A 998,974-nucleotide genomic window follows, 5' to 3' on the forward strand; every position below is an offset into this window, starting at 1 on the left:
CTTTTTATCTCGACAGAACTCTCAACATTCACCTATTGTGCATAATCTGTACTTCAGTAGACACACACAGCAGTGTATATTCATGAGATATGTGCATTTTGGACTATGGATGCCAGTTTAACAAATTGGTTAATACAGTTGAAAAGTCTCGAAAAAAAGAGTGTTACTCAAGAAACCGACAGTAGCTAGTACTTTGTTCTGTCGCTTGAGGTGTTCTAGAGTAGTAATTTCATGGAAAACTTCTGCTCCTTTCCAAGTGCAGGTTCCATTTAGTGTACGCAACCAACATAAAATGCATAGCATCTCGCTCATGTTATGCATTCGAAGTAGCAAAGCACATTTGTTTCTAAACGTTGCCTTTTTAGGAAGAAAGAGTTTGTTCAAGCTGCACCCAAAAACTGTTCAGGTTATCGTTTTTTAATTTTTCCTAAAAATTTCCAGAACTGCAAGATTGTTGGAAAATCACTTTTCCCTGATAGTAGACACCATGTGCAGAAGGAAGTGCTGCCACTGTAAATCAGAAGGCAGGTCAGCTGAAGAAGTTCGTCCCTCGGCGAAGGGTGCCAATGCTTGATTTCAGAGCACCACATGTAAATGTTAGAAGCGCCAAAGCAGCACTGTTACGAAACTTTTCATTTATTTATTGCTCTCACAGACTTTTCAGGTCAGTAACGATCATCATCATGAGGCTTCATCTGCCCTACCAAGCAAAGCACCCCTATAAATACAAAATTTGCACCTCCTCCACCGTGGTTTATTGCTTCAAGTGACACCAAATTAACTGGTGATAGGCTTTCATCAAAAACCAGCAATTCAGTTGAGATAGTAAGCAGACATCATAGAGTGAGTGTGCATGGAACCTGGAACGATCAGGCCAGTGCGTGCCCCATCTCAAACAGTATTCATCATTTCTAACGCTGGTTGGTTCTATGGTAAATCTCCCTCTCGCAATCCGTACCCACGTGGAATTCAAGGATTGAGGTTAGGGCGAGGGTCTGTGATTGTAGGCAATGCAAGGGTTGCCATGGAGGCAGACAGAGTAGTGACAACACATCATGACTTGTTCAGCACGTTTGACTTTGCGCTAGATGCTATTTTTGAAAGATGTTGCATCCTACCTCCACACTAGAAAACAGGAAGTAGAAGCACAAATTGTTTTGGCAGGACCTTGGGATATCTCGTGGCTTTCAAGGAAGAAGCATTGTTGTCAAATCAGAATGAGAATTATGTCGGCACAAAGTGGCATGTGCACTTGACAGGCAACAAGGGTTGGTTTCGATGAAACACTAAACACTGGGAAACAGCACCAAGAAAGCACTAACAAGACGAATGATGCGTTGCTCAACTGCCTTACGACTGGTACTATCTGTTCCCCCCGAGCAAACTATATTTTTTCTACACCGCGCAGCACTCGGTATGTCCTCATCCTTTTAGGCGTCCATGTTTTACCGGAGCTTTACCTGAGTAAAGATGTCCAAGCAGGATAATGGAATACTTAAGGGGCACTAAAGGCAAATAACAATTAACAATATGTTTCAGGAATTCGATAAGCCTATTCAATTTGGAGGACTGGGAGGCACATACAATTTGTTTGGAGTGAAAATCACAACTAGTTGAGCACTGCCAGACACCGAAGCATTGAATCGGAAGTGTGATTATTTGAAACATCCCCAAAAGACAGTGTATAGCGGTATGACCCACAAATGCTATTATCATTTTCTGGTAACGCTTAGTTAATTCCGTGAGCCGTACTATTCACGAAATGCGACTCAGTATTCTTAAACAAAATTACAAAGCAAGTTACAGTGCAATTTTTAAAATGAAATAAGCTGTTGCATGACTAACTCTTTTTGGTATGGCTACAGTACAGCAAAAGTAGAGTTTGTGTGACCTCCGCAGGCCCTGGGTGCTGCCATTTTCTTATAACATTGCCACCTGTTCAAGCATTCATAAATGCCGCCTGCCCTGGTGCTCAGAGTCCAATGCCATGGGACTTAGCATGAGGCGCACCACTCTTCACGCTTAAGTGCAGGGCACGTGAACGCTTGGTCTCTTTATACACTTGATATTTGATGGGGTGACCCTCTCGCACTCTGCCTGAGCCTCTGCCCACACCCGGCCGATGTCTAGCTGTTCCAGTCGGTTGAACTTTGATGGAGCAGCCACGCCTCCTGGCACTTGCAAAAGCAGCCCTCTGGGCAAGATAAGAGGCAATCATTTGAGGTTCCTTGTGCACTTTCTTCATTTCTGCCAGCACCTGTTACAGTGAGGTAATAGGCGTTGTCAGCAGCCAATTAGTAGTAAGTCCATTCCTGCTCGTGGATTTGTTGAGCACCTCGGCAACGTCCTGTACAAAAATAAAATAAACTAACCAAAACTAAATACGGTATCCCTCTGTTCGCTAAAATATAATACGCTCTCCAGCTTCATTTATGCCACGTAAGCCTCTCCCATGTGGAATCTTTCCTATACTTGATGTTCAATTAATGTTTGGTCAGCACATATTTTGAGTAAGCTGTGAGCACAAGTTTAAAACTTCTACACGCTCTCACACTGCGAGCTCAACCTTGATCAATGAGCACATCATGACCTGCTAGTAGGAAGAATTAGAGCGTTCTACCACAGGACAAGCAACTCATACTCATTATGACACATCTGTTATAATTATAACGAACTTGTCATGAAAATCACGCAGAACAGTTCCTTTCAAAAATATTTTCTCGCTATTTCAGTTCTTGCTACACTAGTATATGCTGACACCAACTTTAGCAGGCATTTTTAAAATGAAACAACTCATGCTGCATTGCATGCAACGCGATGGAGCCAACTAAAACAGATGCAGTTCACCAGCGTTGGGGGACAAAGAAAGTAAAGCAAATGTGCTTGGCTTTGCAGAAAGATAATGCACTGCAGCTCATCAACAATGCTGAAGTTATTTTGGCACTGACAGAATACTGTCACAATTTGCCTGGGCTCGAGGCACCCTCCGTAGCACCCTCCTAGATGCTCCGCTGCGTGGTGGTGGCGAACAATGACTGACCGTCGAGCAGCTGTGCGCGTCGGTGTTTATTGGTGCGGTGACCAATGTTACCTACCGAGCCTGGCAGGCCACAGAGCCTCACGGGCCAACGAAGATTATGCTCGAGGGGCGTCACATGCTTGTACAACCCCTCACCCGCAGTTTGTTAAATAACAGAAACAAACGTCCATGATCAGAGTATAAGGCTCTGCCTCCGTCCTAGCCAAGTCGACGGTGCCTGCTACCCAGGCGAGTAACGGTCCGGTAGCCTCCGCCATCGAGTACTCCACCTGGGCACCGGTGTTGACGGGCTGAGTGTGGCAACGCCGGGTGTTGCCTGCACTAGCCTCGCTCCATCCGAAAGGTCCGCTGTGGTTGGCCTTGTGAGTGGTGCCGGGCTCGACACCGGCCCAACAGGCGCCGTGCCAACGGCAACGCTTGCCGCCTCCGAGATGAGCGGTGCTCCACTGGAAGCGACCTGCGGGCTGGAACTCTGAAGTGGCAGTCGATGGTGCTGGCGAGGTCCAGAAACGAGGCCTAACATGGTCGGCGTGTCTGTGCCACGTAGCCCTATCTGGCATGCGGGCGAGCAGCGATGCGGCGCTGGCAGGAGACACCACCTGTCAGGCGGACCAGGGTGAGCCAAGGCGGAAGTTCCTGGCGAAAACTGGAGCTCCCGACTCCGGCAAAGGCCCGGGACGGCATCTTAGGTCAACAGCCAGCTTCAGCTGCTTCAGGAGCATTGTGGATTGGAGGTCCGCGTGCAAGACGTCCAAGGGTGACTTTATCATCTGACCCAGCAGGAGCTCACCGGGAGCACGGCCAGTGACATCGTGGGGCGTGGTCTGGTACTGAAACAGTATCCGGGAAATCTGCCACCGGCAATCCCCAGTCTGGCTCTTCTTGAGCTTGTCCTTGACGGTTTGAACGACCCGCTCAGCTGCACCGTTTGAAGCAGGGTGGTACAGCCTAACCATCATCTGGCGGATGTTGTTCTTCGTCAGCCAGACCAAGTACTCTTTGTTGGCGAAAGCAGGACCACTGTCGGACATGATGCCGTCTGGGAATCCCTGGGCGGCGAACACCTGTCTCAGCGCCGCAATGGTCGCGCCTGCTGATGGAGTGGTGACCAGCTAGAACCTCCACCCACTTCGAAAAGGCGTCCACCAGTACCAGCAAGAAATGGCCCGTGAAGGGTCCCACAAAATCTACATGTAGGTGGGACCAGGGTCTCTGGGAACGGACAGGGGGTGATTTCCACATGACGTGAGGCCCGGTGATCCTCCTGGCAGATTTGGCAGCTCTGCACCATGTGAGCGATGTCCTGGCCCAGGACAGGCCACCAAACATGGGACCGGGCCACCGTCATGGTCTTTTTATTTTTTTATTTATTTTTTATTTAGAACATACTGCAGGCCTACAGTAGGCCCAAGCAGGAGGGGCGAATACATAATATATGCAAAAAGAACAGGATTAGCAAAATTGAAAAATGTTAAATAAAAGTTGTAACACAAAATACAGCAATAAATACAAGGCTCAGATGCAAAATACAAAATGTAAACGTAGAAATAAATGGCTCTCAAATTAAATGCTGTGAAGAAAACATTGAGTCAAAAAAATCAGCTCTGGTTAAAAGATCTGGCGGACACCTGTTCCACTCCTCAACGGTGCGTGGAAAAAATGAGTATTTAAAGGCGTTAATCCTAGCACTGTAAGGGGTTAATGATTGTGCATGATGATTTCGTGTTTGGCGCGTAGTGTTAGGTTTAAGGAAGGGGTCTGCATTCATAGACAGTTTATGGTTTTTTAGTAAGAAAAGTAGTTTCAGTCTTTGAATTTTCCGGCGCAGCTGTAATGTTTCAATACCGTGAGTTCGCATGAGGGTCGTTGGTGAGTCAGTAACACGATACTTAGAAAAAATAAAACGGACGGCTTTGCGTTGAATCATTTCAAGGGCCTCGATGTTACGTTTAGTGTAGGGATCCCAGACGGTGCACGCATATTCTAGTGATGGCCTTATTATTGAAAAGTAGGTTAATTTTTTAAGTTCAGGTGGGGCAAGTTTTAGTTTATGTCTAAGAAAGCAGAGTTTACGAAAGGCTGAGGAGCATACGTTTGATACATGTTCATTCCAGCTAAGGTTTTTCGTTATTGTAACTCCTAGATACTTGTACTCGCTGACTTCGGTCAGAAGGTGAGATGAAATATTGTAAGGAAATGAGAAGGAAGCCTTTTTGTTAGTTATCGTCATGTATACTGTTTTCTCTAAATTTAGCTTCATGTCCCATTTATTACACCATGTATGTATGGTGTAAAATTTCCAGAACTTATGTGGTGAGTCACGAAGAAAATTTGGCAGGTTATACTGAAAGTAATTTTGTTTAGCCTGGCGCAAAGCGCTTGTGAAGTTAGCCTGATGTATTTTAACTATATTTCGACAGGCACCCCCACGCTTCAGTCGTTTGATTTTTCTTTTCAAATGTATTATTTCTCGCGTGATCCAAGGAGTTTTCTTACACGTTTTCTTTGTTCTATTAGGAATGTAGTTATCAATGCAGTACGTACAGATTTCTTTAAATTTATTCCAGAGTTCATCAACATTAGTTCCTCGAAACATGTCAAGGTGTAAGCTGAAGTAGTCTAACACACTTTCATCATTAGCTCTGGAGAAGTTTTTCACGGAAATAATTTTTGCTGGTTCACTGTCGACATTTTGTTGAATGGGACAAGTAAAAACCACCATGCAGTGATCAGATAACCCAGTTTCAACTGAAACAGTAAAAGGTTCTGTTTCTTGGCTGAGAAAGACGAGGTCGAGAATAGATGCAGCTTCACCGTGTATGCGCGTTGGGTGCTTAACTCCTTGTTGCAAATTATGAATCAGCATAATATCACACATGTATGAAGCATTTATGTCATTGTTAGTACTAGGGAAGGGATTATTCCAGTCAATATTTGGGAGATTAAAATCACCGACAAGGTATATTTTATCACGGCGAAATTTAGACATGTGATCGGCCAGATCACATAAATATTGAGGTGGTGAATCAGGTGGTCTGTATACAGCAAAAAGCACAAACGATCTAGCCCCGTACGACAGTTTTAAAGTCATACTTTCATGGTTAGCTATTTGCTGCAACGTGTGTGCCTCTGTGTTTTGATTCACCAGGACCGCAACTCCCCCTCCACGTGTTGCTCTATCACGGCGAAAAACTTGATAAGAGCGGGGGAAAACAGTTTCATCATCAATATCATCTCTCAACCAAGTCTCGGTTATAACTACGGCGTGTGGATTGTGAATCAACAAGATAGCCTCCAAAGCCTCCGATTTATTTACAACACTACGTGCATTTATATTAAGTAAGCGAAATTCCTTAACACGAGGTTGTGAAAGTCAGTCTTTGCTTTGATAACTGTTTTTATCACCGAGTTGAACTCTGCTGTTATCGCTGTCATCCCAGGTGTAAAGCATTTTTTCGATTCGCAGCTTGTCATTTATCAAGGTAACTTTTTTCCCTTCATCCCTTTCTGTTTTTGCGCTGTCCCACAGTAATTTACGCTCCCTAAGTGTGTTTCGTGAATAATCGTTCTGTATTGAAATATTACTGCCTTTTAGTTTCTTGCAGTTTTTAAAGAGTTCTTGCTTTTCGTTATAGTCCAGGAAGAACACAATTACAGGGCGGTTTGTTGCCTTTTTGCCCAGCCTGTGTATTCTGCCCACAGAACTGCAAGATACATTAAGCTTTTCTGCAAAAACTTCAGTTAGAACCTCCTTTTTCAAGTCAGCCTCAGATTCCCCGGGTTCCTCTTTTACTCCAAAAACAATAAGGTTTGAGCGGCGGCTCCTGTCTTCTAAATCAGTTATTTTCGCCTGGAGTTCATATATTGTTTGTTCTAGAGTGTCAATCCTGTTTGTCTGCTTCTCCAAGGCTGAAAACCTCAGTCTCATATCATTCATGAGTTTTTCCATATTGCTCTGTTGCTCTCTCAAAGCAGTCACTTCAGTGGCTAGGCCTTTTTGCCCTTTAAGTAATTCTTTCAGCATTTCACTAGCATCCGGACCGGGATTAGTTTCAACGTCTCCACATAGGAGCAGTTTGCACATACAAAAAGCATTGTAGGCAATTTCAACGAACTGCTGTGGGCACGGCAGGACCAGAAGACAGCGGCAATCACTTTTAACAGAACAGTAATCGGTACTAACCTGCACAAGGCAGAGGAGAAGCTTGCGAGACCACATGCCTACGCTGGTCCCGCTGCGCCCACTGAAGACAAATTGCTGTTGACGTTCTTTTAAAGGCGATTCGGACAAGGTCACGTGGTGGCTAGGTGGCGCTCCAGGCTTGATGTCACGCGGGAATGGACAATCAAAAAGAAGAGGCTCCAAAGGTGACGGTGCAGCCAGAGAACACGTGTCGATTGCTGATCCATTTACTGCAGTCGTTGATTCGGCAGAACTGGGTAAGAAAACCTGCACAAGGCAGAAGAGAAGCTTGTGAGACCACATGCCTACGCTGGTCCCGCCGCGCCCACTGAAGACAAATTCCTGTTGACGTTCTTTTAAAGGCGATTCGGACAAGGTCACGTAGTGGATAGGTGGCGTTCCAGGCTTGATGTCACGCGGGAATGGACAATCAAAAAGAAGAGGCTCCAAAGGTGACGGTGCAGCCAGAGAACACGTGTCGATTGCTGATCCATTTACTGCAGTCGTTGATGCGGCAGAACTGGGTAAGAAAACCTGCATAAGGCAGAAGAGAAGCTTGTGAGACCACATGCCTACGCTGGTCCCGCCGCGCCCACAGGATGACGCCAGGATGACCCGCGTGCGGCAACTGCAGGACCCTGGACCGGAGACATTGTGGGATCACCACTCTGGAACCCCACAGTAGGCTCCACACAGTAGGCCACACAGAACCCCACAGTAGGCAGCCCTGCTGCAAGCTGAACTCGGCGGCCTTGTGGCTATAGGCCTGCTGGACCAATTCCTCCCCACGGGACACCGCCTTGACCACCTGAGACAGGACTGGGTCCCGGCTTGTCGCTTGCGATACCACGGATCTGGAGAGCACCTCGGGGTACGCGTGCTCCAGCATGAACACTTTAGCAGCTTCTGGAACAGCATCAGGCACCTCTAGCTGGGGCAGGCGGCTCAGGGCATCAGCAGGCCCCAGGTCCTTTCCCGGATGATAAACCAGCTGGTAACTAAGCTGCCAGCCTCAAGGCCCAGCGTACCACTCGAGGAGATGCCTGCACGGGAAGTGCCTTGTCAGACCCCAGCAGCCCCAACAGCGGCTTGTGGTCCGTGACCGCCTCGAACTTCCGGCCCCACAGATACTGGCAGAAGCGTTCGATACCGAACATGAGGGCCATGCCTTCCTTGTCCAGCTGGCTTTAGCATTGCTCTGCAGTGTGAAGCCGACGAGAAGCAAACGGCATAGGGTGTTCCTGGCCATCCTTGTCCCGGTGCGCCAGGACGGCTCCCACACCGCACGGCGATGCATCTATGGTAAGGACAAGCTTGGCAGGATCGAAGTGCACCAGCCTTGGTGATTAGCTCCTTGCTGCGCTGGAAGGCCCGGTCCTGCTATTTCTTCCAGACCCATTACTGACCATCTCGAAGCAGAAGATGGAGCGGCTGTAGATGCTCCGACAGGTTCGGCAGGAAACTCCTGCAGAAGTAGATGAGGCCGAGGTAGCTCTGAAGCTCCTTCTTGTTCTGGGGCTTAGGCGCCTTGAGCACAGCATCAACTTTGCGGAGAGCGGGGGCTGCGCTAGCCTGTGAAATTACATGTCCCAAGTACTCAACACTGGTGGCCAGGAAAATGCACTTTTCCAGCTTGAGCTTCAGGCTGGCGTTCTGCAGTCGTGCCAGGATGTTGTGCAAGTTCTCATGCCTCATGCCCCTGAAGAGGTTGTCCATCTGCCTCTGAAATATGGCCGAGGCTGAGGCCACGCGAAACGGTAAGCGCGTGTACTGGAAGAGCCCCAAAGTTGTCGATATTGTGACATAGTACTGGGAGGCATCCTGGAGCACCAGCTGCTGGTAAGCATTTCTGAGGTCGAACTTGGTAAACTGTCCACCGGACAACGCTGACCACAGATCTTCAATCTGGGGCAACGGGTACTTCTCGACGTTGTCAACGGGGTTGATGGTAACCTTGAAATCCCCGCAGATCCTGACACTGCCGTCTCGCTTGAGGACTAGTACGATGGGAGCCGCCCATTCAGAAGTCTTGACGGGCAACAGGATGCCCTCTCGCTGTAACCGTTGCAGTTCCTGGGTGACCCCGTCCTTCAGGGCGAACGGCAGTGGGTGAGGCTTGTAAAAACGTGGCTGGGTTCCCTCAGGTACACAGATGCCAGCCGTCGTGCCGGCGAATGTGCCCACCCCTGGCTGGAACAGGGACTTGAACTCGGTCAGCTGGGATGTCTGGGGACGTCTTTCACCACATGCAGGCTGGCTTCCTGGTACTGTGGCAGACTAACGCCCAGTGCATGAATCCAGTTGCAGCCCAGCAGCGTCGGCGACGATCCCTTGGTTAAGGAAAGGGGATGGGTTGCCTCCCTGTCGTGAATGCGAACGCTGACCTGTGTCTGACCCTAGACCTGGGAGAGCTGCCCGGAGTAACTGCGCAGCATCACGCCCGAAGCCTCGTCGGGCACGCCGGGGAAAGTACGCTTGAAGAGTTTCGCGGCCATTACTGACAAGCTGGCCACTGTGTCCAGCTCCATGGAAATGGGGTGCTCGCAGATTTCGACGGTCAGCATGTACGGCGGCACAGACGACGGTACAAGGCCTGTGTGCCACATGTCGAAATTCGGCGGGTCCTCGACCACGAGGTGTAGCCTGGCCGCGGAAGAATTTGAGCCTGCTGCCGCACGCCGCTGCCGCATACCCTTGCGACGGCTACCCTGGCCGCGGGCTTGTGTGGTACCTGGGCTTAAACCAGGCTGCTGCTTGCTGTTCGTCATCCCCCTTTGGCATACCCGTGCCAGATGCCCAGTTTCCCTGTACGTGAAGCATTGTGCTTGATAGAACTGGCACTTTTAGGGGGAGTGGGCGCCACCACAGCTACCGCAGCTACTGCCCTTTGTCGCCAACGTGTTGACCGCCGCTTCCGCCGACGGTGAGCCAGTCGCACGGGCAATCTCGCCGGCCTCCTTGGCGGCCGCTTGGCGGCGTCCAGCGAGGGGTCGGGAAGCTCCAGGACTCGCTTCTGCATGGCGGTGTTGTTGATGCCGCAGACGAAACGGTCCCGGAGCAGCGAGTCCAGCTGGTCCCCGAAGGCGCAGGCGCTCGCTAACCCTCGCAGCACAGCAACGAACTGCCCGAGGATCTCTCCTTCCCGGCGGCTAATGTTGTTGAAGTGGAAACGCTTCATTAGTGTGGACGGTGCTGGGTTGAAATGCCAGCGCAGTATGGCGAGCAGCTCACCCAGCGTCTTAACATGCGGCGTGGCTGGGTTGAGAAGGTTGAGCAGGAGACTGACGACGCGGGTCCAGCAGCTGGCCAAGAAAATATACGGCTGTTTGGCCTCGGGTGTGTAGTTTGCCCGGAAGAGCACGTGGACTTGTTGCTCGTAAATTGGCCAGGCGCACCCATCTCCCTCGAACGGTTGGGCCTTCCGTACAGAGGCATGGCGGCAGCAACGCGGGGCGGTGTTTCGCGGCTCGCGGCGGCGTGGGACGATCCGTGGGCACTCGTCGCCAGTGTAACGATCCGCCCGGGTTTGTGAATGAGGGAGGGCTCGAGGCACCCTCCATTAGGCACACGCTCCGCAGCGTGGTGGTGACGAACGATGACTGAACGCCGAGCAGATGTGCGCGTCGTTGTTTATTGGTGCGGTGACCAATGTTGCTTAACGAGCCTGGCAGGCCACCGAGCCTAGTGGGCCAACGAAGATTATGCCCGAGGGGGCCTTTCAAAAAGCATGGCATAAAGGCATGGTAAATCGGTGTTAAAGCAACGGAACTTACGCTTCATAATGAGAAGTTGAACCAGGTTCACTGTTGCCTAGAAATATGCTAGTTTCAGCTATAGGTATGCAGAAGCGGCCAAACAATATAAATTGCAGGTAACACACCATTCAGTTTTCCTGCACTAACCAAAGCTGTGCAATCTTACCAGTTAGCAGATAGCCACATATCAGTTGTTTATGTCACATAACTAGACAGTGCAGTGAGAAGAAGCAGACTTCGAGCATTTTTAAAGTTCACATCTTAATACCAATTACTAAAACATTTTTGTTTCATTATTAATTAAAATTGATTGAAATTTTTGTTTAGAGCATTTCCTGTATGTAACACAGAGTTCAGGCCTCTGCAGTGTACCATAAATTAGAGTGAGTGTGCATGTAACCAGTCATGCCAAATTAAAAGAAATTAGGAAGAAGAGTGCATTCTGAACAACAACTGCTATTGAATTTATATTTTTGTGAAGAGTGTGGCACTTTATATTGTTGCAAGAGTGATGCAGGTTCAAATGTAGTCACAACAGAATGGTAGAGACGATAGACGAACGACAGAGCAGCAACTTCGTCATTCTTAGCGTCAGGCTCTACTGCCTCCATCGCGACAATACTTTTGGGCATTCATTGATAGTCAAGAACATGAGCATGGAATTTATTATGCCTTAATGGTGTAGAACGGTGGAAGCAGTGGATACCACAACTGGCGATTTACATCAGCAAGGTCAAAATGTTTTTTCTAGTAGTGTCTCAAGCTCTCATATTACAGAGGTGATCAGGAAATGAAAGCAGCAAGAAGACACTTGTGCAGCAGGTGGGACTCTACAACGCTTAACACGGCATGCTCGTGATAATTCATAGATTAATTTTATGTTCCCTGCTTCTTTAGGCTCAAAACTGATCCCGCATGGCACTCATGGCAAATATGCTGACAGTGAACTCGCCAGATGAATGCTTCTGCGCAATGCACTTCATTACATTTCGTATCAGGCAGTATTGATGGCATCTGTGAGCCTTGAAGCTTGGAGGTGTTTGACCAAGAAAAGCTGCAGCAATCGAGGCTGATGAATAATGAAACTAAACACATTGGTCACGTTCCTTTCATCGCGATAAGGCTATTTCGATGACACTGTTAAAAGCGCAATTAATTGTTAGCATTCGTAAACAAGAACTATACTTGTATTTTGCCGTTTGAGCACATAAATGCATGTGATGTACAAGCTTTCCGAACCCTTTTGTGACCTTACCACTCCAAAAAGTAGATCAAATTGGAGGCTCACTTATTACATGAAAGATGAAGAACTAGGGTGACCGCGGTTTGGGACTCGCTGCGTTCGAAGCCTGTCATTGCTAAACGAAGCGTAAGAGCGCGCAAATTGACCATCGAAAGTACAAACTTTGCACAGCAGTGTGCCAGGGAGGTGATCGCTTGACCGGCGCATTGCTTTGCCGCGTGATACGGCGACGATGTACGAAAAGTTCTGTGTTCTGCCAATCCTCACGCTGCTGGCCGAGCCAGCTACACGGCAGTGCCACAAATAGCAGAAGTTGCGGATAATATAATCTTCTGCGGTACGCAATGTTCTATGGGCACGGCTACTTCAGCGTATACTTTCCAAATATGAAAAATAATCGACAATATCACGAGAAATTTACTTTGAACACAGGGATCTTGATTTCAGTTAAAAACAACGCTCAAGTACGCTATTTGTACCACTTTGTGAATGCACTTCAGTAGCACCATTCCCACGCCGCAGCTACGGTTGTAGTGCATGGTCACGGCAGCATTAAATCACAAGCATAGCGTCGCGTCTTTTGATATGAGCGAGCATGCAGCGTGTTAGTCCCCCTAGCGAAATACACCTTGTAGCAAAAATAAGCCGACGTGCATGAAAAGTACGAAGATAGTTACCGCAGTAGCCCTTTATTTCTTTAGCTACCTCCTGCTGCCCGATTCTCGGCCCATCCCCGAGGTTCTTCGTCATCATCATAGATAGGGGAACTGAGGCAATGACGTCGAGCCTGTGTGCTGTAGAGTGTACTACATAATGGTAGAGTGCAGTGATCATAGGTTGGTGAGGTCTAAGATTCACCTCGATTTGAAGAGAGAAAGAGTAAAAGTGGTCAGGAAGAAACAGACGAATCTAGACGCAGTAAGGGTAAAATCAGACCGATTGAGGTTGGCACTTGCAAACAAATATGCAGCCTTAGAACAGGGAGATGAAGGTGACAGAGAGGCAATGAATGAAACTGCATCTAGGCTAGCTTCAGAAGCAGCAATTGAAGTGGGAGGTAAGGCTCCAAGGCAACCAGTAGTTAATCTCTCCCAAGTGCCAAACGAGACTAATAAAGAAACGACCAAGAATGAAAGTGTCCAACTCAAGAAATAAGATAGAATTTGCGGAGCTGTCAAAACTAAAGAAGAAGAAAATCAGGGCTATTAAGGGATACTCGAAATTATAACGTGAGAAAGACTGAGGAAGCAGTAAAAAAATGAACGCAGCTTGAAATCAGCGAGAAGGAAACTTGGCATTGGACAAATTAAGATGTATGCACGGAGAAATAAACAAGGTACTATCATCAGCATTGTCGAAGGTATAGTAAAAGATGTGGAAGAATTTTATACTGACCTGTAGAATACCCAAAGCAGCCACGATACCTCCATTAGAAACAGTAATAAACAGGATACAAAAACTCCTGCTATCACTAGCCATGAGGTCAGAAGGGCCTTGCAAGACATGAAACGAGGAAGAGTGACAGGAGAAGATGGAATAACAGCAGATTTAATCAAAGATGGAGGAGACATAATGCTTGAAAAACTGGCGGCTCTTTATACGAATGTCTATCGACTGCAAGAGCCCCAGAAAATAAAAAGGGAGATGTTAAAGAATTGAAAATTATAAGGCAATTAGCTTACTCCCAGTACAATATAAAACATTTACCAAAACAATCTCCAGTAGAATAACGGCAACACTGGACTTTAGTCAATCAAGGAAACAGGTAGATTTCAGGTAGGGATACTCTACAATGGATCATATTGTCACGTGGTCGTGACGTATAAAGAACACAGTCGCAATACTGTGATTAACGAAACTAGCGTTTTATTGGGCGAACTTGTGCCCTCAAAACAGGCTACACTTATAGCACAAGGATAGCGGCGAACACGGTCGGAGATCGTCGAAAATCTGATCAGCGGGTCAAGCGCGTCGGCTTTTATATATGCGTCGTCGAATGTTCCAGAGTAATCGCTGGGACCTGCATGCCTTCCACAAATTTCTAGGCGATTTGCGTCGGCAATACATGCAATCAGATTACACAAGGTTCGGCGACATCAGACAGCGGATACAAGTATCGATAAGATTCTAGAAACTTCCGATACATTTAGACGCGTCCTGCGCTGAGCGATAACATTTCGTGGACGGTAAAAGCGCTCACCCGTAAAAGATAAACGAGTTCACGTGTCAATATCCATGTCATCATCAATCCGGCAATCGAGAAATCTGCAGAGTACAGCCAGCCTCTCTATATGGCTTTCATAGATTATGGAATAACATTTGATTCAGTAGAGATACCAGCAGTCATACAGACATTGCGTAATCGAAGAATACAGAACGCAGAATGCACAAGTACCGGCGGCGACGGCATGCGTCATTTTAGCTCTTGAAATGCATGAACTTGCTGCGTTTCCCGCTTGAACGCGACATCACATTTGGTTAGATGTGTTGGCGGCTCCGCGATGCGTGACAAGTCCTTGACAAAGAGCTTGTAGTAGGCACACATGCCAAGGAATCTATGCAATGCCTTCTTGTCGATGGGCTGCGGGAACTTTGCGATGGCAGCTGTCTTCTGTGGGTCGGGGCGGACTCAAGGTTTGCTGATGACGTGGCCTAGAAACAAAAGCTTGTCGTAAGCGAAGTGGCACTTTTCCGGCTTCAGAGTAGGCCCTGATGACCTGATGGCCTCTAGTACTGTTGCAAGCCGCCTAAGGTGATTTTCGAAATTTTCAGCGAAGACGACGACCTCATCCAAGTATACGAGACAGGTCTGCCACTTCAATCCTGCTAAAACCCTGTCCATCACGCGCTGGAACGTTGCAGGCGCTGAGCACAGTCCGAATGGTATAACCTTGAAATCGTAGAGGCCGTCGGGGGTGATGAAGGCGGTCTTTTCGCGATCTCTTTCGTCGACTTCTATTTGCCAATAGCCAGACTTGAGGTCCATCGACGAGAAGTATTAAGTGTTGCAGAGCCGATCCAATGCGTCGTCTATTCGTGGGAGAGGGTATAGGTCCTTCTACGTGATCTTGAAACGGAGGAAGCCTAAAAACAGTCAAGAAGAAACTAGGAATTGGCAAGAATCAGATGTATGCGTTAAGAGACAAAACCGGCAATATCATTACTAATATGGATGAGATAGTTCAAGTGGCTGAGGAGTTCTATAGAGATTTATACAGTACCAGTGGCACCAACGACGATAATGGAAGAGAAAATAGTCTAGAGGAACTCGAAATCCCACAGGTAACGCCGGTAGAAGTAAAGAAAGCCTTGGGAGATATGCAAAGGGGGAAGGCAGCTGGGGAGGATCAGGTAACAGCAGATTTGTTGAAGGATGGTGGGCAGATTGTTCTAGAGAAACTGGCCACCCTGTATACGCAATGCCTCATGACGTCGAGCGTACCGCAATCTTGGAAAAACGCTAACATAATCCTAATCCATAAGAAAGGCGATGCCAAAGACTTGAAAAATTATAGACCGATCAGCTTACTGACCGTTGCCTACAAACTATTTACTAAGGTAATCGCAAATAGAATCAGGAACACCTTAGACTTCTGCCAAGCAAAAGACCAGGCAGGATTCCGTAAAGGCTACTCAACAATAGAACATATTCACACTATCAATCAGGTGATAGATAAATGTGCGGAATATAACCAACCCTTATATATAGCTTTCATTGATTACGAGAAAGCATTTGATTCTGTCGAAACCTCAGCAGTCATGGAGGCATTACGGAATCAGGGTGTAGACGAGCCGTATGTAAAAATACTAAAAGATATCTATAGCGGCTCCACAGCCACCATAGTCCTCCATAAAGAAAGCAACAAAATCCCAATAAAGAAAGGCGTCAGGCAGGGAGATACGATCTCTCCAATGGTATTCACAGCATGTTTACAGGAGGTATTCAGAGACCTGGATTGGGAAGAAATGGGGATAAAAGTTAATGGAGAATACCTTAGTAACTTGCGATTCGCTGATGATATTGCCTTACTTAGTAACTCAGGGGACCAACTGCAATGCATGCTCACTGACCTGGAGAGGCAAAGCAGAAGAGTGGGTCTAAAAATTAATCTGCAGAAAACTAAAGTAATGTTTAACAGTCTCGGAAGAGAACAGCAATTTACAATAGGCAGCGAGGCACTGGAAGTCGTAAGGGAATACATCTACTTAGGGCAGGTAGTGACTGCGGATCCGGATCATGAGACGGAAATAATCAGAAGAATAAGAATGGGCTGGGCTGCGTTTGGCAGGCATTCTCAGATCATGAACAGCAGGTTGCCATTATCCCTCAAGAGAAAAGTGTATAATAGCTGTGTCTTACCAGTACTCACCTACGGGGCAGAAACATGGAGGCTTACGAAAAGGGTTCTACTCAAATTGAGGACGACGCAACGAGCTATGGAAAGAAGAATGATAGGTGTAACGTTAAGGGATAAGAAAAGAGCAGATTGGGTGAGGGAACAAACGCGAGTTAATGACATCTTAGTTGAAATCAAGAAAAAGAAATAAGCATGGGCAGGACATGTAATGAGGAGGGAAGATAACCGATGGTCATTAAGGGTTACGGACTGGATTCCAAGGGAAGGGAAGCGTAGCAGGGGGCGGCAGAAAGTTAGGTGGGCGGATGAGATTAAGAAGTGTGCAGGGACGGCATGGCCACAATTAGTACATGACCGGGGCTGTTGGAGAAATATGGGAGAGGCCTTTGCCCTGCAGTGGGCGTAACCAGGCTGATGATGATGATAATGATGATGATGATGATGGCGTGATCTTGTTCAGACGACGATAATCGACGCGGAAACGTAGCGTTCCCTCCTTTTTCTTCATCAAGACTACAGGAGATGCCCACGGGCTTTTCGACGGCTGGATGATGTCGTCGCGCAGCATTTCGTCGACTTGGTGCCTTATAACCTCACGTTCTCGCGTAAAAACTCGATAAGGGCTCTGGCGGAGTGGTCGATCACACTCTTGGGTTATTATGCGATGCTTTGCGCCTGGCGTTTGTCGAATCCTTGATGACGTCGAAAAGCACTCTTTGTATCGTCGAAGTAAACTTCTGAGCTGTTGTTGCTTAATCATAGGGAGACTTGGATTTATGTCGAAGTCTGGCTCGGGAACTACGGTCGTCGGGGTAGATGTGGCAGAATCCGAGAGGACAAACGCATTGCTGGTTTCCAGAATTCCCTCGATGTATGCGATCGTCGTGCCCTTGTTGATGTGCTTGAACTTCTGGCTAAAGTTTTTCAGCAACACTTTCGCGTTTCCTCCGTGCAATCGAGCGATTCCTCTTGCGACGCAAATTTCGCGATCGCGCAGTAGACGTTGGTCGCCTTCGTCGACGCCTTCTACGTCAGCAGGTGTTTCGGTGCCGACCGAAATAACAATGCTGGTGCTAGGCGGGATGCTCACTTGATCTTCGAGCACACTCAAGGCGTGGTGATTAGGAAGGCTCTCCGGTGGTATCGCTTGATCTTCCGACAGCGTTATTGACCTCGACTTCAGCTCGATGATTGCGCCGTGCTGGTTCAGGAAGTCCACGCCGAGAATGACGTCTCGTGAACACTGTTGGAGGATAACGAAGGTGGCAGCGTAAGTCCGGTCGTGAATTGTAATTCTTGCCGCGCACCTTCCAGTCGGTGTTATGAGGTGACCTCCAGCGGTCCGAATTTGAGGGCCTTCCCATGCAGTTTTAACTTTCTTCAACTGGACGGCGATGTGTTCACTCATGACGGAGTAATCAGCCCCTGTGTGGGCTAAGGCGGTGGCTGCGTGGCCGTCGAGAAGCACGTCGAGGTCGGTGGTTCTTTGTCTTGCATTACAGTTCGGTCTTGGCGTCGGATCACGGCTGCGTCGCGTTGACCTGTGGCTGGTATGTGACGTTGTCAGGTCGTCTTTCGTTGTATTCTTTGCTTCCACACTTCGTCGGGACGGCGGCGTGTCGTTAAATCGTCGAGGTAGTTTCTTCGGCGTCTTCGCCGGCGGCGGAGGATCTTCGTCAGTTCGACGAACAGCAACCGCACCTCCATCGGTTGCTGCTTTTAGTTTTCCGGGTATGGGCTCACTGACCTGCCCGGGGTTGGGCCAGTGTATAGTCGGCGCTGCGGCGACAGGTAGCGGCCTGGTGATGGCGAACGGGACGGTCGTCGAGAGCTCCACTGAGTGGCGGCGAGGTATAGTCGGCGATATCGCGAGGTCGTTCGCCATTCTGTGGTCGCTGCTCTCGAAGTCCCATCTCCCGGTATAGGCATCGGCGGTAGATGTGCCCGGCTTCTCCGTAGTGATAGCAAAGCGGACGGTGGTCGGGGGCGCGGCAAGCGTCAGTCTTCCTTGGAACGCCGCGTGAGGTGACGGGTTGGCGTGCTGGCGGGGGTTGTGGTGGTGGACGACGGAACTGTGTCGTCACTGGGCTCTGCCGCGGGCCCGGAGGGGGAACGTGACGGCAGGCTACAGTGGCGTATGTCATCGCTTGCGGCTGAGGCTGCGGTGATTCAAGGGCTACTCCGAGTTGTTGGAGCTCCTGACGTACGGCGCCGAAGCCACTTGAGGCTGTGATGATGGGAACAGCTTCGGTAGCTCCTCCCGCATGACCGCTCGGATAGTCTCGCGCAAGTCGTCGGTGGCCAGTGACTGAACACCGGCGTAGTTTGTCGAGTTCGTGCGGCGGTCGAATTGCCGGTTTTGCATGTCGAGTGTCTTCTCGATGCTGGTGGCCTCGCGAAGAAACTCATCGACGGTCTTCGGTGGGTTTCGTACCATTCGTGCAAAAAGTTCCTCCTTCACACCACGCATGAGTAGGCGGACTTTCTTCTGCTCGGGCATTTCAGGGTCGGCCTGGCGGAATAGACGGCTCATTTCCTCCGTGAAGACCGCAGTTGTCTCATTAGGTACCTGCACCCGGGTTTCTAATAGCGTTTGGGCTCGCTCTCGGCGTACGACGCTTGCGAATGTCTGCAGGAAGCAGCTTCGGAAGAGGTCCCAGGTCGTTAAGGCGGATTCTCGGTTCTCGAACCACGTCCTGGCAGCGTCTTTCAATGCGAAGAAGACATGTCGCAGTTTGTCGTTGCTGTTCCAGTTGTTAAATGTAGCGACTCTCTCATACGTGTCAACCCAGCTTTCCGGGTTCTCGAACGTTGAACCGCGGAACGTCGGAGGCTCCCTGGGCTGCTGCAGCACGATGGGGGACGCTGGGGCTGCCATTGGGGTGAACTTGGTGGCGATCCTCCTGGTCGTCTAAGGCAAAAGTGCGTGCTCTGGGGGCAGTCCTTGCAGCCTGCGGCTACCTCGCTGGTTCTTGGCGACGTGTGCGTTGTCTTCCGCGTGCGGGCTTGGGTCCCGGCTTTGTGGGGGCGTCCGGTACATGAACGCAAAGCACCTCCACCAGATGTCACATGGTATTGACACACCATGTCACTGTGAAATGCAATACTGTGAAATACAAAACTAGGTTTTAATGGGCGAACGTGTGCCCAGAAAACAGGCTACACTTAAAGCACAACGAGATCGGCGAACACAGCCGGCGATCGTCGAAAATCTGATCAGCGGGTCAAGTGCGTCGGCTTTTATGGATCAGTCGTCGAATGTTCTAGAGTAATCGCTGGGACCCGCATGCCTTCCACAAAGTTCTACGCCATTCGCGTCGCGTATACATGCAATCAGATTACACAAGGTTCGGCGACAACAGACAGCGCATAGAAGCATCCATAACATTCGAGAAACTTCCGATACATTTAGACTCGTCCTGCGCTGAGCGATAACGTTCCGTGGAGGGTAAAAGCGCTCACCCGTAAAAGATAAACGAGTTCACGTGTCAATATCCATGTCATCATCAATCCGGCAATCGAGAAATCCGCCGAGTACAGCCAGCCTCTCTATATGGCTTTCATAGATTACGGAATAACATTTGATTCAGTAGAGATACCAGCAGTCATGGAGGCATTACGTACTCAAAGAATACAGAACGCTTACGTAAATACCTTGAAAATTATCTGCAGAGGTTCTACAGCTACCTCACTTCTACACAACAAAAGCAGGAAGATACCGATAAAGAAAGGGTTCACACAGAGAAAAAGAATCTCTCCAATGCTATTCTCTGCGTGCTTGGAAGAAGTATTCAAGCCATTAAACTGGGAAGGCTTAGGAGTAAGGATCGACGGCGAATATCTCAGGAACCTTCGGTTTTCCAGGACATTGTTCCATTCAGTAACAGTGCAGACGAGTTACAACAAATGATTGAGGACCTTAAAAGAGCGCGTGTAAGACTGGGGCTGAAGATTAATATGCAGAAGATAAAGATAATGATCAATAGCCGGGCAAGGAAACATGAGTTCAGGATCGCCAGTCAGCCTCTAGAGTCTGTGAAGGAGCACGTTTGCGTAAGTCAATTACGCACTGGGACCCCTGATCGACCCCTGATCATGAGAAGGAAATTTACAGAAGAATAAAAATGGGTTGGAGTGCATTGAGCAGATATTGTCAGATCCTGATTGGAAGCTTACCATTACCATTAAAAAGGAAGGTGAGCAATCAGTGCATGTTACTGGTGCTGATGTATGGGGCATAAACTTGGAGACTGACAAAGAAGCTTGAGAACAAGTTCAGGACCGCGCAAAGTGCGATAACGAAGATTGCTAGGCATAACGTTAAGAGACAAAAAGAGAGCGGTTTGGATTAGAGAGCAAACGGGAATAGACGATATTCTAATGACATTTACAGAAAAAGATGGAGCTGGCAGGTAATTCAATGCGTAAGTTAGATAACCGGTGGACGATTAGGGTTGCAGAATGTGTACCAAGAGAAGGGAAGCGCAGTCGAGGATGGCAGATGGGGCGATGAAATTCGGAAATGCGCGGGCGCTAGTTGGAATTGGTTGGCGCAATACAGGGGTAATTGGAGATCGCAGGGAGGCGTTCGTCCTGCAGTGCACATAAAACTGGTTTTTAATGATGATGAGGCAGGCACGTACACAGGATCTTTTTTCGGGGGGGGGGCAACCCAAGGTAACTTTTCTATGCAAATGAGGTGGAGGGTACCTTTACTAGCACAAATGTGAAGGATACCCACCATTTGCCATAAAGACGCATAAAGCCTCAAAAGAGATTTGAAATAACGTGTACCTCACAGGTACGCCTGTGAGATACACGTCTTCTTTACTTGGCAAACAAAGAACCACATCAAATGAACTCGTGCATGAAAGATGTGCAGGAACAACCTTGCCAAGAACAAGTAAACAAGCGAAAGTGCAAAATAAAGATTTCTAGTAACGTTTTTTGAATTAGCTCTGGAAGAATTTTAGAGAAATGTATATTTGCGGAACGGTCACAGTTCTTTTGCATCCCTCGTTTACTGCTCTACCAAGTAGCAAAACTGACTCGTGTTGTTACTTGGGAAGTTGCGTAACGATGCGCTGTCACTAGTCCCGCACAACTGCGTAGTGCGCAGGACGCTGCAGTTCTAGACGTACTGCGCACACCACGGGAGGTTAGAACTCCGCCCCTCCCCCCACATTAGCATAGCAGGGAAGTGGCTACGTCAGGCGGCTGGATTGATTCCTGTAGAAGCGTCATTCAAAACACAGGGAATTATTCTAGAGTTCCGGCGGCGTTTTATTTACTTCCTTTTTACATAAAAAGATGTTGATCCATAAATATTGTGGTGGTGACGTTGAAGAACACAGTAGCAATATTGTGAAAGACAAAACTTTTTATTGGGCGAACCTGTGCCCACGAAAAGAGGCTACACTTATAGCACAACGATAGCGGCGAATACGGTCGGCGATCGTCGAAAATCTGATCAGCGGGTCAAGCGCGTCGGCTTTTATACAGCAGTCGTCGAATGTTCCAGACTAATCGTTGGGACCCGCGTGCCATCCACAAAGTTCTACACCATTCGCGTCAGGCGATGAAATCAGATAACATAAGGTTCGGCGACAACAGACAGCGGATAGAAGCATCGATAACTTTCCAGAAACTTCGGATACATGCAGGCGCGTTACGCGCTGTGCGATAACATTTGATAGGCGGCGAAACGTGGTCGCCCGATAAAGATAAGTAGACATGTCATTACCCCCCTCTTAAAAAGCATCGACCCGATGCTGCAAACAAACGAAAGTAATAAAGAAAAGCACTCGTAGCGAAGAAAACAACAAAATAAGGAAGTTCGTCAACGTCCGTAAAAGGGTTTATATAAGGCGCACCACGTGAACCACTTCACATCGTGCGCGGTTCCGCTGTGAATGCGAAATGCCGTCTGGCAAGACCTCATAGTCCAACGCGCCAATACGTCGGATGACCTTGTAGGGTCCGAAATAGCGCCGCAATATCTTCTCACTCAGTCCTCGTCGGCGTATCGGGGTCCATACCCAAACGCGGTCGCCGGGCTGGTACTCGACGAAGCGTCGTCGCAGGTTGTAGTGTCGGCTGTCGGTACGCTGCTGGTTCTTGATCCGTAGGCGGGCGAGCTGTCGAGCTTCTTCGGCGCGCTGGAGATAGGTAGCGACGTCAAGATTATCTTCCTCGGTTACGTGCGGCGGCATGGCGTAGAGAGTCGTCGTCGGGTTCCTGCCGTAAACCAGCTTAAATGGCGTGATCTGTGTTCTTGCTTGCACCGCCATGTTGTAAGCAGATGTTACGTACGGCAGACCGCATCCCACGTCTTGTGCTCGACGTCGACGTACTACATTGCTAGCATGTCGGCGAGGGTCTTGTTCAGTCGCTCCGTGAGACCATTTGTCTGCGGATGGTAGGCAGTTGTCCTCCTGTGATTTGTATGCCTGTATTGCAGAATGGCTTGCGTGAGCTCTGCTGTAAAAGGTGTTCCTCTGTCGATGATGAGGACTTCTGGAACACCATGTCGCAGCAGGATGTTCTCGACGAAAAATTTCGCCACTTCGGCAGCGCTGCCTTTCGGTAGCGCTTTAGTTTCAGCGAAGCGGGTGAAGTAGTCCGTCTCTACGATGATCCACTTATTTCCGGAAGTTGATGTCGGAAACGGTCCCAACAAGTCCATGCCGATCTGCTGAAAAGGTCGGTAAGGAGGCTTGATCGGCTGTAGTAATCCCGCTGCCTTGTCGGTGGCGTCTTGCGTCGCTGACAGTCTCGACATGTCTTGACGTAACGGGCGACATAGGGGGTTAGGTGCGGCCAGTAATACCTTTCTTGTATCCTCGATAGCGTCCTGGAGAAACCGAGGTGCCCAGCAGTCGGATCGTCATGTAGGGCGTGCAGTACTTCTGGACGCAGCGTCGACGGAACAACAAGAAGGTAGTTGGCGCGGACTGGTGAGAAGTTCTTCACGAGTAGGCTGTTTTGAAGCGTGAACGAAGACAATCCACGCTTAAATCAACGTCGGTGTGCCCTTCCAAATACTCGTCTAGGGCTTTTAGCTCCGGGTCTCCTCGTTGCTGTTCGGCGAAGTCTTCCGCGCCTATTATTCCAAGGAAAGCGTCGTCATCCTCGTCATCTTGCGGCGGCGGGTCAATGGGGGCGCGTGATAGGCAATCGGCACCTGAGTGTTTTCGTCCGGACTTTTCTGTTACAGTGACTTCGTGTTCTTGTAGTCGGAGGCTCCACCGTGCCAGCCGTCCTGAAGGGTCCTTTAAGTTAGCTAGCCAACACAACGCGTGATGGTCGCTGACCACATTGAATGGCCTGCCATATAGGTAAGGGCGAAATTTCGCTGTAGCCCAAACGATGGCGAGGCATTCCTTTTCGGTTGTAGAATAATTGCCTTCCGCTTGACAACGACCGGCTAGCGTAAGTTATCACGTGTTCATGTCTGTCTTTTCTTTGGACTAGGACGGCATCGAGGCCTAGGCTGCTGGCGTCAGTGTGAATTTCGGTATCGGCGTGCTCGTCGAAGTGCGCAAGTATGGGCGGAGGCTGCTACTGCATGCGTCGTTTGAGTTCTTGAAATGCGTCGGCTTGCGGCGTTTCCCACTTGAACTCGACGTCACATTTAGTTAGGTGCGTCAGCGGCTCAGCGATGCGTGAAAAGTCCTTGACAAATCGCTTGTAGTAGGCACACATTCCAAGATATCTACCAACTGCATTCTTGTCGATAGGCTGCGGAAACTTTGCGATGGCAGCTGTCTTCTGCGGGTCGGGGCGGACTCCCGACTTGCTGATGACGTGGCCTAGGAACAGAAGCTCATCGTAGGCGAAGCGGCACTTTTCTGGCTTCAGAGTGAGCCCTGATGACTTGATAGCCTCCAGTACTGTTGCAAGCCGCCTAAGGTGATCGTCGAAATTTCCGGCGAAGACAACGACGTCATCCAAGTAAACGAGACAGGTCTGCCACTTCAATCCTGCTAAAACCGTGTCCATCACGCGCTGGAACGTTGCAGGCGCCGAGCACAGTCCAAATGGCATAACCTTGAACTTGTAGAGGCCGTCTGTGGTGATGAAGGCGGTCTTTTCGCGATCTCTTTAGTCGACTTCTATTTGCCGATAGCCAGACTTGAGGTCCATCGAAGAGAAGTATTTAGCGTTGCAGAGCGGATCCAATGCGTCGTCTATCCGTGGGAGAGGGTATACGTCCTTCTTCGCGATCTTGTTCAGACGACGATAATCGACGCAGAAACGTAGGGTTCCGTGCTTTTTCTTCACCAGGACAACAGGGGATGTCCACGGGCTTTTCGACGGCTGGATGATGTCGTCACGCAGCATGTCGTCGACTTGCTCTCTTATAGCTTCACGTTCTAGCGGCGAAACTCGGTAAGGGCTCTGGCGGAGTGGGTGAGCGCACTCCTCGATGATTATGCGATGCTTGGCAACTGGTGCTTGTCGAATCCTCGATGACGTCGAGAAGCAGCCTTTGCATCGTCGGAGCAGACTTCTGAACTGTTGTTGCTTAATCACGGGGAGACTGGGATTAATGTCGTAGTCTGGTTCGAGAACCATGGTCGTCAGGGTAGATGCGGCAGAATCCGAGAGGAGAAACGCATTACTGATTTCCAGAATTTCCTCGATGTACGCAATCGTCGTGCCCTTGTTGATGTGCTTGAACTCCTGGTTGAAGTTTGTCAGCAACACTTCAGTTTTCCCTCCATACAGTCGAGCGATTCCTCTTGCGACGCAAATTTCACGGTTTAGCAGTAGACGTTGGTCGCCTTCGATGACGCCTTCTACGTGAGCGGGTGTTTCGGTTCCGACCGAAATAACAATGCTGGAGCGAGGGGGGATGCTAACTTGATCTTCGAGCACACTCAAGGCTTGGTGACTACGAGGGCTCTCCGGCGGTATCGCTTTATCTTCCGACAGCGTTATTTATTTCGACTTCAGGTCGATGATGGCGCCGTGTTGGTTCAGGAAGTCAATACCGAAAATGACGTCTCGTGAACACTGTTGGAGGATAACGAAGGTGGCAGGGTAAGTCCGGTCATAAATGGTTATTCTTGCCGTGCACATTCCAGTCGGCGTGATGAGGTGTCCTCTAGCGGTCCGAATTTGAGGGCATTCCCATGCGGTCTTAACTTTCTTCTACTGGGTGGCGATTTGTCCACTCATTACGGAGTAATCAGCCTCTGTGTCCGCTGAGGCGGTAACTGCGTGGCCGTCGAGAAGCACGTCGAGTTCGGTGGTTCGTTGTCTGGCGTAGCAGTTAGGTCTTGGCGTCGGATCACGGCTGCGTCGTGTTGAACTGAAGTTGGAACGTCGCGTCAAGTCGTCTTTCGTCGGTGTAGTCTTGGTTTCCTGACTTCGTCGGGACGGCGGCGTGTCGTTATTATGTCGTCTTCGTCGGCGGCGGTGGATCTTTGTCAGTTCGAGGAACAGCAACCGCACCTCCATCCGTTGCTGCTTTTAATTTTCCCGATATGGGCTTGCAGAGCGGCCCCCTGCTGGGCCAGTGTATGGACGGCGTTGCGGCGACAGGTAGCGGCGTGGTGACGGCGACCAGGACGGCCGTCGAGGGCTCTACTGAGTAGCAGCGAGGTAGTCGGCGATGTCACGAGGGTGTTCACCTTCCCTAGGGTGCGGTGCGTTGACGGCGAACCCTCGCAATCCCATGTCGCGGTATAGGCATCGATGGTACACATGGCCGGCTTCCCCGCAGTGGTAGCAGAGCGGGCGGTGGTCAGGAGCGCGCCAAACGTCTGTCTTCCTCGGGTAGCTGCGCTAGGCGACGGGTGGGCGTGCTGGCGGCGGCGGCGGTGGTCGACGGAATTGCGACGTTACAGGGCCCTGGCGCGGTCGTGGAGGGGGACCTTGACGGCGGGCGACGGCGGAGTAGGTCATCGCTTCTGGCTGGGGCTGCGATGTATGTGGTTGTACCTACGGTACTCCGAGTGATCGCTGGACTTCTTGTTTGACAATTTCGGTGATTGAGGCCAATTGAGGTTGCGATGAAGGGAATATTCTTTGAAGCTCCTCTCGTAAGACTGCCCGGATGATCTCGCGCAAGTCGTCGGTAGCCATTGATTGAACTCCGGCGTAGCTTGTTGGCTTGGTGCGTCGGTCGAATTGTCGGTTCCGCAATTCCAGTGTCTTCTCGATGCTCGTCGCCTCACGATGAAACTCGCCGACGGTCTTCGGTGGGCTTCTTACCATTCCGGCGAAAAGTTCCTCCTTTACACCACACGTCAGTAGGCGTACTTTCTTCTCCTCGGACATTTCCGGGTCGGCGTGGCGGAACAGACGGCTCATTTCCTCAGTGAAGATCGCGATCGTCTCATTCGGCAGCTGCGCTCTGGTCTCCAGTAGAGCTTGAGCTAGCTCTTTTCGCACGACGCTTGTAAATGTTTGCTGGAAGCCGCTTCGGAACAGGTCCCACGTCGTCGAGGTGGCTTCTCGATTCTCGAATCACGTCCTGGCGGCTTCCTCCAATGCGAAATAGACATGTCGCAGCTTGTCGTCGCTTGCCGAGCTGTTAAACATAGCGACCCTCTCATACGTTTCCAGCCAGCTTTCCGGGTCCTCAAATGTGGAACCTCGGAACATCGGTGGTTCCCTGGGCTGCTGCAGCACGATGGGGGACGCTGGGGCTGCCATTGGGGTTGCCTTGGCCACAATCTTCTTGGTCTTCTCAGGTAGAAGTCCGTGCTCCGGGGGCAGCTGTTGAAGACGGCGGCTTGCTCGATGGTCCGGGATTACGTTGGTGTTCTCTTTGCGGTCAGGGCTTGGATCACGGCTTGTCGGGGGCGTCCGGTACATGAACTACCCAGCACCTCCACCAGATGTCACGTGGTGGTGACGTTGAAGAACACAGTAGAAATACTGTGAAAGACAAAGCTAACGTTTTATTGGGCGAACCTGTGCCCACAAAAAGAGGCTACACTTATAGCGCAACGATAGCGGCGAACATGGTCGGCGATCGTCAAAAATCTCATCAGCGGGTCAAGCGCGTCGGCTTTTATAGAGGAGTCGTCGAATGTTCCAGACTAATCGTTGGGCCCCGCGTGCCTTCCACAACGTTCTACACCATGCGCGTCAGGCGATGAAATCAGATAACATAAGGTTCGGCGACAACAGACAGAGGATATATAGAAGCATCGATAACTTTCCAGAAACTTCGTATACATGCAGGCGCGTCCCGCGCTGTGCGTTAACATTTGTTAGGCGGCGAAAAGTGGTCGCCCGATAAAGATAAGTACATGTATCAATATCTTCACAAACAATTTTCGCTTTTCCTTTTTGTTTGGCTGTTGCCTTGGCTTTCTCGCTTAATAGATCGCTTAATTTCTCATCTCCTTGCGACTCTTGTTTCCAGTTCCCAATTTTGCACGAAAAGTGCTGTACAATAAGGGAAAAATCAGACGAGGTGACGGGTGACAGTCATATTGCTTATGGGTTTAGGGGTTATTGGAGGGTTTGATGATCGACGCTGTTTTGCAATATTTTATTTTCCGCCTTATCTAACCCATATCGCGGATATATGGTTCCGAGGATCTGCCAGCGTCGTGGCGAGCTGTCACTTGAGGAAATAATGAAGCAAAAGGAAAAGTTAAACGCAACTGGCGTTTTCTCCGGCCACAACTCGTTCCACGAGCATACAGACCAGCCGACCATGAACCGAATCCCTTCCCTGGCGCTGGATCAGTGTAAACAAAGAAGGTTCAACTAACGAAGCAAGAGGGATGCGCGTCATCGTTGAATAGATGGTGACATAAAAATTGTGTTGGGCATTATAAATAAAATAAAATATTATAATTAAAACAATCAACTACGCCCTGCCTGCTACAATAGATGGTGACAACTGAATGCATTTTGAGTTAATCGCGCGGGCACCGAATCTTTGACAAAACTGGCCTCCACACCCCAGGAGATGCCGATAACTATCGACATCCAAAAGGAGCGAAAAAATTGACAACTATTCCACTCCGTGAAGATGGAATGGCAGCGAAAGGCGACGACAGTGAAAGCTCTGAAATGAAAAGCAAAGTGTTTTACATCCGCTGCGGGTCGGCCTGAAGATAGTGCAATATCGGGCCGAGCCGCGGCGGAGGTGAAGCAGGCGTTAAGAACACCGAATACGTGGGCCAATCCCGAAAGTGGTGCAATGTCGGGCCGATCCGCGGTGGAAGTGAAGGAGGCATTAACATGTCATACTTCGGCCGATCCTGAAGATATTGAAATACCGGGCCCACCCGCGACGGGGGTGAAGCAGGCGTTAAGCGCTCCCCACACCTGGGTCCAAGGTAGTGCAATGCCGGGCCGACCCGCGGTGGACATGAAGCCGGCATTAAGAACTCCAAAAAGCGTAGGTTAGGGCGTGCTGGTATTCCATAATTGAGGTTTTTTAGCGCACGAAAAGGGACGAAGACAGTGGCAAGACGTGGACACAGCGCTTGCCACGACGCAAAACTCGACGCAAAACTCTGGCCAGAAACGTGCTTCACCACAGCCAGGGCTCAATACTACCCAAGCTGGTACTACCCAGATAACGTTTCGCGCGCCGCCACCATACCTCAAACTCCAGCGCAAGACGCCCATTGCCCTGTGGGCTCTGAGACAGATTGCGCGCGTCCATTCTTATAATAGTGCTTCATTTCAAATGCGGATTTATATTGGCACATTTTTGCTGCCCATACTTATTGAGGCGTGGGTTATACAACATGTCGCCTTCAATTTTGCTATCGTTGTCAAGTGTGTCGCCTGGTAGGGAGCGCGAGTTCGTTGCGCGGGCGCTGGCCGACGCCCAGTTTTGTAGCTAAAGCTACACTTCGCGGGTTAAAGCCGAGCTTCGTGTGCTTCTGCGCCTGCCATACTGCGCATGCGCGAGAGCCGCGTGACGTCACGAGAGGCGCTGGTCCGTCGCCCTTGCCGCCGCCGCGGCAGCAGCCAGCGCGCGCTCCTCGGCGCCGCTAAAAGCCCTTAAACTTCGTAAAGTAGTGACACTCCACTCCTCCGCCTTCCCTCCTCCTCGTTTCTCCTCTTTTTCACGCTCCCTTCTCAAACGTGGCGCCTCCTACACTGCTCGAGCGTAGCAACGGCGCCAACATGCACTCCTCACCACTCTGTAGACGCTTCTCGAGCAATAATGGGGTTAATGCACGGCGCGAGGGCTCACGTGATGCTATTAGGCCAATAGCGACGCGGCGTCGGCCTAGGTCAGAGCTTGCGAGAAGGAGGCGGCATTCTTCAAAGCGTGTCACTACTTTACGAAGTTTAAGGGGTTTTAGGCGCCGCCGAATGCGGCGCATTCGAGAGGTGTGACGTCGCAGTCTCCGCAGACGCGCCGGCGCCGTCTGCGCGCGCTGCTGCATTTACGATTGCGGCGCCGCGTGGCACTGCGCATGCGCGAGGAGGGCGCACCGTGCTTATAAATGCGCGGGAGACGGCTGATGCAGCGTGCTCAACAGGGAGGTTAAGTAGAGTCAAGCCGCTGCCAGTCGGCCCAAAAGACTGGAAAACCTAAATTCTTCAGACCCCGAGGTTGTCGCTTGGCACTTGGCCGTCGAGCGTCGAAGGAACGAGCGTGCCAAGGCAAAACGTGTGGTCGAGACACCAGGGCAACGCGAAGAACGCTTAGCGAAAAGACGTCGCCAAGAAGCTGAGCGCCGTGATATGGCCTCCCAACAACAGCGGCAGGATGAAAAGAGTGTCACAGACGATCCCAAGACTCGTCGGTTCACTGAACATGCTATGAAACTCGGTGAAAGTGCGAGTGCGTCTACACTCTTCCTCTCGGACTTTGTGAACAATCCGTTTGGACACATTTGTGAACAAGGCCATAGCCGGATAAGCTAAGGTTAGCAAGCAAGGCAAGAGAGTAACCAAGCATAACCGTACCTTTACGCTACGTATATCCTGGCATAGCTGAGCTAAGCCACTGCCAGAAAGTCCGTGCAGTAATATTTTTATGGTTTTACTTGCTTTGGTGCGCCCGCGACTCTGGTTGGCCGGTACCAAATCTAGTTCTAGCGAGGTGAACTGCTGTTTTTAGCTCTGTTTTCTAAAAATAACACGCAATTTTAGCCACCGAAACCACCTGCCTGCAACATGAAGCTAAGTAAAAGAATTACGCGCACATTTTAGCCCACATCTCCGTAGCTTGTTTGGCGACCTACTTCAACGGGCCAGCAGGCGAAATGAAGTAGAAACATGTAATCTCATCGAATGGTATTTGCTATTCAGATCGTATTGGACTTTAAAATTCACAGTAAAAAACTATCGAATTGCTGTTTTCGTTCTAATGTCACGTATAACAGTACTCTTGAAGTCTCGAAGGTGAAGGGCCGAGGAAAGTGAGGACTTTTATTCCGAATGATTGTGCTACTTAAGAGCCGTGGCTGTTGCACAGAGGCGCACCAATTCCTGAGAGAATTAACGCACAGGTGCTAGTCGGTTCTGCTTAAGAAGTTCCTAGCTGTCATTAAATTAGGGCAGCCTGTAAATCTGCTGATTCAGTCAAGGAAAACATTTTTTTGTCAGTCTCACCCTGTCTGCAAGCCATTAAAACTGGGTGCTGAATGTGGTACCACACTCATCTTCTTCAACGGACACAGCGGATCTACAAATATCTCTACGTGTATGTGAGGCATGCCATTCCTTTTATTTCATTATTGTCCTTATGATAGTGGACCGGATAACTGAAATCAGCTGTTTATAAAACACAAGCTGCTTAGTTGAGCAGACGTACAGTTGGGAACGACATCGCATTTAGGTATGGAATATAAGATAAGCGTGACATCTTTTTCTCCGAAATCTGACTCGAGAATACCTTCTTTTGTTTACACCCCTATAAAGAGGCGAAGGACGCAGCTACCTTCTTTATTCTTAAATTAAATTCTGGTGTTTTACGTCTAGCGATAGGATTATGATGCATCCTGTTCATTTCTCACTACCTGGGGTTCCGTAACGTTCACCTAAACAGAAGTACCGGAGTGTTATTTCCATTTCGTTCTCATCGAATTCCGCGACCTGGTTTGAGACCGTGAACTCGAGTTTAGCAGCGCAACGCCATGACCACTGTGGGTGTGTTGCAATTCTGGCCAGCATCGGAGACGGTCTACGTAGACAGCTAAGGAGAGAGCCGAGACAGCTTTGAGGCCATGTATATGGAACGCGTTTCTAGCCGTTTGGAAGACGCAGGGTGGACGGGTGGATGGATGGATGGATGTTATGAGCGTTCTCTTTGGAATGGGGCGGTACATAATGGAATAGTGCTGTACATACAGATAGCGAGTCGGTCACAATAACAGCTAATGGGTGGTTTTGGGGTAGTGTTCGTAACGCTAATATAATCGCTAATAATTCTGCTTGAAATATAGGTGTGAAATCGGGAACGCGAAGGGAGTAAGACCATTGTAGAGATTCAGAGAAGGTCCCCGCTCCTGCCTTCTTATTGCACACAGAAGCGTCAGTAGCTGTTACATTTTCAGTGGTTAGTTAGTGTAGGTGGTCGTGTAAGATAATTAAATCTCGCCTTGGTAACAGTTTAACATGATTTGGAAATATGTCCTCGAACTCAATTTCGAGGTCTGTTAAGGCATCATTGGAATGACAAACTTGGCGTATGGACACATCCTTGTCGTTGTAACTGTGCTTGCACAAATAATATCTGAGGACTGTGGAACCTTGACCACGATACCTGAAAAAACTCAGATGGTTCAGTGATAAATACATATTGCGTACTTCTTTTTAAAAAGTCATAAATTTTTAAAAATGTCTGAACCATAAGCAAGCGGAATCTGCAATCTAGGGTGGGTATATGAGCTTCCTGATATAAAGCAGCGTTGGCAACAAATCTAGGTAGCCCGAGGCATGACCGTAGAGCTTCTCTTTCTAAAAGTATGAGAGGTTTAATTTTGAAGACGGGGCCACCGGAAAATATTACGCAGCCAAATTCTAATATGGGCCGAACATACATTTCATAAATAATCAGTAAGGTAGTGCAGAGCGGCGGTGGCTGAGCCGGCGAACCATAGCCACGGCTCGTTCTGCCTTTGTTTTAATGTGTTCAATGTGACTGCGCCAGGTGAGTTTGCCATCGTAAATAGCACGAAGGTACCTGACTTCGTCAACTTGAGGAATGATTTCCTCTCGGTATTGCAAAGATATCTGTACCTGTGCAGTTAATGGGAATACTAAGACCGCACTTTTGCTAATATTTAATGACATACTTAATCTCTCTAGCCATGTCTCCAGCATTCCTAAGCAATTTTGCAACGACTGTGGTAGAGCATGTATATTGCTTGCGGAGGAAAAAAATGCGATATCGTCCGCATAAACACAAACATGTACTTCTGGAGACAAAGGAATGGTGCTTAGCAAAATGTTAAATAATATAGGGGAAAGAACGGAACCCTGTGGTACACCTTTTGCCTGCTTGTGTTTAGACGTCGAAATACCGTGTTGGTAACAATAAAACTCTCTATCCCTTATAAATTCATAGATCCAAGCGGTTATATATTTTGGGAAATTCGTAGAGTATAGCTTATGGGGTAGAATACAATGTTCTACAGAGTCGTATGCTTTCTATACATCTAGCGTCACCAAAGCTACGTACTCTCGTTTGCGGCGAGCAAGTTTAATGCGGCTCTTTAAATCTACATGGGCGCACCATATGGAGTGGACCGGACAAAATCCAATCTGACAAGGACTGAGAAGGGTATCACCCTGCATAAAATTTGTTATACGACCGCGAAGAACCCTTTCTATTAATTTGACGACATTTGAGGTAAGAGAAACTGGTCTTATGTTTTCTAAGTTAAGTCCAGGTGACATTTTCTTTAATAGTGGGATAATTTTAGCCACTCTCCACTCTCTTGGAACCCATGAATTCTTGAGAGAGAAATTAATTATGTTTAGTAGGTCCTGAGGCGCATAATCAAATAAAACTTTTGTCATTCCTGTTGTAATTTCATCTGGACCGGGGGCTGACGCCGGCAACGAATTAATAATGCCTTCAAGCTCTGTCGCTGTTACTGCTACAAAGTCGTCTACCAAGGGAGGTTTCTTTAGTCCTATAGGTAATTTATGTGTGGAACGTCGCTCAATTCCGTGAGCAATTTTCTCAAGTGATTCTGATAATTATTTTGTTGATAGAACGACAGCTTCGACGTTCACGGCGCCGGTATACACCAGAACACCGTGAATTCAAGGAGCGCCGCCATATTGATGAGCGCTCGTCGCGCCATCTATCCCAAGCGCCGCGAAGTAGCAGGTCTGGGCTGCCACGCCGGGAGATGCGACCCGGCGCATAAGCGAAACTTGGGCTTTTCAGCTGGGCGGAAGGCGTGTGTCGCGTTTTTTATAACCTGTAATTTTCGCTGTCTCGATCCAATCAAACTTCAAGACCTCATGCAAGTCCGCAATGGCCACACTGAGTGATGTGCAGGCTGCAGAAGCGAATACAGGCAAGTACGCTATTACGTTTGTACAAACCGCGCGCTATATGCTAGAACACGTGTGAGCTGTAATATCTCCGCATTTTTGGCACGTAACCTGTGAAGAAATATACAGCACTGTGTTGGTGCCATATATTAATAAAGCACGCAGAACATTGTCCTCTGCACTTTCAGTTTGGTCTTGTTTGTCATGGTCACTACAGGGTTGGCCGCGTTTGGCAACCAACTGGCGAGGTCGTATGACTGGGCTTATAGACTGCCTGATTAGCAGACGCCTGCCCTTCACCACCTGCACATTGAAAACAAAATATATGTTATAGTAAGAACGGCTGTAGTTCTTTCCCATGCCATCACTGTTGCGAAGATATAAAGCCCTCTCAAAATGAAAAATACACCAGGCCAATTGTATCGAGCAACCACTTAAGAGTACAACATTCAGAACACAAGCCTACAGCACTCGAACAAGCAGCATACGAAGCTAAACCTGCACTCAATGGAAAATGAGGAACTACAGTAGTTATAATGCTCAACTACATGTGCAGTCAAAGCCCGTATAACAGGGTGAGCATGACAGATGCAGGTGTTGTACAGCTGCTGCAAAAACCATGACAGGGCACATAAAATTACCATCCCTACTTTAAGCTGCATCATCAGGGACCCCTTTGTACAATACAACAACCGCACCTGCATTAAATAAGCCCCACCAACTGCAGCTACCTGGTATCAGACCTGTTTCGCCTGTGCGAGGCCATATCGGATTGTTGGCGCTCCCTTAGAAAACAGTAAAATAAAAAAACTGGCGAGAACGAGCAAAATTTTGTTACAAAATACAACAATAACTAACCACGTTATTTTCCTCGCTATATGAACGGAAAAATCTTGCACTTTACCCCGCATAAAAGCCCGCGCGCAGTTTAGAGCTCAGGAAGCTCAAATGAATTCGTCACGAATGACACCTGCAACACCAGCTCGTAAAGACAGGCGCGCTGCACGAGCACCTTCGGCGACGAGCAGTCGTCTACGTTTTTGTGGACGCGTGCTACGTGACGAGCAGACTTCGGTTTACTTTCATAGCAATAACGCTCACGCAGGGCAACATTCTATGGCCTACAACTTGTCGTTCACGCTTAATGGTCATGCCGTGCACCAGCTGCAAGTATCGCTAACCGCAAACTCAACTGTTCCGCTTAACCGTCGGGAGCTCTGCATGACTAAAAACACGAAGAGGCTTGTCTTTTTGTTATAGCCAAGGCGAAGCACCGGCACGGGATTCTGCTCTGTAGGCTTGTTGCCCAGAAAGTGCTCGGAGCAAACCTGCGTGTTACACATATTACGTCCGTAAGGCGCAAAGTTGGGTCATACATTACTCCCCCCCCCCCAGCTCTAGCTTCTGGATTGGATTGGCGCGGCTCGCTACGTGCTTGCGCGCGCAAATTGCTGTGCGCCTGGTTGCTGCACTAGGCTCTTATACAGTTGCTTTTTCGAGCGCAGATCGGTGTGCGTCTGGTTTTTGCACTAGGCTTTTATACGATCGCTTGTCGCTGCTTTCCATTCGTCGCGGCTTGGTGCAGGCGCACAGACTTGGTGCGCGCCTGCTTTTTGCACTGGTCTTTGAACACATCGCTCGCTGCTCGCACTTGAGCAAAGTGAGCTTCGCTTAGCGCGGAAGCGCTGCGCCGCGGGCGTACCGTGTATGTAAGCGCGCAGCAATGCCGGGAAACATTCCCCCATGCAAAAGCAAAGGATCAGAAAACTGCGCTTTGTTTTCCATTACTTTGTCATGTACCTTCACACTGGGTAGCGCCGAGCGATCGCTTCTAACAAACGCAGAAATGAGTCTTTGCAGCGCGTGTGGCCATTAATTGACTCCCACCCCACAGCGATGTGAGGTGCCACTCCAGCAGCGGTGCAGTTACTCTGCAGCCGGCGGAGAGGAGGTGGCGCTTCACTTGCTGCCAATAACTTTCTATTTTTTTTTTTTTTTGCGTGTGAACGCCCGTGATAGCTCGTGAGGTTGTGCGGGATGAGCTGCTGGCGCGACCCCCACTCGGTGGCTCCGGTAGGATTGTGCAAACTGATGAATGCCTCCTTCGCGGCGAGCGAAAATACAATCGATGCCGCCTGATGACGGGCGACAACGTTCCGCCGAGCCGCCAAAATCACGGCGGCATTGCAGATCGTGGACCATGGGTATTCGCCATGATCTGCGTGATCACCGGGCAGCTCCGACTATTCAAGGTCGACAGACGAGACGCGGCGACGCTAGGCCCCATTATTGCAGCCTACGTTGAACCGTGGACCACCATCCACAGTGATGAATATGCCGCATACAACTGCATGCCGAACTTGGTGGATGCTAACGGAGCGAGCCTCAATCTGCAATGGGAAACTAAACCACAGCGTGAACTTTGTGGACCCAATCACGGGCGTTGACACGCTAAAAAATGGAATGTTATTGGCATGCAGAAACTGAAGCGCCACCTCCTCACAACCGGCTGCAGGGTAACTGCACCGCTGCTGGAGTCGCACCTCGCATGGCTGTGGGGTGGGAGTCAACTAATGGCCACACGCGCTGCAAAGACTTATTTCTGCGTTTGTTGCGATCACTCGGCGCTACGCAGTGTGAAGGTACATGACAAAGTAATGGAAAACAAAGCGCAGTTTCCTGACCCTTTGCTTTCGCATGAATATTTCCCGGCATTGCTGCGCGCTTACATACACGGTACGCCCGCGGCGCAGCACTTCCGCGCTAAGCGACGCTCACTTTGCTCACTTCGTAATTATATATAACTGCGAGCAGCGAGCGATTTGTTCAAAGACCAGTGCAAAAAGCAGGCGCGCACCAAGTCTGTGCGCCTGCACCAAGCAGCCCCGAATGGAAAGCAGCGACAAGCGATCGTATAAAAGCCTAGTGCAAAAACCAGACGCACACCGATCTGCGCTCGAAAAAGCAACTGTACAAAAGCCTAGTGCAGAAACCAGGCGCACAGCAATCTGCGCTCGGAAAAGCGCGCGCAAGCACGTAGCGAGCCGCGCCAATCCAATCCAGAAGCAAAAGGAGGGGGGGGGAGTAATGTGTGACACTAAGTTCAGTGTTACCCAAAGTTGAACGTGGCACCAAAATATACAGAGATCGAATACTCACTTGTGCATTTTCACTGGATTGGTAGTTCTTCCTATTCACTGCAGCTATTCACCGGTGGCGCGGCTTGGCATTCTTCGTGGCAGATGGAAATCGGTGCAGGCTGAAAACACCGCATCGGCACGATTCCCTACGTGTGTTGTGCTCTTCGCAAACAGCGCTAAGCAACCTGCTCCTTTTGCGCTGGTTGTTTTGGCATCCAAACACGACGCAATGATGCCCAGATGACTTCCTGTACTTTGGATCCGCGTGAACGGGCACATTTCCGCACTTTGCAGTCCTAGAGCTGACGCTAGCCATGTGTGCCGGTCGCCGGCGAACACACTTTGGCAGCCCAGTACAAAATGGCGCCGGTCGATCGGGCAACCCGGGTGCGAGAGTATGCGTTCGGTTATCTGGGTGCGAGGCTGTTGTGTTCTGGTCTATAGCTTTGCGAGATCGAAGAAATTTAAACAGGGCTTTTTTATTGCTAGACTTCGGAAGGTATGTGTAGTGCCTGGAATCGTAATCCTCCTTAGCTTTTGAGACTGTTCGTTTAAATGTGGTAGCTATATATGTACAATCAGCCCAATTAACAGGACATTGGTTGTATAAAAGCTTTTTCCATGCAGCTTTCCTACGTGTAAAATCTCGCCCTCACTAAGAATTTCACAAGTGACAATATGATCCACCCTTATAAGATTGCACAGCAAATTGAGCTTTTTTTTTATGACTGTTTTAGTATTGAACATAGGCTCGTTGCTTTAATATCCCTCTCCACGCCCCCCTGGGCTTGTAAAGCTGATTTCAAAGCATTTTTTTAATTTTTCGTAGTTAACAAAAGTGCGCATATTATTATCTAAACTAGTTAACGGAGTAAGCAGTTCAAAAATTATAGGAAGGTGATCACTCTTAGTTACGGAATCTACAGTCTTCCAGGAGGTGACAGTCATGCTCGGGGTAGCAAACGTAAGATCTAGGGCAGATCGCGACTGACCACGAACAAAAGTATGTGCTCTCGAATTTAAGTGAGACCCAATCCCACAAGCGTGTGCCACAAGTGTCCGTACGGAAACCCCACGATACATGATGAGAATTAATATCTCCCACTAGTATGATGTTCTTCTGACTGCGAGCAATAGAGGTATCTAGATAACGGATATCTTGCACTCCAGCGGGAAAATTCGTGTTAATTATAGAAAAAGGTGGGCAACCAGGTAGTATTATATCCAGTGCTAAGATTTCACAGTCTGGGAACATTATCTGGTATGCTATAGTAGCTCTATGGCAGATTTTTGATGACACAAACAACACTAAACTACCGCCTCGGGATAGGCGATCCAATCGAAGATATCGGAAATTTTTTAGGTGAGAAGATTGACCAGCAGCAAGCTAAGTTTCCTGTAAAATAATAATATCTGGAGAGTATGTATAAATAAGATATAATAAATCTGTTGCGGCCGAATGAATAGAACGACAGTTCCACTGAATTACTGTTAAAGTTCCTCACCATCATCATCAGCCTGGTCACGCCCACTGCAGGGCAAAGGCCTCTCCAATACTTCTCCAACAACCCCGGTAATGTAATAATTGTGGCCATGTCGTCCCTGCAAACTTCTTAATTTCATTCGCCCACCTAACTTTCTGCCGCCCTCTGCTACGCTTCCCTTCCCTTGGAATCCATTCCGTAATTCTTAATGACCATCGGTTATCTTCCCTCCTCATTACATGTCCTGCCCATGCACATTTCGTTTTCTTGATATCAACTAACATATCATTAACTCGTGTTTGTTCCCTCACCCAATCTGCTCTTTTCTTATCCCTTAACGTTACACCTATAATTCTTCTTTCCATAGCTTGTTGCGTCGTCCTCAATTTAAGTAGAACCCTTTTCGTAAGCCTCCAGGTTTCTGCCTCGTACGTGAGTACTGGTAAGACACAGCTGTTATAAACTTTTCTCTTGAGGGATAATGGCAACCTGCTGTTCATGATCTGAGAATGCCTGCAAAATGCAGCCCAGCCCATTCTTATTCTTCTGATTATTTCAGTCTCATGATCCGGATCCGCAGTCACTACCTGTCCTAAGTAGATGGACAGGTAGTTCCTATGGTGAATAAATTCGAGCAGCAGAGACTGCTTGGTCTAAAACGTCCTCTTTTAAGAAGTCCTTCTTAGTCGGAATCTCTCTAACGTACTTTTTTGCCTCGGTTGTTGATAGGAGAGCTAGATTTTTTCTCTGTCGGTGACCTTGTTCGTTTAAGAGATCGGGGGTCCATATCTACATCTTGATTTTCCACCCCATCTGTGTCGCAGAGAGAGATTTGGTCGACTTTCTCATGAGTTTATGGCTTTGGTGAATCGTTATTTGTGAATGGATGCGCGGTCGATATTTCAATAGGTGGACTCCGCGGTAGACCCGACACCAAATCCTCAATATTTGCTTTATTAGTTAGTTGAAGCCACGGAGTTAGTTGTGAGGACAGCACCTGAACAAGGGAGTCGGTGAGATTTGTCATGATGCACTCCATTGCTTTCTCCAACGCCTTTTCTTCGGAAGCTGCCACAGCCTCAGAGATTGAGTTCCCCATAGACAATGTTTGATAAACACAAGCGTTTGATAAAGTGCCGCATCAACGATTACATTTAAAACTAAACCAGTCAAACCTGGATCACAACATTCTGATTTGGATCAAGGAATTCTTGTCTAACCGGTCCCAGCACGTCCTTCTTCATAATCATACCTCTGACCCTGTTCCTGTAACATCTGGTGTACCCCAGGGATCTGTTCTCGGTCCTCTCCTATTTCTAATATATATTAACGACTTGCGTCAACACTTATCTTGCCAAATCCGAATGTTCGCTGACGACTGTGTAATTTAGCGATCAGTTTCTAATCATTGCGACGCAGCAAAACTTCAGCATGATCTAGACCGCGTCCACTAATGGTGCGACCGCTGGCTAATGACCCTTAATCCGACTAAATGTAAACTTCTTTCCATTACTCGCCAAAAGCACCCCGTCACATTCCCGTACATAATTGCTAACGAACCTTTACAAGTAGTAACATCGTTTAAATACTTAGGCGTTACTTTGTCCAATGATCTCTCATGGCATGCACATACTACGAACATCATATCATCGGCAAATAGAACTCTCGGTTTTCTGAAACGTCATCTTCGTAACGCTCCCCAACACGTTAAATTACTAGCCTATAAGTCACTTATCCGTTCAAAACTAGAGTATGCGTCACCCATATGGTCCCCATATCAATCATGCGTCGTAGATGACCTTGAAGCGGTACAAAATCGTGCCACCAGATTCATTCACTCATCTTATTCTCACGAAATCAGTGTTACCGCCCTCAAAGCGGAATCTGGGCGGCAAGCTTTATTCCTCCGCCGACGCATAGCAACACTTTGTCTATTCTATAAGCTTTACCATTCATCACTTAACAGTGCCTCTTACATAACACCGCCCGCATACATATCTCCTCGCACTGGTCACCAACTGCAAGTTTCCCGTACACGTATGAGAACTGCTAATTTTTCAGCATCATTTTTTCCTTGTGCAGCCAAAGACTGGAACAGCTTTCCTCGCAATATCGTCGTTCTCACCTGTCCATCATCTTTTTCTGCCAATGTGACTGAGTACCTGTTGTCACAAATTTGAGTGTTTTATTTTTTCTGTACACCCACCCCTTATGTAATACCCCCTAGTGGGGTCTTTAAGGTAAATAGATGAAATGAATGAAATGTTTGACGTGCCGTTATACCAGCATACCCTTGAGTCCTGCTCTGAATTTCTCCAATGACCTCACGACGAGAGCATTGGCGTCGGTCAATTATTTCGAGGATTTGTACTTCTTTTGACCTTGCAGGGCAGTTAGGTTCATCTGTGGAGTGGGGACCACTGCAAAGGCAGCAGAACTCATTTCGGGAAGAACAGCCATTTGAATGATGGCCTTCTCCACAAATTCGGCATCGTGTTTTAGACCTTCAGCCTTTTATGGAGTGGCCAAAGCGCCAGCACTTAAGACATTGAAGGACACGAGGTGATAGGGGCTCAACTCGGTATATAAGTGGCCATTCCTTGATTTCCGATGGGCGGTTCATTCCAGCGAAAGTAGCTATGACTGTTTCAGCGGGCATGCGCTTATTATTAACGACACGGCTGCAACGATACACAGAAATCACGCCTGCCACTGAAAACATTTCCAAAATTTCTGCCGGACATAGACTTATGTCGACACCTCGGACTAGGCCTTTGGTACATGCAAGGTGATGAGGAATGAAACTGCTCACCGGATGTGTCGCAAGAACATCGCACTTCAGTAAATCTTGAACACAAGCCTGGTCTGACGAGCAGCAAAGAATGCCCCCTCGGCCAAACTGTCGAACCTCGGTGATTTGTTAAAAATTGGCCGAGGCGATCCGGAGTTCGGTTTGAATTGCTTTGGGATTCTTCATGCGAATCACCCCGCCATCATTCGGAACCAAAGCCACAGCTAGGTACGCTGCTCGTCCCCCTGCGTAAGAAAAGCTCCACGGGCAAATCAGAGTTAGCAACAGAAGCCGACGAGGAGGAAGCATCCTGGCCTGGCGATGAGAAAAACATTGCAAAGAAATAGGAAATTACTCTGGAAGGTTAACAGATATTGAAACAACAGGTCAAAAACAATTACGTAAAAGACACAGATTAAAAGAAAACCGCCAGCTACTTGACCAGAACCAGTGTTCGGGAGCTCAGCACCAGGCCACGTCAGGCCACGTCAGGCAACGTCAGGGCGATTCCGTTCTCCTTTTCAACACGCAACCGTTCGATGCCACGAGCACTTTACCGCAGCAAGCACATGCTTCTTCTTCCTTCTTAGATATCGTTTTATAGGTGCGTATTCTAAGGCTACCTGATTTCGCTTACAAAAGTAATGAGCTTCCCTTTGAGTTATCATAAATTCTTTCTTTCCTGATTTCGTTTTTTCCTGTTAAGTAGTTACTCATGGCAGGTTTCTTTTCCATTGCCGCCACCCATGAGATTATTTCAGCCTCTCTGACTTTCTGATTGACGTTCTTTGTATCTGTGTTGCCCACCCTACAGGCCGCATACTTGCTGGTAAGCTTCCTATGGTTCTTTTCCTCCACTGTGAATCAATGTTGTCGCTGTACCTCAACACTCTCCCAACCCATTTACTTTCTTCCATATTCCTCAGACGCTACCGCGACGTGCCGCCCCCTCGTGGCGACAAAAAAGTTGAGAAAAGCACAGAATATTTCCGTATTTTAAGTATTTCCGTATTTTAAAAGTGGACACGGGAACAGTGCTTGTGGCACCACGCCTAACCGCCTTGTTTTCACTATGCAGGTCTTGCTTGTTATCATGTTCGGATGGTTGTCCTGCTTATCCCGTGAACCCGCACCGTCCCGTTTACTTGTGCCAGCCTCAGGCATGACCGAGGCCTATTTCAGCGATACGCCAGCCGCGATACCGGCTTTTTCGCTCGACGCTTCCTTCGGTCTCCCAGCCACATCGACATAGCCATCACCAGGAGAGGCTGATTTAAGCTGCCGACCCATCGACCGACACTTCAGTGGACACGGGAACAGCGCTTCTGGCACCACGCCTAATCGCCTTGTTTTCACTATGCAGGTGCGTACATTGCCTCTTTTCATGCTAAAAAATCTGATAACCGCTACCTGGTACTGTTCCCGTGTCCACAGGTGTTATTTGACACAGTGTACGACTGTTTTTCTGTTATCCTGCTGTTATTACGTTCGGCGCATGTCGAGACTAACCCTGGACCTAACACACGTTCCGAATCTCTGCTTGATATTGAATCACTTCCTTCGGATCCTTCTTCAGAACAAATGAACGTTTTATTCAAACTGCTTAAGGATCTTTACACTCGATCGCTTCAAAATTCCAAAACACAATCCGAACTAGCTGCTGACGTAAAGTCAATCAAAAATGGCCAGAAAAACATTGAAACAAAAATTACTGCTCTCCAAAATCGCTTAGATTTACTTGAAGAAAAATTTAAAAACGTCGACCACGTAACAAAAGAAACCTTAGAAGTAAATGACAAGGTAAACAGTACGACCTGTCGCTTGGAAGCGCTTGTCTTACGCCTCGTTGACTTTGAAGACAGATCGCGCCGTGATAACCTAATATTTCGCGGTATCCCTGACACAAAAGAATCATGGCAAGAAACCGAGACCAGGTTAATATCAACGATTAAATCATTCTGCGATACATTTTCAGATGACGCCCTCCATCGCGCACATCGCCTCGGCCCTTTCGATCCCAACAAGTGTCGCCCCATACTTGCAAAGTTTTCACATTCGAAAACCCGGGAGAAAGTGTTCGCGCTGCGCAATCAATTCAAACGAAATAACCTCACAATTAGCGAAGACTTCTCGGTTCCCACCCTCGTTGCTCGCAAAAAGTTAATCGAGTTCGGTACCAGTCACCCCGGTTCCCCCAACTTTAAACTCCGGTCCAATAAATTGTTTCTGATGTTATATTTCGACGCGTCTACCGATAGCGTCCGTGAAAGAGCGCAGAGTGCATCTGGCACCATTACAGAATCCTTCGGTTCCACTACGTGCGTTACAATAGGGAAGCGTAAGGGGTAGTGGCCTAACATCACAAAAAGCTTTACCTTACTTGCCTATTCTTTTTACAAATATAAGAAGTCTTGTGAATAAATTTCATTCTTTATCTTCGACAATCGACACGTGCGATGCAAAAATTATTGCCTTGACAGAAACTTGGCTTCCTGCACATGTGCGTGATTATGATACTTTATGTGGCGCCGGCAATCTCGCTGTGTACCGCTGTGACCGATCTGCACGTCGAGGAGGAGGTGTCCTTCTCGCAATTTCTAAAGATGTTCCATCATTTCATACAGATATTAACACTGAACTTGAACCCACGTGGGCTTGCCTAACTCTCGGTCACACGAAGATAATCCTCGGCGTTTGCTACCGCTCACCCTCGTCATCAGCCACTTTCACTGAACAGCTACACGATGCTATTAATCTAATTTTTTCCCGTTTTCCTACAACACCGTTATTCTTACTCGGCGGTTTTAATTTTCCAAATTTAATATCGAATACTCATCCAGCCACCATAAAGCCTTTTTCCGTTCAGGCTAAAGATTTCTGTGAACTGTGTTCCCTGTTTTCATTTTCCCAACTTGTGACTCAGCCTACCAGACCATCAATTAGAACCACTAACACGCTCGATTTAAGCCTAACTAATCGACAAGAACTTGCTTCCTCTATAACATACCTACCTGGTATTAGCGACCATACTTTACTGACATTCGGGTTAAAAGTCTGTTATCCCAGAAGGACAGAAGTTAAGAAAGTAATACGCGATTACAGGAAAGCCAACTTTGAAGCCATTAACAATGAACTATCGTCATTTATCAAACATTTTTTGTTGATTTTGAGAACCGTACGGTCCAGTCAAATTGGCATATATTTGTAGACCAAGTACGCCTGTTAACTAAAAAGTTCATTCCTAATCGCATCATCACTTCTAATCTTCAATCCCCTTGGTACAACTCTTATATAAAGCGCCTATCTAACAGAAAAAAAACGTCTCTAAAGCTTAGCTAAATCATCTGCAAGTAAAACAACTTGGAAAACCTATAACGTTGCCAATCATCTGTACTTAACTGCACTAAAATGCTAAAGACAATTACTTATCCCATACAATACCTGACAGGCTTACGACAGATATCCGAAAGTTTTGGCGCGTCATTAACCCGTCTTCTGATAGCTCGATCACCTTGAAAGATGAGTCAGGTGAAGTTATTCCAAGTGAAGCTTGCGCAAACATTCTCAGTGAATCATTTGCAAATAATTTTTCCACTTCATCGAACATTGATCTACCACACACAGAACACTACAACTATCTCATTATGCAACCCATAGCTCTTGACTTCGCAGGTATTGCTAGGCTGATTGATGATTTGCCTTTAAACTCAGCTCCCGGTTATGATACCATTAATAGTAAAATTTTGAAAAACACTAACACATACTGTTTTGTAATACTTGCTAATATTTTCCAGCAATCAATAAAACTTGTACTCTGCCTGCTCAATGGAAAATAGGGATGGTGGTTCCGTTGCATAAGTCTGGTAACAAAAGCTCACCCCTGAATCACCGCCCGATTTCGCTTACCAGCACCTGTTGCAAACTTCTTGAACATGTTATATTTACTAATATCGTTAACTTTCTTGACTCGAACTCATTTTTAACCTCTGCTCAACACGGTTTTCACAAAACATTCTCATGTGAAACCCAACTAATATCTTTCACTCATAGATTACACTGTATCTTAGACCGCGCCTCTTGTGCCGACTGTGTATTTTTAGACTTTAGCAAAGCATTCGACAAGGTTTGCCACAAACTGCTGCTATTCAAGCTGAGTGTTTTAAACCTTGACAGTAACCTGCTGAAATGGATTGAGTGTTTTCTTACTAACCGTCATCAATTTGTTACTGCGAATAATTATGATTCGTCATTGACTGAGGTTCGTTCTGGTGTGCCTCAGGGATCAGTACTAGGGCCCCTACTTTTCCTGATTTATATTAATGACCTACCTTCTTCTTTGACATCTCACATTCACTTGTTTGCTGATGATTGCGTGACATATCGTGAAATAATTACTAACGACGACGCTAATGCTCTTCAGTCTGACTTGGACTATGTAATTGATTGGTGTAACACTTGGCTTATGGAACTTAATATTAATAAATGTAAAGTTATGCGCGTGCAGAGGAACACCAGTGCTCTTCCTACTTACTATCTAAATAAAATTCCTCTAGAACCCGTTGACTCATACAAATACTTAGGAGTTCATATAACAGCAAAACTAACCTGGAACATTCACACTGAGTACATAATAAGTAAAGCTAATAGCATGCTCGGTTACTTACGCCACAAGTTTTCCAAAGCACCACCACTTTAGCAGGGAAGAAGTTTGGGCGTGTTGGTGGGATACATTCAGACTGGGATACATAGCGCAAAAATTTTGACACAGGGCCAAGCAGAACACAGGACGAGCGCCATTAAAATTACTACTTTACCAGTCATTAGTGCGTCCTAAATTAGAATACGCTGTAGCTGTGTCGGACCCCATACCATGAAAACCTTATTTCTTCACTCGAGCTTGTCCAAAATAACTCAGTCCGATTCATATTTTCAAATTATAACCGTACCGCTAGCGTAACATCTATGAAGGACAATCCATTTCTTCCATCACTTGCATCTCGTAGAACAATAGCACGTTTGACACTGTTTCACAAGTTTTATTACCATTCCTCCCTTCACAGTAACTTGATTTCTCAGCCTCATTACCTATCGAGCCGCATCGATCATCGCCATAAGGTCGGACTTCAAACAGGCAACACTAACACTTTCAGTCAATGTTTTCTTCCCAGATCATCACGGCAGTGGAACCACCTTCCCTGTGAAACTGTATCTATTGTCGACAACAAACTGTTTGGTAAGGCATTACCTAACATTGTATAATTAGGAATTATTAACATGTTATTTCATTTGCTTGCCGTACTTACAAGCGACTAAGGACGACACTGGTTAACATTGTACGAACAGGAATGATCAAGATGCTACTTTGTTTACATTGTCTGTCGTACTTACACATATTGGGCAAGATATTACGTAGTATTCTATAATTAGTAATTACTAATACGCTGCATTGTTTATTTTCCGTACTTTATTGTCATACATCCCGATTTCCCACTCCCTTCTGTAATGCCTTCGGGCCTTGAGGGTACTGTAAATAAATAAAATAAATAAATAAATATTTGCGCCTGCAAAGCTATGAAAAACACGATGTAGCGTACACTAAGGACGTAGGATAGCGTGTTTATGCTTTCTTGTGCGCAGACAAGTTTGCTGTCACCTTTCCAAGCGTCCTGCTGAGCCGCCATCTTGTTTGAGACAGGAAAGTAGCCTTCATCGTTTTTGACTTCGATGCTGCCTTCACGAAGCTGTCTACTTTGACGTCTTCGTGAGAAATGGAACGAGATGACCGCTGTCCGCTTAGCCATCCACTTAGCCGTGTACGGCGAGTATATGACTAAAGCTTATGTAGTCACTAATTAGGCTACCGCGCCGCTTTTCTTTCTCTAAAGAATGGACTGGACAAAAAATTGCACATGGCTTACGGGAGAAAGATTAGCATATATAATAGCCACCTAAAACTGTTTCCACCCGTCGTGGTTGCTCAGTGGCTATGGTGTTGGGCTGCTGAGCACGAGGTCGCGGGATCGAATCCCGGCCACGGCGGCCGCATTTCGATGGGGGCGAAGTGCGAAAACACCCGTGTGCTTAGATTTAGGTGCACGTTAAAGAACCCCAGGTGATCAAAATTTCCGGAGTCCTCCACTACGGCGTGCCTCATAATCAGAAAGTGGTTTTGGCACGTAAAACCCCAAATGTTATTAAAACTGTTTCAGGCGTCCGAGGTCCGACTGTAATCAATGATCACGTGTCAATTACTCCGCACTCTGTTACGTGAGGAAGACGGAAACATGAATGGAAAGTTGAACTGCAGTTTTTTTTCTTTCTGTATAAGAATGCTTCCTGTAAATCTCGGTACAGAGCACTGGATGGGGCAAACGTTTTATTTGTTTGAAGCGGGAAGCACGAAGTCGGCATACGTTTCTCCGTCTGCGTTTCGCAAGACCAACTGATGGAAAGCTACAGGCGCAAAAATACACACGAGAGATACGCGCCGCTTCAAGTACAGGAAAAGCATTTGTTCTGCAAACGGAACCGTTCAATAACACGGTAGAATGAAAGCCAACACTGCGGCCGCAATGCACGCGCAAACACCGAGCGGGATTACAATTAGAATATAATTGTTGTATCCTTCTTTATTGTTTCAGTCTCGTTTGTTTCAATGTACCTATCGTCATCATCATTCAATATGTTTTGCTATATAAGTGGCTTTACTGTGACGAGTAATGGGAATGTACATACTGCACTTGCGTGGTCCAGTGTCATGCGTGTGGTCTGAGTCGGACACGACATATTGGCGAGGAGGGTCAGTATCGGAGCCGCGTCGCTCGGGTGTTTTGCAGCACCGCCCTTTCTTGCCTGCACCAGGTGACCCGGCTGTGCCTTGGCAGCAATGCAAACGCGTATTCCTGAATTTCCTGCAGGCTATTGGCGGCAGTGAAATTGCCCAAGCGTTGCAGGGCAATTCTGCTAAGCTCGCTCGGTGTTGGAGGCCAGCAAATATTCTACAGCATCTTTGTAGCAGAGGTGACCACGGACGCCACGGCCGAGGACAAGGTGGACCAGTTCAAAGACACGCTTGCTGCACTGGACACGCATTTCGCGAGCGCTACGAATGATTTGGTGGAGCGGCGCCGGTTTCGCCAAAGACAACTGCCTGGCGAGACCTTTCAAGCACTTACAAACAGTCTTCGGGACCTTGCGTCTAATTGCAAATTTGGCAGTGCTACCGATGGCATGATTCGAGATCAATTATATGAAGGCACTTCGTCACGAACAATGCGTGAACGCATGCTTGATATAGGGTCTTCTCTTACGCTGCGGCGTGCTGTTGACATCGAGAAGCAAATTGAGCAAACGCAACACGAGCTCGAGGAATTCGCGCATAGCTCCGTGAACAACATTCAAGACATGCGGGAAAGGTCATACTCTTAGCAAGGAAGCTGCTACATGTCTGGCTCGTCATCGCATATGGCTAACGCGACTGGATGTCCGGCGAGGAACAAGCGTTGCCAGTGTTGTGGAAAAATTGGTCGCTTTTCAGGCATGTGCAAATTGAAGAAAAAGAAATATGTCGTTCGAAAGCCTGAGAAGGCCAACACCGTCACAGTCTTTCAAATCGATGACAGTAATGCCTCGGCGAAAGATATTCGAGCCAACATTTCTATCGGGAAGATAAGACTGTCGTTGATCGTCGACACGGGCTCTACGGTTTCTTTACTTAGTGAAGAGCACTACCACAAATATCTAGCCACCAGCTACTCGTTGAGACCGCCCACCACCGATTTGTGTAATTATTCCGGAGAACAGATCAAGTTAAGCGGTTGCGTTCCTGCTGACGTATCTTACAAGAAAAACAGAGCCTGTGTGCTATTTCGTGTCACAACCAAGGGCACATCGCTGCTGGGGCTTGATGCAGTTCGGAGTCTGGGAATCACTATCAACTGCTCAACCTTGAATTGCTGCCAGGTGACATGCCCTGACTCACTGCCTTCAGAATTCACGCACCAGTTTGCGCACTTGTTCACGGAACAGTTAGGGCATGTGAAAGCCTTTGTCCATCATGTTAAATGACATTTATCTGTAAAAGCAGTCATCGCGAAGCTCCGACGCCTGTCACTCACGCTACGGCAACATGTATCGGTGGACATACGTCTGCTGGCCGGACATACGTCTGCTGGCCGAACCCGTCAACGCATCGGAGTAGATTTCACCGATCGTCGTCGTGAGGAAGCAGGATTGTTCAATTAGGTTGTGTGTGGACCTACGTGAAGTGAACAAGGCAGTAATTTCCGGTGCTTTTCCTCTCCCACATACAGAGGAACTACTTCATGAACTAGCCGGAGGAGCGTGCTTCTCTAAGCTTGACTCAACGTCGGCATACCATCTGCTAGAACTGACTCCGGAAACTCGGGGACTAACCATCAGGGTTGTTTCTTTTTAAGAGAGTGTGTTTTGGCCTTGCATATGCCCCTTCAGCCTTTCAGAGAATGATGCAGCACATTTCGAAGGATTGTAAAGGTGTACTTTGTTACATTTATGATGTGATTGTGTGGGGCAAGACACGTGAGGAACACCACAAAAATCTACACCAGGTGCTAAAACACATCAGTGATTCAAGTCTGAAGCTCAACCAGAAATGCACATTTGCTGTTTCAGAACTATCCTTTTTAGGGCATACGTTGAGCTCAAAAGGGCTGCCCCCGTTGCAGTCTAAGATTGACGCTATTGTCAAAGTGCCTGTTCCTCACGATGTTGCCACTTTGCGGTCATTCTTGGGTCTCGCTGGTTACTATGCTCGGTTTGTGCCGCGATTTGCTGATCTGGTCGAGCCGCTTAGAAGGCTCCTGTGGTCGGCTCAACAGTTCACGTGGGATGATGAAGCTGAGCGTAGCTTCTAGCTTGTTGAGACAGCTTTGTCTTCAAGCCCAGTCATCATCATCATCAGCCTGGTTACGCCCACTGCAGGGCAAAGGCCTCTCCCATACTTCTCCAACTACCCCGGTCATGTACTATTTGTGGCCATGTTGTCTCTGCAAACGTCTTAATGTCATCCGCCCACCTAACTTTCTGCCGCCCCCTGCTACGCTTCCCTTCCCTTGGGATCCAGTCCGTAACCCTTAATGACCATCGGTTACCTTCCCTCCTCATTACATGTCCTGCCCATGCCCATTTCTTTTTCTTGATTTCAACTAAGATGTCATTAATTCGCGTTTGTTCCCTCACCCAATCTGCTCTTTTCTTATCCCTTAACGTTACACCTATCATTCTTCTTTCCATAGCTCGTTGTGTCGTCCTCAATTTGAGTAGAACCCTTTTCGTAAGCCTCCAGGTTTCTGCCCCGTAGGTGAGTACTGGTAAGACACAGCTATTATATACTTTTCTCTTGAGGGATAACGGCAACCTGCTGTTCATGATTTGGGAATGCCTGCCAAACGCACTCCAGCCCATTCTTATTCTTCTGATTATTTCCGTCTCATGATCCGGATCCGCCGTCACTACCTGCCCTAAGTAGATGTATTCCCTTACGACTTCCAGTGCCTCGCTGCCTATTGTAAATTGCTGTTCTCTCCCGAGACTGTTAAGCATTACTTTAGTTTTCTGCATATTAATTTTTAGACCCACTCTTCTGCTTTGCCTCTCCAGGTCAGTGAGCATGCATTGCAATTGGTCCCCTGAGTTACTAAGCAAGGCAATATCATCAGCGAATCGCAAGTTACTAAGGTATTCTCCATTAACTTTTATCCCCAATTCTTCCCAATCCAGGTCTCTGAATACCTCCTGTAAACACGCTGTGAATAGCATTGGAGATATCGTATCTCCCTGCCTGACGCCTTTCTTTATTGAGATTTTGTTGCTTGCTTTATGGAGGACTACGGTGGCTGTGGAGCCGCTATAGATATCTTCCAGTATTTTTACATATGGCTCATCTACACCCTGATTCCGTAATGCCTCCATGACTGCTGAGGTTTCGACTGAATCAAACGCTTTCTCGTAATCAGTCATACATATGTTCAACCCAGACCTTGATGTAATTGTTACGACAGATGCTTCTGATAAGGTACTGGGAGCCGTTCTTCAGCGACGCGATGGTGACAGCGTACGCACGGTGGCCTTCGCATCGCGTGCCATGACTCCTGCTGAGCGGAAGTACTCCGCTGGGGAACGCGAGGCCCTTTGCTTGTCTCTTCGCGTGTGAGCGCTGGCACGTGTACTTGTGCGGTAGAAAATTTTTGTTGCGTATCGACCATTAGGCACTGGTGACGTTACTTTCAGCTGCCGTTACAGGGCACCGACCTTTGCGTATCTCCAGATGGTCAGCTCGGCTTTTGTATTATAACTACGACATAGAGTACCAAAAGGGATCGCAGAATGTCATGGCCGATGTCAGAACCTTTCACGCCTACCTCTTGACGGCGATTCGCAGCAGACGATGAAGGAAGAAATTGTGTCCGTTATATCAGAGTGCCTAACAAAGGAACGGCTGCAGGTGGCCACTGCTGCAGATAACACGCTGCAACAGGTTGTTGTACACGTAGTACATGCTTGGGGCCTAGGGAAGCTTTGCCAGTAGAAGTAATGCCGTATTTTAACGTGCGGGAAGAGCTTTCTTTTGTTGATATCCTTCTGATGCGCGGCAAGCAGGTAGTTGTTCCGAGAGAATTAACCTCGCTCCTTGTTGGTTTTGCGCACAAAGGTCACCCAGGAATTGTGAGAACGAAGCAGATTTGATGTCTTCAATTCATATCTTTACATATCTTTACTGATGGCCACGTTTGAATAAGCAGGTAGAAGAAGCAATCCACTTTTGTCATATCTGACAAACCGCGGACAAGTCCGATAAACCGTAGTTTGCACCACTGCAGCCGGTGACGTTTACAGAGCTACCATGGCAGAAGTTAGCGATGGATATAGTGGGACCGATCGACTGGGCGCCTTCAAACGGTAGGTACATGATATCACTGATAGATTATCATTCCAAGTGGCCTGAGCTTGTTTTTTCATCTACAGTGACGTCACAGAGTGTGGTTGATTTTTCGCAGACTGTGTTCAGCCGAGAAGGCTATCCGGAGGAAGTTGTCACAGATAATGTACCTTAGTTTTTGAAGCATTAGTGAGAGAAAGGGGGATTGCGCATCGCTGTTCTTCTCTGTACTATCCATAAGGAAACGGTGCGATTGAACGCTCTAATCGCGTGCTGAAAGATTTCATGCAGGTTGCCCGATTGGAACAACAGCCCCTCCCGGCTGCTGTGGTTGATTATCTCGGCATGTATAGGTCGACGCCGCACGCAACAACAGGTTTGTCGCCAGCCAAGTTGCTTCACGGGCGCCAGCCAAGGGCAAGACTGAATGCAATGGGTTTGCCGACAAGAAAGAGTGTCCATGCCGGTTCCAATAAAAATGTCCCTGCAAAGGTTAAGGAGAAGCATATGTTTGCAAAACAGTATACGGACAGGCTGCGAGGTGCGAAAAGACCGGCCTTTTGTGTGGGGGAATTCGTTCGTGTACGCAAGCAAGCAGGTGATGGGACAGCGTCGGTAAACCACATGGGACCTTTCGAGATTGTCGGCAGAAAAGGCTAAACGAGCTTTTTGATGAGCGATGGTCGTTGCTGGAATGCGTCTAGACTAGTTCGGGTTCCGTGCAACCAATCGCTGACAACAGAACACTGGGCACTGGAATTGCCTCGTCGTGACTACTCGGGTACCGCTGGGGCTAAAAGCCGCACAGAGGGCGCAGACGCTGAACAGCGTGAAATGTTGCGATTGCCGGAAATAAGGGCTCAAGTTAATGAAGAATTGGCGGCTCCTTTGGAAGATTTGGTGGAGCAACCTTTGCGTCGCAGCACTAGGGTACTAGGGTAATCAGCACTAGGGTAATCTGCAGAAAACCAATGTTTAAGTCTCGGAAGAGAACAATTCACAATAGGTAGCGAGGCACTGGAAGTGGTAAGGGAATACATCTACTTAGCGCAGGTAGTGACGGCGGATCCGGATCATGAGACGGAAATAATCAGAAGAATAAGAATGGGCTGGAGTGCGTTTGGCAGGCATTCCCAAATCATGAACAGCAGGTTGCCGTTATCCCTCAAGAGAAAAGTATATAATAGCTGTGTCTTACCAGTACTCACCTACGGGGCAGAAACCTGGAGGCTTACGAAAAGGGTTCTACTTAAATTGAGGACGACGCAACGGGCTATGGAAAGAAGAATGATGGGTGTAACGTTAAGGGATAAGAAAAGAGCAGATTGGGTGAGGGAACAAACGCGAGTTAATGACATCTTAGTTGAAATCAAGAAAAAGAAATGGGGGGGGGGCACGGGCAGGACATGTAATGAGGAGGTAAGATAACCGATGGTCATTAAGGGTTACGGACTGGATTCCAAGGGAAGGCAAGCGTAGCAGGGGGCGGCAGAAAGTTAGGTGGGCGGATGAGAGAAGTTTGCAGGGACGACATGGCCACAGTTAGTACATGAACGGGGTTTTTGAAGAAGTATGGGAGAGGCCTTTGCCCTGCAGTGGGCGTAACCAGGCTGATGATGATGATTCATCCAGAGGAAGAACATGCTGCAACACATGATGAACGTTCACAAAATGGCCGTGGATGTCAAGAAATGGATGAAATGCGACGTATGTGGCACTTCCCTGCCTACAATGGAGAAGTATTCGGGGCACCAGATGGCTGCGCACTACTACGAGGCTCTATACGTGCACCTGGTGTTCCGGAACAATAAGGGTGAGGAACAGTTTCATTAAATTTGTTCTCATTCATCGTGAGCAAATGGCGTTTAAACGCAATGTTATATCTCGAACTTTTTTTTAATTTCGTGTTGTGCAGTGTGCCTCCAAAAAGGCAGTTGTTTATGCCTTGCGGGCCTTTGTTTTCTCTTTCTCCATCTGTTTCACGAAGAGCAGCTTTTGCACAGGTGCCTAATTTATTTCCTTGGGGTATTTTGAAGTTTGTATCCTGGTTAAATATAATTTGTTTGTTTATCCATCTATAGTGTAGTCGTGTGTGCACGCTCTCCACGATGCGTTACATGACATACGTTTGGCATGGTCTGCTTTCCTGCACAGCAAGTGGAGTGAAATTTGACGTTTGTACATATTTTTTTAAGCGACAGGAGTAAGCTGTTCTGCGTTCCGACGTTGCTCTGTGCGACGTGCGTGCGTGGCCTAGTCTTGGCCTCAATGCACGTTGCAATGCGGCAGAGACGCAGAACCGGGACCATACGTGAATTTGTGGATGTCGCCGGGATGGTCTCCCAGCGTATTGTGGGAAAACTCTTTAGAAGTACATTTTATAATATAGAGCGAAATTTGACGCTCGCGCAACCCCCGCTCCCTTTTCTTTTTCTTAAACGAGGAGGGATTTGCTCTGCGTTCTGACGTTGCTCTGCGCTACTTGCGTGCGTGGCGTAGTCTTCGCCTCAGTGCAGGCCGCAATAGGTCTGAATGCAGGCCGACGTAGGTCCAGGACCACACTTGAAATTGCGGCTTTCAGCGGCTTGATCTCCCGGCGTACTTTGGGAAAATTCTTTAGTAGTACCACAGTCCTTCAATTGAAGGGCTCTGGTTGTAGATTTCATAAAGTAGAGCAAAATTTGGCGCACGCACAATCCTTTTTTCTTTAAGAAGGGTGTGTTAGGAGGCTACTTGGTAAGACATCTTTTTGTGAACTTAAACTGCGCTTGGGACGAGACACCAAGGTAGAAGAAGACAGGATGAACGCAGACTAGCAACTGGTTTATTGAAATGACACATAATGCTGCCTCTTCGAACCAGGCGCATGCCCAAGCCAGATCATAACCGCGTGATCATGTAGCACTCCCTCGCCAAGCCCCTATACACAGTCAAAAATCAATCTCGTCTTGAAAAGAAAGAGCTTTTCTTATTGAAGAGATTTCTTCTTGATAAGAAAGAGCTTTTCAAGAAGAAACGGAGAAAAGGGATTCACACTGTTCTGGGGCGTAGCTTGCACCACGTGCTGTCAGTTCGTCTTTGTCTTATCGTAACAGCATTGCGGTAAACGTACAGTCTGATTCAATATTGAGGAAGGAGTGAGGATAGGTCATGCTTAAGCTTCAGATTTGTTTCTTATTAAAACAAAACTAATATGGTAAATTTCTTGAAGTTACGGTGCATCGCATTTGACATTCAATTTTAACAGAAATTTGAGCAATGTCAAGGGTGACCTCATGACACGGTCGAGTTGAAGGTGAGGGAGTAAAATAAATGCTATATTATCCCGTGTCCAAGGCCTTCAATGTGATTATTTTTGTTTGCATCGCTCTCTTCAAAGTACTTGTAACTATCTAATGCTATTTCGTGCTTTTATTACAGAATTTCATGAATGGAAAGCAGAAGAGGGTAGCCAAAATTGCTGGTTAATTTTGCCCACGGACCCCAAAAAGCTGGCCAGTGGAGAGACAAGGATCCACTATTACTGTCATAGATCAGGCGAGGCAAGGAAAAAGGGAGGTCATAGTGGCCGTCGGGAGAAAAGTCAGGGGAGCTGTAGGTCTGGTAAGATATCTGTTTCATTTATTACTGTCACTAAGGACATCCGGAGAAACGACGGGGAATGCGGGAGATGGAAATTCAAGACGATGAGCAAAATGTGAACAAGGTGAATGCAGGAGCCAACGTTTCGAGAAGTGGACTTGTGTTCTTCAAGGCGACGTATGCTTTCCTCGCCACAGTATATATAGGTGGGTTTCTTCTAAAGGGGAGAGGGTGTGAGGCGGGAGGATGCGGAAACGAGGGAAAATGTGTTAGCGTGTCGAATTGAGCGTAAAGGAACGCTGTGTACAAGGTCAAAGCCAGAGCACAGCGCCCCCCCACCCCTGGTCTGTCAACGCACGCGCGTCATGGTACGTCCACACTAGCGACAAAACGCGCGCGACACACCGCGCGCGGCGAGCGGTGCTGTCGCGCGCGGCAAGATTCACGAAAAGCGGCAGCAACGCGCGACAAACGCGCGAATGGGTGCGAGACCCATTTTTCGCGGCAGACGCGAAACGACCACTAATCAGAAGCGAGCCGCTTTACGAGCCGCGCTCTTGTGGCGCCACCTGTCGCACAAGCAAAGAATCATAATCTATGGGCTCTGAGACTGAACAGTGACACGCGCGCCGTAAAATCTCAGAGGCCATTTCCAGTCAAGCGGGCTGTTTTTGTTAAGCCTTACCACACCGCCACTGAGGCGTCGACGAAGAATTCGCCTCGCAATGGAGGCATTTTTGGAAACCGTTCGCGGATATGCGTGCCTCTATTATAAATCGAGCGTCGGAAAAGCAGCTGCGCGCCAACCGCTGGCACATTACGGACAGCAGTTTGGCATGGCAGGAGAGTAATTGGTGAAGGCGGGGAAGCAGTGTGTGCGCCTGGCCCTCAGTGTCCCTGTACCGCACCCAAAACTTTCTCGTCCGCTTTCTGGCACGTCGGCGTCACACAAGTAAAGAACAAACAAGTATTATAGTGTTCACAGTCACCAGTAGCTCCTCGTCCGTATCCGACATGCCTGAGCGTGGCTGGCAGTGGCGCAAAAAAACACAGACACTTCCGATGGAAGACGAAATGGGCAGAACGGAGAGCGCGTTGTCACGAGAAGTATCGAATGGAACGAGACAACGCGGGACTCCACGGGCCGCTGCCGCGAGCCGCAAAACGCGACTGTGGACTTGCCCGCACGCGTCTGCCGCGCGGGCGCTTGCCGCGTGCGGCGTGTCGCGCGCGTTTTTGTCGCTAGTGTGGGCGTACCATAATTAGACGGCGTGTCAAGGGCGTCTGACACGCCGGCTGACAAAAAACAGAAAGGAAAGGAAAGGAAAAAAAGAAAGGGGGCATACGCCAGGAAATCAAACTAAGTGTTGTTGCCTATAGCTTGATGTTTAGCATAGAGAATAGATTCTAAAGCTCCCTTTGAAACGTTTATGCCTATTGGTTGCAAAGTCTTGAACTTATGGATAAGGTGTGATTCTCTGTATTTTCTTTCTCGTTCAGAACAGAAATTTGACTGTAAGATGTAGAGTTTAAGTTCATCAAAGTTATGACCTGGTTGGTTGAAATGCTCGGCGACGGCTTTGGGAAGCTCTTTAGCTGTGTCCGCGCGATGTCCGTTTAATCTGACGTTCATTTATTGTCCTGTTTCACCGATATATTGTTTCTTACAGAAGGAAAATTCAAGCATATAAATCAAATCATGCTCACATCACATCAATCGATGTGATTGATGTGATGTCACATCAATCACTAAGGACAACACTCAGAGTCCGACACCTGAAAGCACCACCTAAAAGTCAGCCTAAACGGCAGAATCAGCCACAGCGCGCTCTGCATCCTCCGCTGAAGTGGAAAAACCGTCAACAACCAGGCCAAACACACGATAGTTTGGGTGCCGGGACATACCGACGTTACGGGAAATCAGGAGGCGGATAGGATAGCTCGAGGGCACGCAACAAACCGAGCATTCAACAATCCCGACCCCGCTGAGGAAACCGAGCCTGTAGCCCAAAGCTATTCAGAGATACTAAACTACTACAGAGGCATCAGACGAAAATAGCCGCCCCCTCACAAACAACAAAATAGATAAGACGCCGTAGCATGGCGACAGCTACAAACGGGAACATTCCCGTGCCTAAACACGCTAAGCAAAATCTACCCCACGCAGTACGAGAGCAAGTGCCCATGGTGTGGAGACAAACCAACCCTATACCATACCACATGGGTTTGCCAGAAAACAGATGGGCTAGCCATAATAAAAAACCCGAGTGTGGAACAGTGGGAGAGGAGGCTATCCAGCGACATCCTGAAAGTCCAACAAGGACTAGTAAGGCGTGCACGCAGGGCAGCTACCCTCAGCGGAGCCCTGGACTAGGGGAACCGACCCTGGAGAGAGAATGGAACACTCGATCTCAAGCCGCAAAAATCACTGCAAAATAGAGCAAATAAACGTTTTTCATCATCATCATCATCAGGTATGAAAGAAACCATTATGGTCATAAACCTGAAATTCAGCACTTAAGAATAAGTGACAAGGAAAAGGCCAGCATAGCAGAGAACCTAGAAAGGGCTGTGCCCATGAAGACCATCCTAAAACGAATAAGAACATCTGTGGTATCGAAGCTGAGCCCAGTGCACTTGGCAAAGTGCTCAACCCTGCATAACATCTAACGGCAGTTTAACATTGCTGCTCCTGAACATTGTCACACTAATGACGCTGTCAGTGTAGAAACGCGGGTGCTTGTGATTAAAGAAAAAGGTGAAACACTTGTCCGCCTGTACAAGGCACAAGGTGCAGTGGACCCAAGTGGTACATTTTCTTCAGCAGACTTTGCTCTTGTTCTGATTACAGAGCCTCAGAAGGAGCTACTAGAAAAATTGGACCCTGGTACTATGCATGGCACGCATGGTACTACAGAGTACCAGTTTGAGCTGACCACTCTTCTGGTGCTAGATAAAGTAGGGTCAGGTGTAGCGATAGCTTATTTCATCTGCAACCGGATGAACGAGCAAACTGACAGCATTATTCAAATATTTGGAGTCGGCCATGGCCAATAAAGTGGCCGCTAAGACATTTATATCTGATGATGCCTCGCAATTCTACAAAGCATGGTCCACGGTCATGGGTGCCCCAAAACAGAAACTTCTCTGTGCCTGGCCTGTAGATAAGAATTGGCGCAAGAAGATACTCGAGTTTGTAGAGAAACAGCTAAGGCCACATGTCTACCATAGTGTGCGGCTAATCTCAGAGTTCCTTGAGGAAAAGGCATTTGAAGATTATCTTAAACAATTGCTTTCTAGTGAGGAAGAAAACTGAGGGTCTTCCCTAAGTACTTCAAAGACCACTATGCAGTTAGGCCGCAAGAGTGGGCCTATTGCTTTAGGACTAGAGCAGCTGTCAACACTAACATGCACCTTGAGAGCAAGCACAGGACGTTACAGCATACTATGCTCGAGGGAAAACAGAATAAGCATGGTGACAAACGAATTCCTGCCCTCATGGACTTGACATATCATTTTTTAATGAAGAGCGCTATCCAGATGATGAAAGGAGCAAAGGGTAAGAAGCTGAGCATAATTCAGAAGAACCACAGATCTGGCAGTCAAATGGCAGCTTGTGCCAAATTAAATGAATATGACACATGGACTGTGCAATCTCAGTCTATTAAGGCGCTCTCATATTATCAAGTGGTAGTGATGTATAAAGAACACAGTCGCAATACTGTGATTAACGGAACTAGCGCTTCATTGGGCGAACATGTGCCCTCAATACAGGCTACACTTATAGCACAACGATAGCGGCGAACACGGTCGGTGATCGTCGAAAATCTGATCAGCGGGTCAAGCGCGTCGGCTTTTATAGATCAGTCGTCGAATGTTCCAGAGTAATCGCTTGGGACCCGCATGCCTTACACAAAGTTCTGCGCCATTCGCGTCGTGCATACATGCAATCAGATTACACAAGGTTTGCTCACAGACAGCGGATGGAAGCATCGATAACATTCCAGAAACTTCCGATACATGTAGGCGCGTCCTGCGCTGTGTGTGTGTTAAGCGGTGAAGCGTGTCGCCCTCTAAAGAGAAGTACACGTGTCAATACCCCCTCTTAAAAAGCATCGACGCGATGCTGCAAATGAAAGTAATAATGAAAAACACCCATAGCAAAGAGAACGACAAAATAAGGATGTTCGTCAGCGTCCGTAAAACTGTTTAAGACGCACCACGTGCACCACTTCAGATCGTGCGCGGCGCTGCTGTGAATGGGAAATGCCGTCTGGCACGACCTCATATCCAGTGCGCCAATACGTCGAATGACCTTGTGGGGTCCGAAGTAGCGTCGCAATAGTTTCTCACTCAGTCCTGGTCGGCGGATCGGGGTCCAAACCCACACACGGTCGCCGGGCTGGTACTCGACGAAGCGTTGTCGGAGGTTGTAGTATCGGTACGCTGCTGGTTCTTGATCCGTAGGTGGGCGAGCTGTCGGGCTTCTTCGGTGCGCTGGAGATAGGAAGCGACGTCAAGATTCTCTTCGTTAGTGACGTGCAGCAGCATGGCGTCGAGCGTCGTCGTCGGGTTCCTGCCGTAAACCAGCTTAAATGGCGTGATCTGTGTTCTTTCTTGCACCGCCATGTTTTAAGCAAATGTTACGTACGGCAGACCGCATCCCACGTCTTGGGCTCGACGTCGACGTACTACATTGCTAGCATGTCGGCGAGGGCCTTGCTCAGTCGCTCCGTGAGACCATTTGTCTTCGGATGGTAGGCAGTTGTCCTCCTGTGATTTGTATGCCTGTATTGCAGAATGGCTGGGGTGAGCTCTGCTGTAAAAGCCGTTCCTGTGTCGGTGATGACGTCTTCTGGGGCATCATGTCGCAGCAGGATGTTCTCGACGAAAAATTTCGCCACTTAGGCTGCGCTGCCCTTTAGTAGAGCTTTAGTTTCAGCGTAGCGGGTGAGATAGCCCGTCGCTATGACGGTCCAATTATTCCCGGATGTTGACGTCGGAAACGGCCCCAACAAATCCATCCTAATCTGCTGGAATGGTCGGCGAGGCGGTTCGATCGGCTGTAGTAATCCTGCTGGCCTCATCGGTGGTGTCTTGCGTCGCTGACAGTCTCGGCATGTCTTGACGTAACGGGCGACGTCGGCGGTCAGACGCGGCCAGTAATGCTTTTCCTGTAACCTCGACAGCGTCCGGGAGAATCCGAGGTGCCCTGCGGTTGCATCGTCGCGTAGGGCGTGCAGTACTTCTGGACGCAGCGCCGACGGTACAACAAGAAGGTAGTTGGTGCGTACTGGTGAGAAGTTCTTCACGAGCAGGTTGTTTTGTAGCATGAATGAAGACAACCCGCGCTTAAATGCCCTAGGGACAACGTCGGTGTTCTCTACCAAATACTGGACGAGGCCTTTCAGCTTAGGCCTAGGCTGCTGGCGTCAGTGTGAATTTCGGTATCGGCGTACTCTTCGAAATGCGCATGTACCGGCGGCGACTGCATGCGCCGTTTGAGTCCTTAAAATGCGTCGATCTGCGGCGTTTCCCGCTTGAACTCGACATCACATTGGCTTAGATGTGTTAGCGGCTCCGCAATGCGCGAAAAGTCCTTGAAAAAGCGCCTATAGTAGGCACACATGCCAAGGAATCTGCGCACTGCCTTCATGTCGATTGGCTGCGGGAATTTTGCGGTGGCAGCTGTCTTCTGCGGGTCGGGGTGTTCTCCAGATTTGCTGATGACGTGGCCTAGGAACAGAAGCTCATCGTAAGCGAAGCGGCACCTTTCCGGCTTCAGAGTGCGCCCTGATGACTTGATGGCCTCTAATACGGTCGCAAGCCGCCTAAGGTGGTCGTCAAAATTTCCGGCGAAGACAACGACGTCATCCAAGTAAAGAAGACACGTCTGCCACTTCAATCCTGCTAACACCGTGTCCATGACGCGCTGAAACGTTGCAAGCGCCGAGCACAGTCCGAATGGCATGACCTTGAACTCGTAGAGGCCATCTGTCGTGATGAAGGCGGTCTTTTCGCGATCTCTCTAGTCGACTTCTATTTGCCAATAGCCAGACTTGAGGTCCATGGACGAGAAGTATTTAGCGTTGCAGAGCTGATCCAATGCGTCGTCTGTCCGTGGAAGGAGGTATACGTCCTTCTTCGTGATCTTGTTCAGTCGACGATAATCGACGCAGAAACGTGGGGTTCCGTCTTCTTTCTTCACCAGGACAACAGGAGAGGCCCACGGGCTTTTCAACGGCTGGATGATGTCGTCGCGGAACATTTCGTCGACTTGTTGCCTAATAGCTTCACGTTCTCTCGTCAAAACTCGGTAAGGGCTCTGGCGGAGTGGTTAAGCGCACTCCTCGGTTATTATGCGATGCTTTGCAACTGGTGTTTGTCGAATCCTCGATGACGTCAAAAAGCAGTCTTTTTATCGTCGGAGAAGAATTTTGATCTGTTGCTGCTTACTCATAGGAAGACTTGGATTTACGTCAAAGTCTGGTTCGGGGACTATGCTCAACGGGGTAGATGCGGCAGAATCCGAGAGGACAAAGGCATTGCTGGTTTCCTCAATTTCCTCGATGTATGCCATTTTCGTACCCTTGTTGACGCGCTTTAACTCTGGGCTGAAGTTGGTTAGCATAACTTCTGCTTTCCCTCCGTGGAGTGAAGCGATCCCTGTTGCGACGCAAATTTCACGGTCGAGCAGTAGATCCTGAACTTAACGTTACAGCGCAAACACCTAAGACGAACTGAAGGATAACAGCGAGTCGGCCTAGTTGGAACAGATTCGTCTTGAAACTTTTTGTGCGGAATCAAACCGGGACGAAACCGGGAAGAAAGAAGAAGACGAATCGAGCCCTGTTTGAGAACGCGACTGCCGCGGATTTCTTCACGACCGCAGTGACTTTTGCTTGTGGGCAGAAGTTCGTCCTTAATAAATGTCGTTTTTTTATTAACATCGTTACAATATCTTCATTACTTTACACCACAGCGCCCATATCTGTCGTGCGTTGATTTTTGATGTCGCTGCATTTGCTATAGCAAAGATTTTTAAACATCAGCCACAAAAGAAAGAAGATCAATGGTCAAAGAACCAAGAAATGGTGTGTAACAGTTCCCTTCTTTTTTTTAATCGGTTACAAGTTTTGCACTGGTGTGTTAGCAACACTTTTTCGCCATTTGTGTACTTCAAAAGAAGTGTTACCTTTCTGATTTTGAACTTTGTAGTTTTGTTCTGCCAGCTGCTTGACCAAAACAAGCGAAATGTACTTTGGATATTCCGCAAATTCATTCTGTATGCATTTGGTACAATAAAATTTGTTTCAAGAATTGACATATGCAGTTTGATGGTTGTATTGAAAATTGCAACATGCCAATTTTAGTTTCAGGTTCATTCATTTTCTTAGAGCCCCAAAGAAAGCATGCGAGGTTTGAAATTGTATCGTGCGACTAAGTGCTGGCCTGCCGTGACATTAGTGCACTCGGTCTAGAGAGCCGATTAATGCTGCACATACAATGAACATGGTGAATGTGAGGCAATGTCCATGACCATCCCTCATGGATTGGCTTTCCCTTCCTAAACCACCTCACCAACACAGTCTCTTAACAGCAAGAAAGCTGACAGGGCTTCCAAGAATTTCTATGCACTATTTATCAGTATCGCCCTACTGCGTTGCTGACAATTGTATTGACAAAATTGGAAGCCGAATCAGGGGTGTTCAATCAGTTTTATTTATATACAACCTATTATAAAGTGAACCTTTCTTCGCCTCTTCAACTGTTCCACTGTTGCTGGTGCCATCTTGCACGCCAACTCGAGGAGGAGGGGCAACGTATATGGCACGTGCATGGGAGTATTTTCCAAGGAACTCTGGAGGCTTTGCAACAATGCCCTCTGGAAAGCTGTAATTAGATTGTGGGGAAAGTTTAAAAAGGGTGAAGAGTATCGTAACCTTGTACATCTTGATCACACCATATGTTTCAGCTGCAGCTGTAAGTGTCTGTCTCATCAACCAAGCTACAGTTCTTGCAATGTTTAACTTTGCAATATTCAGTATGAATTGACAAGACTAGCTGCTACTCCACTGACTGTGGTTTGAACACTAGTTGTGCAGGCCACAAGGGAACAGTGCCTGGCCTTTGTGCTTGTATGCATCAATTTCTCTATTTCTGTCTCGCCCAAGCCACACCGAAATGTTATCCACGATTGCCGTACCAAAAAGGCCTGGCAACATTTCGTATTAAGCCATTTGACCCATTTATTGCACTGATGCTTAACTGATGCATACAGTGCTACCAAATGAAGGAAATGACATCGCCTAGGGGATTAGTAAATTACCCTTCTAAAATACCACAAGAGCAACTTTAACTGTCGCAAGAGCCATAGCAAAAACATAAGAGACGCAAAAGTGAAGGAAAAGCGACACCTTCAAGTTTCCGCACCAATTCACCGTGACAAGCACGGATTTTGACAGTGTCTGCTTGAGCTTAGTTATTTGGAGATACATGGAGTTGAATGCATTTACGAGCATTGAGATGCCCCACTATGCTAGCTTGCCTTTTATGGCTATAGAAAGTCGTATACTGCCACAAATCTATGTCTACTGTTCCAATAGGAATATATATTTAGGCCGCTTTGAGCAACGGGCGGTGTTCTATTTCAGCCCTAATGATACATTGAGAGTTGTGTGCCTGGAAGAAATAGACAAAATCATTGCAGAAGCTGCAGCTCTTATCTTTGTGCTCGCTGAATGATCACAGGAGAAGGTAAAAATGCCGTCGGAAAGCATCTTTCATATAGAGTCTCTTTAAACGAAAAACGTTACAGCTAGACATGGTGACAGTTGTGGACAAACTAAAAATATTTGAATGCTAATTTAAGGTATGGTACAGCATGTTTATACTATTTCTGCAAAGTAAATACGCCAAGTGTGTCCATGCTAACAAAATTGACATAGGATGCGCAAATGCAAAGCTGCAATACAGCACCACGGCGTCAAAACGACAATACGCAAGTGGTGGTCCAGCATCAAAACTTCAACCGATGTCTCTACATGTAACACTGGGAGGCCAATGCTGCGTGACAGAAGCCTGTGTGGCCAGCAGGCGCTGGTCCGTCGGATACAGGACGTCGCAGCAGCTATTTCTCCCAAGGATGCAATAAAAGGATTTCTTTACCTCACCCACCATGCGATGCGCGTGTGAGGGAATGACCGTGCCACCATTCTCGCAGGATATGGATGGTGCACAACACCACCTCGAGCGTCGGAGCGCACGTCTCCCTGTGAGCTCTGTGTACTACAGAAAAACACAAGTGGTGCACGCAAGGTAACATTTAACACATCACTGTCAAATGCAATCAGTGAACACAAACAGCGAAGAAAGCTGAGCTTAATTAATTTTCACAGTGTGTTGGTTCTGCATATTTCTTGCATCCTGTCTGCATGCCGCATTGTTCATTTGTTTAAAGCATGTACGAGAGCACTCGCATCACTGCTCTAAAGTGCAGAGTTGCATGGCACTTTTTTCAATTTTGTGCACTTTCTTTTGTCCTGAAAAAATATCCACAGCAGCTATCTTCATAAAAATAAACCGTAAGTATTAAACCGTAAGTATTAAAGTTGCTCAAAAGGGTAGTCTACTGAATTGATTGCATTTGAGTTCTGCAGGCCTAGTTTCTTTCGTTCTTTCTCTTTTAAAGCCTCGACACAAGTTAGCTGAAACCCCCTGTATAGTATACTTCATATTGTACAAACGCCCTCACTAAGACATTGCCATTGCCATCTCGGCCCATTGTCTTGGGCCGAGATAATGTAACATTTATACTACAATTCTTATCCCTTTTGCACTGCATGGTCTGAGCAGTGCTCTGCATATGGTATTGCAGAAACTGTAAGTATAGAATTGGAAAGAAAAATCCTAGCATTATGCCAGATGTGCATCCTTACCTTCCCGACATATTTTGCTAAGTAAAGCGATTCCTAGCTAAAGAGGAAAATTGAGAGGGCAATGGTCAAGAGCATCTCAAACCTGCCGGACAACATATGGGTGGCCCTGAAAAGGGCCATTTGATGGCAGGCAACATTCAGTGTTGTGTTGACATCTGCCGAGAAGCTGGCTTACAAAACTTGATGCTTTCATTCGATTTGTGGCCCTTGGTGTTGCAGAAGCAGCACTTGACTGCCTTGTAGACAGCACCTGGTTCAGCATGTGCAGGTGACTTGACACCATGGCCAACCTACTGAGCAAGAGCATTAACAATGATCTTTGCCAACTGGTCAATTATTCGGCCCCTGTGCACATGGTACCCATCTGCAAACATGAGGCGCCTCGGCTTCTTGGACGCATTGTGAAATCGATGCTGGAGGGAGAAAAAAGCAGTGCAATTGGAACAAATTTTTGTAAAGTATTCAGGACACTGCGATATGTACAGTTTGGAGCATAAACCTGGACATTGCAGGTGATGCAAGAAGGTAACAAGGATTCACATGGGCAGATGTTTGCCGCACTTTGCTATATATACATTTGTGCTTTCTAAATACTGATATTTTAGTTCCTGGCCAGGCTGTAAAATGTTGGCTCATAATGCAAAATAATAATTCTCATTGCATATTCATTCTTCTCCCTGTGTTTGCTTAAAGGCACATTCACACCGAAAGCGGAACGTCTAATCAGCCAAGCGTATTTTCAACGCGGTGAGCGCGCAGACCTGTTCAGACCGGACGGCTTGCCTGACTGCCCGCGCCGCCAAGGAGGCGGAGCGTCTAACGTTTTTGTGGTGCACGTGTCGCCATCTCGTGGCACCATCGTCTGGTGTTCTGATTGGCTGCGGCAAAGCGGAGAGCTCCGGCGGGCGGAAGAAAATTAGTCCGCGAGTGATCGGGCCTTGTTTTCCGCCCGCTGTTACCCGCCTGGCGAGGAGGTTTGCCCGCTTTAGCCGCTCCGTCATCGGTGTGAACGTGCCTTTAGAGTCAAAATCAACAGCTTACACTTGCACATTTTTTTGCTTGGTAGCTGCATTCAATTTGCTTGCTCCTTGTCTTTTAGGTGTCTAGGCTCCTCACATTTTAACATGGCTGAACAAACAGTGCACAAACCAGAAACGCGAGTTTCTGCGGCCTAGCTTTCTCACACTTGCTCGTGTCACCTGATGAACTTTCAGCACTTGCAAGGATACCATCCAAAATTCACCTTGTCTATTTTCCTTATTGCGTGCCCGCTGATTATGAGCATGCTGACATCGAAAGATCTCAAGTGGTTCTCAAGCATTTTGGTGACAAACGGAATACAGTATGCTGAGCTACAACTGACTTGATATCTGTCAGTACCGGTGAATGCAGTAGTTAGAATTCTCACTAAATAGAGATTCCAGTCTAACAGCAGAAGGACACCCGTGCTCTGAATCTCCGTGTTGGCAAATTCAACCGGCTGAAATCTAGCATTTAAAAGACATTCGCTTGGTTCCGTCCCTTCAATCTGTGAGCGCAATGAAGATCAAAGGTCAGGTTATGTGGCTGCAGCGCCTTCTGTTCATGCAGCATACCTTTTTTTTACCCAGAAATTTAGCGTGCATATGCCTTGTGTGCAAGCCACATCTATTTACAACAGAAACAGCGCTTTCCACTCGTGAGCAAAAGTTTCGAGGCAAAATATGGTAGAATTTTTTTATCCAGCCTACGCATTCACTCTGAAATCCAAGTGGTTCAACCAATGAATATATTGAGACACTTCTGACAGCGCACAGCTGTACCAGAAAAGGTTTCAATTTTTTCGCTAATGCCATGGACATATGAACTTTTATGAATGAACCTTCAGCTTTCGCAGGCTTTCGAGCAGCTCGAACGTAAAGTGGCCTGTGTGTTATTGCTATCCAGTCGGAATGCAATACGAGCCAGTCAAATTAGTGAAACATATGAAGTCAACGTGCACACAAAGACTATATGTACCCTTGCATGACTTCGTGCCACAGGTAATTAACAGCTTCCTATTCTCATTTCTTGTAATATGCTTGTGGCAGCCATCTACAGTGATCTATTTCATTTAACGGGGAAGTGTGTGTTGGCTGAAAAAAAATATGCTAAAAAATGTATTAACAGAGATGGATGCAATATAGCTTTTCCGGTAGAGTTTTGCACAGAAAAGTTAACAGACTCCATGCATATGTGAAAATCGGTTATAGGTGAAGCCTTTGTAAGGTTCAATAAAATGTAATCACTCGTTCACTTCTATAGCTCTACACTCAATGCATGTCCTGGTCTCGTTTAGTTCATTTAGTGCACACTCGGCTGCTTTTGATGCTGGCTTTCCGACTTCTCTGTGGCTGAATTCTTAAATTTCCTGTTGCATACTTAATTTCTTGCCTTTTGTTCTACTTACCTACCTAGTGGTACATGTTGAGCTGCACTTAACCGGTAATCCAAGTTGCTATTTGGAGACATGCCAAGCAGCACATATCCAGTGCCAGAAACACAGCAACTAATATTTGGCAGGACTGCAGCAGCCACGACCCACTGAACAAGGAAGAGGCAAAGAGGGTTTCGTTTTAGAAACTATGTGCATGGTTTTATCTTTGAATATTGCGTGCATCTTAACCCTTTCATGGAAGCAAGCAGAGAACAGGTCGCTTTGTGTCCGAGACATTACAAGTGCTTTTTTTGATGAAGTATTTTTCACATAACTTAATATGTCAAAGCTGACAATGATTCTGTAATAGCAAAAAGTGGGAATATTACGTCCCATTATACAGGCCCATTATACCTACTCGTGGTCACCTGTAATGTCAGAATACCCAGTACATTATACATGAAGTTTGTGCACGTTTTCATTGTACTTATTGAGCATGCTTGTATATGACCAGCCTCATTCAGGGCTTTCCAATATCACAAGGATTCTTAGAAAAAAGATGCTTCTTGAAAAATCCTTGAAGGCTATGCAGTTCTCATATGTAGCAATGAAATTTGTTCGTGATGCTAGTTATTTGATCACCTGTTTTGGTAGCTGTGGGCACAAAAAATTTAAACGCCTAACCGCATCAAAATTCAGCTATTATGAAAACACGGCATTTTGGTCAAAAGAGTCTATTTGCCGCTGTGAGGGTTTGAAGGAAGGCGATAGAATAAACTAAACATAGTAGAAAGGGAAGCAAACAATCGGCGCAATCGCTCTATTGCATTGTTTGACAAAAGAAATGAACGAAAAAAATACGCTTACAGTGATTCAGAGACATATATCCACACAGGAATGTTCAACTATAGAAATTACACTTCACCGCTACAGAGTAGCGAAGTTGCCCTGAAAAGTGGGACCAATATTTCCGACCGTCCAACAAAGGGTGAAGTCCTTACATATGCGGACAGTATGTACCGCAACACTTGCTTTGTTCACCGCAGTATTTATTTATTTATTTATTTATTTTTATTTATTTATGGTACCCTCAAGGCCCGAAGGCATTACAGAGGGGAGTGGGAAAACGGGAGGTATAACAATAAAGTACGGAAAATAAACAATACAGTGTGTTAGTAATTACTAATTATACAATACTATGTAATATCTTGCCCAAAATGCGATTCTGTAATGGAGACACCACTACCGCAAACTGTCTTCATCTCTAACGCTGCGAGCAGCGACAAAAATGAAACATCTTCAACCGAGTCAAAAATAAGCCGAGCATGTTCCGGACGGTATGCACCGGCATGCCGCAGGAAAAAGGGGGTCCATACCGCGGGGTTCAAAATTCGCAGACACGGCATGCGCTTCAGCGTAGCCATCAATTTGCGGTTAAGCAAGCGACGCTTTTGCATTATCTGCTCCGCATCATCATCTTCCAGGCAACGAGGGAGCACCTTAAAAACCAGCACGGCTTGGGATACGTCTCGTTGATCAATCAAGGCCTAAAATTTAAAAGGAAACACAACCATCTGCGCTTAATGTTTAGAATTTTGTGATTTCAGTAGGCTTGCCTTGATGTTGTCGCATATTTCTTGTGGATCCATGTTGCTTTCAACGTCGTTTCCACCAACATGAATAAAGAACGGCGAAATCGACACGCTGGAAGCGCATCGTGGAGACCGCTCTTGCCAGCCGCACTGCATTGTAGCCAGCAAAACTGAATGTGCAGGTTTTAATTGACTCAGTTAGGCGCAGGCGCGACCTATTTAAGAATTTAACCTGACTGTCGCTGACAATGACAACGCGCAAAGACGGCATGACTGAACATAATCAAGCGAGGGGTAACAAGACCACGTGAATGTCGACCTAGGTGAGCCGGCAGAAACCACAGGGATTTAGCAGCAGCACCTAGCAGCGTCTTTCCCTAGGCGTACAAGTACCTATCTGAGGGCAGGGAGTATACCCCTGACCCACGTCATACCCGGTTTGGCTCCAAACCGGGTACAGCCGGCCTGCGGGGAGACGATTCTCGCCGACCTGTCGAAAGATTTGGGTTTTCTTGACCTGAACAATAAGTGTTTAGTTCAACTTATTTTGTTGATACAAATTACTATGTTGTATATTCAAGCGAGAGGCGATGTTGTATCCTTTATTGTTTCAGTCTCGTTTGTTTCAGTGTACATATCGTCATCGTCATACAAGATGTTTTGCTATATAAGTGGCTTTACTGTGACCAATAAAGGGAATGTACATACTGCTCTTGCGTGGTCCAGTGTCATGGGTCACACCACAATAATGAAATAAAAAGATAAAGAAGGCCATCTATTACTAAGGCATAAATACATGCCATGTGCAATTATGACCACACTTTGAGCGGTCCGAACGCATATATCAGCGCGCAAAATAGCACCAATAACCCTCCCGAGAAGTATCAGTTTCCAACGGCGCGACCTGGATGGCGTGCGTCTATTTGTCGTGCAAAAATCCCTCACGTGACCTGATCCTAGGTGCCTAGGGACAGCATCGTTTAAGGATTTTTGAGAAGGCGCGATGCTGGCGCCGAGCGACGCCGTGGCGTGTTCGTCCTCGGCGTGATCGCTCTCTGCACAGCGCGTTGTTCAACATTGCTCATGTGATTGTGCGTGCGTTGCTTGTGTGTTGGTTGTAGGTTCCGTGTTACTTGGCGGAAAGCCGTGAGTAGTGGCGGTGCGGCAGCGCGGCTTTGGCCTCGGTGAGCGCTGGCAGTACACAATCTGCGTTGTGTGACCCGTGCTTTCTTGAGAACCCGGCGGTGGTGACAATTGAATTATCGAAGTGGCCTAGCGCCTCGGCAGCGAAGTTCTGCGAACCGCGATGTGGCGTCGCCGTGTCCGACTTTGCTTAACGGATATCGAGAGATGTGCTGCTCGCTGCAAGTCATGTAAATGCGACTGCGTCGATCGCCCACTGTTCAGCGCTGAATGTGTGTTTGGTGTGCGGTGCTTGAAACGAGTGGTGCAGCCGTGCAGCTGGGGGGGCGGAGGAGCAGAGTGGCTTAGGGGCTCCGTTTGCGCGTTCACAGATATGTGCTCCCGTCTTGGTCTCATTCGCGGCTGTCGCGGGATTGTGGTGTGCTAGCTCCTTACCTAGTATGAAGTTTACGACGCTAACACACAGCATGTTCACTTTTTTTTTATTTGCGATAAAGACTTGCCCTTAAGGCATAATTCTTGATGCGTATATGTGTATTATATGTGTGCTGTGAGGCCTGTGTTGTGTATGAATTGAAGCAGTGTTTTGTGGAATCTGTTGTCATGTATCCAGCGCTCATAGCTGGTTGTCACACTGTAGCGGAGGCCGGCTTGCAGTAGGAGACGCAAGCGTTCCGATTTTAAACCAGTACATGTCCATATTAGGTGGTATGTATCTGCTTCCATCACAGGAACAGAGCAGTATGGACACGTAGCACCCAGTGGTAAATGCGACCAGCTCCACCTTGAGATAACGGCCGGTGTAAAGGCCACCCCGGCCCGAAGCCTCCTAAGCACAACTTCCTCCGCCCTAGTAAGGTGAAGGGGGAGGGAGCAGACACACGATGGGATAAGAGCGCGTGTGTCCTGCCGGAGAAAATTTTCACGGGCTCGGAGCGAGTTAAGGGGTTGAGCTGGGAGCAGAATAGGCGGAAGATCAGGATTAGGAGGGCAGTGTGCCTGCTGGTCAGCAGCAATGTTGTGAAGGTTCTCTGAATGGCCTTGAATCCAGTGTACCTTGACGCAAGTAGCTGTTTTACTATTCATAATGTGTATTGTCTCGCAGATTTCCATCACCTTATCAACCTTCTTGAGTTCCTGAATAGCCGCTAAAGATCAGTGAAGATATCTAGTTGCTTGATGGTAGGCAGCTTAGATGTCGCATGTTGCACAGCGTCGTGGATGGCTTGAAGTTCCATTACTAGAGCGCTGGCTTCCGTGAATAAATAGCGCTGGTGGCCTCTGATGAAATTATGCGTAGTACTCGGGAATGATGTCCTTCCGCCGTCTGGGAGAATGGCAGCATCCGTATAGACTTTGCAGGTGTTAGCGCATGATGCATCGAGGATATTGTGTTCGTCAGTAACACCTGTTGTATCGCTGCGTCGTAACCTCGTTGGCTTATTAGTTGTGATGCTGGTGAATTCCCAGGGAGGCATTGGATAGGGCTGATTGTAAATCCGAGAGCCGCATTGAAAATGAGCATGCAACGCGGCGACAGCCGGAATGAGTTGCTTTTTTATTTCACGTTGCAAAATTAGCTCTGTAGTTGTGTTGAGCTGGCCATGTTCCTGTAACGTTGGTATTGGAGTCATGCGGGGCAGTGCTGTGATTGTGCGCATAGCATCGCGATTAATCGTCTCCAACTGTGCCAGCTGTGCCAAAGTCAGCCGTTGAAATTGTGCCTGATGTAAAATTCGTGGCTGCAAGACTGCACGCACCAACCGTCGAGCTACGTCAGTACGAGCTCCAGCTGCTTTTGCTGCAATGCGACGAATAAGGTGAAGTGTTTTTGTCGAACTCTGTCTGGTTTTACGGAGCCAGTGTGCACTACTGCTGGAGTGGTGAATATCGAGACCCAGTATGCAGACCTCAGAAGCCTCAGGGATAGTCACTGCGCCCAGTCTAAATGTAAAGGGGTGCTGCGTGATTCTTGTGCGTCCTTTCTTGTTGGCCACCCAACATAGCTTGATTTTTGGGCGGAAATGTACAACCCTGCTTTGCGAGCGTAGTTGTTCAGAACATCAAGGGCTTCTTGAAGCTGTTGAGTTTGTCTAGATATATCTTCACGCACGGACCACAAAGTGACGGCATCCGCATAGATTAAGAACCTCCTGTTTGGAATCCGATGTAGTTGCCAGGCTTGACGTATTAGAGCAAGGTTGAAGAGAAGAGGAGCCAAAACCGAACCTTGTGGGACTCCTTTGCTCGACGTGAAGTATCTTTCTTGCCTTCCATCTACTCTAATCGCAAATGTGCGATTCTGAAGGAATGAGTAGATGAATCACCCGCGGTGGAAGTTCCAGGTCGATGAGATTGGCTATAATGATTGCATGGTCTATATTGTCATAAGCTTTCGTTATGTCTGTTGCTACTACCGTGCGCACAGCGTGACTGTGTGGTGAAACCTGTAAAACATCGTCTGATAAGATAGAAAGTCCGTCTTCAGTTCCCAAGTAAGAACGGAATCCAATTTGAGCAGGATGATATTTATCGTGGCGTTCAAGCCACCAGGAAACACGTGTGGCCAGCATCTTTTCAGCGAGCTTGCAGACAGTTGAGGTCAGCAAAATTGGGCGTAAACACTGCAGGCTATTTGGAGACTTTCCTGGTTTCGGAATCACGACAACAATTGAATGCTTCCAATCAGGTGGAATGTTTCCAGTCTTCCATACTTTATTAATAGCCTGAAGTGCGTTGAGAGCTGCTCCTTCCCTGTTCTTGAAAACCTCATAAGGAATACCATCGGGCCCAGGTGTTTTTCGTTGCTTTGAAGTTTCAATCGCCGCTATTAGTTCAGCCATGCTGAATGTTTCGGATTTGGAAGTTGTCAGACTTTTTTTTTCTTCCAGGCACCAGGGGGTGGGCTGCAGCAATACTAAGTGTTAAATGGTGCTTTAGCCTTTCCCTTGAGTTTTCTGTTTTTGTGCTTTTTATGGATCCTCCGCAGTAACCACGCAAGTGCTGAACTTGAGCTTGTTGGTTTAAACTCTCATGGTTGTTACTAACAGAACAGTGTGATAAACGAACACGGACTTGGAGGCATCCGTTCACCTTGCTTGCCTCATGGTGCTGCTTCATAAGCACCGTGAGCATCCAGGCCAACTAGGATGGGAGGTTTGTTGCAATCACTTCTGAACTGTATTGCCACCAAACCAACAGTGCTCTCAATGACAGCTTTTGGACAGCAGAATGCTTGCACCCAGCAAAGTCGTAGGAAGGAAGCATTCAGGATGTGCAAAGTGGGCTTTTGAAGCTGGCAGCATTACTGAAGGGGCTTTGCCCATCTGCCCTCTTTATGGATTCACAAAGATGATTTCCTCCTTAAGAGGGATTGTTTCAGAGGTCGTTACATGGCAACAATGTTGGGTGTTTAGTAGCTTGTCTTTGCCCACTGTTAATAACTTGTTCCTTCTCCAGTGCCCCTGTGAAGTGCCTACTTTTCGGACACAATGTGCTCTCCATGCATACATGCATTTTAGCTTATAAAGATGTCTATTACCCCTTGCCTCAAGCTGGTCCTTGCTGATGTCACCCAAGAAGGCATTGGGGAGCATGGCAATGTACACTTACAAAACATTGTTGATACCAGTGAAACCAAATTAATGGAGCTGCTGTTCGTTTTTTGTCCACTCCATCCTGGTTAGTTACAATGAGCAATGTCCAAACAGAAGGCATATGTAGTTGGTCGTGCATAGCCTGCGCACTAAGACTTGTTGGTATGTTATGACCTTAGCACAGTCTTTATATTGTAAGCACTATTAACGTACTTCGTCGTTTTCATTTGTACATAGCCATCATCATCGTCCCTGTTCTTCGACTTCTTCGCGCGTGAGCTGGGGGCGTTGCCTTTTGTGGAATAAACAGCGCTGGACAACTCGATCGGTCTCGGTATTATAAAGATAACTTCCCCCCGTCATGGAAGCGGCCAGCCTGGCCGCAGATTAGAGATTATCTAAACGGGGAGTGAAGGGCTTCATCCGCGAGACATGAACAATTTCGGCATTTCGGCGGCGCCGGTCAGTGACGGAGTGTACTGGGCGGACGAGATAGTTCACTGCAGATGTTTGCTGCACAACGGTGTATGGGCCAATGTAGCGTGGAAGGAACTTCTCACAGAGGCCTGGGGTGCGGACTGGAGTCCAAAGCAGGACTTGGTCTCCAGGGTGGAAACGTAGGTCACGGCGTTTGTTGTCGCAGTAACGCTTGCGCTCAGCTTGGATAGCTTCTGTGCTTTGCCGGGCGATTTGACGGCAATGTGCAACTCGGGCAGCAAAATCTTCTGGAAGCGACGCGTTGGGCGAAGAAGGTGCGAAAAATAGTTCTCTGTCGAATATGGTGGAAGGAGATCGTCCATGCACAAGGAAGAAAGGGCTGTAGCCGGTAGTCCGTTGAATAGCAGTATTATATGCGAATGTCACAAAAGGAAGAATTTTATCCCAGTCAGTGTGGTCAGGACGGATGTACATGGAAATCATGTCAGACAGCGTACGGTGGAAGCGCTCAGTAAGGCCATTGGTTTGCGGATGATAAGTAGAAGTAGATTTGTGGACGGTATTAGTGGCTCGAAGAACTTCCTCGAGAACTTGTGAAATGAACGCCTTGCCACGGTCACTGAGAAGAACGCGAGGAGCCCCATGGCGCAAGACGATGGCGCGCAAGAAAAAGTCGGCGACCTCAGAAGCGGTGCCGGATCGCAGAGGGGCAGTCTCGGCATATCTTGTTAAATGGTCGACCGAAGTGACAATCCAACGGTGACCGGAGGGTGTCAACGGCAAGGGACTATATAAATCAATGCCAACAAATTCAAAAGGTGCCTCCGGGCAAGGGAGAGGTTGTAGTAAACCGGCAGGAGGGGATGTCGAGCGTTTGCGGTGCTGACATGACGCACAAGAGGCAATGTATTTGGCCACCGTTGAGGATAGGCCAGGCCAGAAGCAGCGGGTCTTTATGCGGTCGTAAGTCTTGTGGAAGCCTAAGTGGCCAGCCGATACATCGTCGTGAAGTGCCTCTAATACCTGCAAACGAAGGCAGCGAGGTAGAACTGGGACCCACCGGTGACCTGTTGGGTGGTAAACGTAGCGGTGTAGCACGCCACCTTGAAGGCGGAATTGTCGAAGTTGGCGTCGCAAGCGGCTGTTGGGTGGTTCGGCGAACCCACTAAGGCGATCCATGAGAGCTCGACAGTAGGAGTCGGCCCGCTGAAGCGAGACGAAATCAGAGCGTGATGAAAGCGTTACTTGGTCCAGGGGCGTTATCGAGAGTTGGTGAGAGGCAGGCGTAGCATCGGAACGACGTGGTTGGGAAGACGACTGCGCGTTACCTGGAGAGAGTGAGAGTGGGCAGCGAGACAATGCGTCTGCATCATGATGGTGTTTTCCAGACTTGTATGTTATAGTGAAGTCATATTCCTGCAAGCGGAGTATCCAGCGTCCTAAGCGTCCTAACGTGTTTTTCATTGATGACAGCCAACACAGAGCATGATGGTCGGTGACGATGGTGAAGTGGCGGCCGTAAAGGTATGGGCGAAATTTCTGAATCGACCAAACGATAGCCAGGCATTCTTGCTCTGTTATGGTGTAGTTCCCCTCAGCTGGAGAAAGTGTTCGGCTGGCATATGCTATGACATGCTCTTTAGATGCTGTATTACGTTGCAGAAGTACTGCGCCAATACCTTGTGCGCTTGCGTCAGTATGGAGTATGGTGGGGGCACGATTATCGAAGTGGCGAAGCACTGGTCCGGAAGTAAGATGCCGCTTAAGAGCTTGAAAAGCCGACTCGCAGTCGCTAGTCCACGTGAAAGAGGCACCGGTAACCAGTAGCTTGTGTAGAGGAGCTGCTATTGCTGCGAAGTTGCGTATAAACCTACGGAAATATGACGCCAAGCCGAGGAAACTACGTAGATCTTTCTGTTGCTGGGGGCGAGGAAACTGAAGAACGGCACTAATCTTTTCGGGGTCAGGCTGGATGCCATCTTTTGAGATGACGTGACCCAATACTTTTATTGTTTTGCTTGCAAATTTACATTTTTTTGTATTGATCTGGAGACCAGCATTCGCAAGGCACTTGAGAACTTCGTCTAATCGATGAAGATGTTGGCTGAAGTCAGACGAAAAGATGACAATATCGTCCAGATAACACAAGCATGTCTTCCATTTTAGACCACGAAGTACGTTGTCTATCATGCGCTCAAATGTGGCAGGAGCATTACAAAGGCCAAAAGGCATCACGTTAAATTCATAAAGGCCATCCGGTGTAGCGAATGCGGTCTTTTCTTTGTCAGTCTCGTTCATCGGAATTTGCCAGTATCCTGATCGAAGATCAAGGCTGGAGAAATACTCCGCCCCTTATAGCGTGTCCAAAGCGTCGTAAATTCGAGGTATTGGATATACGTCCTTGCGTGTGATCTTATTGAGCGCTCGATAATCCACGCAAAAGCGAACTGAGCCATCTTTTTTTCTTTACCAGGACCACGGGAGACGCCCATGGGCTAGATGAAGGTTGTATTATCTTCCGCGCAAGCATGTCAGCGACCTGTTGCTCAATGACCTTTCGTTCGGACGGCGATACACGATAGGGGCGTCGTCGTATTATAGCGGAACCATCGGTTTCGATGCGGTGTGTAGCCGCAGGAGTTTGGCTCAACACAGGGGAACAGCTATCGAAACAGGCTTTGTGTTTTTCCTAGACCACCATTAAGGCTTCGGATTGCGCGGCTGTTAGGTCAGAACCAAGAACGGCTGGAGGAGGGAAAGAATCATCCAAACCTGAGGTTGGTGCTGGCGATGAAGGGCAAAGCGTGACTAGAGAGATAGGTTGAGTGTCGGCGAGGGTTGCCACAGTCATCCCTTTGGGCAGCATCACAGGATCTGGGGTCGTGTTGCAAGCAGACAGAAGGGCGCGGCCGCGTGAAAACCGGACGAGACAGGTGGCAATGAGAATTCCGCGAGAAGTACAGCGGGAAGAAGGGGCGACTAGGGCGTCTCCGTCGGCGATCTGACTGGATGTCACGGCTACAACGTCTTCGTGACCAGGACGCAGGACGTAGTCTGCAGCGATGGCCAAGTTCACGCATGAAAGTGAAGAGTCCGCAACAGGTTCAAGCTCTGTATCCGTGATGTGGACAACTTCCTCTCTACATGAAATGACGGCTGAAGCAGAATGTAGGAAGTCCCAACCAAGGATAAGGTCATGGATACACGTTGGAAGGATGATAAACTCGATGTGGTGGCGTATGCCGTCGATGAGAACACGAGCAGTACACTGTCCGTCAGGGTGAATGAATGCATTATTAGCACCACGCAAAATAGGTCCAAGATAAGGCGTTTTTACTTTACGGAGCCGGGAACACAGATCACTCCGAAGAACAGAAACGGCGGCATCGGTATCGATGAGAGCTGACGCGGGAACACCTTCGACAGTCACAGAAAGCATGTTGGCCGGGCGAACAGGAGGAATTTTTGAAGACCGATAAGAAGCAGTTTCCCCTCCAAAAACTGCAACAGTTAGTTTTCCGAGTGCTGGTCGACAAAATGGGAAGTGGGACGAAGCGGCGAGGTAGAGCGCCGGTAAGGGGATGGAGAACGACGTCTGGCCGAACGGGAACTATGAGGCAGATTGGGAGCAGCTGGTGGAGACGGAGAACGCTGTTGAGGGAACGAGTGCGGTCCGGGATAGTAGTCGTCTGATCGGCGAGTGCGGTCTCGTTCGTGCTCAGCATAGCCTCGCCTTTCATCCTGCTGGCGCCGGCGGCAGAAGCGAGATATATGGCCGCGTATGCCACAGTAAAAACAAACCGGACGAGGTGGACGCCACTGAGGGTACGATGGCGCAGCAAGTGCTCTGGTTCCCATCGAAGCTAAATGGTCATAGGAAACGCCAGTAGGCACGGAAGTCACGGTAGGGGTGGGTATCGAAACAACATCCGCGTAGGTAGGTGTGGAGCGCGCTACCGGAGCAAGATGCGTCGTGGGTGTAGTCATCGCTGTCAACTCCTGCTTTACGACCTCGCGCAAGTCGAAGGTGGCGGTTGTTGCGCAGGCAGCAGGGGGACGCTTTAGGTCTTGTAGTTGAAGCTCCTCGCGGATGATGGGGCGGATAAGAGCACGTAAATCTGGAGAATGAGGAACCTGAGGATCGCTGCTCTCATGTGGAAGACGAATAGACTGCAGCTCGTCGAGGCGTTGACACGTTGAAGTGATGTCGTGGACAGAAGCCGGATTTTGAACGATTAAGGCGTTGAACGCGACAGGCCCAATGCCTTTTAAGATGTGGCGAACGCGTTCGGCTTCCGTCATGCTAGGATTCGCACGGCGGCACAGAGCCAAGACATCCTCTATGTATGAGGTGTAAGACTCTTGGGGAAGTTGGCGGCGCGTTCCCAGCTTCTGTTTGGCGACTTCTGCACGGCCAGACGAGGAAGCGAAGATTTGCCGCAGCTTCGAGGTAAACGTGGACCAATCCGCGATGTCGGATTCGTGGTTGAAATACCACGTCTTTGCAACACCGGTCAGGTAGAAGGCGACGTGCCGCAATTTCTGGGTGTCGTTCCACTTGTTGCAAGAACTCACGCGGTCGTAGTGGTCGATCCAATCGTCTACGTCATCACCGCGGAGTCCCGCAAAGACAGGGGGATCGCGCTGAGGGCTCGTCACAGTCCAAGAGGGCGCCGCATGTGGGGTCGTCTGTGTGGTAGGGTTGGAGGCGCCGGAAGGGCCGGGGTTGGAAGTGTCCATTGTTGTAGGGGTAGCTGGGTGCAGGCGGCGACCGGAACGGAGCTCCAGGGAGGACGGGAACGCGAGAGGACGTCGGGATCTTGACGTACCTCCACCACTTTATAATACCGAGACCGATCGAGTTGTCCAGCGCTGTTTATTCCACAAAAGGCAACGCCCCCAGCTCACGCGCGAAGAAGTCGAAGAACAGGGAAGATGATGATGGCTATGTACAAATGAAAACGACGAAGTACGTTAATAGTGCTTACAATATGTAAAAACCTTCTGATATGTTGATGACTTCCTTCTCTTTATCATACTTTGCCTGATGGAGCAAGCAAGTGGGTCAACCAGATGTTCAACAGGCTTCCCACTAGATTTCCGAGGGTCTCCTTTACCAGGGTTCTGCTCATAGATGTTTTCTTGACCTTGCACTGCACTTCAACCACGGCCACACCTGCTAAACCTGAATAAAGAGAAAATCAGACATCCACCCGTTCGTAGCAATGGCTACAAATGAAACCGATACGGTTCCTCCACATTGCGGGATTCCGTAGAACTACTACGTCAAACACTTGACTTTGTTTCGTGTTGTCGACAAATTCGACTTCGCCCTGCCATCTGCTAGCCGCCTGGTTAGCTCAGATAGTAGAGCGGCGGCCCCGGAAAGGCGGTGGTCCCGGGTTCGAGTCCCGGACCAGGACGAATTTTTATTCAACTATGAGGCCTTTCTTTCGAGGAACCCATATGGGTTTCCTTTGTAGCAATTGCTACGAACAGGTGGATGTCTGATTTTCTCTTTATTCAATACTTCTCTCCACCTTGCGGGATTCCGCAAAACTACTACGTCACCTACTAAACCTATAGCATGCGATCAAAAAAGTACTATACATCATGTTGCTGCAAACTCGTGACATGTGCTACAAGGCCTTGAGGAACACCCTCATTTATTTACGCCCTCATCATACTGTACGAAGCTTCGCATGATAAGTGCGACAATTAACATCTGCTGGTTTTTCAGTGTTATTCCTGTCCAGCTTGCTGAAAGCTACCCTGAGTGTTTAAAAAGCAAACGACCACTGCTGGACAAGAAGTGCTTAAAACAAGGGTCGCTATAACCACATATGTCACACGAAATGAAGAAGGCCACTGAGTATACAGGCGGCTTACTTCATATCCAACAAGCTTGGTTCTCCCTTTGCTAGTGAGTAAACTCAACTTGCCCCGAATACATGGCCTGTGACAAACTATGTGCCAGATGCTGTGTCCCCTGCAAAGCTGAAGATGTGTATGAGATCCTGACACCCTGCAGCGGCTTCTACACTGGGCAAACAGCCTACTATAAAAACGACTGCCTTTACTAATATGCTAATAACATGAAAACAGGCAGTAATTTGGCTATTCAGTGGACCCAACTGCAGGTACAAGCCACTCTACCACCAGGTGTGTGTTGTTCACAGAAACTGGAGCTGTACAAATACATATAAAAACAATGAAGTTTGAAAATGGCAGAGTTGAACTATATTCTGCACAAGCAGTGCTACCTGCAGCGCTGGTACCTTATAGCCACAATTCATGGCTGCACCACCATGCAAATGCACTATTCTTGAATTATTAACTTCTATTTATTTATGGTGGCCATATATTGCAATTACATATCATCCACATTGTGTGCAGTATGGTTAAATGTCAATTATGATAGCCATTCCTAATCTGAAATGCAACAAAAGAGCAAATATAGGTAACAAATTGCAATTCAAAGAGACAAAAGACAACCAGTGCACAGGATAAGTTGCAAACTTCCTTCTATTGAAAAAGAAATGTCACATGTGTCATGCCACCAGCAGTGGGCAGCAATCTTTCAAGCTTGGGTGGCAGAGGCAAAACTTGGCAAAATGCTACAATCACGCTGTATAACGGCCTTGGACACAAACAACCGACATCATATTGTACAGAATGAAAGGGCAAGACTCCATCTAAGAACAGTCTGTGGCACCACATACTTGAAATGGTGTAAAAAATGTTGACATGCCCTACCCATAAAGAAAAAGCAACCAACACAGAAAACACGTCTTGAAATGCAATGTGCAGAGTCTGAAACGAAGAAAAAAGAACCCGAAAAAGGTTTCGCTAAGTCTTTCAACGATTAAAATTGTCTCATCACTTCTCCTGCACAGCTGAAAAGGAAGGAAGGAAAGCCCAATAGCAGGGCTGCAGAAAATGTCACCGAATAAATGCACTTTGCTTACCAACGATACCCGTGGTAAACTTGTATGTGTATAAACTTTTCTTGTTTAGAATGGTTTAGCGGATAGGGAAAAATGACCATAAGAACACCAGGTGTATGCATAGTCTACGCACAAAAAGCCACTGCTTTCTTACTATTATTTTTTTCTCTCTACTATTCATTAGTATTTAAGCCCCTTAATAGCACTGCTAACATACTGAACACAAAATTGCCCAAGTTGTGGCATAAAGAAAATTGCAGTTTCACTCATAATGTGAAACAATGATGCAGTAGCTGGTGAAATACGCGCAGGAAGCTTACTTCATGCAGTGTTTGTTGAAGTGAACACTTGCCGATGCAAGTCGGTAATCTCCTTAAAAAAGTCAAATAAGTAAGAGTCGTATTTATTTGTGGGAGTTGTGCCTGCCAGTGTTGAAGTGGAAAGACTCGGCTTTTCTTCCTCCTCTTTCATATCCGAACTTGGCCACTGGTCTACACCAAAACAACCCTTTAGCTTATTACTGCTGAATTCGTTTTGGTTTTCTCAAATCTATATTTGGTCTACCCGTTGCTAGGTCTCTTGCTTAATCAAAGAATGAATTAATGAAATGAATCAATTCTCAAAGAGCGTGTGCAGTCCAGCCAATAGCCGGGGCAAGAATCCGCATTGTGCTCCTGCATTGAAGGTGAATAACACGTACCATAATGGCGAATGTGCTTTAGTAAGCTTCCCCGCAATATGAATTTATAGTTTACAAAGAATTGTCAATTAAGCTTACCACGAGCACAGATGCACTTGCAAAGTATGTCACAATTGAAAATAATGAGCACAGTGTAAACCTATGTGCCCTTTCCACTCTTAGTACGCTTTACTGCACGATGCTTATTTACATTCCTGTATTGCGGTGTAGCAAGCTACAAAAGAAACGCTGCATATTTTGGATTTTTAAGGTTACCTTTCTCGCAATACACTCATATATCGCGGTGAAACCTAAGCAATGTACTGCGGTGAAGCATACTAAAAGTGAAAAGGGGCCACTGTCACTGGACATAATAAGAGTTCTTTAATTAGACACTCGCGCACCCGCCGCCTCTCAGGTCGCCTAAGTGGTCATACTATTATGAGAACAAAGACAACCTGCGCAAAAAAGAACAAGACAGAGAAAGAACCACACGACACAGGCGCAGGGTCATACATGGTGGCTGATAGCGGCCCCCCTCGCACTTTTAGTATGCTTCACCGCGTAACTACAATGTACTGCGGCGAAGAAGCCGTACATTTGTATTGAGTGAATAAACAAACGGTTTTTACAACCGTACAGAAATAAACGCGCACCATGCATCAGTCTACCACACGGAAGAGCGTCGCAACATACGGTAGCTGATTCACGCAGGACGTGTAGCCCACTTATCAGTCGTAAAGGGCATTATGGGTAATTCCAAATTTCAGATACACGTGTTTATGTTTACGTTCGCACTCCTTGCGTAATATGACTCCCAGAACTTCCACAACAGAAAGTAATTTACAACACACAAACGCAAAGAACACAGACATATGTCTCGTTTTCAACTCGGCCGCAGGCACGTACCCAGGGGGGGGCCCGGGCCCCCCTCGAAATCAAGTGGCATACCCCCCCCCCCTCCTCACCCACGCCACCACTCCTCACACATTCCTGAAGCGCCGCCAGATCAATGTTGAGACTTGGCAGCTGTTCATCGGTCAGCATTATGCTGCCTTTTTCACTCCTTTTAGATGTCGGCATCTCTTTTAATGTGAAGGACAGTTTTCTCATATATTCCGCACCCGCGCGATTAACTCGAGATGCGTTCAGTTGTCACCATCTATTCAACCGTCACGCGCATAGCTGTTGCTTTTTTTAGTTCAACCTTCTTTGTTTAGGCGGATCCTGGGACCAGGAGAGGGATGCGGCTGTTACTCAGCTGGTCTGTACTCTCATGGAACGAGTTGCGGCCACGGAGAAAACGCCACTTGCGTTTAGCTTTTCGCTTTGCTTCATTATTTCCTTGAGTTACGGCTCGCCGCGACGCTGGCAGATTCCCGGAACCATATACACGTGATATGGGTTAGATAAGGTGGGAAATAAAATAATGTGAAAGAACGTCCATCATGAAACCCTGCAATAACCCTTAAGCCCATAAGCATGATGACTGTCGCCCGTTACCTCGTCTGTTTTTCCCTAATTCTATAGCACTTTTCGTGCCAAATTGGAAACTGGAAACAAAAATCGCAAGGAGTTGAGAAATTAAGCGATCTACTAAGGGAGAGAGCCAAGGCAACAACCAAACTGCAAGCAAAAGGGAATAATAAAAAAGTTAACCGTTATATAATAATAATAATATTTAGGGTTTTACGTGCCAAAACCACTTCCTGATTATGAGGCACGCCGTAGTGGAGGACTCCGGAAATTTTGACCACCTGGGGTTCTTTAACGTGCACCTAAATCTAAGCACACGGGTGTTTTCGCATTTCGCCCCCATCGAAATGCGGCCGCCGGGGCCGGGATTCGATCCCGCGACCTCGTGCTCAGCAGCCCAACACCTAACCGTTATTTATGAGAATATTTATGGATCAACATCTTTTTATTTAGAAAGGAAGTAGAGAAAACGCCGCCGGAAGTGGAGAAAGTTACTTGTTTTCAATGACACTTCTACAGTTATCGGTCGAACCGCCTCACGTAGCCACTTCTCTGCTGCGCTTATGTGGGTGTTTTTTAACCTTTCGCGGTGAGCGTAGTGCGTCTAGAATCGTAGAGTCCTACGCTCTACGCGGTTGTATGAGACTGGCGGCCGCACAGCATTACGCAATTCGCGGAACTGTCAAAACTGATCAACAAGGCGAAAATAACTGATATTCGAAACTATAACATGAGAAAGACTGAAGAAGCCGTAGAAGATGAACGCAGCTTAAAATCAGTAAAAAAGAAACCAGGCATAGGACAAACCATGATGTATGCACTAAAAGATAAGAAGGATAATATCATCAGCAATCTCGAAGATATAGTAAAAGCAGCGGAAAAATTCTAAGTTGACCTGTATATAGTACCCAGAGGAGCCACGATACCTCACTTAGAAACAGTAATGAAAAGGATACAGAAACTTTCCTATAACTAGCGATGAGGTCCGAAGGGCCCTGCAAGACATGAAACGATGAAGAGCGGGAGGAGAAGGTGGAATAACTATCGATTTAATCAAAGATGGAGGCGACATAATGTTCGGAAAACTGGCGGCTCTTTATACGAAGTGTCTATCGACTGCAAGGGTCCCAGAAAACTGGAAGAATGCAGACATTATACTAATCCACAAAAAAGGAAACGTTAAAGAATTGAAAAATTATAGGACCCTTAGCTTGCTCCCAGTATTATATAAAATATTTACCAAAATTATCTCCAATAGAATAAGGGCAACACTCGATTTTGTCAACCAAGGGAACAGGCTGGCTTCCGGAAGAGATACCTTACAATGGATCACATCCATGTCTTCAATCAGATTATCGCGAAATTTGCAGAGTACAATAAGCCTCTCTATGTGGCTTATATAGATTACGAAAATGCATTTGATTCAGTAGAGATACCAGCAGTCATAGAGGCACTATGTAATCAAGGAGTACAGAACGCTTACTTAAAAAGCTTGGAAAATATTGCTACATGCGTGTGGTATTTGTTTGTTTGAACGAGGCGCGTGGGCGCCATCACTCCAGAAAAGAGGAGGAAGAAGGAACTGGGCTCGCGCTGTGAATTTGACCGGTCTTCGCTGCAACCGTTGTTGTAAATATAATATGTAAATAGTTTCTCGTCTTACTGACTCGTCCTTCGCGTAAGGATATCTACAGAGGTTCTACAGCTACCTTAATTCTACACAAGAAAAGCAGAGAGATACCTATAGAGAAAGGGGTCATACAGGGAGACACAATTTCTCCAAAGCTATTCACTGCATGCTTAGAAGAATTCAAGCCAATAAACTGGGAAGGCACAGGAGTAAATATCGACGGCAAAACTCTCAGCAACCTTCGGTTTGTTGATGACAATGTTCTATTCAAGAACAATGCAGACGAGTTACAACAAATGATTGGAGACCTTAACGGAGAGAGTGTAAGAGTGGGGTTGAATATTAATATGCAGAAGATGAAGATAATGATAAATAGCGTGGCAAAGGAACAAGAGATCAGGATCGCCAGTCGGCCACTAGAGTCTGTAAAGGAGTACGTTTACCTAGGTCAATTAATCACAGGGAACGCTGATCATGAGAAGGAAATTCACAGAAGAATAAAAATAAGTTGGATCGCATACGGCAGGCATTGCCAGCTCCTGACTGGAAGCGTACCATTATTATTAAAAAAACTAAGGTGTGCATGCAGTCAGCGCATTTTGCCAGAGCTGACATATGGGGCAGAGACTTGAGAGCAAGTTAAGGACCGCGCAAAGAGCGATCGAAGGAACATTGCTAGGCATAACGTTAAGAGAAAGAAAGCGAGCGGTTTGGATCAGAGAGCGAACGGGTATAGACGATATTCTAATTGACATGAAGAGGAAAAAAATGTAGCTGGGCAGGTCATGTAATGCGCCGGTTAGATAACCGTTGGACCATTAGGATTACAGAATGGGTACCAAGAGAAGGAAAACGCAATCGAGGACGACAAAACACTAGGTGGAGCGATGAAATTAGGAAATTCGCGGGCGCTAGTTGGAATCGGTTGGCGCAGGACAGGGGTAATTGGAGATCGCAGGGAGAGGCCTTCGTCCTGCAGTGGACATAAAACGTGATGATGATGATGATGGAGGTGGTGGCCCCCCCCCCCCCGAAAAAAAAATCCTGGGTACATGCCTGCTCGGCCGTCATGCAAATGACATATAGCGCGGAAACATGCTGTGTGTTAGCGTCGTAGAGACAGAGAGAGAAGAATACAGGAAGGCAGGGATGTTAACCAGTCTAGTCTGGTTGGCTACCCTACACTGGGGGAAGGGAGAAGGGGGAAGAGAAAGAAGGGAGAGAGAAGGTGTAGAGACGTGTACGGACAGCACTTCAGTTAAAGTCGCTCGAGCAAACCAGAAGTTCTGAGAAAAAACACAAAAGTGCCTTCACTGCCTTCTGAGCCGATGATCGGTCGGGACGGTGCTCTAATATTGTCTGTTCACTCAGAGGACGATCGTCTAGTTTCCTCAATGTGTCGGACAAATACTGTCTTTGTGCTTGAAATTGAGGACAATGGCACAATATGTGATCAATGCTCTCCTCGCATGCGCAAACATCACATGCTGGACTATCAGCCATTCCAATTAGTGCTGAGTAGGAATTCGTGAAGGCCACTCCAAGCCATAACCGACACAGAAGAGACGCTTCACGCCGGTGCACACCGGCTGGAGGTCTGAGTTGAAGTGATGGGTTTAGTCGGTGCAGTCTTGTGCGCCTTGTATGTACGGTATTCCACTCTGCTAAGGAGATCGTGCGTGCCAGAATGCCAAGTTGTCTCGCGGCGTCGGTCCTTGAGAGCGGAATGGGGACGCAGAGGTCTTCTTGGTTTGACGTCCGAGCTGCCTTATCGGCGTCATCATTACCTATGATACCGCAATGACATGGTATCCACTGAAAGGAGATATCATGGCCTTTTTCTCTTAAGTGATGGACAAGTTCCGCGATTTCGCACGTGAGCTGATCGTGAGTTCCATGTCGGAGAAATGAATGCACACATTGCAAGGCCGGCCTTGAATCGCAGAAGACTGCCCATTTTCTAGGACTTTCAGTATTTATCACTTGAAGCGCGTCGCGGAGAGCCGCGAGCTCTGCAGCTGTAGACGTAGTGACATGGGAAGTCTTGAACCGCTTGGTTATTCTCATTGCTGGTATAACTACAGCGCCGCCGGAACTGGTTGATGTAGTTGATCCATCAGTGTAGACGTGTGTGCAGTCGCTGTATTTCTCGTACAAGGGAAGTAAAGTTAGTTGCTTGAGCGCTGATGATGGCAAGTCCGACTTTTTCTGAAGTCCTGGGACTGTAAGGTTCACTTGAGTACGGCGCATACACCATGGAGGAATAGAAGGCCTTGCCGCAGGTGTGTAACCTGACCTAAAAGAGGCACGGTGCGCGAAGACAGTCGCACTGAATGTCGTGTGGGGCCTATCTACTGGGAGACTTGCTAGGTGGTGGGTAGGGGTCCGGGCGGAGTGTCGTATGTGCACACGCATTGTTTCAATGCTAATGTGCGTTCTAATAGTGAAATCTTGAGCCACTGCAATAACTTCAGTCGTTGACGCACTCCGCGGTAAACCGAGACATATCTTGAGTGCTTGGGCTTGGATGCTTTGGATTATGTTCAGGTTAGTTCTGCAGGTGTTGGACATGACAGGTAGGCTGTACCGCAGGAATCCAATATAGAGGATCCTGTACAGTTGCAGCATAGAGTGTACTGGCACTCCCCAGGTCTTTACTGCAAGGAACCTAAACATATGGCAAATTCCTGTCAGGCGTTTTTTCACATAATTCACATGATGGGTCCAGGAGAGATTTTTGTCAAGGACCACCCCTAAAAATCTGTGACTCGTGCTGTACGAGATCATGTGTCTGTCGACGGATATCACGTATGGAGAGATTGATTTCCTGGTAAATGCCACCGCTGCGCACTTCTCGTATGATATATGAAGTCCTTGTTCTCGAAGGTAGGATGATGTTAAAGTAGCTGACTTTTGAAGCCGCGCGCGAAGCTGCAGTCGCGTCACAGCCGACGTCCAAATGCAAATGTCGTCGGCAGAGATGGAGAGCCTAACGGTGCCTGGCAGGATGTCGGTGAGTCCAATGAGTGTTAACTATGCTCATGTTTTGGCTCATGTTACCTATGAACCAAAACTTTCTTGACGTTGACGGGTATCCTGTGTTAGGTTTGACCAGCGGGGGCTGGCGATCTTCGAGGAAGGGACCGACGGAAAGGCGCCACCAGGTCTGCTGTGACGACTCGCTTTGAAAGGACGACCAGACATCAGTCCCCAGCCCATCGGCGCCACCACGGCTGTGGCGGCGACTGGTTTTGTTAGGAGGACAATGCGCCGCGTCCCCAATGGAAGGGCGCCGAGATGGCTAGACACAGTGGGCGGAGCAAGTATTGTTAGCGTGTACACCGTCAAGGTCTGCTTGGAGCAGGGGAGCTCCTGGAAGATATTTTGCGGTGCCGTCTCATGCAGCTTAAAACCCGTCTCACGCGTCAGTCAATAGACAGATGCGGCGGCCACTGACTGCAGGGTCAACTCTGGGATAAAGAGGCACCTGCTCGGGTCAAGCACAGTGTCTGCGAAAACCCTCTCACCTTGGTGTGGTCAGTGCAACCTGTGCAGAAGTGAGTGCGTAAACCTTCCCCCTCAAAGGCGGGTTGGTTACGATGACTTTGGACGCTCCGAATTGGTCGGCGAACTGTCGTTTTCCCTCACCTAGGAATTTCGGGAGGACAGTGTATTTAAGGAGCCGTTGGCGGCTCCTCAGGGTGCATTCCTTTTTCAGTCATGTTAGACTGATGAACTGTAACATTCTCATGCAGATACTGTAAATAAATCCCAGATTCCTCGTTCTTGATGAGAACAAGTCTCTCCCTTCAACAACGTCCTCAGTGTGGATAAGTTCCATGACCGCATGGGCCAGCTACCATCTATTTCATGCCCGACTCCAACCATTACACCTGTCACTGCACTCATCGATGCAGGAGCACATCTTTCTATTATGAGTGCTGCCTTCCGACGACGACTGAAAAAGCACTTCACCCCAGCGTCGGCACGCGTTGGTCGCGTTGCGGATGGCGGTACTGTGCCTATCATCAGCATATGTACGGCATGTGTGAGCATCGCCGGCTGCCACACTCCTGTCCTCTTCACCGTGATTGCTCATTGCCCCACGACCTAATTCTCGGACTCGATTTTCTCTCTGCGCATTCTGCTCTTATTGACTGCTCTGCCAGTACCCTTTGCCTTGAGTTGCCTATTTTCGTAGAACCTTCTAACGCACCCCAGTGCCGCTTACGCCCCACCTGCTTTATTTGCCTGCCGCCGAAGTCAATAGCCTGTATTGAACTGTTGTGTTGCCCACCTGTTCCTGATGGCGAGTACCTCATCACTCCGCTGCCCAACATTCCACCACAGTATGACAGCACCGTGCCTCACAGCATTCTGACTGTTACTGCTAACCGTACTCGCATGCCTATCTTTAACTTTGGATTGGGAAAGCAAATCCTACTGCAAGGTATTTGCCTTGTCAACGTTGATTGTCTCGGCAACCATCACGTAGCAGCTTTATCAACCGATGGTTCTTCTGAGCTTAGCAGGCCCCTCGCACCAGCCTCGGGCACCGATGCCAACATAAAGAAAATGGTTGCGGTGGACCTATTCTCTGCGCAGGCTGACAACCTTTGCCAAGTATTATCGTCGTACCGAGATAATTTTTACTTCAAACGATCGCCCTTTAGGCCAGACGCTCGCGGTCCAGCATCGGATTTCTACTGGCGATGCTACGCCTATTCACCGATGACCGTATCAGTTTCTGCATCGGAACACCGAGTAATTCTAAGTGAAGTGGACAAAATGCTAGATAAAAACATCATTAAGCTTTCTTCGAGTCCCTGGCCGTCGCCTGTGGTTTTGGTTAAGAAGGACGGCACGTGGAGCTTCTGTGTGGACTACCGTCATCTGAACAAAATTACTAAGAAGGACGTCTACCCGCTCCCAAATATAGACAATGCCCTTCACTGCCTCCACGGTTCCAGCTATTTCTCTTCTGTTGATCTTCGTTCTGGATACTGGCAGATTGCTGTTGGCGATATGGACAGAAAAAATATGCTCATTCAGCTTAGTAAGTTTAAAAAAGTAGGGTACGCTGTTCACTCCATAGAGAAATGTTTCGCGTTCCTGGTTCATTGGCCTTGACACGAAATTGCCCTCGCTGTACAGAACTATGACATGGTTGAACTTCAAAAGTTCCTCCCATGAGAATGCAAAGAAGCTCTCCAGTAGGACGGGTGCACTTGTTCAATGTGGCTATCACTAATATTACCCACAGTCAAGATTCTATGGCACATATGTTTCTTTGATTAACAAGGCCAACGTAAAAGCAAGATGTGTGTTTTTACACCATAGATCAGCAGCACATAAGCTCCACCTTAAATGTGATTGTTCACCTAAATCTGCCTGCATTTGGAAAGTTAGTGCAAACCTTAAAATTAAATTAGATTGTGGGGTTTTACGTGCCAAAACCACTTTCTGATTATGAGGCATGCCGTAGTGGAGGACTTTCGAAATTTCGACCACCTGTGGTTCTTTAACGTGCACCTAAATCTGAGTACACGGATGTTTTCGCCCCCATCGAAATGCGGCCGCCGTGGCCGGGATTCGATCCCACAACCTCGTGCTCAGCAGCTTAACACTATAGCCACTGAGCAACCACGGCGGGTAGTGCGAACCTTCTGTGCTGTTGGCACCCAATTTCAAAGTGTTTGCCCAGCCCTGTGCACTGTAACTTGATGGTTCCAAATTGCTGGTTTTTAGGCCCCTGCCCAACTGGTTTGTTGAAATAGATGTTAAAACGAATGACAGCTACAATTGCCTGGACACTTATGAGATTCCACTGTAATTTCAGTGGTGTTCACGGCAACAACAGATTTGGTGAAGTGAGGGACAGGCAGAGTGTTAAAGAGGACTGTGAAATCCATCAAACAGTTATGTTGAGCTAACAATGTGGACTGATTGTATAAGGCGAGCAAGCTGCCAAGAATTGCTAAGCTTGATGTGCAGACCTCATTTCTTAGGCAAATAAACTGTGCAATGTCTTGTTTTATTATTGATGACTGCCCTGCCAGTCTGCCTGAGTTGTCATTTTTTTGTATTTATCATAAAGCAGGCACTTTCATGTTTTTGTAGTTGTGTGACACAGAGTCATTTGTTTCTTACAGCTGTCATCTTCTCGGAAGCAGGCGCTCATGCTTGGAGACCTGGAGAGCACAAGCTGCAGCATGTATGCCGAAATAAACAGCTATTGCCTATTTAAAATAGAACCAATGTAAGGCAAGGCCCCTTTTTTGCTGTACTGTGCCTGCGAATTGCAAAGCAATGATAAGACACAATGTAGAAAGAATCATTTTCTTTTATTTGGCGGACATTAGAGTGGCATCAAAAAAAAAAGACTATTGAGCAGCCCCAAGTCAGTCACTACACTAAGTAGCTCCACTGCAATTCACATGACCTAGGAATCCCAGCCATACAACCAAATGATTATTCGTATAAGTGACGATCAAGATCATTCTTCACTTGAATGCCACGGAGCGCTGTTCAGTAACAGCAGTCAGTTTGTGTCCCTGCAAGCAGGAATATTAATTCGTGTTTTGGTTATTGGTGACATAACGAAATTTATAGTTTTCTGGCCCATCAGATGTTTGAATCAGAAATAACTTCTCCAAAGATGTACACCTTGTCACCGGTACATGCAGGATGATTTGCGGTGGCCAGAGACTTTTGAGTGGGACTTCGGTATCAATGGAGGTATAATGTGTGTGCATGCTTCAGTACAAGGGAGATTGGAGGCAGCATCAAGGCAACCTATAGGCACTGTATGAAAAATCTTGAAAGCTATGCTATTTGCTAATGCTCTTCTGCCCTCTGCACTTGATAGAAGACTTTCCAGGTTTAATTTCAATCAGAAAAGAAATTTAGTATTTTCTGATGCTACCTTGACATGCAAACAAGTTTTTGTCATGTAGGAGGAGGAGGGGAGGGTTAGGTTAAACTACAACACAATTTATCTATAAGTTTTTCAGCGTCCTATTTCATGTGTGGTACACTTTCTTTAATTTGGCTTGCTGACCTGGCAGTCGCATAGTCTTGGGCCAGGGATGACTGGATGGGAGAAGACAATGAGGGATACTGTTCATTGTTTAATATGCGCTTGTGTACTATAATATGTAAAAATAAAGAAACGGGTGATATTTTTATGCTTCAAGCATTTTGCAGAGTGAAGTAAAGTTATAACGAATTTTTTTTCTCTCTAAGAGATGAGAGAAGATGGTGTTGCTTGCTCATGATGTTGCTGGGATACCCTAGTACCTAGCTCATAACTCTTTAGTGCAGTGAAGATCACCAGGTAGAAACCACATCAATTTGTAAGAGTTATGAATCTTCAGCATGAAAGTAAATTAGTGCTTTATTTTATTGGATACGTTCCCCTTTTGGAAAGTTCTGTGAACAAAATGAAAATTTGCAAAAGGAACAAATAAGAATTTGGAACAAGCATGCTATCAACACAACTAATGCAGAAGCAGAATTTAGTCACACTACATACCAATAAGGACAGTGTAGGTGTGAGAACGTTGCTGATACTTTCCTTTTCCACCTATGACAAAGGAAAAAGTATACTTCAGTAATTCAGATGAGAACACAATTCTTGTTACACCAGGTGTGGCGAGCCCGGGAGACAGCAAGAGCCACAGGAGTCCTGGACTAAGGGCGCCTCCCACACAAGCAGAAAGACACCCGCTTTTCCTTTCTTTTCTTTAATAAATGTTTTTCCTTCTCCTTCTTATAATGTTCTTTAATACAATGGTTTACCTGACTTGGAGGCAGTTTTATCTCTGGAGCTCCTATCTGAATACATGGGAAAAAAAATAGTTTTTCTCTGAAGCCAGCAACGGAATTCGATGAGGTTGGTTACATGTAAAAAAAAAAGCTGAAATGTAGCGACTGTTCTAGGGGGCAATTTTTTGTGGCAGGAAATTTTGAAAATTGTGAAATTAAAGACTTCCGTATGAAGTTTACAACTTGATACAAAAGCTATGAAATTGTAAACTTCGTGCTTATATTTTTTAAGCTTACTGACTCTCAGCAATTTTTCCTAAATATTCAAGGTCCTAAATCAAAATTATGCAGCCTAGAATGACTAAATTTTATCTTTTTCTCTGAAATACAACAAATTTCATTGCAATTATTCCAGTAGTTGTCTCAAAAGCATTTCTGCATTTTACATGTATTTGAATAAAGAGATTAGAGTTGGCACTGAACTAAAGCATCCTCCTCAAGGTATGCACATCATTTCTGGCCGTAAGGCCAGTTATCAGTCGACACCTCTACACTATAAAAGAGAATTGCCTTTTTTTACACTTTTCCAGCAATTCCAACTTAGTAGCATGCTTAACTGAATGCAGCTAGGAAGAAGGAAATTTGACAATTTTTAGTATATGTGCAGAATTAATGCATTTGTATGTCACTGAATTTTGGCCTTCATGAGCATTCACATCCTTGAATTTTCTTTCAATGTTGAATCGAACATTTTGTACAATACCTGAAGCAGCCATCAGGTCACTAAGCAACGTAAGGGCAAATAAGAACTTCATGTGGAAGCACTTAAAAGGGCTGTTCAATTCACCTGCACAACTGTGAACCAGTTAACGGAGGTTCACGAGAAGTTCAGAAATTGTGCAGCTTGTTTCTGCGGTGCAGGCACAGCGCAACACTCGAAACGAATGCCAAGGTGCAGATGCGGTGCAGGCGTTGTGTTATGCCTGATTAATGTGCACAGAGTGCGTACATTTGAAAGATCGTGAACTACAAGTATTATCAGCTTGTGGGCCTTACAACAAACCACACCTGTACACACATCAGACGTGCGTAAGCAGGTTTTTAATGGCGCTTGCACCCATGTGCTGGACTGTCTGCTGCACTGCTGCGTCGCACCTGTACGCCTGCACCAAGTCGGCACCGACAGCGGAGTACGTGCATCAAAATGAACCAGCCCTGCACCTTTTGAAATGAACGGAGTGGTTCAGCAGGCGCCATTGCTGCACCACTGGAACGAATGGCAGGGTGCAACACCTCGTGAACTGGTTCAGGCGGTGCAGGCGAATCGAACGCACCAAAAGTAAAGCACATTCAGGGGCGCTATAACATAAAATGATTTCAAAGTGTTTTGATTTCAGTCTCCTGACATCAAATTAACGTAACCACCGGCGCAAGCATCGGGCAGTGACCTGCAGCGTGGTCTGAACAACCCAATCAAACACTCTCCTCATTTATAGGAGGTCACCTTTGTTCACTTTCAAAACCAATAACATTGCCTACACTCAGTGGTTTTTCTTATCTAATTGGCTGACAAGAGGCGAGGAGTACGGTCTAGTGGAGGGGGTTTCGATGGGGCCGAGCCAGCACAGTGAAAACAGATAACCGCATGAAGAGGGTGGTGCTGGCTTCTCCGATTGGTCTGCTTCACCTTATTTAGCTTGCGGTGGCTGGTTGAAAATCGCGGCGGCTTGCAACAGAAGGATAAGAATGCCGCTAAAATGGATCCTCAGCAAGAAAGAGTCGGCAGAGTGATGCTGTATACATGCCGCAAGGGCTCGATAACGTTTTACTGCCATGCAAAAAGGTTTATCATGTGCAAATAAATACATGCTGACCAGCAGGTGCGAGTAGCGAGGGCCTGAGCGATCGCCGGGCAGCCATCTTCTATTCCTTTCAGAACGGGGCAGTCTCTGGCTATGCAGAAAAATTTTCAGTTTTGTTCGGCATGTTAATGCTTTTTTTTTCGCGTACGTCACTTTGATGCAGTGAGTTTTTGCGATTTTGTGAGGTCGCGTGACAGCCAGGCGAGGTGGGTATTGCCCAAAAACATTGAACCAATAGCAGAGGGCTAATGGTGAAAAGGCGTTGAATCAGGAATAATTATTTTTCTTTTGTGCGGTTTAATCATTCATAATCATTGTGTACATGTATATCAGATGGAGAGCCATCACGGTTTTCGTGACGTCGCGTGACAGATTGGTGAAGTTTGGAGTGGCCTGAAAGAGTTTAGACCAATCGTGGTGGGCTGATTGCAGAATTGGAATAGAAAAGTTTGGAATCATTTTATGTCATAGCACCCCAGGATTCTACAGGGGGCCATAGAATGTATACTTCCATGCAAAGATGGCCAACTTCACAAGGTTCACACGGATGACGTAATGAAGTCAACCTAATCTGATCTCAACCTCCCAAAGTGATGCGACATTGGTTGGCTGTTAAAATTTTTTAGCTATGACAATGGCAACCTCATGGAGAAATTTGAGGTTGAGTGAGGTCGAATGCTCGGTGAGGTTATATTTCACAGCAGCTGATGTGCACATTTCCACCTCATGAATAAATATGTGGAAAGGTTTATGATTTTACTGATATGAAGGGGTAATTATTTAATACAATAGCCCCAGGCAGGAATCTGGAAGTGGGCTTCACCCCAAGCCACCTGAGGCTTTGTTTTCAATTTGCATAGACAGCTCTCATCACATATGAACCATAGGTGTACATTTCTTTTGCTGTACTTCAGATGTGTGACACCACCGCAGTTGGATATCTTGCATCGGCCTGTATCCTCTGACCTTACTTTTAAAAAACAGTGAGTCACATGCCAAACTTCTTCCTCGTCAAGTATTCCTGCTCTAAACTAACAAATGACAGTTGCTGCCTCTCATTCAGTGTTGGCCAAAGACACCTAGCCAGAATCTTGGTACTGAATAATGAAACTACGCAAGACAAACATTCTTTTTCTGGTATGGTGCCTGTAGGCAACAATTGTCAATAAAGGGTTAATGAGAAACAAATTAAAAGCTGAAATACAGTAGAACCTCGTTGATACGATCTTCACAGGAACTGGAAAATAATGTGTACCATAGGAAATTCGTATTATCCAACATATCCAACCAAATCGGATTTTCGGGAAAAGAAAAAAAAAACTTAACATTTCGAAAAACGTATTAAGCAGAATCGTATCGAGGTTCCACTGTATAAAAAGAAACGACACTGAAGCTTGTCACAATTTTTTCTAGAGTTTAGAAGTCTAGGACCTTGATTTAACGCAAGAATTGAATAGTAAAAAATATCATGTAAGTACCGCTTTAAAGTTCAACATCTTGATACGTATTTCTGCACATTGAGACGTAATATTTACCGAAGGCATAAGACTCTTAACAAAGCATGTTTCACAGTCTTGCAGGCAAACCAAACATTTACAGTGGTGCACCTTCAAATGGTGCAGTCAATTCTATGGACCTAATGCTTGCATCTTGCACACCTGCTCAAGCCAGAGGCAGGAAACTAGGACAACCTCCAAAACACTTCAATTATCTCTTTCTGAAAGAGAGAAGTGTGTTTTATCCAGCAATTTTTGACATAGCCAGACTGGTCTAAAGGTAAATTGACAACTATGTTCCTCACGAAGGCCTGATTCACACAGGTGTTATCGGCCCCATCATGGTACACGCGTCTGTCAGGACAGAGCATTTCCTTGCCGATTTCTCCGCAGAAACAAGACGCTATCGACATTTGCTGATGCTCTAAACATCATCAGTATCCTATATTAGAGGAGAAAATGGTGTGAAAACCCTCTATTTTCACAGATACAGGTTCCGTAACATTTGGTGCCGAGACATGACAGGATGGTTCAAATGTGTGAACCAGAATTAACTTACAATGGCACTTGAACATAAGATAAGTTAGAGAAACATTGCTGTAAACAGATGGCAACACAGGTGAAAAGTTTTAGATAATGACGCCAAAGTACAGACACCATTGCTTGTAATGCTTCAGTAGAAGCACAGGGTGAGATTTTCAAGATCATAAGCTGGAATCTAAACCACGCAAGGCAAGCAAAGCCCACCTGCCAACTGTGTTCACAGCAGCCTACACATATTGTCAACCCACGTGACGTTTCTGTGGCCAACATACCATGGCAGTTGTGCCAGGATGACTGTGGACGCAGATGGCAACGTGCCCAAAGCATTCTCGCCTTTAGCTAGCATTGCAGATGCAGCCAAGGAGCGCCTGCTGCATAAATCAGTCTTGTGTCTGGAAGCGTCCACAACCTCCATGAAAGTGTTACAGAGGAAAAGAGATGCACCAAATATGTTTACTGAATATTTACAAAAGCTGTAGCAGCTGACAAGACAGTAGTTAGCACGCAAAATCCAAAAGTGTTCCCTTTTTCATCAGCCTTTTAAAATATGCTCTCTAGATCACTAGACTATCTAAAGCAGAAACAATCGATCGATCCTCTTCAAAAAAAGACAATACAGCACTGACATGGATACTCACATGAATGAGCCCACTTCATGTGTCGACCACTCGAATCTGTTTTAAACACAGGCCTATTTCCAAAGCTTCAACTGCAGTGCACTTGCTTTTATGAGATATGTAAATTAATTTGGGCTAGTTGATGGGTCTTAAACGAATGCACAGTGCAAAACAAAATATATATGGAAGTGACAATGTGGACAGAACAGTCTTCCAAATGTTTCTATTAGATCATAACCTCCCTATATCGAAGCAACATATAGGGAACTGACAGTTAAAGTGAAAAAAGTGCCAATCCAGATTACACTCCCTTAGGCATTCACATATTTTTCAATGATATCCCATTCATGCACTGCGTGCACAAGAGACAATTTAAATATGACAAGCCTTTGGTGTAACTTAGAATGATCAGGGGTTCCCTGCAGTGCGATTAGGTGACAAGTTTGGTTCAGTACATATTGATTGGTTTCATTGCATGGTATTTATATAATTGGTATTTTTACAAAATATTTCGCCTACTGCCTAATGTGAAATTTGAGTGCAGCTCTATACATGTTTCCATTTCGCAATATATTGGCTAGCATGGACAATCTGTCTCGTGTGGCACTTTCGCAAACACAGCGAAGTGTGGCACGACTGCGTTGCTAATTGGAAGACCACGAGAGCAGCACATGGGTGATGCGTGGGCGCAATTCACAGCAGCTGCCGCAGACAGACCTCTGCTCATGGAGCGCTTTGTTTCCATACAGATGATGCGCACTAGTGTGGTATAAAGGCATCCAAGATTTTCCTTCCTAGGAAACGTCAAATTAATCAATAGCTCCTAAGAAGGCCACTATCCAAAATAATCAAGAAAGTAATAGAGAAACATGTCACAGAAAATCACATCAAACTAGGTCCGAGCATCAAAAATTGACCAACATTCTAGGCCTTGCCCTTGGAAAAAGTCTTGCAGCAAGGTTAATTGAGCACAAATGATATGCAGGTATTCTATGGAGTGATATCAAGGCTCAAACACTGAGCTCTGCTCTTCTGCAGGACCTTGGTGATGCACATTTTAACGCCATTCTTCTGGCTACTATGGTTTCCAGGAAAATTGGTCATCCTTAAGAGGACAGGACACCACCATAGTACTTTTTCAGGCATACTACTTGCGCTAGCAGACAAAACAATTAAGGTCTACTGACAATGAACATTTGCGGCAGGACACAATAGCAATGACAGTATTTGGCAGGATGTTTAGACAACAGACTAAAAAGAGTGGACTGGAGGTGAAAGCAGTTCTTTTGGTGAAGTATTTAGCTCGGCTTTAAACAGTGCATTGCTTGCATACAGGGTAACGTACTTGTCATGTTCAAGTTTGTAACAGTGTACTTATGAAGGAAAATTCTGATCAAAACCACACAGTGGCATGGTGAGGCAAGTGGACAACACAGTGGTTTTAAAGCATTGTTTCGGGCTGAGTACTAAGTAGCAAGTTCGGTATTCCCGCACAGCAGCCAGGTTAATGAGATCAAAAATGGGAATAAAATGTCAAACCAAGTGACAAAGCATGAAGCAAGACCTATAAAGTTTCAAAATTCTTTGAGTCATGTGTGCACCTTGTTGGCAAATGTGTGAACTTTCGACACACAAAAAATGTTGTCATTGGAAACAACTTGTCAAAGATAATCACTTGTTTATCAACAAAGCGAGATTTTATCACACAAGAGTTCAAAAAAGTCTGCTTAAAAAATGAGAAACACCAGTAATTTTGACCTTCTCTTACATTGAACACCCTGTGATTAAACTGTCTATGGCATCTCTAGCATGTCATGCGCACCAACACCTAGGCAAGAGACAATACCAGCAACTGCTGCAGAATAGGCGAAAGCAGAGACAACAGTAATGGAAGAAAGTGGCTGTAGCATTACAAAAAGAAAATGCAGAAGTTTGATGACAAATGATCAAAAAAATACAATTCAGAGCCCTTCCATTATGTGAAGATGGAAGACCAGCTGAAGCTGTACTTGTTGACAAATATATTGAGTTATATATGGTTAATTGCTATATTGATTAAATAAAGAAACATACACACAACTTCGTTATCTTTGATTTTCTATTTACTTTGTCACCATGGTAACCATTGCTTTGTGGTCACTGTGATATACTGCAATTGGTCGCCGATGCTTTCGTGCCCACTCCCGCTTCTGTTTGCAAAGGTGATTCTCACGGGCACACTGTTCTTCATCGGTCACAGAGCAGCTATCCGACATTACGGATCTGCAGACAAGACGGGTCTGGCTATAGCAGCTGCCCATTGTCTTCACGCTGTTGCTCACACCGGTGCTCTTAACATGCACATTGTTCTTCTTCAGTACAGACTAGACGCGTCCTGGCCATAGCAGGACCAAAGTAAAACTGCTGATAACGTCACTAGAGCGATGTCGACTTCACAAGAAAACGAGGCACAGACATTGGTGGGTACACAATGACATTTTATTATTCTGCCATCCACTCCGGAGCCACTGAGCATTGCTGGCGCACAGCAGGCTACTGTGGATTCAATTTTGTAGACGCAACTTTTTTCTACACACCCTGTCGATGTATGCACTATTAGTCATAGTCAGAACCTAGCCATATACAGCTTCGCTGTAAAAATAGCAGGGGAAACGGAAGCAGACACGTTCAATGCATCACAAAGGAATGCAGCAAGCAAAAAGATGTGGTTTCTGCAGCACAAGCAGATAGCTAAATCACTTCGCAGTTGTTCTAGCCTTGTGAACTGGAACAACTGGCTTTCCTGTCCAGGAAGCATGGGCAACGACACTGCACACATGTTGCTAATATCAAGCTTTGATGCAGACATAGTAACATGTGGTGAGGAATTAAGTGTAATCTTTGTTTCCACTTCTGCATGAATGTTGTGGAAGTGCTGGAGGGTCAAGGTTTTATACAGCTATTAATTTATGTATGTGGTCTAATAAACCATTGCAAAGTGAATGTGTGGCATCAGCAACAGATAGCCAGGCACTATCACAAAAAGGAGCAAAATAATGCTAGGTTGTCGAAAGTTGCAAGTTCTGGAGGAGAAAGAGAAAAGGACAAGACTGCATCGATCAATTGGACATGACTGAAGGCATGCACGGTATGTCGAGCAAGAAGCGGACAGAAAGAGTACAAGGAAACGCATGAAGGAGAACAGTCTGACAGTATGTGAAGGCAGGAGCATCACATAAAAAAATTGAAGAAAGTAGCAAATGAATGGGGAGATCAGATGCCAAGGAGCAAGCATTTTCTGCTAGAAATGTTATTGCTGTTGTGCTTTAGCCCTGGTGCTGCAAATGGAAGGTGGAAGAAACAAGTACAAGTTCAGAAAGCATTGTGGCAAGAGTGAGCGGCATTAGATCGGTGCCTCATCAAAATGATAGAATTTGCAGTGCTCATCTGCACTCAACAAAGTGTGGTAACCTGTGCTGCTGGAAGTGTGTGAACTATCTCGAGATTAAATGTACAATCAGCCAGCTTTTCCAGATTCAGAAAAGACTTAAGACCAGAGGAAAATTTCAAAAATTACAAGACGGCAACCTGATTTGATAAATCATATTTTGGATGTTTCCAGTAGAAGCACTTGCACCAACGGAAACTAAGCTGCATTAAAGGTTAGACTTCAGAAAGTGAATCAACACTACACCAACGATAAATGCAATTCCACTACATGGATGACTTGCCTTGTATGAAAACATTCTTTCACCTTTTGCTCTCCTGTTCGCCACGTAAGCATTGCGGATTAAGACGAAGTCCCACTCTTTGGTGCAATGTGTTTGTCACTGGCTGACCACAAATTAATCGGTGTCAATGTCGTGTAATGAGCATTAAAAAGTTCTCTTCAGCTCCTACTTTCTGACTAATGAGCCGGCTGTGCTTACATAGAAGCGGATCCACCTCCAGAGGGTCACCACTGAATTGCATCTTTTTTTTTTATTACAGGAGCGTGGAGGCCTGCATTAATAGTGTTTTTTCACTGACTGCACATATGTTACCAGGCTTTTTATTAATCTTTTAAGTCACCCACACAGGCGTACGTTATCCTCTTCATTTAGTAAAGAGGGGTAAACATCGACAAAATGATGCAGCTCAAATAGCTTGAACGTGTATGCGTTTTCTATCCGCAGTGACGGACAAGATGGCTCGAGCGTTGCATAATGCCGTTTACCTAAAGCCAGCTTCGCCGCAAGGCACCAGTGTCGCGCAATCAGTGTATTGCGGCGAAGTGAACCAAGAGTGGAAAGCGGCCAGTCAGAGGATACGTGCGCACCTTCCGCCACGTCTCCTGTCGCAGTACAAGTACGGAGACGCCGAACAAGTGTACTGGCAGGCCTTCAGAGCTATTTCGCACGCGGTTGTAGCGATCTGAGCCCTTGTTTCGCCCACATAGAGCGCCCCGTATATGAGCTAGACATCGTAACAGCCGGGATTATTAATTACCCTTGCGCTCAAGCACCTCAGAAACGCTACGAATCTGCACCACGTAACGAATATCAGTGTTACTGTACAGCTTTCACAACGGTCTACTGCTATGAAATTGCATGACGGCCACTTTTCTTTAGCATAAATTTGTTGCGTATTCATCCGCAGGGCGTGGTGTTTTGCCAGTGTGGCTGTACAGCTCTCACAACGATCTGCGGCTAAGACTGCATACCGACGGAAGTTTTAGTACTTACACATACAGAGTACAAAATTTCCATTCCCGCGAAACTCCTGATGTGTTGTATGCTCAGTTACATTAAGAACTAATGCATCGGCACGGCAGTTGAATTCGTAAACTGTTTCCGTTCCCGCGATTCCCCTGAAGTGTGTGGTATGCTGACCTTGATCAACGACACTAATGAACAATGCATCGGCACGACGTAATACTTTGCCACTAAAGTCATCCGAGAAGACACCTCACTTCCAAACGTATCCCCTGCGACTACAAAATTTAATATGCTACCGTCGCAACAAAATAGCAACAAACTCACCTCGGACGCGGCTTTTTCGTCTTGCCAACCACGCATCCTGTCGATTCTGTGCTGCAAGCTCGGCCAGGGAGAAACGGAGCTAACAGCTTTCTTCCCCGTAGTACCTAGGCGAAGGGAAATTTTGAGCACTAAAAGTCCCCACATTTCTCTCTCGCAACTGCTGCTCCTCGCGCGTGCGCAGAAAGAGCGGTGAAATCCAATTTCGATGTGCTCGTTGAGTACGGTGGCTAGTGGAAGGAGAAACGCGCGACCATGGGACTCCTGCATTGCCCAGGGGGCGCTGCGAGAAAGGTGCTAAAAAGCGCCCTCTGTCCTAAAATGGGTCGTACCAAGCTCGGTCGTCTGCTTCGGAAAGCACGTTTACAATATGGACCCGCCACTTTCGGTTGTGTTGTAGCACGGCCTGCTGCGTATATCGGGTGCCGAAGATTTTTTCAGGGGTGGCACGCTGCGTAAAGGCAAGAAATTATGCAGTGCCGAATACGTGTACGCCGTTCAAGAAATAGGCGGCGAAGTTTTAGCACGGTGTCAATCGCAAGTGAAGCGAGTCGCGTACGAAGTGGAACTACAGGTAAGGTTTGCACGCTAGCTGCTAGATTCAGGCGCGCAAACGCGAGGAAATGCGTGCTATAAATGAATCCACAGCAGCGATAAGCAGACATCATGTGTACGGAACTACTTGAGCACACGACGGTACGCGCCGCGATGTACGAACTGCCCGAGCGCACGATCGTACGCGCCGCGACGGCAGCGGTCTTTCGACATGCCGCCAAACGGCAGGCCTCCTGCAATCTTTGTTGACTGCATGCCGCTAAACTGATGCAATGCATGTGACCTCGCACGTACGTGCGAATCGCGCTGCAGCGCGAGCTCGTGCGCTGCTTGCTTGATGTAGCTTTTAATGACAGCGCTCGAACATCGATGTGCTGCAATCAATATTGCCTTGCTGCGCTGCCTCAACGTGCTGGCTTGAGATCAAGGATGAGCGCATTTAACTCTCTTAACCTGTGCTGCTCGTAGAGTAGTAGTGAATTGTCATCGAATGAGCCCGACCATTTCTGCTCATTTGCACACACTTCACCACATCGCATCGGTCGATTTGTTAATTGTCGTTGTGGCCGGGTCTCGAATCATGAATTACCAGCCATGCCTGCTGCTATGTCGGCCTGCTGTCGGTACTGTAGGTGCAAAAGACCGAAATTTCGAACGCAGAAAATCAAGCAAGCTTCAAGACAGGCGATGCAGTCAGCATGGCACGAAGTTTCGCTTACTCAGCGCGATGAACTGCAGCTATGCAGCGCGCCCGACGCTCCACTTCGTGAGGCCTTGAAAAAAACGGTAGAATCTGATGTTGGGATTCAGGCCTTCTTGTTCATGGCAGCCCACGACGCAGAAGTAATGACGGTGACGCCTTTTCGAGGCTGGGCTAGGTCTCTCCGGATCGGCATCACCGATTCCTTCTGCTCCCAGCATTACGTCCCACGGCACACGGAGAGTCCGTTTTCGTTAAACTATAGGCTGCGGCGAGCTCGCAGCGTGGTCGGCGTAGTCTGTGAGAAGTGACGAGCCTTTTCGCACTCGCAACAGGGCATAAAAAACTGCGAATCGACGCAGAACTCGGCCTAGCAACGTGCTTCGCCACAGCCAGGGCTCAATACGACCCAAGCTGGCACGACCCAGATGTCGTTTGCCCCACCGCCACCAGGCGCCGCTACTATACCTCAAACTCCAGCGCAAGACGCCCATAAGCTGGTACTTCATTCTATGACGCAAACTTCGACGCTCGTCACAATGGACCCTGACACCGACAGATTGGCTCGCGATGGTGGGCTCAACTTCAGCAATTTGAGCACCGACGAGCGCGACCTGCTGCTGAGGGCTCGCACTGCCGGCGTCGTTGCGTACTACGACGGCGGCCTCGACACCGGCTCTCCGGAGCGGGAAAGCAACGAGTGCTTCCCATGACATCACATGGACGTGGCATTCTCGCTGCTTGTTCCAAATGAAAGCTTCGCGAGCCAGCAGAACCCTCACAGCACGACGCGATAACGAAACTACTGAAACTCCAAAGCGTGCGCGGCGCAGAGTCGAGCGCGCAGAGTCGAGCGAAAACGAAACCTTTCGAACACCCATATTACTGAAGGGTAACGTCAATATGTTATTTTTTCTTAGAATCGAATAGACGTAGACAAGTAGCATTTTTTTCCGTCTTATAATCGAATGAAATGATATTTTTAATACGAGTAGTTGAGTATTAGTAACACAAATTATCAGGAGTCCTTTCGTCATCGGACTAGTACCGGCATGTCGCTGGGGGGTCTCAAATCGTGTCATGCATTTACCTCAATTTCTCGGTTACTAAAGCTCTGTTCGCGATTATATTGACGCCTTAGACGTTCTAGAACATTGCTCTACCACTTTAACTTGAGTTTCTGGTAACCTTTAGTGTCCCTTTAAAGAAGGATACGACTGCGCACCTGTCAGCGCATTGTAGGTCTTGTACCGACTCTGAACCACTGTGTCTTAATGTCAGGATCCTTAATGTCAGAAGCAAAAACAAAACCGCGTGTGAACTGTTAGAGGCCTTCCGTATCCAAGCTACTGATTTAGCTTCGAAGGGTTTGGGTGCGATCTAGTTCATACGGATCATTCATATTTAAAACAGCGCAAATAACATGGACAAGGGAGGACACAGGACGAGCGCTGACTGCCAACAACACCTTTATTGGAGCCTGCGCAAATATATACAATTTGCAACAGGCATAGTCATCAATAGAAATCAAGGACCTATATTATTCCCTACCTCAAGATGACCTCTTCGCCGTCGTGCAGGAAGGCATAGAAATGATAGGTGAAGTCCGGTTCCAGAATGCGGTTGGCACCAGAGTCGCCAATTTCCTGGACCTGCTGCAGGTTTACCTAAGATCTACTGTCATCCAGCATAATGAAGAGTTCTATGTGCAAAAGAACGGGATTTGCATAGGCTCTCGTATTGCGCCCATAATGAGTGATCTCAGCACAATTACTGTTAAGAAGGTGTTTCGCTACGTCGACGATTTTCTGGTGATCCTATCTGCCCACCCTAATGAAGCCACAACCCTGGTCGACCAAGTGTTTGAAAAATTGAAGTGCATCTATCGAGGTTTGACGTTCACAAGAGAACTGCTGGAAAAAGGCCAAATCTGCTTCCTAGACCTTGCACTACACCTCCAGGAAGGGCACACGTGTTGGATGTATGCCCCGCGTTCCAAAAAACACCTTCTCCCCTACACATCCAACCATTCTAAAGTGGTGAAGCGCTCCATCGCCCTAGGGGCCCTTAGAAATGCGGTCGTTCGCTCTTGCCACCACTCGATGTCCAGCAGCCTCTCCAATCAAGCCCAGCGGCTTAAAACAAGTGGCTATCCTGCACAACTGCTGTCATCTTTGGCGGAAGTTTTATTGCAAGAGGCTCGTTCCCCCAAGAAAGAGCGTGAAGCGGGTGATGTCTTAACCAAGACTGTTGCGATACCGTATATGCATGGTGTGTCCCATCGCATCAAGAAAGCCGCAGGCCGGGCTGGTATAAAGGTCGTGTTCACTGCGCCTAACAAGTTGGGAAGGATGTGCAAAAAAATAAACGAAAGCCGGAGAACACCTGGACCGTGCAATAAGCAACATGTCGCTAAGCCTGTACATTGCAGTACCAATGTAGTGTATTCCATTCCCACCACTTGCGGCTGCACTTACATAGGGCAAACAGGACGCTGTATTAATGAACGTTTGCGCGAGCATGCTCACTGTGTCAATATTAAGAGTGGCAGTAATCTGGCTGTTCATTGTGCCAAGTGTGGCTGTACTCCACTCCTTGACCACACACGTGTGTTGAAAAGGTACAGCAATCAGATGGCCAGAGAAATCTTTGAGGCATTTTCAATGTGTCAGTTAGGAGCCACCTGTGTTGGTTTCCCTTCTATTGCACTTTGTGATAAAGAAATTAAGTTCCTTAGAAGTTAAGCGGTTTGGCCTGTGACCACCATGTTATGGTTTCTTTTATATTGTTTAATGTCATTGACGCATGCGCAGCAGTAGTTGACCGACGATGACTCGCCTTCCCGTCCCTTTCTTTCACTCTCTTTATGCCTGTTGCAAATTGTATATATTTGCGCAGGCTCCAATAAAAGTGTTGTTGGCAGTCAGCGCTCGTCCTGTGTCCTCCCTTGTCCATGTTATTTGCGCTGCTATAGATATGAATGATTTAGCTTACGCGAGTCAGATTACGCCTCATGATGCCGAATTGTGATTCCAATCGAGTAACGCGGGAACTCGTCCATTCGAGCGGATGGTTCTAGCAGACATTCGTAGCAGACAACGTCCGCTGCCAGTTTTAAATGTCTCGCGTGGTTTTCACCGAGCTGTTCATCACTAAAGTTGTGCAGTGTCCATTTGTTTGTGATGCTAAGGTGAAGGCTTTTCGCAACAAGGATAAGAGGAGGATTCCTTGGGAAGAAATTACCGACTGAAGCTGAAGGTATTCGTTGTCGCAAGCGACGCATACTTCCGAAAAGTAAATGTCGGCGTCATTCGAATCGGCCATGTCCGTTGGTGCCGTAGAATTGCCGCTTGTTCCCATCTGTCGTTTTCGAGTTCCGTTCTTGGGAGCCAAATTGTTCGCACGTGCTATTTTCTTCTTCTTGCCTCTTTTTTCCCGCGATGGTGATCTCATATGGGTGCGGACAGACAGGACGAAATGGCAGCCTATATGTATTGTTCGCAGCACATGTAGGTGTCTTTTTCGTTTACAACGCCAAGCTAGTGTTTTCGTAATTTTGTTTGGGATCTGACCGAGACGGCAGGCGAAGCCGAATTTATCGACAACTCAGAAGCAAAGGCAGGAGTTTGAGGTAATAGTTCTGCGGAAAGCCGCAACGTGGAGAGACACCGTCGGCTAGCCGCCTGGTTAGCTCATGTTGAATTCCAATGACGGAGTCGAAGCAACTTTTTCTGCTTGTTTTGGAGCAAGTTTGTACCAATGACGGAGTGAGAGCGGGAGTAAGGTGTTCCAATGAGAGAGTCGGAGTGGATTCAGAGCGGGAGTCACTCCGTGGAGCAGAAAAAGATGCTCCGCCAAAATCGGCGTAGTGGACCGGAACTCTGCGCGACGTATTTCCTTTACCACGTTTGTCTGCTGGGAGGCGCCACCGCTCACGACTCGCGAGGAAGCAAAAGCTGCTGCACGCTTGGCGAAATATCCATTCCGCACATTTAAAAAAACGGCAGGTGAACGGCGCTGAAGAGACAAGTGACCGGGGCGGCGGTGCTGGGAGCAAACAGCGGAAGGAAGTGACAGCACGCTAGGTATCCTGGGTAACTCGGCGATACAAGTACCGCTTCCGCCTTGCTCTAGCGGCGCAGGTTGTGTTCCACTCGCGGATTTGGAGGCGTTGCTCTGCGCGAAAGTCGAGTGCTCGCTCGCGGAGTCCGTGGGCTGCTCCGACTCCGCCATTGGAATTCAACATCAGATGGTAGAGCGGCTGCCCCGGAAAGGTGGTGGTCCCGGGTTCGAGTCCCGAACCAGGAAGAATTTTTCTTCAACTACGAGGCTTTTCATTCGAGGAAGCCGTATGGGTTTCCTTTGTAGCGCTTAGCTACGTTTGGGTGGATGTCTAATTTTCCCTTTATTATTTACTTCTCTCCACCTTGCGGCTTCCCGCAGAACTATTACGTTAAATGAAGGTATCTGTAGTCATGTTAGAGTACCGTACGCACGAATACCGCCCCGAAAGCGGTAACAAAGCGCCCAAAACCAACGAGCGAGCAGCGCGACGAGCCCCACCAGCCGCTACCATAGCGGCCATATTGCTCACTACGTAATAATAGAGAGTTTTAGAATAGGGGCCCCAAACCTTTTGGGGCCCCAAAGAAATAGCGTCGAAGCCACTGCGCATGCGCAAGACGCAAACTGCGTTTGGGTTTTGCGTTGGGAACGCTATTTCACCGATTTAGCGGGAGCCCAAATAGCGGCCCCAAAAGTTTTGCGTCGGCAAACATGGCGGCACCCATCGAAGCGACGGCTCACCCTAGCACAAAACTGGGTTCGATTCGCGGTAACGCGTGAAGTTCGCAAGCTAGGAGAAGTGACTGCGGTTATCGCTTTCTCTCAACTAGCGTGTGTTATGAAGATTAACTCATTAGACGCCGCTGATATTGAATTCGATTGTGAATTTTATCATAGAGTTTCCTACAAAAATTACTAGAGGGAACTCTGGCGCTGCAGTCGTTGTCCTACCATGGGAATGATGGGAAGTACATGGATTTGTCTGATCTTCGTGCTTGTGGATTCTGACGTTCTTGTGGCTTTGTATATTACGCTGTATAAATCTTATTGTCGTATATTTCAGCGCAATCTATATTCTTCGAAGTGCAGAAGACGCCGGGAACGCGTACAATTGCTATTAATTGCAACGATTGAGCTTGTCCAGGTGGCCAAATCTAAACGCGCCAAGCGTCTTAAGGCACTGGCATGCCTGTGATAAAATTCATAAGGGCGTTTCATTCGCTTGTTGATACATGCGTCCGTGGCTTGATGGTTTCAATGTCAGTCTTCTGTGCTATAGTCCCTATGTTCCAATCCTGCCGTCGGGCAATTTCAATGATGTTTATTTAATTATTTATTACGCAATACACTGTTGAAAATGACGAGTTTACGAAGTCACAAAGCCGCGTTTTAAGCCAAAAGGACGAAGTTTAGGCAAATCCATGTACTTCCCATAATTCCCATGCTGGGACAACCGCTTCCATTGCAGCTCCCGTAGACACTAGCGCCAGAGTTCCCTCTAGTAATTCTTGTAGGAAACTCTATGGATTTTATGGCTCGTAGGCCGAACACGGCTAAGCTTGGCTGGTGAAGGCTAGTAAAGTTGCTTTGCTCAAAACTAAGCGCAACTAACTGTTTGCTGCTTACAGAATAACCTCTAAATTGTAATTAAACGCGAATACACGCAAGTCAAAATTATTATTCCTATCATAAAATGGTATATTTTATTTATTTATTTCTAATAGCTTTTCTTTGACGCCGTAGTGGCGCTGTCAGCGCAAGACGCTATCCGCAAACGTAAAACCCTATTCTAAAACTCTTCACTCCTACGTGTCCCAACGCTAACACCCGCAAAGCTCTTTGGGGCCCCAAAGTATTGGGGCCCCTATTCTAAGACTCCCTAATATTGATATTACTTTTGATTTTTGCTAGCGGCATCTCTCGGTCGCATACTTTTGTTCACAACGCGACAGCTACTCTCATTTTCATTGCACTGTGGAAGGTATAATTTCCATCTCTAAGCTTATATAGATGTTCTGTGGTCAAGCTCGCACTGACTAGGCGAGCGCGATGCTCCGAGTCACGCGCGCGTCGAGTCACGTGGTCAGGCGGCGACCCAGTTGCAGAGAGCGCATGCGCCAAGCTGGTGATGGGGGGCGGATATCGGCGCGGCGAGTCACGTGATGCGTTGCCAAGGCTACGGTGCAGCTGCGGTCAAATGAAAGTCCAATTCGCGGCGACGGCGGAACTGTGCTTGACGAGGTCAGCAAAAGCTAACGCTTTAAAAAGCGAAATGCCGAAAGGCAAGCTGTGCGGTGACAATGGCTGCGATATGGCGCCTATGTAGAGGACGTCGTGTGTATGGAAACAAACTCTGCATGAGTGGGGGTCTGTTTGCGGCTACTGTGGTGGATCGCGCCCACGCGTCATCCGCGCGCTGCCTCTCGCGATCTCCCAATTAGCCAGGCGGTCGCGCCACACTTTGTTTCTTTTGTAATATGCCGCACGAACCAGCTTGTCCGGGCCAGATACGCTACTCACAGCGTTCTCTTCGTAATATAAGCCATGTACCTATATAATAATGATACAAAATACTGACACGCGAAATGAAAACACACATAGAGCTGTGCTCAAATTTCGCATTAGGAAGTATCGCAATCGTCGGTGAATGTATTTTTTTTGCTTTTTGACCTCTATTTCTGGGACGACATTGCGGCACTACGAATAAGTTATATGATCCTTCGAGATCGGGATAAGTGGCCAAGGGAGTTGGTCAAATGAAGCTCAGCGTGCAATGATTGGGCTTTTCATTGCGCGGCTTCACATTTTTGTAATCTGGTTGGAAAAATTGCTACATTTACTATTTCGTTCCATATTTTCAGAAATCTGTACCTCTATAACGTACGAGAACTACTATGAAAATATTGTAGTACATCTCGTAAAACAAACTAAGTTGATGGTTTGAAGTGCAGTACCTAGCGTAGGCGGAAAATAATAAATTTCCCAGGAGGGGGGGGGTGGTTGGTATATATATATATATATATATATATATATATATATATATATATATATATATATATATATATATATATATATATATATATTGTTGCAGGAAGAAAGCAGGCCAACGAGTGTAAAATAATATACAACTGGTGTATATGGCGTTCAGGCAACGGCCAGTCTTCGTCTTCCTCTATTTCATGTCACATTCTTCTTTCCCTTCACCGTAACATCACCCTCCCGACGGGGTTAGCTCCGTCCCGGTGCAAGTTATAGAGCCTCGCTTAATGGGAGGACATAGGGCTTGACCCTGGCGACATGAACATCGCTGGTGACGTTGGGAGGCACTGAATGCTGACCGACTGGGGCGATCTCGTATGTCACGTCGGACAGTTGATGTAAGAGCTGGTATGGACCAGCATAACGGGAAAATAGTTTTTCCGACAAGTACGTGCGACGTGAAGGCATCCAACCAGGTGAAAAATGGTGGTCTCAGTGCCGAAGGGCGTAGCGTCGCTTTTGCGAAGCTTGCGAGACTGTGAGGCGATGACGAGCGACCTCTCGGGCCTGGGCGGCTAAGGCAATAGCATGGCGAGCGTGCTAGGTGATTGTACTGCGGAAGGTAGCAACTTGTCCATGGGCAAGGTTGGGTCACGGCCATACAAAAGGTAAAAGGGTGGAAATCTGGCAGTGTCGTGACGCGACGATTTCTATGCGAAAGTGATGTATGGTAAAGCGACGTCCCAGTCGCGGTGATCGTCGGAAACGTACATGGCCAGCATTTCAGTTAGTGTGCGATTGAGCCGTTCGGCGAGGCCATTCGTTTGAGGGTAGAACGCGGTAGCAAGCTGGTGTTCTGTTGAACAGGATCGGAGCAGATCATCGACGACCTTTGATAGAAAGTAACGGCCGCGATCCATGAGTAACTGGCGAGGGGCGCCGTGGTGCAGGATGACGTCGTATAGTAAGAAGTCGGCGACATCTGTAGCGCAGCTGGTTGTCATCGCTCGTGCGATGGCATATCTCGTGGCATAATCTGCTGCTACAGCAATCCATTTGTTTCCGTTAATGGAAATTGGAAAGGGGCCAAGGAGGTCGAGGCGTACACGAAAGACGGGCTCAATGGCGATATCAATTGGTTGAAGCAAACCAGCAGGAGGCATAGCAGGCGTCTTGTGGCACTTACACTGGTCGCAAGACGCGACATGGCCGCTCACGGAGCGACGAATGCCGGGCCAGAAGAAGCGGCGCCGCAGGCGGTCATAAGTACGAGTGATGCCCAGATGTCCAGCAGTAGGAGCGTCATGAAGTTGCTGCAGCACTGCCAGTCGAAGGTGCTTGGGAACGACTAGAAGGAGCTCCAAGCCATCAGGACGAGAGCTACGACGATTTAAAGTTCCATCGCGCAAGGTAAACATCTGGAGGGACGGGTCATTGGGCGAGGAGCTTAGGCGTTCCATAAGGATTCGAAGAACAGGATCTTGGCGTTGCTCGTTGCCAATATTGTCACGTAGTAGTGACGGTGAAGAAGGTAGCAAAACTGTGATTAACTAAACTAGCGTTTTATTGGGAGAACTCGTGCCCTCAGAAGCAAGCTACAGTCAAAGAACGGCGACAGCGGCGAACAGAGTTGGCGATCGTCGAAAATCTGGTCAGCGGGTCAAGCGCGTCGGATTTTACATCAGTCGTCGAATGTTCCTGAGTAATCGCTGGGAACCACGTGCCTTCCACCAAGTTCTACATTATTCGCGTCGTGCACACATGCAATCAGATTACACAAGATTCGTTCACACATAGCGGATGGAACCATCGACAACATTCCAGAAAGTTTCGATACATGCAGGCTCGTCCGCGCTGTGCGATAACATTTGTTAGGCAGTGAAAGGTGTCGCCCGATAAAGACAAACAAATACAGGTGTCAATACCCCCCTCTTAAAAAGCATTGACTTGATGCTGCAAACAAACGAACGCAATAAAGAAAACACCCGTAGCAGAGAAAGCAACAAATTGAAGAAGTTCGTCAGCGTGCGTAAAAGGGTTTAAGACGCACCACGTGGACCACTTCAGATCGTGCGTGGCGCCACTGTGAATGCGAAATGCCGTCTTGCACGACCTCATTGTCCAGTGCGCCAATACGTCGGATGACATTGTAGGGTCCGAAATAGCATCGCAATAGTTTCTTACTGAGTCCTCGTCGGTGTATCGGGGTCCAGACCCAAGCACGGTCGCCGGGCTGGTACTCAACGTAGCGCCGTCGGAGATTGTAGTATCGGCTGTCGGTACGCTGCTGGTTCTTGATCCGTAGGCGAGCGAGCTGTCGCGCTTCTTCGGCGCGCTGGAGATAGGTAGCGACGTCAAGATTCTCTTCGTAGGTGAAGTGCGGCAGCATGGCGTCGAAAGTCGACGTCGGGTTCCTGCCGTAAACCAGCTTGAAGGGCGTGATCTGTGTTGTTTCTTGCACCACCGTGTTGTAAGCAAAGGTTACGTACGACAGGACCACGTGCCAAGTCTTGTGCTCAGCGTCGACGTACATTGCTAGCATGCCGGCGAGGGTCTTGTTCAGGCGCTCCGTGAGACCATTCGTCTGCACGTGGCAGGCAGTTGTCCTCCTGTGGCTTCTCTGGCTGTATTGCAGAATGGCTTGGGTGAGCTCGGCTGTAAAGGCCGTTCCTCAGTTCGTAATGAGGACTTTTGGCGGCGGCGGCGGCAAGCCTGCGGCCACGGTAGCCGTGGCAAGGGTACCGGCAGGGGCGTGCGGCAGCAGGCTCAAGTTCTTCCGCGGCCAGGCTCCACGTCGTTACCGAGGACACGCCGATTTTTGACATGTGGCACACAGGCTTGTTCCGTCCTCTATGCCAACGCACGTGCTGACCGTCGAAGTCTGCGGGCACCCCATTTTCATGGAGCTGGACACAGGGGCCAGCGTGCGAGTAATCACCGGGAAACTCTTCAAGCGTACTTTCCCCGGCGTGTCCGTCGAGGCTACGGGCGTGATGCTGCGCAGCTACTCCGGGCAGCTCTCCCATGTCAATGGTGAGGCCCAGGTCAGCGTTCGCTTTGGCGACAGGGAGGCAACCTTTTCTCTTTACTTTACCAAGGGGTCGTCGCCGTCGCTCCTGGGCCGAAACTGGATTCATGCAGTGGGCGTTCGTCTGCCAGAGTACCAGGAAGCCAGCCTACATGCGGTGAAAGGTGTCCCCAGCCTCCTGACCGAGTTCAAGCCCCTGTTCCAGCTAGGGGTGGGCATATTCGCCGGCATGACGGCTGACATCTATGTACCTGAGGGAGCCTGGCCACGTTTTTTCAAGCCTCGCCCACTGCCGTTTGCCCTGAAGGACGGGGCCACCCAGGAGCTGCAACGGTTACAGCGAGAGGGCATCCTGGTGCCCGTCAAGACGCATGAATGGGCCGCTTTCGTCATACTAGCGCTCAAGCGAGACGGCAGTGGCAGGATCTGTGGGGATTTCAAGGTTACCACAACCCCGTCGCTACCGTTGAGAAGTACTCGTTGCCCCGATAGAAGATATCTGGTCAGCGTTGTCCGGTGGACAGATGTTTACGACGCTTGACATCAGAGATGCTTACCAGCAGCTGGTGCTCCACGATGCCTCCCGGAAGTATGTCATATTATCGCCAATTTTGGGCCTCTTCCACTACACGCGCTTACCGTTTGGCGTTGCCTCAGCCCCAGCCATATTTCAGAGGGAGATGGACAACCTCTGCAGGGGCATGAGGCACATGACGGTGTACTTGGATGACACTCTTGTTACTGGCAGCGACGACGGGGACCACCTGCAGAACCTGCACAACGTCGTGGCGCGACTGGAGGACGCCGGTCTCAAGTTTAAGCTGGAAAAGTGCATTTTCCTGGCCCCCAGTGTTGAGTACTTGGGACATGTAATTTCACAGGCTGGCACAGCCCCGGCTCTCCGCAAAGTTCATGCTGTGCTCAAGGCGCCTAAACCCCAGAACTAGAAGGAGCTTCAGAGCTACGTCGGCCTCATCAACTTCTACAGGAGTTTCCTGCCGAACCTGTCGGAGCATCTACAGCCGTTCCATCTTCTGCTTCGAGATGGTCAGCAATGGGTCTCTAAGAAGGAGCAGGACGGGGCCTTCCAGCACAGTAAGGAGTTAATCACCAAGGCTGCATTGCTAGTGCAGTTCGATCTTGCCAAGCCTGTCGTCCTGGACGTAGATGCCTCGCCGTGCGGTGTGGGAGCCGTCGTGGCGCACCGGGACAAAGATGACCAGGAATGCCCTGTGTCGTTTGCTTCTCGTCGGCTTCATGCTGCAGAGCAACGCTACTGCCAGCTGGACAAAGAAGGTATGGCGCTCATGTTCCCGGTGTCGAACGCTTCCGCCAGTATATGCGGGGCCGGAAGTTCGAGGTGGTCACGGACCACAAGCCGCTTTTGGGGCTGCTAGGGCCTGACAAGGCAGAGCCCCATGCAGCCTAGAGTGGTACGCTGGGCCTTGAGGCTGGCAGCTTACAGATACCGGCTTGTTTACCGCCCTGGAAAGGACCTGGACCTGCTCATGCCCTGAGCCGCCTGCCCCTGCGAGAGGTGCCTGATGCTGTTCCGGAACCTGCTGAAGTGTTCATGCTGGAGCACGCGTACCTGGAGGTACTCTCCAGATCTGCGGTATCGCAAGCGACCAGACGGGACCCAGTCCTGTCTAAGGTGGTCAAGGCGGTGCCCCGTGAGGAGGAATTGGTCCAGCAGGCCTATAGCCACAAGGCCGCCGAGTTCAGCTGGCAGCAGGGTTGCCTACTGTGGGGTTCCAGGGTGGTGATCCCACAAAGTCTCCGGTCCAGGGTCCTGCAGTTGCTGCACGCGGGTCATCCTGGCGTGGAAAAGACAAAGATGGTGGCCCGGTCCCATGTTTGGTGGCCTGGCCAGGACGAGGACATCGCTCACATGGTGCAGAGCTGCCAAATCTGCGAGGAGCATCAGCGGGCCTCACGTCATTTGGAAATTACCCCTGGCCGTTCCCACAGAGACCCTGGTCCCGCCTGCATGTGAATTTTGGGGGTCAGTCATCGTTCATCACCACCACGCTGTGGAACGTCTGTCTAAAGGAGGGTGCCTCGAGCCCTCCCTCGTCCATGAACCCGGGTGGATTGTCAGAAGTGTCTTCTTCATTCGCTTTTGCTGAGACTCGTCTGATAATGGCAAGCTTCCCTGCTGCGTCTAGTCTCGGGGGAAACGCAAATTTTGGTCTGAGTTCCAATACTTCTTTAGAAAGTTGTGAGAGCTGCACCTGTCCTACTGTGACCATTCGGTTCTAACTTATCTTCTGGTACTCTTTTTAAGTTTGTATTGTTGACTTCGAAATCGGCAGAGCCCTTTATGCTACATGTGTTCAGTGCTAAAACTGGTGCTGGCCAAGTGAAGACGATAGGATTTTTTGTCAGAGGATCTCACCTAAAGGAAATCGGTGGCTAGGCGAATCTGTTTCCACATTTCAGCCCGCAGTATCTTCACAATTTCTCTTGCATGTCTTTGGGATGGCGACAACATCGAGTAGCAACCTAACGTCTTCCGCCAAAACGTTCTTGTTGATGCAACGTGAGAATAAGCGGGCCCGGCAAGTGAAGAAGGCAATGTGAAGACATATTTTTCTTGTGTCAAGCTGATGCGGGAAACAAGTGGAAACGCTCAGTGTGCTGGAAATGAATGTCGAAAGTGTGTTTAAGCGGGCTGGTTGGTTCATCCTTCGAGGATTGTAGCAGCAGGACTTAAGGAAGATGGACAAAGAAGGAATGGCTAGACGAGGACGCAGCTGCTTCTCTGTTGCTTCCGTTTCCGTGTTGCTTAAGTCCTGCTGCTACAACCCTCGAAGAATGAACCAACTAGCCAAGTTAAAGACCCTTTTGCCATTTTCTTCTCGTTTTCTCTGGGAGCAGAGTAGCATGTACGCGAGTACTTCAACGCTGACTCTCTCTGGTGCTCTCTCTCTGTCTTTGTGACAGCGTACACTAATTTTGTCCACACACTTCCTTATATTCAGCATTATATTGTTACGTGTAGCTGATGTACAAGTCTATTTACAATATATTTACACGTAGACCAACGGTGGCAAAGATGGCGGCGCTATATCAAGCGGGGCCACGTCGTCTTCTTTCTCCTCAGTGCAGCCACACTGTGGCTGCTGTTTCGTAGCATTACCCCTGGCAGTAGAACCACCGTCCCGGTGCTTAATCTACACATCCGCGGTGAAAGGTGTGTGTGGTATGGCTTTAGTCTCGTCACGTGAACGATGTCATTTGCAGCCGACGATGACGCTGAGAGGTTGGCGGGGATGACTTCATACGGGACATCGGTCACTTGTCGCACCACACGGTATGGGCCAGTGTAGCGCGACAGGAGATTTTCGGAAAGGCCTATTATACGCGAACGTCACATATGGTAAGTGAAGATCCCAGTCGTGGTGGTCGGTCGCAACGTACTTGGATAGCATTTTGGTGATGGTCCGGTTGAGGCGCTCCGTGAGGCCGTTGGTCTGTGGGTGGTAGGACGTGCTGAACTTGTGCTTAGTAGAGCAGGAGCGGAGGATGTCCTCGACGACTGCCGACAGCAAGCTGCGGCCACGGTCAGTGAGTAATTGGCGCGGAACACCGTGCACTAAAATGACGTCATAGAGCAGAAAGTCAGCAACGTCAGTAGCATAACTTGTCGGGAGGGCTCCGGTGATTGCGTACCGCGTAGCATAATCGGTAGCGACGGCGACCTATTTATTTCCGGAGCCCGAGAGAGGAAACGGTCCAAGAAGGTCTGGACCAACACGGAAAAAGGGTAGCGGTGGGATGTCGATCGGCTGGAGACATCCAGCTGGAGGTGTGGAGGGCTTCTTCCGGCGCTGACGGCTCACAAGCGGCAACGTAGCGCCGCACGGAGCGGGCGAGACTCGGCCAAAAGAATCGACGGCGTACACGGTCGTATCTGCGCGAGACGCCCAAGTGTCCAGCCGAGGAAGCATCATGAAGTTGTTGGAGGACAGTCGAACGCAGGTGTGATGGAATTACGAGCAGAAGGTCAGGGCCGTGTGGATCGAGATAGCGGTGTTATAGTGTCCCCTCCTTAAGGAGAAACATCCGGAGAGAGGCGTCGCCAGGCGTTGACTCCAGATGGTCGATGAGGGCTCGTAATGAAGGATCGCGGCGTTGCTCGTTGCCGATTTCAAGCAACTGGGACATAGAGAAAACGCAAGCGATGGTGTCCGCATCAGCCGGGTCGTCGACGGGGTAGCGGGACAAACAATCGGCATCCTTGTGAAAGCGTTCCGTCTTATATACCACGGAGAAGGTATTTTCTAGCAGGCGTAACGCCCAGCGATCGAGTCATCCCGTGGGGTCCTTGAGCGAGGATAGCCAGCAGAGTGCGTGGTGATCAGTGATGACCCAGAAGGGGCGTCCATACAAGTATGAACGAAACTTGGCAACAGCCCACACAAGAGCGAGGCACTCGAGCTCTGTGATTGAATAATTGCGCTCGGCGGGTGATAGAAGTCGGCTGGCATAGGCTATAGCGCGATCATGTCCATGCTGGCGTTGTGCTAACAGTGCTCCTATGCCGTGACCACTGGCATCAGTTCAATCTTCCGTTGAGGCAGATGGGTCAAAATGCGCCAAAATTGGAGGCGTGGTAAGGAGAGTAGTGAGCTGCGAAAAAGATGCGGCATGGTTAGGTCCCCAAGAAAATAGGGTGTCTTTTTTCAAGAGGTCGGTAAGGGGACGTGCGATGGTCGCAAATTCCTTCGCATAGCGTCGGAAATACGAGCACAGCCTTACGAAACTATGAACGTCCTTGGTAGACTTCGGGACAGGAAAGTTCGTAACGGCGCGAATTTTGTCCGGATCAGGTCGCACGCCTCTGGCGTCCACGAGGTGTCCAAGGACGGTGATTTGGCGGCGAACGAAGTGATATTTTGACGAGTTCAACTGGAGACCGGCGCGGCGGAACACATCAATAATCGCTGAAAGACGTTCTAGATACGTGTCAAATGTGGGCGGGTAAACGATGACGTCGTCCAGATAGCACAAACAGGTGGACCACTTGAACCCCTGAAACAAAGAGTCCATCATTCGTTCGAAGGTGGCGGGCGCGTTACAGAGACCGAAAGGCATCACCTTGAACTGATAAAGGCCGTCAGGGGTAATAAATGCCGTCTTCTCTCGGTCCATGTTGTCGACGGATATCTGCTAGTAGCCGACCGTAAGTCGATAGAAGAAAAATAGGTGGCACCGTACACGCAGTCTAGTGCGTCAGCAATACGTGGCAGAGGGCACACGTCCTTTCTTTGTGATTTTATTCAGGTGGCGATAATCTACACAATAATGCCACGTGCCATCCTTCTTTTTGACAAGTACGACGGGAGAAGCCCAGGGACTACAAGAAGGCTCGATAATGGCCTTTGCAAACGTCTTTTTGACTTCCTGTTGGATAACAGCTCGTTCGGACGCAGAAACACGATATGGACGCCGGTGAATAGGGTTCGCATCGCCAGTGTTTATGCGATGAGTCACGACGGACGTTTGGTCGATTGTCAAAGTCAAAAATGTCGCGATAGCCTTCAAGAACGCGGCAAACAGCTGCAGCTTGAACAGGTGTAAGGTCAGAGGAAACGATCTTCTCAATGTCGACGTCAGTACCGTGCGATGACATCACGGTATGGACTGAGCTGTGACGATCTTCCACTGTGAATGGCTCGATCTCACCATCCTGCAAAGCGCTAATTACAGCCAATGAAATCCCCTGAGGCAGAACTTGCGCGGTTAGCGCGACATTGACAAGGGGAAGGCAGGTGCGGTTGCCAGTAGTCAGCACAGTGTGTGGAACGGTAACACCATGTGTAAGTATAACTGCCGGAAGTGTTGCGACCACGTAATTGCCGTCAGGTACAGCTGGTGAGGACGAGTCGACGTGTGTCACAGATTGAGGCGGTAGGCGAATAATATCCATGCAGCTCAAACGGCTTGGAGGCGGGTCCACATGGTCGGCAAGAAGAGGCAAGTCAAGGCGAAGTGAGCCGGCCGAACAGTCAATGAGGGAAGAATGATTGGCAAGGAAATCCAGACCGAGAATGAGTTCGTGAGGGCAATGCTCGATGACGGTGAAGAGAACGACGGTTTGTCTCTCAGCGATGGTGAGGCGGGCAGCGCACATGCCAACAATAGCGACAGTCCCTCCGTCGGCGACTTGTACAACTCGGTCCGGGGCGGGTGTCAGAACTTTCTTGAGCCGACGGCGAAGAGCAGCACTCATAATGGACACATGCGCCCCGGTGTCAATCAACGCGCACACAGGAACATTGTCGACGAGAACGCCCGAAAGATTCTTGTTCGTGGGTAAAGTGAAGCGAACGTGCCAATTTCGTCATTGCAGCTTCACCTCCAGAAGCTGCACTGCTAGTTTTCCGGTCGAGGGTGCGGCGAGTAGGTCGGAGAAGGAGCACGGCGTGACGGGGGCGAACGAGATTTTCGACGGGAGGGAGAAGGCGAGCGGGAGTAGCGAGGTCGTGTCGAAGGTGTCGCAGGGTCAGATGATGGAGCGGGCATAGAAGGGGCGAAGGAAAAGGACGCATTAGAGGGGCGAGGGTGGTAATCAGGAGAATAGCGCACCGGAGAAGTCCAGCGGCTGCGGCAGTGGCGAGCGGCATGTCCTATGCGTCGGCAGTTAAAACAGATCGGCTTGTCGTCCACGGTTCGCCATTCGGAGGGGTTGCGCTGTCCATAACAGGAGTAAGTAGGGCGCGGTGGGGACGTGCGTGGAGAAAGAGCTTCCGAGCCTAAGGAACGAATGGATTGCAGGCCGACATTGGACAACTCTTGACGGACAACGGCCTGGATCAAGGAGATTGTTACCGGAGAATGATCAGGTGACAGGAATGAAGGAGCCGCCGGTAGTGCCGCTTCGACCTCACGACGAATGATGCAGGTCAAGTTGTCACATCGCGACGGATGGTGGAAGAGGTCATCACAGGATGACGTAGCAGCCGTGTTGGAAAGTCGCGTGATGTGCTGGGATACCCGGCGGCTTTTAGCATGCTCAAGACGGCGGCACACCTTGAGGATCGTATCGATGCTGGTGACGTTCGTAAGCACCAGCAAATTGAAGGTGTCGTCAGCAATGCCTTTGAGGACGTGATTAACCTTATCGTCCTCAGACATGGTCGGGTCAGCCTTGGCACAAAGGGCCAAGACGTCGAGAATGTAGGACACGTAGGACTCGGTCGACGTCTGTACACCTGTGGTAAGGGCTTTCTTGGCATTGACTTGACGACCGCAGGGATTGCCAAAAAGATCGCGGAGCTTCTCTTTGAAGAGATCCCAGCTCCAGATCTCCTCTTCGTAAGTCTGGAGCCAAGCAAGTGGAGCTCCGTCGAGGTAGAAAAGAACGTTCCCAAGCACAATAGTCGGATTCCACCTGTGACTGGTGCTGACTCATTCGTATAAGCGGAGCCAGTCGTCAACATCAGGACTGCCGACTCCGTTGAAAACACCAGGATCCCGAGTGGGGGGGGGGGGGAAACGGCGACGTAGGTCGCGGCTGCAGGCGGAGACGGTTGCGTAGATGAAGTGCCGCCAGCAGGAGCCGAAGTTGCACTGTCGCCATTGCGACCGCTGCGAAGTTCCATGACGGGTACGGAGAACGCCCACCTCCACCAAATTAATGTTACGTGTAGCTGATGTACAAGTCTATTTACAATATATTTACACGTAGACCAACGGTGGCAAAGATGGCGGCGCTATATCAAGCGGGGCCACGTCGTCTTCTTTCTCCTCAGTGCAGCCACACTGTGGCGGCTGTTCCGTAGCAATATCACACATACACGGAATAACTTAGAGACCTATTCTCAATGCGTGCACTACAATTTATTTTTTAACATCTTTTTTTAGATCATAAAGTTGTGGTACCGTTAGTTCAACCTCAGACAGGCCTGTTGAACTACGAGCATCCGCCGCAGCTGTGGGAGGCAAATGCTGCGGCCGGGTATACCTACCGGTAAAATTGATGCAAGCGCATTCCTGTTGCACGGCCATTATAGGACCTCATGGCTTGGAAAGCGGTGTTTGTGAGAAATGCGAAGGCGTTCCCCCCTCAACAGATGCGTTCGGGGCGCCACATTAAATTAATTAATTAAATTATGGGGTTTTGCGTGCCAAAACCACTTTCTGATTATGAGGCACGCCGTAGTGGAGGACTCCGGAAATTTCGACCACCTGGGGTTCTTTAACGTGCACCTAAATCTAAGTACACGGATGTTTTCGCATTTCGCCCCCATCGGAGTGCGGCCGCCGTGGCCGGGATTCGATCCCGCGACCTCGTGCTCAGCAGCCTAACACCATAGCCACTGAGCAACCGCGGCGGGTGGGCGCCACATCAGCAATTGCCGCCATGGGTGTGTCTCAAACCTCCGTTTGCTTGCGTTCACGAAGGTTTTGATGGGAATATAGGGTTAGCAGGTTTCTCTTCCAAGCGTATCACCTCTGTAGAAACAGAATTCCAGGCCAGGGTATGCGCTTGTGCGAACTTGAACCGGTCTGTGCCCGGCGGCGGTGGGTGCAGTACCAAATGGCGGCGAAAAAGACATCTGGAAATCAGAAATGAATATTATTTTTTTGACTGGGCGTCGAAGTGTGCGAGTACTAGCGGTGATTGGAGGCGTCGTTTGAGTTCTTGAAATGCTTCTGCTTGTGGCTTTTCCCACTTGAACTGGACGGGAAAAGCCCTTGACAAGATGCCTGTAATAGGCCACAGGCCAAGGAATGTGCGCACTGCTTCTTGTCGACGGGCTGCTGGAACTTGGCGATGACAGCTGTCTTGCGTGGATCCGGAAGGACTCCAAACTTGCTGATGACGGGGCTGAGGAAAAGCAGCTTTTCGTACGGAACTTTTCTAGTTTCAGGATGAGTCTGGATTACTCGATTGTGTCTAGTATAGTTCTGAGGTGAAATGCTTCGTCGAAACTGGCGGAGGCAATGACGACGTCAGAGCAGCATACAAGACAGATCTGCCGTTTAAAGCCAGGCAACCCTGTGCCCATGACGCGTTTAAACGTTGAACTTGCTGAACGAAACCCGAACGGCACCCGAAGAGACCATCTGGCGGAACAAACGCGGCCTTCTCTCAACCCCTGCTATTGAATTCAATTTGCCAGTAACCAGATCTATCGACTTAAAATAATTTTCATTAGAGAATTCGTCCATGGGGTCGTCTATCCGTGGAAGAGTCTTTACGTTCATGTTCGTGATTTTGTACAGGCGACGGTAAACAACGTGGATGCGCAAGTTTCATTCTTTTCTTCACCATGGCTACATGAGATGCCCACAGGATTTTCGACAGCTGGGTGGTTCTGTGGGGCAGCATTTTAGCGACTGGTTGGTTTATAGCTTCAGGTTTTCGCGTGTAACTTTGGTACGAGGTCTGAAGGAGTGGTCAAGCACGTTCTTGGCTTATTATGCGATGCTTAGCGACTCGAGTTTGCCGAATCCTTGGAGACGATGAAAACGAGTCCTTGCATTGGTGGAGGAGACTTTGATCTTTGTTTGTTTCTGCCCAGGAAGACTTGGCTTAATACAGTGGCGGATCCAGGAGTAGCGGGGGGGGGGGAGGTTGGGCGATCGCCCCACCCAAGGCTACTAACTAATCCACGCACCCCTTCCACCTCCCTCGACAGCAATTTTTCGGCACGTGGAATTTTTTAGGCCGCTGCGGCGACTATCGCTGTCCGCCACGAGCAAAGCACCCCTGAATTCTGTCTTTTCGTTAGGCGCGAGACAGGGCATTGCGACCGCCGCCTTTGTGGAAGTGAACTAATCGCTTCTTCTCCACTTCCAATTTTGCCCCTTCAAAGAGTAGAAGGTAGTTGAAATAAGCGGGGCCATCAGCGCGGCAGCAACGAGGGAGCCTTCCCTTCTCCTTTAGTCACTCAGAGACACGTGCTCCCTTGCTCTGCACTGCTATGGGCAGAGCAAATAAGTACCAGGAGGGACCCCTAAGTCCGTCTTGGTACCAGTCACCTTTCAGTGCCAATAGATGGCTGTCACAGAGTGCGTGCCCATGTCCATCTCGACATCCCAAGCAAAACTGGCCGAGGGCCGACCATCGGGCGGTGCTTGGCGGTCCGCTGGTAGTCTATCACGCCGGCATGAAGAGCTTGGAGCATAAAAGGCCTAATGATCTTGCCGACCCCGTCGGTGCTGGCTCATCCGCGTATGCTGGCACGGATGTTTAGGGCTGCATAATGCCGAGCACAAGAGTCTTGGTTGGCCAGAGACGTCGGCTTCAAGCCGGCGCGACGCTGCTATCCGATCATATAGGATGCCGCCACCGCCTAGTCAGCGCCTGAAAAGATGAAGCCTGTCGGCGCCAACTGCTTGTGCGCCGGGAGCGCGAAATGGGGGGGGGGGGAATTGGGGAACGAAAGAATGGAGTCTGTCGCCTAAACCGTCTGTGGCAGTCGGGTCAGACAGCATTCACTGGGAAGGAATCGGCTAGAGGCGGGCGTGTAGGCGATGACTCTTTGGGAGGTTTTCTCGGAAAGAAGCGTTCAGTGGCTGCTTGATCGGCACAGCCTCGCATGGTTTCCATGGTGCTGTGCTTCCTGTTCGCGAGAAATGGATATTTTCAGCCTGAGGATTTTCATATCCTACGGACGTCCACATTTACACGCAAGTCCTACATATTATTTACGCTATTAGAGCCTATCTATCTTTTGTAGTGTTGTGGAGGGAGAGCGTGTAAGGCAGCGTTTCTTTGTTTCGAGAGCTCGTCTGCAGTTTTCGACATGTTGAAGTCGACATCTTAATAGCAGAGGCTAAATTCGATGCCATGTGGTCTTTGTAGCAGGATTTAATGTGCATGAGTTCCCATGCCGAAGCTTGTCGTGCAAGCGAATTAAGAGACTGTGGGTCCATCGCGATATGCATGGCGCACCGACTTGTTGCATGCAGTGACCGTAGCGTACTATACAGGGTTCCCAGTTAATTTTAGCTACAGTTTAAAAAGTGCAAATGTCACATAGCTGGACACAACAAACTTAATGTTGCTTGCCATCACTTTGAGACTTTTTTTTTCATTCCGCCTAATTAGATAGTGTTAATTATTATTCAACTTATCGGATATTATAATTCGATGAAATGTGTCAATGAGAAACTTATAGAGTGACATGAAAAGCACCCGCAGCAGTCACAAAAAAGTCCCGCGCAGCAGTCACATGTTTTCACGAATTGATATTTTACCACACAGAAGATTTTTGATTGCTTAATTAAAGAAAACAAGTTCATGACTGGAAGAGTAAATACAAAACGCACGAAAGGCGCTGCTGTAAATCTACATAATGACAGCAAAGTAAACCGTGGTAAATGGATCTCAATTGTGCGTGAGCACAAAAATGTGTGTCTGATCAAATGGAAAGAAAACAAAGGCGTACGTCTTTTCCATTGCTGTCGGAATAGACCCTACGTCTTCATGCAAATGCTGGTCGAATGATGAAGGGAAAGAAATTGTTACCGCAGCTGCGAAGTGTGTCAGAATATAACCAATTGACGAGGGGAGTAGACCTCGTCGACAGGTGCATTTCACATGCTAGGACGAATGTAAAATAAGGAAGTGGGCCTGAGGATTCTCACATTTTCTCGACACTGCTGTCTGCAATGCGTGGGTCGAATACTCTCGCGACGCAACAGCTTTGCATCTACAGCAAAAGCAGGGGTGGTCTCTCCTGTCTTTCAAGCAGGATGTAGCTGAAACATTAACCAGGTCTAACCCTAATCGAAATGGTACCAGGGAATAAAGGTACAAAAGTAGCCCAGCAGCTCTAGAGTCCAGACTAAATTATCTGCCTGACAGCGACACGAGAAAGTGGTTTTTACCACTTCCCAGGATTTGGTAAAATTGAAAGTGCAATGCGATGCAGGAAAAACAATGCAAAGTCGAGAGTTTCGTGCACGATATGCAACATTTTCATGTGCCTGCAAGGGTGAAATTACTTCTATTTTCCCCATGCACACAACTAATGTCCACGTCCAGGTTGTCTCCTAGGTGTTCATGAAAAAGGCACTCAGGAAGGAAGGAAGGAAAAAAAGTGGAGAAGGAAAGGCAGGGAGGTTAACCAGTTTAGCTTACCCGGTTTGCTACCCTACACATGGGAGCGGGAAGGGGGGATGAAAGATGGGAAGGGAAAAAGAGAGAGAGAGCACATAGCAAAGCACACACACAGGGATGCAACGAAGAACTAATCCGGACCATTTGGTTACAGTCGTGTTAGTGCCGCAATCTCCGCCTCCCCTCCCAACGAAGGCGCCTGTATCGGCCCCTGGGTTACTATTCTCAGGTGTCAGGAAGGCAGCAAAACTGAATGACGAAACTAGCGTTTTATTGGGCGAACCTGCGCCCTCAAAAACGAGTTGCACTCAAAGAACAACAATAGCGGTGAACACAGTCGGCGATCGTCGAAAATCTGATCAGCGGGTCAAGCGCCTCGGCTTTTATACATCAGTCATCGAAGGTTCCAGAGTAATTTCTGGTGCCCGTGTGTCTTACAGGAAGTTCTACACCATTCGCGTCGCGCATAAATAAAATCAGATCACAAGGTTTGGTGGCAACAGACAGTGGACAGAACCATCGATAACATTCCAGAAACTTCCGATACATTCAGGCGCGGCCTGCGCTGTGCGGGAACATTAGTTAGGCAGGGAAAAGTGGTCACCCGAAAAAGATAAAGAAGTACACGTGGGAATGCCATTCTCTCAAAAAGCATCGTCCCGATCCTACAAACATGAGGTGAACAAAAAACAAAAGGGACACTTATTAATCAAAAGTAACAAATAAGAAAGAAGGAAAGTCCAAGCCAACGCAGTCCAAAAAAAGAAAGTTCAGCTATGCAAAGTCCCGAAGTTCGTTAGCGCTGGTAGTACAGCTTAAGCCGCACAACATGGACTACATCAGGTCTTGAGCGGCGCCGCAGTGACAGGGAATTGCCGTGTGGCACGACCTCATAGTCGAGTACACCAATGCGCCGGATGATCTTGTAGGGTCCGAAATAGCGGTGTAATAGTTTATCACTGAGTCCTCGTCGGCGTATGGGAGTCCAAACCCTAACACGTTTTCTGGGCGAGTATTCCACATAGCGTCGTCGAAGATTGTAGTGTCGGTTGTCGGTCCTATGCTGGTGCTTGATGCGCAGGCGGACAAGGTGTAGGGCTTCTTCGGTGCGCTGGAGATAGTTGGCGACGTCGATATTTTCTTTGTCGGTGACGTGCGGCAGCATGGCATCGAGAATCGCCGCGAGTTCGAACGGCGTGATGTTTCTTGCACTGCCCTGTTGTAAGCGAAGGTTACGTCCGGCAGACGGCATTACACGTCTTGTGTGTGACGTCGACATACTGTCGGCAAAAAAAAAGTAAACGGACCACGGCTTAGGTGAGCGGAGCGGGGCCACACCGTGGTACTACTTTCTCGCTCCGCACACTGACGGCAACAATGCCACGAGTGACGCCAGACTTGGGCCTCACTCTCACGCGGGCCCTTGTAACGCTGGATAAATGGCCCGCTGGCCTTCCGCTACTGAGCGTCAGCGCCCTGCGCTCAACAACAGGTGATGCACAGCTCCCCTTCATTGCTACCGTCAGCGATAGAACATCCGAACGGTTCACTAGAAATTTATCAAGCGTGATCAGGCACTTCAAAAGAGTGAGAGCGCAGTCTGGCGTCACTCTGGCGTCACTCTGGCGTCAGCGTGCGTAGCGAGATAGCAGCGCCCTGCTGCGGCCCCGTAGCCGCTCCAGCCACCTCAGCCGTGGTTCGTTTACGTTTTTGGCCGATAGTACAATGCTAGCATGTCAGCGAGAGTCTTGTGCAGCCTTACCGTAAGACAATTCGTGTGCGGGTGGCAGACAGTTGTCCTCCTGTAACTTGTCTGGCTCTATTGCAGAATGGCTTGGGTGAATTCTACTGTAAACGCCGTTCCTCTGTAGGTGATGAGGACTTCTGTGGCACCATGTCGCAGCAGAATGCTCTCGATAAAGAATTTCGCAACTTCTGCTGCACTACCTTTCGGCAAAGCTTGCGTTTCGGCAAAGTGTGTGATGTAGTCTGTCGCCACGACTATCCACTTGTTTCCAGATGTTGACATCGGAAAGGGTCCCAACAAATCCATCCCGATCAGCTGAAACGGTCGGCAGGTGGCTAGATCGGCTGTAGTAATCCCACTCGACTCGATGGTTGTGTCTCCTGTCGTTGGCACTACCGGCAAGTCTTGACGTCGTCATACCTTGCTGGTGAAGCAGCGCACTGACATGGACACAGTGAAGACACACAGGAAAAGATGACACTCGCTGCACTCGCAACTATTTTATTTCAGAACGCATACTTCATATTTATATACCTGCGCACCCTCAGGCGTCAAAGAAAATCAAGGCAAGATTAAAGGCATTTTTTAAAAATCATTTGCCCGCGCATACTCGGGCGTCAAAGATATGGCACCTATCTATCATGGCGTGCAATACTATCGTAATTTGTTTATTCCACAATTTTTTTGCTTCTTTTTAGTGTACTTCCAAAAAGGCAACCTCACCATGGCTTAGATGTACAGATGGCTGACTGATACAACCCTCTCCCCTCTTGTGAATAAGAAAGGCTTCGATTATTTCCCTGGTTAGCTGATCCTTATGGTGCTCTAAAACTGTGGTATCATTGTAAAGCGGCCAGCACCCATGTTGTGAGCAGTGCCCCTAAATGGTGGGAATGAATGTTTCCCCCCAGTGGACCTTTTGTGCTCCAAAAGTCTTGTGTTTACACACCGACCCGTTTGGCCGATGTAGACTTTTCCACACGATATGGGCAAACAGTAGACTACGGATGACCTGCACTCGACAAGTTTTTCTTTATGCTTGACCGTGCACTTACGACCATTTACTTTTACTTTTGTTGAAACTCTACGATCCAATCCGGCACATATTTTTCCGAGTTTGTTCGGCGCTGAAAAAAACTACTCGTAGACCATACCTGCCACCTACGTTTTTCAAGTTATGCGCAATTTTGTGTGCATATGGTAGTGACACAATTTTTTTGCTGTCAATCTCTTTTCTGTTGCGCTCTTTCTGATAGCCATTGCGCACATAACGAATCAACTTATAAGCTGATGTAGAGAGTACATGTTTTTCATATCCTGCATTCTTTAGTCTGATAACCTGTTGGCTGAAAGTCTCTTATTTTTTCCGGGCAAGACTTAGTTAAGGCCGCCCTCAGGCACGAGAACGCTATGCCACCTTTTACAATTTTAGAGTGTCCCGAATTATAGCTAAGCAAGGGTTTTTCTGATCGTGGATTGTATGACCAGCAAACGTGCTCCGGTGTGGAAGTTAACGCCAAATCTAAAAACTGTAGCTTGCCATTCTTCGGCAAGTCAACAGTGGAAGCCAGTCCTTGGCTGGTGTCCTTGAACACTTTTAAGACTTCATTCACTCTTACGTCCAAAACTCCATGTTCGACTATAACCAAAAAACGTCCACAAAACGGAACACTTTTACCGCTAGGCCTTTAAGGTTTGCATCTATCGCTTTGTCTATGCTACCTAAAGCAATTGTGGTAAATACAGGAGCTATTTTTGAGCCTATAAGTATACCGGACTTTTGTCTGTACATAACATTATTCCACATTACAAAGGTGGACTCAAGGTAAAAGGTTAATAGTTCAAGAAATGTATTAACTGATACGCCACATTTGCTGACAAATTCCATCTCGTCGTTGTCTTCCGTTATACAATGCCTGAAACACGATAATAAAGGACCATGCGGAATATTGTAATACAGATCCTGTATATCTCTGCTGAAGAATTCGCATCTTCCAGGGCTAGACGTGCTTAAGTACGTTACTAACGTTTCAGAGTTTGGTAAAACGAACGGATCGGTAACTATCAAGCCATTAAGGTGGTTTTGAAGAAATGAAGAGACAACCAACTGCCACGAGTCCCTTTCTGATACCATGGCTCTGAACAGAACGCCAACCTTATGTTTTTTTGCCACGAAAAACAATTCGAGGTGTAGGTTGCACGAGCGCTTAACTGCTGAAGCAAGTTGCTCGAAATTGTTGCTTGCCCGTAATGTGACTGCTTTATCCCTCACCTTTTTAGCTTTGGCGTTAACTTCCACACCGGACCACGTCTGCTGCTGGTCATACAATCCACGATCAGAAAAACCCTTGCTTAGCTATAATTCGGTACACTCTAGAATTGTAAAAAGTGGCATAGCTTTCTCGTGCCTGAGGGCGGCCTTAACTAAGTCTTGCCCGGAAAAAATAAAAGAGACTTTCAGCCAACAGGTTATCAGACTAAAGAATGCAGGATATGAAAAACATGCACTCTGTACATAAGCTTATAAGTTGATTCGTTATGTGCGCAATGGCTATCAAAAAGATCGCAACAGAAAAGAGATTGACAGCAAAAAATTGGGTCACTACCATATGCGCACAAAATTGCGCATAACTTAGAAACATAGGTGGCAGATATGGTCTACGAGTAGTTTTTTCAGCGCCGAACAAACTCGGAAAAATATGTGCCGGGCTGGATCGTAGAGTTTCAACAAAAGTAAAAGAAAAGGATCGTAAGTGCACGGTCAAGCATAAAGAAAAACTTGTCGAGTGCAGGTCATCCGTAGTCTACTGTTTGCCCATATCGTGTGGAAAAGTCTACATCGGCGAAACGGGTCGGCGTGTAAACACAAGACTTTTGGAGCACAAAAGGTCCACTGGGGGGAAACATTCATTCCCACATTAAGGGGCACTGCTCACAACATTGGTGCTGGCCGCTTTACAATGATACCACAGTTTTATCGCAATATAAGGATCAGCTAAACAGGGAAATAATCAAAGCCTTTCAAATTCACAAGAGGGGAGAGGGTTGTATCAGTCAGCCATCTGTACATCTAAGCCATGGTGAGGTCGCCTTTTTGGAAGTACACTAAAAAGAAGGAAAAAAAATTGTGGATTAAAAATGGTTGTTAGGGTTGCAACAAATTACGATAGGATTGCACACCATGATAGATACGTGCCATATCTTTGACGCCCGAGTATGCGCTGGCAAATGATTTTTAAAAAATGCTTTTAGTCTTGCCTTGATTTTCTTTGACGCCTGAGGGTGCGCAGGTATATAAATATGAAGTATGTGTTCTGAAATAAAATTGTTGCGATTGCAGCGAGTGTCGTCTTTTCCTGTGTGTCTTCACTGTGTCCGTGTCAGTGCGCTGCTTCACCAGCAAGGTATGATGATTACTCACCAACTAGCCCAACTTTACACTTTACCAAGTCTTGACGTATTGGACGACATCGGCGGTCAGGCACGGCCAGTAGCACTTCTTTTGTGTTCTCGCAAGTGTACGGCAAAACCTGAAGCACTCGACTGTCTGATAGTCGTGCAGAGCGTGCAGGACTTCTATCTGAGCGCTGCAGGAACGACTAGGAGGCAGTTTGCACGGGCTGGGGGAAAGTTCTTCACTAGGACATCATTTCACAAAAAGGATGAAGACAATCTGCGCTTAAATTTTCTCGGGACAAAGTCGGTCTTACCTTCCAAGTACTGAGCAAAGCTCCTTAGCTTGGGGTCCGCTCGCTGCTGCTCGGCAAAGTCGTCGGACCTTATTTTTGCTAAAATGGCGTCGTCATTGGGCGGCGGGTCCACGGGAGCGCGAGACAGGCAGTCGGCATCAGATAGTTTTCGTACGGACTTGTAAATTACAGTGATGCCATATATTTGTAATCTGAGGCTCCACCGTGCCAGGCGTCCTGAAGGGTTCTTTAAGGTCGCAAGCTAACACAAGGGAGTGATGGTCGCTTACGAATTTAAATGGTCTGCCAGATAGGTAAGGGCGAAATGTTGGTGTAGCCCATTGATGCCAAGCTATTTCTTTTCGGTTGTAGAATAACTGCTTTCCGCTTTCGGCAGCGACCGGCTAGCATAAGCTATCACCCGTTCAAGTCCATCTTTCCTCTGGACCAGGACGGCGCCGAGGCCAAGGCTACTGGCGTCAGCATGCATTTCCGTATCGGCGTCTTTTTCGTCGACGTGCGCAAGTACCGGTGGTGGCTGCATGCGTCGTTTGAATTCTTGAACTGCGTCGGCCCGCAGCGTTTCTCACCTGAACTGGAGATCACCTTTAGTTAGATGTGTCAGCGGTGCGTGAAAATTCCTTGACAAAGCGCCGGCAGTAGAAGGAATCTACACACTGCATTTTTGTCGACGGGCTGCTGGAACTTTGTGATGGCAGCTGTTTTCTGCGGGTCGGGGCGTACTACAGACTTGCCGATGGCGTTTCCCAGGAACAGCAGCTCTTCGTACGCAAAGTGACACTTCACTGGTTTGAAAGTGAGTCCAGAAGACTTGATTGTCCTAAGTACTGTTTCAAGGCATCTAAGTGTTCATCGAATCTTGAAGGAAAAACGACGACGTCATCCGGGTAGGCGAGGCAGGTCTGCCACTTCAGCTCTGCTTACACTGTGTCCATCATGAGCTGGAGCGCCGAGCACAGTCCGAATAGCATGACCTTGAGCTCACAGAGGCCGTCTGGCGTGATGAAGGCAGTCTTTCCGAGATCCATTTCGTCGACTTCTATTTGCCAGTAGGCAGTCTTGAGGTCCATTAACGAGAAGCATTGAGCGTTGCAGAGCCGATCCAATGTGTCGTCTATCCGTGGAAGGGGGTACACGTCTTTCTTCGCAATCTTGTTCAATCGACAATAATCGACGCATAAATGTAGTGTTCCGTCCTTTTTCTTTACCAAGACAACAAAAGGTGCCCACGGGCTTTTCGATGGCTGAATGATATCGTGGCGCCGCACTTCGTCCACTTGTTGCCTTACAGCTTCACGTTCTCGCGTTGAAACACTGTATGTGATTTGGAGCAGTGGTGGAGCAAAGTCACCGGTTATTATTCGATGCTTCGCAATTGGTGCTTGTAGAATGCTCGATGACGTCGAAAAGCAGTCTTTGTGTCATCGGCGCAGATCTTCGAGCTGTTGCTACTTGCTGATGGGGAGACTTGGATTTATGTCGAAGTCTGATTCGGGAACTAGGGTCGTTGAAATAAGAGCCGCTAAATCGGAGAGGCCAAATGCATTGCTTGTTTCTTTAATTTCCTCGATGTATGCGATCGTCGAGCCCTTGTTAACATGCTTGAGCAGCTCGCTGAAGTTGGTCAGCGTCACTTTCACTTTTCCTCCATGCAGTTGAGCGATCCCTTTCGTGACGCAAATTTCACGATCGAGAAGTAGACGTTGATCGCCCTCGATAAAGCATTCTGCGTCTGCAGGGGTTTCGAGCCCAACGGAAATAATGATGCTGGAGCGTGGCGGGATGCTCACTTGATCTTCGAGCACATTCAAGGCGTGGTGACTACGAGAGCGCTCCGGCGGTATCGCTTGATCTACCGACAGTGTTCTCGACTTCGATTTCTGGTCGATGATAGCGGCGTGTTGATTCAGGAAGCCCGTGCCGAGAACGACGTCTCATGAACACTGTTGTATGATAAGGAAGGTGGCAGGGTAGGTTCGGTCATGAACCATAATTCTTGTCTGAAGATTCGCGTCGGCGTTATTAGGTGTCCTTCAGCTGTCCGCAGCTGTTCGATTGTCTTCAGTGGGTATCGCATCATTTCGTCGAAAAGTTCCTCCTTCACACCACGCATAAGTCAGTGAACATTTTTCTCCTCAGACACGTCCGGGTCGGCGTGTCTGAGGAGACGGCTCATTTCTTCGGTAAAGATGGCAACGTTCTCGTTTGGAAGCTGCACTCGGGCTTCCAATAGAACTTCGTCCCTTTCTTTCCGGACAGCCCTTGTGAAGGTCCTCAGGAAGCTACTGCTGAACAAGTCCCACGTTGTATCGATGGACTCCCGGTTCTCCAACCTTGTCCTTGCAGCATCTTCCAAGGAGAAGTATACATGGCGCAGCTTATGCTCAGAGGTCCTCTTGTTGAAGGCTGAAATCCTTTCGAAAGTATCGAGCCAGGTTTCTGGATTTTCCGCCGAAGCTCCACGGAAGGCTCCCTGGGTTGTTGAAGCGCGACGGGGGACGCTGATGCTGCCATTGCTGTTGACTTGGCGGCAATCTTTCTGCTCGGTTCTGTTAGAAGACTGTGCTCCGGGGCCGGGTCTTGTAGTCTGCGGCTTGCTGGTGGTCCGGGGCAACGCTGGTGCTGTATTCCAGGTTCGGACTTTGATCACGGCTTTGCGAAGCGTTCGGTACATGAACGCCTTAGCGCCTCCACTAGGTGTCACGTGGTAGTGACGGTGAAAAAGGTAGAAAAACTGTGAATCACGAAACCAGACTTTTCATTAACCCAACTTATTAGTCAACCAACACGATCCACTGAAACTTCTGCCAATATACTAGACTTAATCTTAACTAATAATCCGGATATATTATCTGACATAACTCATGAAGCAGGCATCGCTGACCATGATGTCATAACTGGATGCATTAACTTTTGCGTGAGCAAAAGAATAATTACCAAAAAGAAAATAAGGTGTTACGGTAAAGCCAATTTCGACGCAATTAACAATGAATTAACCACATTTTCAGGTCAATTTCTGCATGATTTTCATTCCCGTTCCATTGAACAGAACTGGGTCCTGTTTAAGGCCACCCTCAGTTCACTCATTGACACCTACATTCCTGTGTTATCCATTTCCTACAAAAGCAGTTCTCCATGGTTTACTAACAAGCTTCGGCGGCTTAATAACAAAAAGAAAAGACTTTACAGGCAGGCTAAGCTGACTGGTGTAGCGAGTGCTCATGATAAACACAAAGCATGTGAAAAGGCTTATAAGGCATTACTAAAATCCACTCGCAAAAACTTTTTTTCTCATGATTTACCATCCATGCTAAAAACTAATACTCGTCACTTTTGGCGTGTGGTGAACCCTGCAATTCGCACTGACATCATTCTTACTGATTCTTTTGGTGTTTCCATCAGCGATTCAGATTGCGCTCAACTTCTTAATGATACGTTTGTAACAATTTTCACTCATGAAAACATTAACTCATTGCCAACTTTAAAGACATTAGTGGGAATCACAATGCATGAGGTAGACATCAGTGAGGCTGGTGTTTTATCTCTACTAACCAATCTTAAAATGTCATCTAGTGCCGACCATCTAGGTTTCAACAATAAAATTTTAAAGAATACATCGCATAGTATTTGTCCTCTGTTAACAGCTCTATTTTCCCAGTCACTATCAACTGGTGGTATTCCTAATGACTGGCGCATTGCTAAAATAATACCCATTTTCAAATCAGGTGATCGCGCTTCTCCCCTTAATTATCGTCCCATCTCCTTAACCAGCACTATTTGTAAATTACTCGAACATATCATACACAGTCAAGTAATCAACTTCCTTGAAGACCATAACATTATTTTTAAGCATCAGCACGGTTTTCGCAAGGGCTACTCATGTGACACACAACTTGCCGGATTTATTAACGACATACACGCACTAATAGACGCCGGGTTCCAAGTTGACGCAATATTTTTAGATTTTTCTAAGGCATTTGACCGTGTTCCACACCATAGGTTGGTACTTAAACTTTCACAGCTTAACATTCACCCTACTATAATTGCATGGATCACCGATTTTCTCTCATCTAGAATTCAGTTTACATCAGTTAACAATTCTAACTCATGTTATGCTGATGTTACGTCTGGAGTTCCACAAGGCAGCGTACTTGGTCCTTTACTCTTTCTAATTTATATTAATGATTTACCCAGTTGCGTTTCATCTAAAATCAGACTATTTGCAGACGATTGTGTAGTTTACCGATGTGTAACAAGTAACACCGATAGCCACTTACTACAAACTGACCTGGACGCAATAAGTGCATGGTGTTCTAATTGGTTAATGCCATTAAATATTTCCAAAACTAAACTCATGTCTTTCACCAATAGGCCACGAATTCTAACCACCTACTCCCTTGATAACAACCCTGTGGAACTCGCAACTACTTACAAGTACCTTGGCATCAATCTTCAATCAAACTTATCATGGAATAATCATATTAACCTTACCCTTGCCTCTTCAAATCGTACTCTCGGACTTATTAAACATAACTTAAAAGAAGCCCCAATGCATGTTAAAAAACTAGCATACACAACATTAATCCGTCCTAAACTAGAATACGCGTCTGCCATCTGGGATCCCGAACAAACGTATATCATAAGTAACATCGAAGCCTTGCAGAACCGTGCTGCGCGATTTATATTTTCAGATTATTCACGTTACACCAGCGTCACCGCGTTAAAGAATAAAGCTGACTTGGACAACTTAGCACTTCGCCGTAAAATTTCTCGCCTAACACTTTTCCATAAGCTTTATCACCATCCATCACTTCACGATGATTTCATTCAGTCACCAACAGTTATTTTTCCACGCCGTGACCATCCATACAAAGTCAAACGCATTAACTGCCAGTCATCCCATTATGCATCTTCGTTCTTACCACGCACAATAACTGAATGGAACGCCTTACCATCAGTCATTGCCACGGAACCAGACTTGACTAAGTTTCAACATTTAATTCGCTCACGACTTGTCGACTAATCGTATTATTATTCTTTTTTGGGACTTTTACAGTGTTTTTCGATATTTGTTGGTGTTTTTAGTGCAGTTGCCTTATGTTCTCCTAATATGTACTAATGTTTTCTCTGTAATAATTGTGACCTAATTATCTTGTATGTTAACTATGTTTCACTGTATTATTACTTCTGTTAACCTCTCTTGTTTTTAGTATGTACAAACTACAACCAGTGCTTGTGATTGACCCCCCCCCCCCCATGTAATACCCTCGTAATGAGGGCCTTTGGGGGTATTTTGAATAAAATAAAATAAAACCTGTGCCGTGAAAAGCAAGTTACACTCAAATAACAACGATAGCGGCAAACGCCGTCGGCGGTCAACGAAAATCTGATCAGCGGGTCAACCGTGTCCGCTTTCATACATCAGTCATGAAATATTCCAGAGTAATCGCTGGTGCCCGCGTGTCTTCCAGAAAGCTCTATACCATTCGCGGCACGCATACATGAAATCAGATCACACGAGGTTCGATGACAACAGACAGTGGACAGAAGCATCTATAGCATCCGAGAAACTTCCAATATATGCAGGCCGTCCCGCGCTGTGCGATAACCTTTGTTAAGGCTGTTTCACATGCTGTGACTGGAACGACAAAAATCAGTGCAGTCGCACGCATGACAATGCGATTTTTAGAGGGCACATTTCACATGATTTCGATTTCAACAGTTGCGTACTGCCAGGTTTCGTGGCACAGGCTGCATAATTCTTTTATTGTAATGAGTAAAACATTTACATTACAATATTGTTGACTTTTCTTGATTACGAAGCAAATAGTATGCACGTTTAGTAATTTAAAAACGTGTTAGTTAAGATTTGTTTTGGAGTGCGCAACGGCGGTTTCTGAAGTTCAGTGTGACGTGACACTCGTAAACTGCTGTTCGCAGGTGGTTGAGCGCTATGTGTTGTCCCATCTGCCTTCTATGACCGTTTCGTTCTGCCTGCGCTACAACAATCTACAAGATGACCTGTCGACAAGTTCATATAGCTACCCTCACCGCATATGCAGTATTCCCAATTCGGCTGCCACGAAGTCGCCGTGTCAGCCCAACAAGATCCTCGCGCTACCCGTGCTCGGCGTCAGCTCCTGGAGAAATGATCTGTGTATATTGCTCGTGATTGTGCATGCGCGGTGACTGCTCCTAGCCATATTCTTGCGCCAAATGCAACAAGAAGCACCAACTAGAAAGCACGTGTGTGCCCCTGAACGAAGCCACAAATTATCTGTGTGATGACTGAACGTGGAATGAAAATTGTGCTGTGAAAGTCAACCTGAGCGCTAGCCTGGTTCTGCCATCACCGTGCGTGTGCTGTGAATAATATATATATATATATATATATATATATATATATATATATATATATATATGTATATAATATGCATATGCCAGTCCTCGCTAAATATTTCTAAAGGCGCAAAAGCCAATGCTTCAAATGTTTTGAGCAGTTACCGCCACTTCTTAGAAACCTGTACGTTGCAACATAGCACTATAAAACACACTCTTCTGGTCCGCTTTGTTGTCCTGTGTCTCGTGCTGGTACTATACTCTGAACTTCTAACAAGATGACCATATCAATACGCGCTATCCATAATGCAGGATCGCAGGCCCACGGCAGGCGCACTTGCCGTGGGCATTTTCAGCTTTCTGCTCAGCCTACCACGCCGCTCAGGGTTAGCCTCTTTTATGGAAATAAATATTATTATAATATTAATGTTATTTGATATTGCCACCTGGTGTTTTGAGCCCGCAAACCGTGAGCATTGCGCGCCCCGCAACAAGGGCGAAGACGACGATGCAGTCAAAGATCGTGCTCCAGCTGGAGAACCGTCCCTTCGTGTCTGGCATTTTTCATGTCTGGCTGCTTTTACTGTTGCTTACTCTTGCCTTAGCGCGTGATGAACTGGTGGAGGTGCTGGGTAATCTGATCTCTGCACAAAACTACTCCGAGCAGCAGGATTTCCAGCCCCGTACCGGTGGTTACGTCTGTACACCGAGCTAGCAGAAGGATCCGTGGACAAGCCCCAGAGTTTGGACTCCCCCCAGAGACAATGGCAACTCCGACCACCCTAACCGGCATGGAAGACAAAACGCCGATTCATTGTACGCTACTCAATCCGCGAACATCGAATCCTTTCCGCTGCGCCATACATGAGGATGTTGAAGATTGGCTGGTGCCCTATGAACGTGTTGCTACGTTCAACAAGTGGGGTGACGCGGACAAACTGAAAAACGTATATTTCAGCCTTAACGATAGCGCACGTGTTTGGTATGAGAACCGTGCGGATGCCCTAACTTCATGGACAGAATTCAAACGCCGGATTCTTGAGATGTATGCGAGCCCTGACCGCCGAGAGCGAGCTGAGCGTGATCCCCAGTCCTGTATACAAATGCCGAATGAAGGTGTCGTACTGTATGTCGAGGACATGACACGTCTCTTTCGACGTGCCGACCCCAGCATGTCGGAAGAAAAGAAGGTGCGGTACCTGATGCGCGGAGTGAAAGAGCAGCTGTTCGGCGGTCTCGTGCGCAGTGTTCCCAAGACTGTGTCAGAATTTCTTTCCGAGGCCGTCACCATGAAACAGACTCTTGGGCAGCGGGCAGCATCATACGAACGCCAAATTAACTCTGCCTCACCTACGGGCTACTTCGGAGCTCTCGCGGGCCATGTCAATTTCTTTCGAGAGCTCATTCGTTCCGTAATTCGCGAAGAACTCCAGAAACTGTCGGTACCGTCACAGCCGACGCTCAGCTCTTTGTCCAGCGTTCTCCGTAACGAAGTACAGAATGCGCTAAGGGAACCACCCTTCAACACAGAAGCTCGGCCGCTAAGAACTGACAGCCGTATGTCATATTCGCAAGCTTTAAGGCAGCCTGCCCCGCCTTCCTCCCCGCTTGGCACCGCGTGCCCGGTCATCCGGCAAACGCGACCCTTGATCGCAAGGTTTGGGTCTATGAAAGAAAAACATTTGATTTTAGGAAAGGCCAAGAATTTGAAAGATACAGGTATCAGTATGTCGGAAGACTTTTCCGAGCCAGTGCGCAAGAGAAGCCGAAACCTGTGGCGGTTTGCTCAGGAACACAAAAGTAAGGACGCACGTGTACAATTAAGGCGTGACATACTTTACATAGACGGCATCAAGTACACCTATGATGACCTTTCAGACAAGGTTGTCCCGTGCAAATGACCCAATAAGTCCCTTATCGACTTCACTTTCCTATTTGGTAGTCAACTGTAGGAGCATTAAAAACAAAGTTGATGCTTTCAGCAATTTAGTGCGCATGGTCAAACCTAGTGTAGTTATTGGCACCGAATCATGGCTCGATGAAGACGTAGCGAGCTCTGAAGTATTTCCTGATAACTTTACAGTTTATAGAAAGGACAGAAATTATCACTGAGGTGGTGTATTTATCTTGGTAGACCAGCGCATTCCTTCTACACGCGTAAATATTATAGAGGATAGGAGTGAAGCTGTTTGGTGTCAGCTGAAACTCTCGAACGGCAAATCACTGTCAGTCTGCTCCTTTTACCGGCCACCAATTGGTTCAGCGAGAGAATTGTGTCATTTCACCGCCACAGCTACAAAAATCGCATCCGATTACGTCATTGTGGGTGGGGACTTTAATCTACCTAATCTCGACTGGAATGAACAGCCCAGAGCCTCTAGAAGCTCCCCTAGCTTCAAATCTGAAATTGCCGAGTTAATGCACCTCCTTTCATTAAGACAAACTGTGCTGAAGCCTACGCGAGGAAATCACATCCTAGATCTTTTTTTCACAAATATGCCAGAAATGGTCCAGAACACTGAAATATTGCCAGAGATAAGTGATCATGATGTCGTGCTAAGCGAAATAAATATGAAACACGTAAGCGTTTACAATGAGAAGAGTCGGGTCATGTACAGTTACGCCAAGGCTGATATCCAACCAATCAATACTTCACTGGAAGCGTATTTTGTTGTGTTCGAGACACTTGGGGATTAGTATTCTGTGGAAAGCCTATGTGTTCTGTTTAAAGAAAAAAATCTTTGAACTGCGCAACCGGTTTGTTTCGTCGTGGGTATTGACTAGAAGACGTAATCGAAGTAAGCCATGGTACATTAAAGAGCTGGATGTTTTAGAGAAGCGTAGGCAAAGTATTTACCGTTCATTCAAACGATACCCTTCTAAAGAGAAACTATGTAAACTAAAACTGGCAACGCGGGAAGTGAACAACACTACAATCCAAACAAAATCAGCCTACTTTAAAACAATAGAGAGTAAGATGAAGCAAAGGCCCAAGGAACTTTTGAAGCATATAAAACGAAACAAAAAAGACAACATTTCTATCCCCGCTTTGACCGATGGCGATGTTATTATTTGCGACGCCACAGAAAACGCCAAGTTGTTCAATATTTATTTTACATCAGTGTTCTCTGCCCCAACAGATTCTCTGAAAGATCTGAAATTGTTGAAACACGAATCCACACCCATGCCTAAAATAGTGATCGAAGCTTGGGACATTGAATTACTGCTTCGTGATTTACATTGTGCAAAAGCTGTGTACCCTTACTGTTTACCCAATTTTATGTTAAAATCTTGCTCTCACATAGTGTCAATGTACTTGAAAATTATTTTTGAGAAGTCCTTGGAACATAGTTCAGTTCCGGCTGATTAGAAAGTGCCATCTGTTGCTCCTATACATAAAAGGGGGCCGCGCAACGTTATTAATAACTACCGTCCCATTTCACTAACTTCCGTGTGCAGTAAAGCTGTAATATTTAATTATAGGGTTTTACGGGCCAAAACCACTTTCTGATTATGAGGCACGCCGTAGCGGGGGACTCCGGAAATTTTGACCACCTGGGGTGCTTTAACGTGCGCCTAAATCTAAGTACACGGTGTTTTCGCGTTTCGCCCCCATCGAAATGCGGCCGCCGTGGCCGGGAAGTAAAGTTCTAGAGCATGTTTTATATACTGCAGTAGTCAAACATATAGATAGTAATTCTTTATTTATCCCAAATCAGCTTGGACTTAGACGAGGATTATCTTGCGTCACACAACTAGGCGAGTTCACACATGCCTTAGCGGCAGCCCTGGACGGCAACTCATAGGTCGACTTTGTTTTTCTTGACTTTCAAAAAGCGTTCGACACCGTTTCACATTACCTGTTACTGCAAAAACTAACCAGTTTTAGTATTAATCCCCAAGTTATTGCGTGGATCGCCGAATATTTACGCGAGAGGCGACAATATGTAGTCGTAAACGGCGAAGAATCTGCAATAACCAATGTTACGTCAGGGGTACCTCAGGGATCAGTTCTGGGGCCGCTTCTCTTCCTGCTTTATATCAATGACATTAATGAAAATGTACAGTCCCATATTAGGTTATTTGCAGATGACTGTATAATTTACCGTAAAGTTACATCTGAAAGTGACTGCTTCGTAATTCAAAACGACTTATATGTCATACACGGGTGGTGTGAGCGATGGGAAATGAAACTGAATCTCGAGAAAACGGTGTGTATGAGGTTCTACAGAAAAAAGAAATCCTGGAAAATTTGAATATACGATAAACCACTGTCCAGTAAAAATGGTGTGTGAATATAAATACCTAGGCGTTTACTTCTGCCCCTCTTTATCATGGAATCGGCACGTGGATTATACCGTAGGCAAGGCTTGTCGGAGCTTGTAATTTTTACGACGAAATACACGTGCGTTTCCACAACAAACCCGGGAGTTAGTATATAAATCATATGTAAGATCTGCGCTCGAATACGCATGCTCTGTGTGGGACCCTTCATCAATAACTAACAAAGAAATAATAGAAAAAGTTCTGTCCATGGCACCAAGGTATGTACTAGATATATCAATGTATGACAGGAAGTTTAGGGCAACTAAATCAAAGGCGATGCTACACTGGCAATCTCTCCAGCACCGAAGAGCGTAGTTTTGACTGAAGCTTTTACACAGCATACAGCACTCTCATACTCGAATTCCGCGTGACGTGTACATAAACGAGCCTCACTACACATCAGCACGCAAAGATCTTGAACAGAAGATAAGAGAATACAAATGTAATACATCGGCCTTTAGCAGCTCGTTTTTCCCAAGGACCATCAGTCAGTGGAACCGACTTCCTTCCTCAGTTGTAGGAATTTCTTGTCCTAACAAGTTCTTTTCTGCATTAAAAGCAATAGAATCTTTTGATCCCTAACGCTTGGTCAATATCCCGTGTACGTCTAGCAATCATCATGACCTATAAACAATCCCAGCTGCAAATGACATTTTCTTTTAGTGCCTTTTTTTCTTACCTTGTCGCACGGTATCTTAATCACTGCATTGTTTCTTTTTTCCAACTTATTATTCAATTTGTTTTTTTTTGCCTTTTCATTGTGAGTCTCTGTAATCATTGTGCTTTATGTACTCTCTTTTTTTTTCCCAATGTGACATGTGACATCTGCAACGTGCCTGTTTCCGATATGGCTGTGTTCAACTTAGATGTGTGCTTTTTTGTCGGCGTATAATAATGTGTTTTTGGCTTACACAAATTTATGCAAACCTGCAATTTTTATGCTTGTTTTTTTTTATCTGCAGACCCCCCCCTCTAATGCCTGAATGGGTGCTGTGGGTACTAAATAAATAAAAAAATAAATAAATAAACGCATACATCTGATTCGTGCCAATTCCTAGTTTCTTCACTGCTTTTAGGCTTCCTCCGTTCCTGAGAGCATGTTCAATTCTATCCTTATTATACTTCCTTATGTCAGCGCGCGAAGTATTTCTCCTCTATTGATCTGAAAAGTGGCTACTGGCAAATTGAAGTAGATGAGCGGGACCGCGAGAAAACTGCTTTTGTGATTCCGAACGGCCGTTACCAATTTAGAGCACTCCCTTTCGGCCTCTTTTTCGCTCCAGCCACATTCCAGCGAATAATGGATATTGCTCTCGCTGACCTCAAATGGCAAAGCTGCCTCGTTTATCTCGATGATGTCGTCGTCTTTTCGGAAATTTTTGACGAGCACTTTCGACGCCTTCGAAATGTACTCGATGCCATTCGATCGGCTGACCTTACACTCAAGCCAGAGAAATGCCATTTCGGTTACGAGGAACCGAAGTTCCTTGGTCACGTCGTGAGCGCGGCAGGTGTTCGGCCCGATCCCGAGACGACTGCTGCCGTAGCTGATTTCCCCGCTCCAACCGACAAGAAAAGTGTCCGACGATTTTTGGGCTTGTGTGCATATTATCAACGCTTCATTGAAAATTTTTCGAAGATTGCAGAGCCGCTATTTCGCCTTACGCATGACGGCGCACCATTCCTCTGTACTGATGAAGAACGGATCGCCTTTGCTGAGCTACAACGCCGGTTGGCTATTCCCGGGCTCGGTAATTTTGATGAGGATGCTGACACAGAAGTGCACACTGACGCCAGCAATATCTGTCTCGGAGTTATCCTGGTGTTATCCTGGAGTTATCGGAGTTATCCGGCGAATGTTCACCGCCGCAATTATGGCAGTAGGGGAAGCACTCATGGGGACGTATGCTTTGCGCACTGGGAAATGTTCTACTGTATTGATGGCACATGCAATACGTCGAACGATTTGGGCATACGCCAGTGGCGTGACCGAGCGTGAAGCAGTGCGAGCACAGCGAACTTCTGTGTCGAAATGGGTAGAGGCGCAGGACAACGCGATTAATAAAGGCAAATCTGGGTAAACGTGGGCCTTCTACCGTCACCATCATGGCGTTGGACGTGCCTATTCGGCGGATTGTCAGGAGTTTCGCTTGTTCTACTTCCACAATACTCTGCAGCTCTCCGTCGGAGACCGAGGTGGGTATTCAATGTATGACGCCGCGTGCGTTCATAGGATCAGCGGCCACGTAGGTGTTTGTCTCGTAAGCTGCATCGTTGATAGTGATGCTCTTTAGTTCCACGAGCTTGTCGGCAGCAGATCGACGATAGGTGTCAACGGCCACCAGGTTTTATGTGGTGCGGATATTGAAGTATGTGTCGCTGCGTTCCACTGTGTTGAGTCCTGCCGCCGAGCGGATAGCGTTGCCGAGGGTACCGACGTCGATTGCAGCAAGGTTCAGGCATGCCGTGAATTTAACAATCACAGTGGTGGCTTGTTGCTGGCGCGGCGTTGTCCCTACGGTGCGCCAGTGGCCGAGTGTCGAAGCGGACGCCGCTGCTTGCTCGATTTCCATGCTTCAGAAGCCCACGAACGCGCGTGGTGGTGTCGAGGTGGCGTCCAGCCAAGGACTAGGCTTAGTGGCCGGCGGCTGGCTAAGCCGGCCAAGTTCTTCCATTAATTGCGGAGAAACGATGAAAAGTTCGTCTCACCGGAAGGTGGGTACCTTGAGACGCCTTCCTAGCGCAAGTTTGGAGTCCTATCGAAGAAGGTTCCGTTGATGGGGTGAAAACTTCGAGGAGCGGATCCGTGCCGACTCGGCGAGCGCACCTCGGCGTCCCGTGCGCAGTGCGAGCTGCTTCGATGTGCTTGTTTGATCGTGTGTCATTAGGCTTGCTGTAATGAAATGAGACGTAGTTCGCGAACACAAAAGTTCCAGATGATGGCTTGCGTCTCGCTATAAACACGCCGTATGCGTGGCGCGCCAGCTAAATGTAGACCAGCGATTTCCTTGCCGTGGAGTGCGTTCCCTTTGTCTACGCTGGTTGTCGTGGAAAGTTTGGTGGACGTCGCAAAGAAGTAATGCGTATTATTAGAGTGCCTCAGCTCGTCCACTATGCAGCGGCTTGTATGCTGCAAGTAACATCGTAGACGCAGCGCCGTAAACTTAAAGAGCGCCTTTCGACCTCGTCGTACTGTTAAAACGTAAGCAATCGTGCTCGCCAACTACACGTGCGTTCATGCGTGCTGTGTGTGCTTCCCGTGTGTGTATAGAGTGCCTTGCGAACGTAGGAAGCGCAACACCCACGACAACATTGAAACCTCTGCTGATACTTACTGCACGCTGGTTGTCAGAATTGTGTACGCAACTACATTGCCACAGTGCGGAATTGATAATCCTGATAAGCGTTTCCTTCCACTGAGAAAGGTTTCGGAAATCGTGTTCACCTTGTGCACCTGTGTGTGAGCTCCTGCGTGTCTGCTAAAGTTGCATATTAACGACCCGTCTACCTCTTCACCGATTCTTTCTTCAATGACGTTTCCTCGCTTATAAATGCTTCGACGTTGCGCACAATCTCTGATTACGAGGTTTTCGGTTAACGAACAGTTCTAGGGACAAAAATGTAAGCCAATCACGGCTTGCCACTAGTGCAGCTTTATTTTCAAAACAAGGTGTGTTGACATAACTTTGACATAACTAAACTGACAGGGGAAAGTTGCTTAAACTAAGTAATGGAAAAAAGAACAAGATTACATTGTAATCTGCTGCTGCGGGGTGCCCAAAATTTTATTTGATCAAGAAGTTCCTATAATCAAGACACTCGATGATTTCAAGCATTTGCTCTCTTTCCACATCAGTGCAGACATCGTTTTCATGGCTCTTTTAGGTGCTGACTGCATGTTTTCACGATATCAAAGCTTTATTGTGCCATTGCTATAAGCTAACCTAGAACTCATTTTGTAGTAGTGAGGCCGTGATCCACAACATAAACCACAAGATCGAGGAGCCCTCAGAAATGCAGGCCCCGTGGATATATGGCTGCAGCAGCATAGCGTGTGATCTGGATGGTCACGTCAAGCATGTATTAAATATACGTGATCCAAAAAGTGGACTTGGTATCATTCATGGGGAAGTTTCATCATCATCAGCCTGGCTACGCCCACTGCAGGGCAAAGGCCTCTCCCATACTTCTCCAACTATCCCGGTCATGTGCTAATTGTGGCCACGTTGTCCCTGAAAACATCTTACTCTCATCCCTCTACTTAACTTTCTGCCGCCCCCTGCTACGCTTCCCTTCTCTTGGAATCCAGCCCGTAACCCTTAATGACCATCGGTTATCTTCCCTCCTCGTTACATGTCCTGCCCATGCCCATTTCTTTTTCTTGATTTCGAATAAGATGTCATTAGCTCGCGTTTGTTCCCTTACCCAATCTGCTCTTTTCATATCCCTTAACTTTACACCCATCATTCTTCTTTCCATAGCTCGTTGCGTCGTCCTGAATTTAAGTAGAACCCGTTTCGTAAGCCTCCAGAATTCTGCCCCGTAGGTTAGTACTGGTAAGACACAGCTATTATACACTTTTCTCTTGAGGGATAATGGCAACCTGCTGTTCATGATCTGAGAATGCCTGCCAAACGCACCCGAGCCCACTCTTATTCTTCTGATTATTTCCGTCTCATGATCCGGATCCGCCGTCACTACCTGCCCTAAGTAGATGTATTCCCTTATATTCCAGTGCCTCGCTACCTATCGTATACTGCTGTTCTCTTCCGAGACTGTTAACCATTACTTTAGTTTTCTGCAGATTAATGTTTAGACCCACCCTTCTGCTTTGCCTCTCCAGGTCAGTGAGCATGCATTGCAATTGGTCCCCTGAGTTACTAAGCAAGGCAATATCATCAGTCAATTGCAAGTTACTGAGGTGTTCTCCATTAACTCTTATCCCCAATTCTTCCCAATCCATGGCTCTGAATAGTTCCCGTAAGCACGCTGTGAATAGCATTAGAGAGATCGTATATCCCTGCCTGACGCCCTTCTTTATTGGGATTTTGTTGCTTCCTTTTGGAGGACTACGGTGGATGTGAAGCCGCTACAGATATCTTGCAGTATTTTTAAATACGGCTCGTCTACAACCTGATTCCGTAATGCCTGCATGACTGCTTAGGTTTTGACTGAATCCAACGTTCTCTCGTAATCAATGAATCCTACATATAAGTGTTGGCTATATTCCGCATATTTCTTCATCACCTGATTGATAGCGTGAATAAGGTCTATTGTTTAGTAGCCTTTATGAAATCCTGACTGGTTCTTTGGTTAACAGAAGCCTAAGGTGTTCCTGATTCTATTTGCGATTTCCTTAGTAAATACTTTGTAGGCAACGGACAGTAAGCTGATCGGTCTATAATTTTTCAAGCCTTTGGCGTCCCCTTTCTTATGGATTAAGATTATGTTGGCGTTCTTTCAAGATTCCGGTACGCTCGATGTCATGAGGCATTGCTTATGCAGGGTGTCCAGTTTTCTAGAACAATCTGCTCACCATCCTTCAACAAATCTGCTGTTACCTGATCCTCAGCGCCTGCCTTCCCCATCTGCATTGCTCCCAACACTTTCTCTACATCTTTCGTTGTTACTTTCGGGATGTCAAATTCCTCTAGACTGTTCCCTCTTGCATTATCTTCGTGGGTGCCACTGGTACTGTATAAATCTCTATAGAACTCCTCGGCAACTTGAACTACCTCATCCATATTAGTAATGAGATTGCCGGCTTTGTCTCTAAATGCATGCACCTGATTCTTGTGTATTCCTTGTTTCTTTTTCACTGCTTTTAGGCTTCCTCCGTTCATGAGAGCATGTTTATTTCTAACCATATTATACTTCCTTATGTCAGCTGTCTTACGCTTGTTGATTAACTTGGAAAGTTCTGCCAGTTCTGATCTAGCTGTAGGGTTAGAGGCTTTCATACATTGGCGTTTCCTAATCAGATCTTTCGTCTCCTGCGACAGCTTACTGGTATCCTGTCTAATGAAGTTACCACCGACTTCTATTGCACACTCCTTAATGATACCCATAAGATTGTCGTTCATTGCGTCAACACTAAGGTCCTTTTCCTGAGGTGAAGCCGAAGTTTATCTACACATTACTTAACGCAGCTTACTAAAGAGACTAAATATTTATGAAACTTTATTGAACTTGCTGCTCACTTGTGTGCATAGCCATTATACCCACACTGTCGTGTTCTGTATAAAACTATACCTAACCTTTCCTGATGTTTGGTATTTCTTTTGCATAAGTTGCTTACCTGGAAGGTAATTTTATTTTTGCTTTTTACGTAGTATATTTATCGCGTTTTATTGTTGTTTTATTCTTTGAAAACTACTTCCTATGATCTACCCCTTATTTGCCTATTTTTTTCTGTTTGTGCTACAGTCTGTTGCAATTTTGTGTGCATGTAGGAATTCGAAGTGTAGTGGACTAAATAGGTCACAGGTCTAAGCACGTAGTGTGCACTCCATTGTTTATCATTGATATCTTTACAGTAACTTCTGTGGGCTCATAGTAACAGCCGCTTGGAAATACACATTCGATGAGCTTGAATTTCTTGAAAATTAATATGAAGGTCAGTATTTTCTATGCTGCATTTACTTCAGTAGTAAACAGGTGCAGGCTGATTTGCATCCCTTGTGACCTACACAGGATGCCTTTTTTTGTTGCATTAAGAAAGGGGGCTCGCCCGCATGTCTTGCTATATATGTGGTATACCTCATTGATTTCACGTGTCAATTGTTACGGTGGATGAAAACAGATGAACGATTGTAATCCTACATGAAGCCCCGTTGTGGAAATGTACGGCCAAGGTGGACGACCATACTGGTCTTTTGAATGAAATATGGTGATCTCTTATACACATGATAAGATACCGGCCAGTTCGCCCTATGTACACTTGACCAAATGTGAAAGGGATACAGTACACTGCCTGTGACACACACGACAAATTTGGTGGTATCTGTCACCGAGCAAGCCTCCCTTGCTTGCTTGCCTTTCTCAATTCACTTGCACACTGCTGTGCATATGCTGCATACTTTCTTTTTCACTGGATATATAGGCACCCTGAAAAGAAAGGCTTGCTTGAAGATACCACTAAATTTGTCAGTGGTAGTGTAGTCTATTCCTGTGATCATGTGTATATTTGGTCAAATGTGCATGCAGGAGACTGGCCATTGCCTCAACATGTGCCTAAGAGAGCGCCATAATTCACTCACCAGACCAGTATGCTCGTCCCACTTGACCGTGCACCAATGTGACTGGGGCTTTATAGACTGCTCATCTGTTTTGTTCACCTACGGCAACCAATTGACCAAAAAATCGCTGAGGAATGCCACGTAAGAAGACTGGGTCACATTCTGTTTGCTGAATTGCCCGCAACCTCTGCAGTAACACATTTGTTTGCTGCAACCAGTTTCAGGCACCTCATTTCATGTGAAATCTGCTTGACCTATAGAGAAGTAATGCAATCAATTTTCAAAGTTATGTAATTCCTGAGTATAATTGTTGTTTATGCTATGTTGCAAGAAGGACCCTTTTTAATTGAAACTGAATTAGCTTTTCGATTACCCTATCATTGCGTTTAGGATACACATCATTGTGCATACCCATACTAAGTTAGAAACTGATTGTTTCGATAACTCAAAAAGCACAAATATACTGGGCCCATTGTATCTGACAGTGACACTGCGACTATGTTCCGAATACCACAAATTGGCAGTTATCCAACATAATTTGCGAAAAGAAACTAAAACATTATTGGTCCCCATGCAATGGATACTTACATTCATCATCATGATTGCTCGATCTCAAACTCCATGTGAGAAATTTATTATTGGCATATTAGGCATAGTACATACCAACTATGGCTAACAGTGGATGGAATATTAATTTTGTCTACCGCTCAACAAGAGAAGCCACTAGGTTCCATTCTTTCTCTTCTTTTCAAAAAATTTGTTTGCTATGCATAGTGTGACGTTTGTATAGAACTCTTAGTTCACGGGTGTTCCTGCTTGCTTATGTTATAAATGGGAATGTGTTGCCATTGCAAGATTAGATTAATGTGTGACTGGGCTGTTGTCGTTTAGAGATACTTCTTGTCATTAACAATAATATTCTAGTGCCAGGCACATTGGCCCAGTGGTAATGTCACAGAATCTTAGGAAAGTAAAAATATTCTCAAAAGTGATTCTGAAAAGAACTGCCCGTTTGGCAGAGTAGTGAGGGAGGGGGGGGGCGTTTTTACACTGTTTTGTTATTTTTTCTGAAATACTGAAATGAAACTTAGCATAGTGCTACAACTATATAGATATTTGTTGCATGTTTGTGCCGGCTAATACATTATGGCTGAATGTTCATTACACCTTTTGAAAATTAATTTCATTTGTATTTTCCAGGCTCCATAGTCGCCGATTACTAGACGGACCAAATGTGGCCAGAAACTAGCCTTTCCTTGATCCTTTCCTGGGAAGTGAAATAGCAGGTGATCATGTAAGAATGGACTTTCAACATGTGAGCAGTAGCCAAAGCTCCATACAGGTCATGCTGATGGTGGAATGCTAAGACAAACCACAATATTTATTTGTTTACTAATTCACTTAATATTTATTTATTCATATCTAATTCAATGATTTACAGGTTTCAAGCAAGGAATCAGGTAAAATAAAGAAATATCGTTGCATCAAAGTAAACATATTAGAAAAAGCATAATTCACGTAGCACAGTACCATGATGAAACATTTTTAGACAACTAGTCTGCTTTTGATACGAATTCATAAAAACTGCAAATTTTGAAGAAACAAAGCTGTAAGGTTAGCAAATCTTACTCATAAGTTAAAAATGAGATCACATTTCTATTGGGCCTAATATCATAATTTCATCTGGAAAATTGGAGATACCATATGCTGCTCTAATATACAATCACTAATTTGTGAATAGATGCGCAAAACTCTCAAACATTACAACAATCTCACGTAAGCTGTAAATTAATATATCAAATTTGTTGACTTTAGACATGGCAGGTGGAGTCTGCAGGACTGCGATATCTCTTTCTGGCACAGAGACGTGAATTATTAAGCTTCGTGGTGGTATTTTCTTTAAACCTGCCGAATAGTTCTTCCTGCCACGAGTAGAACTTAGCTTTATCAATTGCCACAAACTTAATTCAAATTAGTTCTGCGGTTGTCTCAAAAGTATTGGTGTATTTTGGATGTATTTAGTAGGAAAATTTACAGAATTAACGGAATTGTGCTAGTTCTTTGTTTTTATTTTACATTTTCAAACTGAGTAAGTTCCTTTCTTTCAAGTTTTGCTATTTTCAGCAATTTGTAATATACACTCATGGCGTTGATATAAATACTGTGACTTAAAATTTTTTTAATGTATCAAACCTAATCAAATTTGGTCCCATAGTTGCCGAGAAAAACAATTTTACTGTTAATGTGCATTACATAGGAGCTCCCGAGCTAAATCTTTTTTAGGCATTGCGTGTGTCGGTCTGGTTTGTATTTCTCACCCTAAATTTAGAATATTGGCTCTGATCTCAAAATTGCTTCCTTTACAACGAAATTCAAGCTTTTAAACTTTGTACGATATATGGTGTACTCTATGAAGACCACTGTTTGCCACATTTTCGCAAGGGCTGCCAGTGTTAGTTTTACACATAAACATAGACTAATATGCTGTGCGGTTTCAGTATATGGTGTACTCATCTATGAAGGCCACTATTTGCTACATTTTTACAGGGACTGCCAGTGTTATTTTTGCACTGTGTGGTTTCGTCTGGCTGACACAACATTGCAGTGCACATTCATATCAGTCTATTTTCAGGCTGTAGTATCCAACCATTTAATGTGCCCTGCTGGAACAGGCCGTCCTTTTACAGTTTTAATGGTAAGGTTTCTTGTCCTAGTGAAGCCAGTTATTGCCAGTTGTCAACTGTAATCAAGTCTTACACTGATTTTCTTACCTCACGTTTCGTGCGTTTGCACCACCAGCTTGACTCGAGAAGCATGTTGGCAGCTAGAGTTTGTATGTTGCAAGTTCGGATCTGAAACACATATTTGAAGCATGTATCTAGTCTGAAGGCCAATTAACATTTCAAACTGAATAATTTGTGATTATAGCATCAATTTTTGCCATAGCATTTACTGTAGTCCTTATTGCCTACAGTACAGTTCTCTAGAACTTTGGTAAATTACAAGCACTTTACACACATTGGCCTAGCTTCTATAGGTATTTGCTTGTAGGGACTCGAAAGCAATTGCATAGAAATATTCTATAGAAATTTGTCTTCAGCATCTCTAAAGCAACTCTATAGAAATGTTCCATAGAGATTTGTCTTTAGCATCTCTAAACCAACTCGATAGAATATTCTATACAAATTTGTCTAGCATCTCTAAGGCAACTCGATATAAATGTTCTATAGAAATCTGTCTTCCGAGTTCCTATAAGAATGCGGTGGCCAAACAACTTTTGAAACTCTATAGGAAAAAAGGAATACGACAGCGCCTTCCCGGGAGACCTCAGCGGGCCGGATGTGATCGCTAAACAGTGATGGGACGCTGAGTTAAGGCCCATCATCGATCACTTAGAAGGCGGCATCGCGTTCATCCCTCGCCTTATTTCGCGATGGTTGTCGTCATTTTGCCTACTAGAGGGCATCTTATACAAAAGAAACACAGGTGCCGGCGACAAACCACATCTTCTAAGAGTGGCTCAAGCCCTTCGCGACGACATCCTATTAGCCTGCCACGACGAGCCGACATCTGGTCACTTGAGCTACTCAACGACTCTGGACAGGGTACGACAACGGTACTACTGGCCTAGACTGACTGCTTGCGTCAAACGCGACGTGAAAGGGCGCCGTGAATGCCAGCGCCGAAAGTCACCACCCTTCAAGCCTGCAGGCCTTCAACAACCCAACGACCCTCCGCGTACGCCGTTTGATCAATTTGGAATGGACTTTCTTTAACCATTTCCTTGTCTTCCTCCGGCAATAAGTGGATAATTGTCGCAACTGATTACTTGACGCGTTACGCTGAGACGAAGGCACTACCACGCGGGAGAGCATCTGAAGTTGCCCAGTTTTTATGCATCACATTGTGCTTTGGCATGGTGCACCGTCATTCATCATCACTGACCAAGGGAAGGCATTTACGGCGAAGCTTCTGGACGCCATCTTCAAGTTGAGTTACACGAGTCATCGAAAGGCCACTGCATACCACCCTCAGACTAACGGCTTGACAGAAAGACTAAACACAACACTGGCAGACATGATGTCTACCTACGTGGATGTGCAGCATAACACGTGGGACGAAATCCTGTCGTACGTAACGTATGCGTACAACACTGCCACGCAGGAAACTACACGATTCACGCCGTTTCGCCTGGTTTATGGTCGAGATGTTCAAACTATGCCAGACGCCATGATTCCATATGAAGACATCGATCAGCTCGACAAGTTAGCTCCTGACGTCGAGGAGTACATTTAGCGCGCTGAGGAAGCACGTCAACTCGCACGTGTGCACATAAGACAGCAGCAGTGTACAGATGAAATAAGGTACAATCTGCACCATCGACAAGCTCCCTATAAGCCCGGTGACCAAGTTTATGTTCGGGCACCCATTAGACGGCGAGGTCTCAGCGAGAAACTCACGAGGAAGTGCTTCGGACCATACACAGTACTAAGGCGTGTAAGCGACGTGAACTATGAAGTGATTCCAGACGGAGACCTGCCATCGCCCAAGCGCCGTTTACCACGCGCAGAGATTGTACATGTCGTCCGCCTCAAGCCGTACTTTACACAGTAATGTCAAGTGTACTGGTGCAACAAACATTTTTTTTTGCTGTTGTCGCGTCGTCCTCCAAATAACCTTTTAAGCGTCTTTTTTAATTCTTGACCACAGAACACATTTTTTGCCTCGTGTATATGTCCGTATGTGTGCTAGCGCGTTTCCTTTTTTTCTGTCTTACCTAACTTTCCGTGTACTTTCCGTGCACGTCTTGTGTTTGAGCATCGAGTCGACGCTTCATTGGGAGGGGAAATAATGCCACCCGGCGTTTTGAGCCAGCAAACCGTCAGCATTGCGTGTCCAGCAAAAACGGCGAAGACGACGACGAAGTCAAAGAACCCGCGCCAGCTGGAAAACCGTCCCTTCGTGTCTGGCATTTTTCGTGTCTGGCGGCTGGTACTGTTGCTTACTCTTGCCTTAGCGCGTGACAGTATTATAGTTTCTTCAGTGTTTTTATAGCAATCATCTAGATTTCTTAAGCTAGTCATGCATTTAACCTGTATTAGATCAACATTGTTACGACATGCTTATGGGAGTCATTTCAAACTAGATTGCTCAGCCAGAGAAAGTACAATTGAGAGTCTCAATGTTTATTTCAATTTGGTATTCCTAAACAGATTATATTGGCAGAGTTTTATGCCTGCTTGCATATCCTGCAATTCAATGTTCAGAGCTGCAAAAACTGATTTCTTTTCTAGCTGTCGAAAGGTTGCTCCAATGTCGATAGCAAGCTATAATTAGTCATTTCGGAAGTGTTAAGCAATGACTATATCTCTAAGCTTACCAATGCGTTTTTGTTCCACGAACACTATTAAGTTTTCTTTCTCCCTCTCATCGACAGCCATGGAATGAAACTGCACACTTTCGTAAGTATCAGGATGCAAACATTCTGGAGTATGTCCTGAGAATTTGTCTGCATCCCATAGTGTGCATGTTTGTATAAAGTTCTGGCGTTGCAGTCGCAGTCATCTACGCTTTTTTTTATATTGAAACAAGCGAGTGAATTGAACGTTGTTTTCAAATCTATAATGTGGCCGTGCACTAACGACCACATTATTAAGCAAAAAAAACTGTAGATTCAGTGTACGTGTTGGAATCTATGCGAAGTGAAGTTTTTGTCAAGTGGTCAATGAAATGACGGTAAGGTAACTGCGATATATATAATTTGTCTTATTTTCCACCATCCAACATGTCACCTTTTCCAAGGTTTGCTTATGCAGTGCATAGGTCACAGCCCTAAATCATGTGATCTTTATGCACTACACTGTTCCCAAACTATACCGAAATGCAAACGGCAGTTAATGTAGATGCACACTGCGAGACATCAACACAGACACATTTGCTGAGCAAGGAATGGTGCGATGTGTACGCAGATAATGAATGAAGTGTGCTTATGCACTTATTTATTTATGTACTTCGCAGGCTGCAAGGTCGGAGTATTGGGTGAGGGGGAATAAAAAAGTAGTTACAAAAGGAAGAAGGGCACAACGTTAAGAAAAAACCGGCAAAAAAGCAGCGCCAATACAATGCACCAACTAGCCCAACGTGCTTTACTGGCACAACATTATACAATATTTAACAATCAATAACAGAAAAAATTACTGCCCATGCACCCTTTACAGATGGTAAACCAGCGAAGCTGAAATGTGTGGCCCCGGTGTTTATCAATGGGTTAAATCCGACGCTTTATTCGTCTTTCCATGTTATTTGTTATGTCTGTGTTTCTTAATGAGGTTACGCACAAGTTTACCTTGGGTTTATCACATTATTTGGTATACCACACATCCCGCTTCGCAAAATCACCATCATGGAAAGTGAAATGAGTGGTTCATTGTGTTACTCCAGCGCGTCCATCAAAGTATTTCTGAATTATGTTACGCATTCGTGTTTTGTAGTGCATTAATCATAGTATTTATGACTCGAATATGCACTGTAATTACCAAGTTACACACCGGGGCTGCACATTTCATTGATTTAATAAAGGGACACATTTTTGAACCCAAGGGAAATCGGAGAGAGACCGCTGCACGCGCGCTTTGCTGCGAGATAGTGGTGACATGATGATCTTGTCTTAACCACGCCCCACTCTATGTCCGTTCCTTCAAATAATGCATAGATAAATGTATATGTTTTAAATGCATAATCATTTATATGTCAAACCAACAAGAAATTTCTCCGTCCATCATGTCAGAAAAAAATGGCTCACACTTCCCTTAACAATGGCTCAAGCCCCTACAATAGGGTTTTTTTTATCAGACCACGAGTGTTTCGCCTAGATATAGACAGCTTCACTGTAAAAAGAATGAACACCTTTCTGCTAGAGACCAAGACGATCATGAGGCGTACTAACAAATGAAAGTTTATTGAACATGCTGAATAAATGCTGGTTGACAAGCAATAAATCGAAGATACACAAAAATCAAAACGAAGAACTGATGGGTGTCCATACAGATCCGAACAAGAAACGCGTCCATCTCTGAAAGTGTAACAGAGGCCATGCTGACACAAGATTCTCCCAGTGTTTTTGCATCTACAGCTTCCATAATTTCTCTAGGCAGTTGATCTCTACAGAATGCTAGCTTCTTTCTCTAGAATGAACTCTCGAAATCTGAGCGTGCATTGTAGAGGAAGAAGCTAGCATTCTGTGCAGATCGGCGTCCTAGAGAAATTATGTAAGCTGTATATCTAAAAATGCTGGGAGAATCTTGTCAGCATGACTCCGTTAGAAATGGATGCATTTCCTGTCAGGAAACACATTAATTTTTGCTTTTCCTTCTTGTGTATGTTCGGTTCATTGCTTGTTGGCCAGCATTTACTCTGTGTGTGCTTTAAACTTTTGGTTATTAGATCATCTCGGTTTTCTTGGTCGTCCTATGGTTTCGCTGGTGCCGTTTGCAACAAGGCAATTTTTCATCGTTTTCGACTGCAATAAGTCACTTTAATGGCCCTTATGATGCTTCTGTGTACCTTATAAAATATTTTATTTGGCCAATGTAGCAAGAATGCATAGCGTGAATGAGTAAGAACAGGGTGCGCTAACTTCTAAGTAAAAGGTTTATTGTGAAAGTGCAGTGATTGTTATAAAGGTTAGCAGAAAGTAGTACAGCAATAAAACCTGATAAAACTAGCGCTTGATGAAACGAAACATAAGAACGGGAAAGGGAGAAAATACATATAAACGTACAAGTTCAGGCAAAAGTAACATTGTCATCACCCAGTGCACATGTGGCTCCCTTCCAAGAAACTAGTTTTTTTCCAATGGCATGGAAGAGGAAAAGTGCGCTTGCAGATGCAAGCAGCCAATCTGGCTATTGGAATAAGAACAGTGTTTCTTGAAAGGTGCTGGCATGCAGGATTGACAATTGGAATGATTTTTTTTCCTGAACATGGAATTTTTCTGTATTTTGTTTCTGTAGCATTTGTATTTATGTTTAGCTGCATCAAGCACGAATTTTTATCTTGCCTTCAAAGATGTCTTTCTTTTTTGGTAATTTGTGTGACTCGCTACGTTTTTACAATGAACCTTAGTTGAAAGTTATTCCTCATCCATCTCTAGTGTGATCCTGTTGATAGTGCTTCATGATCTGCACTCTTGCAACATTTGTGTGCGTGCGTGCGTGCGTGCGTGCGTGCGTGCGCACCCAAGGATTTGGATGTGAAATGGGGCCTTTGGGTGGAGGTATCCTTCTTCTGTGTAGCCTCATGAATTCATGAAATATAGGGCAACAGAAATACGATGAACAAGAACTAAGTGAACACACAGAGCGCTTCGTTCTTGTCCGTTGTGTATCTGTTGCGCTTTAGTTAATAATGAATACACACCAACTCTTCCAGCTTTCAGTTCTCATGTCGGGCTTATAATGTCGCTTGTGTCCTGGAATATCGGCATGACTATTATCCTTTCTTTCATTCTTGGCCATGTGCTTGCAAGTCGCGTGTCAATCTTCTGATTTTCCTGACAATCTCTTGTGATGTGCAGGCCCAGACAGTTTCTGGTGAATTCATGCAGGTGCGCAAGGTATTGTGCAGGGTGTAATTTGCACTACAAGTGCTCCTTTGATTGCTTTCACTTCAGCTTTTCTAGGTGTAGGATGACCTGGAATGGTACTCACTTATATGGGTTTTAACTTTGTGTAGTGTCATACTGCTGTTACCTTGCTATTGCCACATCAGTGTACCATATGTACCTGGTGTTTGCTTGCATCTTCATGATTAGCAACCTCCTCTGCGTGTTTGGCAGTTGCATGTATTCTCCTGGCCTAATTGTTTGCCTCCGTATTGCATGGTATGGGCCTGTTCGGTTTCAAGTTCAGGTGCTTCTGAGGTTGTTTCTGAAGGGAGGGGTAATCGTCTTTCCATCTCATATGCTAGCAGGCATAGTGTCTTGGAACCAGATTCTGAGCTCTTGAGAGAATGAATTTGCGCTGCAGGCTGCTACGATACTCTGTCTACGCGCTTGTTACTTTGCTCTTTCTCATAGAGGTCTTCAAGCATGGTACAGTCGGAACGACCTGTTATTAGTCGATGCCTGTGTACGATGAGTTGTCTGTTTTCTGCGCTGCTTCTAATTCATACCGTACAATACCTTGGATACAAGCACAGCATCTGCGGTTTTCCATAGTATCCACTCGTCCACCCCTCATGATTTCAAGGTTATTCTTTTCACCAGGTGTATAATTTGAGTCCAGACGTGGCATAATTGTTTCACCGACATGCTGGCTCTGCCGTCATGGTCTTACACTAGTTGAGGATTTGTGGATGTTGATTTGCAGGTATATTTGGCCAGCTATATTGAGCACAATGGGCAATCTGGGGGAGTTTTTGATTCTAGTTTATTTCCCACGTCGATGTAAGCTGATTTATCAGAAAGCGAGAGGCAAGACGGGCCGAGAAAGTCGGCAGTGCTGTCGAGAGCTTGTTGCATCATTCTTGATTTCTGTATGCGATAGCGTTCCCATAGACTTTAGTACACCATAGGCTACAGTACTTCTTCTAGTATGCCTGTGTTGTTGGTGTGGGTGGGCCAAATGTACCTCAACCTCTCACCTGGAATTTTCGGTCTTTCAAAAAGTTGCTGTTTAACTTAATACTCTACCAGAAAGATTTTGCTCATCGTTGCTCTTATTAGAGGAGCGTGAGGTACTGCTGTCAAAAGCCTCTTCACTCTCTTCATTCTTTCATAAACGGTATTACACAATGCCCTGCAATAATGTTTCTGCTGCTTGTGGCCCACTCATACCTGCCAGAAGGGACAACTCTTGAAAAAGTTTTCTTTGTGCTGTGTGCGACGTAGTATGAGCATTCATGTCCTGACATTTATGCATCTGTAGAACCAGCTTCCTGACAGAGTATTTGCTATACCTGATTATGTTTATTTGAACAGTGCTGTTGAACTATACATATTGATGCAATGAATGTTTACACACTTCAACTATCACGAAAGATGGTTGCTTTACAGTTGTGCCCTTTACTTTCGATTGGTGTTAGATTTTGCAGAAGCATGCCCCCCTATGCAATAGTATTTGGAAGTTTAAGGGTTCAATAAAAGGTGATGAAATAAATGTAAGTGCAGGAGCTTTTTTTGCATATGACTGCCATCGAAATGCGACTTCCACGGCTGGCAATTCAAGCCCTCGCCTAGTGGTAGCAGCAGAATGCTATAGCCAGAGTGGTAGGTGAAGATATTGAAGAACAATATTTTTGTCTACCGATTTATTTTCTTGCCTATATGTAAAATTTGGAATAAGTTTGTCATTGCAAAAAAGCAGCTTGTGGTCCTTTATTGAATAAGACAAATATTGTGAATAGTTTAAATCCAGGAATTTGTTCTAAAACCCTCGGGTGATATGTTCTTGCAAGTAGCATGGTATTTTATTACTTATATTGTAATTACAGCGCATATCGTTATATGGGTTTACACACTAATAAATGTGATCACAAACTTATTAGAAACTTATTAGAAACATGTAGGCATGAATGTTCCTCCAGACTATATCAGCTGTGAACGTGCATGAACTGCTTTTACTTAAAAGATTCAAAGTTTCGCAGGAAGGGCTGGCTCACTTCACTTCGTAGTTTTGATTTACTTTTCTTAAGGTGTTGTTTTCTAGTGTTTCATTCCCACAAGTACAGGCTGTTTGCCTGCTTTTCGCACTGTTGCAGGAGTTTTCCATCACGGTTTACATGACGTTATCACGTTTTACATGACGGTGCCGCGCTGTCACTGTGTCACTATAGCAAGCGAATGATTTACTTAATTTACTAGCTGTAGAGTTAATTACCTTTCAAAGCAAATGTTAATGCAGGTGCAGTAAGTATACAAAATCCGCAACATATTTAATGTTTGTTGGTTTCTGTGCAAGAAAAAAATATTCTCCAGAGAACAGGTGCAACGTAACGTGCATGTAATATGCGAAAACAAATTAGCGACGCTGTTTATTCAAGCCGCGGATTTAATGCTATCCTGGAAAATTCATTACGATAGCCTACTCTCTTGCTCTGCCAAATTTAATAGGTGAGGTAAGAGAACCTTTATAGATGCATCCGGAAATTCATGCTTGAAAAGGGACAAGAAAATAGAACTAAACGGTACCACGTTCAGCACAACGTTGAAACTTCGGGTACTTTTTTGTGTTGTCATATGCCCTTGACTAGGTTGAAATTATTTAAGCGGCTCCGTACGCGCAATTTGTGTATGCTATTCCACAAAAGAAAATTGTGAAGACCCTGAAAGGCCATGTCGTGTCGTGGCATTCGAATAGCGTAAGAAGTTAACGTGAAAATGCACTTCATTTGCTGCGTAGCATGTCACCGAACGTATAGAAATGGGAGAATGGAATCTGCGGTACTTTTTATTCTCCCTTCGCGTACGTACCGAATTTGGTAATCCACGTCTCCGCGCATTGCACTTGTTAAGCCAGACGCCATTTCCCAAAACAAACCGGCGAAATAGCTCTCCGTGCAATTTCGACGGAAAATTGCACCGTGCGCTGCGACGGTGCGACTGTGCGACCAACCGGTTGGTCGCAGCCGGAAATGGGGGGGTCGGCACTGCGACTGCGATTTTCGTCGCAAACGACGGTAATCGCACTTTCGGTGCGACGAAAATCGCATCATGTGAAACAGGCTTTAAGCGGTGAAAAGCGGTCACCCGAAAAAGGTAAAGAAGTACAGGTATCAATAGCAAAGGATGGTACAGGTGCACGGACGGGGCGTCATTGTAGGTTCGGAAGAATGGATGAGCATAGGCGCATCGCTTACTGTTGTAAATTCTTGCATATATGCAATCACGATGCCCTTACTCAAGTGTTCAAATTCCTCTCTGAAGCTTGTCGCCATTTCCAGCGCTGCAATTAATTAATAATCAATAATGTATTATTTATTTATGAGTAATTATTATATAAATAATAATTAATTCCCATTAATCTGCAGAAAACTGAAATAATGTTTAACAGTCTCGGAAGAGAACAGCAATTTACAATAGGTAGCGAGGCACTGGAATGGTAAGAGAGTACATCTACTTAGGGCAGGTAGTGACGGCGGATATGGATCATGAGACTGAAATAATCAGAAGAATAAGAATGGGCTGGGGTGCGTTTGGCAGGCATTCTCAGATCATGAACAGCAGGTTGCCATTATCCCTCAAGAGAAAAGTGTATAATAGCTGTGTCTTACCAGTACTCACCTACGGGGCAGAAACCTGGAGACTTACGAAAAGGGTTCTACTTAAATTGAGGACGACGCAACGAGCTATGGAAAGAAGAATGATGGGTGTAACGTTAAGGGATAAGAAAAGAGCAGATTGGGTGAGGGAACAAACGCGAGTTAATGACACCTTAGTTGAAATCAAGAAAAAGAAATGGGGGGGGGGCATGGGCAGGAAACGTAATGAGGAGGGAAGATAACCGTTGGTGATTAAGGATTACGGACTGGATTCCAAGGGAAGGAAAGCGTAGCAGGGGGCGGCAGAAAGTTAGGTGGGTGGATGAGGTTAAGAAGTTTGCAAGGACGACATGGCGACAATTAGTACATGACCGGGGTTGTTGGAGAAGTATGGGAGAGGCCTTTGCCCTGCAGTGGGCGTAACCAGGCTGATGATGATGGTGATGATGATGATGAATTAATTCCCAGGCCCGAAGCCATTACAGAAAGGAGTGGTATACATAAACAACAAAGACCTACATATGCAGCAGCAAAATTTTAACACAAAGTCTTGTTTACAGCTACTTTGAAAAGTGTATTCATCGGAACATTGGCGATGGAAGAAGGCAGGCGGTTCCAATGCATACTTCTTCTTAGGATAAGGGATTGCTGGCACTACTTTGTTGGACATGGTGGTACACCATCTATGAGCAAAAGAGGATAATATGCTTGACGGACGTGTGATAAGTTCCTCATTTAGAGTGGGTATGAAATGATAGATCTTCTGAAATAGACACGGTAGTGCACATTAAATAGGGGATGAGAGTTCAGGTAGACTAAGGCTATAAGTTTCATAGGCGTAACGAGAATTCTGCGCAATGGCACAATTCCCCTTTTCACGGTCGAGTAGCTGTTGCGGGTCGCTGTCAATGATGTCTCTGTGTCTGCTGCGCCGATGAAAATGATCATGCTTGCTCGAGGCGGCTTAGTGACTTGCTTTTCCGGTACACGCTCAAGACACGGTGACTCACAGAGGTCTTCGCCGGTATCGCTTGGGCTTCGGATAGCGTTATCGACTTTGACTTCAGGCCAGTGATTGCGTCATGTTGGCCTAGGAAGTCCATGCCAAGAATTACGCCTCGTGAGCACTGTTGGAGGACAATAAAGGTAGCAGGGTAGGTCCGGTCATTAAACGGTAATTCTTGCCGTGCATATTGCAGCGGGCGCAATTAGGAGTTATGTCCGGATTTGAGCACCGTCCCCCTCAATCTTGTCTTTTTCAATTTGGCCGTGAAGGATCCACTGAAGATAGAATATAGTCGGCTTCTGTGTCTACAAGAACTTCGTGGCCGTCGAGAAGCACGTTGAGGTCGGTCGTTATTTGTCTGGTATTGCAGTTAAGTCGCGGCTCCGGGTCACGGCTGCGTCGCATTAGACAGTTTTACTTTAACGTTTGCCACCGAACGTAAAGGCATTACGTACGTAAAGAAATAGCGTCGTCCTCACTGCGCATGCTCGTAACGTTATTGGGTTTCTGCGGTTTACGCGCGCTGTGATAACGTACGTTATTTGGCAAGTTTAACGTCCGTAATGTTTACGGACGCTAAGAAATAGCGTTGTCGAATATGGCGGCACCCATGGCTCCCGGTTCAGCGTGAATTCTCGTGATGGCTACGCTCTCACTCGCGTTGATTGACAGTAACTATTGTAAAGAGCTTTCGATTTCTCTAAAATGACCTGAAAGGTTAGTTATGTGCGCATAGCACGCCCATTTTCTGAGATGGTTCGGCGATTCTAGCGCCCGTATGCGGAAACGAAACGCATCCACATAGCAACACCAGTATGGTTGTAATGGACCGTCTTGGCTTGGATACGTTTGGCAGGAGGCACCAGACGGCGCCTTGTTTTACGACGTTTTCTTTAAGTGTGTGTTTCCGTAAGGTGAACTAAAGGACTTGATAGGACACGCACCGTGACGTCCCGCAAGGGTGCTTACGTACGTAAGGCGACAAACGCTACTCTAAAATTGTCTATTTTACCGCTGTTGTTACGTCTCGTCATCAATTTCGCAGTTTTTTTTTTCCTGTAGCACAAGTAGCACAAAAACGTAGAATATAAAGAGACACTCACAGGCGCTAACTCGCCATCAAGTCCTGGCTATGTTTTGCTTGATTGGTTACAAAGACGGCGTCGAATAAAACAACACACGAAGACGGGGGACACGAGACAGCACGTACGCGCACTAACAACTGAGTGTTTTATTTCTTGACATAATACTATATAGCTTCTGTCAAGGATCAAAACAACAAGAATAAACAGGGCAGTCATCTGTAGTGTATATTTGTGCTCAATCTAAAGTTAGACAGGTTAGTTTTCTTTTGTTTTCATTTGTTCCGGACGAGACAGACCCACTTCTATTGCACACTCCTTAATGATGACCATAAGATTGTTGTTCATTGCTTCTACACTAAGTTCCTCTTCCTGAGTTACAGCCGAGTACCTGTTCTGTCGCTTGAACCGCAATTCCTCTATTTTCCCTCTCACCGCTAACTCATTGATCGGCTTCTTATGTACCAGTTTCTTCTGTTCTCTCCTCAAGTCTAGGCTAATTCGAGATCTTACCATCCTATGGTCACTGCAGCGCACCTGGTCGAGCACGTCCACATCTTGTATAATGCCAGAGTTGGCGCAGAGTATGAGGTCTATTTAATTTCAAGTCTCGCCATTTGGGCTCCTTCACGTCCACTTTCGCTTATCCCTCTTGCGGAAGAAAGTATTCATTATCTGCAAATTATTGCGTTCTGCAAACTCTACTAATAACTCTCCCCTGCTATTACTATAACCTGTGCCTTATTCTCACACTGACTTGTCTCCAGCATGCTTCTTGTCTACCCTGGCGTTGAAGTCGCCCATCAGTATAGTGTATTTTTATTTGACATTACCCATCGCTGATTCCACGTCTTCATAGAAGCTTTAGACTTCCTGGTCATCATGACTGGATGTAGGGGCGTAGACCTGTACAACCTTTATTTTGTACCTCTTAATAAGTTTCACCACAAGACCTGCCACCCTCTCGTTAATGCTTAAGAATTACTGTATGTTACTAGCTATATCCTTATTAATTAGGAATCCGACTCCTAGTTCTCGTCTCTCCCCTAAGCCCCGGTAGCACAGGACGTGCCCGCTTTTTAGCACTGTATATGCTTCTTTTGTCCTCTTAACCTCACTGAGCCCTATTATATCCCAATTACTGCCCACTAATTCCTCCAATAGCACTGCTAGACTCGCCTCACTAGATAATTTTCTAGCGGTAAACGTTGTCAGGTTCAGATTTCAATGGCGGCCCGTCTGGATTGTTCAGGGGATGGTGTGCGGCAAAGGCACCGATCACTATATGAGGTCATTGCGATGCTTGAAGCAAGGACATCAGGTGCGAGCAATTGATCCTTGCTCTAGGCTGGATGTATCCTCCTATCCCCGTAAAGGTGCGCCATCTCTATTCTCTGGTAAGGCACTAGTATGCGACGGGACGTCATGTCTGAAGTACACCAGATCGTGACGTATATAAACTAAGACTTTGCTTGAGGTTTAGTCGTTACGAGACCATATCTGGACATATCCAGAAAAAACGGAAAGAAGAATCCGTGTTAGGTTCACAGATAACAGCTGGGAATTGGCACTTAAATGCCCGCTGTCGGAAATCCGACACACGATCACGGAGACCTCGAACATACCATTACACAACAAGCGAATGACGCATCCGTTCTTCAAACATCATCGCCATACTTGCTTACCATTAGAACCATTAGAACTGGTTCCAAAACTTCTAGTACCTGCACAGCAGCCTTGGCAGCCGTGCTATTTAGGCCGAAAAGAATCCTGCGCATGGAGCCAATCAATATACATACTATATTGACGTCACATATTGACGTCACATACTCGTGACGTCAATATCATCCGTCTTTTCATTCTCTTCAGTGCGTTTAGGAGCGATGCATAAGGGCGTTCCCGCAGGCCTTGATGGTAATGAGGGCCACTGAGTCTCCGGTGTGTTTGGGGCCGACGATGATTCCCCCTTGTCATTTCGTAGGCTTTGAGGCACGTGCTTCTTCATTCCTCAGACGAGGAGGGGGGTGGAAGCTGCAGTTGGGCTGTCGATCCTTCTACGCGAGGGGGGCTGTGGTTCCGCGTCTGCGGTGGCGGATAGCCCTTGCCGCTTCCCTGAGTGCGGAATGATCTCTAACCATCTTCTTAAGAATACCCATTTCATTCCTGATCTTCCTAATCACGTGGGACTTCCAGCGCCTTTAAAACGGGTCGCACTGCAAGTTGCCTGCTGTGGGCTCGGCAGCAACGCTTCGGGAATGTTGCTTCAAAATCCGCTCTGCTTCTCGGTGCAGGTTAGTTCTTACTTACCTACGAAGTGCTATCGTAGTGACAACCATTTCCTGATGCTGCTGCCATGCCCACTGCTGTTGTCTGATATGTTTCCATTTGTGTTGAATCTTTTATCATGTGGCGATATTGAGGGGAACCTAGGTCCGACTGAGCAGGAACTCTTGATGAAGCTACTTGATGGGCACAATAACATGATGACCACCATGAATAGCCTATTATCGAATCAAAATAGAATGGAATTAGATATAACAGATATGAAGGAAAGACTAAGCTGTTTAGAGGCTAACTCGTCTGTTCTGCAATCTTTAGAACAAGAATTTAAAAATGTGAAGTCATCTGTCGCTACTTTGCAAACACAGGTGTCATATTTACAGAACAAGTTAGATGACCAAGAAAATAGAGGTAGACGAAACAACCTGATCATTTACAGGATACAGGAACATGACAATGAAACAACGGATAGCGTAACAAAAATACAACAAGACGATCTTTTCAAGGATAAGCTGGGACTCAGTGTTAGTGGCATGGAGAGATGTCACAGACTAGGCAAAAAGAGCAGAAAAGGCCGCCCAGTGATAATTAAATTCTTGGATTATCGTGAGAAACTAACATTTCTCAGGTCTTGTTCAAAGTTAAAAGGAACAAACCTTTCCGTAACAGAAGACTTTTCATTCAGAGTGCGTCAAATACGAAAAAAATTGCGGCTAAGTGCGAAACAGGAAAAAGAAAATAATGTTAAGGTGAAGTTGTTCTTTGATAAGTCAAGCGTGGATGGCGTAATGTTTGGCTGGGACGAAGCTAAAGATAAGCGCTTTAAACTTACTAAAAAGAAATCAATTGAGAAGATAAACAGCAGGCCTTTCACAATTCTTAACATGAATTGCCGCAGTGAATAAGACTGTCCAGCTTGAGAGCATGCTTTTTTCACTAGAACCCGACGTGGCCGTACTAACCGAAACTTGGTTAAGCGATGATATATTTGACAGTGAATTCGTACCAAAGAATAATAAAGTGTTACGCAGGGACTGGGATAGAAGAGGGGGAGGTATTGCTATACCGTGTAAATCTTCCATTATGCTGCAGACAATGCCTGATGTTCCGGATGTAGAAAGCATATTTTGTAAAAATACGTCAATAATTTTAGATATATCCTTGCAGGTTTGTACAGACCTCCTAACTCCACTGTTGATAACTTGGAGCGCTTGTCAACTTATATGCATTCATATGTAACGCGAGAAGATAAATTAACATTAACCGGTGATTTCAACCTGCCAAATATCAATTGGGAAACTTTTTCTTCGTATCGAATTCAAAGTGCTGAAAGTGTTATGACTGATCTAGCTTTTACTTTTGACCTACTACAAATTGTGCAGGATTTCACAAGAATTCAAAATGATTCAAGGTCCATTCTTGATTTGTTCTTTGTAAGTGGCACCATTAAAGACTGCATCTCATATACAGCAACATCTGGTATTTCTGATCAGAAAGCAGTTGTCCTGACGTTGAAAAGTGCTTTAATCAATCGAACCAATAACGTTCAATATTTTCCAAATTTTTCAAGAGCACAGGATGACTCTATAATAGATGCGCTTGCTTTTAACTACGATCACTTTCAAGGCCTTGATTGTAGTGTAAACGACCTCTGGCTTTTTTTTAAAGACCTCATTTTTTATTGTGTGGAACGCTTCGTTCCTAAAATAGTGAAGAAGTCGGAGCGCCGCAATCCATGGATTACGCGGGAGACGTTACAGATGAGGCGGAAACTTAAGTGATTAAAAAAGAAACGCGCCCTAATGAAGGACGGCGAAGAACTGAAAGCCGATATTGATAACTTGTCCGAAAAACTTCACGAAAAGATTGTCAAAGATAAAGAGTATTATCACAGCACATTACTACCACACTTTATCAGATCATCTCCCGAGAAATTCTGGAGGGTTGTGACGCCCGCCTCTTCGTCTTCCGACACCTTTTTTATAAACGGCGAAAGTGTGCGGGATGAGAAAACTGTGTGTTCTGCTTTTAATAACCATTTTAAGAGGGCATTCACAAGTGATGATGGCTGTTTACCTTGCTTTTCTGCTGAAGTGCCTTCCCTTCCCGACATTGTTGTTTCGGAACAGGGTATTCTAAATTTATTGTTAAAGCTTGACATTAAAAAAATCTCCAGGACCACATGATATTCCGAACTGTTTTCTAAAGCGTTATGCTGAATGGTGTGCAAAATACCTATACATTCCATTTGCGAAGTCAATTAACGAAGGATCACTACCGGAAGACTGGAAAATTGCTAGAATAAAACCTTTACACAAATCGGGGGATAAATCTCGCATCAATAATTACAGACCGATTTCTTTAACATCAACATCTTATAAGCTCTTAGAACATATAATTCATAAACATATAACTGGTTTTCTAGACGAACATAACGTTTTCACAAACATGCAGCATGGTTTTAGAAGTGGCCTTTCGATGACTACTCAACTAGTTGAAATCATACATGACTTTGCTAACACTGTAAACAAAGGGAAACAAACAGACGCGATATTCATGGATTTCAGCAAGGCATTTGATAGGGTGTCTCATGTGAAACTGCTTCATAAGCTAGGAGCTGTGCTTAAAAATGATAAAATATTAGCATGTATTAAAGCCTACCTTACAAACCGCCATCAGTTTGTTACTGTAAATAAAACAACCTCTGATATACCTGCTGTGAATTCTTGGGGTCCCACAGGGATCCGTTCTTGGCCCCCTTTTCTTTTTATTATATATAAACGATATTATCACTAACCTCTCTGTTAAAATCAGGCTTTACGTTGACGACTGCGTTCTGTACGATGAAATAACAACGGAAGAAGACCAACTTAGGTTAAACAGGGATGTTAATAAGGTAGTTGAGTGGTGTAGACAATGGCAAATGAGCATTAATTTCGAAAATACAGTATATATGCGGATAACATTAAAAAAGAAGCCACTGGTATATCGCTATGGCACTGAAAACGCTTTTTTATCAGAGGTAGCGCAATATAAGTACCTTGGCTTGTACATAACAAAGGATCTTTCCTGGTCAAAGCACCTTGACACAGGAATAGCAAATTGTCGCCGAAAGTTGTTTTTTCTAAGACGTGTATTAAAATCCTCCACACCAACAGTACGTCTATTGGCATACAAAACAGTAGTCCGCCCCGTTTTAGAGTATGCTATAGTTATATGGCACCCGTTCACTAAAAGCGATATTGGAAAGCTAGAAAGCTTACAGAAAAAAGCAGTTCGATTCATCTACAATACATATGGGCGTAGTTCTATTACTAAACTTTTATCTCGGAGCGGCTTGCCTTCTATAAGTGACAGAAATCGTGCATGTCGGTTAAAATTCTTTTTCCAAATAATAAATGGTCACTACAACATCGACACGTCTCGCATTATCACCTATTCAACAGGTTACGCTACCAGACAGCGGCACTCACTAGCTGTAACTCCATTTACAACACGTGTCAACTGCTTCAAGTATTCCTTGTTTCCGAGAACTATTGTAGATTGGAATAAGCTGGCCGATAAAACTGTAACACAGGACTGATTATCACTTTTCAAAACATATCTTAAACTTTTTTTTTGCACTTGCTAAGATTGTCCGTGATAGCACTGTTTTACTGTATGACTGGGAAAGATCGCTGATGTAACGTTAAAGCGCTTGTTTTTGCGCCTGTGTTTTTTGCGCCTGTTTTTTGCACTTGTGTGGAGCGCTTGTGTGAAGCGCTTGTTTGAAGAATTTTTTAGTGCAATTCCCCATTTTTGTATTTATATGGTTTCGTGAACTTACTCGTGTACCACGCTGCTAAGATCTTGTTTAAGATCGCAGTATTTATAAATAAATAAATAAATAAATAAATCTTTGGGCACTCTTTTGAAGTTGCGCCGTGGGCACCAGAACAATTTGGGCACTTCGCAGCAACGACGCAATTGCTGCCTCCGTAAGGTCTACCACATCGTTTGCATGTTACTGCACCCTCGCAAACTGCACTGACATGCCCAAGGTTCATGCACTTGTGACAGTGTAAAAGCCTGGGCACGTAAGGACGTACCGAATGCCTCACATCTCCAACTTGGGCGTGTGTTGGCAAAGTTTCCGACTGGAACAGTAATTTCACACATTGGGATCGTCCAAAACGGTGAAAGCTGACACAGGAGCCGACGATGATAGCACTTTTGCAAGGTCAGTGTCTGTAATATCAATGTCCACGTCGTAGGTGACGAATGTCGTTGATTCCTTGCCTTATGCGGGGATTGCACGAAAAGGGATGCTTCCCAACTTAGTGACGTTTTTCAGTGTTTCCAGTATTGTCGGTGTATTGACTACCGCCGGGAGGATATTCTTTCGAGTGTTATTACGTATTTCTTCTACTTGACCATGGGCAGTGCGTTCGAAATATTTCGACAGACTCTGCATATTCAGTGAGTTGAAGTTGTCTGTTGTCGTTGTCGGTACGTATGCAATAGTGTATAATTGCTTGCCTTTTTCGTCGCATGACGACAGGTCGATGATGTTCTTTGTGTCTTTCTCTTCAGACGTGGGCTTCATACCACGGTAAAATCGCTGTCCGAGCCCACATCATCCATAGAGGAGCCATCTGATGACTCAATCGGGACCATGCTGGGGTCGAAGCGGTCACTCACGCCGGCGGTATAACGAACTGGCCGTTCAGGACCCAATTGCGGAGCGGGGTTTGGGTCCCCCATTGCAGAGGATGACGTTCCCCAGTTTTCTTGTCACTGATTACGGAGATCATAGGAAATAAAATAGAAAATGCAGAGAGCTCAAAACCAAAGTTGCTCGCTACGATCACTTCCGCTTTCGTTTTCAAAAAGTGGAATAAGTTACCATAATGATGGTACCGATAGGAAGCGTCCTAAACATGCCCCAGTACTTTTCTACACGCGAAAATATCTCGCCACAACGGCCGAGCCGTTTTTCGCTACTGCTTCACAAGCTCGGTACCGCACCCTAAGCCTAAATTGCTCGAAATCAAGCGGAGACTATCAAACAAAATTTCTTCCCTTGCCGGGGCACAATAGTACAGGAGTGCCGTGTCGAGATGCAGCAAGAAAGCGAAAATACATCGACAGCCCAAGAGACCAGAGTGACAACAAAAGAAGACAGACAGGACGCCGAATATCCGCACACTCACATGCGCAACCAGCCTAGCTCGCTTTGGGTGTCGTGTCTCGAGCATAGCGCATGCATTTAGCATGCATTTAGCATGTCTTGGGTTGTCACTAGGTAACTCAAGAAGTAAAGGTCGCAAAGTATAGGTTCCATTATAAGCAAAACTTTTTAGTTCTAGAGGGAAAAAAATGAAGACGTCAGGGTACCTCATTACACATTCTTTATTTCCGATGCTCGGGTCAGCTAATGGCTAATATTGTCACGTGGTAGTGATGATTAAGAAGACAGCAAAACTGTGAATAACAAAACGAGCGTTTTATTGGGCAAACTTGTGCCCTCAAAAACAGGCTACACTAAAAGAACAATGGTACCGGCGAACACACTCGGCGGTCGTGGAAAATCTGATCAGCGGGTCAAGCGCGTCGGCTTTTATACAGCAGTCGTCGAACGTTCCAGACTAATCGTTGGGACCCGCGTGCCTTCCACAAAGTTCTGCACCATTCGCGTCAGGCGATGTAATCAGATAACACAGGGTTCGGCGACAACAGACAGCGGATAGAAGCATCGATAACTTTCCAGAAACTTCGGATACTTGCAGGCGCGTCCCGCGCTGTGCGATTACATTTGTTAGGCGGCGAAACGTGGTCGCCCGATAAAGACAAGTACACGTGTCAATATGAATACTAGCGTGACGTATTTCCTTTTGCCAGTTTTCGCCGACTGTCAGCTTTTGTTGAATTTCTTTCTCTGTGGACAAAACTTCATTTGCGTCACTTTACAAAATCAAAGCGGGGTCATCAGCGTTGAAAGGGCAATGGCAGCCCCGTTTGTCCAGAAAAAAGCCTCTAGTTTAAATACGTTCAGGCTAATGAACCATGGCTGGGATTTCTTGTGCCATCAGTTGAAGCGTGAAGTTTGTTCAGCGGTTGCTAAACTCATGGCTTGTGTTATATGTTCTCTTGATTTTCCTTTAGATTTACAGAGAGTACTGTTGAGTTCATAGCACAAACTAACTTTCGCCGGCGTACGGATCCCAGCCTAGCGCCACGCGCTTTGTTGCGATGAAATTTTTGCCTAAAATATATTAAAGACGGTAAGGTATCGCAGAAGGAGGCTTAAGTCAAAATTGGATCACAGGTTCTCAATGGGAAGAAACAAAGCCAAGCCACTCGTTGTGGATGGTGTATACTTCTAAAAAAATAAATTATGGGGTTTTACGTGCAAAAACCACTTTCTAATTATGAGGCATGCCGTAGTGGAGGACTCCGGAAATTTCGACCACCTGGGGTTCTTTAACGTGCACCTAAATCTAAGTACACGAGTGTTTTCGCATTTCGCCCCCATTGAAATGCGGCCGCCGTGGCCGGGATTCGATGCCGCGATCGTGATGGTGTTAAGCCGCTCAGCAGCTTAACACCATAGCCACTGAGCAACTGCGGGGGGTTGGTGTATACATTTAAAGGTAAGGCTAATCAAATGCAAATTGAAAAGATGGGAGTAAGCGATGCCCTCATTTCACCTGTAAAGAGAACGAAGTGGCTTAAGATCGAGCAAAAATCTTCCTTACGATTCAGGTCAGACGACATAAATCGCGATTTGGGAAACACAACGTGCAAGCGTTGTAAGGACACTTCCGTTCAATTCATCATCGACAGCGTCTTAGTGTTTGCCTGATGCAATCGCGCCACAACAGCGTGGCGTTGCAACCCTCGAACGCTGATTCAACGGGACCCGAGGCAGCTTTTTACAGAAAAGCGTTCCGAGAGGCATTCAGGCAGCGTGGCGCGCCAACCTCCGGCCTTCGCTACGGGCGGAAGTGGGTATTGCCTTATCACATGCACACGTGTATTCCGGACGACGACCGGAACCAGGAGGCGATGCCGCGCTCCGACTTCCTCCCTCAGCTAAGTGTTGTGCGCTGCAGAACGGAGTCGTCATGTCCCGATTCCGATCGGCTCTATCGTAGCCAGCAAGAGGCGTCCAACTAGGAATCATAAGCAGCATGAACGCCACAACTAACCTGTTCACTCCTTTCTCGAGTGAAATTCCTTCCTTTGCAACGGAAAACGCAGTCGCCGACGTAAACGACACAAGCAATGGAAGGCCCGAGGTGCTACGATTTCAAGAGTACCCGCGACCCATTCTAACCGGTGGCTTCATAGCTCTCATATTCATGGCCGTCTTCGGCGTGCTCTCCAACGCAGTCTCCATCGTGGCACTGCTGCGCTCGTCGAAGCTGCTCAAGAACGCGACCACGGCGCTCGTCTTGAACCTGTGCTTCACCGACCTTCTCTTTTCAGCATTGAGCACGCCGCTGGCTGCCACCGTCTTCTGGAACGCCGGCTGGGTGTACAGTGATGGCCTATGCGTGGCGTACGGAGTGAGCCGTTTCTTCAATACTGGCGCATCCATATTCACAGTCATGGCCATCAGTATCAACCGATACGTGATTATAGTGAAGCCCCGGCTGTATGGGCGCGCCTTCACTGAAGGCAACAACCTGCTCATTGTGACTGTGACTTGGCTGCTGACGCTGTCTCTACTAATCTGGCCCACAGCCGGCATATGGGGCCAATTTGGCTGGGACGCCGAGATCGGCACTTGCAGTGTAGTCCCGAAGAACGGACGCAGCAGCAAGGCGTTTCTCTTCATGGTGGCATACTTTGTGCCGGCCACGTCTTTCGTCATATGCTACAGCCGCATCTACTGGATCGTGCGCACGACGCAGCGGAACCTACGCCAGTACAGCACAAACGACAAGTCAGCGGCGTTCGTGGCGCGGTTTTTCGCCAAGCGACAGAGAGGCTGGGCCACCGGCGAGCCGGTCTCGGAGGAGAAGGTCCAGCGCCAGCAACGTCGCATCGCTAAAGACTGGCGGCTGCTGAAGACGGTGTTCGCCATATTCGCTGCATTCACACTTTGTTATCTGCCCCTGCTGGTGCTGAAAGCTTTCCGACTGCTCGACAACTACCCAGCCATCCAGGTATTCGCCTACCTGACATTCTACTTCTCGGGGTGCGTGAATCCCATCATATACATCTGCATGAGTCGCGAGTACCGGCAGGCATACAAGGAACTCTGGCCGTGTGCCAAGAGCGCGGCCCTCTCCGAGAGCACTGGAAGCCAGGAAACACCTGTGTGAAAGAAATTTTGTCCCTGTGAGACATATATCTATTGACTGACGTTTGGAATAACGAGCGCATTATGCAAAATGTTATTTTGCATGACTACTGGTCATTCTTTCTTATTCCTTCAGATTCCTTTCTTATTCCTTCAGATTCCTCACATAACGTACGTTCCCTACGTACTTGTGGAGATCATTCCAAATTTTGAGACCAGACTAGCTGATGATGATGATCCTATAATAAGGCGCGCGACAGTATCTACGGGGTATTGCATGCTACCTTGAGTCCTATAAACGCCTTCTTCTTCATCCCTGGCCGCGGTGTTGCTTCAGCTCTTGCCCGCGTCTGTTGCTGGCGCTTGGACATAAATTCCCACACAGAAAAATCACCGACACATAAGATTCAAAGTGATGCAGTTACTTTTTTTGTTGTATCGTTTTTACGTACCGGATTTCGGGCAATAGTGTGAATCTGAATTTTTCTTGCAGTGTGGCAAATCCCGCTGGTCAGATTAGCCACGACACGCGCACAAATAAATTGCGCACAGCGGGGACAGATGAAAGAAACAGTCAAAACGAAAACATTGTGTAAGATACTAACAGGAAATTTAATAACATAATTTTTATTGGGATATCTTGAGAAAGAAACAAATATTCACCATAGTCGGCACCACTAGAGGCTCAGCCGTCCGAATGCTTCAATGAACGCATATGCAGAGCTTTTCTGCTTTCCTGTGGCTTCTCTTTATTTACTGAGTTCCTGCAGTAGGGTTACCAAACGCACGTATGTGTGGCAAAATAAAAAGAAATAAAGAAATAAAATGTTGCGAGGAAACTGTATTATGCTGGTTATTTCATATCTCTACTTCGTGTGGTCCCACTGCCTATGAAAATGATCACCTGGCAGGGCTTTGCGGTAATCCTATATACAAGCTCTTACTGATTTTAATTTGAGAGCCAGACATTACTCAGTGATCTACGCAACTGAATGAAGAATGGTAACGTTAAATATTGGGCTCGTTTGTTCAGAATGTTGGAAATAATATAAAAGCACGGGGACTTGACCTTGTCCGTTCTTAGGCTTTGTCTTCGTTTAAGAAGTGGCGCTGTTCTCGTTTTTGCTTATTGAAAAATGACACTGGGTTGGGCGTTTAAGGGGGGATGGTATTATTATTATTATTATTATTATTATTATTATTATTATTATTATTATTATTATTATTATTATTATTATCATCATCATCATCAGCCTGGTTACGCCCACTGCAGGGCAAAGGCCTCTCCCATACTTCTCCAACTACCCCGGTCATGTACTATTTGTGGCCATGTTGTCTCTGCAAACGTCTTAATGTCATCCGCCCACCTAACTTTCTGCCGCCCCCTGCTACGCTTCCCTTCCCTTGGAATCCAGTCCGTAACCCTTAATGACCATCGGTTATCTTCCCTCCTCATTACATGTCCTGCCCATGCCCCCCCCCATTTCTTTTTCTTGATTTCAACTAAGATGTCATTAACGCGCGTTTGTTCCCTCAGCCAATCTGCTCTTTTCTTATTCCTCAACGTTACACATATCAATCTTCTTTCCATAGCTCGTTGCGTCGTCCTCAATTTAAGTACAACCCTTTTCGTAAGCCGCCAGGTTTCTGCCCCGTACGTGAGTACTGGTAAGATACAGCTGTTATACACTTTTCTCTTGAGGGATAATGGCAACCTACTGTTCATGATCTGAGAAGGCCTGCCAAACGCACCACAGCCCATTCTTATTCTTCTGATTATTTCACTCTCATGATCCGGATGAGCAGTCACTACCTGTCCTAAGTAGATGTATTCCCTTACCACTTCCAGTGCCTCGCTACCTATCGTAAACTGCTGTTCCCTTCCGAGACTGTTAAAGATTACTTTAGTTTTCTGCAGATTGATTTTTAGTCCCACCCTTCTGCTTTGCCTCTCCAGGTCAGTGAGCATGCATTGCAGTTGGTTCCCTTAGTTACTAAGCAAGGCAATATCATTAGTGAAGCGCAAGTTGCTAAGGTATTCTCCATTTACTCTTATCCCAATTCTTCCCAATCCAGGTCTCTGAATACCTCCTGTAAAGACGCTGTGAATAGCATTGGAGAGATCGTATCTCCCTGCCTGACGCCTTTCTTTATTGGGATTTTGTTGCTTTCTTTATGGAGTACTACAGTGGCTGTGGAGCCGCTATAGATATCTTTCAGTATTTTTACATATGGCTTGTCTACACCCTGATTCGGCAATGTCTCCATGACTGCTGAGGTTTCTACTGAATCAAACGCTTTCTCGTAATCACTGAAAGCTATATAAAGTTGGTTATATTCCGCGCATTTTTCTATCACCTGACTGATAGTGTGAATATGATCTATTGTTGAGTAGCCTTTACGGAATCCTGCCTGGTCCTTTGGTTGACTGAAGTCTAAGGTGTTCCTGATTCTATTTGCAATTACGTTGTCAATACTTTGTAGGCGACGGACAGTAAGCTGATCGGTCTATAATTTTTTATGTGCTTGGCGTCCCCTTTCCTATAATATCGGTTCTAGCAAAAAATGCTTCATTTCATGAAGAGTGTACCCCGCAACAGACATGTCGAAGAATACGAGTGGTTGAAAAGTGGCGCCGCGATTACCTGCCACCGTTAAAAGCGGCCGCCCACCGATTTCACGCAACGCCTCCGTCAAAAGCGCTAGAAAGTGGAAAACGCTTGCTGTTCTACAATTAATGATGTGGCTTTATAATTATTTTATTTTTCGGGGTTTCACATATTCATTGCAAATTGTACTACTGACCGTTGGCTTGCTTACGACGCTTGCTTGGAGCGATTTCGTTTATTGTACTTGAGATTTGCAAACTCCTTTAAGAATAACATAGCTTTGTTCGCATAGTACACTTAGAAAGCAAGGATACCCCGCTTCTCATTAAACCTTAAAGAAAAAGTTCAGATTCGGCGGAAGCCGGTAAGCGACGCTACGCCGTAAGGGCGAGCCCAACGAAGGTTGCTGGCGTCGCGCTCAATCGCTCAATAGCAAGTGAAAAGGTACAGCAACTGCCAGGAAGGATTTGCCAAAGGATTTCCATGTAAATTATGCTAGAAATTTTACCCCAGGGAGAGTTCAGGCTCAGTGAGTCACAAGAAAAAATTAATATGCGATTAATGGAAAAGACGAGTACTATCTCCGAAACTGGCAAAGTTCATGCTGCCAGATTTCGCTCAACTGTTGTAAATCACCGATAGACCTTTTTCCTGGTCGTGAGCGCCACTAAAAGTAGCGCTTATAGAAAATGTGTGCATACCGCAGAGATGGGCGTCTCGCTTTTGCTTACCTCCTGTACCGTGGGAGAACGTGTCAGCAGTAATACGTGAGGCAAATTTGGCAAGGTGGCACGTGTAACTGCCTAATTAAAATAAAAGCGTCTGAAAAGCGCCTCAAAGTTGGGGGGGGGGGCGGACGGCGCAGGGAGGCTCGGCCGTCCCTCCTTTTCTTATAGGAAAGGCTCAACCCCCCCCCCCCCCTGGCAAGTCAAATATAGCACTGAGGCACCCATTCGACAAGCGCTCGATATTATGTTAACAGTGGTGCCTTGTGCGGGGTAATTCTAAATGAAAATTTTCAATTAATGACCTAATTGCGATCAATCGGTTCACGTGACATGAGCAAAACCAGGAAAGCAAGTATTCTCTTACTGCTGTATGCATTTCCCCGAGACACTGCACATGGCAGTAACCACACATGTTCAACTAAGATTCTTGGCACAGCTTATTGTTTCCCGAGTCAACTGACCAACTGGTTCAACTGGTTCAAAGATTCAACATGGTTTCTTTAGGTGAACAGTTAATTTTTATTCGCTTAGTTTTGCATTATGAGGGCTGTGTTATACCAAAGACACATGTGCTCTGTCTACTTATGCAGGGTGCCCCAACTGTCATGCCGGCGAATACATGCAGAATTGCCCCGTGCGGCAATCTTATACATAAAAACCGAAACACATAAATACCCAAGGAAGCGGATGGGGAAACGGCGCCGCGGTAGCTCAATTGGTTATATAGCACGTGTAATGCAATGACGTGCGATCGTTCCCCAGCTACAGCAAGTTGTTTGATCACCCACTTTCAATTCCACTAATCTATAATTTCATATTTTCAAGTACAAGTAATTTCCCTTGTGTTGTCTTTGGTGTCTTTTTGGTGGCTTCGTAAGATATATTTAACAAATTCGGGCACCTCGGTTAACCCCCTTTCTTCTCGTTCATTATATATATATATATATATATATATATATATATATATATATATATATATATATATATATATATATATATATATATATATATAATGTAACGGATACGAAAGGGGCGGACAAGTAGAGAGGAGAGAAGGCGAAGAGAACGAAGGGTTTGAGAGGCCGGGCTGCGCTACGATCACGCTACGATCATCATCGATCGCCTGTAAATAAAACCATCTCTTCGCAACTCTTCGTAACAGTTGTGGTGGAGGTGCGGGGTAATCGACACCCGAAGACGGAGGCTGAAGCAGAAGTTCTTCGACAGAGCCGTGGCCTTGCTGGACTACCACCTACTCTACCGGAGTTGAATATGTCCCACGACGCAGATGAACAACGGCCCATTCCAACAGCTGCGCCGACAAGTTCCGTTCTACAACTGAGAGATGCGCGTCCCTTCGCCGGGAGATCGGACGAAGACGTCCAGGAATGGCTCGTCCATTATCACCGGGTGAGTGCCGCCAACAAGTGGAACAGCGCTTCTCAGCTTTCGAACGTCGTGTTCTTCCTAACGGATACTGCGTTGTTGTCGTTCGATAATAACGAGGAAACGTTTGCAAGATGGGGAAGATTTGTTTCCGAAATCAAAGAGCGATTCAGCGATTCCGCGGCGAAAAAGAAAAGGGCAGAACAGACGCTACTGTAACGTGCGCATGTGCCAGGCGAAACCCACACGACCTACATTGAGGCGGCAATAAAACTGTGCAGGATGGTGGACTCTGGAATGTCTGAGGAAGACAAAGTCGGGCACATCCTGAAAGGAATTGCCGAAGGCGTTTGTAATTTCCTCATCGCAAAGAACAACCTGGCTTCCGTCGCTGACATCATTCGGCACTGTCGTACTTTCGAGCAACTGAAGACGAGGCGCATCACACCGAAGTTTGGCAGGCTAGCCAACGTGACGACCGTTGCAAGCGTGGACAGCAACCAGCCCCTCCATCTGGCATCAACGATGCGACAAATAGTTCGGGAAGAGCTCAGCCTCCACGCGCAAGTGACACATCCAGGCACTCATAGCTTCAGCCTACCACCAGATTTCGAGCCAAACGTGGCATCCCTCTCCCCGTATCCTGCCGCGAGGGGCACTGAGGATTATGAACTCACGCCCCGACAGCAGCCACATCTCTACGACAGAGGCCCTACTTACGACGCTCGGCCACAACGAGAGCAGCCGCGTTTTTACCCCCGAGGCCCTGTGACTTCTGTCAGGCCGCGACAAGAACAGCACCAACCCTACTACCACGACGTGACTTATGAACGACATAACGGATTTCAGTGAGCCGCAGAGACACGTTATCCACATGACAACAAACTTTCTCGCCGCCCGCAGCAGCCTAGCATTCGTTTTGAGGAAGATGCTGTGAACCGCGACCCTCCCGTGTGCTACAACTGCGGTTCCACAGGCCATATAGCTCGGTATTGTCGCCAAGGCCGTCAATCACGTAGGACACCACCGATGTTCTCGCCACCCAGAACCCGTACTTCCTATGACTTGCGGACGACCGATTTGCTTCCAATGGACCACTTCTCACACGTGACCAGACGCAGCGATTCGCCAGCTTCTGAGCTTAGTTTGACGCCACCAAGTAACGGTCCCCGTCGCTCTCCGTCCCCTCGGCGCCGTTCTTCGTCACCGCCGCCGGGAAACTAGCATCCGCGGCCAATGGAGGTGTGGTCGCCGGACGGTCTTTACAAGAAATACCTCTGCCTGTTGTGATGTTCAAAAACGAAGTGAATATCTCGATTGACGAAATACCGACCATGGCGTTAGTTGATACTGGGGCGACTGTGTCTGTGATGAGCCTCGCTTTCAAAAACCGTCTAGGCCACAAAGCTATGTTTTCTTGGAACGACGGTATTAGCTTTCGTGGAGTAGGCGGTGAGTGGCTTCAACCCCTTGGTGTTTGTGCTGTGAGTGCTTTGCTGGCTGGGAAAGTGTTTGTTTCGGCATTCCTTGTTCTTTCTCGTTGTTCGCACGATGTTATTCTTGGTATAGATTTTCTTGAACATTGCGGCGCTTCCGTGGACTGTGGTTGTGGCAAAATATCATTGAACAAGTTATTTATATCAGCAAAGTCCGAACAAAGCTCGAGTGGTGAAGACTGGGACACAGACTCTCTCAGTGTTCTTGATGAAGTCATTGCACCATCATCGTGCCTGACGCCCGTTCGTGTTTCTGCAACTACTGTTGATGCTGATTGTGTTGACCTTGTAGTTAGGCCTCTCCGCATAAACTGTGCTAAAAAAGATATACGTGTGCCCTGCTCTGTCGTGTGCATGACCAAAGGAGTCGCCACATTGTGGGCGCTGAACTGTTTCGCCACGCCGGTTGTCCTTCTTCGCAGTATGAAAATCGCTGTATTCGATAAAGCCGCATGTAGCTCAGTAGCGGCACTAACTACGGACGTTTCTATAGCTTGCTCTCCTTGCGATAATCGCCATTCTGAAGAGCTAATGCTCGGCATGATCAGCAAGGCTCTCGGCACATTGGAACTACAAGCACTGGTACAGGTCCTTGCCAGACATAAGGCTGCATTCGACTTCACGCATGGAGATGCACCCCTTCATTTACCGTCGTCCCGCGCTCGTCACAGAATAGATACGGCTCAGCACACCCCATCCGCCGGAAGCCCTACCGAGTGTCATCGACCGGGCGCAAAGTTATTGCAGAGCAAGTCAAGGAGATGATGAACAAAGATGTCGTTCAAGAGTCGTCTAGTCCATGGGCAGCCCCAGTAATCCTGGTGCGAAAAAAGATGGCTCCTGGAGATTCTGCGTGGACTACAGACATGTAAACGCAGTGACGAAGAAGGATGTATATTGACACGTGTACTTATCTTTATCGGGCGACCACGTTTCGCCGCCTAACAAATGTAATCGCACAGTGCGGGACGCGCCTGCATGTATCCGAAGTTTCTGGAAAGTTATCGATGCGTCTACCCAGCTGTCTGTTGTCCCCGAACGTTGTGTTATCTGATTTCATTGCGTGACGCGAATGGTGTAGAACTTTGTGGAAGGCACGCGGGTCCGAACGATTAGTCTGGAACATTCGACGACTGCTGTATAAAAGCGGACGCGCTTGACCCGCTGATCAGATTTTCGACGATCGCCGACCGTGTTTGCTGCTATCGTTGTGCTATAAGTGCAGCCTGTTTTTGAGGGCACAGGTTCGCCCAATAAATGTTAGTTTTGTCTTTCACAGTATTTGCTACTGTGTTCTTCAACGTCACCACGAAGTGACATCTGGTGGAGGTGCTTTTCGTTCATGTACCGGACGCCCCCGAGAAGTCATGATCCAAGCCCGGACCGCAAAGAGAACACCAACGTAGTCCCGGAGCATCGAGCAAGCCACCGTCTTCAATAGCTGCCCCCGGAGCACGGACTTCTACCTGAGAAGACCAAGGAGATTGTAGCCAAAACCCCAATGGCAGCCCCAGCGCCCCCCATCGTGCTGCAGCAGCCCAGGGAACCTCCGACGTTCCGCGGATCAACATTCGAGGACCCGGAAACCTGGCTCGATATGTATGAGAGGGTCGCTGCATTTAACAGCTGGACCAGCGGCGACAAACTGCGACACGTCTTCTTCGCATTGGAAGACGCTGCCAAGGCGTGATTCGAGAATCGAGAAGCCACCTTAACCACGTGGGACCGGTTCCGAAGCGGCTTCTTGCAAATATTCACAAGCGTGGTGCGAAAAGAGCGAGCCCAAGCTCTACTAGAAAGCAGAGAGCAGCTGCCAAATGAGACGATCGCGATCTTCACGGAGGAGATGGCCCGTTTTTTCCGGCACGCCGACCCGGAAATGTCGGAGCAGAAAAAAGTCCGCTTCCTGATGCGGGGCGTCAAGCAAGAACTTTTCGCCGGACTTATTCGTAACCCACCGAAGACTGTGGCTGAGTTTTCTGCGGAGGCATCGATGATCGAGAAAACTCTAGAGATGCGCACCCGGCAATATAACCGCCAGGGGCTCACGCCGCAGTACACCATCCAAGGACTGGGTTCGGACGACCTTCAAGAGACTATCAGGGCCATTGTGCGCGAAGAAGTGCGCAAGGTCCTGCCTTCGTCGCAGCCTCAACTAGCCTCGATCGCCGACATCGTGAAAGATGAGGTTCAGCGATCGCTAGGGGTTCCTGAGGTGCAACCTCAATTTCCGTAGCCCCAGCCAGAAGCGATGACCTACGCCGCCGTCGCACGCCGTTAAGGCCCCCCTCCACGACCGCGCCAGGGTCCTGTAACGCCGCAATTCCGTCGTCCGCCGCCGCCGCCGCCGCCGCCAGAACGCCCACCCGTCGTCCAGCGCACCTAGGCGATGAAAACGGACATTTGGCGAGCCCCCGACCACCGCCCGCTGTGCTATCACTGCGGAGAAGCCGGCCATGTGTACCGCCAAAACCCATACCGCGGCATGGGACTGAGAGGGTTCGCCATCAACGCGCCGAGTCCACAGCTTGGGGAGCACCCACGTAACATCGCCGATTACCTAGCCGCCACTCAGTGCAACTCTCGACGACCGTCCCGTTCACCGTCACCAGGCCGCTACCTGTCGCCGCAGCGCCGTCCATTCACTGGCCCAGCCCGGGGCCGGTCAGCGAGCCCATATCCGGAAAACTAAAAGCAGCAACCGATGGAGGTGCGGTTGCTCTTCGTCGAACTGACGAAGATCCTCCGCCGCCGACGAAGACGCCGAAAAAACTACCTCGACGACATAACGGTGTGCCGCCGTCCCGACGAAGTGTGAAAGCAAAGAATACGACGACGAGAGACGAGCTGACGACGTCCCATACCAGCCACACGTCAACGCGACACGGCCGTGATCCGACGCCGAGACCTAACTGTAACGCAAGACAAAGAACCACCGACCTCGACGTGCTTTTCGACGGCCACGCAGTCACCGCCTTAGTCGACACAGGGTCCGATTACTCCGTCATCAGTGGACACATCGCCGCCCAGTTGAAGAAGGTTAAGACTGCATGGGAAGGCCCTCAAATTCGGACCGCTGGAGCACACCTGATTACGCCGATTGGAATCTGCACGGCAAGAATTACCGTTCATGGCCGGACTTACCCTGCCACCTTCGTTATCATCCAACAATGTTCACGCGACGTCATTCTCGGCATGGACTTCCTAAACTAACACGGCGCAGTCATCGACCTGAAGTCGAAGTCGATAACCCTGTCTGAAGATCAAGCGATACCGCCGGAGAGCTCTCGTTGTCAGCATGCCTTAAGCGTGTTCGAAAGTCAAGTCAGCAACCCGCCTCGCTCCAGCATTGTCATTTCCGTCGGCACCCAAACACCTGCCGACGTAGAAGGCGTTATCGAGGGTGACCAACACCTACTGCTATACCGTGAAATTTGCGTCACAAGAGGGATCGCTCGACTCCATGGAGGGAAAACGGAAGTGATGCTAACCAACTTCAGCAAAGAGTTCAAGCACATCAGCAAGGGCACGACGATCGCGTACATCGAGGAAATTGTGGAAACGAGCAATGCCTTTGTCCTCTCAGATTCTGCAGCATCTACCCCGCTGACCATAGTCCCCAAACCAGACTTCGACGTAAATCCAAGTCTCCCCATGAGCAAGCAGCAAAACCTCAGAAGTCTTCTCCGACGATACAAGGACTGCTTTTTGACTTCATCGAAGTTTCGACAAACACCAGTTGCAAAGCATCACATAATAACCGAAGAGTGTGCTCAACCACTCCGCCAGATGCCTTACCGAGTTTCGACGCGAGAACGTGAAGCTATTAGGGAACAAGTCGACGAAATGCTCCGCGACGACATCATCCAGCCGTCGAAAAGCCCGTGGGCATCTCCTGTTGTCCTGGTGAAGAAAAAGGACGGAACCCTATATTTCTGCGTCGATTTTTGTCGTCTCAACAAGATCACGAAGAAGGACGTATACCCCCTCCCACGAATAGACGACGCATTGGATCGGCTCTGCAACGCTAAGTACTTCTCGTCGTTGGACCCCAAGTCTGTCTACTGGCAAATAGAAGTCGACGAAAGAGATCGCGAAAAGACCGCCTTCAACACCCCAGACGGCCTCTACGAGTTCAAGGTTATGCCATTCGAACTGTGCTCGGCGCCTGCAACGTTCCAGCGCGTCATGGACACGGTTTTAGTAGGACTGAAGTGGCAGACCTGTCTCGTTTACTTGGATGAGGTCGTCGTCTTCGCCGGAAATTTCGACGATCACCTTAGGCGCCTTGCAACAGTACTAGAGGCCATCAAATCATCAGGGCTCACTTTGAAGCCAGAAATGTGCCGCTTCGCTTACAACGAGCTTCTGTTCCTAGGCCACGTCATCAGGAAATCTGGAGTGCGCCCCGACCCGCAGAAAACAGCTGCCATCGCAAAGTTCCCGCAGCCCATCGACAAGAAGGCAGTGCGTAGATTTCTTGGCATGTGTGCCTACTACAGGCGCTTTGTCAAGGACTTTTCACGCATCGCTGAGCCGCTAACGCCTCTAACCAATTCTGATGTCGAGTTCAAATGGCAAACGCCGCAGGCCGACGCATTTCAAGAACTAAGACGAGGCATGCAGTCACCGCCGGTACTGGTACATTTCGACGAAGACGCCGATACCGAAATCCACACTGACGCCAGTAGCCGAGGCCTCGGTGCCGTCCTAGTCCAGAAGAAAGACGGACATGAACGGGTGATATGTTATGCTAGCCGGTCGCTGTCAAAAGCGGAAGGCAATTATTCTACGACTGAAAAGGAATGCCTCGCCATCATTTGGGCTACAGCGAAATTCCGCCCTTACCTATATGGCAGGCCATTCAAAGTCGTCAGCGACCATCACGCGTTGTGTTGGCTAGCTAACTTAAAGGACCCTTCAGTACGGCTGGCGAGGTGGAGCCTCAGACTACAAAAATATGACGTCCGGACGAAAACACTCAGACGCCCACTGCCTACCACGCGCCCCTATCGATCGCCCGCCGGAAGACGACGAGGATGACGACGCCTTCCTTGGAATGATAGGCGCGGAAGACTTCGCCGAACAGCAACGAGCAGACCCGGAGCTAAAAGGTCTCGTCGAGTATTTGGAAGGGAACACCGACGTAGTACCAGGGGCATTTATGCGGAGATGGTCTTCGTTCACATTACAAAACAACCTGCTCGTAAAGAAGAACTTCTCACCAGTCCGCGCCAGCTACCTTCTTGTTGTTCCGTCAGCGCTGCGTCCAGAAATACTGTACGTCTTACATGACGATCCAACCGCTGGGCACCTCGCATTCTCCCGAACGCTGTTGAGGGTACAGTAAAGGTATTACTGGCCGCGTCTGACCGCCGACGTCGCTCGTTACGTCAAGACATGCCGAGACTGCCAGCGACGCAAGACACCACCGACAAGGCCAGCAGGATTACTACAGCCGATCAAACCTCCTTACCGACCATTTCAGCAGATCGTGATGGATTTATTGGGACCGTTTCCGGCGTGAACATCTGGAAATAAGTGGATTGTCGTGGCGACGGACTTACTCACCCGCTTTGCTGAAACTAAAGCTCTACCGAAAGGTAGCGCAGCCGAAGTGGCGAAATTTTTCGTTGAGAACATTCTGCTGCGAGATGGTGCCCCAGAAGTCCTCATCACCGACATAGGAACAGCGTTTTCAGCAGAGCTCACCCAAGCCATCCTGCAGTACAGCCATACAAGCCACAGGAGGACAACTGCCTATCACCCGCAGACGAATGGTCTCACGGAGCGCCTGAACAAGACCCTCGCCGATATGCTAGCAATGTACGTCGACGTCGAGCACAAGTCGTGGGACGCGGTCCTTCCGTACGTAACCTTTGCTTACAACACGACGGTGCAAGAGACAACACAGATCACGCCGTTTAAGCTGGTTTACGGCAGGAACCCGACGACGACGCTCGACACCATGCTGCCGCACGTCACCGACGAAGATAATGTTGACGTCGCGACCTTTCTCCAGCGCGCCGAAGAAGCCCGACAACTCGCCCGCCTACGGATCAAGAACCAGCAGCGTACCGACAGCCGACACTACAACCTCCGACGACGCTTTGTCGAGTACCAGCCCGGTGACCGTGTTTGGGTTTGGACCCCTATATGCCGACGAGGACTGAGCGAGAAGCTTTTTCATCGCTCTTTCGGACCGTACAAGATCACCCGACGTATTGGTGCACTGGACTATGAGGTCGTGCCTGACGGCACTTTGCTGTCACAGCGGCGCCGCTCACGACCTGAAATTGTCCACGTTGTGCGACTCAAGCCGTACTACCAGCGTTGATGAACTTTGGGAGTTCGCGTAACTGGCCTGTGGACTTTGTTTCTTTTCGTTGTTTTGTTACTAATGTTTAATAAGTGTCCTTTTGTGTTTCGCTCTCTTTGTAGCATCGGGACGATGCTTTTTAAGAGGGAGGTATTGACACGTGTACTTATCTTTATCGGGCGACTACGTTTCGCCCCCTAACAAATGTAATCGCACAGCGCGGGACACGCCTGCATGTATCCGAAGTTTCTGGAAAGTTATCGATGCTTCTGTTTGTTGTCGTTGTTTGCTGTCTGTTGTCGCCGAACGTTGTGTTATCTGATGTCATTGCGTGACACGAATGGTGTAGAACTTTGTGGAAGGCACGCGCGTCCGAACGATTAGTCTGGAACATTCGACGACTGCTGTATAAAAGCGGACGCGCTTGACCCGCTGATCAGATTTTCGACGGTCGCCGACCGTGTTCGCCGCTATCGTTGTGCTATAAGTGCAGCCTGTTTTTGTGCGCACAGGTTCGCCCAATAAAAGTTAGTTTTGTCTTTCACAGTATTTGCTACTGTGTTCTTCAACGTCACCACCACGTGACAATATCCACTACCGCGAATCGATGACGTCATTGATTGCTTACACGCTGCTTCTTACTTCTCAACACTTGATTTGCGATCGGGTATTGGCAAATACCTATGGACCCTGTCGACAAGGAAAAGACAGCTTTCGTGACTCCAGATGGCATATTAGAATTCAATGTTATGCCTTTTGGCCTTTGCAATGCTCCGGCCAGCTTTGAAAGGTTCATGGACACAGTACTACGTGGTCTAACGTGGGAGATATGCATGTGTTACCTCGATGATGTTGTAATCTTTGGCCGCACGTTTGAAGAACGTAAAGATCGCCTCAGCCTCGTTCTCAACTGCATTGAGAAAGCTGGACTGGTTCTAAACTCAAGAAAGTGTCGGTTCGGCGAACGTCAAACACTGGTCCTGGGACACTTAGTCGACAAGGATGGCGTCAGACCCGATCCTCGTAAGATTGAAGCGGTGAGCTCCTTCAAGCCACCGCAGTCAGCACGAGAACTCCGCTCATTCATTGGCCTATGTTCGTATGTTCGTCGTTTTGTTCCCCGGTTTGCCGACATCGTTTACCCGTTGACAAGTATTTTGCGACAAAATGCATCCTTCAATCGGACACCAGAGTGTGACGCATCATTCTCTGAGCTGCTTTGTACTAACGTCAGCACCCTTCTTGCGTCACTTCGATCCATCTTGCCCGATTAAAGTTCACACTGATGCTAGTGGAATCGGGATAGGAGCGGTGCTTGTACAACGTCACAGTGGCGCAGAACATGTTGTCGCATGTGCCAGCCGTTGCCTGAGCAAATCTGAACGCAATTATGTGGTTACGGAACAGGAATGCCTGACAGCCGTTTTCGCCATACAAAAGTTTCGGTGTTATCTTTACGGTAGACCATTCAAGATTATCACCGACCACCATTTATTATGCTGGCTGATCGGTTTGCGTGATCCCTCTGGTCGCCTCGCACTTTGGGCGCTGCGCCTCCAGGAATACGACTTTGCGGTATCGTACAAGAGTGACCGTCATCACGCTGACGGAGACTGCCTCTCTCGGATTCTTCTTGCGACTACTGACTGCGATGCTGAGAATTTTGACGACTGCTTCGCTGCTGTTACTTCTGTTATGTACTGGGAATTACTTTATTCCGCACATAGTACACATAAAGAACGTAGCCTTGTCGGAGAGATGGCGACCACACTACATCACATCACGCGAACACACTGTCCACGTGATTGTCCCCAGTGTTGCCATGTCGGACAACGTAGAGTAGCCCAAAGCTAGAGAAACTGTAGCCCAAATGTAGCCAGACACAAAAAAGAGCAAAACAAATTTGTAGCCAAATATAGCCATTGTTATTTTCAGTTTTATCTGTATATACATTTTCGCATTCGACTACGGTAATCGCTTTTTGTACAACCCATCGTAAACATGTCCGTGATGCCGTGACAGTCGACCCTTGACATCTACAACAGCTAAACATCTTCAAGGGGCAGCGCAATATGACGAAGACAGAAGGCAAGAACACACAGGACAGCGCTGATCTGACAACAAACTTCATTCGAAGGCATACACAAACTTATGTACATAACCCATAGCCACGTGCTCTCCCATCAATGGCGTCATTAACAGTGCACAGGCAAAAAACGCAAAACCCTGTAATCTAATGTTAAACTATGAGGCGGCCTAAAAATTCAAATTCACTGTCATGCAAATTTAACGATGGCCTGCTTACGCAACGCGACCCTTTTTTCCTGATATAATAGACCTCCATAATCTCCCTCGTGGTCTCCCTCGATGTCGAATGGATGCACGAACAAAAAACTTGGAGGACGCTTGGAGGACAACTGGGCAGAAGGTGTTGCGGGACGTTGATGGAAATGAACTGATCATGATTTATGGCGATAGAAACAGGCACGCGGTTCGGGATCGAAGTAGGGATTATAATTTAAAATTGGCAAAGAATATCTCAAAGGCCAGTAAGTGGCGAGGCCTGGCAGTGAAATCTTGGTACTTCGAATGTAGTCTATACGATTACTGTAAGTCGGCTGTTATTTATTACAACATATTTATTGCTTAAAATTGCAGTTGCTATAGTATTTGACACTTGCGCTTTATTCTATGCTTCGGAAATCAAAAGCGCACGCATGGCTACGGCAACACGCTGAACTGCGCATCACGCGTAAAATCGTCGTTTCGTTTTCAATCCGATTAGTTTCGCTTTGACGGAAAACATGAATCGCAGGAACGTCGGATTGTTAGACAAACTACTTTGTCACACTTACGGCCGCACTTCTCGTCTGCCTCCCACTAATGCCGGCGTATAATCACTATCGCGCTCACCTACCACCGCTGCCAACAAGCTGCCAGTGAAAGACTACATCCTCACTGCAGATAAAAAAATGTACCACGGCGTTTTGCGCGTTACCACTTCATGATTACACACTCTGACTAGCAAACTTTCCATTGCATTAAAAAATAGGTACGATGAAAATTGGCTCTCAGCGCTTTCATATTCACTTTAAGAGTGGAATGTGATAGCCTTCAAAGATCCCTGACTGCTTCTCACTCTTCCCGGCAACTGCAGTGTATGCAACCATAATCTTTACCTGCAAACGCTGGAGGCGAACAATATGCATGAAGGCGAGCTTTCTGGTTCTTTTTTTTCCATTCCACTCGCCTGGCAGGCGCCGCCGATGCTGCGGAGGCGAGTGCCATCTGTATGGTGTTGCATGGAACCGAGCGGGGCACGCCGCTCCTACTTGGCAGTAACCGCTTGTCCTCGTTTTTTTTTCCTGTGTCCCATGTCCTGATTCGCGCTGCACCACTCAGTCTCATGGAAAACCAACTAGACCAAACCATCGCCCCCCTACTAAGATGTCGAAGAGCAGCTAGAAAAGAGGTTTGTGTTCGAGGTTCCGCGTAACAAACAGTTTTTCTCGTATAATCAAATTACAATTCGACGCTACCATGTCTATACAGTCAGTGTAAGTTGTATTTTACGAATTTCCTGCCGCGTTTTACTTTGAGAAAATCAATTACTTCAGTAATGCATATGTGCCAGCCGAAGGGCCTACGTGGTTTGGGAAAATTGTTTCACACGGCAACGGTGTCGACGCCAGATTTTCTGCGACACGGGGTCCTTAACGCCTGTCGCATTAAAGTTCATTTCACACGCAAAGGAAAATGGCAGTAAAAAGCTTACCGTGGGAAACGCGGACTAGGTCAGAAACACCCGCAGGGGCGTCTGCGTCAGTAGGCGTATGGTGCGTTGCGACACCACGGACCCGAGCACACGAGCGTTGGACCCTCCCGCGTGTAGCCGTGCGCGGCTTAGCCGTGTCCGGGGAAAAGGGGATCCTTGGGGTTGAGCCAATGCTGGGTGTTTGAACCTTTACGGCCCCTCGGCGGTGTCAACACACCCCTTTGGCCTCGGCTTCACGTAGACTGCCCCCCCGGACTGACCCACTCAGGGGAAATTGGTAGTTGCCTTTTCCTGTCTCTCTCTCTCCCTCCAATCTTCGTCTTTCTCTTGCTTTTCATCTCTCCTGTCTTCTCCTAGCTTCCGCTTACTTTCATTTTTTTCCAGGCAGCAAGGGTTAACCTTGTGTGAATGGCCAACCTAGGTTATTTCATATTTGGTTATAGTGGTAATGTACAGCTGGCGTTTGCAGGCCGTGTTTCACAGGTCCTGCAGCGTCCCCTTGTAGTACTCCACGGTGGGTGGCTGGCGTTACTGCCGAAATTACAATCTTTTATGGCTACTTCCTTTCCCCCACTACCTGATCGCTCCCTGAAGAGGGGGCGCACGGATGATGTCTTTGAGTTTTTTGCCCGTCAAAAAGAAACCTTCCCTCGCTTCCATGTAGTCCACTCCAAACAACCAGACAAACCCGTGCGAACAATCTCTGCATTCCTCGTTTCTAAGTCTCTCACCCAAGTTTTTGGTACAGGTTACAAAGCATCCAGAATGGCAAGCGGCGATCTCCTCTTGGAGGTCCGCAACCAGAAGCAATATGAAAAGCTACCCAATCTTGTCTCATTGGGCGACGCCAAAGTAACAGTAACTCCGCATCGTACTATGAATACCACCCGTGGTGTAGTCTCCTATGATGATCTCTTGGAGCTAACTGAAGCAGAACTGGAGGGCTTCAGTGAGCAGAACGTCATCAACGTTAAACGAATTAAAATGAGGCGTGACAATAAGGAAATACAGACCAAACACCTGATACTTACTTTTGGCACAAGTGTTCTCCCCGAGTCCATCGAGGCCGGTTATATCAAGCTTCGTGTTCGGCCATACATCCCTAATCCTCTGCGACGCGTTGAATGCCAGCGTTTCGGTCACAGCTCCCAGAGCTGCCGAGGCCGGCAAACCTGCGCGTCCCCGCAGGGGCGTCTGCGTAAGCAGGCGTTTGGTGTGTTGCGACACCACGTACCCGAGCACACGAGGGTTAGGCCCTCCCGCGTGTAGCCGTGCGCGGCTTAGCCGTGCGCGGCTTAGCCGTGTCCGGGGAAAAGGGGATCCTGGGGGTTGAGCCGATGCCGGGTGTTTGGACCGTTAAGGCACCCCGGCGGAGGCAACACACCTCTTTGGCCTCTGCTTCACGTAGACGGCACCCCCGGACTGACCCACCCGGGGGAAATCGGTAGTCGCCTTTTCCTGTCCTCCTCTCCAATCTTCGTCTTTCTCTCTTGCCTTTTTCATCTTTCCTGTCTTCTCATCACTTCTCCTCACTTCCTAGTTTCCCGGCGACAAGGGTTAACCTTGTGTAGCTAGCCAGCCTTGGTTATGCTGTATTTGGTTATAGCAGCGATGTACGGCTAGCGTTGGCAGGGTTTCTCTACCAGGAACTTCTGTCACGTCCCCCTGTCTTCATGGTGGGTGGTCGGCATCGCGGCCGAAAACCCAACATTACTTATGGAACATGCTTTTCCTAAACTACCTGATCGCCCTCAGAAACGAGGGCGCACCGAAGAAGTTTTTCAGTTTTTCGGACGACAAGTCCACAATTTTCCTCGTTTTCATGTCATCCACGCAGAAAAACCAGCTAAAGAAGTGCGAACAATCTCCCCGTTCCTTGTATCTAAGTCTCTCACCGAAGTTTTTGGGCCATGATATAAGGTGTCGAGGATGACCTCCTCTTGGAGCTCCGCGACCAGAAGCAATTTGAGAAACTGCCTCAGCTAGTATCATTTGGGGAGACCCAAGTAGCAGTAACCCCGCACCGCACGATGAATACCTCCCGCGGCGTTGTCTCGGACGATGATTTGCTGGAGCTCACTGAGGCTGAGCTCTTAGAGGGCTTCAGTGAACAAAATGTTTTAAATGTCAAAAGAATCAAGATGAGGCGAGATGGTAAAGAATTTGCGACCAAACATCTAATACTCACCTTCAATTCAAGTGTCTTGCCCGAGTCAATCGAGGCCGGGTACATCAAGCTCCGTGTAAGAACATACGTGCCAAATCCCCTCCGATGTTTTAAGTGCCAGCGTTTTGGCCACAGTTCGCAGAGCTGCCGAGGCCGCCAAACTTGTGCAAAATGCAGCGCGCACGAACACTCCTCTGAAGCTTGTGAGAATGCTTTCCACTGTGTAAATTGTGATGGCGAGCATGCCGCATACTCGCGGTCATGCCCGTCTTGGAAGAAAGAAAAAGAAATAGTAACAATCAAAGTAAAAGAAAACATATCATTCAAAGAGGCACGCAGGCGGCTTGCATACTTTCCTAAGGCCAGCTTTGCCGAAGTGGCGCGTCAGGGGGCAGCGTCACAACGGCCTCCGGCGGCTGTCCGACCCACAAGCCGTGAGTCGGCAGTTACGCCATCTGCCCCCGCGGCGGTTGCAGCTAGCGCTGCTCCGTCTACCCAGCAGACGGGGCCACCGACCCCGAAGGTGGGCGCAGCCGAGGCTGCCCCACCCTCCCCCGCCCCTTCTAGCGCTGGCAAGAGCCTGCGCACCCAAATTCCTCAGGGTGCCCCATCGACCTCCGGGCTGGTGGGCGCAGGGGTCTTGCCCTCCAAGGCGGCACCCTCCCTGACATCTCGCTCGCAAGAGCACGTGTCCGGCGCCTCACTAGAGGCAATGGACACTACACCAAACCTCAAGGCGCACCAAGCGCCTAAGGAGCGGCGAGGCTCCCTCGAACGCTTCAGAGAAAGCAAAACCCCAGTTACAGGGCCTCGAAAGAGCTCTGTAATCTAAGGCATCACTTCCTTTTCCGTAAACACAGCACCAATTTACTTTAAAAATGGATGCACAAATAATTCAGTGGAATGTCCGAGGTCTTCTTAGAAACCTTGATGATTTGCAAGAACTCATCCACAAACATAATCCAAAAGTGCTGTGTTTACAGGAAACACACTTAAAATCCAAACACACAAACTTTCTCTGTACGTATGTTACGTTTCGCAAAGATCGCGATGATGCCGTAGCATCATCGGGTGGTGTGGCGATTCTCACTCATAATAGTATAGCATGTCAACCTTTACAGCTACGAACGCCCCTTGAGGCAGTGGCGGTGCGAGCTGTTCTGCTAAACAAACTCATCACTATTTGCTCGCTTTATATACCCCCACGTCACAAGTTAACTAAACATGAATTTCAATCCTTTATAGATGAATTGCCAGAACCTTATCTGGTTCTTGGCGACTTCAATGCACACAACTACCTGTGGGGCGATCCTCGTATACATGCGCGAGGAAGTCTTGTTGAACAGTTCCTTTTCTCTTCTGGTGCTTGCCTACTGAATAAGAAGGAAGCGACATACTATTCTCTTGCAAACAGAACATTTTCTTCAATAGATCTTAGCCTAGTCTCCCCGTCACTACTGTCCGAACTTGAATGGGAAGTTAACGACAATCCTTACGGGAGCGACCGCTTCCCTATACTACTAAGAACATATAAAGAAAACGAATGTGTACCACAGCCTCCTAGGTGGAAAATCAATACAGCTGACTGGGAGAAATTCCGAACCTTAACTAGCATATCATGGGATGACATGTCCTCGTTAGATATAGATGCTGCTGTGGATTACTTTACAGCTTTCATTATAGATGCCGCATCAAAATGCATACGTGAAGTAAGTGACTCGGCATGCAAACGGCATGTCCCGTGGTGGAACGATGAATGTAGAGTCGCACGTAGGAATCAAAACAAAGCGTGGGGGTTGCTACGGGCTTCGCCCACTGCAGAGAACCTTGTTAACTTTAAGAAAGTTAATTCTGAAGGCAGGAGAACCCGCCGACAGGCCAGAAGAGATAGTTGGCGAAAGTTTTTATCGAACATCAACTCGTTTACAGATGACGCGAAAGTCTGGAACCGCGTAAATAGAATTAGAGGGAGACAAACATATTCACTCCATCTGGTAAACACACAGGGTGATACGCTGCAACATCAGGCAGACTCACTTGGGGAGCACTTTGAGAGTGTGTCAAGTTCAAAACATTATTCGGAATCCTTTCTGAAATATAAGCAAATAGAAGAATGTAAGCCACTCAAAAGAAAATGTCTACAGAATGAATCGTACAACTGCCCTTTCACTATTGCCGAGTTGAGAGCTGCCTTGAGCTCATGCAAGAGCTCTGCACCGGGAGCTGACAGAATCATGTATGAAATGATCAAAAACCTACACAATAACACCCAAGTTACATTACTCACACTTTTCAACACCATTTGGGCTGCAGTATGTCTCCCAACTGCATGGAAAGAAGCCATTGTGGTTCCTGTTTTGAAACAAGGCAAAGATCCTTCCTTAGTGGCAAGTTACCGCCCGATCGCCCTCACGAGTTGCCTTTGTAAGGTATTTGAAAAAATGATTAATCGGCGACTCATCCATTTCCTTGAAATGAGCAAAATGCTTGATCCGTATCAGTGCAGCTTCCGAGAAGGGCGGTCCACAACCGATCATCTCGTACGTGTTGAAGGAAATATCCGGGACGCATTTATACATAAACAGTTCTTCCTATCGATATTTCTCGATATGGAAAAGGCGTATGACACAACGTGGCGTTACGAAATCTTAAGAGACCTGTCAGAAATGGGCATCCACGGTAATATGCTTAACATAATAGAAAGCTATCTGTCCAGTCGTACCTTCCGCGTAAAAGTCGGTAACGTACTTTCTCGTCCTTTTACGCAAGAAACGGGTGTACCGCAAGGAGGCGTGCTCAGCTGCACACTCTTCATCGTGAAGATGAACACGCTTCGCGCTTCATTACCACCGGCAATCTTTTATTCTGTCTACGTGGACGACATACAAATAACTTTCAAATCCTGTAACCTCGCAGTGTGCGAGAGACAGGTACAGCATGGCCTGAACAAAGTGTCGATGTGGGCAGACAAGAATGGATTTACGATCAATCCTAACAAAAGCTCTTGCGTTCTCTTTACAAGAAAGAGAGGAATGATCCCAGATCCTAGCTTAGAACTGGGTGGACAACAAATACCCGTAAACAAAGAGCACAAATTTCTAGGTGTTACACTTGACTACAGACTCACTTTCGTTTCCCACATAAAACATCTTAAAGAAAGATGTCTAAAAACGATGAACATAATGAAACTCCTATCCCAGACTAGATGGGGTAGTGACAGGAATTGTTTAATGAAACTCTATAAAAGCCTCATTCGATCACGATTAGACTATGGCGCCGTGGTCTATCATTCTGCCGCCCCGAGTGCGTTAAAGATGCTAGACCCTGTCCACCATCTAGGTATCCGCTTAGCCACGGGCGCTTTCAGGACAAGTCCCGTTGAAAGTTTATACGCAGAATCGAACGAGTGGTCACTTCATCTCCAGAGAACATACATCAGCCACACATATTTTCTGAAAGTGCACTCTAATCCTCAACATCCGTGTTATAATACCGTTAATGACATGACATATGCTACACTCTTTCATAATCGTCCCTCCATAAGGCAGCCTTTCTCACTGCGTGTTAAGGAGCTTAGTCATGAAATGCATGTTCCACTCCTCGAGCTTCGCCTAATGCCTCCAGCTAAGCTGCTACCTCCTTGGGAGTGGCAGATGATACAATGCGATATATCTTTCATGCAAGTTACAAAACACGCTTCAGAACTTGAAATCCAAATGCATTTTCGGGAACTCCAGCACAAACACTCCTGTACGGAGTTCTACACAGACGCATCAAAGTCACACGATGGGGTGTCCTATGCAGCCATCGGTCCATCCTTCTCGGAAACCGATGTACTGCATCCGGAACCTAGTATCTTTACGGCTGAGGCCTACGCACTGCTGTCGGTCGTAAAGCATATAAATAAATAAAAACTCCAGAAATCAGTTATATATACGGACTCCCTTAGTGTTGGGAAGGCCTTGATGTCTTTCTGTAACCACAAAAATCCGGTAATTAATGAACTCTACTCCGTACTGTGTAAAGCATATATATCTAACCGACATGTGATTATATGCTGGGTGCCTGGACATATGGGCATCGAGGGTGACGTTCTTGCGGACCAGATGGCCACATCAATTTCATTGCATGCAGTTAATCCCACTGCTTCGGTCCCTGTCACAGACCTGAAGCCTTTCTGAAGAAGGAAACTGCGAAAGTACTGGCAACGTATGTGGGACGCAGAAGTAAATAACAAACTGCACGTGATAAAGCCACAGTTAGGTTCTTGGCCCTCCGTAACAAAATCACGGCGAACAGATGTCCTATTCTGTCGCCTCAGAATAGGACACACATTTGGCACTCATAACTTCTTACTCACTGAAAATGATCCTCCTACCTTCGGTAGATGCGGGGAGAGGCTGACCGTCCTCCACGTCCTCCTGGAGTGTCGGGCAGCCGAATCTGAGAGAAGGAAACATTTTTCCCTAGAATACCGGCAGCACATCCCCCTACATCCCGTAATGCTACTCGGCCGAGAACCTTTATTTGACACCAACACAGTCCTAAGTTTTCTGAAAGATGTTGTCTTGCATGTTGTTAGCCCCACATGTTCGTAGCGGGTCCTCTCTTCAGAGGATGCCGCTGTGATAGCTCTTTGGTACAGCACATGCCTCTAGGCGCTTGTGTTTCAAGGGCTCTGGCAAGGCAGCAGTGCTCCAAGTAATTTTACCATCTTATATATTTTCTATTTGGCATCATTCTTCTACGATGGATTTTAATGTTCATAGTATTCGGCATTAGTCATCGCCATAATTTTATAGCACGTAGATTTTACGCACTTTACAGCGACTATACTTAGGTCACTTTACAGCCAAGTCACATCTTCCATAATACATCGTCAACATTACCACTTGTCATGGCGCTCTTTGGCCAAACCTGGCCTTTGCGCCATAAAACACCACACATCATCATAGGTCAGAAACTGTGCCTAGCGCGATACTTGAACCAGACACCTTCACCTTGGACACACTGGAGCGTGTCATTTACCCAGGCTTCCCTTCTTTCATGTCGGCGCCACGATGGCACAACCATATTGCTGTCTGTTTCTAAGCATAGCCATGTTAGTACAGTTCACTGTGAAACACCCTCCACTCCCAGGCTCATCCCGATGCCCGGTGATTGGGTGTCGGGATAAGACGAAGCAGAGACAACATTGCTGGAGTAAATGTTAGCACAGTGAAGCGCGGTGTAAATTTAAGTTCGTCAAGGATAAAATCATCGGCTCAAAGAATGACGCACTGAGGGGGAGGGGGGGGCATTTCGCGCACACACGCACAGCCACGCTGCTGGCTCAGCCAGCTAAAACATAGCCTTCAAGTTTTGTTTCTACTCTATGAGAGTCACCCAAGGTAAATATACCTGGAAGCGAAGCTTCCATAGGAGCCCATACGTTCAAAACATGGCAGTCCATCGGCGGTTCATGGGGCTTAGCGCCATCTGTATGTGGTGGGAACACTTCCGGCGGAAGAAAAAATAATGTGACGCTATTTTCGTTAAAAGCAGAAGTGACGTCATGTTGCTTTCGAAGGCGCGAAATTTGTTTTGTTGTCCTGCCTTTGGAGCTATATATTCAAATGCCCCGCCATTCGACTTGATGGGCGTTTCGAGCTTTCAGCGTGGAAACCGATGCAGGAAAAGGCCAGCCGTACGGTTGTCGAAATCGCATCCCTGCCCAGAACATACTTTCTTTGGAGGCCGACAAAAGCTTTAGGTGTAGAGTGCTGATCCTATCGTCGGATGCCAAGCCCGTCGGCCAGCGCAGTCGCGCGAAAACAACTACACAATTATCTGGCGGTGGTAACTCACTACTTTTGACTGAACAGATTAAGAAGCGATGAAGCTACCCGCGTCACCAAATTCAAACAAACTTCGACAAGCGAGAAAGCACAAACTGTGAGGGGGTCGTATTTCAACAGGGGAACTTTACGAGTGCGCCTTTCTGCCCATTTAAATACGTGCATTGCATTACGAGTGATAGTGGCGTCAACGCCCCCTGTAGCGATGGGCGCTGAAAAGAAATGCATTCATTATTATTAATTTTAATATAAATAAACTTGTATTTTCTTAACTCTTCACGAATATGTAAAATTGACTAGGAATTTTATTTTCGTTGAATGAATCTGTGTCTCGCTTGAAATAAAAAACGCGTTTTTCTTTCCCAATGTTTGTTCCCTCCAAACATAGTCGCGCTTCAATCGCTGCTCCCATAACCCCCCATGCTGATGTCGGTGACAATCTGTACTGAACCGCTATTCGCCCGAAGCTTCGCGACCTATATGGATCGACCTTGAGTTACCTCTGGAGCGTGGATTAAGGATCCACTCATAGCCTAAACAAAGCCAAGTCACAGATTTTCAGTAGCCCAAATTTTGCCACGTAGCCAACTCACCCAAGTCGACGCCAAAATTTTTTTTTTCTGTAGCCCAATTTGGCTATATATAGCCAAACCTGGCAACACTGAATTTTTGTCCCTCACCAGGGCTTGCCAGAATGTGGCTCCACCCATCGGCACAGTGGGGAACGTTCACATGTACTTCCGGACCCTGCCACTATGCGGCTACACCCGTCCGCATCCGAGGACCGAAACCCGAACTAATCGCGGACACAACACTTTCCCCCCTTAGAAGGATGCCTTGTACCAAGTAGGCAGCCGTCTGATCCGTGCTGATCGTTTCGGTATGCTCGATTCGGATTCGAGTGGACGTGAAGAAGGCATAGCTGGTGTGCTTTCCGCTGGATTACTGTCAATGCCCCACGTGAGCGTTGCTGAAGCTTGTCTGTCCAGCTTAACTTCGCCGGTGCGCTTCCTGAGCTGGTTTAGATGGCGTCTCACAATTCTTCCTGCGCATTTCACAACCCAAGATCTGTGGCCCATCCTTTTAACCAGAGTTCCTTCTGTCCAGTTTGGCCCCTTGCCAAATTGTTTTACCCATACGGCTTCTCCTTGCATGAGTTGACGACTCGGGTAGGTCAGGTTGTGCAGCCTCCTGTCCTTCCGAAGCAATGATGAGGTCCAACTGGTTTGGCAGCTCCCGCCTGGACATGGCTTTAGCCGGTGTTAGCCCGGTTGACCGATGTACAATGGTACGCTGCCGAAACAGGAAACGTGACAAGCGAACACTGAGCGAACCGGATGGTCCTCTGGCCAGTGCCCTCTTCAGTTCTCCAACATAACGTTCTGCTTGCCCATTTGTAGCAGGATGGTAAGGGGCTGACGTTACGCTTCGAATGCCATCTCTCTGGTAGAACTCTCGCATCTCGGAAGACACAAATGCAGCCCCATTGTCCGACACAACCTTGCGTGGTATGCCAAATGTGACAAACAAAGAGTGCAGCACACTAATGACTGCTGTTGATGTCGGGCTGTTCACTGGTCGCACCTCTACCCCCTTGGTGAAAGCGCCGACAACAACCAAAAAGGTATGTCCTTCTACCAGACCTGCAAAAGTCCACGTGCAGTGTGTGCCATGGTGTCATTGGCTGCGTCCAATTTGGAACTGGAGCCTTTTTTTGATCGCTCTGGGTGCGCTGGCACTGGTCGCATGACTTGAGAGTTGCTTCGATCTCGGCGTCCAAGCCAGGCCACCAAAGATAACTGCGCGCACAAGCTTTCATGGCTACAATTCCACGATAGCCTGCGTGAACTAATGAAACGGCCTGTTGTCGTGCTCCTGCCGGTAGACAATTCTTGAGCCCCAGCTGATGCATCCTCGATGAATAGCAAGTTCGGTGGCTCTTCTGAGGTATGGAGTGAAACTGTTGCCCTGCAGACGCTGTACGGTGCCCTTCTGTACTGCTGAAAAGACCTCTGCTAGAAGTGGACCCTCTTGCGTTAGTGTAGTCACAACCTCAGTTGTGAGCGGCGGTCGTGGTAACGCCTCGAACATGAGCACGTCTCCAGGTGGGTTAGGCTCTTCAATGCGGTCTGGCAGAGGCAGTCTACTAAGCGCATGTGCATTCTGATGACGACTACCGGCACGATACTGGAGGTCGTAGTTGTATGCTGACAGTTTAAGGCACCACCTTTTCATTCGGGGCGAAAGCATTTCCGGTGCCGGCTTCCGTGGTCCGAGAATCCCCAGTAACGGCTGATGGTCAGTCACGAACGTGACTTCTCGACCCATAATGTACTTGTGGAAGTGGGTGGCTGCACAAGCTACAGCGAGTCCTTCACGGTCAAGTTGTGCATAGTTACGTTCGGCAGCACCCAATGTCTGGGATGCAAACGCAATCGGTGCCTCTCTGCCTTGGCTGTCCAGCTGAGCAAGCACGGCACCTACACCATCAGGTGAAGCATCACATGAAATCAAGAGGGGCTTGTTTTCGTCATAGTGTGACAGGATAGTCCTCGACAACAAGAACTGTTTGAGCTCATCAAACGCTTTTTGATGCCGTTGTTCCTGCTTCCAAGTATTATCTTTTGCCAGAAGTTCATATAGGGTTGCTGCCACTGTAGCCCAGCGCTCCAGAAAGCGATCATAGAAGGCCAACATGCCTAAAAATTACTGTTGTGTCTGATTACTTGTGGGCGCTGGTGCCTTCACGATAGCTTCCATTTTTTCCTCAGATGTGTGAATCGCTGCTGCATCAATCTTGTGACCCAGGAATTTAACCTCCGCCACACCAAACTGACGCTTGGATTTGCACAATCGTAGGTTTGCCTGAGCCAGCCGCTGGAGAACTGACGCTAGGCGGTCCTTGTGTTCTTTTGCTGTTGCTCCACTCACGATATCGCCCAGGTAAACACAAATTCCCGGCAAGCCGCTCAAAGTGGTCTCCATAAACCGTTGGAAAATTGCTGGGGCAGCTGAAACAGCAAATGGAAGCCTGTTTACCTTGTACAGCCCTTTTATAGTGTTTACTGTGAGAATCTATGCTGTCGCTGGAGTCACATGAAGTTGAGTGTAAGCTTGAGCCAAGTCCAAGGTGCTGAAAACCCGGCCACCTTTCAATGTGCTAAACGCTTCCTCTGTTGTGGGCAGGGTGTATGAAGCCTTTTTCGCAGCTTCATTCACTGTACAGCGGTAGTCACTACAGGCGCGCAAGCTTCCATCTTTTTTCCGCACCCATACTAGCGGTGCAGCCCAGTCCGAGTGTTGGACCGGCCCCCAAATACCGTCTTCTACGTACTTGTCAATCTGTGCCTCAGTTAATGCGCGCATGGCAAAGGGTACAGGCCGTGCCTTCAAAAACTTTAGGCTTGCACCCACCTTCAGTTCCAGAGTCACTGGCGCACCCGTGTGTGCTGTGGTGTCTTCACGAAAAATGTCTTCATGCTTCTGAAGCAACTCGGTCAGACTGCCTTCCTCCGTCGTCTGGTGAATGCCGTGAAGCTCGATGCCCAGCTTGTCAAACCAATCGCGTCCCAACAAGCTGCATCCAGTGCCCTCGACAACGAGAAGTGGCAGCTTGCAAGCTGTGTTCTTGTGACGAACCATTACTGTCGCCATTCCGGCAACCTGCAGTTGCTGACCTGACCAGGTGCGCAGAAGTATGTCGTCCTGCCCCAGAGAGGGTGGCTGTGCATGCCATACGGTTTGAAATGTGTCTCTGCTAACCATGGGGCACGCTGCACCGGAGTCGACTTCAAAATTCACAGCTTTGCCGTAGACTGTAAGCGTCAGAGTAAACGTCGGGGTGCTGAATCCGTCTGCCACTGCACAGAGGTCATGCAACGTTGAAACCTCATGTTAGGTTTCGTTAGTCACTTCCGCAGTCTGCGAAGTTTCTAAGGAGATGCTACGCTGGTATGTCTTTTTCTCAGCCTTCTTTCTGGAAATACAAGCCTTGGCAATGTGCCCTTGTTTCCGGCAATAATTGCAAATCGTTGTGCTGAACTTACACGTCTTGGGACTGTGCGAACCGTCGTAACGCCAGCAGCGTTGCCCTTGGTGAGAATTCGTCTTGGCAATTGAAGAACTGTCGCCGGCGCGCGTAGCCACCTTGTTGACTTCCGCATTATCAGCTTTTATCTGTCGCTGCTGCTGGACGGCGCTTCCCGCTCGAATAGCGAAACAATAAGCCTTGCAAAAGGTCAGATCCTTCTCTGCAAACAGTCGCTGTTAAAGATTCAGGTCGCGGAGAGCACACACGAAGCGAGCCCGCGACATCACATCTAATGGCAGAAGCGTTGGATTGCAGCCCGTAGCACCCTGCTGTGTTGGCGATCCACGTGCGCGCCCTGCCAAGACCAGCATGTGCATGCTTAACAAGTGGTTTACCACAAATCGATGCGCGTGTGCTGAAAAGAGCAGCATGGGCGTGCTTAGGACGTGGTTTGGTGGAAATCCACATGCGCGCTCTGCCAAAAGCAGCATGTGCATGCATAACTTGTGGTTGGGCAGAAAACAACGTGCGCGTCTACCAAAAGATGCATGTGCATGCTTAACAAGTGGTTTACTACAAATCGATGCGCGTGTGCTGAAAAGAGCAGCATGGCGGTGCTTAGCACGTGGTTCGGTAAAAATCCACACCCGCGCTCTGCCATAAGCAGCATGTGCATGCTTAACTTGTGGTTTGGCAGAAAAGAACGTGCGCGTCTACCAAAGATGCATGTGCATGTTTAACAAGTGGTTTACCACAAATTGATGCGCGTGTGCTGAAAAGAGCAGCACGGGCGTGCTTAGCACGTGGTTTGGTAGAAATCCACATGCGCGCTCTGCCAGAAGCAGCATGTGCATGCTTAACTTGTGGTTTGGCAGAAAACAGCGTGCGCGTCTACCAAAAGATGCATGTGCATGCTTAACAAGTGGTTTACCACAAATCGATGCGCGTGTGCTGAAAAGAGCAGCATGGGCGTGCTTAACACGTGGTTTGGCAGAAATCCACGTGCGCGCTCTGCCAAAAGCAGCATGTGCATGCTTAACTTGTGGTTGGGCAGAAAACAAGGTGCGCGTGCCATCAAAAGCTGCATGTTCATGGTTAACAAGTGGTTTGGCACAAATCCATGCGCGTGTGCTGAAAAGAGCAGCATGGGCGTGCTTAGCAGGTGGTTTGGTAGAAATCCGCGTGCGCGCTCTGCCAAAAGCAGCATGTGCATGCTTAACTTGTGGTTTCGCAGAAAACAACGTGCGCGTCTACCAAAAGATGCACGTGCATGCTTAACAAGTAGTTTACCACAAATCTATGCGCGTGTGCTGAAAAGAGCAGCATGGGCGTGCTTAGCACGTGGTTTAGTAGAAATCCACGTGCGCGCTCTGCCAAAAGCAGCATGTGCATGCGTAACTTGTGATTTGGCAGAAAACAACATGCGCGCCTACCGAAAGATGCATGTGCATGCTTATCAAGTGGTTTAGCACAAATCGATGCGCGTGTGCTGAAAAGAGCAGCATGGGCGTGCTTAGCACGTCGTTTGGTAGAAATCGACATGCGCGCTCAGCCAAAAGAGGCATGTGGATGCATCACTTGTAGCTTGGCAGAAAACAACGTGCGCGACTACGGAAAGAAGCATGTGCATGCCTAACAAGTGGTTTGTAACAAATCCATGCACGTGTGCTGCAAAGAGCAGCATCGGCGTGCTTAACAGGTGGCTTGGTAGAAATCCACGTGCGCGCTCTGCCAAAAGCAGCATGCGCACGCTTAACTTGTGGTTTGGCAGAAAACTACGTGCGCGTCTACCAAAAGATGCATGCGCATGCTTAACAAGTGGTTTACCACCAATCAATGTGCGTGTGCTGAAAAGAACAGCATGGGCGTGCTTAGCACGTGGTTTGGAAGAAATCCACATGCGCGCTCTGCCAAAAGCAGCATGTGCATGCATAACTTGTGGTTTGGCAGAAAACAACGTGCGCGTCTACCGAAAGATGCTAGTGCATGCTTAACAAGTGGTTTACCACAAATCGATGCGCGTGTGTTGAAAAGAGCAGCATGGGCGTGCTGGGCACGTCCTTTGGCAGAAATGCACGAGCGCGCTCTGATAAAAGCTGCATGTGCATGCGTAACTTGTGGTTTGGCAGAAAACAACGTGCGCGCCTACCGAAAGATGCATGGGCTTGCTTATCAAGTGGTTTAGCACAAATCGATGCGCGTGTGCTGAAAAGAGCAGCATGGGCGTGCTTAGCACGTCGTTTGGTAGAAATCGACATGCGCGCTCAGCCAAAAGAGGCATGTGGATGCATCACTTGTGGGTTGGCCGAAAACAACGTGCGCGTCTACCGAAAGATGCATGTGCATGTTTAACAAGTGGTTTGGCACAAATCCAAGCGCGTGTGCTTCAAAGAGCAGCATGGGCGCCCTTAGCACGTGGTTTGGCAGAAATCCACGAACGCGCTCTGCCAAAAGCTGCATGTGCATGCTTAGCTTGTGATTTGGCAGAAAATAACGTGCGCGACTACCGAAAAATGCATACGCATGCTTAACAAGTGGTTTACCACCAATCGATGCGCGTGTGCTGAAAACAGCAGCATGGGCGTGCTTGGCACGTCGTTTGGCAGAAATCCACTTGCGTGCTCTGCCAAAAGCTGCATGTGCATGCTTAGCTTGTAGTTTGGCAGAAAACAACTTGCGCGTCTACCGAAAGATGCATATGCATGCTTAACAAGCGGTTTGGCACAAATCCATGCGCGTGTGCTGAAAAGAGCAGAATGGTCGTGCTTAGCACGTGGTTTGGTAGAAATCCATGTGCACGCTCTGCCAAAAGTTGCATGTGAATGCTTAGCTTGCGGTTTGGCGGGAAACAAGTTGCGCGTCTACCGAAAGATGCTTGCGCATGCTTAACAAGTGGTTTGGCACAAATCCATCCGCGTGTGCTGAAAAGAGCAGCATGGGCGTGCATAGCACGTGGTTTCGTAGAAATCCACGTGCGCGCTCTGCCAAACGCAACATGTGCATGCTAAACTTGTGGTTTGCAGAAAACAACGTGCGCGTGTACCAAAAGATGCATGTGCATGCTTAACAAGTGGTTTACCACAAATCGATGCCCGTGTGCTGAAAATAGCAGCATGAGCGAGCTTGCCACGTGGTTTGGTAGAAATCCACGTGCGCGCTCTGCCAAAAGCAGCATGCGCATGCTTAGCTTGTGGTTTGGCAGAAAACAAGGTGCGGGTGTACGGAAAGATGCATGTGCATGCTTAACAGGTGGTTAGGAACAAATCGATGCGCGTGTGCTGAAAAGAAAAGCATGGGCGCGCTTAGCACGTGGTTTGGTAGAAATCCACGTGCGCGCTCTGCCAAAAGCAGCATGTGCATGCTAAACTTGTGGTTTGGCAGAAAAAAACGTGCGCGACTACCAAAAGACGCATGTGCCTGCTTAACAAGTGGTTTACCACAAATCGATGCGCGTGTGCTGAAAAGAGCAGCATGGGCGTGCTTGGCACGTGGTTTGGTAGAAAGCCACGTGCGCGCTCTGGCAAAAGCAGCATGTGCATGCTCAACTTGCGGTTTGGCAGAAAACAACGTGCGCGTCTACCGAAAGATGCATGTGCATGCTTAACAAGTGGTTTACTACAAATCGATGCGCGTGTGCTGAAAAGAGCAGCATGGGCGTGCTTGGCATGTCGTTTGGCACAAATCCACGTGCGCGATCTTCCAAAAGCTCAAAGTGCATGCTTAGCTTGTGGTTTGGCAGAAAACAATTGCGCGTCTACCGAAAGATGCATGTGCGTGCTTAACAAGTGTTTTGGCAAAAATCCATGCGCGTGTGCTGAAAAGAGCAGCATGGTCGTGCTTAGCACTTGGTTTGCTGGAAATCCTCGTGCGCGCTCTGCAAAAAGCTGCATGTGCATGCTTAGCTTACGGTTTGGCAGAAAAGAGCTTGCGCTTCTACCGAAAGATGCACGTGCATGCTGAACAAGTGGTTTGGCCAAAATCCATGCGTGTGTTCTGAAAAGAGCAGCATGGGCGTGCTTAGCACGTGGTTTGGTAGAAATCCACGTGCGCGCTCTTCCAAAAGCAGCATGTGCATTCTTAACTTGTGGTTTGGCAGAAAACAACGTGCGCATCTACCAAAAGATGCATGTGCATGCTTAGGAAGTGGTTTACCACAAAATCGATGCGCGTGTGCTGAAAACAGCAGCATGGGCGTGCTTGGCACGTCATTTGGCAGAAATCCACGTCGCGCTCTGCCAAAAGCTGCATGTGCATACTTAAGTTGTGGTTTGGCAAATAACAACCTGCTTTTCTACCGAAAGATGCATATGCATGCTTAACAAGTGCTTTGGCACATATCGATGCGCGTGTACTGAAAAGAGCAGCATGGGCGTGCATGGCACGTCGTGTGGCAGAAATCCACGTGCGCGCTCTGCCAAAAGCTGCATGTGCATGCTTAGCTTGTGGTTTGGCAGAAAACAACGTGCGCGTCTACCAAAACACGCATGTGCCTGCTTAACAAGTGGTTTACCACAAATCGATGCGCGTGTGCTGAAAAGAGCAGCATGGGCGTGCTTGGCACGTGGTTTGGTAGATATCCACGTGCGCGCTCTGCCAAAAGCAGCATGTGCATGCTCAACTTGCGGTTTGGCAGAAAACAACGTGCGCGTCTACCGAAAGATGCATGTGCATGCTTAACAAGTGGTTTACCACAAATCGATGCGCGTGTGCAGAGAATAGCTGCATGAGCGTGCTTATATGGCCGTGCTTGGCACGTCGTTTGGCAGAAATCCACGTGCGCGCTCTGCCAAAAGCTGCCTGTGCATGCTTAACTTGTGGTTTGGCAGAAAACAACGTGCACGTCTACGGAAAGATGCATGTGCATGCTTAACAAGTGGATTGACATAAATCGATGCGCTTGTGCTGAAAAGAGCAGCATGGGCGTGCTTGTCACACTGTTTGGCAGAAATCCACGTGCGCGCTCTGCCAAAAGCTGCATGTGCATGCCTAGCTTGCGGTTTGGCAGAATACAACGTGCGCGTCTATGGAAAGCTGCATGTGCATGCATACGAAGTAGTTTGACCCAAATCCACGCGTGTGTGCTGAGAAGAGCAGCATGGGCGTGCTCAGCACGTGCTTTGATAGAAATCCACTGCGCGCACTGCCAAAAGCAGCATGTGCATCTTTAACATGTGGTTTGTCAGAAAACAACGTGCGCGTCTCCCAAAAGATGCATGTGCATGCTTAACAAGTGGTTTACCACAAATCGATGCGCGTGTGCTGAAAAGAGCAGCATGGCCTCGCTTGGCACGTCGTTTGGCAGAAATCCACGTGCGCGCTCTGCCAAAAGCTGCATGTGCATGCTTAACTTGTGGTTTGGCAGAAAACAACGTGCGCGTCTACGAAAAGATGCATGTGCATGCTTAAGAAGTGGTTAACCACAAATGAATGCGCGTGTGCTGAAAATAGCAGCATGGGCGTGCTTAGCACTTGGTTTGGTTGTAATCCACGTGCGCGCTCTGCCAAAAGCAGTACGCGCATGCTTAACTTGTGGTTTGGCAGAAAACAACGTGCGCGTGTACGGAAAGATGAATGTGCATGCTTAACAAGTGGTTTGGCACAAATCCATGCGCGTGTGCTGAAAAGATGAACATGGGGGTGCTTGGCACGTCGCTTGGCAGAAATCCACGTGCGCGCTCAGCCAAAAGCTTCATTGGCATGCTTAGCGTGTGGTTTGGCAGAACACAACGTGCGTGTCTACCGAAAGGTGCATGTGAATGGTTAACGAGTGGTTTGGCGCAAATCCATGCGCGTGCGCTGAAAAGAGCAGCATGGGCATGCTTAGCACGTGGTTTGGCAGAAATCCACGTGCGCGCTCTGCCATAACCTGCATGCGCATGCTTAGCTTGTGGTTTGGCAGAAAACAACGTGCGCGTCTACGGAAAGATGCATGTGCATGCTTAACAAGGGGTTTGGCACAAATCAATCAATTAATCAATCAAAAAAATTTTTATTCCATCCACAAATCTGTTCTCTAGTGGAAGACGAGGGCGCGAAAAAAAGTGGATCTATCCACTTGAGATGCTTCGAGCCCCCGTTTACATGGCATACAGTGAGAGAGTGAAAATACAACAAAGTGTGTGTACACGTTGAACAACTATAATTCCCTCAGGCATTCATGACAATAATTTCATCGATGCTTTATACAATTGTAACACTGCAAAAAATTATAATTCGGAAATCTGGAACAATATTGTTCATAAATATGTAGCTTTCATACAAAAGAAATGGATCAATCTTTCGCAACAAAATATGCCTTGATTGCACGGTTCCCAGTTGTTTCTAATTATATTCCATATTGATGAAGTTCGTTTAACAGCTTTGGAAGCGTGTGACGAAGCATTTGTTTTGTTAACATAAGGCGTGTAAAGGGTATTTTCCAGGTATCATCTCTGCGTGAATTATAAGACCTTGTGTGTGGTGTCAATTCTGAAAGTGTACGTAGAAGACCGTATGAATCATATTTATATTTTCTGGCTAGATTTATAGGGTACAATTTATGCACAGCGACAAGGTTGTATTTTATAAATAGAGGTCTTCTGTGCGCAGTATATTCAATGCATGCAATGTGACGAAGTGCTTTCTTTTGCAACATAAGCAACTGGTTCAGGTTTGTTAACGTGGTTGTGCCCCATACTAGACAGCGATAATTCAAATGTGAAAAAAGTAGTGCGTTATAAATATGAAGTTTGACAGCTATTGGTAAGTGGAACTTGAATTTCACCAGAATTCCTACTGCCTTTGCAATTTGCGTAGCAACGTGGTTAACATGGATGTCCCAAGACATATGCTTTTGGAAAATTACACCAAGTGACTTCACTGAGTCAACAATTTCTATACGTGAATTCCCTAAGATTAGGTTCAAAGTGGGTGTTGCAGGGGACTGTCGAGGTGTGAAGATAATAGCTTTTGTTTTATTTATGTTAATTTCAAGTGAATTTATTATGCTTCACTCGTGTAAATCGCGGAGAGCTTCATTAATTTTACTTTCAAGAGTTTCATAATGTTGACTGCGAAGAAAAATTGTTGTGTCATCTGCATAAGTTATGTACTCTGCGCCGTGGTTACGTTGTGTAATGTCATTGATATAGAAATTAAATAGAAGCGGTCCATGTATGCTCCCTTGGGGGACACCTGAGGTAACTGCTTTGCACGTAGATAAATTTCCCTGAATGCAATCACATTGCATTCTATGTTGCAGGTAGGACGTTATAAGCGCGAGAGGTGTGCCTCTAATTCCGTATACTTCTAGTTTTTTAGTTAGTGTTAAGTGGTTTAGACGGTCGAACGCCTTTGAGAAATCGATATATATACCAGCTATCAGGCGTTTTTCATCGAAAGCTTTCAGAATGATTTCTTTTTGCATGACAAGGGCAAGTTCTGTAGACCTGCCTTTTCTGAATCCGAATTGGGTGGGGCTGATCAAATTGTATTTGTTGGCAAACCCAATTATTCTAGCGTACATTATTTTTTCTGAGCCTTTGGAGAACACGGGTAGTATGGATATCGGCCTGTAATTTGATAAGTTGTTCCTTTCTCCGCCCTTGAATATTGTAATAACTTTTGCTATTTGCATTTTCTTTGGAAAAACACCCGTCGAGAGAGCTAGATTATAAATATGCGTGAGCTGTGTCAATATGATGTCAAGAACGTACTTTACTGGCCTGATTTGAATGTTGTCGATATCACATGTTAAGCTGTTCTTGAGAGATTTGTACACGTTATTTATTTCACTATCAGTTGTGGGATTCATATATATGCTGGTAGAATTTCTCGAGATCCCATTTACTGCCTCCGGAGAATGAGAGCTAGTGACTAGATTTGTGAAGTAGTGATTAAATTCTTCTGCTAATTCAGCTCCTTGTTTAAGTTGATTGTTCAGCGTTATTTCACCAACCTCTGCATTTCTTGGTACCCGATTTAGCATCTCATTAATTTTCCTCCACATTAAGTCCAATTTCTGTTTTCTCCCTATATCGAAGTAACTGTAGAGATAATTTCGCTTTGTATTCCGTAATAAGGCATTAGTTTTGTTTCTGTGTGTCCGAAATATGTCCCAATCATCAGTGTTACGCGTTTCGAGGAACCTGTTAAAAAGCTTATCTTTCTTTTTAATCATTTTAAGGCATTCCTTATTTATCCAAGGCTTGCGCGCTTTTTTACTTTTCTTGTGTACGATATATGGAAATGACTTCATGTACGCATCAAGAAATAGGCGCAAGAATTCGTCATATGCATCGTCAGATGTATGAGACATGTATAAGGCATCCCATTTTATTTTTATAAGGTGATTGCGAAAGTTCTGCAATGTTTTTTCGCAAATATCTAGAATTTTCTTGGTTTGTGGAAGTGTCGTACAGTCTCTATTAAGCACTTTGCCAACAAAAATATAGGTCGCTAACGCTTGATGCCAATACACCACCAATAACTTTGTGCTCTGGTAGGTTTGTTATAAATAGGTCGATTGATGTATTCGTTGTGTTTGTCACTCGTGTGAAATCTCTAATTACATTAGTCGAACAGTATGAAGATAGCATTGTTTGTAACTTGTTTTGAGCATTTGAGTAATTCAGCATGTCGATGTTAAAATCACCCCCCAGTATTAGTACCAGGTCGTTTTCACTTGCATAATTCAATAAACCTTCCAAATACACAATGAATATATCCACAATTCCATCTGGAGGGCGGTACATTACAGCTACAATAAATTTCTGCGATACAATAGCAACACACTCTGCATCACGTGTTATAAAGGAAAATTCAGGAAGTAGGTCACAAGTAATGCACTTCTTGATATTCAGTAACACTCCTCCACCACGTTTGTCTTGGCGGTTTAGACGAAAGGTCTGATAATTATCAATCTGTATGGCATCGCAGTCCGAATTAAACCACGTTTCGGTCAGCATAAGTATGTCAAATTTAAAGCAAAATTGGTCCAGGAAGACGTTTAGCAAGTCGTGTTTATGGTAGGCAGATCTGATGTTAAGGTGGAAGCATGTTAGTCCAATATCGTTTTCGGAAGCTGCAAGACTGTTAACGTCTTCGGGTTGCAATACCATGATGAATAGGAGTGATCTTCAATAGCCTGACGCCATTCACCTAAACTATTTTTCCGATGTCACTTTCAGTGCTTACGCGAATCACTGCGGACTGCTCGTCCTCTCGAGCAAAAATCTTCTCGTCCATACGAATTTCCATTCGCATGCCTTTTTTTTTTACTGATTGCCATTCCAAGCAATTTCTTGAGAGTAGGGCATAGATGCTCATTAACAAATATTGGCCTATTGCTTGAGCCACCAATGTCTTTTGCCGAGAGCCTAGTTTTTCTTGCTTTAAGCAGAAAGGCGTCACTCTTTGAGCGGCTCTTAAATTGCACTATTATGTTAGAACAAGAATCATTCCTGATCCTGGTTGATTCCTGGTTTTCACTCTGTGGCAAACATCAATGTCGCTCACGGTTACTGGTTCATTCAGCGCTGCACCCACTTGATTCAGTATTTCATGCAGATTTTCATTCCTATCCTCCTCTATCTCCTTGATTTCCACATTGCGGTTCCTAGAGTATTGCTCGCTATTTGTGATTCTTGATTCATGATCTGCAAGCTTTTTCACAGTCTTATCACATTCTTCTTTGAGCGTTAGATTCTCTTTTTTCAGAGCTTCATTTTCTTTTTGCAGCATATCGTTTTTCACTTTGCTTTCTTCAAATGTCAGACTTAGGAACTCAAGACTTTCTATGACTTCTCTCAACTCCTTCCTCAGATCACGTTCCATTTTAGATTTGAATTCTTTCATTTCTTTCCTGATATCTTCTTCGAAACGAGTAGACATGGTTAGACAGAGTACCAAACGAACAGTAGACAATTATGGCAGCGGGAAGCTGAAAAAAAAGGGAAAACAAAGAGGGAAAAAAACTGAAACAGCGTGAAAAAGTATATATGGGAGTGATATCCAACCTGCGGTGACAAGAAAGACGTTTCAGGCGTGCTCTTCGCTGCCCCCGCTGCTGCCAAGTGGTCCGGCGCACGATGATGTCCGGTTTATATAGGGTTCGATGGCCCCTGGTGGCGGTACAGTGGCGCAGATTCCAGAAGATACTGTTGCCACGCCCCCAACGTAGGCACGTGGATCCGAGGCAAGCAGCAGATGCGGCTTCTTTGATGGGCTTATCTGCGGGGACAAGAAAGACGTTTCAGGCGTGCTCTTCCGTGCCCCCGCTGCTGCCAATCCATGCGCGTGTGCTGAGAAGAGCTGCATGAGCATGCTTAGCACGTGGTTTGGTAGAAATCCACCTGCGCGCTCTGCCAAAAGCAGCATGTGCATGCTTAACTTGTGGTTTGACAGAAAACAACGTGCGCGTCTACCAAAACATGCATGTGCATGCTTAACAAGTGGTTTACCACAAATCGATGCGCGTGTGCTGAAAAGAGCAGCATGGGTGGGCTTGGCACGTCGTTTGGCAGAAATCCACGTGCGCGCTCTGCCAAAAGCTGCATGTGCATGCTTACCTTGTGGTTTGGCAGAAAACAATGTGCGGGTCTACCAAAAGATGCATGTGCATGCTCAACAAGTGGTTTACCACAAATCGATGCGCGTGTGCTGAGAAGAGGTGCTAGCGTGCTTAGCACGTAGTTTGGTAGAAATCCACGCGCGCGTTCTGCCGAAAGCAGCTTGTGCATGCATAACTTGTGGTTTGGCAGAAAACAACGTGCGCGCCTACCAAAAGAAGCATGTCCATGCTTAACAAGTGGTTAACCACAAATGAATGCGCTTGTGCTGAAAAGAGCAGCATGGGCGTGCTTAGCACGTGGTTTGGTAGAAATCCACGCGCGCGTTCTGCCAAAAGCTGCATGTGCATGCCTAGCTTGTGGTTTGGCAGAATACAACGTGCGCGTCTATGGAAAGATGCATGTGCATGCTTACCAAGTAGTTTGACACAAATTCATGCGTGTGTGCTGAGAAGAGCAGCATGGGCGTGCTCAGCACGTGCTTTGGTAGAAATCCACGCGCGCGCTCTGCCAAAAGCAGCGTGTGCATGCTTAACATGTGGTTTGGCAGAAAACAACGTGCGCGTCTCCCAAAAGATGCATGGGCATGCTTAACAAGTCGTTTACCACAAACCGATGCGCGTGTGCTGAAAAGAGCAGCATGGCCTTGCTTGGCACGTCGTTTGGCAGAAATCCACGTGCGCGCTCTGCCAAAAGCTGCATGTGCATGCTTAACTTGTGGTTTGGCAGAAAACAACGTGCGCGTCTACGAAAAGATGTATGTGCATGCTTAAAAAGTGGTTAACCACAAATGAATGCGCGTGTGCTGAAAATAGCAGCATGGGCGTGATTAGCACGTGGTTTGGTTGTAATCCACGTGCGCGCTCTGCCAAAAGCAGTACGCGCATGCTTAACTTGTGGTTTGGCAGAAAACAATGTGCGCGTGTACGGAAAGATGAATGTGCATGCTTAACAAGTGGTTTGGCACAAATCCATGCGCGTGTGCTGAAAAGATCAACATGGGGGTGCTTGGCACGTCGCTTGGCAGAAATCCACCTGCGCGCTCAGCCAAAAGCTGCATCGGCATGCTTAGCTTGTGGTTTGGCAGAACACAACGTGCGCGTCTACCGAAAGGTGCATGTGAATGGTTAACGAGTGGTTTGGCGCAAATCCATGCGCGTGCGCCGGAAAGAGCAGCACCGGCATGCTTGGCACGTCGTTTGGCAGAAATCCACGTGCGCGCTCTGCCAAAAGCTACATGTGCATGCCTTGTTGTGGTTTGGCAGAAAACAACGTGCGCGTCTACGGAAAGATGCATGTGCATGCTTACCAAGGTGTTTGGCACAAATCCATGCATGTGTGCTGAGAAGAGCAGCATGCCCGTGCTCAGCCCGTGCTTTGGTAGAAATCCACGTGCGCGCTCTGCCAAAAGCAGCATGTGCATGCTTAACTTGTGGTTTGACAGAAAACAACGTGCGCGTCTACCAAAAGATGCATGTGCATGCTTAACAAGTGGTTTACCACAAATCGATGCGCGTGTGCTGAAAAGAGTAGCATGGCCGTGCTTGGCACGTCGTTTGCAGAAATCCACGTGCGCGCTCTGCCAAAAGCTGCATGTGCATGCTTAACTTGTGGTTTGGCAGGAAACAACGTGCGCGTCTACCAAAAGATGCATGTGCATGCTTAACAAGTGGTTAACCACATATGAATGCGCGTGTGCTGAAAAAAGCAGCATGGGCGTGCTTAGTACGTGGTTTGGTAGAAATCCACGTTCGCGCTCTGCCAAAGGCTGCATGTGCATGCATAGCTTGTCGTTTGGCAGAAAACAACGTGCGCGTCTACCAAAAGATGCATGTGCATGCTTAAGAAGTGGTCTGGCACCAATCCATGCACGTGTGCTAAGAAGAGCAGCATGGGCGTGCTTAGCACGTGGTTTGGCAAACCTACGTGCGCGCTCTGCCAAAGGCTGCATGTGCGTGTTTAGCTTGTGGTTTGGAAGAAAACTACGTACGCGTCTACCAAAAGATGCATGTGCATGCTTAACAAGTGGTTTGGCACAAATCCATGCGCGTGTGCTGAAAAGATCAGCATGGGCGTGCTTAGCACGTCGTTTGGCAGAAATCCACGTGCGTGCTCTGCCAAAAGCAGCATGTGCATGGCTAACTTGTGGTTTGGCAGAAAACAACGTGCGCGTCTACCAAAAGACGCATGTGCATGCTTAACAATTGGTTTCCCACAAATCGATGCGCGTGTGCTGAAAAGAGCAGCAGCATGGGCGTGCTTGGCACGTCTTTTGGCAGAAATCCACGTGCGCGCTCTGCCAAAAGCTGTATGTGCATGCTTAGCTTGCTGTTTGGCAGAAAAGAACGTGCGCGTCTACCGAAAGATGCATGTGCATGCTTAACAAGTGGTTTGGCACAAATCCATGCGCGTGTGCTGAAAAGAGCAGCATGGGCGTACTTAGCACGTCGTTTGGCAGAAATCCACGTGCGTGCTCTGCCAAAAGCAGCATGTGCATGGCTAACTTGTGGTTTGGCAGAAAACAACGTGCGCGTCTCCCAAAAGATGCATGTGCATGCTTAACAAGTGGTTTACCACAAATCGATGCGCGTGTGCTGAAAAGAGCAGCACGGCCTCGCTTGGCACGTCTTTTGGCAGAAATCCACGTGCGCGCTCTGCCAAAAGCTGCATGTGCATGCTTAGCTTGCGGTTTGGCAGAAAAGAACGTGCGCGTCTACCGAAAGATGCATGTGCATGCTTAACAAGTGGTTTGGCACAAATCCATGCGCGTGTGCTGAAAAGAGCAGCATGGGCGTACTTAGCACGTGGTTTGGTAGAAATCCACATGCGCGCTCTGCCAAAAGCAGCATGTGCATGCTTAACTTGTGGTTGGGCAGAAAACAACGTGCGCGTGCTAGTCAAAAGCTGCATTAATAAAACTTGGTGCTGGGCTAGTTGGTGATGCATTCTTTAAAACTGATGGTAGCGCTAAAAGGACGGACACACGATGAAAAGACGACACGACGACGAGGAAACGCTCGTCGTTTCCTCGTAGCGTTTCCTCGTCGTCGTGTCGTCTTTTGATCGTGTGTCCGTCCTTTTTAGCGCTACCATCAGTTTTAAAGAAAAGCTGCATGTCCATGCTTAACAAGTGGTTTGGCACAAATTCGTGCGCGTGTGCTGAAAAGAGCAGGATGGGCGTGCTTAACACGTGGTTTGGCAGAAATCCACGTGCTATGACCGCTTAAGGGAACACTATCAAAACTTAACAAAACAATACAAACTTGCGAATTTAGTTTCACATGTGATGGTTTGCGAGTGCGTGCCACGGTTTAAAGAAGCAAAGGTTCTGGGCAGAAGTGCAAGCGCTCAAGCTAGAGTTTTGCTGGAAGCTTTCCACATATATAAAAGGCGGGTCTGTGCATCAGCGATGCTTCAATAAATTTGTACTCCGCTGAGCGCACACTTCTGGGGAAATTTGAAAAACCGTAACGGTATGGCTTTTCTTTAGTTGTTCATGTGTTTACTTCTTGCTGCTCGGATGTTTTATCATTTCACTTCGCGTGCATGTTTTCGATATTGCGATAAAGAAGGCTGGTGCAGTTCGGTTGTGCGCATTTGTTGTGATTCTTTTAAATATAGAACTTTTTCGAAAAATAAACCAGTCTCGGGAACTAGTCTCATCAATGGTGCAACCTGGCTCAAGGCCATGTCACTGTGATTCGCATGTGATGTCGGTGAGAAATGGCGGTCATAACGATTATATATAAACCTTATGGCCTTTTTCTGAATAGACTCAAGCATGTCTATGTCTTTGGAATGATGTGGCGACCACACTACCGACGCGTATTCAAGTAGAGGCCTTATTAGTGATCTGTATGCCGTTAATTTACTTTCTTTAGTTACATCTCGTAAGTTTCTTTTAAGAAAACCCAGTTTTCTCAACGCCTTGTTGGTTATACAGGTAGTATGAGCATGCCATTTTAGATCAGGGGAGAAAGTAACACCAAGGTATTTGAACGTGTGGACGCTTGCAAGCTTGTGCGCTTCATTAAAATATGTAAATTGTAATGGTTGTTTTTTATTCGAAAAAGTCATTGATACGGTTTTCTTAAAATTAAGTGACATTTGCCATGTTCTGCTTCATTCGCAAAAACGGGTGAAGACTTCATTCAGCTCCAACTGATCATGATTACTGCTTATAGTAGAATAAAGGACGCAGTCATCAGCATATAGTCTTATTTTGACAGAAGTGCCCGCGGTTACTTCAACGACATCATTTACATAGACTACAAACAGCAAAGGACCCAAGACAGACCCCTGTGGTACACCGGATGTAACATTGACACGAGATGAGTGAACATGGTTAAATGCAACTAACTGGGTTCTTGTACTTAGGTAGTCCTGTATCCAACCTAGTAATTTATAATCATGAATTATTGCCCTGAGTTTAATCAGAAGCTTTTTATGGCACACTGTGTCAAAAGCTTTACTGTAATCAATAAAAATGGCATCAAGTTGTCCTCTAAGGTTAAGTGTGGATGCAATATCATGGGGGAATTCTAGAAGTTGTGTTACCGTGGAGAATCCGTAACGGAAGCCATGTTGAGCATGCGAAAGAACATTATGTTCAGATAAGTACTCAATGATATATTTATGAATAATGTGTTCCAATAGTTTGCAAGATGTTGATATTAAAGAAATAGGCCTGTAGTTAGATATTTCCTGCTTATTACCGTCTTTGTGAATGGGAACAACCTTAGCACATTTCCAGAGTATTGGAACAGTGGATGATTCTACAGATTTCGAAAAAATTAGGTATAAGTACCGAGAGCTCCATTCAGAATATCGCCGTAAAAACATATCTGGTATATTATCTCGCCCTGTAATTTTCATAGTATCGATCTTGAGTATAAGATTATGTACCCCAGCTGAAGTGATTACCATACTAGGAAAAGGTGATGACGAAAGAGTAGTGCAAAACGTGGGGGTACGTCCATCATCACAGGTGAACACTGATTTAAAGTAATTGTTAAAGGCTTCAGTATGCTAAGATTATCTGAGCATGGTTGATTAGCAATTATGAATGAAGGAGAGCTCTGACTTGGTGGACTGATGGTTCGCCAGAACTTTGATGGTTTGTTTTTAATAAAGTATCACAAGGTGTCATTAAAATAGAAACTTTTCGCATTTGACATAGCAGATATTAAGTTGTTTTTAAGTGTGGCTAATACTTAAGCTTTCATTGGATTGTTTGCATAGGGTTGTTTGCGCAAACGCCTGATGCGACGAATTAGGTGTATAATTTCACGTGTGTACCAAGGGTGCTTGGGATTGCGCTTTGTACACTTGGTTGGAATATAATCAGTTATACATTGATTGACAATTGAGCAAGAACAGTTCACTAACACGTTAACAGAGGAATGGTTCACGCAACTCGAAAACTCATCAAAAGAGCATGCGAGTAACTAAGTTATGGAGTTGTCGTCAGCCCTTTCAAAGTTCAATACTGTCTGATGTGAAGGGCGCTTAGGCATAGTTGCTAAATTCAAATAAACAATGACCCCCTTATTCTCCGAGAGGCCTTCAACGATAGTACAATCGTAACCATTTTGTCTAAGTTCCTCATTCATGAAAACAAGATCTAAACTTGAGCTTTCTCGGGTTGCGGAATTCCCAATTTGCGTCAGATCGAAAGAAATAGATATGTTAATCAAGTAATCACAAATGGCTTTGTGACGGCCACTAGCAGATAGCGTTGGCCAATCTATGTCAGGGGTGTTGAAATCACCAGCAAGTAACATTTTACAACAGTTAAGTTTATGTTTGGTTATAATATCGGTAAGATCGGAAAAGACACTGAGATCCGTGTCAGGGGGGTCAATAAACAGCTCCTACAGCCAAAGTGAATCCACAAAGCCTTATTTTGCACCATACGGATTCGCAGTTAGGAACGTCAGGCAATGCTGTAAACTCAATGTCTTGGTTTACAAAGAGTGCCACACCGCTACCGCGCCGGTCACTTCTATCTTTCCTGAGAACGCTGTAACCTGGTGGTAAAATTTCAGAATCTAAGATGTGTTCACCAAGCCACGTTTCAGTCACGCAAATCACAGAAGGATGATAAAATGCAACGAGGTGATGAAAGTCTTGAATTTTGGTAAGAAGACTGCGAATTTTGTTAAGAAGCAATACTGTGAAAGACAAAACTTTTATTGGGCGAACCTGTGCCCACAAAAAACAGGCTACACTTTTAGCACAACGATAGCGGCGAACACGGTCGGCGATCGTCGAAAATCTGATCAACGGGTCAAGCGCGTCGGCTTTTATACATCAATCGTCGAATGTTGCAGACTAATCGTTGGGACCCGCGTGCCTTCCACAAAGTTCTACACCATTCGCGTCCGGCGATGAAATCAGATAACATAAGGTTCGGCGACAACAGACAGCGAATAGAAGCATCGATAACTTTCCAGAAACTTCGGATACATGCAGGCGCGTCCCGCGCTGTGCGATAACATGTTAGGCGGCGGAACGTGGTCGCTCGATAAAGATAAGAACACGTGTCATTACCCGCCTCTTAAAAAGCATCGACCCGATGCTGCAAACAAACGAAAGTAATAAAGAAAAGCACTCGTAGCAAAGAAAACAACAAAATAAGGAAGTTCGTCAGCGTCCGTAAAAGGGTTTAAGGCGCACCACGTGGACCACTTCAGATCGTGCGCGGCGCCGCTGTGAATGCGAAATGCCGTCTGGCACGACCTCATAGTCCAGTGCGCCAATACGTCGAATGACCTTGTAGGGTCCGAAATAGCGTCGCAGTAGTTTCTCACTGAGTCCTCGTCGGCGTATCGGGGTCCATACCCAAACACGGTCGCTGGGCTGGTACTCGACGAAGCGTCGTCGGAAGTTGTAGTGTCGGCTGTCGGTCCTCTGCTGGTTCTTGATCCGCAGGCGGGCGAGCTGCCGGGCTTCTTCGGCGCGCCGAAGATAGGTAGCGACGTCACAATTTTCCTCGTCAGTGACGTGCGGCAGCATGGCGTCGAGCGTCGTCGTCGGGTTCCTGCCGTAAACCAGCTTAAATGGCGTGATCTGTATTGTTTCTTGCACCGCCGTGGTGTAAGCGAATGTTACGTACGGTAGGACCGCATCCCAAATCTTGTGTTCGACGTCGACGTACATTGCTATCATTGGTGGAGTGGTCGAACGCACTCCTCGGTGATTATGCGATGCTTGGCGACTGGTGTTTGTCGAATCCTCGATGACGTCAAAAAGCAGCCTTTGTATCGTCGGAGCAGACTTCTGAGCTGATGTTGCTTAATCACGGGAAGACTTGGATTAATGTTGTAGTCTGGTTCAGGAACCATGGTCGTCGGGGTAGATGCGGCGGAATCCGAGAGGACGAAGGTATTACTGGTTTCCAGAATGTCCTCGATGTACGCGATCGTCGTGGCCTTGTTGATGTGCTTGAACTCCCGGCTGAAGTTTGTCAGCAACACTTCAGTTTTCCCTCCATGAAGTCGAGCGGTCCCTCTTGCGACGCAAATTTCACGGTCTAGCAGTAGACGTTGGTCGCCTTCGATCACGCCTTCTACGTCAACGGGTGTCTCGGTGCCGACCGAAATAACAATGCTGGAGCAAGGCGGGATGCTCACTTGATCTTCGAGCACACTCAAGGCGTGGTGACTACGAGGGCTCTCCGGCGGTATCGCTTTATCTTCCGACAGCGTTATTCACTTCGACTTCAGGGCGATGATAGCGCCGTCTTGGTTAAGGAAGTACATACCGAGAATGACGTCTGGTGAACACTGTTGGAGGATAACGAAGGCGGCAGGGTAAGTCCGGTCATGAATGGTTATTATTGCCGTGCAGATTCCAATCGGCGTGATGAGGTGTCCTCCAGCGGTCCGAATTTGAGGGCCTTCCCATGCGGTCTTAACTTTCTTCATCTGGGCGGCGATGTGTCCACTCATTACGGAGTAATCAGCCCCTTTGTCCACTAAGGCGGTAACTGCGTGGCCGTCGAGAAGGACGTCGAGGTCGGTGGTTCTTTGTCTAGCGTTGCAGTTAGGTCTTGGCGTCGGATCACAGCTGCGTCGTGTTGAACTGAAGTTGGAACGTCGCGTCGTCAAGTCGTCTTTCGTCGGTGTAATCCTGGCTTCCTGACTTCGTCCGGACGGCGCCGTGTTGTTATGTCGTCGAGATGGTCCCTTCGTCGTCTTCGTCGGCGGCGGAGGATCTTCGTCAGTTCTACGAACAGCAACCGCACCTCCACCGGTTGCTGCTTTTAGTTTTACGGATATGGGCTCGCAGAGCGTCCCCGCGCTGGGCCAGTGTATGGACGGCGCTGCGGCGACAGGTAGCGGTCTGGTGACGGCGACCGCGACGGCCGTAGAGGGCTCCACTGAGTAGCGACGAGGTACTCGGCGATGTCACGAGGGCGTTCACCTTCCCGAGGGCGCGGTGCGTTGACGGCGAACCGTCGCAACCCCAGGTCGCGGTATGGACATCGGCGGTACACATGGCCGGCTTCCCCGCAGTGGTAGCAGAGCGGGCGGTGGTCAGGAGCGCGCCAAACGTCTGTCTTCCTCAGGTAGCTGCGCTGGGCGACGGGTGGGCGTGCTGGCGGCGGCGGTGGTAGTGGACGACGGAACTGTGTCGTCACTGGGCCCTGCCGTGGGCGCGGAGGGGGAACGTGACGTCTGGCTACAGCGGCGTATGTCATCGCTTGCGGCTCAGGCTGCGGCGATTCAGGGGTTACTCCGAGTTGTTGTTGGAGCTCGTCACGTACGGCGTTCGCAATCGAAGCCACTTGAGGCTGTGATGACGGGAACAGCTTTTGTAGCTCCTCCCGCACGACCCCTCGGATAGTCTCGCGCAGGTCGTCGGTGGCCAGTGACTGAACTCCAGCGTAGTTTGTCGAGTTAGGGCGGCGGTTGAATTGCCGGTTCCGCATTTCCAGTGTCTTCTCGATGCTGGTGGCCTCGCGAAGAAACTCCTCGACGGTCTGCTGTGGGCTCCGTACCATTCCGGCGAAAAGTTCCTCCTTTACACCACGCATCAGTAGGCGGACTTTCTTTTCCTCGGACATTTCCGGGTCGGCGTGGCGGAATAGGCGGCTGATTTCTTCTGTAAAAATCGCGGTGGTCTGATTTGGTAGTTGCACCCGGGTTTCTAATAGCGCTTGGGCTCGTTCTTCGCGTACGACGCTTGCGAATGTCTGCACGAAGCCGCTTCGGAACAGCTCCCACGTCGTTAAGGTGGCTTCTCGGTTCTCGAACCACGTCCTGGCAGCGTCTTCCAATGCGAAGAAGACATGTCGCAGTTTGTCGTCGCTGTTTCAGTTGTTAAAAGCAGCGACCCCCTCGTATGTCTCAAGCCAGGTTTCCGGGTCCTCGAACGTTGAAGAGCGGAACGTGGGAGGCTCCCTGGGCTGCTGCAGCACGATGGGGGATGCTGGGGCTGCTATTGGGGTGGACGTTGTGGCGATCTTCCTGGTCGTCTCAGGCAAAAGTCCGTGCTGCGGGGGCAGTTGTTGAAGACGGCGGCTTGCTCGATGGCCCGGGACTACGTTGATGTTGTCTTTGCGGTCCGGGCTTGGATCACGGCTTCTCAGGGGCGTCCGGTACATGAACGAAAAACACCTCCACCAGATGTCACGTGGTAGTGAAGTTGAAAAACGCAGTAGCAATACTGTGAAAGACAAAACTAACTTTTATTGGGCGAACCTTTGCCCACAAAAACAGGCTACACTTATAGCACAACGATAGTGGCGAACACGGTCGGCGATCGTCGAAAATCTGATCAACGGGTCAAGCGCGTCGGCTTTTATACATCAATCGTCGAATGTTCCAGACTAATCGTTGGGACCCGCGTGCCTACCACAAAGTTCTACACCATTCGCGTCAGGCGATGAAACCAGATAACATAAGGTTCGGCGACAACAGACAGCGAATAGAAGCATCGATAACTTTCCAGAAACTTCGGATGCATGCAGGCGCGTCCCGCGCTGTGCGATAACATGTTAAGGCCAGAATACATGGAGCGAACTTTCACGACGAAGTTCGGGCGGCAGAAAATCTGCCGCGGCGCGACGCCGTATGTTCGTCGGACTGCGCTACATGGAGCGAAGACACGGCGGCCGCCGCCGACGAGTCGCTGCGTTGTTATCAGTGTGGCTAGACGGGGCAAATGCGCTTTAGTGAAACACATGACACAAAAAAAACGTTAACGACAACTATTACCGCTTTTGGATTGTGGAACACTCTAAATACGCGTAAAATTTTGTTTAGAAATAATTTCTAGCGTTTTTTATGTGTTTGAGACATTCATGTGCCGATGTAGTTTAAAGAAAGCGGCGATGCTATGCATTGTGGCAACACTGGGCGGGTAAACAACTTTCGGCTCCTCCAACTCCGCGGCTCTGTTCTGTGGCTCAACGCGCGCGCGGCACGCTTCTTAACAGCCGAAATTAACTTGTCGTTAAATTCCAGCCGCGCCGCTTTGGAAGCCATGACTACGAAAAGCGGGAGACCGGCGTGAACGATAGAGCGGGATCGGGATACACGGACAAGCGGGGAAGCCTCGTCGGAAGTCGGGGCGGATAGTGAGACCTGATTGGCTCGCTTTGGGGCGCCGCTCATTTGCCGCTTCAGGTATCGCCGACGCCCGACGAACTTTTCTGCGCCAGCTAGATCGGCGGCGAACGACGTTTTCTCCGCCGCCGCGCATCGCGCGTACGCCGCCGGGCGTCAAACGCCGACTATTCGTCGCATATTCGCTCCATGTATTCTGGCCTTTAGGCGGTGAAATGTGGTCGCTCGATGAAGATAAGTACACGGGTCAATATATATATATATATATATATATATATATATTACGCGAAGTGCTGCCGCAAGGAAACAGGAAACGACGCATAGAAGCGGGTGCTCGCAAGGCGCACTTTATTCTTCGTTACTGCGAACTGCCGTCCCAAAATACGGTGAAAGGACGAGTGCCTGCAGAATTACTCGTTGTTACTGCTGACTTCTTTGTCACCGTCGGCGAGACCGGTTTCTGCTAGCCATGCGACCAAAATTATTCCACAGGCGGCACTCCAGAAATAACCGCAATATAATCGAACACGGCAGAGCCTTTCACGCAGTGTGCGACGAAGGCCGCTCATCACCGCCGATAGTCTTGCACAAGGTTTCGATAAATACGTCGTAACCACATTGATGCGGCACTAAGAACCTTTTAAAGTGGGGAGAATAAAGGCGGCGCGAAATGCAGTGGCAACTCGCAGCTCGCGCGCTCTTGCGCGCGGTGAAATCTCAGCGCTAGATAAAGTAAAGGAAAAATAGAACACGTTATGTTTATGTCACGAACCCGAATTTAATACGAGGCGCGTTCCGAGGCTGGAAATTTCGGGAGAAAATCTCGCGCTATATTCGTGCAAACATATTAACATGCGTATCTCTCGTGTGTCGCTTGTTGTGTGGCTCACGTGCTCTCACGCTGCACAACCTCTGATATAGCCGGTGACACTGGTAAAGACCGCCTCCTTTTATAGTATTGTTATATTATTATTATGTTGTTGTTTTTGTGCGAAGTAAACACCAAGAATGGCCAACTTACCCAGCATCCAGGCACTCCAGCAACCTGTGTCTCTGTGTGTGGTTGTACCCATTCGCTACATTATATCGTTAACTACAAATGCTCAATTAGGCGTAAATCTCCGTTTATGCATTATGGCATATGTTTTAACAAGAAGACGTTATTTCGGATGTGCGGTTGTCTCGATTCGACACGTACCATCGCGCTCAGTGCGAGCAACAACGCGCGACTGCTTTACCTCGCGCATTCGCATTGTCGCTCATATTGACGCGTGCGTCTATTCTTCTATGCAGACGACAACGAAGATAGGGACATTAACGGATTTCGTCTAGTGGGTCAGTGGGATTCGGCGAGTTCGAAGAAGACGTGGCTCTGGCCTGTTTTGTATTTTAAACAAGTTGTCCTGCGGCTCTTGAACGTCTCCCTGTCTACTGTCCGCGTTGTACTGCGACACTGGTGGAGGTGCGGGGTACTGACCGCGCCTGATGCTCGGGAGTCCTTCTGGGAGTCGTTCCTCTAGCCGGGACGCGTGATCACCAGTTTCAACACCCGTGCATCGCTTTAGTCGTCGACTGCTAGGCCTAGCCCCGGAGTTCTCCCCCCTTCAACCACTCCTGTCCAGGAGCTCCACACATCTCGCAATGGCCGAAACCAGCCCAACGCAAGCACCCCAAAGCAGCCGGTTTTCCGGTCCACAGCAAGTAACCGTTCTGCATCCTCTGGTTCCCGATCGCTATCGCGGAGCAGTCTTCGAAGACATTGAAGATTGGCTTGACAAATATGAACGCGTCGCGCAGATTAATCAGTGGACTGAGCAGCAAAAGCTCTCTCACGTCTATTTCGCCCTTGACGACAGCGGCCGTACTTGGTACGAAAACCGCGAAGCTAGCCTAACGACATGGAATGACTTTCGTCAGAAAATCACAGATACTTTTGCGAGTGCCGACCGACGCGACCGTGCCCAGCAGATGGAGCTACGCGTACAACAACCTAATGAGTCGGTAACAATGTTCGCCAAGGACATGGCCCGCCTCTTTCATAGAGCCGACCCGAACATGACTGACGAAACAAAGTTGCGCTACCTCATGCGAGGTGTAAAAGAGCAGTTGTTCGCGGGACTTGTGCGGAATCCACCAGTCACCGTCGCTGACTTTATAAAAGAGGCTACGGCTATTGAGCGGGCCCTTCATCAGAGATGGAGACAGTACGATCGACTGTCCACCAGCACCACAATCAATGCCGCCGCAGTGACTGGCGAGTATCAGAACCCCTTGCGGGAATTGATCAGAGAACTCGTCAGAGAAAAAAATTCAAAAGATTCTGACACCGACAGTGGATAGACCCGTAGCGTCAATCGCCAGAGTGGTACGTGAAGAAATCAGGCAGGTGTTACCGGCAGCCGATCTGCAAGATCACCAGCGTCCCATGACCTACGCAGCCGCTGTCCGATGTCCACCACCCGTTACAACCACACCGCCGTACCACCAGCCTCCGACAGTCGCTCCTTGGTAGCCGCCGCAAGAGGAGGCTTCGAGGCGCGCACCCGTCACGCAGCTACAGTGATACCACCAGCCGCCGTTCACAGCGCCTTGTCCAACGCTGCAAAACGACACTACGGGACGGCCGCAATTTCGGAGAACCGACGCATGGCGCACCGTCGATAGGCGCCCACTCTGTTTTCACTGCGGAGGCGTCGGCCACATTTCGCGTCATTGCTGGCATCGCGACACATCATTTCGACCTTTTCGTCCATGGTCCTATGGTCGACGTGCAACTGACGATTCCATGCAACGCCACGACGAAACTGCTTTTCAGGGACCTCCAACAGCGCACCCGAATGACGAATCTGTGCCGCATGTTCAGTTCGATTTCGGCCGTCGGTCGCGCTCTCCAACCCCTCCACGTCAGATGCCTTCCCCTGCTGGACGTACTTTTGCTGACCTCCGAGGACGAAGGTCGCCCAGCCCACGCCGGGGAAACTGAAGGCGGTGACCTCTGCGGGTAAGGTTGCAGGCCCACCGCAAGACAATAAAAAGCCCCCGACACTCTCGCCGCAGAAAGACGTGAAGCCGATAAACCCCGACAGCGAAGCACCGAAGCACCACCTACGCAAGGCCCAGCTTCTGCACTCGACGTCAGCACTGCTTTGTCGCAGCACGAACGAGAGCGGCTTCTCACGCTATTGTCGAAGTTCAATGACTGCTTTGCGTCGACGTCCAGCGTCGGACGGACGCCTCTAACGAAGCATCGGATAATTACAGAAGATACGGCAAGACCAATTCACCAAAATCCTTATCGTGTGGCTCCTAGAGAACGTGAAGCCATACAACAAGTGAGAAAAATGCTGGAAGACGACGTGATTCAACCATCAACGAGTCCCTGGGCATACCCTGTAGTTCTAGTTAAGAAAAAAGACGGCAGCTTGCGTTTCTGCGTGGACTACCGAAAACTAAATCAAGTGACAAAGAAAGACGTGTACCCACTTCCCCGTATAGATGATTCACTCGACAGGCTCCGTCAAGCGCGTTACTTCTCTTCAATGGACTTAAAAAGCGGATATTGGCAAATCGAGGTAGATCCGAGAGACCGTGAAAAAACTGCTTTTGTGACGCCAGACGGCCTATACTAATTTAAAGTCTTGCCTTTCGGCTTGTGCTCTGCCCCTGCTACATTCCAACGCCTCATGGATACTGTGCTTTCGGGTCTCAAGTGGAAAACCTGCTTAGTGTACCTGGACGCCGTCATCGTGTTCTCCGCAACTTTTGAAGAACACCTCCAACGGCTTGAAGCGGTTCTCCCGTCCATCCAGTCCGCCGGCCTCACCCTGAAGCCGGAGAAGTGCCACTTTGGCTTCGGGGAACTACAGTTTCTCGGTCACGTCGTCAGCCGTGCAGGTGTTCGCCCAGATCCTGAGAAAATTGCGGCCGTAGCACAGTTTCCAGTACCAACCGACAAAAAGGCTGTCAGGCGCTTTCTGGGCCTCTGTGCCTATTACCGGCGGTTTATTGCGCACTTTGCTCGCATTGCGTCGCCGTTAACTCGCCTGACGAGAGACGACGTTGCTTTTGTATGGGGTGACGAAGAGCAAGGTGCATTCACTGACTTGCGGGAACGTCTCCAGACACCTCCAGTGCTTGCTCACTTTGATGAGACTGCTCCTACATTGCTCCACACTGATGCCAGTAATGTTGGCTTGGGAGCTGTTCTTGTGCAATGGCAGGAGGGCACAGAAAGAGTACTTGCCTATGCAAGCAGAACACTCTCACGCACGGAGGCCAATTACTCCACAACTGAGAAGGAATGCCTCGCCGTAGTATGGGCTGTTATGAGATTTCGCCCATATTTGTATGACCGCCACTTCACAGTTATCAGCGACCACCATTCACTGTGTTGGTTGACAAACCTTAAAGACCCTTCGGGACGACTGGCGCGTTGGAGCCTACGGCTGCAAGAGTTTGACATGACTGTCCAGTACAAGTCGGGGAAACGACATACGGATGCTGACTGCCTGTCTCGATCGCCGATAGAGTCGTCTGCTCCACCCGAAGAAGACTCGGCATTTCTTTGTGTTCTGGACACATCCACCATCGCCCAACAACAACGGGACGACCCTGAGTTGCTTGAGCTCATCAATTACTTAGAGGGCAGATTTGCGAAACCGCCTAGAGTTTTCGCAAGAGGCCTGTTGTCGTTTTGTTTGCGGGCCAAAGTCCTCTACAAAAGAAACTTTTCTTCGGAAGTACTTCGGAAGTACTTCGGAAGTACGGAAGTACTTCAAGCCTGTAACAACGAGGTGACTTCTGGTCACTTAGGCTACACGAGAACGTTGGCCAGAGTGAAGCAGAGGTACTACTGGCCGAGACTTACCACCGTGAAACATCACGTCCGCACTTGCCTCGACTGCCAGAGGCGCAGGTCACCTCTGTCGAAACCAGCCGGCCTCCTTCAACCCGTCCGGGTTCCTCGAAGACTATTTGATCAAATTGGAGTGGATATATTGGGCCCACTTCCTACTTCTACAGCAGGGAATCACTTTATCGTTGCAACCGACTATCACACACGTTATGCTGAAACAAAGGCAATCCAGAAAAGCACAGCAGCCGAGGTGGCGCGCTTTTTCATTGAGCACGTTGTGTTGCAACACGGCGCACCAACTGTTGTGGTAACAGACGGAGGAACCGCATTCACGGCTGCGCTTTTAGATCACGTCTTGCTGCTAAATGGAACGGCTCATTGGAATTGTCAACCGCCTGCCATCCACAGACCAACGGATTAACAGAACGCCTAAACAAAACAATTGAAGACATGCTCTCCATGTACATGGTTGTTGAACATAAAAATTGGGACAACATCCTACCTTATATCACCTTTGGATATATAACACGGCGAAACAAGAGACGACGCGCATGACTCCATTCACCCTAGTTCACGGACGGGATGTACGAACGATGTTGGATGCTATGCTTCCACATGACTTTGACGACACTGATACGGACGCCGCTGTGTTTACACAACGCGCAGAAGAGGCTCGGCAACTAGCGCGCTTGCGGATCTGCCAGCAGCAAGACTACGACGCAGGGCGCTATGACCTTCACCGTCGAATAGTAATCTATGACGTCGGCGACAGAGTGTGGGTTTGGACACCCATACGAAAACGAGGCCTCTCCGAGAAGCTGTTAAGGTGATACTTCGGACCATATCGAGTATTGCGCCGACTCAGTGACGTCACGTACGAGGTCGTCCCCGATAGTCCCAATTGTACGCGGCGCCGCACGCACCGTCCTGAACTTGTGCACGTTGTCCGCATGAAGCCGTATGTGAGCGAATAACTATGTGAGAGACCCTTAATTCCGCAAGTGACACTTCTGGTTTAGCATCGGGACGATGCTCTCTTAGGGATGGACAAATGACGCGTGCGTCTATTCTTCTATGCAGACGACAACGAAGATAGGGACATTAACGGATTTCGTCTAGTGGGTCAGTGGGATTCGGCGAGTTCGAAGAAGACGTGGCTCTGGCCTGTTTTGTATTTTAAACAAGTTGTCCTGCGGCTCTTGAACGTCTCCCTGTCTACTGTCCGCGTTGTACTGCGACAATATTGAGTGCGATAGGACATCATAGCCCCATATATGACCCAGTAAACATATATATTCTAAAACGGAAATCGAAAGTTCGATCACATTAAACGACTTTTTTTCTTCGTATGTATGTGCCAAAAGAAGTGCAGGGTAATATTCTTCGGGACGTCTTTCATATATGAAATATCCGCAATGAGACTTCCGACGGATGCATTTTCGTATGCTGAGGCAGTACATGCATGAGTCGGATATTCTAATGAAACGTTCTTTCACACGGGAGCTATAGGTTAAGTAGGCACCTGCATGCAGCGCGCAGTCTGCCATTTGGGAAAAGGTGTCATTCCTTCGTCTTGCGCAAGAGCGATATGTGAAAGCGCCACACGTGAAAACATATAAAGCTGACAGCAGCTTTGATGGACAAGAAAAAAGAACCTATATAATATTGCCTATTGTAAGCTGTTCCATGGTTTCAGACATAGTTTTATAACTATAGGGCGTAAAGTTGTATAGGTAAAACTATACTTATTAAAAAAAGGATATTCCAATTAGTCTACATTTATTGCGACGCGCTATAGCGTATGCAACCATGTTAATTTTTCCGCATGGAAGTGCTTTTGTGGTGCTGCCTCGGGCGTGTTTCTGAATTTCTGATCTTGGGCTCACATATATCGCACCGTTTATTCAAAATTTACTGACGAGAGACACCGCTGGTTCTTGGCCGCAAGCGCAGCGTACAACTCCAGATGATGTCACCCAGCTGCAGAGAGGAGGAGAAAACCTTTATACTGCAAAGGAATTTGGGACCTCCCAGGACCCCTGTGTCGCCGCACGACCCCACTGCACTCAAACGTTCATGTTTAACATGTCCATGACGCTGGCAGCCCGGCTGGCGGCGACTTTCTGCCGGGTCCTCCCAGGTGGTACCGGCCCGCCGTGGGGAAGTGCCGTGGGGAAGCCCGGCAGGCCAGGAGTGTATGGGTGAGGTTTGCTTTCGGCGCATCGCACAGAGGGCAAGAAGGTGGGATGGGTCGGTAGTGGGATAGGAGTGATGGAGTAGGCAGCGTGCGCGCCATAAGTGTTGCTCCCTGGTAGTGAGGGAAGAGTGGCGGGCATATTTGCCTCTCGGCACGAGCATTCGCGATGAGGTCAGCGAAGGAACGCGCACGCTCCCCCGAGAGACCCCCCATGAGGCGCCCGGTTTCTGGACCCTCGTATTGGCGGCCTCCGGTTTCCCCGATTGCGCGGGCACCCAGACGAGCTCAGCGCTGCGGCAGAAGGGAGGGTTCTGAGTCAGTATGTGGAAGGTGGCATGGTGAACTCTGCCCCTAGCATAATTTAGCAGTGCAGTTTTAGAATCACTCGGGATGTAGGCAGCACTGGAGCTACCGAGCGCTAGCGCTATAGCGATCTCTTCCTCTGGGTCTGTTCCCCGGGGTAGTTCCTGTATTAAGGAAGGGCTGTTCGGTGCGTAAGCGACCGCTGTGGCTCCGTGCTGATCACATGCACCATCTGCATTCTGTTCATCGCCATACCGTTTATGAATGGCTGCTGCTCTGGCTTTTCGTCGCTCGTGGTTTTGGTCGGGGCGCGTGTTACGGGGGAGTGGTCGAACGCGTAGCGTTTGACGAATCGCCATGGGAAGGGACTTTAGGGAGTTATGGTTAGCAGGTATGTTAATTTGAAGTTTAGAAAGTATGTGTCTTCCGCAAGGGATGCTGGCTAATCGGAGATATTGTGCATGTAGGTGTGCTTGGGTTAGTTCTTGTATGGTGTTATGCACACCTAACTCCGCCAGGCGTTCGCTACAGGCGTTTTTGGGCGGACGGAGCGCTGCCTTGGTAGCTTGCCTGATTATAGAATTTATTGTTTGTGTTTCTGTTGCATTGAGGTTGAGATAGGGGGCAGAATACAATAGTCTGCTTATGGTAAAAGCTTGTACCACTTGCAGAGTGTCTGATTCACGCAGGCCGTGAGCTTTATTTGTTACTCTGCGTATTAGCTGCGTGGTGGATGCTAGTGCGCTGTTTAAACGTTTGATTGTTTCAGTATTTCTATCACCTTGTTGCAGGTATATAGGCCCAGGATTCGAATGGTGTGGACCTGTGGGAACTCTCTATTGTGCACGTAGATTCTCCTAGGAGTATGATACATTTTACCCTATGGCGGGATCGAGAAAAGTTCTGATTTTTCCGGTGAGCAGATGAGGCCTACCTTGGTGACTTCGTCCTGTATTAGCATTGCGGCTGTTTGCACTGTTTCTTCGATTTGGGCATCTGATCCATATGTAGTCCACAGGGGGATATCATATGCGTACAGAGTATGGTCAAGATATGGGGAATTTGCTGCAGCTTCCGTGCGAGCGGAATAAGTACTGCATTGAAAAGGGGACAGCACGGACAGCTTTGCGGTGTGCCCACGTTCGCTGAGGTGTAGCGGCGTGCACGAAGGTTGTCTACGCACATATACTGGCCATTCGGTGCTGCAGGAAAGCCCTTATGTAGTTGTATGCTCGTTGGCCAACGCCTAGGTATAGCACAGCTTTTAGGATGGCCTCGTGGGTGACGTTGTCAAAGGCCTTCTTGAGGTCAATCGCCAGTACCACTTAGGTGTGCATATATAGGTATGAGGGGGTCCAGCTGTCGTGAGTTGAAGCATGGCATCTTGTGTGGATAGGCCTGATCGGAATCCAATCATTGAGTATGGGTATTGACCGGTGTCTTCCATGTGGCCGTGCTGCCTAGCTAAGATGACTTGCTCAAAGAGTTTGCCTAAACTAGAGATAAGAGAGATGGGGCGCATATTTTCTGGTGTAACTGGTTTGTGAGGTTAGGGTATTAGAATAACTTCCATGCGTCCACTACTCTGGCAGTGTGCCGCCCTGCCAATGCTTGTTGAAGATACTGGTAAATTCTCGCAAGAAGTTGTCATCTCGGTTCCTCAGAGCGGCGTTTGTTATACGGACTTCGCCTGGCATGGTCTTGTGGGGTCTATGAACTGCCGCTGGGACTTCTTGTATAGTTATGTCCCTGTCCAGTTCAGTATTTGGTGGGCCGGCGAACTCCGGTAACGGATTTGAAGGGCCCGGCGAGGTGTGTAGGCTCCCGAGTGTCTCTAGTAGCGCCTGCGTGTCGTATTTATGGTTGTGTTAGTCGAGCGACGATATTTCTAGTATGCTGTTGACTTTTCGTGGGATCAATTAGATGTTTTGAAAGATGTCATGCTCGAGCGGTACTCATATTGCCTCTGAGACCTTCGCACACCTGCTGCCAATTCTGCCTACAAAGTTGTTGGCTATAATCCTGAATTTGCTTTGCAAGCTCAGATATCTTGTTTTGGAGCTTCTTATTGCATTCTTGCTGAACGTATCGTTTCATGAGACTTTCATGTGATTCTGTCATATGGGCCAATTTTTAGTCCATAACTGGGACTTCTTCTGGGCTATATTCCTTGGTACACCCCGCTTGGTCCTCGAGGACCTGCGCTGTCCAGGATTGCGCATCCACCGACCCAGCTTCTTGTTTTGTTTCCCGTTGTTTTCTAAATTTATCCCAGTTGATTAGCTTATGCTTTATTCTCGTACGAGACGCTTCGGGACCTGAGACTTGAACTTCGATAATATAGTGGTCACTGCCTAAAGTATGTGTTGTTCTATTCCATTCCAAATTGTTAATGCGTCTGCCCATCGTGAGGTCCAGACTTGTGTCCATCGTTCCTGTTGTAGCTGCACAGACTAGTCTAAAACATGGAGGGTAAAGAAAAGCGGTCGAAAAGAAACGTTTCCCCCGCTTCTCCACCTGCCTTCCCTGGTGGCGCACGTTTCTTTTTTTTCCCTCCTAGCTTCTTATACTGCGGTTACTTCTTCCCCGCCTCTGGACCGTTTTCCTTTACTTCCTTTTTATTATTTTCCTTAGCCCCAGGCACCAGAGGGTATATCAGCTTGTCGTTAGAAGCAGGCATGCGCGTTTGCTCTAACAAGCTTTAAAAGAATGTATCCTTTACATTGCTTGTTCGTTCGCACTCAAATTTCGCAATAATACTACTTAAATGCAGAGTTTAATTAGTATTTCTGCTTGCCATGGTTCATGCGAAAAGGCACCTCCTGCCCAGTCTAACCGGACCAGCTGCAAACGAACCAGTTTAACAGCAATTCCAAGTGTTTCGCCAATGCGGACAAACAAAAGATGCGGCCTTTTAGCGAAACGTGAGTTCAAACGAAGCAGCAGTACGAGCAAAGTCATTAAAAAATAATTTAACGAAGTCCAGAGTCGCAGTCTCCTGCAGTCTGCATCAGCTGTGGCAGCATGCAAAATGCTTGTTATTATCGTAGGTATGTACTTAGTGCAATATATATTATACTGTCGAACAAAAAAATACGTGGACCCGAAGTTCAGTCGGCAACTAAAGCCGGCCCGATGCATTGCTGACTTGTCGCACCGACGAGCGTTTGGCGCGCTCGGCGCCCAGTCGTGCTCTGATGGAGTGGGCCAGCCCGTGTGGCCGGCAGCGTGCCGATGTAGCTGGAAGTAGACGTCGGGCCGACTGTTTTCGGAAGCCAGTGAAGCCGGCTTCCGACCATTTCTCAACAATCAGTCAAGCATCGGCAGTCGGCTAGTGTTGCTTGAGAGGTGACGACCTTGCTTTCGGTTTAACAATATGAAACGCGATTTAACTTTTCAACCAAGCTAAGCACTGCTGTGTAGATATGCTAAATTTCAATTTATATCTTACTGCAATTCTGGAATAGCTTATTCACACTGATGTGTTTAGAAGGCCTTCAGCCCAGTTAAACATAGTCAAAACACAACGCATAATTTCTCCGCTTCCCTACCCCCCCTCCCCGAAAGATGTCACTTGTGCGCCCCTCCCCAGTAAAAAAATACTGGCGCCACTCCTGGCTATTAGCCTTGCCACTTCCAAGCTACTGTTTAAAGGCTATAAAGACTTAACATTTCACCCGGTTGCACGTGTTGAAGCACGTGGCGCGAAAGGACGTTCTGACCATCCTGCAAAACCAAACGTACACGAAACACACCCGCGTACACGAGAAAAGAGAGAGACAAAGAAGAAAACCTACGCAATTATTATTTAAAGGCCAAAAGAAATCTGCAAATAAAGAACAGCAGCAAGCTCAAAGTTGCACAAAAGTCGTCGCCGTTACGGAGCGCTGGAAAAACATGCATCCACCGCAGACTCTGTAACCAAACGACGCGCGCTACACTCCGGCGCAACCTTCTCGCGGGACCAACGCCGTACCCTCCTCACGCTATCTTAATTCACTCTCGCAATCTTTCAGCGCCCGCGATCGTTTTCGCCTTTCGCTGTGCTAATTCACTCAGTTACGAAGTACGACGCCGACGCTTTCCACGTCTTTTCTCATTTATTAGGTAATAAAGTTTGACTCTGTCATATGGTGTGAAGCAGATGTCTTGCTCTATTTTAGCTTTCAGTAATGTTTTATGCACTCTGCTACACTGCTTGAAATGGTCATCATACCGTGTGGGTAAAAAAGCTATGTATTCTGATTCATCTTTCAGGTCCAGTAATATGCAATGCACAAGGAATTTACTAATGGGTGGTATACCGAAGAATTGGCCATTCTGTGTGATGCCGTGCAAGCATTTGGCAATACTTTGCAACGGGCGACCACAAAGTTAGCTAGAATTTACTTTTAAATAAAGCACGGAAATCACAAACAATAGGAAAGCACAACAATCACAAACAATAGTGCCGGATAGAATGGTGTGCAGAGTGTTTTTTCAGATGTGAACCATCCTTTTCTTTTTAAAAATTCATACTAGCGCAGCATTCTGTTTCGTATACTAGTGGCATGCTACCTGCCGCTTCTAACTGAAACCAGGATGTCATTTCTGCCTAAACCGCTGCATCACTGACATCCTTGTTTCAGTCGATAGGGGCACCAATGGCATGACGGCATCGGCATACAATACGGATATTGTTTCACTTACAAAGCAATTGTCACAGGCGGCATTCAATTGATTGGTCTAAGCAAAATGCACAAGTCAACCAATTTTTTTACACTACTCGTGTGGTTCACACCTGAAAAAAACTACCTGTGCATCATGTAAGATTTGGAGTCGGGCTTGTAGGACGATCGGAGGAACTTGGGACGACACGACTATGCGAGCAGGATTTATTTACAGTAATTACATTTTAAGCATGAGATACATTTACACAGTCTAGCGTGACTCCCAAATGGAGCCCGCAAGACGAAGCATACAGCAAACGAGCACACAGCTCACGAGTACATTGACGAGCACACTCTAGCCGCCGACAACAGCTGGTTATATCCACTTTGTGTTCCCTGGATCCCTAGGTGAGGCAAAACGTTCGACGACATCGTAAACAAGCCGCCTCTCTGCGGGACCTTTTACAAACACACACACGCACACACAGGTTTCAGTGCCCCCTGCGCGGGCAGACGATCTTTGCAGCGCAGTCGTCGTGGTGTGCAGTGTCCCGCGTCCCCGTAGCCAGGTGGTCACGCCTGACCCCAGCCGGCGCCTCTAAATTCCAGAGCGGACCTCGCACAGTGGCCTCCGTCGCGGTCATTGTCTGGTGTCTCGAAACGCGCATGGGGAGGTTCCGCCAATCGCCTCCCCTCGAGAACTCCCCTGAACTGACCCCCGCCGCGTGGCAGCCGGTTGTCCGCAGTTCTCTGAAGTAAGTTTATGATTGCTTAGCGCTGTCCTCGCTGCTTCTCTGAAGGGCGCCACTACCCCGGATCGATCGACGCACCTGCAGCGGGCTGAAATAGCTTTGAGGGCAGTACCCCTGCAGGCCGATCCTAACAGCTCCTCCATGGCCCGGAAAATCTCGCCTGGCCAGTGCTGGCAACTACTGGGCAGGAAGAGAATGGCTGGCGAGCAAGACTATGGCTTTGCTCTCTGCAACCCCTGCGTACTTGGAATGCCTTCAACCATCTCACAACTGGCACAGAAAAGTCGATCCCGGCAACACAATAACGCTCATCGTGCAAACGCCTGGAATCAGCTCTTAACCTATCAGGCTTCCTATCAAAATTTCAATGCAAGCCACTCAACTGGGAATCCCAAATTTTGCCCCAAAATTTCGCGCCGCCAAAGCGAGCGTTCACGTTCCCCCTGCGTTCGACCAAACCTGACCGTCACGCTGCACAAGAGTAAAGGTTTACGCAGGACTACACCGAAGGCTCTCAACCACCAATACCCGAACATAAGCAGCCTAAGTTCACGAACAGCCTGTTTTTACCCTATCGCAGTGGCGTACTTATCGCACTTACTGGTGCCACTGAACAGTCTGGTCAACTCCACAGGCACGTAAACACAATCGCGCTAGCTTTGTGGTCCCTATTCCGAACACGTACTTGCGTGGCACGCAAACGTTCCATCATGCTTACTCACGTGTCTTTCTCCATACTGGACACGTAACTTAACCGAGCAATTAAACTAGCGTAACTCACGCACACCGCAGAACCCTTAAAAAATGCGTCTGCTAATAACTCGTTCTACGCACGCGTACTAGAGAACTCAGAATACGGATGCCCTTAACACACACGGGCAACCCAGTCATAAATCTGCTTCCTTCCGTCGACACAGGACATGCGTTAATGGAACTACGAACTATTTGTGCAAATCACGCACTTACTTAAAACCTACGCGCTTAAACTTAGAAAATAAAGAAACACATAAAAAAGAAGGTTAAGTAATACACACGCGCGTTACCATAGGCCTGTCACCAATAACCTTGACACATCAGGTTACTCACACACACACAAAAAAGAAAGCCTATCTACCCATTAATGAACACCTCGCGAAACTACATGTTTACATAAAACGCATCTTTCCAATCTCGGAGCTTCTCGAACAAAACACAAACACAGCTCATACTTTTACATACTGAAAGAAACTAGTCCTAAATCGCGAAAACTTCCAAGAGCTCAAAAATAAAACAAAACAACACCTTCCACTTCTGCGGAAGCTCACTTGCACCCCCTCCCCCGTTTCAAACGTTTACAACTGACTCACCTTTAGCCGTACTCGAGGTGGTCGCGGTTGAAAGCCACTCTGGCTACCGAGCAACAACAAGAGAGCTGACACGCTATCAGCTCCTCCAAGACGTTACAGTCTCCTGCCACTTTGCGTCCTGGCGCGCCGCTTTCATCATGAACTCAACTGACCACGTCGCGACTCCTCATCACCTCGTCCCGTCCTGCCACTTTGCGCTCCTTCGCACTACACGCTGAACTTCGAAAAGAACGACGGACCGACAAGGAACATAACTGCCCCGTGCCCTTTGTCCACGTCCGTGCACAACATGCTTCTTGGTCTCTTTTTGACCGGTGGCTCGAACGTGCTTGATTCGACAACATCGTCAACGACGACCGCATCTTTCCTTTTTTCTTCTTGCGCCCTGGCTTTTTGCGTCATTCGCCGTCTTTGGCTGCGCTACATTAGCCAGAGAGAGAGAAGTGGTTCTTTAATGGAGAAGGAAAGGTTGACGCTGTTTTCTGCAGCCCTTGCGGAAGCACGGCTCAGCGTCAACAGGGGTGGGGGGGAGAGTGGGAGCAAAGGAGCTAGGAGAGTAGAGAGTTAAAGTGACGCCATGGGCAGCGGCTGAGCAGTCCGGAAGGGAGGGCCCATTGGGTCCGGTAGGAGTGGTGATCTGGTGACAAGGCCAGGGGGGCGGTGATCCAGCAGGAGCCAGATGATTGGGGCAGGTCGAGTAGCCTGTAGTAGTTTGGATAGCCGTGAGGCTATCCGTCTTTGCAGAAAATCGTAGAGTCTCGCCGAGAGTCCCGACGAGTCGAGGTACTCGACGACACTTAGGAGGGCTGGCAGCTCGCTACGACCAGGGAAGAGGATGTCTTCCTGCCGTGCAGAAGGAAGCCCCAGGCGTCGGAACTCCTGCAGGAGACGGTCACGCTGCTGTAGGTAAGCAGGGCAGGCCAGTAGGAGGTGCTCCAGGGTCTCGGGCTCCCCACAGGAGGCACAGGCTGGAGAGGCGATGAGGCCATGCCGGTGGCGGCGAGCACCCGTCCAACAGCAGCCAATCCTCAGTCGCAGAAGGAGGGAGGTCTCCCTGCGTGCAAGGCCGCGCTGTGGAAGTGGTCGCGGAGGGCGGCCCAAGGACGTCCGCTTGTCCGGATGGCAGGCCAGCAGATGGCGCCGAAGCCTGTGGCTTGTGAAATCATTGGCTGTCACAGCCAGGCTGGGCGGGACCACGCAGTAGTGGGCACGCTTAGCTAGTGCATCTGCTTCCTCGTTGCCCGGTATCCCTGCGTGGGCTGGAGGCCAGTGCAGGGACACTGAGCAGCCCGCCTCCTGGAGCGCCATCAGCCTTGTCGAGAGCAGAGCAACCCCGAGGCTGGCCCTTTCTGGCCTCTGCAGGCTGAGAAGTGCCGCCTTGGAGTCGCAGTAGATGGTCACTGGGGTCACCGGCAGCTCCTCTGCGAGTAAGTCCACAGCCAGTTGAAGGCCTGCTACCTCTGCCGCTGTTGACGTCGCATGGTCGGGGAGGCGACACTGCTTGCTCTTCCGCAAAGCGGGCACCACGCAGGCCGCAGTCGACGAGCCTGTGTCTGGCATCACCGAGCCGTCAGCGTAGATCTGCAGGTTTCCTCCGTGGTCCTCATGCAGGAGGGAGGCAGCCGTCTGTTGAAGGGCACAAGTCGGGGAGCGCCGTTTGGAAACGCCGGGCAGCTCTGTGGTGATGGGTATGGGTGGTCTCTGGGGAGGAGGCAGCTGTGCGTTGTTCGCTGGAGGCCTCCCAATCACCTCCTCGTACAGCCCACAGAGTCTGCCCATCTGTGAATGGGGCCGCGAGCGCAGTCGGGAGAGCAGGGCACTGCCGTCTGGTCCATGGTGGAGGCGGTCAACGTGGCGTAGCCCCTGCTGCAGGAGGAGGAGTGACAGGGGCCATGTTCCCGCCTCGGCCAAGGTTGCAGCGACTTGGGAGCTGCGGGGAGCGCCCAGGCAGAGCCTAATCGCGGCACGATGCTGCAGCTCCAGCTTCTTGAGACGGGCAGGTGGTGGTGCCACGAGTGGGAGGGCGTACCGCAGGCGTGAGGTAGCTGCTGCATCGTACAGCCGCAGTGCCCACCCAGTGGTACAGCCCTGTCCTCGGGCAAGAAGCTGGGAGACTGCCTTGCGGACCCGGAGGACCTGCACATGCAGGGTCTTGACAGCAGGCAGCCAGGACAGTCGGTGATCAATTCGTAGCCCCAGGTACGTCACTGCAGTGCTCCAGGGTAGCTGGACGCCTTCCAGGTGCAGCCGGGGTGCTGTGCGACGGGCGGCTGCTCTTGGGTGGAGCAGCATGGCCTCCGTCTTCCTTGCCGAGATGGTAAGGCCAATGCTGCTCAGGTAAGCAGCGGCGGTGTCGAGAGCTCTTTGCAGGGCCGAGCGCGCGCTGCGGTGGTTGTGTGGTGGGCTTCGCACCCACAGGGCGATGTCGTCCGCGTAGATGGAGGCGCTCACCGGAGAGTCGGGGTCGATCGGCAGGACTGCAGGAAGCCGGGCCAGGGCCAGATTGAACAGGAAGGGGCTCACCACTGACCCTTGTGGGACGCCCGCTGCCACCGACCGAGGGGAGCTCCTCGATCGGCCCACTCGTACCCTGAGGGTGCGTTCCTCCAGGAACGACGAGATGAACCGCCGCAGATTCCCGTTGATGCCAAGTAGGTCCAGGGCCTGCTGAACGACTGGGTGGGGCAGGCCATCGAAGGCCCCCTTGATATCGATAAGCACCAGGAGCACGGCGTCACCGCAGGCCTTGGCCTCTTCCAGCGTGGAGACCACATCCGCGATGGAGTCCGCGGTGCACCGGCGCCGCCGGAACCCCGTCTGCTCGTCGGCCAGGAAGCCACGGGCACGGACCACCCAGTCCAGTCGGACCAAAGCAATGGCCTCCATCACCTTGCAGGCGGCGGAAGTGAGGGAGACCGGCCGGTAGGAGCTCACGTTTCCAGCCGGCTTTCCGGCCTTCACGATGGGGGCCACGATGGCTGTGCGCCATGACTCCGGCACCTGCCCTGACCGCCAGATGTCATTGTAGCAGTCGAGCAGGCGCTGCTGCTCGCTGGCGGCTAGGTTGCGGAGCATTTAGGCCGTCACTGCGTCGGCTCCTGGTGCGCTGCGGCGCTTCCCCCTCTTCAGGGCCACTTGGAGTTCGTGCAGCGTCAGTGGGTCCTGGCAGATAGCAGTAACCTGGCTCGATGTCCACCCCGGGTGATGGTTGTGCAGGCAGCTAGGCAGGCTGTCCTACCGGCAGGATGGCTGCAGTGCGTGGTACAGCCGGCGCGAACTGGTCGGCGAAGAGCTCCGCAAGGGCCTCTTCGCTGACGCCCAGCGTGATGGCAGCGGCGAGGACAGGTTGTAGGATTGTTCTCCTGCCGGTGAGAGATTTGAGCAGTCTCCAAGCCAGGGGTCCCCTGGACCTGTCCTCGATGGCAGAGCAGAGGCTCCTCCAGCTCTGGCTCCTCCTGCAGCGGGCATCCGCGCGTCTGTACTCGGTCCAATGCTCTGCCTTCCCGTCCGGATTGCTCTGCGCTCCATACGGCACCTGGAGGCGCGGAGGTTGAGCAGGTAGAGGTCCGGAGCGGGGGCATCTGGGTGGGCAGAGCACTGAACGGTGGCAGCCTGAGCACAGTCCGCGATGGCGTTGAGGAAGTCACGGCCATCGTCCAAATTGCTGCAGTGCTTTCGGAACAGGGACCAGTCTGTGACGTGGTATGTTCTTGATCTAGGCCTTCTCCCAGACCCGGGGCTGATCACGATAGGGAAGTGGTGAGACCCCCATGTGTCCGGAGTTGTGGCCCAGGAGTAGGAGCACTGCTCGGTGGTGAGGGAGAGGTCGATGGCCGTGCGAGCTCCGCGGCGGACGTAGGTAGGCTCCCCGGTGTTCATGATCAGCAGGCCAGCTCGGCTGATGGCGTCTGTGAGGTCCTTGCCTCGGCGGGTGCAGCTGCGGCTACCCCAATACGTGTGGTGTGCGTTGAAGTCACCGCACAGGACTGCATGCCCACCGAAGCGAACAGCCAGCTGGACGAGGCTGGAGGGATCCCACGGCTTTCCTGGACGAATGTAGATGCTCGCCACAGCCGTGTCCTGACTGCCAAGGCGTACGGTGACGGCACATGACTCCAGGGGGCCACCCGCGATGTCAGTAACGGGTAGAACAGCATGCGCCAGGGTGCTGCGGACGTAGATTGCCGTGCGTGGCTTCCCTGTCTTGTGGGCTCCATCTAGGCAGGGTGCCGCAGTGCAACTGCGTGTGGCACAGGTGGTGGCGCCCGAGTATCCCGTGTAGCCGGGGAGCCGTAGGTTCTCGGCCACGGCGTATACCTCCTGCAGTGCGAGAACGTCGAAGTCGCACTGCAAGAGGTACTCGCACAGCTCGCCGTGCCGTCGCCGCAGCGAGTTTACATTCCACTGGAGCCCCCTCGGACGGCTGCGGTGGGACCTCGATGGGATGCTAGCCATGCTGGTGTTGGGTGGACGGCACGCCTCCCGCCTGGAGGCAGAGGGCTCGGAGTGGGCTATCAGCAGGCAGCATCTCTCCGATGGCCTTCAGCGTCAGCTGCAGGCTCGCGATCAGCTGGTCGCGGGGGTCTGGACAGGCCTGCGGTGGTGGTGTGGCTGGTGCCTCCGTGGTTGTGGTGGTGGCTACAGATGGTCCGGCTCGGAGGGTCCGTGGGGCTGCTTTGGGTGGCTGGCCAGGAGGGAGCATCGCCGACTGGTGCATTCGTGAGCGGCCGGTTAGGGCCTGTGCATACGAGACTTGTGTGGAGGTCTTCGCCTGCTGTGTCTCTTCCCGCACAGAGGCCCGGACGGCACGACGAGAGAGGGGAGTAGGGGCGGTCGCCATGATGGTTGCCACCCTACGTTCTTCCTGCCACCTGGGGCAGGCAGGAGTATTAGCAGGGTGATTGCCACCACAATTATTGCAGTGGGCGGCATTTGGGCACCTTTCTCCTTGCTCGTGCGACTTCCCACAGTGCAGGTAGCTGGTAGGTCTGTCGCAGGTTGCAGCCACGTGCCCATAGCGGCCACATTGCTGGCACTGCAGTGGGCGCAGTCTTCCAGGCCTCACCCGGAACTGGAGCTTGTATATGGACACATGCTCGGGAGGGACCGGGCTGCTAAAGCGAAGCATCGCCTTGTTGCCGGAGCGGGTCGCAGACAACATAGGGACACTGGACTCGATCGCACCAGCCAGCTCTGCGTCGGTAGTCTCTCCGTCAATGCCGTGTATAAAACCCATGCTGTTTCCACGGACAGCTGGTGGACGAGCAGCAACGGGAATGCCTCGGAGCTCGGTGGTGGCGAGCAGTTCCTCCAAGCAGGCCTGCGAGGTCGCGTCCGCGGCCACGATGTTTCTTTTAGTGTTAACCCGGACCGCGGACACCCCTGGTAGCGCAGAGAGCACGGCGGCAATAGCAAGGCGGGATCCTCGCTCGAAGGCCCCTCCCGGGCCAGAAGGGCGGAAAAGGGCCGTCCCGACCACCGCTGGGTCAACAGGTATGGTGGCGGCTTGTTGTAGAGCCCTGGCGCGACGCTGGGCGTTCCTGGAGAGAACGGTGGTGAACGCGTCCTCTGCTGGTTCGCCGCTCTCGGGTGCCAGGGAGAGTGCGATTTGAGGACTGGTGGGGGTGTTCTTCAGTGGCGCCTGTTGCTGTGGAGAAGCCGCTGGGCCCGAGGTGGTAGCAGTCGCTGGAGGCTGCAGGCTGCCTGGAGTTGACCGTCGCTTCCCCTTGCCCTTCTTTTTGGAGGCAAGGCGCTTTGCAGGAGGAGCTTGCGGATCATTCAGGAAGGCAGCTGCGCTCTGTCCAGTAGCTGGTGGAGCGTGATCATGAGTAGTCGCGCCCTCTCTTGGAGAAAGTGCAAAGGAGGCAGTCGATGACTCATCAGGCGTCCGAGAGACGGCGCTCACGTTCTGTAGGAGCGGGGACAGGCAAGTCGCAGCAGCCGGCGCCGACATTTCGAGACCAGCGCCATCTTGTGCGTGGGTCAGGGACGATTTGATGGCCGTCACTCCTGGTTGTCGGGGGATTGCGCTGTCGACATCCGTCCGCTGTCCGCTCCGAGCGTACGTCGGGTGATACGTGAGCCTCGGAGCACGGTGCGGCGCTTGGTGGCTGCTTGCGAGGGCCGGCCATGTCGTCCTCCTCACTCTCAGCTTCACGGGCGCGTTTCCGCGAGCTCGAGGAGTCCATTTCTTCCTCGTCGTCTGAAGAGGGAAGGGAGGCGGCAGTCCTCTCAGCAAGGGTGGAGTCCTGCGTCAGGGAGATGGGGCTCGCCTGGGGTAACTCCACAGCTGCTGCCTGTGCCCCAGTGCTGTCGAGTACAGCCATAGGGAGAGCGGGAGCCGCTGGTTGCGTAGTGGTGGCTTGCTTGCGCAGCCACTCGTCGACAATGTGCGCGGCGCGGTTTTGGAGCTCTTCTCTCGCACGCAGCTCTTGAAGAGTAGTCGGCTCGAATGTCACGAGCGACATGCTGGCATGCCGACGGTGAACCGCGCGCGGTGGGCGTCCTTCCGGCGGGCGGAAACTCATGCTTAAAAAAAAAACCGCTCACACAATACAACCGCAGGGCACGATATCAGGACGTCGCGAGAAACGCATGCCCACCGCGGAACACACTCTCGCTCGACACACGCAGCGCGCGCACAACACACGTGGCGCGTGCACAAGGCACCACAGCCGTGCGTGGAGCAGCTGTCTTGGTGTCTCGTCACTCGAAGTCTGGACGCCGGGTAGAGGGAGTGATCCTGCGGCAGGCACGATGCAGCGGGGACGCACGGGATGCACCCGACTGGCGAGGCGAGGTTGTCGGAGCGAAAGGCTGCGTGACCTCTCTCTTCGACAGTTCGAGTCCCGTCCGGAACTGCATTAGCCACCGCATTCCGATCTTTAGCGCGCTTCTTTCTGCGGCGCTTTCTCTTTGAACTCCCTCTCATGTCTCCTTCTCGCGCCTCGTGCTGGCCGGTACACAATTCGTCGGCTCCCGGATGCGTATCCGGCGCGGCCCGGATCGGTCTCTTACCCGCACAGTCTGAACGATTCCCAACTAAATAATCGCTCTCGTGGCTACCTACACTGGCGGAGAGCTGGGGTGCTATGCAGGATGGGCCGAGTTTCTCGTTCACCCGAGTTTTACCCGAGTTTGCTCGACGGCAGTCAGTGAAGGGAGATAGCGTGAAACGCGCAAAGGCTGCAGGCAAAAAAATATGCAGACAAAAAGCCGCGTATGACAACCGTTTGTCATCAGAAATTTCTAGCATTCGAAACGAAAAACAGACAGTTAAAGAAATAAAAATGTTCGTTATTTTATTCGTTGTATTTTAACGTATTCGTTTGAGCGAAAGCGTAGGTGCAAGAATGCGCCGCATGTACCCTTTTGTACAGCTTTAGAGCAATGATTACACAAACTGTGACATGCTCAAACGTGTAAAAGCTTGCCGCAATGCCAAAGTAGGATGAGCGATATGCAGCATATTTTGGCATTGAACATGTCTTGCAACTGCTATTTTTATTGTAAGCCTCGCTGTCACGCCTTCCCCTCCGGCACTCCCTTTGCTGAAACGCAGCACCGCCTTTCTATTGGTGTCATGATGATGATGGTAACGGCAGCAGTAAGGCTGGTTAATGCTTGCGCCTTTGATTCCTGCGAGTTTAGTGGTACAGAATATGGCACGGTATGGTACAATATTTTACACTTGTGTTGATTTGTTGGGCAGCTAATTCGTGTTGGGACCTTTCGAAGATGTGCACCATTGTGGCTTAATAATTAGAGCATTGGTGAGGTTGAAGACTGGTTGTATTGGTATAGAAGCTTGAAATTGAATTGCACAATTCGACGGGACACAAAGAAGAGAAATACACGCAGCAGAACGCTCTGCTGTGTGTGCTACTCTTCTTCGTGTGCCTTGGAATTGTTGCGCGATCCAACTTCAAATAGAGCATTGGGCTTCTTTGGTGCAGGGCCGAGGAAGTGTGAGCTATTCGACACCATGCCAGTGCCTTGCCACACAATTATGGAAGCCTGAAGGTTTGCAAACAAAGCTTTGCTTTCAAATCCACCTACTCATGTAATACAAGCACTGATTGAAAGAACCGTCATACAAAAATAATGGTGAAATGAATGGCCTTTGAAAATTTGTATCTTGACACTGATGACATAACAGGTGCCACACCGAACTCGACAACTGTACTGGACAGAGCAGTTTGTTTCCTATGTGAAGCACAAGCTTCCATTACATGCTGTGCAGATAACCAAGCTCAGTTTGTTTTAACGTGGTACACAACATTCACTGTAATCTGTTTCTGATTCTAAAGAAGTGCCAAACACCACCTTTTTTTCAAGGATCTCACGGGAATATTTGGCGAGACCTTTTTACAGCCCCTCATAATGGAAGTGTGGCCAGCCAGCTTTGCTTGGGTGCCTTTATAGATTTCTGTTCTTGATCATTGTGTGCTATCAAGTTGCTAAAGTCTATGCAACCAGTGCAAGGCATTATGTCATTCTATAGTCGGATACAACTTTAGGAGGCCGCAGAATCTGCACTTCACTGGCAGGTGAACACAAGCCTGCACCAATGGGCACACACTCCACACTGACGTCGTGCCGCTGGACGCACTAATACCCGCTCATTGGAGAGGGACTATTTCTCTAGACGTGGAGGCAATCGGCTGCTGCGCTTTGGTCATCTGGGCGGGGCCTCTCCTGTCTTCTGAAGTTGTATCCGACTAGAGGATGCCGCTTTTCATACAACACAAAAGGACAAAGGGTTCAATTATTTGGCCTATAAAATGGATACATCACAAGTAAGCTATGCATGGGCTTAAGCTGTGTGAAAATTAGTACATGCAAATCTATGACATTGTTAAAGAATACGTGGTATCGAACATGCATATAATGGCATGTTTAAATCGGGGAGTGTTGCATTCATATGCACAGTCTATAGGTGACAGCATTATTAAGCTTGTGCCGTTTCCTGTATTTTCATTGTGAAATACACACACCATAATAACCGCATAACCGGTAGAATGCAATGATTCTAAACATTTTTCAAGGATATCGGTAACGTGGCGATCACGATTCGGGAATGCCTCCCATGTGCTGTTCAACCCATGAAATTTTTGTATAAGTTTCCTGCTTTATATCAGTACCCGCTATTGATATTTCACCTGGACAAAGATACTCTTCCATAGATTCTGCGGGCTGAATGTCACTCATGAATTTCTGTTATCTCACCAAGTTATAGTGAAGGTCACCTTAATCTTTTCCATATTTTCGCGGGCCCACGTGCATGTAAAAGCACAAACACTCATTGGTTCTCAATGCCGTTCTTAAACTGCTGGACATTCAGTTCGTTACTACGAAAGTGACCTAATCCGTGCACTATTATAATGCGAAATATGAAACAGTAGAAATATACTTATCTGCAGTTTGTCGATGTCTCCTTCACTGTGTTGGTTGCGAGATCCATCGTCGGCACCACCTCTTTGTCCCATCGTAGCTATGTCGGCTGTTTCCCTTTTGCACACACTATGCAATATTCGTGACGCCCGCAGTCACGCAGAGTGCAGGAACTCAGCGCACTCACAGTAGCCGCACCACATAAGTTGTTTGTTCAGGATTGTGCCGTGAACAGTAGGTGCGCGTTGCGATCTGTGAAATCGCCGAAGCTATTGACAGTCTTTCGGGGTGCACGGAAAGATTGCTCACGGAGGAACAGAACTATCCAAGAAATAGTGGTCATAGTCGAGCCTGATCACTACGTCGCGCACTGCAAGCTTGTTGCACGAGTTCGTTTACACTGGGCCTCTCCGATGTTTAGGCGCCATGCTCGCCCGATGAATGTATGTGATGACGCCACCACAGCGTTCCCTCGTGGTATAATGCGAAGCGCACTAAATTACAAATTAGTCGAATACACATTCAGTGTACATCTTGTAAGCTTTAAAATGCTTTTAAACCACGTTAATCTAACTAAAAATATTGTACTAAATGCATTTGTTTTATAACTCGCTTGTACGTGTAATGCACTCGGTGGAACGACAAACAAGTGAAAGAAGGCACGACCATGCACCTATGGCATGATCACGTGAGCCCCAGTTTGTCGACCGCCCAAAAGGCAACGCCCAAGGAATGATAGCCACCCAGAGTGAATCTAGATAAACCAATGAAACTGGAGGCTTGTCGAAAGATAAACTGTGTCTGGGTACCATTTGTGCTTTCATCTTGGGGTGTCGCCAGAGCTCGTGAAGATCCCGAGTTTCGCCAAACTCGGCGCATCCTGCATAGCACCCCTGCACCGACCCCTGAACAATGCAGTGGTCTTCCCTTGAGCTACGGAGCTCGTAATCCTGCGAACTACCCTCAACTGCATCGTCCAGCTCGCACGCAGATCTGACTCGACATGGGTGCTCGCATCTGTCGGGTCAACAGTACTCTGTACTTCGCTGGCAGCCTCGCTAACATTACAAGCGACGCACACTGTTAGGAATGGCCGGACGGGGTGGCAACGTGCCAGCTTTCAGCCCGCTGCACGTGTTCCCAACCAACCGGACGGGGCACACTTCAGAGAACTGCGAATAACCGGCAGCCACGTGGCGCGGCGTCAGCTCAGGAATGTGCTACCCGCCTCCGCCACCCGGGACGGAGCAGAGTTCAACGGAACCCCTCTCAAGTCGGCTCAGGACCTTTACACCTGTGTGTGTGTGTGCGGCACCATGCGGCACTGAAAACTGTGCAACACGTGTATGTGAGCCCGCCTCCTCCAAAAGGGCGGGTCATCTTCAATGACGTCGAGCGGAGAGGATATAAGCAGCGATTGTCCGCTGCTAGTGTGTGCTCGTCGTCGGGAGCTGAGTGCTCGTTGTCATGCTAGAAATGTACTAGTGAGCTGTGTGCTCGTAAGCTGTTTGCTGTATGTTAGTCTTGCGGGCTCCATATGGGAGTCACGCTAGACTGTCGACATGTCTTGTCTAAGATGTAAATAATGTAAATAAATCCTGTTCACCGAGTTCCTCTCTACGACCTTCAACTCCTTCAAATGGTGGCAGCGGCAAGGTCGTCCGACGACTCTTACATCTGGTTGACGGCGGTGGGATCGTCCGACGAATCTAATAACTGAATGGCAGAGGTGAGATCGGCCTACGGCTCCTAGATCGGCCTACGGCTCGTAAATTGGCCTACGGCTCGTAAATTGGCCTACGGCTCGTAAATTGGCCTACGGCTCGTAAATTGGCCTACGGCTCGTAAATTGGCCTACGGCTCGGAGACAGCAACGGCAGCTGACGGACGTTGGCGCAAGGTGACCGACCGGTATCCTGATCAAGTTGGAGGCGACTTGGAATTGACCACCTCTTGCAACTGACTGGATACTGCGGGGAAGGACTGGTGATATGGTGCTGCTTCAGTGGGTAAGCGTTTGGGTTTGGCTGTAAGATTTACCAGGCTTCAATTTCTGTGTTTTTGGATTTGATTCGCTGGGGATCTTTTTACTTGCATTCTGATTTGCGTGAGTATCGCAGCAAGTATTGTGTGACAGCAGAGCCAAAGCTGAAAGTAGCGACCATGGTCCTAATGTGTTTGACCAGAGCTGACCTGTTGTGGTTGTGTGATGAGCACGAGGTAGGCGTAGAGAAGGACTTGAAGGAGTCAGAGATTCGTAAAACCATTCTGCAACGTGGCAATGATTTGAATTTAATCGAAAACCTAAGTAACCGAATTCTAAGAAAAAGACGAACAGGAATCAATTAACCAAGAATGCCAAGAGCGCGAGCGAAAACGCCAAGAGCGTGAGCAAAAACGGCAGGAGGTTAAAAAGGAATTGGCAGCAGTGAAGAAACAGATACATGATTTGCAGCAGTTAAACGCACGAGGAGAACAGCGGCTTGAGAAATCTGTAGGTTGGAAGCAGCGAAAGTGGGAGGAAGTAGATAGCAGATTTTGCTCAAAAGCCGAGGCAAGTAGTAGTACATGTGAGAGCAGCAGCACGTTCACAGGTGAACTCGAAGTGCTAGCAGCTAACGATGCCTTAGTGGCAACAGAGGCCGTTAAAGGCCAGAGTGAGAGCGACGAGGTGCTGTGCCAACAGAGGACTGTAGAGACAGCTAGGCCAGCTGCGAACAAATTGGCACAGTTACCGCGCGTGTGCGTCGCATCTCATGGTAGCGAGGTCGTTAGCGAGGTACAGAATACTGCGGACTTGACAGACGCGAGCACCCATGTCGAGTCAGATCTGCGTGCCGAAGTGATGTGCGAGCGGGACGATGCAGTTGAGAGTAGTTCTCAGGATGGCGAGCTCCGTAGCTCAAGGGAAGACAACTGCATTGTTCAGGGATCGGTGCGGCTCTCCGCCAGTCTAGTTAGCCAAGAGAGGGGTGATTTAGTTATTAATCACTCAAACTGTGCGGGTAAGAGACCGATCCGGGCCGACGAAATGTGTAACGCACAGCACGAGGCGCGAGAAGACGGCATGAAAGGAAATGCAAAGAGAAAGCGCCGTAAAAAGAAGCGCGGTAAAGACCGCAAGACGGTGACTAATGTAGCGCCGCCAAAGACGGCGAGAGACCCAAAAGGGCAGGGCGCGAGGAAAAGAAAGGTGCGGTCGTTGTTGGCGATGTTGACGCACCCAACACGTTCGAGCCCCCGGTCAAGGAGAGACCGAGAAGCATGTTCTGCACGGACGCGGACAAAGGGCACGGGGCAGTTAAATTCCTCGTCGTTCCGTCGTTCTTTTCGAAGCTCAGCGTGTAGTACCAGGAAGCGCAAGGTGGCAAGACGAGACCAGGTGGTGGGGAGTAGCGACGCGGTCAATCGAGGTCGTGATAAAAGCCGGGCGCCAGGACGAAAATTGGCAGAGCACTGTAACGTCTTGGGGGGAGCTGTTAGTGAGTCAGCCCTTTTGTTGTTCCTCGGCAGCCAGAATAGCTTTCAAACCGCGACCACCGCAAGTACGACTCAAAAGTATGAGTCAGTCGTAAACATTTGAAACGGGAGGCGAAGGCAAGAAACATGTTGTTTTGTTTTATTTTTTTGAGCTTCGGATAATTTTCGCGATTTAAGTTTCTTTTAATATTTAAAAGTATGAGCTTTGTTTGTGTTTTGTTAGAGAAGCTCGAGATTTGAAAGAGGCGTTTTTTGTAAACATGTAGTATCGCGAGTTGTTAGTTAATGAGTAGATAGGCTTTCCTTTTGTGTATGTGAGTAACCTGAGTGTCAAGGTTATCGTTGAGAGGCCTATCGTAACGCGCGTGTGTGTTATTTAACCTTCTTTTTTTACCTGTTTTTTTTTCTATGGTTAAGCGCGTAGGTATGCAGTAAGTGCGTGATTTGCACTGAGAAGAGCTCTTAGGTCCATTAGCGCGTGTCCTTTGCGGACGGAAGGAAGCAGAAGGTTTATGACTGGGTTGCTCGTGTGTGTCGAGGGCCGTATTCTGAGTTCTCTAGTACGTGTGCGTAGAGCTAGTTAGTAGAAGGCACATTTGTTTAAAAGGTTCCTCTGTGTTGCGTAAGTTACGCATGTTTGGTTGTCCGTATAAGGAACGTGTCCTGTAGGGGCTAAAGGAACAAATGTGAGTCAGCGTGATGAAAACTTTGTATGATGCAAGCACGTGTTCGGAATGGGGACCACAAAACTAGCACGATTGTATTTACGTACGTATGGAGTTGGCCAGACGGTTTAATGGCAACAGTACATGAGATAAGTACGCCACTGTGATAGGTTAAGAACAGGCTGTTCGTGAAGCTAGGCTGCTTAAGTTATGGTCGGGTATTGGTGGTTAAGAGCCTTCACTTTAATTTTGCGTAAACCTTTATTCTGGTGCAGCGCGACGGTCGGGTTTGGTCGAACTCAAGAGGAACGTGAACGCTCGCTTTGGCGGCACGAAATTTTGGGGCAAAATTTGGGGATTCCCAGTTGAGTGACATGCATTGAAATTTTGATAGGAAGCCTGGGAGGTTAACAGCTAATTCCGGGCGTTTGAACGCTGAGCGGTGTTGTTTTGCCGGGATCGACTCTTCTGTGCCAATTCCCCGCAGGGGCGTCTGCGTCAGCAGGCGTTTGGTGTGTTGCGACACCACGTACCCGAGCACACGAGGGTCGGCCCCTCCCGCGTGTAGCCGTGCGCGGCTTAGCCGTGTCTGGGGAAAGGGGGATCCTGGAGGTTGAGCCGATGCCGGGTGTTTGGACCTTTAAGGCCCCCCGGCGGAGGCAACACACCTCTTCGGCCTCTGCTTCACATAGACGGCACCCCCGGACTGACCCACCCGGGGGAAATCGGCAGTCGCCTTTTCCTGTCTCTCTCTCCTGAAACCTTCGTCTTTCCCTTCCCCTTTTAGTACTTTCCTGTCTCCTTCTCTCTTCTATTTACTTCCTTCTTCTTGGTGGCAAGGGTTAACCCTGTGTGGCTATCCAACCTTGGGTACACCATATTTGGTTATAGTGGCGGCGTACGACTGGCGTCGTGCAGACTTGTATGCAAGCTCTGCCGCGTCCCCTCGTTGGGCTCCGTGGTGGGCGGTCGGCGCTGTTGCCGAATTTTTATATATTTTCATGGAAACTGCTTTCCCCAAACTTCCTGATCGCCCTCAGAAACGAGGGCGCACCGAAGATGTCTTTAAGTTTTTTGGCCATCGTACACAGAACTTTCCCCGCTTTCATGTCATCCACTCTGATAAGCCTGAGAAGACGGTAAGAATGATCTCACCTTTTGTTGTCTCGAAATCTCTGACAGAAGTTTTCGGTCCCGGATACAAAGCATCGAAAATGGCTAGCGGTGATCTTCTCCTAGAGCTCCGCGATCAGAAACAATATGAAAAACTGTCCAAACTTGTATCTTTTGGGGGTGTTCCAGTCACAGTGACCCCACACCGTACCATGAATACTTCCCGTGGCGTTGTATCGGATACTGATCTGCTAGAATTGTCTGAAGCTGAACTTCTAGAGGGTTGGAATGATCAGAACGTGATTAATGTTAAGAGAATTAAAATAAGACGTGACGGAAAAGAAATCAATACCATGCACCTAATACTTACATTTGGCTCAAGCAACCTACCCGACACTATCGAGACAGGGTATGTGAAAATCCGAGTGAGACCGTATATTCCAAATCCCCTACGATGCTTTAAGTGCCAGCGATTCGGCCACAGCTCACAGAACTGCCGAGGCCGCCAGACATGTGCAAAATGTAGTTCCCGTGACCATGCCTCTGAAACGTGCGAAAACGCTCCACACTGCGTGAACTGCGATGGCGAGCATGCCGCATACTCGCGATCATGCCCGTCTTGGAAGAAAGAAAAAGAAATAGTCACTATCAAAGTAAAAGAAAACATAGCATTCAAAGAGGCACGCAGGCGGGTTGCATACCTTCCTAAGGCCAGCTTTGCCGAAGTGGCGCGTCAGGGGGCTGCGTCACAACGGCCTCCGGCGACTGTCCGACCCACAAGCCGTGAGTCGGCAGTTACGCCATCTGCCCCCGCGGCGGTTGCAGCTAGCGCTGCTCCGTCAACCCAGCAGACGGGGCCATCAACCCCGAAGGTGGGCGCAGCCGAGGCTGCCCCAACCTCCCCGGCCCCTTCCAGCGCTGGCAACAGCCGGCGCAGCCAAATCCCTCAGGGAGCCCCATCGACCTCCGGGCTGGTGGGCGCAGGGGTCTTGCCCTCCAAGGCGGGACCCTCCCTGACAACATCTCGCTCGCAAGAGCACGTGTCCGGCGCCTCACTAGAGGCAATGGACACTACACCTACCCTCAAGGTGCACCAAGCGCCTAAGGAGCGGCGAGGCTCCCTCGAACGCTTCAGAAAAAGCAAAACCCCGGTTACAGGGCCTCGAAAGAGCTCTGTAATCTAAGGCATCACTTCCGTTTCCGTAAACACAGCACCAATTTACTTTAAAAATGGATACACAAATAATGCAAAGGAACGTCCGAGGTCTTGTTAGAAACCTTGATGATTTGCAAGAACTCATCCACAAACATAATCCAAAAGTGCTGTGTTTACAGGAAACACACTTAAAATCCAAACACACAAACTTTCTCCGTACGTATTTTACGTTTCGCAAAGATCGCGATGATGCCGTCGCATCATCGGGTGGTTTTGAGATTCTCACTCATAATAGTATAGCATGTCAACCTTTACAGCTACGAACGCCCCTTGAAGCAGTGGCGGTGCGAGTCGTTCTGCTAAACAGACTCATCACTATTTGCTCGCTTTATATACCCCCACATTACAAATTAACTAAACATGAATTTCAATCCTTTATAGATGAATTGCCAGAACCTTATCTGGTTCTTGGCGACTTCAATGCACACAACTACCTGTGGGGCGATCCTCGTATACATGCGCGAGGAAGTCTTGTTGAACAGTTCCTTTTCTCTTCTGGTGCTTGTCTTCTGAATAAGAAGGAAGCGACATACTATTCTCTTGCAAACAGAACCTTTTCTTCAATAGATCTTAGCCTAGTCTCCCCGTCACTACTGTCTGAACTTGAATGGGAAGTTAACGACAATCCTTACGGGAGCGACCACTTCCCTATACTACTAAGAACATATAAAGAAAACGAATGTCTACTACAGGCTCCTAGGTGGAAAATCGATACAGCCAACTGGGAGAAATTCCGAACCTTAACTAGTATATCATGGGATGACATGTCCTCGTTACAAATTGATGCTGCTGTGGATTACTTTACAGCTTTCATTATAGATGCCGCATCTAAATGCATACGTGAAGTAAGTGGCTCGGCATGCAAACGGCATGTCCCGTGGTGGAACGATGAATGTAGAGTCGCACGTAGGAATCAAAACAAAGCGTGGGGGTTCTTACGCGCTTCGCCCACTGCTGAGAATCTTGTTAACTTTGAGAAAGTTAAGTCTCAAGGCAGGAGAACCCGTCGAAAGGCCAGAAGAGAGAGTTGGCAAAAGTTTTTATCAAACATCAACTCGTTTACAGATGAGGCGAAAGTCTGGAACCGCTTAAATAGAATTAGAGGGAGACAAACATATTCACTCCCTCTTGTAAACACACAGGGTGATACGCTGCAACATCAGGCAGACTCACTTGGGGAGCAGTTTGAGAGTGTGTCAAGTTCAAAACATTATTCGGAATCCTTTCTGAAATATAAGCAAATAGAAGAATGTAAGCCACTCAAAAGAAAATCTCTACAGAATGAATCGTACAACTGCCCTTTCAGTATTGCCGAGTTGAGAGCTGCCTTGAGCTCATGCAAAAGCTCTGCACCGGGAGCTGACAGAATCATGTATGAAATGATCAAAAACCTACACAATAACACCCAAGTTACATTACTGACACTTTTCAACACCATTTGGGCTGCAGGATGTCTCCCAACTGCATGGAAAGAAGCCATTGTGGTTCCTGTTTTGAAACAAGGCAAAGATCCTTCCTTAGTGGCAAGTTACCGCCCGATCGCCCTCACGAGTTGCCTTTGTAAGGTATTTGAAAAAAATGATTAATCGGCGACTCATCCATTTCCTTGAAATGAGCAAAATGCTTGATCCGTATCAGTGCGGCTTCCGAGAAGGGCGGTCCACAACCGATCATCTCGTACGTGTTGAAGGAAATATCCGGGACGCATTTATACATAAACAGTTCTTCCTATCGATATTTCTCGATATGGAAAAGGCGTATGATACAACGTGGCGTTACGGAATCCTAAGAGACTTGTTAGAAATGGGCATCCATGGTAATATGCTAAACCTAATAGAAAGCTATTTGTCCAGTCGTACCTTCCGCGTAAAAGTCGGTAACGTACTTTCGCGTCCTTGTACGCAAGAAACGGGTATACCGCAAGGAGGCGTGCTCAGCTGCACACTCTTCATCGTGAAGATGAACACGCTTCGCGCTTCATTACCACCGGCAATCTTTTATTCTGTCTACGTGGACGACATACAAATAGCTTTCAAATCCTGTAACCTCGCAGTGTGCGAGAGACAGGTACAGCATGGCCTGAACAAAGTGTCGATGTGGGCAGAGAAGAATGGATTTAAGATCAATCCTAACAAAAGCTCTTGCGTTCTTTTTACAAGAAAGAGAGGAATGATCCCAGATCCTAGCTTAGAACTGGGTGGACAACAAATACCCGTAAACAAAGAGCACAAATTTCTAGGTGTTCCACTTGACTACAGACTCACTTTCGTTTCCCACATAAAACATCTTAAAGAAAGATGTCTAAAAACGATGAACATAATGAAACTCCTATCCCAGACTAGATGGGGTAGTGACAGGAATTGTTTAATGAAACTCTATAAAAGCCTCATTCGATCACGATTAGACTATGGCGCCGTGATCTATCATTCTGCCGCCCCGAGTGCGTTAAAGATGCTAGACCCTGTCCACCATCTAGGTATCCGCTTAGCCACGGGCGCTTTCAGGACAAGTCCCGTTGAAAGTTTATACGCAGAATCGAACGAGTGGTCACTTCATCTCCAGAGAACATACATCAGCCACACATATTTTCTGAAAGTGCACTCTAATCCTCAACATCCGTGTTATAATACCGTTAATGACATGACATATGCTACACTCTTTCATAATCGTCCCTCCATAAGACAGCCTTTCTCACTGCGTGTTAAGGAGCTTAGTCATGAAATGCATGTTCCACTCCTCGAGCTTCGCCTAATGCCTCCAGCTAAGCTGCTACCTCCTTGGGAGTGGCAGATGATACAATGCGATATATCTTTCATGCAAGTTACAAAACACGCTTCAGAACTTGAAATCCAAATGCATTTCCGGGAACTCCAGCACAAACACTCCTGTACGGAGTTCTACACAGACGCATCAAAGTCACACGATGGGGTGTCCTATGCAGCCGTCGGCCCATCCTTCTCGGAATCCGATGTACTGCATCCGGAACCTAGTATCTTTACGGCTGAGGCCTACGCACTGCTGTCGGCTGTAAAGTATATAAAGAAATCAAAACTCGAGAAATCAGTTATATATACGGACTCCCTAAGTGCTGTGAATGCTTTAATGTCATTTTCTAAGCACAAAAACCCAGTCATCAACGAACTCTATTCCGTCCTATGTAAAACGTATATATGTAACCAGCATGTCATCATATGCTGGGTGCCCGGTCATAGGGGCATCGAAGGCAATGTTCTGGCGGACCAGATGGCCACATCAATTGCATCGTATTCTGTAAATCCTACCGCAGCAGTCCCTGTCACAGATCTGAGGCCCTACTTGCGCAGAAAACTGCGGAACTACTGGCAACGCTCGTGGGACATGGAAACAAATAATAAACTGCATGTAATAAAGCCACAATTAGGTTTCTGGCCTCCTGTAACAAAATCCCGCCGGACAGATGTCCTATTCTGCCGTCTAAGAATAGGACACACTTTTGGCACACATAACTTCTTACTCACGGGAAACGAGCCTCCAACCTGTGGTAGATGCGGGGAGAGGCTGACCGTCCTCCACGTCCTACTGGAGTGTCGGGAAGCCGAACCCGAAAGAAAAAAACATTTTCTCTTAGCATACAGGCACCACATCCCCCTTCATCCTGTTATTTATTTATTTATTTATTTATTTATTTATTTATTTATTAAATACTGCCAACTGCCTCTTGGCAGTCCAGGCAGGAGTGAGTGTATACAAAGTCGGCACTGCAAGTCAAAATAACAAAAACATGGGTTACAAGGAACCATAAAAAAATGCTTAAATATACAGACTATTGCATCGGGAAAGGCAGCATGTACAAAATTTACATAAATAGGAAAATGGTGATTCTAAAACGAACACGCTTCATTGCAAAGATTGTACGGCAGACACAAATGATTCAACCGAGGACATACAAGCGACTTCTTGCGGTAGAGCATTCCACTCTGCTATAGTTCGAGGAAAAAACGAGAAGCGATAAGCAGTAGTTTTAGTCGGTGGCATCACAATCGTTTTGCTGTGCTTGCGTCTGGTTTCTCTTGTTTTATTAAAATTGATGTATATGTCGGGATCCATTTTTGTTTGTTTATTAACGATATTAAACAAAGTTTGCAGGCGATGCAGTCTACGCCGAAATTCTAGCGATGGGAGGCCAGACCGTGTTCTGAGATCAGTGATCGAGACTCGTCTATTATAAATATTATAAATAAATCTAAGGGCTTTCTTTTGCACGCTTTCAATGTTGTTGACACCGGTCTTTGTGTGGGGATCCCAGACAGCATCGGCATATTCAAGCAGTGGTCTAATGAGTGTCGTGTAGGCAGCGAGTTTAGTCCTACTAGTGCAATGTTTGAGCCGGTGTTTAATCAGCCATAGCTTCCTTAGCGACGCCGAAACGACGTATTGGACATGAGCGTTCCAGGTTAACTTCGAGTCAATAACTACACCCAGATACTTAAATTTGTCAACCGTCCTAATTGCTACATTATTGATTTTATATGTACAAATTGATGGTGCTTTCTTTCTTGTAATCATCATTTGAGTACATTTTGAGGCATTTAAGTTCATACGCCAGGATTGACACCAATTATCGATTGCATTAAGGTAATCCTGTATAGCAGCCTGATCATGGGGTGATTGAATGTTGTGGTACACAATACAATCATCAGCGAAGAACCGGCATCGTACCGGGGAATCAAAGGACAAGTCATTCAGATAAATCAAAAAGAGAAGAGGTCCAAGTACTGAACCTTGCGGTACACCGGAAAGTACGGGAGAAGGTGAAGAAAATGAGTTTCCTATACGGACATATTGTGTTCGATTAGTTAAATAAGAGTCAAGCCAGCGAAGAATTTGTTCGTTTTTCAGCGCACATTGTAGCTTGAGCTTTAGCCTTTGGTGACAAACACGGTCAAATGCTTTCTGAAAATCAAGGAAAAGCACATCTATTTGCCCGCCGCAGTCCAGCGCTGCCATGACTTCATTGGTAATATGTAGAAGCTGAGTAACTGTAGATTGGCCACGCCGAAATCCATGCTGTTTTTCCGAAAAGAAATTATTGTTTTCCAGAAAGGTGCTCAGGTGCTTAAAAACATAGTGCTCCATCACCTTACTAGTGGTGCAGAGAAGCGAGACGGGTCTGTAATTAGTAATACTGAGTTTATTTCCGGACTTATGGATGGGAATTATCTTTGCTGCTTTCCAATCGTTAGGAAGGACACCTTGCTTTAGACTTTCGTTAAATATTATGTACAGATACTTTGCGCGCCACTCCGCATATCTAAAAAGAAAATTATTTGGTATGTCATCAGGACCAGCAGATTTCTTTATCTCTATGTTTAATAGGGACGAAAGGATACCTTCTTCGGAAATAAAAAGGTCTGGAAGTTCGCAGCCAGAACCTGAAAATTCTAGGCTATCGTCTTCAGTACCGCGTAGAAATACCGAAGCAAAGTACTCGTTGAACGCTTCCGCAATATTCTCGTTGTCACTGGTCTCGGTATCATTCAATCTGATTTTGGTGACCGGGTTCTTTTTCTCGGTTATGTGCATCCAAAACTGTATTGGGGCGTTAGATAAAAAATAGTGTAGTTTAGCATTGAAAAAATGGTACTTTGAGTCTTTTATTTTTTTCCTAAGTTCGGTACGCATTGACGGTAGCACAGAACGATCGACACAACTATTGGGGCGTGACAAGCGTTTTAAGCGGCGCTTTAGCTGCAGTATGTCCCGAGTGATCCAAGGGTTATTTCGGGCCATTCTCTTGCGTTTTGTTGGAATGTACCTGTACATACATTCCCGCACAGCGTCCTTAAAATGCATCCATAAATCATTGACACAGGTTACACCTTGATTTGATTTTTTAAGAAAAATGTCGAAATCTTGCTCTAAGTTGTCGATTAGACTTTCATCAGCAGCTCTCCCAAAATCCAAGACTTCTTTGTCTGGACAACGGATAATATTTTGCTGTAGATTGCTTTTAAGCAGAATCGCTTCATGATCTGATATGCCTGGTAAAACTTCTACAGTAAATCCTGTTTCACTGACTGCTTCAGATATAAGAACAAGGTCGAGGATAGTTTTTGAGCTTGAAGTAACACGTGTAGGTGTTCCTACTACTTGTTTTAGATTAAAAGAAAACGCCAAATCGAGCAGCATTTCAGCATGTTGACAAGAATGCCGAACACAGAGATCGTCCCAGTTTATCATCGGTAGATTAAAGTCCCCGCATAAGATGATATGAGTATAGTGTTTACTGTGGACGTAAAGAAAATCATGCAGCGATTCCAAAATTGAGATATCTGCATTCGGAGGCCTGTATACTACGCCAATAAGAACCTTACATTTGAAAGACGGCACTACAATCCAAACCATTTCAGCAGAAGTATTGTGCGGAATGGATGTGAATGGGATGCCATTTTTAATTATGGTCGCGACACCACCCCCTCTCGAGCCACGGTCGTGGCGAATTATGTTGTACGAGCTGGGTATTATGTCAGAATCAGGGATAGCATCATGAAGCCATGTTTCTGTTAGAAGCGTGATGTCAGGATTGTAACTAAGAAGTAGGCTCTCAAGGTCATCAGACTTGTTCACAACGCTCCGGGCGTTAACATTTAAAACAGTTAGCGGACTGAAGACGTGGGGTAACTAACAAATGTGCTTTAGTCTTACTTTCGTGCTGTTTTTGACTGGAATTAGACCGGCTATGTCAATTTGCTGCTGAGGGAACTGCCCTGTCCAGTGCCTCGTCCCATCTGAATGTATTGCCATTGATTCTAACCTTGTCGAAGGATAGAAATACTTTGTCGCCTCTGTCTCGGTTCTCCTTTGTCCAGGTCCAAAGCTTTTTTCTTATTGATTGGACTCTAGGAGAGAAGTCCTCTGAGATGCTGTATGGAGTGTTCTTGAAAGCTTTACACTCTTTCAGTATTTTTAATTTGTCTCGGTAGTCTACTAGCCTGAATATTACGGGGCGGAATTTGTAGTCCCTAGGCTTCCCTATTCGATGAGCTCGCTCAATTGAAACATTTGGAACATTTAGTACGCTGTCAAGGATTTTTGTCGAAACCTCTCGTTCCAAAGATTGGTGTGCTTCTTCCTTCGGTTCAGGTAGACCATACAGTATTAAATTATTCCTTCGGCTTCGGTTTTCGAGGTCATCTACTTTTAACAGTAGGCTATCAACGGTTTTCTGTAGGTCGTCTACCTTGACTGTGTAGGTCTTAACAGTAACCGAAATATCCTCTACTTTTCGGTCAATGGAAGCTAACTTACCATTAGTTTCATCTAGACGCCGGTTTGATATGGCCACACCTTCCTTAAGTTCTCGCAAGTCGTCCATAATTTTTTGCAGCATGATTTCGGTAGAGGGGCCTGGATTCAATTCAACGTCCCCGCAGGAAGCTAGTAAGTCCACAAAACAATGGTACACATTAATTAACGCATCTATAAACGGCCGTGGGCACGGCAAGAGCAAAAGACACACATCGTCACTACTATAGCCAGAATCATGGCGGTAGTCTCTCACCTGTATTAGGAACAAAAACGGATTCTTTAGGCACATGGTTCCTAAGCTCTCGCCGCGCCCACTGGTCGATTGCCGCTCTTGCGTTGTTTTTATATCATCCGATAGCTGTGACGTAGCGGATGGTGGCGCTCGGTGCTGGTCCAAGTGCGTCGTCCAGCTGCGCAGGCCCGGCGTGTCGTCAGCAGAAAAGCCTGTCGATGTATTGCGCTGGTGGCCGCGCAATTCCGTCAGTTTCCATACAGCTGGATCGGACTCTGTAGCTGCGGCTGCATCGCTGTTGGTGATGCAAATCAGGGCCTGTATTAGGAACAAAAACGGATTCCTTAGGCACATGGTTCCTAAGCTCTCGCCGCGCCCACTGGTCGATTGCCGCTCTTGCGTTGTTTTTATACCATCCGATAGCTGTGACGTAGCGGATGGTGGCGCTCGGTGCTGGTCCAAGTGCGTCGTCCAGCTGCGCAGGCCCGGCGTGTCGTCAGCAGAAAAGCCTGTCGATGTATTGCGCTGGTGGCCGCGCAATTCCGTCAGTTTCCATACAGCTGGATCGGACTCTGTAGCTGCGGCTGCATCGCTGTTGGTGATGCAAATCAGGGCCTGTATTAGGAACAAAAACGGATTCTTTAGGCACATGGTTCCTAAGCTCTCGCCGCGCCCACTTACTTGGTCCAGAACCACTCTTTGACACCAACGCTATCTTAGGTTTTTTGAAAGATGTTGTGTTGCATGTTATTAGCCCCACACGTTCGTAGCGCTTCCTCTCTTCAGAAGATGCCGCTGCGATAATTATTTTGAATAGCACATGCCTCTAGGCCCTTGTGGTTCAAGGGCTCTGGCGAGGCAGTAGCGCTGTAAGCAATTTACCGTCTCGCATATTTTAAACAATGCATCATTCTTTTACGATGGATTTTAATCTTCACAGTCTTCGTCATTAGTCATCGCCATAATTTTATAGCACGTAGATTTTACGCACTTTACAGCGACTATTTTTAGGCCACTTTACAGCCAAGTCACATCTTCCATAGTACATCGTTAACACCACCATTTGTCATGGCGCTCTTTGGCCAAACCTGGCCCTTGCGCCACAAAACACCACACATCATCATCATCATCTTCTGTGCCAATTGTTGTGAAATGATTGAAGGCATTCCAAGTACGCAGGGGTTGCAGAGAGCAAAGCCATCGTCTTGCTCGCCAGCCATTCTCTTCCTGCCCAGCGGTTGCCAGCACTGGCCAGGCGAGATTTTCCGGGCCATGGAGGAGCTGTTAGAAATGGCCGGACGGGGTGGCAACGTGCCAGCTTTCAGCCCGCTGCACGTGTTCCCAACCAACCGGACGGGGCGCACTTCAGAGAAATGCGAATAACCGGCAGCCACGTGGCGCGGGGTCAGCTCAGGAATGTGCTACCCGCCAGCGCCACCCGGGACGGAGCAGAGTTCAAGGAAACCCCTCTGAGGTCGGCTCAGGACCTTTACACCTGTGTGTGTGTGTGTGCGGCACTGAAAACTGTGCAACACGTGTATGTGAGCCTGCCTCCTCTAAAAGGGTGGATCATCTTCAATGACGTCGAACTATGACGTCGCGCGGAGAGGATATAAGCAGCGATTGTCCGCTGCTAGTGTGCGCTCGTCGTCGGGAGCTGAGTGCTCGTTGTCATGCTAGAAATGTACTAGTGAGCTGTGTGCTCGTAAGCTGTTTGCTGTATGTTAGTCTTGCCGGCTCCATATGGGAGTCACGCTAGACTGTCGACATGTCTTCTCTAATATGTAAATAATGTAAATAAATCCTGTTCACCGAGTTCCTCTCTACGACGTTCAACTCCTTCAAATGGTGGCAGCGGCAAGGTCGTCCGACGTCTCTTACATCTGGTTGACAGCGGTGGGATCGTCTGACGAATCTAATAACACGCGCGGTGACTGTGCCAATTCATTCGCAGCTGGCCTAGCTGCCTCTACAGTGCTCTGTTGGCACAGCACCGCGTCGCTCTCACTACGGCCTGTACCGGCCTCTGCTGCCACTAAGACATTGTTAGCTGCTAGCACTTCGAGTTCACTTATGAACGTGCTACTAATCTCGCAGGTGCTGTTACTTCTCTCGGCTTTCGAGCAAAATCTGCTATCGGCTTCTTCCCACTTTCGCTGCTTCCAGCCTACAGATTTCTCAAGCCGCTGTTGACTTCGTGCGTTCAACTTCTGCAAATTTTGTATGTTTGTTCACTGCTACCATTTCTTTTTTAAGCTCTTGCCGTTTTTGCTCACGCTCTTGGCATTCTTGCCTAATTGATTCCTGTTCCTGTCTTTTACTTAGAATTCGTTTGCCCATTTGTTCTATAAATTTCACATCATTGTTACTTGCGAGAATGGTTTTACGAATTCCTGCTTCCGTCAAGTCCTCCTCTGCGTCTACCTCGATCTCTTCACAGAACCACAACAGGTCAGCTCTCGCTAAACACATTAGGACCATGGTCGCTACTTTAAACTTTGGCTCTGCTGTCACACAATATTTGCTGCGATACCCACGCAAATCAAAATACAAGTAAAAGATCCGCAGCAAATCAAATCCAAAAACACAGAGAAATTGAAGCCTGGTAAGTATTACAGCCAAAACCAAACGCTTACCCACTGAAGCAGCACCATGTCACCGGTCCTTCTCCGCCGTACCCGGTCAGTTGCAAGGTGGTCAATCTCAAGTCGCCTCCAACTTGATCAGGATACCAGTCGGTCACCATGTGCCAAAGTCCGTGAGCTGGCGTTGCTGTCTCCCGAGTCGTAGGCCGAACCCACCGAGCCGTAGGCCGATTTCACCGCTGTAAACCAGATGTACGATTTGGAGTCGGACTTGTAGTACGATCGGAGGAACTTGGGCGACAGGACTGGGCGAGCCGGATTTATTTACAGTAATTACATTTTAAGCATGGGATACATTTACACAGTCTAGCGTGACTCCCAAATGGCGCCCGCAAGACGAAGCATACAGCAAACGAGCACACAGCTCACGAATACATTGACGAGCACAGAGCACGACGACAAGCACACTCTAGCCGCCGACAACAGCTGGTTATATCCACTTCGTGTTCCCTAGATCCCTAGGTGAGGCAGAACGTTCGAAGGCATCGTAAACAAGCCGTCTCTCTGCGGGACCTTTTACAAACACACACACGCACACACAGGTTTCAGTGCCCCCTGCGCGGGCAGACGATCTTTGCAGCGCAGTCGTCGTGGTGTCCATTGTCCTGCGTCCCTGTAGCCAGATGGTCACGCCCGACCCCAGCCGGCGCCTCTAAATTCCAGAGCGGCCCTCGCACAGTAGCCTCCGCCGCGGTCCATTGTCTGGTGTCTCGAAAAGCGCATGGGGAGGTTCCGCCAATTACCTCCCCTCAAGAACTCCCCTGAGCTGACCCCCGCCGCGTGCCTGCCGGTTGTCCGCCGTTCTCTGAAGTAAGTTCATGGTTGGTTAGCGCTGTCCTCGCTGTTTCTCTGAAGGGCTCCGCCACCCCAGATCGATCGACGCACCTGCAGCGGGCTGAAATAGCTTTGAGGGCAGTACCCCTGCAGGCCGATCCTAACAATCACTGTATCCGGCAATATAAACTCTTTTTCTTATGTCCCTGCATCAAAAATAGATTCTAACTGTGGATGAACATCATGTTACTGTAACTGCTATCCCACAAGTTGGAGTGAATGTCTAATAAAAACACTTCGGTTTTTGTGAAGATGCTTGTCAGCTGACTTTTAGCATAACGTTTACAAGGCTCACGTAAGTGCTTTTAGACATCTACGGCTACAAGATGTCTTGATCAAGACAGCTAACAGGCTTTTCGATTATTCGTTAAGGACATCGTTTAGAGATCAAACAGCTGCTTCTGTGTTTCATGGGTATTAAGAGAGCTACGGACGATTACAAGTTACCCTCCTCCATGGCCATGCTTTTCTCCTTAACTCGTGTGCCGAGTGACGGGGCTAAGCTCCACCTTCACTGGCTCTGCGTCACGATGGGGTGTTTTCATTTATTGATTGATTGTCATACTCTCAAGGCCCGGGGCCATTACAGAGAGGAGTGGTGATTATTACAAACAAATTCATTAACAATATTCTTCAAGTTTGTGGCGTCAGAAATGACAGTGATGGAGGCGCGGAGGCGGTTCCAGTCATACGTCGTTCTTGGTAAAAAGGGATCAAAATAAACGTTGTTGCGACAAATTGGAACTTCAACCTTAAAACGATGATCGACGATATGTATGATGGCGGGGAGATTAGATCATCCTTAAGTGTTTCGTTAGTGTGATAAATCTTGTGAAAAAGGCGTAGGCGAAAGTATTTACGACGTAACTCTAGGTTAGGCGAGCCAAGGGTTAGTTTTGTTACAAGGCTCAAGAGATGGCGCCACCATCCTGCACGTGCTGGCCACGCGCCCCTTGTGAATCCTCCGCTCCCACCGTCGCGGCAGCCCTCCTCCTCTATGAACTCTGAGCAGACGACATATCAAGTTGCGCCTGGCTCTCCCGCTCCTCTCCTGCTGGTCGGCCGCCGCCCCGTCTCAAGACACTCTACTCTCTGTACCTCCATGTAACCACACCCATTCCTGTGTAGTCCATGCTTAATAAACCCAGTTAACCACCGTTAACAAAAGTCCAGTGTTCCATCGTCCACTATACGAGACATAACGAAACATGGTGTCAGAAGTGGGATTGAGAGCTGTCTAAGGCGCGCTCGTGAATGTGTCTTTTGGCCAGGAATGAATGCAGAATTAAAAGACCTCATCGCAGGGTGCGAAGTGTGTCAAAAGCATGCACACTCCCAGCAACGAGAAACACTCTCTCTCCTCACCCAGAACCAAGCTATCCAGGGGAGCGAGTTGGATGCGACATTTTCGAATTGAACGGAAATAACTTCTTGATCACAGTGGATTACTACAGCAACTTTTGGGAAGTGGACCAACTGAAATCAATGAGCTCCACTCAAGTAATACTCAAACTAAAGTCTCACTTTGCAAGACACGGAATACCAAGAATCCTGATAAGCGACAACGGACCACAATTCACCAGCGAGGAATTCGACAACTTTTCGAAAACCTGGAACTTCGAGCATAAAACGTCAAGCCCAGGATACCCGCGTTCCAATGGAATGGCTGAATCAGCCGTAAAGACGGCAAAAATGCTGCTCAAGAAAGCAGAAGACAGCCACTCAGATCCACAAATGGCGTTTCTTGATTACAGAAACACTCCGCTGCAAGGACTCAACGCTAGTCCAGTGCAATTACTCATGAGTCGCCGCACTAGAACGACTTTGCCAACACCATCGGAGCAGTGGCGTAGCCAGAAATTTCGTTCGGGGGGGAGGGGGGAGCTCACTTTGCAGCTCGGCCTCCCCTTATAGAATTAGTCGAGGAATCAATATATATATATATATATATATATATATATATATATATATATATATATATATATATATATATATATATATATATCTGTCATTCAACAACCTTGTTTACATTTTCGTACATATGCAACGACCAGGGGAAAATATCAATGACGCTGTCCTTTGTTAGAATGTATTGCGCAGGAGCAGCTGTCACCGGTTGTGTATTGCGAGTAATTGCTCGGAAATTATAGTCGTAGCAGAGAGCACATATAGAAAGCAGGAGTTCTGCAAAATATACGAGGGCGAGTCAAATGAAAGTGAGACAATGCGAATATATGACACACGGGGTACTTTATTTAAACGTAGTCACCATGAGTATTTAGACACTTGTCCTACTAATGAGTCGCGTTATTCCCGTCTCATAAAACTCCTTGGATTGCTGCCTCAAAAATCTGTAAATGACTACACGTCATCTTCCGACACCAATCTGGTTCACTTGAGCAGTTTCTTCAAATTTTACCAAATGTGGAAGACGCAAGGCAACAGGTCTGGGCTGCATGAGGGATGTTGCAGCGTTTCCCACTTGAACTTTGCCAGATTTGTATTAACCACATCAGCGACGTGGGAACGGGCAATGTCGTGAAGCAAGATGTTCCCAATGCTCAATTTTCCACCTCGTTTGTTCTTGATTGCGACACGCAGCCGATACGACCTTTCACAATATCTGAAACGATTTAGAGTCTCTCCAGATTTAGAAAATTCGATCAGTAATGGCCCCTAACGATCTAAAAAGAAGTCAACACTTCTCCGGCAGAAATGACGGCCTTTGTTTTCCTTGGGAGTGGTGAATTCAAATGTTTCCACTGTAAGCTTTGCCGTAATGTTTCAGGCTAGTAGTAGCGGCACCATGAGTCATCCCCGGTCACAATTGCAGACAAAAAGGCGTCACCCTCATCTGGGGTTCTTTGACGTGCACCTAAATCTAAGTACACGGGTGTTTTCGCATTTCGCCTCCATCGAAATGCAGCCGCCGTGACGGGGATTCGATCCTGCGACCTCGTGCTCAGCAGCCCAACACCATAGCCACTGAGCAACCACGGCCTTTTCAATTGTGTTGGGGGTGATTGCACGGTGGCTTTGGCCCGGCCATGGATCGTCTTTGTAGCTTTCATGTCCTTTGAACAGTTTGCTACAACGCTTCACAGTGGCCAATGAAACGCAATGTTCAACGCATACGGCAGCCATACGGCGAATAATTTCTTTTTGGGAAACATCTTCATTTATCAAAAACCTCACGACACCAAGCTGTTCAACTTTGGGAGTGTCCATTATGTCACGCAACCATGTTCAACCCAGTGTATGAGAGCATTAAAGAACATTTAACCTCACCTCTGCATGTCACTTGTAAATGAGATGCGTATGTACTACGCGCATGCCTCGAAAATAATGAACCGAACCATTATGGCGCGGGGCGGGTTGTCTCACTTTCATTTGACTTGTCTTCGTATATTAGAAACGCGAATATACAATGGAATATACAAATGCGAAGCTACAGCTTGATACAGGGCAAAAAATTGTCACTGGAAACAAAGTTCACTGCGCATATACACAAAACCTCGTAACAAGATATTTAAATATACGTATAAGTCTCCAATAAATCTACGTACCTAAGAAAAAGTCACTATATATAATGCGTCAAACAAGGCAAATAAACAGGTTGCGCAACCACAGATTCACAGATCACAGCACCCCCCCTCCTCCTTCCACTCCCAAAATGTATCGCGTGCGACGGAAGGCGGCGCGCTTCCTCCCCGCTTTTCTCCCTTGCGCACACAAGACTCATCGTCGGCTCACCTCTCCTCCTCCCCCTCCTCCACGCTTTCATTCGCACATAGAGCATGCGGCGCGCGGTCACGATGTTATCGCCCTTGGCCTTTATTTATACGGAACATGAGGGCAACGGCAGGAATGCGCCTGGAGTCTTCATATAGCTGCTATTGCAATAATATAATAATATCCGGCAACTGAAGCGTCCCGTGGCCTATTACTTTCAGCAAAAGAAGTAACAAAATCGAACTTTCACCATGCGACAATTCGCTGCGCCGCAACAATGTCTTTTTTTTCTTTTGTGGGGCGGGGAGCGGCGAAACAGAATAACGCAAAGGAAAGCATGTTGGCTACAATTGAATGCCTACTTTGGGCACCTAGTGTGGCTACCGAAGGAATATCGAAGAAAACGTGTGACGCTTGGTCCACAGAAAACCATACGCATACTGCTCGGTATCCTACACCGGCGAGACAAAATTTTCCGGAGAGGTTGCGCTCAAGCGGACGCGTTGCAATCCGTCGAGTCCCCGCAGTGCTGGCGGCGAGCGACTATGCATTGTTTATTTTTCTCGTCTGCTAGCCAGAAAGCGTCCAAAACTCTGCCATGCGAAAATGCAGTCGGCCAGAGAAAAACGAACGCGCATCCAAGTGCGCAGCGCGGTTGTCGATGCAGCACGAGAAAAACGCAGGCGCTCTGGCTGGATCGGCAGCCCGCGGGTTACAAGAACAAAAGAAAAAAAAAGAGAAAGAGGCTCAATGTATCCTCGCGAATAAAAGTCTAGGTAGAAAAATAAATAATAACTTAGTTACAATGGTGGATTTAGTGTCTTGACATGGATGCTTTGGCGCAGGTGGAAAAAAAAATGTTCATATTCTTTTCTGTGACCTGACGGCACAAATGAACCACCACAACGCTTTGTCTCATCGGACCTCGCTTCGTGCTTTGTCAACTTGTCTGATAGTATGTTGATTTGGCTTGTCTCGTTGTATGGCCCAATGTGCGACATTAGAAAAGTCGATGCACCTTTGGCGTCAAATGTTTACAACAGCTTTAAACCCACAAAGTTCCGTAATTGAAGATCTAAAGCACGACTTTGGAAATGTCAATGCACCTTTCGCATCAAAATGTTATGAGAATTTTATACCCACAAAGTTTGAGACTTGAAATCTAAGCGCTCCGTAGATTCCGCGGCCTTCGCGAGATGCCGAGACGAGCCCCCTTGCCATCAAAGCGCCCTTGAAATTTTGTGCTCGCTGGGGCTCCTTGCGTTACGATATGTGACTCCCGAAGCATGGGCGTTGCCGCGAAATCCAGCCCGATTTGGCAATGTTCGCGCTATAATGTCTTTTAGAGCGTGAATTAAGGTCATTCTAGACAAAATCGAGCATGATTTCCGGCGCCGGGAGTTTTTTTGGTCGGCGGCGCATGACAGCACGAAAGAATTTCGGGGGGGGGGGGGGCTGAAGCCCCATAACCCCCCCCCCCCTGGCTACGCCCCTGCATCGGAGCTACTGCAACCGAAAGCAGTCGACGTGAGCGAGAAAAGAAAGGCGAAAATGCAAAAAGCAACGCTGTACTACAACAGACAAGCCAAGGATTTGCCGAGCCTAAACGAAGGTCAAAGTGTCACAGTTCGACCCCTGAAAGGCAGGACATGGGTCAAAGGGACAATAACTAGAAGAATTGACGAAAGGTCGTATGAAGTTCAAGTTGGTGAAAGCGTGCTGCGAAGGAACCGAGTATTTATCACACCAAGACCTTCCGCGACTGCCGAGAAAAGTCAACAAGAACAGCCCGACACCACACCGCAACCAGAAGAGGATACCAGCGCGACAAATCAGGCAAACCGCACCACCATCAGACCTCAAAGAAACACAAGACTTCCCAAGAGGTTCGAGGATTTTGTCGTCGGTTGAAACGTTATCACCAAAAAAGGATGTTACAAGAAGGCTCAAGAGATGGCGCCACCATCCTGCACATGCTGGCCACGCGCCCCTTCTGAAACCTCCGCTCCCACCGTCGCGGCAGCCCTCCTCCTCTATGAACTCTGAGCAGACGACATATCAAGTTGCGTCTGGCTCTCCCGCTCCTCTCCTGCTGGTCGGCCGCCGCCCCGTCTCAAGACACTCTACTCTCTGTACCTCCATGTAACCACACCCATTCCTGTGTAGTCCATGCTTAATAAACCCAGTTAACCACCGTTAACAAAAGTCCAGTGTTCTATCGTCCTCTATACGAGACATAACGAAACAAGTTTCATTGACGAGACACTTGTATGACGAGAATAATTCGAAAGAATAAAGCGAGCAGCTCTGTTTTGAATGAATTCGATGGTATTTTAAGCTTTAGAGTAGAAGGGTCTAAAATGGGAGCATGCATATTCAAGTTTAGGCCTCACTAAGGATTTGTACAGAAGTAACTTGACAGCTGCAGTTGCCGACTAAAAATTACGCCGTAAAAACCCAAGCATGCGATGAGCGTTACCGTAAATGTAATTTATATTAATGTTCCATGTAAGATTGTTTGTAATGTAGATACGAAGATATTTGTATGATGAAACATTTTCTACAGTTATGTTAATATTCTACGTAGGAAGGGTGGTATTTCGACAGCACGGGACACGCATCGCCTTACATTTATTAGAATTGAGCTTCATTTGGGATCTAGAACACCACGATGTTACTATGTCAATGTATCATTGAAGAGTATCGCAGTCGCCAGAGTTAGAAATGACACGATAGAGAACACAGTCATCGGCAAATAACTAATTTGATGATTTAATTTGGTCTGGGAGGTCAATAATATAAATTAAAAATAATAATGGTCCTAGAACCGACCCTTGCGGTACACCGGAGGTTACTCGACCAGTAGAAGAGAAGCATTCGTTAGCATAAACAAATTGGGAACGGTTAGACAAAAAGACACTTGATCCAAGCAAGCACGTTAGGATCAATGTTGAGGTTACTTAATTTAGTTAAAAGTAATGCGTGTGAAACAGTATCGAAGGCTTTGGCGAAGTCTAAAAAAATGCAGTCAATAATAACGCTAGCATCCATCGCCTGGAATAAATCATTAATGAATGACAAAAGCTGTGTTTTGCAGGAATAGTGTTTTCTAAATCCGGTGTTGGTAGGGGGTGAAAAATAAGTTTGACTCGAGAAATGAAACCAGGTGTGGGTAAATAATGTGCTCCATTAATTTGCAGGGAACGCTGGTTAGGGATATAGGTCTGTAATTAAGTGGGGAGTACCGACTGCCAGACTTATGTACGGGAATCACCATCCCTGCCTTCCAATCGTTCGGGAGGATGGTGGTTTGAAGTGACTGAGCAAAGATTTCGCTCAGAATTATAGATGAATAAGTAATAGTTCCCTTAAGAAATTTTGTGTTGATACCATCTACTCCACTGCATGCAGAAACTTTTGATGTCTGTATCAACTTTACAACACCATCAAGGTCAATGGTAATAGGAAGCATTGGAAAATAATGCACATCAGAAAAAACAGCACTTGCGCACAGCACAGAATCCGAAAATACAGAGATGAACGCGTCATTCAACACTTCACAACAGACACTGCGATCGGCCGGTTCGTTGTTAATATCACACAGTTCAATGGCACTAGATTTCTTACCGTTGACCGCACTCCAAAATTTCTGTGGGTTGTCTTTCAAGAAAGAAGGCAACGTGTGCTCATAAAATGTTGTTTTAGACTCTGCTACAGCATTCTTGTAGTCACTCAGTGCTATTGTGTATACATTCCAACTCTCTTGATTGCCAGTTAATTTTGCTCGTCTGAAAAGCCTTTTCTTTTTGTTCAGTTGAAACAAGTTGCGCGAGAATTAGAATAAACACGTTTTTGCGGGATGTACCGCTTAATTAAAGAGTCGGCTTTTTCTTTGAATATTGAGCAGTTTTCTTCAACCGATCGAGTATGGTAACTTGGAATGTAGTCGGTGATGAAAGTTTCTAGTTCGTTATTAATTGCGGCAAAATCATCATTTCTGTAATCACGCATAACTTTCAACGAGGTAACAGATGGGATGGTTAACTGCAAATCACACTGGATTATACAATGGTCGCTAATACCCGGTAGGTAAGTTAGAGGCGAAAAAAATTCCGGGGATGTAGTGAGGATTAAATCTTGGATATTAGCCAAATGTGCAGAACATCGAGTAGGCTTCAGAACAAGCTGGTGCAGGTTAAAATCGAGGCAAAGGCTGACGAATTCGGAATATTCAGAACAGCACTCTTGCGTTGAAGGGGGATCAGTATGCCAGTTAATGCCAGGAAAGTTAAAGTCCCCGAGGAGTAGTATTAGTGGCGTGAAAGGGAACCGTAAAATTAAACTATTTAAGGCATCGTGAAGGTGTGAGCAAAATGTGTTAGGTGAGGAAGGGAGTCTATGTAAACGACGCAAATGATAAAATTTTTGCGTTCGAGGCCTACGCGCGTGCACACTAGCTCTAATGGTGACGCAATCGAATCACGAACGCCGACAAGTACACCGCCACCACACCGCACATCACGCTCATGTCGATAGAAACGGTAAACACCCTCGCATTCCAAAATTTCACGGTCTTCAATTTTGCTAGAAAGCCATGTCTCTGTCAGGATAACAATATCGGCACTGCACGTGTCGACGACAGAAGATAAAGCATCCCCTTGTTGCATACGCTGCGAATATTTGAATACAAAAGAGAAATATTTTTTGCCACGCCGGACCATGACTCCGCTATGTTTTTTAATTGCTAGGGCCATCAGAAGGTGCATTTGGGACAGAATTTGTTGAACGAAGCTCGTCTGTGTGGATTTCGCAGACTCGATCAGTTACCGGACAGTAAACGTAAGATTTTTTTGTCGATTTGTAGACGGTTAAGGCGTAGCACATATTTCTGTCCGCTAGCGTTTCCGAATTCAATCAATTTTTTACGTGACAAGCGTGTGGCGCGGCAGAAATCTTCGCTAACAGAAATGCCAGAACCTTTGAATTTTTTTCGCTCAGTGAAAAGCTTTTGCTTAAGCTCTGAGGGCGAGAATTTTACGATTATGGGCCGGTGTTTATTTACTGCGTAGGAACCCAGCCTGTGGGCGCGAGAAATGGCTTCGTCTATTAAAGTTATCTGTAGTAAACTGGTAATGCGGTTTCGAATTTTAGTTTCAGATTCGGACCAGTTCTCAGCTGGGACGTCAGGAATCCCGTAGAATATAAGGTTGTCACGGCGAGAGCGGTCTTCCAGCTCGTCCAACCGAGAAGTTATTGCTGCAGTTTCGTCTCGCACAGCTTCATCGACTGCTCTTGGTAGATCAACACCATTCTAATTTGCTTCATATGATTCCACCAGGGATTGAACTGTTGCGAGCCTACTGGCTAAGTTGGAAACTTTTTCCTCAAGTTTTTGCTGATTAGCTCGGACCTCTCACAGCGTCCCTGTTGCCTCGGTATGGCGTGCGTCACTTTTAGCCGACAAGGCGGCAATGGTGTCTAGAATCTCCATTTCAGGACCAGGATTCTGTTCCACATCCCCAGCTAACATAAGCAATTTAACAACATATATACACTAAAAAATAACAAAGAATCACCAGTGGGCCTGGGAAGAGCAGCAGACAGATATTACTGGATCGCTTAGCGTGCAACGACGGGTGTTTATCAACCTGTACAACAAAGAACGGATTTTGAAGCGGCTGCATGGCTGCCGCTCCGTCCAGCCCACTGAAGTGGCCCGATGAAAGCGTCGCCCTTAGTACGTCCGGCTGACTGGTGTCGTAGGTGATGGGAATGGCCAGCCAAAGCGGGGCACGATGTACGCCGCGTCAAGGGTTGATGATGTGGCGTTTCCGCCATAGTGTTGACCTCTGACGTAACACGGTGATAAAGGCACGACGGTAGCTTCCCAAAAGGAATCCAAGGGCTGCCACGTGCCGAGGAACGCTATAATCTGTACAACAAACAAGAACGGATTTTGAAGCGGCTGCATGGCTGCCGCTCCGTCCAGCTCACTGAAGTGGCCCGATGAAAGAAATTCAACAAGAGGGGACACTCTTCAAGAACTGGCAAAAGGAAACACGTCACGCCTAGTTTCAACTCCATCCGTTAGTTCACGCGAGCATCAGAAAAGAATGTGAAATAAACTTACAGACGTCTATTTTTTTATTATTTATCACCAAAAGTGAAAAAAGTTTAGTGTGTAAATGAACTTCTACTTGGCGACTTATTTTTGTTGCGTTGCCTAGCAACTAGCTAGCGGCACGCCCGGCACGCCAGACGCGCGTGCATACGTCATGCGCCAGACAAGTCCCAGGAGTGACCCACGAAACACGCAAGCTATTTGATGTCTAAAAGATGTCTTGAACGGCTAATTGAAAAGCCTAGTAGCTGTCTTGATCAAGACATTTTGTAGCCATGGACGTCTAGAAGTACTTCAGTAAGCCCTGCTAACGTTACGCTAAATGTTGGCTAATGGACAGCTTGACAAGAACAACTGAAGACTTTTATTAGACATTCACTCAAATTTTTGCAACAGGTGTTACAGTAACCCGACGTTCGCCCACAGTTACAATTTATTTTAAACGAGGCATGAACATCAGAAAAAGAAATTATATTGTCGGATAGAGTGATGCACAGGTAGTTTTTCCAGATGTGAACCATGGGAATAGTGTAGTACAACCTCATTGGTCAATTTGTGCTTTTTAATTAGACCAATCAATTGCATGCCGCCTGTCAGAATTATTTTGCAAATAAAAGATCTGTATTGTATGCTGATATCATTCCAATGTTCGCCCATTGACCTAAACAAGAACATCTCTACATGAAACACCTCATTATTGACAAAACTTTACCCTGCTGGGTCTCCACCAAATTGAAATAGTTTCTAGCAAAGAAAAATTTTGTGAGTGATGCTGCAGTTCAGACAATAATTGCACCGTTTTCAGCTACAGGGGGCACAATAGCCTTACACCAGTATACGAAACAGAACGCTGTGCTGCAATGAGTTAAGAAATAAAGGAGAGTACACATCTGGAAAAATACTCTGCGAACCACTCTAACTACCAATATAAATATATTTTTTCTGATGTCCATGCGTCATTTAAAAGTAAATTGTAACTTACTTTGTGGGTGCCTCTTGTAAGGTAACGCCACATGCTTGCACAGCATCACGCTGAAATAATGGCCAGTTCTTCGGCATATCGTCCATTAGTGAATTCCTTGTACGTTGCACGTTACCAGAACTGAAAGATAAATCATATTATGCTGTTTTTTTTTCATAAACTGTATGATGAGCTTTTCCAGCATAAAAGATGACTGCAAGCGAAAATGCAGCAAGACAACTTCATACCACGTCACATACTCATACTTTATTACCTAATAAATGAGAAAAGATTCAGAAAGTGTAATTAACAAGAGTGACAAATGGCAGCAAAGGTGATCATGGATAAATCTTGAAGAAGACTGCCGCCGCTGCCAGAGCAGGCCAGCCTTCGTAGAAGAGCACTTGCTGCCCACAAAAGCTTGCTGTCACAGGCCACGCGTGACGGTTCTTGTAGACATAGGCAAGCAATACCTGCACAGAATAGGCGGAAAAAAGGCGAGGGAGGAAATGAGAATATTGAAATTGGAACTTGAATTAGCAATATTGTCGCAGCCTATTAGGAGACGGGAAAGCCGGCGTAGAGGACGTGTAAAAGCACTTTTATGAGAGCAGTCAACGCGACGTCGTTGTCGTCTCTGTTTTTCCACTCGCGCGCCACTTCAGCGTCGTTCTCATCGCCTGGCACATACCCGCGGCGACCATATAGGATGTGGCATTTGCCCCCCCCCCCCCGCCTTTGAAAAAAAAAGGCATCGTCCCGATGCACCAACCGCCGAAGGCTGTGCACAGACGGTGCAAAGTTGAGGTCACGAGGAAATGTAGGGCTTCATACGAAGCACGCGCACAACCTCGGGCAGATGCCGCCGGCGTTTGGAGCAGTTATGGCTGTCGGGGACAACTTCATAATTCACATCGCTGATGCGGCGCAGAACTGTGTACGGGCCGAAGTATCTTCGCAGGAGCTTCTCAGACAGCCCCCGCCGACGAATCGGAGTCCAGACCCACACCTGGTCACCGACGTTGTATGTGACGGGTCTGTGCCGAAGATTGTAGTGTAGGGCATCGTATTCCTGTCGTTCTTGGATTCGCAAACGCGCAAGCTGCCTGGCTTCCTCTGCGCGTTGCGTAAACTCCTCGGCACCAGTCTCGTCGTCACCGCACTCGTGTGGCAGCATTGCGTCCGACATTGTTGTCACTTCGCGTCCGTAAACGAGGTTGAAAGGCGTCACGCGTGTTGTCTCTTGGCGAGCCGTGTTATACGCAAATGTAACGTATGGTTATATCTCGTCCCAGTTCTTGTGGTCGACGTCGATGTACATACTCATCATGTCTGCCAGTGTCTTATTCATACGTTCTGAGAGCCCATTGGTTTGGGGATGATAAGCCGTGGTCTTTCGGTGAGTGGTACCACTTAGTCGCAACACGGTATCCAGAAGCGCAGCCGTGAACGCAGATCCTCTGTCTGTTATGACCACTGCGGGAGCGCCATGCCTTAGGACGACGGCTTCGACGAAAAATCGCGCTGCTTCGGCTGCTGTTCCACGTTGGATAGCACCTGTTTCGGCGTGTCGAGTAAGATAATCAGTGACGACGATTATCCATCTATTTCAGGCAGTAGACAGTGGAAATGGACCTAAAAGGTCCATGCCAATTTGTTCGAACGGCGCTTGCGGTATCTGAACAGGATGCAGCAATCCAGCTGGCTTGCCGGGTAGGGCTTTGCGGCGCTGGCAATCTAGGCATGTCTGTGTGTAACGTTTCACGATCGACGCAAGTCTTGGCCAATAGTACCTTAGCCTACTTCTTGCCAATGTGCGGGTGTATCCCAAGTGACCAGCGGTCGGCTCGTTGTGACAGGCATGTAGGACTTCGTCGCGAAGAGATGCGGGAATGACGAGTAGGTAGCTGCTGCCATTAGGTGAAAAGTTCTTTTTATAGAGAACGTCGTGGCGTAAGCAAAACGAAGGCAGCCCTCTCGCGAATAACCTCGGCACGCTGCTTGTTTTTCCCTCTAAGTAATTGAAAAGAGGAACCAGTTCTGCGTCCTCGCGTTGGTGGCGTGAAACGTTGACAGTATCTAGCACGCCTAGAAAACCCGCGTCATCATCGTCGTGGACTGCAGTCTCAACAGGAGACCGAGAGAGGCAGTCGGCGTCGGTGTGTCGTTTCCCCGATTTGTACACAACCGTGAAGTCGAACTCTTGGAGCCGAAGACTCCAGCGCGCAAGCCGACCAGCTGGATCTTTTAAATTAGTCAGCCAGCAAAGTGCATGATGATCACTGACAACGGTGAAACTCCGACCATACAAATATGGCCGAAATTTCAGGACGGCCCACACCAGAGCGAGACATTCTTTTTCTGTAGTGGAGTAGTTAGCCTCCGTCCTGGATAGCGTCCTGCTGGCGTAAGCAACCACTCTTTCGGTGCCGTCCTGCGGCTGTACAAGCACTGCGCCGAGGCCGACATTACTAGCGTCGGTATGAAGAATCGTAGGAGCATCTTCATCAAAGTGTGCGAGGACGGGCGGCGCCTGCAGCTGTTGCCGTAGGTCGTCAAAAGCCCGTTGCTGGTCTTCACCCCACACAAAGGGGACATCTTCTCTGGTAAGATGGGTCAATGGCCATGCGATGCGCGAAAATTCCGCAATAAACCGTCGGTAGTAGGCGCAAAGGCCCAGAAAACGTCGCACGGCCTTTTTATCTGATGGCGTTGGGAAATTAGCAACGGCAGATACTTTATCAGCGTCAGGTCGGACACCTTCACGACTAACAACGTGACCGAGAAATTGAAGTTCTTCAAAGCCAAAATGGCACTTTTCAGGTTTTAAAGTTAGACCAGCTGAGCGTATTGCTTCGAAGACCATCTTTAGTCTCCGTAAGTGTTCCTCGAACGTTACGGAGAAAACAATCACGTCGTCGAGGTAGACCAGACAAGTTTGCCATTTGAGGCCTGAGAGTACAGTGTCCATAAGTCGTTGAAACGTTGCCGGCGCAGAACACAAACCGAAGGGGAGCACCTGAAATTCATAAAGTCCGTCGGGCGTAACAAAAGCGGTCTTCTCACGGTCTCTCTCATCCACTTCTATTTGCCAGTAGCCGCTCTTCAAATCCATCGACGAAAAGTAACGTGCGTTTCGTAGCCTGTTCAGTGAATCGTCGATACGCGGTAGCGGATAAACGTCTTTCTTTGTGATCAGGTTGAGTTTTCGGTAGTCGACGCAGTAGCGCAGGCTACCATCCTTCTTTTTCACCAATACGACAGGCAATGCCCAAGGACTCTTAGATGGCCGAATAACGCCGTCGTCAAGCATCGTCTTCACTTGTGTCTGAATTGCCTCGCGCTCTTTCGGTGCTACACGATAAGGATGCTGCCGAATTGGTCTGGCGTCGGCTTCGGTGACAATACGGTGCTTAGTGAGCGGCGTCTGGCTAACTCGTGACGTGGATGAGAAGCAGCTCTTAAACTCATCGATGACCTCAAGAAGGCTGCTCCGTTCGACGGGCGATAAGGAGGGACTGATATCGACCACAGGGGCAGGCATAGCCCCAGTGAACGTCGCGTGCTCCACTGAGAGGCAGTCCTGTATTGATGTAAATTCGTCGAAGTAAGCAACAGCCGTGCCTTTAACAATGTGTCGACGTTCCCTGGTAAAATTCGTCAGCAGGAGTTCAGCACGTCCGTCGTGTACGTTAATTACGGCCCTGGCGATGGAAACGCCTTGACTCAGTACCAGTGCGTCGATGTGTTCAGCGACGCCAGTCCCAGTGTTGAAGTTGTCGCAGATGACAGGCACGAGGGAACAGCTTCGCGGCGGAAGCATGACGTCGTCGTCGGCGATACGTAAGCGGGGTCGCTGGTGTTCCGCGGGGTCGACGTCGTCTGAACTCGTAGAAAATGTGACGACGAGGTCACGGACATTAATCACTGCACCATACTCTTTCAAAAAATCCATCCCCAATATAAGTTCTTTACAACACTCAAAGAGAATGACGAGGGTGGCGACGAAGGTTGCACCGGCGATTACTATTCTGGCTGTGCATTTTCCAATCGGCGTCATCAACTGGCCACCGGCAGTTCTGATGTTGGGCCCGGTCCACGGCGTCTTCACTTTTCGCAGCCTGGCGGCCAGCTTTTGACTGATGATCGAAAAATGCGAACCAGTATCGACGAGAGCGGCCACTTGGTGGCCGTCAATGCAAACGACAAGATCGGCGCTGACGGCGTCGGTTACAGGAGGTGTGGTTGGAGTCGTCGGAGTTGTAGAGTCGTCGATCGGCGTAGATGGGGGCTCTTGTGTAGCTAGCCGGTTTGCAACCTCACCCCCGGAGGTCGCTGCGTCTAGTTTCCCCGGCGCGGGCTAGGGGACCGGCCCCTAGAGGCGTCAGAAAAATCGCGACGGGTCGGTGGGGTGTAACGAGCCGGAGAGGGGGAACGCGATCGAGGCGTCGAACCTTCTGGCCGAAAGTTTGTAGAATTTCCGTCGCGGCTACGTGCAGCATCAGACACAGGGTAACTGCAGCTGGAAAATTTTGGATACCCAGCCGCGCGGTAGTGGCACGCGCGGTAAACATGTCCTGCTTCGCCGCAATGAAAGCATAGCGGCCGGCGGTCAGCGGTGCGCCACAAATCGGTCTTTCGAAGCGGGTAGCCGGCAGAGGATTCACTATAGAAACGAGGCGCAGCGACGATCGACTGGCGGCGATACGGCATAGTTGGCGGCGGCTGTGACTGTCGAAAATAGGGCGTCGGGGGTGTCGGTGATGGCTGCGTCGTAGTGGTCTACGGTGTCAGCAGCATCGAAGTGGCGGGAGGTGGACGGCAGACAGCTTCCGCGTAGATCAATCGTCGCGGCACCGCCTGCCGGTCGGGCGACGAAAAGGCCTCTCGAACTTCCTCCCGAACGATATCAGCGACAGAAGCCACCGCTGGTGCCATGGGAGAGATCCCGAGCTGCCGGATCTCCTCTCGCACAATCTCTCGGATGACTTCACGCAGAGACGTGCTGCAGCTCTCAGGTAGAATGGAAGCATTCACCGGCGAGCTCTTGCGATCATATTGGCGGTACCGTTGCTGTAGTGCCCGTTCTATAGCGGTAGCCTCCTTGGTAAATTCGGCCACTGTCGTCGGTGGGTTCCTCACGAGCCCGGCAAACAGTTCCTCCTTCACTCCGCCCAAGAGATAGCGCAACTTCTTTTCTTCGGCCATCTCAGGGTCTGCTCTGCGGAAAAGGCGGGCCATATCTTCTGCAAACATGGCAACGCTCTCGTTTGGTTTTTGAATACGGTATTCGAGTAGGCGCTGCTCGTTGTCTCTTCTGTCGCTACTAGTGAACGTGTCTAGCAGCTGGGTGCGGAAGGCATCCCACGTGGTCAAATTTCTCTCCCGGTTCACAAACCACGTCCGCGCACTGTCTTGAAGCGCAAAATAGACATTAGACAGCTTTTGCTGGGAGCCCCAGTCATTATAACTGGCGACACGCTCAAATTGGTCAAGCCAATCTTGGACATCCTCAAAAGCGTCGCCGCGGAAACTTTCTGGTATCTTAGGATTCTGCAGCGTCACCTGCGATGGAGTTGCAGTAGCCATGGCGGAAGTAGTTTGACGCGTTCCAGCAGGGTCCGGCAAAGGGTTGAACTCGGGCGTCAGGCCTAGCAGGCGGCGACTGTACCGGTGAACAGGAGTTTCGATGCACGAAGGTGATTCCGCTTTCGAGGTATGGCTCCGCGAAGGGGTGCCGAGCATGAGGCAATCCAACCCAGCACCTCCACCAGTGTCGCAGCCTATTAGGAGACGGGAAAGCCGGCGTAGAGGACGTGTAAAAGCACTTTTATGAGAGCAGTCAACGCGACGTCGTTGTCGTCTCTGTTTTTCCACTCGCGCGCCACTTCAGCGTCGTTCTCATCGCCTGGCACATACCCACGGCGACCATATAGGATGTGGCAATATGTGCTAAGTTTGCCTCACATTAAAAATAAATTTAAGCACTCCTTTCTCTTAAATTACGGGTATCTTAAGGTATGTACGCGATGATGTTTAAAATGACTTGTATATTTCCTGGCATATAGTCATTAAATTGCATAGCAGAGTCAAAGTCAGCCTTAAATTAATATATAGTGTTTTGTGGCTAAAATGCCACTTATCAACCTGTAAAACAAGTCTGAGGAGCTTCCTGCAAAATATAATCAGTTTAAAACAGTAATCCACTCTGCAGGTAAATGATGTACTAGCTTAATTAAAAAGTTAAACAGCATTTTATATTGTTGAACTAAAAGCAAGTTTGGCATTTTGCACTGCCTAGCTGTTGCCTTTCTTTCAAACTTAAACATGACGCAGTACAGAGTAAGCAGGTAGCATGCAAAGGAGGACTGGTGATACAGTAGTGTTCCAAAGCAACACTCCTAGCTGGATCAAACACTTTTGTTGATATATTTTAATGTGACCCTAATTGGCTTAGGGCAATACCTCACACGAATGATGCGTCATACAATATTGAAGGTATCTCATGATGTGATCAAACGATAACATAGTCCACGGTCTTGGAAGTGTTAACATGCTGTTTGCGCAAGAAATTGCAAAGTGATTCGTATAGGTAGCAAATTCATCAGTGCATCTATAGCCTGAGGTAATTTTGAGCATCTACGTTGAGCCGCAATTGAGAAGTCACTGCACACAAAAAGGTGTATTCAAGTAATGGTCCATGCTGAATAATTGCCCACCTAGTAAAAAGTCAAATGTGGCAGGCTAATAGGCCAGGGCAAATAAATTGCTGAATTCTGACACCTCAAATTATATTATTGAAACAGGTGACAAAAAACAGCACAGGTAAAATTGCAGTTATGAGAAAATTTTAAAAGCACCTCTGCAAACTGCTGGAACTCTCAGCATCATGCCTGTTCTACACGCACATCTGTTGCAGCACAATCTATATCTCAGACGCAGGCACCTCCACACATCACTTTGTGATCTCCTCACAATAAGGTTAAAAAAGTCTGGCACAAGCTACCTGATGTGATTCATTTTGCAAGCGCGAGCCAAGTGCTGACGGTGGTAGAGCGAAATTGAAGTTTGTCCTTGTATGGAAGCCTCGGCCCATGTTTTATCAATTCTAGCTGCAAAGCACACCTTTTACAGCACTCGTAAATCTTAAATTATACTGCTTGCTGATGCTGTACAGTAAATTCTTGTAAAGAAACTAAATCACACAGAAAATATTTAGAGCACCAAACTAATCAAATACTGGCTTGAATACATTTGTGCATTCGGGAAGCAAGGTGTAATGTACACTGTTGTAGCAAATTTTTACTCATGTATGGAATACTTGCATGACACAACAGAGTTAATTTGCGAGTTCTTACATAGCACTGACTACCTACAGTTAAATTTTGTAAGGCTTAGGGGGAAACTAATTAATAGTAGAACTTTGTATGTACACTGGCACTGAGAAATTGGTTATAGTAGTCGCAACTTATAAAGGACCAGTGCAAAAAATGCCCGTTTTGAGACACCAACTAGCTATTTTATCACGAAGCGCTCCCTGGCCTTAACCCATATAACAAGCACTGGGAGGACCAGAGAGGGTACAGTACATTGGCTTACAGTGATCACGATGAGGTCCCGTCATCGAGCTAGCGCCAAGGTACAAGAAGGATGTCCAGCCGTCTATAGAACGAAAGGAACAAAATAAGAGAGCATCAAGTCAGTTGAAAGGCAGATTCGTAATTACAAATAAGGTGACCCAGTCACAGTGATTCATTAATAAATGCCAAGCTGTCGTGATTTCACTCCCAGATGAAGCACCTACTAGGTTAAAGGTTTTGCTGCTTATTTAGAACAAAGTGAAATTTGTACGTCAGCAGACGATTTAATTTGGAATTGTATAGATGAAGTAAACATTGGAGCTTTATTTTTGTTTTGCTATAAAGTGGGAACGCTACAAACTGCATAGCCACTGACACACACGCTAGCACACGCAAGAACAAAAGGACACAAAATAGGGCGAGTTCAGTCTGGTTCAGCATCACAGCCAGCGCGTCGTCTTCGAATGCACTCCCTTCGGTTGGTTCGTGCTATGTTAACCACAAAGATTAACAAGCAGGGCGAAGTTCTGAATGGTTTTGCGGAAGTCGTGGAGCGCAGTAGTGCTGAACGGCTGAACACAAGCAGAACCCTCGTATAAAAGTAAAGATGACGAAAACTCGCAGGGCAGAAGAGCCCATCTATCAAAAATTGTCGCGGGTAACACCTAGAAATATTCACATTGTTGACGAAAAACGAAGTGCAATGTATTTCACTTACCGGAAAAAGTGTTATCCGAACGTGCGACGTACAAAGACACACCGAGACACGACGGCGGCGAACGCAGATCCCGCCATTGTGGTAGTAAGCCGTCGGCGAAAACAGGTAATACAGCCGATGTCACGAAGCACTGATGCAAAACACACGGCAAACAGCATTAGCACAGCTAAATGACTCCAGTTAATATCCAGTATAGATGTACAGAACGGCTTAGAAAGACGCACAACTGGCATAACGAACCCACGTACGAGACATTTTGCGGGCGGCAGTGGTCGTTTTTTCAAACTTCCTGCCATCCAGTGTTTCCAGCACAGAATGAGATGTCTGACAAATTTGGATTGTGCCGCCAAAATGATCGCAGCGCGGTGGCTGTGTGACACCGCTGTGCAACGCCGGCGTTTCGCTCCTGCTGCTGTCATATACCTGCTGCGCGAGCATAGAATGGTTTCCAGGCGTCATGTGCGCGCCCCGTATGGAAAACAATAACACACCCTTGATTGTTGAAGTTCTGGTGTGAAATTATTTAACATTAAAGCCAATTTACTTATGTTGCTTCCTACGAGTTCGATTTGTCTGTGGCGTTTTTTATTCGCTAACGCCCACGGCCGACGGTAACCGCACTTTTAACATGTCGTTTGGCATTTTATGCACTTTGTCAAAAAGATCTAGAAAAGTTCTTGAGTTAGACATTCTGAATGTGTTTACCAAAATAGACTCTAGTGACCCCGGTAGTGGGTTTTGCCGCAGATAGAATATATACCAGCATATTCAAAGTGCTGAGGTTATGTTTAGAAGAAATTCTATTTTCAGTCTTATAGACCAAGACGTCTATAGCCGTTTGTAGCCGTTTCAAGAAGTTTTTAAGAGGTTCTGTGTTTCGTGGGGAGCGAGGCCGGCTGCGCATGTTAAGCTCGCGTGCTCGGCGACCCGTCTTTCTCGGATGTAACCAGTCTTTTTGGATTTGGTAACTTTCTGGGATATTTTGAGGCAAAGGTTACTGTTGTCGCGCTGCCATGTATAACGCCTCCTGGGTCCAGTCAAGCTGCTGACGGCAGGTTTTAGCCCGGGAGAACGTTTCTAGTCTGTACTAGGAGAAGAATAAACTTGAACTTGAACTTGATGCTCGCCGCGCCTGGGGTTGTGAAGCTGTTAGCAAAGAAAGCAAGCCGGCCATAGTGAGTTAGTTTTTTGTGTACTTCTTTTTAGAGGGACAAGTTTGTGGCGCATTTTATAGCCGTGGAAAACATATACCTTATTTCGGTACTCACGCTTGTCGAAAACGCGACGAGTGATTGCCGAGAGTGATAACAAGGGAGTGTTGCTTGCGCCGACAGGACGCGTAAAAGACAACACGGAGGAGCTCAAGAACTTGACATTTATGTATTCTAAGCGACTGAAAACAGGCTTTGCACCCACAAATCTGTCTTGAGTGCGACTAGAAGGCATTCTGCGAGCGTGTAACATGGTCTGGCTGAGCCTGTGTTGTAGCCAGCTCTGTGTACTTGGCGTACCATCGCGTCGACTGAGGCCAAGTTGTTTTGGAAACGCGCAGTCACCCGTGTATTTGTGCTCTTAAAGTGCAGGAAATAATGCCCGGGAAGGGAGGAATGCTTGAAAATCGGATGTTTTCTTCCCATTTTATGGCATAGTTTAGGAGGAGTCTGCTGCGAAATGTACGTAAAAGTGAATTTATCTGTAATGCCGCTCATTCACCACTTACGCACGTTTCGCCTCTACACGCAATACCCCTGTTAGGTCCATATACCAAAATGATACACGCTCGTAATTTACTTTATTTCAGCTGATGGCATCCAGTGGAGCTTCGTACGGCAACGACTGTTGGTTACCTGGTGCCACAACTTTGGATGAATGCAGAAGTCCGGAACGAGCATTTATATAGAGCAAAATAAACATTTCATCATTTCAGAAGACGTCTTTCGTTTTCTTTATGAAATTGCACCTGACAGATTCGGCGTAGTCTTGTAAAGGTCGTCCGCAATCATTTCTACTAAATAATGAAACGATTCCACGCCAAGGACACGCGGGGTTCAGCAGAAGCGAAAAAAAAAAGAATGCCGCGCCGAGCAGCGGAGCCGGCGCGGCGTTACAGTGTACTAGAATAGGGACAGTGTGTTCAGGAAGCCCTCGCCGCTGAGGCGCTTCATGTAGATAGCACGAGATGGCGCTGTAAGAACATGGGCTGCAGGCGGACGGTGCGGACGGCGGTACGGACGCTCCTGTGGTCGAGGCTTCAGAGACTTCGTTCGTAGCTAAGTACCTTTTTATCTTTATTAGCTAGTGTTTTGAAGTATTTTCTGTTGCATGGAGTAGGGGCGCAAATTTTGAATACTTGGTAAGAGTAGCAAACGCACCGGCTTTGTCTAGGTCTGGCGGCTCCCCCGTTAGGCCTAGTTGGTAGGAGGGACCTATTGATAGGCTTCGTTAATTATTTCAGCTAGCTCCTCAGATTCTTGCATGGGGTAGGGAGTGACAATTCTTTATTTTAGTTTGGGTTTGGGATAGCGGTCGAGGTCGGCTTTGCTTGAGTGATTTGGCAAAGTTCCTCGTTGGGCCTCGGGACGTAGGCCTAGCGATGAAATCGAAGAACGCGAAGGCCGCGGGGGACGGGGAGCAAGTGCAGTGCGACGAGTACCTGCGATGGTGCTTCCTCGACGAAACTAAGTTCCAGAATTTAGCAGACGCGGAGGGGTCTAGCTCCACGTGCAGGTCGTGCGAGGGCGTCAGGGAAGCCGTCCAAAAACTGGAAGGGAATTGGGCGGCTAGGTTCGACGAGCTTAAGGCAGAACTGAGGGAGGAACAGGAGAAGCGGGTAGCACTGCAGGCGAAAGTTGACAATTTTGTCAAGGTGGAGGCGGCCCAGGCCGCGCAGTTAGTAAGGACCGTGGCCGAGCTTGAGGCAGAAAAAGAAAGGAGCGCCGAACTGGAAAGGCGGCTCGACGCGCTGGAGACGCGGGCAGCGGAGAAGGTCGGGTCAGGACAACAAAGTGTTGGCAAAAACTCGGAAAGTAGGGTAGACCCTACAGGCGAAGTGGGAGGCAGGGAGCCAAAGCAAGCCGTCGTCAGCTCACCGCCGGTGAAACGGCGTAGTTATAGTGAAGCTGCACAACGCGCCCCGAGTGAGGCGACGCTGCAGCCACAGGGGCGCCAGCGGGCGCAAAGGGAGGGGCAGCAGGCACAGGCTGCAGTCGAACGGTTTGCACGTAGAAGGGTCCTGGTGATAGGGGACTCCAATGTGGGGAGGGCCGAACAGGGCGTGATGGCGAGAGTGAAGGCGGACGGACGAGAACAGGTGGAGGTGCAAGCGGGCAAGGGTATGGCGGAAGCAATGACCAAGGCGCGGGAAGTAATTGGGGTCAGCACGGAGAGCGACAGCTTGGTCATTATGCATTCTGGGCTCAATGACGTGCTTAAGGGGAGAAGCCAGGACCTTGAGAGGCACATTGAGACTGGGCTGAGTAAGCTTAGAGAGGCCTCCGGAAGGGTGCATGTGACCATATGCACTATCCCAGAGGTCCAGGGCCAGGCTTACCAGGTAGAAAGGAGGGTGGTTGAGGCCAATCGGGTCATTAGGAGTCTGAGCGGACGACTCGGGTACAGCGTGATGGACGTCAACAGGGACGTGTACGGAACCGGCTTCCGACCTTTTGTGCAGGATGGTATTCACTACAGTGGTGCCACTGGCAAAAGGATAGGGGGCAGGATGGGTCGCCAGGCAACAGCTTTTTTAGGGGGACCCAGAGCCCTGAAAGAAGCAGTCTAGGCGTGGACGATTCGAGGCAGGAGCCACAAACACGCAAACATCGGTACTGTAGGAGAGGTGACAGGAATAAGCGCAAGAGCCAAATTAAGTCAGACATAGGGTTCATTAACATGCAAGGTGGCAGAAATAGGCTAAAATGGGAGGAAATCGAAGAACAACTAAGGCAGGAGAACTTAATGGTTTATGGGTTTGTAGAGACACATCTTAGGGACATGGAACAACCGCCCTGTAACCCTGATTATGCATGGGAATACTGCAACAGAGTGCAGGGTAGCAGAAAGGGTGGGGGAATTGGAGCATTCATTCATAAAAATACAAATTGGCAAAGGGTCAAACAGGAATGCAAGGAGCATTTATGGCTAGAAGGAAAAGTAGCAGGGGCGAAAACACTTCTGGGCTTTGTATACCTTTGGACAGGATCAAATGCTAAAGAGGAAAACAAAAAAATGTTGGACTGTATAGCAGCGGACATCAATGAGCTAGGAAAAGGATGTGAAGTAATTGTATTAGGAGACATGAATGCGCATGTTGAAGATATGGATGGGTACACAGACTCCACAGGTAACATGCTGCTGGATATGTGTGAGAGGCTTAACTAAGTTGTCTGTAACTCTACTGAAAAGTGTGACGGGATCATAACATGGGAGGTAGGGGGTCGACACTCGACAATAGATTATGCGTTGATGTCACATAGGATGTAGGATAGATTAGGAGCCATGATTATAGATGAACAGGGCTCCAGAAGTATAGGTAGCGACCACAAACGTATCAAGTTGAGTTTTAAGAGAGAAACTAAAACACGAACGACGCGCGAGGAAACGCCAGATGTGATTTTTTACTCAGAAGACGAAGTGGAAATAGCGGCCAAACAAATTGAAGAGGAAATATCAGAGAGTACTGAAACTGATTGGACTCACCCAAAGTTAATGAGACTATTTGAGCGTGAGCTAGGTAAGGCGCGAGTCAGGAAAACAAGGCAAGGGATACGAAAACTCAAGAGCTGGTGGGATGAAGAGGTTAAGAAGGCCATAAATAAACGTCAGGAAGCCTCCAGGGAACACAGGTATTCCAAAAGTAAGGGAGAACCTGAAGCAGAAGTAGAGAGGAAATGGGTAAACTACATAAAATGCAAAAGGGAAGCATCTTATTTGATCAACGAGAAAATCAAGACAAAAGGGTCCCAATGGCTGTTAAAAATAAGCAATAAAAAAGATAAACAGGCAGCTAGAAAATTCTGGCAACATCTGAACTCCTTGGGTAATAGGACAAGCCTAGAGCAGAGGTATATAGTAACAGCTCAAGGTACTCGGTTAGAAGGAGAGGCGGCAATGGAGCATATAGGAACCATGATGAGGGAAAAATTTACAAAACAGACAAATGGTACATGCAGTACGTCGGAGAGGGATAGCCCGGTCAACCCACTGCTTTCGCTTGGACAAAAAGAGTGGGAAAGGGCGGATGGTATTCCAATTATGTTAATAAAGAAATTGGGCCCGAAATCTAAGAAGGCATTGAGGGAGGTGGTGAGCAAAATGCTAGTGGATGGTAAAGTACCTGACGAATGGAGGCTAAGTAGGATGAGAATGATATATAAGGGAAAGGGGGACAAAGCTGACATAAATAACTACCGGCCTATAACAGTGACGTCAGTGGTTTACAGGGTGGTTATGCAGATTATAAAGGACAGACTGCAGGCATGGGTAGAGAACGAGGGGCTACTTGGAGAGCTACAAAATGGGTTTCGGAAGCATAGGAGGCTAGAAGACAATCTGTTCTCGCTAACACAGTGCATTGAAATAGCTGAAAAGGAACACAGACCCCTATGGCTGGCTTTTTTGGACATCAAGGGAGCCTATGACAGCGTACTTCAAGAGGGCTTGTGGGGCATTCTGGAAACTTTAGGAGTGCAAGATGGAGTAACCAATTTCTTAAAAGATATCTATAAAGGTAACCGGGTGATTATACAATGGGAAAAGCAGGCTTCGGAGCCTGTGATGATTCGGCGGGGGCTTAGGCAGGGGTGCCCATTGTCACCTCTGATGTTTATGCTGTACCTACAAGGTCTAGAGGCCAAAATACAGCAAAGCGGACTCGGCTTCAACCTATCATTTCTCAAGCAAGGAAAATTGATTGAACAGTCATTACCAGGACTGATGTACGCGGATGATATTGTATTAATGGCTGACAATGCAGAAGATCTGCAGGAATTAATGGACATATGTGGTACAGAAGGAGACAGGTTAGGCTTGAAGTTTAGCAAAGAAAAATCAGCAGTCATGATTTTTAATGATAACAGTTGCGGCGAGCATAAGATACAGGAGGCCATGCTGGAGATAGTCGATAAATACAAGTACCTTGGGGTGTGGATAAATAATGGCATTGAGTATCTGACAGAGTACGAAAAATATCTAACGACTAAAGGTAACAGAAGTGCAGCGATTATGAAGAGTAGGGCACTGTGGAACTACAATAGGTATGAGGTAGTACGAGGGATATGGAAGGGGGTAATGGTACCAGGCCTGACTTTTGCCAATGCAGTTCTATGTATTAGAACAGAGACCCGGCAACAGTTGGAAATTAGGCAACGTGGTGTGGGTAGGCTCGCTCTGGGAGCACATGGCAAGACACCAAATCTTGGAGTGCAGGGGGATCTGGGATGGTCTTCTTTCGAGGGCAGAGAGGCTAGTAGCAAGATAGCATTTGAGGAGCGATTGAGAAAAATGGGGGAAATTCGGTGGGCTAGGAAGGTTTTCAGTTACTTATACGCGAGGAATGTTGACACGAGGTGGAGGAAGCGAACTAGAAAATTGACAAGCAAATACTTGGGCAGTAGCGGGGGAACAAGTAAGGAATCATCTGTCAAGAAAAAGGTTAAGGAGGCAGAGAGGGGTATGTGGAGTACAGAGATGCAAACCAAATCGGCATTGGAGACATACAGGACGTTTAAGCAAGAAATAGCCAAAGAAAATATTTACGATAACTCTAAGGGAAGCTCATTGTTGTTCGAAGCCAGGACAGGTGTACTGAGGACTAAAACGTACCGAGCCAGATACCAGGAGACAGATTTGGTGTGCGAGGCGTGTAGAGAGGAGGAGGAAACGGTGGAACACCTGATACTTGCTTGTAAACAACTTCACCCTGCAGTTGAATCTAACGGGGAACTATTCAAAGCCTTGGGTTTTAAAGACAGTGACAGTAGAATAGACTTTGAACAGGTAGAAATAACTAAACGGAGGCTATCTGATTGGTGGACAATATCAACGCAAAAGTAAAGGAGTAAATACATAGGTATGCATGCATATAGAACCATTAAAGGCTAGGTGGCGCGCGCCGCCGCCGCCCGATTCAAAGGGTTGAGCCACAATCATCCATCCATCCATCCATCCTGTACGGAACGTACGGCGCAGCGCCAGCGCTGCATGCTGATATTTTGATAATCATTTTCTGTCGCAATCAAATAGGCGTGCAAATCATCGGCGGGTGTTAAGATGCATCCCCGAAATTCACTTCATATAAGAGATGAATTGTATGTGCACTCCTAGCGCATCTCAAAGCCCATTAAACGCATTTATTAACCTGACAGCAAAGGTTTTTCAGACACCGAAGTAGTGGCGTAAAGCCGTTAAATTTGTTTTGAGCCACGCTGCCACGTAACTAGAAATTATTCGAACGGAAAAGTCGGCTGCAAATAACGTCCTAGTAAAGGACATCGAATTGATTTAAACTAACTCGGATTCCAGGCGCGCACATTTTCTTTTGCGGTTCGCATTCATAAAAAAGCGGCCGCGGCATCCGCGACCCAACGTCAAGCGCTTAGTTCCTCAGCCGCTGTTGTAGGAGAGAAGGCAAAACAATATGTACGTACATAGCCCAAAGCCAAAGAGCTTCCCTGCTTGTCACTTACTTTCTTTCGCGATTTCGCGACATTTGTCCCTCGTTCTTTCATTCGGTTTCGCGGGCGCCCCGCAACTACATTTGCACAGTTTATTCGTGAATTTCTTTATTTGCATCATGAAGTGTTCCCGAACGTCAGGCTCATGTGCGAGTATGAGACACATGCACCGACATCCTACATTTCTATGGAACGAATAAAACAGGTAGGAATGACGCCAAGTAAAAGGGATCTCTGCAAAACTACACACAGCATGCCAAAACACAGAAAACAGCGCAAGTACATTCCTACCCAAACAACGGAGACTTACAGCGGAATTAATATGCGCAAATAAATTAGTTGATTCATTTTTAATTATATTCACAAAATTAGCTTTTTGAATGCACCAGAAAAAGTTGTGCATTCAGACGAAAAACACAAAGAAGGGTCAGCATACATATGTTGCACCAGCCTGCTAAGAACAGTATAGCTAACTTTAAAGTGCAATTTCTTTTTTCGTCGCGCTTCTCTTCACCGATTAACACCTTTAACGTAAAAGTGCAGCCTTGTTAGGACATCAAAACGCACAACTGTAGATGTGAAATTATCAGCATGTATTTTTCAGCCTATATAGCCAAATTTAAAGCTTTCACTAGAATCATGACATCAACTATGCTGTCGCTGCAAAGCTCCTTTTTGCTGAAGAAGGTTGTAAATATATTCCCTCAAGTTTCTTTAGTGCTTCGAAAAGCAACTTGGAGGGATACAGCAATCCTCCCCTGTCACAAATGTCGTGAATTTTGAGACTGCTACTGACACTAGAGTTCTGCAAAAGAAGAGAGCTGCAGTCCTCACATTTCTTGCGAATAAAAAATTTCTGCGCGACATACCCTGCCATATATAATGGATGAGGCGGTCATCGCTCCTTTCCTCCACATAAGCCCGGTGCTCTGCCGCAGTATTGTTTAGCCTTTGCTCTACCAGCTTCAGATTTCCAGCTTAAACAAACTCGTCAATTGTTACGCAACGTCCCCTTCCTTGTCAGAATTATCAGGTGAGTGAAATAGCGATACCAAATATTTACTGACTTCTGTGTTCCCTGTCTGCATTGCCTTCGCCAATATATAAAAAGGCAATTCCCAACAATCAAAAATTGAGACGGCGTTGGGTGATCGTTGGATCCGCACGACTACCTAATAAGAAGTTCTCCAACTTTTATTGGCTTGGTCTAGATGTCAATAGGTATTTAAAACCCTCTCCTTCCAAGTATTCTAATAGAGCCAAAGTGCTGCTCAATGTCACACGGAGCCTATCTGCCGTCGACTTGCTCAAGCCGCAAAGTCCTTTTGCAATGGAAAGCCTATTTAGCTCCAGCGAACAAGGGCATAAGGGAGACGACACCACAATGCGCTAACTTCCACAACTTGATTTTCAGGAAACACCCACCTATTTAACCCATGCAGAGTTAAATAGGCGGGTGTTTACTGAAAATCAAGTTGAAGTTAGCGCATTGTGGTGTCGTCTCCCTTCTGTCTTAGTTCGCTGGCGTTAAATATGCTTTCTAAGTCAGTCTACCAACACGCCCAACAAATGGCAATCCTTTTGCATCTGACTCCCAACGAGACAGAAACTCGAGGAATTACTTAAGAGCCCTTCAGAGCAAGCACATGGCAAGCACGCTGCAACTGGCCGCAACACACGGAGAACGCGTCCGTACAGCCCGTGCGACTGCAGCGCCGCCGCATACATCCGAGACCTGTCTACGCTCCCGGCTTCAAAGCGGTGCGTGGCGCGCTCCGCCGTCTGAACACACTGACCCTATCTAGTACACTGTAGCGGCGTGTACCAAGTGGCGTTCAAAACGCGCGCACCCAGAACCGAAACCGGAAGAAGTTAATACCATCCGCTTGGTGCGCTAGTCAATCCGGCCGCTGGGCTCCATGGGAGTGTCCGCTCTTGTTGAAATTTCTTTCTCTGTGACGTCCGGCTGACTGGTGTCGTAGGTGATGGGAATGCTCAGCCAAAGCGAGCCACGATGTACGCCACGTCAATGGTTGATGATGTGGCGTTTGCGCCATAGAGTTGACCTCTGATGTGTCATATACCTCAGACGTGTTATCTACTTCCGGTTGCTTTGGAGCCAGTGCGCGAAACCTCTTCAATCTCTCCGCCAGCTGCCTGGCAGTCAATCCCAAGTGAGAGCTATTGAAGCAACGTGCATTGCAAGCATTCTTTCACAACGCCGAGCGTGTCAAGTATTCTGGTAACCACAGGAGAGCTGGGCATTTTGACGGATGGGTGGAGGCATAAACTAAAGCCCCTCTTGCACCATCGCACCACATGAGCGGCCTTATCGGTCGGCACGGTCCAGCCACCTGGTGGCACAGAGCTTAACCAGCCAAACAAAAAGCTAGTATTGCTGTAACCAAGTGTAAAACATTTTAACCATTTAGAAAAATGAGTTGATGTTTAGGCTGCTGCCAAAAATTTACAGCAGCAGCGTAGAATACACTTTGTTACTGCTATATCAGTTCTGCGTTTGGGTAAGCTCTGTGCCACCAGATGGCTGCACTCTGCAGGCTGTTCATGTATGCGCTTTCGTTCATTCTGTAAGAAACCCAGGCCCAGTCTACTTAATATGTCAAAAACCAATAACTATTTATCTGCTTTGTCAACAGTTACATCCAGAGTGCCACAAGGCTCCATCTTGGGGCCTTCACCCTTCTTGATTTATATTAATGATCTCCCTAACTGTGTAACGTCATCATCAATTAATCTGTTCGCACACGAGTGCGTAATATACCGAAAGATCACTAACCCTGACGATTCAGATAAACTGCAAGAACTTCACAATGTATCACTCTGGTCTAAGAAATGGCTCATGAAACTGAACGCTAGCAAGTGTAAATCGACGCGCATATCACATATGGCCAGCAATAGCACTCAGTGCCAATATGTAATGAATGCCACTTCATTAGCGTCCGTTAACGCTCACAAATATCTTGACCTTCACATAACTAATGATCTCTCATGGAATATGCATACTAATTATATTACTGCTAATGCTAAGCATGCTAGGATATCTTCGTCGTAACTGTTCTACCGTTCCTACTTTGGTAAAATTGACACTCTACAAAACCCTAGTTCGCTCAAAACTAGAATACGCATCTGCCATTTGGGATAACAACCAAGCGTCATTAACCGTACACCGAGCAATTCAAAATCATGCAGCTCGCTTTATTTTGTCTAACTATCCTAGCCATTCCAGTGTTACATGTATGAAACAAAAAACCTGAATCTGCCAGATCTTATATTATGCCGCAAATGTACTCGTCTTTGCCTATTCCAGAAGGTTTATTACTCTAATCACGTGCTCAAGAATCAACTTATCACCCCACCTGCTAGGTTTCCTCCCATTCTGACCACAGATGTAAAGTTGCCGTCCCATCCTGCCGAACGAACAGGTATCATGATTCTGCTTTACCCCGCATAAGTGTCGACTGGAACCACCTTCCTGCTTCCATCATTGAAATCACAGATATATATTCATTCAAAACAGCAGTCTACATTGCTATCGCTTAACGTTGCCTGCATACCGTTGTCTGCATATTACACTGTTTTATTATGTACCACTCCTTTCTGTAGTGCCTTAGGGCCTTGAAAGTATGTATAATAAATAAATAAATGTACTACGATCATTTATAAAAACTTTAGTCAAAGTGAAATTTCATTGCAGTGGCCCTTAATTAAAGGGAAGCTGAAAGGTTTTCCAAAAAAAAATGAGTGAACATCTCTACATAATGGTTCTCAACCCTCCGAATTCGAATATCGTATCGAAATTGAGCGAAAGAAAGCGCAAATATATTTTATTTCGACGAAAAGTGCAGCAGCGGACACGCCCAGCTCGCGCGTCTCATTTCCACCTGTGATTGGTCTGGCGCCTCGTGACGTCAGCACTAGTGTTCGTCCGAACCGACCGCTGCCGCTACACATGAAGCGCGGTGCCAGGTAGTTTGGTGCTGTTTTTCTGAGACGGTAATGGAAAATTTAGAGAGACTGCGTTTTTCTGAGGAGTTCGGCGTTACTCCCTGCATGTAAGAGCCGATTGCGAAGAGCCGGCCTCTCGAAGAAGCAAACGATGCTGGTGCGAGCAGTGCTTTCGACGCGAACGAAAGCGAAGTCTTGGGGTCTCCTCGTGTTGGAAATGCTCTTTGGTGAGTATGTTTTTTTGCAAAGCGATCTAGTGATCTCGCCGATCTTTCGCCGATCTAGTGAGCTCGTTTCCGGTCAAACAACTGTAGTGTTGTGTTCCTGCATGCATCCTAGTGGAACGTAAGCGGGAATGCGATCGTCGGCATTTGTGCGCTGTCCAAAGCTGTCGGCAATCTACAAAGACTGTTTAAACGCGTGAAAAGCTTCCCGGTTCATGCAGTACGTGTAGTGACCATCTGTGCGCCGGCTTTCCAGCACATGAAAACTCTACATTTGCACTGCGTTATGGTAGCTGTATGCAGGCTGTTTTACAACACACGTGCAAATAGAAAATTCGCGGCGCTTTGCGACGGAACCTGCGTCAAGGGCGGGAGATAAACATGCACCTTCCGTTCAGCGTGCTAACAGGAAGGAGCTCGCATCACTGTTGTTCTTGAGTTGGAGCACAGCACTGTTGTTCTTGAGGGCTTGAAATTCTTTCGCTTCACAGCAGCCTCCCACTTCGTTCAAAGCTTGTGGGAAGTCTTGTGGGAAGTAATGGAAGACAACATCGTCGCGGCCGCTGGTGTTCGTGCAACCGTAGGCTGCACAGAAAGCCGGCATGATCGGCCCACCACTTCAGTTGGTGCTGCGCACGTTCACTACCACTCTACATACACGCAGACGCACCAACAAAGGAATGCAGGGTCGATCGGAGCAGATTACGATGGCACGCACGCAGAAACAAGCACGGTCAGGCACGGTCGCGGAGGCTGCGAAGGAACGGAACTCTAGTGTTGACGTCACAACACCGCGGTTTCCGGTCTCCGCTCGCATCGTCAGCGTCAGCAGCAGCGCGCGGCATTCGACGGGGGGCGGAGCTACAGCGCCATTTCAACCGACGATTACGTCGCTCCTAATTGAAAAAAAAACCCCAAAATTTTACCTACATGGTTTATAAGGTTCCCGCATCCGTATATGGGTGTCTTATTGAATTCGACAGCCTCTTCAGCTTCCCTTTAAGTGCATAATACTGATGCCCCAACCTGTTGGAAATTAGCAGGCAGTAGGTGTGCTCATAAAGTACGGCACTTTCAGAAATGAAGTTTTCGAATATTAGCATGACAAAAGCTGTTTTGCATAGAAACTGCGTATTGCAACACCTCACAAATTAGAACAGTGAAACCAGGCTGAATCCTACATGACAAAATATTTATTTACAGAACTGCTTTTCCTCCCATGTGGGGAGAGGAAAACAAACCAACAAAAGCACAGTCCCGCTTGGACACATGGTGCACAGGTGAAACACACACGGAGATGGAAACAACACACACACACGCAGACACAGTGCATAGATCTGTGTTTACAATGTCACTTGCATGATTATTTTTTCTTTTTCGTACAATAAGCATTGTCCACAACAAACTGACTTTTTTCCACAACTTCTCAAAAACCAGATGTGTGACATGGGACTTGAACGAGCAAAAAAATGAGATAGGGCGAAATTCAGTATTCACAGCTTGTCTTTTGTTCCTCTCGCAGTAAAAGTAGCGAAAACTCCTGCAGTGCTGTTTAATTCACAAACTTCCTTCCGTCTGCTTTTGTGACCCCATCGTGGTATTACTTTGTACAATCACATGCACACACATATGCAAAAAAATGCAGCACTTGGGAAAATAAAAAAACAGAAGGCAGGGAAGGTGTGGGCACCTTACACTGCCCCATGGCTTCCCATTGGCCTAAAAGAATTCACATGTCACGTGTCGGCCTCCTCTCCCCCAATGTCCCTAGTTTGAGCAAAACCGCACCTGTGAACATTTGTATATATTTATGCGTGAGTAGGTTACTCAAGAGCACGACGAGAAAAGGAAAGCGCATTCCTACCCACCTACCTATTTGTATACAACATGTATGTATATGTACAAGCAGCCCCTACCTGGCGCTTCGCACCACCCCCACCAGGCCCCACAGTGGCATTTTTCACCGGCAGCTAGAACACCAGCCACACAAGTGAAACACCAAATGACTTCACCATTTTCAGAGCGGTCAGAAATTTCCTGTATTCCAGGTGCTAGTGCCTATAAATTAACGGTTTCTGCATGTGTCACTCACTTATATGGCACCTTGCAACGAAATGCCATGCACAAAAACTGAATCAGTGCTAGGGTTCTCTTTGCATGAGCAATGTTCTTGTATGACGTTAGTGGCAAAAAGTGCTACTAGTGACCATTCAAGCCACTGTAGAACTGGGTAACCAGTCACTCGTACACTAGCTGACATGCGCTCACACAGCCATGATGGTCATGTCAGTGGTGCAAGGAAGTTGCTTGCTCTCATGTAATTTTTTGCTGACATAACATGATAATGATTATCATGCATATGGCTGCTTATTGTGCTACATAAGAAAGCTACATGATGCACCCAGACTTTGCACCCAGATGCACCCAGACTTCGTCTTAGAGAAATGCATCTACGCTGTGGTGGCTTAACAAGAAGCACGCTGCAACTGGGTCACCTAGGACATGGCAGGTAGAACATGTGTGCCATTAAAATAATACACGAGTTTGCTTCATTAGAGCCATGCTCAGTGCATAAGAAATTGGGCTGAGTGACATGTTCACCAACACCACCACTTTGGTGAATCACAAGTGAGATGATTTCGCTGCAATATGCCAACATTATTTCATAAAAGCACTTAGGAGTGCTTAAAGAACTGATCATTTCTCAAATGTGACAAAGCACGCTCTGAGGTCCACATTTGGCCACTGTTTAGGACATGGCCACTGAGCCAGGCGGTGGGGGGCAGGTACGCATGTGCCACTGGTGCAGACAAATAACACAGGTGCAGTGTGGTGACACTCGTTGAAGAACAACACAGCGGAATGTTGCACTGTAATAGTGGTGGAGATGAATGCACAGAACCAAGCTCACAGCAAAGTCGGCGCACTGTTTTACATGTGAGACCCAACATCCCCCCCCCCAGTTCGTGTGATCAACCAGGCAGGTGCTGCTAGCAGCTCCATGTGCCTCTACAGAGCAGTGTGGACAGCAGTGTACATGGAAAGCCTCCTGCATGTGCACGTGTCTACTGAACATGGTAGCTGGCTTTATCGCAAGTTTTGTATCTTGAGAATTTGATGTGCTCCTCGTGCCAAACACCTAACACTGTTAAGGGTGGAACAAGCTTGTATGCTGTCACTGTCACAGGTGACAAGAAGTGAGCAAAACAATGTGGACTGTGATGACCAAAACCTAATTTCTACTTTTGCAATACAAACAGGTGCGGTGCATTAAGAATGAGCAATGGCATTAGCTAGCAGAGTGTACTGATCGCCAAGCTGCAAAGCCAGACAGGTTCACCACAGTTCCACTTCACAAACACTCAGCTGTGCCCACAACTCAGGAGAACAGGCACATTTAATGAAGTTGTTAACCTGCACGATGTGCATCTGCAATGCTTATGTGTTGCCAGTGCTTCACATTGGCTAGGAGCATGAGAACAGACACTGTCATACAAGCATGGACACACAAATCGGCGATTTAGTTTTTAGTAGCTGGAGAGCTACTTACAAGTGCATTTTCAAGTGAACAAAACTATTAGTGCCAAAGCCAAACATTACTGTTCAGCCTATCGAGATGTGCGCATATTTACATTAAATACTGCAAAGCCTGCAAGTGTTGTCAAATTTGCAACATACCTATGATTAAGTGGGACAGCAGTGACCACCCTCCGATTTTCAGAAGAGGGCCAAATGGCTGTGGGGGCAATAAATGTGTCACCCTTAGCCATATCATTGCAAATACAGGAATTGCAACCCTTGCAAATTTCAAGTTTGGTGCAGGAGAGGAAAATAGCAACAACTGCGATGACACATTGTGTTGACTGCACTACTCCATACCACAAGATAACATGTTTCGGGGAATCTCCAAAGCTTCTTTACCCCCAGGTGACACCACCTCAGCAGTTTCAAAAGCTCGCCCGCACAACATTAATTTCTACATGGAAGACACAGGCACAGTGAAAATTGTTACATCGCAGTAGAAACAATTGCAAAAACAGCAGCCCCTAAAAACAGCCTGCACAATGCTCAGTGGTGTAACAAACTATAAGCCGTCTCACCTCAAAACACACCACACATCTCCCCACGTCTACAGAATACAATGCATTCTCTTGCTGGGAATCTGGCGGCTCTAAAGGCAGCAACATGTTAAAAAAGTGCAAGCAAGGCTCAGCAATGTCAGGCCTTTTCATGTTGACAAGTGTACTGAGAGCTAATGCAGAAGGAATTGATTTGGATCTCAGTGCTTCAGAAGGCAAGGTCACTCTTGCAAGATTTCAGAATTTGAAAATTGCAATTAAAGAGACACCAAAGAGTAACACTTAGTTTAGTTTGATGAAATAGTTTTCAAATACATCTTTTAAGTAGTAAAAGACTTCTTATTAGTGGAAAAAATAAAATCAAAGTTTCAATTTACTTAATTTTGTGCCCAGAGAGACAACAGTTCTGGTACTTAAGTATGACATCAAGAATCTGAAAGCATTCTTGTGTTATGTTCTGACCTTTTTATGTTAAATAAATGTTCTCAAAATTCACTCAGTTAGGTCTTTGGTTCTTTTAGAATGCAATGTGTTCCTTGTTTTTCAATAAACTATTAACTAGTCCCAAAGAGACACTGACCAAATCTTATGACATGATGAGGCTCTAGTGCAGTAACATCAAGCCCATCTTTTGTTTATGCATTTTCTTCCTAGCTAACCAAAAGTGTGCTCATGCTAAAACTCAAGTTCCAAAAGTGGTACTTCATCAATTCATGTTAAAAAACCTTCTCGGCCTCCCTACAGGTGGCAGGCACACTTTGCAAGTGACCAAATAGCTTCATGGTATAAATGTGCGTGCAGGTGAGAGTAAGAGGTGAAACAGAATGGAAAAGTCCGTTCAGCAATGACAAAGATGCTGAGCTCTGTGACCAAATGAAGATGACGAAGCAGTATGGAGCACGCATTCATTACACCGTCTGTTGTGACATGACCTTGTATATAATCATTGTAAATATGTCCCACCTCTTTCCTTCCTCCGTATAATAAGGCTAATGTGCAGTCTGAGCTAACCCTGTGTGGAGCCCGTGAAATGCAGAAATAGATTTGACTGAATTGCTAAAGATGACTAAGGAAAAAAGGACAAAATGATGCACTGCCATAAGCGCCAGAAATTCAACACAAAAGACCTGGACATGGCAATGAGTTGCACAATCTGCAAGAAGAAGTAGATGCATTATGAAATATATCATCAAATATATATATCAGCGATGAGGCCCTCGTGCTATTACCCTGTTTTTATGCTTGTGGCATTATGACATTTGCCCAGCTTAAATGAGACTGGTTTTAACTTTTTGTGCGTGTAGACGAATGCAAAGAGACCAAGTGTTCTCATGTTTGTCGTATAACGCTTATAACAACAATCAAAATCTGCTATATATCTGCTAAGCAGGTAATGCAACAGACAAGGTCAAATGTAGCAAGCAGGTATCTCTATGCAGCCCGATTACCGAATATTATACTATGGATGCTTCAAGTAACAAAACACAAGCAAAATCCACTGCACTTATGGACCTCGCCATCGAGAAGCCTTGTTTACCTAGCACTGCACATATGGCTTTTCCATGTACGTGGCACATTATCGCGGGCCATCAGCTTGCCGACCGAGGATGCAGTCTCGCCAAGCGGCACTCGGAACCTTGACTGGAGGAAACAGTTGAACCATTCTCATGCTGCTTATGTTTTCTACAAAATGGTGTATATACAGAAGCACAACTTATCTGAATAATCGCTGGCTTGTTTGCACTCAAATTTCACATCCAGGTGGAATTTCACAGTTGATGCTATTTAATTGCGTGTTTGAATGCCTGCCTGTTTTGCACAGAATAAATCATAAGCGTGTGCTATCTGTGGCGATTCCAGATAAGTTTGGAATTTGCGGGGATGGAACACTAGCATCAACACTTGCTGTGACATCAAAACATAGTGTGCACTGTGCTTTGTCTAAACAATTATTGTTTTCTACGTCCCCTACGTCATCATATTTTGAGCTGTCATAATTATGAATACTAAATGGTGCCACCATTTTGTTCCCACAAATTCTATACATTTTGTATGTCCCTAGTGCACAGGATGCAAACTCATTTATTTTGCATGAAACAGGCATGCAATGAACCAGAAGCCTTTATAAGGTTCGCATGGTGGCACACATACTTTGAGGCAAAGACAGTGGCTGCGTGAAAGCGTAATTTCATGCTACGGTTTTGCTCTCTGACGATGCCCCCGTTTCATCAGGTGAAAACCTGCAGAAAATGCTAGCTGCTGGCTCGTGCAGCCATTGCATGCTTGAATGCACCACACCGTGTGCACATCAGTAGGAATGGCAGCATGTGGACCAAGCAAGTCGGAGACCACCTCGTTTCAACTCCTGGCAGCAGTGCAGGCATGTGCTGCTGACCTCATAGTGTGTTTTGTGAAGAAGCAGTTATCTGCCCATCTTATGAAATGCAGACCCAAAAAGACATATCTAATAGAACTTGCACAAATTGTTCATGCTTACTTAACATGGTTTTTATGGTGCAAAGCGATATACTTGAAAACGGAAAAAACCAGAAGATAGCAAGTGCCCAGTCTGTCCTCTTTAATCTTCCTCCATCAAAAGCATATATTTTTTTCACGCCTTGAAAACTCTGTTATGCACTCATTGGCAAAGGTTTTTGTTGATGCAGGTTTATCTGCAAGTCTTTCTTCTGGAGCTCTTTGACATGGAACACATATATGGGCTGTGAAATGTCAAAATCTGTATTTTAATATGTTTACATGGTGAGTGCATATTTCATTTCAATAGTGCTTACAAAACTCCTTTGGCATCAAACAAGCAAGCTTATGTCGCAAAAATCACGCTCAGTAGCATTTCAGCCAGTGTCACGAGCCTATTCAGTGCATCAGGAATACCAGTTTGTGTTAGTCCTAAATGAGCCCACATCCGTGTGCAGACACCTGAATGCCAGCAATGGTGGGCTTTCGCTTTCCTGCTGCAGTCACCACAGCAAAGGCTGAAAAGCAATGGCTTCGCATCAAATTTAGGTGCCTTCCTCTCAGATATGTGTAGCATGTACAATTGATGCGCTGATGGGATATCATGTAGAAATCATTAGTGACAAGCCCTATGTCTGTGAAAGAAAAACACAAAAAACGTTCCTGATGGGCAGTTACTTTGCTTTGTTTTTCAGGCAGAGAACAAGCTGAACAGAATAATTCACGGGCTTATGTTTGATTTGCAAATCAGTGATGACTGTGCAATGTGCTGTAATTGCCACGTTACAGCACATTCTCAATATTCTTTACATTGCTACTCATTGGCTTCATGACAGAACACACGCTCAGGCAACCTCTAGAATGGGATCATGTGGGATGGCAGCCAGTTGCAAATGCCAAGGTGCTTCTTCTAGGAGTACTTCCACTCTGCCTCAGGCAAGGACAGTGACAATAGGATGCAATAAATGCAGCACTTAAACAAACAAAAAAGAAATGTGGCTATAATAAACCACATGTTAAAATAAAAACCTCATGTGGTGTTCCCATTTGTAACACTTACTGTATAGATATGTGCAAGGGCCGCACTCTTCTTTCACAATTTTGAAAAGGTGTGACCCTTACGGGGCACCAAACCTTTTGGACAAAATGGTGACTTCCCACCCCAAGTGTACCATTGCAATAGGCATCGGGGCACAAACGCAATCATATTTCCAATTAATATTTTCGTTTTGCAAATTTTGGGCTGCCAATTAAAACTTCCTTCTGGGGATGTTGGTGCATACTTGACATAAAAATTGTAACAGTGCAAACACATGCAACAACAAAGTACCGTGGACGAGACACAGGCGCTGTTTGTGGGTCAGTAAAAGGTCAGTGATACGAGAAGAGGGAAGAACACAGAAGGAAGGGCCCACTGAACAAGAACGGTACTTCATTAAAACTTCTTTCTTGGCGAGTTGGTGCATACTTGACATAAAATTGTAACAGTGCAAACACATGCAACCACAAAGTACCAAGATCGAGACACAAGCGCTTGTGTCTCGTCCTTGGTACTTTGTGGTTGCATGTGTTTGCGTTGTTACAATTTTTATGGGCTGCCAAGTTGGGAGTGCAACCCTTATACGAGTCTATACAGTATTGGCAACAACTTTCGCCACAATTAAGTCGCATATTGCCTTGTGCATCATTTTAGTCTAGTAAGTCGATTCATAACGCCGCGTGAACATAGCTCCTTTCAATGCTACTGACTCTTTCCCCTGTGTATCAGTTACACCGAGTCCATGCAGTTAATGCAGTTGCAGTCGATATGTGCACCAAATAACTCTCACCGACTTTCTTACACTGCATTAAAATAAGTCTTACTGCGTGAGTTCTCTGCCAGGCAGGTGCCAAGCACAGCACCTGTGGCGACCCACTGGCCTTCATACAAGAAGCTCGAAGAGCCGTCCCAAGCTGCACTCGCTGATCAACCATGAAAAGTGCACTTCTTGCTTTGACTCAAAACACAAATGAGTTGCTGCTTTTAGAATGAATACCTTTAGGCTCAGTTTTGTAATGTTGTGCATTCTTTTACACAATGTTTCACGTTAATAATGAGCTTAATTCATTGTGTGAAGAATATTTTGAGCACTAATTAAGTAGCCGTAGTTGTTCTTACGGGCCCTACATAATTGCTAAACCAGGCTAGCAGTTCAGATGCAGCACTTACTTACTATTAGTAACTTGTTTACAGAGCTATAGATGACTCATCCTGTTTAAGCCCCTTTAAAGCTGAGTAATAACACTTGAATGAATCAGTTATTGCTAAACATCAATTTAGTGACGGCCTCCATAAGCCACAAAAGTGCCTTCGATTGACGCACATGCATATCCTGCATTGTTTTCACAGCGGTCAAGCTACTTCACCGTGTATGCACCAATAGCATCATATTTAACTCCAGCAAGTATTCCTTTTGTGTGTGGGTGTGTTTTAAATAGAATGAATTAACCTGGGGCGAGACTGGGAGCAAGCATTTCCCCTTCCGAATGTTCACTTGCATGCTTGTGATTCGCCAACGCCATGCTTTCATCAGCGGTCGTCACCACGGCGAGGCAGGAGCATAATCTCATCCAAAGTTGCAATAATGACTGTCAGTCCCACTAAAAATGATGGTTTCATGCTATGAATTCTTGATTGTGCCACGACATTATTTCTTGCTCAGTGTATGTAACAAGTGTTGTTTGATTATCACAACAGTTGGTACCCCGTTGGATACAAGTTGCCTTGTTGAAGCGTTTGGTCCAGTGACATATATTGTTCTACCATTGTTCATAGCGATCAGTCAAAGTACACTGCGAAATAAGATGGCAGTCAATTTTCAAAAACGTGTGTCTCTAACTTTGATGGCCAGTATTTGGCACTCATTGCCTTTCAGTATTTTCCAGCAGGCAAAAATTTAAAGCAAATCCAATCACCTGCATATGTGCTTTCTAGTTAAAGGTACTGATTGTTGCATCAAGTATTTGTATGTCAGTAAGCAATTAGTATAATACTAATTGGTAATTAACTTCCATGCTCATCAGAGAGTAGTTGAATAAGCAAAGGAGAACTGCACATGGACTATTTACACGTTGCAGAGGAACAATTGCATTGGATAGTGAACAATGGCAAACAACTGTTACTGCTCTTGTATGCACACTTGTTAACTGGATGCCTGTCTCCAACTATTTAAAGATGGGCAATTGAAGACAAAAATAAGTTTTGCTGCTCAAAATTCACAAGCATTGGCAAACATCATAAACTGTGCCACAATAGTAAAGCTTCTCTTTACCAAGCACTAATAGTGGTTCAACATCAGACTTACACTGCCATTCATTCTGTGGTGCCAGAAATGTTTTGTAAAATCTCATCTGTTTTACATGCTGCATTTGTGGAACTGGAGCTGTCAAGTGCTCAAGGAATGTCTACCTAGTAGGCATCCTGCGACCAGAGCCAGTTTCAAGATATCCAGGCTTGCGGTGAACTCTACTGACGTCCATAATTATCATCACCAGTGTATTTAGTGTTCTTTTCAGTCGTGATCATTTAGCGGTTAGTGCCTTGCATTGTGTTGAAGTTACTTTTCCACAAAGTCTTCATTAAGCAAAAGTTGGGCTACTTGGTGCTTGCTTAAACAAACAAGGCTACACTATGCAGGTTAGTTAAGTTATTGGGTTTATGTGGCAAAAACACGATATGATTATGAAGCACATCTTAGTAGGGGAATCTGGATTAGTTTTGATCACGTGGGGTTTTGGTTCATCTTTATCATCAGCCTATATTTATGTCCACTGCAGGACGAAGGCCTTTCCTCCCAGGGATCTCCAATTACCTGTGGCTTGTATTCGTAATCCCAAGTTGTGCCTACAAATTTACTAGTTTCATCAGCCCACCTACGCTTCCCTTCCCTTGGCATCCATTCTGTAATTCTAATGGTCCACTGGTGATCTGCCCTATGCATTACATGGCCTGCCTAGCTCCATTTTTTCCTATTAATGTCAACTAAAATATCGGCTACCCTCATTTCCATCACTTCCATCACCATCATTTATTCTCTAATCCGCATCAATGTCTTCCCATCTCTTAACATTATGCCTAACATTGTTCTTTCCATTGCTTGTTGCACAGTCCTCAACTTTTTCTCAAGCTTCTTAGTTAACTTCCAAGTTTCTGCCAAACATGTCAGTGCCGGCCGAATGCAGTGACTTGCTTTTCAAGGATAGCGGTAGACTGCCAGCCATGATTTTCGAAATGCGCTTGCTGCATGCACTTCCATCCATTCTTCTTTTTCTTTCACGATCAGGGTACCCTGCCAGTAATTGACCTAGATACACATACACTTGTACAGAATATTCTAGAGGCTGACTGCCAACCATGAATTCACGTTCCCTTGACAGGGTATTCCGGTTCTTTTACATGCACCTAAATTCAAGCAAACAAATGTTTTTGCATTTTGCCCCAATCAAAATGTGGCCACTAACAATCAAACCTGCAACTTTGTGCTTAGCATCACAATACCATTGCACTACAAAGATGTACCTGAGTAGCAAGTAGTAAGGAATAGTCTTCAAAAACATCTAGATGTGTCTCTAAACAGAACAACAGTATGATGTACCCCTAATTTGGACAATATCCCCACACCGGTCACTTCCATTCCTATCCAATTCACTTGCGTGTATATATTGGATGGTATACAATACAGAATAAGCAGTCAAAAGTTGGCGCTTCCCTTGTTCCCTGCTATCTTTGCTTGTTTGCGCTAAGCGATCATATTTATGGTCTACTCAGCAACCAGTGGGAGGAGTTTGTTTTTCATAATTAGCAATTGCCTTTATATTCTTTGTGGAGTAAGTTAGATTCTGTCAGGGGTGGTTCTGATGATATAACCTGTTGTTTCTATGCTCTGCTGTGCTTGTGTAAGAAAATGAGTAATTACTTATAGCACTGTCTTTGTGTTCAGTAAAAATGTTCGGTTGTGAATGAAGCACTGTCTTGTCTGCTTCTTTTTTCAATTTTTGTTTGTTTGTGGACTGGTGTAAGAAAATGAGTAATTACTTATAGCACTGTCTTTGTGTTCAGTAAAAATGTTCGGTTGTGAATGAAGCACTGTCTTGTCTGCTTCTTTTTTCAATTTTTGTTTGTTTGTGGACTGTAGTGCTTCAAGATAACACCTGGGAAGAGAACCCATGTGAGATATGAAACCATGATCTGAATCTAACAACACTTTTGCCAAGATTGTGCTTCAGAATGTCTCAGCCAACAAGCAACTGAGGTTTGCAGGCAATTCTCGTATCAATGTCTTAGGGAAAATGCATGCACTTAATATGTCATGCTTCTGGGGAAAGTTGGTTTATGGTCTTCAAACTAGTAAGCACGTGAAAACACACGTGTATGAAACACAAGTGCATGTGCGATATAGATGCACATGCGCACGTGCACTGTTGCCTTTCAGCCACTTTGTGCATATAAGGGACAATTTGTGGCCTTTTTATCTACTAGTAGCTTTGCTTTCCGCTTGGCTCTGAGTTCATGTTCAAGTCAAAGATGTGAAAACGATGACATACAGGTATATCGACAAACTTTGTATTTTGTGTGTGTCAATCTGTCTGTGTGTTATTTTGCACCCTTTACCTGAAGATGCAACACCAACATTCCCAAATTTCCATCCTAATGCGTTTCTTGTGTCATCTGTTTTGGTACACTGTCAGTACAGGTGCACTTGCGCAAGACAACAGGTAGTTTTGTGAGGATGCGAGTGCAAACACAGGAACAGGGCCTATGGCACAAAGCAGCTGACATGGTTCAATCTTAGAAAATGCCTGTTCATTATCTGTGGATCCAAGATCTACCTAGAAGCCTGGTCCACAAGGTTCTACTGCACTGCACCTCTTGCACTGAAATATGTTTCAGCATGGCACAATGGGTCTCACATGCACTGTTGTAATAAGTCATTACATTCCACATTTGCTGTGAATTGTGTTCTGCCACTTTTGTGCCCTGATCTCGTAATGCCCTTCCCTTGGCTGTATGCTCTTGTCTACTTAAACCCAACTCAACTTTATTTCCTTGATCTTAGCTAGAATACGAGTTCATTCAGTACTGTTCTCTCCCTGTCTCGGTGATGAATAATGCTGTGCTACCCAAGCTGATCTTACTTAACACAATTTCTTAAATTTTATGATCATACAGTGACTGGTCAACAAATTAGGAGTTAATGCCCCTCAAAGAAAACATGCATTCTTGTGCAAGCAAACCAATCCATCTTCTTGCTTGAGAGCAGTGTTCGTCTGAGCTCGTTGGTTTCACATTGTAGCAAGAAATGTTTCCAGCAGAATGCACTGACAGGGACCGAAGTTGTCTGTCAGTGCTTTCTGCTGGAAACCTTTCTCGCCATCTTCTTGCCAATCATGGCACCACCTTTGCCTCACCAGGGAGAATGGGTGTTGCTCTGAGAACAGCTCATCTTTCTCAGTAAAACAATTAGTTCCACCTCTCGTAATGCACCCTGAGGAGCTTCTATGCTGCGGTTTCTCCGGACCACTGACAACATCAGGGCCTCCCTAACGCCTTTTCAGAGTTCCCAGTAATACAGTGCATCTGTTTATAGTGTGAGCTGCTTTCTATGTCCCCGCACTCGCTGACCTTGAGTCATGCATAACTGAGGTGAGTTCGTTGTTGCTGAACCTCTGGCACCCCCGTACGTCCATGGAATAAACTATTTCTTGTGAGCACGAGGGATGAGGAACACCGCACTTTTGTGGGAGGAGCCTCTAACATGTCTGACCTGCCACTGACTATTGTGAAAATAAACTGCACCACCTTGTTTAACTTGTGGATTCCTTGCATTTGTGCCAAGGTTTGTGTGCAAAGGAATGATGGATTGCTCTGGTGCTGCCATGAGTGCCATTCTTGATCTAGAAGCATGCATGGCCAAGTTACCATAGCCAACGAGCTACAGCTTTGAGCCCCTCTTCACATGTATATAAGCATGCATTTAGGCCTCCTATATCTTGGGAAATAGCAATGAAAACACTTATCACACAATCCTACCATGCCAGTTTTGGTAGTGCTGGTTCTTCTGGCAAATCTGCAAGTTACAACAATAACAAACGTTCACAACATTCATGCTTTAGATGACAAAATACGTGGTCACGTGACCACATATTGTCACGTAAAAAAAGGCAACAGGTGCCAAAAGTTTTAGTACCCTGCTATTCAATGCAGTAATACTTGTTTCTCAGTACCTTAAACAAGTTAATTAATCTTACCAACATTATATCCTTTGGCATCAAGACAATGCTTTAGAGCTGAAACTTACAATGGGTTGCTGAGAAACATAACGAGGAAACAACAAAATATTCTGCCATCTTTGAAGTCAAAATGTCCTCAAGCCCACAAAATGTCTGAAAAAGCCTTTGGCGCAATTAAAGAAAGTAGCAATGTCGATAGATTAACAAGTCAGAGGCCTTGGTTATCGCGCTTCATTTTGACTCGCCCAGAAACATGGTCCGCAAGAGATCAGTAGAGTGAATTTGAAGTCACACACATATTTTGTGGTGCCTCCCACCAATTCACAAAAGCAAGTTGGGATTTCACATGAGCAAAGAATTATATTTCGTGGCCTGGTGGGCTCATACCTACCACACTCAACCCAATGTGCTTTTGAAACATAAGGACCGAGTCACGGAAACAAAACCACACCGGACAGATCACATGGTTCCGACTTTAACATGATGTCCACCAAATACAAACAACCATATTATTGCACCCAGACGAAGAGGCTTAGACAGCTATGATTAAACACTTCCTTAACCCTTTGAGACGCTGTCTACACAATTGTGCACAGCAGCAGAGTGCATCAATACCAAAATTACTGATGAAAGTAATGGCATTTAAAATGTGTTTCATACATTTTGAAACACTTATTATTGGAACTGTGCTGCAATTTTGAATAATGTGCAGAATGTTTTAGCAAAATGAATAGGAAGGTGGAAGGCTGGGTGTTTTTACTCTGTGTCTGCATGTTGTATGTAGCGGGTTCGCTGCTTTCATTGTTTTTCACAATGTTGTGCACCAGACATAATTTTCAAGTATGAGTGGCTGTATAAGTGCTTTTCAAGCTCTTAAAAACACAAAATAATATATGTTCTCATATTTGATGTTCCTGTAGTGAGTTTTCGCATGGAGTCGAAATTTTGTAAACTTGACAAAACCCGCTAAACAATTGAAAATTCTTAATCTTTTCTGCAGCTGTACACTTTCTATGATCCTGAAGACACAAGAGATATGGTGAAAGCAAGTTTGCAATCAACGGGATAAAGTGGCGTCTGAAAGGGTTAATGATAAACCACCCATGAAATTCTGGCTCATTGTCAAACAGACACTGCCAAACAATCAAAATACAGCACTACAACCTGTTCGTTTCTTTGGCTCGGTCCTTGTGTTTCTGCAGATTTGTTTCATACAGACGAGTGAACTGGAAATGTAGGAGCTAGTCAAGCAGGCAATGTCAAGAAATGCAAATCAATGGATGGTTCTGCTACAGCCTTCAAGAGAATATGTCTAAACTGTTGAAGTGCTCACGGAATGTTTCTTGCAGCTCAGGAAAAGTCGACACATAAATGTGCTGAGTGACGTCTTCTCAGTTTAATTAAGTCAAAACCTGAGGACACAAGCGCTTACGAGTTGTGAATGAGAAAGCATTAACATCCAATTAAACACCGCTGCGCGGTCCTTCGAATTTTGTGCAGTGAGTATTCTTTTCCAGCTTTGTTTTGCAGGGTATGTTATTGAGTTTTGTGATCGAATTGGTGTGGGTTATTTTTTTCTGTACAGTTTCTACGTTAGCATATTACCTGTAGACCAGAATCATTTGAACAATATTGCCGACACAACTCAGGGATGCCACCGATGTCCTCCGTGACGAGAGACCAAGGAAGCAGCCACCAAGGCAGGCGTAGCAGCTGAGCCCAGTGGGAGAGACACACGAACCGTGCGCCGGCTTCAGAGAGCAAGAAAGCGGCATGAGCGCTTTGCGCGACTGCCTCGCTGACGGCAATCCATCTTCGCCCCGCGACGTCACGGTGCCTGCTCCGCTGAAGCATGCTCTTAACGTGGCATGAAGGTAAATGGGAATTTAGGTGCTGTTTTGCTGCTACAGATGCCAGCTTTCTCGCTTAATTGGCCATTTGACACTTTTGCATCAAAAACAAATAAATACACAAATCTTAAAAAAGGAAACAAAGAAGACAGGAGCATGTGCAAAATCAGGAAAACAAAGAATCAACAAAAAAAAAACAAGCCTCAAGAAGCCAGGGCGGTCCGTGAACCCTCCCTTGTCAATGAAATGTATGGTTTTCAAATGGAAACTATTTGTTTCTTTAACAGAGTACTTAACAAAACTTAATGTGTGCGCTATTCACAATAACCTACACCTCGTGATCCTGTAACCTAGCACCAATCAAAATACATTTTGCGGCATGACTCCACGTCACCTTGACAGCCTTCCAGCGCTACAGCTGCATTTCTCAGCATAGGCCAAGTCAGTGGTCGTGTCACATATTTCCATTTCGTCACACTCCAAGTGTGAAATATTCTTTTTGCACAGGCAACAAAACTTTCTCTAGTTTCTTCTTCAGTGCTAAAAACAAGCACTACAGTATTGCAAGTGGTTTGATTTAAGCAGCGACATGAATTTCATGTTTAAAATGGCTAATCGAAAATTTGGCTACCACTTCAGGAACAAAGTAACATTGATTATTTATTATATTCTAAACCTGCATGTAATTATAATACTGTAGCATATGTTCCTTCATGTTTAAGGCAACCAATGCTGACCTCATTACAAACATACAAAATAGCTAAAAACCAAGTCGGAATGATAATGTCATTCCTGCAACATTAAATTAAACCAGAATGTATTGTACAGTATGTTTCCAAATTTAGAGTGGCAAAGAACGGCAACCTTCTGCATGCGTCAACCACTTATGTTGCAGGAGGGCATTGCCTTTTGAAGTTCGAGAAGTGCTTGTGACATTGAAGCATCTTAATTATTTATATGTGGCACGCACACAATATCCTAGCCCGAGCTCATGTACCCTTCTCTAAGTGCAGCGGGAAGTGTATAGCATGACAAATATAATTCTGCCAATGTTGAAGGATGCAAACAGCTGTAGTCCACCCTTCCGAAATTCATAGTGAAATGTTACACGGAACAAAGCGACAAATGACGGAATAGTTTTCATCAAAGACGCTGCGACCCAGTCAGTGTGTGAGTGAACGTGCCTGATGTGACGTCATCTAGTGTAGACAGCCATACCTTGACAGGGCATGCATGAGCGTTGAGATAGCACAGGAGGCAGCCAATCACAGGACCTGACGTTATAGCATATCATATTGACCGCAAATAAAGACGGGGACATAGGGAGAGAACACATAAACAGCACGGGCGGTAACTTTCAACTGTTTTATTCACTGCAGCCCGTGGGCATATATAGGCAAATAGAACATGTGCAGATCGCAGCAAACAAGAATAACACATCAGCTTAGCGTGGCAACCAATTATCAAAAAAATCTATTTCCGATTGAAACAACCTAATGGAGGTATCGCTAACACAGTATTGGCCTTTCTTTCTTATGTGATAAGCCTCCATCAGTTGACGTGCAGTCTGGTCATGTCTTCTCCCCAGAATCTTTATCTCCTCAAAAAGGAGATAAAGATGTTTGCTGCGATCTGCGCAAGTTCTATTTGCCTATATATGCCCACGGGCTGCAGTGAATAAAACAGTTGAAAGTTACCGCCCGTGCTGTTTATGTGTTCTCTCCCTCTGTCCCCGTCTTTATTTGCGGTCAATATGATATGCAGTAAATACCAACTAGGCCAAAGTGAAGTTCTCCTGACGTTATAGTATAACATCCCTGTTGAGTGAAGCTACCAAGCATGAGCAATGTCAGCTGTTACCTACACGAACCCAGAAATTGTTACGATGTTGTCGTGAATGCCCCGAAAGAGCATGCAGCCTCGTGTGTGAAAGCACAATTAATACCACCTCAAGGAATACACAGAGCGTGTAAAGCTAATTAATTCTACCCCATGGAGTCAGCTTTAAAAGCAGCTTGAAATCTTGGAGCAATAATACAGCTGCACACTTTGTTACCCTGCTTTCTTGTTTGGGCTAACTACTTGGCACAATAAGTTAGGGCTGCACTAACCCTGCTTTCTTCTAAGCAGTCTGCTCAACCAGCTAGCCATCTTGCTCTGTGCCCACTTGCGAACGACGTGTAGGTAAACTGCAGCAATAAGAGCTATTGCATAACAATTGAAGCACGCAACTTGTCAGTGGTCTAAAGGGCAGTGACCTGCGGGCTTTGAAAACATCAATCGGTACTGCACAATGTGACAAAGCTGAGTGCCTGTGAATTGACACATCTGGTGGTCTGCTTGTATGGCCAAGGGAAGTGGAATGTGTTAGGCTAGTCACGGGTGCCAACATTGGGTGCACGGGAAACACGCAGTGCACCACCAGACACCAAATGAACGACTATCGTAACAAGTTTTTTTTTCTTTCTTTCTTTTTCTTCGAGAGCACATTACTTTAGCGCATGTTTAACCACTAGTCTGAAATTTGCCTTTTCACACCGATGCAAAACCTCAAAACCAACCAATAATGGCAGATTAAATACATGCACACCACACATAACTGACGAAACAGCAGTCATCAAACAGTTTGAATTGAATGTTTGTCAAAACAATGTCTTCAAAATAGAAATGAGATACTACACGACAGTAATTCAATCATTAAATGTGACATAACCACAGAATAGAAGAAGTCTTAAAATCATGACAAGAGAACAATAAATGCAGCAAGCACAGTTGCTGTCAGTAAATGATGTGCCGTTTGTTTTGGTGCCTCAAGTGGCATAACAACATGGCATCATGATTCACGCTAACGTGTGCTGCATAAAATGTTGACATTGTGCTGCCGCCACGTCAATGTGCATGCCAGCAGTTAAAACTTGGAAGCAGCAAGCTTTGCAGCATTTCGTCACGACAGCTAACACGAGGCCATGGCAATGTGGGTAAAATCATGCACTTGGAATTCTCTGGAAGTGACGGCAGTCACTGCTCAGCAAGGCCTGCTGAGCCCTGCCACCACTTGAAGACAAAGGAATGAAGACACTGTGAAAGGCGAGGATGACTGGCAGACAAGCCTTAAATGCCGACAAAGCCTCCTTTGCAGGCTCACTGTTATGGCACCAGAGCAGCAGCTGCACAGGACCCCCAGTTGGTCTTATTCACTCGTTTCTGGTAAATGACAACATTATCGAATGTTGCAATGACTGGGAGTGCCAGGTATAAAACACAGCTAGATCACTGACTCATTAACACTAAAATTCTGTGTAGAAGCAACATTTCATTGTGCATGCCACACACTGTGGCACATTATACTTACCTGTAGCATCTGAAAGAAATCAGAAGTAGGTGTCACCCGTCGTGACGCCAGATAAGAAATATAATATTTCTGGAACAGAACAGTGGTGCCATCTCTCATTGCTATAAAGAAAAGCATGTGTCGTGTTTTGCCCTAACAATGACAGATGGCATCACAGTTCAATTGCAAGTACATGAATGCTTTTTATGTCTAGCATTGCCACAAAAAATTAAAAATTTGATTGTTATTCATTTAGAGTGAAACAGGAAAATATTGCACCTAAGCATGGAATCGAACTGCTTGTACGCAATGTGCCACTTCTGTGCAGAATCTGAGCCCTAATGAGGATACTCTGTCAGGAAAGGTGCTCACCATGGCATGCCACAGATGCTGAGGAAAATAGGTTTTTGAACGTGGCATAGCCCCAAGCCAAGGCAAAGCTCAACCACCGAAAAGGCGCCAGGAGTGATCAACAGGACATTACACTCTGTGCTTAACTATGCATGTTGTTCAAAAAATGATTTCCTTCTCCTGCACATCAGCAGTGGACAACTACACCGCTATCACAAAGTATGTCAGGGTGTATGTCGTTAGGATTAACGTGTGAACAAGGATGCAGAGCCATTGCCCAAGGCATAATTACGATTGGGTGGACCGCCCAGAACAGATGGTTTTGGCCAAAAGAGGAAACATCACAACCTCATTAATTTTGATTAATATGGAAATTTGTACTATTTCTCAAACAAACATGTAAGTTAGCAGACAGTGTGAAACAGTTACTAACACTAAAAACTGCACTGAGTGGCTATTTCGAATCCGATTCGAAGGTCGTGATGATTTCAAGCAACTGTGAACATGGAATAGTGGCAATTTTAGGATCGCTTAATGCAAGAGCAGAAAACTATTGAATAGAAACTTTACAGCGGAATTCAGTGGACATTTTGCAGTGCTGGAAGGTTTTGCATCAATGCAATAGTTGCTGATTGTTCAGTGTAGTTTCATGAAATTTAAGAACCATAGCTGTTGCTGTCCATAATTTTGTGAAGCACCACACAATCCCTCCATTTCTTATAACTGTGCAGCAGAAGGAACAGACTTTAGATGTTCCCATTTTTTTCCATTTAACATTTCAACTTGAGCACAAAGTAACAAGGTTGCACAATACTGTGTAGCTGCCGCTTTGGAGCCAGGCTAGTTTATTTTGATGTAGGAGTCCACTCTAGTACGGAATAACAGAGTACAGTTTCTTTAAGGCTTGCTTGGAGGCTCTTCGTAACTGGTTATAGCAGTTAACTCTGTTGACAGCATTCAATTTCAAACGTTCTAAAAGCAACACAGTGCTTCAGCACTGCAACTACAGTGGCCCGTTGCAAACACGAGGAGTGGTGTTCCCCATCCTTTGAGGCGTTTTGCAACTCGGCTGACAGTGTCAACATACCAACTGGCTCAGACAGTGTTGCGGAGCGATCGAGTTAGCTGACAGCCCCCGAGGCTGTCATCAGGTGCCATCCACCTAGTCTCCATCGCCTGACCCTTCGAGTGTGGTTGGGAGGGCTGCAGGTCGTGCTAGCAGGAGAAAGCCACTGGGGTGTTGCTGGGTGCAGGCGTTTGTTCGGAGTGGGACACCTTGTTGCGTATCACCCGGTCACAGAATCACCATGTCTAGTGGTGCCAAATGGGAAAAAGGTTTGCGGAGGAGTGGGAATCGCCGCCCCTTCTCGCTGAGGCACCAGTGTGCGGAGAGATCTTGCGCCACCATGGGTGTGGCTAGAGGGCAGTACTCTGGCGTCGCAGGTCGCTCGGCTCAGCCATGGCAAACATAGTCGGGTTCTCGCTTAGCGAGCTGTCCAGCTCGCTGCACTTGCGCTCATACTCCTGGTGGCACTTCTGCGCGGCCTGCACAAACACAACACGCTGCCACAGCTCAGCTCACGGCAAAGCGCTGGCTAGCAATTAGTAGGGAACAGCTCCTTGACATTTCACTGATAGGACTACAAAGTGTGGGAAGGACACTATTGGCTCTTGCTTATACAGCAGAATCTCGTTACAACGAACTTCGCAGGACCGCTGAATTTAATTTGTTAATTTGAATTATCGTAGTACTGAAAAACCAATATTTTCATGTCAGAAATGCAACACAATAACGAAAATTACATACCTTTGCAGCAGATGCACCTGTTCGTACGTAAATAATAAACGAGAACACTGGGTACAGTTTAACTACAATTTATTGCTTGAAGAAGTCTGTAATCTTCTTCTGGCGAGTAGACAGCAAGTGTTCCAGGACGAATGCTGCCACATCCTCGACCTTCCTCTGAACGTCATCGGGGACACCTTTACAGCGCCCGAGGAATGATAGAGTCTTCTCCAGAAAGACTAAAACATCTGAGCTGGAAACAGTCACTTTCTCTTTGTGTGTTGATCCAGTGTCGGCATCATCTTCGTCATTACTGCAATCTTTTGCTCACGCACTTTATTCACGATGTCTTCGTTGGTGAGCTCCATGGATGTAGCCGCCGCGCTGTCACTGTAATCATTTAAGGTCACCGCGGTGTCAACAGGGAGCTTCTCAGTAAGCTCATTCCACAGTACTAGGTTGAGCTCCTCTGTGTCCTCGCAGTTTTGTGGCATAGGTGAAGCCTTTAAAAGGCCTGCCTTTTGCCAGCAGTTGCTGATCGTGCTTGCCTTCATGTTCCACCATGACCCTGCAAGCATTTCTGCAGCTTGACAGACGTTTAATTGCGTGGGCAGATTCAGTCAAGCATTGATCAGGAGGTGCTGCACAAGACGCTTCCGAAATTCGGCCATCACACATCTGATGATGCCCTGGTCCAAAGCTTGTAGCAAAGAAGTACAATTCGGGGGCATAAATGAAATTTGCACATTGCTCAATCGCACGTTCACGATATGCGCCGAGCAATTGTCAACGATAAGGAGAACTTTTCTGTATTTCTTCTTTATTGTGTCGTCGAGCTGCAGCAGCTACTGAGTGAACAATTCTCGCATCATGCACGCTTTTTCGTTGGCTCGGTATTCGCAAGGCAACGAGGAGACGTTTTTGAAGCAGCACGGCTTAGCAGACCTGCCAACCACTACCGGCTTGAGTTTTTCCGTGCCCGTGGAGTTGCAGCAGAACAAAATTAACCGATATGCGGAGACGCGATTTCTTTCCACCGTTGCACCTGTCACCTCTGAACTTCGTTGTTTTATCAGGGAACAACTGATAAAAGAACGCCGTTTCATCGCCATTGAAAACGTCATCTGGAGAGAAAGACTTGATGACTGCAGGAATACCCTCAGAAGTAATAAAGATGGCGTACATGGGCAAGCAATGACGTAATGGCAAGGTATGTTGTGCATTGGTAACTACTGGGCGAGAAAAAGCCTTTACAAATGTATCATTTAAGACCAGCGTGCATTCTACGTGAGGCACGGGATGTCCTTCCGTTGTTAGGAAAGCTATTGCACATCGCTCATTGCCCCGTATGACACTCCAAAATCGTCTAGAGTTATTTTTTCGCATATCTGGAAGGGTGCAATTGAAAAAGAAAAATTTAGATCGTTTCATTTCAGATAATTAAGTTGTGGTGGCAGATTTATAGGCTGACCAACGTTTATCCGACCGAGATTTGATAGCAGCGCGATAGAGCCCTTTCTTACGGTTAGAAAGACGGTTTATGTATCTGTTGTAACATGGGGCACTCGTATTTCAAAAAACTTTCTTGATACGAATGTATTTAAAGGTTAGTTCTGAAATTTTCGTTTTAAATAGGTCCCAGTTGCTTTGCACAGATCATTCAAGGTAATCGGACAAGAACTCATCTAAACAGAAGCACATTTCATTGTTAATTGCGTAGAAATCTGCTTTTCTGTAGTCACGTATTGTTTTGAGATGCTTTTGCGCACGTGAGAATGGCAGTGAAATCTTTGCTTGAATAATTACATGATCCCTGATACCAAGCGTATTAGACAAACAAGATACAATTTCCGGCGATGATGTCAAAAGAAGGTCAAGAAATGAAGATGTATTATTTGTAATGCATGTAGGAAATTGCACCAACTGTGTGAAACCGAAAATCAGAGCAGCTGTGTAGGAAATGGTCTGCCTCAGCTGAATTAGGCGATGAATATGAGTACGAATTTGACCATATAATGTCAGGAAAATTGAAATCGCCTAATAGAATGACCGGTGCTCCGGGAAACAAAATGTTTACGTGATTCAGGCAATCATGAAGGTCGTCACAAAGATTGGCACACCCAGAAGGAGGGTGGCAGCATACACCAATGACAATTTTTTTAAAAACTAGGTTGAGGCAACACCATGTTGCCTCTAAACTAGATTTTATAATAACAGCATAGCTTTCAATTTCCATGTTTACAGCAAGAAGACCACCGCCACATCGATTAGGCCTATCACAGTGAAATATTTTGTATTGTATTTTCTTTCACAGTAAAACAGCTCTTCGTTTGGTATTTTATCGGAAAGCCAAGTTTCGATTAACGTGACAATATCAGCGTTAGAATCGTTGATCAATACACACATTTCATCTTTCTTCGACAAAAGGCTGTGAACGTTAGTAGAGAGCACAATCAGGTTGCTATTGTTAGCGGAAGCGCCGCCACCCCTGGCTTTCTTCTAGCTGGCCGAGGAAGCAAGTGCGCAACCGGAACAAAGGTGCCGCGGGGAGAAATTGGCGGCATTGGTTGCGCGTCCGGATGGCCCTATTTCATATACTGCATCAGTACTGCAATCATAGCCGTAGCATGTTTCGTTAGCAATTAATTCTGTCCAACTGGACATAACTGGACATATCTGTCCAACTGGCCAAGCATTAAAGCACCTGGCACCCAACTGGCCAAGCAAACCATTGGAAAAACAGTTAATCGGCCATTTTCAACCAGGGCTGTGTTGACTTTGTTTCTGTTAACATTTTGAAATGACGCTTTTGACGATGAACTGTTATTCATTCGCCAGTTAGCACTTTCACTGCTCAACTGATGAGCGCCCAATTAAGAAATGCCACCAATGCTCTGAAGCGTGGGTTACAACTGGAACCATTCAGCTACAATTCACTGCAGTTTGGAAGCCACTGCAACTTTTGATAAGCCTGAAGGATATTGGGAAGCTTTGACAAAAAAATAAAACCATTTAGCAAGTACCGAGGCCATTCAGATAGCAGCCGTGCAGAAGTCAATTTTAGTGAGCTGTGACTGAGAGTCCCAGAAGGATGTCCAAGCACATTGAGAACCTAAAGTTCCAGTGCCACATTCAATCACTTCAAAAAATCTCATTTGGTATTCACATCATCACAAGAACTCGCTCTTTTTTCGACAAACCATTCTCATGTCGTTATATTACGCGTACATGCACAGTTATCTCTCATACTGTCTGCCATCTTGGGGTGATACATATGTCACACATCTTCATCAGCTACAAGTTTTGCAAAAGCAGGCATTACGATTAATTGCATCCCAATCGCCTACATCTCCCTCTGCTCCCATATTCCGTTCCCTAAATGTTTTCCCTTTAAGCATGTTATTCAATCATAAGCTGTCACTACTTATGTTTCGTCTTATAAGTACAGAGTTTAATATTCCAGGTTTTACTCACTCTAGCTTCATCAACTATAAGAACACAAGATTTTCAGCACCAACTCAATCTTCTCCTTCCAAAAGCAAGAACTAATTATGGGAAATTTACCGTCGCGTTTTCAGGCATTTCTGTTTGGAATTCAATACCATCTGATATGATGTTATCTACATTATTATCATTCAAGCATAGAACGAAGGAGCATTTCATGAACACTTTATCTGACGCATAGTATAATTTAATGAACCTAGAATTAATTAGATCTTGTGCTGCTTTACCATTATTCAATGTACTGCTCAATTACCGAGTCACTGATTTGTGCCTATAATTGATGCTTCTCCTCGTTGTTAGCTTTACATGCCATTTATCCTCGTTTGAATTTCTGCAAGTTATTTTTAAGATTTCTTCAATTATTTTTCTTCTTTTTAACTGTGTGATTATACTCGTGATATTATTAATAGATTTTTTTTCTCTCTTACCATTTATTTCCGATGATGATGTAGAAATTGTACAATATATGACCTGACTCACTGTTTGCCACGATCCTACTAACCCCTTTTCAAGTCTTGTTAGGAGGTCCCTCCGACAGTTGCTACTTTGGGACCTCCGAATGTGTACTTATACCCACCTTGTAATTGATTTCGTCAAAAATAAATACTGATTGATTGATTGATTGTTTGATTAGAAATATGACAACATCTCCTGCCTAGCTGTGGAGTTGTAATGCCATGAATGCACATGTTCCCTTTGTTTTACTGCTGGTTCTATAGCAGCAACTTCGGTTAATGTGTTTGTTTACCCCCTCTGCAGCTCAGTTCACAAGTCTGCAGTTCACAAGTCTGCAGTTCACAAATCCTAGTTGGTTCTCTCCTTCAAAAACTCAGCTCATTGTGCGACACTGGGTATACGGCACAAGTCCAGACCTTCTTGGATCGCATGCTTTCCCTTGCATCCACAGCAGATCACGTGACCTCCAACAATGAAGCTGTGCATGCGCTCGGACGCCTTGCATGCATCGTTACACCCTGGGCAGCACGGCAGCCCTGCCAACATGATTCAGACAAAATTCGGAGAGGTCATTCCTCACCTGGCTCTTTTCTTCCTCCATGCTTTTGCGCACTTCCTCGTGCTGCCTTTCGAGCTCGGCTTTCTTCTTGTCCAGCAGGCTTTTGATCTGAAGCAGAGACGAGTGTGGTATGAGCATGCCCATATGCCAAACCAGCAGTGCGATATCCCACAGACTGGTATTTTCATAGAGCAGTCATCGGGAGATACTATATTGAATTAAATAAACCACGACTGATTGGCCTACTTAATTTGCTCAAAGATTGTATATATCATTGCTTAGAGTGGATCGTGACTGAACTGGGCCAGTTGGTGCGATTACATAATGCAAAAAACAGTGGAAACTCCATGGACAAGAATTGGAAGCTGATGAACACAAGCGTTCACTCGCAACTAAAGATTTATACCGAAAACTAAAGATTTCGTCTATAATAACTGGAGTTGACTGGTGCTGAGAAATCTGCACACAATTTCAGATGGAATTTTTCTTTTTAATTACTAAACGAGTGAGACAATTAAGGTGTGGCATTCACATGCTGCTGTTAGAAACCATTGAATAAGCTAATGCAAAAGTCACTGCATGCCACTGAAGGACTGCGAAAGATTTTCGAAAGCTGTTCGGGTAATCCATATTTGCCGTTGTGCACCCAAGTCTAGCAGGCCTTGGAGCATTTTCTGATAATGCTGGCAGGGTGCTTCGAGCCTCCGATTTCCTACAATGCAAGCAAGTGCTTCCAAACAAGCAAGGCACCTCTCTATGTTGGCATCCAGTCACCGCACACTATGGGAGGCTTGCAGTGCCTTCCAACATATTTGTGAAAAAATGGTGTACCCAGCAATCACTAAGAACATGAACAGGGGTACTTTTTTGTAACAGTCCATTTCATTTTCTTCTGTTACAATTTATCCCGCCAAATGGACATTAAATGGCCATGGCAAAACGACAAGCATCATTATGCAAAGAACACAAGAGGTTCACAGAAGTATGAAGACTAGACGTCCTTCAGACAAGCGCTACCATTTCAACAAAATGAACTTGTTTTGTTCAAGGTGAAAACAAGTCGAAACGACGGTCCGGGAGATCTCTTGCTTGACCAGTGCCGAACTGTCACTGTGTGTGTAAAAAAAAATGGAGGCAGGGAAAATGCAGGGAAAATGAAAGCCACCCACAGTTCTTTTTCATGTTCCCTGTATAACTTTTACATGTAAGGCAAGATACTGTGCAATTTGCTTTCAATGCTTCATCAACATTGCAAAATATAAATGAGACACATTGCATCTAGTCAGTAGTCAGTAAGAAAATACAATAGGCTGTGCCCAAAAATTGACAGCTATGGCATCACCAGTGGCCAATGTCTTGTATCAATGTTCTGGTAAGTAGACATCAACAGGTGCTTTGGAGATCACTCTTGACTATCTAAGCATCTCATGCTCTAAATTTATTGCAGTAGAACGACCTCAACTGTATCCACCCACTTAGGCTGGTACACTGTGCATTCTGCTTGTCTGTGGACAAGCGGCAACATTACAAAGTGCCAAAGACATGGCCTTCGAGATTGTGTGCTACAGTGCTGTTGCAACAGTGGAATGCCATAATATTTGAGGCCATCCAAAATCCAATTATTACTTGCAAACTTATCATAGTGTTATGAAGTTCGAAGCTGCTTAATAAAATTGCAACAGAACCATTCCTGCTTTTGTTTTTTCCTTCTTTTGATGCCAAGTCTCAAAGGTCTCCATTACTCATACAATCTGTTTCATCTAAGCAGGAGCATTAATCCAAGCCCAGTCAGACTCACCCGTTGCCGCTCCGAGACAGCCTCACCAATCATCTTCTGCTGCAACTCTCGTTTTATCCTGCAGGCAGCAATTGGCCGCATGAACAAATATAACAGCATGAACAATCAAAATGCAACAAATGTTGATTCAATCCGTCAATATAAATCAACAAATAAAGTGAGGGTGAAATTCATTCACACATGCAGGGTGCCCAGCTAACTTTATGCCGAAGCTTAAATATGTGCCAATGCACTATGTGAGTATGCAACTAAAGGTCCCCAAGCAGCCACGGATATCCATGAGATTTCAGCCGCAAGTCCGAATGTCCGTTCATCTAAATACCCCTCAAGGATGTCCATAGGTCGTACGAGAAATGTCCATATCCCATTCGGATGTCCGGGAGACATCCTATTTTGAATGTCCGCTGGCTGTACATAAATGGGCGTTCCTAGGACATAAGTTAGGGCATTGATCAATGTCCTAATATGAAAAATATAGTTGGAAATCTTAAAGGTTCCGCAATTCATTTTACATTTTCATGCTTCTGCACTCTATTGAACACATAGTCCAAGTAATTTTTGTATGGAAAAATGAGTAGCTGATGCATCCTTACAACTTATTACGACAGTTAAAACGTAACAGATCTCAAAGGCTAGGCTTTTTTTGGCTGCAGAAGCAAAAAATACATCATAGGCGACATGTAGGGGCAGGCAATGTCAAAGGCTATGCTGTTATATGAATTCAGCAGAAGTGATTTCAGGGGCCGGAAACACAGCATAGACATTTCGTTTTCGTACACCACTTATTGCCAAAATAAGTAGTTATTTCACTGCCTAATTTGATATATAATAAAAATGCTTTAACGAAACTATTTATATGTGAAAGTTTATTTGCTTCTATTACCGAAACAGGAGCAGGAGCAAAAGGCTACAATTGGCATTCAGCACTGTGGTATATAATGTGAAATACATTGGTGACATCATATCGAATCATTGGTAGTGCTTGTGCAGTACAGAGGTAAACTTATCATCCAAATAAAACTGGAACAGATCAGCAGTGCGAAATACAGAAGACACACATACATTATAGAAAAATAATACAGATTGACAATGAATCTGTAGATACAATTTCCCCAAGTCTGGGAAATAAGTAACACGGTAAACATAAATGAATTGTGTAATTGAAATACAAAAACAAGAGCACAACAATGTATTACAGCATAAGATGCTAAAATATACATATAACCTATATTGCATTTCATGTGCTATACTAATGTGCATTTTCATGGATTTCTTAGATAATTTACCATAATCAGGTAAATTTAGGTGATTTAATAATTTAGGAACCTGGTGATTCAAATGCTGCCTGCCATAAATTGTTTGAGACTTTAGAGTTTCCCTAGTGTCCTGGCGTAGGCAATAGTCAGATTTTGATTCAGTTGATTTTGATGTATACAGTTTGTTAGTTTTTATACGTTGCAATAACCTATAATAGTATATCTGGTTTGCTTTCAGCAGAGTGTGTTTGATGAATAGGGTATGTGTTCTCAAATCTTGAGGTTTACCCCTGTAGTTTTCAAAATATCTACGGTCACTCTTTTGTAACACTATCAATTGTCAATTATTTTGTAAATATGTTGTACCCCATACAAGTAAACAATATATAAGTCGTGAATAAAACATAGAGTAATATAATACCTTTTCAAGCCAAAGTGGAATCAGATTTCTGATTCTGTTAGAACATCCCGTGGTTTTGCTAAGTTCAGCAGACAGTCTGCTCACGTGTCTTCCAGGACATATCACCTTTAAACCAAATGCCCAGAAACTTAATGAGCTTCTACTTGTTCTATTTGCACGTCTCAAAACCATATTGTTAACTTAAAATTTATTGGTTTGTTAATTGGTGCAACTATTATATTGTAGCGGGTAATATGCATGTGTGTGGCGTTGTGTGGACTGCCACAGCTGTGGCGCGAGACCCGAGCTCGGGCTGCTTATGCGAAGGGCTAGGACTCGTGATCAAGAGCTACTTGCAATCCCTCGAACGAGCTGCAATAAACCCTCTTTTATTTGAATGGAGGTGCGGGGTAACCTCGGAAACTGGAACTACGAAACCGGATGCTACCCACTGCTGCGACCATACCTGACAAAACCACACAGGAAGATGCACCACTGCCTCCGATGGTCATCGTTTTCGGCGTGTTGTGCCAGCGTGATCCTGCCACTTTTAGCGGCATGGATGATCATGATGTGGAGGATTGGTTGTCATGTTACAAACGGGTGAGTCAGTATAACAAGTGGGACGACGCCACCAAGTTGCACAGCATGCTGCTTTACTTAACTGGTGTCGCGAACATCTGGTTCAGAAACCATGAACACGATTTCACAACATAGAGCACATTCAAGACAAGTTCCGCAGAACTGTTCGGGTGCCCCGCTGTGCACAAGCTTTGCGCAGAACAACGCTTACGCGGGCGTGCGCAACATCACGGTGGAACTTTCAGAAGTTACATCGGAGATGTCACTGACCTGTGTAAATGCGTGAATTCGTCAATGGCAGAACAGGACAAGATAAAACACGTTATAAAAAGCATTGATGAAGATGCCTTTCAAATGTTGTTAGCGAAGGATCCGCATACCATGGCCAAAGTTATCAATTTGCGCCAAAGTTTTGACGAGCTACGGAAACAATGCATCTTGGCTCGGTATTTTGTATTCGGTTGATTTCTTTGTGCTAACTTGTTGCTCCCACGATGCGACTCTCGGTTGGGATTTTCTGTCACGCCATCATGCCGTCATTGACTGTGCATGTGCTGAGGTTCAGTTCTCCCTTCTGTGCAATTTGCCATCCCACGACATTCAAGTTCATGATGTTAGCAGGATCTGTGTAGCTTCAGATACTGACCTTCCCCCTCACAGCGCTGTATTTGTCCCTCTCTCATGCGCATCGCTTGCCGAAGCGATGGTCATGCTTACATCCACTGCCATCTTCAGTCGCCGCCAGCCTATATTGTTGCCTTTTGCCCTCCTCACGGTTCACCATGGTGCTGCAGAAATACTGATTTCTAACCCAAATTCATACACTTTGGCTTTGCACTGTGGCGAGGCTATTCGTGCCATCCAGACTGTGGACGCTGACGTTATTGTGCATTTCCCTATTGCTGATGACGTGGATACTGCCAACGTAACAGCACTGACACCCCATGTGTCATCTAACCAATGTTTTTTGTCGCTATATTGCAGATAACCTCGAGCCGACGCAATGCGAGTGGCTAATTACACTTTTAGATAATTTTCACGCCTCTTTTGACTGGAACCCAGCATCATTGGGCCGCACAAGTACTGTCTCTCACCACATTGATATGGGACATCATGCACCATTACGTCAGCGTCCGTACCGCGTGTCATCCACGGAGCGTTGTGTCATCACCGAGCAAGTTGAAGACATGCTTGAACGTGGTGTTATCAAGCCATCCCGCAGTCCTTGGTCGTCTCCCGTAGTGCTTGTTAAGAAAAAAGATGGCTTGATTTGTTTCTGTGTGGACTACCGTCGCCTCAACAAGATTACACAAAAAGATGTCTATCCTCTACAGCGCATAGACGATGCCCTGGAATGTCTACATGGTGCCGAATTCTTCTTTCGACTTGCGATCAGGCTACTGGCAAGCCCCAGTGGATGAATCCGACCACTCGAAGACAGCTTTTATTACGCCTGTATGAGTTTACAGTAATGCCATTCGGCCTCTGCAATGCACCCGCGACATATGAAAGGATGATGGACAATATTCTGCGAGGCCTCAAATGGAAGACATCCTTGTGTTATTTAGACGGTGTGGTACTTTTCTCCTCTGATTTCACCACTCACCTCTCTCGTCTACGCGAAGTCATTACTTGCCTTGCCACCGCCGGCCTTCAACTTAACTTGAAGAAGTGCCGCTTCGAAGCCCGCTAGCTGACCATACTTGGCCATGTCGTTTCCAATGACGCCATCCTTCCCGACCCTGACAAACTTCGTGCTGTTGCAGAATTTCCACGGTCGACTACAGTGAAAGAGCTCAGAAATTTTAGCGTCCTTTGCTCTCATTTTTGACGCTTTGTGCGCAATTTTGCCTGCATCACTGCTCCCCTGATGAAGCTCCTGGCTGGCCCTGGTGACCTTCGTGACTGGACTCCGGCATGTGACCAAGCCTTCACCACTTTGCATCGTCTGCTTACCTCACCGTCTGTTCTACACCACTACGACCCGAGTGCACAGTCCAAATTTTATACGGACGCCAGTGGTGTTGGTCTTGGAGCCGTCCTTGCGCAACGCAAGCCTGGCTTTCAGGAATATGTGGTTGCATATGTGAGTCGTGCCCTCATGAAGGCAGAAACCAATTATTCTGTCACAGAAAAAGAATGTTTGGCTAAAGTTTGGGCCTTGAACAAATTTCGCCCTTACTTGTAGGGCCATCCGTTCGATGTTGTGACAGACCACCACGCGCTCTACTGGCTTGCGTCACTGAAAGACCTGTCGGGGCGTCTTTCTCACCGTCGCCATCTGGCCAAAAAGGCTCGTCTTGAGCATGGTGCTTACAGGACGTTGGGCTCTTTGGCTCCAAGAATTTGGCATTCGCGTCATCTATCGCTCTGGGCGTCAACATTCTTATGCAGATGTGCTCTCCCGATCACCCATGCGATCCGACGAAACGCCACCCTCATCCATGGAGTGCCCGGTTGCTACGTTTGCTGTTACTGACATGCTGTCTGAACAGAGAAAAGATCCGTGGATTGTGTCTCTCATTGACATTCTTAACAGTTCTTCAGTGGCTAGATGCCCTCGAGCCCTTCATCGCCAAGCCACCCATTTCGTACTATGGGATGACATCTTGTACCGCCGAAACTATCAGCCAGATGGTTGCGAATGGCTGCTAGTCATCCCTCGCCATTTGCATTCCGACATATGGACATATTTCCACGCTGACCCACAACAAGCTCATGTTGGTGTTCTGAAAACCTACGAGCGGCTCTGCCAGCGGTACTACTGGTGTGGCATGTATTCTTATGTCCGCAAATACATTCAGTCGTGTGCAGGCTGTCAGCGACGCAAGCCATCTCCTCATACGACAGGGCCTCTGCAACATTTACCAGGTCCTGCACGTCCTTTTGACCGGGTTGGCATTGACATTTATGGGCCTCTTCCATGCACTGCTAACGGAAATTATTGGATAATTGTTGCAGTAGACCACATCACAAGATATGCCGAAACTGCTGCACTTGCTCCGGGTGCTGCTCGCGACATCGCTGCATTCATCTTACAGCATTTCATCTTATGGCACGGAGCACCGCGAGAACTGCTCAGCGACCGAGGCCATGTCTTCTTGTCCAAAGTTATTAATGAGCTACACGCCGCGTGCCACACTATTCACCACACTACTACGCCGTATCACCCACAGACTAACGGTCTAACGACTGGTGACATGCTCACCATGTATGTTGCGTCTGATCATTCCAATTGGGACGATGTCCTCCCTTTTGTGCCGTGCGCATATAATACCGCCACTCAGGCTGCCACAGACTTCTCACCATTTTTTCTTCTTTACGGACGTGAACCATCCACTACCCTCGACACTGTACTACAATATCATCCGGATGCCTCTGAATTCACCCCTCTTTCCGAAGTTGTTTGCCATGCTGAAGAGTGCCACCAACTGGCTCTCTCATTCATGTCGGGTACCCAAGGAATCCACAAAGATCGCCATGACACCGATCAGCCCACACAGTCCTTCTGCGTGGACTCTCACGTCTGGCTTCGGCTGCCCTTCCAAGCTCCAGGCCTTAGCCCAAAGCTTCCTCCGAAATATCATCGCGTATGAATTATGTCGTCGAACCGGTGACACCATCTTCGGAGAAACGCCGCCGTGGCCGTGAGACGGTTCACGTCAGCCGCCTGAAGCTGTACCATGACCATCTTATCATATCATCACCTTCCGTCATCAGGATTGCTCCTCTTCGCCGCGGGGGCAATTGTAATTGTGGCGCTGTGAGGACTACCACCGCTGTGGTGTGAGACTCGAGCTTGGGCTGCTGATGCGAAGGGCTAGGACTCGTGATCAAGAGCTACTTGCGATCCCTCGAACGAGCTGCAATAAAACCCCTTTCAATATATTTAGTTTTATTGACATTTAATTGCAATTTGTTGCTGTGTAACCATGAAAACAGAAGATTTAAGTAATTATTTATTGAAATCTGCAACGTTTGCAATGACTTGTCTGCGAAAAACACATTTGTGTCATCACCATACATGATTAAACTTTGAGCATTTCGCGGGTAGGAAAGATCATTGATGTATAGGTTAAATAACAAAGGTCTAAGTATAGAGCCTTGTGCAACACCTTGTATTATCTTTAGTTTCGGAGATTTGCTATTGTTAATTGATATGTACTGATACCTGTCTTGTAAATAGCTGTGAATTAAGTGGTATGCTGACCTTCTTATCCCATAATCATAAATCTTGGTCAACAAAATGACATGGCTTACAGGAGCAACAGCTTTTCTGAGATCCAAAAGGACACCAAAGGTGTGCTATCTTTGTTCAATGTTATTTATTATTTCATGTTTAATAGAGAGTAATGCTTCTCCACAGGATCTTTCCTTTCTAAACCTATGTTGCACATCAGACATAATAGAGTACTTTCAGATAAATTTTTCAAGGCGGACGTTTATGATTGTCTAAAAAATTTTAGACATTACTGTTAGTACAGATATGGGTCAGTAATTGTTAAAAGTGTAATCTGTGCCACCCTTGCACACTGGGCACACTCTAGCTAGCCTGAGTGCTTCCGGGAAATTGCCACATTCGAGCGTACGATTAGCATTATGAGCTAGAGGGCTGGAAATTAAGTCCATTACGTGTTTCATGGCAATTGGTATGATATCATCGTATCCTGCAGCAGCGCTATGTTTAGGTTGCGTATAATATCTGTCACATTGTACTCATTGATACTTGCATTGGGATGCATTGGAGAGCCTTGGCAATGCATGCTGTTGAACGACAGTGTCCTACAGCGATCCAATCCAAATTATAGCCATCGTTCCATCGTTTTAATGGTGGCAAAGCGTCAGTGCAGCGACGGTTTGTTTGCCATCTTCACAGCCTGCCCGAAGTCACCTGCACAGCTTGAGGTGTGAAAACTATATCTATTGCTATTTGGGCCATCCGAGTATCGGAACGTGTTTTGTTCACATGTGCCAACAAGCCCTGAGGTGAGGGGAAAGCCGTAGATGTGAAAGAAAGCATCACTGCAAACAAATACCATATTTGAGGCCTTTGGATCACACGCCGGCAGCCAGCAGTCAACAGCCTTAGAATTCGCAAGTCCAGAATGGTACAGTGGTGCATGTACGCTGCACACATGCGTTAACATGTATTGTCGTCCTATCCACGCGAACGTTTATGTGCCTTGCGGCGTTTTCCGCTATACAGAGGCTACCTCAGGAGTTAATGCCACTGATTGTAACACGATGCAACCCCCAACCTCGGGCTAAGAGGCAAAATGATGCAATTACTCTCTAGCACAGCGGGTATTAAAGGTCCTTATAGCATTGAATGAAGTTATGCTTAAAGAGGTAAAGAAAATTGCTTTTGTTGCTATTGGCAGACCCACTCGGCACTTGCCCTGTCACTTTCTCAGCAGCAGTACACTACTAGGTACTATGTAGCAGTATTGTACTAGTACACTAGTACTAGGGGTGTGCAAATACCGAATAGTAGATTTTGAGTAGAATACTAAATAGAATCAAGAAAAAGAAAGCTGAAAATCGAATATCAAAAAATTTTGTCACAATAGTTCACGCTTACAAATTTTGGGCAAGAAAGTACGGTGTTTCACATGCTCGGGAGTCTCCTAGCATTGCATAACAAGAATGTAGCAAGCTGTCAGTAACATGGGTACAGAGAAATCAAGATATACAGTACAGTCTATTCTTAATTATGGGAACACCAAATTAGTACGCCAGCATTGATTACAGCTCAGTTCTAGTATTCTAGTATATGAAGGTCTGGAAAATGTTTTTATTTTATCGATAGGAGTTCTATATAATCAAGTGCTTTTTTTTCCTCTGAAACTAATCAGTTTGTGACATTCTGTACTGAATAACAACAAGGTTCTCAGCTTAATAACGGGCCTGTGTTTTGCGACAATATTTTATTTATTGCTTGGACAGTTTTGCTTTCCTGTTTTTCTCCAAAATACAGAAGGGCTATCCAAACTTTACAGCCGGTGGGTTATCCTAAGGCCAATCTGCGCGAGGGACAGAAGGACCCCACATGATGCGATTTGATCACCGCTCCGCGCAGAACTGGTGCCGACGGCAAAGAGCCGGCACTATCCATGTGTCAGGTTCGGCGTGATTTGCCACCTGTCAAAGATTCTAAAATCTGTAGGGTCATGACAAGAACGTGCAACCCACACCTCCCCTTCCTCCTCTCCCCTTGGTCGTCCGCCGTCTATGCCACTGCATGCAACCAGGTCACGGCACTTTCCCATCAGCCACGTGAACGAAATTTAAAGCTAGTTTTGTGGCAGGTTTGCTCAAATCTAAAAGAAGAAAGGGAGAAAGAACAAATGATGCGCGTCTATGAATGGCGTCAGTAACGAGAGACCACCGTCCTGTGTGTCACAAAGATGGAAACTTTGTCATCTTCTCGTGTGCCCTTACTTTCATTTGCGAAGCGGGTTGTTGGCTTTCCGAGTGTTGTGTGACTGCTGCAAATATGCGTAAGTCGATTCAGCATTATACCGTAACTCTGGTTGCCAATGCCCGACGAAGCAGTCCCGAGGCAGTGTGGTGGCAACAAAAATTTGCTGCTGGCTGACATGCTAACAGGCCACAAGCCATCGTGGATTGCCTGATGCTAATATGTTCGTAGGGTGGCTCATCAGTGACTGACAGCTGCTGAAGCAACACGAAGTTCATCACCGGATTATACAACACTCTGCATGCCTGTCAACGGAGACAATGATAGCAAATGTCTATGATGGCATGACAAGCATGGTATAATTGCGATTGAATGACAGTATGATTACAATACAATGACGAAGAAAGATTGACATCTATGGAACGGCAAAGGCAGTATGACGATGGCATGACAATAATTGGATGTTACTGAAGTGATAACAATGATAAAATGACAATGTGACGACGATGGTGTAATGACGACTGTGTGAAGATGATAGCGTGATGATGACAGCATGATGAGAGTCAGATCACAAAGCGGAAATGATGACGATGCAATGACCACTACGGCATCATGGCTCCAAACACATACCGAATGGCCAAAGCTATTAGACAACTTGGACCACTGGGTCGGTGTAGAGGCGTGATGACAACAGCATGATGAGAGTCTGATGATGAAACTCGAACAACAACGATTGAATGACCATGACGACATCACTGTGACAGTGTGACAAAGAACGCATGACGACTGTATGATGACGATGGCATGACGACGATGATACAACAAGCATCGGATAACAAAGCTGAAACGACAGCGATGCAACAACCATGACGACGTCACGACCATGAGCACATAGCCAGTGGCCCAAACTATTAGATAACTTGGACCACTAGTTTGAGGTAGAAGGTGTGACGACGACGGCATGATGAGAGTAAGATATCACGAAGCTGGAATGATGACAATTCAATGTCCATGGTGGAGTCATGACCAGGAACACATAACAAGTGGTCCAAGAAGGTAGTCAATTTGGGCCACTCGGTCGACTAGATAGGTAGATAGATAGAAAGGCTCAAATTGGCTGAAGTAGGGAATGAATGCTATTTGCATTAAATAAAAAGTCAAGGTTCTTTGTGTCAAAGGGTGTCAAACTAACATACGCTTAAAATTCACGCCTACAATCGAAAGGCTGTTTTATATGTGCTGCCATGGCCATGAATTGCACCGGCTCGAGCTACCAAGGCCAGATGTCATACGTTGACATATGAGCGTGGACGCTGCAATTGGTAAAGCACTGCATGCAGCATAATGTGGCTCACACTTGCGGCAAGTTATATTTTCATTTGAAGAAAACATTTCGATGAAATAAAAGTTCCTATGCTTTATGCACACTTTTGGCTCCATATGTGGTTATAAATAAAAAAAATTGAGCCTTTTACTTTTCTCATTCGGGACTCGCAACATTTGTGTATGTGTGTGCGCACATGTCACACGCACAAGCAGTGATCTATGTTTTTCATCATTTATGCATAAAACTGAAGTTTGTTTCCCCTCATCTTTTATTCAAGAAAAATGAATAGATGGGTCACTGATGGCCGCTGCATGGAGCAAGTTGCGTTTTGTTTGGTATTAGTATGTCTAATAACGAGCTACGGAAAGAAGAATGATAGGTGTAACCTTAAGGGATAAGAAAAGAGCAGATTGGGTGAGGGAACAAACGCGACTTGATGACATCTTAGTTGAAATCAAGAAAAAGAAATGGGCATGAGCAAGACATGTAATGAGGAGGGAACATAACCGATGGTCATTAAGGGTTACGGACTGGATTCCAAGGGAAGGGAAGCGTAGTAGGGGACGGCAGAAAGTTAGTTGGGCGGATGAGATTAAGAAGCTTGCAGGGACAACATGGCCACAATTAGTACATGACCAGGGTAGTTGGAGAAGTATGGGAGAGGCCTTTGTCCTGCAGTGGGTGTAACCAAGCTGATGATGATGATGGTGAATAGCATTATTAGTCAAGAATAATTGACTAAAGCTTTTAGTGAACTTCACAAAGTCAAAATTTTGTGCATTTTTATACCAATTGTTCAGTTTCTACTGCAGTAAGCTCTCTTGTAAAAGCAAATATGGGAGAAAATGTGCCACACTTGTTAGTACAGTAAAATCTCATCACTACGAACACCACATTAATGAACTTTCCAGTCTACGAATTTTCTTTAAATCCTCACCAGAATGTCTATATTTTCAATGTAAAAAACTTTCCGTACTACGAATTTCAGATTACCGAATATTTCAGAATAATGTACATAATTTAATCCCATAATCACCAAGATGCTTCATTATTACGAAGTTCCGTTGAAGTTTTGGTGCCGAATACCTGAGGCTTCCACCTATCATCATCATCCGCAGCAGCAGCAGCCATGCGCTAGGGAACCCGTTTCAACGGGTAGAGCCTCAGCAGCATCAGGGTGAGCGTCGCGTAGGGTCATGTTCGGACTCTCCTACTACGTTGCAGGCCTACGTCACCAGGCCTCGAACACTCTCAAGTTCAACAAATGGCCACAGAGGGCGAAAATATCGACCGTGCGGTGCTGCTAAAAAAACGGGCATAGTACACCAATTAAAAAGGTTCCCCCGTGAGTGCATTATCTCCCACTAGAGGCGCTGTAGTAAGCGCAATTTTAACCTACAAACTTTCTTCAACAATAAACGAAGCGTTTTTATTACATGACAAAGAGTACAAAATTATCATTCCTAATATTAAATTTTACTTTTTAGTACTTTGTTTATTTTTTCTATTATGAATACAAGATAGCGTTCAGCATTATCGACCTCCCACAAGACCTCTGGCCTGGATCAAAAAGTTTTGGCGGTATGTTTGCGTGCACGGCAGGTACCGACCGATTCATTGGTTCATACATCGGTTGCTTATTTTGTGCTGAAACCAGTTTATTTGGTTTCGATACATCACATTACTTAACTTGGGGTGTAAGCCAGAAAGCTAGGTTTCAGTCGTGAGCCATGTGGAACATGTCTGCATGGAAATGGTAGCTGGATCCTGCTGCGATTGGGGACGGCGATACCGGTGAGTCGTTTAACATCGCTGCTTCAATCGCTATGTAATATGTTCCTCTTGTTAACCGAAAGGCGGAGGCAAATTAATCAACTAGATGCTGTATTACATATGGGCCATCAGGACGCTCCTTTGCTGTTTCCGAAATAAACTTCCAGTTGCAAGGCCATCATTATACACACATTCACGAGAGAAAAAGCGATATCGGAACGCGTGTTACATTGTTCATCTCGTTGTAGCTGTAGCCATGGGTAGCCTTATCATTATATTTTTCTCGAGTCTGCCGGCAACTTCTTTCGTCCTCAGCAGTGAATAACTCTTTGATAAATTGAAGCTGAAGTACTGAATTGAATGTATTAAACAGCTGCACGCATGATAATTCAACTATATTTCGTACCTGTTGGTTCTAAATGTTCTTGTTGTTCAGTTTGGTTTGCCTGAGGACATAAATCTTTGCAGTAGTGAAGAGGTGCATCACGTTCATGTAGAAAGAGAATGCATCATTTCAAATAGCTTCATGTCTTTCATGCATTTGCTTGTGGACCCAGCAGTGTAATCTCTTCTAGTGTATAAATGAGCGCACAAATTGTGACAAGCAGTGATGCCCCGTCGAGCATATTCTTCGTTGGCCCACCAGGCTCAGTTGCCAGTCATGCTCAGTAGGCAACATTGGGCACTGTACCCAATAAACACCGACATGCATAGCTGCTCGGCGGTCAGTCATCGATCATCACCACCACACTGCGGAGTGTCTAACGGAGGGTGCTTCGAGCCCTCCCTTGTTCACGAACCTGGGCAGATCGTGACACTGGCTAAGAGGATGGTGACCAGTACCCACGGATTGTCCCACGCCGCCGCGAACGGCAAAACACCGCCCCTCGTTGCTGCCGCCATGGCGCTGTACGGAAGGCTTGAGCTGTTCGACGGAGATGGGTCCGCCTGGACAATTAATGAGAAACAAGTCCATGTGTTCTTCCGGGCAAACGACACACCCGATGCCAAACAACGGGACATTTTCTTGGCCAGCTGCGGGACCAGGGTCTTCAGTCTCCTGCTCGAACTTCTCAAGCCAGCCACACCGCATGTTAAGACGCTGGGTGAGCTGCTCGCCATACTGCGCTCGCATTTCAACCCAGCACTGTCCACACTAATGGTGCGTTTCCTCTTCAACAACCAGAGCCGCCGGCAAGGAGAGACCTTCGGGCAGTTCATTGCTGTGCTACGAGGGTTAGTGAGTGCCTGCGTTTTCGGGGACCAGCTGGACTCGCTGCTCTGGGACAGTTTCGTATGCGGCATTAACAACACCGTCATGCAGACGCGACTCCTGGAGCTTCCCGACCCCTTGCTGGAAGACGCCATGAAGGCAGCGCGGGCAATCGAAGCTGCCGCCAAGGATGCCAGCAAGATTGCCCGTGCGACTGGTTCACCCTCGGCGGAAGCGGCGGTCAACAAGTTGGCGACAAAGGGCAGCATGTACGGTCGCTGTGGTGGTGCCCACTCCCCCTCACAGTGCCAGTTCTCTCAAGCACAATGTTTCACGAGCGGGAAAGTTGGGCACCTGGCACGGGTATGCCGGAGGGGGAGGACGAACAATGCACAGCAGCAGCAGCCTGGTTCAAGCCCAGGTACCACACAAGCCTGCGGCCAGGGTAGCCGTCGCAAGGGTACGCGCTGGGGGCGTGCGGCAGCTGGCTTAAGTTCTTCCACGGCCAGTCTCCATGTCGTGGCCGAGGATCCGCCAATTTTCGACATAAGGCATACAGGCCTTGTACCGTCATCAGTGCCACCGTACATGCTGACCGTCGAAATATACGGGCCCCCCATTTCCATGGAGCTGGACACAGGGGCCAGCGTGTCGGTCATGACCGGGAAACTGTTCAAGCGTACTTTCCCCGACGTGTATGTCGAGGCTTCGGGCGTCATGCTGTGCAGTTACTCCGGGCAGCTCCTCCAGGTCCAGGGTCAGGCCAAGGTCAGCGTTCGCTTTGGCGACAGGGAGGCAATCCTTCCCCTCTACTTAACCAATGGGTCGTCGCCGACACTGCTGGGCTGAAACTGGATTCATGCAATGGGTGTTCATCTGCCAAAGTACCAAGAAACCAGCCTGCAGGTGGTGAAAGACGTTCCCAGCGTCCAGCCCGAGTTCAATTCCCTGTTCCAGCCGGGGGTGGGCACATTCGCCGGCACGACGGCTGGCATCTATGTACCTGAGGGAGCCCGGAAATGCTTTTTCAAGCCTCGCCCACTGCTGTTCGCCCTGAAGGACGGGGTCACCCAGGAGCTGCAACGGTTACAGCGAGAGGGCATCCTGGTGCCTGTCAAGACATCTGAATGGGCCGCTCCCATCGTACCAGTCCTCAAGCGAGAAGGCAGTGTGAGGATATGTGGGGATATCAAGGTTACCATCAACCCCTTCACTACCGTCGAGAAGTACCCGCTTCCCCGGATTGAAAATCTGTGGTCAGCGTTGTCCAGTGAACAGAAGTTCACCAAGCTCGACCTCAGAGATGCTTTACCAGTAGCTGGTGCTCCAGATGACAAAGATAGACATAGATGGATAGACAAAGATGACATGCTGCAGAGCAATCCTACAGCCAGCTGGACAAGGAAGGCTTTGCCTTCATGTTCGGTGTCGAACGCTTCCACCAGTACCTGCGCGGCCGGAAGTTCGAGGTGGTCACGGACCACAAGCCGCTGTTGGGCTGCTGGGGACTGACTAGGCAGTTCTTGTGCAGGCGTCACCTCAAGTGGTACGCTGGGCCTTGAGGCTGGCAGCTTACAGTTACCAGCTGGTTTACCGTCCAAGAAAGGACCTGGGACCTGCCGATGCCTTGAGTCGCCTGCCCCTGCCTGAGGTGCCTGATGCGGCTCCAAACCTACTGAAGTGTTCATGTTGGAGCACGCGTACCCGGAGGTGCTCTCCCGATCTGCAGTATCGCAAGTGACCAGCCAGGACCCAATGCTGTCTCAGGTCATCAAGGCGGTGTGCCATGGGGAGGAATTGGTTCAGCAGGCCTATAGCCACAAAGCCGCCGAGCTGGGCTTGCAGCAGGGCTGCCTACTGTGGGGTTCAATGGTGGTGATCCAACTAAGTCTCCGGTCCAGGGTCCTGCAGTTGCCGAACTGCACGCGGGTCATTCTTGCGTGGAAAAGACCAAGATGGTGGCCCAGTCCCATGTTTGGTGGCTTGGCCTGTACCAGGACATAGCTCACATAGTGCAGAGCTGCCAAATCTGCCAGAAGCATTAGCGGAAGGGCAGCGGATTGGGCGAGTTGGTGCTCCATGGTAATAATAAAATTCAAACAGTGCTAGACAACAGGACCAGAAAGAGGAGGAGACAAGCAGGGCGCTGAACTTAGATGACGCGAGGCCCGCATCAGCGGGCCTCGCGTCATGCGGAAATCACCCGCTGGCCGTTCCTACAGAGAACCTGGTCCCGCCATATGTAGATTTTGGGGACCTTTCAAGGGCCATTACCTCCTGGTGCTGGTGGACACTTTTTCGAAGTGGGTGGAGGTTCTACCTGTCACATCAGCAGGCACGCCCATTGCGGCGCTACGACAGGTCTTCGCCACCTAGGGGTTGCCGGACGTCATAGTGTCTGACAATGGTCCTGCTTTCGCCAGCAGAGAGCACATGGTCTGGCTGATGAAGAATGGAATTCGCTGAATGATGGTTCCGCCGTACCTCCCTGCTTCAAATGGTGCACCCGAGCGTGTGGTGCAAACCATCAAGGGCAAGCCCAAGAAGAGCCAGACTGCGGATTTCCAAACGCAGATTGCCCAGATACTGTTCCACTACCGGACCACACCCCACAATGTCACTCGCCGTGCCCATTGTGAGCTCCTGCTGGGTCGGATGGTCAAGACACCCTTGGACGTCTTGCATCCGGGCCTCTGATCCACAGTGCTCCTGAAGCAGCTGAAGCAGAAGCTGGCTGCTGACCAAGGGTGTCGTCCCGGGCCTTTGCCGGAGTCGTCAGAACAGAGTACCTGGCTTGGGTGACGAAGAACGGAATCCGCCGGATTATGGTTCTGCCGTACCACTCTTCTTACAGTGGTGCAGCCGAGCGGGTGGTGTAAACCATCAAGGGCAAGCTCAAGAAGAGCCAGACTGGGAATTTCCAGAAGCAGATTGCCCGGATACTGTTCCAGTACTAGACCACGCCCCACAATGTCACTGGCCATGCCCTACACCCTTGGACGTCTTGCATCCGGACCTCCGATCCACAGTGCTCCTGAAGCAGCTGAAGCAGAAGCTGGCTGCCGACCAAGGGTGCCGTCCCAGGCCTTTGCTGGAGTCAGGCGCTCCAGTTTTTGCCTGAAACTTCTGTCCTGGCTCACCCTGGTCCACCGGACAGGGGGTGTCTTCTGCGAGCGCCTCATCGCTCCTCGTCCGCATGCCAGACGGGGCCACGTGGCACAGACACGCCGACCATGTTAGGCCTCGCCTCGGGACCTGGCTAGTACCCTGGACTGCCACTTCCGATTTTCAGCCTTCAGGAGGACTAGTAGCAGCACCAGTCGCTTCCAGCGGAGGTGGCAGCTTGGAGGTGGCAAGCGTTGCCAGCGGTGCAGTGCCTGTTGCGCTGGTGTCGAGCGCATCACCACTCACAAGGTCGACCACTACGGACCCTCCGGATGGAGCGAGGCTGTCTTAGGCAGCACCTGGCATTGCCGCACCCGGCCTGTCAACACTGGTGCCCAGACGGAGTACTCGACGGCGGAGGCCACCGGACCGTTACTCGCCTGTGTAGCAGGCACCGTCGACCCGGCTGGAACGGAGGCAGAGCCTTGTACATTGAACGTAGAAGTTATTTTGTGGTCGACAAGCAAACGAGGGGTAAGGGGGCGTGACAAGCATGTGACGCCCACTCGGGCATAATCTTCGTTGGCTCCCTAGGCTCGTTGGCCTGCCATGCTTGGTAGGCAACATTGGGCACCGCACCCAATAAACACCGACGTGCACAGCTGCTCGGCGGTCAGTCATCGTTCATCACCACCATGCTGTGGAGCGTCTTTCTAATGGAGGGGGCCTCGAGCCATGCCTCGTTCACGAAGCCGGGCGGATCATGACACAAACGTTCTCATTTGTGATCTTAACGATACATAAGCTGTTGACATGCATTGTAATTAGGCAGACATAAATTTTATGGAGGGTCGCAATTTTTATTTACCTTGCTGCTTGAGCACCCTAGAACAAACAGTGTACATATGCATGTGTTCTGTAGTCACACACCATTAAATGTATATGTCACTCCTTTTGCATTTAATATTGCAATATCATGCCCCCATCTACACCAACAGAAAGGGGCTGAAGCCGAATTCCCATGGCTTTACACCACAAGCAAAAAAGCCATTCCAGAATTATTTGGGTGAGATATTAAGTTTACGGACAACTGTGTCGAGTGAAAAGAGCCTCCGCCATCATTTCACCAGCACAGATATAGGCCGAGTCATCCAGGCACCTTAACAACAAAAAATTGTGTCTTCAGATGAACCTCTGAACAAGCACAGACAACGCTGGCCAAAAGAGTTCCATCAGCTTGTCCTTCCTTAACGAGCTTCCTGGCCTTGCCAAATTCCATTTGTGCCAAGTATAACTTTTTTTCAATGAATGCAAGCTTTTTCATTCTACATTTTTGTTAGAGATCATTCCTCTTCCTCATCCAAAATTAAAGGTCAACCGATTCTTTGCTCATACTTAATACCAGTCACTGCCTAGTAGCATAACGTATCTGTAGCAGTATCTCCTAGTGTATGTTGCCCTGTGCAGTTCCTCTCCTGAAATAGCTCATGTGGTATTGGCATGTTTCTTGAATTGACCTTTGCACCATGTGCTATGTAGCATTTAACTTTTCTTAATGTTTTTGGCTTTCAGTGCTTGCAAAGTAGAGTGGCTTCTTTCTTGAATGTAAACTTTCTCATTCCCATGTTTAATTCCTAGTCTCGTTCAGGATTGCTATACTTGCTCTTTAGCCTGTGTTTTTGCGCAAACTACACTGAAGTAATTGATTGCAGAATCTGGTTTCACTACTGTGCTACTTGGTACTCGTCCCCATGTTACGTTTCTCGTATGTGGGAGCCTAGTCAGTTGCATTAGGAAACAGTCTCTCGAGGCAAGCACCTGCTCCTGCAGTCTGCACAGCGACAGACTACGAATTTAGACGCACCGTCATTGGTTCTCCCCATTCCGTCCTTTCCTGCTGCAGCCGTGTGAAAATTTTGCTTGTGGCCTTCCTCGACCATGGTGTGGTATCAACGGAGATTAGCACACGTGATTACAGGAACCAAAGTGTATGAGGTTGATATCTACGTGGGTGAAAAGGCCTGCAGAAGTGGCTGCAAAATGGTGATGCCCACAATACCGACCATGCCCATATTTAGAGAATGTGGGGCACCAAGTGTGAGTTACACATTGGCGGCACGTGAAAGAACAAAAAGAAACATGCAGGTTGGAAAGGAGGTAAGGGTAGAATGCTGGGTAGCCCATATCGCTGTGATGGAAGCGGCAGCAGATGCCTGCATCACTTGATTGCTTCGCAATGCAAGTTACAGTGACCGTCGATGCAAACAGGTGGGGCACTGTCCAATTTGCTTGCCCTGCTGATTGTCGCTCGTTACCAGACTGCCACGTGCGACAACGAAAGTGAGCAGTTTACAAGCTCGCGTTAATGGTTTTAGCGCATATTGACATGCAAATTTTATTTGTGCTCTTGTACGAGAAAGTGTACTGCTTTTCTTCTGCCAATAAGGTTGCATGTCCTGTTCACTCACTTATGACTTGTTTGTATGGGTATCACTAGATGCTCTTCAGTGTCCTGGCAATTAAAATGTGGCAGCTCAGGCATGCCACAAAGCCAGCAAAGTGAGCACAGCGCGTACCCCACATACGCCACCGCTAAAAAGCGGCCATATTGGCTATTGCACTAAAAAAATTGCATTTCCGCTTCCTGTTTAAGTAGCACCATCTGTCGGGCCCCCCGGTAAGTTCCACTCGCTGCTGCTTCTTATTTTCGTATCACTGTGGAAGGTGCAGTTTCCCTTCTCTAAAGTTGGTTCTTTATTCTATGGCGTCACCATGTTGATAGCGATCAGCAGGAGCTGTGAAGTTATCGGTGCTGTGATTGAGTTCTCCTGGTCCCCGCATAGAAAAAAGTGACGCCAGTTTTCGCTAAAAAAAGGGCACATTTTGATGCAGCTGAATGCTGGAAGAAAGCAAGTTGACCTGTGCAAGGAGCGTGATATTCCCTCGTCAACAATGGCAACGAAGCTCAAGGATCGGGAAAAGATCATGAAATTGCATCGAGAGTCACAGCTGGCTCCCTCAAGAAAACGCTTGCGGCTTGGCAACTACCAGAACGTCGACAACGCCATCCTCACGTGGTTTAAGGATGTCAGACGAAACCATGCGCCCTTGTCAGGCCCGATTATTCAAGAGAAGGCGCTACAGTTCACGGCCGCCTTGGACATCACCAGTTTCGATGCAAGTGCCGGATGGCTTTACCACTTCCGGCAAAGGAATGGCGTTGTGTGGCAGGTTGCTTGTGGCAAAGAAAAGGCAGCAGATGCCAAGAGTGCAGTTGCCTGGCGGAACAAGCGCTTTCAAGAGATCATCAAGTCTTTCTCTCCAGACGACGTTTTCAACGGCGATGAAACGGCGTTCTTTTATCAGTTGTTGCCTGATAAAATAACGAACTTCAAAGGTGACAGGTGCAAGGGTGGAAGGAAATTGCGTCTCCTCATATCGGTTAATTTTGTTCTGCTGCAACTCCACGGGCACGGAAAACTCAAGCTGCTAGTTGGCAAGTCTGCTAAGCCGCGCTGGTTGAAAAACATTGTCTCATTGCCTTGCGACTACCGAGTCGAGAAAAGAATGTGGATACCACGAGAATTGTTCACTCAGTGGCTGCTGCAGCTGGACAACACAATGAAGAAGAAAGACAGAAAAGTTCTCCTCATCGTTGACGATTGTTCGGCGCATATCATGAACATGCGATTGAGCAACGTGCAATTTGTACTTCTTTGCCTCAAGCTTTGGACCAGGACATCATCAGATGTGTGAAGGCTGAATTTTGAAAGTGTCTTGTGCAGCACCTCCTGATCAATATTCGACTGAAACTGCCCACACCAGTAAACATCCGTCAAGCTGCAGAAATGCTTACAGGGTCGTGGTGGAACATGAAGGCAAGTATGATCAGCAACTGCTGGCGAAAGTAAAGGCTTCACCTACGCTACAAGACTGCGAGGACACAGAGGAGCTCAACCCAGAACTGTTGAATGAGCTCACCGAGAAGCTTCCTGTCGACTCTGCAGTGACCTTCGATGATTATAGCGACAGTGCGGCGGCTACATCTGCGGCGCTCATCAAAGAAGACATCGTGAATAAAGTGCGTGAGTAAGAAGATTGCAGTAGTGACGAAGACAATGCTGACACTGGATCAACACATGAAGAGGAAGAGACTGTTTCGAGCTCGGATGTCTTAGTTTTTCTAGAAAAGACTCGATCATTCCTCGGGCGCTGTGAAGATGTCCCCGATGACGTTCGGAGGAAGGTTGGGGATGTGGAGGCGTTCGTCCTGCAGCACTTACTGTCTACTCGCCAGAAGAAGACTACAGACTTCTTCAAGCAATAAATTGTAGTTAAACTATGCCCAGCGTTCTCGTTTATTATTTACGTACGAACACGCGCATCTGCTGCAAAGGTATCTAATTTTATTAATTTATTTATTTATGAATACTGCAGGCCTTAAAGGCCATGGCAGGACATACAAAGGCCATGGCAAGGTACATACAAAAAAAGAAAAACACAATAGATTGACGAAGGAGTAAAAAAAAGCTCCGGAAAAAATGTAATAGAAAGTACAAATGCATGAGTAAAGCACCTAAATAATGCACAGAGAGTGGCAGATACAAATTGAAACACTGTTTCACAAGCACAATTTCAAAGAACTGGAAATGTAATAGAAAAAAAAGAGGAGTGCATAATTCAAAATTACTACAACACGTAAGTCAATAAATATTGCACAACGATACAAAGTGAAACGAGATTTCGTGACAACAAGCAGTAATATTAGATAGCAACAGACGCTATTGAGTCAGTGCTGAGAAGCTTGTTATAAGGTAGGCTTTTCCATTGCGTTACTCTTCGAGGGAAAAAGGAAGACATAAAGACGGTTCTACCATTATAAGGCGTTAATTAGGCAGCGTGGCGATATCTTGTTCGGCGGGCAGTAAGGGGTGTTATGTAAGGTTCGGGAGAAAGAGATAATTTATTGTTACTCAGTAAGAAGAGAAATTTAAGCCTGTGAATTTTTCTTCTTAGTTGCAAAGACTTAATATTGTGTTCAGCCATTAACTGACTTGGGGAATCACTTGAGCGATATTTAGAGAAGCTGAACCTTACTGCTTTACATTGTATAATTTCTAGTGCATCGATGTTAGATTTAGTACAGGGATCCCATACAATAGCTGCATACTCGAGTTTAGGACGGACAAGAGAGGTGTAGGCGGTAAGACAGGTTTCAGAAGGAGTGTGCTTTAATTTATGCCTGAGGTAGCAAAGCTTCTTAAAGGCTGAGTCGCAAAGATGGGAGATGTGCGAGTTCCAACACAGGTTACTGGCTACTGTAACACCGAGGTACTTATATTCATTCACCTCCCTAAGTGGCTTGGATGCTAGGCTATAGGTAAACGACAATTTATTAATTTTTCTAGTGATCTTCATAAATACTGTTTTATCAATGTTAAGCTGCATATCCCAGTGCGCACAGCAAGCTAGTATGTTTTGAAGGTTAGAGTTTAGAATAACTTGATCTTGTTGGCAAGTGATATCATTAAAGAGAAGACAATCATCAGCAAATAATTTTTTTTGTACGGGTTGAGTAACAGTGTCTACAATGTCATTAATATTGACACAAAAATGTGGTGCTCCCGCACCGCAGAACGGCGCGCGCTAAGGTTGGCGCCATGAAAGACAATGAAGTGTGTAAGCTGCACGCTCTTCTTCTGGCCCGCCATTTAAAAGAGAAACATCTCTTTTGTAACACTCCATCTCCAACCTACGTTACATTTTTCTGGTGGAGGTGCGGGGTGCATGCTACCACTCCCAGATCGAACACCGTCTACAAGCCCAGTATGAAGTCCGGTCGAGCTGACTCCTGTGCACGTACGGACAAGCCGCCGACTTCAAGGACTGCCACCTGAGCACGACTCGCTACCCAACCAAGTAAGACGGATGAGTACGTCGGTTCTATCATCTTCCTCGACCGCGCCGACCGAGCTCATCCTCAACCAGCCGCGAATCCCCACGTCCTTCCATGGGGACACCTTCAAGGATGTAGAGGACTGGCTCGATCACTTTGAGCGTGTCGCAGAATACAACGGCTGGACTCCAGAGCGCAAGCTACGCAACGGCTACTTTGCCCTCGAGGACTATGCGCGGACATGGTTCGGGAACCGTGAGGCAGCCCTATCGACATGGGACGAATTCCGACGGCAGCTAATCGGCACATACCCCAGCCTCGATTGCTAGGAGCGAGCTGAATCTGCAATTCAGTCGAGAGTACAGCGGTCAAACGAAAGCGTCGCAATGTTTGTTGAAGATATGTGCCGACTTTTCCGACGCGCGGATCCCTCCATGCCGGAAGAAAAGAAGCTCAGGAACTTAATGCGCAGTGTCAAGCAAGAGTTACTCGGTGGCCTAATACGCAATCCACCAAACACCGTTGCAGAGTTTCTTGCAAAAACCATATCTATGAAAAAGGCACTGCAGCAGCGAACACGGCAGTACAACCGCGACGTGTCAACCCTATCGCGTGACCCTCTCGCTATGCCCTTGGACAATACCAACGCCTTGTGGGAGCTCATTAGGCTTGTTGTTCGAGAAGAGTTCCAAAAGCTTCAGGTGGTTCCAGCATCGGTATAGCGACTCGCTCTGGCTGAGGTCGTCCAGGAAGAAATCAGGCAGGCAGTACAAATCCCGGAGCGCAGCGACAAACCACAGTACGAAGTACGGCAGCCACAGCCTCGTATGTCGTATGCGGAAGCTGCGCAAAGTTCGTTGTCTCCGACTTTTCACGATGTGCACGACGTCCCAGACTATCATGGTGTGCGCGCCGTTGAACAAGCAACTGGCCACTTCAGGCCCCGCCGCATCATTCATTGCTGAAACACGATCACCCCGCAAGAGCGATGTATGGCGCACCACAGGCCGGAGGCCCTTGTGCTTTCATTGTGGTGAAGCTGATTACTTCTGCAGGGCGTGTCCTTACCGCCGAGCTGGGCTCCGTGGATTTTCAGTGAATGCACCGTGCCCGCGCAATGGTGAACGCCCCCTGGAGATTGAAGCATACCTCGCGGACGCCAGGACCTCGTTTGCCCCCCGATTCCGTGAACCCCGGTCACCGTCACCCGCCCGAAACAGGTCTAACCAGCCTCCTCTTTACGTCGAGAGCAACGAGGCATCGCTCACCCAGCCCTGCCTCCCAGGAAAACTGAGTCCAGCGACCTGCGGAGGTGAGGTCGCTGACGTTGCGAACGCTGAAGAGCCTCCACTACGACGACCACGATATGATGTAATTGAGACGCAGAGAAAGCAGTGTAATTCCGTGTCAGTATCCTGCGACGTACCAGTTACCATAGATCACCACGAAGTCACAGCGTTAATCGACACGGGTGCGGACACGTCTGTTATGAGCCATAATCTCGCGCGTATACTGAATAAAGTTTCAACGCAATGAACCGGAACTCAGATTCGTACTGCAGGAGGGCATCTCATAACTCCAATGGGCCGGTGCACGGCGCGAGTCAACATTCGGGGCTTCATGTACATCGGCGACTTCGTCATTCTTCCTGAATGTTCAAAGGACCTTATACTCGGCATGGATTTGCTTCAGGCGAACGGTGCCATCATCGACCTGCAAGTCTAGAGTCAGCTTCGCTACTACGCAAGCTATGGTGAACAGTAATGACAATGACCATGACGTCGCGCTTCGCGTAGCTGACGATCACGTCACGTTGCCACCCAAGAGCAGCGTGCTTACCCTTGTCCGATGCAACATGGAGCACGACGACGAAGGAATTGCTGAGGCGAACGTGGCCCTGCTTCTTGAGTGCCACATTTGTATAGCCAGAGGACTTCTTCAGGTGCGAAACAAATGTTTAGTTGTTTTGCTAACGGACTTTAGCAACGAATATCGTCATGTACCGCGAGGAATGACAATCGCATTCCTTCGCGAAATCACTGATGTAAGTGACATTGCTACATTTGAAACTGCATCGTGTCAGCATACTGGGTTACCCAGCCTAAAAGAACGGATTCACGTTAACACCGCTCTGCCAGACCACCAGAAAGATCGTCTACTGAGTCTCGTGAATAAATTTGCGGACTGTTTTTCAACGTCATCCAAAGTGCGGCGCACGTCCATCACAAAGCACCACATCATTACGGACGAGTCTGCACATCCTGTCCGTCAGCATCCCTACGGAGTGTCTCCAGTGGAAAGGGAAGCAATCAAGCATCAGGTGAAAGAGATGCTCCACGACGACGTGATCCAGCCGTCCACCAGCCCGTGGGCCTCCCCTGTAGTGTTAGTCAGAAAGAAAGACAACACGCTACGCTTCTGTGTAGATTACAGAAAGTTGAACCGTGTCACCAAGCGCGATGTTTATCCCTTGCCATGCATCGACGACGCACTGGATCGTCTACAACATACTAAGTTTTTTCATCGTTGGATCTTAAATCAGGGTATTGGCAAATCGAAATTGATGAACAGGATCGTGAAAAAACAGCGTCTGCGACACCTGACGGGCTCTATGAGTTCAATGTTTTCCCTTCGGTCTCTGTTCCACACCTGCCACCTTTCAGCGGATGATGGATACTGTGCTTGCTGAACTCAAATGGCAAACCTGCTTCGTATACTTGGACGACGTCGTCGTGTTCTCGAGCATGTTTGACGAACATCTCGCACGACTCGAGAGTGTCCTCGCTGCGATCCATACTGCAGGCTTCACCATCAAGCCTGAAAAATGCTACTTCGGATTCCAAGAGCTCAAATTTCTTGGCCATGTCGTTGGTCCTGAAGGCGTCCGACCAAACCCCGACAAGTTAGCTGCCGTAGCTGAGTTTTCACCGCCCACAGACAAGAAGACTGTCCAACGCTTCCTTGGTTTGTGCGCATATTATAGGCGCTTCGTCGACGGATTCTCGAGAATTGCTGACCCTCTGACACAGCTCACATGCGACGATATGCCTTTCATTTGGGCGGACGAGCAGCAGCAGTCGTTCAATGAATTGCATAAGCGTTTGCAAGAGGCCCCAATACTTGCTCATTTTGACGAAGATGCTGACATTGAAATTCATACTGACGCCAGCAATGCGGGTCTCGGCGCAGTTCTTGTGCAGTGGCAAGCTGGTGCGGAACGCACCATTGCTTATGCAAGCCGCAGTCTCACCAAGGCTGAGAAAAACTACTCAACCACTGAAAAAGAATGCTTAGTGGTTGTGTGGGCCATTAGTAAATTCCAACCCTACTTGTACGGTAGACCCTTTAAGGCAGTCAGTGACCACCACGCGCTGTGCTGGCTTGCCAACCTCAAGGATCCTTCAGGCAGACTAGCACGTTGGAGCCTGCGCCTACAAGAGTTCGACATCACAGTTGTCTACCGATCTGGAAGGAAGCACAGTGACGATGACTGTTTGTCACGCGCACGACTCCCAATGACATCATCGAACCCTGACCTTGACTTGCCATTTTTTGGCGTTACGCCATAAAAATGGCTGAGCACCAGCACGCTGACCCTGAGCTGCTGCCGCTGATCGAGCACTTTCAAGGAGTTAAAGGTGTTTTACCCCGCTCGCTCGTGCACGGCTTATTATCATACTACATGCACAACAACGTCCTTTACAGGAAAAACTGCGGAAGCGGTCCCAATACGTACCTCCTTGTCGTGCCGTCGGCGCTGCGCCAAGACATTTTGCAAGCGTGCCATGATGAGCCATGTACGGGACACCTGGGATTCGCTAAGACATTAGCAAGGATATGACAGAAGTATTACTGGCCTCGGCTTTATCCTTCTGTACAACGGTGCGTGAAGACCTGCCGCGATTGTCAGCGCTGCAAGAAACCACCAGTCAAACCGGCCGGCTTTCTCCATCTTGTACACCCTCCTCAAGCACCGTTCCAACAGGAATGGATCTACTTGGGCCATTCCCACTGACCGCTTCACGCAACAGATGGATAGTCGTCGCTACCGACTACTTAACCCGGTACACTAAGGCCGAAGCTATCCCTCAAGGAAACTCGTATGAAGTGGCCAAGTTCTTTGTATACCACATCGTCCTAGACATGGTGCACCGTCTGTTGTCATCACCGACCGCGGTACAGCAGTTACAGCAGAACTTATGCAGGACGTTCTCCAGTTGACGCATTGCTCTCACTGCAAGAGCACTGCGTATCACCCTTAAACCAATGAATTAACTGAACGTCTGAACAGAACGCTGGCTGATATGCTCTCCATGTATGTCGACGTAGAGCACAAGACGTGGGACGAGATTTTACCCTATGTGACTTTCGCGTATAACACTGCTGTACAGGAGACTACACAGTTTATGCCATTCTAACTTGTACACGGGCGCCACGTCACATCAACACTTGACGCCATGCTACCTCTGGCTGATAACAGCTCGACCAGCGAACACATGGAAGAGTTTGTACAAAGAGCCGAAGAGGCACGCCAGCTTGCTCGGCATCATATCCGGAGCCAACAGCATACAGACACCCTTTGATACAACCAGGGTCGACGTGACGTCCGTCCGTCGCCGTGCACTCTCGGAAAAGTTTATCCGCCGGTATTTTGGTCCCTACAAGGTTAAGCGCTGCCTCAGTGACGTGACCTACGAAGTCGTCCCCTGCAGTTCTGACCCCGGTTCGCTCCGTCGTCGTCCTCGTGCTGAAGTTGTTCATGTAGTGTGCATGAAACCATACTATGCGCGTACGTGAACGCTGAGATGCACCTGAGGAGCTCCACTTCTTATGTCGCTGAAAGAACTTTGTGACGTGACCGAGACAGTCGCTTTTCGCATGAGGGCAATTGAGACAAAGATGTGGGGCTCCCGCACCGCAGAACGGTGCACGCAAAGGTCGGCGCCATGAAAGACGATGAAGTGCGTAAGCTGCACGCTCTTCTTCTGGCCCACCATTAAAGAGAAACGTCTCTGTTGTAACACTCCGTCTCCAACCTACGTTACAATATATATGTTAAATAATAATGGTCCAAGAACACTACCCTGGGGAACACCAGAAGTGAGAGGAAGGGTGCTGGAAGAAAATTATCAACTGCTACGAATTGCGTACGGTTAGAGAGATAAGTGTTAATCCAATATACGAGATGTGAAGGAATGTTGAGATGTTCAAGTTTTTCTATTAGCTTTGCATGCGATACAAGATCAAATGCTTTCCTGAAATCCAAAAATATGATGTTAATTTGCCCTGATTTGTCAACAGTGCTAGCGAGACTGTGAATTACAGTGGTTAATTGGGTTACAGTGGAGAGGCCCTTTCGAAAACCAAGCTGCGTAGGAGATAGAATGGCTCTATCATCGAGAAATTTATTGATTTCAGAAGCAATAATGTGTTCTAAAAGTTTGCAACAAGATGAGGTTAGTGAAATGGGATGGTAGTTTGCCACTAGTGATGGATTGCCTGTTTTTAGTATCGGAACAATACGAGCAGAAAGCCATTCGTTAGTAAGCACCGCCGATGAAAGGGATGCACGAAAGATAATTACGAGAAAGCGAGATAGCATTTCAGCGTACCTGTGAAGAAACACATTTGGTAGGTTATCAGGCCCAGGAGATGATTTTGTTTTTATATTCAGAAGCATAGAAAAGACGCCAGATAAAGAAATAAAACTAAAATCATCATAGCATGCTACGCCATTCACACGAGGGGAAATGGGCGAGTTCGAAAAGACACTTTTAAAAGAAGCATTGAAGTGAACAGCAATATCTTGTTTAGCGACGACAGGATTGCGCTCATGCATAATATGGTGAACTGATTTACTTTTTTACTAAGATAACCCCAAAACTTGGAAGGAGCAGTTCTGATGAAGTTAAGAAGGGTTAACTGGTAATAGCGAAGTTTAGCAACACTTTTTTTAGCATCAATTTTCATTATATTGTGTTACATTACTGACATGAAAATATTGGTTTTTCAGTACTACAGTAATTCAAATTAGCAAATTAAATTCAGTGATCCCGCGAAGTTCGTTGTAACGAGATTCTAATGTACTAGTACTTTTCATTACACTACTTCTGTAAAAAAATTTGCAAACAAGTCAAAGCGTAAGGAGTAAAGAAACGTGAACCGGACATAGACATGAAAAGATCCATACGGACACACAGAGGCACTGTGCCCAGTTTGTGCTTCTTTAGTCGTACATGTGGCATACCAATGTGCCCAAACTGCAACTCGGATGAAGGCAAAGCAAATTCTTATGGCATTTATCACTTACTCCATTCCAATGTCTCTTTAACAAAGTGTGGTGTTATACTGCATACTTCAAAGCAGCAATAACACATGCAGACTTTGCATCTCTGTTCCGCATACATAAATTGCAGGGACTGCGCCTTTCACATTTGTGAGGCACATAATGGAAGACTACCATATTTACCCGAATGTAATGCAAGTTTTTTTTTACCAAGAATAGAAGTGAAAAGTTACCCCTCGAGTTAAATTCGAATACTAGGTATAAAAATGCTAAGAAAGGCACCAAACACTCATTATTAAGCTCACCTAATGTCACCTAATGTGCCGCATTTACGTGCGTGTCGATTGACCTGCTCCTTCAAAGTCGCACGCTCCAAATTCAGAGGTCAACCAATACACGAACCACGGCCAGGGTGAGTCGCGAATGTGGTGCAAACGCGAAAAAGGCAGAGCAAACGACACCAACGAGAGCATGCCAGCGACGAGTCACCTTGGAGGGAAAATGCATGCGTGAGTGTCGAACGATTGGCGCGCGAAATGGACGCGCCTTTTTCTCACCACTAGGTGATTATAGTGACGTATCAATCCGTTTGGGCCACTGGCGGTGCATCCTGGGCGCTTGTTTCCACAATAGTACCATGTGACCTACGCCACCGACTCCTCAGGCACATTGCCTGTTCATAGCCGCATTGTCTGTTCAGCGCTTTGACACGTTGGTCTATTCCTGCCTGCTTAATGTGCCTACATCCAAAATGGCGTGCTCTCGCACTCAGTATACCGCTGGTTTCAAACGCAATGCTATTCTACTCGCTGAAAAAGTCGGTAACTCAGTGGCCGTAAGAAGCCTGGACATCAACGAATCGTCGATAAGGGGGTGGAGGAAGCATCGCCAGGAGTTGTTCAATTGCAACAGTCATAGAAAAGGTTTCCGTGGGCCCAAGAAAGGCCGCTTCCTGGATTTGGAGCGTCGTTTTGCGGACTTCGTTGGTGAACAACGCTGCCGGCTTCTTGCTGTGAGCATTGAAATGCTTCAGTGTAAAGCATGTGAACTTGCATGAGATGTGGGTTTGGCGCCAAACTAATTCAAGGCATCGCGCAGCTGGATACAGAAGTGACAATGACAGCGACATCAGTGGCAAGGATGAAGGTTAGGCATAGTTTGCAGGTACTTCAATAGGGCTGCTCTCAAATTTTCCTATAGTTTGTTTCTTGCATTACATTCGTGGTCTATAGTTTCGGTTTCTTGCATTACATTCATGTAATCTTTGATCTTGCATGTTTGCAAAGTTGACCCTCGCATTACAATCGTGTTCTTTTTTTTCCCAGTTTCGCCCTCGCAAAGTCGACCCTTGCGTTACAATTGGGGTCACGTTACATTCGGGTAAATACGGTAAGGAACTGTTTTGCATCAGCATCATCATCAGCCTGGTTACGCCCACTGCAGGGTTGTTTTGCATAGGCTTACTATATTTGCTTGGTTTTCAAAAAATGGTTACTTTCCAGAATAGTTGCACAGAAGCTATGGAAAGCATAAGCATCATTTCTGAAGGCGTTTGACGGCATTTGAATTACTCGAGATCGTAAAGAAAAAAAATTCACTGAGTGATTTTACAAAGTTCAATGTTTTCTAGCAAAAGTAAGTTTTCCTGTCAATGTTACTAGGTGTGTTTAAGAGGTGATGTGGTGTCCTGTAGCAAGCGCTGCCTGCTCCTCAATGCCTGCTTGCGAGTCTTGTCACATGCAACCTCAAGGCAGAGAAACAAAATTGAACACGGCTTCTCTGGGAGAAAGGCACCAGGAGACGATAAACTCTGCTGACCTGTCCAACTCGTTCTTGTCCTTGTGCTTTTTGTTGAGGTTGCGCATCTCCTCTTTGGTCTGTGCTTCTAGTCGCTTCATCAGCTCACTCACCTCCCTGCAGAACACAATTGGCGTAACAGTTCACACAGCATAAATGCTTTCATTGAGGTCATGAGACACATCTGCATGCACAAACTGGGCATTGAAAGTTCGGAAAACAAAAACGGAGGAAGATTCACGGTGATGGGTTGCCTGCAGTCATTTGTTGCATTTGGCCATTCTACGTCAGCAGGACAGGCAGTGCAATTTTTTTTCTTTTGATTGATTGATTTGTGGGGTTTAATATCCCAATGCCATTCCGGCGCTATGAAAGAGTGGGACCACAGCGGAGGGCTCCAGATTAATTTTTACCACCTGGGGTTCCTTTAATGTGCACCTAAATGTAACAACAGAAGTGTTTCACCCCATCGAAATGCGGCCGTTCCAGCCAGGAATTGAATCCATAACCTTGTGTTCAGCAGCAGTGCCATAGCCTGTGAGCTACAGTGCCAGGTTTGTTCTTTTATGCGGTAGCATTAGGAGTGTCGAAGTGGAAAAAAGTAAGTGTGTGAGGTGCAGGAAGCCAGTCATGTGGTAGAGGTAGAGAAGGGATGGGAGAGCTTAGAAGAGCGTGTATGCGTGTATGTGCATACACAGTTAAGCCTCGTGCATATACAGTTAACAGCAAACCTGTGTGCATATCTACAGTTAAACCTCGATATCATCATCATCAGCAGCAGCAGCAGCAGCAGCAGGAGCAGCAGCCTGGTTATGCCCACTGCAGGGCAAAGGCCTCTCCCACACTTCTCCACCAACCCCGGTCATGTACTAATTGTGGCCATGTCGTCCCTGCAAACTTCTTAATCTCATCCGCCCACCTAACTTTCTGCCGCCCTCTGCTACGCTTCCCTTCCCTTGGAATCTAGTCCGTAACCCTTAATGACCATCGGTTATCTTCCCTCCTCATTACGTGTCCTGCCCATGCGCATTTCTTTTTCTTGATTCCAACTAAGATGTCATTAACTCGCGTTTGTTCCCTCACCCAATCTGCTCTTTTCTTATCCCTTAACGTTACACCCATCATTCTTCTTTCCATAGCTCGTTGCGTCGTCCTCAATTTAAGTTGAACCCTTTTCGTAAGCCTCCAGGTTTCTGCCCCGTACATGAGTACTGGTAAGACACAGCTATTATACACTTTTCTTTTGAGGGATAATGGCAACCTGCTGTTCATGATCTGAGAGTGCCTGCCAAACGCAGCCCAGCCCATTCTTATTCTTCTGATTATTTCCGTCTCATGATCCGGATCCACCGTCACTACCTGCCCCAAGTAGATGTATTCCTTTACCACTTCCAGTGCCTCGCTACCTATTGTAAATTGCTGTTCTCTTCTGAGACTGATAAACATTACTTTAGTTTTCTGCAGATTAATTTTTAGACCTACTCTTCTGCTTTGCCTCTCCAGGTCAGTGAGCATGCATTGCAATTGGTCCCCTGAGTTGCTAAGCAAGGCAATATCATCAGCACGGTAACTTCTTGTCTATAAGACAGCATGTATTTAGAACCTCAATGTGACCAAGAGCCGAATGGAGCAGCCTCATGTTCGTATGAAGTCCAAGTCTGATAAGATCCTATCGCGCCCTGCACGCTGTATGCTTTGGGTGAGAGTGAAACATGCGAGGGTGAGCCGAGAAGGATAGTGGTCTGATAGGTGCCATCTTATCGTGTGCATGAGAGAAAAGGGGGGTGAACTCAAGGTAATGCAATCACGTGTGCGCGAGGAAGGCTGGGTGGAGGGAAGGTGCCGTGGCTGCGCATGGCTGTCAGCGCAGCTGAGTGCATACGCAGACCACTTGTCTGGTTTTTGAGGCGATCTCACATTTTGGAGAACCGAGAGGCAGACAAATCGTTTGCTCCCTGCTACCGGCACTTTCCATGACAATGCGAATACACAGCTGGCTTCGCTTTGTACTGCAGATAAGAAGATATCGTCGACATGGCCTGAAACCATACCTTTCGTCGCCGATTCTCAACTTTACTACAATCAATATTTTCTAATTCGAATTTGTTTTTCTAATTGCCTGATAATTTGGAGATGTTTGCAGCCCCTTCCATCTAGGGAAAAATTTATTGGCAGCTGCTCTTAATTGCAGAAAAGGTCGAATTTTAATATAACACAATTTCGATATACCGAAGCAAATTGTCGATTTTACAGACTTCACTAAATCGAGGTTTAACTGTATAGTGCAACTGATGATGGTCTGCTCCGGACCACCATCATTTGAGCTTTGCTTCTCGAAAAGGCACGACGTGTGTCGAGTGAGCTCCTGAAAAACACTTGCAATGCTACATGCAGTTTTACTGATGAATTTGGGAACTCAAAGAGGTGGGATGTAATAAGCACACATTTCTCTTGCACCCAATGCTACATCGCCACCAAGTATTTTCTTCTTTTCATTGCCCCCAAATTTATTCCTTGTGTTACGTTTATGTTCACAATCTATGTGCAAACATTAAATTTTACAGAGTGATCATCCATGGACTTGCTGTACCTCGTTGGTTTGAAAGACACCCTTCGCTTCACGATGCCCAACACTATGCTGAATTTTAAGGGGACTCTAAAGCGATACAACAAATCAGTTTAGACTAATAAAGCATTGTTTGAGAACTCTGCAGGCAATCATTTCAAAATATTAGTTTGATTATTAGATGAGAAAATGAAGGTCGAAGTATCAGTATTTGAATTTCCCACCGAAACCGCGACGCCAGTACGTCAGTGTGACGTCAGAGATTCCAAAGTATGTTTTCGCATTTGGGCCGCGTTGGCTGAGTAAAGGTTCCCGAAACTTGCCATGTTTATTATTTGGTTCCTTTAGAACACAATGTAGTCAATCTGTACTGCTATATACTTAAGTAGGCCCTAGAAGATGCCATCAAAATCCATGACATCACAGCGACCAGGTGCGGAAACTTCAAGGAGGCGTCGCCACCCGGCTTTCGTTCTTCCACTTATTCTGGCTTACCAAGCGTCTTATCGTGGTAAGAGTGGTGTTTTTGGAGTCGTAGAAAGGTAATTTACTGATGCAGAAGAAATCATTTTTCTCTTTAGTGTCCCTTTAAGTTCATGATACGCTGGCTACTGGCTGACATGCATGTTCCCTTTGTGTGTCATCCCTTCCGTCCCAAGTTCTGCCTTCTTTCAACCCGGATGCTAACAGCCCCGAGCCTACAGCCAACTGCACAAGTGCACCGGAATATTTCCAAACAGTGAGGATACCAAATTACATCTGGCAATGATTGCCTTCATCGACAACACTGCTCACATGGTTCAAGTGGAGCCTTCTTAATCATGGACTGTGCACAGGTTGCTTGGGGCACAACACCGTTCACTTCACAATGCTCAATGCTATGCTGACTTTTCAGGTTAGTTATTAAACCTTTTGAAAGAATTTCGAAATAGCAACCCTGTCTTTCTCACAGTGTCGTGCCCCTAGGAACTCAAGTGGCGTCGTGCTGGTGGTACATTTTGTGACACTTCTGCCTCTCACCTGCTTTGCGAAACGATGCTGTTACTGTAGGGCGATGTTGAGCTAAACCCAAGTCCTTTTGTTTCTGCACAGCTATCACCTATCAGAGGCCATTAAGCAATTTAAAGGGAGCCATAACACAATCCGTACGAAACTGAATGAACTAAAGGAAACTCAGATTGCACAAGCAAAATTGTTATCTACATTAAGCTGTTGCATGAAAACACTGGAGTCTGTACAAAAGAAGCCACATGCTCACAAAGAACCGGAAGAATTGTGCTAAACTCAGCATCGAATTGCCATTCTGAAAGCTGCAAATGTAAGTACAAACAATCGACTCTGCAGAAAAAACCTATTTTTTCTCGGTCTCAATGATACTGCTCACGAAACGTGGGCTGATTTGGAACAAAAATTGTCACTTAATGAATGAATGTGTGTGGTTTAGTGGCGCAAGGGCAAGATATGGCCAAAGAGCGCCAAGACAGTGTTAGTGATTTCGCGGTGATGATAATGAGTTCTGTGAAGATGCGACTTGGCTGTAAAGGGGCCTAAAAATAGTGGCTGTAAAGTGCATAAAATCTACGTGTTATAAAATTATGGCGATGACTAATGACGAATACTATGAACATTAAAATCCATCGTAGATGAATGATGCATTATTTAAAATATGCGAGAAGTTAAATTGCTTACAGCACTACTGCCTCGCCAGAGCCCTTGAACCACAAGGGCCTAGAGGCATGTGCTATTCAAAATAATGATCACAACGGCATCCTCTGAAGAAAGGAGGCGCTACGAACACGTGGGGCTAATCACGTGCAACACAACATCTTTCAAGAAACCTAGGACTGCGTTGGTGTCAAAGAGTGGTTCTGGACCAAGTAACATTACAGGATGAAGGGGGATGTGCTGCCGGTATGCTAAGAGAAAATGTTTCTTTCTTTCAGCTTCGGCTTCCCGACACTCCAGTAGGACGTGGAGGACGGTCAGCCTCTCCCCGTATCTACCACAGGTTGAAGGCTCGTTTCCCGCGAGTAAAAAGTTATGTGTGCCAAATGTGTGTCCTATTCTTAGACAGCAGAATAGGACATCTGTCCAGCGGGATTTTGTTACAGGAGGCTAGAAACCTAATTGTGGCTTTATTGCATGCCGCTTATTATTTGTTTCCAGGTCCCACAAGTGTTGCCAGTAGTTTCGCAGTTTTCTTCTTAAGAAAGGCTTCAGGTCTGTGACAGACACCGAAGTAGTAGGATTAACTGCATGCATTGAAATTGATGTGGCCATCTGGTCCGCTAGAATGTTACCCTCGAAAAAAAAAAATTGTCACTTAATGCTCCCAAAATTTAAGTCTACAACTGGAAGTGGGCTGAACCAACTGCACACCCAGTATTGCCAGGTTTTCCCCTGAGGATAATTGGCCAGTTATTGTCAAATTTAACCATTTAAAGAGCAAAGAAGAAATTCTTTGTCCTGGTCAGAAACCATAACAAACCATTCTATTTGTGACAACTTTGAACCAGACACCTGCTTTGAACATTCAAAGCTGCTGCACTTTGTCAGGCCCCAGAAATGCGCACTTAAACTTACTTTTGATGAACTTTATGTATGCAAGAAATGTTATTTTTATGACGTCACTTCTGATCACGTGAAGGAGTGTGTTGTGCCCTTTTGGATCACACCAAGAACAGGTAGCTCGCTCGATGGTGTAGCTATGCAGCCTACAATGATACGGTTCACTCAACTGCGTTCTGGCTCCGTAAAGGTCATGCGCTCACTCATGTGTGCATCTAAACTGCATTCTTCTGATTTGTGCAGGTGCTTGTTCTTGGCCTGTCCGAACGGATTGCATTTCTGCAACAAAGGCAAGCCAGCGAAATCAGTTGGATCCTGCCACATGTCATCACAACATAGCTGTTTCATTGGTGCCATGTCATCTGCTTTTGACATCACGCTGACCTTCGTCATAGAAACTTCAATTCAAGCACAACCTGCATATTGTGCAACGTCAATGCATAGACTTATAAAGGAACACATGCAACTGTACACTTTCAGTGGGCACGCTGGACCACTGACATGCATATGGCTTAACAGGTCAGTCTTCCTATTCGCGCAGGTTAGTTATTACTCCACTTCAATTAAGAGCCACTGCCGCTGTCTTGTGGCCTTGCCGTGCCCCCAGTGATGCGCTATTGTTGCATATGACATGTACTGTACACTTATACTTCTACTGTGTGAAGACATTGAATTAAATCCTGGTCCTGATGTGGAAACACTGCTCCAACATTTACTGTCAGGGCAAAATAAGCTTGCTGATGATGTAACAGTGCTTAGAACGGAGCAAGAAAAATTTAGAAAGGCTATTTACCAACTGGAGTGCTAGTTTTTCTGCATTAGAAAAACGCTACACGTGTAGACCACCTTGAACACGCCTTTAGAACCCTTGAAGCCAAAATAGTTGATCTGGGAGATAGGGCGTTCAAATCTGGTCGTCTTCGGCGTTCGCGAAGATGCAGCTGAAACAGAAGCCGTGCTTAAGGGTAAGCTCGATAATGATATACTTTCTCAGAAGCTCAATGCATCCTGCCACTCAATTGGAAGAATTCATAGCCTAGATAAACTAGGTAAATAGATGCCAGTCATCCTTTTCCTGTAGAATTACAATAAAAAACAACAATTTTAAAGAATGCCCACAAGTTAAAGGGCACAAACATTTCCAGCCAAAATGATTATTCATGCGAAATTTTCAAGAAGTGAAAGCTGCTGTGGGATAGTGCAAAAGGGGAAAAAATAAAGGAAAGAAAGTCTTTAGAATAAAAAACAGAAAGATGAACCAACCAGCCCCTTTGAACACACTGCTACCAAAAGAAAGTCAGGTTGATAAACCATAAACTGCGCATAAACAAAGATTTTTTTGGATGGGACGAAGCCATGAACACCAGAATTCAAATTTATGACGACTGCAAAGCTTTGAACAATGACTGACTCCCTCTCACTAATGCCAAACAACGTCCTAACTGAGAATTCTTAATATAGATGCACACAGTGTTCTATACGAATGTGATCAAGTTGAGGCGATTATTTTTGGACACAAGCCATGCATCATCGTAATAACTGAAACGTGGCTGCATGATGGAATTGATGCTAAGGACATCTTCCCCCAAATTTCCGGGCCTTCCGTCGCGACAAATCTATGAGAGGCGGCAGTTTAGCGGTTTTAGTAAACGAAACTACTGCAGCAATTCTCTTGTGTCAAGCTGCTAGCATTTCTATAAAACTTTCCTTGTGGAACACTTCTTTGTTACTATTTGCTGTATATCGGCCACCTGATTTGGCTCATTCATCATTTCCTACATGGTCTACATGAACACATGGTGCCTTTTACGCATAAAAATTTTTTTCTAATCCGTAATTTTAATCTCCCAGTAATTGACTGGTTGCATGGCTCCATCAGCTTTGAAATGAATTCACATGTCAGTTCCTTGTGTGACATTATCTTGAAGCACAACCTACAGCAAGTCGTGACACAACCGACACGAATTTGTGCTGAATTGGCCACAGCATTTGATCTTGTTTTTGTAAGTCAGTCCCTTGAGCAGTTCTATGTTTCTGTTCAAAAATAACAGGCTATGTTTCTGTTCATAGATATGTTTCTGGTGTCTTTTTCTTGCTCCCTTGAACCATGCTAAACTAATCAATGCAACATTGTTACACTTAAAGATTTCTCACTCACCAGGGATGAAAGCGTACTTGACAATTTGGACTTGCATCTTAGTAGCTTCATTCAAAGGGCATGACACTGTTAAGCTTTGGAATGAGTTTAAAAATATATGTACCTACTGCATCAATAACTTTGTCCCTAACAAAACTAAGCAAACGTCTAAAGCAACTCCCTGGATGACATGCAAAACCTTGCACATCAAAAGGAAAGACAAGTGCTACCTTTCAAGCAAAATTAAACCTAGCACTCAGCAATGCCAAACTACGCCACTTTCAGCATGCATTGCCGAACTTTATTCGTACTGCTCCTAATTGGATTGGATTGGAGCCAACTTTATTTATGCCTGCAATTGGGCGCTCGCACGCCCCGACATGGGCCTACGTCATCCTCGAAGTCGCCATTACTCAGCACGGGTCTCCGCTCGCCGTTGCCGGCTCACTGGGTCCGTGCCTTTCGAGCGCCTCGAGGACCTGCTGGACGGCCCAGATACTGCTCCTAACAAGTTTCAGGGCTTTCTTAGCAGTCGATTGAATTGTACGTCATGGAAATCCTATCACAGAGAAACTATATATTGTGGAATGGTTCAACAGGTACTTTAACAGTATCTTTTTGAGCTCGTCAGATCTCCTTCCTTCTGATCGCATCACACACAATGATTAATACGATATAGTTTCATTGCCTGGCATTTTTTCTACGTTTTTAAATATTAAAATGAAATCGACTCTTGGGTCAGAAACAGATCCTATGCTTTTTTTTTCATAGATACACTGAAATGTTATCCCGTTTCTTAGTTATAATATTGTCCCACAGTGGTGACGTTGAACACAGTAGCAATACTGCGAAAGACAAAACTAACTTTTATTGGACGAACCTGTGCCCACAGAAAAAGGCTACACTTATAGCACAACGATAGCGGCGAACACGGTCGGCGATCGTCGAAAATCTGATCAGCGGGTCAAGCGCGTCGGCTTTTATACATCAGTGGTCGAATTTTCCAGAGTTATCGCTGGGACCTGCGTGCCTTCCACAAAGTTCTACATTATTCGTGTCGCGCACACATGCAGATTACACAAGGTTCGGTTACAGACAGTGGATGGAAGCATCGATAACATTCCAGAAACTTCCGATACACGCAGGCGCGTCCCGCGCTGTGCGATAACATTTGTTAGGCAGTGAAACATGTCACCCAATAAAGACAAACAAGTACATGTGTCAATACCTCCCTCTTAAAAAGCATCAGCCCGATGCTGGAAACGAAAGTAATAAAGAAAAGCACCCATAGCAAAGAGAACAAGAAAATAAGGAAGTTTGTCAGCGTCCGTAAAATGGTCTAAGACGCACAACGTGGACCACTTCAGGTCGTGCGCCGCGCCACTGTGAATGCGAAATGCCGTCTGGAATGACCTCATAGTCCAGCGCGCCAATACGTCGGATGACCTTGTAGGGTCCGAAATAGCGCCGCAATAGTTTCTCACTCAGTCCTTGTCGGCGTATCGGGGTCCAAACCCAAGCACGGTCGCCGGGCTGGTACTCGATGAAGCGTCGTCGTCGGAGGTTGTAGTGTCGGCTGTCAGTATGCTGCTGGTTCTTTATCCATACGTGGCCGAGCTGTCGGGCTTCTTCGGCGCGCTGGAGATCGGTAGCGACGTCAACATTCTCTTCGTCAGTGACGTGCGGCAGCATGGCGTCGAGCGTCGTCGTCGGGTTCTTGCCGTAAACCAACTTGAACGGCATGATCTGTGTCGTTTCCTACACCGCTGTGTTGTAAGCGAAGGTTGCATACGGCAGGACTGCATCCCACATCTTGTGCTCAACGTCGACGTACATTGCTAGCATGTCGGCGAGGGTCTTGTTCAGGCGCTCCGTGAGACCATTCGTCTGCGGGTGGTAGGCAGTTGTCCTCCTATGGCTTGTCTGGCTGTATTGCAGAATGGCTTGGGTGAGCTCTGCTGTAAAAGCCGTTCCTGTGTCGGCGATGAGAATTTCTGGGGCACCATGTCGCAGCAGGATGTTCTCGACGAAAAATTCGCCACTTCGGCTGCGCTGCCTTTCGGCAGAGCTTTAGTTTCAGCGAAGCGGGTGAGGTAGGCCGTCGCCACGACGATCCACTTATTCCCGGATGTTGACGTCGGAAACGGCCCCAACAAATCCATGCCAATCTGCTGGAATGGTCGACGAGGAGGTTCGATCGGCTGTAGTAATCCTGCTGGCCTTGTCGGTGGTGTCTTGCGTCGCTGACAGTCTCGGCATGCCTTGACGTAACAGGCGACGTCGGCGGTCAAACGCGGCCAGTAATACCTTTCCTGTATCCTCGACAACATCCTGGAGAATCCGAGGTGCCCAGCGGTTCAATCATCATGTAGGGCGTGCAGTACTTCTGGACACAGCGCTGACACTACAACAAGAAGGTAGCTGGCCCAGACTGGTAAGAAGTTCTTCTTCACGAGCAGGTTGTTTTGTAGCATGAATGATGACAAGCCGCGCTTAAATGGCCTAGGGACAACGTCAGTGTTCCCTTCCAAATACTCGACGAGGCCTTTTAGCTACGGGTCTGCTCGTTGCTGTTTAGTGAAGTCTTCCACGCTTATTACTCCAAGGAAGGCATTGTCATCCTCCTCGTCTTGCGGAAGGGGATCGATGGGGGCGCGTGATAAGCAGTCGGCGTCAGAGTGTTTTCTTCCGGACTTGTATATTACTGTGACGTCATATTCTTGCAGTCTGAGGCTCCACCGCGCCAGCCGTCCTGACGGGTCCTTTGAGTTAGCTAGCCAACACAACGCGTGATGGTCGCTGATGACTTTGAATGGCCTGCCATAAAGGTAAGGGCGGAATTTTGCTGTAGCCCAAATGATGGCGAGGCATTCCTTTTCAGTCGTAGAATAACTGCCTTTCACTTTTGACAGCGACTGGCAAGCATATCACCCGTTCATGTCCGTCTTTTCTCCGGACTAGGACGGCACCGAGGCCTAGGCTACTGGCGGCAGTGTGGATTTCGGTATCGGTGACCTCATCAAAAAGTTCTACATTATTCGCGTCGCGCACACATGCAATCACATTACACAAGGTTCGGTTATAGACAGTGGATGGAAGCATCGATAACATTCCAGAAACTTCCGATAGATGCAGGCGCATCCTGCACTGTGCGATAACATTAGCTAGGCGGTGAAACGTGTCACCCGATAAAGATAAACAAGTACACGTGCCAATATTTCGTGCATCTTTGTCTTCAGCTGTGCTTCCTGAGGTGGGCTTACTGCCCGTGTTTTCCTAGCACAAAAAAAAGGGCGATTCCACACTAATAGAAATCAATTGTTCCATATCACTTACTTCCTCTTGTGAACTTTTAGAGCATATACAGTCGAACCGACTATATCGAACCCGTTTACATCGAATTATTCTATATATCGATCAATTTCTGGGCACGGTATAGTTACAATGAGTATATAAAGCAAAAATTACGTTTACATCGAACAAAAATAGCAGCGACTCCTGATATATTGAACGTCGAGCAGCGGAAAAGTGCCCCCAGAAGTTGGCTTTCCCTCACGGTTGCGGGGACACCCGAAGGCGCGGCTCCATCCAACCGCTCTCCCTACCGTGACCGCGCTGCTTCGGACGAGCCGTCGACACCCCCCTGCAAAAAATGATCCTGGCTCACCCGCAGCGCTTGCTCAGACAGCCAATCAGAGGCTCTTGTGCCCTCGTCGTGCAAAATGGCGGAAGTGCGGGTTGTCTCGGTGCTTTTCTGGTCCATTGTGTGCGTGTCTTGTGGTCCTTCTCCCGCAGTGTTGCCGTGATGAAGCGGCAGAATTTGCCATTCGTCGTAAAGCTCGAAATCATAAATCGGGTCGAATGCGGTGAGAAGTCGGATGTGCCCCCGCAGCGTGAATGATTCCGAGGAACTCTCAGGACGATCTTGAAGAATAAGGGGGAAATTGGGGCTAAAGCGGCCAAACTCTCGCCCCGGTGCCCGTGGCGCCCGACGCATACGCACGGCCGTGTACGAGTGGTTCATCCGAAATTGCTTCAGCTGTGCCGGCTTCCGCATGCTCGGTGATGACTGTAAATTTTGGTGAATGAGACGCAGCCGTTGCCGGTGTTGCCGAAACTTGGAGCGAGCTGTCAGAATTTCCGGAAGCTGTTGACGAATCAACAGTGGACGAGTTTGTGAGTGCAAATGATAGTGTCGCGACCACGGGAGAGCCACGAAGACTACATTGCCGACATCGTACCGAGCACAAGTGAAAGTGGGCACAATGAGGAAATCAACGACGGCCCTTTGCCTACATCCTCCGAAGTGATTGGTGCGCTTGCACTAGTCTGGTGCTTCTGCGCGAATGCGGAAGGTTGCGGCCTCAGCTGCTCCCAACTCCTTAGACAATGTGGAGAAGTGCGTGCGTCGCAGGCAGCGAAATTGCCCAAGCAGAAAGAAATGCAGGACTATTTCATGCGAAACTAAGCTAGTTTCATCAATAAAGTGATCTTATAAATGGTATGTGCTTTTATGACATCCAATTATTCAGCAGGCTTATATCGAATTATGCTCTATATCGAACTGATCGGCGTTGTTTTTTTTTGCGAGTTCGATATAGCCGAGTTCAACTGTAATAGCAAATAAAATTAACGTGTTCCTGGAAGACAGAGACATTTTGTCACCCCTGTAGCACGGTTTCCGAAAGGAATTTTCTCCTGTAATACAATTAACTACTGTTACTCATGATTTAACTAGCATATTGGACAAACTGATGTCATACATTTAGATTTCAAAAATGGCATTGGACCTCGTTACACACTGAAAGCTAGTAAAAATACGAACCGCTCAATTTACACATGTATATTATAAATTTTATTGCTGCTTACCTTACTAACTGGTGGAAGATCATTGTTATATATACTTACTCTTCTAGTGAACTACCCGTAACTTCCAGTGTTCCTCAGGGTAATGTTTTAGGGTCGTTGTTATTTATCATATATATTAGTGACATCATTGACACTGTTACTCTGCATGTACATGTAAAATTGTTTGCTGATGGCTGTTCACTCATTACTGAAATTACCTGCCCTCAAGATCAAAGCACACCAAATTCAGCCTTCACAACATTCAGTCTTGGTGCGCTCATTGAAACATGGAACTTAACATGAGCAACACAGTCTTCATAAAAATTATGAAAAAATTAAATAAGCTATCATTTGCCTATAGCCTTGCATCTCAGCCACTTACCGAGGTTAGCGAATACAAATATCTAGGCATTACATTAACCAATAACCTCAGCTGGAATGCTCACCCTTCTTAGTTATGCGACTCTGCTTGCCAGGAACTTTACCTGCTCACACACAAATTAAAACATGCTCCCATTGAAACTCGCCTAATTGCTTATACATCCCTCATCCATCCTAAGTAGGAATATGCAACTCCAATATGGGATCTTACTACTAAAACTAACACTGATACTGTAAAAATGATTCCGCATAATCAGTAAGGTTTATCTTTTGAAAGTATCACTTAAGTGACTCCCAAAACAAACTAATGATTGAACCTAATATTCAGATCTAGCAATTAAGAAGGGTAATTCACAGACATAAATTTCTTTTTTTTTTTTTACTTAAGAAAGGCAAATTGTCTCTTTCTCCCCAGCCTTACACACATCCACTGCTGGCCAACAGAAATAACGCATGGTCACTCTGCATCTCTATCACCTTTCAATGCCAGAACTAATGTTTTCTTTCTTCCCTCAAATAATGACAGAGCCAATTCATTATGGGATTGGCAGTATGCTCTAAATAAATAAATAAAATTGACCAGCTGGCATTGACTCGACTGAACATATATGTAATTAAATTGGCTGAGTTCATGTTTAATTAGCCTGTTGTTGAGCCTGCTGCTTAATGAACCGGTTATTGTTATTGTTGCTTTTGTTTTTCTAGTTTAGTAATGATTTCTACTTTTGCACTACTGAAGCTGTGCTGCATAACATGATTTCAGTGTATTATTTGTATAATGTAACATTTTACTTTTCTTCTGACGTGCTTGTCACAATATTTTTGTGCTGTACCTCAATTCTACATGTACTGCTTTATTTTGTATATACATTAACCCTGCTGCTTGGGCCTCCCAAGGCCTGTAGTATTTAATAAATAAATAAATAAACATCATACTAATCAACATACAAAGCATACTCAAAAGTGAGACCGCCTTCACAGCTTCGTCACAGATGTCAACGCCAACATCATTCTGCTAACCAAAACATGGCTTCATAGTGATATCATGGGCTGCAAAATATTTGTACCATACCGAGATATTACATTGTATGAATCAACAGAAGAAGCGGTGGCATACTCATCAAGGTCAAAAATAGCCTGTCATCACTTGCATGTCACGGCGTGTACCTGGATCTGCTTTGGGTCTGCGCACATAGCTGCCCGTTGAAGGTAATTATTGGCACCTGTTACAGGCCACCAGATTGCACACCCTCTTCATGTAGTAACCTGTGTGACGTTATAACGTACATAATACCTCAGTTTTCCTGTTCCCCATTCCGCCTGCCTTTCTCATGGGCGACTTCAATTAACCCCATATTAATTGGCCATTACTTTCAATATCTAGTGGAGCCCCTTCTAACGAATCGAGACAGTTTATTGACCTTTCAATCGATTTTAACCTGCATCGAATAATAAATTGCCTTGCCAGCAGTAATAACATACTACAGTAGAATCTAGTTACAACGAACTTCGCGAGACCCCGAATTTAATTTGTTAACTTAAATTATGGTAGTACTGAAAAACCAATATTCTCATGTCAGTTATGCAAACACAACAAGGAAAATTACATACCATTGCAGCAGATGTGCGTGTTCATATGTAAATAATAAACGACAACGCTGGGCACAGTTTAACTACAATTTATTGCTTGAAAAAGTCTGTAATCTTCTTTTGGTGAGTAGACAGCAAGCGCAGCAGGATGAACGCCTCCACATCCTCGACCTTCCTCTGAACATCATTGGGGACATCCTTACAGCGCCCGAGGAATGATCACGTCTTTTCTAGAAAAACTAAAACATCCGACCTGGAAACAGTCTCTTCTTCTTTGTGTGTTGATCCGGTGTCGGCATCGTCTTTGTCACTACTGCAATCTTCTTGCTCACACACTTTATTCACGATGTCTTCGTTGGTGAGCTCCGTGGATGTAGCCGCTGCGCTGTCGCTGTAATCACTGAGCATCACCGCAGTGTCGACGAGGAGCTTCTCGGTAAGCTAATTCCACAGTTCTGGGTTGAGCTCTTCTGTGTCCTCGCAGTTTTGTGGCATAAATGAAGGTTTTAAAAGGCTTGCCTTTCGCCAGCAGTTGCTGATCGTGCTTGCCTTAACGTTCCACCACAACCCTGTGAGCATTTCTGCAGCTTGACGGATGTTTACCTGTGTGGGCAGCTTCAGTCGAATATTGTTCAGGAGGCGTTGCACAATACGGTTCCGAAATTCAGCCTTCACACATCTGATGATGCCCTGGTCCAAAGCTTGGAGCAAAGAAGTACAATTTGGGGGCATAAATTTAAGTTGCACATCGCTCAATCGCACGTTCACGATTTGCGCCGAGGAATTGTCAACGATCAGGGGAATTTTTCTGTCTTCCTTTTTCATTGTGTCGTCGAGTTGCAGCAGCCACTGAGTGAACAATTCTCACATCATGCACGCTTTTTTGTTGGCTCAGTAGTCGCAAGGCAATGCGATAACGTTTTTCAAGCAGCGTGGCTTAGCAGACTTGCCAACTAGCGGCTTGAGTTTTCTGTGCCCGTGGAGTTGCAGCAGAACCGAACTGACATGCGAAGACGTGATTTCTTTCCGCCCTTGCACCTGTCACCTTTGAAGTTCATTGTTTTATCAGGCAACAACTGATAAAAGAACGCCATTTCATCGCAGTTGAAAACATCGTCTGAAGAGAAAGACTCGATGATCTCTTAAAAGCGCTTGTTTCGCCAGGCAACCGCACTCTCGGCATCTGCTGCCTTTTCTGGTAGCCCTGAGCTTAGCGCCACGTATTACTCCCCCTCCTCCTCTGCCTTCTGGATTCGATTGGCGCGGCTCGCAACGTGCTTGCGCACACTTTTTTGAGCGTAGATTGGTGTGTGCCTGTTCTCTGCACTAGGCTTTTAGAACTTTTTATCGGGCAAGGAGGAAAGGGCGTGCGGAGAGCCTTTCCTGCTCTCTGGCTTGTGCGATCCGGCACGGCGCTACTTGAAAGTATTGCAGTCGCGTGCTGCAGAACGACTTCGAGATGTTTTGGATTGAGCGTTATGAAATTTACGCAATGTCCGTTCATATAAGGTCATCAGGGAAGCCTTTCGGTACATCGGTAACTATAATACGCAGAAATATCTCTTGGGGGCACAAACATGTGACGTGCATCATCAGCCGCAATGTGTGTATGTGTTGTGAACTATTCTGTGTATATCGGTTTTAATTCAATGAAGAGAACCTGTGTCTCCGTATTACCAGCATGAAATGGTAAATCTGCTTACTATCGATCGCCTGGTGTAGGAACTGAAACATAAGAGCGCATGCTCATGTACGGCCAACCTAAGGCAACCACGAAACATCTGAGCAGCAGGCACTATCAAATATTTGTGATACAACGGCATCGTTCTCACGCATTTCAAGTCTGGTAGGCCTGAAATCACTATATATCTACGCTAGCCTCCTGCATGAGGCCGATGGCACTTCTCAACATAGTGATCACTGCGGTTGTTGCACCAGCATGATACATATATAAAGTATGTGCTTCAGCATTGCCTTTTTGCCCTGTAAAGCCATGATATCCGAGATGGATCGCATAAAAAGAATGCAATGGCTATTTTTGAGGACAAAATTTCTGTAATATGTGTGAGTGCATCGTAGATAACGGAACGAATACAACCGAAAAAAAAATTAGGTTTTCATCCTCTTTCTTGAAGAAGAGAGAAAACGGGCTAACCCCACAGTACCGCCTCACATAGACACGCCGCACAACGTTCATAGATCTATAAACATTGATGCTGCATGCTTCGACCATGCGCTATATAGAACAAAGATATCTGTAATCCAGCACCTACCACTGCTTATGATGTTTGCGCAGTTCGTAAACGGTCGCTTTGTTCAACAAGTATAGTACACACTGTGAGGTATACTATTACTAACGAAAACTATTTCATTCATGGGTGGAAATCTCCTCCACCGAACAAAGTAGTCATGCAATGTAACCTGCAGCTAACAGTTTGAACACTTGTCAAAATATAACAGCACAGCTCCTATTGTAGCAGAACGGTACCCACGCTGTTACGATCGTCGCATATGTTTCATTGCTCCTAAACCGCCGCTAAGAACTAGAGGATAATACTGCAATAAGGTCACATTAGTGAATGGAACTTTCAGAAATACACAAGTAATCTCTGAGGCTGATTGTAGGCTGAAACATGCGTGCAAACGTTGCACTGTGTGCTCAGTCTGCCTCAAGGCCAGCAGAAAGTCCAGCCATACCAACTTAAACCACTTCAGTACGTCTTACAGAACTGTTGTCCACGTACACCGTCATACTAAATAGACCGCACGAGCACAAAAATAAACGCCTGAAACTTCCACCGTGCGTATACCTTCCATGCAAAACGGAGCGCTTGCCAAAGCCAGCATGTCAACTAGCCATAGATGGCACCTCTGCGATGCAATATGGTGGCGGCCATGAAAAAACGGTCTATATGATCGCTTGTCACAGCTTTTATTTCCTCTGGATTGATTCGGTGTGGCTTGGTGTAGGCACACAGGCTTGGTGTGGCCTGCCTTTTGCACTGGGCTTTCAACATATCGCTCGCTGCTTGCGCTTATATATAAAGACGAAGTGAGCGTTGCTTAGCGCGGAAATGCTGTGCCGCGGGCTTCCCGTGTATGCAAGTGCGCAGCAATGCCGGGAAGCAGTCATACAAAAGCAAAGGGTCAGAAAACTGCGCTTTATTTTCCTTTACTTTGTGATGTGCCTTCACACTGGGCAGCGCCGAGCATAGAGTTTCATACAGTATTTACTAGAGGGAACTCTGGCGCTGCAGTCGTTGTACCACCAAGGGAATGACGGGAAGTACATGGATTTGTCTGATCTTCGTGCTTGCGGATTCAGACGTTCTAGTGGCTTTGTATATTATGCTATATAAATCTTACTGTCGTAAATTTCAGCGCAATTTATAGTTTTCAAAGTGCAGAAGATGCTGCGAAGACACACATTTGCTATTAATTGCAATGACTGAGCTTGTCTGAGTGGCCAAATCGAAATGCACCAAGCATCTCAAAGCACAGGCATGCCCACGATAAATTCGTAAGGGCATTTCAATCATTTGTCGATACATGCATCTGTGGCTTAATGGTTTCAATATTTGGCTTCTGTGCTATAGTTCCTGTGTTCGAATCCTACCGTCGTACAATTTTAATTATGTTTATTTAATTATTTATTACGCAGTACATTGTTGAAAATGACTAGTTTACAAAGCCACAAAACCGTTTGAAGCTAAAAGGACAAAGTTTGCGCATATCCATGTACTTCCAATAATTCCAATGCTGGTACAACCGCGCTCATTGCAGCTCCCGTAGACACTAGCACCAGAGTTCCCTCCGGCGCGATGGCTTCTAGAGCTGCGTCAAAATGTCCACTTTTTCTTTGAACGAAAACTGGCATCGCTTCTTTTTAACACGGGGGCCAGGAGAACTAATTGTCAGCAAAGCGAACGCACAACACAATCACAGCACCGATAACTTCGCAGCTCCTGCCGATCGCTATCAATGAGGTGAGGCTAGGCCTACGACGTAGTAGGAGAGTCAGAACATGACCATACGTGACGCTGATGCCGATGCTGCTGGGGCTGCACCCGTTGAAACGGATTCCCCAGCGCATGGTTCCTGTTGCTGCGGATGATGATGATAGGTGTAAGCCTCAGGCATTCGGCACTGAAACTTCAATGGAACTTCGTAATAACGAAGCATCTTGGTGATTACAGGATTCAATTATGTATGTTATTCTGAAATATTCGGTAATATGAAATTCGTAGCACTGAAAGTTTTCTACATTGAAAATATAGGCATTTCGGGGGGATATAAAAAAAAAATCTTAAATCTGAAAACTTCGTTAATGAGGTGTCTGTAGTAACGAGATTTTACTGTATACATTCTGCTTACGACCTGTCCTGATGACATCTCCCATGTAATTCGCATATCTGATGACAGAAAAGCCCCCAGACGTGACATCGATACAATCGCTGCATAGTGTGAAAAATGGCTCATTCCACTAAGCCTCTAAGGCTAAGGCTGCGGAGTGCCTAAGTGCCTTCCACTAAGGCTGCGGAGTGCCTCTTCCCAGACGGCTTCACTGGATAGAGGGCTGTGAGGTAATGCGGGGCATTGCCAGAGCATGTGCGCTAAGGAACAATAAATCTCATTATAGTCCGGACAGCTTGAATCGATGTCTGTGGAGATACAACTGAGAAAGCCCCGCGAGGAGAATGAACCCGTCTGGAGCATTCTAAGTGAAACTGACTGATACCTGCCTAACTTCGGGTGAGGAAGAGGATAGGCCCATCTACTAAGCCGATAGTGGGAGGTTATTTCATGAAAGTAAGGAGCGGACCGTTCTGCTGGATTTCATCCTGTCCCAAGAAGGCCTCCACGCTGCTGTGGCGCGTTAGATCTCGCGCACGGTCATAGGCAAGCTCGTTGAGGTTAGGTATGTTCTGATGAACGTCTGCACCCATTATGGGTGGGAAACCAAGAGATGAAGTGAGTGCTAGGGTTTGTTCTCTTTTCCAGAATGGAGGCAGCCTCTTGGGCTAGGTTACCTGATTCGAAAGTGTTGATGGCCGCTAGCGAGTCTGTGAAAACGGTGCGCGAGGGGTCGGTCATGGCCAGGGCAATGACGAGCTGTTCCGTGACTCCGCTCGTAGCTAACCTAATCGAGGCCTAGGAACCAGTTAACAGCTGGTTTACCGTCTGGGAAAGGACCTGGGACTTGCTGATGCCCTGAGCTGCCTGCCCCTGCCAGAGGTGCCTGATGCTGTTCCAGAACCTGCTGAAGTGCTCATACTAGAGCATGCGTACCCAGAGGTGCTCTCCAGATCTGCGGGATCGCAAGCAATCAGCCGGAACCAAGTCCTGTCTCAGGTGGTCAAGGCAGTCTCCCATGGGGAGGAATTGGTTCAGCATGCCTATAGCCACAAGGCCGCTGAGCTGAGCTTGCAGCAGGGGTGCCTACTATGGGGTTCCAGGGTGGTGATCCCACAAAGTCTCCGGACCCGCATGCAGTTGCTGCATGCGGGTCATCCTGGCGTGGAAAAGACCAAGATGGTGGCCCGGTCCATGTTTGGTGGCCTGGCCTGGACCAGGACCTCACTCACATGGTGCAGAGCTGCTGAATCTGCCAGGAGCATAAGCGGGCCTCACGTCATGTGGAAATCACCCCCTGGCCGTTCCCATAGAGAACCTGGTCTCGCCTACACATGAATTTTGGGGGGACTATTTGAGGGCCATTACTTCCTGGTGGTGGTGGACGCCTTTTCGAAGTGGGTGGAGGTTCTACCTGTCACCACTTCATCAGCAGGTGTGACCATTGCAGCGTTACGACAGGTCTTCGCTGCCCAGGGGTTGCCGGACGTCATAGTGTCCGACAATGGTCCTGCTTTCGCCAGCACAGAGTACCTCGCCTGGCTGACAAAAGAACAGAATCCGCCGGATGATGGTTCTGCCGTACCATCCTGCTTCAAACCATCAATGACAAGCTCAAGAAGAGCCAGACTGGGGATTTCCAGATGCAGATTGCCCGGATGCTGTTTCAGTACTGGGCCACGCCCCACGATGTCACTGGTCGTGCCCCCTGTGAGGTCCTGCTGGGTTGGATGGTGAAGACACCCTTGGACGTCTTGCATCCGGACCTGCAATCCACAGTGCTCCTGAAGCAGTTGAAGCAGAAGCTGGCTGCTGACCAAGGGTGCCGTCCCGGGCCTTTACTGGAGTTGGGAGCTCCAGTTTTTGCCAGGAACTTTCGTCCTAGCCCACCCTGGTCCGCCGGACAGGTGGTGTCTCCTGCCAGCGCTTCATCGCTGCTCGTCCGCATGCCAGATGTGGCCTCTTGGCACAGACATGCCGACCATGTTAGGCCTCGCCTCGGGACCTGGCCAGCACCTTCGACTGCCACTTCCGAGTTCCAGCCCGCAGGAGGACCAGCGGCAGCACCAGTCGCTTCCAGCGGAGCACCGCCCACCTCAGAGGCAGCAAGCGTTGCCAGTGGTGTGGCGCCCGTTGGGCCGGTGTCAAGTCCGGCACCACTCACAAGACACCACTCACTGCGGACCCTCCGGACGGAGTGAGGCTGTCTAAGGCAGCACCCAGCATTGCCACACACAGCACCCAGCATTGCCACACCCGGCCTGTCAACATCGGTGCTCAGGCGGAGTACTCAACGGCGGAGGCCACTGGACCGTTACTTGCCTGGGTAGCAGGCACTGTCGACCCGGCTAGGATGAAGGCAGAGCCTCGTACATTGAACTTAGAAGTTTTTGGTTGGCGACAAACAAACTGGGGGTATGGGGGTGTAGCAAGCATGTGACGCCCCCTCAGGCATAATCTTCGTTGGCCCGCAAGGCTCGGCGGTCCGCCAGGCTCAGTAGGCAACATTGGTCACCGCACCACAATAAACACCGACGAGCACAGCTGCTCGGTGGGCAGTAATCGTTCATCACCACCACGCTACGGAGCATCCCTCTAACGGAGGGTGCCTCGAGCCCTCCCTTGTTCACGAACCCGGGCGGATTGTGACAGGCAGGCTCTCAGGCTAGGTTACCCGATTCGAAAGTTTTGATGGCCGCTAGTGAGTCTGTGAACACGTTGGTGCGCAAGGGGTCGGTCATGGCCAGGGCAATGGCGACCTGTTTCGTGACTCCATTCGTAGCTAACCTAATCAAGGCCGAGGAGCGTAATTCCCCTTTGGTGTCAATGATTGCCAACACGAATGCGCTAGACTTGCCGTACTGAGCTGCATCGACAAAGACAGTCAAATCTTGATTCTCACTGGCCTTCTGTAAGATCGCCTGTGCTCGGGCTTTTCACCTCCCTACATTGTAATTTGGGTGCATATTCCAGAGGAATGGGCTGACCACAAAGGTTGCCCGGGCCTCCCTGGATAAGGCGATTTCTTGTTCGTTGAGACTTCTGGGAGCCATACTGGCCCCATCTAGAATGCGTCTCCCTGCCCTGGTTGACGAGAGCCTGAATACCTGAGCGGTGACCTGCGCTTCAATCCCTTCATCAATGTCGTTGTGCATACCGAGTTTGCTTAACCTGTCCGAGCAAGTGGTTACTGGTAAACCCAGTACTTTTTTGAAGCTCTTGCGCATGAGAATATTAAGCTTATTCTTTTCGGTTTTGGTCCAGTTAAGGGCGAGGCTACATAGTTGATGTGACTCATTAGGAAAGCTTGATAGATCCTGAGGAGGTTGTCTTCACCTAGTCCCTTCTTTCGTCCAGATACTCTAGCAACGAGTCTCAGCATGCTTTCGGTTTTGGCGTTACATCCACGCGTCAATTAGTAATCCTAGGATTCGGATAGATTCGACTTGAGGAATGGGCTGCTCGTTTCTTGCAAAGAAGAATATGGGAAGCTGGTTAAAGGGGGTGAGCCCCTAAAACCTTGCCTGGCCAGCCTGTACAGTAACAATTCAGATTTGTTTGGGGACAGTTGGAGGCTTGTGTCTTCCAGGTAGGACTCCATTGCGTCTAGGGCTGATTGCAGCGCGTGCTCTACTTCTGCGAGTGATCTTCCTGGGCACCAGATTGTGATATCATCCGCGTATAGCGAGTGGCCTATATTCACAAATAATTTTTTTACTAACATGAAAATTCCTTCATCGCAGCGCCACTGGTTACCTTCTTTTCCCTCTACTATAGCTTTTTTATCATTTTGTCTGCTTAACAGACTGCTTAGCGACCTGCAAAGGTTCAACTTGTATTTGCAATAATTGTTCCTTACGGTGTTAAAATTGCACTTTGAATTGTATTTTTATATGTGTTGTGGGGATCGCACGCGCATCCCGATATCTCCAGAGCGGCCACGCGGTTATCACGTGATAATCACGTGCTCGCTCACGGAGAGTGGCTGGGAGAGGGCACGTTCGCCGCTCCCGCTGCTCTTCGCGCCTGGCCGCGACGCCGCAGCCCAAGGCACCCCGTTCCCTCCTTTCCCTTTCTTGGAACCGGGGAGACTCCCTCTCCGCCGCTCGGGGAGAAGCGCTATTCCCCCGATGCACCGTGGTCTTTCGGCTGAGGAGCTTGCGACAGGCCGCATCTGAATTCAGCCGCTGAGACCGCCGCACGCCGTCCCCCTGCTTGCGCCTGGTCTTTGTGAGCGACTGACCGCCCCAGGGCCCGAGCGCGGATCCACTCTGGGTGAGCTGAACTCTTATCAGCCTCTTTTGTGGTTCCCACATTGTGCGGTTATTTCACCCCAGACGTGCGGAATGCTCCGCCGCTGTGGTTTTGTGTTGTATTTGTATGTGGTTTGCTGTTGTTGTCCAGTTGATATACATGTACTCTAAGGTGAATAAACACCTTAGGTCGAGACTCACCCTGTCCCCCCTGGCCTGAACCCACCGTGGTCGCAACTCACTGCGAACCACGGGTTAGGGGTCACAGCTCTGACTGTTAGGGCTGCTGCGAAAGTGCTAGCGAGCGACTGCCGCTCCGCCGGCGCTGTGCGATCCAGAGAAGGGTCAGGTGCGCACGCGCGAACTTGAGTAATACCCTTATAGTGTACAGGAAAACCTTGGTGATACAAATCTCAAGGGGTCGCATAAAATATTTGTATCACCCGAAATTCGTATAACCAAAAGGAAATAAAATCGGCATGTGAATGAAATCGGCATGTTAAACAGCCAGAAACTCATATTTAGAAATTTATTCACGATGGAAGAAGTCTCGGATGTCCTTCTGGCTTTTCTTCTTCGGCAGGTCAACCAGCGGCTAATTCGGGAAGTGGGACGCAAACTTCCCGAAACCGGCTTTGTGAGGACATCGGATACAGCCAAGACGCGAGCCTCATGAGCACCGAGACTGCCAGTGCTAGACCATTTCCACTCAGTACAGTGCGCACAGTTACCACTGTGTTATCAGCTGCCTTCTGCCGAACAAGGAAACTGTCCGCAGCCTCCTCGCCACTTTGCTGCTGGTGGGAGCTGCCGCTCGCTCATTCGTATCACCCAAACCAACGTGCAGGGGCATCTGAAATGTGGCGCTTTGGCCAGGGAATTGTACGAATTCGTATCACCCCGAAATACATACCAACCCTGATCGTATCACCAAGATTTCCCTGTATGTATATATATGTGTGTTTATATATGGCATCTGCATATATCGTTATGTGTAGCTGATGCCTAATGCTATTTGCAATTCATTTACAGGGGAGCTAACGGAGGCCAAAAATGGTGACACTATATCAAACGAGCACACAAGTCGTCTTCCTCCTCAGTGCAGCCACACTGTGGCAGCTGTTCCGTATCATCACCCTTGGCAGTAGAAGCACCGTCTCGGTGCTTAATCTACGCATCCACGGTGAAAGGTGCGTGGTATGGCTTAAGTCTCGCCACGTGAACGATGTCACTTCCAGCTGACGATGACGCTGATAGGTAGGCGGGGATGATTTCATACGTGACATCGGTCACTTGTCGCTCCACACGGTATGGGCTAGTGTAGCACGACAGCAGCTATTCGGAAAGGCCCACACGTCGAATGGGTGACCAGAGAAGAGCCAGAGAACCCGGAGAAAAGTGCATGTCGTGACGGTGGCAATCGTAGAGGTGTCTCTGATGCTCCTGTGAGGCCTCAAGACAGGTGCGGGCGAGCTGGCGTGCGTGGTCGGCGTATGCGGTCGCGGCGCGGGCGTATTCAGTGGCTGAACGTGTGGGCGAGAGCAGCAAAGTGTCCAAGGGGAACGCGGGTTCTCGGCCATATAGGAGATAGAATGGTGAATAGCCGGTGGTGTCGTGACGCAATGAATTATACGCGAACGTCGCATATGGTAAGTGAAGATCCTAGTCGTGGTGGTCGGTCGCAACATACTTTGAAAGCATGTCGGTGATGGTCCGGTTGAGGCACTCCGTGAGGCCATTGGTCTGTAGGTAGTAAGGCGTGCTGAACTTGTGCTTTGTCGAGCAGGAGCGGAGGACGTCCTCGATGACTGCCGAGAGAAAGCTGCGTGTACGGTCAGTGAGTAATTGGCGCGGAGCACCGTACACTAAAATGATGTCATAGAGAAGAAAGTCAGCAACGTCAGTAGCGCAACTTGTCGGGAGGTCTCTGGTGATTGCGTACCGCATAGTATAATCAGTAGCGACGGCAATCCATTTATTTCCGGAGCCCGAGAGAGGAAATGGTCCAAGAAGGTCTAGACCAACACGGAGAAAGGGTTCGGCTGGGATGTCGATCGGCTGGAGACATCTAGCTGGAAGTGTGGAGGGCTTCTTCCAGCACTGACAAGGCTCACAAGTGGCAACGTAGCGCTGTACAGAGTGGGCAAGACCCGGCCAAATAAATCGATGGTGTGCACGGTCATATGTGCGCGAGACACCCAAGTGTCCAGCCAAGGGAGCATCGTGAAGTTGGTGGAGGACAGTCGAACGCAGGTGTGATGAAATGACGACCAGAAGGTCAAGGCCATGTGGATCGAAATTGCGGTGGTATAATGTCCCCTCCTTGAGGGGAAACATCCGGAGAGAGGCGTTGCCAGGTGTTGACTCCATACGGTCGATGAGGGCTCGTAATGAAGGATCACGGCGTTTCTTCTTGCCGATTTGAAGGAACTGGGACACAGAGAAAACGCCAGCGATGACATCCGCATCAGCCGGTTCGTCGACGGGGTAGCGGGACAAACAATCGGAATCCTGGTGCAAGTGTCCCGTCTTATATACCAAGAAAAAGAGCGTGGTGATCAGTGATGACACAGAATGGCCGTCTGTACAAGTATGGACAAAACTTTGCAACAGCCCACACAAGAGTGAGGCACTCACGCTCTGTGATTAAATAATTACGCTCGGTGGGTGATAGAAGTCGGCTGGCATAGGCTATAATGCGATCATGCCCACGCTGGCGTTGCACTAATACTGCTCCTATGCCGTGACCACTGGCATCAGTTCGAACTTCCGTTGAGGCAGACGGGTCAAAGTGGGCCAGAATTGGAGGCGTGGTAAGGAGAGTAGTGAGCTGCAAAAAAGATGTGGCATGGTCCGGACCCCAAGAAAATGGGGCGTCTTTCTTCAAGAGGCCGGTAAGGGGACGTGCGATGGTCACAAAATCCTTCACAAAGCGTTGGAAATAAGAGCACAGCCCCACGAAACTACGAACGTTCTTGGTAGACTTCGGAGTAGGAAAGTTCGTAACAGTGCGCATTTTGTCTGGATCAGGTTGCACGCCTTTGGCATCCACGAGGTGTCTAAGGACGGTGATTTGGCGGCGAGTGAAGTGACATTCTGACGAGTTCAACTGGAGACCGGCGCGGCGAAACATGTCAAGAATTGCTGTAAGATGGTCTAGATGCGTGTCGAATGTGGGCAAATAAACTATGACGTTGTCCAGACAGCACATACAGGTGGACCACTTGAACCCCTGAAGCAAAGAGTCCATCATTTGTTCGAAGGTGGCTGTAGGCACCCCTTATGTAATGCCCATGGGCGTTTAAGGTGAAATAAATGAAATGAAATTGTCCTCAATAATCAGCTCGTGGACAGCATCACAGGTTGCCACATCAGTTTGAGGTGCTCACTTTCAATGCTGAAATGCACAGCCTTGAAACAAGGTATCCAGGTTTTGTTGCAAGTTCTCCTTCAGTATCTACGACATCTCAGTGAGAATGTCCTTTGGCCCTGGAGAGAAAGAGCGACTTCATGACGGCCTGTGACTCAAATGACACGACACTTGCTTGTGCATCTGCCATCAAAGTTCCTCAGCGCAATAAAAAATCAATAAAGTTCAAGTGTAATAAAAAAATAAATGTGTCAAAAATCACAAACATCTGATATTTGCAAAATTACATACTACTAAGATATTAGGCAGCCATATTGCCCCTCACTCGTTTTTTCCATTTTTTTTTCTAGATGGGGACAAAGCTAGGAACTTATCAGGACCCCCTTGTATACAACTGTGCCAAAGCGAGATGTGACAGTGTAACAGGGTCCGTCTATTGTGTTGCTCAAATAACGTGTGCCTGTGGATGCGCCTTTATTGTGAGCTTCGCGAGACAGGAGCACAAGTGCATTGCTACACAGTACAGAAACTACCAAAACATGAGACCATGGGCGGCGCGAAATTGAGCAAAAGCAACCTCTTGACCACCAGCTGCATCACTCTCAAACATAATGTCAAGGCGTTCTTTCTTTTTCTCTAAGAATTGAATAGAAGTAGACATGCAGCATTTTCTTTTGTGTTAGAATGCAATGCAATTATATTTTTATTACGAGTGGTTGAGTACTTAGTGAAAAAATTATAATGAGAAGTTTCTACATCATTGGGCTAGTATTTGAATGACCTGAGAGAGTCTCAAATTCTGTCCTGCATCTACCTCAATTTCTCTATTACTAAAGTTCTGTTCGCGATAATATGGACACCTTACTCTTCTTAATCTACCACTTTAGCTTGACTAATTATTTGCCTTTAGTGCTCCTTTAAAGGCCGAAGCCAACACAATTTTGTAATTTTGCACTGTGAAACGCCACTTTTGTGCAAAATTTGAATGAAAATGAACCTGTGCATTGGCCAGAACAGTCATTTACGCTGAAGCACAACCCACCTGTCATGGAGGCTCTGCAGGATCTGCATCTGTGCAGCTTGAGAGGCTTGCATCGCTTTTTCCATGGCACCGAACAGCTGAAAAATCACAGCATTAATTGGCACTGCTGAACAGCAGTGCGGAGCTTTAGGAAAATGTTTGGGAGTAGTCATGGGGCACTTTTCATGTGCATAATGTCATCAAAGAATGCATATTGTCATTAGTGTGAATATAGAAAGTAATATTTGCAACTACTAGTTTTTATGTGTAGTCAAGATATCCTTTACCAAGGTGCCTCAAGCTTTGTTCTCAGCGACATCATTTACGCCTTTGTCTCTGGACAATGTGATTGACAGCCTGGAACATAGCAGTGAACTCACCGATTCCATGTACTTCTGCTGAATGTCCATTTCAGCTCGGTACTGCTCCTTGGTGATGTTCATCATGGCTAGGTTGTGGCTCTGCTGTAGTTCCTCTTTCTGCAATGCACAACACCAGGCATCAGCACAAATATATTCTACTGCTATAAAATAGTGAATGAGTGGTTTTTAATTAATGATTTTCAAGGCTGCCATTACTCTGTTTTTCTGTATGTACATTCTACCCATCCCCTCTATAATGCCTAAGGGGCCTTGAGGGTATTGTAGATAAAATAAAATAAAATGGTGGGAAAATAGGATGCACATGATTCTCCCGGCTAAAAGTTCTAGCTTGTTCACTGCTAACCTTTGCACATGGGTGGCATATCATGGTTCATAAATTCTCATTGCAATACCCCTGTGGCATGGAGAAAGGAAATACTTGACGCAGCCAGCCTTGGCAAGACAACTCTCGTAGAAGCCATCCCCTTCGCTTTCTCATTCTCCGTCACGTAACCTCTGAGGCTGAGCACGCTTCCAGTAGTTTTTAATTGATGCTCACTGGTTCAGCTAATTTGCCTGCAGAGCTCAAGCATAAAAACCTAACACACATTCTGATGTGATGATCATGTCCTCGGGTTCTTCAATTGTGCTGCACAGTGCTCCCACTTGTTCCATTTAACCTGTTGTGCACCAATAGACAATTTGCAAAATGGTGTGCATCCTCTTCCGTGCAGCGGCAGTACTACAAAATTTGGTTGGAAAATGAGGAGGAAGCTTGACCGCTTCCTGGCGAATTAAGTTCGAGCACTTGCACATATATTAGGTGCCTTTGCTTTGTTTATGTAAACACTAGGCTTCTCACAAAAATAAAAGCTGCGTGTTCCTCACGAAAGTGTTACCTTCGGGTGAGCATTGATGACGTGTACTACGATAAAACTGGCTAAAGACGTTGAGAATTCATCCTAAAACCAGTAACACAAAGGTTCACGTCGACCATGGCAAAAACCAGCTGCCTTACGCAACTTTGGTTGGAAAATACCTTTCTTGCTCATGCGCAATACATTTTTGCAAATGGCCCACTGAGCATTAATTATTCAGGATAAATGTGCAAGAGTACATGGTTTGTCTGGGACAATACGAGACAATAAATGTAGACTTTGCAAGAATGAATTAATAGTGCTGGCTCTCTCACCAGTATGACAAGGTGTGTGCAGTAATTCACCTACGCAATGATAGATAAGAGCTACTGTCCCACTGCAGCAGAATCGACATTTTTTTCTGGCATCACTGGTCACCATGTGTACATTTCGTGCAGGTGAAGCAGGAAATGCACCAAGACGCACCAAATTGGCGCTTCACTGTCTTCCTTTTTTCTGTCCCTTTTCACGAAATGTATTTCGTGCCACAATCAAGTATACTTAGGAAATCTAACCACCAACTTGCCCAAGAAGTCCTTTTGGTCCAAACTACGTTCTTCATGATGCACCATTAAACACTGGTAGTTGGCCTGATGCGTGCATTGTCATAGTATAGCACAGTTACAGGTATGTGAGCTATGTGAGTTACAGGTAACGTGAGCTTTAAATTCACTGCCTCATCACCACTGTTATGTCTATAACGTGAGCTTTAAATCCACTGCCTTGTCATCACTGTTATGTCTATGGTAGCTGTAATAAAAGGCGTCTGGAACGCAGAACGGAGTTTATGTCAGAGGGAGTTGTGCACAGCACAGTCCGAATGCTGATATTTTATGAGCCACCTGCTCTATGTGTGTGTCACGAGCTGCCGATGGGAAGAGAGTAAGGAGGGCTGGAAAGGCATGCCAGTGGCAGCTGAGATGAGCAGAATGAAGGGGGTCTACAAGACGTAGCAATAAGTAAATAAATAAATTATTAATTGCTTTGGACCCTATGCCCCAACTCCAGAAATGAAACCAGAAAGGGGTAAAGGCATCTATAATTTGTGGGAATACTAAGGCTAACACAGTACAGTAAACCCTCTGATATCGTGAAATATTGATTAAATCGAAATTTTTTCCTGACTCGGTTTTACCTGCACCTATTTTCCACCCCTTATCTCAAGATGCTTTCACGCCATCCTCCAGATACCTCAATATCTAGACTGTGTAAATGTTGGCAACAAGTCATTACCCAAAGGCTTCTATACCTTGTGCACAGCTCTGATATCGCCAAAAACTGACAAGACCACATGTTTGTAGCGAATCCCACTTCATTTTACGCCACTCTTGTCATCTACCAGTCTCATCATTCACCATTCATGACTGGCTGCGACCTTATTGATCCTGGAGGTGCAGTTTTGCTCTTACCCCTGACAAAGTGCAAGGACGACGTCTGCAACTTGCATGCTCATGCGCGTGCAGAGCAGCTTGCTTATTCGCTGTGCTCTGCATTTATGCGTTTGTGGATCCGCGCACTGCACGATTCGCGTAGGGATACCACAAGCTAGGCCGTATAATTTACGCACTATGCCAGCTGTGCCGAATGTTTGGTACGTCATTGGCATTATCTTAAGCAACAAGTTCAGGGCCGTAATTTGGGAGCGTTGCCTTTTCCGATGCCATTTCTTATTGAGCCTCGTCAGTGGTCATAACGATGCTTCACCTGTGTTATCAATGGGATAAGCAGCCTGGGATAAGCATCTGAGAACAGTAGATGAAAGAGGGGCATATAATGGAGCAAAAGGCATGGCTAGAAAATAGCGGCTCTATGGTGGTATGCTCAGTCGATTACTTTTTCGGATACGAGCACTTTTGCAATATTTCTCATGACTAGGCTTTCGACACGACATGCCACACAACAGAGTTAGCTTGGCTCTGTGCAAGCAGCTCTGTGGCCCGTCGATGCCAGGCGTGTCAAGTGCCGAGTTGGATAATATTTTGCGAAATTGATCCACTAAAAATACCCCTCCTGGCATATGTTGAGGTTTTGCGAGAAATCCAGTGGCTGTGCTGGTGCCTATGCACCATAAGTGAGATATAAGTGAAAGACTCAGCAGTCTTTTCACTTATATCGAAACTTTTCACAATTTTCTCAACTTTGAGTTCACAGGGTTTTACAGTATACGCAATATTTGTCCTCAAACTCATAAGAAACCACAGCACAAATTGGAGGAAGGGACACCCCATACAGATGCACATAGAATGAATATGAGCTTACAACTGATTTTATTAAAGCAAAAAGAGCATGCATGCACCCGTGGTCTAACCTACAAACACAAGCACTGCCTGCTAACAGGTGACCATACAGAATTCAAGTGTACATGTGACATACAATCCATATTTTATGTGGCTGTCTAGGAAAAATGATTTGCAACCAAACAGCGATATCAGTGCGTACCTCACAAAGACATTTTCACTTATTTAATAATATATGCTTAAGAAACTTATAGTGCATAGGTGTTTCGTATGTGTTTCTCTAGAATAAGAATCACCTGAACATGAGGTTCCCACCTGCAGGCTGCACAGTGAGTCTCACACATAACTCTGTTCATTTTACTACTATGTTCTAGTATGCAGGATCACTAAAGTAACGAATCAGGCTGACTAATTATTCAAGTGAATGTAGGTCATAGAAATGCTTCCGTTTGTTAAAGGGCAACTATGGTGATGATGTCCACTGATGTTAATGAAATTGTTAATATATGTTCTCTTTTGCATTCTGATTATTTGTGCCAAACTATATGGCTGCAAGTCATTTAGTTTTCCTGAAAATGAATTCTAAAAATTGGTTGGCTTCCGGACTCCTGACTTTCTACTGGCTATCCGGTGTTTGCGACATATCGAGTCTACACCCCACTGTCGTTGAAATTGTCACTTAAATTACCACTGCCTAGTTCGGAGACTCCGTACAAGCTCCCTGTGTCACGAGGAGAAATCATCAGTTTCACTTCTTTGGTGTTAGCAGCAGGCATTCTGCATGCATACATTATGGTAGTGTAGGACCTGACGTTATTCACTCATCGTGACGTCACACGAAGCAGCTTCCCGTTTCGGTTTCGGTATCTCATTTATTGGTTATCTAAAATTAATGATGAAGTTATAAGCAGATTGAACCATCCTACAGGTGACATAACTGTCAATACAATACGAAAATGACAATATCCTAATATGGTTAAAAAATTGCCAGAGTTGCCCTTTAATAAAATGTGTGCATGAGCCAAGTGAGCATGCAGTACTGTTAGAGGCAGGACAAACATAACACACCTTCGCTTTGTGCTCAGCATCCAACGTTTGGATCTGTGATTCATTCTGCTGTTTCAGTGCCATGCTGAAATTGAAAGTGGGGGAAAAACAAGAGCATTTACACACGAATCTTGCACAGCATAAAAATGCATTTCTCTACTGTATGTTTACTTCACGCAACCTCAAGTCCTTTGTACTGTCATCACAACTCTTGCTTAGGCACCGAAATTAAAACCAGCCGCCAGGAGGCACACACATCATATTGCCGCAGAGAGCTCTCCACATGCCTTGGGCAACCGTGCAAGCGCCTCATCGCCAAAGCGCCTAGGAATTGCTCACAGCATCGCTAGGCGCCAGTAACGCCTCGTGCATGGCAATACAGCGCGTCTTCCGTGCACGCGCACATGGCCGTCCAATGAGAAGTCATGGCGTGGCTCCTGGCCTTTGGCGTGCGTGAAAAGTGTGTTCGGCGTGGAGACGTGGTTCATTGTTTAATAGCCTCCTGTTAACTCTTCTTGTAAATTGTATGAATGCTTTAGTATTGAGTTTCTGGGCACAAGTTCACCCACAATAAACCAGTTTGTTTAGTGTGTGTCATTAAAGAGTGCTACATGTCTGGTGGAGGTGCGAATACTACAAACATGTAAAAGTTTATCCTTTAGGTTTGTACCTGGTTTTGTATCTGTCAGGAAATGTACCATTGTTTTGTGCAGTAAAAGATTGCCATAAAAATCTCCCAGCAGTATTCATTTAACCTAAGTGACAAATCATGAGAACTCATTATAATGCTACCTGCCTGTTATAATAATATTCCCCAAGCAAATGTAATATCATAGTGGCACCTTGCTATTAATGTACATGACAACAATAAGGAGACTATGCAAACTTACTTGAACACAACAGATAATGTTCTCAGTAGCTAGGCAATGCCTAGCCATGGCGGAGGTACCTGTACCCAAAAGCTAGCATGCTCTTTCAAGTGCTGGTGTTGACCAACCATGTGCTCACACAGTTTTACATGGCATGAATGTTGCTCACTAATCCCACTGATCACATGGAAGCTAGCATTGCCCATGAGCACAAATTTAAACGAAGATTATGCGGTGAAAAACCATATAGCAGACATTCTTTAGGCTTATTATTCAAGTTGCGGTAAACACCCAGGCATGAGGGAACAAGATGTTAAGTTTATTTGTTTAACCACATCGATAGATGCCAAAATTGTACATGAGTAATAAGAATAGCAAGGAAAAAGCTGCGCTACGGCAGCATGACTGGCCCCACCACCCTATTAAATGCCATTTCTATGTGGCAACAACAACATCCAGTATGTGACACTGATTGCACCGGCCACTCCTTGGAACATTTATCTGACTTTTGTTCTTCGATATAGTTGTGTCGATTACTGAAGAAAAAGGAGTGTTGTCCCCACAGGTCCCTTGCTTCACCGACAGCAACAGAAGGGCACCACTGAACGACTGTATTTACACTGTCCCATGAGCAGTTTCATTCTGCCGTGCTGTAGGCGAGGTGGCAGTTGAGGTTCTGCTGCAATGTTGACCAATGGCACGTGACATTTGACATTCCACTTTCCCAACAGAGTCAGTGCAATGAGTGGCCAAATTCGGTCATATTAAAGACAGTTGGACTTGGTGCTGTCAACTCTAGGGAAACTTAGATCCAGTGATTTTAACCATTCTTTAAGGAAATAAAAAAGTCTGACTAAATCCAAGAAAATTTCGCACTAAGACATTGAAACGTTGAAACTTCTGACGTGATGGAGTGTATTGATTTCAGACACTTGCAAGTTACATTAGGATGTATACCATTACTTTTGATTGCCTAGTACAGTGAATGCATCTCGACAAGTAAATGACAGGGTGTGGATTCCCTTAGCTCTGTCATGAAGTGCTGCCACTGCGATTTTGCTGTTTGAAGCTCTATCTGTGCTGTCTATGTCTGTGACTCTGAATGAAATATCGATCTGTGATGGGCGAAGCAAACCCATGCTGCAACTTGTGGGGATGCGCGACTCTCGCGCGTCCCCTGATATCTTTTTCCCGCATAGCGCGTCTCCTGTAATCCGGCTCCGCCGCGTGGCCTGGTGCCCGCGGTGGTCGGAGTGGTTGAGGCGCAGTACGAGAGATGGCGCGAGTGTTGCGCTGCTAACGCCGCCGACAGGCGGGGTTACTTGGGCGCCGAAAGACAAGGCGCTTGCTCTCTTTGGTTCGGGACAGCAAACAGTGCGGACGTGCCGTGCCGCGCGTGCGCCGATCCGTGCTTCTGCGAGACCGTCTCGCGTGGCCGCCTTCGAACGCGCCACCGTTCGCATGACCGTACGCGCGAACGACCAGGCGTTGGGATCCAGCATGGGGCGAACATATTCACTCGCTATCCAGTCATGGTGAGTCGGACTTCCTAGATTTGTCGCACGCCTATCGGCATGTTTTGTGGATAGAAACTTGGCTAGCAGGCATTGATGCATGAAAGGTGCAATAAATGCCCTTGTGATTGTTTGCACTACTGTGTTGTTCCTTTGTCCCAAGAGCATGGGAGTGAGAACCCCACAAACTCCAAACAAATCAGCAGGGGTGTAAGTGGACAGATATACCAAGCATGACAATGCGGCAATGTGGTTGTAACGCTGAACAGCTGACTATGCGCGTGTTCACTAACATTTACTGCAAGTTGCCAACAGGCAGAGCAGGCTTGGACACTCCCAGTGGTCAGGTGCTCGAGTGAGTTTTGCTTCAAAGGAAGGATAAAAAAGGGGCACATCTGTGTGCTTTGCTGCTAATGATGCTTATGTGCATATGTGTGGTGACACTACGTTAGTACAAGGCAAGCAAGAAATATTAATATTTCACATTGGTGTCCTGGAGTAGCACACTATTTTAACAGTGTTACTATCTGTAAGACAGTTCCGGCGCACATTTTGCTTACAATTTGGATAAGCTTCTGTGTAATCTTGGCACTTTGCTCAAGGTGCAAAACAACCTTGGGCAGTAACAAAGCTGACACCTTCTTCTGTGAATACAGCTTGTGGGCTCACTCTACGTCTCCCACACGGCGTTGCCTAGTATCCCCCAGGAGAAGTGGAGCTTCACGACAGCATACGGCGATAGACCCACCATAAGTTCGAGCACCAAGCCGAAAGGCCTGGCCGGCTCTGGCCGTATGTATGGGTGCTCTCCCAGGAACACGAGACGTCCAGGACAGTTAATGCGTGTATTGATTACAATACGGCCAGCACGTACCAGACTGCACCCAAACACACGGAGCACACTCGGCAGCCGCGGCCCCCCCCCCCCCCCCCCCAATGGCGGTGGAAGGCAGGTTCCACGCTGCGTCGAACAATGGTTCGCACTCGCGGGCCAAAATGTATTTGCAAACACTACCTAGCGCTTCCCGTCACCGACACTGGTCAGCAACGGTTTGGATACGCAAAATGTGATGCACCAAGTGCCTGCGACTACCGCAAGGGCAGAACGCAGAGCCACTCAGTAAGCCGCACTTATGCAAGGTGACAAAGCACATGAACGTCCCCAGGCCGGGGGCGTTAGGGACATAAATAGCCGGTCGCTCACATACTCTCGCGACCGGCGCTTGTCCCTGCCGCAGCTCGACTCCCCCGCACCCGGCGATCTTCCCCAGTCGGGGCTTCATCCCTACATCACACCCCACGACCCAATCGGAGGGCCGCGTAGCATGACGTTGCGGGACGTGGCCGCGACGCCCGGGGAAATGGCACATGGTCGAGGGGCAGGCATTTGGGGGCGAGGTTTTCCTTGCAATGGCGAATAAGTCTGGAGGCGGAGGCACAGCATCGACTGCACCCCAGTAGACCAAAGGACCTCCCACATCCCTCTCCCCTTAAGTGTCCCTACCAGCTGAGAAATAAGCCGGCGGCATGCGACACAAAGCAAAAGCCCCCTGTATCAGCCAGCATCAGACACTGCAAGGACGGCTAACCTCCTGCCGCCATTCCAGCCCTTAAACACATATTAAAGAAATGAGAATGTCATAATCGGGGCAGATACACTAATAGCATAATTATATAACACAAACAGCAAACCCAATGAAAATTGCGCACAACCAAATAACTTAAAGGGAACTGTATAAAGCACTGCCCCAGAATACCACGAGAATAAGTGCACTGTCAGCTACACAAAAAAACACACACAGACACTCAAAAATAAGCATAAAAAAGGTTAAAGAACTCCACCTAGAAAATAAAATGGCAACACGTCCCCGGAGCCTTAGCGTTCAGTCCCGAACATCTCATTCCAATGCCATCGCGTGCACTTGGTCGCTGGCCACCACATTCGGATGTGTTTGTTTCTGCGGAATAATCCGTCGCTCTCTGTGGGCTGCCTCTCCATCGTCTGGAGCCCCCCGATGAACGAGTGCTGCAAATCCGGGGTCCTCGCGCATCCTCTGCCAGCACAATTGGGCCAGCTCACCGTCTGTTAGCACCGTCGCCACGCCAGAAGGCACCGGGGGATCTCGCGCAGCACTCTTCCCCTTCTCCTCTGTGAGCATTCGGCCGGTGTAGTGGCTATGGTGAATAACAAGGGTCTCGCACGTCCCGCAGGTAGCAGCACCATCAGGGAGGGGCAGGTGCGTGCCGCCCGTAGCCGCATCCGTTAGAGTGAGCGTGTGCCCCTTAAAAGGATAGAGCACGGGGTGCTGGCTCCTCTCTGCTCTTCACTGCGTGGGTCAGGCTTTCACTGACACATAGCAGAGGGGTGCCGATACACCCTCCTGGCCCATCCAGGTGGCCATACTTCGTGTTTTATTGCAAAAGCAATACTGCTCGCACTTTCGGCCCATCGGTGGTCGTGGCGCCTCCCTACACAGCTGTGCGTCACGTGACCGCGCGACGTCACGCCAGACCGAGAGACGGGGCCCCAGCTCGCGGCATCGATGGTGGAGGCGAAGCCTTGCACGCCGCTGCTGCGGTGCTACCGAGAGAGGGCGCTCGCTGGTGTGACGTCATGCCATACCGAGAGACAGGGCCCCAGCTCGCGGCATAGATGGTGGAGGCGAAGCCTTGCGCGCCGCTGCTGCGGCACTACCGAGAGAGGGCGCTCGCTGGTGTGACATCACGCTAGGAGGATAAATGGGGCTACAGCTCGGCTCCTCGCAGTGATCGGCACGCTGCCTTGCGCTATGTCAGATGATGTATAGCCATAAGTTTAACAAAGGGCAACCATGTCCACACCATCAGCCGAACCAAGGCGCAGCCAAGGGTACAGTCGCCGACCGTTTATTCGGACCTGACGGGGACTGCGGAAATGTCCGAATAAACAGGTGTCCGAAAAAGCAGATTAAGAAAAAAAAATTAAATCCTTTATTTCCACGCACTTATTCGGGCTCGGCAGTAGGCTTGAAGAAATCGTGAGTGCGCCGTTGCACGTTGTTCCGTTTACGCGCAATCAGATAAGCCTGAATCTCGGAGAGGGTCGTACGGTCACTATAGGCGGCTGAAAGTACAGTCACTCGGAAGAGCAAGCAGTGTCGCCTCCCCGACCATGCGACGTCAACAGCGGCAGAGGTAGCAGGCCTTCACCTGGCTGTGGACTTACTCGCAGAGGAGCTGCCGGTGACTCCAGTGACCATCTATTGCGACTCCAAGGCGGCACTTCTCAGCCTGCAGAGGCCAGAAAGGGCCAGCCTCGGGGTTGCCCTGCTCTCGACAAGGCTGATGGCGCACCAGGAGGCGGGCTGCTCAGTTTCCCTGCACTGGCTTCCAGCCCACGTAGGGATACCGGGCAACGAGGAAGCAGATGCACTGGCTAAGCGTGCCCACCACTGCATGGTCCCGCCCAGCCTGGCTGTGACAGCCAATGATTTCACAAGCCACAGGCTTCGGCGCCATCTGCTGGCCTGCCATCCGGACAAGCGGACGTCCTTGGGCCGCCCTCCGCGACCACTTCCACAGTGCGGCCTTGCACGCAGGGAGACCTCCCTCCTTCTGCGACTGAGGATTGGCTGCTGTTGGACGGGTGCTCGCCGCCACCGGCATGGCCTCATCGCCTCTCCAGCCTGTGCCTCCTGTGCTGAGCCCGAGACCCTGGAGCACCTCCTACTGGCCTGCCCTGCCTACCTGCAGCAGCGTGACCGTCTCCTGCAGGAGTTCCGACGCCTGGGGCTTCCTTCTGCACGGCAGGAAGACATCCTCTTCCCTGGTCGTAGCGAGCTGCCAGCCCTCCTAAGTGTCGTCGAGTACCTCGACTCGTCGGGGCTCTCGGCGAGACTCTAGGATTTTCTGCAAAGATGGATAGCCTCACGGCTATCCAAACCACTACAGGCTACTCGACCTGCCCCAATCATTTGGCTCCTGCTGGATCACCGCCCCCGTGGCCTTGCCACCAGATCACCACTCCTACCGGACCCAATGGGCCCTCCCTGCCGGACTGCTCAGCCGCTGCCCATGGCGTCACTTTAACTCTCTACTCTCCTATCTCCTTTGCTCCCACTCTCCCCCCCACCCCTGTTGACGCTGAGCCGCGCTCCCGCAAGGGCTGCAGAAAACAGCGTCAACCTTTCCTTCTCCCTTCAAGAACCACTTCTCTCTACAGTCACTGCTTGTGCACGCTCCGCATGCGACGGCAGCGTAGCACATGGTGCGTTATCTTCCGACTCGGAGTCATCGTCCGGCGGTGCAGCAGAAACCCGACGAATGATCTCGCCGTCGTCGAGTTCTGTGCATGTCAGTACAGCAGTGTCAGCACCTGTGAAACTGTCAAATGAGACGGTGTCCCGAATCGCAATGCAACCACTGCGCAGGTCTCGGCAGAACATTTTCCACGTCAGTAGGGAGCACATCGGAAGGCGACAAATCCTAGGCCTCCCGGCACCCGCTTGCCGGCATTTCCCAGCGCAGTCTGCGCGGGCACTGTCGGCGGCATTAGACACTTGACGCGATGTTTCCGTACGCCGCGTTGGTTCACTGAAACCTCGACACAGCACACAAAGCAAACACCACCGTGCTGACACCAGTCACACAAACGAAAAACGTGGCCTGCTCGCAGCGTCGTGCGCGAAACAAACAAATCAGCTGCTGGATTGTCTTGACATGGCTTACTAAGTTGAAACCGGAACTGCTGTACGGCCACTCTATCGAACCAGGCAGAAACGATGATGATGAGCGGGGACTTCCAGTAGCGCCACTTCGTGGGGCAGCAAGGAGGCTCCGTTCAAAACAAAAATGGCGTTCAGCAAGTCTAACTATGCGCCGGTCAGGGTCGGTGCATGATGCCCTCGATCGAGTTGGCTCAAGGAGTGTCCGAAAAATCAGACGAGAGGTTGCAAGGTGTCCGAACTTTCGGCAGTTGTTATACATTATGGTCTATGGGGAGAATGGCGGTGCCGCAAAGCTGACCGAATAATCGGGCATGTCCGAATTTTTGGAGTCCGGAAAATCGGTCGGCGACTGTATTGCTTTCGCAATCTTCCAGGCTTAACCAAGCTAAGCCTTCAGCCAATTTTTTTGGACTGGTCTCCGTAACTTAACCGTTCATTACTGTGCCTTTAATGAACACGATGTCACCACGCATGATGTCCTCGCGCGTATTATTTAAACAAGAAGAAATACAAGCACTGAACAAAAGGCAAACGAATGCACATGTGTCTTATTGACATCTAGTTGGGGCGGGATGGAACCGTGGCACGCTGGCCTCTATGCGGGAAATCCCGAGAGAAAAGAAAGAACTCGCTCACAGAGGCAGAAAGCAGGAGTAATGCATTTCTTTTACCAGAAAGGTCTGGAAATGTGAGGGCGACCTCACAATGGTGGGCGTTGCCTGAGGGGGTATCGATGCGACAGCCGAAAGCGGTTGGAAACACTGGACGTGCTCTGTTCCCCGGAACACCTGAGATTGCTGGGCTCCGGCGCCAGCTCAACTGGCCTGAAATGGTAGGCTTTCAAGTCGGCAATGTGAACGCAGCTCCTGGTTCTCCTCGTCTGAGGATCCATCAGCTCATACACAAGTGGTGAAAGTCGTTTCTCCAATCAGTAAGGCCCCAGCCAATTAGGAGCCAACGCTGCAGAAAACCCTTTGCTCGCATCACTAAGAGCGTGGTTGCGTTTAAGCACCAAGTCACCAACCTGAAAGCAGACGTCGCAATGACTCTTGTCATATTGAGCCTTCTGCTGGGCTCGGGCGGCTCTTAAGCTGTCCCTTGCTCTAGAGAAAGCGCGGGCAAGCCGAGAGTAAAGCTGCAATGCATATGAGGAAAGGTCCCCTGGTGCATTCTCGACGCCTGCTTGGCGATGCGTAACAATGGTTAGCGGATTCGCCAGTTCATCGTCACAAGTGAGGAAAGCAGGGAAGAATCTTGTTGAGCGGGTTTCTGCCGTCCGGATGGCGAACGCAAGTTCGTTCACGTGGTCTGCCCAATCCTTCTGGCTCCTGGCAAAGGCCGTGAGCATTGACTTCACAGTATGAAAAAAGCGTGTCATGAGGTTGGACTGAGGGTGGTAGGGCGATGTGAGGCGGTGCTCAATTTGAAGGGATGTACATGTCCCACGAAACACCTGAGAAGTGAAGTAAGGCGCATTGTCAGTAATCAAACGCTCCGGAAATCCAAAGCGCATGAAAGCTTCCATTAGCTTGTCCAACACTGCCCAGGCCGTCATCTTGCGGAGCGGAAATAGCTCCACCCACTTTGTAAAGTGATCGACCACTACCAAAAGGTACTGAAAGCCCGGCTTACTCTTTGGAAAAGGCCCCATTTAATCGCAGGCAGCAAACTGCAAAGGCCGCTGACTGTCAATCGGCTTCATTAAACCCAGCGGATGGCCACCGCGAGATTTCACCGTCTGACAGACGTGGCAAGTCTAGCAATAACGGAAAATGTCGCACTTCATACCGGGCTAGGTGACAGTGTGGCTGAGTCTTGCAAAGACCTTTGAGTCACTCAGGTGTCCAGCCAGTTGTTCATCGTGAGCGTAGCGCAAAAGCGCACGCCTCAGACTTTTCGGTATCACCACCTTAAACAGGTCCATAGATTCGTCCTTGGTAACAATATATCTCAGCACGAGCCCATCATGGTCCAGCAGGTAGGAATCTTCAGAAGTACCAACAATACAAGCTGGCCCGGGTCCTTCTGCGCTCGTTGCAACACCAGCAACGTCACGGCGCTCCATTTCCACTACTCTACTAGCAATTTCCTTGCAAAATAAATCCTCCTGCTGGGCCTTTAGACGCTCCTCTCGGCTGAAATGAATCGGGGTCCCTCCAGAGGGAGAGCTGGTTCCATTGCTTCTTTTTGGAGATACTGCAAAGGCCTCGGTCTCCTGTGTTGTGGTACGCGGCTGTCTTTCTGCGGCTAACCCCTTCTGCAAACGCGCGAGGACATCATGCGTGGTGACATCGTGTTCATTAAAGGCACAGTCATGAACGGTTAAGTTACCACCAGTGCCGGGCAATCTATTCACAATGCTCCCCTTTGGCACGTTTACAACTATTGCCCTCACTGAGGGAGAACTCTCGTCACCGCTCGGCTGTACAACGCCGAAAACCTCTTTTACTGCCGTCTCCTCTATAGATGGGGGCCCGAAGATGGTCTCCCTCTCTTCCTCGGCCACTTTACCGCTCGCACAGGTGGGCACGTTGGTGGCTTCCGCCACTCGCCTCCGGCATCAGCCAAGTAAGGAAGCGGCGCACGCGAAAGCGCGCCTGCCACGACGTTTGTGCTCCACTTTTGTTACTCACTGAAAAGTCGTAGTGCTGTATTAGAAGTGCTCAGCATGCCAGCCGACCCGCAGGTTCGCGAAGCCTCATGAGCCAGTTGAGCCCACTGTGATCCATCTGCACGACGAATTTCGTGCCGCCTAAATAGATTGAATCTCCTTAGTTGAATCTCCTTAGTGCAAACACAATCGCTAAGCACTCCTTTTCTGTCACGGAGTAGTTCTTCTCTGCAGGGAGCAGCACCCGACTAGAAAAAGCCAGAGGGTGCAGGACACCATCGAATTCCTGAAGGAGGACAGCCCCCAATCCCAAATCACTCGCGTCGGTCTGAGCGGCGAATTTTTTGGTCAGGTCAGGCAATCTGAGGCGCACTGGTTCGGCGATGGCTCGGGACACACCGCGAAATGCCTGCTCATGCTCTGGTTCCCAACACCACTCCACAGACTTCCCCAACAACTTTGTCAGCAGTGCCTGGAGTTTCGCACAAGATGGAATAAATGACCGGTAGAAATTGACCATTCCCAGGAAGTGGCGGAGGCCACGAACATCTTTGGGGGTGGGAAAATCCAGGAGATCCCGGAGCTTTTCCGAATTCGGCTCAATGGAGCCTCTTCCTAGGGTGAACCCCAGCAAGTGGACTCAAGTTTCCACCACTTGTGCCTTTGCCGGATTTAGCGTCATGCACGCTTATCTGAGCCTCTCAAGTATGTCCCCAACGTGACGTATGTGCTCCTCAAACGTTTATGAATAGATCACGATGTCGTCGAGGTAGTACATGGCATGGGACCATTTGGCGTCACCCAGAACCCGATCCATTAGCCTCTGAAATGTGGCTGGAGTATTGCACAGACCAAAGGGCATTTGCTAAAAATTGAAAAAGCCCACGATGGCATGTGAAGGCAGCCTTTGCTTTGTCCTCAGGTTCCATCTCTATTTGTAAGTAGCCTTTAGCAGCGTTCAGAGTCGTGAAATACTTTGCTGAACCTAGGCTGCCCACAATTGATTTGATGCTTGGCAACGGATAGGCATCTTTATGGGTAAGTGCGTTCAGACGATGGTAATCAACACAAAGGTGGAAACTACCATCTTTTTTAGGAACCAGGATGACGGGAGATGCCCAGGGGCTATCGGAACGCTTGATGACACCAGTCGCCAGCATCTCGTTAAGCAAACCATCGATGGCCTGTCTCTTAGACAGGCTAAATGGCCTGGGGTTGCACTTCAAAGGACGTGCATCCCCAGTCTCGATTCTGTGGTGCACAAGGTCAGTGCAACCTGGGTCTTCTGTGAACAGCTCGTCACAGCTGAACAGAACTTCGGACATGTCAGATTTCTGTCTGAGGATCAACCCTATCACACGGGTGATCAAAGGGTGGAACGCACCACCTCACACAGGCACATCTACCTGAGCAATAGTATGCGCAAAAGACTGCTTTGGAAGGGGCTCAACCCCCTCATCTAGCACGCCGTGCGGGTCAGGCACTCGCCCCGCGCCGAAACATGCAGGAGCCAGAGGGTCAGCAAAAAGCCTCAAAGGCGAAAACAGTGCAACCTTATAGCCTCCATTCGCAATGTCTACCATTATATGGGTCTTACGAAGAAAGAAATAGTGACAGTGATGAACGGCGCGAATGCATCCGCAGGTAAGCCCGCATGACACATGGAGGGAGTGACAATCACTTCGGTCGGACGTGTGTTCACGCCTGACCCCCATCCTCGTTCCCCTGCCGAAGGGGGCGTCTGGGGCAGTAACGAGCAATGTGGCCCTACTCACTGCACTCGAAACAGCGGACTCCGCCACGTGCATTTTAGCGGTTGAAAGTGCTCTGCTCCGGTCCTCCTCCTTCGCCTGCTGTGCTGCCTTCAGGCCGTTTGGGAAATGCGTCTTCGGCTGGACGCACGCTGCTGCAGATTGTTTCGCGTATTTGAGGGGGCGAATTGGGCATGTGCCCCGTACTGGCCGCGCACCGCACGTACGCATGAGGATCCAAGGCGCGTTCGCTGATTCCCCGAACTTGTCGGTTTTCAAAGCCCACCGCAAAGGCGGACTGCGCGGGCGATTGCTGTTGGTGTGAGTGAAAGAAAGTTCCCGTCCACGCACAGCGGGGCTCTAATGCTTCGTTTGTGGGCGGTGGAGGGTGGTAGGCACGCATGGCCAGCAGGTCCCCTTGTATATGTTTGGCCTTGGCGGCCATGTCCTCCAGATCACGGAACCAACTTCCGTGCAGGTAGGTTGCAAAAGTCGGGTCAGCCTGCCTTATCACTCGCTCGACTCTCTCGTTGCCGGAGGCCATCAGCTCTGCCATTTGAAACAGCTCCTCCATCGATCGCACATACTCGAGGAGCGATTCCTCTAGGGCCTGTGTCCGCAACTCGAGCTCACGCAGCATCCTACGATTGGTCCTACGATTGGTTATTGGTCAACGGGCGAAAATTCCTGGCGGAGAGCTGCCTTGAAATCTTCGAGCGTCGTTGCGCAGTTGCTGGAAAGCTTGCACCGCTGTGCTGCTCGCTCTTTAAGAGCGACGGGCACAACCCGAGCCAGCATTTCGTGGTCATCAAGCCTTACAGCTGCCTGATAGTGCGCCAAACCGTCGAGGAAGTCTGTCACACTAACCGCATCCGTGTAACCGCGATATGTGGGCATTGCCAGCTTAACCACCGGCCGCGAGTGCTTTGGCGACTCCAAGGAAGTCCGGAGGGCACTCAAAAGAGCCTGAATTAGTCACGTGGCTTCGCTAAGCAACGTCCCCGCGTCTGGTGCGCTTGACTCACCAGGAGCATCTGCCGTCGGGATTTGGGCATGCTGGGGCACCTGCAACCCTTCCCTCATTTCAGTTAGTAGTACTTCGCTCAACTGGACGCGACCTGAGGCTACCTCGCCACCTCGCACAATGGCACTCACGGCAGGCGGCAATTTCATACTCCCTCAGCGCTCGCCGTCGGCAGTGGAGGCCACAGCCGCGTAGCTCCAGAATACGGGTGGGGTTCACGGAAGTCTCCTTTCTTTCATGGCGGCAAGCTCATCGTTGCTTATCACTGCATTGGGAGATCCGCACCCATCGCAAAGCGGCGTGGACACACCATGCGTATCTAGGAGGTCTGCGCCAGCTAAGTTAGCACTCCGTGTTACGTGCTCTGGGTGTGGAGTAGTGCCTTCTAGCTCGACACCAGCATCGGCTGAGTAATCGAACAGAGCAACATCCGTGAGAGTCATAGACAATGACGAATCCTTGAAGCTGGAAAATATGGCATGGCCAGCCGATCAAGCGGGTCTCTGGCTCGGTACGCACAGCAGAAATGCAAAGGCAGTTACTGCCCCACGTTGGGTGCCAAAATGTGGGCTCACTCTACGTCTCCCACACAGCGTCACCAAGCATCCCCCCCCCCCCCCGAGAAGTGGAGCTTCCCGACGGCGTATGCCGATAGACCCACCGCAGGTTCGAGCACCGAGCCAAAAGGCCTGGCCGGCTCTGGCCGTACGTATGGGTGCTCTCCCAGGAACACAAGACGTCCAGGGCAGTCAATGCATTTATTGATTACAATATGGCCAGCACGTACCAGACTGCACCCAAACACACTGAGCACACTCGGCGCTTGCGGCCCCCCCGATGGCGGGGGAAGGCAAGTTCCACGGCACGTCGAACAATGGTTCGCACACGCGGGCCGAAATGCATTCGCAAACACTACCTAGCGCTTCCCGTCACCGACACTGGTCAGCAACGGTTTGGATACGCAAAATGTGATGCACCGAGTGCCTGCGACTACCGCAAGGGCAGAACGCAGAGCCACTCAGTAAGCCGCATTTATGCAAGGTGACAAAGCACATGAACGTCCCCAGGCCGGGGGCGTTAGGGACATAAATAGCCGGTCGCTCACATACTCTCGTGACCGGCGCTTGTCCCTGCCGCAGCTCGACTCCCCCGCACCCGGCGATCTTCCCCAGTCGGGGCTTCATCCCTACATCACGCCCCACGACCCAATTGGAGGGCCGCGTAGCATGACGTTGCGGGACGCGGCCGCTGTGCCGGGGGAAAACGGCGCGCGGTCGAGGGGCAGGCATATGGGGGGGGGGGGGCACTTCCTTGCAATGGCGAATAAGTCCAGAGCCGGAGGTACAGCAACGACTGCGCCCCGGTAGACCAAAGGAACTCCCACAAGCTTCAATCAGCAGGCTGTGTTTTAGCACAACAACTTGCACAGTGACATCAATTTTAAATGAGCTTAGAAATAAATATAAATTATAAGATTTGCAGCCTATTTGCATAACACAAACAAAAAATTATTACAGAAATCATAATCGCAAACCAAAGCACCACATTTTGCAAAAGGCCTATGGAAACAGAAGTTTTTGTTCATCCAAGTTAGGGGAAAGCTAGCTTCTCAGTTAGCAGCACTGGTTGCATGCATTAGCAGTGACATTATAAGATCTTTCTATAATAGGACTCAAAAGACCCAAGTCTTAAAATGACATCAAGTATGCTGTTTAATAGAGCAGTGTGGCTTTGGCATAAGATACACAGAGAACATAAATTTCACATATTGCAGGAGAAGGCGGAATAAAAAATCGATTTCATAAAGGACAGCAGAAACACCAAATTTAAAAAGCAGAACAAGACAGTCTTCCTACACTAACTGCCAGTTATCGTACACATTTTAGGATGTGCTTGAATCAACTAATGTCTTTCATGCATGCTATGCACAAAATGTTGCATGGTTCTGCATAATCTGTGAACACCTCATTTTTTTTGTGTGTGTAGCAAATCAGTTCTACCGAATGCCAGCAAAATGGATGAACATTCATGAAAGGAAAAATATTGTCATCTACCTGACTGTAGCACGAAGTTACAAACTAAACCTATATGGATTTCTCAGGAAAAAGACGTCACAGTTGAAGAAAAGTCTGTTCTAGTCAGGGGATCAAACCCGACACCAACACCTTTCTGAGGTAGTCGCTCTACTATCTGAACTAAACATGTGGCTAGCAGATTACAGCGCAAGGGCAAATTAATCGACAACTTGAAGCACAGGAATACCGAATATGGGAATTTTTCTTTAACAGCGAGACTTTCTCTCTGAGAAACCCATATGATTTCCCTTTGTAGCTTCATGTTGCAGTCAGGTCGATCACAGCTTTTCTCCTTTTCATGTAGCAAAAATTTCAGTTGAAGTTCAATGATAATCTCGTCTTTTCTGTCTTGTCACTTTGCACCGAAGTCCACAAACATAATAATTAAATGTACTCACACATCCCCACATGATAACTTCTTTCCGAACTTGGAGTGTGACTTGGAGAGCTGGGCACGGTGCTTTTCGGCAGCTTGGGCCAGCTTGTCAGCCCGCTGGACCTGTCCCTCGCGCTCCTTCTCACGCAGCTTGTCAAAGCGCTTGCGCACACCTCCCAGTTCCTTCTCCAGCTTGGCCTGCACCTTGAGCACTGACTTGTGCTCCCGCAGCTTGCCAAGGGGTTCTGCCAACAGGTTTGCCTCCGCAGACTCTGCACAGTCATGGCCACTGGCACTGAGCAACGAGAAGTAGCTCTCAAAGAGACTGACAAATAAAAATAACTCCTCAGCTATTCATTATTACAGTGGAACAGTGCAGACGATGGGTGAAAGGCACTGTCCTGTCTGTTTCCCCCATCCTGCCATCTGCGCTTTTTAGCGATAAACCTACTAGGCAAGCTCACAACCCTTGAGCTGGTTGTTACACTATATTTTATTCTTTTTAATTTCTGTTTAGCCTGATCCATATCGTAAGCTGCCACATTAGTACAGGTACTCTTTCATTCTATTCTCATTCTGAAGTAACATACTGACGTGTGTGATAGTTTAGTGCTTTTTGTAAACTAGCTTATTGCTTTGTAGATGTACCTTTTGCATACTCACGTGACCTATGTAATAGTAGCTGTGTACGAATATTTTAAACTTCGATTCGAATCAGTTATTATTCGATTCAAATTGAACAACACCTTTACTGTTCAAACTTTTGAACGCCCTGAAAATTGCTGTTGTTGGCTCCTTAAATCAGCTTCACTGCAGTACAAACACTCAAATCACGGTAGTAACAAGCACAGTCATCATTTATACATGTCTCATTGTACATTGCAGAGCAATCACTTATGCCTGTGAGCATACAACACTATTCACATGTGCACAATCTGATCAGACATGCCTTATTTTCCAGATAGAATTCGAGAAAATGTTCACAAAATTTCATATAATGAAGCTGTGTCTTGCACTGAATTACAATTTGATAACAGTGGTGTGCGCAAACACCGGCAAAAAGTAAAATGACACGTGGTAATACACTGGTGAAGTTTATCTTTTTACCTCCCGCAGATTAATGAGGTGGGCTTGTCTCGCTGCTCATTTCTGTTACAAAAAACAAGTTCAGCTTGTCCATGCTACAATATGGCCAATTTGTTACACCACGGACTGACTCAGCAGATTCATGTTATATAGCTATGCCACTTTTGATCATAGGTGGTGTTACAAGAAAATAGAACTTTGAGTTGAAATATTTTCATCAGAACATCAGAGAAAGACCTGCAAAAGCAGGAGAAAGGAATCCTGAATGTGGTGCCACAATCTTTAAAAGGCCCGGCGTAGAGAGAGGCCTCAAAAGCCGTGCTTCGAGTGTGTGCTCTCTGCACTCACCCTCGTTCTGCACTGTTCCTCTTAAAGGTGCTGCCGCAAGATTCTGACCTTAGTGATTGTGCCTGGTCTATACCACCAAGCCTTGCGACATGAGGAAAATTAATGCAAGCAAGAAGATAACTCACACGTAAAGAAAAGACGAGCATAACAAGTGTAATGCTTGCCTTTGCCTCTTCTTCCCATGTGAGCTGTCTTTTTTGTTCGCGCTGATTTTCTTTGTCAGCAATGCAAGACCAACTAGCCAAATGATTAATTATTCAACAGTGCAGAGCAAAGCGAAAGCAAGCATTGTTATATGTCACATTTTTGTAGTTTCTTTCATTGAACAATCCAAATACTGATGACAAGATGTGTATGTGAAGTAATGTTTTTTTTTAATTTTCTGTTGTGTTCTTGAATTAAGAATATTAATTTATATAGTTTCACCGATTTGTTTATATCTACTGATAAATATTAATTTTAATATTGTAACGCACAGTTGAGTGACGCTACTTTAATAACTTTACGTTGGGCAAACTTGTGCCCGACAAACAGCTAAGCGAGAGCCTCGCTAAAATGTCCGTAGTCTCTTTCGTCGCAGTCCCGCACTTCTTCTTCCCTCGTGTCCCGCGCTCCTAGCACGTTGCTCCGATTGCGCGTGCCTTGCGAGCCCGTGTTGCCCGCTTCACTGCCGCTACCTTTCACAGGTAACAGTAAACAGCTGGACGGACGCAGGAAGCGGCTGGCACGCGTAATTTGAAATCACCTTGTGTCATTGTCCCCCTTCCAAGAGTGCATTGTCCCAATGCTCATACAGAAGGCGGTGGTTTCTAGACTGTCATGAACTCGCAATGTTTGTAGGCGGAAGCAGTTATTGCCTGTCGTAGTATGGTTTCATTAGGACAACATGGACGATTTCTGTTCGATGCCGCCGTTGTGATGAGGTTACTTGACCTTCTGGAGCAACTTCGTAGTTCAATGGACTTATTCGGCGAATTATCCCATAGGGGCCAAAATAACGACGAAGAAGTTTCTCGGATAGGCCACACATTCGTACGGGAGTCCACACCCATACTTTGTCTCCAGGTGCATACCGGACGTCTCTTCGTCGCAAGTTGTATCGGTCCGCGTCGGTTTGCTGCTGCTGCTGCTGCTGCTGAATGCGGTGTCGCGCCAGCTGCCGTGCTTCTTCGGCTTTTGTGTGAAGTCGCTGACGTCATTGTCATTTTCGATGGCCTATCTACTGGTAGCATTGCATCTAAGGTTGTGGTGATGGTCCGGCCAAAAACGAGTTGGAAAGGTGTCGTTTGAGTCGTCTCTTGTACAGCGGTATTGTACGTGAACATTGCGTACGGTAGTATCCTGTCCCATGTTTGGTGCTCCATGTTCACGTATATTGACAACATATCAGTCAGCGTTCTGTTCAGTCGTTCAGTCAGCCCATTTGTCTGCGGATGATATGGGGTGGTTTTTCGGTGACTGGTGTGTTTCAATTTCATGATGGCCTGTGTCAAATGCACAGTAAATATGGTTCCTCAGACTGTGATGAGAACTTTAGGAGCGCCATGCCGTAGTACTAAGTTAGTGGCGAAAAAATCTGCTACTTCACTGGCCGTTCCTTTGGCAAGAGACCCTGTCTTGGCATATCGAGTTAGGTAGTCGGTTGCAACTACGATCCAACGCTTTCCTGACGACGATGTGGGAAAGGGGCCAAGAAAGTCCATTCCCACTTGTGCGAATGGAGTTTCTGGTGGCTGTATCAGTTGTAGGAGACCTGCTGGCTTGAGTGGTGGTATTTTACGTCTTTGGCAGTCCCGGCAGGTTCTTACGTAGTGTTGCACAGAATTCAATAACTTTGGCCAGTAATACTTCATGCGGATGCGAGCGAATGTTCTGCTCACTCCTAAATGTCCTGCTGATGGGTCGTCGTGGCATGCTTCCAATATCTCGAGTCGTAACTTTGAAGGTACAATGAGCAGAAACGTCTCTACACTATGTTCAAAATTTCTTTTGTACAGGACTTTATTTCTCAGGACGAATGATGACAAGCTGCGGACATAAGCTCGTGGAATGTCGACAGGATGTCCTTCTAGGTAATCAATAAGCAGGCGTAACTCCGCGTTGGATCGCTGATGCTGAGCCATTTGTGATGTCACAGCTCCTAGGAACGGGCAATCCTGTTCATTTTTCCTAAGCGTAGATTCCGTGTATTCAATTGGTGCACATGACAAGCAATGTGCATCACTGTGCTTGTGACCGGACTTGTATACGACCGTTATATCGCATTCCTGCAGCCGTAGACTCCATCTTGCCAGCCGTCCAGATGGGTCTTTGAGATTCGCCAGCCAGCACAACGAATGATGGTCGCTGATAGGTCGGAATCGTCGGCCATATAAGTATGGTCTAAACTTGCTGATGGCCCATATCATCGCGAGGCATTCTTTTTCTGTCGCTGAGTAGTTCACCTCAGCCTTCGAAAGTGTTCGGCTGGCATACGCAATGACTCGTTCCTCTCCATTTTGCCACTGAATGAGGACGGCACCGAGGCCTAAATTGCTTGCGTCTGTGTGAATATCAGTTTCGGCTTCCTCATCGAAATGAGCAAGAACTGTGTGGTTCTGAAGACACTTTCGGAGCTCACTGAAAGCATTCTCCTGCTCATTCAACCAGACGAAAGGGGCGTCTTCCTTTGTTAGCTGCGTTAGTGGTTCGGCGATCCTTGAAAAATTTTTGACGAAGCGTCTGTAGTAGGTGCAAAGTCCTAAGAATCGCCTAAGAGCCTTTTTGTCAGTTGGTTTTGGAAATTTCTCCACTGCCGCAGTCTTCTGAACTGACGACATGGCCGAGGAAAAGAAGCTCGCGAAAGCCAAAGTGACATTTCTGCGGTTTTATCATCAGACCTGCTGACCTAATAGCTTCCATCACAGCCCGCAGTCGTTCTACATGCTGCTCGAAGGTGGTAGAAAAAACCACGACATCGTCAAGATAAACGAGACAGGTTTGCCATTTCAGACCGGTGAGCACAGTGTCCATCATCCCCTGAAATGTGGCAGGTGCGGAACAAAGGCCGAATGGGAGCACTTTGAACTCGTACAGTCCGTCTGGCGTCACAAATGCCGTCTTTTCATGATCTCGTTCGTCCACTTCTATCTGCCAGCAGCCACTTTTGAGGTCCAGGGAGGAAAAGAATTTGGCATCTCGTAGTCTAGCTAGAGTGTCATCGATTCTTGGAAGTGGGTACACATCCCACTTTGTGACGGCGTTCAGCTTTCGGTAATCAATGCAGAAGCGCAAGGTTTGGTCCTTTTTCTATACGAGTACCACAGGCGACGCCCAAGGACTTGCCGACGGCTGAATTACGTCGTCTTGAAGCATTTCCTTAACTTGACTTCCGATGGCTTTCCTCTCTTTTGGTGACACTCAGTAGGGATGCTGGCAAATAGGCCTCACTGATTCGTCAACAATTATCCGATGTTTAGCAATATACGTCCGCTGGACTTTAGATGACATTGAAAAACATTCGGCGAATTCTCTTACTAGGGTCTCTATTTGCTCCTTCTGTCTGGGCGATAGGCCTGGTTCGATGTCGATGGCTGCAAGGACAGAATCCACATCTTGGAAATTCGATGGTGAAGATTCCGGAATGCTGAGATTTGTAACTTGGATGATGTTATTAAGGCTGGCAATAACGGTTCCCTTCGCAACATGTTGCACCTCATTTCCAAAATTAGTGAGGAAAACGTTGGCACATCCGCCACGCAGCTGAACAAGGCCTCTTGCCATGCAGATCCCTTTTTCGAGTAGGAGACTGGTGTTGCTGTCTGCAATTCCTTCGTAGTCGCTGAACGCGTCGCTTCTGACTATGACTGCTACGCTGGATCTCGAAGGAAGCATCACGCCGTCATCGGCAATGCAAAGGGCGTCGAATTTTTCTGCAGTGTTGAATGCTGCGATAGCGTGCTTGGTTGAGAAGAAAACACATGATTCCCGCAAGTTGATTATAGCGCCATTATCCTGCAAGAAGTCCATGCCAATAATCAAGTCTCTTGAGCACTCGGAAAGCACGATAAAGCTGGCGACGTACGTGAAGCCTCGTATTCCTATTCTAGCCGTACACTTGCCCATCGGGTCGATGAGGTGTCCTCCTGCTGTGCGAACTTGTGGCGGAGTCAGCACTTTCTTCAGTTTCCTGGCGAGCTCACTACTTATTACCGAGTAATCCGCACCTGTATCCACTAACGCGTTCACTTCGTAACCATCAACAAACACACGTAAATCGGAAGCAAGGTTGCTCTTATGGCACTGGTTTCTGAGTCCCTCGTCGTCACTCAGAATCATCGATGGAGGTTTTTCTCTTTTTGCGTTGGCAGCGGCCTTACCTCCCGAGGCTGCTGACTCTAGTTTTCCCGACGCGGGCTCTGTGAGCGGCGTCTTGGGGAGCTTGAAGATGGGCGGGGGCTCGGTGACCGATGCCTCAACGGCGCTGCTGATCGAGGTTGGTGTTGCTGGTAGGCGTATGGGGAGCTTTGACGAGTAGACAGGTACTCTTCGATTTCAAATGGATGCTCACCATTTCAAGGGCAAGGTCGTTCACCGGAAAACCACGAAGCCCTGCCTGGCGATAGTGGCACATTCTGTACAGGTGGCCAGCCTCGCCGCAGTGGTAGCAGAGAGATATTCGGTCAGGAGTGCGCCATAGATCGGTCTTCCTAAATCTTCTTTCGGGTGGCGGCAGCGTATTTCGAGGCATCGAGCTATTCACAGAGGAAGTGGCTGCGATGTCAGCACGTCCGGGAGTTTGCCGCAGCACATCGGCATACGAGACGCTCGGCTGGCGCAGTAATGGCGCTTGGGGCTGCGCACTCAGCTGTGGTTCCCGGAACGCCTGTCTGACCTCTTTGCGAACCACGTCTGCCAGCGAATTCGATGGGTCCAAGTTGGAGCGTTGTGGTCAAGCTGTAGACTCTCAAGCTCTTCTCGCACTACAGATCGCACAATCTCCCGTTTGACCTCCATGCTGTTTCCAATGGCGGCTGGAACTGAGCCTACGGAGGTGATGTTCATTTCCGGTTGTACATCCTTGATCGCTGTTGCAAGGTGCTTTCCATTGTTGTCGCCTCAGAACAAAACTGAGCGACGGTGCGCGGCGGGCTCCGAACCAACCCTGCGAACAATTCCTGTTTTATGCCTCGCATTAAATGGCGTAGTTACTTGTCTTCGCTCATGTTTGGATCAGCTCGGCAGAATAGGCGGGACATGTCTTCTACATACATGGCCACGCTTTCATTGTTCCGCTGGTTTCTTGCCTGCAGGGCAGCTTCGGCCCACTCCCTGCGGTCGGTACTCGGGTAAGTCGCAAGCAACTCCCGCCGGAAAGCATCCCACGAGACAAATGTCACTTCGTGGTTTTCAAACCACGTTCGTGTGCTATCCTCTAACGCGAAGTAAACGTTTCGTAGCTTGCACTCTCCGTTCCATCCATTGAACTCAGCGACACGCTCAAAGCGTTCCAACCAGTCCTCTGCGTCTTCAAATGTGTCGCCATGGAAAGGCTCTGGCGTCAATGGCGAGTTCACCACGATATGAGTTCGCGTGATTTGAGTTGCCATCTCGGTAGCGTTTCCGTTAGCAGATGCTGATGCTCCGGTAGAATCCGGCAAAGGTGAAAACTCCGGAGGCTCACCACGTAGGCGACGGCTGCTGCGTTGGTGAACAGGAGTCAATTCGATGGGTCCAAGTCACCGTGAGTCCAGGCTCCTTTCTCTGACTCGAGAAGGGCTTGAAATCATACCCAGCACCTGCACCAGAACTGTAACGCACAGTTGAGTGACGCTACTTTAATAACTTTACGTTGGGCGAACATGTGCCCGACAAACAGCTAAGCGAGAGCCTCGCTAAAATGTCCGCAGTCTCTTTCGTCGCAGTCCCGCACTTCTTCTTCTTCCCTCGTGTCCTGCGCTCATAGCAAGTTGCTCCGATTGTGCGTGCCTTGCGAGCCCGTGTTGCCCGCTTCACTGCCGCTATCTTTCGCAGGTAGCAGTAAACAGCTGGACGGACGCAGGAAGCGGCTGGCGCACGTAATTTGAAATCATCTTGTGTCAATATGTATTCCTTCCACTGAGCATTGTGAAAAATTTGGTATTTTAGGAGCTTTTTTTTCTATTTTTTTTCAAAAAGAATGCTGTAGGTTGTGAGTTCATGTCCCAAGCATAAGGAAAATTTAGTGCCACTGTTCGTGCGAGATTCTTAAAGAGCGCTCAGTTCCAATGAAATTTCCATGATATTAATGTATCTGCTCCTCTTAACGTGACTTGTTCAAACATTTTTGTGACTGGAAATGAAGCTTTCACAGAATTAAATCTTCGTAAGAGTTGGTTTTCCTGCAATACATCTCACACTTATGTTTGATAAAGTATAATAAATAAAGCTAACAAGTAGAATGATATAACACTCTCTGCAACATATCGGTGCTCTATTTCAATTCTTGAAAGTCAATTAAAGGAGTGACAAATTTGACTTATCTTTTTGCTTTAAATGAAGGCCCTGGATCTAAGAGACATAGGAAAGATAGTGGTAAGCCTTGGAGCACCATCAATAATTTACTGCAACGTCTTTTCTAAGAAGCAGTTTTGATTTTGACGTCAACACACAGGAGGCGGTCACAAGTGAGGAAAGCATGTTTCTAGCTTGCTTGGCCACCTGCTACTAGTCATTGCATGGCCCCATGCAACAGACAATCGTCCAACCCGGACTCAATGATGTCCTGCTCTCATGTAACCATGTACACTTGACATACTAATGACACTTAAAGGAAATCTGGCCAGTGGCAACTGTGTTTAAATCTGTGAAAACTGGCTGGCATTTAAAGAAGTTTAGGTAAAAAGAAGGCAACCTTTTGAATATGCCTGTCTATTAAAACTATGGTTTTTTAGTGCACAAAAAGGGATGCAGGACAGTGGCAAGATGCGGACACAGCGCTAACTTCCAACAATTGTTTTATTCCACGAAGCGGTACACATATATATATGGAACAGACACCACCGTACGCATGCGCATATGTACTGATTTTTAGTAAGATGAGACAGCAACGAGACACGTGTAGGATGATATCGAAGATGAAAAACGACCATGCATAGGCAAAAAAAATTTTTTGTAATTGCAAGATTAAAATGTCATCTCCATCAGGCCACCCTCTATGTCACGTTTAAAAAATCGAATTCTTTTTTTGAAAGATCAATTGAAGACGCGCTAACACAAGCGCTCCCCAAACTAGCGATCTTCGCCACTTCAATTATCTCACGTGTTGTTTGCGTCGGGCTTCTTCCTATCACAGTGCACTGTTTATAAATGGGGCTGCATCCATATTTTCTGCAGTGAAAAGCCAGATGCCCCACTCCTCCAGTTCGCACATTATTTGCATGTTCACGCAACCTATCATTTACACACCTTCCCGTTTGGCTGATGTATTTTTTGCCGCACGACAGGGGTAGTTCATACACGATATTGCTCTCACAAGGAACGTGACATTCCTTGTGATTTGTCCGGCAACTGGGCTTCTCAGAACCACAGTAGCTAGCCTTGCACAAGTTGGACAGCTTGATTGGCGCTGAAAAGATAACGCTTACATTTGCGTTATTGCCAACCTTCTTCAGTCTTTGCGAGATATCGTGGAATGTACGGTATGATTGCGCATTTCTGCTTCACTCCCGCATTTTCCGGTGAAGTACACCGCTCATCCTGTCGCCCACGTTTTGTGGTCTTAAGGAGACTTTCGGCCACAGCTGTGATGATATGCTGTGGAAAACCGGCCTGTTTCAGGCGATTCACTTGCGCCAGAAAGCTAGACAGACACTTGTGAGGACATGAGCGGCGAAGCACATTCATTAAGGTTGACTTTGCGATGCCCCTCTTAACTAACTTTGAGTGGCCCGATGAAAATGGCAGTAGTGGCTTGTTCGCCCTTGGTTCATATGCCAAGCACACCTGGTGTCCTTCAAAAAACATTCTAATATCGAGAAATCACAAAGTACTATCTTGTGGCGTTTCATGTGTAACAGTGAGCGGTTGTAAACACTTGTTGAAAAGATCTAGCACTTGCGTGACATCAAGACAAACCTCCCCGCTAGGATTTGGATCGAGAAGCACAAGGTAGTCGTCAACGTACCTATACACCTTTTTTACATTTGAATTTTCTGATTTGGCATCCAGTATCCTGTTTACATGAGCAAGCTAAAGGTCACTTAAAATTGGCGCAATACAGGAACCAATGCAAATTCCTTGTTTTTGAAGATAAACACTTCCATCCCACTTGGAGGACGTCAAGCGCAGATACGTGGACAATAGTTCAAGAAAACCCTGTGTAGATATGCAGATGGTGTTTACGAACTTCAGTTCATCGTAAGCACCAATAGCCTCTTGAACACATACTAGTAACTCATTATGTGGCAGTGAATAATATAGATCTTTTACATCTATAGAGAAAGCTTTCAAATTACTGCCTACATGCGTCTTCAGGTAACCTATTACTTCTTCTGAGTTCTTCGTCAGAAAAGGATCATTCACTGGTAGCAATTTCAACTTGCGTTGAAGAAAAAGACCTACGGACTTTTGCCAAGTTCCACCTTCTGACACTATAATATGCAGTGGCCATTCTCGTTTATGGGTTTAGATCGAAAAAAAAAAATATTTCAAGGCTCCCAGATTTTTTACTTTTGATTTCGCGGACCAGTTTACTCAAGTTTAATTTCTGACAAAGCTTCTTAGCTTCTGATTTCACTTTCGCAAGTGAGACATCACTCCTGCTATGAAACACGAAATCCAAAGCCTCATCTGCCTTCTGTTTCAACGAATTATGCGGGATGACAACAAAACCACCTTCTTTATCTGCAGGAAGCAGTGCCAGGCTATTTTCACAAAGGAACTGTTTCACACATTTTAAGGGCACGGCTTGCCTGGATGGCTTAGCTCACGACACAACATCCACACCTGCTGAGCATATGCTGGGCATATGAACCAAGGGCGAACAAGCCGCTACTGCCATTTTCATTGGGCCACTCAAAGTTAGTTAAGAGGGGCATCGCAAAGTCAACCTTAATGAATGTGCTTCGCCGCTCATGTCCTCACAAGTGTCTGTCTAGCTTTCTGGCGCAAGTGAATCGCCTGAAACAGGCCGGTTTTCCACAGCATATCATCACAGCTGTGGCCGAAAGTCTCCTTAAGACCACAAAACGTGGGCGACAGGATGAGCGGTGTACTTCACCGGAAAATGCGGGAGTGAAGCAGAAACGCGCAATCATACCGTACATCCACGATATCTCGCATAGACTGAAGAAGGTTGGCAATAACGCAAATGTAAGCGTTATCTTTTCAGCATGAATCAAGCTGTCCACCTTGTGCAGGGCTAGCTACTGTGGTTCTGAGAAGCCCAGTTGCCGGACAAATCACAAGGAATGTCACGTTCCTTGTGAGAGCAATATCATGTATGAACTACCCCTGTCGTGCGGCAAAAAATACATTGGCCAAACGGTTATGATAGGTTGCGTGAACACGCAAATAATGTGCGAACTGGAGTAGTGGGGCATCTGGCGTTTCACTGCAGAAAACATGGATGCAGCCCCATTTATAAACAGTGCACGGTGATAGGAAGAAGCCCGACGCAAACAACATGTGAGATAATTGAAGCGGCGAAGATCGCTAGTTTGGGGAGCGCTTGTGTTAGCGCGCCTTCAATTGATCTTTCAAAAAAAGAATTCGATTTTTTAAACGTGACACAGAGGGTGGCCTGATAGAGATGACATTTTAATCTTGCAATTACAAAAAAATTTTTTTGCCTATGCATGGTCGTTTTTCATCTTCGATATCATCCTACACGTGTCTCGTTGCTGTCTCATCTTACTAAAACTCAGTACATATGCGCATGCGTACGGTGGTGTCTGTTCCCTATATATATGTGTACCGCTTCGTGGAATAAAACAATTGTTGGAAGTTAGCGCTGTGTCTGCGTCTTGCCACTGTCCTGCATCCCTTTTCGTGCGCTAAAAAACCTCAGTTATGAACCAACACGCCCTAACCTACGCTCTTTCATATTAAAACTATGTTTCTGAATGAAACTGTGGACCTAATGCTGTGAGTACAAAAATGTTACTGAGCTCAGATGTTCATGACAGTATTGTCTAGCAACTAAACAGGCTTATTTGCCAAAAAGTGTGGCACAGTACATTTCACATGTGCACAAATAAACTAGCATTTTCTCACTCCAGCCCGAGGACTCTCCGTAAGCGCTGACACAGTTTCTTTTCTGTTGTGGCAGCTGAGCGGTGATGAGCCACCGTGCCTACCCAGGGAGCCAGCATGGCGGGTGCCCGGTGATGACGGCTGAGGAATGTGCGAAAATCGTGGTCGTCTAGCTGGGAGCTCAGCAAGTTCTCTGCCAGATGCCGAGTGAAATTCATCCTCGTCACCACAATAATGGTGGCAGCTTAACTGTTATGCCTGGGTCCACATGTCTGAAAAGGTGTATCGGTTCTTTGATATTTCCATTAGTTTTCATTAGGTGACTGAATGCATACTTAAGTCACTTGTTGCACTTGTTCATGGCAATCAGCACTCGTGTAAGTCATCAGCAGCTGTTCACAGAATTTGTGCCACGATGTCAGTTACTCCTCGCTGTTTTCAAAACACATAGACATGTTGTCCTTAAGAGGAAGCTTTAGCTCGGGCCCAACTCCGATGCGGTCGATTCAAATGCATGTAAAATGCAAAAATGCTTTTTTGAGATAACCCCTGGACCAATTTTAATGAAATTTGTCATATTTGAGAGAGAAAGTTAAATTATAGTGACTGTAGGAAGCGAAATTTCTATTTAGGGCTTGAATTTTGTTACAAGAACTTTCAAAAATTCAGAAATTTGAAAGAAATAGAAGCATGAAGTTTACAAATTAATAATTCTACATCAAGAACAGGTATCACTGTTCTGTAAACAGCATTCATTAAATCATTGAAAGCGGACGAATTCGATTTGTCAGTTTATATTACGTGAATTTGTTATGTTGTGTACAAGAGTTCTGCAAAAGCTGTATTTCGATATTACTAAATTTTTTTTAAATTCGTGTGTAACGTATCAATTTTGTCCTCTTTAGATGTACTATTAGATGCATATCACAGAATTGTGGTATCATTTTTCCTTGCCGGGCTACAGAATTGTAAACTTCATAGTTTTGTTTTTTGACAATTTTCACTTTTCGCCAATTTTTAAAAAAGATTGACGATCTAAATAAAAAATTTGAAACTAAAGGTCACTAGATTTTAGGCTTTTCTTTTAAATGCCACAAACCTCGCCGAATTTCGTGCAGAGGTTACCGAGAAAAACGAATTCTCCTTTTATATGTATTTATATAGGAGTAACCAACCTAAAGCTTCCTCTTAAAGCTTAAATACATTCTTAAGCTTCACTGTGAGATGCCATTGGTTTAAGGCAGTTACGTGTTCAATGTTGACTAGGAAATCTTCGACATCTTCGATGATGTCGCTATGGAGTAACTTTGGCACCTGTGTGTTAGGAAGGACGTAGTGGCCATACCTCCTGAGTTGGTCAAACCATCATGTCTTCCAGAGGCAATCCCTGATAACGTAGCTAGCCCAGTGGTAGGGAATGTCGACACCACAGAGCTCATGTTTCTGATTCTTAGAGGGACCTGTTGCATGGGTGAGAGTTACGTTGTACCTTCATGACGTATGTGGAAAATACCTGGCAGTATTTAGTAGTAGAAGCAGAGTCAGTCCTTTCCGAAAGATCTCAACGAGAAGTACATCTCTGGGCTCACCTCTTCTTTTACACACTGTATACAACACCACGTGGCAGTATACTGCCCTATTCTCTATGGATGCAATCCTATGATCTGACAACAAAAACATTACGCAAAGTAGATTAAATCCTGTGTAGCACAAATGTTTATATATAGACATGCAGAGTTGGTTATCTTTATCTGGTGACTGCATTTCACCGGCTAACAAATGTTGAAAGTCATCGCTCAGTGCAAGACACTCCTTTCTGTATAGGAAGTTTATAGAATGTTATTGCTGGTTCTATACATTGTCTATATTTTTCGCCGAGTCTTGGGTAATCAGATTGCTTGTGCAATACGAATAGTGGTGCTGATTCTAGAAATTATGCGAGCACCAGGGATTACGCTGAAAGGTTTAATGGGCCAAGTATAAGTAGCCCATATGTCTGATCCACAGATCAGATTTTCGATGAATGCCAACTGTGCTCGCCACTATCGTTGCACTTTGAGTGTAACTTGTTTTTCTGTGTACAGGTTCGCCCAATTAAGAGTTAGTTTTGCAATTCACAGTTTTGTTACTCTGTTCTTCATCATCACTACAATGTGACACCTGGTGGAAGTTCTTTATCATTCATGTACCAAACACCCCCATCAAACCGTGACACAAGCCCACAGATAAGGATATCATATTGACCACAAATAAAGATGGGGACAGGCAGGATAGTGTAGGCACTATCCTGCCTGATAGTCGATAGGCAGGATAGTTCAGGATAGTGGACTCCACAGATAAGGAGTTCACTATCGTTGTCCTGGATTATCAAATTAGCTGCAGGCTACAAAACCTTGCCCCGGAGCAAGGACATCTACCGAGAAGACCAAGAAGATCATGACCCAGTCAACAGCAACAATGACAGGCCCAGTGTTGCCTGCAGTGATCGTGGTACAACAATCCAGAGAGACACTGCCCTTTCACGGATCATCGTTTGAGACCCGGAAAGCTGGCTGGAGACCTTCGAAAGGACTGCTATGTTTGGCAGGTTGAACTGTGAAGACAAGCTGCGGCACATTTATTTTTCATTGCAACAAACCGCCAGGACTTTGTTCGAGAATCAAAAGTCTGCCCCAACAATGTGGATCCTGTCTCGCAGCCACTTCCGCAGATATTCATGAGCGTTGCGCAAAAAAAAAAAAACAGGCCAAAGCTTTGCTAGAAGCCCGCATGCATCTACCGAATGAGAACATCGTGATCTTCATGGCGGAGATGTCTCACCTGTTCTGCCATGCTGACCTCAACATACCAGAAGAAAAATTTGCTTCCTGATGAGGGTTTTGAAGCAAGAACTCTTCTCTTTGCCAGATTAAATCTCAACCTGTTCAAGAGAGTTGCAAAATTATTTACAGAAGCAGCGGCCACTGTGAAGACACTGGAAAGGGGCACTAGGCTATATAACTTCCATGTGCTTACTACGAAGTCATCACCCTACTACATAGCAATGCGCGAGGGGCAGTGGTGTATCCTTAGCACCACAAACCTCTGTGCTTGTTGCTAACACTAGAAGTGTGTTTCACAAATGCGAAAAACTTGAATTGCTCATCGATAGCTGTGATGCTGGTATTATTGCATTAACGGAAACATGGCTACAAACTCCTGTGCAAGATTGTGATGTCAAGTACGTTCTTTATTTTGGGAAATCCTTGGCGCACGCACACACATGCAGTCTGCATGTGTGTGCTCACAGACATGTTTATTCCGTCAAATATAATATCCTGCAATGTTAAGAAGCCCTGATTCAACTCCCAAGTTAAGAAGGCTTTCCAACTGAAAAAAAAAAAGAAGAAACAACTGTACTGAATAGCCGCTAAAAGTGCACTAGCACCAAAATGGGATGCCTATGAGGAGGCGAACAATACTTACACAGAAGCTATAAAACTTGCCAAAAAGGCATTCCAAGTACACACTTTGCCCACAATGTTTGCGAATGACCCTAAAAAGTTTTCGCGTGTTATTAACCCTTCCAAGGATAATTCGGTCACGCTGATTGATTCCAGTGGTTCACCGGTACCTGTGATGTATGTCCCCATGTCCTTAATTCTGTGTTCTGTAACAACTTTGTTGTATTTAATGACCCTGTGCTTCCAATTCTTGAGTGTTGTAATTACCCATCTATGGATTTTATATCATTGAACCTCTTGGGGTCGAAAATGTAATTAAAGATCTAAAGTTGTCATCAAGTCCTGGTGCTGACTTGGTTAACGTGAAATTTCTGAAAAATACTGTTGTTTATTCATCTTTGCTGCTTTCAAAAGTTTTTCAGCCATCTTTAGATATCCATCAGCTACCTGTAGATTGGAAGATCGAGAAGGTGGTCCCATTTCACAAGTCCGGTAGCAAAAATTCGCCTCTCAACTGCCACCCCATTTCCCTTACCAGCATTCCTTGCAAGGCTCTTGAACATAGTTTGTACTCAGACTTAGCAAAGCATTTACACAATAATTCATTTTTCACAAAAGCACAACATGGTTTCCGAAAGAGCTTCTCTTGCGAAACTGGATTTCTTTCTTTCACTCACAGCATTCATCTTATTCTCGACAAAGGTTCATTCATAGACTGTGTTTCCTTTGATTTCGCCAAGGCCTTCGACAAAGTGTGTCATAAACTCCTTCTATTTAAACTTAGTAAACTTATTCTTGATCCTAACCTGTTTGCATGGCTTAAACATTTTCTCCTTAATCGGCCAGAGTATGTTGTGTCAAATAATCATTTGTCCCCATTTAATCCCGTAGACTCTGGTGTGCCCCAAGGATCAGCTATATGCCCTCTTCTTCTTTTCATTTACATTAAGTGATTTACCCAATTATGTTTTTTTCTAACATTTACCTTTTCGCAGATGATTGTGTTATCCTCCGCGAAATCTCAGACAAATCTGATAGCAAATTCTTACAAGACAATATAAACGCTATCTCTAACTGGTGTGACATATGGTTAATGTAACTTAACGTAACTAAATGTAAATGTATGCATGTAACTCGCAACAATCTTCCTCCACCAAACTTTTAACTTAATGATACTCCCCTAGAAGCTGTAACATTCTATAAATACCTAGGCATCCACATAACCTCATCACTTTCCTGGTTATTGCACATCGATAAGGTAATTAACAATAGTAACCGCATGCTAGGTTATCCTCACTGAAATTTTTCTTCTGCTCCTACATCATTAAAACTAATCTTATACAAAATGCTTATTAGAAGTAAAATGGAGTACGCCTCGTCCATCTGGGACCCGCACCTCGAAACCCTTATTCAATCACTTGAACTAATCCAAAACAATGCCGCACATTTCATTTATAGCAATTATAGCCACAGCCACACATCAAGCGTAACTACTTGCTTCTCTCTCAGCCTGACCTAAGTGCTTTCACTTTGCTTTATTTCATAAACTATATTTCCACAATTACTACCTGCACGATAATCTTATGTCACCTCCTACCTACATTTCCTCTCACATTGATCATAGCCATAAGGTTGAAATTCAATGCCACATCAGAACCTGTCACGAATCATTTATTTCTAGGACCTCTCAGGAATGGAACCACCTTCTCGGTGCAGTCGTTGCAATCAAGGGCGACTCAAACTTTCATTCAGCCTTATCAGACATCATCACTCCTGGATACAATTAACTAATCAATTTTGCTGTAATAACTAACCACCTTTTGCTGCTTTGTTATTCCCTCATGTATATGTTTTTTACCCACTCCCCTCTGTAATTGTCACGATCCGCCCAGGATGCCCGAGGGGGCATCACATGCTTGTTACAGTAATACTTCGGTCTTGCAGGTACAATAAAATGAATAAATAAAATAAATCCGGAAAGCTAGAGGACATATGATAAAACACTGACTGGAATCTGCACGGCAAGAATTATAGTTTATAACCGGATTTACCCTGCGGCATTTGTTATCTTGCAACAACGCACACAGGAAGACGGCATGGACTTCCTCAGCCAACATGGCACAGTCATCGACCTAAGATCCAAGTCAATAATTCTGTGCATAGACCAAGCGACGCCACTGTGTTGGGCACTCGGTTAACATGCCTTAAATATGCTAGAAGACCAGGTCAGCATTCCACTTCGCTCCAGCATTATAATTTCCATCCGTACCGAAACACCTGTAGATGTAGAAGGTATCACCAAGGGTGACCCACATTCTGCTGGACTGTGAAATTTGTGTCGCAAGAGGAATTGCTCGACTTTTTCAAGGGAAAGTGAAGGTCCTGCTGACAAACTTCAGGCAAGATGTAGAAACACCTCAACAACGGCATGATGATCGCCTACATCGAGGAAAGCGTGGAAACAAACAATGCACTTGTCCTTTTGGATTCTGCCACATCAACCTCGATGGCCATAGCTCCCGAACCAGCCTTTAACATCAATCTAAGTATCCCCATGAGTGGGCAGCAACAGCACCAATGTCTTCTTCAACGATACAAAAACTGCTCTTCAATGTTATCAAGGATTACGCCAACAGCAATCGCAAAGCATCGCATAATAACCAAAGAAGGTGCTTGACCACTCCATCAAAGCCCATACCAACTTTAAGCATAAGAATGGGAAGAGATCAATAAACAAGTTGATGAAACGTTGCATGATGAAATCATCCAGCCATCCAAGAATCCACGGGCATCTCCTGTAAATTTAGTGAAGAAGGAAGATACTCTGCATTTTTGCACCAATTATCATTGACTGAGGATCGCAAACAAGAATGTATACCTACTCTCATGGATTGAACTGGCTCTGCAATGCTAAATATTTGTCGGCGATTGATTTCAAGACCGGGTACTGGTAGATCAAAATGAACGAGAGGGATCAGCAGAAGACTGCCTTACGCCAGATGGCCTCTACAAGTTCAAGGTCATGCCATTCGAACTGTGCTTGGCACCTGCAACGTTCCGGCGTGTGATGGGCACGGTATTAGCAGGAATGAAGTGGCAGACCTGTCTTGATTGCTTGGAGGATGTCGTCGTCCTCACGGCAAATTTCGACAATCACCTTAGGCGGCTTGCGACAGTACTAGAGGCCATCAAGTCATCAGGGCTCACTCTGAAGCCGGAAAAGTGACGCTTCACTTACGATGAGCTTCTGTTCCTGGGCCACATCATCAGTAAATCGTAGACCTGATCTACAGGTCTACGAGGTTGCACCAGATGGCATTATGCTATTACAGCACCACTCAATGTTCCAACAGTTTGGTATTTATGGTCACTTGAACTGCAGATTTTACATGTCCAGGTTTCAACAGAAACTTTTCTTATAGTGCAGTGCTTAGTATAACCTAGAGGGTCATGTCTCTCACAGCTTATGCTATAGAACATTTCATACTGCAATAAAAGCGAATCAAGAATGACTGGTGTTTTCTTTTCTAGCAACATTATAAGTGAATATTGCCTCTATAACTATACTCAAACCCGTTTATAACAAACTCGATAGTTCTGCGAAAGCTGGTCGTTATATCAGTAGGTAGTTATATATGGACTCGTCCTTAAAAACCACTGAAAACTCACCGTACTGAAGCTGGCGCCAGCAGTTACAGTCCGGCAGCACTCCGGTCTAAAAACAAGATTTTCAGTGTCTTTCTTGTTCCCGGTCCATTTCCACACCTTGCTAGAAATTCCCATCTAAGTGTGGCATGCAGTTCCGATCACCTGTCATGTCAAAACTGCACGCGCAGCCGTAATTTGCTATTCAAGGGTTTGTGATACAGTTTAATACCAGCGCAACATGACTGTTTTTTTCCCAAAAGAGTGAAGCATCCTAGTTGCCGGGAAACATAAGGTATGAAAACTACTGCGACTTGCCGCCATTCTGTGAAGGTCTCGGACACCATGGCCTCGGCATTATGACTGTGCTTAAGCCACACAAGAGCCATAAAGTTACATTATCTACATCACTTCGGACAAAAATGTGCGATGTTCGAAAGGTAGAACATCACCTTGAACTGTTATCAGTGTAAACAAAGTGCCGCTGAATCATGGTCTCCTGATAATGGAATAGTAACTTTTGATCCTTTGCAAACATTGCGTGGTGGCAGTGTATGGTGCAGTGTTCTCGCCCACTCAGGCCACGCGAATATGAACAGTAACGACAGAAACACTTGAGCGGCTGTCGTTCCCATGGTGGAAGGACATAGCTGGTCATTCCAAATCCTTGAGATAAGCATAATGCATGTCGTGCTACACGAACAATTGTGCAAAAATGAGAATGCTGCCATCGTGGCACCCGATATTGTACTGGCACACGCTGCATGCCCTGCGCCATGCTGTTTTTGCTGTACGTCCTCTCCCTGGAGGCGTACCTTGAAAGCAAGTGACCTTCTTCGTAGCTTCCGAAATCCGTGTTGACTTATTGAAAAGCTGTATCCTTGTCGCAGTTGGACTGGATTGGGGGAGTGCTGCTATGCGCCCACTTTGGTCGTGTTTTCGTGCTTTGGCACTTTGTGTGCACCCTCTTTTTACCTTGACTCGGCTCGAACCATTTGTCGTAACAGTACAGCGGTTTAAAAAAACATTCGTTATTGGCGGCGAGGAGTTACGGAGTCGCCATCTATCGAAAGCGCCTCGCTGGCGTAGTATGAGGGATCACGTGGCGCGCTCCTCATAGGTTTTGCTGTCATCGCTCACTGAAAACACCACGCGCGAGCTCTCCCGGACATTTCTGTAAGTACTTTCGAAACGAGAGAAGTTTTTTTTACTGTCTAAGTAATAATCTTGGGCAAACTGAAAGCACAGAATCGTTTACAGACGCTATCTCTTTACCGAATACGTACAGTAAACGCCACTGCGCGCTGTCGCCGCGATGGAGTCTCCCGAACCGGCTTTTTGCGTGAAAGGTAGGTAAACACTGAGAGGAAACTATGTGAAATATGTTCTTATAGTGTTTGTATAACTAAATGGAGCGTAACAGAATGAAACCTCAATGCAGCTATCGCACAGATTCGCAGCGACTGACTGCACGTCTGCATGCTTGTCCGCGCAGTTTCGCTTTCGCCGCGTGCGCGTTTTCGCACCATGCCATGAGCCGCAGAATATGAGCATTTGACAGTATACAAGCAACCATTGTTGTGTGGGCGCTATCAGAGCTGTTCAAAAATAAGTTCATTGTAGAGACTTCGACGCCTATGATGTGCCGTCGCGACGATTCAATCTTTTTTCTTCTATATTCTTGGACGTTTCTATATTATTTCTCCAGTTGCGTCGCAGTGTATGTTTATCGGTGTTCTCAGCGTGCGATTCCCGCTGCTTCTTTTTTGTAATCCAGTGCATTAATTGATAACACATACAAACATGACCATATGCCATGCCTTTTTTTAATGTGCGTCTTACCGCTCCCTTTCCATTCCAGTGAACTTGCCAGTATCTATAGCATCGACAAGTTCATAGACCAAACCGTCATGACATTAGTCGGGCCGCGGACTCGGGCGAGCGTCTCAGTGCGTGTTTTCCGAACATTGCAGACCGGGCGCCGTAGCAAAAATCTTCGCGTCTGTGCTTGCTGCATACCCAAGTTGTAGCCGATGACCGTTTGGCGGTTTTATGTTTCGCGAGCCAAGCTTCACGCAGCTTCTTGTCCTGTGGCTATGTGTGAATAAGGCTGACACCAGGCTCCGTTGCGTATGTCCGGCACTACGGCACCGAGCAGTAGCCTACCATGTTGCGCGCCTTCAAAGGCAGCCACTACCTATTCTAGTGCTTTCAAACGTTGTAAAGGAGACACTCGAAGTGGGAAAACCTCGCCACTAAATGAGGACCGCAGCGTACGAGGGAATTTAAACTCTCGTTTTCAGCTCGCTTCGGTGCTCCCGAAGCAGCCGATGCGGCCGCTATGTCCACATGATTCCTAATAGCATGTCACGCCGACGGTGGCGCCAGCATTTCCAGTGGTGGAGCTCGAGGCCAATATGTACCTGGAAGCAGTTTCAATAGGCAGGGTCGGCAAATCGTAAATTCACTGAAACATGGTGATTATAACCAATAGATCATTACATCTGGGATCGTTATAAGTGGGTTTGACTGAAGTTGCACATTTTTGTTCACCTTGTTCACTAATATACTTAGGAGCATTTGCTTGGCTTATTTGTACAGAAGAAAAAAACTGGCAGATCTCACACACTGTGGGAATCAATGTACTAAGTGAAGCTTTGGTAAGACGACAATGTTGATAAGGTGACCACAATAATAAATATGCAGTGATTTTCAGAGATGAACGCAGCCCGTAACTTGCTCATGATGGCCATCAGCGGCGATGGCACACAAAAATCTTGCAAAGGTAACTTGTATTCAGGGCAGTATTCTCAAGTGATCACTTCTGATGATATTATTTTCAAGAGATTTCATGTGTCTTTACATCAGACGCACTGAAGTAGACAAACGAAAGATTTCTCGCACAGTGGCAGATAAGCTGTCTGCTGGAACTGCATGCTGCATTTGTCATGAGCAAGAACGCAACGTGAGGGCCACGGTGTATAATGAAGCAGCTAATGGTGCCACTGACGTGAGGGCAGGGGAACCAATGCTTCCAGCATGCATGAGGCCATTAGCAAATGCGCGCGCCATGCACAGCCATGGCCGATCTAGAAGAGGAGGTGCATACTCATCTGCACCCCCGTATTAGCGCGCGCTTGATCCCGTTACGAAAAGGGAATGTAAGAGAGGTGCATGGAGGGCAACACTGTCTGGCGGTTGCGCCACATGACTCAACTTTCCTCTCTCGTGTGCTTCCACCAATAAAAAAAAGCATCAGCTTTCTTATACTCGCAGAGAGAAGCGACAGCCACACGTATAATCACAGAGTAGTTCTCAGAGAAAGGTTCACTTTAAGATGAACACCCTCTCTTGAGTGCCCCTATTAGCACAGAGAGGAAGCAGCTGCAACTACGTGGACTGGTTTTGCCACAGGTTGACACTAGCAGTTCACAGATATCAAGTATACAATGCTGCGTGTAGTAGTTACTCGATGATGACAACTAGCAATGCAATCCTGCTGTGAATTTAGAGTGAATATAAGGCACTGCCGAATGCAATACCCTTTTTAAATACTGTAAGAATAAAATTGCTGGTACATGCACACTTCTGCAAATCAAGCTGCAAGTGAGAAGCTCACCCAATAATGACAGGGTCTTTTCTTGGCTGCCCTCGTCTGATAGGCTTCGTACCGTTTGGTCCAGCTTGCCTGCAACAGAGCGATACTTGCATTGTGCATTCAGCTTAAGAATGCAAAGCAATACGTTTTGGTCATTTAAAACTGTTTCTTTGTTTGTGGCTGAATAAATTAAAATGTTAGTATAATCCATGGAAGTATTTTTGCTGGCTAATGTGTGCATATCAGTAGCAAGAAAAGAGTGAGAGTAAATGATAGAGAAGTGTGTGATGGAATGAGGATGGCAGCAAACATCGCAAAATTGTGAAAAAAGAAATCTCATTATGTCGATGTATGGTCTCCACTTCAATGATCCTTTTTGTTCTGTTTTGGTGCCTCCGTTACTAGACATGGTCACAGAATTGCTAACATCGCGATGGAAAATTTTATTCCCAGATCTCAGCACTAGTGTCCTTAATTCGATCATTTTTCTCTATTTACTTTTGCTTGTTGCTATGGCCCCCTGAGTTCAGGGGACAAATTCAGGGGACAAACTCAGGGACAAGTTCAGGGGACAAACTCGGGGGACAAATTGCAATGCATGCTCATTGACCTGGAGAGGCAAAGCAGAAGAGTGGGTCTAAAAATTAATATGCAGAAAACTAAAGTAATGCTTAACAGTCCCGGGAGAGAACAGCAATTTACAATAGGCAGCGAGGCACTGGAAGTCGTAAGGGAATACATCTACTTAGGGCAGGTAGTGACGGCGGATCCGGATCATGAGACGGAAATAATCAGAAGAATAAGAATGGGCTGGAGTGCATTTGGCAGGCAGTCCCATATCATGAACAGCAGGTTGCCGTTATCCCTCAAGAGAAAAGTATATAATAGCTGTGTCTTACCAGTACTCACCTACGAGGCAGAAACCTGGAGGCTTACGAAAAGGGTTCTACTCAAATTGAGGACCACACAACGAGCTATGGAAAGAAGAATGATAGGTGTAACGTTAAGGGATAAGAAAAGAGCAGATTGGGTGAGGGAACAAACGCGAGTTAATGACATCTTAGTTGAAATCAAGAAAAAGAAATGGGCATGGGCAGGACATGTAATGAGGAGGGAAGATAACCGATGGTCATTAAGGGTTACGGACTGGATCCCAAGGGAAAGGAAGCGTAGCAGGGGGCGGCAGAAAGTTAGGTGGGCGGATGAGATTAAGAAGTTTGCAGGGACGGCATGGCCACAATTAGTACATGACTGGGGTTGTTGGAGAAGTATGGGAGAGGCCTTTGCCCTGCAGTGGGCGTAACCAGGCTGATGATGATGATGATGATGTTGCTATGGCTCTTCCCATCTGTTTTCCTGCTGATGCCAATTGTATTTTCCTCAATTTCCTCTCTTTTTCTTTCAGATTTGCATATTTCAACTGCCAATGCAAAACCCTGAAATCACTGCACATGCTGCCCCGTTCTTGAAGAATATTCAGAAGCAGGTATGAGCCACTGTTTCTGAGGACAGTACGAGAGATGACATGGTTGTGTGGGGGAGGCAAGAATACGGAGACTGGCTCTGCTCTGATGCAAGACAGATCACTCTGGTTAAGGAAATGATTATGAGACGTCACACGAGACATCAGCAGTCTTACAGCTGTTCAAGCTCGCGTGGCCGTAATTGTGTCTACGCCCCACATAGTTCAGCAGATTCTCAACTACCAGGACAATAATGCTTCGTCTTCTAAGCCAACCACAACCAATACTGGTAAACAAAATGCCACATGCACCATGTGGACACTACTGACACATGTCACAATGTAAGTGCTGTAATTGAAGAACAACCAGTCAAGGTTTTTGAGGCAACCTTTGATGAACTGCTTAGAAAATGCCATTTTTTAGGCAATTTTAGAGTGTTTGCAATGTGCAAGATGTGCTTTAGTCATTGATAATGATGACAATCATCATCCAATTACATTCCCAGTAGAAGACAAATGTGATCTCCAAGTACTCTGTCCTCGTATCAATCAACTGTACATCATGCCAGCAAAACTACACGTCTCGACTGCACTTTCCTCCCTTTAGCTGTTGTGATTTTGTTACTCTGATGTCAGCTTCATACCTTACATGACCTGCCCAAGTTTGTTTATTCACATTTATTACAATATTAGCTACCCGGGCTTCCTCACTAATGCACACTTGCATCTTAGGGTCCCATTTTGATGCAAACACATCAACTGGCCCATTGAGTGAAAAAGCTGGCGTATGCCATCTGTAGCAGTGTAACGGCAGGTAAGTTCTCATTGGATGTAATGCCATGTTACAAGCACGTTTCGACGGAGTAGAGCGGGTGACAAGAAGCACCTGCTGCCAAGTTAATGTGCCAAGTGTTGCGTGAGAGGAGAGGGCATTGCCGCAATGCCATGTCGCCCTTGCTCTCGCTCTCAGAAGCCAGTGTACAGTCCATATCTCTCTCTCTCAACCCCACTGGGCTTAGTTTCTGCCTTGGTGGCCGCTGCTGCTTCCTCGGCGTCTCGTCACGCAGAGGATCAGTGGCATGCGGCGTTGGCATCGCACGAAGCTGCTGTTTGCTGGCTTGGGCAGCATGTACCGCTATGGTACATTACTTGCGGAGCAAAACCCGAAGGACTGCTCAGAAATGTTCAATTGGACACTAATGCTTTCGCATTCACAACTCATAACAAGTGCTCAGATGTACTCGGATTTTTCATTTCATTGCTTGTGGAGACATGCTTTAAGGGGCACTAAAAAGAATCATTAACGATGCCCTGCAATCTTTGATTATAGGTAAAGAAAGCACACTTTAAGTGTGACGATGCTGTGCGCTGGATGCTGCGTAAGTGTGACGTTTAGTTTCCTTGACTCCCTGTTCAATTACCTCTGATCTGTAGACTCCACTGTCATTATTGGACCACCTGGCATCTTGCATGGTTCTGTGCTTGACACACTCGCCTTTTTATACAATAATTAATTTATCTTAAAGTAAACACTAGACCAACCAGAAGGCCAGCAAAAAAAGCTGCCAGTAGTGACAACTTAACTACACCACAGGCCTTAACCAAAAAAGAAACTCGTTGATACGATCTTCACGGGAACTGGAAAATAAAGCGTATAATCTGAAAATCATATTATCTAAAGCAAGGCCAAAATGTATGAAAATAGGCATACTCGGTGACGAACTCAATAGCAAAGGGTCGTGAGGTGCCAAGCGATACTTTTCCGCATAGTGTGTTATGCAGAGCAGCACCGCTCAATTCCACGGAGCCGCAGCCAACACGCTTTTATTCAGCAACGGTGAAATAGCTCATCAGTTTGTGCTGAACTTTCTTCTTTTTAATGTTAGTAAAAATGTTCTTCTGGAAATTAAAGAAAGAAGCTGTGGCGTTTCCTGTGAACAGCGGTGCACCGCCCGTCTGCAGCACCACCGGTGGCGTGCGTTTTTCCTCCAGTGTGGCTGGGGCCTAACACATTGCGTTGGAATGTTCTTTAAGCTGGTGCACCTGAATATAAAGCTGTGAGTTTTAGAACTACCAGTAAAAGCCCACTTCTGTGGTCGTATTAGCCAATTCAAGGTGAAAAGGCAATTGCAATAACCGTATAACAATATATTGGTCCTACGGGACGTTGGCCAGAAAAAGAGGAAAACACATATTATCCTGAAAAACGTATTAAGCAGAATCATATCGTCGAGATTCCCCTTACATTGGCGACTTTGTGGACTAAAAAGTTTTGACAATAGATCACACAACCAGAGTAAAGATAGACAGTATCTGTTCACCCTCGGTATCTGTCATCACTCTCAGACAGCTGTTTATCACTATAAACCACAACATGTCCTCCATGTGCACCACTGAAATTGATATTCTACGTTTCTTGAATGACTCGGCAACCATTGTGAACTGGACAAAGCCTAAACTAGCCACTCTGCCAGTTATTCATGCAATGCTAGATTCCAACATGCCCAAAACATGTGACTTCACTGATACTACCTAAGCGCTTAAATTATTATTTTATTTATTGAGGTTTCGTAATCAAAGTGGTATGTCGTCATTGGCAATGTACAGTTGAACCTGGATATACCAAACTCGGATATATCGAATTATTGTCTATATTGAACAGCTGTAAAATCCCCTTGAAAACCTATGCAAAAGTACAGTGATGTACTAGCGTACATAGAAATTCAGTTCACCGCCAGATTTGATATATCGAACACAGCGCCATGTCACACCCCTGCAAGTGCACTTCTCCTAATGGAGACGCGAGAGCTCCTCGTGTTCTCATAAATATTTATAGCCAACCAATTTGAAGCAGCACTGTTTTGGCAGATGCTGTCAAACAAGAGACTGAATCTCAAGGGCAGTACGTGTTATGGAGAAAATATGAGCAGGGTTCTTGCGGTTTTGCTCGCTGCACATGTGGATGGCTTGTGCAAACTGTGGCCATTTGTTATCACAAATGCCATTTTAGGATTTCGAGAGCAGCCAAAACGAATCCAAGGTCAACCTCCACTTGGACAGATCTTTACATTACAATTTGAATTGGATAAAACCACCGCATGCCACATCTACGGAAGGGCCCTTCTTTGTAGCACCGATGTGCAAGACTGATCGCTGTGCGATTCACGGGTCTGCGCTGAAGGCATTTCATTCGTGCTTGAATTTTTACATGTGACTGAAGTTGGATGTTCTACAAGCTAAAATCCACTTCCAAAACTAAAAGTGTGTGTTTAATCTTGGCAATGAGCAATGCAGGAAGCAGCAGAGGGGAAGGGCTGAGAACGAAAGGACATACCGGCCGCGACACATCGGAGTGCTAAGCAGCACGCAAGAGGAGGCCTGCGGACTTTCTAGTTTATTTATTTGTTTGTTTGTTTGTTTGTTTATTTATTTATTTATTTACAGTGAAAGCTCGTTAAATCGCAGTTGGTCTGAACATGGAAAAAGTACATACTAAACGGTAGTACTGCTTAACCGAAATAGCATGAGATCGCCCACTTACCTGTCAAACACAGAACTCGAAGAGAGTGCAATGAAGAAAGGGCAAAAATGAGTAGTATTTATTCACTTCGCGCGACGAAAGTCTGCTATTTTCCTTTTTGTTTGATGCCGTGGCAGCCTAGCAGTGATGACAGTAGCCTCAAGCTTGCTGAAGCTGCGAGCCACCTTATCAGTCAGCCCCTCTTCTCAGCAAACACTCGCATGGCAAATTCCTCGTTGGCATTGCATGTTCTCCGTGTGCAGATGCGGCGGTGCTCCTGAAGTCGCGGGGCACCTTTTTCATTGCAGGGTGCTGTTCTCGTTGGGATGATTGCATTCATGACGCTGACATAACATGCAGCTTCTGCTACTGTTGGGACTGAATCGCTCGTGCTGTCGCTTTCCGTGTTGTCCTCATCACTATAGTTAGGCAACACTTTGGCAACAACACAGGTAACGATGATGAAAAGCCAAACCTCATAGCTGGCATCTTTTCGTGGTTGCAGCAGCACTGCCGAGCAACTTTTTTGCATTCCAAGTGCCACACATTCTAGTCAACAGTAGATGCCTGTCATGTGCCAGCGCCGACTTCTTCGTGCCAAGTTCAACAGCACAAATGATGTCTAATTTTTCTTCTATACTGAGCACCCAGTGCTTTTTTTCCCGAGCTTCGGCATGATGCGAGTCCTTGCTTGCATGACGCCGAAATGATGTCAATGTGGCTTCACACGCAAATGCACAGGGCGCTTGGACGCCGTTGTTCTGACGGGCCTCCCAATGGGGACGACGTACTGCTGCGATTGCGCGATGAAAAGTGGAAATACTACGCGTTAACTGATACGTATGCAATAAGCTGGTACAGCTTATACAGGCACAAAATGCATTATATTCAATGGCTGCTGAGTCGGGGATCTGACATTAGTACTTTTAAAATGAAACTACTGTTTAAACCTGTACGGTTTAACAAGGTTTTACTGTATTTGCATACTGTGTGCACTCGAGCCGAGGCATTATTGTAGGGGGGGGGGGTGTTTAGACTGGATAAAGTACAAGACAAAGCAGAGTCACAATTTAAAAAAAAAGAAAAAAAGAAGAAAATGCATGAGCAACACATTGGTAGGCACAAAAATATATATACAATGTGTGATTGTGTGATTAGTGTGATTACAGCACCATACAAACAATCAATGTACACAGGTACAAGTCATGAAGAGCTGTGCACAAGTGCTTCCAGAGCGCAGTAACAAATATTTCACTCCAGGCGGTTGAGAAGGTAGGGGGACTGGTTCCAACAGGAAGACAGCTCCAAAGTCTGACAACATCTGCCTGCCTCATTGCCCACATGTAAGGATCGGAGGTTTAAACTGCATATTGTTAATTATAATGAACTTGTGGCAGGGCACATTCATATGCAATTTGCAGTACAATTAAGTGTGCTTATGGCGGAACAGCATATATCCACACAGTCTAGTTTGCCTCCTTGGTGCATTAATTTCTACCGTACATCTTCAATAAAAATGCGTAACGAGCACTTTGACACATGTGAGGCACACCGTGGTTTCGTGTCCAGGCGACACAGGGTTTTAGGGTTAGCTTTGCGATTGGTGTACAGTCGAACCCACTTATAACGATACCGATAAGTGGGTTCGACTATAACGATGACACGATTATCGCAAACGTGCTTGCATCAGATAGCGAGTGCGGCAGCGATGAAGCAGTAGGGCAGGCAGGCTGCCTCAATGTTGTCATCACAGGAGGCTCGGCAGATGGTTCAGTCTCTCCGGTGCTTCATTTTCGCAGGGAACCTTCCGCTGCACTATGTGGAGCACCTGGGAGCCTTGGAGAAGGATGTCAGCAAGTTTCGCGCAAAGCATGCAAGGCTGACAAATTTCTCGTGCAAGCCATTGAGAAGTACATGGCGAGGTGCTGGTGGCTATCTTGCCAAAGCGTTTCTTCTGGATTTCTCAAGCTGACAAGGCAGCCATGGCAACCTTCTCACATATCTTAAAAGTCCCCTTTCGGGGCCACCAAAGGGGTGCCTCAGCGGGGCTCGCATATCGCTTGCGACCTGAGACCCCTCTTTGCAGTTGTTATAGCAGTGCCATTCTTTAACGCCGACAGCCGTGGCTTGTGACACGTGATCGGAGCACCCAGGAAGCAGTTAAACGAGTGAACACAATCGGCAGCCGGGCGGAGGAAGGTAGGTGCACTAGCCTCCCAGCCATTATAGTTTTCTCACATCAGCTTTGCCATCCCCCATTTTGATTTTTCCATGCAACCCAGTTATAACAATTATCGGTTATAACAATGGAATCTTCGTGGCACTTGAATATTGCTATAAGTGGGTGCGACTGTATATCCAAGACCAAGCAGCAGTGGGAGTTACTTTCAATGTTCATGAGCAAAAAATAAGTAAGCTTTTGTGCATTAAAAATGGCCTTGCAGAAGCAAATCGTTAAGTTACCGATTTTTATGATCACGGGAAGCTATCTGAGACATGCGGAGGTCTCAGGTAAGCTTCAGATAGACTTCAGATAGATTTCGAATTATCGATATACGGTTGACTTCTGCTGTTTCAACCATGACGGGACCGATGACACTGGTCAAATTATCTGGCGGGAAGAATTAAGCAAGAGATATGAAAAAAAAATACTGCTCAAGCACTCTGTGCAGATGGTTAACCAACGAAGCTGAAACGTACAGCCCCTGTGTTTAAGACTAGGTTAATCCGGACGGTTCATTAAAATCTTTCACGATTATTGGTGACGTCTTTGTGTTTCTTGATGAGGTTACTAAACACATGTTCGGCTGTGATAGAGAGAAGGACGTCAGTGACGGTATGCCTGCAGTCCACCATTGTTGCTTGTGTTCAACATCTGGAGTTTGCTTTGTGGCATGCTGCTTTGTGGCAAGATTAGCGGCATCTGTCTGCCCTTGTCACTTGCGATTCTTCAAAATTAAATTGCTTCAACATTAAATCGCGCTGAGATACGGGCTGGGAGACCGCGGCACGTCGCAGGGTGTGGTGTTATCCCCACTGTTCTTCAACATCGCCATGGGGGGCCTATCGGTCCGACTCTACTGAATAGGAGGAGTCAACCTCATACACGCTCTCTATGCAGACGACATCACTGTCAGGTGCGGTGGTGGGTCAGACGCAGCGGTGGAGTGGGCCCGGCAAGAGGCCCTACACATCACGGCAGAATTCCTTGAGGGAACAGGACTGGTCTTCTCGCCGACCAAGTTGGAACTCTTGCTTTATCGGCCCGACAGAAAGGGCCGCAAGTTCGACATGATGCTGGACCAAGTACCGATTGTACTCAGAACAAAGACGAGTCAGCGCATCCAGAGGATGGATCCTCTCAGGGTGCTCAGGCTGGTCCTCAATGCAGTCAATTCGCAGTCGGTGTTATCCCCACTGTTCTTCAACATCACCATGGGAGGCCTATCAGTCCAACTCTACTGAATCGGGGGAGTCAACCAAATACACACTCTCTATGCAGACGACATCACTGTCAGGTGCGGTGGTGGGTCAGACGCAGCGGTGGAGTGAGCCCGGCAAGAGGCCCTACACATCATGGCAAAATTCCTCGAGGGCACAGGACTGGCCCTCTCACCGACCAAGTCGGAACTCTTGCTTTATCGGCCCGACAGAAAGGGCCGCAAGTTCGACACGATGCTGGACTGAGTACCGATCGAACTCAGAACAAAGACGGGTCAGCGCATCCAGAGGATGGATCCTCTCAGGGTGCTCGGACTGGTCCTCAATGCAAAGGGCAGCAACACGCAAACAATCGCGTGTCTGAGCGTAAAGACGGAGAACATGCTCAGACTCTTTTCGCGAGTGACGTGCAGGAGGGGTGGCATCAGCGAAGCCAACCTCTTAAGGATCTACCACGCCTTCCTCATGAGCCATATCAACTACATGGCTTCCGCGCTAAACTATTCGCAGTCGGAGCAGAACAAGATCGATGCACTCATCAGGAAGAGCATTAAACAAGTACTCGGCATCTCTGTGATGACCAGCACGAAGAAGCTGATGCAACTCAGGGTCCACAACACCCTGAGCGAAGTCGTAGAAGCACAGAAAACGGCACAGATTGTTTGCCTGTCTACCACCAAGGCCGGCCACTGAATACTTGAGATGGCAGGTCTGGCAGCCATGGCCGAGGAGTCATGTGCTGTCCACTCTGCTAGGGTGAAAGGGATGCCTTTCGAGTCTCCCCCTTCCCAAGAAACGTTCACCCGCAACACAACGAGGCCCAGCGCACAGCCAGGGCCTGAGCACTTATCAAAACTGCCCTGCAGAACCCAGAGCTCGCGCCCTTTGTCGAAGCGGCACAGTATCCCGGAACAAACTTGCCCGTGGCCACGGTGGCTATCCCCCAGGGCAAGATCCTGAATGCCGCATCTACCCAACACTCGACCGCGTCCGTCGCAGAGCAAGTCGCAGTGGCACTGGCTTTGTGCGAACTCGGACGCACCAAGATCTTCATGGACTCCAGGTCGGCAGCGATGGCCTTTCTCGCCGGCTCGGTCTCGGCCGAGGCTGCGGCGGTGCTGAGGACCCACAAGCCAGGCACAGCCCGTCACGTCATCACTTGGTTCCCAGCTCACATGGGCCAGAACGTCTCCGCCGGTTCGACCAACACCTATGAGCTGGCCCACGACCAGGCGCAACGTCTCGTCAACCGCATCGGTACGAGGGGCCAAGCTTTGCAGGGGATTGACCAAACCACGGACCCACTGCTTACATTCCACAACATCACTGCTCACTACCAGTTGGGACTCAGGCAGTTTCTGGCTCCTCAACCGAAGCTAAGCAGACCCCAGGCCTCGGTGTTGAGAATGCTGCAGACGGGCTCCTTTCCGCCTAAATCCAGGCTGAGCTACTAGACTCCAGGTGTGCATCCCCGCAGCCTCAACTGTGGCGAGAAAGGTCCACCTTGAATCACATCCTGTGGAAATGTTCTGCGTTGCACTACTCGCCTTTCAACAGGCAAGAAGACTGGGAAGAAGCCGTCAAGAGCGATGACCTTCAAGTCCAGCTTCAGCCTCTCCAAAGGGCCTGCGACAGGGCTGAAGATCACGGTCTTCCGCCCCTGGCACAGGTGCGGTCCGCGACAATGACAATGTAGTCTGTTAGGACCAAATAAAGTCTCGTCTGTCTGTCTGTCCATCACATAAGACAGTGAATGGCTCTTACCCCCTTAAGCAATGGCTCATGACCTTGTAAATGCAGCCTCCCCATTACAACGACAGAAGAGAAGTGAAATATTACGCTGGAATGATGAGCAGCATTGAAGCCAGCTGTGGAAGAAGACAATGATAACGAACGCAGGAGTAGTGGCACGAGTGCTTTCGCGTGGTTGTGCCGAGGGGCGCCAACGAGCTAGCTGCGAAAGAATACGATGGCGTTCTAGATATTGCTGACGATGAGAGTTTTCTGTGCATAGGCACAAAAAAATGCATTTTCGCTTCGCCTAGCAATATAAAGATTCACTTTAAAAAAAAACGAAAGAAGGTGCTCATTGACTTGACATTATTTGCATTTAGAGTTAGCTTCGCCACAATACACACAGCTTATGCGGTGAAGCATACTAAGCAGCACAGTGAATGTACAAGCACCGAGGAGCATAGTAAGTTTACTGGCAGGCCTTCAGAGTTTTAGACAGGCCCCTGCTCTTTTGTTGGCCCTAAACTTTGACTCAAATTTCAGTTTTTCATTTTACCCCTTCTTTTTCGTTAGCTTCCTCAAAACACAGATGGTTTTTCTCTGCTTCTCCGTCCACAGCATGTGCAATGCGTGTAATTGGAGTGTTTTAGTTGAGCATCCTTGCGCTCTGCTCCACACCGGGTTGAAGCCACAGCGGAGCAGCAAGCAAGTTTCACATTTTAGTTATACATTTAGCGGAGCGGAGTACAGGATGGATGGATGCATGTTATGAGCGTCCCCTTCGGAACAGGGCGGTGGATTGCGCCACCAGGCTCTTGCTATTATACTGCCTAATGTCCTACCAAGGTTAAAGAAAAGAAAAAGAAAAAAAAAACACCATGAACTCCCACAACCAAATTTTCTGATCCCCTATGGTAGATGTTCCTTTTGCACATCTCTGTTTTTTTATCATTTCCCTGCTTTTCTTCCACCAATCTTCCAATCACCTCTTAATAATCTCTATTGTGGACATGTTTACTGCTCTTGCTGAACCCAAGGGTTTCAGAGGCCAGTGGTGCCTAAATTGACCGCTTGGCAGACATCTTCACATTCTAACAAAACATGCTCCATCATTTCCCTAGCTTTACCGCAGCGAGCACATGCTTCTTTATCCTTCTTATATCGCTTTATAGGTGCGTGTTCTAAGGCATCCTGATCTCGCTTCGAAAAGAAATGAGCTTCCCTTTGAGTAATCATAAATTGTTTCTTTCCCAATTTTGTTTTTTCCTCTTAAGTAGTTACTCATGGCAGGTTTCTTTTCCATTGCCGCCACCCATGAGATTATTTCAGTCTCTCTGACTTTCCGCTTAGCGTTCTTTGTTGCTGTGTTGCCCACCCTACAGTCCGCATACTTGCTGGTAAGTTTCGTAGTTCTTTTCCTCCACTGTAAATCAATGTTTTTCCTGTACAGATAGATACCTCAACACTCTCCCAGCACATTTACTTTCTTCCATATTCCTCAGTCATTCTTCATAATAAATTTTACTGCGAGCTTCCATCACTTAAAAACTAATCCAGTCCGTATCACCCTGCACAGCTTCACTTGTAGTCTTCCCGTGAGCGCCCAATGCAAGGCATCACACTGACCTTTGGTTCACATCGAGTCCTGATTCTACCCCTGATTTAAAGCAATCACATTTCCAAAAGTAAGTCCTGGGTCTGCCAGGGTCTGCTCTAACCCTGGTATCATACAAGATGTGGACGTGCTCAGCAAGGTGCGTTGCAGTGACCACAGGATGGTAAGAACTCGAATTAGCCTAGACCTGAGGAGGGAACGGAAGAAACTGGTACATAAGAAGCCGATCAATGAGTTAGCGGTAAGCGGAAAATAGAGGAATTCCAGATCAAGCTACAGAACAGGTATTAGGCTTTAACTCAGGAAGAGGACCTTAGTGTTGAAGCAATGAACGACAATCTTGTGGGCATCATTAAGGAGTGTGCAATAGAAGTCGGTGGTAACTCCGTTAGACAGGATGCCAGTAAGCTATCGCAGGAGACGAAAGATCTGATCAAGAAATGCCAATGTATGAAAGCCTCTAACCCTACAGCTAGAATAGAACTGGCAGAACTTTTGAAGTTAACAAGCGTAAGACAGCTGACATAAGGAAGTATAATATGGATAGAATTGAACATGCTCTCAGGAACGGAGGAAGCCTAAATGCAGTGAAGAAGAAACTAGGAATTGGCAAGAATCAGATGTATGCGTTGAGAGACAAAGCCAGCACTATCATTACTAATATGGATGAGATAGTTCAAGTGGCTGAGGAGTTCTATAGAGATTTATACAGTACCAGTGGCACCCACGACGATAATGGAAGAGAGAATAGTCTAGAGGAATTCGAAATCCCACAGGTAATGCCGGAAGAAGTAAAGAAAGCCTTGGGAGCTATGCAAAGGGGGAAGGCAGCTGGGGAGGATCAGGTAACAGCAGATTTGTTGAAGGATGGTGGGCAGATTGTTGTGGAGAAACTGGCCACCCTGTATACGCAATGCCTCATGACCTTGAGCGTACCGGAATCTTGGTAGAACGCTAACATAATCCTAATCCATAAAAAAGGGGACACCAAAGACTTGAAAAATTATAGACCAATCAGCTTACTGTCAGTTGCCTACAAACTATTTACTAAGGTAATCGCAAATAGAATCAGGAACACCTTAGACTTCTGTCAAGCAAAGGACCAGGCAGGATTCCGTAAAGGCTACTCAACAATAGACCATATTCACACTATCAATCAGGTAATAGAGAAATGTGTGGAATATAACCAACCCTTATATATACCTTTCATTGATTACGAGAAAGGGTTTGACTCTGTCGAAACCTCAGCAGTCATGGAGGCATTACGGAATCAGGGTGTAGACGAGCCGTATGTAAAAATACTGAAAGATATCTATAGAGGCTCCACAGCCACCGTAGTTCTCCATAAAGAAAGCAACAAAATCCCAATAAAGAAAGGCGTCAGGCAGGGAGATATGATTTCTCCAATGCTATTCACAGCGTGTTTATAGGAGGTATTCAGAGACCTGGATTGGGAAGAATTGGGGATAAAACTTAATGGAGAATACCTTAGTAACTTGCGGTTCGCCAATCATATTGCCTTGCTAAGTAACTCAGGGGACCAATTGCAATGCATGCTCGCCACCTGGAGAGGCAAAGCAGAAGAGTGGGTCTAAAAATTAATCTGCAGAAAACTAAAGTAATGTTTAACAGTCTCGGAAGAGAACAGCAATAGGTAGCGAGACACTGCAAGTGGTAAGGGAATACATCTACTTAGGGCAGGTAATTACGGCGGATCCGGATCACGAGACGGAAATAATCAGAAGAATAAGAATGGGCTGGGGTGCGTTTGGCAGGCATTCTCAGATCACGAACAGCAGGTTGCCATTATCCCTCAAGAGAAAAGTGTATAATAGCTGTATCTTACCAGTACTCACCTAGGGGGCAGAAACCTGGAAGCTTACGAAAAGGGTTCTACATAAATTGAGGACGACGCAATGAGCTATGGAAAGAAGAATGATGGATGTAACGTTAAGGGATAAGAAAAGGGCAGATTGGGTGAGGGAACAAACGCGAGTTAATGACATCTTAGTTGAAATCAAGAAAAAGAAATGGGCATGGGCAGGACATGTAATGAGGAGGGAAGATAACTGATGGTCATTAAGGGTTACGGACTGGATTCCAAGGGAAGGGAAGCGTAGCAGGGGGCGGCAGAAAGTTAGGTAGGCGAATGAGATTAAGAAGTTTGCAGGGACGACATGGCCACAATTAGTACATGACCGGGGTAGTTGGAGAAGTGTGGGAGAGGCCTTTGCCCTGCAGTGGGCGTAAGCAGGCTGATGATGATGATGATGATGATGAAGTCCTGGAACCATTACACCTTTCCTCATACCCCGGAGTACCTCATACCTATTGTATCCCCATAGAGCGCTGTGCTTCATTATGGCTGCATTTCTCTTCCCCTTCACTGTTATTGCTTTTTCCTGTGTTTCCATGTATCTATTGCCTTCATTTATCCATATACCAAGGTATTTCTGTCCTCTTACCCGAGGTATTTCCTGGCCTTGTATTGCCACTGTCTGTTCACTGTTTTCATTGAATACTATAACACCTGATTTTCTAACACTAAATTTGAAAACCTAAACTGTTGCCTTCCTGTCCACAGATATTAGCCAGATGTTGCAAATAACTTTGCTTGTTAGCTTAGCAACACAATATCGTCCGCATAAAATAAACCTGGAAGCTACTGCTTTACTACTGTATACACCTGATTGTATGAGAAATTAAACCCAACATTACTTCCTTCTAGCGCCCTCTCTATCCTCCCCCTGTCTATCATAAGCAGCAATTGGGATAAAGGGTACCCCTGCCTCAGTCCCTTGTTGATATGAACTTTCTCCTCACTGCTCATCCCTTCCCATTCAATGCAAATGTTATTTTCTAGGTAAAGCTCTTTTAAAAGCTGTAGACAATCGTCACTTAATCCTTCCTCTTCTAGAATATCCCACAAAATGTTGCAGTCTACTTGTCATAGGCTCCTGTAATGTATAAGAAGGCCATATATAACGGTCTGCTTTCTACTTTTGATATTTGAATACACTGAGTAAGAACAAATGAGTTATCATCCAAACGGCTACCTATTCTGAAGCCATTATGAAGTTCTCCCAAAACGCCATCATATTCTCTGCCCATGCTTGAAGCTTAAATTTGATTGCCTGCAAGTACACCCGAATAGAACAAGCACGAGCTTCCGCTATTGTTCCATTGGTTGACGTGCATCGTAGGAGGCCCAAACATGTGCGCAATGCTTGAGCCTGAATGCTCTCCAGCGTGCGCACACAACTAAGTCCCATGCTTGAGAGCGCCGGCATGCTGTACCGTATATACCCTACGAATAGTGCTTGGTACAATTGGAGTAATGACGACTCCGAGGGGCCCGATCTTGTTGCTGCCACGACGCGAAGGACGTGAACAAAACTCTTCAGCTTTGATTTCAGTGCGGCGACGTGTCTTCGAATGTACCTTCGCGTGTTGACCCGACACAGGCACCATCCTCTGTCATCGCTCCCTACCACACACCCAGGTTCTAGCTTTTCAAGGACTATATCGCGGTATCAGAGTGTTTTGCTGTCAAGATTTTCTCCCGACTGTATTCCGAGAACACACCCGTGGGTTCTGCCTAAACCTGTCGTTACATTGCAGATCCCTGGAATTACTAAAAAGTCATTCGTTGCATCTATTGACCTCAGGCAACTAACCCTGTTGCACATTTCTACAGAGTACGGAGATACTGTACATTTGTATACCGATGGCTCTGCCACACCATATGCCTCCACTGCAGCCTTCGTCATTCCACATATGATCATCGCTCGCCGGTTTAAACTAGACCATAGCGCAACATCAACTGCCGCAGAACTTGTTGCTATCCGGGAAGCACTTCGATTTCTCTCCGAGGAGCCTCCTCACGCATGGACGATATTCTGCGATTGCAAGCCAGCTCTGCAAACGATTGACTGTGTCCTCAGACGGGGCCTGTATTATTCTATGGCTATAGAAATTACAGAGTATCTCGACCACGCAACTAGAAATGGCCACAATGTCACCTTTCAGTGGATACCATCACACTGTGGTGTGATAGGGAACGAACAGGCAGACGCTAAAGCGAAAACTGCTTTAGATAATGCTTGTGAAGTACGCATTCCGTTCTCACGAACAGACACAAATGCCCTACTTCGTCGCGTAAACCGCAACTCTACGTTGGAACACTGGACCCAACCAGATCGACGACACAAGCGATTACATAAATGGGACCAAGAAATGAGATTTCGTATGCCTCACAAGTTCAAAAGAAACCACACGAGCATGGTGCACCGGATTCGCCTTGGTGTCGCATTCACCAACCGTTATAGAAATATGATAGGTGCCAGTGATACTAGCCCAAACTGTGAATGCTGTGAGGTGCCAGAAACACTTGAACATACATTTTGCGTGTGTCCCGCGTACGCGCAAGAACGACAGCAACTTGTCTCTTCCATAGCAAACATCCATGAGAGACCGCTATCGGACGAGTTTCTTTTAGGCCCTTGGCCTAATGCAACCAGCGCAGCCCTGGTAACAAGAGCCGCTGTAGCTTTTCTCCAAGCCACTGGGCTGGACGCACGCCTTTAGATATACCACAACTCCGTGAATTTGTATATATGCATCTCTTCCTTATACCATCATCATTCATCAGCCCTTTCCCTCCCCGTCCCTTTTCCCCAGAGTAGAGTAGCAGGCCAGAGCAAGTTATAGCTCAGGCCGACCTCTCTGCCTTTCTGTAAATAAATTTCTCTCTCTCTCTCTTGATTGCCTGCATTGCTAGCCTGTATATTACCGATGTAATGGTCAGCGGTCTATACGAGTGAATTCTATCTTTCTTCCCCTTATCAGTATAAATTAAATTCATTCTACTCTGTTGCCAACTGTCTGGTATTCGTCTATCTTTTAAAGTTTTTTCCACTGCTTTCACCAGACCTTCCGTACTTTTCGTCCTAGTTCATTAATCAGCCTAACGGGAACCATGTAGTGGCTATAGTGGCTATAGCGTACTAGAGTAGGGGTAGTGGGCCGAGGGGGAAGAGCGGGCAGTGCGTGCGCTTGATGCAAAAAATCTGGAGAGCCTTTGCGGACACAAGGCAGTGCTAGGGAGCTTTTCACCTGAGGCCCGCCGTGCCACCGCCGTGCTCATGCATTGACCGTTGCCTGTTCTCATCCACGTATTTGTGTTGTTCTGTGTTTTGCGCATGCATTTGTTATTTAGTGCGCAGTTTTTTTTCTGACCAATGAGGTGACATCAAGAAGCCTCGTTGGAAGAACTACTGCTTTGCACCCAGTTGCCGAACTGGGTATAGCAGCGTGAAGAATGCGCCGAAGTGTTTTAATGTCCCTGGGGATGACGAAAGACGCTGTGTTTAGACTCGGAACCTTCACCGTGCTGATAAGCCCCTGGAACTGACTGACACTGTGTGTGAGCTACATTTCGAAGAAACATACATGCTTCAAGGCTATGTTCACGTCATTGATGAAAAGAAAGTGAGGATACCGCGTGGAAAGCCCTCACTTTAACTGGACACAGTACCAACCATTCTGCTGAATGTTCTCAAGTACCCAGCGAAGGTGCCAGTACACGACAGATCTCCAAGAAAAAGGTGTGCGCAGAACCTGAAGAGTGTGGCTCATCTAAGAAACCTTGCTTGCAAGTTCTGTTCGTTCTGTTTTACAGTGAAGCTGTCTATGGATACAATCTCGAGATTTATTCATGGTGTAACGTCGACAGAAAACTATCAGCGGCGGCAGCATTGAAGACACACGGCTTACGCCTGTGTATCGTATTCTGTCCTTACAGATGCTCACACTCATGCTAACAATAATTCTGTGGTGACCGAACTGTGCGATTGCGCACATCTTTTCCTTGCACATCGTGGCCTACAACAGACAGCTGCTGTGACGCCCACTACGAGCAGCAACGAATCAAAGGGGATGCTGGCACCTCGAGGCTTCAATGGCAGCAGCAGAGGCATTGAAGACACATGCCTTACACCTGTGTATCGTATTCTGTACTTAAAGATGCTCACACGTGCTGACAACGAGTCTGCAGTGACCAAACCGTACGACCGTGCACTTCTTCCCCTTGCACATCGCGGCCTACAATCAACAGCTGCTGTGACGCCCACAACGAGCAGCTCTGAATAAGAGGGCATGCTGACACCTCGAGGCTTCAATGGCAGCAGCAGAGGCATTGAAGACACATGCCTTACACCTGTGTATCGTATTCTGTACTTACAGATGCTCACACTCGTGCTGACAACGAGTCTGCAGTGACCAACCCGTACGGCCGCGCACACCTTCTCCCTGCACATCGTGGATTACAATCAACAGCTGCTGTGCCACCCACTACAAGCAGCTCCGAATAAGAGGGGATGCCGACACCTTGAAGCTTCACTGGCAGTGGCAGCATTGAAGACACACGGCTTACGCCTGTGTATCGTATTCGGTCCTTACAGATGCCCACACTCATATTGACAACGATTCTGCAGTGACCAAACTGTGCGACTAAGCGCATCTTCCCCTTGCACATTGTGGCCTACAATCAACAGCTGCTGTGATGCCTGCTCTGAGCAGCTCCGAATAGAAGGGGATGCTGGCACCTTGAGGCTTTACTGGCAGCGGCGGTATCATTGAAGAAACAAGGCTTACGCCTGTGTATCGTATTCGGTCCTTACAGGTTAGAAATCACATCAGTATCTACCTTTTATGACTTATGTAAATACAGTATTTCTGTTGCCACTGCCATATCTTGACTTGTTGTTCTTGTTCTCTCGCCCTATTCTCTTATTCTATCATGACACCTGATCCTGAAATGTTAAAATGTTGAAAGAGATGAAGCAGGAAATTCATGACATGTGCACCTCTCTGGAACGAGAATTTAGAAACGAAAACAGAGAAGTAAAAGCTGGCACGGAACTGATTAACCAATATTTCGAAGAAATGAAAGTTAGCACGATAACCAATAAAAAGGAAAACGCAGATAATAAGGTTCAGAATGCTTTCCTTCTATCTGAGTGTACACTCCTTAAGGAACAGGTGCAAGCGAATGAACCACGACCGGCTTTATTACTTCGCGACCTGTTCACCGGCGCCACCTCCGTAGCCCCCGATTTTTTACTGCTTGTTTAGTTCATTCTTAGTTCGCCCGACCGCCGCTGCTCTCCGTGGCGCCAGAACTTACCCCCACGCCGAGTGCGGGCTGGCGTAGCGGTAGCAGTGGCGGCTTCTTCGTTGTGTTTTTGTGCTTGTCTGAACACCATGTTTCCGGCTGTTCTGATTGCTGTCCGCATACGTGCCAAGAACGCAATTACTGCTGAGAGCCTTTACATTTCGTAGGCTGTAAAAATCATCGCTCGCGATGGTGCATTGCTGCGTTCCGCTCTGCAAATCGAGCGGGCGCACAGCGAAGGGTATCACATGTGAGGGCTGTCTCATATTAATTTGAGGGCACCAGCCTCTCAGTCTACTACTACTGTCATCATAGCAGGCATGGACAGGGGAGGGCTATCGTACCCTACCTTGGCTTTCGTAGAGTTCGTCAGCCGCCTGGAAGGTGCTGCGTCAAGTGTGGCTCCTGTGCTTGTTAGGGGGCCAACGCCGCTTAAGAAGTTTGCAGACCTAGTGCTGCCGTCACTTACAAAAAATACGCTGTTTGTGTGCTTGAAGGACACCACAGAGCCTCACAGAAGGGCCCTGCTAAACCTGATTGTCCACAAGTTTATGAGGCCATCTTTGTCCAATTTTGCCTCTGATCTCACAGAAGAGCACGCCAAACGAAAATTAATTAATGCCAAACCGAAATCACGAACGGTCCTAAAAGTGTAAGAATCTGGCTGACCTGAGATAAAGTTGTGGCTACGACCGGCTATTGTGCCTGGCAAACAAGCTTTCCTAGTCTGGTTTTATTCATTTTTCATGTAGAGTGCGTCTTGAAATGATTAACAATCGGGTGAATGCTCCTGAAAACGAGTAAGTGTGCATAGCGCGCTTTTTGTCGTAAATTGGCGGAAAGTAGCGCGGCTTCGCCCTGGGATGCTGCTAGCTACAGAGCAGAAGCAATCGTGTTCAGGTTGTGCAGCTGTGCGCGCAAAAAAAAAAAAAAAACAAAGTTTGAGTAGCACCAGAGCCGCGCCCACCACTACAACCGCTCTTTGAGCTTGTTTTAGCTGCAAAACTGCTGCGATGAGAAAGAAAAATATTACCGCTATCAGCCTTTAGTCGGGTACAGCTTTTTGTGGCTATGCAGGGGAATTGCTACGAGTGCGAGACGCCTGCTTCTGCGCTGTTCTCGCGCGCTCATGATAGCCAGAGACTTAGGCGTGTTAGCTGACAGCTCGCGCTCCTAACTACCACTGTATACAGAAAGCTGTCCGCGATTATTGCATCTGATGAATATTAACACGTCTTTGCGGTGCGTGCTTAAACGATGCGGTTTAACACGGCCTACCGGCAACATGGTAACGCAAGCGTACTGAAGCTAACAGAAGCGTACGGCGGGCGCTGCCGAAATGAGTGTAACTTGTGGCGCCACCTGTTGCGGCGCGCCGTCCCTCCTGAACAGTCACGTGATATTTACGCGGACACGCGCCGCCATAGGAGCCGGCGTAGTGAGCAGGTCGCGAGTAATAAAGCCGGTCGTGGAATGAACTAAGAATGGTACAACTGGAACAGTACTCAAGAAACAAAAACCTACAAATCAAAGGTATTCCAGTTTCGCAGCATGAAAATCTACTGAAAATTTTCCAAAATGTGAGTGAATCAATTGTACAGGGCGATGTTGAAGTATGCCACAGGATTCCAACAAAAAGCTCATCGCAGTCAAACATTGTTGTACAGTTTTACAACAGATCGAAATGCGATGCAGTTTTAGAAAAGGCGAGAAAGAAAAGATTTCCAATGGCTGATATTAGTTTAGCACAGTCTGCCCCAGTATATATGAATGAGCATTCATGTTTCAAACTAAACAAGCTGCTGGGGATCACAATTGTGAAAAAGAAATAAAAAAATTGGCATTTTGCATGGACAAGGGACGGCAAAGTTTTCGCAAGGAAGACTGAGTGTTTCTGAGCACTGCGTTATAGCTTGCATCTCGGATCCTGATAAGATCGACTAGGAAAAAGATGTTTTCTTCCGACGTCATGCCAACAAACACCTCTTGTCCAGCTTATCTCTTGCCTTGGGAAGTAGGTAACTTATATGCAAAAAACAAGAATTCATTATGTTTAATCCACATTAACGCACAATCAGCTAGAAATAAGAAAGACCAAATTGTTGCACTTACTGCCTCATTTGGTTTCACCCCAGATGTGCTGATGGTAACTGAAACCTGGTATAAAAATGAAATAGATGTGCTTAGGTTGCCTGGTTATAAATCATTCTTCATAAATCGACCCCTTCAAAGAGGAGGAGGCATTATGTTGATGGTAAAAAAACATGCTGCATTGCCACCTGAATGAGTCATTTTCCTTTGTTACTCTTGATTATGAAGTGCTTCCAATTAAATGCAATGATAATGTATATTGTGCCGTATATGGATCTCCAGGTAGAAACATACCAAGTGTCACGATCCGCCCGGGTTCGTGAACAAGAGAGGGCTCGAGGAACCCTCCGTTAGATGGATGCTCCGCAGCGTGGTGATAACAAACGATGACTGAGCGCCAAGCAGCTGTGCTCCCTGGTGTTTATTGGTGCGGTGACCAATGTTTCCTAACTGAGCCTGGCAGCCACCAAGCCTGGCGGGCCAACGAAGATTATGCCCGAGGGGGCATCACATGCTTGTCACCCTTACCCCTTGTTTGTTTGTCGACAAGAAACGTCCAAGTTCCAAGTGCGAGGCTCTGCCTCTGCCCTAGCCGGGTCGACGGTGCCTGCTACCCAGGCGAATAACGGTCTGGTGGCCTCCGCCGTCGAGCACTCCGCCTGGGCACCATTGTTGACGGGCTGGTTGTGGCAATGCCGGGTGCTGTCTGAGACACCCTCACTCCATCCGGAGGGTCCGCAGTGGTCGGCCTTGTGAGTGGTGCCGGACTTGACACCGGCCCTCCCCCCCAATGGACGCTGCACCACTCGCAACGCTTGCCACCTCAGAAGTGGGCGGTGCTCCACTGGAAGCGACTGGTGTTGCTGCTAGTCCTCCTGTGGGCTGGAACTCAGAATTGGCAGTTGAGGGTGCTGGCCAGGTCCCGAGGCGAGGCTTAACACAGTCAGCGTGTCTGTGCCACGTGGCCCCATCTGGCATGCACAAGAGCAGCGACGAGGCACTAGCAGGAGACACCACCTGTCCGGCAGACCAGGGCGGGCCAGCACAGAAGTTCGTGGTAAAAACTGGAGCTCCTAACTCTGGCAAAGGCCCAGACGGCACCCTTGGTCAGGAGCCAGCTTCTGCTTCAGCTGCTTCAGGAGCACTGCGGATCGAAGGTCTGGATGCAAGGCGTCCAGGGGGCACAGCCAGTGACATCGTGGGGCGTGGTTCGGTACTGAAACACTATCCGGGCAATCTGCATCCGGAAATCCCCAGTCTGGATCTTCTTGAGCTTGTCCTTGATGGTTTGCACCACCCGCTCAGCTGCACCATTCGAAGCAGGGTGGTACAGTGGAACCATTATCAGGCGGATTCCGTTCTTCGTCAGCCAGGCCAGGTACTCCACGCATGCGAAAACAGGACCATTGTGGGACACGATGACGTCCAGCAACCCTTGGGCAGCAAAGACCTGTCGTAGCGCCGCAATGGTCGGGCTTGCTGATGGGAGTGGTGACAGGTAGAACCTCCACCCACATTGAAAAGGCGTCCACCACCACCAGGTAGTGGCCCTTGAAGGGTCTCCCAAAATCCGCATGTAGGCGGGACCAGGATCTCTGTGGGAATGGCCAGGGGGTGATTTCCACATGATGTGAGGCCCGCTGATGCTCCTGGCAGATTTGGCAGCTCTGCACCATGTGAGCAATGTCCTGGCCCAGGCCAGGCCGCCAAACATGGGAGCGGGCCACCATCTTGGTCTTTTCCATGCCAGGATGACATGTGTGCAGCAACTGCAGGACCCTGGACCGGAGACTTTGTGGGATCACCACCCTGGAACCCCACAGCAGGCAGCCCTGCTGCAAGCTCACCTTGGCGGCCTCTTGGCTATATAGGCCTTGCTGAACCAATTCCTCCCCACGGGACACCACCTTGACCACCTGAGGCAGGACTGCGTCCTGTCCAGTCGCTTGCGATACCGCAGCTCTGGAGAGCACTTCTGGGTACGCGTGCTCCAGCATGAACACTTCAGCAGGTTCTGGAAAAGCATCAGGCACCTCTGGCAAGGTCAGGCGGCTCAGGGCATCAGCAGGTTCCAAGTCCTTTTCCGGATGGTACTGACTTTCCCGGAGGTTCCAGACTTTCCCGGAGCTGGTGACTGTAAGCTGCCAGCCTCAAGGCTCAGAGTACCACTCGAGGTGATGCCTGCACGGGAACTGCCTTGTCTGGCCCTAGCAGCCCCAACAGCGGCTTGTGCTCTGTGACCGCCTCGAACTTCCGGCCCCACAAATACTGGTGGAGGCATTCAACACCGAAAATGAGGGCCAAACCTTCCTTGCCCAGCTGGCTGTAGCATTGCTCTGCAGCATGAAGCTGGTGAGAAGCAAACAACACAGGGCGTTCCTGGCCATCCTCGTCCCGGTTCGTCAGGATGGCTCCCACGCCGTACGGCGACGCATCTATGGTCAGGATGACAGGTTTGGCAGGATCGAAATGTACCAGCACTGGAGCATTAGTGATTAGCTCCTTGCCGTGCTGGAAGGCCCAGTCTTGCTCCTTCCTCCAGACCCATTGCTGACCATCTCAAAGCAGATGGAGCGGCTGTAGGTGCTCCGACAGGTTGGGCAGAAAATTCCTGTAGACATTGATGAGGCCGAGGTAGCTCCGAAGCTACTTCTTGTTCCGGGGCTTAGGCGCCTTGAGCATGGCATCAACTTTGCGGAGAGCCAGGGCTAGGCCAGCCTGGGAAATGGCATGTTCCAAGTACTCAACACTGGGGGCCAGGAAAACGTACTTTTCCAGCTTGAGCTTGAGACAGGTGTCCTGCAGTCGTGCCAGGACGTTGTGCAGGTTCTGCAGGTGGTCCTCATCATTGCTGCCAAACTAGGATGTCATCCAAGTACACCATCACATGCCTCAGGTCCCTGAAGAGGTTGTCCATCTCCATCTAAAATATGGCTGGGGCTGAGGCCATGCCAAATGGTACGCGTGAGTGCTGGAAAAGCCCTAAAGTTGTCGATATTCCGACATACTTCTGGGAGGCATCCTGGAGCACCAGCTGCTGGTAAGCATCTCTGACGTCGAGCTCGGTAAACTTCTTTCCACTGGACAATGCTGACACCAGAGACCTTCAATCAGGGGCAATGGGTACTTCTCGACGGTAGTGACGGGGTTGATGGTAACCTTGAAATCCCCATAGATCCTGACACTGCCATCTTGTTTGAGGACTGGTACGATGGGAGCGGCCCTTCAGACGTCTTGACGGGAACCAGGATGACCTCTCGCTGTAACCATTGCGGCTCCTAGGTGACCCCATCTTTCAGGGCGAACGGCAGTGGGCGAGGCTTGAAAAAACGCGGCCGGGCTCCCTCAGGTACATAGATGCTAGCCGTGGTGCCAGTGAATGTCTCCACCCCTGGCTGGAACATGGACTTGAACTCGGTCTGGAGGCTGGGGACGTCTTTCACTGCATGCAAGCTGGCTTCCTGGTACTCTGGCAGACGAATGCCCAGTGCATGAATCCAGTTTCGACCCAGCAGCGTCGGCGACGACCCCTTGGTTAAGTAAAGGGGAAGGGTTGCCTCCCTGTTGCCAAAGCGAACACTGACCTTGGCCTGACCCTGGACCTGGAAGAGCTGCCCGGAGTAACTGCACAGCATGACGCCCGAAGCCTCGACAAACACGCAGCGGAAGGTATGCATGAACCGTTTTCCAGCCACGACAGACACGCTGGCCCGTGTCCAGCTCCATGGAAATGGGTTGCCCGCAGATTTCGACGGTCAGCATGTACGGCGACACACACGACGATACAAAGCCTGTGTGCCACATGTCAAAAATCGGCGGGTCCTCGGCCATGACGTGGAGCCTGGCCGCGGAAGAACTTGAGCCTGCTGCCGCATGCCCCCGCCGCGTACTCTTGCGACGGCTACCCTGGGCGCAGGCTTGCATGGTACCTGGGCTTGAACCAGGCTGCTGCGGCTGTTTGCCGTTCGTCCTCCCCCTTCGGCATACCCGTGACAGGTGCCCAGTCATGGGTATGCACAGGTGAAGCATTGTGCTTGAGAGAACTGGCACTGTGACGGAGAATGGGCACCACCACAGCGACCGCATGAATCATGGTACTGGTACTGGTAAGAAACAGAGAAAAGTTTATAACAGCTGTGTCTTACGAGTACTCACGTACGGGGCAGAAACCTGGAGGCTTACGAAAAGAGTTCTACTTAAATTGAGGACGACGCAACGAGCTATGGAAAGAAGAATGATAGGTGTAACGTTAAGGGATAAGAAAAGAGCAGATTGGGTGAGGGAACAAATGCGAGTTAATGATATCTTAGTTGAGATCATGAAAAAGAAATGGGCACAGGTAGGACACGTAATGAGGAGGAAAGATAACCGATGGGCATTAAGAGTTACGGAATGGATCTCAAGGGAAGGGAAGCGTAGCAGAGGGCGGCAGAAAGTTAGGTGGGCAGATGAGATTAAGAAGTTTGCAGGGACAACATGGCCACAATTAGTACATGACCGCCGCCGCCGCCACGACCGCAGGTACTGCCCTTTGCCGCCAACTTGTTGACCGCCACTTTCGCTGACGGTGAGCCAGTCGCACAGGCAATCTCGCCGAAGTCCTTGGCGGCAGCTTCCATTGCCAGCACTACCTTCATGGCATCGCCCAGCGAGGGGTCGGGAAACTCCAGGAGTAGCGTCTGCATGGCGGTGTTGTTGATGCCGCAGACGAAACGGTCCCGGAGCAGCGAGGCCAGTTGGTCCCCGAAAACGCAGGCACTCAGTAACCCTTGTAGCGCAGCAGTGAACTGCCCGAGGGTCTCACCTTCCCGGCGGCTACGGTTGTTGCAGCGGAAACGCTCCGTTAGTGTGGACGGTGTTGGGTTGAAATGCGAGCGCAGTATGGCGAGCAGTTCACCCAGCGTCCTAACATGCGGCGTGGCTGGCTTGAGAAGGTCGAGCAGGAGACTGAAGACACGGGCCCCCAGCTGGCCAGGAAAATATCCCGCTGTTTGGCCTCGGGTGTGTAGTTAGCCCGGAAGAACATGTGGACTTGTTCCTCGTGAATTAGCTAGGCAGACCCATCTCCCTCGAACCGCTCGAGCCTTCCATATAATGGCATGGCGGCAGCGACAGGGGGCGGTGTCTCGCCACTGGTGGCAGCGTGGGACAATCCGTGGGTACTCATTGCCATTGTCACGATCCACCCAGGTTAGTGAACAAGGGAGGGCTCGAGGCACCCTCCGTTAGATGGATGCTCCACAGCGTGGTGGTAACGAACGATGACTGACCGACGAGCAGCTGTGGTCGCCGGTGTTTATTGGTGCGGTGACCAATGTTGCCTAACTGAGCCTGGCGGGTCAACGAAGATTATGCCCGAGGGGGCGTCACATGCTTGTTGCACCAAGATTTCTGTACTTTATAGATGAGTACCTAAGCTGGATTAATGATAATGGTTTCAAGCTCATTATGACAGGTGATGTAAACATTGACTTGTTAAAGACTTCTAAACCACGTGATGAATTATATGGGACACTTGAACCTAATGGTTTGAAAATGTAGTAAACTCTCCCATTCATATTTCACCCGACTCAACTACGCTAATAGACGTCTTCATAACGAACACTGAAGGTACGAATCTCTCATCCAGTGTTGTAGGCACTCACATGAGCGATCACCTCCCAATTTTTTAATTTTTTAAACAAAGCCAATCTATTGGAACCATGAATGAAATTCATTAGACTGTACAGGACGTGTAATGCACATAGTTTAAACAATTTTTGCAATGATATATTGCTCATTGACTGGTCACCTCCACTGCTTAATTATTACATACGCCGAGACAGCTTACGAATATTTTCACGAGAAGTTTCAATCTAATTATGTGAAATGTTTCAGGTACAAGGTTTTGAAACCTGTGCGTAAATGTAAAAAGCCATAAGTAACAAAACAATGTTCAAAAGAAATACGCACAAAAAATAGTTTATTTCAAGACTTTACTTCAACGTGGTCTAAAGAAACTGCGTCAATTTAGGGTTCAAAGGAATCAAGTAAATAGTCTTCTGCGCCGTGAGAAAAAGATGTACTCACAAAATTTATTTATTGTTGACATTATGAAAAAGACGGATATTGTTTGGAAGCGCATTAACACAGTTCTTTGAAAAAGCGGTTTATAAGGAGACTATTAGGAAAATTACAATTAATGGCAATGCAATATCAGAAAAGGAACTAGCCTAATCTTTCAACAAGTATTTTACCAATTTAGCAAAAAGTTCTCATGATTCAAATTGTTCACACTATCCAACTACAAAGAACAGCCAATCTGCATTTTTGACTCCTACAACAGATAGGGAAATAATATACACTTTCTTAGCTATCAGAAATAGTAAATGTTGCGATGCCAATGGTATTGAAATTGGGCCTGCAAAGTTCCTACTAGATGCAATCACTCCGGTGTTGACATACAATTATAACCTTGTTTTATCTGATGGTACTCTTCCAAAAAGCCTCCAGGTTGCTAAAGTTATAGTGTTACACAAGGGCAGCGACAAAAAAGATTTAACTAACTATAGACCAATATTCGTCTTGCCAATTCTTCAAAACCTCTGGAAAAATTAATTCACAGGCACATTACAGCCTTTACAACTAAGCATAAACTAACAACAAACATGCAGTTTCGATTTACGAGAGGTCAATCTACTGAAACTGCCCTTCTAACACAAAAGGAAATTAGATTCTTTCGAATGTCAGCTATATACATTGGGTATTTTTGTCGACTACTCAAAGGCATTCGACTGCATAAATCATACTACCATACTAGAAAAGTTTAACTATTATGGTTTTCGAGGTGTTTTTTTGAAGTTAATAGAAATATATCTCCAGCATCGCATGCAACACATAGTTATAAACAGTCACGCATCCGATTTGAAACCAGTTATTGCAGGAGTACCACAGCGAAGCATTTTGAGCCCCTTGCTTCTTTGTATTTCTATTAATGATTTAGTGAGTATATTGACAAAGACGTAAAATTTATTGCATCTGCAGACGACATTACAATTCTTGTAACCGAAAAAAATGTTGAAGATGTCATTATGAAAGCCAACAAGGTGCTGTCAAAATTATCATCTTGGAGTATTGCAAACTCGCTAAAGGGACCCTGAAACGATTTTGATTTTTATCAAACGTACTGAGTTGCTAGAGTAGGTCTTTCTGATCATTAATTGATGCATCTAAGAGCTCTGCGTAAAGTGTGTAATTTATTATAAGGTTTTAAAAATGTACATTGCTGCCGATCGCAGCACACTGCTCGGCAGAATTTTCAGCCGCCCCTACCCATATGACGTAAATCACCCAATTGACATCAGTAGGGCGAGCTATCCGATTGGCTGACCAGGGCATGTCATCAATAATTTTTCCACCTTTATGGTGAACAAATGACGATCGTAATAGGTGGAATGTTGGTTGATTTGTTTCTGTAAAAAGAAAGTAACAAAAAGAGAATGCACAAGAACAAGAGCAAAAATGAGCAAGAGCAAGAAAAATGAGCAAGAACCTAAAACTCGAGCGTGCCCATGGCGAGCCAGGTGGCGAGAAGCCAAAAATGAAAGAAAAGCGATGGACCGTGGCCCTGCCATACGTGCACAACTTATCTCACTGCTTGAAAAAGATTGGGCGCAAAGCTGGAGTTAATGTAGTGCTTACTGCCCCGAAAAAACTAAAAAGCCTCTGCCAACATGTCAATGCTGAAGAGCCGATAAACCAGGAAGGGTGCACGATTAATCACCAGAATCATTTTGTGGAGTGCACAGAAGCCGTGGTGTATTCAATACCTCTGAAATGTGGAAAAAGGTATATAGGGCAAACTTCGAGATGCACAAATGAAAGACTAAAGGAACACAAACTTAGCGTCGAGCAGGCTAACAGGAATCTAGGCATCCATATCAGGGATTGCCCCTCAAAAGATTGCGCCGCAGAATTCAGATGCTGTAAAGTGCTGAAGAAACACAATGACCAGCTGATCCGGGAGATAATTGAGGCAGCCGAGATTACCAGACTTCGTGACCAATGCGTTAGCACGCCGTCCTTGTCAATGACAAAAAAAGAACTTGAGCTTTTGCACGTGCAACCATCTTGAGTGCAAAAAAGAAAAAAGTGCATGTTTCACATGATGTGCGATCACGTGACTGTGACACTGTGGGCAATGGTTATAAGAAGCCGTGTTTCTTTCGGAATAAACGTTGTTGAAAGTCAGTGCTTGTGGTGTCTTCTTGTCTCGTCTCTTGTCTACATTTTACGCTGTTACTAGCAGGACCCTATTAAGGAATGCATGCTAGGCCCCATTAAGGGTCTTATATACGGGACACATGGTGGGCTCAACAAGAAACATCAGAAAGAGCTCTGAATGGCTGCCAGTATGCTTATTTAGCATCTAGGTGCTCGTGCTCTAACCAGAGACAACGGGTGAAAGCGTGTATAATTGAGGAACATGTCTCAATTGTGACAGTGACCCCTGTAAATAATTAGTATGCCTCACCCATAAGATGGCTGTGCCGCGGCGAAGCTAAGTAGTCAAGTTCAAATGATTTGGTGACGGCAAATTTTTATATAAATATAACGAAATCTATGGCGCATAAAAATCTATGGCCGCCAGCTAGGACCTTCGGTGGGGATCAAATTAAAAAAAAAATGAATTAACCAGAGTTGAATTAACGGAAGTCCACTGTATCAAACTGTTTCACGATCCTTTTCAAGCTTGATAAATCTGGAATGAACTGCATACGAAAATTCGTTCACCATCTTGTAAAGGTAGTGAATTAACATGTGCTCTGCCAGTAAGCTATCGCCAGTACCATGAATGAAGTTTTGATTTTGTATTTAATTCTAATCAATTCCAAGCTTCCCGCTCATTTTCTTGGAAATGAGGTGCACGTTAGGATTGGTTAAATATGGTATTGGTACATTATGAGCTGCCATTTGTGTTTGAAGCTCTGCTAAGGGCCGGCAAAAAAATCTGCGCTTTCAGAGAGAGATAGTATGTCTTCAATGCGTCCACTGTTCCCTAGCACTGCTAAGGCAGGCATTACAGTCATCAGGGTTTTGATTCGGGTCCCAACTGGGGTCACGATTGGGGTGGGCACATGCGTGCCGATCAGTAAAACTGAAGTTACAGTAGAACTTTGTTCATATGTTGTGGGAAATGAAGTGCAAGAAAAAACATAGAAACTGGAAAAACATATGATCCGAAGTCACAAAAAAGATTTGGCAGACTCAACTGCAGTTGACATCTACATAATGTGAAGCGTTGCACGAATCGTTGCAGCACGAAACATCAGCTGGTAGGGCAAGAGCGGCCTGAGAAGCACGTTGTGGACTTTGCAGCAGCAGCAAGCTTAAGTTTTTTTCTCTTCTTTTTTGGCCTGGGTCAGCAACTTCTTCAGGTGGGGCATCTTGGCGGGAAGTTATGACGTGTGCACTTGGCGAGAAGCGTTGCATCACAAAACGCCAAAGCACCTCGCGCTCGTGGGGTGTGAGTGGCACGAAATGCGCCTTGTTGTTTTTCCTAATGTTTCAAGATAGTGATGGCAAACCGAAATAATATCGAGCTGGTGAGTGACTCCGGAACATGTTGCCAGCAGAGGGAAACATGATGCTCACTTTGCACTGTCTGCAGCAGCAGGTAATGACAAAGCATTTGGGTTATTACCAATTAAAATCATGCAGTACGCTTCCATCATCACTACACCCCTGCAACGCACTGTGAAGCAGATAGGTGAAGATGCTTATTGCAGTAGGATTGGCGATGACAGCTGCGAATGCGACGTGTGATGACCCGTCAGATTTGCTGGTACCGGAAGAGGAAACCGAGTGCGTGCGGGCATTTTCATGTGACACGGTTGGGCAAGTACTGCGGGAAGGCTGCTGCGGCAGGCACCTACTGCTCTCAGTCACGCGTGCCATTCCTGGTTCCAGTGGGATACAGCAGCCGGAAAATGTACCATACGATTGCAGTTTGGTGGCGTACTAACATTGGTGCCAAAATATCACGTTTTCACGGATCGTATCAACTGGCAGAAAGAATGTAACTGTATTAAGTCAGTTTATGTTCTTGATCGCGAATGTTGGCGCTACGAAATTATGCAAAATGGGATTGTATCAACTAGGCTATACTGTATTTGGCAAGACAATTTCAGGATCAAAATAACCAATATCTTGGCCCAAAAAATGTGCGCGCACCAGCTGGGACATTTACTCAGGATTAAATTAGCTAACAAAATCAAATTAACCAAAGACGAATTGACAGAGGTTTACTGTACAAAACTGTTACATGAGCAACCTTAATTTTTGGAGGGAAAGCACCTTGTCTGATATAGATTAAAGATATGAGCCAGCCTGTTTCCTGTCTGATTGTATGTTTCCTATATGTGTCTTTTTTGGCTGGTTTTCTCTTAAAATACAATGCGCCCACTAGCCCAAGAACGTGTTTTAGTAGAATACCTTTCTCATACAGTGGGCCCTTTCCTGTATTCCAACCCAGTCTCTTTCCTGTCTTCTTGTATGCTTCTTGCGTGCATCTTTTTTTGGCAGGTATTTTCTTAAAATACAATGCACCAATTAGCCTAACTACAAGTTTTACATATGAGCTAAGTATGGTGATAAGAACTGAAGAGTGCGTTTAATTGCGTGTTAGTTTAATATGAAAGCCACTAATGTCTTGAGCATTGTTTAGATTAAAAGTAAGCTGCACCTCGTATTCGTCTACAGCAGCAAGACAAATGGAGCTGTTTGTCATCGTCTGAAAGACGGAAGAAGGGCATCTCTCACGGCTCAGTGTGTCCTGCCTGGCCAAGTTGGTAGCGGGGCTGCGCTGGATGCCCCCATTGAGTGCCGAAGGTGGCAGCCCGCCATCCACAGAATCCACGGTGGTGACAATTCGAGACTCCACAATCGCACCCAGCGTTGAAGGGGCTGCTGCAGCTGATGCGGAGACCTGCTGGTGGGGCTGTGGTGCAGCAGAGGCAGCTGCGGAGGCCTCTGCCTTCACTGGCAGGGCGGCAGCTGTCTGCAGGGGGCTGCGGCTTTCGCTCGAAGGAGCACACTGCATTGATAGCACAGCCTCGCATAAGGAACAAGCTGATAGTGCTATGGACCAGCATGCACACAAAGAAAAATCTGAAGCAGGCATAAACACACTTGGCAACCTTACTTAGTCAATTATCGCCCAAAGCAGTCATCTAGGTGCATGGTTTTCATTTGTTCCATTCAAATAAATACAGGTCAGGCACACAGGTTCCTCGATTTTTTTAACCCCCACTCTTCACGTTGCACTGAATAATGTAAGCAAAATCATATAAAATTAATGATAAATGTTACTTATTTATTTTTTATTTAGACACACACTCTCTGGGATAAAGGCAGATACGACTATCTTATTAGGGCCTCCCTACCACACTGTTACAATACACTGCTTTATGAGGGTACCCCTACCCATGATTAAAATTACGCCAAGATAATTTTATTTTGCACCTCTCATATTTAGTTTGTCAATGCCAAAAACTCATTGCTTTATCTTTTTCAGCCATGCACTTCAAGTTGGCAATATACTAGACAAAAAACGTGGAAAGGCAAAGAACAGTGGAAGAAAAAAGGTTAAAGAGGAGCAAGAACAAAAAAGAATCACGAAAATATTAAAAGCAGTCACTTTGCTAGGTGCCAGGCAGACGTGCGAGAGATTGCATGAGATCGAGCAAGCGACTTCATTTGCTTGCAGCAATATAGACAACTGATTTACGCATTCCGATACATTATACAGCACTCTCCATTATTTCACATGGCACTTTTTTCTCACGCAATACAGCACAGTCACCACTGTGCTGTTCAGACAATGAAAAAAGCATGAAGCAAGACCCCTCATTTCCTGCCCTTGCAACACTAAGGCTACCTCATCACCTTGGAAGGCAGTAGCGCTGGAAGAACAGAAAAAGAAACTACGTCGAACGCTGGGCTCATTCTGTGAGGCTTTTTGAAGGCTACCGCCTCTGGTGTGCACTACCTTCCCCCGTGACCAGAGTTGGAGGTCACGTGTTCTGGTGAATTTTGTGGGCAAAGGCAGCTCAACTCATACTCATTTTGTATATATATTGTAAATGTAATCTTCTACACTCCCAACATTCCCATAACATGTTGGTGGAGGTGTGGGGTACCATGAGTGGAAACGGAGCTCTGCTGTGGACGTCGCATCACCGTCTGCACCATGAATGACTGTGAGCACTCGTGATCAACGTCGTTGCCGCCTCCTACATCACCGTCGCATGCTACGCCGCTTTCACCTTCGGTTGTCGTTGTGCAACCCAAGGATCCTGGAACTTTCTGCGGGACCGATGGCACCGACAATGAAGAGTGGGTGGCCATGTGCGAACGTGTGAGTGGAATCAACAGATGGGACCCTACGCTTATGCTAGCTGACCTGTTGTTCTACCTAAGAGGCATGGCAAAGGTGCAGTACGAAAGCCACGAAGAGGAGCTAACCAGCTGGGACCAATGCAAAGAGAAATTGACAGAGTTGTTTGGCAAACCAGCCAGCCATAAAACTGCCGCAAAGGAACTGGCCTCCTGTACCCAATCCCCCATGGAGTCCTACGTCTCAAATATCCAGGACGTGCTGGCACTTTGTCGTAAGGCCATTCATGACATGACAGAAGCCAAGAAGGTCGGGCTATTGCTGACGATGCGTCTTATCTGCTCATGTGCAAAAGCTGCTCTACAGTTGATGCAATCATTAAAAAGTGCCGACAATTTGAGCAGGCCAAAAGCCAATGCATCTTGCAACCCTTAGCCAGACTTCCCAATACTGCCGTAACGTCGACGTGTGAAGATCAACCTGCACAGCAGCATGCGTCGTCATCAGAGGACGTGGTGCGAATCGTTAGATGTGAACTGGATGCTATGGCGCCCGCAGCTTTCTGTTCGCGTAGCCCTGATGCTACCACATTTTCAGTTCCTCTCATACAAGCCATTGTTCGCCAGGAACTTGTTTACATTCTGTGTGTGCTGTCGCCCATCCCAGAGCTAACGAACGCCCTTCCACTATTTTCACTCCACCCTGACGCTTCTCTCTGCGTTATCGCAACCCGACTGAGTGGAGAACTGCGGACGACCAGCCAATATGTTTCACCTGTTGTCGCATTGGTCATGTTGCCCGATACTGTCGAAACTCGTGGCCCTCAACACCTCGCACGCCGACCAACACGAGCCGGTTTGATGCAAATGGCTGCAATGTTTCGTCCACCGCCGAGTCTAACAGTGCCGACAACTCTGCTAGGAACACGTGGTACAGCCGCTCACCATTGCCGCGCGGACACCAGTCTCGTTCACCACAAACACAGTCACCCGTCTTCCCGTTCACCGCAGCTACATCGCCTTTCGTCCCCTGTGGCTTTTGGCTGCACCCTTCCAGACATTTAAGAAACGCAACCCTCGAAAGTGGTGCTGCATTGTCTACTACCGCAGAAAATCCTCTGTCTGTGCCCACAAGGAGAAGTGTAATAGACATTAAAATTGACGGTGTACCTGTCCACGCACTCGTCGCCACTGGAGTCCACATATTTGTGATGAGTGCTAGCCTACATAGACGTTTAAAAAAGGTCCACACCCCAGCAGCTGCCCGAGTGCTTCCTGTGGCTGACGGTGGCATGCTGGTTGTTCTTGGAATATGTACTGCGCGCTTCATTATAGCTGGCCACCCTACTTCTGTTCTCCTTGCTGTGATTGACAACTGCCCTCAAGACGTTATCCTTGGATTGGACTTTTTATTCACTCATTCTGCTCTCATCGACGGCACGACCGGTGTTCTTCAGTTGGAACTGCCTCTACGCACTTGTAGTGCTTGCTTCACGATGTGCGTCTGTCACTCGAGGCAGTTACTTACGTCACTTTGACCGTGCAGCCACAGGTACCTGACGGTGAATATGTGCTTCGCCCCATCATCAGCGTGCTTTTGAACCAGAAAGTTGCTGTTCCGTATACGTTGGTCATGGTTACTAACAATGATGTCGTTCTACCACTTCTGAATTTCAGCCTGTGCCCTCAAGTGATTCCAGCGGGCATGTTCTTGGCCAGCATTTCTAGTGGTTCCGAATTTGACATTGAGGGTCTGAATGCCGATATGGCTTATTAGCGCCAATTGCAACTTACAGCTCTGGTTCCTTAACAGATGACTTCGCGAAAATGATTGCACCTGACCTCACCTCTGCACAGGCCTTGGACATATGTCACCTGCTTGAATCGTACAGTGACATCTCTGATTTCGGCGACAGGCCTTTAGGCCAAACATCTGTCGTTCACCACCGTATAAACAATGGAGACACGAACCCTATTTGTCGGCGTCCCTATTGGGTATCGCATGCTGAACTTCGAGTCATCCAATCAGAAGTGGACAAAATGCTCCACAAAGGGGTCATCGAGCCATCAGCCAGCCCTTGGACTTCGCCTATCATCCTTGTGAAAAATAATTATGGTACCTGGCATTTTTGCGTTGATTATCACCACTTAAACAAGATCAAGCGAAAAGACGTCTACCCACTACCATGCATCGATGACGCCTTGGACTGCTTGCACGGCGCTAAATACTTCTCGTCCATGGATCTTCAATCTGGCTACTGGCAGATTTCAGTAGATGAAATGGACTGGGGGAAGACAGCATTCATCACGCTGGATAGCTTATATCAGTTCAAAGTCATGCCGTTTGGCCTATGCAATGCTCGTGCGACATTTGAATGTATGACGGACTCTCTTCTGCGAGGTTGCAACTGGACCATCTGTCTTTGTTACCTTGACGACATTATTGTTTTTTTTCCCACGTTCGGCAGCCACTTTACCCGACTCGCTGCAATTCTTGCGATCTTTCGAAAAGCCGGCCTTCAACTCAACTTCACGAAATGTCAATTCGAGCGCCGTCAAATTACCGTGTTAGGACACCACGTTGCCGTATCCGGTGTCCAAGCAGATCCAGAAAAAGTTCGCGCTGTACACAGTTTCCCTGTGCCACATTCTGCTTCTGATGTGCGCTGCTTCGTCGGCTTGTTTTCTTACTTTCACCGTTGCGTCAAAAACTTCGCTGACATTGCTCGGCCTACGACAGATCTTCTAAAGAAGAACCCACCATTCTCATGGGGCCCGGAGCAGGCTCACATGTTCACCGCTCCCATCGGGTTTCTGACCACCCCTCCAATACTTGCCCACTTTGATCCATCTGCACCGACCGAACTCCACACTGACGCAAACGGCCACGGCATCGGAGCTGTTCTCGCCCAACAGCAAAATGGTACCGAGTGCATGATAGCTTACACCAGCCGCCTGTTGTCACCTGCTGAGAGAAATTACTTCGTCACCGAGCGGGAGTGCTTGGCTTTAGTTTGGGCTGTCACCAAGTTCCAGCCATATTTGCACGGCCATACGCTTTCGGTCGTAACATACCACCACGGCCTCTGCTGGCTGTCTTCCCATCGGGACCCCACAGGACGGCTTGGTCGCTGGGCTTTGTGGCTACAGGAATTTTCATTTATTGTCAACTATAAGTCTGGATGTCTGCACAAGGACGGTGACCGCCTCTCGCGTCACCACATGGATCATCCCGATCCTGTTGCGCATGGTCCGGTGACCTGCGTGATGGCTTTGACTGACATGACCGACATGCGCACTGAACAACAACGCGACGCATTCTTACAGTCCATAATCGCCAGAGTGCAATCTGGCAGCACAGACAGCACGTGCCGCATGTTCATGTTGAATGACAGCATCCTCTACCACCGCAATATCAACCCTGACGACCCTGACATGCTCCTTGTCATTCTTCGTCTTGTGCAATCCGTCGTTCTCGAACAACTTCACGATGCACCGATGGCGGGACACCGTGGAGTTTTGCGTACATACGATGACGTACGACGCCGGTTCTTCTGGCCGGGTCTCTACCACTCTGTGCGTCGTTATGTCGCAACTTTCGAATTGTGTCAGCACCAGAAGAAACCTCCCCTGCTACCCGTGGAGCGACTCCATCCAATTGAAGTTCCCTCTGAACCATTCTTTCGCGTAGGCCTTGACCTGCTTGGCCCTTTTCGAATGAGAACTAGAGGGAATAAGTGGATCGCTGTCGCTACTGATTATGCGACACGCTATGTGATAACAAAGGCGTTCCTGACTAGTTGCGCAACAGACGTCGCCGATTTTCTCCTTCACGACGTCATTTTCCAGCACGGTGCACCTCGACAGTTACTTACAGACCACGGCCATTCGTTCTTGTCTCGAGTTGTTGATGACCTCCTCCGCTCTTGTGCCACTGAGCACAAGTTGCCCACCGCCTACCGCCCACAAACGAACGGTCTTACGGAACGTCTCAACCGAACACTCACAGAGATGCTGTCGATGTACGTTTCCAACGATCATCACAACTGGGACGCCACGCTGGCCTACATGACATTCACATATAACTCGTCCCGACATGACACCGCAGGATATTCACCCCTTTATTTTTTGTATGGTCGCGACCCTGCATTGCCCTTTGACACCATCCTACCTTCTGTGCCCCAAATTGCTACTGAGTGCGCTCGCGAAGTCATCAATTTCGCTCACACGGCACGTCAAGTCGCCCGATCTCGCTTATTAGCCTCGCAGCATTTGCAAAAAGAGCATTACGACCGGTGCCATCCCGATGTTCAGTTCACCCCAGGTGCTTGGGTGCTGCTTCGGTCACCATGTCGTCGGGTCGGCCTCTCACAGAAGCTTCTCTCTTGCTACACAGGGCCTTATGAAGTCCTACGTCAAGTTAACAACGTCAATTACAAGATCGCGCCGTTACAGTTTAATTCATCTTCAAGTTCGTCGCCTGTTGGCGTCATCCACGTTTCACGGCTGAAGCCATACTTCGCAGTTCTTCGCCTACCATGCGCCGAGACGGCGCTTCACCACCCGGGGGCCCAGTTATGGAAGGATGAATGAAGTGAGGAAGAAGAAGATCGGGAGACGCTGGCTGCTGCTGGTTGTTGGTGGTCAGCCATTTAACTGCGCGGACTCATTTTGTATATATAATGTAAATATAATCTTCTACACTCCCAATATCCTCGTTGCAATATGTTCCCATTTCATACGATTTTCTTGCACCAACATTCACAATCGTGAACACAAAAAAATGACCTAATACAGTTATGTTTATTTTTTACTGGTTGATACGCTCCCAGAAAACATTACTTTTCAGCGGCCACACTCAATAGAAAGCATGTTCAATACATAGTAGTATGCCACCAAACTGCAATCGTATGGTACATTTTCCGGCTGCTGTATCCCACGAGAACCAGGAATGACACGCGCAAGCGAGAGCAGTAGGTGCCTGCCGCAGCAGCTTTCCCGCAGTGCTCGTCCGCCCGCACCATGAGAAAATTCCCACACGCACTCGGTTTCCTCTTCCGGTACTGGCAACACCTTCTTGTGGGTCGTTGGATGTCACGTCATTGCCAATCCTATCTTGATAAGCACATTCACTAATCTGTTTCACAGTACGTGTGTGGCATAGCCCAGCTGGAAGCACACTACCACACACCTTTAAGAGGCAATAACCCAAACGTGCCGCCGTTCCCTACTACAGGCGCCGTGAAATGAGCATCATGTTTCGCTCTGGCGGCATGGTACTCCAGCGTCACCCACGAGCTCGATTTTTTTTTTCAGTTTCCCATCGCTGTCTTAAAACACTACACAACAGGAAAACAAGAAAGCGCGTCTTGGGCCCCAACAGCTTGACTAAACATGTCGGTGTCTCGCGTCAACGATTGTCGCCAAGCATGCACATTAAGGCTTCCTCCCAAAATACCCCACTCAAAGGAGCTGCTAACTGAGGCTGATGTTGAAGAGCGCAAACATAAGCTTGCTAAAACCACAAAAATGACAATGCAAGTCTGGGACTGTTCAGGCCCCAACAACCCGGCGCGCATCAGCATCTCGAACTACAGCTCAGACAACTTTCTTCCTTTGAACTTTATTTCACATTTTAGTTCCTTTCTACAGCAAAACAAAATGCAAGGGCAGCAACAAAAAGCTGCACAACCTTGACGAGGTTCCTGTCCCCTTTCTTTGACAACCAGCTGCAGCACATTCACCAAAGCATGTGTTAGATATGTACAAAACAAATTTATATTATACATGCATCCATATACACATCAGAACATACATAAAATTTATATATATTCACATTTCTGCACATACGTATCTACACCTATGCAACATCTATACATATTTACACCTATGAAGCCATACATCTTATCCAAAAAGAAATAAAAAAAAGACGATCATGTAGAAATGATAAGCAGCACCTGTAAAAATATATGTTAAAAATAATACCAACAATTTTACTCAGAATGTAACGGCAATGTTCAACAGAACATAAAAAGAAATGCGGAATGATGGAAAAGCGAAAGATATGAAATATCGCAAAAATTTTCAAACCTTGCAATTTAGAAAATTTGACCTTTATTCATCATCATCATCATCATCAGCCTAGTTACGCCCACTGCAGGGCAAAGGCCTCTCCCATACTTCTCCAACTACCCCGGTCATGTACTAATTGTGGCCATGTTGTCCCTGCAAACGTCTTAATGTCATCCGCCCACCTAACTTTCTGCCGCCCCCTGCTACGCATCCCTTCCCTTGGAATCCAGTCCGTAACCCTTAGTGACCATCGGTTATCTTCCCTCCTCATTACATGTCCGGCCCATGCCCATTTCTTTTTCTTGATTTCAACTAAGATGTCGTTTACCCGCGTTTGTTGCCTCACCCAATCTGCTCTTTTCTTATCCCTTAATGTCACACCCATCATTCTTCTTTCCATAGCTCGTTGCGTCGTCCTCAATTTCAGCAGAACCCTTTTCGTAAGTCTCCAGGTTTCTGCCCCATATGTGAGTACTGGTAACACACAGCTGTTATACACTTTCCTTTTGAGGGATAGTGGCATCCTGCTGTTCATGATTTGAGAATGCCTGCCAAACGCACCCCAGCCCATTCTTATTCTTCTGGTTATTTCAGTCTCATGATCCGGATCCGTGGTCACTACCTGCCCTAAGTAGATGTAGTCCCTTACCCCTTCCAGTGCTTCGCTACCTATCGTAAACTGCTGTTCTCTTCCGAGCCTGTTAAACATTACTTTAGTTTTCTGCAGATTAATTTTCAGACCCACCCTTCTGCTTTGCCTCTCCAGGTCAGTGAGCATGCATTGCAATTGGTCTCCTGAGTTACTAAGCAAGGCAATATCATCAGCGAATCGCAAGTTGCTAAGGTATTCTCCATCAACTTTTATCCCCAATTCTTCCCACTCCAGGCCTCTGAATACCTCCTGTAAACATGCTGTGAATAGCATTGGAGATATCGTATCTCCCTGTCTGACGCCTTTCTTTATAGGGATTTTGTTGCTTTCTTTGTGGAGGACTACGGTGGCTGTGGAGCCGCTATAGATATCTTCCAGTATCTTTACATATGGCTCATCTACACCCTGATTCCGTAATGCCTCCATGACTGCTGAGGTTTCGACTGAATCAAACGCTTTCTCGTAATCAATGAAAGCTATATATAACGGTTGGTTATATTCTGCACATTTCTCTATCACTTGATTGATAGTGTGAATATGGTCTTTGAATATGACCTTTATTAATTAAATTTAATTTCAGTGCCTTTCTTGTGATAGCTTTAGTTTGGTATGGGAAGCATACTATATTTACTCGCATAATGATCGCACTCGCGTAATGATCGCACCCCTTAATTTTGTCATCAAAATTTGATTTTTTTTAAATTTCCCGTGGAATGATCGCACCCCGAACTTGCCGCAGCGATATGTCGTGTGCCAAGTCTAGCTGATATTGATCACGCTTACCATCTGTCGAATGCTAAGCGAACGACTCTTCAAGACAAACTAAGCGGTCTGCACGCACCAAACATTCTTAAGTAGATGCCTCATTTCGTTACTTTCATCACTTTCTGCACATCCACGACTAAAAAAAAGCTGCAACCAAACTTGCCTTTATTATGTGTAGGCTTTATAATGGTTGTGGTCAACAACAACAAAAAAGGCGCCTTTCTATTCTTCTCATCTGCACTCGTGGGCACGCAACAAATTGCGAGCGGCAACGATAGTAGCCACATTTACACTGATACATTAAAAGTGTACCCTATTCATACGACAACGCTTGTAACACAGCTAAGATATTCACACACCCTTAGCGGAAACATGCCGTATTAGGACAGCAGTGAAGACAGATGCCGCAGTTTTCGCAGCATGCCGGTCATGTGTTTCTATGTCACTGGCAGCTAAGCGCACCCATCTATTTCTGTCCCCTCAAAGACATGGCTATGTCTTTGTCCCTGGAGACATGGCTATGTTATTGCCACAAACTTGCTGATATTAACAATATTATTCATTACTGATATGGAAGAAACTGTTTCAATGCACGTTATGTACTCACGAGAAGAAAAAAAAATTGCATTCGGCACGTTCGGCTTGCTCCGCCTGCCGCCATTTTTCTTTTGGTGTTCCGGAGCAAAGGCGGGGCGAAAAAAACTTCTTTTTTTCGCAGGAAATTTAACCCGTGTAACGATCGCACCCCTGATTTTGCGTCAACCTTTCTGACAAAAAAGTGCAATCAATATGCGAGTACATACGGTATATCACGTTTACTATTCTCGGCACCTGGTACTGCAATCACCTGAAACCGTAATTAGTTATTGTGAAAGGTAACACCCACTGGCTCCATTTTCTGAATTCATATAATGCTCACTTTGATTTGACTAAGTTGCACAAATTTATGAAAGCCTTGTTTTCACACTGAAAATATTACTTTTAACGCAACCGCTTATAGTGCAGGACTGGATATAATGCAATCTTTTCTGGCTCCCATTTATCTTCCCATAGAACTTCATGTATGTGGGAGCGGTGAAATATGACATACAGGTTATAATGCAGTTGCCAAGAAATCCCAGGCATGAGAAGCAGCGAGTGCGCCTCTCCACGAGGTGCCCAGGAGAGAGCGACGAGGGCGATGCGGAGGAGGTACAGAGCAAGGGAATGAACAGAGAGAGAGAGGGAAAGCCACACTAGCTCCACGGGGGTTGCCTAGGCGATGGGAAAGCCTTTTGACCTGGCTACTTCTTAGCAGCACACATACCGTACTGAACGCATGCCCATTGTAGCTCTTTGACTGTTCAGCTTGTGTGTGGAAAGTAAATACAATTATCAATTGATATTTTCCAACACGGATGAGGTTTTCAAAAATTTCTAAATTATTGGGCAAGCGGGAAAAACTAATTTCGACACTAACATCAATTTGCAGCTTTTTTACAACTCCAGCAACGGAGAAAAATCGATCGAGGCCACGAGTGCGTTTCACATTTGTTATGAGCCAATAAAGAAAGAACGAAGAAGAAGAAAGAGCAGAGCATAAAAAGAGGACAAGAAAGCACGAGGAGTCAGTGGAAAAAAAAGAAGTTAGAAAATAAGAGCACCCGAATATAAAGAATACAATATATGAAAGAAGAAGGGCAAAAGTGCATGCGGAGCTATGTGGCCAACGGGAAAAAGAGACACGTAGCTGAAGAGAACGGCCCAGCTATGCTCTGAAACAATGAAGGGCAGAAGGAGCTGGAGGCCGAACAGGGCATGTGGAGTGCGGAGATACCAGTGGAAGCTGCTCTTCAGCTGCCGCAGCTGCGACTCGCTAGCTGAGCGGGCACTCCACCGGAGACCGCACAGCTACAGGCTGACGGAGCCATTTCCAGGACTACCTGCGGCTACAATCCACAGGCTGAAAGGAGTCGACCGGGCGATCTAGGTGCCTCGGTCCCCCCGCTCTGCCCCGACTCCCTCACCCGATCAACCGTGGGCCGAATATCGGGCGCAGCGACGTTGAGTCCACGACGCATCGGCAGGCCCAATGACGTGTCATCGGAAGCAGCAACAACTAGACACGGCTACGTCGACGGACTTGATGTAAATATTTTGAACTTCCTAGCATGTTGTGTGTAAGGACTTTAGACAACATCCTCAATTAACTCACTTTGTGGATAGTTTATCGTGTGTTAGGTTTTTCTGCTATTATGTTTGTAACGCGTGCTTTCTTGACATATGTATTTTTCTTATGCTCATGCCCCATAAAGGCTTTCCCTAACTCAAACGTTCCTTGCGTCGTGTTTACCACCATGAGACTTTGATAAAATATTGGCGAGCCTGCCAGGATTCATCTCCCGAATACTTGGTCTCGCACTTCGCAGGAACATGGATTAAGAGAAGCTGTTGGGGGTAACCAGTTCTCTGCGACTAAGCCGCGAAGAATCGCTTAGCCTTTTTGGTTGAGCGCAAAAAGAAGCTCGAGAAGCATGCGAAGCCGAAAAAGAAATTTTGTTGTTAAAGTTGCGTTTGTCCGATGTGTCTATTGGAAGAGATGATGCAGACAGATCGTTTGTTTCATCGTAAATGGAGCCGCAAAGAACAAACAACAAAGACAATTTGTTCACGAAAGTTAATGGCTCCATTTGATGATAAGAAAGATGACCTCGAAGCTTATGTGCATTGTTTTGAAAGAATTGCTTTAGGACAAGGCTGGGAGCGATCTGAGTGGGCGACAGCGCTTAGTTTGTGTTTAGTAGTAGAAGCCTCGAATGTGTTCGGAAGAATGCCAGCATCTGAGCCAATAAACTTCGACAAAGTCAAGAAAGCACTACTGCAGAAGGATTCCGTGAGAAATTCCGGTATTGTAAACCAGAACAATTAGAGACTGGTAAGCGGTTTGCTTGCCATTTGACAAATTATTTTGGTAGACGGATGGAAATGGCAAGCACAGAGATTGTGGGCAAAGTGACAGCGGCGGCGACACGATGTTAAAACGCTGTTTCTTCATTGTGCAGATCCTTGGATGCGTCGTCGAGCCTGTTTTACCGGAGTGTACGCCATGGGACATCATCTTCGCATGTTTCCCGGTTGATTCATCGCTCTACGAGCTACACGAGAAGACCTTCATCATTGCATCGCCCGACTGCCCTATCGCGCCTGTGCGTGATAGTCCTGGCATGCTCGGGAAATCAACAACCTGCCTGCGTGTTCCATGGAACTCTGGTACTCGTGCGCACACCATCGATATCTGGAGCGATACCCCGACGTCACCATTCAAGGGTTTAAAAGCGGCGCTGGAAGCTTCGCTCGTCAGTGGGCAAAGTGACAGCGGCGGCGACACGATTTTAAAACGCTGTTTCTTCATTGTGCAGGTATGTTATTTCGAAAATCCGCGATGGTTTAAATCTGACAATCGATCATTGCTGCTGTTTCTTTGCCCACAAGACGCTGCTGATTTATGCTTGAATGCCTTGTACTGTATCAATTGCCTTTTGTTGAGTGGAGATGTGGAGTTGAATCCTGGTCCCCCCAAAGTTGATCCCTCAAAAAAGCTCGGCAATTCATCGAAAAGTAATGATTCCAGTAACAGTTCTTCTGAACGCTCTACGCGCTCTACAATGACCACTCAACATTCGGCTACTGCGGCATGTTCGACCGAAAATGTTGACATTGTCACTATGCTTACTGAGGTTCTTGAACGACAAAAGCTGATGGCTGACGACCTTGCCAAAATCAAGTCATTCCAAGCTTCTGTTAACTCGAGTTTTGATGCGCTAGAAAACCGCGTGGCAGTACTTGAGTCGCCTACAACAGGTCAGAAGGTTGATGCCAACGTTTCCGATCTTCTCCGCTCTGAGGTTAAAGCATTAACTGGAACTGTGGCTCAGTTGGTTGCCAAAAATGACGACCTTGATAACCGATCCCGTCGCAACAACATTATTATACATGGCTTGGCCGAAAAACCGGATGAAAATGAGAATACTTTGCTAGATGGGGTTGCACAGATATTTTCTGATATGCTGCAAATTACGCCTCCACACATTGAGCGTTGCCACAGGATTGGCGGAAAGCGCAGAGAGCGTCCACGCCCAGTTATTCTTAAGCTGCTGGATTTTCGGGAAAGGTCTGCGGTGATGGAAAACGTCTCGAAGCTTAAGGGATCGCAATATTACATCACTGAGGATTTTTCAGCCGGCGTTCGTGCAGTCCGGAAAAAAATTTGGGATGCCTCAGAACCTTTTCGAAGACAGGGATCTGTTGTCAAGCTACACTATGATCACGTTTTTATCGACAAAGTGCGGTACAGTTGGGATGGCGTGCCTAATGCCCTTATCAGAGACCCAAAATCCTTCATTAACAGAACATCTCGTTCCACACCGCCCGATTCGTCGGCTGCAGTTAAGCCTTCTGAGTCACTACGTCCCACTTCTGACTGACTGCCTCGTAATTCCAATTGTAACCTTTCAATTTTAAACCTCAATGCTAGGAGCATAACTAACAAGTTCGGAGACTTTTTGTCTTTAACTTCTGCACACTCGCCTCATGTGGTTGGTATCACAGAAACTTGGCTGCATGATGACATACTAGACTCCGAGTTCACTCCTCCTGGCTACGTTGCGGTTCGCGCAGATCGGCGACACTCTAAAGGTGGCGGCGTTGCGCTGCTTTTTCGGTCGGATCTCAAGTTTTCACGATTGTCACCACCAGGTGACATAGAATCCGTCTGGTGTAAACTTTATCTAGACAGGGCACATGTCGTGATAGGTGTTGTTTACCGTCCACCAAGTTCCTCTGTCGACCACATTCTAACTCTTAGTCGCTATATTAACGAGCAGCAGCTGACTACGGGTAACCTTATTTGCATGGGTGATTTTAATGCCCCCGGCATTCATTGGCCTACTTCAACACTTGTGAAAGAGACTGCCATAAATAGAGAACTAGTTGCTTTTTCTCTTTTATTCGACCTTGTCCAGATTACCAATAAACCTACACGATGCGGTGCTCTGCTCGACTTGGTTTTCGTTAGTTCTAACATTGTTGCAAAGGGTTACAGAAGTGATGTCATCGAGGGAATTTCTGATCACCAGGCCGTTCTTGTCTCTCTAAATTTCTCGGTCACTAAGCAAAATTTTGTTTTCTCTACATTTCCTGATTTTAATCGCGCTGATGATGTTTCAATAATAGACGCTCTGTCTGATAGTTTTGAAGAATTTGCTGCACTGAGTACTACTTGTGATGTTAACGCATTGGTAACTTATTTCGAATGCTTGGTTAAAAAAAGTATTCAGCGTTTTATTCCTTTCAAAACAAAGAAGAAAAATGTGAGAATTCCCTGGATGACGCGAGATATATTACATCTGACACGTCGTGTAAATAGACTAAGGTGTAAGAGGCGCTTTACCAATCAGGCAGCCATGACGAGTTTCATTGAAGCAAAAGAGGAACTTAGGCTGAAAATTAACTGCGCTAAAGATTTCTTCTTCGGTGTGCAGCTGCAGGGCCTACTAAAAACCAACCCGCGTAAATTTTGGTCGTCTGTTTTGCCACGTGATTCGACGGCTACTTTTATGGTGATTAACAATGATTCTACCAATGATCCATTTCATATCTCAAACGCATTTAATGACTATTTCAAGTCCGTTTTCACTCGCGACAACAACGTCATCCAACCAGACATCATTGCTCGTTGTGACGTACCCATCAATCACATTAACATTACCGAAGAAGGTGTGTTGAACTTAATATTGAAACTCGATATTAAGAAGTCTGCTGGGCCAGATGGCATTCCGAATTTGTTTTTGGTACGGTACTCATTATGGACCTGTCGCTACCTCACTGTCATATTTCGCAAGTCGCTGGCATCCTCTACAGTACCCTCATCCTGGAAAATGGCTCAAGTTCTTCCTTTATTCAAGGCCAGTGACAAACACGTCTTATCTAATTATCGACCAATTTCTATAACCTCTCATTCTTGTAAAATGTTAGAGCATATTATTTATAAACACATCATGGAATACCTCGAGTCACATAAATTACTAATTTCCAGCACGGCTTCAGACGTGGGTTCAGCACATTAACACAGTTAAGTGAATTTACACATGACATCTGTATTAACCTCGACTCGGGCAACCAAATTGACGCAATCTTCATTGACTTTTCAAAGGCATTTGATACAGTGATTCATTCGAAATTAATGTATAAACTTGACGCCATCCTTAATAATCGCCACATTCTCAGCTGGATTTCTAGTTTTCTTTCCGATCAATCTCAGTTTGTGTCCTTTAACAGAGCTAATTCCAGGGTGACAGAGGTGCCTTCAGGAGTACCACAAGGTTCTGTGCTGGGTCCGTTGCTTTTCTTGATCTTCATAAACGATTTGCCTCATCACATAACCTCAAATATATGTTTGTATGCTGATGACTGTGTATTGTATCATAAAATTTCCTCCTTTGATGACCATTTACAGCTTCAAGAATCATTTTCTAATTTTAGCTCTTGGTGCGATACCTGGCAAATGACAATTAACGTCCGTAAAACCGTTGTTATGAATTTCACTAATAAAACGACCCCTTCCGCTTTTACTTACAAAGTTAATAATACTCCAATTCAGAGCGTTAGTGAATATAAATACCTTGGTCTTGTTTTCACACCTAGTATGTCTTGGTCGAAGCACATTGATTTAATAAGCTCAAAAGCACTGAAAAAGTTAGGCTATCTGCGCCGCACATTGACCACAGCCCCAAGAGATACTAAACTACTCATGTATAAGTCACTAATCCGGCCTATACTCGATTATGCTTCTCCCGTCTGGAATCCACACAAACAGTGCCACATTAATCAAATTAAGGCCATCCAAAAGAAAGCGATCCGCTTCATATGCCGTAGGTACGATAGGGATTTTTCGCCGTATACAGCGCTTTCATCCCTAGGCTTAGAACCGCTCTCAGATCGCCGACGCACGGAATCATTGAAGTTTTTGCATTGCGTTATTAACTCTTCTTGCCGTATATCTTCGGATAACTACCTAACTCCTGCGAAACCGTCTAATACTAGAAGTCACCATCAACTAAACATCGCACCTTATTTCGCCCGTACGGACACATTTAAATACAGTTTATTTCCCCGTGTAATCGAGTACTGGAATTCTTTGCCTGGTGCTACTCGTTCTCTTCCTTTAAACTTATTCTTGGCGGCCACTGAATAGTTTTGGTTTGTGTTTGTTTGTATTTTTGTATTGGGCCTGTATTACTTACTATTCTCATTTCTCTGCCTTTCACACCCACTCCTGCAATAGCCCGATAGGGCTGCAGTATGTACAAATAAATAAATAAATAATAAATAAAAATGACGTATGAAGGAGTCAGGGAGCGCATTGTGATTGAGCAGTCCTTGATTTGTTGTAGCCCAGAACTCAATGTTTTTCTTAAAGAATGCTCACTGAAATGTCTAGATGACATTGCTGAATCTGCTGACCAATTTCTGGAAGCGCAAAGCTTGAAGGATTGAGGTAAGAACAAAGAAGAAACTCACAAAAGAGAAGATGATGTAAACCACATTAGGTAAAATGCAGTACCTAAGGTACTTAGATGTTTCCTGTGCAGCCGCATCGGTCACCATGCAGTAGATTGTCATGTAGGAGGAAAGCCACCAAAGGCGCATATCATTTGTCAGCACTGCAAGAGATAAGGGCACCGCACAGAAGACTGCAGGCAACAGAACCAAGAAAAGGCGGCAGGTGTGCTTTCCCTAAATAGTGGAAGGGCAGCAATCATCGCAAGAATCAGCCCAAAATACCCAGAATACACATGATATGGCGAAAACCATGGCCTTGGACAACAAGAACACGTTCGAGCAGACAAGGATGTCACTGTGTCTTCCTGTAGTTGACGGAGAGATTAATGGAATATGAGTCTTGGTTCTACGAGATAGTGGCACCAAATCGGCCTCGGTGAGACGGAGTTTGATTCAGGATAAAGACCTAACAGGAGAAATAGCAGCGGTTATCATGGTCGACAGCACGGTTAGGCATTTATCCAAGGCCAGAATCCTACTCCCTACTGCTCCGGATGGCTGATAGTCAAGAGCGTAGATAAGCCACTACATGATTTAATATTGGGCAATCTACCTGGGGTAAGAAGTGTGGATGACCCTGATACGAAATGGAAGAGCAGCCACACCGACACGGGAAAAGCGAAAGAAAAACAGCAGGAACATGATCCTAACATGGCAACACAAAAAATGAAGGCTACGGAGGATAGTCCAGCAGTATCGTTGGTGGTAGCTGCAAGATTCAGTACGCAGCGAATATTGAGGGCACTGAAGGTACCTAGAACCGAAGTAATTTCGGTGACACCAGCAGAATTTGCAGAAATGCAGAGAAAGGATGATTACATACAAGCCTGCTTTGAGAAGGAAGGTGAGTAGATGACAAATAAAAGAGGGAAGACCATTTTGGAATTCCAGAGGAAAAATGGATTGTTGTACAGAAGGTGCAAGTTTACCTCAAGCAGAGAAGTGATGCAGTTGATGGTTCTTAAAGCACTATGACAGACGGTCTTGAATATGGGGCACGACAGCATCATGGCCAGACACCAAGGCTCAAGAAGAAGAAGAACGGTGGCTAGTGAAGTAATTCGACAAGCGGTTGGCAAAGAACGAACGCTTTATTAAAGATTAGTGTAGCTTTTATAGTCTTTATCTTGTGACGTCACAGCAGCCACTGCCGATTCCCAAGAGGTGTGGCTGGTGAATGTAACAAAATAAACACGTGTCAGCGGCGCATGCTGATTTATAACAATTCTTCCCCCTTAAGGAGTGAAGCTGTCAGGGGGCCGGTGCTTCCGTTTCGACCTACGCAGTGTCACTTCAGCGAGGTCAGTCATTTGCATCTCGCTGGTAGCACCCTCGGCTTCGGCCCACCCGTCTGAGGGCCTTCGAATGTCGGTGCCTATTTGAGCCTGACTGTGACTGCTGTCATGTCCTTGAGACTGCGAGTCTGCCGCTGCGTTCTGGCTGCCTTTAGCCATTGGTACTTGCATGGGGGCCTCGGGTTCCACTGCTTCTCCTCCCACACCGGTCCTCCTGATCTTTAGCTGGTCGAGGTGGCGGCGATGTTGCTCCCCACCTGCAGTCTTTACCGTTGCCATTCACGAGCCTTCGGTGGACTCTACCGAGCCTGGTTTCCATTTGTCACCTACTCCGTAGTTCTTGAACCAGACGTCTTTGCACAACGGTTGGCCACTGTTGCACGCACCTGCAGAAGGGAAAGGTCGTGACACGACGTTGTGCAATAAAGAATCTGGCTCATATCCGAGAAGCATAGAAGCTGGGGTTTGCCTATTTGGCAAGGGAGTACACCGATAATGCGAAAGAATATATGGTCCAGCCGAGTTGCAAACTGTGTCTTTTTGTTTAACCCTTGTTTGACAGTCCGTACTGCTCTTTCCGCCAAGCCTGCGGTTTGTAGGGAGCTGTCCGCAAATGAGCGACGCCATTGCGCTTCATAAATGCCCTGAACTCTTCGCTAGTAAACTGCGGCCTGTTGTTCGTCACAAGGCTCCTTGGCAAACCGAACCGGCTGAACATAGTCTGCAGTGCTTTAATTGTCTTTGCCGAACTGGCGGTCTTCATGGCGGTAACCTCGATCCATTTCGTATGGGAATCAACCACAATTAGGTAACAACATGTTACCTTCCACAGGACCCGCAAAATCGACATAGACCCTAGACCATGGCTCCTCTGTGTCCAGCCAAGGCATGGGTTGTCGGGCACGAGGCATGCTGCCCCATTCTATGCATGTTGGACATACGCTGACCAGCTTCTCAATGTCCCGATCGAGCCCTGGGTACCAGAAAACAGAAATTGCCAGGTTCTTCGTAGCCATTATTCCTTGATGTGCACCATGCAGCATACACAGCATTCACTGCCACGCACTTGTTGGAATAACCGCTCGATGGCCCCAGTACACAATTCCATGGCTGTACGTCAGTTTGTCTTTCCTGTGCATGTATGCACATAACTGCTCCTGAGCAGGTTGAAAGTACCATGGCCAGCTATTCTCAATGTAATTGCAGACTTGCGCGAGGTCGCTGTTGTCAACAGTCATCTTTGCCAAGTCACTTGCGGACAGAGGACAGGTGTTGAGGTGATCAGTCAGAAGAACATACTCACGAGCGTCATCTTCTGCAGCCTTAGTGTTATGCTCCTGCCGTACCAGTAAACAGCTGAGGGTGTCTGCAGGAATCAGTCTTTCCTGGCTTGAACTGAATTTTGTAGTTGTAGGCGCTTAGCAAGAGGGACCAACGCTGAATCCGGGCAGCGGCCATGGCGGGAACGGGCTTGTCAGGGCAGAAAAGGCTCAGAAGAGGTTTGTGATCTGTAAAAGCATGAAATGATTCCCGAGCAGATATTCCCGGAACTTTGTAACCCCGAAGACAACAGCCAATGCCTCTCTTTCAATTTGCGCGTAATTACGCTCAGCAGCTGAAAGCGTTCGCAACTGGAACCCAATTGGTCGATCTTGCCCATTTACTCTGTGATATAGCACTGCACCGACGCCACATGAAGACGCATCGGTTTCCAAGATAAGTGGCTTACTTGGATCATAGTGCGCCAAGAACTTAGCTTTCTCTAGCAGCCGCTTTGTTGCTCGGAAGGCATTATCTTGTCTCGTTCCCCACTGCCAGCGTGTGCTCTTTCTTAGCAGCACATGCAGCGGCTCCAGAACAGTAGCCAAGTTTCCCAGAAATGAGTGGTAGTAGGTCACGAAGCCCAAAAACGCTCGTAGTTCAGTAACACCAGTTGGCTTCGGCATTTTCATTATTGCAGCAATGTTTTCCGTCTTAGGTAACAACCCGTTCGTATTTATATGATGTCCCAGAAATTCAACTTCTGCTTGTTGGAACTTGCATTTCTGCCGATTCAGCTTGACACCGTGTTGCCGGAAACGACTGAAAACTCCACACTGTGTCTCACAGTTGCCGCGTTTCTCCGCAACTACCACATCGCCCAAATATACTTGAATGCCCGGAATGCCTTGCAGGACATCGTCCATACGTCTCCGAAAAATCGCAGGAGAATAGGCTACACTAAAAGGAAGCCTATTAAAGCAAAACAGGCCTTTCGGAGTGTTTACGAGCAAAATCTTCTTCGTTTCCTCGTCAAGTGGCAACTGACTGTAAGCATCTTTCTAGTTGATCGTGCTGAATACTTCACCACCGTTTAGGTTTGCACCTAGTAGGCATCCCAACTGTCTTCCATTTCGTCAAAACCCGGCGGTCCGGCGTGGGCCGCCATGGAGCAGGCACGGCCCGGTGGTGGGCAGCCTCGTCGCCACTGAAGTAACTCGACAAGCGGTTGGCAAAGAACGAACGCTTTATTAAAGATTAGTGTAGCCTTTATAGTCTTTATCTTGTGACGTCACCGCAGTCACTGCCGATTCACAAGAGGCATGGCCGGTGAATGTGACAAAATAAACACGTGTCAGTGGTGCATGCTGATTCTAGGATCACAGCTAGGATCACAGAAGAATTTTTCTGGCCGGGACTAAAAAGCGAAGTAAAGAGATACGTGAAATCTGTGGCATTTGCCAGTGAACGATATCAAAAGGGCAAGTGAATCGATCAAGGCAGAAAGCTGGGCTTGTTGGTGTGTCATCATTAATCAAAAGACTAGCACAAATAACAGGGACACAGACAGAGAAGACGACAGGACGAGCGCTAATAGCGCTCGTCCTGTCGTCTTCTCTGTCTGTGTCCCTGTTATTTGCGCTAGTCTTTTGATTAAAAGTGAATCGAGTTCCACTGAGAAATATGCCAGCTATTGATATGCCATTTCAGACATCATAGGGCCTATAAAGCCGATATCAGCCAAAGGAAACCACTATGTTCTCACGATGGTCGATATGGCGACAAGATATCCAGAAGCCAGTGCCCTAAAAGGCATAAATTAAATTCAGGTTGCTGAGGCCCTAATAGAGATGTTCTCTCAGTATGGTATTCCACGGGAAATTCTTAGTGGCCAGGGATCCAACTTCACATCTGACCTAATGAAGGAGTTCAACAAGTTGCTCTCTGTAAAGCAGTTGCTCACAATGCAAAATCATCCTATGGCGAACGGCCTTGTGGAAAGAGTTAATGGCACATTGAAGAACATGATAAAGAAGATCTGTCAAGAAAGACCTATGGATTGGGACCATTACCTACCAGCATTATTGTTTGCATACAGGGAAGTGCCACAAGCAAGCCTCAATTTTTCACCATTTAAGATATTGTATGGATGCACGGTTAGAGGTCTGTTAAATATACTCAAGGAGGTATGGGCAAATGAAGGACTTGACACTGAAGTCAAAACAACATACACCAACGTGTTGGAACTTCAAGAGGCAGGAAGAAACATGCAGGTTAGCATATCAGAGGTTGGAGGAAGCCAAAAAACGTTATAAAACCTATTATAACAAAATGACAGTGACATGATGCCTCAATCCAGGAGATAAAGCACTTATCCTTCTACCCAGTGATGGAAACAAACTGTTGATGCAGTGGAAGGGACTATTTGTGGTAACCCAGAAAAGGAACAAGATGGATTACGAGCTCCTGGTGAACAATTCTAAAAAGGTATTTCACATCAACATGCTAAAGAAATATGAAGAGAGACATAATTCGCAAGAATCCGATGTGATCAACATCGTAGTCACAGAAGAGAAAGACGACTTGGAAGTACTGTGGGGATGCGCGACTCTCGTGCGTCCCCTGATATGTTTTTCCCGCATGGCGCGTCTCCTGTAACCCGGCTTCGCCGCGTGGCCTGCGTGATGCCCACGGCGGTTGATGTGGTTGGGGCGCAGTGCGAGAGATGGCGCGCGAGTGTTGCGTTGCTAACGCCGCCTCACGGCAGGGTTACTTGGGGGCGCAGGGGAGGACGGGCTGTCTCTTCCCCGGCGCGTCGACGAACGGCGTGAACGTCCCGCGCGCCGCCGACGGATGCTTCTGCGAGACCGCCTCGCGTGGCCGCCTTCGAACGCGCCACGATTCGCGTGACCATACACGCGAAGGACCAGGCGTTGGGGTCCAGCATGGGGCGAACATATTCGCTCGCATCCGGTCGCAGTGAGTCGGACTTCTAGATTTGTCGCGCACCCATCGGCATGTTTTGCGGATAGCAACTCGGCTAGCAGGCACTGATGTATGAAAGGTGCAATAAATGCCCTTGTGATTGTTTGCACTACTGTGTTGTCGTTCCTTTGTCCCAAGAGCACGGGAGGAGAGACCCCACAGTACACACCTACAACTACAAGAAAACCATGAGGCTAGAAAAAGCAGTCATTAATCCATGTCTGGATGGAGAAGAAGCAGCAGAGTTAAAAGCATTATTACAAAAGTATGACGAATTATTCTCCGACCTACCAGGAAGAACAAATGCTATTGAGTGCAAGTTAGAATGCACCACGGACGCACCAGTGTACGTAAAACGATACCCACTGCCACTCATGGTTCAAGACTCCATTGAGAAGGAAGTTGAGGAGATGTTACATCAAGGCATCATTGAGAGGTCTACATCAGCTTACAACGCACGTCTGGTCGTTGTAAAGAAACCAGGTGACTCTAATAGGCTTTGTGTAGACTTCAGGAAGTTAAACAGCGTATTGGTGTCTGATTCTGAGCCAATACCAAGAGTGGACATTGTTTTTGCAAAGGTAGCAAGAAAAAAGTTCTTCTCAAAGCTTGACTTAGCGAAGGGGTACTGGCAAATAGGTACCCATGGAGGAGACATCCAAAGAAAAGACGGCATTTTCAAGCGCAAATGGGCTATTTCAATTCAAGTGCATGCCATTTGGACTAAAGACAGCTGCTGCAGCATTTACGAAACTCATGAGAAGAGTACTTCACAGTCTGGGAAATGTGTAACATTGTATTGATGATATTTTGGTGGTGACAGCCACTTGGGAAGAGCACCTGGAAGCATTAGAAGAATTATTTTATAGATTACAGGAAGCCAAACTGACCATCAAGCCAATGAAGTGGGAATTTGGTTTTCATGCGGTGTCATTTTTGGGACACAAGTTAGGCATGGGACGCATATCGACGAAAGAGGAAATACTAGAGAAGATTCAAGAAGCAAACCCACTGAAGAACAAGAAAGAAGTACAGTCTTTCTGGAATTGCCGGGCTTTACAGGGACTTCATTCCACATTATGTGGAGATAGTTGATCGTTTGGGGGAATTAACAAAGAAAAGTGCAAGCAACGCAGTGAAATGGACAAAACCACAAGAGTACGCATTTGAAACACTTAAGCAGCACATAGCCAATCCCCCCTTTCTGGTGGCGCCCAACTTAGAAAGAGAGTTTGTTTTCCGCACAGATGCATCAGAGAAAGCGCTTGGGGTAGTGCTGCTACAAAAAAATGACAATGTATTACATCCGGTATTCTATGCAAGCAAACGATTGCTTGAAAGGAAAAGGCACTACTCAACCATGAAAAAAGAATGTTTAGCTCTTGTATGGGCAGTCAAACGGTTTCACATACCGTATTTACTCAAATCTAGGCCGACCCCTATTCTAAGCCGACCCCCTAAAGTCCGAAGCCAACCTAAAAATATATATTTCCTCGAATGTAGACCGAACAAAAAGAGCAAGGATAGCGTTCACAAAATGCAAACAGCATTTATTGAATTTGAACGTGCAGAGCTCATTCAACGTCGTCATCACTGCTAGACTCGTCGCTGTGTTCCTTGTCACTGTCACCTTCAAACAGTGCACTATCTTCGGTACTGTCAAGCACATTAGATATGCTGCACTTTTTAAAGGCGCGCACAATCAAAGTACCTGGGATGCGTCCCACGCTGTAGCTACCCAGCCCGCCAGCTGCGATAGCGATGCACGTTTGATGCAGCCCGTTGCCGTTAGCATGTGGTCTTTGTCAGTCAACCAGTCCGTGTAATGTTTTGGCAGACGATCCTTGAAAGGTTTGTTGATGCAGACATCGAGTGGCTGCAACTAGCCCGTCATGCCACCCGGTATGACAGCAAGGTCCGTGTTCGCTTGGGCGAGCGCAGCCTTCACATTGTCGGTCAAGTGCCCACGGTAAGAGTCGACGACAAGGAGCGAGTTCTTTGTCAAAAGGGCTCCTGGACGCTGTCACCACACAATCTTGACCCACTCTTCCACCGTCGCACCTGTCATCCACCCGTTCTAATTTGCCGACACAATGACATTTCTTGGGAAAGTTTCTCGAGCAGGCAGCGTCTTTCTTTTAAATATCATATAAGGAGGGAGCTTATGTCCATCAGCTGTGCAGCACAGCATCACAGTTGCACGCTGCTTCTCGTAGCCTACAGAGCGCACCTTCACCTCCTTGGCACTCTTTTCATTCATGGTGTACGCCACTGGCATATCAAAATACACAGCCGTCTGGTCGGCGTTGCTGATTTGCCCAAGGTTGTAGCCTGCCCCTTCTCTCTCTTGCAGCACGTAGCACTGAAAAGCTATCAACTTTTCTTCGAAATCGCTTGGCAGCTTCTGGGTGATCGAAGTGCGACGTCAGAGGCTCAAGCTGAAGCGCTTCATGAATTTCTGAAACCAGCCCCGGCTGGGTTTGAAATCCTTCGGCGTTAGGCCTCGCTCCCTCGAAAGTCCCCTAGCTTTCACTTGGAGCACTTCTGTTGTCACTGGAAGGGCAGCTGCTCTCTGCGTCCGAACAAAGTCGGCCAAAACTGTCTCCACTTCGTGGTGATGGCCTTTCTTTGGTCTGCTAAATGCCATCCGCAAAAAGCTGTTGTTGTTGTCCCCTCCAACGACGGACGTTTTTCTCGTCGGCGCCGACGTCCCGCCCGGCTTGAAGGTTCGACGATGCCTCTGTGGCTATCACAACTTTTCGTTTGAAAGTGGCACTGTAGTGGCATCTCCTGCTTGGTGCCATCGCGATAACACCACGCTGCACACCGATACGGCCGACACGACACAGGTAAAAATGGCGACCTCGCTTGTGTACGGTTGGCTACTGGCACAGCTAGTAGTGGCTGTGATACCGACTTTTTTAGATGGCGCTAGCTATGCACCATATTTAGCAGTTTCAATGAAAAACTGGCACATTTTTTTAAATCCTCGAAACTAAGCCGACCCTAGAGTTTGGAATATGATTATGGCCTAGATTTGAGTAAATACGGTATACTTGTATGGAAAACATTTTAGGGTGCCGACAGATCACCAACCCCTTCAGTTCTTAAACGAAGCAAAGTTGACTAATTCCAGAGTGATGATATGGAGCCTTATGCTTCAAGAATATAGCATCCATGTAGAATACATCAAGGAAAGAAAATGTTGGAGCAGATTTTATGAGTAGAACTTCACAGTACATGACGTGACAGTGTTATACCAGTTTACTCCAGCAGTGTTGTGGTACAGGAGTGTTCGCCAATGACTTTTTTGTGTGCAATAGTGAACTCCATGATGTGTACAGTCCAGTGAATAAGTGAAGTGAAGTGATGTGTGGGGAAAGTACCCAGTGGTGTAAATGAAAAAATGGTGGAAGACAATAAAGCACAAGGAGTCGGCGGAAAAAAATTTAAGAATGAAGTTAGAAAATAAGAACGTCCGAATAAAAAGCATACAATCTATGAAAGAAGAAGTGCAAAAGTGCCCACGGAGCTAGGTGGCCAATGGGAAAATGAGACGCGTAGTCAAAGAGAGCAGCCCAGCTAAGCTCTGGAATGATGAGGGGCAGAAGGAGCTGGAGACCGTAGAGGGCAGGTGGAGCGCAGAGACGGCGGCAACCCAGTGGAAACTGCTCTTCAGCTGCCACAGCTGTGACTCGCTAGCTGAGCGGGCGCTCCACCGGAGACCGCACAGCTACAGGCTGATGGAGCCGTTTCCCAGACTACCTGCGGCTACGATCCGCAGGCTAAGAGGAGTCGACCGGGCGATCCAGGTGCCTCGGTCGCCCCACTGCCCTGACTCCCTGCCCCGGTCAGCTGTTGGCCAAATGGTGGACGCAGCGACGTCGAGTCCACGACGCATTGGCGGGCCCAACAACGTGTCATTGGAAGCAGCAACAACTAGATGCAGCTACGTCGACGGACTTGATGTAAATATTTTGAGCTTCATAACATGTTGTGTGTAAGGACTTTAGACAACATGCTCAATTAATTCACTTTGTGGATAGTTTGTCGTGTGTTAGGTTTTTTTTGCTATTACGTTTGTAACGCGTGCTTTCTTGATATATGTGTTTTTCTTATGCTCACGCCCCACAAAGGCTTTTCCTAACTTTAATGTTCCTTGTGTCGTGTTTACCGCTATGAGACTTTGACAATGTTTACCCGTCGCGAAGTCCAGCTATTGTGTGTGCGACCTTGATTTTGCAATGCTGTCAGTTTAACCCTTTGACGGTCGATGATGTCTGTACGTTTAAAAAGCGCGCCAATTTCCTAACTTCTTCTTTTCTGTCATGTGCTGCCACTATGTGGGGATACAGAGAATTTCTTTCGTGCACCTATCTCTCTCGGTTTTCGTTGCATGGTTTGTTTTAGGGCTAGTTTGCTCCCGTGCGTCTATATACCACCGCTCACGCATTGGCACGCGCGCGGGCGGGCGGCCATTTGGATTTTGTTTCGCGGCGCTTTTGGCTTTTTGCGCTTGCGAAACTGATGGCTATCTCGTTCCTAATCGCTCATAGGGTGACCGCTTGTTTCTCGCTCGTTTAGTGCTCACAGGGGTGCGCATAGAAAGGATGCTGCCGTGCATGCGTTTCTTTTTCCTTTCTTTTTTTAAGACTGGCGAAAACTAATTGCCCTAGCTGGTTGGCGATAAGATGAAGATTAGTGGAAGTTTGTCCCACACGTTGCTTTTTTTTTGATGGGCACACAACCAAACAATTTTTTTGAGTGCACGCACCTACGCAGTTCAATTACGCTATGGACGTACATATTAGTGTAAGAGCAGGAAAATTTGAGGCTTGCGAAATATTCTCGTGTGCAGGTTTTCAAAACCTTGAACTATGTGCATAAAAATGCATAAAATGTTTATTCTGATAAGTTTATTTCCTTTTTTATTGTTATTATTCATGAATGAAGAGTACATATATACCAACGCAAAAGATTTTTTTCTTATTTTACGGTCACCCTAGAAAAATTACGGGAAATTTTTTTCAAAATCCCCAAGAAGAATCAGAATCTGAAATAAAAAATCTACCCTGGGCGGTCGCATATGGTGAAAAAAATGAACCCTTCAAAGGGTTAAACCATGTTTCTCAAATTCATCAGTTTGAAACGTCCACGTGCATGCTTTCGCCATTCCTACCACGCATACCAACTTTTGCTACGCTGCTACATATGCTCACGGTAGTTGCAGGCCGATCGCCTGCGAAACCCGCTTTACGCGCGCAGCTGTCAGTTCAGCCTGTGTGCATGGTCTCACGCCAGATGTCCATGTATTTGTTTATGGGTACTAACGTATATCAAAGGCAAGCTTCCCGTAATGGCATGTTGCCCGACACCCAGGCCAGCTAGGCCTAACCAATGTCGTCTCGTCTGGAGTCGGTGGCCAAAATTAGAGTTTGGGCACAGTCAACCAAGTGCCTCGCAGTGGTTGTAATGACATCACCAATCCTGATGGTATGCTTCGGTTCCCTGGCACACATGGCTGCTAGGTGTCTGCATGCTTTGCATGCGCATTGCCTATGAAAAATTCTGTTTTGGTCCTTCCTATATGTTGCCTTGAAGAAGACAAGTCCATTTGTCGAAACGTTGGCTTTTGCTTTCACATTGTTCTCATATTGCTCGTCTTTATATATCAAGGGGGGACATGGGTCTTAGAGACTGACAAACTTTTTTGAAAATGTTATTTTTGGGTTCTACAGTGTCTGATGCATTATCTCAGAGTATTTCACGCATGCTGGACCAATATTTTGGTCATAATGGCATTTTATATCACATTGGCGAGCTGTGTTTTTGCTGACGAACACACAAAAGAGGGCCTTTTTCTGGGACGTGCAGTTGCCGTTCTTAGCTTCCGATTGCAGCCATCTTGGTCTTGTTTAAGAGAGCCACTTCTCGTTTAGTTTTTGCACCATCGCTACACTGTGTGCGACAACACAGAGTATAGCTACAACACCTATGAACAACAACAGCTACAAGAAGCTACAACAACTTCTTCATAGCTACAACAGTTATGAAAAAAAAAGCCAGCAAAAAAGTAGTCCCCATCCCCATGAGTAATTCCATTCGTCAACAAAGACACATGACCGTAACAACGCCATGCCATTAGCGGATTTTCACCGCCGTCTGCTCGAGCGTGCGAAACTCGGCACGAAACGATGTCAAATTTGGTTTGCCATAGGCCATAAGTTCAGTGAACAGAAGAAGAAACGCCGGGTGATAAACTTTCGAAAGTGCGCAGTAGCTTTGGAAGATGCCGGCGCTACCTGTGCCAAGTGCTGCTGGAGTCTCCCCATAACTGCAGAATAGGTGTAGCAGATGAAAGCGGTTCTGGCAGCAGCCAGTGTTCATGTGGCAAGAAAATATAAAGTGCTCTTGCAGTTTGTGTTCTCAAGGAATAGCATTACTGATTACGTGTAGTGAAAGAGGGGGCTGGCTGACACCTCCCCCCTTCAGATGACTCCTAGTACATGCCAGAAACGAAGTAAAGGCTCACTGCTGTCATCAAAAAAACACTTGGCGGGCAGTTCTGAAGGCTCTTGCCTCATCCAGGTCGTCATCAGTGAGGGCACGCAGCTGCGTGGCATGCTTCTCGATGCGGGACTGGTACTTGATGGGGTTAGCCAGGGCGTCCGCCAGCTCCGACAGGCCGTCAGGCACGTAGTCCTTGACGGTGACGTGCACAAACAGCGTCTGCAGCAGCAACGGCTGCCCCGACTCGTTGCGCAGGGAGATGTGTCGGTAGCCCGGACGTAGCCCCACCACGGGCAGGATGCGATGCCCCAGCAGCTTCCCGCTGTCGTCGCACACCTGCAAACAGGCATCCAGCAGTGGTTCCTCATGCTTGGCTCTCATTTCATGTCTGCTTACTCTTAATGCCATTCAGTAATAGAGAAGGTGATGAGGATAACTGTAGGCTAAAGAAAGTACCATTGATTACTGAAATTTAAATGATAAGTGCAGACAAAGCTGGCCAGTATTGAAGATGCCTGCATCTTGTATTGCAGATACATGTACACTATGTTAAGCTACTCTTTGGATATCTTTTATTATTATACAGTCACCAAGACACATCCGTATTCCTATGCTCAGTACATAGATCAAAGTATTGTCTACTTTAAGGTGCAAGATAAACATATCGCAGAATTCAACAAGATGCCCAGGGTCACTGAATACTAGCAAGTGATGGCAACTGATGCTTATTTGAGAGACGAGAATTTTATTTCAACTCCCATTCCTAAGTGCACCAAACACAGATAAATATCAGCGATAAAAGCCATGATGCCACCTAGGGACTTTCCCACTATAATGAACGGCAAGAGTCAAGCCACCAACTTTTTTTAAAACAGGGTAATATGTGGCGCTAGTATGGCGACACCTGAAGGGGGAATCCTTGTTTTGCTTGCCGCTGCTTGATTTATGTGAAAGGGAGGATAAATGACTGGGTCAGCCATTTGTTCCACTTAACATTTTTTCCTCTCACTAAGAAAACGTTCCAATAAAGCATATATCTCACTATTTTCTTTCTCTGCTTTTATTTGCATTCATTATTATTTTATATTCCAAATGTTATTTTACATTTGCAGCAATAAATATAATAATTCTATTTATTACTTATCATCACAAGGGCGACGGCAGGGTTTCAAAGCAAAGAACGTCCACAAAACTTGGTGCCGTCCACACAAACAAAAAAGGGTCTGCGCGGAGTCTCACGAGTCCCGGGTCCAATTGTGACTCCCAGTTGTCATGTGACGCAGGATGGACACGCAGAGCTCACTTCCGTGTGTGTTCACATTTACACGTGCACTAGTCTTAATCAACTGTATATGCTGCAAGAGCTACATGGGACTGCCGTGACAGTGTTGCAATGTGCAGGAATGTAGTGCCCTTAAACAAGGTGTGGCCCTTCGCCAGATCTCGGGTGGCTTAAATGAGACGTACAATTTCTGTGGCAGTGGATGTCCCCTTACCTAGAACCATAAGCACATAATCAGTAGGCACCAAGAAGCTCAGTAGTGCTGTTATCACCGAACTTCATCAAAACGGAAGCCAAAAATTGCTTGAAATCTGTTCGTTCACTTCCTGCTATTGCTGCCCTCGTGCTCCGACGGCCACCTTTTAGCGGTACAGCCTTGCTTTTAAGGCCGACACCGTTGTAAGAGAGGATAAACCACGGGCATTGGCAAACGAGTGCACATTATGGGGCTACACTAATGCTGTAAAGCAGTGATTTGGGCTTGTTGGTAAGACATCGTGAGGCTTGTAGCACGTTAAAAAGACAAGGACGAAAGTGAGACGTGACACACACAGGCGGTAACTTGCAACAATCTTTATTTCGGGCGAGGGACCCATACATATATACAACTTTTTAGCGTACATCATACATGCGCTGTTTGCAAAAAAACCTTTACACACTATTGCGCAGGTACAATAACTCTTTATCATTATGAAACGTAGTTCCAGCGCACATTTGGACACGGACGAGGAGAGAAAGACAACACGAACGCCAGACTTCAACTGAACTTTATTCATGGAAAACAGGGCTTTTATGTACACAGGGGGAGGGGGTGGGGGACTGCTAGTGCGCAGGACCACTCAAAAATGTTTCCTTGGTCTAGGCAAAGGTCATCAGAGGTCTGAAAACAAAAATAAAAAGAAAAACTTTTCCCTCTCTTTTTTACATCACTCAGTACAATCTTGTTCATCTCCCGCCCTACCTAGCTGATTCGACACACCCGTTTGCCCTGAGGTAATCAATTTCTTTTGTCCCGAGTGCAACAGAAGGAGCACTGACACAGTAATCTTTTTCATTGTAGATACAAAACGCTTCAAATATTTCCCGGTGTTTCTGATTGCTATATTTGCGCAACACGCGTGTTCGTTCGAAAAACGCCTTGCATGCTGGCTTGTGCGAGCAACGGCGAATGTGGTCGGCTAAATGACCAGCGCCACTTAGTGATGTAGCATTCCTGCAATGCTCTAGCAAGCGTTCATTCAGGCAGCGCCTGGTTTGGCCAATATAGCATTTCCCACAGGCGAGGGGAATACTGTACACAACGCCGACATCACATTCAACGAGGGCTTTGGCGTGCTTTATTTTGCAAGCTGGCTTTTTCTGGGATTCGTTTACTAGGCGACACATTCGTCCCAGTTTTTCCGGTGCTGAGAACACAATACGCACCCCGCACCTGTCGCCAACCTTCTTGAGGCGGTGAGAAACCTGGTGCCAATAGGGCACTACGACAGGGCGCTTTTGCGGACGTGCGTCCTTTTTCAGCCTGCGCCTACCACCAGCCTTTGCCTCGCGAATCTGGCTCTCTACCACCGAGGCCACGATTTCTCCGTGGAACCCAGCCTTCTCCAGACACCTTAGCTGGGCGTCAACGCTGTCACGAACTTGATGTTCGCATGACTAGTCTAGAGCAGAGCGGATGCAGTTTTTTGCTATAGCTCTTTTGACGAGCTCGGAGTGGGCCGATTGATAATTCAGAATTTGTTTTTTCGACCGTGGCTTGTACTGCCAGCACACGTGCGCTCCATGAAAAATAGGACACAGGTCGAGGTACTGGATGCGACCATCTTGCGGCAGTTCGTGCGTGAACTTCATTCCAAAGGCGTTACTAGCAAAAATATCGAGAATGTTGCTTATACTATTGCCTTTATCCTGAGCATCACTTTTAATGACAGCTGTTTTATCCAAAAAGAAGGAGTGTGCATCGGCTCTTGCCTAGCACCACTTTTAAACGATATTTTCTTAGCAAGTATTGACAAGCGCATTCAAGCGTCCCTTTACAACGCAGGCGTGCAGAAAGTTTTTAGATATGTCGACGATTACCTCGTGGTAATGAATACGACTGATGCTCAGGATAAAGGCAATAGTATAAGCAACATTCTCGATATTTTTGCTAGTAACGCCTTTGGAATGAAGTTCATGCACGAACTGCCACAAGATGGTTGCATCCAGTACCTCGACCTGTGTCTTATTTTTCATGGAGCGCGCGTGTGCTGGCAGTACAAGCCACGGTCGAAAAAACAAATTCTGAATTATCAATCGGCCCACTCCAAGCTCGTAAAAAGAGCTCTAGCAAAAAACTGCATCCGCTCTGCTCTAGACAAGTCATGCGAACATCAAGTTCGTGACAGTGTCGACGCCCAGCTAAGGTGTCTGGAGAAGGCTGGGTTCCACGGAGAAATCGTGGCCTCGGTGGTAGAGAGCCAGGTTCGCGAGGGAAAGGCTGGTGGGAGGCGCAGGCTGAAAAAAGACGCACGTCCGCAAAAGCGCCCTGTCGTAGTGCCCTATTGGCACCAGGTTTCTCACCGTCTCAAGAAGGTTGGCGACAGGTGCGGGGTGCATATTGTGTTCTCAGCACCGGAAAAACTGGGACGAATGTGTCGCCTAGTAAACGAATCCCAGAAAAAGCCAGCTTGCAAAATAAAGCACGCCAAAGCCCTCGTTGAATGTGATGTCGGCGTTGTGTACAGTATTCCCCTCGCCTGTGGGAAATGCTATATTGGCCAAACCGGGCGCTGCCTGAATGAACGCTTGCTAGAGCATTGCAGGAATGCTACATCACTAAGTGGCGCTGGTCATTTAGCCGACCACATTCGCCGTTGCTCGCACAAGCCAGCATGCAAGGCGTTTTTCGAACGAACACGCGTGTTGCGCAAATATAGCAATCAGAAACACCGGGAAATATTTGAAGCGTTTTGTATCTACAATGAAAAAGATTACTGTGTCAGTGCTCCTTCTGTTGCACTCGGGACAAAAGAAATTGGTTATCTCAGGGCAAACGGGTGTGTCGAATCAGCTAGGTAGGGCGGGAGATGAACAAGATTGTACTGAGTGATGTAAAAAAGAGAGGGAAAAGCTTTTCTTTTTATTTTTGTTTTCAGACCTCTGATGACCTTTGCCTAGACCAAGGAAACATTTTTTAGTGGTCCTGCGCACTAGCAGTCCCCCACCTCCTCCCCCTGTGTACATAAAAGCCCTGTTTTCCATGAATAAAATTCAGTTGAAGTCTGGCGTTCGTGTTGTCTTTCTCTCCTCGTCCGTGTCCAAATGTGCGCTGGAACTATGTTTCATAATGCTAATCATAACCAACTAGCCCAGCTGTCCATACTTAGCGATAACTCTTTGCGGGAAAGGGCAATTGATGGTTTAGACACACGGTTATCGCCAAGCCTATCAATCATTTCTGCTTCTATAATTTCGCGAGTTATCCTACCTCGGGCTCTTCCCACAATGGAGCAGTCTCTGTATGCTGGAGCACACGTCGAGTGGTCACCATCATCCACCCTGGCAACAGTGTAGCTGCAATGCCTGCAGTGGGCGTCAAGGAACCCACCCCGCTTTTCTGCTACATTATACCGGTGTTCCTTTAAATGCTCGTTGAGGCACCTTCCGCTTTGCCCCACATAGTTCTTCCCACACTTTAAAGGAAAGTTGTAAACAACTGCTTCCACGCATTCAACAAACGGTTCCTGGTGTTTCTTTTTCCACGTGCGCTTATCAGAGAGGCCTGGTCTGGTTAGTCTGCACAGTCATTGCACTTTTGTAGAAGCTGAAAACACAACCCTAACATTCGCACATTGGCCTATTTTCTTTAAATGGTGCGATAAGCCGTGGATATACGGGATGACAGCAACGCTTCTCTTATCTACACAAGGCACGCTGGCGGAATTATTTGATAGCTTCGACTTGAGCAGACCCTCGGCAACGCTAATAAGTACATGTGTGGGGTAACCTGCCAATGGAAGACGGAGGATCTGATCCTTGATGCTTTCGGTCATCAGCTCCGGGCATGACTTACATAATGCGTTTGGCAAGCATGTCTTTGTGATTCCCCTCTTAAACAACTTAGAGTGCGCCGAATGATATGGGAGCAGTGGCTTGTTCGCGCGAGGCTCGTACTTCCAGCGTACATGGTCAGTGAAAAATAAAAACTTAATGTCAAGAAATCGGATACTTCCGTCAATCGGCAGTTCATGTGTTATTTTTAGAGGAGATAAACCCTCGCGTATGAAAGAAAGTGCATTAGTGGTTAAAAAATCGAAACAGGTAGAGCTGCAGTCAAGTAGAACTAAAAAGTATCGACACATCTAAAAACTCTGAGAATCTTAAAATCTGGAAGCCGACCGCTTATGTTCTTGTCTAGTTCAGCTAAAAATATATCGCTAAGAATGGGAGCTATACACGATCCGATGCAAATTCCCTCCTGTATAAAAGGCTGCCCTTCCCACTGAATGAAAGTAGACTGAAGATAAAAGCTAAGAAGTCCTAAGAAATTGTCATTCGACATCCCGGTGGCGTTCGCGAAGGCAACGTTTCCAAAGGCGTCATAGAACTCTGAACACTGGAGAGCAGACCTGAATGAGGTAAAGAATAAAACAGGTCTGTTATGTCTACAGAGAAGGCCTTAATATTCTTATGGGTTGACGACCTGAAATAATCGAGTACCACATCAGAGTTCTTTACAAGAAACGGGTCCTGAATTGGCAACATGTTCAGCATTTTTTGAAGATACAATGCTATACATGTTTGCCAGGCGCCGTTTTCAGACACAATGGCTCGAAAAGGTGTGTCCATCTTGTGTGTCTTGTGTGTCCATTGTGGGAAAAGCCCGAGGTAGGATAACTCGTGAAATTATAGAAGCAGAAATGATTGATAGGCTTGGCGATAACTGTGTGTCTAAACCATCAATTGCCCTTTCCCGCAATGAGTTATCATACCTGCGCAATAGTGTGTAAAGGTTTTTTTGCAAACAGCGCATGTATGATGTACGCGAAAAAGTTGTATATATGTATGGGTCCCTTGCCCGAAATAAAGATTGTTGCAAGTTAGCGCCTGTGTGTGTCACGTCTCACTTTCATCCTTGTCTTTTTAACGTGCTACAAGCCTCACAATGTCTTATCAAGAAGCCCAAATCACTGCTTTACAGCATTTCATTTCTAGTACATCGGGCTCCTTTCTACTTGTTCCTCGGGACCCAGCAGCAACTGTCGCGTTCATTGCTAGCGCTGTTTGCAAATCTAGGTCCCTTTCATTTTGCCTTCGAAACAAGATGTTGCCGCAAGACGTTCGAGCTTTATTTGGAGGCTTTCTACCTTCAGCTAACCATGGCATTCGGATCTGCAAGATTCAGAGGTCAGAATGGCTTTGCCTGGCTCGTCTGCACAGAAGACTACTGGTTGCACAAGTAAGCGCCTCCGGGAATCCATCCTTTATAACCAGACGCCTCCGGGAGTGTTCAAGGCTGATCGACCAAACGACGGAATCCTTGTGGCAGATTCAACTCAAGGAATTGCGTCGGCTTCTCCCCGACAAGTTACCTGCACCAAAAGGGAAAGTTCATTTCCTACAACGGGAAAGTGTTCCTCAGGACGTGCAACGTGTGCTCGCCCTAGGACCAAAGTTCGCCTTCGAAAAACAGAGGACCCCTCCAGAGCTCCTGCCTCTCGTCAGACAGGTTTCCCAGCGCGCCGCCGGAGAGGACGCTGCGCGGTGTGTGTCGAACAGTGTCGATGCCTTGATCCATAGCAAGCCAACGGTTCCAAAGGTATGTGTAAAACGCATAGCCTCTGCCTTAAAGGACAACAAGCTGTGTGTATTACCTGCAGATAAGGAGGGCGGTTTCGCGGTGTTGTCTCATGAGGCCTTCAACAAAAAAGCCTCAGATGCAGTAACGAAAGTGTTTATCCCATGTAGGGATCTGTACGTGTCAAAAGTGAAAGTGAAAGCCAAGAAGCTTTGTAAACGCCTGCGTTTAAATGGTGTTATAAAAGGGATAGGTGCGAGCAAGCTTGATTGTCTTGATGTGTTCTTCAGTGTAAAGACACACAAGATGGACGCACCTTTTCGAGCCATTGTGTCTGAAAACGGCACCTGGCAAAAATGTATAGCATTGTATCTTCAAAAAATGCTGAACATGTTGCCAATTCAGGACCCGTTTCTTGTAAAGAACTCTCATGTGGTACTCGATTATTTCAGGTCGTCAACCCATAAGAATATTAAGGCCTTCTCTGTAGACATAACAGACCTGTTTTATTCTTTACCTCATTCAGGTCTGCTCTCCAGTGTTCAGAGTTCTATTGACGCCTTTGGAAACGCTGCCTTCGCGAACGCCACTGGGATGTCAAATGATGATTTCTTAGGACTCCTTAGCTTTTATCTTCAGTCTACTTTCATTCAGTGGGAAGGGCAGCCTTTTATACAGGAGGGAATTTGCATCGGATCGTGTATAGCTCCCATTCTTAGCGATATATTTTTAGCTGAACTAGACAAGAACATAAGCGGCCGGCTTCCAGATTTTAAGATTCTCACAGTTTTTATATATGTCGATGACTTTTTAGTTCTACTTGACTGCAGCTCTAACTGTTTCGATTTTTTAACCACTAATGCACTTTATTTTATACGCGAGGGTTTATCTCCTCTAAAAATAACGCATGAACTGCGGATTGACGGAAGTATCCGATTTCTTAACATTAAGGTTTTATTTTTCACTGACCATGTACGCTGGAAGTACGAGCCTCGCGCGAACAAGCCACTGCTACCATATCATTCGGCGCACTCTAAGTTGTTTAAGAGGGGAATCACAAAGACATGCTTGCCAAACGCATTATGTAAGTCATGCCCGGAGCTGATGACCGAAAGCATCAAGGATCAGATCCTCCGTCTTCCATTGGCAGGTTACCCCACACATGTACTTATTAGCGTTCCTGAGGGTCTGCTCAAGTCGAAGCTATCAAATAATTCCGCCAGCGTGCCTTGTGTAGATAAGAGAAGCGTTGCTGTCATCCCATATATCCACGGCTTATCGCACCATTTAAAGAGAATAGGCCAATGTGCGAATGTTAGAGTTGTGTTTTCAGCTTCTACAAAATTGCAATGACTGTGCAGACTAACCAGACCAGGCCTCTCTGATAAGCGCACGTGGAAAAAGAAACACCAGGAACCGTTTGTTGAATGTGTGGAAGCAGTTGTTTACAACCTTCCTTTAAAGTGTGGGAAGAACTACGTGGGGCAAAGCGGAAGGTGCCTCATCGAGCGTTTAAAGGAACACCGGTATAATGTAGCAGAAAAGCGGGGTGGGTTCCTTGACGCCCACTGCAGGCATTGCAGCTACACTGTTGCCGGGGTGGATGATGGTGACCACTCGACGTGTGCTCCAGCATACAGAGACTGCTCCATTGTGGGAAAAGCCCGAGGTAGGATAACTCGCGAAATTATAGAAGCAGAAATGATTGATAGGATTGGCGATAACTGTGCGTCTAAACCATGAATTGCCCTTTCCCGCAAAGAGTTATCGTACCTGCGCAATAGTGTGTAAAGGTTATTTTGCAAACAGCGCATGTATGATGTACGCGAAAAAGTTGTATATATGTATGGGTCCCTCGCCCGAAATAAAGATTGTTCCAAGTTAGCGCCTGTGTGTGTCACGTCTCACTTTCATCCTTGTCTTTTTAACGCGCTACAAGCCTCACGCTACACTAATGCAGTACATGGCAAATAAGCATTCTGCACAGCTTCCTTGCTTCAAACATGAAATTGCTAACCGAGTGCATATACAACTGCTAAACTATATGATCACTAACTCTATGTGTGTCATGTATCTGTGCACGGTACACTGTGTTCGGGCAGAATTAAAAAATTATGCCTTCGTGGACTTCAGTGAACACCGATAATGGATTCTGTGTAATAAACACCAAGTGTTGCATGAGGAGTCAGCAGATACTTCCAGTTATGTGACAGTACCCCCCCCCCCCCCACCACAGAAACACACACACATCTTTGTGCGTGCATGTGCATTCCTTGTCCCATACACGTTTGGTCATCTTTATCCAACCTGAGGCCCTTTTATAAAGTAAATTACTGAAGGTTAAAGTACTTGTTAGTGAAACATGCGCCAACAAAGTATTGATTATTGCTTTTTGAAATACCGTGCTCTCAACAGCACGTTCAAGCCTCGGTTGAGCCTGATAAGTGGTCGGATCGGGTAGGTGAAAGTTTTGTAGGAGGGCTCAGGCTGGGCCTGAGTTTCAATACGAGTGTATGATGTGTGCGAAATGCAAGGACCAGCAAACAATTAGACTGGTGTGCAGGCCGAGAAAGTAGTGCTCACGTAAGCAAACCTCTGTTTGGCATAATCAGACAATAAAACCCTGGGGGCATGCTGCCACATCACCCATTGTCACGAACATGCCCTTTCTGCGCAGGCTCTTCCAGTGTGGAACAAAACGGCCGAATTCTTCTTCGGTGTTATTTGGCCCTTCCCTGAATTTCAGCTCAATGAGTGAGCCTGCCTACATCATCCCATTACCAGTGTAACCAAAACCGAATTTAACCCAGCACCAGTGTGCTTATAAACAAAATTGAAGAAGGTCGGGCCATAATAGTGTAGTTATGAGCACCAGCGCATACGGTGCAGATCGAGTCGAGAGCAATGCATCGATGCGGCTTACATCATCAGAGTTTTGCATGTGCTGCATCGCGCAATCCCGTAAATCTTAGACGCGATGGCTCACTGTGCTTAGTGCCCACAAATTAAAAACAAAAGTGTGAAAACATACGGATATCCATTCTGAGCAAAAAGAAAACTGAAAAGCCACAGTTAAAGGCAGGGCATTGATGGCGATAGCAGAGAGAAACTACACAAATTAAGATTTCTAGTTCTATTAGTGTCACACGCACTCAGGCAAACTTTAACAGATCTCACTCGATGACCACGAACTCGCTGACACAACACGAGCGAATGCTTTGCAACACGTCTCGTGAACTTCAGATTATGCAACCACCAACACTAGATGCGCGGGAATCTAATAGGCACCGAGGCACCAACAGTTTCCACTCTATCTTTGCACTTGCCACAGATTGTCTCCAAGATATGGCGTTTGGCCCAGCTGCAAGGAGGAGATGCATCAGTGATGGGGGAGAGGGGCAGACAAGCAGGCATTCCTCCTCCCTCTCCTAGCCCCTGCCCCGGAACCGTGCTGCATAATGTTACCATGCGTTCACTCCTTTCCCATCCCTCTTACGCAGAAGAAATCGTCAGCTCTTGCATTCCTCCAAGAGCTGTGAGCTGCCGCATGTCCTGCAGCCTCCGCAAGTTGTTTACAAACGCTACAAATGGTGCAGCGGTGTTTCCTGCCTACCATGTCCTGGTGTGTATGCTTTGACGGCGTTCTTGCTGCTTAAACTTTTCATGCAGAAGGACACTTGAAATTACTTCTGCCTCGGCCGACATTTTTATATTCTTTCTTTATAGATTTGCTAACCATACAGGCTCCAAGTAGATGCTTGAAATGGCCAAAAACTTTGTTGAATCGAAAGTGTGTCACGAAATTACTTCATCATAATAAGCAGCAGCCTGGTTATGCCCACTGCAGGGCAAAGGCCTCACCCATACTTCTCCAACTACCCCGGTCATGTACTAATTGTGGCCATGTTGTCCCTGCAAACTTCTTAATCTAATTTGTCATAAACTGTGTCATGAATTGTGTGTCACGAAAATAGTACTTCATTAAATCACAAAAAAAATGATTTTCAATAGAACCAAGATCAATAGAACAAAGAACTAAAGAAGTATAGTATGGATAGAATTAAACATGCTCTCAGGAATGGAGGAAGCCTAAAAGCAGTGACGAAGAAACTAGGAATAGGCAAGAATCAGATGCATGCTTTAAGAGACAAAGCCAGCAATATCCTTACTCATATGGATGAGATAGTTCAAGTGGCTGAGGAGTTCTATAGAGATGTATACAGTACCAGTGGCACCCATGACGATAATGGAAGAGAGAATAGTCTAGAGGAATTTGAAAATTCCACAAGTAACGCCGGAAGAAGTAAAGAACACCTTGGTAGCTATACAACGGGGGAAGGCAGCTGGGGAGGATCAGGTAACAGCAGATTTGTTGAAGGATGGTGGGCAGATTGTTGTGGAGAAACTGGCCACCCTGTATACGCAATGCCTCATGACCTCGAGCGTACCGGAATCTTGGAAGAATGCCAATATAATATTAATCCATAAGAAAGGGGTCGCCAAAGACTTGAAAAATAATAGACCGATCAGCTTACTGTCCATTGCCTACAAAGTATTTACTAAGGTAATCGCAAATAGAATCAGGAACACCTTACACTTCTGTCAACCAAAGGACCAGGCAGGATTTCGTAAAGGCTACTCAACAATAGAGCATATTCACACTATCAATCAGGTGATAGAGAAATGTGCGGAATATAGACCGTTTTTTCGTAGGCGCCGCCATATTGTGAACGCAGTGGCGCCGCCTATGAGCAGCGCCATACTGGCTTGGGTGAAAGCGGTCTTTTGCATGGCAGGTATACGCTTGGCGGCAGGTTCTGGCGTTTGTTTTCGCGGTCGTGCGGTCTGCTTAGTATGACGTGCGTCTTCTACGTGGTAAACGGTTCTGTGAGACATGCTGAAGTGGTTTAAGGCGTTATGACCGGAATTTGTGCTGGCGTTGAGGTGGACTGAACACGCAGCGCGATGTGTGCGCGCATATTCGAGTCTACAATCAGCCTCGGAGATGAATTGTGTATTTCTGAATGTTCCAGTCACTAATGTGACCTCATTGCAGTATTATCCTCTATTTCTAAGCTGCGGTTTAGGAGCCATGAAACATACGCAACGATCGTAACAGCGTGAGCGTGGGTACCGTTCTGCTACAATAGGAGCTGTGATGTTATACTTTGACAAGCGTTCAAACTGTTCGCTGCAGGTTACATTGCGTGACTACTTGGTTCGATGGATGAGGTTTCCGCCCCTGAATAAAATAGTTTTGGCAAGTGATAGCAGCATACCTTACAGTCTGAATTACGCTTGTCCAGCAAAGGGACTGTTTACGAACTGCGCGAGCGTCCTAAGCAGTGGTAGGTGCTGGATTACATATATATTTGTTCTATACACTGCATGGTCCAAGCATACCGCATTAGCGGTTATATATTTATAAACGTTGCGCGGCGTAACTATGCGAGGCCCTATTGCGGCGTTAGCCCGTTTTCTCTTGCTTTTTCGAGAAAGAGGATGATACGTAACCGAATTTCTTTTTCGGTTGTGTTCGTTCCGTTCTCTACGACGCACTCACATGCATTACGGAAATTTTGTCCTCAAAAATAGGCATCGCATTCTTTTTATGCGATCCCTCATATATTATGGCTGTATGCAGGCCAAAAAGGCAATGCTGAAGCGCACAGCTTATATATGTACCGTGCTGGTTCACCAACCGCAGTGATCGCTGTTTTGAGCAGCGCCATCGGCCTCATGCAGGAAGGCTAGCGTAGACATATGGTAATTTGAAGCCTACTAGACTTGAAATGCGCGAGAACGATGCCGGTGCATCACAAATATTTGATTGCGCCTGCCGCTTAGATGTTTCGTGGTTGCCTTAGGTTGGCCATGCACAAGCATGCGCTCTTATGGTTTATGTTTTACTCCCTACGCCAAGCGATCAGATATTCAGCAGATTTACCATTTCATGCTGCTAATACAGAGACACCGCTTTTCTTTGTTGAATTAAAACCGATACAAGCAAAATGGTTCACAACACATAAACACACCACGACTGATAATGTGCGTACACTGCGGCTGATAAAACGCGTCACATTTTTACGCCCCCAAAAGATATTTCCGCCTACTGTAGTCACCGATGCACCCTGACGGCTTCCCTGACGACCTTATATGAACGGACATGGCGTAAATTTCACAAAGTACCATCTAAAACATCTCGAAATCGTTCCACAGCACGCGACAGCAATACTTTCAAGCAGCGCCGCGCCGGATCACCCAAGCCAGAGAGGAGGAAAGGCTCTCCGCGCGCCCTATCCTCCTCGCCCGATGAAACGGTCTATAATCAATCCTTATATATAGCTTTCATTGATTACGAGAAAGCAAGCATTTCATTCAGTAGAAACCGCAGCAGTCATGCAGGCATTACGGAATCAGGGTGTAGAAGAGCCGTATGTAAAGATACTGAAAGATATCTAAAGCGGCTCTACAGCCACCGTAGTCCTCCATAAAGAAAGAAACAAAATCCCAATAAAGAAAGGCGTCGGGCAGGGAGATACAATATCTCCAATGCTATTCACTGCGTGCTTACAAGAGATATTCAGAGGCCTGGATTGGGAAGAAAAAGAAATGGGCATAGGCAGGACATGTAATGAGGAGGGAAGATAACCGATGGTCATTAAGGGTTACGGACTGTATTCCAAGGGAAGGAAAGCATAGCAGGGGGCAGCAGAAAGTTAGGTGGGAGGATGAGATTAAGAAGTTTACAGGGACAACATGGCCACAATTAGTACATGACCGGGGTAGTCGGAGAAGTATGGGAGAGGCCTTTGCCCTGCAGTGGGCGTAACCAGGCTGCTGCTGCTGCTGATGATGGTGCTGATGATGAAGATCTAGAAATGAAAATAGTTTGTTACAACGCAAATTTCGTTAAATCGAGGTTCATTATGTCGAGGTTTGACTGTACTGAAATACGTCAGGTAAAGAAACCACACCTAGCCCAGTTTTGCAAGCGATCGGGCAGCCAAGTTGTAAATGCGAGGTCAATGCAGGCACTCACCGAAATGCGCAGCACAGCCAAGTCTGGGAGAACTACTTTCTTGAAGACAAAAGGTTCTTCATCATAGACAGGGTTGATGCCATTCGCTGGCACTGTGCGTGTACGGAAGCGCCGCCGTACTGTGTCAGCTGGAAGGCCGAACATGTCCACTTCCACGTACGTGCCCACATGCTTGTCAGTCAGAAACTGTCCAGAGATGATCTGCGCAAGCAGTTCCCAAGATGTAACCAGGAAAAATAAGGAGGGACCCACCACAGGACTTGTATAAGTACATTAAGAGGTGATCATGATTATGAGGCAAGGATGCAGCTGGGGAACCCAAAGTATGCACACTAATATAAGGTGACATGGCATAACCAATAGATTATTCTGAATTGGTGCGGATTACCCAAAACATTTAATTACTACCACAGCCAAAATGCAAAATGGTGACCATAAATCAGGGGCAGGAGGGAGCTTCAACATACGGAGACAGACACAGGGTTCGGTTCCATAGAAGATAATGAAAATTGATTATTGAGAACTTTCTCTTGAGGAGTGGCTTCATGGCAATGTGCGCTGAAATGCCATAAAGCCTCACTATAAGACAAAAGTTGCACTGCCGTGAAGCCACACCTCAAGGCAAAATTTGCATAGAACTTGCACTCTACCTTTATGGATATATTTTTCGAATTGTCAGTGCAGGTTATACATACAAAAATATGGCACACACTCACTTGCCAAATTAGGTGGCACAGCTTGCACTGCATTTAAAATCTGGATCACTGGATATGTGGCACTGCTGCCACCATATTAAAGGTCTCCTCGATTTGGCTACACTTTCTACACTAGTTCAGGGGGTGCTGCACTCTAGCACTCGATTTGCCAGTGCAGCTAGCGCCACCTGCACTTCGGCACTCGATTTGACGTCGTGCTGCACGAGTTCATGTACACTTCGGCACTAGACGCCGCGTGAGTTCTTTTTTCGTGCACGTAGTGCAAGGCTCTTGATGGCAGACGACGCGTACGGCTCCGTGGCCATGCGGGTATTGGTAGATGGCATCGAAACGGCAGTGTTTCCCGTGACAGAGAATGGCTGTCACGTGCAGTACGACGGAGCATTTCTGTATGAGACAGAAGGTGAGTGCTGTTATTTCAACACGTTGGCGATCGCAACGTTTGTGATGATTCTCTACAACTTTTCTTTTTGCTTAGACGGCCTTCACATCACCATTGGAAATGAGGCAGCACCAGTTTCATCTCCGCTTGCGGTAGCGGCTGGCTTTGATGTCGCCAGTCAGGCCATGCCTTCGATAGCCACACCATCCATGGCCACACTGCCGCCAACAGCCACGCCGCCGCTGACAGCCACGCAGCCGCCACTGTCCACAGACAGTGAACGCGAGGTGTGGAACACCAACAAATCAAAGTTCCTCATCTCAAAATATAAGGAATTCAAGGAGGTAATTGGCAAGAAGGGCGGCTTCAGGTAAGTCGCCTCCATTGCTACCAACATGTAAAATGGCAACTAGAGAAGCGCTACTAATTTTGTGCACGCTTCGGTAATTGATGTGTATGCACGATAAAACATCACATAACGCAGCTGCAGCGGCGCTTGTTATTAGTAACGCAGCACGGACGCCAGTTTTCTTCAGCATCTGTACGGAGCGTCTTGTTAAGGGCACTTTTCGGGTTCGGCTGCTGCCAAGTGCACTAGAGGCCGGGGTTTTCCCACAGGTCACAGTCGTTTGTATTACTTTTTACGAGCTTACCGCTACCACGACATTAAGTTTACGCGAAACCACGTCGGTCCGTCGTTTGAAACGTCGTACCATATATGATTCAGAAAGGTGTGGAAACCGCGCTTGGTCATGCTTTCTGAATAATGCCGAAGTTCGAACTAATTTCCAGGTACTAATACATGAATTTTTTCCACAGGACCAAAAAGGCCATGTGGGAGAAACTGGCCCAAGAGATTAATCAGGAGTTCCAATGCCATATGACGCCTCTGCAAGTGGAAAACAAATGGAAATCAATGGAACGAGCGTATAAAAAAACAAAAATAAAGAATAGCTCATCCGGCCATTCCCGTGCAGCGTGCGAGTACGAAGGGTATGGGCAGCAGACGTTTTCACATGATTGTTTTACTCATGTCCCGACCCAGCATAATTTTTTCGAATGCGGTTTCTTAACAGAGAGCTTTCCGAAGTGTTGGAGCGGGAGCACCACATCACCCCTGTCGCATTGCTCGCCCCGGGGAGGATTGTTGCGTAAGTTTGCATTTAGCATCATCTTTATCTTATCTTCAAAACAATTTTAAAACGTCACCTGATGATGCATGCAAATTTTGCTGACAGCATATTTTAATTCCACTTTGTGTGCATTCACACATAACTTAGCCAGCTTTAAACTTGCATATTGTGTGCGTGCATATTTTTTACTTAAGACACTGCTCCCATTAGTATGGCATGCAAGGACAATTTATTATTTATTTGTACAGAATTGTTAGCAGACCCTAAACTTGCTGTGTGCATCCACGTTTTTGTGGTAAAACACTACTTCCATTAGTACGGCATACACGGACCATTTATTATCATAGGATGAGGTCACTAATGTGACCTCGTCTGTTTCTCCATGTGCAATTGAATCCTCTTTGCAATGAAGATGTATTCAGCTGTAAGTATACTTGCACTTTACCCACTGCTTCTGCTTAGAGCATTGGTGTGAGTTGAAGGTACCCAGAACATGTACAAAACAATTTGACACCTGTTGAGATTAATGAAACTTTATTCATGGAAGTAACAGGAATGGCGAAAACATCCTGCCGGAAAATGGGCCTGCTGATGACCCAGCTGAGGAGGCACCAGCCGAGGAGCTACAAGCACCCCGCAGAAGTGAAGTTGAAGTCAGGAGAGGTCGTGGTGGTGGCCGCCACAGGGGCTCGTCGATTGGCAGCCTGATCAGTGTCTTGCAGGAAGCCATCGCTGCGAAACAGAAGCAGCACGACGAAAAAATGACACTACTTGAACGTCTTGTACGCGCTGCCGAGGGCAATAAATAAGTACGCCTACATTGGCAGTTTGTTTTCACGTTATTCCCATGTGCACTTCAGCATTGATGTTGGGCAATGTGTCGCCTTCGGCTTTCACATTGCGATGTGGATGTGTCGCATTCGCTTGGCTCATTATCATTGCCAACATCGTCGTGAGGGGGCAGGTCTGCAAGTTCTGCAATAAAATCTCTTTCAGAATTGCACATGTTGTGAAGTACACATGCTCCCATAACAATGAGGCAACACTGCATAATTGTCTTGGCATCAACAAGATATAGCCTTCTGAAGCGTTGCTTCAAAAGGCCAAAGCAGTTCTCAATGGCCACCCTTTGCTGACTGTGAAACTTGTTGAATTTTTTTTTCCATGTTGGAAAGCTGGAGCCGTTGTCTTTGTACGGGGTCATAAGCCAAGGCAGCAAGGGGTATGCTGAATCTCCAAGTATATAAAAGTCGCCGCACTTGGCTGCAGCCTCTTCAAAGAAGGTGCTTTCTCTCAACACCCGGGCGTCATGCGCAGAACCAGGGAAGCCAATAAAGACATCCAAAAATCTGTTTTGGTCGTTGCAAACTGCTTGGAGGATTATAGACGCCCACTTCTTCCTGTTTATGTATGATGCAGTGGAGTCGTCCGGCTTCAGAATCTCGATGTGGCTGCCATCAATGCATCCCACGGTGTTGCGGGGGCCTTTCCCGCCGCTTTTTGTCAGGAAGGCCATTTTGCTGCGGGCCATGTCGGCAGCGCTAGGCCAGCATATCACTTCAGCGCTGATCGCCTGCAGAAAATTGAGCACTCTCTGCATGCACTGCACAACTGATGATTCAGAAACGTCGAATCTATCTGCCACCGAGTACATGCTTGTTTGTGCACCAAGGTAGCTCAAAGTTATGAGGCAAGTCTTTTCTGCTGTGATCTGCGGATGGCCGGAGACACTTTTCGGGTAGAATGGCGACAACCTGAACCACGTGCACAGACTGTCAAAAGTCTCACGCGACAGCCTAAACAGCATTTTGAATTCAAAGTCCAAGTATTCAGTTGTCACCTTCTCAAAGTACCCGTTGATTCGGTGACGGTCGACCCGTGCCACTTTGCACAACGCAACGGAAAGAGCTGCGTCGAATTCCTCGTCACTGTCGGAGTCAACGAGTTCCATAGCGGTTGCCAAAAAAGACTCCATTTCGAACAAATGCACAGCGTATCCGTGTTCTTACAACTAGCAATAATTGCGCACTCGTTTGAACGCACATGCACGCGGCACACACCAACAAAAGAGAAGCCACAGCCGCCCAGCCGCAGCAGACGAAGGCCTGTACGTTTCTGCACTTTTGTCCTCGATTTGACCGCTGCACCGAAAGCGCTAGTGTCACGCTACACTCACACTTCAAGAACTGGCGCTGCACTGGCACGGCACTTTTCTGAACTAGTGCAAAAAGTGCAGTCAAATCGAGGAGACCTTAAAACTGTCAGCTTTCGCATATCAGGTGATATGCCTCACCTTATAGTATTCCAATAAATATGGTAGCTAAGTGGTTATTTGAATAAAACGGATTAAGAGAGGCCTCTTTAAGTATAGAGCCCAATAAATTGTGCGGCACAAAGTCTTATCTTTCCTCCATCAGCGCGAGACTAGATGTGCCAGAAGGAGCTGAGGTTCCAATTTGAAATAGAACAGCACGGTTTTCACGGGGACAAGCAGGGAGAAACGACACGGATGAGGTTTACATGATGATGATATGTGGTTTTTAATGGCGCAAGGGCCACTTATGGCCAAAGAGCGCCATGGATGAGGTTTACGGGGTTCCAAGCCCCAGAGCACTTCGCGCACTGCTTGCAGTGTGCGAGGGAAAGCATGCGATGGTGCACCAAGAAGAATGGTTGCTTGATGATTGCTGTCCTCCCATGCACGCTGTATGTTGGAGACGACCTCATCAAATGTGCATGGTAGTAGGTCAAGTGCTTCTTAGGAGAGAGAAACGGGCAGGTGAGCATGTGGCAACGTGATTAAGCGTGAGTTGGAAGCTCCATCCTGCTTCTTCTAAGAAGGATGGGAAAGGAAGGCACGCGCCATTCGGCTTCAGCTCGGCTTCCCTCGTGTCATTCATTATCCTTTTCTCAAACCTTTGCCTTTGGCTCGGGTTTGTCCGCAAAGGGGTCCAAGGGAGTGAGAAATATTGTTCAAAATAACAGCTGCACGATTTTTGGAGGTCAAATTTGCAGCCATTTTTCTCTATTCAAGTATGTGGGATTATGCCAGAACCAACAAAGCAGTTCAAAATATCCGCTAATTTGAATTAAGAGATTTCACTGAATTACAAAACGTCAACTGTATGCATTCAAGCATAAAATTGTAGCAAAATTATGATACATTCATGTCTGCAGGCATAGTATTGGCCGAAAAGATGAGAACTATGTGCTTGCGACTGAACTGCCCATCTGAAGCAAAGCACCTATTATGCTTTTAATAGGCAACACTTCATAACGTATGATGTAATGACAAAACATTGCCAACATTATGAATATGCTAGTATGCACACATTGTTTTTTTAATGGTGAAAATGAATGCTGATGATTCAAAAACTTTCTGAAATTTGATTTGCTTCTGGAACTATTTGATTCATAATCGATTGGGTCGCTAAAATTACTATTTGCATGCTCCTATTGACTACATTTTGTTGTTAACTGAACAGGGTTATACAGCAGAATCTCGTTACAACGAACTTCACAGGACTGCCAAACTTAATATGTTCATTTCAATTATCGTAGTACTGAAAAACCAATATTTTCATGTCACTAATGTAATGTAACAACGAAAATTGCATACCTTGCGCGTGCTCGTTCATAAATAATAAACGAGAATTCTGGGCACAGTGTAACTACAATTTATTGCTTGAAAAAGTCTGTCATCTTCTTCTGGCGAGTAGACAGCAAGCACTGCAGGACTAACGCTCCCACATCCTCAACCTTTCTCTGAACGCCATCGGGGACATCTTTACAGTGCTCGAGGAATGACCGCGCCTTTTCTGGAAAAAGTGAAACATCTGAGCTGGAATCCTCTTTGTGTGTTGATCTGGTGTCAGCATCGTCTTCGTCACTACTGCAATCTTCTTGCTCACGCACTTTATTCACGATGTCTTCGTTGGTGAGCTAGGCGGATGTAGCCGCCTCGCTGTCGCTGTCAATGTAATCATCGAAGGTCACTGCAGTGTTGACCAGACCAGCTTCTCGGTAAGCTCATTCCACAGTACTAGGTTGAGCTCCTCTGTGTCCTCGCAGTCTTGTGGCATAGGTGAAGCCTTTAAAAGGCCTGCCTTTTGCCAGCAGTTGCTGATCGTGCTTGCCTTCACATTCCACAACGACCCTGTAAGCATTTCTGCAGCTTGACGGATGTTTACCTGTGCGGGCAGCTTCAGTCGAATACTGATCACGAGGCGCTGCACAAGATGCTTCGGAAATTCGGCCTTCACACATCTTATGATGCCCTGGTCCAACGCTTGGAGCAAAGAAATACAATTCGGGGGCATAAATTCAAGTTGCACATTGCTCAATCGCACATTCACAATTTGCGCCGAGCAATTGTCAACGATCAGGGGAATTTTTCTGTCTTCTTTTTTCATTGTGTCGTCGAGCTGCAGCAGCTACTGAGTGAACAATTCTCGCATCATGCACGCTTTTTTGTTGGCTCGGTAGTCGCAAGGCAACGAGACAATGTTTTTCAAGCAGCACGGATTAGCAGACTTGCCAACAACTAGCGGCTTCAGTTTTTCCATGCCCGTGGAGTTGCAGCAGAACAGAACCAATACGCTGTACCCATTGAAGCGGGTTCCCCAGTGCATGGCTGCTGCTGCTGTGGATGATGATGATGATAGGTGTAAGCCTCAGGGATTCGGTACCGAAACTTCAATGGAACTTGGTAATAACAAAACATCTTGGTGATTACGGGATTAGATTACTTATGTTATTCTGAAATATTCGGTAATCTGAAATTCGTAGTACTGAAAGTTTTTTACATTGAAAATATAGGCATTTTGGCGGGGATTTAAAAAAAAAATTCGTAAATCTGAAAAGTCTGTTAATGTGGTGTTCGTAGTAACGAGATTTTACTGTATTAGAATATCATTGAGGCTTGCCTCGAAGACAAGTGAGCATAAATTGTTTTCTGCAAATTAGCTGTATCAGCAATGCATCTTGGTCTTCTCAAGAGCTTAAGAAGTTGCGTTGTTGAATCAGCTAGCGGCAGAACCTCTCCTCTTGTTCCCTCACTATCACAACAGCCCCCTCTTTGAATATTTTCACTTTCCGCATGTTATCTACATAATCATGATTCTATTACCGCACTGTATTTATTCAAATACACGGTGAGGCTATTTCTCCAAATTTAAAGCTTGAAGCTACCCCCCCAACTTATACACTCGTATAAGGACCGAACCCGTCTAAGGGCCGCCCCCCTAATTTGGCAGCCGAAAACTTGAAAAAAAGAATTATATCAGAAAATCGATTGCGATCGGTGCCCTGACACTGCGCGTGAGCATCGGCGAATTCAGGCGCGATGCAAACTTTTGCTTGCCCTCTACTAGATGGCGAGATCTGCGCGTTGACCTCCGATGCAATGGCACATTCGAGGATCACGAGTGTGTAGTAGTTGCCAGCTGCGGCGGCACCATTTTGACCAAAAGGTTCGGTCGCGTGTAAGGGCCATACCTAATCAAAATTGTTAAACAAAGTGCGGCCCTTAAAAGAGTCTGTACGGTAAGCGAGGCTCGTAGGTTCAGTTACTATTTCAACATGGCAGCAGCAGTGCCACATTTCAGCCAATCCAAATTTTATATGCCAGCAGAAATTGCAGCAGCAACGGGTGGGACTGCCCAAAGTAGTTCTGGAGCAATTTGTGGAGCAAGTAAAATTGCATTTTGGAGCAGTTTGGAGCAGACAAAAATGCATTTTGGCACAATTTGGAGGAGACTAAATGCTATTTTGGAGCAATTTGGGGCAGATAAGATGTCATTTTAAAGCATTTTGAACACGACCAATCCGAATTTTGGTGGAATAATGGAATATGAAATATGACAGCACAACCAGTCGTGGTTTCGGCACTTCAAAACCACGACAAAACACAGAATAAACCAACACAAGCGCTGTACTGCATCTGTCTTAAGCAATGTCCTAGGCTGAATTTTTAAGCAGATTACCAGACACTGAAACTCTATAGTGCACGCAAATTTTGGTAATGTGACTGTAGATAATTAATTAGTGGTAGCAATCACAAAAAACATGCATCCCACAACAGAGAGTCTGAAATTTCGAAAAGTAGCCCAAGACATGTTTTATAAATAATTTTTTTTAAATGTCTCAACAGTGTAGGTGAAGTGCCTGGAAATGTGTTTCACCAATATACCGTATGGAGAAGCCAGAGTTATGAACTACTGTGGTTTATACTGAAAGCCATTTCTACATATTAAAGCAGGGCAATTCCAAAGCACCTAAGGCTTAACTTTCTGGTATATAATGTAAAACTATTCCACTCTTATTTTATTGCGATAGCAATTAAATGGACATTCCAGGTGCATTTGTGGTGTCGTCGTCGTCGTGATGTTCTGTATAAAGCCCAAGGGTGATAACATCATCGCCGCATGCCGTATATGTGAGTGAAAGCATGCAAGGGTGAGCCAACGATAGCAGTTGAACCTTGCGTGTGCAAAAAAAGAAAGTGGGGAGGAAGCGCACCTATGCACAGGGAGGGAGGGAGGGGTATGCGAATGGTGTGGCAGTGCGGGTCTTTTCTTGACCGCGAGGGTTTCAATGTGGGCTTGTTGGTAACGCATTTGTCTTGAAAGCGATCTGCGATGGGAACAGAGTGTGCCGATAGTGCCGTCTGGGCTGCGTTCTCGTCGCTTAGTTTACATAAAAGCGAGGGGCAGCGCGAAGGTCAATTCGCTCACTGCTGCTGCCATACTTTCTCGCTCGAGCATTTTGAATGTGAGTGTGCGGTCATCGAGTGAGACATGTTCATGTTTGCTTGTGTGCACGTGACACCACAATGCTTGTTAATTTAGTTAGTAAGTGAATGTTTACTAAATTGTATGGCCGATAAGATTACTATCTTTACCTTGTATACCTGTCTATAATTCACTATCACAATCGATGCTTCACCTTTTGGGCTAGCTGCGACTTTTTATTCCAAATCCGCCATTAGCCCTTCGTGAGAGGTCAAAATGGCTCAGGCCTCGCCCATATGGGCATAAGAACCGATTGAAATAGTTTTACGTTAAGCGGCCCTGGTGACAGAGATGCGTGCCCATGAGAATCCGCAGCAGTGCATGCCTCCATAATATCTAGTTCGCTTGCAGCGTCCTTAGGCTACGTTTCATTGTTCTGTGCCTCAGCTAGGGAGCACTGCACCACTCAAGCCACTGAACCGTATTGTCACGTGGTGGTGACGTTCAAGAACACAGTAGCAATACTGTGAAAGACAGAACTAACTTTTATTGCGCGAACCTGTGCCCACAAAAACAGGCTACACTTATAGCACAACGATAGCGGCGAACACAGTCGGCGATCATCGAAAATCTGATCAGCGGGTCAAGCACGTCGGCTTTTATAGATCAGTCGTCGAATGTTCCAGAGAAACCGCTGGGACCCGCGTGTCTTCCACAAAGTTCTACACTATTCGCGTCGCGCATACATGCAATCAGATTACACAAGTTGCGGTGAAAGACAGTGGACGGAACCATCGATAACATTCTAGAAACTTTTTTACATGCAGGCGCGTCCTGCACTGTGTGATAACATTTGTTAGGTGGTGAGAAGTGGTCGCCTGATAAAGATAAAGAAGTACATGTGTCATTACTCCCCTCTTACAAAGCATCATCCCGATGCTACAAATATAAGAGAGTGAAACACAAAAGGACACTTATTAAACAAAAGTAACAAAACAACGAAAAGAAACAAAGTCCAAAGGTCAGTTACGCAAAGTCCCAAAGTTCATTAACGCTGCTAGTACGGCTTGAGTCGCACAACGTGGACTATTTCAGGTCGTTAGCGGTGCCGCTGTGATAGTGAAATGCTGTCTGGCACGACCTCATAGTCACGTGCGCCAATACGTCGGATGATCTTGTACGGTCCGAAACAGCTACACAAAAGCTTCTCGCTCAGTCCTCGTTGGCATACAGGGGTCCAAACCCAAACACGGCCACCGGGTTAGTACTCGACGAAGCGTCGTCAGAGGTTGTAGTGTCGGCTATCGGAACGCGGCTGGTTCTTGATCCGTAGGCGGGCGAGTTGTCAGGCTTCTTCGGCGTGCTGGAGAAAGGTTGCGACGTCAAGATTCTTTTCGTCGATGACGTGCGGCAGCATGGCGTCGAGCGTCGTCGTCGGTTTCCTGCCGTAAACCAGCTTAAATGCCGTGATATGTGTTGTTTCTTGCACCGCCGTGTTGTAAGCAAAGGTTACGTACAGCAGGACCGCATCCCACATCTTGTGCTCGATGTCGACGTACATTGCTAGCATGTCGGCAAAAGTCTTGTTCAGGCGCTCCGTGAGGACATACGTCTGCGGGTGGTAGGCAGTTGTCCTTCTGCGGCTTGTATGGCTGTACTTCAGAATGGCTTGGGTGCGCTCTGCAGTAAACGCTGTTCCTCTGTCGGTGATGAGGACTTTTGGGGCACCATGTCGCAGCAGAATGTTCTCGACAAAAAATTTCCCCACTTCGGCTGCACTGCCTTTCGGCAGAGCTTGTGAAGCGGGTGAGATAGTCCGTCGCCATGATGATCCACTTATTTCCGAATGGTGATGCCAGAAACGGTCCCAAAAAATCCATCCCGATCTGCTGAAATGGTCGGCAAGGAGGTCTGATCGGCTGTAGTAATCCTGCTGGCCTTGTCGGTGGTGTCTTCGGTCGCTGACAGTCTCGGCATGTCTTGACGTAACGGGCGAGGTCGGCGATCAGACCTGGCCAGTAATACCTTTCCTGTATCCTCGACAGCGTTCGGGAGAATCCGAGGTGCCAAGCGGATCGATCGTCATGTAGGGCGTACAGTACTTTTGGGCACAGCGCTGACGGAACAAGAAGAAGGTAGCTGACGCGGACTGGTGAGAAGTTCTTCTTTACGAGCAGGTTGTTTTGTAATGTCAACGAAGACAATCCGCGGTTAAATGCCCTAGGTACTACATCGGTGTTCCCTTCAAAATACTCGACGAGGCCTTTTAGCTCCGGGTCTGCTCGATGCTGTTTAGTGAAGTCTTCTGCGCTTATTATTCCGAGGAAGGCGTCGTCATCCTCGTCGTCTTTCGGTGGGAGATCGATGGGGGCGCGTGATAGGCAGTCGAGTGTTTTCGTCCGGACTTGTAGATTACCGTCACGTCATATTCTTGCAGTCTGAGACTCCACCTCACCAGCCATCCTGAAGGGTCCTTTAAGTTAGCTAGCCAACACAACGCGTGATGGTCGGTAACGACGTTGAATGGCCTGCCATATAGGTAAGGGCGGAATTTTGCTGTAGCCCAAATGATGGCTAGGCATTCCTTTTCAGTCATGGAATAATTGCCTTCCGCTTTTGACAGCGACCAGTTAAGCATAAGATATCACCCATTCATGTCAATCTTTCTTCTGGACTAGGACGGAACTAGAGGCCTAGGCTACTGGCACCAGTGTGGATTTCGGTATCGGCGTCTTCGTCAAAATGTGCAAGTACTGGCGGTAAATGCATGTGTCGTTTTAGTTCTTGAAATGCGTCGGCCTGCGGCGTTTGCCATTTGAACTCGACATCAGATTTGGTTAGATGCGTTAGCGGCACAGCGATGCATGAAAAGTCCTTCACAAGGTGCCTGTAGTAGGCCCACATGCCAAGGAATCTATGCACTGCCTTCTTGTTGATGAGCTGCGGGAACTTTGCGATGGCAGCTCTTTTCTGCGGGTCGGGGCGTACTTCGGATTTGCTGATGGTGTGGCCTAGGAACAGAAGCTCATCGTAAGTGAAGCTGCATTTTTCTGGCTTCAGAGTAAGCCCTGATGATTTGATGGCCTCTAGTACTGTCGCAAGCCGCCTAAGGTGATCGTCAAAATTTCCGGCGAAGACGACAACGTCATTCAAGTAAACAAGACAGGTCTGCCACTTCAATCCTGCTAACACCGTGTCCATGACGCACTGGAATGTTGCAGGCACCGAGCACAGTCCGAATGGCATGATCTTGAACACGTAGAGGCCGTCTGGCGTGATGAAGGCAGTCTTTTCGCGATCTCTCTCGTCGCCTTCTATTTGCCAGTAGCCAGGCTTGAGGTCCATTGACGAGAAGTATTTAGCGTTGCAGAGCCGATCCAATGCGTTGTCTATCTGTGGAAGGAGGTATACATCTTTCTTCGTGATCTTGTTCAGTCGACGATAATCGACGCAAAAACGTAGGGTTTTGTCCTTTTTATTCACCAGGACAACAGGAGTTGCCCACGAGCTTTTCAGTGGCTGGATGATGTAATCGCGGAGCATTTCGTCGATTTTTTGCCTATTAGCTTCACGTTCTCGCGTCGAAACTCGGTAAGGGCTCTGGTGGAGTGGTTGAGCACACTCTTCAGTTATTATACGATGCTTTGCAACTGGTGTTTGTCGAATCTCCGATGAAGTCGAAAAGCAGTCCTTATATCGTCGGAGAAGACTTCTGAACTTTCGCTGCTTGCTCATGGGGAGACTTGGGTTTACATCGAAGTCTGGTTTGGGGACAATGGTTGGAGGGGTAGACGCGGCAGAATCTGAGAGGACAAAGACATTGCTCGTTTCCACAATATCCTCGATGTACGTGATTGTCGTGCCCTTGCTGATGTGCTTGAACTCTTGGCTGAAGTTGGTTAGCATCACTTCCGTTTTCTCTCCGTGGAGTCGAGTGATACCTCTTGCGATGCAAATTTCACAGTCTAGCAGTAGACGTTGGTCACCCTCGATGACGCCTTCTAGGTCGGCAGGTGTTTTGGTGCCGACGGAAATGACAATGCTGGAGCGAGGCGGGATGCTGACTTGACTTTCGAGCACGCTTAAGGCATGGTGACTATGAGAGCTCTCCGGCGGTATCGCTTGTTATCGACTTTGACTTCAGGTCGATGACTGCGCCGTGTTGGTTTAGGAAGTCCATGCCGAGAATGATGTCACGTGAACATTGTTCGAGGATAACGAAGGTGGCAGCGTAAGTCCGGTCATGAACGGTAATTCTTGCCGTGCAGATTCCAGTCGGCGTAATCAGGTGTCCTCCAGCGGTTCGAATTTGAGGGCCTTCCCATGCAGTCTTAACCTTCTTCAACTGGGTGGTGATGTGTCCACTCATGACGGAGTATTGACCCCTTTGTCGACTAAGGCAGTGACTGCGTGGCCGTTGAGAAACACGTCGAGGTCGGTGGTTCTTTGTCTCGCATTACAGTTAGGTCGTGGCGTCGGATCACGACTTTGTCGCGTTGACCTGTGGCTGGTATGGGACGTCGTCAGGTCGTCTTTCGTCGTAGTATTCTTTGTTTCACACTTTGTCGGGACGGCGGCGTGTCGTTATGTCGTCGAGGTAGTTTCTTCGGCGTCTTCGTCGGCTGCGGAGGATCTTCATCAGCTCGACAGACAGCAACCGCACCTCTATCGGTTGCTGCTTTTTGTTTTCCGGATACGGGCTCGCTAACCGGCCCCAGGCTAAGCCAGTGTATGGACGGCACTGCAGCGACAGGTAGCAGCCTGGTGACGGCGAACGGGATGGTCGCCAAGAGTTGCACTGAGTGGCGGCTAGGTAATCGGCGATGTCACGTGGGCGCTCCCCAAGCTGTGGACGCGGCGCGTTGACGGCGAACCCTCTCAGCCCCAAGTCGCGGTATGGGCATCGGCAGTACACATGGCCGGCTTCTCCGCAGTGACAGCAGAGAGGGCAGTGGTCGAGGGCTCGCCAAGTGTCCGTCTTCCTCGCGTAGTTGCACTGGGCGACAGGTGGGTGTGCTGGCAGTGGCAGCAGTGGATGACGGAATTGCGGCATTACAGGGCCGTGGCGCGGTCGCGGAGGGGGCCTTGACGTCATGCGACGGTGGCGCAGGTCATCGCTTCTGGCTGGGGCTGCGGCAATTGAGGTTGCACCTCAGGAACCCCAAGCGATCGCTGAACCTCATCTTTCATGATATCGGCGATTGAGGCCACTTGAGGCTGCGACGAACGCAGGACCTTGCACAGTTCTTCGCGCACAATGGCCTTGATGGTCTCTTGAAGGTCGTCGGAACCCAGTCCTTGGATGGCGTACTGCAGCGTGAGCCCCTGGCGGTTATATTGCCGGGTGCGCATCTCCAGAGTTTTCTCGATCGTTGATGCCTCTGCAGAAAACTCAGCTACAGTCTTTGGTGGGTTACGAATAAGTCCAGCGAAAAGTTGTTGCTTGACGCCCCGCATCAGGAAGCAGACTTTTTTTTTCCTCCGACATTTCCGGGTCGGCATGCCGGGAAAGACGGGCCATCTCCGTGAAGATTGCGATCGTCTCATTTGGCAGCTGCGCTCTGGTTTCTAGTAGAGCTTGGGCTCGCTCTTGTTGCACCACACTTGTAAACGTTTGCATGAAGCCGCTTCGGAACAGGTCCCACGTCATTAAGGTGGCTTCTCGTTTCTCGGACCACGTCCTGGCAGCGTCTTCCAATGCGAAGAAGACATGTCGCAGTTTGTCGTCGCTGTTCCAGTTGTTAAATGCAGCGACCCTCTCATACATCTCGAGCCAGGTTTCCGGGTCCTCGAATGTTGAACCGCGGAACGTCGGAGGCTCCCTGGGCTGCTGCAGGAGGATGGGGGACTCTGGAGCTGCCATTGGGGTTGCCTTGGCCACAATCTTCTTGGTCTTCTCAGGTAGAAGTCCGTGCACCGGGGGCATCTGTTGAGGACGGCGGCTTGCTCGATGGTCCGGGACTATGTTGGTGTTCTCTTTACACTCCGGGCTTGGATCACGGCTTGTCGAGGGTGTCCGGTACATGAACGAAAAGCACCTCCACCAGATGTCACGTGGTGGTGACGTTCAAGAACACAGTAGCAATACTGTGAAAGACAGAACTAACTTTTATTGGGCAAACCTGTGCCCACAAAAACAGGCTACACTTATAGCACAACGATAGCGGCGAACACGGTCGGTGATCGTCGAAAATCTGATCAGCGGGTCAAGCGCGTCGGCTTTTATAGATCTGGGCCGCTATTTTGTAGCGATGCCTTATACCTTATTCTATGCTATTCTTATCATCCACCACACACGGCTGCCTGATCCCATTGATAATGTGGGCAGACCGTCGCTCTGACCACTGGCCAAGCGCGACAAGCCTGAAAAAGCATAGAATCAGAAAAGGCATCGCTACAAAATACCGGCCCAGTCGTCGAATGTTCCAAAGAAACCACTGGGACCCACGTGTGTTCCACAAGGTTCTACACTATTCGCATCGCGCATACATGCAATCAGATTACATAAGTTGCGGTGAAAGACAGTGGACGGAACCATTGATAACATTCTAGAAACTTCTTTTACATGCAGGCGCGTCCTGCGCTGTGTGATAACATTTGTTAGGCCGTGAGAAGTGGTCGCCTGATAAAGAAGTACATGTGTCAGTATTGTCACGTAGTAGTGATGGTGAAGAAGGCAGCAAAATTGTGATTGATAAAACTAGCATTTTATTGGGCGAACTTGTGTCCTCAAAAGCAGGCTACATTTAAAGAACAACAATAGTGGCAAACACAGTCGGCGATTGGTGAAAATTTGATCAGCGGGTCAAGCAAGTCGGCTTTGACACTTCAGTCATCGAAGGTTCCAGAGAAATCGCTGGGATGCGGCATCTCTTCCAGAAAGTTCTACATCATTCGCGTCGCACGATGAAATCAGATTACACAAGGTTCAGTGACAACAGACAGCAGATAGAACCATAGATAACTTTCGAGAAACTTATGATACATGCAAGCGCATCCTGCGCTGTGTGATAACATTTGTTAGGTGGTGAAACGCGGTACATCATCTGATGAAGATAAACAAGTACATGTGTCCATACCCTCTCTTAAAACATCATCCCGATGCTACAAACATAAGAGAGCAAAACACAAAAGGACGCTTATTAACCAAAAGTAACAAAACAATGAAAAGAAACGAAGTCCAAAGTGACAGTCCAAAAAAAAAAAATAAAAGTCCAAAGGTCAGCTATGCCAAGTCCCAAAGTTCATTAGCGCTGGTAGAATGGCTTAAGGTGCACAATGTGGACATTTCAAGGCCGTGAGAGTCACTGCTGTGATAGAGAATTGCCGTCTGCAGGGTGTCTACCAAGTCAACATTTCCAAATTCCCTGAGTTTTCCAGGTTTTCCCTGAATGCCTTTGCGAAATTCCCTGCGTGATGCAGAACTGTTTTATGTGAAGACGAGCTGAAACCATATTGCCCGATGCGCTCACTCTCTAGTAAGCATATAAAAAAATAAAAAAACGACTTAATCCAATTTGAATACTAAGGAGAAGTGTTCATGTTATTCAAGAAGAGAATAGAAGGAAGGGGTTAGTAAAATGCACAGCAAATATGATGTCTTCGAAAAAAATTGCAAATCGAGTCGGACATTCTCAAATACGAATAAAAAAGGAGATCCATACAAAAGCAAATATTTTCGAATATGTGCTATTTCTATCAACTGATAGTAAGCTCAGTGGTATGAGGTCTGAACTTTGTCACAATTGAGACTCATTCTCAACAGCTTGTAAGTCTGCCGCAACTGTCCTGACATACTCTCAACCCGCGCGCGACGCCTCATTGTTGTGTTTAACTGCTTCAAAGGGTTTATTTTAGTTTGGATGAGGGACACTTGCATCTTGGCATCAGCCCACATGTTTTGTTTTTTGAGCTCAAGCTCCTTCAAAACGGCGGCAGCACGCTTCCTTTCCCGTTCATTCCTCAATGCATAGGACCTTTCTGTTCTTGTACTCCTTCCATCACTCGTTCGCCCCACGGGCCATTTGAAGCATCTTCTTGGTCAGTTGCACAGTCTACGTCCTAGTTTTCGAACTCCTTATGGGCCACGAAAACGTCCAGTTGAAAAAAAAAATAGTTGGAAAAAAATAAATGCATGCCATTTACTGCCCTTAAGGGCTCAAGCCGACACAGGCACATTCGAAAAGGCTTTGAAGGCCTGTCGGTACACGTATAAGGCATATCGGTGCTCGTGCTGACAGGAAATACGGGGTGTACGCGTGTATAATTAAGGAATACATACTGTGTCCCGTGGCAATAGCCCCTTCCCACGCTTGTTACGCTTCACTGCAATACTTTTGCGTATGCTTCACCAAGTAACATTTCTGTACAGAGGCGAAGCTGACTTTCGAAAACCGGCATTATGCATCGCACCGTGCTTTCCAAGCTTCTAAGCCAATCGCGAGGACCGCAAAGGCAGATTCAGTGCCATTGCTGAAAACAGCAAATTCTTTCAATAAAGAACACTGCACCCAACGACAAGAAGCTTCATAGCGAACGTCGAAGCAGCTAGGCCTAGCGTAGCCGCAGCGGTGGCTACGGCTGCCAGCGGATATGCGTGCGAGAGCGCTGGTTTCAGGCGGCGAGGTAATCAAAATGGCAGCAGTGGTGGCTTTTATTAATGCTGTTTCGGACCTGCGGTCATGGCAATATGTCCGGAAAATCGGACAGCGAAGAGTTCTTGCATATGAAATTTCAGACGTTCTGATACATTGACTCTATGGTGTACGTGGTGGTGGTGCCGCGAAGCCATCCAAATTATCGGGAATCCTGAAAGTCGGTCGTTTACTGTACACTGGCAACTCCTCCAGCCGACGACAGGCCGTCAAAGACGATTCATTACGATTCCTGTCTTGCTCGGGCCAGCTTTACCGCGACTTTCGACCCTTTCTATAAAATTACAGCTTATTTTCCCTGATACAGGGACAAATTCCCTGAGTTTTTCCAGCCTACTCAAAATCCCTGAGAATTCCCGGTTTTCCCGGTTGGTAGACACCCTGCGTCTGGTACGACCTCATAGTCGAGTGCGCCAATGCGTAGGATTATCTTGTAAGGTCCGAAATAGCGGTGTAAAAGCTTCTTGGTAAGTCCTCATCGGCATGTTGGGGTCCAAGCCCAAATGCGGTCGCCAGGCTGGTACTCGATGTAGAGTCGTTGAAAATTGTAGTGTCGGCTGTCGGTCCTCTGCTGGTTCTTGATGAGCAGGCGGGCGAGCTGTCAGACTTCTTCAGCGCGCTGGAGATATGTGGCGACATCAAGATTCTCTTCGCCGGTGACGTGAGGCAGCATGGCGTCGAGAGTCTCGTCTGGTTCCACCCGTAAACCAGCCTAAACGGCGTGATCTGTGTTTTTTCTTGCACCGCTGTGTTGTAAGCAAAGGTTACGTACGGCAGGACCGCGTCCCATGTCTTGTGCTCGACGTCGAAGTACATTGCTAGCATGTCAGCGAGGGTCTTAGTCAGTTTGAGGTTAAGGAGTTGGTCTTGTTGTTGTTGTGTGGCCCAGCTTAGGAGACTACAGAAAAGCACAGGACGATTTCACATGCTGCTGTATAGGCCAATAACCGGAAACGAAGGACGTAGGTAGGTTCCGTGAAGAGGGGACACGGGAAACGCCCATGCGTGGAAAGAAATCGAATTAGTGGCTGCGCTGTAGAAGAGGCACCAGATCTGCACCCTCACTCGGAACAAAAGGGTAGACAGTTCGAGCTGAAAAGGAACGTTCGGGGAGACGGGCGTAAAGCTAAAAGGTAGGGGGTGCTTGAGGCCACTGTCCTAGTTAATGTCCATGTGCTTCCCACATGTCTCGTTGACCAGCTCGGTCACAGAAATTGCGCGACGCGACTCTGCCCAGCCGGTTCAATTGAGTATCAATGTTTGGCATCCGTATGTGCCGTCAGAGAATGCCTGTGAAAACGACAGTAGCTTTACCACCACTTAGCTGGATACGACCGATGGATGCTTTTGTGCACGATCGCCATTGCGTCCCTATTATGGTGTTTGGATTTCAAGCAAACCGGCCCACAGCTGCACGGGGGACAGAATTTCCTCAGTACTGGCAGAGCAGCCTACTGTCCGGCAGACATGCAGTCAATAAGCTGTGGTTTTATGGAAACATGCTCACAGCTTGCGTGGCGGCCGCTTGCCGGAGAAAAGGGAGGACATCAAGGCGAATCATCACCATCAGCCTGGCTACGCCCGCTGCAGGGCAAAGGCCTCTCCCATACTTCTCCAACCACCTCAGCCATGTGCTAATTGTGGCCATGTTGTCCCTGCAAACTTCGTAATCTCATTTGCTACTCTTCCCTTTCTTTGGAATAAAGTCCGTAACCCTTAATGACCATCGGTTATCTTGCCTCCTCATTACATGTCCTGCCCATACCCATTTCTTTTTCTTGATTTCAACTAAGATGTCGTTAACTCCCGTTTGTTCCCTCACCCAATCTGCTCATTTCTTATCTGAGATGCCTGCCAAACGCACGCCAGCCCATTTTTATCCTTCTGATTATTTCAGTCTCGTGATCCGGATCCGCGGTCACTATCTGCCCTAAGTAGATGTATTCCCTTACCACTTCCAGTGCCTCACTACCTATTGTAAACTGCTGTTCTCTTCCGAGACTGTTAAACATTAGTTTCGTTTTTTGCAGATTAATTTTTAGACCCATCCTTCTATGTAAGATTATGTTGGCGTTCTTCCAAGATTCCGGTACGCTCAAGGTCATAAGGCATTGCATATACAGGGTGGCCAGTTTTTCTAGAACAAGCTGCCCACCATCCCTCAACAAATCTGCTGTTACCTGATCCTCCCGAGCTCCCTCCCCCTTTGCATAGCTCACAAGGCTTTCTTTACTTCTTCCGGCGTTACTTGTGGGATGTTAAATTGCTCTAGTCTATACTCTCCCATTATCGTCGTGGGTGCCACTGGTACTGTATACATCTCTATAGAACTCCTCAGCCACTTGAACTATCTCATCCATATTAGTAATGATATTGCCAGCTTTTTCTCTTAGCGGATACTCAAGACGGATACTCGGAGCCTAAAGTAGGGGAGAGGGAGATGGCACGTGTCTTTGAGCAATCCTATCCACTGGCATGTTGTAAAGTGTGCCACTGTGTGCGGCAACGAAGGTGGCTGTGCTATTGGTTGCAACGATATGAACTCACATGTGTGATTTGCTGGTTTGCGACTCCTTTGTGCAGCTGAAGGTTTAAAAAGTCATGTTTTCGTTGTTTGGGAGAGAGCGGAGTTTGGGCTTGAATTCAGACAGATGCCTCGGTGTTTGAATAAAGCATCTCTTTACCGGGCAACGGCTCTTCCTTCGCACTGCCACCGTGCACTCGAACCATCGAGAGGCGCTGACTTCGGACCTTAAACACCTTCCCTCCTTAACTAGTATTGAAGCTAGTGGAGGATAAAGGGAAAGGAAATTAACTGTCTTGTTCAGGCGCTCTGTAAGACCATTCGTGTGCAGGTGGTAGGCAGTTGGCCTCCTGTGGCTTGCCTGGCTGTACTGCAGAATGGATTGGGTAAGCTCCGCTGTAAAGGCCGTTCCTCTGTCTGTATGAGGACTTATGGGGCGCCAAGTCACAGCAGGATGTTCTCGACGACGAATTTCGCCACTTCGGCTGCACTGCCTTTTGGCAGAACTTTCGTTTCAATGATGTGGGTGAGGTAGTCCATCGCTACGACGAACCACTTATTTCCGGTTGTTGATGTCAGAAAGGGCCCCAACAAGTCCATCCTAATCTGCTGAAATGGTCGGCAAGGAGGCTCGGTCAGCTGTAGTAATCCCACTGGCCTTGTCGGTGGTGTCTTGCGTCGCTGACAGTCTCGGCATGTCTTGACGTAACGGGCGATGTCAGCAGTCAGGAGCAGCCAGTAATACCTTTCCTGTATCCTCGATAGCATCTGCGAGAATCCAAGGTGTGCCCAGCGGTTGGATCATCATGTAAGGCATGCAGTACTTCTGGATGCAGCATTGAGGGAACAACAACAAGGTCTGATTTTCCCTTTATTAATTTATTAACAAGAAGGTAGTTGGCGATAACTGGTGAGAAGTTCTTTACTAGTAGGTTGTTTTGAAGCGAGAATGAAGACAATCCTCGCTTATATGCCCTAGGGACAACATTGGTGTGCCCTTACAAATACTCGACAAGGATTTTAGGTCCGGGTCTACTCATTGCTGTTCAGTGATGTCTTCCGTGCTTATTATTCCAAGAAAGGCATTGTCATCCTCGTCACCTTGCGGCGGCAGGTCAATGGGGGCGTGTGATAGGCAATCGGCATCAAAGTGTTTTCGTCAGGACTTGTAGGTTACAGTGATGTCATATTCTTGTACTCTGAGGCTCCACCGCGCCAGCCGTCCTCAAAGATCCTTTAAATTCACTAGCCAACACAACGCGTGATAGTCGCCGGCGCCATTGAATGGCCTGCCATATAGGTAAGGGTGAAATTTTACAGTAGCCCAAACAATGGCGAGACATTCCTTTTCAGTCGTGGAAAAATTGCTTTCCGCTTTTGACAGTGACTGGCTAGTGTAAGCTATCACCTGTTCAAGTCCGTCTTTCCTCTGGACTAGGATGCCATCAAGGCCTAGGCTACTCCCGTCATTGTGGATTTCGGTATCGGCATCCTCGTCAAAGTGCACAAGTACCGGCAGTGACTGCATGCATTGTTTGAGTTCTTCAAATGGGTCGGCCTGCGGTGTTTCCCACTTGAACTCGACATTACATTTAGTTAGATTTGTCAGCAGCTCAACGATGCGCGAAAAGTCCCTGATAAAGTGCCTGTCGTAGGCGCACATGTCAATGAATCTACACACTGCCTTCTTGTCGATGGGCTGCGGGAACATTGCGATGGCAGCTGTCTTCTGCGGGTCGGGGTGGACTCCAGATTTTCTGATGACGTGGCTATGGAACAGCAGCTCATCCTAAGTGAAGCAGCACTTTTCTCACTTGAGAATAAGCCCTGATGACTTGATGTCCTCTAGTACCGTCGCAAACCCCCTAAGATGATCATCGAAATTCCTGGCGAAGACGACGACGTCATCCAAGTAAACAAGACAGGTCTGCCACTTCAGTCCTGCGAACACCGTGTCCATGATGCGCTGGAACATTGCAGGCGCTGAGCACAGTCCGAATAGCAGCATGACCTTGAACTCATAGAGGCCGTCTGGAGTGACGAAGGCAGTGTTTTTGTGATCTTTCTCGTTGAGTTCTATTTGCCAAGAGCCAGACTTGAGATCCATCGACGAGAAGTTTTTAGCGTTGAACAGTCGATCCAATGCGTCATCTATGTGTGGGAGGGGGTATACGTCCTTCTTAGTGACCTTGTTCAGTCAACGATAATAGACATAGAAATGTAGGCTCCTGTCCTGTTTTTCACCAAGACAACAGGAGATGCCCACAGGCTTTTTGACGGCTGAATGATGTCGTCGCGCAGCATTTCGTCAACTTGTCGTCTTATAGCTTCATGTTCTGGCATCAAAACTCGGTAAGGGCTCTGGCGGAGTGGTCGAGTGCACTTTCAATTATTATGCAATGCTTTGCGACTGGTGTTTGCCGAATCTTCGATGACGTCGAAAAGCAGTCTTTGTGTCATCGAAGAAGATTCCTGAGCTTTGCTGCTTAATCATGTGGAGGCTTCGATTGATGTCGAAGTCTGGTTCGGGAACTATGGTCGTCGGGGTAGAGGTGGCAGAATCCAAGAGGACAAACGCGTTATTGGTTTCCAGAATTTGCTTGATGTATGCGATCGTAGTGCCCTTGTTGATGTGCTTGAACTCCTGGCTGAAGTTTGTCAGCAACACTTTCGTTTTTCCTTCGTTCAGTCGAGCGATCTCTCTTGCGACACAAATTTCACAATCGAGCAGTAGGTGTTGGTGGCCCTCGATGACCCCTTCTACGTCTGCGGGTCTTTTGGTGGTGATGGAAATAATAATGCTGGAGCGGGGCGGGATGCTGACTCAATCCTAGAGCACACTTCAGGCGCGGTGACCACGACAGCCATCCGGCGGTATCGCTCTATCTTCCAACAGCGTCATCAACTTCGACTTCAGGTCGATGATTGCACCATGTAGGTTCAGGAAGTGTATGTCGAGAATGACGACATACACAGCGAACAGTGTTGGACGGTAACAAAGGTGGCAGGGTCCAGTCATGAACGGTAATTCTTGCTGTGCAGATTCCCGTTGGCCTTATTAGGTGTCCTCCAGCTATCCGGAATTGAGGGCCTTCCTATGCAGTCTTTCTTTCTTTCTTCAATTGGTTGACAAGAGGTCCACTTATCATAGAGTGCTCGACTCCTGTGTCCACTATGGCGGTGACTGCACGGCCATAGAGAAACATCCCGAGGTCAGTGGTTCTTTGTCTTGCGCTGCAGTTATGTCTCAGTGTCAGATCGTGACTGCATTGCGTTGATGTGTGGCTGGTACGTCGCGCCATCAGGTCCTTGGTCGGAGCGTTCTGTGCTTCCAGGCTTCTTCGGAATGGCAGCGTTTCGTTATGTCCTCGAGATAGTCTCTTTGGCGTCTTTGGCGGCGGCGGAGGACCTTTGTCATTTCGACGAACAGCAACTGCACCTCCATCGGTTGCTGCTTTTAGTTTTCCGGATATGGGCTTGCAGACCGGCCCTGGGCTGGGCCAGTGTATGGATAGCGCTGTGGCGACAGGTACCGGCCTGGTGATTGTGAACGGGACGGTAGTCAAAGGCTCCACTGAGTAGCAGCGAGGTAGTCGGCGATCCGGATCATGAGACTGAAATAATCATAAGAATAAGAATGGGCTAGGGTGCATTTGGCAGGCATTCGCAGATCATGAACAGCAGATTGCCATTATCCCTCAAGAGAAAAGTGTATGACAGCTGTGTCTTACCAGTACTCACCTACAAGGCAGAAACCTGGAGGCTTACGAAAAGGGTTCTACTTAAATTGAGGACGACGCAACAAGCTTGGAAAGAAGAATGATAGGTGTAACGTTAAGGGATAAGAAAAGAGCAGATTGGGTGAGGGAACAAACGCGAGTTGATGACATCTTAGTTGAAATCAAGAAAAAGAAATGGGCATGGGCAGGACATGTAATGAGGTGGCAAAATAACCGATGGCAAAATAACCGATGGTCATTAAGGGTTACGAACTGGATTTGAAGGGAAGGGAAGCGTAGCAGAAGACGGCAGAAAGTTAGGTGGGCGGAGGAGACTAAGAAGTTTGCAGGGACAACATGGCCACAATTAGTGCATGACCGGGGTAGTTGGAGAAGTATGGGAGAGGCCTTTGCACTGCAGTGGGCGTAACCAGGCTGATGATGATGATGATTCGGCGATGTCACGAGGGCGTTCACCTTCCCGAGGGGGCGGTGCATTGACGGCCAACCCTCGCAGTCCCAAGTCATGGTATGGGCATCAGTGGCACACATGGCTGGCTTCCCCGCAATGGTAGCAGCGCGGGCAGTGGTTGGGAGCGCACCAAATGTCCATCTTCCTTGCGTAGCTGCACTAGGTGACGGGTGGGCATGCTAGTGGCGGCGGCGGTGGACGACGGAATTGCGGCGTTAAAGGGCACTGGCACGGTCAGGGAGGGGGACCTTGACGAAGGGTGACGGCGGCGTGGGTCATCGCTTCCGGCTGGGGTTGCGGTGATTGTGGTTGCACCTCAGGAACTTCAAGCTATTACTGAACCTCTTCGTTGACAATTTTGGCAATTGAGGCCACTTGAGGCTGCGACCTTGGGTACAACTTCACGGTAACCCGAGTCAGGACCTGGTTCATCCTAGATGGGAGGATTCCTTATTCCAAGAACGCTCTGTCTTGGGCTGCCTCTTTGGCCTGGGCGACAAGACTGCATTGGTTGTCCAGGTCATCAGAGGAAAGCTTGGCCTCCCACATTTCAGTTGTGGTATGGATCGGCGGTGAGTTCGGGCACTCTTCTTATGCTTCTATGGGGTGGCCTTCTTTGAAGTCATCTTGTGGAACTTGTGAGGTGGGGTCTGTGGATGTGTCACACAGTGGGCAATCCTGGACCATGTGTTGCAGAATGTCTGATATGTCGCAATGGGTGCATGTGTACGAGTACTGCATAGGATATTGCCCGTGCATGATTATTCCGTGTACGTAAGTGTTTGGCTGTGTTTGGCAGAGGATGACTTCTTCCTCTTTGCTCAGGTTCTTGTGTGGTGAAAGGTACGCTCTTCGGCTGAGTCGGTGGTGTTGCAGAAGCTATAACAACTTGCACCAATAATTAAAAAAAATTAATAGTAAAGGCGGGCTGTGGGTTATATATGTATGGGAATTTTGCCTCAAGAGTGACTTTCCGGCAGTGTAGAATGCACTGCTGCAAAGCCACACTTAAGGTGAAATTTGCATTGCCATGAAGTCGCACCTCAATGCAAAAATTGCATGCTGCAATCTGCACTGATTACTATTTCGAGGGCTACTGAATATTCTTTGGTTTGGGCAATTCCCCACCTAATGTGGATAATTCCAAGGGGGTAAAAACAGCACAAAGGACCGGATTAAAGCAGAAATGATGTACACAGCACTGACTGACAAACACTCTTTATTGCATTTCCTGTTGCAATATATCGGAATTCCTATGTGTAGAAAGGTATGAAAATTTATATATGACATGTCTTTGTTGTCTGCAATTCATCACATATTTGATATGTAGTGCATTTCACTGCAATGTAAGGATGCAGAGGTCATGCTTACACATGAATCACCATGTTTGTGTACTAGGAAAGCTTCACATATTTCACGAGCATGTTGCTCTGGGTACTGTTTCAGAAGTGTACATTTTTCAAGATATGGTGTGCAGACACAGTTTCTGCAGTGATCTGCCAGCTGACTTGTGACTGAGCCCTAAGCGAGCATGCGTGTTTGCGTAAATGATTATTGACCAGTTTGCCTTATGTAGCAGCGCCTACATGAAAATGGTATATTATATACGACTTTACATGTGCAGTTGCACGTTCCTTATCCCATTCAAGCTTTTGTTAAGCTTCTTTGTTCACTCTGCAACAGAGAACAGAACATTTAGTGCTTGCAGTGAATACTTTTGTTCCTATTTACCCTGCAATCTTTTTTAGCATATGCACGTATGGAATCACAGCAAAACTAGGATATATATGGTTTGGATCATTCTTGTCCTCTCTATCTTTTTTCTGTCTCATAGTGGCTGATAGCCGTTCTGCTATGGAGGTTAACATCGGTGTCAGATAGCCAGCATACTGTAGCTGCTGCCTTTGGCATAGAAAGCTACTTGTCATTTGATGATACATGACCGGTTTAGAGCTGCCTTCAGACAGGATTGAGCGATGCTTCATTTCACAAGTTTTAAATGGGAGGACGAATAAGGTAAAAGGCGTTTCCATAAGCGGGGTTCTTAACGCCAGCACACATGGTCTAACCTCAAGTTCAACTCCATGTCCAAGAAAATCACATAATAATCCTTCTGCTACTCTATCACCTTATATTAGTGTGACTGCTTAAGTTCTTTTTTCCAGGTCCCCTAACTGCACCCTCACCTTATAGTTGTGACTGCATTATAATCAAACAAATACAGCACTCGTACACACTTACGTAGGCTTAAATGAGAACCTAACAGATTGCTCCTTGAGGAATTCAACATCAGAAGAGGGGGTGATCAACTGCACTAGCCTCACCGCTTCCTCACCACTGGGAAAGAGCTCTCAGGCAGAGAGTGAGTGGGAGATGCACATGCGGTCTGTGGGTAAATTTTGGTTGTAGCTCAGTATTTGTGGTGTCTGCCTCTCCTCTTTATGTTCCATTTCTATCCCGCCAGTGACATGAATCAAGAATCTACATACCAATCAGTCCATTTAACAGCATTTCTTACTTAGTGGGGTATTCTCATATTTTTTAACCAAGTTGATCAAGGAGGTGGGTGCACAATGCTCTGTGTTTTTTATGTATGCAGTAATTTGATTAAAAGGATTAAAGAATGATCAGAGTCTGAAGATTTTTTTTTTCAACAGCAGAGGCACTACTGCACTATCACACCCTGCTACTATTTTGTTCAGAAATTTGCTCAGTTTAGATACTTACTCCAAAAAATTTGTTCACAAATTTGAAGAAGGGTTAGTGCAGTTCGTTAGGTGCCTGTACCTTGCTTAAGTAGAGCAATAAGAAAAGCTATTCATAAGAATAAATTGCGTTCTAAGGAACTCCCCTTTGGTTCAATTTAACAGCATATAGAATGCAAAGTTCATTTGGGAACAGCACTACAGAAACAAACACTGAAGGCACATAAAAAGTGACACACTGTGTTTTCCTATTTTTCCTGTATACTTTATATGGAACCTCAGAGCGATGGCAGAAACGCGCCTGGAGTGTCCATATAAGTTGCCACCGCAATAAATAAAGCACTTTGCCCACTTCCACAATGATACACAACAGCCATTGGTGGGGTAGCTAAGTTTTCTTGCAGGCTCCATGTGAAAACTTAAATTTATAATCAAACCTCATTCAAAGGTGCGCTTCCAGAATATATTAGCCAACAGCAAGACCAGACAGTCGGATCATTTAGCAGCATACTTGGTTAGTTAGCTAGATGGACAAGCAAGAGAAACACAGAACGCTTAATTCTGGTAGGCGATGAACATGCAGACGCACGTTGATGCTGAGCATCAGGCAGTTGTAAACTAAAAAAATTTTGATGCATCATTCACGTTTTATTTTAGCAAACCCTTACACTGAGCTCAGAAATGTGCTTGCAACAATAAACATTAATTATCAATAAGCATTATTCTAACAAGATTTGCTATAAAGGATTGTTTACTCCCCAAAGGGCTCACACTAACTACGGTTAAATGACTTCTGCAAAACAGCAGTAAAGCAATGAAATAATTTACCTAACTCTTTAAAATTATGATTATCATGATTCGAATCATTTCAATTATTTCTTAGAACATTACTTGTACAATAAACCTTGCCATATTCATTTACTTATATTGAATTGTATAGTGCAGTACGTTTAGTAATTGCACAGATGTATGTTAACTTTTTCTTTCTTTTATCTACACAATTACCATCTGTGCTTTTTAATACTTATTACTATCGGGATTGTTCTTCGTATTTCCCTGTGCAATCTATGACTTTTGGTCACTCTTCTGTATAATATATTACCTCTATTTTCCATTTAGCATCAGAAAAACAGTTTTTGAATCACGACAAAAGAAGGCGGCCTTGCAAAGTATGCTCACCCTGATGGAGACGGTGCCGGCAATAATGCCATCAACTGTGGACTCCGTAAAGGGATCGAATTTGCGATCAGCCCTCCGCATGAAGTCTGGCTTGAGCAAGTACCCACTGCGTCCATTGAACTCAAAAATTCCCAGGTTCAGTTGCATTCCTAGATCTGTGGACACACAGGGTAAACATTATACTGCCCCAATATTACCTTAATCCAACAAACTAATCACGAGAACTATCACAAGCGTTATAAGCTAACAACTAAAAGAAAGGAAGCGTCATGAACTTGTAGCCTGCAGTATCGGAAGAAAAACATGCCGCCTTCTCCGTCAACAAATTAAGAAAAATGTAAAAGGAGTGAATGGCGTTACCACCTACAAGGTCCAATAATAGCAGCTCGTTATGGCAAAATGCACTGTGGTCAGAGATGCACACTGTTGATTCACATGATGAAATGCCCTGTGTTTAGAAACAGAACTGGACCCAGCCTCCCAAATTAGGCAATTCTTCCTCTACAGGTTTTCAAATTTCTGAATACCCTCACTCACCTCTCGTTCCCCTAAAGAAAACACATGCAAAATCTGAATCTTACATTGACGTCAATGCCACTTTGCGGTGCAATGCCATTTCAATGTTACAAGTTTGCATGGACACAGTGCCAAATCTTTTCATCTGGCAAGCAGCTCAGCAAAACAGATCCCGAGAAAACAGCTTGTGTTATACACAGAGCCATGTGTTCAACGTAGCCTCATTTGTTTTCCCTTTCAGTCGAACGACAGATTAACGAGCCATTGCGCAGTGCAGGTGTGACAGTGTGTATATGGACTGATAACTGCATTGAAATGAAGTTCATTCAAGTGAACACATAATACTAAGGTTTAGTAATGCAACAATAATTCTGGGTCCCCAGCATCCATAGGGTTGTCTGAATTCAAATGTGTGTGGACTATTTTAAATTAACCATAGCATAAAAACAAGATGAAGATAACCACCATGGATACCAGGAAGCTGGTACTACTACGGGGGTGGCAAAGCACATCGCTTTCTGCCATCACGAAAATTAGAAGTAATGCCAACGAATAAGGGGAATCGATAGGCTGGAATATTAATAACAACCATAAGAAGGCAATAAATAATGAAACAAAGGAAAGCACGAGAGAAATTAGTTGTGTATTGGAAATGTATTGAAATACCTTAAATTGAGGATTACAGCAACGATAGACTCTATATCTTTAATAAAGGAAAAGAGAGTAAAATAAAAGTCACCTTCCAGTGCTGATTAGCACCACACACTCTGCACAACATGTTACCGAACGAGCTGCCGTAACAGCTGCCTGCTTTCTTGGAGGTTGTGCATTTACTTTGGGGCCTGCCCTCCGAGTGCTAGCCCTGCGGCACAACGCACGACACCCACCAAGCCGTAGGCGTCACATAGTACAGTACACGGCCTCAGGCGGCAGACCCAATAAACTCACGCATGCTACCTCAAGTGGAAGTTGAATATTCACTCAATATTAGTAAGTGTACACGTAAGTGGGTATGTATCATGTGCAGAAAAACTGTTACAGTCGAAAGGGCATTGAGGCTGTTAAAAGACGAGACCCCCCCCCCCACAATAGATGACAAGAACAAGGGAAACCGAGGTGCTTGAAATCAAGCCACTCAGTGTTGCAGTGTTAGGGTGAAATTGAAAAAAAGGAAAACTTTGCCCTTTATTTTCTGGGCCAATAACTGACATTTGCCTGCCAAACATCTGCAAACTGTGTCCTAAAAAAACACTACACTGGACTATGCCATCTTGGGGTTGCTCCTATGAGCAGACACAACTGGACAATTCAAGCGACACCAAACAGAGCCTCTCTGTTGCTCTACGAGACATTTCAGGCCCCGTATGAAGAGGGCAGTTTTGAGATGCGATTGATTTTTGACTCTGCTGTACCTACAATAATTTGCTGTTTTTGCTAGCTATGTAAAAATATCAGCTGTCAGGTGTGAGTGCCAGTGTTGTGTTTTTTTTTTTTTTCCGTGCTTGGTTAAGCCCTGAGGACCAACATAGAAAATGTCTAACCAACAAGCCTGGCCAGTTTCCAGAAAGCATCAAAAGGTTCCGTGGCATGGGGTGGGCTTACTCTAAAGTCTTTGAAGATAATTAAATCTAAATATGTAAAGAAACAAGAAAGTACCAACCTAGAGATTGAAAGTTTAAAGCTATAAGTTGGCAGCCTGCATTCCAAAATACCTGGAAGAAGAAGACACGGTACAGGTCAGCAACAAGTAGTGCAGAAGTGCGTAGTTTTCACAGCAGCACTGAAAATGACACGACAAGAGTGAGCACAACAGCATGCAAGTGACAGGGCACTGGAAGGCTTAAACATCTGCACAAGCAAGAACCTGTGATTCAAGATTCACATGACTTTTTCTGCAAGTTCTTTTAAGCACATGCTGAACGCAAAATTGCAAAATGCAAGTTATCATGTACATGTTATCTTTCTTGGCCTCAGTAGGTCTAATTAATCAAAACTTGAACAGCAACTGATTAGTACAGACTTCAAAGGATTTCTGGTCTCAAGACAAATTAGGTATGCTTACAAAAATTTGATGAAAGCAGTTTAAGCTTGTTGGTGCATGACTTTAGAATAGCACAAAACCAAGACAGACGAAGGAGGCGAGAAACACAAAAAGAATAATAATAACTACAAAATTAAATGACAATTTATTTATCTTAAAAAGCAATACTAGCACAAAGGCATTGTTTTCTCACTTTTTTGCCATATTAGAGATGAGCTTTTGACTTTGTGATTAAGGTACAAAGGCTAAGTTTCTTGAGCATAACACAAAACATTATTACATTATTTACTGATATGACTAACTTAAAGGCATGAACCAAGTGCAGCATATTAATGCAGCTCTCACTATTAAAAAAATATAGTTCATCCAATGCTTGCCGTGCCTTGTAGCTTTCTCTCTTTCTTGCGGTTAGGTGCTCCTCCATTCCTCTAAACTTTTACAAACTTTACCAGTTGACAATTCTACGGCATTCACTCAGAAGCAAATTGAAGGCCTCCAGTAGATGCCACATTCCGCAGGACAGTGTTGCCATTTTCTAACAAAGCGTACTTGGGGCTGCGTGCACAGTCAAACGTCCCAGACGTGCACCACGCCAGTTCCGCGGGAAAAGCTAAGTGTTGCTGAACTGCTCCGCCTCTGACTGGATATGGGACACGGGGGGGGAGTCGGTCAGACAGATTGCACCAATTTTCAATTCAGCCTTCCTGAAAATTCTGCTTTTTCACAGATTCGATGCCCATAAGTTTTGGACAACAATTGAATGCAAAAGGTGTCCCAAATTTTTTAAAAATTATTAAGTGAAGTGGTGTAGAAGAAGAAGAACGAGAACAAGAAAACACTTATTTGTTGCGATGCTTGGTGCGCATTGCCAATGCAGATAACTAGAGGGATTTTCTTCTGCAATGTGTCACTTACTGTCTCTGAAGGAGAATGTAAAATGGACGGCATGAAGCCATACAACACATACACTCTTACTTCACCACTTTATCCATTTTGTGTGCCTTGTCCAGGGTGAACTTACACCAACTCAGCCGCTTTGCACTACATTTCTAAATATACTCTGATGCCATAAAAAAATGCGGTCTGCTCGCAGCCCTCTTTCCGAGATTGTTTGGCAAGTTTAGCATCCAAAGAGACCCACTGTCATATAAATGAAACATTGATTGCTAATGGACTGTCTTGGATTAGACAGGCTTTTAAAATTAATCGTAAAATTCTCAAATAACAGCGGTAACACAAAAGGTGTCTCTGGAGCCAATGTTTCAGCTTGCCCCAATGAAGGCAAGTCTCCCGAGTTGGAACAGCGACACTCCTCATTCACTTCAAGCCTCCCTTTTGCCTTTCTTGTTGAAATTTCGGAAAACATTTTTTAAAGTGCACTTTAAGGTCCTACAGAGTGCCTGTGTTTAATGTAAGTAGGGCCATGTACAAATTCAAAAACTGTCTTTTAAACCGATTCAGTGGTAAAGGGCCGGTTGAGTAACTAGAAGCCCAAGGACACGAGGCACACCTGCCCGACTGTGTGGTGCACTTTTACTCACTCTGGTGCCCACAGACACCGGTTTACTAAAGAAAAATATTAATTTGAGCTAGACTATTCTATCATAATTTTCTGTGTGCCAATATGCCACTTTGTGGTGTATCTAGAACATTGCCATGTCCCACTGCTGCTCCTAAATTTGGACTGCCCACGCTAGAACGGGCGAATTAAAACTTTGTGACTGCAGCACTCTCTGCAGCATCACAGGAGAAGCACCACAGCTCGCAACAGGTGGCACCACTCTTGGCTTTCAATTTTTGTCCTTTTGTCGACCACCACATCTGTGTTCTCCCCGCTTACGATAAATACAGAATCCTTCAATCTAACTAGACTTGGTCTTCTACCAAAAAGATTGGCTGTAAAATACATTTGTGTTCTGAAAGCTATCACCCTAAATATAGAAGAAAGTTCGAGAGTAAATACTATGTGCAATATCAGTGTACTGGAGTTGAACTGCTAGTAGGGTTGGCTAGTGCATTTCTAACATGACTCACTTAGTGTTTCCTGCTTTGTAGTGTTTAAAGGTATTTGGTGCATTGTTGCGTCAGTGTGTATTGCATGTATAGTGCTGTAACAGAGGTTAAGAAACAAGATAAGAACACACACAAGAAAGCCATAACAATAGAGCTGGTACTTGAATTTGCAAGAATAAACAGCTGCCAGCATTCATTCTGCATCTCTGAGTTGCGATCGTTTCTTTCACATTAAGCATATTCCAAAAGGAACTTGATGCGTCCTACTACACATATTATAAAGACAGGTCTCAAGCATGGATGCCATGTGATGCCTCGAGCATTTCACTTGAACATATGGCTAAATGTGATTACCTAAAATATTGATTAATACATTTTTTTAATCGGCAGTCATGCCATTCTCACAATGATTTTCATGCCTGCGACCAGAAATGGCGAGCTGGCAAAAGGAGTGCCAGTTATTCTTAGATGTGCTGTCTCGAGTAATTTCTAATAGACCTTGGTGAAAGGGATGGTACAGTAGCTATGCACTAAAATAACATGCTCTTTGAATTCATTTTAAGCACTGTTAATGTTCGCAGCATTGCCTTGCCTCAAGCAGTTCACACCAGTTACAGAAAATAAATTCGTATTGCAAAATGACATTGCACAGTTGATCAGCCTGCAATGGAATAAAGGAAGCAAATGTGGAAGCATGCCCGGGAGCGACAACTCCGGGGCAGGAGACGCGACTCACTTGCGGCATGTAGTTGCTGGAGGAGACGCGTGTGCCACTCGGGTATATTCTACTCAGCTGCCGCTTGTTGTAGCTGTAGTAGAACAGTCAAGGTGAACTTCATTCATATTTATGATGAAGATAAAAAAAGTAGGTCATTAGCACAGAGTATAAAAAAGCATGATTAAACTTTTTCAGTTTAGCCTCGGGGCAGTGGTATGCCCTGGGTTTCAAAGTACTTTCACATTTCTCGGTCATTTTGAGAGCAAGACATTCTCAAAACTTACTGGTGTTGTTGGTTTCTTTAGAATGCAATTTAATTCTGGTTTATATACAAACCATTACCTACTCTCAAGCAGATGCTTTTAAATGTTTAAATAGGCTAGTTGGTTGAAGATACTAAAGCTTTTGTGCAAAAACCAAAACGACTAGGCGACAGAAAGTACACAAACCTTGGGTTCTTGGTATCCCGCATGTGTGTACTTGCTTCAGTCTGGTTCTTTCGTGGTGCTAGCTCTTTAGCACAGTAAGCTCCTGACTCACCCCATTAAATTGAATTTTTATATGTGAGGAACAATGCATCAGGCAACATTTGATTGACTTCCCACAGACTGATATAAAGATAAAAATAGCGACATGCTTGAAACTTCAGAACCACCCCAGGTGCACGCCATTTGGCTGAATAATAGGCCTGGGTCAGCGTGACACGGAAGCAGCAGCTTTGACACGACAAAGAAATGACTCTTCTGTTGGCATGAAGAGCTACGCAAGGGATGTTAAAACCACTAGAACCATTATTTCTGAAGGTCACCGAAGTGACACTGCTGGCGAACGATGATGGAGAGCCCAGGAAACCACAAGCAGCAGTGGTGTTCGTGTATGACAGAGCTGGAAAAGGCCTAAATTTCTAGTGCAGTTTATTTTCCAACAGCTTGAGGGAAGCGAAAAATTTTTGAGCAAGCTATGTGAAATGTCAGCTTTCGTGACCGCAGATTGGCACAGCCCAAGCAAGCAAGAAACCTGTGAAGCATTACTTTATCACATGCAAATCCAACAAATCTCTTTCTACATTTGCCCTTCAGTTTTAATTCTGTTTAAGGTTATTGTATTATGTAGTGAATGATTTGGTGCACCAGGAAGAGCACATTACAAGTTTTTCAGTTGGATCACATTTTTTAAGACAAATTTCTGATAAGACAAGTATTCAATCTGTTTGAGTTCAACGACAGCCTACTGTACGTAGTCTCATTCAACCACTGCAGTTTATATACCCCACATAAACCAGCTTAATCGATTTTGCAAAACAAGGAATGCATAGTAGTACTGTATGCATTGCCAATGCTTTTCTGTGCCTATCAAAAAGGATACTTGACAAATTCTACAGGGTGTTCCTTGAGCAAGTTTGTGGCTTGGGTTTCAACAAACGATGAAATCTCGTAACTCCGGTCCCGTTCTGGAAGGCAAGCAGTAACATGCAAGTATTAAATGTGACAGCCAATGCTGCGTTCCAAATAAAGAACAAAACTGGTAAGAAAAATGTGAAAGATGATCTTTACTGCACTTGCTGCCTTCAGTCAGCATATAGTGAGTCAATACGATCACACATCTGATTGTTCATTCGACAGTTTGCTGACAGCTTGGAGGACTACTTAGAACATGCAAACCACATTAATTCTGCAGAAATTAGTATATTCACATAAATAATATATCGATGAACTGTGCCTAAATATCTTCAGTGTATTAGACAGAACTGTTTGGAAAGGGCTTAATGAATGCAATTTAGACATAAGCAGCTGTCTTGTTTGCATCCTTAAATCATATCTTGCTTACACACAGGGGTAGTTGGAGTTCTTTGATAAACCTTCTGTTCTGTAGGTGGCTAATTAGGGGTCATTATTATCATTAAAGGGCCCCTGAAATGGTTCGGACAAATTTTGTAGATGCGTAGGGTACAGCTAAAGTTAATCATTTGCACCACAATTCGTGTGAAACGTCTCATATTAAGAAAGCAACTGCACAAAAAGTGAAAGCTGAGAAAACAGGGCTCAAAGTTTTATTTGCTGGAAACATCAAAATATTTCCTTTGAGCACCTAAAACCCGCCTGGAATGTAGTCCTTTGGCAGTGAAGACACATTTTCTTTACATTTTGAGGAAATTTTTCGCTTCTTTACAGCAGTTTCATGTGCCTTCGTTGCCTTTTTGATACGTCGTGCATCCTTTGCAGCAGCCCGCCGCAGTGAACACGATCCTGGACTGTATCCCAGTTGCGACGTAATTGTTTGCAGTGCTCTTTCACAGCCAGCATTGAAACGGCAAACTGCATCTGCCACAGCACTTTCAACACTCAGGAGTGAAGCAAACTGATTTTTTGATTGGAGTGACCAAATGACATTGTTCAGTGACTCGATGGCATTCTGCGTTTTGCCTTGCTGGCATCTTTCAAGGAGTTCTCTTGCCGATAGACGTTTATATATAGGCAGGAGTGCTGCTCGAACATGTGCAGGAAGCTGCAGCTTGTGTGCAGGGGCTGGTTGGCCTGAGGCCACCGCAGAATTAAACTTGCACCAAGAGTTCACGCCAGTGGGACAGTGCTCGTGATGCGGCTCATCATCGGTTGATGTTACATGGTGAAAAGTGGCCATGATGGCCTTTTCCATAGCAGGCACATCATTTGGGTTACTTTTTATGGCTAAGCCATAATAGTTTGTGAGTTTTTAAATTAAACCCTGCGTTAGGCGGCCCTTTCCACTCATGCTGAGCTCACAGTCCTTGCTCTTGTTTTTCTCAACAAGGTTGCGCAAAGCAGTTCCCATTCTTTTCTTCACGTGGTTCACACACTCTTGTTTGTGTATGGGTATGAAACCATACACCTTCTCTTCACTGAGGGCAATATAAGTGCAGCTATCCCCATCACAAAGGACATTTGTGTAACGGAGCTGGTGTTTCTGGAGAGACCGCTGAAACATGGTTTTTGCCGCAATTATTTCCATTTGCCCTGCACTTGCCTCGGTGTTTTTTTGGCATTGTGGTCGGTGTTCTTCATGCCACTCTGAATAAATACTGTCGCCAGGCTTGGGGCCAAGAGAACATCCATGGCAATAATTGGAGAGGACACAGTGGTCCAAGACAAGGCCAGAATATAATTCAATAACACAGCCAACACCAATGTGACTTGTGTGGCCCCTTGTCATCCAAGTGCCCTCATAGATCACATCAATGTTGCCTGGGGCACATCCAAGTTCCCTGTAGATCTCGCGCACCTTCTGTGCACTTTCGGACTCTATTGTCATGGCTGCTGAGGCAGTGGCAGGGTGACTGTGCCTACGGTGCAGCCTTGCATAGGATTTGTGATGCAGTCCTCGATGAGAAATGTCCATGTGGGAGAAAACGTCATTCAGTGTGGCTTGCTTTTTGCCTGACGGCACAGCTCTCTGTGCACGAACGTTCACCTCAAAAGGGTTGATCTTCTGAGTGCCAGCACATCTTCGGGATGACCACTTTTTGCTTATCACCCCACAGTCGTCACACAACAGTTCCATTTTAGTCGCAAGCCCAAGACATAGCCCAGTTTCAACACGAATCGGCGTTTTCCCGCACTGAGTGCAGCTTGCTGCACATAGCAGCTCGTTTAAGAGTGCTTTATGTACAATGAAAAATGATGACTCGGGAACCACGTCGTCAGCACACTCTCCTTCTTTCAGAAGCTGAAATTTCCTCTTTGTTGCAGAGGTAGATGACAGCGCATTCAAAACATCCGCTCTTGTATCCGCTCGTTTCGCAATCTCTTCATTCGTGAGAATTGGTGCTGAAATTCGCAGCTGAATATTTGACGCGACGTCCGCTCTCGCCGATGTCACACTGCCGTCACGACCACGCGCGCGTGCGCCTTCACCAGCGCACGCAGGCGCGTCGTCACCACAGCCCACGGTCGCGTTGTCATCAGCGCACGTGGTCGCGTTATCACCACCGCACCCAGTCGCGTCGTCAACACAGCCCACGGTCGCGTCGACAGCACAGCCCACGGTCGCGTCAACACAGTCCACGGTCACGTCGTCACCAGTGCACGCGGTCGCGTCGTCAGCACTGCACGCAGACGCGCTTTCCCGATCACCCGCGTGTGCCGGTCGCACCTCGTCGACACGGGCAGCGGCATCCACGGGTAGTTTTCGCCCTCTGTTCCACGCCTTTCGTCGTTTTCCGTACGCGTGGGCCGTTCGGAACTTGCCTCCTTTGGGGCTCATCACGGAACACGCGCGTTAGGGTAGTTTGGCTGCTACGATGGTCAAGCACAATGAACGGAACGCGCGAGGCGCTGCAGCGCCAATGCGCGCGAGTGTGTTTCACGGGCAATTCAAATGTACAACAGCCAATAGGAGCGCTCCATGTTCCCCACGTGACTACTGCGCCCAATCACGATGCCGCTTTTACTTCTCTTTCGCTCGCGTTTGCAGGTGTTATTTTCCGGTGGAGAAATACAGCGCTGCGGCTATCTTGAGCTCCGATCTCTCCTCTTTACGATGATACCAAGATGGCGGCGCTGCGTCATCAGATAGCCGAGCTATCCGCGGTGCGACGGCGCTTTCCGAGGCCCGATTTTTTCGCAATTTTTGATAACGGCGCTCTACGAAAGTGCTGTTTTCTCAATTTCTACCGCGTATTTTGTTATAATATTTCACTACGAGGTAAAAAAAGGTCCGAGGATCGCGAAAAAAAATAAATAGGAAAATCGAAAATTGACAATTTTGACCATTTCGACCACTTCAATTGCCGCGTCCCCCCTTAAACTCTCCGCCAGCTGCTTGGCAGTTGACCCCAAGCAAGATCTATCGAAACAATGTGCATTGCGAGCATTCTGTTGCTGCATCGAACGTGTCTGGTATTCCGGTAACCAAGGGCGAGCTGGGCGTTTCGACGGAACGGTGGAGGCATAAACTCAAGCTGATGAAGGAACTTTAGCGTAGAGCGTAGATGTACGTGAGCTGCCTGATCAGTCTCCACGGTCCAGCCACGCATTGGCGCAGAGCTTATCCAGCCAAACAAAGAGCTAATATTGCACAAACCAAGTGTAAAACATTTTAAAGATTTACAAAAAGAATGTGTTAACGATTACACTCCTGTGAAAAATTTACACCAGCAGTAAAGAAGAATACATTTTGTTACTGCTAATCTGAGCTCTGTGCCACCAGGTGGCTGCACCGTGCAGACCATTCACATTTGCGCTTCTGCTCATCCCGTGAGGCACGGTCAAACGACCAGGCCCTGTCCCCTTGCGCTTGCATTTACCCTAATACCAGACTCGCGAAATGCTATTGCATTATTAATCTTCCGGTGTAAAGTGACAGCCGCAAACATGCAAATCCTGGTGCCGATTGGATAGCGGCAGCCCGATGCACTGCAGTCAGTCCGCTCGTCTGCTGCTTTGCAGAGGGACACGATGTTGCAGCTTGACATACTGCCAGTTGCTATGTTTGCAGTCCACATGTAACGCAACAAAGTCGAATCATAGTGCTCGCGAAAAGACTGAGACTGACTCTGAGCGCACAGCTCTCATTAAAATGGAGCACGTTGTAACGCAAGCAGACGACGCTTGATGTCTGCCAAAGTGCTTAAGTGTCAGAAGAACTTCACTTTGACCTAGTCTTTATTTGCGGTCAATATGCAATATGCTTAAGTGTAGACAGAAATTGTTCTTGTGCATTCTCTTTTAGTTACTTTCTTTTTATAGAAACAAATCAACCAACATTCCAACTATTATGAACATCATTTGTTCACCATAAAGGTGGAAAAATTATTGATGAAGTGCCCTGGGGAGCCAATTGGATAGCTCGCCCTACTGACATCAATTGGGTGATTTACGTCATATGGGTAGGGACAGCTAAAAATTCCGCCGAGCGGTGTGCTGCGATCGGCAGTGATGTACATTTTTAAAACATTATAATAAATTACATGCTTTACACAGAACAAGAAGAAAGGGGATTAACCGAGGGGCCCGATTTTTATTAGTCATTTCATAAGAAGCCAACAAACACTGACACCAAGGACAACATAGGGGAAATTACTTGTACTTAATAAATGAAATAAAAAAACAATAGATTAATGGAAATTAAAGTGGATGAAAAAACAACTTGCCGCAGGTGGGAACCGAACCCACAACCTTCGCATTTCGCGTGCGATGCTCTACCAATTGAGCTACCGCGTCTCTGTTTCCCCATCCACTTTCTTGGGTATTTATGTGTCCTAGTAGAACCCTGGGAGTGTTAGCCAGCGTCACCACTCACAGACCTTGGCGGCGGACGGGGAACGTCTTTTCTGCCGCAGGCGTCACGACAACGTGATCTTTTTAGGGTGAAGGCAACTGATCAATAAACCCACATATGCTACCTGAAGGCATCAATGTTGCCGGATTCGAGACCCTCGTTATGTAATGAACGAGAAGAAAGGGGGTTAACTGAGGGGCCAGATTTTTATTAGTCATATCATAAGAAGCCAACAAACACTGACACCAAAGACAACATAGGGGAAATTACTTGTGCTTAATAAATGAAATAAACGATAGATTAATGGAAATTAAAGTGGATGAAAAAACAACTTGCCGCAGGTGGGAACTGAACCCACAACCTTCGCATTTCGGTTGTGGGTTCGGTTCCCACCTGCGGCAAGTTGCTTTTTCATCCACTTTAATTTCCATTAATCTATCGTTTCTTTATTTCATTTATTAAGCACAAGTAATTTCCCCTATGTTGTCCTTGGTGTCAGTGTTTGTTGGCTTTTAATGATATGACTAATAAAACTTGGGCCCCTCGGTTAACCCCCTTTCTTCTCGTTCATTACATAACGAGGGTCTCGAATCCAGCAACAATGATGCCTTCAGGTAGCATATGTGGGTTTATTGACCAGTTGCCTTCACCCTCAAAAGATCACGTTCTCGTGACGTCTGCGGCAAAAAATACGTTCCACGTCCGCCGCCAAGGTCTGTGAGTGGTGGCGCTGGCTAACACTCCCAGGGTTCTACTAGGACACATAAATACCCAAGAAAATGGATGGGAAAACGGCGCCGTGGTAGCTCAATTGGTAGAGCATCGCACGCGAAATGCGAAGGTTGTGGGTTCGGTTCCCACCTGCAGCAAGTTGCTTTTTCATCCACTTTAATTTCCATTAATCTATCGTTGCTTTATTTCATTTATTAAGCACAAGTAATTTCCCCTATGTTGTCCTTGGTGTCAGTGTTTGTTGGCTTCTTATGATATGCTTTACACAGGGCACTTAGATGCACCAATTAATGATCAGAAGGCCCTACTCTGACGACTGAGTACATTTGTATAAAATCATCAAAATCGTTTCAGGGTCCCTTTAAGCTCATTATAACAGCCACTGCTAGCACATTGCCAAAACTGTCACAAGCACAACTCAATATAGTAAACAGCCTAATCTAGTAACTACACTAACAGGTGTGTTCCGAATGTAAAAAGAAAGATTTCAGAGCTAGCTTTCTTATACCGATATCAGAATCCAATGGCACAGCATTTCATAATCTACAAGATTGCTTGATTCGGTGAGATTTGCTTATCTAACCTGTAGGATTACTGGATTGCTTATCAAACAGATACTACTGTTGATTTTCACCAAAGAGAAGCTTAAGATCGAGGACACACTGAGTGTACCTAACTAGCTCATTCTATTTTCATCTGGACACAATGAGTGAAGAAAGGACAAAGAAACTGATGGAGGACAAGCACTCCTTAACCACAGAGTGCACAGATCAGTTGCTTTAATTGCACTAGAAAATACCAATGGATGAGCAGGTAATGTACAAGCACTGGATGCCAAGCTCTATCACAACAACTTCATAACACACGCACAGGTTGATCAACACATTCATATCAAATCTAAAATGTGCTCCAGGCCTTGCGATTTCGCATTCCAAAAACTAGAGTACATGTTAAGGCACAGTGAAGCATCACCCAGTCCCTACTGCCTCAATCAAAATGGTGCCAGCATAGATATTTCCAGAGCATGATGTCGCGAAACGTGACTGCTATCACATTAAGCGCAGGCAAAAAAGCAATTTCAAAGATTTTCTAAGAAGAGGTTAATACACACAGCCAAATTTCCAAAAGCTTTTTTTGGAAAGATTGTTGTTGAATGTAGCGAACAGAGTGTCAGCGAGCCTGCCTGCTCTTGTTGCTGTGCCTTTTATGTCCCTTTGTTTAGAAATGTGTAGCTTGCCTGTTCAACCATGCGCTTGCAGGGTTACAAATGCCCCCTTTTGTCGATCTGAAGCAAAAGGATCAGATGAATGCATCGCTGGGAAAAAGCATAACAGTTTTATTCAATGTGGCATTGCTGCAGCAAGGCAAACTGGCAAGTAAACACTGGGAACTGGCAAATGCATCCCATGCTATCATAGCTTTTGCCATAATAATGCAAGAAACCGGCACAAGGGTTCTGAGCTGTACTCAGGGTGTCTACCAAGTTGACATTTACAAATTCCCCCGAGTTTTCCAGGTTTTCCTGAGTGCCTGTGCGAAATTCCCTGAGGGACCCAAAAATTTGTTTTATGCAAAGATAGGCTGACACCATGTCGACCAATGCTGTCACTCTCTAGCAAGCATGTTAAAAAAACGACTTAATCCAGTTTGAATAGTAAAGAGCAGCATTTATTTTGCTCCAAAAGAAAACAGAAGGCAGGTGTTAGCAAAATGCACAGCGAATAAAATATTTTTGAAAAAAATGGTAAAGGTTGCAGGATTGAGTCGAGCATTCTCAAATACGAATAAAAAGGATATGCATACAGAAGCAAACATTTTTCAATATGAGCCATTTCTGTCAACTTATAGCAAGCTCATTGGTATGAGGCCTAAACTTTCTAACAAGTGAGATTCTCTCTCAGCAGCTGGAAAGTCAACCTCAACTGTCCTGACATACTCTCAGCCCGCACACAATGCCTGAGTGTTGTGTTTCACTACTTTTAATTGTTTATTTGGTTTGGATGATGGTCACCTGCATGTCGGCGTCAGCCACCACTTCGTTTTTTGAGCTCAAGCTCCTTGAAAGAAGCACCGGCATGCTTCCTTTCGCGTTCGTTCCTCAATGCATAGGTCCTCTGTGTTCTCGTTCCTTCCACCACGCATTCATCCGATGGACCATTTTTTTTAAATTTAAATTATGGGTTTTAACGTGCCAAAACCACTTTCTGATTATGAGACACGCCGTAGTGGAGGACTCCGGAAATTTCGACCAGCTAGGGTTCTTTAACATGCACCCAAATCTAAGCACACAGGTGTTTTTGCATTTTGCCCCCATCGAAATGCGGCCGACGCGGCCGGGATTCGATCCCGCGACCTCGTGCTCAGCAGCCCAAAACCATAGCCACTGAGCAACCACGGCGAGTCACGGACCATTTGAAGCATTGTCTTGGTCAGTTGTACAGTCAACGTCTGATTTTTCGAACTCCCTAGGGACCGCAAAAACGTCCTAAAAATGGGGCAGTTAAAGAAAAAAGAATGCATGTCTTGTATTGCCCTTATGGGTTGAAATCGCCACACGCACATCCAAAAAGCTATGAAGGCCTGCCAGTACACTTATTAGGCATATCGGTGCTCCTATGTGACAGGAGATGATGGGTGCATGCGTGTATAATTATGGAATGCATGTTTTGTTCCAGAGAACAGACCGGTGGGCTAGATGGTACTATATAACTAGCGCTGCGTCTTCGTTCCCTTCTCTTCGTGATTTTTTTTCCGCGTTTTCCCGCACTTGCTATGCTTCACCGCAATACAGCTGTGTAAGCTTCACCGCATGGCACCATTGTACTAAGGCAAAACAGTCGAAAACCGGCTTTATGCAACGCATTGTGCTTTCCGAGCGTCGAAGCCATGGAATCGCGATGACCACAAAGGCGGAGTCGGAGCCATTGCTCACAGCGGTAATTCTTTCAATGAAAAACACGGCACCCAACGGCAGGAAGCTTAATAGCAAACGTCGAAGTAGGTAGGCCTACTTCGACGTTGGGGCGGTGGCTAGGCCAACTAAGTTGCGGCGGTGGTGGCTACGGCTGCCATCGGATCTGCGTACAAGAGCGCCGGTTCGAGGCGGCGAGGCGATGAAAACGGCAGTGGTGGTGGCTTTGATTAATGCCGTTTCGGACCTTCGGTTACAGCAAAATGACCGGAAAATCGGACGGCGAAGGGTTCTTGCGTCCAAAATTTCAGATACGTTTTCAGAGACGTTCTATGGGGAACGTGGTGGTGCCGCGAAGCCGTCCGAATTATCGAGCATTTGCAAAGTCGGCTGTTGGCTGTTGACACTGGCAACTCCTCCAGCCGATGACACGGCGTCAAAGACAATTCGTTGCGATTCATCTCTCTTACTCGAGCCAGCATTACAGCGACTTTCGTTCCCTTACAATAAAATTATAGCTAATTTTCCCTGATAGAAGCACAAATTTCCCGAGTTTTCCCTGAGTATTTCCATCATCATCAGCCTGGTTACGCCCACTGCAGGGCAAAGGCCTCTCCCATACTTCTCCAACAACCCCGGTCATGTACTAATTGTGGCCATGCCGTCCCTGCAAACTTCTTAATCTCATCCGCCCACCTAACTTTCTGCAGCCCCCTGCTACGCTTCCCTTCCCTTGGAATCCAGTCCGTAACACTTAATGACCATCGGTTATCTTCCCTCCTCATTACATGTCCTGCCCATGCCCATTTCTTTTTCTTGATTTCAACTAAGATGTCATTAACTCGCGTTTGTTCCCTCACCCAATCTGCTCCTTTCTTATCCCTTAACGTTACACCTATCATTCTTCTTTCCATAGTTCGTTGCGTCGTCCTGAATTTGAGTAGAACCCTTTTTGTAATCCTCGAGGTTTCTGCCCCGTAGGTGAGTACTGGTAAGACACAGCTATTATACACTTTTCTCTTGAGGGAAAATGGCAACCTGCTGTTCATGATCTACTAAAAAGACTACTAAAAATCCCTGAGAATTCCCGGTTGGTAGACACCCTCTAGAGTACTAGTCGCTTTACGTTCATCATGGCGCATAAAACAGCACAGTCGATGGTACCGGTGAAACAGCACATTGTCTTGCCTGTTTCATCCGACCGGTCATCTCCACTATATTTCCCCGATGAACAAGAATCCTGCCACCAAGGAAATCTGTCAGGCCTTCACATAGAAACACAGGAACAGTAATTATGCCGAGAAACCAACCACAAAGAATGAGGAAGAGGCTCACTTTCGGCGTGCTCGAAGGAGTGAAACCGCACCGGCTGAATGTAGTTTACGAGCGCAGACATCTCCGCAACAGCCTCGGACTCCTTTGCAGCGGTGCCCTGCGCAGACCACCCACTGTAGCGCAGCACTCTGGCAGCGACAATCTGTGCATTTACAGTTTCCTCACGGGCTTCTATTTGGAGTATGGGGGGAATGATACATTGATAATGTAACAAATACAGAGCACATAAAACAAGCTAATAAAGAAACATGAGTTATAGAGAGGCAAAATGTGATAGCAAGTACACCCTTTATTTATGAAAAAAACATTATCATACTGCAAAAAAATATTGTACAGAGTTAAACTGAGACATAATGCAGTTACCATGGTACTAACAATCACTAAAAAAGTAGGAATGTGCAAAAACAGTATACAATAAAACTTGGTTAATTAGGTAAATCGAATAATTCGGATTCGTCCTTTGGTCCTGGCAGGCGTATGCATTATTAAATACAATCTAACCATCGATAAAGAGAAAATCAGGCATCCACCTGTTCGTAGCAACTGCTACAAAGAAAACCCATACGGGTTCCTCGAAGAAAAGCCTCGGAGTTGAAGAAAAATTCGTCCCGGTCAGGGACTCGAACGCGGGACCACCGCCTTTCCAGGGCAGTCGTTCTGCCATCTGAGCTAACGAAGCGGCTAGCAGGGCGAAGTCGACAACACACGAAGCAAAGGCAAGTGTTTGACATAGTAGTTCTGCGGAAACCCGCAAGGTGGAGAGAAGTAATTGATAAAGGGAAAATCAGACATCCACCCATTCCTAGCAATTGCTACAAAGGAAACGCATACGGGTTTCTTGAAAGAAAAGCCTCAAAGTTGAAGAAAAATTCGTCCTGGTCCGGGACTCGAACCCGGGACCACCGCCTTTCCGGGGCAGCCGATCTACCATCTGAGCTAACCAAACGGCTAGCAGATGGCAGGGTGAAGTTGAATTTGTTGACAACACATGAAGCAAAGGCAAATGTTTGACGTAGTAGTTCTGCAGGAACCCGCAAGGTGGAGAGAAGAAATTGATAAAGGGAAAATCAGACATTCACCCGTTCGTAGCAATTGCTACAAAGGATCTCTCCACCTTGCAGGTTTCCGCAGTACTACTACGTCAAACACTTGCCTTTGCTTCGTGTGTTGTCGACAAATTCAGCTTCGACCTGCCATCTGCTAGCCGCCTGGTTAGCTCAGATGGTAGAGCGGCTGCCCCGAAAAGGCGGTGGTCCCAGGTTCGAGTCCCGGACCAGGACGAATTTTTCTTCAACTCTGAGGCTTTTCTTTCGAGGAACCCGTATGGGTTTCCTTTGTAGCAATTGCTATGAATGGGTGGATGTCTGATTTTCCCTTTATCAATTACTTCTCTTCACCTTGCGGGTATCCACAGAACTACTACGTCAATCTAAGCATCATTAATTCGAACGTATTTCACCGTGCATCGGTGCTCGGAGCTTGGCGAGCGCCACAAAAGAGCAAAACACGGTGCTAGCACCCAACCAACATGAAGCGACGGAGTTGTATGTGAATGAAAGCAACACCAGAATGCTTCGTGCCTATTTGTGCCTTTAAAGTCTTTATTCTTGCATTTACTGTCGCGCACAATACTGCATACCTTCATCACTGCGTAGTCGCCATCGATGATTGCATCGATAGCCACCATGGTTTCGTCCACAGTGGTTGCTGCAAACAGTAGTTTTGCTTTGACTTGGTGCGTGTGTAGGTCACATGCCTTCATAAATACATAGTCGCCATCCACGATCACGTCGACAGCGATCATTGTTTCATCTGCAGTTATTGCAGCAGATGGTGGTTTCGTTTCGACTCTGGGCACGCATTGGCCACGTGCCTTCAGAACCACAAGTTCGTTGTCCATGCTCACGTTGATATCAACTGCGGTTTCGCCCACAGTGGTTATGGCAAATAATGTGAAACTGTCGAGGCTGAAGATCACTGGCTATGTGACGATCGATCGATTGATCAATCGATCGATCAATCAATCAATCAATCAATCAATCAATCAATCAATCAATCAATCAATCAATTTTATTATTACATAATAATATACAGATAGTGGTACACAGAAGGAGGTCCCATAGTTAAAATTGAATTGGGACCTCCTAACTGTTCGTGGTTAACATAAAAGTTCATTTGGCAAGTAACAGCAGCTCAATTGGTACAATTGCAGTAACGATAAATAATGAGATACAAATCTAAGTAGATGAAGTAATTAATAGACAATATAACGGCAGTAAGCAATATTTCAAAACTAGATAAAACTAAAGTAAAAGAAGAAGAAAAAGAAAAAAATTAAAGAAAAAAATTTAATTACATGTTGGAGTACATAAGAATGGCAGGTCTAAAACCAAAATTGGATTATACAGTGCATAGTGTCACTTACATATCACATAACAAAAATTTTTCAGTTCATCACAATATCGATGGGGTTTCAGAAGTTTTATGACAAATGGTAATGCATTCCATGATGATATGGCTGCAAAATGAACTGTCTGTTTCCCATAATTAGTGCGCACTTTGGGCAGAATGAAGTTATTATGCAGCGCAAAACAAGTTGAGTTTGTATTTGTCAGAGATGATATAGGAATTAGCGATAATGAGGCTATGTCATTTATTAGCTTGAAAAGAAAAGTGGCAAGGTTGTACTTGACAAGGGCTGCAACGTCTAGAATGTCATTTGCTTGTAGTAACTGTTTAGCATTGGCGGTGCGTGGATTATTCTAATTGCCTGGTTTTGGATGGTTTGTATCGGCTTTAGGTGAGTAGTGTACGTGTTGCCCCAGGAGGTTATGCAGTAGTTAATGTGGGAGTGTACAAACGCGAAATAGAATGAGAACAACACAGGTCGTGAAAAAAATGGACGCGCCCTGATGAGAATGCGTATTCCACCTGATAACTTCTTTTTAATATAAGTTATATGGCGATGAAATTTTAGGTTACAGTCAATAATAACACCTAAGTATGTGCGTTCTTCACTTGCTGATAATAAATGGTCACCAATGGAAATGGACAGAACACATGGTGGTGATTTATTTTGGGATGAGAATAAAATAAATTTAGTTTTAGTAGGACTAATGGTAAGTCTATTCATTTTGCACCATTCTAAGAAGGTATAACGATCACTATTAAGCTTGGTTATTACCATTGACAGACAGATGGATGGATCTGTTGGAGACTGGTGAAAAAATAATTGGGATGTGGGCGTGGTTGTGAAAAGTATGTCTTAGATAAAGAGGCCATGCTGCGAAGGAAGTCATGACGCCTTCGCCACTAAGAGCGCTAATCAGTCACGAGATAATGAGAATTCCAGCTTCCATACACCTTTTGTACAAACCAGAGACAGGATTAGCTGATACATTCAGTAAATCAAAGCATGTTGATGTAGTAAGCATTTCTTTATTATTTTCTTGATACCCTGGACAACTCGACATTCGGCTAATTCAGAAATTTGTTTAGGTGCTGTGAAATCCAAATTAACAAGGTTATACTGTAGTAGATATTGAATTGCATAAAGCAAGAATGTAGCAAGTTATCAGTAATTTGGGTACATAAAGCTCAAGATATACAGTATGGTCTACTTGTATTAAAGAGAACTCCAAATTAGTATACCAGCACTGATTAAAGCCTAGTTCTAGCACAAAGGTCTCGAAAATATGTTTATCAATACAATGTCACTTGAATAAAATGGAGTCATCTCTTGCCTTAGTGATTAGAGAAGAATTAGTGATGTCATTTTGCACTGAATACCAATCAGGCTCTTTGGTTATCGCATAGACTCATATAAGGGTCGCACTTTTTTTTTTCACAATTCTGATGAGGTGTGGCCCTTACACAGGACCAAACCTTTTGGTCAAAATGGTGCCGCTGCAGCTGGCAACTACTGCACAATTTTGATCCTCAAATGTGCTATTGCATCAGAGGTCTCTCACCACCTAGTAGAGGATATGCAGAAGTGCGCAGTGCGCGAATGTTCACTGATGCTTGCTCGCGGCATTGGGCCACTGAACACAATTGCTCCTCTGATATGGGAATTTTTAAAATCTCTTTCTCCAAATTTTGAGCTGTGGCCCTTATACGAGTCTGTACGGTAATAGTGAACCTGTGTATTATGGCACTCTTTTATTGCATAGAAAATCTTGCTTTCCAGTTTTCCTCGAAAATACAGAAGGGCCTTCCAATCTTTATGGCAGGTAGCTTATTGTAAGGCCAACTAGCGCGATAGGCAAAAATGCAGACCACACATCCCGTGGCTCGGTCACCGATCCACGTGTAGCAATCGTTGGAGCTGTGCGAGTTGACCACAGTCAGTGCCGACAGTATAAAAGGTGCCTTTTCGTTGTCAGTTTCGGTGTGATTTGACACCTGTCAAAGCTTTTGAAATCAAGAGGGCCGTGGATAGTTAGCGTGATGCCCTCCCCCCTCCTTGTCCATCGGCCATCCGTGCATATGAATGCAAGCAAGTAGTTGGTTAACTAGTCACGTGACAGTTATGCGGCCACCGTGTAATTCCAAAGCTAGTCTTGCGACGGGCTGCTTGAAGCAACCAAAAGAGACTGATGTGCTTGTATGGACGTGTCATCGGGAACGAGAGGCTGCAGTACAGTGTCACAAAGATGGTGGCCATGAGCAACTTTGTTGCCATGCCATACACATGCTTTCGTATTCGAGGCGGTTTGTCGGCTTTCCAAGTGTCGTGCGGCTACAGCGAATAGAACTGCATTGATTTGGCACCAAATCGCGACTTTAGTTGCCCAGCACCAACGAAATGCCAACTGGGGACAGATTAGGCCTAATAGGCCTAATGGCCTAGGCGATGGTTTAAGAACAGGTGCTTTGATGGAATCGTGCGGCATGGATCACTAATGTTGGGCCGCCGCTAGGCGGCTTGCGCGACTAAGCGTTTGTAGGGGGCCAGACACTGGAGCGCGCTTTTCAGCCTCTGTTTCTTGGAGTGCCTGTTACGTATTTAGTGACAAATCTTAAGCCACTGTCTTTAAGTTAGAAAATCTTAAAATTTGATTTCTAATTGCTGAGGAGCTTTGCTTCCTTTTCTAAACAAAAGCACATAGTACTTTTCTCAGTGCGGCAGTCACAGTTTGCTTATGGCTGAATCTACTTTAACTTACTTTCGTTACTTATGCTTGAACAAATCGTCACTACAATTTGTCGCAATATGCAGCATGCTCACTTTCATTTCATACGAAGCATGGTTCTGGGGAGTGCTACATACAATTAGTTCCTGAATAAATAGAAGCACCTTCACTTAATAAAGTAATGAACGTTCATATATTTCACCGTTTATACTTAAAGAAAAATGATGCATAGAGTGTGCATCTTGCATAGAGAATCTATGCAGAAGTTCTAAATTCTAGAAGCCACGAATTGAGAGACGGCTAATTCTTTATAAACCATGCTGCTGTAGAATTCGTGGTATCAACGTACATACTTGTTACATCGGGGTTTCAGTTTCAGAACCGCAACTCACTCAGGGGGCGCTGACGTAGCGACACGGAGCCTATTTAAGGTGCCGTACTTTCAATAAACTCACTCTCAGCCTCGGTCTTCCCTCTACATCTCTTTCTCTCTTCAGGCCGCTGTCCCAGCGTGCCCAATGAGCCCAGCATTGTGATCATGGCAGCCATGGCGACATAACATTTAGGCGACGAGGATGATCTACGTACATCGCGCCTACATGCAAGTTTAGACTCCCCAACTCGCTTTTTCACCACATCTTCCACTTCTCCTGCCCTCATCTCAAGCAGCATTTCAGCACTTTCTGCATTTTAACCTGACTGCAACGTCATCTGCTTCACCTCCGACACTACTGCGGCACCTCCTTTATGGCTGTCCTCACCCTTCAGCCCTGCCTGCTACTGCTTTAACAGGAACACGTCACTCACCCCCCACCCCCAAACCCTTCTTGTCATGACTCGGCGCACCGGCCATTCCTTGGCTAAAATGGCGATGTGTGTTGCAAGCATAGATTGACGCTGCCACCAACCCACTGCGCCGGACTACAAGAAAGCGTTCCTTCTCAACAAGCTGGGGTTGGAAGGCGTCAGCGTTTACTACAACCTTATTGAGCATGAGAATGAAGGGACAGGGGACTCCGAGGCAACTGACGTATAGGAAGCAGTGCTTCAAGCGCTCGACAAGCACTTTCATGCAGGAGATGACGAATTTTGCAGTCGCATTCATTTCAAACGCAAAGTACAAAGTCCTGCGGAGCAGACTCCAGAATTCATTCCAGATGCCTAATGGCTCGCCAAATCGTGCAAGTTTGGCACCGCTATTGAACACATGGTTCAAAGCAGATACTTTGTGGCTTGCAGTCACATCAAGTTCACCGCCATTTGACCCAATTCGGCGAGAGCTTTACCGTGAAGAAAGCAATGAAAATTGCTTGGGGTAAGGAACACACCGATAAAATAATGGGGAAGCTTGGCATTCTACAAATAGATGCCTTTTCAAAGCATCGTCAGTCCCAAGATGGCGGCCATGACCAGTCTCATCTTCCTCGGGACCTTCAAGATGGTGGTTACCCACCCTGCCCTACTGCATTTCAATATGACGGTTTTGATGATGATGGTCTTGATGATCGCACAGAGGCAATCGTCTCACTCATGAATGTTCAGGACTACAAGATGTGCTTTTCACACATCCGCCTGCTTCAATCCCATTTAGTCATCCAAAACTACTAGGAGCAAGTGGTGAAGAATTTGGGATTTTCCTCTGCAACCATCAAGTTACAAGACAAGTCAGCTTCTGTGAACCTTCATGTGACTGAACACGGTTTGTCACTTTCGGGACTTGGTGCTATTAAGGCACTCAAGCTAGTGATCGATGAAGCAACTTTGTCTTGTGTCCAAGCCTCATCTTCACCACTGGACTTCAACATTGGCTCCCGCTGCATGGAATATCATCCGACTTCACTGAACTTAGATGGTGCAGTGGATTTTGACAGTGCACCGTAGGCCAATGCCTGTTCAACTTCACCACCAGCGAGAGTGAACCAGTGTAAAGTGTTGGAACAGTCTACCCTAGTTAAAGCGTCGCGACAGCAAGCTCCACGGAAAACTCAGTTGAACTCTGCACCACGGGTCAATTTGCGTTTTGAGCGCATTCCTACCAGGTTTTTCTATAGTGGCGCACATGCTAGGGCATGTACCCCTCTTGCAAATTCTTTTCTAAAACAGTCAGATGCAGCAGTTACTTCAGCTATGCCTTCAGTGAATTCCGCATTTCAGTGCAGTTCTCATTCACAAGTGCGTTCTCATACAGCTCATAAAGTAGCTTGAATGAGTGTTTCATGTTCAGCCATAAGGCAAGAGAGTCGGGCACTTATGCTGACTGATGTGCCCAGTCAAAATGCTCCACTTGCAGCATCGACTGTTGAGTGCTTCACAGGATCTGAGGATTCTGTTCAGGTACCAGTTCGACGTCCAGCTGTGGTACCCAGCTAAAATTCCTTGCTTTGCCTGATAGGCATGTAACTGAACCCAGTGGCTCAATGCAGGCACCTTCACAACGAATGACTGATGTGCCCAGTCCCCATGCTTTCTCTGAAACACCTAACGCTCGTGTCTCCAAGCCTTCGTGCTCACATGCAGTCCTTTGTAAGTCTTCGCTCCCAGCTGTGCCTGAGGAGCGCGTCAGTGAATCTTCGGATCCTTTTGAATCTTGTTCTTCGCCTTCAGAGTTGTCTGATGGGCACTTCTGAGAGCTAGGAAGCTAAAATGTCAAGTCTTTATCTCCGCCCCCCGTTTCGCCTGGTAGGTGCTTAGCTGAGCGGCAAAGCAACTTCAGAGCTACTACCGGCACATATAAAGGAGACACAGCTTCACGTACCGGGATTGCCTTGGCGGTCAAAAAGGCGGTGCCAGAAACTACGCCACCTAAAAGATTTTGTTCCATGATGTTTAATGTGTTCATATTTCATGTCATTACTTGCATTTCTATGTAACATACCTGGACAAGTGTTCAGATATTTTGTTGGCTGCTATGCAGTCTATTAGGTTCCATGTTCATCCTTTCTTATGTGTTTACGTGTTATAATATATATATTTTTTCATTGAAAAAAGAAATGAGTGCTCTATTTTGCTGCTTTTTGTCAAAGTAATGCCAAAGTAATGTATACCATTCACAGATGTATAATGATGCTTCCCTGCCTTTTGTTTAATACGCCTTCTGGCAATTACTATTGTATAATGACACTGCTTCATCCCAGAATAATTTTGAAAAAGAGGGGTATGATGTTAGTACACCAGGGTTTCGGTTTTGAAACCACAACTTGCTCGCCCTCAGGGGTGCTGACGTAGCAACGTGGAGCTTATTTAAGGTGCCGCACTTTCAATAAACTCACTCTCAGCCTCGGTCCCTCTCTGCATCTCCGCCTCTCTACACACCGTCGTTTCGGCGTGCCCAATGTGCCCGGCATGGTGATCATGGCGGCCATGCCGACATAACAATACTCTTGAATGAATTATTCTAAACGTCAAAAAATTAATTCACAGTTGTTGGTTGCCAACACCATGCTCCGATTAAGATGTACACCCCAACGGGTGACTTCGGTATTATTTATGCCCGCCTAGGTTTTTGCATGTATCTCAGCTTAGCCATATCTCTCAAATTTGCTCTTCTGGATGTGCTGACAATAACAAATTTATTGTGCAATAAATTTAAGGGGGAACAGTGCAAAAAAATAATCAAAACATAAAGACAAATAGGACAGTGCCTGTCCTGTTCACCTTTCCTGCCTAGTCTTTTTCGGGCTGTTTCCCGTAATGAAGCCTTACCAAAAGTTCAAGTTAAGACACTTTTAAATTTTATTGTGCACTGCTGTCCATGAACTTGTGGCATACGCTGGGTCGAAGTGCGTCTCACACCCATACTCTCCAGGTCGCAGGACTTTGTTTCCACGTTCGAGAGCTTCCTAGGAACCATGCCGCTGACTCTTTTCACTTAACATGGAAGCTCTGTCTTTGCACATGCAAGACCTGCTGGTGCTGTTTGGTGCGATTGTATTGGGAAAACGTTTATTGAGTCTGCAGTAAAGCGCGCAGGCATGCTTCCTGGTGTGAATCCCTGGTGTGAATCACTTCTTGCCTACAATCCATCTCCACAAGACAATGTCACAGCTTGAGATGCAGACCTCCCTTCCTTCTTTTGTGATCCGGACTATTCGTCTGAATTTTTTAAGTGCTTGCCAAGAATGACAATGACAGATTGCTCAATTTTTAACTGGACATGGCTAAACTAACGTGCTTGTTGGCAACTGCTTCCAAGGATCGACACAAGCAGTTTGCTAGAGCACGCGGCATGACCAAACTGTCAGAGCCATTATTGTCTGTTATGGCACCTGAGGGATTTGAATGATTATAGTGATGGGCAGGAACAGTGAAAATATTTGTTTCAATTTCTTTCAATGCACTTTGCATACAGTTACAATTGCTTACATGTTCAAAATTCCCACTTGTTCAGCCTCTTAACGTGTGCCGCCGAGCAGTGGTGCAGACGTGAAACAGCACCAATAGTGAGACACGTTTGTCACCAGCGGTCCCTGCGTCGTCGGAGCACATGTTCTTCTTACACTGTGGTCGAGGCATTCAGCGTGGTGCAGTGTGGCTATGATGAAAATTCACCACTGGCCGATGTGGTAATGGGCTACAAACCATTGTAAAATGCTTGTCGCTAATATGGTTGCAGCTCATGCGAGATCATGCATGCCGGTTAGATGACGGCTGTGTTGAAGCGGCATTAAGCTCATCGCTGCATATTTAAAATGATTCGCATGCCTTCCGGAGGCTAATGAGCCCGATCTTCGCACATGCTATCGTGCTTTCCAAAAATGCATGCTGCTTTTGCTGCCATTCCCATCTGTCTGCGTCCCGTTATCGTTTCGATAGCTTCTGTGGACGTGGACAAACTTTTTTACCAACAGATGTGGCCTCGGCCGATGCATCACCATTTTCTGAATTAAGGCATTCATATGCTGTGCTCGCAGAGACAAAGTTTGTGACTACTCTAAAAATCCCATGCGATGTGTGCGACTGCACAAATTTTTTATATATTTTTTTTTCGCTCCAGCTAGTCACCGCATGTGAAACAGTTTAAGCCAGGGCAGCTTGTCTGCAGTGTGCTTGGCATTTATTTTGCGTCGAAAAGAACGAAGTGAGGTGCTCACTTGCTCAGCACTGAGCATGACGGGTTACGCGACACACGCAACACGTGCGCTGTGCAGGTATTGAATATTCAAAAAAATATCGAAAAATTCAAATATTTGAATTGAATATTCGACTACGAATCAAATTATTTGAAAGTTCACTATTTGATTCTACTCGCAGATATTAAAGTATTCGCAAGCCTCTACTAAAAAGTGTTATACAGCGGTGAGCAAATATTGGATTTCGAAATGAATGTAGTGAATGTTCGCATAATTCGATGCGCAAATCGAATATCGAATATTCGATTTCTTGACTTGTTGACTTTTTGAATATCGATACCTTCGGTAAATAACCCAGCCGTGGTTAGTGCCTTGACGCGTGCGGTGTCTCCCCGATGCGCGATCTCTATCGGTACAAGGTTCATCCAGGTCAACGATACCGATTGAAACAATTAATACGCCGTGGACAGAAGCAAGCTACAACAGCAGCGCACATATATATGGAAAAGAACGAGAGCATGTGCGAAGAACGAGCGACTGGAAAGCACACCGATCACTTCCAATATGCGAGTTCAGTGTTCACGCACACAGATTTGCGCAGCTGCAATCGCTCTACTCGCATGTGAGCGCTCAGAAGAACTTGGCACATGTGCTTACGGCAGTTGCTGGCTGGTCGACTGTGGATCCGAATGCAGCTTCAAAGGACGTGTCATTCTAATCCTGTATGCATGATTTCGCGACCCCTCACTGATGAGCCACCCATAGGAACATATTAGCGACAAGCTTTTCGTGATAGTTTGTGGCCTGTTATTACATCGGCTGGCGCCACACTATTCATTAGCCACTGTCTAGCTCATTAGGCCTAACTCGAGTGGCGGCGGCAACTGCTGGCAACAATATTTAAGGTCCATTCAATTCACCTTCACCACTGTGAACCAGACCATGGCAGTTCTAGAGAAGTTCAGAAATTGTGCAGCTTGATTTCTGCAGTGCATGTACTGCGCGACACTCGAAACGAATGCCAAGGTGCAGACGTACGTTCAGATGTTATGTTATGTCCGACTAACATGCACCAAATGCGTATGTTTGAGAGGTCCTGCACTGCAGGTATGATCAGCTACTGGGGCGTAAATATACACACCACACTTGCGTAGACAAATCAGACATGCGTAAGTGGGGCTTGAAAGATGCTCGTGCCCGTCTGCTGCTGCTTTGCACCTGTACACCTGCACCATATCGACACCGACAGTGGAGTGGGTACAGCAAAAGCATCAACCAGCCCTACACCTTTCCAGCACTTTTGCAACAAACAGCGTGGTTCAGCGGGTGCCATTGCTGCACTGCTGAAACGAACAGCAGGGTGCAGCCCCTCGTGAACTGGTTCTGGTAGTGCAGGCAAATCGAACGTACCTTTAGTCACGATTACTGAATCAACTAATTGAACATTGGACGAATTAAGTGAATAAAATATATAATTATTATTTAAAAAATGCAAATCTATTTACAGCGGTCACACAAGCCTCAGAAAGCCGACAAACAGCCTCGCCAACGAAAGTGAGTGCATGGGATGATGGTAGCATGTAGTGCATGTGATGCTACATGCTACAGCATGTAGCATCACATCCATGTTTACGTGCAAGCATCACCTTTGTGAAATACCATATGGTGACCATTTGTTCAAAACGCCATTCTTAGGTGGTTTGTAAGCACATGGTCCCTATTTGTAGCTTCAAGCGACCCGTCAAAAGACTAGCTTTGGTTTTACATGGAATGTTCAAAAATATGTGGCAGTGCACTGACCCTGGCTGGATGAAAAAAACAAAAGGAGGGTGAAGGTGAGCAGAATGACGGCACATTCCGCAATCTTGCCGTGGGCCTCCTGATGTGAGAGCTCTTCACCGGCGGTGCCAATCGACCGCACCGGAGCAATGCCGAGTGAAGTTATGCGCATTCTACGTTTTTGTCTGTCGTGCAGATTGTTGGCCTTAATGAACTGACGATAATCCACAAAAAACAGCTACCATAAAGATGGAAAAACCCTCCTGTTTTCTGAAAGAAAATGTGAAAGCAGTACTTTTCAGCAATATAAGATTGCCATTAAAGGGACATTAAAGGCAAATATTAAGTCACGCTAAAATGATAGATTAGTGCTCAAGAATCTCTAAGACGTCAATATTATCGTGAACAGAGCCTTAATAATAGAGACATTGAAGTAGATGCAGGATTTGGTTAGAGACTGCCCTAGGACATTCAAGTACTTGCCCGATGATGAAAGCACTCCTCAGTTAAATCTTATCGCTAGTACTCAACCATTAGATGCAAAAAATATACTTGTATCGTATTACAAGATGAAATAAAATGCTACTTGTCCAGTTCTATTTCATTTTCTAGAAAAATGAACTACTGTATTTATTCGATTCTAACAACACTCGATTGTAACGCGCACCCGTTTTCTGTGACAAAAAAACAACAACAACAGTACAATGCCGCGCACCTCATGCTTTCATAGAAATACTGTTTTCTCTCATTTGAAAAAAACAAACAGATTTATTCCCAATACACTAAAGCTGCAATGAATAAAAACACAAATGGAAGCAGCGTACCTTGCTGCCAACATTTTCACTGCACCAGTACGAGTCACGTGGGGCGATAGATATCACTTGTCGTCGCTATCAGACAACTCCTTATTGCTATCAACAGATCAAAGCATTTCATTCTCTGTTCCATCCATGGCATTCGAAATCCCGCACGTTTTAAAAGCCTTGTTGAACATAGCAAATGAGATCGTGCACCATGCATCTTTCACCCATCCAGCAAAGTCCTGCAACGAGGCACGCTTCATTTTATTGGCGGGCACAAATTTGTGCCAGCCACTGACAAGCCATTCGGTGTAGAGCGCCCGAATTCTATCTCTTACTGGCTTGTTCAAACAAACATCGAGCAGCTGGAGTTGCCATGTCATGCCGCCATGTATCATGACAAGGTCGGTGTTGTGAAGAAATGTTGCAAAAGCCAGGGGAACTCGTACTTCAACGTGTTGTTTTCGCTGGCTTTACTCAACAATAAATTATAACAAAAACATACATGTTTCGCCACCTATGCGGGTGGCATCGTCAGTACGCAAATGGCAACAAATGAGAAAATACATCTTATTTATGTATGATATTATTATTATTATTATTATTATTATTTATGATACCACATAGGTGGCGAAATGTCTATGTTTTTGTTATATTTCATTGTTGAGTAAAGCCAGTGAAAACAACATAAGGTCAGTGTTGCATGCAGCCAGCTTGTCCTTGATGCACTGGTCAAGGTGGCACCTGAACGCGTCGAACACAAGCATCCCATGCAGACCCAAATTGTTGCCAGGTCTCTTCCGCCAAATGTTATCAATCCAGTCAGCGCCCAAGTCCGTGGTCATCCAACCTTTTCCATTTGTGCGCACAATCACGCCACTCGGAAACACGATTCCTTTTGAGAGCCTCTTCGTCTGAAGATAAGATACGGGGGCAGCTTGTGCCCATCCGCAGTGCAACAAAGCATTGCGGTGACTCTAGCTTTTTCGTGGCCACAAGACAAAACGAGCACTTGCTTCGCCCCCTTCTTTTCAATGGTTGTGGTGGCAGGCATGTCAAAGTAGAACGGCGTCTGATCGGAATTTCCAATCTGTCCAAAGTGGTAGCCATTTCTACAGCGCAACTTCAAAACGTACCGCTAAAAACTGTGCAATTTCTCTTCATATTCTTCGGGCAATTTTTGGCATATCCCTGTCCGCCTTCGAAGAGAAAAGCCTTTTGTTTTCATAAAATTTGATAGCCAGCACTTGCTCACTTTGAAGTCACTCCGCATTAGCCCTTTCTGTAGGGCTAACTGCAGTGCCCGTGCTTTGAGCAGATCAGTCGTCACAGGCCGCTGTGCCGCTCGCTGCTCTTGCACGTATTCCACGAGCAGCTCTTTTATTTCGGCGAAACGGCCGTGCTTTGGTCCACTGAAACGCTTTCTTGTTGCTTTGCTGGCGAAAATGCTGTTAATGCCAGTCCTGCACGCAAGTTTCGGGAACTCCGAACGCCCATGATGTGGCCTGATTTCCGTCCGTCTCCGCACACATGATAACTTTCCTTTTAAATGCGGCATCATGGTGGACTTGGCGTGTCTTCGCAGTCAGCATTTCCATGCTGATTGAATAAATGCAGAAAACGGGAAGACAGGTGGTAGACTAGGTTACTCCAGCGCCTGGTTATGTGTACAATATGGAGGTATGCACATGGAGGAAGCTACAGCAGCTATATGGTGGCTAGAAGGAGAGGTGTCAGCATCGGTGCGCCGGAGAGGGAGCGAGAATTCATCCAGATGTGGCGGCGCTGCTGTCAGCTCCAAGATGCCCCCCCGCACATGCATGCGTGCACGTAGCACCCGCTTTTTATTGCAGCTATTTCACGATACCGTGTGGATTGCAACAAATGCTAGTTGGCACACTCTTCTGACGGCTCACTGTGAAGCATGTGTTGGCACTGAAAACTATGTTTGAACTTGCTTCCCTGTATAATAGCTGCGTGCGCCGCTAGCACCCCGAAGCGCTGTAAGATAGCGAATCAAATGACTTGCCATGAGCTTGCCGCCAAAACAACATCCGTGCAGTTTTCGCTTTGATGCCGCAGTGTTCTCCATGATGTATCAATTCAGGTAGAAGCATCACCAACCATACTTGAACGCTTTATTTTGATGACTTGCACATCGAAAAGCAAGGTCTACCGTATTTATTCGCGTATAACCCGCACCAAAATGTGAAAAAACGCGTTTAAAAAGTGGGGGTGCGGGTTATCTGCGAATTTTTTCCTTGGGAGGGGGGGGGGGTCGGCTTCACCGCAATGTGCGGCAGCCTCCCCGTGTAGTCCGCCATCCCCATCGTCATCGACGCTTGTCAAGCCGATGAAGGGCCAACGAAAGGCCAGCATTGTTGAGCCTCGCGTTAGGCGCTGTTTAGTGTACTTACCCCAGTTTGCACTGTTTGCCTGCTTTGTTTTGGCATCATGAGTGCGACTCGACGGCAGTGTTTCACAGCGAAAGAGAAGCTAAAGATTATAGCCGCTGCCGAAGAAATCGGCAACAGAGCTGCTGCAAGACAGCATGACGTCGACGAGTCGTGCATTCGCGACTGGAGGAAGAAAAAAGAGAGTCTCGAAGCAACGAACCGGAACAGGCGAGCGTTTCGGGGTCCGAAGACTGGCGCGTACCCCCACCTCGAGACGCAGCTTGCGAAGTTCATTGAGGAGCAGAGAAGTCGTGGCCACGCTGTTTCGACTGAGATGACGCAAATGGAAGCCCTGAAGTTGGCCCGGGAATTGAACATTCCACGTGAGTTTCGTGCAAGCCGTGGATGGCTTCAGCGCTTCATGCGAAGACATGGATTTTCTATGCGGCGGCGAACAACCATGTGCCAGCGGCTTCCTGAAGCCTACGAGGAAAAGTTGTTGAACTTTCAACGATATGTGATCGCACTTCGGAAGGAGCACAGCTATTTGCTGTCTCAGGTGGGAAATGCTGATCAAACACCTGTGTACTTTGAGATGCCGATGGACACGACCATGGAAAAAAAGGGCTCCAAATCAGTCAGCGTGCTGACCGGCGGAAATGCCAAGCTGCGCTGCACAGTCATGCTATGCGCTTTGGCTGACGGCACGAAACTGCGCCCGTATGTGATTTTCAAACGCAAGACGCTACCTAGCATTCCACTGCCCCCAGGAATCGTTGTGCGTGCGGAAGAAAATTCGTGGATGAACAGTGGCCTAGTCGGTGACTGGCTTCGAGTAATCTGGGAGCGAAGACCAGGTGCCTTGCTGGCACGCCGGTCGATGCTCGTACTAGATTCCTTCAGAGGCCACTGCACTGATGCGGTGAAGGCTCGCCTTGCCGAGACCAGCACCGACCTCGTCATAATACCTGGCGGCATGACGTCCATGCTACAGCCACTCGACGTGTGCCTGAACAAGCCGTTCAAGGCACACGTGAAGCGGCTGTATGCCCAGTGGATGGCCGACGGCATGTACGCCCTCACACCGACGGGACGCGTGCGAAGGCCTGATATTCCATTGCTGTGCCAGTGGATCGTGGATGCGTGGAAAGCGATACCGGCCGATTTGGTGCGCAAAAGCTTTAAAAAATGTGCGATCAGTAATAGTCTGGATGGTTCCGAGGACGACTACGTCTTTGAGAGTGGCGATGAAGCCTCGGATGGCAGTAGTGAGAGCGGCGACGATTAAGAATCGGATAACCAGTGACGTGGTGGCGGTCGTTTGAATAAATGTTCTGAAAACGAAATGATCACTGAGTGTGAGTTGCATCTTTCTAGCGCTCATTTTTTTTTTTCAGGTAAACGTGCGGGTTATACGCGAGTTTTTTTTTTTTTTTTCCCGCCGAGTTCAAAGTTAGGGGTGCGGGTTATACGCAGGGGCGGGTTATACGCGGGTAAATACGGTATTTCGTAAAAGCTTCAATAAGCAAGACATTTATTTTTACACACTCTTACAATTGAACGTCAAAAACACCATCAAAAGAAAATAAACAGAAAATATGCATCAATGTAGGGGAGAACTGCAAGTTACACAAAACTCAGATAAAGGAAGTAAATAAGGCAAGTAAAAAGAACAGTCAATATGCATTGCCAAAATGGGCATACACAAATGGCATTGAGATATGATTGGCAAACACAGATGCAGTCATAAACCAGTTTACAAAAGTTGATTTCTACCTATGTCAAACACAGCCAGATTGTGAGACCAAATTTGCTAATGGGACCTTTGTAACAATATCAATAAGACATTAGTACTAAAGAGTCACAACAGACAACACAATGTGGGTAATGTACAATAACATAAAAAACAAAACCTTGTTGGCTATGTTAATATTATGAAAGTTAAGTAGTACATCTCAACTTCAAGAACTTCATCTTTTCTCTCTTTATTTATTTAGTTAGACGCATTTTCTCCAGCTACAAGAAAATGCATCCTTGTCAGTGTGAAGAAGCGAATGATTTGATTCGTTACTTCCACTTTGTGCTGCTCACAGCTGACCATATTTAACCTCTTCACAGACAGGCAAGAAATGAGGCCCATGATGCAATAGGTAAATGCATCCTCCATAGCTTTGACCAAGTCTGCTAGGAACTCAGACGGGTACAGGAGGCCACTTCTATCTATGTAATGTGTGAGGCATGACTCTGCCGGAAGCAAGCTCGAGTCCTCTGTGTGAAGCAACAGCCTGCTACATTCATTGCACTTTGTCTTTTTCAACATCTTCCAGGCCACATGGCCAATGACGTAGTAAATGATCTGGGAGTCACTTTTGTGTCCAACAATTTTAGCGTGGTCAGGGCTCTTAACACCAGATGGCCGAGTTAGCAACGAATATGTAAAGGAGGCCTGCAAATGCGACACTTCAAGTTCAGAGACATTCAGGGCAATGCCGCATGTTACCGTGGCTGTTTGCCAGCCTAATGGCTTCGAAAAAATGCGGGTCAACTTGGCGTTTACCTTCTTCAGTGATGAAGTTTTAAGGGGCCTGTATGTCTACAACAGCCATGCACCTCCAAAGGGCTCTTAACACCACATGGTCGAGTTAGCAACGAATATGTAAAGGGGGCCTGCAAATCTGACACTTAAAGTTCAGTGACACTCAGGGCAATGCCGCATGTTACCATGGCTGTTTGCCAGCCTAATGGCTTCGAAAAAATGCGGGCTTGTTTTGGCAAGAGGCCGGACGACAACTCGAGCAGTGTAGAGGAGTAAATCGTTCTCCAGAGTGAGCTGGTGTCGATGCTAGTAGAAGGGTTTTAGGTCCACTGATAAATCTCGCCTGGAGGGCCACTCTTTTTTCTTGCTCCACCGGCAAAGCTGTACACAAACAGGGTCTGTTTGTTGGTATGCCTTTAACCCTTGAAGGCAGTGGTCCTTTATTAGAAAAGAGGTTTTCAAAGAGCATACGAAAACTTCCACGTTTTCTTCGAGATCTGAGCCCTGCGGAACTACTGATGGATGGTCGGCTATGAAATAAGCTTCCTCTTAATTCCACCAAGCTGACACCCCAACTGCCGGATCAAGAGAGCCTTCAGAAGTTCGAGGAACAGTACCGAAAACATCAAAGGAAAGACTTCGACAGACGTCACGAAGTGCAAGAAGTGGGATCGCGGGGGATTTCCACAGACTCGCTGCTGATGACATGCTTGTTGCTATGGACGACGAATCTCTTGTCGAAATGAGCTTCACACACAACGCAGTTCTTCTGCAATGGCTTGTCAGCACGAGGAATCGCGCACTCCCAAGCCCTGTGTTGTTCATCGTCGACGGGAACAGCGAAGAGAGACTCCTTCTCACTTTGTTTGCGGGTCGAAACATGCCCCACTTTGCATCCAGGTGCAAAACGGTATTTTTGCTGTTTAGACATCACTATGGCATGGCCATGTTGGTACGTAGCGATGCCAAAAAAATTCAAACCAGCACACGGCAGACATTGTGAGAACACATGCCCGTACCTGTCTGTAGGCGACGAAACGTGCGGTGACGGCGGTCGGCGGGTGCTTTCGACGGATCTCGTTAGCGACGTGCGCGCCGCCCCGCGGCGGCATGAAACACCAGCACGCCTCCAATCACGGCGCGACTGCGACGATGCTGACACTTCTCCTTCTAGCCTCCATAGCAGCTGCGCTAGAAGCGCGTACGAGGCGGCCACTTTTTGAATGCCGATGGCGATATGGTAACACAGATTTAGGATTGTACTCGATTCTAATGCGCATGCAATTTTTGGACCCGCATTATCGGAAAAAAGTGCACGTTAGATTCAAGTAAATATGGTAATTGAAATTACCCATGACAATGACACGGGCGGTCAGAAGGTTTCATTTTCACTTGACTCTGTGTCGTCCATGCTTTCCTGTTTCAGTAGCTATCGCATAGTGCTGCATGGTTTTGTTCGCTCATGAAAGTTGCACAAACTACAAGCAGCAGAGAATTCAACTTCCATGTGATGTCACGGGATGCCTGAATGGTCTACGCCACTTGAACAAAAAGCAGCTGCAGTGGCGAATCCACCGCTCTGTTTTGGCTCAGTACCGCCACCTGTCGGGTGCATGGAGTTTCATATTAGTATAACTACAGGGAAATCTGGCGCTGCGATCGTTCAACCATCATGGGAATGATGGGTAGTACAGGCTACGGACTGGCATTCTGTTGACTGGTGAACTAGTCTGCAAGTATTTTTTGGCAGTTTTGGTTTCGCTCCAAGAGCAGTTGCTGTAACCTGCAGAGTGACAGTGCAACGCAAAGTTCTCTGCCTTTGTTCTGTTGCTCGAAGTGGCGATGGCGCACTGGGCCAGCGGCTGGGACTATGTTTGTGTCACGATGCGGTGTTGAAACCCTGAAGAGAAAGTGACAGCATCGTAAACGTTGAAAGAACATGTTTTGACCGTTTGGACCTTGGTTTGTTAAGCTTGTTAGGTTGGCGCTGTAGCGTTACGTGCTTTATGAAACTTAAGAATAGGAAAAAGAAAGCACTACTGATACAAGACATGCTTCCGAGAGTTATCGGAAGAATTTTTCATTCAGTCATTGGGGTCACAGTGCATTAGTGTGCCTTCCTTAACCTTGTACAGCGCTGAATTTAGTTTTTTGGATTCTGTCGCATGAGTGCGCTCTTGGAATCGGATGTTGGTGGCTCCACCCCATGGTACTCACTGCGCATGTTCCTCTAGTTTGAGCTGTCTATAAAGGAGTGACGCGATAAAATGATGTCAGTTGGGAGTAGCGCCTTGTCCTGGTCGTCTTTCTTGTGTGTGTTGTTTTGCGCTAAACAAAGTATTTATGTAATGTGTTGTACATTATATATGATACTTAAGAAATAAAATTAGATTTTACGCAATAATATTTTAGTATAGCTTCGTTTACTGCACCACAAGCAAATGCCATTAGTCTAAAGATCGAAGTCCATCCGAAGCCCGTACTTCCCATCATTCCCATGTAGGTTGAGGCAATGCTCATGAAAGCCCCCGTAGACACTAGTGTCACAGTTCCCTCTAGGGTATTTATTTAGGAACTCTATTGTCGGGCGCCATTTCACTCACCGACTGCAAAGGGCGGTAATGGCGAATGCGATGTCATCACTTCCCTGGTTGGGTGGCGGAAGATTTGAATTTGAAAAAAGGCATTCAGACACTTGATATACAATCTTCTCGTAAACTAAGTCTTTTCTTGGTACGAAACAAGCATTGTGAGGTTTCTGAATAGGATATTTAAACAGTCCATGTCGACTTGGTGTCTGCCCTTGGTGTCCCTTTAAGCACAGTATGGCACACCGTTAAACTGAAATTGGTATTATGGACAGCTTAGCTATTTCTTCAGAATCAGAGTAAAAAAGCATGTAATTCTATTTGACAGATATTCCAGTGGTAAGGAATATTCTCCAGACCTTCGTATACAAGCTGAGTGGTTATCAATGGCATACTAATTTGGAATTCCCTTTTACTAAGCATCTCAATTCATATTCATGAGAATTACTCATGGCTAGTGAGATTCTCATTGTAAAGTAATGTGATTAGCCTCCTGAGCATGTGCAGTATTTTTTGTGAATATTTTGAGGCATAAATGTTCATGTTAAATTTTCTTATATTTGATTCAATATTCAGCTTCTTTCTTTCTTGATTCAATTCAATTTTCAATTTGAAATCTGCTATTCGGTATTTGCACACCCCTAGTTAGAGTGTTTAAATTGCATTTCTGAGCTTGTTCACCCAGATAATACCGTCTGGGAGATCATTCCAGCAACAAATTGCACATGGCAGCGCAGTCATTCCGAATGCTTGAGTTCGGCCAAAAGGACACACAAAGCTGCGTTGGTTATTCAGTCAGCATGACGCACAGAGAGGCTCTGCTAGTGGGAATGTATTTCCACGAGTATTGTAAACTATGTCATCAAACAAGAGCCGTCTTTCGTTGTGATTCCAAGGATGGAAGTGCAAGATGGAAGAGGTGGTGTATCTGTGTATCACAGTTAAACAGCACTGCCGATTATAGATGAAGAGCAGACCAAGCGCTTGGGCACAGAGCCCCCCTCGCCGAGGCTCAGAGGTGCGCTTCCACAATGCGGCGGACGAAGTGGCCCATCAAAGTCAATGGTGTAGGTGTCACAGCAGTGATACAGAAGCTTTCATGAAAATTCCTGTGAGCACATATACATAGTTGCCTTTTGCATGTGCAATCGGCTTGCAAAAGGCAGGCTGAGTCATGTGTGTTTTCCTTTGTAATCCATGCCTCATGCATGCATAATCAATGCCTCATCATACAAATCGTGGTGAATTGCAGAATCATGAAGAATTGCACCTTACCATATGCTCTTAATAATGCGGCTTCTAGCATTGCAGTCTGCTCCTTGAATTAAAGAAAAGAGTTTGTGCATTGTTTCTTGCAAATGCCTAGGGCTAGTCACACAGACATTGCAAGACTATGTCAAACTTACTCAGGCTAGGGGAAGTGTGGAGGCTATCGCTGGCCAAACAGCCATGGGTATCAAGTCTGTCTGCTGCTGTAGGCTGTGCAAGCTTAAAACCCAAGCGAGTGCTTGGCCAGTTTGCTATTTTGACATGTCTTGTCGCGGCTGCCATGGTGGCTGGGAAGGTGTTGTGCTAACTGTGCAGGACACTCACTTCATTCTGATCTTCAGCCGACCGGTCCGGGGCCTCTTCTTCTTCCGTGCCAGAGTCGGATTCCCATTCCTCAGCCTCCGAGCCAATGCCCTTGGCTTCGCCATTCACCTGCGTCATAAGTTGAACAGAAAAAATGTAAAAATGGCACAGACTTAAAGGGGCCCTGAACCACCTCTCGGGATTGGTGAAATAACATAATCCGTGGATACCATATGCTGCTGTGAACATCTCAGCCAAGTTTTGCTATCGTACGCTGTGTGTGGAGTTCGCAAGCAGATCACGAAGTCCCCTTTCTCTCAAACGCTCCCTTTTAACAGAAGGCGCTGTCCTCACTCTCTTTTGGACACTTTATTTTGTCATCCCCTTAGACGGCTACTATTGGCCGATAGATGACATCAAGCTGCAGCCGGCTACATGGCACAGATACCGCGGGGGCTGCGAGTCCACTGGCTAAGCGCACTGCGGCTCACTAAGGACAATCACATTCGGCTTATGTTTAGCGCATCGTAGGCACCAAAGGCGGAAGTCGTGGTGTCTACGTTAACACCCAAAATGAAATTTGAACTGCGCACCATGGTGACGTTAGAAGGCGGAGCCCCACTGAACCGTCATAGCCTTCACAGTCCAAGGCATTGAGGAAGGAACAGGAGCACAGTGGAGGCTGTGTTTGATTGCCAGTAGCTCAGCTTCTGCTGAATGTATTGAAGTACTTTTTTGTGACAAAGTATTCTAAAATATGCTCTTTGCACTTCAAATGCCTTTCTCGACTTTGCTATAAGTGAGAATACCGGAAGAAGGGGCACCTCTCCAGTGTCAACTTGTGGAACAGCAGCCAGGTCCAGCGGGGACGAGACATCATCATCCTCCTCTTCGACGGGTGCTGCAGCAGCAGCAGTGGCCGCAGCCATAGCCGTAGCCGCAGCTGAAGAGGCAGCCGGAGGTGGCTTGGCTCCGCCTGCATGAGGGTGATGTCGTGCATGGTGGTGCTTCTTTTTGTTCTTGATGATGATCTTGCGCAGCAGCTGCTTGGGTGAAGGCAGGGGTTGCCCCGGACGCAGAGGGTGCGATGGCAGCGACTCGGTGACCAGCATGTCACCAAACAGCTTGCGGCAGTAGGTGGCCATCTTGGCCTGCTGCTTGGGTGAGCAGTGGTTTTCAAAGGACAGGACGACGGGGAAGTCAGAGGTCTTGAAGGCACTCTCGGCAATGGCCTCGATCACCTCTCGCAGGAGGATCTCGGTGACCACTGTGTAGCCATGTGTCACAATGGGCTCCTCATCTGAGTTGCGGCCCGTCCAGCAGTCGAGCTCCACACAGCGGCAGCCTGCCAGCAGACACTGGCGATACATCTCGACCGACGACTTGCCTGCATTGCCCGCAAACAATCAGCTCAAGAGATCCCTGCCATAACTGAACTAACATGCAGAATGAGGTAAGACTAGTGCGGTTCATTTGTGTTATTTCTTTCAGGAATTTCATACACTTTGTGCAGTTTGCTTCTCTTTTGTAATGAGTCAACTATTCTGGAACACAGTCATAATGCTCTTCTACAAGAATGATGAAAAAAGAAAATAGGTATAAAATTCTAGTACTAACCAATTGACCCTTGCACATGTAGATGTGAAGAAGGGCAGCAGACACAATGCAGAAGCAAAATGAACTAGCACACTAACGAGGCCTATGCAACTAACACTCTGACAAAGTAGGGCTACGTAGTGGAGTAGAGAAAAAAATAAGAATGCTGAGACATGAAGGTCATGCTATGCAGCCGCCAATACGGTGCGCACACGAATGACAGCGACCAGACAGCGTGCCATGTTGGTGCACTCCATAGCAATAAGAACACGCATACTGTTGCAAGTGCACGTCGAATAAATGCTGTCGTGTGCTTTCATGCATTGCAGCAACTGCTCCAAAGTAAAAGAATATAAGCTAAAAACGAAGCAACGAAAATGTGAATTTTTTTCTGCATTTTCAAAGTGTGCATGTGCGCATGCGATAAAGCCAGGGAACTTTCCAAACTGCGACGATGCAACGGACCTGCTGTATCAACATGTACAGATCAACTCTCCATGGACCCTTACAAATTGAAGGTCTGTTCTTGGCGTTTTTTAGCAGGTGTGGGAACCATCGGTTATTTGACAATGCCTACAGGTCTTGTGCAAGTGTGTGGGATAGTGCCCATGCAAATTTTTCACCGTGGTTTTCCGAGTGGGGCCGTATGCACATAACTAGCACATTGTTTATATAAAATTGGCTCTAATATCACTTATAGCTCGAGTGTGTCACTGCATAGCCTTTAATTTGGTAATGCCGCATGTAACTAAAGCTCCACTTTACTATGTTTTTTTATTGTAGGCCACCCTTCAGAACTCTTCGATGGCTGCAACCCCGACTGGTCTCCGTCGCAACATTTGGGCTATGTGCCGAATGCACCTGCCGTGGAGCACTCGAGGAGAAATGTTTGGGAGCGCGTAGTCAGAACAATCTGCAGTCACCAACCATCAAATCTGCTGGCCACATGTGTTGCTGCAGAGCCGAGTATGGAGCCATTGAAGAGTTCTCACAGGTGGCCTACAACACAAAAGTGCAGTAAAGTGGAGCGTAGTTTACATGCCGCGTTTCCAAATTAAAGATTACACAGTGACATATGCAAGCTAGAAGTGATACTAATGCTTATTTTATGTAAACAATGTGCTACATTTGTGCAAATGGCCCCACTTGGATAACCACGGTGAAAAATGTGCATTCACACAATCTTACATGCTTGCACGAGACAAATAGGCATAGTCAAATAACTGACGGTTGACATGCTTGCTAAAATGTTCCGAGAACAACCTTTGAATTTGTAAAGATCCACAGCAAGTTGATCCACACACGTTGACATGAGAGATTCATCATTTTGTCGCTGTTCATAAAGTTCCTTGGTTTTATTGTGCATGCATGTGCACACATCGGAAAATGCTGAAAAAATGCACAATTCCTCTACTTTAGCTTATTTTCTCTTACATTGGAATGGTTGCTGCAACACATGACAGTGCCTGACACCATTTATTTGACACACACTTGTGACAATACGAGCATTTCACCTCGCTACAGAATGCCCCAACATGGTGCCCTGACCACTCGCTGCTGTTGGTGCATACACCCTTTAAGCCTGTTGCTATAAAGTATTTACTTAGTATGTCTTCTTTATGTGAGGCATGTCAAAAGTTGCTTTCTGGACACTCCTCAACAGGTTTCCTTTTAATAATCACTTTTTATGTGTGGACTTCCTTTCAGCTTGCGCTCAGCACAGCAACTTTCCAGCAAATGATAGACACTGTCCTTTGCTGGACTGAAGTGGCAGGCTTGCCTTGTGTATCTCGATGACATAGTAGTCTTTTCCGAGACATTTGAACAGCATCTTGATTGCCTGCGGAAAGTGCTTGAAGCAATCCGATCGGCTAATCTCGTGCTTAAACCAGAAAAGTGCCATCTTGGTTATGAAGAGCTAAAGTTTCTAGGACCCGTAAGCAATAGAGGCGTCTGACCTGATCCCAACAAGCTTACGGCTGTAGTAGCATTTCCTCCTCCTGCCTATAAGAAGGCCGTGCGGTGCTTCCTGGGCTTGTGTGTGTATTATTGCCATTTCATTGAAAACTTCTCGAAGATAGCAGAACCCCCGACTCGTCTTACAGGAGATGACATGCTATTTTCCTGGACGAATAAACAACGGGTGGCCTTCACTGAACTACAAAGCATGTAGTGAGCACCCATCCTGGCACATTTTGATGACGAGGCTGACACCGAGGTGCATACTGACGGCAGTAACATTGGTCTTGGCACAGCACTCGCCCAATGCCAAGATGTCACTAAAAGAATAATAGTGTATGCCAGCCTCACACCATACCATGCCAAGGCAAACTACTCTACCAGAGAAATAGAGTCTCTCACGGTCGTGTGGGTGATCACAAAGTGCTGCCATTATCTCTACAGCCATCCCTTCAAAGTGATGACAGACCACCATGCTCTGTGTTGTTCGGCAAACGTACGGGATCCTTTGGGATGATTGGCACTGTGGAGTTTACGGCTACAGAAATCTGACATCACTAGTTCGTAAGTGTGGCTGCAAACACGAAGACGCCAACACACTGTTGTGTGCAGTCCAACAAACTTACGGAGCAATTATACAACACCATCACAGACACGACCTCCATGTACATCCACATCCTGCACAGAACATGGGATCGCATCTTGCTTTACATGACCTTCAAACATAATACTGCTGTACAAGAAACAATGAACGTGCATCACACCATTTCGCCTCCTTTGGGGCCGCGAAGTTCAGACTGTACTGGACTCTATGCTTCTGTGTTAAGATGCCGACCGTCTAATTGCTCATGCTGAAGAATTTGCCAAGCGTGCTGAGGAAGTTCTCCAGCTTGCGTGGCTGCACATGGGTCGATCAGCATGCAGATGAGCAGCATTATAACATCTGCCACTGACAGGTGTCCTAAAATCCCTGAGATTAACTGTGGAAGTACGCCCCTGTTTGCTGCCGTGGCTTTCATGAAAAGTTGCTGAACTGGTATTTTGGTCCATACAAAGTGCTGTGCCGCATTAGTGACGTCAACTATGAAGTCGTTCCAGACCGGGCAGCCCAAACACGGCACAGATAACAAACTAGCTCTGACATAGTTTGTGTTGCATGCATGAAATCGTACACCGCATGTTCATGACTTCATTTTTATGTTTATGCTCCTATGCACGCTCATTCTCTCTGTTTATTCAGACTGTGTATGTCACGCTTCACCACTGCTGCACTTTAGCCTTTACTGTGTTCTATGAATGAGCATCTATACTGAGCATGTATGTTTTTTTCGAGTGCAGCTCTTAGATCACCATTCCTAGGTTGAGCATCGGCGTCCCTCGGCTCAACTGCATGAACACACCCGTGCCACTGCCGATAGTTCGTCGTTGTCCGCAGTTGGCTCGACTGTCGCTCATCGTGCCGGCATTTCCGTGCTGCCCCTCCCTCTGTGAGGAGGCTGATGGCGCTCGCAGACTGCCAGTCAATGCGGTGATTTCACTCTCTAATTCTTTGCCTCAATATATAGCGAAATGAAAGCACTCGTACGGCTGCGCTCAAATTTTGCATTAGGGAGTAGCGTAATCTCCTGACATTTTTTTCGCTTCTTACGCCAGCAATATGAGACTGCTGGAGTATATGCAGCTGCTTTTTTTTACAGCCTCTCTTCTCTTAACAAAATACCGCTTATAATAAATACATTTTCTGTTCTGATAATTTTGTTATAATCAGGGCTTACCGTATGTGCAAGCGTATGCTTGGAATTAAGATTCAGACTAAAGTTAGCCCGACAACCTGCAACAATCTAGAGTGTTGACCCAAATAACGTTGGTTTGCTCAGTCAAGCGCTTGTACTTAAATCAAGTGGCCACCAAGAAATTGACCATTATGAAGTCCCAGCATCAAAGCTCAAACATCTTTAGCCACATGACTGCAAGGTGCTACCAGGGGGGCAGTGCAGCTATTCCAACAAGCGAGAATGAATTTAGTTAATTTTATGGAATATCGTGTGGTCAGACACCGCAATGTTGAAAGTTAAGATTTGGTCACTGATCATGAAACGCAGATTTTTGCACAAGAAAGGACAATGAATATCAGAAGCGTAGACTGTTGGGCCAGTTGGTGCACCATGTAGTGTCGTTGAGTGGAAATACGGGCGGGAAGAAATGGAGCGGACAGGATGAGCGTCTGTTCTGTCCACTGCGTCTCTTCCTGCCCGCAATTCCACTCAACAACACTACAGGAAGATGAAAAGTTACTCTCAACTACCTATTCTATGACAGAATCATAAAATATGCATTCCAGTTGAGCAACGCACCTTTCTATTGTCTTTTTCCTTTTTTTTTTTAAGGCATATGCTTTTGTGCGTCTTACAGTGTCAAACATGCAACAGTGAGGTCCCCTTCTGAAAGTCCTTTCAAGACACCTCCATTTTAAAGCGAGGGTTAGCAGGGGACCCTCCATCCATGCGCAGTCTGAGAATAGTGCAGACCGGTTGCTGCCCTCACCAGTGAGTTGATGTCCAGTGAGGTACGTGTTGTGCGAGGAGTTGATGAAGTAGTGATTCAGGGGCTGGTCCATGTCCATGCTCAGGTCAAACTTTTCTGGTGACACGATCGGGTTGTCAGCGCCCATAAGGTAACGCAAAAAGCCGTCCACGGAGAACAGACCCTTGGCCACGTAGCTTTTGTTTGGCTCGTACTGGGCTGCAAGTGGGCGTTCACGAGATCACTTGCCACAAGACACCATGCAAGCATGCGCAGCCTCACCCTAACGTTTGGCCTGCCTACACTGAACGAAGCAGCCTCTGAAGCCGGGCAAATTTGAATGCTCACACTGACACATGCAAGAATTTGTTGATGCCAGAGGAATGTGGGGCACAAAAGATGCACATATGCACAAGCACATTGTGCAATGTAAAAAATCCCGACGACATACAAATACAGCAAATGGCTGCAGGAGTAATTATTTTGCATCTTGACAGTGTTTGCAATACCATCATCACAATAACTGCACCCAAGTCGCACAACGCTTAGGCATAGGATCTCAAGGAACTGGATATGTGCAATCGGCTAGTACTTTTATTTGAGTTTATTGATATTTATTTTTGAGTTATACCATGTATTTCTTTTGCACTAGCCGTGTTTCTGTTCACCATTCTTATAATTTTTCATGCCATATTTGCCGTGTTGTTTGCCATGTATAAGCTACTTATCTAACACTACCGGTCCAATATTTTTTCTTTCTTTCCTTTCATTTCTTTCTTTCTCATCTCTCTCCACTTCTCTTTTTTTCCTTTTATTAATTACTGACTTCCACATGTTTCATTCTGACCTTTTTCTTTTAAAGTTATTTTTCTCTTATTTGTATTTTGTATCTGTAATCGGGTATGCGTGTTTTGCCTCTGTATCTACATTTGCCCCCTCCCCTATACAATGTACAACTGTACCTTAAGGGTAAAATAAATAAACAAATAAATTTAAAAAAAACCCCATGCCTGACGTGAGACCGCCAACACCATTCCTTAAACGCTATATATTTTACAACCCCCACTTTTATTCACTACTGTAATGTGGCTCATTACAATATTTTTTTTATTATTATTGCTTATTTGTGCTCTTTATGCTCATGTCATCCCCTTCCCTACTTAGGCTACTAAGTGCGCAGGCAAAAAACCACTATCAGCAGAATCAAGACGGAGTGCCAAGGTCTGTCGTTTTCCTGAATGCTTGCCATTACTCATGGTAGTTTTCTTGTTTCACCTTGTAGCTCAGTCATGACAGTTTACTTGTGACAACGAGAGTATTGCTGCAGCTCTACTTCCACGTCCTTTGAGTGACGCATTTATTTGCGTGATTTGTGCGCGTTATGCACATTGTGCTTTCTTGTGTTTGACAGCACGTGAGTGTTTGGACATGCGTCTTGATTGGTACCATTTCTGTAGCGGCAAACTCTAAGCAGTTGAATGGTTTAGCACAGGTGTATGATTAGGTACAGACCATTTGTGAAAAGAATACGGACCATAACGTATGACATTTTCACTCTGCGAGTTGTGTTGCAAGAGGAGGGCAGTGGCAGTTTGAATCGCTTTGGCTCTCAGTTGTGCTTTAATACCGGTGCAACACGGCCCCTGTGGATAGCGATCAAGCCCGATCCGGATGAAATTTTCCCACTATGATCAAGAATGGTCACTGCTGCATGGTCTAACAATCTGTATCGAGTTGGCTGAGCTCAGTCAGCATGACGGTGCTGAAAACAGCCTACATTCACAATCAACTCGATTTTAATCGTGCAAAATCGGGGTCGAAAGTGCCTTTGTAGAAGCACCCAATCCGAATCGGACTTGATCATGATGCAAACTGCCTGTGTGACTGGGATAAAAATGCGCCATTTTTTTTATGCTACGATAAAAAACAATTCATGACTGTGCTCCTTGACAGGATAGGTCTAAAACCCTCGTCTCAATGAAGAAAAACAGTGCGGCTGAAATGCCTGCACGAGCTTTATAATAAAAACTTGAAAATATATCTAGACCTATATCTACGATGTCCGGTACAAGTATCAGCTCGTACAAATCACCACCATGCCATTCAGCCCAATGTACCAATGGCTGACACATTCAAATTTTCACGTTTCATAAGAACCATTGTTGAGTGGAACAGACTCGATGCCAATGTGTTTGCAGGATGCCACTGAGCTGAAATGTTTCTTGGGTAAATGTGCTTGAAATGTTCTCCCGCTTTATAACAGCCTGTAAGGGCTTAACAGTATTGGAAATAAATAAAAATAAAATCAATAAACCCCAATTACATTTCAGAACCCCCGCAACTAACTATGTGAGATGGATGAACGAATGAATAGCTCATTTAGTATTGACAGGATGGCTCATTAGCCTAAGTAAGGAAGCGGATGACATTTATTTATTTATTTAATATACCTTACAGGCCCATTTAAGGGCATTGGATAAGGGGGGACACAAAGTAAGTGTTTCAACAGGAGTAAACACTATAAATATCAATACAGGCATTCACAAGATAAGTAAAGCGAAGTTCAATAAATGTTTGTCTAGGCTAAGCTTTAGACAGCGTAAACACAGTAATATGCTCATACACACAAAAAATACAAAAATACAAGTGTGAAAAACAGGGAAGGAAAGCAGGTCAATAACATCCTTATACAATGTTTCTACAGGAAGCCTTGCAATTCTTCATGAAAGGCATCGTGATTTGTTAAGCACGCAATGTTATCAGGAAGACTGTTCCATATGGTTATCGCACGTGGCAGTTCTGATGTATTAAATGACAGTGTATTGCCGAATATGCGCTTCAAACCATGGCTTTTGTTAAGGCGATGTGACGTGCGCACTGGTACTTCAAGCGGCAACACATGAGGTCGATTACCATGGACGTATCTATGGAAAAGGCAAAGAAGACTTATCGTGCGACGAGTTTCTAGTGGCTGGAGCGAAATATCTGCTTTAATCTTAGTTACGCTGCAAGTTCTGTCATAGTTACTTGTCATGAAGTGCGATGGCTTGTTCTGAATTATTTCTAGCATATCGACTAAATAAGTTTGATGTGGTGACCATACTGAAGACGCAAATTCTAACTGCGGGTGAACAAAAGTCTCATATGCTAAGTTACGAACTGTAGCGGGGGATTTACACAAGTTCCGGCGAAGATAACCCAGAGTTTTCAAAGCTCTTGCGCAGATAGCTGTTATGTGTGTACTCCAGGAAAGATGAGTTGTAAATTCAATGCCAAGGTACTTGTAGGACGATGTCGGAGGTACGGCAGTGTTATTTAGGATGTAAGAAAAGTGAGAGTTTGAATGTTTTTGCGAGAAGGACATAACTTTACATTTATCTGAATTCAGGGTCATCTGCCACATACTGCACCAGAAACTGACAAGGTTAAGGTCGTTCTGCAATACTAAATGGTCATCAGATGTTTTTATCGTACGGTACTAAATGCAATCGTCAACGAAAAATCTTATCTGTGATGATATGTTTTGTGAAAGGTCATTAATGAAAATTAAGAAAAGAAGAGGACCAAGGACACTGCCTTGCGGTATGCCAGAAATAACATCAGAAGTAAGCGATGAGTGGTTATTAACAACAGTGAACTGTTGCCGCAAGGAGAGAAAGTTTCGGAGCCAAAATAAAGTTAATAAATCCAGCCGGAGCGCGGATATTTTTGAGATGAGGCGACAATGAGCGACACGATCAAATGCTTTTTTTTTTTGGAAAAATCTATAAGAATACACAGTCAGTCTGTTGTTTGTTATTCATGCTGGAATGTAATTATGTTGTAAATTCGAGCAACTGAGTTTCACAAGATAAGCCTTTTCTGAATTCATGCTGGTTGAACATAAACATAAAGCATGAACATAAACATGAACATAAAGAGCATAGATAACCAATAATAATAAAAAATGAATAATAGTGAATAAAGGTGGGAGGTTACAAAATAGAAAATAGCAGGATTGTAAAGAGAACTGGCCATGCGGTATCCAATCATGCGTATTATTCCAGCCTCTTTTGTGGGTTTGGCAGTCCTGTGACTTCAACAGAGGCCCTAACCCATGCTACCGTGCACTGCCTCATTGTTGCTTGTACCATGGGCTCCCACAGCCGACTGGCCCACCAATCTTCTGGTTAACTTCCAACCCCAACAAGATATCCGACGCACAGAATGGCATTTGCGAACGTTAGGGCTGGTACCATTGCTCCTTTCCAGATACCACGCACGACCTCAAATTTTCCGTGACCCCAAAGTGGCTTATGTTTCATTATTACAGCATTCCACTTCCCCTTTATTTTCAGATTCTCTTGGTGGGTGCTTGAGTACGTCTTTCCCTCGTTTATGTATACAACGAGGTATTTATATTGCTTGACTATGGATATTACTTGCTGTTGAATTGACACCACTCGTATCTTCATTAAAGATAAAGAATTCCCGATTTGCCTGTGCTAAACATAGGCCTAGATTTGCCACTGCAATGCTACAGATACTGGCGAGTGCCTCTAAAAAATCTCTGTTATTGTCCGCTAGCAGCACTATGTCGTCCACATACATCAGTACGGAGACCTGTTGCATCCTTTGCCAATTACGCATGTAAGATAAATCAAACCCTAATTCACAGTTTTCCAGTTGCCTTTCTACGCCCTTAACAAAAAAGCCTGAACAACAATCAAGATAGAGGCATATTGTTTGGGCTGTCTGTGAATTTCCGCAACTTCATTGCATTTCTGGCCTTCCTGTACAATCTGTAGGGGGTACTCTCCGCATATCTCTTTCGACACCTCCAAAAAATTATTGTCTATGCCTTCGTGCTTAAGTCCCTGTCCACACTGTTATAAGCTCCTTTACAACCTAGAACGTCCACAAATGTCTGTTTTGAGCTACTGAAATCTCTGTGCACTGAGTTAAGTGTAAAAATATTATCCACTAAGTGCCTACCTGGTCTCTGCTTGCTGTAGTTTCCCCAATATATGTTTTCTCCACCCACTTTGACAGCTCTAATTTTATGGCTTGCACTGCCATTATATTTATTACCAACATTACTGTAATTAGCCTGTATGAGCTCATCTTATCCTTATTGTCCTTGCCTTTGTAGATGAGGTTCCTCTTGCTTTCATGCCATTCAAGCGGAATTTTCTCTGTTTTAATCACTTCCTCTATGGCATTAGTCAACAGTGCCTTTCTAGATCTGCGCAACATTACAACATGTCCAAATTACAATGTACAGTCAAACCCCGTGATAATGAAAGTCCTCAACAATGAAATTCTCACAACAAAGTATTTCAGAGTTCCTGGCGGAGGCACATAAGAGTACAAATATTTCATATCGCTCAACAAAAACACATCTTCAACCGGCAGCCCCACAACAACGAAAATTTCTGCCATAGTGGGTCGCCAGTTTCCTTTGCATGGTCTCAACATAACATAAAAAAGGGACATCCTATTAGAAAATGTGCTAAAACATGTTTTTTAATCACTTTAGAAACTTGCTTGCTGTCACCTGTTGTTGCTCACTTAGGGGCTAGTTGTAGCGCATAACTCGTTTTTGCTGGCAACCATACGATGCTGCTTGACCTCCGGCTGCGACTTTGGCAAAAGCTGCCAGGCGACTTGTTTCGCAACCCTCGTTGTCCTCGTCGTGCTTGGCCATTATGTGCGCCAGTAAGCGTTGCAAAATGACTCCTCCAGTTAAGAAACGCAAGTTTCTCAAGCTCTTAGAGAAATCTCAAATCATCACAGAAGCAACAACTGGAAAAAAGAAGATGGATATCACTGTCAAGTTCGGAGATACCGTGCAGTTCCCTGTAAAATTAAACCATTTTAAAATCTAAAGACAGCATCTTGGTGGCGCTGGAGAATGGAGCATGTGGGGAGCACAAGACTGTAGCCGCTGCGGCTTTTGAAAACGTAGACCAGGTCGTGTACAAGTGGTTCCTGGACAAGCGTGCAAACCGCTGTCTGGCAGATTGTTGCAGCAGAAAGCCGTAGACTTCGCATGCCCTCTGGGGCACAATGAATTCAAAGCGGGTGCCGGCTGGTTGAGCCGCTTTAAAGCATGACACAACAGTGCCTCCAAAGTGAGTTCTGGAGAATGCACAAGAGTTAACAAGGAGGATGCAGTGAACTGGATGTGAGAGACACGGGAAGCTATCACGGATGAGTAAAAACTCTGCACAACGGTGACGAGATGGGATTGTTTTATAAAATGCTTCCGTCATGGACGATAGATTTGAAGGGCCAAAAATGTCACGGCGGCAAGCAAAGCAAGAAGCGCATAACAATTCTTCTCTGCATGAACGTGGACGGTTCCAATAAGCATCCGCTCATCGTCATTGGCAGGAGCAAAAAGCCATGGTGTTTAAAGGTGCATTGAAGGCTGCCCGTTGAATGCATGGCCAACCAAAAATCATGAATGGCACGCACTATCCTCGTAACCTGACTGGAAGCCTTCAACGGGAGCATGCGATGAGCAGGCAGGGCTGTGTGCGTTCTCGTGGACAACTGCACTGAACCTTGTGTTGATGCCATTTTTTCGAACGTCCGACTGGTATTGTTTCCAGCAAACTGCACCTCGGTCCTTCAGCCTTGCAACCAAGGAGTCATCAGAAGCTTGAAGTGTGCCTACCGTCAAAGGTTTATTCAGAGGATGCTGCTCAACATCGAGTACAAATGCACAATGGAAGTGGACCTTTTCATGGCCCTAGAGATGGTTGCTGCATGATAACGAAAGCGAGCGTGATCAAAAACTGCTCCAAACACGCGGTATTTAATAAACAGCAGGCGTCAGCTGCATCGTCAGAGTCTGAGTGGCCAGCAGAAGAAAATGGAAGTGTGGCTGCTGATGTACTTTCCACACTGAGCAAGGCATGGGATGCACTTCGGGGTGTGGACGAAACTGTGTCGACGGCTTGGGTCTTCCTGTCTGTCCACAATGACTTGGTCGTCCACGAAAAACTAACGGATGACGCCACAGCCAGTAGCGTGCGCAGCAATGACCACAGCGACGACGGCGACAAAGCCGCAGCCAAGTAAGCAAGCCCGCGAGGTGTGCTCAACGACACTGCGCGGTCATTTCTCGCGATGCATGATGACAACGTGGCCATGCAACATATTCTGAGTTGTGAGGATTGAGCATCAAAACTCTTCCGAGGCCGTGGACGGCAGACTGAGGTTACGAATTCTTTCAAGAAAACGCGATTCCTCTGTTATGAACCATTTTTGTCTGCCTCCTCTCATTTTCGCAATAAAAAAATTATCGCGAGAATGATAAAAATTTCTGTCCCTGACGATTTTGTTATTGTGAGGTTCAACTGTATGTGTACAATGTTAAGAACTTCATAATTAGTGAAATTTAGCTGCATAAAAATGTTGTTGGTGACAATTGCAGAATTGCACATGCATAACTGTATGCAGCTGTGCTACAAATAAAAAAAGGCAAAGTTATTTAATTTCTTTTGAATCTCCTATTTTTTTATTAACTGGTAATGGTCATTTTGAAGCATCCACCATTTTGAGTACAGTTCTCAATATAGCACAAGGCACTTTATCAGGCTAGCTGATAGTTCAAGGGCTCACCTTACATTGTGCAAACATGGCATTCTTCTAGGTATACAGATTTGGGGACGCCTGGTGCATTACATCCAGTGAAGCAAGCGTCCAAACTACGCAGTAGTCACATGCTTTAGACTCTCGAGTCACTTTAGCCTGGTGTGTAGTCAAAGGACACGTATATGAACTTTGCTCTCTGCATCTACCAATGCCCATGACACATGGCATCATCCAAAAGGCACCTTGGAGGCCGGACGCTGTTCGTTGTCTTGGGCCTGTTAACACTGAAGCACAGCGATACATGACTCCCGAGTCCCACTTCATCAGAATGCCCTCTACAAACTAATGACTAGTGCACCTATTTTTAACAAATATTTAAATTCTTTTCATAATCTATAAAAGGTCAATATCCAGAATAAATTATTTTTTTATTGTAATTATGGCAACCAGCCTAAACTGGCTTAAATATTTCTACTACAGCTGCAACGTTAGTGCTGTGTTTGAGAAATCCATTTGGAGGTCTTATGAACACTCAATCATAATTCATGACTGAAGAGGACATAAACACAAAAGTGACGTGGGCAGTTCACATACCTATGAGGTCTCTGGCACGCGCTGGGTTAGCATAAGGGTAGAGTATCTCATTAAGCCTTGGGTCTCGCTGTTCCTTGTTGAGGAAGTCCACTAGCTGGTCGACCGTCATTGCCTTTTTCTTGGAACCACCGCAGAGGCGCTCAAAGATGGCATCCACCTGTAAAGGACACAAATAAGTGAATGAATTCTTTTTTATTGAAAAAAGGGAGGACCAAAGGACACAAAAATATCACGCAGTGGTATATCTTCATGCAAGACCACCCCTGTAGTACACGACGAAACCGAAGGGATTATGTCGCTCACGAAAAGATTTATGTTCCTTCCCTAGGTTTTGCTGCTTGTCAGCACCATTTCATTGACTACAGCAAGTACGTTGACAGTGCTCCCAGTGTGCGACGTGGAGGACAACTGCTCCCCTTCTCCTCACTTCCTATCACCTGCCAACCTACATGTGCGCATCTTCCATATTGTGCACGCCAAATCGCCCCCTGTGACCACATCGGAATGGGATATAAAAGACCGTCCACACCTGCTCTTCATCAGCGGGCACGGCGAAACCGAAGGTATCATGTCGCTCACGAAAATATTTATGTTCCTTCCCCAGGTTAGTTTGTCTGTTTCTACATTCCGCAGTAACGGTATTACATTGGTGGTTCTCATGCTTGGCAACTGCTGACGACTCTTTCTGTATGTGTAGATTGCTTGTCTGTGGAGACATTAAAGAAAACCCAGACCCTACAGTTGAAAAAATGTTTGAGAGCCTTCAGTCAGGGCAAGCAAGCATATTAACTGAGCTAACTGATATTCGGGAGTGTCTCACACTGAATGAACAAGCCATTGTCACTCTTAATACACGATTGAATGGAATCGATAAGCTACTGCTTGAAATTAGCAAAAAACCTCCCAAATTCAAACACTAGAAGACAAAATTCGGGCTTTAGATCAAGTGGTTATGAAGCAAAACGAAAAACTAACTGACCTTGAAGACCACAGTCGCCGATCAAATTTAGTTGTTTTCGGTGTCAAAGAGCAAGACGATGAAGATGATTAAACGTTATGAAAAGCAGTCATTGATGACATTTTTTCAAAAGAACTGCTACAATCATGCAAATCTATCGCGTGTATTCATCGTCTTGGAAGGCAGCCAGAAAAAAGACCTGTTATCATATATTTCCTAGACTTTTCGGAAAAAAAGGCCGTTTTTCGCAACGTGTGTAAGGTTAAGGGTAGTGGTATATCTATCCAGAATTATTACAGCAAAGAAACTCTGAGAAAATGAAAACTTCTTTGGGAAACTGTCAAACGGTATGTCAACGATGGAAAACATGCTTTTCTTATCAATGACAAACTGAAATTAGATGGCTGCGTTTATGCTTGGAATGACAGTATATCTCAACGAGTTGTCGTGAGCCGCGAAGACAAAACTTTTAGTAATGCATGGCAGAACACGTGCGCCATTTCTAAAACCCTGCGAGTATTAAATTTAAATGCCAGAAGTGTAATAAATAATGTAGAACAGCTTGAATGCCTCCTCTTCAGATATGACCCCCATATTGTAATTGTCACGGAAACCTGGTTGCACGATGGTGTTGGCAATGAACTACTGGTATCACCATCACATAAGATTTTCCATCGGGACCGTAGATCGAGGTGAGGAGGCATTGCGATTATTCTAAAAAGCATGCTTTCTGCAGAAATACTTCCTCAGATCGAAAACCATGGGAGTCTGTTTTTGAAAGTTAATTGTTGGGGACATGTAGTGGTATGCACGGTTTATAGGCCACCATCATCCCCTCCTGAGTTCTTGTCCTCACTGCATGACTACATGACTGTGCTGAAACACCGGAAAATTATCATGGCGGGTGATTTCAACCTACCCGCAGTTAACTGGCTGCACAGGCCCGAGATGCAGCTGGCCGATAGCCCTCTTTTTGACATAATGTTTGCATGTGACATGGAGCAAGTTGTGCTTGAAAACACGCGTGATAATGCTCATACTGGTTCAATTTTGGATCTTGTACCTCTTAGCAAAAATATGATAGAGCTGGATGTCCAAGTGGAGGAGGGCCTATCTGACCACAAGCTTGTGCTGGTCAGTAGTAGGCTTGATAGTTGTGAAAGGAAGCATGTTAAGGCCTGCTAAACTGTTAAAAGGCTTTATTAATGCCAATGATCAATCTATCCTTGATGAACTTTGGAAGCTAGGAGGCAACTTACCAAAAACTGATGTCACTTCACTGTGGCATGCATTTGTGACCTGCGTTACCTGCTGCACTGATGCCTTCATGCCGACTAAACGCATTAAACCACAACAAGGAATCCCATGGATTGAGAGAGAAATTATACTTATAAAGCCCAGGTTAAAATGGGCCAAAAAGTGCCGGAACAAAACCCTCAAGTTATTCGCCACCTGCAAGTCCAGCTTTCAGACGCATTGTCTATTGCCCGACAAAAATATTTTTCTAATACTTTGCCGAATTACATAAAAACCAGTCCCGATAAATTTTGGTGATATCTTGGCAGTGGAAACACACATTTGCAAGAAATAAGACAATGCGACATTGTGATCACCGATCCTCAGGAAATATCTAACATAATGAATGAATATTTCCATTCTGTGTTCACCCGGGCTGACAGTCATGGAGGCTTCGTCTTCTTTGTGCCAAGTGTCAGACTTCATATCTTTTGAAGGCGTGTTTTCCTTATTGCTAAATGTTAAAGAAAAATCTTCTGGGGGCCGGATGGCATACCAAATTCTTTTCTTCGCCGTTATGCCGAGCCTGCTGCACACATCTTAACAGCTGTCTTTTCTTTATCTATGAGTACAGCAACTTTACCTGATGACTGGCTTGTGGCTCATGCCATTGCAGTCCACAAGAAGGGTGATCGCCTAAGCATTGAAAACTATCGGCCCATTCGTTAACATCCACGTGCTGTAAAATACTAGAACACATCATTGCTCATTACATAACTAATTTTCTTGAAAGTAGCAACTTTCTCTCCCCATTTCAGCATGGCTTTCGAAAGAAACTGTTGACATGTACGCAACTTTAGCAACTGTTCAGGAAATCGCTCTAACGCTTGATTCTTCTGGGCAAGTTGATCTTATCTTGATTTTAGTAAACCGTTTGATCACGTCCCTCGTGGTAAACTTCTTGGAAAATTTACTAAGCTTGGCCTTCCTACATTTATCATAAAGTGGATAAGAGCCTACCTTTCAAAGCATAGTCAGTTCGTAGACATTAAGGGCCATGCTTCTACTGCATTACCAGTTCCATCCAGAGTACCTCAAGGAAGCGTACTTGGCCGGATTCTTTTCCTATTCTATGTTAATGATATAATTAGCACCATTCATTCACATGTTAGCATCAGATTGTTTGCAGATGATTGTCTTGTCTTAAAAGAGATTACTTGCTGCGATGATCAAGTTCAGTTGAACACTAGCTTGGCCAGACCTCATGAATGGTGCACCACCTGGCCAGTGACCCTAAATACTGACAAAGCTGTCTTACTTCGTGTCATGAAAACCTATGACATTTATATATTGCATGAATAGTACACAAATAAAGGAAGTCTCTGAATATAAATACCTAGGCATAACGATTACAAACACTCTATCGTGGTCAAAACACATTGCGAATGCTTCTGGAATGCTTCTGGAATCCGCCTCTGGAAAGGTTGGCTTTCTGCGTCATAAACTGAATACAGCACCTTCGAGTTCAAAACTTCTAGCATACAGAACCTATATATTGCCAAAACTAGAATACGCCTCAATAGTGTTGGACCCCTATTACGTAAAGGATAAACATAAGCTTGGAATGGTTCAGAGTCGAGCAGTACGGTTCATTTTCAACAAGTTTAGGTACACTGATTCGCCGTCACAACTAATGACTGAATGCCATATCCCTACCTTAGAAGCACGAAGAACTGTGACACTACTAAAATTTCTTTTCACGACATACGGCAAGTTGCTTGAATTTAATGGACGAACATACATTCAACCTTACCTGTCACGCGCGTCTCGACACCGTCACGCTCACAATTTGCTCCCTTTTCGCACACACACTAACCTGTTTAAAAATTCATTCTTTGCTCATACTGTTGTTCACTCAAATGATCTACCCTCAGAAATTTTCTCCGCTGATAATTTTGAGCAGGCTCATGTATCTCGCACAGTAAAATGGAATGTCTTTTTCCCTCTTTTTTTCATGTTATTTTTCTATCACCTATGCAAGTGCATTTTGTTCTGGTGTGAAGGTCAGCAGAAACCCCAACTTCTTATTTTGATATGATATTGACTATCCAAGTACATTTTTCTGATGGTGTGAATATCATCCTCTACAGTACAAAAAGGCCAACTTGTTCTTTCTTTTTCGCTCTTTTCCATTTTCTGTTCCATATGTCTAGCACAAGAGCACATATTAATCTTGTCTTAAATGAGTATTTGCATTAATGTGCCCATCTGCTTAGTCTGTATAGACTGCAGTATGTAAAAATAAATAAAATAAATAAGCAAGCAGATCCCCATTACAGAGACGCCGGCTCAAGTGACACAGTTTTGTACAGTAAACAAATGCAGGAGTAGCCTGGTTACTATACGAAATTCTATTCATCCTTTAAAGAATCAGCACACTTCAATGCCTTCTGTAGTTCTCATTTACTATGAGAGCAGTTGCTCCGCCAACTGCACCTATATTGACTATGTGACGTTGAGCAAAAATACTTCAATTCTATACAAGCTCTGTGAACTAATGATAAAGACGATGACTGCTGGAAGTCAATGTTGATGATGATAATGGTGGCACAATGACGTCAATGGCACAGCAACAACATTTGTCCTCAAGGACTTTCGGTACATTCGGAGAAAGACACCCAGCTGTGGTCATGTGCTGCAATTGTTATGTATGCAACATTTTCATGGCGCACAGTTTCTTCAAATACAAGGTACATCACATAAGTGTCAACTACATTTCTCAACCAAACTTCTCCAGGCCTCAAGACCTCTAAGAAAATTTCTGTCCTGCCACTTCCGCTCTCCCCCCTCTCCCCCACCGCATTCGAAAAGACCAAACATATGCGCTGCCATCAACATCAGTCAGCATCTCCTTCGTCTAGGGTTGCCAACTCTCTCTCGAGTAGACGAAGTCAGTGCCAGGAGCCACCAGTCGGTACATGGAACAAAGCTGGAAAAAATATTTTTTTTGTCCTACCGAGCAGCGATTTACGTCAAGAAAGGTGCAGTATGCTTGCCTGATGAGCACAGCTTCTGATACAGATAGCGATAGTGTAAACAGTTATGGTCTACAACAGAGCTAAAACCAAGACAAAAACAAAATCGCCTTTTGTTCATGATACTGCAACAGCTAGAACACACACAAAAGAAGAATGTGCAAACAAGCTGTCAGGCATCATAGAAAGGAAATCTTGTTTATATTGCTATCATGTAGAAAAAAGGACGCAAGAGTCGGGCCATTTAGCCATCTCGACTGGGCCATGTCGGGACAGGGTACATTTACTCAAAAGCCAGGACTGTCCCACTAAATTTAGGACAGTTGATAAACCTACCTTCGTCGACTCGCATCTCATTGAGGAAGGAATGGATATCATATTTACTTGTGTAAGGCCTGCGCTTCCTTTACTAGGTGTGGCCGCATTACATGAAGATGGCTCTCAGACTGCAACGACATTGTTGTCTCTGGTCTTCGTTCTTTAGTTTGTGTGTAAAAGCCTGCCATCTGCTATGCTAAATACCATAGCCACTGGTGGCTGACTGTATATGAACACATTTACCCTCATCGCACAATTTTTGGACAAGAAAAATGCAGCGAAAGATGTTGGGCAGTTCAGAAAAGCACATTACAGTAGTAAAGTCAACTCTGTTATTTTTCGAGAGCAGAAAATTTGTTTACAGACATTGGCTTGGTGTCGTGCTCCATTAAAATAATGTTTACATTAAATTTTGTGATGGCCAAGGCTGCTGGCACGTTTCAGATTCCCCCACCGTGCTGCCCACTGTGGGTAGTGGGTCATCGCGAAGTGAAGATGCTGCACCCGCGACCTTCATTCCCACAACTGTCAGTTTAGGCTGCGCAAAATCAGTTTCGAGCTGTACTGGCTTTGTGCCCACACGTGAGGTGTTACACCGCTCCATCCAGCACGTCCACCGGCAGTCCACGAATGGCTACTTGCTGTACTGCCAGGATTAAGTGCACACACAAACTTGGCACATCTTCATGGTAGTTGCTGGTTGATCGCTCGTGGACCCAAACTTCCTTTCACGCGCGTGGTTAACGACTTCATGTTGCAGCTTGCTGCCCGCTACACCCTCTGGCATGCTGCTTCTTTGAAGTTGGCCACCAAAGTTGCAGTTCAGTACCAAGCACATGATACTGTAATAATAATAGCATTGTCAGTAGGTCAACTAGTGCCATCTAATAGTGGCTTGTTGAAAATAGCCAGTATGCGCTATGTTAGGGAAACTTTATTCATTTTGGCACTTCAAAGTGAGAACGTGGGCCTAAAAGGGACTGAAAACCAATTTTTATGGTACTCATTTATCTAATGCAATGTAAAGCTTACCTACCGGTCAGTGTGCTGAATCATGCAGTAGCAACGCAAAAGACGCCTTGTAAAATTTTTATGAGAATTTATATCTGCAGCAAGAAATTGTTGACGGAAGCATGATGGAAACCGTGATAGCTGAGTGCAATACCAATTATATGCCAGCTTTGGTGGGAGGCATAAAAGTGTGGTCGTAGCTGAGCGAAAGTACTATTTTGTTGATCAAGTCAATGTTCCTGCGATTCATGTTTTCATAAGTGTTAAATTATTTCTACAATATTGATATGTGCTTTCGTGGTTTCCTGTTAAAGAATTTTGATCTATCACAAGCGTGTTTTTTAGCCATGCCAAGTTCTCTGAAGTGGAATGGTGCTTTTACACGTGACACACAATTCAGCAAGTTGCCGTAACTATGCATGTGCTTTTGATTTCCAAAGCACGTCGTCTCTCGAAGACCTAAGCGAGCTGGAGCAAAAGATTTTAGCTCGCATGTGTGCTCAGAATTTTGCACGCGTACAAAAGCAATCATGTGTGCCGCCATGCATGACGGCCGCAGCGTGGACTTCTTTACTTTGTAATATGCATAGAATAAAGTGCAAAAGCCTTACAATATATGAACTGCAGATTTAAGAATAATTATGTGGTAATTATTAACAGCCGACTTACGTAGAGTAATCTTATACACTACACCTGGAGTACCAAGTCCATACTACCAGTTCAGGCCTTTACTGGTTTTTGATAGTGTCTTTGCCAATTTAAAATCACAATTCTTACTTAAATCACAGCTACTGGATTCTATAACTATACATCATGGTCCTTTCATTCCCATCAACATCTCACAACACATTCTGGCCAGCTGTCGGTCCCTTTAAGCCCAGACCAAACCAACACTTGCCGTTTGCTGTGCCTCATGAGAAATGGTGGTTTGCTTCTACAAGAGACCCGCATGCTAATGCTCACCCACTTGGCTCACTCATCAACGTTTTGACAGACATCATTTTGTGCTTTGTTATTCACCGTGGTTCAAAATGCTGAAGTAATGAGAAACACAATTCGTTTAATGCGAATAGCATTCTTAGCCTATGTGAGCCGTTTTGAGCCTGCCCGCCCGTCCGTCCGTCCATCCATCCATCTAGTAATTCAAGTTGTCTACTTGCTTCGGCCACTAGGTATGTGTTCCTGGTCGTGATACCGTCGTGGTCATTCCATTATCGTCATTCAAGCTTTGCGATCTCACTCTCATCCAGCCGTCCTCGTCACACCTTCTACCCTGTACCCAGTGGCCCAAATTGTCTAATAGCTTGGGTCACTAGGTATGGACTCATGGTTCTGATGCCGTCGTGGTCATTGCGTCCTTGTCAGTCCAGCTTTGTCATCCAGCTCTCATCATCTCAACGTCGCCATACAGTCATCACGCATTCCTTGTCACACCACCATCATGATGCGGTCGCAGTGATTCAGTCGTTATCAGTCCAGCTTCGTGATCTGACTCATCATGTGGTCATCGTCATTCCTTCTACTTCGACCCAGTGGTCCAAGTTGCCTACTTGCTTGGAACACAGGTATGTGCTCCTGGTTGATCCCATCCATCGTTGTCAGGCCAGTGTCATCACATACCCATGTCATGCTGTCGTCGTCCCGTCTTCTACCGCGAACCCAGTGACCTAAGTTGTCTAGTAGCTTGCCAGCAGGGTTCGTACACAATATTTGGCTGAAAATTCAAGGACATTTCGAGGATTTCAAGGATGCAAAAAGGCAGAATTCAAGGAGTGTTAGCGTAATTTTATTTCCTCACATGACTTCGAAAAGGAGCCCTATTTTCGCATTAATTTCTCTTTCAAGAGCTGTTATCTCCGCTTCTTTTTCTTCGGCTGTTCGACGGAAACTATTGGCCTTGACAAAACAAGTCAGGTCATTTTTTGCTTCGGCGTCTTCCGAAAAGCGATCCGCTGACTCCTGCAAGCACTTAAGAGTTTTTTGGAGCTTTGTCTTCTTCTCTTGCATGCTCTGTAGCTCTAGCTCGAGTTTTTTTCTCTTCAAGGTTACCTGCTGTGCTACAGATTGCTTTTTCTGCTCGTCCATGTATAATGCATACCTATGTCTGGCTTGGCACACTGATGACTTCAGTTCTTTCGACAGCGGAACGTTAAGCAGCCCACCGTGGGTTTTCACGGCCTCGCAGATGACTCGTTGTGAGATATACGAGAGCTCTGCCATATTTTCGACCGCGATCTGCTTGTTTACACTGAAACCTCTTTCTACTGAAGCCTGCCCATGACTAAGCAAGAGAAGGACCTTCAGTACTTCCCATAACATCGAGAATGCTGGGTCATGCTTCAAAAGGCGCACGAAGAGAACATCAAGGTGTTCCTGATCTCTTTCATAGTTTTGCAGTTCATGCCGTTTTTCTTGGCAGAACTTAATGTACTGTGCACACACAATATCGCTCTTGTGCTCAGAAAGAAGCTTGCGGTCAATTAAACAGTTAAGAACAACTTTCAGCTTCCCAAGGCACATTTCTGTCTTTGACATCTCTCTGGGGTCGAAACATGACAACCCTCGAACCAGAGGGTACCTAATAGGACTTCTCTCCATAATTTTCAGGATCATGTTCACAATGAACTTCCGACGCTCACCCACAAAATTCAAAAACACACTTGGTACTCGCTTTTCCGCTTTTTAAGATCTTCTCAGCCACCCCTCCAACGTCCACCTTCTCGAGTGACGTGTAATTGGCAGTATCATGAACATCAATTCGCAACAGTTTCATGATGCTCGTGGCTTCTGTCAACACCGAGCGCTTCATGAACCTTGCAAGGAGGCTCCTGAAGACAGTTTCAAGCTCTTTCGCTAAAAAAAATGTCTTCGGAGAATCACTCTGAAAAACAGTCAAGAAAGGCTGCACAACCATTGCAAGTTTAGGGCAAAGTTGAGTTTCGCAAGTGCAAGCTGGTCCTTTAGAAAAGCACTGACGTTCTCATACGCTCTACATTTCGGCAAGGGTTGCCTATGGTCGCTCACTGCTTCGGTGTAGTGCCTCAAATGCTCCCGCATAGCCAGGGCTCTCTCCAGTACTGGCACGTTCTCGACCCAACAGTGGGGTACGAAAGGAAGTGGAAACAGCTTGCTCCTTGTTTCTTCAACAATATCTTCACGGCAGGCCGGTGCATCATGGAAGAGTGAGAATACGCTCGACAGAAAGGTGTCAACTGGCCAGCTCGTCGCATGCATTCCTGCTTTGTAAGCATTATGCACTGTGTGCAACCCACATGAACCAATATCCAAGCACTGAACTTGGAAGTCATTCTTCATGTGCTGCTGCAACTTGTTGAAAAGACTCCAGTTGACATTCGGGCCATCCATCGAGAGCTGCACAATCCTGCTCAGAGGAAAGGACGCGAGTGTTTCCGTCAACTTCTGCATAAGGTCGTCCGCTGTGCTGTGATCCATGAATGTCGAAGTCAGGGATCTGGTTGTCACCTCACAGTTGTTCCACAATCTGATGTGAACATCAAGTTGTTTTCTTTGCAGGTATTCATTCAAGGTTCCGTCAAAAAGCACAACAAAATTGTCAGACTTCTCCATTATTTGTCGTACCTGCGAAGTGAAAAATGGGCGCAGACCATGGCAAGCGACCTACGCGCACTTTTTCTCAGAGCAAGTGAAGCTTCTCGCGACCTCGCTATCCGGAAACATCTTTTGGAATAGCTGGGAAATGGATCCACTGGAGCTGTAGGAGTAGTGTGACGACACAACTTTCATCGTCCACAATATCTCAGCTTCGATCATGGAATCATGCTTTCTGCAGTCTTCGTCAAGTGTTGCAGCCCGAGAGGAAGTTGCCGTGGTTTCACGCTTAGAAGCAGCCGCGGACGTCAGATTTCCCGCTTGCATGAAACTTGCAACGGTTGAGCAGCCCTCACCTGCTGCAGTTTTGGATCGGTGCTTCGCGCCTTTCTGGTGGCTCTTCAAGGAAGATTCCCCCATCATTGCAATGTCGACCGTCTTCTGACATATTGCGCACTTTGCTCGATAAGGATCGCTTGGTTCCGGTCTCACCCAGTGACGATAGTCCGTATGTTGCAGCCATGCAGGCTGAAACTTGCACTTCACGCCTGGCATCTTGTCAAAGCAAACACACAACGCAAACGCGAACTTCCCTTAAATGGCGCGCACGAGGCCAACAGACGGTCCAACTATAGTGCCTAAAAGAGCACTTACTAGTGCACCGAGCGCGGGTGTCGCGGTAGCACCGAGAGTGATGCCTGCCGCCGCCGTCCGATTGGTGCGCTGCTCTACGAGACTGTGCCGGACCATGCCGAGGCACGGGCGGATTTCAGGCGAGACACGATGCGAGTTGCAGCCATGCAGGCTGAAACTTGCACTTCCCGCCTGGCATCTTGTCAAAGCAAATGCACGAGGCCAACAGACGGTCCAACTATAGTGCCTAAAAGAGCAATTACTAGTGCACCGAGCGCGGGTGTCGCGGCAGTGTTGCCAGGTCAGACAACGTGGAGTAGCCCAAAGCTAGAGAAACTGTAGCCCAAACGTAGCCAAACACAAGAAAGAGCAAAACAAATTTGTAGCCAAATATAGCCATTGTTATTTTCAGTTTCATCTGTATATACATTTTCGCATTCGACTACGGTAATCGCTTTTTGTACAACCCATCATAAAGAAATGTCCGTGATGCCGGGACGGTCGACCCTTGACATCTACAACAGCTAAACATCTTGAAGGGGCGGTGCAATATGACGAAGACAGATGGCAGGAACACACAGGACAGCGCTGATCTCACAACTAACTTCATTCGAAGGCATACACAAACTCATATACACAACCCATAGCCACGTGCTCTCCCATCAATGGCGTCATTAACAGTGCACAGGCAATAAATGCAAAACCCTGTAATCTAATGTTACACTATGAGAGGCAGCTTAAAAATTCAAATTCTCTGTCATGCAAATTTAATGATGGCGTGCTTATGCAACGCGACCCTTTTTTCCTGATATAGTAGACCTCCATAATCTCCCTCGTGGTCTCCCTCGATGTTGAATGGAAGCACGAACAAAAAACTTGGAGGACGCTTGGAGGACAACTGGTCAGAAAGTGTTGTGGGACGTTGATGGAAATGAACTGATCATGATTTATGGCGATAGAAACAGACACGCTGTTTGGGATTGAAGCAGGGATTATAATTTAAAATTGGCAAAGAATATCTCAAAGGCCAGTAAGTGGCGAGGCCTGGCAATGAAATCTTGGTACTTCGAATGTAGTCTATGCGATTACTGTAAGTAAGTCGGATGTTATTTAATACAACAAATATTGCTTAAAATTGCAGTTGCTATAGTATTAGACACTTGTGCTTTATTCTATGCTTTGGAAATCAAAAGCGCACGCATGGCTACGGCAAAACGCTGAACTGCGTATCGCGCGTAAAATCGTCATTTCACTTTCAATCCGATTGGTTTCACTTTGACTGTTTAAATACCAAAGCAGTTGGGCAGGAAACAATGGAAACACGTAGCTATTACCGCAAGAGTACTTAAGACTTCGGAAAACATGAATCGCAGGAACGTCGAATTGTTAGAAAAACTACTTTGTCACACTTACGGCCGCACTTGTCGTCTGCCTCCCACTAATGCCGGCGTATAATCACTATCGCGCTCACCTACCACCGCTGCCAACAAGCTGCCAGTGAAGGACTACATCCTCACTGCAGATAAAAAAATTCTGATAAAAAAATGTTCCACGGCGTTTTCCGCGTTACCACTTCATGATTACACACTCTGACTAGCAGACTTTCCTTTGCATTAAAAAATAGGTACCATGAAAATTGGCTCTCAGCTCTTTATTATTCACATTTAAGAGTAGAATGTGTAGAATTCAAAGATCCCTGACTGCTTCTCACCCTTCGCAGCAAATGCAGTGTATGCAACCATAATGTTTACCTGCAAACGCTGGAGGCGAACAATATGCATGAAGGCGAGCTTTCTGGTTCTTTTTTTTTATTTTTCATTCCACTCGCATGGCAGGCGCCGCCGATGCTGCGGAGGCGAGTGCCATATGTATGGTGTTGCATGGAACCGAGCGGGGCGCGCCGATCCTACTTGGCAGTAACCGCTTGTCCTGTATCCCATGTCCTGATTCGCGCTGCACCACTCAGTCTCATGGAAAACCAACTAGCCCAAACCATCGCCCACCTACTAAGATGTCGAACAGCAGCTAGAAAAGGGGTTTGTGTTCGAGGTTCCGTGTAACAAACATAGTTTTCTCGTATAATCAAATTACAATTCGACGCTATCATGTCTATAGAGTGAGTGTAAGTCGTACTCACAAGAAGAAAATACTGCAACAAAAGCGGCAGCAAAGGCGCGAACTGTACTACGCATTGCAATCAACGCATCGCAAGCGAACGCGAGTCGAGCGCGCCACGGTTTAGCATGGTGGCACCATGCTAAACCTGGTGGCTTGGTTTCTGGTGGCCCGCGGCGGCAGGCATCACTGCCCGTGCCACCATCGCGCGTTGCAGGCGCTCGGTGGACGGTACACTAGAGTATATTCTAGGCACTATAACTGACTGAGCGATATGCCTCGCATTAGATTGGATTCGATTTCCGATGCATATTAGTTACCAGACGAGGTAGGGGCTGCGGGATTTAAAACCGAAACTTCCTGATGTTGCCCTTTAGTCAACACAGCTTGTTTTCATGGGCATTCGTAAGCGAAAGGGCCTTTAAAATCAGCGTGACTTGCGGAGGTACGTCGTTAATTTTCTCTAGTGGAACAAATCCCACGGGATTTTCAAGGATTACAAGGAGCTCACGGGTATTCAAGTAGTTTCAAGAGCCCTTGAACTTATACTGTCAATATAAAGGATATTCACGGATTTTAAGGGGCTGTGTGAACCCTGGCTTGGGCCACTAGGTCTGAGCTCTTGGTCATGATGCCGTTGTGGTTGTTGTTCGTCGTCATTCCAGCTTTGTAATCTGACTTACGTCATGTCGTCGTCATCGCGCCATTGCCGTCATACAGTTCTTATGCATTTCTCGTCACACCTCCACTGTGATGCTATCATGGTCATTCAAGTGCCGTCATTCCAGCCTCGGGATCTGACACTTGTCATGCTGTCATCGTCATACTTTCTCAGTCCCAGTGATCCAAGTTATCTAATTGCTTGAACCACTAGGCATGTGTTCGTGGTCATGATGCTGTCGTGTTCTTTGCATTGTCATCATTCCAGCTTTGTAATCCAACTCTCTTCATGCCGTCCTCACCCCGCCATCACCGCCATGCTGTTGTCACGATGTCGTTTTATCATAGTCATCCCATTGTTGTCATGCCATCGTCATCATACAGCCTTTGTCGTTCCAATGATGTCAATTTTCTTCATCATTCTATCGCAATGATACCATCACCATTCAATTGTGATTATGCTGTCTTTGTCATGTTGTCATCAGATAGTGGGCTTCTTCGATTTTCCGCTTCTGGCTACCCGGGGGCTTCCAGAGCCAGGCAGAGCGTCTTCGTTTTTCTCGGGTTGCTCCGCCCACCGCGCTACGCACTTCCGCCGGGCGTTCGTTTTGCTCGCGCTGCCAGAACTTGCCAGGACGATTTTGGTCTGGCTGCTCTCTGGAAGTTCTCTGGCTAGCAGATGACTAAAAGAGGCGATGGGCGCTCGCCGCCACCTTTACGGGTACTTCACGGATTGCAACGCGGGTGCTTGAGGACTTAAATTTACCTCGCTCAGCCAACTGTCTACGGTCATCTTCGGATTTCCTTACTTCTAGAGTTATCTTTTTAGGTGCTAACGCACCGTTCCACATCGCGAAGCGGTGTGATACGAGCCGTGGTGAACTGTTTGAAGCTTTTGTGTGCGTGTCCCCAGCTGATTGCTTCTTCGCGGCGATGAACAGCGCGCCGCGCTCTTATGCGTGCATGTTATCTGCATCGTGTTCCACGCAAGTTGTATACGCTCATTCACACATTGCGGTACATTTTGGGTTCGTCTTTCTCTGGTGGCGTTCCTTTTCACATATCTCGCGCATGTATATCTCCTGTATATCTCCGTGTATGTATATCTCCTGTATATAGTGCCAAACGAGCGGTCTGGCTGACACCAGATACAAGTATGCATCGAGCAGTTGGGCGAGTCTGCATGAAACAAGTTTCCAGCGCACATGTCACTGAAGCAGCTGCTCTCATTGGTCTCTGCCATTCGCTTCTCCTGTCTTTCATGTCCCACTCCATGTTCACTCTTTCATCTTTCGTTGTGCTCATTCGCTTGGTCACACTGCTGCCGCTCGCCGCAGGAATGGGTATTTAAGACCTGTGTTCTAACAAACATGTGCAGGTGCCGCGCACTGTGGGAATTGATGTTGACCTCATCAGACCCGAAGCCCACACATGGGCATAACTTTAAGGCAGTTCTTACTACCAGCTGGCACATTATGAACGTGAAAACAGAATTTTTCATTTAAATAATCTGGACAAATGCTGAAGGCAGCATCTCCATGAAAATGGGGAAAATAACTGTCTCCTTATGACTCCTGTCATAAAAAATTTGCAGTTTTGCCCAAAAGGCAAAACGTCAATTCCGATAGCAAATTAGTGGACAGCTAAACGAAATAAGGATAGTAGTTTTATTGGCCATATAAACTTGTAAACATAGGCACACTAGCTAAATTAACAAGCATGGTGCCATGCGTGCACAAGCAAACGTGAACACATCTCCCTTGATAACCATGAAAACTGTGTCAAAATGCTGGAGTGAGGAAGTGCGACAGCAGCAGTGCGCGAAGGCACCTTTGTGCTGCATCTTGCATCAATGTGAAGTAAGCTGCGATAACGCAGGCAGACTCCGACTTCATACTTGCAAACACAGCATCTTTATTGGCGCTGTATACAGGCCACCAAATTCAGATCTAGGTATGCTCGAGACGCTGTAAGACTTTTTGAATGAGCACAAAAAGCGATATTCACATGTCATTTTGTGTGGCGATTTTAACTTGCCAAAAATCAACTGGGAATCCTTGAGCATCTCATCTTTATGCCGGGATTCTGATTTGCTACTCGATATTGCCTTTTCTTTTAATTTGAAGCACGTTGTGGCTGAACCATCGCGAGTTACTGCTACCACGGGCTCACTTCTAGACCTTGTATTTGTGTCTGATGCTATTGAAAGGTTGGGTTTCACGGTTAATATTATGCCCGGTAGATCCGACCACGATTTAGTGCTTTTCAAAACCAATATGGCACAACCAATCACACGCCAATCAACAAAACAATTTTACGATTTCAATAACGCTGAAGACAAGAGTATTTTAGACCTTCTTGAACAAGAATACGACAATTTTTTTGCAAGGTACAGTGAAGGCCACACAAGTCCAAATGAATTGTGGTTGAACTTTAAAAGTACGGTACTTATGTGTATTCATCGGTACGTCCCGCTGAAGAAAAAGAAAATTCATAGCCACAGTCCATGGATTACACGAGAAATAATTCACCTAAAACGTCGCGTAAGCAGACTTTCCCGTAACATTTCGAGGGCTGCACACAGTACTGTGGCGTCACTTCGTAGAGAGCTAAGAAATCAAATAAGACAATCAAAATTCCAATTCATTAATGTAAAACTGCACAACTTCCTCATTAATGACCCGCGAAAATTCTGGACTTATCTAGCTCAAAAAAAGGATCCCATACACAAATTGACAATAAATGACGTGGACGTTAGTGACGGACAACAAATAGCGGCAACATTCAACGACTATTTTTCTTCTGTGTTCCTGGGTGGTGGTGGTCCGTCTACCAATTTCAGATCAACCAGCTTCCAGGTACCCGATCTTAGCATAGGCGAAGAAGGCATTTTTTCCGCCCTTCTACACCTGAATACAAAGAAATCATCTGGACCAGATGATATTCCGAACATGTTTCTTTCCAAATACGCGGAATGGTGTTCAAAATTCCTCTTTATTATATTCCGTACTAGTCTACGAGAGGGTGACGTCCCCAGGGATTGGAAGCTGGCTAAGGTTATTCCTGTGCACAAATCTGGTACCAAGCTCTATGTCGCTAATTACAGGCCAATTAGCTTGTTGTGCACCGCAGGTAAAGTGATGGAACACTTTGTTTTCAAACACATCGCCTCATTCTTGGAAGACAATAATTTTTTTTCTGATGCTCAACATGGATTTCGTCGCGGGTTATCTACTGTGACACAGCTAATTCACACTACCAATGATTTTTGTAAAACTCTTGACAAAGCAGAACAAATAGATGCCATTTTTCTGGACTTTGAAAAAGCCTTCGACCGCGTACTGCATAGTAAACTTCTGCTAAAACTTAGACACATCTTACAGAATCAAAAAATTTTACAGTGGCTTGATTCATACCTATCTCACTGGCAACAGTACGTCCAGATATACAGTTCAAGCTCACCCATCGCTCCAGTATTTTCAGGAGTGCCACAGGTCCTTGGGCCGTTTCTTTTTCTTATATATTTAAATGACCTAAAACTTGACTCTCCTGTGCGGGCCCGTTTTTTCGCAGATGACTGCGTAATTTATCACACAATTCTCACCGAACGTGACCAGCTCGTTCTAAATAACTACTTGTGTGCTGTTAGTAATTGGTGCCAAAACTGGTCGATGACATTAAATGTCATGAAATGCAAACAAATGACTTTAACCCGAAAGAAAGATCCACTGAAGTATTCGTACAAAATTAATAGCGCTCCTCTAGAACCAGTAGAACAAATTAAGTATCTTGGCGTAACGATCAGCTTGAACCTCAGTTGGAGCCCCCACATTAAAAACATGGTTTCAGTGGCATCCAAAAGACTATGGCTAATAAGACACCGGTTAAAACATGCAACTACTAAAACAAAACTTGTAGCTTATACTTCGCTCGTGCGTCCCCTACTGGAATATGTTGACGTGATCTGGGATCCGCACACTAAAACGAATGTGAAAAGTATTGAGGGGGTTCAGAGAAAGGCACTGCGATTTATACACCATGCCTACGGAAGACAGGTATCGATATCTGATCTTCTTAGCCGCTCCGGTCTTCCCACCTTGGAATCTAGTCAAAAAATGCACCGTCTGAAGATGCTATTTGCAATCATTAATAATCATACCAAATTAGAATTCCACACTTACATGCAGTACAACAGAACCCGACAGACTCGACACAAACACGACAAAACAATTATAATGCCTCAATGCAGAACCAACACATACAAGCTGTCGTTCTTTCCAAGAATGATAGCAGACTGGAACAAGTTGCCCTACGATGTGGCCACCTTATCATCACCCGATGCATTTTTTTTCAGCAGTCAGTTCTAGCCAATAACCTTTGCGAGCTCGTTTTTTTTCTTCTCTCTTTTTTTTGAATTTGAATGTAACGCGTTTGCATCTTGTTTTGTTTGCTTTGCTTCGCAGTAACCTTACTGTGTGCCTATGTAGTTCTCTGTCGTAACTGTTACTGTTGTTGTTTTCTTGATGGACCATTAATATGAAAAGCGTCATGTACTCACTCCTGCCCTGGCTACCAAAAGGCAGCCGGAAGTATTGAATAAATAAAAAAATAAAATAAATAAATAAAATAACACAGGCAGACACCATTGCAGATGGCTTTCAGCGGCCTGGGTGCAGGCACGCAGCCAGAATGCCCTGCTCCCTATCTATCTTCCCTTCAGTGCCTTGCACATAATGGAAGACAGCCCGCTTCCTTCCCACTTTCTTCCCTTTCGTGCATAAAATTGCGCCGCAATCGACGGCTCATGATCGCACATACAGCTGTCACGATCTACCTGGGTTCGTGAACAAAGGAGGGCTCGAGGCACCCTCCGCTAGACGGACGCTCCGCAGCATGGTGGTGCTGAACGATGACTGACCATCGAGCAGCTGTGCTCGCCGGTGTTTATCGGTGCGGTCACCAATGTTGCCTACCAAGCCTGGTGGGCCAACAAGATTATGCCCGAGGGGGCGTCACATGCTTGCTACACCCCCTTACCCCCAGTTTGTTAACTAAAATAAACAAACGTCGAAGTTCAGAGCATAAGGCTCTGCCTCCGTCCTAGCCGGGTTGATCGTGCCTGCTACCCAGGCGAGTAACGGTCCGGTGGCCTCCGCCGTCGAGTACTCCACCTGGGCACCGGTATTGAAGGGTTGGGTGTGGCAAAGCCGCATGCTGCCTGAGCCAGCCTCGCTCCATCCGGAGGGTTCATAGTGGTTGGCCTTGTGAGTGGTGCCGGGCTCGACACCGGTCCCAACGGGTGCCACACCACTGGCAACGGTTGCCGCCTCCAAGGTGGGTGGTGCTCCGCTGGAAGCGACTGGTGCTGCCGCTAGTCCTCCTGCAGGCTCGAACTCGGAAGTGGCAGTAGAGGGTGCTGGCCAGGTCCCTAGGCTAGGCCTAACACGGTTGGTGTGTGTGCCATGTGGCCTCGTATGGAATGCAGAAGAGCAGTGATGAGGGACTGGCAGGAGACACCACCTGTCCAGCGAACCAGGGTGGGCCAGGACGGAAGTTCCAGGCGAAAACTGGAGCTCCCGACTGTGGAAAAGGCCCGGGACGGCACCCTTCGTCAGCAGCCAGCTTGTGCTTCAGCTGCTTCAGGAGCACTGTGGATTGGAGGTCCGGATGCAAGACGTCCAAGGGTGTCTTGACCATCCAACCCAGCAGGAGCTCACAGGGAGCACGGCCAGTGACATCCTAGGGTGTGGTCTGGTACTGAAACAGTATCTGGGCAATCAGCGTCCGGAAACCTCCAGTCTGGCTCTTCTTGAGCTTGTCCTTGATGGTTTGCACCACCCGCTCGGCTGCACCATTCGAAGCAGCATGGTACGGCGGAACCATCATCCGGCGGATTCCGTTCTTGGTCAGGCAAGCCAGGTACTCTGTGCTGGCGAAAGCAGGACCATCGTCAGACACGATGATGCCCGGCAACCCCTGGGCAGCGAAGCCCTGTCGTAATGCTGTGATGGTCGTGCCTGCTGACGGAGTGATGACAGGTAGAACCTCCAACCACTTCAAAAAGGCATCCACCACCACCAGAAAGTAATGGCCCTTGAAAGGACCCCCAAAATCCACATGTAGGCGGGACCAGGTTCTCTGTGGGGAATGGCCAGGGGGTGATTTCCACATGACATGGGGCCCGCTGATGCTTCTGGTAGATTTGGCAGCTCTGCAACATGTGAGTGATGTCCTGGTACAGGCCAGGCCACCATCTTGGTCTTTTTCATGCCAGGATGACCAATGTGCAGCAACTGCAGGACCCTGGACGGGAGAGACTGTGGGGTCACCACCCTGGAACCCGACAGTAGGAAGCCCTGCTACAAGCTCAGCTCAGCAGCCTTGTAGCTATAGGCCTGCTGAACCAATTCCTCCCCACGGGACACCGCCTTGACCACCTGAGACAGGACTGGGTCCCGGCTGGTCGCTTGCGATACCGCAGATCTGGAGAGCACCTCCGGGTATGCGTGCTCCAGCATGAACACTTCAGCAGGTTCCAGAACAGCATCAGGCACCTCTGGCAGGTGCAGGTGGCTCAGGGCGTCAGCAGGTCCCAAGTCCTCTCCCGGATGGTAACTGTAAGCTTCCAGCCTCAAGGCCCAGCATACCACTCGAGGTGATGCTTGCACAGGAACTGCCTTGTCAGGCCCTAGCAACCCCAACAGCAGCTTGTGGTCCGTGACCGCCTCGAACTGCAGCCCCATAGATACTGGTGGAAGCGCTCGACACTGAACATGGGGGCCAGGCCTTCCTTTTCAAGCTAGCTGCAGTGTTGCTCTACACCACGAAGCCGACAAGAAGCAAATGACACAGGGCGTTCCTGGCGATCCTTGTCCCGGTGTGCCAGGACGGCTCCCACACCGTACGACGACGCATCTACGGTCAGGACGACAGGCTTAGCAGGAACAAAATGTACCAGCACTGGAGCCTTGGTGATTAGCTCCTTGCTGCACTGGAAGGCCCGGTCCTGCTCCTTTTTCAAAACCCATTGCTGACCATCTCGAAGCAGAAGATGGAGCAGCTGTAGATGCTCCGACAGGTTCGGCAGGAAACTCCTGTAAAGTTGATGAGGCCCAGGTAGCTCTGAAGCTCCTTGTACTGGGGCTTAGGCGCCTTAAGCACAGCATCAACTTTGTGGGGAGCCGGGGCTAGGCCAGCCTGAGAAATGACATGTCCCAAGTACTCAACACTGGGGGTCAGGAAAACATACTTTTCCAGCTTGAGTTTGAGACAGGTGTCCTGCAGTCATACCAGAACATTGTGCAGGTTTTACAGGAGGTCCCTGTCATCGCTGCCAGTAACTAGGATGTCATCCAAGTACACCGCCACGTGCCTCAGGCCCCTGAAGAGGTTGTCCGTCTCCCTCTAAAATATGGCTGGGGCTGAGGTCACGTAATGGTAAGCGTGTGCACTGGAAAAGCCCTAACATTGTCGATATTGTGACATACTTCTTAGAGGCATCCTGGAGCACCAGCTGCTGGTAAGCATCTCTGACGTCGAGCTCGGTAAACTTCTTTCCACCGGACAATGCTGACCAGAGACCTTCAATCTGGGGCAATGGGTACTTCTCGACGGTAGCGACGGGGTTGATGGTAACCTTGAAATCTCCGCAGATCCTGACACTGCCATCTTGCTTGAGGACTGGTACGATGGGAGTGGCCCTGCAGACGTCTTGACGGGCACCAGGGTGACCTCTCGCTGTAACCGTTGCAGCTCCTGGGTGACCCCATCCTTCAGCCTCGATGGACACGCCGAGGAAAGTGCGCCTGAAGAGTTTCCCGGCCATGATCGACACGGTGGCCCCTGTGTTCAGCTCCATGGAAATGGGGTGCCCGCAGATTTCGACAGTCAGCATGTACGGCAGCACAGATGACGGTACAGGGCCTATGTGCCACAGGTCGAAAATCGACGGGTGCTCGGCCACGACGTGGAGCCTGGCTGTGGAAGAACTTGAGCCTGCTGCCGCACGCCCCCGCTGTGTACCCTCACGACTGCTACCCTGGCCGCGGGCTTGTGTGGTACCTGGGCTTGAACCAGGCTGCTGCTGATGTCCGTTGTTCGTCCTTCCGCTTCGGCATACCCGTGCCAGGTGCCCAGTTTTCCCGCACGTGAAGCATTGTGCTTGAGAGAACTGGCACGGGGGGGGGGGGGAGGGGCAGGAATGAGCACCACCATAGCGACCGCAGGTACTGCCCTTTGTTGCCAACTTGTTGACCGCCGCTTCTGCTGATGGTGAGTCAGTCGCACAGGCAATCTCGCCGGTGTCCTTGGCGGCAGCTATCACTGCCAGCGCTGCCTTCACGGCGTCGTCCAGCGAAGGGTCGGGAAGCTCCAGGAGTCGCGTCTGCATGGCGGTGTTGTTGATGCTGCAGACGAAACGGTCCCGGAGCAGCAAGTCCAGTTGGTCCCCGAAGGCGCAGGCACTAACCCTCATAGCGCAGCAACGAACTGCCCGAGGATCTCTTTTCCGGCAGCTCCAGTTGTTGAAGCGGGAACGCTCCATTAGTCTGGACGGTGCTGGGTTGAAATGCGAGTGCAGTATGGCGAGCAGCTCACCCAGCGTCTTAACATGCAGCATGGCTGGCTTGAGAAGGTAGAGCAGGAGACTGAAGACGCGGGTCCTCCAGCTGGCCAGGAAAATGTCCCACTGTTTGGCCTCGGCTGTGTCGTTTGCCCGGAAGAACACATCAACTTGTTCCTCGTAAACTGGCAAGGCGGACCCATCTCCCTCGAACGGCTCGAGCCTTCCACACAGCGGAATGGCGGCAGCAACGAGGGGCGGTGTTTCGCCGCTTGCGGCAGCGTGGGACAATCCGTGGGTACACCCCGCCAGTGTCACAATACGCCTATGTTCGTGAACAAGGGAGGGCTCGATGGACGCTCCGCAGCACGGTGGTGCTGAACGAAGACTGACCGCCGAGCAGCACTGCTCGCCCGTGTTTATTGGTGCGGTGACCAATGTTGCCTACCAAGCCTGGCGGGTCAACAAGATTATGCTCGAGGGGCGTCACATGCTTTCTGTATGTAAAGCCCCTTGATAATTTGAAAGTAGCGACACTCTCCTCCTCACGGCGCTTTCCTCCTCGATTCTCCTCACCCGCCGGCTGCGCACGGCACACTGTTCCTCCTGGGCTCCCGCGGACGGGCCGCAGGATTCTATGGAGGCGTGTTCTTTTGGGCCAGTTGCGCGCCCCACTGGGGTTCAAAATTTTGAGAAATGCTAATAACAGCATCGATAATGATGAAGGCAACGTTTATGAGCAGGTTGGTTTTTTCTTAAAGCCGTATGAACGGGGTATACCAATGTAAAGGGAGCTTTCGGGCGAGTTCTATACTCCAGACAATTTTTCTGCCACATGATCAGATGCTTTACTTCGTGCGTCTGATTTAGTATTGCTTGTGACACATCCCTTTGTGCATGGTTTATTAAGCGAAAGCCTTAGACCTCTGTTTCAAGGTCCCGTTGTGAGCTACAGAAAATATCACGTGACCGAAGGAAGGCGGGAAGCGAACCAAAGCATGTGCAGCCGTGCATAGATGATTAATGATTAGCAAAGTAATGATTGATTAGTGATTGGATTAAGATGAATTCGGGTGTATTAAGGAGCGTTAAGGTGGATTAAAGTTGATGAAAGCGGATTAAGGTGCATCAAGGAGGACGAGGTGGGATTAAGGTCAATGAAGGTGGATTAGGGTGGATGAAGGTGCGTTGAGGTGCATTAAGGACGATTAGGGTGGATTAAAGTGAATGAGGAAGCAGTAGGGTTGATTAAGGAGGATTAAAGTGCATTAAAGAGGGTTAGAGTAGATTAAGGTCGATGAAGGTGGACTCTCGTGGATTATGGTGGATTAAAGTGAATGAAGGAGGATTAAGGTCGATGAATGTGGATTCGGTGGATTAATGTGCATTAGGAGGATTACGGTAGTCTAATCGGTCTTAATACTCAATGAACCCTAATTCACCTAAGTCCACCTTAATCCACCTTAATGCTCCTTCATCCACCTTAATCCAGCTTAGTACTCCCAATCCACCTTAATACAACTAAATCAACGTACATCGCCCCTAATGCACCTTAGCCTACCATATACCGTCTTAATTCTCCTTTATCAATCCGCATCTATCATAATTCCACCTTAATCCTCCATCCACCTTAATCCTTATTCATACACCTTAATCCAACGTTATCCTGCCTAATAGTCCCAATCTACCTTAATACACCCTAATCCACCTCTATCAAGCCTAATCCAGCTCCATGGTCCTTAATCCACCTTAATCTATACTAATCCGTCCTAATCGGTCTTAATCCTCCTTTATCAACTCTAATTCACCTTAATCCACATTAATGGACCTTAATCTTACTTTATCTGCCTTAATCCTCCCTAATCCACCTTATGTCAATCACTAATGACTCATTAATTAACTTGGTAATCATTCTCTTATACAGGGGTGGACATGATTTGGGTCACCTCTGACCTTCCTTGGGCCACGTGATACTTCCATTTTACAACGCAACCTTGAAACAGAGATCTAAACGCTTTCGGCTTAAAACTAAAAAAAAACTCCATGTTGACTAGCTAACGCTTATCACCTGCGATATACGGGTATATTTGCCACTAATTTTTTCAGGGCGCAAAGCAGAATCTATAATGTTGCACTTCCGACTGAATAACAACAGTTAGCGACGTGCGAGGGGAATATTAAGCATACTGAGGACAACCGCAACAAAAGCGCTGGTGAGCAGGCCGGATGAATGAAAAAATAATGCAGCATTACGGGATGCTTTGCTACGAGTAATAAGAAAGACGCCTCAGTTCGCAAACAACGCTGTTCTTTGTCGGAACAAAGTTCTTTCAACCAATGTCACGCAGCCACTGCTTCCTGCGCAAGCCGTCACGCTTTCCTTGTGGTATCATAAAAACGGCATAACCATCTTGAGGCTTCTGGCTGCAGTTACACGTGCAACAGCTCGGCATAGCGCTAGCACAGAGAGCAGGAAACACGGCGTACAACGTTCGCTACGCCGAGCTAAAGCGCCGAGCCAGCCGTGCTGAGGAGGAAAATGGCGCGAACGAAAAAGAAAAACACAAGCAAAACTCAAGCAAAACTCAAGATCCGCGCGTTTCCAAGGGCAACGGCAGGGAGACCAATCGGTGTGCAGAAAAACGGGGGCAAAATTGGTTACCACGGGGGGAACGCACAAGGGGCAAGGAGGAGGCAAGGAGGTCGCACGGCGGCGGCAGAGTTCAAAGAGTGTCGTTACTTTCAAATTATGAAGGGACTTTATCTGTATGTGGCTCGCGGACGCTCCTGTGCACGAGGCTTCAGCGACTTCGTTCGCAGCTAAGTACTCTTTTATCTTCATTAGCTGGTGTTTTGAAGTGTTTTCTTTTGCTTGGAGTAGGGGAGCAAATTTCGAATTCTTCGGCAGTGTTGCCAGGTTTGGCTATATATAGCCAAATTGGGCTACAGAAAAAAATTTTTGCCGTCGACTTGGGTGAGTTGGCTACGTGGCTATATTTGGGCTACTGAAAATCTGTGACTTGGCTTTGTTTAGGCTATGAGTGGATCCTTAATCCACGCTCCAGAGGTGACTCTCATAGAGTAGAAACAAAACTTGAAGGCTATGTTTTAGCTGGCTGAGCCAGCAGCGTGGCTGTGCGTGTGTGCGCGAAATGCCCCCCCCCCCTTCCCCTCAGTGCATCATTCTCTGAGCCGATGATTTTATCCTTGACGAACGTAAATTTACACCGCGCTTCACCGTGCTAACATTTACTCCAGCAATGTTGTCTCATCTTCGTTTTATCCCGACACCCAATCACCGGGCATCGGGATGAGCCTGGGAGTGGAGGGCGTTTCACAGTGCACTGTACTAACATGACTATGCTGAGAAACAGAGAGCAATACGGTTGTGCCATCGTGGCGTCGACATGAAAGAAGGGAAGCCTGGGTAAATGACACGCTCCAGTGTGTCCAAGGCAAAGGTGTCTAGTTGAAGTATGGCGCTAGGCACAGTTTCTGACCTAGTCCGCGTTTAGCACGGTAAGCTTTTTACTGCCATTTTACTTCGCGTGTGAAATGAACTTTAATGCGACAGGGGTTAAGAGCCCCATATTTGAAGGTAAGGGCCCCGTGTCGCAGAAAATTTGGCGTCGACGCCGTTGCTGCGTGAAAAAATTATCTCGAACCACGTAGGCCCTTCGGCTGGCGCATATGCATTACTGAAGTAACTGATTTTCTCAAAGTAAAACACGGCAGAAAATTAATAAAATACGACTTACACTCACTCTATAAACATGACAGCGTCGAATTGTAATTTGATTATACGAGAAAACTATGTTTGTTACACGGAACCTCGAACACAAACCCCTTTTCTAGCTGCTGTTCGACATCTTAGTAGGTGGGCGATGGTTTGGGCTAGTTGGTTTTCCATGAGACTGAGTGGTGCAGCGCGAATCAGGACATGGGATACAGGACAAGCGGTTACTGCCAAGTAGGATCGGCGCGCCCCGCTCGGTTCCATGCAACACCATACAGACGGCACTCACCTCCGCAGCATCGGCGGCGCCTGCCATGCGAGTGGAATGAAAAAAAAAAAAAAGGAACCAGAAAGCTCGCCTTCATGCATATTGTTCGTCTCCAGCATTTGCAGGTAAACATTATGGTTGCATACACTGCAGTTGCTGGGAAGGGTGAGAAGCAGTCAGGGATCTTTGAATTCTATCACATTCCACTCTTAAATGTGAATATTAAAGAGCTGAGAGCCAATTTTCATGGTACCTATTTTTTAATGAAATGGAAAGTTTGCTAGTCAGAGTGTGTAATCATGAAGTGGTAACGTAGAAAACGCCGTGGAAAATTTTTTATCAGAATTTTTTTTATCTGCAGTGAGGATGTAGTCCTTCACTGGCAGCTTGTTGGCAGCGGTGGTAGGTGAGCGCGATAGTGATTATACGCCGGCATTAGTGGGAGGCAGACGACAAGTGCGGCCGTAAGTGTGACAAAGTAGTTTGTCTAACAATTCGATGTTCCTGCGATTCATGTTTTCCGAAGTCTTAAGTACTTTTGCGGTAATAGCTACGTGTTTCCATTATTTCCTGCCCAACTGCTTTGGTATTTAAACAGTCAAAGTGAAACCAATCGGATTGAAAGTGAAATGACGATTTTACGCGCGATACGCAGTTCAGCGTGTTGCCGTAGCCATGCGTGCGCTTTTGATTTCCGAAGCATAGAATAAAGCGCAAGTGTCTAATACTATAGCAACTGCAATTTTAAGCAATATTTGTTGTATTAAATAACATCCGACTTACTTACAGTAATCGCATAGACTACATTCGAAGTACCAAGATTTCATTGCCAGGCCTCGCCACTTACTGGCCTTTGAGATATTCTTTGCCAATTTTAAATTATAATCCCTGCTTCAATCCCAAACAGCGTGTCTGTTTCTATCGCCATAAATCATGATCAGTTCATTTCCATCAACAACCCACAACACTTTCTGACCAGTTGTCCTCCAAGCGTCCTCCAAGTTTTTTGTTCGTGGTTCCGTTCAACATCGAGGGAGACCACGAGGGAGATTATGGAGGTCTACTATATCAGCAAAAAAGGGTCGCGTTGCATAAGCAGGCCATCATTAAATTTGCATGACAGAGAATTTGAATTTTTAAGCCACCTCTTATAGTGTAACATTAGATTATAGGGTTTTGCATTTATTGCCTGTGCACTGTTAATGACGCCATTGATGGGAGAGAGAGTGGCTATGGGTTGTGTATATGAGTTTGTGTATGCCTTCGAATGAAGTTAGTTGTGAGATCAGCGCTGTCCTGTGTGTTCCTGCCGTCTGTCTTCGTCATATTGCACCGCCCCTTCAAGATGTTTAGCTGTTGTAGATGTCAAGGGTCGACCGTCAGGGCATCACGGACATTTTTTTATGATGGGTTGTACAAAAAACGATTACCGTAGTCGAATGCGAAAATGTGTATACAGATAAAACTGAAAATAACAATGGCTATATTTGGCTACAAATTTGTTTTGCTCTTTCTTGTGTTTGGCTACATTTGGGCTACAGTTTCTCTAGCATTGGGCTACTCCACGTTGTCCGACCTGGCAACACTGGGTAGGAGTAGTAAACGTACCAGCTTTGTCTAGGTCTGGCGGCTCCCCCGTTAGGCCTAGGTGGTAGGAGGGACCTATTTGGTAGGCTTATTTAATTCTTTCAGCTAGCTCTTCGGATTCTTACATGGAGTAGGGAGTGATAATTCTTTACTTTTGTTTGGGATAGCGGTCGAGGTCGGCATTGCGTGAGTGATTTGGCGAACTTGCTCGTTGGGCCTAGGGACGTAGGCCTAGCGATGAAATCGAAGAACGTGAAGGCCGCGGGGGACGGGGAGCAAGTGCAGTGTGACGAGTGCCTGCGATGGTGCTTCCTCGACGAGACTAAATTCCAAAATTTAGCAGACGCGGAGGGGTCTAGCTTCACGTGCAGGTCGTGCGAGGGCGTCAAGGAAGCCGTCCAAAAACTGGAAGGGAATTGGGCGGCTAAGTTCGAAGAGCTTAAGGCAAACCTGAGGGAGGAGTAGGAGAAGCGGGTAGCACTGCAGGCGAAAGCTGAAAATTTCATCAAGGTGGAGGCGGCCCAGGCCGCACAGTTAGTAAGGACTATGGCCGAGCTTGAGGAAGAGAAAGAAAGGAGTGCCGAACTGAAAAAGTGGCTCGACGCGCTTGAGACGCGGGCAGCGGAGAATGTCGGGTTAGGACACCAAAGCGGTGGCAAAGACTCAGAAAGTAGGGTAGACCCTACAGGCGAAGTGGGAGGCAGGGAGCCAAAGCAAGCGGTCACCAGCTCGCCGCCTGTGAATCGGCGTAGCTATAGTGAAGCAGCGCAACACGCCCTGAGTGAGGCGACGCTGCAGCCACAGGAAGCTGGAAAGAGCGGCACCTACCTTGAGGCCACGCGGAAAAAGCAGGAGCCCAGGGGACAATGCCCTTTGTCGAGCCAGAATCACGCGGAAAAGGACACCGGGAAGCAGAGAGAGTGAAAGGGTGATTATCGCTGGCGACTCAAACATGGCTGGGTGCTCAAAAGCAATTGTGGAGAGGGTGAAAGGCGACAAAAGAGTGGCGGTAGGGACATTTTCAGGGCGGACACTGAGTTCTGTCATGGAGCGAGCAAAAGAAAAGCTCACGGAAAATGCCCACGTGCGCAACCTTGTCGTAGTAGCAGGTGGGCTAAATGACGAAGGGCCAGGACTAGCTCAGCGCTTGGCGAAGGGGGTGAACGACTTGCGCGAGCTATCCCCTCAGGTTCAGATCGTGGTGTGCACGGTGCCGGAGGTGCCTGTGCGTGACAGTCACGTACAAACAGCCGTAATGGCTGCCAATGAGGCAATATGGAAAATGAGCCGAGAGAAGGGCTTCGAGGTTGTCGAAGTAAACAGGGAAGTGAGAAGTTATGGTGGTTTTAAACGAGATGGGATCCACTTCAATCACAGGCTAGCACGAGAAGTGGGCTGGCGACTTGGGGGTCGCGCTGTTGCTTTTTTTAGGGGGCCCGCGGGCGCTCAGGAGGTCAGAGTAGGTATTAATGAAGAAGGTCCCCTAAGGGAACATCAGAGGAGCATCGCCGTCCATAACAGAAAAAGGAGGAAAGCAAGAACAAGAGCTCGCCATGCAATAGGCTACATAAACATGCAGGGCGGCAGAAGAAAGGAAAAGTGGGCAGAGATTGCGGAGCAGTTACACAGAAAACAAATAGGGGTGTATGCGATTACAGAAACGCACCTTAGAGACTCAGAAGAGCCGCCAGTTATTGAAAATTATGTGTGGGAAGGGTGCAACAGAACTAAGTCGGAAAGAAAGGGAGGGGGAGTCGGAATGCTCATCCATCAGGGAGCCAAATGGAAAAGAGTAAATTCACAATGTCAAGAGCATCTTTGGTTATCAGGTACAATGAGTGGGAAAGAAACTTGGCTGGGAGTTACGTATTTGTGGACCGGAAAAAATTGCACAGAGAAGAATAAACAGTTAGTGGAATGCATAAGCGCTGATATTAAGGGTTTTGGAAATGGTGCTGAGATTGTCCTTTTAGGTGACATGAATGCCCACATACAGGATTTAGATGGCTATACCGACAATAACGGGAAGTCAATGCTATACCTTTGCGAGCAACATAACCTCGTGATCGTGAATACAGGGCCTAAGTGTGAAGGATAGATCACGTGGCAAGTGAGACACCGGCAATCGACCATTGATTACTGCCTGATGACAGAAGGAATTCATGATAAGTTGAGAGAAACGGTCACCGATGGGGAAGGGTTTAGCAGCATAGGGAGTGACCATAAACGCATCATTTTGAACATGGTATATGTATTTGGGAAAGAAAGCAAGGAAAGCACAATGGCCAGTCCAAATTTGAACGCTGAACAAACAGCAAATATAGTCACTAGAGTTGAGGAAGAACTTGGCAAGTGGCCAGGTAAGGAGTGGGAATATGGTGAGCTTATAAGTGTAATAACGACAGAAATACGGAAAGAGAAACAACATGTTCGTTGGAAAGGAAAAAAGAAACCGAAAAGCTGGTGGAACAAGGAGATACGAGAAGCGATCGCCGAACGACAGAAAGCATATTGAGAGCACAGGCAGGCAAAGAAGGCGCAGGTGCCACACGATGAAGTAACCAGTAAATGGGAAATATCATCATCATCATCATCATCATCATCATCATCATCATCATCATCAGCCTGGTTACTCCCACTGCAGGGCAAAGGCCTCTCCCATACTTCTCCAACAACCCCGGTCATGTACTAATTGTGGCCATGCCATGCCTGCAAACTTCTTAATCTCATCCGCCCACCTAGCTTTCTGCCGCCCCCTGCTACGCTTCCCTTCCCTTGGCATCCAGTCCATAACCCTTAATGACCATCGGATATCTTCCCTCCTCATTACATGTCCTGCCCATGCCCATTTCTTTTTCTTGATTTCAACTAAGATGTCATTAACTCGCGTTTGTTCCCTCACCCAATCTGCTCTTTTCTTATCCCTTAACGTCCCACCTATCATTCTTCTTTCCATAGCTCGTTGCGTCGTCCTCAATTTGAGTAGAACCCTGTTCGTAAGCCTCCACGTTTCTGCCCCATAGGTGAGTACTGGTAAGACACAGCTATTATATACTTTTCTCTTGAGGGATAATGGCAACCTGCTGTTCATGATCTGAGAATGCCTGCCAAACGCACCCCAGACCATTCTTATTCTTCTGATTATTTCCATCTCGTGGTCCGGATCCGCGGTCACTACCTGCCCTAAGTAGATGTATTCCCTTACCACTTCCAGTGCCTCGCTACCTATTGCAAATTGCTGTTCTCTTCCGAGACTGTGAAGCATTACTTTAGTTTTCTGCAGATTAATTTTTAGACCCACTCTTCTGCTTTGCCTCTCCAGTTCAGTGAGCATGCATTGCAATTGGTCCCCTGAGTTACTAAGCAAGGCAATATCATCAGCGAATCGCAAGTTACTAAGGTATTCTCCATAACTTTTATCCCCAATTCTTCCCAATCCAGGTCTCTGAATACCTCCTGTAAACACGCTGTGAATAGGATTGGAGATATCGTATCTCCCTGCCTGACGCCTTTCTTTATTGGGATCTTGTTGCTTGCTTTATGGAGGACTACGGTGGCTGTGGAGCCGCTATAGATATCTTTCAGTATTTTTACATACGGCTCGTCTACACCCTGATTCCGTAATGCCTCTCTGACTGCTGAGGTTTCGACAGAATCAAACGCTTTTTCGTAATCAATGAAAGCTATATATAAGGGTTGGTTATATTCTGCACATTTCTCTATCACCTGATTGATAGTGTGAATATGATCTATTGTTGAGTAGCCTTTACGGAATCCTGCCTGGTCCTTTGCTTGACAGAAGCCTAAGGTGTTCCTGATTCTATTTGCGATTACCTTAGTAAATAGTTTGTAAGCAACGGACAGTAAGCTGATTCGTCTATAATTTTTCAAGTCTTTGGCGTCCCCTTTGTTATGGATTAGGATTATGTTAGCGTTCTTCCAAGATTCCGGTACGCTCGAGGTCATGAGGCATTGCGTATACAGGGTGGCCAGTTTCTCTAGAACAATCTGTCCACCATCCTTCAACAAATCTGCTGTTATCTGATCCTCCCCAGCTGCCTTCCCCCTTTGCATTGCTCCCAAGGCTTTCTTTACTTCTTCCGGCGTTACCTTTGGGATTTCGAATTCCTCTAGACTATTTTCTCTTCCATCATCGTCGTGGGTGCCACTGGTACTGTATAAATCTCTATAGAACTCCTCAGCCACTTGAACTATCTCATCCATATTAGTAATGATATTGCCGGCTTTGTCTCTTAACGCATACATCTGATTCTTGCCAGTTTCTAGCTTCTTCTTCACTGCTTTTAGGCTTCCTCCGTTCCTGAGAGCACATTCAATTCTATCCATATTACACTTCCTTATGTCAGCTGTCTTACGCTTGTTGATTAACTTCGAAAGTTCTGCCAGTTCTATTCTAGCTGTAGGGTTAGAGGCTTTCATACATTGGCGTTTCTTGACCAGATCTTTCATCTCCTGCGATAGTTTGCTGGTATCCTGCCTAACGGAGTTACCACCGACTTCCATTGCACACTCCTTAATGATGCCCACACGATTGTCGTTCACTGCTTCAACACTAAGGTCCTCTTCCGGAGTTAAAGCCGAATACCTGTTCTGTAGCTTGATCTGGAATTCCTCTATTTTCCCTCTTACCGCTAACTCATTAATCGGCTTCTTATGTACCAGTTTCTTCCGTTCCCTCCTCAGGTCTAGGCTAATTCGAGTTCTTACCATCCTGTGGTCACTGCAGCGCACCTTGCCGAGCACGTCCACATCTTGTATGATGCCAGGGTTAGCGCAGAGTATGAAGTCTATTTCATTTCTAGTCTCGCCGTTCGGGCTCCTCCAGGTCCACTTTCGGCTGTCCCGCTTGCGGAAGAAGGTATTCATTATCCTCATATTATTCTGTTCCGCAAACTCTACTAATAACTCTCCCCTGCTATTCCTAGTGCCTATGCCATATTCCCCCACTGCCTTGTCTCCAGCCTGCTTCTTGCCTACCTTGGCATTAAAGTCGCCCATTAGTATAGTGTATTTAGTTTTCACTCTACCCATCGCCGATTCCACGTCTTCATAGAAGCTTTCGACTTCCTGGTCATCATGACTGGATGTAGGGCCGTAGACCTGTACAATCTTTATTTTGTACCTCTTATTAAGTTATTAAGTATTAAGTATTAAGTTATTATTAAGTATTAAGTGTATAATGGGAAATATACTGGGAGAAAAAGTCTATGGTTCAAATACCGGTGCAAGCAAAATTAAAAGGTGAAAGTGAACGTTGGTTGTCAGAAATACGTGAGAAAAAGAAGGCCGCACCTAGAATATTTTGGACTCACATAAAATCATAAAATTATTAGGCAGGAAGTCAACAACAATACAACAACATATCCTAGACGAAGATGAAAACAGACTGGAAGGAGAAGCGGCAATAAATTACATCCAAAAAGTAACAGCTGAATCTTTCCAAGGCAAGGACGAGGTTGTATTTGAAAAATAAAAGAGCATGAAAGAGACCCAACTGGAAAAGGAGCTGGTGCTGACAAATTTAGACTGGAAGAAAGCGGAAGAGAAAATTCCTAAGCGCACAGCCACAGGGCTCTAGACGAGGTTCCCGTTAGGCTGATAAATGAACTGGGACTAAAAAGTAAGGAAGCTCTGGTGAAAGCAGTGGAAAAACTTTAAAAGATAGACGAATACCAGACAGTTGGCAACAAAGTAGAATGAATGTAATTTATAAAGGTAAGGGGGAGAAAGACAGAATTCACTCGTATAGACCATTGACCATTACATCGGTAATATACAGGCTAGCAATGCAGGCAATCAAATTAAAGCTTCAAGCATGGGCAGAGAATAATGACATTTTGGGAGAGCTTCAGAATGGCTTTAGAATAGGTAGGCGTTTGGATGATAACTTGTTCGTTCTTACTCAGTGTATTGAAATGTCAAAAGCAGAAAGCAGACCGTTGTATGTGGCCTTTTTGGACATTACAGGAGCCTACGACAACGTAGGCTGCAACATTTTGTGGGATATTCTGGAAGGGGAAGGCTTACATAATGATTGTCTACAGCTTTTGAGAGATTTACCTAGAAAATACCGTTTGCGTTGAATGGGAAGGGATGAGGAGCGCGGAGCAAGTTCATATCAACAAGGGACTGAGGCAGGGGTGCCCTTTATCCCCGCTGCTGTTTATGATGTACATGGCGAGGATGGAGAGGGCGCTAGAAGGAAGTAATATCGGGTTTAATCTCTCATACAAGCAGGCAGGTACAGTAATAGAGCAGCAACTCCCAGGTTTATTTTACGCGGACGACATTGTGTTGCTCGCTAACAAGCAAAGTGATTTGCAACGTCTGGCAAATATCTGTGGACAGGAAGGCAACAATTTAGGTTTGAAATTTAGTGTTAGAAAGTCAGGTGTTATGGTATTCAATGAAAACAGTGAACAGACAGTGGAGATACAGGGCCAAGAAATACCTTGGGTAACAGAATATAAATACCTTGGTATATGAATAAATGAAGGCAATGGATATATGGAAACACAGGAAAAAACCATAACAGTCAAGGGGAAGAGAAACGCAGCCATAATGAAGCACAGAGCGCTATGGGGATACAATAGGTACGAGGTCCTCCGAGGTATGTGGAAAGGGGTAATGGTTCCAGGACTTACTTTTGGAAATGCGGTTGTTTGCTTTAAATCAGAGGTACAATCAGGACTCGACGGGAACCAAAGGTCAGTGAGTCGCCTCGCATTGGGCGCTCACGGGAAGACTACAAAGGAAGCTGTGCAGGAGGATATGGGCTGGACTGGTTTTGAAGTGAGGGAAGCTCGCAGTAAAATTGAGTATGAAGAACGGCTGAGGAATATGGAAGAAAGTAAATGGGCTGGGAGAGTGTTCAGGTATCTGTACAGGCAAAACATTGATTCACAGTAGAGGAAAAGAACTAGGAAGCTTACCAGCAAGTATGCAGCCTGTGGGGTGGGCAACACAGCAACAAAGAAGGTCAAGCAGAAAGTCAGAGAGGCTGAATTAATCTCATGGGTGGCGGCAATGGAAAAGAAATTTGTCATGAGCAACTACTTAGAGGAAAAAACGAAATGAGGAAAGAAGCAATTTATGATAATTTAAATGGAAGCTCATATGCAGCATTGGCATGCGTCCTGCGTTAACTTACGCACTGTGTGCTATGCACCATTTTACTTTTCTTAATGTTTCTAGCCTTGAATGCTTGTAGAGCAGAGTGGCTTCTTTCTTGAATGCAAGCTTTCTCATTTTCCATATTCCTAGTCTCATTGAAGATTACTCTTCTTCCTCGATAGCGTGGGTCATTGCGCAAGCTACACTGAAGTGATTGATTGCACAATCTGGTTTTGCTGCCCCACTTGGCTGTGGTCGCCATGTTATGCTTCTCGGATGTGGCGGCCTGGTCAGTTGCGTTGGTAAGCAGTCTCTCAAAGTAACCATTTGCTCCTGCAGTCTGCACAGCGACATAGACTCCCAATTTACACACGCCATGATTCATGCTTCCTGTTTACCCTTTCCTGCTGCAGCCATGGGCAAATTGTGCCTGTGGCCTTTCTCAGCAGCGATTAATCATGAACGGAGACCAGCATATGTGCTTACATGGTCCGATGTGTATGAAGTTGATAGCCACATGGGTGACAAGGCCCGCGATAGTGGCTGATGAAGATGATGCCCACAAAACAGACTTGTCCATATTCAGACAAAGTGGAACCCCAAGTGTGAGCCACACGCTAGCGGCCCCCGAAAGAAAAGAAACGTGCAGGTTAGAAAGGAGTCAACACTAAAATGCTGGGTAGTTGGTGTCACTGCGTAGGCTGCGGCAGCAGATGCCTGCATCACCCAATTGCTTCACAATGCAACTTGCTTATCGTTAATGGCGACTGTCGCTGCAAACAGGTAGGACACTCTGTCCAATCTGTTTCCGCTGTTGGTTGTCGCTCGTTACCAGACCACCAAGTGCGACGAAGGCAAGCACTATGCCTGTAGGCAGGCAGATGAATGTACTGTAAGAGACCCGTGTACGTGAATGCTCACTGTTGCCATGTGGTTCATAGCCAATGTATAATGTATTGTCTGAACCCTATGTGGTGATTGCTTGCTGTTTGCTTGCGCTGTTATTTCGTTTGGTTACGTTCGTCGTGTTATGCTTCTCGGATGTGGCGGCCTGGTCAGCTGTATTGGGAAACAGTCTCTCGAAGTAAGCATTTGCTCCTGCAGTCTGCACAGTGACATAGACTCCCAATTTACACACACCGTGATTCGTGCTCCCCGTTTGCATTTTCCTGCTGTAGCCATGGGCAAATTGTGCCTGTGGCCTTTCTCGGCCATGATTAGGCATGAACAGAGACAAGCATGCGTGCTTACATGGTTCGAAGTGTATGAAGTTGATATCCGTATCTGTGGAAAGGCCCGCTAAAGTGGCTGCCAAGGGTTATGCCCAAGAAAGCGACTTGTCCATATTGAGACAAAGTGGGACACCAAGTGTGAGCCACGCATTAGCGACTTCCAAAAGAAAAAAAACATGCAGGTTGGAAAGGAGTTAATGCTAAAATGCCCGGTGGTCCATGTCACTCTGTTGGCTGCGGCAGCAGATGCCAGCATCACCCGATTGCTTCACAATGCAAGTTGCTCATCTTTAACGGCGACTGTCGCAACAAACAGGTAGGATACTCTGTCCAATCTGCTTGCGCCGATGGTTGTCGCTCGTTACCAGACCACCACGCACAAAGACGACGGTGAGCTGTTCACAAGCTCGTGTCAATGATTCCAGCATATCTCGACATGTAAATTTTATTTCTGCTCTTGCACGAGAATATACACTGCTTGTCTTCTGCCAGTGAAGGCCCACATTCTGTTCACTCACTTGTGGCTTGTTTGTATGGGCATCAGTGAAGGCTCTTTGGTCTCCTCACAATTAGAACACACCAGCTACGTGGCAGCCAAGGCATTGAGGCATGCCGCATAGCCGGCAGGGCAAGCATGGCCAGTACCAGCGTACGCTATTGGTGAAAAGTGGCCATATTAGATTTTGCTCTAAAAAAAAAGAAAAACTCACTTATGCTTCCTGGTTGAGCGGCGCCATCTGGCATCCACCTATGTAAGTTTCATGTGTTGCCGCTGCTTATTTTCGTACCACAGAGGAAGGTACAGTTTCCCTTCTCTAAAGTTGGTTCTTTACTTTATGGTGCAAACAAGGGCTCCCATCATGCCGAAGCTCGGATAAAAAAGACGCCGGGTGCTCAGCATAGAAGAAAAATTAGACATCGTTCGCGCTATCGTACGTGACACGAAGTCGGCGCAGGCACACGACAGAGATCTACTATTGACTGTGGTGTGTGGCATTTGGAATGCGAAGAAGTTGCTCGGCAGCACTGCTGCAACCGTGTAGAGATTAGTAAGATCTTGATGAGGGCTAGTTGGTTCATACTTAGAACTGAGGTGAAACAGTGCGAAAAAGTTGGCACACAATCTGAAGAAAGTTTCCAATAGACATAATATTAATTTGGTTTTCAGTGCCCCGTGTAAGTTGTCCTCAATATGTAATCGCATGAACAAGCGCGAAAGGCACCTGTGCACCACAAATCATAAAACTCGTTTCACTGAGTGCAGGCGCAACATCATCTATCAAATACTACTCAGCTGTGGAAAATCTTATATAGGTCAAACGGGACAGTGCTTCAATGAAAGAGCTCGTCAGCACAGCACTAACCTAAGAATGGCTATGGGAGTCATTTAGCTGGACACTGTAACAAGTGTCAATGCAACCCAATATTTGAAAAGACAAAATTCATAGGGAAAGGAAAGGGTAAGAAGAAAAGGGAAATAGTAGAGGCCTTTCATATAAGAAAGGAAGGAGATAAATGTGTAAGCACTCCCTCTCTTGCCTTGTTGGGAAAAGAAATCACATTTTTGGAAGAAAGATTAAAATGTTGTTGATTTGCAGATGTTTTTGTGACTGATGTGCGCATGCATATGCTGAAAAAGGTATAAATGTCCGGTGAATTTCAAGTAAACTTCCAGTTGGCAGTCAGCGCTTGTCTGTGGTATTTGTTTCCTTTTGTCCTCGTCTTTTTCGCGCTGTTGCACCTCAGTTCTACGTGTAGAGATGTTGGCTATGAGGTTCGACTCTTCGCCATCGGTGCCTCTGTTGTTGCCAAAGTGTTGACTAGCGACAGTAATGAGGACGACATGGAAAGCGACAGCATGTGTGATTCAGTCCCTAGAGTGGCAGAAGCTGCACATTACGTCAGCCTCATGAACGCAATCGTTGTGACGAAAACAGTACCTTGCAATAAAAAAGGCGCCCCACGACTTCTGCAGTGCTGCCGCCTGCATGCACGGAGAACATGCAATGCCAACGAGGAATCTGCCATGCGAGTGTTTGCTGAGAAGACGGGGCTTGCTGAAAAGCTGGCTCGCAGCTTCAGCAAGTTTGAGGCTGCTGTCGTCGCTGCTAGGCCGCGGCGGCATCAAACGAAAATAACACTCTTGTCGCGTGAAGTGAATAAATACTGCATGTCTTCTTTCCCTTTCATCGCAACTTCTCCGAGTTCCATTTTTGACAGGTAAGTGGGCGATCTCATGCTATTTCGGTTAAGCAGTACTACTATTTAGCACATACTTTTTCCGAGCTCTGGCCAACTATGGTTTAACGAGGTTTCACTGTACTGGGAATCCTGGAACTTTTGTTGCTTCGACTATATGCGACATACTCCTGTATATCATAAGAAGCCAACAAACATTGACACCAAGGAAAACATAGGGGAAATTACTTGTGCTTAATAAATGAAATAAAGACACGATAAGTAAATGGAAATAAAAGTGGGTGAAAAAACAACTTGCCGCAGGTGGGGAATGATCCCACAACCTTTACATTTCGCGTGCGAGGCTCTACCAATTGAGCTACCGCGGTGCTGTTTCCCCATTAACTTTCTTGGGTATTTATGTTTTCTAGTAGAACCCTGGGAATGTTAGCCAGCACCACCACTCACAGACTTGGGCGGTGAATGTGGAACATACTTGCTGTCGCAGGCGTCACAAGTAGGTGATCTTTTTGGGTGAAGGCAGCCGGTCAATAAACCCACACATGCTACCTGAAGGCATCAATGTTGCCGGATTTGAGACCCTCGTTACGTAATAAACTAGAAAAAGGGGGGTTAACTGAGGGGCCCGATTTTTATTAGTGTCCTTAGCGTTATTAGTCCTTGGTGTCAGTGTTTGTTTGCTTTTATGATATGACTAATAAAAATCGGGCCACTCGGTTAACCTACTTTCTTAAAGTTTTATACAGTCGACTCCCGTTAATACGAAGTTCACGGGGACCGCAAAAATTTCGAATTAAGCGAACTTCCAATTAAGCACAAAACACAAAAAACAGCACTTTATTTGTGGCGAAATCGAGTATTTTCTCTAAGAAAAATAGTCGGTCATCTTGCTTTGCTTCTTCTTGCCAATCACGCTGCTGAAAGCAAGTTCTGCAGGCTGTAGATGTGGCGGAACGCTTCTTCCGCGTTACCTTCAGCGGCAAAGAAGCGCTCCGCAAGAGCAAGGCCCGCAGCTACATCGGCAGCCTTAGGTTGCGGCTCGCCTTCAACGTCATCGTCGCTTTCCTGGGTCTCTTCCTGGGGCCGAATAATCTCTACAATTTCGCTATCCGTCAGCGCACCGCACATTTCGACCGCCTTGTCTACGGCGACGTAATCTTCAAAATTGACGTCCCCGAGAGCATCACCAAAATCAGTGCCGTCAAGCTCGCTTGTTGACGCTTCCTCCACTGAAATTTCAGAGGCATCCTCCGAAGAAGCTGCCACAAAACCGCAAGCCCTGAAGCAGTTTGCGATTGTTTCTCACTTCACACGATCCCATGCTCGCGCCAACATGTGGATGGCACTAAGCAGGCTCACCTCGTACTTTGTGGAGCTATCCATACACAAAATCATGCACTCGAGGAGGTGCCGCCTGTACAGGACTTTAACATTCTTGATGATGCCTTGGTCCATTGGCTGCAAAACAGCCGTTGTGTTTGCAGGCAAAAATGCGAGGCGTATTGCACTCAAGGCTGGCACATTCACGTGAGCACTGCAGTGATCGACAAGGAACAACACCTTGCGGTTCGAAGCAGCAAACTTGAGGTCCAATTTGCTTATCCAGCTCTTGAAGATTTCGGCCGTCATCCACGCTTTTTTGTTCGCCTCATAGTCCACAGGCAGCGTCTTCACGCCTTTAAAACATCTCGGCTTCGCGGCTTTCCCGATCACAAGTAACCTACATCGTTCCGTGCCAGTCATGTTTGCCGCGATCAGCACCGACACTCTCTTCTTGCTGCATTTGCCCCCAGCACAGTCGTCGTCCTTGAATGTCAGGGTCTTCTCTGGTAGAAGCCGATAGAAGAGTGCAGTCTCATCTGCATTGAAGATGTCTTCCGGTCTGTATTCGGCCAGATATTCACACAGCTTTCCGTCCTTCCACGTGGCGCATGTTTCCTGGTTAACGGACGCCTTTTCACCACACACGCTCTTGAAAACCAGGTCATGGCGATCTTTAAAGCGCGTCAGCCATCCATCTGACGAAACGAAGTCATCGATCCCCAACATTGCTGCAAGCATTCGGGCTTTCATCGCAACGATGTCTCCGCTGAGAGGAAGTTTGTTGCTCCTGGCCTCCCTAATCCAAACCAGCAGAGCCTTCTCCAACTCTGGGTAAGCGCCGGTGTGCATTCACTTCCGAGAAGTCTTGAACTTGTCATTCTCAAATGCATCCATTATTGTGCGCTTGTTCTTGATGTAGTTAGAGAGCGTGTTCGGCTTGATCCCGTACTTCCGCGCTATGTCTTGTTTGGCGGCACCTCCCTTCTCAACTTCCTTCAAAACCTCGACTTTCGTTGCCAGGTCGAGCGTGCGATAAGAGCCACAGTTTGCCATGGCTATAAACTGCGCGACTAGGTACAGTCAATTCCAAATCACTCGTGGAACAACCTAGCCTACGAGCTTCCCGCACAAAGGCGCTCGACCAACACGCCTCGGCATATGCTGCGCACGCTGCAAGACTAATCTCGCACAATCTCGCCACTGCCAGTATGCAGCGCTGCGTGCACCTATGGCACCTGCGTGGCCTCCGCAATCAGCTCCGGCCATGCGCGGCAGCCGCGCGTGGCCTCCGGCGGGAGCCGCTTCGCCTCCCACCGGAGTTGATCGCGGAGGCCACGGCAGCCGTAGCAATGAATAATCGCGCCGCTCCAAGAAGGATGGCGTTGCGGGCGGCTGCGGTGGCGATGACACCAACGCGGAGCACGGAACTGTTGTAACACTTGAAAAATTGCACAAGAATGACGGTCACCTCGAGGATCCTGGCTGAAAATTAACTTCCAATTAAACAATATTACTGGATGAGGACTTCGAATTATCGAGCGATTTCTTCTATAGGATTACATGCAAAACTGACGGGACCAGCACTTCACTTTTAATTAACCGAAAATTCCAATTAAGCGGCTTCGAATTATCGGGAGTCGACTGTACTCCTATACAGTCCCACTACGCCTATGGCACTTGCTTGCCAATGTTGCACATGAGCATGGCAGCATATGATGATGACGGCATGATGCCGATGCAGCAATGGTGATAGAATGATGTTGATGGAACAACAAAGGCAGTATAATGTTGACGATAATATAATGATGACAGCGTGGCGATGACATGAGCACAATGAGATCACGACGAGTGCATAATGACAGTATGTTGACAACTGGATGACGATGATGGCACGACGATGATTGCATGACAATGGATTCATGACAGCGGCCGTCTGACAATGACAGTATAATCATGACTGAATGTCGAACGCATGTTTACACCAGAATGACGAACAAGGAATAATATCATTGGATTGATGAAAGCAGTATGATGACGAAGGTGTGATGACAGTGTGATGACGTTTGTAAAACAATAGTGACATTGACGGGATGATGACAATGGTATGACAATTAATGTTTGACAATGGCTGACGACGACACCATGATGGGAGTTGGATGCTGAAGTTAAAATTATGACAATGGAATGACTGTGACGTTATTATGACAACAAGTGGCTATATGACAACGGTATGAGGGCAAAGAATGACATGCTTATGATGACAATGGTATGAAGACTGTATTATGAAGCCTGTGTGACAACGGTAGGGTGACGACAATGAAATGAGAAGACTGACACGACAAAGCTGGAGTGACGACGATTGCATGACCACCACGGCATGAGGATGACTGTCTGACAGCAGATTCATGATAGCGAATATTTCATGATGACGGCCTGACGACATTACTACGATTGAATGACGATAGTATGGTTACAAAAGAATGACGAAGAAACATTAACGTTGATGGAATGATGCAAGTCGTATGACAACTGCATGAAAATGGGATGACGTTGCAGAAGTGCTGCCAAGGATTAAACAACAGCAAGACGACAATGGTATGGTGATGACTGCGTGACAATAATGGCATGATGATAGTTGGATACCGAAGTTAGAATGGCGACAATGGAACGAACATAACGGCACCACGACGGTAATGTGACAATGAATGCACGACGAATGTTGACAATGACGATGGCGTGATGATGGCGGCATGAGGAGATTCGACTGACAGACGGAATGACGACGATGCAACAACCTCAACCACATCCCGACCACAAGCACCTCTAGTGGCTCATGCTATTAGACAACTTTGACCATGGGTTCGGAGTAGAAGGCGTGACTCTGACGGCCCGACCAAGACGACATCACAATGGCAGTGTGATAAAAAATGGATGATGACGGCATGACAAAAGTCAGATGACAAAGCTGGAATGATGACGATGTAATGACCACTACAGCGTGATCACCATGAGCCCATACCTAGCAGCTGAGAAGCACTGATGGAAATAAAGTATGGGAAACACTGATACTTTTGGCATAAATTATAATAGTGAGACTTTTTCTGTGGTGCCTGGCACAGGAACAGACACACCATAAGGCCAATCACAGGCTAGCTTTTGTGTAATGAAGCTCCAAGATAAGTTATGTCGATGCCTGAAAAACAAATAGCTCGTGCTCACCGCTGTCTTTGCACTCATCGATAGTGCCACAGGGAGTACCTAGGCAAGATAATGGCGGCGACTCGTCTTGCGTAGCTGGTGCGCTGACACCACCTCTTAAAAAAAATTATTTCTGGGGTGTTACGTGCCAAAACCATGATTTGATTAAGAGGCATGCTGTAGCGAGGGATTCTAGATCAATTTTGACCACTGGGGGTTATTTTAACTAGCACCCAATTAACAGTACACAGGCATTCTTGCATCTCTCTCCCATCCGCACCCTTTGAATGAATCCGCACCCTTTGGACTGCTTTTAAAGAGTGGCACCACCCTAACAGGGGTGCACGCACTGAGGCACCCTTAGAGTTAGTGTACATGCTCTAGGAACCCTATTTATTGTGTAACCGAAATTTGTGATGGGGCCTGGTACGTGAAATCTTGAACCGTACACATACATCAAAGGAGCCCATTGTCCCACGTACCTCCTGGCGGCCCACCAGATGCCGGTAGAATCGCAGGAAGACATCGAGGCAGAGTCGCTCAGGTGCCAGAGTGTCATTCTTGCCAGCGGCCAGTCCAACAGCTTCAAGTGCACGCTCAACTCGCTTGCGGTCGTCCCGGTGTTGGGCGAACATGCGCAGCACGCTCTTGACAGGCAGCCGACCCTCGCGGTCGGTGCACAGCAGCAGCTTAGTGTGTGCCTTCTCTAGAAAGGTGGCGGCCGGTGCGTTCAGGGAAAGCAGGTTGTATGCCATGCTCAGCAGCTCGTCACTCCACAAGTGCGCCACCTCGCGGCTCGTGCCACAGAAGCTGATGGCACTCACGTTCACCAGGTCGGGCCCATACAGCACCGTCACCGTCTTCTCCTCCAGTGGCACGTCCGGTGCACCCATGGACACCGAGTCGCGCAGCTTGCCCTCCTGTGTACCCATAAGAGGTAAGAAAAATTAAACTCTGGGGTATTATGCGCCAAAACTGCAATCTGATTATGAGCCACTGAAAGACAATGGCCAAGCCCCGATATGACAAGCACAGATATAAAGATTTATTGCATATAATGGTGTAAATAAAACAATTGTCTCAGTGCATACATGTTAGCACATATACATACAGCGCTATTATAGATAACTGTTTGTAAAGAATATTGGATATAATGAAGCTGTCTGTAAGAAGCAACTTGGTTATAACGGGGTTCAACTTAGACACTGATTACAAACACTCCGTCAATCATATCGGTCATCTCTCGTCCACATATTGAACAAACTTTCCAGATGCTGAACAACACGGGCACTGGTCATCTCCCCATAGTCTGCGCTGTTTGTGCAGTACATACCGAGTGTTTCAGCAAACTTTCAAAAATTTTAAAGGTTGCCTGTGGCAGATAGCACAATTCTAGTTCATGAGCTAGTCTACTTGAAAGGGCGGACATGCACAAAAATTGAGATGCATAATCAACTAATTAACAGTAGTTAACTAATTAAGTTTCTATCTAGTTACTTTATAGCTCATATTGCAATTTACAAATTCTAGCAGTGGAGTTTGTAGGGTGGATTCACTTGGAATAAATTCTCAGGATGACACCAGTTTCGAGATATAAATTCCCAAACTTTGCAGAGAAATTCATTGGTGTTGCAGTTACTTTTGTGAGTCAATGCACAAAATGATGTTTTGCACATCCATGAGGGACATGGGGGCGTGAAGTGTACGCTTTATGGATCTAAGCCAATGCTTTTTGTACATAGTTTGCTATATATTTTGGTCTTGGCACACACTGGTTACAGATATGCAATGGGCAGAATGCCCACGTGCCAAGAACAGTTACATTCTATGCAGATGTTCCACACGCACACATGTGTGTGGAAGTGTGGCACAGTCCTCATTCCTCTAGGCTTTCCGCCAAGCACAAGTGCCTTATTGAACTAATAGAGGTTTCCAAGATAAATTGCCTAAGAAAATTTGTAAAGTAGGATGTACAAATGAGCTGCAGACTTGACAGCTTTGGATTGTTATTAGAACAAAACATACTTATGTTGCAAGGAAACTCCAAGAGGAAATCTCAATTGGTGGACAAATATTCGTGTTTATGTCGAAAAAGGTCAATGTGGGATAATCTTGGGACATCTGTGGTAGAATACCCTAAACAAGCTCAGTGCGATGTCCTTGGGAGACCAATAGTAGAATATTCAACACTGGCTGTCCGGCGGATGTCCTATTTGTCTCCGAAATAGTGCATGGACATTGGGACCTGCTTCGGAAGTCCTATGGACAAAGTGCTTTCACTGGACTGACACAGAAATTATTTCTCGTATATGAAAAGCCTAAGCTATTTCCTTTGGCTTCTGATCCCCATTAGGCGAAATTACTCGAGTCTCTCGAATGTCAAGGTATATTGGCACTTCTTGTAGAGGAATCAAGGCAAGATTTCAGCATGTAAAAAATTTCGAGCTGCTCTTCGTGAGACAGGCCAGTGGTGCAAGTCAGTTGACAAATGGTTCCTAAAAACTTAAATTTGCTGATATGGCTCGTAATAATGGATGCCCGACGAACACATTAGCTCTTACTCTCATTTTTATACTTTATTGTTACCCTAAGACCATAGCTATTACATAGGTGAAGAAATATATACAGGCAAAAGTGGGTAGCAGAAACAGAAACAGAAGAGAGAAAGTGTTCATGCTCATCTTGGGCTATATGCTATGGTGTTACCAAATTTGGTGTTGTGTTCAATAGTGAAACCGCAGCCGGAAAGGTGTTTCATTTTAGCAATGTCCTAAGAATAAAAACTGATACGAAGCTCTCGGTAATAAATTTGATGGAAAAGCAAAAAAAAACGGACGCACTTAAGGCATGAGAGAAGAGATATGACTCTATCTGTGCAATTGTTATTGTTAAGGATGAAATGTGTAGCATTATTCTGAAGTTCAAAAAACTGAATACCTAAGTGCGAAAGAGTAGGGGTCCCAAAAGAATGCCCCATATTTCATTTTACTGTGAAACAAGGATTTATACAATTTCGCGGCAGGAACTGCAGCGAAAAAATTTGTTAAAGGGCAACTTCGGCAATTATTCCGTGTTTGCTGACCTTGATAAAATTTTGAATTTATGTTGTCTTCTGCACTGATTATCAGTGCCAAACTATATCAGTGCAAGTCATTTAGTTTGCCTGAAAATAAGTGTTAAAAATGAGTTGTGTGTTCCCGACTCATGCCCACGGATGTGTCACTTTTTACTGGCTACCCTGTGCTTGTAATGCCAAAGGCTACACTGCCAGCTCAGCAGGAAACGACGAAACTGGCTCCTTTTTCTACAAGGCGACCACCAACAATCATCGTTTTGACAGAAGTGATAAGTGGTGCTTTTCTTGATCTTGCGGCCGCACAAAGTGTTGAACTTGGGGCATGACAGCTACCTCGCACAGCAGCTGCAGGTCTAAAGCAAACGGCGATCCTTCAGCACTCATACCGTCTGTGGTGATGATAGTATGATATCATCGGCAGTGGCGATGTATTTGTCCCAGTCCTTATGAGTTGGACTCACATATGAAAAGATGTCCTTTATGGTGTAGTTTGTATGCTCTCCCAATCTGTGTGTGATTGCTGATTGGTGGCTGCAGCATGACGAATTCCATGTTCATTTAATAGGTTTTCAAATATGCGCGACATGAAAGCTGTGCCGCAGTTGGTGATGAGCTAGCGTGGCGTGCCGTAGCGAAAAACGACGCACTCATTAAGGAAAGTTAGGAGGTGCTGTGCCAAAGAGTCGGGGACAAATTTGACTTCAGTCCATTTTGTGAGGTAGTCCGTGGCCACGATTAGGAACTTGTTGGCGCGAGACGTATGTGGAAACAATGATGTTGTGGAAACTCCCACAACATCAAAGGGAGTTTCAGGATAACGGATTGGTTGAAACATACACAGGGACGAAAGCAGCAGAGACAAAGCTGTTTTCGTCCTTGTATATGTTTCAACTTTGCAACACTGCATCAGTATAAGTATGATATTCTAACTAGCCCCAACGCAAACCTGAATCAATTGTTCAGCTAGTAACTTCAATTGTAGAAATATATACAGTAAAACCTTATTATAATGAAATGGGATATAACGAACTAATATTTATAACAATATATACAGAACTATTCATATATATATATATATATATATATATATATATATATATATATATATATAGAACTATTTATATATAGAACTAATATTTATAACAAAGCACTCGTGATTCCACTTGAAGTTCCGATAGATGTCTCGTATTGAAAACATTGTTTTAATGAAGCAAAAATTTCCTCGCAATGCATATAATGAACCTTTTTTTTTTAGAGTGCAGCTCTCTGGCGCCTGTTCGTGCGTTTCACGGTGCCGTCGTGCCTCGCCATAACCAGCCATAACCAGCTCCATAGCCGAGGCCAGTGCACTGCTCTAGCTGCGCTAAAGCCCCTCAATTTTCCAAAAGTAGCGCCATTCTTAGATCATCCTGCCACTCCGCTCTCCCCGACATTTCCTCTTCCACGCCTCCTGTTGCCCCAGCCTCCTCCGCTCCCCCATTGGCCAATCTGTGTCACATGGAAGCAAGCGCCGTGATTTTGTATATTTTTTCTTTCCAGCATGCACCGACTGCCATTGTTGGCTCTGCGCAATGAAAGTACGTGCAAATGGACTGATCGAGTGCGTTAGTGGAACAAATCGATTGTGTTAGGGACGAGAACTTAACTGTGGGGCCATGCTGCTGCGCCTTCGGTTGCCGCAACTGACTAGGCGACGGCAAAAGGCTTCTTTCTTTACCATCCGGCGAGCGCAACGCACAAAGAAGAAAAGTGTGGATACATAGGATTGGGCGGGCTGACTTCGAGGAAGTGGCAAAAAACACACGGTTTTGTGAAGTGCCATGGTTCCTCACAAACTCTTCTTTTGAGCCTAGTTCATGCCTGCCGCTTCGAAAAAGTGTATGTGTTCATCCTGTGCATGCTTTTAGCATGTTCAAGTTGACTTTTTTTCGAATGTGCTCTCTTTGTTTCATGTAGTTTCGTCTTGCGGCGAAAGTGTAAGTATCTGCAGCTGACCTTTGATGTAAAAGCGACTTTATTCATGCTATGTTTTGAGCTCCACAAGAAGTTAGCACATTTTTTACGCTTTTGCAAGGCTCACTATGACTTACGGATGCAGTCGTTTGGCTTCGAATGTACGCCCGCATGCACTGATTTAGTTTGTGGTGGTTAACGTTTTTAATGTCCCGAAGCGACTAAAGCTATGAGGGAGGTCGTAGTGGATGGCTCCGGATAACGTTAGTCGCCTGGGAATGTTTAACATGCACTTTCATCGTAGTTGTATGTGGGCCGATAAATTCCTCGTTGGCGTTCCGTAATTCTCGTGCGGGCGCAGTAGCGCTGTGCCGGAACTTGCCGCCTCTGCATGATTCTATTTCTTTATTAGATTTTATTCACTAGTAATAACGTGTCATTATTTCATATTATTGACGGCACCTCTAGGGCACCAAAGCAGCAACGGGAACAATTGTAATGTCACATGCTCTCCAGAGGCCTTTGTTAGCCGTTATATGTGCCTTCCTGGAACAATACTTGTAAAAAAAAACAAAATCTATCATCACGATTACCCAAGCACCCCGAAACGAAAAAAGTGTCCCGCGACTGCTGCAACATACCGTGCCCGTACGAGAATTATGGAACACCAATGAGGAATCTCTCCATGGGCCTCTTGCATTTTGCCTCCATCCTGGCTGCTGCTGGACACATCCTCAATATTGGAAGCATGAGCAGCGGCTACTCGCACGTTTTGTGTGCAGGAGTATAATGGCTGAGAAAGGCCACAAAGGACCCCAGGCTTGCTGATAAGGATTAACATTTTTACTGCTTAATGTTAACATTTTTATACGTCCGATTAAGTACGTGGGTATCGCATGCATCATATGCATTGTACATGAACCCACGAAACCATGTAAACATACTTTGACGCTGACAAAACCTGAAACTCTGGCAATTACGCACGTATTTGAGCACACTGTGTGCATGTGTGGTGCTTCACGCCTTAAATAATGGTCCTTTTCTCAATTTTTTCCGCAATTTTCGAAAACCGACTTCATGCGTGAAAGGTTGGAAATTGCTGGGCGCAAACTATGTGAAATATGTTTTTCAGTGGGGGGTCTGTATAACCAAATGGCGCAAAACAGAATGAAGCCTCAATGCATGCAGCGATCGCACAGGTTCGCGGTGACCGACTGCGCGTCTGCATGCATGTCCACGCACAATGTTTCGCTTTTACTGAGAGCATTTTTGCACCATGCTGTGAGCTTTAGGCCGCAGCATATGAGCATTTGACAGTCCACAAGCAACCATTGTTACGTGGACGTTATCAGAGCTGTTCAAAGACAATTTCGTTTTAACAAAAGACTTCGATGCCTATGGCGACTGTGATGTGCCGTCGCAACGATTCAATATCTTTTTCTTCTAAATTGTTCAACATTTGAATACTATTTCTAAAGTTGTGCCGCACTGTATGCAGTCAGCGGACGATTTCGCGCTGCTTCTTTTTTGTAATCCAGTGCGTTAATTCAGAACACAAACATGATCACATGCCATGCCTTTATTTAATGTGCTTCTTACAACTCCCTTTTCATTCCAGTGAACTTGCCAGTGTCTAGCATCAACAAGTTCATAGACCAAACTGTCGTGACATTAGCCGGGCAGGGAGCGTGGGCAAACGTCTCGGTGCGCATTTTCTGCTACTCACCAAACATCGCAGTCCTGGCACCATAGCAGAAATATTCCTTGTGTCTGTGCTTGCTACATACCTGAGTTGTAGCCGATGGCTCTTTGCCGGTTCGAAGTTTTACGAGCCAAGCTTCACGCACCGTCTTGTCTTGTGGCTACATGTGAATAAGGCTGACACCAGGCTCCATTGTGTATGTCTGGCACTGTGTCACCGAGCAGTAGCCTACCTTGTTGCACGCATCCAAAGGCAGTCACTGCCTATTAGTGATTTCAAATGTTGTCAAGTAGACACCCAAGGCGAAAATGCTTCACCACTTAATCAGAACCGCAGCGCAGGTGGGACTTTCAACATTTGTTTTCAGCTCACTTCAGCACTTCCGAAGCAGCCGACGCAGCCAGTCTCCATGTGATCCCTCATGCCACGCCGACGGTGGCGCCAGCTTTTCCAGTGGTGGGGCTCGCCCCCAATACCGGTACGGTGGCCGAAGGAAGGAAGGATGGATGTATGGATGGATGGAAGGATGGATGGATAGACGGACGGACGGACGGACAAATGGACGCACGGACGGACGGACGGAGGCTGGAGGCGCCGTCATGCCACCATGTTATGCCACCAAGCTCTTGCTTTATTAAAACTTCTTTCTGGGCGAGTTGGTGCATACTTGACTTAAAAATTGTAACAGTGCAAACACATGCATCCACAAAGTAAATGCATGCATGCATCCACAGAGCGCTTGTCCCATCCTTGTTACTTTGTGGATCCATGTGCTTGCACTGTTACAATTTTTAAGTCAAGCTCTTGCTATGTGGTGCAACTGATGGATGGATGGAAGGTAAGAGCATCCCCTTTGAAACAGGATGATGGCAGTTGCCACCATGCTCAGCCTTTTATTTTTGTTTAACTGTGTTGTAAGGTCTTAAAATTAGCCATTTTCTTTAAATACTTCTTCCTAGACTTTTAACCTTATGTCACCTCTCTGCTTTTGAGCCCCCAATCTTCCAATCGCTTTTTGCTAATTTCCACTGCATATTTATTTACATGATTATTGTTATCTCTAAACCCTAGGGCCTCGGGAAACATGACTGTGCCCGCATCGACATCGAGATGGATACCATCACATTTTAGTATGATGTGTTCTATTGTTTCTACAAATTTACACCACACTGTACATGCGTCTTCTTCTTCGTTAAATTTCTTTTTATAGCTGCGCGCTCCGAGACATCCTGACCTAGCTTCAAAGAGTAGGGCACTGCCTCTTGAGTTATCGTTAAAATGTTTCCTTCCTGATCTGCTGTTTCCAGTATCGATATAGTTCAACACTATGCTTCTTTTCCATTGAAATTATCAAATTTTTACCTTCCGCGTTTTTAAACTGTCGTTTAATGCTCTGTCCTTCTCCATCCTCGTGTCTGGCATACTTACTGGTTAGCTTCTTAGTTCTTTTCCGCCATTGTGAGTCAATGCTCTTTCTGTATAAGTATTTAAATACCTTAGCTGCCCACCTGTTATCGTCCAATTTCCTCAGGCATGTTTCGTATAGGATTTTGCTCTCAGCTTCCCGTGCTTCGAACGATGCCCAGCCCATATCCCACTGTACTGCCTCATTTGTGGTTTTCTCGTGGGTTCCTAGTGCTGATCTTCCAACAGCTCTCTGATTTACTTCTACTCTCGACTGAACTTCTGCCCTTAAGCACAGGACTGCATTCCCGAAAGTAAGCCCCGTCACCATTACAGTATTCCTTTCAAAATACCTCTCATTACCTCATACCTGTTGTACCCCCACAATGCCCTATGTTTCATTATCCCAGAATCTCTTCGCCCTTTTGCTATGAGAGACTGTTCGTACTTTTCTGTGTACATCTTCCCTTTGTTTGTCCATACTACAAGATATTTGTATTTGGCCACTCGGGGTATTTCATGGCCTTGTATTGTAAGTTCCTGATCAGGTGTATCGTTGAAAAACATCCTATCAGACTTAGCTGTGCTAAAACTGAAACCTAGACTGTCTCCTTCATCTCCACAATAATTAACCAGAGTTTGCAAATCTTCCTGGCTATTTGCTAACAGTACAATATCATCCGCATACATTAAACCCGGTAGTCGTTGCTCAACAACCTTTCTGCCTAATCTGTACGACAGATTATACCCTAGATTGCTTCCTTGTTGCCTTCTTTCCATACTTATCATATAAAGCATGAACAGCAGCTGTGATAGAGGACAACCTTGCCTTAATCCTTTGTGTACCTCAACAGTTGTACTCTTAACTTCTTCCTATGTTATTTCAACATTATTTTCTGAATATACTCCCTGTAGGAAATCATTTACCTCATGACTGATACCTTCATCATTTAATATGTTCCACAGGAGTTCCCTGTTCACGTTGCCGTATGCACTGCTTATGTCCAGGAAGGCTAAATACAGAGGTCTATTTTCCGCCTTAGCTATTTCTATGCACTGGGTAAGCACGGTATCATCTAAGCGCCTACTACTTCTGAACATGTTCTGAAGTTCTCCGAGTACTCTTATTACTTTCTGCCCATCACTGCATTTTAATTTTCACCGCCTACATCGCCAGCATCGTTACGTCAGCACCCCCTGAGGGCAGCTCAGATAAGGCCAGATACGGTTTCGGTTTCAAAACTGACGATACAACACCATCCCTCCCTTTTTTAAGATTATTTTGAGAAATTGTGACATTAACAATCTCAACACAAGAAACAAGGCGGCATCATTATACATTTCTAAATTACATTACGCATTTCCGAATGACATTACACAAGAAGCATTATATAAACATTTCAGAATGACACAACACTGCCTCTGCTCTATCCACCCTGGCGAACAAAAGCAGAAAATGAAAGCACTCGGCTTACACATGAAAACACATAAGAAAATGAACATTTTTTAAATGCAAATATAAGACAACATTTAAACATGTGCACCAGATACATGTAACTCCATGGAGTGCCCAGCAGTCAACTATCTGAACACCTGTCCAGGTTTAGCATGAAATACTGACATGGCATGAGGACATGAAATACTGACACATCATGTGAAATAAGATCTTGTAAATGACGCAGTTTCTGGCACCACCTGTTTGATCGCCGCAGTGCCAATAATGGCTCTGTTGGTTTTGAGCTTTGCCACTCAGTTTAGCACCCACCAGATGAAACTGGGGGCGGGGATGCAGACTTGATATGCGAGCTTTGCTGCTCAGTTAAGCACCCACCAAACGAAACTGGGGGGGTGGAGTTGAGGACTTTGTATGTGAGCTTTCTAGCTCTCTGAAGTGCCCATAAGATGACTCTGAAGGCGAAGAACAGGAATCAAAAGAATCTGAAGATTCACTGACGTGCTCCTCAGACACAACTGGGAGCGAAGACTTACGAAGAACTGTATGTAAGCAAGAAGGCTCGGAGACATGAGCGTTAAATGTTTCAAAGAAAGCATGAGCACTGGGCACATCAGTCATGTGGTGTGAAGGTGCCTGCATTGAACCAATTGGTTCAGTTACATGCCTATCAGGCGAAAAAATATGTTGACTGGGTACTACAGCTGAACTTAGAACTGGTGCCTGAATAGAATCATCAGATCCTGTGAAATGCTAAGGATGCTGCTAGTGGAGCGTTTTGACTGGGCATATCAGTCAGCATAGGTAATCGTGCCTGACTCTCGTGCTTTGCAGCTGAACATGAAACACTCCTTCGATCTATGTACTGTTATGATCAGCCTGCAGGGGTACCAACCTGCAAAATTTTTTCCAGCCTGCCACAGCTGTGGGGGTGGCGATGTTTGGAGAAGCGACCTTGGAACCCTCCCCAGCCCGCTGCGATGACTCGCTTTGTAAAAACGACAATGCGCCGTGTCAACAGCCGTACGGCGCCAGCATGTCTAGACGAGGTCGGTGGACCAAATATTGTTAGTGGATTCGCCGTTAACTTCATGGTTGGCTTGGAGCAAGCGAACTCCTGGAACAGGATGTTTTGCGGTGCGGTCTCATGGGCCCCGGAAATCGTCACAGTCAATGGACAGACAGGACGGCCACTTGCTACGGGGTCAACACTGGAATGAAGAGGCGCCTGCTTGGGGCAATACTCCTGTCTGCGAGAACCCTCTCACCTCAGTGTGTTCAGTGAAACTTGTGTGGAAGTGAGTGTGTAAACCCTCCCCCTCAAAGGCAGGTCGGCAACGATGACTTTGGACGCTCTCATTGGTCGAAGGTTGAACGGCCGTTTTCCCTCGCCTAGGGATCTAGGGAGGACAGAGTGTTTTTAAGCAGCCATTGCGCGGCTGCTGAGTGTGCATTCTCTTTGAGTCATGTTAGACTGATGAACTGTAACGTTCTCCATCCTTCATGTTGATATTGTAAATAAATCCCATATTCCTCGTTCTCGATGAGAACAATTCTCTTCCTTCAACAACGTCCTCAGTGTGGATGAGTTGGACGACGGCATGGGCCAGCTACGATTTATTTCATGCCCAACCCCAATCCTTACAACTCGCCGACAACGGTGAGATGGACTTCGCAACGTGGTGCTGTGTCTGCACTCAGAGCTTATTTCTTACTTGTGCTGTATGTGTATGTGTGTGTGTTTATATATATACATATATATATACACACACACATTAATAAGCGAAACAACTGCAGATTCAGTGCACATGTTGGAACCTATGTGAAGTGAAGTTTTTGCCAAGTGGTCAATTAAATGCTGTTAAAGTAACTGCGATATATACAAATGGTCTTATTTTTCACAATCCAACATGTCATCTTTTGCAAGGTTTGTTTATGCACCACATAGGTAACGATCTTAATATCATGTAATGTTCATGCGCTACACTGTTCACAAAAAATACCAAAATGCAAACAGCAGTTGATGCAGATGCACACTATGAGACAACACAGTCACTTTCGCTGAGGGAGGGATGGTGCGAGGTGCATGCAGATGAATGAATGACGTGCTTATGTACTTATTTACTTATGTACCTTACAGGCTGCAAGGTTGGAGTATTAGATGAGGGGGAATAAAAAAGTCGCTACGAATGGAAGAAAGGCACAACATTATAAAACACTGAACAAGCAATATCAGAAAAAATTGCTGCCCATGCACCCCGTACAGATGATAAACCGGCGAAGCTGAAATGTGCGGCTCCACTGTTTATGACTGGGTTAATTCCGACGTCTTTTTCAATTATTGGTTACGTCTGTTTCTTAATGAAGTTACAAACACGTTTGGCTTGGGTTTATCACATTGTTTATTTGTAATGCCACACATCGCGCTTCGCATAGTCGCCACCATGGAGGGTGCAATGAGTGGTTCATAGTAGTTAGTACTAATTCAGTGGGTTCATCAAAGTGGAGAAGAAGAAGCATGTGCTTGCTGCGGACGTGTCTGTGCCGGCTCCCGCTGTCTCGCTAATTTAAGTGTGCATTTTGCCCAGTTTTGTGCCTTTTCTACTCGGAATCGAATTCTTGAAGTTCTTTTTTACCTAGGAAGACCACATTTCAGCAAGTGCGTGACCTCTGGACTTTTTTTACGAGTGATTTCATCTATCGCCGCCCGCCACGGGCTCTAAGCCTAACGACGAGTACGGCTGCCGCCACTAACGCCCGTCTCGACTTCGACCAAGCCGCCGCCAACCTCAGACCTCCCCGCGCCCAAGCTGTGATCACAACAAACGAGCCTTCTACCCAAGAACGACCCTACAGCGATGGCATACGAAGTCAAAGACCAAGACATGAGCCCAGCCGACTTCACCGCAGACAGCGGCTGGACTATCGTGGCGCCGCGCCCGTCAGTAATCAAGACTGCATTGAGCTAGCCCAACCTCGCCAACCTCCAGCGAAAGGGAGGAAATACGAACGCAACCGTCTCAACAGCGAGAAACTTCGTGATCAAAGCAAGCAGGATGCCCACGCTGCCTGAAGACGACATCAAGATCGTGATTCACACACGTGGCGGAATCAACATAACCAAGGTAGGCCAACTTACGCTCACCAAAGCAATTTGCATGGCTGCTTGCATCGAACCTAACGAGTGAAGAGAGGACACGATTTGCCCCAATTTGAAGCAAAACATCATGGTGGTCAGCACACCGTCCGAAGCGAACGCAGCGAAATACCTCAGGATCAGCAACATTTCCATAAGAAAACAAAGGTTTGAAACCACTGCATATAGGACGGCGCTGCACGAAATGTGCAAGGGCGTTATTATAGGGGTTCCGCTCGATGAGACGCAGGACTCCATAAACCCCAACATTGTCAACCCACGCAACCGGCTCGCACTGGCTGCAAAGAGAATCAAGGAAACTGGCACGGTCATTATCGCCTTCGACGGCTTTCGAGTCCCGAACTATGTCAGATGCGACAGCACCCTGATCAAGTGTTCTCTTTACCGCAAGCAGATCGCCATGTGTGCGGCAGACTCGGCCATCCTGCCGACGTATGCCCCTTGCCAGACGACGTCATTTGCAAAGGATGTGGACAAGCTAACCCTAAAGCAGACCATGTGTGCACCTCGATCAAGTGTGCGCTCTGCGAGAGAAATCACGTCACGGCCAGCAAGGAATGCACGAACCGCTTACAACTCCCCTACGTCGTCCGAAGAAGCCTAGTTGAAAGAAGAATCGCAGCTAACGCAAGCAAAAGCACCGCGAGATCAGGACCAATCGCCCTGAGTCAGCAAGATTTCCCGCCGCTCAAGAACGGCGAGAGTAGCGCCATCAACGACAACGTGGTCGCCAAGGCAGATGCTCGCTTGTCCGGCGAGCGGGGGCACTCGAGATCGAGGAACCGCGGTCGCCCGTCGTCACGGTACGGAGGGCGCTCCAAGAACCCGAGCCAGAGATCCACGTCAAGAATACAATTCGCCCACAGCCCACAAGTTTGCGGTGATGACCGGTTGACGTGGGCCCAACGAGCTCAGCAGCAGCAACAACAGGAGTGACAAGAACAGCAGCACCAACAGCACGCCGCCAGCCGGTGAGTCCGACGGCACGGCCCAGAGCAAGCAGAAATAGCAAATACGATTAAAAGACTGGAACACGAAAACAAAGAGTTAAGGCAAACATACACACAACTTGTCGGGGAAATCAGACAACTCAAAACGCCACCAACCTCCGACTCTAATCAAACCGAAACCACATCAGAACCCATGGTAGTGGAGGTACCGGTAGCGAAATCCACGCGCAGTCCGCATAAGAGAAAAGGCATGACAAACACACATCTCTAGAGTACAGACAGCGACATTAGGGAAATCAAAGAACTGCTCGGCGAGATTGCAACTACCGTCGCGTTATTGAAGGAAGAGCAAGACAAACTTGCGACGACTGTAGGGACCCTCAAGGAAGGTTACGACAGGATAACGCTACAAATCAACCACATGATGGAGACGATCAACAGCCACGCGGCAATGCTCAACGCGCTAGAAATGGCAGACCACCCTTCTGTGATCTCACAGTCTACTATCACCAAGCTACCTCGGGCGCTGTCCCTTGATGGACAAAGCAACAACGTTGCCTCACAGAGGCCACTAAATGCGAACAACAAAGATGGCTGTGCAAACTGAACCGTTTCATCTTTGGCAATGGAATTGTAAGGGCTACGTCCGCAAAAAGGCCTCGCTGCAAAAATACATTCGAGCCAAAAAAAGACAAACCCCAAATCATTCTCCTACAAGAAACAAATACCGCTACACCCTCGCTATCCAGCTATGACGTGACCGCTACAACACCACAACACAAATGCAACACAAATGGTAGTTGCTGGTTGATCGCTCGTGGACCCAAACTTCCTTTCACGCGCGTGGTTAACGACTTCATGTTGCAGCTTGCTGCCCGCTACACCCTCTGGCATGCTGCTTCTTTGAAGTTGGCCACCAAAGTTGCAGTTCAGTACCAAGCACATGATACTGTAATAATAATAGCATTGTCAGTAGGTCAACTAGTGCCATCTAATAGTGGCTTGTTGAAAATAGCCAGTATGCGGTATGTTAGGGAAACTTTATTCATTTTGGCACTTCAAAGTGAGAACGTGGGCCTAAAAGGGACTGAAAACCAATTTTTATGGTACTCATTTATCTAATGCAATGTAAAGCTTACCTACCGGTCAGTGTGCTGAATCATGCAGTAGCAACGCAAAAGACGCCTTGTAAAATTTTTATGAGAATTTATATCTGCAGCAAGAAATTGTTGACGGAAGCATGATGGAAACCGTGATAGCTGAGTGCAATACCAATTATATGCCAGCTTTGGTGGGAGGCATAAAAGTGTGGTCGTAGCTGAGCGAAAGTACTATTTTGTTGATCAAGTCAATGTTCCTGCGATTCATGTTTTCATAAGTGTTAAATTATTTCTACAATATTGATATGTGCTTTCGTGGTTTCCTGTTAAAGAATTTTGATCTATCACAAGCGTGTTTTTTAGCCATGCCAAGTTCTGTGAAGTGGAATGGTGCTTTTACACGTGACACACAATTCAGCAAGTTGCCGTAACTATGCGTGTGCTTTTGATTTCCAAAGCACGTCGTCTCTCGAAGACCTAAGCGAGCTGGAGCAAAAGATTTTAGCTCGCATGTGTGCTCAGAATTTTGCACGCGTACAAAAGCAATCATGTGTGCCGCCATGCATGACGGCCGCAGCGTGGACTTCTTTACTTTGTAATATGCATAGAATAAAGTGCAAAAGCCTTACAATATATGAACTGCAGATTTAAGAATAATTATGTGGTAATTATTAACAGCCGACTTACGTAGAGTAATCTTATACACTACACCTGGAGTACCAAGTCCATACTACCAGTTCAGGCCTTTACTGGTTTTTGATAGTGTCTTTGCCAATTTAAAATCACAATTCTTACTTAAATCACAGCTACTGGATTCTATAACTATACATCATGGTCCTTTCATTCCCATCAACATCTCACAACACATTCTGGCCAGCTGTCGGTCCCTTTAAGCCCAGACCAAACCAACACTTGCCGTTTGCTGTGCCTCATGAGAAATGGTGGTTTGCTTCTACAAGAGACCCGCATGCTAATGCTCACCCACTTGGCTCACTCATCGACGTTTTGACAGACATCATTTTGTGCTTTGTTATTCACCGTGGTTCAAAATGCTGAAGTAATGAGAAACACAATTCGTTTAATGCGAATAGCATTCTTAGCCTATGTGAGCCGTTTTGAGCCTGCCCGCCCGTCCGTCCGTCCATCCATCCATCTAGTAATTCAAGTTGTCTACTTGCTTCGGCCACTAGGTATGTGTTCCTGGTCGTGATACCGTCGTGGTCATTCCATTATCGTCATTCAAGCTTTGCGATCTCACTCTCATCCAGCCGTCCTCGTCACACCTTCTACCCTGTACCCAGTGGCCCAAATTGTCTAATAGCTTGGGTCACTAGGTATGGACTCATGGTTCTGATGCCGTCGTGGTCATTGCGTCCTTGTCAGTCCAGCTTTGTCATCCAGCTCTCATCATCTCAACGTCGCCATACAGTCATCACGCATTCCTTGTCACACCACCATCATGATGCGGTCGCAGTGATTCAGTCGTTATCAGTCCAGCTTCGTGATCTGACTCATCATGTGGTCATCGTCATTCCTTCTACTTCGACCCAGTGGTCCAAGTTGCCTACTTGCTTGGAACACAGGTATGTGCTCCTGGTTGATCCCATCCATCGTTGTCAGGCCAGTGTCATCACATACCCATGTCATGCTGTCGTCGTCCCGTCTTCTACCGCGAACCCAGTGACCTAAGTTGTCTAGTAGCTTGCCAGCAGGGTTCGTACACAATATTTGGCTGAAAATTCAAGGACATTTCGAGGATTTCAAGGATGCAAAAAGGCAGAATTCAAGGAGTGTTAGCGTAATTTTATTTCCTCACATGACTTCGAAAAGGAGCCCTATTTTCGCATTAATTTCTCTTTCAAGAGCTGTTATCTCCGCTTCTTTTTCTTCGGCTGTTCGACGGAAACTATTGGCCTTGACAAGACAAGTCAGGTCATTTTTTGCTTCGGCGTCTTCCGAAAAGCGATCCGCTGACTCCTGCAAGCACTTAAGAGTTTTTTGGAGCTTTGTCTTCTTCTCTTGCATGCTCTGTAGCTCTAGCTCGAGTTTTTTTCTCTTCAAGGTTACCTGCTGTGCTACAGATTGCTTTTTCTGCTCGTCCATGTATAATGCATACCTATGTCTGGCTTGGCACACTGATGACTTCAGTTCTTTCGACAGCGGAACGTTAAGCAGCCCACCGTGGGTTTTCACGGCCTCGCAGATGACTCGTTGTGAGATATACGAGAGCTCTGCCATATTTTCGACCGCGATCTGCTTGTTTACACTGAAACCTCTTTCTACTGAAGCCTGCCCATGACTAAGCAAGAGAAGGACCTTCAGTACTTCCCATAACATCGAGAATGCTGGGTCATGCTTCAAAAGGCGCACGAAGAGAACGTCAAGGCGTTCCTGATCTCTTTCATAGTTTTGCAGTTCATGCCGTTTTTCTTGGCAGAACTTAATGTACTGTGCACACACAATATCGCTCTTGTGCTCAGAAAGAAGCTTGCGGTCAATTAAACAGTTAAGAACAACTTTCAGCTTCCCAAGGCACATTTCTGTCTTTGACATATCTCTGGGGTCGAAACATGACAACCCTCGAACCAGAGGGTACCTAATAGGACTTCTCTCCATAATTTTCAGGATCATGTTCACAATGAACTTCCGACGCTCACCCACAAAATTCAAAAACACACTTGGTACTCGCTTTTCCGCTTTTTAAGATCTTCTCAGCCACCCCTCCAACGTCCACCTTCTCGAGTGACGTGTATTGGCAGTATCATGAACATCAATTCGCAACAGTTTCGTGATGCTCGTGGCTTCTGTCGACACCGAGCGCTTCATGAACCTTGCAAGGAGGCTCCTGAAGACAGTTTCAAGCTCTTTCGCGAAAAAAAATGTCTTCGGAGAATCACTCTGAAAAACAGTCAAGAAAGGCTGCACAACCATTGCAAGTTTAGGGAAAAGTTGAGTTTCGCAAGTGCAAGCTGGTCCTTTAGAAAAGCACTGACGTTCTCATACGCTCTACATTTCGGCAAGGGTAGCCTATGGTCGCTCACTGCTTCGGTGTAGTGCCTCAAATGCTCCCGCATAGCCAGGGCTCTCTCCAGTACTGGCACGTTCTCGACCCAACAGTGGGGTACGAAAGGAAGTGGAAACAGCTTGCTCCTTGTTTCTTCAACAATATCTTCACGGCAGGCCGGTGCATCATGGAAGAGTGAGAATACGCTCGACAGAAAGGCGTCAACTGGCCAGCTCGTCGCATGCATTCCTGCTTTGTAAGCATTATGCACTGTGTGCAACCCACATGAACCAATATCCAAGCACTGGACTTGGAAGTCATTCTTCATGTGCTGCTGCAACTTGTTGAAAAGACTCCAGTTGACATTCGGGCCATCCATCGAGAGCTGCACAATCCTGCTCAGGGGAAAGGACGCGAGTGTTTCCGTCAACTTCTGCATAAGGTCGTCCGCTGTGCTGTGATCCATGAATGTCGAAGTCAGGGATCTGGTTGTCACCTCACAGTTGTTCCACAATCTGACGTGAACATCAAGTTGTTTTCTTTGCAGGTATTCATTCAAGGTTCCGTCAAAAAGCAGAACAAAATTGTCAGACTTCTCCATCATTTGTTGTACCTGCGAAGTGAAAAATGGGCGCAGACCATGGCACGCGACCTACGCGCACTTTTTCTCAGAGCAAGTGAAGCTTCTCACGACCTCGCTATCCGGAAACATCTTTTGGAATAGCTGGGAAATGGATCCACTGGAGCTGTAGGAGTAGTGTGACGACACAACTTTCATCGTCCACAATATCTCGGCTTCGATCACGGAATCATGCTTTCTGCAGTCTTCGTCAAGTGTCGCAGCCCGAGAGGAAGTTGCCGTGGTTTCACGCTTAGAAGCAGTCGCGGACGTCAGATTTCCCGCTTGCACGAAACTTGCGGCGGTTGAGCAGCCCTCACCTGCTGCAGTTTTGGATCGGTGCTTCGCGCCTTTCTGGTGGCTCTTCAAGGAAGATTCCCCCATCGTTGCAATGTCGACCGTCTCCTGACATATTGCGCACTTTGCTCGATAGGGATCGCTTGGTTCCGGTCTCACCCAGTGACGATAGTCCGTATGTTGCAGCCATGCAGGCTGAAATTCACGCCTGGCATCTTGTCAAAGCAAACACACAGCGCAAACGCGAACTTCCCTTAAATGGCACGCACGAGGCCAACAGACGGTCCAACTATAATGCCTAAAAGAGCACTTACTAGTGCACCGAGCGCGGGTGTCGCGGTAGCACCGAGAGTGATGCCTGCCGCCGCCGTCCGATTGGTGCGCTGCTCTACGAGACTGTGCCGGATCATGCCGAGGCACGGGCTCCACCACTGGAAAAGCTGGCGCCACCGTCGGCGTGACGTGCTAGGAGGGATCACGAGGACATAGCGGCCGCGTCGGCTGCTTCGGACGCGCCGAAGCGAGCTGAAAACGAGTTTAAATTCCCTCGTACGCCGCGGTCCTCATTTAGTGACGAAATTTTCCCGCTTTGAGCGTCTCCTTTACAACGCTTGAAAGCACTACAATAGGTAGTGGCTGCCTTTGAAGGCGCGCAACATGGTAGGCTACTGCTCGGTGCTGCAGGGCCGGACGCACGTAACGGAGGCTGGTGTCAGTGACACGTAGCCGCAGGACAAGAAGCTGCGTGAAGCTTGGCTCACGAAACATAAAACCGGCAAACAGTCATCGGCTACAACTCGGGTATGCAGCAAGCAGAGATGCGAGAAAGATTTCTGCTACGGCGCCAGGTCTGCGATGTTCTGAAAACGGGCACTGAGACGCCGGTTTGGTCTATGAACTTATCGATGCTATATAGATACTGCCAAGTTCAGTGGAGTGGAAAGGCAGCAGTAAGAAGCACATTTAAAGAAAGCATGGCATATGGTGATCTTTGTGTTATGAATTAATGCACTGGAATACTAAATAGGAGCAGCGGGAAAGTGCACGCTCAGAACACCGATAAACATACAGTGCGACGCAACTCGAGAAATAATATTGAAAGGTCAAAGAATTTAGAAGAAAAAAAGATTGAATCGTCGCGGCGGCACATCACAGTCCCCGTAGGCATCGAAGTCTCTACAATGAAATTATTTTTGAACAGCTCTGATAGCGCCCACGCAACAATGGTTGCTTGTATACTGTCAAATTCTCATATTCTGCGGCCTAAAGCTCATGGCACGGTGCGTAAACGTGCGTGCGGAGAAAGCGAAACAGTGCGCGGACAAGCATGATGACGCGCAGTCGGTCACTGCGAATCTGCGCGATCGCTGCATTGAGGCTTCGTTCTCTTACGCTCCATTTAGTTATACAAACACTGTAAGAACATATTTCACATAGTTTGCTCTCAGCGTTTACCTGTACCTTTCACACAAGAAGGCGGTTCGGGAGACTCCATCGCGGCGACCGCGCGCAGTGGCGTTCACTGTACGTATTCGGTAAAGAGATAGCGTCTGTAAACGATTGTGTGCTTTCAGTTTGCCCAAGATTATTATTCTCTTCTCTCGTTTCGAAAGTACTTACACAAATGTCCGGGAGAGCTGGCGCGTGGTGTTTTCAGTGAGCGCTGACAACAAAACCTATGAGGAGCGCGCCGCATGATCCCTTATACTACGCTAGCGAGGCGCTTCCAATAGATGGCGACTCCGTAACTCCTTGCCGCCAATATTCTAGGCACTATAACCGACCGACCGATATGCCTCGCATTGGATTGGATTCAATTTCCGATGCATATTAGTTGCCAGACGACGTAGGGGCTGCGGGATTTAAAACTGAAACTTGCTGATGTTGCCCTTCAGTCAACACAGCTTGTTTTCATGGGCATTTGTAAGCGAAAGGGCCTTTAAAATCAGCGTGACTTGCGGAGTTACGTCGTTAATTTTCTCTAGTAGAACAAATCCCACAGGATTTTCAAGGATTACAAGGAGCTCACGGGTATTCAAATAGTTTCAAGGGCCCTTGAACTTATACTGTCAATATCAAGGATATTCACGGATTTCAAGGGGCTGTGCGAACCCTGCAGGAGATGAAAAGAACAAAGACATAATCGACGGCTGAGGAAAATAATTTCTTCCCTCAATCCGCTGATTGCAGAATATTGCACGCAACTATTTAACCAGCAATGGAACGAAGTGTGCGACGCCGCGGATGGTCACATGAACAGCGGGACAACTTGGCACCTGCTCAAACACCTTTTAGACAGAACCAGAACCAAAGCGGACCAGGGTCGCACGCTGAACAGGATCATGCACGAGGAACTCAAGATTACGACAGAAAATGAGCTCATTGACCGTCTCGCCGACAAGTACCTCCCGCTGGCTAAAAATGCTAGAGGCACGACCACTGAAGCATATCGCGGCAAGACCAACCCAGAGCTAGATCGGGACTTCTCAACCGAAGAGATACGCACGGCGCTTCAGAACCTAAACAGCAAGTCAGCGCCGGGGCCGGACGGCGTAACTAACAAGGCACTTAGAAACCTAGACAACGCCTTCATCGAAACCCTCACAGAGGAAATTAACAAAATCTGGACGAACGGAGCTTTACACGAAGACTGGAAAACGGCCCTCCTCGTGCTCATCCAGAGTTCCAAATATAACCCAATGCCACACCTAATTGTCTTATTTGCTTTGCTGTGACGTTCTATTTATTGGTGCTTTTTGCTTTCGCAATAGAACGTGTAATATCATGCAGTATTCATGTACTCATGTGACCCTGTCGTGTGTTCAAGCGTATTTCTTTCTTATTTTATTATTTATTTTTACGCAATGATTTGTTGTTATGCTTCTTTTACTAGTATTTATGACAACAGCAGCTGATTTAAGAAGGCGATATATATATATATATATATACGCCTGACTTCTGTACACTGCTCAGTTTATTTATGTTGGCGTGCTGTATTTGTTATGCGCCTTGTCTGCCAGTATTCGGGGGTGCAGACCTCGTCAAGCCTGATGAATGGCTTTTTGTCTGTACCCACCAAGTGTCTTTGATACTGAAATAAATGATTTATTTATTGAAAGCCTGGCAAGGCACCCAAAATCAATAACCTCAGACCGATCTCGCCGACGTCTTGCGTCGGCAAGGTAGCCGAACACGCGGTCCTAAACAGGCTCTCGAAACATCTCTCCATCCATCCATCCAACCATCCATCCATCCATCCATCAAAGTCTTCGTGAATTATGTTACGCATTTGTGTTTCGTAATGCGTTAATCATAGTATTTATGACTCGGTTATGCACTGTAGTTACGAAGTGACACACCGGGGTCGAACATTTCATTTAATTAAATACGCGGACACATTTTTGAACCTATTGCGAAGTCGGAGAGAGACTGCTGCACGCACGCTCTGCTGCGAGAGAGAAACGACGTCACTATCAGTGTAGCCAATGGCCCACACCACCTTTGCTGCGACATAATTACCTTGTCTTAACCATGTCCCCCTCTGTGTCCTTTCCCTGCAATAATACATAGATAAATACATATGTATTAAATTCGTAATTAGTTCTATGTCTACCCAACAAGAAATTTGTCTATCCGTCACGTAAGACGAATGCAATAGCTCATACCCCCGCAGTAGGGTTTCTGTGGTCGGACCGCGAGTGTTTCGCCTAGACATATACAGTTTCACTGCAAAAAGAATGTACAACCTTCTGCGAGAGACCAAGACGATCATAAGGCGAACTAACAAATGAAAGTTTATTGAACATGCGGAGTAAATGCTGGTTGACAAGCAATAAATCCAAGTGACACAAAAAGGAGAAGCAAGAACTGATGCGTGTCCAAACAGATCCCAGCAGGAAACGCATCCATCTCTGAGAGTGCAACAGAGGCCATGCTCACACAAGCCCAGTGTCTTTACATCTACAGCTTCCATGATTTCTCTAGGCAGCCGATCTGCACAGATTGCTAGCTTTTTCCTCTGCAATGCATCCTCGACATCTGAGCTTGCATTGTAAAGGAAGAAGCTAGCATTCCGACGTAATGATTCTACGGAAACCTGCAAGGTGGAGAGAATTAATAAAGGGAAAATGAGACATGCACCCAAACGTAGCTAAGTGCTACAAAGGAAACCCATACGGGTTCTTTGAAAGCAAAGCTTCACAGTTGAAGAAAAATTCGTCCTGGTCCGGGTCTCGAACCCGAGACCACCGCCTTTCCGGGGCAGCCACACTACCATCTGAGTTAACCAGGCGGATAGCAGATGGCAGGCAAAGCCGAATTTATCAACAACTCAGAAGCAAAGGCAAGAGTTTGCCATAATAATTCTGCAGAAACCCGCAAGGTGAAGAGAAGTAATTAATAAAGGGAAAATACTAAAACGTAGCTAAGTGTTACAAAGGAAACCCATACGGGTTCCTCGAACGAAAAGCTTCGCAGTTGAAGAAAAGCTTCGCAGGACGAATTTTTCTTCAACTGCGAAGCTTTTCTTTCGAGGAACCCGTATGGGTTTCCTTCGTAGCAATCAGCTACGTTTGGGTGGATGTGTCATTTTCCCTTTATTAAAGTAGTATTCTGCGCAGATCGGCTGCCTAGAGAAATTATGAAGCTGTAGATCTGAAAACGCTGGGAGAACCTTGTCAGCATGGCCTCCGTTAGACATGGATGCATTTCCTGTCTGGAAACACACATTAATTTTTGCTTCTCCTTTTTGTGTATCTTCAGTTTATTGATTGTCACCCAGCATTTATTCGGCATGTACATTAAACTTTAGGTTGTTAGATCATCTCGGTTTTCTTGTTCATCCTATGTGTTCTCTGGTGCTGTTTGCAGCCAGGCTATTCTTTACTTTTTTAGACGGCAACACGTCACTTTAATGGCCTTTATGATGTTTCTGTGTACCTTATATTATTTCTTATTTCGGCAATATTGCAAGAGTGTACAGTGTGAAGCAGTAAGAACAGGGCATGCTAACTTCTAATTAAAACGTTTATTGTGAGAATGCAGTAATCTATCTAAATCTAAACACCAGTGCCTAAAGGTTACCAGAAAGTAGTACAGCAAGAAAGCCTGAGAAACACCAGTGCCTGATGAAACCAAACAATCAGAAACAGAAAAGAGAGAAAATGCAAATAAATATACAAGTCCAGGGGAAAAACGCCGTCTGATCACCAACTGTGCATGCGACTACCTTACAATAAACAAGCTTTTTTTTTTTCCAATGCCATGGAACTGGAAGATTGTGCTTGCATAAGCAAGCTGTCAGTCTGTCTCTTGGAAAAAGAACTGTGTTTCTTTAAAGGTGCTGGCATGCATGATTGGCGATTGTAATGATTGTAATTGTATGCTTTTCCCTACACTTGGAATTTTTATCTGTGCTTTCTTTCTGTAACACTTTTACTGATGTTTGGTTGTATTAAACATCAATTTTTGCCTTACTTTCTTGCTGTCTTTTTTTCTGGTAAACAGTACACATTGCCTCATTTTCGCTATACTCAGTACACTATAGATTTGTATGTGAAATCAGGGCCTTGGGTTGAGGGGAGGTCATTGTTCTCCTGTGCAGCCTCATGGATTCATTAATCACAGCGCAACAGAAAGACAATGGACAAGAACGAAGTGAATGAACAAAGTGCATTGATCCTGCCCATTGTATATTTTTTTTTCGCAGTAGTTAATAATGAATCCATGCCAACTCATCGAGTTTTCATTTCTTTGGCTCGTGAGCCCACTTGTGTCCGGGAATATCTGCATGGCTATGTATCATGTAACTTAATTTCTTGGCCACGTGCTTGCAAGTCATATGCCAATCTCCCAATCTTCCTGACAACCTTGTGTGATGTGTAGGCCCCGACAGCTTATGGTGAATGCACCCAGGCATGCAGGATGTTGTAGTCTGCAAATTTGCACTGTAAGTGCTGCATTGATTGCTCTCAGTTCAGCTTTCCAGCTTGTATGGTAATTAATTTTATGTAGTATTACACTACTGTTACACTGTTATTGCCACATCAGTGTACTACATGTGCCTGATGTTTGTTTGTGTCATGATTAGCAACCTCTTCTGTTGTTTGGCAGTTGCATATAGTCTCCTGGCCTAATTGTTTACCCCCATATTGCACGATATGGGCCTGTTATTTTTCAAGTTCAGGTGAACCTGAGGTTGTGTTTCTGAAGGAAGTGGTAGTCATCTTTGCATCTCACATGCTAGCTTGCATAGTATCTTTCAACCAGGTTCCGAGGTTTTGAGGCAAAGAATTTGGGCCGCAGACTCCAATTCTACTCTGTCTCGGTGCTTGTTCGTTTGCTCTTTCTCATACAGGTCTTCAAACATGGTAAAATTAGAAAGACCTATCGGTACCCGGCGCCTGTATTCGATGAGTTGTCTTTTTTGTGCGCTGCTGGTAATTCATACCGTACAATGCCTTAGACACAAGTACAGCATCTGCAATTTTCCTCAATATGTGCTCGTCCACCCTTGATGATTTTGAGATTATTCTTTTCACTGAGTGTAAAATTTGGGTCATGCAGGCATGGCATAATTGTTTCGCCCATGTGCTGGCTCTGCCATCTTGGTCTTACACTAGCCAAGGATTTGGGGCTGTTGATCTGTCCAGCTATGTGAAGCACAATGTGCAATCTCGAGTACTTCTTTATTCTGGGCTTATTACTGATGCCGATGTAAGCTGTCTTATGAGAAGATGAGAGGCCAGACTGGCTAAGAAAGTCTACCGCGTTGTCAAGAGCTTGTTGCATCATTCTTGATTTCTGTATAAGATAGCTTTCCCATAAACTGTAGTACTTCTTGTAGGTGCCTGTGTTGTTGGTGTGGGTGGGCGAAATTTACCTCCAACCCTCACCTGAAATTTTCTGCCTTTCAAAAAGTTACGGTTTCACTTACGTGCTGTACCACCAGTATTTTTGCTCATGGTTCCTCCTATTAGAGTGGCATGAGGTACTGCATTAAAAGCCTCTCGATTCTTTCTTAAGTGGTATTATACCATGCCTTCTAATAACGTTACTGCTGCTTATGGCCCACTTCTATCTTGTGTGAGCATTCATGTCTTTTGATACTTATACATCTGTAGAACCAGCTACCTGACAGTGTTTTGTATACCTGACCATGCTTATTTGTGCAGTGCTGTTGAACAATAGAAATTGATGCAATGAATGTTTACACATACAAAACATCAGGAAAGATGCTTGTTATACAATTGTATCCTTTGCTTTCGATTGGTGTTAGTATTGCTTGTTAGATTTTGCATATTCCTACACGCGTGTGGTATTTGATTTTGAACAAGGCACGTGGGCGCCATCACTCGAGAAAAGAGGAGGAAGAACGAACTGGGCTCGCGCTGTGAATCTAACCGGTGAGCGCTGCAACGCTGTTGTAAATATAACTTGTAAACAGTTGCTCGTCTTACTGACTCGTCCTTCGCGTAACATTGTGGTGGATGTGGAATGTTCCCTGTCCTCGCCACTGAGCTCCGAAGCAGCCGCACCGTCGTCTTCCCAGCCATGGCTTCCAAGGGAACCACCCCGTCATCACCTATACCTGCAGCGCCAACCACTACGTACGTTACGGTTCCCAGTTTCCGTGATCCTGGGACATTCTCCGCCCAAAATGACGTTGACATCGACGACTGGCTCTGCACGTATGAGCGTGTTAGTCAAAGCCACCACTGGGACCTTACCATCATGCTTGTCTATGCAATCTTTTATCTGGACGGGACACAGCGTGTCTGGTTTCGCACCCGTGAGATCGAGCTCTCCAGCTGGGACATTTTCAAATAGCGGCTTTGCGACCTATTTCGCAACCCGTCAGGTCGCCAACAGGCTGCGCGAAAAGAGCTTACTACCCGTGTCCAGTCGCCGACTGAATCGTATGTCTTCTACATACAGGAAGTGCCCGCGCTTTGCCGGAAAGTCGACGTGCACATGACCGGGGTTGACAAGGTGGGCCATATCCTAAAAGGCATCGCGGACGACACTTTAAATTTGCTCCTCCATAACGACGTTTCTACCATCGACACCATCGTCAAAGAATGCCGCCGTGTCGTCTCACAGTTTTCCCGGCTCCCAAACACCCCTGCCACACCCTCTTGCTCCGCTCTTACCACCACACGACAATTTCAAGAGAACGTCACACGTATCGTTCGCCGTGAGACTGAAGCGGCGAGTTTGGCCCCTCTTCATCTACGACCCCCTGACGGAACCTTTGACCAGGCGGCGCCCACTATTTGCGTTATTCAAGCAGTTGTGCGGCAAGAAAATGCAAACCATGGCATCCCTACCGCCTGCTCTGTCTCCCGACCTGATTCGGCACCAATTCCCATGTTCACAACCTGTAATGACCAGTATTTTGCTCCAAGGCCACGCAATCCTGCTGAATGGTGAACCCCAGACGACAAACCGATCTGCTTCCGCTGCCACCGCATTGGTCATGTATCCTGCCACTACCGCACCACCTGGATGCCGCCGTACTGGAACTCATTCCCTGCTCCTCGCCCATACGCGGATGCTCGCCGTTACTCACCTCGCCGTCTGTACCCTACTTCTGATGCTCCTGACAGCCGCTCCTCCGTGCGATCGCCGCCGCCTCAACGGTGTCGCTCCCCGTCTCCCCACCCTTGCCACTTTTCCTCGCCAAACCGACGGACAGAAAACTAGGCCATCCAGCTCTTGGTGGTAGTGCTGCATCTAGTTCGTCCTGTCCAAATCCTCTGTTGATGCTCCTCACCAACACGAACCTAATTGAAGTAGACGTAGATGGTGTTCCGTTGACGGCATTAATTGATACTGAAGCCCAAGTGTCCATAATGAGCGCTAACCTATGTTGTCACCTCAAAAAATTTCTTACGCCTGCCATCACTCGAGCCGTACGCGTCGCCAATGGCACCACTGTTGCCGTCAGCACTGCTCGCATAGGAATTGCTGGCCGCCAAGTTCCAGTCCTGTTCACCGTGCTGACCAGTTGCCATCATGACCTAACCTTCGGGCTCGACTTTCTGACGACGCATTCTGCCCTCATCAACTGTGCCATCGGTACGCTGTGCCTTGAGCTTCGTCGTCTTTTGGACGTTCGCCCCGAACAACCGAACACCCTCTGCACTACAGCGTTTGCTCGCTTACCTCCAAAAGCCCTAACCTTCGTCGAATTGGCCTCCACAGGAACCGTGCCTGATGGCGACTATGTCGTCGCACCTATTCGTGATGCCTTCCTGGCGTGCGACATCTCTGCGCCACACTCTGTCGTAGCCCTCGCCGCTAATCAGATGTGTCTCCCCGTTATCAATTTTGGCTTGACGAAGTAAGTGTTACCTGAAGGCATAGCGGTGGCCACGCTTCGGTCGGTGACAGATGACCACGTCACTGCTTTTGCAGCCGACGCGTCTCCAGATCCGCCCGACTACCCTCAGCATGCCTTGAACCTCGACGGCCCATTACGTCCTATGGTCGCTCCGGACCTCGCACCTGACCAAGCAGCCGCCCTATATCGCATTTTGCTATCCTACCGCGACATGACAATGACAATCGACCACTTGGTCAGACGTCCCTTGTTAAACATTGGATAAACACTGGTGATGCTGTTCCCATTTGCTGCCGACCGTATCGCGTGTCCACAGCAGAGCGGCAAGTTATTCAGCAGGAAGTAAACAAGATGCTCGACAGAGGCATTGTTGAGCCCTCGTCGAGTTCTTGGGCGTCGCCGGTCGTGCTCGCCAAAAAGAAAGATGGCACGTGGCGTTTCTGCGATGCTTACCGCCACATAAACCGAATTACTAATAAGAACGTTTACCCTTTACCACGAATCGACGACTCTCTTGATTATCTTCACGGTGTCAAATACCTTTCGTCTATCGACCTTCGACCTGGTTATTGGCAGATTTACGCCGATGCATGCCCCCTTATGCAATAGTCTTGCATATGGTTTAAGGTTTCAATAAATGATTATGAACTAAATCAAAGTGCAAGAGCTCTTTTTTTACCGATGACTCCCATAGAAATGCGACTGCCATGGCTGGCAATTCAACCCCTCACCTTGTGTTAGCAGCACAATGCTATAGCCACAGTGGAAGGCGAATAAATTGAACAATTTCTTTGTCTACAGCTAGATGTTCTTTTTCTTGCCTGCATGTAGGTAAAACTTGCACTAAGTGTGTCATTGCAAAAAAAAACAGTTTGTGGTCCTTTATTGAATAAACTGCACATTGTGTATAGTTCAAATGCAAAAATTTCTTTTAAAATCCGAGGATTATATGTTCTTCAAGTAGCATGGTACTTCATTATTTATACAGGTAGTAATCCCAGATGATATCGTTATATGGTTTTACACACTAATAAATGTGATCACAAACTTATTATAAACATGTAAAGCATGGATGTTTCTGCACACTTGATAAGCTGTGGACGTGCAAGAACCGTATATACTTAAAAGATTCACAAAAAGGGATGCAACTGGCTGACTTCACAGCACAGTCTTGATTTACTTTGCCTGTTTTTCGCATTGTCGCACGATTTTTACATGACGGTGCAGGAGGCTGCGTTGTCACTGTGTAATTATAGGAAGCCAATAATTTACTAACTGTAGAGTTAACAACCGTTCAAAGCAAATGTTAATACAGGTGCAGTAAGCATACAAATTCCGCAACATATTCAAGGTTTATTGGTTTCTGTGCAGAAAAGAAAATTCTCCAGAGAAGAGATGCAACTTAACGTGCATGAAATATTCGAAAACAAATTGACGACGGTGTTTATTCAAGCCACGGAGTTAACGCTATCGGAGAAAATTTGTTACGATAGCCTGCACATTTGCTACGTCCAATTTAATAAGTGAGATAAGATAACCTTTTAAGATGCATCGGAAAGTCACGCTTGGAAACTGACAAGAAAATGCAACTGAACAGTACTGCGCTCAGCACAACGTTGAAACTTGACGTACTTTGGTGTCTTGTCATTTGCTCTAGCTGAGGTTGAAATTATTTAAGGTGCTCCGTACACGCGATTTTTGTATGCTACTCAACAAAGTAAAATTGTAATGACCCCGAAAGGCCATGTTCCATCGTGGGGATCGAACACCCAACTTGCAAAAGCGTGCACAACAAACGTAAAAATGCGCCCCATGTACTGCGTAGCACGTCAACGCAACAAAATGGGAGAATAGAATCTGCGGTACAAGTCTTTTATTCTGCCTTCGCGTACGTACCGAATTCGGCAACCCACGTCTCCGCACATTGCACTTGAGTGAGACGCCATTTTCCAAACCAAATGGGCGCAATAGCTCTCCGCGCAATTTCGACGGAACATCGCAGCGACGGCTGCGACGGTGCGACTCTGCGGCCAACCAGTTGGTCGCAGCCGAAAATCTGGGGTCGGCACTGTGACTGCAATTTTCGTCGCAAACAACGGAAATCACACTTCTGGTGCGACGAAAATCGCATCATGCGAAACAGGCTTAAGGCGCGCTTGGTTGAATGTATAGGAGGGGGTCCAAATTCCACGTGCTGGGGTCCATGGTGTCGCAACACACGAAGCTCCTGCTGACGCAGATGCGTGACATTTTTGCTTTCCGATGGCCCTATCAGATTGCTTAAATATGTTCCACGTTTTCGGCGGCCCCCTCCAGGTCTAAAGTGGAAAACACCATTAGTGGCTATGGCATTGCTCGAGGTCACGGCTTCAATCCCGACCATGGCGGCCGCATTTCGATGGGGGCGAAATGCAAGAACGACCGTGTAGTTAAATTTAGGTGCTCGTTAAATCATTTCCGGTGATCAAAATTACTTCGGCCGGCATGCCTGATAGTCGTATTGTGGTTCTGGCCCGTAAAGCACCCCTACTTAATGAAAGTTTAACAATTCTACCACACTGCGGTGCACCTTGTGAGGCAATGCAAGTGCTAACCTTCCCGCATCATCACCATCATCATCAGCCTGGTTACGCCCACTGCAGGGCAAAGGCCCTTCCCATACTTCTTCAACAACCCCGGTCATGTGCTAATTGTGGCCATGTCGTCCCTGCAAACTTCTTAATTTCATCTGCCCACCTAACTTTCTGCGGCCCCCTGCTACGCTTCCCTTCCCTTGGAATACAGTCCGTAACCCTTAATGACCACCGGTTATCTTTCCTCCTCTGTACATGCCCTACCCATGCCCCCCCCCCATTTCCTTTTCTTGATTTCAACTAAGATGTCATTAACTCGCGTTTGTTCCCTCACCCAATCTGCTCTGTTCTTATCCCTCAATGTTACACCTATCGTTCTTTCCATAGCTCGTTGCGTCGTCCTCAATTTAAGTACAACACTTTTCGTAAGCCTCCAGGTTTCTTCCCCGTACGTGAGTACTGATAAGACAAAGCTGTTATACACTTTTCTCTTGAGGGATAATGGCAACCTGCTGTTCACGATCTCAGAATGCCTGCCAAATGCACCGCAGGCCATTCTTATTCTTCTGATTATTTCAGTCTCATGATCCGGATCCGCAGTCACTACCTGTCCTAAGTACATGCATTCTCTTACCACTTCCCGTGCCTCACTACCTAACGTAAACTGCTGTTCTCTTCCGAGACTGTTAAATATTACTTTAGTTTTCTGCAGATTAACTTTTACCCACCCTCCTACTTTGCCTGTCCAGGTCAGTGAGCATGCATTGCAATTGCTCCACTAAGCAAGGCAAAAGTATTCTCCATTAACTTTTATCCCCAATTCTTCCCAATCCAGGTCTCTGAATATCTCCTGTAAACACGCTGTGAATAGCATTGGAGAGATCGTATCTCCCTGCCTGACGCCTTTCTTTATTGGGATTTTGTTGCTTTCTTTATGGAGGACTATGGCGGCTGTGGAGCCGCTATAGATATCTTTCAGTATTTTCACATACGGCTCGTCTACACCCTGATTCTGTAATGCCTCCAACAGCATAATGCCTTCCCGCAGCAATGCCCCACGATAACGCCTCAAGCCTACACGTCTCGCTGTGTGTTCTACGGGAAGAAACACAAGTGGTGCACGCAAGGAGAATATCACCACTCTCGTATTGCACCGAGCAGCTTAGTAGCTTTTATCAACGTCACCGCAATTGCCATCAATTCACGCAAACACACAGAAAGCTTCGCTTACACTGATTTTCGCAGTGCGCGTGATCAGCATTTTTTGTTTTTACGAGCTCGGTGGCACGACAGCCATGACAACAGCCGCTTACCTGCAACGCCTTCTCGTTCTGCAGGTTCTGCTCTGGTGTAGCCCTCCCTCATGCGACAACGGACGCGCTGGCGACATCCCGGAGCTCTCTTGGCTCCCGGCTTGTCCAGATGCAGAAAATAACCTTGATTTGCCACACTGAACGAAGCGTAACTCACCGACATCGCGAGAGACTAAAAGTCGCCGGCTCATGATCCCCTTCACGAGGCACCGCCTTGGCCCTCTCAAGTGCGCCCCCTGGTTCTACCGATACCAAGCCACCAGATACTGTCGCATTCATCACAGGACTATATAAGTGTGACACCGCGCTGCGCGGCACTCTATGGGCTCGGTGGCAGGACAGCCATGACAACAGCCGCTTACCTGCGACGCCTTTTCGTTCTGCAGGTTCTGCTCTGGTGTAGCCCTCCCCCATGCGACAACGGACGCGCTGGCGACATTCCGGAGCTCTCTTGGCTCCCGGCTTGTCCAGACGCAGAAAATAACCTTGATTTGCCACACCGAACGAAGCGTAACTCACCGACATCGCGAGAGACTACTAAGTCGCCGGCTCATGATCCCCTTCACGAGGCACCGCCTTGGCCCTCTCAAGTGCGCCCCCTGGTTCTACCGATACCAAGCCACCAGATAACGTCACATTCATCACAGGACTATATAAGTGTGACACCGCGCTGCGCGGCACTCTATCGGCTCGGTGGCAGGACAGCCATAACAACAACCGCTTACCTGCGACGCCTTTTCATTTTGCAAGTAAATTATCAGTATTCATTGTATGCACGACGTACTCGTTATATGGCCCTTGTTGTGCTGCCGAGCCCACAGTGTTGTATTCATATTGCTTTCGATTGTGCACATGTCCTTCATCAACTACTATTACTGTCAGGAGACGTCGACTTAAACCCAGGCCCTGGCACCGCTGCAAGCGAAACGCAAATGTCCAGTGACATAATGACAGCACTGACTGAAATTCAATCTGGCCAAACTTCACAGCTAAAGAAAAATGAAATCCATGCAACGTAAGCTGTCCCAGAGCAACAGCGCTATAAAGGAGACGGAAGACCGTCTTGCCAAAATTGAAGAAAACTGCACATACCTGGTAGTAATAAAAAAAACAAGCTGACGACATCCGGACGCTTGCCGATCAAAATGCGAAAGATATCGCACTGATTAAGACCAGGCTGGACGACTCGGAAGACGATGCACGACGCTCAAACCTGGTCTGCTTTGGATTAACAGATCGCGAACGCAAAACGTTGGCCGAGTCAGAATGGTTAATAATAGAACTATGCCGTAAAGAATTAAATATAACTGTTCAGTCAGTGGACATCAAACGTACCCACTGTTTGGGCAAATTCGAAGTAAACAACAACAGGCCAATCATTGTAAAACTTTTTGATTTCAAAGTAAAGGAACAAATTCTTTCACAAGGTAGGAAACTCAAGGGCACTGAATATAGAATTTCAGAAGATTACTCTCCTAACACTCTAACAGCTAAAAGGCGTTTAGTCGAATTCATCAAGACACAACAGAAGCCATTCAAGCTCCGACACGACAAGCTAACAATTGGAAACAAAGCTTAGACGTTTGATCGTAACGCCGGAAAGGTTGTCCCTCGTACTTTAAATGCCTAGGCCCCAGCAATGCTAACTCTAAAAAGAATTTCTTTTCGTTTGTTTTCACTAACATTACAAGCATTTTACCGAAGCTTGACGCTCTCGGTAATCTTGCCGACACAAGAGTCTTATCTAATCGTAATTACTGAAACATGGCTTAACTCTATAATAGAAGACAGAAATACTGCCATTTCTCCCTAATTTCAATATGTTGAGGCACGATCGAACTACCACCGTGGTGGCGGCGTATTCATTGGCACACATAAGGACCTTCAATGTACTGAAATTAAGACATCGTCTTCCTTAGAAATTCTGTTCGTCCTGTGTAGCGCCTGTTACCCGCCCATAATAATCGCAGTCTGCTATCGCCCCCCTGGTATCGCCCATGATCCTAACCTTGTTGCAGAATTCCACGAAACATTGCGTTCGGCAACTGAATTACACCACACCTCTCCGATGTTACTGTTCGGTGTTTTTAACTTTCCAGCAATAAATTGGACTAACCTAACATCATCAACTTCGCAACACAGTACCGAAAGAGATTTTGTTAACTCATGCCTAACCTTTGGATTAACGCAACTTGTCACTGAACCTACACGCCAAAGTTTTAATTCTAACATATCAACCTAATTTTTGCTTCTGATCCTGACAAAGTATATGCAATGACGCATCTGCCTGGTCTTAGTGATCATTCCATAATCCATGCATCGTACTCCTGTCAGCTTACGCAACCTACAAAGATTACCAAAGTGATCAGACTGTATGACAAAGGGAATTACTCAGCAATTAACTCGTAACTCGCAAATTTTGCTGCTTCATTCCACGCCAGTTTCTTTATGCGTTCTGTCGACACTAACTGGCTGCTTTTTAAAAACAAAATGCTCAATGTGTTCGCAAGATACGTACCCGTTATCATCCTAACCGAAAAGCAGTCATCTCCGTGGTTTGAAATCGCACTAAAGCGTCTTAACATTAAAAAGAAAGGATTTTCGCTTAGCTAAATGATTCAGCAACGCAAGTGCATGGAATAAATATTACATTGCAAAAGATAATTACAAGCTCTAGCCAATAAAGAAAAACGCACTTTCTTTTCACAAACGCTGCCGTCTATGTTAAGAAATAACCCCCAAAAATTCTGGAAGGTTATTAACCCTAATAACTCCCATGCATTAGCTCTGTTTGATGAACAGAACCATCGTATCCTCGATTGCGAAACTGCTGAACAACTTAACCGTACTTTTCTTCCTTCTTTACAATTGGACCTGCTAACATATTACCTCGCTTCCCTCTTTTTGATCATGCAGTCATGCCTGATATTACCTTTTGTCCTTACGTCATTGAGAAACTAATTGATTCATTAAAACTTACATCATCGTCTGGTGTAATAAATGCTAAAATACTGAAAAACACCACAACAAATGTGAGCGCGATTTTATGTGTTATTTTTCAGCAGTCATTGTCATCAGAAGTGGTGCCGGAAGGCTGGAGAGTAGGCAAGATCGTTCTAGTCCTCAGAAAGGTCCTCCATCGTGGTGCTCTAGTTATCGTCCCATTTTACTCAGCAGTGTTTGTTGTAAACTAATGGAACATGTTATTTACTCCCAAATCGTAAACTTTTTAGTATCCAATGACCTATTTCATCCTGCTCAACATGGCTTCCGTAAAGGTCTTTGTGCATATGATACCCAACTAGCTTTATTTCTTCATGATCTAATTTCTAACCTCGACTTGAACGTATCTGTAGATGTGATTTTCTTAGAATTTGATTTTCTAATATTCGATTGTTTGCAGACGATTGTGTAGTTTATCGACACATAACTAACACTTCAGACATGGATTTGCTTCAATATGACCTAAAATGCATTGAATTATGGTCTAACGAATGGTCGATGTCTTTAAATACTAAAAAAACCTCACTAGTTTCTTTCCATCGCAAAGGGCACCCCCAATCAGGAAAATACATTATATATGTCTCCGAAATCTCATCCGTTGACTCATACAAACATCTCGGCATAACCTTTTCAACTACAATAACTTGGTCACATCATGTCATAAACTTAGCCAATGCCGCGAATCGAACCGTCAGGTTCCGAAGGAGAAAACCAAGACTTGCTCTGCTCCATCAGTAAAATTATTAGCTTATGTTACATACGTCGGCCCTAAGTTAGAATATGGATGCTCTGTCTGGGATCCTCATCAACATAACCAATGTAATACACTGGAATCAGTTCAAAACCGTGCAGCCCGGTTTATTTACTCTGAATATTCTCATCATGCACGCGTGTATGAACTAAAAACTCGTGCCGGTCTTACTAATCTAGAATCACGACATCATATTTCTAGACAATGTCTTTTTAACAAATTATATCATTCCCCACTCCAGATTTCAGCTGTATTACCTCATCATCATCCCAGTCACATTAACCACAGAAAAGTTGTGTGTCCTCCCCCGGCGCAGACTACCTCCCATGTACCATCATTTTTTTTTTGTGTGTGTGAAAACCGCAAGGGACTGGAACGATCTGTCTGCCGACGTCACGCACCACTCCGACGCTCATCACTTCAAGGCTGCTCTCGAATCACTGTTTTGTTAAACTAAGCCCATCCCTCATGCAATACCCCATCCCTGGGGCCATTGAGGCATAATAAATAAACAAATAAATAAATAAATAAACAGGCTTGAAACGAGGCAAGAACCCCCCCAACGTACCTGAGATAAGCCAAAGCATGCATCGCATTGAAATGCCCATGCACTGCGCTTTGGGTACACGTTACATGTGCCCCAGGTGGTGAGAATTAGTTCGGAGGCCCCCATTGCCTCATAGCCTTTTGCGACGTTTTCGGACGTTAGACATGGATCCAATCCGTGGAGACGTGCGTTCGTGAATTCACTGATGTTCCACAGGTTCTGTGTAAGCTAGCGGGCGACTAGAACGAAGACTTGTGGCTGCATTTGTTCTTGACAGTGGTATAAGTATAATATGTGCACCATCGTGGGCCGATCAGGCAGTGTCATCCGCACTGTGATTTCCCGAAATTCTGCATTGACCCGGTATCCACTGGTAGATGATGTGCCCTTTGTCGATTGCATGATGGTGGCGTAATCGATCGTCTGCGAATAACTGCACATTAGGTCCGTGGTTGAAAAGGGACATCAGACACTGGAGAGCTGCTTTCGAGTCACATAAGATGGACCATGAATGTGATGATTTGTGACCAATAAACTCCAGAGCAGCACGGATAGCTGCGAGTTCTACCGCCATCGATGAGACGCCGTAATGTGAGACGACTTGAGCTTGATGGTGGCAGACTCTGTGGGAATTACCACTGCTCCAGCTGAACTTTTAGAGGGTTACCAGGGTTACCACAAGCGGAAGCAACACTTCTGTGCCGCCTGTGGCTCAGCGTGGCATTCACGAACTCCCATTCCTTCCGCATTGGAATGGCCGACAGCCCTACTTGCGACACCTGCGGCTGCGAGGAGACCATCGAGCACCTCCTTTGCGACTGTCTCCGTTACAATGTGCCAAGAAAAGTGCTCGTAACCGTGCTAGAAAAACTGTGCAATCGCCCCTTCACAGAGGAAAAAGTTCTAGGACACTGGTCAAGATGGGCTTCGGCACTCAAGGCCTTAAGGGCCTTGCTGAAGTTTTTAAGGACATGCGAATTGTGCGACCATCTTTGAATGTTCTAGTGCGTAGTAACGCGATACTGTTTGAACTTTCCTGCTTCCTTTTTTTTCTTCTTTCTCCTCTTATTCCCTTTACCCATTTCCCCAGCACAGGGTAGCCATCTGGTACTTTCAATGGCTAACCTGCCTGTTTTTTCTCCTCTTTTGTCTCTCTCTCTCGCTCTCTTGGGACGTTAGAACTGCCATTATTTTCACAGCTGTTTTAGTTAGAGAGATAAATGTATTTTCTCGTGTACTCCGACATTAGTTGAAGTTGTGTTTTTCGGGATACTGCGCGTATTCCATCATCGGCTTCATAAACGGCTTCTTTCCACAAATTCCTCAACCAACTGCTCGCTAACGCTGTCGTGTCAAAGAATGGTGGCTTAGTCATTGCCAGGCCACTCCAAATGCATTGTATTGCGGTGAAGTAAATGCATACATCAACGAGAGTCAGCTCACCTTGGGCGTCCTGGCGTACTTGCCGGTACGCGTGTCCCGAATGCTGGAGATGTCCAGGAACTCTGTCTCCTGCACGGGAACCACACAGTTAGTCGTACCACTTTTTCGAGGCGGTGGGGGCGAGATGACGTTAGCAGGCGCGTCATTACAGCACATCACTCGCGCACGGAAGTTTTAAAGGGGGGGAAATGAGAATGGCACATATGGGTCATCGTGAGAGACGAGCGCTGGCTGAATTCAGCAGTTCGGCAGCAGTGCACTACGGAGCCATACCTAAATATTGCCTCTGCTTTTGCAGCCCGCAGCCGGACTTGACCAACGTGCTACGCCCCTTCTGACGTCTGCAGTGCCGCGTGTGTCTACACCACAACAGTGATCGGAATCACGTGGCCGGAGCTACTCTTCTGCGACTGCGCAAGGGTCGGACGAGCGCCAAGGCCCAGCACAAAACCATCAACGGAGTGAGCACCTCTCTCAGTTCGGCAGCAGTGCCCCATGGAGCCATACCTAAATATTGCCTCTGCTTTTGCAGGTGAGCTGAATATCCTTATTTAGTCAATAAATCATAGAATCTGTGTACTGCTGCCCAACCTATCAGCTTTCTTGTACTCGTTTGATTCTTGCTACTGGTGTTGTTAGTGCATTGACGTTCACTTTTGTTGTCCAATGTCCAAAGAGGCTAAGGTCATTGAAGATTTGAGGCGGGAGCTCAGGGCAGACTTGAGTAGCTACAAGGTAAGTTTTAAGAGGTCACTGAGCTGAAAGCAGGAACACAACAGGCTCTAAAATGAAACCAGCATCTTCGTGCTGAGAATGTCAAGCTATCGTGAAGAATTGAGGAACTCGAACAATATCAACGTTCAAATAACATTGACATAAAGGGCATTCCTCTTCAAGGCGAACCACTAGTCGTGAGGAAAATTGGCGAGCTGATCGAGTGCCTACTGCTCGACATGATGAAACAAATATTATTGTTCGGTTTGTCCGCAGAACCAAGAGGAATGCCTTTCTTAGCAAAACTAAGAAAAGCAGAATGGATACAAAGGCACTGGGCTTTCAGTCGTTCTCAAAGGTGTTCGTAAATGAACACCTCCCACGATATGGCAAACAACTTCTTGGTGCCCCAGTAGAAAGGAAGAAGGAATTGAGATGGCGGTTCGTATAGATGGCTGGCGGCAAGGAGTTCGTAGGCAAGGACGAAAATTCGCCAGCTGTTCGAATCGCCAGTATGGAAGACATTGATAAGATGACAACGCTTTTCTTTTTTTACGTTCAAAGTTTTATGTTTTACAGTTTGTTTACAGTACGTAAAATGTCAAAAATTTCTGAGAGTGTGGTTCCAAGAGGATTTGGCCTGGAACATGCACATCGACAAACTTGCTATGCAACTAAGCAGAACTGTTGGTTGCTTATACAGACTGAGTACTCTGGTTCCTCCATGGTTGAAAAGTTCATTCTACTACGCACTCTTCTATTCTAGATTAACCTACTGCATATTAATTTGTGGCACTACGCAAAAAAAATTATACTAAATTGATAGTGGTGCAAAAAAAGTCTTACGTGCATTCGAGGGATATTATGGCCTTGTACAAAACTTTAGAACCCCACCATTTTTTATAAAACGTTCTATGTTAAAGGCAAACCAGGTGTATTATTACAAGTCGCTGCAATACATTAAGCAAAACAAATCGCAGTACATCTTGAATGTACCCACCAATCCGCACTACAGCCTTCGACAACATAACATGGGAACACCAAAAATAAAAAACGATTACGGAAAACAACTAGTCAGTTACCAGGCACCTTCACTATTAAATCGCCTACGTGATTTTGAAGATGAAATTATGGAATGTTCGAATAAATCATTCAAAACTTGTCTCATTCTGAACAATATTGAGTTCGTCTGATTAGAACCGCAGTATAAATTGTCAGTCTTTTGTTTCTTTTATTTTCAATTTGTAGTTGGTCTGAAACAAAACGTATCGTACTTCGAGTATCCTGTCGGCTTCTCATATTTCTTGCAGACATGTCCTGTTTTACGAAAGTAATATTCTGGCTCGCAACACTGCAGATGATTTCTGTATGTCTGTATGATACATGTTGCTGCGTACGGCCTGCATGCCGAATTGTCATGGGAGGAGAAGCCTCTGTCAGGCCACATGGACTTTAGCTTCTGCTTCCTTTCTGTTGTAAACAGGAGAAATAAACTCGTTCATTCATTCATTCATTCATTCATTCATTCATTCATTCATTCATTCATTCATTCATTCATTCATTCATTCATTCATTCAACCAATAGCGCAAGGATATGAGGATGATTGCGCACACAGCGCTCAACTAATAGGCACTCTTTATTGTCCCAGCAGCAGGAATATACTGTTGCCCGTACGCTCAGACAAACAACGATGTATTTATGTTGAAGCCACATTGGCCTTTCCGGGTCCAGATATATGTGCAAATATAGACGCTTTAAAGATGTATACACAAAAGAACCTATTGTGTGGACTCCTCACGACCTGTGTGACTGTTCCAAATAGTGAACCGTAGTTACGGTGCTCGTTATTGACTCTTCTTTCTTTTTTTTTTTTTGCCGGATTACATTATTTAGGATTTCGGGATACCCGGCCTGAAAGAGGCCTATATAATCATTTTTATAAACTGAAAATTAAGATAGAAATGGTAACTAACACTGTTGTTAGTTACCATATCCGCAACGGGTGACTGGCTCAGAACCGGGTGGTTGCCACTGTTATGATTGGGGGTTCAATCCCATCGCTCGTGATCCATTGTCAAGATTGGAGTCGGGCATGAATTAGAAGGCAGCTGGCCCATGCCGTCGTCCTACTTATCCACGCTGAGGACGTTGATGAAGACAACGACTGCTTCTCATCGAGAACGAGGAATATGGGTTTATTTACAGTATTTATATCAGTCTAACATGACTGTTTGAGAAAGTACATCAGTCTAACATGACTGCTTGAGAGAGAGTGTCCTGAGCAGCCGCACAACAGCAGTTTATAAACACTCAGTCCTTCCCTGATACCCAGGTGACGGAAACGACCGTCCAAGTACCGTAGGTGAGTTGACCAGGCACCGCAGGGGAGACGAGGCACCGTAGGGGATACGAGGCACTGTAGGGTAGACGACCCAGCACCGTAGGGGCATTTATTCCCCGAGCTGCAGCGCGCCCGCCGGCCGCCCATTGTCTGGTGTCTTGGTCAGCGCGTGGGAAGGGGTGTCAGTAGACGTTCCTGCGGCTCAGTAACAATAGTTGGTCCGCCGAGCCCGTTTAGTCATAATAGCGACTTCGTCAAACTCGGCTCCAGCGACGGAGAGTCGAGGACGCACGTATTGTTGTTCACACACAGTCGACTTAGTCACGCCGTGGCTAGAGGTGCGCGGCGACGCTCCAGGAAAGTTGCCGCCACAGTCGCAACAGGGCGGCAAAACTTGCACTGCAGCTGGCCGTTCTTAACAGTGCCTCCATGGCCCGGAAACTCTCGACTGTCCGTGCTGTCAACCGCTGGGCAGGAAGGGAACAGCTGGTGGCCAGGGGGTGATGCCTTGGCTCGCAGCGACCACTTGTGTAATGATGTCACCACCCCAAAACATCCAACAAGGGCAGGCAACAGCAAAATGAACCCCACAACACGGCTCTGTGCCGAGACGACGTACCTTGGCTCTCACTTTAGACCCGCTAGGCTTCAACAGAAAACATAAGTACAGAAACAAAAAAATGCTGCATTTCGCTATGCGAATTTCTGAAGCAATTTCATGCTGACAAATTCAGCAATCATGGAGGGAATCCTGCTAAATGAAGGGATCTTCTTGGCTTAACAACATTAACACTAGTAACCCTAAAATTTAGGCGGGACCCTCAAACGCACAATTCAAATTAGTCTGCTCAAACCATCCGCATTGCTATGCAACTTTCCCTTCTTATATCTAACGGAGAAGTTGTACTCTTGGAGAGTGAGGCTCCATCGGAGCAAGCGGCCATTTTTGTGTGACATCTGATTGAGCCACGTCAGAGGACAGTGGTCGGTCTCGAAGATGAACTTCGCTCCATACAAGTAACACGACAACTTCTGGGCGGCCCTAACTAAACAAGCGCATTCCTTCTCTGAAGCGCTGTAGGCTTCCTCCCTTACATTTAGTTTACGGCTGGCATAGAGGATAGGATGCTCCTCGTTATCGTCGCCGACCTGACTAAGTACCACGCCCATACCTCTGTCGCTTGCGTCGCATTGAACTATGAATTCCTTTGTGTAGTCTGGCGCACGAAGCACAGGACGAGAAACCAGTAGCGTTTTCAAACTTTGGAAAGCGTTCACTTTGTCCTTATCCCAGTGTACGTTACTCGGTGCTCCCTTTCGAAGGGCGTCTGTTAATGGACTTGCCAATTGCGAGTACTTCGGAATGTACCGTTGATAGTACCTCACAAGTCCCAAAAATGAACGAAGGTCCATTTTCGTGCGCGGCTGAGAAAATTCTCCAATCGTAGCTATTTTCAGCTCAGCCGGCCGTCTCATGCCCTGACCGACAACATGGCCTAGATAAGTAACCTGCGAACAACCAAACCTACACTTTTCCACTTTCATCGTTAAGCCGGCTTCCCTCAACCGTGAGAACACCTGTTTGAGGTGTGATACGTGTTGTTCCCAGCTGTCCGAAAAAATTGCTACATCATCAAGATAGGGCAAGGCGAACTCCTGCAAGTCTTTCAGGACAATATCCATTAACTTAGAGAAGCTAAACGGCACGTTCTTCAGCCCGAAGCTGAGTGCGAGAGGGCGAAAAGTGCCTACAGGTGAGATGAATGCGGCATAGCGGCTGGCACTTTCTGAAAGGGGAACTTGCCACCGCACGAGATCTATAGTTGAAATGTATTTAGCAGTGCTAACTCTTTCAATTCGTTCCTCAATGCTGGGTATCGGGTACAGCTGATCCCTAGTGATGGCATTTAACTTCCTGTAGTCAACACATGGACGAGGGTCCTTGTTAGGGGTTTCTACGAGTATTAGCGGTGACGTGTAGTCACTCTCAGCGGGCTCAATAACTCCCAACTCTAGCATGCGCTGTACGATGATGATGTTTGAGGTTTAATGGCGCAAGGACCAGGTGTGGCCAAAAAGCGCCATGCTAGTGGTATTGAATATGTCGTGGTCTGATGGGTTCTGTGAATTTAATGTGACGTGGCTGTAAAGGGGCCTAAAAGAGTTGGTGCAAATTGCATAAAAATTACACGTAATAAAATTATGGCAATGATTTATGACGTGTACTATGATCACGAAAATGCATTAAGAAATAGTGATGCATTATATAAAATATGCGAGATGCTAAAATTGTCTAAGAGCACTACTGCCTCACCAGAGCCCTTGAAACGCAAGGGCCGAGAGGCATGTGCTATACAGAGAATCTATCCTAGCGATGTCCTCTGGAAAGAGGACGCGCTACGAAATGAATGGGCTTATAACATGTAGTACAACATCTTTTAAGAAAGCAAGGACTGCTGTGGTCTTAAAAAGCGGTTCTTCTCCAAGAAACATAGCCGGATGCAGGGGAATACAATGGCGGTATGCAAATGGGAAATGTTTCCTCCTGTCTCTTTCGGCTTCCCGGCACTCCAGCAAGACATGGAGGACGGTCAGCCAATCGCCACATCTGCCGCACGTTGGAGGCTCGTTACCGGACAAGAGAAAGTTGTGAGTGCCAAATGTGTGTCCTATTCTCAGTCTAGTGAATAGGACATCTGTTTTTCGTATTTTCGTAGTTGGGTGCCAGGGACCTAGCTTCGGCTTAATTAGGTGGAGCTTATTACTTGTTTCTGTGTCCCACAAGCGTTGCCAGTGGCTTCGGAGTTTGTGTCTTAGAAAAGGCTTCATGTCTGTGGCAGGGACAGCAGCAGAACGAATACCTTGCGATGCTATTGATTTGGCAATCTCGTCGGCAAGCACATTTCCCTCGATTCCTCTATGGCCAGGAACCCAGCATATTACTACATGCCTATGTGATAAGTAGATGTTACATAAGAGTGAGTAGAGTTCATTGAAGACAGGATTAGTATGCTTTTCAGAAGAAATGAGTGCTTTTACAAGGCTTAACGAGTCTGTGAATATGATGGCTTTGTCCAGTTTCAGTTTCTTTATATGTTTTACTGCACGCAGTACTGCGTGGACTTCTGCAGTGAAGATACTTGTTATGGGGTTCAGCACGTCAGATTCAGTAAAAGAGGGCCCAACAGCAGCGTAGGATACGCCAGCATGTGATTTGGATGCGTCTGTGTAAAACTCGGAGCAGGAGTACTTCAGTTGAAGCTCCCGGAAATGCATGATAATTTCAAGCTCAGGAGCGTGCTTTGTGACCTTTAGAAACGATACGTCACATTCTATCACCTGCCACTGCCAGGGCGGTAATAGCTTAACAGCAGGCATTAGGCGATGTTCGAGAAATGGGACGTCCATTTCATCGCCAAGTTCTCTTACACGTATTGAGAAAGGTAATCTCAAAGAGGGTCTTTTACGAAAAAGTGTTTCACACGTCAATTCGTTAACGGTTGTGAAACACGGATGTTCCTTATTAGAGCGTACTTTCAGGAAGTAGTTAAAGCTGATGTATGTTCTTCGAAAATGGAGTGACCACTCATCGGACTCGACATACAGACTTTGAACAGGGCTTGTTCTAAATGCGCCAGTGGCCAGGCGGATTCCCAGATGGTGAACGGGGTCTAACATCTTTAGTGCGCTCGGGGCGGCAGACTGATATACTATGGCACCATAGTCGATTCGTGATCGAACTAGGCTCCTGTAAAGATTCAACAGGCATTTCCTGTCGCTACCCCATGTTGTGTGGGATAGGATTTTAAGTAGGTTCATTGTTTTTAGACATTTTGTTTTTAGACATTTTAGGTGTGGAATGAAGGTAAGCTTGGAGTCAAGTATAACACCTAGAAATTTATGCTCTTTGTTAAAAGGAATTTGTTGTCCGCCCAGCTCTAGAAAAGGATCTGGGACCAGGCCTCTCTTTCTTGTGAAGAGAACGCAGGAACTTTTCTGGGGGTTGATTTTAAATCCATTTTGGTCTGCCCACATGGACACCTTGTTTAGGGCCTGCTGTACCTGCCTCTCGCAGACTGTGAGGTTGCAGGATTTGAAACCTATTTGTATATCGTCTACATAGACGGAATAAAAAATAGCTGGTGGTAATGATGCACGAAGCGTGTTCATCTTTACGACAAAGAGCGTGCAGCTCAGTACGCCACCCTGGGGTACCCCAGTTTCCTGTATGAATGTACGCGACAGTGTAGGAGCTATTTTCACCCGAAATGTACGGTTCTCTAGGTAGCTCTCTATGATAGTTAACATATTGCCGCGGATGCCCAGCACCGCCAGGTTGTGTCGTATGCTTTTTCCATATCCAGAAATACAGATAGGAAAGATTGTTTGTGTACGAAGGCATCGCGAATGCTCGCTTCGATACGCACGAGATGGTCGGTTGTAGATCGCCCTTCCCTAAAACCGCATTGAAATGGGTCAAGCATTTTACTAGACTCTAGGAGATGTATCAGACGGCGATTGATCATTTTTTCGAAAAGCTTACAGAGGCAGCTTGTAAGCGCTATGGGACGGTAGCTAGTGAGCAATGAAGTGTCTTTACCATGCTTCAAAAGAGGGATCACAATAGCCTCCTTCCACTTCGATGGGAGATAACCAGCAGCCCAGATAGCATTGAGAAGTGTAAGTAGTGTGATTTGTGTGTCGGAGTGCAGGTGTTTAAGCATATCATACATGATTCTATCGGGGCCCGGTGCAGAGCTCCGACATAATGACAAGGAGGCTTTAAGTTCAGCAATGGTAAAAGGGCGATTATAAGGATCGTTTGGCGTGCATTTCCGATTCAGAGGCTTGAGTTCTTCTATTTCTTTATATTTAAGGAAGTTCTCTGAATAGTGAGTGGAGCTAGACACGCGCTCGAAGTGTTCATCCAGAGCATCAGCCTGGTCTTGCAGGGTATCGCCTTGTGTGTTTACCAAAGGCAGGGAGTATGTTTGTCGCCCTCTTATGCTATTTACCCTGTTCCAGACTTTGGCCTCATCTGTATACGTGTTGATACCCGATAAAAACTTCTGCCAACTGTCTCTTCTGGCCTGTCGGCGGGTTCGCCTGCCTTGTGATTTTACTTTTTTAAAATTGATGAGATTCTCCGCAGTGGGGGAGGCGCGTAGCAACCCCCACGCTTTGTTCTGTTTCTTTCGAGCGACCCTACAATCGTCGTTCCACCACGGGACACGCCGTTTACATGCCAAGCCATTTACTTGTGATATGCATTTATATGCGGCATCTATTATGAAGGCTGTGAAAAGCTCCACTGCAGCATCAATTTCTAATGAAGACATGTCAGCCCATGAGATACTAGTAAGAGATCGAAATTTCTCCCAATCAGCTGTCTCAATCTTCCACCTAGGAGCGTGTGGTGGATATTCGTTTTCTTTAGGTGATCTTAGCAGTATAGGGAAGTGGTCGCTGCCGTAAGGGTTGTTGGCAACTTCCCATTCAAGTTCAAGCAGTAGAGACGGGGAGACTATGCTAAGATCTATTGAAGAATATGTTCTGTTTGCAAGAGAGTAATATGTGTGTTCCTTCTTATTCAAGAGGCACGCACCAGAAGAGAGAAGGAACTGTTCAACAAGTCGTCCTCGCGCATCTATACGAGGGTCTCCCCACAGGTAGTTGTGTGCATTGAAATCGCCAAGGACAATATAAGGTTCTGGCAATTCGTCTATCAAGGACTGAAATTCATATTTAGTTAATTAGTAATGTGGGGGTATGTAGAGCGAACACACAGTGATAAGTTTGTTTAGTAGGACAACTCGAACCGCCACTGCTTCGAGGGCCGTTCGTAGCTGTAAATGTTGACACGCTATGCTTTTCTGAATTACGATGGCAACACCGCCCGATGATGCGGCAGCATCATCGCGATCTTTGCGAAAGGTAACGTGCTGTCGAAGAAAATGCGTATGTTTTAGTTTTAAGTGTGTTTCCTGTAAACACAGCACTTTTGGATTGTGTTTGTGGATGAGTTCTTGCACATCATCGAGGTTCCTAATAAGACCTCTGACGTTCCACTGAATTATTTGTGTATCCATTTTTTAAGTAAATTGGTGCTATGTTTACGGAAACGGGAGGGATGCCCTAGATTACAGAGCCCTTTCGAGGCCCTGTAATAGGGGTTTTGCTCTTTCTGAAGCGTTCGAGTGAGTCTCGACGCTCCTTAGGCGTTTGGTGCGCCTTGAGGACAGGTGTAGTGTCCATTGCCTCTTGTGAGGCACCGGACACATGCTCTTGCGAGCGGGAGGTTTTCTGTGAGGGTCCTGCCTCGGAAGGCAAGACCCCTGCGCCCACCAGCCCGGAGGTCGATGGGGCTCCCTGAGGGATTTGGCTGCGCCGGCTGTTGCCAGCGCTGGAAGGAGCCGGGGAGGTTGGCGCAGCCTCGGCTGCGCCCACCTTCGGGGTCGATGGCCCCGTCTGCTGTGTTGGCGTAGCAGCGTTAGCTGCAGCCGCCGAGGGGGCGGATGGCGTCACTGCCGCCTCACTGGGTGTGGGACGGTCAGCCGCCAGAGACCGTTGTGGCGCTGCCCCCTGACGCGCCACTTCGGCAAATGTGTTCTTAGGCAGGTATGCCACCCGCCTACGTGCCTCCTTGAACGATATATTTTCTTTCACTTTGATCGTGACAATTTCTTTTTCTTTTTTCCAAGAAGGGCACGACCGCGAGTACGCGGCGTGCTCTCCATCACAGTTTACACAATGCAAATGGTTATCGCAAGCTTCAGACGTGTGTTCATGGGCACTGCATTTCGCACATGTTTGGCGACCTCGGCAGCTCTGCGAGCTGTGGCCGAAACGTTGGCATTTGAAACATCTCAGGGGATTTGGCACATACGGTCTTACACGAAGTTTGATGTACCCGGCCTCGATTGACTCGGGCAGGACACTTGAATTGAATGTGAGTATTAGGTGTTTGGTCGCAATTTCTTTTCCGTCTCGCCTCATCTTGATTCTTTTGACATTTATGACATTCTGTTCGCTAAAGCCCTCCAAGAGCTCAGCCTCAGTAAGCTCCAATAAATCATCATCGGAGACTACGCCACGGGTGGTATTCATGGTACGATGAGGAGTTACTGTTACTTTGGCGTCACCAAATGAAACTAGATTGGGTAGATTTTCATATTGTTTTTGGTTGCGGAGCTCCAAGAGGAGATCGCCGCTTGCCATTCTGGATGCTTTATAACCTGTGCCAAAAACTTGGGTAAGAGACTTGGATACGAGGAATGGAGAGATTGTTCGCACGGGTTTGCCTGGTGTTTCGGAGTGCACTACATGGAAACGAGGAAAAGTTTCTTTTTGGCGGGCAAAAAATTCAAAGACTTCATCGGTGCGCCCCCTCTTGAGGGAGCGATCAGGTAATGGGGGGAATGAAGAAGCCATAAGAGATTGTAATTTCGGCAGTAACGCCAGCCACCCACCGTGGAGTCCTACAAGGGGACGCTGCAGGATCCGTAAAACACGGCCTGCAAACGCCAGCAGTACGTTACCACTATAACCAAATACGAAATAACCTAGGTTGGCTATTCACACAAGGTTAACCCTTGCTGCCTGGAAAAATTGGAAGTAAGCGGAAGCTAGGAGGGGACAGGAAAGATAAAAAGTGAGAGAAAGACGAAGGCTAAAGGGGAGAGAGACAGGAAAAGGCAACTACCGATTTCCCCCGGGTGGGTCAGTCCGGGGGTGCCGTCTATGTGAAGCAGAGGCCAAAGGGGTGTGTTGCCTCCGCCGGGGGGCCTTAAAGGTCCGAACACCCAGCATCAGCTCAACCCCCAGGATCCCCCTTTCCCCAGACACGGCTAAGCCGCGCACGGTTACACGCAGGAGGGTCCAACCCTCGTGTGCTCGGGTACGTGGTGTCGCAACACACCAAACGCCTGCTTACGCAGACGCCCCTGCGGGGAGCATGCGCTGTACCTCTGCCTCCATAATCTCTCGCTGTCTTGGAGACACCCTGTAAGGCTTTGATCTTACTGGTTCGGTTGATTGATGTCAGCTCAATTTCATGCGTTATTAGTTCGGTTCTACCCGGCCGATCGCTGAATCTGTCGAGATATTCCCCTAACACCTCTTTTAGCTCATCTAGCTGCTCGGGTCTTAGAGCGTGCGAGCTTACCGAGTGTTCTACTACTTCTTCTAGGCCGATTTCAGAGTTGGAGGTCGCCCTATACTCCTTAAACTTGGTACTAGTGTCATCCTGCTCTTTGATGGTACAGTTAACGACTCCGCTCCACTCTACATACGGCTTCATCAAATTGCAGTGATATATCCTCACCTCCTTCCTGCGACCGGGCATTTTCAGAGCATAGTTAGTATCTCAAAGTTTGTGCAACACTTTAACGGGCCCGTCCCAGTGAACTTCAAGCTTCTTCTTTCTTGAAGGTTTGAGGATCATTACCTGGTCTCCGGCATTAAACGTATGAAGACTCGCATTCTTGTCGTAATAGAATTTGGCGTTCTTTTGAGCTACTCCCATGTTCTTTTCGACTAGTTCTTGGGTTGCGCTTAGCCATTCCAGCAGATTTAGCACGTATTCTACCACTGTTGGACTCTCTCCTCTTTCCTCCCACATCTCTCTTAACATTCTCACTGGAGAACGGAGGGTCCTCCCATGCACTAGTTCTGCAGGCGAGAACCGTGTAGCCTCATGAGGAACCGTTCGCAAAGCAAACAAAGTGGCCGGAAGACAATTCTCGCAGTCCTCCTCGTTTCTGGAAGCGCCATCGGCGCGGCAACGCGACTGCTGCCAGAGAAAATACTATAAATAATTTGAGCACGCTAAGCTTTGTCGGGCACTCAGAGCAGTAAACCTTGCATAGGCTGTATTCATTATGCATTGCCAGCGGCGCTAGAGAATCTTTAACGAGAACCCGCCATTAATTGAAGACGGTACGCGCTAACGCAGCACGCAAAAGCCACATGCGAGACAGCGCGAGAACTTTGCTGGTCACGCCGACGTTCCTTCTCCAAGATGGCGGAGTATGCAATGAGCGCGGCTATGAGGGTTCAGACGAGTTGATATTCTATGATGTTTTCTTGGCACTGGTGCAACTCACAATGAGTGAACAAAAAATAGCAAGAAAGCAAGAAACGTGAGACGAGGCGGGTGTGGGAAGACCTCCGGAAACTTGTTTTTCTTTTTTAAAGTTTTGTTCTCCTACTTTCGGAGATGCAGTGTCGAGAAGGGCTCAGACGCATTTTGCATGACGCGATTTTCGTCATATGCATAATAGCTAAAAATTACTGATGTTGTAGAGATGATCGGTGCAATGGATGTATTGTCAAGGAAACCAGATATCATCACTGAACGACCCTCCTTGCATTCAATGGAAAACTCAAGAAGAAAGGAGCTTCTATCGGGTCAGGTTTAGCGCCAGTACTCTGTAACCTCTGTCTAGCAAACAAGCTTCGAGAAAAACTCAACGAGCAGGTGCTGGGGATATTTAGGGGATGACCGCTTCACCAAGTGGCCCTCTCAGTTGCAGTGAGCAGGATACTCTTCAAAGCGTATTCAGCTGATTCACGTTGTAGGCTTCAAAATACCAAGCGATAACTCTAAACAGCTCTTTGATGCGCTGCTAATCTTAATTATTAAATGTCACGTATAGTATTCGCCGAGCTCAACGAAAGCGTGGCTGTTTTTTTATCAAACCATTCCAATGTAATACGGACAGGAAATGTAGATTCATGTTTTTGTAACATGCTAACAGCTGCTCACACAATGTGATCGCTAGTGGAAGGCATGATGGGAGCCGGATATCTACAGGCACTGCTAAGAAAGCAATTGAATGAGATAAAACACACACTTCGATAACAACTAACGGAATGAGCAGGGGCGCTGCAGGAAGGTACAAGTAGTGCCTTGTTTGCATAAACTGCTTCATCACTTGAAGCGCCCCTAAACGAGCTCCGAAATTTTTAATCATCGTCATCATCAGCCTGGCTACGCCCACTGCAGGGCAAAGGCCTCTCCCATACTTCTCCAACTACCCCGGTCACGTGCTAATTGTGGCCATGTTGTCCCTGCAAACTTCCTAACCTCATCCGCACACCTAACTTTCTGCCAATCCCTGCTACGCTTCCCTTCACTTGGAATCCACTCCGTAACCCTTAATGACCATCAGTTATCTTCCCTCCTCATAACATGCCCAGCCCATGCCTCCCCCCCATTTCTTTTTCTTGATTTCAACTAATATGTCATTAACTCATGTTTGTTCCCTCACCCAATCTGCTCTTTTCTTATCCCCCTTAACGTTACACCCATGATTCTTTTTTCCGTAGCTCGTTGCATCGTCCTCTATTTAGGCAGAAGCATTTTCTTAAGCCTCCAGGTTTTTGCCCCGTACTTGAGTACGGGTAAGACAAAGCTTTTATACATTTTTCTCTTGAGGGATAATGGCAACCTGCTGTGCATGATCTGAGAATGCCTGCCAAACTACTGTTCTCTTCCGAGCTGTTAAACATTACTTTAGTTTTCTGCAGATTAACTTTTGGACCCATCCTTCTACTTTGCCTGTCCGAGTCAGTGAGCACGCATTGCAACTGGTCCCCTGAGTTGCTAAGCAAGGCAAAATCATCAACCAATTGCAAGTTACAAAGGTATTCTCCATTAACTCTTATCCCCAATTCTTCCCAAACCAGGTCTCTCAACACCTCACGTAAATACACTGTGAATCACACTGGAGAGATTGTACCTCCTCGCCTGACGCCCTTCTTTATTGCAATTTTGTTGCTTTCTTTCGGGAGGACTATACAGTGGCTGTGGAGCCGCTATAGATATCTTCCAGTATCTTTACATACGGCTCATCTACACCCTGATTCCTTAATGCCTGCATGACTGCTGAGGTTTCGACTGCATCAAACGATTTCTCGTAATCAATGAAAGCTATATATAAGGGTTGCTTAAGTTCCGCACATTTCACTATCACCTGATTGATAATTGATAGTGTGAATATGGTCTATTGTTGAGTAGCCTTTACGAAATCCTGCCTGGTCCTTTGGTTGACAAAAGTACAAGGTGCTCCTGATTCTATTTGTGATTACCTTAACGAAAAGTAAGCTGATCGGTCCATAATTTTTCAAGTCTCTGGCATCCCCTTTCATGCTGGTATCCCCTTTCATTAAGATTATGTTGGCGGTCTTCCAAGATTCAGGTACGCTCGTGGTCATGAGGCATTGCGCATACAGGGTGGCCAGTTTTTCTAGAACAATTTGCGCACCATCCTTCAACAAATCTGCTGTTACCAGATCCTCAACAGCTGTTTGCCCCCTTTGCATAGTTCCCAAGGCTTTCGTCTTACGGCGTTACTTGTGGGATGTCAAGTTCCTCTACACTATTCGCTCGTCCACTATCATCATGGGTGTCACTGATACTGTATAAATCTCTATAGAACTCCTCAACCCATCGAACTACCTTATCTATATTAGTAATGCTATTGCCGGATTTGTCTCTTAACGCATACATCTGATTCTTGTCTATTCCTAGTTTCTTCACTGCTTTTAGGCTTCCTCCGTTCCTGAGAGCATGTTCAATTCTATCCATATCATGCTTCTTTATGTCAGCTATCTTACGCTTGTTGATGAACTTCGAAAGTTCTGCAACTTCTATTCTAGCTGCAGGGTTATAGGCTTTCACATACTGGCGTTTCTTAATAAGATCTTTCGTCTCCTGTGATAGCTTACCAGTATCCTGTCTAACGAAGTTACCACCGACTTCTATTGCACAGTCCTTAATGATGCCGATGAGATAGTCGTTCATTGCTTCAACACTAAGCTCCTCTTCCTGAGTTAAATCCGAATACATGTTCTGTAGCTGGATCCTGAATTCCTCTATTCTCCCTCTTACCGCTAAGTCATTGATCGGCATCTTATGTGCCAGTTTCTTCCGTTCCCTCCTCAGGTGTAGGTTAATTCGAGTTCTTACCATCCTATGGTCCCTGCAGCGCACCTTGCTGAGCACGTCCACATCTTGTATGATAGCAGGGTTAGCGCAGAGTATGAAGTCTATTTCGTTTCTAGTCTCGCCGTTCGGGCTCCTCCGCGTCCACTTTCGGCTATCCCGCTTGCGGAAGAAAGTATTCATTATCCGCATATTATTCTGTTCCGCAAACTTTACTAATAACTCTCCCCTGCTATTCCTAGTACCTATGCCATATTCCCCCACTGCCTTGTCTCCAGCCTGCTTCTTGCCTACCTTGGCATTGAACTCGCCCATTAGTATAGTGTATTTTATTTTCACTCTACCCATCGCCGACTCCACGTCTTCATAGAAGCTTTGGACTTCCTGGTCATCATGACTGTATGTAGGGACGTAGACCTGTACGACCTTCCTTCAATTTGTACGTCTTATTAAGTTTCACAACAAGACCTGCCACCCTCCCGTTAATACTATAGAATTCTTGCATGCTACCAGGTATGTCCTTATTAATCGGGAATCCAACTCCTAGTTCTCGTCTCTCCGCTAAGCCCCGGTAGCGCAGGACGTGCCCGCTCTTTAGCAAGGCATATGCGCCATTTGCCTCCTAACCGCACTGAGCGCTATTATATCCCGTCTAAATGCACGCTAATTCCTCCAATAGCACTGCTATAGACTCGCCTCACTAGATACTGTTATAGCGTTAAACGTTGCCAAGTTCAGATTGCAATGATGGCCTGTCCGGATGCAGAGATTTTTAGCACCCTTCCCTGCATCACATGTCTGATCGCCGCCGGGGTCACTTGCTTCGCAGCTGCTGGGGACTGAGGGCCGGGGTTTGATTGTTGTATTGATATAGCAGGTTGTGGCCAAATACTGCGCCAGGGTGGCCAATCCTGCTCTGGTGAGGGAGTGCGTCACCGGTTCTGGTCACCGGGATCAGGCTGCACTCCTGGCCTGTTTATGGAAGTTTATCAACACGCGGATGTTTTTTTTTAATCCGGTGGAAAATTGCGCGGCACCGGGATGTGAACCACGGTCCCCTTGCACCCGAGGCAGATGCTCCACCTCTACGCCAATTCATAAACATTTCAAGCAAACACGCGCATCGAGTTCAGAATGCCATCCCGTTCGACGATGCCAAACGCGGCAGCGCTACGCGCCGTGGGCGCCCCACAAAATCGAAAAACAATCACGCGTGCTCCTCTCCGGTACGTTTCGGTATCCCCAGCGCTCGTTGTGAGGTCACTAGGGTGCATCTGGTGATGTCATGAGGAGCAGACGCTGTCGATTGGTCGAGCAAGAACTTACAACTTCTGGTTATTGTGCTAGCAGGTACGCACTAGACGTTCATGTGAGGGATCGCCAGTCGTTTGTGGGCAGGCGCGAGTAAGAGCGGGCGTGAGACAGAAAATCTGGGGTTTTTTGCTCCTTGTATATATTACTCTGCCTAGGCAGAGGAGGTTTCTTAGTGCTTGATGTATGTGTTTGTACCCTAGACATGAAGGCATGGCGCAGTGCGGTCGAGTTTATGCTCCACCGCTTGCTGCCCGCGTGGTGAGGCAGGGCACGTGCCCCATATATGATGATCGCTGTGTCTGAAGAGGCAAGGTAAGTCGCGGGTCGCTTTTTTTGTCGCGACGATAGCTTAATTTTTTACAAGCACTGCTCCAGGAGGGCACATGTAACTAGCAAACAGAGGCCTCAGGAGAGCACCTGAGGTTATAGTAAAGCATGGGGCGCAGGATCTCCAGGGCATCCAAGGGAGCGGGCGGATCAAAGCTGGAAGCATGGCGGCCCGTGGATTGGGGCCGCGGAGGCCGAAGCGTGCCATGGAGTGTTCGCATAAACAGTTGACTGTCCGCCATAGCGGACAGCCGATCTTATACAACCATGCAACGCGCAGGCCTCGACAAGCCCCAACCCACGGACCAGTGCGGGTTCTAGCTTTGGTGTCTCCGTTGCCGCTTTAATGTCCTGGAGGCACCGCTAATAATGCAAAATAATGACAGATTGTTAAAATTAGTAAAAAAACACGATTAAATAAATTAAATTATGTCCAGCTGCCAACTTGTGACGCTAATTTCAACATTACCGCGCCCCGCGACTTCCGCAATGCCAGTCAGAACTTTTCCTCTGAAAGTACGTCGGACAGACTTTCTCATGCCTGCGGCGCTGTTGCTCAGTCAGTCATCGTCACCGGCGGCCTTTCAGCCACTTGCGCTCAACCACAGTTGCTAAGGTGCTCTGACTTCTAGATTTTCAATGTATGCGGCCCGGGCTCTACTGCGGTCGCTACTACTCCCACAGAAACATCTGTGATGTTATTTATAAGGTACATCGCCGTAAGGCGCGAGAAATCTATGATCCACCACGACTGACTTAGCACGAGCGCTGCAGGTACAAGACAGTCTGTCCGACACAGCGGTTGTCAAATCGGCCATCAGTGCCCGCTGCTTCACTTATTTTACCGCGCCGGCAGCCAGCGCCTGAGTGTAAACAAACTCGACCCCACTCCGCAATGCTGGCATGCCTAGGGACAAATGCGTACAACTCGCGCTAAGAAACCTCCTTTGTATAGTGCTAGGCAGAGCCATATATATTCAAGGAGCAAAAGCCCCCAGATTTTCTTTCTCGCGCCCACCCTTATTTGCGCCTACGCACAAACGGCTGGCGATCCTTCAAATGAACGTCTCGTGCAGGAACGCGCTCCCTGCGCTTCTTCGAGCAGTGTTGCCAGGTTTGGCTCTATATAGCCAATTTGGGCTATAGAAAAAAAATGTTTGGCATTGAATTGGGAAAGTTGGCCATATGGCTATAGTTGAGCTAATGAAAACCTGCGACTTGGTGCCCTAATAACGGTCAAGAAGTGGCTCTCATCGAGTAGAAACAAATCTCGAAGGCGATGCATTAGCTGGCTGAGCCAGTAGAGCGGCTGTGCGTGTGTGCATGCGTGAAATGCCCCCGCCACCATTCCCTAAGCGCGCCGTTGTCTGAGCCGATGGGTTTGATCTTTGATGCACTTAAAGTTACACCACGCTTCCCCGTGCGAACATTTGCGCCAGCAACATCGTCTCATCTTAGTCTTATCGGTTTTAGTCACGAGACAGCTTAGCACCAGGCATCGTGATGAGCCGGGGAGTAGAGGGTATTTCACGGTACGCTGGACTAACATGGCTGCGCTCAGAAAAGGAGAGCAATAAAATGGGGTTGGGCGATTGTGGTGCCAGCATGAAAGAAGGGAAGCACGAGTAGACAACACGCTCCAGTGTGTTCGTGGTGATGGCTTCTGGGCGAAGGATCGTGTCAGGCACAACTTTCGACGTACTCCACGTTTTTCACAGTAAGCTTTACTGCCATTTTCCTTCACCTGCGAGATTCATTTTAATGCGACAGCGTTAAGGCCCCCTATCGCAGAATATCCGGCTTCGGGGGCCGGTGTCGGCGTCGTCGTCCGTATAAGAAAAATGATACCAAACAAAGCAGGCCCTCCACTTATGCTTAGGCGCGCTGTTGAATTAAACTTCTCAAAGTAAATTGCGTCGCAATATTGGTAAAGTACGGGTTACACATGACCTACAAACATGACCGCGTCTGATTGCAATTTCATTATACGAGAAAACATATTTCTGTTACGCGGAAACTCACACCCCTTTTGTAGCTGCCCTTCTAGGCCTGTCTTAGAGCGCCGCACCCCGCTCGATTCCTTACAAAACCATCCAGATGGCGCTCACCTCCGCGGCAGCGACAGCGCCCGCCATGCGAGGTAAAGAGAAAAAAGAACCAGAAAGCTCGTCTCCGTGCATAGCGTTCGACGCCAGCGTTTGCAGGTAAACATTACGGTTACGTAATGTTTACCTGTTTACCGGGAAGCGGCAACTGCAGTCGCTTCCCGGCTGCAGTTGCCGGGAAGCGTGAGCAGTCAGACATCTTTGAATACCGTCGTGTTCCACTTTTAAAGGTGAAGCTTCAAAGGACTGACAACCAATTTTCATGGTACCTATTTTCTTAACGCAATGTAAAGCTTGCAGCTAAGAGTGACTAATCATGAAGTCGTAACGCGGAAAACGCAGTGGAACATTTTTTATCAGAATTTTTCGATGTGCAGTGGGGATGTAGTCGTTAACAGAAAGCATGTTGAAAACGGTTATAGGTGAGCGCGATGGCGAGTATACGCCGGCATTAGTGGCAGGCAAAGAAGTGCGTCCGTACCTGTAAGTATTGTTTTGTTTATCAAGTTGATGTCCCTCCGTTCATGATTTCCGAAGTGTTAAAGTAGTTCTGCGATAACAGCTATGCGTTCTCGTGGCATCCTGTCCAGCTGCTTTGCTATATACCTAGTCAAAACGAAACTAATCAGATCAAATACGAAACAACGCGTTTACACGTGATCACAGTTCAGCGTGTTGCCGTAGCCATGCATGCAATTTTGATTTCCGAAGCCTAGAATAAAGCGCAAGTGCCTAATAACACAGCAACTGTATTATTAAGCAATAATTATGTTGTACTTAATAACAGCATACTTGCATGCACTAATCTGACTAGATCCGAGTTACCAAGATTTCACCGCCAGGCCGCGCCACTTACTGCTTTTTGAGACTTTCTTTGCCAATTTGAAATTATAATCGTTGCTTAAATCGCGACGAGCGTGCTGGGTTCTATCACTATAAATTATGGTCATTTCATTTCCATCAACGTCTCGCAACACATTCTGACAAGCTGTCAATCCCTTTAAGCGTCCTCCAAGTTTTTTGTTCGTGCTTATATTCAAGATTAATTTCGATAGGTTCCCCCTCTGCAGCGATTTGCTGGAATTTGAGTTTCCAGGGCCATTCAAGAATGTTTATGGGTGCAAAAACATGACATCACAGTTGCTGGTGTCAGTGGTCCACCGTCAAAGCGTCACATGGATTTTGTTATGACGGGTTGTGCAAAAAGGAATTGCCGTAGTCGAATGTGAAAATGCATAGACAAATAAAACTGTAAATAAATATGGCTATATTTGGCTACAATTTTTTCTCTTTTCTGTGTTCAGCTACATTTGGGCTACAATTTCTCTAGCTTTGGGCTAAGCCGCCATGTCCGACCTGGCAACACTGCTTCCTCGTCGTGTTGCTCGCTTGTGAGCGCTTGCGAATTGGTAACTACGGCGCGCAACGGAAGCCAGCCTCGGAACCTCCGCCACTTCGGTGACAGAGGTAATGCATCAGGAGGGCACGAACCCTCACAATGCATGCCGCTTTTGTAAAGATATAGCTAGCCTTGCTCACAAGCTCTGGGGTTGCCCCCTGGCGCCGGGGGCCAGGGCCACCAAGGAACAGTGGGACCGAGCTCTACGCAGCTCGTACCTTGAAGCAGAGTTCTGGGCTGTCCATCGGGCCCGAGACGCGGCGGAGGGGCATGGCTTCTCTGTCCCAACGTGGGAGCGGCCCGCTGATCTTGTGCACCGAGGGACCTCAATAAAGTTATTCATCCATCCATCCGTCAGGAGGGCGGGAAAGTAACTCCGCTTCGCTTGCACGACCTCCTAGATCAGCGCGCGCTCGCGCGCGCCGGTCCAGGAGGCCGTGCCCTTTCGCCTCTCCTCTCAACTCCTCCCCCTTTCCCTCCCTCACAACTCTCTCACCTTCGACTGTCTTCGCACGCGCCCGCCGACCCGGTGCCTGCTTAGCCCGCTGCATGAAGTTTCAAGTTTCGTTCATCATCAGCCTATTTTACGTCCACTGCAGGACGAAGGCATCTCCCTGCGATCTCCAATTACCCCTGTCTTCCGCCAACTGATTCCAACTAGCTCCCGCGAATTTTCTAATTTTATCGCACCACCTAGTCTTCTGCCGTCCTCTACTGTGATTCTCTTCTCTTGGTACCCATTCTGTAACCCTAATGGTTCAACAGTTATCTAACCTACACATTACATGACCTGCCCAGTGCCATTTTTTTTCTCTTAATGTCAATTAGAATATTGAATATATCCGTTTGCTCTCTGATCCAAACCACTCTAAACGTTACGCCTAGCATTCTTCATTCCATCACTCTTTGTGCGGTCGTTAACTTGTTCTCATGCTTCTTTGTCAGTCTCCAAGTCTCTCCCCATATGTCAGCACCGGTAAAATGAACTGATTGTATACCTTCCTTTTCAATGATAATGGTAAGCTTCCTATTCAGGAGCTGACAATGTCTGTCGTATGCGATCCAACCCATTTTTATTCTATGAATTTCCTTCACATGATCAGGGTTCTCTGTGATTAATTGACCTAGGTAAACGTACTCCTCCACAGATTCTAGAGGCTGACTGGCGATTCTAAACTCTTGTTCCCTTGCCCGGTTATTTATCATTATCTTTGTTCTACTGCATATTAATCTTCAACCCCACTCTTACACTCTCTTTGTTAAGGCCATCAATTATTTGTTGTAACTCGTCTGCAGTGTTGCTGAATAGAACAATGCCATGGCAAACCGAAGGTTGCTGAGGTATTGGCTGTAGATTTTTACTCCTAAGCCTTCCCAGTTTAATAGCTTGAATATTTCTTCCAAGCACGTGGTGAATAGCATTAAAGAGATTGTGTCTTCTTGTCTGACCCCTTTCTTTATAGGTATCTTCCTACTTTCCTTGTGGACAATTAAGGTAGCTGTCGAATCTCTGTAGATATCTTCCAAGATGTTTAGTTAAGCGGTCCGTATTCCTTGATAACGTAAAGCCTCTATGACTATGGTATCACTACTGAATCAAATGCCTTCTCGTAATCTATGAAATCTATATAGAGAGGCTGATTGTACTCTGCGGATTTCTCGATTACTTGATTGATATCATGGATGTGATCAGTTGTAGCGTATCCCTTCCTGAAACATGCCTGTTCTCTTGGTTGACTAAACTCCAGTGTTGCCCTTACTCTATTGTAGATTATCTTGGTGAATATTTTATATAATACCGGGAGGCGTATTTCCAACTGCTTGTAGGTACAGCGGGGCATGGCACTTGCGGAGACGACGGACGTTTGCTCGCATGCGCGAGTAAGAGCAGGTGCGAGAGGAGAAATGTGGGGAGTTTTGCTCCTTGAAAATACGACTCTGCCTAGGTACTACGGAGGAGTTTCTTGGCACGCATTGTATGCGCTTGCCCCTGGGCGTGCCGGCAGAAGTCGTGGGGCGCGGCAGTGCTGAACTTTTAGCATTGCAAGTTGGCGGCTCGACGCAATCATATTTATTCGATCATGTTTTTACTAATGAAAACAACGTGTCATTATTTCGCATTATTGGCGGCGCCTCCAGGACACCAAAGCGGCAACGGGAGCATCAAAGCTAGAAGCCGGACTGGTCCGTGGGTTGGGGCTCGCAGAGGCCTGCGCATGCCAGGGGAGTATAAGATTGGCTGTCCGCTGTCGCGGACAGCCATTTTTTTATGCGAACACCCCCTGGCACGCTTCGACCTCTGCGGCCCCAACCCACGGACCGCCCTGCTTCCAGCTTTGATTCCCCCGCTACCGCTTGGCTGCCCCAGAGATCCTGCGCCGCCTGCTTTAATATAACCTCAGGTGCTGTCCTGAAGCCTCCGTTTGCCGGTTACATGTGCCCTCCTGGAGTAGTGGTTGCAAAAAATCTGATCTATCGTCGCGACGAAAAAAAGAGACCCGCGACTTATACAACACCAGTCAGAACATTGTCCCTTCAAACACAGCGATCACCAAGCGACGTCCGCGCTCACTGCCTCACCGCGCGGGCAGCCAGCTGCGGAGCGTATAAACCAACTCAACCGCACTCCGCAATGCCGGCATGTCTAGGGGACAAACGAATACAACGCGCTCCAAGAAACCTCCTCCGTAGTGCCTAGGCTGAGTCATATATTCAAGGAGCAAAAGCCCCCAGATTTTCTCTCTCGCGCCCGCTCTTACTCGCGCCTGCGCAGAAACGTCGAGCTCTGTCAAAAGTGCCCCGCCCCGCTCTACCTACTACCAATTCTAAATACGCTACCGGGAGTAAGCTAATGCGCTTATAATTTTTCAATTCTTTAACGTCTTCCTTTTTCTGGATTAGTATAACGTTTGCATTTTTCAAGTTTTCTGGGATCCTTGCAGTCGATAGACACTTCGTATAAAGGGCCGCCAGTTTTCCAAACATTAAGTCTCCGCCATCTTAGATTCAGTTGACTGTTATTCCATCTTCTCCTGCCGCTCTTCCCTGTTTCATGTCTTGTTAGGCCCTTCTGACCTCATCGCTAGTTATAGGAGGAGTTTTTGTGTCCTGTTCGCTACTGTTTCGAATGGAGTTATCGCGAGTCCTCTGGGTACTGTACAGGTCAGTATATAATTTTTCCACTGATTTTACCGCACCTTCGAGATTGCTGATGACATTACCCGGCTTACCTTTCAGTGCATACATCATGGCTTCTCCTATGCCAAGTCTCCTTCTCACTGATTTCAGGCTGCATCTATTTCTTACGGCTTCTTCAGGCTTTCTCACGTTATAATTTCCAATATCACTTATTTTCGGCTTGTTGATCAGGTTTGACAGTTGCGCGAATACTATGTTCTCTTTGAGTTGGACATTTTCATTCTTTGTCATCTTTTTATTAGTTCCTTTGTTACTTGGGAGAGCTGGCCTACTGGTTGCTTTGGTGCCTTGCCTCCCACTTCAACTGCTGCCTCTGAAGTCAGCCTAGTTACAGCTTCATTGATTGACTCTACGTCATCTTCATCTCTATGTTCTACGGCTGCATATTTGTTTGCAAGCACCAGCCTGAATTTGTCTGCCTTTACTCTTACTGCCTCTAGGTTGACCTGTTTCTTCTTGACCAATTTCACTCTTTCTCTTTCCAAATTTAGGGGAATCGTAGCCCTCACTAACCTATGATCACTGCACTTTACCTTACCTATCACTTCTACATACTGAACTATGCTGGGATCAGCGGAAAGTATGAAATCAATTTAATTTCTTGTTTCACCATTAGGACTTTTTCAGGTCCCTTTCCTGTTGCTACGCTTCCTGAAAAAGGTGTTCATTAATCGAAGTTTATTTCTTTCTGCGAATTCTTTCAACATCTCTCCTCTAGCATTCCTAAAATCGACGCCGTAGTTGCCAATTGCTTGTTCACCAGCCTGCTGTTTCCACACTTTTGCACTGAAGTCGCCCATTACTACAGTATACTGAGTTTGTACTTTTCTCATCGCTAATTCAACATTTTCATAAAACTGATCTACTTCCTAATCGTCGTTACTGAGCGTTGGAGCGTAGGTTTGTGCTACCTTTAATCTATACCTCTTACTGAGTTTGATTACGACTATGGCTACCCTCTCTTTGATGCTATAGAATTCGTCAATGTTGCCTGCTATGTCCTTATGGATTAGGAATCCTACCCCGTATTGCTTCTTATCCGGGGGACCCCCATAGCAGAGGACATGGCCATTATTCAGCACTGTATAAGCCTCACCGGTTCTGATCACGCTAAGGCCAATGATATCCCCAAACAATATCTGATAGTTCCTCAAAGAGTCCTGCTAAGCTAGCCTCACTCGACAGAGTTTAGCAGTTAAAGGTTGCCAGGGTCAATTTCCATTGGCGGCCTGTCCAGGTCCAGAGATTCTAATCACCCTCTGCTACATTACAGGGGGGGGGGAGTATTCTAGAGTCTACCTAACGGACTGCCCATTTCGGCCATTGCTGATTGGATGCAGCTGTACAAGGGAGGAGGAGACGAGAGGCCCTAGCCAATCAGCAGCGGGCGAAATGGACAGTCCACTAGGTGGACTCTTACAGAATACTCCCCCAGGTCTGACCGCCGCCTTGTTCAGGAGCTCCGCAGGTGCTGGAGACTGAGGGCCATGGTTAACTGTAGGAATCATAAGGGAGGGGTCGGCCGAATACTGCACCAGGGAAGCCAATTCCTGTTTTGCTGAGGAAGTGCCTTTGTTGAAGCTTAGTGGGCCTTTCTAACTTGGTTGTACCTGGCTTAGTATAGCCTTATCGCTCTCGGCATCTTTAGCCAGTGTCTGGCGTCATCCAAAGCCTCCAGATGTAGTGCACTGGAGGAGATCAAAGTTATCTGCTGTTATCGGGAAGCGTGCGTTGCTGTGACAGGACCGGCGTGGGCAGTTTCGTCAGTTTCGTGGTCCTCGATAGCTGTGTGATCGTGCTCCACGATGTTTCCCCCGTTTCACGACTCGCAACACTCGTCCATCGTGCAGTGGTGCACGAATCCCTCAAAAACAAGCCCTGCAAGGTCCTGGTGCCTAAAGACAACAGGTGAGAGTGTGGAGCCGGGGACATCAGAAGGCGCATGTACATGAACACGGCCCTGCGCATGCGCGTGCTCAATGAGACTCCGGACGTCGTTGCGCCTTGACTGCGCTACACTTCCCTCTTACTATTAGAGAAAGCTGACAAATAGATGTTCCTCCTCATTGTCACCTGGTCTATGACTCGTGTTTTTCTGTGCCAAGTTTCATTTTGCAACTTCAGTAAGTCGCCCAGCTTTCCATTCCGCTGTCAGTGCTTTTTCTGCATGTCACCGTTCTACAAACGTACTAACAGCAGAAAAATTACTGTTCGTGTTTATGTATTATCTGAGTAATTGCCAATGGGAAAACCGCCCGAAGAACCTTCATGTGTAGGCATGATACCTTTTTTTTTCTTAAAAGCATGAGAATTGCAAGTGTCCTCTATGCAGATTTTTGCAGTTTGTGTTCATTACACAAAGTGCCCAGTAAGTATGACGTAGTGCCTCAAGTGACAGAATAAATTAGTTTTGCGCTGAAACCTCCCACATAAGAAAGGAGACAACACGGGCGCTTTCCTTGTGTGTGTAGTTGTGGCGCAAAACTCGTTTATTATGTCGGATAACCAACTAGCCCAGCAGTTCACTCTCTTTCATCATCATCACCATCATCATCATCAGCCTGGTTACGCCCACTGCAAGGCAAAAGCCTCTCCCATACTTCTCCAAGAACCCCGGCCATGTACTAATTGTGGCCATGTCGTCCCTACAAACTTCTTAATCTCATCCGCCCACCTAACTTTCTGCCGTTCCCTGCTAGGCTTCCCTTCCCTTGGAATCCAGTCCGTAACCCTTAATGACCATCGGTTATCTTCCCTCCTCATTACATGTCCTGCTCATGCCAATTTTTTTTTTTCAACTAAGATGTCATTAACTCGCATTTGTTCCCTCACCCAATCTGCTTTTTTCTTAACTCTTAACGTTACACCCATCATTCTTCTTGCCATAGCTCGTTCCGTCGTCCTCAATTTAAGTAGAACCCTTTTCGTAAGCCTCCGGGTTTCTGCCCCGTACGTGAGTACTGGTAAGACACAGCTATTATACACTTTTCTCTTGAGGGATAATGGCAACCTGCTGTTCATGATCTGAGAATGCCTGCCAAACGCACCTCAGACCATTCTTATTCTTCTGATTATTTCCGTCTCGTAGTCCGGATCCGCGGTCACTACCTGCCCTAAGTAGATGTATTCCCTTACCACTTCCAGTGTCTCGCTACCTATTGTAAATTGCCGTTCTCTTCCGAGACTGTTAAACATTACTGTAGTTAATTTTTAGACCCACTCTTCTGCTTTACCTCTCCAGGTCGGTGAACATGCATTGCAATTGGTCCTCTGAGTTACTAAGCAAGGCAATATTCTCACGTGGTGGTGACGTTGAATAACACAGTAGCAATACTGTGAACGACAAAACTAACTTTTATTGGGCGAACCTGTGCCCACAAAACAGGCTACACTTATAGCACTACGATAGCGGCGAACATGCTCGGCGATCGTCGAAAATCTGATCAGCGGGTCAAGCGCGTCGGCTTCTACACAGCAGTCATCGAATGTTCCAGACTAATCGTTGGGACCAGCATGCCTTCTACAAAGTTCTACACCATTCGCGTCAAGCGATGAAATCAGATAAGACAAGGTTCGGCGACAACAGACAGCGGATAGAAGTATCGATAACTTTCCAGAAACTTCGGATACATGCAGGCGCGTCCCGCGCTGTGCGATAACATTTGTTAGGCGGCAAAATTTGTCGCCTGATAAAGACAAGTACACGTGTCAATACCCCCCTCTTAAAAGCATCGACCCAATGCTGCAAACAAACGAAAGTAATAAATAAGCACTCGTATCAAAGAAAACAACAAAATAGGGAAAGTTCGTTAGCGTCCGTAAAACGGTTTAAGACGCACCACGTGAACCACTTCAGGTCATGCGCGGCGCCGCTGTGAATGCGAAATGCCGTCTGGCACGACCTCATAGTCCAGTGCGCCAATACGTCGGATGACCTTGTAGGGTCCGAAATAGCGTCGCTATAGTTTCTCACTCAGTCCTCGTCGGCATATCGGGGTCCATACCCAAACACGGTCGCCGGGCTGGTACTCGACGAAGCGTCGTCAGAGGCTGTCGGTACGCTGCTGGTTTTTGATCCATAGGCGGGCGAGCTGTCGGGCTTCTTCGGCGCGCTGGAGATAGGTAGCGACGGTCAAGATTCTCTTCGTCAGTGGCGTGTGGCAGCATGGCGTCGAGCGTCGTCCTCGGGTTCCTGCCGTAAACCAACTTGAACGGCGTGATCTGTGTTGTTTCTTGCACCGCCGTGTTGTAAGCGAAGGTTACATACGGCAGGACCGCATCCCACGTCTTGTGCTCGATGTCGACGTACATTGCTAGCATGTCGGCGAGGGTCTTGTTCAGGCGCTCCGTGAGACCATTCGTCTGCGGATGGTCCATTCGTCTGCGGATGGTAGGCAGTTGTCCTCCTGTGACTTGTCTGGCTGTACTGCAGAATGGCTTGAGTGAGCTCTGCTGTAAAAGCCGTTCCTCTGTCGGTGATGAGGACTTCTGGGGCACCATGTCGCAGCAGGATGTTCTCCACGAAAAATTTCGCCACTTTGGCTGTGCTGCCTTTTGGTAGAACTTTAGTTTCAGCAAAGCGGGTGAGGTAGTCCGTCGCCACGACGATCCACTTATTTCCGGTTGTTGACGTCGGAAAGGGTCCCAACAAGTCCATCCCGATCTGCTGGAATGGTCAGCAAGGAGGCTCGATTGGCTGTTGTAATCCAGCTGGCCTTGTCGGTGGTGTCTTGTGTTGCTGACAGTCTCGGCATGTTCTGACATAACGGGCAACGTCGGCGGTAAGGCGCGGCCAATAATACCTTCCCTGTATACTCGATAGTGTCCGGGAAAATCCGAGGTGTCCAGCGGTCGGATCGTCATGTAGGGTGTGCAATACTTCTGGGCGCAGTCCTGACGGGACAACAAGAAGGTAGTTGGCGCGCTCTGGTGAGAAGTTCTTCTTTACGAGTGGGTTGTTTTGAAGCGAGAACGAAGCTAATCCTCGCTTAAATGCCCTAGGGACAACGTCGGTGTGCCCTTCCAAATACTCGATGAGTTTTTAACTCCGGGTCTGCTCGCTGCTGTTCACCGAAGTCTTCTGCGCTTAAAATGCCAAGGAAGGCGTCGTCATCTTCGTCATCTTGCGGCGGCGAGTCAATGGGGGCGCGTGATAGGCAATCAGCATCAGAGTGTTTTCGTCCAGACTTATAGGTTACAGTGATATCATATTCTTGCAGTCTTACACTCCATCGCGCAAGCCGTCCTGAAGGATCCTTTAAATTCGCTAGCCATGGGGGCGAAATGCGAAAACGCCCGTGTACTTAGATTTAAGTGCACGTTAAAGAACCCCAGGCGGTCGAAATTTCCGGAGTCCTCCACTACGGCGTGCCTCATAATCAGAAAGTGGTTTTGGCACGTAAAACCCCATAATTCAAATTCGCTAGCCAACACGAAGCGTGATGGTCGCTGACGACTTTGAATGGCCTGCCATATAGGTACGGGCGAAATTTTACTGTAGCCCAAACGATGGCGAGGCATTCCTTTTCAGTCGTACAATAATTGCTTTCCGCTTTTCACAACGACCGGCTAGCATACGATATCACCCGTTCAAGTCCTTCTTTCATCTGGACTAGGACGGCACCGAGGCCTAGGCTACTGGCGTCAGTGTCGATTTCGGTATCCGCGTCCTCGTCGAAGTGTGCAAGTATCGGCGGCGACTGCATGCGTCGTTTCAGTTCTTGAAATGCCTTGGCCTGCGACGTTTCCCACTTGAACTCGACATCACATTTGGTTAGATGTGTTAGCGGCTCCGCGATGCGTGAAAAGTCCTTGACAAAACGCCTATAGTAGGCACACATGCCAAGGGATCTGCGCACTGCCTTCTTGTCGGTTGGCTGCGGCAATTTTGCAATGGCAGCTGTCTTCTGCGCGTCGGGGAAGACTCCAGACTTGCTGATGACGTGGCCTAGGAACAGAAGCTCATCGTAAGCGAAGCGGCACTTTTCTGGCTTCAGAGTGAGCCCTGATGACTTGATGGCCTCTAGTACTGTCGTAAGCCGCCTAAGGTGATCGTCGAAATTTTCAACGAAGACGACGACGTCATCCATGTAAACAAGACAGGTCTGCCACATCAATCCTGCTAACACCGTGTTCATGATGCGCTGGAACATTGCAGGCGGCGAGCAGAGTATGGCGTTGCAGTTGGGTCTTGGCGACGGACGACGGAATTGCAGCGTTGCAGGGCCGTGGCGCGGTCGTGGAGGGGACCTCGACGGTGTGCGACGGCGGCGTAGGTCATCGCTCGTGGCTGGGGCTATGGTAACTGAGGTTGCACCTCAGGAACTCTAAGCGATCAATGAACCTCATCTTTCACAATGTCGGTGATCGAGGCCACGTGAGGCTGCGATGAAGGCAGGACCTTGCGCAGTTCTTCGTGCACAATGGCCCTGATGGTCTCTTGAAGGTCGTCGGAATCCAGTCCTTTGATGGCGTACTGCGGCGTGAGCCCCTGGTGGTTATATTGCTGGGCGCGCATCTCCAGACTTTTCTCGATCGTCGATGCCTGTACAGAAAAGTCAGCTACGGTGTTCGGCGGCTTACGAATAAGGCCGGCGAAAAGTTCTTGCTTGACGCCCCGCATCAGGAAGCGAACTTTTTTTCCCGACATTTCCGGGTCAGCGTGCCGGAAAAGACAGGCCATTTCCTCCGTGAAGGTCGCGATCGTCTCGTTTGGCAGCTGCACTCTGGTTTCTAGTAGAGCTTGGGCTCGCTCTTTTCGCACGACGCTTGTAAACGTTTGCAAGAAGTCGCTTCGGAACAGGTCCCACGTCTTTAAGGTGGCTTCTCGATTCTCGAACCAGGTCCTGGCGGCGTCTTCCAATGCGAAATAGACATGCCTCAGCTTGTCGTCGCTGTCCCAACTGTTAAACGTAGCGACCTTCTCATACGTCTCCAGCCAGCTTTCCGGGTCCTCAAATGTGGAACTGCGGAACGTCGGTGGCTCCCTGGGCTGCTGCAGAACTATTGGGGCTGCTCCGGCTGCCATTGGGGCTGTCTTCTTGGTCGTCTCTGGACGAACTTCTCTGACAATCTTCTTGGTCGTCTCTGGTAGAATTCCGCGTTCCGGGGGCAGCTGCTGTAGCCGGCGGCTTGCTCGATGTTCTGGGACAGCGCTGGTGTTGTCTTTGCGGTCCAGGCTTCAAATATGGCTTGTCGGGGGCGCCCGGTACATGAACGTAAAGCACCTCCACCAGATGTCACGCGGTGGTGACGTTGAATAACACAGTAGCAATACTGTGACCGACAAAACTAACTTTTATTGGGCGAAACTGTGCCACTAAACACGCTACACTTATAGCACAACGATAGCAGTGAACACGCTCGGCGATCGTTGAAAATCTGATCAGCGGGTCAAGCGCGTCGGCTTTTATACAGCAGTCATCGAATGTTCCAGACTAATCGTTGGGACCAACATGCCTTCTACAAAGTTCCACCCCATTCGCGTCAAGCGATGAAATCAGATAACACAAGGTTCGGCGACAACAGACAGCGGATATAAGCATCGATAACTTTCCAGAAACTTCGTATACATGCAGGCGCGTCCCGTGCTGTGCGATAACATTTCTTAGGCGGCAAAACGTGTCGCCCGATAAAGACAAGTACTCGTGTCAATATCATCAGCGAATCGCACGTTACTAAGGTATTCTCCATTAACGTTTATCCCCAATTCTTCCCAATCCAGGTCTCTGAATACCTCCTGTAAACACGCTGTGAATAGCATTGGAGAGATCGAATCTCCCTGCCTGACACCTTTCTTTATTGGGATTATGTTGCTTTCTTTATGGAGGACTACGGTGGCTGTGGAGCCGCTATAAATATCTTTCAGTATTTTACATACGGCACGTCTACACCCTGATTCCGTAATCGCTCCATGACTGCTGAGGTTTCGACAGAAACAAACGCTTTCTCGTAATCAATGAAAGCTATATATAAGGGTTGGTTATACTGCACACATTTCTCTATCACCTGATTGATAGTGTGAATATGGTCTATTGTTGAGGAGCCTTTACGGAATCCTGCCTGGTCCTTCGCTTGACTGAAGTCTAATGTGTTCCTCATTCCATTTGCGATTACCTCAGTAAATAGTTTGCAGGCAACTGACAGTAAGCTGATAGGTCTATAATTTTTCAAGTCTTTACCGTACCCTTTCTTATGGATTATGATTACGTTAGCGTTCTTCCAAGATTCCGGTACGCTCGAGGTCATGAGGCATTGCGTATAGAGGGTGGCCAGTTTCTCTAGAACAATCTGCCCACCATCCTTCAACAAATATGGTGTTACCTGATCTTCCCCAGCTGCCGTCCCCCTTTGCATAGCTCCCAAGGCTTTCTTTACTTCTTCCGGCATTACCTGTGGGATTTTGTATTCCTCTAGACTATCCTCTCTTCCATTATCGTCGTGGGTGCCACTGGTACTGCATAAATCTCTATAGAACTCCTCAGCCACTTGAACTATCTCATCCATATTAGTAATGATATTGCCGGCTTTGTCTCTTAACGCATACATCTGATTCTTGCCAGTTTCTAGCTTCTTCTTCACCGCTTTTAGGCTTCTTCGGTTCCTGAGAGCACATTCAGTTCTATCCATATTATGCTTCCTTATGTCAGCTGTCTTACGCTTGTTGATTAACTTCGAAAGTTCTGCCAGTTCCATTCTAGCTGTAGGGTTAGAGGCTTTCATACATTGGCGTTTCTTGATCAGATCTTTCATCTCCTGCGATAGCTTACTGGTATCCTGTCTAACGGAGTTACCACCGACTTCTATTGTACACTCCTTAATGATGCCCACAAGATTGTCACTCATTGCTTCAACACTAAGGTCCTCTTTCTGAGTTAAAGCCGAATACCTGTTCTGTACCTTGATCTGGAATTCCTCTATTTGCACTCTTACCGCTAACTCATTGATCAGCTTCTTATGTACCAGTTTCTTCCGTTCCCTCCTTAGACCTAGGCTAATTCGAGTTCTTCCCATTCTACGGTCAATGCAGCGCGCCTTCCTGAGCACGTCCACATCTTGTATGATGCCAGGGTTAGCACAAAGTATGAAGTCTATTTCATTTCTAGTCTTGCCGTTCGGGCTCCTCCGCGTCCACTTTCGGCTATCCCGCTTGCGGAAGAAGGTATTCATTATCCGCATATTATTCTGTTCCACAAAGTCTACTAATAACTCTCGCCTGCTATTCCTAGTGCCTATGCCATATTCCCCCACTGCCTTGTCTCCAGCCTGCTTCATGCCTACCTTGGCATTGAAGTCACCCATCAGTATAGTGTATTTTGTTTTCACTCTACCCATCGCTGATTCCACGTCTTCATAGAAGCTTTCAACTTCCTGGTCATGACTGGATGTAGGGGCGTAGACCTGTACAACCTTCACTTTGTACCTCTTATTATGTTTCACAACATGACCTCCCACCCTCTCGTTGATGCTACAGAATTCCTGCATGTTACCAGCTATATTCTTATTAATCAGGAATCCGACTCCTAGTTCTCGTCTCTCCGCTAAGCCCGGGTAGCACAGGACGTGCCCGCATTTTAGCACTGTATATGCTCCTTGTGGCCTCCTAACTTCACTGAGCCCTATTATATCCCATTTACTGCCCTCTAATTCCTCCAATAGCACTGCTAGAGTCGCCTCACTAGATAACGTTCTAGAGTTAAACGTTGCCAGGTGGCCTGCCCGGATTGCAATGGTGGCGTAGAGGTTGAACAGCCGCCTCGTGTGCAAGAGGTCCGTGGTTTGAATCCCGGTGCCGCGCAATTTTCCACCGGATTAAAAAAATCCACGTGTGATAAAATTGCATAAACAGGCCTGGAGCGTGGCCTGATCCCGGTGACCAGAACCGGTAACGCACTCCCTCACAGCAGGATTGGCCACCCTGGTGCAGTACTTGGCCACAACTTCCTATATGAATACAACAATCAAACCCCGGCCCTCAGTCCCCAGCTGCTGCGAAGCAAATGACCACGGCGGCGGTCAGACCTGCGACGCAGCAGAGGGTGCCAAGAATCCCTGGCTCCGGACAGGCCACTCTCTTTAAGTGACGTAATTTTGCTGCTAAGCATTGCATTCATGGTGAAAGAAAAGTAGTGTTGGCTTATTTCACCTGGCCTTTCATTCAGGAATAGGCCTTTCAGCGAATGTTTTCTATGTGCTGCTGCAAAAACTGACTACCTTTGGGTCCCCCTTGCCACCGTTACTCAAGTTGTCAAGTGCAAAATGGTGTGATAATTTGTATTTCTGTCTTTAGTACAATTTTAATTTTGTACTGCCATGTGGTTGTCACTTTGTTCAGTAGTAATAAACATGTCACGCATTTCATATACTTTTGTGCAGGTAAATAAGTTTGTCTTTTTTGGTATGGCTGTCAATAAACCAATGTTAGCATTTTATTCTAATTTTTAGGTATTTTGCGTGTCATTACTTTTGGCATTAACAGTGAATTTTCCTATTCTTTAGTTGTCATGTCATGACTATGTCATACATGTCGTCCAGTTTTGTTCTATATCTCAGCGAGTATATCAGAAGCCCTCAGAGTCCCACACTGAGGGCTTCCCACGATCCTGTTGCAAAGTGGACCCTCATAACATCGGTCCATCCATACCAAGAAAAAAACTTACTCAAGCATGCACCAAGAGAAATTGAAAATAAAAGGGAAGTGGAATGCTGCAATAATGAAACGCAGAGCACTGTGGGGCCACAATAAGTTTAAGGTGGTGTGTGTGTGAAAACTTTTATTGAAATGAGGTCCGGAGGCTCAACTTTATAAGCTCCCACACTGGTACTGTCAGGCCAAGCCCTTCAGCGACATCATTGGCTCTCTGGGCGGCCCTTAGTTCGTCTCAAAACAATGGGCTTTGAATCCTTTTTTTTTCCACATTGTCTATTCTTCAACGAGGTTGGGGCGAGTCGCGGGACACCCTGCAGCATGTGTCTGATTCCAATGATGCCATTACAATTGTACCCGCCGTGGTTGCTCAGTGGCTGTAGTGTTGGGGTGCTGAGCACGAGGTCGCGGGATCGAATCCCGGCCATGGCGGCCGCATTTCGATGGAGGCGAAATGCGAAAACACCCGTGTACTTACATTTAGGTGCACATTAAAGATCCCCAGGTGGTCGAAATTTCCGGAGTCCTCCACTATGGCGTGCCTCATAATCAGAAAGTGGTTTTGGCACGTAAAACCCCATAATTTAATTTTTAATTACAATCGTTGCAGTCCATCTTAATCTCCCTTTCTGGATATATTTTGTTAATGTGGTACGGCATGGGATATGCACTTGCTTGCAATAAGCGCAGTGAGACTGCCTGAGCCCTGTTCAGTTTTGAATGTGGCAATGGGAATTCTCTGCGTTCTAAATAGTAATGTTTGGTAATATCATTGTAAGTTATTAAATGATCTCTAGATTCCCCGGCTCGGTTGTGACTGTCACGGTTAGCAAGTTTACATGCCCCCCCCCCAAGTCATGAGCGACCTCACTGAAGTTTACCCGAGTCTCGTCCACTTTCCCCACATGCACAGGAAACCTTCGGATTTCTGTTCTCATAATCCCAATGTTTTCAAAAAGTTTAGCTGCAACTCCAGCTACGTAGCCTTTATCAAAACACTTTATAGCGGATTTCGAATGACTGCATATGCACGTCCACATATTACTCCTGGTGGCTAGACAAATTACCGCTTGTTCCGCTACCATGGGGTCCTTGGTAAAAATAGAGGTAGCGTCTTGCACCTTCTTTTGATAATTTGATACAATGGCCGTATATACTTTTTTACTTTTCACCCAGGCAGCATCAACTATAGCTGCCAGTTGATTCTGCTGCTCTATTTCCTGCAAGAGTGCTTTAGCTCTTGCCTTTCTCATTTTGATATTATATTCTGGCAGTGCGTGAAATCTGGAAAGGAGTAATGCTGCCAGCGCTATCGTTTGCAAATGCCGCTCTGTGCTTCAAACCGGACATGTTGTCAGGGTTGGATATTAAGCAGAGATCGGTAGGCGGATTGGCTTTGGGAGCTCACGGTAAGAGCATGAATGAGGCAGCACAGGGTGACATGGGTTGGGCCTTTTTTTGAAGTGAGAGGACCACATCAAGGTTAGGTTTGAAGAAAGACTCAGGAACACGGACCAACATAAATGGGGTTTAATGTGCACAATCATCTGCACCTGAGAAGCGTGGACGCGGAGAGGAGGAAGAGGTCCAGAAAGCCGGCAGCAAAGTACAGCGTAATTGAAAGTGTAGATAGACGACCAGGAGCAATCAGAAAAAAAAGTGAGAGAAACAGAGACAGCGAATAATGGAAGCGAAAAATACCGTGGAGATTTACAGGAATGAGAAAAAGAAAATTAGAAAGGAAAATCTGTACGATAACAGGAAGGGAAGTTTTTTGCGATCGAGCTGGTTGCCTCAGGACAAATACATACTACCGCAGCAAACCTTCGCTATTACATGAGGCATGCGTATGCCGTATAAAAAATCCGGAGACCACCGAGCACGTGCTAATGGAAAGCGAGGGAATTCCAGCCAGCGAGATCAGTACGCTGCGCACACCTTCCAGATGCGCTTGCATTTAATATGGACGGAAGCATCAACCGGTCAGCAGTCGAAAAAAGTAAGAGACCTTTGGAGTATTGGTGAAAAAAAAAAGCAGGGAATAGCTTGATACGACCGGATGCGTTGTAGGTATGGGGAGCGGTACGAGCTGGATAAAGAAGTTTCGCAGAAGAAAATATTAAAGAAATGCGTACAAAAATGCTATAGAATGAGAAGCACCGTACCTGATTAACTCAAGCACGCTAGGTGAGTGTCACCAGCCCATTTCAGAGGCCAAGAAATCGTAATCGCCATCTTCTCGAAATTCTTCGGCCGGCGCAAAACGCGAATTGCCAGAGAAATTTTTGAGGCCTTCCTCTTCAAGAAGCACAATGACATATGCATCAATGTACTGTCACTCGCCTTAAATAAAAAAGGAGTGTTCGCATCTAGAGCCAGGAATGTGATAGTAAGTTGGAGTGTTGGCATGCGTAACATGTGGTGGTTGTAGGGTCGCTCTGCGCTGGCGGGAGCACTTGGTGAGACCTTGTCGGTTCATGTCAGCGACAAAAGTCGGTTGTTTTTTCCCGAATTCATCCCGTGTTCTCCTTGCCTCTTGTGTGTGCGTTGCACTCGCTGCTTTTCGTTTTAGTTGACAATTTGAAGATGACCTCTTCTCTAGCTGCACAAGCGCCTGCACTAACAGTAATCGTTCTTGGCATTCCAGAAGAGCAACTTGATTTGGTGCCCCCTGAAACACTACTGAGCTCCTCGAGTGCTGACGCAGCGGCTGCCCAAGGAGCAGCGCACGTTCCTGCGGACTCAAATCAAAAGTCAGGGTTTGCTGCGTGCTTTCTTTTTTCTGTTCTTGTGTGTGTGCGTTTTTCTGCCGGCGTCCTAATCGCACGGCGTTTTGCAACCAACTCGTCCGGATCCAGCTCTGTGCACTGTCGCAGCATCGCGTAGCCGAATACAAGTCGAGCTCTAACACTGTGGAGCGGCAGTTGCTGGGCCAACTGTTTGCAAGGCCAAGCTTGTCGAAAACTCTCGCGCAAGAGAATGACAGGGCTAGCTGGCTCATGATTAACGACAACTGTCAGGATTGGGGGCTCAATCCCATCGCTCGTGATCCGTTGTCAAGGTTGGAGTCGGGCATGAATTAGAAGGTAGCTGGCCCATGCCGTCGTCCAACTTATCCACGCTGAGAATGTTGATGAAGGGAAGGACTGCTTCTCATCGAGAACGAGGTATATGGGTTTATTTACAGCATTTATATCAGTCTAACATGACTGTTTGAGAAAGTACATCAGTCTAACATGACTGCTTGAGAGAGAATCCTGAGCAGCCGCACAACAGCGGTTTTTAAACACTCGGTCCTCCTTTGATACCCAGGTGAACGGAAACGGCCATCGAAGCACTATAGGTGAGTTGACCAGGCACCATAGGGGGGAACGAGGCACCATAGGGGAGAAGGAGGCACCGTAGGGGAGAACGAGGCACCGTAGGGGCATTTATTCCCCGAGCTGCAGCGCGCCCGCCGGCAGCCCATTGTCCGGTGTCTTGGTCGGCGCGTGGGAAGGGGTGTCAGTAGAAGTTCCCGCGGCTCAGTAACAATAGTTGGTCCGCCGAGCCCGTTTAGTTACAATGGCGACTTCGTCAAACTCGGCTCCAATGACGGAGAGTCGAGGACGCATGTATTGTTGTTCACACACAGTCGACTTAGTCACGCCATGGCTAGAGGTGTGCGGCGACGCTCCCAGAATGTTGCTGCCATAGTCGCAACTGGGTGGCAAAACTTGTACTGCATGCAGCTGGCCGTTCTTAACACAACGCAGTAAACAGGCACGAAAAAGAACAGCGACGATAACTGCCAGTCTGTGCGACTGAGTCTGCAGAGTCGCACTTCCTTCGCCACTGAGAGTGCACGGGCATGCTGAACGAGCCTCGAGTTAGCTCCAAAGTGGGCCAAGTCCGCCTAAATTGCTACGATGAAATTCGTGACCAATGGCGGGGCGGACCTCTGCCTTAAATGCCCCCCAAGCAGGCGTGCTTCCCTCGAGCCAGTTTCCTGAATTATTCCCTCGTGAGAGCTGAGATGCTGCACTGTCTTTGGAATCGCTTTAAAGCCAGATGATGACACCTCCAAAGTGGATTGCACTATGAAAGGCGCAAGAGCAGCACGAACAAGGAGTTTTTTTTTTTCGCTTGGGTTGCCACGCGGCATAATGTCAGTATGAAACTAAATGTAAGCATGCCGCTCTTGCGTCTCTCTCCCTGCCTGTTTACACGGCGCCGTTCTCAATAGCGTAGCTGTCGCAGGCGCCACAGTGTGCACGTCTGGTGTCCTCATCCGTCGCTTTCGCCACTTCTACGTCGGATGCTGAACGAGACGCTTACCTTCGCCGCCCACAGGAGCTTGGCATATCCCGTTACAGCGTTCTTTAGAAAGCTACACAGGAGTCGACATCCTCGCGTTCTCCTAGTAAGCGTCCTCACTGCCCAAGTTCAGCTGCCGCCTTCCTTGCAGGTACACCCGACGCCTTTGTTGATTTCGATCCGGTCCCTCTTTGTCTCCGTGGGAAACGGGCACGGCCGCTGTTCCACGCGCTACCCGGAGCTCCTTAACTTTAAGGTCTATTCGATTCAGCCAAGATTCTCAGCACCTTCTGCACCTATTCACGGTGCACTGCACCAAGACCCTCGATTCCCCGAGGTGCACCCTGCACCCCCGTGCTCGATTGAACGGGGTGCAAGGCAAGGTGCCGCCGTGGTGCACTGCACCCTTTAACCTTGCAGCGAGTGGGTGCAGCCCGGCACCCCCTGCACTTTTTCGTTTGAGGTGCTGTGCACCTTTCTCTGAATCGAACAAACCTTCAGTCAACCAATCACTTCCCGAGGAACGGGGATGCCCTCTGCGGCGAGCTTCCTGGTGAACTATGGCGCGCGGGCGCGGTCAACGGCGCGGCAGGCCTAACGACGCGTCCGGCGTGGTCGCGGGTGAAAGTTGGCTAAAAAGGTCACTCGTCGTCGTACGTACTTCTGGTCGGTGTCTCTGAATTCCTCTCGTCGTTAGGAAGCCGAGACCTCGATGAAAGTGCGCTGCCCGGGGTGAAGCTAAGAAATGGGCGCAGCCCGTGCGGAGGGCGTCGCTCGTGCACGGTGCCCCGTAGAGGCGGATTCAGTCTCGTCATCGTTATTAGAACGTAGCGCGACATTCGCGAATCGGCCAGTTTCCAAAGCAGTGCAATGAAACCTCGATGAAAGTGAGCTGTCCAGGGTGAAGCCAAGAAATGGGCGCAGCCCGTGCGGAGGGCGTCGCTCGTGCACGGTGCCCCGTAGAGGCGGATTCAGTCTCGTCATCGTTATTGGAACGTAGCGCGACATTCGCGAATCGGCCAGTTTCCAAAGCAGTGCAATGAAACCTCGATGAAAGTGAGCTGTCCGGGGTGAAGCCAAGAAATGGGCGCAGCCCGTGCGGAGGGAGTCGCTCGTGCACGGTGCCCCGTAGAGGCGGATTCAGTCTCGTCATCGTTATTAGAACGTAGCGCGACATTCGCGAATCGGCCACTTTCCAAAGCAGTGCAATGAAACCTCGATGAAAGTGAGCTGTCCGGGGTGAAGCCAAGAAATGGGCGCAGCCCGTGCGGAGGGCGTCGCTCGTGCACGGTGCCCCGTAGAGGCGGATTCAGTCTCGTCATCGTTATTAGAACGTAGCGCGACATTCGCGAATCGGCCAGTTTCCAAAGCAGTGCAATGAAACCTCGATGAAAGTGAGCTGCCCGGGGTGAAGCCAAGAAATGGGCGCAGCCCGTGCGGAGGGCATCGCTCGTGCACGGTGCCCCGTAGAGGCGGATTCAGCCTCGTCATCGTTATTAGAACGTAGCGCGACATTCGCGAATCGGCCAGTTTCCAAAGCAGTGCAATGAAACCTCGATGAAAGTGAGCTGTCCGGGGTGAAGCCAAGAAATGGGCGCAGCCCGTGCGGAGGGAGTCGCTCGTGCACGGTGCCCCGTAGAGGCGGATTCAGTCTCGTCATCGTTATTAGAACGTAGCGCGACATTTGCGAATCGGCCAGTTTCCAAAGCAGTGCAATGAAACCTCGATGAAAGTGAGCTGTCCGGGGTGAAGCCAAGAAAGGGCGCAGCCCATGCGGAGGGCGTCGCTCGTGCACGGTGCCCCGTAGAGGCGGATTCAGTCTCGTCATCGTTATTAGAACGTAGCGCGACATTCGCGAATCGGCCAGTTTCCAAAGCAGTGCAATGAAACCTCGATGAAAGTGAGCTGTCCGGGGTAAAGCCAAGAAATGGGCGCAGCCCGTGCGGAGGGCGTCGCTCGTGCACGGTGCCCCGTAGAGGCGGATTCAGTCTCGTCATCGTTATTAGAACGTAGCGAGACATTCGCGAATCGGCCAGTTTCCAAAGCAGTGCAATGAAACCTCGATGAAAGTGAGCTGCCCGGGGTGAAGCCAAGAAATGGGCGCAGCCCGTGCGGAGGGCGTCGCTCGTGCACGGTGCCCCGTAGAGGCGGATTCAGTCTCATCATCGTTATTAGAACGTAGCGCGACATTCGCGAATCGGCCAGTTTCCAAAGCAGTGCAATGAAACCTCGATGAAAGCGCGCTGTCCGGGGTGAAGCCAAGAAATGGGCGCAGCCCGTGCGGAGGGCGTCGCTCGTGCACGGTGCCCCGTAGAGGCGGATTCAGTCTCGTCATCGTTATTGGAACGTAGCGCGACATTCGCGAATCGGCCAGCTTCCAAAGCAGTGCAATGAAACCTCGATGAAAGTGAGCTGTCCGGGGTGAAGCCAAGAAATGGGCGCAGCCCGTGCGGAGGGCGTCGCTCGTGGACGGTGCCCCGTAGAGGCGGATTCAGTCTCGTCATCGTTATTAGAACCAGAGTCCTTCCATGTTTTTTCTGGTCACGAAACTGCCGCCTCAGTTTCATATAGCGCCAGCGCCCGCCGCTAGAGGCGCAACCGTGCATGAGAGGGCATGCGAACGCCGCTGCCGCTGTGGTTGTGTGTGGGGCAGCCTCGGTATTCTAGCTTTCTCAACTTCCTCAACCATCGCTTTAGTTTGACGTAACTATTTTTAACATTGAATATAATTAAATTACTGCCTGAGCGTGTCTTCTGCGATGATATGAGCGCACGGGACGAAAAAAAAAAAAAAAGGCCGCTCATATCATGGAGCTTGCGGTGGTCTCAGACCGAAAAAAAAGAAAGAACTGGAATTTTAAGAGCCAGAACCGCGATACGATTATGAGGCACGCCGTAGTGGGGGACTCGGGATTAGTTTTGATCACCTGGGATCCTTTAAAATGCGCCTAAATTCAATGAAACGGGTGTTTTGCATTTCGCCCCCGTCGAAGTGCGTCCGCTGTACACGGCCGGGCGGTCTCGGTCCGGATTTCTTCATCATCGCCGTTCGCCTCAACGCTTCGGTGGGCTCCGCTTTTTAATATTTGCCTTAAATTAAACACCGCGCATTCGCAACAAAACGCCAGTGGTCCCACTTATCACCAGATGAGTAGCGCCAATTCTCCGTTGCGCATAGCGCCAGATTGTTCGCCGAGCACAGCTGTTCAGTTTCTGTTAAACTGTGGCAGAGAAGGACTCTGTGGGCAGTATCTGATAACGAGATCAAAAGAATGAAATTGCTATTGCAAAGGGCTGCTACCGTAGAATACTTCATGACAAAGAAAAACGAACTGAGCTGCTCCATGCGCTTAAGATTTCTTGCAAAGCGATGCCATTTCTGAATAAGATAATGCAAGACGAACTTCGCTACTAAATGTCTTCGGTGCGGCTTTTAACAACGGATTAAGGCGAACCTGAAGTGTTAGGTTCAGTTGAAACTAGCTGTAATTAGGCAATTGCCTTAGCAAGCAGTCGTTTAGAAGCGTCAGTAAGCCCAGCACTTATTCACGCTGCTCGTGGTTTCGACGCAGAAACGACGAGACTAGGTATTTTGGTTCTTAATTCGCAACTATTTACAATGTGTTAAAATGTTGCAATCACCGGTCCTGATATTCTTATCATGGTCGAAAAATGAAAAAAAAAACTTCATAATTCGATTAAGAAAAGAAATAAAACGTGTTGGTGCAAAAACAAAATACAAGCACGATCATTTATTTATCATGTAAAACAAGCGGAGCGAAATACAGATTGTACAGAGGCGTCCGGTCATAAATGGTCCACCATTCACAATGCAAGAAGTTTGTTAAAAGCATCTTTGAAACGGCGTTAGTCTTCAGCGTCGGCTTCTCACGCTCCAGGGACACGTCGTCGCCGTTGATGTTGAAATTGTACGCAGTGACGATGTCCGAGGCGTCAAAGTGTTATCGTGCACACACGCGTATACTTCGATTCGAAATTAAAACCGCCACTTTCCTGCCGCGGTATGGCCCGCTTCCATTTCTCGCGCTGCTCCTTGTTATTAGGTAAACAGAACAACGACACCTTTTCGGTCGTGCCCTTGTAGCCGGAACGGCACCCAGGCACGCAACACGTGTTCGGCATCGTTGTCCCACCCCGCCACTTCAACCAAACAGCCCAGCACTCGAAAAATAGCGCAGCACATGCACATAACGCACCCGATCACTCAGCTTGCCTCGCACTGCGCGCGCGTTTCGGTACGCGAACGATGCCCTCTGTGGCACAGTGGCGCCGCGTCGCGGCACCTTTGGGCAGCATATGAACCTCTCCCATAGCGTGACGGCGGAGTTTCGTGATCAGAAAAACATGGAAGGACTGTTAGAACGTAGCGCGACATTCGCGAATCGGCCAGTTTCCAAAGCAGTGCAATGAAACCTCGATGAAAGCGCGCTGTCCGGGGTGAAGCCAAGAAAGGGCGCAGCCCGTGCGGAGGGCGTCGCTCGTGCACGGTGCCCCGTAGAGTTACTGTATATGCTACCGTAGGTAGCAGAGTTGCGCGTAGGTCCGCCATCTTGCCTGAGAAGCAACCAAGTCTATGCGGCGAAGCCGCACTCCGTTTTTGCAGGCGACATGCCTAGCGTATCGTCGATCGACCGTGGGCGCTTTTGCATCACTGTGCACCGCTTTTCCGCCTAATCGTAAACAAAGCGCATCGAAACAGCTGACTGGATTAGATTGTGAAGAAAAAGGCGCTGCCCTTTTTTAGCGCGCGGCGTCAGATGCAGCGCCTATATTAGTTGTTTTTTGGACTTGCATTCCCATGTGCACTTTCTCCGCCCTAATAACGCATGGGCACTCGCGTATCTAGAATAGATTCTGTATTCTATATACGCCGATCAGATGCAGCATTCGTGAACCGCAACGGTAACGATTAGATCGCACCGAATATACTTAGGGAATATGGTGATGCTATTTTATAGATTCCGGAAATGCTACAAAAAGTTTTGTGCGAAAAAGCTACTTCACAAAGTAGTATAAGGTTCGAAATAACATAGCGTATTAAAAACTGGACAAACGTTAGTAATTGAGGTGAACAATCAGATACGTTAATAACTTTCATTCGCTTGAATACTGCTTGGCACTCGGGTTTTGTTGCAACAGAGATAAATACGCTACTAAGAGCAGTGCAGTGCTCTTTTAGCATGCAAACAGTAACAAAAAGCACCGAGCCGCAACTGCCTCTTTTTTGGCAATAAAATAACAATGCGAATTTCAGAGAAAAAAACAAAAACACTAGTGTATGTGCGTGCAAATATTTTTATGTAGTGAGCTTTATCAAGTGGTGCTCTTTCACAAAGGGAACTGTACTAAATATAATGAGGCCCATACTTGCTTATGTGCCATAGCTCTCGACATGTAGCCAGTCTAAAATATTACAGGTCAATCAATGACCAACCATTGATATTTCAACTCTGGTACCCCATTAGATCTTGTGTAGGAACATATCCATCTACCAGCAAGCAATGCATATCAGCTACACCTGCAAGTGTGATTTCATTATGTGCGTTTTCACAGCAGGGATTCCAAAAGTAGCCTTCTGTGGGAGTGTAGCGAAAGTTTTTCTCACAGGATTGACATAGCTACATTATAAGGAATAATTCAAAACACAGTTAGGCCCTTACCGTATGTTAAATGACGACATTCATTCCTCTTGCATCCTGCTTCACATAAGCTGTAGTAGATTAAATATATTTACTTAGTAGTAACCTATTTCATATTCAGAAACAACCCAAGCAGTGCATAATCATGAAAATGTGAGCTGGCTTTTTTACGACACTTCGGTGAAAGCAGTGTGGTGCATCACATGCAGAAAACTGGTAATTCCAGCTAAATCTCCTGTATGACAGTTTAAACAATTACTGCTCAGCGATATCTTCCGCCAAAGATAAATATTACTCTCAAGACCTACCATCGCTGCTTACTTCCAATCCTAAAAAATTTTGGCAAACCATATCTCCGACAAGAGATACTAACACTATAACTTTGCACGGAACAGAAAACATACCTATTTCTAGCGCCGATTGCCCCACCGTATTCAAGACGTTTTTTTCATCTGTTTTCACTCAGGAGGACCTTTCCAATGTTCCAACTTTTCCTGAACTTGATGCCGCATACATGGAACCAATCGACATCACTGTTGAAGGCGTTAAATTACTCATTAGTAACCTCAAAATATCTACTTCCGCCGGTATTGACAACATTAATTCTAGGATTTTAAAGAACACCATCGCTGCCTCAAGCAAGATCTTATGTCATATTTTTCAACAATCTCTAGCATCTGGAAAGTTACCCACCGATTGGTTAATAGGAAAAATAATACCAATTCACAAATCTGGAGATGTTCATACACCTGACAACTATCGGCCCATATCTTTAACCTGCATATGTTGCAAAATGCTCGAGCACATAATTACTTCCCACGTCTACAGCCACCTAGAAGCTCACAATTTCTTTTTTTCTAATCAGCATGGTTTTAGGAAGGGATTTTCTTGTGACACGCAATTGTTCGAACTAACGACTGACTTGCACTTTAACATGGACTGCAACCTTCAAACTGACTGTATCTTTCTTGACTTTTCTAAAGCTTTTGACCGAGTGCCCCACTGTCGCCTAATTTCTAAATTATCTGCCCTACGACTTGACTCTTTAACATTATCCTGGATTCGTAATTTTCTTTCTTTTCGAGAACAGTTTACTGTTGTTAACAATTTCTCTTCCCCGCCTTCTTCTGTTAGCTCTGGTGTGCCACAAGGCAGCGTCCTCGGCCCCTTACTCTTCTTAATCTACATTAACGACTTGCCCACCCAGATTACTTCCTGCATGCGCCTTTTTGCCGATGACTGCATAATCTACCGTCCTATTCACACGACTGACGATCACTTGAAACTTCAAGCAGATCTTAACCTTATCGCTAACTGGTGTAACAAATGGCTCATGACACTAAACTTTACAAAGTGCGAGGTGATGTGCTTCAGCCGAAAATGCGTGAATTCTAAATTTTCGTATCATCTTAATAACACTATGCTTTCCCACACTTCATCGTATAAGTGCCTTGGAGTTGTTCTTACAGAGAATCTTTCATGGGCCCCACACATCACTTCTACATGCGCCAAAGGATCACGTTCTCTTGGCTATCTACGACGGAATTTGCGAAATGCCCCGCCAAACATTCGAAAACTCGCTTTCCAAACATTAATTTTGCCACAGTTAGAATTCGCCTCCCCAATTTGGTCCCCTCATCAAAATTACCTAATAAATATGACGGAAATAATACAAAAAAGAGCAGCCCGTTTCATATCCCGTAACTACAGTATAAACTCGAGCATTACACAAATTAAACTAGACCTACTGTTGCCGCCATTAGATATCCGCCGCAACATCGCTCTTCTGTGCTTAATTCACAAATATATTTACACTAATAAACGAACCCGGTTGCAACTACAAATACCCCACTCTTTTTCACGCAGATTACATAATCAGTTCAGTTTCATGCGCATATACGGTAAAACAAATGCATTTAATTCATCGGCACTACCACGTGCCATCCGTCTCTGGAACGACCTCCCTGATAACATAGCCTCCATATCTAATCCCGACACGTTCCGCTCTCAGTTACTCATGCTTTTCCCATTTAATACCGTTAACGAGTGACCAATCTAGTGTATGTTATCGTGCATTCTTGCCATGTTGTATATCATTTTCATAAACGGTATTCCTTGCTCTGTTAACAGTAACAAGTGTCCGTGTGCCTTCATATATTGCTTTGTATTCCTAGTGCCTTCAATATTGTGTAAGACGGTAATTTTCTTATAGCACTGTTCCTGTTGGCAATTTGTACTTTTTATACATTTTACTGTTTAATATGCCCCCCTTACTTTATGCCCTGCCATAGGGCCTGTAAGGTGCTTTTGAATAAATAAATAAATATTCAGAAACAACCCAAGCAGTGCATAATCATGAAAATGTGAGCTGGATTTTTTACGACACTTCGGTGAAAGCAGTGTGGTGCATCACATGCAGAAAACTGGTAATTCCAGCTAAATCTCCTGTATAACTCTACGTGCTTCCATTACTTTAAAAAAAAATCCGGACTTGCAGTAGCTTTTAATATTCCAGCTGTGAATTTTTTAGCACAGCCCAAGAAAGCACGTAGCTGTTAGTCAAGCAATTTCATCTCATACACACTTGACGCAATAGGCAGCTGACTGAAAATTTGTTTGTTCAGGTGTCTTTACCTGAACACCCTTCACAATAGTTTTACAAAGGAAGAAAAACAATTACTGCAGTAAGGTGTAACGAGGCAGGCCGACGAAACAAACGTGAGATGCGCTGCGCACGTTGCGTTGTTGCTACGCAGCTAGCACGCACGTGAACAGCGAACGGCAAGATCGGCCGGATTGGATTTGAATTTGACTGGCGACAACTTGTGTGAATCCAGTTAGCTGCAGCGGCGGCATCGGGAAATACAAAAATTGGCCCGAACATCTGCTTCTCCGCAATGCACGGTTGTTTGGCTACCACGTGATGACGTTCTGCCAATAGAGGCGCCAGCGGCGTGATAAAACAGACGCGCAACTCTGCTACCTGCGGTAGCACATACAGTAACCCTAGTGCCCCGTAGAGTCGGATTCAGTCTCGTGATCGTTATTAGAACGTAGCGCGACACTCGCGAATCGGCCAGTTTCCAAAGCAGTGCAACTATTCTGCAGGCACTGAAGCGCCTGCTTTACAAGAAAAGAAGGAGAGTAAACAGGCTTATGTGCGCACAACTTCCAAGCGGTCGAAGTTTACCCGCAAAGTTCCACTACGGCAAGGATTTAAGGTTCCGGAACTAATGCACACTGCGTAGTTTCGGGGCGCTAGAACTAAATTGCATAGAAGGTAACATAACGCTTGAATCTGATTCTGAGCTTTCGATCAGCGTTCTCAAAAGTGTGCCTACTTAACGAGTGTCAATGGCAGACGCACCATACGAAGACAACAAGTGAGACTGACCTTGTTCTGATCCGTCCAGTAAAGGAAGAATCCATTCTTGTCCACTCGAAGCGTTACTGGCGTGCCCAGCGCGGAGTCCTGCAAAAGAAACCCGCTGGTCAAGCTCTCCGGTGCTGCTGCGGACGCATCCCATTCCCACGCATGCGCACATGGCCCCGCGTATAACTCCTGATGTCACCGCCGCCCTAATATTGAGACTGCATTTCTTGTCTCGTAACAAGCCGCTGTACGCTTTTTGCAGCACTATGTTTGACGTCGTGGATAACAGAAGTCACGTACAGCTCAATAATGCAGAATTTATGTTAATGTGTACTTTTTCTTTTACAATTCCACGAAGACAGAAATGCGACCAAGCATATATCTGTATTCGCTATGAAAATTTTGGCATGGAAGCGTAGAATCAGTAGGTTAAAAGGAATAAGAAAATAAGTTAACAAAACTAAGAAACTTTACATCATCCGCCCAATGCACACAGGTAGTGAACACAAGGACAAGTCGCGTGAAGGACTGACGTTGGCGTTCTAAAACATCAGTCACAATTACCAGAGAATACAAAAGCATTTTTAGAATCCAACAATAACCACCGAGCAACATCTGATAAAGAAGGTTTGTGCCCTTACTCGAAATGGAGCCACTCGATCGTTTTAACGTTTGCCTCAAGTCGGTGGCTTGGCATGTTCTTACTGATGCTTACTTTTAATTGGCGACAAAAGCCGGATATCATTTGCCAAGAGCAAAGAGCGCCTGTGTTGATTTTGTGACTAAGGAAGCGCGTCCCGGGCAGATGACGCTCGGGACGGCGGTGTTAGATACGGAACCGTTGCCTGAGCCTACTTCGAGTTCACCAGACCACATCGAATCGCGCCACAGCTAATTATGAAGCGTAGAAGCACGGATACCACATTCCCGAGGCGCGGCACGTGCAAACAACTTGGCGGCCCCCACCTCGTGTGCCGCAGGTGCAGCTATTCACTGCTTGACTCTTCCCGAAAGTGAAGCGAGAGCCTGGCACTGTTCCAGGTAACTTGGGTCCAAGAGGCAAGACGGGTGTCATGCACCATGAAACCCTGGCAGCGTCGCCTCCATCCGCCTATTGTGACGGCGCATTGCAAGTCAGCAAGGCAAGACCGCAGGGAGAAGTAAGCCCTCGGACACTTGGGGACCAAGCAGCGACCCTCTCCGCCGGGTGTGACACCATCGCACGGGCGCCTACCATTGGCCGAAAATGACGACAGCTGAGCGGGCTCGCCGATTGGCCGAAAATGGTGTCACCTGAGCGGGTTCTCCCATTGGCCGAACGTGACGTGTCTTCGAGACACCGAAGGGCTTAAAAGACACAGACCGGAAGCAGCAAGAGAGCATTCCTTCATTCATCTCTTTCGAGCTTCTTGCCACGAGCCGCAGCGTCCGAGTTGCTGCCGGCCCGTAATGACTTTAAGACTGTTAATTAACTCTCACTGTAAATAATGTAAATAAACCTCCAAGTTTTCATCCCAACGTCCTCCTCAACTCGTACAGCGGCACTTGTAGCCCGAGTGCGACGTCATCGAGTTCGCGTTACACTCTTGCATTCGGGTCGTTGCGGGAGAGGAACTGGTTCTCGAAACTTGCTTGGTGACACACTCCTCGGAGAGTGTTTAGAATGCAGAGACAGACGCTGCCATGGGTGTTACGCCGGCCCCTGCTGTCGCGTTCCAGAAGTGAAACTAACGAAGGCAGCTTCTTCTTGCGAGTCTCCTCAAGGATTCCAAATGTGCCCGAGTCTTTTTCTGTTTATTATTTCTGCCAAAACGGTTTTCCACGAGCCCCCAGAAATCCTTAATCGCCCTATCCTATAAATCAATAAACTACAGGTTTTCCCGCTCAGTTTAATCCAAACGCCATTGAAAATAATCCAGGTGCCAGCCAATTTAATCTGAGCGCCAGCATTTTTAATCCCAGTGCCAATAATTTAATCCAGGCGCCACCACATTTAATCCCAGCGCCATCCGAATTAATCCGCGTGCCAACTCATTTAATCCTTGCGCCAGCCATTTTAATCCAAGTGCCACGCATTTTAATCTCAAAGCCAGTCAATTTAATCGTGTTGTAAATTGATTGAGAAACGAATAATTCTTGCAGAAGAGCTCGTAACAGGCGTCATGAATGCCGTATATTCACCGATGTGATCATTATATTGGCGTCAGCACTATAGCAGCACAGTTTCCACGCTACCGGTGTTGTCATGGTTTCTTCAGGAACACTTCCGTGTGTTAGACCGCTCGCTCATTTCCGAGTGACAAGAGACTCACATAAGTGAGGCAGAATCGGAACGGATATTACGCGACTTGGGTTGCGATCATGACATGCGATTTCCTTCCCTATCGTCTTGCATATCGATCGACATTGTTCGCAAGGGTAAAAACTTGCTCACCATTACTCAGGCACTTGGCATAATCACTAAGCGATTCAATATAGCTCACTAAACTTGTATTTTGCATGCACTCTTATGCTTCCGTCACGCATACCAAATGAAATGGTTCCGGGAATGTAATAGCTTATCCTTGAGTGATATTATTAGCTCACTTGTGAATCGCTCGACGCCACCGCCGTCGCACCTCTCCTAACCTGCCTACTAAAATATCAAAGGAAATCGCTTTCAAAGCTCAAAAACATGCTCCTTATCAATGACTCAAGTGACGTGATCACTAGTGACTGGCGTGACGTCACCACGCGTGCGAAAGCGGGGTCCTCCGTTCAAGGATCAAAATAAGCCACCAAGGAAAAACAACAAACTGTCTGATGTCGACCGATCAAGAATCGTCGATGCCTCAAGGCGCGGCAGAGATTTGAGACAACTCGCCGAGAGGCTGGGCATAAATCTAAAAACTGTAAGGTCGATTGCAGCGACAGACCGTGAAGTGTCTCTGAAAACGGGGGGCTCCAGCAGAAAGTTTTGTGCCGAAGTTGTCGCCGTCGTAACAAGAACTGTCGACGAGAACCCAGCGTTCACGCTGAAACAGATAAAGCGAACCGTTGAAAAAGAAATACCTGGCCCCACAATCACCACTATTTCTGTTGACCGCCTCCTCGACGCACACACATACTCCATCAAATTAGCGACCCAGAGGCCGGTGGACCGCAACTGCTGCGCCGTGAAGAAGAAGCGCAAAGAGTATGCGCAATGGTAACAAACCAATGGGCCCCGAGTTTGCCGCTTTTACGTCGATGAAACGAATTACAATATATGGTGTTCAAGAAAATTCGGCCGCGCAAAAAAGGGCACGAGAGCGCTCCAGACGACGACTTAGACGAAAGGCGCGAACATCAACATCATCGGCTGCATGTCGGCAAACGGTGTGCTGCACTGGCGAATTGAGGAAAGAGTCCATTGGATCGTATTCAATGACTTTCTCGCCGACGTTTCCGCCCAGGTTGACTCTGAGGAGCCGGATACAGAGGCCGTCTTCATGTTCGACAACGCTCCCGCTCAGAATCGCGCAGAACAGGCAAATCTGGTCAGCTCGAACCATTCCATCAAGCGCATGCCGCCATACAGCCCTTTTTTTAATCCCGTTGAGGAAGTTTTCTCCAAGTTTAAATGTCAAGTTAAACAGTACCTCAGTGAGCGGCGCGACGCAGTGCTGGTGACTCCACAAGGAGTCACACAAAAGGAACACAGGCGTTCGTTGCTTGTAAATACTGCACAACACACAATAGCACTTGTTCAACGCGTGGATTGCGCTGCATTTGATAGGCACAACTTTTCTTTTGTTCAGGATGCGATTAGAGAGGGGGACAGGTAGTTGTTCTCGGTTTGTTTCTATAATCCCATTCAGGAAGTGCCCTGGTATCTTGTGAAATTAAATACCGCATCGAATAAATTACATACTTTCGTTCAAAATGTCTCAGCGTATCTTTGTACATCTCGTGCCGAGTGAGATGTCTCATAAAATACATGACGGCGCTGTTTTTTCGGTTGCACTTCTTGCAGTCCATCCTCGAGCTTTAGTAGAAAAGAATGCGCACTCAATCCCACACATCCGAGATTCAGCTATTCGTCAATTTTCCACTTATATTTGATTAACGCAAGGCCACCATCAAAGTTTAAGCCTATACAAGGATATTTTCTTTCGAGGTCGGTAACATGACAATGTTTCTGGCAATATTAGAACCACCGCTCCATAATGAACAGTTCATTTGTAAGAAAAAGGTGTGACTCAATTAGCATATTTCGCCTTTTAAAAATATTTTTGTATTATTGCAGCCCTTAATGAAGAGTGCGTGCTAAATAGTCTTCATGGTGACGTCATGTGAGCCACCATCATAACACGGTTTGCGCGTGTCAATGCGTCTCTTCTCTAACACGATATCTTGAGCGAGTTCCTCGTAACAGCGCATTGTAAGTCACTAGTGATCACGTCATGTAAATGAGCGATAGTAAGCAGTTACCTACCCTTACAAAAACCATTTCTTTTGATATACGTACCGGCAGGTAAGGGGAGTTGACGCTCCCGTGCGAATGTAGTGACGTCACGTGAGTCACTAGTGATCACCTCCTTCTACTTTGTGATAATGAGCAGGTTGTTGCTCTTCAAAAGTAATTTCGTTCGATATGCATGTCGGCAGGTTAGGAGAGTGCATGCTTGGGTGAGAACCGTGGTGACGTCACGTGAGTCACTAGTGATCACCTCATTCGACGTTGTGACAATGACCAGGTTGTTGCTCTTCGAAAGTAATTTCGTTTGATATGCATGTCGCCAGGTTACGAGAGTGCATGGTTGGGTGAGAACCATGATGACGTCATGGGAGTCACTAGTGATCACGTCATTAGCTGGGTGATATTGAGCCGGTTATTAACCTTTATAAGCCACTTCGTTTGATATGCATGCCGGTAGATTAGGAGAGTGCATGCGTGAGAAGCCTGGTGACGTCACGCTAGTCACTAGTGATCACGTCACTTGAGTCATTGATAGGGAGCATGTTTTTGAGCTTTGAAAGCGATTTCCTTTGATATGTTAGTAGGCAGGTTAGGAGAGGTGCGACGGCGGTGGCGTCGAGCCAGTCACAAGTGAGCTAATCATGTCGCTCAAGGATAAGCTGTTATATTCTTAGAAGCATTTCATTTGGTATGCATGACGGAAGCATAAGAGTGCACGCAAAATACAAGACTAGTGAGCTATATTGAATCTCTTAGTAATTATGCCAAGTGCCTAAGTAATGGTGAGCAAGTTTTTACCCTTGCGAACAATGTCGATCGAAATGTAAGACGATAGGGTTGGAAATCGCATGTCATGATCGCAACCCAAGTCGCGTAATATCCGTCACGATTCTGCCTCACCAATGTGAGCCTCTTGTCACTCGGAAATGCGACTTGAAAAGGAGGAAATGAGCGAGCGGTATAGCACACGTAAGTGTTTCTGAAGCAACCATAACAACACCGGTAGCGTGGAAACTGTGCTCATATAGTGCTGACGCCAATATAGTTATCACATCAATGAATATACGGCATTCATGAAGCCTGTTACGAGCTCTTCTGCAATAATTATTCGTTTCTCAATTAATTTCCAACAAGATTAAAGTGACTGGCATTGGGATTAAAATGTGTGGCACTTGGATTAAAATGGTTGGCGCAAGGATTAAATGAGTTGGCACGCGGATTAATTCGGATGGCGCTGGGATTAAATGTGGTGGCGCCTGGATTAAATTAATGGCGCGGGGATTAAAAATGCTGGCGCTCAGATTAAATTGGCTGGCACCTGGATTATTTTCAATGGCGTTTGGATTAAACTGAGCGGGAAATCCTGTAGTTTTTCAGCGTGTACAGCCCTTCTATGGGACTTCGCACATTGTATTGGCAATTTCCGTGTTTGTTACTCTGCTTTTACCGTGTCACGGGTCATCCTTTGCCCTCATTTTGGGGAACCACGTGTTCCTTGCGCACGTGGCAGCTGCGAGGAACTCGTGTACAGACGTCTAGTTATCCAAACGACTGGTGCAAGCAAACGCATCACAGTGAAAGTGCGTCACTGGTCCCGAAGCGTGTGCGGTAAGAAAGCCCGCAATTGGCCAGGGACGCGCCACGATCTTCGTAGAAACTCCTAGACCCGACACGCCAGCGGGCTAGTCGATTCGGAATAACGACTAAAACATGCGACCAGATCAGGACAGCGTTCGGTCCTTGTGTGTGCGCGCTTGCCTGCGCGAGCGCGTCGAGTCAAGCTTCACGTAAAACCGGCTCTTTGGAATTCCAGTGGGCCTTGATGAGTGGGAATGCTCTCGATATGTAGTTGAGCAACAATAATTCGAACCCAGCAGGCAATAAAGCAAAAAAATAAGGCATCGCGCAAATTAGCTACTCTCTCTTCTTTCAAGTAGAATTGCCAAAATATTTGAATACAACCATTACAAAGGCAAGTACTCTATTCTAGATAAAGAATAAAAAATGATAGCGGGAGAACAGGCAAGCTGCCGCCGGTGAGAGCTGAATACATACGGACCGAGCTAATCATATTATTCTTTATCGAGAATAATGACCTAATCGTGTTTTAATATTAAGAAAGTTATTAAGAATATTGAGTTGCGGACATTGCGGGACCTACAAGCACGTGCGCACTATCGCGCCCTTCAGCGAGACACTTTCCGAGCCTTTCGCGCCGCTTCTCGCCGTCGCGGCGACGGCCGCCTGTTTCGGGGCGACGCGCGGCAGCGCACAGCCCGCGATCGCGTCCGACCGCGGCACGCCGGCGAGAAACGGGCGTGAAAGGCCCGCCAGCGCGAGAGGCCGCGCTTCGTCGAAGGGCGCGAGAATGAGCGCGCGCTCGCAGAAAAGCCGGTGTCGTCGGCGTCGTGAGCGATAAATCCCAGCAGGCACTTCATGAATAAAAAACAACTTGCAAGATAAAAGCTTGCCTCTTCCTGAGGTGTTCCAGTTTGAATTATACACTGCGGTTGTCGCCGCAATGTAAAGATCTGAGTGCAATATAAAGTAATGGTTGACTTCTAGTTACCCAACTTCCAAGTAACGCATGTAAGTGAAACTTGTTATTAATGATTAATTCGATCAATTATTCGTTAAGTAAGCACATATTTAAAATGAACAAATTAGAAAATCAATCATTTGTATACTTCAGTTATTATATATTTTTGATTTATTTATTAGAACTAAGCGTACTCTTGGTTTGCATTACTCATATAACCTAAATAGTTGAGTAATTACGCAAATAATTATTATTTTCTTTACATTTCAATATAATGAACCAAATATTATCATTTCTCTGTTTTAGTAGCGCATCTAAATAATGAATTTCTAAACCTAAATATTGCACAAATTTCACATTTATGAATAATTACTTTTGCTATCTCCAATAGAGTGTTGATCCTGGGACTTGCAGCAGCTAAGTAGTTGGTCTCTTTACAGAAAGTCCACGTATTCTTTGAGTGACGTCTGCATACGAAGGAGTAGGTTTTCATTGATATGTCGTTTAGTGTGACACGTAATTGCAAGAAATGCATTTCTACAGTCGTTGATTTTGTGCAGCCTAACCATGTACAAGCAACAACTGTGACTTCCATGGCTAACTACTGTATGACACTTGAATTCATAATGCCAAATTTCATGTCGCCAGTTGGCTCGCTCTCCTTTTCAACGTGCCCCTCTCGCCATACTTGGAGCATACGAGGGCTTTGAATAAAGACAAAAGCTACGCACGAACATCCACAGCGGCGAAACGTACGAGCCGTCGTCGGGTTAACACGGCGGCTTCCGCACACAGGGTGGCCTCTGGAAACGGAGAACCACTGCGCCGCCACGGACGACGTCCGAAAGAATCGCCATGTTTGCTGACGCAACGCTTTTCGGGCCGCTATTTGGGCTCCCGCTAAATCGGTGAAATAGCGTTCCCAAACGCAAAGCGTTTAATCCCAAGCGCAAAGCGTTTAATAGCGTTCCCAAACGCAAAACCCAAACGCAGTTTGCGTCTCGCGCATGCGCAGTGGCTTCTTTGGGGCCCTTATTCTAAAGCTCTCTAATATCCAAGCATGCTTTAAGGTAATTGCCACCTTGCACATTCTTCCTGATTCACTCTCCCTGCCAAAAATCGTCGTTTCCTGTAGTAGCCGGCCATCGGCGCGAGCTTTAGCTGCTCGCCCGACGAGGAACTGGATTTTCTTTGGCGAGGCATGTGCTGGCGCTCGTGCTGCTGGTGCCAAGTTAATCCCTGGTTCACGTGGGCTCTGTTCATTTCGACGAGCAGTCTGTACAAGCCTGAGCAGTGAAAAGATACCTTGCTGACTAATGCAATTAGTTGCAATGAATTGAATAAGGCGTGATATACATTAAATATTTATTGGAGCATGATATAACGCAATATTCGGCTATGTAGTACTTAAATTGTTAATTTTGAGCAGATGCGTGTTTTGGATGTTGTGCTCAAGGATTTTGTGTACTCTGGGAAGAAAACTGTTTTAGTGTTCTGGTGAAGCAGCGGACTGGCCAGGAAAATGGGGACACACACAAGAATACATGACACTCGCCGTGTTTGTAACACTCGCTTTGCACTGGTCAGTGTGCCGCTTCACCAACACGGTATGGTTATTAATCACCAACTCGCCCAACATTCCATATTACTGCGTTAGCCTTATAATAATGCAGTTCTCTTCGTGCCATGCAGTGATGTTATGTGACAAGAAATAGGCAGTACAAGTTACAGGCATCTGCGAATCACCGTATATTAAAGGCGTGTAGTTTCCCAAAAACATCTTAATTTGTGATTTGCCTGAACCTAAGGCTGAGAGGTTATAAGGATCTATAAGCTAGGCCACGTCGCTAAAGATGGGAAGAGGGTCTTCCTCGTTAGTATAGTGCCATGCTTATTGGTGCCTAATGCATGTGTTCTTTCTGTGCTCGCAGTGCTGACGACATTCCCTGGGATCCATCAAAAAGCACGCAAATTTGCAGCGCCCATTTTGTTGGCAACTGCAAGAGTTACCTAAGTCAGCATCCATCATACATCCCTACCATCTTCCCACTTGTATACAGAAAGAAAGCATCAGATCGAGAGAGGGAGAATAGGTATGACTGGCAGTGCGCAAGTATCGTAACTTGTTGTGGTAACACTCCTGTATAATAATATATGGACACAAACACAGGAACGTTACCTTTGCAAACCAATTATTAGGGGTAATTCCCACAACAAACAGGCACACATACGGTCTCATTTCTATGCAATGCAGATGGGAGCTGCGTCTAACAGGGCAACGGCAATCACAGCAGTCTTCTCAGCAGTCAGCACCACCGGGATATGTGTTTTCGTACTGCAGTGGCACAGCTCTTGAGCAGCAGCAAGACACATGTGAAACAGACTCCAGAACATGCCTTTCTGAAATGACGGAACCGTCAACAAGCAGCCCAATGGACCTGCGGTCATCGAGTAGTATGACAACAGAAGTTTCTGCTGCCAGAGTGACTTATGTTGTAATTAAAATAAAAGCGGCTAAATTTCTGAACTTGGTGCATACCTCTAACTCGACGTCGTATACGATCTTGTCGGACACCTGTGACACGCACTTGGCTTTCACTGTCACGTCACCGTCCACAATTTGTTCAATGCCGTACACGTGCGGAAACAGATGCTCCCCTTTCGTGAAGTTGCCGCCACACACACAAAAAAAAAATTTTTTTTGAAAAAAGCTGTCGGCGTAGGCAACCTTCTTGAAACCGCACTGCAATCTTTGCATCGCTGTTGCGCAAGCAGGCCATCTGCCGCCGTCGGAGCGCTGTGAGCACGAGCAGCGCAGAAAAGCGCGGACGAAACAATGCAAACAAAGCGGAGACCACGGCGCGACCGCGACGATTCCACATCGGGGGCGCTGTCAGGAGGCAGTGGCGCCGTCTGGCTATGGTTTTCTCGCGTACAAAGAACGCTCGACGCCTGCCCACCGCCGAATGCTTTTATGCGAAGCATATTAACGTAGGTTTCGGGCCTTCGCGCGACGCCTGGCGGTGGCCACCATTGACCCTGAAGTGGGGTCACGTGACATGACGTCACGTGATGACGTCACACAGGCTGCAGATGGGGCCTCATATCGCGCCGTCGGTCGCCTCCCGGCGGTGGCCACCACTGACCTTCAAGTGACCTTCAAGTAGGTCACGTGACATGACGTCACACCAGCTGCAGATGGGGCCTCATATCGCGCCGTCGGACGTCGCCCGGCGGAGGCCTCCACGCTTCGGTTCGCGCCGGCGACGCCACCATCGCTGCATCATGTGATATGTGACGTCACGCCAGGGATGAAGCGGCGCGCGCCCGCCGTCGCGTCAGTCTCTGCGCCCGCAACCGCGCCAGCGTCTTTGCGCCGGGCGTGTATGCGGTCAAGATGCCTCCAAACGCTAAGGATACGCTAAGGTTAAGCCCAGTGGATGCTTCGCATCCACTGGGCTTAACCTTGATAAGCCTCCAATTTTTCCTGGACCGAGCGAGCGCCAAGTCCTCGTGCGTGTAGCGAGTATGTTCACCGCGGCCACGTGGCTATCAACTGCACAAAGAAGAGGAAACGCTTTTCCTTCTAAATAAGCTCTTCAAATTTCGCGTGTTGTTTGCATCGGCCTTTCAGTTGCAGAAGTAAACCAGCATAGACCAAGGTTTGGCTCCACTCTGTGCTGCAATTTCACAAAGCCGCGTCACAGGCCGAGATGCAGATTGACGAGAAAACCCGGCTATTGCTGCAGCAGGTGGCTTGAAACGGGCGCGCAGACGCCGCGGCCCCGAGCCCGCCTCCCTTTCGCTCCCGTTTCCCAGGGACGCCGCCCCGGCGGAGCTATTTTTGGCACGCGGCGAGGACACGCACAACCGTCGAGGCAGACTGCAGTGGGCATGCTTGCCGGGCCGAAATGCGCCACGGCGTGTGTTGGGTGAAAAATGCGGACGTCGATTTAAAACACAAACCGGTCTTACGCAGTGCGGCAATCGACGAGGCGCATTATTCTCTATTCCCGCAAAACTCGCAGCGCCATTGGCGTTATTGCGAGTAAAACAAACAGTTTTTGCTCCCAAGCTCAGCCGGTAACAAATTCCGATATGGACCGCAGGAAGAAAGAAAATTTAAAAAGGTCAGTACAGGGGACATACACCCCAACTTTAAACACATGGCCTCTTCAGGGTAGATAAGTTATACCAGAGTCCTTCTGGTTATACGGAGGACGCAGATATGACGAGGCCTCGATTCAAGTTTGATTATTGTATATCAGTGAAAAAAGTTTCAGGCGGAAGTTTGCGCAGCGCTCCCTTGGAGGACCCAATCCTAGATTTCTTATCTGTTGCACTATCGAACCGATCGTACTGCGCCAGGACATATCTTGCGGCACCGGACTGTATGCGTTCCAGCGCTCTTTACATAATGGGACGGATCCCACAGAGGGCAGGCGTACTCAAGTAACCGCCTTATATAGGCTTTGTATGCAGCCTCTTTGACCCGACTTTCCACGTGCTTGAGATTTCCTGCGAAGGAAACCGACCGAAGCTCCGGCCTCCCGCACAATGCTGTCAATATTCTCACCACCATGATCCGTCCTAAGGTAAAGTCACTCCGAGGTACTTTTTAGGAAGATTCATCGCGAACAACTTGATTATCTAGATAGTAGCGACACCGCAGCTTATGAACTTTTCTGATGAAGCTGACATGTACGTATTTATTAATGTTCAAATCCATACCGTTTAAACTACAACACTTCGATACGATGGGGATCTTCCTGCAACTGTACGCAATCCGCCCCACTGGCCACATTACAATACAATGCACAATCATCAGCAAACAGACGTACAGGTGACTTGATTTCATTAGGATACCATTAATAAAAATAAGGGACAGAAGGAGTCAGCGAACGGATCCCTGTGCAACCGCAGATGTCGTATCAACGCACGGAGAACGTTTGCCATTTAGAACAACTTGCCGTTCCCGTGATGTTAAACAATCCAGTATTCATATTTAACGGAGTTATCAATATTAATCTCCACAAGTTTCCGTAATAGTGACTGACGGCAGACAGTATCGAAAGCCTTCCGAAAATCTAAAAATAAATAATAAATCTGTCCTCTACAATCGAGACTGGAGGCTATAGCGTGATAAAACTCGAGTAGCTGAGTTGTACAAGAAAAACCTTTTCGAAATGTACGCTGTTCATTATTCAGAAATCCCATCGGCGTAATGTGTTTTAATTAAATTAAATTATTTGGTTTTACGTGCCTAAACTACGAGCTGACCATGAGGCACGCCGTAGTGGTGGACTCCTGAAACTTGGACCACCTGGGGTTCTTTAGCGTGCACCTAAGTCACCTAAAGTACTTGGGTGTTTTCGCATTTGGGCCCCATCGAAGTGGCCGGAATTCGATCCCGCGCCATCGTGCAGCACAACACCATAGCCTCTAAGCAACCACGGCGGGTCGTAATGTGTTTAAATAGGACCGTGTAAATAATGTACTCTAAGGTCTTACACAACACTGTGGGGTGAGTGATATAGGTCTATAAAAACTGGTACTACGTACGCTTGCTTCCAGTCGTCAGGTAGCTGGCCATCACTGAAAGGCCTGTTGTAAATTACAAAAAAAAAAAGTATTCAGCTACCTCATGAAAGCAGTTTTTCAATATTCTAAGATATATTACATCCGGTAGTGTAGCTTTACATTCATCGACGTTGTCAAGAAGCTTTATTATACCTTCCATGGAAATCGCCACAGGCTCCACTGCTGCGTAATTCTCTGACGATCGTTGGAGGGAACTCGAAGCCCTCGCAGTGAATAGCGATTTGAAGAAATCATTCAGTACGGCAGCTTTTTCTACGTCATCTGTAATTATCCTACTGTTATGTGTTAAATCTGGAGGGCCAGAACATTCCGTACTGTACCTCTTAAAGAACTTCATAAGCTTATTATTTTTGAAATCAATGGTTAAGCTTTGAAAATAAGTCTTAACACTCCACTAATGAATTATTATACAATGCCGTCAGATTCCGTAATTTCTTTAGAAATGATAAACGTTTTTCTTTTGCAATGTTCTGACTACGCTCTTGCGTCGATGGATCAGTCGGATTAGATCGCCATTGATCCATGGCTTTCCCTTTCGTTTTGCTTTGTTACTTCGAGCACTAAGGACGTAACTGAATAATACTATACGATTCTCAAAGATAAACCATAGCTCATCGATATCTAGGGAATCAGCTAAACACTCGAACGATAAATAGTGGTCGCCCAACTGCTTTGAAATTCCTGTGTAGTTTGCTTTGTGGTAAATGTACGGGACTCACTAACTTCGGGGGGCGAAGAAGCAATAGCCAATCTAGAAACAACAACGTCATTAAATTATGGTGTTTTACGTGCCAAAACCACTTCCTGATTATGAGGCACGCCGTAGTGGATGACTCCGGAAATTTCGACCACCTCGGGTTCTTTAAAACAACAACGTCATGGTCACTTATACCAGGAATAACACTTACGTTTAACACAGAATGTGGGACACTGCAAAGCAGCAAGTCAAGAAGATTGGGGCCACTTGTTGGCTGAGAAACGTGCTGATAGAAACCAAGAGAATCCGGCAATGTTTTCAACTGACCATGGGCTCCGATATTGGAATTCGATACGCTATGACCTGTCGTCTATGTAACATCGGGAAGGTGAAAATCACGAACTACTAAAATGCACTTACTAAAAATGTTTGTGCAATTTTACGCAACTGGTTTAAAATGTTAGGGTTAGAAGCAGGCGGGCGATAGAAGGCTCCTACAACAAACTTTACGCGGTCGTTTTGACACCAAACAGACTCTGTAGGGTTGTGGTCAACGCGAAGTGGGTGGCTTTGAAGCGATGCCTTTACGAGCACAAAATACCACCGCCAGGCGAAGATCTCTCCATGCGATATGCGCTGAAATCGCTGGGAAAGACTTCGTGGTCAGCTATTGTAGGCTCAAGCCAAGATTCGGTGCAAATAACGATGTCAGCACCTACCCTGTTTATTAAGCCGTCCAGTTCACTGACCTGATTTTTTACACTTGGGAAGTTGCTTAGTAACAATACAAGGTTACGTGCCTGTTGGAACAACGCGATTTTGTCACTTTCGGCTGTATAGCACCATCTCACGTGTTTCATAGGTCCATGTAAACGTTGCGCCATCAATATTCCACTTATGATAGGTAAACTTTACAGAGTGCCACCATTTCCCCTTCTCGCGTGTTCCCAAAGATGCTTTCTTCTTAAACGAACTTGAAGATAGTAATCATTCTTGAGTTATAGGCTGAAGTCTTTTAGTTTATGCGCATGTTTGAAAAGTCCGTTCTTTACATTATAATCACAGAGCCGTAAGATAACTTGTCTTTTACCCGTTTGCTTTTTAATGCCGACTCCATTTACCTTCACGCCAGGCACGTACCCAGGATTTTTTTTCGGGGGGGGGGGGCAACCCAAGGTAAATTTTCTATGCAAATGAGGGGGGGCACCTTTACTAGTACAAATGTGAATAACGCCCACCATAAAAACGCGTAAGCCCACAGAAAAGAAATGAAATAAGGTGTATTTTACAGGTACGCCTGTGCGATACGCCTCTCCTTTACTTGGCAAACAAAGAACCACGCCAAATGGACTTGCGCAGGAAAGAAGCGCAGGAACAACACTGCCAAGAACAAGTAAAGAAGAGAAACTGTAAAATAAAGATTGCTTTAGTAGAATAGAACTTTAAAAACAGTAGTTGGAAACAAAAGCACACGGACCGCGTGGAGTTGTGTTACTCCGCCAGCCAATGACAGAAGCAAAAAAAATCGTCGTCATGCGGTCTTTTCAACATGACGTCGTACTTGACACCTCCGGAGCGTCTGCTGTTCTTCAAAAGTCTTTTCATCGGCGGAAACAATGAGGTGTGCAACAGACATGGACAAAATGTATCGACTCTGAGCATTTTACTATTCAAAAGTCTGCTGTGCAGTTCATGTCACTGATGAACCCGTTTTACTCATGAAACTTCCCTGCCAACTGAAGTGAAACTTCACAACAAATATTTGTAGCGAAGCAAGCATGTTATTTCAGTTCAATAATGAATTAGGCATTCGCCATTCAACTATAATAGGCGAGGAGAAAGGTATAAAATTACACGCTAATAATTTTATTTTTGTAGTTACCGCTTTATTTGGGTAACAGAAGAGGTTTGAAGCACGAATTATTTGCAGCCTCACGGAGGAACAGTGGCTGGCGGCTCTGAGGGCGCGGGCAGGGCCGGTATTTTGTAGCGATGACTTTTCCGATTCTATGCTTTTTCAGGCTTTTCGCGCTTGGCCAGTGGTCAGAGCGACGGTCTACTCACATTATCAACGGGATCAGGCGGCCGTGTGTGGTGGATGATAAGAATAGCATAGAATAAGGCATAAGGCATCCCTACAAAATAGCGGCCCAGGGCTTCATTGCAGACTTAAGAGGAAGCTTTAGCTCGGGTGCTCCTATCTAAATACATGTAAAAGGAGAATTCGTTTTTCTGAGCAACAACTGCACCAAATGTAACGAGGTTTGTTGCATTTAAAAGAAAAACTTAAACTCTAGTGACTGTTGGTTTCGAATTTTCGCTTTATATTGTCAATTTTCATTAAAAACTATCAAAATCGAAAATTTTTAGAAAACGAGACTATCAAGTTTACAACTCTGTCTTTCGGCAACGAAAAATGGTTTCGCAATTCTGTGAATTGCATCTAGTAGTACATTTAAAGCGGACAAAAGTGATATGTTACATATGAATCTCAAAAATTTAGCAATATGGAAATACACCTTTTGAAGAACCCTTGTAAACAACGTAACAAATTCACATAAGATGTAAAACGATATATCGAATTTGTCCGCTCTGAATGGTCTAATCGATGCTGTTTACAGAACCGCGACATTTCTTCTTGACGCAGAGCTATGGATTTGTGGACTTCGTGCTTCTATTTTTTTTCAAACTGTCGAATATTTGAAAATCTTTTTAACAAAATTCAGGCACTAATTCGAAATTCCTTTTCAAGCAGTCACTTGAATTTAACTGTGTCTCTCAAATGCAACAAATTTCATTAAAATCGGTCCAGGGGTTATCTCAGAAAAACTTTTTTGCGTTTTATGTGTACTTAATAGGCCGCCTCAGAGTTGGGTCCGAGCTAAAGCTTCTTCTTAAATTGTACCGCACCATAGCAGCGTTTTTTGAATTATCTCTGGAAGAAATATACAGAAATATATATTTGCAGAACAGTCACAGTTCTTTTCGATCCCTCGTTTACTGCTCTGATAAGTTAAGAGCCACAACCGACCCTTACGGTTATTTGGGAAGTTACGTAACGATGCGTGGCCGCCAGTCGCGTACAACCGCGTATGGCACAGGAAGCTGCGACTCTGCACGTACTGCGCCCACCGCCGAAGGTTGGAAAAACACCTGCACAAGCACAGCAGAGAAGTGGCAACGTCAAGCGGCTCGAATGATAACTGTAGAAGCGTCATTCAGAACACACGGAATTGTCCTCCACTTCCGGCGGCGTTTTCTCTACTCCCTTTTTAAATAAAAAGATGCTGATCCATGAATATTTTCATAAACAACGGTTGCATTTGTTAATTTTTGCTTTTCCTTCCTGTTTGGCTGTTGCCTTAATTGGCTATCTCCCTTAGTGCATCACTTAATTTCTCAAGTCCTTGCGACTCTTGTTTTCAGTTGGCAATTTTGCACGAAAAGAGCTGTAGAATTAGGGAAAAACCAGACGAGTTAACAGGTGACAGTCATATTAATTTGCCCATAAGTTTCAAGATTATTACAGGGCTTGATGATGAATGCTATCCCGCATTATTTTATTTTGCACCTTATCTAACCCATATCACGGGTATATGGTTCCAAGAATCTGTCAGCGTCGCGGCGAGCCGTCACTCGAGGAAATATTGACACAAAAAGAAAAGTTAAACGCAATTGGCGTTTTCTCTGGCCGCAACTCGTTCCACGCGCATACAGACCAGCTGACCACGAACTGAATCCCTTTGCTGGTCCCTGGATCAGTCTACACGAAGAAGGTTGAACTTACGAAGCAACAACGATGGGCGTGACCGTTGAATAGACGGTGACAACTGAATGCATCTCGAGTTAATCGCGCAGGCACCGAATTGATGAGGAAACTGGCCATCACATCCCAGGAGACGCCGATAACTACCGCCATCCAAAAGGAGTGAAAAAAGCCGCAAAATGTTGACCGCCAAATAACTGTCAAGTCGCAACATTGATTTGGCGGCGCCTTAGGAATGTGTGTGAGAAATGGTGGCGTGAGCGGGGAGGGGGGGGGGGGGTATGCGTCTGAATTTCGGGAGGGGCCCGGGCCCCCCCAGGCCCCCCCCTTGGGTACGTGCCTGCTTCACGCCCATCTTACTCGCGAACACGTCGTCGATCACCTGCTTTCTTAGAGACGCTTCATCTGTTTCCTTCAGTCCATAGATACCTAGACTATATCGCCGGCTGCGATTTTGCATGTCGTAAGAGTCCAATGCTGCAAAATGGCGCATCGTTTGGGGTTCTGCCGAGAACGAGACCTAAGATGGCCGCTGTCCGCTTGGCTGTCTACTTTGCCGTCTACAGCGACTATTGGAACCTGTGTCGTGGTACTCCGGGCGTGGATCCGGAGCCGAAAGCCTGCCCCATCACGATTCGGGCTCCCTATGAGTGAGGGTCTGTGCGCAGCGTCAGTTGCACGTAGAAAAACGACTGGGCAACGTGGGCAGAATCCGATGGCTGCGCAGTCATGGCGCTTCCACAAAGGTGTCGTACCCATCACGACACGGAACGAAATAATTTACCGACATTGTGTAGCGGTAACGCGATGCCCACGAGAAAAAAAGAAGTGTCCACGCGTTCTGCTGGTCGCGCCGGCCAGCGATCGAGGCCATGGGGCGAACCGGCGTGTCACGACCGGATGCGGCGGCGAAACACGTGTCAGGGCAATTCGGAACATCTTTCACATTCGTTCATTTTTGACACTTGTCGGGTACTATTAGCGTTACATTCCGAATTATTCGGAAATGGCAAGTCCTTTAACGGACACACTCGGAAAGGGAGCGCCGAGTAGCGTGCACTGCGACCGAGAGAACGCTTTCCACCGAAGTTTGAAAAGTTATTACTTTCTGGCCCTGTGGTTCGTGCGCCAGGCCATGCGTATTCAGTGCGACACAAGCGACAGGGGAATCGGCGTGGTACTCAGTCTGGCCGGCAATGACAATGAGGAACATTTTATTCTCTATGCCAGCCGTAAACTAACTGTAAGAGAGGAAGCCTACAGCGCTTCATAGAAGGAGTGTGCCTGTTTGGTTTGGCCAGCCCCGAAGTGTTCGTGTTACTTGTACGGAGCGGGATTCATCTTCGAAACCGACTACTGCCCTCTGATGTGGCCTAATTAAATGTCACACAAAAATGGCCACTTGCTCCGATGGAGCCCCACTCTCAAACCGGACTTCTCCGTTAGATATAAGAAAGGAAAGTTGTAAAGCAATGCAGATGGCTTGAGCAGGCTAATTTGAAACTCATTATGCGTGTAGGAACCCAACAAAATTTTTTTCGTTGTTTTTTATTAAGCGAAGACGATCAGCTTTTGTTTAGCAGGACACCATATATGATTGCTAACTTTGTCGGCACGAAATTCAGTATTTGTTGTTTCTGCACTCATGTTTTCTTTGAAGCCTGGCGGGTCTAAAGCGAGATCCAAGACAATCTCTACCCAAAGCCGTGTTGTGGGGGTCCCTTGTTGTTACCTGTCGTTGTGAGATATTTTGGGGTGTATGTCAGCATTTCGCAGTTAGTTTCTGCAAGCCAAATCATCCCCCTTGCCACCAGCCATTCTCTTCTTGCCCAGCGGTTATCAGCACTGGGCAGTCGAGATTTTTCGGGCCATGGAGGAGCTGTTACGATCGGCCAGTGGGGGCAGTAGTGACCTTCTAGCCTCTCCTGCACCACTGCGACGAATCGCTCCGTGAAGCTAACAATGCATCCCCTCGGACAAACGAGCGGCGACACCAAGCCGAGACACGTTTGGCGAATAGTGTTGATGGATGATGCACTGCCGTTGTCCTCGACGGTGTGAGCAAGAAGCTATTGGAAAAGGGCGTTCTACGCCGTTTCCCCCCGGCCACTGCTAGCCATCACGGTGGTTTAACAGACGCTCCAGCTAATTGCTGGGTCATCTCAGGAACGAACACGCGCCATTTTGGGTCAAGCGTGACAATTCCTGTCTACGCATTCCCCTCCATTCTGTTTTTCAGTGAACAAAGATGCCGGAGCGATTGCGTGAACCCTCGCCCTCAGTGCAGGTCCTTCAACGACTTCGTCAGGCTTTACCGCCTTTTGTCACAGTCCCCTCTTTCATCACTGAAGGAAAACAAACATCAACCTCAACCCACTCCATCAGCAGGCGCGACCATTGCAGCGCTACGACAGGTCTTCGCAGCCCAGGGGTTGCCGGACGTCATCGTGTCCAACAATGGTCCTGCTTTGCCAGCACAGAGTACCTGGCCTGGCTGACGAAGAACGGAATCCGCCGGATGATGGTTCCGCCGTACCATCCTGCTTCAAACGATGCAGCCGAGCGGGTGGTGCAAACCATCAAAGACAAGCTCACGAAGAGGCAGACTGGGGATTTCCGGACGCAGATTGCCCGGATACTATTTCATTACCGGACCACGCCCCACGATGTCACTTGACCATCCGACCCAGCAGGAGCTCACAGGGGGCACCCCTGTGAACTCACCCACCTCTGTCCCAGCAGGAGCTCACAGAGGTGGGTGAGTTCACAGGGATGCCCCCTGTGAGCTCCTGCTGGGTCGGATGGTCAAGACACCCTTGGACGTCTTGCATCCGGACCTCCGATCCACAGTGCTCCTGAAGCAGCTGAAGCAGAAGCTTGCTGCTGACCAAGGGTGCCGTCCCGGGCCTTTGTCAGAGTCGGGAGCTCCAGTTTTCGCCAGGAGCTTCCGTCCTGGCCCACCCTGGTCCGCCGGACAGGTGGTGTCTCCTGCCAGCGCCTCATCGCTGCTCGTCCGCATGCCAGACAGGGCCACGTGGCATAGACACGCCGACCATGTTAGGCCTCGCCTCGGGACCTGGCCAGCGCCGTCGACTGCCACTTCCGAGTTCCAGCCCGCAGGAGCGACTGGCGGTAGCGCCAGTCGCTTCCAGCGGAGCACCGTCCACCTCGGAGGCGGCAAGCGTTGCCAGTGGTGCGGCGCCCGTTGGGCCGCTGTCAAGTCCGGCGCCACTCACAAGGCCGACCACTGCGGACCCTACGGATGGAGCCAAGCTGTCTCAGGCAGCACCCGGCGTTGCCACACCCGCCCGTCAACACCGGTGCCCAGGCGGAGTACTCGGCGGCGGAGGTCACCGGACCGTTACTCGCCTGGGTAGCAGGCACTGTCGACCCGGCAAGGACGGAGGCAGAGCCTTGTACGTTGAACTTAGAAGTTTTTTGTTGGCGACAAACAAAATGGGGGTAAGGGGGTGTAGCAAGCATGTGACGCCCCCTCGAGCATAATCTTCTTTAGCCCGCCAGGCTAGGTGGCCAGCCAGGCTCAGTTAGGCAACATTGGTCACCGCACCAATAAACACCGGCGAGCACAGCTGCTCGGCAGTCACTCATCGTTCGTCACCACCACGCTCCGGAGCGTCTATTTAACGGTGCCTCGAGCCCTCCCTCGTTCACGAATCCGGGCGGATCGTGACATTCGGAGTTAGGAAGCACGCTTTCATTCGTTTCGAGCAGAAGGAAATACACATACATGAAGAACAGACGTCGCGGTAATCGCGATTCGTTTGGATGTTTTAGCAGACGATCGCACTGAGCCGGCGTAACCCAGTGGGCAGGTTGGATTTGTCGGCGTCGTTCGAAGTCGGTTCGGATCAACGTCGCACTGCCACAACCCACGGTCGTGTCGTTGTCGGCCTGTTATTACAACACCCATCTTTCAGGAACACTGCTGCACGGGTCGTGGGTCCAAAGATCTCGTACGGTCGTTGGTGTCGGCGTATTCGCGTCGGCGGCCATTATAGGCATAACAGCCGGAGGCCTCGCAGCCTCCGATTGGTTGAAATCGGCGCGCGTCGCAGCCTCTGCTTAGTGCACGCCGGCGAAGCATCGCCACGCTTTGCCCTGTTACCGACCGACGCGTTTGACGCTTTGGCGCGCGCCGAAGCCTGCCGACACGTGCAAGTGGTTAGGCCTTTAGGCGCCTGTCCCTGGGGCGCAGCAGGACAAGCCAACACACGAGCGACCACCGGTCCGCTTGGGCACCCACCTCGAGAACTCGTCGGGACCAGGGGACGACCCAGGACGGCCTACGGTCCGCCCTGGTGCCTGCGCTCATTCCTGTGAGCATGCTGATGCGGCCGAGCGGCACTTAGGTTCGCGTGTCCACAATGGACTTTTTGCAAAAATACTGCTGCGCATGCTCGCACACGGCTGCCACGAGCGCCCGCTACACGGTTAGATACGATAAGCAGACAAACAACCAACGCAGCGCACCTTGAGACGCCGGTTTGTGTTGGTTTCGATCGCGGTATTTTCGTGAAAAGGCCGGCTAGTTGCGTATTGTGAACGAATTGCTTCACTAGCAAACGGAGCACGAGTTTATTTCGGTTCCCGTCCACGCCATCGGGCGAAGAAAGCAGCATGGATAAGCGACGGCCGGAGATGTCACCACACCGCACAACTTGCTCGCTCCTCGCAGAGCCGCTTCTCATCGCGCTACTTGCGGCCACTGAATTGTCATATGACAGCGCTGCGGGGTTATTTCGATCTGCAAGCTTCGAGGCGCCCTCAAACGCATCTTGCCGGAAATGCGGAACGCTGAAGATGGACGGGCGGAGCTTGCGAAAGTGCAGTGGTATCGCTCAGCTGTTGCCGCGGACCGGTAATTGTAGTGAATATCATAAAGCAACGTCGAAAGTGCGCCCCGTACGACAATCGAAACTCGCCATCCGATAGCGGTTGGTGTCGCCGACGGGCAGCGACGCCTGGTTTGCTCTTTTCAGCCGACGGTGTACATGTATCCAAATGTATTTTTCATTTAGCCTCTTAATATTCATGCATGCGTTAAAGAGAGAGAGAGAAAAGGATGCATAGAAAGCAGGGAGGTTCACCAGAGGCAGTTCCGGTTGGCCGCCCTGCACGGGGGGAACGGTTGAGGGAAATAAAAAGAGAGTGAAAGGGGGATCGATAGAGAGACGAGCACAAACAAACCGCGTAGGCTACAGAGCGGTAGGGGGCGGCGTTCTTAAAGTCTATCGTGAAGCCTTCTAGACCGCAGGAACTTAATAACGCGAGTAAAGCCTTCAGCGCGCATGTTCTTTGGGAGTACTGAGTTCGGGTGCTGGCATGCGTTAAAGAGCTCGCAGAAGCTTCTTCGTAACCGGCGACACGGACGGCCCACGAGCTGGGCGCATTCACCGGTGGCACACAGTCGAGAGAACGGCGCTTCGTCTGAGACTTTCCCGTATTTGCCGCACGCGAAAGAGGACCGCCGTAATAAGCCAAACAGTTCAGTGAAACTTTGCTGCAGATGGGCCGTATTAGTATAGGATAGACACTGCTAAGCGGAGCATCACGCTCGGGGCACTGACTGTGTCGGCAGCCGCCGATCGCTCGGTAGCTGTCGAAGCAGCAGTAGCCGACGGCGCTTGCAATGAAAACGTCCCGAGTCATAAAGCGTTAATTTTCGTTGGAATTTTAGCGTCCGGATATATTGCGGTGAAACGAACAAAGAGGTGCTCTCTGTACTCTGTCGGCAGCAAAGAGCAAACCTGGAATGGCGCTCGCTGTGCGCGGCCAGTCGGCGAAACCAAGTGTGGACAGGCGGCGACACAGCGTGTGTGGACGACGCGCTCTTTGTGGAAGGACTGCATGTCGCTCGCAGCTGGCACAAGCAGCCTCCGAATGTTCGATATCTGTGACGCAATCTGTAACGGACCTTCAGTGCCTAGCTTCGATGAGGCTGGCGAATAGTGGCAGTTTTAGAAAGCAGCCATGCGCGACCACTGTGAATGGTACGCTCCGAGAAGTTCCACGTCTTGTACAGAGTGACGGGGTCGTCGGTTCTCTTTGCGGCAGTGAGCATGCGCTGTTGCCGCGGCCAGGCAGGTGCCGAGAGAACGAGACTCGCTTTCCAATCGCATACTCTCCATTTATTTATTTATTTATTTATCACAGTACCCACAGCGCCAGTTTGGTAGTACAGTGTAAGGGGGGGGGGGAAGAGAAGTACATATAGCATTGACAAATAAAAGCAGTTAATATAGAATACATCATGAGAAAAAATTACAGTTCACGGCAATTAGACGACGCAAAAAAAATAAAAAAAGAAGATACGCACAGCATAACCTACATGTGCGACGCGAAACAAAACGGTTCTGGTAATGCAAGCACAAAGTTCGAAAAGAAAAATTGCAAGTCACACGGCTGAAGCAAAGGCATCACTTGAAGATAGCGACACAACATCACTAGGCAACCTGTTCCACTCAATGACCTTCTTAGGAAAAAAAGCATCTTAAAAAGCTCCGTTCTACATCCATGCTCTTTTATCCTAAGTGCGTGATCGCGCCTAGCAAAAGTGTACTCCGGTGTCTTTATGTAGCTATGGCGATTGGAGGCCGGTTTTAGACTGATATACATTGTGCAAAAATTTTAATCGGAATGTTTTTCTACGATTTTGAAGTGTATTCCAGCTAATGTTTCTTTTGCCTGGGGTGCTCTAAAATACCGAGTATAATTTTGAACCAGGAAACGGGCTGCTCAGCTTGTACTCTTTCTAGCCCACGGGTCCAGATTGTACAAGCATATTGTAGTATTGGTCTTATGTTGCTATGTTGTTATGGTAAAGCAAGTTCCTAGTTTCTAAAGGAAAGCATTTCGCATTCCTGCGTAGCAAAGCAAGAACTCTACAAGCCTTAGCAATTGTATAGTTAACATGACGGTGCCAGCATAGCTGAGGGGTCAAGTACACCCCAAGATATTTATATTCACACACGGATGCGAGATTTGTCCCGTTAATGATATACGTATATACATGTGGTGGCCTTTGTCTCGTAAAGCACATCTGCACAGTTTTATCAAGATTTATACTCATGATCAATTTATCACACCACTCTGCAACCTTGTCCAAATCCTTCTGTAGTTCATTGTAATCATCGGGACCATTCACACATTCATAACACGATACAAAACGCAGTCGTCCACAAACAATCGGATGAAAGATGATATGCCAACGGTAATGTCATTCGTGTATAACAAAAACAATAGCGGACCCAAAACTGAACCTTGAGCCACCCCCGACGACACATCAACACCATGCGACCGCTTAGCGGCAACAACTACGCGTTGTGTCCTACAATTTCAGTATCCTTTTATGCATTCAGCAACCGTTTTATTTATGTTGTACCACGACAATTTCTCAAGCAGCAAAGAGTGGGGCACTAGGTCAAAAGCCTTCATGAAATCTAAAAAAAAAACGCAATTTACACAACCTCCTTTGTCAAGAGTGGATGCTAGGTCATGCGTTAATTCTGTAAACTGAGTAATAAAAAAACAACTTCGAAATGCGTGTTACTGAGGGATCAATAAGGAAAACAAATTCAAATGAGTCATGAAGTTGCTAAAAGTACATGGTAAAAGATGTTGCAAGGTACACTAGTCAAGGACACCGGTCGATAATTAAACACAGATTTTCGAGATCCTGACTTCGAAATAGGAACAACATTGGCAATTTTCCAGTCTGCAGGCAAAATTCCGCATGTCAAGGACTTAGCAAAGAGCACATAAAGTATTTAGACAACGGGCCCGCACAAGCGGAAAGCAGAAAGTTCGGCAAGTCATCGGGACCGGTGGCACTAGTGGTACTTAAACGCTCAAGTTGTAGCCGAATGCCTCTCCTGTCGAAGACGATGTCATTCATAGGTTCCCCTCCGATAAGCCCGTAGTGAAACATTGAATCAGTATTAGGTGCGCGTACAGAAAAAACAGAACTGAAGAGTGAGTTAAACATTCTGCCTTATCTAGACTATCATCAACAAAAGACCAATTGTGTTCGAGCACAGGAATTGACACTTGGTCTTTTGTATTCTTCTTAATAAACTGCCAGAATTCTCTAGGGTTACTTTTTAACGTAGAATGAAAAGAAGCATAAAAAATACCTTTCGCGTGTGATATTGCGGAATTTGTCTCATTTGAAGCTTTTCTGGGCTGTCGGTTTCTTCCTGTACGCCTTGTATGCCCCTACCTGTGCGCAGAGCCACGGCCGGACTCGAGCGGCAGCGGCGCGCGTTCTTGTTACGGCCCGAGCATTCGCCCGGCGAGCAAGGGAAAAATTTCTCAGTGCCTCGCGCCACTGCTCGCCGCGTGAGGGCGCGGCGACGCTACCCCTCCGAAAGTCACTGACCCCTCTCTTCCCTGCGCGCTGCCCCGTAGCGCTGGTAGCACGTTGAATCACGGCTGGACTACAGGCAGCAGCGTGCGCTTTTTAGAGCGCAGCTCTTTGGCGTCCGTTCCTGGGTTTCGCGTCGTCGTCGTCGTCGGCCTCGTAACCAGCTCCGCCCCCCTTTCATCCCCCCAGCGCTAGCAGCGACCGACTGATACCGCTGGATGCCGCTGACGCCGCTAGAGAGTCAAGATAACGTGACTGCATAGAACACCGTCGCCGCCATGCAGAAAGAGGAGGAAAGGGTCCCCCCCCCCTGTTCTTGTGTGGCGGATAGGGTGCTCTTCAGTTGCCGACGCGCCGGTTATTCGTTGTCCCTGAAACCAACTCCGCAGCTGGGGTTGACTCACTATCGGCGTCAGCGGCATCAGTCAGTCGCTGCTATCTCTTCCCTCCTCCCTTTATCGTGTTGTCCGCTTGCTGCGCGCGCTTCTGCCCCCATCGTTTGCCGCTGGGTGTACACGCCGCCCCCCTCCCCCCTCTTCCTGCGAGTCTCCGGTTGTCAAAGCGCCGGCTCGAACTTAATTCCTTTCTTCGCTCCTCCTCCAATGCAACCCCTGTGCGGTGGCAATCAGAGGCCAGATCGGTGGCGGCGGATCTGTATATGTGCACCGCCCGAGCCGAAATTGCCGCTGCCGTTCGCCCTGTGCGGTGGCAATCAGAGAGCCAGATCGGTGGCGGCTTGACATAAAGACAAACAGCAATTTCCTAACACTTATGCGGGAGAACATCCCGTTCCTCTCGCTCGTAACGCGTCCCACGGCTGTGACAACCTCGCGAGGCACTTGTATAGATCTCGTCTTTGAGAATCAAGCATTGGTGTACCAAGTCGAACATATATCAGTCTATTTCTCCGACCACAAAGCTTCCTTCATGACTGTCAAGAACTGTTAGTGGAGTCTTTGTTAAAGGAATACGTGTGAAAAAAAAATTCTGTGATAGCGCATACATGTGTTGCTCGATTTCTTTGCCTCAATCTATCGAAAAGGTGAAACAGCTTATTTGCTGCGCTCAAACTTCGCATTAGGAAGTAACGTAATCGTCGGTAATTTTTTTCTTGAATTTGCGACTTTTGGGGCACTCCGGCGTCGATAATTTATTCGTCACGGACTTCGTGCACTTTGACCTTTCTCTTACCAGCCAGCGAATCGTCGGAGAAAAAAAACCTGCGGCTCCGCGGACGTCATGGTGCCCTTGCCTGTATGTGAGTGCTCTTTGTCCCGCATACCGTGAATCGTACATCGCACCATGGTGTACTGTGGTGTTCCGTTTCGCAAATCACGGTCCGGGAAGAGTCCCGGTGTTTCTTTCATCAGTTTCCTAGTGATGCAGAACTTTGCGCTAAGTGGCTGAAGAACATTTCGAGAAAAAATCTCGTCATCAATGGCAAGTCTGCATCGATTGTAGTATGCAGCAAGCACTTTCGTGACAGTGATTATGCTCCCGGATGTCGCATCAAAAAACTCCTCCCAGGGGCTGTTCCGACCGTTTTTGAAGCGTACCCCTCTTATCTGGCACCTTGCTCTAAGAAAGCTCGGAAAGATCCCACAGACCGGGCTCTCTTCGTTTTCAAGGAGGCAAGCTCTTCAATTCACTTCATGACAGCGATGAAGAAATGGTTTGACATTCACGATACATCTTACAAAGGAAGTGGACAAAAGGTGCCGATTTCTGAAGAAGATTACGTTCGTTTGCTGTGCCTTGAAGGCGAATTTCCCAGCTACATAAAGAACATCCAGAACGTTTCACTTGCCACGGGAAAGGATGCCTTCACGAGTGAAACATTCCAAGCCCTACTATTCACGTCAAAGTCAACTGTGGAGACAGTGCGCTACCTGCTAAGGAGAGGTGTGAACTACGTGCTCACAAAAAAATTGAACAGTGAACCCATTGAAGCACTTTTCGGCAGGCTAAGATCGATGTGTGGTGGCAACGATATGCTGGACGCAAGAGCTGTTACGGCTGCACTGGATCATATCGTGAAAGAAAAAGTCTTACGTCCAAAAGACGTCAAGGTACTTGAAGTTGGCGTTCAGGAACTGGCTGCAACACTGTCGCCAGCTCTGTTAGAAGACCTCAAAAACGTGACAGAGGATTCTGCTGCTCCGACGCCCTCCGCAACATGCTCGGGCCTCGCATATGTAGGCGGTTATATTGCAAAGCTAATCGCTGAATTTGGATGCGATGCCTGCACCCTGCTTGTCACGACTAGTAATCGGAGTGATCCAGTTTTCAAGCTTCTGCAGGGCCAAGACAGAAGTGGGCTCTATTATCCAAAGCCAGAACTGTTAGCCCTTTTGGATAAAATAGTGATTTTCTTTGAAAAGGCTGTGGAGCAGTTGCCGCGGACAAATCTTCTTGAGGTGTTTCAAACAATACTCGAACCGCAGCTTGAAAAGTCGTGCCTACTCAGATGCCCAGAAGGGGTGGATAATAGCCATGCTAGAAGGCCGGCCTGCTTAATTGCTGAGAAATTCGTAAGAATACTCCTCATTAATTACACGAAAACGGTCACTGATAAAAATGATAAGTCATGTGCCTATGTGCACAAGCCTTCAAGGAAACATTTCAGGCTCAAAGGTTCCGTAAGTTAGAGTTACCGCTGCGTGTGTGCTTGAGATTTCATATTCAAGTAGTCCTTTGTAACAGAAAGGCGTGTTTCATCATTCTAACTTATTTTCATGGCAAAGGCGTGAATCCATATCTTAGTGTTTACATCGTAAAAGCAGTTATGTATCAGTGATGTTTTGCCATTTATATTACTTTAAGGAAGCTTGCTCATAGTGTCAGATATCATTGATGTGCACTGCTCCGATAAATTGGTTTACTGTAAATAAAATATCTGTTAAACATTTTATTATGTGTTCTTTAGTAAGGGGAGCGTTACCGCTTCCCTTTCTTCATTAAAAAATTTGAGCAGAGTGTTACCGTTTACCGGTATCGTTGCCGTATGGCGGTGCACGTGCCGCTCAGATCCGCAGTACCTGAGGGCAGCTAGAGCCTGACGTAACGGTAACTGCTGCAGAATCCGGTCCCGCTCTGCATTACATCCCACGTATGGCGGAACGCGCAAAAAAGCATTTTCTAAGTGGCGATAGACATTACATTTAAGTCTCCCCGTTACTGAAACAGAAGAATTAAGTTGTACCAGCCAGAAATGCGTCGCGGGGTGATAGTGCTATTTCGCAGCTTATCAGCACAGCAGCTGGGTATGGGCTGATTTCCTGATACTAGAAAGAAAAAGCCAAGCATGAAGCATTTCTGCACACTGCTGCCTGATGCTGCGCAATAGTAACAAGCCCCAAAAGCCCGAAAACCTTTCAAAATTCATGCTGCAGCGAACGCGCGCACGCATTCCGCGCGGGCCGCGCCGGCGGAGGGGCAGGGCTGCAGCGCCCCGTCAAAGCTGCGGCCGCAGGCGGCAACTACCCCCATTGCGCAGGCCGTGACAAGAACGCGCGCCGCTGCCGCTCGAGTCCGGCCGTGGCAGAGCGCTTCAGCTTCATCCGTTGTGCGACAGGTGGCGCTCACTATTTTGCAGGAGCACATGGCATTTTGTGAGAACTTCAGAATGGCTTCAGAATAGGTAGGCGTTTAGATGATAACTTATTTGTTCTTATTCAGTGTATTTAAATATCAAAAGCAGAAAGCAGACCGTTATAGGTGGCCTTTTTAGACATTACATGAGCCTATGACAACGTAGACCAGAACATTTTGTGGGATATTCTGAAACGGGAAGGCTTAGGTGACGATTGTCTACAGCTTTTGAGGGAGACTTACCTAGAAAATACTGTTTGCGTTGAATGGGAAGGGATGAGAAGCGAGGAGAAAGTCCATATCAACAAGGGACTGAGACAGGGGTGCCCTTTATCCCCGCTGCTGTTTATGATGTATACATGGTGAGGATGGAGAGGGCGCTAGAAGGAAGTAATACCGGGTTCAATCTCTCATACAAACAGGCGGGTACAGTAGTAGAGCAGCAGCTCCCAGGTTTATTTTACGCGGATGACATTGTGTTGCTAGCTAACAAGGAAAGTGATTTGCAAGGTCTGGCTAATATCTGTGGACAGGAAGGCGACAATTTAGGTTTTAAATTTAGTGTTGGAAAAACACGTCTTATGGTATTCAATGAAAACAGTGAACAGACAGTGGAGATACAGGGCCAGGAAATCTCTCGGGTAACAGAACATAAATACCTTGGTATATGGATAAACGAGGGCAATAGATATATGGAAACACAGTAAAAAACAGTAATAGTGAAGGGGAAGAGAAATGCAGCCATAATGAAGCACAGAGCGCTATGGGGATACAATAGGTACGAGGTCCTCCGAGGCATGTGGAAAGCTGTAATGATTCCAGGACTTACTTTTGGAAATGCGGCTGTTTGCTTTAAATCAGAGGTACAATCAGGACTCGATGGGAACCAAAGGTCAGTGAGTCGCCTTGCATTGGGCGCTCACGGGAAGACTACAAATGAAGCTGTGCAGGGTTATATGGGCTGGACTAGTTTTGAAGTGAGGGAAGTTCGCAGTAAAATTGAGTATGAAGAACGAGTGAGGAATATCGTCATCATCATCATCAGCAGCATCATCATCAGCCTGGTTACGCCCACTGCCGGGCAAAGGCCTCTCCCATACTTCTCCAACAACTCCGGTCATGTACTAATTGTGGCCATGTCGTCCCTGCAAACTTCTTAATCTCATCCGCCCACCTAACTTTCTGCCGCCCCCTGCTACACTTCCCTTCCCTTGGAATCCAGTCCTTAACCCTTAATGACCATCGGTGATCTTCCTTCCTCATTACATGTCCTGCCCCCCCCCCCATTTCTTTTTCTTGATTTCAACTAAGATGTCACTGACTCGCATTTGTTCCTTCACCCAATGTGCTCTTTTCTTATCCCTTAACGTTAGACCTATCATTCTTCTTTCCATAGCTCGGTGCGTCGTCCTCAATTTGAGTAGAACCCTTTTCGTAAGCCTCGAGGTCTCTGCCCCGTAGGTGAGTCCTGGTAAGACACAGCTATTATACACTTTTCTCTTGAGGGATAATGGCAACCTGCTGTTCATGATCTCAGAATGCCTGCCAAATGCACCGCAGGCCATTCTTATTCTTCTGATTATTTCCGTCTCATGATCCGGATCCGCCGTCACTACCTGCCCTAAGTAGATGTACTCCCTTACCACTTCCAGTGCCTCGTTACCAATTGTAAATTGCTGTTATCTTCCGAGACTGTTAAACATTACTTTAGTTTTCTGCAGATCAATTTTAGACCCACTTTTCTGCTTTCCCTCTCCAGGTCAGTGAGCATTCATTGCAATTGGTCCCCTGAGTTACTAAGCACGGCAATATCATCAGCGAATCGCAAGTTACTAAGGTATTCTCCATTAACTTTTTATCCCCAATTCTTCCCAATCCAGGTCTCTGAATGCCTCTTGTAAACACGCTGTGAATTGCATTGGAGAGATCGTATCTCCCTGTCTGACGCCTTTCTTTATTGGGATTTTGTTGCTTTCTTTATGGAGGACTACGGTGGCTGTGAAGCCGCTATAGATATATTTCAGTATTTTTACATACGGCTCGTCTACACCCTGATTCCGCAATGCCTCCATGACTGCTGAGGTTTCGACTGAATCAAATGCTTTCTCGTAATCAATGAAAGCTATATATAAAGGTTGGTTATATTCCGCACATTTCTCTATCACCTGTTTGATTGTGTGAATATGGTCTATTGTTGAGTTGCCTTTACGAAATCCGGCCTGGTCCTTTGCTTGCCAGAAGTCTAAGGTGTTCCTGGTCATGAGGCATTGCGTATACAGGGTGGCCAGTTTTCTAGAACAATCTGCCCACCATCCTTCAAAAAATCTGCTGTAACCTGATCCTCCGCAGCTGCCTTCCCCCTTTGCATAGCTCCCAAGGCTTTCTTTACTTCTTCCGGCGTTACCTGTGAGATTTTGAATTCCTCTAGACAATTTTCTCTTCCATTATCGTCGTGAGTGCTACTGGTACCGTATATATCTCTATAGAACTCCTCAGCCACTTGAACTATCTCATGCATATTAGTAGTGATATTGCCTGCCTTGTCTCTTAACGCATACATCTGATTCTTGCCAAATCCTAGTTTCTTCTTCACTGCTTTTAGGCTTCCTCCGTTCCTGAGAGCATGTTCAATTCTATTCATATTATACTTCTTTATGTCAGCTGTCTTACGCTTGTTGATTAACTTCGAAAGTTCTGCCAGTTCTATTCTAGCTGTAGGGTTAGAGGCTTTCATACACTGGCGTTTCTTGATCAGATCTTTCGTCTCCTGCGATAGTTTACTGGTATCCTGCCTAACGGAGTTTCCACCGACTTCCATTGCACACTCCTTAATGATGCCCACAAGATTGTCGTTCACTGCTTCACCACTAAGGTCCTCTTCCTGAGTTAAAGCCGAATACCTGTTCTGTAGCTTGATCTGGAATTCCTCTATTTTCCCTCCTACCGCTAACTCATTAATCGGCTTCTTATGTACCAGTTTCTTCCGTGCCCTCCTCAGGTCTAGGCTAATTCGAGTTCTTGCCATCCTGTGGTCACTGCAGCGCACCTTGCTGAGCACGTCCACATCTTGTATGATAGCAGGGTTAGCGCAGAGTATGAAGTCTATTTCATTTCTAGTCTCGCCGTTCGGGCTCCTCCACGTCCACTTTCGGCTATCCCGCTTGCGGAAGAAGGTATTCATTACCCGCATATTATTCTGTACTGCAACCTCTACTAATAACTCTCCCCTGCTATTCTTAGTGCATATGCCATATTCCCCCACTGCCTTGTCTCCAGACTGCTTCTTGCCTACCTTGGCATTAAAGTCGCCCATTAGTATAGTGTATTTTCTTTTCACTGTATGAGGAATATGGAAAAAAATATGGTGAGGAATATGGAAGAAAGTAAATGGGCTGGGAGAGTGTTGAGGTGGCGTATTGAGTGTACAGGAAAAAACATTGATTCACAGTGGAGCAAAAGAACTAGGAAGCTTACCAGCAAGTATGCAGCCTGTAGGGTGGGCCACACAGCAACAAAGACCATCAAGCGGAATGTCACAGAGGCTGAAAGAATCTCATGGGTGGCGGCAATAGAAAACAAACGTGCCAAGAATAACTACTCAAGAGGAAAAAACGAAATCAGGAAAGAAACAATTTATGATAATTTAAATGGAAGCTCATTACTTTTCGAAGCGAGATCGCGATACTTTAGAACACGCACCTATAAAGCGATATATAAGAAGGAAGAAGAAGCATGTGCTTGCTGCGGTAAAACTAAGGAAACTATGGAGCATGTTTTATTAGAATGTGAAGACGTATACTCATCGGTCGATTTAGACACCACTAGCCTCCTTGAAGCCCTTCGGTTCCGCGAAAGCAGTGGAAAAGTAAACATGTCCGCAATAGGGATTAGTAAGAGGCGATTGGAGCATTGGTGGAAAAAAAGTAGGGAAACGAAAAAGAAAAACAGAGACGTACAAATGAACAGTTCGCAATAGGGGATCAGAAAATTTGGTTGTGGGAGTTCATAGTGTTTTCTTCTTTTATTGTTTAACCCAGATAGGACATTAGGCAGTATAATAGCAAGCGATCGGTATCGCAACCCAGCGCCCCGTTCCAAAGGGCACGCTCATAACAGCCATCCAGCGCAGGGTGCCTCGATGTAGCGCGGCGCCGTACAGGGTGGAGACACTGCCTTCGTGGGCGCCATATTGGGGCAAGCACACTTTAGGCGGGCAAAGGAGCGTCGGGCGATATGCTTGCTTAGCATGCGCTTGCGCCAGTAAATTCAGGTGTATAAACGTCTTCCACATTTACTGGCAATCCTAAGCGCTTCTTGCACACAAAAATAATATAGCGTGTGCTTGAATGCATAGATATCAGAGGAAATGACTACTGTGCAGCTAGGTCCGCGTTCGCCAACTGGGAGGCTCAAAGCGATGATTTACTTGACTAGACTGACTGCTTTATAAAGGAACGCCTTTCAGTGCTTCCAGGCATGAGAGTTTATAAGGTGCATAACATGGAGTTGGCTTCAAATGGGTCTCTTGCTACAAAACAGCAACCAGTTGACGCTGAGTTGAGGCTCCTAAATGAAACACTTTACTAGGCTGACTTGCGCAAACTAGCAGCAAACGTGCTCGGCTGTCATTTATAAACAGGATGTCCGGCGCTCTCAGCCGAGGTCAAGTTAAAGCCGGCAAGGAAACTTGGAGGTAAAAGCTGAAGACAACGACAACATTCTGGAACCCGACATAGTCGCGCGTGGCTCATCAATCGAGATAAATCTGGTCGCATCTCGCGTCACAGAAAAACTGATAAAGCGGCGTGCCGGCCGCTTTAAGAATGAACAAACAAACAAAAGCAAGGTTTGCGGCATTATTCCAACCACACAATGCTGGTACCTAAAAGCGGACAGCTATAGGTGCAATACTCTTATAAGAAGCAGCATAGGAGTTATGGCTTACCTCGGAGATCTTCGAGTTATCATTCGCATTCAAGTCTTTACTCCTCGCTTTAGCCTCTCATACTTTTCTCCGTTCCTTATCTCGTGGAAAGCAAGAACAGCGCAAAGCCTTTCGTTGCCGAGCCGGCACACAGCGGTACACAACACCCTGGCATGCTGGTTTTTGCGACTGAACACAGCTCAATCGCCCAGTACCTGGCGCACAACGCAGCAGCTTCGCAAACTTCCCAACAATGCTGCTTTACCAACGCTGGAAGAAACGGGCGCAGCAAGCGACTCGCCCCAATATGGCGACCGCGGAGCAAAACGGCGGCGCAGGCCGAAAGGTGTCTCCACTCCGTACGGCGGCGCGCTGCATCCGGGCACCCCATGTAAACCGTCCACTGCGCTGGCAGAGGCCGGCGGAGCTTTTCGCCAACGGGCCTGCCTCGAGCAGGGTGGCAGGCGTCCCCGACCGGTGGCGACACAGTCTTCGCACCGCGGGTGCACACCGCCGCGACAGTGTGCTTGCGAAGGCGACAAAGGCACACCACCACTTGGCGCTGTTGTGGGGTGAGGGATGTGGGCGTTGGTGCTGTTGGGAAGGGGCGGCAGTCTCCCCTCTACGGCTGCAGACGCCGCTCAGGTTCGGAGAGTTTCAACGAACTGCGAAATTTTTAAAGGGGCTGCAAGAGGTGTGGCCCGTTGCCAGCACCCAACTTCAGCATTCCTGAGCCGTCAACTGGACACTGACATTTGAGAGGGAGAAAGGTACCGTCTCAGTCCAGGTACAAGTGCGTGTTCGTGCATTACGATGTTCGTGATTCGTGTTCGCGATTATTATGCGACTCTGGCCACCACGTGCAGAACGGGAAAAAGGGAATGGACCGCAACCTGTGTAGTTAAGCCAGCGTACCGAGGAACACCGCATTCTGTTGGCTGAGATCCTGGAATGATGTAAATACTTGTAGAAAGTTTTTTTTTTTCCTTCCCTCAACTTGTCCTGATAACTGCCCGGGCACGACACCAAATCGAGATCGCATCGGCCACGCAACCCCAGTCCCAGCAGTGCTGAGTCCCTGGTCCCGCGAATACTTTACGACATGCAATACTTCTGTACTCTTGCACGCCATTAAGCAGAAGTATTGAAATACTTATTCTAGTTATTAAGCAAGACACGACATCGACAAATGCCCTGCCGCAGAAGCAACGAAAATGCCGCCTCCGAATATTTAGATGAAAAAGGTGCGTTAAATCCCCTAAACACTTTTCAGAGCATGCGGTCAATATACGAAGCAGCAAATTCTTTAAGGGAGCGAGGAAGGATCGAGCAAGCGCACCGTTCGTAGCGACCATTCAAGAGCAACCGACAGGTAAGGCAGCGAGACGCTAAAAGCAAAGGGAACCGGCGATGTCGCCGCAAAATTGCCTGTTAAAGCTTCCCACCGGTGTTGATCTGGAGGACAATCCCAATTGCTGTTCCCCAGATTTTGGACCTTGCCGTTGGGTGCGGCAGTTGGCCGAGGTTGAGGAGGACTTTGAGATGAAAATTGGAGGTTTATTTACATTGTTTACAGTGAGAGTACAAATAAATCAACAGTCATAAAGTCATTACGGGCCGGCAGCAACTCGGACGCTGCGGCCCGTGGCAAGAAGCTTGAAAGAGATGAATGAAGGAATGCTCTCTTGCTGCTCCCAGTCTCTGGCTTTTAATCCCTTCGGTGTGTCGAAGTCACGTCCCGTTCGGCCAATCGTCGAGCCCGCTCAGGTGTCGCCATTTTTGGCCAATCTGCAAGCCCGCTCAGGTGGCGTCATTTTCGGCCAATGGTAGGCGCCCGTGCGAATGTACGTCACACCCGGCGCAGAGGGTCGCTCCATTGTCTCCGCCTGTCCGAGGGAGTACTTCTCTGCGGTATTGCCTTCTTGGTCTGCAACTGCCGTCACAAAGGCGGATGGGGGGGTTGCTGCCAGGGCTTCACGGTGCATTACAGCCGTCTTGCCTCGCGGCTTGCAAGCGCACAGCGGGGGCAGCGGTTTGTTCTCGAGCGACCTTTCAGAGCCGCAAAGCAGGCTCGGGACCCACGTTACCTAGAACAGTGCGAGGCTCCCGCTACACTTTCAGGAAGAGTCAAGCAGTGGGACAACAGCTCCACATGCGGCGCACGAGGTGGGGGACGCCAACTTGTTCGGACGTGCCGCGCCTCGGGAAGGTGGTAGATGTGCTTCTGCGCTCCTTAATTAGGTGTGACGCGATTCAATGTAGTCTGGTGAACTCTAAGGAGGCTCAGAAAAAGGTCCCGTATCTAACACCGGCAGTTCTGACCTAGTGTGCGACGGCGCATTCCAAGAACTGCGACACGTTATCACCTCGCCTCCAGTACTGCGACCATTTCGATCCCTCTGCTCCAACAGAGATCCACCCAGACGCTAGTGGTGTCGAGCTCGGCGATGTTCTTGCACGACGCAAGGATGGCTTCGAATTGTACGTCGTCGCGTATGCCAGCCGCACTTTATCAATGGCGAACTACCCGGTTTCTGAGAAAGAACGTCTGGCGATTACTTGGGCTATTGGAAAATCTCGTCCTTATGTGCATGGGTGTCCGTTTGACGTCGATACCGACCGTCATGCCCTATGCTGGTTACCTTTACGAAAAGATTCCGGCGCTCTATACCGGTGCCCCTCTGGTCCTGTTTATTTGAACCTGCGGTCACTTCGCCCTCAACATTTCCGACACGCCATCAGAGCAATGACCGATCTTCGCTTACTGCAGCCTTCCCGTCTCGCCAGTCGTCGATTTCTCGGACGCTCCGTCACCGAGCCGCGCACTTCCTCATTCGGGATTCCAGATTCGAAAGAAACCTGGCAGGAAACTGAAGAAAAATTAACAAATTCCATTGCTGGCGTTTTTGACAGGTTTCCCAGTGAATCATTTCAAAGGGCGCACCGTTCAGGTGACTTCTCACCTTCTAAGTGTCGGCCCATTGTCGCTAAGCTTACTAATTTCAAAATAAAAGAAAAAGTAATGTCACTAAAGTAATGTCAACTAAAGCATCACAGTCAGCGAAGACTTTTCAATCAAACACCTCACTGACTTTGGGAAATCTCAGCCCAGTTCACCACAATTTAGCTTACGTTACAACAAATTGTCCATTAATAACAAATGTTACGTGTACTTTGCAGACTGCGATCAAGTTCTAGAGGCTATTAAACGCATCGAGCATGCCAGTCGTGCCTTTTCGGCTGACACGTCTACATACGTGAGGAGGCCGCAAATCACGTCCTCATGTATCATTTATTTTTTTCTAATGTTATAAGTGTACTAAAAGAGTATAATTCTTTATCATCAGCTATTGACATGTGCAGCGCAAATCATCATCATCATCCTGGTTACGCCCACTGCAGGGCAAAGGCCTCTCCCATACTTATCCAACAACCCCGGTCATGTACTAATTGTGGCCATGCCTTGCCTGCAAACTTCTTAATCTCATCCGCCCACCTAATTTTCTGCCGCCCCCTGCTACGCTTCCTTTCCCTTGGGATCCAGTCCGTAACCCTTAATGATTATCGGTTATCTTCCCTCCTCATTACATGTCCTGCCCATGCCCATTTCTTTTTCTTGATTTCAACTAAGATGTAATTAACTCGCGTTTGTTCCCTCACCCAATCTGCTCTTTTCTTATCCCTTAACGTTACACCTATCATTCTTCTTTCCATAGCTCGTTGCGTCGTCCTCAATTTGAGTAGAACCCTTTTCGCAAGCCTCCAGGTTTCTGCCCCGTATGTAATAATAATAATAATTATTGGGGTTTTACGTGCCAAAACCACTTTCTGATTATGAGGCACGCCGTAGTGGAGGACTCCGGAAATTTTGACCCCCTGGGGTTCTTTAACGCGCGCCTAAATCTAAGCACACGGGTGTTTTCGCATTTCGCCCCCATCGAAATGCGGCCGCCGTGGCCGGGATTCGATCCCGCGACCTCGTGCACAGCAGCCCAACACCATAGCCACTGAGCAACCACGGCGGGTGCCCCGTACGTGAGTACTGGTAAGACACAGCTGTTATAAACTTTTCTCTTGAGGGATAATGGCAACCTGCTGTTCATGATCTGAGAATGCCTGCCAAACGCACTCCAGCCCATTCTTATTCTTCTGATTATTTCCGTCTCATGATCCGGATCCGCCGTCACTACCTGCCCTAAGTAGATATATTCCCTTACGACTTCCAGTGCCTCGCTGCCTTTGTAAATTGCTGTTCTCTTCCGAGACTGTTAAGCATTACTTTAGTTTTCTGCAGATTAATTTTTAGACCCACTCTTCTGCTTTGCCTCTCCAGGTCAGTGAGCATGCATTGCAATTGGTCCCCTGAGTTACTAAGCAAGGCAATATCATCAGCGAATCGCAAGTTACTAAGGTATTCTCCATTAACTTTTATCCCCAATTCTTCACAATCCAGGTCTCTGAATACCTCCTGTAAACACGCTGTGAATAGCATTCGAGAGATCGTATCTCCCTGCCTGACGTTTTTCTTTATTGGGATTTTGTTGCTTTGCTTGTGGAGGACTATGGTGGCTGTGGAGCCGCTATAGATATCTTTCAGTATTTTTACATAAGGCTCGTCTACACCCTGATTCCGCAATGCCTCCATGACTGCTGAAGTTTCGACAGAATCAAACGCTTTCTCGTAATCAATGAAAGCTATATATAAGGGTTGGTTATATTCCGCACATTTCTCTATCACCTGATTGATAGTGTGAATATGATCTATTGTTGAGTAGCCTTTACGGAATCCTGCCTGGTCCTTTGCTTGACAGAAGTCTAAGGTGTTCCTGATTCTATTTGCGATTACCTTAGTAAATAGTTTGTAGGCAACGGACAGTAAGCTGATTGGTCTATAATTTTTCAAGTCTTTGGCGTCCCCCTTTCTTATGGATTAGGATTATGTTAGGGTTCTTCCAAGATTCCGGTACGCTCGAGGTCATGAGGCATTGCGTATACAGGGTGGCCAGTTTCTCTAGAAAAATCTGTCCACCATCCTTCAACAAATCTGCTGTTACCTGATCCTCCCCAGCTGCCTTCCCCTTTTGCATATCTCCCAAGGCTTTCTTTACTTCTTCCGGCGTTACCTATGGGATTTCGAATTCCTCTGGGCTAATTTCTCTTCCATTATAGTCGAGGGTACCACTGGTACTGTATAAATCTCTACAGAAATCCTCAGCCACTTGAACTATCTCATCCATATTAGTAATGATATTGCCGGCTTTGTCTCTTAACGCATACATCTGATTCTTGCCAATTCCTAGTTTCTTCTTCAATGTTTTTAGGCTTCCTCCGTTCCTGAGAGCATGTTCAATTCTATCCATATTATATTTCCTTATGTCAGCTGTCTTACGCTTGTTGATTAACTTCGAAAGTTCTGCCAGTTCTATTCTAGCTGTAGGGTTAGATGCTTTTATACATTGGCGTTTCTTGATCAGATCTTTCGTCTCCTGCGATAGTTTGCTGGTATCCTGCCTAACGGAGTTACCACCGACTTCCATTGCACACTCCTTAATGATGTCCACAAGATTGTCGTTCATTGCTTCAACACTAAGGTCCTCTTCCTGAGTTAAAGGCGAATACCTGTTCTGTAGCTTGATCTGGAATTCCTCTATTTTCCCGTTTACCGCTAACTCATTAATCGGCTTCTTATGTACCAGTTTCTTCCGTGCCCTCCTCAGGTCTAGGCTAATTCGAGTTCTTGCCATCCTGTGGTCACTGCAGCGCACCTTGCCCAGCACGTCCACATCTTGTATGATGCCAGGGTTAGCGCAGAGTATGAAGTCTATTTCATTTCTAGTCTCGCCGTTCGGGCTCCTCCACGTCCACTTTCGGCTATCCTGCTTGCGGAAGAAGGTATTCATTATCCGCACATTATTCTGTTCCTCAAACTCTACTAATAACTCTCCCCTGTTATTCCCAGTGCCTATGCCATATTTCCCCACTGCCTTGTCTCCAGCCTGCTTCTTGCCTACCTTGGCATTAAAGTCACCCATTAGTATAGTGTATTTTGTTTTCACTCTACCCATCGCCGATTCCACGTCTTCATAGAAGCTTTCGACTTCCTGGTCATCATGACTGGATGTAGGGGCGTAGACCTGTACAATCTTCATTTTGTACCTCTTATTAAGTTTCACAACAAGACCTGCCACCCTCTCGTTAATGCTATAGAATTCCTGTATGTTACCAGCTATATTCTTATTAACCAGGAATCCGACTCCTAGTTCTCTTCTATCCGCTAAGCTCCGGTAGCACAGGACGTGCCCGCTATTTAGCACTGTATATGCTTCTTTTGGCCTCCTAACTTCACTGAGCCCTATTATATCCCATTTACTGCCCTCGATCTAATTCCTCCGATAGCACTGCTAGGCTCGCCTCACTGGATAACGTTCTAGCGTTAAACGTTGCCAGGTTCATATTCCAATGGCGGCCTGTCCGGAGCCAGTGATTCTTAGCACCCCCTGCTGCGTCGCAGGTCTGACCGCCGCCGTGGCCAGTTGCTTCGCAGCTGCTGGGGACTGAAGGCCGGGGTTTGATTGTTGTGTTCATATAGGAGGTTGTGGCCAAGTACTGCACCAGGGTGGCCAATCCTGCTCTGGTGAGGGAGTGCGTTACCGGTTCTGGTCACCGGGATCAGGCCAAACTCCAGGCCTGTTTGTGCAATTTTATCAACAAGCGGATTTTTTTAATCCGGTGGAAAATTGCCGGCACCGGGATTTGAACCACGGACCTCTTGCACGCGAGGCGGGTGTTCTACCTCATCGCTGCAGCGCAAATATAGTTGCCTGCAGCGGAAACATGGCTCCACGCGTATATCCGTGATCATGAAATCTTTTGACGACGCGAACCGCTTTCACGTATACCTTTGTGATCGGGCAATTTGTACAGGAGGCGGAGTCCTTCTTGCCGTTTCAAAGGACGTTCCTTCTTCATATATCCATATGAACACTCAACTCTAATTAGTCTGGGCCATAGTAACCATCGGCTACCAAAATATTATACTAGGTATATGCTACCGCTCTCCCTCCTCACCTTCAACATTTATCGATAGGCATATGCTACCGACTAGGTATGACGCAATTTATATAGTTTGTACACGACTTCGCTTATATCCCTTCTTTCTACGAGGAGATTTCGACTTCTTGAGTATAATATGGAACGCAAACCCACCCTATTCATTGCCGTCTTTGCTACAACCTCGCGGAATTCTTAAGCTAGGTTCAGTTCTTTCATTAACTCAACTAGTAAGGCTGCCGACTAGGACATCCAATAACAGTACCAGCATTCTCTATCTACTACCAACGACTCGACCAGACTTCACTACCGCTATAGCCCATACAACGGAAATGTCTTTCGTTTTCTCTTAATGCGCCCCGTCCTAATGCAAAAAAATACACAAGAAAACGATACGGAACTACAGGAGAGCAAGCTTTCACATGATTAACAGTGAACTTGCACATTCCCTAGATATCTTTTTAAGCAATTTTGACACCCGTTCAGCGCAGTCGAGCTGGGATATCTTTGTAGCTGAAGTCGAACGTCTAACAAATAAATATATCTCTGTCGCTTTATCCCTTCAAACGCACATGCGCTATGGCACAATGCTTGTATCAAACGTCTGTCTAACCGAAAGAAACGTCTCTATCGTGCCGCCAGATGTTTGCCTACTAATCACCCCCGCTGGACTGCATACAAATCTGCATCGACCATCTACATAGGTGTCCTCAAATCCGCTGAAGATAACTTTCTTACTAGCGTTTTGCGGTCTATGTTACAAACAAACGCAAAAAAAAATTTCGCGAGTCAATAACCCACCATCCGACGACCATATTGCTTGACTCATCCGGTAACCAGATTAGTGAGAACCATTGCGTCACCATTCTTAACGAATCTTTCATTAAACATTTTTTTTCTGTGGATAGCCATAATGAATTACCTACTATGACCTCACACAATTATTTATTTATGTCACCAGTGATTGTTGCATCACTTGGCGTAGTACGACTGATTGAAGCACTTAATGATTGTTCTCCTGGTTAGGGTGGTATTCACACAAAGTTTTTTGAAAAATAATAGTGCTTACAGTTCCATTATACAAACTAAAATTTACAACAGTCACTGGATACGTCTACACTTCCCAGACAATGGAAAATTAGGAAGGTCGTTCCACTGCACAAATCTGGTAATAAAAACTGTTTAACTAATTAACGCCATATTTCTTTAAATAGTATTTGTTGTAAACTGCTCGAGCACATAATGCTTACTAATTTAGTAAATCTCCTCCTATGCTGATCTACGTGTGGTTCATGTTTGCTCATCCGATAATATGTGCCAGATAACATTCCTGAGTGGAAGATAGATTGCTGTCTTTTTACTTCTAAAGTTTTGTGCGTGACTTGGCGTGAATAACCTACATAAGGCAGGCTTGTTGCGAAAATAAACTTAGTTGTGAGTGGCGCCGGTCCTGCCGTTTGTGTTCTTCTTCCTGAGTCCTGGTCTTCTGCGCCTTGCCTTTACTACTTCAATGCACATAACACAGGTTCTGAAGAGGGCCTCCGCCGGTTGACAACCGTCATTTGGACTGCGATACGAAGCAAAAATTACGCAACGACCTCGCTGCGAAACTTTTCCACCTGAGCACCGACGGTGGCGACTGCTGGTATTTTCCCCACAGACAGGGCCGCTTTTACTTATTTTTTCTTTGTCGAAGCCTCGCTACCGGTGTGTATATAGCGTGCAGGCCTGTGATTTTACTGCAAGGAAATGGTCGCACGTTCGAATCGACTCGCTCCACTTGGCAGAGCGTTTCCGCGCCGTGAAAGCGGTATTAGATTCGTCGGACGATCTACGAGCTGTAGGCCGATCTTACCGCTGCCATTCAGAGGTAAGATTTGGCAGTCGTAGCTGTAGGAAGGACCTTGGGGCGACAGGACTGGGCGAGCAGGATTTATTTACAAGTTATTTACAGATGAACATGAGATACATCGACAGTCTAGCGTGGCTCCCAAATGGAGCCCGCTAGACGAGCTCACGAGTACATTTCGAGCACGACAACGAGCACCCTCTCGCAGCCGACAATCGCTGCTTATACACTCGACGTCATTGAAGATGACCCGCCCTTTTGGAGGAGGCGGGCTCACATACGCGTGTTGCGCAGTTTTCAGTGCCGCGCAGGTTTCAGTGCCATCTCGAGGGCCCACGACTTTTGCAGAACAGCCGTCGCCTCTAAATTCCACAGCGGACCTCGCACAGGGGCCTCCACCGCGGTCCATTGTCTGGCGTCTCGAAAAGCGCATGGGGAGGAGCCTTCGTCGGCTTTCCCGCGGCGACTCCCCCACCCGTAGCAGATCAGGTCCGCGTTGTTGTGTTGCGCACAAAGCCTGCTTCGTCGAACGCATCCTAGCTGAAGCGACGGACAGTGGAGGATGCGCGCATTGTTCCCGACATAAAGTCGACTTAGTCACGCCGTGGCTAGAGGTTGGCGGCGGCGTTCCAAGATGAGGTTGCCACCGCTGGCGTATATGGCTGCCAAACTTGCACTGCAGCTGGCCGTTCTTAACAGCGGCCACCGTGCGAAGCCCGGGGTCGAGACCTGCAGCGCCGCGATCGAGAAGGTGCGATCGAGAACACCTTCCGTGCATTTCCCCCTCGTGGCAAAGAGACACCTGCGCGCCATCGCACCAATACTCTAAATATTGTCACGTGGTCGTGACGTCAAAGAACACAGTAGCAATACTGTGAAAGGCAAAACTAGCTTTTATTGGGTGAACCTGTGCCCACATAACAGGCTACACTTAAAGCACAACGAGAGCGGCGAACACAGTCGGCGATCGTCGAAAATCTGATCAGCGGGTCAAGCGCGTCGGCTTTTATACACCAGTCGTCGAATGTTCCAGACTAATCGTTGGGACCCGCGTGCCTTCCACAAAGTTCTACACCATTCGCGTCAAGCGATGAAATCAGATAACACAAGGTTCGGCGACAACAGACAGCCGGGTAGAAGCATCGATAACTTTCCAGAAACTTCGGATACATGCAGGCGCGTCCCGCGCTGTGCGATTACATTTGTTAGGCGGCGAAACGTGGTCGCCCGATAAAGATAAGTACAGGTGTCAATATGTGTAGAAACTTGATCCGAGCATCGGGTTTTCCACCGCGAGGGCAACACGCAATATCGGGTCGTGGATCCGCGCGTTCGCGAGTGGAGCCGCTATGACAGTCTTTGTTAGCTGCCGCATACTCGGGCAGGCTCGAAACCCGAGATACTGCCCTGATCATACAGGTTCGGCAAGTTCATTTAATATGATTATTATTATTGTTGTTGATGTTGTTGCACTCACGAGAAAAAGTAAACGGGCGATGTGTACCTTACTGGAAACACCTTATTTCGACGAGGATAGCAATAGGGGCTAGTTGGTACGGCATATCTTATTTTGTTATAGCGCAAGCTTAAGAGGGACAACAGAAGGCACATCTGACACACACAGCGCTTTCGACGTGTCTTACGATTCTCTACAACCGAATAATTGACTTCTTGACAATTAGAACAATAAAAAAGTTAGAAATGAACTCGTAATTACATAATGGGAACTAAAAGATAATTGGCAGTTTCTCCGAACAAGACTCCAAACAACTTGCACTTGGTCTTATTCACGTAGGTATTTAAGCCCGTGCAGGATCACTCGGACACCCTGTAAAACACCTCGTTTACTCAAGCAGCCTAGGCGATGTCGCCGCCCCGTTTAGAATCGGATGACAGCAGAAATCACCACAGGAACCAAGTGGGTCCAACCGCGCAGCGCGATTAAACGCTGTCCCGTGACTGCCGTGACTGCTAAGTAAACTAGCACGCGCAGGAGTACCGAATGGGTGCTCTGTTTACCTCCGCCGTGGTACCCCCGAGCAAACTATAGGCGAGGGGTTTTATCGAGATAGCAACTATATGGAGTACTCCAAGCGCATTTCCGCCGTCAGTGTCGACATCGCCGTGAGGTTCCGTATAAAGTCCAGGGGCGACAACACCGTCGCCGCGCGCCTTACGCTGTATGCGCGAGTGAAGGCGTGCGAGGGGAGCCGACGATCGGCGCTCAGTCTCGCCCGCGAGACGAAAGCGGGCAGGAGACAGCCAACGCTGCGAGGCACCGTGAGCGAGAAGGGGGGGGGGGGGGGGGCAGCGTTCTACTTCGCCTGCAATGCGCATGTGGCGGCTGCGCGCGGTCGCCCGGCCGCATGTTGAGAGCAGTCTGTGTTGGTGGCAGAGTCTGGGTGCGTCGGCGGCTCGTAGCTTTGTGTGTGCTGCGTGTTCTCGGCGCTCACTTTTCGTTGAAGCGATAGACATCACGAATGTCACTTCGCTCGCTGCTGCTGCCGCGTTTCCTCGCACCAGCGTTTCGACAGCGAGTTTCTCCGGTCATCGAGTCAGATGTGTTCACGTTTGTTTGTGAACGCGTGACATCATGCTTGTTAATTTAGTTAGTGTACCTATGTTTAGAAGTTCATACGGCCGATAAAGCTGCTGTCCTTACTTCTGTTATGACTGTAGTAGACAACATGTTGTTTGTCACGTGCAAGAATCGAATGAGAGAAATACGCTGGAAAGATAGTCGGAGGGCAGTTCCCACGCCATGGTGGGCGCTGCTAATTTTCCTGTAATGAGCTCCCCTCACAAATAAGTGCCACTCCAGGGGAGGCCAGACAAAGCGAAGGGCTCATGGACATTTCCCGGAAAAATACCGCCACGAACCGGTGCGGGCCCTTTACTGAGAAGCAGCGGAGAAGACCAGTTGCGAGTAAAAAATCTCTCCCATTCCCATGGCCACATCCTCTCTCCCCCTTTGCTCCCACTGGAACTTGGGGGGGGGGGGCTCTCCGATATTCTGTCGTGGACAGTTTTGTTGATGCTTCTTGATTGGCTGTCACTTTGGTGGGTTGTGACCTGTGTGTGATTGGCTACTACCTGGAGGGAGGGTTGAAACAGCGGTGTGATAATGATGGTGCACAGAGAAGCTGGTCTGGGCCACGGAAACGAGGTTCATCCAGACGCTCGTTGCTAACCACTTGACTTTTTTGTTTTTACTATTCAACGATCTTAATAGGTTTTGTTCAAGTGCCAGTAAACCAACACCGCTGCAAGTCACCAACTGGCTTGCAGCGGTGGCGTAGATGCAGAGCATCGGCCTCGCGCGCAAGAGGACCGCGGTTCGAATGCCTGCGCCGCGCAATTTCTCACCGGATTTTTAAAGAAAAACAAAACTACGCGTGTTGATAAATTGCATAAACAGGCCTGGAATGAGGCACGATCCCGGCGACCAGAACCGGCAACGCACTCCCTCACCAGAGCAGGACTGACCCACTCTGGTGCAGTACTTGGCCACAACCTCCTATATGAATACAACAATCAAACCCCGGCCCTCAGTCCCCAGCAGCTGCGAAGCAACTGTCCACGGCGGCGGTCACACCTGTGAGGCAGCCGAGGGTGCTAAGAATCTCTGGGTCCAGACAGGCCACCATTGGAATCTGAACCACCTGGCAACGCTTAACGCTAGAACATTATATAGTGAGGCGAGTCTAGCAGTGCTATTGGACGAATTACCGGGCATTACATAGGATATAATAGAGCTCAGTGAGGTTAGGAGGACAAAAGAAGAATATACAGTGCTAAAAAGCGGGTACGTCCTGTGCTACCGGGGCTTAGCGGAGAGACGAGAACTAGGAGTCGGATTGCCGATTATTAAGGTTATAACTGGTAACATACAGGAACTATCCAGCATTAACGAGCGGGTAGCAGGTCTTGTTCTGAAACTTAATAAGAGGTACGAATTGAAGGTCGTACAGGTCTACACCCCTACATCCAGTCATGATGACCAGGAAGTCGAAAGCTTCTACGAAGACGTGGAATCGGCAATGGGTAAAGTCAAAACAAAATACACTATACTGATGGGCGACCTCAATGCCAGGGCAGGCAAGAAGCGGGCTGGAGACAAGTCATTGGGGGACTATGGCAGGGGCTCTAGGAATAGTAGGGTAGAGTTGTTAGTAGAATCTTCAGAACAGAATAATATGCGGATAATGAATACCTTCTTCCGCAAGCGAGATAACCCAAAGCGGACATGGAGGAGCCCGAATGGCAAGACTAGAAATGAGATAGACCTCATACTCTGCGCTAACCCTGGCATCATACAACATGTGCACGTGCTCGGCAAGTTGTGCTGCAGTTACCATAGTATGATAAGACCTCGAATTAGCTTAGACTTGAGGAGGCAACGGAAGAAACTGGCACATAAGAAGGCGATCAATGAGTTAGCAGTAATAGGGAAAACAGAGGAATTCCAGATCAAGCTACAGAACAAGTATCCGGCTTTAACTCAAAAAGAGGACCTTAGTGTTCAAGCAATGAACGTCAATTTTATGGGCATCATTAAGGAGTGCGCAATAGAAGTCGGTGGTAACTTCGTTAGACAGGATACCGGTAAGCGATCGCAGGAGACGAAATATCTGGTTAAGAAACGCCGATGCATGAAAGGCTCTAACCCTGCAGCTAGAATATAACTGGCAGAACTTTCCAAATTATTCAACAAGCGCAACATAGCTGACATAAGGAAGTATAATATGGACAGAATCGAGCATGCTCTCAGGTACGGAGGAAGCCTAAAAGCAGTGAAGAAGAAACTAGGAATCGGCAAGAATCCTAGGAATCGGCAAGAATCAGACGTGTGGGCTAAAATACAAAGCCGGCAATATCATTACTAATATGGATAAGATAGTTGAAACGGCTGAGGAGTTCTACAGATGTTTGTACAGTACCAATGGCACTCACAAAGATTATGGAACAGGATTTAGTCTAGAGGAATTTACATCCCACAAGTAACGCCGGAAGAAGTAAAGAAAGCCTTGGGAGCTATGCAAAGGGGGAAGGCAGCTGGGGAGGATCAGGTTACAGCAGATTTGTTGAAGGATGGTGGGCAGATTGTTCTAGAAAACTGGCCACCCTGTATACGCAATGCCTCATGACCTCGAGCATACCGGAATCTTGAGAGAACGCCAACATAATATTTATCCATAAGAAAGGGGACGCCAAAGACTCGAAAAGTTATAGACCGATCAGCTTACTGTCCGTTACCCACAAAGTATTTACTAAGGTAACCGCAAATAGAATCAGAAACACCTTAGACCTCTGTCAACCAAAGGACCAGGCAGGATTTTGTAAAGGCTACTCAACAATAGACCATATTCAAACTATCAATCAGGTGATAGAGAAATGTGCGGAATATAACCAACCATTATATATAGCTTTCAATGATTACGAGAAAGCGTTTAATTCAGTCGAAACCTAAGCAGTCATGCACGCACTACGGAATCAGGGTGTAGACGAGCCGTACGTAAAAATAGTGAAAGATATCTGTAGCGGCTGAACAGCTACCGAAGTCCTCCACAAAGAAAGCAACAAAATCCCAGTAAAGAAGGGCGTCAGGCAGGGAGACACAATCTCGCCAATGCTATTCACAGCGTGTTTACAGGAGGTATTCAGAGACCACGATTGCGAAGAATTGGGGATAAGAGTTAATGGAGAATACTTTAGTAACTTGCGATTCGCTGATGATATTGCCTTGCTTAGTGGACCAATTGCAATGCATGCTCACTGACCTGGACAGGCAAAGTAGGAGGGTGGGTCTAAAAATTAATCTAAACAAAACTAATCTTTAGCAGTCTCGGAAGAGAAGAGCAGTTTACGATAGGTTGCGCGGCCCTGGAAGTGGTAAGGGAATACACCTACTCAGGGCAGGTAGTGACCGCGGATACGGATAATAAGAATGAAATAATTAGAAGAATAAAAATGGGATGGGGTGCGTTTGGGAGGCATTTTGAGATCATGAACAGCAGGTTGCCCTTATCCCTCAAGAGAAAAGTGTACGAAAGCTGCGTCTTACCAGTACTCACCTAAGGGGCAGAAACTTGGAGGCTTACGAAAAGGGTTCTACTTAAGTTGAGGACAACGCAACGAGCTATGGAAAGAGGAATGATGGGTGTAACGTTGACGGATAAGAAGAGAGCAGATTGGGTGAGGGAACAAACACAAGTTAGTGACATCTTAGTTCAAATCAAGAAAAAGAAATGGACATGGGCAGGGCAAGTAATGAAGAGAGAAGATAACAGGTGGTTATTAAGGGCTACGGACTGTGTTCCAAGAGAATGGAGGCGTAGTAGGTGGCGGTAGGAAGTTAGGTAGACGGATGATATTAAGAAGTTTGCAGGGGCAACATGGCCACAATGAGCACATGACCGGGGTAGCTGAAGAAGTATAGGAGAGGCCTTTGCCCTGCAGTGGGCGTAGCCAGGCTGACCATGATAGCGATGATGAAACCTGTTGGTTTTCGATTTCCCAGCTTCCGAGCTTTCGATTTCTTCAATACGAAGCCTTCGCCACGTTATCGTATGGAGCCCAGTTCGAGACATAAGCTAGCGCCGCAACACTTCGTACAGCAAGCTGTCCACTGATTTGCTATCGCAATCGATGCTTCACCTTTCGGGCCGAACTGGGACTTTTCTTTCCCTATGCGTCCTCCCTATGGACCCCGTTATAGGTAAAAAGAAAATGCTGCTCGTCGTCCCTGTAAGGTACCCATGCATCCATGAACATGCCAAGTGTGGCGAACCTGCTTCCTGCGACGGCTGAAGCACCTGTCCATCGAAATTCACAGGCTTCCTTAGCAACGCGCACATTCGGCGGGCTCTCGATTCTTTCTCAGTCTCGTATGGATGTTGTCACCGTAAGAAAGCTTCAATTGACGCCGGCATACTCCTTGCAGACGGACACACCGAAGGTCTTTGCAACAGCAGACATATCTGCTGGATGAGAACTCACTGAGGGTAAGACAGGGCGAAAGAGTATCCCCTCTCGGGTCCATGGCGGAAATTTATTTATGGAACTTCGAAGTTCAAAAGCTTAAATGTTTACTTTTGCACTCAGCTCTTCATCAAAGTACGAGAGTAAGCATTTAAGCTCTTCAACTTTCGCCAGGTGACGGTGCAATGCCGTGCCGCTTATGCCTCGGCGTTGCATTCAGCAATGCGCACATATTTTATTTTTTACTGGAACGGTCGATGGCACCTGCAATGCCTACTGTGTCAAGGAGACTGTAGAATACGTCCTGTGCTAGGGCCCATTTTTTGAAAGTTAGACATGACATCTGCACAAATCTAAATTGGTTGGTAGAAAACCATTCACCTTGAACAAGACCTTCAGATAACGGCCTCGAATATCGCATACAAAAGGCCACAAAAGGGCTGCTCCGACTTCTGAAGGCTACCGGACTGAGTAACCGACTACCCGCCATGGTTGCTTAGTGGCTAAGGCGTTTCGCTGCTAAGGAGGAGGTCGAAGGATCAAATCCAGGCCGCGGCGGCCGCATTTCGATGGAGACGAAATGCAGAAACGCCCGTGTACCGTGCATAGGGTGTACGTTAAAGAACCCCCAAGTGGTCGAAATTAATCCGCCGTCCACCACTACGGCATGTCTCATAATCAGATCGCAGTTGTGGCACGTAAAACCAAATAATTTCATTTTCTGAGTGACCGTCTGTGATACAGAGCAGAAAACTTACATCAGCGATGTTCACCAGCGCAGTTTCTCTTGTTCTCTTAATCTTTATCTCCGCTTTTCCCTTTCCCCAGTGTAGGCTAGCCAAACGGGCTAAGTCCTGGATAACCTCCTTCTCTTTCATTTACCCTTTGTTCTGTCTCGCTTTTCTCTTGAACAGGGAACTTGACAAAACACTATGGTAACTTATTAATAAATGTAGTTGTTGTAGAAGCAATGTTGTACTCACAAGTCGCGTAATCTCTCTGGCGGTGAACTTTTACTGCTGGGCTAACCTGAAACCGTAGTATCGCCGTTGATACAATAATGATGGCATTAATGCTGGCAGTTGCGTCACCGCATGGCTTCGTCCGCATCCGGTTTACACGGGTCAGCATGATTTAAATGGTTCCAGTTTTGTTACAATTTGGAAGCACCATGTTTTTAGTTTGACGTTTACGCTCCGCTTAGACCAACGTATCCTGATAACGTTCCCATACAGCTGCAGTGGCTGTCCGCGCAGAGTGCTCATTATTCGAGCACCGGGCAGAACCTTCACTTCACTTCACTTTATTTCCTTAAAGACCCTCATGTGAGGGTATTACATAAGGGGTGGGACACATATAGGTTAACAACAGTATACAGAAAAAAATTGAACGAGTTATACAAACAAAAATGATTATTGTGATGCAAGCGCACGCGTAATTTGGTTAAGGAACATAGATGGGCATGTGATGGCAGCAAGTTCTTGGGGAAGGCCGTTCCAGTTGCAAGCAGTCCGGGGGAAGAATGACGAAGCAAAATTTTTTGTGTGTGCTCGTGGTCGAGACACCTGCTGCTGATGTCCGGTGCGAAGAGAGAAACGTGGTGGGGAGGGCAGATGTAGGGTTCCTGTGATAGCTCGGAATAAATGAATTTATGAAATAAGTCTAAACTAGAAATGTGGCGACGAAGTGCAAGAGTAGGTAGGTTGGACTGCGATTTCAGACATGATATGCTGTTATCAAAAGAGTACGAGGAACGAATGAACCTAGTTGCCCTGTTTTGAACTGATTCAAGTGAATTAGCAAGGTATACTTGTTTCGGGGACCAGATGGGCGATGCGTATTCTAATTTTGATCGAACTAGTGATTTGTATGCGAGTAGCTTAATATGCAGGGTGGCAGAGCGGAGATGACGTTTTCAGAAGCCAAGCGTTTTGTTAGCAGATGAAATAATATTCGCGATATGGCTATTCCACGTAAGATCATGACTAAGATGAACACCGAGATATTTATATGATTGGACAGGGTCGATAGGAACGTTAGAGGTAGTGCAGGGAAACGGGAGAGGATTACTGTGACGGTGGAAAGATATATGTTTGCATTTGTTTATATTAAGTGTCATTAGCCAGTGGTTGCACCAGTTTTGTACCAGATTTAGGTTATTTTGTAGGGATTGTTGGTTAAAGGTGTCAGTAACTGTTTTGTAAATAACGCAATCGTCGGCAAACATCCGAATATGGCAATCTAATTTCTGAGGTAGGTCGGCAATATAAATTAAAAACAAAAGAGGCCCTAGGACGCATCCTTGGGGCACCCCTGAGGAAACTGGTAGTAAGTTAGACATTTGTTTATTAATGACGACTGATTGGAAGCGGTGAGTCAGGAATTCTTTTATCCACGCTAGTATGTCAAACTGCAAGTTTAGGCCGGAAAGTTTCAGAAATAGGCAGTTATGGGGTACCTTGTCAAATGCCTTAGCAAATTCGAGGAAGATTGCGTCAGTTTGGAGGTTAGCGTCAAGGTTGGCATGCAGGTCGTGAACGAAAATGGCTAGTTGAGTCTCACAGGAGTAACCTTTACGAAATCCATGCTGTGATGAATGAAAGAAATTATGTGAGTCCAGAAACTGCATTGTTAAAGAGTACATGACGTGTTCCATGAGCTTGCAGGGTATGCTGGTAAGTGATATGGGGCGGTAGTTAAGTGGTGAATCTTTTTTACCCGACTTGTGGACTGGGACGACCTTCCCCACTTTTCAGACGTGGGGTATGATACCTGTAGAAATGGACTGCGAGAATAGCAAGCATAAGAACTTGGCAGACGTGTGGCGAGTGTTTTTCAAAACCTTTGAGTTGATTTCATCAATGCCGGTAGATGAAGAAAGTTTTAACTTATCTATAAGAAGGGATATGCCGGTTTCTGAGAACGTAACGGCTGGCATTGCAATTGTGGGATCACTGGCTTTCATGAGGGGTGGTGGTTTTTGTTCTTTAACGAATACAGATGCGAAGGCAGAATTAAATATGTTAGCGCACTCAACGTCTGCGATAGCACGTCCAGAATCGTCAGTCAGTGTAACAACGCGCGAAGATTGGGGGTTTAACAGCTGCCAGAATTTAGTCGGGTTATCTGTAAGTATATTTGGCAAATCGATGTGGTAAAAGGAACTTTTAGCGTCTTTTACTGCGACCAAATACGCCTCTTCAGCAGCGTAATATTTTTTCCTATGCGCAGTTTGTTCTGCTCCGTTTAGCACTACGGAAAAGGCGTTTTTTTTTATTTTCCAATCTTCCCAGAGTCTTGGTGAACCATGGCTTGTGGTGGTTAGCGCGGAAGCTGCATTTGGGAATATATTAGTCAATTCATTCATTTTATCTTTAAACATTGACCAGTTTGTGTGGATGTCTTGTTCGTCAAATGGCCCCTGATATGACGGAAAAAAGGCCTCCAATTCCGCGTTGAAGGCCTCATAGTTTCCTTTGTTGTAGAGAGAAATTGTTTTTCGGCAAGTTGCTTTTGTTATTGGGGTGAAGTTAAAGCATGCATGAATTACTTTATGACCGCTGATTTCACGGAGATAAGTAATAGCGTTGAGGCTGTCGGTGTGGCTAGATAGTATGAGGTCAAGAATGTTAGTATCTCCGGCGATGCGTGTAGGCTGGGTTACTAGTTGGGCTAGGTTAAAAGTTAAGCAGACATCCATCAATTCACGGGGTTCATTCTGTCTAAAAATAGGATAATTAGGGACACACCGATCTATGCCAGGATAGTTAAAATCCCCAAAAAGAAGAATGTGTGCCTTAGAGTGTCTAGTTTTAAGTTCGTTTAAAATGTTGTGCACTTTACGGGGGAATTCGGGGCTATTATGAGGGGGTCTATAACAAACGCCAATTAATATAGATACTGGTGTGGCGCGACAAAGGAGCCATAATATTTCAAGGTCTGATGAGATGTTGATGTGGGAACACTGTAGCTAATTGCTTGCAGCAATAAGGACGTCACCCTCTGGAGAGTTTCTGCGATCAGTGCGGAAAAGATGAAAGTTAGGTAGCTTACAAAGAACTTCAGCGTCGCTTATATTATCAGTCAGCCAGGTCTCTCAAGATCAGCAGGTTGCTGCCCGTTGAAGACACGAGGCTGGACACAAGATCGCTCTTTGGAAGCAGGCTGCGTATGTTGGTGTAGATAACCGAGGCAAATATCTCGAGGGGCGGTATCGCAAAGATTAGGTTTGTGACGATGGCGAGGTAAACACTATGCTATTTCCGTAACCGTTTCTGTGGCAGCATCGAAGGTGTAGCGTTTCTTTCCGAGAAACAATGTCTTGTACCGCAGGGGGAACGGTCCGGTTTTTGCTTTTGCAAACGCGACAAGGTGTTTGCGTGCTTTACGAACAGGAAGGGAAAAGTCTTCTCCGATGCTAAAATCGGTGCCCTTTAACTTGGGCCCGTTTGAGAGGACAGTTTGTTTTGTTTTAGAGGACAACAATTTAACTATAATCGGCCGCTGACGGCCATCTTCGTAGCGGCCCAAACGATGTGCACGCTCAATTTGACATGATTCCGAGGTTATCCGTAATTTGTCACGACAATGGTGGATTAGCAATTCTTCCGATTCAACGAACGTTTCGCGCGAATTAGAATCCGAAAGGCCATAAAATATCAAATTGTTGCGGCGTGAGCTATTTTCGGCATCATCTAACCGAGCTTCAAGGTTAGTAACAAGAGCAGCAGTCTTAGCGGATACAGACTGGGCAGACTGCAGATCGGTTTTGAGAGTTGAGACACCCTGGAAAACACTTTCTAGATCTGCTACGCGCTTGCTCAAATCAGAAATGTTTGTCAATAGAGCACATATGATATTTAAGGTCCTGCACATCGGTGATTATTTGGTCCTGACCGGTTGACAACGTTTCCAGCTTAGCAAGAATACGGTCTAAATTTTCAGGACCAGGGTTCGTCTCTATATCGCCCGACAAGAGCAGGAGGGATTTCATAACACCAAAACATTCACCAGCGACACAAATGCAACACTGCAGGCTCGGCAGCTGTACCAGACAGTAATTATTAGTTTTTTTAGTGAAAAGGCAGCATGGTTTACTGACCTGCATTGCGCAAGTCAGTGGATCAGAAGGCTGTGTCATGGCACAGCCACCGAGCCCACAAAGCGCAGGCGGGAGGCGGTGCTCTTTATACGCTGGCAGGCACGATGTTGTCGCTGCCGCTTGCGCGTTCCATCCGATGTCGAGGATCCAGTGAGGGAGCGCGGCTTTCGTCGACGCTTCCGAGGCGCTCAAAACAAGGGTTCCGTAGTTCCTGTTGCAGAACGGCATTTCCAGCTGTGGTAGGACGACCGAGGAAACGTTGAAGAGTGCTGGCAAGACGCAGACAGGCACGAGTACCTGCATTGCCAAAGTCAGTGGATCAGAAGGCTGTGTCATGGCACAGCCACCGAGCCCACAAAGCGCAGGCGGGAGGCGGTGCTCTTTATACGCTGGCAGGCACGATGTTGTCGCTGCCGCTTGCGCGTTCCATCCGATGTCGAGGATCCAGTGAGGGAGCGCGGCTTTCGTCGACGCTTCCGAGGCGCTCAAAACAAGGGTTCCGTAGTTCCTGTTGCAGAACGGCATTTCCAGCTGTGGTAGGACGACCGAGGAAACGTTGAAGAGTGCTGGCAAGACGCAGGCAGGCACGAGTACCTGCATTGCGAAAGTCAGTGGATCAGAAGGCTGTGTCATGGCACAGCCACCGAGCCCACAAAGCGCAGGCGGGAGGCGGTGCTCTTTATACGCTGGCAGGCACGATGTTGTCGCTGCCGCTTGCGCGTTCCATCCGATGTCGAGGATCCAGTGAGGGAGCGCGGCTTTCGTCGACGCTTCCGAGGCGCTCAAAACAAGGGTTCCGTAGTTCCTGTTGCAGAACGGCATTTCCAGCTGTGGTAGGACGACCGAGGAAACGTTGAAGAGTGCTGGCAAGACGCAGACAGGCACGAGTACCTGCATTGCCAAAGTCAGTGGATCAGAAGGCTGTGTCATGGCACAGCCACCGAGCCCACAAAGCGCAGGCGGGAGGCGGTGCTCTTTATACGCTGGCAGGCACGATGTTGTCGCTGCCGCTTGCGCGTTCCATCCGATGTCGAGGATCCAGTGAGGGAGCGCGGCTTTCGTCGACGCTTCCGAGGCGCTCAAAACAAGGGTTCCGTAGTTCCTGTTGCAGAACGGCATTTCCAGCTGTGGTAGGACGACCGAGGAAACGTTGAAGAGTGCTGGCAAGACGCAGACAGGCACGAGTACCTGCATTGCCAAAGTCAGTGGATCAGAAGGCTGTGTCATGGCACAGCCACCGAGCCCACAAAGCGCAGGCGGGAGGCGGTGCTCTTTATACGCTGGCAGGCACGATGTTGTCGCTGCCGCTTGCGCGTTCCATCCGATGTCGAGGATCCAGTGAGGGAGCGCGGCTTTCGTCGACGCTTCCGAGGCGCTCAAAACAAGGGTTCCGTAGTTCCTGTTGCAGAACGGCATTTCCAGCTGTGGTAGGACGACCGAGGAAACGTTGAAGAGTGCTGGCAAGACGCAGACAGGCACGAGTACCTGCATTGCCAAAGTCAGTGGATCAGAAGGCTGTGTCATGGCACAGCCACCGAGCCCACAAAGCGCAGGCGGGAGGCGGTGCTCTTTATACGCTGGCAGGCACGATGTTGTCGCTGCCGCTTGCGCGTTCCATCCGATGTCGAGGATCCAGTGAGGGAGCGCGGCTTTCGTCGACGCTTCCGAGGCGCTCAAAACAAGGGTTCCGTAGTTCCTGTTGCAGAACGGCATTTCCAGCTGTGGTAGGACGACCGAGGAAACGTTGAAGAGTGCTGGCAAGACGCAGACAGGCACGAGTACCTGCATTGCCAAAGTCAGTGGATCAGAAGGCTGTGTCATGGCACAGCCACCGAGCCCACAAAGCGCAGGCGGGAGGCGGTGCTCTTTATACGCTGGCAGGCACGATGTTGTCGCTGCCGCTTGCGCGTTCCATCCGATGTCGAGGATCCAGTGAGGGAGCGCGGCTTTCGTCGACGCTTCCGAGGCGCTCAAAACAAGGGTTCCGTAGTTCCTGTTGCAGAACGGCATTTCCAGCTGTGGTAGGACGACCGAGGAAACGTTGAAGAGTGCTGGCAAGACGCAGACAGGCACGAGTACCTGCATTGCCAAAGTCAGTGGATCAGAAGGCTGTGTCATGGCACAGCCACCGAGCCCACAAAGCGCAGGCGGGAGGCGGTGCTCTTTATACGCTGGCAGGCACGATGTTGTCGCTGCCGCTTGCGCGTTCCATCCGATGTCGAGGATCCAGTGAGGGAGCGCGGCTTTCGTCGACGCTTCCGAGGCGCTCAAAACAAGGGTTCCGTAGTTCCTGTTGCAGAACGGCATTTCCAGCTGTGGTAGGACGACCGAGGAAACGTTGAAGAGTGCTGGCAAGACGCAGGCAGGCACGAGTACCTGCATTGCCAAAGTCAGTGATGAGAAGGCTGTGTCATGGCAAGGCTACCGAGCCCACCTGCTCGCTCTCTGCCTTTGCAGCCTAGTTGACTGCGTACCGACTGAGGAAAGCAATGCTAATATTAAACGCTGGCTCAAAGCACATCACGCCGTAGAGCGTGTGTGAGCGGCGAAACTCCTTTTCGCATAAGGTGTTCTCGGGCGTAACAAGAAGGCGGTTATACATGAAAGCCCTTTAGCTCGCCGCTGTGTTTACGAGCTCTGGCAACAGGAGCGCTGACGGGGATGTTTGCAGACTCAATAAGCTTCGCGTTTCTTGGCTGTGCCTCGCAGCCCTCCTCGATGTCCCCTGGCTGGCATTCTTTCCAGTTCGACACGTCTCCCTGCGCGCGCCTGCGTGGCTGGTACAGCAGCAAAGCACGGAGCGAGCTGCCACCACGGTGTGCTCGCCAGCAAGTACAAACGCGCGTATATTTCACTCTTTATGATCCTCTCTAATAAATTATCGCAATGAGCGTATCCAACGGTTAAAGCAGCGGCGATAAGACAACGCCGACCACCGACGATTCGTGGGCACCGCTCTTCGGCCACTCACGAAGCAGCGAGACCAAAAATTGCACCGGCTACAAGCGCGATCCATGCGAGCTAAATATACGCGTCCATGCGCAGGCGTATACGTGCCGCACACGTGGCACAGCGAGAAACACGCGAGTGCCGGCTCGAACCAACCCAGACGTGCAACTAACGAACTGCTGGACTCCCCTCGATTAGCCGGAAGAAAAACGCGCTCGCAGTGATCAAGCTCTTTCATCGGTCGCTCTTGGTTCTCTTTGATCGAGCGCCGAAAGCGAAGTGCACACCGGTTTCCGAGCACCAGATCGAAGCTTCGTAAAAACATGCGCGCACGTGCAAATGCGCGACGGCGAGCGATCGATGCATCGAGGATGGCGCGCGTCTATATTCAGCGCCTTGCTCGTCGCGTCGTTAGCGAGAATAAAAAAGAACGAATTCGCATCCACTGCGCGCCACTACAGGGGCACACGCACTACAGCAGCGATAATGACACGCAGGGCAATTTGAGGCCACAATGAGTACGAGGAAGAACATGGCATCTGGAAAGGAGTAACGGTACCAGCGCTAACGTTCGTCAATGACACTTTCTGCTTAAAATGGGATATCTTGTCTGGATTGGAAGTTAACTAAACATCGGTAGGCCGACTGGCTTTGGGGGCCCACGGTAAACCCACAGATGAGGCAGCGTAGGGTGACATGGCTTGGGCCTCGTTTGAAGTCCGAAAAACCCAGAGTAAGATTACTTTTGTGAGGAACAAGGATAAAAGGGCGGCTTAATGTGAACAAGTATCTGTACCTGAAAAGCGTGTACACAGAATGGAGGAAGAGGTCAAGAAAGTTGGTAACCAAGTAAAGAGTCATTGAAAGTGTAAATAGGCAATCACGAGTCCCCAAAAAGAAAGTGAGAGAAACAGAGTGTGAATTGGATGCAAAGAATGAAAAAAAAATGACAATGGAGAATGACAGGAATGAGAAGAAAAATTAGCAAGAAAAATCTGTACGATAACACGAAGGCAAGTTCTTTGCTATTTGAGTATCGAGTTGGTTGCCTAAGGACAAAAAACATCCTGCAGCAAGCCTTCGCAATAAGCTGAGGCATGTGTATACGCTGTATAAAAAATCCGGAGACCACTGAGCACATCCTAATAGAATACAAAGGGATTCACCCAGCGAGACAAGTAACCAACGTGCACCTTCAAGAAGCGCTTCCTAATGAAGTGGACAGAAGCGTCAACCGGTCAGCCGTCGAGATAAGCATGAGAAGCTAAGAGTATTGGAGAGAAAAAAAAGCAGAAAGGAGATTAATACGACCGGATCCGTTACAGGCGTGGGTAGTGATACAAGCTAGACGGAGAGGTTTCGAGGAAGAACAAAAAAAGATTATGGAGATATATATAAATGCCACAGTGGAAAGCGTGTATAGCATATCCGATAAGCAGGCTAGGTGGTCAAGGGTGAATAAATCGTCACCACCATCAAGGCAGCTGTCTGTGGCACTCGCGCCGCGTTCTTCTCACAGGCGTGAGTCTCGGTAGCATTCAATAACATTGCCCATTCACGATATACGACTTTAATATAGCACTGGACAACCACCGACCGCGGCATCAGCCCGACACATGCGCCAACAAAATAACCAACGTGTAATGCCACCATCCTGCAGTAAAGAATATTCTGAAGGTACCCATTAAAAAACCATGCCCATTCACGATATACGCCTATAATATAGCACTGGACAACCACCGACCGCGGCATCAGCCCGACGCATGCGCCAACAAAATACCCAACGTGTGATGCCACCATCCTGCGATAAAGAATATTCTGAAGGTACCCATTAAAAAACCGTGCCCATTCACGATATACGCCTATAACATAGCACTGGACAACCACCGACCGCGGCATCAGCCCGACGCATGCGCCAACAAAATAACCAACGTGTAATGCCACCATCCTGCGATAAAGAATATTCTGAAGGTACCCATTAAAAAACCGTGCCCATTCACGATATACGCCTATAACATAGCACTGGACAACCACCCACCGCGGCATCAGCCCGACGCATGCGCCAACAAAATAACCAACGTGTAATGCCACCATCCTGCGATAAAGAATATTCTTAAGGTACCCATTAAAAAACCGTGCCCATTCACGATATACGCCTATAACATAGCACTGGAAAACCACCGACCATGGCTTCAGCCCGAAGCATGCGCAAGAAAAATAAAGTGTAATGCTACCATCCTGCGATAAAGAATATTCTGAAGGTACCCATTAAAAAACCGTGCCCATTCACGATATACGCCTATAACATAGCACTGGACAACCACCGACCACGGCTTCAGCCCGAAGCATGCGCAAGAAAAATAAAGTGTAATGCTACCATCCTGCGATAAAGAATATTCTGAAGGTACCCATATAAAAACCGTGCCCATTCACGATATACGCCTATAATATAGCACTGGACAACCACCGACCGCGGCTTCAGCCCGAAGCATGCGCAAGAAAAATAAAGTGTAATGCTACCATCCTGCGATAAAGAATATTCTGAAGGTACCCATATAAAAACCGTGCCCATTCACGATATACGCCTATAACATAGCACTGGACAACCACCGACAGCGGCATCAGCCCAACGCATGCGCCAACAAAATAACCAACCTGTAATGCCACCATTCTGCGATAAAGAATATTCTGAAGGTACCCATTAAAAAACCGTGCCCATTCACGATATACGCCTATAACATAGCACTGGACAACCATCGACCACGGCTTCAGCCCGAAGCATGCGCAAGAAAAATAAAGTGTAATGCTACCATCCTGCGATAAAGAATATTCTGAAGGTACCCATATAAAAACCGTGCCCATTCACGATATACGCCTATAACATAGCACTGGACAACCACCGACCGCGGCATCAGCCCGACGCATGCGCCAACAAAATAACCAACGTGTAATGCCACCATCCTGCGATAAAGAATATTCTGAAGGTACCCATTAAAAAACCGTGCCCATTCACGATATACGCCTATAATATAGCACTGGACAACCACCGACCGCGGCATCAGCCCGAAGCATGCGCAAGAAAAATAAAGTGTAATGCTACCATCCTGCGATAAAGAATATTCTGAAGGTACCCATATAAAAACCGTGCCCATTCACGATATACGCCTATAACATAGCACTGGACAACCACCGACCGCGGCATCAGCCCGACCCATGCGCCAACAAAATAACCAACGTGTAATGCCACCATCCTGCGATAAAGAATATTCTGAAGGTACCCATTAAAAAACCGTGCCCATTCACGATATACGCCTATAACATAGCACTGGACAACCACCGACCACAGCTTCTGCCCGAAGCATGCGCAAGAAAAATAAAGTGTAATGCTACCATCCTGCGATAAAGAATATTCTGAAGGTACCCATATAAAAACCGTGCCCATTCACGATATACCCCTATAACATAGCACTGGACAATCACCGACCGCGGCATCAGCCCGACGCATGCGCCAACAAAATAACCAACGTGTAATGCCACCATCCTGCGATAAAGAATATTCTGAAGGTACCCATTAAAAAACCGTGCCCATTCACGATATACGCCTATAATATAGCACTGGACAACCACCGACCGCGGCATCAGCCCGAAGCATGCGCAAGAAAAATAAAGTGTAATGCTACCATCCTGCGATAAAGAATATTCTGAAGGTACCCATATAAAAACCGTGCCCGTTCACGATATACGCCTATAACATAGCACTGGACAACCACCGACCGCGGCATCAGCCCGACGCATGCGCCAACAAAATAACCAACGTGTAATGCCACCATCCTGCGATAAAGAATATTCTGAAGGTACCCATTAAAAAACCGTGCCCATTCACGATATACGCCTATAACATAGCACTGGACAACCACCGACCGCGGCATCAGCCCGAAGCATGCGCAAGAAAAATAAAGTGTAATGCTACCATCCTGCGATAAAGAATATTCTGAAGGTACCCATATAAAAACCGTGCCCATTCACGATATACGCCTATAACATAGCACTGGACAACCACTGACCGCGGCATCAGCCCGACGCATGCGCCAACAAAATAACCAACGTGTAATGCCACCATTCTGCGATAAAGAATATTCTGAAGGTACCCATTAAAAAACCGTGCCCATTCACGATATACGCCTATAATATAGCACTGGACAACCACCGACCGCGGCATCAGCCCGAAGCATGCGCAAGAAAAATAAAGTGTAATGCTACCATCCTGCGATAAAGAATATTCTGAAGGTACCCATATAAAAACCGTGCCCATTCACGATATACGCCTATAACATAGCACTGGACAACCACCGACCGCGGACCCAGCCCGACGCATGCGCCAACAAAATAACCAACGTGTAATGCCACCATCCTGCGATAAAGAATATTCTGAAGGTACCCATTAAAAAACCGTGCCCATTCACGATATACGCCTATAATATAGCACTGGACAACCACCGACCGCGGCATCAGCCCGACGCATGCGCCAACAAAATAACCAACGTGTAATGCCACCATCCTGCGATAAAGAATATTCTGAAGGTACCCATTAAAAAACCGTGCCCATTCACGATATACGCCTATAATATAGCACTGGACAACCACCGACCGCGGCATCAGCCCGAAGCATGCGCAAGAAAAATAAAGTGTAATGCTACCATCCTGCGATAAAGAATATTCTGAAGGTACCCATATAAAAACCGTGCCCATTCACGATATACGCCTATAACATAGCACTGGACAACCACCGACCGCGGCATCAGCCCGACGCATGCGCCAACAAAATAACCAATGTGTAATGCCACCATCCTGCGATAAAGAATATTCTGAAGGTACCCATTAAAAAACCGTGCCCATTCACGATATACGCCTATAATATAGCACTGGACAACCACCGACCGCGGCATCAGCCCGAAGCATGCGCAAGAAAAATAAAGTGTAATGCTACCATCCTGCGATAAAGAATATTCTGAAGGTACCCATATAAAAACCGTGCCCATTCACGATATACGCCTATAACATAGCACTGGACAACCACCGACCGCGGCATCAGCCCGACGCATGCGCCAACAAAATAACCAACGTGTAATGCCACCATTCTGCGATAAAGAATATTCTGAAGGTACCCATTAAAAAACCGTGCCCATTCACGATATACGCCTATAACATAGCACTGGACAACCACCGACCGCGGCATCAGCCCGAAGCATGCGCAAGAAAAATAAAGTGTAATGCTACCATCCTGCGATAAAGAATATTCTGATGGTACCCATATAAAAACCGTGCCCATTCACGATATACGCCTATAACATAGCACTGGACAACCACCGACCACGGCTTCAGCCCGAAGCATGCGCAAGAAAAATAAAGTGTAATGCTACCATCCTGCGATAAAGAATATTCTGAAGGTACCCATATAAAAACCGTGCCCATTCACGATATACGCCTATAACATAGCACTGGACAACCACCGACCGCGGCATCAGCCCGACGCATGCGCCAACAAAATAAACAACGTGTAATGCCACCATTCTGCGATAAAGAATATTCTGAAGGTACCCATTAAAAAACCGTGCCCATTCACGATATACGCCTATAACATAGCACTGGACAACCACCGACCACGGCTTCAGCCCGAAGCATGCGCAAGAAAAATAAAGTGTAATGCTACCATCCTGCGATAAAGAATATTCTGAAGGTACCCATATAAAAACCGTGCCCATTCACGATATACGCCTATAACATAGCACTGGACAACCACCGACCGCGGCATCAGCCCGACGCATGCGCCAACAAAATAACCAACGTGTAATGCCACCATTCTGCGATAAAGAATATTCTGAAGGTACCCATTAAAAAACCGTGCCCATTCACGATATACGCCTATAATATAGCACTGGACAACCACCGACAGCGGCATCAGCCCGAAGCATGCCCAAGAAAAATAAAGTGTAATGCTACCATCCTGCGATAAAGAATATTCTGAAGGTACCCATATAAAAACCGTGCCCATTCACGATATACGCCTATAACATAGCACTGGACAACCACCGACCGCGGCATCAGCCCGACGCATGCGCCAACAAAATAACCAACGTGTAATGCCACCATCCTGCGATAAAGAATATTCTGAAGGTACCCATTAAAAAACCGTGCCCCTTCACGATATACGCCTATAACATAGCACTGGACAACCACCGACCACGGCTTCAGCCCGAAGCATGCGCAAGAAAAATAAAGTGTAATGCTACCATCCTGCGATAAAGAATATTCTGAAGGTACCCATATAAAAACCGTGCCCATTCACGATATACGCCTATAATATAGCACTGGACAATAAACCACCGACCGCGGCATCAGCCCGACGCATGCGCCAACAAAATAACCAACGTGTAATGCCACCATTCTGCAATAAAGAATATTATGAAGGTACCCATTAAAAAACCGTGCCCATTCACGATATACGCCTATAACATAGCACTGGACAACCACCGACCACGGCTTCAGCCCGAAGCATGCGCCAACAAAATAACCAACGTGTAATGCCACCATTCTGCGATAAAGAATATTCTGAAGGTACCCATTAAAAAACCGTGCCCATTCACGATATACGCCTATAACATAGCACTGGACAACCACCGACAACGGCTTCAGCCCGAAGCATGCGCAAGAAAAATAAAGTGTAATGCTACCATCCTGCGATAAAGAATATTCTGAAGGTACCCATATAAAAACCGTGCCCATTCACGATATACGCCTATAACATAGCACTGGACAACCACCGACCACGGCTTCAGCCCGACGCATGCGCCAACAAAATAACCAACGTGTAATGCCACCATCCTGCGATAAAGAATATTCTGAAGGTACCCATTAAAAAACCGTGCCCATTCACGATATACGCCTAAAACATAGCACCGGACAACCACCGACCACGGCTTCAGCCCGACGCATGCGCCAACAAAATAACCAACGTGTAATGCCACCATCCTGCGATAAAGAATATTCTGAAGGTACCCATTAAAAAACCGTGCCCATTCACGATATACGCCTATAACATAGCACTGGACAACCACCGACCACGGCTCAGCCCGAAGCATGCGCAAGAAAAATAAAGTGTAATGCTACCATCCTGCGATAAAGAATATTCTGAAGGTACCCATATAAAAACCGTGCCCATTCACGATATACGCCTATAACATAGCACTGGACAACCACCGACCACGGCTTCAGCCCGACGCATGCGCCAACAAAATAACCAACGTGTAATGCCACCATTCTGCAATAAAGAATATTATGAAGGTACCCATTAAATAACCGTGCCCATTCACGATATACGCCTATAACATAGCACTGGACAACCACCGACCACGGCTTCAGCCCGAAGCATGCGCCAACAAAATAACCAACGTGTAATGCCACCATTCTGCGATAAAGAATATTCTGAAGGTACCCATTAAAAAACCGTGCCCATTCACGATATACGCCTATAACATAGCACTGGACAACCACCGACCACGGCTTCAGCCCGAAGCATGCGCAAGAAAAATAAAGTGTAATGCTACCATCCTGCGATAAAGAATATTCTGAAGGTACCCATATAAAAACCGTGCCCATTCACGATATACGCCTATAACATAGCACTGGACAACCACCGACCGCGGCATCAGCCCGACGCATGCGCCAACAAAATAACCAACGTGTAATGCCACCATTCTGCGATAAAGAATATTCTGAAGGTACCCATTAAAAAACCGTGCCCATTCACGATATACGCCTATAATATAGCACTGGACAACCACCGACCACGGCTTCAGCCCGAAGCATGCGCAAGAAAAATAAAGTGTAATGCTACCATCCTGCGATAAAGAATATTCTGAAGGTACCCATATAAAAACCGTGCCCATTCACGATATACGCCTATAACATAGCACTGGACAACCACCGACCGCGGCATCAGCCCGACGCATGCGCCAACAAAATAACCAACGTGTAATGCCACCATCCTGCGATAAAGAATATTCTGAAGGTACCCATTAAAAAACCGTGCCCATTCACGATATACGCCTATAACATAGCACTGGACAACCACCGACCACGGCTTCAGCCCGAAGCATGCGCAAGAAAAATAAAGTGTAATGCTACCATCCTGCGATAAAGAATATTCTGAAGGTACCCATATAAAAACCGTGCCCATTCACGATATACGCCTATAATATAGCACTGGACAATAAACCACCGACCGCGGCATCAGCCCGACGCATGCGCCAACAAAATAACCAACGTGTAATGCCACCATTCTGCAATAAAGAATATTATGAAGGTACCCATTAAAAAACCGTGCCCATTCACGATATACGCCTATAACAGAGCACTGGACAACCACCGACCACGGCTTCAGCCCGAAGCATGCGCCAACAAAATAACCAACGTGTAATGCCACCATTCTGCGATAAAGAATATTCTGAAGGTACCCATTAAAAAACCGTGCCCATTCACGATATACACCTATAACATAGCACTGGACAACCACCGACAACGGCTTCAGCCCGAAGCATGCGCAAGAAAAATAAAGTGTAATGCTACCATCCTGCGATAAAGAATATTCTGAAGGTACCCATATAAAAACCGTGCCCATTCACGATATACGCCTATAACATAGCACTGGACAACCACCGACCACGGCTTCAGCCCGACGCATGCGCCAACAAAATAACCAACGTGTAATGCCACCATCCTGCGATAAAGAATATTCTGAAGGTACCCATTAAAAAACCGTGCCCATTCACGATATACGCCTAAAACATAGCACTGGACAACCACCGACCACGGCTTCAGCCCGACGCATGCGCCAACAAAATAACCAACGTGTAATGCCACCATCCTGCGATAAAGAATATTCTGAAGGTACCCATTAAAAAACCGTGCCCATTCACGATATACGCCTATAACATAGCACTGGACAACCACCGACCACGGCTTCAGCCCGAAGCATGCGCAAGAAAAATAAAGTGTAATGCTACCATCCTGCGATAAAGAATATTCTGAAGGTACCCATATAAAAACCGTGCCCATTCACGATATACGCCTATAACATAGCACTGGACAACCACCGACCGCGGCATCAGCCCGACACATGCACCAACAAAATAACCAACGTGTAATGCCACCATCCTGCGATAAAGAATATTCTGAAGGTACCCATTAAAAAACCGTGCCCATTCACGATATACGCCTATAACATAGCACTGGACAACCACCGGCCACGGCTTCAGCCCGAAGCATGCGCAAGAAAAATAAAGTGTAATGCTACCATCCTGCGATAAAGAATATTCTGAAGGTACCCATATAAAAACCGTGCCCATTCACGATATACGACTTTAATATAGCACTGGACAACCACCGACCGCGGCATCAACCCGACGCATGCGCCAACAAAATAACCAACGTGTAAAGCCACCATCCTGCGATAAAGAATATTCTGAAGGTACCCATTAAAAAACCGTGCCCATTCACGATATACGCCTATAATATAGCACTGGACAACCACCGACCGCGGCATCAGCGCGAAGCATGCGCCAACAAAATAACCAACGTGTAAAGCCACCATCCTGCGATAAAGAATATTCTGAAAGTACCCATTAAAAAACCGTGCCCATTCACGATATACGCCTATAATATAGCACTGGACAACCACCGACCGCGGCATCAGCCCGACGCATGCGCCAACAAAATAACCAACGTGTAATGCCACCATCCTGCGATAAAGAATATTCTGAAGGTACCCATTAAAAAACCGTGCCCATTCACGATATACGCCTATAACATAGCACTGGACAACCACCGACCGCGGCATCAGCCCGACGCATGCGCCAACAAAATAACCAACGTGTAAAGCCACCATCCTGCGATAAAGAATATTCTGAAGGTACCCATTAAAAAACCGTGCCCATTCACGATATACGCCTATAACATAGCACTGGACAACCACTGACCGTGGCATCAGCCCGACGCATGCGCCAACAAAATAACCAACGTGTAAAGCCACCATCCTGCGATAAAGAATATTCTGAAGGTACCCATTAAAAAACCGTGCCCATTCACGATATACGCCTATAACATAGCACTGGACAACCACCGACCGCGGCATCAGCCCGACGCATGCGCCAACAAAATAACCAACGTGTAATGCCACCATCCTGCGATAAAGAATATTCTGAAGGTACCCATTAAAAAACCGTGCCCATTCACGATATACGCCTATAACATAGCACTGGACAACCACCGACCGCGGCATCAGCGCGAAGCATGCGCCGGAAAAATAAAGTGTAATGCCACGATCGTGCGTTAAAGAATATTCTGAAGGTACCCATTCAACAAAACAGTGCCCTTTCACGATATACGCCTATAACATAGCACTGGGCAACCACGGACTGAGGCATCCACCCGAATTTTACACCAGCAAAATAACCAACGTGTAATGCCACCATCCTTCGATAAAGAATATCCTGAAGGTACACATTCAAGAATTGCCCTTTCAGGATATACGCCTATAATATAGCACTGGACAACCACCGACCGAGGCATCAGCCCGAATCCAGCAACATAATCCAAGCGTAATGCCACCATCCTTCGTTAGAGAATATTCTGAAGGTACCGCCTTTCTATAACCTATGTACAATGATCTCCACAAACCTTTACACAATTTATCTAGGTTATTCCAGCAGGAGAGTGGCACCTATCACCAATATTTCTTTGGGCTGAAATTAGCATGCGCTTATTATCGAGACATATATGACTGCGGCAGTCACTCACATTTATCTAATTAGTGCGAATGATCGTGCACATTTAGATATTCTTTGTCAGTACAGCTTTGTGTGACCCCTAAAGTCATGCAATCGTGCGGCCATCATAGACCTGGCACTTTTTGTAGACAGCTGCACATTTTTAACAAGCGCCTGCAGCAGACGGCACAATTTTCATCCTTTCGTGAGGCAGCGATTATAACGACGAGAAGTCAGAATGCTTAACAGAATCATTAACATAATTGCACGAATTAATTCTAAATTATTTATTTACGGTACATATTTTAATCTACAAATTGTAGCCGGTAGGCATGTGTACTTAGAACGAATTCTCAGGACTAAACCAGTTTCAAGATTTTGACTCAGATTCAAGATATTTCAAGGTATTCTACAAAATACATTGGCTTTCCAGTTATTTCTGTGCTGCAGTGCATAAAACAGCATTCTGCTTAAAAAGTAAGCGGAGCAACAGTGCTCTGTTACCACAAGTTTGAATTTCGTTTTAAATCGATGTGCCTTGCATATTCACTAGCTCCAATTCGTAGACTGAAATATGTGCCGCAAAGTAATGAGCTAAAATACCTTTAGTGTAATTGTTAATTATGAAATAAAGGGCTTTGATTTCCCGTAGAAGTAATGAACGGCTTATCGAGTGATTTAGCTCAAGGGTTGGAACTATGCTATTTGAAAAAGTATTTTTTTCTCTAAAATTTGGTGCAGCCTACAAAAACACAGCATATTATCAATCTTGTAGAGTAATTGAGAGGGAACATTGTTTTAAATTTACAACACAGCTTTATCAGCAACAGTTAAATTATCCGTGGGCCCTTTGTAGACGCAATGCTTCAGACTCTTTATGTATTTGCTCGTTTTTTTCACTTGCTGCTTGGTTGAGCTCCTTCAAAAAGAAATTACTTCTCGTGCTAAAAAAAATCTGAGAAGTAATTACGTTAATTCTGTGCATTACTTGGAAGCCAATTTGTGGAACGCGGCTGGCTGCAGTACGTAGGCTGCCTAAAACTTGTGAAGGGATGCACACTGTGCTAACACATAGCCTGCTGCTTTGGACAGCATCAGGAACACGCGAGCACGTGGCTCATGCTTCACGCCGCGCCACGTACGGGAAGCAGCAGAAACTAAACGCAGGGGCGGCGCATGCACCGAATTCAAGGTTTGTTCGATTCCGAAAAAGGAGAACGGCAACACAAACGAAAAGGTGCAGGGGGTGCCAGTTATGGTGCACCCTTGCCTTGCACCCCGTTCAACCGAGCACGGGAGTGCACCTTGGGGAATCGGAGACTGGCGTCGATACTCTCGACGGTGTACGGCAGCCAGCACAGGCGGGCGCGCGCTGCCCCTTCCCGCGCGTGCGCGGAGCCATGCGCTCGCGCGTAGAGTGGACCGAACTGTGATCTCCAGCCACAAATCATCATCATCATCAGCAGCAGCAGCAGCAGCAGCAGCAGCAGCAGCAGCAGCAGCAGCAGCAGCAGCAGCCTGGTTACGCCCACTGCAGGGCAAAGCCCTCTCCCATACTTCTCCAACAACCCCGGTCATGTACTAATTGTGGCCATGTTGTCCCTGCAAACTTCTTAATCTCATCCGCCCATCTAACTTTCTGCCGCCCCCTGCTACGCTTCCCTTCCCTTGGGATCCAGTCCGTAACCCTTAATGACCATCGGTTATCTTCCCTCCTCATTACATGTCCTGCCCATGCCCATTTCTTTTTCTTGATTTCAACGAAGATGACATTAACTCGCGTTTGTTCCCTCACCCAATCTGCTCTTTTCATATCCCTTAACGTTACACCTATCATTCTTCTTTCCATAGCTCGTTGCGTCGTCCTCAATTTGAGTAGAACCCTTTTCGTAAGCCTCCAGGTTTCTGCCCCGTAGGTGAGTACTGGTAAGACACAGCTATTATATACTTTTCTCTTGAGGGATAATGGCAACCTGCTGTTCATGATCTCAGAATGCCTGCCAAACGTACCCCCAGCCCATTCTTATTCTTCTGATTATTTCGGTCTCATGATCCGGATCCGCCGTCACTACCTGCCCTAAGTAGATGTATTCCCTTACAACTTACAGTGCCTCGCTGCCTATTGTAAATTGCTGTTCTTTTCCGAGACTGTTAAGCATTACTTTAGTTTTCTGCGGGTTAATTTTCAGACCCATTCTTCTGCTTTGCCTCTCCAGGTCAGTGAGCATGCATTCCAATTGGTCCCCTGAGTTACTAAGCAAGGCAATATCATCAACCAATCGCAAGTTACTAAGGTATTCTCCATTAACTTTTTATCCCCAATTCTTCCCAATCGAGGTCTCTGAATACCTACTGTAAACACGCTGTGAATAGGATTGGAGTTATCGTATCTCCTTGCCTGACGCCTTTCTTTATTGGGATTTTGTTGCTTGCTTTATGGAGGACTACGGTGGCTGTGGAGCCGCTATAGATATCTTTCAGTATTTTTACATACGGCTCGTCTACACCCTGATTCCGTAATGCCTCTATGACTGCTGAGGTTTCGACAGAATCAAACGCTTTCTCGTAATCAATGAAAGCTATATATAAGGGTTGGTTATATTCCGCACATTTCTCTATCACCTGATTGATAGTGTGAATATGATCTATTGTTGAGTAGCCTTTACGGAATCCTGCCTGGTCCTTTGCTTGACAGAAGTCTAAGGTGTTCCTGATTCTATTTGCGATTACCTTAGTAAATAGTTTGTAGGCAACGGACAGTAAGCTGATTGGTCTATAATTTTTCAAGTCCTTGGCGTCCCCCTTTCTTATGGATTAGGATTATGTTAGCGTTCTTCCAAGATTCCGGTACGCTCGAGGTCATGAGGCATTGCGTATACAGGGTGGCCAGTTTCTCTAGAAAAATCTGTCCACCATCCTTCAACAAATCTGCTGTTACCTGATCCTCCCCAGCTGCCTTCCCCTTTTGCATATCTCCCAAGGCTTTCTTTACTTCTTCCGGCGTTACCTATGGGATTTCGAATTCCTCTGGGCTAATTTCTCTTCCATTATAGTCGAGGGTACCACTGGTACTGTATAAATCTCTACAGAAATCCTCAGCCACTTGAACTATCTCATCCATATTAGTAATGATATTGCCGGCTTTGTCTCTTAACGCATACATCTGATTCTTGCCAATTCCTAGTTTCTTCTTCAATGTTTTTAGGCTTCCTCCGTTCCTGAGAGCATGTTCAATTCTATCCATATTATATTTCCTTATGTCAGCTGTCTTACGCTTGTTGATTAACTTCGAAAGTTCTGCCAGTTCTATTCTAGCTGTAGGGTTAGATGCTTTCATACATTGGCGTTTCTTGATGAGATCTTTCGTCTCCTGCGATAGTTTGCTGGTATGTAATGTAATGGTATGTAATGGTTTGCAGCCACAAACCATTACAATATAAACGTCACAGCTTCTTGCATTTCATATTGCAAAATTGCGCTTTTTCAATTTCTGATGCAGTCAAATTTTTTGTTCCGAGCATCAGTGTAAGGCAACAGACTCCAAGCACTAATGAGAAGCTACTGCCTGCTTCAAGGCCATTTTGTGGGCTTTGGCTGCTACTACAAGGTAAACAACACCGGGTTCAGAAATAAGTATGCCTGATATATGCTGTATTCGCTTGCTAGTCTTGAGTTACACGTCATTTGGTTGGCGAGTAACGTCATACGTCATACTGTGGCCAGTAACGAGCGTCTGAGAAAAACGTTCCCGGATGTACTAAGGGTTCCCTATCGCTGCAACAGGAACTTTAAGGACGTGTTAGTGCACGAAAAAGTCAGCGAACATCATTCCCCAGTAATAAGAGCATGTTGTCGCCCCAGGTGCAAAACCTGTAGGCACCTTCAAAATGGCATTAAAATTAAAAGCGCTGCAAATAGTTGTACACACGAAGTCAAATCTAGCTTCACATGTACAAGTTCGCATGTGATTTATATGCTTGAATGTTCCTCCCGTAAGAAACAATATAACGGTGAAACGAGACAATCAATTAACGTCACGTTAAACGGACATCGTGCGGACACAGCTAAAAAGTTTCCCAAAGCCGTCGCCGCACATTTCAACCAACCAGGTCATAACTTTGACGAACGTAAACTCTACATCTTACAGTTGAATTTCCGTTCTGAACGAGAAAGGAAATACAGAGAATCATACCTTATCTTTAAGTTCAAACCACTGCAACCAATAGGCATAAACGTTTCAAAGGGAGCTTTAGAATATATTGGCTCTGCTAAATTGCAAGCTACAGGCAACAACACTTAGTTTGTTTTTAGCGGGGTTTTTATTTTCTTCTTCTTATTTCTGTCTTTTCTTCCTTTTTTTTCACGAGCACCTGTTTCTACCGCTCCATCTATTATCTCTGCCAGAGACACGATGGCCCACGACCACCAGCGAAGCAGGTAAGAGATCTGCTGTGCACGCCGCTGACACGCTGGCTGGCACACGGGCGTTGACACGTGATTGACAGACGGCGGTGTCCCTGACCTTGTGCACAGCACTCCTTTGTTCTCGATTCGACACGCTCGCCGCTACTACACCTTTGCTCGTTGCCGCACCCACCCCCTTACGCCCTCTCCCCTTTAGCAGAACCCCACCTATAGATACTGTGGCGCGGAAAGCATATGTCGCCTTGAGGAAGTCCACTTGTCGAAACGTTGGCTCCTGCTTTCACCTTGTTGTCGCTTTGCTCAAAGTCATTTGTTTGTAGGCTGTAGCAGATGAGATGAATGTTTGCTCATATTTACGATTCAGCATAATTGGTTGAAACACAAAGGAACACGCTACATGAGTTTGGCTAATCTGTGCTGTATCTCATGTGTTACTCGCCCCAACAGAGTCTGCACCAAGCACATCTTGGTCCTCATCACAGGAGCCCCCACCTACACCAACAGGAAGGGGCTGGAGCTGAATTGGCAAGGCACCACAAACAAAGATGCGGATCCAGAAGTATTTGGAAGAGATATAATGTTTACGGCAGACTGTGTCAAGACTGAAAAGAGGCTCATTCATCATTCCACCAGCGCAGTTATTGGCCGAGTTATCTAGGTATTTCAACAAAGACTTTCTAGAAATTGTTCTTGTTCAGATGCACCTGCAAGCTCTGAAGAACCACGGACGGCGCTGGCCAAGAGTTCCGCCAGTTTGCCCTTCCTTAATCAGCTTCCTGGCCTTGTCAAATTCGATTTCTGCAAAGTTTATAAAATTTTCGATCCCCATTATTGTTAGAGGTCATTATTCTTGCTGATTCAAACATAAAGGTCAACCGATTATTTGCACATACTTTATACTAGTCCCCATCTTATAGCGCAACATATCTGCAGCAGTATTTTCTTGTATATGTTGTCATGTGCAATTCCTCTCCTTAAAAGCTGATGTGGCATCGGCATGCGTTTTGCATGAACCTTTGCATCATGTGCTAGTAGCACTTGACTTTTCTTAATCTTTTTAGCCTGCAGTGCTTGCAGAGCTGAGTGTTTTTCTTTCTTTTTTTTTTTAATGCGAGCTTTCTCATTCCCCATATTTAATTTCTAGTCTTGTTCAGGATTGCTTTTCTTGCTCGATAGCATTGGTTTTTGTGCAAGCTACAATGAAGTGATTGATTGCAGAATCTGGTTTTGCTGCTGTCCCACCTGGTTATGGTTGCCGTGTTGCCTTTCTCGGATGTCGAGGCCTGGTCAGTTGCATTGGGAAGCAGTCTCTCGAGGTACGCAACTGCTCCTGCAGTCCACACAGTGACATAGATTTGCAATTTACACGTCCCGCAAGTGGTGCTCCCAGTTCGTCCTTTGCTGCTGCAGCCATGGGCAAATTCTGCTTGCGGCCTTCCTAAGCGCAGATTTGACTTGAACAGAGACCAGCATACGTGCTTACATGGTCCGACGTGCATGAAGTTGATAGCCACACGGGTGGAAAGGCCCGCAAAAGTGGCTGCTGAAGGCGACGCCCACGAAACCCACTTGTCCATATTGAGACAAAGTGGGACACCAAATGTGAGCCACACATTACAGGCCCCGAAAGGAAGGAAACGTGCGGGTTGGAAAGTAGTTATGCTAGATGCTGGGTAGTCCGTGTGGTTGTGTTGGCTGTGGCAGCAGATGCCTGTGTCAGCCAATTGCTTCGCAATGCAAGTTGCTTATCTTCAACGGTGAATGTCGGTGCAAACAGGTGGGAAACACCGCCCAATCTATTTGCACTGCTGGTTGAGCTCATGGACGGACAGCCATGTCATGGTCGGACCGCGCAAAGTGCGATGGAACGAACTTTAGGCATAACGTTAAGAGACAGAAACAGAGCGGTTTGTATCAGTGAGCAAACGGGTATAGCCGATATTGTAATTGACATAAAGAGAAAAAAATGTAATGGGCAGGTCATGTAATGCGCAGGTTAGACAACCATTGGACCATTAGAGTTACAGAATGGGTACCAAGAGAAGGGAAGCGCTGTCGAGGACAGCAGAAGACTAACTGGGACGATGAAATGAGGAAATTCGCGGGCGGTAGTTGGAATAGGTTGGCTCAGGTCAGGGGTAATTGTAGATGCCAGGGAGAGGCCTTCGTCCTGCAGTGGACATACAATAGACTCGTGGTGATGATGATCATGACAAGAAGGTGCACTGCTTGTCTTCTGTCAATAAAGTCTCGCGTTCAGTTCACTCACTTGTGGCTCGTTTGTATGAAAAAAAAGCTTCATTTCCGCCTCCTGTTTGAGCAGCGCCATTTGTTGTACACCTACGCAAGTCCCATGCGATTCCGCTGTTCCAATAGACACAGGGACCTCAAGGAACATAATCTCATCAAACTCATACACGCGTTCGTCACCTGTAACTTCGCATGCATTACGGCAATGCTCAATTGGTCAAGATCCGAAAGAGAAAGACTGAATGCGCAAATCAGAAAAGGTCACCAAGCAAAGCCCTCGGCAATCCGACCAGCAACGAGAAGCTGGGGCACCTGGGCATGCACAACACCCTGGAAGAAATTGCCGAAGCCCAGCAACACACCCAGCTTGCTAGGCTTTCGACGACGCCTCCGGGGCACACGACCCTAGGGAAGCTAAGCTTTTCTCTAAGAAACATAGAAAAAGACTTTGCGGACCTCCCACGGGACATCCGCGCCAAGATAGCGGTCCGTCCTATACCCAGAAACGTACACCCCGAAAACAACAGGGGCAGACGACAAGCGAGAGGACAATTCCTCCTTAACCAAGCCTTGGCGAACTGCGAACGCTCAGCTTTTGTGGAAGCGGCGGCATACGCGAGAAACAAAGCTTTCGCAGTGGTGGTTGTGGGCGGCCGCGGATCCACAAGACATGCAGCCACGGTAATTGCAAAGAAGCCTGAACAGGCTGAACAGGTTGGGATCGCTGTTGGTCTCACCGACGAGAATCTTTCACACATCTACGGCGACTCCATAGCCGCTATCAGAGCTAACCAAAAGGACACGGTCTGCGCACAGGCTCTCAGAATTATCACAAAGAAAGAGATTAAGAACCACGTCATATACTGGTTCCCAGCACACTTAGGACCAAAGAACGGCGACGTCCCCAACCTTAACGAGGCGGCACACGAGGCTGCGCGCGCACTTACATACCGCGCGGATTCAGCCGACCACTCGGAGAACAAGAACTGCACCCTATGAAATCACTAAACACTACTACCTACAACGTAGAGTATAGCACGCCACACCGCACGCTTACTCGAGCTCAAGCGGTTACACTCAGAATGCTACAGACACATACCCCACGCAAACAGACTAAACCACTACATGCCTGAGCTCTCCGACAAGTCTTATTGCAGCAATTTCAATACATTCCTTAACGTTCATCATTTACTCTCGCCGCGCTCGCAAGCTCACATAAACTCCGAACCGGACAAACGCAAGTTTGAAGAAGCAATCCGGAGCGAAGAATTCGCTCCCCAACTCTGGGCCGTCCAGCAGGACCACGACGCCACCAGGAAACTCAACCTTCCGGTTCCGTCGCGGGAGACGCCCACTCCACGAGAGCCCCAAAGCTCTCGTGACCTGCGGGACCTTGAATAAAGTTCATTTCTTTCCTTCCTTCCGCTGCTTATTTTCGTACCAGTGTGGAAGGTACACTTCGCCTTCTCTAAAGTTGGCTTTCTATGCTAGGTATGGGGACGCCTCGCACTGGGCGCTCACAGAAAGACTACAGATGAAGCTGTGCAGGGTGATATCCGCTGGACAAGTTTTGAAGTGAGAGAAGCGCGCAGTAAAATTCATTAAGGACAAGGATATGGGTATATGGAAGATAATAAATGGGTTGCCAGACTGTTCAGGCATTTGTACAGGACAAACATTGACTCCCAGTGAAGGAAAAGAACTAGGAAGCTTACCAGCAAGTATGCGGCCTGAAGGGTGGGAAACAGCAACAAAGAACATCAAGCGGAAAAACAGAGAGACTGAGATAATCTCATGGATGGCGGCAAAGGGATGAAACCTTCCATGAGTAACTAATTACGAGCAAAAAAGAAATCAGGAAAGAAACAATTTATGATAACTCAAAGGGAAGCTCATTACTTTTCGAAGCGATATCAGGGTGCCTTAGAACAAGCACTTATAAAGCGAAATATAAGAAGGAAGAAACATGTGCTTGCTGCGGTAAGGCCAGGGAAACGACGCAAGATGGTTTATTAGGATTTGAAGATAGCCGCCCAGCTGTCGGTTTAGGCTCCTCTGGCCTCCTTGAAGGCCTTCGTTTTCAGGTATAGCAGGGGGAAAGTAAGCATGTCCGCGACAGAGATTTTTAAGAGGCGACTAGAGATTTATTGGGAGAAAAGTAGGGAGATCACAAAGAGCGTAGGCGTATAAAAACAAAGTTCGCAGTAGTGGTTCAGAAAGTTTGATGCTGGGAATTGTGCGCGTGTTTTTTTTTTTTTTTTAGAGAGGCAGGTAGGACATTAGGAGAAATAAGAAGAGCTTGATGATGCAACCGACCAACGCGTTTAAAAGGGGGACGCTCTTCTATCCATTCCATCCCAATTTTTCCATGTAAGCAATAGCTCACAACGGAAAACTTGGCTACTCTATGAACCGTAGACGCCGGCCTGCTCACACTCTTGTATAGCTTGCGTTATTTGCTTGTTCTGCATCTCGTGGTTTCCTCTTTCCAGCCCAACAATCATTTTAGCGCTGTTTTTCTAGTCTCCTGCTGCATGACATCCACCAGTTCTTTATATAGTCAGGCTACTGTAGGAAGCGTCTCCATATTCTATGGTTTTCTGGATATGTGTCATTTGTTTCTCTTTTTTTTTTTTTGAGCATCCTGCTATCACTGCTTTGTCTTGCGTTGGCATCTGTCCAAAAGCTTATACGTTCGCGACCACTACCCAGGCTCTCCGCTCCTTGTTCACCTAACGTCATTTGGCCTATTCGTCCATAAGCCGTGCCTGGGACTAAGGCGTAGCCGATACGTTACTGCATGTCTATTTCCGAACTGCCGTGTTATCGGTTCACGAGACTTATTCTCCCAACCCTGCAAGATAACCGGCACTAGAGCGTTGTTGTAACCCGTCTCGACGAGTGCATTCACAGCTCCTGCTAATCCTGGGCCGGCTCTTTGCGCACCCGAAGGACAGCCGCGACAGACAGCGCTACCGCGCCGCACACCACCGCCGCATCGATTGGCGCGTGCAGCAGGAGCACGTGTCGTCCTGCAGCGTAACAGGTGCGGCCAGACTGTTGCCAGCCCCGGACGCCATCGATCGTGCACGCACCGAGCCACCCGCGGCGCTGCCCGCGCGCCGCCTGCCGAGGAGCGCTTGCTCAGCACGTCAAGTGGCACGCCCGAGCTACTCTCGACTTACTTCGTCACGCGCACGCTGGTTCTGCGTCGCCCGCTCGCGCCGCAAACGACACAGTACTGTGCCGCCGCACCGGGCCTGACGGCGGGCGCGGCGGCACAGTACGAAGTAGCGCGCAGTTCGTACCCAGGTCGAGCCATCAGAAGCAGACAGTGCATCCCAAGATGACCGGTGCACGTTCGTGATTGTGTTGCAGCGAGTTGCGTAACATTGCGTCCAATAACGACTGGAGCGTGCGTCCTTGTGGGATCTCCTTTCTTACAGCGCAACGCAATCAGCACGGCTCAAGCAAGTCACCAGACGTAGTCCAGACAAACGTTTCAATCGGGGGGCCGAACCTAAACGGGCGGCGCGCCCTCTTATCTCGGCCTTCCAGCGTCGTCGACGGTCGTCTCGGTCCACCCTGCGCTCGGCAAGCCACGTGACCTTGCTCTCGATCAATGTTCCGAGGACCCACGCCGTCTGCGTGCGCGCTCGAAGAGAGCCGCTCGCGAACCACAGCTGCCGCGTGTGTCGGAAGAAGAGCTCTCGGTTTGCTAGCCTGCAATGCAACTTTCAGTCATTCATTCATCATCAGCCTGGTTACGTCCACTGCAAGGCAAAGGCGTCTCCCATACCTCTACAACTAACCCGGTCATGTACTAATTGTAATCATGTTGTCCCTGCAAACTTCTTAATCTGATCTGCCCACCTAACTGCAACTTTATCTGACAAATACATCTTGACGTTAACAAAAGCGTCAAAACCAGCCTCCCTCCAGGTGACACAGTAATCAGCGCGGAAAATAAGAATAACTAATATATAAAACAGAGCAAATAAATGAAGATGCAGTTTCTCCCGAAAGGCAAAGCATCGATTGTGATAGCAAATTAACAGACAGCCACACGAATTACTCATAATGGCAAAGCCTTTAGCGCAATTAAAAAAGACAGGGACTTGACAGAGACACAGGACAGCGCTCTGCCAAGTCCCTGTCATTTTGAATTTCGCTAAAGGCTTTGACATTATAAGTAAACCGTACCAACTAACCCAAGAATCAGCCTTGTTGAGCCATACGAAGTAAGGATAGTACTTTTATCAGCCGTATCAACTCGTAAACATTCGCTTGCTAACTTAATTATTAAGCATGGTGTCAGCGCGTGCAGCAAACACGAACATGTTAGATTCGATGACTGCGGACACTCGCTGTCAAAACGCTGGCGTGAGGAAACGTGGAAGCAGCAGCGAGCGAAGTGACCTTCGTGATCAACACAAAGCGAGCGCGCCCAGTGCAGACAGCACACGCACAAAGCTACGAGCAGCGGACTCCGCTCCCAACGCAGATGCAGCCGCGCGACCGCACGCAGCGGCCACATGCGCAGTTGTACCCCCCCCCCCCCGGCGGCTCGCAGCAACGTTGGGTGCCTCGCGCGCCACGGCGCGCTTCCTCTTCGCATTCGTACCTTTCGCACGGGCTAGAGTGAGCCGTTCCCTTCGCCCTCCTTCACTCACACGTACAGCGTAGGGCGTGCGGCGGGTGTTATCGCCCCTGGACTTTATGCGGAACCTCACGGCGACGCCGACGGCATCACTGCGCTTGGAGTGTCCATATAATTTATATCGCAATAAAAGACATACATTATGCAATGTACAACAAGGTGCAAGCTACATAAATGCGTTTTACAGACATGTGCTTGATATAAAGCCTGCTGTTCATACATCAACACACACACATTCAAAATAAATATTTAACAAATAAAAAGTCAAACACACACTTGGCCTTCTCCCGAAACCGCTCATACTGGCGCTGCTGCTGCTGTTGTATGCACGAGAAAGTATGCACGGTGGCTTCGGATCGGCATCGTTCTCCGAGAACACCTTGAAGAGGCGTCAGCCAAGCGACGTTCCGCCTGTCACAATGCTTCCTTTTTTAGTAAAACAGGCAGTAAAAGACTGCTGTAAATCTACCATTACGTGTTTTACTCGATCATGAGGGCTTGTCACTGGATGCACAATTACGTGAAACGTAACGAGTCTCGGCAGGCCACCGCTGAAGTGGGAGCGCAGACGACAAGGTTGGCGCTCGCTTTGCGATGGTGCGTCGTCTGTTATTGCTTTCATTCGCTCGAGTCCTTCTTCACGTCGGTATTTCACGTCCCTAATCCCTGCACTATGGAACATTTACCTAGCTTCTCGGCAAAAACAATGCCTAAAGTGCAACTAAACCCGGATGGCATATATAATCTAATTCGCTCTCTTAAAATATCATCCTCAGCTGGCTGCGACGACATAAACACCAAATTACTTAAAAGTACTATAACTCTTTCTACAAAATTTTTGTACCTTATATTTAATCAATCTTTAAACACAGGAAACGTTCCCGACGATTGGAAAAAAGCGAAGGTAATGCCCATTTTTAAAGCAGGAAGGCGCGATAACCCTACTAATTACCGTCCGATCTCTCTAACCAGTGTGCCATCTAAGCTCCTTGAGCACATTATAGCATCTAACCTAATGGATTACCTAGAATCAATCAATTTTTTTTACCCTTTACAACACGGTTTTCGTAAATGTTTGCCTTGCGAAACTCAACTTGCCGAATTTACCAACGACCTACTACTACACATGGACGATCACCTTCAAATAGATGCAATTTTTCTAGATTTTTCTAAGGCCTTTGACCGCGTGTCTCACAACCATCTCCTTGCAAAATTATCCTCTCTCGGTATCCGCCCCGAGATTATCAAATGGATTGAAAATTTTTTAACAGGACGCGTTCAGTTTACGTACGCTAACAATTTTCAGTCAACCCTTACCAGTGTAACTTCCGGGGTTCCCCAAGGCGCAGGTTTATCTCCTCTATTGTTTTTGATTTACATAAATGACCTTCCCACTAACATATCAACGAAGCTGCGGCTTTTTGCAGACGATTGAGTTCTTTATAAACCCCTTCATACATCTAACGACACAATCGCCCTGCAACACGACCTTGACACTATCGCTCCTTGGTGCGAAAAATGGCACATGCCTCTTAACCTCGCTAAATGCAAGGTAATATCCTTCACGCGCAAACACACCGCCGTACACCACACTTATCGCATTAACTCTGTTCCTATTGACCACACGTGTACTTACAGATATCTAGAGTTCATATGACGCCATCACTTTCATGGGTAAAACATATCCAAACAATTCGCTGCGAAGCTTCACGCACACTAAGGTATTTACGACGTAACTTAAAATCTGCATCGTCTGAAATAAAAAAAAACTAGCCTATTTAACGTATGTGCGACCCAAACTTGAGTACGCATCATCCATCTGGCATCCCTCACAAGCTTATCTCGCCGATGACTTAGAAGCCATACAAAACCGCGCTGCTCGCTTCATTACGTCACAATATTCAAGACATATCAGCGTAACCACCTTAAAACAAACTTTGTCTCTTCCACTGCTTGCTTCACGGCGCGTAACTTCTCGTCTTTGCCTTCTTCACACTTTCTTTTACTTCACCCATTCAGGACACGCCCTCTTAAAACGCCCGTTCAGAACATCATCCCGTTTATCTCATACTCGCCCCTTGGCGGCGATAAAGTGCCGGACGACGGCGATGAGCAACTCATTCTTCCCCCATGCCATAACACATTGGAACGCACTCCCGGATGACATTGTTTCGTGCAGTGACCGCAAAACATTTCGCGAAAAACTAAACGATTTTGATAATACCAACATAACCACATGAATACCACATCTATTTATTTATCGCCTTGTTGGTACTATGTATATGTTCCGTCTTCTTCTTTTTTGAAATTTTCTTTTATGTACCTATTACAACTAACGTGCACTTTATTATGTAACTTTCTTATGAAGCTGTTCGACTTTGATGCACGCCCCGCCTTATGTAATGCCTTCGGGCCCTTAAGGTTGAATAAATGAAATGAAAGTATATACTGCGGGCGAGTAAACTTCATTCAAACATTTATTGTGGGTCAATTTAAACATTCTATGAAGATTTTAGTTGAGGAAATCATTATCTGTGCAGCCATATCCAGACGAAGCCTCGCGCAACACCAGCCAACACAAGCCCCATGAAGGCACAGCGCCCGTTAGCAAACTCCCACGGACGGTGGCAATGCAATAATCCCTCCAGAGTTCCCTGGAGTGATTATTGTGAGAAACTCCATGCTGCCACCCACGGCCTACTGCAACTACAGACCTGCACAGATAACCGACTCCTATGGGAGTCGCCTGCTCCCACTCTCGTTGAACCGTGTGAGATCGTTAGTTGCGTCAGTTGGCCGACATTGAGGTGGAATTTGAGAACGGAAGGTTTATTTACACAGTACTTCGAAACAAGTAAAATAAAAGAAGTCATCGACGGCCACGAGCAAATCGTACAATGCAGCCCGTCTCTGAGCGGGTCTCCCTTTCCTATGGGTCTCTAGCTTGTAACCCCTTCAGTCCGTCGTTTTCATCCGCACAGGTGTCGTCATGTTTGGCCAACATCCAGTGGGCTCTCCGGTGGCCGCATACGTCCGGTGTTGCCTCCTCGCCTGGTCGTCCTTGAACGAGCATCCACAAAGCAGCTTTGTCGGGAGTAAGGTCAACTACCGTGCCGGCCCCCGGGTACACTTTGGGGAAGCGTCACCCACGGGGGGTGACACACGAGGGCAGGGATGGCGGGCCTGGTGACACGGTCGATGCGCACCACATTTGCAAAACGTCGACGAGGAGAACTTGACCGAGAAACCGCATCCAACAGCCGTTGGTGTCGCTCTCATGACCTGTTCGTCGGCTACGGTTGACTAGCGCGGCGTGGTAATTAGAACAGCGGCTGTTGTGAAGAACTGCTTGCATAGTTGATGACTTTGGCGAACACAGTGAAAGCGATGTCAGAAGCCAGTCACTTGGCTCCAAACGTTGACTGCCACAACTTGAAAAATGTCGGTGCGTGTAGTCCGCTGCTTTCTAAAATACTGTTAAATAGTGGCTCCTATTGGCTTTTGCAGCTCTTGCACATTAAGTCACATTGTTTACAAAGCTAGTCAAGTTCACAAGTTTCATTGTTTACATTGCGAAGCTCGCTTCAGCGCTTTTTAGAAACTGGAAACCAACGTAACGCTCGTCCTTGTTTGTCTCTTCGCCCAGTTGTTATTTTGCTTCACGCCAGCGCCCTCCCCAGTAATTCGTAGTTCAATCGTGTATTTGATCTGTTGTACGAAGTGCAGACCGAAGCTGATAACGTCGTCGCGTGCGAGCATCAGTAAGCGCCACACGTTCGGTTGTGTTGGCAGCTCAAACAGGCCTTAACTGCGCATGCGCAGCTGTCGAAAAACAATCCGGCTTCGTCTCGCGTAGCTCCGGCACTCTCACGAGATCGTGTGAAGCACAAGGCGAGCGCAACCACTGCGCTACGACGCCGCGAAAGGGGGCTTTGCCGCGCAATATGTGTTGCTGCCGGAAAGCCGACTTTAAACAACTGCGCGTGGCGCTGCCGCACCACAAGACTTGCAAGTAAGTAACCCCCGAATGCTGAGATCTAACTTTGATCGTGCTTGGGCTTGACTTGACGAAGTTGGCCCGAAGCAAGAAGCAGACTTCAAAACACCCAAGTCGGCTTTCGCGTTTCACAGACGCTCAAGCTGACTTGCTTCGTCAAGACTGTGCTTCAATGCAAAATTAGGTTTCTAGTCTGTGTTCGAGGTTAATAATAAATTTATTAGCGTAAGGCACGTTGTACAACAAAAAAGTATGTATCTTTCCAAATTTGTACCAGGGCATAAGTGCTGAAGTATAGTTTGGGTAAATTTATTCCATCTGGCGACGTCCGCCGCTGCGATGCGCAGTGTTGCTTGCGGAAAGCGCCCGTTACCGGCGGGTTTGGGCAGTCCCGGTGTTTAGGCGCGCTTTTCGAGTTGCAGGTGTCACCATTTTCTTCAAGTCGGCGCTCCACTTTTAGGCGACATTGTATTTGAGTGCAAATTAACTATATAGTCACATTTATTTTGGTTTTAGTTTCTTTTTTAACTTCAGGTCCTGTTGTCCGCAACTGGCCGAAGAGAAGCGAACGAAATGGCTGGTTCGTATGGCGGGCTTTCAGCGGCTCTTGTTCTCGATTGCCGCAAGGCGTTTGTGCGCCGCCTGGGCTGGCAGCCGGATGCAAGACCGTACGGTCAGTTTCCGAGGGAGCTCGCGCGTCCCTTTTCGCCTCATTCCAGCAGGAAGGGGACGGCTACGTGACCCTTTGAAGAAAAGGCCAACCTATTCTAACGCGCCAGGCCGTTCAAGAAAAAACAAAGAAATAAGAACTGCAACATCTGCTGCGAACGAGGAGTACCGAGCGCCGTAGAGTCCCCTGTCCGGACCCATATGAGTGACAGCGCCCGATAAAAAACAAACAAATAAATAAAATGACACGCGCAAACGATTTGTCTACTTCGCATGGAGGGTTTGTCGAGAACAACGAGAGCGAAAGTGCGGCAGTCATGGACATCGCAGATTGGCAGCGCGTGTCGTCTGCTAGGAAAGTGTCGCAAGGTAAATATACCTGGTAGCGAAGCTTCCATAGGAGCCCATACGTTCAAAACATGGCGGTCCATCGGCGGTTCATGGGGCTTAGCGCCATCTGTACGTGCTGGGAACACTTCCGGCGGAAGAAAAAATAATGTGACGCCATGTCCGTTAAAAGCAGAAGTGACGTCATTTTGTTTTCGAAGGCGCGAAATTTGTTTTGTTGTCCTTCCTTTGGAGCTATATAATCAAATGCCCCGCAATTCGACTTGATGGGCGTTTCGAGCTTCCAGCGTGGAAACCGATGCAGGGAAAGCCCAGCCGTACGGTTCTCGAAATCGCATCCCTGCACAGAACATACTTTCTCTGGAGGCCGACGAAAGCTTTAGGTGTAGAGTGCTGATCCTATCGTCGGATGCCAAGCCCTTCGGCCAGCGCAGCCGCACGAAAACAACTACACAATTATCTGGCGGTCGTAACTCACTACTTTTGACTGAACAGATTAAGAAGCGATGAAGCTACCCGCGTCAACAAATTCGGACAAACTTCGACAAGCAAAAAAGCACGAACTGCGAGGGGCGCGTATTTCAACAGGTGAACTTTACGAGTGCGCCTTTCTGCCCATTTCAAGACGTGCATTGCATTGCGAGTGATAGTGGCGTCAACGCCCCCTGTAGCGATGGGCACTGAAAAGAAATGCATTTATTACTAGTAATAAAATTATGATGATGATGATGTATGATGGCGCAAGGGCCAGGTATGGCCAAAGAGCGCCATGTCTGTGGTAATGAGTTTGCTGTGTAATTATGACTACTGTGAATTTGGTGTGATGTGGCTGTAAAGGGGCCTTAAAATATACGCTCTAAAGTGCGTAAAATCTGTATAATAAAATTATGGCGATGACGTATGACTTGTACTATGAACATTTAGATGCATATAAAAAGAATGATACGATAGGTAAAATATATCAGATAAGAAATGCTAGAGCACTACTACCTCCTTAGAGCCCTTGAAGCACAAGGGCCTGGAGGCATGTGCTATTCAAAACAATTATCGCAGCGGCATCCTCTGGAGCGAGGATGCTCTACGAATTTAATGGGCTTATAACGTGTAGAACTACATACTTTAAGAAGTCGAGGACTGCCTTGGTGTTAAAAAGCGGTTCCTTACCAAGAAACATAGCCGGGTGTAGAGGGATGTAATTACGGTATGCAAGCGGAAAATGTCTCTTTCTGGTTCGGCTTCCCGACACTCCAGTAGGACGTGGAAGACGGTCAGCCTCTCCCCGCATCTACCACAGGTTGGAGGCTCGTTTCCCGTGAGTAAGAAGTTATGTGTGCCAAAAGTGTGTCCTATTCTTAGACGGCAGAATAGGACATCTGTCCGGCGGGATTTGGTTACAGGAGGCCAGAAACGTAGGTGTGGCTTTATTACATGCAGTTTATTATTTATTTCTTCCTCCCACATGCGTTGCCAGTGGTTTCGTAGTTTCCTTCTTAAGAAAGGCTTCAGGTCTGTGACAGGGACCGAAGCAGTAGGGTTAACTGCATGAAATGAAGTTGATGAGGCCATCTGGTCGGCTAGAACGTTTCCCTCGATGCCCCTATGGCCAGGGACCCAGCATATTATGATATTCTGGTTAGATGAGTACGCTTTACATAATACCGAATACAGTTCATTGAATACGGGATTTTTATGTTTGTAGAGTGACATTAAGGCCTTCACGACGCTTAGAGGGTCTGTATAGATCACTGCTTTTGAAAGTTTTGATCTTATATGCTTCACAGCAGAGAGTAATGCGTAGGCCTCGGCCGTGAAGATGCTTGTTTCCGGATGCAGTACATCGGATTCCGAGAAGGATGGGCCGACGGCTGCATACAATACCCCGGCATTTGACTTCGAAGCGTCTGTGTAGAACTCTGCGCAGGAGTGTTTGTACTGAAGTTCTAGGAAATGCATTCTGATTTCGGCCTCAGGAGCGTGCTTTGTAAATTTTATAAAGCATATGTCACATTGTATCACCTGCCACTCCCAAGGAGGTAAGAGCTTGAGTATGTGCATTAAGCGATGCTCGAGGAGTGGGACATGCATTTCATTGCTAAGCTCCTTCACACGCAGCGAGAAATGCTGTCTTATGGAGGGACGATTGCTGAAAAGTGTAGCGCACGTCATATCAGTAACGGTATCAAAACATGGATGTTCAGGATTAGAGCGTACTTTAAGGAAATATGCAACGCTGATGTATGATCTCTGTAGGTGGAGAGACCATTCATTGGATTCGGCATATAAGCTTTCAATCGGGCTTGTTCTGAAAGCGCCCGTGGCTAAGCGGATACCTATAGATGGTGAACAGCGTCTAGCATCTTCGGCGCGCTCGGAGCGGCAGAGTGATAAATCACGGCCCCATAGTCTAGTGGTAAACGAATGAGGCTTTTATAGAGTTTCAATAAACACTTCCTGTCACTACCCCACGTAGTCTGGGATAGAAGTTTCATTAGGTTCATTGTTTTCAGACACTTTTCTTTAAGACGTTTAATGTGTGGGACGAATGTGAGTGTATTGTCAAGTATAACACCTAGAAATTTGTGCTCTTTGTTTACAGGTATCTGTTGTCCATACAGTTCTAAGCAAGGATCCGGAACCAGGCCTCTTTTTCTTGTAAACAAAACACAAGAACTCTTATGAGGATTGATTTTAAATCCATTTTTCTCTGCCCACCCTGACACCTTGTTCAAACCATGCTGTACCTGTCTCTCGCACACTGCGAGGTTACAGGATTTGAAACCTATTTGAATGTCGTCCACATAGACGGAATACAAGATGGCCGGTGGTAAGAAAGCACGAAGTGTTGTCATCTTAACAATAAAGAGTGTGCAACTAAGCACGCCACCCTGGGGTACACCAGTTTCTTGTGTAAAAGGACGTGACAGCACATGGCCAACTTTTACCCTCAAGGTGCGATTGGACAAGTAGCTTTTTATTACGTTTAGCATATTACCATGAATGCCCATTTCCGATAAGTCTCGCAAGATCCCGTATCGCCACGCTGTGTCATACGCCTTTTCCATATCGAGAAATATCGATAAGAAGAACTGTTTATGTATAAATGCGTCCCGGATATTTCCTTCAATACGTACAAGATGATCGGTTGTGGAGAGCCCTTCTCGGAAACCACACTGATAGGGATCAAGCACGTTGTTCTGTTCAAGAGAATGGATGAGTCGCCGATTCATCATTTTTTCAAATACCTTACACATGCAACTTGTGAGGGCTATCGGGCGGTAGCTTGCCACTGAGGAAGGATCTTTGCCTTGTTTTAAAACAGGGACCACAATGGCTTCTTTCCATGTGGTCGGAAGGTACCCTGCGTCCCAGATAGTGTTGAAAAGTGTAAGTAGTGTAACTTGCATGTCATTGTGTAAGTTTTTTAGCATTTCATACATGATTCTGTCAGATCCCGGTGCAGAGCTCTTGCATGCGCTCAAGGCAGCTCTCAACTCTGCAATACTAAAGGGGCGGTTGAACGGTTCATTCTGCCGACACTTTCTTGTGAGTGGCTTGTATTCTTCTATTTGTTTATATTTGGGAAAGGGTTTTGAATAATTGTTGGAACTTGACACGCTCTGAATGTGCTCCCCAAGTGAGTCTGCTTGTTCAAGCAGGGTATCGCCTTGAGTGTTTGCCAGGGGGAGTGAATAAGTTTCTCGTCCTTTTATCCTGTTAACCCTGTTCCAGACTTTCCCCTCCTCTGTATAAGAGTTGATACCCGATAAAAACTTCTGCCAACTCTCTCTTCTGGCCTGTCGGCGCGTTCTCCAGCCTTCGGATTTTGCTTTTTTAAAGTTGATAAGTTTCTCCGCAGTGGGAGAGGCGCGTAGCAACCCCCACACTTTGTTTTGTTTCTCACGGACGGTCCTACATTCGTCGTTCCACCAAGGGACGCGCCGTTTGCATGCGAAACCACTTCAGATATGCATTTAGTTGCGGCATCTATAATGAACGCTGTAAAATACTGCGCAGCAGCATCAATTCCTAAAGAGGACATGTCATTCCATGAGATCCTGGTGAGAGTTCGGAATTTCTCCCAGTCGGCTGTATCGATTTTCCACCTAGGAGCCTGTGGTAGACATTCGTTTTCTTTATATGTTCTTAGTAGCATAGGGAAGTGGTCGCTCCCGTAAGGATTGTCGTTAACTTCCCATTCAAGTTCAGACAGTAGTGACGGGGAGACCAGGCTAAGATCTATTGAAGAAAATGTTCTGTTTGCAAGAGAATAGTATGTCGCTTCCTTCTTATTCAGAAGACAAGCACCAGAAGAGAAAAGGAACTGTTGAACAAGACGTCCTGGCGCATACGAGGGTCGCCCCACAGGTAGTTGTGTGCATTGAAGTCGCCAAGAACCAGATAAGGTTATGGCAATTCATCTATACAGGACTGAAATTCATGTTTAGTTAATTTGTGATGTGGGGGTATATAAAGCGAGCAAATAGTGATGAGTTTGTTTAGCAGAACAGCTCGCACCGCCACTGCTTCAAGGGGCGTTCGTAGCTGTAAAGGTTGACATGCTATACGTTTATGAGTGAGAATCGCAACACCACCCGATGATGCGACGGCATCATCGCGATCTTTGCGAAACGTAGCATACGTACGGAGAAAGTTTGTGTGTTTAGATTTTAAGTGTGTTTCCTGTAAATACAGCACTTCTGGATTATGTTTGCGGATGAGTTCTTGCAAATCATGAAGGTTTCTAAGGAGACCTCTGATGTTCCATTGAATAATTTGTGTAGCCATATTGGAAGTAAATAAGTGCTGTGTGTAAGGAAACGGAAGTGATGCCTTAGGTTACAGAGCTCTTTCGAGGCCCTGTAACGGGGGTTCTGCCCTTTCTGGAGCGTTCGAGGGAGCCTCGCCGCTCCTTAGGCGTTTGGTGCGCCTTGAGGACAGGTGTAGTGTCCATTGCCTCTTGTGAGGCGCCGGACACGTGCTCTTGCGAGCGAGAATTTACCAGCGAGGGTCCTGCTTTGGAGGGCAAGACCCCTGCGCCCACCAGCCCGGAGGTCGATGGGGCTCCCTGAGGGATTTGGCTGCGCCGGCTGTTGCCAGCACTGGAAGGGGCCGGGGAGGTTGGGGCAGCCTCAGCTGCGCCCACCTTCGGGGACGGTGGCCCCGTCTGCTGGGTAGACGGAGCAGCGCTAGCTGCAACCGCCGCGGGGGCAGATGGCGTAACTGCCGACTCACGGCTTGTGGGTCGGACAGCCGCCGGAGGCCGTAGTGGCGCAGCCCCCTGACGCGCCACTTCGGCAAAGCTGGCCTTAGGAAGGTATGCAACCCGCCTGCGTGCCTCTTTGAATGATATGTTTTCTTTTACTTTGATTGTCACAATCTCCTTTTCTCTTTTCCATGACGGGTAGGACCGCGAGTATGCGGCATGCTTGCCACCACAGTTGACACAATGTGGAGTGTTCTGGCATGTTTCGGAGGAATGTTCTTTATCACTGCACTTGGCACATGTCAGCCGGCCTCGACAGTTCTGTGAACTGTGGCCGAACCTTTGGCACTTAAAGCATCTAAGAGGATTGGGCACGGATGGCCTAACACGAAGTTTGATATAACCGGCCTCGATGGACTCGGGGAGGACACTAGAACCGAAAGTGAGTATCAGGTGTTTCGTCTTGATCTCTTTACCATCTCGCCTCATCTTAATTGTTTTAACATTTAACATTCTGGTCACTGAAGCCCTCCAAGAGTTCAGCCTCAGTGAGCTCGAGCAAGTGATCGTCGGAGACAACACCACGGCTTGTGTTCATCGTGCGGTGCGGGGTTATAATTATTTGGGTTTCCCCAAATGACACTAGTTTTGGCAATTTCTCTTATTGTTTCTTATCGCGGAGCTCCAAGAGGAGATCACCGCTTGCCATCCTCGACGCCTTATAACCTGGGCCATAGACTTCAGTCAATGACTTGGAAACAAGGAAGGGTGAGATTGTTCTTACTGGTTTATCCGGTTTTGCAGAATGAATTACATGGAAACGCGGGAAGGATTCTTTTTGCCGGCCAAAAAACTGAAAAACTTCATCGGTGCGCCCTCTTTTCTGAGGGCGATCAGGCAGTTGAGGGAAGGAATTATCCATAGAGGAGTGTGTAGTTTTCGGCAATAACGCCAGCCACCCACCGTGGAGCCCTACAAGGGGACGCTACAAGAACTGTAAAAACAGGTCCTGCAAACGCCAGCAGTACGTAATTAGTATAACCGAATATGAAATAACCTAGGTAGGCTATTCACGCAAGGTTAACCCTTGCTGCCTGGAAAAATTGGAAGTAAGCGGAAGCTAGGAGAAGACAGGAAAGATGAAAAGTCGGAGAAAGACGAAGGCTGGAGGGAGAGAGAGACAGGAAAAGGCAACTACCGATTTCCCCCGGGTGGGTCAGTCCGGGGGGGCCGTCTACGTGAAGCCGAGGTTAAAGAGGTGTGTTGCCGCCGCCGGGGGGCCGTAAAGGTCCAAACACCCGGCATTGGCACAACCCCCAGGATCCCCTTTTCCCCGGACACGGCTAAGCCGCGCACGGCTACACGCGGGAGGGTCTAACCCTCGTGTGCTCGGGTACGTGGTGTCGTAACACACCAAACGCCTGCTTACGCAGACGCCCCTGCGGGCAGGAGGAGGAATAAACTTTATTAGTTGGAATGAGCCGACGGTAAAATCGTCCGACGTGGGCGGCGTCCCTAGTCCAGGATGCCATGGGCCTGAGCTGATATCTTGGCCCTGCTCACCAGGCGATGCTGGTCTTCAGGGCTCGAGCTTGTCAGCTGGGCCTCCCACTGCTCGACGGTTGGTCCGGTGATGGGCGGTGTCGATGGGTTTTGCTGACATTCCCATACCATGTGGTAGAGGGAATTGGGCGTAGAGCAGAAGGCGCATTTGTGTGTATAGCTCGTGGGATACATGGCGTGTAGCAGGGTGCCGTGCGGGAATGTGCCGGTCTGTAGTCTTTGGAAGATCACAGCCTCTTCTCTTGTCAGCTGGGGATGCGGGGGTGGATAGATCCTTCTACCCAGTCTGTAGTGGCTCAGGATATCGGCGTATCTTTTCGGGACGCTATCTTGTTGGTCTACTTAAAAAAATCACTTAATACATTCTTGGAAGCAATACATTGTCTTATGTACCCTGATACACCCTGATGTTCTGTAGTAATATTGTGACATAATAAGTCAAAATGTGCTCTGTATTTATATTGTTAATGTGTTTCATATCAGCAGTGCTACTTCATTTTTTAAATTTTTTTAGTGCATTGTTCAATCGCACTAATGTACTTCTGTTTATGTATGTTACATCCACTCCTGTAATAGCCCGTCATGGGCTGACAGTATCAATCAATAAATAAATAAATAAATACCGGTGCTCGTGAACCTGGTGGGATAGCCCGGAGAATGTGATCTCGGGCAGCGGCATTAGCCGCTACATTACCCGCCAGGGACTCGTGTCCCGGGACCCTGACAATGTACACTTCTGGAAAATTGCCAAGTTTTTCGAGGATGCTCAGGGCTTGTTTGGAAATGCGGCCTTTTTGGTAATTTCTACATGCTGTTTGTGAGTCGGTGGTGATTGTGATTAGATCTTCCTCTCGTTGGCCCGTAGTGGCCGCCAGGGCTATCGCCGTTTCTTCCACGCAGTCGATGTCTGGAGTGCTTACCGAGGCTGCTGCTACCTCTTGTCCTTGGCCGTTGATCACGTTGATAGCGTGGGCCGCTCTGTTCTTGTACTTTGCCGCGTCGGTGTATCGGACTTCTCCTTGTTTTGGTCCTTCGTAGGCCTTACGTAGAGCTTTCACTCTCGCTCGCCTCCTTTCTCTGTGGTATTCAGGGTGCATGTTTCTCGGGATGCTGGCCACCGTGATCTTCTCCCTCAGGGGTAGAGGAACCCGCTGTTTTGTGGACTCATATTCGACTGGGTAGCCCAGTCTTATTAGCGTGTCCCTACCCGTGCTGGTGAGCTTGAGTCTGTCTATCTGGCTCGTTTTGTGTGCCTCTACTAGTTCCTCCCAAGTATTGTGGATGCCCAGGCTGAGTAGCTTCTCCGTCGACGTCGTCGGTGGAAGCCCCAGTGCCAGCTTGTAGGTCTTTCGTATTAGGGTGTTCAATTTGTCTCTCTCGCTGTTCTTGAGACCCAGGTACGGAGTGCCGTAAGTAACTCTGCTGATTATCAGGGCTTGTATCAATCTGATTGTGTCCTGCTCTTTCAGGCCGTGCTTTTTGTCACTCTTCGCACAAAGTGCGCGACTTGGGTAACTGTCGCTTGCAGTTTTTTAATGGCGGCGAGACCGGCACCGTCCTTCTGGAGAGTGAGGCCCAGAATACAAAGTGTGTCCACCTTGGGTATGTTGACTCCATTTAGTGTCAACGTTGGGTCAGGTGTCTCCTGCGGAGGCCGCCCTCTTGTCCTCTTTTTGAGGATCAGGAGCTCCGACTTTTCAGTAATAAAATTAAACTTGTATTTTGTTAACTCGTCACGAATACATAGAATTGACTAGGAATTTTATTTTTGTTGAATGAATCTAACTGTCTCGTTTGAATTAAAAAAACGCTTTTCCTTTCCCAATGTTTGTTCCCTCCAAACATAGTCGCGCTTTAATCGCTGCTCCCATAACCCCCCATGCTAATGTCGGTGACAATCTGTACTTCACCGCTTTTCGCCCGAAGCTTCGCGACCTATTTGAATCGACCTTGAGTGTCGTCTGTTAGGAAAACAAGTTGTGGCGCTCGCGCGACGGCCGCGCGCCGCATTTGGTACGAAATTGCAGTCCTGTCAACCGGCTTTGACTCTGAAATGTGGCATTCACGTACGCTCTCCTCCCAAGAGAATGCACTGCAACGCAAGGCGGCACCCCGTTTTACAGAAGAAGCCTGCTGATGACACTTGTGAACGACTACAAGCATATTGTGGAATGCAAGAAAACTGATGTCGCGTCCTTGGCCAAGAAGAATCGGACATGGAAAGAAATAGCAAAACAATATAATGCCAACCACGGGATTACGCGGCGCGATCACCTGCAACTGAAAAAATGCTGGAACTGCCTGAAGCAAAAGCGGAAAGAGGAAGTTGCGAAAGAAAAGCGAGAGCGCCAGAAAACTGGTAAGCACACATGTTCTGCATGACTGGCTCATTTGGGCTACATTTTATTATGCTCATGGGCATGTTTCTTATTCGGTGGATGAGTGTGTGACAGTTCGGCATGCTGAGCGTAAATGTGGTTGTGAGCGCTAATAACTAGTGGTGGCATGTCTAGTCATTGGAGATGAGAAAATAAGCTCGCAATCAATCTTTCCGCGACTGCGGGAAGCGCACCGGGCGCAGGTGCTTCGCGATGAGCAGAGTCATCTTTCCAACTGCGCGGCATACTGTTGACCAACATGCATGACCAACAGCATGAACCAACTAGCCCAAGCAAGATTTTTACTTGAGGAATGCGGACCGGACCCCCGGTGACTGTTTGAAACATGCCAGCGCCGTAAAACATCCCAGCCATCAGCAACTGCAGCATGGGAGGCACACAGGTTGTCCTCTGTTGTCCCCTCTTTCCCGGATAGGCAACATAGCGAGAAGTCGCACGGCGTTCTTCGTGAATCTGTTGCGACCGAGGAATTGTCCGTCGTCGTAGAGATCCATCCGATTCCCTCGGTCACGTAGGGCGGGTCGCGGAATTTTCGGCAAGGGCTGCGCCTCTGAAAATGATGTATCAATGGCGTGGCACGCAAACTCGAAAGCAACTATCCTCCACGCGACGTCTTTTCGGGAGACTGCCATGTTGGAATAACACACGAAGTCAGTTTCAAGCTAGCCCGGGAGCACACTTGAAACTTGAGCGGACTTGGACCCTAAGTAAGCAAGCAAGCAAGCAAGCAAGCAAGCAAGGATGGATGGACGGACGGACGGATGGATCGATTCATCCATCTCGTTGTCGATGCGCCCTGGTGGCTGCAGAAACCGGTCTCTCCACCTACGCTGCCACCACATCCGCGCACAGCCGAGAGGTGCCACCGGTCGGCCCGACGTCACTCGCGAATCCCTGGACTCGGATTCCGACAGGCCGGAGCGAATGCGTCCACGTCAGCCCGAACAGAGGCGAGCCGGAGCGACTCGGAAGTAGGCTGCACGAGTGCGTGGCCGAGCTACTGGTTCAGACAGCTTCCGATAACGTGATCGCGCCCTTTCACAGGGCGTCCATTAGGCCACATGGAATAGACGCCGAAGCAGAGACCTGCGTCACAATACGTTACCCACGCTTTGGGGCCTGAACAGCGGGGAACAATTATTGGTCAGTCCCGCTACGGGCGGCGGCAAAACAAACCCAAAAACACGACGCGGGCCATCTGGGCAGTGGGCATGCGTCTCGAAGAGCTTGTTTGGCACACTTGAGTAATGGCTGTCAACGGTTGACACAGAGCGACGCCTTGCAGGCAAACAAAGTAAACACGGTGCCGGCACCCCTAACTGCCGCAGAGCTCGGAGAGCGGACCACCAGCGCCACAGCAACGGTCGCGCATGATAGTGAAAAGGGGGCCTCGAGCCCCCGTCGCGCGGAATGCCCGCAGGCGTTTTTCTTGCGCGGCTGTGAACCGATCTTCAGGTTCCCCGAACGGGCGTCAAACGCCAGGCGTCCGCGGTGCTCTGGCGTGTGACCTTGGAGTACGCGTGGTTCGGGTCTGGACGCCGGCAGCGGGGATCGCGCGGCGTCAACCGGGCGCGCAAGCTTCGTTACTTTGTTGTGGGTTTGCAGCGCGCGCTGACCGGCGTGCGGGTTCACCGCACAAGAGCCGACGGTTTTGTCTCGGTTCCGAGGGAATGTTTTCTTCGGCTTACGGCCCGGACACGGGGCCGACCTTGGCGGGTGGACCCGTGCTCCTCGGTGACCGTTTGGCTTGCCAACAAGTGGTTGTCTCGGGCGCCACATGGCCTTCGCTTTCTTGGAATCTGGTCGTGTCGCGCACGTGGACTGACAACGCGATCCCGACGGCAGCGCTTGTTACGCCGGCTGTGCCCGCGTGCCGTTTCTCGGAACTGGCGACGGGTGCAGCCGGCGCGTATTTTGGGTGAGGGTTTTACACTGTGAACTGTATTAAAAAAGTGCTCTTTGATTGATAGTTCTTCGACTGGCCAATCACGCATGCATGTTCTGCTAAAAGCAGTGATTGCTGAACGGATGTTGGGACGCCAGCCGGCAGTAATTGGCCAGCAAAGATTTTGGGCGGAGCGTCGCGTCTAGAGAAGGCGGCCGCAGCGCTCGGATCGGTGTTCTGGACCTGGGGCCCTATAACGTAAAACTATTCCAATATGTTTTTATTTTAATCTCCTGACGTCAAATGTGCGTAAGCGCCGACGCAAGCACCGGGCGGTCACCCGCATGGTTGTCTGAAAAGACCAATCAAGCTCTCTCCTCGTTCATGGGAGTTCACTTTTGTTTGCTTGAAAAACGAATAGCCTTGCCTACACTGAGCGGCTTGTCTTATCTATTCGGCTGACAAAAGGCGAGGAGCACGCTCAAGTGGAGAGGGATTCGATAGGGCCGAGCCACTGCACTGAAAGTCGATAATCATATGAAGAAGGTGGTGCCGGCGTCTTTGACTGGTCCGCTTTCCCTTACTTAGCTTGCGGTTGCTGGTCGAAAATCGGGGCGGCATGCAACGGAAGCTTAAGAATGACGCTAAAACGGATCCACAGCAATGAAGAGTTGGCAGAACGACGTCGTAGAGGTGCCGAAAGTTCTCGAAAACGTTACACGGCCACGCAAAAAGTTTTATTACACGCAAATAAACCCATGCTTACAGAGTACTAGTATTCTAGTACACTGTACCCATGCTGTACGGCAGCCATCTTTTATTCCTTTCGGAACGGGGCAGCCTGCGGTTATTCAGATGAAAATTCAGTTTTGTTCGGTATATTATTGGATCTTTAACGCGTACGCATCACTTTGACTCGGGTAAGTTTTTGCGGTTTTGTGACGTCGCAGAGAGGCCGGTGAAGTGGGTGCAGCCCAAAAACTTTTGACCAATAGCCGAGGGCTAATAGCAAGAAGGCGGCGGATCAGAAATAACTATTTTTGTTTTGTTCGGTCAAATCACGCATAATCAGTGTGCACACGTCATATCAGATGGGGAGCTATCGCGGTTTTCGTGACTTCGCGTGAGAGACAAGTGAAGTGGGGGTGGTACAAAAAAGTTTTTGACCAATCGCAGTGGGCTGATTGCAGAATTGGAATAGAAAAGCTTGGAATAGGTTTACGTTATAGCGCCCAGGCTTCGGTGCTAAGCACCATCGGCTCTGCCGAAATAGGGTCGCCGTATGTGGTCCAAACCAGTGTAACTCTTTGCAACCGATGTACTTTCGAAATTATGCAATCTTGTAACGGAACTTGGTGATTTTATCTGTAAATACAAGTTTTTGTTCGTTCGTACTTCAGCGTCTTTGTCCTTCGGGCCTAAGTCACCCATTGAGCCACCTGTGCTGACCGTCTCTGACGGTGCGTCTCTGACGCCTACGGTGAATTTCAACGAATCAGTCGATCGATCGTTGCATTTCATTCTTACTGTCAGTGTTGTACGACTCTTGGCGAGCGAGTGACGCTGTCTCCGAAGGATTCGCACGTAGCGAGGGCATGTTTTCTCGCCGCAGCCTCGTCTAGAAATGGCGCGCACTCCCGCGTGAAATGGGCGACCATGAATTACGCTCCGCCTCAATTTGGACAGCGCACAAGAAATGCGGCCGCCGTGCGACGTTGGCCGCCGCCTGCTCATCGTCGCGGGGCGGCCCGAACAGACGGCGTGGGTGGACGACGTCCGCAACTTGGAGCTCGCAGTGGCGACCAATCGGAACGACATGAACGAATAATGTCTTTCTCGTTCTGGTGGCCATGGTGTAGCCGTTTCAGATGTGCCGCGAGAAGAATCTATAAATTCGAGACGTATTAAATCAGCCCATTCGTTGCTTCATTAGGTGACTCACAGCGCTTTACATTGCCTTTCAAAGCTTCCTTATCAATGTACAATTTTGCGTAACGAAAAAATACACCATGCAGCATTCCGCGTTTCATGCGTGATCTTGTTGCAGTGCTTAGCGTCGTGTGGTTCACCTAACAGCGCCGGGACGGGCGCGCAACCAGCCCAGCCGAGCAACCCTCGCGCTGCACAGCGAACTGCTGGCCCCGAAAGTGCCGCACCGTTACGTAAGCTAGCTCCTGCGGGCCTACAAAACTGCGCAGCTAAGCAGCTTAAGCGCCTCCGTCAAATGCTTTTGAAGCGCCCCTCCAACGGCTGCGCGCCCCCTGAAATGTTTACAGCAAAAAGGGCGCTTTCGAATGGCCAAAGCAACCGTGCCTGAAAAGATGAATACGACAGACGGGCGCTCCCTTTTTCAACGGTAAAAATGCTCCGTAGGAAAGTGAGCAAGAGTGCGACAGCGCCAGGTAGGTAACTCGAGAAGGTGACGTCAGGGTCAACTCGATGAAAGGCATTTGGGGTGACGACAGCCACCTTGTCGGGAATGCCACCCAGCGTCCGTCACAGCACAGCGACCGTGCTGCACGCAGTGCGGCGTGCACACTGCCGCGCCTCTTACATTCTGCACGTGACGCAAATCGCTGACAAACGCAACTGAGAGCCGTCAACTGATTACGCAGCAAAAATGTGCCCGCAAGGCCTTATAAGGAAACGTGACACCGGGCGCCACAGTCACCAGGCCTGTCTAAAAGGCATAACAATATTTTACACTTAGCGACGGCACTCTCTTGGCAAGCAAGCACGATCTTTGCCATATTTATTGTATGTTAAGAACCCCAAATGTGGTATCGAACCACAACGCAAGCTTGCCACCGAATGGCAAGGCACTTGCGAGGTAACGAGGCCAAATGAGTGCCCATGTGAAACCAAGTGGAGCACTGCAGCGAAAAGGGTGCACAACGGCAGGTCCGCTCCCGTGAAGCTCGCACGGGCGGGTGACCGGGGTGGCGCTTGGGTCTCTTACAAACATCTGTGAATGTGCAGCCTGCTTTCTGCGGTTGTCTGCAGTCCCCGCTGGACGCCTGTGAGAAGGGCGAGCCGCTCGCGTGGAGAGCAACATAATCACGAGAGGCAGCAGCCGGAGTGCGCACGCGTGTTTCTATTTGCTCCCAAGCCCAGCGCTCGATCGCTGCGCCGCCATGCGCCGCCTGTGCGTACCACATTTCTAGGTACTTTTTCGCCGAAGCACCATGACACCCGTCCTAGATCCTTCTATGTATTTGGTTTTGCTCCCCTGGCTGTGCCAGGGCGCGCGGTGTGTTCGGGCCAGCCTGCATTCGCTGAGTTTAGGCGGTGCAGGTAAATTTTAATTCTGAATCTTTGCGCTTACCCTAAGCTTACCTTAAGCTTTATTTGTATGCTTACCCAAAGAGAAAACCGTCCCTGGGTCCGTCCCATAATAAGACCATCGCTTTCGAGATAGCGCCCGCAGTAGCGAACGAATTTGCCGTTGTGCTGCCTTCAGCGTCAACAGCAACGAAGCGGCAAAAAACTGTTAGCTGGCGGTGCTCTCAGTTAACGCCTCATTCTGCAACTTTCGCAAATCGCTTAGAAGTCAAGCGGTCACGCGTCTCTTTAAGACTATGTAAGCGGCAAAAACACAACGCGCGAAGCTATGAGCTGTTGGCACTCTTTTGTGGGCATCGCAGATCGCTTTCAAGCTGCGGCCCACGCGGCATTGCCATGGGGCTCGTGCATTGCCCAGGGGGCGCTGCGAAAATGGTGCTAAAAAGCGCCCTCTGTCCTCAACTGGGTAGTGCCAACCTCGGTCGTCTGCTACGGAAAGCACGTTTACAATATGGACCCACCACTTTCGGTTTTGTTGTACCGCGGCTTGCAGCGAACATCGGGCGCCGAAGATTTTTTTCAGGGGTGGCACGCTGCGTAAAGGCAATAACTTATGCAACGCCGAATACATGTACGCCGTTCAAGAAATAAGCGGCGAAGTTTTAGCGCGGTGTCAATCGCAAGTGAAGCGAGTCGCGTACGAAGTTGAACTTCAGGTAAGGTTTGCACGCTGCTAGATTCAGGCGCACAAACGCGAGGAAATTCTTGCTATGAATGAATTCACAGCAGCGATAAGCCGGCACCATGTGAGCGCACGACGGAACGCGCGGCGACGGTCCTTCGCCGCGAAACGGCGGGCCTCCTGCAATCTTTGTTGACTGTAGACAAGTAGTTATGCCTGCTGCACTGTAGTAGCGGCCATCTGTGCCTTTAGCAATTGATAAATAACTGATGTAATGCTATGAGCTCGCAGTAACGTACGTGCGAATCGCGCGAGCTCGTGCGCTGCTCGCTTGATGTAGCTTTTAATGACAGCGCTCGAACATCAACGTGCTGCAATCAATACTACCTTGCTGCGCTCCCTCAACGTGCTGGCTTGAGGTCAAGGATAAGGACATTTAACTCTCTAACCTGTGCTGCTCGTATAGTGGGGTAGTGAATTGTCACCGAATCAGCCCGACCATTTGTGCTCATTTGCACTCACCACTCCCCACGGGTCCAATTTTTAATTCTCGCTGTGGCCGGGTCTCGAATCGTGAATCACCAGCCATGCCTGCTGCTATGTCGGTCTGCCGTCGGGACTGTAGGTGCAAAAGACCGAATTTTAGAACGCAGATAAGCAAGGTTCAAGAGAGGCGAAGCAGTCAGCATATGGCGCGTAGTTTCGCTTACCCAGCGCGACGAACTGCAGCTAACCAGCGCGCCCGACGCTCCGCTTCGTGAGGCCTTGAAGGAAAACGGTAGAATCTGGGGTGCGCAGAGTTTGGCGAAACTCGGGATCCTCAGGAGTTCTGGCGACACCCAAGATGAAAGCACGAATGGTACCGAGACACAGTTTATCTTTCGACAAGCCTCCAGTTTCATAGGTTTATCTAGATTCACTCTGGCTGGCTATCATTCCTTGGGCGTTGCCTACTGGGCGGTCGACAAACTGGGGCTCACGTGATCATACCGTCGGTGCATGGTCGTGCCTTCTTTCACTTGTTTGTCGTTCCACCGAGTGCATTACATGCACAAGCGAGTTATAAAACAAACGCATTTAGTACAATATTATCAGTTAGTTTAACGTGGTTTAGAAGCATTTTAAAGCTTACAAGATATACACTGAATGTGCATTAGACTAACTTCTAATTTAGTACGCTTCGCATTATACCACGAGGGAACGCTTTGGTGGCGTCATCACATTCATTCACCGGGCGAACATGGCGGCTAAACATCGAAGAGGCCCAGTGTAAACAAACTCGTACAACGAGCTTGCAGTGCGCGACGTAGTGATCAGGCTCGACGATGGCCACTATTTCTTGGATAGTTCTGTTCCTCCGTGAGCAATCTTTCCATGCACCCCGTAAGACTGCCAATAGCTTCGGCGATATTACAGATCGCAACGCGCCCCTACTGTTTACGGCGCAATGCTGAAGAAACAACTTGTCCGGTGCTGCTTCTGCGAGTGCGCTGAGTTCATCCACTCTGCGTGACTGCGAGCGTCACCAACATTACATAGTGTGTGCAAAAGGAAGACAGCCTATATAGCTACGATGCGACAAGGAGGTGGTACCGACGATGGATCTCGCTACCAACACAGTGAAGGAGACATCGACAAACTGCAGATAAGTATATTTCTACTGTTTCATATTTAGCAAAGAAAGAGTGCACGGATTAAGTCACTTTCCTAGTAACGAACTGAATGTCCAGCAGGTTAAAAAAGGCATTGAGAACCAATGAGTGTTTGTGATTTTACATGCAAGTGGGCCCGCGAAAATATGGAAAAGATTAAGGTAACCTTCACTAACTTGGTGAAATAACAGAAATTCATGAGTGACATTCAGCCCGCAGAATCTATGGAAGAGTATCTTTATCCAGGTGAAATATCAATAGCAGGTACTTATGTAAAGCAGGAAACTTATATTAAAATTTCATGGGTTGAACAGCACATGGAAGGCATTACCGAATCGTGATCGCCACGTTACCGATATTCTTGAAAAAAGTTTAGAATCATTGCATTCTACCGGTTATACAATATGGGACATAAACCTGGATGTTAACAAAGAAACTTGAGATGTCAAGGACTGGGCAGAAAGCGAAGTAACAAATATTGTTGGAGATAGCATTAAGGCAGGAAGACAGTGGCGTAGTAAACCGTGGCAACTGATATGCTAGTTGAGATTAAGAAAAAAAATGGAATCGGCAGGCAGGCCATGCACGTATTCAATCACTTGTTGCCAATTCATAACAGGTGATTACATAAGCGTGACAGAATGGATGTCAAGGAGAGAGAACTACAGCCGAAGATGGTAGAAAATTGCGTAATGGGACAAAAACATGTTTGTAGGCATAGGATGCAATCAGCTCATATAAGACGGGATTGTAGGGTGGGCCATTTGTTTTGCAGTGAACAAAAATAGGTTTGTGGTGCTGACAGTAGAGACTCGTGAAGGTGCGGGGACACCTCAGCTGCTGGCACACTAATCAATATGACAATTGGCTCTGAAAAAGAAAACCGCAGTTATGAAAAATGAAGCAATGTGGTCCAGACACATTGTTTTATTAAGCATACTACACTAAAGGCTTCCACAGGTAAGGACACTTAGTACTAATAGTGCAACGAGCATTTTTCTTTGTAAATAATGGTTTATATGCGGTTGATTCATTCCAACAGTCCACTTTTTTGCAGCAAAACATTCTGCTGCTGGAGGCACTCAAACGCCTGGTGGCAGTAGGCGAGCGCCAGGCATGTGCTCTTGAGAGTGTGGCAAGGTCCAGAGGACTGCTCTGCAACAGAAGGATCAGTGCCCTCACTGCTCTCCAGTCGAGCCCCCAGAAGGCACCTTAAAGGAGCTTTCAGTTTAATATTTTGTTTATTATTCAAGAACACGAATAAACTTATTGCAGTAAACATTGTGCTGTGCATATTAGGACACTTGTAACATGCACTTGGTGTCTCTTCAAAGTAGGCAAAAACGTAATACAACCTGTGCCACTCTTGGACCACGTAAATAAAAAATACACTAATGCAGCATACACGTCATTGTGCTGTTTGTTCTTTCTATGTGCAAGAATACAGTGCGTGTTGATTAGCCACAAGATGAACGGTGTGTGTAATTCACAATGAAGACAGGATACAGCAGGAGCTTAATAATGCTATCACCTATGGGCTGTGCATATGACTGCAACACACCCCAATTCAAATGTGCCATTACATGCATGTTTGATACCACATATTTAACATTGTCATATAATTGCATGTACTAATTTTCACACATCTTAAGCCCTTGCATAGCACACTTCTGATGTAGCCCTTTCATAGGCCAAATAATTGTACACTTCGTCCTTTTGTGTTGCATGAAAAGCACCACCCTTTACAGTCTGTAGGGATTTGGAGCGGTCGTAGTCGTTGGGAGGACCTTGGTGCGACAGGACAAGGCGAGCAGAATTTATTTCCAGGATTTACATTTAAAACAAGACATACATCGACAGTCTAGCGTGACTCCCATATGGAGCCCACAAGACTAACATACAGCAAACAGCTTACGAGCACACAGCTCACGAGTACATTTCTAGCATGACAACGAGCACTCAGCTCCCGACGACGAGCACACACTAGCAGCCGGCAACCGCTGCTTATAAGCACTTGATCCCCCCTTGATTCTCAGTGGACGGAAACGTTCGTCCAGTCATCGTTCGACGTCACCGTAGATGACCCGCCCATTTGGAGGATGAGGGCTGTCATACACGTACCGCACACACACACAGGTGTAAAGGTCCGGAGCCGACGTCAGAGGGGCTTCGTAGAACTGCTTTGTCCCGGGTGGCGCGGCCGAGTACCACATTCCTGAGCTGACCCACGTGGCTGCCGGTTTATTCGCAGTTCTCTGAAGTGCGCCCCGTCCCGTTGGATAGGAACACGTGCAGCGGGCTGAAAGCTGGCACGCTGCGACCCAGTCCGGCCATTCCTAACAAGTCCGATACAACTTCAGAAGACAGGAGAGGCCCCGCCCATATGACCAAAGCGCAGCAGCCGATTGCGTCTAAAGAAATAGTCCCTCTCCAACAAGCAGGTATTAGTGCGTCTGGCGGCACGACGTCAGTGTGGAGTGTGTGCCCATTGGTGCAGGCTTCTGTTCACCTGCCTTTGAACTGCAGATTCCGTGGCCTCCTAAAGTTGTATCCTACTATAGAATAACGTAATGCCTTGCATCAGTTGCATAGACTTCTGCAACTTGATAGCACACAATGATCAGGAGCAGAAATCTATAAAGGCATCCAAGCAAAGCTGGCTGGCCACACTTCCATTATGACGGGCTGTAATAAGGTCTCGCCAAATATTCCCACGACATGCTTGAATAAGAGGCGGTGTTTGGCACTTCTTTAGAATCAAGAACAGATCACAGTGAATGTTGTGTACCACGTCAACACAAACTGAGCTTGGTTATTTGCACAGCATGTAATGGGAGGTTGTGCTTCACATAGGAAACAAACTGCTCTGTACAGTACAATTTTGAGGCCGGTATGGCACCTATTATGTCAACAGTGTCAATATACAAATTACACTTTTCACAGGCCATTGATTTTACCATAATTTTTGTATGACGGTTCTTTCTATCAGTGCTTGTATTACGTGAGCAGGTGGATTTGAAAGCAAAGCTTTGTTTGCAAACCTTCAGGCTTCCATAATTGTGTGGCAAGGCAATCGCATGGTGTCGAATAGCTCACACTTCCTCGGTCCTGCACCAAAGAATCCCAATGCTCTATTTGAACTTGGATCTCGCAACAATTCGACGGCACACAAAGAAGAGTAACACACACAGCAGAGCGTTCTGCTGCGTGTATTTCTCTTCTTTGTCTCTCGTCGAATTGTTGTGCAATTCATCTTCAAGCTTCTATACCAATACAAACAGTCTTCAACCTCACCAATGCTCTAGTTATTAGGCCACAATGAAGCACATCTTCGAAATGTCTCAACACAAATTAGCTCTCCAAAAAATCACAAGTGCTAAATTTTGCAGCACAGGTGTATGCACGCGCCATATTCTTTACCACTAAACTCACAGGAATCAAAGGGGCAAGCATTAACTAGCCTTACTGCTGCCGTTACCATCATTATCATGACACCGATGGAAAGACGGTGCTGCGTTTCAGCAAAGGGTTTCAGCAGTGCCGGAGGGAAAGGTGTGACAGTGAGGCTTACAATAAAAATAGTGGTTACAAGACATGTTCAATGCCAAAATATGCTGCATGTCGCTCATCCTATTTTGGCATTGCGGCAAGTTTTTACTCGTTTGAGCATATCACGTTTTGTGTAATCATTGCTCGAAAGCTGTACAAAAGGTCTATTTGCTCTGCAATTTTTATTTTTATCATGGTGGGTTAACGACCCACTTTTCATTGGCATCTGCACCACATTTCTCCCGATATTTAATTTTGCCTTAGTGGTTCATGACATCTTCACATACACAGAGTTCTGCAGAGCATTGGATCTGCATTGTTCTACTGCTTAAGAATTAAGAGCCTCATTATGAGACGAAAATATACAATTTATCCATCCAGAATAACGCCCCCCCCCCCAAAAAAAAGAAAGAAGATACAATGAACCCCTGGCACATGCATCAACAGTGAACAGAGCAAACAATCTGAAGTATTTTCTTCATGCAAACCAACACACTAAGATTCTCAATGCATTTTCATTTCGCCACAAATGCATAGGCACAAACGGCTTGGCGCAACATTCACATCTTGCGCTGCAACAAATTTTGCAATGCCTCGCTGTTTCATAGTGAGGCCGATAGATGACGCATGACCAAAATTCAGCATTATGCATACTAAGTAACTTCACCAACGAAGAACCCCAAGTTGTTTATGAGATTAGAATTCATAGGTTACATAACACAATTTGTGATATCCATTTATCTATTTATACTTAACCTCTTTCCCAAGAAAATGAGCCATTTAGAAGGCACCCTGACAGACAAGTAGAACAATCGGCAAAAAGTCATCAACCAGCGAAAAAGTCAGTATCATAAGCAGCCGCATGTGAGATGTCGCTAATACAAAACTTAAGTCGGCTACAAAGTGACAAATTTGGCAATATGGCGTGTCTAAACATTGCTTCAATGTTAATCACAGATACGCTGACATTGAAGGCGCCTTAATTCCTACGTACGTTGCGTCGACACACCCGACTACGTTCGTAATGTTCCCAAGTAGGAAGCATTCTTATATATATGCCCGTTCAGCCGCAGTATTCGGGAAAGCTGGCCACCGCTTACGCACTGCCGCATCGATAAACGCGTCAGACGCATCTCTGACACAGTGGCTAACAGTAGTTTGATGGCGTCCAATGTAACGCTCGGCGCCGACGCTTCCCTGAAAACTCCCAGTCCCGTAGAAACGGAGGGCACAGAGGACATGCTCTACGACGGTGAGCGAATGAAGCCCGCCACGCTGTCTCCGCAGACGAGAGTCTTCGCCTAGCTCGTCACACAGCCTGCTCACTGATGTCTTCGACAGGCGAAAATGACGCTGAAATTCCCCGTCGGTCATGTAGGTGAACGGGTCCAGACGATCATACTGACGCTTGCTGCCGCTGGATGCAATGACAGTCTGCTGCCGCCGCCGCCATGCTCCCGAGTTGAACTCGGAGGGGGTTTCGCGACGTACGAGTTTAGCACGAGTTCGCCTGTCAATCACAACCAGAGGTCACGCCCCGCGCGAGGCATGTAACTCTTGTGCGCGCACCCACCACGGTTGGGCCACGCCCAACTTATCTTCCGGCTACAGCGACGCGGTGTCGAGCTGAGAGGCATCAACAATCTTGACCGCTGACATAAAACACGCACAACGCACTGTCATCGGTGATGTACTGAGCACCACTATCAAAAACAAAGCGTTGACTGTCGCTGGCTTATGCATACATCTTCTCGGGCTGAGATGGTAGCACAACACGGTTTCATTGGCTGCACTGTGGCGACGTAGCGCACAGTAAATAATTATCGGCATGTCACTGTAGCTGCTTGCAAGGCGTCGATGCGCCGAGGGGGACGACGATGCTGAGGAGTGCGTATCGCAGCAGTCGTTTGAGATGGCTGCTCTGTCATCGGTGATGAATCGGAGCCACAGCGTCGTAAAGACGATCAGCGTCCGAGAATCGCTCGCTCTTCTAGACCCAGTGCAATGGCATTTCTTCATCACAAGCACTCTGCACTCTACAGTTCCAACACGTCTCTCCGTTCGAAGTCTGATTTCATAACTGCACACAGAAGCCCTCACCTTCCAAAATGCGATTGCTGCGGTGTCTTTACGATATCCATCTGCGATCGCTGCTGGCTCCAGCAGAGGTAATCCGCAAGCACATTGTGGCGCACAACACACTCAAATACTGCGTACATTCGGTCAGAGGCACCTTCACTGGGCATGCAAGCGATGAATTGTGTCGCTGGGAAGCACGCACTTTTCGCAATGTATCGCAGAGGCTTCGCGCACAGAGATAAACTGGTGCATTTTCACTGAACTGCGTCACTACGGACCCTAATGTAACATACCGCCATTTTGCAGCGACAGCGGTTGTGTCGTTTTCAGTTGGTAAAGCGGGGGCCTTAATAGCCTAGTGAAGCGCCTGCGATGAACAGCCGTACCGCGGCGCTGCGTTTCTATTCCCCTGCACAACGCGCCCCGAGTGAGGCGACGCTGCAGCCACAGGGGCGCCAGCGGGCGCAAAGGGAGGGGCAGCGGACACAGGCTGCAGTCGAACGGTTTGCACGTAGAAGGGTCCTGGTGATAGGGGACTCCAATGTGGGGAGGGCCGAACAGGGCGTGATGGCGAGAGTGAAGGCGGACGGGCGAGTACAGGTGGAGGCGCAAGCGGGCAAGGGCATGGCGGAAGCAATGACCAAGGCGCGGGAAGTAGTTGGGGTCAGCACGGAGAGCGACAGCTTGGTCATTATGCATTCTGGGCTCAATGACGTGCTTAAGGGGAGAAGCCAGGTCCTTGAGAGGCACATTGAGACTGGGCTGAGTAAGCTTAAAGAGGCCTCCGGGAGGGTGCATGTGATCATATGCACTATCCCAGAGGTCCAGGGCCAGGCTTACCAGGTAGAAAGGAGGGTGGTTGAGGCCAATCGGGTCATTAGGAGTCTGAGCGGACGACTCGGGTACAGCGTGATGGAGGTCAACAGGGACGTGTACGGAACCGGCTTCCGGCCTTTTGTGCAGGATGGCATTCACTACAGTGGTGCCACTGGCAAAAGGATAGGGGGCAGGATGGGTCGCCAGGCAACAGCTTTTTTAGGGGGACCCAGAGCCCTGAAAGAAGCAGTGTAGGCGTGGACGATTCGAGGCAGGAGCCACAAACACGCAAACATCGGTACTGTAGGAGAGGTGACAGGAATAAGCGCAAGAGCCAAATTAAGTCAGACATAGGGTTCATTAACATGCAAGGTGGCAGAAATATGCTAAAATGGGAGGAAATCGAAGAACAACTAAGACAGGAGAACTTAATGGTTTATGGGTTTGTAGAGACACATCTTAGGGACATGGAACAACCGCCCTGTAACCCTGATTATGCATGGGAATACTGCAATAGAGTGCAGGGTAGCAGAAATGGTGGGGGAATTGGAGCACTCATTCATAAAAATACAAATTGGCAAAGGGTCAAACAGGAATGCAAGGAGCATTTATGGCTAAAAGGAAAAGTAGCAGGGGCGAAAACACTTCTAGGCTTTGTATACCTTTGGACAGGATCAAATGCTAAAGAGGAAAACAAAAAAATGTTGGACTGTATAGTAGCGGACATCAATGAGCTAGGAAAAGGATGTGAAGTAATTGTATTAGGAGACATGAATGCGCATGTTGAAGATATGGGTGGGTACACAGACTCCACAGGTAACATGCTGCTGGATATGTGTGAGAGGCTTAACTTAGTTGTCTGTAACTCTACTGAAAAGTGTGACGGGATCATAACATGGGAGGTAGGGGGTCGACACTCGACAATAGATTATGCGTTAATGTCACATAGGATGTATGATAGATTAGGAGCCATGATTATAGATGAACAGGGCTCCAGAAGTATAGGTAGCGACCACAAACGTATCAACTTGAGTTTTAAGAGGGAAACTAAAGCACGAACGACGCGCGAGGAAATGCCAGATGTGATTTTTTACTCAGAAGACCAAGTGGAAATAGCGGCCAAACAAATTGAAGAGGAAATATCAGAGGGTACTGAAACTGATTGGACTTACCCAAATTTAATGAGACTATTTGAGCGTGAGCTAGGTAAGGCGCGAGTCAGGAAAACAAGGCAAGGGATACGAAACCTCAAGAGCTGGTGGGATGAAAAGGTTAAGAAGGCCATAAAGAAACGTCAGGAAGCCTCCAGGGAACACAGGTATTCCAAAAGTAAGGGAGAACCTGAAGCAGAAGTAGAGAGGAAATGGGTAAACTACATAAAATGCAAAAGGGAAGCATCCTATTTGATCAACGAGAAAATAAAGACAAAAGGGTCCCAATGGCTGTCAAAAATAAGCAATAAAAAAGATAAACACGCAGCTAGAAAATTCTGGCAACATCTGAACTTCTTGGGTAATAGGACAAGCCTAGAGCAGAGGTATATAGTAACAGCTCAAGGTACTCGGTTAGAAGGAGAGGAGGCAATGGAGCATATAGGAACCATGATGAGGGAAAAATTTACAAAACAGAGAAATGGTACATGCAGTACGCCGGAGAGGGATAGCCCGGTCAACCCACTGCTTTCGCTTGGACAAAGAGAGTGGGAAAGGGCCGAGAAGAGGGTACCAAGTAGCACATCGGCAGGCCCCGATGGTATTCCAATTATGTTAATAAAGAAATTGGGCTCGAAATCTAAGAAAGCATTGAGGGAGGTGGTGAGCAAAATGCTAGTGGATAGTAAAGTACCTGACGAATGGAGGCTAAGTAGGATGAGAATGATATATAAGGGAAAGGGGGACAAAGCTGACATAAATAACTACCGGCCTATAACAGTGACGTCAGTGGTTTACAGGGTGGTTATGCAGATTATAAAGGACAGACTGCAGGCATGGGTAGAGAACGAGGGGGTACTTGGAGAGCTACAAAATGGGTTCCGGAAGCATAGGAGGCTAGAAGACAATCTGTTCTCGTTAACACAGTGCATTGAAATAGCTGAAAAGGAACACAGACCCCTATGGCTGGCTTTTTTGGACATCAAGGGAGCCTACGACAGTGTACTTCAAGAGGGCTTGTGGGGCATTCTGGAAACTTTAGGAGTGCAAGATGGAGTAACCAATTTCTTAAAAGATATCTATAAAGGTAACCGGGTGATTATACAATGGAAAAAGCAGGTTTCGGAGCCTGTAATGATTCGGCGGGGGCTTAGGCAGGGGTGCCCATTGTCACCTCTGATGTTTATGCTGTACCTACAAGGTTTAGAGGCCAAAATACAGCAAAGCGGACTCGGCTTCAAGCTATCATTTTTCAAACAAGGAAAATTGATTGAACAGTCATTACCAGGACTGATGTACGCGGATGATATTGTATTAATGGCTGACAATACAGAAGATCTGCAGGAATTAATGGACATATGTGGTAGAGAAGGAGACAGATTAGGCTTGAAGTTTAGCAAAGAAAAATCAGCAGTCATGATTTTTAATGATAACAGTTGCGGCGAGCATAAGATACAGGAGGCCACGCTGGAGATAGTCGATAAATACAAGTACCTTGGGGTGTGGATAAATAATGGCATTGAGTATCTGACAGAGTACGCAAAATATCTAACGACTATAAGGTAACAGAAGTGCAGCGATTATGAAGAGTAGGGCACTGTGGAACTACAATAGGTACGAGGTAGTACGAGGGATATGGAAGGGGGTAATGGTACCAGGCCTGACTTTTGCCAATGCAGTTCTATGTATTAGAACAGAGACCCCGCAACAGTTGGAAATTTGGCAACGTGGTGTGGGTAGGCTCGCTCTGGGAGCACATGGCAAGACACCAAATCTTGGAGTGCAGGGGGATGTGGGATGGTCTTCTTTCGAGGGCAGAGAGGCTAGTAGCAAGATAGCATTTGAGGAGCGATTGAGAAAAATGGGGGAAATTCGGTGGGCTAGGAAGGTTTTCAGTTACTTATACACGAGGAATGTTGACACGAGGTGGAGGAAGCGAACTAGAAAATTGACAAGCAAATACTTGGGCAGTAGCGGGGGGACAAGAAAAAGGTTAAGGAGACAGAGAGGGGTATGTGGAGTACAGAGATGCAAACCAAATCGGCATTGGAGACATACAGGACGTTTAAGCAAGAAATAGCCAAAGAAATTAATTTACGATAACTCTAAGGGAAGCTCATTGTTGTTTGAAGCCAGGACAGGTGTACTGCGGACTAAAACGAACCGAGCCAGATACCAGGAGATAGATTTGGTGTGCGAGGCGTGTGGAGAGGAGGAGGAAACGGCTGAACACCTGATACTTGCTTGTAAACAACTTCACCCTGCAGTTGAATCTAACGGGGAACTATTCAAAGCTTTGGGTTTTAAAGACAGTGAAAGTAGAATAGACTTTGAACAGGTAGAAATAACTAAACGCAGACTATCTGATTGGTGGATAATATCAACGCAAAAGTAAAGGAGCAAATACATAGGTATGCATGCATATAGAACCATTAAAGGCTAGGTGGCGCGCGCCGCCGCCGCCCGATTCAAAGGGTTGAGCCTCAATCATCCATCCATCCATCCATCCATCCTAATAGAGAAAGAGCGGCCATGACCCTCCACGGATCATGATTGACTTTATTGAGAATAGCACTGCAGCGCCCCTAGGCGACTTATCACCGTATGAACTCCCTCGTGAGTGCGACCCTCTTCAATGTATCCGCTTCTAAGCTTTCGCCTCACTGTCGCCACTAGCGGCAAGAAGTGCAAAATTTAATAATTTGCTCGATCTTTGTTTGTCATCACAAATTTCTAGCAATGAAAACGAAAAACAGATACTTAAAGAAATAAAAATGTTCGTTATTTAATTTGTTGTATTTTAATGTATTCGTTTGAGTGAAAGTGTTGGTGAAAGAATGCGCCGCATGTACCCTGTTCGCATTCGATGGAGGATAGAAAGATAGTGCCCGAAAGAGGAGGCACGCCCTTGACGCGCCCGGGAAAGGCGTGGCAAGCGGCCAAGTGTACGGACAGACAGCGGGACAGTCACGGTATTGCTAAGGTGTGATAATCCGTCGATAACAATACGCGGCGCTGGCGCGTTTCGTTGTGCAGCCTTCTACGCTTGAAACGTGAAAGCAGCGTGCCGCGCAGAGTGCGCTCATGTTGTCATACGCGGCTTTTTGTCTACATAATTTTTTGCCTGTAGCTTTTGCGCGTTCCGCGCTATCTCCGTTCACTGACTGCCGTCGAGCAAACTCGGGTAAAACTCGGGTGAACGAGAAACTCGGCGCATCCTGCATAGCACCCCTGATGTTAGGATTCAAGCCTCCTTGTTCACGGCAGCCGACGACGCTGCCATGAACAAGAACATGAACGGTGACGCTTTTTCGAGGCTGAGCTAGGTCTCTCCAGATCGGCGTCGCCGATTCCTTCTGCTTCCAGCTTTACGTCTCACGGAGAATCCGTTTTCGTTAAACTATAGGCTGCGACGAGCCTTTTCGCACTCGCAACAGGGCAGAAAAAAGTGCGAATCGACGCAAAACTCGGCCTAGAAACGTGCTTCGCCACAGCCGTGCTCAATACGACCCAAGCTGGTACGACCCAAATGTCGTATCCCGCGCCGCCACCAGGCGCCGCTACTATACCTCAAACTCCAGCGCAAGACGCCCATAAGGAGTCGCCGACTGAGTACGCTCATGGCTCAATAACAGAATTTTAGTGCGTCCAGTATTCGGTCAAGCGCGGGCGGTTTGCCGGGCTTTAGTTTTGCCGGGTGAACGGGGGCGTAAACGTGAGCGGCCAGATTGGCGGCGCCAGCTGTTGGCGCTAAGCTCAACCACACAAGCACGGAGCCAATTGTTATAGTTTGCTTAGCTGCTGGTGTAAATTTTGGACAGCGGCGCAATCGTGTGGACAATTACGCCACTGCCGAAAATTTGCACCAGCAGTGAAGCAGAAGATAGACGCCTAATGTAATTTTAGCTCTGCGTTCGTCTGGTTGAGCTCTACGCCACCACGGCGGCTGCACCGCTCCGGCCGCTCACGTTGCCCCCGTTCATCAGGTAATCCGCCCAAACCACCCCCGTTTGCCGGAATAGCGGACACTCTAAAAGTCTCCAATGGTTTCACGCGGGTGAATAAGGCGCTGAAGAGCGATAACGGCTTATTTAATGATCGGAACCGTCATCAGCGCACCTCGGGCCTCCACCTGCAGTACTTTGCTTGCGTCGTCAATGCTCCTTGCGCCACCGTCGGCACCAGTTCGTGTCGGCACTGAGCTGTCGTTAGTAATTGCCTAATCAAGTTACATAACATTGCTAATGACACCGGGCTGCGCGGAGATTAGCTAGTGGCACAATGCATAGAGGAGTTTCTGCGCGATTGTTTTTCTTGTTCCTGGACGTTTAATATGCGTACTGTATGGCGCCAGCGCCTTGCTATTGTTTCTGCTGGAAGAGAGATAGTTATGTCAAGAAGGGAAGGAAGCTTGAGCGCAGCGATGATGTGGCTAGTGGTGCGAGGAACCATCCATGCCCCACGATTACCCCAGCTTTTCTAGATCGAAGCGCCTCGCACACAACGACCAACTTCTTATCACATCCCTTTATCCCCTTATCCAAACTGAAAAATTTCGTCCAGTGTTGCGTCAGCTTCCGCACGCAACTCTTATTTCGAAACAGCCTAGGCGGCTTGTTTTGAAAAACCTATTTTCTCTTAGCGACAGCTGGGTGAGCTGATTGTGCGCACAGGCAAAACATCTCCCCAACCCCGCGTCCAAGTACCTACAGGGATCTAGCGAGCGCTCGCCGTGACGCTTCGGGGAAAAATTACCTAGAAACGTGGTACACGCGAGCGGCGCACGGTGGCGCAGCGGTCGAGCGCTGGGCTCGGGCGTAAATAGCAACACGCATTGCGCACCGCCATGGCCGAAAGAAGGCGGCCGCCACCTCGGCAGAGCAGCCAGAAACCGCAGAGACCATGGCCGTGTCTGCTAACGCGGCGCGCGGCAACTAGTGTTGCCACGACACATTAAAAAATAGTAGATTTTTTCGCGAAAAATCAGTAGAAATCAGTAGATTTTTTCATTTCAACTTTTGCACTCAGTTTCTGAGCACACGAATTCAGCGCTTATATTAGTACTCTGTTGAAGTATTGTAGCTTCCAGGAAATAGTACAAAATTGACCCCGACATTCTTAGCGATACTTTTGAAAAACCCGGGGACCCAGAGAGCCATTGTCAAGCACGAATTTAAAAACAGTGAAGCCCTCCAATGGCCTATTCAAAGGCGTCAGATGGTAGTTAGTACCTGAAAGCTTGAGAGTATAGTATCTTCCAGACAGGGGTAATTGGAGTCTGGAGATCAATTGGAGATAGAGGCCTCCGCGCTGCAGTGCGCATAAAAATAGGTTGGTTATGATGATGATAATGACAATGGTGGTTTTACAGTTGTGGGGTTCGCTATGCACCCACTTTCAGAAACTCACCGCCTCACCTTTTTCCATAGAGCATAGAAACTCTATGCCTTTTCCCCACTTTGCTCAAAGACCGAGTTAGAGCCACGTTTGAGAGTCTGGAAACGCAAGAATGTACGTTAACCTCGGAGCCAACCACGTTCTTTTTCTCTCGCTAGGTGGCATCACATTAATAACCTCTGTAACCTCTATAACCATCCATCCATCCATCCTCTGTACTGAAAAAGTTGCAGATTCCGCTTTCGTTTCAGTAGAAGAGCAAGAAAATCAGCAGATTCAAGCGCTTTATCACTGAATCAGCAGAAAATATTAAAAATCAGTAGATCTACTGATAAATCAGCAGCCGTGGCATCACTGGCGGCAAAGTGCACTGCGAGTGACGGCCTGTCGAACGCGCGGCCAACAGGGGGCGCCATCACGCAGCTGTCGCCGGCCGCTAATTGGGAGCGCCGGATGTGCGCTTTTATCGCGGCAAGCGCGGAGTGAATCCAGGGGTAGGGTGGCTAGCCACCCTACCCGGGGCGCGTGCGAGGGGCTCTCGCGGCGTATCGTTCGCATACGAATGGGCGGCTACGAAATACGTAACATTTGGAGCGACTGCTTCCGTTGAGGCTCGCACAAGGTTCGCCTGGTGTCAGCTGCGCAAGAAGCGCCTATGCGCGGGCGTCCACGGGAGTCGGCCGAGGCGCGTCCTCGTGAAGTTGCTGCTGCTCGGTCGGAGCTGTATCGTGCAGACTACGCATGCGTCGCACGTATCGGCCTGAACTGACTGACAGCACGAAGACTACGGCAACACGTGCCTGTGAATGCCGACGACTATATATACCCTGTGTGTTTCCTGAATAAACGTTTTTTCATTCTTGGATTCCGTCCAAACTATACATGGTGCCAGAAGTGGGGCCACTGGATGAACGTAACCATTCAGAGCAATGGAGCTAGTCAAGCCACCGGAGCATCTGCAACTTTCCGGATCATCCGACAACATCGCGAAGAATTGGAACCTGATCATCCAGAAGTTCGAACTGTTCCTACAAGCGACAGCATCTACGAAAGAACCAAGGTCAGCAGCTGTCAAGGCTGCGCTGCTGCTGAGTGTTGCTGGCGACGATGCACTTGAGGTTTTTAACTTCACCTTTCTGGAGGCGGAACGCAAGGATGATTACACGACGGTCGTGCAGAAGTTTAAAGAGTACTGTGAAGAACAGCAAAACGAAGTCTATGAGAGGTACATTTTCCGGTCAAGAACCCAGGACGAAGCGGAGCCCTTTGAGCATTTCCTGCGCGACTTGCGAAAGCTGTCCCAAAGCAGTGTTAAGAACGGCCAGCTGCAGTGCAAGTTTTGACAACCAGTTGCGACTGTGGAGGAAACATCCCGGGAGCATCGCCGCCAACCTCTAGCCACGGCGTGACTAAGTCGACTTTGTGTCATGAACAATACGCGCATCCTCCAATCTCCGTCGCTTCAGCTAGGATGCGTTCGACGAAGCAGGCTTTGTGAGCAACAGCACAACGCCGACCTGATATGCTACGGGTGGGGGAGTTGACGCGGGAACGCCGACGCAGGCTTCTTCCCACGCACCGACCAAGACGCAAGACAACGCGCTACCCGGAACGGCTCCGAGTTCTACGAAGCCCCTCTGACGTCGGCTCCGGACCATCGCACCTGTGTGTATGCGTGTGTGCGTGTAACCCGTGCCAGAGAGAGGCGGCCTGTTTAAAATGACTAAACGAACGTTCACGTCACCTTGTATCGGGAGAGGACCGAGTGTTTAAAAACCGCTGTTGTGCGGCTGCTCAGGACACTCTCTCTCAAGCAGTCATGTTAGACTGATGTACTTTCTCAAACAGTCATGTTAGACTGATATAAATACTGTAAATCCATATTCCTCGTTCTCGATGAGAAGCAGTCCTTCCCTTCATCTACGTTCTCAGCGTGGATAAGTTGGACGACGGCATGGGCCAGCTACCTTCTAATTCATGCCGGACTCCAATCTTGACAACGGATCACGAGCGATGGGATTGAACCCCCAATCATAACAGCAGCAACTTCGCTGAATTAACCGAGTCAATGATCCGCAACCAGGTTGTATTCGGTGTACATAACCCCAAGTTGCGGGAGAAGCTCGTCAAAGTAAAAGACCTGACGCTAGCCAAGACAGAACAAATCTGCAAGGCTGCTGAACTGTCCAGCCAGCTGAACGAGGCATGGGCTCAGGCGGAAAAACAGGTCGCGTCGGTAAAGAAGCGTCCGTTTAAATGCATGAAATGCAACCGTTCGCACGAACGTAGTAGGTGTCCGGCGTTCGGGAAGACGTGTTTTGTATGTGGTGGCGCCAATCATTTTGCAGCGTGTTGCAAGAAAGGGTCTACAGTAGGCGAAGTGGTCCACGAGCAGAAGACTTTCGACTTCCTTGATGTAAAAACTTGCAGTGTGAGAAACTCGAAGGACTTGATCGTAAATGCTAAAGTGGCCGGCCAGGATGCCTTCTTGAAAGTAGACACAGGCTCCCAAGCTAACTTGCTGCCTTACTCGGTCTATCGGAAGTGCAAAGGAATGCAAAGTTTGAAGCCGAGCAGTTCCATCGTGCGGTCATATAGCGGGGACGCCATCAGACACTTCGGTGTTGCGTCGTTACCAGTCACCATAAAAGATCAGGCTGGGAGTTTCGACTTCTTCATAGTCAAAAAAGGCAACCAGGCAATACTCGTACTATCTCCAAGTGAGGCGCTCGGACTGGTCGCGAGGTCGGTGGATGCAGTCAACCCTAGCGCTGCCGACGAAATGCTGCAGAAATTTCCTGAACTCTTTCAAGGAACAGGCTGTGTGGACCGCCAGTATCGGATGGTATTACGCACTGGTTCGATACCTGTAGTCCGGCCAGCGCGGCGCGTACCCTTGTCATTACAAGAACCACCGCGGGAGGAGCTGGACCGCATGGAACGGGGCGCCATCATCGCGAAAGTGACAGAACCAACGGACTGGGTGAGCCCGCTTGTTATTGTACGTAAAAAGGACGGCACACTACGTGTATATGCATTGATCCTAGGCATATCAATGAATGCCTGAAACGTGAGTACTATCAGATGCCTAAACGTGAAGACATTGAGGCTGAGCTCGCCGGCGCTCAATATTTTTCCCGCCTCGATGCGAATTCAGGTTCCCACCAAACTCTTTTGGATGACGCCACATCAAAAAATATGCACATTCGGCACGCCCTTCGGTCGCCACCGCTTTCTGAGGCTGCCCTTCGGTATCGCCTCGGCCCCTGAAGTCTTTCAAAAAAAACCTTGAGCGAAATTTTTGACAGGGCTCCGGGGGTGCGTGTATATGTAGATGACGTTCTTGTCTGGGACGTCACTATAGAAGAACATGACACACGCCTTCGAAATATATTGCAACTGGCAAAAAACGCTGGCTTAACTTTTAACGCAAGCAAGTGCAAGTTCGGGCTTACTGAAGTTGACTTTTTGGGTGATGTCATCAGCCGAGACGGAATAAGGCCAAATGCCACACTGAGCATGTCCCTTAAAGAAATGTCGCAACCAACGGACAAAGCTGCAGTGCACAGAATGTTAGATGTTGCCAATTACTTTGGGAAATACATTCCGAATCTGGCAGAAAAGACGCAACTTTTGCGCAGTCTCACCAAAAGGACACCAAGTTTGAATGGTCGGCCAACCACGTAAATGAATGGACAGCCATCTGCACATGGCTCAGCAGCGCACCTGTGTTGGCTGTTTTCGATGCTGCCAGGGAAACTAAAATTTCTTCTGACGCTTCTAAAAGTGGACTAGGCGCTGCACTTCTACAGCTTCACGGTGACAGCTGGCGGCCTGTTGCGTATGCATCACGCGTTATGAATGAGACTGAGCAGCGACATTCGCAAATCGAAAAAGAGGCAATGGGCATAACGTTCGGGTGCGAAAATTTTCACCACTTCGCATACGGGCGTAAGATAATCATAGAGACCGACCACTGCTAGCCACTGCATCCAAAGGAATCGGTGACATGCCACCGCGTCTTCAGCGCTTCTTCGTGCGCTTACTGAACTACGGCTATGTGCCAGAATTTGTACCAGGGAAGCAACTGCTGCTGGCCGACACGCTCTCAAGCTCGACGCCCATCAACCACCCAGGGGACACGAGCGGCTCGACTGAAGAAATAGAGGTCCACGCAATTGGTGCAGTCTCGGACCTGGTAAGCAGAAAAACTCTTGACCGCTTAATTGCCGCAACTGCAAGTGAGCCGGAGTTACAAAAAGTGGTGCGCTGCGGCAATCTTGATGGCTGCATGAAACCTTTTGTTACTGAGCTGTCACTAATAGAGGGAGTGGTACTAAAAGGAACCAAAGTAGTTGTTCCAAAGTCGATGAAGGACGAAATACTTCAACGTATACACGAAGGGCACTTGGGCATAAACAAATGCAAAGCACGAGCCCGACGATTGGTGTTTTGGTCCGGAATTAATGCAGATATTGAAACTTTGTTGAAAAGTTGCGCCGTCTGCCGAAAGTACGCATACAGGCAACCAAGCGAGCCTTTTATGCTCAGACCCACGCCGGGTCACGCTTGGTACAAAGTCGGCGTTGATATCTTTCAGCATGGGGGACGCTCGTACTTGTGCGTGTTCGATGCGCAGTCAAACTTCCCGGAAGTGGAAAAACTGGGCGACACCACGTCGAGCACGATCATTCCCAAACTGAGCTGCATTTTTGCGCGATACGTAATCCCAGTCAATGTATGCAGTGACATCGGCCCCCAGTTCGCGTCTCACGAGTTTGCCACCGTTGCGTCCAGGTACGATTTCAAGCACGTGACATCTAGTCCTGGTTTCCACAGTCCAATGGACTAGCGGAGAAAGGCGTCCAGATAGTAAAACAGATCATGAAAAAAAAACAAGAAAATCACGACTTCTGGCTGGGCCTGCTCAGCTATCAATTTACACTACTGGAGCACGGCCGTTCACCGGGTGAGCTGCTGCAAGGCAGGAGACTACGAACCAGGCTTCCAGACTTCAGCTCGCAACCTAAAAATTTTGTGTCTAAGCATAGACAACTTGGCGCCCACAAAAAGGACCTACTCGTACTCCGAAAAGGGGAGGTGGTGAGGATCCGAGGTAAAGCATGGACCCGCAAAGCGCAGGTCGTGGGACCGGCAGCGCCGAGGTCCTATCGCATTGTTACTGAAGATGACCAAGTACTTCGTCGGAATCGGAGACACAAGATTCCAACGCGTGAGCCATTTCGACACGATGACCTCGACAGCGATGAGCCGGAAAGCGAGGACGACCAGCCGGTAACATCCCCAACTGGAGTGCACGCAAACGACTAAACTTACCACACCGATCCCAAGACCGTCTAGGCGGATAACTCGTCAGCCAAGATGGCTGCAGTACGACCACAATGTCAATTAAGCGCATTGTGTACCTCGGCTTAATTCAGCTATTAAACAGAGAAAGGTGTATCGTGCAGGCTACGCATGCGTCGCACGTATCGGCCTGAACTGACTGACAGCACGAAGACTACGGCAACACGTGCCTGTGAATGCCGACGACTATATATACCCTGGGTGTTTCCTGATTAAACGTTCTTTTTCATACTTGGATTTCGTTCAAACGACACAGCAGCGACGCGCATTCGAGGCGCCCGCCACCGACAAACAGCGCCTCATCGGCCGCCATAGGAAGATGCGCTTCGCTTATTCATTTGAAAGTGGTGGCTAAAGAAAAGCTGATGACATCGCGCCACAATATTTGATGCAGTAATTCATTAGTGAGGCGGCGAGAAATGACAAAACATGCAAGCTTCCCAAAGCGCGTTCACATTCTCTAATGAAACGTTTATGTAGTCACTTAAAACAGGCACTTGCCTAAGGGTCGAAAGGAAATAAAACACAGAGTGACGTTGTTTATTTATGTGTTGAGGCGCAGAGTGCGCATGTATGTCTCGGGGAGATTACCCCGTGTGCGGTTATTCTCGTTTCTAGTCGTCTGAATATGTAAAGACTCCAAGAGTAGTCTTGAAGACAGCCGCTTCTCTGATGCTCGCAGCATCTCAACCCATGGTGTGGTTAGTAGTCTTGCGATGATCCGCCAAGGCGTTTCAACTTGCATTGCCCTTCATGACATCGTTGTCGTGCTGCTGAATCCTTCTTTTAAAGTTCTAGGATGTGTCACAACCCTTAATCTCGTAGATTAGCGCTGGAAATCTTGACCTCTGCAAAGGGTATTTCACGCACACGAGCTTCTGTCTTGGTTTGTTCGCACGTGTGCGATTTTTACACCGTACTTGCGAAAATCTAGCACGCACACCCACTTATGTCGAGGATTCCGCATATTCCATTGAACTTGTAAGAGACCATCGATGACGATGAGCTGATGGTCTCTTTCGACGTAAAGTCGATGTTTACTTGCGTGGCCGTTGATTACGCAGTCCAGTATTGCAAGGAGCTTCGCGAGAACGACGCTTTGCTACCTCAGCGCACGCCATTTGAAACGCAAGAGTTATGCAGCCTCCCGAAATTGTGCATGAACAACACGTATTTTCTGTTTAACGAAGACTTTTACAAGCATCGGTTCGGCACAGCAATCCGAACTTCTCTTTCCGTCACCTGTGCAAATATCGCCCTAGAGGCACTTGCAAATTCTGCGATTACCTTGTACAAGACCACTCCAAAACCTTTTGTCCGATAGATAGACGACTGTTTTTATGTGATTCGTCGCCAATAGCCTTTCCTTGAGCAGTCTTTAATACCAAGTATCCAGTTCACCATGGAAGAAGAAAACAGTGGACAGATTGCCTTCCGTCCTCATAAACGTTCGGCCAAAAGTATTACAGCTAGTGCGTATCGGAAGCCGACCCACACGGGGAGATACCTGCATGAGGTTCGACTCTGCACTTGGCTCTTCTCCCACGCATTGCGCATCTGCTCCGAGCCTGGACTGCGACAGCTAGCCGTGGTGAGGAAGGACCTCTCCCACAACGGCTGCCCACGCAAGGGTACAAGAGAAGCAGACACGGGCGGCTGTACCCTACGCACAAGGCATCAGTGAGGCACTGGCATGCGTTTTTGGCAAGTGTACGGTGTAAAAATCGCACACGTGCCAAAAAACAAACCAAGACAGAAGCTCGTACGTGTCAAAGACCCTTTGCAGAGGTCAAGGTTTGCAGGGGTAATCTACAAGATTCCGTGCAACAGTCGTGACGCGTTCTAGATGGGCGAAAGTGGGAACTTTAAAAGAAGCATTCAGCAGCACCAGAACGATGTCAGGAAGGGCAACGCAAGCTGAAACGCTTTGGCGGATCATCACATGAGTACTAACCACACCATCTGTTGGCATGCTGCGAGGATAATCGCCACAGAGAAGCGCCTGTCTTGACTACTTTTGAATCTTTACATATTCAGACGACTATAAACGCGATTAACCGCACACGGGGTAATCTCCCCCGAGACATACATGGGCGCCCCTTAACACATAAGTAAACGACGTCACCCTGTGTTTTACTTCCTTTTGAACCTTAGGCGAGTGCCTGTTCGTATGACAATGTAACGCCTGACGAGTTTTCGTCGAACCTGGGACAACGTGCATGATACGCGGTGCCGCCTCTTTGGAATCACTGGGCTCGCCTGCTGACCGAGCGCCGCGCGGCACGTGCTTCGCAGCTCGACCTTTCCGCGCACAGCCGCGGCTGCAGCTGCTGGCCCGCGCTATCGCCTTTGCCTGTACGCGCCAGCTATCGATTGGCCACCGTGTTCGTCAACGCGGAATGCTGGCAGACACGTTAACTGTGTAAACAGACAACGAGTCGTCAGAAAGAAAGCGAGAGAAACAGTAAATTCGTACGCAGGGATGGAAACAAAAAAAGCCCCGCTGGTATTTACAGAGACGGCAAGAGCCAAAGTCTGCACGAAAACGCCTCGGCTATCCGAGGACACGCCACGGAACGAGGCTTGCGCGGGCTGCACAGGGAGACAACTGGGCGCGCGCTCGCAACGGATCATTGCGAGGCCAGCGAAAACTGTTGGGACCCGAAATAGGGTGGGAGGATTAACCGCTCGGCAGCCAAGTGGTAAGACGATTAGAGTTCAATTCTGGGGGCTTCCGTGCCAAAAGCACGACCATGAGGCACGCCGCATTCATTCTGACCACCTGGGGTTCTTCAACATGCACGGTACACGGCGCTTTTACTGCACTACACCCCCACAGAAATGCGGCCGGGATTCGATCCCGCGACATGCGGCTTAATATAGCGCGACACCGTGTAGCCACCACGGCGGCTGCCGGAATCCCGTAAGGAACGGTATAACACAGTACTTATCAGAGCACTGCGTTGGGCTAGTTATGACTTCTGAAGGATGTTTGGCACAAGGCTATAGTAAACGGAAGAATAAGAGCGGGCAATGAGAGCCTCTGTCTCCTTGTATTCCGTTGATTTTAACCCAGCGTCAGACATCCGTCACAAGACGGCGATACAAGTTTTAAATACGAAAGTTGAGATCGAGATCAGATAGGCAAAACGCTAAATGGCGATAGATGCAGCAAAACCCGATTAAATCAAACACGTTAGGTGACCCTATTCCAAAGGGGATGCCAAAAAACGTCACCAGCTGGGAAGCGCAGGTTCCCCATAGCGTGGCGCTGCTGAGCGACGCGGGTTCCGATGGGAACGCTCGCATCAAGCACAGAACGCCGGGTGGTCGACCGGAGTCACACACCACGGCATGCCGCATAGTCAGATCGTCCTTCACCCTCTGTGTTACTGCCCGTCCTTCGACAATTAACGACATATTCTGCAAGCGAAACTCAACCTGCTAGATAATAGAGCACTCTCGGAAGGGACACAAGCATTCTTGAATGCAAAAGGCCACAAAAGTCCTTCTGCACTTCGTGGAGGACACTGAATTGTAAAAAAGAAAGAAAACATTAAATTATGGCGTTTTACGAGCCAAAACCACTTTCTCATTATGAGGCACGCCGTAGTGGAGGACTCCGGAAATTTCGACCACCTGGGGTTCTTTAACGTGCATCTCAATCTAAGTACACGGGTGTTTTCCCATTTCGCCCCCATCGAAATGCGGCCGCCGTGGCCGGGATTCAATCACGCGACCTCGTGCTCAGCAGCCCAACACCATAGCCACTGAACAACCACGGCGGGTGACACTGAATTGTATGAACGCTTGTCACAGTGCAGATCCCTCTGCGACTGACTGCAACTATTATTTTTATTTTCTCTCCTTATCTATTCTTCCCCTTTCCCCCACGAAGCCGCGCACGTCCTTGGTTAGCCTCCCTACCTTTCCCTCTTCCTTTCTCTGTCTCGGGCACGGAAAACCCGAGAAGTTGATTTTTCAATAAGTTTAGCCCACCGCATCAGACACCAGCATCGGTAATACTGCAACTCTTTTAATCAGCTTTATGCAAGAGCTATCACGCGGCTCCTGTACGCCTGCTAAAACGCGCATGTGGTGGTGTGCACAGGACGCCAGTAGAGCATACACAGCGTGAGGCTGTATGCACTGACGTCATCTAGGCCGACATATTGCTCTGCAGCCAGCAAGGTGAAAAGCTGCTCTTTATCTCGGCCCGCTTCAGCAGCTCAGTGGAAGCTGTAAATAGAAACAAAAATGGCCTACGGTGACGTCATGCGAACACTCCGGCTCAAGTTGAACTCGCAGTGCAGCGAAAGCTACGGGGCCTGTGATGCGCGCGCACAGATTGTGTCGGTGCGCAGCTTTGCCGCGTTCTCCGAGAGCGAAGCAGACGACGCCGAGCAGACGATGCCAGCAGTGGACACGCCGAATGATGGCATACGCCGCACAGTCCGTCGATCAACCGTCAGTGCGGCTCTACGCCTCATCAGTCCGCCATAATTACGGGGCGCTTCCTAATGAGCGTCGACCTTGGACGGGGCGTTGATCCTCCGATCGCGCCGACACGCACCATGTAGCAAGTCTCGGGCAACGTTCGGAGTAAATAGAAAACGCAGTATATCGCCTCCGGTTCCATAAACTGGCTTTTATTAATGCGAAAGCATTATATGCCCCATTACGCGAAAATCCGTCAGCGTGACCGGAACATGGTACTAAAATTGGCCGACGACGCAAACACTAATACCTGAAATTTCTCAGCGAGGTTCTTGTAAGCGAAGAGCTTTGAAAAGGAGCAGATTTAGCTCTGGGTACGAATCGCGCCCGGGGTGCGAGGCGAGCACGCTTCCCGGTCGCCACGATGTCTCCGCGGCTGACCAGAGGCCCAGTCGCTGGCCAATGGTCGAGAGGACGTCATCAGTGCGTGAAATACGTTCAGCGGTCTGCGAACGGTTTCGCATTTCCACACGCAAGCAGTCCTAATTGTATCTGCCATTTTTCGCTTTTCTGCCTGGAACCTCCCGCGGTTAGTTAGGATAGCGAATTGTTAAATATGGACTCACTATCTGTGACTTCGCGTCTCCAATAGACAAAAGAAGAAAAAAGACAGGACACGAATAAGAATTCAAGCTGCGTTCACTTGTTGAACCGCACATCATGATTATGATACCATGTGATGCACGAAACACCTTTGGATGTTTTCCATAGATAAAAAATTTAAAGCATATGTTTTCGTGGTTTTTAAATTCCTATATTCTAAAACAATAAACTGTGCTGCATGTATATTTTTTTTAATCCGAGAATAAACGTAAGTATCGCGGGAAGAACTCGTAATTTCTAGGCTCCCTTTAACTTTAGGAAGTTCATGCGCACTCGACACGAACATAAGGGAGTCGGGAAATATTTCATCTGGTCGGTTGCGTAGGAAAATCACCGCAAATGTGCACCTTGCCTTCAGCCCTCCTTCAGATCATTCACTTTATACGCGTGTTATCGCCCTGTTGTGGTCGTTGATTTTTTCAGTGTTATATTCATCATCATCATCAGCCTGGTTACACCCACTGCAGGGTAAAGGCCTCCCCCATACTTCTCTAACAACCCCGGTCATGTACTAATTGTGGCCATGTCGTCCCTACAAACTTCTTAATCTCATCCGCCCAACTAACTTTCTGCCGCACCCTGCTACGCTTCCCTTCCCTTGGAATCCAGTCCGTAAAACTCAATGACCATCGGTTATCTTCCCTCATCATTACATGTCCTGCCCACATTGCCCCCCCCCCCGCATTTCTTTTTCATGATTTCAACTAAGATGTCATTAACTCGCGTTTGTTCCCTAACCCAATCTGCTCTTTTCTTATCCCTTAACGTTACACCTATCATTCTTCTTTCCATAGCTCGTTGCGTCGTCCTCAATTTGGGTAGAACCCTTTTCGTAAGCCTCCAGGTTTCTGCCCCTTACGTGAGTACTGGTAAGACACAGCTATTATACACTTTTCTCTTGAGGGATAATGGCAACCTGCTGTTCATGATCTGAGAATGCCTGCCAAACGCAGCGCAGCCCATTCTTATTCTTCTGATTATTTCCGTCTCATGATCCGGATCCGCCGTCACTACTTGCCCTAACTAGATGTATTCCCTTACCACTTCCAGTGCCTCGCTACCTATTGTAAATTGCTGTTCCCTTCCGAGACTGTTAAACATTAATTTAGTTTTCTGCAGATTAATTTTTAGACCCAGTCTTCCGCTTTGCCTCTCCAGGTCAGTGAGCATGCATTGCAATTGGTCCCCTGAGTTACTAAGCAAGGCAATATTATCAGCAAATCGCAAGTTACTAAGGTATTCTCTATTAACTCTTATCCCCAATTCTTCCCAATCCAGGTCTTTGAATACCTCCTGTAAACACGCTGTGAATAGGATTGGAGATATCGTATCTCCTTGCCTGACACCTTTCTTTATTGGGATTTTGTTGCTTTCTTTATGGAGAACTACGGTGGCTGTGGAGCCTCTATAGACATCTCTCAGTATTTTTACATACGGCTCGTCTACACCCTGATTCCGTAATGCCTCCATGACTGCTGAGGTTTTGACTGAGTCAAACGCTTTCTCGTAATCAATGAAAGCTACATATAAGGGCTGGTTATATTCCGCACATTTCTCTATCACCTGATTGATAGTGTGAATATGGTCTATTGTTGAGTAAGGTCTAAGGTGTTCCTGATTCTATTTGCGATTACCTTAGTAAGTAGTTTGTAGGCAACTGACAGTAAGTTTTTCAAGTCTTTGGCGTCCCCTTTCTTATGGATTAGGATTATGTTAACATTCTTCCAAGATTCCGGTACGCTCGAGGTCATGAGGCATTGCGTATACAGGGTGGCCAGTTTCTCTAGAACAATCTATCCACCATCCTTCAACAAATCTGCTGTTACCTGATCCTCCCCAGCTGCCTTCCCCCTTTGCATATCTCCCAAGGCTTTCTTTACTTTTTCCGGCGGCGTTACCTGTGGGATTTCGAATTCCTCTAGACTATTTTCTCTTCCATTATCGTCGTGGGTGCCACTGGTACTGTATAAATCTCTATAGAACTACTCAGCCACTTGAACTATCTCATCCATATTAGTAATGATATTGCCGGCTTTGTCTCTTAACGAATGCATCTGATTCTTGCCAATTCCTAGTTTCTTCTTATCCGCTTTTAGGCTTCCTCCGTTCCTGAGAGCATGTTCAATTCTATCCATATTATACTTCCTTATGTCAGCTGTCTTACGCTTGTTGGTTAACTTCGAAAGTTCTGCCAGTTCTATTCTAGCTGTAAATTTAGAGGCTTTCATACATTGGCGTTTCTTGATCAGCTCTTTCGTCTCCTGCGATAGTTTACCGGTATGCTGTCTAACGGAGTTACCACCGACATCCATTGCACACTCCTTAATGATGCCCACAAGATTGTGGTTCATTGCTTCAACACTAAGATCCTCTTCCTGAGTTAAAGCCGAATACCTGTTCTGTAGCTTGATCTGGAATTCTTGTTTTCCCTCTTACTGGGAACTCATTGAATGACTGCTTATGTACCAGTTTCTTCCGTTCCCTCCTCAGGTCTAGGCTAACGAGTTCTTACTATCCTATGGTCACTGCCGCGCACCTTGCTGAGCACGTCCACATCTTGTATGATGCCAGGGTTAGCGCAGAGTATGAGGTCTATTTCATTTCTAGTCTCGCCGTTCGGGCTCCTCCACGTCCACTATCGGCTATCCCGCTTGCGGAAGAAGGTATTCATTATCCACATATTATTCTGTTCCGCAAACTCTACTAATAACTCACCCCTGCTATTCCTAGTGCCTATGCCATATTCCCCCACTGCCTTGTCTGCAGCCTGCTTCTTGCCTACCTTGGCATTGAAGTCGCCCATCAGTATAGTGTGTTTTGTTTTGACTTTACCCATCGCCGATTCCACGGCCTCATAGAAGCTTTCGACTTCCTGGTCATCATGACTGGATGTAGGGGCGTATACCTGTACAACCTTCATTTTGTAACTTTTATTAAGTTTCACAACAAGACCTGCTACCCTCTCGTTAATGCTATAAAAGTCCTTTATGTTACCAGCTATATTCTTATTAATCAGGAATCCGACTCCTAGTTCTATAAGTGTTATATTGTTTTGTGTCAAACAAGGTGGTGTTTTGTACGAGTTTAACAGTATACAGTGCCAGTACAGCCGCTCACATAAGCAAATGTCCTTATGCGGCCTGGCTTTTCAAAACTTGGCAAATAACTTTTAAGCGCAAGTTTAGCCCGAAACCTGGGCTCTCAGAGCGCCTCAATGTAGGGTTGCCTTAAGCAGCGCCATTTATCAGACTGTATTATTGCGAGATGCAGCGATGGCGTAGAGGCGTCCGCCTCGCGTGCAAGAGAACCGCGGCTCGAATCCCGGTGCCACGCAATTCTCCACCGGTTAAAAAAAAAATCCGGGTGTTCATAAAATTGTGTGAACAGGCCTGGAGTGCGGCCTGATCCCGGTGACCAAAACCGGTAACGCACTCCCTCACCAGAGCAGGATTGGCCACCCTGGTGCAGTAACTGGCCACAACCTCCCATATGAATACAACAATCAAACCCCGGCCGTCAGTCCCCAGCAGCTGCGAAGCAACTGACCACGGCGGCGGTCAGATCTGTGACGCAGCAGAGGGCCGGTGCTAAGAATTTTTGGATCCGGACAGGCCGCCGTTGGAATATGAACCTGGCAACGTTTAACGCTAGAACGTTATCCAGTGAGGCGAGCCTAGCAGTGCTATTGGAGGAATTAGAGGGCAGTAAATGGGATATAATAGGACTCAGTGAGGTTAAGAGGACAAAAGAAGCATATGCAGTGCTAAAAAGCGGGCACGTCCTTTTCTACCGGGGTTTAGCGGATAGACGGGAACTAGGAGTCGGATTCCCGACTAATAAGGATATAGCTGGTAACATACAGGAATTATATAGCATTAACGAGAGGGTAGCAGGTCTTGTTGTGAAACACAATAAGACGTACAAATTGAAGGTCGCCTACATGAAGGTCGCCTACAAATTGAAGCGCGCCTACATCCAGTCATGACGACGAAGTCGAAAACTTCTATGAAAGTGGAATCGGCGATGAGTAAAGTCAAAACAAAATACCCCATAGTAACGGGCGACTTCAATGCCAGGGTAGGCAAGAAGCAGGCTGGAGACAAGTCAGTGGGAGAATATGGCATAGGTTCTAGGAATAGCAGGAGAGAATTATTAGTAAAGTTTGCAGAACGGATTTCCGGATAATGGATACCTTCTTTCGTAAGCGGGATAACCGAAAGTGGACGTGGAGGAGCCCGAATGGCGAGACTAAAAATGAAATAGACTTCACACTCTGCGATAACCCTGGCATCGTACAAGATGTGGACGTGCTCGGCAAGGTGCGCTGCGGTGACCGTAGGATGGTAAGATGTCGAATGAGCCTGGACTTAACGTGGTAACGGAAGAAACTGGTACATAAGAAGCCGATCAATGAGTTAGCGGTAAGAGGGCAAATATAGGAATTCCGGATCAAGCTACAGAACAGGTATTCGGCTGTAACTCAGGAAGAGGACCTTAGTTTTGAAGCAATGAATGACAATTTTATGGGTGTCATTAAGGAGTGTTGTAAGAGTTTGTGTCGGGCATAAAATAAGTGGTAGCTGGCCAATGCCGTCGTCCGGCTCATCCACGCTAAGGATATTGATGAAGGGAGGGACTTGTTCTCACCTAGAACGAGGAATATCGGATTTATTTAGAATATCTACATGAAGGGTGGAAAGCGTTACATTTCATCAGTCTAGCATCACTGAATAAGAAAGCACACCGAACAGCTGGAAAACGCTGCTTAAAAACCCTCTGTCCTGCCTAGATCCCTCGGTGAGGGAAAGCTGTCATTCAACTTTCTTCCAATATGAGCGTCCAAAGTCATCGCAGTCGACCCGCCTTTGAGGGGTGTTAGGGTTGGCGTCTGGCACCACGTGCAGAAAGGAATTTCAACCGACCATCTAACCCTGCCTCGTCGAAATGAGGCGTGACTTCGCCTGCTATTGTTGGCGTCCCGCACGTCGTGCACAATGAACTTTCTCTCACCCGACCTTCTTCCACCAGGCCTCGTCGAAATAAAGCGTGACTTCCTAATTCGCCATGACCATTTGGAGTGTCTGCCGGAAGCCCCAGAGTGTACAGGACTCTTTTGTGTGTGTATGTGTGTGTGGGTGTGCGAGTTTAGAGAGACCCTTTCCTCGAATTGAACCCAGAGGAGAACTTCCACAAACGCGCAACGCGCAGAAGAGGCGGACAGGCATCTACAATTCCAGGAGGCGGGACGGCCTCTTCCTTGCAACAGGCTCGGTATAAACAGAGTAGGAGGGGCCTCCTTTCTGTGCCGGTCACGTGACGTCGACGGAAGCAAGATCCAGCCCACGATTGTAGAGAGCCTATTTAAGGGGCTCCAAGATGTACTTTTGATCACTTCATGCTCTTCTCATTTTCTTTCATCTACCTTTGAATAAACCGTGCAAGTTTCGCACTAGAAATCGTCTCGCCCTTGCTTGGTCGCCATGGTCTACCGTATGCCTGCATCCCGCCGACAACGCCACGCTACCCAATAAGTAACGTCGGTCGAGCTTCAATAGGCAGGCGTTGCTACAACTCGGGAGCAGTACGATACGCTACCCCGGACCACGCAGCAAACTGACTGGCAACGATTGGGATACGCAACCCTGGAGACCCCAACTTGGACGACAACTGCGAGATCGTAGCCTCTTCGTCCTGGCGACAACGTTCGGAAGGAAGGTGTCTGGATTCATGACTGCATATGGTGATGATGATGATGTGTGGTGTTTTGTGGCGCAAGGGCCAGATTTGGCCAAAGAGCGCCATGACAAATGGTGGTGTTAACGATGTAGTATGGAAGATGTGACTTGGCTGTAAAGTGGCCTAAAAATAGTAGCTGTAAAGTGCGTAAAATCTACGTGCTATAAAATTATGGCAATGACTAGTGACGAAGACTGTGAAGATTAAAATCCATCGTAAAAGAATGATGCATTGTTTAAAATATTCGAGACGTTTAATTGCTTACAGCACTACTGCCTCGCCAGAGCCCTTGAACCACAAGGGCCTAGAGGCATGTGCTATTCAAAATAATTATCGCAGCGGCATCCTCTGAAGAGAGGAAGCGCTACGAACGTGTGGGGCTAATAACATGCAACACAACATCTTTCAAAAAAGCTAAGATGGCGTTGGTGTCAAAGAGTGGTTCTGGACCAAGTAACATAACAGGATGAAAGGGGATGTGGTGCCTGTATGCTAAGAGAAAATGTTTTTTTCTTACGGGTTCGGCTTCCCGACACTCCAGTAGGACGTGGAGGACGGTCAGCCTCTCCCCGCATCTACCACAGGTTGGAGGCTCGTTTCCCGTGAGTAAGAAGTTATGTGTGCCAAAAGTGTGTCCTATTCTTAGACGGCAGAATAGGACATCTGTCCGGCGGGATTTTGTTACAGGAGGCCAGAAAGCTAATTGTGGCTTTATTACATGCAGTTTATTATTTGTTTCCATGTCCCACGAGCGTTGCCAGTAGTTCCGCAGTTTTCTGCGCAAGTAGGGCCTCAGATCTGTGACAGGGACTGCTGCGGTAGGATTTACAGAATACGATGCAATTGATGTGGCCATCTGGTCCGCCAGAACATTGCCTTCGATGCCCCTATGACCGGGCACCCAGCATATGATGACATGCTGGTTACATATATACGTTTTACATAGGACGGAATAGAGTTCGTTGATGACTGGGTTTTTGTGCTTAGAAAATGACATTAAGGCCTTCACAGCACTTAGGGAGTCCGTATATATAACTGATTTCTCGAGTTTTGATTTCTTTATATACTTTACAGCCGACAGCAGTGCGTAGGCCTCAGCCGTAAAGATGCTTGTTTCCGGATGCAGTACATCGGATTCCGAGAAGGATGGGCCGACGGCTGCATAGGACACCCCATCGTGTGACTTTGATGCGTCTGTGTAGAACTCCGTACAGGAGTGTTTGTGCTGGAGTTCCCGGAAATGCATTTGGATTTCAAGTTCTGAAGCGTGTTTTGTGACTTGCATGAAAGATGTATCGCATTGTATCAACTGCCACTCCCAAGGAGGTAGCAGCTTGGCTGGATTCATTAGGCGAAGTTCGAGGAGTGGAACATGCATTTCATGACTAAGCTCCCTCACACGCAGCGAGAAAGGCTGTCTTACGGAAGGACGATTACGAAACAGTGTAGCATATGTCATATCATTAACGGTGTTAAAACAGGGATGTTCAGGATTAGAATGGACTTTCAAAAAATATGTTTGGCTGATGTATGTTCTCTGGATATGAAGTGACCACTCATTCGATTCTGCATATAAACTTTGTACGGGACTCGTTCTGAAAGCTCCTGTGGCTAAACGGATACCCAGATGGTGAACAGGGTCTAGCCTCTTTAGCGCGCTCGGGGCGGCAGAGTTATATACCACGGCACCATAATCTAATCGTGACCGGATGAGGCTCTTATAGAGATTCATTAGGCACTTCCTGTCACTACCCCACGTCGTCTGGGATAGAAGTTTCATTATGTTCATTGTTTTTAGACACTTTTCTTTAAGATGTTTAATGTGTGGGACGAAAGTGAGTCTATTGTCGAGTATAACACCTAGAAATTTGTGCTCTTTGTTTACAGGTATCTGTTGTCCACACATTTCCAAGCAAGGATCCGGAACCAGGCCTCTCTTCCTTGTAAAGAGCACGCAAGAACTCTTTTGAGGATTGATTTTAAAACCATTTTTCTCTGCCCACCCTGACACCTTGTTCAAACCATGCCGTACCTGTCTCTCGCATACTGCGACGTTACAGGATTTGAAGCCTATTTGAATGTCGTCCACATAGACAGAATATAAAATGGCCGGTGGTAAGGAAGCACGAAGTGTTGTCATCTTAACAATAAAGAGTGTGCAACTGAGCACGCCACCCTGGGGTACACCGGTTTCTTGTATAAAAGGACGTGACAGCACATTGCCTACTTTCACGCGGAAGGTACGATTGGACAAGTAGCTTTTTATTACGTTTAGCATATTACCATGAATGCCCATTTCTGACAAATCTCTCAAGATTCCGTAGCGCCAGCTCGTATCGTACGCCTTCTCCATATCGAGGAATATCGATAAGAAAAACTGTTTGTGTACAAACGCGTCACGAATATGTCCTTCAATACGTACAAGATGGTCGGTTGTGCAGCGCCCTTGTCGTAAGCCACACTGATAGGGATCAAGCATTTTGTTTTGTTCAAGAAAATGAATGAGTCGCCGATTTATCATTTTTTCAAAAACCTTACACAGGCAGCTCGTAAGAGCTATCGGACGATAGCTTGCCGCCATGGATGGGTCTTTCCCCTGCTTCAAAACAGGGACCACAATTGCTTCTTTCCATGCAGTTGGAAAGTATCCTGCAGCCCAAATAGTGTTAAAAATTGTGAGTAGTGTAACTTGGGTGTCGTTGTGTAGGTTGTCAATCATTTCATACATGATTTTGTCAGAACCCGGTGCGGAGCTCTTGCATGATCTCAAGGCAGCTCTGAACTCGGCAATACTAAATGGACAGTTGTATGGTTCATTCTTTCGACATTTTCCTATTAGTGGCTTACATTCTTCTATTTGTTTGTATTTGAGGAAGGATTCTGAATAATTTGTTGAACTTGACACGCTCTGAAAGTGCTCCCCAAGTGAGTCTGCCTGGTCTTGCAGCATATCACCCTGTGTGTTTACCAGAGGGAGTGAATATGTTTGTCGCCCTCTAATTCTATTTACGCGGTTCCAGACTTTCGCCTCATCTGTAAACGAGTTAATACTTGATAAAAAGTTCTGCCAACTTTCTCTTCTGGCCTGCCTGCGGGTTCTCCGGCCTTGAGATTTTACTTTCTTAAAGTTGATAAGGTTCTCTGCAGTGGGGGAGGCGCGTAGCAACCCCCACGCTTTGTTCTGTTTCTTACGAGCAATCCTACATTCGTTGTTCCACCACGGGACACGCCGTCTGCATGCCAAACCACTTCCTTCAGATATGCATTTAGATGCGGCATCTATTATGTACGCTGTAACATACTCCACAGCAGCATCAATTCCTAACGAAGACATGTCATCCCATGATATACTAGTTAAGTTTCGGAATTTCTCCTAGTCTGCTGTCTCAATCTTCCACGTAGGAGCCTGTGGTGGATATTCGTCTTCTTTAAGTGTTCTTAATAGTATGGGGAAATGGTCGCTTCCGTAAGGATTATTCGTAACTTCCCATTCGAGTTCAGGCAGTATGGAGGGGGAAACTATGCTCAGGTCAATTGAAGAAAAGGTGTTGTTTTCAAGACAGTAATATGTGGGATTCTTCTTATTCAGAAGGCACGCACCAGAAGAAAAAAGGAACTGTTCAATAAGACGACCTCGCGCATCTACACGAGAGTCGCCCCATAGAGAGCTGTGCGCATTGAAATCGCCAAGAACAACATAAGGTTCTGGCAATTGATCTATAAATGATTGGAACTCATGCTTCGTTAATTTGTAATGTGGGGGTATGTAAAGAGAGCTAATGGTAATGAGTTTGTTTATGAGTACAGCTCGAACCGCCACTGCTTCGAGAGGCGTTTGTAGCTGTAAAAGTTGACAGGAAATACTTTTATGAATAAAAATGGCAACACCGCCTGATGATACGACAGCATCATCGCGGTCTTTGCGGAACTTAACATAAGGTCGGAGAAAGTTAGTGTGTTGTGGTTTTAAGTGTGTTTCCTGTAGACACAGCACTTTTGGATTGTGTTTTTGGATAAGCTCTTGCACGTCATCAAGGTTCCTAAGAAGACCTCTAACGTTCCATTGAATAATTTGTGTATCCATATTGAAGGTTAAAGGTGCTGTGTGTATGGAAACAGGTGATGCCTTAGGTTACAGAGCTCTTTCGAGGCCCTGTAACAGGGGTTCTGCCCTTTCTGGAGCGTTCGAGTGAGCCTCGCCGCTCCTTAGGCGCTTGGTGCGCCTTGGGGATAGGTGCAGTGTCCATTGCCTCTTGTGAGGCGCCGGACACGTGCTCTTGCGAGCGGGAAATTACCAGCGAGGGTCCCGCCTTGGAGGGCAAGACCCCTGCGCCCACCAGCCCGGAGGTCGATGGGGCTCCCTGGGGGATTTGGCTGCGCCGGCCGTTGCCAGCGCTGGAAGGGGCCGGGGAGGTTGGGGCAGCCTCGGCTGCGCCCACCTTCGGGGTCGGTGGCCCCGTCTGCTGTGTTGACGGAGCAGCGCTAGCTGCAACCGCCGCGGGGGCAGATGGCGTTGCTGCCGACTCACGGCTTGTGGGTCGGACAGCCGCCGGAGGCCGTTGTGACGCTGCCCCCTGACGCGCCACTTCGGCAAAGCTAGCCTTAGGTACGTATGGAACCCGCCTGCGTGCCTCTTTGAAAGATATGTTTTCTTTAACCTTGATTGTAACTATTTCTTTTTCTTTTTTCCAAGACGGGCACGACCGCGAGTACGCGGCGTGCTCGCCATCACAGTTCACGCAGTGTGGAGCGTTTTCGCATGTTTCAGACGTGTGTTCTTGGGCACTACATTTAGCACAAGTTTGGCGGCCTCGGCAGCTCTGCGAGCTGTGACCGAAGCGTTGGCATTTGAAACAACGCAGTGGGTTCGGCACGTACGGCCTAACGCGGAGCTTGATGTACCCGACCTCGATTGACTCGGGCAAGATACTTGATCCAAAAGTAATTATTAGGTGCTTCGTCTGAATCTCTTTACCATCCCGCCTCATCTTAATTCTTCTGACGTTGATCACATTTTGTTCGCTGAAGCCCTCCAGGAGTTCCGCTTCAGTCAGCTCAAGCAAATCATCATCTGACACAACACCACGGGTGGTGTTCATTGTACGGTGAGGGCTTACTGTTATGGGGGTCTCCCCAAATGACACTAGTTGCGGTAGTTTCTCATATTGTTTTACATCGCGGAGCTCCAAGAGGAGGTCACCGCTTACCATCCTCGACACCTTGTATCCTGGACCAAAAACATCATTGAGGGACTTTGAAACAAGGAATGGAGAAATGTTTCGCACTGCTTTGTTTGGCTTTTCGGAATGAATAACGTGGAAGCGGGGAAAATTCTGGGTTTGGCGTCCAAAAAACTTGAAGACATCTTCGGTGCGCCTTCGTTTCTGAGGGCGATCAGCAAGGGAAGGGAAAGAAGTTTCCATGGAAAAATGTATACATTCGGCAACAGCGCCGACCGCCCACCACGGAGCCCAACAAGGGGACGCGGCAGAGCTTGCATGCAAGTCTGCACGACGCCAGTCGTACGCCGTCACTATAACCGAATATGGTGTGCCCAAGGTTGGATAGCCACACAGGGTTAACCCTTGCCGCCAGGAGAAAAGAAGTAATAAGAAGAGAGAAGGAGACAGGAAAGGTCAAAAAGTGGGAGATAAAGACGAAGATTCGAAGAGGGAGAGACAGGAAAAGGCGACTGCCGATGTCCTCCAGGTGGGTCAGCCTGGAGGTGCCGTCTATGTGAAGCCGAGGCCGAAGAGGTGTGTTGCCTCCGCCGGGGGGCCTTAAAGGTCCGAACACCCAGCATCGGCTCAACCCCCAGGATCCCCTTTTCCCCAGACACGGCTAAGCCGCGCACGGCTACACGCGGGAGGGTCCAACCCTCGTGTGCTCGGGTCCGTGGTGTCGCAACGCACCAAACGCCTGCTGACGCAGACGCCCCTGTGGGGTGCATATGGTGAGTGCACGGCTTTCTTCGCTAAGATGTCACTTAGGTTTAATCATGAGAAGCCAACAAACACTGACACCAAGGACAACATAGGGGGAATTACTTGTGATTAATAAATGGAATGAAGAAACGATAAATTAATGCAAATTAAAGTGGATGAAAAAACAACTTGCCGCAGGTGGGAACCGAACCCACAACCTTCGCATTTCGCGTGCGATGCTCTACCAATTGAGCTTCCGCGGCGCTGTTTCCCCATCCACTTTCTTGGGTATTTATGTGTACTAGTAAACCCTGGGAGTGTTAGCCAGCGCCACCACTCACAGACCTTGACGGCGCACGTGGAACGTCCTTGTTGCCGCAGGCGTCACGACAACGTGATCTTTCTGGGTGAAGGCAACTGGTCAATAAACCCACTTACGCTACCTGAAGGCATCAACGTTGCCGGATTCGAGACCCTCGTTATGTAATAAACGAGAAGAAAGGGGTTCAACCGAGGGGCCCGATTTTTATTAGTCATATCATGAGAAGCCAACAAACACTAACACCAAGGACAACATAGGGGAAATTACTTGTGCTTAATAAATGGAATGAAGAAGCGATAAATTAATGGAAATTAAAGTGGATGAAAAAACAACTTGCCGCAGGTGGGAACCACGGTTCCCACCTGCGGCAAGGCAAGCATAAGGCAAGCTGTTGAGGCCTCCAATGTCTGTCTCCCTGTGGCCAAGATTCGTATCGAAGGCCCGTTTGGAGTACTGGTCATTGAAGCCGCCGTCCCGGCACATCTCCCGCCGCAGTATCCGTATTTGTTTTCTAACAAATCAGAGGATTTGCTACGACGCAAGAGAATCGGGTTTACTGAGGGAACAGTGCAAGCCCTAACTGGTTCCAAGGCAGTGTATAAATGTCCAGTGGTGAAGGAAACTGGTTTGACGGAAGATTTGTCAACCAGCACCAAACAGGAGAACCCTATAGGGCATAATGCGGAAAGTGCACCAGCGAAGGAAAAGGTCAGGAAAGCAGCAGAGCCTGAAATGTCTCGCGAGGCAGAATGCAGAAAGTTATTGAACGTAAGCCCTGCCACAATGATCGCCGAGCAGGAAATGCGTAAGGCACAAAGCAATGCTGAGCATTACTATGACAGGACGGCTCGCACGCGACGCTTTGAAGTTAGTTGGGGAAAAGGTAATGATCCTGAAACCCTCGTTGAATAACCAACCTGAGGAGATGCCTGTCAACTTTCCAGAGTTAACAGCAGTGACGGAGATAAAAGACATTCATGAGACCATTGACAAGCTAGTAGAGCAGGCAGAGTTGAATCCCAACCAGGGGGCCGTAGTGAGGGAACTCGTGTTTGAATTTAAAGACGTATTTTCAGACACACCGGGCTGGACCACTGCGATCGTTCACGATATCGAGTTAACCTCGTCGGACCCAGTTCGTTCGAAAGCTTATCGCGTTTCGCCTCGTCAACGTGGTCATGACCGCTGAAATAAACAAGATGTTAGAGCTAGGTGTAATCGAGCCAGGAGAGAGTTATTATACCTCGCCTCTTATCTTGGTTAAGGTCCCAGGAAAGGAGCCGCGACCATGTATCGACTACCGCCGGCTCAATTTAATCACGAAGGACCAGACTTATCCAATACCGCATATCGAAGAAAAGCTTGAGAAAGTGAGCAGTGCTAATTTCATCTCTACGCTCGATTTAGTCAGAGTGTATTGGCAGGTTCCGTTGACCGAGAGGGCAAGCAGGCTTGCGGCGTTTATTTCCCCGATTGGAGCCTTTCGTCCGAAAGTCCATAGCTTTGCATTGAAGAATGTGCCGTATTGCTTCTCTAGCCTTATGGAGCAGGTGCTACGAGGAATGCAGGACTTTGCACTTCCGTATCTCGATGACATAGCAATCTTTTCTTCATCATGGGCCGACCATATGCAACACCTGCGAACCGTGCTGTGTCGTCTACGAGAGGCCAACTTAACTGTTAAGGCCCAACCACACGCAGCACGGGACACGCGTCTCGCTACGCGTAGACGTAAGCGTACGCGTCTGCGTGCGCGTACGTGGGTAATGAAGGGAATGGTGGCCAGCCACACGATACGCGCACACGTGCGCGCTTCGCTGCGCGTAGCACAAGGTTGACAGACTAGCGATGGCGGAAACGTTCGTCTTTGGCTTTGAGAAAAGTTTATCCTTAATTTCATTATGGCCCGCCATTTTTATTTAATTTATCAATGTTAGATCTAGTACATTGTTTTTAAGTTGATAAATGCACGCCGTTTTTATCTACACATCCTTATGACAAGAAAAGCTACATCAATGATCAACATCACGCGCGATAGCGTCTGCTTGCCTACGACTGCAGCTGACATCTGCGCGCGACCACACGCGACGTTGCTGTTGAGCTTTTGCTTAACCACTTGCTTCGCCAGCATCAGCATTCTCTTCCCGCAATGTACCACATGAGAAAGAAGCTTTTGCTGCGGCTGCTCTTGCAAAGGTGGCGGGAGCGCAGAAAGCGTCTGCGGCTACGTTGGAGTGTCCGGCCAGTCTTTCAACTGCGTAACGAAGAAGACTTTACGGCTGTGAGTAACTTCTTTCCTTTCGATGATCCACAGTGGTAGAACTAGGAGCCAGTGTTTGGACATGGGGACATATCTTCGTCTGGACAGCACTTACATATCGGCGTTTTTAAGTGCGCGCATATAGGAGACATAAGTGAAAGGGTTGCAGTAGCAATGTGGGGATCGTACTCGCAGCGCGCGAACGCCCAATTCGCAGAACATCATCGCGTCGTCGGTACAAGGTTCGTCAAGGTTGACAGCACCTATCGAGACGATAACGTGACGCACGCGCACAGAAGGAACGACAAGAGCAGGGTGTAGTTCGGAAAGCGCGAAAGCATAGGCGAAGATCGGGCTGATTAGCCGCCGGAAGCACACAGATCGTATTGACACGTGTACTTATCTTTATCGGGCGACCACGTTTCGCCGCCTAACAAATGTTATTGTGCAGCGCGGGACGCGTCTGTATGTATCCGAAGTTTCTGGAAAGTTATCGATGCTTCTATCCGCTTTCTGTTGTCGCCGAACCTTATGTTATCTGATTTCATCGCCTGATGCGAATGGTGTAGAACTTTGTGGAAGGCACGCGGGTCCCAATGATTAGTCCGGTACGTTCGACGATCGATGTGTATAAAAGCCGATGCGCTTGACCCGTTGATCAAATTTTCGACGATCGCCGACTGTGTTCGCCGCTATCGTTGTGCTTTAAGTTAGCCTGTCTTTGTGGGCACAGGTTCGCCCAATAAAAGCTAGTTTTGTCTTTCACAGTATTGCTACTGTGTTCTTTAACGTCACTACCACGTGACAGTATATTGGATACGTGGTGACGACACCTCACGACGTTTCAACAGCCGTCTGTCTAACCCGTGTAGGCAGTACAACAAACCGTCACTAATTCTTTAGCTTCAGAGGGGAAGAAGCACTTGATTCTATCCAACAGACGATCTCTAATACTAATTTGGAGCTTCCTTCATTATTAACAGTAGACCATACTGTTTATACAGATCTTGGGTAGCACCCTCTTGCACAAAATTTGTAAGGATTTAGTTTTGTAATACATTTTCTCCTATTGGATATTTTATTTTATATCCAGCTTACTTTTTCTTCATTTTAGTCGATATTCTATTATAAATCTACTTTTCGACATTAGCACACCCCTACAAAAAGTTAAGGACTGCTAGTTATATTTGTGCCATTAGTATAGCACATAGATTCAAGAACACCTTTTCACACGTGTTGGTTGTCATATATGAAGCTTGTGGATGAGATACAATTTCCTATATTTTCTGTCTCTCAGAAGTGTGACTGTAGAATATGAAGTGTAATGTAATTAAATTGTGACCTGGCAGGTTTAAATGTTGTGCAACTAATTTTGGAAGTCTCTTGGCAGTGGCCGCACGATTTTTCTTTAATATACCATTGACTGGCTCTCCTGTTTTGCCGACACACCGTTTGTATTCAAGCATATAAACAAAGCAGGGGGTTAATCATGGCTACTGGCTATGCGTGTGTGTCAGTGTTCAGCTCCCGGTACCTGCGCGCGGGCAGAGCACGGTCCTTCTGCCAGGTAATAATGCACCAATTTTTACAGATGCAACGAATACGTCAGGATTACCACGGATTTTTCTACAAGTTCTTTCGCAAGACGCCACAGCTCTTTGACAAGCTATTGAGCTTTGTCGCAGAGGGCCTCACACGGCAGCACCACATTCAAGAAACCCCTGGAACCTGGAGAACGACTTGCTGGAGCATTGAGGTTTGTAAAGGATAGTTGCCCCTAGAGTAACAATGTGCGATTGCAGGAATACAGAACATCGTTTCCTTGTCATTTAATGTATCATTTATTTTATTTTATTTACATAATACTGTCCGCCGCCTTTTGGCAGCCAAATCACGAAGGGGTCACAAAACATTGAAGCAAAACAAAAGAAAGAATAAAACGACTGACAATGAGCGTGCATAAAAAATACTAATACATAATCTAGTTCATTATACACAACTGAATATTTATTAACTCATAAACAAATAAAAAATGGGACACAAACTGTTGATACAAAACGAGAAATAGCAATGAAGGTACTGACGATATGCGTGAAAAGAAATACCAGAAAAAATGATCACATGATCACAGCGACAAAGTTTCAACTTAGTGAATCACCAGTGTAGCAGTCATGGCTAACTTGAGAAACTGCCATCGAATGGCATCGCACAAAAGCTACCTCAGTGCGTTTGACCTTGCGCAACCTCTGAAACATGCACTGAGGAATGCTTGTACATGTAGTATTAAACAAAGGTAGTAGCTAACCTACACAAATAAATTTTGATCGTATGTCACCCAAAAAGGGCCCCCACAGCCATGCAGATCATTGCCAAGAAAAGTCATCATAATTAGTATGCAAACAATTGAGGCATGGGTACTAATTTTTTTTTTCAACTTGCATTCAAGCTACTTGGCATATGGGCAAGACATAAAAGATGTTGCCTTGGCTTATTGTGTGGGGATTGAGGCGGCTAGACTCTGCAGTGGTGTGTAAGTCGTATAGTCGCGATCCGTGCCTGTAAAGTATTAAACTGCAGAACAGCACGACAGCCGCAGAAATTCCTTACATTTTTTCAGCTTAAGAATTTTTTTAAAGCTCACATTCTGTTCATGGCTCCCATCAGGTAGCCCTGCTTCCTGCCAGAGAAGCAGGGTCATACGTATAAATGTCTCATTTACGCACTGCCTTCAATGTCACTGATTACGTACAAAGACTTTGGCCAAACATTCAATGCAAAACATGCTAAACCAACTCTGGAACTGCGCCACGGAATACACGAAAAAATGCAAGGAATGTGACTTGTGGATGATAGTTGTGGGAGAGGTAGAGGTTGTCTATGTTGGCAGCGAACCTCGCCTCCTGGCTATGAGGTGGCAAGACATTTCTCTTTCTGCTACCTCATCTAATAATAATACAATTTGAAAAATGCTTACGCTACTAGAACGCCTCGACAGGCTTTACAACTTGCAGCATATAACCGAAATTTTCAATGGGGACTGCTTGAAGGTCCGTTACATTTCCTTTTATTTAGTGCAGGCATCTCTAGATGCATGCACAAACTCTACATGCACAGGTGGTGAACTCAAAAAGGTTCATTGCTGCAAGACATGCTGAATGAGTAAAGACAGATGAAAGCGATAAACATCTGTCTTGCAACAAGAAACCTTTAGTTGCAAGTCACTGCTTGTTTCTCTATCGTAGCTGTGTTTCTAAAATATGTTCACACATCTCTACAGCCGCAATGGCCAACCAACCAGGCCCACAGATATCAACTTTATGAAATTCTTGAATAATACCGCACAAAATATGGATACAACACAATGTAAAATGAACAAAGAAGAAGAGCTGAGGGGTTTTGATATGGCAACAACAGACAAGGAAACGTAGTACAGCATAAAGGAAAATAACTGTCGTTTTATTTGTAATGTCGACATCACAAGGAGAACGGAAATGAAAGTGAACAAAATATAACTTGCCACCGGTGGGAGCTAAACCCAAAACCAATTGAGCTGGAGGCTATTCCACCATCAATTTCTTAGAATGCTTAGGTGTACTAGATTAGGCTCTTGGAGTGTTCTTGCACGAGTAACACTGGCTAACACTACCAGGGTACACTAACACTAACACACTAACACTACCGCACGAAGGTAGCTTATCTAGGTCATGTAATAGGGCAAGGCCATGGTCGGCCTTCCGAGGTTAAACTGACCGCAATAGAAAATTTTCGCAACCACGCACTAATTGCGACATCAGATCATTTCTTGGCTAATTGGCAGGTTATTACCAAAGATATATCCTGCGGTATTCTGAGATTGCGAGTCCTTTAACGGATGCTCTCAGAAAAACACAACCTCAAACGGTAAAATGGGATGATGCAAAAGAAAAGTCTTTTAGTATACTGAAGAACGCACTAACAAGTCAGCCAGTGTTGAACGCGCCCGACTACTCTAAGCCATTCATTCTTCAGTGTGATGCCCGCGACTGGGGTATGGGGGTGGTGCTTTGTCAAAAGAGAGATGACGAGAACGAACACCCTGTACTGTACGCCAGTAGAAAGCTTTCAGTTCGTGAGGAAGTATACAGTGCATCAGAAAAGGAATGCGCCTGCGTAGTATGGGCAGTGCAGAAGCTAGCTTGCTATATCGCTGGTTCAAGGTTCACCATAGAGACTGACCACTGTCCCCTCACATGGCTGCAGTCCATGTCTACGAAAAACGGTCGTCTTTTGCGCTGGAGCTTGGCTCTTCAACAGTACACCTTCGATATTCACTAAAAGAAGGGTAAGCTCAACGGCAATGCCGATGGTTTGAGTCGTTGCCCCTAGAGTATCGAAAGCCTCCTGCTCACCCAGGTTTCCATGGCATTTTTACGTTCGTTCATACGTTTTTCCGAAGTGTAGTCGATTGTTAGCTGATTTTAATAACCACGTCTTAACGCTTGCAAGACATGACTGTTTTTAGTGTTCAGGGGGGAGGGACGCGCGTAAGGAATGGGAAAGGTGTAGCGGGTTTTTCTTTTTTTTTTTAAAGCCTGGTCTGTCTTGGAGGAGGGTGGCCTTGTGCACGCTGCTTTGTGGTTGTGGGTCCGGCACTGTTCTGGGGTGATTGCTTGCCCACGCAGGAGACGAAAATTTGCGAGACCTGCATGCAAGACCAATTTCACCGGACCGGACCAGGGAGAAACGTCACAAGACCGCCACGAGGACTGATGACCACTCCCAGGACTCTACCAGCTACGAACGAAGGGTTCGTCACCTCTAAGGGGAATTCTGCTACTGAAACGCCGATCCCTCGCACAGCGGCTGCTGGCCCCTACACGTCGGGATCTTCCTCCCCCGCCGGAGATGCTGTTAGGGTTGGCGTCTGTCACCACGTGCAGAAAGGAATTTCAACCGACCATCTCACCCTTCTTCATCGAAATGAGGCGTGACTTCGCCTGCTATTGTTGGCGTCCCGCACCTCGTGCACAAAGAACTTTCTCTCACCCGACCTTCTTCCACCAGGCCTCGTCGAAATGAAGCTTGACTTCCTAATTCGCCATGACCATTTCGAGTGTCTGCCGGAACCCCGCCGTGTACAGGCCTCTTTTGTGTGTGTATGTGTGCGTGGGTGTGCGAGTTTAGAGAGACCCTTTCCTCGAATTGGACCTAGATGAGAACTTCCACGAACCCGCAACGCGCAGAAGAGGCGGACAGGCATCTACAATTCCAGGAGCCGGGACGACCTCTTGCTTGCAGCAGGCTCGGTATAATCAGAGGAGGAGGGGCCCTCTTTCTCTGTCGGTCACGTGACGTCGACGGAAGCAAGATCCCGCCCACGATTGTAGAGAGCCTATTTAAGGGGCTCCAAAATGTACTTTTGATCACTTATGCTCTTCTCATTTTCTTTCATCTACCTTTGAATAAACCGTGCAAGTTTCGCACTAGAAATCGTCTCGCCCTTGCTTGGTCGCCATGGTCTACCGGATGCCTGCAGTCCGCCGACAACGCCACGCTAGCCAATATGTAACGTCGGTCGAGCTTCAATATGCAGGCGTCGCTACAACTCTGGGGCAGTATGATACGCTACCCCGGACAACGCAACAAGGGGAGGGTTCACACACTCACTTCCCCACTTTAGTTTCACTGAACACACCGATGTGAGAGGGTTCTCGAAGGCAGGGGTTGATACGCTTGACACAAGCAGGCGCGTCTTGATTTAAGAGCTGACCCCGCAGTTTGACGCCGCGTCTGCCCATGGACTGTGACGATTTCTGAGGCCCGTGAGAAAGCACCGGTGTTTTGCGGTGCTTTCCACCGTTTAAAGGAGTCCCTGTGCCCCAAGTAGACCATGAAGGCCACAGCGAACCAAGTAACAATACTCGGTCCGCCGAACGTGGCTAGACTTGCCGGCGCCGTTGAGCTGTCCGAGGAGGCGCATAGTTGGCTTTACAAAGAGACTCGTCGCAGCGGGCCGGGCAGGGTTCGAAGGTCGCTTCTCCGAATATCGCCACCCCTTCTGGTCGAACAAAACTGCAGCGCGCTGGGAAGGGTTTGCAGTTCAGTACCCCTGTCGGCCGATCGTAACAGTGTGCAATAGAAGTCATTGGTAACTTCCTTATACAGGATACCGGTAAGCTATCGCAGGAGACGAAGGATCTAATTAAGAAACGCCAATGTATGAAAGCTTCTAACCCTAGAGCTAGAATAGAACTGGCAGAACTTTCCAAGTTAATCAACAAGCGTAAAATAGCTGACATAAAGAAGTATAATATGGATAGAATTGAGCATGCTCTAAGGAACGGAGGAAGCCTAAAAGCAGTGAAGAAGAAGCTAGGCATAGGCAGAAATCAGATGTATGCGCTAAGAGACAAAGCCGGCAATATCATTACTAATATGGATAACATAGTTGAAGTGGCTGAGGAGTTCTATAGAGATTTCTATAGTAACAGTGGCACCCACGACGATAATGGAAGAGGGAACAGTCGAGAAGAATTTCACATCCCATAAGTAACGCCGAAAGAAGCGAAGAAAGCCTTGGAAGCTATGCAAAGGGGGAAGGCAGCTGGGGAGGATCAAGTAACAGCAGATTTGTTGAAGGATGGTGAGCAGATTGTTCTACAAAAACTGGCCACCCTTTATACGCAATGCTTCATGACCTCGAGCATACCGGAATCTTGGAAGAATGCCAACATAATTTTAATCTATCAGAAAGGGGACGCCAAAGACTTGAAAAATTACAGACGGATCAGCTTACTGTCCGTTGACTACAAAGTATTTACTAAGGTAATGGCAAATAGAATCAGGAACACCTTAGACTTTGTGGGGACTCTCAGGCGTCCCCCGATATGTTGTTTTCCCGCATAGCTCCCATCTCCGGTAATCCGGCTTCGCCGCGTGGCCTGGTACTGGCGGTAATCGGTGTGGTTGAAGCACATTGCGAGAGATGGCGCGAGTTTGGCTCCGCTAACGCCAGCTAAGAGCGGGGTTACTTGGGCGGGGAAAGGAGAAGGCTCTTCCTGCTTGGCTCAGGTTCGGCGAGCGGCGCGGACGTTCCGCGCGTGCGCCGATCCATGCTTCTGCGAGACCGTCTCGCGAGGCCTCATTCGAACGCGCCACCGTTTGCGTGACTCTACGCGCGAACGACCAGGCATTGGTGTCCAGCATGGGGCGAACATATTCGCTCGTTATCCGGTCGCGGTGAGTCGGACTTCTGCGATTTGTCGCGCGCCCAGCGGCATGTTTTGTGGATAGCAACTCGGCTAACAGGCATTAGTCTATGAAAGGTGCAATAATGTCCTTGTGGTTGTTTGCAGTATGTGTTGTCGTTCATTTGTCCCAAGAGCACGGGTGAGAACTCCACAACTTCTGTCAACCAAAGGACAAGGCAAGATTTCGTAAAGGCTACTCAACAATACACCATATTCAACTATCAATCAGGTGATAGAGAAATGCGCGGAATATAAACAACCCTAATATATCGCTTTCATTGATTACGAGAAACCGTTTGATTCAGTCGAAACCTCAGCAGTCATGCAGACATTACGGAATCAGGGTGTAGACGAACCGTATGTAAAAATACTGAAAGATATCTATAGCGGCTCCACAGCCACCGTAGTCCTGCATAAAGAAAGCAGCAAAATCCCAATAAAGAAGGGCGTCAGGCAGGGAGACACGATCTCTCCAATGCTATTCAAAGCGTGTTTACAGGAGGTATTCAGAGACCTGGATTGGGAAGAACTGGGGATAAGAGTTAATGGAGAATACCTCAGTAACTTGCGAATCGCTGATGATATTGCCTTGCTTAGTAACTCAGTGGACCAATTGCAATGCATGCTCATTGACCTGGACAGGCAAAGTAGGAGGGTCGGTCTAAAAATTAATCTAAAGAAAACTAATCTTTAACAGTCTCGGAAGAGAACAGCAGTTTACGACAGGTAGCGAGGCACTGGAAGTGGTAAGGGAATACACCTACTCAGGGCAGGTAGTGACCGCGGATCCGGATCATGAGAATGAAATAATTAGAAGAATAAAAATGTGATGGGGTGCGTTTGGGAGGCATTCTGAGATCATGAACAGCAGGTTGCCCTTATCCCTCAAGAGAAAAGTGTACAAAAGCTGTGTTTTACCAGTACTCACGTACGGGGCAGAAACCTGGAGGCTTACGAAAAGGGTTCTACCCAAATTCAGGACGACGCAACGAGCTATGGAATGGGTTAGGGAACAAACGCGAGTTAATGACATCTTAGTTGAAATCAAGAAAAAGAAATGGGCATGGGCAGGACACGTAATGAGGAGGGAAGATAACCGATGGTCATTAAGAGTTACGGAATGGATTCCAAGGGAAGGGAAGCGTAGCAGAGGGCGGCAGAAAGTTAGGTGGGTGGACGAGATTAAGAAGTTTGCAGGGACAACATGGCCACAATAAGTACATGACCGGGTAGTTGGAGAAGTATGCGAGAGGCCTTTGCCCTGCAGTGGGCGTAACCAGGCTGATGATGATGATTATGATGAATCGCACATGTAATGAGCAATATCTGCTAATGACCACGCCAGCTGCATTTTGGTAGGGGCGAAATGCAAAAACACCTGTGGGGGTAGAACCCCAGGTGGTTTAAGTGAACCCCCTACGGCGTTACTCTTAGTCAGATCGTGATTTTCGCGATTAAAGCTCTAGAATATAATTTCGTTGTTGTTGTTCAGTAGAGGTATTAGCCCTCACGGAGGCTTTCCGTTTTGTTGCGATCGGCCAGCGGGAAAAAAAATTACAGTGTTTTACGTGCCAAAACGACTTTCTCATTATGATGCACGCCGTAGTAGAGTACTCCGGAAATTTCGACCACCTGGAGTTCTTTAACATGCACCTACATATAAGTACACAGGGGTTTTGGCATTTCGACCCAATCGAAATGCGGCCGCCGTGGCAGGGATTCCATGCCGCGACGTTGTGCTCAGCCGCTCAACATAATAGCCACTAAGCAACCACGGCAGATGGCTAGTGGCGGTAGTAGTGACCTTCTAGCCTCTCCTGCCGTATTGCAACGAATCCCTTCGTGAAGCTAACAATGCGTCCCTCTCAGACAAGCCTTCGGCGACGGCAAAGGCGAGACACGTTTGGCGGATCGAATTTTGTTTGCAGGTTCACTGTCGCCGTCACAGACGATGGGAGCAAGAAACCCCTGGAAAAGGCTGTTCTTCGGCCTTTCCTCACGGACTCCGCCACGGTCGTTTGACAGTCGTTCCTGGGTCATCCCAGGAACCAACATGCGCCAGCTCTAGTCAATCGTGACACTCCCTGTCTACAAAGCTCCCTTGCTTTCTGTGTGTTCAGTGAACAAAGGTGCGGGAGTTATCGTGTGAACGCACGCCCTCAACCCGGGTCCTTCGACGACTTTGGACTCTCCCATTGGACGAAGGTGGGGCGGCACATTTCCTCGGATCCAGGGAGGAGAGAGAGGATTTAAGCGGTCTTGTTCGGCTCCTCAGGGTGTGGTTCAACTTACTCACCCTAGACTGTAACGTTCTCAACTCTTCATGTAGATATTGTAAGTAAACCCAGTACTCCTCGCTCGTGATGAGAACACGTTCCTCTTTGCAACAACGTCATTATCATGGATGAGTCGGACGACGATATGGGCTAGCTAACCCTTTAAGATGCCCGACCCCAACTCTTACAACTGGTCAACTTAACATGCTGCTTTTAAGCGCAAGAACTTGAAAAAAGGAAGACAGTGAGAGGCAAAAGGAAAGGAAAGACTGTCGCTATATACTTACAGCCTGTTCCGAAAAACAGAGCATCCCATATATACACAAATATGCACATGCGCAAACGCATAAAACAAGCAAAGGACGTCAGCCAGCCGAAGGCATTGTTATTTATTTTATATGCTTAGCGATCTCAATTCAGAATCATAAAGTGTAACAGAAGTTTGACTCACGCAAGCTAGACCAGTGGTATGGATATGCAAAGCTTCTAACTGTTAACGTGCGGTTTTGTTTTTGGTTCTGCCTAGGATTCTGACAATAAAAAACAGTAGTTCACAGTCGGGACAACAGCTGCAATGCGCAGACAGGTTCGCAGTCATATCTTTCTTTAAACTATTAGCCTGCTCTCTCACTCTATTTGCGTGACTCTTACCGACGAGATTCCGGTTGAGAAAATGCTGCAGTTTTTACATTTATATATGACGTTTTCAATACAACATGTCTGTTGGTACTCTTCCCACGCGCTAAAAAAGAACTGTTACCGACGATTTTGCCCACTCGAGAATTGTAAAACGAGGGATTGCAACAACCTGCCCGGGGTCTGCGCTTAAAAATCGCGTGTTCGTAGGATCAACGCGAGTTTTGACAATCAGATCAAGCGGCTTTTAAAAGCCGGCTACCCTCGCTTGATGTTGACGTCACTGGGGCAAATTTTGCTGCAGAAGCAGAAAGGCAACAAAGCGCCTACGGAGGGCGATGAAGTCGAACGTAGCGCTCGAAAAAAGGCAAAAGTGGTCCCGTACGCGTATTTCAAATTGCTAGTAGCTACAGCGGGGCGTGGCACTTGCGGAGACGACGGACGTTTGCGCGCATGCGCGAGCAAGAGCGGGTGCGAGAGAGGAAATGTGGGGAGTTTTGCTCCTTGAAAATACGAATCTGCTTAGGTACTAACCAGGAGTTTCTTGGCGCGCGTTGTATGCGCTTGTCCCTAGGCGTCCCGGCAGAAGTCGCGGGGCGCGGTAGTGCTGAACTTAGCATCGCAAGTTGGCGGCTCGACGCAATTATATTTATTCGATCATGTTTTTACTTATGAAAACAACGTGTCATTATTTCGCATTATTGGCGGCGCCTCCAGGACATCAAAACTAAAAGCCGGACTGGTCCGCGGGTTGGGCCTCTGCGAGTCCCAACCCACGGGCCGCCCTGCTTCCAGCTTTGATCCCCCCGCTACCGCTTGGGTACCCCGGAGATCCTGCGCCGCCTGCTTTAATATAACCTGTGCTCTCCTGAGGCCTCCGTTTGCCGGTTACATGTGCCCTCCTGGAGCAGTGCTTGTAAAGAATCTGATCTATCGTCGCGACGAATAAGGCGACCCCCGACTTATAAACACCAGTCAGAACATTGTCCCTTCACACCCAGCGATCACCAAGCGGCGTCCGCGCCCACTGCCTCACCGCGCGGGCAGCCAGCGGCGGAGCGTATAAACCAACTCGACCGCACTCCGCGATGCCGGCATGTCTGGGGGACAAACGAATACAACGCGCTCTAAGAAACCTCCTCCGTAGTGCTTAGGCTGAGTCATATATTCAAGGAGCAAACGCCCCCAGATTTTCTCTCTCGCGCCTGCGCAGAAACGTCGAGCGCCGTCAAAAGCGCCACGCCCCACTGTACCTACTAGCAATTGTAAAAACGCGTCCCGTACCTTCACAGGGTTAGCCACAATCTCAAGAAAGTGGCCAACAGGTATGGAGTACCTGTGGTCTTCTCCGTCCCAAACAAGCTGGCTCATCTCTACCCCCTAAACAGCAATCATGGATTTGAGGACACAGCTGAGAGACGAATTTTTGCTTGTCAGGGAGAGACTGGGCCTAGAGGTACACAAGGAAATGATGAAATCGGAAACATTAGAGTTGATTCCGGAACAGGCCAGTGAGGAGGACATTAGAATAGGGTTAGAAATTTTTAGGAAAAGAGAGAAACGCGACAGAGGAATGCGAGTTCAGAAAAATGCAACTTCACCTTGAAAGTAAAGATTTCGAGTAGTCTCCAGCGAGTCAAAGGGCTCTGGAACAATCAAGTGGGGCAGAATCATACCGCATGGACATGCTTTTAAAGCCATGTAAAGTCGGGAACGTCATAGGGTTGTTGCTAGGAAAATCTGAAAGCACTTGCGAGAAGGTGAACTTCACTCCGAGTACATGACTGCTGTCTACGTTGCCGTGTGCAGCTGCTGAAGTAATCGCCAGACTCAGTGCGCAAGATGCATGCGATTATGCGAAGGTTAAGCTAGCTTTTTCAAGAACTACCACCTTTCAAACGAAGCTTTTAAGCAGAGGTTTCGAAACACGGGCAAGAAGGACAGACAGGGATATGCAGAGTTTGCAAATTCCATATTCTTGTCTCTGCAGTACCCTTACATTTTATCGAATCGGTTGGATCAGTTACTGCGTGAAAAAGGGCTTAAAATGGGAGAAGGCGTAGTACAGGCGTTGACGCGAGGCCAAGCTCGTAAAATCGCGTGGCTTTCGGCTGAAAATGGAAAAGTTGCTCCAGCGGAAGCAGCAAAAGAAGTAACTTCAGTAACTGAATCCGATCTAGGCTCGAGGGACGAAAAAACAGTTGAGGAAACCCTGCCAGCTGACCAGCTCAGTGAGAGCGTATCACTAGGGTGTCAAAGTTCAGGTAGAGCCAGCTGACGCACTCGCAAGCGAGACAGGGTCCTTCCTATAACCGGCCTCAAAGAACTATGATCAGCTATTACATGAGGACAGTGTTACGTTCGACCGGCGGAGGCTGGCGATCTTCGGGGAAGCGACCGTCGGAAAGGCACCGGTATGTCTGCGGCGGCGACTCGCTTTGTAAGGACGACAATGCATCGCGTCCCCAACGGAATGGCGGCGAGATGCCTAGACGCAGTTGGCAGAACAAGTATTGTTAGTGGATTCGACGTCCCCTTCACGGTTTGTTTGAAGCGGAGGAACTCTGGGAAGAAGACATCTTGCGGCGCCGTCTGACGGGCCTCAGAAGTCGTCAGTCAATGGACAGACGTGGCGGCCGCTGTCCGCTGGGTCAACGCTGGGATCAAGAGGCGCCTGCTGAGGACGAGACCCGTGTCTGCGAAAACCATCTCACCTCGGTGTGGTCAGTAAACCTGTGTGGAAGTGAGTGCGTAAACCCTCCCCCTCAAAGGCGGCTACGATGACTTTGGGCGCTCCGTTTGGTCGAAAGGCCATTTTCCCTCACCAAGGGATCTAGGGAGGACAGATTGTTTATAAGCAGCTGTTGCGCGGCTGCAGAGTGTGCATTCTCTCTCAGTCATGCTAGACTGATGAACTGTGGCGTTCTCATGCAGATACTGTAAATAAATTCTACATTCGTCCTTCTCGATGAGAACAAGCCCTTCCCTTCAACGTCCTCAGCGTGAATGAGTTGGACACGGCATGGGCGAGCTACCATCTATTTCATGCCCGACACCAATTATAACAACTGGCTAATAGCGGTGAGACGGACTTTGCGACGTGATGCTGTGTCTGCGGTGAGTATTCGGTTCTTGCTTTGACTCTCTAGGCTTCATTTTGTGGTTGTTCTGTTTAGAACAGTAGGGAAGCTGGATTGTTGATTGTTAGCGAGGTTGTGTTTACCTAGGTATGTTTAGCGAGCAGGACAATGGCAGTAAAGCTGCAATTCTGGAGTTAAGGACACTGATGAGAGACGAATTGTTGATTGTTGGTGAGGAACTGGGCCTAGAGGTACGCAAGGAAATGCTAAAATCGAAATTATTGCAGCTGATTTCCGAACAGGCCCGTGAGGAGGACATTGAAATTGGGTTGGAACTTCTTAGGAAAAGAGAGAAACAGGACAGAGAGAGAGAGAACGGGACAGAGAGGAACGCGAGTTAAAAAAAATGCAACTTGAACTTGTAAGCAAACGTTTCGAGTTGTCCCAAGGAAGTGAAGGGGCTCTGGGACGATCAAGTGAGTCAGAATCATACCGCATCGACCGGCTGTTAAAGCTATTTGAGGTCGGGAACGACATAGGTCGTTCCCAGGAAATTTTTAAAGGACTTACGAGAAGGTGAACTTCGGTCCGAGTACTTGGCCACAGCGGTTGCTGTCTATGTTGCCATATGAGGCTGCGGAAGTAATCGCCAGACTCAATGCGCAGGATACATATGATTATGCGAAAGTTAAGGCAAGCCTTTTGAAGAAGTATCGCCTTTCAACCGAAGCTTTTCGGCCGAGGTTTAGAAGCACAGGCAAGAAGGATAGCGAGGGATATCTGAAGTTTGCATGTAGCTTAAAGACCAACCTAGTCGAATGGTTGAAAAGCGCAGAAGAGTACGAGAGCAGAGACACGAATGTTGAATACATGCGTCTAGAGCAATTTTACAAAAGCATCCCACAATCTGTGAAACTGTGGGTGCAGGACAGAGGAAATGTAAACACTGTGGAAAGGGCGGCTTAATTAGCCAAAGCGCACGCAACGCGTAGAAAGCTGAACGCCGATGACGGAAATTGGGACGGTCGAAATGGACGGCGGAAACCAGTTCCGTTCAAAACGGGTTCGCAGACTAGACGACCGGAGCCTGTAGCCGTGGAGGGACAGCCCTCAGAAAATAGAGAGAAGTCAAACGCGGAAACCGTACAAAAAGAGCGGTAAAGAAAATTCGAATCCTTTAGACAGATGCGCTGCTATAAGTGAAACTCGGACATATCGCGGTAAACTACGGGAAGCCTAGCGCAGTTTTCTCCTACGTGGATAAAAAAGAAAAATACGAGAATATGGAACCTTTAAGCCCATATCTTTACGACCTGGAAAGTAATGGCAAACCATGCCGGGTGCTGCGAGACAGTGCCGCCACTATGGACATTGTACATCCGTCTTACGTGACGGTAGATGACGTCACTGGAGAAGTAGCATGGATAAACAGGTTGTAGAAGAACATAACGTGTGTCTCTGTCCATGGCCGAAGTCGAAATCAGTGAACCGTTCGGGGAGCTCGTGACCGAGGCTGCAGTTTCCAAATTTTCGTCGCTTCAGTGTCCTTACATTTTTTCGAATCGGTCCGATAAGTTACTGCGTGACTAAAGGCTGGAACTGGGAGAGGGCGTAGTACAGACGTTGATGCGAGGCCAAGCTCGTAAAATCGCGTCGCTTTCGGCTGAAAATGCAAAAGCCGCTCCAGCGAAGTAGCAAAATAGGTAAATTCAGTAAGCGAATGTGAGCTAGGCTCGAGGGACGAAAAAACGGTTCAGGAAACCCTGCCAGCTGACCAGCTCAATGAGAGCGGATGACTTGGGTGTCAAAGTTCACGCCTGCAGGAAGAGCCAGCTGACGCACCCGCAAGCGAGACAGGGTCGTTACTATCACCGGCCTCAAAGAACTTTGATCAGCTCTTACGTGTAGACAGAGAGTCTCTGGCAGCCGAGCAAAAGAAGGATGACAGCTTAGCTAAACTACATCACACAGCTAAAGAAGGCATTGCTAGGCGCAACGTGACGATACAAGACAGAGGAGGATTGTTGTATCGGCACTACAGAGACCGAAAGGGCAGGATTCTAGATCAGTTAGTCGTACCTACTAAGTACAGGGAGGACCTTTTGAGTCTCTGTCATGGAAACGGGTGGTCTGGCCACCTAGGCATAAACAAATCAAAGATTGTTTATGGAATACTACTGGCCTGGCTGTTTCAAAGACGTAGAAAACTTTGTAGAGAGAGACTGAAGAGGAAAGGCAGGGAGGTTAACCAGATATAAGTCTCCGGTTTGCTACCCTACACTGGGGATGGGGGATAGGGGTTAGAAAGATGAAACTTTGTAAAATCGTGCGACGCCTGCCTGGTAAACCAGGAGAAACATGGAAAGCTCCACTAAAGGTAGTGCCCTTAATATCAGAACCTTTCAGACGACTTGTGATAGACACGGTAGGGCCTCTACCAAAAACAAAGTCAGGTTCCAGGTACTTGTTTACAATGCTGTGTCCGGCTACATAGTTTCCAGAAGCAATCCCTCTGAAAGAGCTCAGCTCCACCGAAGTAGTAGACGCGCTTTTGACAATATTCGCACGAATTGGATTTCCAGCCGAAATTCAGGCCGATCAATGGTCAGTATTCACCAGCGCACTCACTTCCACGTTCTTACAAAAGTGCGGGGTAAAGTTGATACACAGTTCCGTCTATCATCCTGAGTCAAATAGTGTAGAGAGATGGCATTCAGTGCTTAAGCGTGTTTTGCGGGCGCTCTGTTAGGAGCACAAGGAGGACTGATAGAATTGTCTTCCAGCCGCTTTGTTTGCTTAGCGAACGGTTCCTCGTGAGGCTACAGGCTTCTCGCCAGCAGAACTAGTGTATGGGAGGACACTCCGTTCTCCACTGAGAATGTAAAGAGATATGTGGGAGGAAAGAGGAGAAAGTCCGACAGTGGTTGAATACGTGCTAAATCTGCTGGAACGGCTAAACGCAACCTAAGAACTAGTCGAAAAGAACATGGGAGTAGCTCCAAAGAAACCAAGTTCTATTACGACAAGAATGCGAGGCTTCGGACGTTTAACACCGGAGACCAGGTCATCATCATCATCATCATCATCAGCCTGGTTACGCCCACTGCAGGGCAAAGGCCTCTCCCATACTTCAACAACCCCGGTCATGTACTAATTGTGGCCATGCCATGCCTGCAAACTACTTAATCTCATCCGCCCACCTAACTTTCTGCCGCCCCCTGCTACGCTTCCCTTCCCTTGGGATCCAGTCCGTAACCCTTAATGACCATCGGTTATCTTCCCTCCTCATTACATGTCCTGCCCATGCGCATTTCTTTTTCTTGATTTCAACTAAGATGTAATTAACTCGCGTTTGTTCCTCCTATATGAGACCACGTAATGATCCTCAAACCTTCAAGAAAGAACAAGCTTGAAGTTCTCTGGGACGGACCCGTTAAAGTGTTGCACAAACATTCAGATACTAAGTATGCTCTGAAAATGCCCGGTCGCAGGAAGGAGGTGAGGATATACCACAGCAATTTGATGAAGCCGTACGTAGAGCGGAGTACAGTCGTTAACTGTACCATCAAGGAGCAGGATGATACTCGTACCGAGTTTAATGAGTAGAAGGCGACCTCAAACTCTTAAGTCAGCATGAAAGAAGTGGTAAAACATTCGGTAAGCTTGCACGCTCTTAGACCCGACCAGCTAGATGAGCTAAAAGGGGTGTCAGAGGAATATATCGACAGGTTCAGCGATCGCCCAGGTACAACCGAACTAATAACACATGAAATAGAGCTCACATCAACCCAACCCGTAAGATCAAAGCCTTACAGGATGTCTCCACGACAGAGAGAAATTATGGAGGCAGAGATACAGCGAATGGCAAAGTTGGGAGTTATTGAGCCTACTTAGTGACTACACATCACCGCTAATACTTGTAGAAACCCCTAATATGGACCCTCGTCCGTGTGTTGATTACAGGAAGTTAATGCCATCACTAGGGATCAGCTGTACCCCATACCCAACATTGAGGAGCGAATCGAAAAAGTTCACGCTGTTAATACATTTTAACTGTATATCTGGTGCGGGGATACTGGCAAGTTCCCCTTTCAGAAAGTGCCAGCCGAGATGCCGCATTTATCTCACCTGTAGGCACTTTTCGCCATCTCGTCCTCAGCTTCGGACTGAAGAACGCGCCGTTTAGCTTCTCTAAGTTAAGTTAATGGATATTGTCCTAACACACTTGCAGGAGTTCACCCTGCCATATTTTGACGATGTAGCAATTTATTCGGAAAGCTGGGAACAGCACGTATCGCACTTCAAACAGGTGTTCTCACGGTTGAGGGAAGGCGGCTTAAGAAATCCAGGAGCTGTGCAAGCATGAAGACGCGTTTAGGCAACATGCTGAAGCTGCTGCTGGTGCATTGCCCACTGCCGGAGTGCTGGAACGGCGGAGCTTTTATACTGATGACGTCACCGATCCGATGGCGTCACCTGTCGAAGTTGCTACGCTAGGAGGATCCACTGGAGTGCGCACAATCACCAGGGCAGGAAATTCACGCCGATCATACTCCTGGACGATATGGCTGAACCATGTCGAATTGCCGCTAATCACCACGTGTTCGACCGGTGCAGGGCCAGCCATGCCCCGGAGACGAACGGCATGAGCAGCTAAGAAATCGTGGAGCTGTGCAAGCAAGAAGAAGCGTTTAGGCAACATGCTGAAGTTGCTGCTGCATTGCCCACTCAATGCAGCAGCAGCAATTGTGTTGCTAAATACGTGCTACGTAAAAGTGTTTTTCCGAGCGTGAAGGCAGCTCACAAATACACACAAAATTGCCGCGCGACTGGCCGCTCGAGGCACTTTGCGTGCATTCGCGGGCTGCTTTCCAGCTCGGAAAAAAACACTTTTACGTAGCACGTATCAAGCAACACAAAGCTGTATAAGGTGTTTTTCATGTCGTTCTACAATTTTCTCCTTGACACTTTTCATCTAGTTATAATATCTTTTTTATCATTAGTCTGTTTCATCTCCTGGATGTTACCACTGCTAAACGTTTCCAGGGTGCCCGGGCCAAGTCAAACTGTCTAAAAACCGCTTTTTGCCCAGGTATCCCTACAAAAAATGTATATCTTTTCTGTAAAATAAAACTGAAAAGAATGAATATTGTCAAACCGATCTATCACTAAAGTTGCCGATACCTTGTTTTACATTGTTGACTATAAAGTTATTCCTGTGAATTTTGAGAATGACAGCCCGCAAACAAATGTGACGAAACAACCCACCGACCGCGCATTGCTTGTTTATGTTACATCTGAGAATTAAATACTAGAAGTGCGAAACAATAACAGAAACCCGATGCAATTCAGTTGGCCCTTCGGGTCTCGGCCCACGCAACAGGCCGCGTTTCGACCAGGAATCTCGCCTTCGTGCATAGCGCTCGCCGCCAGCGCTTCCCGGCAAACGGTTGCCCGGGAAGAAGCCGTCGGGGATCTGTGAATGCCATCGCGCTCCGCTCTTAAAGGCCAAGCGTCTTTGAAATTGTTCAGTTTATCATTTTAATGAATTTCCGTATTGTAAATAGTACTTGCACTACAAGTTCTTATACTACGCAATTATAGTAAAATGTATGGAATGTATACGCGCTGCGATGTTGACATGTAACAGAGACAGCCAAGCCGAAGCGAGGCTTTCCCAGAGGCTTGTATTGGCTCAGTGCTTTATGGCAAAGAGCGATTTACAAATTTGGGTTAGAATATTAAGTTAAATCGTTTGAGTACAATGAGAGTGTCCAACAGTGAAACGGTCGCTTTGTTCACGTGATGCAGCGTAGTATAAGGCTGATAAAACTGATGGCGACGCCACCAATAGCCTCGAGCACTATAGCTTGTCCTGGATTCTTATAGCAGACTGACTGCGTTTATTAAGGCTTGCGTTGGGGCTAGTCGGGATATTGCGTTTTAAAAAAGACAACGATGCAAAGTTGAGCCACCGAGAACACGTGCGTGCGCTGTTCCGGCTTTTTTTTAGACAACAGGCATGAGCGCCTGTCTTTCTCTCGTTTGAAGTATTCATGGTTGGAAGGTTGCACAGCATTCGAAATAAAACAATCGACTCGCAGCAAGTCTCGATTCCGATCCCAGATGCGACGAGTCGGAGGCGTGGAAAGCTCACCTCCCGTTGCGTCCCGTTTAACTCCGTCATGCGAAGCGTTTTCGAACAACCATTTGCTCAACTGACTCAGGGTTATTCTCAAAGGCCAACCGGAGCGAAATTTGGTCTATAAATGAGCGTAGCACGTAGCGCCGAAGGCTGCAAACCGTCTCGATTTGTTCGCAGCTGTGGCCGCGACGCCAGATCAATGACGGTTCCGAAGCGCGCCGCGACCAGCACAACGCGCCACCTCAAAGCGGGCCCAAAATGCACGCCGCACAGAATCGCAGCAGCGGACAACGTCGACACGCACGACGCAGTGAGAAGACTTGCGTACGACGCGTGCCGGTGCATCTCCGTCCCGACACGCGGTCGAGGGATCGTGCTTCGCCACAGGTGTGCGCCTCGCAAGCTGCTCGGGAAACTGCCGGCACCCCTGCGAGGCATGCCCAACACTTTTCTCGACCTCGGAGAGCGCTTCCTGGCGGGCCCAAGGACCGCGCGCAGTGGTGTCGCCACTGCTGCAGGCGAGTGCCGAGCACTGGACAAGAAGGATGCTGTTTGCGACATTCCTTGCAAAAAGAATGTCACGGTTTTACCTGCACGGTTAGCACAATGGAAGCAAAGTGTACACGCCTCTACGGATGATTCAACAACGGTGCGGATGAAAGCGTCATTTCATCCCTAGGAATACGTCAGTGCTGGCACTTTTCAATTGGGACATCATCAATGGCATGATCTGTATTAACACTTAGCGTGTTCTTTTATGTGTGCCTTTTTAAATATTTGTTTTCTACTATTCCATTTTTTAATATGGTTTTTTACGTGCCAAAACCACGCTTTTATTATGAGGCACCCCGTAGCGGGGGACTCCGGAATAATTCGCAGCGCTTCTTTAACGAGCACCTAAATCTGAGTACCGAGGGTGTGTTCGCGTTTAGCTACTATTTGATTGACTCGAGTGATTGCCTCGTGTTGAATCGCGGAAAGTGAAGAGCCGTTTTGTTGTTCATTCATTTTTCTATATTTGCTTAAGCATGTTTGCGAAGTGCGCTTTATTACCGCAACGTTATTTCGTATCACCTGGTGGGCTCATTCTACAATGGAACAGTCATCATTTTCGGAGAACCCCGCAACAAAAGAGTCGAGGTGTGCATCGCGCTATGTCTCCCGTATGCGTCGTGCTGAACGAATCTTTTTCTCAAACGAAGTCGCTAACATTTCCAATTCCATCCAAGCAAAATCACACAGGCTACGAAGGCGCCGTATCACTTCACAAAGCCCGAGGTTCTCCGCGACCCGAAGTTCACTAGCTTTCTTTTCCTTTTTGCCGCCGTCGGAGGGCGCGTCTGCGGTGGTCCCTAAGGCGGGAGAGGACTCTGCCGCCACACCACGTGGTTTCATGCGACCGGGAGCCACTCGTACAAAGCAAGGCGAACAAGCGCTGTGACGCGGCGTCGTGTTCCTGCAAACGCGCCTAGATGGGGTCGAAAAAGTGACCGTCTGCCGTTGTGGCACCAAAATCCGAGCCAGCATTCCCTTATCAATAGAAATGAGCTCTACCTGTTCGCATTGAACGGGCACCCTTCTAAACCATCAGTGTGACGACAAAAATGTCTGAGTGTGGTTTTTCCGGTTTCCTTCTTTGCCGAGCAATGTATACGTGTCTTACGACGTTTTGAGGACTATATAGGCTACGCCTGCGAGAACTGGAAACAAATCTATTATTGAAAGTTAGTGCTGTGTGTTTGTCCCCTTTCCGTGTCCCTCTCGTGCTTGCGCTACAAGAAAGTAGAAGGCACCATCTATACAAGCCCGCGTGGCTACTCTCGCTGATTAAAGTGCTAAAATAAAAAAAAACTGATTCAGTGAACCTGCATGCTTGATGTCTGCGTAGACTTGCCGCGACCGTACTAAGGTGCCATTAACCACACAACACCAGTGGCCATGTCTGGCGATCGAAAACGGGAAACGAGTAAAGAGAGACAAGCAATAGGAAGTGACAACGCATTCGGACGAGAAAGATTTTTTTAAAAATTATGGGGTTTTGCGTGCCAAAACCACTTTCTGATTCTGAGGCACGCCGTAGTGGAGGACTCCGGAAATTTCGACCCCCTGAGGTTCTTTAACGTGCACCTAAATCTAAGTACACGGGTGTTTTCGCATTTCGCCCCCATCGAAATGCGGCCGCCATGGCCGGGATTCGATCCCGTGACCTGGTGCTCAGCAGCCCAACACCATAGCCACTGAGCAACCACGGCGGGTCGAGAAAGCTTAATGAATGTCTCGCGTTCGCCTTCATCCGTTTCAGCGCGACTGTCGTGCGCGAAGGACGACAGTGTACAAAAGAACGAGGCGGGCATTCGTCCTGCTCGGTGGACTGGGCAACGAGCAGTCGGTCATCGTGCAAGAACTGTTTCATTCACGGTGCACGCGGGTTTTAATTTCCGCAAAGGCGACGACACTCAGTGGAAATAATGAATTCGTAAATCTGCGATGGCTAGTGCAGCATATAGATGGGACAAATACCGCTGCAACAGACACTATGCTATGCGTGGTTTCGACACTGGCGGCGGCAGCCTTGGTCACGTTGCGATACAACGCCGTGCGGGTCGGGTTTAATCAACCTGCGCTGCTGCGCGTGCGACGAACCACGCCAACCATGCAATCGCCCCGCAAATTTTGCGGCGCCAGAATAGACAAAATACGGAGGAGCCCACAGACATTGGGCTCTAGTCACATAGTGCTGCGTATTTCTGCGATTATAAACAAACCATCCACCATGCAATTCCTGCACGCCATTTTCACAAGCGGACTCAGTTCGATTATATGTCGGGATCGTGCAAGCGAACTATTATGCACCGAGCAGCGGGAAACATTCTGTAATGTTCGATGCAGGTGGTAATACAGGCGAGGGTAATACATCGTCAAAAGTGACGGAAAGGATTAAATGTACGGTTACCGTTTCGGGGCCGGTACGGACTTGGCGTACAAGACGAGCAACGCGCGAAGGGCCCGAGTATTCGCGCGTTATGTGGCACAGATTACAGCTGCGAAAGATTGCGCTGCGTCCGGCCTGTGTGGTCGATTGGATACACACAGACGCAGGAAACATTCTTCGTGCTCCCGCAGACTTGGTTGGACAGAGAGTCCGCAACCCGAGTGCAGTCGCGTCTGCACGCCATTCAGTGCCAGGCCCGATCGTTGGGTCGAGACATGAAATGACTGACGCCTCGGCGAGCAACCGGGCCGAGCGCCTAGCACGGACGATCGCGAAGACTCGGGCGCCGGCAAAACAGCTGACAGCAGAGGCGATCCGACGACTTCCTGGTACCAGAACGGAGAAGGGGAAACCGGCCGCGGTGCGCGTCGCTCTCTCCCCCTGTTGATTTCCTCGTCCAAGGTTATCGCATCGTTAATAAACGAGCGCGCACGGGCGCGATCGAACACGCGGCTCCTCCGCGGGGGAAGGCGCCCGCACGCGCCCGTCGTCCTGCTAGGCCTAATGAACGATGTCGGAGGCCACTGGCGCCCGCCGCGACGGGCGCGCAGCTTTGCCTCACCACGGGCCGGTCGGGCGTGACGGCGCTCCAAACGACACCGCCGCTGCAGGCACTCGCAGCAGGGGTCTGCTTTGGCGCGGCGGTTGCTTTGCTTTTGCGCGCCCGGTTTCGCAGCCAACGACAAGCCGTCTGCTTCGGCGAGAAGGGCGGAACTCGCGCAAGTGCGGAGAAAAAGGGAAAACACTCACGTCGTCCCACTTGACGAATTTGTTGCCCTCTTGCAGGCTCTTGGACACACTGATGGGTTTGAGCTGGAGCACGTGAACGCCCGATTTCGCACCTGCCATATTCCTTGTTGTTCACATGTGTCCCAATTTGTTTGGTTTCACCACCGGGCCAGCACTTCGCAGGACAGCACACCACAACGAGACCAGCCGCGGCACCCTCGCCTTTGCTCCGCCGGCCACAGATGCGGCGCGCACCGGCTGGCAAGACGGTGGCGCCACCCAGGGACGCTAGTGGCAGCCTCCTAACTCTTCTCTGCACTCCGCGGCGGCAGGTGACGCTCGACGAGCGCCTTTAACTGCTTGCTGCGGTAAAGCCACAGAGCAAGAAACATTTAGGAGTGGAAACTCCGCTGTTTGCGGCGACCAGAAAAAGTCACATGCCCGTGGAACCGTTATCGTGCTGACGGCCTGGAAAGAAATTACCGCCGTTGAGAGCGTGCCGAAGCCGCCTGCCCTAGAGTTACTGTATAAGCATAAATAAGCATAGCGGTGGCGTCGTGAACTAAAGTATGGGACCACAGGTGGCGCTGTGGTCCCATAAGAAGGAAGAAGAAGCATGTGCTTGCTGCGGTAAAGCTAGGGAAACGACGGAGCATATTTTATTAGAATGTGAAGACGTCTATGCAGCGGTCGATTTAGGCACCACTGGCCTCCTTGAAGCCCTTGGGTTCAGCGGGAGCAATGGTAAAGCAAACAGGTCCGCAATAGACATCAGTAAGAGGCGATTGGAGGATTGGTGGAAGAAAAGTAGGGAAACGACAAAAGACGGAGACGTACAAAAGCACAGTTCGCAATAGGGTATCAGAAAATTTGGACGTGGTAGTTCATAGTGTCTTTTTTTTGTTTCTCATTGGTTAACCTAGGTAGGATATTAGGCAGCATAGTAGCAAGAGCTTGGTGGCGCAAGCCACCGCGCCGTTCCAAAGGGGACGCTCATAACATCCATCCATCCATCCATCCAGTAGAGTTACTGTATATGCTACCGCAGCTGTGGTAGCATATACAGTAACTCTAGCCTGCCCGGGCGCTGCATGTTTTTTTTTTTTTTTTTTGCTGCGGCTTCTACGACGCGCCGCATGGCGCCGCCACTGTATACGGTCCCGTCGGCGCGTCTAATAGCGTCCTCGATCACCATGCCCCGGGGTTGCCCCGAAACCAGAATGGTGCGCTTCGCACCGCGGTGGTGGCGCACTGCGGAGGGTCAACATCGAGGACAAAACTGCCCCCCGTGCAGGTGCCTGCATGCAGCGCCACCATGCCCCTGGCGCGCAAAACGTGCGCGACCGCGCGCGCACATTTGGTTGTTTACAGGTGCTGAGCATCCGCGGCAAGCTCGAACCTTGTCAAACTGCGTGCTCCGCATACCCGGCTGCAATCAAACACAAATGGATTTTATAATTAATGGCAAGAGACATCATGTGGCGATGTCTGTGGATGAAATGAACAATGTTCTGGCGAGTAAGTATTCGTTTTTAGCAACGTACGCGCGGGCAGTCGAGCGTATCGTCAGCAACACAGCGCGATGCGCTTCCGCGGCCTGCTCCCAGCAAGTTCTAGTAGCACAAATATGGGAAGCCACATAATTATTCGAAATAATTTTTTACGCTTTACAGATCCGACAAAGCTGCATGCGTTGGTAGAGTCGATCACCGGCAGTGCGAACAGCAATGCGAAAGCCGATGGTCCGAGTGCAGTCGCAGGACCATCAGTAATTGCGAGCAGCTGCTTGTCTAGCAGCCCTGGCAAGTACTGCATTTCTTCGAGTTTTTTATAGACGTTCAAGTATGTCGCCCACTGAGCACACTAAAGTGTAGGAGAAACGAGACTCGTTACGAAATAAATATAATTGGCATTCTGAAACTATGCATGTCAACTAAAAAAATTAAGGTCTTATTAGAACATTTCTAACTGAAATAACTGGTCAAACACCAGTTGTGTTTTGCCACCCATTGAACTCAATCATTTGAGCCCAATCGGTGCTTCCAATTGGAAATAACTTCACCCAATAACACCAATAAATGGCGCACCATCCTATTGGGCCCAAAGGAATACGCAATTGGATTCATGAGCCCAATGAGTTGACCTATTGGGTTCAACTGGCGCCAACAGGGCTCATTATTATTATTTTTTTGACTGGGTATGTTTCAGTCGACAGTTAGCTTTCTTTCACATGTATTGCCCTTGCCATTGTCAATTTTGTGGCTATTATTTCTTGGATGGTACTAACTGAGCCATTTGTACATTTATTTATGTGAATGAATTTGTTCTCTCATTACTAGATGCTGATGAAAGAAATGACCAGGATGCGAAGATTTCTCAAACAAGTGAATGGAGTGAAGGGGAAACAAGGGTCCTTCTGGACAAATTTTATGATTACTTGAGCCAAGTGGGCCCGATGAAAAGATTTAAGAACAAGAAGGCCATGTGGGCTGCAATTGCTCTAGATATAGAAGATGAAACAGGACACTTCAAAACTGCAGAGCAGTGCCAGAACAGATTTAAGACCATTAAAAAGAGGCGCTCTGAAGCAAAAAAACACAATGCAACCTCAGGTGCCGAGCCCACAGAAATTCCCTTTGACGACGAATTGGCCAAGATTAAATCCATAGACGACAGTTTTGAACCTGAGCTTTTGCGAGGACCAGGAAGGGTTGAGTATAGATCAGAGAAGGAAAATGACACAGTTCCACCCAAAAGATCAAAACTAAGCATCCCGGAAATGATGTGAAAAATTCACGAAGATAGAGAAAAGCAGCGAGAGCGACGACACAAAGAGAAGGTGGAGCTGTTGAAACACCTGCTGGGGGCACCAAATCAGCCTACAGTAGCAGCGTCTTCCTGGAGTCCATAGTGTGTGACATCTGTACTTGGTCCTTGGCTAAAAGAACATAAAACTGGCCGGAGGATGAGATACAGAGAATAGGACAAGATGAGTGTGCATTTAGTCTACCTCTTACCTGCGAAGCACGTCATTATGCATTTTCCTTACCACCACTTAGGCAAAAGTGGCAATGCTGTGCAATGTGTTGTTGTGATCATCACATTTTTAATCATATTGTATCCTCCACTTCATTTCTGTTCATAATACTTAATAAATACATTGAACGATACACCTTGTGAGTATTCATGATATATTTTATTACAACTCACTGCGTCTGGCTCAAGACACATGACAGAGAACCTAAGTAAGGTAAAGAATATTTATTTGTGGATCACTTGTACAAAACAAGCTGCGAGAACAAGGCATCTTACGAATTGTGGCTTAGCAAAAAAGAGAATATGAAAGTGCAGCGCATAACTACGAGACTCTTGGCACTGATGCATGGAAATGCAGTGTACAGGTGGCCCTCTCTCAGCCATGCTAGGTCAACAGCAGCAAGTGCAGTTAGCATTAAAATGCAGCGTACACTCTCTCTTGCCTCCCACACTTCTGTGTTATTCTACGTGGTAATTACAAGCAGACAATTTGTTGTAGCCTACTATTTATAAAAAACCTGCCGGCACAATATCTTTGAAAATGATAAAGTCCTTAAATGCTCTAAATATCTGTTTTGACAGCTTCCTTCAGTCATCTGTTATCTAAGCAGGACTACTGTTACCACTACGAAAAGCCACCATAATGTAATAAGATATTATATTCAATTGCCTGCATTATTCTCGTGCTGCATGCTAATATCAATAATGTAAAATTGCCACTAGAAAATAATATGAACCTGCAATGAACCCTCATTTTTCTTACGGCCAGGAAAGAGGTATGGAAGACATTATGGAGCTAAACTGAAAAAATAGATGAACAGCCAGATTCAGTACTAAATAGTCGTGGCTCACTGAATGGTCTGAAGGTACCGTACAATTTGCTTCCGTTTTTTTTTTCTCCTAGCTGCTTCAGCACTTTTTCTGTTTTTGAGTCTACAGAAGCTAGCATTTCAATCGGGTTTGGCCTGCTGGCATTTGTGGTACCCACATCCTCATAGTCAAGGCCACTGTCCCCTCCTTCAATGCACATGTTGTGGAGTACGCAGCATGCAAGAATGAACAATGTAGCCTTCTTTACTGTCCAGAATTCCAAGTACAAAAGTTGCCTGAAACGTCCTTTCAGCAAGCCAAAAGCATTTTCAATGCGTACTCGTGTTTGGCTCAAGCGCAAGTTATATTTTACACATTCAGGGGTCAGGGAACCATAGTCCCTGAATGGTGTCAGGAGATATTCTCGGAGTGGATAGGCAGCATCACCAAGCAGATGATACTTGCCTTCACAAACTCCTGGCAGTTTATCTAAAGCAAAACTGCGCTTGAATGTGTCAGCGTCGTGCATCTTGCCTGTGGGACCAAGGAACACATCCACAAACTTGCGATCAGCAGTGCAAATTGCCTGAACGCCGTATGACTTCTTGTCATGCCTGTTTGTATATGTTGAGGCAATATTCCCGGCTGGACACCTCGTTTCTATGTATGTCCCGTCAATACATCCCAAGACATTTGGAAAACCTGAAATCTGAAGCCAGTGAAACATTAATGGGTTTTGAATTTACATTCCCAGTTACTTTCTTTAGCATGCTGAAATACCAATATTAACTATATTTAAATACACAATATGCGGAAAAATGCTGCTAAAATGTGTGGGAAGAACTACAATATGGCCAGTCATACAGGGAGAGAAAATTAACGCTCGGTAAACGCCTTACCTGTGATTACAGTATGCACATGTGGTAGTGCTCACCAGAGAATAAAAGCAGTGGGTGACTAAAAAGCGAACACGGCGAGACTGTTGCCATAAAACGTGTTAGCCTGAGGATGGATTAGAATTAAAAGCATGCAGGGCAAAGGAGGGATTAAACCTTGCACTTAAAATACAATTCCTTCATATTATTCCTTTTTTTCATATATTCTCAATTCGACTTCATATGCGGTCTCCAACAGACACGTAGAGCATTTGTCAAAATTTAACAGCCCAAGGCATGGTTTGTTTGTAAGCCATGTTCTTAATGGTAGCGCATTCGTGAAAGAGGAGAGAACTAGGGCCTCTCTCACCGAGATTTCGAATGCTGCGGGATGCATAACAAGCAGCAAACAGCGGTCCAGAAACAAACTCCTCGGGATTCTAATATTTAAAAAAAAGGTTTAAATAAACAACTGCCCCATAAAAGCATTTATGACAACACCGTCGCCTTACTTCTTCGAACTCGGCGCTGGCTGCTCTTTTTTTTTTCAGGCGTGTCTGGGAAGCGCATCACATCCGCGCTGATGCTGCCCAAGAAGCCCGCCACATGTTCGATGATGCCATTCACAGTGCTCTCCGCCATTCCAAACATGACGGCGACGGCTCGCTCGGTAGTCTTATTTCCTGCAAACCTGACGAAGTAAACAACTTGTCACGCATGCAGGTGCCTGACTAAAATTATTTAGAAACAAACAGGGACAAACAACTCACCAAAGAAACGAAAGAACGTGCTCCTCAGCCGATTTTTGCGCATGTGGGCCTCCATGATGCTTTGGATAAAAACTGGAGTTCTCGTAATCCGCAATCAGACGGTAGCAGACGCTCCTGCTTACCCAGAAATGCTTTCGGAACTGCAAGTAAACGATACAACACCTCACATGGCGGTGGCATTACACAATGCTTTGGCAGCAGGAAACAACTGCAAATAGACAGACTCCTTACCCCGGTGTCGTCGAGGCGCCTGACGACCCGTTCAACGAACCTGTCCACTTTCGGCCGCTCTTCACCACATTGTTTTTGGACGAGGTCGATCAGCATGTTGTCTTCGCTGTCAGACGAACTTGAAAAAAGCTCATCGGTTGCGGCAACTAGCAGCGCTTTCTTTCTCATTGGCGACATCTCCACTAGCACGCTCCGTCAACTCCGCTGCAACCCCAGCCATGCCGCAGCTATCGGACCAGAGCGCCCGCAGTAGTGCCATTCTGTGGTAGTGCAGTCGGCATACGCGCACGCGCGTCGCGCGTCCCGCAGTGCTTGCTGGGATTGCGCGTTCACAGACATGTGCTTCCGTCTTGGTCTCATTAGCGGCTGTCGCGGGACTGTGGTGTGCTAGCTCCTTGCCTAGTATAAAGTTTACGACGCTAACACACAGCATGTTCACGTTTTTCCGCGCTATATGCCATTTGCATGACGGCCGAGTTGAAAACGAGACATATGTCTGTGTTCTTTGCATTTGTGTGTTGTAAATTACTTTCTATTGTGGAAGTTCTGGGAGTCTTATTACGCAAGGAGTGCGAACGTAAACATAAACACATGTGTGTCTGAAATTTTGAATTATCCATAATACCCTTTACGCCTGATAAGTGGGCTACACGGCCTGTGTGAATCAGCTACCGTATGTTGCGACGCTCTTCCGTGTGGTAAACTGATGCATGGTGCGCGTTTATTTCTGTACTGTTGTAAAAACCATTTGTTTATTCACTCAATACAAATGTACGGCCTCTTCGCCGCAGTACATTTTAGTTACGCGGTGAAGCATACTAAAAGTGGGAGAGGGCCACTATCAGCCAGCATAGTATGTCCACTTAGGCGACCTGAGAGGCGGAGGGTTCGCGAGTGTATGATTAAAGAACTCTTGCCCCTTTTCACTTTTAGTGTGCTTCACCGCAGTACACTGCTTAGGCTTCACCTCGAAATATTAGTGTATTGCGAGAAAGATAATCCTAAAAAGCCTAATTATGCAAAGTTTCTTTTGTAGCTTGCTACACCGCAATACAGGGGCGTAAATAAGCATCGTGCAGTAAAGCATACTAAGAGTGGAAAGGGCACATAGGTTTTCTCATTATCTTCAATTGTGATATAATTTGCAAGTGCATCTGTGCTTGTGGTAAGCTTCATTGACAATTCTTTGTACATTACAAATTCATATTGCAGGGAAGCTTACTAAAGCACATTCGCCATTACGGTACGTGTTATTCACCTTCAATGCAGGAGCGCAATGCGGATTCTTGCCCCTGCTTTTGGCTGGACTGCACATGCTCTTTGAGAATTGATTCATTGTTCATAAGTGCTCTGGTACTCTAAACTGGAGGGCTCAAGTTAATATGGAAGCACAATTTTTATTAAAGGGACAAGATGTTGCCGAGATGGTTGCAGCACAGCTTTTTTTTTCTTCCTGGCACCTTTTCTACTTGAAGGTTCCATTGCAGTGTTTCGAACCTCTTTGAACCAGCACATAGTGTATATAAGAATTGGACACTGATTGGGAACATCGCCTAAGTTCATGCCTATATATAGTAAAAAGGTTTAGCACGACCAGACAAAATAAAAGAAGGGGGTGGGCTGTAGCAATACTAAGTGTTAAATGGTGCTTTATCCTTTCCCTTGAGTTTTCTGTTTTTGTGCTTTTATGGATCCTCCGCACTAACCATGTGAGTGGAGAACTTGAGCTTGTTGGTTTCAAGTCTCGTGGTTGTTACTAACAGAACAGTGTGATAAACGAACAAGGGCTTGGAGGCATCAGTTCACCTTGCTTGCCTCATGGTGCTGCTTCATAAGCACGGTGAGCATCCAGGCCAACTAGGAAGGGAGGTTTGTTGCAATTGCTTCTGAGCTTTATTGCCACCAAACCAAGAGTGCTCTCAGTGACAGCTTTTGGACAGTAGAATGCTTGCACCCAGCAAAGTCTTAAGAAGGAAGCATTCAAGATGTGCAAAATGGGCTTTTTGAAGCTGGCAGCATCACTGAAGGGGCTTTGCCCATCTGCCCTCTTTATGGATACACAAAGATGATTTCCTCATTAAGAGGGGTTGTTTCAGAGATCGTTACATGTCAACAGTGTCGGGTGTTTAGTAGCTTGTCTTTGCCCAATGTTAATAACCTGTTCCTTCTCCAGTGCCCCTGTGAAGTGCCTACTTTTTGGACACAATGTTCTTTCCTTGCATTTTTAGCTTGTAAAGACGTCTATTACCCCTTGCCTCAAGCTGGTCCTTGCTGATGTCACCCAAGAAGGCATTGGGGAGTATGGCAATGTGCACTTACAAAACACTGTTGATACCAGTGAAACCAAATTAATGGAGCTGCTGTTCTTTTTTTGTCCACTCCATCCTTGTTAGTTACAATGAGCAATGTCCCAACAGAAGGCATATGTAGTTGGTTGTGCATAGCCTGCGCACTAAGACTTGTTGGCATGTTATGACCTTAGCACAGTGTTTATATGTAAAAACCTTCTGATGTGTTGATGACTTCCTTCTCTTTATCATACTTTGCCTGATGGAACCAGCAAGCGGGTCAACCAGATGTTCAACAGGCTTCCCCCTAGTTTTCCCAGAGCCTCCTTTACCAGGGTGCTGCTCATAGATATGTTTTCTTGACCTTGCACTGCACTTCAACCATGGCCACACCTGCTAAACCTATAGCATGCAATAAAAAAATGCTATACATCATGTTGCTCCAAACTCGTGACATGTGCTACAAGGCCTTGAGGAACACCCTGATTTATTTACGCCCTCATCATACTGTACGAAGCTTCGCATGATAAGTGCGAGAATTAACATCTGGTTTTTCAGCGTCATTCCTGTCCAGCTTGCTGAAAGCTATCCTGAGTGTTTCAAAAGCAAACGACCGCTGCTGGACAAGAAGTGCTTAAAACAAGGGTCGCTATAACCACATATGTCACACGAAATGAAAAAGGCCACTGAGTATACAGGCGGTTCACTTCATATCCAACAAGCTTGGTTCTCCCTTTGCTAGTGAATGAACTCAACTTGCCCCGAATACATGGCCTGTGACAAACTATGTGCCAGATGCTGTGTCCCCTGCAAAGCTGAAGATGTGTACGAGATCCTGACACCCTGCAGCGGCTTCTACACTGGGCAAACAGGCTACTATAAAAACGACTGCCTTTATTAGTAGCATGAAAACGGGCAGAAATTTGGCTATTCATTGGGCCCAACTGCAGGTGCAAGCCACTCTTCCACCAGATGTGTGTTGTTCACAGAAACTGGAGCTATACAAATGCAGATAAAAACAATGATGTTTGAAAGTAGTAGAGTTGAACTATATTCTGCACAAGCAGTGCTATCTGCAGCGCTGGTACCTTATAGCCACAATTCATGGCTGCACCACCATGCAAAGGCACTATTCTTGAATTATTAACTTCTATTATATTTATGGTGGCCATATATTGCAAATACATATCATCCACATTGTGTGCAGTATGGTTAAATGTCAATTATGATAGCCATTCCTAATCTGAAATGCAACAAAAGAGCAAATATAGGCAACAAATTGCAATTCAAAGAGACAAAAGACAACCAGTGCACAGGATAAGTGACAGACTTCCTTTTATTGAAAAAGAAATGTCACATGTGTCATGCCACCAGCAGTGGGTAGCAATCTTTCAAGCTTGGGTGACAGAGGCAAAACTTAGCAAAATACTACAATCGCACTGTAAAACGGCCTTGGACATAAAAAACCGACATCAAATCGTACAGAATGAAAGGGCAAGACTCCGTCTAAGAACAGTCTATGGCACCACATACTTGAAATGGTGTAAAAAATGTTGACATGCCCTACCCATAAAGAAAAAGCAACAAACACAGAAAACACGCCTTAAAATGCAATGTGCAGAGTCTGAAACCAAGAAAAAACAACCCGAAAAAGGTTTCGCTAAGTCTTTCAACGATTAAAATTGTCAAACTGTATCATCATTTCTTAATGAACCTGCACAGCTGAAAAGGAAGGAAGGAAAGCCCAATAGCAGGGCTGCAGAAAATGTCACCGAACAAGTATACTTTGCTTACCAACGATACCTGTGGTTCAGTTGTGGTCTGTGTATAAACTAATTGTGTATAAACTTTTCTTGTTTAGAATGGTTTAGCGGATATGGAGAAAATGACCATAAGAGCACCAGGTGTATGCATAGTCTACGCACAAAAAGCTACTGCTTTCTTACTTTTTTTTCTCTCTACTACAATTCATGAGCTTTAAGTGCCTTAATAGCACTGCTAACATCCTACTGCAAAACACAAAATTGGGCAACTTGTAGCACAAAGAAAATTGCAGTTTCACTCATAATGGGAAACAATGATGCACTAGCTGGTGAAATATGCGCAGGAGGCTTACTTCATGCAGTGTTTGTTGAAGTGAACATTTGCCAATGCAAGTCGCTAATCTCCTTAAAAAAGTAAAATAAGTAAGGGTCGTATTTATTTGTGGGAGTTGTGCCTCACAGTGTGAACGTGGAAAGACTCGGCTTTTCTTCCTCCTCTTTCATATCCTGACTTAGCCACTGATCTACACCAAAACAACACTTTAGCTTCTTACTGCTGAATTCGTTTTGGTTTTCTCAAATCTATATTTGGGCTAGCCATTGCTAGGTCTTGCGCTTTGCTTGAGGAAAACAATACACCAACAGCTCCATCCAGTAAATCTGAGAAGCCAAGCACTAGAAGAAGATTAATGAAGCAGGTGCACCCAATCATTGTCATCACATGTAAGAAGAAAATTTAACATAGGACTGCCTTCACAAGTGGGAAGGTGATGTGTAAGAACTTGAAGGTGTGGATGCCAGCTCTATATACAGTACGCAGACATTGAGCAGGTGTTAGCCAATCATGGCACCTGTTGGCTAGATCACGCTCTCCGGGATTGGTATTCACCGCGGCTGAACCTTCAGCAGAGTGGCTAAAATGTAGAATTGTGGACTGCTACTCTTTTGATCATATGTTTGAATCCTCGCAGCACAATGAGAACATTATTTGCAATATTCCAGCAAGAAATTCGGGAATTCCAGTGACAACACCAGTAACATCAGAACAACCAGGGGAGTTCGCCCATAGCAGCTATTGCTGTAAAAAAGAAGACTGGCATAAGCACAAGAATTGAGATGGGCATACTACATGCCTTTGTTCTGGCAGTGGTCCACTACTTTGGTGCTACAGTTAATGATCTCCACTGTCACTGGACATAATAAGAGTTTAATTATACACTCGCGCACCCGCCGCCTCTCAGATCGCCCAAGTGGACATACTATGCTGGCTGATAGCGGCCCCCTCCCACTTTTAGTATGCTTCACCGCGTAACTAAAATGTACTGCGGCGAATAAGCCGTACATTTGTATTGAGTGAATAAACAAATGGTTTTTACAACAGTACAGAAATAAACGCGCACCATGCATCATTCTACCACACGAAAGAGCGTCGCAACATACGGTAGCTGATTCCCACAGGCCGTGTAGGCCACTTATCAGTCGTAAAAGGTATTATGGGTAATTCAAAATTTCAGAGACACATATGTGTTTATGTTTACGTTCGCATTCCTTGCGTAATAAGACTCCCAGAACTTCCACAATAGAAAGTAATTTACAACACACAAACGCAAAGAACACTATATGTCTCGTTTTCAACTCGGCCGTCATGCAAATGAAGCGCGGAAAAACGTGAACATGCTGTGTGTTAGCGTCGTAAACCTTATACTAGGCAAGGAGCTAGCACACCGCAGTCCCGCGACAGCCGCTAATGAGACCAAGACGGGAGCACATGTCTGTGAACGAGCAAACCCTAAGCCACTCTGCTCCTCCGCTACCCCCGCTGCCAGGCTGCACCACTCGTTTCAAGCACAGCGCACCAAACACACATTTAGCGCTGAACAGTGGGCGGTCGACGCAGTTGCATTTACATGACTTGCAACGAGCAGCACATCCCTCGATGTCCGTTAAGCAAAGTCGGACACGGCGACGCCACATCGCGGTTCGCAGAACTTCGCTGCCGAGGCGCTAGGCCACTTCGATATTTCAATCGTCACCACCTCCGGGTTCTCTAGAAAGCACGGGTCACACAACGCAGATTTTGTAGTTCCAGAGCTCACCGAGGCCAAAGCCGCACTGCCGCACCGCCACTACTCACGGCTTTCCGCCAAGTAACACAGAACCTACAACCAACACACAAGCAACGCACGTACAATCACATGGGCAATGTTGAACAACGCGCGGTCCAGAGAACGATCACGCCGAGGACGAACACGACACGGCGTCGCACGGCGCCAGCATCGTGCCTTCTCAAAAATCCCTAAAGGATGCTGTCCCAAGGTACCTAGGATCAGGTCACGTGAGGGATTTTTGTACGACAAATAGACGCACGCCAACAATTGTGACTGGTCGCCCGCGCTCGCTCGCGCAGACGGGAGTTTCACCTCCTAATGTCTTACTCCGTGGGTAAAGCTAAGGAAACGACGGAGCATATTCGAATGTGAAGATGTCAACCCAGCGGTCGATTTATGCACCACTGGCCTCCTTGAAGCCCTTGGGTTCAGCGGGAGCAGTGGTAAAGCAAACAGGTCCGCAATAGACATTAGTAAGAGGCGATTGGAGGATTGGTGGAAGAAAAGTAGGAAAACGACAAAAGCACAGTTCGCAATAGGGGATCAGAAAATTTGGACGTGATAGTTCATAGGGTTTTTCTTTTCATTGGTTAACCTTGGTAGGAAATTAGGCAGCATAGTAGCAAGAGCTTGGTTGCGCAATCCACCAACCCGTTCCAAAGGGGACGATCATAACATCCATCAACCCATGCATAGCACAGGTATGGTAGCACAGGTACAGTGGCTGGAAAACTCCAGCCACTCACTGTAGCACAGGCGTCATGACAGGCGTGAAAGTGTGGTCAGGCCAGGCACCGCACACTCTCAAGTTCAATAAATGGTCACAGAGGGCGAAAAATCAATCGAGGCGCATAGAGTTTCTCACTACATTACCTAGAGGGAAATCTGGCGCTGCTGCGCTGTGGTATGCATGGGAATGCCGGTATGTTGTGACTTCGGATTAGCATCGTTCTCGTAGAGACAGGACAGCTTGAAGACGCGCTTGGCAAATATCGTTCCGTCTGTCACAATGATTCACTTTCTACTAAAACAGCACGTGAAAAGCTGTTTTAGCTTTATTATTACGCAAAAACATGTTTTGTTTAACTATGAGAACTTGTTATTGTGTGTACGACTACACGTTACGTAAAAAGTATCAGCGTGCCGCTAAAGTTGGAGGACAGGCGACAAGGTTCGCGCTCGCTTTGAAACAGTTGGCCGTCTGTTCTTGCTTTTCTTCACTTGGTCATGCATTGTGGGTGAGTAAAGATGTAATATGTGTGAATGGAAGCCTTTTATGAAGATTTTACTTTGAGAGCGCGTTATTTGCGTAGCCATAGCCACGTTTTAGACGAAGCCTTTTGCAACACCAGCCAACACGAGCCTCGCAGACACATATACTGTCATTCCCATGACGGCACGGTGCCCCCTTAAGAAATTCCCATAGACGGTGGCGCCAGATTACCCTCTAGGTGTTATAGTGAGAAACTCTATGTCGAGGCGTGTTTCAGCGTAAGCGCGCAAGTGGAGCTACTGTAATTTGGTCGAATACTTTAATTGGTGCTTTTTCTGCTAGGGGCGCTGAACATGCTGAATTTTTTACGTCACACAAACCATCGACATAAACAATCGAAGTGTCTAAGGATGTTTTTTTACCTCAGGCAAATAGGCAGTTGACTTTTTTTTTTTTGTTGAAGCTGCTCTTTAGTCATAGCGTCAAGGTTTTTGTACTTGATTAACCACCGACAGCCTATTGGTATCGATGTGTTTCCTGGCCGTTGGCGTTCGAATACTACGGCGGTAAAACATTTGCGAAAGCATGCTGGTTTCGTCTGCGAGTCATTACATAGACTTGCTGTAAAGAGGTCTACTCTTAGCAAAAAATAGTGCCTCATTTTGTTTAGGCGTTGATTATCATAATGAATGCGGCGGAGGTTGAAGGAGTGCGCTTGAAGGTACGTTTTTATGCCGTTGATTTCCATAACACCGTAAGTACGCAAACCGATGTCACAGAACACCCGATGCATCATTGTGTGTTCTCCGTCATCGCTTGTTTGCTGTACGCCTACTAATTCTTCATTTCTTCTTCAAGTGTTGTATCCTCCTTTTGTCCTTGTTCTGTTGTGCTTCACTTACAGTATGTCGTTCCGTCAGCTGTGATGCGCATTTGCAAAAACCAATACGTTTGATAAGACGCAGTGGTTATCAATTTCACTACACATGTATTAAGCTGGCACATATGGTTCTGATACAGATACCTGTATGCGGACTTGCACGGCGTTGATGCGGAGATTAGAATAATTATGACACCCGTAAGGAAGAGGCAGCTGACGGCCGTAAGCTGTTGCGTTCTTTCCGCCAAACTACCCGGCCTGGTAGTGCTGTAAAGATGCTGTATAAAAGTGACACGCGGTGACAGGGACATTATTATGCTTAGCAGCAGACCGTACGTTTTGTAGTTTAGGTCTTCTTTCTTGTGCGTTTGTGCTACCCTTATTAATGAGCCATCTCTAGACTACGTTCTTGACTATGTAACCGTGTTTGTGTGGATGCGTAGACGTGTGCTTTTTGTTGTACTTGTAAAATGCAAATAAATTATTTTCAGGCTTACGCAATCTTTGGTGTCCTGTGCGTTTATTCCAGTCGAGGCCATCGTGCCATCTGGAAACCGCATTCTGTCAGTAGCCCTACACGAAATGCAACAGCTGGAGCGCGGCGGCACTACTCGGGGTAACGGCGGCGTAATAAACGAAAAACCGCTCGGGATGCCCTTAAAAGTCAGTTCAGAGTGGACCTTAACTCGATATTACTCAGCGCTACATGTATTCTGCTGCGCCTCGATCGTGCTCCCGCCAGTTTGGTTGCTGTGTGGCAAACGTAGCGCCTACACATATAAGTAGGCGCTACGTTTGCCACACAGCAACTAAACTGGCGGGAGCACGATCGAGGTGCAGCAGCCAGAAACCCACCCAGGTAGCACACAAAGTCTTGAAAACGTCGTATTAAGGGATTCAACGTCTGAAACGAATTTTTGACCAAAATCGACGCATCAAAGACGTTCCAAACAAGATAGCTTAAAAACGAGGGGTGAATACGTTTTGATAACGTTGGAAGCCAGACAGCTTAAAAACGAGGGGTGAATACGTTTTGCAAACGACTCAAAACGCCACCGCCACGCCCCGGTGTGTCAGCCTCTTTAGCGGCTTCTACAATATTCAACAACCCATCAACGCGATCCAACCTTGCGCAAGGTGGCGATACCGTCGTCAAATCATGTGACCAAGGTGGCCACGTGATTCGTGATGCCGGGCAGCCGGGCGAGCCGGGGCATAGTCGCGTCGTCATGGCGTCGTCGCGTCACCGCACTCGCATTGCGCTGTGGTGTGTTTGCGGCTGTTCTGAACGTGCTGCCGCTGCCCTTTGCTATGTAAGTGTTGCAGTGTTTTGCTGTCAAGAAAACGATATTCTGTGATCAGTTTGGGTTGTGCGATATGTTTGTGTGGTTTTAATTTGGAAATCAGTAGTGTTTTCAATTGTTATGTGATCAAGGCGGCCACGTTATTCGTGAAGCCGGGCATAGTTACGTTATCGCACTCGCATGGCACTATGGTCTGTTTGCGACTGTTCTGAATGTGCTGCCGCTGCCCTTTGTCATGTAAGTGTTGCAGTGCTTTGCTGTCAAGAAAACGACATTCTGTGATTTGTTTGGGTTGTGCGATCTGTTTGAGCCGGGCATAATAACGTTATCGCACTTGCATTGCGCTGTGGTATGATAGCGGCTGTTCTGAATGTGCTGCCGCTGCCCTTTGTCATGTAAGTGTTGCAGGGTTTTGCCGTCAAGAAAACGACGTTCTGTGATTAGTTTGGGTTGTGCGATCTGTTTGTGTAGTTTAATTTGGAAATCAGTAGTGTTTTCAATTGGAGGGCGCGGAGTGGAGGGCACTAATCAGCTCTTCAAGTTCATTGTCATGTTATGTGAGGCGCCTTTTCACTGACGCTGTAATTAAGGCGTTAAGGGCAGTATAAGGACGAAAGTTAGAGGGACGAAATCGTGCCTGTGTGTCCCTAGCGTCGGGGTAGGCCGCTATGCGTGATCCTAACAAGAAAGCATTTTGCAGAATGCGAAGAAAGGCGGCAAAATTTCTGTCTGTGCGCACCTTGCCGATCTCCGCAATAGAGCCATCATCGTGGTATTTTAGTCTCCCGTTTAGCAAGAGTGTTGCAGACAAGGGAACTGGTTCAAACAGGCTTTTTTTTAATGATTCACTACTAGTGCGGTATCCCAAAAGGTGAGGTCAAGTGCTCGCCCTATTTTCTTCCCTCGCGCTACAGCGCACTGACAGAATTTTGCGTGCACCATACCGTGCTTTTATCGTTTGCGCTTCAGGTTCTCGATTGTGTTTTCGCCCCCTTTACCCACGTGATGGGTATTTCATGGTATTACCGGGTACCACATGTGTCCATATATTCTGTCCAATATATGAAACGGCCAAATTCGATTTTATTTGACGCCTCAAATGGTAGTAATGTATTGAGTCCCTTGTAGCTTTGTGCTTGTTATCAATTTTACTATTTGGCGAATGGATACAGCATGTACGCTGCATAACTCGCTTGTGCATACTGCATACGTGAGTCGAGTATGCCCTTGGTATAAAATAACTTGTATGCTTTAGGTAGTACGATTGTTTGCTGTTTGGGACATGTGTCGGAATGTACGCTGTGCGCCCTTCGCGCTTTACGGCGGCCTGCCGAGTTCGTGCGGGTGCCATGTGTGCGCATGGAGTTCGCGAAGCGCTCTCGCAGTTTATATATATATATATATATATATATATATATATATATATATATATATATATATACATGTGTTCTGTTCGCGCGCTTCGCACAACAGGGCATGTCGCAGTTCTTTGTCCTTGTGCAACATATTTTCCTAGCGTACGTCTTTGCATTATTTGATACCGGTTTCACACGGGGCTCTTTTAGCCGCTATCCAGTCCGTTACAAATCGAATTTCTCGGTCGTGATGGCTCCTCTGCGCAAGCTACGAGAGTGAGCCAGTCGCATCGATAATTTCGATCCGGATCGGGCTTGATCGCGATCGAGAGTGGTCGTGTGACACCGGTTTTACACGTGGCTCCCACATAGGGAACACTTTAAGTTCAATGCTACTGAGTGAAGAGCAAGTGCATATATATGCCAGTGGTGGTATGTGGGCAAGCCTCTCTGGTGAAGCCAATACTTGTGCATTCAAAACATTTCAATTACCAGCGTAGTGCATCAATGTGTCTACTTCGACAAAATGGAGCACCAGTGCAGATATCTGAACATACCTGTCCAGGGCAGCAATTGTGTCTAGATTGAAACCACTACCAGCATGTGCGGCAGTTCTATTTCCAGCAGCGGGACTGCACAATAATCAGTAGGGTGCTCTCAAGCTGTTTATCTATGAAGCTTGCCTGGACTGTGTGCCAAATATTTTTGGACGTGAAAGTGGGGGTGAATTGGTAAACATCAGTGGAACTGTGACTGGACTTTGTGGCAAATGTTTTTGGATGTGAAAGTGTGAGTGAACTGGCAAAGAATTTGCTCTGGGCTACATGTGTTAAACGTTTTTCTCATTCAGAGTGCTTTTTTTTTACTTTAGGAGACTGGAGATGTGCGCAAAGTGTGACATGTCAGTGTGCTAATTAATGTATTTGCTGGTTTGCAAATTATTCGTTGCAACTTTATTTTTGCCAGAGAGGTACAACTTTGCCTCTTGTAAAGGGCTTTTTAGATAAAACACTTACTATTTATTATGACCATTGCTTCCTTTGTTACACAAATGCAGCTTCCAGTGCATTCCATTTTATTTCCATGTTTATGTAAGTTTCTAATATGAGGCTTGCATATTCATTTCTCACGTTCTGGAGTGGCATTACTGTCTCATCGTTCGCTGTACTACAGTAGTGTTCACTTGTTACACTGAATCCCCCGTTTAAGTATTCTGTACTAATTTCACTTTATTGCTTTTTTGTTGTATGGTTATTTTTCTCGCCATTACCTTTGATATATCCTAAAGGCAATATTTCCAATTTTGCATTGTTCCCATTTTTTTTATTTTTGTCACAGGATTGTTTTATGATGGTATGCGGTGGTATTTCTTTTTGTGCTCTTTTCAAGCTTCTAGATGATTGGTAACATTGCTTGGAGGCAGTTACCATCCAATTCATACTCTTGCATTTTTCAGTCTACTTCTTCCATTCGCTCCGATGTCACTTCTGCGTAACTCTAGTCCATCTAATAGCACGCGCACTTTACTATGATAAATTACACTTTAGTACACTCCAGGTTTTTCTGTTCATTTTTGTATGTGTACTTGGAATTTTGTTTATGTGCTAGTGAATGTTCACTTTCGAGTTCATTACGAATCCTTTCTGCGACTTTTGTCGTTGTTGATGTACTTTTATTTCTATTTGCATTTCTCACACAGTTTGTTCGAACCTTGCATAAGCATTACATTTTAATAAAGTTTTCTTGCTTTGTCACAATGTTCTCATTTCATGCACTCTTGGCATGAAGGGCTTGGTCTGGCCACCTGCCAAGACGTGGCCATTTGTTCTTTGCAGGAGGTCGTTCCCATTGTGGTTGTAAGCATCGTAGCTTACTAAAGGCGGTATTAAGGATTTATTATTCCTAACAGGCTCATTTTCGTGCGACTTGGTAGACGATGCGCCGGCCATGCGGGGAACAGTGCTTGGCACTGCGCCATGGTTCTTACAGTCAACACCGACGCTTCTACTCATCTGGGGCGTGATTGGAGATCGTTGTTCGAAACGCCCGACCAGTTTCACCTCACGCGATTGGCCTAGGCCGTGCCAACGGGTGCGGCTGACGACGTCTGCGCGGCATAGGCCAGTCGCGTGAGGCGAAACTAAACGCGTGTTTTGAACAACGATGTCTGATCGCGCCCGTCACCCGCGAAAATTAGCTTCAGATGATCGTAAACCTTTCAAGACCGCTTCTAGACCAGCTTTTTGATAACGTCCTAAAAACGTTTAGAAATTGGTTACGAATAGTTATGTCAAAAGGATTACTTGTGTCTTTCCCAATCCTATTTCTAGACCAGCTTTTCGAATACGTCTTGCAGACCTGTTCTAGATCGTCTCAAGAAAGTAATTAAGCCGGACATTAGCAGAGATATCCGACGTTTTCCCGCCGAAGTTCTCTCATTCGTGTCTTCTTTAACCCGTTTTTATCGTCTTGGATAAACGCTACGAAAACGTTACGTATCTCTTTTGTGCTACCTGGGCAGTAAAGCCACAGAATACCTGGTAAAGCGGCCGCCGTACTGTGCAAAACCCCGTTTCCGGATGGATGGATGGATGGAAGGTAGGAGCGTCCCCTTTGAAACGGGCGATGGCAGTTGCCACCATGCTCAGATTTTTATTTTGCCTTTTATTTTTATCTGTGTTGTGTGTTATTGAATTTCTCGATTTTCTTTAAATACGTCTTCCTACCCTTTTAACCTTATGCCACCTCTCTGCTTTTGAGCCACCAATCCTCCAATCGCCTTTTGCTAATTTCCACCGCATATTTATTTACATGACTATCATCTCTGAACCCTAGGGCCTCAGGAAGGGTGAATGTGGCCGCATCGACATCGAGATTGATACCATCACATTCTAGTATGAGGTGTTCCATCGTTTCTACATATTTACCACACACAGTACATGTGTCTTCTTCTTCGTTAAATTTCTTTTTATAGCTCCGAGTTCTAAGACATCCTGATCTAGCTTCAAAGGGTAGGGCACTGCCTCTTGAGTTATCATAAAACGCTTCCTTCCTGATCTGCTGTTTCCAGTATCGATATAGTTCTACACTATGCTTCTTTTCCATTGAATTTATCCAATTTTTACCTTCCGCATTTTTAACCTGTCGTTTAATGCTCTGTCCTTTTTCGTCCTCGTGTCTGGCATACTTACTGGTTAGCTTCCTAGTTCTTTTCCGCCATTGTGAGTCAACGCTCTTTCTGTATAGGTATTTAAACACCATAGCTGCCTACCTGTTATCATCCAATTTCCTCAGACGTTTTTCGTATAGGATTTTACTCTGAGCTTCCCGTGCTTCGAATGATGCCCAGCCCATATCTCCCTGTACTGCTTCGTTTGTGGTTTTCCCGTGGGCACCTAGTTCTAACCTTCCCACAGCTCTCTGATTTACTTCTAGTCTCGACTGAACCTCTGCCCTTAAACACAGGACCGCATTCCCGAAAGTAAGCCCCGGCACTATTACTCCCTTCCAAATGCCTCTCAGTACCTCATACCTGTTGTAACCCCACAATGCCTTATGCTTCATTATCCCGGCATCTCTTCGCCCTTTTGCTATTAGAGACTGTTCGTGCTTTTCCGTGTACATCTGCCCTTTGTTTATCCATACCCCGAGATACTTGTATTCGGCCACTCGGGGTATTTCGTGGCCTTGTATTGTAAGCTCCTGATCAGTTGTATCGTTGAAAAACATCCCACCGGACTTAGCTGCACTAAAACTGAAACCTAAACTGTCTCCTTCGTCCCCACAGTAATTAACCAGAGTTTGCAAATATTCCTAGCTATCTGCTAACAGTACAATATCGCCCGCATATGTTAAACCCGGTAGTCGTTGCTCCACAACCTTTTCGCCTAATCTGTACGACAGATTATACCCTAGATTGCTTCGTTGTAACCTTCTTTCCATGCTTATCATATAAAGCATGAACAGCAGCGGTGATAGAGGACAACCTTGCCTTAATCCTTTGTGAACCTCGACAGTTGTCGTACTCTTGATTCCTTCCCATGTTATTTCAACATTATTTTCTCGATATAGTTCCTGTAGAAAATCAATTACCTCATTACCGATACCTTCAGCTTTTAATATGTTCCACAGGAGTTCCCTGTTCACATTTTCGTATGCACCACTTATGCCCAGGAAGGCTAAATACAGAGGTCTATTTTCCGCCTTAGCTATTTCTATGCACTGGGTAAGCACGAACAGGCTATCATCTAAGCGCCTACCACTTCTGAACCCGTTCTGAAGTTCTCCAAGTATTCTATTACTTTCTACCCATGACTGCATTTTTAATTTCACCGCCTGCATCGCCAGCCTATATATAACTGATGTTATCATAATTGGTCGGAAAGATTTTATGTTCTTCTTATCACCTTTCCCTTTATAAATCAAATTCATTTTACTCTGTTTCCAACTGTGCGGAATTTGCTTATTTGTTATGACTGCCTCCAATGCTTTTATCAGCGTTTCCTTGCTTCTTGGGCCAAGTTCATTAATTAACTTGATTGGAATTTCGTCTATCCCCGCGGACGTGCATTTTGGAACATTTCCTTCCGCATTTTTCCAGTTAAGATTGCTCAATTCTAAGATGTTTTCTATTATGCTATTCTGTGTTGCTCCCTCACTTGGGCGATTACCCTATCGTCTTTCCTAAATGACTCTGCTATAACTGAACCAATGTAGTTCACAGCGTCATCTCCCTCTAAACAATTTCCTTCGGCATCGTGAATCTGTTCCTCTTTTATGTGATTAGCTTTACCCAGCCAGCTTATATGGTTCCAGAATTTTCTTGACCCCCCTTTAGTTGCATCGCGAACTTCAGCCAGCCAGCGATCAGAGGACTGCTTTATTTTAGCCTGGACGAGGACCTGCACTTGTTGTTTCTTTTGTCGATAATATTCCCATTTTTGGCCTATTTCCTCTTCAGATAACTGCGCCCTCTTTGCTTCTCTGTGCTCCCGAGATGCCCACCGTCGTTGTTCGATGGCCTCTCTAATTTCCTTATTCCACCAACTTCGTGGCTTCCCCTTTCCTCTCCAGCAGTTTACTCCTTTTACCTCTTTTATTTTTGTACTAATGTGTAGTTCTAACTGATTATAATCCCACCTTTCCATGGGATGTTTCTTTATTGCTTTCTCTATGCCAGCCGCTATTTGCGCTATTTGCGCGTCATTTAATTTTGCGTACTCTTTTTGGCTTCCCTGCATTTCTCTTTTGAGTAGCGCTCCCAACTGTAGACTAATACGCTTATGATCACTTCCGAGGCTGTACTTCCCCTCTTCGTCTATTTCCATTATTGCTAGCTTGCTATACAAACCCTGCGACATTAAGCAGTAGTCAATGGTCGTTTGTCTGTTACGGAACTCCCACGTGATTTGTCCCTCACACTTAGTTTCTCTATTTACTATAACTAGGTTGTGTCGTTCACAGAAGTCTCCGAATTCCGAATTCGATTGTGGATCTTATGGCTCGTAGGCCTAACACGGCTAAGCTTGGCTGGTGAAGGCACGTAAAGTTGGTTTGCTCAAAACTAAGCGCAACTAATTGTTTGCTGCTTACAGAATAACCTATAAATTGTAATTAAACGTGAATACACGGGAGTCAAAATTACTATTACTATCTTAAAATGGTGTAGATGATTTAATTATTTGTAATAGCTTTTCTTTGACGCCGTAGTGGCGCTGTCAGCGCAAGACGCTATCCGCAAACGCAAAACCCTATTCTAAAACTCTTCACTCCTGCGTGCCCCAACGATAACACCCGTAAAGCTCTTTAGAGGCCCCTAGACTAAAACTCTCTAGTGTCAATGGTCATTTGCCTGCTACGGGACTCCCACGTGATTTGTCCCTCACACTTATTTCTCTATTTACTATAACTAGGTTGTGTCGCTCACAGAAGTCTAGCATCAACTTCCCATTACAATCTGTGTATCCATCCAGATCCTCGATGTGGCCATTCATGTCACCCAGCAGACAAATATCGGCACCTTCTCCAAACTGCTTTATATCGTCATCGAGACACTTCACTAGGTCTTTGTTCTCTTGCCTGTATTTGTCCCCTGTCCCTAAATAAACTACTCCTAGCCATGCCTTTTTACCGGCAATTGTACCTGATACCCAGACATGTTCTTTGCAAGTTAACTTTATTCTTTGCCAATTTGTTCTTTGGTGTATGAGCATACCTACTCCTCCTCCCTTCCTCTCCGTTGTTGTTCTATTGCTCCCTTCCCAGACGTAGCCTTCAATAAGCGGTGGGTCTTCTAGATCCCTGAGGTGTGTTTCGCATAGCGCGTATACACCTACTTCTTTGTCCTTTAACTGCTGTTCTATTTGTAACGACCTCGCTCTCTTTCCACCGCCTTGCATGTTTATGTACCTGATCCTGGTGTTAAATTTATTTGTAGTTTTCTTCCTGGACCTCCTAGTGGCCATTTTATTGGCGTCAGCCTCTATTGTTGCACTTTCTACTCTGTTTCTACCTACCCCTACGCCCTGAGGCGCAGTGGACCCCCTGAAAAAGCTACTGCCCGACCTGCCAGGCGCCAGCCGATCTCGGCTCCTAGCCTTCCATTAAAGTGGATGCCATCTCGTGTAAAGCCTCCGCCAAAGCCTGCTCTATGCACTTCTCTGTTTATGTCTGCCACTTCAAATCCTTTCTCCTGGCTTAGCTTTCTTATTTCACAATTTACAGCCACAACGTCCTTGGCAATTGCTCCGTTCCTTCCTTGCACCTCCGGCACTGTGCATACCACGATCTGGACTTGTGGTGCTATCGCCCTTAAATCGTCAACTCCCTCCGCTAATTTTTCCACTACTTTTGCAGCTTCACCATTCAACACATCATTTAGCCCCGCCGCTACCACTACCAAATTGCGCTCTGCAACATTCTCAGAAAGCTCGCTTTTTGTTTCTCTCAGTACTGCGTCCATTGTACTGCCTGGGAACGTCCCGACTGCTACCCGCTTATCACCCTTTGCACGCTCCATTATAGCTCTTTTGCACCTCCTCATATTTAAATCACCACCGATAAGTACTAGGGCATTCTTTCCCTCCCTCCTAACTTCCAGGTTATGCTTATCATTGGCTATGAGCTCATTCCTTGGGGTTAGCTTGTTCCCCTCCTCTCCTCGCGCTCGCTGGCGCCCCTGTGGCTGCAGCGTCGCCTCCCGCGAGGCGTGTTGCGCTGCTTCGCTATAACTACGCCGATTCACCGGCGGCGAGCTGACTACCGCTCGCTCTGCCACCCTGCCCCCGACTTCGTATGTAGGGTCTACCCTACTTTCTGTGCTTTTGCCCCTGGCTTGGTGTCCCGATCCATCATTCTCCGCTGCGCTCGTCTCAAACGCATCGAGACGCCTATGTATAAGTTCTGCTCTCCTTTCCCTCTCTTCTCCAAGCTCGGCCACGGTTCTTACTAATTGCGCGGCCTGCACCGCTTCCACCTTGACCAACTCGGCAACTTTCGCCTGCAAAGCTAACCGCCTCTCCCGCTCCTCCCTCAGGTCTGCTTTCAGCTCCTCGAACTTGGCTGTCCAATTTCCTTCCAGTTTTTGCACTGCTTCCCTGACCCCTTCGCACAGCCTGCAGGTAAAGCTAGACTCCTCCGCGTCTGCTAAGCTCTGGAAACTGGTCTCGTCGAGGGAGCACCAGCGCAGGCACTCGTCGCACTGCACTTGCTCCGCGTCCCCCGCGGCCTTCCCTTTCTTTGGTTTCATCGCTAGGCCTACGTCCTTAGGCTCAACGAGCACGTCCGCCAAATCACTTCGAAGAGCTAGCTGAGATAGTTAAATAGGCCTATCAAATAGGTCCCGCCAAGCACCTAGGCCTAACGAGGGAAACCGCCAGACCTAGACAAAGCCGGTACGTTTACCACGCTTACCACGATTTCAAAATTTGCGCTCCTGCTCCATGCAAAATAATACACTTCCAAAACGTCAGCTAATAAGAAGAAAAAAAGAGTACTTAGCTACGAACGAAGTCGCTGAAGCCTCGACACAGTAGCGTCCGCACGCCCAATTACTATTTAAATGAAAAAAAAACAGGAAATAAAAACAGAAGCAAGCTCAAAGCATGCACAAAAACTTATGATTTCGTCGTCGCCACGGAGCCCCGAAAAGCACGTCCATCCGCCACAAAATCCAATCCAACTGTTTCCTGTTGCACAGCGCCACCTGTGGTCCCATACTTTAGTTCACGACGGCACCGCTATGCTTATTTCCGTAACACTGTGGAAGGTACAGTTTCCCTTCTCTAAGTTTGTATAGGTGTTCTGCAGTCAGGCCCCGAACACTCTCAAGTTCAACGGCCACAGAGGGCGAAGAAATCGACCGCGCGGCGCTTCTAAAGAAACAGGCATAGTATACCCATAGAATAAGGAAACAACGTTAGAGAAGGGAAACTGTACCTTCCACAGTGGTTCGAAAATAAGAAGTGGCAGCGCATGGAACTTAGTGGGGGGCCCGAAAGATGGCGCTACTTAAACAGAAAGCGGAAATGTCTTTTTTTTTTTTAGTGCAAGATCCAATATGACCGCTTTATACCGGTGGCTGGCGTACGCTGGGCGCTGAGTCAGCTGGGTACGCGACGTGCTCGCCCGCTGGCTTTGCGGCATGCCGCAGCTGCCGCGTTTTAATGGCCAGGAGACCAAACAGCCTCTACTGACGCCCATATAACAAGCCACAAGCGAGTGAACAGGACGTGAGACTTTATTTGCAGAAGCAAAGCAGTGCACCTTCCCATACAAGATCAGAAATAAAATTTGCATGTCGAGATGCGCTGAAACCATTAACGCGAGCTCGTAAACTGCTCACTTTCGTCGTCGCACATGGCGATCTGGCAACGAGCGACAATCAGTAGCGCAAGCAAATTGGGCAGTGCACCACCTGTTTGCATCGACAGTCGCCGAAACTTGCATTGCGAAGCAATCGGGTGACGCAAGGCATTTGCTGCCGCAACCAACACAGCGACATGGGCTAAACGGCATTTTAGCTTTCCCGCCTTTCCAACCTGCACGTTTCTTTTTGTTCTTTCGGGGGCCGCTAATGTCTAACTCATAGTTGGTGCCCCACATTCTCAATAATGGGCATCACCATTTTGCAGCCACTTCTGCAGGCCTTTCCACCCATGTGGCTATCAACTTCGGACCATGTAATATCGTGTGCTGGTCTCCGCTCACGCCACATCACGGCCGATGAAGGCCCACAAGCATAATTTGCCGGCGGCTGCAGCACGAAATGTCGAATGGAGAGAGCACCAATTACGGTGCATGTGAATTGGGAGTCATTGTCGCTGTGTGGACTGCAGGCGCAGATGGTTACCTCGGGAGACTTGCCCGTGCAGCTGACCAGGTCGCCACATCGAAGAAACATAACAGGGCGACCATTATCAAATTGGACTCTGCATTCAATCACCGCATAAAGTTCAGACAATACACTGTACATTGGCTAAGATCCACATGACAACAGTGGGCATTCACGCACTACAGGTCACTTACAGCACATTCAGCTATCCGATTTCAGGCACAGTGCTTGCCTACGTCGCACATGGTGGTCTAGTAACGAGTGACAACCAGTAGCACAAGCAGATTGGACAGTGCCCCACCTGTTTGCACTGACAGTCGCCGTAACTTGCACTGCGAATCAATCGGGTGACGCAGGCACCTGCTGCCATAGCCAACACAGCGACTTGAACTACCCGGCATCCTAGCGGTACCTCCTTTCCTACATGCACGTTTCTTTTTGTTCTTTCGGTGGCCGCTAATGTGTCGCTCACACTTGGTGCCCCACCTGCTCTCAATATGGTTGTGGTCTGTTTTGTGGGAATCGCCATTTCGCAGCCACTTTTATAGGCCTTTCCACCTATGTGGATATCAACTTTATACGCTTCAAACCATGTATTCATGTATGATGGTCTCTGTTCACACCAAATCACGGCCAAAGAAGGCCACAAGCACACTTTCCCCATGGCTGCAGCAGGAAAGGACAAACAGGGAGCACCAATAGCACTACATGTAAACAGAGAGTTTGTGTCACTGTGCGGACTGCAGGAGCAGGTGCTTAACTCGAGAGGCCGTTGGCCAATGCAACTGAACAGGCTGCCACATCCCAGAAATGTAACACGGCAACCATGACCAAGTGGGACAACATTGAAACAAGATTCTGCAATCAAATCACTTCAGCATACTCTAACATAATGCTCAATCTATACATTGGCACTATACATTTGCTACGATCTACATGACAACAGTGAGCATACACGCACACGGGTTGCTTGCGGCACATTCAACCGTCCGATTGTAGGCATAGTGCTTGCCTTCGTCGCACACAGCAGTCCGGTAACAAGCAACAACCAGCAGCGCAAGCAGATTGGACAGTGTGTCCCACGTGTTTGCACCGACAGTCGGCGTTGAATATGAGCAACTTGCATTGCGAAGCGATCGGGTGACACAAGCATCTGCTGCCACAGCCAAAACAGCGACTAGGAGTGCCCGGCATTTTAGCGTTACCGCCTTTCCAACCTGCATGTTTCTTTTTGTTCTTTTGCATGCCACTAATGTGTAATTCACACTTGGTCCCCCACATTCTCTATATATGGGCATGGTCGGTTTTGGGACATCACCATTTTGCGGCCACTTTTGCAGGCCTTTCCACACATGTGGATATCGACTTCATACACTTAGAACCATGTAATTGTGTATGAGGGTCTCCGTTGATGCCAAATTATGGCCAAGGAAGGCCACAAGCAAAATTTGCACACGGCAGCAGCAGGAGAGGACGGAACGGGGAGCACCAGCCACGGTGCGTGTAAATTCGCAGTCTATGTCACTGTGCGGACTGTAGGAGCAGGTGCTTGCCTTGAGAGACTGTTTCCCAATGCAACTGACTAGGCTCCCACATATGAGAAACGTAACACGGTGACAAGTACCAAGTCGGACAGCATCGAAAGCAGATTCTGCAATCAATCACTACAATGTAGCTTGCACAAAAACACAGGCTGTCGAACAAGAATAGCAATCCTGAATGAGACTAGAAATTCAATATGGGAATGCGAAAGCTTGCATTCAAGAAAGAAGCCACCCTACCTTTAAAGCACTGAAAGCCAAAAACATTAACAAAAGTTAAATGCTACATAGCACACAGTGTAAAGGTTAATGCAAGACACGCCAATGCCGCATCAGCTATTTCAGGAGAGGAATTGCACATGGCAACATACACTAGAAAGTACTGCTACAGATATGTTATGCTTCTAGACAGTGACTGGTATTAAAGGGAAGCTGAAACGGTTTTCAATTTCTATGAATTGCTCGGATTGGGAAGAACAGACCTAATAATTTACGGTTCCGAAATTTTTTTTTCGTTTTGTTAATATAACGGGCGGAAATCGCTTTCTAAATCACCCGCGCGGACACGCCCCCATCGCTTCCCGGAGCGCCGGGTGAGGACGTTGGCAGAGGAGAGAACCGGCGAGAGTGACGTCATGGGCGGAGATCGAGCCAACCGAGCTGCGGACCGGCGTGCTGACATGTGCTGGCATGCCTCTTTCCGTCCTGCGCTTTACTGAACGACGCTACGAGAGATCTGCCGCCGCCGCCGCCGCTCACGTTTGATTTGCGATTTTCGTAAACTGTTCTTTCCTTCTGTGCTGCGTGAGTGCCTACAGCCAAGGGCGCCCAACATGCCCTCGTTCTGTGCAGCATTCGGCTGCGCGAACACAGGCGGGCGAGACGATGTGGTGTTTCACAAATTCCCGAAGGAAAAGAAGCTTTCAGCGCAGTGGGTACGTGCGGTGAGGAGAGATAAGTTCGTGCCGACGAAATCAACTGTGCTGTGCTCGGACCATTTCCGCGACAGTGACTATCATCGGAGCTTGACAACGATGCGGGCAATCGGTATTTCAATTAAATCGGCGCGACTGAAGCCCGGCGTTGTTCCGCGCTGTTCCGCATCACTCTTTTTCCATTGGCTATATCATTATCACACCTGTGTGTAAACTTCTTGCCTTGTCCAGCCGGTTCGACTCCTTTCTGGGCAAGTGCCACTTCCAGTACTGCCCTGCTGAGGCACACAGTCCTGAATTGTCTTGAACTTGTTACGCACTGCGTGCGCTTCCGTTTTTTCCTAGTCTCTTGCACCTCCTGGCAGCACAAGCAGTTCTCTTCATCTTCCATCAATACGCAGCACATGCAGGTGCACCAGTTTAATGAGAGCGTGATTAGGCCCACATTGATGCACTGGAGAAATACGAACATTTGCAGCCATTAACGTCTGGTAACACAGTTTTAGCGTAGCCGGATAGCCTTACGACAAATGCGAAAACGCGTTGTTGCTAGCGTTGCTATACTCCGTTTCATACATCAAGTGCAACGCTGTGGAGGCTTGAGATACTTCTTGCAGTGGCTGCGTTCGCACTTAGAAAAAGTTCGGTGTTTCTTGACCCGATTTTTCAGAAAGCTTTCCATATATAAGCTCAGTTCGGAATGAAAATAAAAAAAGAATTTACCCATAGAAACCATCCGTGTACTTATACGGCTGCTAACACGTTCTTTTAAAAAAAATTTCTTTTCGGTATTTTTTAATCGCAGCCCGTCGCGGCAGCTTCACGTGCGTGCTCGCGCGAGCAAACGCCGCTGGCACGTAGCGAAGCATAGACGGAAACACGCGCAGTAATAAATTTTGGTGACCGGACTTCGAGCGTAGCTTCCACAGCGATGCACCTGAGGTATCAAATGGAGTGTAGGCTTGCCTAGTGACATTCGACGTACGGTTCAGTTATCGTGTTTACCACACGGCGGTGCTAAAACTGCCTAATATCTTTATGTCAACACTAGCATGGAGCACGCATACCGATTCTTGATCGAGCCACACTCGCAAAGTCGTCGAACCATAGTATGAATATTGCACATATAATACCTCTGGTCATCTCTGCATGTGTATGATAAGCAACTTCCATGACTGTACCTCACAGCACTGCATGTGCGCGCTTTGAAACGCGGCACTTATGTTCGCGATCGTGTATCAACGCTGAAAAAACCACGGGACTTTAGACAAGCAGCGGCAAGGTGCTTGACATCGCGGAATTGCACCCGTGTAAATCTAATGAGAAGTTAGGGCTTCGGCATTCTTCCAGCAGCATGTTCCCAGTTACACTTTAGCGCATTTTTTTCCCGTCATTGCAACGTGCAGCTACATGAAAAAAAAAAGAAACATACGTACGAGCTAAGATTTCCAGCGCGCGAGAAGGTGCACACATCGCTCTCGCTGTTGGCACACTCAATATCGTCGTTGACTCTGTTGCCGCCATCGTTTTCCGTATCGGCTGTGGGTTCAAACATGTACGGGGACAATACAAGCTGTCGGAGACAGCGAGAACGTTCCATCTTGCAACTCAGCTATGAAGCCAGAACAGCAGAACCGCGTGCTACCAGAGAGAAAGGAATGGTGCTACGCATTGAAACGGAGACATGCGGCGGCGCCGACCGGCGACTACCGCCAACGACGTCACAGCGGCCCCGACCAATCACGGGCAACAGCGGCGTTCGCGCGATGCCCTGAGGCGCTGGTGCGCGTTTTCTTGGAAAAACAGCCGCTTGCGTTTGTTTTCGCCCTTTTTGAACCAGATATTCGTGTTCAGGGGACTCAAAACTGTAGAATGCCGCAGAGAACTCATTTTTTTCGAAAAGTGTTTCAGCTTCCCTTTAAGTGTGAGCAAAGAATCGGTTGACCTTTAATGTTTGGATGAGGAAGAGGAATGATCTCAAACATAAATGCGGAATGAAAAAAAGCTTGCATTCATTGAAACAAAATTATACTCACCCCAGTCACCCCTCACCACAGTCTGTCAACGCACGCGCGTTAGCCGGCGTGTCAAGGGCGTCTGACACGCCAGCTGACAAAAAAAAAAAAAGAAGAAGAAGAAGAAGAAGAAGAAGAAGAAGAAAAAGGAGGGAAGAAAAAGGAAAAGGGGGGGGGGATACGCCAAGAAATCAAACTAAGTGTTGTTGCCTATAGCTTGAGGTTTAGCATAGCGAATAGATTCTAAAGCTCCCTTTGAAACGTTTATGCCTATTGGTTGCAATGTCTTGAACTTATGGATAAGGTATGATTCTCTGTATTTTCTTTCTCGTTCAGAACGGAAATTTGACTGTAAGATGTAGAGTTTAAGTTCATCAAAGTTATGACCTGGTTGGTTGAAATGCTCGGCGACGGCTTTGGGAAGCTTTTTAGCTGTGTCCGCGCGATGTCCGTTTAATCTGACGTTCATTGATTGTCCTGTTTCACCGATATATTGTTTCTTACAGAAGGAACATTCAAGCATATAAATCACATCCGAACTTGTGCAAATGAAGCTAGATTTGACTTCATGTGTATAATTATTTGCGGTGCTTTTAATTTTAATGTCACTTTGAAGGTGCCTGCAGGTTTTGCACCTAGGGCGACAACATGCTTTTATTGCGGGGGAATGCCGCTGGCTGACTTTTGCGTGCACTAACATGTCTTTAAAGTTCTTGTTTCGGCGATAGGTAACCCTGGGTACATCCGGGAACGCTTTTCGCAGACGCTCCTTACTTGATAATATTGGGTGGTATTTTCTTAGGATGTTGTTTATGTTTGGGAGTGCATTAGAATATTTTGTTATAAAGGCCGGCGGTCTGTCAGATTCTAATGTGGGCTGTCTCTTCGCCAATTCCGACTGTCTCTCCAATCTTGACGCGGTATCATAAGCTCTATCGAAAGCAACTTGGGGATAGTTCCTTTCTGCTAGCGTTGATCTAAGGTCATTTAGGTGGTGGATATAATCATTGTCTTCGCTGCAAATTCTTCTTATACGTTTCGCTTGTCCGACAAAAATTCCTTGCTTGCAATGTCGCGGGTGATGACTGTTGTAGTCTAAATATTGCTGGCTATCTGTAGGCTTCCGGTAAAGTGTCGTTCTCAGTTTTCCGTTTTCTATGTAGACCGTCGTGTCCAGGAAGTTGACCTGACTAGGAGAGTGGTGAGCAGTAAATTTAATACTCGGGTGAAAGCGATTGAAATGGCTAATTAAGTTGGTTAAGGCGCTTGTGCCGTGTTCCCATATTATAAATATGTCGTCAATGTAACGAAGATAGGTGTGGGGTTTTAAAGGGTAGGATTTCAGTAGGTCTGCTTCAAGCTGTCCCATGAAAATGTTCGCATACGTGGGAGCGAATGGCGTACCCATGCTAGTGCCGAAAATTTCCAGGTAGTGTATAGAATCGAATTCGAAGTAGTTGAGCGTGAGAACTAACCTAAGGAGCGATAAGTAAACTTCAGGAGCGTGCGCTTGGGGATTGATTGCGAGGGATCTAGAAACGGCTTCAATTCCTTCACTCATGGGAATGTTGGTGTAAAGGGCAGAAACATCCAAAGTGACTAGAATAGTGCGGTCGGAAAGGATTTGGTTGGCGTTGATGCCGTCGATAATTCGAAGGAAGTGAGGCGTGTCTTGATCGAAAGATGGGAGGGTGGTGGGTATGTTTGACAGGTGGTGATTTAAGAATTTAGATAGTGACTCAGTAGGAGTGTTGTTATTAGACACAATAGGCCGACCTGGGATTTCTGTTGTAAATATTTCTTCGACCGGAACTTTATGCACTTTAGGAAGAAGATAAAAGCGGCCTGCTGTTTTGTTTTTGGGAATCATGAAGCGATATTCAGATTGCGTGATTAGTTCCCTGGACCGGAGCTCCGCTATTGTGCTTAACACAATATTGCTGTAATCTGAGGTTGGGTTAGAGTCAAGTTTTCTGTAATGGGTGTGGTTGTTCAGTTGTTTAGAGGTGTGGTTGTTCAGTTGTTGTTTAAACAAATCACATATAACTAAAGACTAGCAAGCCAATACAGCATATATCAAGCATATTTATTTCTGAACCAGGTGTTGTTTACCTTGTAGTAGCAGCCAAATTCCACACAATGACCTTGTTGTAGCAGACAGCAGCTTCTATTTAGTGCATGGAGTGTGTTGCTTTATACTGGTGCCATCCTCATTACTGCATGTCTGGAACAGAAATTTTGACTCCATCAGAAATTGAATAAGCACAATTTTGCAATATAAAATGCGAAAAGGTGCGACATATACATTGCAATGGTTTGTGACTACAGAACACATGCAAATGTACACTGCTTGTTCTTAAGCAGCATGGTAAATAAATATTGTTACTCTCCGTAAAATTGATGTCTGCGTAACTACAATGCCTGTCAACAGCTTAAGTATCATTAAGATCACAAATGAGAACATTTGTGCGCTCGTTTATACACTAGAAGACATCACACTGCTGGTTTCACAAGCAAATAGATGAAAGACATGAAGCTATTAGAAATGATGCATTCTTTTTCTGCATGAACGTGAAGCACTTCTTTACTACTTCAAAAATGTCCTGAGGTAACCCATACTGAACAGCAAGAACATTTGGAACCAATAGGTACGAAATATGGGTGAATTATCATGCGTGCAACTGTTTAATACATTAAATTGAGTACATTAGCTTCAGTTTATCAAAGGGTTATTCGGTTCTGTGAACGAAAGAAGCTGCCGGCGGACTCGAAAAAAGAAATATTGATAAGGCTACTCAGTCACCCATGCCTACGGCAACAACGAGATGAAAAATGTGACGCGCGTTCCGATATCGCTTTCTCTTTCGTGAATGTGTGTATAATAATGGCCTCGTAACTGGAAGTTTATTTCGGAAACAGCTACGAAGGGTCCTGACTGCCCATACGTAACGCAGCATCTAGTTCCTTAACTTGCCTCCGCCTGTAAGTTAACGAGACGAACATATTACATGGTGATTTACATTGTACTTTTCATAGTAATTTTACATTGAACTTTTCATTACCAACTTTGTTGTTTTTTGTCATTTTAAACGCAAAATAGCGTTCAGCATCATAAACCTCCCACGTGACCTCTGGCCTGGATTTAAAATTTTTACCCGTACGTTCGCGTGCGCGGCAGGTACGGATACTTTGCTTCGTACATTAATTGGTTATTTTGTGCTAACACCAGTTTATTGCGCTTCGATATCTCGCGTTATTTAACTTGGGATATAAGCCCGAAAGCTAGGTTTCAGTCGTAAGCCATGTGGAACGCGTCTGCACCGAAATGGGAGCCGGGTCCTGCTGCGACTGGGGACAGCAATACCGGTGAGTCGTTTAACATCGCTGCTTCAATCGCTATGTAATTTATTCGTCTCGTCAACTTACAGGCAGAGGCAAGTCAACGAACTAGATGCTGCATTACATATGGGCAGTCAGGACCCTCCGTTGCTGGTTCCGAAATAAACTTTCAGTTGCGAGTCCACCATTATTTACACATTCACGAAAGAGAAAGCGATATCGGAACACGCGTCGCATTTTTCATCTCGTTGTAGCCGTAGCCATAAGTGACTGAGTTGCCTTATCAATATATATATATTTTTTCGAGTCCGCCGGCAACTTCGTCCGTTCACAGAATCGAATAACCTCTTGATAAACTGAAGCTAAAGTACTGAATTTAATGTGTTAAACAGTTGCACGCATGATAATTCACCCATATTTCGCACCTGTTGGTTCCAAGTGTTCTTGCTGTTCAGTTTGGCTTACCTCAGGACATTTATTTTTGCAGTAGTGAAGCGGTGCGTCACGTTCATGCACAAAAATAATGCATCACTTCTAAAAGCTTCATGTCTTTCATCTATTTGCTTGGGAAATCAGCAGTGTGATCTCTTCTAGTGTATAAACGAGCGCACAAATGTTCTTATTTGTGATCTTAATAATACTTAAGCTGTTGACATGCATTGTAGTTACGCAGACATCAATTTTACGGAGAGTAACCATATTTATTTATTTACCATGCTGCTTAAGCACCCTAGAACAAACAGTGGACATTTGCATGTGTTCTGTAGTCACAAACCATTGCAATGTATATGTCGCACCTTTTCGCATTTTATATTGCAAAATTGTGCTTATTCAATTTCTGATGGAGTCAAAATTTCTGTTCCAGACATGCAGTAATGACGATGGCACCAGTATAAAGCAACACACTCCATGCACTAAATAGAAGCTGCTGTCTGCTACAACAAGGTCATTGTGTGGACTTTGGCTGCTACTACAAGGTAAACAACACCTGGTTCAGAAATAAATATGCTTGATATATGCTGTATTGGCTTGCTAGTCTTGAGATACATGTCATTTGTTTGTAGCAGATGATATCAACGTTTGTTCATGTTTACAGTTCAGCATAATTGGTTCGAACATAAAATAAAACACTCCATGAGTTTGGATAATCTCTGCTGTATCTCATGTGCCACTGTTCTGCCCCAACAGAGTCTGTGCCAAGTACATATTGGTCATCACCGGAGCCACCATCTACACCAACAGAAAGGGGCTGGAGCCGAATTTGCAAGACCACGAACAAAGAAGCCATTCCAGAATTATTTGAATGAGATATCAAGTCTACGGACGACTGTTTGAAGAATGAAAAGAGCCTCTGCCATCATTCCACCAGCATTTCCACCAACAACAAAAATTCTGTGTCTTCAGATGTACCTGCAACCTCAGAACAAGCACAGACGACGCTGGCCAAGAGTGTTCCCTCAGCTTGTCCTTGCTTAGTGAGCTTCCTGGCCTTGCCAATTCTTGCCAAGTATAATTTTGTTGCAATGAATGCAAGCTTTTTCATTCCACATTTTTTGTTTGAGATCATTCCTCTTCCTCATCCAAACATTAAAGGTCAACCGATTCTTTGCTCATACTTAACACCAGTCACTGCCTAGAAGCATAACACATCTGTAGCAGTATTTTCTAGTGTATGTTGCCATGTGCAATTCCTCTCCTGAAATAACCGATGCGACATTGGCGTGTGTCTTGCATTAACCTTTACACTGTGTGCTATGTAGCATTTAACTTTTCTTAATGTTATTGGCTTTCAGTGCTTGCAAGGTAGAGTGGCTTCTTTTTTTAATGCAAGCTTTCTCATTCCCATATTGAATTCCTAGTTTCATTCAGGATTGCTATTCTTGCTCAATAGCCTGTGTTCTTGTGCAAGCTACATTGAAGTGATTGATTGCAGAATCTGGTTTTGCTGCTGTCCGACTTGGTACTTGTCACCGTGTTACGTTTCTCATATGTGGGAGCCTGGTCAGTTGCATTGGGAAACAGTCTCTCAAGGCAAGCACCTGCTCCTACAGTCCGCACAGTGACATATAGGCTGCGAATTTACACGCACCGTGGTTGGTGCTCCCCGTTCCGTCCTTTCCTGCTGCTGTCGTGTGCAAATTTTGCTTGTGGCCTTCCTCGGCCATGATTTGGCGTCAACGGAGACTCTCATACATGATTACATGGTTCTAAGTGTATGAAGTTGATATCCACATCTGTGGAAAGGCCTGCAAAAGTGGCTGCAAAATGGTGATGTCCACAAAACCGACCATGCCCATATTTAGAGAATGTGGGGCACCAAGTGTGAGTTACACATTAGTGGCATGCGAAAGAACAAAAAGAAACATGCAGGTTGGAAAGGCGCTAATGCTAAAATGCCGGGCACTCAATGTCGCTGTGTTGGCTGCGGCAGCAGATGCTTGCGTCACCCGATTGCTTCGCTATGCAAGTTGCTCACCTTCAACGGCGAATGTCGGTGCAAAACGTGGGACACACTGTCCAATCTGCTTGCGCTGCTGGTTGTTGCTTGTTACCAGACTGTAAGCACTATGCCTACAGTCGGACGGTTGAATGTGCCGCAAGCCATCCATGTGCGTGTATGCTCACTGTTGTCACGTGGATTCTAGCCAATGTATAGTGCCGATGTATAGATTGAGCGTTATGTTAGAGTATGCTGAAGTGATTTGATTACAGAGTGTTGTTTCAATGTTGTCCCGCTTGGTCATGGTTACCGTGTTACATTTCTCGGATGTGGCGGCCTGGTCAGTTGCATTGGCCAACGACCTCCCGAGGTAAGCGCCTGCTCCTGCAGTCCGCACAGCGACACAAACTCCCTGTTGACATGTACTGCGATTGGTGCTCCCTGTTCTTTCCTGCTGCAGCCATGTGTAAAGCGTGCTTGTGGCCTTCCTTGGCTGCGATTTGGCGTGAACCGAGACTATCATATATGATTACATGGTTTGAAGTGTATGATATCCACATGGGTGGAAAGGCCTGCAAAAGTGGCTGCAAAATGGCGATTCCCACAAAACAGACCATGTCCATATTGAGAGCAGGTGGGGCACCAAGTGTGAGCAACACATTAGCGGCCACCGAAAGAACGAAAAGAAACGTGCAGGTAGGAAAGGAGGTAACGCTAGAATGCCGGGTAGTTCATGTCGCTGTGTTGGCTATGGCAGCAGGTGCCTGCATCACCCGATTGATTCGCAGTGCAAGTTACGGCAACTGTCAATGCAAACAGGTGGGGCACTGTCCAATCCGCTTGCGCTGCTGGTTGTTACTCGTTACTAGACCGCCCTGTGCTACGTAGGAAAGCACTGTGCCTGAATTCGGATAGCTGAATGTGCTGTAAGCGACCTGTAGTGCGTGAATGCCCGCTGTTGTCATGTGGATCTTAGCCAGTGTACATGGTATTGTCTGAACCTTATACGGTGATTGAATGCAGAGTCTAATTTGACAATGGTCTCCGTGTTATGTTCCCTCGATGTGACGACCTGGTCAGCTACATGGGCAAGTCTCCCGAGGTAACCATCTGCGCCTGCAGTCCACACAGCGACAATGACTCCCAATTCACATGCACCGTAATTGGTGCTCTCCCCATTCGACCTTTCCTGCTGCAGCCGCGGGAAAATTATGCTGTAGGCCTTCATCGGCCGTGACGTGGCTTGAACGGAGACCAGCAAACGTGACCACATGGTCCGAAGTGTACGAAGTTGATAACCACAGGGGAGGAAAGGCCTGCAAAAGTGGCTGAAAAATGGTGATGCCGATATTGAGAATGTGGGGCACCAAGTATGTGTTACATATTAGCGGCCCCCGAAAGAACAAAAAGAAACGTGCAGGTTGAAAAGGAGGTAGCGCTAATAATGCCGACTATAGTCCATGCCGCTGTGTTGGTTGCGGCAGCAGATGCCTTGCGTCACCCGATTGCTTCGCAATGCAAGTTACGGCGACTGTCGATGCAAACAGGTGGTGCACTGCCCAATTTGCTTGCGCTACTGATTGTCGCTCGTTGCCAGATCGCCATGTGCGACGACGAAAGTGAGCAGTTTACGAGCTCGCGTTAATGTTTTCAGCGCATCTCGACATGCAAATTTTATTTCTGATCTTGTATGGGAAGGTGCACTGCTTTTCGACCTCCAATGCATTGTACATTAGTGTCGTTGAGCATACCACACGCTTCAGGGGAATCGCGGGAACGGAAACATTTTCTGAATTCAACTGCCGTGCCGATGCATTAGTTCTTAATGTAACTGAGCATCGTCCTCGCGCGCTGCCCTGCTGTCATGAAGCTTTGATCTGTGAACTTGCTCATGCTAGATACTGGCAAGTTCACTGGAATGGAAAGGAAAGGGCAAGAAGCACGTTAAGAAAATGCATAGCATATGTTATTGTTAGCACCAAACAATTAATATGCACTGGATTTAGAAAAAGAAGTAGCAGGAAATTCCTCGCTGAGAAGACCGATAAACATACAGTGCGGTGCAACTTGACAAATGATATAGGAACGCCCAAGAATTTCGAAAAAAGAAAGGATTGAATCGTGGCGGCGGCACATCACAAGTCGCCGTATATATAGGCGTCGAAGTCCATAGTTTACCGATATTATTTTTTAACAGCTCTGATAGCGTCCGTGCAACAATGGTTGCTTGTGGGCTGTCAAATGCTCATATGCTGAATACTAAAGTTTGCGGCACGGTGCGAAAACGCGATCGCAGTGAAATCGAAACGTTGTGCGCGGACATGCGCGCAGACGCGCAATCGGTCGCTGCGAATCCGTGCGATCGCTGCATTGAGGCTTCGTTCTGTTATGTTCCATTTGGTCATGCAGACAGCCCACTACAAGAACATATATATTTCACATAGTTTTCTCTCATCGATTGCCTACCTTTCACGCAAGAAACTGATTCAGTGGACTCCATCGTGGCGCGCAGTGGACGTTCACTGCACGTATTCGGTAGAGAGACAGCGTCTGTAAAGCATTCTGTGCTTTCTGTTTGCCCAAGATTATTATTTTGGCAGTAAATAACCTGTGTTGTTTCGAGAGTACTTACAGAAATGTCCAGGAGGGCTCCCGCGTGGTGTTTTCATTGGGCGTCGACAGCCAAACCTATGAAGAGCGCGTCGCGTTATCCCTCGTACTACGCAAGCGAGGCGCTTCCGACAGATGGCGACTCCGTAAGTCTTCGCCGCCAGTACTTAATACATCGTGTTTGCCATGACTGTCCTGAAAATTAGCCAGGTATAAGCGCTGCGTGACATTGGCTGCAAGGCCACTCATTTAAAGCATTGTGTGAAGAATAAAGAAAATACTGGTGCTCAGTGGCACAGTCACCGTCAAAAAGTTACGCGGCCGCGGTCCTGCGAATAAATTCATTTTAAATGCAGTTAGACCCACAGCCAGTAATACTGCAAAACTGTTGTTTACTATAAACCAGTACTTTGGGTAAATCCGAATGCTATGCTGCATGCCTAGCCGGTAGAAATATAAACTTTTTGTTCTTTCAGATTCCGTTCTATGCAAGCTTTCGACGCTGTCTACACGTTCTGAAAGCGAGGCTGCAATTTTGGCTTACACGTGATGACAAGAACCGATCTCTTGATGATGGAATATTGGAGCGTAGACATGCGAGGTCAGGCGACTTCAGGACGCAAATCTAGCGATAGAAGCTCAGCATGCTTTTTGTTTAGTAACACTGATGACGAACGAATAGCTGGAGTAAATGAATCTTAGTGTCCGATACAGCACATACTCGAGTGTCTGCATAGGTTGCGCATAGGTATATGTCACTGAAGATTCCATACTAATTTCATACGGCGCATTCGTGTTCGAATTTTGGCCTGTCTTATGCTTTTTGAGTTTTTAGCAACGAGAAGGGGTAGGCAGACCATGGTTAATGTGATTAGTGGTGCTGTATATATGAGTAGGCTGACTAGAATTATTACATCAAGTATGCCAAAGTACCTACGTCAAGTAACGAGGGAAATTACAGAGCTCCTTATTGTATATATTGTAAGGGGTTGATTTACAGGCAGGCTTACACAACAACAGCCTTTGCCCAAGAGCGTCGGTCCCCAGCTCGCGCTCTCCCGATTTAGTCGACTTTTCTCAGTGGTTCCTCACCCTTCCCCACTGCGTTGGCCCCGGCGGCGAAGAGGAACCATCCTGGCGACTCAAGGTGATGCGAGCACAAGAGGGTCGTGATAGGGCTTTAAGCGGCTCACGTGGACTGTTTCACGACCGTGGCAGCGTCTGTCGGTGGGAGGTGCCACAGGCTCGACGATGTAGCTCACCGGCGACATAGATTGCACGACGCGGTAGGGACCGTGATATTTCGCTGCCAACTTTCGGAAGAGAACAGGGGTCTGGCATGGAATTGAAAGCCACACGAACGAGCCAACAGGGACGGCAGGGGCATCTTTAGCGAAGTCAAGGCGTTCTTCTTGAAGACCTTCTGTCACGGATGTAAACTAGCGTGCTAGTTGGTGGCACAATGAGCGAGGCTGAGCGGTGTTCGGGTGCACCTGGGCGGTGTGGAAGTATCCCGTGCGGAAGAGGGCTCACGTCCGCATACGGGAAAATCCAGTGGTGGCTTGCGTTGCTGTTTTATAGGCTAATGTCACGAAAGGAAGAACCACGTCCCAATTAGAATGGTCGGAGGCTATGTAAATGGAGAGCATATCACTAAGTGTCCGGCTAAAGCGCTCCGCCAAGCCATTATTCTGCAGATGATTGCTTGTAGTGGTGCGATGAATATTACTGCACTGACTGAGAAGCTCTTGGACGACTTGCAAGGAAACCCAACCACTGTCACTAAGAAGCTCGTGTGGTCCAACGTGGCGAAGAACGAAGCATGCGCAAGATGAACAAGGCGACATCACGAGCTGCTGGGAGAGCGGCGATTTCGGCCTAACGAGTAAGATGGTCCACAGCCACAATAATCCACCGGTTGGCCGCAGGGGTGCAAGGAACGGGCCCGTCTATGCCGATTCTATCTGACGGGCGAGCTGGACACGGCAAAGGTTGCAATGGGCCAGGCGTGCGACATGTTATTTTCCGGCGTTGACACTCAGTGCATGAGCGAATGTACTTGCGGACATATGTGTACATTCCACGCTGGTAGAATCGCTGGCGAAGTCTATCATAAGTTTTCAAAACGCCAGCGTGCGCGTTTTGTGGGTCTGCGTGTAGGTGCGCACACAGTTCGGAGCGCAAATGGCGAGGGATAAGAAGGAGCCATTTGCGACCATCTGGCTGATAGTTGCGGCGCTACAGTATGGCGTCCCGGAGCACTTGGCGACGAAGGGTGCGAGACAGCCGTGGGGATGGTGTCGCCGAAGGCGTAGAGAGAACGTTGATCAACGAGGTTCACTTCATTTGTTTCATTTATTCAACCTTAAGTGTGTGTGTGTGAAAACATTTATTGTAATGAGGTCCGGAGGCTCGGCTTCTTAAGCTGTCAGGCCAAGCATTTCGGCGACATCATGGGCCCTCTGGGCGGCCCTTAGTTGGTCCTGAAACAATGGGTTTTGAATCCTTTTCACCCACTGTGTCCATTCTTCAACGAGGTTGGGGAGAGTCGCGGGACCCCCCCCCCCCCCCAGCATATGTCTGATTCCAATGATGCCATTACAATCGTTGCAGTCCATCTTAATCTCCCTCTCTGGATATATTTTATTAATGGTGTACGGTGTGGGATATGTACCTGTTTGCAATAAGCGCAGTGAGACTGCTTGAGCCCTGTTCAGTTTTTAATGTGGCAATGGGAATCGCCTGCGTCCTAAATAGTAGTGTTTGGTAATGTCATTGTATGTTATTAAATGATCTCTAGATTCCCTGGCTTGATGGTGAACGGCTCGGTTGTGACTGTCACGGTTAGCAAGTCCTCGTACCAAGTCATGAGCAACCTCATTGAGGTTTATCCGAGTCTCGTCCACTTTCCCCATATGCGCAGGAAACCATTGGATTTCAGTTCTCATAATCCCAATGTATTCAAAAAGTTTAGCTGCAACACCAGCTACGCAGCTTTTATCAAAACACTTTATAGCGGATTTCGAATCACTGTAAATGCAGGCCCGCTTATTACTCCTGATGGCAAGAGCAATTGCCACTTGTTCCGCCACCATGAGGTCCTTGGTAAAAATAGTGATAGCATCTTGCGCCTTCCCTTGATAATTTGAGACAATGGCCGTATATGCTTCTTTACCTTTCACCCAGGCTGCATCAACTATAGCTGCCAATTGGTTCTGCTGTTCTATTTCCTGCAAGAGTGCTTTAGCTCTTGCCTTTCTCCTTTCGACATTATATTCTGGATGCATGTTTCTGGGGAGAGGGTTGGTTCTGATCTTCTTCCTAACGTCAGTCCTTAATTCTACTTCAGCCTCTATTGGGCTCCTTGATGTATTCAGTTCTGCACCTATTGCCTGTAATATGTTCCTGCCAGCTCGTGATTTTGTCAATCTTTCTTGTTGCGCTAGCTGTTGGGCCTCCGCGATTTCTTCCATTTTGTTGTGCACCCCTAGACTCATGAGTTTGTCAGTTGCAGCGTTTCCCTAGGGCTACTTTAACGAGCTTCCTGAGCGTCACAATAAGTTTGTTAAGTTCTGCCTGCTTCCATTTGAATAATCCAGCCACATAAGTGAAGTGACAGAGAGCAAAGGCGTGTATTAGCCTCAAAGCGCTGTCTTCTCCTAAGCATCTGTGTCTATTGGTAATTCTCCTTAGTAACCTAATGACTTCATCTGTTTTATTCGAGATATGTTGTGTTGTTCTATAGTTAGCATTGTTTCCGTCTATGTGATACCCAAGAACCTTGATTGTTTCAACTAGCCTGACTGCGGATCCTTCATGAGTGTATAAGCACACTCTTGGCTCATCTTCCGGAATGTACCCTCTTGGTTTGCGACCTTTTCTGCGATGTTTAATGACGAAGAGTTCTGATTTGGCTGCCGAGCATTTCAACCCCATGTCTTTAAGTGTGTTCTCTACAACATATAATCTTTCCTGTAATCTGGTCTCTGTCTGTCCTACATTACCCTTGGCACTCCATATGGTTATGTCGTCGGCATATACCACATAATGTATACCCTCAATTTTCTCCAGATTTCTTGCAACCTTGGACATTGCTAAATTAAATAGCATGGGTGAGAGCACAGCCCCTTGTGGAGTGCCCCTATTTCCCAAATTCTTAGCTTCTGATTTGAGCTCACCCAGCATGAGTTGCGCAGTTCGATTCCTAAGAAAGTCCTTAATCATGTTAAAAAGTCTCTTACCTAAACCCATCTCTGAGAGGACGCCAAGTATTGGCTTATGCTTTATACGATCAAAAGCTTTTTCCACATCCAATCCCAAAAGAGCTTTCGTATGCGCTGGGCTGGCCTGTATAAGTTGGTGTTTGATCAGCAGCATAGCATCCTGAGTTGACAGCCCGGGACGAAAGCCGATCAAGTTGTATGGGAAGATGTCGTTCTGCTCAACGTATTTAGTGAGTCGATTTAGGATGACATGTTCCATAGCTTTGCCTAGACATGACGTTAAGGAAATAGGACGGAGGTTGTCCAGAGCGAGTTGTTTTCCTGGCTTTGGTATGAGGATAGTATTGGCCACCCTCCATTCCTCTGAGTATACCCCTTTTCTCCAACATTCATTGAAATGTTCAGTTAGATAAGAAATTGATTCATCATCCAGATTTCTTAATATCTTGTTAGTGACTCCGTCATGTCCAGCCGCCGATCTACTATTAAGACTGTGAAGAGCCGCCCTCACTTCACTCTCAGTGAAGTCCCGGTCAAGTTCTTCACATATGCCTCCCGTATATTCGGGGCTCTCGTCTTCTTCGTTTGGTTGTTTAAGTGGGAGATATTTGGCTGCGAGACTATCCATGATATCCTTCTGTGTTTTATCTTGGCTTTCCTGATGAACCAACTTAGATATAGCTGTTCTCTTGCTTGTCCTTGTTTCATTCTCGTTGAGCAAGTGCTTGAGGAGGTTCCAGCTACCTCCATGTTTGAGTCTACCATGAGCCGAATTACAGATCTCATCCCACTGTTGCTTCACGGGGGTCTTCCAGTGATCATCAATTTCTCTGTTTAATTGCGTTATTTTTTTTCCTTAGCCTTCTGTTAAGTCTCCGCGTTTTTCATCTCTGTAATATAGAGTGTTTGGCCTCAATCAGATGTGCCAGCCTGCTGTCCATAGCCTCAATATTTTCCTCTGTCCTGATTTCTTTAGTGGCCTCTTTGACGTCCTCTCTGAGCTGAAAGACCCACGTCTGAAGGGGTTCCTGCTCGGCATCTAGATGCCCCACTTTCCTTCTGTTCGCCCTGATTTTTCTGAACTGATCCCAATCAGTGAATTTAAAGATTCTAGTTTCCTGTCTCGGTATGCGTATGGTTATGTGTATGATATAATGATCGCTCCCGAGATCCATGTTTGAATTTTCCCAATTGGCTCCTCTTGAGTTGTTTACAAAAGTAAGATCTGGCGTGGAGTCCCTGCTTGTGGACGTGCCACAACGGGTGGGATACGCCGGATCAGTAATCAAGCATAACCTCAGATCCATGGCAAGACTCCATAGCTCCTCTCCCTTCTTTGTGTTCCAAGTGTATCCCCATGTGTGATAGAGAGCATTAAAGTCCCCTACAATAATGAGCGGGGAGTTTTTGGCAACCGAAAGCACCTTGTTGAAGAGTGATCTGAACCTATGTCTCATGTCGTTAGGACTGCTGTAAATATTCAAACAGAAAATGCTTTGCGTCTTACCTCTGTTCCTTTTAAGTATTATCTCAACTAGAATAAATTCAAACCAGGAATTTCTAAGATGAATATCATGCTCAACGTATGGCAACTTTTTGTCAATAAGGGTTGCCAACCCCCTCCCCGTTTTTTTGTCTCTACATATAACTTTGTATTCAGTAAGCATAATTTCCTCCGCTAAGGTTTCCTGCAGCATAATTACTTTTGGCCTGGCCTCAGACGACCTGATCACCTGTCGCAGTGCTGCTTTTTTGTGTTGGAAACCGCGACAATTCCATTGCCACACGTTAAATCCATGATTACTGTCCATTGTTATTAGGTGAGGCTGCCTTTCTATTACCCGCTACTTTCCTCTTTGTGATGGCCCCCGACAATTCAGAAATGGACTTTATACTATCCGCCTCCGATGGCAGATACTCATCGTCGTCATCCCCTCGCGTCTCAATTTTCCTAAGTCTTTTCTCCGCCGTTAGCCTCCATTTCCACAATTTGTCCACTGTCTCTCTTATCGCTTTAATTGCATCTTTTATTTCACTGAGGGCTGCGAAGACTGACTCATCCTCGGAACTCACCGCCCTCTTTTTAGGGGCAGGAGAGCTGGATTCCCCTGGATCGCTGGTTTTGCTTACAGGTCTATCTATCTCTACTCTAGCAGGGCTCGACTGCTCTTTTTTACGAAGCTCTGCTACCTGCCTGGTCAATTCTTCATTAGCTTTTCTTAAAGAACTTACTTCTTGAATTAATTGCTCTATTCTGGCATCATTCTCATCACCCACCGCAGCCGAGGCGCCCCCAGCAACTCTCACCATACCTTTTACTTTGTCAGCCCAAGTGGTTCCTGGCGTCTTCTTCTCGCCAGGTATTGAGTCCCTTTGCACGAAGCGCACCTGCGCTTCCCTTGACTTGGAGCGCCTTCTCTCCCTGGATTGTGAATGATGCCTGGATCTGCTGCGACTCCTGGAGCGTGAGTGCTCCCTGTCCTCGGGGCGATGGTTGGGCGCCAGCTGTTGCGCTTCCGACTGCACTCTTGTTGACGACCGAGTCCTGTTGCGCTCTCTTCGACGAAGTCGTACGACGTAAGGGATTTGAAATCTTTGCTTACAAAACTTGTCGCCGGTAGGGTGATCGCCTTCACAAAATTTGCACTTAGGTACACACACATGTTCATCTCCTGGGTTGCGAGTTCCACATCCCCTGCACTGAACAAAGTCAGGTGTTGGACACACATCAGAGCGGTGCCCGACGCTTCCGCAGGTGAAGCAGACGTCGAATTGCTTCCTGTAGAGGTAGCATCTCACTAGTGTGGATCCGTACCTGACAAAATTGGGCACTTTGAGTCCATCGAAAAGTACAATGACCGACCCCGACGTCTTGAGCGCTTCGCAGCCAGCGCAAGCGGGTTCAAGTCATGCAGGATGTTTCTTGTTATCATAGCTTGCGAGTCTCTGATGTCCACTCTTCGGATGACGCCTTTGCATGTGGCATGTGGTGCCGCTTCGTATGCATTTGCCTCGTATTCCGCTTCCATAATCTTGAATGACTTGATTCTAACGTACTTCGCAGCATGTTCGGGCTTAGGTGTGCTGACTACGATGATATTTTGAGTGAAGTTCGGGCAGACAACATCTTCACGGGCCTTCTCTTCCGTTAGGCCGGACGCCTCGATGACTGCGGAACCAATCGTGGTGGTGCTCACCTTGTTCAAATTGAGCCCTCCTCGAGGTCGTATAATAATCTTTCTGTGCTCCTCGGGCAGTTGTGGCATCCTCAAAGCTTTTATAATTCGATTCTTGACCATTCCACCGACGGCGGTTCCCTTCACTCCATGCTCTCGCTGATTACGTGGCTCATCCACAGCCTTTATGCTAGCTCGTGATCTTCGGCCAGCCACTACTTGCCAGCCGTAATCGTCCTGATCATTGTTTCCTTCATTTCTAGCAAAATCTTCATCTTCCATGTTTGTATCCGCCATGGCTGCGGTCAGGTGGGCTTACTAGGCCCAACAAAGGCCCTACTCCTCACTAAGGAGCAGAAAACGTTCCGTAACATTGTGAAGAAACAAGCCCCACCTCGAATCTTGGTGTCAGTAGATTCGCCGTCGCTTCGCGGATCCAGTGGTATGCTTCTTTTCGTTGCACTCTCAAAATTGGCGAGCGGAGCATGAAAAAAGAAACGTAGCCGATGCTTCTCCGTCTGCACTCTTCAACCTTAAGTGCCCGAAGGCATTACATAAGTGATTACATTACACATATTGTTTTTGATGTACATAAATGACCTTCCCACTAACATATTTATTTATTTATTTATTTAGTTCAATGTACCTTACAGGCCCCAAGGGGAGCATTGAGTAAGGAAGGGCGTCATTGAACAAATGACAAGAGAAAACAGATGTATGAGCACTGAAAAATGTGAGAGCTAAAAATGTTTATAATGATCACGTGCTTGCAAAGCAGTGTAACAAATAAAAACGCTAAATCAATACAAAGAGTTGTTGGGAAAGGAAAGAAAAGTACAATTCACGGTAACATAAAAAGCGATGTAACACTCGCGCAAAATAACGTGCATAGCGCGAGCACATAAAGCAAACAAAATTGAAACAACAATAACAACAACAAAAAGAAAGTCATGACCCATATGTGACACGTATTATATGCCATGACATATGTACAGATGAATATATTTGTTATGATGAAAACTGTAGGTTCAGTAGTTGTCTGAATTTATCATTGCTCATTTGAGCGACAGTGCTGTTAGGAAGCGAATTTCATAACCGAATCGCTCGTGGTAGAGCCGAGAAGTTAAATGCCTTTGTGTTGCCATAAATACGAGTGATGCTTAAATCATTATAAAGTCGTCGTCATGTGCAAGACGCGCGTTCCAGTGGCAAGTTTGATGGCTTCATTTGGTGAACATATTTATAGAGCAAGGACAGGAGTGCTATGTCACGTCGGCTACTCAGTGATCGAAGGGAAAGGTCGAGTTTTATTTGAGTATTGCTTGACTGGTAGCTCTAATTTCGGGGAAATAAATCGACTAGCGCGGTTTTTGATGGCTTCTAACATGCGGATTAAGTTTTCATGGTAGGGAGACCATATAGGGGACGCGAACTCAAGCTGAGGGTGTGCAAATGATACGAATGCTAATTTACGAATGTTAGACGGGCAATTACGCAAGTTGCGACGAATATACCCAAGAGATTTGGAAGCGTTTGCGCATATGGTTGCAATGTGAAAGGCCTAGAAAAGACTCGGTGTAAGATTTACGCCTAGATATTTATATGCTGATACCTGAGATACTATATTTGTGTTTATATAATAGGAAAAGCTATGAATTGATGTTTTTCGCGTGAATGCAAACATTTGCGAATGCGAATTACTTGTCATTTAGATGAGTTAAGTTTCATTTGCCAGTCTTCACACCATTTGGTAACGAGATGAAGGTCCTCTTGAAGAATGCGATGGTCATCAAGGCTGCGAATTGGTCGATATAATATACAATCATCGGCGAAAAGACGCAGGCAGGATGAGATGTTATTGGGCAGATCATTGACGTAAATAAGGAAAAGCAAGGGTCCTAGTACGCTACCCTGGGGTACAACGGAACTGACATATGCAAGGAGTGACGTAAAATTATTAACGACTGTAAATTGCTGACGATTTGTTAGGATGTTACGAATCCAGGAGAGCGTTAAGCAGTCTAATTTGAGAACGCATAACTTGGAAATTAAACGGCAGTGAGCCACACGGTCGAAGACTCTGGAGAAGTCGATAAAAAAAGCAATCTATTTGTAGGTTACGTTCCATGTTAAAATGCAAATGTGTAGTGAATTCTAGTGACTGCGTCTCACATGACAAGCCGTTCCTAAACCCATGTTGGTAAATAAAGAAAAAATTATTTGATTCCAGATGAGGATATATGTGAGATGCAATGATATGTTCAAGCATTTTGCAGCAAATACTTGTCAAATACTTGTGAACGAAGCTGCGGCTTTCTGCTGACGATTGCGGTCTTTATAATTCCCTTCATACATGTAACGACACAACCGCCCCACAACAAGACCTTGACACTATCGCTTCTTGGTGCGAAAAGTGGCATACGTGGCAAAGTGGCAATTCAAAGTAATATCCTTCAAGCGCTAACACACCACCACACACCACACTTATCGCATTAACTCCGTTCCTATTGACCACACGTGTACTTACAAATATCTAGGAGTTCATATGACGCCATTACTTTCAGGGGGGAAACATAATTAAACAATTCGTCCTGAAGTTCCCCGCACACAAGGTTATTCGCGACGTAACTTAAAATCCGCAACTTCCGAAAAAAAAAACTAGCATATTTAACGTATGTGCGACCCAAACTTGACTACGCATCATCCATCTGGCACCCTTCGCAAGCTTATCTCACCGATGACTTAGAAGCGGTACAAAACCGCGCTGTTCGCTTCATTACGTCACAATATTCACGACATATCAGCGTTACCAGCTTACAACAAACTTTGTCACTTCCATTGCTTGCTTCACGGCGCATAACTTCTCGTCTTTGCCTTCTTCACACTTTCCTTTTACTTTACCCAGTCAGGCCACGCCCTCTTAAAACGCCCGTTCAGAACATCATCCCGTTTATCTCACACTCGCCCCTTGGCGGCGATGAAGGCAGGTCGCCGATATTGGTGTTAGCGAAGGAAGGTGCGTGTCACGATCCGCCCGGGTTCGTGAACGAGGGAGGGCTCGTTAGGCGGACGCTGCGCAGCGTGGAGGCGACGAACGGTGACTGAGCGCCGAGCAGCTGTGCTCGCCGGTGTTTATTGGTGCGGTGACCAATGTTGCCTAACTGAGCTTGGCAGGCCACCGAGCCTGACGGGCCAACAATGCCCGAGGGGGCGTCACATGCTTGCTACAGTGCGTAAAAGGAAACAGGCGCAACATCAGAAGGCACGGGCGAGCGGGAAAGTGCGTCGGCGTGCTTGCGTCCTGAGCGATGAATGACACGAACATCGAATTGTTGTGAACGTAGCGCCCAGCCTCTTTGTGGACCCGACGGAACCTTTAATGAAGCCAGCCAACAGAGAGAATGGTGATCGGTGACGACCTCAAACGAATGGCTGTACGAGTAAGGGCGAAATTTCTGCAGCGCCCAAGCAATTGCCAAACATTCCTTTTCGGTAACCGAGTACTTGTACTCTACCGTAGTGAGGGAATGACTCGCATACGCAACTACATACTCACAGAAGCCCTGCTTTCGTTGGGCAATTAAAGCGCCAAGTCCGATCCCAATGTCATCCGTGCGTACCTCTATTGGAGCAGTATAGGGTCGAATTGACGTATAATAGTTGAAGTCAAGAGAGGACGTAATGTCACGGAGCGCTTCGTCACACGCCGGCGACCAGATTGCCATCGCCGGTGGTGCTATTATGGAGGCGAAGTTCTTCGCAAAGCGGGGAAAGTATGAGCACAGACTAGTGAAGCTGCCAAGTGCTTTCACGGTGGTAGGTTTCGGGAATTCAGCAACAGCACGAAGTTTCTGAGGATCGGGAAGGACGCTGTCCTTCGAGACTACGTGGCCCAGTATAGTGAGTTGGCGAGCTCAGAACCAGCACTTCTTGATCTTAAGTCCTGCGTGCGTCAAGCAGCTCAATATTCCGTAAAGACGACGGAGGTGACTGTCGAAATCAGGGAAAGACACTACGACCTGATCTAGGCAGCACAGACATGTATTCCATTTTAAACAACGCAAGACACGGTCCATCATCCTTTCGAATCTTGCTGGGGCATTGCGTAGGCCGAATGGCATAGCATTGAATTCGTACAGCCCATCGGGGGCTACGAATGCAGTTTTCGGGCAATCGGACGGTGCCTTAGGGACCTGCCAATAACCGGACCTTAAGTCTAGTGATGAAAATAATTCGACTCCTTTCAAGCTGTCTAGAGCATCATCGATATGTGGTAGAGGATATACATCTTTGCGCGTAACTTTGCTTAATCGGCAGTAATCGATGCAGAAGCGGATCGAGCCGCCTTTTTTCTTGACAAGAACAGTCGACGACCACGGACTTCAGGACGGCTGAATGATGCTGCGCTGAAGCATGTCGTCGACTTGTTCGGAGATCACACGACGCACAGCCGGGGATACGCGGTAAGCGCACTGTCGCAGTGGCGCTTGGAAGCCGATGACAATCGGATGGAGAACAGTGTACGTTCGGCCTAATGACGTCTTCCGGGAGTCAAACTAGACACGAAGCTGGTGTAGCAGCGCAAGAAGTTTTTCGTGGTGCGACTCTGCAAGTTCGTCGTCGATGGCAGAGCCAAGAATATCTAAAGGTGGGTGTAGTATAGTGTCGCCCCCTGCCAGATCTCTGTGTTATCATACATTTATGTTTTGTAGTAGTTTAGCTAGATGGCGCACCCCCCTTCTATCATGTTTGACCGCTGACCATTGACCGCTTATTGAAGGCTACGTCTGGGAAGGGAGCAATAGAACGACAACGGAGAGGAAGGGAGGAGGAGTAGGTATGCTCATACACCAAGGGAGAAATTGGCAAAGAATAAAGTTAACTTGCAAAGAACATGTCTGGGTATCAGGTACAATTGCCGGTAAAAAGGCATGGCTAGGAGTAGTTTATTTAGGGACAGGGGACAAATACAGGCAAGAGAACAAAGATCTAGTGAAGTGTCTCAATGACGATCATAAAGCAGTTTGGGGAAGGTGCCGATATTTGACTGCTGGATGACATGAATGGCCACATCGAGGATCTGGATGGTTACACAGGTTGCAATGGGAAGTTGATGCTAGACTTCTGTGAACGACACAACCTAGTTATAGTAAATAGAGAAACTAAGTGTGAGGGACAAATCACGTGGGAGTTCCGTAACAGACAAACGACCATTGACTACTGCTTAATGTCGCAGGGATTGTATAGCAAGCTAGCAATAATGGAAATAGACGAAGAGGGGAAGTACAGCCTCGGAAGTGATCATAAGCGTATTAGTCTACAGTTGGGAGCGCTACTCAAAAGAGAAATGCAGGGAAGCCAAAAAGAGTACGCAAAATTAAATGAGGCGCAAATAGCGCAAATAGCGGCTGGCATAGAGGAAGCAATAAAGAAACATCCCATGGAAAGGTGGGATTATAATCAGTTAGAACTACTCATTATTACAAAAATAAAAGAGGTAAAAGGAGTAAACCGCTGGAGAGGAAAGGGGAAGCCACGAAGTTAGTGGAATAAGGAAATTAGAGAGGCCATCGAACAACGACGGTGGGCATCTCGGAAACACAGAGAAGCAAAGAGGGCGCAGTTATCTGAAGAGGAAATAGGCCAAAAATGGGAATATTATCGACAAAAGAAACAACAAGTGCAGGTCCTCGTCCAGGCTAAAATAAAGCAGTCCTCTGATCGCTGGCTGGCTGAAGTTCGCGATGCAACTAAAGGGGGGTCAAGAAAATTCTGGAACCATATAAGCTGGCTGGGTAAAGCTAATCACATAAAAGAGGAACAGATTCACGATGCCGAAGGAAATTGTTTAGAGGGAGATGACGCTGTGAACTACATTGGTTCAGTTATATCCCAGATGGAAAAAATTTCCAGTTCCAGCTGTATTATTGAACCGGAAATCCTTCCCAGCTGGAAAATGTTCCAGTTGGAAACGACTCTTTCCAGCCGGGATTGAAACTTCTGATCCAGCTGGAACTTGCTCCTCTTCCAGCTGGAAATTGCTCCTCTTCCAGCAGGAAATCGCTCCTCTTTGCAGTTGGAAAGTGCTCCTATTCCAGCTGGAAAGTGTCCCTGTTCCAGCTAGAGAATTCTCTCAATCTAGCTTGAAAGGGTTCCTGTGATAACTGGAATCGAAGCCGTTTCCAGCTGAAAATGAAGCAATTTCCACTTGGAGTCTCAGCTACCGAGCTGGAAATGTCCTTCTGGTAGACAGAATTAAATCAAGCCGAGTTCTGCACTGGAAAAAAAGTTTAACAGGATCGATTACGTTTCACACTACCATACAGTGCTTTTCTTCCAAGGAGAAGGGCATATAGCTGGTTGTTTTGAGCAACCACTCAGCCATATGCATAGAGGACAAAACTCCAGCAGTCAAAAACACAATGTACATATATTTAAAAATATTTACAGTGGTACTCTAGTACTTGACAGCACTTTCTCAGTGTGGAAGGCGAAGTTTTCTTTTTACATCTTGAATTTTTTCACTGAGGGTCCTTGGCAGAGCACGCTCCGCAGCGCCGATGTCCTGGTTGTGTATCTGACCCCAGTGCCGCAGACAAGCTATAACGAAAATAATGTATCTCAAGAGATGATCACAGTGATCAGCTGGAAAAATGCATACTCTTTAACAAACCTTAAGCAATAAGTACCTACCATAAACAACCTCCACCTTTGCAGGCGTCAGCTGCTTGGATGGCTGCTCGCTGCTGCCACTTTTTGTTGGTGCGAGTCTGCCGCTGACACTTCTTTTTGCCAATAGTTCATTGCCCCAGATCACTTGGGCCGTGTCTCTCACAAGGATGCTTGGCTTTTTATTTCTGAACAGTTTTTCCGCTTGCTCAGGCATGACATAAATTCCACCAGACAAGTGGAACTGGAAGAAAGCGAAAAAAAGGTGTTTATTGCTATATACAGCGTCAACTAGTATTACAGCACTAGAGGCAACTGCTGCTTATAACACATCCATGTGAAGAGCTTGAAGAACAAGTTTTATTTGAATTTGGGTGCTAACGATAAATTTGTGGTATAGGTGAGCAACAACCATACTCACACGTCCATCAGATGTGGCCACAAAGTTGCCGTCCTGGCATCCTTTCGTATTGTCTAAGGCGTCTGGCACAGACAAATCTGGTGCTAAAGCAGCAAATGTGAGACAGACAATAAGTATAATTAAAATAGGTTCACATCAAAATTTCGTTCAATTAATAATGTTGCAAGTACATTCACCGTCTTCGATAAAAGCAGCCGCTCGTTGAGGCTGCTCTGTAGTAGGTGCCACTAGTGGTGCTTCCAGATTTTGTCGTCTCTCACCTGTACAATAAAAAGTTTGAGATACATATGCATTTGGTCACCATAAATCTGCAATGAGTGATATTGCTGGTACACTTAGTACTCTTACGGCCAGTGGCCATTTGAGACTAGCTGTTGGACCAGCGGCAATACAACTGATGTTGCAGTCTGTGCTGGCTCACACCTGTGTAATGAAAACTTTGAGCTGTATGTGCAACCATACACTTGAGTTACTTTGACCTGCGCTGATGTGCCTGTTTGGAAAAAAACTATGTATTCTTGGTCTTTAGCTTAACTGCTGTTATCCCATACAAATGTCCATGCTGTAATTCCCCATGCAAAGCTTTCTCTTCTCTCTTATCAGAATACTTAACAAAAATAGTTGGCTACACAAACACAATGCATACTGTAGAGAATGCTTGTTAAATACACCTGCAAACTTGCCACAAGACTGCAAATAAGTTGTTTTACTAAATGTTGCAGCAATATAGCTTCAGAAGTGACACTTTGATGAGCACTTGATAATACAGGATATTAGGTACCTTACAGCTGACAGTGCTGCATTTATGACTGCTTACCTTCACATCTCTCGCTTCTCTGCATGTCAAGTATTTGGGCAACTAGGAAAACATGAAAAGTGGTCATTGTTAGACAGCATATAATACACTCAATTACAATAAAAATGAAGTAATGCTTACAGTTGTTCAGCTGTGTTCTAATGTTATTTTCCAAAAACTCTATGTGTTTTTTCAATGATGTTTTGTGCTCCCGCTCAATGCGGCACTGCATTTTCCAGTATTTTGCATCTTTTCGTGCAGTTATTAGCTCTTTTGAAGAAACCAGCGATTCATCGTCTGTTGAATCGCTGGTTTCATCATACAGCTTCCTTTTGACCTGTGCAAAAAAAAATATGAGCTGCATACACTTTTTCCATTGAACACTCCCACAACAAAATTGGGGTATGCACCAAGATTGTGGTAGTAGCAGCATTTCTGGGGCTCCCTATATTGTATCTCGGTTAGCGCCAAATTTTCTCAAACTGCAGCAACTTTACACCCATGTTTGATCAAAGTGACTAATAAGAAAGATATTTGGCAGAGACGTGGGTGCTAAGCTGGGTAGCAGGGGGACCTTCCACGTAGTTTATTGTGATGCCTTTATCATCCACAAAAAGCATTAGCAACACCATTGTTTTTTTTCTGTAGGCCATGGTTTTGTGTCTTCACTCTCAAGCTGATCCTAAAATGCACATCAAGTTTCACACATCACATTCAGTATGCCAAGACGTTTTTGCTATTTGTTGGTGTATTGTTCAACAAAATTGCACTTAAGTGTGCACACTTTAGTGCTGAAATATCCTATTTTAGAAGAACAACTCAAACAGCATGTGCTATGTAAAATAAAGAAAGTGTGACTGTCGTGGCACCCCAGAACTCAAAGATGATGTGGTGCAGTGTACAGCATCAGACTACTGCTTATCATAAATTCTTTTGATCTCTGGTACTGACATATAGCTTTAAGAATCCCATGGATTGCCAAATGATTTATCGGTGATGCGGGAGATAAATTTCAAATCTTCTATCAAAGCAAGAGTACTGAAACAAGTCTTATTATTTGGTCATGCCATGTGGGTTTGTCTCAAGGGGCACAAATTAATGCTAGCCAAAGCGGAAGGTAACGGAGAACAAGGTTGCCCATACATGAGATCGTTACATGACATTCTTCAAGCCACAGGGAAACAGTGGTAAGCTTAAAGAAGCCAATAAAAATAGTTCTTAATGGTAAAAGTTTGTGCAATGTGCAAATCATTTTCTAGAATAAGAAAGCAGAAAAAGTGTCTTTTTTCTCATCTGTACTTCTTTGTTTCCGTAAAACCATTTTCATGCTGCATAAGATATGACTACGTGCTGCTACCAAGTTGCCCAACGATTTACCCTTATTGGCATTTACAAATTCATGATATCGCAAGTAGACAGCGACTCAATGGTACCTTACAATTATGGTCACATACCAGATACCCATTACAAATGTGAAGACACAAGACTGTGGGCACTTAAATAATTAAGTGGGCAAGAACCTCCAGATACTAGTCATTCCATTTGTTCCCAAATTTTGCTACATCAGAGAGAAATAGGCTGCCAAAAGGGTATGCAACGTTGTGCCACATACTGACTACCGTACTGGTTTATATGCCAGCTTTTATGCATTAGTAATTGCTCCTCAAAGTGTACCTAAAGTCACCCACCTGTATTTTATACCTTTTTGCATAAGTCAACACTTAACGAAGTCACTTTCTGCTGATGCCTTAACCTACATTTGCAGCATGTATGCAAAAGCATAAATTTGTGCATCTCAGTTAATATGGGGTTTTAACAATGCAGTGCAAACACAACATAAGCAAAATAAGGTGTGAATCAATTTCCTGGCTCATTGCTTTCAGTTTAAAAAAAGACTGCATGCATGACCACTTCTTCCAGCATATCGTGACAAGGTGTTCGCAAGTTAGCATGCCATCAATGCAGTAATACCTCGCAGCACAAGAAAGGCACGTCAGAAGTTAACATTGCACAGCTGTGTTGGTCTTTCAGACACTGCAAGATACTTGTTTCTTTTCTACATACTTGTGACCCTCGTGACTGTTTGGTGGAGGTGCGAGGTGTGGGCAATGGTGCAGCAGCCTCCTTAGCAACATCAACATTCTTTAGGGCATGTGCCATGTGCTGTCGGAGAACAGCCTCGTACTGCTGCTTTCTTGATGCAGCCTGATTTGCCTGCTTGGCCTTGTCCTGCTATAATGGATGACAATACTGGAAATTAGTGACACTGTTGAAAACTTAGTAGTCTGGTGTTTGCTGTGTATAGACAAAGCAAAATATGCATGTACCTGTCTTATGTTCTTCTTTTTAGCATTCACATCCCCTTCAGAGAGGGGCAAGTCCTCCACATCTGACAGCCTGATCGGTGGAATGGGCGCTCTCTTGTTTTTTGTTTCTCTTGCCATCTCTTCCCTTGTGGCTGCAAAGAGTATAAAACAACAGACATGTTTCATTGACTGCATTATATTTGGAAACCTATATATCAAGAAACGCTAGTAACCCTCAATATATTTAGCATAGATACATTTCCGCGGACACATGGCTTTATTGTCAAAAGTGTAATTATCCGAGTCCCGATCAAGCGAGGGCATATTGAGTGGGCAACAGCCATTTCACCGCCGTCAGACTGTGCCGGTATCGTGCAAAGAAGGATCATATTCAAGCGGTAGTAAGTAGCAAGTATAAGCGCACCGTTATTTAACATGCTATGCAGTTGGTCCATGCCACTGCAAGGTCAGTGGCACAGGCTTGCCGTTCCGCGATGTGCCTTTGGCATGCTCGCTTTTTTTCCCGGGCTTTAGCGGCGCGCGCTCGCCCACCCACCGCTGTCACCAACTTGTAATTTCTGACGGCTTCTTCGAAGCCATAATGTTAATGATGAAATAATGCCAATTAATGAGGTCAAAGCGCCGCAAAACGTACCCTCGCACTGCCTGCCAGTTGCCAGCTGAATTCGAAACATTGCATTTCAAAGCGTAAAGTGTAGGGGAGTGGATGTCGTCGAATGTTCCAGACTAATCGTTCGGACCCGCGTGCCTTCCACAAAGTTCTACACCATTCGCGTCCACTCCCCTACACTTTACACTTTGAAATGCAATGTTTCGAGCAGCATATTAATTTGCCGAGCCCTTAAGAGGAAGCTATAGCTCGGGTGCTCCTATCTAAATACATGTAAAAGGAGAATTCGTTTTTCTCGGCAACCACAGCACCAAATTTGACGGGGTTTGTTGCATTTAAAAGAAAAACTTAAAATCTAGTGACTGTTGGTTTCGAATTTTCGATTTAGGTCGTCAATTTTTTATTAAAAATTGGCAGAAATCGAAAATTTTCAGAAAACGAAACTATCAAGTTTACAACTCTGTAACTCAGCAAGCATAGGTGATATCGCAATTCTGTGAATTGTACTTAATAGCACATCTAAAGCGGACAAATTTGACATCTTATGCATGAATCTCAAAAAATTTATTAATATGTAATTACAACTTTTGCAGAACCCTCGTAAACAACGTAACAAACTCACGTAAGATGTAAAATGACATACGAAATTTGTCCGCTTTGAATGATCTAATGGGTGCCGTTTACAGAACCGCGATATCTCTTTTTGATGCAGAGCTATTAGTTCGTAAACTTCGTGCTTCTATATTTTTCAAACTTCTGAAATTTTGTAAATCTCTTTAACAAAATGCAAGCCCTAAATCAAAATTCCGCTTCCAACAGTCACTAGAATTTAACTTTCTCTCTCAAAAGCAACTAATTTCGTTAAAATCGGTCCAAGGGTTATCTCAGAAAAACGTTTTTGCGTTTTTACATGTATTTGAATAGGCCGCGTCGGAGTTGGGCCCGAGCTAAAGCTTCCTCTTAAATACGTATCTTTAAAACAATATACAAGTATTATAAGTGCGTGCTCAAATTGTTACAAGTTTATGCGCAGCCAGTATCCTTATTCTATTACACTCAACCGACAGGCAGTAATTTCCAGAAAAGTCGGTGCAGCTAACTTTTAGCTCCGGTGCTCCTATCTAAATACATGTAAAAGGAGAATTCGTTTATCTCGACAACCATTGCATCAAAATCGAGGTTTGTTGCACTTAAAAGCAAAACTTAATATCTAGTGAATGTTGGTTTGTAATTTTTTTACTGCGGTTGTCAACTGTTTATTTAAAATTGTCGAAAATTGAAAAGTTGAGAAAACGAAACTATGAAGTTTAGAACTCTAACTCAGTGAAAAACGATATCACAATTCTGTGAACTGCACTTTTTTTTAACCAGCAGGGCACTCTAATAAAGTATTTACCTGCGAGCTTGAGAATCTGTACGACGTATACGCCACTGTTCTCCTCGTTGTCTTCGTCCCGCCAGTATGCGTCGTAAGGCATCGTATTGTCAAAATACAATTCATTTTCGGGATGGAAGTTCTTGACATCGGTTACCGGTATAACATATCGTTTGTCTGTCTTGTCTTCAACAAATCGCACAAGAGCAAACATCGCGCTTACTGATACGATGCACGCGTGCGAAACGATCCACAACACAAACGCGGCACCCACCACGAAGCCAAATGACACTCGCACCGCTCGCACCACGCGCTCAGATGCGCGGACTGCAGAGGAACACTATTGGCCTTCTCACGCTCTGGAGCTCTGCGGAGGGTTTGGAACGCCAACATGTAGATCGCGCATGTGCGTAAATTAAATGGTAGTACATTTTTAATAAAGGGTTTTTGTTCATACTTCTTAACATGTATTATTGTATATTATTCATTTATAAACAATATGTCACTCTTTACCAAAAGAGTTTGTAAATTGCACGATTGCGGAGCATTTGCGGTGCGGGGTATAGCACAAAAGGTTGTGGTAGATTTTAGTCCATGCGCATGTGGTCCGCGCTCTCGACGCTCTGTTTGTCCGTGGATCAAGAGCTCTATCTCGTTCGCGATTACATAGCTGTACTTGTCTTGGATACCAAATGGCACCGCGAAAAAGGCGTAAAGTCTATCTCGACCCTGGATCAAGCAGCAGCATGCCGAAGTCAACAAAGTGGCTCCTTCACCATCCACTTGGCGCCGCTCCGCGAACACCAAAAGGTCACAAGTCGCCTATGACATCAACGAGATCGCGAACATGGCCAGCAAACTCTCTCGAGGACCAAATCTGTGATGAGTCTACGTACACAGACTTAACCCGAGAGAAGGACAGTGATGAAGACTGCAGTGACTTTAGTGATGGTGAACACCCAACTTCCGATGCATCTTTCTCCCAACCGGTGTCCGCGGACGAAGACTGTTTGCCGGGCGAACATAGTGCGTGTCCGAGCGGTGATCCGAAAGATATAGATGGTGATGAACTCTGTGAACCATTCATTGAAGGTGGAACAGTCACCCGAGGAGATGCCTATATGCTGCTGTTGGACTTGGCAATTAAATTTGGCCTATCCTGGGCTGCAATTGAAGAGATTCAGAAGCTTTTCAACAACCTCTTGGAGAAGAAATGTTTTCCGGAAAGCAAATACCTCTTTAAGAATTTTTGTGGAATTGACATGAAGGATGTGATTTTCAATTTTTACTGCGCAGATTGCAAGCATCTGCTTGCTAAAACAACGGGATGCCTAGAGCAGCGTCAAAAACTTGAAGTCAAATGTACAGTCTGCAACACAAAATATGTAGGCCGTGATCTTGTGCGCACAGGCAGCTTTTTTGTAACTTTGCCAATTGAGAAGCCGCTGATGGCAATTCTTTCTAGCAAGACAGCCAACACTGCGCTAGCAGCAAACCTCAGCCGGCCACAGAGCAGTAATGGCTTAATGACTGACATCTTGGATGGCCATCAATACCGCACTGCACGTGAAAAGGTTGGGATGGCTACTCATGATTTAACATTGACTGTGAACATTGATGGCAGTCCTGTGTTCAAGTCGTCAAAGTACAGCATATGGCCTGTGCAAATAATTTTAAATGAATTACCACCCCGGCTGCGTTTAAGCAATGTAATGGCACCACTCCTGTGGTATGGGCATCAGCATCCAAATATGCCAATGCTGCTGCAGGCATTTGTGCATCAACTGGAGCAGCTAAATGCAACTGGTATCACGTGGACAATTGCTGGCACACAAGTACGCTCCAAGGTAAATGATCCCGAACAGAAAATTTTAACACATTTACGACACAACTCTTGAGTATATATTCACATGATATTCCATTATCCTGCAGGTTTTCTGCATATGTTGCTGTGCAGATGCACCTGCCAGAGCTGCAATGCAACAAATGGTCCAGTTCAACGGTTACTTTGGTTGTAGCTGGTGCTACCATCCAGGAACCAATGTACAGTCCTATGCCACTCTTGGCTCTTTTGCTGTGGTCAGAAGCTGGACCAGTTAAAATACATGCTACCACTGCAAAAAAATGTGCCAGTCTATGTGGCTGAGTATTCGGCACATTTTATCTCTAGTATGGATCAGTGTAAAGGGAAGTATGATTCAGTTACCGTAAATTAAACTTGCTGTGTGTATACTTTTGCTTTTTTTAACAGGTACTATCAAATACTGCTTGGATCAGCTCTACCCTGATCGCACTGACGAAGAAACTTTGGTGGACATGAAGGCGGCTTGTCGTACTGGCACTACTGTACATGGAGTCAAGGGCCCATCTCCACTTATTAACTTATCAGGTTTTAGCCCTGCTTGGTCATGGTGCCCAGATTACATGCATTGTGTTCTACTTGGTGTCGCAAGACAGTTGACAGAATTGTGGCTCTCTGATACAGGAGCAGATTATTACTGTGGCATGCCCTCTACTGTGAGGGTTATAAATGAACGGCTTGGTGAAATAAGAATGCCTGTATGTGTTAGCCGTCAGCCACGACCGCTGCAGGTTAGAAAATATTGGAAGGCCTCAGAATGGCAGTACTGGTTGCTTTATTACAGTGTACCTTGTCTCACTGGTGTGCTTGAGGACAAGTATGTGACTCACTGGAGCCTTCTTGCATCAGGTGTATTCATCCTGCTAAAGGATTCTATTTCACGTGCAGATGTAGACCTCAGCACACAACTACTTACAGAGTTTGTCGTTGGTGTTAAATTTTTGTACGGCCGGAGCAACATGACGTACAATGTGCACCAGCTTTTACATTTGCCAAAGTCGGTTGTTTTGTTTGGACCTCTGTGGGCACATTCTTGTTTCTCATTTGAAACAAATATGGGCAGGCTCCTGAAGCTAATAACATCTGCCAATGGAGTGGCCTTGCAGATTGCTAGCAGGCTTCTCTTGCGCAGCAGTCTGCTAGCCCTGAAAGCACGTGCAAGCAACTATGCACTTTCGCTGATCAAAGAAAGTGCTGCAAAAGAATGCTTGGAAAACATTACTTCTCTAGGCAAACCTGAGACAGTTCATGATGATTTTTCTGCCCATACAGAACTACAGGGAAAGCAAATAGTTGAATTTCGTAGGATGAAGGTTGGGTGCACTGTAATTGCATCAGAGCGGTACAGCAAACATGTCAGAACAAATAGCACTGCTATTGTTTTTCCAGGTGGCACATATGCCAGGGTAAAAAGAATATTCTGCTCCAGAGAACCATCTGGAGAACACTTCTTTATTATTTCTGAAGTATACACTGTTGACTCTGTCCTGCCAAGTGAGCACATTAAGAACGCAAAAAAACGAGGTGATGAATGTCTGCTCAAAATTGGTGCACAGATACGACCATGCATATATTTTTGTTTTAATAACCACGAGTACTTTTGCGATTTAGTTAACTCTTATGAATGGTTTTGATGACCTAATAGCTCACAATAAAAAAATTCTGGCACCAAAGTTTTTAATGTGAAGCATTAGGATTGGCCCCTGGTTTATTCTTGTCCAGCCAGATAGCGTCAAAAATAAAGTGTACAGTGGTAGACTTCGAACACTGGTCCATCAGTGCTCCAGTAGGTATAAGGCTCTCTTCATCTTTAGAAAGATGTTGCCATATGCAGAATATTGGTCAGGACAGGGTAACAAATTAAGAAATCCAATTTGATGATCTGCTAGTTAGGCTATAGTAGCATGTGCTGCCAGCAGAGTAAATAACCTCATGAGTTTATTTTTCGCAATCACTAGCTCTTTGAGATGCTATATGATGTTCAACTAACTTCAGTACCAACCAAGTAGGTTCAAGGTGCAACACCCAGCAGCTGCTGTCAAGTGAAACTAGGAAGGTTTATGAAAACCTTAGCTAGGAAGCTGTCATGAATCAAATAAAAATTAGTCATCTTCAGTAATGCCTTGTGCTTGCAAGTACTCTTGCTTTCTTTGTGTTTTGTTTTGTACTCCTGACGGTGCTTGGCATCTTTTAATTGCAGTCTCCATGATGCATCAACGAAACCACTTGTAAGCAGGTGTTTGAGAGATGAAAAGTTTTCCTTCCTCTGTTTGCCGCATGCATGTGAAGCACTTCCTTATTGTGCTAGTGTATTGTACTTGAGATAGTAATATATCTCTTACTACACGTAGCAGGACATTTTGCATCCAAGTCGTGCTGCATAAGACCAGCTGCTTACAGGGTATCCGTTAGTCTGCTTCTGACAGCCACTTAGCAAGTCAGATGCTTTGCTTTAGCATAGATTCCCACAGCACTTGCGAGACTTACTTAACTGCCTTTTCTGTATGTTTTGGTTGTTTGATGTTGCAAGAACTTCAATGTTACTCTTCTATTATGAAAATATTGAATATCATGCAGGCTTTGTACCAGCAGGTATGTGAAAATTACTTAAGGTGGCTATATGTATACCAGTGTTATACATTGGTCTTTTGGCTTGATTACAAAGAACAGATGCACTCATTGGTACTACATTGTGATTCAATACGCCACAACTATGTGTAATAATTTAGGATTGTTTTCATATAAAAGTAATGCTATGCTATCCAAGCATTCATCATCATCATCATCATTTATTTACCCTTAAAGGCCCTTGGCTTAGGGCATTACATAAGGGGGGGGGGAGCAGTCGTTACATATACAATGGTCGGTAACAACAAAAAAGCAACACAAAGTTCAGGATTCATGTTCAACATTAACATCATTAGAAGCATCAACACTAAGATAGACACAGCGGCTCAAGAACAACTTGGAAACAAAAGAAAACACGCATACACATTCAAAAACACGGCAAAATAGCTCAGCTCTTGAAATGTGCTGTTAATAAGTGCCTGAATTTATTAGGTTCTATTTCAGTAACTATGGAATCGGGTAAGTCATTCCACAATGTAATGGAGCTAGGTAAAAAAGATTTATTAAATGAGTTTGTGGAGCCATGTATGCGCTGCAAACTTAAGGAGTTGAAAAGACGGCGTGAGGTGCGAAGCGGCGGGTGTAATACAGAATTTCTTAGCTGCGGGAAGGTATAGTATAATTTGTGAAATAGGCAAAGCTGTGAAATTTTACGCCGAAGTGCCAGGGGTTGAAGATAAAGGGATGCCTTGATAAGAGTTATACTGTGTCGTCTGTCATACTGCGATGTGATAAAACGGGCCGCGCGATTTTGGATGGCTTCAAGCTGATCGATTAGATAGTTCTGATGGGGATTCCAGATCGCCGAGGCATATTCGAGTTTCGAACGGATGAATGTTACGTAGGCGAGTTGACGGACAGAACGGGGTGAAAAAGCGAGGGATCGTCTGATAAACCCAAGCAACTTAGAAGCATCTGTACAAAGTTTTGCAATGTGCTCAGACCATGTTAGTTTGTTGTTCACGATGATTCCAAGATACCTGTATGATTCTGTTTCAGAGAGTGGTGTAGAATTTAATGAATACGGATAGCTGAGGTTATTTCGCTTTCTTGATACATGCATGAACTTACATTTGGAAATGTTCAGTTGCATAAGCCATGACGCACACCAGGTTTCTATGAGATTTAAGTCGCGTTGAAGCAGAGCCTGATCATCGGGAGTAGATATGCGGCGGTAAAGGACACAATCGTCTGCGAAGAGGCGGATACAAGATGATATGGCATTAGGAAGATCATTTATAAATATCAGAAAAAGGAGTGGTCCCAGCACTGATCCCTGGGGGACACCAGAGATGACTGTAGTATTTTGGGATCTGTGGTTCCCTATTACTGTATATTGTGAGCGTTCGCAGAGAAAGCAGTCAATCCATGACAAGATTAAAGGGTCAACGTGGAGGCAGGACAGTTTTGCCATTAAACGCCGATGTGGAACGCGATCGAAGGCTTTGGAGAAGTCTAGGTAAATGACGTCAGTTTGAAAAGAAGAATCTAAGTTTAAGTGAAGGTCTGTGGTGAATTCGAAAAGCTGCGACTCGCATGAATGGCCTGATCTAAAACCGTGCTGTTTTTCATAGAAGAAAGAGTTATTGTCGAGGTGTGATGCGATCTGCGAATATAAAATGTGCTCCAGCAGCTTGCATGGAATAGATGTTAATGAAATTGGGCGGTAATTAGAAGGATCGGATCGATTGCCTGCCTTAAATACTGGGGTTATTTTACTAGTTTTCCAATCATTTGGTATTTCGCCGTTTGAAACAGATTGCTGAAAAATAATTTGCAAAATACGGCTAGAAATGCTCACGGTGCCCTTCAATATTTTGGCAGTTATGTTGTCTGGTCCAGGAGCGCTTGACAACTTAAGGTTGTCGATGAGTTTAGCGATACCTTCATGGGTTATAAGAACTGGTGGCATTATGGAAAAACTAGTAGCAGGTATTGGGGGAGTACGAAGTGCAGGTTCGTGGGTGAACACGGAGGAAAAATATGAATTCATGACATCCGCGCGCTCAATATCAGGGACATGTAAGCCATCATGGTTAATCAAAGAAATGTTTTGAGTACGACTTTTGCACGGGGTGACCAGATTCCAGAATTTTTGGGGGTTAACGCGCATAATGTTTTCAAGATCTTTGTGAAAAAATTTCTTTTTAGAACGTCGTAGTATGCTAATGTATTCTTGGAGGCACTTGCTGTACGTTTCCCATTTTTTTACAGAATTCGTGTGCTTGGCCGCACGATAGAGGCGCTTCTTTTTGTTTGCTAACTGTCGCAAGGCGTTGCTATACCAGGGCTTGTTACAGTCACCACGTATGCAAACAAGGGGGACATAGGTTTCGACAAGGGATAAGATTTTATTCTTGTAGAGCAACCAGTTTTGTTCTACTGATCTAGTGGGTGCGGCCTGCTGGAAAAGGTGGAAAAAAGTTTCTAGCTCACGATTAATAGGGCGAAAATCTGCTTTATTGTAGTCGCGAATGTATTTAATGGAGCGTTGCTTTGTGACGATGGGAACGGAAAAATTGAACACAAGCACCTCGTGATCGCTCAGACCAGTGATGCTTGTTAATGACTCAATTAACGCAGGTTTGGAAGCGAGAACAAGATCGAGAATGTTGTCGCCACGAGTAGGCACTTTAACTGTCTGGGTGAAGTTAAACGTGAGGACTAAGTCAATGAATTTGTTCGACGGACCGGAAGGTGCTGACAGTGTTTCCCAGTCAATATCGGGAAAGTTAAAGTCTCCACAAAGTAGGAAGTTCGCATGGACAAACTGAGAGTGCAGATCAAGTAGGACGGAGTGAAGGTCGGTAAGAAAGGAGGAGTCGGAATTAGGAGGCCGATAACAAGCAACAATAATGTTTGTACAGCTAGGAAGGGTCAGTTTAACGCAAAGTATCTCGTGAGAGGAACTAACATGGACGGGGGATGTAAGCAATTCTGATTTCGAGAGAACAAGGACGCCACCACCCCTTCTTCCCGATCTGTCGAGCCTGTAAGCAATAAAATTTTTTGTTTCAGAAAGAAGTTCTGTGTCGTCGATATCTGGAGTTAACCAAGACTCGGTAAAAATAGCAATGTCCGCGGAACTATCTTCAAGAAGGGACCCTACTGCTTCTTTTTTTGGGAGGTAACTGCGGATATTTGTCAGTATTAGAGTCATGTTCTTTGAAGCCCGCGCATTTCTGTTAGCTAATGATGTTTGATGAGGATTGGCACGTAGTGGGCGGAAAGCAGATGGTGGTGATGGCTATGATGACAATAGCTCTGTTACAGTATCGGCTGTGTCATTGTAGACGTATTGCTTGCTACCAATAACAAGTTTGTTGAAACGTATCTTGAACGCAGCGTTATTTTGCTGAGCATACGCAAAAAGTTTTTTACGGGCCAATCTGACACGGGCTGAATAATCTTCGCGAACAGTATACCCTGAATTTTTAAGCTGAGATGTAGCTGAAAGTATCAATGATTTGGTTTTGAAACGCGCAAATTTTACAATAATGGGGCGTTTCTTAGCTTCCGTGTAACGACCCATTCGGTGCGCGCGCATTGTCAGCATTGTCTCCTGCATTGTCAGCAGTTTAAGCAATTTTTATACATTGATGTGTTCGACTCTGAGTCATGTAGTCTTAAAGTGTACGAACTATGCACTTAATACTCTTGCATGTCTCATAAGCTCATGATTCAAGACATTTAGCCACATGTTCAATTCATGTGTGCATGCAGCCTGGTATTACGTGACACATCTTTTTTCCTGCAGTAACCTTACTTTGAAGCATAACAAATACAACTACACAATTAAGTAAACAAGACTAAATGAGTGCAACATGCAGGACGAGCACTCATCCTGTCTGGTTTACCTTTGATGTGTAGTTGTCTTTTTCTTACGATTCGAAGTACCTTCAGGGAACCTTACAACTCACTTAAGTTTTTGTTCTGCTAAACCTTCAATTTACAAACTGCTGACATTATAAAGCTGGTTTTTAGTCAATGTGTGATTAAACGTACCTAATTTTGCAAGCACTTCCAGGTTGCCTTCAGCACATTACATGACCACGAGATACTTGCGGAAACTAAGCAGCTAATCTGCTTCTAGTCCTTTTGTAGCAGACAGTGCACATATTTGTTTGAAGCTGCATTTACCTGTTTCTTTATATATATATAAACGAATAACGATTGTCTGCACTGTGTCTGCTCAATCGAGAAGGTTGCATGTTTAAAAGTTAGTGACTTTTCAGAACCTATGTAAAACATAGTAATGTTCACTGCTATGATACTTGCACTGTCATCAATACTATTCAGCAAAGGGACAGCAGTTTTTCTTATAGTTTGTGGCTTCGTAGATTGCTGCACAAAGAAAACTTTGCAAGGGCATGGCATTGTGTTGTGTTCACTTGTGCTCCTGTGTATACACATTCTCGAGCTACTGTGCAGGTTCTAACCTACAAGTAATCAGCGAATCATTCATGCAGCTGGAAGTAAAGTGATCCCCTAATGTAAATGCTGAAACTGAAAAATGTTGAATATGGTGTAACCAGTGAAACTAGGACAAAGCAAATGCACTAGCTATCGTTTTTATTATTGGATCATGCATACCTTGGAAATGAACATTGTACAATATACCGAATGGTTGAAAATAAGCATGTTGGCAAATCTTCAAACTTATAAGATGGAGCGCTGATAGAGGAGTTCAGAAAAAGAACAACACATGGTTCCTTCCGTATGTTGTCCTTTTTTGTCCTGCCATTTACTGATCCCCCTAATAAGTTGCAAAATATGTGTCGCAGCCATTCTGTATGCTTTGAACAGACATACTTCAAGCTGTTCGCTAGTTCCATTTATAAGGTGTCATTTCCCACACATATTTTTGCCTGTCAATTGCAATAAAAAAATTGTTCATACGACCGATTTTATTATTTTCTTTCAAGAGATTATATTTTAGGTAGTGTTGCACACTAAAAGCATATATCCACATATGTGCTGAAGGGACATATATTTCTGAAGCACATCACATAGAATGGAGTCAGTCCTGTATCAAATACCATTTTCTTGAAAATGAATTACAATCTAATTTTGTACCTTAATCATTTCTGTTGCCTATAAGCAAACAGAAAAGCAGGACAGTAAATTATGAGCCTGGAACCAAAAACTTGGTCTAAAATGTTTCACTCTCACAACTCTCGAATTTCCTGTACAAGGCACAACAAGCCCATCAGAACAAAATAATTGTGTATTAGAAAGAAAAAGAAAACTTTCAGGATTTCAGAAAAAGTGCTAAGCCTTGCCTAGCTTTCAAGTTAGTTAACGTGTACTAGGGAATGCAAACATACTCACTTTTTCACAATTCGCTGCAAACTAAAACCAGGCAGTTGTTTTACTTTTTAATGAAACCAACATCATCTGAGCTTTTGATGCTGCATGCCTTCACCTAAATATTGTGCAGCTCTTTGCCATAGTCATTTTAAAAGTAAGAATTCTATTCAGTACATGACTTTCAAGAGCTTCATTTACCCTTTTGCTCAATAGTACAGTCATACTCCTGAAAATGATTTTCCATCCACATTCTGTGATTGAGCATTTCCAGCTGGCAGCTGAACTGTCGTCCAGCTGGAAACATTCCTAGCTGTTTCCAGCTTCAGCTGGCAGCCCATCCAGTCTAGCGATCATTTTCCAGCTGGACCAGGTCTGGCTGGAAACTGGCCCAGCTGGATAATGTGATTACCAGCCGCATTTCCAGCTGAAAAACTTTCATTCCAGCTGGTATTGAAAAAGCCAGCTGGAAATGAAGCTGGAAAACCCTTTTCCAGCTGGAAATTGACCTCCCATTTTCGTCTGGGATAGCAGAGTCATTTAGGAAAGACGATAGGGTAATCGCCCCAAGTGAGGGAGCGTTTTAGTCTTGTTTAGTCTTGTAGTTAGTCTTGTTTACTTAATTGTGTAGTTGTATTTGTTATGCTTCAAAGTAAGGTTACTGCAGGAAAAAAGATGTGTCACGTAATACCAGGCTGCATGCACACAGAATAGCATAATAGAAAACAGCTTAGAATTGACCAATCTTAACTGGAAAAAGGCGGAAGCAAATGTTCCAAAATGCACGTCCGCGGGGATAGACGAAATTCCAATCAAGTTAATTAATGAACTTGGCCCAAGAAGCAAGGAAACGCTGATAAAAGCATTGGAGGCAGTCATAACAAATAAGCAAATTCCGCACAGTTGGAAACAGAGTAAAATGAATTTGATTTGTAAAGGGAAAGGTGATAAGAAGAACATAAAATCTTTCCGACCAATTACGATAACATCAATTATCTATAGGCTGGCGATGCAGGCGGTGAAATTAAAAATGCAGTCATGGGTAGAAAGTAATAGAATACTTGGAGAACTTCAGAACGGGTTCAGAAGTGGTAGGCGCTTAGATGATAGCCTGTTCGTGCTTACCCAGTGCATAGAAATAGCTAAGGCGGAAAATAGACCTCTGTATTTAGCCTTCCTGGGCATAAGTGGTGCATACGACAATGTGAACAGGGAACTCCTGTGGAACATATTAAAAGCTGAAGGTATCGGTAATGAGGTAATTGATTTTCTACAGGAACTATATCGAGAAAATAATGTTGAAATAACATGGGAAGGAATCAAGAGTACGACAACTGTCGAGGTTCACAAAGGATTAAGGCAAGGTTGTCCTCTATCACCGCTGCTGTTCATGCTTTATATGATAAGCATGGAAAGAAGGTTACAACGAAGCAATCTAGGGTATAATCTGTCGTACAGATTAGGCGAAAAGGTTGTGGAGCAACGACTACCGGGTTTAATGTATGCGGACGATATTGTACTGTTAGCAGATAGCCAGGAAGATTTGCAAACTCTGGTTAATTACTGTGGGGCCGAAGGAGACAGTTTAGGTTTCAGTTTTAGTGCAGCTAAGTCCGGTGGGATGTTTTTCAACGATACAACTGATCAGGAGCTTACAATACAAGGCCACGAAATACCCCGAGTGGCCGAATACAAGTATCTCGGGGTATGGATAAGCAAAGGGCAGATGTACACGGAAAAGCACGAACAGTCTCTAACAGCAAAGGGGCGAAGAGATGCCGGGATAATGAAACATTAGGCATTGTGGGGTTACAACAGGTATGAGGTACTGAGAGGCATTTGGAAGGGAGTAATGGTGTCGGGGCTTACTTTCGGGAATGCGGTCCTGTGTTTAAGGGCAGAGGTTCAGTCGAGACTAGAAGTAAATCGGAGAGCTGTGGGAAGGTTAGAACTAGGTGCCCACGGGAAAACCACAAACGAAGCAGTACAGGGAGATATGGGCTGGGCATCATTCGAAGCACGGGAAGCTCAGAGTAAAATCCTATACGAAAAACGTCTGAGGAAATTGGATGATAACAGGTAGGCAGCTATGGTGTTTAAATACCTATACAGAAAAGAGCGTTGACTCACAATGGCGGAAAAGAACTAGGAAGCTAACCAGTAAGTATGCCAGACACGAGGACGAAAAAGGACAGAGCATTAAACGACAGGTTAAAAATGCGGAAGGTAAAAATTGGATAAATTCAATGGAAAAGAAGCATAGTGTAGAACTATATCGATACTGGAAACAGCAGATCAGGAAGGAAGCGTTTTATGATAACTCAAGAGGCAGTGCCCTATTCTTTGAAGCTAGATCAGGATGTCTTAGAACGCGGAGCTATAAAAAGAAATTTAACGAAGAAGAAGACACATGTACTGTGTGTGGTAAATATGTAGAAACGATGGAACAGCTCATACTAGAATGTGATGGTATCAATCCCGATGTCGATGCGGCCACAGTCACCCTTCCTGAGGCCCTAGGGTTCAGAGATGATAGTCATGTAAATAAATATGCGGTGGAAATTAGCAAAAGGCGATTGGAGGAGCGGAGGAAGCCGAAAAACAGTGAAGAAGAAACTAGGAATTGGCAAGAATCAGATGTATGCGTTAAGAGACAAAGCCGGCAATATCATTACTAATATGGATGAGATAGTTCAAGTGGCTGAGGAGTTCTATAGAGATTTATACAGTACCAGTGGCACCCACGATGATAATGGAAGAGAAAATAGTCTAGAGGAATTCGAAATCCCACAGGTAACGCCGGAAGAAGTAAGGAAAGCCTTGGGAGCTGTGCAAAGGGGGAAGGCAGCTGGGGAGGATCAGGTAACAGCAGATTTGTTGAAGGATGGTGGGCAGATTGTTCTAGAGAAACTGGCCACACTGTATACGCAATTCCTGATGACCTCGAGCGTACCGGAATCTTGGAAGAACGCTAACATAATCCTAATGCATAAGAAAGGGGACGCCAAAGACTTGAAAAATTATAGACCGATCAGCTTACTGTCCGTTGCCTACAAAGTATTTACTAAGGTAATTGCAAATAGAATCAGGAACACCTTAGACTTCTGTCAACCAAAGGACCAGGCAGGATTCCGTAAAGGCTACTCAACAATAGACCATATTCACACTATCAATCAAGTGATAGAGAAATGTGCAGAATATAAGCAACCGTTGTATATAGCTTTCATTAATTACGAGAAAGCGTTTGATTCTGTCGAAACCTCAGCAGTCATGGAGGCATTACGGAATCAGGGTGTAGATGAGCCATATGTAAAAATACTGGAAGATATCTATAGCGGCTCCACAGCCACCGTAGTCCTCCATAAAGCAAGCAACAAAATCCCAATAAAGAAAGGCGTCAGGCAGGGAGATACGATATCTCCAATGCCATTCACAGCGTGTTTACAGGAGGTATTCAGAGACCTGGATTGGGAAGAATTGGGGATAAAAGTTAATGGAGAATACCTTAGTAACTTGCGATTCGCTGATGATATTGCCTTGCTTAGTAACTCAGGGGACCAATTGCAATGCATGCTCACTGACCTGGAGAGGCAAAGCAGAAGAGTGAGTCTAAAAATTAATATGCAGAAAACTAAAGTAATGCTTAACAGTCTCGGGAGAGAACAGCAATTTACAATAGGCAGCAAGGCACTGGAAGTTGGAAGGGAATACATCTACTTAGGGCAGGTAGTGACGGCGGATCCGGATCATGAGACGGAAATAATCAGAAGAATAAGAATGGGCTGGAGTGCGTTTGGCAGGCATTACCAAATCATGAACAGCAGGTTGCCGTTATCCCTCAAGAGAAAAGTATATAATAGCTGTGTCTTACCAGTACTCACCTACGGGGCAGAAACCTGGAGGCTTACGAAAAGGGTTCTACTCAAATTGAGGACGACACAACGAGCTATGGAAAGAAGAATGATAGGTGTAACGTTAAGGGATAAGAAAAGAGCAGATTATGTGAGGGAACAAACGCGAGTTAATGACATCTTAGTTGAAATCAAGAAAAAGAAATGGGCATGGGCAGGACATGTAATGAGGAGGGAAGATAACCGATGGTCATTAAGGGTTACGGACTGGATCCCAAGGGAAGGGAAGCGTAGCAGGGGGCGGCAGAAAGTTAGGTGGGCGGATGAGATTAAGAAGTTTGCAGGGACGGCATGGCCACAATTAGTACATGACCGGGGTTGTTGGAGAAGTATGGGAGAGGCCTTTGCCCTACTGTGGGCGTAACCAGGCTGATGATGATGATGATTGGAGGATTGGTGGCTCAAAAGCAGAGAGGTGACATAAGGTTAAAAGGGTAGGAAGACGTATTTAAAGAAAATCGAGAAATTCAATAACACACAACACAGATAAAAATAAAAGGCAAAATAAAAATCTGAGCATGGTGGCAACTGCCATCGCCCCGTTTCAAAGGGGACGCTCCTACCTTCCATCCATCCATCCATGTGACGAGCTGGAACCAATCAGGAGGTGTCATCTGGCGTGTGAAGTCCTATTTAGTAATAAACGGCCGCTAGCCGGCTCAGTCTTTGTTCCGGTTTTCATCAGGAGCAGTTAGCTCCGAGTCTCCTTCACTGCGCCGGCGCTCGCCGCGCGTTCGCTGGCCGGGGGCCCCCACTTGCCTGCCGCTGCCGACACAACATCTTTTGGCGACGAGGATGGGATTCCCGCTGCGGTTCCGACCGAAGCCCCGGGAAACTAACGAGCTTCGTAAGTGAAGCGTCCCTTAGGTGTCTGCACGGCCTGCAAACGCCGCCGACGCACTTGGCGTCGCGAGGCTTCCGAGCCTAGGCCTTCTCGCCCCCTTTGTTCCGCCCTGCTCCATTCTACTCGAGCTCCGGCTTGTCTTCTGCACTGTCCCCCGCACGCTACCGGGCATGGCTTCCTTTACGGCGAACCTTCCCGTTTTTCTTGAAGTGTCCGGGCCACCGTTAATTCCATGGTATCGATGGAAAAAAATTTTTCAGGCCCACCTCGAAGCGGCCGGCGGTAGCGACTGGACGGACGCGCGACGAGCGTCCGCGCTCGTCAGCGCTCTCGGGCGTGAGGGACAACGGAAGTACTTTGCAGACGAGTAGCAGGAAGCAGCAAGGCAGTTAACCGGCGCAGCGTCAGCGTCAAGCGAAGCAGAAAGGCAGTCGACTGGCGCAGCGTCAACGTCAAGTGATGCGGTCCCGCCAGCGTCACAGTTCCAGAAACTCTTGCAGCGGCTTGACCGGCTCTTCGCCGCGTCAACAAATGTTCTGGCGGAGAGGCACGAATTCACCAGTCGACGGCAGTTCGAGGGAGAAGGATTCCTTAGATTCGTGACCGCATTGAAGGAGAAGGAGGTACAGTGCAACTTCGGCACAACGTACAATGAGCGCGTCCGAGACCAAATAATACATGGGGTAGCGAACGCCAGCGTTCGCGAAAAGTTATTACCTCATGGCGAAACCCTGTCCCTGGACAAGGCCGAAGAAATTGGACGCTCGTTAGAAGCCTTGCATCGAGCGAACCGCGCGTTCGGCTCCGAAAATGTACGAAGAATCGAGGCATCTCAACTTGGCGTTCCGTCGACGGGCCAAGATGGCCGACTTCTTCCGGGGAGCCGCTAAGATGGCCGACGTAGTCCGTGAGGCCATGAAGATGGCCGACTTCTTCTGAGAAGCCGCCAAGACGACGGACTTCTTCCGAGAAGCCGCCAAGACGACGGACTTCTTCCGAGAAGCCGCCAAGACGGCCGACTTCTTCCGAGAGGCCGCCAAGACGGCCGACATTTCGCACATGGCTCCTCCGGGAACCGTGGTGCATGCGATCGGTGTGGCAGCACGAAACATATTGCAACGTACAGGAATTGTCCAGCAAGGAACCGGCGGTGCAACGCCTGCTACACGTTGGGCCATTTTGCATCAGTATGCCGAAAAACCCGTATTGTTCAACACGTCTCTTCTGCAGAGACGCTGTCTTCAACTTCCGCAGGGCAGCCGTCCGCGTCTGTCTTGACGGTAAGCGCTTTTGAAACTAAAAAAGATTTGGAAGTTCCGGTCGTAGTTAACGGCGTCTCCATGCGACTGCCAGTGGATACGGGAGCGTCTGTCTCATTGATGACGGCCGAAGATTTTGTAAAGCACTTTGGTCGACAGCACAGACTGTCACAAACAACAGTGGACTTGAAAAATTTCTCCAAGCAACGCATCGACATGCAAGGCCCTTTTCAAGCCAGTGTCCAGTTTTGCCTAAGGTCATGCTCCGTCACGTTCCACGTAACGACTACAGGAACATCACTGCTGGGTTTAGACGCCATCTAACTCTTGGGCATACAGATCGACGGTACGTCGCTGACACGTCGTCTACCATCGCTTCCTTCAGTACAGAGCCCCACAGGTGTGCCTCCGGGTTTTGATCACCTCTTCAGTGACGAGTTGGGTCTCGTCAACAACTTTGTGCACCGAATTCATCGGCAGCAAGATGCGAAACCAGTATCTTCAAAGTTGCGCCGACTACCCCTGGCTCTCCGTGACCGGGGCACAAATGAATTGCGAAGTCTCGAGGACTGCGACGTCATCGAGCACGTCGAGGCTTCTGAGTGGGTGTCTCCACTCGTGGTGGTGCGCAAGAAGGATGGAACCATGCGGCTCTGTGTAGATCTACGGGAACAGGACAGTCTTGTGCCTCAAGTTCAAGAAAGGATCTTGCAAAAAGAGTGGCAAACTAAGCAGTGTGTAGACAAACGTAGAGGTGTTCAGGCAACTCGTGTCAAGGTGGGAGACACCGTCAGAATTAGATTTAACAGGAAAGGATTTTTTAAGTACAGTAAACCTCGTAAAGTCAAAGCCCAGATAGGACCATCTACTTTTCTACTCAGTGATGGGAAGACGTGGCATGTGTCTAAGTTAACCTCAGTGATGAAGGACCCAGCAGGTGGTACATTTTGTACAAGTGATAGACTTTTTGTACTCATATTCAAATCTGGATAGTCATTCCGATGACTCGTCTGTAGTGACAGCGTCTTCTCATAGTTATAAGCAGCAGCTAAGTAGTACGTCTGACTGTATCACTTCCCAGTCAGCAGTCGTCTCAGATTCCGTGGGGGAATCGGTAGCCTCCCAGGACTTGTTGGGACTTCGAGAGGAGCTTCCTGGGCAACCCTCTCCAGCTTTGAGTGACAACCACATTCAATTTTCCAACCAGGGGAAGGGAAATAGTAGTGGGACGACTGGGTCTTTAATGTCGACCAATACGCGTCGCAACCCACAAAGTTCTTCTGAGGTACGCACGCGTCCTTATCGCGACAGAAAACGGCCTCCGTGGCTCGATGATTATGTTTCTTGAATGTAGGGCGTTTTGCCGTCTTCGAAATGCCACGGCTAGGGGCCTCGCTGTGACATTTAGGAGACAATTCACATGTTTCGTTCGCACAAGTATAAAATGTGTTCCTTGTTGCGGTACAGTGAGTCTTGTGCCGTATTCCTTGTCAGATTTTGTTTTGACTGACTGCCTGTGTTTTGGTGCCCAAGACTGGTGCGCGTGTATGTGAACTTGGGCGAGAACGAACTGAAGTTGTCCTTGGACTTAAGTGCGCGTCTTGTGTGCGCGTTTCAATATATGCTTCCTTGTTTCCAGGGGGGGATGATGTAGCATAGTGTCGCCCCCTGCCAGATCTCTGTGTTATCATACATTTATGTTTTGTAGTAGTTTAGCTAGATAGCGCACCCCCCTTCTGTCATGTGCCGAGCTGGAACCAATCAGGAGGTGTCATCTGGCGTGTGAAGTCCTATTTAGTAATAAACGGCCGCTAGCCGGCTCAGTCTTCGTTCCGGTTTTCATCAGGAGCAGTTAGCTCCGAGACTCCTTCACTGCGCCGGCGCTCGCCGCGCGTTCGCTGGCCGGGGGCCCCCACTTGCCTGCCGCTGCCGACACATCTTTTGGCGTGGCTCCCCGTCGGGGAATCGAACCCCGGTCTCCCGCGTGACAGGCGGGGATACTGACCCACTAGAAGGTGTCAGAGCACTAAGTTGCAAGTTGTCCGCGTCTTCAAGGCAGAAGATGGAGGATACGTCGAATGCCTGAATTGTGCCTATACACTCTCCACGGTCATCGTGGACGGATGACCGATGACTGGGGTAATTGGAGAAGTATGGGAGAGGCCTTTGCCTTGCAGTGGGCGTAACCAGGCTGATGATGATGACTCTCTACGGAGTATGGCTGAGGGAGCTGGCAACGGATTCGTAACAAACAAGGATGTAGCGCCGTTGGGCATGTCGAGAACTGCAAATGGCAACGCGAGATTCGGAGGATATAAATAGAACTATGCAATCGCCAACACCGGCACAGGACACGGAGACAAGAGCTGTACTACTCGGTGGTACGTTCGTATCGTCGGCGACAAACAACTATGTCAACCTAAGTTCAGAAGACGCAGAACACAACGCAGAAAGAGCCACCTCGGCAAGAGCACAGTCAATACCGGCTTGGCTGCTTTCCCGGAGTATACTACGAAGGCCTTCCTGGATGCATCACCGCTCGCATGTCATCACGCCCTGATGTTCCCGCATGCGCGCGATGACTGCCCTATCTCCGCCCTGGAAGAACATAGTCATGGTCTGTTCACCGCTGCATTCGACAAGATACTGACCTCTGCCATCGGTGATGTCAGCCTAGATGGTGCGCTAATGCGAGTCACGACGCCGGCTCCGTTCAGTATAAAAGCCACACCGCAGCTTCATCGCTTCAGTGGACAAGGCAGCAGCAATACAGGCCAGATGTTCAAACGTTGTCTCTTCTTCATGCAGGTACGCTACCTTACGAACGCTTATTGTATTCGATCTGACAACCGCTTCGTATTGCTGATGCCTTGCCCACACGAATGTCTTTCTGCATATATTTCTGTATGTGCTGGTCTTGTTTAGTGCATGAGCAGCCTCCTACTAAGTGGCGATATTGAAACAAACCCGGGCCCTACAAAACGCTCCGCCACTCAAACAGATGATTCTGGCTCTATGATATCCGAAATGTTCGCTCAGCTTCTTGCAGGGCAAAATAAGATAACAAAGGATATAGCCGACATGCGAAAATCTATCGACGCTCGATTTGAGGCAATTGAAAAACGCATAGTTCATCTTGAGCAGCAGGCACCCACGTTTAGCACAGCACACTACGATAACCTACAGAGCCAAATTCAGAAAATGTCATCCACTATTAACACACTTTCTTCTCAAAACGATGATTTAGAAAATCGCTCGCGTCGGAACAACCTTATTCTTTATGGTCTAACAGAATCTGAGCATGACACTAATGAATCGCTGCAATCACAAGAACTTTTTTACTGACGTACTAAAGCTTGATTTTCCTCAAATTGAGCGATTGCATAGGCTTGGTAGACCTAGAGGTGGGAGACCTCGCCCCATCATTATGGAGCTCCTAGATTTTAGCGAAAAGATTAGTGCTCTAAAGAATTGCTATAAGCTAAAAGGGTCTCAGTGGCGCTTATCTGAAGATTTTTCTTCAAACGTACGATCCATCCGTAAAAAACTATGGGACGCTACAGCATAATTCCGTAAAATGGTTCAGTGGTACACCTCAGGTACGACCATGCGTTTGTTGATAATCAGCTCTACAACTGGGATGTTGTTTCCAACTCTCTTGTAAAAGCTCCTGACCGCACCACTCACCATCATTTACCGCTCTCCCAGGGGAACCATCCTTGACTTAACAATGACAAGTACGATAAATTTTGTATATTAAATCTTAATGCAAGAAGCCTATCTAACAAATATTCAAGCTTTTACTCTTTGGTGGCATCACATTCTCCACATGTTATCGGTGTTACTGAGACCTGGTTGCATAGCGACATCCTTGACTGCGAAGTAACTCCCCCAGGATATAACGTCATAAGAGTAGACAGGAATGCGGGCAGAGGCGGAGGCGTTGCCTTGTTTTTGCGCTCTGACCTACAGTTTTCTGTACTACAATCCCCACTTGAAATCGAGACGGTCTGGTGTAAGGTGCACATTAATAAAACAAATGTAGTCATTGGTGTGTTTTATCGACCTCCCAGACATACCTGAAATGAAATAATGATCCTTAACACGTTCATCTAAGAGCACGGTTTTGGCTCTTCAAATTTAATCTGCATGGGGGACTTCAATGTACCTAACGTTTCGTGGGCTTCATTATCGATAACTGGTGATAACGTCCCTCTTTCTAGAGAGTGGCTTGTATTTCCACTATCCCTTGCATTGAAACAAATTGTATCTAACCCTACTAGAGAGTCCTCCATACTAGATTTGATTTTCCTATGTGCACCGCTCTTTACAAGTGGCTTTGAGTGTGAGATTACGGACGGTATTTCCGATCACAAAGCTGTTATTACTACTATTAATCTCTCAGTTTCAAGGCGCCACTATGAATATACCAGTTTTTACGATTATAATCATGCAGATGATACGTCCATACTTGATACATTAAGCATTTCATTCGACAGATTCTCCCAGTTATGCACTACCAGTGATATCAATGCTATAGTATCCCATTTTGAAAACATTGTTCACACTTGCATAGAGCGCTATGTGCCATTAAAAACAAAAAAGAAAAATCTAGACCTTCCTTGGATGACAAGGGAAATACTGCATTTGAAGCGTCGAGTAGCCAGAGCACGTCGGAAGCGCCACATGAATGCCGAAACAAATGACCAGTTCCGCTTTATGAAGGAAGAACTCCGTCAAAAAATGGACGCAGCTAAGAACTTTTATTATCAGTTCACTCTACCTAATTTAATTAAAGATAACCCACGAAAATTTTGGAGCTCAATTTCGCCAATGAAGCACACCACCCAGACATTTCTATTATATGATTCCGAAATAAGCAATCCTGGACCTATTGCTAAAGCATTCAATGAATATTTTCAGTCTGTATTCACACAGGACAATGGCGTAATTCATCCCTACTTCACGACAACTAACATGTCCTGTGCAATTAACAATGTTACAATATGTAAGCAAGGAGTCCTGAACCTTATTTTAAATCTTGATACCAAAAAAGGCTGCAGTCCAGACAATGTCAACAATGTGTTCCTTCATCGTTATGCGCTTTGGACGTGTCAATACATCACATTGATTTTGGAGAAATCTGTATCTACTTGTACAGTTCCTTGTTCATAGAAACGGGCTAGAGTCATTCCATTGTTCAAATCTGGGCAGAAACAATCTCTTCTAACTTATGGACCCATTTCGTTAACTTCTCATGCATGCAAACTCCTTGAACACATAATTTATAAACACATTATCACTTTTCTCGAGTCTAATATTTTATGCAGCGCTCAGCATGGATTTCGTAGTGGTTTTAGCACAGTGACTCAATTAACTGAATTTACACATGACATCGCTTTTGCTCTTGATTTAGGTCATCAATTAGATGCACTCTTCATTGATTTCTCCAAAGCATTTGGTACTGTACCACATCCTAAACTATTACATAAACTAATCTTTATCCTTAATAACCCTCTTCTCGTTGACTGGATCCGTAGTTTTCTTTATGATCGTTCACAGTATGTTTCTTTTAATTCATTCAACTCTCCTGACGCATCAGTATCTTCCGGTGAGCGCCAAGGTTCTATTTTAGGGCCATTGCTTTTTTTGCTTTATATTAACGACATTCCAAGCTCTGTTTCAGTAAAAATTCAGCTTTACGCTGACGACTGCGTTCTCTACAATGTCATTTCTTCACCTAACGATCATAACATTCTGAATCAATCGTTTATAAGTTTTTGTGAATGGTGCGAACTCTGGCAAATAAACATTAACTTCAAGAAAACAGTCGCCATGTCCTTTCACAAGCATGCTGATTGCTCATATTTCAATTACTCCTATAAATCCACTTTTCTGCAGCGCGCATATGAATATAAGTATTTAGGCCTCCTTTTCACTCCAAGATTATCCTGGTCAGAACATATTCTAACAACTTGCAACAAAGGACTAAAAAAACTTGGTTACCTAACCCGAACTCTAGTGCTGCCCCCAAAGAAACTAAACTCATTACATACAAAACACTATTCTTGAATATGCGTCTACCATATGGAACCCTTACAAAATTTCGGACATCCACAAAATTGAAGCTGTTCAGAAAAAGGCGGTTCGTTTCATATACCGCCGTTATGATAGAATGTTTTCACCGTCATCTCATCTGAATATGCTTGGTTTAACCCCTCTTTCCCACCGTCGTCACATTAATTCTCTGAAACTTCTACACTCTCTATTTTACTATCCACATTTTGCTTCCCCTAACACATATCTGACCCGTGCAAAGCCCATATAATGACGAGAAACAGCAATGACTTAAGCTTATCCGTCTTTTTTGCTCGCACAAACACTTTCATATCCAGTTTTTTTCCTCGGACAATTGAACTCTGGAATGACCTGCCTGGTTCCATCCGCTCTTTACCACATAGACAATTTGGGGATGCCATTGAATGCTCCCCTTAGTCATGTTACTCACATATGCTTCTTTTGTATAGTGATTTTCTTTTTCACATCTTGTATTCACCCACTCCTGCAATAGCCCTTCTGGGCTACAGTATTTGTAAATGAATAAATAAAAATAAATAAAAATAACAGCATGATGGCGAGAGAGAAAATAGCAACCGAGAACGACATCATGTGGAACAGGCCGGTAGAGACTCATCTTCATCATCATCAGCCTGGTTACACCCACTGCAGGGCAAAGGACTCTCCCATACTTCTCCAACTACCCCGGTCACGTACTAATTGTGGCCATGTTGTCCCTGCAAACTTCTTAACCGCCCACCTAACTTTCTGCCGCCCTCTGCTACGCTTCCCTTCCCTTGGAATCCATTCCGCAACTCTTAATGACCATCGGTTATCTTCCCTCCTCATTACGTGTCCTGCCCATGCCCCATATCTTTTTCTTGATTTCAACTAAGATATCATTACTTCGGGTTTGTTCCCTAACCCAATCTGCTCTTTTTTATCCCTTAACGTTACACCTATCATTCGTCTTTCCATAGCTCGTTGGGTCGTCCTCAATTTGGGTAGAACCCTTTTCGTAAGCCTCCAGGTTTCTGCCCCGTACGTGAGTACTGGTAAGACACAGCTGATATAAACTTTTCTCTTGAGGGATAATGGCAACCTGCTGTTCATGATCTGAGAATGCCTGCCAAACGCACCCCAGCCCATTCTTATTCTGATTATTTCAGTCTCATGATCCGGATCCGCCGTCACTACTTGCCCTAACTAGATGTATTCCCTTACCACTTCCAGTGCCTCGCTACCTATTGTAAATTGCTGTTCCCTTCCGAGACTGTTAAACATTAATTTAGTTTTCTGCAGATTAATTTTTAGACCCAGTCTTCCGCTTTGCCTCTCCAGGTCAGTGAGCATGCATTGCAATTGGTCCCCTGAGTTACTAAGCAAGGCAATATTATCAGCAAATCGCAAGTTACTAAGGTATTCTCTATTAACTCTTATCCCCAATTCTTCCCAATCCAGGTCTTTGAATACCTCCTGTAAACACGCTGTGAATAGGATTGGAGATATCGTATCTCCTTGCCTGACGCCTTTCTTTATTGGGATTTTGTTGCTTTCTTTATGGAGAACTACGGTGGCTGTGGAGCCTCTATAGACATCTCTCAGTATTTTTACATACGGCTCGTCTACACCCTGATTCCGTAATGCCTCCATGACTGCTGAAGTTTCGACAGAATCAAACGCTTTCTCGTAATCAATGAAAGCTATATATAAGGGTTGGTTATATTCCGCACATTTCTCTATCACCTGATTGATAGTGTGAATATCATCTATTGTTGAGTAGCCTTTACGGAATCCTGCCTGGTCCTTTGCTTGACAGAAGTCTAAGGTGTTCCTGATTCTATATGCGATTACCTTAGTAAATAGTTTGTAGGCAACGGACAGTAAGCTGATCGCGGTCTATAATTTTTCAAGTCTTTGGCGTCCCCATTCTTATGGATTAGGATTATGTTAGCGTTCTTCCAAGATTCCGGTACGCTCGAGGTCATCAGGAATTCCGTATACAGTGTGGCCAGTTTCTCTAGAACAATCTGCCCACCATCCTTCAACAAATCTGCTGTTACCTGATCCTCCCCAGCTGCCTTCCCCCTTTGCACAGCTCCCAAGGCTTTCCTTACTTCTTCCGGCGTTACCTGTGGGATTTCGAATTCCTCTAGACTATTCTCTCTTCCATTATCGTCGTGGGTGCCGCTGGTACTGTATAAATCTCTATAGAACTCCTCAGCCACTTGAACTATCTCATCCATATTAGTAATGATATTGCCGGCTTTGTCTCTTAACGCATGCATCTGATTCTTGCCAATTCCTTGTTTCTTCTTATCTGCTTTTAGGCTTCCTCCGTTCCTGAGAGCATGTTCAATTCTATCCATATTATACTTCCTTATGTCAGCTGTCTTACGCTTGTTGATTAACTTCGAAAGTTCTGCCAGTTCTATTCTAGCTGTAAATTTAGAGGCTTTCATACATTGGCGTTTCTTGATCAGCTCTTTCGTCTCCTGCGATAGTTTACCGGTATGCTGTCTAACGGAGTTACCACCGACATCCATTGCACACTCCTTAATGATGCCCACAAGATTGTGGTTCATTGCTTCAACACTAAGATCCTCTTCCTGAGTTAAAGCCGAATACCTGTTCTGTAGCTTGATCTGGAATTCCTGTTTTCCCTCTTACTGGGAACTCATTGAATGACTGCTTATGTACCAGTTTCTTCCGTTCCCTCCTCAGGTCTAGGCTAACGAGTTCTTACCATCCTATGGTCACTGCCGCGCACCTTGCTGAGCACGTCCACATCTTGTATGATGCCAGGGTTAGCGCAGAGTATGAGGTCTATGTCATTTCTAGTCTCGCCGTTCGGGCTCCTCCACGTCCACTATCGGCTATCCCGCTTGCGGAAGAAGGTATTCATTATCCACATATTATTCTGTTCCGCAAACTCTACTAATAACTCACCCCTGCTATTCCTAGTGCCTATGCCATATTCCCCCACTGCCTTGTCTGCAGCCTGCTTCTTGCCTACCTTGGCATTGAAGTCGCCCATCAGTATAGTGTGTTTTGTTTTGACTTTACCCATCGCCGATTCCACGGCCTCATAGAAGCTTTCGACTTCCTGGTCATCATGACTGGATGTAGGGGCGTATACCTGTACAACCTTCATTTTGTAACTTTTATTAAGTTTCACAACAAGACCTGCTACCCTCTCGTTAATGCTATAAAATTCCTTTATGTTACCAGCTATATTATTATTAATCAGGAACCCGACTGCTAGTTCTCGCCTCTCCGCTGAGCACAGGACGTGCCCGCTTTTTAGCACTGTATATGCTTCTTTTGGCATCCTAACTTCACTGAGCCCTATTATATCCCCATTTACTGCCCTCTAATTCCTCCAATAGCACTGCTAGACTAGCCTCACTAGATAACGTTCTAGCGTTAAACGTTGCCAGGTTCATATTCTAAAGGGGCCTGTCCGGAGCCAGGGATTCTTAGCACCTCTGCTGCGTCGCCGGTCTGACCGCCGCCGTGGACAGTTGCTTCGCAGCTGCTGGGGACTGAGGGCCGGGCTTGATTGTTGTGTTCATATAGGAGGTTGTGGCCAAGCACTGCACCAGGGTGGCCAATCCTGCTCTGGTGAAAGAGTGTGTTACCGGTTCTGGTCACCGGGATCAGGCCACACTCCAGGCCTGTTTATGCAATTTTGTCAACACGCGGACTTTTTTAGTGGAAAATTGCGCGGCACCGGGATTCGAACCATGGACCTCTTGCATGCGAGGCGGTTGTTCTACCTCTACGCCATCGCTGCACGTAGACTCAGTGGGATACAAAACATCTTGGATGATGACGCAGGCTGTGCAGGTGGCTCACGGCTGAATATAGTGTGCGCTGGCGGTCCGCAGGGACAATCCCTTTGACGTCGTGGTTCCTAAGCAAGCGGCAAAATTTTCTAGATGTCACTAAAACGGCAACACCATTGTCCACACGCGTAAGGATACGAAACGCATGCACATAAACTTGGATTAGGTTTGGTGGAGAAATTCGAGGACTTGAATTTTTCAACGACGATGCAGTTCGTGCTTCGGGAAATGCGGCATCTAGTTTGCCGCGTCGCAAGGGCAATTTCGACGGTCCATCGGGGACAGAGCGACGTCGGGGTGATGAAGATCGGCGGTTAGCTGAGGGCAGGCGAAGACGATTCTTGTAGCCGCGCTTGGCCGTTGAAGCGTCGAAGATTGTACGCAGACGCGCGCATGGTTTTACTTTGAAAAGGAGGGCGACAGAAGCATGCCACATGTCCTGCATAATCGCAAGAATAACATACAGGGCCATTGCTCGCAGTGTGCCGTGGATTCGAAAACGTGGGGACTAGTTGGCTCAACGCAACTGGCGGTGGCCGAATGGGTGCATACGCGGAAGAATAGGTTGTTGACGGGACGAGCCGGCAGCGACAACTTGCGCGTACGACAAGGGCGCACATTCCAGAAGTGGCGAAGCGGCAGTGACCTCATCCTGTGTCACTTGTCGCATGACTGGAGCCAGATGGTGTTCCTGTGCTGGCGTGATCGACGAAGTGGAGAGCTGACGGGTGATCTCTTCACACATTCCGTCTAAATCAACAGAGCAATTTAGTTGCCCAGAGTCAAGGCCGCGATCGTTGCAGAGGGTTGGCGAACGCGTTCACAAAGTCGCTGTTCTGAGCGGAGCTTGCGTACCGCGGGCGGCCGAAGCTTGAACGACGCCCACTTGTCAGTGTCCGCTTCGTGATTTCGGAACCAGAGGCTGGTGATGCCGGTCAAGTAAAATTAGTAAGACTCGTCGCATCGGCGCTCTGGTATGTTGCCAACCAGTCCTCGAAGCCTTCGTCGTAAGTCCCGCTGAATATCGGTGGGCGACGCTGAGCCAGCACGCCGCGACAGATGGTGGCTTCAGTCTGGGAGCAATGCGTGGTGGTTTCTTCCGGCATCGCTGGGGCTGGAGGTAAGGTACGGCTTCGTAGTTCCAGGTTGGGAGACTGTTGGCAGTGCTGGCCAATCTCCCAAACTTGAGGGTTTTTTTTTCAAGCAGGGCTAAACGACAGCCTTTGCCGCAGAGTTTTGGTCGCTAGCTCACGCTCCCCGACAATTTCATGTACCTCTCGCGATCGCAAGTGCAATGTACTGAAGTATAACTGCGAGTCGGCCTAGTTGGAACAGATTCATCTTAAAACTTCTTGTGCGCAAACAAACGGTGACAGGGACGAACAAACAGGGACAAAGAATAGGGGCAACACAAGGACGAGCACAAGAAAAGCGCTCGTCCTTGTGTTGCCCCTATTCTTCATCCCTGTTTGTTTGCGCACAAAAAGTTTTAAGATGCAATGTACTTTATCAAACTTCTTTTCATTTCAAGAGGTGCATTGAAAACACACCCGGGGTGATGGCCTCGAGGTTTTGCATTTTTCGCCGAGTGATCAACCTGTTCCCTGAGAATTCAGATTATGTGGATATTGGCTGTATGTGTGCTGCACAATTTTCGGAGGGAACATGCAGTTTACATGCCACGAAACTATGCGGACACATAAGACTGCTTCCGCAACTTGACTGAAGGCCAGTGGCGGGAAGACACCCAAGCCATACTCGAATTGGCGCCTCCGGTGGGTCATAACTACAGTCGCAATGCAGCTGCAACGAGGGAGATTTTCAAGGGCTATTTTACTAGCACGCAAGGAGCCGTGCCATGGCAGTGGGCATCAGCTGGGCTGCGGCACTGAAGACAATGCCGCCTGTGCAGCAAGCAAGTTCGACATGGGGAAATAAACATGTGTTAGGAAGGTGTTTTATTCTTCTTCGCGTGATGGGTACAAGCAGGCCCACTGGGTACTTGAGTGTACTGCTCACGTTGTGTACTGTACTGCTCAAGTGTTCCGCAGCTCCATCTTTAAATGCATCAGCGTGTGTGCAGGAGTTGCTTCAACTTGTGGTCTGAGTGACAGCAATAAGTGGCTTGAAGCGTCCATCGGCCTGTGAGCAATGGCGTTCCGTGAACGATGGCATTCCGCACGGATTGGAGCTGTCTATATGTCTCGTTCAGTTCATGGCACCTTCTTTCTCGTTTATTTCCCCTTGATGACGGAACATCGTTTTTGCTGGGGGTTGCCGTTATGGGCCCCGCTTAATTTCCATCTCCACACCCTGGGGTCTGAAACAGTACTTCAAGGGTGTCCAAACAGGCATCGGGACCCTTCTGACTGTTTCGTGCTTGGCTGCCGGAAACAGCTGGACCACTGTTGGGCATCAAGCTACCAATAGCCGCTGAGTTGTCCGGGAGAATATCTGTGCGACCCACTGAGAGATCAGTTGGCCCAAGGTTGCAGAAGCTCCTGCGTAGAATGTACACAAAGTGTCAACTCATTTTCATATTACTCGTTGTTTATTGTCTCGTTTCAACAGCATCCCCGAGGAACTCGACCTCCTGAACATATGGCCAAGTTGATTTGATATAGCAGCTTCACTGTTCTTGGTGTCTCCTTCATTTTTAATCTTCTTTCTAAAAGTATCTTTGACATTTTTTTCCTCCTTGGGCGGATTTAATTCGCAGTCACTGAAATAGGGACCAGCATGCCGCAAGATGTTCATCAAAATAAGAGATAAAGAATTTTGAGCCCATGTAAGCGTACAAGTTTTGCATGAACATATGCGCATGTTGACATTTGTGAGCACACTACAAAAATAAATTAAAGCCCACATCAACTCGCGGTTGCAAACGCGATATAGACTAGTACATAAAAAAGGCAAGCAGTAGCCACTAAATTGCATTTCACGTTTAACTAAATGAATGGCAGCTTTCTTTTTCTCACGGCTGCGTAATTCAAACAGTACTTGTACGACTCGACTGCGCAGAACAACACGCAATAAAGAAAATGAAAGGATCGATCGTGCGTAAACCGAGATAAACCGGGCACTCACTCGGTTGTATGACGACAGCCAGTCCTCTACGTCATGATCGTCAGTTCCATTGAATATGGGAGGATCCCGTTGGCGTGGCGCACCAGGACAGACGACTGGAGGCGGTGCCATGGGTGGCGCGGTGGGGCTAGTCTCCTCAGGCATGGGAGATGTGACAGGGATCGTGCGGCTTCGGAGTTCCAGGATGGCAATAAGTCCAGCACCTCCACCAAATGTCGCGAAGCACTTTGAACAGTAAGCGCTCGCGACTAGAACGTTGGAGCAGCGAGAGGTAGTGTAGCCGACCGAGCACCGAAACAAGGTTGTTCTTTCTCGTCGTCGTTGTCTCTCTCCTAGCCACAGCCCCACTGCTCCCTATTTTACAGTACAACGCATACAAACGCGTGCTCTCAGGAGCGCGATGAAGAGCGCTTCTTTGCGAATCACGGCAAGCGCACGAAGTCTGCGTAGCGACAAAGATGGAGTTTCCGACAAGCTTCAGCGTTTCGCTAAAGAGGCGAGAAAAATTGGCGAGAAAATCAACGACGTCAGTTGCCCAACTAGTCGGCAACGCCTTTGTTATCGCGTAGCGTGTCGCGTAATCAGTAGCGACAGCGATCCACTTATTCCCTCTAGTCGTCTTCGGAAAAGGGCCAAGCAGGTGAAGGCCTACGCGAAAGAATGGTTCAGAGGAAACTTCAATTGGATGGAGTCGGCCTACAGGTGGCAGGGGAGGTTTCTTCCGGCGCTAACATAATTCGCAAGTTGCGACATAACGACGCACAGAGCAGTAGAGACCCGGCCAGAAGAACCGGTTTCGTACGCAGTCGTATGTATAACATGCCAAGGGAGACGACGCTTACAGCAGCATAGTCAGTGCAGGAAAGAACGAAGGTTAATATAATATTTGGGGTTTTACGTCCCAAAACCACCTTCTGATTATGAGGCACGCCGTAGTGGAGGACTCCGGAAATTTTGACCACCTGGGGTTCTTTAACGTGCACCTAAATCTAAGCACACGGGTGTTTTCGCATTTCGCCCCCATCGAAATGCGGCCGCCGTGGCCGGGATTCGATCCCGCGACCTCGTGCTCAGCAGCCCAACACCATAGCCACTGAGCAACCACGGCGGGTAAGAACGAAGGTTTATTGAGAGCGTGGTTTATAAAGACATGAATGCAGCGCGCTGTACACACTGCGCATCACCAATGCGCATCCGCGCTGATATAATCAGTACACGTGCCCGATACATCCTTTTTCGGGTAACAAAAACAAGAGACTTAGATACATGTACACATTTGCCAAAACTTATGATACTTGCTGAAAATGTTCATCATAATGAAGCTTCTGGGGAGGCCGGACGACACGAGTCGACCTCCTAGTAGCATGCGTCGGTTGGATGCCAGGCGAAGGATCGCCGTCACTTGCTGGTAGCATCGATCCTACGGCTGTTTCTAGAGATGACGCCTCGGAGGCTTGCGCTGTTGGCTCAGCTGGTGCTGCAGGCGCACGGGAGTTTTCACACGGTGGATTCTCCTCGCAGTCGTCCTCACCTTCACCCCTGTACTGTTCACCCGCCCTCAGTAGATGTCGGCGGTTGCGCCGCAGAACACGGTGACCTTGCGTTCGTACTAATAGGAACGTGGAGCAGTTTCACCAACGACCTTCACTTTTGGGGACCACGCAGTCGCATCCTGAAGCCTCACCTTCGTGCCTCTGCGCAGTATTAGCAAAGGCTTCCCGGCCTTGGCTTGGTGGTGCTTCCTCACAGGGGTCCGGGACACCCTGCCGAAGTCAGGAAGGTTAGAACGAAGTCGCCTTCTTCGCAGAAGCTCATCCGGAGAATGCCCATCTTCCAGTGGTGTTGAGCGATAGGCTAGTAAACCCCGCCAGAAGTCCTCCCTCGCCTCTCGAGCCTTTTTCAGGATGCGCTTCACGATTTGCACACCTTTCTCAGCCAAGCCGTTCGACTACGGATAACGGGGGCTGGAGGTTACATGGTTGAAGTCGTATGTTTTGGCAAATCTGCCAAATTCATGGCTTGGAAACTGGGGTCCGTTATCCGTGCAAACTTCAACAGGTACGCCGTACCTGGCGAACATGGCGCTAAGGGCAGCGATCGTAGTTGCTGCAGTTGTGCCGTCAAGTTTCTCAACCTCAGGGAAATTTGAAAAGGCGTCGTAAGCAACCACGTAAGAATTTCCAGCATAAGAAAAGATATCTACGCCGACCCTATACCAAGCACATTTTGGAACTGGCCGCATTAGAAGTGGTTCATGTGGTTGCCTGTACGCGTACTTTCGGAAGGTTGCGCAGCTTTCTACTAGCGCAGCGATTTCGCCGTTCAGACCGGGCCAGAATACAAGAGTTCGGGCCCTCTCTTTGCACTTTTGCGACCCGAGGTGGCCAGCATGTATCCTTTTCAGGATGCTTTGTCGCATACTCTTCGGTATTACAACTTTCGATCCCTTCAGCACTATTCCATTAACGACTGACAGTTCTTTCGCAAATGGCTTGAGTTCCCCGTTCACCGGCTGCCCGCTTCTTAAGCTCTTCCTAACGGCCTGTAAGTATACGTCACGAGACGTTTCTTGCTGCAGTAACCGCTGCGTTTCGGAAGTGACCATGTAGCCCAAGGACTGCACCGCATGGATCTCCACGTCGTCTGTGGTACCAGAAGTAGTGCCAACTTGATCTTTGCCCTGGTCAGCCGTTGAGCGTGACAACATGTCTGCGAGAACCAGCTGTTTTCCGGGAATGTACTGCAAGACAAAGTTGTATTTTAGTAGCCGCAAAAAGAATCTTTGCACTCGCGGTGGCATGTCGGCAATTTCCTTTTGCACGATCGCTATAAGCGGCTTATGGTCTGTTTCGATAAGCACTTTTCTTCCGTACACAAAATCGTGAAACCTTTCACAGCCAAAACAAATTCCGAGTGCCTCCTTTTCAATTTGTGCATAGCTTTGCTCGGCTCGGGTTGATACACGAAATGCATATGCTACCGGTCGCCATTCACCATTGTAGCCTTGCAATAATGCTGCACCGACACCTTCCTCTGATGCGTCGCACGTTATCGTAGTTTTTCGTTGCGGATCAAATATTGCAAGCAGGTGGGCGGTAGTCAAAACTTGCGCTAAGATTTGCCACTCTTGCGCGTTATTTGCTGTCCATTGGAACTCTGCGCGGGACTTGATAAGCTCTCGTAAAAGCGTCGTTCGCTCGAACAACCGTGGCACGAATTTGCTGAAATAGTTAGCACTCCCAGCATCCGCTTGACGTCAGTCTTGGACGTTGGTGTCGGCATTTTCGCCAAGCTTTCGATAAGCTTTGGGTCAGGCGATATCCCCGTTCGGCTTATGACGTCACCAAGGAATTTCACTGATTTCACACAGAACTTGCATTTCTGCGCGTTGAAAGACAATCCTGCTTTCTCGGCAGCTTTAAGCACTTCCGTCAACCGTTCATCGTGTTCTTTCTTACTGGAACCCCAAACTAAAATGTCGCCAATGTATACTAGCACACCAGGTAGGCCCTCGAATACTTGACTCATGGTTTGTTGAAATATCTCCGGTGCGGATGAAATGCCGAAGGGCAGACGCAGAAAGTGGTGTCTCCCAAACGGTGAAGAGAAAGTGCAGATCTTAGATGTGCGCTCGTCAAGCAGCATCTGATAATAGCCGGAGTTCGCGTCAAGACAGCTTAAGTACGCGTCATTGGTTAAACGGGCTTCTAAATCCTCGCGCCTAGGAAGCGGAAAATGCTGTACTTAACAAGTAACTGTTAACAAGTACTTTATGTACTTGTTAACAGCTCTGGGTCCATGCACACCCAGTAGCGTGCCATCTTTCTTTTTTGCCAGAACTAAAGGACTGGCCCAGTCGGTAGGCTCGTTTACTTTAACAATTATGCCAGCACGTACCATTCTTTCAAGTTCCTTCCTTAGAGGCTCTTCCAGTGCCAAAGGAACTCATCGAGCTGCTTGCACGACTGGCACCGCTTCAGGTTGCAGGACGTACCGTGCTGTATGCCTGCTGCAAACAACCTAGGCCCTCGAAGACATGCCTGAAGTTCTTGAGAAGTCCGTCGTTGAAAACCTTGTCTACGGCGCCTACTTTACGCTGGACCAGCCCCAAAGCCTCACTAGCTTCTAGCTCAAGTATGTCCTGACAACCATTTTTCACAAGAAAAGATGTGAACGTAGCAGAAGTATTACGTTACGCTAAAAGTTTGCTATTGGGCAGCTTGACAAGAACAACTGAAGACTTTTATTAGACATTCACTCAAATTTTTGCGGCAGCTGTTACAGCAACACGTTTGCCCACAGTTACAATTTATTTTAAACGAGAATGGCCATCAGAATAAAAGTATATTGTCGGATAGAGTGATGCACAGGTAGTTTTTCCAGATGTGAACCATGGGAATAGTGTAGTAAGCCTCACTGGTCAATTAGTGCTTTTTAATTAGACCAGCCAATTGAATGCCGCCTGTAAGAATTATTTTGCAAATAAAGCAAGATGTATATTGTATGCTGATATCATGCCAATGTTCGCCCATTGACCTAAACAAGAACATCTCTTCATGAAACACGTCATTATTGGCAATATTTCGCCCTGCTGGGTCTCCACCAAATTCAAATAGTTTCTAGCAGGGAAACATTTTGTCAGCGATGCTGCAGTTCAGGCAAAAATTACATCCTGGTTTTAGCTACAGGGGGCACAACAGCTTTACACCAGTATACCAGTATATACGAAACATAACGCTGTGCTGCAATTAATTGTTAAGAAATAAAGGATGCTACAAGTCAGGAAAAACACTCTGCGAACCACTCTAACTGGCAATATAAATATATTTTTTCTGATGTCCATGCTTCATTTAAAAGTAAATTTGTGGGTGCCTCTTGTAAGGTAACGCCACATGCTTGCACAGCATCACGCAGACATAACGGCCAGTTCTTCGGCATACCATCCATTAGTGAATTCCTTGTACGTTGCATGTTACCAGAACTGAAAGATAAATCATAATATGCTGTTATTTTTTTCATACACTGTACGATGAGCTTTTAATGCATAAAAGATGATTGCAAGCGAAAATGCAGCAAGACATCTACTTCACACTCTGTCACATACTCATACTTTATTACCTAATAAATTAGAAAAGATGCAGAAAGTGTAATTAACAAGGGCGACAAATAGCAGCAAAGGTGCACGTGATCATGGATAAATCTTGAAGGTGATTGCCGCCGCTGCCAGAGCAGGCCAGCCTTCGTAGGAGAGCACTTGCTGCCCACAAACTCTTGCTGTCACAGGCCATACGTGACGGTTCTTGTAGACATAGGCAAGCAATACCTGCACAGCAGAGGAAAAAAAGGCGAGGGAGGAAATGGGAAGGTTGAAATTGGAACTTCAATTAGCAATATGTGCTAAGTAAGAAGTTTGGCTCATATAAAAATAAATTTAAGCACTCCTTTCTCATAAGTTACAGGAATCTTAAGGTATGTATGTGATGATGTTTAAAATGACTAGTATATTTCCTGGCAGATAGTTATTAAATTGAATAGCAGAGTGAAAGTCAGCCTTTAAATTATTTTCGGTGTTTTGTGGCTAAAAAGCCACTTATCAACCGGTCAAACAAGTCTGAAAAGGTTTCTGCAAAATATAATCAGTTTAAAACAGTAATCCACTCTGCAGGTAAACGATGTACGAACTTAATTAAAATGTTAAATAGCATTTTATATTGTTGAACTAAAAGCAAGTTTGGCATTTTGCACGGCCTAGCTGTTGCCTTTCTTTCAAACGTAAACATGACACAGTACAGAGTAAGCAGGTAGCATGCAAAGGAGGACTGGTGATAAAGTAGTGTTCCAAAGCAACACTCCTAGCTGGATCAATTACTTTTGTTGATATATTTTCATGTGACCCTAATTGGCGTAGGGCAATACCTCACACAAATGATGCAACACCTTGGACGATGTGTCATACAAAATTGAAAGTATCTCATGATATGATCAAACACTAACATTGCCCACTGTCTTGGAAGTGCTAACATGCTGTTTGAGCGAGAAAGTGCAAAGTGATTTGTATAGATAGCAAATTCATCAGTGCATCTATAGCCTCAGGTAATTCTGAGCATCTATGTTGACTGCAATTGAGAAGCCACTGCAAACAAAAAGGTGTATTCAAGTAATGGTCCATGCTGAATAATTGCCCACCTAGTGAAAAGGCAAATGCGGCAGGCTAATGGACCAGGATAAATAAATTGCTAAATTCTGATAACAGCTCTAATGATATTATTGAAATAGGTGATAAGAAACAGCGTAGGAAAATTATAGTTATGACAAAATTTTAAAAGCACCTCTGCAAACTGCTGGAACCCTCAGCATCATGCCTGTTCTACACGCACATATGTTGCAGCGCAATCTATATCTCAGACGCAGGCGCCTCCACACATCACTGTGTGATCTCGTCACAATAAGGTTCAAAAACAATCTGGCACAAGCTACCTGATGTGATTCATTTTGCAAGCGCGAGCCAAGTGCTGACGGTGATAGAGCGAAATTGAAGTTTGTCCTTGTATGGAAGCCTCGGCCCATGTTTTATCAATTCTAGCGGCAAAGCACACCTTTTACAGCACACATAAATCTTAAATTAGACTGCTTGCTGATGCTGTACAGTAAATTCTTGTAAAGAAACTAAATCACACAGAAAACATTTAGAACACCAAACTAATCAAATACTGGCTTGAATACATTTGTGCATTAGGGAAGCAAGGTGTAATGTACACTGTTGTAGCAAATTTTTAGTCATGTATGGAATACTTGTATGACACAACAGAGTTAATTTGTGAGTTCTTACATAGAACTGACTACCTACAGTTAAATTTTGTAAGGCTTACGAAAATTAATAAATAGTAGAAGTGTGTACGTACACTGATACTGAGAAATTGGTTATAGTGGCAGCTCATAAGGGACAAGTGCAAAAAAATGGCCGTGTGAGACACCAACTAGCTATTTTACCACGAAGTGCTCCCTGGCCTAAACCCATATAAAAAGCACTGGGAGGACCAGAGAGGGTACGGTACATTGGCTTACACTGATCACGATGAGGTCCCGTCATCCAACTAGCCCCAAGGTACAAGAAGGATGTCCAGCCGTCTATACAGTGAAAGGAACAAAATAAGAGAGCATCAAGTCAGTTGAAAGGCAGATTTGCAATTCAAAATAAGGTGACCCAGTCACAGTCATTCATTAATAAATGCCAAGATGTCGTGATTGCACTCCCAGATGAAGCACTTGCTAGGCTAAATGTTTTGCTGCTTATTTAGAACAAAACACAAGTGAAATTTGTACATCAGCAGACGATTGCATTTGGAGTTGTATAGATGAAGTGAACATTGCAGATATATTTATGTTTTGCTATAAAGTGGGAACGCTACAAACTGCATAGTCACTGACACACACCCGAGCCCACGCAAGAACAAAAGGATACAAAATAGGGCGAGTTCAGTCTGGTTCAGCATTACAGCCAGCGCGTCGTCTTCGAATGCACTCCCTTCGGTTGGTTCGTGCTACGTTAACCACAAAGACTAACAAGCAGGGCGAAGTTCTGACTGGTGTTGCGAAAGTCGTGGAGCGCAGTAGTGCTGAACGGCTGAACACAAGCAGGGCCCTCGTAAAAAAGTAAAGATGACGAAAACTCGCAGGGCAGAAGAGCCCATCTATCAAGAATTGTCGCGGGTAACACCTAGAAATATTCACATTGTTGACGAAAAACGAAGTGCAATGTATTTCACTTACCGGAAAAAGTGTTATCCGAACGTGCGACGTACAAAGACGCACCGAGACACGAAGGCGGCGAACGCAGATCCCGCCATTGTGGTAGTAAGCCGTCGGCGAAAACAGGCAATACAGCCGGTGTCACGAAGCACTGATGCAAAACACACGGCAAACAGCATCAGCACAGCTAAATGACTCCAGTTAATATCCAGTATAGATGTACAGAACGGCTTAGAAAGACGCACAACTGGCATAACGAACCCACGTACGAGACATTTTGCGGGCGGCAGTGGTCGTTTTTTCAAACTTCCTGCCTACCAGTGTTTTCAGCACGGAGTGAGATGTCTGACAAATTTGGAGCGAACCGCCGAAATGGTCGCAGCGCGGTGGCTGTGTGACACCGCTGAGCAACACCGGCGTTTCGCTCCTGCTGCTGTCAGTAATGGTTTCCTGGCGTCGTGTGCGCGCCCCGTATGGAAAACAGTAACACGCCCTTGATGGTTGAAGTTCTGGTGTGAAATTATCTAACACTGAAGTCAACTTATTATGTTGCTTCCAACGAGTTCGATTTGTCTGTGGCGTCTTTTATTCGCTAACGCTGACGGCCGACGGTGACCGCACTTTTAACACGTCGTTTGTAATTTTATGAATTTTATGCACTTTAAGACAAAAACATCTAGAAGAGTTCTTGAGTTAGACATTCTGAATGTGTTTACCAAAATATACTCTAGTGACACCAGTAGTGGGTTTTGCCGCAGATAGAATATATACTAGCACATTCCAAATGCCGAGGTTATGTTTTGAAGAAATTCTATTTTCAGTCTTATCATAGACCAAGACATCCATTTGTAGCCGTTTTAAGAAGTTCTTAAGAGGTTCTGTGTTTCGTGGGCGCGATGGAGCAACGTAATGGCAGCAGAAGGCAACGATTGCTTGTCAACGCTGCCGCAACAGAAAAACACAGGGGAAGGAACCAGCAAGGAATTTCCTGCAGATGCATGTAGAAATCGAGCGCAATCAAGCGAGAACAGCCTCGGCTTCCTGCTCCAGATGACGCAGCATTGGGTATGGTAGGCGGCTACTTGGCAAGAGTTGTACAAGAAAAGATCGATTGTGTGGAGTGCGTCCGCCTGTTAACGAAGCCAAACGCCTCGGCGCCCCCGCACTCGCTGATAAATCACCAAGACCGCGGTGGACCCATCTACCCACCTGGACAACTTTTAACGGTTCTCTACGCAATAGAGAAATTTATCGGCGTTCTTCTCGCAAGAAGAAGGCACATGAATCACCCTTTGAATGAGGCTGCGAGTGGAGGCTGCAATTCTCCGCGAGCGCAAAACCTTGATGTGCTCGACGCCAGGATACCAAGAGAACGTGCTGAAACTATTGCTGACAAAGTTTTTTTGCCAAATATTCGCAAATTTTCCAATGAAGGCGACAGACAAACACGACTTGGCTAAAGTGTTTGAAATAAAACCGCTGTCACGAAAGACCCTCAAAATGTGAACTATGATGTCACAGTTCGGCGCTTTCTGGTGAAGGGCTGACTCTTCACAACATATTTTGTGTTGCTTACTCCCGATGCACATTGTCTAGAAACATCAATTCAACGTGCGATCTTATTTTATAGTTCCACGTCAAATACGAAAGCCAAACGTGTCACCACGAGCGCGCGCGCAAGCAGCGTCGTCTGCTCTGGGACCGATGGATGGATGGATGGATGATTGTGGCTCAACCCTTTGAATCGGGCGGCGGCGGCGCGCGCCACCTAGCCTTTAATGGTTCTATATGCATGCATACCTATGTATTTACTCCTTTACTTTTGCGTTGATATTGTCCACCAATCAGATAGCCTCCGTTACGGGAAGGCAGCGGGTACGGGAAGGCAGCGCGATCTGGTGGCGGGCGCATGAACTAGGCGGCACGGACGGCGGGCTTTGTTCCTCCCGTCAGTGGGCACATGCGTCTCCCCGCAGGCCGGCTGAGGCCGGTGAACAATAGAAGGCAGCATCCACGTGACCCTGCGTTCCCGGATGTTGGTTCCCTAAGTTGGTTTCCAACCGTCCCTATGGGGCCACTGAATACCTAGTGTGTCACGTGATTGGGGAGGTTTCTTCTCTGTATTGCTGTAGTGCGTGCAATGACACAGAAACCACGTGCGTCCAAACGCCGCCTACTCCGCTTCGGAATGGCGCGCGTCTGTGATCGAGCTGCCATCGGCGATGACGATCGTCGCTGCGAATTTTGCAGCAAACTATTCATACAGAGCAAGAACATGCTGCAACACATCAGGAACGTTCACAAAATGGCCGTGGATGTCAAGAAATTGATGAAATGCGACGTATGTGGCACTTCCCTGCCTACAATGGAGAAGTATTCGGTGCACCAGATCGCTGCGCACAACTTCGAGGCTGACGTGCACCTGGTGTTCCGGAACAGTAAGGGTGAGGAACAGTTTTATTAAATTTATTCTCAGTCATCGTGAGCAAATGACGTTTAAACGCAATATTATATCTTGGACTTTTTTTAATTTCTTGTTGCGCAGTGTGCTTCCAAAAAGGCAGTTGTTTATGCTTTGCGGGCCTTTGTTTTCTCTTTCTCCATCTGTTTCGCGAAGAGCAGCTTTTGCGCAGGTGCCTAATTTATTTCCTTGGGGTATTTTGAAGTTTGTGTCCTCGTTAAATATAATTTGTTTGTTTATCCATCTATAGTATAGTCATGTGTGCGCGCTCCCAGCGATGCGCTACATCACATACGTTTGGCATTGTCTGCTATCCTGCACAGCAACTGGAGTGAAATTTGACGTTTGTACATCTTGTTATTTTTTTTAAGCGACAGGAGTAAGCTGTTCTGCGTTCTGACGTTGCTCTGCGCTACGTGCGTGCGTGGTGTAGTCTTCGCCTCAGTGCAGGCCGCAATAGGTCCGAATGCAGGCCGACGTAGGTCCAGGACCACACTTGCAATTGCGGCTGTCAGCGGCTTGGTCTCCCGGCGTACTTTGGGAAAATTCTTTAGTAGTACCACAGTCCTTCAATTGAAGGACTCTGGTTGCAGATTTCATAAAGTAGAGCGAAATTTGACGCACGCGCAATCCTTTTTTCTTTAAGAAGAGTGTGTTAGGAGAGGCTACTTGGTAAGACATCTTTTTGTGAACGTAAACTGCGCTTGGGAAAAGACACCAACGTACAAGAAGACAGGAAGAACGCAGACTAGCAACTGGTTTATTGAAATGGCACATAATGCTGCCTCTTCGAACCAGGCGCATGCCCAAGCCAGATCATAACCGCGTGACGATGGAACACTCCCTCGCCAAGCCCCTATGTACAGTAAAAAATCAAGCTCTTCTTCAAAAGAAGGAGCTTTTCAAGAAGAAACTGAGGGAAGGGATTCACACTGTTCTGGGGCGTAGCTTGCACCACGTGCTCTCAGTTCGTCTTTGTCTTATTGTAACAGCATTGCTGTGAATGTACAGTCTTATTCAATATTGAGGAAGGAGTGAGCATAGATCATCCTTAAGTTTCATATTTGTTTCTTATTAAAACAAAACTAATATGATAAATTTTTTGAAGTTATGGTGCACCGCATTTGAAATTCAATTTCAACAGAAACTTAAGCAATATCAAGGATGACCTCATGACACGGTCGAATTGAAGGTGAGGGAGTAAAATAAATGCTACATTAGCCCATGTCCAAGACCTTCAATGTGATTATTTTTGTTTGCATCTCTCTCCCCAAGGTACTTGTCACTATCTAATGTTATTTTGTGCGTTTATTACAGAATTTCATGAATGGACAGCAGAAGAAGAGAGTAGCCAGAACTGCTGGGTCATTTTGCCCACGGGCTCCGAAAAGCTGGCCAGTGGAGGGACAAGGATCCACTATCACTGTAATAGATCAGGCGAGGCAAGGAAAAAGGAAGGTCATAGTGACCGTCGGGAGAAAAGTCAGGGGAGCTGTAGGTCTGGTAAGATATGTCTTTCATTTATTACCGTCACAATGGACAATACTCAGAGTCCGACACCTGAAGGCACCACCATAAAAGTCAGGTATCAAAGAAACCATTACGGTCATAAGCCAGAAATTCAGCACTTGAGAATGAGCGACAAGGAAAAGGCCAGCGTAGCAGAGAACCTAGAAAGGGGTGTGCCCATGAAAACCATTCTAAAGCGAGTAAGAACATCTGTGGCATCCAAGCTGAGGCCAGTGCACTTGGCAGAGTGCTCAACCCTGCATAACATCAAACAGCAGTTTAAGATTGCTGCTCCATAACATTGTCACACTAATGACGTTATCAGTGTAGACACGTGGGTGCTTGTGATGAAAGAAAAAGGTGAAACACTTGTCCGCCTGTACAAGGCACAAGGTGCAGTGGACCCAAGTGGTACATTTCCTTCAGCAGACTTTGCTCTTGTTCTGATGACAGAGCCTCAGAAGGAGCTACTAGAAAAATTGGGCCCTGCAGGTACTGTATGTCTTGAATCCACACATGGAACTACAGAGTACCAGTTTGAGCTGACCACTCTTCTGGTGCTAGATAAAGTAGGATCAGGTGTAGCTATAGCTTATTTCATCTGCGACCGGATGAACGAGCAAACTTTGACAGCATTCTTCAAATATCTGGAGTCAGCCATGGCCAAAAAAGTGGCTGCTAAGACATTGATATCTGATGATGCGTCGCAATTCTACAAAGCATGGTCCATGGTCATGGGTGCTGCACAACAGAAACTTCTCTGTGCCTGGCATGTGGATAACAATTGGCGTAAGAAGATACTCGAGTGTGTAGAGAAACAGCTAAGGCCACATGTTTACCATAGTGTGTGGCTACTCTTAGAGTTCCTCGCGGAAAAGGCATTTGAAGATTATTTTAAGCAATTCCTTTCTAGTGAGGAAGAAAAACTGAGGGACTTCCTGAAGTACTTCAATGACCACTATGCAGTTAGGCCGCAAGAGTGGGCCTATTGCTTTAGGACTAGAGCAGCTGTCAACACTAACATGCACGTTGAGAGCAAGCACAGGACGTTAAAGCATACTATGCTGGAGAGAAAACAGAATAAGCATGGTGACAAACTAATTTCTGCCCTCATGGACTTGACAAATCATTTTTTAATGAAAAGGGCTATCCAGATGATGAAAGGCGCAAAGGGTAAGAAGCTGAGCAGAATTCAGAAGAACCACAGGTCTGGCAGTGAAATGGCAGCTTGTGCCAAATTAAATGAAGATGGCATATGGACTGTGCCATCTCAGTCTATTAAAGGGCTCTCATATAAAGTGTCAAAAGTGGGAGATGGTGCTTGCTGTCCTTTGAGGTGCAAGGAATGCGCAGTGTGTGTGCATACTTATATGTGCACTTGCTATGACCATCTTATACACTTTACAGTGTGCAAGCACATTCACTGTGTAGTCATCGCTAATCCAACTAGCAGCAACAAGGCCCATGAGAGCTCACCCGAAGAAGCATGTGAGGCAAGTCGGGCATTGCACATTTTACAGAGTATAACAAAGCTGGAAGCAGCCAAAGCAGTGTCCAGCTCAGCACTCTTAAGAGCAAAAATGGACTCAGTCAGACAGGCAATATCAGATGGTGAAGTCTCTGAGGGTGTGGCTGAGAAGGCAAACAATTTGTTTGAGCCAGTTTTCATGCTTGTTGAAAGTGAAAGTGACCCAAAAAGAAAGATGCCAGACCATTTAAATAAACCAGCCAACAAAAAAGTTGTGCGCCTGTTAAGGTTTCACTCTACAAAAAACCCTAGATTGTGGCAGCCATCATCTAGCCTTTCAAGGCCCACTGAAGCTCAAAAGGAAGTCCTTAAATAACAGCTTAGGGACAGCAACATAGAAACTGAAGAGATAACCACGTCAGCAGGGCACGATTACTGGTAACAAGCCTCCAGTGCAGTTAGGAAGAGCGAAGTGGTGCAGTAGTGCTGTGCTGTCATGCCTTATTGAAGCAGGTTGAGGGCTCGCATGTTAACAAATCATGACATGTGGTCTCTGATGATTAGCCCGTCTGTTTTTGTCTGTGGTGTGCAGCCATATGTCACAGCTGGATGGTATGTGTGTTAGAGCACGAGGGAGGCCACCATGCTTGTTGTATGAGCTGCTGGTAAGTGTTCTGTGAAAATAGGTACAAACCCAGTGGTCATCTCTGGTATGTGGCAGCTGTTGGATGGTAGTGTGTTAGAGCACGCCTCCATGCTTGTCATATGAACCGCTGGTAAGTATGTCTGTACATAGATGTAAGGAAGTGCATTGGATGGTGTGTAGTGCTTCAGTGTGCAAAAGCCTCCCATGTGTTTTGCTACTTATAAATTTGTGTAAACACTCAGTAGCGCAGTAGTTATGATGTTGCATTGCTGAGCTCGAGCTTGCGGGTTCAATCCCAGCAAAGGTGGCTGCATTTCAGTGGTGGTGAAATGAAAAAAAAAGTGTGTAGTTGAACTTAAGTGCACATCTCAAAACCCAAGGTGGTCAAAAATAATACTGAGTCCCGCACTGTGGCATGCCTCATAATTCGATCTAGATTTTGTGTTCCATGTGATGTTCTTATTGCCCATTTGAATAAACTTTTATTTTTCAGATTACCAAAATAGAGGGCATATGCAATGGTATTGTGTGCAGTCTGGATAAGTTGCTCTGGTCACGAGCACTCAATTAAAACTTCTGCATATTTAGCTGCAGCCGACAGTGTCATAATGATTGTAAAGACTATGCAGAAAGCTTTAGGCCACCCTACATATCAGATCAGTTTTATATTGCATCCCTTATGGTGCATCTCTTACTTGAGTAGGCATAATAACAATTGGCAATGCTTCCTTACACATTTAATATTTTTCTTTCTTTCTTTTGGAAGAGTAACCTTGGAAGAATAATCTACAACAGTGCTCCTACCTTCTCTATCCCCATTTCTTTTCTACACTTCAACTTCATTCTACGCACTATCTTATTCTCCTCTTCATCCTACATTGAGGGTGTGGGAAAGTGAGCTAAAGGTGCATAAAGATTGCTGTGCCGAACTTAATTGCGGCACTGACGAAGACAAATCTTTGTCAAAAGGTTCACTCCAGCTACATTCTCCCTCCAAACACTGTTTATCACTTCAAGCCTTCATATTCCTGTGAGCTTTTGTCTTGTTTAACAGTTGTAACAGTCATACTATTTATTACTATCAATAGCCAGCATACATTTAGCACTGCAAAGGGCTGTTTAGAAGACGTGCGAGTTTCTACTTCCCTTATGATAAATACTCCAGACATTCAGTCTCTATTTTATGAAAATCTTTCAAACATTGCCAGTGATGACCACCATATGGGTTAATGTCGGCATGGGACTGAGGCTTTCCCGCAAAAAGAACAGTTATGTTTTGCTCATATCATGTGACTGGCAGTTTCTGCTGTAATTTTTGCACTTGTCAACTGCACTGTGAAGAGTTCATTTCTGTGAATATGTGCTGGCCTGATTCTTCTTGTTCACGCATTTCAGATCTTGTACTATGAGATGAGGAGGTGTAAAATAAAAACACCGTGTAGATTTCACAATGCCTTTAAGAAACCACGCAAAGCTTGGAGATGAAGCATTACATGCAACTTGAACCAAGTGTCTGGACACAGTGAGTGAAAGTTGTTTTGTTATGAGCGAGGGTGTCGGTGTTACTTGTAACTACTTTAAATAAAAGTTTGTTTCAAAACAGTGGCTCAACTCTGTGTTCCCCCGGTAAAAAACAAAACATTGGGATTTCCAATTCGCTTTTTAAACATAATTGACCTATATGAATAAAAAAAAACTTGAGGAATCAAGATATAAGCTTACCATACCATGGAAACACTTGAAACTCCTTTTGAGAAGCTTACTCATACACGAACACACTATAGCAATTATTTTCAATCATATACTCACAATTTGCCGCGTCACCACGTCAAGTTTCAAGGCAGATTTTTTTTAGACTCGAAGCTATATGCTTAATTCTATCCATTGTTTACTGCATTGCATTTGATTTTCTATAACAAATAAAATTGAATTCTCCATTGATTGCGCCGACGCTCAAGTTATAATTGTATGCTATTATTATTGACTAGTCATATATATTCTTGGGGGGTGGGGGGCTGCACTGGTGGCGTTCTACGAATTTGCGCCGCGTGTTTGTGCGGGTAAGCTTAAGCTCAAAATTTTTTTAGCGCGTTATGAAAACAATGCACTGCGGGTATTTTAATTAATGCAACGAGCTGTATGAAATATCGGTCAAGGGGTTGGAAACGTCGTTATAGAGAATCCCGACGATTTTCTTTTGCGTGTGTGTATTTGGAGTTGATGATGTTTTCTTTATTTATTTTGGCTACATTGCGCCAATTGCGCTTCCATAGAATAAGGAAACGCGCTTCCACGCGCTTGCCGACTCGATCGCAAGGGGACAGCCTGATCAACATCAATATCAGCAGCAATGGCGGATTTGCGCTTGCCATGGCGCTTGCAAAGTTTTCAATAGTTTTCGCCTTTTAAGTGATGCTTTTGCTATTTTAACGTGTGGAGGTTCATTGTACGTCTGTTTTTTCAAGTTTGGCATGTGTTTTAACACATGTGAAGGTGTAGTCTTTTCTTCTTCAGCGGATATTTGTACAAGACCCTGTTCACCGTCTATCAGGTAAGATGTGTACGTATGCTACACGCAATCGTAGTGCTTCACTAAGCCACAGTGCACTACAAAGTTAAGCATGAGCGGTACACAAAATTCACAAGTTCTTAGTATTGTCAAGAACAACCATTGCTTGGTGAAGTTCTCACAGGCGTTGTAGAAGTTGTTGGGCGCGGCAGTGCTGAACGTAGCGTTAGCGGCTTAAATCGTGTTTTTTACTAGTAACAACGTGTCACTATTTCATATTATTGGCGGCGTCTCCAGGACACCAAATCGATAACGGGGACACCAGAGCTAGAACGCGGACTGGTCCATGGGTTGGGGCTCGCCGAGGCCTGCGCGTGCTAGTAGTATATCTATGATGTCTGTAGGCTGTGTGTAAGTCGTACTTTCCGAATTTTCTGACGCATTTTAAGATCAGCTGTCCGCTTTCGCGGACAAGGCTGGAGTCAGGGTGGTCCGTGAGTTGGAGCAACATAACCTGCTTCCAGTTATGATCCCTCCGCTGCCCCTTAGGTACCCTGCCGCCTCCTTGATTATATTCTAATGCTCTCCTGAGGCCTCTGTTTGCCGGTTACATGTGCCCTCCTGGAGCAGTACTCACTACAACACCAGTCAGAACCTTGCCCATTGGTTTACCTATGTGTGGCCGCAAATATCTGAAACTTAATGCCAGTGCAACAGGTTTGTTGGCAAGGGTGTCAGATCGTTGCTTTGTGTTGAATCGGCCTTTTCTCAATTCTTAAGAATTTAATTGGAATGCACCTGACCAGTGCTGCTCTGTGGTGCTTGCCACCAGTCCCTTGGACAGGGAAGACATATGAGAATCCCTGTGCATACACTTTATATGCAGTGGTGTGACCGCTTCCTTTGGGAAACTACCACGTTAGCGATATTGTGAGCGCAATGTGACTTTCCTTCATCTTCCTCATCCGTACGTAGTGTGTGTCGCTTCTTCCTCGCCATAGCTCTAGCTCGGCAAGAATAAAGCGGTTCCTTAGAAGTGATGGAGGTGCTGGGGTTCTGCATACCAAGGACGTATAAGGTAACAGTGTTTGCGCCTTTAATATGTCGCATTCGATCATTTTGAGACGTGGTGGTGTTCATGCGTCAGCACAGTGCAAGGACATCCACAATGTAAGAGGTACATGATTCTCGAATTTTATACTCTCTCCAGGCTTTTCTCGCGACCTCAGCACAAGTAGTGGGAGCATCAAAAAACTGACAAAGCTGGTGCATGAATGTTGCCCAGTCAAAAAGATTTGGCTCTTGGATCAAAGCCAATTTTTTTTTTACATTGTAGAGGCAGACGGGCATGCTCTGAAGTTTCTAAGAACTGTCCCACCATTGCTGACTCTGTTGTACATTTATCAAACCACTTGATTCTCACCAAGCTCAAGTTATGGTGACAAAGATGCGCCACGTGCTTTACAGTCACATATTGCACTCGCAATTCATCTGTTATGCCAGTTTGCCGAAATGAACATGCACAGCAGTGACGAATTCACTATGCATGCACAGGGATTTGCCTTTCCTGTCCTATGGGCTGTTGGCAGGTATGCTCGTCAGGTACACCTCAGGTTTCAGTATGTTTGCATTCGGTTGCATGAATATGGAGGGAGTGTGTTCGCTGTAATCAGTACTACACATTTTGCTAATGTAGGCTTGAGTGGCTTTCCCATGACTCCACTAAATAGTCGGAATACTTCCATGTATGATAGAATGATGAGCATTTTAACCTCCAGACATGCAGCAGTCTTTACACCACTGCAAGGCAGAAGCAGCCTTCTCACCATGTTCACGCTCAAATAAATCTCGTTAAGGCATTTTATGGGCCCGCCAAACCGCCTGCACCACCTGAATGATGTCACTTGTTGTTGCACCTGGCTGTTCATTTCATTTGGCATCCTCTGTTCGCACATATTCGTTTCCAATAATTCAGGAAAATTGCAGGGCTGGTTTGCAATCTTTCCTGTTTTCTTTATTTTTCTTTATGGCCTTGTAAAACTGAGAAACGATAATGAAAAAAAGAAACAAAGGCTGCCTTCCTGTTCACCAGTGAAAGTATTGTTGCTTAGAAAGAGGCGCAGAAAAAGATGTACATGCATGCCGGACAGCCTGCACAAGGTTTTATCTTTGTCTCTTCAAACATGGCGTACCTGCTTGGGGTCAGTGGAATCGCTGTTCTGTAGCATTACCCCTGGCAGCGGAAGCGCTGTCCCAGAGCTCTAAAGAGAGTCATCGGAAACACAGTGCTAAACCTTCAAAAAAGAATTGACAGCTGTGAATAAGGTATGCGGATGTGGGCTGCTTCCCTTGAACTTCCTGAAGGCAAATGCCTTCAGGAAGTTCAGTCGCACTTTGTTATTTGAAAAGGCGTCTCACCAAGATTGGAAGTTGCAAACCGACAAGTGCAATGCATAGATCACACACTAACAATCCTGTCTCCAAATTATCAAAATGATGCACAGTGGGAAAACAGCTGAAATTTTAAACAAAAGCCGTCATAGTCGCAACGAAGCCCTGCTGCAGCCAGAGTCAAGGTTACATGCACAAATGTCTCTATGTAAAATGTGCTGCCTGCAATATCACCAACCATGGCACGTGACTTTCGTAAGCCAAACAATGTTAAATGCCATCCCTGGATGTGTGCCCCACAGCAAAAAAGGAAGAGAAGAAAAAAAGGAAAGAAAAGACAGGGCTTGTCATGCGAGTGTGACGTGAACCCTTGGCTCCGTCATGGGGGAAGATGAAGAAGGAAGATCACTTGGAGGCAAAGGGGTTGAGTGCTGTTGCTTTTAGCACTCGCCTCCTGGCAGCGTGAAAATGCAACATTTCAATTTCTTACATTTCCTTTAATAATGAACTAATTAGAAATATTTGTTTGAGAAAATGCTCCCTTGACGGCTTCCAACGTACCAATGTACCTATAACTAATATTTGCCATGGTGCTTAATGAGAGGGGCTTTTTCAGCCCAAATTAGATCCTGCAGACTATAGTACTGTATGGAAAATATGGTACATGGAACTGTAAAATTTAATTTTCCACAGCAATTTCTACCTGTGCAGTTGGAGTTGGCTTTGTCACAGCATAGATGTGAGGACCGTGAAACAACCTTTATTCCCTAAAGATCCTGTCCTGTAGTATATTTGAGCATTTACATAAAGGCATGGAGACCCTCAGTGTGTTGCAAACTAAGTGGCGGCATATAGGTGGTGTGTGCTGCCTGTAGGGATGCCACTGTAAGCCATCTATGTATTGGCGGATTTCTGAATTGTGGATGGGAGAAGGCTCATGGCTGTTCTGCCTTTGCACCAAGCACTGCAGAGCACAGTGCTGCAATTTTCTCTTTGTGCAGTTGGAAGAAAATTATTCCTGCAGTGGCAGCGACTACACAGAAAATGCACCCTACAAGAGTGGACAGAGTTCCAACGTGACTGTGGTTTGAAATGGTCCGGCCCCTGTGTATACAAGCACCGATTTTCCCAGACAAGTGTGACAGTGCCTGGCTTTGAATGCAGTGTGCTGCTTCATAAATATTGCAGTTGCCCAGCGCTAAGCTGCCTGGATTGTGTGGTTGCCATAATGACTTCTCTGTACCCGTGGGACAAATATTTGCACTCGAAATAGCGACAGAAGCCATGCATTTCCTGCTGACATAGAATTAGGTTCCACAATGTCATCTGATGCATACACATGCTGTGGTGTGGTTGGTGTGGCCATGCTCTTTTTTTCCTCCCTTCAAATATGCTGGTGAACTGCCACTAGTTACAGATGTCTGCAAGGAGTGCGCACTGTGTGAGTGCTGCACATGAATTGAAATTACGACCACCACAGTGATGATAAAGAACACATTGAAAAGTAATCTGACAACACTTATTAAGACTGTCTACAAGTTTTCTGTGAGAGATTTCCTCAGGGTTGACAAAAACCATCTTAGGGATCATTTAATGGAGTGTTACCGCCCACATTATGAGGTGAAAGAAAAGGAAGCCATTAGGATTTCTCTGGTGGTGCAAGGTGCTCTAATAGATGGCTTTGAATTGCAATAGACATAAATATTATCATTCTATCTGTCTGGGCACAACTTCTTCGCCAACCTCTCTGTCATCTCTGTAGCACATTAATCTGGGATAGTAACTCACTCTGACGCAGGAGATGAAAGTGCATGCCAGGCATGCTGACCACACTGACTTGGAGAGTGCCACTTTCTTAAATGTGGCAAAAGTCTGTGTTTTGGGCGAAATAAGAGCTCATAGGCAATTTTCATCTGTGATAAACAGAAATAAGTGCTGCCAATGGTCAGACATCATTGAGGTCGAGCTTCTCAAGCAAGTGGATGCCATCGAGAACACCAAAAAAGCCAGTGATAGCCATTGTGAAGCAGATTCAGATGGTAAGGTCCAGCCGGGGTTTCTCCGCACAAGGTCACCAAGTGGAATTCCTAAGTAACGGATATTTTTTCCCCTAAACTGCTACCCTAGAGTGGCCGGAACATGCACCGTTCGATCCAAGCATGCAGCTGTTATCAAAGTTTAGTTTAGTCAATTATTGAGGCTTAAGATGGTTTTAATGAATGTACATTAGGAAACAATTGTAAAAGAATGTAAAAAAATTTGAACTGTGTTGACTCTTTGGTGGCATACTGTTGCTAATCCTGAAGTTACGTCCTCAAATGACTTATGCTCCAGGTATTTGAGCAAAACTATGGGTGTGGAAATATGAATTTTTCAATTTCAAAGCTAATTTGAATAATGAAACCTAAGTGCGAAGCGAATATTTTTCAAATATGAATACTACTGGTATTGCAAAAATCCATTTTTTTTTCACCAACCAGAGGTGCAAAATAGTTTACTGCATAGCAAATAATGTACAGGGATATTATGCTTCGTGGTTAACAAAATTCTCTAATACAACACTTTTGTTTGACAATGTCATAACTGTAGTTACTTAATGTTTCATGAAGCAAGGACAACAGCTCAACATGTTCAAAGAGCAGTGACACCTAGTGCATGTCACCATCGATTCAGACATCGAAAAGAGCTGCTTAGAGTGTCTGGTATCAGCAGGTCGCTCTTCACAAGCCGAGCCAACAGTGGGCACCACGCTTACACCATCACTCAAACGGATCTTCTTTTTGGCCCAAAATGTCATCATGCAAATATCTTTGAACCTGCGATTGTGGCAGTGAAAATTTCTGCCACGAGTGAAAATTTCTGCTGGGTGATAAGCTAATCAGTCTTTCCGCAGTGCTGATGTGGAAGTGGCCCGTTCAGAAGCTTTTGTTGTTGAACGCATACTTGGGTTCCTTGGTGTTGAAATTATCCTTCCTTTCTCTAATTCAAAGGGCGAGATCTTGCATTCTGAATGTTTGCTTGCGCTCTCATTATTCGCCTTCACCGTGCTTTCGTCAGCGGTCGTCTGCTTGGTGAAGCGGGAGCGCCTATTGAACACTGCCTACTCACTGATGTAGAAGGTGAAGCAAACAGTCAGAAAGCTAGAAGCTTGCGCAATCTCATCCCAGGTTTTCAATCCAGTTTGACATTGAAGCATCCTGGTAGTATTAAAGTACTTGAGAATGAGGTTCCAGAAGCATTGCCAAGTTTGCCACTTGGTGAAATTTGTAGTTTGGAAACAATTTAGGCTCTTAGCGAGATTAGCAGTGAACAGAGGTTTTCACATGGCGATTGGTGTTGTCCAAATGCATGAAGAGGTCACAGTACGAGTACTTAAGCTGATAGTGTCGGGTAACCATAAGCACCAGCAGGGGCGCCGTGACAGTGTCCCCTTTAACTTCAGATATGCTTCACTGCATGATGCTAAATATGCTTCGCCGCATAACACGACTCTGGTGCTGTGAAGGTGACTTAAACCGACAACAGCCGAGAAGGTGCAAATAGCACTGCGCCGCCTGGTTCTTGCTGTTGGCCTTTTCTTCTTTTCACAGTGTCCTTACTGTAAGTGCACTCCAGAATTACAATGCAGGAATATGCATGTGTGCACAAGCTTTCATTCAAGAGTAACTCATGATCATAAGTTACGTCATCATGGTTTCGTACCATGTCACGGCATCATAAGCGAGACATAATAAAGGGGGCCTCAAAGGCTGCGGGAGAGACTACTCTTTTGTGCGAGATTGTGCTATCCTTGCTGCACGCAGTGCAATATTATGACTCTCATGTCTATGGTGGCATTGTCGATTATGAATGTTTCCTTACTGCGTTAAAAAAATGTGTAGTGCATGTTTCAGATAATAATGGCATTATAGCTTCAGAGTTGTTCAAGTTTGGGGTACTTGTTCACTAAAAGTACACTATTAGAAAAGCTTTAGAATGTCTAGGTCATAATTGCATTTGAAGAACTGTAAGTCTTCCTACACATAGCAATTGGTAGCTTACTGTATGATGTTGAAGGTGGTTTTTATTCATAGGCCCTACGCAGAGAGCAGCAACACAATGCCTGGCATGTGACCAGGGTTCGTAACAGTGTTTGCATTTCCAGTGCTCGTAACTGATTCCAGTCTTAATGCATAAATTTGCTTTATGAATTCTTTGTAGACAGAAGGTGCTTGAATATTGGTTGCATGAAATGCTCCAATGCACACTGTTACGTGCAGGGTGTCTTTTATTACCATACAGATTTTCTTGTTTTAAAGTTATGAGCGCGGCAAATGTGGCATTCTTGCAGAGGAATTCCTCTATTTTGGAACTCCACAAATTTGGAGGCAGTCACATTTTAATGCACTCTCATTTCTTACAAATCTTGAAAGTTGCACCTAATTCAAGATATTCATCATTGAATTTTACTGGTAAATCGAGGCAATATTGGAACCGAGTGTGCTGGGAGCGCAGAAAAGAAGGTCCCGCTATCTCATCAGATGGAAACATCTTGGCCAGTCATTGTAGCTGCTGATACGACACACTTTGCCTGGCAAGCATGTGCGTCAGTGTGCCATGTCAGGCTATTATTTAAGCTTTGTCCCACACTTCTTGACAGGGCACTGCCGCCTGATGTGGAGGAGGATGCACCAAGTTTTGATTGTACTCAATTGAGCGCGATAATCAATATTTCAGAATAAGTGCAATTTTCGAGATTTAGAAAAAGAAAGGGTGTGCGTTCACATGCGACTGCCTCCAAATATGCCATTTAGAAGGCTGCCGCCAAGTTACTAATAAAAAAGTGACTGAATTTTTCAAAATTAATTTTCTGAAACTCGCATTAGCAGCAAAGTGTGTCCACCTCACCTAGAAACTCCTTTGCAAAAACGCCGGGCTCTCCGTGCTCAAAACTTTTTGCTAAATATCAGCATGGTTAAAAAAAACTAGATATGCATAATTGTTAATGTATGAAAATCGTACACTATTACTTTTCAAAATTTTTGTCCTTCTATGCAACACCAGAAAAATTGGAAATAGAAGCTTCAGGTGACCTATCTGATGTGCAAGTTGCATGGCCATATTATTGTTTTAATTTTTCGCTATCACCTTTTACTGTGATGTCGCCACTGCAGCAGCTCAATGGCTGTGGCTTTTCATTCCAGGTCACAAAGCTGCACCCAGGTAGAGGCAGAATTCAAAAACGCTTGTGTACTTAAGTATAGCTGCACATTACAGAAGCCGAGGCCCTCAAGATTTATCCATAGCCCTCGAGTTCCATATTTTTTATTGGGATTGAAGAGTAATGTTTGTGCTGTATCCCTCTATTTCAGACTAAATAATGTGCATGCAAAATTATATCTTCATTACTTTACACCATAGCACCAATATCTGTTGTGCGTTGATTTTCTGATGTCCTTGCATTTGCTATAGCAAGGATTTTTAAAAATCAGCCACAAAAGAAAAGAATGAATGGTCAAGGAACCAAGTGGTGTGTAGCAGCTCCCTTCTTTTTTTACTCGGCTGCAAGTTTTGCACTCGTGTGTTAGCAACACTGTTTCGCCAATTGTGTACTTCAAAAGAAGTGTTACCTTTCTGCTTTGGAACTTTGTGGTTTTGTTCTGCCAGCTGCTTGACCAAAACAAGCAAAATGTACTTTGGATATTCCACAAATTCATTCTGTATGCATTTGGTACAATAAAATTTGTTTCAAGAATGGACAAATGCAGTGATGGTTAATTGAAAACTGCAACATGCCGATTTTAGTTTCATGCTTCATTAATTTTCTCAGCCCCAAAGAAAGCATGCGAGGTTCGAAAATGTATCATGTGACAAAGTGCTGGCCTGCCATGACATTAGTGCACTCGGTCTAGAGAACTGATTAATGCTGCACATACATTGAACATGGTGGCCATGACCATCCCTCGTGAATTGGCATTCCCTGCCTAAACCACCTCACCAACACAGCCCGTTAACAGCAAGAAAGTTGACGGGGCTTCCAAGAATTTCTATGCACTATTTATTAGTATCGCCCATTGCTTTGCTGACAATTGTCTTGACAAAAGTGGAAGCCGAATCGGTTGAGTTCAATCAATTTTATTTACATACAACCTATTATAAAGTGGACCTTTCTTCGCCTCTTCAACTGTTCCCACAGCTGCTGCTGCCATCTTGCACGCCACATGGTAGGTGCATGAGAGGATTTTCCAAGGAACTCTGGAAAGCTGTAATCAGATTGTGGGCAAAGTTAAAAACTTAAATACAAAAAGGGTGTAGAGTATTGTAACCTTGTACATGTTGATCACACATGTTTCAGCTACAGCTGTAAGTGCCTTGTCTCATCAACCAAGCTACAGTTCTTGCAACGTTACACTTTGTGATACTCAGTATGAATTGATAAGACTAGCTGCTATTCTAGTGGTTGTGTAGGCCACAGTGCCTGGCCTTTGTGCTTGTATGTGTCAATTTCTCTCTTTCAGTCTCGCCCAAGCCACACCAAAATGCTATCCACAAGTGTTGTGCCAAAATGGCCTGGCAACATTTCGTATTAAGCCATTTGACCTATTTATTGCACTGATGCACAAAGTGCAACCAAATGAAGGAAATGACATCACCTAGGTGATTAGTAAATTACCCTTCTAAAATACCACAAGTGCAACTTTGCTGTGGCAAGAGCCTTAGCAAAAACATGAGACACACAAAAATGAAGGAAAAGCGACACCTTCAAGTTCCCGCACCAACTCACCGTGACAAGCACGAATTTTGATAGTGTCTGCTTGAGCTTAGTTATTTCGAGATACATGCAGTTGAATGCTTTTACAAGCATTGAGATGCCCCACTATGCTAGCTTGCCTTTTATGGCTATAGAAAGTCATATACTGCCACAAGTCTGCCTATTCTTCCGATTGGAATCTATATTGAAGCTGCTTTGAGCAATGGGCGGTATTCTATTTCAGCGCAAATGATACATTGAGAGTAGTGTGCCTGGAAGGAATAGACAAAAACATTGCAGAAGCTGCAGCACTTTGTGCTCGCTGAATGATCATACGAGAAGGTAAAGATGCCATCAGAAAGCATCCTTCGTATAGAGTCTCTTTAAAAGAAAAACACTACAACTAGACATGGTGACAGTTGTGGTGGCAAACTAAAAATATTATAATGATAGTTCAAGGTGTGGTATGGCATGTTTATGCTATTTCTGAAAAAATAAACACGGCAAGTGTGTCCATGCCAGCAATTGACACAGGATGTGCAGATGCAAAGCTGCAATACAGCACCACGGCCTCAAAACGACAGTATGCAAGTGGTGGTCCAGCATCAAAACTTCAATGTCCCTACACTGCAACACTGGGAGGCCATGCTGCATGACAGAAGCCTGGGTGGCCAGCAGGCGCTGCTCTGTCGGGCACAGGACGTGGCAGCAACTATTTCTCCTAAGGATTAAATAAACGGATTTCTCTACGTCACCTGCTATGCGATGCGCCATGCGAGGGAATGACAGTGCCACTACTCTCACAGGATATGGATGGTGCACAACACCACCTGAGCATCGGAGTGCACGTCTGCCTGTGAGCTCTGTACTACAAACACAAGTGGTGCATGCAAGGTAACATTTAACATATCACTGCCAAATGCCATCAATGAACAGAAGCAGCAAAGAAAGCTGGTTACATAATCTTCAGTGTGTCGGAGCTGCATATCTTTTACATCCTGTCTGCATGCCGCATTGTTCATTTGTTCGTCACTGCTCAAAAGTGCATAGTTGCATGGTAGTTTTTTCGATCTTGTGCACTTTCTTTTGTCCTGAAAAAATAACCACAGCAGCTATCTTCATAAAATAAAGCAGATGTTTCTGAATGAGCTGTAAGTATTAAAGTTGCTCAAAAGGGTAGTTTACTGAATTGATTGCATTTGAGTACTGCAGGCCTAGTTTCTTTCCGTCTTTCTCTTTTAAAGCCTCAGCACAAATTAGCTGAAACACCCTGTATACTGGACGGCTTGCCTGGCTGCCCGCACCGCCGAGGTGGAGCATCAAACGTTTTTGTGGCGCACTTGTCGCCGTCTCGTGGCACCGGTCGTCCATCCTTATCGCGCACACGCCACCGTCGTCATCACGCCACCGTCGTCTGGTGTTCTGATTGGCTGCGGCAAAGCGGACAGCTCTGGCGGGCGGGAAAAAAAAGTGGTCCGCAAGCGATCGGGCTTGCCGCCTCGTTTAATGCCTGCTTTTATCCGCCTGGCCAAGAGCTTTGCCCGGTTTAGCCGCTTTGTCTTCAGTGTGAACGTGCCTTTAGAGTAAGAAAATCAACAGCTTACGCTTCCACATTTTTTGCTTGGTAGCTGCATTCAATTTGCTTGCTCCTCGTCTTATAGATGTCTAGGCTACCCATATTTTAACGTGGCTGAATAGTGCACAAATCAGAAACACGAGTTTCTGTGGCCTAGATTCTCACACTTGCAAGGATACCATCCAAAATTGACCTATTTTTCTTATGGGGTGCCCACTGATTATGAGGATGCTGACATCGAAGGATCTCAAGTGGTTCTCTAGCATTTTGGCGACGTAATACAGTAATGCCAAGCTACAACTGACTTGATATCTGTCAGCACCAATGAACGCAGTGGTTAGTATTCTCACTAAATTGAGAGTTCAGCCCAACAGCAGATGGACACCAGTGGTTTGAATCCCCGTGTTGGCAAATTTAACTGGCTGAAATCAAGCATTTAAAAGACACGCATTTAGTTCCATCCCTTCAATCTGCGAGCATAATGAAGATCAAAGGTCAGGTTATGTGGCTGCAGCACCTTCTGTTCGTGCAGCATACCTTTACTTTTCTTTACCAAGACACTTAGCATGCACATACCTTGTGTGCAAGCCACATCTATTTACAACAGAAACAGCGCTTTCCACTCATGAGCAAAAGTTTGGAGGTAAAATATGGTAGAATTTTTTGTCCAGCCAACGCATGCAGGCTGAAATCCAAGTGGTACAGCCAATATGTGCCTGTTCAATCACTGCAATGCATTGAGCCACTTCTGACAACGCACAGCTGTACCAGAAAAGGTTTAGATTTGTTTTCACTAATGCCATGGACTTATGAACTTTTATGAATGTACCTTCAGCTTTCGCAGACTTTCAAGTAATTCGAATGTAAAGTGGCCTGTGTGTTATTGCTATTCAGCCAGAGTGCAATAGGAGCCAGTCAAATTAGTAAAACATGAAGTCAATGTGCACACAAAGACTACATGTACCCTTGCATGACTTTGTGCCACAGGCAGCTAACAGCTTCCAATTCACAGTTCTTGTAATATGCTTGTGGCCACCATCTACAGTGATCTATTTGATTTAACGGGGATGTGTATGTTGGCTGAAAACAAGAAAATATATTAACACCGATGGATGCAATATATCCTTTCCGGTAGTTTCGCAAGGGGGAAACTAATTCGAACTTCACGGCAGCGTGCACCGCACAGCTGCACCTCATTTTATATTCTCGCGCATGCGTCAGTGTTGCCGCAGCTGTCTGTAGTGACACCCTCGCGTGCATTTCTTGTTCAAGCTTTGTTGAAGGGTTTGAAGAAATGAAGGCAGTACGGTGCCGCTCATTTCTTCCTTAATGCGACCTTTGAATAGTGTGTGCATCTTAACCCTTTCATAGACGCAAGCAGAGAACAGGCCGCTTTGTGTCCTAGACATTACAAGTGCTTTTTCTTTTTATGAGGTATTTTTGACATAACGTAAAATCTCAAAGCTGACTACGATTCTGTAATAGCGAAAAGTGGGAATATTACATCCCACTATACAGCCTCAAGGCCCGTTTCTACCTACTCGTGGTCACCTGTAATGTGATTACAAGCAGCCAGAGTACCCAGTAAAGTATACATTGTTTGTGCACGTTTTCATTATACTTACTGAGCATGCTTTGTGTGAGAATCCTCAATCAGGGCTTTCCGATATCACAAGGGTTCTTAGAATAAAAGATGCTTCTTGAGAATTCTTGAGGGCTCGTATGTAGCAGCTCGCATATGTAGGAATGCGATTTGCTCGCGATGCTAATAATTTGATCACCTGTTTTGGTAGCTGTGGGCACGAGAAATTTACACCTAACCGCACCAAAATTCAGCTTATATGAAAACACGGAATTTCGATAAAAAGAGTCCATTTGCCGCTGTGGTGGTTTGAAGGAAGGCGATAGAATAGCATAAAATAAACATTGTAGAACGGGAAGTAACGTGATTCAGAAACATATCTACACAGGAATGTTCAATGGTAGAAATTACACTTCACCGCTACAGAGTAGCGAAGTTGCCCTGAAAAGTGGGACCAATATTTTCCGACCGCCCAACAAAGGGTGAAATGCGCACAGTATGTACGGCAACACTTGCTTTGTTCACCGCAGTAATGCCACCCTGTAATGGAGACACAACTACGACAAACGGTCCGCATTTCTTCCGCAGCGAGCAGCGAGAAAAAGTGAAACATTTTTTACCGAGTCAGAAATAAGCCAAGCGTGTTCCTGACGGTATGTAACGGCATGCCGCTGGAAAAAGGGGGGTCCATACCTCGGGGTTCAAATTCCGCAGACAGGGCATGCGCTTCAGCGTAGCCGTCAATTTGCGGTTGAGCAAGCGACGATTTTGCATTTTCTGTTCCGCATCAGCATGTTCTACGCAACGAGGGAGCTCCTTGAAAACCAGCACGACGGGGGCCGTCTCGTTGATCAAGGCCTAAAATTTAAAAGACAACACAACTATTAGCGCTTATTGTTTCAAATTTTGTGATTTCAGTAGACTTACCTTGATGTTGTCGCATATTTCTTGTGGATCCATGTTGCTTTCAAGGTCGTTTCCGCCAACATAAAGAACGGCGAAATCGACACGCTCGAAGCGCATCGTGGAGACAGCTCACGCCAGCCGCACTGCATTGTAGCCCACAAAACTGAATGTGCAGGCTTTCATAGACTCAATTAGGCGCAGGCGCGACCTATTTAAGAATTTAACCTGACTCACCGACAATGACGCCGCGCAAGGACGGCATGACTGAACACGATCCAGCGAGGCGTAACAAGACCACGCGAACGAACCTACGTGAGCCGGCAGTGGCCGCATGTGCATGGCATGTGGCCGGCACACACCACAGGGATTTAGCAGCAGCACCTAGCAGCGTCCTTCCCTAGGCGTACAAGTACCTATCTGGGGGCAGGGAGTACGCCACTGGCTTACGTCACATCCGGTTTGCCTCCAAACCGGGTACAGCCAGCCTGCGGGGATACGCTTCTCAGTGGGCGGGCATGAAAAAGGGCCTCAGGAAGCGTGACTTTGCCCGCATCGACATCGGGATGGATACCATAACATTTTAGTATGAGGTGCTCTATTGTTTCTACAGATTTACCATACACAGTACATGTGTGTTCTTCTTCATTAAATTTCTTTTTATAGCTGCGCGTTCTAAGACATCCTGACCTAGCTTCAAAGAGTAGGGCACTGCCTGTTGAGTTATCATAAAACGTTTCCTTCCTGATCGGCTGTTTCCAGTATCGATATAGTTCCATGGACACTATGCTTCTTTTCCGTTTAATTTATCCAATTTTTACCTACCGCGTTTTTAACGTGTCTTTTAATGCTCTCTCTCTCCGTCCTCGTGTCTGGCATACTGGTTAGCTTCCTAGTTCTTTTCTGCCATTGTGAGTCAATGCTCTTTCTGAATAGGTATATTTAAATACCTTAGCTGCCCACCTTTTATCGTCCCAATTCCTCAGGCCTTTTTCGTATAGGATTTTACTCTGAGCTTCCCGTGCTTCGAATGATGCCCAGCCTATATCCCCCTGTACTGCCTCGTTTGTGGTTTTCCCGTGGGCCCCTAGTGCTAATCCTCCGACAGCTCTCTGATTTACTTCTAGTCTCGACTGAACTTCTGCCCTTAAGCACAGGACCGCCTTCCCGAAAGTAAACCCCAGCACCAATATTCCTTTCCAAATACATCTCATTACTTCATACCTGTTGTACCCCCCCCCCCCAATGCCCTATGTTTCGCTATCCTGGCATCTCTTCACCCTTTTGCTATGAGAGACTGTTCGTGCTTTTCTAGTGTACATCTGCCCTTTGTTTATCCATACCTCGAGATATTTGTATTTGGCCACTTGGGGTATTTCATGGCCTTGTATTCTAAGCTCCTGATCAGTTGTATCGTTGAAACATCACACTGGACTTAGCTGCGCTAAAACTTTAGCTTTGACTGTCTCCTTCGTCTGCAGAATAATTAACCAGAGTTTGCAAATTCCTGGCTATCTGCTAACAGTGCAATATCGTCCGCATGCATTAAACCCGGTAGTCGTTGCTCAACAACCTTTCCACCTATTCTGTACGAATGATTGCACCCTAGATTGCTTCCTTGTAGCCTTTTTTCCATTCTTGTATAAAGCATGAACTGTAGCGGTGATGGACAACCTTGCCTTAATCATTCATGTACCTTGACAGTTGTCCTAATTGCTTCCCATGTTATTTCAACATTATTTTCTCGATATATTCCCTGTAGGAAATCAATTACCTCATGACCGATACCTTAATCTTTTAATATGTTCCACAGCAGTTCCCTGTTCACGTTGTCGTATGCACCGCATATGTCCAGGAAGGCTAAATACAGAGGTCTATTTTCCGCCTTAGCTATTTCTATGCACTGGGTAAGCACAAACAGACTGTCATCTAAGCGCCAACCACTTCTGAACCCGTTGTGAAGTTCTCAGAGTATTCTATTACTTTCTACTCATGACAGCACTTTCATTTCACCGCCTGCACCGCCAGCCTATACATAACTGATGTTATCGCAATTGATCGGAAGGATATTATGTTCTTCTTATCACCTTTCTTTTTATAAATCAAATTAATTTTACTCTGTTTCCAGCTGTGCGGAATTTGCTTGTTTGTTGTGATTGCCTCCAATGCTTCTATCAGCGTTTCCTTGCTCCTTGGGCTGAGTTCATTAAAGGGACACTAAAGGTTACTATTAGGTCAACGTGGACTGTTGAAATACCATCCCAGAAACCTCGAAACGCTTGTTTCGTGCCAAGGAGAGACTTATGTTAAGAGAAAATGCGTTCTGAAGTGTCCGCGTACCTCTAGCGCAGTTCAAATCGCCCGCCCTCCGATCGAGGAGTACTGACATCATGGTCTCATAGTGACGTTGCGCCATCGGTGAGTAGAACGGAGTCCGCAGACGGCGCTACGGCTTTTCTGCGCAAAACGCAAGCGCGGCCAGAAACAGAACCAAGACAGAGCCGACAGCAGAGCGAAAGCGGGAGTATGGTGGCTAGCGGAAGGAGAAACGCGCGACCATGGGGCTCTTGCATAGCCCAGGGGGCGCTGCGAGAAAGGTGCTAAAAAGCGCTCTCTGTCCTAAAATAGGTCGTACCAAGCTCGGTCGTCTGCTTCGGAAAGCACGTTTACAATATGGACCCGCCACTTTCGGTTGTGTTGTAGCACGGCCTGCTGCGTATATCGGGCGCCGAAGAGTTTTTCAGGGGTGGCACGCTGCGTAAATGCAAGAAATTATGCAGTGCCGAATACGTGTACGCCGTTCAAGAATTAGGCGGCGAAGTTTTAGCACGGTGTCAATCGCAAGTGAAGCGAGTCGCGTACGAAGTGGAACTACAGGTGGTTTGCACGCTAGCTGCTAGATTCAGGCGCGCAAACGCGAGGAAATGCGTGCTAAAAATGAATCCACAGCAGCGATAAGCAGACATCATGTGTACGGAACTACTTGAGCACACGACGGTACGCGCCGCGATGTACGAACTGCCTGAGCGCACGATCGTACGCGCCGCGACGGCAGCGGTCTTTCGACATGCCGCCAAACGGCAGGCCTCCTGCAATCTTTGTTGACTGCATGCCGCTAAACTGATGCAATGCATGTCAGCTCGCACGTACGTGCGAATCGCGCTGCAGCGCGAGCTCGTGCGCTGCTCGCTTGATGTAGCTTTTAATGACAGCGCTCGAACATCGATGTGCTGCAATCAATATTGCCTTGCTGCGCTGCCTCAACGTGCTGGCTTGAGATCAAGGATGAGCGCATTTAACTCTCTTAACCTGTGCTGCTCGTAGAGTAGTAGTGAATTGTCATCGAATGAGCCCGACCATTTTTGCTCATTTGCACACACTTCACCACTTCGCATCGGTCGAATTGCTCATTGTCGCTGTGGCCGGGTCTCGAATCGTGAATTACCAGCCATGCCTGCTGCTATGTCGGTCTGCTGTCGGGACTGTAGGTGCAAAAGACCGAAATTTCGAACGCAGATAATCAAGCAAGCTTCAAGACAGGCGAAGCAGTCAGCATAGCACGAAGTTTCGCTTACTCAGCGCGACGAACTGCAGCTATGCAGCGCGCCCGACGCTCCACTTCGTGAGGCCTTGAAGGAAAACGGTAGAATCTGATGTTGGTATTCAGGCCTTTTTGTTCATGGCAGTCCACGACGCAGAAGTAATGACGGTGATGCCTTTTCGAGGCTGGGCTAGGTCTCTCCGGATCGGCATCACCGATTCCTTCTGCTCCCAGCATTACGTCCCACGGCACACGGAGAGTCCGTTTTCGTTACACTATAGGCTGCGGCGACCTCGCAGCGTGGTCGGCGTGGTCTGTGAGAAGTGACGAGCCTTTTCGCACTCGCAACAGGGCATAAAAAGTGCGAATCGACGCAAAACTCGGCCTAGAAATGTGCTTCGCCACAGCCAGTGCTCAATACGATCCAAGCAGGTACGAAGCAGATGTCGTTTCCCGCACCGCCACCAGGCGCCGCTACTATACCTCAAACTCCAGCGCAAGACGCCCATAAGCTGGCATTTCATTCTATGACGCAAACTTCAACGCTCGTCGCAATGGACCCTGACATCGACCGATTGGCTCGCGATGGTGGGCTCAACTTCAGCGATTTGAGCACTGACGAGCGCGACCTGCTGCTGACGGCTCGCGCTGCCGGCGTCGTTGCGTACTACGACGGCGGCCTCGACACCGGCTCTGCGGAGCGGCAAAGCAACGAGGGCTTCCCACGACATCACATGGACGTGGCAATCTCGCTGCTTGTACCAAATGAAAGTTTCGCGAGCCAGCAGAACCCTCACAGCACGACGCGATAACCAAACTACTGAAACTCCAAAGCGTGCGCGGCGCAGAGTTATATGGTGGCTAGCAGAGTCGAGCGCGCAGAGTCGAGAGAAAACGAAACCTTTCGAACACCCATATTACTGAAGGGTAACGTCAAAATGTTATTTTTTCTTAGAATCGAATAGACGTAGACAAGTAGCATTTTTTCCCGTCTTATAATCGAATGAAATGATATTTTTAATACGAGTAGTTGAGTATTAGTAAAACAAATTATGAGGAGTGCTTTCGTCATCGGGCTGGTACCGGAATGTCGCTGGGGGGTCTCAAATCGTGTCATGCATTTACCTCAATTTCTCGGTTACTAAAGCTTTGTTCGCGATTATATTGACGCCTTAGACGTTCTAGAACATTGCTCTACCACTTTAACTTGAGTTTCTGGTAACCTTTACACCCGTATGCAGAAATGCAACTTAATGAAGCCCATGCTTGACTTGATCCGAGGGACGCCTATCGGGACCGCGCTGAAGGAAACGCAGTGGGCGTCTTTGGGCACGTTAACGCCAGGCGTCATCTAAATCAATTCAAGCATGTGCTTCGACTTAAGTTGCATTTCTGCATACGGGGGTTAGTGTCCCTTTAATTAAGCTAATTTGAATTTCGTCTATCCCTGCGGACGTACATGTTGGAACATTTGCTTCCGCCTTTTTCCAGTTAAGATTGGTCAGTTCGAAGCTGTTTTCTATTGTGCTATCTTGTGTTGCTCCCTCATTTGGGGCGACTGCCCTATCGTCTTTCCTAAATGACTCAGCTATAACTGGGCCAATGTAGTTCACAGCGTCATCTGCCTCTAAACATTTTTCCTCGGCATCGTGAATCTACTCCTGCTTTCTGTAATTCGCTTCACCCAGCCAGCTTATATGATTCCAGAATTTTCTGGACCCCCCCATTAGTCGCATCGCGAACTTCAGCCAGGCCAGCGATCAGAGGACTGCTTTATTTTAGCCTGGACGAGGACCTGCACTTGTTTCTTTTGTCGATAAGATTCCAATTTCTGGCCTATTTCCTCTTCAGATAACTGTGCCCTCTTTGCTTCTCTGTGTTCCCGTGATGCCAACCGTCGTTGTTCGATGGCCTCCCGAATTTCCCTATTCCACCAACTTCGTGGCCTCATCTTTCCCTCCAGCGGTTTACTCCTTTTACTTTTTATTAACGCGATAGCGTTAAGGAGCTCGTGTCGCAGAAAAGCCGGTGTCGTCGGCGTCCGCGGCGTTGGCCGTGAGCGATAAATCACGGCAGGCACTTCATAAATAAAAAGCAACTTCCAAGATGGACTGGGTGGGAATCGAACCAGGGTCTCCGGAGTGTGAGACGGAGACGCTACCACTGAGCCACGAGTTCGATGCTTGAAAGCGGTACAAACGCGCTTCTAGTGAACGCGGTGTTGCCTTAAAAACTTGCCGTAGAAAGTTATACTGCGGTGTATATCGGTAATTATGAGCATGTAACTTACAGAAGTCGCATTTACACGAGTAGCGAAGTACGTTTCCTCTACATTTCTTCTGCGCTTACCGCACACGCAGAGCCATCTTGCGGCAAACACAGAAGACCCCCTCCTCTCAATGTACGGCGCTGCCCCGACATGTGGCGCGCCATGCGCGCATTGGGGCTGTGCGCGGACCGGTGCCAGGCGCGTCGCAGCGCCGACTCCCTCTCCCCTGAAGACGCTTCGCCGTGCTCCCACGCGGGTTGCAGAATCAAGCGCCGTTCCTTTCTTTAGATTACTATCTATCTATCTCTCTGCCCGTGCCGATCACGACGTTTGGCTGGCGTAGATCGTTTCCCCCCTCCGAGACACCGAGTTCTTTGGTTCGTTCCGTTTGCTCAGGCGCACGTTTCGTTGCCGCGCCGAACGCTGCGTTGCTCGACGCTCTCCGTGTGATAGGTGGGCGCAAAGTCCGATGCGGGGCGCCTCGTAAGTGATCGCTGCGCCGTAGCGCATTGTCTTACACCCCTTGGCGGGTCGATGGGAACGCTGTCGCGTTCCACTCTTGAAGGCGAAGCTTAAGCGTCCTCCAATTTTTTTTTTGTACTAATGAGTAGTTCTAACTGATTACAATCCCACTTTTCAATGGGATGTTTCTCTATTGCTTCCTCTATTCAAGCCGCTATTTGCGCTATTTGTTTGTCATTTAATTTTGCGTACTCTTTTTGACTTCCCTGCATTTCTCTTTTGAGCACGGCTCCCAGCTGTAGACTAATACGCTTATGATCACTTCCGAGGATGTAATTCCCCACTTCATCCATTTCCATTATTACAAGTTTGCTAAACATCTCATGCGACTAAGCAGTAGAGAGTTTTAGAATAGGGGCCATGTCTTTTTACCGGCAATTGTACCTGATACCCAGACATGTTCTTTGCAAGTTGACTTTATTCTTTGCCAATTTGTTCCTTGATATATCAGCATACCTACACCCCCTCCCTTCCTCTCCGTTGTTCTGTTGCTCCCTTCCCAGACATAGCCCTCAATAAACGGTGGGTCTTCTAGATCCCCGAGATGTGTTTCGCATAGCACGTACACACCTACTTCTTCGTCCTCTAACCGCTGTTCTATTTCTAACCACTTCGCTCTCTTTCTACCGCCTTGCATGTTTATGTACCCGATCCTGGTAATTTTTTTTTGTAGTTTTCTTCCTGGACCTCCTAGTGGCCATTTTATTGGCGTAAGCCTCTATTGTTGCACTTTCTACACTGTTTCTACCTACCCTTACGCCCTAAGCCGCAGTGGATCCCCTAAAAAGCTACTGCCCGGCCTGCCAGGCACCAGCCGATCTCGTCTCGGCTCCTAGCCTACCATTAAAGTGGATGCCATCTCGTATAAAGCCTCCGCCAAAGCCTGCTCTATGCACTTCTCTGTTTATGTCTGCCACTTCAAAGCGTTTCTTCTGGCTTAGCTTTCTAATCTCCCGATTAACAGCCATAAAGTCATTGGTAATTTCTCCTTTCCATCCTTGCACCTACGGCACTGTGGATACCACGATCTGGACTTGCTGTGCTATCGCCCTTAAATCGTCAACTCCGTCCGCTAATCTTTCCACTACTATTGCGGCTTCACCATTCAGGACATCATTTAGCCCCGCCGCTACCACAACCAAATTGCGCTCTGCAACGCTCTTAGAAAGTTCGCCTTTTGTCTCTCTCACTACTGCGTCCATTGTCCTGCCTGGGAAAGCCCCATCTGCTACCCGCTTATCACCTTTTAGACGCTCCATTATAGTCCTTTTGCACTTATTGATATTTGACTCACCACTGATAAGCACTAGGATATTCCCTTCCTCCCTCGTAACTTCGAGATTATGTTGCCTCTTATCATCGACTGTGACCTCATTCCTTGGGGTTAGCTTTTCCCCTCCTCTCCATTGCCTCCCGACTTCCTAGTTGCCACGTGTGCGTAGCTATTCCTGTCTGAACCTGCCTGACCTTTCCTATCGCTGTCCACGCCTCATCCACGTGGCTGGCGCTGGAAAGTCCGCCAATGTGACTTCGCATGGCGGTGTCAGCCAATTTTTCGTCAAACAATTCACTAAGCTGCTCTTGGAGCTTGCGCTTCTCTGCCCTCTCTACCTGTAGCTCCTTTTCTAGTGCATCCATACGTAAATGCTAGGCTGGTTTTCATTTCCTCAGCCCTGACCAGGCGTGCACTTAATGCACGCCTGGACAGAGTACTTAGTGCATGCAGCATTTGCACATAAAATCCGCGCCTTCGTCCTCCTCTAGATTCGAACCGTGTTTCCTTCCAATTCACCGATGCCTCACACTCCTTGCATTTAACCTTCAGTTGCTTGGCCATTTTAGCAGCACTCTTATTATCGCTACGACAAAAACTAGAAAAAAAGTCCGCTTGCAACCACATGCTCAAATAAAATTCTGCCTACCGCAAGAAGCCGATCACCTAGAAAAGAAATACCAACAACCTATCTAAACTAGTTAACTCAAAAATGAGCCCTGCAAATCGATAGCTGCCGGCCGGAGAAGACCCGGCCGTTAGGTCACTGTCCTGCTCTTCTGCGGGCCCTTCACCTGACTAGCCCAGATATAAAAACTAGCCTAAATCGAAATTCTCAAAACGTTAAAGGAAAGAACTCATCTATTTGTCGCAGTCACGGCGCTCTCGCAGTCGTCCATCCGTCTGGCCCCGGTCACCAAGCGTAATCTGAAGAACACCGAAACAAGCGTCTGCACTGCACAACTGCCGACTGCTGGGGAAACTGAAGGCGGCGACCTCTGCGGGTAAGGTTGCAGGCCCACCACAAGACAATAAAAAGCCCCTAACACCTTCGCTGCAGAACGACGTGAAGCTGATAAACCCTGACACCAAAGAAATTGTGAGCGCCGACAATGATGTTTTGGTGGTCGGACCGCCGGTGACAGCGTTAGTCGACACTGGTGCCGACTTCTCTATAACGAGCCAGGATCTCGTTCTCCCCCTAAAGAAAGACTCCATAGACGGGACCTCACATAAGGACGGCAGGCGGGCAATTACAGATGCCTACTGGAAGATGTCCTGGTAGAATTAGCATCCGGGATTCTTTTGTGGCCGCTTTCATCGTTCTTCCTGTGTCCTGTAAAGATTTGGTTATTGCAGTGGATTTCCTGAAAGAATATGGCACCGTAATAAACATCCTGGACCGCATGGTGACGTTTTATAAGAGCCCTGGTTTAGTCCATCGCTTATCGCCGCAACGCAACTCCTTTCGTCTAGTGGAAGACGACGTCGTCATCCCACCTCGATCATGTACCCTTGTTTCGGTAGCATGTGACGCACCGTTTCATTGCGAGGGAGTTGCCGACCAAATAACCACGTTGTTGCTTCCTCACGGTATCTCGGTCGCGCGACGAATCGTAAATGTCACCGATGGGCGCACGAACCTGTTGCTAACCAATTTTAGCACAGAGCGACGGTACCTTCCTAAGGGCACGGCTGTGGCTTACGTTGATGGTGTTGCGGATGTTCGCGGCCGCTGTTCACTGCTCGAAGAAGCGCCTACGCAATTGACGTCAGCACTGCTTTGTCGCAGCACGAATAAGAGCGGCTTCTCACGCTATTGTCCAAGTTCAATGACTGCTTTGCGTCGACGTCCAGCGTCAGACGGACGCCTTTTGGATAATTACAGAGGATACGCAAGACAAATTCACTAAAATCCTTATCGTGTGGCTCCCAGGGAACGTGAAGCCATACAAGTGACAAAAATGCTGGAAGACGACGTGATCCAACCATCAATGAGTCCCTGGGAATCTTCTGTAGTTCTAGTCAAGAAAAAGACGGCAGCTTGCGTTTCTGCGTGGACTACCGAAAAATAAACCAGGTGACAAAGAAAGACGTGTACCCGCTTCCCCGCATAGACGATTCACTCGACAGGCTTCGTCACGCGCGTTACTTCTCCTCAATGGACTTAAAGAGCGGATACTGGCAAATTGAGGTAGACCCGAGAGACCGTGAAAAAAACTGTTTTTGTGACACCAGACGGCCTATACGAATTTAAAGTCTTGCCTTTCGGCTTGTCTTCTGCCCCTGGTACATTCCAACGCCTCATGGATACTGTGCTTTCAGGTATGAAGTGGAAAACCTGCTTAGTGTACCTGGATGACGTCATCGTGTTCTCCGCAACGTTTGAAGGACACCTCGAACGGCTTGAAGCAGTTCTGCAGCCCATACGGTCCGCTGGCCTCACCCTGAAGCCAGAGAAGTGCCACTTTGGCTTGCAGAACTACAGTTTCTCACTCACGTTGTGAGCGACGCAGGTGTTCGCCAAGATCCTGAGAAAATTACCGTCATAGCAGTTTCCCGCACCATCCGATAAAAAGGCTGTCACGCAGTTCCTGAGCCTCTGTGCCTATTACAGCCGGTTTATTGCGCACTTTGCTCACATTGCATCGCCGTTAACTCGCCTGACAGACGACGTTGCTTTTGTATGGGGAGACGAAGACCAAATTAAGGTGCATTCAACGACATGCGGGAACGTCTCCAGACACCTCCAGTGCTTGCTCGCTTTGACGAGAACGCTCCTACATTGTTCCACACTGATGTCAGCAATGGTGGCTTGTTAGCTGTTCTTGTGCAGTGGCAGCTGCAGGAGGGCACATAAAGAGTACTTGCCTAGGCAAGAACACACTCACGCACCGATGCTGATTACTCCACAACTGAGAAAGAATGCCTCGCCGTAGTATGGGCGGTTATGAAATTTCGACCATATTTGTATGGCCGCCACTTCACAGTTATCAGCGACCATCATTCACTGTCTTTGTTGAGAAACCTTAAAGGTCCTTTGGGGCGATTGGTGCGTTGCAGCCTACGGCTGCAAGAGTTTGACATGACTGTCATGTACAAGTCGGGGAAACAACATACGGATGCTGACTGCCAGTATCGAGCGCCGATAGTCGTCTGCTCCACATGAAGAAGACTCGGCATTTCTTTGTGTTCTGGATACATCCACCATTGCGCAACAACGCGACGACCCTGAGTTGCTTGAACTCATCAATTGCTTAGAGGGCAGATCTGCGAAACTACCTAGAGTTTTCGCAAGAGGACTGTTGTCGTTTTGTTTCCGGGCCAAAGTCCTCTACAAAAGAAACTTTTCTTCGACCCGGTCCCCCTATCTGCTCGTCATACCTGCAGCTCTTCGTACGGATGTACTTCAAGCCCATCACAACGAGGTGACTTCTGGTCACTTAGGCTACACGAGAACATTGGCCAGAGTGCAGCAGAGGTACTAAGACTTACCACCACCGTAAAACATCCCGCTCGCTATTGCCTCGACTGCCAGAGGCGCAGGTCACCTCTGTCGAAACCAGCCGGCCTCCTTCAACCCGTCCGGGTTCCTCGAAGACCATTTGATCAAATTGGAGTGGATATATTGGGCCCACTTCCTACTTCTACTGCAGGGAATCACTTTATCGTTGCAACCGACTATCACACACGTTATGCTGAAACAAAGGCAATCCAGAAAAGCACAGCAGCCGAGGTGGCGCGCTTTTTCATTGAGCACGTTGTGTTGCAACACGGCGCACCAACTGTTGTGGTAACAGACGGAGGAACCGCATTCACGGCTGCGCTTTTAGATCACGTCTTGCTGCTAAATGGAACGGCTCATTGGAATTGTCAACCGCCTACCATCCACAGACCAACGGATTAACAGAACGCCTAAACAAAACAATTGAAGACATGCCCTCCATGTACATGGTTGTTGAACATAAAAATTGGGACAACATCCTACCTTATATCACCTTTGGATATATAACACGGCGAAACAAGAGACGACGCGCATGACGGACGGGATGTACGAACGATGTGGGATGTGATGCTTCCACGTGACTTTGACGACACTGATACGGACACAGATGTGTTTACGCAACGCGCAGAAGAGGCTCGGCAGCTTGTTCGCTTGCAGATCTGCCAGCAGCGAGACTACGACGCAGGGCGCTATGATCTTCACCATCGAATAGTAATCTATGACGTCGGCGACAGAGTGGGTTTGGACACCCATGCGGAAATGAGGCCTCTTCGAAAAGCTGTTAAGGCGATACTTTGGACCATATCGAGTACTGCGCCGACTCGGTGATGTTACATACGAGGTCGTTCCCGATAGTCCCAATTGTACGCGGCGCCGCGCGCACCGTCCTGAACTTGTGCACATTGTCCGCATGAAGCCGTATGTGAGCGAATAACTATGCGAGAGACCGTTACTTCCGCAAGTGACACTTCTGGTCTAGCATCGGGGCGATGCTCTCTTAGGGAGGGACGAATGATGCACGTATTCCATGCAGACAGCGAAGTTGGGACATTAACGGGCTTCATCTAGCGGGTCAGTGAGATTCGGCGAAGACGAAAAAGACGTGTCTGTGGCCTGTTTGTTTTTGAACAAGTTGTCCTGCTGTTCTTGAAGAGCGTCTCTCTGTCTACTGTCTGCGTTGTACTGCGACAATAAGCTTTTGTCGGGCTGCTCGTGCCTGTTTCATGGCTGTAGCCATTTCGTGCGTACTTGGCTTCATGTTTTCGGGGATATTAAAACTGCAGGGCGCCTTGCATACACTTGCAGTCCTAAGGTGCGCGTAGAAATATGACAGAAATATGGCAGCAAGTGCGTAAGCACCCCCTCTGTATCGCTTTTTGCTGCAGAGCTTCAATTTTTTGGAAGCAACCGCTTAGTGATTTGATTGTATTGACACGTGTACTTATCTTTATCGGGCGACCACGTTTCGCCGCCTAACAAATGTTATCGCACAGCGCGGGACGCGCCTGCATGTATCCGAAATTTCTGGAAAGTTATCGATGCTTCTATCCGCTGTCTGTTGTCGCCGAACCTTGTGTTATCTGATTTCATCGCCTGACGCGAATGGTGTGGAACTTTGTAGAAGACACGCGGGCCCCAACGATTAGTCTGGAACATTCGATGACTGCTGTATAAAAGCCGACGCGCTTGACCCGCTGATCAGATTTTCGACGATCGCCGACCGTGTTCGCCGCTATGGTTGTGCTATAACTGTAGCCTGTTTTTGTGGGCACAGGTTCGCCCAATAAAAGTTCATTTTGTCTTTCACAGTATTGCTACTGTATTCTTCAACGTCACCACCACGTGACAGTATAATATTTGGGGTTTTACGTGCCAAAACCACTTTCTGATTATGAGGCACGCCGTAGTGGAGGACTCCGGAAATTTTGACCACCTGGGGTTCTTTAACGTGCACCTAAATCTAAGCACACGGGTGTTTTCGCATTTCGCCCCCATCGAAATGCGGCCGCCGTGGCCGGGATTCGATCCCGCGACCTCGTGCTCAGCAGCCCAACAGACGTGACAGTATGTTAGTATCCCTCGCCTTTTTTATAGCTTTTTCTAGTTTTCTTGTTTTTCTGCCCCCGATGCTGTTGACTGCCGGCACGTTCATTCATCGATGCGCAATGTCATTTTCCCCAATTGTATCACTCCCTTCCCCCCTCACTTCTGCCTTTCCCCTTACACAAGGTATCCGCTTCCGTCAATAAAAATTTAGTTGGCAGTCAGCGCTTGTGTCTCGTCCTTGTTACTTTGTGGTTGCATGTGTTTGCGCTGTTACAATTATTATGCCATTATGAATGGTTTGTGAAGTTGCAAGCTATTTTCCATTGTGTGCAACAGATCTGTTTAGGCTGGTTTAAAGGGACACTAAAGCGAAACAATAAATTAGTTTATACTAATGAAGCATTGTTTGAGAATCCTGCAGGCATTCATTTAAAAAAAAATAGTTTGATTATTAGATGAGAAAATGAAGGTCCAAGTATCAGTATTTGAATTTCGCGCCGAAACCCCAGCGCCGGTACGTCAGCGTGACGTCAGGGATTTCAAAGTATGTTTTCGCATTTGGCAGCGTTGGCTGAATAAAGGTATGGTGGCGAGAGCCACCATAATAAAGGTTTCTGAAACTTGCCATGTTTATTATTTGGTTCCTTTAGAACAAAATGTAGTCAATCTGTACC

At 47.0% G+C, this 998,974-nt stretch overlaps 9 protein-coding genes, 1 long non-coding RNA gene and 2 pseudogenes across 14 annotated transcripts; 3 read left to right on the forward strand and 9 right to left on the reverse strand.

Moving 5' to 3' along the window:
* Positions 1-92,078: 92,078 nt before the first annotated feature.
* Positions 92,079-103,113, reverse strand: LOC142587320 (uncharacterized). Its single transcript, XR_012829461.1, has 3 exons — positions 103,065-103,113; positions 93,314-93,364; positions 92,079-92,333 (listed from the first exon to the last, which is right to left on the reverse strand). It is a non-coding gene; the product is annotated as an uncharacterized LOC142587320 (long non-coding RNA).
* Positions 103,114-173,465: 70,352 nt separating this feature from the next.
* LOC142587321 (G-protein coupled receptor moody-like) lies at positions 173,466-175,590 on the forward strand. The gene has a single exon (XM_075698221.1). The coding sequence runs from the start codon at positions 173,629-173,631 to the stop codon at positions 174,766-174,768; it is 1,140 nt and encodes a 379-aa protein (XP_075554336.1). The 5' UTR covers positions 173,466-173,628; the 3' UTR covers positions 174,769-175,590.
* Positions 175,591-238,880: 63,290 nt separating this feature from the next.
* On the reverse strand, positions 238,881-241,391 carry LOC142588550 (uncharacterized). Its single transcript, XM_075700392.1, has one exon. It carries the CDS (start codon positions 241,389-241,391, stop codon positions 238,881-238,883), a length of 2,511 nt encoding a protein of 836 aa, XP_075556507.1.
* Positions 241,392-297,331: 55,940 nt separating this feature from the next.
* Plc21C (Phospholipase C at 21C) lies at positions 297,332-868,634 on the reverse strand. 4 transcript variants are annotated; one of them, XM_075698222.1, is made up of 25 exons: positions 868,399-868,634; positions 705,901-705,978; positions 658,560-658,628; positions 621,354-621,791; positions 578,099-578,255; positions 569,942-570,139; positions 564,652-565,229; positions 563,864-563,971; positions 541,968-542,064; positions 532,100-532,184; positions 530,753-530,825; positions 527,623-527,674; positions 525,447-525,601; positions 497,232-497,432; positions 483,198-483,464; positions 454,416-454,689; positions 422,600-422,668; positions 400,269-400,518; positions 385,342-385,405; positions 381,138-381,236; positions 380,779-380,855; positions 353,692-353,787; positions 323,615-323,672; positions 321,838-321,924; positions 297,332-317,056 (listed from the first exon to the last, which is right to left on the reverse strand). In XM_075698222.1, the coding sequence occupies exons 1-25, from the start codon at positions 868,495-868,497 to the stop codon at positions 316,928-316,930; spliced, it is 3,858 nt and encodes a 1,285-aa protein (XP_075554337.1). In that variant the 5' UTR covers positions 868,498-868,634; the 3' UTR covers positions 297,332-316,927. The 4 variants fall into 4 exon arrangements, with proteins under 4 accessions (XP_075554337.1, XP_075554338.1, XP_075554340.1 ...); XM_075698223.1 differs by having other exon boundaries at positions 564,667-565,229; positions 868,399-868,633; XM_075698225.1 differs by lacking the exon at positions 297,332-317,056 and adding an exon at positions 317,395-317,687.
* On the forward strand, positions 499,152-500,271 carry LOC142588949 (uncharacterized). Its single transcript, XM_075700755.1, has 3 exons — positions 499,152-499,322; positions 499,406-499,480; positions 500,010-500,271. Exons 1-3 carry the CDS (start codon positions 499,162-499,164, stop codon positions 500,269-500,271), a joined length of 498 nt encoding a protein of 165 aa, XP_075556870.1. The 5' UTR covers positions 499,152-499,161.
* Positions 585,683-588,781, reverse strand: LOC142588003 (uncharacterized; annotated as a pseudogene).
* Positions 635,868-639,996, reverse strand: LOC142588007 (uncharacterized; annotated as a pseudogene).
* Positions 868,635-920,770: 52,136 nt separating the features above from the next.
* LOC142588950 (uncharacterized) lies at positions 920,771-921,828 on the reverse strand. The gene is made up of 3 exons (XM_075700756.1): positions 921,711-921,828; positions 921,314-921,533; positions 920,771-921,220 (listed from the first exon to the last, which is right to left on the reverse strand). Exons 2-3 carry the CDS (start codon positions 921,504-921,506, stop codon positions 921,099-921,101), a joined length of 315 nt encoding a protein of 104 aa, XP_075556871.1. The 5' UTR covers positions 921,507-921,533; positions 921,711-921,828; the 3' UTR covers positions 920,771-921,098.
* A 99-nt stretch (positions 921,829-921,927) lies between these two features.
* Positions 921,928-925,073, reverse strand: LOC142588951 (uncharacterized). The gene is made up of 4 exons (XM_075700757.1): positions 924,834-925,073; positions 924,571-924,738; positions 922,528-922,569; positions 921,928-921,970 (listed from the first exon to the last, which is right to left on the reverse strand). The coding sequence occupies exons 1-4, from the start codon at positions 925,005-925,007 to the stop codon at positions 921,938-921,940; spliced, it is 417 nt and encodes a 138-aa protein (XP_075556872.1). The 5' UTR covers positions 925,008-925,073; the 3' UTR covers positions 921,928-921,937.
* Positions 925,074-956,484: 31,411 nt separating this feature from the next.
* Positions 956,485-958,327, reverse strand: LOC142588551 (uncharacterized). Its single transcript, XM_075700393.1, has 3 exons — positions 958,175-958,327; positions 957,263-957,568; positions 956,485-957,221 (listed from the first exon to the last, which is right to left on the reverse strand). The coding sequence occupies exons 1-3, from the start codon at positions 958,325-958,327 to the stop codon at positions 956,907-956,909; spliced, it is 774 nt and encodes a 257-aa protein (XP_075556508.1). The 3' UTR covers positions 956,485-956,906.
* A 7,136-nt stretch (positions 958,328-965,463) lies between these two features.
* Positions 965,464-971,058, forward strand: LOC142587323 (uncharacterized). The gene is made up of 3 exons (XM_075698226.1): positions 965,464-965,813; positions 967,148-967,333; positions 970,849-971,058. Exons 1-3 carry the CDS (start codon positions 965,510-965,512, stop codon positions 970,860-970,862), a joined length of 504 nt encoding a protein of 167 aa, XP_075554341.1. The 5' UTR covers positions 965,464-965,509; the 3' UTR covers positions 970,863-971,058.
* A 9,393-nt stretch (positions 971,059-980,451) lies between these two features.
* Positions 980,452-985,632, reverse strand: LOC142587324 (uncharacterized). 2 transcript variants are annotated; one of them, XM_075698227.1, is made up of 4 exons: positions 985,382-985,618; positions 985,169-985,290; positions 984,935-985,099; positions 980,452-980,595 (listed from the first exon to the last, which is right to left on the reverse strand). In XM_075698227.1, the coding sequence occupies exons 2-4, from the start codon at positions 985,262-985,264 to the stop codon at positions 980,458-980,460; spliced, it is 399 nt and encodes a 132-aa protein (XP_075554342.1). In that variant the 5' UTR covers positions 985,265-985,290; positions 985,382-985,618; the 3' UTR covers positions 980,452-980,457. The 2 variants fall into 2 exon arrangements, 1 of the variants encoding a protein (XP_075554342.1); XR_012829462.1 differs by having other exon boundaries at positions 984,862-985,099; positions 985,169-985,632.
* Between the last annotated feature and the right edge of the window lie 13,342 nt (positions 985,633-998,974).

Source organism: Dermacentor variabilis, chromosome 7, assembly GCF_050947875.1.
Source record: "Dermacentor variabilis isolate Ectoservices chromosome 7, ASM5094787v1, whole genome shotgun sequence".
Taxonomy (NCBI): Eukaryota; Metazoa; Arthropoda; class Arachnida; order Ixodida; family Ixodidae; genus Dermacentor; species Dermacentor variabilis.

What these genes read in the sequence shown, in the direction of transcription:
- LOC142587321 (XM_075698221.1), top strand. Translation starts at nt 173,629, where the DNA reads ATGAACGCCACAACTAACCTGTTCACTCCTTTCTCGAGTGAAATTCCT.
- LOC142588550 (XM_075700392.1), bottom strand. Translation starts at nt 241,391, where the DNA reads ATGCTCCGCAACCTAGCCGCCAGCGAGCAGCAGCGCCTGCTCGACTGC.
- LOC142588949 (XM_075700755.1), top strand. Translation starts at nt 499,162, where the DNA reads ATGTGGGAGAAACTGGCCCAAGAGATTAATCAGGAGTTCCAATGCCAT. An exon ending in GCAGCGTGCGAGTACGAAGG is followed by an intron (nt 499,323 to 499,405) that starts GTATGGGCAGCA and finishes GTTTCTTAACAG; the next exon opens with AGAGCTTTCCGAAGTGTTGG. An exon ending in GCCCCGGGGAGGATTGTTGC is followed by an intron (nt 499,481 to 500,009) that starts GTAAGTTTGCAT and finishes TATTCATGGAAG; the next exon opens with TAACAGGAATGGCGAAAACA.
- Plc21C (XM_075698222.1), bottom strand. Translation starts at nt 868,497, where the DNA reads ATGGCAGGTGCGAAATCGGGCGTTCACGTGCTCCAGCTCAAACCCATC. An exon ending in AAAGACCCTGTCATTATTGG is followed by an intron (nt 400,519 to 422,599) that starts GTGAGCTTCTCA and finishes ATGACTGTGCAG; the next exon opens with AGTCTGCGGAGGCAAACCTG. An exon ending in AGCAGAAGTACATGGAATCG is followed by an intron (nt 380,856 to 381,137) that starts GTGAGTTCACTG and finishes GTGATTTTTCAG; the next exon opens with CTGTTCGGTGCCATGGAAAA.
- LOC142588950 (XM_075700756.1), bottom strand. Translation starts at nt 921,506, where the DNA reads ATGCCTGAGCAAGCGGAAAAACTGTTCAGAAATAAAAAGCCAAGCATC. An exon ending in AAAGGTGGAGGTTGTTTATG is followed by an intron (nt 921,221 to 921,313) that starts GTAGGTACTTAT and finishes TTTTCGTTATAG; the next exon opens with CTTGTCTGCGGCACTGGGGT.
- LOC142588951 (XM_075700757.1), bottom strand. Translation starts at nt 925,007, where the DNA reads ATGCAGTCAATGAAACATGTCTGTTGTTTTATACTCTTTGCAGCCACA. An exon ending in AACAGTCACGAGGGTCACAA is followed by an intron (nt 922,570 to 924,570) that starts GTATGTAGAAAA and finishes ATGTTTTCCTAG; the next exon opens with TTGCCCAAATACTTGACATG. An exon ending in GAGAAGCGAGAGATGTGAAG is followed by an intron (nt 921,971 to 922,527) that starts GTAAGCAGTCAT and finishes TTTATTGTACAG; the next exon opens with GTGAGAGACGACAAAATCTG.
- LOC142588551 (XM_075700393.1), bottom strand. Translation starts at nt 958,327, where the DNA reads ATGTTGTCACGCTCAACGGCTGACCAGGGCAAAGATCAAGTTGGCACT. An exon ending in AGCAAGAAACGTCTCGTGAC is followed by an intron (nt 957,569 to 958,174) that starts GTATACTTACAG and finishes CGTTATCCGTAG; the next exon opens with TCGAACGGCTTGGCTGAGAA. An exon ending in CGTGGTCCCCAAAAGTGAAG is followed by an intron (nt 957,222 to 957,262) that starts GTCGTTGGTGAA and finishes TTAGTACGAACG; the next exon opens with CAAGGTCACCGTGTTCTGCG.
- LOC142587323 (XM_075698226.1), top strand. Translation starts at nt 965,510, where the DNA reads ATGACACAGAAACCACGTGCGTCCAAACGCCGCCTACTCCGCTTCGGA. An exon ending in GGTGTTCCGGAACAGTAAGG is followed by an intron (nt 965,814 to 967,147) that starts GTGAGGAACAGT and finishes CGTTTATTACAG; the next exon opens with AATTTCATGAATGGACAGCA.
- LOC142587324 (XM_075698227.1), bottom strand. Translation starts at nt 985,264, where the DNA reads ATGCGCTTCGAGCGTGTCGATTTCGCCGTTCTTTATGTTGGCGGAAAC. An exon ending in AAATATGCGACAACATCAAG is followed by an intron (nt 985,100 to 985,168) that starts GTAAGTCTACTG and finishes TTTAAATTTTAG; the next exon opens with GCCTTGATCAACGAGACGGC. An exon ending in TGCGGAATTTGAACCCCGAG is followed by an intron (nt 980,596 to 984,934) that starts GTATGGACCCCC and finishes ATCTGATTACAG; the next exon opens with CTTTCCAGAGTTCCTTGGAA.